Below are 1,045,678 nucleotides of genomic sequence, written 5' to 3'. Positions count from 1 at the left end.
AAAACACTCCTGGAAGGGGGAGGGGCATGCAGAGCGTGCTCCATGAAGTGAGCCTGCAGTGTCCTCCGTCCTGAAGGCTGTTAAGGGCAGAGATTTCAGGGGCAGTCCCAGGGGAGGATCTCAGCAGCATATTCATCAGCTTTCCAGGTGTGTCCTTTCAGAGTCACGGCCTCTACCGATTGGTCAGTGCCAAGGCAGGGGGATCGTTAAGTCAGTGCATCCAGTCCTGATGTCAGCCATGGCGTTGCTTGTCTGGTGTTGCTTTTCTGAGGCCTCGATGTTATCCCTAGGGGTTGATGCTTAAGGGAGTGGCCATTCCAAGGCCTGCGTGAGAGTCACCTGAACCCACTCTTCAGCCCCTTGTCCCACCTCCAAAGGAGTCTACCACTCGACTTGCAACATGCCTGGAGAGGAAAAATCGGGAGGGTCCGAACCACATGATCAGCAATATGAAAGGTTAGGGCGTCTAAACCACAGACCAGTGACACGTAGGGGAGGAAAAGTTACACACCCTGTGAGGGAAGGTCCTTATTTTCCCAGTTTTGCGCATTGCTGGTGACCTTTTGTACCTGACCCATCATCATCCTTGCTCTGCTCATGTGTGTCTGTCTGCCCACCACAGTGGCACTGCCCCAGCATAATTTGGACAGCTTTTCATCTTGGGCAAACATACACAGTCCTTGATTACTCATGCCCCACAATAAGGAACTAAGATTGGGTGGTGGAGTTTATGAGAAATTATCTGATATGGTCGACCTAAGTTTTAAGAACCATAGCAACCGAAACAAAAAGGAAAAAAATAAGAACCCTGCGAACCAGACAATTGCGGTTCGATTCCCAGTCAGGGCACATGCCTAGGTTGCAGGCCGGTTCCCTGCAGGCCAGTTCCCAGCAGGGGACACATGAGAGGCAACCATACATTGATATTTCCTCTCCCTCTCTCCTTCCCTTCCCCTCTAAAGATAAATAAAGAAAATCTTTTAAAAAAAAAAAAATAAGAACCATAGCAACCAGTGTTTTATATGGGCTCAAGTCTGCCACCAACTCAGTGTGGCCTTGAGGAAGCAAGTGATTTCCCATCTGTTTCCTCAACTGTAAAATGACAGGGTTGAGCGCAGTAGGCCCTAAGATTCCTTGCAGGTAATAAAAGCCTCTCCTTCAGTTCTCCGAATTCCTGCAGCCTCCAGTACCCCAGGTCATGTCTCCTGGCATGACAGTATTTCAAGGCCAATGTAACAGAACCACCACACGGAAAAGCCAGTGGTTCCTGCAAAGGCTGCAAGTAGGTAGGAAGTGCTTACCAGGCAGAGCAGAGCAGAGGCCTGAGTCTGCACTTTTGGCTCCACAAGGGTAGCACCAACCCCAGCATTTGCTCTGGAGCAGTTTGACAACTTCACTTCCAACATCGTTTCTGGGAGCAGGTTAGATTCTCTCCCAAAGGAGTGTGCCGCTCATCTCCACTCTTTTTTTCGTGTGGTGTTCCTGATACTCAGGTGTGGCCTCTGCCTTACTCGTTGCCCCAGGGCTGAGGCATCAGCAAAATGTGCGCTTTTCTTGAAGCTCTCCCAGAGTCCCACTGTTGCAGCTCAGTGGAGTGAGTGCTGCCCTGTAACTGAAAGGTCACCGGTTCAGTTCCTGGTCAGGGCACATACCTGGATTTTGGGCCAGGTCCCCAATAGGGTGCACATGAGAGGCAACCGCACATTGATGTTTTTCTCCCTCTCTTTCTCCTCTTCCTCTCTCTCTAAAAATAAATAAATAAATAAATAATCTTTAGCCCTGGCTGGTGTAGCTCAGTGGATTGAGCATGGGCCTGCGAACCAGAGGATCGCGGTTCGATTCCCAGTCAGGGCACATGCCTGAGTTGCAGGCCAGTTCCCTGCAGGTTATTTCCCAGCAGGGGAAGCACTAGAAGCAACCATACATTGATGTTTCTCTCCCTCTCTCCTTCCCCTCTAAAGATAAATAAATAAAATCTTTTAAATAAATAAATACTCTTTAAAAATAAATAAAATTTAAAAAAATGATAATTTAAAAAATTCTCCAGTTCTAGCCCTTAGGCTTCGGGGAGGGGAGGAAACTCAGAGGGGCTTTGGCTCCTGACCTTCCTTGACCTTGGACTCAGCATCATCTGCAAAGACAAGCAGGAAGAATATGGAGAGTTACTAAGGGAAATGGATTTAAGAACATGCATGCTCTTCAAAAAATATTTTACTAGTTTTTAGTGCCCCACCTACCTTTAGCTCTAGTTGGAGCATATGCACCTGAACCAAATTGGAGTTTAAGACAAAAGAGAAGTCCAGGTAACAGCTGCTACCAGACAGGCAAGAGGGAGCAGCAGCATGGAGGCCAAGAGTCAGGTCCCCACCAGAGCATCCTGGGCAACCAACTCAGAAAGGAAGGACGGGAGCAAGAGAGTGCTCAGCTTTTGGGCTTTAGGTGCCACCTACTGGCAAGAAGGCTTAGTGCAGGCACTCACTGGTCTGAAGCCAGGCGAGTGTGGTGAGGCACTGGCTCTGCTCCTGAAAATAGCCCACCCAGGGACCTGGCGGCGTGGGGTGGGATGAACGTCCAGAGATGGGCCATCATCATGAAGAGAAATCCTATGGATAGCACTATAGTTGTGATGAAGAAAAGAACGATGCCTAGTACTGTTCCCGGTGACTGTAGAATGGGAATTTTTACCCTCAAACAAAAGGATACGAGTCACTCTATTCTTTCTACAACTCTTTACTGATTACCTACTGTGTGCCAGGCATGCAGCAAGATCTTCTGGGAGAAGCAGAAGGGCCATGAAACCCACAAGTGGGGGTTCAGGGGAGGCTTGCAGAGGAAATGACTTTTTAAATTTTTTTTTTAAAAAAGGAGACCTGAATGGTGTTGAGCAGGAGTTAACAAAGCAGGGAGGAGACGTGTGCAGGCGGAGAGTACCAAGTGTACAAAGGTCCAAAGGCTGAAAAGCGCGTTTCTGGGAACTGAAGTTCTGAGGAGTGTCCAGGACAGACAGCAGTGATTTTGGGGCCCAAGAACTAATTCAAATGGTGGTGATTCACAAAAGAATAAAATAAAAAATAGACATTTTGAAACTCATGGGGTCATGAAAAAATCATGAGGTGAATTCTAAAATGCCTAGAACTGAATATGGTAATGGAAATAGTTGTGGGACACAAATAAAGGGAAACTTATAAACTTATTAACAAGTTCCATACTAACAGAAGATGAACTGGTGATTAACAAGCTAAGCATTTGCCTCAAGGAGTCAGAAAAAGAACAACCCATTAATTCCTGAACCAAAGAAAAAGTAAAAAGAAGTAATATGTTTAGATGCATATAACTAGAACAAAAGCAGTTTAAAATAATATTGGGACTAATTTTATGCTAATAAATTTGAAATGGATAGTTCTCTACAAAATATAATTTGCCAAACAGACACAAGAAAAGTAAAAAATCTGAATAGACTATAATAAATTGAATCAGTAGATAAAAATCTACTTATAACAAAAAAACCCAGATGGCTTTATATGAAGGAGACAAAAATAAATAGAACCAGATCCTATAGGACCCCAACAGAGTGTGGATTTTTACCTTAATGATAACTAAAGGACTTCAGGCAGGAAGGTGGCACCGTGAGCCTTGCGTTCTGGAACAAGGACTGCTCCTGCAGGTGGACCAGCACGGGACCTAGACTGGAGACCGCTGTAACAGTGCAGATAGGAGATGCTAGAAGCCTGGGTGAAGGGATGGCTGCAGCGTTGAGTCACTAACTGATTTGGGATATGCTGAGGTCAGCCATGGGGGCGGGAGGGGGGGCACGTTAATTGGAGGAGGGGAAGGGACTGGGAATGATTAAGGGCAAAACCCAAGTTTCTGTTTAGATAACTGGGTATATAGTAGTGCCTTTCCATGGCATCGGGAAGCTGAGTGAATCAAGTTTGGGTGGAGGATGCTTTTGAACATCCTGGTGGGGTGGCACTGTCTAGTAGTTAGATAGACGAATCTGGACTCAAGAAGGGGGGTTAGGGTGAAGCTATGGTTTGGGAATTTCCTAAAAACCTGGGTTCTCCCAATTTCAAGGCCAACTAACCATGAATACAAAGTCTGAATCTGTTTTTCAACTGTAAAATATTACTACCAGCTCCTTCTCTTTCCTAAGGGAAGCTGAAAATAGAGACCAGCAAAGTGAAAGGACTGAATCAAAGAACCTGTCCATGGCGGAATATCCATGAGACAGACAAGTTCGGTAGAAAGGGTTGCAAACACCCTGTGCCCTTATCTTTCTAGTCTCCAGCCTCTGGCCCTCCTCAGTGTCAAGAGCTGCTTCTCCAGGGAGAAAAAGAGTAAAGGACTAAAATGAAGATCCAAAGATGCTGTGGGGAAATATTTGTGTGTTCATTCAACAAATTTATTGAAGCTCAAATTGAAAATTCAATTACCTATCAGTGAACAGTTTTGGGTGAAATTCCTTTTTTTTTTTTAAAGATTTTATTTATTTATTTTTCAAGAGGAAGAAAGGGAGGGAGAAAGACATCAACATGTGGCTGCCAGTCACACACCACCAACTGGGGACCTGGCCTGCCACACAGGAGGCATATTCTGTTACTGGGAAGTGAACCAGTGATCCTTTGGTTCACAGGCCAGCACTCAATCCACTTGAGTCACACCAGCCACGGCTGGCTGAATTTTCATCTTCATAATGAAATTTAGCTTTTCTTTTTTTCTTTTTTAAGATTTTATTTATTTTTAGAGAGAGGGGAAGGGAAGAAGAGAGGGAGAGAAATATCAATGTGTGGGTGCCTCTTGCATGTCCCCTGCAAACCCAGGCATGCACCCTGACTGGGAATCAAACCGGAGACCCTTTGGTTCGTAGGCCGGCACTCAGTCCACTGAGCCACACCAGCCATGGCTTTTTTTTTTTAAATAGGTAAACATTCACATGGTTCCAAAATCAAGTTCACATAAAAAAACAGACATTGGAAATCCCTCCAACCATCCCCACAGCTTTGTAATATTCCATCGTCTACCATCATTTAATCGATAAGAGTAGTCTCTTCAGGGACGATTTGGGAGCCTGGAGCTCTCTGAAAGGAAGGTCTTGGTGGGTCACATTTGGAGGTAGCAAGGGACACTGGGAACCAAGGAGCAAAAGAGCAAAGAACAAGAAGTGGGGAATACCCCCACTACCTGGGCCTTCCTTTCTGAGGCCTTAGAGAGAAATGTATCCCTCAGGCTAGCTCAGGGACACTCTAGATAAAGTATCTGGAGAGAGAAAAACCTGTCTCTGGGATTCGTTTAATTAAGATAACAAATGTATATTGAGTCCGTATTAGGTATCAGCTCCTCTGCTCAGCCACAGGGCACATGAAGGCAATATCTCCATTTCGATTTAGCTGGAGACAGATGTGCCAACTGTGCAGGGCAGTGAAGGTGGTGTCCATGGGGGAAGCCAAGCTAACGTGCCATGGGGAAGTCGGGGCAGGGAGAGTTCATGGATGCGGAGGCCTTGGCTCAGATGTCCGACCCCCGAAGCTTTCTGACCCTGAGTGCACAACTAGCAGCTGCCTCTTCTGAGCCCCCTCTGGTTGCACCCAGTCCCGCCGTGGCACTTAGCACACCGTCCTCTAGCCTCTCAGCATCTGTCTCCCTTTAACTAGACTGCGAGCTCCCTGTGTCAGGCTCCATCCTTTATTTGTGGTGCCTCTCTGAACCCCTACGGCTCTGCACAGTGCCTGACGTTCAGGACAGAGTGTTAAGTGAACTCTACATCTTCACAGGGAAGACAGAGTTTAAGCCAAGCCCTGAAGAACAAGTCAGACGTGGACAGATGGAAAAGATGACAGAGGCAGGCAGATAGACGGGGGTGGGCTGAAATGTGTCTCCTCGGAGATGGGGAAGGGGCAATAGACGCTTAAAGCCTGTTACGGTCAGCCAGTGACTTCTCGGTGTCTCCAGAAGAGATCCGGAGCCTAATGGTCACCTAATACAAGAGTGGCTGCAGCTCTAGGAGCAAAATGAGGGGACGCTGAGTTTCATTTGAAGAGTCATTTTCCCAGCAACTTCTCCTGAGTACCTGTGGAGGCATTTAATGGCTTCATCTCTTTTTGAGCCTCATCCTCCCACAAACGCCATGACTCCAGCTTGTCAAATGAGAAGTTTCCAATGTTCTCCTCAGATCAAAGTCAGGACATCTCAACTTCAAGGGCTATCAAAGAGAAACTGTAATTTCATGTCATTGTGGGCATACCAGTCCATCTGTTAAACAAAATCTATAAACCAAGGACCATGAACTGAGCAGCAGTGTGGCTCTCTTCCTGGCCTGTGGACTGAGAAGGACCACAGAAAGTCAAACCGCCTCAGAACAAAAACGACACACGCAGCGTGACTGAGATCTATGAAAAGGTAGGGAGTGATAACACAGAGGCTGGTCAGAGCAGCACTGAAATCCCCTCTGAAAGAGCAAAGCCTTTCTGAACAGAGACAGTTCAGAGGCCCAGCTCGGCAGCACAGGGAAGACAAAACAGCCATGAAGAGGTCCAACCGCACACACAGTCAGCCCACCTCTCCAGATGCTTTGTGCTCCAGACCCTGCCAACCAAGTCGAGTTACCACAGACTCAAAATTTATTTTTTTTAAGAATTTATTTGAGGACTTCCGCCAAGATGGAGGCATAGGTGGATGTGCCGTGCCTTCTCCCACAACCAAGATTAGAGAAAACTAAATATTAGCAACAGAAAACACAGCCAGAACACGGAAAATTGAACTTTTCGGAAGTCCGTTAACAACAAATTCTTCAGCCTGACCGGTAAGGGGCGAAACCAGCGGCTGGCGGAGCAGGGTTGCACAGGAGGACTCGGCCAGACACACTCAGGCCCGCGGAATCCAGACGCAGGGTCAGACCTAGTGAGCGACCCAGCGAGCAACCAGGCCAGCGACCTCGGGGGAGACAGCCGGGCCGGGGCTGCGTGTTGACTGAGGTCGCGCATTTGTGCGAGGGTGGACAGGCGAGGGAGTGGGCGGTTGGACCGGGCCGGCAGGTCCCCACGGCAAGCGGCAGTGGAGGGCGCCGCCATTTCCCTGCTCTGACCCCACCTCCACATACAGCGTCATAACCCAGCGACTCTGAGTGGCCCGGCCCAGGTGAACCACCTAAGGCACTGCTCCTCCGCACCCAGCTGTGAGAAGCGGCAGAGGGGGTCGCCATTTCCCCGCTCTGGCCACGCCCCCACATACAGCGACCTGGGAATCCAAGCCGCCGCTTCTCACACTTAAAGGGCCCGAACAGACCAAGAATGGCATAGGAGGATCTCAGAGCCCCAGAAATAAATCTAAGCGATGAAGAAATAGCAAAACTCACAGACGCACAGTTTAAAAAATTGGTGATCAGGATCCTCACAGAACTGGTTGATTATAGCCACAAATTAGACAAATATATGAAGGCGAAACTCATTGAAATGAATGGAATTGCACAGGACACCAATAGCAATGAAAAGGAAACTGGGACTCAAATCAATGGAGTGGACCAGAAGAAAGCAAATAATGGCCAAACAGAAAAGAGTGAAGAAGCAAGAATTCAAAGAAATGAGGAGAGTCTTAGGAACCTCCAGGACATCTTTAAACGCTCCAACATCCGAATTATAGGGGTACCAGAAGGGGGAAAGGCACAGCCACCAGTGGAAAACTTATTTGAACAAATAATAAAGGAGAATTTCCCCAATCTGGCAAAGGAAATAGACTTCCAGGAAATCCAGGAAGCTCAGAGAGTCCCAAAGAAGTTGGACCCAAGAAGGAACACACCAAGGCACATCGTAATTACATTAGCCAAGATTAAAATGAAGGAGAGAATCCTAGAAGCAGCAAGAGCTAAGGGGACAGTCACCTACAAAGGAGTCCCCATCAGACTGTCAGCTGATTTCTCAAAAGAGACCTTACAGGCAAGAAGGGGCTGGAAAGAGGTATTCCAAGTCATGAAATCTAAAGACCTACAACCAAGATTGCTCTATCCAGCAAAACTTTCATTTAAAATGGAAGGACAGATAAGGTGCTTCTCAGATAAGATCAAATTCAAGGAGTTCATCATCACCAAGCCCTTATTATATGAAATGTTAAAGGGACTTATCTAAGAAAAAGAAGTTAAAGAAACATGAACAGTGAAAGGACAACAAACTCACAGTTATTAACAACCACACCTAAAACGAAAGCAAACTAAAAGGACAGCTAGATCAGGAGTGGAAACATAGAAATGAAGATCTCAAGGAGGGTTAGCAACAGGGGAGTGGGAGGAGGAGAAGGGGGGGAGAAGGTACAGAAAATAAGTAGCATAGACAGTAGATAGAAAATAGATGGGGGGGGGGCAAGAATAGCATGGGAAATATAGAATCTAAAGGACTTGAGACACATGGTCATAAACTAAAGGGGGGGTGATGGTGGGGATGGGGGGGTAGGGTGGAGGGGAATAAAGGGGGAATAGAACAACTGTAACAGCATAATCAATAAAAAAAAGTAAATAGTTTAAAAAAAAAAAGAATTTATTTATTTTTTTAGAGGGGAAGGGAGGGAGAAAGAGAGGGAGAGATACACATCAATGTGCAAGAGAAACATCAATGGTTCTTCTCACACGCCCCCAACTGGGAACCTGGCCCACAGCCCAGACATATGCCCTCACCGGGAATCGATCTAGTGACCTTTTGGTTCACCAGCAGGCGCTCAACCCACGGAGCCACAGCAGCCAGGTCCAGACTCAAAATTTAAATAAGATTTTGTCTTTTATATGCATTGAGGGGAAAGAGATGAGGGCTTACCAGCCAGTAGCTGGGCAATCACAATCCAATTCCTTCACACAACGAAACTACAGGCCTCCTTCACACACGAGCACCTTCTTCACAAAGTGAAGTACCTGTAGTCAACCAGAGAAGAGCGGCCTCGTGACACTCAGAAAAAGGAAGAGGAGACCTCATGATGCTTAGCAGTGTGGACAAAAGGGGGGCACTGCAATAAATCTAACTGAAGAAACCTCTCAAAGGGATCGGATCAATAAATTCCTAGCCAGGCAGGTAATGGCAGGTAGTCATGCCTCAGGCCTATAACCTCCCTAGTGAAAGGTGACCTTTGCTGTAGGCAAGCCCTGTCTGTTGTTCCTGTGCACCCAGGTTTACACAGCTGTAACATGCCCTGTTTCGGACCTCCAGGAACTTAACCACCCTGGAGAGAGCATATAATCTTAACTATCTTGTCCCTGCCTTGCTTCCTCCCACCTTCATCTAATCTTCCTTATGTTCCAAATTCATAAAGGAAACTGCAGAACTAACATTCTCAAGAGCATTTGAGATCTGGCTTCCCAGCAATGTCATCAGTTTGGCTGAAATAAACTCCTAAAAATCCTCGATGGTTTTGGACGTTTCTTACATCAACAGCAGGGAAGAGGAAGACGAACGGTGCAGTCCTCAGTCAGCAAACCTCAGCCGGACTATTTGAAAGGGGTCCCGGTGTGTCTCCACTAACACATGCAAAGGACCTGTCAGTTTTCGAAGAGCTTCACTTTCTCTAAGTGTAAGGCTCTCTGTTGAGGGCTCATTTCTTCACCACCAGGACACTCTGTCAGGCCAGCGTGGAGTCATGAGAGTTTGAACCGGGAAGGGAACAGTGGGAATGGAAAGGAGTGACATGTGTAGCCAAGGAGGCCATGGCCTGGCTTCTTACTACACTGAGAAAACAAAAATTACCCAAAGAGAGTTTCCTCATGTCCCCACTTCCACACTCACCAGCTGCCCGGCAAGCGTACCCAGCCACACTCCCATCCCTCCTGAAAAGCAGTGAGTTGTCCACGCAGCTAAGACCATCCCCTCGCTTGTGCCCCAGATCCCACCTCCTCTGTCCACTCCTGGAGTTGTCTACTTTCTTTCCCACCCAGAAATTCTATCCCTGAGTGCTATAATATATCCCAGCTTTAAAAAGGAGAACAAAACAAAATTTCCCCACATTCCTCTCCACTCCCACTCCATTCCTCCCTCACTCTCTTGACTCCATTTCCACAGGGTTTTCAGCTCGACCATCCACCAAGAGAAATCTTGTCAAGGTCACCAGTGACCCCCCACATTGTCAAATCCATTGGTCATTTCTCAGTCTTCACATGGCTTGGCCTCTGCATGGTTTGCCGAAGTTTGATTCCTCCTGCTTGAAACATTTGCTTCACTTGGCTTCTGAAATAACTGATGTTCTTACCTGGCAGGGCTGCTTCTTCATGCCACCTTCCCGGGTTCTCCTCTTCTACACCTGTAAACGGCGGCGTCAAAGGGAGGAGGAGTCAGACTCCCACTGCTCCCTATCCACACTCCCTCCTGGATGCATTCAGTCCCATAGCTTTAAATACTATTTATATTCCTTTGTCCATCTGCTCCCATAGCTTTAAATACCATTTATATATACCGATAACTTCCAAAATTATATTTCCAGCCCCATCTTTTTCCTAAACCATACATGTGTACAATTCCCTATTCTATATTTTCACTGAATTCTAAAGGGCATCACATTCAAATTAAATTAAACATTTAATATTTCCCCTACCAAGGTGTGGCTCTGTTTTCCCCCCATTTTCTGGTACATGGAAACTGTTCCTCCACTTACTTGGGCCAAAAATCTTGGAATCATCTCCCCTCCAAGCCATCAGCAAAATCACTTGGATTCTGTCTTTAAAATACATCCAGAATTGAAATGCTTCTCACCATTGCCCTATCCAAGTTACCATCCATTCTCTCCCTCATTATAGCCGTAGCCTTCTAACCCTTACCTCTTAAGGGGCCTCTTAACCAAATCCTGCTTGAGAGGCCAAATAATATAAGGACTGAGAAAAAAACAGTGGATTCGGCAATATGAGTCATTGGTAACTTGCATTCTCTGGAACGGTGGGCAGGAAAGCCTGATGGAACTGAATCCCACTCTATAGCGATCCAGACATGCCCCCTATGGTGTATCCCCCCCCCCTCCCGCCCCATGGTGTATTCTCCTTGTTGATCTTGTTAACTCACCAGGCAAAGTTCCTGATTCAGAGTCCTTACATTTGCTCCTTCTTCCTTCTGCCTGGACCGCCCTTCTTCCTCCAGATAGTCACATCTGGAACACCTGCTTTCTCTCCCGAATTCAGATTTCTATTAAAACAACAGCTTCTGAGAGATTTCTCTTATGGGGCCGTTTAAAACAGTACCTTTATACTCTCCATCCCTTTATTTTTCTCCATAGCATTTATCACTATTTGAATACACCTCTTTAGGGAATATCTTTTCACCCCCTTACACACATTAGAATGTAAGCTCCCAGAGGGCAGGGGCTCTGTTTCGTTCACCACTGTATACGCACCGTGGCAAACAGTGAGTTCTCCCAAATACCTGTTGAATGAATAACGCACGGAGTTACTATCAAGAACGTGCAAGCATACTCAACTTTATCAGACCTCTGAATATAATCCTTCGGCCTCCAAAAACGTGGACGTGCAGTCTTAACACCTCTCTTAGTGCCTCCCTCTTAGAAGACTTACGGTAGCCTTCCGCCCTCACTCAAATCTCGGAAAAGGAGGGGCAGACGGTTGTGTCATCATCCCGCGCCCGCCTGCCCAGCGACGCGCCGGCGGCTGGCGCAGCCCTTCGCTCGCCGGGCCTCCCCCTCCCAGGTTCCGCGCTCTGGTTCCGCCATGGAATCCAACAAGGATGAAGCCGAGCGCTGTATCAGCATTGCCCTCAAGGCCATCCAGAGCAACCAGCCCGACCGAGCGCTCCGCTTCCTGGAGAAGGCGCAGAGGCTGTACCCGACGCCGCGAGCTCGCTGTGAGTGTGAGGCGCCGGTGAGACAGAGGGGACATTAGATCTAATGGGGGGAATACGGGAACGGACCGACAGGAGCAGTTGGAGGAGGGGGAGGGGTGGCGAGGCGCGGCTACGCCTGCGCTCTGAGACGCGCAGTGGCTGCTGGGAGGTGCAGTCTGCGGCTCCCACGGCTCTCCGGGGTGCTGCACACCTGATGGCAGGGGCGACCGCGACTTCAGCTTTCTGGGTGTTTGCGGAACCCTCTGAGATTTGGAGTTCCCAAGAATACAAGGCGCTGGCAGACGAGGCAAACGGAACTTACCTAAAAGCGAAATCAAACTACTTTTCCCAAGGGGCCGTGGCCCAGGGCCAGTTGCCGGCCTGGGAAATATAGTTTAATAAACATAACTACTCTGACGAGGAAAATGGGTTCTAGGGAGGCAAAGAGACTTCCGATCTTCAGACTGCCTGCAGAGGCCTCCTCATGTCTTCGCTCCCTTGCACGTTTCCAGGTGAAGGCCAGGGACCACCCTCCCAAAACTAGCGCCTGCCTTCTCCGTCCCTCCCCACCCCCTCTTCCCCGCTCCACACCACCACCTTGGAGGATCTGCCCTGAGATCGGCCTTCTCACTCCCTCCTGGAGCCTCTTCACCCGTTTGTCACATTTTGAGAGGACTGACTTGTTGGAGCCGTCGGCGCCAACTACTCCACATCCCCACGTCCCTCTTTCCCAGGAATGCGGGCTGTCCTGCTCTGTGGCCCTGGTCTGAAAGAAGACTTACAAACCAGGGAGGGAAAAGTGAGGTGGTCTCCACTGCTGAGCATCTCACTGTACCCTGGAACCCTCTTTTTTTTCTTGAACCTAAGTCTTTAAAGAAGTTTTTCTTAATACTGGAAGACAGAAATAGATCATCCATTAAAGATAACAGGGCTTGTGCCAGCAGTTACCACTTAGTAAACTGTCTGGCATAAACAGGTACTCAATCAGAAAACCTGCATTCTCATCCTGACTGCTACCATGTGACTTTTCTGTGCTTGGGTTTACTCACCTAGAAAATTAAAGGGTTGACACAGATAACGTAAATAACAGTAAAACCCATAGGCTTTCCCTTTTAGAAGGCTCTTTCAAATGCATTTTCTCACTTGACCTTGCCCTATCAGGGAGGCAGAGCAAAGATGGTTATCTTTGTTTTGTAGATGAAGACATATCTCAGAGGCCAGGGACTTGCCCAGTATCGCACAGCTAGAAATTGGAAAGTTCTGTGACTCTATACATGTAATCTTTCTAAAGGAGTAAGGTGAGAGTGGAGAGCAGCAGTCGGCCTCCAAATTGTCCTTGCCCACACCACGAAATTGAGAAGAGGGAACCGTGGCAGGAGAGGCGGCCTGGAATGCCTGCATTTTCCTGCTTCCTGACTCTGCGTGTTGCTCTTTTGCCCTGTTTGCCTTCTCTTGGAGAGGGTTTCGGTCTGTATTTGCCAGGACTGCTGAGGTAGTCCCCTCAAGGAGCTTCTCTATGAAATGTCACACTGTGTAAGAGAAGAGCAGGGTGGGCTAGGGGCCCTTCAGCCCTGAGAATTCTCTCTGGGGGCTCCGGAGCAGGCAGCCAGGAGAGGATGGTAGCGATATAGCCTGTGGAGGTCTTCCTGTCACCAGGCCTCCTGGGCTGGTTCAAGGGCTTTGAGAGGTGTCCCTCCTGGGGCTCTAGCACTGGAATTTGCTCTGGCAGAAGAGTCACCTGCTGCATGTTTGTAATACTTCTGATGTTCTGGAATGAGTACATGCCTCTCTGTAAACATCACCTTGTGCCATCTATGACCCTGTACTGAACTGACAAGGACTTGGGGTTCATTTAGGCCTGGGATGGGGAAATCTCGGTGAGAAAAATACAAGGTAGTATTGTCCACACTCAGTATGTGAGGTTTGAACTCATTCTAGACACCTACTCAATGCAACAAACATTTTTGTTTTGCTTGTGAAGTCCTCTGCTTGGCTTTAAGTGGTGAGCAGGATTGATTGGTCAGGCATAATCCTTTGCTTTAAGTAGCTTACAATCTAGTGAGGGAGACAAATTACAGAAAAAAAGATAATATTGTAAGCCACAAAACAATAAGAGCGAGTCAAACCCTGGCTAAGTGGCTTAGATCGTTGGAGTGTCGTCCTGTAGACCAAACATCACAGGTTCAATCCCCAGTCAGGGCGCGTACAGGAGGCAGCCAGTCAACATTTCTGTCTCACATCAATGTTTTTCTTTCCCTTTCTAAGATCAATAAATTTATCATCGGGTAAAGACTAAAAAATATATAAAATTAAGCAATGTCAGGTACTGAGGGCTTAAGGATCAACTTGAAAAAATCAGTTCCTGCCTTCCATGAGTTCACAGCCTGATGAGATGGAGGGAAGTACTGGGAATGGGGGACATGGAGGATAATCTCCTGAAAATTAAATTACAGGCAAGACAGTGCTGTAGCAAGGACACAAAAATAATGGTAAGTCACAGTGAGGAAAGAGTTCAGGAAGGAGTATGGGAGGTAGCATTTGAATGGGATTTTGGAGGAAGGCAGGAGACTTAGAGAAGAGCTTCCTGGAAGAAAGATGTGGAGGCTGGAAGCTGGAGGAGGTTTGGAGGGAGAGATGGCGTGTAGAAAGACCTGGAGGCTGTGGAGGTGGTGATGTAAGTACAGAAAGGATTTCATTTGGAAAGTGGGATGGAGTGGGATTTCCAGACTGTGGAAGTCCTATCCTGCCAAGCCAGGATATTCATTTTATTCTATAGTTAGTGGGGGAGAAAAATTGAAGTTTTAGGTGGCAGGAATAAGATAAGGGTATTTTTCTTAGAACAATGTGAAGTGTTAATAAGAGGGAAGAGAGACTCAAGGCAGAAACTAGCTGGGAGACAGTCACACTGAGTAGGTGAGGAGCTGGGAGGGCCTGAGATAAAGACAGTCTGGAGGAGGGTACGGTCAGCCTGTCAAGAGCGATGCTAAGGAGAAATGGGCATTCAGAATCCAGGCCCATGGGACTGGGAAGAAAGCAAGGCTAAGAAGCATGGATAGGAAGAGATGGCCAGAGTGCGAGGTGCCGGTGGGTTGCTCCAAAGTTGCTGTCAGCGTGGAGCTCAGGAGAGAGAGCTTCAGGTTCTCGCTGAATGCCTGGCCTCTGTTCGATGGAGCTCACCGCAGTTCTGCCTGATGGAAGTCACTGTGGGCTAGTGTGGAACACGTAGAGGAGCTTGCTGCTGGCCACCCTTAGTCCTGTACAGAGTGGGGCGGAGCAACAGCAGGAAGAGGCAGTCCCAGGGGAGAGCAGCTGCCAGGTAGCCGTGGAGCAGTGTTTCAAGGAGGTGGTGAGCAGCACTGTCAGGTGCTGCAAAGGCCAGGTGGGAAAAGGACAAGTTAAAGAATGAAAGGAAGGATCAAGAGCACGGAAGGAGAAGTGGAAGGACAGACCGAAGGGTTAGGGTGAGAGGAGGCTCAGAGCAATTTGAAGGGCTAAGGGGCTTCACAGTGAAAAGATTTGAGGGGACTTGAAACTCATGCTTCAGGAAGTGGGACGGAGGCACCAAGGAGCGGACAGTCATACAGTGGAGCAGTAGCCAGGCTCTAAGCTGGGTGCCCCTGGGCAGGGCTAGTGGAGCCAGTCAGTCCCTTTCTGGGAGCGTCTATCCAGTGCCTAGCAGCCTAGTACACACTGGCTTTGCCTGAGGCTTAGCAACAATGGTGGAAGGTACCAGGTTTCCCGGGGAGCTGATGCAAATGTCTGTAGGCCTTACTTTCCCCACCATACAAAGAAAGGGTTGGCCTGGATGATCTTGCAGCTCAGGCTGCCTTAGGTGCTCTGAGCTCGCGGCTTTGGGTCCAGGCTAGGTCAGGAAGGCCAAGGTGGGAAGCCATCGCGGGGAGAAGGGAGGATGTATTGCCAAGAGATTCTGGCATTCAGGGTCTAGGACCGAGAGATGTTCTAGTACTGGTGGGGTTTAGAGGGGTTGTCCATTCAGGTCAGTCAGCCTTTGTGAACCTCACTGTGTGCTCGCCCCTTCCATTCTTCTGATTTCACTGGGTCTTTTTACCCGTCAGAGCAACCCTGTGAAGCAGAGATCGTACCTTCACTGAGGAATGAGATAACCAGACACGGGTACATGAATGATTAGCGGGAAAACCACACTGTCCAGCTCCACTCCGACTCCTTCCCTACACTGGCCTCCCTTTCCCGACTCACTTTGACACTGCAGGCACATAGAGCCTGGAAATGAAAGTAATAGATAACAACACTTAATATTCACTGGAAGCTGTGCTACTTCTTCATACGTGTTTATGGGAGATACAGTTCTGTATGGAGAAGCTAAGTTAGTCAAGACGAACTCGCCAGCCTGCGCAGAGCCAGGTTCGAACCCAGGCAGTCCGAGTCTCCAGTCTGGGTTTGAGGTGGGGCCCCTCCTGGTGTCTTTGGCTGTAGACGTGCTTTCCCCTCTGCCTTCGCTGCCCCCATTCCCACCCCAGCCTTGGTTTCTTCTACCAAGTTCCTTCTTTTTAAACGCCTGCCAGCTTTACTGGGAAGGTGCAGAATTAGGATTTGAACCCAGCCATGTCTGTCTAACTCCAGAGTTACATTATATCTCCTACTCTTTTGTGACATTTGCCTACAAGCCACTAAGCCAGTAAGGAATGTAGTGGTGAGTCAGGACCAGCCAGTCACATCCCACAGGCCTGAAAGATGGGTGCCTGGGCCATAAGAGAGGCCTGCTTGTCAGCAACCAGAAAGCTCTGGTTGCCAACTCAAGCAGGAACCTCCCGTCTGACCCAGAGCGCATCTCTTCCCCTTTGAGCTCTCTTGGCAGCACTGGGAAATTAGACTTCACATTGAACTGCCCTGGAAAGCTTCCAGAATCTTCCCTGAGAAGTACTGGAGCGAGTCTGTCCCCTCTCCCGGCTGCTGTTCAGTGGCGATCAAATGGCTGGTCATGTTGTGCTTAGGGTAAATGAACTTGGCCTGGACCACTGGGGCTTCCAGAGAAATCAAAATAAGGCACTTCTGTAAAAGCCCTTAAACACCTAGTAAAGCAGCAGGCTTCCTCCCTCTGTGCATTGTGATCGGCATCTGTTGGTTTCCTCCTTTTCCATGTCCCCCAACGCCTGGCATGGACCCCGCATGTGGGACAAGCTGCAATGCCATGGTTGCACCCGGGTCCAAAGTCTGCTGGGTGCTGAAACTTTGCCTGCCCAGGCCTTGGAGCTCCCCAGTCTCCCACCCCACCCCCACCCACACATACCTCGGGTCCCCTCATTTCCCTGACCAGCTAATTCATCAGCCCAGGCCATAATATTAGCAGCTGCTCATCTGGACTTGCGCTCTGCATCGGTCTCCCTGCCGTGTGGGTACGCACACTACCTCACTTCATCTGCCCGCCCCATTGTGAGGAAACCGACACTCAGAGGTTTCTCAGGGGGACCAGGGACGTGTTGTTAGGGTATAGCTGAGATTTGAAACCTGGGTCTTTCGGAATTTAACCTCTCTCCTCTCCTTGGAATGGCCCTGCTGGAAGGGGCTCCCCTGCCCGACTCGTGTGGTCTGGGATAACAGCGTAGTGAAGAGCAAGGGCCCCGTGAGCTGGATGTCTTGGGGTTGGAGTGCTGCCTGCCCAGCTCGTCAGTCACGCACATGTGCAGTCGTACACGGCTCCTTCTTACCATGGGGTAGTGGTAATGAGACTGACCTTCAGGGTTGTTGTGAGGACTGGATGAGCTAACGCACGCGGAGCCCCGTGTCCAGGCCTGTCAGGCACACCGAGCACTCGGCGCCGTCTCAGGATTCCCATAGGAACCCCTTCACCTCCCTTAGGGTGGGACAGGCCCGGTCAGCAGCTCCTGTGTGTGCACTTCCCAGCTGCTGGCTCCGTGAGGTCCTGGGAGTTTGCTGCAACCGAGACAGCAGTGGCTCGGGGCACGCTGGTTCACTTGAGTACCAGTGTTCTGCCCTCTGCCAGCCCTGCCCTAGGCCCCTGCTGAGACCCAGGTGTGCTGCGGCACAGAGTGTCTGCCACTCAGTGCGGCGCCTGGGGAGCCGCGGGCTGTGCTGCTGTGGCTCTTCAGCTCAGAGGTGTCCTGGGTCCCTGCAGTGGTCTGGCACCCAGTTTCCCAGGACACTGCACCCCAGGCGTGACTGGGGGTTCAGAACTGATTTGTGTCTGAATAAATGGGCACAGGGGACTTCTGTTAGAGGTTTGAGCTTGCTGTTATTGAGTCAGCAGAAACCAAGGGCTTGAGTATAAATGACCAAGCCCTGTCTGAGGGCCCCTGTATTAGCAACAGCTAATGTTCTGTGTAGACTCTGAACATTGAAGTAGGGCAGTCATCTGACATGGCCAGCCCTTGAAAAATGTAAAAACTAGTGAGGAGTGAACACAGCAGATGTTCATCCTGGGTCTCACACCACTCCTGGCCCTGTGGGGCAGGGTCGTTGCCCCCACCCCTCTCCATGGCTAGGCGAAGGCCTCCAGCTAGCCGTTCTGACCCCTCCCAGCTGAGTCGGGTGGTCCCTGCTAGTGGGGTCCCCATTGCAAAGTACTTCACCCACCTCGGCTCTTCACAGAATAGCTGTTGAAAAATCTGAAGGATTGCCCTGGCCGTATGGCTCAGTCGGTTGGAGCGTTGTCCCATCGCCAAAAGGCTGCAGTGCGATTCCCAGTCAGGGTATGTGCCGAGGTTGCGGGTTCAGTCCCTGCATGTACACAGGAGGCAGCCCATTGGCGTGTCTCACATCAGTGTTTCTCTCTCCGTCTCCCTTCCTCTGTCTCTAAACAGATCAGTTGGAAACATGTCTTTGGGTGAGGATTAAAACAAGCAATAGAAGGACTGATAGTTTATTTTGGGGAACAGGAAAAAGAAAAAAATTGTTTTTATGCTGAGTTTGTTTTGGGGGGAGGGAGGGCTTATGCTAAGTTTAAAATGGCCTGCATACACCCTGCTGACTCCGGAGGACCTAGGATCCTAAGAGAGCAGGCGACTGTCCCACTAGCTGCTGCAGGCTCCAGTCAGGCAAGAAGCTAGTGGCTTTGCAGGAAGAATAAGCAGGTGGGGCCCTGGCCTCCGGGGGCTGTTTGGCCCCTCAGTCAGACATGTAGCCTTGCTGGATCCAGGCCCTGACTGGTCTCCTTGCTTTGCACAGCCCTGATCGAGTCCCTCAACCAGAAACCACAGTCTGCCAGTGACCAACCCCAACCCACAGACACGACCCATGCGACCCATAGGAAAGCAGGTGGGTCCGACGCGCCCTCGGCCAATGGTGAAGCCGGAGGAGGAGAGACCACCAAAGGCTACACCTCGGAACAAGTAGCAGCTGTGAAAAGGTAGCAGGCTGGGCCTAGCCAGCAGAGGCTGGGGCCTGGAGGTGGCGGGGAGGTTTCAAGTTGGGAGAAGGCTTCCCTCCCTTCAGTGCATCCTCCACCTCACATCTGCCTGTGGTGTGGATGGGCCCTGGGAGGGTCTTAAAGAGAGGGAAGGTAAGACCCCAGAATACAGTGTGGGAACCAGGGCTTCATGGTCCTCTCCCTCCAAGACGACCCACAGCAGAGGCTGGAAATGCTGACTCCGCTGGCTTCCTCTGCTCTTCCTTCACACAGCTCTGTTTGTCAGGCAGAGAGGATGCCTGGTCTCCCCTCCGACCGCCCCCCCACAACCCCACCCCCAACAAAGACCCTTTCAGACAGAGCCTGTGTGGGGCAGAGTGGAGACAGGAGACAGTTATCCCTCCAAGGCCTGGGCGGGCCCTGCACGGGGCAGCTCGCTGCCAGGCCGAGACGGCCCAGCCGAGGCTTCTCAGGCTGACGTTCCTCCCCAGGCCTCCCCGCTCACCACCCTTGGGACCCCTTTGAGGTCGTTCCCATGGGGTTCGGCCTGCGTGTGACCTAACAGTATAGTTTACAGAAAAACATAAGCCAAATGTACATTTTTCTGACCAGACAGGGTTTTGACCAGACAGACCTACCAGTTGCAGGCAATGGAAACTGACTGTGGGGAGTTAGGAATGCCGGGAAAAGTCAGGGTCTCCGCGACCCCAGGAGTCAGAACTGATGGGAGGGAAGCAGGGTCTCTTCAGGGCCCTGCGGTGGGGTGAACAACACCTGCCAAGCCTTTTTTGGTGCCCACTCAAGACTCAAATTGCAAGGAGAGGAGCTAGCTGGTCAAGCTTGGGACACACCTGTCCCTGGGTGGCGGCCCCGATGCAGCCCCGAGGTTGCCTGAAATAAGAGTGCTGCTAGCAAAGAGGGGTGCTTCCCAGTCTGGCAAACACAGCAGCTGCCCCCTCTTATACCCTAAACGTATTCTTGGTGTTCCTCTGGCCCCTGCCCAAATCCCCGTCCCTGCTGGAGCTGTCTGAAGCTCCCTGTCCCCAGAGTCTGACAGTGTGTGCCTGTGAGCCTGGCCAGAGCTGTGTGCTCACGCTGCTGGTTCCCGCTCACCCCCGTCACGGCCGGGGTCCACAGAGACCTCCCCCACCATGCTCGTCTCCCTCCCCCAGGGTCAAGCAGTGTAAAGATTACTATGAGATCCTGGGAGTGAGCAGAGGGGCCTCAGACGAGGACCTGAAGAAGGCCTACCGCAAACTGGCCCTCAAATTCCACCCAGACAAGAACCACGCACCTGGCGCCACGGAAGCGTTCAAAGGTAAGCTGGCCCTGGTTTCCTGGTATTTTGGTGTTTTTATCTCTTGTCCTTGGAAGAGAACAGGGGGCTTTCCCAGGAAGCAGCTGTGGACCCAAGTCTCCTGGCTCAGGAGCTGCTTCCTGGAGGAAGGTCCCCGTAGCCGCCTCCAGCCACGCAGAATCGGTCAGATCTCGGGTGGCACTGTCCGGCCTCCCATTCCCCCTCATCCCCTGGAGGTTATAGGAGGGGGCTGAGTGAAAGGACAGTGGCTTCTCCAGGCTGTACGGTGACTGAGGGGCAGACGCAGTCCTGCTGTGTTCGCCCTCTGGGATCTCTGTGCGGGGAAACTGGGCCACTCCCGGGCACAGGCCCCTGGCCTGGTGGCCTCCTCAGCATCAGCAGCCGTAGCCAGCCCAGCCCAGCTCCCTTCACACATACGTCTGTCCCTCTACACCGCACACACCCTAGGGCCTGTGGGGGTGGGACGGGGGTGGGGGGCGGCGGTCTCTCTGGCCTCAGGGCCTGTTGGTTCTGGGATGGGCGTTTCTGTTCTGGCCGGAAGCAGCAGCTGCTTTAATCGGTTATACTTTCATTGGACCCACACACGTGTACAGGTGCTGCCAGCACCGTGTCACTGGGCGCTGCACGTCCAGATCTCCCCCAGACGTCTCCTCTCATGCCCTCCCTGTCCTCCGTGGGACCGTCAGGATCTTAGATTCACCTCCCTCAGGGAAATAGCATGGTGAATGGCCTCTCCTAGCCCAGGCAGGGCGCTGCACTGCCCTGGGGCCGTGACCGTGGCCAGGCGGGGATCCCGTGGCACAGCAGGCCCCCTGACCTGGTGTGCTGTCCCCGGGGCCCACCCAGGTGCTCCTTGGGGTTGGTCCTGCGTGGGCAGTCTGCAAGCATCAGTCAGCCCCAGAGGGAAAAGGAAAATGGGAGCAGGGAAGCAAGGAGGCCAAGGTTAACGCTTCCCCAGCCCTGACCTCTGCCTGCAGCCTTCCCGACGGGCACTGAGAGGCTGCACCTGGCCTGGGGGCCTTGTGAGAATGGGGGGGCGCATTCACCTCGTTCTCGGGGGCTGCAAGTTCCGAAGCAGATGCAGCTCTGACCCACCCTTGTGAGAGAGTGGGCCCCTTAAGAGGGAGCAAGAGACTCAGGAGGGCCCAGGCTGGGGTCCTGTGGGGCCCAGGCTTCCCACCTCCACAGGGAAAGCCCAGAACACTGGCAGCTGTGGCCTGGACCCCGAGAAGAGAGGGCTCCTCGCCCAGGCCACACTTTCCCCAGCAGAAAAGCCAGGACTAGAACTGGGGATTTGGCAGTTCCCTGCCATTCTGCTGCTTCCAGTTTTTGTTGTTGTTGTTGTTTTTAAGTTTTATTTATTTATCTTACAGAGGGGTTATTTATTTATCTTACAGAGGGGAAAGGAAGGAGAGAAACATCAGTGTATGGTTGCCTCCCGTGGGTCCCCCACTGGGAACTGGCCTACAACCCAGGCATGCGCCCTGACTGGGAATCGAACCGTGATCCCCCGGTTCGCAGGCCTGTGCTCAATCCACTGAGCCACACCAGCCAGGGCTCCGCTACTTCCAGTTTTTAGCAGGATGTCACACATCTGTTTGGCCCTCAGGTCACACTGTGACTTCATGATTACATAACCTCCAGAAAGGAATGCTTCATCCATTGGGTACTTCAAGAGAAAGAAATGGCCCTGGCTAGTATAGCTCAGTGGATTGAGCACGGCCTGCGAACCAAAGGATCCCCGTTTGATTCCCAGTCAGGGCACATGTCTGGGTTGCAGGCCAGTTTCTGGCAGGGGACGCACGAGAGGCAACCACACATTGACATTTCTCTCCCTCTCTTCTTTCCTTCCCCTCTAAAGATAAAAAAATAAAATGTTTGTTAAAAAAAAAAAGAGAGAAAGAAATGGGGTTGGGGCGGAGACTGGTGCTCTTTATAAAGTTGGGGACTAGACTTGAAGCAAGACACTCCTGGGTTTGACTCTTGGCTCTGTCCCGTCAGAGCTCCACGAGCTTACACTCTGAGTTTTCTCATTGGTGAATGGAGATAGGGTTGCTGTTAGGAGTAAGATAATGCCCATAAAGGGCCTGCTGTGTAGAAAAGGGTGGATTCTCAGCGTGGAGAGCAAGGAGCCTGAGTGTTAATCCTTGCCCCAGCCCAGGCGGCCCAGACTCACCCAGGCATCCCTGTACGCAACGCCCCCACCCTCCTACCCCCCCACCCCCCCACCCCCGCCAGGACTTCCTGCTGGGCCTGAGGACTCCTGCTTCCTAAGTACCACTTAAGTACCTGAAAGAGGTGAGCTGTTGGCGGCCAGGGGAGCTGTGTCCCGCACACCCCCAGCATGCCCAGGCCTGACCTTTCTACCTCCTTTCCAGCCATTGGCACAGCGTACGCAGTGCTCAGCAACCCAGAGAAGAGGAAGCAGTATGACCAGTTTGGTGATGACAAGAGCCAGGCGGCCCGGCATGGCCACGGGCACGGGGACTTCCACCGCGGCTTCGAGGCGGACATCTCCCCCGAGGACCTCTTCAACATGTTCTTTGGTGGTGGCTTCCCATCTAGTAAGTTCCCCTCCACTCCCCATCAGCCCAGTCTCACCCGGGATGATGGTGGGAGACTGGATGCCAGCCTCTCCCTTTCCCAGCAGCCCCACTCCTGACTCAGCCCCTCTGACCCCCAGGTAACGTCCATGTCTACAGCAATGGCCGTATGCGCTATAACTACCAGCAAAGGCAGGACCGCAGGGAGAACCAGGGTGACGTGAGTGAAGAAGGTGCTGGGAGAGGAGGGGAGGGCCCCACCACAGGATGTGGGGCCTCGAGGGGATAGTGACATGCCCAGCTGTCTATTCTGGGATGGCAGTGTTCCCACAACTCTCAGCCCGGGAGCCATCTTGGGCCTCCCTTGTCGTTCTGCTGAGCACCACCAGAGGGAGCCACACTCCACACTGCCCACCAGAAGGAGCAGGGACTGGATGGCCTCCTTTGGAGAATGTAATGCAGAATGTTTTCCACCTATAGACAGGTTTGAGTGTGAATGGCCTTTGTGCAGCTCATTTGTTTGTGAGGCCAACATTTTCCAAGCAATGGAAAGTTAGGCTCCATGAAAGAATTGTAAAGGACAACAGCATAGGTGTTCACTCCAGTCTTTGCAACGCTCAGAAAACTATGCAAAAGTGTAACAGGACAATGCCTCAGACACATTTTGACTGCCATGAGAACAGCTAGCTAACTGGAATTAAAATCCTGTGGACGGGGTGGAGCATTTTAAATTATGGCAGGCAGAGGGGTTCCCTTTTGCTGTGACAGTGTGGCCTTATGTTTTTATTTATTTGTTTTTAAACTTTCATTTTGTGTATTATTTAACATACAGAAGAAGAGTTTTAAAATTACAAATTGTCACACAGTGAACAAATTTATTTGTACTTAAAAGTTTTAACTGGCAGTTTTTAAATTGATAACATTCAAAAAGTTACATGACATGTAGTGAAAGTCTCCCTCCAGCTCTGTCTCCCATTCTTCTGGAGGCAGCCACCTCCGCTCATTTTTTGTTATTCTCCCACAAGGAAATGCATATGCCCACCTTCCTCCTGTATTTAATACCGACTGCTATTTTGTTTTTGTCAGGGGAGGGTGGCAGATGGAGGGTGTTCTGTATTTTGGGGAGCTGTGTGGGGAGAGGGGAGAGAGTGGTGTCATGGCCTGTTTGCGCGTGGTAACTGCCTCCCGACACCTGGGCTGCACCGTGCAGGGGGAGCTGGTGGTGACTGTGGCCAACAGCACACGCCCACCCAGGTCTGGCTCCGGTGACCATTGGCTCTTCCCTGCAGGGCGGGCTGGGGGTATTTGTCCAACTGATGCCCATCCTCATCCTGATCCTCGTGTCAGCTCTCAGCCAGCTCATGGTTTCCAGTCCGCCCTACAGTCTGAGCCTGAGGCCGTGAGTACTGGTAGCCGGGGGTGAGGCCAGGGTGGTGGGCAGATGGGGACTTTGGAGTTTCAGCCACCATCAGGGGTCTCCCTTCCCATCCTGCAGGTTCTTGGTCATAATGCAGAAGGCTGGCCTAGAATCGAGAAAACACACTTTCCTGTTGAACAGAAGTTCTTATCTTTTTAGGATCACGTTTCCCTAAGAAAATGCAATGAAAACTGCAGATCTTTTCCCTAGAACCTGGCACATACTCTTTTGCATGACCCCCACCCTCCCACAGTCTTATCTGTGGACCTTGACATAAGAATCTCTGCTCTTAGGTTCAGGATGGGGGCCTTAGGACCATGGAAAGAGCAAGGCCTTTAGTGTCAGACAGACCCAAGGGTGGCTTCGAATCCCAGCTCCTCTACTAACTGAGCAGCTGTGTGACCCTGAACAAGTTATATAACTTCTCTGAGCCTTGGTTTCCTCATCTGTAAAATGGGAACAACATTTACCTGCTTGTGGAAATTAAATGAGTAAAAGTTTCAGGCTGATTGGAAATGTTCAACATTTGTTGAATAAATATATGGTATCAACCACCAGTAGTGAACTTGGGCAAGTTATTTTACCATTTAAGGTGTTGGCCCCCCTAATTTATTCCTAGCACCTGACAGTATCTGATACATGGTGGGGGTGCTTAGCTTCTATTGGTGGAAGCCTTCAGGTCCCACCAAGTGGCTTGGCACTGGCTGGGAGCCTGGCAGCATCCTGCTCAGCCAGCAGGGGGCAGAATCAGTCCACTAGGCCCACACCAGCCCTGCCCACTCTCCTTGTCCTGATGGCAGCCCTTCTCTCTACTGGAAAGAGGACAGGCAGCAGTGGGCAGGCAGGTGCTGTCCTCACCTGGAGCACTGACTCCCATCTGTGTGTTGCGGCTCTTCCCACAGCCTCTGAGCCTGCATTTGGAGCAGGAATATAGAATCCAAGAGCTGGAAAGATGGAGCTGTTTGGAACCCTTCTTGTCATTTTCCTCCTAAGCCTTTTAACCCTAGACTAGCAGCTCCTGGGAAGGTAGGCAGGCCCTCAGCAAGGGTTGGCTTAGGAGATGAATGAGGAAGCCGGAGGCACAGGGAGCTCAGGTCCCACAGCTCACTGGAGAGGGAGCCCAGACTCGCCCCAGGTTCCCTACTTCCCTGACCAGGGCATCTGAGAAAGGGGCTTCTCCCCAGGGTCCCGAGTCAGCAGTGTGGTAAGCACGGAACCTGAGGAAGGGCTTGCAACAGATAGCCTGGGCCACTCGTGCTGGAGGGTCACCTGCTTTGTGTCAGACCCTCACTCTGGGTGGTGCGCAAGTTCCCGCTCTAGTTTGGGAGGGAGGCACCCCAGTCCTGTGGCCTGTGTGGCACCTCCTGTCAGGAGCTTTGTCATCCCTAGAGCCACCCTGGGCCTGGGCCCCAGGCCCACTTTGTTCCCGGTCTTTTGTTGGCCAGGTCGGTGGGCCACGTTCACAAGCGCATCACCGACCACCTGAACGTCGTCTACTACGTGGCAGACACCTTCTCTAAGGAGTACACGGGCTCCAGCCTGAAAACAGTAGAACGGAACGTGGAAGATGATTATATCGCCAACCTCCGAAACAACTGCTGGAAGGAGAAGCAGCAGAGTGAGTGCGCATGTGTTAGGGGCACGGAGCTTGAGACAGGGAAGGAGAAAGCCCTGTTTGCCCAGGGGTCCGTGGGCCCAGCACCTGGCCCTGCCCTGCCCTGCGCCCACCACCTCCCAGCCACGAGCCGAGTTCCACCCCTGCGTTACCCTGGGGCAGGCAGCCGGGGTCGCTGCAGTCAGCCCCTGCTCTGGCTGCCAGAGGTAACTATGTAGAGAGAGACTGGAGCAGATCTCCTGGTCACCCAGTGATTGGCATCAGGCTCTAATTCCAGGACTCTGGGAAGCTGTGACCAGGATGACAGGTTCTTACCTTGCCCGGCCTCACCCCCATTCTACAGAAAGGGGCTTCCCCCTCTATCTAAAGACGGTCCCAGTGGGGACCATAGTCTTTGCTCCTTCAGAGTCCTACCTAAGTCCTCTGCTCCAGCTCCTGGGCCTGTAACAGCCTTTCTCTTGTCCCCACAGGCCAGACAGGTTCTAGCAGGCCTCAGGCTCTACCAGCTGTGTCCTAACCCTGCCCCATTGCTTTGCAGAGGAAGGCTTGCTATACCGGGCCCGCTACTTTGGCGATGCAGACATGTACCACAAAGCACAGCGGATGAGCACCCCAAGCTGTAGCCGACTGTCAGAGGTGCAGGCCTCCCTGCATGGATAGCGCTGGGCCAGCCGCACTACCGAGGTCCAAGTATGAGCCAGGGCCTCCTCTGCCCTGCAACTCCTGGCGGCTCTGGCCCTGCTCATGAGTCAGAGCGGGGTGGGGGGAGGGGGGAGGAGCCTGGTGGTGATGGCACAGGCTCCTTGTCCCCAGACTGACCTCCAGCCTTCAGAGTTGGGGCAGCTCTGGGGTATGCTTGGAAACTGAGGTCTTCTTCAGGCCTCCGCTCTTCACCCCCACCCCACCCCCTGGTTCAGGGGGTCATGCTGTGGGACACACGAGCCAAGCAGAAGAGGGAGCCCAAGGCTGCTGCTGGGAGCCCCTCATGCCTCCTGGGTCTGCTCCAGCCACCAAGTCAGTACCGCCCTCTCCCAAGCGCAGCAGACTATTGTCTGTAACCTGGTATTTAAGCCGCCACATGTTACTGGTCCCGAGATAGCCCCCACATCGGGAGAACTGTGTGGGAACTGCACTGGGCCAAGAGCTCTTCCTCTTTCTCTGCTCTCCTGGGCAGTGGGGCATGGAAGAGATGGGAGCCCAGCAGAGGCAGAGGGGAGAGCCTGCTGGCTGGGAGAGGAGGGGCCTGAGCACCGACCTCTGCCTCAGGTGGGATTGGAGGCGGGCTTTCTCTGTCTGTCTCTCACTGTCTCTTTCATGCCACTGCACCTGCAGCCTGGAAGCCGTAGGCATCTGGCCTGCCTGGCATCTCACCTGTGGTCTGAGGAAGGGAACAGCAGGTCATGGGTTCAGGGTCAAATGCAGAGCCCTCAGCACGGGGAGGGGTTGGCGGGGGGGGGGGGGGGGGCGGTGAAAGTTGCTGGTATCAGGCTACCTGCCTCCTTTACCCCTATGTGTAGGCAGTGGGCTCTGCTTCCAGCATTTGCCGGAGGGGACGGCTTGCACCAAGCTCAGGGGGAGTGTGGGCAGGGCTGGTGAAGGCTCTTTTTCCTGTTGGCACCCTGTCCATCCCTCCACATCCCTTCAGTAGGGATCCAGGAGCAGGCTCTCTGCTTTGAGGCTGTTGGCTTGCGCCCCCCGGGAAAGTGAAGCAGACTGTAGGAGGGCAGCGGGGCACTGCAGCTCGGGTGTGCGGGACCGGGCAGGGAGGGCCGCTTGTTCCCAGGCTGAGCTGGAGACTCCAGAAGTGTGACTGACACACTAACTGTTCCCACTCTCCTCCCCAGACCATGAAATCCCTGGAGAATTTTTGGTGACGTGCACTGAGCCAAGGTGATGGACTGTGTATTTAAGGAAAGACATAAAAAGAAAAGAAAAAAAAAACATTAAATGGATTGGAGGCCGAACACCACACAACTTGCCCTCTCTCTCGTCCAGTAAATGCAGAAAGCTCTTAGGACAGACAGGAGAACCTGCCACAGGGCGGCTTCCCTCCCTCCCAGAGCTGGCGGGGGCTCAGGCTCCACAGCGGCGCTCTCCTAGGATACGGAAACCATGGCAACAAAAGCAGAATGTAAAACTTGCAGCAAATGTCTGTGGGAAGGGCTGGGGGAGGGGAGACCTGACTGCCTTTCTTTTCCCTCCCAGAAGCCACCACCAGTCACCTCTCAGTGGAATCCAGGCAGGCACTAGCCAAGGATAGAAAGGAGGAGGAAAGAGAACTTTCCAGAGAATGTAATTTACAGATGCGTGTATATGTATATATATCTATTTATATGTAAATAGCATATATAAAGATATATATAGATATATAGTCTACTTTTTAAACTATGCAGGGATTTGGTGAATTGTTGAGATGAGCTCTTCCCTGTCGTAGAAAACAGACTGATTGGGGAAGGCACCCAGGTCCTTCGCAGACACTGGCCACAGCACAGGGAGCCGGTCACAGCTTCTGACATTCCCCTAGGCCCCAGCCCGTTTTGGGCAGCAGCAATCATGACAGGATAAATCTGTAGAAAGCACTGGAAGGTTGCCAGGTTCATGGCTAAGCTGGAGGGGAGAAAGTGCCCTTAGGGCCAGGTGCCAGCTCAGCACTGTCACAGTAGAGGTCCCAGGTGGCTTTCTGGGGCAAGGCCACCCACCTCAAGCTTTGGCCAGCTCAGGCGGGCTCCTTGTCCTGGTGCCTGGTACCCGGCTGACCCCTTGCCAGAGAGATCAACAGGTCGGAAGAGGGACCAGGGTCCACCTAACCACCTTGCCCTAGTCCCTGGGTTTCGCCTTACAGGTGCCACAAGGCACAGCTCCAGTGTTGCCGCTGGTTCTTCCCGAGTCATGCACCAAGGACTCCAGGGGGCTCTTCCTCCCAGAGTCAGCCCGTGGCACCCAGGAGCGCGGGACAGCAGCTGACTCCCGAAGAAAGTCTGCGCCTGTGGGCACCTCTCTCTGCCATCCGTGGACACAACGCCACCCCGCCTTCTCTCGAACTTTGGACAGAGGATGCATCTGAACCAGAAGGATTTTCTTATCCTTAAATGAAGATTTTTCTCAAAACAGCAGTTGCTGCCAGAAGGGAGGGAGGTTTTCTTTATCCCCACAGTTTTGACTGGGCCTTTTGGAACTACCATGTTTTCCTGAATTTCCCTCTGGTGGTGGGTGTGCCACTGAGCCCACCATTTTCCGAGCCTTACTTCCCCCACGCTGCCAGCTGAGAGGTGATGATACCCATCCTCCCAGAGTTACTCCTGGTTCTTTTTTTAAACGTCTCCCAACAAACAGGATTCTTACTGGGAAAGGAAGCTTGGTGAAGGAATGTCAAATCTGGATTTTGAACAAGGTCCCGCCCTGTGATGAAGCAGCCACCGTGCCTGGAGAGATGCTGAGAACTGGATGCGGGTGCGAGTGCCCCACCGCAGCGGCCCTGGTGCTCTGCCCCCACCTCCGACTGGCTGGTCTTGGTAGATGTCCCGATGGCTGAGCCATGTGCAATGAGAACCTAGATCCTAAAGGATCCCCTGAGAAGCTGTATTTCTTGAGTTAGAATTGAGATTGTACATCTATAAATATGTTTATTATGTGACTGGCTGTAGTGGGTTTGCACTGCGCACGGGGGTGGCGGAGGGAGGCTGAGGTTGGGGGGAATCCCACGAGCACCTGTCGCTTATTGGCATCCCACAAGGAGTCTGGGGTGACAAGCCTAAATGTCACCCGTTGCCCCAGCTGACAGCCACTTCATTCACAATTGTTCAAGGCTGACTCCATCCAAAGGGTAAGGGACTCAAGCCAGGACCCTGGGGACCTCCAGTGCCAGGCCTGGGTTGGCAACCGGGACGCGAGCACAACCCCCGCTCCCCTGGTTTCTGCTGTCGGCAACCCTTCCCTTCCATCTGGCCTGCTGTGAACGCAGTGGTTCAGCCTCCTCCCTTCTCTGCAGCCTGGAACTCTGGCCCACTCCAGAGGCAGGGCCAGGGAAAAGTTCTCCAAGTTTCCACCTCTGGCTGCACAGCCTTCCCAGCCATCATTCCCACACCCACCCCCACAGCCTGCCCTCCCCCGGGAGGCTGGAAAAGTTAAAAAGAAGGCAGCCTGAGCGGGGCTTCCCGTGAATGGAGCGGCAGATCTGCCCGGGGCCTCCCAGAAACAGGGCCCGGCTGCCCTGACTGGCGGCCGGAGGCCCCTCCCACTGCCGCTCCAGCCAAAGACAGGCAGGCTGCCCGGTGGTGCCACTGCAGCCTGGGAGCTCATTGGCTGCCCAGCTTGGGGTCACCGCATCTGCCCCGCCTGGCCTGCGAGCAGCCACTTGTTAACTGCAGTTGGCAGGGGCGGTACCCGCTCCCCCACTCCCTTTTACCAACCCATCCCCCTGCCCTCAGCGTGCAGCTCAGCGAGCCAGAAGGGGCGGGACAGACTCCAACTGTTTGCTGCAAAAAGAGAGTCTTTGACAAGTGTCCCCACCCACTGTCAGGTGGCAAAACCTCTAGCCCATCCAAGCTCCTGGGATCTGCCAGCTTATCTCCTCATCCCAGGCTGCCCCCAGGTCTCGGGAAGGGAACTGCTCCAAGGAGCAAGGAACGTGCATCCCTGCTCAACTGTAACCCCATCCCCACCTGGCTTTCTAGGTTGGGGATCGGACGCACAGACAGCAGTGCTGAGCCCCAGGTAAATAGAGTGGGACACAGTGTCAGTTCTGGAGCAGCTCGGAACACATAGAGGCTGTCACACCACACAGTTTGGGCGAGTCTGATCCAGAGCAGGAAACCGGGGCTTGGGGGAGGGAGGGCCTTGACCCAGGGTCTTCCTGAAGCTGTGTGTGTCTCTGGGAGTGTATTCAGCAAAGCAGTCATTCTGCAAACATTTGCTGAGCCCAAACTCACTGTTTTCAAGGAGCTCAACACCATTTGTACCAAACAGAGCTGTGGGAGACCCGAATTCAGGAGGGGAGAGAGGCCACACTAAGGAAAGGGGGCCTTAGTCTGAGCAGGGCGGGCTGGGGTGAGCCGCCCATAGAAGCAGGCGCACCCTCTCTCCTGGCGCTGACAAAGGGGTCCACTCGGGTGTGCTGGGCAACTTCCCTGAGTCGCCATCACCTCCAAAAGGGAGCATAGTAGATCTGCTGGGTGTCACTGTGGGCTCTGCAGCCCCACTGCCCGGGCTGGATCCATCTGTACCGGCTGGCCTTGGGCATGTCACTTAACCTCCCTCCGCCTCAGTGTCCTCATCTTCAAGATGGGAGTGGCTGAACCACCTACCTCACTGGGTTATTGTGAGGAGGAAAACGGGTTATGACACAGCACGTGGTGTTGGGTACATAGGACACTCTGTCGTCTTCCTCAACAACGATGATCTGATTCACCAAACAAGTGTCAGGTCCCATTGCAGGCACTGACACCAGAGGTGACTGAGACACAGGCTGCCCTGGAAGAGTTAGGGGGCAGGGAAGAGGCCAGGGTTCAGCAGGCTCCAGGGCACGGAGGACTGAGGCAAACAACCTGGGAACACGCTGGTGCGAGGGCTGGCTGGGGACGCGACAAAGGAACTGGTATCTGTGAAGGAAATGGGGGTGAGGGCAGGGCTGGGGGTGGGGCGGGCACTCTGGCTGGAGGGGACAGTGTGTCGGAGTCCTGGAGCTGGGAAAGCATGGGGTGACGTCATCCAGGGAACAATATACAGGCCAGGTCCCCAATCTATAACTGTCACCTTGCCAGCCACACCCAGTGGCCATGGGCTGAGAAAGAACTTCACTGAAAATGAATGAACAAGAGACCTCGTGCTCAGGAACAGGCAGTCCTGGCTGGCCATGGTGGGCAGGGGTGCGGGGCAGAGGGGATTGGCAAAGCTGGTGGCCTGGGTGCAGCATTCTGCCTGTCACCCCCTCTGCCCAGATCCCCATAGAGGATGTTTCCCCAAGAACAGGCCCGAGCCTCCTGTGCTTCCACAGCCCCACAGCCTCTGAGCAGCAAGTAAAGGTCTGAGGCTCGGACAGGACAGGACGCGCAGTGTGGGGAGCCACTCCCTAGGGGCCCCCGCGGCCAAACAGCCCTCCCAGAGCCCAAGAGTTGGGGGTTTGCTTGTGGGGCTTTACTGCCACGCCTTGTCCCCTTTCCTTCCCTTCCCTTTGGACAGTTTGGTCCAAACAAAGTCCCAGGGAGAGTGGGGCTGCCTTTTATAGCTGTGATTTGCTGGGCTTTTCCCTGGGAGGGGAGGGTACAGTTCCCCGGTAGAGTTGGTGCTGTTAAGGGCAAGTGGTCAGGCTCGGGCCTTCAGGGACTCTGGCCAGCAGCTCCACTTCCTTAACTAGATTGTTGCCATTTTTTTATAATGGACACAGTGAGGGGCCCAAGAGACAGATGTCTGAGCAGCACAGAAGCATGCTGACGGTCTCTTTCTACAGATGGGGAAAGTGGAGGCCAGAGGGACAGAGTGAGGTCCTTCTCCTGGGTCCAGATGGCTGGCAGGGCCCTCAAGCTCTGACCCCACTGCCCGCTGGAGCTTCCTCCCCCCACCCTTTCCTGACACGTTGCCCCAGTTCTTTCTGCCAGCAGCCTCCCCGCTGCTCCTCCACCCGCCTCCCCCATCTCCTCTGGGAGGCCTGCCCATATTCCCACAGCCTTGGCCTGGCCCAGGCCCCAGCCTGGCCCCACCCTCCAGCAATGTGATTCCAGAGTCTGAGCAGTTCCAGATGAAGGCCTCACACCCTGGAGAGGCAAGGGCCTGCCTGGGGCCTGCCTGCCTGTCTGGTTAGGTGCTGCAGCCCTGGGGCCTTCACACAGTGGGGCCTCCACCAGCACTGCTGAAGGAAGAAGAGTGTCCCCCCAGGCGTCTTTCTAATGGCCACTCGTGGTCGTCCCTCTGCAGTTTTCTCCACCTCACCAACCCTGCCCGAGGTAGCCCTGCAGATAGTTTTGCGGCCATAAACCCACACACAGGGCCAGCATCCAGCAGGACAGTGAGAGGAGGTTCTGTCTCTTGCGGGGTAAGTGAGCACTGAGTGGGGCTTTTTCTGTACCTCCTGGGGGAGGCAGAGTCCCCCTGGAAATGCCCACGTCTCCTCTCCCTGAGTGAGGACAGGTGTGTCAGGGGCTAGTACGAGAACCATAAACAGTGCCCATCTTCCAGGGGACCTCTGATCCCAGTCCCGAAGCGGGCAGCATCCCAGGCGAGTAGAAGAAAATCCTCTCTCCAGCACTCAGGCCTCTGCCAGGTGACACCACCCGCCCCTGCACTCAGACCCAGCTCTGTCCCTTGGCTGCCCTGGTGTCACCCTGGCCACAGGCCTCACCTGCCAGCTGCCAGCCTGTGGCCCCGGGTGCTGAGGATGGCACCCCCGATCCTGTGTGTCAGTTGGCCTCCCACCTCCATCGCCGGACTGCAGGGGCCGCATGGGCAGCACCCACTGGGGGCGTCCCCGCCCAGCCAGGGCTCAGAGAGGCGCACGAGCGGTGCCGTTGGGACTGCCATGAGCCTCACTCCCCTCCTGGTCCCTTCTCAACACCGAAGCACTGGAAACAAAATCCTGGGTCAGGTTTCAAGCCTCAGCTGTAAAGGACATTATCATTTTTTGTTATAATTTTAAAGTTATATATAAAGAAGCAATTTTCATATGTATCATTTAAAGTTTTTTTATTATAATTATCATCATCCTACAGAACTCACTGATTTAGTCCTTAATGTTGCCTCTGTTGACCATGGAGTCCCTGGGCCACTAGCCTGACCAGGGTGGGATTTATACAGACAGGCTCCTCCCAGGCCCAGCCTCACCCCCAGGGCCCCAGGACCCCAGGGCTGGAACCCCCTGCACTGCCAGCCTGGGGTCATGCGGCAGGGCAGGGTTCAGGCTACGGGATGGAGCTGTGACCCACATCTGTTCATACTGTCAGCACTGGAGCTGGCAGCCAGGCCCTGCAACACAATTCGAGGAACTGTTGACTCTGCTTGGCTCACATTTCCAGCCGCCGGCCCCTCCCCACGCCCTCACCTGTTTGTGGTCAGGAAAGCCAGAGAAGACTGTGTGCGTGTGAGAAGACAGCACGTCCCTTCAAGGCACTGATGATGTCAGTGCAGGCACTGGGGGCCTTTGGATGACCCGGGTCAGGTGCCTGGCCAGTGGCAGCCGCTGCTACCTGTTCCTGGGGTCCCAGCTTCTGAGGACCGGCCCTCCCTGACCCTCCCTGCCCCCAACCCCTCTCTGACAGAAGCAGGGGAAGGTGATGAGGTGGGGTGGTGGGGCAGCTGGGGAGAATACTGCCACAGACCCCCAGGGTGAGGAAGAAAGGTGTTTCTCTGTCCTGCCTTCCCCACAGACTCCCACCCCACCTTTCTGTGGTTGGTGCCTGCAGCCGACAGCACCAGGGATACGCCAGGGGAGGCCTGGGCCTCGGCCCGATGCCCCCGACAGTGGTTCCAGGAAAGGACCGGAGTTCCTGGCTGGGTGCCCAGCTCTGTACCCACACATGGGGGGTCTCGAGCCAGTCTCCTCAGCTCACTTGAGCCCCTTTCCCTCATTTGTGAAGTGTCCCTCAGACCTGTCCTGCAGGCTGTTGGGGCGGTTGGGGGGCACATGAGAAGAGAGGCACGTGGGAGTCCTTCACAAGCCCAGGAGTGCCTCACAAGGTCAGCTGTGGCCCAGAGTGTAACTTTAGTCCCGTGACTTCCATGAGGAGGGACAGGGGTCTGTGGCCCCAGTGAACTCTGTAACAAGGACTGAGACGGACCTCAGTGTCAGCGGGAACCAGGATTTAAAAAATCTGAAGGCTTCGGTACTTGGTAGAAGGTGCCAGGAGATGCAGGGTTGGGGGTCAATTACTGGGCTTCCCGGAAAAGGAAACAAGGACATCCTTGCCCGTGACCCATGAATGATAGTGTTAGAGATGGCAGGCACCCTGAAGGGGGTTCTCAAACTGGGTCCCTGCGGGCCCTTGGGCGCCCTGGGTGTGAGGAGGAGAGGAGCTGTGTGGTCTAATTTTTCAATCACCTACTGTTATCTCTTTTATTTACTGTAATTAGAACCTTGACCGGAAAAGAGGTTCCAGTACTAAAAACAAATATTTAAAAACCAGAGACCTAATCTATCCCCACAGTTTTACCAATGAAAAAACTGAGGCCCAAAAAACACAAGTGATTTGTCTGAAACCACCCAGCCAAGCACATGGTATCAGGGCTGCTGCCCAGCCACTAACCCCTGGTCCATGGGAAAAGAGTCAACACCCTGAGGGTGAGGAGAACAGTGGAAAAGGAAGGGGTGCCCCCATCAAGGCCTGGGTCCCAGCCACAGCTCCCCTTATATGACCCCAGAGGTGGGGCCTGAGGGCCAGGAGCCATATTGCCCCAAAGAAGGCAGCCCGGATGCTGCCCTGGATGGATAGGAAGGCAAAGGTTCCTGTGCCCACTTCCTTGACCAGCCAAGAGCTAGGCCCCAGCAAGGCCTCTCCGGCTAACAAACTACCCCAGCCCCAGCCGTCCAGTTTGCCACCCCCTGGCCCAGGCGTTCTCTCAGATTCCTCCCTGCAAGTGTCTGAGGCAGGCAGACAGGTGCCTCTCTTCCCATTTCCAGCTGAAAACGCCGAGGCACCAGCACTAAGTGGGCCTGGAACCGAGCTTCCCTAATGCAAATCCTGTGCGCTCATCATCATTTCCTGCTATCCCTGGTGTCTCTCCCCAGCCCTTGCCGAAGTCAGATAGCTGGCCCCTTCCCCCAGGTCAGCCCTTGCACCCAACCCTGCACTGACTGGCCAACCCTACCCCTCACTGGCTTTCTCAAGGAGAGCTGCCCCAGACAAGGCGCTTCGTGGGTCTCTCGACCAGCCCAGAGCTCTGGGCTTTTTGCATGGCCTTGGCCCAGTCCTTCTCCTGTACAGGTGAACAGAACTACAAAGAGGCAGGGCTAGGCTGCACCTGCCCTTTCCCTAAGATACAGCCTGCAGGTCAGTGCCAGGGTGGCCAACTGTTGTGTTTTGCCCAGGACTATCCCAACTAGCCCTGGAAGTCCCAGGTCCCAAGAAATTCACACTTGGGCAAACGGGGGCAACTGGTCACTCTACTCAGCACGTGTGTATCTGGGGCCACCCCGCCCTGCCCCACTGGACAGGGTCATTCTTTCTGCAGCCTCGGTCTGCAATGAGGCAAATGAATAGGACCGCACTCAGGCCCCTTGGCCTGTGTGTCCCCTCAGACTGGATTGGGGCCTACCTACCACAGGCCCGTAGTAGTCAGAGGCCAAAGTCTGCTCAGAGGTGAGCAGAGGGCCCTCAGCCTGTTGGAGAACCGGTTGTTCCCCAGGTGCTGGGAGAGATCGAGCAGACAGCAGAGAGAGTCCACGAGAGGCCCCGTGAGCCTCGCTCCAGGACCCACTTCACCCTGAAGCTGGGAGGTGGGCCACTGTGGGGTGACCCCACGCGGGGCAACCCTCAGGCTGGAGCCAGGCAGGGCTGGCCTGGGACTGCTGAGGCTGCCTCTACCTGTGTGAGTTTGAGGTGAGTCATTTCCTTCCTCTGCTGGTCTGAGGCTGAGAGTGGAAGGGAGGGGAGAGCATCTAAAAATAGCAGGGCCCAGACTTAGTGACACCTAAAGAGCTTCTCTTGGGCACAGGAGGAGGCAGCTCCTCACCCAGGCCAACAGCAGGTATGACCCCCAGACACAGGCCCCAGGAGGCCGAGGAGGAGGAGGCTGCTGAGACCCCCCTGCCCCTCCCCTTCCCAGGACCAGCGTGGGGTGCTAAGATGAGGAGGAGGCATCTTGAAGGCTGGGACACAAGGACCAGTGCTGGGGTGAGGTGGGCTGGGGTGGGCGTTCAAAGAGAAGAGAGGCCTCGAGCAGACAGGGCCTGGGGAGGGGCAGGAGGTTCTACCATTTGGAAGGCTTAGCCCTCACTGAGGCTGGTAGAGGGGGCCAGGCGGGATCACCAGCCTGGATTTCCCTCCCACGTAATCTCCACCCCCACCCCCACCCCCACACAGAGACACACTGGGGGACACACCGAGACAGCCCTCACACTCAGCCTGCCTGTGTGAATCATTTCCTCCTAGTAGGACTCATCTCCCTGACAAGTAGAACTCAGTTTGCCTGGTCAGCAGCATAGACTGAGGCCCCACTGTGTGCTGGAGCCACACCCTGGAAGCCAAGGAAGCAATAACATGACTCTCCCTGGCCTTGGGGACATCTTCAGAGGCCGACTCAGGAAAGGGCAACACAACAGCCAGAAACACCAGAAGCAGGGAAGGCCCTGTGCAGTGGGACAATCTGGAATCAGGCAGACTTGCACTGCCGCTTCCTGGCCACATGACCCAAGGCAAGTTATTTGGCCTCTCCCTGCCTCAGTTTCCATATCTATATAATGGGTATAAGGCCTTCACCACACATCAAAGACAGTAATCTCCCAAAGCAAACGGAGCCCTTTGCCTCAAAGCTCATGGTATGAAGCCACAACTTTTATTTTTTAAATTTACCAGTTGATTTTAGAGAGAGAGGAAGGGAAGAGAAAAACATTGATTTACTGTTCCACTTATTTATGCACTCATTGTTTGTGTGTGAGCCGACAGGAGTTCGAACCTGCAACCTTAGAGTAACAGGCCAGCACTCTCACCAACTGAGCTATCCAGCCAGGGCCGAGGCTATCAACTTTTAAAAAGCAAAAGGACCCTGAAGATTTCAGTACACATTTCTTCTTTTTTTTTTCCAGTACACATTTCTACCCCAAAGAACTGAGACAATAATACTCTACTTGGCCCCCACCTAGGACAGGTGAAAGTGAGCACCGGAGACAGGAGCTGCATTTTACAACAGTGGCCACTATTATGAACACTTCATACTTACCTCATTTTTCTTATCTTCACAACAGCTCTTTTTGAAGATTTATTTACTTATTTTTAGACAGGGCAGACGGGTGGGAGAAAGAGAGGGAGAAAAACATCAGTGAGTGTTTGCTTTTCATGTACCCCCTACTGGGGACCTGGCCTGCAACCCAGGCATATGCCCTGATTGGGAATCAAACCAGCAACCCATTGGTTCACTGGATGGGGCTCAATCCACTGAGCTACACCAGCCAGGGCTACAACAGCTTTATACAGCAAGCATTACTATCCTCATTTTACATGTGGAACCATGGAGGCCAAAGACAGTAAGTAACTTGCTCAACATTATATAGTTAGCATATGGTAGAGATCAAATTTGGACCCAAATCTGAGGCATACTCCTGTTCATTAGGGGGCACAGGTGGTGGTCTCTTACCTCAGAAGTCAGATGAGGGGACATTGATCTCTGATCCTTTCGAGAGCTGGCGTTTTGGAGACTAGCCTTGGACAATGAGAACAGGCCAAGCCTTTGGCTTAGGGCTGCCTTTCTTCTGTCTCATCTGTCACTCTGGGCCCCCAGCAGCCTTCACAGCCCCTCCTAGAAACACAGAATGTGGTACACTGTCTTCATTTGGGGGGAGGTAGAAGGTACTTTATAAGAGCCCAGTGAGGGAAATGTCATGACCCCCACTTGACAGAAAAGGCAGACAGGTCGAAGAGATCAGGAACCTGTGGTGGTCACAGAGCTGGAGGAGGCAGAGCCTGGACCAAGCCCCGGCCCCTTAGACTCCGAAGCTGAGGCCAGGTCCTGTGCACTGGTGTGTGTGTGCGCACGCGCGAGTGCTTGCCCCCCACCCCCACCCCCGCCCGGCTCATCACGCTTTCCCTGAGCCATTCCGGCTCCCGCTTGCTGGATTACTCGCAAAACCCAAACCTTGCATCAGCCAGACAGAGCTGCTTTCTGCTTCTCTGGGCTTTCCCCACTGTTATCTGACTCATCCCCTGTCAGGCCCAGGAGACCAGAGAGAGCAGCCTCTGATCCCTGTACACAGAGGGAGACACTGAGGCAGGAAGTGACTTGCTCCAATGAGTCAGCAGCCAGAGTTACAGGGGTGCAGGCTGAGAGGCCATCGGTAATGTTCCTGGGCTGGCACATACTCAGTCGAAGGGTTTTTAAGGCCACACAGTAGGCACTAATATCAAGATTTGTGTTGGATTCATGAATGAATGTTGCAGGCCATGGGTGAAGATGAGGGATGGCAATGAAGAAAAGATGAGAATGACATAGGGAAGGAAAAACATACCAATCTCGCCCCAGTCACAGACTCTCAGAGCCCAGCTGGGGCCGGTAGGGTAGCTCACTCTTCTCCGCACTATGAGAATTATCGTGGCTATCACTTATTGGGTGAGCGCTATGACCACTGAGGCTTAACAATGTATGACCATTATCTTGTTTAATGCCTAATATAACCCAGTGAGATTGGTATGTATTATCAGCACCCCCATTTGACAGATGATTTGTCTGAATATCAGAGAGGTTAAGTAACTTCCTCCCAGGACACACAGCTCAGTCCATGTTCCAACAGACCTGGGACAACAAATCCGGGAGCTGACTTAGAATAGCTCTCCATATCCAACGGGGCAGACGGGCCCTGGCGTGTGTGGTACCCACGTGGACTGCCCAGGTGTGTCTGCACCAGAAACTCACGTGTCTGTCAGCGCAGTGCAGGGGCGGAGAAACAGCCCAGAACAGAACGTCAATCCCCCGGGGAAAATAAACCAGGGCACCTGGACTGCACGGGGTCTTCAGGCACGGGGAGCTGCTTGGGCAGTGTGCACACAGGCGCATTCCTGACCTGTGCAGGCCCAGTAAGCCTCCAGAGCAGCGCCCTTCCTCCAAACCCAGCACAAGGAGCCATGAAAACTGGGGGAGGAGGTCAACTACTATGAGCTGGTCTGCCAGGGCTCCTCCGCCCCGCCCCCAACACCCGTCCAGCGCCCGCAGACGCGCCCCGCCGCAGCACGTTGCCTGCGATTGCCCCATCCAGCCGCATCCGCTTGCGTTGTCCTGCAAGTTGCGCACAGCGCGCGCCCGGCGGGCGGAGCTGCTCAGGCTACCCTCTTCCTTGGCTCCCCGCCCGGTACCCTCTCCCTCCGCTGCCCAGACCCAGGTCAGACTGAGTCCTCGGGAGGCCCATTAACCCGGTGGTGGCCGGGGCCTCATGCCAGACACCTTTGATGTTTGCCCTTTGCTCCCTCTGCTCAGAGCCCACAAATGAGGGAAATTGAGTAAGCCAGTTTAGCAAGACAGGAAACTCCTGGCCACTTTATTACGATTTTCCGGCAACTTTTTTTTTTTTTTTTTTTTGCAGAGGTGGGGGCAGGGCTGTGGGTAGGGGGGACGGGGGAGGAGACTCCTGGGGGACGGGAATTTCTGTAGTTAAGGAGCTTAGGGTCTAATTCACTCCTGTAGATCTTCCTGGCCTCTGCCTATACCCCTGCTCACGAATAGTGCTTGACCTTCCTACATGGGACACAAATTCTTGTTAAAATGCATTTCCTCACCCTCCTCCTGCTTTTAGTGACTGCCCCCCCCCCAAAAAAAAAACCCAAGTGAGAGAAGGGTGAGTTTAAGGTTGAAGCTGAAGGGTGTCATTTGGGGCCTTAGCTTCTGCCTTGGGCGTTGGTTTGCTGTTTCACCTGAGCAAGTCCCCTGATCTCTCTGGGCCGCATTTCTGCAGGGGAATCAGTAATAAGTAACCTGCCTGGCCCTAAGGCTCAGGACAGGCTTTGAACGCCTCCCATTCGAAGCAGAGTTTCCTCCCGAAGATTAATTTTCTCCTGGGTCTTTTCAGGCTGGAGCCATGGCATTTGGTGTCTGGACCTAGTGTAACGAGTGGCTCTCTATTGCCTACAGGAGAAAGTCCAAATTCCTTGGCTTGGCATTCGGGGCTTTCTGACATAGAGTCTGCCCTGCCTCTTTAGCCTTGCCCTCAAATACACCCCTATACTGTAGACTTAGGAGGAGTCTGCCCCAGTACACACCACACAGTGTTCATACTTCTGTGTTCTTGCTCATGCTGTTCCCTCTGCCAAGAATGCTTTTCCCTGTCCTCCTCAAATGATTGGCTCCTTCTCATCTAGCTCTCCACTTAAATGTCACCACCTGTGACATTTAATACCCAAGCGGTCTTTTCCGGATACCCAGTGTAACTCAGGGGCCTTCTTAGTCTTCCTCAAAGCTTCTTACCCTTTCCCTCCTCAGCTCTCCCGGCATCTTGGGAGCAGTTTGTCTCTCCCGGGGCTGGAAGGCGGGAGGGAGAGAGCATGCGCATTTTCTTCATATCCGTGTCCCCAGAATGTACCAAGGTGCCTGGCATATGGAAAGAGCTTAATAAGTATTTATGGAAAGGAAGACAGGATGGATGACTGATAGCAAACACACTGAGCACAGCCCAAACGCTGTCAGCAGGCACTGCTGTTGTAACCGATGGTGCAGCTGGACAGTGGAATCCGGTGCAGCCATTAGATGGTCTCCTGCTGCCTGGTGAGAAAAGAAAGTTGGTCTCTTTCTAATTAAAAAGAAAAGAACTGATGGGGAGGTGGTCGGATGTATATACATATATATAAACATAAAAACTCCAGTCAGTACACACTGATCTGAATACCCCTGAGGAGTAGGATGCAGACCCGGTGATGGTTTATGGTGTATCTAAAACCTTGACCAGACATCACCTCGTCCAGAAGTCTCTGATCCTGTCCTCGAGTTAGAGGGCCTGCTTCTGAGCACGTAGCCGGGTGCACTGAGGCGCACGGCCCAATTCTCCTTCCTCAGAGTCCAGTCCAGAGGCTGGGCACGTGAGGCGAGGGCCCCCCAGGTGGACGACACCTGGTGCAGGTAGAAACAGTTGGTGAAGACAGTGATGGCAGCAGGACTGTCACCGGGCAGCCTAGCTCCGCCTCCCAGGTCACACTACTGCAGGTCTATCGGTAGAGCCGAAATACTACAGGAAGCCTGGCCTTAGTGCAAAGCTATGCCCAGCTGGCTCACTTTCAGATTTGGGGCACTCGGGCCCTGCTGTGGGAGGCACAAGAGGCAGCTTCTGACTGCCCTCGGGTGCCTCGGAATTCAGAAGGGTCGGATGCAACTTGAAGTAAGCAAAAGGCCTCCTGCCCGCCTACCCACTTGCTGTCTGCCCCACAAAACTCCCGTGAGACCTGAAACGACACGGTTCAGACCCACTGGGCAGGGAGAGAGGAAGGAAGCGCGGCCAAAGGCTCAGGGTCAGCTGCTGGGCTTCCATTCCCACGGGCGCCTCTCATTATGCTTCTCGGGAACAGAAAAGTGCAAACCTTCGCCCTCACCGTAATCTCACCCTGCTGTCCCGGAACAGGCTCCCCCTCTGGAAAATCAGGGGATAGTGCAGGGGTGGGCCCTCATTCTGGAGTCCCCCATTTTTCAGTGGTTTCAGGTACACACCTTCCAGCCGTGACCTTGGACAACTGTCTTTGCCCCTCTGTGCCTCAGTTTCCCTAGTAAATTAGTTACTGCCTGACAAGTGTTTAGAAGCAGGCCTGATATATTGAGTGTATCTGTTACCTGTCTGTGTCAGCTATTATCCCCATGGCTAGGATAATAACAGTACCTGCCTCATCGAGCTGTTGTGAGGGTCGAGTTAAATAATGCATGTCGAGTGCTCTCCTGTGTTAAGCGTTTATTTGTCTTCGTCAAGATAATAGTATGGGAGTACAGATCTTAGTCCCTGAGGTGCCCGGAGATTGGCATGGTGGCTGCTGGTGGCTTCCTGGGAATGGAGCGCAGGGTCTTGCATGGCCCCAGCGGCCATGTCGGTTTGACAGCGTTGCCGAGCTGGGTGTGGCTGAGCTGTCTGGCTGGCCAACTGCTGCTCCCTCGAACCCATTTAAACCAGCTCTGTCTGGCTTGGCTTTCTCAACACACCACTCTGGCAGCTGTCACAGGCCCAGAGCACTGGGCAAAGTGTCAGGCCTGCTGCAAAATACATTGGAACTTTATCTGACCCCCTGGCTCCTGTCCCAACCAGAAATACATTGGCTGGAACTTGCAGCCAAGCTGGAGCAAGCCTGGGGGATGGAGGAGGAGGGTAGCCATGGATCACAGGCGAGATATTCGTCCCACACCCTCCATCTCTGTTGCCCCCCCACAGCCCTGTTTTACTTGTACAATTCTACTAATTACTCTCTTTCTAGTTATGAAGTGGTTTTTAAAACCATGGGCTCAATCTTGATTTGCACAGAAAGAAGAAAAACAAGGACCATTCCCCCAAAACTCTGTCAAGTTCACTGCATACCATTCCTCTTTTTCTTCTGTCATTATTGATTTGTGGCAGGCTTTTTGAAGGCCAGGACAATTCTCTGTGCGGTGGCGCCGTCTGGAACTCCCCAGAAAACGCCCATGACAATGGCAGCAGAGGCAGCCACGCCAGATTGGGATCTGGCGAGCTTTGCAGGGAACATTGCCCAGTCCGAGAGAGTCTGCCCCAGTCAGGGCCCGGTCTGCCTCCGTGCCCTGCTCCCTGTCGTGACTCCCACAGGGAGGTTCCCGCAGCAAACAGGTACCCCTCAGAGACCATTGTCTAAAATAAAAGGAATTCCAGGAGCACCCCACCCCAAGCACTCATTTGAGCAGTCAGTAGAGCTTGTTAGTGAACAGAAACAATGTGTTGTGGCCTGAGAGAACTTTAGTCATCAGGTTCCATTTTTAAAAAAGCATTTTATTCATTCATTTCTAGAGAGAGGGGATGAGAGGGAGAAAGAGAGGGAGAGAATTGTCTCCCAACCAGGGACCTGGCCTGCAACCCAGGGCACGTGTCCTGACTGGGAATCGAACCAGCGACCTTTCAGTTCAGAGGGCAGCGTTCAACCAACTGAGTCACACCAGCCTGGGCAGGTTGCATTTTTGAGAGCTCCAGAGTTCCTCATTACACAGGTAATAGTGTCAAGACCCTAAGCCTCACAGATTTGGAGTTCCTTAGATTATTCGAAAAGCCAGCCTGGCCATATTTGAGTATGGACTGGATACGATTTGATATTATGGAACTATTGTGAGCTTCCTCGGATGTGAGAATCACAATGTGATTATGTGGCAGAACAGCCTATTCCTAGAAAATTCATGTTGAAGTACTTGAGGGTGAAACCGCATAATGCCTGCAACTTTTTTTTCCAAATGGTTCACCCACACACACAAAAAAGTTAAGAATATAACAACTTTTAAGCTAGGCAGAGAGGGTATCTAACACCCTGAGCTATCTATGAGCTAGGTAGGGTGTTCGTTGTAATTTTTGTATGTTTGAAGGACTTTCTCAGTGAAACATTAAAGGAAAAACATTTAAATAAAATAAACCATTCACATGCAAGACAACATAGCATTCAGCTTATTCCAGCTGAATCCGACCTCTCTGGTCTGAGGACAGAATAACAAACAAGATGGCCTCCGGGCCTGCTGAGTTGAGACAACCAAAGGGAACCATTTTTAAAGAGTTTATTAGATACTTGTCTGGAAGCAGTACTACTCATTCATCTTTCTCGTTCCTGACCAGGAGAGGACTCATCTTGGAAACTGGTAGATTTCAGCTCTTTTAGCTGCTCGGAACCAGATTTAACACAAGGCAGGAAACACGTTTTTAAGACATACTAGGAGCGAAGCCCTGAGACTTCACCGAAGATGTTCCCCCTGTCTGTAACTGACACTGAGAACAAGGCACCCAGTTTCTTCACCGTGGTTGTTACAAGTTGAATTGTAACTCACTGCCCCGCCCTGCTAACTCCCAAACTGAAATCCTAACCCCAGCACCTCCGAATGTGACTTTACCTGGGAATAGGGTCATTGCAGATGTCATCAGTGAAGCTGAGGCCAGTAGGGTGGACCCTAATTCAAGCTGACTGGTGTCCTTAGAAAAAGGGGAAATTTGGGCCCACAGACAGACACACACAGGGGAAAGGCCGTGTGCAGATAATGGCAGAGATTGGAGTGGTACTTCCACGGGCAGGAATCCCCCGATTGCCAGCAGACCACCAGAAGCTGGGTGAGCGGCTTAGAATATGCTCCTGCTCCCAGCCCTCGGAACCAATGCTACTGACACCTCGATTTTGGACTTCAGCCTCCAGAACTGAGACAGTGAACTTGTTTAGCCTGCCCAGTTTGTGGTAATTTGTTATGGCAACTCTAGCAGACCAATACGGTAGAAAAATATACACACCATAAATGTACTGTTCTAATCATTTTTAAAATGTATAGTTCACAGACGCTAAGTACATTTGCATCGTGCAACTGTTTTTTATTTTTTGCCAAGGCAAGTCCTGGGACCCTGGCAGGTGGGAAGGCTGAGGTCCCTCTACTCCTGCTCAGCTGAGGGACCCGTTCTGTCCCATGTGTGGTGAGAACAGTGCCCACGACCTCCCGCCAAGGTCTCCTTGTCCTGTGTGGAGAAATGGTCATGGCATCATGGCTTGCAATTTACTGAGCAATTATGATGTTCCGGGGTCAGGCTAAGGGCTTTACAGGGATTATCTCTTTTAATAATCACAGTAACTTTATCAGGGAGGTGTCATTAGTCCTATCTGACAGGTGGGGAAATTGAACCTCAAAGAGATGAAATAATATGGCTCCGTGTTGGGGGCCCTAGATGGTGTGGGGGTGCAGGTCTTAACCACTTTGCAATACTGCCTTCAATATCTTTTGGCCACACTGGCCTAGGAGAAAATAAAAAGCATACGATGTTGATCAGATTGAACATCTTTGTGCCGAGTCAGCCAGTGCCCTGGAGCCCCCACTGCGGGCACTGCTGCACCAACAGCCCCCTGTGCCATGTCCTGTGCTCTGGGGTGGGACTCCGACAGCCCAGGAATCCTGGCTTCCACCTCGGCTTTCCAGGTCACTTTGAAGGTGTATTTATGAAGGTAGGAAAAAAAAAACATTTTATTTGACAGCTTGTTTGCTACCTTGACTTATACATTTTGACCATTTAAACTTGTGGTATATGGGTTTCCATCTGTGCTCTTGCTCGGTGCCCCAGAAGTCAGGGGCAGGCCATGTACCATGGTTTCCTTGAGCCAACAGACTTCCAATGGCCTCCCAGTGGTGGCCAGAGCTTGAGAATCCTTTGGAGTAAAAGGGAGAAGCCACAATCTGTCTGCATGGACCAGGCCCACTCTTCCCTCCAGCAATTCCTTCCTCAAGGAGGAGGAAGACCATTGCAATGGAGGGGGGGCAGGCGGGGGGAGGATAAGTCCAGTGCGCCCAGGCGGTCTGACCTGATGGTCCACCTCCCGCAGAACCTGCCTCTACCTGCTCAGCTCAGACTTTCCTCAGTCCTCAAAGTGCATTTGTTTTCTTTCTCTTCTACATACACCTCTCTGTTTCCCAGAGTAGAAAATGCTAAAGCAGGTTTGCTGCCGGAGAAGAGGGAAAGACTGGGTTGAAGAGAAATACAGAAAGGGGTTCCTGCAGGGCGGGGTCTTGAGAAGGAGCCCTGGTGGACGGGGACACGGGGAGAAGAGTGAGCGGGAGAAGACGGGTAAGCCAGAGGGGGCAGCTCCCAGACTGGTCCTGCTGGGAAGGGCTGCTCTGTGTGAGGGAGGCAGGGTTGTCTAGGCAAGCCCCCCCCTCCACCCCACCCCCATGCAGCCTCTTGGGCCAACCACAGTCCCACTGCAGGGCGGACCGGACACACTGACCCGGGCTGAGGATTGGCCCAGGGGATGAGGGAAGGCGGACAGGGGCTAAATATGCCCTGGTATGCCTGTTGCCTCATTCAAGTCCCTTTCTTCCGCAGTGCCCTGATGGGTGGCTGGGATTGTGGTGTGGGGGAGGGGAGAATTCGCTCTTGCCCTTCTAGGTTCTTCTGGCAGCTCTAAATTAAATTGACATGAAACAGAAAATCAAATTTCATTTCATGTGTACAATGTGAATAGGTCGTCAGGTAACTGAAACTCATAGAACCTCAGGAGCTGAGGAAAAGGGTGTGGTCTGGGGACACGAAATGGACTAGGGCCACTCCCAGGAAGGCAGAGGAGCTGTCTGGACAACAAAGGGTTGCCTGTCACTCAGATAAGTTTGGGGGGGCGGGGGGGATCTGAAGGAATGAAGGGCTCTGTTCCTGGTATGGACCCCTTTTCCAATGTAAATGTAGATAGTTGGCGGGGGGGGGGGGGGGGGGGGGGGAGAAAGAGCTTTTTCTGAATCTGCTGGGCTCTGATTGCTTTTAGATCGAAATAATTTTTATGCCGAAGTGGCACATTCAGAGAGCCTCGCTCCGAGCCCCTCAGCTGGCCCCCAGGCTGCCGTGGTGCACTCTCCCCAGACCCTCGAAGCCTTGAGGGCTCAGCTGCCGGTCGTCACACCCGCATCCCCAGTGAGGCTGCGAGAAGCGAACAGGTGACTGCCTTGTGCAAGGTCCCCCAGCCAGGAAGGTGTGAACACAAGATGTGCTGTGCGCAGCACTAGGCCCTGGGAAAGGAAAACCACCGGCCAGATTCCAGAAAGGATACAGTTCTCATGGTGACTACCCTCAGGTAAACCTATTGATTTAGCACTTACTGGCTGCTTTCCCTCTTGCCTAACCCCCTGAGCCCATGGGAAAGGCCCTGTAAGGTCATTCATTCATATCCCCACTGCGTAGGTGAGGCATCTGATGCCCAAAGGGGTTAAGTCAGTTGCCCAGGGTCACACCACAGCAAGATACGAAATCGACAGCCCAGGTCTGAGGGCAGAGCTTGTGCCCACCTGGTCCCCAAACGTGAGCCTCTGCCAAGTTCACACGCACAGAGAAAACCCGCAGAGAACACGTGTCGTGGGTGAAGGAGGGCCTGGTCCCAGGCAGTGGGGAGCAGCTGTGTGGGCAGGAGCCGGGAGAACGTGTGACGAGCGCAGCTCTGACGGTGGCAAACAGCACGTGGGAGTGTGTTGACGGTGGCCCTGTGTGTTCCTGCTGGCAGCAGGGTGCTCTGGTCTGTGTTGACAAACAAGAGTTTGGGCAGGCTCCAGGCTGGGGCAAGGACAGAAGCAGAAGCGAAGCACTGGGAGGAGAGGACACGACCCGAGTTGACGGCAGCCACGGGCTGCAGCTCCCAGAGTGAGGGGCAGTGGCGCAGCAGCTGTTGTTTTCTCAGCTGACCTCACTGGGTGTGGATCACCCTACAAACCACCTGATGCCCATAAACATGAAAAACAGGAGCGGGGACACACTGTGAGGAAGAGAGTGTTCTTCCTGGGGTGCTAGTGGCACAGGTGGAGGTTTTGTCAACAGCTGGAGCCTGTGTAAACACGTCACCATTCCCACAGCCAGGCAGATTCCTCAAAAGCCAGCTTCTCGGAAGAGCGGCACCCCTGAGAACCAGCGGGCTCCTGACTGTAATCGGAACCCCTGTGTCTCACATTCACCTCTTGGCAGCAGACACAGGTGCAAGCCTGCAAAGGCATCTCAACCTGGAAGTCACCCTGAGGGAGACTTGCTGGGGCTCAGTCCCCACCCCACCACTCCCCCGGGAGGTCTGCCCACCAGAATGCCTCCTTTACCTGCTCCCTCTCCATTGGCGGAACTGTATGCTACCTCCAAGACCCTATGTATTTCTCACCACCTCCTGGAAGCCTTCCAACGAGCCGGGGAGGCCTTGGGACTGCCTCCTCGGAACTCCGGCTCCCCTTGTCCGCAGAGCCCCTCACACGGGCTCACCCCGTGGGTACTGCCTGAACATCTGCTCTGTGCAGGGCACCAAACTGAGCAAAACCGGGACCTACGAAGACCCCTGAAGTCCAGTAGCTGCCCTCAAGGATCTTATGTTGGGCAAGCACACCAGTGAGGGTGTGACAGGGCTGGACAAGACCTGGAGGCGTCATCCAGTCCGTTCCCCTGCCTCCAGGCAGCACCAGAATTATCCCAGCCGGGCAAGCCTTTATCTTGTTTTGAGGACTTCGGAAGCTGGGCGTCCCACGCCCTTCCCTGGTCGGTCATTTTCATGTCTAAACATTTCTAGCCAGGAAGTCCTTCCTCATGTCTAATCAACTCTCTGTAATGTGAGTTTTTATCCTGTGGCTCTTACGGGTCTGGCTGGCGACAGGGGAACGACTCCTCTTCCCAGCCTTCATCTTAGGTCAGAAGCCACGAGAGTCTCTGTGTGAGTCTTTGGGACTTGTCCCTAGGCAAGTCCCTACCACTCTGAGCTTCAGTGGATCTTCAGCTTCATCCTAAAATAAGGCCAACGAGGCCCACAGTGCAGGAATTAAGAGTGTCAAATGTGAATGTGTGGAAGAGTCCAAAATCACTACTAACAGGAGGCTATAATTATTATTAGTAAGTAATAACCACCCATCCTGGCTGAACCATTGAATAAGGTAGTTTCCAATGTGGTGGTACACAAGATAATTTTAACTGATACAGAAATAAATATTTTAAATTAAAATTTAATTTGTGTCAATATTATTGCTTAGAACAAAGGCATGTTTTTAAAAACACAAAAACTTAATGTTGTTTTAAAGAAATAATATTGACTAAGTAATATTCCAGGTCACATAAATCCAGGGTAGAAGTCACAAAGGTGGTTTGAGAAACTTTGGCCGAGTACAGACGGTGAAGGAAAAAAGGGGGGGGGGGTTCTTAAGAGTGGGCAGGTGAGCCGAGTCAGGGGACAGGAGAAATGAAGGCCCGGAGGACGGGAGCAGACAACTGTGGAGCATCCTGCCCACGGACGCCCTCTCTGGGTCCTGGAATAGTCTCCAGGGCCGCCATACAGGGGGGGGGGGGCGCTGGACAGCTCTGGCCCCACCCTGAGCCTCCTGCAGCCCTGCCCATTCATGGTTCATGAGACTGTGCTGTGGAGCCCGCACCGCCCAAGCAGTTCCCCTCCTCTCCTCCCCAGGTGGGATTGGACAAAGAGGCCCTGGCATAAAGGTCCTCCGAGACCCCCTATATGGCAAGTCCAGGGACCAAAGTGAATGAGAGAAAGACCCCCACCCTCCAGAAGCTCACAGCTGAGCCAAGCCAACCCAGATAAGATGGCGCTGGGCCTAAGGCACAGGGCAGGCTGGAGGAAACGGTCCTCTCCCCTTGTGGGTCCTCGACCTCCAAGGACCAGACATTCTACTGGACGAGGACATCACCTCCCTGTGTCCCAGGAAGGGGCCCCTCATGACCCCCCAGCACTGAGCATTGTAACGCTTCCCCCTGAGTCAGGCTTTCCCAGACCTTGGGTCTCCTCAGGGGTTCTCTGGAGTCCAAGAGATCTCTGCCAGGCTTAAAAATGGTTGTGTTTTCATTTTGGAATAATCTGAAAAAATCAACATAAACATATTCTACATCATCTGGCTGCTTGGCTTACAGCCTTATGCTGTGATCACAAACTTTTAGTGTGTACATTTGCACTGGTGTTTATGAAAAGCAGTTTACTTGTTCTGTTTTTCAAAAGATTTTATTTATTCATTTTTAGGGAGAGTGGAAGGGAGGGAGAACGAGAGGGAGAGAAACAGTGACATGTGAAACACTGACTGGATTGCCTCTCAACTATGTGCACCCTGAACCCACCACCCAGGCATGGACCCCGACCCAGAACCGGACTGGCGATCTTTCGCTTCAAGGAACAACATCCAACCAACTGAGCCACACCAATCAGGATGAAAAACACTTAATTTGTTTTAAGTAGAAGCTACATACAGAAAAACACATACGCTTTAAGTATGTAGCTGGATGAATTTTCACAAAGAGAACACACATTTGTGAAAACAACAATACTCAGATCAAAAAACAATATTATTATTGTCCTCCCACCCAGAGACTCACCCTCAAGACCCCCCACAGCCCCGAAGTTAACCACTATCCTGACTTCTCCCACCGTAAATCAGTTCCTGGTTTTGAACCTGATGTAACTGGGTCACAGAGAGTAACTCTTTAGTCCCTGGCCCCTTTACGTCAACATTATGCCCATGAGATTTCTTACTGTTGTTGGCAGGTAGCTGAAGTTGACAGTGGCTACCTTCTCATCCAATGAATCCTCAGATATGGCTCTTGGGGTCCCATGAATCTACTAGTTGGAGAAAAGCCCATGTGGGTGCCTACTGGCTCAGAAGGGAGCTGGAAGCAGCCAGCTGCAGACTCGCAGTCCGGTCCTGGCTGTTCACTCCACAGCCCCGGTCCTGCCTCTCCAGACCTGCAGTTTCCCCAATGCACACAGCTCGGCCAGGCCTCTCGGTCTTTGTAGATGCTGCTCCTTCCCTTTGCCTGGGATGCTATCCTCTTGCTTGTCTGCCTAGCAAAGGCCTTCGTCTTGTGTTCTCTGAAAGGCTGCCCCCTCTGTGAGGTCTCTCCTGTTTCCTTGGGTGGCCTCAAGCAGCCCTTCTCTGGTGCTTCCACCTATCACACAGTGTGGTCACAGCAGGCCTGCCTCCCCATTAGACTGCAGGCTTCCGTGGGAGGGTGAGGGGACACTGGACTCGTTCTCAGAGCAACCCAGGAGGGAGTCTTGCTGCACCCCCACCCAGGGCAATCAGAGGAAGGGGCAGGGTTCTCTGTCCTGGTTCACCCGCCCTGTTAAACATGGGGTTCAGTTGGCCCCAGTACCCTTGCACCATCAGCAAGGTGGACAGCATCAGAACTGTGGCACAGTGCTTTCCTAGACAAGCCACCACACCAGGGAATTAAAAGAGAGCCCTGCCCCAGGGCCCAAGATGGGGATACTTTACCAGGCAGGTATCAATTTCCTGATCTGTGAAATGAGGACAATGAACCTGGCCACCTTCCTCTTTCCTGAGAAGAGTTCAAGGTTAATGAATGCCCAAGACAAGACTTAACTATACCTAAGACTGAGTGCAAGCTTCCTTGAGGCAAGAGAATAGACTTGGTGACCCTTGGTTGTCTCTTCCTGCCTGGGACTGAAGGACAGTGTGAGACCCACAATTCAGCTGCAGCTGCTCATCTTGGTCCCCCACCCTGCTCTGGGTGGGTCTTGTGTTGGAAGCCCTAGTCTGCTTATTAAGCACCTACCCTACTCATTCCTACCTACATTTGCCCAACCCTGTGCCCTGCCCTGCAAGTGCTCCGTCCACGCCATTGTAGTAATTTGGGTTTCTTTGTCTCTATTCAGGGTATTGCTCCTCTAGGCAGCCTTCTCTTAACAGTCTTGCGCATGCTGAGACTTATCTACATTGTTGGCATTTGTGACGGGTTTAGGTACTGGTCGTCCCCTAACTTCCAGTCCCCCCTCTATCTTTAGGTAGAACTAGAGCCGTGGAGTGTGCTCCTTGGAAGAGCTGGTTCGGCCGGGTGGGGGAAAAGCGTGATGCAGTTCCCTATTGCCATAGTAACCAATAACCTCTTCATTGGCTATTGAGGTTGAGATCCCGCCTCCTCCATCAGAAGAGACCAATTAGAGGCCAGTTGGTTGAGACCCTTTTGCGGCAGCAGTGGAGGGGATGCATCTGGATTCTCACCAGGGGGCAAGACCCGTGGGCACATGACCCCATTTCTCATGGCAATCCTGGGTGCAGCAGAGCTGTGTCCCAGAGTCAGTGGAAGGGGGAGGGGCGGAGGAAAGCATCTCGCAGGGTGCTTCCTCGGGCAGGACTGGATAGATGGCGAGTTGGGTGGATAGACAGGAGAGGAAGCAGTTTTTGTTCTCAGCTGTTTAGGCCCGGAGGGCCGGCTCTATGGGCTGCTGCCAGGTCCCCGAGGGCGGCCGGGCGGAGGCTCAGTTGGAGGCTCAGTTGGAGGCTCTGCTCGGCCGGGAGGAAGCTGAGGAAGCAAAGTATTAGGGAAGAGGGTGGGGAAGATCTCACTGGCAGAAGACGACTGAAGCTCCTGGAGGTGGAAGTACCTGTAGTTCCAACTTGCAGTCAAATAAGACCCGTGTTTGAATCCCCGCTCTGCCCTCGTCAGTGGGGGGCTGGAGTGGGACCCTGCACACAGGTGCCCTCCTGTCTCTGGGGAACGGGGTCGAACACCCCTTACTTGTGCCGATCCCTGTGTTGAACACCCCTTACTTGTGCCGATCCCTGTGTTGAACACCCCTTACTTGTGCCGATCCCTGTGTTGAACACCCTAGGAGTAATTCTCTCCATAACACCCTCAAAACGACCCTGAGTTGTGTGGGCACCATTTTACAAGTGAGGAAACAGGCGCAAGGAGGCCACGTAGGCAATGCCCGAGGTGTGCTCAGTCCCCAGAAAGGAGAAGGACCAGGCCGCCGACCTCCGGGAGGGGGCGGTGCCGTCCCCCCCCCCCCCCCAGGCGGCGCGGAAGGAAGCGTCATGCCAGGCTGCGAGACTTGCGTGGTTTCCTTTAGCCAAACTGCGTCAGGCTCTCTCTGGGGGTTAAACCGCTGCTCGGTTGTGACAGCGCCCGGATTGCAGGAGATCAGAAAGGGGAAACCGAGCCTGGTCCGGAAAGCTGCCTTTTGCAGGAGACAGCAGATTAAAGATGGAGGCTGCCCTCAAGGGAAGGAAGGAGAGGGTGTTTGTAACCCTTTGCCCTTTCAAAACCGCTAAGATTACTTCTGGAAGCCCTCATTTCACAGTAACAGACCAATTTAATTTAGTCTGGTTGGGACCGAGCCCTGGCAAGGAGAGACTCACATGGTTCAGTACTGATGTGTGTGTCCCAGTGGAGGGACTGAGTCCCCGGACTGGGCGCGGGATTTAGCATTACTCTGGATCGAACCTCTGTGCCTCGCATTCCTCATCGGTGAAAGGGGCTTGATTAGATTATGAGAATGAGGAAAAGCAATGACACCCAGAGCGTTTCCTGGTGCCGCCTGTTGTCTGGATGGGTCAGGCAGTCTCAGCAAAATGTGTCCCACCCCCAATCCACACACGCGCCAGTTTCCTGGGACCCCACAGGGTCACAGGGAGAGATTTTTTTCTGATGGATCTTGCAGTTCACCTCTGTGGGCCAGACACTGACGAACATTTCTGGACAGCCTAAAAGTTGGCATCTGTTGAGTGTCTGACGTGTCAGGCTCTGTGTCCAGTGTGGGACCCGGACCAACCCTTTCCATCCCCCAGAACAGCCCTTCCTTTCCCCTGAGCGACACTGTTATCCTCCTCCCCACATCGGCAGATGAGGAAACTGAAGCTTACAGAGAGGTTAAGAAAGTTCACCATGTGAATTTCAGACTCTTCCTGATACAAGTGATAAAGAAAAAAAAAAAACCCTGACTCAAACTGGCTAACTCTAAAAGGGGGAATTACTGGCTTCAGAAACTAAAAATCCAGACAAGGCTTGATCTGGAGACTCAAATAACATGATAAAGATTGACTCTACTCTGCCTTCACCGTTGGTGTCATATTTGGACACTGTGAGTGCTGCGTATCATTTCAAGTTCTAGTTCAGTAGAGAAGAGAGCCTCTTCTCAGAAACTGGGACTCGAGTTCCAGGATTTACTCTAATTATATGGTTAGGGGGCCACATGACCACACTGGTAAAAGACATTGCCTGGGGAAGTGTGGTGCTGGTGGGCAGGTCTGGTGGTCTGGTCACAGGCTCCACATCTGCAGCCTCGCCTGTACCAATGGGCTGATGGGAAGGAAGGAGGAATGTTTCTCGAAAGGAGAAACAGGAGATGGGGAATGGGCACCAGTGGCTAACTCCACCTGTGACCACAAGTCACACAATGAGCCGAGCTGGGGCCTAGACTGAGCCCTGGTCGTCTGACTCCGGAACCCACGTTCTGAACTGCACACCTTCTCTACCAGGACCAGCCTTCTGCTAAGCACTTAGTAGAGAAAACGGGTGTAGAAGGTGAGGTCACTGCTGTGGGAGAGAGCCCACCTCTTCCTCCCTGGTCTCAGGTTGGCCCTCATCACATCTGGTGCCTGTCCTCACCTGCTGCCCTGACTGCTGTTGTTCCTGGAGGATCCTGGGAGCCTTTCTGATAGCTGGGCCTGCGCTTTTACCTGCCATGCTACAGAAGGCCCTGCACATTTAGCCGGAGTTATGCACTGTCCTGGCAGCTAGTGCTTCCTGTTTCTCCAAGCAGAGGAGAGGTTCATCGGACACTGGGGCTATGCCTCCCTTTCCCTGTGTGTGGTCCTTCTCTGGGACCAGGAAGGATGTGTGCAGTGGGCAGCAACTGATTTTGAGGGCCCCGGGAGCCCTTCTCTACCATCTATATACCTTCTTTACTTTTAAAATGCCATCATGAGATGGAATTTCACTCATTTAACTCCTACTAAGATTTAAATTCCCCTGGGAGAGGGAACCAGTAGACCTTATCACACTTTAGTGAGAAATAGTTCACAAAAGCCTTCCCGAGGGCAGGCTTTGTTATCAAGGCTGCCATTTATTGAGTGCCCTCCAACTCATTCAGAAGCTTCTCGTGCATCTGAATTAGTCCTCACAACTCTGTCAGGTGGGTACTATTATTCTCCCTGCTTTACATGAAGAAAGCAAGGCTCAGGTTCTGCAAGCAGTGGGGCTGGGACATGATGGCACGGAGTCTGGTTCCAGAGCCTACTCTATCACCCCACCAAAATAACCTCTAATACTCTTCCATTTACAAATGTATTCAGTGTATTTATGTATGTCTTTTGGACCTCCCTACAATTCAGCAAGGTTGCTGGTATAGTATGATTGTGCTCATTTTAGAGGAGAGTGTTGAGGAGGCTAAGTTCAGTCAACTGGTGAGTGGCCCCAAGATTTAGACTCATTATTCCCATCCGAGGTCAGTTCTCCTGGACCCCACGCAGCACGAGGTGAGAGGAGCCTTGAGTCAGCTCACTGGTGTCCTGGGGACAGCAGTGTGGTGGGCATGGAAGCCAGGAGCTCCCAGAACAAATGCGCTGCTCCCTCCCGCTTCTTTCTCTCCTTCCTTCCACTCATTCATTCAGCCACCTGAGCACTTACTAAAGATGATGGCTGTGGGCAAGCAATGGCCAACCAAGTGCCCTTTGTGTCCTCACAGGGCTGACAGTCTAACAAATGAATAACAATAAATACTTGCAATTTCTTAAGTGTTTATGGTGAGCTGGGCGCTATGCTGAGTGCGGAACATGCACCGTCTTCATAGCCCTTTTTTTCAGGGATGAGACTGGGCCTTAGGAAAGGCTAAGGGCATTAACTCCTTTATTATGACTCCAGTCCAATTCCAGAGTCCAAGCATTTCACCACTGGGCTGGATTGCCTCCCTTTTGGGGTACAGTGAGGAACCAGTTGATGCTTACAGAGTGATGAACACACACACACACGCACACACACACACAGAGCGCTGGCTCACCCAGCATCAGAGGCAGCTGTCTAGACAGTCTCCAACGCCCTCCCCACCTCCAGGAGCCAGGGCTCATCCCGCAGAGGAAGCTGAGTCCGGAAGGCCGCCTCCTAAGGCAGGAGCAGGCTGGCACACTTCGGGACCTCCAGATGGAAACTCCCAGCAAAACTGAATTAGAGCGATCTAAGCAGAGGTCCTGGAAGGAGAGCCCAACCGCTTTCCCTGGGTAGCCTTTCAGCAGATTTCCCTGGGCCTCAGTGTCCTCTTCTCTGGGTTCATTTGCTCATAAGATGCATCAGAAGAATTATACATCAGAAACTTTGTAGAACCAGCTGGATGCTTCATCCTCCCTGCTTTCTGATCTGGTTCTTTTCCAGGATCTTCACAGGGATGATATTTCCCTCTTTGTTGCTGTGGCAACAAGGCTCAGAGAGGCTGACCCACAGCCATATATTGAGTGTTAGAAATGCAATGAGAGCCCACCCAGGTCTTGAGTCTGCTGCCTCAGCAAGTATCCACTAAGCATTCTGATGGATGTCAGAATCTGAACTGTGCCCGGGAGGAACAGGACTCCTCCCTCTAGGAGCACTGGTTCCAGTAGAAGTGGCAGACAAGAGAGAAAATGTTGGAGACATGGGCAGGATGAGGTGACGAGAGCTAGACGAGTTTTGGCAGGGCAGAGGACAGAGGTCCGGTCCCGGCTGTCTCTGCCTTGGCACTTAGGAGGACCCAGCAGAGCAAAGGTTTGGGTGCGGGGGAGTTGAAGTTGGGGAGACTGAGGAAGGCTCATGTGGGGTGCTGACTGGGAAAGGGAGTCAGAGCCGCCCCACCCTCAGAAATACCCGGACCCAGCCAACTCTCGGCCTCTCCCCACCGCCTCTCAGGCTGTTCTCTGCCTGTCTGGAGTTTCCACCCTAACAGTTTCCTCGTCTTGGGTGTTTTCCAGCCCCACCTGCCTTCCTGGAGCCCAGTTCAACCATCATTCCCGCCAGGCATAAACCAGTGTCATTCTGAGTAACTCGAGGGACCCAGGGTGACCTCACCTGCTCCAGATTCAGTTTGACTCACACTCCCTGTTTCTGGACGGTGTCTCTTGGCCATTTTTACGTCATGTTTGGGCACCCAGGGCCTTCGGGTGGCACAAGCCCCTCCCGACTCCCAATAGTTAACCAGGTCTGTGTCATGCAGGGGAAGTGGGGAGCCCTGAGGAGGACCCCTTGTCCACCTGGGAGTAACTCCCTCTGTCTACAGCTCCACTTTGGAAATCTTCTTTTTTGGCGATCTGAACATTCTGCAGTCTACTTTTCTGTTCTTAACAGAAGAGGATATTATCTAGGAAGAATCATTTAAATTATTTAATTATTCTATTGCAAATTGATTGTTCACTATGAGCCGGGCGCTCTACAGACATAACAACATTTCATTATTGGTTTTCGTTTTCAAGATGAGGAAACTGAAGCTCTGAGAGGGGACTTCTCTTGTCTAAAGTCTAAGGTCACACAGTAAGGAATTGACTGCACTGGGATTGGAACCCAGGTGTTCTTGACTCCAGAGTTGTTTAACCAGAGCCACACACCTGACCCCCTCCAGCTGCCCACAGGTAGGGAAGGGAAGAGGAAGATCATTCTGCCCACCGAGCCTGAGCCTGCTCAGAACCAGCCTCATGCAACCCCCGGGATCCCCTACGGTGACATTGGAGGGCACGGCAGCTCTGCGAGAAGCTGCTCAGGCATCTGAGGGCCGTGGCTTTCTTGGTGAGAGGAGGCCCGGAGCTACAGACCGCCCACAGGAGGCACGCCCTTGTGAGCGTGTCAGGCCTGTGCTGCTTGGTGGGAGTCGTGGCTGGTCATCCCTCAGCATTTTTATGTGGGTCCAGGCCTGCCACTCAGTTTCCCCCCCCTTTCCCTCCCACAGCTGGTTCCCGGTCTGCTCCAGGCCCCTCCCACTGGACCTCCCCTCCCCCACACACTGCCTTCACAGCAGGTGAGCCCGCACAGCCGGGAGCACTGCGGTGGCCACTGAGCACTGGAAATGTAACCCACGCAGCAGAGGCACTGATCTTAAATTTCATCTAATTTTAATTGATTTAAATTGAAGTTTTAAAATTGATCACGTTATTGGAAAATATTTAAATATGTGTGGAACAACTTGGGTATGTGAATCTACTTTTTCAACAGCAAATTTTATGAAATCTAGATACAGATAATTTTCTAAGGAAAATTTAGCAAGTGGTATAAGTGTAAGCTAGGCATCAGACTTTGAACACTGAGTAAAATAAAATGTAAAACTATCTTAATATTTTATATGGATTACATGTTGAAATGATAATATTTAATATGTCAGGTTAAGTGAAATATATCATTAAAATTAACTTTCCCTGTTTTTTAAAAAATATTTTATTATTTATTTTTAGAGAGAAGGAAAGGAAGGGAGAAAGAGGGAGAGAAACATCAATGTGTGGTTGCCTCTCACACGCCCCCAACTGGGAACTTGGCCTGTGACCTAGGCATGTTGCCCTGACTGGTAATTGAACCAGTGACCTTTGGGTTTGCAGGCTGATGCTTAATCCACTGAGCCACACCAGCCAGGGCATGCTTAAAAATAAATAAATAAAAGAAACTTTACTTAGACAGTTACAGAGGTAGTATTGGGTTGGCCAAAAAGTTTGTTTAGTTTTTTTTGTACATGGCTCTAGTAGTGGTTAGTTGTCTTTAACTTCATTCAAAACAATTTTGTTAGATTGTATTGTGACAGCTGTCCTATCAGCGTGCATTAAAAAAAAACATAAAAATTGATGAATTTTTGTGCAGCCACTTAATATTGAAGATGGAAGAAAATAATATTTTCTGCATATTATGCTTTATTATTTCAAAAAAAGGTAAAAATGCAACTGACGTGCAAAAAAAGATTTGTGCGGGGTATGGAGAAGGTGATGTGACTGATCAAACCTGTCAAAAGTGGTTTGTGAAGTTTCTTGATACTATTGACATTTTGGCCAAATAATTCTTTGCTTGTGGGGCTGTCTTATGCATTGGAAGATGTTTAGCAGCACCCCTGCTCTCTACCCATTAGAAGCCAATAGTGGGAGATAGCCGACATACTCAAAATATCCAAATCAATATAGTTACTGGTGAAAATGAAAAAAAAAAGTGTTTTATTTTCTGGAAAAAGCCATACAGACTTTTTTGGCCAACCCAATAGAAGTGAGCCAGCTGGACTGTGTAGGATCAGGAAACGAGTCACAGAAGCAAGAGGAGGGCCCTTGGAGTTGAGGAGAGAGAAAGGCGAAGGTAGCCGGCACCTGGGGGAAAGAGTCGGGGCAAAGGAAAGGCGTGGGCCTGCTCCCAGTGGGAGAGTGGGCCTCCCCTGATTTTTTAAAATGTAGCTACTAGAACATGTTTCAGTTACTTACGTGGCCCATATTATATTTCTACCAGACGATGCTAGCCCAGAGGTTTAATGTGTGAGTTCAAGTCTTGGCTCTGTGTGTTCTTGAAGAACTGAACCAACCTCTCTGGACCTCAGTTTTCTCACCTATTAGACAGGGATAATAGAAGCATAGAGGAATAAATGAGATATGCCAGGTTTGTGAAGCACTTACCACGGTGTCTGACATATAATAGTGCTCAGGGGAAAATACATTATTATAGGCTTCCTTTTATCATAACACTCCAAGTGCAGTTCAATTGAAGTCAATATTTATTGAGGGCCTACTATGTACTGAGCTGTGGGGATTGGATGGAGACAAGCCTGACTACTGCCTCAGGTCTTGTGGAACTCCCACCTGCCAGGCAGGAGGCAGCCATGACAAGAAACAGGGTGTGTGCAGGTGGTGTTAAGTGCTGCGGAGAAGGATAATTGCTAGAGAGTAGCTCCGGGCTGCTTTAGCAGGAGTGGCCAGGGAAAGCTTCCCTGAGGAGCAGGGGACATTTGAGCTAAACCTGACCAGTGTGGAACAAACCAGGTGGGGCTCTGAGGGAGGGCTGTTCCCAGCAGAGAATAACTAATGCAGAGGCCAGAGTGCAAGCCCCTGCCTCGGCTGTCTGTATTGCACAGTCTGCTTCACCAAACTTTCCACTTCTTACATGCAACTCTCTCCCGGCCATTACATTGTCCCTGTGTCCCTGTGTGTTTTGTAAAGCTGGTGCACACTGCCCCCACCTCATCTGTCCTGTGTGCTCCTCTTGGCCTTCGGCCTTCACAGACCTCCTCTTCCATTGGCCCTCTAGCTGAGGTCTCCTGTTCCAGCCCGTTTCCCTGACGGTTCCTGTCCCCGCTGGTCTCCCTCTGGCTTCCTTCCAGGCAGAGTGCTTTGTTTTGTACCATCCTGGTTCCCTCCTAGCCCCCTTCATTTTCCTGGGGGCAGTGTGCCTTTCCGACATACTTGCCTCCTGTCCTAGGGCAGGAACCAGAACCAGAACCAGAACCAGAACCAGTTCTCGCTGCACTCTTCCCAGCACAGAGCCAAGTGCCATTCAATAGCTCCTATGGATTGCCACATCCCTTCTTGGAGAGGCATGTCTGCCCAGGCAGAGTGGAAAATCCCTGGCTGAAGGAAGGGCCATGGAAATTTCTTGTTAACGTTCCTTTTCCAGACTTGGACTTGCCCCAGAAAGCAGTCAAGCATTTTGCCCAGTGACCTGCAAGCAGCTCTGTTCTTCCTCCTCCACTCCCACCCGGGGCTGGAACCAGGGAGCCGGGATGGGTGGGTGGGGCTGGGGAAAGCCACAGTGGGCAGCAGGTGACCTCTGAGATCTGCCTCAAAGAATCCCTCTTGGTGTCCTCTAGCCCCACCCTCTCAGTTCAAAAATGAAGGAACACCAGTCAGTGGCAAAATCACACTAGACTGCACGTCTCCCCACTCCCAGTCCAACCTCTTTCATTGCTCCAGGGGCCTGTTTCCTCATCTGTAATATGGGAATAATAATAATAGTTCCTGGGGAGGGATGGTTAGGTAGGCTGGGATGGGAGTAAAAGACAGAAAACTGTACTTGAACAACAATTAAAATAAAAATTAAAAAAATAGCTCCTACTTCATAGGATTAGTAATTTGCTGAGTTAAAGATGTGAAGAGTTCTATAAACAAGAGCTCTGTATCCTCTCTAGTCCTTCAATTGCCCTTCCTCGTAGCCCCGTGGTGGGATATGCTGTTTGCATTCTGTGAGTGGTTGACTTCTGGGGGTGTGGGTGGGGCATGGTGGGGGGCGTGAGTAAGGGCTAGAAGTCATCACCAGAGGCAGGCCGCCCCTGTCTTGTCTATAGACTGGCCTGTATCTGTCCTGCTGCTTTTTAAAAATGTACACAGATGCAATTACAGTGAATGAAATACAAATTCATTTAATACTGTTACTGGAGTTACAGGTTTGTCATATTTTAGCCCAACCAATGATACCTAACGGAGGTTCAGGGTGGGTTGGGGGCCCCTGGGACAAGTGCCCTAGTCTTCAGCCCTTTTCCCCGGGGGGGCCTGGGCCCCTCTCCTGTGCTCAGAGATGTGCCGGCCTAGATCAGCTCTACCACTCTCCTCAGCCCTCAGGCTACCCACCCTCAGATGGTCTCCAGTCTCCTCCTCCCACAGGACAGGGAATCTGAATGCCTTGGGGGAAGCCCAGGTGAGAAAATGAGGCTTTGGGGCTGCAGTTTCATCCTTCCTCCTCTTGGAACCTGACCTCACTCTGTCTGACTGACACCCTTCTCTCCTCCAACTTCCTAGAAGACACAGAAGACTGCAGATCCCGCCCTTCACCACTTCCCACTTCGCAGTGCTGGGTGCAGTGGGACTGGACCGCGGAGGGGAGGTAATCTGAGTTTGGATGGGCCGTGGCGTGGCATAAAAGTGCCTGGAATTTGTGCACTGTTGGCAGAAATGTAAATGGTGCAGCTGCTGTGGAAAACAGCTACAGTGGTTCCTCAAAAAATTAAAAAGAGAATTATTATATGATCCAGCAATTCCACTGTTGGGAATATACCCAAAAGAGGTGAGAGCAAGTCTGAAAGAGTCACTGGTACACTGGTGTTTATGGCAGAATTGTTCACAGTAGCCAAAAGGTGGAAGCAACTCGGCTGTTTGTTGATGGATGAATGGATAAACAAAATGTCGTATATACATGCAATGGACTATTACTCAGCCTTAAAAAGAAAAGAAACTCTGACCATTGCTACAACATGGGTGAACTTTGAAGACATTGCACTAAGTAAAGTAAGGCAGGCATAATAAGGCAAATACTGTCTCATTATGATTCCGCGTCTATCCGGTACCTGGAGTAGTGAAGTTCACAGAGTCACAAAGTAAAATGGTGGTTGCAGGTGGGGGTTAAGGGGAGGGGGGAATGGGGAGGTGCTGTTTAATGAGTATAAAGTTTCAGTTTTGCAAGATGAAAAGTTCTAGAGAAAGGCACACAAAAATTAGAGTATATTTAACACGTAAAATGGTTAGGATGATACATTGTACGTTGTATACTTTACCACAATTTTAAAAAACATTAAAAAATGCTTGGAAGCGGCCCTAACGGGCCTCCCTAGGAGATGACGGATTTCAGATGTCATGGTCCTTTCCATTCTTCCTTCTTCCACACATGTTCATTAGCACTTATAAGAAAAAAAGATAATTAACCGTCAATTCTATTGGGCCCAGACCAGGAGTCCATGAGTCTTCAGGACCTCTATAAACCTGCCAGTTTCCTCCTTTATGTTCTTTTCGGCCTGTTTCCACCGCCTCATGAGCTGCTTTTTCCTCCGGCAATGAATCTTGGCCTTCTCCTTCCTCTTCTCCTCCCGAGCGGCCATGACTGCCTGGCGCTTCCCGCCAACCTCGTGGGCCGGGTGCCCTGGGGAGGCAAATTTCAGTGTAGGCTTCAGACACACAACCTTCAAGGCCCCAGGAACCACCATTTGCTTTTTCTTGTCATAACGTGGGAGGATCCCATCAAACACCTTCACTCGGTCGAAGGCATCCTGACCTTGCTTGGATTTGGGGGGCAGCGTGTCTCCCCACGCCCTCTGCCAAAACATGCTGCTGGGGGCTCGGAGGTGGTAAGGACCCCGGAGGATCCCAGAGGATCTTGGAGGACCTTGGAGGACCTTGGAGGACCATGGACTGCGTTGGTGTTCATCTGCTTCAAGGAGGAAGGCCAGGTACTTCAACTTACTTCTGTAGAAAGTGCCACAAATGGCCCTGACTGGTGCGGCTCAGTGGCTTGAGTGTCATTCAGCAAATGGAAAGGTCAGCAAGGTTACCAGTTCCATTCCTGATCAGGGCACATGCCTGGGTTGTGGGCCAGGTCCTTGCGCAAGAGGCAGCCAATCAAGGTCTCTCTCCCTCTATTTCTCCCTCTTTCCCCTTCTCTCTAAAAAATCTTTAAAAAATATTGCCAGAAATGTTGACGCCCGCTCAGTGCACAACCACCACCTTCCTGCCCGACAGTACTTGCTTGGCCATGAGGACCGCGAGGTGGCCCAGGAAATGACCTCCGTCATCCAGCGCCAGGACCTTGACCTGACCTGCCCCTCCATCCTCTTCCCATGAGCCATGTCAGTCTGGGCAATACAACTGTTTTTAAATTTTATAAAGTCCAACTTGTTGAGTTTCTCTTTCATCACTTGTACTTTGGGTGTCATATCTAAGAAATCATCGCCTAATCCAAGATCGTGCAGATTTACTCCCACATTTTCTTCTAAGAGTTTTATAGTTTAGTCCTTCCCCTGAAGTCTCTGATCCATTTTCAGTGCATTATTGTATATATGCACCTTTTTCAAAAATTCATGTTTTGAGGTCTAATTTACATTCAATAAAATTTACCAATTTTAAGTACACAGTTTAATTAGTTTTATTTTACATACTTTTAGTCATTCTATATTGTTGGATAATTTTTGCTGGAAAGTTAGGGATAGGGAAAATTGAGTGTGTGCCCATTTTCTCTCCTTATTATCCACAATTTTGCTTATACATGTGAGGGGGGCAGAGAGAGAAAGAGTAAGAGAAAGAGAGAGAATCCGCTTCTGAAGGATTTCCACTTACTTTGCCTTTCTATTGCAGCCCCATGGACCCGTTTAATTATATTCAGGTCGAATGAATGAATGAATGAATGAATGCAGTCCTCAAGTGACAGTCCATCATTGTCTGCTTTCAGAGTCATCAGTACCACATGGCCACAGATGTTGCCGCACAGCTGCCCATGGTGGTATAGGGACAGAGACATCTCATCTGGGCCCCTGCGCGGACCTGTCTAGGTTTAATGGCTTATTTTCTAATTTGTGATTCCTTTATAAAGAGCCCCCCTTTCAGGATAATTACAGAGCTCTGTAATAATCTATTAATTGAGCTGGTTTCTGTGCCTCATGTTTCCTCAGCCTTCTGCTGGGCTGCCCCAGAAGTACTTGGCCACCTTGGCCGGCAAAAGCAGGATGAGGCTGACTCGGACACCCTGAGCGGGGCAGCCAGGAGGACTCAGGAGGTTGACTAGAAGGCCCAGGAGGTAGGAGGCCTCACTTCCCATCTTAGCCCTGCAGCCCTGTTCACAGAGCCACTCAGGGCCTTTGCATTTCCTCCTGAACCTTGAGGTCAAATGAAAGGAAATGTTTACAAGGTGCTTATTATATTCTAGACTTAGAAGATTACAGGTTATGGCGACTGCGGAGGGCCAGGTGAACCTGGCACCACAGACACCATGGGCTGTGAGTTTGGGAAGCTGGCAAGGGTGCGGCATGTGATCAGCTGCAGCTTGTCGCCCGCCCTTCGAGCAGCAGGCCCTCCCGCACCGCTCCGGCAGGGGCATCCCCCAGTGCTGCGCCACATTCAGGCAACCGTCCTTCGCACCGCACCGCCATTTATTGCATTTTACCTTGTCTACACATGGGGGACCCAGGAGTTCAAGAAATCCAAGAGGAAGAATCCAGCTGCCTATGAAAATGACGAATGAGCAAGTCGTCTGGAGGATGGTCCCCTGTCTCTGAAAGACCCTTCTCTGGGAGGGCAGTCCACACTGTAGTGTCTTGAAGATACAATAAACTTCTTACGGGCTGCAAGAAGAAAAAGAAGAAGACGAATGACTACAGCTTAGAAGTGAAGCTGTCTGAGCACATTACTACAATGATGATTTCCACAAGAAATTACTACAGTTATATGTTGAGGTGACCGTTGTTAAGATGGTGGCCTCGGAAAAGATGTTAAAGGAAAGCAGGACCAGAGGGGAAGGAAGTCAAAAAGGTCCCTATTGCACAGGGTGCTTGCTCTGCAGTCAGCTCTGCTGCAGCTCAGGCCCCCTGTCTTACCCCCTGGTTTCCTCACTGTTATCCCCATTTTACAGATAAGGAAATTGAAAGCGGCTTGCTCAAGGTCATTGGCTTAGAAATGTCTGAGCCTGGATTCAGACCCAGATTCCACTCTCTCTGCTGTATCGTGGCCTTAGCCACATGAACACTACCTGTCTTCCAGGATCTCAGCATTCACTATACCTCTATGCCAGGCAGCAGGCATAAAATAAAACCACACAGTGTGCCTACCCTGCCCTCCTTTCTCCTTAGCCTGAGAGTCTAAGCTGGCGGGGCAATCTTGTGTCATCTGAACCAAGGGAGAGGGGGTGTCCCACAGAACTGGATGGATACTAAAGTGCACATGATGAGATCAGAAAACTGCCCAACACTGCAATCGTGAAGGGTGAGGCTGGGTGAGGCAGAGGGAGTCATAAAAGGGGACAGCAAGACAGGCAAGAAGGCTTTGCAGGCAACACACGGCCCACAGTCCAGGAGGAAGGCAGTGGAATGAGCAGAGTCTGGAGCTAGAGCAGGGGGCAGGCCACACTGACCTGTACCAAAAGAAGCAGAGTAGTAGGGAGTATCCCGGATAGAGCTAGGGAGGCCCAATCCCAAAGGCCCTGAGAGGCAGATGGTAGACCATGATAACAGGGAGCTGTTGCAGGTTTTAGAGTAGTATCCCACCTGATAAGGTGGGAAATAGAAATACAAAGGGAGGTAATCCTATACAAAGAATGGTAATCAGTACAAGTTTCATAGGCCTAATAGAATGGTTTTGGAGAGTGTTTTCTAAAGTTGGACTTCAGTCAGTAAAAAGGAGCCTGCCCCCTCTTCTTTCTAAGAGTCTGGGGCAGAGCTTTCTCTGCATCTTAGGAAGTCTATGAGCTCCCACCTAGGAGTCCTGTCCTGCTTGTGGAGATTTTCAAGCCCTGTGAGGATGAAAAAAAGCCCATCTAGCTTCAGGAAGGAATGTCTCAGCTGACCTTTCTTGGAAACCCAAGCTTTCCTCCGGCCTCCATCTAACCGTGTGTGCTCTCTGCCTTATAGTCCTGGAGACAGGTTAACGCCCAGTGTGCCACCCAGCTTCCGTATACCAACAAGACTCTGTTCTGGGGCGACACACAGTTATTTTCCTTGCTCCTCTTCTGGGGCCAGAGAAGCACAGCCATGAGCATTGGCATCGATCTCCTCAGTTTCCTTTCCTCATGGGAAAGGAAACCTCGGACATGGCCCAAATGTTGAGACTGCTGCCCTCCCAGATCCTACCCTGAGGGGCTGCGTGGACAGGTCAGTCATGGCCACAAACAGATGACCATGCAAGGGCACGGGCCTCTCTCTGCTTACTAACCTGTAAGTGTAAAGCATGACAAACCCCTGAGGGGCCTGCATTTCACACGGCGGCTGTTAGAACATGCTCAGGAAATGAGCACGAGGGTTCTCCTGAAATTGCTCTGGGCACCTTCTCATTTCCTGCCACCATTTCCAAATCTAGTTCTAACCCAAGTTCATTCATTTTGGGGAACAAGTTACTCAGTTCTACCAGAGATGCGACTCTTCTAAACCATCCCAAATTTGGGGGCCCTGTGTCAGAATCCCTGATGAAAATGCAGATTCCTGGGCCTCTTCTCCAGACACACTGTGTCAGAATTTCCACCAGTACCTGGAGATCTTTGTTTTAACTGGGGGCCCAAGAGATTGACTACACACTCGAGTGGAAGAACTACTGTTTTACAGTTGGGCAAACAAGACCTATCTGGGACCAGGAAGAGAAACAAGGGAGATAACAACTCTCCAAGGCCAGTGTGGGAGGACTGCCTGACAGTCACAGGGAGTAAGAAGTGGAAAAGCCCTTGGCCTTCATCTGGCCCAGCCCCAAATTCACTGATAAGGAAATTGGGGCCCAGAGAGTACATTGAGTCCAGGCCACCCCGCCTATTTACGAAGATGGGTCTGTAATCCCTTGGTTTTGAAGCCCTCACTGCTCCTTCCTTCTTCACCTGCAGGTGTATGCGTGTTTGTGCGTTCTGCACCTGCCTGGGACACACCTCCCAGCCACAGATCACGTCCCTGAGCCCTAGCCCTACTTTCCTTGTCTAGTAAGAGGCGTGAAGGAAATAGTCTTTTCAAAACCCATTTACTGATGTTCCTGCCCTCTAGTCTTTTTATATCCAAAAATAAAATTAGTAATTTTCATGGCTGCAGCACAAATAGAACTGTCTTTTTTTCCTCAGAAAGAATAAGTCTCTTGCATGCAGTCCTTTCAGTACCTGTGAGGACCTTGGGCTTAGAGTGCCCTTGTACCTGGGCCTCCTAAACCAGGGTACAACTAGGTGAGCTCTGCCTACTGAGACTCTGGCTCTGTGGGAGGTCTGACTCACTCCTCACCTTCCAGTGCTTTCTCCTGGTAGCCTCAGCTAGCAAAGCCAGGGATCCAGGGTTCTTGGCACAGGTGGCACACAATCCACATACCTCTATTACCAGGCTGGCAGGCAGCTCCGGAAAAGGAGAGAAACACACAGGGGTACCTGAATCTGATGAAATCCACTTTCTAACAGCACCCACCCTACTCCCTTTTATTTGTTAGCACTAATAAGAGCCTCAACCAACTTTTAACAAATACTTTTTTATTAGAAAAGTAAAAAATATTGCATAGGTCTTAATACTTGAACATCAAGTGTATTAATGAACAGCGAGTATCTTCATGTAAACAGTTCTAGATGGAAGACCCAGATGGCACTCCTCTGGGGAGGGGTTCCAGCCCCCCACCCCAATCAGCCCCACCCCTCACAGATAAACTCTCCAGTACACAGCGGGGGATGGGCCACACACAGCTCTCAGGTGTACTTTTTCTTCAAGTGTCAAAGATCCCCCAAGTGATCCCAACACCCACCCCTTCCTACTCTTACATTCATGCGTCTGTAAGATAGCTGCCTAGAACAAGTCAGTAGTGAAGTTCCAATCAAAAAAGAAAAAAACAAGATGCAAAAACAATGAACAAACACATTTGGCCCCTTCAGACCATGAGATACAGAAAAACACCTCCACAACCTCCCCTCCCACCAGGGCCAGCTACCATGAGCACACATCGTCTGCAGATGCCAGTGCAGCCCAGCTGCTCTCCTGGCTGTCACGCCACTGTTGTCTTAACTGTCAGTAACAATAAAAATAAGGTACATGCTACATACACATCCAGCCAGAAGCCTGGTTGGCCCCTAAACTTTTGTTTCATGCTACAGTACTGAGGGGCAAGTGTGTGCCCCCAATGAGAAACCACCTACAAACACCTCAGTGATCTTCCCAGGAAACACTTTCTACCCCCTCAACCTTCCTCCCCTGAAGTGGCTGTTGTCAGTTCTCTAAGGACAGGCATCAATTTCTCAGCTCCCGCCTGCAAATGTCCACCCCGAAAGTTCAGTTGTCTGCCGTGGGGGAAGTGTCAGCCCCCAAGGCCCAAGTTCAACACTCTTCAATGAGCAGCTGTTCGGAGCTGTACAGCTTCTTCTTGATGACTCGGAAGCCGGTGCTCAGCGTCAGGGACTGGCTGAAGCCAGGGACGAAGGGCGAGTTGGCGGAGCTAAACAGCCCCTGGATCTTGGGCCAGAGGCGTGAGTCCAGGCGCAGAACGAGGGTCAGCTGGAAGGTGGGCACCAGGCTAGGGTCGAGGGCCAGCTGGCCTACGCTGTGGCAGCTCTTGCCCTGTTCTACACAGACATCCAGCAGCGCCCCCCGCAGGCCGCATGGCTCGCTGTAGGCCAGGCGCAGTAGTTCTTTGCCCACCTGGCTCACCAGCTGGCTGGGCATCAGCAGGCGCGCGGGGCGCCGAGAGCCCAGTCGTGCCTGGGCCAGGCTCTCCTGCAGCAGCTGCATCAGGTTTGCACACAGGTGCTCGTCCTCAGGATCGCTGAGCAGCTCGAAGTCGGGCAAGGACACCCCATCCAGATACGCCGAGTCTGGAAGGGAGAGCACACAGGGGATGGTGTCAAAAGCAAATTGCAATGGGGGAGATGCTATTTCACTAAGAAACCAGCACTCCTTCCCACTGTCCTTCACACTCCAATCACCCTCCTCCACTCTCCCATCCCTCTGCAATCTACGTTCTGATGGGATAGGAAGTCAAGGTGGGTTTGACTCCTTCCAGCGCGGCCCTCCTTTCACCTCCCCGACTCGGTCCGGTCCCGTCCCCCGCCCATGACTTACCATCCTCCAGCCCGAAGCCACTGTTGCTGCTGTCCAGAGACTCGCAGTCCGAGCTCTCCAGGCTCGCGCAGCGGCCGAGCCCCTCTTCTCGTGCCGCCGACCCCCAGGCCGAACGCGGTGGCTGATCTGGGGTGGGAGTTTGGGACAGCGACAATGACGAAGAGGAGGCGGACGACGAGAAGCGATCCCAAAGGCTAGGCATGGTGAGGACCGGCACCAGGACGTCTGCAGATGAGCTCAGGGTGAGAGAGCGCAGAAGACGCTGTAAGACAAGAGAGGCACAAACCTGGCGTCAGTGTGGGCTGGACCAGACTGAGAATGCTAGGACCCTTACGGCTGAGACCTCCCCACGCAGGGATCAGTACATTGAGAAGGGACACTCACCAGGTAGCGCGGTCAGCGAGAACTGCTTGGACTAGTGCCGCTTGAATGGGTGCGCGAACTGCTGCCAAGCTCCGAGCTCAGCCCAGACTTGTCCCTTCCAACCACCCAAACCTCCCCCTTGGCCTGCCGCGGTCCCTAGCACCAGAGTCGAGAGACCTATAAGGACTGGCGCGGATAAGCCACGCCCCATTAGCGCTGCAGCCCAATCCAGACTCGGGAGTGTGGCCCGCCTCGGCCAATGGGCTCCAGGCGCACGTTCGCAACGTTCTCTCCTGCCCAGTGACAGCGATCTGGCCCCGCCCCCGCTGAGCTCCGGCACGGCTCTCCGAACCCCGAGCTGTGGCCACACCCCCTTTCTAGAAGGGCTCCGCGGAGGCTGCAGCTGCCAAGGTCCCCGAGGGCGCTCGCGGCAGGGGAGGATCAAGGAAAGACTTGTTTATTATAGGGTCGTGTTGCTGGGGGAGGGAGTAGCCCGTCACCCTGCTCGGGGAGAGGCAGGGGACCTTGAAGGGGCTGCGACAAGGAAAACGGTTGCCCAGAGTCTGGGAACCTGTGAGCTAAGGGTACAATTGGGGGCACGGGTGGATGCCCGTGGGACAGCGGCGCAGGGAGCTGATTTTAACCTGGCCTGCCATCGCGCACGTACCCACGCTAATCCTGCCTTGGGAAGGAGCCAGGGATGGGGATTGGGTTCAAAGACTTGGCAGCTCCGTACGCGAAGCTTCCCTGTCCTCGCAACCCACTTGCCCACCTGACCACTCGCCTGTTACTCCACAGCCCCATGGTATGAGTTAATGAGGGGGTCCTTGTCCCCCATATGCGCCTGGCCCCCAAATTGTCCGTTCCCACCTCAAAACTGATCCCAAGGAGAGTTTGGTGAGGGTGGTTAAAGGAGTGTCGCTGGGCTGAGGTTCTTAGTGCTTGGTTCTGGGCTGAGAACTGGGACCCACATTACATGTACACAAGCACCCACCCGCTGCACCTACAGAAGTCCTCGGTGCAAAAATGACTCCCTGGCCCGCGGCCCCGAGCGTCCGTCGGGTCCTAGCGCCCTTTCTTTCCCAGAGCTTTGTGTAAAAGACCCTAAGAGTTGCACCAGGACCAAGGTTCTAGATCTCCGCCATACCCCGAGAGTGCAATGGCCAAGCCACGTTTCATCATTCAGGCGGGGTCACAGGAAATCTGGCCTGACTGTGGTGCTTGAAAACAGATAGTGGTTGCTGAGGGTGGGAATAGCTTTGGACGATCTAGACCTTTATTTGTTTAAAGGTTTATCAATCTGAGATAAGAGGATCCTGATTAAAGAGGAAACCAAACTTACATCAGACGCTCCCTCCCTGGGGTGGCCGGGAGCCTAACCAGATCAGACAGGTGAGCCTTGCCTCCTAGCAGGATTGCACGTGACTGCTGACTCGGGCTGAAGAGGTCGCGCCACTGCTGTCTCCACCCTCATCTTCATTTTAAAACAAAAAAAGGCTGACCCCGCAGTCCATCTGTGCAAATCAAGACTTAGAACTGGAAAGGATTGGAATTCAAACCCTGTACCACACCCCCATTTTCCAGATGGGAAACCACCTCTAGAGACAGATTTATGGATTAAAAAATAAATTAGGGGACTCATACTGGGAGATATCTTAAATACTACAGCAGAATAGAATAGTCAATCTCTTAGCCCCTGGGGCTTGCAAGCCCTGAACTGTGGTTCTTTCTCTCCTACCCTACACTGCTCTCACTTGCAGGTTCCTGAACTAGGAACCTTAAAGATACCAGGTCAGGGTAGTTATGTGAAGTGCTTGGAGGGCTGGAGGTAGATGAATCCTCTGGAGATCACCCTGTACCAAAGTGTGAAGAAGACAGTTGGAGGTTACCTGTATGGGTGTGTCTTTCTGTTGCCTGGGAGAGAAGATCAGGGAATTAATCCTCTCACCAGGCTGACTGGGCTGGGGACACCTGAGACAGCAGAAGATAGACTTAGGGTATTTTTTTCTGTCTCTGGCAGGAAAAAAAAAAAAAATCCCACAAAACTGTGGAACACTAAGAAAACTTGAGATTTTTTAAAAAAGTGGATCTTTATAAGCAAAAGAATCCAGAGCTAGTTTGGTAAGGTAAGTTTACTAGGAATCATTTGTTCATTTAATACACTTTTGGAAGCAGTGTGCTAAGCTTTTATTCACTGTCTCCTGTTGTTAATAAAAAAGCTTTTCCCAGACTGGAAGGACTATGTTGATGGGCACTAAGTAATGTTTTTTCTTTTTGAAAGAAATCCAGTAATGTTGTTGTCTCACTGTTTTTAAAAAGTGATGAAAAAAGGAGAGGCAGTCTTCACCCTGGAGCATTTTCCCAGAGTATCAGGGAGCGAGGTACAGGGCAAAAAACCGCCTGCATGGAAGCCTGGCTGAGCCTGGCTGAGGACCAGTGGGGGAAGGGAAGAAAGCTCTACATGGCTCCTCACTGACACTCTTCACCCTTGTGAAGGAAAGGGCAAAGCTGCCTACCATTGTCTGCCAAGAGAACCATTGGACCAGGAAGGAGAATTTCCTACTTGTGAGCCCCTCTGAGGAGCCAGGGTGAAGGGTCTTGATTTGAAGGGTAAGATCCCTTCCACCTGGATGGAGATGAAAAGACTTTGTTACTACCTTACATGCATTTCCCTGCATTGAAGCAGATAGAATATGGGGGAAACCCGAAAATGTGGTACTCCTGGAAGGAGACATCTCCACCCTCTGGCCAACTGAGCCAGGCCTCTTCAGAGCCTTCAAAAATCCTAGAAACCCTGCACTTGGTGTGCTTCTCTCCCCCTCCTACTCCCTTTGGGCCAGCTGCAGTTCAGGCTTGCCTTGGAGAGCCAGATCAGGCAGCCTTTCCTCCAGGAAGCCTTACTCCGTGTCCCCACGCCAAACCTCCATCCCTTAGGTGCTCCTCCTCCGGTCATCCTTACACCTTGGGTGTTTCATCTTCCCACTGGACTATGAGCTTGCTGAAGGTGGGAGTCTACTCTCATCTTCCAGTGGTTAGCACATAGTAAAGGCTCAGTAAATATTCCTCGAGTGAAAAAATTAATGAATGGATGAATGGGAGACTAGATTAAGAGGGTGGATATTCCCAGGGCTGCCGACCTACACCCGGATTCCCAGCATCTAGGTGGGCCTTTGGGATGGCCCTTCAGAAGACCTCGATGCTGCTGCATTTCTATCTTCTTTCTGACAAGTGTGGCCAAGAGACTTGGATGTATCTGAACATTTCCCTTTCTCCTCAGCTCAGGTCTGGGAGTGGGGCTTCTAAGGCAACCTAGTTCTTCCAAATGGAATATTATCAGCAAATGTAGGAAGCTGGGGAGAGAAGTGACATTGTACAGATGGCTGGCTTATTGTGGAGAATCTTTTAAAGTAATTAGTACTTTACCTTCAAGTGCCTTAAAATACTTAAACATTTTTTAATTGAGACAATATTTACATATAAAGCTAACCATTTAGGAGTGAACAATTCAGTGGCATTTAGTGTTTTCACAGTGTTGTGCAACCGCCACTTCTATCTAATTACAAAATGTCATTATCATTCCAAAGGAGACTCCAAAACCTATCAAGCAGTCACTCTCCTCAAAGTACTTTTGGAGTTTATATTCCCCTGTTGTAGGGCGTAAGACTGCCCCTTTGCATAACTCCAGAGGGCACCATTCCCGTCAGAGTCTGTGCATTTACATATGTCTTCTGGGAAGCTGTGCTCCAGGGATCATTGTCACAGACACTGCGCAACAAAAATCTGCACCGAGACAACCTTGCCGGGGAGACTGGGCTAGTGTCACATCCAGGCTGACTCAGCCCATGGAGTCGGTAACCAGGCTCCATGTCCCAGTCTCTGTGGCCAGAGCCCTGACCATGCAGATATTGTCTCTCCCTGGGCTCTGCTCCATTCCCGTGGGACCCGCCGCAGCCTGCAATTTAAAGTCAATGAGCACTCATGCCTGGCCACCTGCCCCTCCCTGTTCAGGCAGTTTCTGTCCTGCGTTCGGGTTCCCAGGGCCTCGCTCAGTCGGGCTAGTTGCCTCAGTCGGGTTTGGGGAGTTAAACCAGATCTTGGGGTGAAGGTGTGATTCTGAGAACCCCAGAATTCAGGATGGGAACCCCTGAAGGCCAGCTGGCTTGGCTGCACTGCTCTGGACCACAGCCCTTTGTCAACTTCTCAGCCAGCGAGTGGAAACGGCAGAAGGAGCCACTGGGTCAGGGATCAGGGTTGAGGGCTGGGAGGCGGAGTGGTGGTAGGAGGTGGGACAGCGAAGTCAGCAAAAGTGTTCCTAGGACTTCTGTGGGGTTTTCACATGAAAAACAACAAACAGCTTAGTCAAAATAGCAAGATTGTAAGTGCACCTCGTTTACCTGGAGGGCAGTGAAAGCTGTAGACAGCACAGGCTTCACAGGATTTTCACTGTGCTATTGGAGGGAGAATTAAAAGCTCAGTGGGGAGTCTTAACAAATGAAGCAAAATACTAACAATACATTATATTGTGCAGCCTTTCAAAGAAGCTTTTTAAAAATGTGTTTATTTATTTATTTATTTTTAGAAAGGGGAAGGGAGGGAGGGAGGGAAACATCAAGGTGTGGTTGCCTCTCCTGCGCCCCCTACTGGGGACCTGGCCTGCAACCCAGGCGTGTGCCCTAGATGGGGAACCGAAATAGTGACACTTTGGTTCCCAAGCTGGCACTCGGTCCAGTGAACCACAGCAGCCAGGGCTCAAAGAAGCTTTTAAAATGTATTATCTACTTATACCCTGAGGAATGAATACAGTGCCATTCTACAGATGAGGAAATTGAGGCCCAGAGTGATCCTTCATTAACCAATGATTTCAAACCTGATTGATAATTGGAAACAGTGAGGAACTTGTAAACCATAGATTTCCATGTCCCTAACCCTCATTCTGATTTGGTAGATCTGGATGGAGCTCTTTGGTACAAAAGCTCTCTCGGGGGTCCTAATGCTCTTCTTTAGTTGGGATATCTGCTGACCCCCAGAAAGATAGGTCCCAGAAGGAACACTGGGTCGGCTCCCCACCCTATCAAAGGGCCTCCCTGTGCGTGGGGGATGGGTTGGCGGCTGATGAGATGGCAAGAAGCTGTGGTGACAACTCAGCCCACAGGTGATAATGTTGAGCTCATAGCCAGTCTCCTGCTGGGCCTCTAGGTTTCACAATGAGACAGGATAGTACAAAATTAGAAAAATTTCCTGACAAGTGGAATCAGGGAAACTGAGACAAGATAATTAAACAAGGCTGAGCAATTAACAGTCTAACAAATCACAAGATCTTATCTTCTACAACCAAGGATGTGTAGGAGCAGGTGGTTTATACCTCTTCCCCTCAGTCAGAGAAAGAGTAGCTTAAATCACCTTGATCAGGGAGAGAGACCCACCTAGCGCCATTAGTGCCATCCAAACCCAAGAACAGATGAAGTCAGGGGAACAATAAACAAACAAACAAACAAACAAACAAACAAACAAGCCTGCCCTGAATTGTGTGGTTCAGTGGATAAAAGTAAAGCAGTGAAGCTGACAGAGAATGATCCCAAACTCCATGTGCTCATTTTGATGCATCAGCATATTAAAGGACACACCTTTAATATGCTATTGAATACTCTGTTGGGGCCCTCCCCTGAGACCTCCACTAAAATTCCTGCCTTTAGAAAACAGATGAAATCCCTCAAGACAGTGGTCCCTGATGGTGGGCTGCCCTACCCATTGGGTGCAGAGAGACCCTCATTCCTGGGAAATGGGGCATGGTCAGAAAGGGGGCCACCCCCTCACCTGGCATGCAATGCACACTCACAGGGAACCTGGCACTAACCGGTCATAAACGGCCTGCTTCTGGGTCAGGCTCCCTCATTGCGATCTATTGAAACTCAGCCCTTGACACAAGGGTTTGTAAATTTTAAAAAATCTTAAAAAAACCTCAAGGTAAAAGACCCAGTGTGTGTTCTCTCTCAAGCGTGCCCGGCCCCCGCTCTCCTCAGGCGTGTCCTTTTTGCTTTTTCCTAACCTCGAATGGTGCCTACAAGACTTGCAAAGAGGGGAGCAGTAGGCAGCAGCAGCTCGGCCCAGGCTAACTCCCTGAACCTGTCTCTAAGGACTCTCTTTTTGCTTCTGTAACTTTTTCCCTGAGTCCACAGAGTCCAGCATGGCTCATGGCTCCCTTCTGTTATGTGACTTCCTTTCCTGAGTGTAGGCAACCCAGTCTAGGCTCACTCTTCTATCTTAAGCCCATCTTCTGTTTCACTGTCTCCAGCCAGCTTCCCATGATCCCTCTTTCATCCCGGCTTCTGAACTCTTTGGGGGAAAGAAAACAGAAGTGGAGGGAAGGGAAGGCAAGGCAACATCCCTCTTCAGTTAACTCCTGAAGCCTAAGCAAAATGGCTCTGAGACAAGCCCAGTCCCCCTGAGGGCCATGAGTCAGCTGATTTGAGTTCAGGCTACTTGGCCACTAAGGACAAATGGGGTTCTGGGCTCTGGCCTGAAACAGCCTGTAGGAAACTTAACACACCTTTGAAGTTCAGTATTTTTATTACAGATACTGCAACTTTGCATTCTACTTTTACATTTTGTTCATGTCCATTTCAGTGGCAAACTTTAAAATTACTTACTGGTTAAGTTACTTAGTTTCACTTGAGCAAAAAGTTATTTGACTGAAGTTAAATTTTTACTTAAAATTTTAAAATCTTTTAATAATAGTTTTTTTTAAAAAAGAGGACTTCCGCCAAGATGGAGGTGTAGGTGGAAACACTTTGCATCCTCATATAACCAAATCTAAAAACAATAAAGTTTTAACAACAATAAATGCAACCAAACCACACAGAAAATCGAACAATACGGAGTCTGAAAACAATAAACCGCTTAGCTAAACCGGTGAGAGGGGCAAAGCCAGCAGCGGAGCAGGTCGGGCAAAAAAGATCCCCCCCCCCCATCCGGTTGGTGCGCAGGCAGCCGCAGGTGCAAGGGCGCGGATCCCAGGTGCGGGCTAGCTACCGGCGGACCCAGGGAAGAGGCGCGGCTGGCTTTCTACGGTCGGCTGCGCATTTGTGCTCCGATAAACCAGTGAAGAGGTGAGAATTGAGACAGATCACACAGGCCCTGGCAGCGCAGGGTGGCAGGCTCGCACATTTGCGCTCAGATAAACAGGTGGGGGTGAGCAGTGAGGCAGACTGGGAGAATGGAGAGTACCACCATTGCTCCCTCTCTGACCCCGCCCCCACATACAGCGTCACAAACCAGCGACCTGGGTGGCCCCGCCCTGGGAAACATCTAAGGTGCCTCTCATACGTAACAGGCACAAACAGATCAAAACATGGCTCAAGAACAACTCAGAGCCCCAGAGCCAATAAATCTAAGCGATGGAGAAATAGCCAAACTTTCAGATGCACAGTTCAAAACACTGGTGATCAGGATGCTCACAGAACTGGTTGATTTTAGTCACAAATTAGAGGAACATAGGAAGGCTAAACTAATTGAAATGAATGGTAATGCACAGGAAACCAATAGTAATGGAAAGAAAATTGGGACTCAAATCAAGGGAGCAGACCAGAAGGAAGGAAAAAAGTGACCAAAAAGAAAAATATGAAGAAACAAGAATTCAAAAAAATGAGGAGAGACTTAGGAACCTCCAGGACATCTTTAAATGCTCCAACATCCGAATTATAGGGGTACCAGAAGGGGAAGAGGAACAGCCACAAGTGAAAACCTTATTTGAACAAATAATAAAAGAGAACTTCCCTAATCTGGCAAAGGAAATAGACTTCCAGGAAATCCAGGAAGCTCAGAGAGTCCCAAAGAAGTTGGACCCAAGAAGGAACACACCAAGGCACATCATCATTATATTAGCCTAGATTAAAATACAGGAGAGAATCCTAGAAGCAGCAAGAGATAAGGGGACAGTCACCCACAAAGGAGTTCCCATCAGACTGTCAGCGGATTTCTCAAAATAGACCTTATAGGCAAGAAGGGGCTGGAAAGAGGTATTCCAAGTCATGAAATCCAAAGACCTACAACCAAGATTGCTCTATCCAGCAAAGCTTTCATTTAGAATGGAAGGACAGATAAAGTGCTTTCAGATAAGATCAAATTCAAGGAGTTCATCACCGCCAAGCCCTTATTATATGAAATGTTAAAGGGATTTACCTAAGAAAAAGAAGATCAAAAAGATGAAGAGTGAAAGGACAGCAAACTCACAGTTATTAAGAACCACACCTAAAACAAAAGCAAATTAAGAGGACAGCTAGATCAGGAGTGAACCAGAGAAATGAAGATCACGTGGAGGGTTAGCATCAGGGGAGTGGGAGAAGGGGAAGGGGGGAGAAGGTATAGAAAATAAGTAGCACAGACAGTAGATAGAAAATAGATAGGGGGAGGGTAAGAATGGTAGGGGAAATATAGAATCTAAAGAACTTGAGACATGTGTTCATGAACTAAAAGGGGAGAGTGGTGGGGGAGGGGTGTGCAGGGTGGAGGGGAATGGAAGGGGGAAATAGAGCAAATGTAATGGCATAATCAATAAAATAAAAACATATATTTAAAAAATTAACTAAAAAAATAAAGAGTAAGCAATTAAAAAAAGATATACTGCAATTATCCCGCGGCTTCATGTAGTGTTGGAATTTTCAGACCCCAGTTTTGAAAACCCAAAACTAGAGGATCTCAGAGGCTTTTTCAACCTCCACAAAGCTCATAACGAAGGAAAGAAAATTCATGAGTTTCATAGAGCTACTTTCCTAAAAATCCCAGGCTAGGCTTGTAAGGGGGCGGGCCATCTGGAGGAGGCCTGACAGAGAAGGCAGAAACAGATATTCCAGTTCCAGCCCTTTCAGTGTTCTTGCCTTTTGAGGGTTTCCAAATTGCCATATATCAAAGGCAAAGGCAGGGCCAAGGTGGGCTTTGCTCCTCAGGCTGGAGGTAGAGAGGGGAGAGGGATGACAAGGATAGTCAGGAGCTGCTACAGTGAGGGCAGCCTCCAGGCTCCTTGCCTGCCAGGACAGCAAAATGAGATCTTTCTTTCTTTCTTTCTTTCTTTTTTTTTTTTCAGAGCAGAGCAGAGAGTCCAGGAGGGCTGTCCAGCCTGTGGAGACCCCAGGGAGCTCAGGTAGAGTCCTCAGCAGAGAGAGGAGTCAGCCCTCTCACTTGACAGGATTCTTCAGTCAATGGAATGAACCTAAAAATCTTTGAATGTTAGCGCCTGTGGGTTCTGGGAGAGCTCTGGCCCCTGCCCCCCACCTCTCCACTTTATGGACAGGAAACTGGCTGGAGGGTGGGAGCTTTAGGAGGTGCCTGTGCTCGCTCACTCTCCTGGCAGTTAGGCCTCAGTCAGCCCCCAGAAACTCTTTTCCCAGGTGTGCACCCATTTCTTGACCCTCTGCCAAGTCTCTAGACTCTCTCAGAAGTTTGTGTGTGTGTGTGTGTGTGTGTGTGTGTTTTCATCTCCAGTGCCCTTAGTAGCCAAAGGCTCGAGAAACTCAGGCTTATGCAAAAGGCAGCCACCCAGGGTCTATGTGCTGTGCCTTTTTCTGGGATTCCTTGGCTGGCTGGTAACGGAAGCTGCCAGTTCCACCTGGCAACTCTGCCACCCCTCACAAAGATCTTTGACCTTTCTAGAGCTCTCTATGGTTTTAAAAACACTTCCATATCCTTTAGTATTTTCATAACTCTGTCAATAAAAATGACAAGTAACATTTGTGTAGCACATGCAGGCCAGGCCTCATTGGTGTCATTTCACAGGTAAAAATACTGAGGCCCTGAAAGGCACAGTGACTTGTGTAAGGTTCCACAACCAGGCAAAGGAGGCTGGAGGAGCCATGCTCTGGATCTAGACCCATTTCCTCAATTCCAAGCCAGAGACCCTCTTCGCTGTGAGCTTGTGTGGGGACCGAATGGCTGGGAAGGAGGCAGTAGCGGAGGCAGTAGCGTTGGGGAGTGAACATCTGGAGTTGTCAAAATAATAATAACAATAACAACAACAACAACAAACCTTTCTCTGCCGGGTTGGCTCTTGTTTTTCCTGATTAGTTTCTTTCTCCCCCTGCCCATCAAAGGACCCAGCTGTGTTACTCAATGGCAAGGCAGACTGCCACCCAAGAGGTTTCCCTTTAGATAGACATCCACAGGCCCAAAAGGGACAATGATTCTGTCACCACATCCCCACTCCGGGTATCTTTAGTGAGCTCTCGTCTCCTCTAGAAAGGCTCATTTGAAAAGTCCTGCGCCCAAAGAAGGACCTCTCCACTTCCCCAAGCATCGAGTTTGAAACCCACAAACGGCAGACTTTGGCACAGGAATCGAGGAGCCCCTGCTCAATCATTCTGTGCTTTAAAAACAAATGCAGAGAGAAACACACAAATTCAAGTTTTCTGGATTCTGCTATGGGAAGAGGGACACACACAAAAAGAGCTGAACCGACTTCCGTGAGGTCTGTAGTAGGGCCCGCCTGGATGGGGGAAGGAAAGAACCCCCGCCCCCCGCTGCGGTGCGCCTGCCCGTATGGTAGCCTGGCCCCTGAGGTGACAGATGCTGAGCAGCTAACTTGGGGGGGGGGGTCTTTCTCTGAGGACCCCTACAGGGCTTGAGGGAAAGGAAAAAGGAGACGTGACTTTCACAACGTACATCTGGGGTTTGAGAGAATGGAGGGAGAGCCAGACCAGGAGAAGGGCGGGCCTTCCTGGCCCCGCCCACCCCTAAGAGGAAGGAGACTCCTCCCACCGCCTGCGAGGAAGGCTCTGTGCGCAGAGATGCTGAGCTCAGCGTTTTGGTCGTGGGGCTGCTGAGTGGGGGCAGGGCGAAGGGGCCAGCGCCTTTCTAGTGAGGGTAGAAGAAGGGGGAGAAGGTGGAGGGAGGGAGAGGCCGAGGAAACCCTCACAACCCTGAGGCTGTAACTCTCCTGAGGTCGGCTCTGCCAACAAAGCGGCCTCTGTTGGGGTTGTGCAGGCCTCTGGGTACACGAAAAACGTTATGGGGGTGGGCGTAGGAGTGCCTGTGAGTCACCATCCTAAACCCCGACTTAGTCTCAAGAGCCCACGTCAGAGGGGCCAAGACTTTGTGCCCTCTGACCCCAGGATTTGTTTGGTGGAGGGAGTGCTGGGAGCAGTGCCTGTCCGGGTAGGGCTGCTTGCCAGAACTGCCCGGGCCACCTCCAGCTACTGCAGGAAGGGACTTTTATTTAAGGCAACCTTGAAAAAAACAGGGAAGATCAGCTTGGGAGGAGATGGAAGAAAACTCTTTGTACCCACCTGACACAAATGGTTACCCAGTCCAAATCGGTGGGTGGCTATTTTTGAGTTGACCTACATACCTATTTGCCTCTTTATCTTTTTATTATCACACATGCTTATTATGGGAGCTTTTCTTTAGCACTTGGTGCAGCTGCTGCATTTGCCGAGGGCTGCACAATGAGGCGTGTTGCCTCACTCTCCCAGGAAGTTTTAAGAGTCTGTAGTCCTGGAAGGGAGGACATCAATTGGCCAGCAGCAGAAGCTTCTCCAAGCTCTTTCCCCAAAGATCAGGATCCTAACCCTGATGCACCCACTCCAGAGTTGGTGAGCCCTGGAGGCGACATTCAGATTTGACATTGACATTCAGATTTGACAACAATGTTACTGGTTTTGCTGAAGCTGAAACCCCCTCAGCCTCTGCGCCTCCTTGCTGGACCAAGTTGACTTTGTGTTCTTGCAGCCCCATACTGTGGCAGGCTTTCTTTTACAGATGGAGAAAGTGAGGCAGCGGTGAGTTACGGACAGAACTGGTTTGGGATGTCCTGCTCTGGTGGTGGGGACGACTGTTTTCTTTTTCTTTAAGACTTTATTTACCTTTTAAGAGAGGGGGGAGGGAGGGAGGGAGAAAGAAAGGGAGAGAAACATCAGTGTGCAAGACATACATAGTTGCCTCTTACTCGGCCCACAGCCCAGGCCTGTGCCCTGACTGGGAATTAAACTGGCAACTTTTCCGTTCACAGACCAGTGCTCAATCCACTGAACCACACCAGCCACGTTGAAAACTGTTTCCTTAAGTAGAAATAAGGAGAGTCTGGAAATTTCTCTTTATTGTACCTTTGTGTGGCCTCACTAGGACTTCTTTCTGTGAACCTTGTAATAGCCCCCCCCCCCCCCCCCCGTTGTTTTAAACACAGATCTGGCTCCTTACTTTGGCCCACCAAGCCTCTAGGGCAGACCCTTGCCAATCTCTAGAGTCATCTCCCTTCCACAGCCCAGGAGGAGAAAATCACATATGGTTCTAATTACCTCTGAAATGCTCTTAAATTTTCCATAAAGTACAGTATGCATAGCTTTGTATATACAACCTTGCACAGATTAATATGTATGTAGATGTGTAAAATATACACAGCCATGTACAGTGGATCATAAAGAGGACATCAACAAAGTATAATCATATAATTTACAGTATTTTTAATCATGTTAAAGGGAAACACACAGACCCGGAAATGAGACTGGCAGAGGTAACAGCAGATTTCTGTCTTCTCCCATCTGGTGTCCTCTCTGGGGCGTGAAAGGCCCAGGGGAAGAGAATGGTGGAGACTCGTATTTCTTAAACTGCTCTTTTTGGCTTGGATGTTTTTTCAACAGTGGGATAACTGACTTTATCCAGGTTCCCTGTGTCCTGTGGGATGCCTTTCCTCTGTGGGGTTAAGAGTCTTCTCTTCCCACTTGCCCCCATCTTCACGGTGATTACCTTTCCCAGATGCCCCTCTAGCTCTGACCCACATTCCAAGTTTGTCTGAGCTTAGAGTCTTCCAGGACCCCTCTTTCAACACACTTTGGGAAGCTCCATGTTCCCCGGCCAGGTTGTGCACAGCAGAGAGTCCAGCCCAGACCTGCTTGGCTTTGAAGCCCGTGCTCAGTTTAGGTGACCATGGACGAGTTGCTCTCTTCTCGCTTGACATTGTATATTGAACTGATCCTGTTCTGGGTCTGATGCCTTATCAGATTGTAAACTCCTTCTGATGTCACATATTTTAAATCTTTAAGCACCCACCACTACCACTACCGTGAGTGCCCCCAACACCCACACACACTCACACACACCCACCCTCTATATGTTGATACATATAGTGTATGCTCAACAAATATTTGGCCCAGAATTTAATGGAACTAGAGCCCATGTGTGAATCAAGGTCAGTGTGAAATCAGCAAGAAGCCTCCCTGGACCCCTCCCAGGCTGTGGGGAACTCTGCTTCTCCTGAACTCTCATAGCCTTTATTATTGTCACAGAAAGTTAAAGCTGAAGGGGGATTTCCCTTCTTGTCAGATGAGAGGACTAAAGGGGAAGTGTCCAGAGTGGCCTGGAATGAGAACCAGCTCCCATGGTCTGCAGGCTTGTACTGGCCTTCTCCACTGCACCCTCAATAAATACACGTGAAAACAAAGAACGAAGTATCCATGTGGCCTGACAACCTCTTTACATTCCCCTAGAGCAACACTGAGGTTCGTTTGAAAACTGCAGAGTTGACAAGCCTAGAGTGCCCCTTGCCAGGAGTTCCTAGGCTCATACCCTGTCTTGAGGAGCTTAAGATCTGGGTGGGGAGATAAAACACCTAGTGAATAACCCTAACACAAGATGGCTGAGCTGAGTGTTAGCACTGCACAGTGAAGTGGAGAGCAGCTCGGAGATTGGAGACCTGGGGCCGGAACCAAGTAGATCAGATTGCACGGGATGGAAACCACCTCAGCGTCTGTGCCAGGAGAACAGTGAAATAAATGACAGTAGATCCAAATCCTGGAATATTATGTGGGTGTTAAAAAGAGCGAGGGGGATTTTTAAAATATGACCAAAACATATTATTGTCAGGTCAAAAGAACAAGTTGTAGCTAACTGTTATACTATCATCTCATTCTGGAGAAAAAACAGAGGATCTTTCCCTGTAGACACACCCTTCAGTGTGCAGAGAAAACATTGAGAAGGATACAGGAAAAACTATTTACAGAGGTTATCTCTGGGGGATGGACGGAAGGGGAGCTTTTACTTTTTCATTTTACACCTTCTGCACCGTTGGGTTTTCACCGTGACCTCAGATTACTTTCACAAGAGTTAGAGTTTGTGTTTTTGTTATTGCAGGATGGGGGGATGGGTAAGGAGATGAGCTGGGACTAGGGAAGTGGAGACCCAGGGAGAAGTACTGTGGAGCAAGGGGCACTTCGGGGACCTGGAAAGGAGGAGGAAGGGTCTGAGGGGGCTCTGTGGTTCTGGTTGCAGGAAAAGTAAAGGATACCGTGGAGACAGAGGCATCAGGTGGAGAGAGAATGAGGGGAGCGGGACAGAGCGGGGAGGCCCATTCAAGGTGACTGACCACAGTGCCAGTGGCCATGGATGAGCAGGGGACAAGAAACCTAAGACCAGGGACTCTGACTTTTGGGGACAAGGGCAAAGAAACGAATAGGGCGGACCTTTAGGACCCTACGGATTCCTTGGCCATTTCACCATCCTTTGGGTACAAGCCGTTCTGGCTGCAGTTGGAAACAAACAGAGCAAGGAGGGGCCAAAGCCAAAGCCCGCAGAGGAGGTTCGCCTTCTTCTGGCTGAGGTGGTGCACCGCCTGGGGCTCCACACCCCTCCTGCTTGCTCTTCTGGGCTCTCATCCAGTCCTGGGTTGAAAGGTCAGGGCTTCTGCCTCTTCCGGAGGCAAAGCCCCTTCTCAGGACCAGGAGCAAAGGAAGCCTGAATAATGCTGTTCAAGGAGAGATTGGGGGAGAGGGAGCTGAGCAGGGACAGAAGTTTCTTGGCTCAGATAAGCCAGTGAAAGACTGGAGAAGGTCAAAGATGAGGAATGTTCTGTGATTTCTGAAACAGCAGCTCATTTATCTCATGAACACTTGTTCTGATCCCAAGTTCAGCAGTAATACTGCCCCCATGCATGCGGGATAAGGACCCTCTTTGAAGAGACTGTGCTTGGAGTCTAGTCTCTCGCTCTTTTCACAAAAGCTCGGATGAAAGGAAGGAGGGAAGCATGTGCCATGGGCACTTTCACAGGCGTCTGTTTGGTCTGCACTATGACCTTCTAAAAAGAGGTATTCTTTAACGAAGCAGGAAACTGAGGCTGAGGAGGATGGGCAGGGGACCTGCCTGTGACCACATGGTTAGGAAGTGTTAAAACTTGGATTCGAACCTGGGTGTGCCTGTGTCCCACTTATGATTTGGCTGCTTGGAGCTCAGAACACATTTTCCCATCAAAATAATGCTGTAAGTGGTAGTTTGGTTGCCATAATGGTCTAGCTCACCCAGGGTATAGCCAGAATTAATTCTATGTTTCAGTGTGGCTGTGGATGAATCAGGCTTCTGCGGGCTAGTCTGGAAACCCACAGGAGAGGGAAAATGCGTTTGAGGGTGTGCCCAAGCTGGGAACTCTTGCCCTTACTACAGTGCCTGATTCGGGGCAAGCAGGGGGTATGGTGGCCCACGGAAATGGCACTTGTCCATTTCCAGCTCTGGTGAGTCCCGGATGTTCACAGGACTGAGGCAGGGCTCTGGCAGGGGTGGGGTTTATCAGGCAGGGGGTGCCGTGTGAGGATGCGCCCTCATTTTCAGCCTCTGCCGTCTTAGTCCTTTCTCGGTCTTCCTTACTGGGTCATAAGGACTGCACGGGGGAGGGGTGATGGAGGTCAGGACGCTGGCTTGTTCCCTCACTTGTCCCACAAACGTGTTGTGGGCGTGCCCGGCACCTGTTTCTTCCTTCCTATTGTCTGCAGAATCCTGGGCAGGACTGACTGTGAGTCTCAGACCCAGAATCTTAGCGTTGGAGGGAACAGGTGGGAACTGCAGTCATTTGTTAATTCGGGAAGGTCTGAGTGTCAGCCTAGATACTGAGAATATATAAACCGTGAAACCTGAAGTCCGGAGAGAGGAAGACAGTGATTTGCCCAGTGTGTGTCAGTCCAGGGTCCCAGTGGCTGGACCAGTACCTGCTCCTTCTGGCCATACCCATGGCCTTCCTTCTTCCTGCCTCAAGATGGGTCCCAGTCACCTTTTAGGACTCCTCTGGTTTCCCCAGGAATGGAGCCTGGAGCCCGGGGGAAGGCCCCCAGAGAAGTAGCAGGGTTCTTTTCTTACTGATAATAGCAATGCCTGGGCTCTCCCTTGGAGGGAACTGGACTTCCTGGTGGTGGAGTTCAGGGAGACTTCAGAGACTTAGTTCTTTCAGTGGTCCTCCTGCCTGCTACATTTCTGGTTGTCACAAGCACCAGTACCTTTTCCCAAGCTTCTCTATCTGGCTAATTCTCACTGGGTCACAGTTGAAGGGTCTCTTCCTCAAGACCTCTGCTGGGCCTACATTAGGTCTCCCTGCCCTGTGCTCACCCATAGCACCCTGGACTTCCCCTAGAATGACCGTGGACCTTGGGATTGTTCTTACTGAATGCCTTTGTTTCTGCTGGACCATGATGTCTAGAAGGGGCAGTCACCGTAGGTGCCTTTGCTTTGTGTATTTGTTTCTAGCAATTGTGTGCCCAATATCCCAGGCAGTGCTTAGTAGGTGCTCAGTGTGCACTTGAGTGACCTGTGAACCACAGCTAAGGGCAAGGTCTTCCAGCGAGTGACCTTTCATTCAGGTCACCCAGCAACTGTTTGTGAAGGATCAGCACACACACAGAGTATAAAGAGAACTTGGAAAGAGAGGCTCACAGCCTAGTAGAGGGATTTATAGTCCAGAATCCACTTCAAAAAACTGCAAAAATTTCTTCTAATCAAAGAGCCTCCATATTTCCTAAGTCCTCTCTCCCTCATTGCTGGCTCATTGACTCTTGGCTGCTTGAGCTGGGACGTTGCATATACCTCTGGGTTGCGGGACCCTCCACAGGCACAGGACAATCTGGGGCCTGGTGGAGTCCTTCGAGAAGGTTCCTGGTGGCAGTTTCAGGGAGCTCATGCACAAGATGGACATGGTCAGGGGGCTTGCCATGCTCTGGACAGGGCAGGGATTGGACTATGGCTCCTCTGCACCACAGGCCTGAGCTTTTAGCCATTTTGAGAATTCATTGAGAAAGCCCCTTATTCTCAAATTCATCTGTAGAGAAACTTGGAAGGCAAGGGCTGAATTTCAAGGATTTGAAATGATATTTTAAAATCAGTTATCCCTAAAGTGTCAGGAGACCTGGGTCCAAAAACCTGGATACTGACCTTGGTTGGTCCTCCCAGTTTCCCAGAGCACCCTCTTTGTCATCTGAGGGTGTTTTGCCATGGGGACCTTGAGTTGCTACTGTGTGATAGTGCCAAGCGCACTGAGGATGCTTTGGAAATGCAGGATGAATCAGAAGGTAAGGGCTCACAGTCTGCTCACTGGGGGTCTCACTCAGTAGGGAGGACAAAATGGAAGTGGCCTTCTTGGGTCCTACAGTAGGTCCTACACCTGCAGGTGCAGGCGAGCTAAGGCAGAGGGTGGGTGAGAGACAGCACTAGGACCCAGGGGCGGCATCCGGAGGCGGCTCAGCCGGGTAGGTTCCCAGCCAGAACACAATGTTCTCAGTGTACCCACAGGAAACCCTACAGAGGAACACTGCACGTGGCCCTCTGCTGGGTGTGTTCTGGTCCCAGCCTTTTATTCTTTTTCCTAACCTCAGTCCCCACTTTCACATCCTGTAACCTGCTGGGCTGGTCCCAGGCTCTGGGAGAGCAATCAATGCAGGAAGCCCAAGGCCTCCCTGGCCTTCACCATTTTCAAGTAAGACCGTTTGCCTCTAACCTTAGCTTCCTGAATTGACCCTTTGTGATGGAAACTTTTCACATTCAGAAGGCAGACTCAGGGGACAAAGCTGAGTTGCTGGCTGAGGCCAGGGTCTTGGCTCAGACAAAGGGAAACAGCTGATGCCTCTGAAGCACCTCCTCCCTTCCTCCCTGACGGCCGGACCCCACCTGGGACGGGGTGGGGGCCACCACGGCTGCTGTGCAAACCAGACGGAGCACGGACCTGCCTGGGGACCCAGGGCCAAGCTTGGAGCAGAACATCCTATGATGTGGTTCCGAGTTTTTATTTCCATGAATGCTAGAATACGTTGTCCCACCAAGCTATTTTTATTGAATGAATGTTTTTTTTTAAAGCAAACCTCTGCAAAACCATCAGCCCTCTATGACAGGGAAGGACAAGGTGAACTTTTCACTTCCTTCCCCACAGCCTATCAACTCATCTGTGGTTTGGAGTCACCCACACTTCGGTGCTATATTCAATCACAATTTTTGCCTCGTTTCTGAAGCTGCAAGAGCCAGGCTCTTAAACCCCTATTGCTCCTACAAGTTGCACGAGGCTTTCAAAAGAAACTTCTTAGTGAGTTCTCAAAACAGATGGCAAAATGGTGACCTACCAGCCTTCTGGCCAGGTATGGAGGCCAGGTGCCAGCTTTTAGGCAGAGGTGGGCCCAGAGAGAGTGAACAGTCAGAGAGAGTATGCGAGAAGCCAGCACCACCCAGCCTTGTCCTGGCTCACTGTGCGGTTGGAGGGCTGTGAGTAAGGAGCATAATTCTGGGAAACACACTATATATCTGCCTAATGAGGGGCCTGACCGTGAAACATAAAACTCAGTGCTTGTATTAAGCTCCATTTAGTAGGGGTCCCTCCACTCTGAAATTTTAGAGTATTTTGCCAAATATTGGTTTGTAAGAGAGTTTTAAGGTGTCCTCACTCGGGCCTGTACAGAGATTTGTCCAGGCTATCCCCTTGTCTCAGGGATCCCCTTCTTAGAAAAGGCACTTGCAAAAAGCAGGCCCCGGTACTACCCCCCGGAGGTCCGCTCACGGCTTGGGGCCCCAAAAGACCTGGGTTCTAGTCTTAGTTTTTTTCAGTTTGCTGTGTGACCTGTGCATGTCACTTTCTCACCTGAGGCTTCAATACCTTCACTTAATCAGAGGAGAAAGTCTGGTTAGACATCACTGTTACAGCTGGAGTTGTGGCCTTTCCTGAAGTTCGCATGTTGAAGTGCTAACTAACCCCAGTGCCTGAGAATGGGAGCTTATTCAGAGACAGATCTTGACAGAGGTAATTACGTTAGAATGAGCTCAGGAGAGTGAGTCCTGATCCAATATGATGGCATCCTTATAAAAAGGGGAAATTCAGACACAGAGACACACAGAGAAGAAACAATGTAAAAAGACGTCCAGAGAAGATGGTCATCTATAAGCCGAGGAAAAAGGCCTGGAGAGGTCATTTTCCTTAGCATTTGGCAGGAACCAACACATCGACATCTTGATCTTGGACCGCCAGCCTCCAGAACTGTGAGACAACGAAGTTTCTGTGGTTTAAGCCGCTCAGGCTGTGCTGCGTTGTTAGGGAGGCTGCAGTTGGCTGTTACGGGAGTCCTAGCCGCACCAACAGGACTGCTAAGGCCTCTTCAACTCCTGGGCTGTAGGATTCCTTCCTGCCCTCTCTTGGAAGCTTTCTCTGCCTTACATGGCCTTTCTCTCATCCTCTCCCATTGAGGAAAGGACATCATGTGTGAAAGGTGCCCCGGATATTGTAACTCCTCACTGTATATTAACCATGATGAATATTATTAGTGTTCTCAGTGCCTGGATACAACTTGTACCTACACTGAGGCCCTCTATGCCAAAATGAGAGGTGCGGGCTCTGAGCCCAGACCCTCATGACCACTCAGGCCTTCATTAGAGAAGCCTTTCCCATCCCCCTTGCAGCTTTTAGATCTAAGAATATTAAATTGCCATCTTCCAGGAGCCTAACTCTTTTTGATGGAAAGCTTATTTGCCACAGAGCCAGTAGGACTCAAAAGAGACTGCAAAGGTTGAGAATGGGGGATTCTCTGTTCTTGGTCTTGATGATTCCCAGGGTCATGTGGACCTGCAGAACTCCCAGGCTAGGCTTTTGTTTTCCTGTGTATCTGGTGCGGACGCCCCCCCTTGACTGGCAGCATCCTGGGTAAGACTTAACTGCAGGTGGGGTTAGGGCTTGTACTTCTAGACAGTGAGGCTCTGCCTTCCTCCTTGATCCTCCATCCCCCCTTCTGCTTCTAGCTCTCGGGGATTGGATACTCTTTTGTACTGAGAGATGGCGTGGGGACCATGTCCTGCTTTCTTCCTGACTCCTGAGTCCACAGGTCTCAGCCGTAGCACCTGGTACTCCAGCTGCAACCTTGGGTTGGCCAGGAGAGTCTGATTTTCTTTTTCACAACCAGGAGCGCTAGTGACACAGACAGGGCACACCTAAGAATGAGGCCACCAGGTCTTGAGCTTGTTGAAGTGGGATCACAGGATGAGCCTTGAGTCTTCTGTGGGATATGACACTGGTCTGGGACAGCAAAGTCCTAGGGTGTCTGTCCCCCAGGCAGTGTGTGTGTGTGTGTGTGTGTGTGTGTGTGTGAGAGAGAGAGAGAGCTCAGCTGCCCTGATTGCACAGGATATTCCAGATTGACTGTGTTTTGGACACTCTGCTGAAAGTTAAGTGGGTACAGTTTGGCTTTGACAGCCTCAAAACATGACCTTTGGGTTTGCTAAACAAATGAATGCCCGTGCTTGTGTGGTTTATCTTGTAATATACGCCTCAAGATTTCTGAGAATAAGGAGGGGTGAAAAGGCGTGGGAGTCTGCTTCAGGCTTTCAGGGCCAGGGAAGGGAGGGGAGAAACCGTGCAGTGGGGAAAACTTCTCCCCACAATGTCCACACACTTTGCATTTGATTACTTTAGGCTGCCTCTTATTCTGGCTTTTTGGCTCAGAGCCTAGGAGGGAGGTTCCTTCAGTAATTCTGTCTGAGCTCAGGACATCTGCCTTTCCCTCAAGTTAAGTAAAAAAATATGAATCTGTAAATGCTTAGTTTCTAGTCAGAATGAAAACACCGTTCACCACCTAGTGGCCTGCAAAGATGGAATCTGCTGCCTGACACCAGCCGATGGGCCTCGCCCTTCCAGACCCTGAGGAGCCTGCTTTCTAAGCCATTTGCTGTGCAAGTCAGGATTCTTGGCCTCTTTCTTAGGTGCACCCTTGGCTGTGTCAGAGAAACGCTCCCTGGGAGGAAAGTGGAGCACAGTCAAGGAGGCTCAGCACAATCTGGCTCCTGTTTCCTTCTCCTGAGAGGGCTCACCACTCCCCTGTTTACACCCTGTGCTCGGCCACACCAAACGACTTGGAGTTCCACAGATGCGGCCTGCCTTTGCACATGCTGTTCCCTATACGTGGAAGGCTTATTTGGCGTCTTCCCTCTTTGCTCGGCTGATTCACTGGGCCTACTCAGGCACAGGCTCACCTTCTCTAGGAAAATTTGTTTGTCGTCCTCTCTACATCCCCTCCTGCGAAGCCCCCTTTCTTCCACAGCAGCCTGTGTAGACCAGAGTCACAGGGTTATGGCACTGTGTGTATTCCATGTCTGTTTACTGGTCTTTTTCTATTGGACCAAGTGGTTTCCAAACCCGGCCACAGAAGAGTCATATGAGCCCTCCCACTGCAGACCTATCAGACCCCAGGAATGAGGCCAGGAAATGTGCATTTTTATTAAGCTTGATGCTGAAGCACAGCCAGTTTTGGGAACATTGCCCTGTCTTTGTATTTCTGTTCCCCTGCACATTACTAGAGACTTAATAGGCCCTCAATAGATGTTTGACTCCTGGTTTCTCTCATGACCTCTTCTTGTTTTCACTTCCTTCTCTTGCTAGCTCTAGACCAGCAATTTGCTTACCCTCTTGCCTTCACCATGCAAAACCATAACCACCAACTGTTTATTTTTTCCATTCCTACTGCCAGGCTGCTAGGAGCTGCTGCTATCGGCCCCAAAGATGGTGCCGTTGCAAGTTCAGGGACTCTCACTGCAGCTGCCCCCTAAATGTGCTTGGCAGTTGCCTGACCCTGGTCAGATCTCTCCCATCCTTCAGAGAGACTGTTCCCAGTGTCCACTGCCTCCTCTGGCCCCTTACACAGGCAGACCAACTTGCTTTCTCCTGCACGGAGAAAACAGAGCCATCTGATGGGAACTCCTTCAACTTCCTGCCACCTCACCCACACACTCACCCACATCAGCACTCCCCTCTTCGCCTCCCTCCCCCTGGAGCGATCACTGCAGCTGGGCTCTGGGTCCCACCCCTCCCACTTCCTTAGGTCCTTACACCCTCAATTATGCCCTTGGTCTTTGACCTCTGTCATCATACAACACAAATATCTTGACTGGTGTCCTCCTTTAACTGTCACCCTCTCCATCTCTCACTTTTACCTCCCCTTCCTGTTGAAAGTGCTGCCTAGATTTGGCCCCAAGTTTTCACTTTCCACTTGGCCTCCCACCCACGCAGTCTGGCTTCACCTCTACCACACCAAGGCAGCTGCTTTTGAGACAAGGTCTCCCAGCAAGCACCTCGGTACAATCCAAAGGCCTTCTCTCTCCCTTATCTCATAGAATTGCTTGGCTACACCAGATACTGCTGTTTGCAGCCTCCTTCTCAAAATGTCCTTTCCCTCTGCTTTCCTCGACGCCACACTCCTGGGTTTCCAGCTTTCTTCCCTGGGCTCCTCCGCCCCTGCCTGTCCTTTGCATGTTAGGGTCTCTCAGGGATCTGGTCCTTCCTCGGTCCAACTGTCTTCTCACTCCATGGGCCCTCTTCCTGGGTAATTCTACCCAGGCCCATCTTTGACTTAATAAACATCTCTAGCTGGTGAGTCCCAAACCTGTCACCTGCTTATTGGACATCTCCTTGAGGCCATTCCTTTGACCTGTCTCAGTGAACAGTCCCACCAGTCCCTCGGCTCTGACACATGAAACCAGGGTTTTCTCCCTGAGTTCTCCAAGTCTGACCCGCTGTCCAGTCCTGTATATACTTCTGGAGCAACTTTCAAATCAAATCCATCCCGTCTCCACATCTTTGACTAAAGTCACAGTGATCTCTCACCTGGCTGTCCACAACAGCTTCCTAAAAGATCTGAACTTACTGTCACTCATTTGTCACCACTCCCTCCAACTAAAATTTCTGAAGTGGAATCAGATTTTTCATGCCCTTACTTGAAAACCACTTAATGGTTCCCCACAGTTCTTCCACTGATGAGGTCCAATCTGGTCTCATCTCTTGCCCTTATATTCTAAGACCCTGTCATAACGAAGTACCTGCAGCCCCACAAAAGCATGATGCCCTTTCTCACCCTTGGGTCTCTGCATATTTTATTCCTTCCACCCGAAAACCTACTTGTTCTTTGAGTCTCAGCCTAAACATCATCCTTCTAAGGAAGCCTCTCTGGCTCAGCTGGATTAGCTGTCTCTGATTCCACAGCATTTCATGCTTTCTCCTATCAGACAGTTTTACACTTAAAATTACCCGTTTGTCTTTCTTAATATATTTATAAACTCAAGGTTGGTGGCTGTGTCTTGGTTGACAGCATACCCTCAGCTAGCAGATGCCAGACACCTAGTAATAAGTGCTCAATGACTGTTGAATGAATAACAGACATTTGGAAGGGTCATCCCCCATATCGTTGCTGGTAGTAAACTGTATGTTGTTTCATTACGTGTCCTAAAGAGCTTATATTATAAAAGTGAAAAAAGCTGATTCTGGAAAACAGCTTTTTTAGGGAAACTTGCCAGACTGGAGAAATTAATGTGTCTTGAGGTGAAGAGTCACGGATGTGGACATGTGGCATTGCCACTGGGTGTCTGTGCAGCAGCCCATGGGAAGGGCAGGGAGCCACCGGCGTCATCGGCCATGGCTCCTCGTGTGAGACGTGACTGCTTTGGCACAGTGTCCGACTGCTCCACAGCTTCCGCCTGTCAGTGTTAGGTGGCAAGGTCCTCTGCTATGGAGAGTTCCACACTCAGGTCTGGGTATTCTGGGCTCTGCTCACTACCCATCACAGTCACCCGAGGCATCGCTCCACTGTGGGCGTTACACTGGAGAGAGCCAGCACAGCTTCTAAATTAGAGTAAGCACACAAAAAATTCATACATCCACTCAGCAAACACCTACCCCACACCTACTGTGTGCCAGGCAGTGTTCTAGGTGCTGAGTGCACGGCAGCGAATGAGACAGACAAGGACCTGATGTCCTTCCTGTCTGTAAACTGGGGGATGAACTATGTGATCTCTAATGTCTCTCCAGCTCTAAAATTCTGAGACTCTGACCAGTTGCAAACTGTGAACTCAAAAGTAAAATTTTTGTTTGTGTAAAAGGTCTACTATCTATGTCCCACTACCACGTGACAAGTTATATGTAATTACATATCAGATTGAGATGACTCATTCTTTATTAACAGCAAATATTGCCTTCAAATTTTCTAGTATGTGATGAACTGGAAGGCACAGAGAAAATGATTAGAAAGACCCAGCCCCCTTGCTTGACTATGATCTTGGCACCTTACCTTCTCTGTGCTTGTTTCCTTAACTGCAAAATGATCACTGCCTCATTTATCTTACAGGGTTGATGTGAGAGTCAACACACTGCATATGGGAGATGCTTTGGGAACCACAAAGTGCCTTATGCACAGTGGTACCGTTGTCATCAGCTCTCGAGGATGGCTAGCCGCCACCTGCCCTCCTGCCTCCCTCCTTGCTCACTTAGGTGTCCCTCAAGGCCCTAACTACATTTTCACCATGCTGGGTCTTAAAAGGTTACGGAGGCCCAAACACACAGCTCATTCCGATCAGTTCTTAAAGGAAGAGGCTGTTCCTTCATTGTGCTTGAGACCTCTTATTACCAAGTACTGGAACAAGACTTAGTTCTCCTAGGTAGTGGATTCATTCATAAAAACAGTTTTAGGCTTTTGTCTTTGTATAAGGCACTGGGATGGGCTCAGTGGGGTGCAGCATCATGCATCTAAAATAATCCCATCTTTGGAGTCTGGCAGACTTTGAGTTCAAATCCAAATGGCAATTTACTTAGCTGTGCAGCCTTGGCAAGGAATGCTTGCTCTGAGCTTCAAGTGCCAGTGTCACTGAAAGAATTAACGCCTGTGAGTGACTGGCACATGAGTGTAGAGTTGACAGATGAGCAACAAGGTCCATCTCTAGGCCCAAAGCATGGTAATAGGAGTTGCAGATGATGAAACGTAACCAGCCGAAAGGTGTGGAGACGGAGGGGGAATGTTAAAAAAAGGTGAGGGTCTTTTTCCTGGTGGCACTCAAATAGCAGCTGAATGATCACTGTGGAAGGCGCTTCAGAAAGCACTTCTGTTCAACCCTAGCATCTCTTTAATTTCTAAGGTTGCAAAAAAACATGTCTAATTTAAAGAGAAAAAAAATTCTGTAAGTTTAACTACCAAAAGGTAAAGATGAGCTGAAACAGTGTCTGTTAATGAAACCAATGAGGGAAAATCAGTGATTGCTTCTAAGATGTCACTGAAAGTGATTTAAAGGTTCATTGCAGTCTATGTTTCTATTTTTTTCTTTGGTAATAATTCACATGGTTGATGCTAAAGAGTATGTTAGGAACCTCGCTGGTTTTCAATATGGAGCTCGTGTAGGTTAAGAAGTATTAATATGGAAACAGATGAGTTTGTGGGTCAGTGATTTTTGTGATCTGATGTGCTTTGGAGGCAAGAGCAGTGAGCTGGACTTCAACCAACGGACCTATTCCAGGTCTGTGCCGTGTCTGTCCTCACCAATTCAGTGGGGTCGCTACCTCCCTGTCAGGTAGTGTGTATTAAACACTTCAAACTCCTGAGATTAAGGCCAGATTATACTGGGATTATATTTATTCATAAAGAAACAACTCTAAAAGCAGGTCAAGTAAAAGTTATTAATGAGGAGAAAGGCAAATGTTTCTGAGGCAAAATTTGCATAAAATCTAATAAATATGATTCTCTTAATTGTGCAGTGTGGACCTTGGGTTCCATGAGGGAGAACAAAGGATATCTTTTAGCTTTTTGGGTTTTTCTCTATCATTTAAAAACCTACTTAGATATTGATAAGATAAATTCATATACTTTTATAAAGACAAATATTCCTTAGATAAAGCAAATCTATCATTTGTTTAGGAGAAAGGGTTTTCAAATTTTATTCTTATAAAAAATAATCTGACCTTTTCCCTTCATCCCAAATCCCTGAGACTTTGAAAGGATAAAGAAACCAATTTGGGGCTCTTTCAAAGGATTTATTTGCTACAGAACTGCTTGACCCCACCAACAAGAGGAACTCAGGATTTCTGTGTTTAAAGGGTTTTGCTCATTACTTGATTCTTACATGCACCTTAATATTCAAAAAACAGTTCTTTTTGCCAGCACTGGCACATGTAGAAGGTCAGAAAAAGTTAGAATCTGTAGAATTACATGTCTAAAAATGGAAAAAAAGCCAATCATTTAAAAATTCCACATTTAGACAGGTCCTGAGTTGAAATCACACTCACCTGCAAAAAAGTGTTTCAGGTCAGAAATGCTGAATTTTACGATTCCAGATCCTCACTTAGACTTGACTGGTGAGGATGCCATGCACTGCATGAATGCCGGAAGCCATTTAGTCGGCCAGTTCCAGCATGTGATCTACCCGGCTTGTGAAGTTTTATAAATCTCTTAAACACAAACCTCCTGGGTCTCTGATGCAGACTGTCTTAATGTAATTCTCAATGCTTTTTATAAACAAATAAACACAAATTTTCGCTGTGTGATGACACATTTAAATGTTTGTTGCTTGTGGTTAGCTACAGAGAAACCACGTATTGATGTGAACGAGCAGTCCAGCCATGGGGCTGTGAGTCTCTGCACGGCTACGCGGGCTGTGCAGGAGGCCCTCTCTGGCCCTGCGCTTGCTGTGCACACCGGAGGCACGGTCAACCTGAAGAGGGTGTGAACCCCAGCAGCTGCTCGATGGGTTTAAACCGCCACTCATCTGCCTCCAGCTCTTCTACCAAACCAGCCAGTTTTTCCATCCGAGCAACTTGCTGATCTGTAAAGAGTCAAGGTGGTACTACAGTGAATACATTTCCCATGAGACAGCCACCGTCCACCAACATAGTGATTGGTTTAAAAGCCATTTCTATAAGGAGATTTTTCCTCAATATTCTAGCAATGGGGTCTTGTTCTGTGTTGGTTGAAGACTTAATTTTTTTTAAAGATTTTTATTTTTAGAGGGGAAGGGAGGGAGAAAAAGAGGGAGAGATACATCAATGTGTGGTTGCCTCTTATGCGCCCCCTACTGGGGACCCAGCCTGCAACCCAGGCACGTGCCCTGAGTGGGAATTGAACCAGCAACCCTTTGGTTTGGGTTGAGTCCAGTGCTCAATCCACTGAGCCACACCAGCCAGGGTTGAATACTTAATTTGTTTTAAAGTAGTGGCGTGGCATCCTCCATGCCACAGTGATGTGTACTAAAATCCTAGGGTTATAGGCAATTGTAGCTCTTCTGACATTGTGACTTCAATGGTGAAATGGTCCGGTGGGGGAACACAGTTTCCTGATGAATAAATGGAGGCCTGGTAAGGCAAGATGGAACAGAAAAGGTTTTCCCGGGATCTTTACCCCGTGACCAGGTAAATCATGAGGTGTTACACACTTGAAGATGAAGTGATGGTGACAGCCAGTGGAGGAGAATGGTAAAAGAAGGCTTCAGAAAGGAAGGGAGAAAAACACAAGAGTAGGAAGCATTTCCCCTAGAAAACATTTTGACGGCAACTTTAAGCCTTAATGAGGGCATTATGTCTGGATTAAGGATTAATGTTCTTGTCTGCAGGTAATTTAGCAAGTCCACTTAAACAGCCTCACTGAGTTTCAGAAGCCTGTCACAAAGCACACTGACCTTTCTGACGCCCCCTCTACCTGCCCGCCCCCCAAACATTTCTTCTCACAGTTAAGTACACAACACTCATGTACTTACCATGTTTCACCTGCTTCAGTGTAGACGCCACTTGATAGCTGAAAACAGATTCACAGAGGAACCTCTCAGAGCCATCTGCACACAAGAGAGAAGGCGTTTTCACCTGCTCCGAGGGCACTGTGACTGCTGGCAACCGAGCGGGCACGCCCATTCTTCTCCCCGCTTCCACATTCAGGGTCTACTTTTCAGTGTTTACAAAGAGGGCTTCTGTTTCATTTAGAACTAACACTGGTCTGTTATAAAAGCTACTTCTTCTATACCTAGAATATTAAAATAGTTCCTCTACTTGTTTAAGAACTTAAAAATAGTGTTTAAAAAAACAAACAAGAAACCTCAGTCTCATGTCCTGGTCAACATTCACCCCTATCCCCAAACCTAATAGTTTTTAAAAAGTTTTTATTTATTGATTTCAGAGGAAGGAAGAGGGAGAGAGAGGGAGGGCGGGGGGAGAGAGAAACATTAATTTGTTGTTCCACTTATTCACGCACTCATTGGTTGTTTCTTGTATGTGCTCTGACTGGGGATTGAACCCACAACCTTGGTGTATTGGGATGATGCTCTAACCAACTGAACTACCTGGTCAGAGCTTTGATAATTTCTTTTATTATTATTATTATTTTTTTTAGAGCAAGGGGAAGGGAAAAAGAGAGGGGGAGAAACATCAATGTGTGGTTGCCTCTCACATGGCCCACACTGGGGACTGGGCCTGTAACCCAGACATGTGCCCTGACTGGGAATCAAACTGTGACCCTTTGGTTCACAGCCTGTGCTCAATCCATTGAACTATACCAGCCAGGGCTGATAATTTCTTAATGTTCTTCTATTCTGTATGTCAGGCAAACACTGTGGACGGCTGACATGTTTGGCCACGTGACCACTGTGCTATCAAAATACAAAGGTATGCCAAAGCTCTAAGTCATTTTCATTCTAAAGAGTAAGCTGAGGGAAAAATAGCCGTTGTTGATTTTTTAGTATATCAAATGACATCACTATGGTCATGACAAAACACTGCTGGGAAATCTCATTCCGTCAACGCAAATTGTAACCTTGATTTTCCAACTGAACCAAAACACTGAAATTTGGATGCCGATAAGAGTATAGTGCAATTTTAGAACCTAGCATTGTACTGATGCCAGGAACTGGCACCGGGAAGGCAGCTAACCAGTCACCACGGCGTTTGGAAGGTGATTGTGAAATACAAGCGAGTTCATGTTATTCCCTGTCAGCAAGGGCTGATGCAGCAAAACACACCCCAAAAGACAAAGAGTTCATGTTGCAAAATGTGACTTTTAGAAGGGTAGCTCAAACCATCTGGAGAAGGTATTTTACTGCAAAAGTCCTAAAACAAATGGAGGGAGAGGACACAGCTCTTTGTTTGACGACAGTTCATGCCAGCGCTACTAGGTGCCAAGTACTCGCCCATCAGTCACGCGTTGGGGTGTCAGCCAGGAGTTAAGTGACAAGGAGTCAGGACTGACACATTCTGGCTCCATGCTGAATTTCACACAAGGTAGACCTTATTGCAGAAGTCATGGTAAACAATAAGAAATAAGAATAAGAAAACACCAAATTGAGGAGGCAAAGAAATATGGGCCAAATGAAAGAACAGAACAAAACCCCAGAAAAAGAACTAAACAAAACAGAGATAGCCAACCTATCAGATACAGAGTTCAAAACACCGGTGATCAGCACACTCAGAAAACTCACTGAGTGTGGCCATAACATAAAGGAAGAAATGAAGGATACACTAAGTGAAATGAAGAAAAAGCTACAGGGAACCAACAGCAAAAGAAAGGAAGCTGGGATTCAAATCAACGATTTGGAACAAAAGGAAGAAATAAAAATTCAACCAGAACAGATAGAAGATACAAGAATTTTAAAAAATGAGGAGAGGTTTAGGAACATATGGGACAACTTTAAACATGCCAATATCTGTGTGCCAGAAGGAGAAGAGGAACAGCAAGAAATTGAAAACTTATTTGAAAAAACAGTGAAAGAAAACTTCCCTAATTTGGTGAAGGAAATAGACATACAAGTCCAGGAAGCACAGAGTCCCAAAGAAGTTGGACCCAAAGAGGACCACACAAAGGCAGATCATATTTAAAATGTGAGGTTATCCCCATCAGGGCACATGCCTGGGTTGCAGGCCAGTTCCCAGCAGGGGGTGCACCAGAAGCAACCATACATTGATATTTCTCTCCTTCCCTTCCCTTCTAAAGATAAATAAATAAAATTAAAAAAAATATTTAAAAAAAAAGTCAAAGGTTAAAGATAAAGAGAGAATCTTAAAAGCAGTAAGAGAAAAGCAGAAAAGCAGAGCGTTATCTACAAAGGAGTTCCCATAAAACTGTCAGCTGATTTCTCAAAAGAAACCTTGCAGGTAAGGAGGGACTGGTGAGAAGTATGCAAAGTCATAAAAAGCAAGGACCTATATCCTAGATGACTCTATCCAGCAATGCTATAATTTAGAATGGAAGGACAGATACAGTGCTTCCCAGACAAGGTAAAGCTAATGTAGTTCATTGTCACCAAGCCCTTATTACATGAAATGTTAAAAGGACTTATTTAAGAAAAGGATCAAAACTATGAACATTAAAATGACAACAAACTCACACCTGTTAACAACTGAATCTAAAAAACAAAAACAAAATAAGCGAACAACCAGAATAGAAACAGAATCATAGATATGGAGATCATTTGGAGGGTTTTCAGCTATGAGGGGAAGGAGGAATATGGGGTTGGGGGAAGGTGCAGGGATTAAGGAGCATAATTGGTAGGTATAAAACAGATAGGGAGATGTTAAGAATAGTGTGGGCTCTGGTGTAGCTTAGTGGATAAAGCGTGGGCCTGCAAACTAAAGGGTTGCCGGTTTAATTCCCAGTCAGGGCACATGCCTGAGTTGCAGGCCAGGTCCTCAGATCGGGGCGTGTGAGAGGCAACCACACATTGATGTTTCTCTCCTGCTCTTTCTTTCTTTCCTTTTTTAAAAAAGATATTTCATTTATTTTTAGAGAAAGGGAGGGAGCTGAGGCACACCAGCCAGGACTCTCCCTCTCTTTCTCCTTTCCCCTTTCTCTACAAGAATAAATAAATAAATAAATAAAAGCTTAAAAAACGAAAAGAATTCTTTTTTTAAAAATATTTTATTTATTTATTTTTATAGAGAGGGAATGGGAAGGAGAAAGAGTGGGAGAGAAACATCAGTGTGTGGTTGCCTCTCACATGCCCCCTACTGGGGACCTGGCCTGCAACCCAGGCATGCACCCTGACTGGGAACCGAACCAGTGACCCTTTGCTTTACGGGCCTGCGCTCAATCCACCGAGCCACACCAGCCAGGGCTCAACCTCTTTTCTACATATTGTACTATATGGGATATGACCTTATCTTCTCCTCCTACTCCCATTCCTTTGGCTGAATGTTAAGTCATCTGTGAGTAGATCACCTATACTGAGCAAAAAATTATTTTCAATTAACTGAATATACTGACTATCCAGTTGAAAGGCCTAGGTAAGCTGATGGTATCACTGAGAGTTTTAGATAATTGGGCTGCAAGTAACAGTGAATTCCAGTACAGGAAGAGGAACTGTGTGAGTATCTGACACCAATGATTCCGGCTCTTCTGTGTAGATATACCAGTGTTCATGAATCTATTCATATTCTTGCTTAAAGAGTCAAATTATAACACGTTTTATTTTAGAAATAGTAAAGCATAGAGCTCACTTCTCAGCTGGTGTGATCCTGAAGTGTGCTGAACTTTAGGATCTCAAACAAGGCAGTGGGGATTATGGGCCCTAAGGATCAGGCTGAGATGTATTTGGAAGCTCTTGGAAGTGCTACCTTCTAGTTATATTTAATCACTGGCACTATAGGATAAAATGCTTAAATTATAACACTTGCATATTTCCCTTGGTAATAAACTTCCAAGCAAAAGGATGTAAGCTAATCTTTCAAAATGGCACCTCATATGCCTTTCTATAAGCCTTTGCCACTATATATGCCTGTGGAATACACTTTTGCTGATTTGCAGCTCTGCATTAACCACAAAGTCCACTGCTTCTTAGCCACATCCTATTAAATGTGATATCTGTACTCATCTAAAGCCTGGAATTTGTCCAGAGAGGAGTCAGCCTGGGGCAATCTGTCTTACATTTAGAAATTGTAATCAAACCCTTTATAACACACCAAGTAGCAATACATCAGCTTTCCTCTTCAGAGACAAGCAAAGGTTATAAATAGTGAAAACTCCAGTAAATTATCCAAATCTAATACCACTGCTACTCCAATAAGTAAGATGCTAACAAATTCATTTAAAAGGATAATTACTTCACAATAGGAAATTAAACAATGTTAGATAATTTATACTTCAGTGGCCTACAATGTCACTAAAATCCAGCCATTCTGCCCTGAAAGGCAGTGTCTAATTTGCTCACTGATAATTGGGTGAGGACAATCTTAGCCAAGGGCAGGAGAATGCTGAAAATTGTTGTATACTGTGTATGCTAGGTATCTGTTGTCAGAGAGCAGGTAGTACACAAAAAAGTTAATTCACAAGGTTAACTGTAGGTTATTTGGGTTTATTAGCCTAGACTTAGGAGGATACCAGATCAGGTTGAACCTGTTAAAATTATAAACAACATCCAACCTAGATTCCTGATTGTTTTTGTTCCTTTGAACAGGCAAGTCTTTCTACTCTATTTTCATATTCAATTAAAGTACTGGCCCTGGCTGGTATGGCTCAGTGGATTGAGCGCCAGCCTGTAAACCAAAGGGTCATTGGTTCGATTCCCAGTCAGGGCACATGCCTGAGGTGAGGGCCGGGTCTCCATTTGGGGGTGAACAAGAGGCAACCACACATTGATGTTTCTTTCCTTGTCTTTCTCCCTCCTTTTCTGTCTAAAAATAAAATAAAAAAAACTATTGTAATAATGGTTAGGTACATGGTATATTAACTGAATAATAAGCATGGTAGATGACTTTTAAATCTAACATCCTTACTAATTCACAGTTAGGGGTACTCTTTTCAATTTAATGATCTTGATTTGACCAGGGCAGTTTAGGAACTGCCCTAATTTTTCATTTCTGTCAAGTGTAAGCAACACTAAAATATGGGTGAAACTTTAAACTTAAGAAAAAGAATCAAGACCGTACACTGTGATTTTAAATAATATAAATATATCCTACACTAGAAAGCCAATGCATTCCTCCACAAAGCACAGAGAATAAAAACGGACAGAACTGTAACCTGTTGGAACATCAACATTCAGACTAATCTCAGAAGTCTTTCCTCTTTTAATGTTTCTAAGTAATCTGATGTATATTGACAAAGAATGCTAATAGCTCTGAGACTAAGGAGGTATCTCTAGTTTCCTGCTACAGCTAGAATTTAATCTCAAAGCCCATTGTTAAACAATGATTCCTCTTCTGCTGCTATAAAACTCATTAAGCAATGTATTTTTTTGTTGTTGTTCATTAAACAATGTAAATGCCTCCAATTTTTTTGTTTTATGGAAAACTTCCTTACTACCAGGTCTCTGCTATATATAATTGAAATCATAATATACTTTGTGTCAAATATGGTCAGCAAGGCCCTGATTATCATCTCTAGACCCAGTGACACTAACTTGAATGTAACACAACTAAAGAAAACAGCAAAGACAGAAGTACAGGCATTTCAGATGTATTACCATGTTATCCTGTCATCTACTTCACCAATCAGGATTTGAACTAATCCTAGAAAGCGTTATGATCTGTCTTCCCACATTTCCCTATGAAAATGATTCCTCCATTTGCCCTGGCTTAACCCATAACTCTGCTTTTCATTACACCTGATATAAATGGATAAAAATGACCCCACAAATGAAATCCTAGCTACACTTTGCACCTTTCTCAGAGATATACTTACTGAAATTTGCAATATTTAAAGCAAAAAAGATCAATGTATAATTAAGCACAAAAATGCTATAATCAAGCAGATATTGAATTCTTAATAGGTTTTCTGCTGACCTTTTTCAAAGTATGATAAGTAGTTTAATAGTTAAGGATCATTTTCATGGACTCCTTGGGTATTAGTTAAAATGAAGATTTCTGTGCTGCCTCCTAGATTAATCAGAATTTCTAATGTGGGCCAGAAATGTGGATTTCAATAAGCTCTTCAGGTGATTTTTATGCTCCCATTAAGAATTTATTGATGTAGCTCCTAAAGTGACATGAACCTGATGAATTCCAGGTACCAACGTCAATCCATGCTTATAGCCTGTGCCCTGATCTTGCCCAGCCAGTGTGCGAATATGTGCTGAATAAGATCGTGGGCAGGATGATGCAAATCCCCGCTCTAGTGCTAGAAACGCCACACAGCACTGTCCTGCAGTGCGCCAGCACTGTCATCTTCACCTATAAAAGTAGGTTTTTATTAGTTTTTATTTCCTCTCACAACCTCTTTTATGGGGTAATCTACCTGAAGATTAACTACATAAGACAAAATACATCAAACCTACTAATCATAGGGAGACAGGCTGGTGCCAGGATAAAGCAAACTGAAGCAGGAGGTCAAGAAAATTCCTGGTTCCAGGGCTGAATGTTTTTAACATGGTCAAATCACTTTACCTTTTCCAGGTCTAAATAAACTCTAGATGACCTCCTCGATTTCCAAAGATTTTTTTTTCAGCTCCAAAGTTCTGATTCTGGAGATCTGTGTTTTAAAGATACTATTTTGAAATGGGGACGAAAGATGAAATGCGGAGCTGAAATCAGGGCAAATTCTTCTCTAATCCACTTAATAGCGTCTTTACAATTAACATTCATTGCAGGTTTCAACCCAATTATCAGCAAAAAGCAGCATGAGGTCACCTTCTAACATCTCCCCAGCTCCTTTGGGGTAGGTGAAAAGGGCTTTCCTAGGCGGGGCCAGGTCAGAGACGCTGAAACCAGATCCGGTGACAGAACTTCCACTGACCCCGCCAGCTGAGGAGGACGATGAAGAGGCAGCCATTTCATTTCTAGTAGAATTCTCACTTCACTGCAGAGATAAAAAAACAGCAATTTGGCAAATTTAGGGGAGTGAGATTGACTACATTTCATTCTAGCTGTCGCAAAAGCTAGTGTAAGTTTAGTAAAAAATTAGCTCCCCCTTCTTTTTGTAAAGAGATTTTATTTATTTTTAGAGACAGGGGAAGACAGGGAGAAAGAGAGAGACATGGATGTGAGAGAGAAACTTCAACTGCTTGCCTACTGTACATGCCCCAACTGGGGACTGAACTGGTAACCCAAGTACATGCCCTAAACAGGAATCGAACCAGCAGCTTTTTGCTCTGTGGAACAACGCCCAACCAACTTAGCCACACTGGTCAGGGGCCCTGTTTTCTACCTTCTCTACTCCTGCAATCTTTTACTGATGCCCCAGGCCAAAATGTCACTTAGGATTTTAAATGAAGATATGTTTATTCTTAGTTTTTCTACTTAAAACACTACTTCCTACCATTAGTAAACTGTTTATGTCGCTTGGCACTGACTGTGGGTGATCTACGGGTTATAAGGGGTGACCTATGGGTTATGAGGGGTGACGGGGCTGTGCCAAGGTGGCAATTTGACTGAGGAAATAAATTATATGAGGATAAGACAACCATGCCTCACAGGACAGTTTGTCTTGGATACATCCTGACCAAGCCACAGCAAAAATTCACTTATAAAATTTTCCAAATATCCCAGAATAACATTGTGTTCTGTTCCCAAGGAAGGGGAAGTGGTTAGAAAATACATACTGGCCCTTTTACTTAAAATTAAAAAAAAAAACTAGCCCTGGCCGGTGTAGCTCAGTGGATTGAGCGCAGGTCTGCGAACCAGAGAATCACGGTTCAATTCCCAGTCAGGGCACATGCCTGTGTTGCAGGCCAGTTCCCAGCAGGGGGACACAAGGGAGGCTACCATACATTGATGTTTCTCTCCCTCTCTCCTTCCCCTCTAAAGATAAATAAAATCTTAAAAAAACAAAACAAAAAAAAAAAACACCCTTTCTACCAAAATGTAATACAGAAATTGATCACTTGGTGGCGTCCCAAGATTGGAACAAAGTAGTTCAGGGAATTAATTCAGAATTCATAAATCAGGATTGGAGCAGCTGTAGAGCATTTCATCCCTTGTCCTATCGAAAAGTCAAGAAGTCCAAATGCTGAAGAAAACTGAATACATGACTCCTTGCAAAAGTTCAAAACAAAAATACTACCTCTGCCACAGAAGCTTATGCTGTACATTTACAAAAGATTCTATAAAGCATGTTTTCTTTAAAAAATGGTCCAGTACTGTGCTAACAGAACTTTCTGCAATATAGAAATTTTCTGATGTCCTATTTCTGCCTGTCCAACATGGTAGCCACTAGCCTCACGTGGCTTATTAAGCTAGTATGACTTAAGAACTGTATTTTAAATTTTATTTAATTTTAATTGAAATTTAAGTATCCACGTGTGGCTAGTGGTTACCGTATTGAAAAGTGCAGTTTTAGTATTTAGATTAAAAAATGACTTTAAACTGAACTATACTCTTTATTTTTATTTTGAAGATTTTTATTTTATTTTTAGACAGAGGGGAGGGAGAGAGGGAAACATTGGTGTGTGGTTGCTTCTCCTGCACCCCCTACTGGAGACATGGCCTGCAACCACGGCATGTGCCCTGACTGGAAATCTAACAGGCAACTCTTTGGCTTGCAGGCTGCTTGCTCAATCCACTGAGCCCACCAGTCAGGGCTGAGCCGTACACTTTAAAATGGCTACTGGTTAATTTGTTATGTGAATTTTAGCTCAATTTAAAAAAAGATAAAAATAACTTTAAATGAATTTTTAGAATGAATTCTCCCTTGCAATGGCCAGAGAGAATTTCAGCGGAACTTTTAATTTTGCTAGGTGCAAAATAAGTTTGTTATAAAATGTTTGAATTTATTTATTTTTACTGAATTTCTTTTGGTGACGCTGGTTAATAAAACCACACAGGTTTCCAGTACACCTCCACAGCACATCATCTGCATCTGAATCATGCATTCACCACCCAAAGTCAAGTCTCTCTCTGCCACCACTTATCCTGTTTCGCCACTTCCACCTCCCTGAAACTTATTTTTGAAAAAATGAGGAAAAGCTATGCAGATATAAATCCTATATGAGGTATATGCATAACCCAGTTTCCTAGCAAGGGAAAAATTGTACTGTGCATTTCTGAAAATCTGGCCATTGTGTTTCCTTAATTTTGCGGTGATGATTTAAGGCTGCGAGGGGAGCAGACCCGGGTTTCTCATTTCATTATATGTCTTTTAAGTAATTCTGATTAATACTACAGTGGGATGTGGGAAGAGTAAGGCAACTGGTATAATTAGAATGTCAGCCTATTTAAAAATGCAAACTGATTAATAACATTTTCAATCTTTAAAAAATTTTTTAATCCTCACCTGCAGACATGCCCATTGATTTTAGAGAGGGGAAGGAAGGGAGAGGGGTAGGAAGGGAGAGAAACACAGATGTGGGAGAAACACAGTCAATCCGACTGGCTGCCTCTGTAAGCCCCTGGAGGGACCAAACCAGCAACCTGGCTATGTGCCCTGACCGGGGTTGAACCCTCCACCTTTTGGTTTATGGGATGATGCTCCAACCAAGCCACACCAGCCAGGGTGACATTTTCAGTGTTGTATTAGATCACCTTTCCTTTTTTCCTCTGAGTTCTGTAACTTCCCAAATTGTATTCATACTCATAGAGGCAACACCTTTTGAAGTTAGATTCACATCCAATCCTTTGGACTATATTGGCTCAAAATATAGCTTGACAAGTCTTAAAATTTATTTAAAAAGAACTTAAGCAGTAATAGACCAGGTCCAAATTTCTAAGTGGACTCCTACTGGGATCTAAATAAAGTATATAGACAACATTGCTATCTTTTGGAGAGTCTTCCTTCCCATCAGTTCCGAATAGAACCCACTGTGAACTGTTTATATACCTCACCTAAGACTTTAATCTTTTTCCTACACCTGATATATGCTTTATTCAGTTGCAAATGTAAGGGATACTTAAAAAATTTTATTTACTTTTTAATATTTTATTTATTTATTTTTTAGAGAGGGGGAAGGGAAGGAGAAAGAGTGGGAGAGAAACATCAATGTGTGGTTGCCTCTCATGTCTCCCCTACTGGGGACCTGGCCTGCAACCCAGGCATGTGCCCTGACTGGAAACTGATGTAAGGGATACTTTGTATTTTGAAATCAAGCTTCTCCGCAGAGCACTCAAGCTGACTGCCAGAGTGAAGACAGCTTCAAAGGCTAGATACAGTGTGACTTCTAAACGAATATATTCAAAGAAATTCCCTATTAATCCTTTTTTTTTTTCCAATGCAGAACTACTACTATCATTCAATACACAAAAGAATCAGGGTTGAAAACTGGGAGAATGAGCACAAAGCTAATTTTAACATAAACAAGCAGGTTTTTTTTTTTTTCTGAGATGGAAAGACATACCTAAGTAATTTCAAACTTTAAAGGTTTAGGTTGAGCCCCGGCTGAAATAGCTCAGTGGATTGAGTGTGGGCCTGTGAACCAAAGGATCATGGTTCAATTCCCAGTCAGGGCACATGCCTGGATTGTAGGCCAGTTCCTAGAGGGGGACACATGAGAGGCAACCATACACTGATGTTTCTCTCCTTCCCTTCCCCTCTAAATAAATAAAAATCTTTAAAAAAATATTCAGGTTGAATTTTGAATGCCATTAGCAGGTGGTAACAGGAGTTAGGATAAAGCCTAGTTTGTAACTGCTCTATGAAGGCAGGCATTCTGATCATCAGAACCAAACAATGTCTGGCCTATTCTAAGGGGCTGTTGATTTAAATAAATGTTTACTACATAAACTAAACATTTCACAGGAATCACAAGATTCCTTAAAAGTCACTTAATCCAAGCCCTGGCGTGGCTTGCCGGGTTGATGTTTCTCTCCCTCTCTCCTTCTTCCCCTCAAGATTAATAAATCTAAAAAAAGTCACTTAATCCAACTCCATTTTATAGGTGACAACATGAAACTGAGACATAGAATTTAGCTTATTTGCTGTGACATTTTTCAAGCAATGGCTTTGTTGGCATGTCATGTACCAAGTGAGGTGAAATAGCAGTTAAGAGCTCAGGTTCTGAAACCTCTAGGCCTGTGTTCATGTCCCAGTTTTGCTGTATGACTCACAGGACAAATCACTTAACTTCTCTGTTCCTTAGCTGCCTCATCTGTAAAATGGGGACAGTAGTAGTTAGTAACTATCTCAAAGGTGTTCTGAAGGTTAACATAACTAAAGCATTTGGAACAGCTACAGGCACAGTAAATACTTAATAATATTAGCTATCCCAAATCTCTAATGGATATGTACTCTTGAACCTTTTTTTCCTATGCAGATCTAGTTTTCATATGTATGATGTTGTAATAACACTCATGGGAAAAGTTCCAATTCTCTAATTCTCAATTTGACATTGGGTCAGCAAACTCCTAGAGGAGAAAAGAAGGGTTTGCACAGGAAGAGGAAAATGCCCTCCATCGATGCACTTCGTACTTCCATTCTAAGGTGCATAATCTTAGGAAAAATCCTGTAATCTAGGAAAGGGGGAGGGAGTTGTTTTTCACCTTCAAGCCATAGCACAGAATTCTGGTCAACATGGCCAAGTAGAAAATAACACCTAGCACAGCACCTAGACCACAATGTTTCCTGCATGAATGACGAATAAAGGACAGAACACAGGGCTAGCAGCCCAGCAAAGGTTATGAAGGTGACAGAGAAACTTGGCGTCATGAGGGTTGGTCTGTTACTGTTCTCTTTTCTGCTTCATTCTGTGGCTCTATTTACATAACCTTCTACTAGCCTGCCATGCCCAAGTGGGTGGCTCAGTAAGATTTTTGTTGAATGAATACTGATGAAATAATCTGGGGTTTGGTTTTATCAGGGAAGCTGGGACTACTGGCAAAACAGATTCTCATAGGAGAGCAATGCTATCTTGGGGGAGTAACAGAATGGCTGTGTTCACATTAAGATGACTAAATATTTACTTTATATACTACAAAGAGCACCTCGTATTCATAAACTACTTTCCTTCCCGGCAGATATATGCCTATTTTGTTTGTAAAGTCTCCTTTCTTTTAAAAAAGTCTCAGTCAAAAGACGCTAAAAGAGGTACCGTGGTACAATGGCAAATTATTATAAGCGATCACTAAACCTCATCAACAAATCGTTCCACTGTGTCCCACGTAAATAGCTGGATTACCTTTAAAACAGGTGCTGCAGCTAAAACCAGGTGGGATGGAATAGGAAGGGGTCAGATCGCCAGAGGTTCCCAAGCTAATTCCAAACGACACTTCCCCAGCTCCCTTCGGCTTCCCAAGGGGCCGCCGCGCATGCGCCAATACTAGGCACGCATGCGCAACCAACCCGTCGGGGCCTGAGATTTCCTATTACACGCCCTCGGCGGCAAGCTCCGGTTTCTCCTACCTTCTCCATTTTTCTAGTGTTTGCAGGTAGGCTCCCAAGAATGAACTCCCTTTCCACCAAGCTCCTGACAGTCCCCGAGCCTTCAGCAACTTACCTCAACGGTTTTGGCCCTTTTCCCTACAGCCCCGCCCCCAGGGCCAGCCCGAGCGGTCGCGCACACACCGACAAAGATGTCGGCGTGCTCGCGCCCGTGCAGTGGTGGGCGTGGCCTGGGCGGAAAGGCGCGGATAACGCACTTCCGGAGTGGACTTCCGTGTTTTTTTTTTTTTTTTTTTTTTTTTTACCTCCTCTCCTTACTACGGTTTACCTCCAGCTGCGGAACCTTCTTCGGTTACATTGGAGTACTTGTCTTTCTTGCTCGCTTTCATGGTTCAGGGCTTCTGCTTTCTTTTCACTCCACACACCACCCCGTAGTAGGGTTAAATTGTCCTTCTGAGCAGTTTCTTAACCCACGGTCGGCAGGTTAAGGGAGGGCAGGTGAGGAGTGTGCTGTTTCTGAGGCGACTCTTCCAGAATTCCTGGTCTGAGGGCCTGTGACATTAAAATCTGTGGAGAACTTTTTTCTTGGAGAAAGTAGAATGGAGTATCATTGAACTATGCTAATTAATGCTCCCTCTTCTCCATTCAGGTCTCTTTTCCTTGTCTGTTATTTCTCACAACACAAATCGCTCCTTGGTTCTGTACACAAACTGCCAATTAAAGTGACTTAGTTGCTGGGGATTGGACTGTTAGTGTATTTGTTAAGGATTGATCTGTTTTCTTTGGAACTCTGTATTTTGGGCTTCAAGACCCTCCAACCTATGTGGTAGGAATATTGGTTGAACTTAAACACAGCCAGCCCATAATAACCCTTGTTTCCTGAATTGATTCCTTGAGTTGTGACTAGAAGCTTGGCTTCTTAGCAAGTGGTGCATTTTGTTGGGCAGTGGTCTCTGGAAATTGGATTCCTCCCCTCAGCTATGTATTGGTTTGAAGAACCATGTTGGTTAGGTTATATTTTAACCTAACCTAATGGTTTTCTAGGCAACTGGATCTAATTGTTGGGTGTATATTTCATGTACTTCTGAAAGTACTAGAGGCTTCCCCGCCCCCCAAGGATAAATAAGTGTATTAATATCCTTAATTCTCAATTTTCATGCTGTACAGACAGGGTGAAACACTTTGCAAGTGGTTAAACACAGAAGGTTGCACTGTATTCCTTTTAGGTTTAATAAACAGACTTATACTCTTTGTTTCAAAACCGTGGACAAGGTGTATATAAAGGGCTCAGAATCTTTCAATCACCTTTTTTTTTTTTTTTTTGGAGAGCTGAATAGTTTACAAATTACTGTGTAGCATGAGCCAGGAATGAAATATGTAATGGAAAATGCACTGGTCGACTTAAAACAGATTACAAAGAAGGGAGGCCTAATGGAAATAGTGCTGCTTTTGCTTAAGATGTACTGTGAGCAGATGCCCAATTATGTCCTTTCAGGCCTACATAATGATCTGTAAAATGAGGGGTTTTCTTTCTTTTTTGAAAAAAAGATTTTATTTATTTTTTTAGAGGTTGGGGAAGGGAGGGAAAAAGAGAAGGAGAGAAACATCAATTGGTTGCCTCTCATATGTCTCCAGTTGGAAACCTGGCCTGTGGCCCAGGCATGTGCCCTGAGTGGGAATCGAACTGGTGACCTTTCAGTTTTCAGGCCAGCATTCATTCTACTTAGTGACACCAGCCAGGGCTGTTTTTTCTCTCTGATCAAAAGGTAAGGTGATCCCCTGGCTGGTGTAGCTCAGTGGATTGAGCATGGGCCTGTGAACCAAAAGACTGCGGTTTGATTCCCAGTCAGGGCACGTGCCTGGGTTGCAGGCTTGTTCCCAGCAGGGGTGCAGGAGAAGCAACCATGCATTGATATTTCTCTCCATCTCTCCTTCCCTTCCCTTCCCTTCTAAAGATAAATGAATGAAGTTTTTTTTTAAAAAGGTAAGGTGATTACTTATTTTTTCAGGATTTCACTGAAATATTATTTGGGAACATATCATGGAAGTTCTGCGCCCACAGCTTATAAGAATTGGGGGACGGATTTATAGAAAGAATCCCATTCAAGAACAGACATACCAACATGAAGAAGAGGATGAGGACTTCTATCAAGGTAATCCTAGTTGCTCTTTGGGCTGATTAGAAGTAAAAGTTCTCTCTATTGTAGAAGCCATCCTTTGTTTTGTTTCAATGTGTTTCTTTGTGCATAGGGAAATTTGAAATGATTGGCTTTTCATAGATTTGTGTTGATGTCAAGGGGACAGATGTGTTTGAGTTGTTTAAGTGTTTTCGGTTGCAGTTCGTGTTTCATATTTGTACAAAGGCTTAAGTGTAATAAGGCGCTATTTTAGTTAACTATTAATTTAACCATTAATATTCTGTGGCAAAAGTAACTTCCTTTATCTGTAAAGTTGTGAGGTAATATATATAAATTATTGAAATAAATGAACATAAGTGTTTTATCCAGTGCCCAATAATGTTAGCTATTCTTACTGTTATTTTTCTTTTTTTTGTAATCATATATAGGCAGTTCCAAGCTCACAACTTTATTATTGTGTAGGAATAATTTTAAGAAATAAACTAAGCAAGCCCTGGTTGGTGTGGCTTGGTGGACTGAGTGCCAGCCTGCAAACCAAAGGGTTGCTGGTTCCATTCCCAGTCAGGGCACATGCCTGGCTTGAGGGTCAGGTCCCCAGTAGGCATGGGAGAGGCAACCACACATTGATGTTTTTCTTCCTCTCTTTCTCCTTCCCTTTCCCTCTCTCTAAAAATAAATAAATCTTAAAAAGAACCCAACAACCTAAATTGTCAGGAGCCGTCCAGCAACCGTCCCTTGACAAGGTCGGGACGGTTGAGATGCATCTGCAAGGCAGAGGCAACTGTGGCTGGATTTCCTGTCTATCTCTCCTTTCATGTTTGTTTGGGTGATCAAAAGGTGGTGGGATTGTTAGACACTTGTATTTCAGGTTCATTGATGAGCATAATTCCAATGAAGTTGTACAAAATAATTTCTTGACCAGAGAACAAAATCCCCTCTAATGAAATAGCCCCTGAATGTCTAAAAGTTGGAGTAACAGCCCCTCCTTTACCTTGAATAAGAATATATATCAGTTAGACAGGCAAAGAAATATTAAAAAAGGCTGGTTAACTATTACAAACTAAACACATAGAAACAGTTACTAGGGAGTCAGTTCATAGTACACAGAGAAACATTTTAGACAGAAAAGGCTAGATAGCTAAGTTAGACATCACAAAGGCCTTGTAATAAATTTCCTAACCTCTGCTTGATCTAGCATACCTTTTGCCCCATGCCAGATTCTAAGACCTTTAATAAACAATAAGACATTCAAACTCTGTACATAGAGCTAGTTCAAATTGTCTGATTAATGGTTCTCCTGGTCAAAACAACTTTTGTTTAACATAACTGAAATTACGGAAATTCTTATATTTTTCCTGGTTACCTTTGTATTGATTTTTTTGTATTGGTTTTTTACTTAACTGATCATGCTATGCTGCAAATGTTAATCACTACCTAAAATGAAAATATAAAAACCTACTTGTACTTGCAATAAACGGAACAGAGCTTCACTGTCCTTTGAGGCGTGTTGTTGTCTGTTACCCATTGCCAGCGCCTTACCCACCTTTGGGAATCCCTGGACCCTGCTGCGGCTGGGCCGAGGCACTAAATAGTCAAGATGGATTATAAATATTTTCAGACTAATTAACTTGGGCTTTAGTTTAATACATAAATGGGCAGGGCCTTTCATGTTCTCTATTTTCCTTTTGCTTTATAAGCTTTTTCACTGGGCCCTAAACCTTGTAGTTTAGTCATCCCCCTGAGGTTCCCCATTGTGTCCCTACGCCCTTGGGGCCTTTGCTCTCCTTTATTTCACTTTGTCTCTGCTGTTATTAAGTTCTCTCAGCATCACTCATACATTAGTCACTGGAGAAATTTTGTGTCTTAAAAACAACAGAGTTGTACATTTTAAGAGGATAAATTTTATGTTATGTGAATTACATCTCTCTAAAAAAACAGTAAAGCTTTTAAAATTGTCTTAGCTTTCTGGGAGAAAACAATTGGGAGAAACAGTGGAATGTACATACTACTTTTCCAAGGTTCCAAGACAGGAAGATTTGAAATAGTCATGCGTTTCTTATTCTTTATTTTTCTTCTAAGAGCACATCACAAGAAATATTAGAGCAGCGTTTTGCAATGTAAAATGTCTGGCTTTTCTTTGTATGAGTGTGTTACTTTTTTTAAACCTTGAGAGTGGTGGACAGCTGAGGAGAAGGCTGTTGTCCACAGAGCAGCAGCTCTGAGCAGCGTGTTACCGTTTCTGTGCAGGCTTCGTGGAGTGTGCAGAAGAGCCCTGTGATGGCTACGAGGTGGTGCAGACCGAGCAAGGTTTCCAGTGTACCGTGAAGGCCCCCAGCCTGCTCTACAAGTGAGTGAAGCCCTGGGCAGCTTCATGGGGAGGCATTTTCAGGAAACTCAGCAGGAAGCTGACTCTCCTTTCTTCCATACTTAATTGCGATGCTTGATTACTGATGAGAAGATAGTTGTGTTTTATATCCTAGAATTAATTTTTTTAATAATTAAAAAAATTTTATTTATTTACTTTTAGAGAGAGGGGAAGGGAAGGAGAAAGAGAGGGAGAAAAACATCAATGTGTGGTTGCCTGTCATGTGTCCCCCACTGGGGACCCGGCCTGCAACCCAGGTATGTGCCTTGACTGGGAATCAAACCAGTGACCCTTTGGTTTGCAGGCCCATGCTCAATCCACTGAGCGACACCAGCCAGGGCTCATTTTTTAATTTTTAAATTATAGTTGAAATACAATATTATATTAGTTTTAGGCATATACACCAGTGATTCAGTATTACATAACTTAACTAAGTGATCATCCTCATAAACCTTGTATCCATCTGACAACATACATAGTTATTAGAACATTATTGACTATATTCCTGATGCTGTACTTTACATCCATCCCCATGACTATTCTGTAAGTACTGATTTGTACTTCTTTATCCCTTCACATTTTTCACTCATCTCCCCAATCCCCCTACCAGTGGTAACCATCAAAATGTTCTCTGCATCTGTCAGTTTCTTTCTGTTCTGCTTCATTTATTTTGTTTTTAGATTCATTTGTTGATAGGTATATATTTATTACCATTGTGTTACTCATATTTTTTTCTGTTGATGGTAATGATTTATTTTTTAATTAAAAAATTTTTTTAATTGTATTTTTTTCCATTACCATTGAGTCCTCTTAGGCCCTTCTCCTCCCACCATGATCACCACATTATTGTCCATGTCCATGAATCCTTTTTCCTTTTCTTAAAAAAGATTTTATTTATTTATCTTTAGAGGGGAAGGGAAGGAGAAAGGGAGAGAAATATCAATGTATGGTTGCCTTTTGTGTGTCTTCTGCTGGGAACTGGCCTGCAACCCAGGCATGAGCCCTGACTGGGAATCGAACCCTGATCCTTTAGTTCGCAGGCCTGCGCTCAATCCACTGAGCTACGCCAGCCAGGGCTCCTTTTTCCTTTTTGATCAATCCCCTCCACCCTCTAACCTCCTCAGCTTTAGGTGTCATCCTGCTCTCTATGTATGAGTCTGTCTTGTCTTCGCTTATTAGTTCAGTTTGTTCATTGGATTCCACATACGTGTGAAGTCATATGGTATTTGTTTTTCTGTGAGCGGCTTATATCACTTAGCATAATGTTCTCCAGGTCTATCCATACTGTTGTAAAGGGTAAAACTTTATTTATTTATTTTTTTTACAGCTGAATAGTATTTAATTGTGTAAATGTCCCATAGTATTTTTTTATCTACTCATCTACTGATGGACACTTGGGCTGTTTCCATATCTTGGCTATTGTAAATAATGCTGCAGGGAATATAAGGATGCTTATATTCTTTTGAATTAGTGTTCTGAGTTCCTTTGGACATATTCCCAGCAGTGGGATCACTGGGTCAAAAAATAGATATATTTTTAATTTATTGAGGTATCTCCATACTGTTTTTCACAGTGGCTGCATTAGTTTGCATTCCCACCAGCAGTGCAAAAGGGTTCCCCTTTGTCCACCTACTTGCCAGCACTTAATTGTTGATTTACTGATGATAGTCATTCTGACTGGTATGAGGTGATATCTCATTGTGGTTTTAATTTGCATTTCTGTGATGATTAGTGATGTTGAGCATCTTTTCATATGTCTGTTGGCCATTTGTATGTACTCTGGAAAAATGCCTATTCAGGTCCTTTGCCCATTTTTTAAAATATATTTTATTGATTATGCTATTACAGTTGTCCCATTTCCCCCCCTTTACTCCCCTCTACCCTGCACACCCTCTCCCACCCACATTCACCCCCTTTAGTTCATGTCCATGTGTTATACTTGTAAGTTCTTTAGCTTCTACATTTCCCATGCTATTCTTGCCCTCCCCCTGTCTATTTTCTACCTACTGTCTATGCTACTTATTCTCTGTACCTTTTCCCTCTCTCTCTCCTTCCCACTCCCCTGTTAATAATCCTCCATGTGATCTCCATTTCTGTGGTTCTGTTCCTGCTCTAGTTGTTTGCTTAGTTTGCTTTTGTTTTTGTTTTAGGTGTGGTTATTAATGATTGTGAGTTTGCTGTCATTTTACTGTTCATATTTTTTATCTTCTTTTTCTTAGATAAGTACCTTTAACATTTCATATAATAAGAACTTGGTGATGATGAACTCCTTTTACTTGACCTTATCTGAGAAGCACTTTACCTGCCCTTCCAGTCTAATTAAAGCTGTGCTGGATACAGTCATCTTGGATGTAGCTCCTTGCCTTTCAGGACTTGGAGTACTTCTTTCCAGCCCCTTCTTGCCTGTAAGTCTCTTTTGAGAAATCAGCTGACAGTCTGATGGGAATTCCTTTGTAGGTAACTGCCTCCTTATCTCTTGCTGCTACTAGGATTCTCTCTTTAATTTTAATCTTGGGTAATATAATTATGATGTGCCTTGGTGTGCTCCTCGGGTCCAATTTCTTTGGGACTCTTAGCTTCCTGGATTTCCTGGAAGTCTATTTCCTTTGTCAGATTGGGGAAGTTCTCCTTTATTATTTGTCCAAATAACTTTTCCACTTGTTGCCTTTCCATTTCCCCTTCTTGAATAATTCGGATGTTGGAATGTTTGAAGATGTCCTGGAGGTTCCTCCTCATTTTTTTGAATTCTTATTTCTTCATTCTTTTCTGATTAGATGTTTTTTTCTTACTTTTGGTCCGCACTGTGATTTGAGTCCCAGTTTTCTTTTTATCACTATTGATTCCCGGTATATTTTCCTTTATTTCACTTAGCATTGTCTTCATTTTTTTCATCTAATTTGCAACCAAATTCAACCAGTTCTGTGAGCGTCCTGATTACCAGTGTTTTGAACTGTGCATATGATAGGTTGGCTACGTCTTTGTCACTTAATTGTATTTTTTGACCTATTCTTTTATTTGGGCCAATTTTTTTTTGTCTTGACACTCCTGTTACGTAGTGAGGGGCGGAGCCTTAGGTGTTCACCAGGGTGGGGAAGCCCACTTCGCTGCTACTTGTGATGCTGTATGTGGGGGAGGGATCTGAGTGGGAACAATGGTGTCTGCTCCACTCTCAGCTGGGTTTCAGTCACTTCCCCCGCTACCCACAACTAAATTGGGCCCTTCTGGTGCTGATTCCCGAGTGGGCGGGTTTGTGTATGGTTCAGGACCCTGTGCCTTTGCCCATATTTTAATGGGTTGTTTTTTTGGTGTTGGGTTTTGAATGTTCTTTATAAATTGTAGATGTTAACTCCTTTTGAGATGAATTGGTGAATGTGTTCTTTCATTCAGTGGGTTGTCTTTTTGTTTTGTTGATCGTTTCCTTTGCTGTGCAAAAACTTTTTAGTTTGTTGTAGTCCCATTTATTTTTTTCTTTTGTTTCCCTTGCCTAGGGAGATATATTCATAAAATATTGCTATGAGCAATGTCTGAGATTATGCTGCCCATCTTTTCTTCAATTATTTTGTCTTTTAGATTCAGTTGTTGGTAGATATATATTTATTGCCATGTTATTATTAATATTTTTAATTTTTTTTTCTTCTTAGAAATGACCGTTTGACATTTCATGTAATACTGGTTGGTGGTGATGAACTCTAACTTTTCTTTTTCTAGGAAGCTCTTTTATGTCCTTTGATTCAAATGATAGGTTTATGGGCAGAGCAATCTCTGTTGTAGGTCCTTGCTCTTCATCGCTTTGAATATTTCTTGCCAATCTGTTTTGGCCTGAAATGTTTCTGTTGAGAAATCAGTAGACAGTTTTTTTTTTGTTTTTTTTTTAGAGATTTTATTTGTTTTCAGAGAGAAGGGAAGGGAGGGAGAGAGAGTGGGAGAGCAACATCAGTTAGTTGTTCTTGCATGCCCCCACCTGGGGACCTGGCCTGCAATCCAGCCATGTGCCCTGAAAGCGAATCAAACTGGAGACCTTTCAGCTTGTAGGCTTCTGTTCAATTCACTGAGTCACACCAGTCATGGCTCAGCTGATACTCTTATGGGAGCTCCCTTTTAGGTTAATAACTGCTTTTCTCTTGCTCCTGCTAAAGATAAAGAGAAACTGTGGTTTCTCTTTATCTTTAACATTCTGCATTTTAAATAAATGTCTTGATGAGGGCCTCTTTGGGTTCATCTTGTTTGGGACTCTGTGCTTCCTAGACTTGTATGTCTGTTTTCTTCACCACGTTACAGAAATTTTCTGTCATTTTTTCAAATAGGTTTTCAATTTCTTACTCTCTCACTTCTCCTCTGGCACCCCTATGATGTGAATGTTGCTTTTCTTGAAGTTGTTCCAGATGTTCCTTACACTATCCTTATTTTTGGGGGGTTCCTTTTTCTTTTTATTTAAAGGTTTCATTTATTTTTAGAGAGGGGGAAGGGAGAGAGACAGAGAAGAAGAGAAACATCCATGTGTGGTTGCCTTTTGCATGCCCCCCACTGGGGACCTGGCCTGCCTGCAACCCAGGCATGTGCCCTGACTGGGTGGGAATCATACCTGTGACCCTTTGGTTCTCAGCCTGTTGCTCAATCTGCTGAGCTACATAGCCAGCGCATGGATTCCTTTTTCTTTTAGCTGTTCTGATTGGGTGGTTTTTTTGCTTCCTTGTGTTCTAAATCACTGATTTGATTCTTGGCTTCCTCTAGTCCACTGCTGATTCCGTGTAAATTATTCTTCATTTCAGTTAGTGTATCCTTTATTTCTGACTGGGTTGGTTGTTGTTTTTTTTTATGGTTTCCATGTCTTTTTTTTATGCTGTTGAAGTTCTCTCCGAGTTCCTTGAACATCCTTATATCCAGTGTTTTGAACTCCATACCTAGTAAATTGGTTGTCTCCATTTTGTTTACTTACGTATTTTTTCCTGTGTCTGTCACACACATGCCCACCTTCAGCTTTGCTGAGAAAGAGGTGTTTAACTGTGTAACAGTTCCTTTCCCACAGAGGAATGCCACAACTGCTACCATCAGAACAGCTGCAGACCAGTAGCTGTGGAATAGTGGAATTTTTTTTTTCTGGAGTTTTGTTCTGTTTTTTCATTTGGGACATATTTCTTTGTCCCCTCATTTTGGCTGCCACCCTGTGTTTGTTTCTATGAACTGCTAAGTCTTCTGGTCTTGGTAGAATGTAGTAGGTGTTCTGTAGGGTCTAGTGGTGCAGCCTCCCTGATCACCCAAGCTAGGCACTCCAGGTCCCCCATCTTGCCCACAGTGGTGTGAGCTGTGTATACCCCCCCCCCATTGTAGGTGAGCCTTTATGGGGGGATTTACTCCTAGGCTGATGGACTTTCCACCAGGTGCATTGGCTGTGGGCCCCAAGGGAGGTACAGGCCAAGGTCAGTCACTGCCTGTGCTCTACCTGGGACCTCCTGGCATGAGCTATTAGAAGGCTATCTGCAGATAGCTGCAGCTTGTGCTGGGATTAGAGGTGCCCAGGCAAGGCCAAGCTGTGAACCAAGGCTGGGTGCTGCTAGTTTGTGGCCTGGGGCCACTTAGCAAGAGGTACTGGGCAGGCTGAAGCCAGATGCTGCTGGGTTATTTATTTATTTTTAGAGAGAGGGGAAAGGAGGGACAAAGAGAGGGATAGAAACATTGATGTGCAAGAGATAATGTGAATCATCTACCTCTTGCACACCCCCAACTGGGTACATGGCTCACAACCTAGGCATGTGCTGTAACCGGGCATCAGACTTGTGACCTTTTGAGTCACAGGCTGACACTCAATCCACTGAGCCACACCAGTCAGGGTGGAGATGCTGCCTGTTTTATAGATTTTAGGAAAGTAAAGCATGAGCCAGATGGGCCATTTTTATGGAAAATCCACTGGAAACAGCTGGGATAGGCTCAAAATTTGGATGGGGCAGGGTCTCAGGGAATCACCAGGTGGGACAGTGTTAGACCAGGTTGACGGAGAGTGATATATGGCACCCACCTGCCAGCCAGTTCTGTGGGGGGATCAGGGGGACTGTCTCAGGGACGGAAAAATAGCTTCTGCTGGCACTTTTGTCTGGAAGAGAGCTGCCCTTCCAGCTCTTGGCCTGGATGCCAGACAGTTCAGTTCCACTCAGTATGTTCCTGGTGTCTTTTGAGCTGCTACCCCAGAGCTGGTGCTCAGAGTGAGTGAGTATAAGTCCGTGTGTGGGCTTTTTAGGAGGCATTGCCTGGGACTCCAGTGTGTCCTTTTCACTCAGTAGAATTCCGTGCTGGTTTTTACAACCAGAAGTTATGGGGACTTCTCTTCTTGGCACTGGAGCCCTGGCCTGGGGAGCCTGGTGTGGGGTTGGGACCCCTCAATCCTCTGGGTACTTCTGTAACCGAGATATTCCTCCCTATTTTTATCTGTCACATATAGCTGTGGGATCAGCCTGTTCTGCATCTCTGCCCTTTCTGTCAGTTTTGATGTAGGACTTCCATTCAGCTAGATTTCAGGCAGTTATGAAATGACAGTGGTTCTGTAGTTTAGTTGTAATTTTGATGTGGTTGTGGGAGGATGGGAGTACTACATGGACCTATGCCACCATCTTGACCGGCTATGTATGTCCTAGAATTTCTAAGGACTGATTACATTTCAGTGTCATCATTCCATACATATCACCAAGTCTTATTAATTCAGCCTTTTAAGTGTCTTTTGAATCCATCACTTATCTCTTTGCTGACACCCTGCTGGTCTCTTCTGGATTACTTCAAATAGCCTGCTTACTGATTGATTCTACACATTGATTCTTGCTCTCTTTCCAATCAGTGCTTCACATTGAGGGTAGAATGGTCTTCTAAAAGGCAAATCTGATTATTTTACTACCTCTGTTTAAAATCCATCAACATCCTTCCATTGAAGATGGAATTATGTTCCATTAGAATAATGCCCAAACCTTGAACATGACTTATTAGCAGGCCCTGTATTTTTCAGTCTCAATTCATACTATTTTTCCTGGCTTTGCACTTAAGCCCAAATGGTTTTCTTTCTTTCTTTAAAAAAAAAATTAATTTATTTATTTTTAGAGAGAGAGGAAGGGAGGGAAGGCCAGGGTGGGGTAATCCGATTCACTGCTTTTTTGCTCTTATATGGGGGAGGGGTTGGAGAGGGGATATTGCAGCTGCTTGGCTGCTGGAAACTTACTCAGTACTCACCTTGTTTCCAGACGGTTCACCCACTTGCCACATGTGACTGGTATCCCTCTTGCTGTTGCCTTGGTGGTGGTTCTTAAAGTGGGTGTGTTTGCATATGTTCTAGGACCATATGGGCCCTTTAAATGGAGTCTCCTGATAGACCAACAGTTTCCTCTGTTGTCCCATCTCCCAACCCCCACTGGTTTTTACAGCAAGAAGTTAGGAGGCTTTATTTCCTGGCTCTGAACCCTGGGTTGTGCGGTTTGGCTTGGTGCTAGCATTGCTTGTTCCTCTGGTATCCTTCCCAGTTTCTATCTACCACTCGTGAAAGTATGAGCACCCGTTCGCTGGCTGGTGCTGCCACTGCTTCGCCACTGCTATCACGTGGCAGCCTCTCCTCCCCAGCTCCCTGTCTCCACCCCTACTACTCATCTGGATGAATATAGCTTCTTTATATCCTTTGTTGTCAGACTTCCATAGAATTAGATTTTCTGGCAGTTCTGGGTGTTTTTTTTGTTTTGAGGTTAGTTCTGATCTTTCTTATGATTGTGCAAGGGGGCAAACATGTGTACATATGCCCCCATCCTGCTGGAAGTCTGTCATCTTTATTTTCCAAATCATTGATTTGATTCTAGGCTTCATTCACTCTACTGTTGTTTCCCTGTAAATTGTTCTTTATTTTAATTTGCGAATCCTTCATTTCTGACTAGATCTTTTTTATGCTGTTGAGGTCCTCACTAAGTTCCTTGTGCATCCTTGTAATTAATGTTTTGAACTCTGCATCTGATAGATTGCTTGTCTCCATTTTGTTTAGCTCTTTTTCTGGAGTTTTTACTGTTCTTTCATTTGGGCCCTATTTCTTTGTCTCCTCATTTTGACAGCCTCCCTGTGTTTGTTTCTATATATTAGGAAGAGCTGCTATGACTCCATGTCTTGGTAGTGTGGCCTAATGTAGTCGATGTCCTCTAGGGTCCAGTGGTACAGCCTCCCCTGTCACCCCAGCTAGGTATTTGAGGTATACCCTTTGTGTGGGCTGAGTACACCCTCATCTTGTAGTTGAGACTTGGTTGCTGTTGGCAGATGAATGGGAGGGATTTACTAGTCTAGCCAGCTGCAAGGACTGGCTTTGACCCCTTACCATCAACATCCACCCTCTGTGGTGGATCAGCTGTGCAAGGGCAGGGTGCTGGTGCTCCATTGTGGTCTGTGGTTGTCCACCGGGTACACAAGCTCTGGGGGTTCCCGAGTCGTGCAGGCCATGGTCAGCCCCTACCTGTCTTTTGCCCAGGGCCACTCTGCCTGAGGTATAAAGCATTCTGAGATGGCTGATGCTTATGCTGGGCTTGGAGATTCCCAGGTGAAGCCTAGCTGTGAATCTAGGCTGGCTGCTGCTATTGCTGGGCCGCTGCTCACTGAAGCCAGCTGTTGCTTGCTTGTTAGGATTTAGGAAGTTATGAAGCATGAGCCAAGACCAGCCATACATATGGAAAAGCAACTTGAGTGGGTTCGTAAGTTGGGTAGGGCAGAGTCTCTGAGGGTCTCTAGGGAAGGTCAAACAATGTTAGACAGGTTGATGGAGTCTCAGATATGGCACCAGCTTGCCTGCTCTGTGGGGCAGAAGGTTCAGAAAAGGGACAATAATGGCTTCAGCTCACTTGATGCCAGACACGTCAGTTTTTCCCTGTGTACCACTGGTGCCTTTCAAGCTGCTTGCTACCCTGGTGCTGGAGCTCAGAGGGTGTGAGTCTTAGTGTGTGAGTCCTTGTGTGGGTTCTTTAAGAGGAACTGCTTAGGGTTCCAGTAGTTTCTCCCACTGACTCAGTTCCTGCTGGTTTTTGTAGCCAGAAGTTGTGGGGACTTATCTTCTTGGCACTGGAACCTGGTCTGGGCCCTGGTATGGGGCTAGGACTCCTTGCTCCTAACATATTGTTTTCAAATTTTTATCCACCACACATGGTGAGGTATCAGCCAGTTCTGCATCTGCATGCCCTCCCCCCCCCCGAGTCTGGGTGGAAATGGTTTCTTTAATTCTGTAGTTGTTAAGAGTTCCAATTTCTGATGGTTCCTATTAATGGTGGTTTTATATTTTAGTTGTAATTTTGATGTGGTTGCATGAAGAGGCAAGGCCTATGCTGCCAAGTCTGCTCATATGTTTTCATAAAACCCTCTACTTTTTTTCCTTTGTAGCATTTCTTAGTCTTGTATTTATTATTTATTAAAAAAAGATTTTTATTTATTTATCTTTAGAGGGGAAGAGAAGGAGAAAGGGAGAGAAACATCAATGTATGGTTGCCTCTTGTGTGTCCCCTGCTGGGAACTGGCCTGCAATCCAGGCATGTGCCCTGACTGGGAATAGAACCGCAATACTCTGGTTCGCAGGCCTGTGCTCAATCCACTGAGCTACACCAGCCAGGCTTGTGCTTCTTTTTTTTTTAAAAACATGTTATTTATGTGCTTGCTTCGGTAGTACATATACTAAAATTGGAACGATACAGAGAAGATTAGCATGGCCCCTGCGCAAGGATGACACGCAAATTCGTGAAGCGTTCCATATTTTTGGTTGCAGGCCAGGTCCCCAGTGGGGGCCACATGAGAGGCAACCACACATTGATGTTTCTCTCTCTTTCTCCCTCCCTTCCCCTCTGTCTAAAAATAAATGAATAAAATCTTAAAAATATATTTTATTTATATTTTTCAAGGATTTTTATTTATTTATTTTAGACAGAGGGGAAGGGAGTAAAAAAGAGAGGGAGTAGAATATCAGTGTGTGGTTGCCTTTTACATGCCCCTCACTGGGGACCTGACCTGGCTCACAACCCAGGCATGTGCCCTGATGGGGAATCCAACCGGCAACCCTTTGGTTTGCAGGCCCACACTCAATCCACTGATCCACAACAGCCAGGGCTATTTAGAGAGTATGGAAGGGAGGGAGAGAGGAAAAGAAACATCAATGCGTGGTTGCCTCAGGTGTGTTTCCTAATGGGGACCTGGCCTACAACACAGGTATGTGCCCCGACTGGGAGTCGAATTCATGACCCTTTGGTTCACAGGCCTGTACTCTATCCATTGAGTCCCACCAGCCAGGGCTAGATAGGAAGCTTCTTGAAGGCCAGCATGTGACTGTTGCATTAGTCCATAGCACTTACCAAAGACTGATATGCTTTTTCCAGGATCATGTTTATACATTGCTTGAAAACTTGGTTATCACTTCAATCTGTGCTTGCTTGACCATTTTCTGTCCCATATTAACCACTAATATGGTTAGCTTATGTGCCTAACTGGTTTCATTTGGGCTTACACCTCTGAAGATAGGCTTGTCTAGGAAGTCCATAAATTCTTTTTCTGTGTTGTATCACATGAATTAGTCTGTCCAGTCTTTTTTATGAGAGGAGATTTACAAATATGGAAATATACCTTTAAGTTTCAAGAGGCAATAGTTTCATTTTCTACAGCTTTGAGAGTATCCTGAAATACCTATTAAGGATAAAATTCTTCTGGAATTTGGCCACATGGGAAAGCAAATGTTAACTGTGACAGCTCACTTTCCTCTCAGGTTTCAGTGACATTTTCTTCTAAGAAATATGATTGGAGAAATTTGTGGCTCTGTTCCTGATAAAGTCAATGCAATGTGTCTTATTTAATGTGTATATCTGCTATTGGTAAAGTGTGTAAAAATTTCTCAGATTTATGATTTCAACTTTATCCTCTGAATTCTGTATTTTCTAATTAATACTGTATCAGATGACTTGCATGTTAGATTAGATATGGATTCTGTTAAATCTAATTAATAGACAGTATTTATTATGAAGATTCCTTTTTTATGAATCATTTCTGTAGGATTATCGAGATCAAGGGAAAAATTACCTGGCTAACGAATTTATAATCATAGCCTAGTGGTGGTTAATACCTATCTGTGGATTAGATCTAATACTGTGCTTTTCACCCTCAGGTGCACATTAGAATCACTTGAGGAGCTTTAAAAACTCTTGCTGTCTGGCCGCACCTCAATCCAATTAAATCAGAATCTCTGGAACTGGTGGACCAAGGTGTCATTAGTGTTTCAAGTACCCCGGGTAATTTCAGTGTGTAGACAAGATTGAGAAGCACTCAATCTGGTAGGAATTTCCATTCATATATTTAATAAAACAGTAGCCCTTCACAGTGTATCTGCATTATTGTAGTGACTGGCTTAGACTTTCCATGTAAACCTCCTTTGAGCCTGCCTACATTCTTAACTGGGTGGATGCCGTTATGGGCTTTATGAGGATAGCATGGACTGTACTGAGCTGTGTGCCAGTCACTGGGAAGCCCTTTTTATGTATGAATGCATTTATTTTTACAACAACCTTAGGCTAAATAGGTATTATTCACTTCATTTTTACAACTGAGGAAATAGACTTAGAGTGGGTAAATGACTTACCCAAGGTTTGTTTGAGTGTAAAACTTATTTAACCCTCAAATATTTCCCTTTCTAAGTAAGGTGAGTAGACAACTAACATTTTTGTGATAAGCTTGTCCACTAACAACTGGCCCCAAATAGGGCCTGGTTGAAGGCACCCCTTACTGATAAGGCCTGGAAAGAAAGTCCTGACAGAGCTGGGCAGTAGAATCTCTAGCCCAACACAGAAAAATTCCATGTAAATTGAGGAGTTCTAATCCTGTTTTAAACATCTAACCATCTTGGGTTTTTTTAGAAGTGCCTTACTGTAATAGATTTCAATGGAAATAATTGGGTGTGGTTAGCCCATCCAAAAAGAAATGCACACTCACACCTGTCAGAATGGTTATCATCAATAAATCAACAAACAAGTGTTGTCGAGGATGTGGAGAAAGGGGCACCCCCTGCACTGTTGGTGGGAATGCAGACTGGTGCAGCCACTGTGGGAAACAGTATGCAGATGCCTCAAGAAATTAAAAGTGGAACTGCCTTATTACCAGGTGTCTTATTACCAACTGCCTTATATACCCAGTTCCACCTCTGGGTATATATCTAAAGAAACTCAAAACAGTAATTTGAGAAGATGCATGCATCCCTGTGTTCATTGCAGCATTATTTATAGTAGACAGGAAGTAGAAGTGTCCCAAATGCCCATCAGTAGACGGACAGGTGGATGAGATAGCTGCGGTACATATATACAATGGAATAGTATTACTCAGCTATAGAAAAGAATGAAATCTAGCCCTGGCTGGTGTAGCTTAGTGGTTTGAGTGTGGGCCTGGGAACCAAACAACCATGGTTCAGTTCCCAATCAGGGCACATGCCTGGGTTGCAGGCCAGTTCCCAGTCGGGGACACATGAAAGGCAACCATACATTGATATTTCTCTCCCTCTCTCCTTCTCTTCCCCTCTAAAGATAAATAAATAAAATCTTTAAAAAAAGTGAAATCTTACCACTTGTGACAGTATGGTTAGACCTAAAGGATGTTATGCTGAGTGAAAAAAGTCAGAGAGGAAGACAAATACAGTATGATTTCACTTATATGTGGAATATAAAGAACAAAAATGCATAAACAAAACAGAAACAGACTCATAGATACAGAGAACAAACTGTTCTCTTGATGACAGGAGAAGAGGTTTGGAGGGGCTGAGTGAAAAAGTTGAAGGGATTAAGAAGTACAGATTGTCAGTTACAAAACAGTCATGGGGATGGAAAGTGCAGCACAGGGAACATAGTCAGTAATATCGTAGTAACTATGCCTGGTGCCAGATGGGTACCTGAGATAAGGGAGGACCACTTTGTAAAGTATATGATTGTCTACCCACTATGCCGTAATCCCTAAACTAATATAAAATAATATTTAAAAAATTAAAGCAGCCCTAGCTGGTGTAGCTCAGTGGATTGAGTGTGGGCCTACAAACCAAAGGATTGTGGTTTGATTCCCAGTCAGGCACATGCCTGGGTTGCAAGCCAGTTCCCGGCAGGGGACGCACAAGAGGCAACCATACATTGATATTTCTTTCCCTCTCTCCTTCCCTTCCCTTCTAAAGATAAGTAAATAAAATCTTTAAAAAATTAAAGCAAATTTACAGTTTTAGACATAGTCACCCCTACTATTGGGTTACTACGTTGAAATCATAGAAGCCAAAATACTGTTGATAATAGAGCATTTTTTTCTCTTAATTCTATAATTCAGTGATAGTCTCTTAGTGTTTCATAGCCTCTGAAACTTCTCTCCTGGAATCCAGTAGTCTCATTCACTGTAATACGTCTAATTACCATGGGTTCCAGAAAATAACCTTGGATCGTCGGAATTATTTGTACTAGGAGGGCTAGGCCCGTAATGTAAACGTATCAGTTAGTAGAGGGTGGAAGTGGAGTGTGCATGACTGACAGTAGGGCTGAGAATAGATTCCAGTCTCTTGTTGCCATGAGTTGTCAGTTCTTCTAATTGATCTAAACCTAGAAATCTGAATTTTTAGTTGAAATGTATCAATTTTTAGGTGAAATCTCCCAAATAAAATACGTCTATGTGAATTCAGCCCCCTGAGGTTTCTTGTTTTTTACTGTGCTTTTTAAAACATTTTTAAAAAAATATTTGTTTATTTTATTTTTAGAGAAAGAAAGGGAAGGAGAAAGAGAGGGAGAAGAACATCAGTGTGTGGTTGCCCCTCATGTGCCCCCTACTGGACCTGGCCTGCAACTCAGGCATGTCCTCTGACTGGGATTTGAACCAGCGAACCTTGGTTCATAGGCCGGAGCTCAGTCCACTGAGCTATATCAACCATGGCTGTGGCTGTGCCTTTTTTTTTTTTAACACTTTTTATTCCCTTTATTTTCTTGTATAAAATTATGTGGTGGCCACAGCTGGAGTCCTCTGCACAGAAACTCTGGTATGGGTCTTTATAAGATGTTCAGTGAATTCCTGATAGGGAGGCTTGGTAGACACAGTTTCTTTCCAGAGGCTGAGGGCGAGATAGCTGTAGGTCTTAGATATAGCATCACAGGTGCCTTGGTGAAGTTGCCCAGGGTCACAGTGCAGTCTCTGGCTGAGGTGTAGCAGTCTTGGATACTGGCCATCATCAGCAGCTTCTTGGGCACAGTGGCTTAGGTGCAGGGCCAGGGATGAGGCACCCCAGTACAGAGCCACAGCAGCTGGTCGCCTTGTAAGGGATAGTGTGGGCCTTGCCAATTTTGTTCCCCCACCCCAGTAGCCTCATTGCACAGGGACAGTAGAGGGCTTGGCTAGCTTGGTGGCTCCATGGATAGTAGTGTCTTATTTCCTTTGAACACTTAACACCCAGACCTACATGTCCATTGTAGTTCCCAGTGGTGACAAAGGCCTTGAACTGGGTCCTCTGGCCAGCACATGTCTGCTTTTGCACGGGCATAATCTTCAAAATGTCATCCTGCCGATACCTCCATGAAAATGTCAATGATCTGAGATTCCTTGATGGGATGGAGAAGAGATAGATCTCTAGGAACCTGATCTTCATCACCTTGACCAGGCATCCCAGCTTGGGGACAGGGATACACTCCTTGTTTTTGCCTCTGAGCGAGCTCTGTGGCCTTAGTCCCCACCCCTGACCATAACTCCGGCTATGACCTCAGCCCCGATGCCACTGTCACTTCCTAACCCTTCGTGGAAGCTGCTGCAGCCTCTCATTCCAGGGCCCCCAAGGCCTGCAGGCCCTCCTGCAGCACCTGCGTCATTCACTATTTGGTGTTTCCTTGGGAAGAAGCTACTTGCTGCTTTTGAATCTGTCCTGAATGGTGAACCCTGCTCTTTGCCAAGCCCTTTACCCTTATTTAATTAATCAAGGATAATTCCTTTAGGATTATCTCAGAGTATAGTTAATTTGTTCTCCAAAAGGACAAGGTTCTCCCCTTCTCAAACTGTAGTCCCATTGGTGGCTGAATTGTCTGAGACTGTACCAACTTTCACCAAACTGCAGACCCAGATTTTGAGAAGCAAACAGGTATTGGGCACAGTTACTACTGGTATATCTTTACATTGGATTGGGCTGTAGGACATCGTTTTGTCAGTGAGTATAATGCTGCATGTTATGTAAAGCTATATGACTTGCAGGTGTCACCCCAGATATTGAGCCTTTACTGAAGCCCTTCTCTGTAAGGGAGTATCTCTGGCTATATAAGATTTAAACATGATGCATTTCTTTATTTTGATACATTTTTGTTTAATCTCTAATAATTAATTTTTCTTTATATTATAGGCATATAGTTGGAAAGAGAGGGGACACAAGGAAGAAACTAGAAATGGAGACCAAAACTTCTATTAGTATTCCTAAACTCGGACAAGAAGGAGAAATTGGTGAGACCCAGTATATATGTTACAGGTGCAGCCATTTTTCATGTGTATGGAATGATGTAACCTAACCCAGGTGTTATAGTGACTATCCTTTATGAGGTTGTGTAGCTGTTGGCCTTTTTATGATATATCAGTATTAATCTCCAAATGAGGAAAGATGTGGTTAAACAACCTTATTGTGATTGAGTACCTGAGTCTTCATTTTATACTTTAGCATGTACTGAGGGGATAAAGCTTCCCTATTTTGTTGTGATTAGATTTCTTTTATGCTTTAGTAGCATAAAAGAAATGGTGTTTGAAATGGTGTTTGTGAATTGTTTCAAGTTAGAATTAGAGAAAACCAATGAAACCTACAAATTTGAATGAAGTTCAACCCTTTCCATAAGTATTTCCTTGTTTTTACCTTGCTTTGTAGACTATGAGTAATGATTGAAATACCAAGCTGATTCTGGCTCTGGCCAGGTAGCTCAGTTGGTTAGAGCATCGTACCAATATACCAAGGTCGTGGATTTGATTCCTGGTCAGGGCACATACAAGAAGCAACCAGTGAATGCATATATAACTGGTACAACAAATTGATGTTTTTTTCTTTCTCTCTCTTCCCCTTCCTCTCTCTCTCTCTCTCTCTCAAATCAATAAATTTAAAAATAAATAAAAAAAATGCCAAGCTAATTCAGCCCTGGCTGAATTGTATCTATGATTCTGTTCCTGTTCTGGTTGTTTGTTTAGTTTGTTATTTGGATTCAATTATTGGTAGTTGTGAATTTATCGCCTTTCTAATGTTCACCGTTTTGATTTTCTTCTTTTTCTTATATAATGCCCATTAGCATTTCATATAATAATGGCTTGGTGATGATGAACTCTTTTAGTTTTACCTTGTTTGGGAAGTACTTTATCTGCCCTTCCATTCTAAATGATAGCTTTGTTGGATAGAGTTCCAGGTTGTAGGTCCTTGATTTTCATGACTTTGAATACTTCTTGCCAGTCCCTTCTTGCCTGCAAGGTTTCTTTTGAGAAATCAGCTGCTAGTCTTATGGGAACTCCTTTGTAGGTACTCTTTATAGGAACTATCTGCTTTTCTCTTAAAGATAAAGATTATCTGTCTTTATCCTTTGGCATTTTAATTATGATGTGTGTTGGTGTGGTCCTCTTTGGGTCCAACTTGTTTGGGACTCTCTGTGCTTCCTGGACTTGTATGTCTGTTTTCTTTACCAAATTAGGGAAGTTGTTTTTCATTATTTTTTCAAGTAAGTTTTCAATTACTTACTCTTCCTCTTCTCCATCTGGCATCCTCTATTATTCAGATGTTGGTATGTTTAAAGTTGTCCCATAGGTTCCTAAGACTCTCCTTGTTATTTTGAATTCTTTTTTCTTCCTGCTGTTCTGATTGAATGCTTTTTCCTTCCTTGTGTTTCAAATTGTTGATTTCATTCTTGGCTTCATCCTCTTCACTGTTTTCCCTGTAGATTTTTCTTTATTTCACTTAATCCATCCTTCATTTCTGCCTGGGTCTTTTTTATAGCGTTGAAGTACCCAAGGAGTTCCTGGAGCATCTTGATAACTAGTGTTTTGAACTGTGCATCTAACAGTTTGCTTATCTCCATTCCATTTAGTTCTTTTCTAGAGTTCTTTTCTTTCACTTGGGCCATATTTCTTTGCTTTTCATTTTTGGCAGCTTCCCTGGGTTTGTTTCTGTGTATCAGGTAGAGCTGCTTTGGCTCCCTGTCTTAGTGCACCTGTTAAGTTGAGTGGGGCAGAGCCATAGGTAATCACCAGGGCTGGGCCACCTGTGTCACTACTGTGTCGCTTTGTGTTGGGGGAGGGCTTGCAGAAGAGACTGTGCCTCTGCCTGCCTCTGGAGTATTGCCCAGGAGGAAGCTGTCTCCCCACTCACACTTCACTTTCTTCCTATATGCCGCTAGTGCCCTTCCAGCTGTTGCCCTGGTGCTAAATCCCAGAGAGGGGTGCGTCTGTGTGAGTCCTCAGTCTGTTGCAGGCCCTTCAAGAGGATACAGTTTCTTCTGCCGCCCTAACCCCCACTGATTTTTACAGCCATAAGTTATGGGGACTTATCTTCCTGGTGCTGGAACCCTGGACTGGGTGGTCTGATCCCTCATTCCCAAGATATCCCTCCATTTTTTTATCCACCACACGTGGCGGGACTGCCTGTTCCTGTCTGTACACCTCTCTGTGCCTCTCTGTGTCTACGCCCCTCTTGTCTGGAGGAATGTGGCTTCTTTAAATCCTTCATTGTTGGACTTCCACACAGCTCAGTTTCCTGACAATTCTGGTGATAGATGTTTTGTAGCATAGCTTATTTTTTTGGCGTAGTAGTACACAGAGGCAAGGCCTGTTTACCTACACCTCCATCCTGACCGGAAGTTTCATAATAATTTTTATAACATGGTATAAATGTGGAGACCTTAGTCATTTTAAGATACTGAATCATTCCAAAATGTATCCAGAAAAGGGTAGGTAGTGTAAAGATTAGATTTTGATTTAGAAAGCACAGATATTTCAGTGTGCAAAATGAGCGTGTCTAATAGTTAAAAGTAAGAATTTGGCGGAACTAATTTAATTGAAAACAGGAGGATAAACTGGCTTATTGGTCTTTTAGGGGAGTAATGTATATGGAAAAATCAAATTTGTGGGTTAGATTAAATTAAGTTGTGGAACCAAGAATGCTGTTGCACTGGTGTGATATTTGCTGCCATGTATTCATTTTCTTTTGCCTCTCCTTAATTAGAGAGACTAGAGAAGGAGATGATCTAGTAGTAGGTTTTAATTTGTCCTCTAGACATAAAATTTACCATTTTGACTATTTTAAGGATTGACTTCAGGAGCATTTAGTACATAATACAGTGTTGTGCGGCCATCACTACTATCTTGTTTTAGAATACTTTTTATCACCCCAAAAGGAAAAGCCATGTCCATTAAGCCAGGGGTTGTCCAACCTGTGGCCCACAGGCTACATGCAGCCCAGGATGGCTATGAATGTGGCTCAACACAAAATCGTAAATTTACATAAAACATTATGAGAGTCTTCATGATTATGCGTTGCCATGTGTTTAAAGTGTGGCCCAAGGCAACTCTTCTTCCAGTGTGGCCCAGATACGCCAAAAGGTTGGACGCCCTTGTGAGCAGTTATTGCCCATTCCTTCCTTCCCCGTCTTTGAGTACCACTAATCTGCTTCATGTCTCTGAATTTGCCTGTTCTGGGTATTTCCTGTAAATGGAAACATACACACAGTATGTGGCTTCTTTGATCTCTCTGTTTTACTTAGCATCATGTTTTCAGACTCACCAGTATTTTCGCATGCATCAGTTCCTCGTTCCCTTTTTTTATAATACTCCATTGCATGGAGATAGCGCTTTTTGTTTATCAGTTGATGGACATTTGTATTTTTTTCACATTTTTGGTTCTGTGAACATTTGTGTGCAAGTTTTTTTGAACACCTGTTTTTACTACTTTTGAGTTTCTATGTAGGTGTGAAATTGCTGGGTCATATGATATTTCCTTTTTAACTTTTTAAGGAACTGTCAAACTTTTTCATAGCAGCTGCATTGTTTTGCATTCCCATCAACGTGGCACGAGGGTTTACTTTATATCTTTTGAACTCATTTTTCTAGTTCATTAGCTGGTTTTTAAGGATATTCTGTTTTTAGCCCTGGCTGGGCAGCCCAGTTGGAGAGTTGTCCCGATATGCCGGGGTTGTGGGTTCAGTCCTCTGTCAGGGCACATACTGTAATCAACCAATAAAGAAGTGAGTAAGTGCCACAACAAATCAATGTTTCTCTCTCTCTCTAAAATCAATTTTAAAAAAAGAAATCATTAGGCCCTGACCGGTGTGGCTCAGTTGGTTGGGTGTCGTCCTTCTTGCAAAGCAAAAGGTCACTGGTTTGATCCCTGGTGAGAGCACATGCCTGGGTTGTGGTTTCAGCCCCTGGTCTGGGCCCATGCAAGAGGCAACCAATCAATACTCTGTCATGTTGATGTTTCTTTTCTTTCTTCCTCCTTTCCCCCGGGTCTAAAAATAAATAAATAAAATCTTTAAGAAAACCCATTAAGTTAAAAAAGAAAGGATATTCTGTTTTTAGATCTTATTCTGCTTAGATTGAATTCATTTTATTTCTTACACTTGGTATTGTTCCCTGTTCAGAATTATATACATATTCAGGACAGCTCCCTACAGATGACAGTATCTAGAGGTCACCTGTCTTACTAGCATTTGATGATTTTTGAGTGCGTTAACCCCTTTTTTTGTTTGCAGTAATCACTGGCCAGCATCGAAGTGGTGTAATTTCCGCCCGAACTCGGATTGATGTTCTTTTGCTCACTTTCAGAAGAAAGCAGCCCTTCACGCACTTCCTTGCCTTTTTCCTCAATGAAGTTGAGGTTCAGGAACGATTCCTGAAGTTCCAAGAGGAAGTACTGGAGAAGTGCTCCATGGTAAGCAGCAAAACAAAACAAAGCAAAAGGTTTAAGAGAAAATGATGGTACAAAACAACAATGGTTCTTAATTGAAACAGTAGATACAAATCTCTTACCAAAAAAGGTAACCATTTCTGATGTTTCCTTTTAATTTTGAGCTGAAAAAAATACATATAGACATATCAGCACATAAGTGTCTATATATTACTGAAATATTCTTTAAAAATTTTTTTCATTTATTTTTAGAGAGGGGAAGGGAGGGAGAAAGAGAGGGAAAGAAACATCAATGTGTGGTTGCCTCTCATGTGCCCCCTACTGGGGACCTGGCCTGCAACCCAGACATGTGCTCTGACTGGGAATCAAACCAGTGACCCTTTGCAGGCTGGTGCTCAATCCACTCAGCCACACCAGCCAGAGCTTACTGAAATATTTTTAAAAAATTTTAAGACACAGAAAGATCATCTTAATATACACAGTATCCTGAACCTTGTGGATGGCGATGTCAGTGAAATGCCACCTCAGGATAGTCAGGGCTAATTTGGGGTTAGTAACAAAAAACAAATGCATATGAAATTTTTAAACTTATGTAACAGTGAAATGCTAGTGACCAGGATAATAGCAGATAATTTAGATTAAAATAAGTTTTAAAATTCTTTTGGATATACGTTTAGGTAATTTAAAGAAGTATTGATTTTTTAAAAAATTATGAAAGTAATATATACTTATAGAAAATACAGAAAGGATTAATGAAAAGTCACCCATAATCTCACCACTGATAGATAATATTGTATGTTTGTGTGTGTGTACACACACACATTAAAAAAAAGTGTCTTGTATATGGTTTTATATCCTGTTTTCTTTGAAATTTAACATTATACCATGATTATTTCTTTAAAATAATTTTTTTATAATCATTAAATTTCTTTGAAATTTAATCATTATACCATGATTATTTTGTCATTGAATAAAAACCTTAATAGTTTACCTTTGCTTTGGAGACCGGGAAGGAAATTATAGTAGTGATTACTAAAATGATGTGATCTGATTTCAGTAACTGTTCAGATGACTTGATTTTTAATGGCTGTGTGCTATTCTGATACAGGACTATATAATAATTTATTTAATGTTTATTCTGTTTATTATTATAAATAATGATGTTATGAGTGTTCTTCTGCACTAGTCTAATTAGTTTCTTACTTAGTAAATCCCTGGAAGTGGAAAAAGAGTATGTATGTGTTGGAGGCTTTTGATATTATATCCAAATTACCTTCAGAAAGTGCTACAGCATTTTATACTCTAAACTATAGCTTTCTGTAGGTTTTCTTTCCTACCCTTGCCAATCCTGGGTGTTAATATTCTTTTATATATATATTTTTGTAATCCAGTGGACAAAAAATATTATTAGCTTATTGCTTTATTGTTCATTTATTTGATTATTCGTAAATTAAGACTTTTCCATATGTTTAACTGTTCTTCATGTTTTGGTCGATTTTTCTCTGAGAGTGTTCATTTTGTAATGTATTTGTAAGAACTTCATATATAATAAGGTCAGTATTATTTCATAACTTACATTTAACTTTTTGGTTCTTTTGGAATGTATTTTGGTATTTAGTAAGAGGTAACCCCTGTTTAGATAAACTGCTTATCCCCAGAAGAATTTAAAAATTTTTATTTTACCTTAAAAATTATGATGTAGTAAAATGGACTTTTTTGGGTATACATTTCTATGAATATGAACACATGTATAGATTTGTATAGCCACCTACCATAATCAGGGTACAGAATAGTTGTAGCACATCAACAAAGTCCCTCATATCCCTTCATAGGTGACTCTTTCCTACCCCAAATCCTGGCAGTCCCTGATCTCTTCTCAGTTACTGTGGTTTTGTCTTTCTGATAATGCCACAGAAATGGAATCATACAATGTGCAGCCTTTTGAGGCTGCCTTTTTCACTCAGCATCATGCCTTTGAAATTCATTCAAGTTGTTTATATGTAGTTTTTTCCTTTTTATTGCTGAGTAGTATTCCACTATATGGATGCACCTGTTTGTTTATCCATCCACCTATTGAAGGACATTAGGGTTGTTTTCAGTCTTTGGCAATTATGAATAGAACTGCTGTATAAACATTTATGTATAGCCCTGGCTTATGTGGCTCAGGGGACTGAATGCTGGCCTGCAAACCAAAAGTTTGCCTGTTCAGTTTCCAGTCAGAGCACATGCCTGGGTTGTGGGTAAGGTCACTAGTTCGGGGTATGTGAGAGGTAATCAGTCGATGTGTTTCTCACACATCAGTATTTTTCTCCCTCTCTTTATTTTATTTCTTTAAAGTGAATAGCCAGGAGTGAGATTGCTGGGATATATGGTAGGTATATGTTTAACTTTATGAGAAACTGACAAACCTTTTCAGAGTGTCTGTACCATTTTGCATTCCCATCAGCAACGTGAGAGAATTCCAGTTGCTTGGTGCCCTTGTCAGCATTTGGTGTTGGCATTTTAATTTTAGCCATTGTACTAGTGGTGTGATATCTTATTGTGGTTTTAGTTTGTATTTCTCTAATGGCTAATGATGTTGAACATCTTTTTATGTCTTTTTTTTTGCCATTCTATATCCTCTTTGGTGAGATGTACATATTTTGCCCATGTATCCTAGATACAAGTCCTTTTAAAGATAGGTGATTTCCAAATATTTTCTCCCAGTACATAGCTTGTCTTTCATTCTCTTCTTAATGTCTTTTGCAGAGAAAAGTTTTAAATTTTTATAAAGTCCAATTTATTAGTTTACTTTTATAGATCATACTTTTGATGTCGTGTCAGAGAACTCTGCCTAACCCTAAGCCACAAATTTCTAAGACTTTTTATAGTTTTTCCTTTTTTTTCGTTTGCAGGCCAGCATTCAATCCAGTGAGCCACACCAGCCAGGGTGTAGTTTTCTTTTTTTTAAATGTTAGACCATGATCCAGTTAATTTTGTATTAGGTGTAAAGTTTTGGTCGAGGTTATTTTTGTGCATGTGGATTTCCATGCTATGTTGTTTCAGTCTTATGGTAATGAAAGGAGTAAAAGCCGGGGAATAAAAGAGAATAGTGGTTAATATCTTTGACTGTGGAAAGGATAGACCTTGGTCAGATTCTGAGTTCCTTGATCTGTGCAGACTCGGCAGGTGAATCTCTTCAAATCTTTACAGCTTGCTTTGGAAAGTTGCAGGAAAGATTAAGTGAGGTAATACAAAGTATTTGGCAAGGCACTTGATACATAATAAATATTTAATAAGTGGTAGTGGCTACTTCTGCTATTTTTAAGGCTGGTTAGGTTAAAGTTATTAGTATTACTTGCAGTATTAAGCATATAGAGCCATGGCAGGTGCGGCTCAGTGGATTGAGGGTCAGACTGGGAACCGAAAGATCGCAGGTTTGATTGGCAGTTAGGGTACATGCCTGGGTTACTACAGGCCAGGTCCCCAGGTTGGGGCCATGACTGACGTTTCTCTAGCACATTGATGTTTCTCTCCCTCCCTTTCTTCCTCCCTTCTCCTCTCTCTAAAAATAAATAAAATCTTAAAACAGAAAGAGTACATGAGGGCTGCTTTTGATAATTCTGGGCAAGGTAAGTGAAAATGTTTGGGGTGAAAAATTTTTTTTAAATATTTTTTATTTATTTATCTTTAGAGGGAAAGGACAGAGAGAGACAAATATCAATGTACGGTTGCCTCTCATGTGTCCCCTGCAATCCAGGCATGTGCCCTGACTGGTAATCGAACCGCGATCCTCTGGTTCACAGGCCCGAGCTCACTCCACTGAGCTACACCAGCCAGGGCTTGGGGTGAAAATTTTTATAAGATCTTTTTTCTTCCTTCTTTTCTCCCTTTTTCTTTCCCCCTTCCTTTCTCCTTTCTGTCCTGTTCATATTGCTCAAGGTGGGTCTTAGATTTTAAACTATGGTGAAATATAGATATTCAGATATAGAAGGAATAGAATCCAAGTATTTTTGTGGGGCAGGGGGTAAGAATTGATTAAATTGATTTTTAAGAAGCAGGCTGTGAAGGTTAAGTAGATTCAGACTGGCCAACCATGAGCAGACAGTGCAGAATTGTGTGGCCCGTTTTGAAATGGCAGTCATGTGCTTGAATAAGGGCACATCTATTAGTCAGGTGTTTAAATACTGTATGTAAAATTAATAACCATCAGAGTATTTACTAAGTATTATTAGTAAAACATCAGGATATCTTTTTTCCCCTTAACATTTCACAGCAAGATGATTTTATTCTTAGTGGGAGTAGGTTTGTGTAGTAGATCAGGAACACTGAAATTTCAGTATGGGCTTGTAAATTTAGAGGATGCTGATAAGTTTTAAAATTATTTTAGCTTGCCTTCTGGCCAAGATGGAGGCATAGGTAGACATATTGTGCCTCCTTGCACAAGCAGAATTAAGGACAACAAAAATTTATAAACAAACTTCTAGTCAAGATAGAGGCATAAGTGGAAACATTGTACCTCTTGCACAACCAAATTTAAGGACAACAAAGATCTAGAAACAAAAACACAACCAAACAGACAGAAATTTGAACTGTACTGAAGTCCGACAACAACGAACCATTCATCCAGACTGGTAAGAGGGGCAGAGTTGGCCGGTGGAGAGGGGTGACGGCAGGAAAAAGTGGTGGCTGCCAGACTGACCCAGGCCCGCAGACAGTGGTTGGCAGATCCCATGCGCGGGGTGGCAGCAGGCAACCCAGTGAGGGCGCAAGGCAGCTGGCTGACCATGGACACACATTGGCATGCAGATAAACCAGGGAGGTTTCAAAAGGGTCAGTGAGACACACCATGCAACCCAGGGCCCCAGTGACAGGAAATAAAGCCTAAAAGCACCAATTGGAAACACTTTCAGGGGTTGAGGTGCAGAGAGAGGCACCCAGACAAACAGGAGAGTTTGTTGGAGAGACCCATACACAGGGTCCTAGAATGTACACAAGCCCACACACCCGGGAACCAGCACCAGAAGGGCCCAATTTGCTTGTGGAAAGCAGCAGAGGGGACCAAAAGCTGAGAGCGAGCCCAACAAACACCATTGCTCCCTCTCTGACCCCACCCCCACTCACAACCCACCCACTGGGTTGACCCACCCTGGTGAGCACCTAAGCTTTCACCCCTCATATGTGAACAGACCAAAACATTATGGCTCAAGCAGAAGAGCAGCTCAAAGCCCCAGAGCCAATACTTCTAAGCGACCAAGAGATAGCCAACCTATCAGATGCACAGTTCAAAACACTGGTGATCAGGATGGTCACAGAACTGGTTAATTTTAGTCACAAATTAGATGAAAAAATGAAGGCTACACTAAGTGAAATGAAGCAAAATGCACAGGGAACCATAGTGATGGGAAGAAAACTGGGACTCAAATCAATGGAGTGGACCAGAAGGAAGAAAAAAAATGACCAAACAGAAAAGAATGAAGAAACAAGAATTCAAAAAAAATGAGGAGAGGCTTAGGAATCTCCAGCACATCTTTAAACGTCCCAACATTCAAATTACAGGGATGTATCAGAAGGGGAAGAGGAAGAGCAACAAGTGGAGAAGTTCTTTGAACAAATAATAAAGGAGAACTTTCCCAATCTGGCAAAGGAAATAGACTTCCAGGAAGTCCAGGAAGCTCAGAGAGTCCCAGAGAAGGTGAACACCCAAGGAGGAACACACCAAGGCACAACATAATTACATTACACAAGATTAAAATGAAGAAGAGAATTCTAGAAGCAGCAAGAGATAAGGGGACAGTCACCTACAAAGGAGTTCCCATCAGACTGTCAGCTGCTTTCGCAAAAGAGACCTTATAGGCAAGAAGGGGCTGGAAAGAAGTATTCCAAGTCATGAAAGGCAAGGACCTACATCCAAGATTGCTCTATCCAACAAAGCTCTCATATAGAATGGAAGGGCAGATAAAGTGCTTCTCAGATAAGGTTAAGTTAAAAAAGTTCATCATCACCAAGTTCTTATTATATGAAATATTAAAGGGACTTATCTAAGAAAAAGAAGATAAAAATCATGAACAGTAAAAAGACAGCAAACTCATAGTTATTAACAACCACACCTGAAACAAAAGCAAACTAAGCAAACAACTAGAGCAGGAACAGAACCACAGAAACGGAGACAGATGGAGGCTTAGCAACAAAGGAGGAGGAGGAAGGAAGGGGGAAAAGGTATAGAGAATAAGTAGCATAGATGGTAGGTAGAAAATAGACAGGGGGAAGGCAAGAGAAGTGTGGGAAATGTAGAAGCTAAAGAACTTATGACATATGGACATGAAATAGAAGGGGGGAATGGTGGTGGGGGGTGTGCAGGGTGGAGGGGAATGAAGGGGGGAAATGGGACAACAATAATAGCACAATCAAAATATATTTTAAAATTATTTTATCTTGTAAATACCAATTTATTGAAGCCATTAATTTTTGGAATGTTACAAATATCTGGTATGTGACAAACAGATTATAATAAATTAGCCTTTTTTTCTGTGTATGGTGTGTGTGTGTACACTTTCTTACTTTTCTTTTGGCTCTCAACATGAGCTGCCAGGGAACAAATATTTGAATAATTACTTTCACTTGGCCAGAATGAGATTGGCCACTATGAATGTCATGCTGGCCTTAATCAGTACAAAGTACTTTCTTCCTGCTCTCAGGGAGACTCCATAGTGACATGGCCTCCTTCTTGCTTTTAAATCAGGTCCTGATAATACCAGGGAAATAAGCGCAGCATGAAAGAGTAAATAGGTAAGGGACCATTCTGTATTACCTATTATATGGAGGAAATATTTAGTGAATTTCATTCTGATGTAAGAATGACAGGCAGATGGCTGTAAAAACCTGTAGGCACTTTTCATTAGTATTTGGCATTTATTACCCCAGCTTAGGTGAGTTCCATTGTAGTGGCTTTGAAGAACACATATCTTGTTCATGGAAATAACAGTTGTTTCCTGAATTACTGACATTTAGTCTTATTTTGGTTCTTTGGAAACTCATTTGACATTTCTGACAGAGTTTCTTCATCTCTAAGATAGGAATGGTCTCTGCATTCTGTTTCTTGTAGGAAAAAGACGACTGACACCTCTTGATATAAGGCTGGCTCATGAATTTTTTAAACTTACATATGTATTTGTTATATATATAATCAAAGTAAAATTATGTTTTATATTTTTTGATTTAACATGTTTCATGTCAATACATATAAATCTAACCCACTATTTTTAATTGCTGTGAAGTATTCTATGAATGTACCCTAACTTTTCATTAATCCCCTATTAATGGAACATTAAAAGGAATTATTTCTGCTATTCATTATAATGTGTAATGTTTTATTCATTATAATGTATAATGAACATTTTTATACCTGCATCTTTCTGTCTTTGGCAGATGTTTTTTGGGGGATAAATTTCTTAGGAGTAAATTCTTAGAAGTAGAATACATAGGTTACGGAAATGTAAACTTTAAGTTTTTGATAATTTCTTTCATTGTATTTAAAAAATCAACTTTATTGAGTTATAATGTACATAGAGTACAAGGCACCTGTTTTAAGAGTACACTTGGCTGAGTTCTGACATATATACAGCAGTATAACAGCCACCAGAAGCAAGATATAGAACATTTCCATCACCCAGAAGTTCCTTGGTACCTCTTTGCAGTCAGTTTCTCTCTCTGCCCTCTACCAGTGATTCCGGGCAACCATTTAATCTGCTGTCTGGAACTATTAGACTTCCGCTTACCAGAATGTCCTATAAATACAGTATATAGCTCATGTGTTTTTTGCTCATGTTCATGTGTTTTTTGTTGTTGTTCAGCATAATATTTTTGAGAGTCATTCATGTTGGTGTGTATTATATTAGTTAATTTCTTTTTATTGCTGAATAGTATTTCTTTGCATGAATTTGCCAAAATTTGTTTATCCATTCAACTATTGATGGGTGTTTGGGTGATTTCTAATCTTTGGCTATTATAAATTAAGCTGCTGCAGCCTTGGCTAGTGTGGCTCAGTGGATTGAGTACCGGCCTGCAAACCTAAAGGTCGCTGGTTTGATTCCCAGTCAGGGCACATGCCTGGGTTGCAGGCCAGGTCTCCACTAGGGCGCATGTGAGAGGCAACCAATTGATGTATATCTTGCACATTGATGTTTCTCTCCCTCTCTTTCCCCCTCCGTTCTCCTCTCTCTAAGAATAAATAAATAAAATAAATAAAGCTACTACATGTAATTATTTGTGCAGAAATCTTTCTGTTAAATATATGTTTTTATTTTTCTTGGTCAAATACTTAGGAGTATAATTGTTGGATCAAATGCAGAGATATGTTTAATTTGTGGAAAACTCTAAGGGCTTTTACCAATGAGGTGAGCCTCTTCTACCACAAATGAATTATGAGAGTCTAGGCTGCACCACATTCTTGCCACCTTTTGGTGGTATCTCTTATTTTGACTTTTGCCACTCTAGCAGGCATGTTGTGGTATCTTGTTTTAACTTCAGGGGACGTATTTGGAGAGCTATGTCACCCCGCCTCCCCTGTATTTCTGAAACTGCAGATAGTACTGAACCCTATGTATACTGTTTTTTTTCTATACATACGTATAAGAAAGTTTACAGCTTTTCTTTGGCATATCCAGATTGCTAGCATCACTACTCCAGCACTTTGGGGCTTTTTAAATAAAATAAGTACTTGAATGCAAGCACTGTAATACTGTGACAGTTGATCCTGGTAACCAAGATGGTTACTAAGTGACTAATGGGTGGGTAACGTGTATGGTGTGGATAAGCTGGACAAAGAGATGATTCACGTCTCAGTTGGATGGAGCTAGAAGGGATGAGATTTCATTGCACTACTCAATGTGGAGAGAAAACATGGCATTTCCTACCATTCTGAGTGTCGCTTGTTTTTGGTTAATTAAGCATTTGCTAGGTTGTCACAGCTTCTTAACTGGTTTCTGGTTACTTTTTTCTAGTAGCTCTCAAAGCTACTTTGGTGTGCATGTTTATTGTTTATTTGGTGTTTCTGTGAGGTATTGAGGGCCTTGTTCTTTATTTTTTTAAATATATTTTATTGATTATGCCATTACAGTTGTCCCATTTCCCCCCCTTCATTCCCCTCCACACCACCCCAACATTCACCCCTTTAGTTCATGTCTTGGTGTCACAAGTTCTTTAGCTTCTACATTTCCCATACTATTCTTGCCTTCCCCCTGTCTATTTTCTACCTACTGTCTATGCTACTTATTCTTTATACTTTCTTCCCCCTTCTCTTCCTCCCACTCCCCTGTTGCTAACCCTCCATGTGACCTCCATTTCTGTTTTAGGTGTGGTTGTTAATAACTGTGACTCCCTCCTGATTTAGCTGTCTGCTTAGTTTGCTTTTGTTTTAGGTGTGGTTGTTAATTGTGAGTTTGCTGTCCTTTCACTGTTAATCTTCTTTTTCTTAGATAAGTCCCTTTAACATTTCGTATAATAAGAACTTGGTGATGATGAACTATTTTAACTTGACTTTATCTGAGAAGCACTTTATCTGCCCTTCCATTCTAAATGAGAACTTTGCTGGATAGAGCAATCTTGGATGTAGGTCCTTGCCTTTCATGACTTGGAATACTTCTTTCCAGCCTCTTCTTGCCTATAAGGTCTCTTTTTGCGAAAACAGCTGATAGTCTGATGGGAACTCCTTTGTAGGTGACTGTCCCCTTATCTCTTGCTGCTTCTAGAATTCTCTTCTTCATTTTAATCTTGTGTAATGTAATTATGTTGTGCCTTGGTGTGTTCCTCCTTGGGTGTTCACCTTCTCTGGGACTCTCTGAGCTTCCTGGACTTCCTGGAAGTCTATTTCCTTTGCCAGATTGGGAAAGTTCTCCTTTATTATTTGTTCAAAGAACTTCTCCACTTGTTGCTCTTCCTCTTCCCCTTCTGATACATCCCTGTAATTTGAATGTTGGGACGTTTAAAGATGTGCTGGAGATTCCTAAGCCTCTCCTCATTTTTTTTGAATTCTTGTTTCTTCATTCTTTTCTGTTTGGTCATTTTTTTTCTTCCTTCTGGTCCACTCCATTGATTTGAGTCCCAGTTTTCTTCCCATCACTATGGTTCCCTGTGCATTTTGCTTCATTTCACTTAGTGTAGCCTTCATTTTTTCATCTAATTTGTGACTAAAATTAACCAGTTCTGTGACCATCCTGATCACCAGTGTTTTGAACTGTGCATCTGATAGGTTGGCTATCTCTTGGTCGCTTAGAAGTATTGGCTCTGGGGCTTTGAGCTGCTCTTCTGCTTGAGCCATAATGTTTTGGTCTGTTCACATATGAGGGGTGAAAGCTTAGGTGCTCACCAGGGTGGGTCAACCCAGTGGGTGGGTTGTGAGTGGGGGGTGGGGTCAGAGAGGGAGCAATGGTGTTTGTTGGGCTCACTCTCAGCTTTTGGTCCCCTCTGCTGCTTTCCACAAGCAAATTGGGCCCTTCTGGTGCTGGTTCCCGGGTGTGTGGGCTTGTGTACATTCTAGGACCCTGTGTATGGGTCTCTCCAACAAACTCTCCTGTTTGTCTGGGTGCCTCTCTCTGCACCTCAACCCCTGAAAGTTTTTCCAATTGGTGCTTTTAGGCTTTATTTCCTGTCACTGGGGCCCTGGGTTGCATGGTGTGTCTCACTGACCCTTTTGAAACCTCCCTGGTTTATCTGGGTGCCAGTGTGTGTCCATGGTCAGACAGCTGCCTTATGTGCCTCATTGCGTGTGCTTGTTTTATCCCCGTGCCAGTGTCTGCCAACCACCACCTCTTTCTGCTGGGACCCTCTCTGCTGGCCACCAACTCTGACCCTCTTACCAGTCTGGATGAATGGTTTGTTGTTGTCGGATTTCGGTATAGTTCAAATTTCTGTCTGTTTGATTGTGTTTTTGTTTCTAGATCTTTATTGTCCTTAAATTGGGTTGTGTGAGGAGGTACAGTGTTTCCACCTATGCCTCCATCTTGGCCGGAATTATCAGGGCCTTGTTCCTATTTTCCATTATGCTGATGTTACTTTAAGTTTGGATAATTTCCAGGCATTATTTCCTCAAATATGTTTTCTCTTCTCCTTCTATAACTCTAATTACACATAAAAGGGAATCCCCCTCCCAAAACAGAATAACCTTATGGAGGGTGGGCCCCTTGTAGTACTGGCTTCACCTGTGAGGTAAGTTTTCCAGGAACCCGTCTGTATCAGTGTACTAGCTGGTGTTTTGAAAGGTTGTGATCCTCTTCAGTGAGTTTTTTTTTTTTTTTTTGAGGACTGTTTCAGTGTGTTTGCTCATTTCATGATGAGTGATTTACCAGTGCACCTGCCCATACCTAGCTGAGTGTGCAGCAGTTTTTGACCAAAAAACAGCATGGCTGCTTACCAGATCTCACCCCCAGAGACTTTTTATTGTTTCCCTTGGTGAAAAAAGTCCCCAAAGTGAAATGTTTTGCTAATGTGGAAGAGGCAAAACAAAAAAATGGCAGAAGCACTAAAAAGCATCAAAATTAACAGGTTAAAAAAGTGTTCTGAGCAGAGGAAAAAAATCTCTATAGATGTATTGCATCAAATGGTGAGTGCTTTGAAGGTGACTGATACTTAAATATGTAAGAATAAATACACAATTTTTATACATAAATTCCAGGTTTCTTGGCCCCCCCCCAGGTTTATTAGACTGCTGCACAGGTTACAGAAGCTGTTCATTTGTTTTACAGACTTCATTTTAGTATTCCTGCTTCATTTGAATAGTTTAGTAGCTATATGTCTTTAAGGTCACTGTTTTTTTTAAAGTTTGTAATCTGTTGTTAATTCCTTCCAATAGAATTTCCCTTTTTGCTCTTATTTTTTATCTTTTGAACTTCTACTTGTTTCTTTTTTTTGTATCTTTTCCTTTCCTCAGTATCTTCATGTTTTCCTTAAAATAGTTTTCTTCTTTATAATAGCTATTCTAAAGTCATTGTTAATTGTATAATATAGTAATATTCTAGATAAATTACTATTGACTGATTTTTATTTTTTACCTGTTTATGGGTCACATTTTTATGCTTCTTCTAAGCCTGGTAATTTTTTATTGGATGCTGAACATTGTGAATTCACTTTGTTTTGAGCAAATTTTGTTTTTTCTCTTTAAAGACTTTTAAATTTTGTTCTGGAAAATAATTACTTATGGGTTACCATAATCATTCCAATGCTTGTCTGTTAAGGGCAGATCTAGAATATTCTTTACTCTAGGACTATTTTAGCCTTTCTATTAAAGTGTGTTTCTTCTGGAATTTATTTAGTCCTCTTTGTATTCAAGAGTGGTTTCTACAGTCTGGCTCTTGGGAACTTGAGTGTTTACCTGCTGTTTGAGTTTTGGGTCTTACTTGGCTTACTGCTCTCCGGTAGTTGTTCTTTATCTGGTTTTGTGGTTTTACTCTATTCATGTGCAGATTGTTTTTCAGCCAAAATTTCAAAGAGAGCTAATGCAGATTTCTAGAGCCCTTTTGTATGTGTGTTTTCTTTTTCATGTTGCAAAAGTTTACTTAAATAAAAGCACTAAATTTTTAAAATTCTGAATGGATAGCAACATCCCCAAGTTCTTTTCAGTCAATATACAATTGATTAATCTGAAATTTTTTGGCATTTCTCTGCTCTACAGGGTTTCATATTTTTTCCATAATACTCATTTAGGTAGGGAAATCCTCTCCAATCCAGAGTTCTGGTCTAATTGTTATGGGAGAAACTCTTAGAAACTTGGTTCTTCTGGCCAGTGCAGTAGAGAATTACAGATCAAACCGTTGGCTGGTGTAGCTCAGGGGATGGAGAGTGGGCTGGTGAACCAGAAGATCCTGGTTCGATGCCCAGTCAGGGCACATGCCTGGGTTGCAGGCCAGTTCCCAGCAAGGGATGCACTAGAGGCAACCATACATTGATGTTTCTCTCCTCTTCTCCTTCTCCTCTAAAAATAAGTAAATAAGATCTTAAAAAAAAAAAATTACAGATCAGCAAGTTTATTAGCATGCAAATAGGGTTTATTGGTGATCCATTCTCATGGAAGAGAACAGGCCTAGTTAAGGTGGGGTGGGGGGATTCAGGGCAAAGCAGGATAAGGGGAACAAAAGTAAGGGCACCCAGAGGCTGGGTGGCCTGCGGGTAGGCGGTCAGAGAGCCAAGAGTGCCAACTCCAGAGTCCTCAGTTCTGAGGACTAGTTGGTAAGATGAGGAGTAAGTGGGCTACATATTGATTGACAGGTAAAGGTTTTGCCAGCTTTGGGTGGGGGTGGCATGTATAACCAAAGCTGTTAATGGGCTTCTTCCTTTGGGCATGACAGGACCTTTCTGGCCTTTCAGGCCTTGGGATGAAAGCACAGTTTCAAAGGCTTTCTTTCCCAGATAGTGGAGAAGATGCACAGAATTTCAAGGATGGCCCTCCTTCCATGTTAGCATGGTGTGTGTGTGCGTGTATTTTTAAAGATTTTTAAGATTACTTTAATTAATTTATTTTTAGAGGGAGGGGAAAGGGAAGGTGAAAGAGAGAAACATCAATGTGTGATTGCCTCTCGTGCACCCCCCGTTGGGGACCTGGCCTACAACCAAGACGTGCTCTGCCTGGGAATCAAACCAGCAAACCTTGGGTTTGCAGACTGGCACTCAGTCCACGGAGCCACACCAGTCAGGGTAGCGTGGTGTTTTCTGTGATGTTGGGACACCTGGCAAGATTATGGACCAGGCTTAGGACTGTTGAGTTAGTGGGTGACGTTTCTCCCTCTTCCTCCTGCCGTGGTTTGCTATCTGTCCTGCCAAACATAATAACAAAATGGGACATTCCCTGGAGCTCTTAAATTTTGCCTTGGCATTTCTAAATTCCAGTTTTTGTCACCTCAACTCACAGAACTCTGGTCTGGACTCTGTGTTCCCCACTCTGTGCAACTGTCTAGAAATTGTCACTGTTCACAAAGCTTGGATGGGGCTCACAGTCCAGCACAATGTTTCCAATATCTGAAGACATTTGTTTTATATATTTTACAAGTTTTCTAGTTATTGAGAGCAGGAGGGTAAGTCCTATAGGAGTTAATTCTTCGTGGGCAAAAGGAAGACATTCTCATCCATTTAAAATTGATATGTAATTTGTATATCGTAAAATTTCCACATTTAAAGCATATAGTTCAGTGGTTTTTAGTATATTCACTACTTTGTGCAACCATTGCCACTAATTCCGGGATAACTGTACAGGCCCCAAAAGAAACCCCATACGCATTTAGGGCTGTCACTCCCCATTTCCCCTTCCCCTGTCCTAACAACCACCAATTTAATGTCTATCTCTGTGAGTTTGCCTGTTCTAAATATTTTATGTACATGGAATCATAGGAAATGTGGTGTTTGTGCCTGGCATCTTTCACTCATAATAGGCTCTAGTTTATCCATGTTTGTCATGGAACACTGCTTCATTTCTTTTTAATTGCCCAGTAATATTCCATTGTGTGGATATATAACATTTTATTTCATTGTGTAGAATATATAATGTTTATCTTTTCACTTGATTAACATTTAGGTTGTTCCCATGTTTGGGTTCTTATGAATAATGCTGCTACTCGTAAACTTTTTCTTCTAATAATTTGTAATATTGTAAATAGGGCTGAGTTTATCACTGTTTTTATTTACTTAGTCAACATTGAGAAATATATAAAAAGCAAATAATTATCAAGCAGTTGCGTTGTGGTAGACAGTGTTCTGAGTGCTTCCTGTGTTTATTTTATTTAATCTTCAGTCTGTCCCTATCAGACAGATGTTGACGTTCCATTTTACTGAAGTAGAAGTTGAAGCCCAAAATACTGCAGCTTCCTTCCTTTTTATTCTTTTTCTGTGAATTTATCCTTCTTATGTCAAATATATGAAGTCCTTTTGGGATTTTTGTGGTGAAAGATGAAAAGAAGGGTGCATTAATTTACCTTTGTACCCTACCCTACCCTATTGTATTAGTTTTCTATTTCTGCATAGTAATTTACCTCAATTTTAGCAGCTTTAACAACACCCATTTATTATCTCACAGTTCTGTAGTATTTGTAGATCAGAAGACCTGGTGGGCTCAGCTGGGTACTCTGCATAGAGTCTCCGGAGGACGAAATCTAGGTGTTGGTGAGACTGATCTCTTACCTAGGTGCCTTGGGGAAGAACCCACTTCATTCAGATTGTTGGCAGAGTTCAGTTCCTGTGGCTGTTGGTCTGAGGTCCCAGCTTCCTTTACAGGTGGCCCCTTTGGCTTTGGTTAAAACTTTCTTGTACTTAGAATCTCTGATTTCTATCACCAGCCAGAGAAAACTCTGCTCTCTAAAGAGATCATGTGTGTAATCAGGCTCATGATGATAATCTATCTTCGTATGTTAAGGTTGACTGTACCGTATAACAGTATAATCACAGTGGTGATGTCTCATCATTTTCACAGTTTCCACCCACAATCAAAGGAAGAGATTATACAAAAGTTATGGTCATTCTTAGAATTCTGCCTGCTATCACAGTTAATTTTCATTTTAAAACATTGTTGTGAAGGTCACATTTTTAATACAGCAGACAAGTTTGTACTCCCAGGTCTCATCCTGAACTTCCTTCACATTTTTTAAATTTAATTTTAATTTTGATTTTTAGAGAGAGGGGAAGGGAGGGAGAAAGAGAGGGAAACGTTGATATGAGAGAGAAACATGGATTGGTTGCCTTCTGTGCAATCCCCTACCAGGGACTGAACCTGCAACCCAGGCAAATGCTCTGACCAGGAGTCAAACCTTTCAGTTTGTGGGATGATGCCCAACCAGCTGAGCCACGCTGGCTGGGGCACCCTCACTCTTTCTTGAACATCTCTTTTCTGCCCTTAAAATAGTTGACCTCTTGCCCTGGCTGGGTAGCTCAGTTGGTTAGAGCGTCTTCCTCATTTGGTGAGGTTGTGGGCTCCATCTCTGGTCAGGGCACGTAGAAACAACTAATGAATGCATAAATATGTGGAACAACAAAATCGATGTTTCTGTCTGTGTGTCTCCCTCCCTAAAAAAAAAATAGTTGGTCTCTTTTCTCTATTTTTCTCTGTTTGGGCATGCTTGTCTTTGAACTCACCCTTGACTGCCCAAGGAAATGTGAATTTACATTTTAGAATAGCATTTCCTGAAATCACCTTCCTTTGTGCTAATCAATTATATAAGAAATGTTTGACTGCAGACATTATCACCATCATCCCTGAGTGTAGGATTTAGCTACTCACAGGCATCAGCAAGGTATTTCTTATCTGTGTGATCTGCACATACACTGCACCTTATTTTTTTCACTTTCCTCTCTTATATTAAGATTCAAAGATGTCTTACTGTCTGCTAGTTCAAGAAGTATGTTAAAACCCTGTATATCTCTCAATCATTCTATAGCTAATAAAGCTGCTATAATTCCATTTTACCTCACAGCAGGGTTCAGTAAAAAGCATATCAGTAATGAAAAATGAATCAAAGCTGTGTTTGGTGGAGCATTCTGAAGGCTTATATATCTGTCTAAAGCAGTGGGATTTTTCAGGCTACCTGGAGAATCCAATAGGTTGTAACTTCAGAAACGACAGAATTCTGCTCATACTCTATGTGAAGGCCAACACTGGGAAGAAATGGCTAATGGATTTGGGGTCTCCCCTTAGTTTTTCTTCATTTAGTAGTATTCACTGAAGAAGAAAACTTATTTATAAAAAAAGCTTTAGTGTATACTTTAGGATTATTTTTTTAAGGTTTTATTTATTTATATTTAGAGAAGGGGAGGGAGGGCGAAAGAGAAGGAGAGAAATATCAATGTGTGGTCACCTCTCATATGGCCCCCACTGGGGACCTGGCCTGCAACCCAGGCATGTGCCCTGACTGGGAATCGAACTGGTGACCCTTTGGTTTGCAGCCCATGCTTAATCTGCGGAGCTATGCCAGACAGGGCTAATTTAGGGTTCTTAATGTACAAGAAGAGTTATGGGATTTATAGTTATAAATTTTCCCAAGTGACCTGTACCACTCGGGAAACCCAGAGCCTGTGCACCCAGTGGACAGGTATAGACCACATTGGAGTCCCACCATCCTGCCCCTGCACTCCTGATGATACATGCAGGGCAGAGGTTGGTGATAAGTGTTCACAGCCAATCCTTGCAGCTGACTGGGCTGGGTAAGTCCTTCCCATTGACCTGCCAACAGCAATCAAAGCTCAACTACAAGAGGAGGGTGTGCTCAGCCAAATGAAGGGTGCACCTCCAGTATCCAGCTTAGGTAACAGGGGCGGCTGTGCCACCAGACCCAAGGGGACACCTACTAAATTAGGCCACACTACCAAGACATGAAGTCAAAGTAGCTCTACCTAATACATGGAAACAAACATGTCTGCCAAAATGAGGAGACAAAGAAACAGGGCCCAAATGAAAGAACAGGTCAAAACTCCAGAAAAAGAACGGAAACAAATGGACATAAACAGTCTATCAGATGCAGAGTTCAAAACACTGGTTATATAACAGTGTGCAAGGAACTTAGGACTTCAGCAGCATAGAAATGATCCAGTCAGAAATGAAGGATACACTAACTGAAATAAAGAACACTTTATAGGGAAACAGCAGCAGAGGTGATGAAGCTGAGAATCAGTCAAAGTTTGGAACATAAGGAAGCAAAAAGCAATGAATCAACAAGAAGAAGACAAAAGAATCCCCCAAAATGAGGATAGTATAAGCAGCCTCTGGGACAACTTTAAGAGGTCCAACATTCACATCATAGGGGTGCCAGAAGGAGAAGAGGAAGATCAAGAAATTGGGAATCAGTTTGAAAAATGTAATGAAAAAAAACGTCCTCAATTTGGTGAAGGAAATAGACATGCAAGTCCAGGGAGCACAGAGAGCCCTAATTATGATGGATGCAAAGAGGCCCACTCCAAGACGCATCATAATTAAAATACCAAAGGTTAAAGATAAAGAGAGAATCTTAAAAGCAGCAAGAGAAAAGCACTTAGTACCTACAGAGGAATTCTCAAGACTTTGAGCTGATTTCTCAAAAGAAACTTTGAAGGCTAGAAGGGGTTGACAAGAAATATTCCAAGTCATGAAAAGCAGGGACCTACAGCCAAGATTGCTCTACCCAGCAAAGCTATCATTTAGAATCAAAGGGCAGAGAAAGAGCTTCCCAGACAAGAAAAACTAGAGTTCATCATCTCCAAACCATTATTATATGAAATGGATATGGAATCATGGATATGGAGAGTGTTTTGCTACTTGAGGGGAGTGTGGGGAAATGGGTGAAGAGGTGAGGGGATTAAGAAGTACAAATAGGTAGGGACAGAATAGCTATGGGGATCTAAGGTAAGTATAGGAAATGTAGTAGTCAAAAAACTTAATATGCATGACTCAAGGACTTGAAAATGGAGTGGGGATTGCCCAGGGGAGTGGAGGGTGCTGGCAAAGGGGGGCCAAGGAGGGAAATTGAGACAACTGTAATAGCATAATCAATAAAATATAATTTTATAAAAAGTGTAATCAGTGAAGGGCCAAGTGATGATGTGGTGATTGTTAGTGGTAAATCATGAAGCTGTAGAGGTTTAAGGTTTTGCACCTGGGACTTCTGAGCTAAGGATGTGACTTTGAACTCTGAGCTGTTGTTTTGGCCTACATATATGCTTTCTGTGCAGGTAGCTTTTGCATGCATTTTTTCCTTGGATGAGACCTTATTTAACAAAGAAACTCAGGCTTACTAATGTGACTTAGAAACACTTTTTTTTTTTTTTTTTTTTTACATCTAGACAAACTGCCCCAGGGAACTTCTGTTACAATACTCTGCTTTTCCTTGGTGGATGGAAGGTCACTACCATTAGAATTTTCAGGCGCCAGCCTGGTTAGCCAACCTAATGGAGTAAAATAGTTCCAGCTCTGAGTAATGGGGAACTTGGAGCAGTGCCCAGTGTAATTGAACTCCTGGAGTAGAAAGTTTGATGTTTGTCTTAATTCATTTCAAAGAAGAAGCTTGTGGAAGGGAATGTGCTATATTCCAAGAAAAATGGTGTCTCCAGAGATTCATGTCATTGCCATGAAGATTATTTGGTTCTACATTCATTTTAGAGAATTCGGTAAGAGAAAAGTTTTTCTTAGTAGACAGCATTGCTAGGCAGGGTAAAATTTAGGGTGTTTCCCATTTATTAAAATACTACCTAGGGTTACATATAGATTATATGATCTCCAGCACACTGAAAAGACTATGAACTCTTATGATTTAGATTCCCCCAAAATACTACAGATTAGGTGGCCTGTGGGGTACCCATCTGTTCTGGTTCCTGCCCTTTTGTGTCCTGCTTTGTTTTTCAGTATTCATTGTTTTCTTATCAAGCGAACTCAGGTTGACTAAAGTAGTGTGGTCCCAAAGAGTAAGTTAAGGAAAGAAAAGTTCTAGAGGTTCCTCTTTCCAGATAGTAAGATAATAAATTTGAGTAGTTTTAAAACCACTAAGTTCGTGGTAATTTGTTATAGCAGCAATAGGATATTAATAATTTTAAACTCACAGAAAAGTTATGAAACTATAGATAATATCCTTTACTCATATTCACCTATTAATATTTTACTCTATTTGTTTTAGCATTTTTTTTGTCTTTTCTTTCTTTCTGAACCAGTTCAGAGTGTATTGTATATGTTATGGCCATTTACCCTAAATACTTTGATATATATTTCCTATGAAATCATTATTTCTAAAAACATAATAGCTACATAGTTATCAGCTTTAATAAATGTAGGTAGCATGGATACTTTTATCTATGTTTTGCCATCTATACCCTAATTGTGTCCACACAGCATTTTCCCCTCTGACACAGAACCCAGACTGGGACTAGGTATTGAATTTAGTTGTCATGTCTCTTAAGTCTCTCTGGATCTGGACCATTTCCACAGCCATTCTTTGTCTTTCTTGATACTGACTTTATTTATTTATTTTAGATAGAATGTTTCTTTAATAAATAATAAGTTTAAAAAAATAGAATGCTCATTTGAGGTCTGTCTGGTGTTTCCTTATGAGTAGACTGAGGTTATGCATTTCTGGCTAGAACATTGCATAAGTGATGATGTATCTTTCTCAGCACACCTCTTCTAGAGATGATGTCCTTTGTTAGTAATGTTAATTTTTACATCAGCCAGTCCAGGTGTGATTGATTTCTTCTATGTGTAGTTGCTATTATTTTTTCATACAACCAGTAGGCAGTCTGTTGAGAGACATTTAAGACTATGCAAAGATTCAGCTTCTCAACAAAATCTCCCTTTGGATTTAACATCCTTTGATGATTCTTTCCTGAACCAATCTTTGCTTTGATGGTTACAAACTTACGATTTTCTAACTTGTATATTGTCGTCATATTTACCAGTTACAATTCAGTGTTATACTGTAAGAAACAGTGTTCTCTTCTTCTCATCTATTATTGGTAAAGAGTTGTGCATTCCTATTTTTTTTAGTAGTTTATAAATTATTACTCTTCTTAATTATTTTAATGTGCAAATTCTTCCTTGTTTAACCAGTAGGGGGCCCTTCAAGCGGGTTTCTGTGTTGGTGACATGCCTTCCTTCCATACCCCACCACCATTACTCCTGTACTTTCTGGCATAATAAGCTGTTCCAGGCTTATCTTGTACTTCCCTGACCCAGCCCTGGACTTAGCCATTCCTCTAAGAACCCAGGTTCCATTTTGTGGGAAATGGTTTTAGAGACCAAAATGGTGCTAGGTGTACTCAAAATATTTACTGCTAGGACAGAGCTGGAAAATATATGTATGCCAAAAATAATAATATATATATATGTGTGTGTGTGTATACATATATATATATATATATATATATATATATATATATATTTGTGCATATACAGTGGTATATATGTGTGTGTGTGTGTGTATATATATATATATATATATATATATATATATTTGTGCAGTTATCCCTCAGTATCTAGCATTTGTCCCTCAGTAACCAGGATTGGTTCCACTACCCCCTGCAGATACCAGAATCCAAGAATGCTCAAGTCCCTTATATAAAATTAGAATTTGCATATAGTCCATATGCCTACAGGCTACAGTGGGGTGGGTCTACATATTACTTCATTTGTGTGGAGTCAGCCTAGTGCTTGGTGTGTGACAAATTGAAGTTTTGCTTTTTGGAACTTTCTGAAATCTTTCTTCCAAATGTTTTTGATCTGCAGTTGGTGGTTGAATCCACAGATATGACACTCACAGATACAGAGTGCCAAATGTATATATGTTAGAAGTCAAGAGTTCACAAAGATATCTTCGATTGCACTCCATCCCACAGCATTCTTTCTTTCCCTCCTGCATTCCATAATTTTTAAAATAGATTTTATTTATTTATTTTTACAGAGAGGGGAAGGGAGGGAGAGAAACATTGATGTGAGGGAGAAATATTGATAAGTTGCCTCTCGTATGTGCCCTGAGTGGGAATCCAGCCAATGACGTTTTGCTTTGTGGAATGGCGCTGAAGCAACTGAGCCATGCTGGTCAGGGTGCCCATTCCATATTTTTATGTTTCTCTTTATACAATTGCTGAATCCTATAATACATCTAAAAAAAACCCAACTGAGATATATAGTCAGATTTTGTGTTTTTAAGTTACTTGGATTAGTTCTTTTTTAAACCCCCTGTAGTATAGATTTGGTATTTATTTGAAATGCAGGTTGGTTAATTTTTAGTTTGCTTCCAACATTTTGTTTTTTTCCTCCTTCCCATCCTTGTTAATAATTTTATTTTGAATCTGTAGAGTATCAACATGCTTCCAAAAATCAAAACTGTAAAAAGGGCATATTCAGAAGAAGTGGAGCATGTTCCTGAGTCCCTTGTACCCTGTTCTCCTTATCCCTTGTAGGTAACCAACTTCATTGCTTTTTGGTTTATATGTCCTGTGTTCCTTTTAGTAAAGATAAATAGGTATGTGTATGTTTTCTTATTTTCCCTTCTTTTTTACACAGATAATAGCAAACTATATGCTCTTGTGCACTGTCCTTTTTTCACTTGCCATTATGCCCTGAAAAGTTCCTTTATATCAATTTACACATGTGTTTATATATAGTTTTCAGCCAATCTTCTGTACTTGGACGTTTAGATATTTTCCAGTAATGCTCCAGTCACTAACCTTGTGCATAGGTGTTTCATATTGTTGAAAATACATCCTCGGGATAAATTCCCAGAAGAGGGATTGCTCGGTGTATTAGACACTTGGGCTGCTATAACAGAATGCCACAGACTGAGTGGCTTAAACAACAGAGATCTTTTTTCTCACAGTTCTGGAGGCTTGAAGTCCAAGATCAAGATGCTGGCAGGGTTTTTTTCTGATGAGACCTGGCTTGCGGACATCTGCCTTTTTGTTGTGTCCTTACATGGTGTTTTCTCTGTGTGCTTATGCTCCTCTTTTTATAAGGACACTAGTCCTAGGCATGTGCCTTGACCAGGAATCTAACTCGTGACCTTTCATGTTGCGGAATGACATCCAGCCTATAGAGCCACACTAGCCAGGGTGGATTTCTGATCTTAGTTAAAAAGCCTTTGTCTATATTCAAGTTAAAGAGGAATTCATCTTGTTTTCTTTTTGTACTTGTATAGTTTCATTTTTTACATTTTAGTCTTTGATTTGGAGTTGATTCTTGTGTGCGGTGGAAAGAATAGATATAATTGTATTCTTTTTCGAAGGATCCGTCCAATTGCCCCAACATAATTTATTAAGAAAAACCATATTTGAGCCCTGGCTGGTGTAGCTCAGTGGATTGAGCGCAGGCCTGGGAACCACACGATTACGGTTCGATTCCCAGTCAGGGCACATGCCTAGGTTGCAGGTCAGTTCCTAGCAGGGGCCAGTTCCCAGCAGGGGACACATGAGAAGCAACCATACATTGATATTTCTCTTCTCTCTCCTTCCCTTCCCCTCTAAAGATAAATAAATTAATTAATTAAAAAAAAGAAAGAAAAACCATATTTGCCTAAGTAATTTCAGATACCAGTTTAATCATCTACAAAGATCTCTGTGTACATAGTGTTTTTAACATTATAGGTTGAAAGACCTTTGTCAAAGTCATCAAAAGGAAAGATCAACTGAGGGATGATCACTCTTTTTCTTTCCATTATCAGTATCCAAATATCCAATTTATTTCAGTAGATTTGTTTTCACTGTATTATTATTATTATTATTATTACTTTCAATTTGAGTGCACATTCACTATTATTTGGTATTAGTTTTGGGTAAACAGCACAGTAGTTAGACAGTTATATACTTTATAAGGTGTTCTCCCTCCCCAATATTTCAGGCTCCCACTTTGCACCATGCGTAGTTATTACAATATTATTGACTGCATTCCCTATGCTGTACTTTACATCCGTGTGACTATTTTGTGACTACGAGCTTGTACTTCTTAATCCCTCCACCTTTTTCACCCAGCCCTTCAACATACCCCACTTTGGCAACCGTCAGTCTGTTCTCTGTATGAATGTTTTTATTTTGTTTGTTCATTTATTTTACTTTTTAGATTCCATGTATAAGTGAAGTCATATGGTATTTGAAGAGATGAACACTCTTAAATTATTCTGTGAATAACTCTCAGCAGGTTGAATTCTAGGTAAAAACTTTCTTCAGGATTTCTTGGATACTCTTAAAAGAAAAGGCATGCATACACATGTTTATGTTTAACAGCTTTGTTGGGGTATAGTTTACATACCAAAAAACTACCCTGGCTGCGTAGTTCAGTCAGTTGGAGCATTGTCCTGGTACACCAAGGTTGTGGGTTTGATCGTTGGCATGTACTCTCTTTTTCCCTCTTCCTCTCTCTCTCACTTAAAAAAAAATCAGTAAATAAAAAAATTTAAAAATACACCTATCTTAAGTGTGCAATTCAGTTTTCAGTAAATTGACAGAGTTGTGCAGCCTTTGCCATAATCCAGTTTTAGAACATCTCTATCAATCAAAAAAGATTTATCCTGCCTGTTTGCAGTCCTCTCCTGGACCCCAAGTAACCATTAATCTTTCAGTCTCCATAGATTTGCCTTTTTTTTATCCATTTCACATAAATGAAATCATATAATGCATCATTTTTTGCATCTGGCTTTTTTTGCTTAGCTAATGTTTTTGAAGTTTATCTATATTGATACATGTATTAGTAGTTCATGACTCCATTTTGATTTAATGTCTGTATATAATATGAAGTAGGAATTTAACTTCATTCTTTTGCATTGTTTTGCAACTGATATTCAGTTGGCCCGGCATCATTTGTTGAAGAGAATCTTCTTTCTTCATTAAATTGTCTTGGCATCCTGGTTGAAAATCAGTTTCTTATATATAAATGTGTGGATTCATTTCTGAACTCTAAATGTTATTCCTACCATTTATTTTTGTATTGGCTGAGTTTCTTATTTTTCTCCCTTTGATAACAGGATCGTGGAGTTGATAGCAGTATTTTCCAGAATCCAAAAAAACTTCACCTAACGATTGGGATGTTGGTACTTTTGAGTGAGCAAGAGATCCAGCAGACATGTGAGATGCTAAAGCAGTGTAAAGAGGACTTCATTGAGTGAGTAATGCACAGGAGTGGGGAAGGGTGGGTGCCTGTACTGGTCTAGAGAACTGGGTGACATGGGAACAAGGTTGTTGACTCACCCATTTGTAACACTTCACACTGGACCATTGTCTGAAAGATTTAAAGTGGATTTAAAGCATATATTTATACATTTTTATGGAAAGCCTCTACCTTAACTTATACTAGTTCAGTGGGCAAATTTTGCTTTTAATAGGACGTGCCATTATTTCTCCAAAGGGAAATTCTCTTTATTATCTGTCAAAGAGTATAGGTTACTGTATTAGTTTTCTGTGTGTCTGTAACACATTACTACAAGGTTGGTGGCTTAAAATAATACAAATTTCATAGTTCTATGGGGCAAAAGTCTGATAGGGTTTTACTGTGCTAAAATCGAGGTATGGCAGGTTGTGTTCCTTTTCGGAGACTCTAGGGAAGAGAATCTGTTTCCTTGCCTCTCGGGTCCAGCTTCTAGGGGCCACACACATTCCTTGGTTAATGGTTTCCTTCCTTTGTATCAGCAGTTGCAACATCACGTCTCTCTGACCTTTTTTCTGTTGTCACATCTCTCTCTAGCCACAGCAGGGAAAGGTTCTCTGCTTTTAAGGACTCCCTTTGATTTGAGTCCACCCAGATAATTCAGGATAATCTCTCCATTTCAAACTGATAACCTAAATCACATCTGCAAAAGTCTCTGCCATGCCAGGTAGTGTGTTTACAGATTCCAGACAGTGGAATGTGGGCATCTTTGGAGAGCCATTATTCTGCTTACTGCACTAGCTCAACACTATAACATGCTCCTCTAAGAAAGTCTTCAGGTATCTCAGAAATGCAGGCTTTCACTTTCTTTTTTTATTATTACAGGTGATTTCGTGTGAGTCATAGTGAGGATACCAAAAACTACCCAAGCAAATGTTTTGACTCAGAGAAAGCATTGTTGTTCTAGGTCCTGAGTTGTCATTCTTTTTACTGTAAAATTTTAATTTACACATACATCTGACCTAACAGAATTTTTAAAAAAGATTTATTTATTTATTTTTAGAGAGGGGAAGGGAGGGAGATAGAGACGGAGAGAAATCTCATTGTGTGGTTGCTTCTCACACACCCCCTACTGGAGACTTGGCCCGCAATGCAGGCATGTGCCCTGACTAGGAATTGAACCAGCGACCCTTTGGTTCACAGGCCAGCACTTAAGCCACTGAGCCATATCAGCCAGGGCACTAACAGATTTATTTTAAAGAAGCATCTCTTCCTCCCTTTCACTTTACTCCTTTTACTTAGAATTGATGAAGAATAAGAAAATTTGAAGACTGAGTCACTTGAATAGTTTTGTTTTTTAAAAAATCTATGAATACTATTCAGGTCCCATACTGTTGTATCATTGCCTTGTAGAAATGGATTTTCTGGTTCATTGGGTAAAACAACATAAAAGGAATAAAAATTTTTCTCTAGTTATGTTGTATATGAAACTGTAATACAGTGACTCACTTGTGGGCTACTTCTTTCCATTAATTGTTTTGAAGACAAAATATTTTTCTTTTCCTTTTTTTTTAAGATTTTATTTTATTTGTTTATCTTTAGAAGGGAAGGGAAGGAGAGTGGTAGAGAAACATCAATGTATGGTTGCCTCTCATGCATCTCCTGCTGGGAACTGGCCTGCAACCCAGGCATGTGCCCTGGCTGGGAATCAAACCTCAATCCTCTGGTTTGCAGTCCCACACTCAGTCCACTGAGCTACACCAGCCAGGGTGCGAAGACAAAATATTTTTCTTGAGCAAAATCATAAGCTGATTTGGTTTGTAGTCTGCCTGTTCTTTGTGAACCTCAAACAGCAAAGAATACTTCTTTCTCTCATTTGTTCAGTAATGAATATAACTGTTCTCTCACGATCTTACCTGAAATACAAAATAATTTGGTGTTTTTTGTTAGATATGTACAATTTTCCTTGCATAAAAGAAAACTTGATATTTTACCTTACAAAGCAGAGCAATTTAGAATGAGTTCTGACACTTTAAATTATACCCAGGTCACTTTTTGCTAAACGAAAGTGAAAGCTGCTACATTTTCTTGACTGCCATTGGGATAATCCTGCTTAAAATTTTTTAGGGTAGATAAAAAATTTGTTCAGAGAAATATTTGTGTGTGTTTTTTTTTTACCTTATGAAAAAGCACTTCACCATGTGAGGACACAGTGAGAATGTAGCCATCTGCAATCCACAAAGAGAGTTCTCAGGAGAAATCAAATCAGCAGAACCTTTATCTTGACTTCCCAGCCTCCATATCTGGGAATAAATGTCTGTTGTTTCAGCCTCCAAGTGTATGGTATTTTGATGACCAACTGAGCAGGTTAAGATGCTGTAGCAGCAGTGTTTTCCTCACTGAACCAATATCTTGCTTTTTACCTATTGTTCCTGACTATGTAGCCATGAATCTGAGTTTTTCAGAATCCTGACATTCCATAAGAATCTCATTAAATATACTGTTATAAAGTGAATTTTCTTCTTAAATAAAAAAAAATCAGGTCACAGGTTTTTAGTCATTGAGGGTTTATCCAGAGCTATGTGAGGATTTAGCTGAGTTCCTCTCTTTTATGTCTCTTGGTGCCTTTTGTGTCTAAATGCCAATCAGGGTCCTTTAAGCATGTTGGGGTTGCTGTGCATAGGTAATGAGGAGCAGCCTTAATGGTTCCTAAGAATTTTTGACATGACAGGATGAAAACAGTTATTGTAGTTTTTAAAGTTCAGCAAAGCTTTTGAAATAGGACAAAGTTACCCTGCCAAAAATCTGCAATGCAGGCAAAAAATCTATTGAATATGCTCTTTTCAAGAAGCTGGTAAGATTTGAAACCAGCAAATAAAACAAACCTCTCTACTCCTCCTCTCCTACCTTCCTTTCTGCCACACACACTGTTTAAGAAGTATACAATGCAAAATTAATTTATTCCTGAGAAGAACAAGAATCAGAATTGGTTGGTTGATTAGAAATGCTTTGTTTTACTAAAAGGAAGAATTCTCTTCTTAAAAAAAATACTTATATTACAGCTCTGGTGAGTAAAATGCATCATCTAACTTTTTTCTTTATCCTTGATCTTTGACGTCAGCCTTTATACTTCAATAAACAATGGTATTTCTAACCTGAACTTTTTATGATGTAAATATCTTCAATTAAAATATAAAAATGAAAGCATTGAAAATTAATAGACCATTGTATAATGTACTATAGTTTACTTTGATGGCTTTTAAATTTTAAATATTAAATTTGGCTTTATTGGAATTTAATTAAAAATGTGGTGCTACATAGGTATTTTAAAGAAATGGATGGTCAAATATTTGTTTTAAATTGGGAGGTAGTTTTTGAGTGTAAGGATGTTGCCTGATGAGAAATAGAACTTTGATTTCAATTCTTAGGCTAAAGACTAGTGTAGCTGTGAAGAATTATTCACAGCGAATTTTTCAAGTGTTCTGCAAATGCTGATGCCCTCAATGTGTCCCTGGTGACCTTTCTTTGTGAGATGTGGACCACAAGCAGTGCGATGCCTCTGAGTGTCACTTCTGTAGCTCCAGTATCACTCTGCTTGTGCCTGAGTGTTCCCAGTAGGCCTGAGGTTAAACCGAGTACGTTAAGAAGGGACAAGAAGGAAGAGAGTAAAGGAGGAAAAATACCCATGGATAACTGTTGGTTCTTAATTATTGCCTCAGATGTCACCGAATTGAGAAATATCCTCACTGGTGTTCCAGATGCAAGAAATAGTTTGGAGCCCTGGCTGGTGTAGCTCAGTGGATTGAGCGCGGGCCTGCGAACCACACGATCGCGGTTCGGTTCCCAGTCAGGGCACATGCCTGGGTTGCAGGCAGGTTCCCTGCAGGCCGGTTCCCAGCAGGGGATGCACGAGGGGCAGCCGTGGATTGGTGTTTCTCTCCCTCTCTCCTTCCCCCTTCCCCTCTGAAGATAAATAAATAAAATCTTAAAAAAAAAAATAGTTTGGTCACCAAGCGAGGGCATCTGTCAGGCAAACCATTGGATTTCTGTCCTGTTCTTCAATCTCCCTCTTGATAAATCCCAGGGATAGGTTGAAAAGTTTCTGTTTCTACTCATAAGGCAGGCTATGGATCCTGTTCATTATTTCATCTTTTTGTTGTTTGTACTCCATCTAATTCCAAGGATTTGAGGTAGTTTATTATAGTGTGGATGTATATACAAAAGAAATGTTAAAGTTAGAGAGCTCAGAAACCATAAAGGTGGAATGGGGAAAAGTTCTACCTGAAAACCAAGGTAAGAAAATTTAGTAGTTTCGAGGACCATTATACTTGAACTAAATTCCAAAAAGAAATGCATCAATTATTATAGTTGCTACCTGATAAAAATGAACATAACGTTTTAGGAGAGAATCTTTTTCTGGTTCTTAATTCAAGAAAAACTGCTTACGTAAATCTTAATGTAAATAAACCAGAATGATCATAAGCAGTATCTTCAGTTGTTTTGCAGAAGATACAAAAACATTCTTCACGTTGCTTCTACAGGTAACTTCTAGGGGTAAGCAAGGATATAACATTAAATATCAACCCAGTAAAAACATTTTAGTGGGAAGAGAAACTAATGGTATGGTGCTTTCTGGTGCTCTAACTGTGCAGTGTTAAAGCTGAAAAATGTAGAGGAATGTATGGTTAGTATTAAGTTGTTCTTTAAAAAAATGTTTTATTGACTGCACTTTGATGGGATTGAATGGCAGTCTTTCATATTGAATTCTTTGGCTATTACTTGAAATGGAGATACACTGTATTGTTGATTGAAGCTAAAGGCCTCAGAGCTTGGCTTGAGTTTTTGTAATAACCACTTATTAGAGGTAGTTACAGGATACTTATAATCAAGGCTGTAATTTTTCTTTTTAAAATATTTGCCTGAAGTAGTTCAGTTGTTTAGTTTCTTACTGAGAAAAATTCTGGTCTTGTGCAATCGTATGGTCTTGAAGTTTTAAAGGAATCTTTACCATTACAATTTCCAGGCTATAAAGAGTCTTTTATGGCTTTAGGTCAATATCAAGAGAACTTTTTTGTTTTGCCTTTTTGGAATTGTCTTTTGGTGGATTCTAGCATCTTTTTGTCTTTGAGCCAGTCTCATATTTTATTCAATAACAATATAATGTATGTCCACGTTCTTCTCAAAATTGTTCAGAACAGCTTCTCCCTTTATAGTAGAACACCCAATCAATGTTTACCAGAGATTTATGGAGTACCAATTTTATATAAGGCACTGTGCCAGGTTCCAGGGATGTAGAAGTGGACAGGATGGATAGAGTCCCTGGCTCGGAGTTGTGGGGCTTGGAGAAGGCCGTGTGGTCAGCTGATTTTTAGCTGGGTTTCAGCCTGGCACAGCAAAACCTTTTCTGGTTGAAGTTGGTATAATCCTACTGATGGGGTCTGTGAAGAAAGCAGGATGGTGGGTTTTACTTAACATGAAAGTAATATATGTTAGTTTTAAAAAAGCCAAAAATTTCAGATAAACAAAAGTGTCACTTGTAGCCTTACCAGCTAAAGATAATTACTATGAATGCTTTAGAGTATATATTCCCATACTTTTTTATATATGCATATATGTATTTTTCTTTGAAGTATAAGTTACTTCAAGTAAAATGCACAGATATTAAGTGTAGTTGGTGAGTTAAGACAAATGTATACACCCATGTAACCACACCCAGATGAAGATGTAGAACATCGCCATCACCTTATGAAGTTCTTTTATGTTCATTCTTTTCAGTTCCTCCTCCTCCTCCATTCGAGGAGGAACTGTCATTCTGATTTCTAGTACCATAGATTAATCTTGCTGTTCTTTAATGTCATATATATATTGAATCATTTGGCATATATACTTTTTGCGTTTGGCTTCTTTTTTATATTTTGGAGAATTACAACCTTTTAATAGGCAATACATTTACGGTGGTTATAATTTTAAAGGCACAAAGGATATGCATTGAAGAGTTTTCTTCCCACTGCTATCCCACCAGGCACCCTGCTGTCTTCTCTAAAGGCAACAAATGTAGTGTCTTTGTATCCTTCCAGAGATTTTATGTATGTACAAAAAATTGTGTGTATATATATATATTCTTATTACCCCCATTTTTGCATAAATAGTAGTGTAGCATGCACATTGTTGTATACTTTTTTTAAACTTAAAAAGATAATCATTATTTATCAGCACCTGAAAAGCATTCTTAGTCATGAATGGCTTGTTTATTGCCCATAGTATTTTGATTTATTTAATCAGTCCTATGTTATTGGGCATTTAGTCTGTTCCAGTCTTTTGCTACTCCAAACAATGTGTCAGTCAAAACCCTATTGCATCTTATCAGGAGACACATGTTTGGTTGTTTCTTTTTTGTGTATGCGATAAGCTTGTTCAGTGAATTTGGGAGTGGTGCCTGATCCACTGTTTATAGAGCTCTGTTTTAGAAGGATCGCTATATTTTCTCCAACCTTTTGTCTAAGTTTTAGTGGCCATTGATGATTTTGCTAAAATCCATTATTTTATCAGGAGTTGCAAAATGGTGATATGGTAATATTCTAAGTCTGTCATTACTTCTTCATTTATCAGTAGGAATTCTTCTGTAAAAAACTATCCTTTATCTGCTATCATTGCATATGTAGCTGAATTCATAATTATTCCTTAGGGTTGACTCATAAACTGAATTGTTTGCACACAGGGTTTTTTTCTTCTTGATGGCTTTTTATAAATACTGCCAAATTGCTTTTAAAGAGGTGATATTAGCTTACAGCTCCATCATTGTTATATGAGTGAAATACTGTTTGCAGAAATGATAACACTAACTTTAGTTGAATTTTGATAATTCACTACCATCAGACCAGCCTGAAAGAATGATGTAAAACCTCAGAGGTGGGCAACAAAGTAAATGTCTTTGTCAATCAGAACTGTTATTGTTTGACTTTTTCTTAGAGCATGCTAGTGTGTCTTCAGAAATATTAGTGTTTCTAGTTTATATATATTAAACATGTATGAATTTTGAAATTAGAAGGATAGTTAATATTGTTAGTAAAAACCCCAACAACTTCATTTTTGTAAAGTTTCACTATGTATATTAACCATGATTCAAAATATATTATTATAGCCCCCTTAGCTTAAATAATTATAAAAATCTAATGATTTTTCCTTTGCAGTGATATTTCTGGGGGCAAACCCCTGGAAGTAGAGATGGAAGGGATAGAATACATGAATGATGATCCAGGCATGGTGGATGTTCTTTATGCCAAAGTTCATATGAAAGATGGCTCCAACAGGTATGTTTCTGGAATACTTTGCTTCAGTCAAGAGGTGCCTGAAAGTATCCCTGGAAATTCAGTTAGTTTTGATTCCTTTTCTTTCAGATCTTATTATTGCAAAGAGTGTGTCAATTCTGACTTTCTTTTTTTAAAATGGTAACCTGATATTTAAAAAAAAGAATTTGTTGTAGAGAAAGTATTTTAGTCTGATAATTACTAAGTTACTTGGACAATTGATATTGATAGTAGCAGTCTAGTTGTATGGAACTCAGTGTTTCCTTCATGTTTTTCTAGGATAATAGAAGACAGGAAGGGTGGGTAGCATTTTAGGGTGTCAGTTATAGTTACAAAAGTGAACTAGTGCAGATCTAGTGACTTCCTGGACAAAGTGGTGATAACCATATCAATATCATAAGACTATTAGGATTGAGTTCATCTATATAAATGCTTCAGAACAGTGCTTGGCATTTACTAACTCATCAAAACGTACATCAAAAAAAAAAAGTTCACTCCTGTTTATTACCATGCCTAGATTCCTTTTAGGGACCTCAGTCTGCAGTCCTGGCTATTTCCGAGGCTATCCTAGGCATCCAGAGCCATTTCTGATGTTAATGCCATTTTCAGTGTTACGACCTTTGTTGAGCAGAGGAACCCAACTTGAATTAGAAGTTTGTTTTTGTGTGATTTTTTCATTAGGGAAGGATAGAACAGAGCTCACACTGAACCAGAAACTGTCTAGAGAAAACCTTTGTCTCCAGGCAGGGCACCAACTTGATTTGCTTTCCTAGAGGATTGCTTGTAATATTTCTTTTACCACATTTTGAATTGATAATCTCAATTATCTTGGGTCTCAGTTCAATTGGGAGTGAATTTTGAGAGGAAGGGAGAAAAAATGGTATAGAATCATTTTTGTGTGTGTGTCCTGGACTGTTGGGCATGTGCCTGAAGGGCATACCAGTGGCTCTGGGAGGTCTTGTCCTAGGGCATTTCACACATTTCTACCAGGTTCAGATTTGGTACCTCTATGGATTATTTCCTTTGTGTTTTAAGTCATAGCTTTTCAACCTTTACTATGTTGTGAAACTACTGTGCATGGGAGATATTACTTTTGAACTTTGTGAGCAGAAACAAGGGATAAGATAGCAGTTCTCAGACTTTTTAGTTTCATAAATCTCTTTTGTTTCTTAAGAAGTATTGAATGGCCGGAAGAACTTTTCTTTATATAGGTTATATAAATATTTATTTTATTAAAATTAAAACTGAGAAATTTAAGATTTGTTAATTCATTAACATAAGTAGTACTAATTTCTTTTTAGTATAAATAACATTTTTCATAAAAATTACTCAATTTTCCAAACCAAATATTTTAGTGAAATGATAGACATTGTTCATTTATATTTATATTTTATTGATTATGCTTTTACAGTTGTCCCATTCTCCCTTTCATTCCCCTCTACCCAGCTCACCCACTCCCACCCACATTCTCCCTCTTTAGTTCATGTCCATGTGTCATAAGTTCTTCAGCTTCTACATTTCCCACACTACTCTTGCCCTCCCTCTATTTTCTCCCCACCATCTATGCTACTTATTCTTTGTACCTTTTCCCCTTCTCTCCTCCTCCCACTCCCCCGTTGCTAACCCTCCATCTGATCTCCATTTCTGTGGCTCTGTTCCTGTTCTAGTTGTTTGCTTAGTTTGCTTTTGTTTTCAGTGTGGTTGTTAATAACTGTGAGTTTGCTGTCTTTTTACTGTTCATGTTTTTTATCTTCTTTTTCTTAGATAAGTCCCTTTAACATTTCATATAGTAAGGGCTTGGTGATCATAAACTCCTGGAACTTGACCTTATCTGAGAAGCACTGTATGTGTGCTTCTCATTCTAAATGAGAATTTTGCTGGATAGCACAATCTTGGATGTAGGTCCTTGCTTGCCTTTCATGACTTGGAATACTTCTTTCCAGCCCCTTCTTGCCTGTAAGGTCTCTTTTGACAAATCAGCTAACAGTCTGATGGGAACTCCTTTGGAGGTGACTGTCCCCTTATCTCTTGCTGCTTCTAGGATTCTCTCCTTTATTTTAATCTTGGCTAATGTAATTATGGTGTGCCTTGATGTGTTCCTCCTTGGGTCCACCTTCTTTGGGATTCTCTGAGCTTCCTGGATTTCCTGCAAGTCTATTTCCTTTGCCAGATTGGGGAAATTCTCCTTTATTATTTGTTCAAATAACTTTTCCACTTGTTGCTCTTCCTCTTCCCCTTCTGGTACCCCTATAATTTGGATGTTGGAACGTTTAAAGATGTCCTGGAGGCTCCTAAGTCTCTCCTCATTTTTTTGAATTCTTCTTTCTTTTCTGTTTGATTGTTTCTTTCTTCCTTCTGATCCACTCCATTGATTTGAGTCCCAGTTTTCTTCCCATCACTATTGGTTTCCTGTGCATTTTGCTTCATTTCACTTAGTGTAGCCTTAATTTTTTCATCTAATTTGTGACCAAAATCAACCAGTTCTGTGTGCATCCTGATCACCAGTGTTTTGAACTGCGCATCTGATAGGTTGGCTATCTCTTGGTTGCTTAAAAGTATTGGCTATGGGGCTTTCCTTTGTTCTTCTGGTTGAGCCATTTTTGGTCAGGTCTGTTGTTTTATATTTTTTCATATTTCTTCAATAGAAGACAGCTGAGTTTTATCTGCTTCTCTGTTCAATCTATTGCAATACACTCTTTTGATTAGATCATATAAGAAATAAGAAATGTATTTGGAAAATTGAGGAGTACTTTAATGGCTTTTTAGAAAATTGTGGATATTTGATAGTTCAGCAAAACTTGAAAGTCACAGTTTTTTAAAGGTCAGTTGTAGTGTGAAATCTGAATATATTAAAGTATATTTCACTGTTACATAAAATCCATTGATCTATCTTGTACTTTACCTGGATTTTTAAAAATATATATATTTTTATTTTATTGATTATGCCATTACATTTGTTCTATTCCCCCCCTTTAGTTCATGTCCATGTGTCTCAAGTTCTTTAGATTCTATATTTCCCTTACTATTCTTACCCTCCCCCCTATCTATTTTCTATCTACTGTCTATGCTACTTATTTTCTGTACCTTCTCCCCCCTTCTCCTTCTCCCACTCCCCTGTTGCTAACCCTCCACGTGATCTTCATTTCTCTGGTTCATTCCTGATCTAGCTGTCCTCTTAATTTGCTTTTGTTTTAGGTGTGGTTCTTAATAACTGTGAGTTTCCTGTCCTTTCACTGTTCATCTTTTTTATCTTCTTTTTCTTAGGTAAATCCCTTTAACATTTCATATAATAAGGGCTTGGTGGTGATGAACTCCTTGAATTTGATCTTATCTGAGAAGCACTTTATCTGTCCTTCCATTCTAAATGAAAGCTTTGCTGGATAGAGCAATCTTTGATGTAGGTCTTTGGATTTTATGACTTGGAATACTTCTTTCCAGCCCCTTCTTGCCTGTAAGGTCTCTTTTGAGAAATTAGCTGACAGTCTGATGGGAACTCCTTTGTGGGTGACTGTCCCCTTATCTCTTGGGGTGAAATTCATATAATATAAAATTCACCATTTTAACCATTTTAAAGTGTACAATTCAGTGTGTCAATGTAAGAACACTGAAATCTGTAGAGAATTTTTGTAAGAGTTTGTTTAATCCAATCTGGTGATATATGCCAGGGAGCAAGATCTCAAAGGGTCCAGAGAGAGTAACAGTTTTGCTTCTTTTATGCATTTGAAATTAAGGAAGGAGGGGATGTTAGGAAGATTGGAGGTGGCGGGGGGGGGGGGGAGATATTGGATTACAGGACAGTTAACATGATTGTGTACTCTCTTGAGAGTTAATATCACCTTGGAGGAGTATTCCAGTGTTTCAAAGGTGTGTTAACCTAGATGGGCAAGAACAATGGACAAGGCTGGCTTCAAACTTTTCACTAAAGAAGTTACGGGCCTGGGGCATGACTATGTGCCAGGACCTGCCTCGTTAGGAATTTATGATCAGATCAACCTGTGAGAGTACTTCCCATAAACTCCTCTGCTCCCTGCCCTGTCCATACTGGCAACCCCTAAACTACTGACTATAGATTTGCCTATTCTGGATACTTCCTAAGAATGGAGCCATAAATATACGGCATTTTCTGTCTGGCTTCTTTCATTCACATGACGTTTTCAGGATTATCCACGGTGTTTCATTTCTTTTTATGGCTGAGTAATATTTCATTGTATGGAAATACTACATTTTGCTTATTTATTCATAGTTGATGGACATTTGGGTTGTTTCTACCTTTTGGCCATTGTGAATAGAGCTGTTTTCAATTCTTTTGGGCTGACTCACTTTTTAAATAATTGAAGTTGGGGTTTTAATTTCTTTGATTAACCTTGTAACTTTATAGGGCATTGTAGCCACTCAGCCTAACCTCTCTTTTTTTTTTTTTTTTTAATTTTATTTATTTATTTTAGAAGGGAAGGGAAGGGAAGGAGAAAGTATAGTGTATGGTTTTGGTGCATCCCCTGGGGGGGGGTGTGGAGGGGCGAATCGGTGCGGCTGAGTCACCTGGGGACCTCTCTTAATTTGTTTCCTTTTCCTCTGTTATTGGATTTACTTAGTTTTTGTCAGTACTAGTGTAACCTTTACTATTGTAAGACTAATATCTGTGATAGTCTTACATGCAGTTAGTGTGAAGCTATGTGAAAAATTTACATGGGGTTACAGTGTTTCATGAGATAAAATAGTATTTACTAATTTAGAGCTTCGAGTCTGTTTTAATATACATAAGTCATAAACTCTACAGCTTTGATTTTCTCTATTCTTGGTGGCCCCCAGAGGGAAAAAGTGTTCACTGAGAAAACATGATAAAATCCTTGCCCTGAGTGTTTTTAGCTGGATATGTTTACCCTTTGCTTTTAATGATTAGAATCTTAGTTCTATAGAAGGTCTTCAAGTATAGAGAATTAATAGGTTTTTGAAATTTGTTAACCTAAAAATAAATATGAGAAGGCGAAATGAGAGGCAACAAGCATTCTTTGTTTGAGATCCGAAAGAATAGCTATTTGGGAAGCACTGATTCAGGCAGAAACCCAAAGAGTGTTCCTAGTAAGGATGGCCAGGGAAAGGATAACAATTACATCAATTACCTCAGACAAGGGGGGGGGCACTTGTATAGGTGCAGATAATCTACCACAGAGATGCTAATTCTAAAGAATGTTCTAAATTTTCAATGTAGTAGTCATCACTTGTTATCTTTGCAAACAGTTCTTTGGGGTACAGTATTGTTTTAGGCTTAGTCCAAAGGTTAGTTTGCATGGTTTAAACATTCCAAAGCTTTGAGGAGTAAGACACCCAAGGCAGGGCCTCTGGGATGGTGGCAGTTCTGATTCCATTTTTTCTTTTAAGATTTTATTTATTGATTTTTAGAGAGAAGGGAAGGGAGGGAGCAAGAGAGGGAGAAAAATATCCATGTGAGAGAGAAGCATTGATTAGTTGCCTCTTGTATGCTCCTTGACCAGGGACCAAACCTGCAACCTAGGCATGTGCCCCAACTGGAAATTTGAACTGACAGCCTTTTGGTTTATGGGATGATGCCCAACCAAATGAGCCACACCATTCAGGGCACCTCAGTTTAAAGTGGCTCCATTTATATAATTTTTTTTATAAATTGAAAGAAAAATAAGAGCTATAGAACCTAGGTGTCTTTTGAAGACAATGCTCAGACATAATTTGTACCCACATTAATGAAGGGGTAAAGGCTCAGAATGTTGAAAACAGCCTTTATGTTGCCACAGATCCAGCCCTTACAGGTTCTGTACACTTCCTGTTATAAAGGCCATGTAAGTTGAAAGGTCTTGTGGAATGTCCACTGGATCCACTAGTGTGATCAACAAAGAACAGTTTTGAGTAATTTGAATCTCTTTTACTGCTGTATTTTCTTTTTTTTTAAGTTTATTTATTTTTAGAGAGAAGGGAAGGGAGGGAGAAAGACAAGGAAAGAAACATCAATGTATAGTTGCCTCTCGCATGTCCCCCTACCAGGGACCTGGCCTGCAACCCAGGCCTGTGCCCTGATTGGGTATCAAACCAGCAACCCTTTGGTTCTCAGGCCAGCATTCAATCCACTGAGCTACACAAGCCAGGACTATTTTTTGCATTTATTGCTCATTCCTCCTTCACAAGAGACATATTTGTGTTACTTCAAACAGATTTATAAATTCTTTTCCCCAAATCTGTAGTATCTGAAGCACTTGTACACCTCTTAATTTAATTCAGTATTAAAACTATTTGAATGCCGCCTTTGTGCAAATTATTTTGTGAGGCCATGTAAATTGATGCAGAATTTAATAAGACATAACCCTGTTTTTAAGGAACATTTAATCTTTTTTTTTAAAAAGATTTTATTTGTGTGTATTTAGACAGAGGGAAAAGGAGCGAGAAAGAGAGGGAGAGAAACATCAGTGTTTGGTTGCATAGTGGAGGCCTCACCGAGGACCTGGCTTAGCCCAGGCATGGACCCTGACTGGGAATTGAACCAGTGGCTCTTTGGTTTGCAGGCCAGCACTCAATCCACTGAGCCACACCTGCCAGGGTAGAACATTTAATCTTTACATTTCTTTATATGAGGAGACACAGCTCAGTATCATGCCTCAGGCATGAGGGAGAGACCATGTTGTAATAAAAATACAAACACTCAGCTTTCTTTGTGTGATTTCATATATTTTAAATCAAAGATTTTCTGAAAATGATTGAGTGTGTGACTGTGAAGTGCTTGACCTTTAAAAGGATGGAGCCCTTTAAACCTGATTAAGGTCTTGACCTTAATCAGGTTTTTTCCTTTGGATGCAGCGGACATTGTAGCTACACTTACTGATGTATCCTTGGGTTTGGTAAAGAATGACTGGATAAGGAATTTGTGTTCAACCTTTTACTCATTACTTAGTAGTTAGCTATTGCCAAGAGTTCAGTGTTGAGCACAATGGCTATTCTTTTCTGTTTGTTATTCTCTCAAGACTCCACCCTTGCCCCTCTCACATGGCTTTCTCACATTTTACTGAGCACATGAAGCCAGTTCATCAACCTCCTTACTTTTTCCTTCACAATCTACCTGTTTTCATTGTACCCACTCCACTCAATTTCACTTTCTTTCTGAACTCTAATGATGCTGACCCCCTTACTTATTCGGTGAACCTGTACCTTCTTATCCCCTCAAACATCTATTACTATCAGTTATGTCACCCTTGAGGGCATTTTCAGTTTCCTTTTCAAACCTCAGGTGTCTTTCAAATGGCCTATATATGAGGTGCAGTAGAACCTAGGGCTCCGTCTTGAGGAGAAGGCAGTTAGTAATTAAGGTACACTGGGGTGAGGGCCATGATTGAGGTTCTATGAGTACAGAGGTGAACAGCAAAACTGTGTCCTTCTGTGTGCAAATTTTGTAAAGGGGGGCATCAGAGAGGAGGTTTCTTGGCTGAGTAAGGAGTTTGCAGGCTGAGGGAATAGCATTTTAGGAGGAGGAATGATAGCCAGTGCAGCTCTAGAAGCACTGTTGTATGCCATGTAAACAGCTGGGTTTTCATTTGGTCATTTAATTATTTAACAAAAAATTATTGAATGCCCACTTTGTGCCAAGCACTGTGCCAGGCTGTGAATATAGAATGGTTAAAAGAGCCAGACACAGTCATTGTCCCCTTATAGTTTAAAGACTAATGGAGAAAGCAGATGTTAACAAATAACACATAAATATGTAATTGCCAAGTATGATAAAGATGAAGCAGCAGGGGAAATGGTTCCCTAACAGAGAGGAAGTACCATGACTAAGGGTGGGCAGTGTCAGGAAAAGTCTCTCTAAGAAATTGATATTGAATTGAGATGTGAAGGAGTTTATAGGCAGAGGAGGTGGGGAGGCTCTTCTCCCCTTTTGTTCTAGGCAAAAGAAAATGCAGAGCAGGACTTCTGGCCAAGGTGGAGGCATAGGTAGACACACCGTGCCTCCTCGCACAAGCAAAATTAAGGACAACAAACATTTAGAAACAAAAAAAAAATAACCAGAACTGACAGAAAATTGAACTGTATGGAAGTCCAACAACCATTCATCCAGACTGGTAAGAGGGGCGGAGTTGGCCAGGAGAGAGGGGTCAAGAAAAAGCAGCAGCTGGCAGACACGGGGCACAGGGAGGCAACGAGCAGACCCAGTGAGGTGTGCAAGGCGGCTGGATGACCATAGTCACATATTTGCGCGCAGATAAACCAGGAGAAAATGGAGTAAAACAGACCATGCAACCCAGGGCCCCAGCACCGGGAAATAAAGCCTAAAAGCACTGATTGAAAAGGTGCCAGGAGAGACTCCCAGCCTCACAGGAAAGTTTGTTGGAGAGACCCAGAGGACCCTAGAACATACACAAGCCCTCCCACCTAGGAACCAGCACCAGAAGGGCCCGATTTGCTTGTGGGAAGTAGCAAAAGGGACTCAAATACAAGGCAGAGTGGAGCAAGTGCCGTTGTTCCCTCTCTGGCCCCGCCCCCACATACAGCATCACAACCCAGCAACATGGGTTGCCCCGCTCTGGTGAACACCTAAGGCTCCACCCCTCACCATGTAACAGGTGTGACCAGACCCCCCCAAAAAAAAACCCCAAACAAACCCTCAAAGAGAAGAACAGATCAAAGCCCCAGAGCCAATACTTTTAAGCAACCAAGAGATGGCCAACCTGTCAGATGCACAGTTCAAAGCACTGGATGATCAGGTGATCACCCAACAGAATTGGTTGATTTTGGTCACAAATTAGATGAAAAAATGAAGGCTACACTAAGTGAAATGAAGCAAAATGCACAGGAAACCAATAGTGGTGGGAAGAAAACTGGGACTCAAATCAATGGAGTGGATCAGAAGGAAGAAAGAAACAATCAAACAGAAAAGAAAGAAGAATTCAAAAAAATGAGAAGAGGCTTAGGAGCCTCCAGGACATCTTTAAACGTTCCAACATCTGAATTATGGGGGTGCCAGAAGGAAAAGTGGAACAGCCACGAGTGGAAAACTTATTTGAACAAATAATAAAGGAGAATTTCCCCAGTCTGGCAAAGGAAATAGACTTGCAGGAAATCCAGGAAGCTCAGAGAGTCCCAAAGAAAGTGGACCCAAGGAGGAACATATCAAGGCACACCATAATTACATTAGCCAAGATTAAAATAAAGGAGAGAATCCTAGAAGCAGCAAGAGATAAGGGGACAGTCACCTACAAAGGAGTCCCCATCAGACTGTCAGCTGATTTCTCAAAAGAGACCTTACAGGCAAGAAGGGGCTGGAAAGAAGTATTCCAAGTCATGAAAGGCAAGCAAGGACCTACATCCAAGATTGTGCTATCCAGCAAAATTCTCATTTTGAATGGAAGAACATATAAAGTGCTTCTCAGATAAGGTCAAGTTCCAGGAGTTTATGATCACCAAGCCCTTACTATATGAAATGTTAAAGGGACTTATCTAAGAAAAAGAAGATAAAAAACATGAACAGTAAAAAGACAGCAAACTCACAGTTATTAACAACCACACTTAAAAGCAAACTAAGCAAGCAACTAGAACAGGAACAGAGCCACAGAAATGGAGATCAGATGGAGGGTTAGCAATGGGGGAGTGGGAGGAGGAGAGGTAGGGAAAAGGTACAAAGAATAAGTAGCATAGATGGTGGGGAGAAAAAAGACAGAGGGAGGGCAAGAGTAGTGTGGGAAATGTAGAAGCTGAAGAACTTATGACACATGGACATGAACTAGATGGGGGGAATTTGGGGGGTGAGCAGGGTGCAGGGGAATGAAGCGGGAGAAATGGGACCACTCTAATGGCATAATCAATAAAATATATTTTTAAAAAAGAAAGAAAGAAAATGCAGAGCAAAAGCCCTGGGACAAGAAAAAGCCTAGCAAGTTCCAGGTATAGAGGAGGCATGATGAGGAAAGGTAGAATGACATGAGTGTCTGTGTAGAGAATTTAGAGGGCCTTGGGATGAAGTAGTAGCAATAGATAAGAGAAAAAAGATTAAGTACAAGTAGAATAAATAAAAAGAAATCCATATCAGGATAAATCATAATGGAACTGCAGAACACTAAAGACAAAGGAAAAGAATCTTGTCACGTACAAAGAATTGACAATTCTAACAACAGTGTTCTCAGTGTCAACAACAGAAGCCAAAAGACCGCAGAATATTTTCTAGAGAAAATAATGGTCAACCTGGAATTGTGTATTTAGGAAAAATAATTTTGAAAACAAAGGCGGAGTAAAGACTTTATAGACTAACAAAAACTCAGACTTTGTCACCATCAGATAGCTACAATAAAGGAACTTCTAAAGGATGTTATTTCAAGAAAAGGAAAATGAATCAGACAGGTTGAGATGCAGAAAGGAATAGTGAATACTTAAAATGACAAGCATTGTTGATATAATTGGGAGAAATTTAAAAAATGATAAAATTGACATTGCTCAGCTAACATAAATGTCAGCTGACTGCATGCAGGTCTGGACTAATGGGAATTCTGGAAGTGAAGTATTTTAGAGATTTTTTATTATTTGGGAGAGGGTTGTTAAGATATTATTTAACTTTGTTAAGCTAAGTGGACATAGTAAAATTTTACAAGTCTGAACATAGTGGGAATAAATTCCAAAGAAGTTAAAAAAGGAAGAGGAACAAATACAAATTCAACTCCAATAAGGGTAAGAAGTATGGAAAAGAAGTGGAATGAATAGAAATAAAAAGTAAGATGGTACGAGGAAGTCCAGACATATACTACTTATATGTTAATGAAATAAACTCACCACTTAAGAAAGGTATTATAAGATTAGACATAAAGAAAATTCAGTTATATGTTCTTTACAAGAGATATATCCACAGCATGAAGTTGTAAAGGAGTTCAGAGCAGGCCTTCCCAAAATGTGCTACTTGGCACGTGAATTATTTTGAGGTGAAGGCAGTTGGGACCCTGCTGGCTCATGAGAGACTTTACCTCTTCTTTAAAGAATTTAAATTAGGGGCCTTGCCCATAACAAGAGTTATCACCAGGGATAACTTTTTATAGCTTATCCGTATGGCAGGGCAAACTTCTAATTACTGGGCATCTGCCCTTCTTACTGGCCTGCTAATGATGTTCCCCGTCTCTGAAAGCCCTCATAATGTGAATGTTATATAATACCTCCCTTTCTGTCTTTGAACCTGTCATATATGTGGGGTTCCCAAATGTATGTATGTAATTAAATTAGATTATTTTCTTATTAATAAGTCTCATTTAGATTTAAGACCAGACAAAAAATCCTTAAAGGGTAGAGAAAAGTTTTCTTCTGCCCCCACAGTTGAAGCAATAGAAAGGAATAAGATATGGTAGGCAAATAGCAAAAGAAAGTTATCATAACAGAATGAATATCAAACATGATTGGCTTAAAGAAAAAATGCATTATTAGCATTCAAGAAGACTATTACATAATGATAAGAGGTTCAACTTACCAGGATAATGTAATCTAAACTTATATGAAGCAAGCAGAACAGCCTTGAGGCAGATTAAGCCAAATTTATATAATTAATATTTTGGAGGGAAGAAATTGAGAAACCCAACATTATAGGAAGAGATTGTAACATATCTTCCAATTATTGGTACGTCAAGCAGCTATAAAATCAGCAAAGATACAGAATATTTTAACAAATAACAAATTCAATGCAGTAGTCATCTCTAGAATTTGATACTCATCATTAAAGAATTCATATTCTTTTCAGGCTCATGAGTGAGTTGAAGCAGATTGATTACATGATATATGATAAAGTGAGGCTTAATAAGTCTCAGTGAGTTGGTGTCTTATAAATTACATTTTCTAGCCAGAAATAAAACATGGTTATCTGCAATTATCAAGTTATTAGAACTAATAAGCCTTCTGCTGTGGCTGCCATTGAGGAACAGCAGATGTGGCTCTCCAGTACTGCGTGGCCATGGGCCTCAACAAGGGCCACAAAGTGACAAAGAACGTGCACAAGTTGAGGCACAGCCACTGCCATGGGTGCCTCACCCAGCACACCAGGTTTGTGTGGGACGTGATCTGACAGGTGTGTGGCTTTGCCCTCTATGAACAGTATGGTATGGAGCTGCTCGGGCTCTGTAAGGACAAGAGGGCTCTGAAATTCATCAAGAAAAGGGTGGGGACACACATACATGCCAAGAGAAAGAGATAGGAGCCGAATAATGTCCTTGCAGCCACGAGGAAGGCAGCTGCCAAGAAGGATTGAGCCCCATGTCCCCTGTGTAATAATACCTGTTCAGAAAAAAAAAAAAAAAGAAATAATAAGAGAGTTTGGCAAACTGATTGGCTATGAAATCAGTTGCTTTTCTGTACACTAGTAGCAAACACAAAATACCATTTAAAAAAGATACCATCATCCATTTACAGAAGTAACAAAGTCTATAAGGTACTTAGGAATAAATATAACAAAGTATGGGCAAGACCTTTTTACAGGAGATTGTAAATAAATTGAGACACATCCATGTTCAGTTGTGGGGGCGACTTTTCCTGCAAGTCCCCCCATCCACCACGGATCAAAGTAAACAAGACTGAGACATGATCTGCTTGGGTGGAGAGGTGGCTGATCCCTCAAAAGGGAAGGGTCGTGAGCAGTGGCCAGTTTCTCAGGGGAAAAAGGCGTCGAGCCCCCTCCTTCAGGGGATTTTATTGGGTTATAATACACAGGAACACAGGGAGGCAAGGATCAAACAGTAGATAACATTTCAAAGAAATCTGAGGGCTTAGTCTGAGTCAGAGTCTGTCAGGGACAGAGTTTTAGGGTTTCCTGCTCGAACCCTTAACATATGAATGAAAGCACTCTTAGAGCAGATTTCACAAGTTTATCAGCAAGTCTTTGTGATGCCAGATTTTCCCCCAGGACATGCTCTAGCAAGGCAGGAGCTGTACCCTTCCCTATCAGGTATTCAGGGTTTAGGGGATTAGAACCAGGAAGTGCTTCTCCCAGAGAACATGGGGACTCGGGCTTTGTCAAAGCAGGGGGTGAGAGTCCATTGCTCCCTTTTTGTTGCAGCCCTCCCTCCCCACGATCCTTCCATGATGGCTTCCCAAGTGATAGAGTCTGGCTTAGGTTGCCGCCCCCCACCCCCCCCAGGTGTCTTACCTGTCATTGACTTCCGACCAAGCTTTGGGGGCAGGGAGAGGAAACTGAGGGACTATTTGCTACCAGAGACAAGCTTTGTCTCCTGTGGCTTGCATTCCAGAGGTCGTCACTGGCCCTTAGCCACAGGGGGTCGAGTTACAATTCCTGAAACCAGGCAGAGTGGTCCACAACACTTTTTACATTGTTTTCTCTATAAAAATAAACTCTTATAGATGAGTGAAGTGGAAATTAAGTGATTCTCTTCCCCTTTCCCTGACTCTCCCAGTTTTCTTCCTAAATTATAAGCAGGTTATAAGCAGAGCAAACACTGTTGAGGGCCCATACACAAATGGGATCACATTATGCATATTGTTCTATAGTTCACTCTTAGGAAGCATTACCCAGGCATTACTATTATGCCAGTGTGTACAGATCCTGTGCAATACCACTACATTAGTCCTCCTGAGCTATATCCTGTATACCATGGGAGTTGCTTGCTTAAAAATCTCCCATTATTTTACATTATTTGTTGAATGAATGCATATTCCTCAGTCTAGTATTCAAGATCTTCTGTAATGAAACCAACTTAATATTTCAACTTGATCTTCCATGATCTTATACTTGCCCCAAGCCCCAACCAGCTTCACTACTTATTGATGATCCTATCTTTGTTCATAATCTTTCTTGTGACTAAAATTTCTCTCATGTTACTCATCTTTTTGTGTCCAAATGTATCTTTCCTTCTTGCTATCTTTTCTACTGCTTTTTCTGCATAAATACTCGTACAGTTTTGAGGGCCAAGCTGAATAAAGTCTTATTTAGCATTGTATATTCAAAGTCTTTTATTATTCATAGCTTATAGAAGATGTTCAATGAATGTTTGTTGTTTGCTTAAGTTATTTACTATTCAGCTGAGAGACAAAGATGATTTGAGTAGAGTTAACTTCCTGTTCTCTAAGCCCATCCTCATAGTAGTCTATTCTAGTCCCAACCAGCCTATATTCTCTTCAGCATTTAAATTACTCAGACTAACTTGACTTGCTTATGTTGTTACCAAAGTGGTCTTTACAGTTATCTTAATAGATTGTATGCTTCTTAATAACCAGGGCTATATTTGCTTAGTTTCTTATTCTTGTAGTGACTAGCATAATGCCTATATATGCTTAATTGATAGAACTGAATTAAATTGGAAAGAAAAAAGTCCAATAAAATCCAGAATTGGCATTTTCTAGGGAGTCGGTGATCATTCTACAGTGTAAGTCCATATCTGTAAAGATGGCTCTGGAATGATTGAGCCAAGGGCTTAGATTGAAGGCATTAATAAATGGCTGCTGTTTTCAGACCCAAACCATTATCTAAGTGATAAAGCTGCATAATTTATTATTTTTCTCACAGCAACTCTATCATTTTTAATTCACTCATGAAGAAGCAAAGGATAGAGAAGCTTTATGACTCATTCGTAGTTAAACAGTAAAACATCAGTAAGAATTGAAAGACTGTACCGTTAAAAATATACTGACATAATTATCAAATGTAGTATTCATGATATCAACCTGAAATTTAGTGATTGTACCCAAGAACCCTTGAATTCTTTGAATAGAAATCTAAAAATATTTGTCATCTATGAATCCAAGCTTTATGGAGTACACAGTGAGTTGATAAGAGAGCAAAGAGGCTGCCAGGAGACTTGAATTCTGGTCTCACTGTTTCTGGCTTTGAGCAATTGAGCCTGTCTGTTTTTTTTTTCTCGTGTCAAATGAGCAGGTCAGATGAGAACTTTAAAAACATTTTTTTTATCCTCATCCAAGTTCTTTTTTTAAATTGCCTTTAGAGAGAGGGGAAGGAAGAGAAAGAGAGAAAGGAACATCCACTGGTTGTCTCCTTTATACGCACCCTGATGGGGGGGCAGTTGAACCCCCAAACTGGATTGTGCCCTGACTAGAATTCAAACCCACCACCATTTGGCTTACAGGATGGCTCTCCAGACAACTGAGCCATACCAGCCAGGGCTAGACAAGAACTTTTTAAAGGACTTTAGTCACTTCAGAGTTCTGAGTCTGTAAATTAGATAGAACTTTTAATTTTCCAGAAAGACAAGTTGGAAACTGGTTTCTTTTATTTAGTCTATTTAAGTTCCTTCTTTTAGCATTTCTTGCTCCCTGTTTCTGTGTAGCTGAACTCCCTGTCCACTTCTTTTTCTTTAATAGAGGAGAGAGAAAAGTGTGGTGTCATTCTATCGTGATTTGTAATTGAAGTGGATTTCACAGTGCTCGCTTATGTTCAGACTTAAATTATGTCTTAATATTAAGAAATATTTCAAGGCTTTGTGGTTCTGTGATGGTGTTAATAAGAAACTTTAGACCCAATATACCGTAGGTCTTTGCTTGGAGATCCACATGCACTGTTAATTAAATCCATTAACTGCAAAATCAGAGTTATGTGCAGTGTGAATATATTTTATTCCCCTCCTAAGAATGTAGGAACAAAGTCATTTTCTTGAATCAGTCCTCTTTTTCGATTCTTATCAATATTTTATTGGTTAGTCCTTCTAATTGCTGGTTTAAACTCCTTTAAAAGGTATCTAAAATGACTCTGGCCAGGTGGCTCAGTTGGTTGGAGCATCATCCTATACACCAAGAGGTTGCAGGTTCAACCTGTGGTTGAGGTGCATGTGAGAGGCAGCCAATCAGTGTTTCCCTTTCTCTCTCTCTCTCCCTAAAATCAATAAATATGCCCTTGGGTGAGGATTTTTAAAGAAAGGATCTAAAATGATATTTTAGAAAAAGATTTTATGACATGGAAAAATATTAAGTGAAATAAGCAGGTTATAGAAAAATGTTTTGCCTTTTAAAAATTAATATGTACCTGCAGAAAAAGACTTTAATTATATAACAAAAAGTTAAGTGTTTATCTGTGGATGGTGAAATTTTATTTTTCATTTTATGTTTTTCTGCATTTTCCTTTTTTCCCCTATAATGAACATGTATTATTTTGGTAATCAGAAAAAAAAGATAATAATGTAAGGAAGCACAACATCTCCCTTCACAGGTATCCATGCCTTTACTTTTCCCCTTTGTATCTTACTTCTTGCAAACCCTCCGTGGTTCTGTGCGGCCCACCAAGTAAGCCTCCCACCCTGCTTGACCCACAGGAGCCTTCACAACATGGCTTCAGCCTCCCTTTCCATTTCGTCACTGCCCTGCCCTCCCTACACAGTTTCTCACAAATCCTTGAATATGTTGTATAGTTTATATTAAGTCTTTTGGTTATTGAAGACAAAATTCTTTTATTTATTTATTTTTTTAATTAATTTTATTTAGTTATTTTTCAAGTACAGTTTTTTTGTCCATTTCTCCCATCCCAGCCTCCCCCACCCCCTGCTCCCCACCTCCCTCCCATTTCCACCCCCCTTAGTTCTCGTCCCTGTGTCCTTCCTATTTGTTCCTCCAAATCCCTCCCCCTTTTTCCCTTTAACTTCCCTTCCCTCTCCCCTCTGGTCACTGTCCCCTTGTTCTCTATTTCAGTGTCTTTGTTTTGTTTTTTTTTCTGCTTGCTTGTTTGTTTTGTTGTTTAGCTTCCTGTTAAAGGTGAGATCATATGGTATTTGTCTTTCAGCACCTGGCCTATTTCACTCAGCACGATGCTTTCCAGTTCCATCCATGTTGTTGCAAAAGATAGTAGCTCCTTCTTTCTCTCTGCAGCATAGAATTCCATTGTGTATATGTACCACAATTTTTTGATCCATTCATTTACTGACAGGCACCTAGGTTGCTTCCAGCTCTTGGCTATTGTAAATTGTGCTGCTATGAACATTGTGGTGCATAGGTTCTTTGATATTGATGTTTTAGGATTCTTAGGATATAATCCTAGCAGTGGAATTGCTGAGTCAAAAGGCAGGTTGATTTTTATTTTTCTGAGAAAATTCCATACTGTTTTCCATAGTGGTTGTACCAGTCTGCAATCCCACCAGCAGTGAACTAAGGACCCCTTTTCCCCACACCCTCTCCAACATTTGTTGTTTGTTGCTTTGTTTATGATAGCCATCCTGACTGGTGTAAAGTGGTATCTCATTGTGGTTTTAATTTGCATCTCTCTGATAGCTAACGAAATTGAGCGTCTCTTCATGTGTCTCTGGATGTTCTGTATGTCCTCCTTGGAGAAGTGTCTGTTCAAGTCCTTTTCTTGACAAAATTCTTTTACAATCACCTTTAAGTCTTCACCCTAGTATCTCAGAAAAGCTACCACTTCTCACCACCTCCACTGCTGCCATCTGGCCCTCTGGATAAGTGTGACAGGCCCTGACTGCTTTCCTGTTTCTGTCCTGGCCTTTACATGGCAGCCAGAGATTTCCCTTTAAAATGTCAGTTAGACCTTGTCATTCTTCTGCTGAAAATCCTCCTCATCTCACTCAGAGTAAAACCCAAAGTCCTTCCTTACAATGGCCCAACAGCCCTATGCAAGCCCCATGTTCCTTTTCTTACTTTACTTTTCTATATCATTGTACTATACTGATTTTTTTCTTCTTGTCATTCTTCTTTCAGCCTTTCTGAAGAAGAAACATCTTTTCTTATTCCTCATCCTTATCAATTGTCTTTGCTGGTTCCTTCCTTGTCCCTTACATAGAAGTATCTTATAGGGCTCTGTCCTTAGCTCTCTTTTTGGCTTGCTCTGAATCCCCTCCCCCCCATGACTGCATCTGTCCCATGCTTTTAACTACTGTTTCTGCACTGATAACTCCCAAATTTGTATCTTTCGCCCAGCTTTTTTCTTAAGCTTCAGACTTTATTTCCATCTCTCTCCTGTACGTGTCTTACTTGATACCCTGTGCTACGTATTCAAAAGCAGACAAAGTACTAATGACCCTTTCCCCCCACAACACAACATAACAATAGCAATTGCTTCTCCACAACTCCCATCCTTGGTCAGTGACCCACCTGGTTATTTAAGGCAGCCTCTTGGCCAGTCATTCTCAACTGCTCCCTCTGCTTTAGCACTGCCATGTCTGAGGACACTTCTCTCTCACATTGCTCTTTTGAATCCATTCCCTTTTCTCAGTTTTCATGGCTCCTGCCATAGTTTAGATATTCATTCTCTCCCCACCTTTTTTAAAAAAAGATTTTATTTATTTATTTTAGAGAGAGGGGAAAGGAGTGAGAAAAAGAGGAAGAAAAACATGATGTGTGAGAGAAATAGTGATCGGTTGCCTCTCATGCCCCCCACTGGGGACCTGGCCTGCAACCCAGGCATGTGCCCTGATTGGATATTGAACCAGCATCCTTTTGGTCCACAGATCAGTACTCAGTCCACTGAACCACACCAGCCAAGGCAGTAGCACTGTCCTTAAAGTATGTATTCTGGACCAGAGTGAATGAGTTCTAATTTGGATCACCTGCTTACTAGTCATGTGACTTTAGTCAAGTTTCAAAACTCCTTTGTGTCTCAATTTCCTCACAGGTAAAATAGAGATAATTTTTAGGAGGTTTAAATGATTTAGCATATAGAAGGTGCTCAGAATATTGGCTGACACATTGTGTTTGTTATTTGTACCATTATAGTTCTGCCTAGCTGACTTCTGTACCTCTGGTCTGTTCCCCTCCTACAACAGTTACTGCCCTGCCAGAGCTGGCTTTCAAAATTGGGCATCTGATCACATACTCCCTTTTTAAAAATCTCTGTGACTTTTCCAAACTGCTTATATTCAGCTCATCTCCACTGACCCTTTTCTCTCACTCTCTGCTATAGCTATTTTAAATAATTGGCAGTTTTCCCAAATAAACTGTGATCTTGAATGCTGTGCCATCTTCGCACATGTTATTTCTATTGCTTGAAGTCAAGTCCTTCCATTCCTGCTATTACCTACAAATCTTTAATGATTCTTCAAGACCATGTTTATTTTATATCATTATTCGTATTTTGCTTTATTTTTTTGCATTCATTTCTCACTTTCTACATAATCAAATTCATCAGTTAACTAATCAGAGTCAACTGTCATTGAAAGCCAAGTATAATTATGCTCTGGAAGATATGAGACAAGTATAATGCTCTTAAGGAACTTACAATCTAGTAGGAGAACAAGACAAACTTGAAATATTAAGGGACCATTTCTGAGAATCCTAAGTAGAGAACACCTGAGTGAGCAGGGGCAGCATTACAGAGAAGGACAAAATCACTGCTCACAGATACGGGGAGAGTAGAGCTGTTAGGGTAGTTATACAGGCTAAATGGGAAAGTAGGATTTGAATTGGGGCTTGGAAGGATGGTACAATTTGCATAGGTGGAGGGAGGGAGGAGATGGCTACTGTGGCCCAGGGAACAGGAGGCACAGAGGTGTCAAGTTGCTAAGTGGAGAGGTCCTGATGAGAAAATGTGTATTAAAGAGTGCTGGGGTCATGAGGCTGCCCCAGCAGATGCCGGGACAGACAGCAGGTTGCTACTGGGATCTCTAGAGCAGAGAGCATCCCAAGGAACTGCTGTATTATAATGTTCTACCCCATGCCAAGCTGCGCTGCAGTCTAAGGCAAAGGAGCTTAGTGTTATTTCTGATCCCATCTTCCTTCAGAATTTTGATATTGTGTTCAATGTATATATTTTTTGCATTTAATTTTGATTTTTTAAAACAAAATTTTGGCCCTGGCTGGTGTAGCTCAGTGGATTGAGTGTGGGCCTGTGAAGCAAAGAACCACGGTTCCATTCCCAAGTCAGGGCACATGCCTGGGTTGCAGGCCAGTTCCCAGTGGAGGACACAGGAGAGGCAACCATACATTGATGTTTCTCTCCCTCTCTCCTTCCCTTCCCCTCTCTCTGAAAATAAATAAATAAAATATTTTTAAAAATTTAAAGTAAAATCATGCCATTAAGCCATGATTTATCTTGGTTACTTTTTAGACACCCCCCTTTGTCCCTTAGTCCTAATCCTGTGCTCTATTTCTGAAGTTTGGTGGAGGGGACATGGGTTTTTATTTTATTATGATTAATTGTGGTTTACTTATTTATAAATATTCTTTGGATAGCAGACAGCAGTTGATAAAAATAATTAAGATAAATTAGAATTTTAAGATTAATTTGGAACTTTGGAACCTGAAAACTATGAAGGGGAAAGGAATAGTTCTGGGCTCCTGAGTCAATATCCAGGGAAGAATATCCCTCTCGCTGCCGTGGATACAGCGCAAGCAGAAAAGAGTGATTTTGCCCACATCTAAGGGAGTGAGTGATAACGGAGGACAGGGGTCCCAGAGGCTGTTGTTCACTTGGAGGGAGGGCTTGAGCAACTCAGCTGCTATAGCAAGAACAACTGCTTGAGGTAAGCTCCCGCCAGTGGGCCACACAAGGTGGACGGGCCCACATCTCACATGAAACAAACCCACCCAGCCCTGTTTCCTGTTTCCCAGGAAACAATGGGAGATTTTGTGAACCCTGAAGATACCTCAGTGCTACTGGAATCCAAGAAAAGTGGTGGTGTTTGATACCGAGGGTACTTACTAGTACATCTAAAAATGTAAAATCTAGAAACTGTGAAATCTATTATTCCTTAGCACATTTAGTGACTTACTAAAAGATAATTTTGAGCCAGGGAAGTCAATTAGCATGCAGCACAAATCTCAAAAAAGGCCAAGACAAAGGTTGAAAGGTGCAGGTTCCTCCCTTTGCTTGTCCCCAGGTGCACTGGTCTGTCATTTGATGTGACCTCTCAGTCAGTGCCAACATTCAGTGAGAGCTATTTTAGGGTCAGGGTGACGTTTTGGCACAATATATAAAAGCCACAGGCTAAATTTTATCATCAGATGAGTGGGTGGTCACAGAACATGGCTGCTTCCTGAGGCCTAGAACCAACATCCACTTGGCCACAGACTTGCTGGGATAGTGACTCCTCCTGTTGGCACTACTGGCAAAGTAGTTCTTCAGAGCTGAAGAAGAGAAAAAAGTTTTCCAGACCAAAAAAAAAAAAAAGCTGAAGAAACGTATCGTTACTAAACTGGCCTTACAAGAAATATAAAAGGAATTCTCTAAGCTTTTTAGCAAACACCTGAACAGAACGAAAACTTCCAGTGCAAGAATCACTTGTGGTGGAGATAACATACAGAATGAGGGGCTATCATTGAGATAGAGCTCATCCACTGCAGAACTTACCACCACCTGAAGTGAGTCCATAAGGGGAATCAGTCATGCAGTCTGTAGATTTTCTTATATGTAGCTCTCTCTATTGGTACTGTGTGTTCACCTTACTGAAACACTGATACAGTGTCCAGAGCTACTGGAATCTTCACGTGCACACTCCTTCCCAGTGAGCAAAGGTCTTCAAGTTGCACCAGACCTCCCTTGATCCTGGCAGAAACACATTAACCACGCTGGTTTTGGATTCTGTGACTGGATGAACTAATTAAGCACTTCCTTTCAGGCAACTCTGTTGAGCCTGGCTTTCTGAGCTGTCTTCTCAAAATGATAAACTCCCGTGTTTCTTCAAGACCATGTTTAAACCTCCTGTGGAAACCTGTCCCTCCCCCTGTTCAGTTGACACTCCCTTAACATTCACCATCATGTTTCACAGTTATTTGTGTCTATGTTGGTCTCCTTCACAAGGCCACAGCTGCATGATGGACAGGACTGCAGTCTTTTATTCTTCCTCTTATGCAGGGCCTTGTACAGTGATTGGCCCAGAGCAGATGCTTCATAAATGTTGAATTAGTAATCAGGGGTTCAAGAGTTTACTAAAATTTCTGTATTTCTTTCTTAAAATTTTCCAGGCTGCAGGAATTAGTTGATCGAGTGCTGGAACGTTTTCAGGCATCCGGATTAATAGTAAAAGAGTGGAATAGTGTGAAACTCCATGCTACCGTGATGAATACTCTATTCAGGAAAGACCCCAATGGTAAGTCCTCCAGAGAGATGTAGCACAGTTTGCGATTAGTAAGGCCAAATGATCCCATCCTGGGAGTTTGAATAGAATGGGCTGTCAAAGGCTTTCTGCTATATCTTCTTTTTTTGATCTGTTAGCTTGTTTTATTTTATTTTATTATTATTTTTAAAGATTTTATTTATTTATCTCTAGAGAGGAAGGGAAGGAGAGAAGGAGAGAAATATCAATGTATGGTTGCCTCTTGTGAGTCCCCTGCTAGGAAGTGGCTTGCAACCCAGGCATGTGCCCTGACTGGGAATCGAACCACGATCATGTGGTTCGCTGTTAGCTTGTTTTAATGAGCATAGTGGAAGTGTGCAGGGACATATCTAGTATAAGATTGGTGCATACCAAATCTTTTTTTTTTAAGCCTATAGCACTCAATATTCCCAGGTGGTCTCCCATCTAAGTACTAACCAGGCCTGACCCTGCTTAGCGTCCGAGATCAGACGAGATCGGGTGCATTCAGGGTGGTATGGCCGTAGACTGCATACCAAATCTTTTATTGCTGTCACACATGAGGTTGCGAGATTTAGCAAATAAAAATACAGGGTGCCCAGGCAAATTTGGGGTAAACAATAATTAATGATTTTAGTATAAGTATGTCCTATGCAATACTTGTTGGCTTATTTTGAAAAGTAAAAAGAAGGAAGATTAGCTAGTAAAAGAAAATGTTAGACCAGTGGTTCTCAACTAGGGGCAGTTTTGCCCCCCCAGAAGATATTTGGGAGTGTCGGGGACATTGTCGGTTGTCACAGGGGCTAGAGGCAGGTTTCTAGTGGGCAGAGGCCAGGGACACTGCTTAACTCTCTACAGCACACAGTGTAAACCCTCACAGCAAAGAATTATTCAGTCCAAAAGGTCAATAGCACCAAGGTTGAGAAACCTCGTATTAGAGTAATGTTTTTTTTCCCTTATGGAATCTGAGCCTTTATATAAAAATGCCTTATTTTAGAGGCATGGATACATGGAGTAGACCAACAGCTGTCAGAGGGGAGTGGGGGCCTGGATGGAAGAAGGTGAAGGGATTAGCCAAAGGAACATGTAAGCATAACCCGTGGACACAGACTACAGTGTGGTGATGGGCTGGATGGAGGTGGACAAAGCAGGGTAGGGGTGGAATGGGGACATTTGTAATAGTGTCAGCAATAATAATAGAGTTAAAAAAATTTAAATACCTACATTTTAAATAGGATGATCTGCATTTCAAAAAGGATCTTTTCTTTCTATCCCCACTCCCCAAGTGAAGGCTTCTCTACACATTCAGCATCTGTTTGATCAAGAGCCACAGATTCAAGTTATTTGCAGCTTCTCTTTCAAAGACCTATTATTTAAAATTTACCGGCACCAAAATTTCATATTTAGTTTGGTTTTTTTTGCTTCAGTAATTCCTTTATTTTGGTTTTAAATTAATCACTTGTGGACAACTTTAGAAGTAGTAAGAATGACTTACAGATATACTTAAAAATACTGAGTTGACAGCTCAAGTGAATGGTATGTTTCTTAGGACAGTTCTCATTTTGTCATTTGCTACATTTAAACTCAAGGTCCTTATTTATACCTCATCTCTTTCCTGAGCTGTAAAAGCACTAACTGGGGAATCGAGAAATGAATAACAGTTAATCTCCATTTCCACTTCTCTGCAAGCTTCATTTGGAGAAATGAGCCCCAGAAAATAGAAAGTGAACAGAATTAAATCAATATAAAGGGACCCCAAAATAGACGGATGGAACCAACTTTTTAGCTTAGAAAACACTCCCAAAGACCTGTTTCTAATCGGAATTGCCATCTGCGAAAACGCGTTGAGCAGGTAGCAGTTATGAAGACAAAACACTGAACCGCAGCCAGGGGACTGGGCTCTGGGCCTGGCTTCCCAAATAACCAAAATTAGAATTTAAAAGCATCAAATAAGTGCTTATGTGTAGGGAAAAATGTATCAGTGGACAGAAGTAACTATATGTATTATATATATATTTATGTATATTTAAAATTTAAAGTTGTTATGGTAGTAATAAAATCAGAACATTTTAGGACCAGAAGAAATCATAGAGCTCTAATTAGTCTAATTGCCCCAGAGCAGCAGTTCTCAACCTTGTTCATCTCACAGCACACATAAACTAGTTAGTAAAATTCTGTGGCATGCCAAAAATATATTGTATTTTTGCTGATCTGGCAAAAAATAAGTATAATTTTGATTCACTCACACTGGACAGCTGTTGTTGTGTTGGCTGTTGTCATTTTTTTAAATTTGACAGTCTTAAGAGAAAAGAGGTCAATGCCTCTGACTAAATAGTCAGGTATTGTATGTAGTAAAAATTCTTGCAGCACACTTGTTGAAAATCACTGGCCCCAGAATAAAAATAAGAAAATTTGTCAGTTACCATTGCCATTGTGCATTGGTATTAAAGGAATCATTTTAACTATGAAGTAAAATAATGTTTTTTTAAACATTAACAATTACATATGAATCAATAAAATTAATTAAGCATATTTTTCTACGTAATTCATATTGAATTTAATAGTCTCGTCACTGATTCTTTGTACTGAGAAAGGGTGTTTTTATTGTCCCCCTCATTCTTGAGACACAACACTTTTTTTAATCTTTAACTTCTTTGTTACCAAGGAGCTCTTCTTTACTCTGAGGTTTTTCTCTGTGGCTTTAATTTGGAGAAGTGTTTCTGGGATTTTTTTTTTTTTGAGGAGCTATTTTTCTATATATACTCTAACATGTCTGCTTCACTATTATTTTTCTCACATTCCTCAGTTTTCCAAGACTCATGGTATAAAACTGGTAGCAGATACATTACATAATCTTAATTCTGTCTCATTAAAGGGCACCTGTTTTGATGGTAACAGCATCTGTGGTGTTGCAGTATTGCTCCCCTACAAGTTTAATAAGTTTCTTCGCATGATCATCTAAATTCAAACTGGAAAGTTTAACCCTTAAGGTTACTGCTGTGCTTTGAAATTTCAAATAGGTGAAATTTCCTGATGAAACATGATCAGCTGTGTCAATTTCAATTGGAAAATGGTTTTGGCATTTCTAATTACTATCTAGTTCTGCTGGCCACTCAGTGCAGAAATCTGTAAGAACTTCACAGAGCTTTTGATTGCTATAGAATCCAAATGCAGAAAATTGGGGCTCTTTAAAAGTTCAAGATTTCTCTCCTTTGCTATGGGCACCCCCTTTCTGTGGGATAACCCCTTTGAACAGGAAGAGGTATTGCAGAAGGTTTTTTTTAAAAGATTTTATTTATTTTTAGAGAGAGGGGAAGGGAGGGGGAAAGAGGAGAGAAAGATTGTTTCTTGCACACACCCCAGTAGGGGACCAGCCTGCGACCCAGACATGTGCCCCGACCGGTTTGGAACCAGCATCTTTGCACTTTGTAGGATGACAATCAACCAACTGATCCATGCTGGCCAGGACAGTATTGCAGAGAGTTTAAATGCTGCTGCAATAGGGTAAACACTAGGCCAGTTCTAGGAGGCAGTGCCTTTCTTCTGGGTGGCTTTTCAGATCTTGATGTTCTCTCTGTTGTACATGGGCTTGGTTTCAGGGCTCCAGAGCCAGCCAGGTGGGGAGGCAGATGGCTGCCATGTCTGGAAGACAGCAAGCCAGGAAGAACAAGCCCCATATTTATGTTTTTTTTCCTTTGTTGGGCCCCTGACCTTGGTTTTAGAAAATATGGGTTTGGAGAGGATTCCATCAGGACTCAAACCCATAAACTATTTTTAGGTTTATAGTTTAGGACAGTTTTTATGTGCTTTTTGTCAAAGTACATTCTTTTATTTCTCTCAGATATACACCAAAGATCCTAACTGGAAGTCATTTAATATTAACCCCATTCGGTTAAAGCCATTATAGGACTAAGAGATGTGTAGCTATCCAGTTTTTAGTTGCACTGTTAATGTTTTCAGATACTAGATTATATTTTTTTAAAGACTTTTCTGAATAAATTACTATTTTACCTTTGGGAGCAGAGATCAGAAAGGTTCACATGGCTCAGTTTTGTTTGGGTAGTTTATAGAATCTAAAGCTCTATTCTTGTTATTGTTCTGGTAGATTACATTTCTTTCATTTGGATAGTAGTATTCTAGAAGAATATTCTGGAAAATTTTTCTGGAATATTTAATATTTATTTATTATAATATAGTTTACACATTGGGACCATTTAAAGGAATTTATGGTATTTGTTCTGGAAAGTCAATTTTAATTTTAGAAAATAGATCCCTGAAGTGTACATTTTTAAAAAAGATTTGTATCTATTTTTAGAGAGGGGAAGGGAGGGGGAAAGAGAGGGAGAGAAACATCAATGTGTGGTTGCCTGTCATGCATCCCAACTGGGGACCTGGCCCACAAGCCAGGCATGTGCCCTGACTGGGAATTGAACTGGCAACCCTTTGGTTCCCAGGCTGGCACTCAATCCACTGAGCCACATCATCCAGGGCTGGTGGTACACATTTTAACATTGTTAAGTAAAGGCAGAATTTTAGGGTTTAGAAGATATATTAGTTTAGAAGATAAACAAACTATATATTAGAGTTTAAAAGATATATTAGTTTATAGAAGATAAACAAACTAAACTAATAAACAAATTTATTAGTTTAGAAGACATATTTTATGTAGTATCATCCAATAGAACTTTCTGTGATGATAGAAATATTCTGTATCTATTATGTCCCATATGATAGCCACTATCCACATATGGTTATTTAGCACTTGAAGGTGGCTAGTGAAACTGAGGAAGTGAACTTTGAAAAAAAATCTTCACCTGAGGATATGTTTATTAATTTTAGAGAGAAAGGAAGTGGGGGTAGGTGGAGAGAAACATCGATCAGGTGTCTCCCTCCATGCTCCAACCCAGGGATTGAACCCACAACCCTAGTACGTACCCTGACTGGAGGTCAGACCTGCAGCCTTTTAGAGTATGAATGGTGCCCAATGAACTGAGCCACCCTGCCAGGGCAGAAAGTGAACTTTTAATTTAATTTTATTTAAGTTTATAAAGGCAGACTGGTTCAGAATGATGATATTTCAGTAGACTCAAGATGTATTTTTTAGATACTTTGTTGTTCCAGCTGAAGATTAGAGTTGCTTTTGAGATTCAGACCTTTAATATGATATATGCCGATGGTTATTTTCTCTTTCTAGAATGACTTCAGTGCAACAGGGAATTAAACTGAAATCATTACATTCTTTCACTTAACACTTTAGAGAACATTTCTATCCAGCCCGTCTAAAGTTAGTGAATACTATGATAATAAATTGTTAATACTAAAATAAATAAATTTAAATAATCGCTTGTGGTTGTAGTCAGTATTTTAGACAGTGCAGGTGCAGACAGTATTTTATTAGACATTTAATACTACTGATAGTATATTCCACATCTGACCTAGTCCTTAAATCTTAGTTCAGAGTTCAGCCAACTAGACCACCCCCCATTAAAAAAAAACTTTTTAAAAGATTTTATTTGTTTAATTTTAAAAAGTGGTGAAGGGAGGGAGGAAGAGAGGGAGAGAAACATCGATCAGTTGCCTCTCTCACACCCCTAAATGGACATCTGGTCTGCAGCCCAAGAATGTGTCCTGAGAATTGAACCAAGAATCTTTTGGTTTGTAGGCTGGTACTCAGTCCACTGAGCTACACCAGCCAGGGCATCCCATTCCCCCATTTTAACTAATCTCTTAACATAAAAGAGTTGAATTATAGAGGAATCTGTGTCTTCTAAATTGTGTGGATCCAGATTTATATTCGGTTAGTATTAGAGCTTCATATAAGAAAAAGGTTCTGTGTTCACAGTTTAGTGATCATTACCTATTTATGGATATTTTAAATACAACAGCTTGAGATAGAATTTATATAATATATAATTTTCCCACTTCAATAATATAATTCAGTGATATTTTTGTGTGCTCAGAGTTATGCAAACATTACCACAATCAACATTAGAACATTTTCATCACCCCAGAAAGAAACCCCATACCTTTCGGCAGTGACTCCCATTCCCCTGCAACTCTCCAGTCCCAGGCTCCCCCAGTCTATGTTCTGTTGTATGAATTTGCCTTTTCTGGATATTTCATATAAATACAGTCATGTAACATGTGATCTTTTACTTAGCATAATGTTTGAAAGGTTCATTTATGTTATAACATGTATCACACTTCATTCTTTTTTATTGCTGAATAATATTCCACTGTGGATACACCGCATTTTACTTATCCAACCGTCAGTTGATGAGCATTTGTGTTGTTTCCCATTTTTGGCTGTTGAGAGTAATGCTGCTGTGAATGTTTACACATGAGGTTTTGTAACCTCGTGGGCACATGTTTTCATTTCCTTTGGGGTCTATACTTAAGAGTGAAATTGTTGGGTCAGACGATAACTCTACATTTAACTTTTTAAAGAACCTGCTAGACTGTTTTCCAAAGTGGCTGTACCTTTTTACCTTCCCACTAGCAGTGTATGAGGATTTTAATTTCTCTACATCTTTGCCAATACTGGCTATTGTCTTTTTTGATTATTCCATTCTGTGGTGTGAAGTGCTATCTCCTTGTGGTTTTGGTTATCATTTCCCTAATGACTAATGCCACTTACAGATTTTGAGACTGTCATTAAACATTTCAATCTTCAGATAAAAATGACCACCTTTTAATTGATATTTATTTGGTATGATTTACTTTAAAATTCCACATCTCCTCTTAACAGGGGACCTTTTGTAAGTTGTAAGATACGAAAGGAATTGGGACCTTTGATTAAGAGAATACTTCTCATTAGGAAAATGGAGTTAGCACTCAATATATTTTGTCAGTTCTGAGTTGGTAGTCTCTATACCTATATACAGTAAAAGACCATACTTAAAAGTGGAAATAGAAATATTTTTGAGAGTATTGGTGGGCAAGAAAGTGTTGATATTTTGGAAAATATCCTGAGAGTTAAAATTATTGAGGAGGCTTTGAATTTTCTATACCCTGTATTCTTCTCTGTGTTGAATTTTTACATGAAAGGGACATATAATAAGTTTGTTTGCCTTCTTTCCTGTGATCCCATTCCTTTGATATTCTTTAATTGCTGTATTTTAAGGACATCTTTAGGGATAAGCAAGCTAAATTAACTCAAGGAGTTAAGAGTGCAGCTTTGATGAGGCAAAGGTCGTACACAGACTTGCTACATTTCTGTGTAGAATGTCTGTTAGGATGCCTTTGATTGCAACTAAAGGGGCCTTCTAATGTAGGGATAGTCCTTAAAACAACCCAAAGCATTGTTGCCAGCATTTTTCCACAAGTGCATGTGTGAACTTTTGTGTATTTTTACATATTTCAAAATACATGCAGCTCTATAAAACCTTAGGTTTTTAGATTGCAAGAAACCTTTGGGAATCACCTAGTCATAACCTGTAACTTTGTAACTGAGGTGCATAGCAGAGACATAATTTGACTAAAAATATAGCTAAGTTACATAGTTAATGTACAGTGAGACCTTGGACAATATCGAATGAATAAATGTATAGTGAGTGAGTTGATGACAGAGCTGAGACAAGACACTGGTTCTCTTGACTCATACCCTGATGTTTTCACTCCCTATTATGTTGCTTTGCAGATAGCACTTGGAGATTTTGCTAGTTGTACCTATAGAAATTCAGGAGAGCCCTGGCTAGTGTGGCTTAGTGGGTTGAGCAGTGGCCTGCAAACCAAAGGGTCGCCGGTTTGATTCCCAGTCAGGGCACAAGCTTGGCTTGCAGGCCAAGTCTCCAGTAGAGGGTGCACTAGAGGCAACCACACACTGATGTTTTTCTTTCTCTCTCTCTTCACCTCTGTCTAAAAATAAGTAAATAAAATCTGCAAAAAAATAAAAAAAGCAATCCAAGAGAAAACAAACAGATAAATAGTCCACGCTTCTCTTCTGACATTTTCTTTGCAATATTTACAGCTGAAGGCAGGTACAATCTCTACACAGCAGATGGCAAATATATCTTCAAGGAAAGAGAATCATTTGATGGCAGAAACATTTTAAAGGTCAGTATGAAACAGAGTGAATTGGAAATGCATTGGCATGTGTCCTAAGTAAGCAAGGACAACAAGTCGTTCTCCTTTTAACAGTATATTTTTCTCATCCTTCCCATGAGGCTCATTGACCGAAAGGGCCATTAAAATTTTTTTAATGTCCTAAAAGAAAAAGGAAAAAAAATTTTGAGTCTGTTAAGGCTGTGATACCTCTAAAGTATTTGAAATTGATGATGATATAAGAAATAAGAATCCAGCTATTTGGGTCCATAGGAAAAGTTTATTTTAACCTGGTGCATTTGACTCTATATTTTACCTCTGGAGGTCTGAGTTTGCTTTTTTTTTTTTTGAGTGAAAAAAGAATTGTTTGTCTTGTTCTAGTAGGTTTTCTCTTCTCTCACAAAATGATTCTCTAAAGTTGCTTCATAATCTATTTTTACTCAGAAATAGCTCATGTCCTAAAAAGTACACAATCCAGTTCTGACTGTTGAGGCTTTGCTTTCTCCATGTTAAATTAATCCATGAAATTTAAATAAAAGGGGTTCTTCAGGATTGCATTTATCTTTCTCACACAGACCACATTCTGTAATATCCACAATTTATGCCCTCTCTATCAGGTTAACATGCCCTTGTGTTTCTGGGCAGAGAGAAACATAAGTTGATACCAATGGAGAGGTATGATTCTGCATTTTACTTGTTCTGTAATGGCTTTAGGTCGCACATCTACAAGGCCATGGGTGTTTTTTAGAGCTGGGAGAGGGAATGGGAGAAGGAGGGAAAGAGGCTGGGGAGGGAGAGACAGAATGTGAATGCATATAATAACTTCAAAATTAGCTTTAGCTTTGGAAATGCTTTTCTTCTTCCTTCCCTACCTCATGCTCTGTTTCCTTATCTTGTCCCTTAACAGTTTTCTTGCTCAATGCCTAATGTGACCCTATTGCCTCTACTTAATGACATCGCTCTTTGGCAGCTGCAAAGCCCAACAGGGCAGTGACAGCATTCACTTAGGCAGACACTGCAGCTCCTACCATTAGGGCTATACTGAGTCCTTCTTTTCCTTTATCTCTCTTCTTTTTGAATGTATGTGATATGAATGTGTTCCTTCCTCTGTCTCATTTCCTTGGGGCTTTTCCAATAGTATAGTTAATTATTTTGCTTTTTTGTTGCTGTTACTTGAATAAGAAGGAAAATTAATGGGGAAAGAAATCTGTAGGAATGATTCAAATCATCTTGATTCTTTTGGAATTAGAAATAAAGCCCAGGAGATGTGTTGATGGGAGGTACTTTGGTATCTGTAAGAGGGAGGTGCCAGCAGACAGCCTGTGTATGAGGTGGCTGTGTGAATATTATGGATCTCTCACTTGATACTTAATTTCTCTCATTTGGTTATGTCAGTTTTCCATTTAAAGACGCTTTGCCTTGAAATCTCCTATCACCCCAGTGATGGCATGAGTGTAGCTCCCTCTAGTGCTGACAAGTTCCTGCTATACCTGCATCTACAGCAGTATTACTACCCTTATTGGTCCACACCTAATCAGACTGTTAGAGTTGAGCCCTTCTCTGGTACTTGGAGATCATTTATTTAATCCAGTTCCACACTTTAATCTCTAAGGACACAAGATCCAACATAGTTAAAGTGATTTGTCAAAGTTTATCACTAGTTAGTAGTAGGGTCTGAATCACAACAAAAATTTAAAACTCACAAATTGAAATTGTTTCTTCTGCCTTCCATAAAGATACTCAGTGTTTAGGTAGAGATTATCAGGTATTTGATATTGGGCATATCTACTTGAACTGTGATAATGTGTGATAAAAGCTTGTTCTTTAAATGTTGGGGCACTTGGTATGCCAGTTTGTCTAAAATTGTAGCTAATTAAGAATTGGACTTTTGAAATGATTTTAATGCTAACACAAACAGAAATATTCACTGTGTACCACCTGCCAAACCATGTGCCCTGCAGATAAAATAGTCATTATGATATAATCCCCACCTTCCAGGAGCTTCCTGTCTTTGAAGGGGTGCAGTGGTTACTAGGCAGTTACGGTATGAGTATGGAGGAGTACCTTGGGATACGCATCATCATAACAAAGCATCTTTTGGTATAGTTTCCAGTGTTTTACTCCAGAAAATATGAAGATAACTTTTCAGCTGTGTTTAATCAAAGGAATTAATTTCTCTTTGAAATAAAGGTGACACATGGCCTCCAGTAATTACCTGCCAAATGCATAAGAGGTAATTACTATATTTGTGAAGTAGTTACAGCAGCCCACCTTTTGGAATTATCATGAATGGACATGTCTTTGTCAAATAGAATATGAGAACCCATGGCTTCTGAAACTCTTGGGGAAAAAAATTCTGAAAACCAGTGAATTATATTTATTTTTTGTACCAGATATAATTACTATATTTAGAAAGGGGAAAAACTCAATTTCACTAGGAACTCACTTGGAATAAACAGAAAGGTTAACTGCATTGATTGTTGAGGTTGAATTCAGTTGCAGTTAACTACTGGAGTTCATATGTGTGCAGCATATTAACAGCTACATAGGTCAAGGGCAGGGATGCTGGTGATGGGAAGCAGCCTTGGAGAAGAGTCAACTTCATCTCCATTCAAAGAGAAACAAAACAAGAAAGCAAGTCATTGCTCATTGCTGTAGGAATTTAATGAATAACAACCAATTGAAATTCTCCTCCATGAAGAGAATTGGTCCTTTTGGCTCAATATAATATTATGTGTTTGGGTGCCTCAATAGGAAAAAATTCTAAAAAACTCTAGTGACTTAGAAATGGAAGCCACATTGTTCTTTTGTACAGCGCTTGTGAGAGTTGTTGCAGGTGTAATAAACTAGTATTTGGTTATTTCTAGTTAAAATAAGACTTTTCCTACCCTAAAAGAACTTCAAAAGAACTGAACACTACAGAATAATTCTCCTGTGTTTTTCAAACCAGAAAAGGAAGAATCACATTTAGTTAGGGTGGTTTCTTCTTAACAGAAGACTGACAGATAACTCTGAAGGAGGATGTTTGAGTGAAGAAGACCTAAGCCAAAAAATAAGGATAGTATCCCCTCAGAGCATTTCCATTTCTAATCTAAGAGATATAAACTAAAATACTATTTGTTTATCCATAGACGGTGATAAAATTATGCTGACCTAAAGACACACTGCCAGGAAATAACCACTCCCTTGCTATCTAGAAGGACAATGGTCATTATTGCCAGCTTCTGGGGAGAAAAATGGCCTTAATGGCAGTCTGTTTGGGGAACTTGAGAAATGGTCTTAAGCAGTAGAATCAGTATTCTGGGAGTGTGCTCACAGCAGATTGAACAGGGTACAGTATTAACTGTTCAAAAGCATGGTTCTAACTGCAGAGTAGAGAAGAGACATCAGAGCCCAATGTCCTCCTCACCAGAGGAGGTGGGTGGTTTGGTACAAACCACAAAGGCATATTAATATATTTGGGAAGGAACACGGAAGTACTACAGGTCCAAAATCAAAGCACACCGTCAAAATGCTGTTTCTTTAGACAATTAAAAGGCCTAGGGAATATAGGCCAAATAAAAAGGAAATGAATTTGCGCCTCCTCCACTTAATGTGTAATAATCTTTAAATTTAGAAAAAGAGGAAATTTGCAGTATTTAACTATATTAATTTTAATGCTTTACTTGGAAATATGTTTTAAGTCTATCTAGCCACATTGAGACTTTTCTTGAAAGATATAAATAAGAGTAAGGCAAATTTTGTTTTGTTTTTGCTTTTGTTCCATCTTTGCTCCTTAAGGTCTTTAAAAGGACAGCTGGAATGAGTAAATTTAAAGTAGATCTTTAGTTTGCTTTACTTAAAGAAATTTCTGTAAAAGAAGCTGTTTAAAAATACATATTATTTATTCTTTTTTGGTGATATATAAAAGTACATAAAACATGTATGTACTGCTAAACAAATAATGAATACAGGGAACAGTGTAATTACTACCAAGGTCATGTTCCTCCTTGGCCCACTCTTTATCTGTTTGTTCAGAGGTAACAAAGGCACAATTAAGTTCTTAAACAATCTCAGTGAAGAGGCTTGATTTGAATAATTCTTTTGTTTTGAAGTATTAGAATAGTATTGAAGAGTATTTTTTGGTTTTAGGGAATAGAGGTGAGATTGAGAACTGTGTAGTAATTTTTTAAGAAAAGATACTAATGTTTACAAAGGAAGACTTCCTTTGTAAGATAGAAAGTACTGTATATTTCTAAGGAAGAAAACAAAGCATTGTGTTTTTTACTATCCAATTAAACAGTCAGTGATATACTGTTCCTGAAAATTACTTTTTAGTCACATGGCTCTTCTTTAGAATTTTTTTCCCCAAAACTTAACATTTTCAGAAAGCCTTGCCTTGAGGATCTATCACCGAATGTTCCATTGCACTGTTATATCAGCATAATTGCAGCACTGACGGTCCACTAAAGCTGCTATCTCTCCTTACCACCATAGCTGTGGTGTCATTCTTACTACTTGGTGTAACTATAACCTTACATTTTAATTTTATGTAAGTAAAATTACTAAGCAGTGTCACTTCCTTTCTAGGCGTTTATGCTTGTATATGGTTGACACTTACTAAATTCAGGTCACTTGGCCACGCTAATATTTTGTAATAGTGTTTATCCATAGCATTGAAAACAATCATATTATTATTGACAACCATGTGATGTATACAGCTTGTTAAGGGAGCAAATGTACAACTTCCTGAAGAATTTCACTTGGAAAATAAAAATAAGATGTTATGAAAAAGGTCAGAGAATAAGAGAGCCTGTGGAAATTATATGGTATATACACTGACAAATAAATATATTCAATTAAGGAAGATAAAGTTAAAGAAATCCCTGGAAAAGGTAAAGAATAGAAAATATGAGGCAAAATATGACAAAGATGATCCTCAGGCACTGTAAAAGTTAACTATGAGGGTTCTAAAAGTAGAAAATAGACCTCAAGTTCTTAAACTTGAATGAAGCAATCTCTGGTCTGGCTGTAGCAGGTGCTGGGCAGTAGCAAAGAAAACTGCTCTTTCGTAGAAAGTTTCTTCACCCTCTGCCTGGAAATATCCCTCCAAGGATCGCCCCTCAAATGGCCAGTACACAGTCAAAGATAATCAGGCATATGTGGAAACCACTCCCCATGAGCAGAGAAACATCAAAAACTCATAAAGACATGAGAGTTATCAGACTTAGGCTAAAAACAGCTATGTCTACTGTGTTCAAAGAAATAAAAGCCAAGCTTAAAATTTTTATCAGGTAATTGGGAACTATTAGAAAAGAGAAGTGATGTAGCAGTTTTGGAGAAAAACCAAATAGAAATTCTAGAACTGTAAAATGCTGTGAATGAAACTAAGAGTTCAGTGGATGGATTTGACAGCAGATCAGACATTACCTGAAGATGGAATAGTGAACTGGAAGTTGGGTCAGATGAAGTTACTCAGAATGTGGCATGCACAGAAGAAATAAAAATTACACGTGAGAGAATAAGAGACATAAAGGATAGAGGTAGAAGATCTAAAATGCATTCAGTTGGAGTTCCAGGAGAGAATACAGGTAATGGGGCAGAGCTGAAGAAAGACACCGACCTGTAGATTAGAAGCCAAATGAATTCCAAACAGGACTTCTCTTAAGAGGTTTTATATTATCCTTTTCTTTCTTACAACTTATGGACATTAACCAGATCTACTTGTTGGCAGAATGCATGTTATGAAGAACAAAACCAAGGAAATTAAAGTAAGGAATGCTTTCCTTAAAGTTGGATATTAAAAAGATAAAAGGTATTTAGGAATTATTTTTGTTATTGTAACTTTTCTCTAAATTTGAAACTGTCAAAATTTAAAAAATGTAAAAAGAAAGAAGGAAAGAGACAGGCATGTACTTAGGAGGGGAATAGGTTACAAGCCATTTGTTCAGTGTGTATATTTTTTAAGTCACTCTACAGAGAAGTCCGTGTGGCGTCTTAGCTGTGTTTTGTTCCAGTGTTTAGGATAGATGCAAGTTTTAACTGTTGATCTTATTACAAAAATTGGGCCATATGATTTCAAAGGGTAAAAAAATGCATGTGTGTGTGTGTGTGTGTGTGTGTGTGTGGAACAATTTCCTGATGAGAATGTCTAATATTAGAACAAGCTACTAAGAAATAGATGCATCTTTCATTAGAGTATTTTTTCTTTTGTTTAAAGAGAGTCCATTTTTCTGTAAAGCCATTCTTCCTACCATCATCCCTCTCAAACTATTTCTATATTAAATTCCCTGAAACCACCCTGCCCATGTAGCTCAGTTGTTTAGAACGTTGTCCCAAGTTATGCCAACGTTGTGTGTTTGAACTCTGGTCAGGGCATATACAGGAAGCAACAATGAATGCATAAATAAGGGACACTGCAAATCAATGGTCTCTCTCTCTCTCTCTGTAAAAAAAATTCAATTAAACTCCCTGAAAGCTATCTCTTACCTCTGTTTTTGTACTTAAACAGCAATGTAAAGAGTCACTGGTAGCCTCTATTTGTTCAGTACTTTGACCTACTTTTACTTTTTCCTAGTAACCACATTGAGAGTATCAAGCCCTTTTCTCCATCAAATGTCTTCTCTTGGCTTCCGTGGCAGTTGTCTCTCCTGGAGTATTTCCTGCCTCTGAGTCTACTTTTAAAAAATTCACTGCCTTATGCGGCCACTCCTTAGGATTTAGGTTTTTTTTTAATATTTTATTTCTTTATCTTTAGAGAGGGAGGAAGGAAAGGAGAGAAGGAGAGAAATATCAATGCTTGGTTGCCTCTCGTGAGTCCCCTGCTGGGAACTGGCCTGCAACCCAGCCCAGGCATGTGCCCTGACTGGGAATCGAACTGTGATCTTGTGGTTCGCAGGCCCGCGCTCTATCCACTGAGCTACACCAGCCAGGGCAGGATTTAGTTTTTATCTGTGTTTTTCTTTTACTGTGATCCTGTTCTTTCCAAATGCTACTCGTTCTTTAAGGTCCAATATAGATATTACCCCTCTTAACTTTGGTTTTGCATCGACCTGTGCCGTGCCCTCAGTGCTTAGCAATATGTCTTGCGTGGGCAGGCACTGAGGAAGGTTTTTGGGTGACTAAAACTGTTTCCCATAGAAATCAGATTTTGGAAGAGAAGAAAAGGATTTTCTGTTTGTCAAAGGGGTATTTTTTGCACTATGCTTGAGGTAAACTCTTGTGGGGGTGGTCCAACCTTTTGGTGTCTCTGGGCCACACATTAAATACAAAAACTGAGGAGCAGAAAAAAGGTTTTAAGTAAATTTATGATTTTGTGCTGGGCTGCATGCAGCCTGCAGGCCACCGATTGGACACCCCCGTTAGTGCGTGGGTGGCAAACTGGTCTGAGGGGGAAATATGTCCTGTCACCTGTTTTGTGTGTGGCCCTCAAATTGTGAATGGTTTATATATATTACAAAGATTTTATTTATTTATTTTCAGAGACAGGAGAAGTAGGGGAGAAAGAGGGACAGAAACATCCATGTGGGAGAGAAACATCTATTGGTTGCCTGTTGTGCACCCTCAACTGGGGTTCCATGTCCTGACCAGGAATGGAACTGGTGACTTTTCAGTTTCCAACCCACTGAGTCACACTAGTTTTTATATTTTTGAAAGGTTGGGAAAAAGAGGTGAATAATATTTAATGACATGTAAAAATTATATGAAACTTAAATGTCAGGGTCAATAAATAAAATTTTATCAGAACACAGCTGTCCTTGTTTGTTCACACACTGCATGACTGCTTTTGCGCTCCAGCGCTGGAGTTGAATGGTTGTGATGCAGGTCACACGGCCACTTTCCCTTGTGGAAGAGTTTCCTGACCCCTGCCTTAAAGGTTAGAGTTTAGTTTAATTTTCTTTCTGCTTTATGATTAGATATCATGCTCATATTTACTAGAGCCTGACGATATACTATTATGTCATATTTATTTAATTAACAACATTCAATCCTACTGAATTTCTCTTTATTTGAATCTTTTCTAGAAAATATGTTTTTTAAAGATTTTATTTATTTATATTTAGAGGGAAAGGGAAGGAGAGAGGGAGAGAAATATCAATGTATGGTTGCCTCTCATGTGTCCCCTGCTGGGAACTGGCCTGCAACCCAGGCATGTGCCCTGACTGGGAATTGAACTGCGATCTTCTGGTTCGCAGGCCTGCGCTCAATCCACTGAGCCACACCAGCCAGGGTGGAATACTGAACTTTTTTAAAAAAGATTTTACTTATTTTGAGAGAGAGGGGAAAGGAGGGAGAAAGAGAGGGAAAGAAATATCCATGTGTAGTTGCCTCTCAAGCGCCCCCCACTGGGGACCCGGCCCACAACCCAGACATGTGCCCTGACTGGAAATTGAACCGGTGACCCTTTGCTTTGCAGTCTGGCACTCAATCTAGTGAGCCACACCAGCCAGGGCAGGAATACTGAACTTTAAAGTAAATTGTGCTAATTTTATAATTAGCATGGATATCAGAAAAAAGTGGAGTTTAGGAGGGAACCTTTGATAAGACCTCTTGCCAAACTATGGCCAGTGTTACTTTGCTGTATTAGTGATAAAATATGGCTCCACCTCTATTCTTCATCATTAAAAAACAAAATTCATGAAAATATTTAAGGAAATTATTAAGGGCTTTTCATATTTTGCTAATAGGAAAAACATACTATGTATTAAAAGATCTGAAAGACTTCTTACAGGTTTCTTAGCACATTGGAAATATTTTTTAAAAGCGCAGTTTGAAATGCTTCAGTTTGGTTTTGTACGTTCATATTTTAGGCAATTAGGTTAGAGTAGGGGTGTGAGGAAGATGCAAATCGAAGTAGTACCGTATTTTTCAGATCATAAGATGCACCTAGGTTTTAGAAGAGGACAAAAGGGGGAAAATTTGAAGCAAAAAATGTGGTAAAATATTTAATAACATTAATATTTCACCAATGTAAATGTAAACAGAACTCAACAGCAGCATTAACAACCATTATTTCTCCCAAATGGAGGAGGGGGTGCGTCTTATAGTCCGAAAATGGTATAGCATTTTTGGTATAGCACCAAAACTTTTCCTCAGGCCCTGGCAGGTGTGGCTCAGTTGGTTGGAACATCTTCCTGTAAACCAGAAGGTTTGATTCCAGGTTAGGGCACAGACCTGTGTGTGGGTTCTATCCCTGGTTGGGGCACATACAAGAGGCAGCCTAGTTGATGTTTCTGTCTTTCCCTTCCACTCTCTAAAAATCAGCATGCATGTTCTCAGGTGAGGAAAAATATAAACGAAAACAAAAAAATGGTTCCTCAGAATTTGTTTATGTGTCACTTTGCCTGGAAAGTGAAGTCTTAAAAACATTAGTGAGGGTAACCAAAGATATGTCTATCAGTAAGATGGAAACCATTGTTAAAATTAAACAGGAAAGTGAGCAATTGGCTGATTTTTGCTCAGAAGTCAACATCTGTTCTAAAAGGTGCACCTCTCCTGGTATGTTGCTCTCTGTTCGGACACATACACTATGTGTTTTTCTCCCTTCGCTGTCTTTTGAATTTGTGGTTGCTGGTTGTTTATCTTTGCAGTCATGCTGGACTACTTCTAACTGCTGTGTTGGCTCAGGCAGGGAGGGATGGACTGGCAGGGTCTAACCTGCACAGTAACAAGAAACAGCCTGTGGTTTGGCAAAGAAAATGAGAGTAGGAAAAAAATTAAGAGATTACTTTTCTCAAAATTATTTCTTATCAGGATGAAAAATAAATATTTTACTGAATACTTGGTAAATGCCAAGTTAGAGTCTTGGTGTATTTGGGAAAGGGAGACAATGTTTATTTGTCTTTGTCCCTTTTATATCACTCCTATGAACTCTTTCAACAGGGTGTCTGTTTTTATTGTGGGAAATATTCATCTCTTAGGAGATGGGGGTCCAGTCATATAATTTCTGGGGGTCCAGTCATACCATTTTGGGTGTGGTTCACAAATGAAGTCAATCAGGTTATGGTTCACTTTGCATTTATTGTGTTTTTTTAAGTTGTAAAATATACATAAGATTTATCATTTTAACTATATTAAATGTACAATTTAGTGGCATTAAATGCATTCACAGTGTGCAGCTCTCACCACTAGCCATCTCCAGAACTTTTGCATCACTCCACGTTGAAATTGTATACCCTTTAAACAACAATGCCTCGTTTGCTCTCCTCTGCTCAGTCCTGGACAGCCACCATTCTACTTTCTGTCTCTAAGAATTTGAGTACTATAGGTACCTCAGGTGAGTGGAATCATACAATATGTGTTCTTTTGTCTCTGGCTTATTTCAGTTACATGTTTGCAAGGTTCATCTGTGTTGTAGCATGTAGCATGTGTCAGGATTTCCTTCCTTTTAAAGACTGAATAATATTCCATTGCATGTATATACTCCATTGTGTGTTTTTAGCTATAGTGTAAATGAACCAGCAACAGAATATAAATGTGTACCCAGAGCTGGTAACAAGGCACTGTCATCTTTGAAGCAGCTTGTTGTGTAAAGACCAGACCAAATGAAATCATGTTAGTTGGGCGGCTTGGCGCCACCAATGTCTGCGTGTTGTTCAGAATGTTAGAGGGCACTGATGGAAAGAGATAAGAGAAACGAGAGTGGAACTTACACGCCACGAAACTGTGATGACTTCTTAAGAAATGATGTCCTTTTCTCCATGTCAGAACTCAAATTCAAAGTTTATTCTCTCAGTTATAGGTTAAAACACTGATACCAGTTCCTTATATTGTAGAGGTCTTGTAGCTCCTGATGTACGTGTGGGGATAGCCCTCTCTCTCTTCCAAGGCTTTCTGCTTAAATGACTTATCCCTCACCTTTGCAGAGGGGAAGGAGTCCATCTGAACTAAATTGAAGACAAATAGTGTGTGTTATAATATATAGTGTTCCATTGGTTCTATTGAAGGCATTCTGTATGGTCCTGACAGAGGATAAAGTATTTCATGTCTTGTTTAATAACATGACTTAGTTGAAAATCCAAGGTAACATGTGGCGGCCTCTTTTATCTCCTAAGGAACCAGTACACACTCAGGTATTATTCGGACAGTTGTTTTACGTGCGGAGATAGTCTTGCTGTTGTTTGCCATTGCTGAGGGGCACCTGATGTACTCTGTAATGTCTGGATGCTGTTATCCTGTTGGGGAAGTTTGAGTAGAGATGGGTTAAGCCTGATGACCTTGTTTTCTCCTCTTTCACTTTTTTTTCCCTGAATATGTTGCTTGAAACAGTAGTCAGCCCCTCTGTGCCCAGTATTCCTAAAGCCACTTGCCTAGTGACCCTTAGGCCAAGGAGAAATCATCTCTGCTGCTGTCCCAGTGGTCCCCTTCAGGGCTTGCTTTCTGCTGACTTGCACTTCTTCTCTAATCCACAGTACACAAACCAAACACTTACCTTCTGTTGCAGTTGTTTGAGGAACAGTTGTGAATAATACCTAAGGGAAGATGACCCAACCAAAAATAGGAATGGTAACATCCTTGAATGGACATTAAGAGGCATTTTTCTAAAGGAAAGAATTGATCCACAGAAACATTATCTGGATTTGTTCCAAAAGGGCACCTACTTTTAGGGCTGGCGGGTCCCAGGCTTAGGGCATTGAAGGATCTTTGCTAACTAGCAGACACCGGAGGCAGTTTTGTCCTGGTAAAGCGGTAATATTTCTGGCTTGAGAGGCAAAGCTTTCTCTGGAAGAAATTTTGCAGTAAACTGAACTCCCAGTGGCCCATCTCTGCTGCTAATTGTACGTGCTGTTGTGGAATTGGGCAGAGCGTGCTTGTGTGCACTGAAGTTAGGTCTAGGTTCTTCAGCTGTGTCAGCATCACCTCATCTCTCCTCCTACCTCCACCACACATTTTTTTCTTGCTAGTTTTTAAAATTGAAAGGCTCTGCAGGGAGGGGAAATCCCTTGGTATTTTGAGTTATTAAAGTGCTCAGCAGAACTGCCTGGCATCCTGTTTGTATATGGCGGTTTTAATTCACTCTCTAATAGGTCATTTGGCCTTACCAGCAGTCTTAAACATGATAATCCTTACATCAGCAGTGTGGCTCAGGCCAAAAGTGCAACCCTGACTGATTATTTGAAGGAAGTTTTAAAGTCTTCACCCCGTGGCTCTGTTTGTCTGGCTTCTGCCTGGCTCCTCCTTACGTCAGACCAGGTCCTTAACACTCCCCATGCTCACTGCAGCCAAGACAGACAGCGTTTGGGAGAGCAGAATGAAGGGAGGAAGTTCAACTTCACAAGCCCATTCTGTGCAGGGAGGTCGGTGACTTTCATATGCCATTTCAGTCAGTAGAGGTGGGACTGGTGCTCTGATGACATGCGGGTTTTTTGGTATTCTTTGGAAATGTGCAAAGCAGGAGTGACACGGTGATGGGTTGAAAAATCACAGCTCTTCCACCAATTTACAGCTTTCTGGCTTTTTTCCTTATGGCGGCAATTGATGTTAAGAACTACTCCTCCCACAGTGTGGCCTTTAACCTTGCTTCTTAGATCTGAGGTGTCTCAGGCCTTCTGGAAGAACATTATATCCTCTATTTATTGGCTCTGTCACCACTAATCGTGGCAGTGTGAGGTTTCAGATTAAAAGTGACACCTTGGGCAAAGTTGGGCCTGTTGGGATAGTAAGTGCCTGCCAACCACATTGTTTTTTATTCCGAAGTAGATATTTTTAACCCTGGTCTTCGTATGTCCTGAAGTAGATGTTCCTGTTCTGGTCTTTATTTATCTGAAGTGCACGTTCCTATCCCATTCTTCAAAGACGTTACAGCGCTGGGAAACCAGATCGTGGCTGCAGAGACCGTAAGCTGTCAGAGTCGCACTAACCTTTTTCTTTCCAGGAAACCCTGCTTCTTGGTTCCTGTGACAATGCATTGATGGTTACAGTCAGTGCGTGACAATGATAATCAGAACTCAAAATGACATCTTATAACTTATCTTTCTGTAACTACAGAACATCCTTATAAATTGTGGTCCCTGATTAAAAACAGGGAAATCGGTGGAAAGAGTAGCCATGTGATCATTGATAGGAAAGCTTTAAAGCCTAGTTTGCCCTAAGTACCATTTTGACCTCTCTCTTCAATAGAAAAGAAGTCTCTACCTTTCTTTTCCAGGTGAAGTTGTGTGTGTTTTGTTTGTGTGTAGAAGAACATGGCTTACCTTAGTGGATGCTTAGTGAGTGTTCTTTGTAATGATAGAAAGAATTCATAGTAGTGCGGCCTAGGTGAATATTTTAAAAGGAGATAGAAGGATTCTTTGACTCTTGAGTGTGTTGGAGCTCCATTTTCCTTCCTGTCTGTTCACATCTTGGCCACAAAACCAAGTGAATGCTCCCTCACTATCTGATGCGTACAGGATGGAACTGCTCCCCCACTTGACATTCTTTAGGACAGATTTGCTACTTGAATTGTAAGGCACATACACAGTTCCTTGTGGATACAACCTTCTCCTGGCCTGTCCCTGGCCTTGCTCCTAGGAACTCTTAAACTTGTATTACAATGTTAGTGGTCCTAGCCTGTCTCTGTTTCTTATCTTTTAAATAGGGATAATAATGCTCAGCTGTTTACATCACAGCAATTTTTAGAAGGGTTAATGAGCTGAGCTTTCTGAAATGCTTTTAGATCCTTAGGTGAGAGGTGGCATTTAACCACAGCAAGGCTTCGTGCTGGGAGCGCCTTCCCAGGGAGCTCACACTGCTTGTCAGACGATCTTCCATTTATCCTCATACCATCCCTGGGAGGGCAGTAGGTGGGTGAGCTTATTATTAAATGCAAAATAGTGTTATTACTGTTACTTTTATCTGTAAGCAGGGGGTAATTGTGAGAATTAGAAGCTGATAAAACAGATTATGGGAGAAAAACACTGGCAGAACTTCAAAATATCACGCATTTGTTCTTCCTGTTTACTTTGGGTCTCAAAAGTCTAATTGCCATGCATGAAAAAAATAGAAAGCATTTTTCCTGGGGAGAAATGGGACTCTGTACATCCTTCGAAGTACTTGCGTTAACAACACCAGCACTTATTTTCAGTTGTACCAGGTGTTTATGTTCTAAGGGTTAAACTATGTACGAGGGGGACCTCCAAAAAATAGCATTTATTTATAAAAAATTATGTATTTATTCTTACATGTTTAAACTTCAGTCACCGTCAAGGTATTCTCCATTTGATACAGTACACCTGTGAAGACAGTCTTTAAAAAAGATTTTTTTAAAAGATTTTATTTATTTATCTTTAGAGGGGAAGGAGAGAAGGAGAGAAACATCAATTATGGTTCTTCCTCTTTGTGGGATTTATTTGTGTGTTTGTTTGTTTATTTTTAGAGAGAGAGGAATGGAGGAGGAAAAGAGAGAAACATTGATGTGAGAGAAGAACATGAAACAGTTGCCTCTCTCATGCCCCCAAACCCAGAAAAGTGCTCTGATTGGGAATTGAACTAACAACATTTTGGTTTGCAGGCTGGCACTCAATCTGCTGAGTCATACCAGCCAGGGCTATCAAGACTTTTTTCCCACTGCTCAAGACAGTTTTTGAACTTTTCAAATTTTTAAATATATATATTTTATTGATTATGCTGTTAGAGTCCCAATTTTTTCCTCTTTGCCCCCTCTACCCCCACTCCCTCCAGCAATCACCTCCTTAGTTATTCTCCATGGGTCACGCATATAAGTTCTTTGGCTTCTCCATTTCCTATACTATTCTCGGCATCCCCCTGTCTATTTTGTACTTACCAATCATGGTTCTTAATCCCCGCACCTTTCCACTATCATCCCCCTTCTCCCTCCCGGCTGATAACCCTCCAAATGCTCTCCATACCTATGATTCTGTTCCTGTTTGGGCTGTTTGTTTGTTTTATAAGATTCAGTTATTGATAGTTGTGAATTTGTAGTTATTTTAGTGTTCATAGTTTTGATCTTCTTATTCTTAAATAAGTCCCTTTAACATTTTATGTAATAATGGCTTGGTGATGATGAACTACTTTAACTCTACCTTTTGTCTAGGAAGCCCTTTATCTGTCTGCCCTTCCATTCTAAATGATGGTTTTGCTGCATGGAGTAATCTAGATTATAGGTCCTTGCTTTTCATGACTTTGAATACTTCTTGACAGTCCCTTTTTTTTTTTTAATTGTTGTTCATTGACAGTCCCTTCTTTCCTGCAGAATTTCTTTTGAGAAGTCAGCTGATAGTCTAATGGGAACTCCTTTGTAGGTAACTCTTACTGCTTTTAAGATTCTCTCTTTATCTTTAACCTTTGGCATTTTAATTATGATGTGTCTTAGTGTGATCCTCTTTGGGTCCGACTTGTTTGGCACTCTCTGTGCTTCCTGGATTTGCATGTCTGTATCCTTTGCCAAATTAGGGAAGTTTTCTTTCATTATTTCTTCAAATAAGTTTTCAGTTTCTTGCTCTTCTGCTTCTGGCATTCCTATGATTTTGATGTTGGTACATTTGGAGATGTCAGAGGCTCCTTATAATATCCTTGTTTTATTGAATTTTTTTCTTGCTGTTCTGTTTGAATACTTATTTCTTCCTTATGTTCCTAATTGTTGATTTGAATATTGGCTTCATCCCCTTCACTCTTGGTTCCCTATAGATTTTTCTTTATTTCACTCAGTACAACCTTCATTCCTTCCTGGGTCTTTTTTATGTTGTCATACTCTGAGTTCTTTAAGCATCCTGATCACTAGTGTTTTGAACTCTGCATATTATAGGTTGATTATCTCTGTTTTGGTTTAGTTCTTTTTCTAGGGTTTTGTTCTTTCTTTCATTTGGGGCCTACTGCTTTGTCTTCTGTATTTGGCAGCCTCCCTGTGGCTGTTTCTGTGTGTTAGGTACACCTGCTTTGCCCCTTGCCTTATTAATGTGGTCTATTGTAGGAAAGCCACCTGTCTGGATAAATGTGACTTCCATAAATCCTTGGTCATTGGACTTCCATACAGCTTGATTTTCTGACAGTTTTGGATGTTATTTGTTTTGAGGGCTAGTTGTAATTCTGTGGTTGAGGAGGAGGTGCAGTGTGGTTACCTACTCCTGCATCTTGACCCTGAATTTGTTGATTTTGGTGACTTAGTTCTTCTGCCGCTTTTTATTTCACCGTTTCTACATAGAAAAAATGTTTCCTTCTGAAGGATTTTTTTTTTCAGTGGGGAAACAACAAAAAAGTCGCTCAGGGCGAGATTGGGTGAATAGGGAGGGTGGGGCACGGGGGTTGTGCCGTTTGGGGATGGAAACTTGGGAATACTCAGCAGGGTGTGGGCAGGTGCATTTGTAAATCACCTGTTGTGAAATGGGCAAATGCATTGAAAGAGTCTTCTGAAATTTCACTGAAGCCAAATGCAGCCTCTTACAACTATGCCAGCTGGTACATTGATACAGATGTGTTCCTAGAACACTCACCTAGTAGGGGAAGCCTGTACTACAAGAGGCCTGCCCTCCAGAAGATAATTCCAGGGGCTTTGGGGTATCCACCCTGTACACCAGGAATGACTAGAAATTTCTCAGGACTTACATATTGTCAGTCTTCATTTTTTACTTCAAAACTTCATTTCATCCCTGGGCGGGTGTATCATTTGGTTGGAGCGTTGTCCCATACATCGAAAGGTTGCCAGTTCTATTCTTGGTTAGGGAATGTACCCAGGTTGCAGGGTCAATCCCTGATTGGAGTGCTTTGGGAGGTAACCAGTTGATGTTTCTTTCTCCTTCCATCCCCCATCTCTCCCTTCCCATCCCCCTCTCCCTCCCTTTCTCTTTCTAAAATTAATGAACATATCCTTGGGTGAAGATAAAACAAAAGACAAAGGCATTTCCTATATCGAAAGCATAGTAGATAGCAAATAGTTCACTAGTCTTGGGCTGAGACCACCCAGCACAAGAAGTAGATTTCCTTAAATCTTGGAAGAGACTAAAGAAAGAGAATGAGCCACATTTGGAAAGCCAAGTGGGCAGGTTTCCCTAACATGTTTGTCATTATGCCGTTGAAGATTGGCCATTTATTAATTTTTGTGGCTTGTGGTCACAGATATGAGAAGGTTCTTCTCTACCCTCTAATCTACCTCTCTCTGAGCTTTTCAGCCTCATTCTTGCAGCCTAGTCACATGTGGAGTTATTTCTCGTCTTTGTTGGTTGTCACAGGGCCCAGGAGGAAGGAGCAAGAGGAGGAGGAGGTCTGAAATGAACACAAGGAAGTTAGCCTTTCAATCTGGCTGTTTCCCTTCAGTTATACCATTGTGTTACTGGAAATCAGTAATTCCCTCTGCTTCCTGCCTCGGAAACAGACATGTGCACGTAGCATCCACCAATGCGAGCAACAAGTGGTCGGAAGCTTTCAGGAGTTTAAGATGGAACTTTATTGGCCAAAGTTTTACCTGCGCAGGGGCGAACTCTCGGGGTGTCTGGAGACACGGTGCCAAGAGGCTGCAAATGAGAGTAGCGCCTGGCGCTTACAGCCTAGGATTTTTATTGGGGTCAGCAAGCAAGCAAATACAGAAGCAGACGTAGCTGTTAGCAATTGGCTATCTCGAGAGAACACACATGGCTATGTTCTCTGCTTGCAACAATGGATACTTTTCTGCAAAGACAAGGTCATGCACAAGGCGGTTTATCTTGTTCAGCACTCTTTGTACTTTCTGTACTTTCTATCTTCCTTGCTGAGACAGTCTGGAGCCTGCCTCGGGTTCCTCTTGGCTACTTTTATCTAATTCCGGGCCTAGCAGTGCACACTAAACATGGCGGGCTTCGCAGATCACATGAGCAAGGGACAGCAGGATGGTTGGATTTTATCTTGCAATTTTCTGTCAGGAAAGCCTTGGTTTTGACCAAAACCCTTTTTTTTTTTTTGATGGTCTACATTTTTCTCTTTATTTGCTTAATTTTCTGAAGGTGCTAGGAGTCTTTAATAAAAGAGAGCATCTGTGTATGTATATAACAGTTTTCAAATATACTCCCTTAGGTTTTAAATTTTCTTCTTAAATTGTGCAAATCGGTACTTATCACTGTTAAAGGACAAAAATTTAGTTGTGTGAATTTGAAGGTCTATTTGGCTTTACTGAGCCATTCATGAACTGGGCGGGCAGCATTCCATGTAGGAAGCAAAGAGGGACTCTGAGACTGTAGGACTTGGAGGGTTTTTATAGGCAGGAGGAGGGTGGGGCAAGAAAGTTGTTAGCAAAGAAAAGGAGTGTTTCAGGCCAGGACATCTTTTGCGGCCTGAAGGGAATGGTAAAGGTCTTGCCTTGCAGATTACCTCACCAGTGCTAATCAAAAATTTCACATTCACTTTTTAACAGTACATTCTTGGGGAAGATTGAAACTGTGGTTAAGTCTTAATTTACTGTCCCTGGCTGGGTAGCTCAGTTAGTTAGAGCATCATTCCTGTACACTAACTAAGGTTTCGTTTTCATCCCAGGGCAGGGCACATGAGTACAGGAACCCACCAAAGAATGCATAGATCAGTGAAACAACGAATCAGTGTTTCTCTCTCTCTCTCTCTCTCCCTCTCTCTCCCTCAAATCAAATTTAAAAAGTCTTAGTTTACCATTGTGGGGGCAAATGACTACATTTGGGGCCTGTTTTGTTTTTTTTTAACATTACAAAAAATACCACAAATATTGGCAGTCTTAAATTCTATTTTCACTTTCTTATAAAATATTTGTAGTTTTATGCAGCTGTTCATTGTTATGTTCCTTTACGGTGGGATTTTAAAATGCTGGCTTCCGCTACAACAGGGCTTTATGCAGTATGTGTCACAGAGAAATGTTTTCAGAAAGAAATGGTTTAGGTTTCAAAATCCCCAAGGGAATTGTTATAAAACAACAGTGAGGAGAAAAGACTCAATTTGATTTAAAAACCTTGACGTGGTTCTTTTTAAATTTAAATTTTTTCAGGTCGGGGCTTTTATTTTCAAAACAATAGAGCACTTTCTCTTCATGATTTACTTTAGGCTAGAAAGAGCAACCAAGTTTCTTTTTTTCTGTTTTTAAACTTGTAGTTGAAGCTTTTTCCTCTTTCCCCATTCAGGTGCTTAATTAAATGGAGCCATTTAGTTGATTTGTGTTTATTTTCATCCGGAATTCAATTAAGTTTCTTACAGCTGAACTAGAGCCATTTGAACGTGAAACCAGGTCCAGGTGACGTGGTAGTAGGAGTAACAAATGGAAGAATATGTTTATTTCAGTCTTTGGGAGATGTGTGGGTCAAGCTTCCTCACTGTGACTTGAACAGGGCCATGTTTTTTGGGACATTACCCACAGAAAAAAGGCTGGAGAGTTCAGGGGTTAGAGTTAGGCTGCATGGGTTTGAATCTCAAATTTTATTTTTTCCCCAGCATTATGAATTTCAATTTTCCACCCTTTACTTGCTTATATACCCTTGGACAAGTTATGTAAACCTTTTAAACCTCAGGTTCAACTGTATGATGGTGATTAATAATAGTATTTGTTTCGTGGGTTTGTGAGGATGCAGCGGAAGATCACATAGCATCCACAGAATCATGCCTAGCACTTGCGCTTGCTCAGTAAATGTTGGCTGTGATGATCTTTATTGTGTCAGTGTTGTAGTCAATACTTATGTATGTACTGTTTACCTTAATCCCTTAATCTATAACAATATTGGCATTAGGTAACTCTGACTTAAAAATCTCCTGTTATTGTGGTGGGCAGTGAGACAGATGTGAGCAGAGCAAGGACCATAAGCCAGGCAGGTGCAGAAGGTCACCAGGGCAGGTCATCTAGTAATGGGCAAAACTGGGAAAACAAGAACCTTGCTGCCAGGGTAACCTTTCCTCCCCTAGCAAATTGCTGGTCATGCAGTGTAGACCCCCTGACCTTTCATGTCACTGGTCCTGTGGTTCAGACCCTCCCCTGACCTTTCTTCTCCTGGAATGTTGCTAGTCATGTGGGTTAGACTTCCTTAGAGGGGGAAGGAACAAGGGAGCCAGAGAACAGCCCCTAAGCATTAAACCCTTTGTACAGTGAAGTTCTGACCTGCATCAAATACATCTAGGCCTCAGTTGTGATTCTGCTCCAGGCCTGGAAAAGCAGCAAGACCAGGTAAGTGATTCCATGGCTGACATCAGAACCAGCTGCACTGACTGATGACCCCTTCTCTGGTAGTGAATCAATACAGACCAAGACCATGAACGGACACACCCGGAAAGCCTCAGAAAAAGGACTTCAAGAAGAAAGGACCCAGTGTGGCCCTCCCTAGGAATCCCCCTTGCCTTCCCCCACCCCCTTCTTCCAGGCGTGTTTTCCTTGCCTCTCTCTTTCTCCTAAACGCCAAAGGCCCTTTGCACCTGTAACTTGTTTCCTGAGCCCATTTCTTCTATGAATCGTTACTTCTACTTTTGTGATTTTCTGAGTAAACTTTCTCTTACAGTCTGAGTCTTGGCTCTGAGTTCTTTCTCTGAGCCAGAGCTCCAGTACTGAGGGTGTTGAACTGAGGTCTGGTCTGACTCCACGGGTCTAACACCTGGCGCTGTTTCCCCATCACAGTACATTCAAGTTTATAAAATTTTAGGTGGACACGATAAAAACCACCATAAGCAAGGTCAAAAGGCAAATGACATACCAGGGGGAAATATATTTGTAATTATAACATAGACAAAGGGTACATTTTTCCTAATATATAAAGAACTATTCAAAAAAATGTGTATCTGTAAAGCTTTTTTAAAAAAAGATTTCATTTATTTATTTATTTTAGAGAGAGGGGAAGGGAAAGAGAAGGAGAGGGAGAGAAACAATGTGTGAGAGAAACTGATTGATTGCCTCTTGCACGTGCCCACCCAGTAACCTGGCCCGCAACCCAGGCATGTACACTGACTGGCGACTGAACCTGCAACCTCTCGGTTTGTGGGACAACGCGCAACCCAGTGAGCCACAGCAGTCAGGTCCTGTAAAGCTTCTTACGCTAATAGACTTCCACTTAACTGTGCCACAGATTTCATGTCTTTAACATATATTCTCAATGTACTAGGAAAACCCTTAGTTGGAGAAGGGACACATCCACCTAAAGATACAGCCATGAGCGTGTAAACATACCTGAATTTGTTTCTTCTTTCCCCATAAAACAGGATCTCTCAGAAGTGTTTGATTCCTATTAATGGTACCCCCACATACCCCATTTAACATACTGTGGACGAAAGAGGGGCCACATCCTAAACCTTAGAAGCTCAGGGAAGGCCTGTGTGGCAGACTTACAGACTCAGAGACCTAAAATAACCACATAAGATGGCTTGTAGTTAAAACTTCCTAACTGAAAGCAAGTCATGGTGGGTAGTTGAGTCCTAGGCCAGTATCTTCCCTGATAAAGGTCAGTCTTTCTGTTAACTGAGCCTATCTGTTGTCTTTTTACATCTAGGATAACCTACCTTTGGAATATCAGAGCAATTTCCTTATTCCAGACGTCTCAGGACAGTCTCCCACTAAAACAGGAGACTAGAGGACTCCTCATTGTTGTTGGTCTGGAGTTAATTGTTAACTATTCTATATTCACTAGGAAAAGAAGTATGTGTCCATTTGTTTTACTTTTTATCCAGTCCTAGAGATTTCCCTTTTCCTTTCTCCCAGGTCTCTAATCTATCACCAGTGAATTTCATGTAACCCCCTTACATCTTCTCCTTTGATACTAATGTATACAATAAGGTGCAGAACTACCATTCCTCGGAGCATTTTCTTAATCTTTTGTGATTTTGCTTCCCAGCAATTGTCAGATTGGCTCAAATAAACTCATAAAAATTCTTACAGGTTTGGATGTTTCTTATATCCACAATGTCATTTATGATTTTTCTCATCTCCTTTTCTTACCTCCTCCCTCTCATCTAGGAAGTCACAAAATCTTTTCTGTGTTTCCTTCATAGTATTTCACATCTGCTCCAATCTCTCCAGGCCCATCACCAGTACTTAGTCAACAGACAGTATCTCTCTCATGACTGAACTACTACCCTGCTCTCTCTTTCTTTTTTTTTTTTTTTTCTCTTGTTCCCTTGACCCCCACACACAGATTAATTTCCTAAAACAGGGTTTTCATCTTAGGCCACCAGTGTACTCAGAAGCCTTTTTTTGTTCTTCCCTGTCTAGAATGAAGTCTAACTTCTGAACCTGACCCTTATTCTCCCTTAATCGGATTTATTCTCCTGTGTCTCTAGCCTTAGTCTTTCTCACTGTTCTTTTTTAGAGACCCTTTCAATATCTAACCTGGTTTACTTGGCGTGGCCCATCAAGCCCATTTCTGCCTTCCTGCAGCCCCTCCTTCCTCTTTGCTGAGTCTTGTACTGTGCTTACAAAGTGAAGTCAGAGCTAGGTCACTTTCCAGCTCTAGCTATGGCGTCCCCATCACTTGGAAACAGGACTGCTAATCTTTAAAAAGTAGTTTGTTGAAAGTATTAGGAGTTCCTTTTAGTATTGTTTTGTTTCATCTTTTATTGCTTCTTTGGTCACATCTGCTTTGTATCTATAAGGCTTTGGTTTGCAAAGTTGTAAATCTGTCAGTCTCACTGATGTGGCTTTCACTTCAAATTAACGTTCAGCAAAGTGATTAACAGATAACCTTTTTGGCTGCATTTCTTTATACAAAGGGTGGATATGGTTTGAACAGGCTACCAAAGCCAGGAAGAGGAGTTAATTGTGTAAATCAATGAAGGCAAGAGCTGATCACCTTTCCAAAGGACAAGACAATGCAGTACATACAACCTTTAAATAGATCTGTGGGGTCAATTTGATGTCATGTTGAAGAATCAATATTTACCGGGCTTTTATAAAGTTAGTCTTTAATGAACCCCAGGCATTCTCCTAGGCCATTAATTGCAGGAAGAGGAAATGTGACAGTGTCTGAAGTTCTTGGCTGTGGAGGTTGTATACAATTAAGAGAAGACACAGTCACTTGCTAATGTGCAGAGGTCCTACCCTAAGGTTCTACTCAAACATTGTTGGGTATGGGATCAAAAGGCTTTCTTGGGATCTTGTTGACATTTTGAGGAAGAGCAACTCTTGCATCCTTACAGAAGAAGGTAAGCCCTTTCTTCTTTGAAACTCCTTATCTAATTTTGATTAGATAAGCAATGTGGCTTAATTTTCCTGGGATGAATTCTGATGTCTTTTGGATTCTGCCTTATAATTGTGCTCATCACAAGAGCAAGTCTGTCTCAGAGTTTGATTTATCTCTCCCTCCGACACACTTGAAAGTTATTTATCTATTTATTACAATTTTATCAGTTTATAATTTATTGATTTAAGAAACATTGATTTATTGTTCCACTTATTTTTGCATTCATTGGTTGATTCTTGTATGTGTCATGTAACCAAGCAAATGGGCCTGTTCACATGGTGCCTTGGTGTAAATTAGTATTGGAACAAACAGGTTTTTATTTACATTATTCCAGCCTTGTGGGGGGGGCTGGACGCACTTTAGCTCAGAGCCCTGTTCTCCCACGAGAGCCAGCACTTCCCTTGCTCCCCAAAAGGCTATAAGCCAAAACCCCCCAAAGTTCCCCATCTGCTTATCTGTGCTCAAGCCGGCTGCGCAAACAGTCTGGCAACAAACAGTTCTCAGGCTCTGGGGTCCATTGTCCACAGCCTCCGTGTTCTGGTCCAGCAAAATATGTGCCATGTTACTACAGCGGATCCTGGTGCAGTCCAGGAAAGGCACAAGTCCCAGTAGAGTGGCCTCTATGTCCCAAGTTCCAAGAGTCCAGATAGAGACAGGGTTTGCAAAGCAGCAAGTTAGCGTCTTGTAAAACAGGTCCTTGGTGGCTTTAGAGTCAGCTAGAATGGGCACAGTCAGAGCATCAGCATGCTGTTCTTTCTTACTAGCCCAGGCCACATGGACTGCAGACTACATAGCTGCTTGCTCATGGCTCCCTCTCACATGGCTGCTGCATCACTCCTCCTGTGGCAAACCAGCGCCTACAGCTCACGTGGTTGCTGAATCTCCCCAGAACAGCTGATACATCATGGGCCTCCTCTTCCTCCTCTACACTCACTCCACCTGCGTGGCTCCTATCTCACTACCAGCAGCATGACTGAATCTCCCCCTCTGTCTTCATGGAAGAACAGCCTCTCTCTGTGCCTAATGACTACATCGTAGCTCTCCCATAGTGGACCATGCTTTTCTTTGGCTGCCCTTAGTTTCAGTCCTGACCGGCAGCTTCGTATGTGACCTCCTCTCCGACTCCTCCCACAAAGAGCTATGTTTGCCAGTTTCTCCATATTGTTCTGTCCTCTCAGCTGCCATCCTTAGTCAGGGCAAGTGTGACTCTGTGAAGCAGGGGCCTCCGCCTCCCCGCGTCTTGCACAAGTGCTGTAAGCTCTCCCAGCTAGTCAGGAGTCACCATGCATTCAGAAAGTCATGTATACACTGTTCACCCTGGGGCGGTAGCACAGCTCTTAGCTAACCATCAACTTGACATAGATATATGCAAAATATCTTAACTGTGGGAATTTTGGGGACCCTTGCTGGCACCCTGCCAGCAACCTTGGCATATTGAGACAATGCTCCAACCAACTCAGCTACCCGGCCAGAGCAACACCATAAAGTTTTTAAAGTGAAGAATTGTAGTAAAGAGCATCTGCTTTAGGATTCTAGCCTAACTTCAAATCTAACGAAGGGTTTTTGATAAATATAATAATTTATACTTGTTATATCATCCAATTGAAGTGTGGCTCTTGTTTTGTGGGTGTAAGTGTTTTGTGTTCTTTACTTGGTTGTCCAAATCTTTTGTAGGTCAGGAATCTTATCTTGTATCTATTGTAGCCAGTGCTTCTGATAAATGTTGTTGACTAGATAGAGGAATGTATTATATCAAATTTTATTCTGACTGTATCAAAACTAGGATCCTGCAAAACTGAAAGTCATAGTAGCAGCTTTGTTAGGCCCTGTGAGTTAGGGGATATTTATAACAAGTTCTCATTCATATCTACTCAGTAGATATTTTGGAATTAACTTTTCAGACCTCTTTGTCTAGTGCATTTTGTTGGAAGAAGCTTTAAGATTAATCAGAGAGAAGAGCTGCTGTTCTTTTCTCACTCCTACTTTCACCCCTTCTCTCCAGGATCATTTTTGAGAAAAATACTGAAAAGAAAAAGCACAAGAGGTTTATTGAGATTGTTCTGGTGTTTTTGTACAAAAACGTGTGATATTTCCATCTGTACTTTCCTTTAGGTATTCATTCTGGGTTTTTGTTCTTTCTTTTCAGCTGTTTGAGAACTACTCCTTTGGTACCCTGAAGCTCAATTCAGTCCACATCTCTCAGAGGTTCACAGTGGACAGTTTTGGAAACTATGCCTCCTGTGGACAAATTGACTTCTCCTGAAGTGGACCTTGGGAAGCAGTGAAAATTGGACTTCTTCATAAGGTGCTGAGGATAAGTATCTTCATTTTAATTGCCAAGGAGGGGTGTGGAAATTTGGGTGGTGACTTTCTTGGGTGGTCCCCCATGGACTCTGTAGTATCTCTGCAGTTATCTGCTGTCATCAGACTGTCAGCCAGGATGATTGTGGGCCCAAAGAGAACTGTGAAGGTAACCCTTGGGTTGTTCACCTTTTGCAGGATCTAATTTTTTTTTTCCTGGAATTCTGGAAATGTACCTCTGAAGCCTGTTGGAGCTCAGATTCACATTCTTTCTTTCCTTCTTTTTAAAGGTTTTATTTATTTTTAGAGAGGAAGGAAGGGAGGTAGAAAGAGATGGAGAGAAACATCAATGTGTGAGAGAAACATCGATTGGTTGCCTCTTGCATTCACCCAAACTGGGGACCAGCCCACAACCCAGGCATGTGCCCTGCGTAGGAATCTATGGTGACCCTTTGCTTTGCAGGATGATGTTGAAGCATAAGCCATGCCAGTCAGGTCTGCATTATTTCTTATATACCGAATAATTTTGTCTGAGCCATTGAAGTCATTTGTATTAATTCTTTAAAAGAATTAAAGGTATGGTTTTATTATTCTCTCCGTCTAGATAAAAATACTTATAATTTTTGGGAGGTTTGATTTTTTTCCCCTTACCCTTGTACCCTAAATTTTTTGTGATAAAAACAAGCACTTTTTGAACCCCTGCTATGGGCCAGGTGTTGTGCTAAGGGTTTACATATTATTATTATACTTAATATTATTAAATTATTATCATACTTAATAATTCTGTTAAAATATTGTTAATATTATTATTACTGGCAACACTATGAGAGAGGTACTAATACAGTTCCCATTTTACATGTAAGGAAACTGAGTTTGGGCAACTAGCTGAAGCCCACATAACCAGGCAGTGGATGGTGCCAGGATCTGAACTCAGCCAGTCTGGGCTCTCCAGAACTGTGCTGAACCTCTTGGCCCTTAGGAACGCCAGCAGGACAAGGAAGGTGCCTGGCAGACCAGGCATGGAGAGCGGGAGCCACGGAGGCGATGGTCGTTCACCACCCCAGGCCCAAGCAGGAGGCGTGTGCTTGGGATACAGGACTCACACAAAGCTTTGTCAACCTGGATTCCTTAGGCGTGCTTACCCGCACCCTGAATTTTAACTACCTCCCAGATTTTCCTTTTTATTGTGACAAAAAATACATAACACAAAACTCACCATCTTAGCCATCTTTAAGGGTACATTTCAGTAGTGCTGAATGAGCATATGCATGTTGTTGAGAAACATCTCCCGAACTTTCTCACCCGGCATATCTGAAACTGCGTCCATTAAACAACTCCCCATCTGACCTCCCTTTTCCTTTGTGTTTCTGTGACTGATTGCAGTAGATACTGCGAAGAAGTGGAATTGTGTAGTACTTGTCTTTTGTGTCTGAGTTATTTCAGTTACCATAATGTCCCTAAGGTTCATCCATTTGTGGCACCGTCAGAATTCCTTTTCAGGCTAATAGTCCCCAGTGTGTATAGACTGCATTCGTTATCCACTCATCCGTCAGTGGGCACTTGGGTTCCTCGACCACTTGGCTTTTGCGAATGGTGCTCTGGGAACAGGGGTGCACAAATCTCTCTTCCAGACCCTGCTTTCAGTTTCTGACTACTCGGAATTTTATCTTTGCCAAAGTAACTGTTAAGACTTTTACCTTTTAGTTGGATTTATTTTTCTTCTGAAGTTGGTGCCTTTTTATGTTTATTAGATTCCTGTTCCTTCACCCTCCCCTACTCCGCGCCTTCCCGTGCCTTTGGTGCAGTCGCAGGTAAATGGCTCTTTTATGTTTTCCTTCTCAGGGCAGCAGCACGGGAAACGAAGACGGTATTGGTGGGACTGCGCAGAGTGCCCTGGGCAGATGTCGGCTGCAGGAGGTGCTGCCGCCTCCTCACATCCTTTCTCCCTCCACATCCTCTCTTTCTTCTTTCCTTGGCCTTACCTTGCTTTTTACTTTCTGTTTAAGAAGTTGGATTCTGAACCCTGTGTTTTAAGGTCACTACATAGTGAGGGTTGTGTATAACACTCAGCTTGTTTAGCACTGTGACTGCACAGATCAGTTGTGAATAAACAAATTTCCAAAGCAGCTGTGTCTTTTAATATTTTCATAGTTTTATGGTTTGACCCCCTTAGTGTGTGTTTTGGATTCAGTGTTGCCATCACCTATTCACGGGTGGAGCTGTGTCGTTGATCCAGCACGTACTCACTGGTGCCCGTAGGACTGGTTTTCCCCCAGAAGCTTTGTACTAGTAATACGCATTCTTTAGTTGGAGTCGATTTTTACCTTGCTCACCGCCGATGGTTAGATGGCGCGTAGGAATGATGCTCCAGGGATGGCACCGGCCAGGGAGGCCGACTGGGGGGGTCAGCGCCCGCGTGTCATCCTGGTGCTTCTGCTCCCTTACTGGTCTCTTTCTGATGGCTGGCACCAGTAGGACTTTGTGAAAGCACAGCAGTGGTAGAAAGCAAATAATTTTTGATGGAGCCAGAAGAACTTCTCGAGATTCAGGGTCCCCTCTCACCAAAGTGTCATGGCACACATGTTGGGGGGTTTGCTGCCCTGTTTGTGATTGGGTCTCATCATATCTCACTGTGCTGCTGCTAGTTTATGAGGCACCACTTCACCCTCTGTTCTTGGAAGAGGAAGAGGGAAAATGAACTAATCACCCCAATTGTTACACAAGATTAGTATCGGTATATTGTGAACTTTGTTACAGAGAATAATTTTGATTTTTTTAGAGGGGGCATAATGAGTTACCCCCAGATGAACTCCATACCCATCATAAAGACATGATAAATATTACTTAACAACATTTATGTTTAAAGATTTTTAATATTATTTATTTTTAGAGAGAGAGGGGAAGGGAAGGAGAAAGAGAGAGAAAACATTGATGTGAGAGAGAAACATCGATCAGATCAGGGACCGAACCTGCAACCCATGCATATACCCCGACCAGGAATCTAACTGGTGACCCTTTGCTCTGCGGGATGATGTCCGATCAACAGCCGCACCAGCCAGGACTTAACAACATTTATTTTTAAATGAGCTCCAGAGTTGGGACCCTGGTGGGAACTGGCCGCACAGTGACACACAGCTTTGTTGAGGTGTGCTCTCTCCCTGCTGGTGGCACTGAGGCCGGCACCTTGGGGTGTGGATGTCCAAGCCCGAGGATGCTATAGGTGAGAAGGGTTGCTGCTGCGATTGTTTTTATTAATTGCTTTTCTGGTTGTTTTGAATAAAATGTCATTTTAAAATAAGTTTACTATGTACAATATCAAGCTATATATGCGCTATGCTTTTTTCAATGTATATGTTATACTTTAAGTATTTGTTTAAAAAAATAAATTCATCATTCAGAGGTTACTATTCCCTGTGCACATATATTGTTAAGAAATTTTTCACAAATAATAACAGCTAATACTGGCCGAATGCTCTAATTTATCATTTCTTTGTGTATGAACTCATTTAATCCTCATGGTAGCCCACTTCACTAGGTGTTATTATTATCCTCATTTTATAAACTGAGGCTTAACAAAGTTCAGTGGTTCTTAAAATGTGGTCCGTGGACGCTTGAGAGTACCTCAGGACATTTTGGGGATGCGTTCAAGGTCCACATTATTTTCATAAGACTAGTAGGGTGTCATTGCCTTTTTCACGCTCAGTCTTGCTGGTGTACGGTGGAGTTTTCCAGACACTACATGGCACAGTGACATCACCCTGGTTAATACCATATGTGCTTGTATATGTTTGTGTTTTCTACAGTTTTGTAAGTTGGAAAGTTTGGGGTATAAATATGTGTTTTTAGGATTAATTCAGTTTGATCTCAGTGCTTCTACTGGGTTCTTACTAGCAATTTCAGTGTTGGCTGCTATTGTGGGCTGGACATGTCCTCTGAGAACTGACATGTTGAAGCCCTCACTCCCAGTTGCCTCATAATGCGACTGGTTTGGAGATGAGGCCTTCAAAGAGGTAATTAAGTTAAGATGAGGCTGAGGCTGTTACAGTGGATGGACCCTCGGCCAGTCTCACCGGTGACCTGAACAGAAGGGGAAATTTGGATACACAGACATCAGCTGTATGCGTGCACAGAAGAAAGACCAGTGTGACACAGTGAGAAGGTGACCGTCTGTGAACCAGGAAGAGAGTCCTCAGTAAGAAAACAAGCCCACCAACACCTTAATCTTGGACTTCTATCCCCCAGAACCTTGAGCAAATAAATCTCTGCTGTGCAAGCCACCTGGCCTGCGGTATTTCACGCCAGCCCTAGCAATGATACACTTGCAGAAGCGAATTTACCTGTGGTCTTTTGGTACCACAGGACATTAAAGAGATTTGCAAAAATGTAAAACGATGCCACTCTTCTCACTTAATTTTTTAGGGGAATATATAGTTGTTTTTAATAAAATACATTATTGTTAATATGTAATGGATTACATATTAACAAGGCAAGCGACGGAGTGGGCAATTGGATGGGACCCAGTGGGTCCTCGCGGCGCAGGCCAGCAGCAGCGGCGGGTGCCGCCATTTCCCCTGCTCTGACCCCGCCTCCACATACAGCATCATAACCCAGTGACTCTGAGTGGCCCAGCCCTGGTAAACCACCTAAGGCTCTGCACCTCACCCAGTGGCCCAAAACAGCAGAGGGGGCCGCCATTTCCCCGCTCTGACCACGCCCCCACATACAGCATCACAACCCAGCCACCTGGGAGTCCAAGGCTCCGCTCTTCATACTTAACGGTTGTGAACAGACCAAAAATGGCTCAAGAAGATCTCAAAGCCCCAGAACCTATAAATCTAAGCGATGAAGAAATAGCAAAACTCTCAGACGCACAGTTTAAAACACTGGTGATCAGGATCCTCACAGAACTGGTTGATTATAGCCACAAATTAGAGAAACATATGAAGGCGAAACTAAATGAAATGAATGGAATTGCACAGGAAACCAATAGTGATGAAAAGGAAACTGGGACTCAAATCAATGGAGTGGACCAGAAGAAAGCAAATAATGGCCAAACAGAAAAGAGTGAAGAAGCAAGAATTCAAAGAAATGAGGAGAGTCTTAGGAACCTCCAGGACATCTTTAAACGCTCCAACATCCGAATTATAGGGGTACCAGAAGGGGGAAAGGAACAGCCACCAGTGGAAAACTTATTTGAACAAATAATAAAGGAGAATTTCCCCAATCTGGCAAAAGGAAATAGACTTCCAGGAAATCCAGGAAGCTCAGAGAGTCCCAAAGAAGTTGGACCCAAGAAGAAACACACCAAGGCACATCATCATTACATTAGCCAAGATTAAAATGAAGGAGAGAATCCTAGAAGCAGCAAGAGATAATGGGACAGTCACCTACAAAGGAGTTCCCATCAGACTGTCAGCTTATTTCTCAAAAGAGACTTTACGGGCAAGAAGGGGCTGGAAAGAGGTATTCCAAGTCATGAAATCCGAAGACCTACAACCAAGATTGCTCTATCCAGCAAAACTTTCATTTAGAATGGGAGGACAGATAAAGTGCTTCTCAGATAAGATCAAATTCAAGTTCATCATCACCAAGCCCTTATTATATGAAATGTTAAAGGGACTTACCTAAGAAAAAGAAGTTAAAAAAACATGAACAGTGAAAGGACAGCAAGCTCACAGTTATTAACAACCACACCTAAAACAAAAGCAAACTAAAAGGACAGCTAGATCAGGAGTGGAAACATAGAAATGAAGATCACATGGAGGGTTAGCAACAGGGGAGTGGGAGAAGGAGAAGGGGGGAGAAGGTACAGAAAATAAGTAGCATAGACAGTAGATAGAAAATAGATGGGGGGGCAAGAATAGTATGGGAAATATAGAATCTAAAGGAACTTGAGACACATGGTCATAAACTAAAGGGGGGGTAATGGTGGGGACGGGGGGGTAGGGTGGAGGGGAATGAAGGGGGAATAGAACAACTGTAATGGCATAATCAGTAAAAAAGTAAATTAAAAAAAATAAATACACAACTTTCTTATAAATCTAGGTTTGGGGTGCCCCCCCGTATCTCACATAAAAGCTCTGTAAGGTCCTCAGTAGTTTTTGAGTGTGCGGCACCCCTGAGACCATAAAGTGTGAGAGCTGCTTTGCCGTTACACACTGTTCCTTCCAAGGGGAGGTAGCACACATGGCCTTGTGACGAGCTTTTCTCACCCAGCAATGTGCAGGGGGTCGAGTTCGTGGTCGTCAGATGATGCGTCTACGTCGTTTTGAATGTCTGCACAAGTGTATTGTGTGTATATGTTAAAACGTAAGTAGTTGATCTCTGACTGATGGACAGTGAGCCGGCTTCCAGGTTTGGCTGTGAAAACATTTCCGGATTGGACGTTTTAAATTTTTCATTCATTCATTCATTCATTCATTCATTCATTCATTCATTTTTAGAGAGGGGGTGGGAGGGAGAAAGGAAGGGAGAGAAACAACAATGTGAGAAACATTGATCAATTCCCTCACACATGCCCCAGCCGGGGACCGAACCTGCAACCTAGGCAGGTGTCTCCACTGGGAAATGCTCTTCAGGCTACGCCCAACCAACCGAGCACACTGGTCAAAGCAAGAACTAACATTTTTAAGTTCCCACTACACCCAGGCATAGTATGCAATTTGGATGAATTTCACAGCAAGCTTCTAACACAAGTGGTATCATCATTAATTCATAGACAAAATAGGTTTGGTGATGGGCCCAGAGCCCAGAGAGTAAGTGGGGTTCCACCCCAGCCCACAAGGCGACAGACTTGTTCCTCTGTCTGTGCTGCTGCACGACCCGCAAAGCTGCTCCCTGTACCGTGAGATGAAGACATCAGGGGCCGTGTCCCCATTACGACAGCACCACCTCTACTTCCAACTGAAAGGACAAAGCAAACAGGGAAAGGGAGCTTTTGTTTTGTTTTCCCAAGGGAACCCCGGCCCAAGCCGTCAGAATTGCCAGGCCAGACTCAGGGTGACTGTGACCCTTATAAACTGTTTTTTCCTACTGATTAAGATCATGTTTTTCATTGCCTTTCATTTTATTTTTTAAAGATCGCGGCAGCCAATTTCTTTTTATTTATTTATTTTTTATAAAAACACAATCTAGGGCTTGAGTCCCGAAAGTTCAGTGTTTTGTTCTATCAGATTATGTTTCCTCTTCAATTTATTTAGAATGTAAAGCTCACCTCCTCTCCGCTCTGATACTGGGACCGCGCCCAGTTTTCCCAGCTTGTGTGCCAACACGTTTCTGCAGGCGCGATAAGGGCCACGATGTTGACAAAAACCGTAACACTTCAAACAAATCCAGTCCCCCTTCGCTGGCCCCCTTCCCCAGTGGCTTATTAAAATCAACTTGAAGTCAAAACCAGGAGCAAATGTGCCTCTTTCAAATTTGCATCTCAAGGCAGATGAACGGTCCGACACTGCCTTTTAGGGCTGCCCTAGGAAGAGCTAACAAAAGGGGCGACGGCCCTTGAACAGCTGCCTGGGCAGGAGGCATCTGCCTCTGTTTGCCCGCCATTCAGTGTCCAGGCCTCTCCTGGAACACAGCATGTGGGGCTGCGGAGCAGTAGTTCTCAGGCAGAACGCTTTCCCAGCCAGTTGTTATATGGCTTTTGTCCTCACAAAGCCACCCATTACCGTAGAGCCACAGCTCACAGGAAGCCAGCTGTCAGGGCTGTGGCACAGGCCCCCTGGGTGGGAAGCAAGGGGAGAGAAAGTGTCTGTGGCCAAATTCCCTTTTAGACACCTGAGCCTGGCTGGCTGTGTAACCAGAGCGTTTTGTGTCTTCTGCCTCTTCCATCTTCCCTGGGGAGACGCCTGGGGCCCCCGCTTCTTGCTTTCCACCCTTGGAAAGACAGCAGGGACGCCTCCTGTTTGGATTCCCAGGTTTGCAACTCCCCGAGTTCTGGGTTGGGCTGGGCTCTGCTGCGGCTGGCTGGCGTTGGCCGCTCTCATCTAGCGCCTCCCTTTGAAATCTACCCCCTCCTTTTTTTTTTTTTTTTTTTTTTTTTTAAACCAGGTATGATGATGTCAAACGTGATGCTGATGCTACAGTTACAGACACGGCCCCTGTTGGCGCAGCCTCTCTGATTCTCTCTTCCTCTCCGCGTCCAGCGCTGGGCTTTTTCAGACAAGTGCATCTCCTAACCAGGTCACATCTCAGCCACTACCCACTATCCGACTGTCACCGGAGTCAGACCACGCAGGAAAAAGGCTGAGGAAGACGACGGCGTTTGCTTCGACTACCGCGGGGTGGGAGAAAAGGCATTAAAATACTGAAGAAGTGAAGACCCCCCAGGTCGAACCCAGACCACGATGCGTGTCCCGGGCTGCGGGCGCCTGGCGCTGCCGCTGCTGCTGCTCCTCGTGGCGGCGGCCTGGGCTGAAAGCGACGCCAAAGGGATCAAGGAGGGCGAGACCCCCGGCAATTTCATGGAGGACGAGCAATGGCTGTCGTCCATTTCTCAGTACAGCGGCAAGATCAAGGACTGGAATCGCTTCCGAGACGTGAGTCTGTGGGGCCACTGGAGCCGAGGGCTAGGGCCACGGGTTTGGGGAGGCAGCTTGGGAGCCGCGACCCCCGCGAGGGGCGGGGCGGGCCGGGGCACTTCGCAGCCAGAGGCCTCCCGCAGCCCAGCCAGCTAACTGCACCGCGAGTAAACAAGGTGCACCCACCGGACAGTCGGCACCCTCCCTGCCCAGCGCCCCCTCCCTGGGTCCCCCCGGCTCGCGGCAGGGTCTCCCCACCCCCAGAGGCGGGGTGCTGAGAGGAATGCGGGATGCCGGGGTCGGGGCGTGCAGCGCCGAGGGGAGGAGGTCCTGGCTGCGGCTGGACTTTGGACCTGCTCCCCCTGCCCCCCTTCTGGCGAATCGCCCCCAGGCGTGCACCTAGCTGAGCAGATGCTGCAGGCTCCGATTACGGGGCACTGCAGAAGGGGCAGGTCTGGGTGGGGCTGGTGGGGACGACAGCATCGTCTTGCGAGAGTGCCCTCTGCTCCCATCTTGGGCTTTGGGGGTGGGGGGTGCACAGAAGGGGAGTGGGCCCAGTGCCGGGGCTTTGAGTTTGGGGGGGGGGCGAAGAGGGTCCTAGCAATCCTAAGGCGAGACGGTGAAAGGCGTGTTCACGATGGGGGAGGGGGACGGGCGATGGCGACGAAAACGCCCGAGGCCACCCCGGGTGGTCTCCAGAGCCGGGTCCGGGGTGCCCGTGCAGAGCGGCGTGAGCACAGATGGAGGCTGGTTTTCCAGGACCAACCTTTCACGGGGGAGCCCAGCCCTGAGCTGGGGGAGCGTTTCCGATCCAGAGAAAAGACTCCGTGGATCCGCGTGCTTGAAAAGCCTGGCTTAAAGCCCAGACGCTGGGCCTGGGGGCCCTTTTCGGACCGCTGCCCGAACCCAGCTTAACCTTGGGAGGAACTTTGCAGGGTGGGGGTTGGGGAGGTGGCTGCGGAAGAGGTGGCGGCGTCGCTGCAGCACTTTGTTTACGGGCACCTGTAGATCTGAGGGGAGACTGGAGGCGGTGCTGCCAGCCGGGGCAGAGAGAGTGAAGAGTGGAGGGCAGAGGGCGTGGCTGGGACCCAGAGAAGGGAGTCGGGGAGTGGCGGTGAGGTGGAGGATGGGCGGGAGGCTGGGCCGGAGGGTGGCCCCCTGCACCGCCAGAGGAGACAGTTGCTGGTCCAGCGACGTAGTGCTCTCTGATGCCAGTTCCCAGAAACTCTCCTCACGATCCCAGTTCTTGCTCCTCATTCCCCAAACGCCCTCATCGCACTCAGTTAGTACAAGGCCCACAGTGACCTTTCTCATCTCTTTAATTGCCCGCATCCAGAAGTTCCATACCAATGTGTTTAAAACACACACACTTCATACGATATCCAGCCCCATGATGGGAAGAGGCAGAGAGATACAGATCTTTTCATCCCAGAGAGGTGACTGTTTCTCTCCAAAGTCTTACTGGTAGGTTGTAATTCCTCCGGACTCACTTGCTGCCAGGGCCTCGGGAGGGTGGTCTGGGCCCCGGAGTGGGAGATCTGCCCCACCCACGGCTGGTCTGGTCCAGGCAGAGTGGAGCTCCAGCCAGGCCTTTTCCTGGGCCCCCGCAGGCCTGGCACAGATTAGCCGCAGTCTCCTGTGGCTGCTTGGAAGCAGGCTGGCCCATCCAGAGTCCATGTGTCACAGGTCCAGGCCTCCCTCAGACACACTAGCTGTTTGATCGTCTGAACCGGACTGGTGAAGGTCAGAGGGAAAAGAAATACTTAATCAGAACAATAAAGGTTTAAAAATAAAAGATGCCTCCCCACCTCCCGTCCTCCACCTGCTTCCAATAGCCGACTCTGTGGGTGAGGATAAATGATTCGCTGCTTGACCCCCGGCACAGGGCTGCCCACCTGTCCTCCTGTATTGGTGCCAAGAACTTCCCCCTTCCTCCCAAGCTCATCAGAAGAAAGGCAGGTCCTGTGCCCACAGGATTCATGGAAAGCTGTAGTGCATGTGTTGATTTGGGTGGCCTCGGGCTTTTATATAGGGCAGATTTCCTCTAAACCCCCGTTTAAGGCTGCAGGAGGACAGGATCAAGGAAGGCTGTGCAGAAGAGTCTGGCTCTGGGGATCCATTGGCAGCTTTTGCGGGAAGGCAGGAAGCTGCTAGCTCAGAGCCCCTGCATTGCATAACTTTAGGGATGCCACAGTGTGAATGGCGCCCCCTGGAATTGTGCACAGTCTGTACCTGGGCTCAGCCAGGGCTACAGACGCTTCTCATCCCTCCTGTGTTAGCAGAGGCCCTGCTTCCCACTCTACGGGCTGGAGGCCCCCTGGCTGGGCGAGGCAGCACCAGGCTTTATGTGCACTTTGTCAGCCTAGACTTCTTGAAAATAAGCTCATTGGCTCCTCAAAGGAGAGATAGGAGTTTCTTCTCTTGAACCTTTAAGGTGCTGTCAGGTTGGGCCAGAGCCTTATTCATAATCAATCACAAAATGGCGTGGGATTTGGAAGGTAGGCAAGCAGGAGAGTGGCATATTCTTCGGGAACAGGATGGAGGAGTCCATGTATGGATAGGAGACAGGTCTCATTAAGTGGTGCTGACTGAACTGAGGGGGCGATTGAGGGAATCACGTTGAAGGGGTCAGGAGAACGAAGAAGAGGAGGACAGGGTGGGCAGTTGTTCCAACGTGCAATTGGCCTGAGCTGGTTATCGGGGAGTTCAGCTTAGCATTCTTTCTCTGAGCACTAGGATTACCGTGGAGGCTGGGATACTGGGGGGGTAACCCTCCCCTGCAGAGGGCACAGGGCTTCACATCCTGTGCCCGGGCAGATCTCTTCTAATGCCCCGAGAGGAGAGTTTCATGTCAGAGGGGAAAGGGAGGTTGCGCTCCAGCTGAGCCCTACCCTGGGCAGGCTCGGGCTTCCTGAGCCCTACTCGCCTACAGAACCTGGCGGGATTTTACTGTGGGTTTCAGAACAAAGCATCTGCGGCCTCAGAGTTGGGGATGGACAGTGGAGAGGAGACAGGCCCATTACACAGCATTCTTCTGGCAGCTCCAAGAGCCGGGCTAGGCAGCGCTGACTGTTCTTTTTCTTCCCGGCTCTCCCCTACTTTGTACGCTACTCCCATTAAATTTGCATGATATTTATGAGTGTCTAGCACTGTGCCTGGCGCCGGGGAGGCACACAGCGTGTACTGTTGAACCACTGATTGCAGCGAGCGCTCCCACCTGCCGTTCCCTGCCGCAGGCACTTGACATGTGTGGCCCCTGGTTATGATTACTTTGTAGCCCACCCATTTTGTGGTTGAAGAAATGGAGGCACAGAGAAGTTAAGTAATTACCCATGGGACACATAGCCAGTCAGTGGCAGGGCTGGAACGTGAACCCAGGTTGTCTAATACAACTCTGCTTTTCAGGGAACTCTAGGCCTAACCTTCAGTGAAAATGGGAAGGAGGAGTTCAGCCTGGCTGGTGTCTGATGAGTATCAAGGATGTCCTGGGCAGGAGCGGCGCCTCCTAGGACCACAGAGGGTCCTAGGGGGCCAAAGCCCTCCATGTCCGCAGCAGCCTGCCACCAGCCTGCCCCCCAGCCTCTGCCCTAGCAACACTCCTAAGGCAGCTCTCCTCCCAGGAGAGGCAGGAGTGCAGGGTGCTTGGAGAGCTCTGATCCGGGGGCCGGAGGGCTGGGTTCCGGTTCAGGTTCTGGCTCTGTGCCTGGCCGGGCACGTGATGCCAGGTACATCACATAACTTCCCTGAGCTTCGGGCTCAGTCAAGGAGACGGAAACGAGTGCGCGAACACGGAGGCACCTCACTGGAAGCCCGAGGGCACCGTTGCAGGCAACACCCTCCAGCCCCGCCCAAAGCCTACCAGGCGGCTCATTGTTTCCGGGGTGGCCCACACGCCTCGGGCTCTGTGAGACAGATGTGGATGTATGTCCATCAACTCACTCATTCACCGCGGATCTAAGGCCTCTTAGATGCCAGGGCCTCACCTTGGTCCTGGGCCCTGGCCCAGGGAAATACTGCCTGCCGGCTACTCGGGGTTCTCGTGTTTTTATGATCACTTAGTAGGTCAGTTACAAGATTTAGCCACAAAGGTGCTTCCTTACAGTCACCCCGCCCCACCCACCTAAACCAGCGCAAGTGTGGGGGTGAACCAGCCGCACGGCTGTGTGCGGGTCTGTGTGGCTGTGTGAGAGGGACCCCAAACTGGGTCAGAATGCGTTCCCTAATTGGGGTCCCCCCAAGCTCCTCCTCCTCCCTGGTTTTGAATCCTCTCTCACGGTGAAGCAGGGTGGCATCTCCCAGAGTGGTGTCACCGTGGCGAGGGACTGCCTCTTGAACACCCAGCAGGGTTCCGAGTCTTGGGAAGAGGGGGAGCACTCGGTCTAGAGAGAATGCCGCGTGTGCCTCTCATCTCCAGCTGGGCCGAAGTGCACAGAGGGCCCACACCACCCCCTCCCATCCTCCGGAAGGTCAGCAGGCTGGCTGGAGGGTGCAGGAACTCTATCCTACCCAAGGGCGCAGGGACTCTTCTTGTGCGAGGACAGAACCCACTGTGCGGCCTCTGGGGAAGCCACTTCTCTTGTCCAGCCCTCAGTTTTCCATTTGGTTTAATGAGCAGGCTAAACAGAGTCACCTCCGAAGCCCTTGCTGATCTGCGACTCCAGGAAGTGCGCTGGAACCCACTAACAATCTCCACACCCACAGACATTCCCACTCACCCCCCTCCATCCCCGCCACAGCGGGGCAGCCAGTCTTTGGGTTTAAAGCAGGGATTTTCCTTTTGCTCCTGAAGAAGTGTCTGTGGCCACATCAGCGTAGGACATGTATCAGCCAGAGACTGGGAAGCCTAAGAAATGGGGCTTAGTGGCATCTTGAGGCAAACACCAGGTTGGGGATGGGCATACCGCTTCGGTACCTGTTTATTGCAGGTGCAACATGCGTCTTCTTGGGATTGGAAACAAGGAGAATGTGTGCCCGGGCATGGGCTGGATACAGAGTTTAGACACCATTGAGTCTAACTTGTGGGCAAGCCTCTGCCCACTGTGGGCTTTAGGGTGATGTGATTCTTGAAATGGGACAGCCTCTGACCCCCTGAGGCGCGGCCCGAATTCAGTTGGAGGAGTGGCTCCTTCCTCAGGGTCCCTGTGGTGTCTGTTGGCCATAAACTCACTGAGCACCTGAGTTTGGTGCTGCCTTGTAGCCTCACACTGTGGGCTTGTATCTCAACAGTCCTCCTGCTGGTATTTTTAATACGTGTTTGACACGCACCTCCCAGGGTGAGCCCCGAGGCCAGGGTCTGGGAATAGCCGCTCAGACGGTGCGCCGCGTCACCCTGTCCTCAGAGCACTGCCCAGGGCGTTTGTGCACGCGGCAGGCACTCACCACGGATGCGCGCACTGCGGAATGTGGGAGCCGGGAAGGATCTCACCTAATCCTCATCCGAGCCCCTCCCTCGAGGTAACAGCACTGCCGGTTCAGGCAGCAGAGGGCCGAGGCGGAGCTGGGGCTCTGGACTGAGAGCGGTGCTGGTTATTCGGGGAGATCTCTTCCTCTTTCTGGACCCCACAAGGTTGGGACAGTCAAAACTAGACCCCCGACACCAAGATTTACCTGTATTATAATAACCCCACGAAGGAAGACTGTCCCCCATGTCTTCCTGTCCTTCAGTTCTGTGTCCGTGGGTCTGGGCTGGACTGCGGCCAGCCTCCCCCTCTCTCCTGGGGAGTGGGGGGCTCAGAGCCCCGTCCTTGACGTGCCCACAGAGCAGGCCAGCCACGCTTCACACCTGTGCTCCTCTGGGGAACAGGTTCCCCAGACAGGGCCCCCTGCCCTTCCTGTCCTCTTCCCAGACACCTGGGGAGAGGTCAAGGCTGCAGGAAGGACAAGCCAGGCCTGGCTGGCGTCTTACCTCCGCCTGGAAGCCGCTCCTTCCCTGATTCCTTGTTCCCTCGCACAGGTCAGGGACATGTAAGGGTCTGAACTCATTGAGACTCCTCCCCCTTCTCCTCAGAGTTCTCATTTGGGAAGAGGTAGGGGACCAGAACCATGGAGCCTCGGCAGCATTAAGCACGAAGCACTAGGCCCCCAGGTTGTACAGGTAGAGAAATGGACCCACAGAGGGCAAGGACTGCGGAACTCATCCTCCCCGTCGTCATAGCTCGAGATCCCTGGACTTGAAATCCTGCCCCTGACTCGCGTTCCAGAGGGGAAACGGGGGTGCCAAGGCAGCTCCCCGGTTCTCAGCCTGGGGCCTCTGCCTGGAGCAGAAGCCCAAGGCCCGGGGGAGTGGCCCCAGATGCCCCTGGAGTCGCGGGAGAGGTCAGGGCCAGGGAGCCTGGGGAGGGCGTGGGTGCAGGCATACCTGAGGCCAGGTAGAGCTCCTGGCATGCAGGGAGTGACTCCAGCATTTTTGCCCTCCAAGGAAATTCCTGGGGGGGGGGGCAGGGAGAGGCAGGGAGCCTGCCAGACACCTGTCTCCTATTTGTCCAGCTCTAACAGCCTCTGCTGTGCCGGCTGAGAGAGGAGCAAATATTTAATGACCACCCCGTTCCCACCCTCCTCCACACGAGGGCACTGCCTCCTCAAATGCCTTCCGCCCAGCCTGCCATGGGGGTGTCCGTCCTCAGCCGGGAAGGGGCCCAGGCAGCCCCCACTCGGCCCCTCCTCATTCTTCCTGGGTCCTTCACTCCGTGCTCCCCTGGCTATTTGCAGGGAGGGGGGGGGTTCCCTGCCAGCAAGTCACTCCTGGGCCTTCTCTGGGTGCAGGGCTCCCTTGGCAGCTCCCTCCTGAGGAATGAGGCAGAACTAATGCCGGGCACAGGGCCTATCTGAAGTTTCGAGGGCCTTGGCCTATTTCCCGTGTTAGAGATTCTTGATCTATTAAAAAATTAAGAAATGCCATAAGAGGACTATAAAAGTCGTGGCTTATTTAAAGACTCCTGACGAACATCTTTCAGTCCAGTCGGTGCACCTCTGGTTGTAGGTCCTTATTCAGAGACCGTGTCCAAGGCCTTATTCGAAGGGGGTGGGGGGGCAGGAGAGGGTCGAGGGAGATACACGGTGATGGGAGGAGGCTTCACTTGAGGTGGGGACGCACAACGCAACACGCAGGTGGTGTGTTGCAGAGCTAACTGTACACCTGAACCCCATCTAATTTTATTAACTGATGCCACCCCAGTAAATTCAGTAAGTTTTTTAAGAAACTGTATTGGAGGCCCGCTGCCACCATGAGAACCCAGAGTGCATCTTGCCCTCCCCTCCCCCAGGCCTCCACCTCAGGCTCCAGAGGAGTGGGCTTCAGTGGCCTTTTGTGGCCTTTGAAAGTACAGAGCTTCCTGTGTCCAAGGCATTATCGTCCTGGGTCCCTGAGAAGCCCAGGGACGACAGCAGGGCGTCATGTCACTCACAGACCAGGAAGTGGGGCCTGGAGTGGGCGGGACTGGGCAGCACGTGGAGGGTCGGTCTCCCCACCACATTGTGCAGCAAAGAGGCAGGCGGAGATTTGCCCGGTGGGTTTTAGTCCAATAAGTCCAGGCCTTGGGGGGCTGCTCTTCCTTTGCTCCATTTACTGCTGTATCTCATCCTCCCCACGAGACGGGAGGCTGGGAGAGACTGGGTTAATTCAAGCTGTGAAGTGAGCGGGTGATTTGGGCGCTAATTAAAATGACAGGAAGTAAACAGTGCTTGGAAACACCCAGCATGTGCCCCTAAGCCCCGCTAGGCCTGCGCACTCACCACCACCACCACCACCACCACCACCCACTCTCCCCCAGCTTGGCATGGTGGGCCCTGTCTCCATGGCAACTGGACTGAGCCGCAGAGATCAAAGCAGGAGATGTGTTGGCTCCAAACCAGCAGAACCTGGGGCATGTGAAGGGATTTCTGGAAAGTGCCTGCAGGGGTGGGGCCCCTGGGTGTCTTCCCCCACCACTGCCAATCCTTCCTCTCTGGCTGCAGGACTCCTTGCCTGGGGGTCAAAGCAGAACTGGTGTCCTCTGACAAACCCCTTGGGCTAGGGACCTTTTGGACCTGCCAAAGCATACGGAGCAGTACTGAGTCCTGGTTACAGACGTAGGTTCTGGAATTGCACTTCTGAGGCTACCAGTACTCGTCTGCTGTGCAATTGATGTGGGATCCTGAGTAAGTCCCTAACCTCTCCAAGCCTTGATTTTATCACCTGAGAAACGGGCATAATAACAGTGATTTTTTTTTCTCTTAGGGTTTTTGTGAAGAGTAAATGAGGCAATGAATGCAAAGTGCTTAGTATAGTGCCTCACACATGGTAATTGCCAGAAAGATGTTACCTGTTACGAATAGTGTTTTTACTGTGCTCTAGGGGCTAGGCACAGACAGGTGAATTTCACATGGTCTCTGCCCTCAAGACACTGACCATCTAAACAGCACAGAAGCACCAACATTGCTCTTGTCACTGGGGGAATAAACTTCTACCAGGCGCCTTTGGCCTGAAGGAAAACTGGATACGGGGCAGGCTAGGGAAGCTGACAACTGAGCAGGGTTTAAATGGTGACTAGAAGGGGCCCTGGGCTGGATGCAGACGCACGCTCCACACAGGGAAGGAGGCTGCGCCCAGGTCCGGGGGCGGGGCTGCAGCAGCCCCGGGAGGGACACGTGCCTGGGAAGGACACTTTCTTCTGTAGGTGACAGGGAACCAGTGAGGGTTTCAAAATAGATTTATGATGGTTTTCCCCTTCATTAAAAAAGTAAAACATAGCCCTGGCTGGTGTGGCTCAGTGCGTTGAGTGCTGATCTGTGAACCAAAGGGTCTCTGGTTTGATTCCCAGTCAGGGCACATGTCTGGGTTGCAGGCCAGGTCCCCAGTAGGGGGCGCGTGAGAGGCAACCACACGTTGATGTTTCTCTCCCTCTCTCCTGGACTCGGAAGTAGGAGGCCGGGGTCCAGCGAGTCAGCCCGTTCCTCGGGCAGTGACCCTCAGAGGGAGGGAATCACTGCTCTTTTTCACCCCTGAGGCCCCGCATGAGAGGTGAAGATCCCGGAGAAGAAGGGCCTCAGACAGAAGATGAGGAGCTGGAAGGCCCTTAGACCTGCAGCAGGGGGCGCACTCAGCCGCCTGCTGGGGCCCAGCGGGAGCTCCCCAGGGCCGCCCCGCCCCATGAGACTGCAAAGGGCTCAGCTGGCACTCGGGGAGTGGGTGGTTTAAAAAGCTCTTTGGGCAAGTCTCACGTTCAGGTACCCACAGGGCACAGAGGAGGTCTCTTAGCTCGGGGAGGGTGACCTGATGAGGTCATACAGTGAGCCAGGTTTAGAGCATACTCTGGGTTCAACATCCCCTGCCCCCTTTTCAGTGCAAGACTGTTCCTCTCCCAGTGAGAGACCCCCCTGCCTTTAAGGTGGGTGTGGCATAGTCCCATTGGGTCCAGCCGGAGAGTCCCGCCTCACTCTCTCATCTGTCTGGTCACCCTTGGCCAGTTGCTCTGCCTCTCTGAGCCTCGGTGTTCTTATTTCTTTATGGGGCTGATTCTAATGGTCCTGCCTGCTTAACAGGGCTGTGAGGGTAAAGGAAGACAGGCACATACCGTAAAAACATTTGGAGAGGACTTCATTGAAAAACACTGCACTTTTCCCACGGGCCGGCCCTGTGCTGTGCACAGGTGGCCTGGGCTGGTCCAACTGAGCAGGTGAGCTAACCAGGGAAATAGACACACTTGTCCTTTGCCAAGAACTTTGGCCTTCGGCCTGTGACCCATCTCCCTTCTGGCCTGGCCCTAGCCATACAACCAATACCCCTTTCTCAGGGAAAAACACCATCTACCCGCCAGTAGCAGAACCAGGACAGAACTGGACCTCCTTCTCCTGGGAAGACCATTTCTCACAACTGCTAATGAGCCCACTGGGTGCCACGAATAGACACTGCACCTGAAAGGCACAGCTCACACTTGCTAGCAAACGCCTCTTTTTCAGCGTATGGATGGGCTGGCCCACATCCGACCTCAGGGGCCCTGCGTGTATCCCTGGGCTCTGCGCCCATGGCGCCCACAGGACATCCACATGCCCCTTCCCTGCAGACCCCCGGGGAGACTCTCCTCACATCCCGAGGGTCTCTGCTCCCCCAGGGTGGGCTGTCTCTTCTCCACGTCAGGGGCTCCTGTTGTGGCCTCTTCCTGCCCGCTCTGATTCCCCACCGTTTCCTCTGCCTGGAGAAGTTCGTGGTCTCTTCTGCTGTGACAGCTGATGTTTGTTGAGTGCTTTTTGGACAAAAAGCACTTCACAGACGCCATCCTCTCTAATCACTAAGTAATCCCAGAAGATGGGTGCTGAGCTCCTGAGTCACGGCGTGTGCCCAGCGTGAGCTGGCGAGGGCAGCGGTGGGACTGTGTGACTCCGGGGCCCCTGTCCTCATCCCTCTCTGGTCCACTGCTCCCAGTCTCCTGGGAGAGAGGGTCCTGCGATCCAGGATCACCCGGCCTCCCTCCACCCTCCCGACTAGAGTTGGTAGAGAGCTGAGCTGGAGCAGGTGGGGGACAGCGCTTGTGTACAGAAGGGGCTCAGGCCCTGCAGCATGAATAGGGGAGGGGTTCAGGGTTCGGGGTGGGTGGCAATAGCTCCCTACCAGAGCTCTAACAAAGGAGCTGAATGGTGAAATCTTCTTTCTCAAAACTCCCTCTTCTCCCATCCTACTTTCCCTTGAATTTCTAATCAGAAATTCTTGATCTTGACCTTCAAGAACCCACTTTGTACTGAGTCCCAAAGGCTCCTGCTCACAGGCTGGTTGGAGGTTAAGGAGGGAGGGTGGGGTGAGAGTGCGGGGTGAGCGGGCATGGAGGCCCTTGGCCGACCCACAGGCCCCCGCCCTACTCCAGTGCAGGTGCAGGGTTGGTGGGCTAGGCGTACAGATCTTGTTGACTGGAGACAGGTGACGCACACCAGCCACTTTGCCTGTCCTCTCCATGCCCACCCCTGCCCAGGGAATGACGGAGCCGCCAGGAAGACCCCAACTTGGAGGAGGCCAAGTGCCTCATCCACTTGACCACTCTCAGCCTCCGTTTCTTGTCTGGGGTGGAGTGGACGCCAGGAGAGGGACCCTCTATCCTCAGGAGTTTCTGCAAAAGAAGGGCTAGGGGGACCTGCGCCTCAGTTCTGTGCCCTCTGGTCTCCTTAGAAGCTTCCTTGGGGGCTGAAGAGGGCCCAGGCCGTGCCCTGTGGAGCTGGGTAGGCACCTGAGCCCGGAGCTGGGGCTGTTCTCTTTGGTGCCCAGGGATTCGGCCAGGCCGGGTTCTCCAGAGGTCCCTTCTGAGGCTTTCCTCCTGCGGGCTCCTGGGCTCAAGGACTGTGGGACCTTGGCTGCTTGGACATCCCAATGGCTTGCTTGGCTCTGGCCACTTTCTGGCCTTTGCCTGCAAGGCCGTGGTGATGAGACCCCTGCCCCTGCCGGTTCCCCTGCTGCTAGTCAGCTTCAGGGGAGGCTTGGGAGCCCCGGGCCTTCAAAGCAGTTTGTGGATGCCATCCTTTGTGCCCAGGGCAGCCCCCACCACACCTCTGCACTGCTCTGAATGCTGGGTGGGCGAGACTCAGGAGGAGGCGGGAGGTTACGTGTGGCTCCTCACACCCCTCTACGTCTGTCCAGAGCAGGCCGTCTGTCAGAGGAGGCTGACAGCTAGCTTCTTGGCGCTGCCGGCCGCAGTCCCAAGAAGCCCTTCTCCTGCCTGCCTGGCAGAGCTTCCACCAGGAGCACCCTGGGAGCTGTTTGCCAGTTTTCAGCAATGCCACCACTCCAGAGAGGAAAGTAGGGAAACCAAACATGTTCATGGTTTCACGCCCGGCCAGCCAGGCTGTGTGCGGGCTGTTCTGCCTCCGGCCACTCGTGGGCAGTAATCTCCCGTGTGCCTGTGTCCCAGAGACTGTGTTGTAGCTAGAAGAGAGGTCTGTGCTGGGAGCCAGGAGACATGGGCTCTGCGGTGGCGGGACCTGGGGCAGGTCACTTCCTGTCTCCGGACTTTCCGGCCTCTCCTGTGGGCAGAGGGGGCTTGCCCAGATGGCCTCAGAGGGCTGGTGTAGGGTCCTCTGAATGTGAGTATTTGCAGCCGCACTACGGTAACTGAGGGAGCCATTGGCATTGGGAGGGACTGTGGCCCCCTTTCTCTCAGCGCACCAGCTGGACTCTGCAGGAGAGTCAGACCTTGAGTGAAAATAGCTTAGCTTAGAGGGGAAGTCGCCTTTCCGCCTCACTCACTGGTGGGCGCGTGTCAGGGGAGGGGACGGCCAGGGGGGCCCCTAGCAAAGGGATAGAGTGGTGTTTCTGGGACACCCAGGACACAGGCGTGAGAATCACTTTTCCCAGGAATTGTGGGCCCCTCAGACATTTGTCCTCATGGTCAGGACAGAGCTGGGCCTTGCCCTCTGAGTGCCGTGGGCCTCACCCCTACTGCTCCTCGGGCCAGCCCTAAGTGGGCCCTGGTCTTCAGCTGTCTGTGGTGAGGACGTGGGAATGCTGTCCTCCAGTTGGAAGCTCCGGGGGTCAGAGACCACAGCAATCCAAGGCCATCGTGCAGTGCCCCCAGCAGGGCCGTGAGGCGGGGGAGCCCTGGGGTCACGTGGTCGGAGGGTAGGCCTCACTGACATCCTCATCTCTCCCTCTCTCCTCCTGCTTTGTCTCTGGGCCTGCTGCTTCCTGACCCCCAGGAGGTGGAGGTGAGTACTGCCTGGGGCGCCACTCCCCTCCTCTCTCTCTGTGCCCACACCCTACTTCTGCCCTGTAGCATCCACTGTGGGATTGGGGGTGGCTGGGGGGGGGGGGGTAGGATAAGGAGCTTACAGGAAAAGCTGGAAGGGATTCTGGACATGGGTTAAGGGGGACAGAAGTCTGGGGGAGGCAGCTGGCAGGCCAGCTGGGTGACGGGGGTCATCCGGGCAGCCACCAAGATGGTGGCAATTTATATGTGTGAGCAGTAGCCCAGCCCACTTCTCTCCCTGGCCCTGGAGTTGAACCCGCTCTGAGATCTAAATCTTGACGCTTCCCTCTCCCCTGCCCCTCACTGTCCTTTCCCAGGATGACTACATCAAGAGCTGGGAGGACAATCAGCAAGGAGATGAAGGTAACGTGCCCCTCCCAGGTCAGGGAAGGTGACTGACACCCATGAAGACTTGAGGCCAGAGGTCAAGTCCTCACCCTGGCCATGGGGGCTCCTCGGGCGGCCAAGGAGCAGAAGAGCTCTGGTCATCAAGAGCTGCTGGAGAGAGGGGTTTCGGAGCCCCTAAGTGGGGCTGGGGGTCCCGGGGTCTCTACCACTGATTCCCAGCTGACTGGAGTTCCGATCGTGTGTCCCTGCAGCCCTGGACACCACCAAGGACCCCTGCCAGAAGGTGAAATGCAGCCGTCACAAGGTGTGCATTGCCCAGGGTTTCCAGCGGGCCATGTGCATCAGCCGCAAGAAGCTGGAGCACAGGTGAGGGGCTGGGGACGGTGGGAGCCCCGGAGGGGGTCTGTGTACAGAGCAAGGGCTCGGCTGACCCTCTCCCACGAGCCAGTCAGCTGTTGCTGTGCAACAGACTACCTCAAAACTGAGTGTCTTAAAATGGCAAGTGTGCACTGTCTCACATTCTCCGAGGGTCAGGAATCCAGATGGTTCTGTCAAACGGTTCTGGCTCAGAGTGTGTGGTGCTGGGGGTGGGGTGAGGGTGCTGTACCAGGGCTGGACTGGGGCTGGAGGGGTCTTGCCCAAGCTCTGGCAGCTGTGGGCTGGCAGCCTCTGTTCCTGGTCACCTGGACCTCTCCATGGGGATGCGTGCAGGTCCGCACAGCGTGGCAGCCGGCTTCCCCTTAGCTGAGTCATTGGAGGGAGAGAAGGAGCAAGGAGGAAGCCACAGGTGACGCCACCATCTGGGGGGGGGGGGATGCAGCTCTCTCTTTGGAAGGAAGGGGTTTCAGGGAATGTGTGGACTAATTTAGAGCCACCACACTATGAGAGATTTGTCACCAGACATATGGGGCCCTGGGAAAGTGTCAGCGCCTCTCTGGGCCTCCGTGTCCATATCTGTAAGACAAATAAGTTGGCCCAGATAGCTTGAGGCTCCTTGCAGCTCCGACATGCAATGACCTCATGAAATATTTAAGGTTGAAGCTTCTGTGGCTGGGGGGGGGGGGAGGGTATTTGAGGCCTTAACTCTAGCACAAGGACAAGCCCCTGCCTGGTGCCAAGACCCCTAGGACAGGCCCTGATTCCCTCCCCTCTTTTCCTGAGTCACAGAACAGAGCCCAGAGACTGCGGTTGCAGTTTCAGGTGCCTCCAGGGGTCTGGCAGGTCATGTAGGTTTTGGAGAGGGCTCAGTGACGGGCCAGGATGGCGAGCCTCTGGCCCTGTGGAAAGGGGCACCGGCTGATGGGGGCCACGGGGGAGTGTGGGCCCGGATGGCCGCGTCTTCCACTTCACTGAGAAAGGCCAAGGATCCAGGTTTTTGCGTGAGCTCTTCCATTGTGTCCATGTTGGTAAACAACTCAGCTAAAAACGAAAACCCCCGGTGGACAAATACAATGAGCCTGCGAGCCAGACACACCTGTGGGCCCTCAGTGTGCAGCCCTGGATTCGGTCTGACCGCTTCAGCCACCAGCGGCTCCCTTTCCCATCTCGCAGTGGGACCTGGAACTGCTGCTGGAGGGCCCTGCTGACTCGGCCACTGCAGGGGAGGCTGGGAGTCTAGACCCTGCCCGCTCGGTCCTGCCCCAGTGAGCTGGGGAGGGAGGGTCTGGCTGGAGGCGAAGGGGAGGGTGGCCGGGTCAGAGGGACAGCTGCATCTACTACAGGTTGCCAGGACCAGCTTCTTGGAACCATTTTCCTGAACCTTCTCTTTCTCTGACCCTCCCTCATTTCACCTCTGTCCGTGTGCGTCCCCATCCTCTTTTCCTGTAGGATCAAGCAGCCTGCCCTGAAACTCCATGCAAACAAAGATCCCGCCTGCAAGCCCTGTCACATGGCCCAGCTTGCCTCAGTCTGTGGCTCTGATGGCCACACGTACAGCTCGGTGGTGAGGGACCCTGGCCCCAGGTGGGGTGGGGGTGCGGTGTACTGGAGGCCACAGGACTGAACAGCCAGCCAGGGCCTCCTGAGAGACTCCCAGTGCAGAGGTGGGGCCGGAAGGGCTGCGTCTGTGCCTGCAGTGTGGCCCATCAGAGTAGGGACACTTGAACCAGATCGTGCCCTTGACCTCAGGCAGTTGAAGGTAGGGGGTGGGGCCTGGAGGAGGCAGGGGGGCAGGTCACTGCCAGTTAGACTAAAGGAGGCGAGGGCCTCCTGAGAGCACCAAGGGTGTGGAAGGAAGGAGATCTGTGACTCGGTGACGGGGCTGGGGGTGCAGGACAGAGCTTCCCACAGGCAGATCCCACACGGAGGGGCTGGTGCTCAGCAGCAAGTCCCGGGCATTTTGGGCGCAGGAGGAAATCCCATTCCTGTGGTGACGATGTGGGAAGAAAGAACGTGGTTTGGGGGAGGAACTCCCACCTTATGGGATTTTTGTGAGGATTAAATGATACAATATTTGTGAAAGCATTTTATAAACTTTAAAATGCCACGGAAGTGCAGGTGCTAATTGTGAATGCTTCTACTGGCAGTGAAGAGCAGGGAGTTTGGGGGCACTGATCGGTAGCTTGAGTTGGGTTCTAGAGCTTAAGAATGCTTTGGGGGTGACATGCAGATTTAAGGACAAGCACCCCCCACCCCGCAGTAGGTGGTGAAGTCACCCATTTACGGGAGGGAGTGGGGAGAGAGAATAAAGCAAGAGGCTGAGAGCAGGAGCTGCTGTGGCGGCGGGCGGGATATAGAGGACCAGGGGGAACTGACAGAGGTTGTGGGAGTAGCGGGAGTGGGAGCAGAATGCTGCGTCACGCTCCGGAGGGCACAGGGAGGTTTGGGCAGGAAGCCGTGGTCTGAGGGTCATGGTGCCGTCCCGTGGGGAGGTAGAGGGAGGGCATCGGGAGGTCTGGTTTCCACTGCTGCCCCGTGGCCTCCGGCCAGTCCCTAGGCCTCTCTGAGCTTCCATGTTCTCTGCTGAGCACAAGAAACACAATCCCTCCCTCCCAGAGCTGAAGGGGAGCAGGAGGGATGATGCTATAACCATGCTATGACCTGCCCCTCATTAGCCATCTCCCCATGGGGAGAAACCAGACGCCACCAGGGGAAAAGGCGTTAAAGCCAAGGACTGGATGAGCCTCTCTCAGCAGCTGGCTTTAGCGAACAGCTGCAGCGGGGTATTGTCAGTAAAGGCCCAGGAGTGGCAGATGTTTAATAGTTGGTAGCTGTTTGTTATCAAGGAAGACAAGCAAAGCCCGGGCAGACAACTGTGGAAAGGCCATTGAGGGAGGGGCCAGCAGCCAGGGAACCAGTGGCCAAGAGACTGGTGAGCTAGAGGAGAGGCCATGAGGGCAAGGAGGGGGTGAACAATAATGAAAAGGGGCAGGTGGGCGGCTGGGGGCGAGGGGATGAGGAGGCAGGCATCCTGGGAAAGATAAGTGTGCAGAGAGGGCAGGCTGGTGCAGAGCAGGGTTCATGGGTGCCTTAGTTGTTAGGACCCCCTTCTTGGGTGTACTGCCCCTTGCACTGTGTACCTATGGCCACCAGAGGGACCAGGTGAGCTGTTTATGGGACTGTCCTCCTGTCACATGGGTGTCTCCAGCTGCAGGGCCCCCTGAGGTGAGGCCCCATCACCCACCGACCTGACCTTTCATCTTGTGCAGTGTAAGCTGGAGCAGCAGGCCTGCCTGAGCAGCAAGCAGCTGACGGTGAAGTGTGAGGGCCCCTGCCCTTGCCCCACGGAGCAAGCCACCACCTCCACCACAGATGGCAAACCAGGTAAAGCGGAGTGCTGGGCCACAGCCAGGATGGGGTGGGTTGGGGTGGGGTGGGGTTCCCTGCCGGGGCTCCGGGTTGGCAAGGGAGGTCTGCAGAGCAGTGAGGGAGAAGTGGCAAAAACAGGGACTGGCCTGGGGTGGGGGGCTGGCTAGCACAGACCAGGAGGGCTTGGGCCTCAGCTGCAGGGAGCGGTGCTGTGGGTCTTTAGTGCTAGGGAGTGAGGGGGAGGAAGGAGAGGGGGAGAGGGAGCCTCTACCTTCTAACTTCCCTTCCTGTGGCGTCCCGACAGCCGCCCTGCCTCCCGGCCTGTAGGGCATCATCCCAACCTAGGATCAGGCTTCACTCACCCTCACCCTCCACCCCCTGCTGTTCTGCAGAGACCTGCACGGGTCAGGACCTGGCCGACCTGGGGGACCGGTTGAGGGACTGGTTCCAGCTCCTGCACGAGAACTCCAAGCAGAATGGCTCCGCCAGCAGTGGGGCCAGCCAAGCCAGTGGTATTGGAGCCAGTTGCTCTGCCCCGGGGGTTGAGGGGGAGGGAGATAGGGAGACAGGTGTGTCCTGGGGCAAGCCCACCTTGTCTTTCCTTCTGCCAGACTCTGAGCCTCTAAAAGAGCCTAAACCCCAGAACCAGGGACAGAAGGTTTCAACCGGGGGGAAGGGATTCGGGTTAGCTATTAGGAAGAACTTCTTAAAATAGGTGGGGAGAGCAAAGGCCCTGAAATGTAGCCAAGGGAAGGTAAGGAATTACTTTCTCTGAAGGGCTTTCAAACAGTTTTGAATGGTTTGGGTGCAGCCCTAGGTGGAAGCAGGGAGATGGAACTGACCCTGAACAGAGGGCTGGGGCTGGCGGAAAGGTGAAGGGCGGACGGACAGATGGATGGGGCTCTTTCCCTTGAGCGTGTCAGAACCTTGGTTGTCTCCCCAGGCCTGGACAAGAGCCTGGGGGCCAGCTGCAAGGACTCCATTGGCTGGATGTTCTCGAAGCTGGACACCAGTGCTGACCTCTTCCTGGACCAGATGGAGCTGGCTGCCATCAACCTGGACAAGTACGAGGTCTGCATCCGCCCTTTCTTCAACTCCTGCGACACCTACAAGGATGGCCGTGTCTCCACTGCTGAGTGGTGCTTCTGCTTCTGGAGGGAAAGTAAGTGTGGCCCCTGGCCCTCCAGGGCTCTGCCCGTCACTCCGGCCTTTCTTTAGGAGTCGGAGTGGCTCCGTCTGGTCAGCTGTCGGGTCCGAAAGCTTTCCCAGCTCACCCACGTCCTGCACCCTCTCAGTGAAGCCAACTCTTAAACTCCCTTCCTTGGCAGGCTCCGAGGTGGACCCAGGTTGTGTGGGTCCTGAGGCTTATGCACCGTTGGAGGCCTTCTTAAAGACAGAGTATGAAACACCACGAATGTAACATTTCTAGGGACCTTTGGAGGGTCTTGGAAGGGCTGGCGGGTCCTGAAGCTAAAGCTGTTTTGGCTTTTTCTGTGATTCCACTTTTGGGCTCATCTCACATCATTTGCCCCAAATATATGACTGTGTAGGTGATCATTAGCCTTCGAGATGTTTTGTCATTTGCTGGCTTTATATACCCTGAACCTCAGCTGGACACATGCTTAGAGATCATGGCCAAGTGGCAGCTGTCATTGGTGAGGAAACTGAGGCCCCAAGGGGTCAGCTGCCCGGCCCAGCGCCTGGGTTGGGCCCCGCTGCGCTGCCTGGCCCTGGAGGTGGTTGTGGGGTAAAAGCGGTATCGCATCCGTGGTCCCAGGCTCAGGCTTCTGCTAGAGCTCCACCCCATGCTGTTTTGGGACCCTGGGCAGGTACCTGAACCTGTCTGAGTTCGGTTCTTCACCTGAATTGAGAGGTAACAGTACCTACCTCAGAGACGGTTCCAGGACGGGCTGAGAAAGTCTGCCTGCAGGGCGCTGTGTAAATGACAAACCCCTCTGCCAAACAGGGCCTTTTGATCAGTTTTCTTGCCCCTAACTGCCCGGCCTCCCGGCTCTCTGCATCGCTCCCTCACCTTTACTCTCCAGCCGTCTGAAGCTCACTCTGTCGATTCTGTACACCAGCCTTCTCGGGCAGGAGCCCGGGAACAGACCTCATTTTTCCAGCAGCAGGCCTCCAGCTAGGAAGGGCGAGGGGACTTCTCAAGGTCACAGACGAGTTAGATTTGGCTGCCAATTATTTTCGGGCTTCCAACTAACACCCTCCCTTGTCTTATGTTCCCCGTGGGGCCTCTGTCCCTGGGTAGTGTGTGTGTTCACCCTCTTTTGAATTGTTTACTCACCTCTTGGGTCACCCTCAGAGAGCCCTGGATTTTTGGGAAACTCAGCCTAACCCCACAGCCATGGCCTGGCCTCCCAAGCTGGAGCCTGGGTGCTTTGTCTCATGGTGTCCCTGTGTCAATTTTGGGGACATTAAAGGGACCAGCGCAGCTCCCCACTACTGTGGGGTAGCTCCAGATCTGAGCCCAGCTATTCGCATCTTGCAGACCCCCTGCCTGGGTCTGCAGGCCTGGGGAGGGGGCAGAGTGAATCCCATCACCCCCAAGATGCCCGCCACCACAGGCTGCTTCTCTCCCTGCAGAGCCCCCCTGCCTGGTGGAGCTGGAACGCATCCAGATCCAGGAGGCTGCCAAGAAGAAGCCAGGTGAGGGTCTGGGCTGGGCTCAGAGGAGGAGGCAGGGAGGGGTGCCCCAGGGTCCCCCTGAGACCCAGAGGGTCCAGCCCCTGGGCCGTGGGGAGGACACTGAGCCCAGAGGAGACCTGGCCTGAGAAGACTCCCTTGTGGTGGGGCAGGGCCGCCCACCCAGCCCTCAGTGAATGTGTCTCAGTGCTCACTTTTCCCTCCGCTACTGGAGCTAGAGGCTGGGATACTGAAGGTTCCCAGAATGCTGCACTTTATTCAGTTCCTCAGGGGCGAGTACAGACACTCTCCACTCAGCCCCGAGAAACAACAAACCTGCGCAGGTCAGAGCTGACAGCCAACACAGACAGGGGCCTTGGCCCCGCAAAGCGCATGGACACCCTGGGGAGCCCCCCACATGAAGAGGGCAGCACTACCTGTGGGGGCGAGCATATGTGTGGTGCTGAGGGAGCGATCAGGTAGACACAAGTTAACCTGGGCTCAGCAGAGGCCTTTCTGGGGTGCTAGCTTTCAAGGGGAGACCGGAGGGAGAAGAGTGAGCCAGGCAAGTGCAGAGCTGAGGGCAGGAAAGCACTCCACATCCCTGGGGAAGAGAAAGAAAGGTCCCGTGTGGCTGGAGTGTGGTTGTTGTGGGAACAGAGGTCTGAGAGGCAGCCTCCTGGCTCCTTGAGAGCACCTGGGCGTGCACCTGAGTGTGCACCTGGGCTGGTGAATCCAGCGCTGCAAATCCACGTGCACCGAGAGCCCAGTGGCCTCCAGGGGTGGACTCCGGCGCCACTTCTGCCAGGAAGCCATCAGGACCTCTCTCATCTGTATCCCCAGGCAGGCTTGCTGAGCCCTCGCACACCCATCCTTGGGGACTGGTGTTGTTATTTCTGTGTGTGTCTCAGCCCCCTGAGTGGGCGGAGTCTATCTCTGGATCCCAGAGTGGTTGTCTCAGGAGATGCCTGTTGAGGGGACGGAGGAGCAGCAGGTCGGAGTCAGAGGGGCCGAGAGGAGAAGCCTGGGCACCGCCAGCGGGGGACAGCCAGGGCGTGGGAGCCGCCGCGGGTGGGGGGCATTGAGCGCGCGGAGATCAGACTGGCCATCGGACAAGACTGGAGCCCACCGAGCGCAGGGGGTGGTGGAGGCGAAAGGGAGCCAGCACGGGGCCCGAGCAGGTCATGTGGGGATACGGGTTTTCTCCTCTCCAGTCAGTGGAGCTGGAAGAAACACTGGCGTCCAGGCTTGTCGGGCGGTCGGGACCTGGGCTGGTGGGGTCCGGCCCTGCCCGTGTCCAAAGCTCCTCCCCGAAGAGCCGGTACCTCCAGGCCCTGCTCTGACCCCGCCAGGGCCTCTCTCACCCAGGAGTCTTCATCCCGAGCTGCGACGAGGACGGCTACTACCGGAAGAAGCAGTGTGACCAGAGCAGCGGTGACTGCTGGTGTGTGGACCAGCTGGGCCTGGAGCTGACCGGCACCCGCACCAACGGGAGCCCCGACTGCGGTGAGGGCCGGGCGGCAGCACAGGGCTCTGACCGCCCCCGGGAGGACCTGCGTGGGTCCGCGTGGTGGGCGGACTTCCAGTTGGCAGTGGGGAGAGGCGGCCCGCAGGGTCCTAACCTGACCCCGGCTCGTTCATCTCACAGACGACATCGTGGGCTTCTCGGGCGACTTCGGGAGTGGTGTCGGCTGGGAGGACGAGGAGGAGAAGGAGACGGAGGAAGCGGAGGAAGCTGGTGAGGAGGCCGAGGAGGAGGAGGGCGAGGCGGGCGAGGCGGACGACGGAGGCTACATCTGGTAGACGGTCCTCGGGGGCCGCGGCAGGGGGACAGGCCAGCGGAGACCTGGAGAAAAGTGGGCAGTTTATGAACGGACCCGGATGGTACAGCCGGGAGGACCCCTGGCTTCAGCGGGAGAGTGGAGTGTGAGTGTGCACAGCACGCCTGTGGCCCGGACGTAGGAATGCCTGTTTGTGTGTGTGTGTGTAGCATGCACTGACAAATGTGTCCTTGGTCCACACTGCTCCTGGCAGAGTGAGTCATCCAAAGACCGGTGGCCTCCTTGTAGTTATTTTCTTTCCATTTGTTTTTAAGTATGCACGTTCACACATACATACACCCACTGAAAGGTCAACATTGATGAAATGCGGTGCCCCTCCACCGTGTCCCCGGCCTGCACCCCGCCCTGCCCTGACACCCGTGTCCTGATTGACCGCCCCCAGCTCGGCCAGCCCCGACTCCTCCCGCCCCCGCCTGCCCTGCTTCCTCCCCCGCTGGGGTCAAGCTCTGGTCTGCTGGCATGTCCCCATTGCAGAGGGGAGGGGGGCCGAGGAGCTCTCTGCTGGCTGGGGTCTTCCCAAAGCTTGGCCAGTTTGGCTGTGACCGCCCCACCAGCCTCATCTGAGGCCGGGACACCCACCCCAGCAAGCCCTTTCCCTTCTCAGGGCTCTACAGCACTAGAGAAACTTTCCTCGCCCAAGCCAGTGTGACCGAGGTGGCCGGGAAGGAGCTGGGGACACAAGCCGAGAAGCAGGGGGAGGGAAGGCCTGGCCGCGCTGCCCGGTGTGGCGCGGGGCTGACTGGCAGGGAGAGGCTGCCCCTGCAGGTGCAGGCGGGACAGCCCTGCATGAAAGGCCCAGAACAGTCCAGCCTCTTCCCGTGGGTCTTAGGTGGAGGCCATTCCCTTGGGGGCAGTGGGTGGTTGTTACGTAAGTGGGCTGTGCCTGGCCACTGTAGGTGCCACATCTGCCCCTGTCCCCCTTGCTGGGGAGCCCTGGTCCCCTCTGGGAGCCTGAGGGTCAGGCAGCAGCAGGTGAAGAGCCTGGGTCTTTGCCGTATGTGTGCCCCCACCTCCACCTCCTCTGACCCCTTCATAAATGCCCCCTCCTGTGCAGACCAATAGAAAGGGTTCTTCCTGAGACTCTGTGATGGAAGAACCGAGGAAGCCTGCAGCAGAGACCTTGACCTTTTTCCATACCGCCTCCAAGGGGGAGGCGCTTCTGGCCCAGGAACGTTTCCAGCCTCACTCCTCAGCTCCTGGCATTCGCTGGGTCCCCTGAGGCTGCTGTAGTGGAGGGGCTTCTCCAAGCTCTGAAGTGAGTGTTGTGACAAGTCGGGGGGGGGGGGGGGGACTGGGACAGCCAAGCCCTGAGGCCACACCTCACTGTTCCCCCAAATCTCTTTACCAGGAGGGAGCTGGGCTGGATGAGAAAGTCCCCATCCCTCCCAACCTGCTGGTCCTCCCTCTTGAAGCAAGTCCTTCACCCTGATGGTGAAGGATCTTTTACCAAGGCTTGGGCCTCTGATGCCCTTCAGTGCGTGGTGTGGGCAGTGTGTGTGTGAGAGAGTGTGTGTGTGTGCTTGTATGCGTGTGCATGTGCACACTCTGACACTAGGGGCCATCCCTTGAAGCCTGGGATATGAGGAGGGGCACACTACGTGCTGGGTGGGGGGCAAGGTGAGGTTCCCCGCACTAGGCCCTGGTCCAGGTCTCCCCAGCTTCTGCAGCACCCACTGTGTCTGTTGGACTTGATGGAAGAACCTCATCCAGTCTGCCCCTTCACGCCACCCTGGGATTCACATCTTCCAGGTCTTCTCTTGGGGAAAAGAATGGCACTCCAGTTAAGCCCCATAAAAACCACTTTTCATTCTGCAGCACAGGTTCTGATTATGAAGGTGTCACGCTGTTCCAGCTCCCCCAGTGTCTTGTGTCCCCGCTCTCCCTTCCCTGTCCTCTCACCTCTTCCCTCTGGTCCCCAGCTCAGCTCAGGTCAGGGAAATGTCGTTCACGTTGGCCCTCTGCTCTCTGAGCAGCCCCTTCTGTCACTCGGAGCTACTTGAAACTTCCTGTCCTCGCTGGGATTGAAGTCTGTCCGTCTCTTCCTCTGCCCCAGCTCAGGCTTCCGGAATGTCCTCCTGGGGGCAGCGGTGAGGACGCTGAGGTGTTCTGGGGGGAAGAAGGGGCGCCCTTCCCCTCTCACTGTTGCCCTCCTCTCCGTTGTGGGGGGTACTCCCTCTGTGTCTCTGGGTCTCCTGGTTGTGCACGTTTTTATGACCTTGTAAATATGTTGTAGAAGGAAAGCAAAAGGCGTTGAACTGGACCCTGGCGGACTCAGGAGTCCAGCCTTGCCCTGTCTCTGGAGCCTCCGCACTGCTATTCACCCTACTCTTGAGACTGAGGCCCCCCAAAGCCAGACGGAGCAGCTCGTTCCCCGTGGGCTGCAGGCCCCCACGTGACCTCTCCTCGGCACGCTGCAGGTTGCCTTGTGAGCAGGGTTGCGGGTGGCTCTTCCTCAGCTCCTTGGATTCATGCCCTTGACCAAGCTGCCCACCACCCGGCCCCTCCCGTGTCCCTCTACTTGGATGTCCTCTGTCCATCCTGTCCCCATCCCCCTGGTTTATGCAGGCAGTGGAATTAGGGCTGCCTTGAAAAGAGCTCAACCAAAATTTTAAGTTTCTTGTGGGCCTGAAGCTGCCTAAGACCTCCTATCCCGCGGGTGCCGGGAGAGATGGGTGTGTCTAAGATGGGGTAGGCTGGAGCGGGAGAGAACAAATGTGCCTTGAGAGACCAGTCAAAGAGGGTCCAAGGGCGATGGGGGAGGCAGCGCAGCGTGGAGCGGAGCTCAGGAAGGAGGAGGGGGAGGTGAAGCTGATGAGAGTGGGATGGGTTATCCCGACGGCCCCTGTCGTCCCACTGGGGCTGTGACCTTACGGGGTCAGCGGTCACCCTTCTTTCCTCATGCCAGCCTGTCTAGTTTTAGTGGGCAGGCCGCTCACTCAGCCTTTCGTGAGCTGCATCTGCTTCCCATTCCCCTCGGAGTGGGTGGGTCCATTGGGATGGACATGGGAACCTCCGTTTCACCAAAGCCTCACCCTCAGCCCTTGGGGAGAAGGAACGGCTGACCTGCTGGCACCTGGCACCGTCTGCGGCTGTGGGCTGGCAGGGGTGAAAGGGAGGAGCCGCTGGGGGTGGGTGCAGAGGGGATTCAGGGCATCCCAAGGAAGTCCCAAGCAGAGCAAACTGCTTTATAGCCTGAAGCTACTTAAACTAAACTGTGTCATGTGCAATAACTGAGCTTAGAGTTAAGAATCGTGTTCAAGTGCTTGGATTTCCGTCTGTGTATTTAAGTGCTGAAACTGTATCTCAGTAATTTTAGATGTCTTTAAAAAATCGAAAAACAAAGTGTTAGCCCGTGTGTGCGCACTGATGGGCACTCCAGCGTCCGGAGGATCACCCCCTCCCACTTCCCGAGGCCCCGCCCGCACACCGAGCCCCGCCTCCACTCGGGGCCCTGCCTCCTGTCGTCCTTATCTGCCTAGTACTCAGCCTAAGGAAATCAGTACGCTCGCACATGCATAACGGAAATCAAATGTTATTTTTAAGAAAATGGAAAATAAAAACTTTATAAACACCACCTACTGGCAATACTCTGATTCTTCTTCCCCCCACTGTCATGTTCCACTGAAAAGGCATTCACAGGGGGGGCGAGAGGGCAGGCACCTTCCTGGTCCCTCCATACAGGACCCCTGGGGCGGTGGGGCCAGGAGGAGGGCACCGACCTATGGGGGGGGGGGCAGGAGCAACTTAGAGATAGTTTTTGTATTATTGCAAATATATGAGCAATCTTTATTTGTCTATATACTTGCCAGTAAATGCATCTCTGTCATAGAGATCAGACTGTCCCGCTTTTTACATTTAACCTGTTATGCACCTTTCCCCATGCTGTTAAAATTGTTTGAAGACACGACTTGAATATGTGCACAGTATTCCCAATTTGATGTAATCTAATGAATCAAACCATTTCTCTGTTTTTGGACCTTTCTATGGTTTTCAATTTCTTGGCATTCTCAACTCTAGCCCTAGAACTTGCTAACCGTGACCTTGGGCAAGTCGTCGGGCAGGCGGGGAGAAGAGCTCATTTCGCAAGGATCACAGACCTGCAGCAGTGCTTTCTGAACAGGAAAGCCCTGCACGAGTGTCTGCCTCTGCCCCGTGCCAGCCCGCAGCTGGGCCAGACTCTGCTTCTCCGCCACAACGGTCCTAAGGAAGGAGCTCCTGGGAAGGGGCGGCGGCCACGCAGCACGGTTGGCTGCCCTTCGTTTTTCTCATGGCCACCTGCAAGGTCAGACTCAGGGGCTCTTCCTGGAAGGAAGTGTGAGGAGTGACGTGTCTTGATGAGGAGCTGCTCCCAGTGCGCAGGATGAAGGACAAAGTGGGTGGGGACAGGGGCTGAAACCCCTGGGAACTGGTTCACTCTCTCGGCTTGTGGGAATGTGTGGCTTTGGAAACGGAGGAACCAAGGGGCAGGGTGGGCTTGGGGTTGGTATGGGTCAGTGGAATCATCTCAGAGCACAAGGTGGGTATTGTTATTAGTGCCCATTTAACTGATGAGGAAACTGAGTCTCAGGTTTGGTAGCTTGCCCAAGGATAGACAGCTAGCGAGGGGCAAAGCCCGGATTCTGCTTCCTACCTACCACCTGACACAAAGCAGGCTGCCATCGGTGCCCAGTGACTGCTCCTCATACAGCCACAGGTGCCCAGAGGACGGTCATCCACATGGGGTAAATTCAGGAAGGCTTCCTGGAAGAATGGGACTTTAGCTAGGTCCCCTAGACGGGTAGGAATGATCTGGCAGCTCACCCTGGCTGTACATTAGAATCATCTGGGGAGTCCAGGCTCCCTAGGCCCCACCCCCAGAGAGTCTGATTTTGTTGTTCTGGGTGGTCCCAGCATCAGCATGTTTGTTCCCAGGTGTTGCTGACGTGTGGCCATGTGCGTGTTATCCAGCTAAGCAGACAGAAGCCGCATGCCCCGGTGAGGACAGGATGTGAGAGGCCAGGGCCAGACTAAGCCTGTGAGGAGCCATGACTGGAACTTCACCCCTGGATGGGGGCGGAGCGAGGCCTGCAGGCCAGTTCAAGGGCAGGAGCAGGAAGCTCCGGCAGTTTCCTGGCAGGAGGGCTCCTGTGTTACTGTTTCATCCAGCATCTGGTCAATCACCAAGCCAGGCCTGGGTACCAGTCACGGAGGAGCCTACAGCCTGGAACCCTCTGAGTGAGCGTCCTCAACCGGCTGGAAGTGCTGGCGTTTGCAACTGACCAACATTGGTTCAGGCGGCTGGGAGATGCAGGCCTGGCCGAGCGTTGGCTCCTGGAACAGTACACCTGTATCATTGCTGCCATGTCTGACCCCGGGTCCCCAGGGCCAGCAGCAAAGAGCACTGCTGGGGACAGGCCCGAGTGCCGGCCACCACTCAGAAAGCACCAGCTGTCCGCCCCTCGGACACAGTCCTTCAGCCCCGTCTCCCACCCTGTCCCATGCTGGGGGTGGCCTCGGTTCGTGTGGTTGTACACGGTGAGCCTGGTGTCACCAGGCCTGCTGCCTCCCTTGTCAGCCCCCATGTCTGCCGCCATGCCTGGTGTCACCCCCACCACAAGAAAAGGCCATACAATGAATACCCGCGCCGCTGCACAGACGGGTGGGAGCACGCGTGCCGGGAAGAGCTCGGAGAGCAAGGGCATTTGGGTGTGTCCGGTCCTTTCTCTGAACTTGTGTCCACGCCGCTCTGGGAGCCTCAGTTTCCCTCCCTGTAGGACGAGCAGATCGGAATAGGTTGCCCAGCTTTGTGGTTCTGTGGAAGAGTGGGAAGGCCTGAATCCAGAAATCAGTTTCAGGGCTTTCTCTAACATTCCGCATTCACTCTAATTAACCCCCGAGGGCTCTCACAGTTCCAAAGAAAATTAACTGCTGTAAAGAGGACAGTGGGGAAGGAATGTGAGCCATGGCAGCCACCTTTCTGAGGGTTCAAAGGGCCAAGAGCTTCTGTTTGGGTCATTTATAGGTGCAAGATGTCCAGGCAGGAGAATGCTTAAATTTTTGGAGGCTGTGGCCAGGCTGTGGAGCATGGTGTTCCCTAAAATTGGAGGAAAAGGCTAGGAGAGGCAAGCACCATCTCCATGTGATGGCCACAGAGGCCAAGGTTGGGTGGTCACGTCGCTGACACTTGTGGCTGCAGCAGATGCTGACCTCAGGCTCAGCCACGCCAGAGCTTCCCACACGTGATCTCATCGGAGCCTTAGAGCAGTCCCCATCATCCTACGGATGAGAAAACCAGTCACAGGACCCTCTGTGACAAGTCCTCTCACCGCTTCCCCTTCACAGGTGGTGAGGCGGAGGGCTTGGGTGGCGAACATGTGGCTGAGCTGGGGCTCACGCCCAGGCTGCCTGGCACCAGGGGCCATGCTCTGAGCTGCCACCTGATGTAATACTTTTTTAAAAACTGTTTTTAAAATATATTTTATTGATTATGATATTACAGTTGTCCCATTTTCCCCCCTTCATTCCCCTCCATCCTGCACACCCCCTCCCACCCACATTTTCCCCCTTTAGTTCATGACCATATGTCATAAGTTCTGACTGGTTTCCCATACTATTCTTGCCCTCCCCCTATTTTCTACCTACCATCTATGCTACTTGTTCTCTGTACCTTCTCCCCCTCTCTCCTCCTCTCAATCCCCTGTTGCTAACCCTCCACGTGATCTCCATTTCTGTGGTTCTGTTCCTGTTCTAGTTGTTTGCTTAGTTTGTTCCTGTTTTTGTTTTAGGTGTGGATGTTAATAACTGTGAGTTTGCTGTCTTTTTACTGTTCATATTTTTTATCTTCTTTTTCTTAGATAAGTCCCTTTAACACTTCATATAATAAGGGCTTGGTGATGATGAACTTCTTGAATTGGTCTTATCTGAGAAGCACTTTATCTGTCCTTCCATTCTAAATGAAAGCTTTGCTGGATAGAGCAATCTTGGATGTAGGTCTTTGGATTTCATGACTTGGAATACTTCTTTCCAGCCCCTTCTTGCCTGTAAGGTCTCTTTTGAGAAATCCGCTAATAGTCTGATGGGAACTCCTTTGTAGGTGACTGTCCCCTTATCTCTTGCTGCTTCTAGGATTCTCTCCTTCATTTTAATCTTGGCTAATGTAATGATGATGTGCCTTGGTGTGTTTCTTCTTGGGTCCAACTTCTTTGGGACTCTTTGAGCTTCCTGGATTTCCTGGAAGTCTATTTTCTTTGCCAGAATGGGGAAGTTCTCCTTTATTATTTGTTCAAATAACTTTTCCACTTGTCGCTTTTCCTCTTCCCCTTCTGGTACCCCTATAATTTGGATGTTGGAACGTTTAAAGATGTCCTGGAGGTTCCTAAGCCTCTCCTCATTTTTTCGAATTCTTGTTTCTTCTTTCTTTTCTGTTTGGCTATTTCTTTCTTCCTTTTGGTCCACTCCATTGATTTTAGTCCCAGATTTGTTTTTATCACTATTGGTTCCCTGTGCATTTCCCTTCATTTCACTTAGTGTAGCCTTCATTTTTTCATCTAATTTGTGACCAAAATCAACCAATTCTGTTGGTTGATCACCTGATCATCCAGTGCTTTGAACTGTGCATCTAATAGGTTGGCCACCTCTTGGTTGCTTAGATGTATTGGCTCTGGGACTTTGATCTATTCTTCCATTTGAGCCTTTTTTTTTTTTGGAGGGGGATGTCTGGTCATGCTTGTTACTCAGTACTCAGTGAGGGGAGGAGCCTTAGGGGTTCACCAGGGTGGGGCAACCCATGTTGCTGGGTTGTGGCACTGTATGTGTGGCACTGTCAGAGAGGGAACAATGGCGCTTGCTCCACTCTGTCTTGGATTTCAGTCCCTTCTGCCACTTCCCACAAGCAAATCAAGCCCTTCTGGTGCTAGTTCCCTGGTGGGTGGGCTTGTGTACATTCTAGGACCCTGTGGGTCTTTCCAATGAACTCTCCTGTGAGGCTGGGAGTCTCTCCAGGCACCTCAACCCCCACGAGTGTTTTCAATTGGTGCTTTTAGGCTTTATTTCCTGGCGCTGGGGCCCTGGGTTGCACAGTCTGTCTCGCTGCCCATTTTCACCTGGTTTATCTGCAGGCAAATGTGTGACTGTGGTCAGCCAGCCGCCTTGCGCGCCTCACTGGGTTCTGCTCGTTTCTTCTCCATGCCTGGGGTCTGCCAACTGCCGTCTGTGAACCTGGGTCACTAGCCCCCTCATTTTCCTGCCATGACCCCTTTCCCCCAGCTGCTGACTCTGCCCCTCTTACCAGTCTGGATGAATGGTTGTCGGACTTCCATACAGTTCAATTTTCTGTCTGTTATAGTTGTTTTTTTGTTTTTAAATTTTTGTTGTCCTTAATTTTGGTTGTGCAAGGAGGCACAATGTGTCTACCTACGCCTCCAACTTAGCCAGAAGTCTTAAAAAACTTTTATTTGCAGCCTTGGCTGGGGTGACTCAGTGGGTTGAGTGCCGACCTGCAAACCAAAGGGTTGCTGGTTCAATTCCCTATTAGGGCACATGCCTGGGTTGTGAGCCAGGTCCCCAGTGAGGGGCATGTAAAAGGCAACCACACATTGATGTTTCTCTTCCTCTCTTTCTCCCTTCCTTCCCATCTCTCTAAAAGTAAATAAAATTTAAAAAAACTTTTATTTACCTTTATTTTATGCTGAATTTATTCCCAGGCCATAAGGTCTTTTTTAAATCAAATTTATTGGGGTTACCTTAGTTAAGAAATCATATAGGTTTCAGGTGTACAATTCTATAATTCATCATCTGTATATTGTGCTGTCTTCACCACCCAACTCACGTCTCTGCCATCACCACTTACCCCCCTTTATCCTCTCCTGCCCCCCCCAACCTTCCACCACCGCTTCCCTCTGGTCGTGACTGTACTGTCATCTGTCTATGAGGTTTTTTGTTTTTTAGTCCCTTCACCTCAGGCTTGTGTTTCTTCAGTTCCTTCTGGGATATCTTTCCCTCCCGCACAACCCCCTCTTCTGGTTCAGGAACAGCCCGCCCTTTTTCAGGCAGGAGCCCCTGGGTGTGGCGGAGAGCGCTCCCGGGTGGGTTCCTCCGCCCGCCGGCTCTGGGAGGTCTGGGCCGCAACTTCGCTCACGTGGATGTGTGATTCTGTGACCAGGGAACCCGCGTCTAAACCCTTAAGTTCCGCGTCACTCTCTGCGTTTTTAGCACATGCTGCACAAACTCGGCACTCTTTTCGGGCCACCCACCCGGCGTCCAGCCCCACTGTCTGGCCCGGGCTCTTCTCCCAACTCTGCTGTCGTAACGACGGAAGGGCACACATTGAAAGTGACATCCTTTGGCGACGCGGTGGCTGGACACGCGTGCCCTCGATGGCCAGAGCAGTTTCACGAGTGTTCTCACAGTGAACATGGAGATCTGAACCTCTCGATTCGCATGACTTTTATGGGGTTTTCTGGGCCGAGTGAATAGCAAATTGTTTTCAGAAATTACCTCAGGCTACTTATGGGAAGATTTTATTTATTTATTTGTCAAAAGAGAGGAAGGGAGGCCCTGGCTGGTGTAGCTTGGTGGATTGAACGCAGGCCTGTGAACCATACGATCGTGGTTCGATTCCCAGTCAGGGCACATGCCTGGGTTGCAGGCCAGTTCCCAGCAGGGGACTCACGAGGGGCAACCATACATTGATATTTCTCTCCTTCTCTCCTTTCCTTCCTCTCTAAAGATAAATAAATAAAATCTTAAAAAAAAGAGAGAGAGAAGGAGAGAAACAGTGATGTGAAAAATGTTGATCAGCTGCTTCTCGTACATGCCCCAATTAGGGACCAAACCCAGAAACCCAGCGTGTGGCCCGACTGGGAATTGAACCGGCAACCTTTCACTTTGCAGGGTGATGCCCAGCCAACTGAGCCACACTAGCCACCAGGCAGTGGGAGGGTGGGTGGTTTCACTTGAGTATTTGCTTCCCTGGGCTCTAGAGGAGGAAGAGGCCCCCTCCCTGCACTGCATCCTCTCAGCCACGTTTGTGGTCAGTGACAGACACCACTGGAGACTGCACGCAGAGCAGGGCAGCCTTCCCTCCACCCCACCCCCAGCTTCCTTCCCAAACCCAGGCCAGGCAGCGGGCCCCGGCTGGCTCCCCCAACGCTTGCCTTGCCTGGGGCACCAGCCCAGGCCCTGGCAGCAGCTCAGTGCTCACCGTGAACTGTATCTGCCCAGGGACACTCAGAACCAGCCAGGAGGCCCCGTCTGCTGCGGTGAGGGCCCTGGGCCAGGGCTGAAGCCCCTGTTCACTTGCAGCCCAGCCATGTCCTGTCCCATGGGAACCCACGGCGCCAGGGGTGATGCTGGGCTCCTCGCTCTGTTGCCCTGTACCTGCAGCCCTGCGGGCTCCGAGCTCCACCCGCCTCGGTCTCTTTGGTGTTGCTCCCCATCCATTCCTTCTGCCCACACACCAGGCTCCAGGGCCTGCCTTGCTCGGGACTCAGGGGGCGACAATTTGTCTGATGTTGTCAGACTCAGAATCCTAGAATCATCAAATCCTAGAGACGCAGAGCTCATTTGGGCTGCTCCTTCCCCAGAGCTGTACTGTCCTTGACCCATGGAAATCGGAAGCTCCACACAGCTGAGTTTATTGAGCCCCAGTTGGATGCAAGTCTCTCTGCTTATCAGGGCATGGAGAGGGTGACAGGATGGTGGGAAAGTGGAAGCAGCGAGCCCTGGCCGGTGCAGCTCAGTATATTGCGCTCAGGCCTGTGAACCAAAGGATCACTGGTTGGATTCCCAGTCAGGGCACATACCTGGTTGCAGGCCAGGTCCCCAGTAGGGGGCATGCAAGAGGGAACCACACATTGATGTTTCTCTCCCTTTCTCCTTCCCTTCACCTCTCTCTAAAAATAATTTTAAAAAAAAGAGGAAGCAGAGATCTGGCCTGCCTTCGGAGGCCCCGGAATCCAGAAAGGTGGAGGAGCCTGTGTGAGGATTTTGTCCTTTCAATATCGCTCCAGACTTTCAAAGCCCAGTTCCAATGGCCGTTCTCTGGGAATTGCGCAGAACAGAGTGAGCTTGGCAGGTCTGAGACAGTCCCCTCCGAACGGCCCGCTGGCAAGCCTGGCCCATGGCTGGAGCCCAAGAAACTTGGATTTCAGAAGGGTTCCCACGATTCTCTAAGGACAGGGGCTCACTGGGCCCACGTCATCTGTGTGAACAACAGGGCTTACGCTGAACACCTGCTTTCCTTGGGGGAGTCTGGAATTTTGGTACGTGCAAGGCAGGCGGTGCCTGGGGAAGAGCCCCTAATAAACACCCTGGTGCTGGGTCTCTAATGAACGTCCCTAGTAGAAAACCTTTCACGTGTCGTCACAACTGGGAGGCATGAAGCGTGTCCTGTGTGACTCCAGTGGGAAAGGGCCCTTGGACGCCTGTTCCTGGTGTCCTCCAGCTGTCCCCTGTGCCAGTTTTGCTCAATAGGCTTTTATTGTAATAGGTATTAGCTGTGAGTGTGGCTATACGTGGGTTCTTGTGAGTTCTCCTAGCAAGTCACCGAACCTGGGGTCTTAGGAACCACCAACACTGAACTTCCTTGTCCGTAAGCGACATATTTAATCTCTTTTTTCTTAGGATCTTGCAGAAGAGAGAGGTCCCTTGGATGTGGGATGAAGAGTGTGTGCAAACTATTGGGTGTTGGGAGCTCCTAGCCTGAGCTCCTGGGGAGCGTGACAATTAGCTCGGCTAAGCGAGGACACAGCGGGCCTCACTCCCTGAGGGCTTGCTCTGCACCGTGCCCTGTGCCGTAGGCCACACCCGCTGGGTCCTCTCGTTCACCCCTCCCAGAGCCCAAAGGGCCGGGGGATCAACGAGAACCACAGGGGTCCAGAGAGAAGGCCTGTGGTGTGGAGGAGGGCCTCCTGCCCTGGGGATGAAGGCCGGGCCCTGGCGACAGATCCCGAAGCCCGTGGTTCTTAGCAGTGCCTCCAACACAGGCTGGAGCAGGGGCCACCAGAGGACCCCAGGTCTACTCTCCCCTCCTACAGGTAACAGAACTCCCGTTTCTAGCTGGGCACCTGGTTGCCTAGACAAAGGCTGTACTTGCAGCTCCACTGCAGCTCCACATGGCCAGGTGGCTCCCTGGTGAGCAGTGGATGCTAGGATGTGAGCTGAAGTGATTGACACCACTCCCTGGCTCTGGCCTCCGCTCTCCTCTGCCTCTTCCCACTGGCGGGAACACGAACACGGCAGCTGCAGCTTGTCCGTGCAGCAACCGGGGGAAGGAGCCTGGGCCTGGCACGCCCTGGAATCTCTGCCTGGCTCGGGGCTGGCCAGGCCTGAGACTGTCCTGGAGAGAGGTGTAGACGTTTATTCGGTGTAAGCCACTGTTGTTGTTGTTGTTATTATTATTATTATTATTATTATTTTGATCTCTGATACAAGAGCCAAATCTATCCCTTAATTCTCGAACTTTCTTCCATGACCACAGAAAGAAGTAGATTTTACCTTGTGACGTGTGTGACTAGGACAAAGCTTCAGGAAACTGTGCAATTCGATTCCAATGTTTTAATTTTATTTAGTTTCTTAAGACATGCTGCTTGTGTGCTCACTAAATGGTCACCTGGAGTCAGAAAAACACCATCTTGACCATTGCCCAGCCGACACTCCCCCCGCTCAGACCGCCAGCTTTCCCACTTCTCTGCTACGCCTTCCCCTCCCCCTTTCCCCTCTTTCTGACAGCCATTCACTCAACAAACATTACGGAGTGTCCACTCCGGGCCAGAAGCCACTCCAGCTCTCATCCTGGTAACAGTGGCAAGGAGCTGAGAGAGTACAAATCTGACTGCCAGTGATCAGGGAGGCTTCCTGGTGGAGGTAGCATTTGCAGCAGGTCTTGAAGAACAGAGATCGACGTGGAAGGGCAACATCCTGCATTCCTGGCCCCAGCTCCGCCGCAGCCTCAGTTTCAGCCTCTCCCAACGTCACAGTCTTGAGGTGCTGGCCACACTGGTCTTCCTTCTGTGCCTGAATAAAGCCTAAATCTTTCCCATTCTAGGACCAGGACCCCCACATCTGTTCCCTCTGTCCGGAACGCCCACCCTCCACCTCACAGCTGGTCACCGTCCACCCGCTGCTGACTGGCCTGGGCGAGCGCCTGCCTCTAGTCATGTAGATCATCTAGGCGATGAGCAGTGACTGTTGAGTGAATATTCATTCACTCAGTCCTGTTCACCCTTTGCTTGGATGACCGCAGCAGCCTCTGCCCTGGTCTTCTAGCCCCCTCCTTTCTAGCACTCCTGCTCCATCTTCGTCACAGCTGCCATGGAGACAGGGCGATTTCCTTCCTCTACTTCAAACCCTCGGTGGCTCCCTGTTACCCACAGGGTCAAAGTCAAGCTTTTTGGAAGACTGGTGATTAGGCCCCCGCACTGCTCAGCAGCATCTTCTCTTTCCTCATCACGTCCTGTGGCTCAGAGCCTTAGCTTAGGCTGTGTGCCCACCTGAACATGGTCTCCATTCTCCTTCCTCACCTGGCAAACCCCTACCCAGCCTCAGAAACCCAGCGCGAACATTGTGTCTCCCACCTCCTCGGGCACAGAGCGCCCAGCTGCCTCGGTTCCCCACTGGTCTCGCGTCGGCCGGCGCCCCGGGAGGGCTCTTCCCTGCTGCACTGCCCTGAGGACACAGACCGGGTCTTCTCACATCTGCGTCCCTGCATCCTGGGATCCTGTTCCAAGTAAGCCCTGATATCATCATGCTTGTCTGAAGTATTCATCATCACTCCTGGTGCTATTTACCACCCTTAGAGAGTCACCTCTCGTAAGTCGCTTGAACAATGTTGCCCTTTCCTGCGGAAACTTTCTGCAAGTTGCTTCCAAGCCAACGTATCCCAGTGTTTCTTGTTGGAAACCAGAAGGCCAACGTTTTATATGGATTGATGAAAACTTTATATTTGGTTAAAAGAAACAAGTTTTTGGTACTTTTGTTTATTTTGTAAATTGGTACATCATTTAAGGCATATTGATTAGTGTGTGTGTGTGTGTGTGTGTGTGTCAAATTGACCTACTTTCTGCCTCCTGAACTTCTCTCCCATCTTATATTCATATTTCAAAAGGAACTTTATCCCTCCCTGGCCAGGTGGCTCAGTCAGTTGGAGCATCGTTCCATGCACCAAAAAGTTGCGGGTTCAATCCTGGTCAGGATACATACCGAGGTTGCAGGTTCGATCCCTGATTGGGGCGTGTACAGGTGGCAGATAATCGATGTTTTCTTCTCTCTCAAATCAATAAAAATAGCTTCAGGTGAGAATTAAAAAAATAAAATAAAAAGGAAACTTAACCCAAAGGAATGACCGTAAGGGTGGAAATGTGAGTCTCTGGGGGCAGAAGTACCACAGAGAGGCCCCCATTTGTTATCTCCTCTGCCCTTACCGGTGTTTGCTCTTTCCGTTTTCCACTAACAGCACTAGTGCTCAGATTCCCACCAGGAAGTGCACAGGGGCGGCCTCTCTGACCTGGGGGCGGGCTGCTGGCCTGGATGGGCACCAGCCTCCTCTGCTCTCATTGGCTGCTTGGTCAGCGTGGGGAGGGTTTTGGAAACAGGACCATGTCATCCAGGACCCTTTGGTTGCAAGTGACAGAAACCCAACTCAGCCTGACCTAGACAGAGAAGGAATTACTGGCCCTGACAAAGGGGGAAGATAGTGAAACAGCCCTTGGAAGTGAAGGAAGAAGTCCAGGACCAGGGCCTTGGAGATGGCAACTGTGAAGCAAATGCCTCCAGGATCCTACCCATGCTCATCTCCTCTTTACTCTGTTTCTGTTTACCTGTTGGCCTCGTTCTCTCCGACTCCCGATGGGCCTTCTCCATGTGACACAGAACAGCTGCTCCAGTGGAAAGAGAGAGCTGCTGGCTCCCAGAGTGTATATATCAGCCCCAGGGAAGGACTCGGACTGGACCCAGGACGGCTGCCAGGTGGATAGTGCTGTGATTGGCCAGCTGGGATCACATGGCCATTTTTGCAGCCAGCACATGGGCCTGTTACCAGAGGAAGGGACACAAGGAAGCCTCCTGGAAAGATACAAAACCAGCAGTCCTCCATACAAGAGGAGAGTGGAGTAGTTTTAGCTTGAAGAAAAAAACAGAGGGATGTGGATAAATGTCACATACTCTAACATGCTTGAGAGCCCAGGAGTGTTAAAGATTTTAACTCTTCGCTAATAGTTCCAGCCTACTGATCCCACCCAGCCACACATCTCCATTCTAGCTCAGCTCACTACTCCCCACTCAGTGAATAAATATTCAGAGAGGGGATGAATGTGTTTCTCTGTATGGCCCACACACTTCACTGCTTCTGGGACTTGCACTGCCCTGTCACCACCACCACACCTGTTTCTCCTCGTTTTGATCATCTCCATCCCTTAAGGCCCAGTTCGAGTGCCACTTCCTCTAGGAAGCCTGCCCTGATCCCATAGCCAGCAGGGTTTCCTCTGTCTTTATAGACTCTAACCGGACTTCCTGTCGTTTGTATCATGCGTTGGTTCAGCAGAAAGAGCTTCCTAACAGTCCATCCACCACGCAGATGCAGATAGTGAGCTCCCCATCCTGGATCTGTGAAGTAGAGGCCTGTGTGCAGGCCGCGGTAGAAAGGCGAGGAATTCCCTGGGGCCATACATTAGTCTCCCGGGGCTGCTGAGAGAAGTCACCACACATCGGGTAGCTTAAAACAGCAGAAGTTTCTTCTGCCACAGTTCTGGAGACCAAAAGCCCAAAATTAAAATGTCGGCGGTCCGTTACTTCCAGAGGCTCTGCAGGAGGGCGCGTTCAGGGCCCACGCTCAACCCAGGATGGTTTTATCTCAAGATCCCGAACTTGTCACATCCACCAAGACCCTGTTTCCAAAGGCAGCCACACTGTGAGTTTCAGGGAGCACGTGCTTGGGAGACGCTGTCCAACACACCGCAGGGACCCTGTGTAGGACAGATGGGAGACAGACAAGAGTGGCCTCAGTGGAGGCGGAGCCCAGCCCCTGTCAGTGGATCTCATTTTCAAAAGAAGCCACAGGTGTGAATTTTTATGTCGAACATCCAGGTGTTTAAATGTTGGCGACATATTCAAAACACCTTTAAACATCGTGGTCCATACATCAGTCTGTGTATAGACAGTACATTTACAAGCCAGACCGTGGAGTGGGAATTGGTGACCTCTAGTGGAAGCTCCAACTTCCGTGAGCTCAGAAAAGAACAAGGCCTGTGCACTTACTTCCACCAGACGCCACCAGATGGCGCGCCAGTCATTGAGTTCGGCAGGCTTCTTCCACCCATGCTTAGGAGGAGTCTAGGAATTGCAATCCCATAAAAGGGACTTTTCCCAGTCAGAGGTGCTAAGGGGAAACGGAGGGTGTGGGTGGGGTGGGTGCGGCGGGGCCGGGGAGAGGAGTGGTAGTAAGCTAAAGGCCAGAGTTCATTGCATTGAAACTTTCTCTTCCATTATTATCTCAATTTTTGATGCCTGCTACCTCTTGTGTGCTAGTAATAACTGCTGCATTGGCTGACAAAACTGCTTCAAAGGCAGGCAAGATATGCTACAGGAAAAAGAGAGGAACAGCCAGCAGTGTTTGTTTAATAGCTTTACTTTATTCTAAATAAGTTAATTAACTTAAAAAATGGACACCTGCAACGGCAAACAGATTTAGATCAGGAAGATTCCTGTCCCCATCGCCAGCCCTGCCCTCTCTGTGAGTGCACCCTCATTGCCTCACAAGCTCTGAACACAGGGGTGGGGAATATGTTTGGTTGATGCACGTACAGAATACACTTTCCCGCAAGGAAAATTCTGCATTGTTCGCACAACGGGATTACGAGTGTCAATACTGATGATTACTGACATCTGTATATAAATACGGCCCTGATAATGCTTATACTGATTTTTATACAGGATGTATGATAGTATGGGGAGGGGCATTTCCAGGAATTTAATTATACCTAATCACAGTTTGACTTTTCTGTGCAAAGCTTAACAATGTATTTTTGATACGTAATATACTTTTTACTTTTGATTATGGAAAGGCTCAAACACTCACAAAGATGGAGGGAACAGTATAATGAACCTCTCTGCTTCAACAACTAGCTTCTCGAGACCAATCTTGCCTCTCCCTCAATGTATACTTCCTGTTTGTCGGCTGAAATATTTCAAAGCATATGTCAGACCCGGCGGCACATCCAAAGATACTTCTGCAGTACACATTCTCTCACTTTTTGTTCTTTTGTTGTTGTTCTTCTTCACAAGAGAACTCATGGCCACCTGGCCGAGACCAGCCGCCACCCAACCCAGGCCAGTGAGAGCCCCTCTCGATTGCACTGCAGTCTCCACTGTCTTCGGCTCGGGCGTCCGCGTCTTTCTTCATCATTCCCATCAGCAGGTTCACTTTTCTGTTTCCCACTAAATTTTTTTTCTCACGAATTTTTAAAAAATCAGACAATATGGGCAATACTCAATAGTGGAGTCAAAGAAATGCCCACAACTCAGCCAAAGATGGCCACTGCCCAAGCCCCGCTGTTGGCCGACACCCAGAGCCCCTGTGTCCCCATTGCGCAGTGTCTGTGGGCCCGCTGAACCATGAAATGGCTGCACTCTGTGCAGATAAAAGATAGTCTGTGGGTGTTAATGTCAAATGTGCAAGGAAGGGCTGAAGGTCACAGGGCTTCCACCTCTCTCGGTTTGTATTGCCTGCTCTGGACATGCGTGATGACTCCCTGTGGAAAAGGATGTCTTTCAAAGATGGAGGCAACAGCATTTCCCTGTGCACATGCCATCAGGTGACCTCAACACTGCTCCCAGAGAGAGACCAGGCCTGTGCCCTCCTCCTTGAATCTGACGGACCTCTGGCTGGCTCAGGACCACTACAGGGCAACAGAAGTAACACGGCAGACTTCCAACACTGGCCCACTAACACGCGGTGGGGCTTCTGCCTGGTGAGCTTGAACACTTGGGCTTGAAGTCTGAGCTGCTGGGTGAGTGGGCAGGTGCCCTGAAGCCGCCATGCTGTTAGGAAGCTCAACCTGTCCCACCTGAAGAGGTCACTTGGAGAGAGATGCTGACCGTCTCTCAGCTGCGCCAGTCTCTTATGTTCCAATACCAGCCGCCCGCCATCTGCCTATGGCCTCAGGAGACCCCCAGCCAGAGCCCCACCCCCCCCCCCCCGAGCCTGTGCTTCATTTCCTGGCCACGGGAATCAGGAGAGAGAACGCTGACTGTTGTTGCTTTCAGCCAGTAAGTTTGGGGTGATTTGTTACTCAGCAGTAGATAACCATATTGTTGGTTTTGTGATGACTGTCCTAGCATGTTATGTGTGTTACTGTTGTGTTGTTGCTATTTATTATTGACTCCTGTAATTTCAGTTTGGTGGCACCGGAGAGTCTCGGCGGGAGCTGGCAGCCTGTTGTGCTGGGAACCTCTTAGCGCCTGTCAGGAGCTCCTCACTGTTTAAATATTTATTTGTTGTTGACAACCGGAGCCTCTTGTGTGCTGGTGACACCCACCCCCTTGGCAGACCCCCGCCCCCCGCCGTCACTCCCCTGGGGTGGGGAGGAAGGAGCGTCCAGCCTGAAGTGCAGTAAATGGCTCTCTGCGTGTTCTGATGCGGTGACCCCCCCTGAGCACTCTGTGACTTGCACCACAGAGCCCACCGTGAGTGTCTGCTCTTCAGGACGGTCCCGGCCTCTCCTTGAGAGAGGTGGGCGGAGTTTGACACCCTCTCACTCCACCCACTGGTGGGGACTGAGTTAGCTTCTTTGCTGAATGGGGCCAGCAGAGGGGGCTGTGGGGTGTTCCCTGGACAGACCAGGTGACATGCACAGACCCCTTGTCCCCACCCCCCTCCCCGCCCCCGTGTGGAAACTGACCAGCACCCTGTGCTCACAGAGCAGGAGGGGCCCAGTCACAGGCTCTCCATAAAACCACCTCCGTCCCCACACCCGCCTCTCCGGAGAACTCCACCCTCTCTAACCCTGAAACTGGTTCCTTAACTTTCTCCTCGGGCACTGGGGATTAATACCCGACCACATTTCCGTCTTCCTTCTGGCTGCTAGAAAATGCACAGCCGGAGTTGAGGCTCAGGGCGCTCAGGGGGTAGACCCCCCTGGGAGAAGAACAGGAAAATGTCAGTTACAGTTGGTTGTATTGCTCAGAGAGGAGGAGACCGGGTTTTGGGCCCGGCCGCCCAGACTATACACGGAAACGTAGAAGTGGGACTTTATAGCACAGTCTGTGTGCAGCGTGCGTGCTCTGTCGCGTATTGTACGCCTTTCTGAGGGCGGTGGCTCAGTTTCTTGGGAGCCGCAGTTATTCCAAGAATCTCATAACACTTCTTCCTAGAAAAATACCCTTAGTCATACCTACAGATATGGCATTAGGTTCTAGAAATAAACTGTTTATAAATAAACTCGATTCTATGGCTGTAACTCCTGTTTTCATGGCTGCAGAGTGTTGGTTGTGTGACCGTGTTGTAATCTCCGTACCAGCCTCCTGGGGCTGGACATTGGGTGGCTTTTAGTGGTCCACCGTTCTAAATGATGCTACACCTTTCTGCAGCAAAATCCTTATGAGCATCTTGTCCTCGTCTGGATCTGTGCTGGTTGGACCATGCAAGGCCCTGTGGCTGGAACACGGCAGGGCAATGTTTTAAAAAAGAGAAATAGAATTGCTTCCACTGTGGCCTTGGGGTGCATGCAGCCCAGGGCCTCCTGGCTCAGTCCCGTCCAGGGCTCGGTGCTGGCCGGCAGAGGGGAGGTGCTGGGTGCATTTCCAGGCCTCAAAGCCTCAGGGTGTCAAGGCCACCTGTGGTACAGGCCGTGAGGGCCCTGGCTGTGCTGCCCAAGCAGCAGTGATTTATGTCACGGCTGAGGAAGAACAGGGGCTGTGTGTTCCCTCTTGGAGCCAGGCTGGGCACAACCAGGGGGTTGGGGCTGGGAGTGGGGGGAGGGGGAGGAGTGGGGAGGGATGTAGCCAGAGGGTGGGTGGAAACAGCCGCTTCCAAGGGCCCGGTGCACCACCGTCAAATCTTTACGTCTATAAAGCAAGGCTTCAGCGGTGGGCAGGAGTCTGCTCAGGGGCTGCCAGCGAGGCCAGAGCCTGCCATGGAGGTGCGCAGGGACCAACACAAACAGCGGCAGAGAAAGGGGCCTTTGTGGTGAGCAGAGGGACGGCTGCTGGGCTGGAAGGAGAATGCCAGCACCATGTGGCCAGGGAGGCAGCTGGCAGGTGTTGCTCCCAGGTCCCCCACCACTGCTGCCCTGAGGGTTGGAGGGCTGTGTGCAGTGCTGGGGGCTGGGGCTGTGGTCTCCACAGACAGTGCTTCCTTCCTCCCTTCCTCCCTTCCTCCCTTCCTCCCTTCCTCCCTTCCTCCCTTCCTCCCTTCCTCCCTTCCTTCCTTCCTTCCTCCTTTCCTTTTATTGCTCTTTCATCATTTTTCTTTTAAAAGGTTTTTTCTTTATTAATTTCGGTAATTACAAAAGTGGCGCGTGCTCCTTTACCTGGAGAATTCATACCAAGAGGGAGGAGGGGCACAGGGATCTCCCCACCCGATTCCCCTCAGCTTGGGCCCTTCCCTGCCTGCCCAGGTCCGGGGTCGGACATCTTGCACGACTAGGGCCTTTCTACTGTTTGTTTCAAACAAGAAATACATGAACAGAGAAACACCAGGCCTCACCCTATCGGCGGTTCTCAGTCTGGAATATTTGGAAATGTGTTAAAGCTTTCCTGTTATTTTTGTGACAATGACTTGGGGGTGGGTAGTGGGGGAGGATTGGTGTCAAACTCGATTGCCATGAGGGACAAGGGACGCTCAACGTCCTTCAGTGGTGGGACAGTTTCCACGTCACTGTGCTGCGCGCTTTCCCAGTCTAGCTCTGTGTGCCTGCCCCCCCCCCACGCAGCGGGGCGACGCCAACCCATTCTTTCCAACGCGCGCACAACACGAGCCAGTGTGAATCCACCTGCGTCTGCCCGACCCTGTCTCATATGGAGAGGTGGCTATTCACATGCTTAACGATTTTTTCCCACTATTTCAAACCATATCACAAAACGACTCCTTTTATTACATCCCTGTTTTTTCATTCCTGCTGATAACCTGCGAAAGTAGGGCTGCCGGACTAACGCAAAACTGTGTTTCGTACGTCAGAAGGAAAAGTCAGATCCTTTTCCCAGGGGCGCTTCGCCGGCCCCACCACAGCGCCCCCAGCACCGCAGCGCGCTTCGGTGTGTTTCAGGTTCTCGACTGTATGGGGGTGAAAAATGGTCCCTCACTGTTGCGTCAGTTTGCATTTTCCTAAACTCCGATGAGGCTGAGCATCTTCCAAATTTTGCATTGGCCGCTGGCTTTCCTCTTCTCCGTTTCTGCTTGATGGGCCCTCCCCGTGCGGAGGGGGACAGTGCAGTAAAGTGCCCTGGTCACATCATATCAAGGGTGTGTGGCATCAGCATGAATTATCACTGTCGATGTAAATAATCCTCAGACACGGCCCGCCCAGCCGTCCATCCGTGCCGCAGGAGACCCTGCCTGAAACCCACTCGCCATTCAAAGGCCGCGGCCGGGGGGCCCTGGCTTCAGCAGCCAGCTGCCCTGCGCTCTGGCACCTCAGACCCAAGGGCGCTCAGGCCACGCTCTCCTGAGAACTCGGCCTGTGCCTCTGAGTCAGCGGACGGCAGCTCCGCCTCCTCGTAGGAAGCCCCAGTCTCCACGCACCGCTCCAGGCCTTTCCAAACCAGCAGCCAACGCTTGGCCTTGGCCGAGGGCTGCCGCCGGGTGAGCCCCACTCCCACCACCACCGGGCCAAGTGGAAATAGTAGCGCATCACCCTCTCTCTTTTTCCTCAAGGGACTGTGCCTCCACACTGTGCCTGTGGTGGGCGGGGGTGGGAACTGCTGGGCTGGGCTCGGTCTGGCCCCCGGGTCGGATCTCGGGGGAGGTTTCTGGCCCCAGCTGGGTGCTCTTAAAACCGAGCCCCCCCCCCTTTGGAGGCCCGCCGGGTTGGGACCACGGACTGACAAGTCCCTCTCATTCTCCTGTGATGCTGTGAGTGAGCACGCGAAACCCAATGGCAGTTCTGGGCCTGGTTCAGAGGGACTGAACGGCTGCTGCCTGTGCTGGGAGCTGGGGGCAGAAGTGAAGTCCAGCCAAACGGGGCCCAGACTCCGTGGGCCTCACAGGTTGCTGGTCTGAGATGGTGAATTGGAAATGGAGCAGATAACCAACAGTCACCAGGCCAAACGAGCACCCAGCGGAGGGGGCTGGTGAGGGGAGTCTTCTACACAGCCAGGCCTTCCTGAGAAGGTGACCCCCCAGTGAGACTGGAAGGGGAGGGGCCGGAGGAGTCCAGCTCATAGCCTTGCCTTGGGGTGCAGGGCATCTCTAGGGTCATCCCCACCCCACCCCAACGCTGTTTGCCAGCCTCAGCTCAGGTAGGATTTTCCCAGATGGGAGCCCAGCCCTGCCTGCAGCCCCCAGGCACAGCTGCCTGCCGCTCGGGGCAGGAAAGTGTGGGCGGCAGGCCTGCTTCTTCCTGTCCTTCCTTCCTGTCCGCGAGCCCTGCCCCGGCTCCCCACCACCCCACCCTGTAATTTCCCTGTCTGCCATGGGAGCTTATTTGGGCTTTACTCGGGGCTGATCTCACTCAGGAGGAGGACGCAGTCCTCAGCAACCCCTCCCTGAGGCCAGCCTCAGCCCACCTACTGCCATCACCCTTCTGCAGAGGCTGGGCCACCAGGTGTGGGAGGCAGAGCTTGTCCTGGCCCCGCGGTGGCTCGCTGGGTGACTGGCACGTCACTGGTTCTTTCTGGGCCTTTCCAAACGAACGGCACAGCGTTCGCTGGAGAGGACGAAGACCCCGAGCACCTCAGATGGCGAGGAGCCCGGTGCTGCCCCCCGGGCTGCACGGGGCGGGGGGTGGGGGAGCAAGGCCGTGCTGGTGCCAGGGCTTCATGCTGCGGAGACCCGAAGGCAGGCCTAGCAAGCGGGACCTGTGCTCCAACCCCATCCCTGACCCCCGCAGCCGGGGGGCCGGGCATGCAGGACTCAGTTTCCTCATCCGTAAAACGGAGAAAAGCTCTCTCTCTCTCAGGGCTGCCATGCGGTTGAAATGAGATCAGTGACTATAAAGCATCTCAGGTAGAGCTGCTCCTGGGGAAGGGGCTTGCAGTCTGCCGGACGAGACCCCGGCCTCAGCCCCGTGCGAGCCTCTGACTCTATAACCTCGTGCAGCTTCAGACCGAACTCAGAGGAGCGGTGAGTCTTCCTTGGTGGCCAGACGGCGTTCGGGAGGGGCCGTGTGACAGGAGGCAGACATTCTTCCAGGGCGTCTATGGGACAGCGGCTGGTTTTGCCAATGTTCCGAACCCCAGTTTCCCTCCCTGTAAGTAAGAATCCCGGTACCTCAGAGATGCACATACTTGCAACTCACCAAGTTAAAAGCCCATGTTATTATCGCTGCTTTTTGTCAGTGAGGGAGATGAGAGGCAGGCATACGCGTCCCCACTTTAAGATGAGGAGTGTAAGCAGAGAGGAACCCCAATGACAAACTTGTCCCCTCTCTGCGCATTCATTCTCCAGGCAGGCGGGGGTGGGGGGCACAGAGACTGGCAGGTGGGCCAGGCGAGGCCGGAGCACCAGTGGGTGGGATCCGGCCCTCACCCCTGAAATACCAGACCGGGCAGGTCGCCAGGGCACAGGGTGCTCAGGAGACAAAAACATGTCCAGCCCGTCTCCTGGTCGGGCTCTGCAAGCCAACATCAACTCTTTTGCGCCATAAATAAATTTCACCTTTGAGTAAATATGGATTGACTTGACATTTGTTTCCTTCTGCAAAAGAAAAAGGGCATTTATCCCAACTTCAGAAGTCGGTTCCTTATTTTCAGCTCCTCTCTGACACTCGGGGGAAACGAGAGAAATTTTCTCTTCCCTTTCCCGGGGGGTGGTGTCAGGTCAGGCACAGGTGGGCAGTGCTTGGTCCCCAAGCCGCAGGCAGACTCTGTCCCCACAGTTCTTCTCTAGATCTTTCTTGGGAACTCGGGGTGGGTTTTCCCTCTGAAGCAATATTGTCTGTGGTTCTTTGACTACCAGGCTAGATCGGCGGCCCACTGCGGAGGCAGGGCTACGGTGGAGGCGGGTGACCTGGTGCACCCCAGGCCTGCCATGTCTCGCTCGTGACCCTGGGGCAGTGTCTCCACTTCTCAGTGCCTCACTTCCCCCGTCTGTCGGTCAGGAGACCACCAACATTGTTTCACAATTCCCCCAGGGCCTCGGGAATGTCTGCAAGTCTTGTGACAGCTTTTGTTCTGGACTATTTTTTCAAGGACGTGTGTTCAGCAAATATTCTGGGAATACAGAAATAGTCTTCCCCCCTCCAGAACAGAAAGCAAATTTGTTTCTTTTCCAGGGTAAAACAAACGCCGACTCTCTCCAGGGTAAAGGTTGGGCGGGTTTGCTGGTAGCCCCCGGGGAGATTGGGGCTTCCTGGTCTCAGGGTTCCCCAGACGGGACACACCCGCTGTAGGCAGGCACAGCGTCCCCCTGGGAACGCCTCCCAGACAGCTTGGGAGACAAGGGGGCAAGGGAACCAGTTCAAACATGTAGCTCAGGTCATGTTTTGCCTGGAGAAACAAATCCTTTTTTTTGGTCCCAGAAGTCTCGTGTCTTCTGCCAGCATTCATGAACCTGGCAAGCTGACTGCTGCTGGCTTGCAAGTAAAATCTCAGACCCCCCACGGTTCTTGGCCATCCACTTCCTGGCTAGAACACCCGCCCTGTTGCTGGAGAGGGGGCTGCCAGGTTGTGCCTGGCCCTTGGTGAGGGCTAAGAAACAGTGGTTGGAACAACTTTACTCTCAGTGGATGGGAAGGTGGTTATTCACAAGCACTCAGAATTCCCGCCCAGAATGCCAGCAATGCAGTGTGTCCCTGGGCCTGGGGTTAGGAATTCCATCCTGTCTGGGGGGCCTGGGAGCTAGGACAGGCTTGCAGGGCCTGGGGCAAGGGCTCCAGAAGGGTGCAGTTTAAGTCCTCCTTGACCTCCCTTTTAATCCCATCCCCTCCTCAGAGGCAGTCTCTAGGGATAATTTTAAATCGTTCCAGAAGTTCCCCCATGCTTAAATATGTTTAGAGAATATATAGTTTTTTTTTACATAAATGATTTACACTGTATGTATTATTTTTGCAATGTTCATTTTTACTTAAAGATATATCTCAGAAACATTTCTGTGTTAACCCACTTGGCTTTTAAGAGCCGCCAAGTGAGGTCCAGGAGGCTGGTCCCAAGAGGCTTGCGCACCTGCCAACCACCCCCAGCCCCCATCCTGGTCCCCTGAACCCACCCTGTCTGCCCGGCCCATCCATGACCTCGGTGGTCCTCGTCTTCCACAACCACAGGAAGGTTCACAGTGAAGGCACACAGCAGCAAATCATCAGGGAGAATTTCATTTGGCATCCAAGAGATGAAAATGTTTGTAATTTCCTAGAAGGAGAATTATTAATTGGAGGATCTGACAATAAACTGATTTATAGACATTATGACACGTGATATTTTGTCTTCTGTATGGATTCTCCCGAAAGTGAGCTTACTTGGCCTTTGAAATCTGATTCAGGTATTTGTGGAGACATTAGACAAGCTTTGGAAATATCTGTGAACTGGGTTTAATCAGACAAGGTTTCCGATCTTCTTGCAGACATGGTGATGGGGATGGCGCTGGAGACCAACGTGAGTGAGATCGTTACACAGACTGATGCACAAAGACAGCTGCAGAGACCTGAGGCTGACTCAGCAGCAGCTCCAGCTCACGCTGCACCGCCATAAGGAACATGAATCTTCCTGAGACCCCAAGAAATATCCGCGTTGGTGACATCAGTATAAAGTGCCCAACCTGCCTGCTTTCAAATAAAAAAAAAATTAAAAGGCCACTCCCAGGTAAAGTCCAGGGGGGAAGCCATTCAAGTTTACTGAGAAGTGGTTCAGCAACAATGGAGGAGAGTTTTAACTTCTGCTCTTGGGTTTAAGTCAAGGTACTATGTAGAAGTTGTGTGGAATCAGCACGGTGGTCTGGGTCCTTTTTCTTGTGCAGGGATTTTGAAGAAATTGAGTAGCTCCAGTGTAATTTTTTTCTTTCTTTTCTAAGTTGCATTCCTAGGCACACCTAGAGCGTGCCTCTATGTATTGGCTACAACAGTATTTTGAAAAGTGTTTGAAACATTGCTTTAAATTATGTATAACTTAAAAAGTTGGTGTTTTGTATGGATCACAAGTACAGCATACCTTAATTCTTTCTGTTATTTGTCATAATTGTCATTTAAAGAACCAATTGTGTATTACATAAAAACATTATGATCTTTTCCTCTTAGTTTAAATAAACTCCAAGGTACTGGATTTCTAAAGCTCCTTTCTGTCTGCCTGATATCTACTTTAGCAATAATGTTTTTTTACAATCTCTTATTCAACAAAGTAAATGAAAGTATATTTAATCACTGTTAAAAAAAGAGAGACTTCCAGTCAAGATGGAGGCATAGGTAGACATGCTTCACCTCTCCACACAACTACAGAGAGAATGACAACTATTTCTCAAAACAGCCCCAGAACCATCAGATAACTGAGCTGTATGGCAGTCCAACAACCAAGGATTTAAAGAAGCCCATTCATCCAGATGGGTAAGAGGGGCAGGGTTGCAGAGACACGGTGTGGCACTGAGGCAGCAGCTGCGGCTGAACAGGCATGGGTGGTCCCACATTCTTGCATGGTGGATAAAATCAGGAGGGGCACCTTGGGAGTGAGTGATCTCAGCCCCAGGCCAGACCACACAGCCCAGGGTTCCAGCATCAGGAAGATAAATTCCCATAACTTCTGACTGTAAAAATCAATGAGTGTTGGGTGGCAGAAGAAACTGCTGGATTTCCAGGGGAATTTATTTAAAGGGCTCCCATGGACTTAGAAAATACCCAAACCCCTCAACTCTGGGATTTACCACCAGGGAAACAGCTGGAAGAGTGCAAGTTGCAAAGGGGAAGTAGGTGAAATGACGAGAAACAGAGTGAGTACCAGGAAAACCTCCAGAAACCAGGCAGTGGCACTATCCCCTTTCTCCCCCCACACAGAGCCACAAAGTGGTGAATGGGTTGCCCCACCCTGGTGATTACCTAAGGCTCTGTCCCACACACTTTGTAAGTGACTTTTCTAAGACAGGGAGTCAAAGCAGCTCTACCTAATACACAGAATCAAACACAGGGAGGCTGCCAAATTGAGGAGACAAAGAAACATGGCCCAAATGAAAGAACAGAAGAAAACCCCAGAAAAAGAACTAAATGAAATGGAGATAAGCAATCTATCAGATGTAGATTCCAAAACACTGGTGATCAGGAAGCTCAAAAAAATCATTTGATGCGAGTACCAGCCTGCAGGGCCTGAGGTGTCATGGATGAGATATGAGACAAATTCACATGGACTACTGAGTCCTGTGGAGGAAAAGGAACCACACAGCTACTCCCTTAAGGGGGGAGCACCTCAGAACAGCCTGGCCTCTCTCTCAAGGGGAGAGCGCACTGACCCTTGCCTAGACAGGCTTTTATTGGGTTTAATTTGCGAAGGGATACATGTACAGCTCATTAATCATTGTCAGGCAGTAAGGATCAAATAGTAGACAGCATACAAAGAACTATTAGGGCTTCTTCTGAGTCAGGGTCTATCAGCTAAAAGGCTACAAAACTTTGGGAAACAAACTCATTTCCTGCTTGGGCCTTTATCATTTAACTAAGAGCATTCTTAGCAAAGCAGGCTTCACAGGATTTTACATATCCTTTCTCAGGCCTGATCACTGGGGAGCCTGCCCTTTCCAGCACAGGGCTGCACCACCCTCTGTCATTGTTTCAGGCTTAAGTCAGGCAGAGAAGGCAGATGGCCAAGGAATTTTTGGAGACTTCTCACGGATTCAGGGGAGTCAGGATTCATCAAAGCCGAGGGATGAGTGTCCATCACCTCCTTTCTCCATAGCCCCCCAAGTCCTTCCCTGGAGCCTCCATGTGATCGTGCCTGTCTTAGGTCGTCCCCCCCTTGGGGAATCTTACGTGTCATTGGCTAACCCATGAAGCGTTGGGGGCCAGTTATAAAAAAAGGAGCAGAAGCAGCAATCCTGCCAGCGAGAGAAGCTTTGGCTCCTTAGTGGCTTATGGGCCAAAGGTTACTCACTCAGCCTTAGCCATGGGGGGTTTATAGCTCCTGAAACCAGGCAGGGCAGTTCCCAACACTCTTTGAATATGGCAAAAACATAAGGGAAGAAATGAAGGTTATATTAAGTGAGATAAAAAAAAATCTATAGGGAACCAACAGTGAAAAGGATGAAGCCAGAAATCAAACCAACAAATTGAAACACAAGGAAGGAAAAAGCATTTAGTCAGAACAGCAGGAAGAAAAGAGAATTTTTAAAAATGAGGAGAGGCTTAGGAACCTCCAGGACAACTTTAAATGTACCAACATCTGAATCATAGAGGTGCCAGAAGGAGAAGAAGAAAAGCAAGAAATTGAAAACTTACTTGAAAAAATAACAAAAGAAAACTTCCCTAATTTGGTGAAGGAAATAGACAGGTAAGTCCGGGAAGCACAGAGAGTCCCAAACAAGTTGGACCCAAAGAGGATCACACTGGGGCACATCATAATTACAACGCCAAAGGTTAAAGATAAAGAGAGAGGACTTCCGCCAAGATGGAGGCGTAGGTGGAAGCACTGTGCCTTCTCACACAGTCAAGTTTAAAAACAACAAAGTTTTAGCAACAAAAATGCAGCCAAACCACAGAAAATTGAACTACATGGAAGTCTGACAACAACAAACCCTTCAGCCAAACTGGTAAGAGGGACAGAGCCAGCAGCAGAGCGGGGTCAGGCAGGAAAGATCCACCGGACTGACCCGGGCACGCAACCCAGGCCCACAACCCAGGTGCGCCGGCAGCTGAGGCGGATCCCAGGTGTGGAGTAGCAAGCAGACCCACTGAGGGCAAAGACGGTGGTCTCGGTGAAGGAGCGAAGCAGTGAGACAGACAGTGCAGGCCCCAGTGGCGGAAAGTGGCAGAGGGGACCGCCATTGTCCCTCTCTGACCCCGCCCCCCACATAAGGGTCACAAAACAGCGACCTGGATGGCCTCTCTCTGACCCATCCCCACATACAGCATCACAAACCAGTGACCTGGGTGGCCTCTCTATGACCCACCCCCACATACAGCATCACAAACCAGTGACCTGGGTGGCCCCGCCCTGGTGAACACCTCCTCATACGTAACAGGCACGAACAGATCAAAACAGGCTCAAGAATAACTCAGAGCCCCAGAGCCGATAAATCTAAGCGATGAAGAAATAGCCAAACTTTCAGATGCACAGTTCAAAACACTGGTGATCAGGATGCTCACAGAACTGGTTGATTATAGTCATAAATTAGAGGAACATATGAAGGCTAAACTAATAGAAATAAATGGAAATTCACAGAAAACCAATAGTAATGGAAAGGAAACTGGGGCTCGAATCAAAGGAGTGGACCAGAAGGAGGAAAAAATTGACCAAACAGAAAAAGATGAAAAAACAAGAATTCAAAAAAATGAGGAGAGGCTTAGGAACCTCCAGGACATCTTTAAACGTCCCAACATCTGAATTATAAGGGTACCAGAAGGGGAAGAGGAATAGCCACCAGTGGAAAACTTATTTGAACAAATAATAAAGGAGAACTTCCCCAATCTGGCAAAGGAAATAGACTTCCAGGAAATCCAGGAAGCTCAGAGAGTCCCAAAGAAGTTGGATCCAAGAAGGAACACACCAAGACACATCATAATTATATTAGCCAAGATAAAAATGAAGGAGAGAATCCTAGAAGCAGCAAGAGATAAGGGGACAGTCACCTACAAAGGAGTTCCCATTAGACTGTCAGTGGATTTCTCAAAAGAGACCTTATAGGCAAGAAGGGGCCAGAAAGAAGTATTCCAGGTCATGAAATCCAAAGACCTACATCCAAGATTGCTCTATCCAGCAAAGCTTTCATTTAGAATGGAAGGACAGATAAAGTGCTTCTCACATAAGATCAAATTCAAGGAGTTCATTATCATCAAACCCTTATTATATGAAATGTTAAAGGGACTTACCTAAGAAAAAGAAGATAAAAAAGATGAACAGTGAAAGGACAGCAAACTCACAGTTACTAAGAACCACACCTAAAACAAAAACAAACTAAGAGGACAGCTAGATCAGGAGCAGAACCATAGAAATGAAGATCACACGGAGGGTTAGCAACAGGGGAGTGGGAGAAGGAGAAGGGGGGAGAAGGTACAGAAAATAAGTAGCATAGATGGTAGGTAGAAAATGGATAGGGGGGAGGGCAAGAATAGTATGGGAAATATAGAATCTAAAGAACTTGAGACATGAGGTCATAAACTAAAGGGGGGGAATGGTGGGGAAGGGGTGTGCAGGGTGGAGGGGAATGAAGGGGGGAAATAGAACTGTAATGGCATAATCAATAGAATATATTTTTAAAAAAAGATAAAGAGAGAATCTTAAAAGTAGCAAGAGAAAAGCAAAGAGTTACCTATACAGGAGTTTCCATAAGACTGTCAGATGATTTCTCAAAAGAAATTTTGCAGGCAAGAAGGGGCTGGAAAGAAATATTGAAAACCAAGGACCTACATCCAAGATTATTCTGTCCCACAAAGCTTACATTTAGAGTGAAAGGGCAGATAAAATGCTTCCCAGACAAGGTCAAGTTAAAGGAGTTCATTATCATCAAGCCATTATTATTACATGAAATGTTAAAGGGACTTATCTAAGAAAAAGAAGAAGATGAAAACTATGAACATTAAAAGGGGAACAAATTCACAACTATTAACAACTGAATTAAAAAAAATAAACTAAGCAAACAACCAGAACAGGAACAGAATCATAGATATGGAGACTGTTTGGAGGGTCATCATGTGGAAGGGGGACGGGGAAGAATGAGAGAAAGGTACACAGGTTAAGAAGCATAATTGGTTTGTACGAAATAGACAGGGAGATGTTGAGAATAGCACAGGAAATGGAGAAGCCAAAGAACTTATATGTACAACCCATGGACATGAACTAAGAAGGGGATTACTGAAGGGAAGCTGGGTACTGGGCGGAAGGGGTTTAAAGTGGGGAAAATTGGGACAGCTGTCATAGCACAATCAATAAAATTGTATTTAAAAAAAGAAGAACTGCTGTGCAACATTCACAACATGACTAAACACCATCTATCGACCGCTTCCCTCTGGATGGACATTTGGTTGCTTCTGCTTTTCATCAGTACGGAGAACACGCACATTGTACGTGCTGAACGGCCTCCCCGGGCGTGTGGGTGAGGGCTTCTCCAGGGCGAAGATGAAGATGTTCCTCCCTCATGTTACAAATACGGAAATGGAGACTGGGGCCTGCAGATGTCCCTAAGATCACACTGCGTCTCAGCCTGCTGTGTCCCCCTCGTCCCCTCCACTAGGAGTCACAACCATGAGAGAGGTGAGGAGGTGTCGGACTCCAGGCTGGGGGACAGGAGGGCAGGGGCGACCGGGTCACTGAGGCCCTTCTCCCAGAAATGCTGGCAGGTCCTGTGGAGACAGCAGGTGAGGAAGCACAGAGGCCCCAAGGAGCTGCGATGTGGGTGCCAGAGGGGAAATACGGGCCACCAAGGGCCCCACTTTTCCCGAGAACGCTCTCCTGGGTGCCTCACTTTGGAAAGAAGCTCCGCCAAAGGTGACCCTGGGTTCAAAAGCTATGAAGTCTTTTTTGGGGAGGGACAGTCTCCTCAAGCTCAACCTGGAATGTGTCCACTGGCAGTCAGGTCTCCTAGGTCGCAGCTACCTGTCACATATTCTCGTAGCCCAGGCATTACAGACCCAGCCGGTCATGCCAGCCAACGGGGCAAGACCTGGGGGTGTGGCCAGCCAAGACACTAGGCCTTTGATGGAAATGCCAGCTCATGTCCCTGAGAGCCCCCGCCAGGCTCTGTGCTGGGCTTGCTGGGGACATCTGTGGGAGACACAGCTTGCTGAGGTCAGGCCAGCAGCAGGATGTGACATTTAATATAGCAAGTGAATCAGAATTAACTAACAGTTAATTAACTCACCTCTGTTGGGAACCTTACACCTGGCTTCTAGCTAAAAACATTGCATTGATTACAGGAACCTGTGCGCTCCACGAGCCAATCGGCTACAGGTACATGAGGTGTGCATGCGCTCCCATGCACATGAGGTGTCCACGAGTACCAGTTGCACCCAAGTAATCAATAAGCGGGCCCTTCTTTGTCTCAAGCTAGCCAATAGCAAGCAACCTAATCTCCTTCCTCTCCCTCCCCCCCATATATATATACCCAGTTCGGGAAAAATAAAGTTTGCAGCTTGATCAGAATCTTTTGTCTTGCTGCCATTCTTCGCGCCTCTTGTCCCCCCAACTCATTTGTTCTAGGTAGGTGGTCGAGCCCCAGTTGATTGCTCCGCGGGCCGGAGCACACCTCTTACCGGGAGCTCACGTGCCAGGTTCTGTGCTGAGCCCTGCGTCCCATCCCTCCCATCCTACGACACCCCTTGGGGAGGCACCACTGCCACCGCCACTGCACAGGAGGGGGCACGGGCTCGGAGAGGCGAGGCGAGAGGCCCGGCTCCCACAGCCGGTCAGTGATGACTCCAGACTCAAACCCCAGGCCTGGTGTCTCTGGCCTTGTGCCACCAAATGGCTCTTAACCTTTAAAGAGTGCTGGGACCCTGTGAGATTCCGGAGAAAGCCCTGAGGCTTCTAACCAGAAAAATATCTGCGGCATAAACACTCGACCCACCCATGTGCCCCGGGCCCACTTCCTGGGTGTTCAGCTTGTGCATCCACACGGGGCCTGTGCTCGGAAGGGAACTGTGCTCGGTTTCCATGCTTTTGTTGCCCTCAGGAAAGCACTAATCCTTTTACAACAGTGGGTCCACATTTTCGAGTTGCACTGGGCCCTGCGAATGACGTTCTGTCTGAGCCCACACTTTGCACACACAAGCACACAGGGGTGTACACCACAATTTTGCAAATGATGCTTGCTGCGCAGGAATCCCGGGAGTCCATTCAAAGACTCAAGAAAAATGCTTTTTGCTTTCCCTTGCTTCCTGGAAGGCGGGTTTGTATGCACACGTGTGTGTTTGCAGGTGTGTGCGTGAGTGTGCCTGTGGCAAGTCGTCAGATGGAGCCGCATGCCCAGGCAGGGCGCTGGGCCAGTGAGCCGAGGGAGAGGTGCCAAGGATGGCACTGAACTTCACAGTCTGTGACAGGAGCTGCTTTGCCTCTGAGAGAGGAAACCCAGCTCTGGCTGCTTATTAACAGCCCTGGCAGTAAAGCCATGTCCTTAAAAACCTGCCTCCTTGAGGATGGGACAAGGAGCCCCTGTCTGTCACGATGGCCTAGGTAAACATGGGAAGGCGCCCAGCAGTGGTTGCTCAGGCTGGCTGTCTGCACAGGGCTGCTGAAGTCGGCTCAGAACACTGCCTCCGGTGGTCGGCGGTCGGCTGAGGGCTGTCTGCCCGCAGCCCTGAGAGTGGGGGTGCCCAGGCAAGGGCGGGGGGCACTGAGATGGCCACACCTTTACCACATCCAGGAGGACAGGGAGCTTCAGCAGGCAGGAAGCAGCGGCCAGCCGAGGGGGCTTTTATAACAATCCTCGCCCTGATCTGTGTCACCTCGGGCAGGTGGCTACGCGAACCTTCTCTGTGACGCAGCTTCCCTAGCTGTGAAAGGAGGATAGTAATCCCTGCCCCCCATGTTATTGTGACCATTGAATTGAGTTGATGTCCTTCCAGCAAAGCAAACTAAATGACAGCTACTATTGTTGTTGTTGTTATTGTTATTATTATTATTATTTAAAACTGGATCAGAGGGCAGGGTTTTGAGCGTAACACCTGTAGCTTTAGTTCTGGGTTTGTTTTCATTTTCCAGGTAAAGCCCCATGTGAGATATTGAAGGGAAGTGTCCTGTTGCCAACAAGGTTGGGGAACTAGCGTTGGGGTGGCAGTGCCCTGAGGGGCGGTGTGGGGCAGAGGAGAGGGTCACCCCTCAGAATGTGGGTCCTGAGGCCCCGACAGGGGCCTGGACCCATGCAGCGGCTGGGGCAGTCTGAGGCTGCTGCAGGGGGTGGGTTTGCACGAGGAGAATTTCTTTCCTTTTCAATAACAATAGCAAAGGGCTGTTTGTGTCTTTAAGAGTGACAGATTCCTGGTTCCTGGCCTTGCCCCCAGCCTCCCTCTGGGCCAAGTCATACGGAGGCCCCCCAGGGTGCACCTGTGAGCACCTTCTGCCTCAGTAGGGTGGGTGTGGTGGGGAGCGTCTGAGAGACTCTGCCTTCCCTGGAGCTCTGACCTGAGCTCTGAAAGACTTAGGGGTGAGGGGTGTCACCAGTGCCCACCCCCACTCGGCACTCCTCTTCCGGGGGAGATGTGATTTTAGTGTTTGTTGCTGCCACAAGGGTAAACTAACAGTTTTGAAGTTTTCTGCATGCCCAGCTCTCTGCTCAGCTCTTTGCCTGCACTAAACCTCACAGCAGTCACACAGCCCCAAGAATTACTGCAGATGAGGAAACCGAGACTGTGAAAGGGATCATAGCCTTTGCTTGGACACATTCTGTAGGTCTGTTTCTGGGTCCTCTCTTCGGTTCCACTGATCTGTGACTCTCTCCCTTTGACAATATTGCATAATCTTTATTACCATAGCTTTATAAGAAGACTTGATATTAGGAAGAGTGATTCTTGCCACTTTTTTCTTCTTTGTAAAGATTGTTTTAGCCCCAGCTGGTGTGGCTCAGTTGGTTGGAGCATTGTCCATAAACCAAAATGTCACAGGTTCGATTCTTGGTTCAGGCCACATGCCTAGGTTGTGGGTTCAGCCCCACCCCCATCGGAGTGGTTACGAGAGGCAGCCAGTCAGTGTTTCTTCCTCTCTTTTTCTCCCTGCCTTCCTCTCTCTCCGAAATCAATAAACACGTCCTTGAGAGAGAATAAAAGAAAAGAAAAGATTGCTTTAGCTATTCTAGGACATTCCAGGATTTGTGTCTTTGCATACAAATTTTGAAGTAAATTTGGTTATGTCTACAAAAACCTTGTTTGGGATTTTGATAGGAATTGCAAACCTACCGGCCAATTTGGGGACAATTGGCATCTTTACTAAGTTGAGTCTTCCAATCCAAGAACACAGTTTGTTTCTTCATTTACTTTGGTTTTCTTTGATTTTTTTCATCAGGATGTTGTAATTTTTCAATATGTATTTAGTTAAGTGAATATGTGAGTATTTGATTTTTTGAACTTACTGGAAATGCTATTAAGTTTTTAATTTCATTTTCTTTGTGTTCATGGTTAGTGTATAGAAGTGCAATTGATTTTTGTGGGCTGGTCTTGGACCCTGCAAACCTGCTGAACTCATCATGTATGATGGACTATTGAGCAGCTATTAAAATGGTGTTATATTATTACCTATCTCTCTGCTTCATTCGGGGTGAATTCCAGGGTTAAACAGCTATGTGCCACATGAGGTTCATCCATCCTGTTAAAGTTCAATGATCTATTTTTCACTTTAAAGATATAAAAAATAGTTTCACATTTTTCACTGTTCTTTTATTTCTTCCTACTCGGGCCTCATAGATGTTTATTCTTTTCCTTTCCATTAATTTTTTTTAATTACACCTGACATTCAATATTATTTTATATTAGTTTCAAAACATTTATTCTTTTTAAAAAATGGATTCCTGCATTGATCTCTGAGGAGCCTAAACATGCTTCTTTAAAGGCTTGTTTTCAGATTTATCTGCCATGAATTCACTTCTGATGGTTGTTTGTCCATTTTCCTAGCATTGAATTTCTTCATTTGATTTGGAATGTTAGTTTCTAGGCCAGTTGCAAGTAGGAGGTTGATTTATGTTTTGTTTTCCTTCTCTCTCTCCTGCTCTCCGTGTCTGTCTTCAGCTTTGCCGTCTGAGCCTGCCATCGGGTGGCCTGTGGCGTCCTGGGCTCCTGCTCTGTGCTCAGGCCCCGGGCGGCGAGGAGGCTGCCCTGCATCCGTCCGGGAGCTTCTTGTCCCCTGACTGCCACCTCTCCCTGGGTGTGGGGCTTGTGACCTGAGCCCAGGGCTTCAGCCCCTCTCACAGCTTGGGTTTGCATTCCCTGCCTTCACCCAGAAACGCTTATCATGTTTTTTATTGTGACCTTGTCTTTTGGGGGAAGGGAGGGAGGAGCTTTTTAACTGGAAAAAAATAGCTTGTCCATTACTACTATGTTTTTAGAATCAGAAGGCCTGATTCTAAAGCAGGACCGTGAAGCTGGACCAGAAGCCCCACCTGCTCACCACCTGCATTTTGTTTGTGTTGAAACTGAGGTTTCCCAAGGCCAAGGCACTTCCCTGGGGGACTCCAAGGGACCAGTTATAAAATGACACCCAAACTCTAAGTTTCGGATTCTTTTTGTTCTATCTGGGCTAAGGGGAGACCAGGAGACCCCCTGGGGGAGGCTATGGCAAAGGTGAAAATTTAAGAAAAGTAAGATGTATTCTGTGTGTGGTGGGGCTGAGGGACGGTGGGGGGAGAGGGCAGAAAGGCCATTCCTGTCCTCTGCCATTCCTGGCTTAACATCAGACACCAGGAGGCGGGGCAGGTCAGCTGTCAGGCCGTCCAGATCAAGGTCGGCTGCAGTGCCCAGCCACCACTCATGGGGTCGGGTCGCCATCTTCGGTGACGATGGGAAAGGCTGTCCTGTAGGGTGGGACCATGAGGGCTGAGACCCCCACAGCTGTCTGTTCTCTGGAGAACACTGCAGCCCATTTGGGTAGAGGATGTGGAGAGGGAAGGAATTTTTAACTTTGCAGAAAAGTTTTCAACATTCTGGTTGAAGATTTACATGGACTTTCAAGTTTATTGAGTAAGGCCAAGTATAAGAGAGTTTTATGAGGCATGATTCCTGCTTTGGGGAGCTCGTTGTCACTGTCAAGGCAGCTCCAGGAAATGTACAGGCCTTCCCTCTCAGAGGAAGGAGTAATCGCCTCGGATCAATAGTTAAAATGAGGCAGAGAGGGGTTCACGCCATTTTACTTATTGTCTATGTTGGCGATGTGTGACCTTGAGCACGTATTACAGGTTGAATTGCATCCCCCCAAATTCACAAGCCACTTTATTTGGAAACAGGGCTGTTGCATAGGAAATGCATTAAGGCAAAGTCCTACTGGTGGAGGGTGGGCCCCTCACCCAGTGTGACCGGTGTCCTCAAACACAGGGGAAGCTTGGCCACAGATGTGCATTCGGGGGGAAGACCTCGTGAGGGCGAAGGCAGAGACAGGGGTGACGCTGTTACCTGCAAAGGAACAGCAAGATAGCGGCAAATCACGAGAAATGGGGAGATGGGCCCAGAATAGGTCATCCGTCACAGCCCCCAGAGGGAGCCAGCCCTGCCGACAGCTTCGCCTCAGACCACCAGCCCCGAGAACTCTGAGACAATACGTGTCTGCGGTTTGAGCCACACAGCTGTGGCCCTCTGCTATGGCAGTCCTAGCAAACTAAAATAGCAAGTTACCTCACCTCTTGGTCTCAGTTCTCTTGTCTGTAAAATGGGGATGATAACAGTACCTACCTGCAGAGAGACAGTGTGGTCGCTCAACATTCTACTCATTGCCCTACATTTTCTGGTCCCCCGAGACTTGGTGGGGGCCATATGACTAGCTGGTCAGGGCCTGTGGACTGAAATAACACGAGTCACTTCTCGAGCAAAGCATGAGAAGCCAGCACACGACCCTCTAGCTGTTGTCCCCTCCGCCTCAGCGCTTCCTCCCATTCAGTGGCCGAGGCAGAAGGTCAGGACCGCCCGGCCTTCTGGGTCACCTCGCGAAGGACAGTCGCCCTGGAGGTCTCACGGACCTGCAGCAGACTTTGTGTGAGTGGGAAACAATCCTTTGTCGAGTTAGGCCCTGGCCCTGTGGGGACTGTTTGTTACAGCATGAAGAGGCTGACTGATGCATCACCACCAGGGTCGTTGTGGGGTCAGACGGGTTGACATGCACAGAGCCACCACAGCCGCGTGGCGCGGACTCGGCCCATCACTCAGTCAGCGAGCACAGAATGCCAGGGAGCCGGCGAGCTGGCCGACCGGGCGTGCGACTGGAGACAGGGCGCTGGGCCTCTCTGAGCCTCTGTTTCCTCATTTTCAAAACAGGACCAGTGGCAGCACTTACTGTGGAGCTGTTGTAGGGATTAAATAAGAAAATGCCCGCCAATGCGTGGCCTCGGGGAGGCGGAGTGTGTTTATTCTCCCCGCTCTGCTCAGCCTCCCTGCAGGTCAGCCTGCGGGCCGCCCGCCCGCCTCTCTCTGGGGCTCCTCGGAGCAGGGCCTGGCCAGCCTCCACTGACCCTTCCCCTCCGAATGTGAATGTGTTGGGCCCCATTCTGCGCTGAAGTCATTGTTTCGAAGCATCTGCTCTTTGTTTTGTAAATCTTCCCGCAGAGCTGCTGGGTGATGAGGGGACTGGAGGCTGAGGCCCAACATTCCCCCTCTGCCAGGTTTCTAGGCCGATTGCCCTGCCCGGAGCTGCCTGCCCAGACAGAGAATGTGGACGCCCAAGGCACTCGCTGGCGTTTAGGTGGATCAGGGCACGTCAGCTTTCCTTGTGCTTCGTCATAAAAAAGCCAAGACACAGAGGATCTCTGCCCTACGTGCAAGGGGCGGGACAAGTCTCTCAAAACAAAGATGAGAGGAAGAGCGTGAAGACACCCTTGAATCCGCCAACAGGGCTGAGAGCTGTAACCAAGGGCTGGCGTCCCAGCCCGAACCCGGAGCAAAGCAGGGACGGGCGGGCACGGCCTCGGCAGAGCTGCAGGCAAGGCCGAGTCAGAGCGAGTTGTCAGGATTTCGCTTTGATGTAAAAAAGGAGTAGGAGTTAGATAAGGCCATGATTGAGAACAGCTGCATTTGAGTAAGTACTTAACTGATGTTTGTACTTATTTTTTCCAAGTGCTCTTGTAGTAGACCTCACCTTAATGGGCCCTGGAAGTGTTAGTGGTGGTCCTCTCAGGCTCCTCGGGCACTTTTAAATAACGATGTCCAGACCCCGCTGCAGATCAGCTGAATCAGACTCTGAGTTCGGCAAAAGGGCAGTGGCTCTCAGAGTGTGCTTGGGGGACCAGCCGCACAGGCAGCACCGGGGCACTCGCTGAAATGCAGATCCTCCGGCCTCACCCCTGACTGCTGAGTCAGAAGCTCGGAGCTGGGGCTCAGAGATCTGTTCTAACAAGTCCTCCGGGAGGCGCTGGTGCAGTCTGAGAAGCAGTGGGCGGCTGACTGAGCTGTGTCCGGTGTGGAAAACCACTGGCTCAGTTGGGGAAGTTCTTTAGTTTTTATTTTAGAATGAGCAGTAAAAGGGATAGCGTTGAGTTTGGTGGCTTCTTTGGCAGTGGCTTGTCTCTTCCCTGGTAATGTCTAGAGCTCAGGGTGAGGGCAGCTGGCTCCTCTCCTGAAGGGCAAAGGGGACTGTGACCTTCCCACTCTTGGAACATCTTCTACACTGTAGGTGAGGACGAGACAAAATTATCGTCACGATCAATATTCCTGCCCATTCCACTCTGTCACCAGCACCAGTAACAGAAGAGGCCGTCCTGTGCTTTGAAACTCTGCTGAAACTCAGAGAAGTGGAGCCCAGGCTCCCTTAGCTGCGTCCCAGCGAGTTCCATGCAAGCCAAATTCACTCCCGGCAGACGTACAGCCTTTTCACTGGGTTTTGGCATGTTCTTCACAATCCTACTCCCGGAGGAGAGAATTTCTTATTTAGGGGTAATAGAATAGTTGTGGGAAGTGGATGGAGTGGGGATTTCTAGGAGTCACAGCTTTCCCCCCTTGCACTTCTTTCTCTCATTTTCGATCTGATGTTCCCAGCTGCCCTTCCTGATGCTCTATCCAGCAACAGTTACTCTGCTTTGTTGAGAGTTGCCGGAATTTAACCCCTGTGTTGGTTTTTCTCAAGCAGAGGAGACTGCAGCATCCTTCAGGGTTGAACCAATCGGGGATGGAGCCTGGCTGGAAATCCACAGCCCTCTGGAAGGAGGTGTGTGTGTGTGGAGGGGGGCGTTTGCGCATCTGTCCGTGTCTGTGCAGGGAAGGCGCGGTGCTGGAGCGGGGCCCTGCGGATACCCAGGACAGAGCCCTGCCAAAGTGGGTCTGAGAGCGAGTTAAGTCTGAACCGCCACTGGAGGCAACAATGACAAAACTGAAGCTGTCCTACTTGGAGCGCATGGTGAGAAGGCAGGTTCTTTGAAAGAAACAATAATGCTCAGAAAAATCCAAGGCAGAAGGAAAGGAAGACCGAATACAAGATGGACGGACTCCATAAAAAAACCGTAGGCATGAGCTGACAGACGCTGAGCCGGGCTGCTGAGGACAGGGCGTGGCAGACTTCACTCATTCACGGGGTCTCCAGGAGTCGGGGCCGACTGGGCAGCATTTAGCAACTGTGCAGGGGAAGCAGCTACAGCATGGCCTTCAACCCCATTCTCCTCCCACATCTGGAGAAGTCTGTGACTCCAATGAGCCAGCTCCTGCCTAGCGAGGGGCCCCAGGGGAGGGCAGAAACCCAGGTCAGGCGGATGCCTGCTGCTGGCCACAGTGGGCGTGCTTCCCTCTGGCCCATCTCTCAGTTTCTGAACATGCCAGTCACGTGTACAAGCCTCTGCGCCCCGATGCATCCCGGTCCTCACGAGGTCATCCATCGCCCTCCTCTTGCCCATCCATCTCCGCCTGTCGGGGCTCCCACCCTCACACCCCGTGGTTTCTCCTTGACTCTTTCCAAATCTGCGGCACTAAGGGAAACGTCTTGAATTTATTAAAACCAGCCCTATGCTGGGGCCAGACGCTTCACAGCCAACGAGGCGGTCAGGGTGAAGGAAAGAAACAAACAGGCAACACAAGGAGACCCAGATGTGAGGACAGTCTCCCTGGGCTTCACTGAAAAGTCTCCTTTCTTGGTGCAAGTTCTGTTCTGTCTCTCCTCCCAAATCAAACATTTGCTTATGCATTTTTGTAAACTTCCTTGTCTCACTCTGGGGCCAGCGGGCCAGTGTTTGTGGGGCTGTTTATTCCAGTCCTCTCTGGACGGAGGCAAGGAAGGCGAGCACTGGAGTCCTGGCCAGCGTGAGCCGAGACTCGCAGGAAGTGGCCGTGGGAGCTCCAGCCATGATGGGAACACCGGCCGGGGTGGCTCTCCCGCTAGGTGGGCAGAGGAAGGAGGCAAACCCTCAGGCTTATATCGCTAATCATCACAATGATTAGTGATAGTGCCGTAGTAACCATGGGAATGATAAAGCAGTACAGGCCGGGCACTAGGAACTTCACACAAGTCATCTCACTTAGAGACTCCTGACACCCCTGAGCAGGGCAGGTGCTTTGGCGTTATTATCCCCGTTTGTCCTCGGAGACCGACCTCGAAAGGGGTTTCTGTGAACAAAGGAGGGAACTGGAGTCGGAACTCAGAAGCCTGACCCCAGACACCACACTCCCGAATGCCACAGGATGAATGGAGGACACACGTTTGTTAAAGAAGTGGTTAAAAATTCAGATAAGCGATTTACTGTCAGCGGTTCGGCTTCTGTCTTTCCAATCACTTCCCTGTGAAAATATACTCTCGTTATTGAGAATACTTTATTTCATATAAATGGAGTCGAGGGGCACTTGCCATTTTATGGATTACTTTTGTCATCTAATGTACCTTAGACACCGTTAGCTGCCATCCGTCTTCTGTGTGACCACTTCAATGGCCGCAGAGTCCTATCATGTGTACAACTACACTTTACTTGTCCGACCCCTGATTATTCAAGTGGTTTCCCGGTTTTTCACTGCTATCGACAAATTTTAATGTCCAAGAACATTAAATCCTAGCATCCTGCCACAGTTATTCCTTAGGATGAATCCCCGTACTGGATTCACCGGATGAAAGGGTTCGATACATACTACCAAAGAGTCAGGCGTTGGCTACGTATTATCACACTTTCCTCCGAAAGCCTCTCATCAGATGGATGGATGTTTCTCCACACTTGCACCAGCAGTGGGTTTTATTGTCAACAGACAGACAGACAAACAAACACACCATCCGCCAGTTGAGGAGGTCACTGTTTGGGTTTGCATTTCTTGGCTCTCTGCTGAGTCCGTGCTTCCTCCCTGGTTGCTGTGTGCTGGTGTCAGGAGGGCGCAGGGGGCCTTCCCTCAGGGGTGGGCTCCACACCGGACACCCCCCTTCCTCCGCCTGAAACGTCCCAGACAACCAGGCTGATGAGAAAGTGCCTTTTAACTGTCCTGTCACCAAGGAAAGGGACGAGGGTGCGAAGACCGTGGGCACGTGGCTGTCCCCCAGCGGTGCAGTGCAGCCGTGCTGGAGTCAAGCTCTGGGGGCAGCAAGGCCTGGTTCACAGCTCGGACCCGCCCCCGCCCCACCTCTCCAAGCCCTAGCTCCTCATCAGTAACATGGGTGACAATCGAGTACCCATTTCCCAGGGTTGGGAGGAGAATCCAAAGAGATGATGCAGGGAAGGCACAGGGCACAGTGCCTACACATAGTACGTGCTCAATAAACACCATTCCGAATACACGCGTGCTTAAAATGCTCCTGGGTACACAAACAATCTTATCACTTCTGAGGAGCAAAGCCATTACAATTCCGTGTTTCTCTCTTTATTCCCACCTCTGACCAGGCCCTTAACAAAACAGTTGACATTTATGAGCACTTACTAGGTGCCAAGTCCCTCACACATCTTAGTTTACTCAGTCTTTACAATAACGCTGTTGGTGTCCCCACTTCCCAGATGAGGAAGACAAGGAAACTGTGGCCGCAGACAGGGTGAGTGCCTTGTCCAAGGTCGTACATCCAGGAAGTGGGCGGAGCCAGGATCTGAGAACAGGCTGACTGGCCCCACACGCCACACTCTTACCCTTCATGGTACACAGGTTCTGACTTTGTGAAGATGGCCTCGTCCCTGGGTATGTATGAAAAGAAGGCCCATCTCACTTAGATTCCAGGAGCTCGCTGAAGGCACTGCCAGGGCGCTGCCATCAGCCCCCAGGGGCGGGCACTGCACCCCCCTGCAGCCTCTGACACACCCTGGGCCCCTCCTCCGGATCCTGCGGGGGGGGGGGGGGGGACCGAGGGGGGGGCGGGGGGGGGGGAGCGGGGGTGTTAATGACCAGAAGTTTCCACAGCGCCCTGCAGTGAGAGAAGTATTTTGAGTGAGAAACAATATTACAAATACACACTTGCTTCAAATGAGATGGCCCTAGAGGAGGCCATCGCCTGCGTCTGTCCTCAGGACCCTGCCCCCACGGCCGCATGAGCACAGGGCTCTCCTGAGTCAGCGGTGAGATGTCAGCGATCCAGCTGCAGGGCAGGGCTCCCGTCTCCTTGCTTCTCTCTCAGATTAAGTGTCTGCAGTGGAGGTGCTGCACCTCTTCAGGAGGCTGGCAGAGCCCCCTCTGGGAGCCGCTGCTGTGGATACGGCCCGAGTGACTTCTCACTGTCCGGGGCAGAAAGGAGCCGCTGCGTGCCCCAGAACTGGTGGGGCCCAAACCACTTCAGACTGGATGGTCCCATCAGTCACGTGCTCGGAGGGACTGACACAGACACGGGGTGTGGTGGCGGGTTTTATTTTTCCCTGAATGGGCACCTATTTGTGCAATGATTACAAATCAGGCCATCTTATATAACCACTACTCAGTTTACGTTATTGGTAAGTATGAAAGTAAGCAATGTGCTGAGAGTCTGACCCGGGGTCTGCTGCTGTGGGGAAGGGGACTGCGCTCTCCGCTCTGTGCCCGGCAGCAGGAACCGGGCCTGCACACAGCCATTTATTGGGCTGTAAGGTTTCTGCTACTTTTTAAAAAAATTAATTTTTTTAGAGAGAGGGGAAAGGAGAGAGGGAGAGAAACATCACTATGTGGTTGCCTCTCATGCGCCCCCTACTGGGGACCTGGCCTGAGGCGTGCGCCCTGACTGGGAATCAAACAAGCGTGTCGGAGGCTGGCCTTGTTTCCACTGAGCCGCACCAGCCAGTGGCTCTTTCTGCTGCTTTTTTTAATCTCAGCAAGTTCCTTAAACCTTGCTAAGCCTCAGTTTCCTTATCTGTGAAATGGGGAAGTAATTTCCATTCAGTTGAGAACAGCTTTGAAGTTTCAATAAAAGATAATGAGCAAGAGTCCAGCATAGTTCCAGGGTCACGTAGGTGCTCAAGAAACGTTTGTTATAAATGAGAGTACAGCCAAAACATAGAAACGACCCGTGTCTGTCATCTGAGGAGTGAACAGCAAACAAAATGTGCTATATCACTGAATGGAACATTATTTGGACTTAAAAAGGAATGAAATTCGGATACATCCTGTAACGTGGGTGGGCCTTGAAAACATGCTGAGTGAAAGAAGCCAGACACAAAGTAAATATACGATTCCACTTACGGGAAGGCTTCGGAATAGGTACATCCACGGAGACACAAAGTGGATTACATTGCCCCGGGGACATGGGGCTTTCCTTTTGGGATTATGAAAATTTTCTGGAACCAGATACTGGCGATGTGGTTGCATATTATGAATGCACTAAATTTTATGTCATGTGTATCTTGTCACAATAAAAAATGACAGTGTTTACTCCAAGTGCTTCTTAAAATTAGTCATGCACTCATTCATGCATTCAGCCTGATACACTGCACTGTACCAGGCCCAGTGAGAGACAACTGGAGGGTTCCGCTGAGGCCCGGTCACCTGTGGAAGGGAACGAGAAAGGCACGGCATCTAGAAGCGAGAGTCAGGAGCGTTTCCCCGTAATGGGCTCCTTGGATCCTCCTTCCATGGTCGAGTCTTGACACTTGTTTTCTCAACAGTTTCCCTGCTCCCCAGCCAAGTGAGACATGAGTCAGGAAGGGTGGGCTCCAGGCCAAGTGTGAGCGGCCTCTCTGTTGGGCCAGCCCGCCCCTGGGGCCGGGAGGGGGCAGGAGGAGCTGGGGTGGCGTGGGGGGTGGGAGGGGGCACCCCCTGGCAATGCTTTGAATGAACTGATTTAAACCCAGTCTTCTTGGTTCTCAAGTGTCGGTCTCTCCATTTGTACCGACGGAAGTCAGAGGGCATTTTTTCCTGGAAGGGAAACTGCTTAAAGAAATCAACATCCAGTCAGAGGAGAGAATGTTAAAACACAGAAGTGGAATGAATGAAAACTTCCCAAAGGAAACTGAAGATTATTAGCCCCACTCAGCCATCCACACTCTACGGGGTGTCGTGGGTCTGTCCCTGGAAGCTCAGCTCCAGTTTTCAGCATTTGTCCTGCAGGGGGCAGCCTGAGGGACTGGGGCAAATGCTGAAGGCCTCATTCTACTTGGCCCGGGTTCTGTTATAAGCTCTACTTGGGCCTTTGTCAAGCTTTCAAAACATTTGTTGATTAACTGAGAACTGAGAGGCTCCCAGAAGAAGGCAGACATGGGGCAAAGGCCTCTGACCGCCCGCAAGCCAGAGCAGCTGCTGTTTATTCAGGTCTCACCAGGGCTCATGAAGCAGCACACTGTGCACATGCCTGTCCTCCACTTTATATTGTCCCCTATTTACACAAGAGCAACCTAAGGCTCAGAGAGGGCAATTCACTGGTCCAAGGTCACACAGCTAGGACACGTTGCTGCTCTTCCAGCCTGGGCCGACTTTGAAAAGCTGGCATTTGCTGGTGGGGCTCATATATGAACCAAAAGGGAAACCATTGGCTCTGGGCTTGCACCTCCATGACATTTACATGGCCTGTGGGGTCCCAACACATCAAAGTTGGAGTCTTGAGGCATAAAATGGGACAGAAGGGCCTGTAAGGATGAAGGATGTGGCTTCACATCCCAACACAGCTGGTCATGCCAGCTCTCTGTGCTCATCTGTAAAATGGGACATGATTGACCAGACCAGGCTAACCTGCTTCACTCTGCCCTCCTGCGGTTCCCCAGGGCCCTTAGGATCAAGTCCAGTCTCTCCTTGTGGGGCTTGGAGGCTCCTGCACATTCAAGCCCTAGCTCCCCTCTCCAGACCCTTGTCTCATCACCATCTCAGCCAGAGCAAATCGCTTCTCGGTCCCCAGACTCTCCAAGGTCCCTTCATCCTCCAGGCCTTTGCTCACGATGTCTCCTCGGTCACTCTCTTGAGCGACTGAGGTGGGTGAGAGCAGGGTAGCATCCGGACTCGGGCACTTGGGGTTGCCACACCGATCAAGCACCTGCCCAAGGGGCCCGTGTGCCCCACATGCGAGCACCCCCCAGCATGTGCAGCAGAGCAGAAAGGAGTTGGAAACTCCAAGGAGGGCGGCTCTGGCATGGACTGGATGCAGGCCTGCCGCCCACCCTCCTGGTGGACAAGACCACCTGTCCTCTTCGTCCATGTTGCTCTGGGGGAGGGGTGGGCAGGAGAGACCCACATGGGTGCAGCAGGAGATAGTGATGGGGTGGTCGAGTTCCACGGTGTTCTGACCAGGCCAGCCGAGGTTTCCAGACTAACATTATTCATGGTCTAAGTGTTAAGGAGACTGGGCTGGGAGAGCCAACCCAGGCCCTGGCATGCCACCAGAACTTTAAATTGGGGGTGGGGGGTTGGGGTGAGGGGCTTGAAAACTCAACCGCTTATACAAGGGCAGACCCCAAAAAACCAGAATTACCTTCTGGAGGGTGGGCCCCTTGTAGCACAGGCTTCCCCCACTAGGTGAGTGTTCTAGGAACCCATCTGTATCAGTGTACGAGCTGGCGTTGTTGTGAGAGGCTGCATTTGGCTTCAGTGATTTTTTCTGAAGATTCTTTCAACGTGTTTGCCCATGTCATGATGACTGATTTACAAGTGCACCTGCTCACACCACGCTGAGAGTCCAGCAGTGTTTGACCCAAAACAGCATGATCCCCCTGCCCCACCCTCCCTATTCACCTGATCTCACTTCCAACCGACTTTTTTTCTTGTTACCCTGGAAGAAAAATGTCCTCAAAGAAAAACATTTTGCTGACGTGGAAGAGGCGAGACAAACAAAAACGGCAGAAGCACTAAAAGGCGTCCAAATCAGCGAGTTCAAAGACTGCTTTGAGCAGTGGGAAAAAACATCTCGGTAGGTGTAGTGCATCAGATGGAGAGTGGTTGGAAGGTGACTGAAGTTTAAAGGTGTAAGAATGGATACACATTTTTTAATAAATAAATTCCATTGTGGGAGGGGCTGTTGTAATGAATGGAGATGAAGCTGTGGCCCTCCTGGCCTGTTATTTTCTCACTCTGGGCAGACGTGGGTTCACAGAGAAGAGGTCTTGTAGAGGTAAACGGTCAGCCCAAGCGCTGAGAATGCTGCCTCATTCATCACTGGAGAGACCAGAGGGGACGGTGGCCTGCCCTTCTCCCAGCAGCTGCTCCTGGTGCCTGTGGGCGTGACAGTCCCCTGGATCCATCACCTCTTGTTTCCAGGGGCTGTTGGATCCCTACCAACCCCTCACACTTTACTCTGGAAACTTACACGGTGCTGTGGAAACTTCCAGCTGCTTGTGTGTTTATTTGGGGGCCCACACTTGTTCCAGAATTCTGGAGTGGGGTTCCTTCGTGGGACGGTGCTGAGGAATGAGTACTCCCCCCGAGCCACCTGCAGCCAAAGACTGACAAGAATGGTGTAGACGTACCTCAGGATCCGTTGCTCAGCCCTCAGTAATTCTAAGGCCAGGGCTTCATACTTTTATGGCGGGATTCTGCTCCGCCGGCCCGGTGGCAGCTGGCTTCTGGCTGTCTCCCTTCCCTCCTCCCCACCAGGCCGTCTGAAGCTCTCAAATAAACCGTTTGCTCTCAAACCCTGTCTTAGCATCAGCTTCTGGTGTAACTCAAACCAAGACACCCGATTTTCAAGAGGAAGCAGAAATCTGGTTTTTATATAAAACCCCTTAATTTTTAAGTGTTGGCCTCTAATGCCAATTGTTAAAAACAAAACCAGACACTGCGTGGGCCACACAGCCACAGGGTGGATCTGGTCCGGTGAGGGGGGGGGAGAGCTGCGTGTGCCCTGCGCCCAGCCTTGCCCGGCACGTCCCTTGAGTTCTCGGACAGCGTGGCTGGGGCTGTTGGATGGTTTCAGCCAAGTGGCCATCGTCCCCACTCCATCTTTTGGGTGTGCCCCTTCTTGTCACTTTCCCTGCCTCCCTTCCTCACTCCCTTCTTTCACTCTGCATTTCTTGGGCAAGCCTTTCTGCTGAGCCCTTCCTAGTTGCTTATCCTTCCAACAAAGCGCACAGCAGCATTTAGCCAGGGGGTTACTGGCTACTAGAGGGTTATATCTCCAGGGGACCTGTTTACTGTCGGTGACCTCTGTCCAGTCATTTCAGAAATAGCTCCGTTCAGTACCCCGAGCGCCAGTTTCTCAGATCACTAGTGTCTGTCCTGTGGCGTTTATGCCTGGCCTGGGCTCCCCGGGGTCTCCACTCTTGGAGGGTAAGGTCACCTGCAGGCGCGGGCTGAGTTGAGAAAGCCCAGGACCAAGGGCTTCCGGCCACCAGCAGGTTTTATGGTGGCAGCATGAATGCCTTGGGGCCACAAACTCTGACCCACCAGCATCTCCGCAGGCCAGCTCTTGCTCCTGGCTCGTAGCTCAGTGAGATGGCGGGAAGGTGGGCTGGGGCCCTGGAACTTAACCCTGGACTTTTCCCCTCCAGCCTCTTCTGGTCTGCGTATCCTGGCTTTTAGTGCTATGCACTTATACTTGCAGGTTTCTGACTGCTAGACTGTTCTGTAGAATGCCAGTCTTGAAAGATGTTGTTTGGGGGGGAAAAAAAAGTCTTTATGCTAAAAGAATTCACCCATAAAAATGGTTCTGAGTAAATCCTGGCGATCTGGGTCAAAGGAAAGCCGACGTCTCAGGACCTCGACTGGGGTACACTGTGGCCCCTCAGAGCGGCTAGGTGACCGCAGTTCCTCCACACACACTTGGGGCTCCCATGCTGGGTGTGCCCGGCAGGGCTCCTGGAGCGAGCGCACATCACACCCCTTCCGTCTGGGTCTAGCTGACTGTCACTCCCACCAGACCCTGCGGGGTATTCAGCTCTCTCCCAGCATTGGGAAACTTGGGGTGTAGTGGGGGACCAGCCCGAAGCCCAAAGAGGTCTGGGAGTGAGGGGAGCAATGGCTTTTGGTCTCGGCTGGTGGCTGAGGGGCGAGTGGGGAAGGTGCTGGAGCATCTCCGCTGTACTGTTAGGGCCATTTGTTCCTCCAGGGGACCGTTTGCGGTAGGAAACGCAACCTGGAAATGAAACTAAATACCCCCGGTCCCCAGATGAGTGGAGACCACAGTGGCACCCGTCTGGGGGTGGTGCAGTGGCCGTCACACTCAGGTTGGGTGTCCCTGTGAGGACGCCTCTATCCCACGGTTGGGAGGGGACCGGTTTGTGCTCCTGAGGCCTGGTCCGGGTAAAGGGACACAAACGCAGGTGTGCGTCTTGGGGGAAGGGTCCCAGTCTCTAATATCACGTCTTACCCTGTCACTGCAGGTGCCACTCCTGTCCCCAGGGCTCGGCTCTTGTCTGTCTCTCCCTGGCTCCTGCTTCCCCATGGCCCCCAAACCCACAAAGGCCCACCAGCTCTGCCCTCCCGTGTCCCAGAATGAGACTTCTTCCCAGGGAAATGCCCGTTCTCTCCCGATGGTTGACACAAGGGTGGAAATCTAATTCATGCTAAAATTGTTATGACTGACAGAGCAATGTAACTGCAATTTGAAGGGGTTCCATTACACTCTTTAGTGGAAAACACCCTTAGAAGCCTCCTCATGGGGCTTTGGAGATTCTGTCGAAGGCCGAGCGAAACCTCTGGCGCTGTTTCAACGGGTGATGCCCATCAGTGCAGCTGTTCGGGGTGACGGGGCTAACTTCCCAATCTCTGAAGGGCTTTTTGGAACAAAGGCTGTGAACCACTGAGTACGCTCCTCATTGTAAAGAAAAGTGGGGCTCAGATATGGGAAGTTACTTGTCCAATGTCACAGGGCCAGATGGTGGCAAAGTTGGGACTTGTCCCCAAGTGCCCTGACCTCTAGCCAGTGCTCCTGTTCCTGCCCCCTGATGCCTGGGTATTTATCTCCCCGACCTCATTCCTGTAGCCAGCTGCACGCAGTCACCACCAGCTCCACCGTCCGGTGGCCTGCGGCATATTCACTGCGGCCCCCACGCTCAGCCACACTTCCCTTCTGCCTTTCACGCCTCGGGAGGAGTCAGGGTTTCCTCTGCTCTGCTTCGTGCCAGAAGCCACCCCATTCCTCCAGCTGCCAATTTTCTCCTGTTCATTGTTATGATTGCTGTTGAGAATGAGTGCAAAAGGAAGGCAGACACACTTCACATTTTGCTCACTGCACGTTTCATTTTTAATTAAATAAGTCAAGTAAGCCATCAAGTGATGGGTTCACATTCTGTTCCACAAAGCAGACCCTGACCGGTGGTGGCTGCCAGCTCTCTGAAGGGCAGCTCCCTTGTTCCCAGGAGACGGCGGACTGGAGCCATGGCGAGGTCGTCTGGGACATCGATGGCACGGGGCCGGGAGCAATGAGGCCGAGCTGAATGAACTGCACGCTACACATACACACATGTGGACACATATGTACACATCACAGCCACACATGGCCATGCAAGGAGTGTCCTGTACCATGTGGCCAGGAAACATGACACGAGGCGAGGTCTTGGCAAAAAGACAGCTTGCAGGATCCAGGAGGGAGCGGGGGAGCCATGCAGACTTGGTCCAAAGCACACAGATGAGAGGGGGACTCAGGGTCACCCAGGCCAGGCCCGGTGTTAGAGGAAGCAGGGACATGGGCATTTCATTTTCCAGACAGCATATCTGAGTACGGTATGAGCCAGGCTCAGGTGGATGGCGCGTGACCGTACCCTTGGAAACACGTAACTGATTGGTTCCCCGGGCACAGTCATGGAATGACAAAGGACACGAGACCAAGGATCTTGAAGCTCTTAAGACATCTGAAGTCAACAGTTCTGCTTGTCCTTTTGAGGTCAAGAGCAGCTCCAACTATTCCTGAAACCGTGGCGGTGGAGAGGCATCGAGGCTGCATTCAGGAAACCCCGGGCCTCCTCCCTCCTGTCCAGCTAGACCACATCCTGGGAGTCTTCATGAGTGAACTCAGGAAGCTGAGGCCCCTGGATTTCAGCGGATGCTCCTTTCAGTATGTACAGACTGACAAGACCCTTTTGAGTTCTGCAGGCCTCCGCTCCCCCAGCCTCCTCTCTCCGTAGCTCTTCCTGACTCAGGAACCGCCCTTCTGAGACCCGCCACTGCACTCAGCCTTCAGGGACTGGAGTGGGAGGGTCTCCTGGGGGACACAGCCACCGGGTCTTCTGCTCTTGTCCCTCACAATTCAGGGCTATCTAAGGACAGGCCCCACAGCCAGCGAAGACAGACCCTGGAGTGGGAGGGTCCCCCAGGGCCGGAAGAGACTTGCAGGGTCAGGGACCCTCTGACCTCCTGCTGGAACTTGTTCTATTGTCAGATAGATGGCAGAGGTGGCAGGGAGAGATGCCACCATCGTGGCTGGAGTGGGTGGCTTCTGTTCTTGGGGGTTTGGTCAGCAGCCGCCCCGTTAGACTGGCCTCTGTCTGACGGTGCTGGCAGGTAGGGAGTCAATTCTTCATTTTGAACAGTTTTGTTCTGTTCATTTAGTCATTTATTTTCAAGTGTGCATCACATAAAGGGACAAGCCTAGAATTCCTCATGCCTCTCAGCAATAAATCAGTGATAGCCTGTGGGGGCGTGTGACAGAGCTGCCCCCACCGACCCTTCTCCCCTGTGCCCTCATCCACGCCAAGGTTCACAAACAAGGCACAGAAGAGAAGCCAGAAATGGGCAGTGGCCACGATGGCCAGCGGCTGTCAGACACTGCCCCGTCTCACCACGGTCTGGAATGTTCGGAGCTATTTATATAGGCCAGGCTAAAGGGATCTTCTTGAAGAAGAAAAAAATGAGTAAGTGTGCACTGCTGAATGGGCCTCCTGTTCTGGGGAAGCCAGCCACTGTGAGGCGAGGCCTCAGCTGCTCCCTCTGTCTCCGGGCAGGTGGACCTTGGTGGCTCCCCAGCAGCAGAGAATTCTGGAAAGGAAGGCACTAGCCTCTGGCCAGACCGCCTTCCCCAGCAAAGTTCCATGCCGAAAACCCCAACGGCAGGGCTCCGACCAGGCCCCGGTCACGGTCACGGAAAGGCAGCAGTCACCCCACCCTGCCCTTCCCCAAGCCCCCAGGGCCCCAAGGCAACGCTTACTCAGGTTGTGTCATGTTTCAGGCACCTGGGTGAAGGCTGTACAGCAGAAAAGGGCCTTTCTGTTGCATCTTCGAATCAACAAGAGCAAACGAAGGAACCTCCTCAAACAAAAGCTTGGGACCACCATGACTCTCACAGTCTTGGTTTGGTTCCCTCTTGTATTCTGAATCGTCCCGCAGTGTCCTTGTGTGGGGCGAGTGCACAGTTTCTATTATTATTAGTTTGTCTTTCTTGATTTGGGTACAGCTTTGAGTCCCTGCAAACAATCATGCATTTCTGTCTCTTCTTTTTCACAAAATAAATAAATCAAGTCGACTGGCAGAGTACACACTGCCAATGTCCTGAGAAGTCCCAAAGGTCTCCAGAGCTCAGGGTGGAGGCCTTGGCCCTGCACATGGAAAGCAGGAAGTCTGCTGTTCACACTGGGAGGACCCAGGAAGAACCCTGGACCGAGGAGCGTGCCCCTGCCGGCCCTGGGTCGGCGCAGGGAGCAGCACAGGGAGCGGGGCAGGGGCTGGGGAAGAACTGCTGGGACTTCTGGGCCTGCCAGAAAAATCCTGGCCCCCCTCTGTCAAGTTCTCAGGGCTGGAGTCCATTTGGACCCCAAATTCGAGCCAGCTCCCTGCACAACTTATTCTTGGGCTGGGAAACCTAGAATGGAGACCTCCGGGAATGACTGAAGTCCATGGTGATGCAGACCCAGCAGCTCAAGTACGTTGATTATAATGGATCCCGTAGATGGCTACCATCCTCACCTTTTCAAAAGGCAGTTTCCAGCCGGACACGCCCCTTCCTTCCCCACGGCAACACCAGGGGGACTCAGAGCCTGTTCTTCCCTCTCGTGCACACTCCTCAAGCCGAAACGCAGCCCCCTGGGTTTGACAGCGAGCGGGACGGCTCGGACGGAGAGGTCGTCCAGGAAATCAGAAACTGCCCTCAGTGAACTGTCACAGCTTCCTGCAAGTTCTGAGATGGGGCTGAGCTTTGCTCCTCGGCTTGGGTTGGGAGTGGGGAAAGCCTTCCACTTTGGGGACATTGCTGCTTGGTCGTGGGCCCTGACCCCTCAGGAAGTGTGGTCGGGCCTGGGAGAGAGATTTAATCTGGCCTCTTCTCGGGGCAGGGGTGAGGGCTGCTCATTTGTGCTGCTCCTGGACAGGGGCCAAAGGATGCTGGTGGTTTCTGAGACTCCTTTCACGTGGCGTTGAGACAGAAGAGCCCGGTGGGCCGTCGCGTGGCCACCTAGGCTTTGCTCCTTCTGGAAGGAAGCTCTTCCTCCTCCTCCTCTGCCTCCAGCAAGAGCCAGAGCACTTCCCTAGCCCTCCCAGAGCCCCAGCCCCTCGGGCGCAGGTTGCTTCCAAGAGGCACTTCGGCAGAAACAAAAATGAAAACACAGCCACAAAACAAAACACCAAGCCATAAATACCCTAACCACCCCCCCAAAAAACAGAAAACAAATACCAAGCCCATCCCAAGTTAAGCAATACTCTTCCCGGAGCCCTAAAGGAGGAATTCCAGACACTAACCATGTAACTCTGGCTACGAACCAGGGGGCTGATCTCTCCCTGTCTTCTCAGGGGAGGGGCTATCCCGATGGGACCTCTCCCCCGGGAGCACCCTGGACTGCCACCGGGCCCTGCCCCACAGGGGCCTGGTTGGAAGCTGCGGGACCCGTGAGGTGCCTGTTGCTTCCAGGGATCACAGCTGCTCCTGCCAGTCTGGCCTGAGGTGGCCTTCAAATACGGACCCGCGCTAGGACACCAGCCAAGCTGGGATGGGGACTTGGGGCTGCAGTCACGTGAGGATCAACAGCACCATTTCAGAATATCCTGCCTGCCAGCAGTGAGGACGTGGACGGGCCAGCGGAGGCAGCCCTGAGACTCCACGCGGACACGGGGTATGGACTCGGCAGTTCTGTGTCCACTGTTCATCCCAACCCAGTCCGAGAGCGGGGCTGTGGCCGAGGCCGTATTTCCTTCCCCTGCTCCCACATAACTAAAAGCTCCTCTCAAGTGTGTGATACAGATAAACCCTGTGGGCCTAAAGCAGTGGGAAAGCTTGTGTGTCCACATATGCGTGTGTGTGGGATTGTGTTTTTATGATGTTTCCCACGTGTGGTGTGCATGCAGTACTCATTCCTGTGCCTGCGTGTGCCTTTTGTAGCCCTTTACAGAGGGGCCCACCCAGAATCCACAGTGCGTTGTACAGAAATCCAGGGACTGTGCTCAGTGCTCACAGCCCCTTCTCGCTGTTAAAGGTTTGGACTGTGGCCCACGAGGTCTACAGGCATTTATGTGTGCTTCAGCTTCAGGTGCGTTTCTGCGTGCATGTGTGTGTGCATGTGTGTGAGAGAGACACACTGTCAATAGGCTGGGCCTGCCCCATGGGTCTTGGTTGGATGGCCCTCAAGGGGGCAGGGCACTGTCCTGTTCTCAGCAAGAAACCCCAGCCCACGGCCCTGGTGGGGGAGCGAGCTGCCTGGGGGCTACTTCTACAGCAGGGGGCGCCTGCTCCCAGCGGGGCGACCCGCCATCCTCTGCAAGCGCCACCAGCTCACAGCTGGCCTGGGTGAGGAAGGCAGGGCGGCACTTTCATGAGGAGGGTTGCATGTGGCCCCAGGCCCCTACGTGACCCAGGAGGTGCCTCGCTCCTCCAGCAGGCTGACAGAGCGGTTGGTGAGGGAGGCGGCATCCTGCGCCAATCTGTAGCCGAAGAGGTGCATGGCGGGGCCGCAGGCAGCCTGCACCACCTGCGCCAGCTTGAAGGGCATGCTGAAGCGCCACTTCTCGAACTGCTCGGAGGAGTTCTTCTGCGTGGAGTAGATGCCGCTGCTGTCCCGGGACGCCTGGGTGTTCTTCTGGATCCAGTCCTCCACCTGCGGGGTCAGGGGGATGCCTGCAAAGCGGTACATCTCCCGGGCCTTCTCCAGGGGCCTGCGGGCCACGTCCTCGTAGCGCACAAGCATGTAGCGGCCCCGCAGCCAGGCTGGCTGCCGCAGGCCCAGCTCCGCCGACAGGCGGATGCTCTCACAGTTGCCCCTCAGCCGCTGCACCTCCTCCTCTCTCAGCCGGTCCTGTCCCTCGGCCAGCCACTTCTTCCAGGTCTCGTACTTGCCGGCGAAGGCCACCATGCGGGAGGCCAGCACGGCCCGGGGGTCGCGCACCAGCTGGATGACACGTAGGTCCAGCCGGGGGTCCTCGGCCAGGGGCTGCAGGAACTCCAGCTGCCGGATGCGGACGGCCTTGAGCGCCATGTGCTCCTTGCGGCGGCAGGCCTCGGCGGCCAGCGTCACGTTGAGCGGGCCGCAGCGGCGGTTCTTGCAGTGGTACTTCTCGAAGACCTTCTTGACGAAGGGCGTGCACACGGGGTCCTCGCAGAGCGAGCGGCTGGAGCCGCGGCGGAACATGAACTGGGTCAGGTGGTCCTCAGGCAGGGGGCTGATGAAATGCTCCAGCACGTACAGGTCGCACAGGAAGAGCTGCTTGAGCACATCGCGGTAGACCACGGCCGAGCCGGCTGCGCTGGCGCCTCCCGGCTCGAAGGACACCGTGCGCTCGATGTGCCACAGGGGCTCGAAGAGGTAGAAGATGTTGCCCTGCTGGTTGAAGAACTCACCCACGAAAGAGGAGCCAGTGCGCGTAGTGGCCATGAGAAGGACGTGGCGCCGGGGTCGGGGCTCCACGGGGCCTGGGAGCCGCTCCTCCTCCCCCACCTGCCCCTGGGTCTCCTGGGCGGGCTGCAAGCCCAGCTGCAGACTGAAGTTTCGCAGGCGGCTCTGCAGCTGCGTGAAGGCCGAATCAAGCTCACTCAGGGACAGGAGGGATGCGTTCTCAGCCAAGGCCAGGGCTGGGTCAGTGCTGTTGGCATCTACCAGGGACTGGGGGATCTGTTTCAGCTTGTCCGAGACCCTGTGAGGACAGGGGGAGACCAGGGTCAGTAACTGGCTGGGGACTCCATCCCCTGTGTAGCCTCCCAGGCTGATAACCCAAAGCCTGTCTTAGTTGGGTTTCCCCAGAAGCCAACTTGGGGCAAGAATTTGAGGGTAAGAGGTAGTCGATTTGGGATACAGTCACAGGAGAAAGCGGTAGAGGGGGAGGGAGAGAAGTGGGGTGGAAAAGAAGCCCATAAGGGATGAGCAGGTGAGCAACACAGGCAGGGCACGGACTCAGCCCAAGTCCCACCTGTCTTGGCGGATGCTTTCTGGCAAGTACTAGACATCAACTATGTGCCAGGCACTGGGCTAAAAGCTTTTACATTTTCTCATTTAATCTTTATAGTTAGGCAGGTCCCCCCATTAAGCCATGTTTCAGAGAAGAACTTAAGACAGAAAGTTCCATATTGTGTCTAAGCTGTCACAGCTGGAAAGGGCCGAAATCAGAATTCCAACCCAGGTGGCCCATGTCCAGAGCCCAAACCTCACCACGGGGGACTTGTGCACACCCCGCCGCATGGGCGCAGGAGGGCCTCGCGGGCATGGGTTGCAGGGTTGCCTCTGCAGGCCCAGGGTGGCCGATGGCCGCCTCTCCCCAGCCCCCTCGATAAGGAAGACTTGTGATTGCACCCCTCACCTTGATATGATTTTATTTTCCTTTTCGATAAAGACAAAAACCACCACCACAAAAGCCAGGAAAAGGGCATATTTGCTCCTCATCCTCAGACTGTGCAGAAAGTCGCGGCAGTCCTGGGGCAAAGCAAGTCCTTTCTCCATGGGGAAGGGTGGGGCCGTGGGCACTCAGCTCCGGGGCGTCACTCAGGACGGGCTCGTTGTCTTCAGGTGGGGGACGCCCTCATCCTGTGGAGAGATGGGCTGTCAGCCTTGTCTGCGGATGAGAGGGTAGAGGAGCTTTCCCGCCAGACTTCTGAGGGTCCTGGCCCTGCTTGGCAGCCGGAACCCAGAAGCACTCTTGTCACGGACTCTGCCCCAAAGAGACTTGAAATCAGGTCACTTAAACTGCTAATGAGCCCTCTGATCCATCCATGCCGCCTCCATCAATTTATTCTTTGACCTCACACGTGACTCAAGAGCAAGTATATGGAAAAGAACGCTCCCTGTAGCACAAATGTTTGCAAAAGCAAAAGACTGCAAACACCCAAATAAAAACTGATGGGGGAGGATCTACAAATGCCGATGTGAATAATCCATGTATTGTAATTTCAGGTACACATAGCAAGCTGCAGACACAATATATGTTTATATAGAACGGGGTTTCTTAACCTCATCACTACTGCTATTTTGGACCAGATAATTCTCTGTTGTGGGAGCTCTCCGGCATATTGTAGGATATTTAACAGCATCCTTGACCTCTACTCATTAGAAGATGTTAGTAGCATCCTCTCTGCTCAGATGCAACAATAAAAAATGTCTCCAGAAATTGTCAGATGTACCCTAGGTGGGGGTGGGGGATGGGGGAGGCAAAATCATCCCAGGCTGGAGGGTCTCTGATGTAGTGTAACCCCATTTGAAAAAATGGATTTTTTCAGTGAGAAAAAAATATGGATGCTGAATGCGAACAGACTGCGACTACGGGGGTACACGTGGCCTCCTCACAAGGACAGGGGGGTTCGGAAGGGCGGGGTGAGTCTTACGTTTGCTGTAGAACACTGTGCACTGTTAGGAATTTTACAGTGTGTTAATTTTTAATAATTAACTAAAGGAAAAAACCCTACCACAGCACACAAGTGCTAACAAAATCCTGCTCATGGCCTTGGCCTTCAGGCCTCCCAGGGAAGGACATGACAGGCCACCCAGCAAGGACATGACAGCCAAAGGACAAGTGGCACCCCCCTGTCGTGATGCCAGCAGAGGTCACGTTTCCAGGGTATCTGGGCCAATGGTGAAGGTCAGGGGCAAGTGCCCCCAGTTCTGCCTGGACACAGAGCGGTGGTGGGACAGCTGCCCTCGGCCCACTTGTACCCAAGCCCCTCCTCTGGAATCCTCCCTCGCCCCCCAACCTCTCTCCCCTCCCCCATCTCTTTCCCTCTCAGCCACCTTCTTTATTTCTTCTTGACAGAAATGTACTTGTTTACTGCCTGTTTTGGACACCTGAATGCCAGCTCCAGGAGACAACAGCGTCACCTGTCCGCTCTGCCTGCGTGGCTCACGCCCAGAACCCTAGCGCCCTACTCCGCGCGTTGGGCACCGGGCCAGCGCGCTGTAGCACCTGTGCACGAACGGAAGAACGTCTTTCCCAAAGCATTCAGCCCAGTGGGAGAGGCCTAGTCGTTCTTAATTCCTGGGAAATATGAAGAAAAAGCAGTTGTTTTCTATATAAGGGAACCGTGTGCACTGCGTGTGCAGTAGGTTTGTGCCATAAGCGTGTGCACTGAATGTGTCTGTGTGTACTACTGGAAGCGTGTGCTCAGTGAGTGCGTCAGGCACAGACCATGGGTGTGCACTGTGGCTTCACATCCACCCTGAATGGTTATATCGACCTGGGATGCCATTTTGAGGATGAAGAAACTAAGCTTTGGGGCTCTCAGTTCAAGCCTCTGCAGCTGTGTGCTGATGACTGGGAGCAGAGAAAACAGCCAAAGGCACCCAGACAAATCTTAGTGAGGGAACCCTGGAAAGGAAGTGGGCTGTGGGCAGAGGTCCTGAACTCTAAGCGCAGGCCTCCCTCGTGGCTTCAAACGGGGTCCCCACTAGACAACAGCTTTCTACCTGGATGGCTCCCAGGCAGGCCCCAGGTTTCCCTGAGCCTTCCCCCGAGGCTCCCATGGACTGCAGCCCACGCGCAGCTCCTGGGGAAGGTGGGGTCCCAGAATCTGCTGTGAACCGAGTTCTGATAAGGGACAGGCCCTTCCCGACATTGTGTCAGGCTGCAAACCTCCACTTCCCCTTTCGTGCTCAGGAACAAGAGCAGGGCAGGGATGGCTCCAGCTGTTGCAGGCCCTGCTCACATGGCCTTTCCACCAGGCGGGAGGAGGGGCCGCCTAGAGAAGAGGGCCCGAGGGAGGGCCAGAGATGAGAGGAGCAGCTCCGTGCACAGGGATGGCAGCAGTGAAGCCCACGGAGGGAAAACTCAGAATCAACTGCCGGGCTGCAGTGCTGGGAGGCTGGGAGGCCGCCCCAACCATGCCATGTTGCCAAAGGGGAGAGCTTGGGAGGGCTTGGGAGTTGTCTCTGAGTCCACTGGAGAGTGGAAACAGAGGCAGGACAGGCAGAGGGAGCTCAAATGCTGGGCCTGCCTCTGTTGTAGATGATTTTCCCTTCGGGAATACAGAAGTCCATCCAGCAGCCTGGCAGGCTAGGTTCTATTTCACGAAGTGACACTCAGAGATGGCTGGGGAAGGGCCAAAGCCCCCACTATCTCAAGCTTAGCATCTGACAGGTGAGTAAATACCCAGAGGCTATCGGATGAACCAGTGAGTGAAGAAAGAATAGAAGGAATGAAAGAATGAGGAAGTAAATGAATGCATGGTTGATGCTCCCGCATGCAGCTTCGGGCTATGGTTACTTTCACACCCGAGCACCCTTGCACTTCCTCTTCCAGTACAAACCCATCTATGACCTTCTACGGGCACCTGTCCAAACTCAGCCAAGACAGAATAGAAACAGTCACAGGTGAAGGTCTGTGTCACCTGAGTGGCAGAGGACATCCAAGAACTTGTGAGGAGCTGTGGGCCAGAACCCCAAGGTGGCCCACGCGGCTGAGAGCCTCTGTGGCGGGGGTGGGGCCGCCACAGGCTCAGGGAGCCAGCCCTGCCTGGGAAGGAGCCCGGCTGCCCCTCAGCCCTGCTTTGCTGTGCGGGGGCCTGGGGGAACACACTCTACCCCCATCTGACACAGTCATTTGGTCGGGGCCGGCTCAGCTGCGTGCGCGACACATCCTGTGCAAACCCGAAGCCGACAGCTGCACGATATACAGGGCCCGAGAGAACGGTCCAAGCCTCCCAGTCAGCAAAGGTACTTCCCATGCCTCTGACGCTGAACCCTGGGCCCTGGGCCAGTTTGGAACGGACCCACTGCTCTGGGCTTGGCTGCATTTGGCTGATCAGGAGCTGCAGCGGAGGCTGTCGCCCAGGACGCCCATAACCATGCAGCCGGCAGCCTGCTGAGCAGTCTGCTGGCTCGTTTGGAACTCACCTGGATTTAGGCCAAGAATGCGCACCCAGCCCTGGAAATCCGGCATGTCACCGGCAATGTGAGTGTCCCACCAGACGGGACATGGGCAGTGCATGGGCACAATGAATGCAAACCACACGGGGGCTAAAAATGCTTCGCATCTACAGAGATGGAACATTCACCGAGGATTCTTTGCATTTCATGCTCTTCTGTATTGTGTGAATTTATGATGACCAAGCACATGTCTCACTTTAAGAAGTTTTAAAATCTAACCTGAAACTTAGAAAGAAAAATGTAGTATCACTTTGCAAGTGGTGTGGAAAGTGCATTGGACGAGGGCGGACTTGAGGCTGGGAGACCAGTTAGTTCTTTCTGCAACGGTCCAGGAGAGAAGCGGCACCGGAGGTGGTGGTGGAGGGCGGAGAGAGGTGGTGGCAGAGGGTGGAGCGGCAGGGCAGACACGTGCAACGCTAAGGAAGCCGGGGCTGTCCCTGTGACAGACACGCATGCAGGAGCCATGAGGACTGCACCCCGCATGAAATAAACCCCACACCAAAGGGCAAATAATGTCTGGTTCTGCTTACCTGAGGCACCTAAAGAAGTCAAACTCACCGAGACATGAGGTGGAGGGTGGCTGCCTGGGACCGAGGGAGGGGACGGGGATCAGAGTCTAATGGGGGCAAAGAGTCAGTCTGAGAAGATGGAAGAGTTCTGGAGATGATGGTGGTGATGGGTGCACAACAGTGTGAATGTATTTAATGCCACTGAACTGTACACTTAAAAATGGTTCAAACAGTCAATTTTGTGGTATATGTATTTTCCACAGGAAAAAATACACAAATAAATACACATGATGCCTGTGGGCGACGGGACATGGAGGGCACTAGGAGGCCCCCTGGCTCTCCCCTTGGACAGCGGTCTGATTCTTCGCTGCGCCCACAAGCGCCTGGCAGAGCGCCTGGCACATGGCAGGGCTCGGCAGTATTTGTAAAGTGAATGAGTGGATTCATACAGCGTCTTGAAGAGTGAGCCGTGGTTTCCTGCAGCTTGGTCTTCTCTTCCCCAGGGCTAGTGTTGCACTGGACATACAGAGGGCACCACTGATGAGAATGTTGGCATGAAGTTAATTTATTGCACAGAAAAATGCTGCACTGAAAAAGGACACACCAGCACCTACAGGAGGCTTCCATTTTGTAAGAAACTGTGTGTGGACACACACAAAATATGTTGATATATACAGAGACGGACACTCTGGAAGAGTATGAACAAGTGCACGGTGAGTCTCTCGGCAGCTGTGGACACACTTGACTTCCTTGCTTTTTACTTGTTGTCTTTGAAGCCCCATGATCTTTGGAAAGGAAGTGAAACCCGAGTGGCTTCCTCATCTGCAAACAGGGACATTTACAGCATTTACTGTAAACTCAGTGGTCATAAGGAATTCAATGAGAAGATGCTAGCGAAAGGTTTAACCTAAGCCGAAGACGCGGTAAGTGGAACCGCTCGCCTTTTCTTTACAGCTGCTGCAGATTTTGTGGCTTGCACACTGCGGCGAGTGTTGGAAAGGGGCAGGGGATGTCGTCCCCTAAAAATATCAAAATGAAGGAAACAGGGAGAACCTGACTTGACCACCAGCTGGAAATATTCCTCGGGCCACCACCTACTCATTTGTGGATGGCATTTGGCTCTGGGCATCTCATCCTGGGCTCTTGGCCTCCTCTGGAGTTAAACTCAGTGATCTTCCCTGTCCCAGGCGCTGCAGCCACCGGTAGCCCCTGGGATTCAGCCAGAGAGAGACCCAGGAACACCACAGGCCGAACCTTCAAGGATACTCTCTTCCCAGCTTCCCCAGAGGCCAGAGCTGCTCACAATTCCACAAGGCCCTGCGTGGCCAGGAAGGGCTGAGTGTGCTGACACAGTGTGGCCACAGGAATGACAGGAGCTGTGGGGCAGGGGTGGGACAAAGGACCTTTGCAGTGCAGCCTTCTCTACTCTGACTATTGTGGCTTCAGGCCTCAGAGCTGCCGGGCCGAGGACAAGCTGAATGCCCGTGGCTTTTGCCATGGAACAGAATCATGTCCTCAGCAGGGGTCAGGCCAGCAGCCTTACACGAAGCAGCCGGCCTTTCCAACTTCAGTTGTCCTTGGACAAAACCTTCTTATCCACAGTTCCTCATTTCTTATCTGTAGAACTTGAGTCTCAGAGAGGGGCTGTATGGCCACAGCATACAACTGGACGGTGACCAAACTCAAACACTGCTATGTAGGTTTCTTGTCTCCCAGGGTAGGGAAGGCCCTGCCCAACTTTATCACCCTGACTCTCACACTGTAACCCACTCAAGAGCCTTCCACACAGGGACAGCAAATACATGCCACACACTCCACCACTCGGCAGTCCTGTGCCTGGAGCAGACATCACTAATCAATCATCGTCCTCTCCAGCTGAGACTAGATGTAGCCTCCTGAGCCTTCTCAATGCCTTGCCAATCCATCAGAGTTGGCCTCTGAGATAAAACCAGTTTGCTCTCCCAAATTTACAGGATCCTTAGTGGCTACCAGATAAAATCCCTCAGCATTCCTTAATTCAGCATTCTGCCCTCTGGCATCGCCCAGCAGTGCCAGCCCAGATCTCAAGTCCCCTCTCACGCAGACCCTCCATTCCAGCACACATGTCTTGCACATCCATCCTCTGAGCCTTTCTTTCATTTAGCCGATCAAGCCCATTACTGAACAACATACCAGACGACAATTAGCGGTGAGGTTACTCCAGTTAACCCATCAAAATTTGCCCAAGACGCATTGCTTTGCAACTCAATTGGTAAGAGCATCGTCTTGATACAACCTTGCCCCAAGGCTGTGGGTTCTATCCCTGGTTACGGCACATACAAGAATCAACCAATTAATGCATCGATAAGTGGAACAACAAATCTCTACCCCACCCCTCAAAATCCATTTAAGACAAAAGAACTGCAGTGGATGCAAGGTGCTTCCATCTTCCCCTCCACTTGGCTTGTGCTTTTTCTTGGAGAGGGGAGGGGAGGCAGAGTTGCAGAGACCCTAGGAAATCGCACAGAACCGCTGCCAGTCTGCCCTGCGCCACAGCCGGCACGGGGCTTTACACGGCTAATTTTATATTATTACCCACATGCCTTTATATGTTTTTATGAATGAGAGCCAACATTAAAAAGTCTCCAGGCTTCCCCACAAAATGTTTTTTGGGGGTTTTGGAAAATGTGGGCAGATCCACTGCAGTGTGTCTTGAGTGTGAACACAGTCTAGTGTGAGTATTAAAACAGAAAGAGGCTGAGGCCGGTTGCCTAAAGAAAGCCTCTTGGGACAAATGGGAATGATACGTGGCGCCATTTTCCACACATTAGGCTGAAAAACAAACTGTTCTGCAATACACCGTGTGGGTGGAGTTCGAGGTACCAGCTTGGTGCCCGTCAGGTGCCCACATGCCCCCCACCTTCCCCGGTCTCCCTTGCAGTTGGGTGGAGGCCACAGGACCAAGTTCTGACTGGCGGGATGCAGGTGAAAGCGGTGTACGCCCCTTCAAGTCCTGGACATTAGCATACCCCCACACGGTCCTCTGGTCCTCCCTGTCCTCGCTGTCACAACACTGGAGGCCACATGTGCCGACTGTGTTAGTCCACGCTGCCAGCAGCCCAGGTCCTGAGCTGATGCTTGGGGAGCCGCCCCACCCGCCTTACTTGTGAGGCAAGTGAAGACCAAGACTTCGCTGGGCTGAGCCACTGAGACACGAGGGTCTGGTTGTCACCACAGCACAGCCTAACACCCGGGATTCTCTCATAGTGCCGATAGGAGAGTCTGATTTGAAGGACAATGTGGCAAAACCATCAGAATTTTAAATGCATACAATGCTGTCAGACCCTAGAACTCCACCTCTAGGAACTGATCTTGCACAGTTATAAGGACACGTACACCAGCAAACTGTTTATAACTGTGAAAGGCTGGACATGACCCTAATGTCTGTGAACAGGGAGGGGGGAAACACGAATTAGATAAACGACGGTACCTTTAGCGGTGCCACACTCTGTAATGACTACAAAGGAAGAGGCAGCTCTGTATGGGCGGACATGAAATGCTGTTCAAGATGTAAGTGACACACGTGAGGGGCAAGAGGGTGTGTGGTGTCCTGGCAGCTGCAAAAATCAGGGTGGAGACACCCGAGTCCTGGGGCAGGCTTAGAATAATATCTCGGGAGAGAGAAACAGGAATTGGCAAGAGTGGTTGAAGGAATGGGAAAACGGGTGGGGACGGGGACCCACTTTTCACTTATACCCTCCTGTTTTATTTGAATTTGTCACCATTTTTATTTACCACCCAGTCCCCAAAAAGAGAGTTAGTGGCTATAAGAGAAACTGGAGTAAAGAGAGCAGGGGAACTGGGCTGCAGCCCGCCGCTCTCTACAGCAGGTCCCAGAGCAGCGGCGCGTTGTGCCCTGTCGCTTCATTAGAATGTTAAGGAAGGAGAGGTTGGTTCCCAGCCAGGGCCACCGTCTGTGTGGCGCTTGCATGTTCTCCCCATGTGCGTGTGGGGTCCTCCGGTTTCCTCCCACACCCAGAAAGTGGGCACTGGGGTGATCGTCCTCTCTCTGTGTGTGCCCTGTCCCTCCGCGGAAGCGTGTGCTGTCGGGGCCGTGGGGGCTGGCCCGGCGCCCGGAGCTGCCAGGACAGGCTCCACTGCCTGAGACCCTGAGCTGGAGTAAACGGGTTGGAAAAAATCTTTCTTATTTGTTTTTATGAATCTTATGTGTTTATTTCAGAGTTTAATATTAGAAGTGTCCTGGATCTTTATTGAGAAGTTTGGTGATGTTTTTGTGGTCAGAAATACATTGTGAAAACTTAGATCTTGTTTATATATCAATTAGCCTATGGTGAAATTGGCTTCATTGTACATCATTTCACTTAAAGTTGCAGCTTCCAAAAACCTATTGACGACATTAAAGGAAGACTTACTGTTTACTTTAGTGGCAAGTTGTCCAAGAAACTTAGTGACAAACTTCGCCCAGCGCAAGCCGGCGGAGGTGACCGGGAGGGGTTTACGGCATCGTGAACCAGAGTGCTGTGGAGCTGGGACAGCAAACGTTGCTCGCACATGAGCCCAAGCCAACCGACGGTCCTGGCCGCCGGGAGCACGACGCGGAGAAGAACTCTGAGGTCAAGCTTTTTTCTGTGGTCTGGACACACCTGAACGCGGCCGCTGCCGAACAGTTCCAGGCTTCCCAGCTGGGAGGGCAAACCACCTCCAATACGCAGGCCCAGGCTAATCAGCAGGAAGTGCCTGCCTGGAGCGCTGCCTTTGAAAAGGTGGGCGATACCCGGAGGGCAGGAGTGTGTGTGTGTGGGGGGTGCCTGCTGCTGTGCCGCCGAGGCCAGAGGGCCAGCACGGCTGTGGCCCACTTGCAGAGCCTGCGTGAGCATTGCTTCCAAATCCGGAGCGCACGGGGGGAAATCGCCTGGGGAGTTTCAGAAGTCACTGAGGCTCGGGTCCCACCCCAAGAGGTTACGACTGAATTTGTCTCGCTTTGGTTTGGGCGCGATCAGTCGTCTGAAGCTCCCCAGCTGATTCTAACGGACCTGGAATCCAAAGGCAGAGAGCCGCACCGAGGGCCGCCCAGCAGCCAGGCCAGACGGGCGGGGGGTTGCCACCTCTTGCCGGCCAGGGACAGACGGGGTGCGGGACGAACAGGCCTGTTCCTTGTTTTACTTGGGAGGTCAGTGCTCGGAGGCATTTCCAGGCCTGTGTTTGGGTGGTCCGTTTAAAACCTGCTTCCTTATACCGTGTTATAAAGGAAAAAAGTCGGGTTTTTTCCCCTCCCATGCAGGGAAAAGCCTAGTTCTTCCCACCGTGGGTTTCTTCCGCGTGTGTCTCCTTTACTTTCACACAGAACACTACTTCTGGTCACCAACTGTAGGGTTTCCCCCACAACGACAAGCGAGTCTCCGACAAACTGCAGGGTGTGCAGCAATTGGACTCCGTTCTGACACGGTCCGGGCGGACCTGCTGTCAGCGCTCCCGGCCAAGGGCTCAGCCCGAAGCGGCCGCTCCTCCCCTGGGCCACGCCCGCCTCCGGGAGTGAGAGGTGCGGCCAAGGCCCTCGGGAAATCGCAGGGTTTCAGGGGCTCCCCACCGGGGACCGGGGCCTCACATGCCGGGGGCCACTCAGCAGTAAAAAGGCAGACTGTCGATATGCACAGCAACTCGGAGGAATTTCAGGGGTATTAAGTTGAGTGAAAAAAGCCAGTCTCAAAAGGTTACACACTGCACAATTCCATTTCTAGAATATCCTTGAGGTGACAACATTCTGCAAGAAGAACATATTAGTGCAGCCAGGAAGGAGTTACGGGAGGCGGGGGCAGGAGGACAGTGGGGGAGCCTGTGTCCGGGCATCGCGAGGGGCCCGTGGTGCCCGGAGCGCCCGCATCCCGCTGCCGCAGCGCCCACGCCCTGGGCGTGACTCCACACTGCGGTCGTGTGCACTGCTCCCGGCGGGCGGGCCGGGTCGTGGCTCTTGGGGTGTCTCTGTATTACTTCTTAAAGCTGCGTGTGTATCTACAATTATCTCACGACTTAAAACACTGAATTAAAAAGAAAAGAAAACGAGCTCTCACGACAGGCGGCAGGGGTTAAAGAGGTCTTTGGAAATTGGAGCTAGAGGTGGGTAAGGACGTGACGGAGCAGAAGGGCCTGCTCGGGGCAAAAGGCTGAACCGGTTGAATCCGATCTGGAACCCCAGTGCGACTTTTCCTAGAATTACCGACTGGTGGCTCTCCTGGGGTCTATTCACAGGCAAGGACAGACTTGGGCGCTTTCGGAGGGGGAGGCTGAAGAGGAGGCAGGATTTGAGGAAGTTCCATCCTGACCGTAAGGAAAGAAACAGAGGGGGCGGGGCTCCGGAGGGAACCCACGGTGTCTGACCCCACCCCCACTGGTGGGAAGAGGGGCAGGAGCTCCAGTCAGAGAGGAGCTGGGAGCAGGCACGCAGTCCCTGTGAGACCCCACAAGACTCGATACCCAAGCAGTGTGCCCGGAGATCCCTGGGGACCTCAGCAGGGAGCCAGGCACAGCCTTGGGGGGAGGATCGGGCAGCCGGGAGGACTGGGCAGCACCGGCCCTCACCGGTTGGTGAGACCCGGAGACATCTAGGTCACCTTGGAACTGCGCATGGGAGTTAGCACGGGGCAAAGCAAGCTTCCAGCTGCTTCCAGCAACTCTGCAGCTCCCAGGCAAGAGGGAGGGGGAGAAGGGTTTGAAGAACTAAGGTGGGACTTTTAAAAAGTGAAAACATTTGAAGAAGTATCTAGTGAACCTGTGGATGACAACAGCTTCAGTTCCACAAGTAAATTAATTCGCCAAGTCCTTGTTCTGGGCCCAGCACGGGAGGAGGCACAGGGGACTGAGCAGGGAAAGACACGGCCCCTCTCCTAGCAGAGCTGAAGAATAATGGAAGTTCACACTGAAAATGGACCGGGCACTGTTCCAAATACTTTGCACACGTGGATTCAGCCCTCAGAGCAACCCTATGAGGAAGGTACAGCAGTACCTTCCTGGATAATAATGCATAATAACCACCACCTCCCTCTAAGGCAATCGGAGGCCAAACAGCTTGTCCTCAGTGGCAGGGCAGAGCTGGGATTGGAACGCAGGCAGCCTGGCTGCAGAGCCCGTGAATCAGTCACTGTGCTGCATCGCTGAGCGGGCGGTTGGAAGTGGGGGCTGCACAGCAGCGGGCAGCTCCGCATCCCGGCCAGGACCTGCTCTGCCAGGACCTGACACCAACTTGCTGTGCGATTTTGGACAACACGGCAGGCCTGAGACAGTGCCGTGAAGTGCAGCTTCCTGTGGGCTCCATCCCCCCAGAATCAAGTTCAAACTCTTCCACGTGGCGCTTCACCTGGAAGCAACCTGGCCCACCCTACCTTTCCTATTGGTCTCCACAGCCACTTTCCTCTGCCCCACAGCCTCCCTCTGGCCAAATGGGCCCCACTATTAACAAAGGACACAAGGACAGAATGTGGCAGGGCTGGGATTTGAACCCGTGTCTGTCTGCCTGCAAAGGGGGGGCCACGTGGTGAGGGGCAGAGAATGTGGAGGACGTGGTTGGATGCACCTGAGTTCTTGTTCCACCTCCAGAGCTCACCAGCTGTGCGACCCCGGGCAAATCCCTCATCTGTGAAACAGTTACTAGTAGCCCTGTACACATGACCACAGACTCAGTGGCTTCAACCAGTGCATATTTATTACCTTGCAGTTCTGAATGTCAGAAGTCCAGGTCCAAGATCAGTCTCTGACCTAAAGTCACGGTGTCAGCAGGCTTGTGTCCCTCCTAGAGGCCCTAGGCTTCCTTGCCTTCTCCAGCTTCTGGAGGCTGCCCACCTCCCCTGGCTCTCGGCCCCTTCCTCCATCGTGGAGCCGGCAGTGGCTGGGTGAGACTGACCTCTCCTGCAGAAAATCTCCTTACAAGGACCCTTACGATGACACTGGGCCTACCGGGGAATCCTGGGTGATCTTCCTGTCTCAAAATCCTTAATCGCACCGCCAAGTCCCTTCTGTGGGCACCGTGTGAGGGCGGAGAACTCATACAGGGACAGCAGCAGGGGCACGAGATTCACGTACGGATACCTTTAGGGTGGCGTTATTCAGCCCCTCACAGGCACCCACCTCACGAAGTGGGACGCTGCCAGGCGAGCCCTTGGCACTGTCTGGCCGACAGGAGGCTCACGACGCTTAACGGCAGCTGGGCATGCGAGTCACTGAGCGCTCTGACAAAATGTCAGTGCCTGGGGTTCACTCCTGAAGATTCGGTCGGGGAGAGCGGTCTGTGCGTTGGAATTTTTACAAGCTCCCCAGTGACCGTTGGGCAGGCAGGGGTGGGGTTCACTATAAGCACTGAATTCATGTTCGCAGTTATTCTTATTCCCCACAGCTACTTCGCACTAACCTCAGTGACCAGGAGCTATTCAATAGATGATTGTTGGATTAGACTGGACTGAATCGCTCCTGGGGCCCCGAACTGCCCCTGGGGTGGGGCGGGAGCAGTGCGAGGATTTCTCACTGCTGCATCAGGGCCTGAAGAATGAGGTTCTGTGGGCAAGACAGAGGCTGAGGCCTCTGAATCAACCTCACACCCAGAAATGGCTGCCCGGGGGGCTGCAGTTCTTCCTCCTCCCCCAAAGTCCAGTCAAGGGGGCCGCCTGGGCAGCATCCAGCCATCAACGGGCCATTGTTAACAGAACAGAGGGGCTCTGTGCCTATTTAACACTTCCCTCCCTCACAAGGCTGCTCCCAGCTGAGGCCTGGCTTCTGGGGGACTGCAAGGCTGGGGAGGGGGCCGGGGAGGCCCCCCCAGACTGTGAAGGGGGAGGACAGGCATGGGGGCTGGTTGGAAGAGCAGAGGCAGCTTAGAGCACAGGCCAGCCCCAGGAGTCAGGGGGCTGGAAAGTCGGGGAGCTGATGCGGGTGTTCAGCTGCAATGCCAGGAAGAGGTTCCAGTTACAGTTGGGAATCCAGAAGCCGCCAGGGAAGCCCAGCAGACCCCAGCAAGCCAGGGGGACAGCTCTCCCCATGGGCTGGTCATGCCTGATCCACTTTCTTCCCTTTCGAAAGGACAGAAAGATGAAATCCACATGATAAATGGCACCTTTCACTGGCTATAGTAGGAGAATGTTTTCAAAAGGGCTGGGAGGGTTTTAATTTTGTGGGCTTGAGACATAAGAGGCAGGTAATTCAGACAGGGCTGAGTATAAATGTCCCTTTACCAAGCAGAACTTTTCTACCTTCAGCACTTGATATTAATAGTGGGAGTTGGATTGCAGGAGGGTGGGGTTTAAGATCCCAAAGATAGTGCCTGACCAGTATCCTCAAAGACGTCACAGCCCCACTTCTGTGCTAGCCATTAGCAATTCTCATCTGTCGAATAGGGCAACCCTCTAATAGTTTCTGCCAAAGGAGGAGGGTTTCTGTTCTGGGAGGGTGGGATTTCAAAGCAGGGTCCTGGGCCAGCAGCAGCACCTGGGAGCTTGGTAGAAGCACCCCTCCCCAGACCTCCTTGGTCAGTCTCTGGGGGTGAGCGCAGCAAGGCCGGCAGGTGAGTCCGACACACGCTCACGCCTGAGAATCACTCTTTGAGAGCGACATTTTTCAAACTTCAGGTTGTGCGATCAATTGGGCAGGTCGGACAAGCTTCTGTTGTTTAAGAGCATAGAGCACAACTACGTAGGACAGAAAGTATCAGAGTGCATTACATGTAACAAAGACATGTGGGTTTCATAAGACTCTGTTTCACTTACGTGCATGTGTCTCTGCCTGAGGTTTTGATTGAACAAAAGAAAAGGATCAAACGCCACTGTTCTTGAGCTGGAACCTACTAATTCCAACCAGCTCCCCTTCTGAATTTGTCTGAATGGGCCACCCCACACAGTGCACTCACATCGGGGGAGAGCCGGTGGGGGGCTGCTTTCGGGGCAGACGGCCTCTTTACCCTGCTGGCCTAATGTTAAATTAAACTGTTTCCCCCGCCGCCATTTATAAAACTGTCTCTCTGCCGCTTCCTCTTTTTGTATATATACCTCCAGAAGTGTGTGGACCCACTAACTAACCCATTACCTCTCGGTGGCGAGACAGGGGCGATTTGTTGCTTTCTTCACTGTATTTGTCCATTTCATTTGAACTTTGCATACTAAGCACCGATCATTCATTATTATAAAAACAACAACGTCACCACTTACGAAATTACAAACTGAGGGTCCATCTTTGCATGGAAATACCGAACAGGGAAGGCGGTCCCGGGGGCTGCCCTCCCCCATCCGTGCCCAGCCAAAGTCTACCCCCAGCTGAGGGCAAACCCCTGCTGTGCCCAGAGCCATAACCAACCCCCCCAGAGGGACACCGCCCCCCCCACACATGCCAGTCACCCTCTTCTACTTGGAAAGCGTTTTCACCCCTCCCAGCTCTCACACCAGCCCTGGGCCCAGCCTAGATCCTTACCACCTACGGACTGACCTTCCCAGGCCCTTCTTCACGGTCACCATCCAGACGGGGAAAGGGAGGTTCTGAAAAGCTAAGCCACCTGCCCGAGGTCACCCAGGTAGAGGTGCAAGGCAGGAACTTGAAGGGCAAGGTCTGCTGATGTAAATCTCGGCCCATTGCCCTCCTGGTCTGGCACTATTTCTCTGCCTCTAGCAGTTCTTATCACTTTCCACTTTGCATTAGAATTAAAGTCTGCTGTAAGGCACCTCATACAAACTAAGAAAGTTGGGAGGAAAGAATGCAAAAAGGATGCTAGACAAGTTGGCGAGGGGAGAAGAGAGGATGGGAGGGGGGAAGGAAAGGGTGGAAAAGGGAGGCTTCGGGTCACACTCTGCAAAGGGAGTGAAGGGCAGACCCTACCTACGTGAGCCCCCACACAGAGGGGACCTTGAACACGCAGTGTGGTCAGATGACCACCCCCAGGCCCCAGCTGCAGGCCCCTGCCCAGCCAGACAAGAGGGTTAAATGAAGAAGGAGCAGCTGGGCACACGGAGATAACCAGGAGCCTCGTAAATGCCCCCCAACCCCCACCCCAAGCTGACGGGCTTGCTGGGATTGCAGGGGAAGAGGGATGAGAGGCCCTTGGTTGTGTCCTCCATGTCTTGTGGGCGGAGTCAAAGGTGACTGCTGAGGCCAGGGTCAGGGATGAGGGCGGAGCCGGACTCTGCTGCTGCATCCCGGACTGTGCCTCGGTTTGACTAGTAGTGGAGCAGGAGGTCCGATGAGCACGACTTTAATTGTTTTAAAACCGGACAGTGTAAAAGCAGCTCACACACAGGAAACTGCCAGTGCCGGTGTGCTCCGTGGAGAGAGCCGGGCGTCTGGGGAAGGCGTGGGAGAGACCCTGCCGTGTGCCCCTTTGTACCTGTCCACTCGTGCACCACGGGCATGTATTATGTCATAAAATGTAATCAAACCAAACAAATAAAATAAAAGCAAGTACCAGTTTTCTACGTGTAGACGTAGAGGCTAAGTCCTTTTGAGGTGAGACTCTTGTTTTGGAAAAGTCATTTTAACAGGCTGCTGAAGGTAGGCAGCAGCAGGGCTGGAGAGGAAAACCTGGGCACAGTGCGAAGCAAAACTGCTCCACTGTCTCTGCGAGAAGAGTGACAAGTCTCCAGAAACTATTCCTGTGGTGACTGGGCCTGTGACTGGGGAGGAGGGGGGGCTGAAGCAGTCCCCTCCCTCCTGCAGGGGGCTGAGGGGCCTGGGGGCTGAGGGGACAGTGCCAGGAAAAACCCCAGATGGCCTTGGGGTGGGCAACTGAAACTGCCACAGCCGCGTGGGACTCGGGCATTAAGAAGATGAGGGACCCGCCCCTGAAGGCTGCAGCCCCTCAGAGCTCCGGGAGTCGGCACCTGCCCTCGGAGAGCAGGCCGCCGTCACACGCTGGGCAGTCATCGAGGCCAGGCCTCTCACCGGCACCTTCTGTGTCTGGCCCTTCCAGGGACAGGCACGGCCAGGACCGGGGTGGGCTGGCCCTGGGTGGGGCTCAGAGAAGAAACCTGCCCCCCTAATCCCCAACCAAAACATGGGGAAGACCCCTATTGCTTCAAAAGTGCTTCTGGAAAAGTGGTGACTGGTGCTCAGTTGAAGTCAGAGCTTTCCTTTCACCCCAGAAGGTCCCTGCTACAAAGCGCTGGGGGAACTGCAGGCCCAGTGGAACAGTGCCTGCCCAGTCGGCACTGCTCAAGGTCAGAGGGCAGGATGACTCCTCCCTCCCCTGCCTCTCTCTGCAGAAAAGACTCAAGTCTCAGCTCCTCCCCCTGCAGCCCAGGGAGTTCACGGGAGCCAGAAAACCTCTCGAAGTCTCAGTGTCCTTACCTGGAAAATGGGGGTTATCACGCCTCTCTCTCGACTCAGTGCAGGCCTGGTCGCCAGCCCCTGCACAGGCTGCTGCAGGGCAGGTGGCGTGGGAGGGAGGGGAGTGGCAGCAGCAGCTGTGGCAGCCTGACAGGCTGTGCCAACATACTGGGCTGAGGAAGCTGGCACTCGGCCCTGGCTCGACTCACACCCCTTTTCCAGGTCTGGACCACCGAAAACAAGACAGGCGCCCCCGGGCCCCTTCCGGAGGGGAAAGTCTCACCCCAAAAGGCCATGTTGGCAGGGTGTGCACGGCCAGGTTGCTGAGCACTCTCTGCCACCTCCTAAATGCACCCACAGCCTCCAAGAAGGTCCGGTACGCGACCCGCGCTCTGCAATGAAAACTCCCTGGCACTTCCTGCGGGCACTGTGCCACTTGGCAGCCACAGGTTCGGTCCACTCCACCTTCTGCAATTCTCTGGTGGCTTCACTGTGAAGCAGCTAAGAGCACAGGCACTGATGGAGCTGGACAGCCGAGGGTTTGAATTTTGGCTGTGTGACCTTGAACAAGTCACCTCACCTCTCTGGGCCTCAGTGTGGGCATCTGAGCGGGGCTGCCCCATGCAATCAGACCGACACAAATAAATCAGCCTGAGGAAGCTTAGTATATATACAAAGGGCTCTCAGACACTCGGCAGTACTTCCAGAAAGGCAGAGGACTCTGGGACATGGCGTGGTGCTGTGCCCATAGCCCAACCAGGCTTTCCTCTTCAAAAGTGACTCCAAGAGAATAGCAGGCGCCATTCTCAAAGGAAAGGCAACTCTAAAAGCTCAGCGGCCATTCTCAAAGGAAAAGCAACTCTAAAAGCTCAGCCGGAGCCCCCTGAGTGTGCCCTCCCCACCCAGAGTTCCAATCAGAGGCCTGGCACAGAGGCCCTGTTGGAAGCTCTTCATGCCCATGTGACTTCCAGAAGCTTCTGCCTCAGCCGGGTTTATGAGGGGGGGTGGCATGGGAACCCCAGACAGGAGGGAAGGGGAGGGAAAGGGGGAGACAGCAGTTGGGGAGCAGGACCCAGGACAGGAAACTGGGGAGGGAGGGTCCCTTGCAGGGCTCCCGGCACCGGGTCACCAGGAGGACGTCAGAGGGCAGACGGGCAGGTAGGCAGCCGACGGCGAGACTCGGTGAGGTCGCGTTTTCCCTAAGTGACTCGGTGGCTCGCCCCGGGCTCTGAATGGTGCCCTGTGTGCCGGGCCGCGCGGCCTCCCTGTCCTCGCCCTCCAGACTTGCCCGCTCTCCCTCCTCCTGTCACCTCCTGCCCTCCCTCCCTGGGCTCCCCTGCTGCGGGCTGCAGCCCCGCCTCTGTCGGGTCCAGTCTTCACACTGGGGGAAGACCAGACCGGCCTGGCCTCGTTACTGCCTCGGGCTCCTCCTGGCCGAGTGACCTTGGGGGGTTACTCTGCCTCTCCGAGCCTTGGTTTCCTCATCTGCAACATGGAGACATCACTAACAACTCTGCTCGGTTATGTGGGGCTTCGTGAGAATGTCCGTGAAGTACCTGGCACAGAGCAGGTGCTCAGTGAGTGGAAAGTATGACATTCAGAGGCCGCTACAATCTGACCTCGATTTACTTTTCTAGCTGCATTAAAAACAAAACAACAACAAGAAAAAGGAGAGTCCTGACTGGGTCACTCAGCTGGCTGGAGCGCCGTGCCGCACACCAAAAGGCTGCAGGTCCAGCCCTGGTCGGGGCCCGCAGGGGAGGGGACCGATCCATGTGTCTCTTTCACAGCAACGGTTCTCTCTCTTCCCCCCTAAAATTAATAAATATATACTTGGGTGAGGATTTTTTTAAAAAGGTTAATATCTCTTCTTGACACTCACTGTATGCCAGGCACTGCTCTAATACTCACATAGAAACACAGTTCATTCTCCTATCACCCCCATGTAGCAGATACGGTTACTATTTCCCTTTTACAATGAACGACTGAGGCACATAGAGGTTAAGCAACTCGGTCACAGTCGCACAGCCAGTGAGTGGGGGGCAGCGTTTCCGGGCAGGCAGCCTGGCTCTAGAACCTGCTTATACGACCGCCGCTGCACCCTGCGTTATCTCGCTCTCTCCTCTGCGCATCCTGCAAGTTACAGTCCAGCTGGGTTCCTCACCATCCCTGAATTCCCATCCTGTGCTTTTGCCCGGGTGCCCTTCTTGCACCGGAATGCCCAGCTCCCTGCGGAGCCTCCCCCAAGTCCTCCTTCGTGTCCCCCTTTGTGGGCTCGTCACAGTTGGACTCGAAAGTGGTTGTACCTGCCTCCACTCCTCGTCTAGCCTGGAGGTGCCCTCTGCTACCCCCAGCCCACCTCGCATGGCGTCAGGCCTGAGCAGGCACCAGTACCCGGAGATGCGATGCCCAGCCGGAGCACCGCTCCTGGGCTCCCTGGGGAGTGTGGGGGACAGTGCAGCACCCGGCCCCACTACTTCTGCGAGGACATCCCGAGGGCTGCAGCCAGAACCACCCCCAGAAAGGCAGCCTGACAGCAGGGCTTTCTTCTCTCTGCCCAGGGGCTAGGACTCAGCCCCCCGAGGCCTCCATTGCCTGCGGGTCAGGGCCGAGCCCTGGACAGGCTGAACAGGTGTCCATCCACAGAGGGAAGAAGAGCGAGAAGCACTTGCTGCTGGGGTTGTGTAGTGGGGCCCAGACAGCCCGCAGCCACCCACCAGTCCACCCAGTTCACAGGGGCCTCTCGGAGGGTGGGCCCGCCCTCAGGCTCTCAGCCCAGGGCCCGCAGGGTAATGACTGGGAGAAGCCATCTGCTCTGGGTCCCACTCTCCCATTCCTTTCCTGTCCCACGCAGGGCCTCTGGTCCGTGTCAGCTGCCCCTCCCACTTACCATGACTGCCACCCCCTCTGCCCAGACACAGGTCACTCCAACAAGAGCGTCCTGCCCTGGGAGGGTGGGCACTGTCCCGTTTGCCCAGCCAGTAGCTCCTGGAGGGGCAGGTCCACACCTCCTTTGCCCCTGGGCCCTACAGCACATTCACCACTGTGGCTCCACGATCCGGTGCGTGTACTCACTACATGCCTGGGGCTGCACTAAACACAGGGCCGCAGGGTGGACGGGGCAGAGGCTGTCCAGCCTTGTACAGCTCATGCCCAGGGTATGGCAGAGACCGCAAAACCAGCACTGGCAACACAGGAGCGTAAAGGGCGACAAGGGGCACCTGCAGGCAGCCGTAAGGAGGGCTGCTGAGCTGGGTCGGCTTCCAGGAGACACGCAAACTGAGGCCTGAGGAGGGACAGCAGCTGGCCACCAGAAAAGACGGAAGGAGAGTGTTCTCAGCTGGGAGCGGAAGACAGTGTGAAACTTGGAGCACCGAGTCCCGGCTAATGTCCCTGGAACACCCCAGGGCCCATGGAAGCCGTCAGGCGTCCCGAGGTGCTCACCCCACGGTGGGGTTTCTGCGTCGTCGGACCTGCCCATTCCTCCTTATTAATTCAAATTCCTCCTGCTGCCACCTACGCCACTTCCTGCGACCAGGCCGTTGCCACGGGGGAGCAGTGATCAGCAGACAGCTGGCCTTGCAGAACAGGCTGCTGTCCCACCAGAAATGCCCTGCCCAGGTCGGCCTGGGGAAGGTGCGGTCAGACGTCCACTCGCGGTGCCCACAGGGGCTGTGGCTACCCCAAAGGCCAGCGTCCGCAGAGCTTGTGGCCTGAGCCAGGGGCACGCCCTGGCCACAGCTACAAAATATAATATAAAAAGTTCTTATGTGCCATTCGACCTCTTGGCTGCAGCCACAGCAGGACACGCACACACAGGTGGCATCGGGGCAGGTTAGGGCACCGCCCGGAGCCAGGCTGCGGAGCTCAGACCTGGCTCTTCACTCACTAGCTGAGGGAAGCTGCAACTCGTTTTGCCCACCTGTGCAATGGAGACAACCGACTTCAGGAGCCCCCTGGGAGAACCCAGCGGACACAGGCCCCAGAGGTGCTGGTACGCCGCCGCTCACGCTCACTGTTACCCCCGATATTTCCTGTGTACCCTGCCCCGGGCCCCTGCAACAACAGATGCGAGAGGATGAGGAAAGTGAAAGAAAAATAATATCTCTCAGAATAAAAATAAGACAGGGTGCCCGACCTTTGTGGTCAGGGGTGTCTGGGTTCTTTCCCTGCGTGACTTCCCCTTCAAAACTGACGCGGATTCTAGCCTCCGATCCCGGGCCTCTCCGGGCCCGTCTGTCCTTCACCCTGCAGCACGAGGGCCTTCTCCAGAGGACAGCCAGGCACCCCTCCCCACTCTCCCTCCCCAGCCCAAGCTGCCCATGTGGTCGGAGTTGTGAAATTCTTTGCTGGAAATCAGTGCAGTCTCAGCTGGGGGGTGGCCCAGTTTGTTTTCAAAATATTTCCTCAGGTAGCACTGCTTTGGCTCAGACCCTCTGACACTTCCCAGAATCCTGCAGATGGCGAGGCAGCTGGAAAGGACCGGAGGAGAGGGGAGCCGGGAGGACAGCGGCAGAGGCCGGGGCCGAGTCTCAGGGAGCTGTGTGGGCTCGCAGGCACAGGCCCGCGCACGCGAGTGCGAACAGGCATGCCCGCCCACGTGGGCGGTGGGACGCGGCTCATCCTGGAGAGGGGGGCTTTCAACCGGCTAACCTGTGGCGCCTTCTTAGAAAACGGCTTTCGTGGGAGCCCTGACTCTTACTAAATAGAGGCACACTTCTGAACTCCTCACAGATGTGAATTCACTCACAGAGTTGTCACCTATGATCTGTTACCGTCTGCCCTCCCACCAATTAGGAAACTCAGGCCCAGAGAGGTTAAGTAACTTGCCCACGGCCACGCAGCACTTCAGGCATTCTGGCTTTCGAATCTGTGCTCTTAATCCTTACATAATTTTTGTTTTGGGACGAGTGTGTCCCTGTGTTTGTTTATCTCCGTGTGTGCGTGTATATTTGGCACCTACAAAAGTTGTTTCGGTGTGTAATGTGCCTGGCTGTAAACAGAAGTATTTGTGTGTGGTGGGGGGGATGTCTGAACGTGTGTATGTGTGTGTTTCGGCCCATGACAATGCATGTCATAGGCTATGAGTATGTGGGTGTGCCGCCTCCCTCCCACCGGGGCTGCAAGCCATGCGGCTCACCCTTCCAGCCGCCTCTCAGCAGAACTGGCAGCAGCAGGACAAAGGGACTCGCCTCCGGAGGCAGCACCAGAGCCTCCGGTAGTGCCCGTCCCCCAGATCCCAAGCTCGGCGCGGCCGTGTACAACAGGAAGGCCCCTCAGCCACTCCCTGGGTCCGAGCATGGACCTCAGCTGCCACCCCGCCGGGGAACAGCCCCCACCCCAGACCCCCGTTCACCGGGTGCTGGGTTCTAGAGTGGGTCGACCGAATTAACTAAGTTACTAAGTCATCACAGATTTGCTGCCTGCCCCAGACGTAGTAACTAACGACAGGGCTCCAGCTTCTTGAAACCATCAGTGTGGACTCGCACCGCCAGCACCGCAGCTGATGGGTCCCAAGCTGATACGAGCTGGGTCAACAGCAAAGAACATTCCAGCGAGTCCGGGGCGCCTGACGGTGGAAGCGCACGGCACTCGAGTGTTTCCTCACTCGATGTCCTGCCTTGAAGGGACACGACAAGCAAAACGGGCTCTGGTCCATTTACTCTGAACACGTGTAAAACGAAAAGCTTCCTCAGATGTCACAAGCCCCCGCTGTCCTCAGTCATCACAGTCGTACTCCCTGATCTAGAGACCACCCTCTCTCCGCCCCGCTGAGCGGGCGAGGCTGGGAGACTTACTCAGATGAGGCCGGGCTGAGCCGCAACCCCCGGCGGTCTTTTCTCCCTCATGCTCCTCCTGCCCCGGCCAGCGGCCGCCGGTGTGCCCGCACCCAGCGCCCAGCAGGACAGGCCGATGGTGGGTGTGCTGCCTGACTTTTGAAGCTCCCCAAGTCAAGTAGGAGGGGCCAGACTGGGGGGGGGCAGGAATGGGGGAGCTGGAGCAGCAGCCCGGGAGCCAGGTGTAACCAGGGAGGGGGCCAGAACAGAGCTGCCTGGCTGGCTTCTCGGAGGGCTGTTTACTTGTGGCAGTCGAGAGAGGCTGAGCTGGGAGCTGGTTTATTTATTTTCCACACTTTTCCTCCAAATCCTTTCCCGAGAGTCCTCTGGAACCCCAGTGATAAATTTCCCAGGGCCCAGAAAAACCCACAGGCCCCCAGCACACAGCCATCTTTGTGCGGAGAAGGGCAGGGAGGCACAGAGGGCGAGGCAGGGGGGTGTGGAGACACGAGGTTCCTGGTGGTCCGGGGCCCTGGTGGCCTGCCGGCACCCCACACACGCACACACTGGGGGTGGGCTGGGGAGGAGGGGCGGAGGAGCAACCAGGCAGATTGGAGGCAGTGGCCGGGAAGGCTGAGTGGGTCCGCCTACGAGCCCAAAACACACGGTCGGGCGGCCAGGGGGCCTCCCCCGGCCCCCAGGCCCAGCAGTGGGACCCACGTGGTAAGGCAGGACCACAGCATTTTGTCATTTGTTAGCATCAGAGGAGAGAAAAGACCAAGTATTTCTGTTGAAGGAATGCAAAGCAAGGCTGTTTTCCTCTCCTCCTGTGTGACTCCACGAAGGGCCGAGACCTCTCTGAGTGTTTCCTCGTGACTAAGATTCCCCTGGGTCCCCTGCTTCGTGACTTCGCAGCCGAGGGACTCAGCCTGTGTCTGGCCTTCACTTGCTATCTGTCAACGCTCCCCTGCACTAGCGTGTGTCAGATACCAGGACGGAGCCAGAGGTACAGGGACAAAAAGTCCTTGTTCCCCGGGTGGGGCCGCCTCCCCCCACACCCAACCTTCCCTCCCGGATAGCGTGTCCACGCCCCGGGAGTTGGGAGAGGCACTGCGCTCAGAGCGCACCCAGGTGGGGTGGGCTTCCTGGGGCCACGGGGCAGGGCCCCTTGTTTAAGGTTGCCAGCTCTTCCCATACTGTGGAAACCTGCACCAGAGGCTTTGGGGGCGGAGGAGGGGGTGGGCGGAGCGGTGAGGACCCTCTGAGGGGCAAGCGCTCTCGCCCTCTGGGGGTGCAGAATGCCAACCAGACTAAAAGGCATGGCTGCCCCCAAGTGCCTGCAGGGGCCTGAGAGGCAGCGTGGCTTGCAGTTCCCTGGCATTGGGGTCCCAGACACCCACTGCTCTCTGAGCCTCGTTTCCTCACCTGCTAAGTGGAGACAGTAACCACTGTTCCTCAGTGGGGCCTGTGTGAGAAAGCACAAACTGGGGACCAGATGCGGCGTGTGGTCAGCACCCCCTACCCCCACCCGGCCGTGCGGGCTCTCCTGAGGCTTGGGCACTGCAGAGGAGTCCAGCTCTCCGGGGTACCTGGTGCCGGACACGCCCCTTTAGATCTACCAGGTAAGGGACAGCAGGAGGTGGCAGGTAGGGGCTGCTTTCCCTGTGTAAAGGATTTCTGTCCTGGCGAAGGCCAACAAGAAAAAGAACGTAGTGATCCATCTGAGCGTGTTTTATCTGGCAGTTTCTCCCGAACCCAAACTTGTGACTGGTGGCAGCTTTGTCCCTACTTCTTAGACAAGCCATGGACCATCTCTCAGTGAATTACTGCAACATCCCCCTGAAATCACGCCCCAGCCCCAGTGTCTCCTGACTCCAGATCCACATGGAAAGCTCTAGCAGCCTGGTGCCACCCTGCACTGGACTCCCATGGCTCACGGTGTGGCCCACGCTGGGACTCAGGGTGGGCAGTGTGTGGAGACTGAGGACCGCAGTCAGGCCCCAGGACCACGTTAGAAAGTGCATCAGTGCTGCTTCCTTGCTGCCCTGGAGAACCAGCAGGACTCAGAAACTGCCCCGCGTGGCGGAGAGAGCATGGCTGCAGAGTCAGGCTACCTTGGTTCAAAGCCTGGCCTTTCCTTCACCAGGTGTGTGACCTTGAAGAAGTTGCAGTAATTAACTTCTCAGAGCCTCAGCGTCTAATCTATAAAGCAGTGATAAAACGTAACCTCACAGATATGTCAGGGCTTACTCAAGGAGGAAATGTATGCAGGGCGAGCGCTTGATTGCTTGATTCACAGACATAATGAAGGTGGAACAATGACTATGGGAAGGGACTGGCCTCCGCGTCCCCCCTGAAATTGGGGGTGGGCAAGCCCAGACGGACCCCCTCCCTCCTCTGGGGGCCACAGTCCTGGGTGCTGCCCGCATATTTTGCTAATTGCAACATGAAGACCATTTAGAAGCTTGAGTTGCACACCAAACCCAGTCACGGAGGGACAGGCCCAGGGAACGACACATTTCCCTGCAATTACATGGCTCCTCGACCTTGCACACTCACTCAGTTGGGTGCCGCAGGGAGTTATCCCCAGGACTGCCTACGATCACAGTTCCAGCAACAGGGGATGTTGCTGCTGTCTCGAACATTGGGTCCTCCGGTGCAGAGGCAAGCACTCCACGCCCCATACAGGGCCTGAGAGGGCCCCTCCGCCTGCTGCCACCACGGAGCCAGGCCCCCGCTGCAGGGTGCAGCTCCTGGACCCTTCCCCAGACCCACCTCCAACCCGGCCAGCAGAGGCAAGGGCAAACACCCCACGCCAGCCCCAGCTCGGCCAGCTGCAGCAACGGAGACTTTCCCACGGCAGCTGTAAGGGTGGCGGACGCCGGTGCACAGGGCACAATGGGACAAGCTGCTGGGGCTGCTTCCCCAAGCAGGTTGGGCAGGGCTCCCTGGAACCACTCAGTACCCCCTCCTCTGCAGGAAGACCAGTTCCAACCGAGCTGAGGCCACCAGGCTCCGCTCATAGTGAGTCTTTAACGGATATTAATTACTGGTGTCATTATGTGTCGAACAACTATTTACTGAGTACCCACTATGTGCCAGCACCCTGCTAGGTCCAGGATGATCCTTGAAACATCCCGGGGCCTTAGAACACCAGGACACCCGAAAACACACACAACTTAGGATGAAATGAAAATAAATAAGGCCTCGGGACCACCGGGCTTCTCCGTGACCTTGGAATCTTAGACACACCCCACCCCGTTTCACAGGTCTATCCCAAGGCCTGGAATCCTTCAGTCGGGACCCAGAGGAAAGACCTCCTGAGGAAGCACATCTGCTGAGGGAAGAAGGGTCTGTGCTCCCCTCGCAGGCCGCGCCACCGCCACCACCCAGCTGTCCAGCTCAGCCCCGGCCTGCCAGCCTTTTCCACGCCGCTCACAGACCCCACAACGCCAGGGCTCAGTTCATGAATCACTCCCTCCTTTCCGCCGGCCTCACCTCCGGAAGGGCTGTGCACACCCAGACATGTCACCCAGACACCGTTTCCACACTCGGCTCGCTTCTGATAAACCCCGAGAACAGACAGCAACGTCTGCTTTCCTCTCCCCACTCCTCGGCCTCGGGGTGCTGGCCAAGACTTTTCAAGGACAAGACAGTCCCTCCCACGCCCGTCGCTTCTGGGGGGCTTGAAAGTGGGACGCCGCAGGGGCAGCAGACCAAGACGGTGGGTTTATTTAAGGGCAGAAGAACACGCTAGGTCTGAAGATGCGAGCCGCCGCGCTCCCGGACTGTAAATTTCGTTCTGCCGCGTGTGCCTGGTCTGGTCCGTGTGGCGCCTGCTCAGAGCGCGCGCGCCGCGTCGGTGGGCTGAGTGATGGTGACTCTGAGTACCTGGCAGTAGTGGGTCTGGGCGCAGCTGCTGTGGACACTGTGGGTGCCTGCGTGGAGTTTTTCCCGAGTCGGGAGCTCCCTCTCCCCGCCTGCGTGTCAGCGCCTCTCCCTCCAAAGTTTGGCGCGCGCTCCCGGACTGGCAAGGGAGGGGGCGCACGGCCGGCCGCCTCCCGAGGGCCCGGAGGCGGTTCCGGGACTCGAGTTCTCTACTTACCGCAGCCCCTGAGCCTCCTCCGGCGGGGGCGGGTCCGACTCTCCGCGGCTGGGGTCCGGCGCCGGCAGCATCCGCTCGCAACTTTGCCTGGGGCTCAGCGGAACCAGCTCCCCCGGGGCCCCGGCTCCGCGCCCTCCCCCGGGAAGGCAAGAGGGAGGCGCGGCGCGGCCCGGCCCCGCCGGTTCGCACACCCGGCGAGAAGAGGCGCCAGGCGGGCGCCGCCCCGGCCAGCGAGCGAGCGAGCGATCGGTGCTGCCTGGCGCCCTCCCCGCTCCGCCCGAGCCGCGAGCGGCGGCGGCGGATTCCTGAACCGCGTCCAAAGCGCCCGGGGAGCCCTCCTCCTCTCCGTCGTCACCCCACCCAGCTCCTACCCCTGCGTGCCGACAACTTGGGAACGGTTGGCGAACTTGGCGCGGCTCGGCTGCGGGCGGCGTGCCGGCCGGGCCTCCGGGTGGAAAAAGGGGAGGCGAAGGAGGAGCTGAGTGGGGAGGGGGTCGCCCCCGCCCCCGGGGAATCGAGCTCGCCGGGACCCCTCTGTGGGCCTTTGTTCCGGGCGCTGCCCCGTCCGCCCGCCCCTCCCCAGGGACCCGCTTGAGGCCGCTCGGGTCCCCACCCCTCCCAGAGAGGCTGGGAGGGGCTCTGGGCCCCCGGGTGCGGAGATGGGGGAGGTCTTCCTGGCTTCCGTCGGCCTGATTCCCCTGCGCCGCTACCGGCCTCCTGTCCTGCCCCTCCCCAGACAGACCCCTCCGGCTGCCCTGGTTCTCCGCCATCTCTGCGGGGAGGTGGGGGACCGGGCCGGAGGGCCAAATGAAGGTCCCATGGCTCCCACAGACCATACGCCCCCTCTCTGACACCTGGGAAGTGAGAAGGAAGTAGGATCCACGAGGGCCGGGAAGAGCTGCTTCGCGAGGTCCTCAGACCCTGCTGGGGAGCTGGCGCCTCCGCCTGGGGCCGCAGCGCGAGCGAGGACCGACCGGGTCGCCAGGAGGGCGGTGCAGAGCTCGGAAGTGGAGCACAAACCGAGCTTCTGTCTTACCTGTCTGCATCCAGGTGATGCCTCCCAGGCTTTGATGCCGCTGGTGAGGCTTTTCTCCCACGTCTTACCGACAGGTAGGGCATGAGCCAATAATTCAGGCCTTTCTAAGACCAGCGGCCTTGGCATTTAGTAGGATTTAGACACAATAAATCATTTCCTGCAAAGGAGAAATAGGAAAATCCAAAAAAGCAAAAACCCCAACATCTGCACTTGGCCTCCCTCTGTCATTCCGAACATCTGCTGATGAGAAACCCAAATAGAATCGAGCATGACCCCAGCCTTCCCCTGGAGCGGCCCTCACGGACGGCCAAGCCCGAGGTCCCTCTTCACTGTCTGGGTCCAGACCAGCCTAACCTCCCGTAAGGCTGTGGGCTGGAGGGCGCGCTGCTCCGGACTGTAAAGTGAGACCTTGGTGTCTCTTTTAGCAGAAAAACCTTACTGTGCGCTTCGATTTTTATCGTTAACAGTTCTGTGACCTGCTGTGGAGAGCAGGGCCTGCAGCCATGCTTAGAGCAGGCGCAGGAGAGCAATGACGGGCGGGGGTGGGGTGGGGAAGCAGCCCCCCGACGCGCGTGTGGTGCACGACACGCGCTCCTTATGGCGAGGTGGCGCGCTCCTCATGGCGAGGTGGCGCGCTCCTCATGGCGAGGTGGCGCTCTCAGAACACGCACAGGGGAGCGTGCGAGCCGCATGCCAGCGGAGGCTGCAGGAACAACACCTGCCTGTCAGAGCTGGTGTGTGCAACCTGTGCCTATTGGCACGAGGAAAAACACATGCTAATCCAAATTAGGAAAATCATGTTTACGAGAAAGTGTGCAAAATCAACGTGACTTTGCAACAGAAGGAAGCATAACAGCAGAGGATTTAAGACCATGATGACAAATCCAGAGAGTGGGTCACTTTGACACGTCCGGCCTGCTCCTCCAGAGAGAAAGCTCCCCGTGCTTCAGTCCCACGGACTCTTGGGGCTCATCATCCCCCAGGCCCTTGTGTGCTGTCATTGTTGACTGTTTCTGAGCGTTTGTCATCGTTACTACGTTAGTACAGATTGGGGTTGAAACTCCACGGATAGAAACGGAGTACCGCACACCCCCCCCCCACGTTGGCTCACCGTTATTTCTTAGTGCCGGTGTCACTGGTACGGCTGGTGGTGGCTGGTGGTCAGGTAGGCGGCCAGCTCTTTCGGTTCCTGAGGCCCGGGTCAGACGACCAGAGCCTGACCAAAGGTCGACTTACAGGAAAGACTGCTCATAAAGCACAAAACATACACTCATGACACCTGCTACAGGGAACAAAGATCTGGTGAGAATTCAGCCCTCGGGCAGCTCCTGGTTAAGCTTTCTGGTCCAGCTCTCCACCTCTCTGGCTGCCCCCAGGTCATGCTGAAGGGGGTCCAGCTCTGCCCCGGGATCGGCCTGCACGCTTACCAACCAATTTTCAGAACAGGTACCTTGACACACGGGTTTCTCCAGCCTCCATCCCCTCTTCTGGGAAAGGAAGTTCTCTGTTTCAGCCTCACAAATCTGCCAGAAAGGTACATTTAACTGCACCTGCTGGCCTTATAAGCAAGGCCTTCCTGTGGAATGTATGTAGTCTTGGGTTTTATTGCCAGAACTTGCAAATGCACCTCAGGGGTTACAAAAGCTGAAACCCAGAACTGTGTTGCCACCAGATTAGAGGAGGATGGGACTCCGTGCTACTGAGGTTGGGGTGGGGATGGGAGCACCCGTGGTCCCTGGGAAATTCCTGTGTTCACCCAGTGCTTACTGAGCACACATCGAATACTGGGGCCCACAGAGCTGAACGAGTCTTAGTTTCATCTTCTGTCAAGAGAAGACAAACCTATGTCTAAATAAATCCCAGAGATCAGCCCTGGCTGGTATGGCTCAGTGGACTGAGTGCTGGCCTGCAAACCAAAGGGTCACTGGTTCAATTCCCAGTCAGGGCACGTGCCTGGGTTGTGGGCCAGGTCCCCAGTGAAGGATGCATGAGAAGCACATTGATGTTTCTCTCCCTCTTTTTCTCCCTCCCTTCCCCTCTCTAAAAATACATTTTTAAAGTCTTTTTAAGAATTTTAGTGATCAGTGTGCTATGTGAGGTGAGGCTGGAGCTGGGGGTGGAGGGTTTCTGCAGAACAAGACCACAGGCCCGCCCAGCACCAGGGGGTACCAGGCATATGGGATGCGGTGTGGCCCCCGGAAGTGTGCAAAGCTGCAGCCCCATCCTGGAGCTGTGGACCCCAGGCCTGAGCGTAAGAGATGAACTGAGTTCTGCAGGTGGAAAGGCCAAAAAGGTAGGGGTGGGGCAGGGCTTTCTAGGTGAATGATGAGTAATCGAAAGAAGCAGGAGTGTGAGAGGGTAGCCATTCTCTGTGCTTTGGGCTGGCGTGACAGCTGATACTTGGGCCTCCAGGGAGAGCATCCCGGTACGAATGAGAAGGTACAGAGTGAAGGTCTGATCCAAGACACCAGGAACTTTCGTCCTGAAGTGGTTTAGTTTCTTCCAGCGATGGCTCTGCCCAGAGAATTGCTCCCAGTTTGGTGTCGTTTCTGTTGCTGTTGTTATTGTTATTTTGTTTGCACCCTGTCTGAGAACTGGAAGAACGTACTGGGCCAGCGGAAGAATTGCGCAGTGGTTAAGACACGGGAGCCCAGGTGCCATTTCAGTCAAGCGATTCAAGTTGGGGTCACTGGGAATCGGACACACAGACGTCACGTGCCTCCAGATGTGACATGCTGAGAAGGGCGCGACCCTGAGTGTGAAGTGTTCCTGTCCAAAATACGCCACTCGAGCCCATCGTGAACAGGCACCAGACACACTCAGACCAGGGGACGTTTACTGAACAACGGGCCTGAAGTACTGAAAATATGACCTACATGAAAGACAAAGAAAAAGGCTAAAAAACATGCCAGACTAGAAGAAAATAAACAGAAAAGAGTGCTGAGGTAGACAGATTCTAAAATAATCCCCAATGGCCCTCCTGTCCTGGAGTTCACGTCCTTGTGTGGCCCCTCCCCTCGAGTGTGCCTGGGCCCGGTGACCTGCTTGTCATGAACTGAACAGAGCAAAGGCAACGAGATGTCACTTCTGAGATCCCAGAAGACTGTGACCTCTCACTTGCTAGTGTTCTCTCTTTGGCTTTTCTCAATTCCCTTCTTGTGACCAAATTGCCAAGTATTGGGAGCTGCCCTGTGGAGAGGCCCGTGTTTCAAGGAACTGAGAGAGGGAGGGCCCTGGCCAACAGCCAGCAGAACACACAGGGCTTCGGGCCCACGGTCTGCAGCCACCTGGATCCTGCCCATGATCGCCGAGTACCCTGGACGCAGACCCTGCTCCGGGTGGACCTTGAGATCACGTTGCCCCGGCTGACAACTCGACTGCAGCCTGGGGGCCCTGAGTCAAAAAGCCCGGCTAAGCCACATCTCGATTCCCGACCCACAGAAACTGTGCGACGGTAAATGTCATTTTAGACCCCTAAGTGTTGGGGTGACTTGTTACGCAGCCACATACATGGCAACTCGTACGACCACTAAATGCGATGAATAATCCTGAACCGGATCCTGGAACTGAAAAATAAAATATTGCTAGGAAAGACATTTAGATAATTGACAAAATGGAAATAGGGACCGAGTGAATAAAAATATGCTGTCCGTATTAAATTTCCTGAATTTGAAAACTGCCCTGCCTTGCGAGGTGATGCTTCGTTTATTACAGATATACACCGAAATATGTAGGGACATGATTTCCGCCACTTTCTCTTACATGGTTCAAAAGTAATAGTAATATTTCTTATACATACTATATATGATATAGTCCATGTATTATAGACAAGGATAGTTTCATTTGCCTGTTGTGTAACAAACCGCCACAAAACTCAATGACTTAAAACAACAAAAATGTATTACTTCTTAAATTTTTTTTCTTTTATTGATTCTAGAAAGACAAGAAGGGAGCAAGAAAGAGAAACACTGGTTGCTTCTTATAGGCAATCAACCCAACCAGGAACCGAACCTGCAACACAGGCATGTGCCCTGAATGGGAATCAAGCAGGTGACCTTTCGGTCTCCAGAATGATGCCCAGCGAGCTGGGCCACCCTGGCCAGCGCTACTTCTTTAAATTTTGTGGGTTGACTGGGTTGATCTGGAAGGCTCTGCTCCTTATGGCGTCCGCTGAGGCTGCTGTGCTGCTTTCGGCTGGCAGTGGGGCAGGGCTGCGAAGTCCAAGAGGGTTCACTCTGCATGCGGCACCTTCGTGCTTCCTGGCAGGTCCTCTCTCTCTCTCCATGTGGTGGCTTGGGCTTCCTCACAGCATGGCAGTTTCAGAGGAAAGAAGCTTCTTCCCAGCAGCTCGCTTCCAAGGGGGAGGAGGTGTACGCTCCCTGTTCAAGGCAGCCCGGCTGCCTGCTAGGCCAGGGAATCGCTCAGCAATTCTCAGGCCTGGGCAAATCCTCTTCTCTGGTCCAGGAAGACCTACTTGGCAGTGACTCAGGGAAAAATCCAGGGGGCAAAGGAGGAGGGAAGAGGAAGACTACAGAGAGGTTCCCGCAGCTGCAGGCGACAGGCCCAGAGGCTGAAGAGCACAGAGTAGGCGCTTGCCTTCCCCCACCGCCTCGCCCATCTCGGCTTCCTCTGCCCTCTGCCCAACCTAAGAGTTCACTCCAAGATGTCGAGGGGTGGAGAGGGGGAAAGAAACGTGCCACTTAGCGAGAGGCGCCAGGAGCTTTGCCCATCTCACTTCATTTAATCCTCACGACAGCCCCACAAAGGCACCTTTATGGTCCCTTTGAAAAGCGGAGGTGGCAGAAGTGAGGTGCAGACACATACTGCAGAGGTATTGAATTAAAGAGTTTATTCGTTTCTTATTTAACAACACATTTTGGCCCAGGACTGTTCTGGCCTTGGGAACACAAGGACAGATGTCATCACAGTCAACTATTGCTGCAATGATGCTACACAGCAAACATCCTGCGCAGCTCGGTGGCTTTCGACAGCCTGCATTTATTTCCCTCACTCTCAGGTCCGCGGGCCAGCAGGGATTCTGTTTCCGGCCGCAGCTGGCTGGGTTTGCATCCAGTCTTTGGGTTGGGTTCACATCCCCACACTCTATTTGGACCAGCGGCTTCCCGGAACACATTCTCTCCAAGGGAGTAGGGGAGACAAGTGAACGCACCCAAGCACATTTGAAGCCCCTGCTGACATCACCAAGCAAAGCAATTCCCATGCCCAAACCCAAAGTCAGTAAGGCAAAGAAGTCTATTCTAAGTCTACTTGCGCTATGGTGATGGCGTAGATAAGAATTCTGTGACAAGGGCAATACACACTTGAGAGCAGGGATCCAATCTGCAGCAGGTGACAAGGCACAGGCCTGGCCTTCAGGTAGCTCCCAGCCCAGTGGGTGGGGGTGGAGAGGGACTTGTAAAGATGCGATCACAACACCGTGGGATACGTGTGACAAGGAGGCGTAGGTGGGTGGCACTGGAGTGTGCTTGGGCGTGCATGCAAGCCACAGGAGCACGGCAGTAGCCACCCACCTCGACTTTCGAGAGAAGGAGGCTGCAGAGGTAAATGCTAATGGATAGAATAAACAGGCACTCTTGGTTGAAATGGAGAGAAGAGGGTAGGAAGCGAGGAAGGGCATTACAGGCAGTCACAACTGTGAGCAAAGGCGAGACCATTAACTGGACAGTGTGTTCAGGGAAATCGAGAAGCCGCTTGCTCTCCGCAGAGCGTAACGGGGAAGGCAGCCCGAGTCAGGAGTTGGTGACAGGGAGATGCAGGCAGACACCCAGCCACCGGGGCCTTTGTCCTGTGCCGAGCATCTTCCTCTCAGCCCCCAGAGCACTCCCACCCTCTTCCACTCTGCTCCCTGTCCTGAGTGACTGGCCTGGATGAACTGCAGCCAACGCCTCTCCTGGGAAGATGGCAGAATAGTTTTTGCATCTCCTCAAACTGCTTGTATGGACAGAAGTGTGTCCTCCCAAAATTGTATGTTGAAGCCATAACCCCCAGAGTGACTATTTTTGGAGTTAGGCCCTTTAAGGATATAATAGAGGTTGAAGGAAGTCAAAGGGTAGCGCACTAATCCGACAGGACAGGTGGCGTCTTCAGAAGGGGAACAGGTACCACATGTCTCTTTCGTGTGTGCTTGTGTGCGTGCGTGTGTCTGTGTGTGTGTGTGTGTGTGTGGTCACAGAGGAAAGGCCGTGTGAAGACTCAGCGAGAAGGCAGCTGTCTACAGGCCAGGAGAGAGATCTCACCAGGGGAGGGGGAGAGGGGGCAGGCATTGAAAAGGGCGAAGGCATTAAGAACTACAAATTGACATTTATGAAATAGTCACAGGAGGGTAAAGTAGGGAACATTGGAACATTGTATGGTCGATATTGTAATAGTTACGAAGGGTGCCGGGTGGGTCCTTGAAACACCAGGGCGACTGCTTTGTAAAGTACGTGTTTGTCTAACCACTGTGCTGTCCACCTGACACTAATACAAATAATATGGAATGTGAAATTTAATTGCAAAATAAAATAAAACAGAAAGAAAAGTCCCATCAGAAACCAATCCTGACAGAACTGCGACCTTGGACTTCCAGTCTCCAGAACTGTGAGAAAACAAATTTCTGTTTTTGAGCCACCGACTCAGCAGTGTTTTGTTATAACTACACCCCCATCTGAAAAAAACCCAAACAACCAGGATAAAAAAAATCAGAAAACCCACAGACAACACCTCCAGCAGGACTGGGAGACAAGTTAAACCCTCAAGCCCCAAATACAGACGGGATGGAGACAAACCACAGCCGGCTCCTACACTCAGCGACATGAGTGTCTCTGCGGCCAGAGGAGGAAGGAAGGCAACTGAGCTTCTGACGGTCCTGAGAGCAGGCACCCCCTCCACACACACACCACTGACGCGTCCTCCAAAAATACAGCAGGCCAAGACCGTAACGGCTGAAACCGGCATGTAGTTCTGCAGCATCCAATTTGCATGTGAGTGCCAAGGAACCGACCACTGCATAATGAGGTCTGAGCCATCTGGGCCCTATAAACTCACTTTTGTTTCCCCTATAACCTCTTGAAACTAATATACTGAAGTTCCCTCTCATGGCAAAGCCCCACACGGGGACTGGGAGAGCAGAGACCAGCCTGGTCAGGACAAGCACACGGGACACAAAGAGAAGCTCCAGGTGGAGAAGGAGTTGGGGGCGAAGGATCAGGGGATTTCAGAAAATGCAAAGCCGTGTGTGTGTGTGTGTGTGTGTACACATATATATTACATATACACATGTATGTAAATATAGCGTTCTCGAGGCAAATTTTATTTTGCAAATATGGCTGCAAAAATTATCTCCTCACCCCATGTGCTCTTCTAACAATGTCCTCCTCTAACATTGTCCTCTAACAATGTCCTTCTAACAATGTATCTGGCTAAAACTTTGTGACTGGCTTGACCCATAGAGTGCAGCGGAAGTAAAGGCCACGTGACTTCCAGGACAATTCAAACGTCATGCATGTCCATCTTTTTTCCTAAGATGTTTGCTCTTGGAAATCCACCACCATGCAGAGAGGAAGCCCAACAAGCCACACAGAGAGAAGTCACACTAGGCGTTCTGTCAAACAGCCAGCACCCCCGCCAGGCGTGTGAGTGACTGAGCGTTCGGTCCTGAGGGGACCCGAGTCCCTAGCCATCGAGTCCCCTGAGTGCAGTCTTCCATCTGGGAGACCAGCGTCCCGATGCTGACCTGCCCTCCTCACTGAGCTCTTTCTGGATTTGCAGCCCAGAGAACCTGTGAACACAGTTAAGTGTTTGCTCTTTTACAGACTAAGTTTGGGGTGATTTGTCATGTGCCAATGGAATTAGAGCAATCACTTTGGAGTCTCAACAGAATCAGGAGCCTAAGACCCAAGAAGTGAGAAAGCTATTCTTGCTCACCCCACGTACTGGGAAATTCATTTTACTTAAAAAGGAACATTAGAAATGCATCAAGATGGAATCCTGTGGCAAATCATTAAAAAGTGGAGAATAAAGCCCTGGCTGGTGTAGCTCAGTGGATTGAGTGTGGGCCTGCGAACCTGAGTACTACGGTTCGATTCCCAGTCAGGGCACATGCCTGGGTTGCAGGCCAGTTCCCAGCAGGGGACACAGGAGAGGCAACCACACATTGATGTTTCTCTCCCTCTCTCTTTCCCTTCCCCTCTAAAGATAAATAAATAAAATCTTTAAAAAAATTTAAAAGAAAAAAAAAGTGGAGAATAGGAAGCACAATAACATTCCTACAAACAATGAAACCACGCCAGAACGCGTGCTCACAGCAGATGAGAACTGTAACTTGTTTTTCAAAACAAAATTGCAGAAATTTTTTAAATGATAGAGGCTGTGAAATACCATAGACCAAAATTAGATAAACTCAGAAACGAGCTGGTTGGGGGAAAAGGAAGTTTTGAAAAGAGTGAGGATAAAAGTCAGCAAATAACTAAATACAAAAGAATAAGAAATCATTTCAGAAATAAAGATGAAAAGAGAAACTGAAGAGAGAATAACCGCAATAGGTACTATTTTAACAGAAAAATAAAATGGAAATGAGGGCCTTTTAACATATAGAAGTAAAATATAAAGAGAAAAAAAAGATTCCGGAGTAAGTGATACACATGGCACTCAGAAAAGGAAGATTTCGACACACATGTAAGAGGAATCCATGAAAAACCCCAAAGAAAACAAACCGTGAACCAGAACAAATACCAAAAACTATAATTCAAAGAAATATTTCTCACAGAGAGCATGGCCTGAAATTTCATATTGAAGAGGCAAACCCCGTACCTGGGCAAATCAGCCCCAAGACTTAAGTTTAGGAAAGCTACTGAGCCTTAAAGAAGAAGAAAAAGAAAAGCAGGAATCCAAGCAAAAACCCCAAAACAGTGATGAGGGAGGAAAAGCAAATCGTCAGCCGACCACTGAACAGCCCCACTCGGTGCCAGAAGACCGTACAACGACACATGTCAGGAACTGTGAACCAAGGACTTTACACTCAGTGAGACCCACCTTCATGCATAAAAGCCACACTGTTACGAGCGTGGGAAAAACCTAAGAAGTATTGTCCCCTGGACCTCCTTCTGCATAATCCACGAGAGAACAGGCTTCAGAAAAATTCATGACTCCTTGGCATTAAGTCTTATGAAATATCCCAGCCAATAAGCAGAAGAAGAATCACGGAATTGAAATATCACCGCTTTTCATCCTTAATCAGTTAAAGGGTCCAGGAAACGGTCATCTGTAGCTGCTAATATCACAAAAGAGGGGCCATCAGACATCGTGTGTTTCCTGGTGGAAGAATAAAATGATTGTCTTGCCAAAAAGAAGAAGCCGAAGCAGCAGAAAGGAACTTGAACCTCATCAAGCTTATAATGTAACTACTAGTTTAAGGAACTATTAGGGACAAAGAAACATTGTTAAAAGGGCACCATCCATACTGACATAATCCAGATTATGAATAATTCTACAGGTTAAAGACCCAAGTTTTTCAAAAGCAATAAAATAAAAATTGCAAAAAAAAAAAAGAGGAGATGGAAGGGAAATAGACATTTTTAAAAATTAAAAAAATATATATCTAAGCCATATTACTCAAACACAATGTATGGACTTTATTTGGATCTTAATTCAAACAAACTATTTTTTAATTATAAAATAATGCCTAAAATGTGAACTCTGATGGCACATTTGATGATTTAAGTAGTGTTAAATTTTATGAATGGTATTGTGGTAGTGTTTTCGTAACAAATAATAAAGAATCCTTATCCTGTAGGGGTACGTGGTAAAATAGTTACGAATGAAATGATACGCATGAAGTTTGGCGTTTCTTTCCAAATAATCTAAAGAGGAGGAAACGTGGGTGGGGGGAGTACAGATGAAACATGGCTGGCCCTGTATTGATGACAGTTGAAGCAGAGTAATGGGTCGGTTGCGTTTATTTACACTATGCATTCTATTTGGTTTGTGTTTGGCGGACATGCAGAGAACATTGCAGGGGAGAGGTGATGCCGAGGCGGTGGGGGCGTGGCCTGGAAGGGGCGTGGCCAGGGAGGGGCCTGGAGAGGCCGGTCTCTGCCACTGGGAGAGGCTGCAACATTGTTTAAGGGGCAGTGGAGACCCGGGCCTTTTAGAGCAGGAGAGTGGCACGACCAGATTGTACCTTAGGAAGGTCACTACGGAAGCAGAGTAAAGCAGGGTTTGGCAGGGGGAAGGCTGGAGTTACCACCTAGTCCGGTCCAGGCAAGGGACTGGCGGTGGCCTGGGTGAGGTGGTGGCAGTGGGACGGAGACAGGTGGCCCTACTTGGTCAAGATTTGTGCAGGAGACGCGGTGCTGGGGCCTCTGATGCGTGGGAGGTGGGGAACCGAGAGAGGGAGACGGAAGCCTAATGGTGGTGGGCCTTGATTTAGTCATTTTACTTAAGAAGCGTACTTTGCCCTCTCAGGAACCCTCAGAGGAAGATAATGGTTGGATCTGTAGAAAGCAAAGCCTGAGGCCAAGGGCTGGTGTCTACTGCTGGGCTAGGAGTGACCCCAGGGAGCAGGAGGGAGGGGCAGGAAGTGAAGCCAGGAAGGCGGGTCTGTGCTACAACTGGCCACCACTGAGCGAATGCTCTGCCCCACGGGGATATGAAATAGAGGCTTGTAGAATGCACCTCAAACAGATGGACCAGGGAAGCAAAGGGGAAAGAATGTATTTACCAGCTCTTGCCTCCCATCAGCCAACACCTACCTCAAGGGTAAAGTGCACCCCGCTCCCTGTGGTTAGGTGGCCCTGCCCTGCAGAGTCCCTTGCTTCTGCAGTCTCGGAGAAGCCCAGGACAGGAGGCCAGGCCCTGTCAGTGGGGCCGGTCACCGTCCACACGGAGCTCGTTGCCACCACAGTGGTGAGAACCAACAGCAGCAGAGGCTGAAAGCCGCTGAGATGGTGCCGAAGGAGTGAGTGTCTGACACAGGATTGCCATCAGTGCCAGCAGCGCTGTCATTACGCTCATTTTACAGGTGAGAAAACTGACACTTAAGAAGCCACCCACGCATGCAGTCTGGCTCTGAAGAGCGCAGGGTTAGTCATTATACGATGCTGCCTCCTGGGGGCCGTGGTCCTGTACCTCCCCCCTTCGTGGGCTTTCCAAAGCCTTTCAGGATGTGGGGGAAGCAGCGCCAACCAGATAGGCTTAATTATTAGGGAGGAGTCGGGGTAGGGAAAACGGGAGACAGAAGAAATAACAATCACATACTGGAAGATGGCTTTGCAATTTACAGTCGCCCACTCCTTCATTTATTCCACAAACTTTTGCCGGGCACCCAGTATCTGCCCAGCCCTGCACTCAGTGTGGGGGGGGACGGAGGTGGAACTCGTGCGCCGCCCAGAGGGACTTGCACCCTGGTGGCGAGACAGGCCTGCAGCGTGTGTTCCACAGCAAGGGGAGCAGGGCGAGGCACGGCAGCTCAGGGGCCACCTGCTGGCTGGGTGACCTTTCCGAGCCTCGGTTCCCTCATCTGTAAGACGACTCTGAGGCGTAGGTACCTGGCGTAGTGCCTGGCAGAGTGAGATCGTGTTTATTACAACCGTCTCGAGGCCAGAGAGGCAGGAAGGGGAGCACGGCTTCATGCTTAGGGTGGTCTCCAGAGGCCTTGCGGAGGACAGAGGCTTCACGTCAGCTCTGTGGTGGTTCAGCCTGCCCCCTTCCTACCCCGTCCATCCTCTGCCCTTCTTGGCCTGCCCCGCGTCCCACGGGCGGACCTCCACTGACGGCACCAATTCGGAATCAGGCAGACCTGGGTCTGAACCTGGGCTCTACCCTTGAATTTATTTATTTTTCTTAATTAAAAAAAATTTAAAGATTTAATTTATTTTTATACAGAGGGGAAGGGAAGGAGGAAGCGACAGAAACATCAGTGTGTGGTTGCTTCTCGTGCACCCCTTACTGGGGACCTGGCCTGCAACCCAGGCATGTGCCCTGACGGAGTCGAACCAGTAACCCTTTGGTTTGCAGGCTGGCGCTCAGGGCACTGAGCCACACCAGCCAGGGCACCCATGACATTATTCAACAAAGGTGTTGAGTGCCCCCAGGGGCCATCCTGCTGTAGGTGCTGGGCTGCAGCTGTGATCAAAGCCGACCCACTCTCCCCTGCAAGGAGCTTTAGCCTAGTGAGAGACACAGGCCACAGGCGATCAGGCGAGAACGGGACGCAGTGCAGTGCGGCGTGGTGGGCCAGGCGGGCCCAGGGTTCCGGTGGAGCTCAGTGCTCTGAAGAGAGGTCATCCAGGGTAAGAGACAGGGAAGGACTCGCGTGGGGAGATCACGCATTCGGAGAAGGAGTGCTGGTCTGAGCACAGCTTCTGGCCCAGATCTGAGCCTCGCACCCGCATCTCTGACCCGGCGTTTAGCAAGCCCACCTCCTGAGGGTGCTGTGAGGGTCAGTGCCACAAATGCCCAAATCCTCCAGAGTGAATAACGCTGGGAAAAAAAGGACTTATTTCTTAGCCAAAGGTGCGTGTCGGGGAAGGATAATGCAGCACGTGAGTTCATTAACCTTCTGCTTTTATGTTACGAAAGCTCCGTTTTCTTTCCTTTCGTTAAGGTTTCTGTGTAATCGGATGTATTAATACTCACCAGATAAGTGAAAACCTGCCCCCCGAATGCCAAAAGCACCTTACCCATGGTGGGCACTCTGGCACGTGCTGAGTAACATGCTGGTCCCTCTTCCTGAGGAGTCAGTTATTTTGCGGATGCTAGAGAGGTGCATGACAGAAGTCACGTTCTAGTGGCATGGCCGGACTGCCCACGGAGGGCCCCTCGAGTCTCCCTTGAGGCAGGAAAGCAGGCAACCATGTCACTGATGGCAGATAAAGTCGGCGTATCTGCAGGGGCACGCGTGCCAGGCGAGGAGGAAAGGGGGTGCACTGCACCGAAGGCCCCGCCGCTCCCCAAGCCTCGCCTGTAAAGCCAGCCCCAGGCTCAGCACCAGCCCATCTCCTCTGAGAAGAGATGGCACACACGTGTCTCTAAGATGCCGTCCTGACCTGACGATGATGAGGATTGCGAAGAAAACGCAGATGCCCGTCTTTCTCTCCCGCCCCGGTTTGGCTCCATGGCACCACGGCCTGGCTCAATCTGCAGAAGAGACTCCTGGCCACAGAGCATCACCAAAGAGCAAGTCGGAGGGGCCATCCCGAGGTCTGATAGTCTGCTGGGAATTACAGGACAGCAGCGGCCAGGCCCCCAAATTACAGGCCACCAGGCTAACTGGTGATTGGAATGGATAAAAATAATCTGTGGCTAAAGTTCAGAGGTAAGGAGGGCAGGACAGCCACAGACACGGCCTCAGCAGGGCCAGCTCCCTTCTGCACGTGGCTCTGCAGGCAAACAGGTTGCCAGGAAACCACTCCTCAGCCCGGAGTCAGCCAGAGGGCCGGCCCTGCCCAGAGCGGCCCCTGCACCCCAGCCTGCCAGCAGCTGCCGGTCACTACAGTCCAGCTGGCTGGGGACCCCTTGTTCTGGGACAATTTGGGCAAGAAAGAGGACTTGAATTTTGAATGCTGGTTATTTTACTTTTATCCCATCTTTGGGGACTGATTATTTAAAAACAAATCTTGGGGTCATATATTGAGGTCTGTTTATAGAGCGTATGGTGTGTTATTTGTTTTCTTTTCCTTCAGGAGCCTGGCTTTTGAAATGTGCTGGAAGGGCAGAACAGTGTGCACAGTAGGCTATCATTTGTGTGAAACATTGGCCGAGGGGGAATTCCTCTTATAAAGAAGCATAATACCCCTCAGAAGAGTTCCCTAACAGCCAATAACATCAGTTGCCTCCAGAAAGAGGAACTGGGTGGCTGGGGCCACAGGGGGTGGATAACTTTTATTTTTGCTTTTGTTCTGAGAGAGGCTCAGAAGATGCAGAATATAGAACTGAGACCCTGCCTAGTGTGGCTCAGTGGGTTGGGTGCTGTCCTGCAAACCAAAAGGTCACTGGTTCAATTCCCAGTCAGAGTATGTGCCTGGGCTGTGGGCTAGGTTCTGGGTTGCAGGGCTTGAGAGAGGCAACCAAGCGGTTTCTCTCACACATCAATGTTTCTCTCCCTCTCTTTCTCCCTCCCTTCCCCTCTCTAAATAAATAAATAAATACATAAAATCTTTAAAAAAATGAACAATAAATAAGTAAAAATGAAGGTAGGTATGGAGGAATGCCTTGCACCCAGCAATTCCATTGCTAGGAATTTGTCCCAAGAGAGAACTGGGGACATGCAGGGGATGTCTGCAAAAGGGTCTGAGTCAGCGCTGTTTGTGGGCTGGACTGGGACGAGGAAAGTAGTTACCCGTATCCATGGGAAACTACGTAGCTCTTAAAAATGGCAATGTAGGTATACAAACGTGAACACAGAAAGACATTCATGTCTTTGCTGAGGGGAAAAGTTGGGACCTAAAGCAGCGTGGAGCGTGTAGTCCTGTTCACATGAAATCAGGTGCACACGGGTATGCGAATCGCACAGGCAGGTGTCTGGGAAGATGGTCGTCTCAAGATCAGGAACGACTTCAGGCTCCCAGGAATGGCAGCCTCACTACTGTCGGATCAACACATCTGCCTACAATAGTTCCAAGTCTGCATAAAACATGAAAAACAACTGTCCACCAGCCGGAGAGCTTCCCGAAGCAGGAAGAAGACGGAGGGGAGAGGACTCCAGGGAAAGGCCCTCGGGGCTGAGGCCCACGGTTCTCCAGCTCCCCCCAGGGCATATCCCAGGCTGTGCTGAACTCCAGACAAACTCGGCAGAGGCCACGGTGCTTGAGGAGTCAGAGGTCACAATTCAGGCCTGGGTGAGCTGCCGGATGTTGAGGGAGGGGATCTCAGCAAGGTGGGAACCACGGAAGGGGGGCCCCAAATCTGCCTGAACTCCCCCTCAGATGCTCAGACTCCTGCACCGAATGTGTGTGGACCACACTCTGAGGAGGCCTGGGAAGATAAGAAGCAAATGGAAATCTCAGAATGGAAAAAGATAACATGGGAAAGATTCTTTTAACTGGAGGACACCAATAACTTTGTTACGTTACAGGAGAAACTCCCAGACACTTGGCTCTTCTCGCCAATGTAGTAAAGAATTACAGACCAGAGAGCCTACTAGTGTGCAAGCAAAGTTTATTAGTGCTAAGTTCTAACGGGAAAGCAAAACAAGGGTGGCTAGAGCAGGGGTGGCAAAAGCAGGGTGGCCAGGGGCCAGGTGGCCAGGTGGCAGAAAGAGCCAAGGGAGAGTCCTTTGTTCTGAGGACCTACACAGTTGGAGGGGTGGGGGTGACTGACAGGCAAAGGTGGTGCCAGCCCCGCCCCCCGGAGACGTGACTGCCCAAACGTAGGTATGTGTGTGTGTGGGGGGGGGTCTGTTAGCCCAAATCCTTATCTTGCTCCAGACCCCATTTGTTCATTTTGCATACGTGACAGGAGGCAGGCTGTTAACCAAAGTTGTTTTATGGGCTTTTCCTTTGGGCACTATGGCCCCCTCCCCATCCAGGCCTTGGGATGAATACACATCCTCACGGGTGTCCTTTCCCAGCCGGTGGGGATGACACGCACAGACTTTCAAGGGCTCCCCCTCCTGCACTGTCATAGTTTTGCTTGTTGATCGGAATGCCTGGCCATCTCATCAATCCAGGCTCAGGGCTGCTGGGTCAATGGGCGAGACGCGTCTTCCTGCAGCGAGTCAGCTCCCAGTGGCTAGGGCCCTGCCTCTGTTTCCCCGCTGGCCGCTCATTCTACCACAACAGCAGCCCATCTTTCTCCCATCTATCCTAACAGGTTGTGCCTTCATCATTATTAACCTGGGAATATTTTCTAATTTCTCTTGTGATTTCGTCCTTGGCCCCTAGAATATTTGGAAGAATTGCTTAATTTTTAAATATTTGAAAATGTTCTGGATATCATAATGTTAGTAATATAATTTCTAATACAATTGATGCAATGCCACTGCAGCATGTTTTTTTCAGTCCTTTGAAATGTTGTGAGACTTGCTTTGTGGCCCAGCAAGGTTTATCTGGGCCAGCGCTCCCTGGGCCCGTGAAAGACAGTGTCCTCCATAGTTGGTGAGTGTGGTGTTCTACAAATTTCAGTGAAGTCCGAGTTCCAGGAGGAGGGAAGTGGAAGATGAGGGTGTAACCACATCAGGAGGGGACTTCTCAGCAGCCGTCAGCTTACAACTTCTTGGCCGGAACTGGGTCACGTGGCCACTTCTAGCTGCAAGGGATGAGGGAAGGTGAGGTGTCAGTTTTCTAAGATTGTATAGGAGGGAAAAATCAAAGGGGGGGGCGCTTGAAGATGTGCTGAGTGGGTGCTGTAGACTGAATGTCTCTGTCCCCCCAAATTCCTATGTTGAAACCTAACGCCCAATGAGATGGCATTTGAAGGCGGGGCCTTTGTGAGTGGGATTGGTGTTCAGTGAAAGAGGCCCACAGGGCTCTTCGCCCTCCCACCACCAGAGGGCGCCGTGAGGAGACAGCCGGCCGTGGCCCCGGGAAGCGGGCATTCACCAGCGCTGAGTCTGCCGGTGCCTTGACCTTAGACTTCCCAACCTACAGAATCGTGAGAAATAACTTCTCGTGGTTTTGTGAGTCGCCCAGTCATGTCTCTCTGGTCCTGTTTGATCTGAAATACCCCCTACCTTGTTGGTCATGGGGTGACTGTGCTGTGTCCCAAGCCCCTCGTGTGCCTTCCTGAGTTTTACTCTCGGTCATTCCTGTGCCTGGGTGTCCCCGGAAGCGGAGCCTGAGACGGGGACCCCGGTGCAGGAGTCGCTCCGGGTGAGGAGGAGGAATGCAGTGGGGAAGAGGTGCATTCCCGAGGCCAGTTCTGTGGGCAGCAGGGCAGGTCTCCTGCACAAGGCCTCCGGGACCGGCCCATGACCAGGCAGGCGGCCTGGCCAGCCACGGGCCCCTCCCCCAACACGTGGGGGATGGCTCCAGAGGCGTTATCCTCCACACCCTTCCTCGCTGCCCCTGCCCGGGGCCCAGCAAGCAAGGCGTACCTTACTGCCCTGATCAAGTAAAAGTTCTGGAAGACAGAGGAGCCATCAAGTCTTGCCCTCATGGCCAATGAAGGCTGAAGCACTCTCATAACTGCGGTTCTCCCCGTCTCACTCGGCGGCTGGATCCAGATGTCACGAGAGCAGAGACTGGCTTACTCACGTCTCCTCCCTCCAGGGGATCCAGGTGAGCCGAAGTGAACTCTGCTGTCTGCCTGGGCTCCAGAAGCCTTGGAGCAAAGGGATGTGTATGGGCGGAGCAGGTCGGGGGCGGGGTGTGAAGGACTCAGTTCAGGAGGGAGCAGGGCCTGTCGGTGGGCGAATCAGCACAGAGGCAGGAAGGACCGGCATCTTCCGTCTGTGGCGAGGAGACCAGAGTGTCAAAGGGGTTCTCCCCGGGAAGCGGGCCTCGGAGCCCTGTGCTTGCCCGCCAAGTTCATTTCTAGAGCTGCCTAGCAAATGTCACCATCTTAGTGGCTCAAACCAGCACAGATTCATCCCCTTACAGGTCTTTAAGGCAGATGGGTGTCCGACGGGGGTCTCCCAAGGTGTGGGCAGAGCTGCGTTCTCTTCTGGAGGTCCCGGGGGAGAGGCCGCTTCCAGCTTCGAGGGGCCACGGCATGGCTTGGCTCCTGGCCTCTTCCTGCACCTTCGAAGCAGGCGGCTTCCCACGTCTCAGCCATTCTTCCAACATTGTGTCTTCCTCTGCCCACAGCTGGGGAAGGTCCTCACTGTTAGGAACTCAAATGATGAGACGGGTCATCCCCCTCCCCACCCCCAGACAATCCAGGGTAGTCTCCCATCCCAAGGTCCATAGTCTTAATCACCTCCTCACAGTCCCTCTGCCTGGGGGGACACCAGGGGCACGTCCTGGGGGCTGCGCACGTCCTGGGGGCACTACTCAGCCACCTGCAGTGCTTCCTCCCCTTCCCACGCGGGTGGCCTCAGGCTTCATGGAGGACAAAGGGAGCAGACGTGTTAAAGCCTGGTCACCCCACTGCTGGGGAGCAGGTGGAGGCAGGCACCCCACTCTCTGCCTGTGGGGCTGGAACTTGAATAACCTCTTCGGAGAGTAATTTGATGGCAATGTGAATATCGTAAATCCACGTATCCGCTCGGCTGCATCAGCCATCCTACTCTTAGGAGTGAATCACACAGAAATGCAGCATTGCCTGAAAACACCAGTTAGGGCTTCCTGCGAATAGATTGTTGTAGATGTAAATGTTTGGCCCTGGCCGGGAACCCTGGCCAGGTGGTTCAGTTGGTTAGAGTGTCACTCTGATACACCAAGGTTGCAGGTTTGATCCCCAGTCAGGGCACATACAGAATCAACCAATGAATGCATGAATGAGTGGGACAACAAATCTCTCTCTCCCTCCTGCCCACTCTCTCCCTTCCTCTCTCTCTCCGAATAAATTTTTTAAAAAGTGTAAATGCTTGTTACGACATACAGAAAAACGGAAAAGAACACATAACGAATGGAATTCTGTGGAAAACTTAAAGGGTAAAGGAGAGCTATAAAAACCGACCTGAAGCTCATGCAGACACGACACCGGTGTTCTCTTCAGTCCCGACGTGGGTGGGGCGAGCACAGTGGCAATGACCGGTGGGGAAACTGAGGCTCTTTTCCCCTACTTTTCAGTATTAAGGACAAGATTTGGGACACTTTTCTCAGGCCCCCAAGAACAGATCTGGGAGAGCGCGTGTTGGGTGAGGGGGGTGCAGGGGGCCAGGAGGTGCTCCTGTGGGGTCCCAACCTGGGTCCCTCTGGTCCTGCACGCTCTGGAGAGCAGTGTGGGAGCACATCCGATGGGCAGGCTGGCCGCTGCTGACCGCTCCAGGTGGGCGCCCGGATGGCAGCCCACGCGGTCCTCAGAGTCTCGAGTCCTGGACGGGACAGGGCGTCTGCATCCCACCCTGTGCCCCCGGGTCCTCCAGACAGTCTCTGGCCTTTCGGTGCTCGGAGGCTGCAACGGGCAGTTACAGCGCAGTGTGTACAGTGCGGCCCTGCTGCGTAAAAATACGAATCGATTCTGAAATGAGATGCACATAAACCCAGAAGGTTTAAGGGCGGCGCTCCCCACAGGAGTGTGAGCACCTGGTGATCACGCCTCCGAACCGCGAAGGACCTGGGTATTTTACGTGACAGTTTCAAGAACATTCTCAGTGTTCTCTCGGGGGCCTGGACAGGGGCGGCATCCCCTTCCTTCTTTTTGTTTCCAGCGTGAGCATTGGTTTCTCGCCTGCTTGACCCAACGGAATTCATGGGGTGGCTGCTTTGTGTAAGGAGCTCTGCAGGTCAGAGCAGGGGGCGGGGGACGGAGGGAGGGTGGGGGTTAAGCAAGCCAAACTGCAACAGCTGCATGCTTCTTTCCTGTGGGCATATTCAAGAAAAAGGAGCAAAATCTCAAAGGTATTGGGTTTTTTTTTCCCAGAGCCCCTTCCGGGAGTGGTAAAGGGTGGAGGCTCTCTGTGCTGTCTCCTCCCTCCCCTGCTGGCCGCCCACCCCTGCCCACCTGCTCCAGACTCAGTGGCTGCAGCCAGCAGATCATGGCCTTGAGAGAGGACTGGCGGCCAAGGGGTTTGGAGCTGTGGCCTCAGGGTCTGGCCTTCAAGCCTTCCCAGGTCCCTCAGGTGGTAGCATTGTGACCACCTATTTATGACTATTCATTCACTGTCAGACTGGACACCTGAGGACAGGGCTCAAGTCCTGCTCTTGGCACAGCTGCTCAGGCCTGAGCAGCCAGGCCCCGGAAGGGTTTCTGGAGTGAACGTATGGTCCTTATCCATCGCCTCTCTCTGAGGGGTGACTCAGCTTACCCGTGGTCATTGGAGATCACTCAGCCAGGGATGGGACTAGAAACCAGTGTACTGAACGTACACCTAGTATTTCACTCCAAGGCTCAGAAAGATGAAAAGTCATTTGCCCAAAGTCCCATAGCAAGTAAGAGACTGAGCCGGATTCTAACCCAGATCCTCTGGTTTGGTGGCTCTTTGGCCATCCCAGAGAGGGTCAGTGGTTGTCCGCCATCACCCAGCTGCGGTGGGACCCCGTGCAGAGCCAGGCCACCTGCTCCTCACTTACCCAGGCCCAGGCCCAGCAGGGTGAATGTAGTTGGTCCAAAATCCCCACAAAATTTACTCAGAACGGTAGGACAGGGGTGATGTGGTTTGATTGAGAACACGGGAAGAAAGTGTTTAAGGGTTTGAATTGTGTCAACTGACCAGGCGGCTGTGTGAGGTGGCCTCCAGGCAGGTGCTCTGGTCTCAGTGACAGGAGCACAGTGGGGAGCAGAGTGAAGAAGGTGCCGCTGACCTCTGGTCAGTGCTCACCTCAGGCCACACTGGGTTGGCTTCATCACTGCGTACCAGCCCTTCAGAGAAACATTAACAGGAGCACATCCAAGGGGAAAGAGTGGTGTGGTAGGTCAGATGAGAGCAATAATAACCCCTGGCTGGTGTGGCTCAGTGGACTGATTTCTGGCCTGAGAACCAAAGGGTCACCAGTTCGATTCCCAGTCAGGGCACATCCCTGGGTTGTGGGCCAGGCCCCTGGAAGGGGGCGTGCAAGAGGCAACCACACATTGATGTTTCTCTCCCTCTCTTTCCCCTTCCCTTCCCCTCTCTCTAAAAATGAATGAATGAATGAATGAATGAATGAATGAAATGTTTAAAAAGGAAGCAATAACAGGACTAGGACATACATATTCCAGGATACAGGGAACCCAAAAGGGACTCGATCTCTAACTTACATAAGGTCTCCCTTTCCTAGCCCTTAACAACTACGAGTTTTTTTCTGCCTCTGTGGATTTGCCTGTCCTGGCTATTCCATATAAATAGACTCATACGGTATATAACCTTTTGTGAGTGACTTCTTTCTCTTAGCATCACTTTCTGAGGCTCCTCACGCTGTGACACGTATGAGTGCTTCATTACTCTCTTCGACTGCATGATACCCAACCAAACTCATCTCCTTCACGTCTTGGATGGTACTAACTTTAACCCTTTTCCCGCCCCCAGACTTTGGCACAGGCCAAGCACATTAGTGACCAGAGTTGGCACTCAGTAACTTTCTGGGTCATTGTTACCAAATTTTGCACCCTCCCCCACTCCTCTGGGTTTAGAGGCCTGGGGTACCCCTCCCTAGGGCAGCTGTGGGCTTATGTAGAAGCCAGAGAAGACGGTTCAACCTGCTAATAAGAACACCTAGGGTATAATTACTGTGACAAACTCTATAAGATTACTCCTGCCCCAGCTTGGCTCTTCCTCGCTCCCTGCCCCCGTCCCTGGGTACCCAGCTGAGTGAGAGGCTTCCAAAGATTAGGAGCAGGGTACTCCACAAGGGTTGGCGCAGCAAATGCTGTGTTCATCTGCCCTCTTGTGGTCTGTCTCAGGATAGCACGGACCAGTTTCCTTGCCTCCCTGTTGCTACTGCTGCAAACTGGCCACGAGAGGGCAGGCTTCTCAACACTATTCCACCAATACAATACTTCCCCCCAACCCAACCTAACCCCAGCTTTAAAAAAAAAATAGCTTTATCGAGCTACAATTCATATACCGTACACTTCATGCATTCAAAGCATACAATACAATATTTTAGTATATTTATAGAGTGGTGTAACCATTACCACAATCTAATTTTAGAACACTTTTATCACTCCAAAAAGAAACTCCCAGCTCCCAACTGTTACCACCCACCTTTTCTCATCCCCAGCCCTAGGCAACCACTAATCCGGTTTTTGTTTCTGGAGATTTGTTTGTCCTGGGTATTTCATACAAAGGAGTCTTGCAGTAGATGGTCTTCGGGGACTGGTTTTTGTCATTGAGCACAGTGTGGCCTGCATTTGGTACTTTGTTTCTTTCTGCTGTGGACTGGGTATCGCATTGCAGGCATGCGCCACGTTTCGATGGGGCCTTCTTGCACGGATGGGCATTTGGGCCGCTTCTACTTTTGGCTGAGTAATGCTGCTGGGAACATTTCTGTACAGGTTTTTACGAGTATGTTAGATATGTGCCTTCGTTTCTCTTCGGTGTATACCCTTAGGAGTGAAATTACTTAACTGTACATTTAACGATTTGAGAACGTGCCAGGTTTTCCTCTGTTGCAGCTGCACCATTTTACTTTCCAACAGAGCTGTGAGCTCGCAGAGGGCCTAATGCGGGGTCAGCGGCTGTGGTAACAATGTTTAGGGACTGTTGGATGAGGCTAGTGAATGGAGCGGGCTGGGAGGTGCGGGTAACCCCGACGGGCCTGGAAGGAGGTTTCTCTGGGGAGATAAACTGTGGGAAATGGCAGGGGCACCTCAGAGAACAAGGCCGAGCAAGTCTGGGGAGCAGTGGGAGGCTCAGGTGGGGGAACGCAGGGCTCCTCCCAGGGAGGGGCTTGGGCAGCACTCCCGTGCCTGGCGCCCCCCAGTGTGAAGAAAGAGGAGCCCTGAAAAGCTTCCCAGGAAGGAAGTGGGGTCTCTTGGGGGGGGTTCAGGGGCAGGGGTGCCAGGGTGAGAGGAGGGGCGCTGGTGGAGGGCCGAATGGGTGGCAGAGGCAGGAGGGAGGGAGGAAAGGCGGCTGAAGGGAAGGAGTGAGGACGCAGGGTGGGGCCCCAAGGGCTCAGGACAGGCCAGAACAACGGCCTGAGCTACATGCCCGCCCTTGCAGGACAAAACCAGAAGCCATGACACCTGAAGTGCACGGGCCCCAAAATGTCGCAAGTCCAGGGTCCACGGGGCCCTCAAACTAGCCGGCTTGACCGCTGCCCCGAAGGAGCAACCGAGACCAGAGTCCCGCGTGACGTTTTCTGGGCAAGGCCAGCCCTGGTCTTTGTCAAGCTCTTGCTTGATGACCTCAGGGTTCCCGAGGCCATCACCGCTCCTCGGCTGTGCTCACGGTGCCGGCACCGTGCGTTTCCTTCGCTTCGGGCAGAAATCCCAGTTTCCAAGGCCGCTCGGCCTCCCTGGGGCTGCGTGTAGACACACTGAAGGGCTGGGCCAAGGGACTGTGACCCCGCAGGAAATCAGCCCAAATGCTGTGTGTAATTTCTTTATTCTGAGTGTTGGCAACTCACTGAAATTATTTTTACAACCAAGTGTAAATCCTTCGAGACTGCGCGTTCAACCCGCCCTTCGGGGGCAGGCTGGATGGCCGCGGGCCTGGAGCTCCAGCCCACCGGCAGACTTGGCACTGACTGAGACCCCTGGCCCTGTCCAGGGGCAAATGGGGCTGGGCAGGGGGCTCGGGGGCAGAGGGGGAGCTGGGGCTTGGAAGTAAAGCTGTTACCTTCAGATGCGGTCAGGAACTTTGTTTACATCGTTAGTACAACTTCCTCAGCTTCTCCAACTGGACTTAGGGCTGAGGGTTGTCGGCTGAGGACGGACAGGAGGGAGGGCGGCTGGCCCAGGGAGTCAGCAGGTGGCCGCAGGCCTGAGTGGGGGCCGGAGGGGCCCGGGGTGGAATCTGCCTCTTTCCTCTCGGGTGGAAGGTGTTCCCGCGAACAAACGAGCAGCCTGCGGGGTTCAGTCTGGGCGCTCAGCCCTCCCGGGCCGGCCTGGAGGCCCAGACAGAGGCAGCGCTCTCCTGAGGTTCCCCAGACCCGGCAGCTGGCCGGGTGCTGCCGCTTTCAGGACAGGGAGTTACCGGAGAGCTGGGAGAAAGGTGGCTGCTTGGAGGAGGTGGCCGGAAGGACAGCCAGGGGAGACAGAGAGAATGGATGTGTGTGAGGTTCAAGTCAACGAACATTCTGGAAAGGGGCGAAGTGAAAACCCAGTCTTCCACTGCCGCCCTCTGCAGGTAGACCCCCAAGGGGGCCACACTGAGCGCCCCCGGAGCTTCCCCGGGGCCCCTCGCTGCCCACGAGGACCCACGCGGGTCCAGGCTGCTGGCTCCCCGCCGCTTTGCCAGGAGGGGTGCGGGGTGCGGGGTGCGGGGGTTGGGGGTACCCCTCCCAGATGCCCCTGAGCCCGAAATCACTCAGCTCCTGGTTTCTGATCCTCTTTCTCCTGAAGCCTCTTCCGCCAGGGTTGCACAAAATCGCATTTCGAAAGCAGATGAGGATTTGGCCCCGGGCAGGTCTGGCGCAAGCTGCGGGGAGGCGGCGGGGGCAGTGTCGGCGGGAACTGGGCCCCGGGGTGGTGGGAGACGCTTCCCCGGGGGCCTGCGCCGCCCTCCCCACGGCCCCGCGGATTCCGGGTGGGAAACGCCTTGGCGGAGCCTCTGGTCGGGCTCCGGGCGGCTGCTCGCGGAGGAGGGAGAGGTGGGGACCGGAGACGCGGGCGGAGTCACCGGGCCGCAGTTAGCTGTTGCCAACGCGGACTCTGGGTTTTATTCTACAGTCAAGGCATTTTTTAAATAGTCAACAAATTAAAGTTGTGAAAGATGAATTCCAACTCTAACTTTTCCCTCCCTTCCTTCAAGTTTGTCTTTCTCTCCTTTTCTCCTTCTTTTTCTGTGTTCGGCTTTCTCTTGAATACCTCCCGCGTCCCTCCCGTGTGCTAGGGAACGTTCCGGGCGCTAAAACTGTTAATGAGCAGATGTGTTCTGGCTTCCTGCGGGCTTCCTCTCGGACACGAGTGGAGGGAGGTTGACAAATCAACGGGCGAATAAATAAGTGCATAAAATTGTGATAAGGATTCTGACGTTTTGATACATATCAAGAGTTTTTATACGCATGCATGAACATGCATACGGTTTTGTGTATATAGGCTTTTAAAAACACAAGGGTCATACACAGTGCATGCTGTTCCATAAGTTCTTTCTCACAAACGCATGGTGGGAAGTGTCCCCAGTGGGTACCTGCTGGCCCTTGTTGTTTTTGATGGCAGCATAGTACTCCACCCTAGAGCTGTGAAGTCGATGCCTCGAAGACCCTCAGCAGCTTCTCGGAGCCCTGTGGTCTGGGGAGTAGCCTCGGGTTCTGTTTTGAAGGGGGCAGGCTGAAGGTCATGGCTCTGCTTCGGTTTCCCAACGGCAGACCTGCTTTGATGCGTGTCCTCAGCCCTGGCCGCATGAGAGTCGCCTGGCGGCTTTATAAAACACTGAATTGGGATCTCCGGAGTGGACCCTGGGAATGCGTTATTTTTAAAAAGTCACTCAGTTCTCTAAGTACAGCCAGGATTGAGAAGCCCCGTGCCATCCTGATGGGGGGTGGGAGTCGGGAGGGGAGATACACTTTGGGATTTGGAAAGCCACTGACCTTAAAGGAGGACACGCGGGCCCCCAGAACCCTGAGTGGGTGCCCACCGTGAGCACTCCCGGCAGGTCAGGGGCGAAGCTGCGTGGGGGGTGCTCTGCCGCCATCCCAGGCTCTGCCCCTCGGCCCACCCCACCCTCCCTCTGCCCACCATGTTGCAAGTCCCCCCGCCTTCGAATTTGAAGATCATGGGGTAAAGACAGGTACATTTTCTTTTTTCAAAATGAAGATTCATACTACTTTCCAATTATTAAGGCAATACAGTTCTGATAAATAAAAAATGAAAACTCTGCAAGAACAGGCAGTTCCCAGAAGAAGAAATCTGACAGGCAGCACACACACGTGAAGGAATCTCACTGAGACTTAGAGAGACACAAATCAAACCAACTAGAGACATCTTCCTGCCCATACCACTGGTTCAAAATCAAAAGCTTAATGCCACGAAAATGTGGGGAAATGGGTACCCCTTTAAAATGCATACCTGTGCAATCTTCTAGAAGGAATTTGGCAGGAAAGATGAAAAGCATTTTAAAAATGTATTCTGTTTGCCCCAGCAAATCTACTTCTAGGAAAAATGCATGTACCAAGATGGGGGGGGGGGCAAAAAACACCAGCATTTATTTATACAAAGTTATGTGTTTACTCTTACATGTTTAAACTTCAGTCACCTTCAAAGTGCTCTCCACTTGATGCAATACGCCTACCGAGATGTTTTTCCACTGCTCAAAACAGTTTTGGAACTTACTGCTTTTGGTGCCTTTTAGTGCTTCTGCTGTTTTTTATTTGTTTCACCTCTTCCACATCAGCAAAATGTCTCCTTTTGGGACTTTTTTAATCTGGGGAAACAAAAAAAGTCATTTGGGGCAAGATCAGGTGAATAGGGAGGGTGGCGCCCAGGGGTCATGTTATGTTTTTGGTCAAAAACTGCTGAACACTCAGCGTGGTGTGGCAGGTGTGCTCGTAAATCACCCGTCATGAAATGTGCAAATGAGTTGAGTCTTCAGAAAAATTCACTGAAACCGAACCCAGCCTCTCACAACCACACCAGCTGGTGCACCAACACAGGAGGGTTCCCAGAACACTCACCTAGTGGGGAAGCCTGTAGGACAAGAGGCCCACCCTCAGAAGATAATTCTGTTTTTCTTCTTTAATAAGCAGATAATAACTGTTCATTACAGTGATTTGTTATTAGTTAAATAATCGGAAACAACTCAAAGGTTTAGAAGTAAAAGATTTGTTACAAAAATAAGCCCTTCTTCACCCCACAGTGGAACATTAAGCAGCCATCAAAAATATGAGGCTGACCTAAGTGCACTGATGTGAAGAGATGGATGTACCACATGGAAAAGCAAGTTCTAAAACGGTGTTTGGGTATGGCCCCATTTTTTTTGGTGTGAATCCACTCTGTCAAATGTTTATTGTATATTCACAGGAAAAATATAAGAAGATGCCCTTAAATGTTAGTAGAAGTTCTCTTTGGATGGAGGGACTATGAATGCTTCTCCCCTCCTCCCCTCCTTTCTCCCTTCCTTCCTCCTCTTTCTCCCTATATTCATAGTCTTCCTCCTCCTCCTCCCCTAGTTTGCTCAAGTGCATTTCTTTATCAACAAATCTGAGTTACTGGGCTCCAGCCGAAGGGCAGTGGCTCGCGGGGTGTGGCGGAGACCGATGGGGAAGCGAGTGGTGCGGCCTCAGGGCCGGGCCGCGCGGCCCTGCTGACCCCGGGTCGGGCCGTCCTCCTGCGCCGGTGGCCGCCCGGTGCGGTCCCACTTTGGCATAAAACTAAATAAGTTGTGTATTTGTGTCTGTATCCCTGTACACATGTCAGTGCAAGTGTGTCTGTCACACGTGTGTGTGTGACCAAGAGGATGTTAACTATTGACACTGGTCATCTCTGGACAGTGGATTGCAGAAGGTCTTGAGCTTTTTACTTTCTTTTCAAAGATTTTTTAAAATGTATTTTATTATTTTTTCAAAGATTTTATTCATTTATCTTTAGAGGGGAAGGGAAGGAGAGAGGGAGAGAAAATCAATGTGTGGTTGCCTCTTGTGCGTCCCCTGCTGGGAACTGGCCTGCAGCCCAGTCATGTGCCCTGACTGAGAATCGAACCGCGATCCCTTAGTTCGCAGGCCCGCGCTCAATCCACTGAGCTCCACCAGCCAAGGCTAAAATTTATTTTTTGATTACACTTGACATACAATATTACATTAGTTTCAGCTGCACAATCCGTTGGTGAGCCACCTCGATAACTTACGAAGTCAGCACCCCGATACATGTAGCACCCTGGGGGACTGCGCGCAGTCAGTCCGATCTGGCCGCCGGTGTCCCCTGCCGCACCTCACACCCGTGACTGTCCTGTGACCGCCGGTTTGTTCCTAGTGCCCTCACTTTCCACCCGTTTCCCCAGCCCCCTCCGACCCGGCACCACCGGCCCGTGCTCGGTGTCTGCAGTCACTTTTTACTGTCACACATACCTAGATTGTTAAAAATTCTTTTTACCATCAGACTGCATTGCCTTTATTGTCTGACAAAAGTTTAAAATATTTTCCACTTTTTCAAAGAAGAAACCCCCCCCCCCCCCGCCCCGCCTCTGTGGCTCTGCCCATCTCTGGCAGCTCCGCGTCAGCTTTACACCCTTTTCTCCACCTCACACTTCATTGTGAGCATTGCCCCGAGTTGGAAAGGCCTTCGCAAGTGGCAGGGTTATGGACTGTGTGATATTCTGAGGCCGTCTTGATTTTCTTAATAATTTTCTTGTCAGACGTTTGGAATGTCTCCAGCCTTCTACCATTATGACTAACAAACACCCCGGTAAGCAACTTTGTACTTAACGCTTTCTTGTCCTTAGGCCTTAAGATCCACCCCCAGCGGTGGTTGAATTACTGGGCCGAGGGGAAGGCCCACTGCAAGCCCCGGCCGTTTTCACAGATATTTTCTCTGGAAGGACGGAGCCTGTCTCCACCACCAGCAGCCGGGCAGGAGCTCCCTCGAGAGGCAACTTTTCCATTTCACCTTCTAATCAGGCCAGTTCCTTTTCCGAGTCTTCTCCCTGCAGACAGACTCCGTTTTCTCCACTGCGTCCTCCCTCCTGCTTGTGGACAGGGCCGGGCACTGGGGGTTCACGTCCCGACTGGCCCCCTGACCGGCCGGCCCTGGGGAAAGACACTTGACTACCTGGGTCTGTTTCCTTCTCGAGAGGCTGCCTTTCCTCCCACGTGGCTCACAGATGCAGTACCTGCCCCCACTGTCCCGATGTCAGGAGTGCTGGGGCTTATTGGGGTCTGGCAGGAAATGCGTTCTTGCTTTGGAAGGGGCGCGCCCCGGTGTCTTCCCCAGCACCAGAGCCACTGCAAAACACGGAGAGGAAGGTGCCTTATCTTCCGCTCCTTCGGGCTTCTCCCCTGGCCGCCCTCTCCCCGTGGAAAGAGCGGGGCTTGCTGGCTCAGAGACTGGTCTGTTTCTCCATTTCCTGCAAAGGAGTCCAGAGAAGCTGCAAATGACCTTCCTCCTCGTTGGCCTTCCCAGAGACCAAAACGATTCTCTCTGGAGACTCAGAGAAACAGCTCTGGAACCCCCGGATTCATCCACTCAAGTGTGTATTCATCGTGTCGCTTGACTTCCTGGGCCTCTGTTTTTTTCTCTAGTTCCTGCCTTCCTTCCCATTCGGCTTAAAGATAAAGTACCTGACCCTGCTTCCCAGATGTCAGGTGTCCAGAACATTCATTAGTTACACATCTGACTGAGGCTGACAGAGACCTCTGGCTTCCCACTGGCCTCCTGGCCTGGTGCAACCTGAGAAATGCCAGGGAGGGGAAGAGCCCAGGACCCATGCCAAGGGCGGCAGGTCTACCCCAGGCTTCTCGTGGCCCCTCAATCAAGTCCAAGCAGCCTCAGCCAATCAAAGGGCCACGGGAAGCCGGGGATAGTCCTCAAGCCCTCCCCTTCCCCTCACCGGGCACCCGGTTCTGGGAACCTCTGCTTAGGAGACTGCCATGCGCTGCCCTCTTTGCCAGGCTACCTTTCACTTATTCTTAGGTCCCAGCTTGGATCCAGCTGCTCCCAGGAGCCTTCCAAGACTGCCTGGTTCTGCATTGGGCTACCTCCTGTGTTTCCGAGGCAGCTCCTCCCTCTGTGTCTGATCATGTGTTCGGTGGTCTTTGCCCCTTCTCTTGTAAATTTCCCCATCAGACGGTGGCCTCCTGAGGGCAGAGATGGTATCTGTATTACCAAGCCTTACACGCAGTTCATCTAAAGCAGTGCTCAGCATATAATAGGTGCTCAATACGTGTTTGGGGAAGGAGGTGGAGGGTGGAAGAGCAGCAGATGGTGTGAAGTGTAAGCCACAGAAAGGTAGAGAACTCGAGCTGCAGGACCCCAGTGGGGCCGGGACGGCGAGGAGAGACTCCCTGGGACGAGCGGAACAGGACTCGGCTTACAGAGCAAGCGGGAGCCAGGTGAGCGGAGGGGGAAAGGGCGTTCCGATGAGAGATGGCAGAAGACTGATGGAGTGAGCGCTGTGCTCTGCTGGGCGGAGGGCTCTGCTGGGAGGCTGGTGGGAAAGGTGGGCACTGCTGGTTGTGGGCACAAGGGCAGAGAGTGGGGGGCAGTGGGAGAACAGTGAGAGATGAGGAGAGAGGGGGAATCCAGCGTAGACTGGCCAGAAAGTGGCTCTGGCGCCGGTGCTGGGGCTGCAGCGAGCCTGTGAACGTCACTGAGGGACGAAATGACACTGAGGACGGCCCAAAAGGGGAAGTGCGGCGGGAGCAGCCCTGTGCGGTCGTCCCGGGGCCCTGGGTTCGAATCCCGCCTCCGCCACTTTCTGGCCAGGCAGACCTTTCTCACTTTGCCAAGTCTCCTTCATTCAGCCAGCGGGTGTTGAGCTCCTTCGTGCCAGGCACCATTCTGAGCCCCAGGAATTTAGCGACTGTCACAGAGGACACAGGACTGTTCTCGCAGACCCTTCCTTTCCCACAGCCATAAACCTGCAGCGAAGACACACTGGGAACCTGGACTGTGACTGATACAATTTTGTTCCCTGGTGTCTGTTTGAAAAAAAACGAACCAGTGCTTGTGCGGATGTGGAGAAAGGGGAGCCCTTCCGCACTGCTGGGGGAATGCAGGCTGGTGCAGCCGCTGTGGGAAAAGTGTGGAGATAGCTCAAGAAATTAAAAATGGATCTGCCTTTTGACCCGGCGATCCCACTTCTGGGCGTATATCCAAAGGAACCCAAACACTAATTCAAAAGAATATAACCGCCCCCCACCCCACCCCCGTTCATTGCAGCATTATTTCCAATCGCCAAGACATGGAAGCAGCCCAAGTGTCCGTCAGTAGATGAGTGGGTACAACAACTGTGGGACACCTACATGGTGGAATACTACTTGGCTGTAAAAAAGAAGAAAGTTTTACCTTTTGTGACAGTATGGACGGACCTGGAGAACCTTATGCTACGTGAAATAAGCCAGTCAGAGAAAGACACATATCGTATGATTTCCTCAGAAGTGGAATCTAATGAACAAACTGAACTAACAAGCAAAATAGAGGCAGACCCATAGATGGAGAGCAGATGACAGCTCAGTGGGGGGAGGCGGGAGGGTGGAGGGAAAGGAGAAAGGACTCATGGACAGCAGTGTGGTGGTTGGGTGACTGTGGGGCGGGGAGAAGGGGATAGTGGGATTAATGGTAATGAAAAAATACAATCAAAATTATTAAATTTTAAAAAACCCTCAGGAAGTTGACTGCCTAGTGGAAAAGGAAGTTATAACAGGTGATTTTAGTGCAGTGCCAGCAGGCATTCCGACTTTAAAAGGATGGAAAACCTAGGTTGTCTGGTCTTTGTGAGCATCGGGGGCTGGGCTGTGAGGAGCTGCCGGTGTGGCTGTGGAGGTGACCGTGGCCACGGCAGCGGTGTCTGGGACTCTCAGAGTCCCCAGAGACGGTGTGGGGGGTGGACAGGGCAGGGAGAGCGGACGGGAAGACCATGTCCTGGTCCCCACGGGACCTCGGTGGCCCCTTGAGAGTCTCTCGAGGGCTGGGGCTCAAGGTGCCCTCCTTGCTGTGCTCAGCGCCTGCTGGCGGGTGCTGGGTGTGCCCTCTGTAAAGGAAGCTGAGGCCATGGCGGTCTGCGCTGCCGGCCGGGGCCTGCAGGTGTTCGGGGACAAGGCCTAGCTCTCCCTGTGACTCCTGCCCCGGGCGAGGTCGGCCTCCTTCCGACCTCAGGTCGCACTTGGAGTTCCTTCTGTGACTTCGCGGGCGAGGCCTACCTGGCGTCTCAGGGAGTCAACCACCCAGAGGCCTTTCAGGAACTGATAACGCTTGTTTGTGGCCCCAAACTGGGTACTAACTCTCTCCACTTCTCTGCTGCCTTCCTGGAGCCCTGTCCCCACCCCGTTACAAGTTCAGGGGCGAGGGTAGTCAGCTGGGCACGAAAGGAAGGCGGCAGGCCAAGTCACCAGGGCTGGTGGTAAGGCTGCGGAGCGTAGAATCACAAGGGAATTGTATTTTTCTTCCTTCTGTAGTTCTGTGTTTTTCAAGAGATTCACTTACATATACATCTTAATTGACAACACACGTAAATAAATGGGTTACGAATTAAAATAGCAATGGTCATTGTTTCTGCAGGCTGAAGGCTCAGATGCGGGGCTCAGGGCCTGGCGCCCCAGCAGGTGCTCAGGGTGTGGGGATGGGCGGCAGGGTGGGGTGACGGGCCCCTCCCTCCTCGCCACCCCCTCTCTGTCCTCCGAGCGTCAGTCAAGGATCTACTGAGCTCCGGGAGCCGGGGAGCTGGGGCTGACTGGGCTCCCAGGCTGGGGGGGAGGCGGCAGGCACGAGGTTGTTCCACGCCCCGTGGGGGTGTGCTCGCCTGTGGGGTGGAGGAACGCTGCGTGAGGAGGGGGATACTGGGGCAGGGTGGCAAAGGATGGGCAGGGCTGGGTCAGAGTTGGGGAAGAACGCGGGCGCTCCGGGCACCCAGGCCCACAGTCCCTCGCTCCGTCATTTATTCGCTCAGGCATCCCTCAAATAATGCTTCGCTCTGGCCCTAACGGGATCCAAGGGTCCTCACTCCACCTCCGTTTCTGGAGAATGTTTCCAGAGCACCTGCTACGGGCCAGGCCCTGACCTAGAGGCTGGAGGCAGGAACATTAACTCTGCTTTCCTCACACTGACATTCAACCCACCAGACAGTAAGTAAACCGAAGGTAGAGTGCCAGGGGCACCAGCAAGGGCAGAACAGCAGCAGGGCGGCAGAGACAGCGACGTGCAGGCCAACGTGCTTGCCTGCGTGGCTGCGGTGGCCGGGACTCAGGCTCCAGAACCAACGTGTGGGGGAGGAACTTCCCACAGAGGGAAGAGCCAGGGGCAACAGCTGGGAACCCAGCTGGGTGCATCGAGGAGAAGTAAAACAATAAAAATTAAAATTAAAAAAGGAGAGTTTTGCTTTTTGTATGAAGTGAAAGTTTATAGTCTGCCTTTTGCGCTCACATCCCTGCGGCCCCTGGAGGCGGGCACTCGGCAAACGGTGCGGGCCGACCAGCGCTGGAAGACGGCTTCAACAAGGCAGTGGTCTTCACGTCTTTCTCCCACAGGCGCCCTTTAAAACACATCTGAAAAAATTTTAGTCATGAATTTAAACTTGCAAGGGTTGCATTCTGTGGCTTGCTGTACATTGTGAATGGGTTAAACTAGTTTTTTACCTGACCTTGGGGCTGCTGGTTTAATTCCTTCGATTCCAAAAGAGTGCCTGCCACAGCCGACCTCTGTCCGCCAGGCAGACTGCTTTTTGTCAGAAAACATCGGACTTCGGCTTTTTCGGTTCAAATAAGCTCGGGTCCCCACGACCACCTCTGCGTTCCTCAGCTCCGCCTGCTCTGAGGTGGCAGGAGAAGGAGCCTGCGGGGCCCAGTGAGGGGCCCCCTCGCCTCCTCAGTGACACTGGTGCACTGAGGGCCCAGCCTTGGCCTCAAGGCGCCTGCCCTCACACTGCCCCTTCTCTGGGTGCGGGAGGGGTCATGGGGTGATGCCCACAGAGGACCCGGGTGGGTGGGAGCTGTGCCTTTCCTGGGTGGAGTGGGAGAAGGGCGGGATGGGTGGACCTCTCCTGCATGGGTGTCCGTGTACCCTGGGGGTGCAGGCACAGCTGACTTCTTTAAGGGAGAGTTTTGGGAAATTTGCATCAATGCACCCACATTGCTGGCATGGAGGATGGAGAACAGGGGCAAGAGAGGGGACCAGGAGACCCCCAGAGGCATTTAGACTGTCCCGTGAAATGGGAGGTGGCCTGGGCCAGGGGGTGGCCAGGGAGGCAGTGGGACTCGGTTTTGTTCAGGAAACGTTTGGCTGTCCCTGTGTTCTAGAGTCCGGTGTACTGCTTTGAAAGGTGATTGCTCCCAGGCCCCACTCGAAGTGCAAAGTTGTAGGAGTTTAAGGCCCCATCCCACCACTAAGTAGCAGCGCGACCCTGACAAGTCCGGGGACCTCTGTGGGGCTTCTGTGTCAGTAGGAAAGGTCAGCCGAGACTTGCCCAACTGTGAGTGAGGTGTAAAGGTGGGCTGGAGAGTGGGCGGCTTTGGAAGGGCTGGCACACCAGGCTCGGTTGTGGGGGGGGAGTACGGTCCAGCCTCTGGGGCCAGGGTCCCAGAGACGAGGGTGCAAAGGCCTGGGGCCTCAGGACCCCAACTTGCCCGCTGGTCACTCCTGACACTGAGCTTCCCTTCACCCACACACACCATTCAAGGGCATTTCCTCAGTAACACTGCTCAACTACTATCTGAATGAGTCCAACTCATAGGTCAGAGGAGAGGCAGAAAGAAAAAGCCTCAGGCACCAGGAGCTCTGCCACAGCCCGGCTTAACCTGTTCGTCCCTCATGGTACCTCTGGCCTCAGTTTCCCCTCTTGAGGTCCTTCTGTGTACCAGGGCACGGTGCTGCAGGCCGGATGGGGAGAGTTCCGACCACTAGGTACCCAAGGCCCTGCTGTGTGCAGAGCCTGCCTACCCTGGGGGGCTGCAGGTCCGGGAAGCCACACCTGCAACATACAGGCACAACCAGTCCAAGTGAAGGAAGAATTTTTAAAAGCTCACACTAGCAAACGTCCAGGCTGTGCACACAGCTTCTGAATAGGAGTGTGCTGGAGGGAGGGGCTGGAAGGGGGTTTCAGGTGCAGGGGAGCTGGGGGCAGAGTGCACACTGGGCTGAGTTGGGAAACTGGGTTTGGACTTCTGGGGAGCAACCTTGGTCAAGATCCTTGGCTTCTTCAAGCTTCTGGTTTCCCGTTGGTAAATAAGAGCAATAATCTAGGCAGGGCTAGAGACCCATCTTAAAGGGCCCTCTCACCTTTGCTGGTTTCTGTTTCACTTTCCTAGAATTCGAGGCTGGGTGCTGCTCTCCAAGGGACTGAGATTTCCCAGGTCAGGAACTTCAGTTTCTACATCCCAACAGGGGTGGGCCCCCCTGCCCCGCGGGGCCTTAGCCCCCTTGTTGACTGACCCTCCAACCCAACACGGAGCTCAGGACTCTAGGTGGGTGGGGTGCCCAGATGTCTCTGATCAGTCTTGAAAGTGTCCCGGTCAGAAGGACGGATGTGACGGTGTTCACAGTACAGATTGAAGGACTGCCCACACCTCACCTTTGAAGATGGGGGTGGCTGGCATCCAGCGACGTCCTGGATGGGGAAGGGTAATTGGGGGAGTAACGCTGGCCAGCTGACTCATGGGGCGTCATCCCTCAGCACGTCTGGGGCCTAAGGCGCCCCAGAAATTAAGCCTTTCCCAGAAATACCAGCGGCTATTGGCACATGTCAGCTTCTAACCCTGCTGTGAATATGAAGCCTAGTCCCCATGATGGCGGACTCGAAAGTTAGAAATTTTTAGTTTAAGTAATAGCTAATAAGCTTAGTAATCAATGCAGGTAAAGGCTATTTACTGTCCCAGGAACTGAAGGGAGGACCCGCCCCGACTCCAGGAGATCACAAACAGTTGCACCTTCCTGCCTCAGGAGGACTGCAAGCCTCACGATGGTATCTGAGCCATCGTCCCCCAGGGGGAGATGACCGCCGCCCAGGGCACAGCTGAAGACCACCGCCCAGGGCGAGAATGCTGCAGTATTTTTAATCCAGTTAACTTTCCCTGAATTCCAAACCCCTCACCTTCATTTTCCTTCTCCTTATAAAAAGGGCCACTTTAAAATGGAATCGAAGATGGTCTGTTAGGGTGCAAAGCTGCCTCTTCGCAGATCCTGGCCATCTGAGTAACGTGCTCTGCTGGGTCTGGTAGGTGACAGGCAGCACAAACACTGGCTTTTCCAGTTTCCCCTGTAACTTCTAGAGCCAGGCTTGATAATCACTGTTCCTCTTTCCTTAGGCAAGTTTCCTTAGGCCTCAGAGATTGAATGAAATCCTACATTAAAATTTTTAGTAGATTGGCTCTAGGACAAAAGGCCAAAGCAGTGGAAGGAGCACCCAGGGACTCACAGGCTCTGCCCCAGCCTCTTGCTGGGCGACTTCCGAGGAACCTCAGCTCCTCTGGGCCTCAGTTTCCTTTTCTGTGTGAGACCTTTGGCCTGGGGGCTCCTAAGGGACTGTAAATTCTCTCTTCACTGGTGCTGGTGTCTCAGGGTCAGGGTCTTGTCAGGCCTGTGCTGGCCGCCCAAGGGCCCCGGTCAGGGCACCCCTGAGGCCTGTGCTGATGGCCCGAGGCCAGGGTCCGAGGGGAGGGGTGGTTTTGATGGTCCCTCATCTTCTGAAAGTGATATCTGCCTGGAGACATTGGTCTCCTCTCTGTGCCCCAGCATATGACAGGCCCTAGGCCTTCCTAGCCACCTGACTTCTAGAAAGAGAGCTCGTGACCCAGGCAACAGCAGCCTGTGACTTGCAGAGTTACTTCCTCATGTCTGTGACCCCAGCTGGGGCCCCCCTTGGCCCTGGGCGGGGGTGGAAGAGAGCCCGGGAGTGGCTGGGTTTGCCCTGGGGGGGGGCACTGGCATTATCTTCTCTGGGCGTCTTTAAGTGAGGCCTTGCTTAAGGGCACTGAACCCCCCCCCCCAGTTTTTTTTAATTCTCAGGAGAACTGTATGAAGTCCGAGAGAAAAGAGGGTTTTTCACTTCCCTCTGTGCTTTTTCACATTCCACTCTCTATTGTTGACAGTGAACAAACATATTTACTGCTTTGTCAGTGGGGCGGGAAGCCTGTCATTATTTCCTAACGCCATTCCCGAAGCTGTCAACATCCCCGCTCCGCTCATCTCAGGGTCTTTTCCATGGAGCCCAGTGCTGGGGGTGGAAAGAACATCGGCTTCCTAGTCAGACAGGCCTGTGCCGAGGGCCTCGCCCCGCCACTCCCCAGCCGTGAGCCCTGGCTGACTCACCTCAGTTCTCTGAGCCCCGGGCTCCTTATGGAATGAAAGCAGGAAGTCAGCCTTCCTGTGCCTAGAACCCGTGCCAGTCACTGTTCTGATCACATCGCATGCATTAGCTAATTTAATTCCTACAACAACTCTGTAAGAAAGGTACGAGTATCAGTCCCATTTTATGAGCCCAGCCCCGTGTCCATCCTTAGGGCCTGGGTGCACCTGCTCTCTTGCTCACACTCAGCTGCTGGGCCAGGGAAGTTTCTCTTCTTCTTCTTCTTCTTCTTCTTCTTTTTTAAATTAAGATTTTATTTACTCTTAGAGAGAGGGCAAGGGAGGGAGAAAGAGAGAGAGAAACATCAATGCGTGGTTGCCTCTCACTTGCCCCATAGTGGGGACCTGGCCTGCAACCCAGGCATGTCCCCTGACTGGTAATCAAACCAGCGACCCTTTGATTCTCAGGCCTGTGCTCAGGGAAGTTTCAGTGGGATGGAGTGTGCGGAGGGCTCAGAGCCCAGCACACAGCAGGATCAAGGTAGCTCAGGTCAGGGCCCAGTGACACTGGAAACCTTTACTACCCAGGGAGCTCTGTGTGTCCGAGTCGCCGTGGGGGTTGAGAGCTGGATGGAGCCTGGACAGCCTGCCCACCAGGCTCTCGCTGTCCCACTGGTGGAGGGGCCAGCACAGCCGCAGAGGAGCAGTGTTTTGCCCAGGGTCCTGCTGCTCAGCCGTGGTGAGCGGTGAGCGGGAACAGGCCTCCTGACTCCCACTGAGGTGGCCACAACCTCGCAGGCCAGGGCCGCCGCCTTGGGGAGGCAGGGGCAGGCTGCTGGACTCGGGTGCTGTCAGACGATCTTGGCACCTGCACCGGGGCTGCGGAAGCATCTGTGAGTTGTGGGCCGACCAGAGGAGGAAAGAGCCGGAGCCCGCAGCCGGCAAGCCAGCTTGCCAGCAGCTGCTGTGGGAGGGTTAGTGGCAGTGGCTGGGCTCTCTCCTTCCCCAGCACTGATGGCACTGTCACCCCAGCCTCTGCAGGCCCCCAGCCCTGTGGGCCACCAGCATGGGGGTGCGGTGACCATGGTGATGGGGGAGATTGTGGCTATAGATACTAGGAGAACCCAAAATTGTGGAGCAGGTAGCGGCCCACTGTGGGGGGGAGGTGGCTGTTGCAGGACAACTCTCCCCTGGGAAATGCAGGCTGGGCAGTTTCCTCACTTTCTTCACCGAGAGGAACCCCCCTCGTCCTGCTCTTAGAGGGAAGCAAAGAACCCGCACCATCCGTCAGCGATGGCATCTTCCTGCTCGCGTTCCCGTCCGTGCAGTGCTAACACACACAGGGGACCCGTGCCTGGTGCCTCCTGCAGCTGGTCTCCTCTGATCCTCATGAGGGCCCCGCCACGAAGGCCGTTCGTTACCCGCCGCATTTTCCGGGGGCTCTGAGCTAGGCCGGGAATCATGGCTGGTACGGCAGGAGGCAGGCCTGGGGTTTGGAGCCTGGTATCGATTTCTTTAGACGTTTTAGGGCATAGATTGTTTAGACATTTTAAAATGAAAAATATTTTAAAATATTTTAAAATATAAAATAGCTTCATTGCACATGCCATACAACTTATGCACTTACAGTGCATACTTCGCTGGCGTTTAGTGGGTGCACAGGATTCTAAACGATCACCACGACCGACTTAGAAACGTTTTCGAACATCAGTCCCCTAAAGAGGCCACCCCTGGACTGTCGCCCCCGATCCTTCCGTCCCCTTCAGCCTCTCGCAGCCACCAGCCTCTCTGGATTCGCCTCTGCCGGGCATTTCATATAAATGGAACCACACAATAAATGGCCTTTTAGAACGGACTTCTCTCCCTCAGCACAATGTGTCGCAAGTTCGCCCACGTTGTAGCACGTGTCTGTATTTCCCTTTTTCTGATGAATGACATTGTGTTGCGTGAGTCCGCCGCGTTCGGTTCATTCGTCCGCCAGGTCACCGCACTGGAGCTGCGTCCGCTTTCGGGGGCTGTGAGCGATGCCGCTGTGGCCGTTCATGTACAGGCTGCCGCGTGGATGTGCGTTTTCGGTTCCCACGGTGTCCAGCTAGGAGGCACAGTAGTAACTCGATGTTTAATTTCTGAGCAACGCCAGCCTGATTCCCACAGTGGCTGCACTATTTCACGTTCCCCCAGCGGTGCAGGAGGGTTCCGATTTCTCCGCATCCTCACCGACACTTACTATTACCTGTCTTTTCAGTGACAGCCCTTCCCGGGCGTGTGAAGGGGTCTCTCCTTGCGGTCTGGATTCCCGCTGCCTGCTGACCAGCGATGTTGAGCCTCTCTTCTGACAGTGAATGGTGTTGGCCACTTCGTAAAGGGTTAATCTTCTTTATGTTTTAAAATGGGAAATGGCTTTACTTGGTTTCTAAATGAATTTGAAAGCAGGTTTAGTAACAAGTTTCCCTTTTCCCACCCTAAATCCTCCCAGAGATATTCTATGCAAACACGATAAAATATGCACAGATATTCTTTTTCTTTCAACACAAATGGAGCGTGTTAACTTTGAGTTTCCACTTTATATTGTTACATCTCAACATTGCATTCATGCTATGGAAGCCACTGCAGGCCCAATGTGCTGCAGAGTCACAGCCCTTGAATTCACTTCCGGGGACAGCTGGGCGTTTCCGGCACCAGAATCCTGGAGGCCGGTCTCTGGGGCAGGGTGTTGCTGGTTTATTTGCTTTGTTTTGTTTTAACGAACAGACTGTTTTTTAGAGGAGTTACACTTTTACAGAAATCTGGGCCGGTGATAGGGTCCCCATGTGCTCGCCCCCCCCCGTTTCCCCTGTTGTTACCATCCTGCAGCAGCGCGGTGCACTTGTTACAGTGAAGGAGCCAGTACTGATACATTGTTATCAGCCGAAGTGCATGGCTTCCCTTAGGGTTTACTCTTTGCATCGCGGTATTGACAAATGCGTCATGTTGTGGGGGAGGAAGAAACTTTCCTTTACCGTCAAGTGTTTTTTTGGGGGGTGCTGGTCTAATAATCAAATAGACATGAGACTAATTAGCAAGAGAAAATAACCAAATTTAATTACATATGTATACATGGGAACCCTGTGTACCTGAGGAGGTCAAAGGCCCCACCTACACGGGCAGGTCAGACGCAGTGAAAATAGGATACACGTGACATTCTGAGTTAAGGGTGAGGTAAGACACCTCGGGTCTTCAGAGGGGAAGGTCACCGAAGGGTGATAAGGACAGCAGATGTCCAGGAATTCGAAGTTTGTCCTGCCCTGTAGGCAGGTCATAGAAAGTTATATCCAGTGATAACACTTATTATGGGTAAGACCCACAATTTAAATTCTTTAAGGGAGAGGTAAAAGTTTCTCTTTTAGAGGGCCACAACGTCTCAATCGTCCTTGGTTCAAAATAATCCACAGGCCAAAATAGCATGAATTTGTGCTACTTTGCTACTTTGCGCTACTGCAGAACAGAGGAGGCCTGTTCGAAGCCCTCCAAGGTCCCGGACCCACCATTACAATAGCACACAGAATAGTTTCACTCTCTAAAATACCTTGTGCTAAGCAACCCTCTATCTGCCCCTACAAAAGCACTCATTTTTTTTACTGTTTCTCTAGTTTTATGTGACTGGGTTTTGAAGGGGAGCCTGCTCTGTTCACCAGGTGCTCCCAGCTCCAGGGAGAGGCTGGGGTGCAGTCAAAGGTGGGGGGCGGGTGACCTCTGAGAACTGTCAAATGACAAAACTAATACAATTTAGTAATGAATTTAAAACCCTTATGCAAGGGAGACAATCCATGGATCAGGGGTGTCCAGGGCTTCGCAAGCCGTGGTCACTCTTCTTCCTGAGGGACTCCGGGCAAGGGCGAGTTCTGTAGAACATTAGAAGGGGCACCAGCGGGGACATAATTGCCCATGAGGTCGGGGTTGCCTTATGAGGCTAGGGAGCCCTGCTTTCTAGGGCCAGGCTAGAAAGCTGGCTAAAGCTGAGCCGGAGTGGTGGGTGTGTGGTGGGTCTCCTTGACAGTGTTCCCCGCAGGGGTCGGCCGACTCCGGTTCAGTCTGTGACGTGGGTGGGACTGCTGGGGCGGCCTCTGTGCTGTGGGTCCCACCCAATGGATGCAAATAAACATGATCGGAACTGACCTTGTTGTGCCCTTGGGAGCCCCTGAAGAAGTCAGGTACTGCCTGGGTCCCCTTGGTGAAGAATTTGGGACTTACATTTAAGTGTCACGAGGGACATACCTTCATAACCCCTGGTGGGGAGGAGGTTGCTCAGAAACCATCAGTCATTGTTGCCTCTCAGAAACGGAGGGAGCTCGTCCTTCCGAATCTGCACTCCAGCTTGTGACAAAAGACAGCTGTGCCATCACGCACACGGTGCCCAGCCCAGGGCTAGCATTGAACATGGCTGGGGGCAGAGGTGGAGATGGGGGGGGAGAGGTAACGTAAGGTCCTTCTGAATACATAGTCTGGGAGATCCTCAGAGAGCAGGTTGATGTGAACTCCTGGACTCTATTCCGCCATCTGGACTGAAAGCCCGCAGCAAGTCTTCCCCATGTGGACTATCCCTGTTGCGGGGACAAAATAATACGCCCAGCCAAGAGCCGTTCTCCCATCACGATCAAGGCATGTAGGGCCTAAGTATAAACTGTGGTTGTCGGAAGGCATGAGACCATGATGACTGTGGTGCATCTTCATAGTTGGCGCGTGTCTGCCTTGAGCACGGAGGTGACTGTCCCAGCCAGGACACCCCTGGGAAATTCTGGGCATTCTCAGTGGAGACAGTGTGGCATAGACATTGGCCCCAAGCTGCCTTGGGCTAGAATCCTGGTTCTGCCGGGATCAGAAATATCCTTGGCAAGTCAGCCTTCTTGAGAGTCAGTTTATGTGTCTGTAAAATGGGCATAATCGATCCTTGCTTTGAAGATCTGAGGTCATGTAGATGGAGTGATCCGTAGAGAGTCTGGCGTACAAAGGGCAGTCTGTTAATGCCAGTTGCCACTGGTATTGTTGTCGTTATATAATGCCAATTTGCCTTCTTGATTCTTCTGTCTGTCCCTCCCCTAAATTTCTTTTTAAAAAATTAATTTTGTTAGAGAGAGGGGGAGGGAGAGGGAGAGAAACATGGATGTGTGGTTGCCTCTTGCAAACCCCCTGCTGGGAAGCTGGCCTGCAATCCAGGCGTGTGCCCTGACTGGGAGTCAAACCAGTCACTTAATCCACTGAGCCACACCAGCCAGTGCCCTCCCCTAACTTTCAAGCTCCGAAGGGCGCTTTGCTTTTTAGAGATATGCTAATGTGGTTAATTTGCTTATAACCCAGTTCTTGCTTTCCTTTCAGGTTCAGGAAATAGTTGGTCCCAAATCATCTCCATTATTGTTCACCCTCCAAGCTTGGACAAGGGCTTGAGGGCAATCTAGAAATTGGAGGAATGAAAAGATGCCTGAAACCAGCTGGAGCAGGGAGGCTTCCCAGAAGATGAGACACAGCTGAACCTTGAAACAGGGGAAGGGGGTTGATAGATGCAAGGAACAGGGGGAAGAAATAGAGTCAGTATAGTCAAGCTGCTAAATTATTAAAATCAAGTAAGTTGAGGCCTGAGAAAACAATTCTATTCTTATTTTAGCTAGCCCGTGAACTTAAACTTTTGAATTTTCCAGTCATGTGTCAATCCCTGGATAAACACCAGACCTCCAGAGAACCTTCTGATTCCCCTCTGAAGGACCAGAGAAGGAGTGTTCATGGATCCAGACCACCTGACATCCCTGACTAGACGCTGGTGTCCAGAGGACTGGGCTGGAGGCCTGGAATCCCAGAGAGCTGGTTCTGTTTCCAGTTCTGTTATTTAGTGGCCGTGCGACTGGTTAAATCACTTCTCCTCTTTGGGTTTACTGCAGTTTTGCTCTGACCTGCAAAGATGGATGCTGGAGGTCTGAGATTTGACACCAGTGCAAAATGTCTTCTCTGAGCCTGTTTTGGCAGTCCTCAGCAGATTCTCCACATGGCTTTGACCTCATGGTTGCAGATCTCTCAGTGACTCAGCAGCAACCCCCACCCCACCCCACATGGGCTCTGCTGATTCACACAGCTCTCCACAGAGCACCTGATTGGCCCAGCCAGGCACTGTCCACTGTGACTGCCCTTGTGGTAGAGCTCTGAGGCCTGGCCGCAGCCTGGCCACGGCCTCCAGAATAGGCCGGCTGCCTGGGGTGTGCTCATCCCCAGCCCAGAGGGTGGCCAGGCCTCAGGACCCAGATGGGCCAGTGGTCAAGGACCCCAGAGGGAACTCTGGGTTGGTGGGCACCCTGGCTTCCCCAGAGCGGGCGCGGTAACACCAGGCCCCTTGTGTTTTTGTGACCTTGCCAATCAGCCTGGGTTTTCCAATTCAGGGTCCTCAGCTGCTCAATAAATGTACTGCTAAAACATGAACGAAACAGTTACTTGAGAAGCAGGTCCTTTGAGACAGGGAAGTCAAGCTAAATAAATCGCGGGGACTGGAATTCCTGAGAGCTGGTTCTGGAACCAGTTCTGTTATTTACTGACTGTGTGACTGGTTAAGTCACTTCCCTGTCTGGGGTTTCTAAAGTGAAGTAAAGCAAAGTGAAGTAACGTAAAGTAGCAAACAGAGAGCAGCGGGGGCCGTGAGGACGGGGCCTCTGCCATCTCCTAAAGCGGAAGAAGGGCTTGCCTCTGGGAGTATCATTTTAACTGGGTTTTGAAGGTTGAGGAAAAAGTTCAGCAGGGAAAGAAGTAGGAAAGGGAGTGAATTTGAGGTAGGAAAGGGAGGTATTTGCAGGGCACCTAGATGTGGAACTGCAGAGCTTTCTTACACAACAATAAAGGATGTGGCACGGAGCGGCTGGAGTCCTGGGACCGATGGCAAAGCTGGGAGTTTGGGGGCACAGAGACCAAAGCTGTGTGATGGCCCAGGCCTCCCATTCAGGAAAGAAACGTGGGAGAAGTGGGGGGACAACCGAGAGCAGGGAGAGTGAGCGGTGCATCACCCGCCACATCTCCCTCCTGGCCTGGGGAACTCACTCCCCTGCCAGTGCTGGGAGGGCTGCCTGCTGGGGTTCGAAGCTGTGCACTTGACTTAGCCTGGGCTGCCGTGGTCAGACACCACAGCCTGGGTGCCTGAAACAGCATTTACTTTCCCTCAGTTCTGGACGTTTCTGCTGATTTGGTTCCCTGTTTGCAGGCAACTTCTTGGTATATCTTCACATGGCCTTTCCTCCAGGTGTGCAGGTCGGGAGGGCGAGGGAGTAGGGAGAGAGCAAGTTCCGGTGTCTCTTCTTACAAAGACGCTAATCCTATAGGATCAGAGCCCCACTTGTATGACGCTCAGCCAAAATTACATCCTTAGAGGCCACCTCTCCAAATGCAGAGGATAAGACACTGACATTTGCATTTGGCCGGGGGGCAGGGGGGACAGATGGACACAAACATTTGGTCCCTAACAGCTCCTCTTCAGGAATGGCCCTGAGCCAAAGGGAGCCTCTGGCCCAAAGTCACACCCTCCCCTGGGAAAGTGTTCTGTTGAGGTGTAAAAGCCATTCCCCTGGCCTCAATCGAGGGCAATTCCACAGGGCCGTCCCAGGCACGTGGGCTGGACTGAGGCCTCTGCTGGAACTTCACAGTTCAGTTCCCCCCTCTGCCCTCCTTGCTGCCCTCACGGCCTCCTGCATGTGATCCTGAGAGCATGACCTAGTAACCCCCCACACGCACATCTCAGCCTCAGAGCTGTTTCCCAGAGAACTCCGGCCAGCGCAGAGGGCGCATGTGTGTCCGTCCACGAGCCGACCTCGACGGTTCGGTAGATGCAGCGGGAGCGCAGGCGTACCTTGTTGTGTTGTGCTCCTCAGGCGTCGCATTTTTCTTTGCAAACTGAAGGCAAGACCCCCCCATCAGCAAAAAGAATGCAACTCACTTAATTGTGATACTTGCTTTATGATGGTGGTCTGGAACAGAACTCGCCGTATCTCTGAGGTCTGCCCATACTGAGTTGAGAAGGCTTCGAGGTGGAGTTCTAGCAGTGATGGCTGCCAGGGGTGAGGAAGTGGGCACGGGGGCTTGCGTGCTGGGTATCTGACATCCTGCAGAGTGGAGCTGTGTCGCTGGTGCCAAACTGGGCGGCAGTGTTGTAGGAAGGAGAAGCAGACCCAGCGTCAGACTGGAGGGAATGAGAAGGACTTTCCGTGTAAGAATCACTAGGTAATTTCAAAAAGCCATTCAGTGTCATGGTAGACTGGGCTAGGGTTAGTGCGGAGGGACAGGAGGAGGTATGGTGAGTGTAGGTGACTGTTTCAAGGAGTATCACAGTGAAGAGAAGGGTGGAGAAAGCTCACTAGTTTAAGACAAAGTCAGGGGTGAGCAAAGATTTCTTTTGAGATGTGAGAACACTGGGTGTATTTCTCATCTGCAGAGGAAGAGTCAGAGGCAAGGGGGAGACTGAAGATACAAAAAGGAGAGGGGAGTTGATGGAGCGAAGTACTGGAGGGATGATATTAAGAATATTTAACAACCGGTGCATCATGGGCAATGAACGAAAAGAATGAACAGAGTATCAGTTCTGGCTGGAGGTCTCAGGCACTGATCGGCAAAAGCACAGGAGGGTTTAGCAGCTAAAATTGAGTCTCACAAAGAGAAGAAAAGGCAGTTCCTCGTCAGAGGCAGAAGGGAAGAGATCAGATAGGAAGTGATATAGGTAAAGATGAGGCCAAGGCTTGAGCATTATCAAGAAGATCTGAAATGTTTGGTTTGAGTTTTCTATGACAGTTAAGTTTGCTGTAGAGTGAGCTTAAATAAGATGTGGGTGTGTTCACACAAAGTCTGGAGGTGGAGTGTCTAGAGCAGATACAATCATCAAGGATCAGGCTGTTGCCTTGTTTCTCTGTCATCCTCAACAAGGTTTCTACCTCATGGTCCAGGATGGATGCTTGAGCTCCTGCCATTAGTCTTCAACCCAAGCAGCATAAAGAAGAAAAAAGTTTGTAGGCAGGACTGACACTTAGCTGGTACAGATCAGTAGAGTTGTATCAGTGGTAAAATAATTGAAATACTTTTATACCAGCTGGTAAATAGCAGCTGACTCATGGACGCTCATCTCCAGGGACCACCCACCCTTCCAAGGCAAACACCTGGCTCAGTGGGGACCTTCCAGAACATTCCTTCAGCAATATGGCCAGTGTCCTGTCAGTACTATTTGTGAAATACACACACTGGATGTGTCTCTTCCTTTTTAAGAACAGTACCTAGATCACAAAACTGGAACTTATTCTTTTATCTCATTGACCAGAATGAAGTCCTGTGGGTGCAAGGGAGGTTGGGAAATGTAGTATTTATTCTGAGTGGCCATGTGCCCAGCCAGAAACAGAGGGTTTGATTACTAACTATCAAGATCAAAGGAAGAGAGGTGAATGATACTAGGAGGCGATAGCAGACTAAGCCACATGGGAGGGTGAAATAGGTGCTGAGTAGCACAGAGGGCTTGGGCAGGCTGGATGGCACGGTTGCTTCTCCGGCAACCCAGGGCTGGGGGAGGCAGAAAGAAGAAATCAGAAGCTGGGAGCTGACTGGTGGGGTGACTGAAGTTTTATGGGGAGAGGGCCTCCCAAGGGGCCGAGACTTAATGGAGTGGTTGCCTGAGGGGTCCAGACTAGGCAGAAGGGCGAATACAGACAGGGGAGCAGGGAGGCCGAGGCCGGAAGTCTTGATGAGGAAGAGGAGAGAGGGAGAGGCGCCTGAGCTTGTTGCTTGGGGATGGGGGTTGCCTTTCCAGGGCAGGACGAAGTGCTGGGGTGGGTCGGCCAGAGTTGGAGGAGCCGCAGTGGCGCTTTGGCGCCGAGCAGGTATCCTGGGCTCTCACAGTGCGTGCCTCTGTTCCGCCAGCTGTCTGGGCCACGTGTCAGTTGCAGAAACGGTAACAAACGGAAGCCCTCTGGAGTCAGCAAGGGGAGTATCAAGGGGAGCTGGTAGGTGGGGGTTTCAAGAGATGTCAGACACTGGGAGGGGGGCCTCATGAGGAACTGGGGCTAGATCTGGAAAGCCATCGGGAACTCTGCCAGATCTTCGGTGTGGCTCATGTTTCTGAGGAAACATTATCTTTTCAGTTCCCTGAAAACCTGAGCCCACAGGAGAAAATAAAGGGGATGTTCTTTTCTTTTGTAAATTTTCCTGTAATTATTTTCTTTAAAAAGTACAAAGTAACATGGATATTGTAATGAGTGACATAGTGCAAAGACAAGTTGACTCAAAGTCAGCACACTCTCTCCCCGCCTCTATTCCTCTGTTCCTCTTCTCACTGAGTGTCTGGTACCCTCTGAGGGACCCGGGGGTGGGGGGTTGTGGTTCCCTCAGCACCTGCTGCTTCTGCTTCACGCTCCAAAGGTGCTTGAGTGTCATTGTTTAGTCCAGGCTGGTTTTCTTGGCCCATCACTGTTTACCATTTGGGAATCATTCCAGTGTCTACTGCTATACAGGGCTCTTCCATGAACTCTTTGGAGAAAATAATCCTTAGCTCTGGATTATTTCCTTGGAGGGTCTATAACTAGGAATAGTATGACAGGATCAAAGGGTCCAAATAGCTTCATGGATCTTGTTGCTTATGCATAGATGCTTAGGAGGGTATTTTAAGAGTATTTAAGCACCTACTGACTTGGTAAAAAGTTATGACGACCTCCTTACTGTGTGTGTGTGTGTGTATGTGTGTGTACACACACACACACACATACAAATCCTCTCTCTCTATAGAATGTATATATGTACACACACACATATATACATATATATATATATATATATATATATATATATATATATATATTCTGTCTGGAAAAAGTCAAACCACTGTTAACATAATGAGAACAATTTACACAACATCCATGTAACCAAGCAGCCAAGGAGAATGGACTGGAATGCGCATGTGTGAACAATGACGACTTCACTGTACTAGTCAGTGGGGGCTGTGGATGCCATTGAGTGAGCATGCGAATTTGTGTGGTCATCCCATTTGAAATGACTGAGAAAGTAGAACAATGAATCTGCATCAAATTTTTCGTTAAGCTTGAACAGTCCTCTGCAGAAACTATTGGGATAATTCAGAAGGCTGCAGGTATGGGCAACTGGGGATTGGCAGCTTCACGTCTCATGCAGAAATTTTTGGTGAAACATCAAAAATCACCCAGGTGATTCAGCCCCACTACAGCCCAGATTTGGTGACCTGTGACTTCTGGCTCTTCCCAAAACTAAAATCACCTTTGAAAGGGAAGAGATTTCAGAATGTCGGTGAGATTCAGGAAAATGTGACAGGTCAGCTAAAGGCAATTGGGAGAGCTGTGTGAGGCCCCAAGGTACCTACTTTGAAGGGAACTGAGGTGTCATTGTCCTATGTACAATGTTTCTTGTATCTTTGTCAATAAATGTCTCTATTTTGCATTACATGCCTGGATACTTTTTGGACAGAACTTGTACATGTTGCTTTTCTATTCTTTATGAAAATTCTGCCCTGTAGGGAAGGAGGTGGATGAAGGAACGTATAACTGTTGTGTTCCAGGTACGTAAATGAAAGGCAGTGAAGGTTCATCTCAAAAACACTGACATACTGCTCTAGATAGGGGTGTGGGTGGGTATTAAAACAGTCGTGGTTGGTTCAGGTTCTGTCATTAAGTCGCTCTGAAAGCTCAGTAACTCCACCAAAATGAGAGCATGTGACCTGAAGATCTCTAAGCCTCTTTTGGCTTGGAGTCTTCTCATTACCTCTGCATGAAACTCAGGGACCTTTTGCCTGCTCCTTCAGCAAGGAGCTGGGATGAGCCTGTATCTTAGAGCCTCAACTCCCTTGTGTTTATCTGGCTGTCGGGTGGTCTGCCTCATGATTCAGAAAGCCTGCAGATGGGGCAGCCATGCAGTCTCCATCCGGCCATTGAGGCCAACCAGTGAGGTATCCTGTTTAGACTAAACCTGGTCCCAACTTTGCTCGGTCCTTTCATATCGCCCACTGTGGTGCTATGTACTTCCCCATCCAGCCCCCCAGTGGGAACTAAAAGCCGCAATGTGGGGGTGGTGGGGGAAGAGGAGAGCCAGAGACTCTGAAACCTGTCAGTGAGCTGTTCCTAAGAGAGGTTACAGATTGTAGGAGTGGATGGAATCCTGGGGTTTGACCTGAACACATCAGCTGTGACCCTGATAAATGTCTTTCCCCCTCTAGGCCTGCTTCCTCTTTGGCACAATGATGGAATGGGTCTAACTGACCTTTAAGGGTTTGCCCTATTGCTGGTATTTTCCTCCTTTCCTTCCCTGGGGCTGGTAGGTACTTGTCCCTGGGGGTGGGGGTGGAGGGCTGGACAGGGTGGAGTCTCTTTTTTCCTCAACAAGGCCTCTGGCCAAGTTTTAGCAGGGGTCTCAACTTCAGACTTCACTTCGTGTTCCCTTCTCCAATGGCGGAGACACTTACTATTCTCCATGTTACTCTTCAATCCCTTTCCTCCATGCCCTCCAAGTCCACGGACAGACCATGGTAGGACCTTAGGATGGAGTGTATTTAATACCGAAAAGCCTGTCTGGGAGTCATGGAAAAGAAAAGTGATTATAAATGTATAATATTAAGAGGGAACACAGGGCCCAGAATGAAGCTACACGTTGCCCCCGCCAGGTGTATACTACAAACATCATCTAGGAGACAGTGTGGGTTGAGTGGTGAGTTCGAATTCCAACTCTGAGCACTCCAAGTCGGTTAACCTTTTTGAGCATGGATTATCTTCTATAAAAGGGTACCGATAATAGAAAATGGTGACCCCTAAGAAAAATGAGAGACTTAGAAGATATTTTATATATAATTCCAAACGCTGATTTATTCAATTATTAGTTTCCATTTTGACTGCTTCTGCCTAACCTTCCACGACAGGTTCTCCCCACCCCTGTCCTTCCTCCAGCCCGCCCCGGTCACCCAGCTCCGTTCCGCCCCGCCCCGCCGCCACCAATGTCTCGCGCACGCGCCTTGTGCAGCGCTGAGTCAGGCTGCGGGGCTCTGGCTGGGCACCGGCTGGGCCGGTCTGGGTGGAGCTTGCGCCTGCGCAGTAGACCGCTTCGGGGTGGGGGGGGGTGCAGGTTTATATCTGTGAAGGATCAGCTGACCCTCTGCATTGCAGACTTTGGGTCCGGCAGCGCCATGTACTCGTTCTTCGTCCTGGCCAGCCTTCTGGGCGCGGGTAAGCCTTGGGATCCGCAGCCTGGGGAGGCCGTCTGCCGGAGAACGCGGCCTGCGCGTCCCGGAGCGGGCCGTATGGGGCCTCGCTCCTTCGCCCCCCTTCGGGGTTGGCGAGGGCCGTGCACTGCGCAGGCGTGTGCGCAGCGCCGGTACCTGTTCCGCGGCGGAGGGGCTGCGGCACTTGCCTGGGTGACAGGCGGAGAAGCCCCCGGGCCGGCCGCTTGGGACCTGGGGTGTCTGGGTGAGGCGGGCGGCCGCTCCCTCAGGGCTCGAGTTGGGGCCTTGCCCCCACCCTGCCCTTCCAGCTCTGAGGGTGAGCCGTAGGGTGTTCCCCGCAGCAGCTGCGCTTTGCTGGGCTCACGTGATTGAGATGGAATGGAGCCCCATCCAGCTGGACGCACTTTGGCCCTTGGCCCCAGTTTCCCCAGTTTTTAAAAGTATTGAGGTTGCAGGGAGCATAAAAGTACACTATACGATCATTGTTGATGTTTATCTTTGCATATATATGTACTCTTGAGCCTACATCTTGAAGATGATACGGGGTTTTGCGATCCTGATGGTTTTGCAATGGAGCCCTCATTTCACCTACTTTAAAATGTCTTTGCATAGCCATTGGCCGGTTTTAGCAGTGGCCTACATTTGGGGAAAGTGTAAGTAGGTAAGACGTAGCTGTGCACAAGAGTATTCTTACATCTATTTATTGCCCCGAAATAGTACTGGTTGTAAAAATCACCACAGGCGAGGAAGGCAAACGCGGAGGAAACTACACTGTCTTCCTGGGGTTAGAAGGGGCCCTGTGCCCTCCCCATGTCGTTGCGACCTTCTCTTTCCCCTAATTCTTGCCTTCACACCTTAAGCGCATTTAAATCGTCGAGGTAAAGGGAAAGGAGTGAGGTTGAGTACTTAATCTTAAGTTCTGTAGTTTGATAGTCACGAGCCAGAATTTAATGTAAGTGCAGAGAGGACCCCATCTTTGGGTGTTGTCAGATAGCTGCCCACTGAGGGAAATAAACCTAGTCTTCATGGCCCACCTCGACAACTTTTGTTTATTAGCTGTATAGTTTAGGGGCTAATAATCCCCATTCTGATTATCATGCAGCCATCTGCGTTTTAATAAACAGTGACAAAATGGATGAGAGTTGATGAAACAACAAAGAATTAAGAAGATACTTCTAGATGAAATAGGTTTAAGATATTTTTCCTCGTGTTCGCCTTCAGCAATTCTAAAGAGTGTGTCTTAACCTTAAACCAAGCTCTTAAACGTGTTTTACTTTAGACTATGAAAGGTGATCTGCTTATAAAGAAAGATTTTTGGTTTTATAGTTCCTGAAGAAATTTATTTCTTGCTGGGATTGATAACTGCTTTTTATTCCATGGTCGGTGTAATAAACTAATGCTAGTCCCTAAGTTTTCTCTACTGATTGAGAACAATTGAGGACATTTTTTCCCCCAGTATCAAATGATTGTTCTTAGTGAGTCACTCCTCACAAGACCTTTAGAATCCTGAATTGTCTCGGCTTGTGTGGCTCATCGGATTGAGCGGCAGACTGTGAACCCGAAAAGTTGCCAGTTTGATTCCCAGTCAGGGCACAGGCCCGGGTTGCAGGCCAGGTCCCCAGTGTGGGGCCTGTGAGAGGCAACCCATCGATGTATCTCTTGCAGGTCCGATGTTTCCCTTTCTCCCTCTCTTCCCCTCTCTCTAAAAATAAATAAAATCTTTTAAGCAGAAGAATCCTCGAATCATTTGCCCTCAAATCATCCTAAATGGACACAATTGATTCTTTGGAAATGTAGAATCCTTTTCTGGTATGTACAGGAAGATGGTGTACCGGAATATTAAGGAAGCCAAGAGGTCCGCTTCCTTGAATACTTGGGTAAATGGGAATGTGTTATAATTGCCATGTTCTAACCTTGCTGCCAGGCCTGTAGGGCTATGCCAAGGTCATGCTGATAACAGTGTATAGATGCTGACTGACTTTGACAGCTCTGGCCCCACTGTGCCTTTTAGGAAGTGTTATTTCTAAAATTTTTAGTAACATCAGTGTTGTTAATGAAGGTATGTCGTGACTGCAGCGATCATCTGCTCCCGGGAGGTGCTTGGAACTTGCCCTTCCAGCACGGCCCTGCCGTACAGCACATTGTCCCTTGGAATGTGCAGAAGCTTTACGGTTTGTGTTCGAATGACATCCTCATGATAGAGACACTTGCTTCTGAGTTGTTTTCTGCCTCTCCAGTAGTCCCTGCCATTTCCCTACCTCAGAAAGAAAGGGAAGTGATAGGGTGCTTGGAGAGAAGCTAATCTCACCTCTTTGTGAGGAATGAAGACACCGAGGCCCCGGAAAAGAGACTCCCCCGAATCGTAGGCCCTTTACTGGAGAAGTCGCGTCAGAACCCAGGACTCCTGACAGTGCTCGCTCTTTCCACAGCCTTCCAGTAACGCCGACCTTCCGTAACTTTTTTACAGACATACTGAGTTGTAACCTACCTATAGGAAACATGCACATTTGAGGTCCGACTTGGTGAGTTACGCAGGGTGAACGTTTGCACTGTGTGCGGCCCCCAGGGTCAAGGAAAAGAGCATTAGCAGCGTCCAGAGTCCCCTCCGCCTTTCCATTCACTGCCCTGTTTCACTTGCCCCAAAGGGAACAACTGTTAATTAGTCTTAGTTTAGCACCATAGGTGTGAAGATGTAACTACTGTTTTTGAACTTTTGTAAAGGAATCATACGTGCAGTAAGGCAGTGGTGTTGGGCTACTCCTCGGGCGGAAGCAGGCTGCTAGCCCGTGTTGGTGAGGCGATGTGTGTAAAGCGTGTGTGTGGCGGCACAGGCTGGGAGGCCCCCCAGGGGTGCTGGACCGTGTTATTATGTACAAATACATATTCATTTGCTAGCTACGCTCTTTATGATGCAGGACAGGAATTTATGTCATACTTTGCTGAATATCAACAGAGTTCCATTTCTCACCTGCCAGGAGTTTTGGATGAATTATCTGTTTTCAGTCAGTAGTCAGTTTTAGTCTGTAAATCATGTAATTTATGAAGGGTTTATTTGTATTAACCAATTAAGTATTTGGTAAGTGCTTTACATTTGACTGGTTGTATCTAGTACTTCCTATGAGAGTTGAAGGGTATGGGAGAGTTGAGTGGTCTGGATTTTTCTAGATTGGTGAAGGAGAACTTGAACTTAACTGAAACTGGAATGGCCAGCTGGCACTTGACAATGGGAAAGAGTAAGTGTGGACAGGGTGGTGTTGGCCAGGGAACCTGTCTAAGAAGGCATGGGAAGCTCTCACGGCCAACACCAGGCCACTCGGTGCCGAGGTTTTGGAGGCAGCCTTCCACCACGGGCATCCGGGCAGACTGGGTGCCAGGCTCCAGGCCTTGCTCTGGGTCCTGTTCCGTCCTGCCAGCACCACAGGGAAGTTCTAGATTTTCTGTAAATCAGCAGAAGAGAATGCTAATTATATTGCCTGTTATTTATTTTTATTTTTTTAACCATTTTAAAACAATGATAAATATAGTGATAAGGATAGAAGATTTTGGCTGCTGCAGAAGTACTTACAAAACAGGAAAGGCAGGCATTCTTGCTGCCTGTCACCTACCAGAGCCAGTCAGCAGGGACGGGGATCGAATCTTTACGGGGGCTTTACTCAGATGGATGGGGATCTGAGAAGAGGCAGCTTTGCACCCTAACAGACTGTATTCAATTCCATTTTAAAGTGGCCCTTTTTATAAGGAGAAGAAAAATGGAGGTAAGGGGTTTGGAATTCAGGGAGAAGTTAATTGGATTGACCACTGCCCAGCATTCTCGCCCTGGGCGGCGGTCATCTCCCCCTGGGGGACGATGGCTCAGATACCATCGTGAGGCTTACAGTCCTCCTGAGGCAGGAAGGTGCAACTGTTTGTGATCTCCTGGAGTCAGGGCGGGTCCTCCCTTCAGTACCTGGGACAGTAAATAGCCTTTACCTGCATTGATTACTAAGCTTATTAGGTATTACCTGAAACTAAAATTTGGCCAACATTTGAGCCCCCATCACGAACTGCTTTACTTTTTGTTCCATGAAGTTCCAGAAAATAACCTGAATTATGCCTTGCATAATGGCCTGTGTGCACTGAATAATAATCTATCCAAATTTCATTTCTGGTGGAATTTGTAATTCTTTATGATGGAACTGAGATGGTCGTGTGGAATGGTTTGTCATGTTGCTGACAGCAGCTGTTACAGCTTTGGACAAGTTACTGAAACTGCTTCCTCATCTGGAAAGCGGGGTTAGTAATCATTTCTGTTTAATTGGGTTGCAGCAAGTGTGTCAGGGCCTGGGTGTAGTGAGTACTGTAAGGTTCGCTGCTACACTGTGAGCAAAAACCATCTTGTGTCTGTCCATGTCCTAGTCCCACCAGCACAGCCACCCTTCTCTGTCCTTGACTTTGTAATATCTCCTGGGGTCTTTCATTTCAAAGATGCTATAATTTTAATAAAACAAAATTAAGTTGACTTACAAATATGTGTGCTGAACACAATTCCTGGGCTGGAACACAAACCAGGCTAGGTGGTCACCTGCAGGTAGCAGGGAGGCGGGAGTCTGCCCTCCGGGCAGCCAAACTCAGTTTCTACAGAGCAGCCCAGCAGATCGGGCGGGTGCCTGGTGACCTGAATTCTCAGACTGGAGGCCTCCCGTTCGAACCGTGGTCCCCAGGGTAGTCTGTTCAGCCACTCCCTGCCCTCCATGGATAACCGCCTTCCTAGACTTGGTGTTTATCATTCTCCTGCAGATCTTTATACTTTCATACATACGATGTAACCTTCAGCAGTATATGTAGCATTGCTTTGGATATTTAAAACATTTCATAAAATGTGTCTGTTCTCGGGTTAGTGTTTTTTTTTCTTGAGGTTCATCTATGTTGATAATATGTAGCTCTGTTTCATTTTTCACTATAGCATTCCCTGTATTTCATACTCTCCATTCTGTAGATAAGGCCTTTGGATTTTTACCATTTGTTTTGTTTTTCTGTTATTAACTGCTGCCATACATAGTCTTGTGCACACGCAGAGACATTTCTTTAGAGGATATACCCAGGAGTAGAATTACTGACTTGTGGAGTGTACAGATTTCACCTTAACCAGAAATTGCCGAATTACTCTCTCAAGTGATTTTGGCAATTTATATTCACACAGAATATGCATTTTTTACTTGAATCATTAACATTTGATGTCAAACTTTAAATTTTGTTGATTTGATAAGAGTAAAATGGTGAGTGGTTTTTCATTTACATATCTTTTTATTTATACTTAGAGGTATTTCATGCTGACCCAGATAGGTCTATAGTACTTTTTAAAAAACCTTCAAATTTTGGAGTAATTGTAGATTTACTGAAAAGTTACAAGGCTAGTGCAGTGAGTTCCTGTACACCCTTCACCTAGTTCCCCTACCGTTCACACCTTATACGGCCACCGTGCATCGGTCAGAAGAGTTAGCATCAGGGCACTGTGAACGAGACTGCAAGCTGTATTTGGATTTTACCAGTTTTCCCACTAATTCCATGTTTTTGTTCCAGGATCCAGTCTAGATCACCCCATTGCACTTACTGTCACATCTTCTTATCTCCTCCTGTCATCTCCCAGCTCTTTGCAAAAATAAAAGCTACAGTGTATTTAATTGTGTGGGTGTATCAGTTTAGCCCTGTGGTTGGACGCCTGTGTTTCAGAAAAAGTGAGGTGAATTCTAATGACACTTCTAAATCTATAAGAATTGAATTCTGGCCGTATTTGGGTAGAAACTGCTTTTGAAAAGAAATCATTTACATTAGCAGGAACTTCATAAATAAGATTGAAGAAGATGCTATAGAAAGTTCTTCTGGTCAGTCCTAATGATGTCACTTTTTACAGTAAAAAAATTCTTCAGCAGCTGTGGTGGCACACGGTCCCGTGCATATAGGGTCACACGGCTTCCTGTCTCCCTAGTTATGAACTTGACGTGTGTCCTGCAAGGTCACACGGCGTCCGGCTCTCGGCCGCCTCTGGGAGTGCTCTTCTCCCTTTCCTCCCGTGCGGCCAGGGCCGCTGACCAGCCCCTGGGCCTTACTGTTGCTCGGAACCTTGCATTTTGTGTTCTGCCCGACTGAGACGACCCGTGTGGTTTACTCCCTCCGTTCAGGCCTCTGCTCAGATGTTCCCTTATCAGAATCCCCACTGCTCTGTCCGAGACGGCCGCGCCACCCTGTCCTAGTCTCGCTCTTTGGCCTTGCTTCATTTTCCCCCAAAGCACTCACCACCACCTGGCCCCGTGCGGTACCTGCGTTTGCCGTCTTGGTCCCCTGCAGTGTCTGGTACAGCAGTGCCCAGCCCACTGAGGGCTCAGTGTGACCGAGTGGTGGTTTCACCTCAGGCCGTGCTGGTGGGTTGGTGTGCACGACACTTAAATGTTAATGGTGCCACATCTTTTCATGATTAGGTAAAGCACCTCATTTTATTTACTGACATGAATTTTAAGGACTTGTATCTAGGAGTTCACAAATCAAAGGTGACTTTGGGCTCAGGTGAAGCGTTGACCTTTGTAATGGTTCATGTCCGGGTTAGAGGGGTTCCCTGGCCCTCATGGGGGAGGGTTTTATGTGGGTGGGAGGGCACAGGAGTGGAACGTGACCTCGACAGATGCCCTGGCTTTGATTTGAGGTAAATCCGAAAAGGGAACCAGTTGTAAAATGAGGAAGCTATTTCCCCTCCTTTTTGTGCTAGAAGTGGGTTGTTTGTAAATGTTTAATTCAGTGGTTCTCAGGTGTTTCATTGGGGGATCCCTGTATACCCACAAGTCCGGGGCACCCCCAAAGAGTTTTGTTGTTTGTGTGGGCCGTATCTGTCGATACTTACCGTCTTACCATTTAAACTGACAAAATTTAAAAATATTCTTTAGAAATGATAAGGAACCTGTCACATTTGATGTAATTTTTATGAAAAGTAACGTTTACCTAAAACACAAACATGTTCAGAGAGGCGATGGGCTTGTTTGACATTGTGCAAACCGGTTAGCGCCTGGCGAGATCCTCAGGGCTTGTGCGGTCAGTCCGTGCAGGGTCCCCTGTCACGTGCGTCGGAAAATGCCCCTGCCCATGTGCGAGAGAACGAGTGAAAAAGGCAACTCAGTTCTCGGTGGTATTATGAGAATTTTGGCCTCATGGAACCCCCGAAAGGGCCTCTGGCACCCCAGGGTCCTCTGCACCACACTCAGCTGCTGCTGTGGCTGATGCGCAGGAGCTGCGGGCGTCGTGACGCCGAGGCTGGGAGGTGACTGTGCACCCGGAACGCGGCTGGGTGCTCTGTGCTCCACGCTGATTCCCGAGAGCCCTCTGGAGGTGAGAGCAACCACGTCAGAATCCTGGGGGCATCCCAGTACCCTGCCCTAATGTGGGCTCTGCTCTGAGTTTTATTTAGACTTTGGCATTTCAAATGAAGGCAGTACTATGAAATGTTAGCTAAAGAAAGTCAAAAGTGACATGTAGAATAGACAGACACACATGTATCTAAAACTTGAATTAATAAGCAGTCACACGGGACAAGTCGAGACACTGAATGTCCTGGTGGCATTTGCATGAACTCCTTTTTAGCATATTTTCGTCTTCTGCAAGTGTTGAGAGACCACGCAGCCATTTAGCAGGGATGGGCTAGGGCCCATGCCAGGTCTGGCTCACTGTGAACTTTGGAGCAGTACCCTGGGCTGGGTCTGGAACCAGGCAGCTGTGCCTTTGACCCCTGCCTGTACCTGTTCACCTGATTGGACCCTGGGCAGTACTGCCAGGGGCTCACCTCTTCCAGGTCCACTTGTGGCATAATCTTATCTAAGGTGATTTAAGTTCACCTCTGCCCATCACCTGGATGGGTGGGCACTTCAGGAGAAGAGCTCTGCTAGCAGGAATTTATGTTGGACTGGAGGACTCTTGAGTGAACTAGATAGGACTTTCTCTTCCCCAAATTAATTATGCTGCATGGCGTCACTCTTGTTTTCTTGTCCATCAGTGTCTCAGTTACTGCATGAGGTCATGTGTCTGAGAACTCTATCGACTTCTCCATGTGGATAGACTTTTTGTCCTAAAATGGTCGGGCTTGTGAGGAAGATTAAAAAGCAAGGCAGTGGTGGGAGAGGAGGAGCAGGAAAGAAAGAACCTTTGTCCTAGCAGAAATAACAGCTTATGTGGGTCAGAGGTGACGGGACTTAGCCCAGTGAGCTGGAGGGCTTTGTTGCCATGAATTTCTTTTGTGGTAAGAGGAATGTTTGGATCTTTCTCCAGTTCAAGGCAGGCTGCCTCTGAGGGTATGCTGTTCCGAATGACTAAATGGGCATTGTTTTTATTCTCTGCAGAATGTTTTCCAAAAGCAGGATCCTATAAAGAAGAGACAAGGGCTCTTTCCTGTAGAAGGAACTCGTGACACCAGCTGTGATCAGGTGGTCGCTGTGGCATTGTCCCTTGCTCTCAGGGGATCCAAGTGCATGAGTTTGGAGAAATGTCTGAATGCAGGGTAGCTGCTGCACCTCCTGGGGTTATCCTCTCTTGGTTTCCTAGCAGCCTTCCTGTTGCTATGGTGATACCCAGAGAGCCATCCACTGCCTTTGGAATGTTTGCTGTGTTTGTTGGTGCTGGGAGGCTGCGTTAGTTGCCTAAAATATTGGAAAGGAAAAAGCATGTGTTGTATGGCTAAAAAAAGACTGATTGTGTTAAGAAATAGAGCAGAAGGTATACCTCTTAGGAAAGGTCCCCTTCATTGTAAGGTTGCTTTTCAAAGTCTTTGGTAACTGCATTGTATACATGGGCTTTTTGTCACCCTCAATGGAAGTAAGTCTTAGTAAGGACTTCTCATTTGGAGACTCTTCTGGTGAATGAGGTAGATGATTAAGCTGGTATTTAGTTACGCTTAGGTTTGACTGCAGAAAACAGAGACCTGGAATAGGAGTGGCTTACATATGATGGGACTCTTCCTATCTGTCATAGAAAGTTTAGGAGCCAGGCAGGCCGGGGCTGGTGTGGTGGTTTTGTTCCCAGAAGTACTAGGAGCCTCTTCTGGCTTGGTGTTCTGCATGCCTGGGGTCCAGCCATCGCAGTTGTGATGGCCTCTGCCAACATCCCGTCGGTCAGTACGTGGTTTCGCGGCTGGAGCATACTAGGAAAGAGACTGGGAAGTGTAGTTTGTAACCTTGGCGGCCATGTTAGCCCGGAGCTTGTGGTTCCTTTGAAAGGAGTGAAGAATAGCTCTGGCTGGTGCGGCTCTGCGGATTGAGTGCTGGCCTGTGAACTAAAGGGTTGCCGGTTCAATTCCCACTCAGGGCACATGCCTGGGTTGGGGGCATAGGAGAGGCAACCACACACTGATGTTTCTCTCCCTGTCTCCTTCCTTTCCCTTCTGTCTAAAAATGAATGAATAAGATCTTTAAAAAATAGGCGTGAAGAATAAAGGGAACAACTTGTGGTCTCTGCCACATTGTTCCCGAAACAGATTGTACAGTTTAACTATTTTTTTCTGATTTTAAAGGTAAGAAGGGAAAAATCAAATTAGGCCGAAGTGTAAAAATTAGAGTGTGCATGCCCGTCCTTGGTCGGCCTCCCCCTCAAGCTCCCTGTGAGCGGTTAGTACCAGTGACTGAGCTCTGTCGGTGCCCGGCGGTCTCAGTGCTTCCTCCCTGTCCCGTTCCTCTCCACACGGTTCCCGAGGAGGGGCGCTGTGGCTTCCCGTGGTTGTTGTGTGAGGAAGCCGCCAGCACAGCGGGGGCTCCGTTCAGGCCTGCCCACCGCCCACACTCGGGGCAGCAGTCTTGTCGCGGTGGCCTCCTCACCCTTCCAGTAACGGGGGGTTTCTGAGGGGGCTCTCGAAAAGGGTGGGGTCCAGAAACAGTTTGAACTGCAGCAACTTCGTTGGGGTCAGAGGAAAATCAGCCTGTGGTTCCAGCTTCATAAATCACGGAAAGCATCGCACCTGTGGCATCACTGGCGCCTCGGCTTTCTTGCTCCTGTGGGACTTCCTGTCCCGCCCCTAGGGACGCAGGGCCGGCTCCTGGGTCTTGAGTTTCGTAACTGACAGCCCCTGAGGTTGTTGGGGTGCAGCTTCTGCATCTTTGAGCTGCCAGTTAATTACTTGATTAAATCTAAACAAATAGAACAGCCCCCTGATTCAGCTGTTTGTGGAGCACCTGTTCTGGGGGAGATAATGGGTCAGAGAGGTCCTTCAGGTGATGATGATGGTGGTGGCACTAACTGGACTTCTGTGGCATGCCAGCACTGCATTGTGTTTTACAAATATTGGTTAATTTTTACAAACTGTTAGGAGTGAGTACTAGTAATAGGCCCATTTTGCAGATCAGAAGACTGACACCTCAAGGTCACATGACAAAGTGGTGGAGGCAAGATCTGAACCCCTGACACAGTGATTGCAAAGTCAGCCTGGTCGGGGAGTTGAGATACTTGAACCCATTAAAATACCAGCGATGCTGACAAGGGCATAATGGAGGGGGGAACGTGTGTTCTGGCACTCGCAAGTGTGTAATTGCCATCTTGGTTGTCACAACAGTCCTGTGACGTCAAGGACTTTATCCTCACTTCACAGAAGAAAAACAAGCTCAGAAGGACCGTGAATTGTTCAAGGTCATTCCGCCGGGCTGTGGAGCCAAATCATGCCTTTTCAGTGCACTGCGTTTGAAAAGCCTTTAGTTTGGGTGGTGGGTGAATTGTCTTAGAAGCCTCACTCTAGACTCAAGTTCAGTCCCCTTTCAGAAAAGCACCTAAAGCACACCCGGCTCTCTGAGCTCTGCCCCCGCCCAGGCTCACTGCGGCCTTCTGCCTGGGGTCTGGAGCCCCTGCAGAGACTACTGCTGAGCCCACGGCTGCAGGGCTGGTGCGGCTGTGGCAGCCACTCTCAGTACAGTAGATGCCATTGTCACCTGTTTTCGATAAGTGAAAACAGTGTGGAAAGGTTTAGAACATGCGTGTTTAGACCTAGAGAGGGAAGAGTGAACAGACCACCCACCCACGTCCCAGGGAAGTATAATTGAAGTCTTTTAAATGCCTGTCTTAGTAAACTGAGATTTGCCGGTAGGGTTTCGGGGTCTCTGAAATGCCGAGTTCTCTGGTTTCGGCCTGCCAGCGAGCTGTCATCGAGGCTCCAGTGCCAGGCCCTTGCAAGGCACGTGCAGTGCCTCCGTTACTCTGGAGTAGGGTTCGTGTCTTCATGTGACATGTTCAATCAGATCTCCAGGGTCAGGCAGACACTCTGAGGACCTGAGTTCAACATATTCCCCCAGAGAAGGAAGTTGGTATTTGGGGGTGGAATGTGGGGGGATGAGAGTAGAGACGAAGGCTTTGCTAGGAACAGGTTTTGAGGAATAACTCTCATCAGGAAGTGATTTAGGCTCATTTTCATATATTGGTTATATATTAGTGCTGAAAATGTCCTTTGCTTCACTGTTACAAGAATTAAGACTTGTAACCCCTAAGAGGTCTTCTGGCCAGAGGTCCTCTCCACTCAGAATTTTTACACAGAATTCCTCATAGGTTGGGCATTTTTTTTTCCTTGGTTGGTTGCTTCTGCTGTTGGAGAGCTCATCACTTAATGAGGGAAGCCGTTCCCTTTTTATATTTCTGAGGCTGTGAAATGTGTTCCTCACCGTAAGCTGTGGTCTGCTCATTCATTGCCCTGAGGTCTGGGGTTTGAGACCACACAGAACGGGCCCATCAGCTCGTGTGATAAGTAGGAGGTGTCCTTCCCCTGTGAAGGTGACTGTCTCCAAACATCCTCTCTCCCAGCTGAACACTCCCAGGCTTCTAGGCGACTCAGGGATGGTGTCATGTGCCTCCATCTTCCTGACCTGCTCTGCTCGTCACCATTTCACAGGAGCAAAGCGGGCAGGTGTGTTCTGCCTTCCCCGTGGCCCCTGCGCTGCCCCCCACTCGTGGTGGCTCGGGCCGCGCAGCTTCTGACCAGCACGTCATCCTCGTTTTGTTGGCTCTTGCTGTTTCTTCTTCTCTTTTAGTCCAAGACAGCGATTTGCAACCTTCTCCATCTCATGGCACTCATAAACTGATTACTAAAAGCACACCAAAGAACTATTTTTGCCCATCTGACCAAAATATAGGTATACTATTGATTGATCTGCAAGTAATAATAATAATAATAGTAGTAGTAGTAGTAGTAGTAGTAGTAGTAATTACCAACCCTCTTTGCTTCCAAAGTGATTTTAAAAAAAATCAGGTGCCTGTACTTGTATGAAGTATTTCTGGTACCAAGAATTAACCAATCAGATGCAACCTCATTTTGCTACATGGCCAGTGACATTCAGCTCTATATTTATGGTTCAAGACAGGGCATTTACACTGGATGGCTATTTTTGTGTTAGCTGTTGTCCTTTTTTTTTAATTTGACAATCTAAGGGAGAAGAGGTCAGTGCCCCTGCTTAAATAGATATTGCATGTTTTAAAAATTCTTGTGACACACCAGTTGAGAATCACTATTCTAAGAGACTTCATGTTTCAGTTCAACCCTGTTTCAGTTCCGTTGAGTTTCATTTTCCTGGCTGTAATATTCTTCTGGAATCTTTTCTCTTAGCCGCTCTCTCAGCCCTCGATGCCGCTGCCTGTTGCTTGGACGTTTTGGAGTGAGCTCTCCACCCCAGTTAGGAGCCCGGTCGTCTGACTCTCCCGCCTCCTTTGCAGTCCTTTGGCCACATCGTGCCCGGTCCGTGGAGACACTCACACAGCCGTGGCCCGCAGGACGGACTCCTTCCGCCTTCCGTGGGAGTGAGTGTGCCAGATGTCCTGCCTGGTGCGCCTGAGGTCTGTCGTTGTGGCCTGGCCCCTGCCACTTCCCTTTGCCCCAGTCCTGAAAAGACAAAGGGCATTTGTTCCCCTTTGATAAAGACTTCAGGAATTTCCCCTCTGCCATCTCCACTTGCCAGTCTTCGATACCTCTGTCTTTTCCAATTCATTTTGAAGAAGCCACCTCTCACTCCCTCCTAGGCATTTAGTAATTTTCTTTGTTGCCCTGTGCACGGGGCTTCCTGTGTTTGTATTTTACTTTTGTGCTTCTCTCTTTCCTGTCTGTCCTTCCCTCTGGGGGGTGAAAGAGCCCACGTCTGTGCCCATTGGTCCCTGCCTGGTAATCCCGCCTTCATCGTGGTGGTTTTCCCGCTTCTCTGGAAAAAGCCAGGCTTGCCTCTGGGGCTTGCAGTGCACAGCCAGGGCCCCTGGACAGGTGTGGTGGTGCTTGAGAGCCCCAGGAGTAGGTGTGAGGATTTCGTGTGTAAACACGCATTTTGACCCATCGTTTGTTTTCCTCTTGGGAGAGCAGCTCCCAAAATAAGCACCTGCGCCTTTCAGCGGTTGGTTCACTGGTGTCCCCCATGCTTGTGTTTCAGCCTTGCATTGCCCGTCCTGAGGACGCCCGGCTGTTTCTCCACCAATATGCATTGCTTCATCTTAGGAGATCATATCTGCTGTACGCTGCAGACTGTTTTTGTAATATGCACCTTTATAAATTGGTTTTAGATTGGAGGTACAGGGGAATGCCTTGCTGAGAACTGAACTTCCAGGAGCCGGGACATCAGTTTCATTTCTCAGTGCCCCTGAACTCTGTTTTAGGCTCAACTGTGGTGACTTCATGCATCTACCAGCTTGGCCACTGTGCCTGCCTTTTACCTCTAGTTCTGAGGTGGGGGGCTTGCCTTGCTTTAACAGACACTGTTGGGACTGGGAATGACCTGGGGTTTGTTAGCTGGGCGGGTGTGGGATAGAAGGGGCTACCCAGGTGATTTTTAGTTCAGAATAGCCTGGCCAAAACAAGTAACAAAAGCATTACTGCAAATGATCACTGTTTCAAGTTCCTAGAAGCTGTAAACAAGCTACAAAGTATTCTTGTTGCTTGGGCCTGTGGTGGTGCCTTCTGTTCCCTGAACCTGATAGATTTTGGTCATTGGCAGTTGCTGGCTTGGATGGATCAGAGTTCCACTTGACTGTGAGAACAGAGTGTGCCGATCAGGCCTTGTGCGAAGACTGCTCACGGGCCCTGCTTCTTTCTTTCTATCGACGTGCATCCTCTTTCTGGCTTGCTCTGTGTCATTGTGTGTGCCTTTTCCTGGACACTCATTGGTTGCTTCCTTTTTCATGAACGGGGCTCCTTCCTCCTAATTGGAGGTAGAACGAGGTAGTATAGCTTAGCGGGTGCTTTTCAGGAGTCCTGGGGGCCCAGTGCCGAGGAGGAGTGTGGCAGGTGGCTGCTGCCAGGTCTGGGGCTCCCACTGGTGTAGTCTCCATGACCCCCACACTCCCCGGAGCTGCTCTCATGACTCAGCTTCTGCTGCCCTCCGCCTCCCTGGGGACCGGCCCCAGCTCAGCTGGCCTGCCTCACTGGTTCGATGAACTTTCCTGGGCCGTCTGGGGAGCTTGGTACTGTTTTGAATCTCGCACATGTTTTCCCACGGAAACCAAAGTTCCAGCCAGCAGCCTTTGGAACGTGGCTAGTTCAGATGGGTTTATGAACCAGTTGTGGTGGGATTTTTGTCTCCAAGCGGCAGAGGAAGTTGTAAACTGGGTGGCAGATTAATAGTACATTTGCTGGTCTCTGAAAGGACGGAGATAATCTGGCTTCAGCTTTTTGGGGGACCTGTATTTTTTGGGGTCTTTTCACAAATAGTTTGTGGAACTATAGCTTTGGTTGTACAGCTACTAATAATAGCATTTCATTTCCTTCTCCTGAAAGGAGAGCACCTACTGACCTCCTCTGTGCCATATACTGTGTGTGTGTGTGCACACATGTGTCACATGTCTGTAGAGTTACTGTGGCCTCTCACAGCTTATAAGTAGAGACAACATGCAGCGTGACTGCGGGGGCTCGAAATCCATTCGTTAGTGACCTGGGTTTTCACTGCAGCGGGCCGGCCAGGAGCCACTGGCGCCCCCTGCTGGGGTCTTTGCCCTCCTGCTCAGTCATCACTGACTGGAGCCAGAGGGAATCCAGGGTTTCTTAGTGAGGGGTTTTCTGTCTCCCGTTTCAAAATCAAGGGCACTGTAGACCTCTTTTAAGAAAGAATAAGAATTCTTAGGGTAGTTTATAAGATATTAAAAAAAATTATACATACACAGCATAACATCGGGAGTTAAGTAATAATTCAGCTAACCACCCTGCTTTGCTGTTCTTTTCTGATTTTTGTGTAGCTCATAATTTCATGTTCCTGAATTTTTGTTTACACATTGTCCTGATATTTAACAGCCCCATAATTTAATCAGAATATCATTCATTTCTCTGTTTTTGTCTATTCAATCGTATCTACTTTTTATTAGTATTGTGAATTTTACTTAAATATTTATGCATATCATATTTCACCTTTTGAATTTTTCAGTTTCTTTAAAACGTATTTCTAGAATTTGATTACTTTTTGAAGAGGGGTATTGTTTCAGTTCTAGAAATACCCATCACACTGCCGTCAGTGTTACAAGAATGCAGCTTTTACTACAGACTTGTCACCGTTCAGCGACAACACTGCCATGTTTTTTTCTCCCTTGGCTAATTTAACTTCCACAACACGGCCCCTTCTTTAACCCGAGTTCCTCCAGTCTCGGGCGAGGCCGACCCAGCCCTGCCCGTCGTTCGCACCACTGCGGCCGCACGCCCTGCGCCTGGTTGGAGTGGACGCACTTGGCCCTGTGCTGTGTGGCCTCGCCCCTTCGCTCATAAACTGGCTGATGTGCGAAAGCGCACTATTGGGCTTGTAAAGAGTGTTTCTATTAGAACATTCCAAATTGGTTTTCTGTGTAATAAGGATATGAATCTTGTTGTTTTCCCCTACAAATTTTAAAAAAACGGGCTAATGTTCATTCTATAGGAGTTAAACTATATACTCAAAAGTCAGTCCTCTGTGATTTCTTTCATGACATCACAGGATTTGGAATTTCTTTAAGGTTATAAAGATTAAAAGGTCCGATATTCCCTGATATGGTTTAAAAATGTAGTTTGAGTAGGAAAAATGGAGCCACGTAAACTGGTCCCTTCAGCCCTGTGACTGACATGATCACACAGCGCGTTGGGTGGGGCTGGGTGCCTGCCTCTGGGCTGCCTCCCTTGCACTGGGTTGGGGGGGCCGAGCCAGAGTGCTCCGTTGGATGCCAGGCCAGCGCCTGGTCCTGAGTGACCACGAGGGGGACCTGGTGTGGGAGTTCCAGCCACCTCCTCACAGTGGTCTTCCTTCCAGCTGTCGCCAGCCCTGTCCTGGGCCTGAAAGAGTGCACCAGAGGCTCCGCGGTGTGGTGCCAGAATGTGAAGACGGCCGCCGACTGCGGGGCCGTGAAGCACTGCCTGCAGACCGTCTGGAACAAGCCGACAGTGGTGAGTGCCCTCAGTTCCGCGCCCGTCCCGTTCTGGCAGCCGTACCCGCTGCCGTGGACAGAGCACTTTCTTTTGCCTCGCTTTGTTTCCCACGGTGACCCTGCGAGGGAGGCAGGACCCCCGTTGGTGGGCGTGCCTGCCCCTCTTACCACGTAGAATGGAGGTGCAGGGTAAGGTGGCAGAGACGGGGTGAGGCCCTCCCGTGCCCACGCCTGTGCTCCACGCTGCCCTCCAGGCCTCCGCGCCCACCCACCTGTCCGTGCCGGGTGAGGGGCCGGCAGCACGTTCGAAGCTCGCACTCCCAGGACTGCACACACGAGGATCGCTTTCCCCCGTGGTCGCTCGCCCAGAAAGGAGATGCGAAGCGTTTCAGACCCTTTCCCCCTTTTTGATGTTTTCTTCTCTGTCTCAGCTGCCTGTTTTGGTCACTAATTCAGACCCTAAAGCTTTAGTATTTATAATCTTATTTCTGGCCATAATCAAACTGGAAAAAACGCCACTGATTTTGTTTTTCATTTAAACTTTTTTTTTCATTTAAACTTTTTTAAAAAAGATTTTATTTATTTATTTTTAGAGGGGGGAAGGGATGAGGAGAGGGGGAGAGAAACACCAGCGTGTGGTTGCCTGTCACATGCCCCCTAGGGCGGACCCGGCCCGCAGCCCAGGCCTGTGCCCCGACTGGGAATCCTTTGGTCCGCAGTCTGGTGCTCAGTCCACTGAGCCACAGCAGCTGGGGCTAAACGATGTTAAAAATAGCATATTAATGTGGGGCTCTTAACTCTCATGGGGAATTCTCTAAAGTGACAGGCCTCGGGTGCATCCTTCGTGTAACCTGGACCCCGTCATGAGCCGCCCAGGCTCTGCTGGCTGCGCCAGCGGGAGGTGCTCAGTGCTTCCTCCGGGACGTGCCGCTTCCTGGGGCGCAGGCCAGGTCTGGCTGGGCCGAGTTCGAAATCTGACACTCGTCAGCGGCCAGTAGGATCAGTAAGAGAAGAAAGATGAATTAAATAACACTGCTCTTTAAGAATTATTTTTCCGAATTCATCGGAACACTGCCCTACTGCCACAATTGCTTTCGGATTTGGTCTCTAATTTGCTCCCAACCTTGGCTTTTAAATACTTCATCCTCTTTTTAAGTTTAATGTGTGTCGGGCGAGGACCTTAGAGCTTTCTCTTTCGATAGGATAGTTTCACGAGTGATGCCTGAATCTCTCTTAGTTGGTCCCATGCACATTATTAGCCTGACTAAGTTCAGACTGGTTTCTCCGAACGCAGCTGGGGTCACCGGTCTTCCTTAATCTCACCCAGGCATGTCAGTTCCTTCTTCGTGGGTCAAAAATCAGTTCATGTCATGAAGGGAGCCCCCCGAGAACTTTGAGAACCAACTGGATTTTCCATGGTCCTGGGCCACATGGGGCCGCGGGTGCCTCAGCTTGTCAGAAGACTTGTGTCTCTGCGTTCTGGAGCAGGGACAGGTGGCCTCCAGGAGGCGGAGGGCGGATGGACTGCGGTGACAGGAGCACTGGTGGCGGCTGGGGCTTGCTTCCCTGCCCCTCCCCCTTTAACTCTGATAGTGACACCGGTCCCTGGTGACGTCACATTGCGTCACCAGTCCTCCGTGGTTTCCGCTGCTTCCATTTGCACCTTTTGGAGCCTGTTTCCTCGCAGAGCTGTTGTGAGTGTTCCTCGGAGACGGGCCTGTGCCGCGGGTGCCGAGCGAGGCGCTGAGCGCTGGGGGTACGAGGAAAGTGCGTCTGTGCGGGAGAAGCACAGTGTCCTGGCCAGTCGGTCCCTCCTCTGTGGCATCCGAGGGCGTCTTGTTTCGGCACCAGGACGTGCCCGTGCGTCAGGTGTGGCTGCGAGTGTGCCCCTGGCCAGTTGGAACGGGCAAAAGGCCGTGCACGGTGTGAGTTGTGCCCTACAAACACCGAGTTGCTCTCTCTCGTGTCCTTTCCTCTTAGAAATCCCTTCCTTGCGACATATGTAAAGACGTCATCACCGCAGCGGACAAGATGCTGAAGGACAACGCCACCGAGGTGAGCCGCCTCAGGCGCGTGTGGCTGTGTGAGTGGGGGCCATGTGGCCGCACGTGTTCAGTGCTTGGAAGCCGCGCCTCAGGGCCGGGGTCCCACACGTGGCGGTCCAGGCCCAGGTGGGGTGATTAGGCCAGGTGGGTGCATTCCGTTTCTGTCACGCAGTTTTTTCTGCCCCATCTTTTAAAAACGTAAAAACTGTTCTTAGCCACAAGCTATACAGAAACAGGCTGTAGGCCTGAGTTTACTCCCCCGCTCCCCCAAATTCAACACCCAAGGCCGATTGTGATTCTGCTGGCATGCCATTGGCCTTTGGGCCTGTTTGGCTACCGCAGCTCACTTGCATTCCCTGTACCTGTGGGGCTGTGGATCGGAGGGTCTGCTTTTTGCCCCTCTGCTCTGACAGCACCCCCTCCTCCTCCCCCAGGACCTCTCGCATGAGGGTTGCTGTCCTCCAGCCCTCGCTTTGCTGGGAGCTGTCGAGGGCCTCTCGGCTCCCAGCCCACTTGTAGAGAGGTGCATCCTCATCTGTCCCTTGCCTGTGTCCTCTCTAGCAAGAGATCCTCGTGTACTTGGAGAAGACCTGCGACTGGCTTCCGAAGCCGGACATGTCTTCCTCGTGCAAGGAGATCGTGGACTCCTACCTGCCAGTCATCCTGGACATGATTAAGGGGGAGATGGTACGTGGCGGTGGGCAGGGCTCCCTTCGGGGCGCTGCCGGGACCGGGGGAAGTACCAGACCCGGACAGAGTGATTAAAGTGGGAAGTCCGTTCGCACATTCGGGTTTTCCCAGCGGCTCTTCGCTGCAGCTCTAACAGCCACAGGGGCTCTGGCACTGCAGACCCCTCTGCCTGCAGCTTGCAAGGGTTGCGGGGTAGGGAGCACAAGAAACAGGGACTCACGGGATTAGAGTGGGGATTACTACCGGCATGATGTTAGTAGGTGCTGATTGGCAACTCCTGCCTTGAGCAAGTGATTCATTTAATTTCTGTGATTTTTTTATCCTAAGGCGTGAGTCAGGGAATGTACTTGTGGGTTCAGCTACAAGGATGCTCAGCCTTCATGCAATAAATATCTAGTGTGTGCAAACCGTGTGCCAGAGGTTGGGTTTTCAGCCATGAGGTAGGAGCCAGCTTTGTGGAATTTGGAAAAACCCTAAGAAAGAAGAGGTGCTTAAAACACTGAGAGGGCCGCAGCCCCGGGACTGGACCAGGGCTTCTGTACGCGCGTGGTGGTACGTCGTGCAGGGCCTTTGAGGCCGCAGTGAAGCGCTGCGGGTGCAGCAGGAAGTCCTCGCGGGCTTCAAGCTGGGGGGCGCCACGACCCGAGGTCCCTTTCTGAGGGTTTGGTCTAGGTCCCACCGAGTGGGGGTTGAAAGAAGGGAAGCCGGCAGGACAGTCAGGCGTCAGATGTACTGGGGCAGTGGAGACGGACAGATGCACCTTTATTTATTTAATAAAAAAAAGATTTTATTTACTTTTAGAGAGACAGGAAGGGAGTGGGGGGGAAGAGAGGAAGAGAAACTTTGATCGTTTGCCCCTTGTGCAACTCCAACTGGGGACCTAGCCAGCAACCCTGGCATGGGCCCTGACTGGGAATCGAACTAATGGCCTTTGGTTCACAGGCTGGTGCTCAGTACACTGAGCCACACCAGCCAGGGCTCATATTTTCATAGAGGGTAAGTGGACTAGACTTGATGGAGGGGGTGTATTCCAGGTTTCCGACTTGAACTGCGGGGAGTGTGGTGCTGAGGCTGTTGCTAAGAAGGAGATGGAAGGGCAGTGGGCTGGTTAGTTTGAGATGACCGCGAACTGGGTGTGCATGCAGGGAAGGGACTAACTCAGAGGCACCAGGCGGCCTCTGTTGTATTCTGCTGGGGAGAGGATTTCTAGCCGACTTCTTTCCCACCAGAGCGACCCCGGGGAGGTGTGCTGCTCCCTCAGTCTCTGCGAGTCTCTGCAGAAGCACCTGGCAGAGCTCAATCACCAGAAACAGCTCGAGTCCAATAAGATCCCAGAACTGGACATGGCTGAGGTGGTGTCTCCCTTCATGGCCAACATCCCCCTCCTCCTCTACCCTCAGGATGGCCCCCACACAGAGCCCCAGCCGAAGGTAAGGCCGCGGGCCTCGCTGCTGGGCTCCGCGTGTGGCGGGGTTAGAGATGCGACGTGAACGGTGTCAACACGAGGGGGCCAGGTGCGGGCGGTCCCCCCCCCCCCCGGGGGCGTCTGCAGCAGCCAGCCCCCGGGCGGCTGTGTCCTGGACTTTCTGAGGAACCTGGGTATTTAAATTAGATTAAACTAACTTTTAAAACTGGGATTTTTAAAATATGCGAGATGCCCTCCCTGTTAGGTTTTACTAAAACCAATGTCAAATTGATTTTAAACTGCCAGTGGCGTTAGAGCCTGTAAAACCGCATTGTGAACTGTTCGGGGAGTTCTGTGCTGGGAGTCCGCGTCCTCCTGGTCAGTGTGGGACTGTGCAGCCTGCCTGTCCCTGTGTCTCTAGGCTGGCGGGGACGTCTGCCAGGACTGCATCCAGCTGGTGACCGACATCCAGACTGCCGTGAGGACCAACACCACCTTTGTCAAGGCCTTGGTGGAACACGCCAAGGAGCAGTGTGACCGGCTGGGGCCCGGCATGGCCGACATGGTGAGCCGTGGGCCTCCGTGGGCCCTGCAGCCAGGAGTGGGGGAACCAAGAAAACCCCACTTCCTGGGGCACCGTGTTGAGTTCCATCTAAGGGCTGTGAGGAAGAGATTGTGCTATCAACTCCCTTTCCCTTGTAATTAGCAAGCGGCTGGAGTGGGTGGTGGGGACTGACTTTGTGGCTGAATATGTTTGTATATGTAACAGAACTCTTGGGACAAAATAGTGGAAGGAGACCACTTTTATGAGGATTTCTTTTTCTCCCAGTAATCACGTAAGGAACAGCACTGGAAACAAACTGCCGTTTTTATCTTAATAAAACTTCTCAGAGCAGACATATACGAGACTCCCCTGTTGGGGGTGGAAGTGCTGGGGTTTTTGGTGTGGGGTAGCAACCAACCTCACTGACCTTCGGATTCTCTGTCCCCAGTGCAAGAACTACGTCAACCAGTACTCCGACATCGCTATCCAGATGATGATGCACATGGTAGGTGGCGGGGGAGTGTCCTTGGTAGCGTTTTTCTTTATCCCAAACTTTCTAGTTTCTAGGAGCTTTGAAAAGTACATGGTTTTGCTTTCCTTGTTTACCTTTCAGTTTAACTAAGTGGTGCCAAGATGATCCCTTTTGACCAGCTGGCTCTCCCCCTGCAGCTCACTGCCTCCCCCGCACCTGGCCTAGCCTGGCCCTCGGCACTGCCCTGGTGCCTTCCTGTTGGTTCACTGGCCTCTGCATATGAGCCGGCCACCAGACAGCGAGCATTTGGCTTTCACCCCGGGCCTCATGGGAAGAGCTGGCTCTGCCGCTCGGCCAGGCCTGAGAATCGCTGTGTTCCAGCCTGAATTCTGAGGGGGGTGTCCTGCTTTGAAGAGTGGGTCCTGAGCTGCTGCTCTCACACTCACTCTGGTGTAACCAGGTGGTGGAGGCATCCCTTTGTTATTAGAACTGGAAAGTACCGGCAGCGAGCCGGCCCCATGCAGAAAACCAGTGTGCAGAGCAGGGCGGTCTGGAGCGTCATTCCACCGGGAATGTGCCCTGGGCTCCGGAGGCCTAATCTACGGGGTTTGGGGGGCGGGTTGCGCTTTTTCCTTTCTGTCAGGCTTGCTTCTGATTATGTGGGATGGCCTATGGTCCTTGAGTTTATCCTCTAACCAGGGGCTTTTCATGCTCTCACTGCTGCAGCAGAGTCGAGTAGTTGAGACCTTAGTACCTGCAGAGCCAAAAGGCTCCCTGCCTGGCCCTGTGCCAGCCACTCAGGGACGGCACCCAGTCCCCGGGGGAGTTCCTTCGGGATTGTCACTCACGCCGTGCCCTGTTCGGAGGCAGCTTACGAGGGGGTTCAGTGAGGGTAGGAAGAAATAAGCCTTTAGTGTGACTTGATCTAGTAAGTGCTTTTTCATAGCTAACTAAAAAATTGTTTTTCTTATTGTAAAAATTACACTGCATATTAATTCTTTGAAAATATAGATAACACTTCCCAAATAAAAAATCATTTGGGGTTTTAAAAAACATTAGCGGTGTCCTATTTTATGTACTACTTCAGATTTTGTAGCTTGCAGTTTTTACTAAAGTTATATTGGTCTTTAAATGTTTCGTACAGTTGGTTTCAAAGCTGCTGCGTGGTGGCCCGTTGAGGGCGAGGACACGATCTGTGGAACCAGTCCCCCGGGGCTGGGTCTCTTTAGCTTGCCCTGGGGTTAAAAGCATGGCGAACATTCTTACAGCCGAATCCGTTTTTTCCCTTAGTCTAGGTGATTGAAACAAGAATTGCTGAATCGAAAGGCAAAGCTTTTGGTAGAGGGTCAGACCAGCCGTCCAGGCTGGCCTTTGGCCCCCTGGGGGTAGGCTGCAGGAGGCCCCGGGCGGCGGAGAGGGGGCTGGGGGCCCGAACCCCTCCCGGTGTACCTTCCAACACTCATCTGTGATTTGGGCAGCGCTGTCTCTTGTTCCATTTTATGGTTTTGGCACCAGCCCGAGGGGAGGGCCTTGCAGGTGTGGTGGGGTCAGGCTTCTGGGGGTGGAGAGTCCTTCCCAATGTGGCATTTTCTTGGGGCCGAGCTGCTTCCCCGTGTTTTGCGCACGATGTGGTGTGTCAGGCGGGGGGATGGTGCCCGCACAGGCTGGAGGGGGTGGCTGGCCCTCGGAGGGGGGCCCGGTGTCTTTAGGACCCATGTGCACTCAGTTGCAGAGGCAAGGTAGGTGGCTGCTTTGTGGCTGCGGCAGCATCCTTACACTTGGGTAACAGCTCGATTGTCATTATTTTAATCTTTTCTTAACTGTTGTGTCCTTTCCTTTCTCTCATTTTTATCTCCGATTTCCTGTTTTTTGTTCAACAGCAGGATCAGGTATGTGCCCGAGTTCTGCTTGTAGTAGTGGTGTGCTGCTCCTGTAGCGCCTTGGCTCGTCTTTTGTGTGTGGCATGACCCCCCGTGACAGACACAAGGCGAGGCCGCGAAGGGCAGGGTCCCTCTCTGTGCTTACGGGCTGGCAGGGGGGGCTTCTGGTCTCTTTCCTGTGATGCAGCGAGTGAGGAGTTGGGGGTTTCATCTCCCCTTCAGGGGGCCTTGTTCAGAGCCCAGGGGGCCAGATGCAGGCCCCCCTCGCGATGACTGGGAACTGTGGGTGGTCCCGAGGTGCCTCAGCTTCCTCACTGTAAGCCTGACTTCTGGTGGGACCTTGTTTCTGTCATGACTCGAGCCCTGCATGTCTTTAGTCTTGTTCTCCATAACCCAGAATGCTTCTCCTGCATGAGCGAATCATTTGCGAATAGTGAGCAGACTCTTCCCGGTCTGCTGGATCCAGAGCATTGGAAACAATCTCTTGATTGTGGCTGCCGCCCCTCTGGGCAGTGGGGTCCTGTGGGTTCCAGAGCCCTGTCAGGCTGCCTGCGGGCTCTGCCGCCCGTGGCGTGGAGTGGGGCACTGGCCGTCAGACCAGGCTTACTGAGCCAGGTGCCCTCTGGGGTCTGTCCTGAGTATGGCCTCCTTCCGAGCTTGGAACTGAAGATTTTTCAAAGGTTTTTTGAAATCTGGTGGGAGAGGACTTTGGCTAAAATATCCACATTTTCACTTAGGCCCCCTCCTGGAGTTACTAGAACACAGCTGATCTGAGACAAAGCAGCCATGCACCTCCTGAGTCTTTGCCTTTTTTCTAAAAAGCTTCCCATATCTTTGGCCCCCTATTATTTTTCCCCACATTAAAGTGTGCCGGAGAGAGGATACTTCAGATGCACTTTCAGACTTCTCCACTCTAGGATTTAATCAATCCTAGAGCCTTCTCAGTATTAAAACAAGATGACCCACGGCCACGGTCTGGCTCTCTTCCCTGAACAGGTCTCGTTTTTAGCAAATCCCGTTTCCGCTGCTCTTTGGTTTGGTGGCGGGAGTCAAATGCCATCGGGCCCGGAGGTGGTTGCTGGTTGCATTTGGTTTGCAGAGTATACAGAGCCTGTGTACCTCCCTTGCTCTTGGCCACCGTATAGTACAGTGGTCAAGATGTTGTCCAAACTGTCTGGTTCCCCGTGGTTTGGTGTCTGGTTGGGAAAGGGGGTAAATCTGGTGATGTGAAAGGGTTCATTCATTTGGGTGACTGGGTTTTCACGTGTACCGTGTGTATGAAATTGTGAACATAGTATGTGGTTTTTAAAAAAGCCAACACTTCCCCTTAATGCATTATTTTAAGTGTCCTGCCATCTCATGATCTGGTGTGGTTTTAGTTCTAACACACTTGGCTTTCTGTTAGTTTATGGGCATAATCCTCTAGAAAGAACATAGAGTTTACTTCCTCCCGAGCTCAACTGAAAAGTAGGTTCGAAAGCAGGCCAGTGTCCTTGGAGGTGATTGGTCCCCCATTAAGGGTGCTGGGAGTCTGGCTCCCCTGGGTGCCCCCTGGTTGGAGCAGAGAGCGCGGTTCTGTCTCATCTCCCCTCAGAGCTTGGCGTGGCCTCTTCCCTTCTGTGACACTGGCCCGTCTGCATTTGCATGAGCTCATTTAGACTTAATATAGCATCTTCACTTGTCCGGGCTGGGGTGGGCAGTCAGCCCTTGACATGGGGACCAGAATGCTCCCTTAGCGCCCTGACCGTTGTGTACAGAGGGTGGGACTAAGGGGTGGTTGGTGGGGGCGTACATCTGACCGCTTTTTCTGTACTCTCTTCAGCAACCCAAAGACATCTGTGGACTGGTTGGGTTCTGCGACCAGGTCAAGGAGGTGCCCATGCAGCCTCTGCTCCCTGCCAAAGTGCTCTCAGAGAACGTCATCCCTGCCCTGGAACTGGTGGAGCCCATTAAGGTGCCTGGTGTCATTGTCTTGTACTGGCTGGCAGCGTGCTGAGCTCATTTATTTCCTTGGTTAAAAACCCTCGGGCTCATGGGATCAAGTCTACATTAGAGCACGTCACTCAAGGTCATTTTTTGGTGCCCAGCCCCAACCTGACCTGTTTTGATGTGCTCTGTGCGGCCTCCCTCACACCTTTCCAGACGCTGTAGCCATTAGTGCAAGCTGGGTATCCCACCCGGACTACCCTGCAGCTTGAACAGAAGTCTCTCGGGGTGTGCTGTCCGCACGCACGAGTGTGTTTTGTGTCACTTGGTGAAGAGCCTCCTTCATTCCGCGGTCAGTTTATACTCATCATGCCTTGTGGGTCAGGCAGTGTTTTAGAGGTCGAGGCCCAGAACAGCCCGCCTCTGGTGGTGAACAGGACTGTCCTGTTTGTGAGGCTTGTGGCCTAGTTCTTATGGGCCCAGGTCGCCTGATCTTTGCTCTGGCATGTGCGTGCACTTCTCGTTCCGGAGCTCCCCGCGTCACTCCCCTCTAGCCATCTTCTCCCTCCACTGTCTTCTCTCAGCACGTGCGGCGTGAGGACCACAGGAAGGGTCAAGGTGCCTGCCCCACATCCCCAGCTGGGGTGCTCGTAGGCCCTGGCCTACCCAGCGGACATAATAATTGGCCGGAGAAAACGGAGAGTTATAGCTTGTATTCTAGTCACATGTAGCTACTTAAATTAAGTAAAATAAAAAAAAAAATCAGTTCCTTGGGGACACTAGCTACATTTCAAGTGCTTATTAGATCCATGTGGCTAGTGACTGCCGTATTTGTTGGAGGAGGTGGAGATGGCTTCTGTGGTCACAGAAAGTCCGGGTCAGCAGTATGGCCTCATTAAAGGCAGGCTCTAAAAAAGCAGTTTCAAGTGTTCATGAGACTTGACGCCCAAGAGCAGACCTGAAATGTGTTTAAAACTGGCTTCTAAATCCTCACTTTGTTCCTGCTCCTCCACCCACCCCCTGGGGTGGACGCTGAATGAAGGAGTAATCGTAACCAAACAACATCACGTGGGCAGCTCTTTGGGGAGGGGGCCAGTGTCACTGCTTGCACTGAAGTATAAATTCTGGATTGGGGAGGCGGGATGGCGGGAGGTTGTGGCAGAGAACTAGCCAGGGGGAGGGGTCTCCCGTCTCACGAAATCCAGAGAGACTGGAACTGAGACCCCGGGGAGGAAGCCACACCTTATTCTGAATTCAGTGGGAAGCGGCCCTTTGTGACACCAACCTGTCCTTGGCCTCTGTGTCCCCCTCCTTAAAAGGAGCAGGACCAAGGGGTAAGGTGAGGGTCTCAGCATTCAGGTAACTTTTTTTATCCTCTGAACAGAAGGACTTGGTCCAGGCGAAGCCTGATGTCACCTGCGAGCTGTGTGAGTACGTGGTGAAGGAGGTGGTCAAGCTGATTGACAGCAACAAGACTGAGGTGTGTGGATTTCTGGATGCCGCCTTCCTGGCAGGGGGAGCCCTGCTCTCTCCTGAGCCAGAGTAGCCTTGTGGGAGAACCCAGCAGAAGAGGTTGGCGTGGCCCTTGCTGGTGGTGGCCCCCAGCCTGGGAATCTGTGTGACCTCTTCCCCGGGGCTGGGGTGGGAGGAGGCCGCTTTGCCCTGCTTTGTGGCTCTTATGGAGGAGACGGCACCTTGCTGCTGACTGGGTTCCCGGTCGTGTTAGCATTTGCAGAATCTCACCCACCCCTGCTTAGCTTTCCGTCTCCCCACACGATTTTCTTGTGTTTCAGGAAGAAATAATTCACGCTTTTGATAAAATATGCTCAAAACTGCCCACATCCTTGTCGGAAGAGTGCCAAGAGGTGGTAGACACTTACGGCAGGTCCATCCTGTCCATCCTCCTGCAGGAGGCGAGCCCGGAGCTGGTGTGCAACCTGCTCCACCTCTGCACCTCGCAGAGACGGCAGGCGCTGACCGGTGAGCCCTGTGGGGGGAGGCCGCTGGCCCCTCTGGGGCTGGGGGGGCCTCGCCAGCGCTGAGCCTGTGCTCTCTCCCGTAGTGCACGTGGCCCAGCGGAAGGACGGTGGCTTCTGTGAGGTGTGTAAGAAGCTGGTCGGCTATTTGGACCAGAACCTGGAGAAAAACAGCACGAAGGAGGAGATCCTGGCTGCTCTCGAGAAAGGCTGCAACTTCCTGCCTGACCCGTATAATAAGCAGGTGTGCCCGGGCTGTTTCCTGCTGGAACCAGAGCCTCCCCGGGGAGTGCGAGAGTGAACCCTTCACTGGTGGTGCCCTTGCCTACCGTTCTGGAGCCACTTCTGCCTGTAGAAATGGGGTCCAGTGAAATTTTCTTAGAGACGATCTGTTGGCTCAGATGGAGCCACTGGGGAAGAGACAACATAAATGAATGAGACCGAGTGTGAGGAGGTGGCGCCTGGGAAGGGAGGCCCCGGGGCTGCTGGGTTGGCAGTGTCGGGCATTCTTGTAGAAGAGCATGTCCTGCCCCCTCCTTTTGTGCCCCCACTCTGCTTGGGCACACCTAGACCTGGACCCGTGTCCCTGTTTGCTTCCCAGTGTGACCAGTTTGTGACCGAGTACGAGCCCGTGCTGATAGAGGTCCTGGTGGAGGTGATGGAGCCGTCCTACGTGTGCTCGGTGAGCTCTGCTGGGCGGCGCGACCTGGCGCGTGCTGGGGGACCCTGGCAGGCCCTCCGAGAGTCTTGGCCGTGGGGCACAGCCTCTGGGGCGGGAGAGCCCAGAAGAGAGAGAGCCAGGTTTCCAGGCCCCACCACTTCACTCAGCAACCTCGGTGTTTTTGAACAAGCACATCAGAGTTCTGATTCTCGAGGTTAGAAGCTGGTAACTTCAGCTTGAAAAGGCTTGTTTGGGCAGATCTAATTCTTCCCCTGTTGCCCTTTTGTCACCAAACAGAAAATTGGGGCCTGCCCTGCAGCCCGTAAGCCTCTTTTGGGAGCAGAGAGGTGTGTCTGGGGCCCGAGCTACTGGTGCCAGAACATGGAGACAGCCACCTCGTGCAACGTGAGTAGCCCAGCACCCGCGCCACACGCCTGCTTTTTGGGCAGGAGCCTCCAGGACAGGCTGTCTGCCGTGTCTTTATGTTAGTGGGGAACCAAGGTCAAGAGAGGCAGTTAGGCTTACTCGCAGCTGGCTGCCTGGCGAAGGCCAGCCCAGCTGCGTTCTTGTCTCTGAGGAGTGAAGAATAAGTGTGGATATTTTTGTTCCTGCTTTCTTGCTTTCGCCTCTACTTCCCTTTGAGAGGGTCAGGTTTGCACGAGGGGCCCCCACGGGTTGCACAAGGCCCGTTGTCTTCATTGCCGCAGTTCTTGCATAAGTCCTCATGCCCCTCGGTCACTTCTGCCCTGGCTGGAGCCTGGCCTGAATCTGTACCCAAGGCCAAGCAGAGCTGTTCTTGAAAGGCCCTGAGAGTTGGCACCTGCCCAACAGCCCCAGGGTGCTGTGGCACCATCCTGGTGGGTGGCTGGCCACCAGGTGGGTGACCCACACTACTTTCCTGGGTGGGGATGTTTGGACCTGTCTTTGTTGCTTAACGTTCTTTTGCGCAACTTTTTCTTCTTTGGGGTGGGGGTGGGGCCGACTGCTGCTTTTGGGGAGGTTGCATCATTTCAGTCCACTGTAGGGAGGGGTGGTGAGGCCTGTCCTGGCTGTGTCTGGTGCCTACCTGCAGCCAGGCCCCAGCCCGCGGCTCGTCAGTGGAGGGGTGGGTTTCTGCTGCTGCCCTGGGTGCATGTGCCTGGGGTCTGTCTCTCAAGGCCCGAGCTGGACTGTACCTCTGACTGGGGTGAGGGGTCCTGCGTGGGTCCTCCAGCGTGGGCTGTCCACTGGTGCTAGGGCTCACACCTGTGACTCCCTGCCTGGGGGTTGCTCTGCAAAACGCTCCATTGCTTTGCATCTACTCTGCTGGATGCTGTTCTTTTGAGTCCCCAAAACTGATTACCTCATGAGATGCTGTCCTGGGTCTTCAGTGTCTGGTGCCATCCAGCTAACATAAGGCAGAATGAACAGGCTTCATTTTGGGGTGATGCCTGATGCACGAATGGTGGGGAGTGGAGTTTGCTCCTGAAGATGAATCCGGTTTTCTCTCTCCTGTCAGGCTGTTGAGCACTGCAAGCGTCACGTGTGGAACTAGAAAGAATGTTCCATCTTGGAGAACCTACTGCATCTGTTCCTACTTGTGTGTCTGGAGGAATGACCTGTCGACTTTGTTATAACAATAGGCCCCTCCCCCGCTCATTTCTTATCTCCCTTATCAGTAGCCTTGCCATCGTGCAGCAGTGCCCAGCCCGCCCTGACATAGCTGCTTTGGTGTCCCCTTTCTTTCTGCTACATGGTTAATGACACACTGCGCCCTTGCATGGTGGTACCGGGATGAGGAAGGGGCCTTGAATGCTGGCAGGACCTCAACCCGAGGAGGGTGCCTCCCCGCTTCCTGGGCCTCTTGGCTGCTAGCCAAGCAGGCAAAACAGGCAGCTTTAAAAGATTAGAGGCTCAAAATGATCAGGCTTTTCACACCGTGTAGCTTGCACTGATAGATTTTGGAAGGGCCACTCAGGAGACCTGGGCGGGGTTTGGGTTCCCTGTGCCCGAGTGAACCTTTGATCCAGCTTTCCTGTGTCATTCCTGGTGATGCCTTGTTTAGGGTTGGGTGGGGGCGGGGAAAGTCTGCCTGGATGCGGCCTCTTAGCTCTGTGTGGACGTCTGGTGGGCCTGGCTTTTGTGCGTGAACGTGTGCGTGGTGGTGACACCCTCAGGCCTGCTCTGCGCCCTGCTCTGCTGCCCGGGGCCCTCCACCTCTGACCCATTTCAGAGCTAATTCTTTTTGACTTTGACATACATGTGGAAGACAAGCCTCTGGCTTCCAGGTAGAGGGCCTGCTGGGGGCCGTGTGGGGCCTCGGCCTCTCTCCGCTGTGGCCGAGCCTCCCGCTGCACCTCTGTTGGCTGGGAGACAGCAAGACCTGCAGTTGCCATTCAACGGGCTTAACAATGTTTTTGTTTTGCACTTGACTTTCTGTGATTTAACAATAAAGCCTGGTCAATCCGATCTGAGTGTTTCTGTGATACCTTGGCCAGAGGTTTGGTTTCTGATTAAGCTCTTCAAGGCCATGGGCCTATAGGTGGGTGCTCAGCAGTCCTGTGGCACCTCTTGGTCAGAGAAAGAAAGCAAAGCGGGTAAAGAAAGCCCCCCGCCTTCCCTGAAATACCCGGGGCCGGGTTGGGCCCAGCTGCTGCGCCTTCACCCCAGCTCCCCCCGCCGCCCGAGACCAGCCACGCGGTCGTCTACCAGAGCGAGTGCCAGTTCCTCATGAGCTGCTTTTCTTTTTAAAATTCAGACCATTCCAGAAATGTTCAGTGAGTACCAGTGAAACAAACCAAGGGGAAAATATTGCGGGAATAACTTAATTTAAAAAGGAACACAGATGAACACTCTATATTCAAAACCCAAGGGAATGTCAGTCATTTTTCTGTATGAGCTGCGCACATTCGGGAAGCCAGTGCGACGGGCAGTGTGGTCTGTGGGCACAACCGTGTCCGTGTGGGGAGGCAGAGACCACTCCCTGCCCCCACCTGGATGTCCAGCCAGGAACGTGGCAGAAATGCAGTGAGAACGGAAGTCGGAGTCGGGCCCTGTGGGGGAGGGGGCCGGCCGGGGTGGGGAGGGCAGAGGGCCTGCTTGGCCTCTCAGCTCAGCTCGGGCTGAGTTGGTCTTTCAACTCCTGGTCCCCCAGTGACACTCCTTACCTCGTCCTTAGACTCTTAACATTTTTGTTTAGTTTTCTTAAAAAAATAACAAATTTTGTGAAGGTAGAGATCAGATACTGAATGAGTGCCTGGCAGAGGAGGAATCTGAGCTGCCGATGCAGGCTGCCGCTGCCCCACCCACCCGAGGCCGTGAGCGGGGTCGGCCAGGAGGGGCCGCGCCCCGTGGTCCCGGTGCCACGCACACCGTTGAGGCTGTCTGTCTCGTCATAGCTCCGTGATCTCCAGGGGGCTCTCCATGATCACGTCGCGAAGTTTGTGCAGGGGTGTGGATTTGGCGGACTCCGTGCGGGCGTTGCGCTCGAAGGCGCTGGCCTCAGCAGCTGTCAGCGTCTCCAGCGAGCGGCCCAGCCCCTTCTGGTCGTCCTCGGGCAGGCTGTTGAGGTCGGTGGCCAGGAGGGTGCCTGTGCTGCCGTGCACCAGGTGCAGTCCGTCGGGTCCCTTGAGCTCAGGCTGCGGCTTGTGGCAGAAGCGCAGGCTGCCTTGGCCTGGGCTGCGCTCCCCTGGCTCCTCCTCCAGCTCCGTCTGGATCAACTGCAAGAGTCCAGGGCCCGCCACATGCTCAGAGCTGTGCGCAAGGGGTAGCAGGCGGGTGGCTCCGGAGCCCTACCTGCTGCAGTGTGCCCGTCTTCCCCCTACTGCACACGAGGAACTCTGGGCTCGTGTGGAGGGCCTGGACGTCCAGCCTCCAGCAACGTTTCTCACACGGGGCACGGAACCGGGGAGACTGGTGCTGTGGATGTGTTCTTGGGAGTACGGGCTCCTGTGAGCCTTGAATTTTGTGTGTTCCCTTTGATCTATAAAAACCCTGTGATGTAGCTATAGTGTTGGGTTTGTGATCGAGTTGGTCTCAAGCAAGGTCAACACTAGTGTCCCCATGTGAAGTTGGAGGGGACCAATGAGGTGCAGTGGACCCACAGGTAGCGCTTTTGTTCTGTGTGGGACCCAGCTTCAGCTCATTTCAGTTGAGGACACTGGCCCATCTGGGAATCTGGGTTTTAGATAAAGTCTAGCACTTTATCACCGTAGGCAAACAAAGCATACATACACGTATTTGACCCTATTGCCAGTTTCTTTAAATGACATCACCCCATAAAGATATGTTCTTGATGTTCCTCATATCTGAGAAACACTTCCTTATGCCCACCCACGCGTAGAAAGCCCTCTGCAGAACCCAGGAAGCAGAGCCTGCGGCCCCTCTTCCGTACCCCTACCCATTGCTGTCTCTTGGTCTTGGCTGCTAAGCCCCAGGGACTCTGAGGAGGAGGAGGGTAGCAGGAGAGCTAGAGAGAGAGAGCACCCCCAGGGCTGGGGCACGGCACACAGCTCCCCTGCCCTCCCGGCTACCTCGGAGATGGAGGAGTGGCAGGAGGAGGCTTTTTGCACCATCCGCTGTGCAAAGAGCTTTTTGAGCCGCAAGTAATCCTCCAGGACCACCTTCAGCAGCGAGCCCTGGGGGAGGGAGAGGGTTAACCCCCCACCACGGCCCTCCCTGGCCTCCCCACCCCTTGTTCACTCCCATAACACAGAAGGGGGCCTTGGTAGCTGACTGGGAATCTCAGAGGCACAGGCCTCTAACCCTAGTGCAGAGGACCAGGAGCAGAGGACCAGGAGAGAGCAGGGACCAGCTCTCAGTGGTGCCCTGGTCCTAAGGGCACCTCAGGCCGAAGCAGCCCCTGGTCAGCCCCAACGCCCAGGTCCCTTTTTGCTCTGGTGTTCTTGCCCCAGTGGAGGGCAGGTCTAGCTGAACCTGGAGGTGGAGAAAACCCTTCCCTCCCTGAGTCTTCTGGAGCAGGTCCAAGCTTAGCCAGGGGTCTGGGGGTGGGGGTACAGGAGGAGCCTGCAGGGAGGGCTCACCTTGATGGGCCCCTCCCGAATGATCTGGCCCAGCTTGGCAATGTTGTCGTACTCCTGGATGGCTGCCCGCAAGTATCGGTCGTCGTCAGGTTTCACTGCTGCGGGCTCACGCCCGAAAGTTCCCTGGGGACGAAGGCTGTTAGCTGCACCTGAGGTGGCGTGTGCGTGCACATGCACACGGTAGGGAACCACCTCCTAGCAAACAGCTCCCTGGCCAGTGCTGGTGAAGACCGAGCCTACCTCTACCCTGTCCCTCGTGATAGCCCACCCTGCCCCTGGCTCAGGCCTGGCTCACGTGGGTGCGGGTGGGGCTGCTCCACAGGTCGGCGATCTCACTCAGGTTCTCTGGCAGGTCGTCCTCGTGCTCAGCCTGGGCAGCCAGTTCCAGGTTCCGGCAGAAAGGATCCAACCAGACTGGGTTGGCCCTGCAGGTGGGGAGTGGGGTGGGGTGAGGCTGCGAGGCTCGAGTAGACAGAGGCTCTACCAGCCTCACCCCTCACCCCTTCCTCTTTCCCTGGCCCGCTGGCTCTAGTGTCTTGCACAGAATAGGGGTTTAGGGGCCAAAGGTAGGCCCCCTGCCCCATGGCACCTGTGGGTGTGTCCCCCCCCAGGGTCCCACTAGCACCAGGACAGGACAACATGCCCATCTGAATGAGCTTCGGTTTGGAAGCCTTGCTCTGTACCCACCAACCAAAGTTAACTCCCTGCCACCCTTGAACTCGGGGGGCCTATCAAGGGTGGGGAGCCCAGTTTGGTGAGTTTCTGAGGGTGGAGAGAGTGGTGAGGCTAGCCCACCAGGGGGCGCCAACACCCCAGGTTTCAGTGCTTTGGAGGCAGCAGGGAAGTCGCTGCCTCTGCTGCTGCCTCTGTTGGGTCCTTGGCAGGCCTGCCCAGAGGGCCCCAGGCAGGGCTCGGGGCCGCACTCACCCGTCAAAGGAATACTTGTTGGTGTTGGGCATGTCCATGATGTCGATGAAGCCGCGGTTCCCTGCAGGGAGCGGTTGGGGGCATGGAGGGGTGGGAGCCTGGGCCCAGTCCAGGGCCTGTGAGTTCCCCAGGAGCCCCTGCTGCCCTCTGACCTCCCCACCCATCACAGCCCTTGCTCACCTGCGGAGCCAGCCACTATGGCTTTGAGTTTCCGCTTGTGTCTAGAGAGAGGCAGAGAGAAGCGCTGGTAAGAGAGGCTGGGACTGGGCTGGCCTCTCGGCACTGCCTGCCTCCCCAGCTTCCCCAGGAGCAGGCTGGGCGGCCAGTCTCAGGGCAGGGGCGCAGGGGCCACTCACATGGTCCTGTAGTACCAGTTCATGAGGATGAAGAGCATGGCAGCCAGGAAGAGGAGAATGGCCAGCACAATGATCGCCATCTGGGGAAATGGGACCAGGCGTGAGCGGGTGAGAGCCCCCAGGGTGGCAGGGGGCGGGGGGAGCAGGTGCCACCCAGGGGTACCTGCAGGGAAGACATGTCGTCGGGCAGCTGGATGGAGATGGCAGGCTGCACGTCCAGGACGTTGTAGTTGCGGAAAAGATTCCGCAGCTGCTCCTTGTTCTCATCGATCATCTGGATCACCCTGGGCAGGGCAGGGCGCAGGTGCCTCAGCCCCCACCCGCGGCCGTCCCCGAGAGCAGTCAGGCCGGTCTGCTCAGTTCCTGCTTCGGACCCCTAAAGTTCACCCCCACCCCCACACCAAGCCTTGGACGATTGAAGCCCACCCAGCTAGGATAGCTTTGTGTCTTACAGGGTTCACCGTCCCTTCATACAGGATCCTGTTTGATTCTCACAGTGCAATGACCCCATTTTACAGATGGGGAGAGTAAGGTGCAGACGGGCAGAGCTCTGCTCATACCCACATTGTTCTCTCGGGAAACTGCCCTCCTCCCGGGGAGAGTGCCACACAGCAAGCAGGCCTGACCGGGTTGTCTGTGCTTCTGTCGGGGGGGCCCCTCCCCAGCTCTAGGGCCGGGAGGCGGACCGACAGTCATCACGGACCACCACCCACCGGTCCACGTCCAGGATTCGGTTGGTTTCTCGGTTCACCACGTGGATGAGCAGCTCTGTCTGTGCGAAGTTCACCCGACCCTTTGTATCCACGTGGAACTAGGCAAGAAGGGGCATCACAGGGTGTGGTGCGTGTAAGGGATGGGCTGGGATGGGCAGGCCTCTTCTGAAAGCCCCTCCTGCCCCGCCTTACCGCTAACCTAGCACTACCGAGTGCTCACAGAGGCCCAAGATGATGCCCATCACTTCACCACGCTGCGCCCCATTTTACAGGTTAGAAAACGGAGGCCCAGAGACCTGGAAGGACATTCTCAGGGCTAGACAGGTAGGAAATGATTGATGGGGCACATGCCCCTTCTCGTGCCCCTTACTTCTCCACAATAACCTGTCTCTCCTAGTGGCCTACTGCCCCTTCTCCCTCTACTGCCCCCAGCCCCAGGGTGGGTTCTGCGGGCACCTGCACGTCGTCCGTGTTGACAATGGCCCCGGTGATGTTGGAGAGCAGGTGGATGAACTCTTCCTCAAAGCCACGCACACGGTCGGGGATCTCGTTAATGACGATCTTGACACGCTGGTCATCCCTCAGGATGTAGATGCCGATGATGGCCGTGTCATTGTGCCCTGCTAGGTCCCGGGCCACAATGTCCACCACAAAGTAGCCGGGGCTGTAGGCCATGAAGAGGTCAAAGGTGCGCAGAATGCCATCCACACTCCCTGCAGAAAGAGCCCATGGGCGGGGAGCAGCTCAGGGGCCACCCAGTATCCCTAGAATCACCCAGGACACACTGAGGGGATGCAGCCTGGGCCTGCAGCATCTCAGGCCCCGGACGTCTGCAGAGCCCAGTGCCAGCTGCGGCTTGGCCGTTGTGTGTGGGGGGCAGGGGCGGGTAGGGGCTGTGGGGTGGCAGCCTGCACTGCCAGACCCAGACCTCTTCTGCAGATTCCTAGTGAACTGTCCTGATTTTTAACTACCGACCCAAGTTGGTATTTAAACATTCTACATATTAAACAGAACAGTGGCGGGGTGTACTGGCCCGAGGCTGAAGAGTTTGGGAATCTGGTACCCTCCTGGGGTCCTTCTGAGCCTCCTTAGTGTCTGTGTGTGTGTCTCTCTCACACACAGTTCAGAATTCTTCTGTGGAGAAATGTGCACAGGAGGTACTGCCCAGTCTTCTCTTAGAGACAGTGGGCACGGGGTTGAAATCTGCCACTTTCCAGCTCTGTGACCTTTTGCTACTTATCCTCTCTGTGTTGTAGTTTATTAAAATAAAAGCAGCAGGAGCTCAGAGGACAAAGGGATGGTGTCTGGTTGTGTGTTTGGAGGAGCTGGCATGTGGACTAGATTTCGAAGGATGGTTGTGGGGAGCACATCTGAAAGCAGAGGTCAAGGTCGGGACTGTATGCCAGGAAGCAAAGAGAAGGGACCAAAGGCCTAAGGGAGGATGGTGTAGAGCAGGTGAAGGAATGCTGTGCAGTTCAGTTTGGCTGGGCACAGGGCCCTGAGGAATAGTAGGGGCTGAGGAACCAGAAAGGGCGACTAGGAGGAAGATCTGGTGAGCCTGGAATGCCAGGCCAAGAAGCCTGGGTTGACTTCTACAGACAGAGAAGATCAGGGAAGGGGTTTTGACTGGAAGTAAGGTAATGGGACATCCACCCGGACACCTAGAACCTAACTCAGAGGCTCAGCCAGCCACCCAGGGAAGTACACAAGCAGACATGCACACTTTAGGTCCAAGTACACTCTTTGAATCTGGCTCCCCAGTGCCTAACACTGTGCCTTACGTGGAGGGGTGAGGTGCACAAATGGGAAGTCAGGTGGGCATATGGAAAGGAGAATGGGAAGATGGATGGATGGATGGATGGATGGATGAGAAGGATGGACATATGGGCGGATGAATGATGGAGGAGGAAATGGGAAGAGAAGGAAAAAAGGAAGTGGGTGGGTAGAGGCAGATATGGGTAGGTGGTTGAATATAAGGATTAACAAATGATAGGTGACTGGCTAAATGAATGATAAGCGGTGAGTGAATGAGCGGAAGGATCGACATGGCTGGCTATTGACATGGCTGTCCGTCCGTCCGTCCGTCCGTCTGTACTCTGGTGCCCGAGGAGACCACCCCCTTGTCTTCCAGACTGTAGTCAATGCAGCAATAGAGGTCTTGGTTGGAGGCCACCTCTGTGTGACCGGCCCCCTACCCATGGTGAAGACCTGGCCCACGTCCTCAGAGTCGTTGGCGAAGGCCCGGAAGTAGTGAATGGCCAGGATGCTGTAGAAGACCAGGCTGTTGTTGCCAATGTCTGCGTCCAGGGCCAGCACCTGGATCAACTCCGAGCCCATCTTGGCATCAGTGGCCACTCCTGCAGGAATGGGCAGATGGGTGTAAGTGGTAGGCAGGGGCCACCCCCCACCCTGTGCCCGGGCTCCGGTCCTGGCACCTGCAGTGTACTCAGCCTTGGTGAAGCGTGGTGGCTGGTCATTGATGTCCTCTATCACAACGCGCACCTCCTGCAGGGTGAGGTCAGTGACCGGGTCCAGGTCCGATGAGGGCCCAGGGGGTGGTGTCCAGCTGCGATTGCTTGAAGCCTTGACTATGAAGGAGAAGAGAGCTTTGTGCTCCCGGTCCAGGTCCTTCAGCACCAGCAGGCGCCCGTCAGGCTGAAGGTGGAAGTTCTTCTCTTCGTTCCCAGCTGGAGGTGGGACCATGGCACAGGGTGAGGGGCGGGGCCGGGGCAGGGCGTATTGCAGGCATCTCCAGCCCCAGGGCAGGGAGGGCACTGACCCCACGAGGCCCCACCTGCAATGAAGTAGTACACGATGGCGTTGGAGCCCTCGTCTGCGTCCACTGCGCCTGTCACGTTGCCCACGAGGGTGCCACGTGGTGAGTGCTCGGGCACCGTCAGCAGCTGGTACTGGGGGCTGCCTTTCTGCAGGGGTAGGGCAAGGGCATCACAGGAGGTCCAGGCAGGGCCCGAGCTCCCAGCTCCTTCCTGTCTTGGTCCCAGGCAGAGCTGTTGTGGGTGCCGAGGGAGTTTATCATCCACGCTTTGTGGGGTGAGCAGAATGGCTGTAACCTCCTGGGAACAAAGGCTGGGCCTGGGAGACCCCAGCTCTGCCCTCAGGGACGATGTCACCCAGTGACATCCTCTCTGAGGGCAGGGCTGGGATCTGCACGTCCTCTGAAGTCTCCCACCTGCGTGGACATTTGAATCTGCGTGTGCACATTCACAGAGTCTCCAGGGAACCTCACATGCCCTGTGCACACTAGGAAAACCCACCAAGTCAGAGAGTCTGGGCCAATGCACGGGCTCAGCCTCTGCTAGGTGCGGCAGAGCTGGTTTCCAGGCTGCCTATGCACCATGTGTGCAGCTAGGAGGACATGCTCCAGGAGTCAGGCATTTTTGTCTGTTTTGACAGCTGGGTAGTGCTTTGAAATAGTAGTTGCTCAATAAATATTTGTTCCCTGAAGTGTATGCAGGTTTCCGTGGGCAGCCTGTGTATATGGTAAAGGGTGCACGGGGGAGTATATGCACGTGTGCGCTTGCATGCAGGGAACCCCCGTGTGGGTGTGACAGGTGCAGGGGATGGGTGAGAGCTCACTGGAGGCCTCAGGAAGAGGGGCTCATTGTCGTCGATGTCATCCAGGGCTACCTGCAGCGGCTGCATGGTCTCATACGGCACTGGCTGGCCCAGGTCGCTGGCCACCAGGATGAGCTGGAGGTGGAGCAGTACAGTCAGAGGAGGAGACAGGGGGCCCCAGGTAGGCATTCTGGGTCATTCTAGGTGGGGAGGTGGTGGCCCTGCACCCAGAGGAAAGCCCCTCCCTCGGTCACGCCCCTCACGCGGGGCCTCGCCCCCTTACGCTGTACACAGCCTGCTTCTCACGGTCCAGGCGCTGAGCGGTCTGGATGAGGCCGCTGATTGGGTCAATGGTGAAGTATTCCCAGTCCCGGTTGCCCGTGGATTTCAGGAAGCTGTAGCGCACAGCCCCGTTGAGGCCTTCATCCTGGTCTGTGGCGTAGACCTCATACACGTTGGAGCGCAGTGGGATCTCCTGCGGGGGGGGGGGGGGGGAAGGGCAGAGGGGTTCCAGGGGCATCTGGGAGAATCTCGGCTCCCCGGCCCTCATAGAGCTCTCATTCTTTCTCCTCCGGTAGCAGAATGTCCTTGCCACCTTTCAGCATCCTTAGGAAACGGTTGCTTGCTTGGCGGGCCTCGCCTGGAGTGCGAGCATCTGCTAGAACATCCCCTCACTCCGCCCCTAGCCAAGGCCACTGCCCATTGGTGGTTCAGCCCAGGATCCACATGCTCCCGCTCTCTCAGGTGACTGCCCTTCCGGGGGCTGCCCTCATCCCTCCCACCCCCCTGCATGCCAAAATTTGGAAGAGGGGTCCAAAAGCTGAGGCCACAGCCACCCTCTGTCCTCGGGTCTGTCTTGCTCTCTGCTACCGCGATAACAGGAGTGCTAAGTGTCCCCAAACAACACCATCCACACAATGGGGTACCTGAACATGGGGGACAGGTAGGCAGGGTGACAGACTGGATGCAGACTGGACACCTGGGTTCTAGTCTGTTACTGACAGTGACCTGGATCTGCCACCGTGTCACCTCTCTGAGCTTAGCCTCCTGTGTCCCTTGAGTTGAGTCAGAGGTGTCAAGACCCTAATTGACATCATATGTTGACACATGCATGAGAAAGCTGCTCAGGGCACAAGGGAAAGAGCAAGTTTCTTTGCTTTGAGTTGAAAAATGACAGCTCAGCTTGGGTACACTGCTTATTCACCGATCATGGCCATCAGAAACTCCGAATGGCACTTATGGCTAATGAATAGAAAGTGGGGCGACAAACAGGTAATTCACAAATGCTGGTTGTTTGGAAGATGTGGACATTTCAAAATACAGGGCCCTTGAAGGGAAAAAGTTACTAAATGGGGCCTCTGGTGTGGAAAAGAATTAGATGATTATGAATTTCTACTCTGCCTTATCCCACAAAGAGGATTCAGGGCAACTTACAAGAAAGTATAAATTATAAGAGTGAACAAACAAAAGAAAAATTAGGGTAGAGAAAAGAAATGTTTGGCTAGAAAACAGGGACTGAAGGGTGGGAGGCAGTACGTGTCTGCTGGGACCGTGCAGGGCCACTCACGGTGAGGGAGCGCTCTGCGCTCCCCGTGGGCAAAGCCAAGGGCACCGCTCGCACACTCCAACGGACACAGGGAAAAGCAAAGCACAACACAGAGCACTGTGTTCCCTAGAGCTCAGCCTGGCAGAAATCCCTCCCATGGGACCTTAAAGGGGAGATGGAATGACAACGAGAGTTTGAGGCTGACATTCTGAGATGCAGAGACTTGCTGGAATTTGGGAGCAAAGAACGAGTGGCAGCATTTGGGGCCTGGGTGCTGAGAGGAAGGAGGGAGGAGACAGAGGACTTCCCTATTTACAGGGCAAGCTTTAGAGCGAGGAACGAATGGACTGGGAAGGTTCCCGAAGCTCCGGGCACTTCCCCTGGCTGCTTCACCTCCCAGGCTGTCTACTCCGGTATCAGCAGGAACAACAGACAGACGGAAGGGGCCTGCATGTTTATTTTGAGACAAGTTGGGGGAAGTGGGTTTTGGGGGACAGTGTTCCCCTTGGCAGACATCTAAGAGCAGGAGATGGAACATCCACTATTTTCAGTCCCATTTTGCAGATGAAAAAACAAACTCGGAGAAGTCACTTGCTCAAAGAGATTTGGCTGGTAAGTGACAGAGTTAAAGTTGAACCCAGGACCTTTTGCTGACACAGCCCGTATTACTGACACTGTTCGGTACTGCCCTGTGTGGCACTGGGTACGTCTGTTCCCTCTGCTGGCCTCAGTTTCCCCACCTTCCAAGGGGACTGGCCCGTTCCCTCTCCCATGCGTGACTGCGAGATGAAGCGGGCGGGGTTTTGGAGGGGCCGTGTTGGTGGGCGGGAGACCCTGGGAGACAGACGTACCTCTTTGATGTGGAGGACGGTGCCGTTCGGGGGGCGCACAAAGACGGGGCGGTTGTCGTTGACATCAATGACCTCCACCAGGAGCATGGTCGTGCCCCAGAGTGGGGGCTCGCCACCATCTGTGGCCACCACGGTCAGGTTGAACCTCTCGTAGGAATGCAGTGGCCGCTTTGTGGTCACCAGGCCCGAGTCCATGTCCACGTGGAAGGCCTCTGGCAGGTGGGGCAGAGAGCAGGGCATGGCTCCCGTTGAGATGTCCTTCTCCTGGCAGCCTGCCTCTCCCACCCCTCCAACGCCCACCCCCCGAGGCATCACAAGTGGAGACCAGGCTACGTACCCTCACCAGGACCCTCAAGTGAGTAGGACAGCTCCGCATTGGAGCCCTCATCCTGGTCGGTGGCCATCATGGTGATGACCGAGGTGCCTGCTGGCTCATTCTCATAAACGCTTGTGCTGTACTGGGGCTTGGAGAACTGTGGCCGACAGTCATTGACGTCTAGCACCTGAATCACCACCTGGGGGAGGTTGAGGTCAAAGGTCAGGGGCGTATCGGGGGCAACTTCAGGTGACCCGGCTACAGAGGAGTGAGAAGAGGTGGACAACCTCAAACAACTTATTTAACTCGCCCAGCCTCAGTTTCCTTAGTTATACTTTGGGGACCACACCTTTTTTTAAACCCTCAATAAGTATATCAATAAGAGGATATGCTTATTGATTTGAGAGGGTGGAGAGAGAAACGCCTGATGTGAGAAACATTGCTTGGTTGCCTCCCTGATTGGAGATCGAACCCGCACCCCAGGCATGTGCCCTGACAAGGAATCAAACTCGCAACCTGTTGGTGTACGGGACGAGGCCCCAACCGCCTGAGCCACCTGAGAGGTGACAGAGGCGGGGTCACAATTTATCTTCCCTCTCAGGGGCTTGTGAGGCTGGCCGTGATGATGTGCGGTGTCCTGGACTGTGAGCTCACGTGTGCAGTGCTGGCCCGAGGGCACGCCCAGCAGCACGCACGGTGATGAGCAGGTGCTCGGTGCCGGAGCCCCGGGTGGGAAGCCCTCTCGCCCACCTCCTGCCCTGCCCTTTGCTCCTCCCCGCAGTGGCCACATGCATCTCACTCTAATCTCTGTGCCATGATTCTGGGCGGCGGTTCCTCCACCCTTGAAGGCCTGCTCTGGACTGGGGTTCGTGCCAGGCCTGGGACTTGGCTCTCTCCGCTGGCCCCACAGCCCGGGGCAGGTGCCATGGACATATCAGGCCAGGAGGCCTTTTCCCCCTGGCTGCCGTGGCCCTGCCTGGCTGCGTCCTCACCAGAGCTTTTCACAGCAGTGATTTTAAGAGCCCCTTTCAGTGAACAAAGCATTTACCAATCCCCCTCCCCCACTGCCCGCCCCCTCCACCTTCCCTGGGAGAGAGACAGCCTTAGTCTTCTGACTCCAAATCCTGTTCTTTCCCCCACATGGCGCACGGCCCTGTGCCCCAGACAGGATTCGATGTGTGTGGGTGCTCCCGGGCCCTCCCTGTGTCTGCTGAACAGAATCTGGCTGCCCAGCTTCTCACCTCCTCCCCCAGGAGAGTTTTTGTTTTGAATGGTTAGGTTACCGTGGGTAACTGGAAGAACTGAATGCAGAGAGATGACCAGACAAGGTAGAAAGAAGGGGGAAGAAAGCAAGGGAAAGCAAAATCTCAATGAACAGAATTTGGGATGAAAATGGGGTCAAGCTTGGAAGGCGGGACACTGGCCTCAGAGTGACTGTGTGGATGCCAGAACTGAGGCTGTTCTTTAGGAAACATAGATGAAGATAATTGCTATAATTATGTTTGCTTGCTGGACTGCGTCTCCTTCACCGAGATGCCATGGAGACACTCAGCCCCGTGGAGCCCTAGGCTTTATTTGGGTCACACCCAGGGATGTTTAGATGCTTGGCACAAGAGATTTCTGCTAGAGGCCTGTCTCCCTAAGCCACAGCCATGGCGACCCACCCAGCTAAGCTCTTGCCTTTTCCCTCCTGTCACCATGTCTCTTAGGGGACCAGGGGGCTCTGCATTAGTCAATCTCTGAAGGCTGTTTTTGCTGCTTCCATAACCCCAGTCCCGGGCCCAGCCTGCACCTCTCACCTGCACGGCATTTTCTCGACGGTTGCTGGCTATATCCCCAGGGTTGTCTTTGGCCACGGCAGTCAGGATATGGTGGTCCTTCTTCTCCCGGTCCAGAGAGGACAGCACATAGATGTCACCCTAGTAGGAGGAGGGTGGAGTCAGGTCCTTCATGGATTCAGCAGGTATTTACCGAGTACCTGCTGCATGCAGACACTGCTCTGGGCTCTCGAGATACAGCAGTGAACAAGAGAGACAACAGCCTGGCCCTCACAGAGCCCTCATTCTAGTGGCTCCTCGTGCCCTCACTACCCCGATCCACTTGGAGATGGGACAGGCAGCCCAGGCTGGAGCTTACTGCCTGGCCAGGTATGGCTGTATGCCATAAATATTCACTGTGCGCAGTGCTGGGCTAGGGGCACGTCTGATTGTTCACCCCAGGCAGGAAGCACAGAACATGACTGAGAGGGTAGAATGCAGAGGGATGGGGCAGGGGGAGGGACTGGGAGGGAAAATCTAATTCCAGCCCAGCAACTGGGGAAGGCCCTGCCTGACCACCCACCCGCAGGCCACAGGGCTCTCTGTGGACTGAAACGGCAGCTTTGAGCCCATTCGCAGACATGTGAAACCATCACCCATCTTCTCTCTTGAGTTCCCACCCTCCCGCAAGCCTGAGACTCAGGAGCCCGGGGCTGTGCTGAGTGCGGGGCCGCATTTCCAGCAGGTGCTCACACACTGTGCTCCCTTTCTGCAGAGCTGCCTGGGCCTTTCACTTGACGGTTTCAAAAAGTGGCCACATGGACTTGAATCAAGCTTCCTAGTGTGCTGGGGACACACATCAGAAGTTTTGTTCCATAAAGAGTTAGTTCCAAAAGACTTTGGCCACCTCCTTCCACGTCTGCTGGGACAGAGAGGCCTCAGTCCGTGGGACTCTGGGGACAGGGCTTGCTGACTTGGCCGGAAAACCTCTGATGTTAGAGCTCCAGGGTGGCAGGACCCAGAAAAGGGGGGATAACTGCAATACTTCTGGTGGCTTCTCAGCCCTTTCCACTCCCCATGCCCCAGAGCCATGCCTCCATCTCCAGCTTACCGTGGTGGGGTGGATGGCGAACCTGCCCTCTCCATCTACGAGGCTGTACTCTATGACGGCAAAGTTGCCCGAGTCGGCATCAGTAGCACTGACGGTCAGGATGACTGTGCCCACAGGCACATCCTCAGAGACGGCTTCCTGGAGCCCGGTGGGCGGGGGAGACAGTAGGCTGACATCAGACCCCCAGTCTAGGAACTCACTGATAGAGACAGCCTAGGCCATCAAGCTGCTCATGGGGTGGTCATTCCCATGAGGCTTAGAAGCTGGCAGGGTGGTAGTGAAAGGTGACCAAAGACCCCAAGGAATGGGCACAGGTCCTAGACCCAAGTTGTTGGCCTGGCCACCCACCTGGTAGGAAGGCTCGTCAAATATGGGGTTGTTGTCATTGATGTCCACAATCTCCAGGTAGACAGGGATCTCAGCTGCCCGGGGCGGGGACCCATTGTCTGAAGCCCTCACAGTGAAGTTGAGCCAGTGTACTTCCTCATAGTCCACTGTCTGGTTGGCAATGACCTTCCCTAAGACACAGAGGCACACCAGTACCATTTTCGACATTCCTTACTTACAAAGTTCTCCATGATATGAAGAGAAGGATCTGGAACTCTGAGGGGCAGGTGTGGTCCCTTGAAGGAGGAGGATGGCCAGGAGCAGTGCCCAGTGTCAGGTCAGAGGGCCGAGAGCAGCTGGCATCCAGCTGTTCTCTTATTGGAGGGGCGAGAAAGCTCTTCCAAGTCCAGTAGACAAACATCAACATGCCCACGATCTCCCCTGGGACGCTCCCTCTTGGCCTTCTTGCTTCCTAAGCGATACTAACATAGCCAGCCCTCCACACCCTCAGGTTTCACTCTGCTGTTGGTTAAACCTGGGGATGCAGAACGGTGGATATGGATGGAGGGCTGACAATGGGACTTGAGCATCCATGAATTCTAGCATCCATGGGGGGTCCTGGAATCCATCCCCCTTAGATACCTAGGGGTGAGTGTAGCGTAAGCTTGCCTTGTGCAGTGTTCCAGGTTTCCAGCAGTCCTTAAAGCAGCCTTCCATCTCAACCTGGGGCAAGGTGCTCTGTCCTTTTCTCTAGTTTGGACATCTGGGAGTGACTGGAATATTGGCCATAGTGGCTCTGGCCCAGCCTACTGAAGGGCCACGGTGGGGCTCAACTGGAGGGTGAGGAGTGGAGGCCAAGGCCCCTCTGGGAAGTTACATAGGCACACATGTCTGCCAACCCTCCTCTGGCAGATGTCCCACCTACCGGCGGAGGAGTCTTCCAGCTGAACATAGCCTGGGGGCATCAGGTCCAGCAGGGTGTAGGTGATCAGCCCATTGAGGCCCTTGTCGGGGTCCACGGCTGCTACAGCGATGAGCGTGGTGCCGGGGGTGGCCCCTTCCAGGACCTTCTCTGTGTAGTAGGTGATCCCAAAGGGCTTGAACTGGGGCGTGTTGTCATTGACATCCAGGATGTTGACTGTCAGCTTGGCTGGGGTGAAGGCAGGGGGTGAGGGTGATGTGAGGGCCACTAAGGTGGCCGGGCCAGGCCTTCCTAGGTCTCAGCTATGCCTAGAAAGGGTGGCAGCACCTCACAGCCCCCTTGGGATCCCTGAAGCTTGACCCTCGAATGGTGGCACGTGACCCTTTCCTTCAGTCTGGCCTCTCATTCTTCCATAGGGAAAGGAGCTGGGGTTCTGCTAGCAAGCTGAGTAACCTTGGTGGAGCCCCTGACCCTACCATGCCCCAGTTTCCTAACCTGTCCAGAGAGACCCTTTCCATGATTCAGCCTTCCGTCTCCTATCTGAGTGATCTCTGGGTACGGGACATGTAAGAGATGACCAAGTTAGCCCTTCCTTCCTGATGACTTGGTCCTCTGGGCTACAGAGATAAGCAGATGATACCGGCCCGTCTCCCTACCCCAGCAGCTGTCCTCGTCTCATGGCAGCGGCCACTGGAGGCTGCCTGTCTCTGCATCTCCCTCCCTACCCCCCACTTTCCCCACAAAAACACCCCATGCCTCTAGCAGTCCTCCCAGCTCACGCCCCAGCCTGCAGACAAGACGGCCTGGGCTGGCCTGCGGAAGGCAGCATCCGTGCCCCTCTCTTTTCTGTCGCAGTGCCCGCGCGCCCCAGAGTGATGTCTGTGGCTTCAAATAATCTTTCCTTGTGCTTTTCTTCATCCGGGCTGACCCTGTGGCTTCCTATCAGATCCGAGGTTCCTGTCTCACTTCCCAGTCGCATGCACCCTTGCTACCAACTGTGACAATGGATTATGCTCAAAGTCTCTGTAACCCTCCTTTTCTCAGTTCTCACCCAGTCTCCACTGAGCCTCCTTCCCAGTCTGAGCCTTGGGGTTCAGGAACACACACAATTCTGGGTTCTGGATCCCCCTCTGCTGAACTCTGCTTAGCAACTGGGACACATAGCCACCCTGGGGCTAAGCCTGTGCCATTCCCAGCCTGCGAGCCAACCTAGATCAGCTTTGAGTAACCAATGGAAGATGACTGCGGGGAGACTCACCATTTGGCATGCTGACGGAGCGCTCTGGTAGGTCACTGGCATTGTCAATCACCGAAAGAGTGACCTCGTAGGTGGCAACCAGCTCCCGGTTCAGGGGGGACTTCACCATTACAGACCCTGAAGACCAGATCAGGTCAGGTTCACCCTGAGGGAACCTCCTAAAGTCTGAGCCTCCTAGGGGTGCTCCTGACCAATCTGCCCAATTCCCACCAAGGACAATGGTCTTCAATGGACCTGGGACTTGCTGGTTTCATCTTTGGCTGAAACCAGCAAGTGGGGTGAGACCACAGCCACCTGCAAGCTGAGGCACATCACTCATTGCTTACTAGACAATGGCCTTGGACAAATTATATCACCTCTCCGCACCTCTGTGTCCTCATCTGTAAAATCAGGATAATTACAGTACCTACCACACAGGGCTATTTGGAGGATTATAACAAATGAGTGTAAAGGGCTTAGAACAGTGTGTGGCATATAGAGAATGCCATGTAATTATTTTAAAAAGTGTTGTGTATTCCACACACTGTGAATATATGGAACACTACCCTTTAAAATGGTTAAGGTAGTAAATTTTGTTATGTGTATTTCATCACTATTTAAAGAATGCTTGTATTCTGTGGAGATCAAGTGTAAAAAAAGTTCAAGTCCAATAAAGCCACTGAGTGGGTTCTCTGGAGGGGACAGCTATGGAACAGGCTGAACAGTCAGGTCTACTCCTTGGTTCCCATTAAGTAGAGGGTGACATGGCCTGAGGGTGGGAAAGGAGCACAGATGGCCCTGTGTTAGAACCACCAGGAGCTGCTGCTTCTCTCCTCCCTGCTGCCTCTCGGAGTCCCTGCCTGCTCCCAGCAGAGGATCCCCCAGGGATGTGGGCTTGAACTGGGCAGATCTAGTTCGGCTGATCTCAGGGTTGCTCTGTTAGGACCTCTGCTTCCTGCCTGTTGAAGGACCTGGTGGCTCCTCTCCCCACCTGCCTCGTCCTGGGGTGATTCCTCCTCTCTCCCTTTCCAGCCCCCTCTCAGGTACTGAGGTCTCTGGGATGCCCTTTTCCCCAGGGAAGATTCCCCCTTCTTGGCTTCTGGCCTCCTCAGGTCCCCAGCCACGGGGAGGTCACTTACCCTGGGCCGCTGCCTCCTCCTCCTCCTCTTCCTACTCTCGCTCCCTGTCCCCGAGGCTGGGGAGCGAGGATGGGGAGAGGGTGGCTGCATTCAGTCTGCAAAGGCTGGGCCACGGCCTTGGCCTGGCCCCACAGGATGGGGAGGGTGGTGGGGGTGCGGTGGGTATGGAGGAAGGCAATGGGGTGAAGCAGAGAAGAGATGAGGTGGGAAGTGACAGAGAAACAGCTCAAACCTGTGGGCCTGCCAGCCGTGAGGAAGAGAGAAGAGGGTTAACATCAGTTAGTTCAGGGCGCGGAGGGGATGGAGAAGAGCAGGGCATGGGGGATGATGGGGCTCAGTGCTGACCAGGGCAGAAAGTTTGGGAGGGAGGTTGTGAGGGGAAGAGGCAGAGGGGAAGGAAGCCAGGGGAGGAAGAGGGAGCCCATTTGGTAGGAGAGGGAGGAGGAAGGAGGGTGAGCAAGAAAGGTGGGGAGAGCACAAGGAAGAGGGGGTAGAGAAGACACTGGAAAGAAAAATAGAAAAGAGTCAGAGGAAAGAACAGAAAAAAATGGTAGCGCATCAGTATTGTATAGGGCAGGTTGGGCAGGGTGTGGAGCAGCTCTCCATGGTCCTGACTAACCACTGCTGCAGCAGATTTGCTAGCCAGGGACATGGCTTAACCTTTCTGACTTCTAGTGCTCATAGTTTTTCTGACTTCTTCCCTTAGGCCTCAGATGCAGACTGAGTTAATCACATTCTTTGGTTCATTGCACACTATGTCATTGGGACTATTCTTGTTTTATGTGTGTGTCTATTCCCTTTTATTCCAGTACTGCTTACCTCTTCCCTTCTCTAAGGCAATCACTGTAGTGCACTGAAAATTGTGTATTGTTTTGTGTATATATCTTTACGCAAATGGGATTCTGATACAGAAGGTCTGTCCAGAAAAATTCCAGCCATTGTTTTTTTAAAAAGATTTTATTTATTTACTTTTAGAGAGAAGTGAAGGGAGCAAGAAAAAGAAGAAGAGAAACATCAATGTATGGTTGCCTCTCATACGGCCCCTACTTGGGACCTGGCCCACAATCCAGGCATGTACCTTGACTGGGAATTGAACTAGTGACCCTTTGGTTCACAGGCCAGCACTCAATCCACTGAGCCACACCAGCCAGGGCCAGCCATTGTTAATATAATGAGAATGGTTTGTGTGACATCTATGTAACCTGGCAGCCAAGGAGAGTGGACTGGAATGTGCATGTGTGAACAATGATGACCTTACTGTACTAGTTGGTGGAAGTGGTAGACACCTTTGAGTGAGTATGTGCATTGAGTGGTGCGTGTACAATTTGAATGAGTATTCAGAATGACTGAGCAAGTACAATAACAAATCTGCATCAAAATTTGCATTAAGCTTGAATAGTCCTCTGTGTAAACTATTTGGATGATCCAGAAGGCCACATCTGTGGACAAATAGTGACTGGCACCTTCATCATGACAATGGACCCACTTACGTATCACATCTTATGCAGTTTTTTGTGAAACATCCAATCACCCAGGTGACTCACTCAGCGCCCCCACAGCCCAGATTTGGTGTCCTGTGACTTCTGGCTTTTCCCAGAACTAAAATCACCTTTGAAAGGGAAGAGATTTCAGAATGTTGATGAGATTCAGGAAACTACAACGAGGCAGCTGATGGTGACTGGGAGAACTGTGTGGGGTCCCGACGTGCCTACTTTGGAAGGGACTGAGGTGTCATTGTCCTGTGTACAATGTTTCTTGTATCTTGTATCTTGTTCAAGAAATGTCTATTTTTCATATTACATGGCTGGATACCTTCTGGACAGATCTTATATATATCCCATCCTATTTCTTACTCTCTTCAGTAAGTATTTATTTTTAAGGTCCACCCACGTTGCTCTCTGAGAGTCTAATCTGTTGCTTCTAACTGATGCCTGGTATCCATGCCAGGCACCCAGTGTTGTGGTCTCCAATTTCTGAAGGGTTGTGCCCCACTGGCCTCCAACTCCTACCACCAACACTGCTGCGAATACCCTCAGATGACTGACCTAAGAATTTCCCGGGAGATTCTACCCAGGAGTAGAATTGCTGGCTCCTAAGGCATGAGGACGCTTTGTGCGTTTCAATTGCTGCCTCGTTGGTGGACTTGGTCCGAACGCCTACAGTAGCGTATGAGGGCTCTGATGTCCCCACTATCACCAACACTCAATACTGTTCATCATCCTGATACCTGCTGATCGCACTCGGAAAGCTGATATCTCAGTGCTATTTCACTATGAATTTCTCTAAATAACAACAGTTTTTTAGCACTTTGTATAATAATAGCCATGTTAGTTTTTCTGTCACTCCTCTGGATTCCTAGGAAGTATATGTGGGAGGTCCCATGTTCTTTCCTTAACTTCCCAGAGGAGCAAAAAACTGACCTTTTGGGAAAATGATCAAAATTACAATAAACTGCATAAAGCATAAAAGGTAGGCCACATTTCTCTTCATTTGGTGATCGTGTCAGGAAATCATTAAAGATACATGTGTATATCTTACAGATGATTTACATGGCAAATATACATATTAAAGAAATGCGTATTAAAACAAGGTACCATTTTCCTTAAAAATTACAAACATAAAAACTTTATAATACTTAATGCTGGCAAGAATGTGGTGAGAGAGGCACTCTCATACTGAGAGACCGAGCATCAGAGACAGGAGCTGGTCAGGGGAGGAGGAGGAGAGAGGGAAGGATGTGTCGTCAGTAAGAGAGAGAAGGGAGGAGATGGAGGGGCAGCCGAGGGACAGGGAGGAGCAGAGGGGGAGAGAATAGGGAAGGGGGAGGGTCAGGAAGGAAGCAGAGCGCAGAGCCTGGGGCGGGGGTTGGGAGTCGGGGTGAGGGGGGGGCAGGCCCTTGTACCTGTGTTGATATTCACGGCAAAGGCATCCTCCTGGTCAGGCACCAGGCGGTCAGTGTCGTCCTTGGCCACAATGCTGATAATGTGGTACTCCAGCTTTGGGTTAAGGTCACGGTCGATGGCTGTGACATTGGCAATGACAGTGCCTGGCTCGGCTGACTCCAGCACGCTCACCGTCTGGATGGGGTTGAGGAACTCGGGGCGGCAGTCATTAATGTCATCGATAAGTATAGTGATGATGGCCGTGCCCGAGAGAGGGACAGTGCCCCGGTCAGTGGCCACCACTGTCAGCCTGTAGGATTCCTGCTCCTCCCTGTCAATGGTGACATTGCCAACGCGGATGACCCCCGTGACTGGGTGGATGAGGAAGCGGTCCTGAGCCCCAGCTTCTATTCGGTAGATAAGCTCTCCATTGAGGCCGCTGTCCTCATCTGTGGCTGTGACCTGAAGGACTGAGAATCCTGGGGGGCAGGGGAAACAGGGAGTAGTTGAGCACAGTGGCCTCTTCTGCAAACATCACAGTAACGCACACTGCCTGGAAGTTCACAAGGGCCCCTCCCACCACAACCTTGCCAGCACATGTCTTTTACCTACTCTTCACGTTTGCAGTACTGTAGGAAGACGGTGTCTTATTTTATTCTCTTCTGCAAATTGTATGCTTTTTCCTATGCATTTTTTGTCAATTTGTACCAATTATATAATTATGATAACTTGTGACAAATATATATTTTTATTTTGTTGTTTGCCTTTTGGTATTGGTTATTATTTGATATAAAGAAGTTTAAATGTATATGCACCAAAATTTAATATTTTCCTTTTTTAAAGTTTTCCTGTTTCTTGTATGCTTAGAACCTTCTCATTCTAAAGTCAGATAAATATTCACCTGAAGCTTCTTTCTCTTATTTATTTGATGTTTTCTACTTTTTTATCTTTTTTTAGAATGTCTTTGGCTTTCATTTTGGTGTCTGATGTGGGATAAGAATCTATATCTATTTCTTTAAAATATTTTATTTATTTATTTTTAGAGAGAGGGGAAGGGAGGGAGAAAGAGAGAGAGAAATATCAATGTGTGGTTGCCTCTCATGTGTCCCCTACTGGGGACCTGGCCTGCAACCCAGGCATGTGCCCTGACTTGGAATCGAACCGGCGACCATTTGCTTCACAGGCCTGTGCTCAATCCACTGAGCTACACCAGCCAGAGCAAGAATCTATACTAAATATTAATAGATGTTTTGCATGCCTAATAATTAGTTTTCATTATGGGTTTCATTGTTTCCTTCATCATATCAATATTACACTCTTTAATCTCCTGGCCTCTGCTTCTGGGCTACTTTGTCTCAGACTCGTATGCTCATATTACATGGTTTTAAATACTGTAGTTCTGTAATATGTTTTAATACCTGGTAAGGCAGATCTGGCTTTCTTATATTTATTTTTTAAATGTTCTCATTCTTTCAGGTGACTTTCAGAATCAAATTTACTCCCAAAATCGTATTTGATTTTGATGGGAATGACACCAATCCTATTTCGACTTTAAAACAGTGTTTCCATCCAGGTATGTATCTTAATAATTTCATTTTGCAGACAAGAGGCTGTGGATCAGAGAAGGGACGTGAGGGGCACCTGGGTCTCCTGACTCCCGTTCCCGTGCTCTGCACCCATCCTGCTGCCTGTCTTTCTCCCACCGAGGGTGAATTCTGCTCCAACCAGTGAGGCTCCAGTCCCCACGGACCACCAACCAGCCCCTGCCTGGGGACCGGGGCCTGTGCCCTGCACCCCGCTCACCTGGCGGGCAGTTCTCCAGCAGGTGGACAGTGAGGGCAGCGGGGCTGAAGATGGGCCAGTTGTCATTGTCATCCAGGATGGTGACGATCAGGTCAGCTGTGCCGTTGAGCAGCCCAATGTCCTCAGCCAGCAGCAGCAGCTCCAGGACGGGAGGTGAGAAGGCCTCTCGGTCAATGACAACACCTGACTTCACTGTCACCATGCCTGACACCCAGTGCCATCAGCCAGGGAGATGCAAAAGAAAAGGGGTGCGGTGGGGAAAGAGGGTGAGAGCCAACCAGGAGGGTGCATTGAAAGACCCGGGCACAGTGTGTGAAAGAGATGAAATGGGCAGAGAGAGCAGCAGGTGACTTCCTGCCCCAGAGGCTCAACGACCAATACCGAGGGAGGTCCCCAGGTGCCAGTCTTCTGGGATTGTCCCATCCTTGGGCACCCTCTGCAGTTCTGCAGAGTCCTGCCTGGGATGAGTGACCCAAGGTAGCAGACGGACCTGCTGTACTGAGAGAGGGGCTAGTATATCTCTCCTTGGTGCCACCTGTCACCGAACTGACCTGCTGGCTAGGACCAGACCGATGGGACCTGGTCTCTGGGGGGCTTTGGGCCTGGTTTGAGGACAGAGCTGTGGCTGCTTCTGGCTGACTAGGGGCCTGAGCCACTGGCCGGGGCCTGGGGAGATGAAGGGGTGTTGGGGGCCCTCTGTCTCGGTTGAGAGTTTGTGCACTAGCAGGTCCCTCGTGTGGCCCCCCAAGCCTCCTCCTTGGTCTTCTCACCTGGCCCGCAGGTGGTCTACTACAGCTGCAAGGCTGGGGCTCTGAGGACTGGGGTCTCCACGAAGAGCCAGGTGCAGCACTGGGAAGGAGGCCCTAGATCGGGCAGTAGGCTCCCTCCCACCCCAGCCGGAGACGCAGAGCCAGGAGGGCTGGGGGCGCGGCGAGGCCTCACCTGTACTGTTGTCAATGTCAAAGAGGCCACTCTGGGCACCCAGCAGCTGGTAGGTGACCACGGCGTAGATGTCCAGGTCCGCATCGATGGCCAGGATGGGCCCATTGAGCACCGTGAGGGGGGTCCCTGGGCCAGGGGAGAGGGGTCACTGCAAGGCCAACCTGGCCCCCCGCCCCCTCCCCCGCCCCTTTCCGGTGAGCCATGGCTGACAATGAATGAGAGGGAGGGAGGTGAGGTGGACGGGAGAGGAGGCCCCGGCCGGGCTGCGGCAGCCTTGGCAGACTGACGCAGGTGCCTGGGGAGCGGCCTCAAAGCCCTGCTGGGGAGAAAACACAACATGGTGAGGAAGCCCCTGGGCTGCCAGGAGCACGCCTGCCTTCCCAGCAGCCTTTGAGGCTGGCTACTCCAGGGGAGGGTCTGGGGCTCTCTGACATTCCCTTCCCTGTGCGTGGGCCCTGTCGAGGTATGCACACCCCTCCACATGGGGGCACACCACGCTTTGTACAGGTGTCTGACCATACATGACCAGAAGTCCACATGTGTGCACAGCACTCTGCGTTCGGGTGACCACAGACACCCACACAGGAGAACTCCATGTCTGGGGACCCCCTCGTTGTGTGCCTGCCTGCCTCTGCCGGTGGACACATTTGCACACAGAGCGCATTGTGTAGGCACCCACATGCCTGTGTGTGTCTCTGCACACGTGCGAGTCCACACATGTGCCTTGACATGAACATGAACTGGCGCCTGTGTGAGCATATACACTGGGTAGGGCGACACCCAGCCAGAGACAAGGAGTTTTCCAGTTCGTCCCTTTCCGACTCAGAGTCCGAGCTTAGGGACCTGGGGAGGCTGGAGGTGGAGTGAGGGGACCTCCTCGGGGGACAGTGAAAAGGAGGAGGGTAAGACTGGCCAATGCCTATGTGCAGGGCCCTGGCCCCACCTGGAGTGGAGGGAACAGTGGGGGGGAGGGCGGGCTTGCCCCTCTCCTGGGTAGTCCTCACACTTAACTGCCCCTCTGGAGGGGGCGGGGGCTGCTTTCAGACCACTTTGAGGACCAGTGACCACTTCCGACCAGATCTGTGGCCTCTTTGGAGGCCTGGCGCCCTGGCACCAGCCCCTCGGAGCTGGCCCCTCCCTCTTGTCCACACGCTTCTGCACCCGCTGGCTCTGTTGTTCAGCTATGTGGTGAGGCTGCCTCCCCAGCCAGACCTCAGCTCGGCCCACCTCAGGCACAAGGTGGGTCCACAGGCACCTGGGACCCAGGCGGTATCTGGCAGCAGCGGGAATTCCCAGGAGGGCCCATCACCTACCAGCAGGAGAGTTCTCCATCACCTCTGCCAGGTAGGTGCTCTCAGTGAAAAGGGGGTGGTTGTCATTCTCGTCCGCAAGAAAAATCAGCAGCAAGTCGAAATCCTGTGGGAGTCATGACGGGAGGAAGGCTGTAGACCATGTTCTAGCCAAGAGCTCCAGTGGGAGAAAGGCTGAGCGGTGAGGGGTCAGGGCACAGAGGTGGGTCATTAAAAAGCCCATGCAAGTGGTCCAGAGGCCTGGGTTCAAGTCCCTGTTGTGCTAGCAGCTCACTGGGTAGCCTTAAGCAGATAAATTCCCCTCTCTGGGCCTCAGATTTCCAGCTGGGCAGACGGGGATCTCAACTCCTCCACAGAGGTGTCGTGACGTTCGCTAGAGGGTGGGTGTGATGGTATTTAATCACGGTCCCTCTCATGGTAGGAACGGACCGCAGGCAGGAAGGTGAGTGTTGGTTTTCAAAGGTTTCTGGCCTGCCTGGTTGCCCTTCAGAGTTCCCCCAAACTCTCACCCAGGGCTTTACTTCACACGTTTCAAAAGCTAGTGATAGTTCTGACCTCTCAGAACCTCCACTGCAGGGCAAGGAAACCAAGGCCCGGAGGTGATCATTCAAAACCGCACAGCAGGTTAGCAGCACAGTGGGGACTGGCCCCCCAGCCGCCTGATTCCCACACTCAACGCTGCTGCTTCCCAGGGTGGCCCAGGCCCTCCTAAAGCACAGGCAGAGCACGGGGGACGAGAGCAGGAGAGAAAAGGAGGGAGAGGAGAGAGGCTAGTGGCTTACAAGCACCTGCAGCCTGAAGTCCAGTTGGCCTATGCAGATGGGGAGACTGAGGCCCAGGAGGGGTAGTGTCCTGGTTGGGCCATGCAGCTAGTCAGAAGCAGAGCTGAACTAAGCCAGACCCAGTGACCCTTGGTCAGGGTCCTGCCCCAGACCTCATGGGCTGGGAGGGGCGGGCTCAACCCTACCCCCCAAAGGGACCATTTGCTTGCAAACCTCACCTCCTCTTAGTAAAGAGAAACAACTTCTTCAGCTTTTGATGGGAAAGCCACCCATTCAGGGAAAGCCACCCATTCAGGGAAAACGCACCCCCTTCAGAGCCCTTGAGCTGTGTTTGTGAGTGCACGCAGGCCGGCCGTCTGCACTGGCACCTTTGGTGCCCGGCCAAGTGTCAGTGGTTTGAAGGGAGGAGGTGACAGCTGAGCTCACTGAGTGTGTGCCGTGTGCCAGGAACTGTGCTGAGGACTTGACAGGTACTGGCTCCTTCAAGTCCTCTCCTCAGCTTTGGAGCATGTGTGGTCTTCAGTTTGCAGAAGAACAAGAGAATGGAGGCCGAGGGACACGGACTGGCCAAAGTCACACACCACTGACAGGCAGAGTGGGGATTGGAGCCCAGCACTAGCTCACTCCAGGGCCTTTGAATCTAGCCCCCTGGCCAGGCTGCCCGTGTATCTCCAGCCCCCAGCCCTGCTTCTCCCACCTCCACCCCGTGCCCCCAGCCTCACCCTCCTGGCTATGCGTGGGTTCTCCGGGTTGTCCTTCACGGAAATGGTCAGCTTGTACTCTGGGATCCGTTCGCGGTCCAGGGGCCGGTTCACGGTGACGATCCCTGACTGGGATGTGGAGGGCCGGTGAGCGAGCGGCGAGACATGGCCCCCCACTGGGGGCTCTGGCCCCCCGGTGCCCAGCTGCTCTACCTGCAGCTTCAGGAGTGGCCGAGAATTGATATGGTCTCTGTGGCCAGAATGGGCCGGCAAGGTCTTGCCTGGGCAAGAGTGACCCACCAATGCCCGGGTGTTGATGTCTCAAGGGGATGGGTCCGTTGAGGACCTGGTGGTGCCAGCAGTCAGTGACACTCCAAGATGACAAGTAAAGACATCTTGGGACAAGTGGTGCTGAGGCTCTAGCCCCATGTCTTCACATGACAAGCCTTGGGGGTGTCAGGGACCCCAGAGATAGCTCAGCTGGGAATCTAAGGTTCCACGCTTCCCCCAGAGACTCTGAGTCCCGGTGGAGGAAGGAGGCTTGAGGAGGAAATGGAGGCGGGAGACCAGACAGTGGCATAGAAAAGCCTCTGGGGCAGCTCCCTCTCCTCTAGAAACCTCCCCGCGGAGCCCCCGGGTCCGTTCCAGCCCTACCGTGGCGTTGATGGAGAAGGCCCGCTCCCGGTTGCCTGCAGTGATGTTAAAGGTGAGGAGTGCATTGCACCCGCTGTCGGCGTCGCTGGCCAGGATGTGGGCGACAAAGCTGGAGACGGGGCTGTTCTCGCTGATGGTGACGTTCATGGGGAGGTTCAGCAGCACAGGGTCATTGTCGTTGATGTCCAGCACCCGGATCCCCACCAGCATCTGGGGCATGTCAGGGGACAAGGAGGAGGAAGAAGAGGTGAAGGAGAAACAAGGAGAAAGGGGGTGTGGGGAGGCAGAGAGAGCAGGAAGCACACGTGGTGGTGGGCGTGGTCGCGGGGGTGACGAGCGAGGCAGGGCAGGAGTGCAAGGGGTGGTGGTTGAAGGAGGAAGGTGCAGTTGGTCAGGGAGAGGGTAAAGGGAGAGGGAGAAGAAAATGGTCGTGAACATGGGGCAAAGAGGGAAACAAAGGTGCCGAGGCCGAGGCGTGCAGAGGTGGGCCGGGACGGCGGCGGCAGGGGCAGAGGCCCACTTGCAAGATAGCCTCCCCAGAGAGCTGCCACGGGGGGACAATTCTAAGTGACCCTGGCTGCCAGGCTCCAGGTCAAGCTCCCGTGGGTGGGCCCCAAGATGCACGAGGGGCTCTCAGGGCCTGGGCTGGCTCCAGAGCAGCCTGTGGCCTCTGTGGGCTCAGTGTTTCCTGGAGTCTCTGTGGAGTGCTCAGGGGGCAGTGACATACAGCCAGCAGAATGGGGCTCCCAGACTCACCGTGGAACTGAGTGGGGGTACCCCCCTGTCACGAGCACAGATGGTCAGGTTATAGAAGGCGATGGTTTCCCGGTCCAGCTCCACGTCCTTCCGGACCCGCAGCACGCCTTCCACAGGAGAGATCAGAAACTCCCCTGGGTGCCACCCAGGGGAGGCCCGAGTTAGCTGGGAACAGCCACAGTGGTGGAGAGCCCTGGCCTCTCCCCGATTCCTCTAGCAAGCCTTACTTGCCAGGGCTGGGGGACACCTGGCCTGTGGGTCCTCCAGTGCCCCCAGCTTCAGATCCTCGTGGGACCTGCCAGTGTCTGGGAGGTGCAGGAGGGAGGGGAGCAGATAACTGCTGGGCGCAGGTGGGCCTGGGCCCGCTCGTGCCCCAATGTGCCGGGAGGCCAGGCCAGTTTCCTTCCCTGGTCTTGGGCAGGCCAGGGACTGACCCTAGGTTAGAAGGTCACATTGAAAAAGTGGAATTCAGGAAAGCTGCAGGATACAAAATCAATATAAAAATCTGTTGCATTTCTATACACTAATGATGAGCTATCAAAAAAGAGAAATTAGAAAACAATCACATTTATGATTGTATAAGAAAGAATAAAATACCTATAAATAAGTTTAACCAAGGAGGTGAAAGACCTCTACTTTGAAAACTATAGGACATTAATGAAAAACACTGAAGACACAGGCTCTGGCTGAGTAGCTCAGTTGGTTAGAGCATAGAACCAGTACACCAAGGTTGTGGGTTTGATCCCCAGTCTGGGCACATACAAGAATTAACCAATGAATAATAAATAAGTGGAACAAAAAATTGATGTTTCCTTCTCTCTCTCTCCAAAAATCAATCAATAAAAACTTATTTAGAAAAAAAGAAATTGAAGACAAAAATGAATGAAAGATATTCCATGTTCATGGATGAGGCTAATTTATATTATCAAAATGTTCCTACTACCCAATGTAATCTACTGGTTCAATGCAATCCCTATCAAAATTCCACTGGCATTTTTCACAGAAATAGAGTAAACAGTCCTAAAATTTGCATGGAAAAACAAAAGACCCCAAATAGCCAAAACAATCTTGAGAAAGAAGAACAAAGCTGGAGGTATCATGGGTCCTAATCCCAAACTATATTACAAAGCTATAGTAATTAAAACAGTATGGTTTTGGCATAAAAACAGACATAGATCAACGGGACAGAACAGAGAGCCCAGAAGTAAATACACACATATACGGTCAATTAATTTATGACAAAGGAGCAAGAATACACAGGGAAGAAAGAACAGGGGAGGTGGTGGGAACACAGGACAGCCACCTGCACAAGAATCTTGCACGATATGCAAACATTAACTCAAATTGGATTAAAGGCTTGAATGTAAGACCTGAAACCATAAAACTCCTAGAAGAAAACAGGCAGTAAGCTCCTTGACATTGGTCTTGGCAATGAATTTTTGGATTTGACACCAAAAGGTAACGAAATCATAAATAACCAAGTGGGACTGCATCAAACTAAAAGGCTTCTGCACAGCAGAGGGAGCCAGTCGTCAGAATGCAAGACCAATCTACCAAATGAGAGGAAACATTTGCAAATCATGTATCTGATAAAAGTGTTAACATCCAAAATAGATAAAAGAACTTATACAACACAATAGCAAGAATAAAACAAAACAAAAATAAAAATAGGACTTCCGCCAAGATGGAGGCATAGGTGGATGTGCCGTGCCTTCTCACACAACCAAGTTTAGAGACAACTAAATATTAGCAACAGAAAACATAGCCAGAACACGGAAAATTGAACTTTTCGGAAGTCCGTTAACAACAAATTCTTCAGCCTGACCGGTAAGGGGCGAAACCAGCGGCTGGTGAAGCGGGGTTGCACAGGAGGTCTCGGTCAGATGGACTCAGGCACGGAATCCAGACGCGCGGAACCCAGGCGCAGGGTTGGACCTAGTGAGCGACCGAGCGAGCCACTGGGCGAGTGACCGCGAAGAAGACAGCGGGGAAGCAGTGCTGCGTGTTGACTGTGGTCGCCCATTTGTGCGCCGGTGGACAGGCGAGGGAGTGGGCGGTTGGACTGGGCCCCGCGGGTCCCCGCGGCAAGTGGCAGTGGAGGGCGCCGCCATTTCCCTGCTCTGACCACGCCCCCACATACAGCGTCACAACCCAGCGACCTGGGAGTCCAAAGCACCGCTTCTCGCACTTAAAGGGCCAGAACAGACCAAAAATGTCGCAAGATCTCAAAGCCCCAGAACCTATAGATCTAAGCGATGAAGAAATAGCAAAACTCTCAGACACACAGTTTAAAACACTGGTCATCAGGATCCTCACAGAACTGGTTGATTATACCGACAAATTAGACAAATATATGAAGGCGAAACTAATTGAAATGAATGGAATTGCACAGGACACCAATAGCAATGAAAAGGAAACTGGGACTCAAATCAATGGAGTGGACCAGAAGAAAGCAAATAATGGCCAAACAGAAAAGAGCCAGGAAGCAAGAATTCAAAGAAATGAGGAGAGTCTTAGGAACCTCCAGGACATCTTTAAACGCTCCAACATCCGAATTATAGGGGTACCAGAAGGGGGAAAGGCACAGCACCAGTGGAAAACTTATTTGAACAAATAATAAAGGAGAATTTCCCAAATCTGACAAAGGAAATAGACTTCCAGGAAATCCAGGAAGCTCAGAGAGTCCCAAAGAAGTTGGACCCAAGAAGGAACACACCAAGGCACATCATCATTACATTAGCCAAAATTAAAATGAAGGAGAGAATCCTAGAAGCAGCAAGAGCTAAGGGGACAGTCACCTACAAAGGAGTCCCCATCAGACTGTCAGCAGATTTCTCAAAAGAGACCTTACAGGCAAGAAGGGGCTGGAAAGAGGTATTCCAAGTCATGAAATCCAAAGACCTACAACCAAGATTGCTCTATCCAGCAAAGTTTTCATTTAGAATGGAAGGACAGATAAGGTGCTTCTCAGATAAGATCAAATTCAAGGAGTTCATCATCACCAAGCCCTTATTATATGAAATGTTAAAGGGACTTATCCAAGAAAAAGAAGTTAAAGAAACATGAACAGTGGAAGGACAACAAACTCACAGTTATTAACAACCACATCTAAAACGAAAGCAAACTAAAAGGACAGCTAGATCAGGAGTGGAAACATAGAAATGAAGATCTCAAGGAGGGTTAGCAACAGGGGAGTGGGAGGAGGAGATGGGGGAAGAAGGTACAGAAAATAAGTAGCATAGACAGTAGATAGAAAATAGATGGGGGGGGCAAGAATAGCATGGGAAATATAGAATCTAAAGGACTTGAGACACATGGTCATAAACTAAAGGGGGGGTAATTGTGGGAATGGGGGGGTAGGGTGGAGGGGAATGAAAGGGGGAATAGAACAACTGTAACAGCATAATCAATAAAAAAATAAATAAATAAAAAAAGAAAAAAAATAAAAATAAATGGAAAATGAAACAGGAGTCCAGAGGAGGGTGATGACTTGTCTAAGCTCCCCTAACAAGTTAACAACAGACCAGGACTCCAACTCAGGGCCGGTCTCAGACCACTGCGTCCCATGGGATTGTGGTCTTTCCAGAAAACACCACTCAGAGCTGAACAGGGTGGGAGTTGTGGGAGGGGTGAGAACAGGGTGGGGGGCGTAGGGGAGAAGAACAGCGGGTCAAGAAGCCAAGGGAGCAAGTGGGAGCCCAGTTGGATGGAAGGAAGGGGAGGGGACTTGAGTCGGGGAGGTGAGGAGAGTGTGAGGAAGAGGAGGTGCCTGTATGTACACCCCCAGGAACTGGGAGCAGGGGAAAAGTACTTTCCTCACTGTCCTTTCTGACACTTGGGGGAAAAGCCCAGAGTGGAGCACTGACTGTTCAGGAAGACACGGCACCATGAGGACACGTCAGGGACAGAGGCCCAAGCTCTCCAACAGTTTTCTCTGCCTGCCCCTTCACCTCCGACCTCCCCATTCCCTGCCCCTACTCCCTATTGCTCTCGTGTGAAAAACGGCCCCTTCAAAGCTCACCTGCAGCGGAGATTTCCCACCCTCTCTTCTGCTCCCAACAGCCCCACAGATGGCTTCAAGCAGGATTCCCTGAGCCTGAGGCTGCAAGGTCTCCAAAGAACCGAGGATTCCCTTTCTAGGGGTTTCCCAGTCCTGTCTCATCCGCTGGCCATGAGCAAGCAGATGGCCTCCTACTCTCCCTCCAAAGCCAGCCACCCTCTAGTAAAGAAGGAAAGGAAGAGGTTCTGCAGGCTGGGAGAGCAGGCCGGAGGCTCTGAGGGCTGAGCCCAGGCTAGATGCCTAAGAAATTAGCTCAGTGGGGAAGTGAATAGGCCAAAGGCCCCCACGAGTACAGTATTCTCCTTAGCAGCTTGCCCCGGGCTGAACTCCCTACCACTCCACTCCTCCTGGAGAGAAGGGGTTAAAAGCAGAGGCTTTCCATCCGGTCCTACAGGTCTGCACTCTGATTTCACTCCTTTGTGCTCTCAGCTGTGTCACAAGTCCTGCCCTGATGCTGTCCTCTGAAAACCGGGCTAATGAAGAGGTGCCGCCGCGGGGTTGTGCTGGTGCTGGCGAGGGCCTGCTGCACCCGTGTGAGCTAGATCCACAGCAGCTCCTGGCACCTTCAGGGACTGGGGCCTCCCGGGAGGACGAGGATGTACGAGAGGGGTCCAAGGCATGGGTCTGGCCAGAAGGGGTAGACGAGAAGGCTGGGCTTCGCAGGAGAGGCTCTTGGCCTGTCTCCCAGCTGTTTTCCTCCTCACACCTTCGTGGGGCTGGCATGAGCCTGTCACCCCTGAGGTCTCCCCACCAGCAGGAGCACCTCCAGGCGCAGGCTGCATGGTGGGAAGGTGACCTGGAACATGTCCCTTCACCCCTGAAGTGTCACTAAACCAGCTCTTCACAGAAAACAGCTCTGATCTGTAGCATTGGTCATTTTGTCAAGTTACCACCATGGTGTTGTTAGGGGGTGAGGAGAAGAGCTGAGATGTTTGCTTAAACTAGATGTTTATTTTTAGACTTAGGCAGAAAACCACACCTGGCCGTGGGCAGATGTTCCAGGGAGTTTAGCCAAGGCCTTGAAGTAATCTCACGGACACCCGTTAAGGGAAAGTTTTTATCTCAAGACATGGCCTTGTCTTTGAAGAAAAGTATCCATTGTAATAAGCAGAGATGTGTGTGTGTCCTCTCAAAATAGCCAATTGCTAACAGCTACGTCTGCTTCTGTATTTGCTTGCTTGCTTGCTCACCCCAATAAAAACCCCAGGCTGTAAGCGCCAGGCGCGACTCTCATTTGCAGCCATTTTGGCACCGTGTCTCCGGACACCCCGAGAGTTCTCCCCTGCGCAGGTAAAACTTTGAAACTTTGGCCAATAAAACACCTCTGACTACCCAACAGTCTCCGACCCTTCTTGCTCGCAAGGACGGGATGTAACAGGTGTCACTGAACCTGGAGGTGGGAAGAGACGTGGGGGGTGGGTATCATGCCCTCGGGAGTAGCCCCGGCACATTGTTACATCAGCACTGCTGCTCTCATAGTAGCTGCTCTCATAGTAGCTGCTCTCACTCCGGGGCAGTGCTCAGTGATCCTCAGATCACCACTGGGCTCCGACCGCGGCAGCCCAGGGAAAACCCTGGGCCTCTCTCACTCCGCCAGGGACCTGCCTCTCAGGCTCCTGGGACACCTCATGGGAACCCAGCTTCCTGGAGCTGACCCCAATCACACGTGGATTTAACCTCAGGGGTTTTGCTCAGGACTCCAAGGCAGTCTGTCGTCTTCTGGGGCACAGCTGTGCCCTGCACCCCGAAGACAGGTGTGTAGAAGGCCTTCTTGGGAGGGGCTTGGCTTCCCACCCAGCACCCACTTCTCAACCAGGCTTTGGCATCCTCCTAAACAGGAGCAACACCCCCATGAAATTATAAAAGCTCTGTTATTTGTGAAAATAGCAGGAGAGAAAGACCTTTGCTCAGTCCTTGGCCAGAGAGGAGACTTTTGGGACACGAAAAGGTGGCATGTCAGAACAGACACACACTCTGGACCAAGGGGCGGGAGGGGGGGGGGCTCCAGGTCTGGCCTCATAGAGTGATTTTGTTTCTTTGCCTCTTAATTGCAAATTGGCCCCGGGTTCTCCGTTCTGGCCCCGGACCTCCCTTGTTGGCTCTCTCAGTGTTTGTTCTCTCATATCGTGGCCTTGAATCTCTCTGTGCTGACAACTCCCAAGTCCCTCTCTCCGGCCCACGCTGCTCTCCTGAGCTGGCCTCTACCTCTAGTCCCCGCATCAGCCTCACCTCGCCCTCCCCCCACGCCTGCCCCTGCCTCAGTCTGCCCATCTGCTAATGGCGGTGCCCTCTCTCCAGCTGCTCAGGCCAAAACGTGGGTGCCGTCCTTGGCTTTCTCTCACCCCCCACATCCGATCAGTCAGCACCTCCTGTCGGCTGCACCTGTGAAGTGTGCCAGAGCTGCCGCCTCTCACCATCTGTTCCCGGCTATGCCACCTCCAGGCCGAGCGGCTGCAACAGGCCCCACTGACGTCCCTGCTCCCACTGCTTAACTCCTCCAGTCTGTTCTGGGCACAAGAACTGGAGTGGCCCCGTTAAAGTATAAGTCAAACCGTGTCCTTCCTCTGCTCAACACCCTCCTACATGGTTCCCACATCACACGCAGCCAAAGTCAAGCTCAAGCTCTGATAATGGCCTGCAGGCCCCGGCCCCGGGGCCCACCACATCTCCGACCCCGCCTTCTCCTCCTGGCCCCCTTGCTCAACTTCGTGCCAGCCACAGGGCCTTTTTGCTCGCTGCCAGGCATGTTCCAACCTCCGGGCCTTGGCAGCTGCTGTTCCCTCAGCCTGGGATGCTCTTCCCCAGGTGTCCACATGACCCCCTCCTCACTTCCTTCAGGTCTTTGCTCACACGTCACCTTCTCGGACAGGTCTTTCTTGAGCACCCTAACTAATGCTGCAGCCTTCACCCTGGAAGTCCCCATGCCCCGACTTTACATTTCCCTACAGCACTTAGCACCCGCCGCTACACTAGGTCACCGCATACTCAGCTCTGAGCATGGCCTGTGTCCTAGAACTGGGAAGCGTGTTGTGTAAGGGCAGGGACTTGCCCTGTACGGTTCTGCATCTTCAGCTCCTGGGATACAATTGGCGTATGGCAGGTGCTCACTAACTTTGAGATGACCAATTAAAAATCAGGATTTTACAAAAATTTAAATTCCCCAGATTTTCCATTTTAAGAAAGGGAAGACTTGGCACCCAGGCCTTACACGTGGGGAAGACATGGCTCTGATGGGCAGCGGCTGAGCTGTGGCCACCGCCGCCCCCGAGACTCCCTCTGGTCTCGCCCGGACCCCTTCTCCCACGTCTGCGCCCTGCCTGAGCCCCGCGGGCCTCCGGGTTTGGGGGTCCCTGCTCCACAGCCAGGAGTGCGAACTGCCCTGAGAAAACTCCGTCTGGCCACTAACCCCGTTCCTCAGCTGAGGAGAACGGCGAGGTGCTGAGAAGGCCGCACGTAGGTGGGGGTGGGACGCGCAGAGAAGCCCCAGCTCTGTGCGTGTGTGTTTAGGGCCCTGGAGGTTTGGGGCGAGGATGCCCGCCCTTCCTCCACCCTGGTGCCTCTTCTCTGCATATGACATCGGGTGTTTCCTGTTTAATTCTCAAAGGGGTCTGTGACCCTCCAAGGCTACCGGCCTCCGTTCTCGGGTTTCAGAATATTCTCACCGTATTTCTGTGAGAAGACTATTTAGGTCATTTGATGGATGGGGAGAGTGAAGCCCAGGGAGGGTAAGATCCCACGGGCTCACTGCCTCGAGGCCTCGTTTCTCCTTCTGGCCCCGAGTGGGAGTGGGGGCCACGAGGCCCTCAGGTCAGGCTGCCCCCCGCCCAGCTGAGGCCCCACTCACCCAGAGGGTCTCCATCCACGATGCTGTACTCCACCTGCCCGTTGGGGCCCGAGTCCCGGTCATGGGCCAGGAAGGTCCACACTCTAGGCCCTGGCTGGCCCTCAGTGACCTCGAATGGCCCCTCATAGTCTCGGGGGAAGGTGGGCACGTTGTCGTTGATGTCATTCACGTTCACGATCACCTGCGATGGGGGACAAGCTTAGCTGAGGCTGCACTCCGGCCAGCCCTGTGCTGGGCCCAGGCTCCTCATCTGGAAACTGGACCCGAGAATCCTGCGTCATGGGACCGATGCAAGAACCATATGAAGGAATGGACGTGGGGGTGGGCTTTAAGCTGCACGTGGATGAGTTATTGTTATTGTCGAAGCCTTTTCATGGGCACACTCATGTTTTACAACAGTGCTCCGAACGTCTGTGTATTGCTATTGTGCATGGTCTCACTTGCTCCTCCCACACCCCCGCGACAGCTTTTATTAAGCCCCTTTCACAGAAGGAAAGGGAAGCACAGGTTGGTTAAGTGACTCGCCCAGGGTCACTCAGCCAAGAAGTGAAAGGTCAGGGATATGAACCCCTGCTGGTTTGCCCAGAGTTTGTGCTCTTCCCATGAAGGGGAGAGGGGCAGGTGTTGCCATCTATCTGACAGATGTAATCACACAGAAAGGTTCATTACCTTCCTCAAAGTCACACAGCAAGTTTGGGTGAGTTGTTGAGACCAGGACAGGGCTCTGGGATTTAGGTGTTTGTCCTGGACAATCTTTCCTACCGCTCTTCCCCATTCAAGCTTCTCTGGGCTCCATCCTCCCCGCATCCCCAGGTTGGATCTGTACCCCACCCACCCACCCACCGTGGTGGTGGAGGTGAGGCGGTGGGACAAGATGGGGCACTGGTCCGTGGCTGTGACGATCAGGGTGTAGCGGCCATGGCTGATCTCGTAGTCCAGCTCCTTGGCAGCACTGATGACGCCCTGGGGGACACACAGAGGGAACAAGGGTGGATCGATGTGCAGTGAGTCTGGGACACGGTGGGGACCTGTTCCTTCTTGGGCACCCCAGCAGGCAGGCCCTGGCGTCCTGTCCATGTTGGGAGACCCTTGTTTTCATCCTCCTGCACCGGCTGCCCCCACAGTTTCCTCCCAGACTCCGTCTTTGTTATGCCTCCAGCCCCCACGATGTCACTGAGCGCCCCTTCTCATAAACCTCGCCATCAGCTGCTGACCGTGTGTCTGCCTATGTGGAAAGTGTTGATGATGTTGCCGGCAATGATGGCATAGGTGACTGTGCCGTTGGGCCCCTCATCCGGGTCGAGCGCCTGGATGGTGACGAGGGTGGCGTTGACAGTGTCTGGGCCCTCGTCCAGTGAGATCTCGTAGTGAGGCTGCTGGAACACAGGTGCATTGTCGTTCTCGTCCACGATGGTCACATAGACGTGAGTGGTGGCCTGTGGAGAAGAACTCGGTCAGGGTCCTTGGTCAGCTGGCTGGAGAGGTTGAGGGGAAGCTGGCTGGCTATTCTTCCAGGCTGAACTCGCTCAGTGTGGTCCAGCATGGCGAGGGTAAGGGAGGGGGATGTGCAGGGGGAAGTCACAGGCTGACAGAGGTGGCAATCACCAAAAGCCACCTAGGTAACTGTGTAGTTCCAAGACGGCACCATGTCTTGCCCATGCCCATGGCAGACATTGCTTATCAATTGTGGTACTGCTGAGACCAGATGTGACCTCAGGATCCTTGTCAGCCCGGAGACCTAGTGATTGACATTAGCATATAAGATGAGCCCCAGTAACCAGCCCGAGCCCACAGCTTTGTCTGGGTCAGGGCCTTACTGACCCTGGGCCTCCATTCATATAACAAAAAGCAACAATGTGATGTAGTCACCCCAATGCAGTATTTAAGCTTCACCTACTGTTCATGTAAATGCAAGAAATACCTATTTTTCAGCATTTTAAAGGAGGACTTGGATTTGGAGCAATTACACGGGCAGAATTTGTTGAGCTGTGAAAAACGAAGCTCACAGAATACGTTTTAGTGCAAAACCAGTTTCTGCAACATGCTCTCTGGCGATTGGCTGTTTGTGGCTGATGCTTGTCTTTGGACCACGTGTGGTATTTAGACTATTGGAACTCAGTGATCAGCACTGTGTGGACACGGCTCATGCGGCACTTCACAAGCAGAGTGGATATACGGAAGACCAAAGCCTCATCTTGCCCCCATTCTCGGCTTCTTCACCCTGGAGGATGTCCCCCGGGGACGGCCTCACCTGGGCTCCCTTGCCATCTGCCTTCCAGATGGATATGGCCAGTGGGAGGTCCTGGCAGAAGATGAGGTGGGGGAGGGGACAGAGGCAAGGTGTTTGGTGCCCACTCCGTCTTTCGTCACTGCAGTACTGCCATGGCTGCATTTCTCCTGCCGGGGGGCCCCTGTCACTGCTCTGACTCTACCCGGGCTCCAGTCACCTCACCTCGTCTTGTCCTTGTGGGATACTGAGTGGTAGTGGCTTCCTGCAGTTGCTAGTCTGAGGGCACTTCGCCAGCTCTCTGTAAACAGGCCCTCCTTTAAACTACCTTCCGCTGAGCCCTGAGTGTGCCATCTCTTTACTGCCGGGACCCTGGTGAACACAAACCCTTCTGTCAGCACAAGAGCACCACCTTGCAGGACAGGGGCCGGATTCCAGCCTCACTGATGGGGTGGCGGTGCTGATATCTGCCCATTTTCCCAGACTCCGAGAAGTGGGCCTACCAACCTTGCAGGCTGCAGGGGCGGGCAGTGGGGGGGTTCTCATGGAGCTGCCCCATGGGGTCAGAGGGCTTCTGTCTGAGACCAGGCCCTCTCAGCTGAGCCCTTCCTGCCCTGGCACTGAGGAAACAGTGCTTGTGGTTTCTGGACCATGCCCACACCTTGGGCAATGCCTCTGTGTCATGTCCCCCGCCCCCTTCCCCGCCCCACTGCAAGCCCAGGAGGCTCAGCTGCTGGGAAGTGTGGTGGGGGGGAGATGAAGGACAGTGTCACGGGCAGGATCAGGTGTTCTAGCCTTCTGGGGAAGGGCTTGGGAGGCAGCTTCAACCCTCCCCCTAATCCTTGGCTATCCTCACCTACCCTCCAGGCCCCAGGGCAGAAGGATTTTGCTTTCAAGTGGGATTTGGGCAAGGCCAGCCCAGGAAAATATGGAGGGTTGGTGGGAGGCGGGCGTTCCAGGCTCTCACCCTTGAGGGACCCCACCTCTGCCAGAGCATGGCCGTGACTGTGGAGAGGGCCCAGTCCCCACCTGATTTCGATGGGCTTTCTACCTTCTCTGAGTGAAAGAGCTCACACTCTGCCAGCAGGAGGGGCCTTGGGCTGCCTCCCAAAGTGGGATCGTAGATCAGGGTCATGATCAAGGACCTGGGTTATGTCTTGGCAGTTTCTGGGGCTCCCTGGGTCCAGGGGGATTGGGCCTGCATGAGGTCATCTAGTAATAGCAGGACACCCACCCTTCCTCTGCTGTAGTCTTTCCTGCCCTGGGAGGGAAGGCTGAGAGCTCTCGGAGAGCCTCTGAGTTGGATCAGGGCACCCCAAATGCCTGGATGCCCTAGAGTCTCACTACCATGATTCCCAGCCCAGATGGACTCTGGTCACCCTCTCTCCTTCAGCCTGGGGCTTGCCTGTGAGCTCAAGACCCCTGGTGGAACAGTAAAGCTCCTGGAAGCTTCAGGCAGGAGGGGGTAAAATGGGTACAGTGGCTGTGCCCTCCCTCTCCTCCAGTCCCCGGCCTAGCCAACGTCACCTCCACGTCTCCATTTAGGAACTCCCTTACTCATCCATCAGTTTCCCCATTCAGACAAGAGTGCACAGAACACCTTCTTCACGCCCAGTTTTGTGCCAGGGACTCCCAAACACCTAGGAGAAGCCCTCATCCCCAAAAGCTTGTGGTTTAGCTCAGAAGAGCAGATGAGTTCAGGTGACATCAGCTGGTTGGCAACCCCAGGTGTGGTGTGACAGTAAAGGGATGTGGATATAAAGACTGGAGAGGGGACCCCCTCGGGAAGTTCAGAGCGCTTTGTGAAGGGGAAGGACATGAGCTGAGCCCTGAGACAGGAGGGGAATTTGGAGGGGAGGAGAGAGACATCACCAGGGTGCTAGTGTGTTGAGTGGGGTGCAAGAGCGGGGCACCCGTGGTGGGGGTGTGTGCAAGTGTGCTGAGGCTGCCCAGGCAATGGGAGTGAGGTGGGGCAGAGTGGGAAGGGAGGCCGCAGCCACAGGAGAGGGGCACTGGTGACTTGCTCTGGCACACGCTGCCAGATGTCGCGCACACACCCACGTGTGCCCCAGTGTGGGGGTGCTCCTGTACCTGTGCCACATCTGTGTGAGGTGTGCACAAGGGCTTTGCAAGCTCTGGAATCTACAGTCAAGTCTGCTCCAAAGTTAGATTTTTTTCACTAATTCATTCTACAACCGGGAGTGCCTACCACATACCAGGCCTTGGGCTGGGCTGGAGGATGTAGGGTACCAGCCGGTGGCCCCAGGCGACTCAAGGGCTGGAGGGTAAGAGCAGACACAGTCCATGATGATTATGCTAAGCTACACAGAGTTGTACTTCTCAGGCTGTGCAAATATACTAATCCTCTGCAAAGAGGAAGCGGAGAGCGTAGAAAAGGCCTTCAAGTGGAGAGCGAGTGGAGCTGCCTCGCTGGGACACTGGCGGGTTGCCCTATGATGCAAACCAGCGGAAGCTCCTCCCACGGGCCCTTGGAGGCAGTGCCCCCTACGGCCTCCTGGGGGCGCTGCGGGGTGGGGGTGCTGAGCAGGCGTCTCTCCGGCGCTGGCTGCTTTCACTCGCTGGCTCTCCAGCACTCCTCACTTCACTCACTCGCCCGGGAGGTTTCCTACTCTGCCGCGTGTGTTTGCTCCCTGCTACCAAGGCTTCCCCTGCGCTTCCGCAGCTCCGCTTCTGCCCCAGGCGTGCTCCGCACGCACGGCCCGAAGGTGACATGGGCTTCCCCCAAGTCCCAGAGGCCAGCGGCCAGCGCTGGGGGCCTGTGCTCCTCGCTTTCTTCTTGGCTGCCTCCCAAGGTAAGTTCAATGGATCCTGGGCACTGAAGCAGAGCATGGGGAGAACACGGCGGGTGGGGTGGGGTGGGGTGTGCACAGCCTGGATGGGACACCCTGGGAGTCCCCTTCAGCCTGCTCTGCCGCCCACCCTATGGCAGGGAGGCTGCTGGCACCGCTTGGCCGAGGGCAGCAGCGTCTCCATCAAGTGCCCTGGCTGGGAGGTGGGCACATCTCTGTGCTGTGACAGCTGCCCAAGCAGCTGCCTCTCCAACCCTTTGCTCTCCTGCCCAGAGAGCCCAGGGTGAGAGCGGCTTCTGCGAACGGCAGGTGGGCATTGTGAGGACAGGCCCAGGGTGGTCTAGTGGGTAGTGCACTAGAACTATCCACTTTTCTTTGGAAAAGTTTGTATTTATTGATTTCTAGAAAGGAGAAGGGAGGGAGAAAGAGAGGAAGGGAAACATCAGTCAGCTGCCTCTTGCCTCTTCCCACCCCCCATCTGGGGACCTGGCCTGCCCCCCAGGCATGTGTCCTGAGCGGAATGGAACCAGTGACCTTTCTGTTAGTGGGATGCTGCCCAAGCCACTAAGCCACACCGGTTAGGGTACCACTGGCTTTTGACACTTGTGGCATCTCCCTGCCCCTCCCACCTCAGGGTTCCAGAACCTCACGGGCTGCAGGGGGTGTGGTGCTCTCGGCCTGTGCTCAGCCCCCTGGTGACACTCCTGGCTCAGCCATGCAAGCCACTGGCACATTCCCAGATGTGGGCGCCCACCTTGTCCTTAATCCTTAGGGTTCGATGGCTGCAAGTTCGGTGGTCGGCTGACTCCCAGCATCCCAGAGAAGCTGAGCTCAGGGACCCATGTGGGGCACTGGGGAGAATGTGGGACATTTTCCCAGCTCAGCCATGAGTGCCTTCTGGGTCTGTGGATAACTTACGGCATCTTTCTGGCCTCAGTTTCCTCAGCTCGAACACAGAAGCCCTACACAAGGAGGTGTCGCTTTCCTCTTTCAAAGTCTGAACTGTTACAATACCAGGTGATATCCTGGCCAGGACACAGCAGCTTCTGGAGGAGGGCTGAGGTCCTGTTGGCCACAGCCTGGCCTCTGGTTCTTGCCTTCCCAGAACTGAAGGGGCTGGAACTGCAGGGATGGGGGGGGGGGTGCTGGCAGGCAGCCTGTGGAACTAAACTTTATGGGGAGGGCCCAGGGAAAGTGTGAGTCATGTAAGGAGTCAGAGGAAGGCAGGAGGGAGGTGGGGAGCTTGGCACAGAGACCCAGTGGGTGGGTCCGAAGAAGAGAAACAAGTGGGTGCCTGCAGGCAGCATGATATCTCAGGGCTTGGATGCTGGCCTGGACTTCTGATAAGGAAGAGGGAGCCTATAGGCAGAGCTGCCTAAACTCCAGCCTGGATACTCCATCCTGGGGAGAGAGCTGGGGAAGCGGTCAGTCTCAGCACCAAAGCCATGGCTCATGTCAGGACATGGCTTCTAGAAGGGGCAGGGGACAGTGGCAGGCAGGAAGGAGCTCATTGCTCCACCTGCCCTGTCCCTTCCTCTCCAAGTGACCCCGAGAGGCCCTTCCGTTTTCTTACCCCTCTCCTACCCTCCCCTGGCTGGGCTCTTCTCTGCTCAGTAGCGCTGATTTGGGAAATTGAGTTCTAGAGAACTAGGGCTTGGGGACCAGCCTGCGGAGCAGCCAGGAGCAGAGAGGCCCAGAGCCCTTCGCTCCGTATTGTCTGCACAGCCAGGAGCCTGCACCATGAGAAGCTCTGGCTATTCAAACAGCTCGGTACTCCCTCTCTTCCTAGGCCCAGCTCAGGGAGATAATTAGGGCTTGAAGCAGATTTCCGCAGAAAGAATTCTCCTAGTTTTGAACTACTCTGAGACTCAGCACTCTTAACTGTGTTATGAGCACACTAGTGAATATTCCCCTACTGCCTAGTGCCGTGTGCGAGGGAGATGCCGGATGCGAGGCCTGGCTGCAGGTAGGGTCAGGGGTTTCTGTGGGTCACAAAGGCCTGCCTGCCAGCCAGCGAAGGTGCTGGGTTGCCCTGGGCAGGACCGTTCAAGTCAAACACATCATGTCTGGGAAGGTCAGATGGAGGTAGCTGCCACAGTCTGTCCTCTAGCTCTGCGGCTGGGCCATCACCCGGGAGAACGGTGGTGGTGAGTATGGCGCTCAGGAGTCTAGGAACAGCTGAAGATACACCTTTCCTGGGTCTGGTGCGGGATGACCTGGGTAGAGGGAGGCACCTAGGGAGCTAAGACCCAGCAGACCCAGAAAGTGGCTGAGCCTCTCCTTCCCCATAGGCATTCCTAGGGCTCATGGCAGTTGTTGTCCTTGTCATGTCCTCATGGACTGACCAAGGAGTCCCAAACTCTGGGGCCAGCACTGGCGGTACACTGTAGCCGGTGAGGAGAGACTCCACCTTCCCCTTCAAAGTAAACAGAGCTGCAGGGCCTTGTTGAGTAACCCCACGGTACAAGCCTCTGATGGAGCAATGGTCAACTCTTGGGAAATCTACAACCCTCTGCCCGAGGCTGTGGGTGGTGAAAAACAGCCTTCAGGCCAGCCCATGGTCACGAGGGAACATCTACCCAATGCCAGGGGCATCCGGCAATACTGGGGAGCCTGTCTCTGGGCTGCCCAAGCAGGGAAAAAGTTCCCTGCTGGGCCCCGACCTCCCTGGGGGAGGTGGGGAGGCCACCTCCCTGCATGCAGACGCACACGGGGCCTCCTGGCAGTGACCCCTTCACCCAGCACGGACAGCCCCACACACTGAGCTTGGAGCCCCAGGTTTCAGGCCAACTATTCATCCAGGAGCAGTGTGGCCTCACCAGGGGAGGGTGAGCTGGGGATCGCAGTACAACTTCCGACAGACCCTTGGATCCCCTTAGCTGCACGGGCACGCCCAGTGGCACCCTGTGTGGGATGGAGCAGCAGAGCAAGGGACCTGGAGTATGTGCCCTGCGTGCCAGGGCCTCCCTTGCAGCTCCACTACTTAACGGTTTGGCTTTGGGAGCCAGTCAGCCCAAGGTTCAAATCCCAAGATGCTCTGTGACTTTGGACAAGTTACTCAGCGCCTCTGAGCAAGTTCCCTCATCCCTCAAACGGGGGTGATGACAGTACCTCCCTCAGAGGGCTGCTGTGCCAAGTCAGTGAACAAACCCTTAACACAGTGCCTGGCACCTGGTGGACTCTGTGTGGCTTGATGCTCTTTCCTGGCTTCCGGAGGCTGGGGGCCATTGGCTCCTCATCTGAGCTCCCTGCTGCCTACTGGGCCCCATGGAGTGACCAGAGCCTTGTTTCATGGGGACTGGCCTCTCTGGAACCCTGGAGGTCTAAAGGACGCGCAGGCTGGGTCTGGTCCCTGTAGCACCTGCAGGCACCACCTCACCTCCATACCTGCACATGCCTTGACCGGGGATTGAACCTGCAACCTTTTGGTGTGTGGGACAATGCTCCAACCAGCTAAGCCATCAGACAGGGCAGGGATGGGGGCTTTTCAACTTCAAGGCAAGTGGGGCTCAGGGTTTTCTGGACTCAGTGGGGTGTTTCTGGCAATTGATCTTCACATTCGTCCTGTTTGCATTGGCTGGCCATCCCCAGAAGGAAAGACAGTGGCCACCACCAGGCCTGTCAGCAACTCAGTAATTACGGATCAAAATCGAGCACACCCAGGTCCTTTAACCTTCCTCCAAAGATCTCACCCCCCCTGGGGACACGGGGGCAAGTCCTGCCTTGGCTGCTGGCTCACTGTGGGTGGGGCCACGGGTGCGCACGCCCGTGATGTAGGCCACCGCAGGCCAGCGAGGTGGTCTCAGCGCAGCTGCCTGCTCCCTCCTGAAGGGCAGCCCCGTGGCTGCGCTTTCTGAGCTTCGGTCCTGTGTTGGTCCGCTTCGGGATTTCTGCAGTGTCTGCCTATTTTCACAACACTTATTTCTGCCTTTAAATCTATTCTTTCATTTACTAAATCTAAAGTAAATAGATTTGGAAAGGAAAGTTTATATCACTGCCATAAATGGGAAGCCAGTATCACTTGCTATAAATAGAAGGAAATTATAAAAGCATATAAATAGGAAGACCAAATAAGGGTAAATTCTAGTAAGAACCGATAGGCTGGGGAAGACTCCACGCCCGAAACCTGCTGTCCTTTGCAGAGCACAAAACAAAACAAACCCCAAAGCCAAACCAAAACCGAAGGGGCTTAGCCAATGGCAGATGTTTGGGAGGCACAGTGGCAGCAAACTGGGACTTTCTCTTTGATGTAATCAGGACTGAAAGAGAACTGAAAAGGGAATAACCTTCTCTCCACGCGATTCAATGTATTTAATGTTGTAAAATGAAAACGACCGGCGCTGTGAATGTTGCCAGCTCCCCTCGGTCAGCACAGAAGCAGACCCACCACTAGAAGGAGTGTTCGCTGGTGGCAGAGGACAGTTCAGCTCTCTGGGCGGGAGGGAAAGAGCCCAGCGCAGATTCAGAGGGCCTCTCTGGGCTTCTTCCAGCCCCGAATTCTCCCAGCCCCTGTTGCCTTCCCTGGGAAAATACAGCGGGCCCCAGCGAGTCCTCTCCTAGGTCAGGGCCGACTAGCCACCCCATGGCCACAGTGGGAGAGGCAGAGGGAGCTTGCAGCCTCACTGGCAGGGGTCTGAACAAGCTGGGTCCTTATGGGTGAGGCCCCTGTCCATCTGCAGCAAGGGGGTGGGGCCTCTAGTCACTCTAGAGGGTAGTCTGCGCCAGCAGACCTCCAGAGCCAGACTACCTGGGTTCAAATCTTAGCACCAGCACTTACTTGTCATGAGATCCTGTGTGAGTTACTTAAGCTCTCTGTGCTTCAGTTTCCTCCGATGTACAATGAAGGTGATAATAGTACCTACCTCACAGAGAGGGAGGGTTAAATCAGAAAATCCCTGCAAAAGTGATTAGAATAATGCCCTGCATAGAGTAAGCATCATCTACTTCCACCCTGCTGAGCCTCCATCACTGAGGGTACGGCACAGCAACACTTGAACCTGAACCTTGGGAAGGCTTCACAGCACAGGGTCTTGAGAGTAGCTGGCTGGAGCTGGTAGTGTGGGCTGCATGGTCATCCTCGGGGAGGGCCTGGGGAGTGGGGAAGGAGTCACCAGAGAAGCAGCCGCAGGCAGGGCCTCGGGCCACAAGTCCAGGCCCTCCTGGGGGAGGTGTGCTGGCCTCCGGCCTCTAGCCCCGGATGCACAGATGCTTTCTCAAGGTGCTGGAAGTTCTGCTTCCTCCAATAGAGCCTGGCTTCCCCTTCCCTGACTCCCTGGTGATGTGAATGCATGAACACTTCCTGCAGGGGCAGGTATCAATAAACACATCCGAGATGCCTTTTGTCCTCACTGGCCACGGAGCCCCAGGGGCGGACCTGCTGGCTTCAGGCCCTCAGCCCCTCTCCCAGGGCTTGTCCTGGAGCTTAGTGCTAGCAGACTCAGTCCTGATTGGTTCCTGCCTCTGTTTCCCTCTGTGTTCTGAATCTTGATAAAGAAAGAGCCTTTCCCTACGCCCTTCGTGGACCATCCTGGGGGACAGGGCCTGGCAGGGAGCTGGGCTCCCCACCCCGGCCTTTCTGGGGTCTGGTCTGAGGGTGAGGACCTGGCCTATTGCCGCTCTATGGGGCCATCAACAGCAGAGGATCAGTAATTGTTTACTTAAGAGCTCTAGCAGCCTGACAGAGTTCAGCTGTTTGGGTGGGGTCACTGGCCCAACCAGTTAAGCTAGGGACCCGCCCCCAAAGGCTGGGACGTTGCCCTAGCAACTGCCGGCTAAGCTTACACCCCACCAGGGAAAATACACAAGCCTGTCCACACCCACACACACCCATCTTGTGCACGCCCACAGAGTTTCACCAGGCCCCTGCTGGGTTGGAAAGAGATGACATGAAGGTCATGAAAACTAGCTTCCCCAGACGAAGCCAGACAAGAGGGCCTTCGCCTGTGCTGGAACAGAACCTCTTACTACAGGCTGAGTGCACCTGTGGCTGGGGGTCCCGAGTTAGAAAGGGCAGAAGCAGAAGCAAGTTCTGAGCAGAGGTCCTTTCTGGAACACGGCATTCCCATGGCCTTGCCTGGGGCCTGGCTCAGGTTAGGACCTCGGTAAAAATTTGTGGAATGCAAGACTGATGTTCTCAGTTTGGGCCTGAGGCAGAGCAAAGATGACTGTGTGGAAAGCAGAGTCCAGTCAGTTCAAGGTCAATACACTCTGAGTAGCTGGAGGATGAGGTGCCCGCCCTGGCCACTGGAAGGAGTGGGGCTCCTTCTGGCTGCAGTCCGGTATGTCCAGGCGTGGGTCTCGGCTCAGCCTCACAGACCCGTGTGGCCTTGGGCAAGTTGCTTGACTCCTGAGTCTGTTCCCTCATCTTAAAAAGGGGGTGTTGTGAGAATTAAGTGAGAGGAGTAGAAAGTGCTCAGCAAGTCCTAACACGTAAGAAGCACTTGAACCCGCTGTGATTTCTTGTCCTGGGTCTGTGCTCTGAGGAAAGGCAGCCCTTCCCCTGTGCTTTAGGGCTTCTGAGCTGGAGGGACTTGGAGAATCTTCTCAAGATGCGATGCAGAAAGTGAGACCCAGAAAAGGACTGGACCTGCCTAAGGGCACACAGTATGGGGTGGCTAAGTGGGGACCGGGGTTCTGGGATCTGACGGCACAGGCCAAGATTTGAATGCTGAGACCTGGAATGTTCCAGGTTCATAGTACTGTCCATCTAGGTGCTTTTGCCTTCTTACCCAGTGGCGGGTAGGGGCCTGGGCTCGGAGGGCAGCACGGTGACAGGACAGTCCCCAACGGGCACAGGCTCAGGCCCCAGGCCCTCTTCCTGTCCTACATCGGCGCCACCCTGGCGCCAGGGGCCTTCCTCCCGCTCACTCTCCCCATTCCCTGAACAATGAGTGACCCAGGTGTTCAAAAGGATCTGCTTCTGACAATGAGCAACGTCCTCCCGCCCAATAATTCTAACTCCAGCTGGGATTATATGTATATATGTATGTTCCCTGATAACACGTGTGCAGCTGTGGACGGCATGGGCATGTGCACTGATTCCCCAAGACCAAGCCTTGAGTGTCCTCCCAAGAACAGGGTGCCCTGGATCTTGAGCTGGCGTCTCAGACACGACAAATTAGGCGTTTTCTCTCCCCACGGGGCAAAATTCTGTGGACCCTTGGCCTACCCCTGTCTGGCTCTTTTGTTGAAACTGAACACCCTCCTCCGCTCCCCCCAAACCTGAATCCTAGCCTCTCGTTTTTTTTTTTTTTTACTGAAAGAGGAAGAGGTTCTTCTGGGGTATGTGAGGGGTTGGGGATTGAGCAATGCCCCTCCTCCCACTACCTCTGAACCCCAGTTCTCTCCGTGTCCTCCTGTGCGTTCTAAGAAAATTGTTTCTAGGGCTGAAAAGCCCCGCCCACTGCTCTCTGGGTAGTTCTGTGATCCTTCCCACCATCGCTAGGACCCTGAGGGCGCCGGGCCTGATACCCTCATAGGAGGTCCTGCTGCTTGTTCCCACCCAGCCCCGCCCCACTCCACCCCAAGCTCACCCCACCTTGCCTACGTTTCAGCCCCGCCCCACCCACGACTCTGCTCCTTTAGCGGTCCCCACCCAGCTCAGCTCTGTGCTCCACTTCTTGCGTCCACTTCTACTCTGCCTGTCCCCTGCCCCTGCTTCAGATGTATGGCCCCACCCACTGAGCCAGCCCTCCCGAGAGCCCCCAGGGTGTGTGAGCGCCTGCAAATGCTGCTGGATCTGGCTTCACTTCCCAGCCTGGGGTAGTTCTGGGGCTGGAGGTGATGTTGGGAAAATGGATCACAGGGCACCAGCTGGGAGAGGTGCTGGGAGAGGTGCTGGTAGGAGCTGCTACATGGCCTGCTGCCTGCTGGGGATGGTGGGGGCCCAAGGCAGAGGAAACCCCGGAGTCCACTCTGTGGGTGCTTTTGCTGTTGTTGTTATTCTTTCTGAGAGTGCCCGGAAAGGTCCCTTCCCTAGTCACTCCCCACCTCCACGTACTAGCACAGCTGCAGCTCTGAGGTCACCCTCTCGCCACCCGCACAGGCCTGTGAGGGGGAGTCCAGACTGTCAGGGGCACAGCTGGGTGTCTGGGGCTCCTCTCCCATCAGGTCTGCTGTGGAGGTAAGAGTTATGGGTAGGCAGTTGGAGAACACTTGGTTAGTCCCTGCTCTGCCAGATTTCTGCTGGGGACCTTGGGTGGGTCATCTCCTCTCTGAGCTTTAGGGTCACCTCTGTAGGGGGATGGGCTTGGGCAGTAGAGTCCCTCACTGGCTAGACCAAGGAGCCACACTCATGGACCACAAACTCCAATGTCCCTAGGGCCAAGTAAATATGGGGAGAGAGTGAAGCAGGCCAGGTACAATATTAGGGAGTAGTGAGGACTGCGGCAAACTGGAATACTGATGCACCATCTAAATGGGAGGCTGCTACTCAGCTCTAGCTGATAATAATCCTGTAGGAAAGCTGGTTTTGAGTTAATTTCCTGATTTTCAAAGGGAAGCTAAGAGTCTGAATTTTCATAAAATTGCAGGTTTTTAAATGTTGACAATCTCAAAAAAAATGCGAAAAACATTGAGGGTCAAACAAAATCTGATTGAAGGCCAGATGTGGCCTGTGGGTTGCCAGTTTCTGAAATTTTTTTTTTTCTCCAATGTAGTGTCCAATTGCCTGAATTTTAATTCTGGCTCTTGTGCTTACTTACTGTGTGATCTTTAGTGAGTTACTTAACATCTCTGTGCCTCAGTTTCCCTATCAGTGAAACAGGAAAAAACCCAACACCCATTTTACAGGATTGATGGACATAAAACACCTAGCATGGCACACAGTACACTCCATTTCTTCTAATTCTAACTAGATCCTGCTTTACCTGAAGCCCCCGTTCTCCAGGTTCTGGGTTCACACCCTCTGGAACTTCAGGAGAACTACTTTCCTTTTCTGGGCCTTTGTACTTCTGCCTGAAAAGGAGGCCAGCATTTTGCCAAAGATGTTCTGAAATCTCTGCTGACCTTAGCAATGGCATCGTTTATATCTGGGGCTCCCAGACATGGTTGCCTCTCACTTGGGGGTGGTGACTGGGAGGCCCCAGTGTGTTCTGTCTTCTTTACCTCCTGGGGCCTAAAACTCTACCCGCGCAGACATGGTCTTTGGGGCCACGCTTTTCTCTTTCCACACACTCTGCTTTAAATACGCAGGGCTCCAAGACTGGATCATGTGCTGTTCATTATCCGTCTTTCACACCTTAGTGGGAGAGACTTTGAAGCTGGCTTTTCCATTCTATTGTGCAGAACTATCTTCCACTCCTAGGAACTGTTTGTTCAATTGCTGAAACGAATCAGAGACCCCTCTAGCTCCCATGCATCGAGCACCAATTCCTAGCAAGGCCCTTTCAAACACTTCATGTAAATTGTGTGTAATTCTTTTCTTTTCTAGAGGGGGAGGGAGGGAGAAAGAGAGGGAGAGAAACATCCATCGGTTGTCTCTTGCACACCCCCAACTGGGGCCCTGGCCTGTGCCCTGACTGGGAACCAAACCTGCGACCTTTCGGTTCCCAGGCGCGGGCCTGGGCTCAGTCCACTGAGCCACGCTAGCCAAGGGCAATTATGTGTAATTCTTGCCTCAGCTCCAGCAGGTGGATATTCTCATGTTTGGTTTTGAAATGAGGAGTCCAAGCCTTAGAGTTTAAGTAACTCATAGTTATTGGACTCCAGTGCACGCTGGTCCAATTCCAAAGCCTCATCCCCCCTCATCCCCCGACTGGGCAGGGCCTTCAGAGCTGCAGGCGGGCCTCAGGCTCTGCAGGCAGGGGAGGGGCCTCTGAAGGAAGTGGTGTTTTCTTGGGTTCAGGCAATGGCGACGAAAAGGACATACCTGTTTGGATTCTATACATATTCCCAAACTCTCCTTCCTTGTCTGCTTGACTCGCAACTGCCCCTGGGATGCCAGTGAAAATGTCACTAACATATAATAATCATAGCTTTCCTCTCTCTGTCTGCAGAGGGCATTAGCACTCACAGCTCGTGTCCTCATCTTCCCCCCTTCAGCCCTTTCACAGCCGTGTGTTACTGTAGGTGACATGTTCTCTCACACACGAGGAGACCGAGGCTCCTACAGCGGGTAGCGGGCCCTCCAGCCCCGGCATTCCCTCTTCAGGGGCCAGTGCTTTTAAGAGTCAACACAGTTCGATGCTGAAGGGTGTGGGGTAAGGGAAAGAGGAGCAGGGATTACATCCTTGGCTTACTGAAAGCAAAGTGAACTAGAAAATATGTCTGCGAAGACTGGGTGCGTGGGTGAGATGGAAACGCATTCCCGGTCTCTGACCCTGAGACACCACCTGGCCTGGGCCAGCCTCTCTGCTCCCTGAAACCCTGTCTGTCCGTCAATCTCAAAGGCCCTCCATCCTTCAAGAAGTCTCCTAACCATCCCCAGGAGGGCTATGTCCACTTTCCTACAAGTGCCCTGAGGTTGGCACCAGTTTGCCCTTTAGCCAGTGGGGTAACTTGGTTGCGCACGCAGGCCTTGTCTGCCCACCTAGGTTGTAAGCTCCCCAGGGGAGGCCGCCTGTTCAGCCTACAGATGAGATGCAGCACCTGGCATAGGCCTCCACACCTAGGAGTTCCATTAGTGCTCAGTGATGAGGTGGGAAGGCATGCCGGCCTCGGGAGGGGGAAGGGTCAACGGTGTTGACAGCCCCCAGAAGACTGGTCCAGGACAAAGGGCTGCTGTTCCCAAACAGCCTTTCTGCTTCCTATCCTGCCTCTCTTCTAACCTCCCACCTATCACTGCTGGGCGTGGAGGTCAGAAGTGCCTGGGACCAGCCATAGGCAGAGCTGCAGTGCCTGCGGGGGGGCGGGGCGCGGGAGCTGGAGCCAGGGAGCATGCTCCACCTGGGAGATGGACGCGTGCTGGCTGGGCTCGGTCTGCCCACTGGCCGGGAGTCTTTCCTACTCCTTGGCCAGTGGCCAGGGCCCCTGGGTGGGGGGATGCCCCAGCTGGGCAGGCTCCCATGGCTTCTCCCACAGGGTCCGTGATGGAGCTGGGTTCAGGAATAAGCAAAGGCTCAGGGAGGTCAGCTGACTTGCCTGGGGCCCGTAGCTACGGAACTCCTATCTTCGGACCCCTAGGCCAAGGTTCTTCCCCACTGTGCAGGCACCGAGAGTGGCACTGGCTCAGGCAGGTGACAGGTTCTTATCTCTCTGGGCAGGTCTGGCGACAGCCTTCAAGGTCGCCACGCCGTATTCCTTGTATGTGTGTCCGGAGGGGCAGAACGTCACCCTCACCTGCAGGATCTTGGGCTCCACAGCCAAAGGGCACGACGTGGCCTTCTATAAGACATGGTTTCGCAGCCTGCGGGGCGAGGTGCAGGTTTGTTCCAGTCGGCGGCCTATCCGCAACCTCACGTTCCAGAACCTTCACCTGCACCACGGCAGCCACCAGACCGCCAACACCAGCCAGGATCTGGTCCGCCACCACGGTTTAGAGTCGATCTCCGACCACCATGGTAACTTCTCCATCACCATGCTTAACCTGACCCTAGTGGACAGCGGCCTCTACTGCTGCCTCGTGGTGGAGATCAAGCACCACCACTCGGAGCAGAGGGTCCACGGTGCCATGGAGCTGCAGGTGCAGAGAGGTGAGGACTTTCTATGCGGGACACGGGGTGGGGGAGGGGCGGCGTCCTGTGGGGACGGTATGTGTGCTTCTCCGGAAGGGTGAGCGGAGAGGACAGTGTGACTGTGGGGGTGTGGTGCTGTGTCTGGCGGGGCGACTGAGTAATACTGTGCTGAATGGCATGTGATTCTGTAGGAGTGGCAGTGGCAGTCTGGGGCGGGGTGTGAGACCAGGTGGCCGCGGCACGTGGGGCTGTGTATATGTACCTCTCTCTCGTGTGGCGGAGAGGGAGGGTGTATGTGGCTCTGTCTGTGGTGGCAGGACTTTTTTGTGGAACAGTGTGCATGACCTGGGCTGGGAGTGTGACTGCTCACAACTGCACCACAGCCAGGGGTGTGGGTTTGTGCACAGTCGAATGGCTGTTGGGGAGTGTGGGTAATGTGCGTGTCTTTCTCCAGGTGAGAGGGCAAGGGGCAGTGGGTGGGACAGGGGTGCCGGAGAGGGCAGGTGTCCCCATGCTCCTGGGCTGGTGGGGCATGCCCAGCCGTCCGGGGAGAATCTGCCTGTGTGTGTGTGTGTGTGTGTGTGTGTGCTCGTGTGGTTCCGCCTGGCCACCGCTCAAGGCAGGTAGCAGCATGAGTAGCTGGGGCAGGAGAGGGGGACACCGGCCTGGACATGCCTCGTCGGCCTCCGGGGCCCCACACCCACCTAATGACCCTCCTCCTTGCTCCCACAGGTGAAGAGGCGCCATCCAAGTGCATCGCATACCCCGCCTCCCCCAGGGAGAGTGAAAGTAAGGGACCGTCCTCTTGGTCCTTCTGGGTTTTCTGTTCTCCTCTGTCCTCCCAGACCAAGACCCTGTCCTAAACTCTGACCTCATCACCCCGAGCCCATGGAATCCCCACTCCTCCTCCTCTGCTTTTGTTTCCTTCTTCACCTGAGCCTTTGGGACGCAGCCCCCAGAAGCCTACTCCCCTCCCATCGCCCAAACCCTTGGGCGCAGAGTTCCAGGTCCTGACTCCCTGGTTGAGCCTGTATCCTGGCAATGACCTTTGGCCAAATGCCCTCATGACAGGTACTAGGTGTCACAGGCTGCTGAGCTTGTTTTCAGTGGCTTCCCTTCCTGCCCACCAGCAGTTTTCTGCCTTTAGGGAAGGTTGGAGGGCTATGGGGGAGGGAGAGGCTCAAGAAGGAGGCAGAATTACCTTTCCTGGAGCTCCCACTGTGTGCCAGGCCCTCTGCTAAATCCTTTCAATCCTGTTCTTAACGGGATTCTGCTAAGAACACTGTGAGGCAGGCATCACCAGCTTTACTCCACATACATGGGAAAAGAGGCCCAGAGAAGAGACTTGATTTGTCCAGATGTGCACAACCAATAATGGCAGCACAGCTGGGACCATGCTCACTGCACCCCTTCCCACCTCAGGGGGTGTGCCGGGCCCTGGTGCTTTCCCAGAGAGGGGCCCTGTGGGGGGAGGGCGCACTGCTCTAGGGGCACGTGGACACTTGGAGGACCAGTGTGGACCAGCCACTGCCCAGGCCCTAGAGACACAGAAGTGCAGGCCACCTCTCTGCCCTCTGGGAACACATGGCCAAAGACAGGGGCAGGAGCAGGGACAGCTCAACTGCAGCCTCCGCTAAGCCCCAACTCAAAGGCTGCCGTGACCTTCTACTCAGACCGTTCATTTTAAAAAGACTAGCCAGGAACAAAATTAGAACACCCGTGTTGATCCGAGACAGACCCACACGGACTGCAGAAACTCTTTGGTTCAATCCCCTCTCCCTGCACACCGCAGAGCTCACATGTCACTCGACACCAAGCCACTATTGTCCTCACTTCCTCCACCAGCGACTCCCTGGTGAGGGTGGAGAGGGGCCTCTGAGTGGCTCCTTCCTTCCCACGCAGCAGCCTTGAGACTGAGCACAGACGTGCATGCCTGCGTACAGGACCGGGTGTGCTGCTCCCGATGGGACACAGGAGTGCTCACTTCCCCATCGCTCCTTCCACTCTGAGCGGCCTCCCCGTCCCACTTCTTCCTCCAGGAGCTCCTACAGAACTCCCCCAGAGAGAGCCGCTTCCGCCACTCTCCCCATTCCACCGATGGGGAAACCGAGGCTCAGGCAGGTGAAGGGCTGTGCTCCCAGTCTCTCAGACCCAGATCCAGGAGGAGAGATGAGAGTGTTTGATCGCAGAGTGCGAACCTGCCTGAGTGCCGGGCTACCCGCCCCGCAGTCAGCACTGATTTTCTGATATTAATTGTATGAGTTAAGTCTTGGGGACAGGGACAAGAGGTGCTGGGGTGGAGCGGGGGCGATGTTAGACAAAGCAGGTGCAAAATGGAGAGGGGGCTGAAATAGGGTTCATTTTTTTCTGCTCTAGACTCTAGAGAAGCAGCTGCTAGAGTTAAGGAATCAGAAGTCACTTGGGAAATCTTAAGGGACCAGCTGATAAGAGCCAGAGGGTGAGGTAGAACCTTGAACTTGACTGCCAAAAGTGGGTCAGACTTCCTTTGCTGGGCACCTCTGCCCTCAGGTTTTAACACTGCCTTCCTTTCTAATTCATGGGCTGTGGAGCCTCACCCTGACCCCTGTTTCTCTGAGCTACTGTCCAGAGTGAATTGGCTCCCCGAGGGCCAGAGGGCCATGTTTGCTTCTGTTGCAGCTGTTGAGGGAAGGAAGATGGCTTCAAAGACCTCCAGGGTCCCCTTTCAGTCCCCTTCCAAACTCTTGGTTCTGCAGGTCTGGAGACTACAGCTCTGGTGGTGTCTTGGTCCTGTGGCAGGCACTGTCGCAGCTAAGAAGACACCCAGCTATTCTTTGGGGTGGGGTGGGGGGTTCGGACAGTGTGTCCATTCTCTGGGTACCACGCGTGCTGAGATACGGGAGCAAGCGTGTCCCTTCCCCACTATAGGGAGACAAATCGTGTTATCTAAGAAGCTGATTCAAATGCCCACGAGGCCAGGGAGCTGGTGAATGAGGTATTAGGGAGGGGCAGAGACTGTGGCTGGCACCCAGCTGCTAGTCTTGAAGTGCAGTTCCAACTGCTGCATGCCAGGAAGGGGGCTGAGGGTTGCCAGAGCCACTAGAGTTTCAAAGTGACAATTCCAGGTTTTATGTGAACGTTCAGCTTAAAATGTGGAGTTCATTCTAGAGAAAGGCAGTGCAGTGACGTGCATGAAACCCGCCGAGTTGCGTAACCTCTCTGGGCTTTGGGTCCTCATCTGTATAACAGAGATGATTACAACTGTGCTTACTTTTCGCTACAGTGGAGTCCCATATGTAACGTGCTAAGAACCATGCCTGGCACAGAGTAAGTGCCCTGTTGAGTGCTGGCCATTATCACTTCTAGCACAGAATTCTAGGCCTGGCTTCCGAAGTAAACTCACCCAATCCCCTGTGCCAAGGCGAGATGGCAAGGAGATGGCAGCAGACAGCGGACACGTTCTGTTTTCTGTGCATTTAGAAACATTGGCCTGGTGCCCCAGGTGCTCAGTGGGCCTCGGGCTGGCCACTGGGCGCTACGCCCCACGCCTCTTACCTTCGGAAAGGTCCCGGGCCCTGCTCACAGCCAGCCGTGGTACCTGATCAGGTAATGATGCTTCCAGCTAAGAAGCTGTGAGTTTTCCTCCTCTAACGGCGGCCCAGTCTCCTCATGTTATCTTTGGAAAGCAGGAGGGTAGCTAGTCTATGTATGAAATCCTCTGAAAGCCCATGTCAGCCTGAGGTCAGGGGAAGTAACAAGAAAGGAGTGAGACTGAGGAAGTTGGTGCCCCAGGAGCCCCAGATTGCTAGGGGTTGTGGTTTCTCACCGACCCCAGAGAAGGGGGCTGGGTACCCCAGCTCTCCTCCCCTAGAAACAACCTCCCTACCCTTCACCGTAGCAGAATGTTTGGGTTCACTTTTATCCAGCCACCTCCCTGGGGAACCAGGCAGCCCGCCCAAGTTTCTTCTCTGCATATACCCAGGGCCACTGGCAGGCCCAGGAGAAAGACCTCTGAGTGGGCCACATCCTCCCCCCACCCATCGCATCCTGCTCTGAGGGCCCACAGCTGCCTCTTGCCTGTGCCTTATCACCTTCCCAGGATGAGCCTGGCTCTGGATAGCTACTAAGTGGGACTGCCCCCACCCCCAACCCCATCTTCCACCCAAGTACTGGCTATGCTTGTGCGGAGGGGTGGGGAGCTATAGTGGGGGCTAGACTCTGTAGAGGAGCCCATGGATTCAGGGGGCCGTTGAGTCCATGGAACTGTCCCCAAACTTCTGCCCCCCTACCACTCCACCTTCCTGTCTCAGCCTTAACTCTCAGACCAGGCTGTAACCAAGGATTGGTTGTAACCAGGCTGTAACCAAGTCCTGACCCCCCCCCCCCCCCCACCAGAGGGGCTGCAGATGGGTTACCTTTGCCAGGGGACTGGAGTCAGGCAAGGAGATTGGCCAAAATTGAGCCGGAATTAGTGAGCACCTGACTAACCTCATCAAAAGTTCCACCAGCCAGAGGAGACCTGCTTTGAACATTAGAAAAGAGCGCTTTGCAACCTGCTTCTCTGATAGTGCTGCAGGAAGGTCCTGTGGCGGGGTCTAGAAATGCTCAAACGTCTGAATTACAAAATGTTTTTACTTTTGGTGTCCCATGTCAAAATGCAGCCTCCCTGAGATCTGGGGAGAAGCCTGCTTTAACACAAAGTCGGATTTGCTTTGTAATCAGCATAGTCACTGTTCCTGCACCCGTGGGTGCTTGTAAGGTGACTGAAAAACAGTTTGTTCTCTTCTGCGGTGTGAACCAACCCCTGAAAGTTTGTTTATACCATCAGGCTGTTTAGCAACACGACGAGGCAGACACAGCCTGAATAAGTAGTTTGCAAAGGCAACCTGAGACCACAGCCCTTGCGCCTTCTCGAAGCTGACAGGTGTCCGGTGGACACTGTGAGCAGATAGCCTGGCCCATCTTTTGGGAAGGGCTAAAACTGGGAAGGAAATGTGTTTACGCTGGTTGTGGTTCTGAGGGTACGTCTGCTCCCAGTTGAAGTCCCGGAGTCAGCAGACAGACAAAAATAAAGCAAGCCTCTCACGCTGTCGGTGGGAGCAAGCAAGGCACAGCACAACCTTTCTGGAGGGAGATTTAGCAATAGACATCCAGAGAACGCACATACTCTTTGGCTCAGTGCTTTCACTGCTAGGAATTTATACACAGGTGGACTTGCCTGAGTGAGCAAAGGTGCATACACGAGATGTTCATTGCTCTATCATTGGTTGTGTTGAAAAATGGAAGGGACCCGCATGTCCACCACAGGGGGCTGTTTCAGTACGTTTTTGGTGAGTAGAGTGCTGCAGCCTGAGGCAGAGTGAAGCCGATCTCTGTGCCCAAAAGTGTCCAAGCTACGCTCCGTGGGAGAAGTAGTGCCACATGGGAAGCACATCACGCGGATGCTGTAGATGTAGAGAACGTACCTAAACCACACGCAAGAAAACCGTGGTCCCTGGTTACTTCTTTGGAGGAAAATGCTTTAAAATATTTTCTGAGCTGAAACAGTGTTTTTTTGAATTTGGGAAGTTAAAAAAAATTAAATATCAGATAAGGATTCACGTTTTTCTAGTTCTTGTCGCGTGACTGGAAGTATATCTCTTCCTGAGCCTCTGCCCTGGAGCTAAGCTGTCTCTTAGGAGATAAGTGCGGCTCTTTATTAATTTATTCTTATTGTGGTAAAACATAACATGGGCAGTTTTAATCATGTTTCAGTCTATGATTCAGTGGCATTAGTTATGCTCACAAGGTTGTGGAAACATCACCAGTCTGTTTCCAAAAGTTTTTCATCACTTGAGCTCCATTTGACCTTGAACTCTGTGGCCTGGGGTCTGTGTTGGGCCTGCTCTCCTTTCTCAGGGAGCAACCTGTGGCCCAGGGCAGTTGAGCTGTCCCCAGTGGCTGGCTGAAGACCATTCTAGCTCTTCCGGGGAGCTGCCTCCGCTGTAGGCAACTGGCGTCATTTCTGTACCCTTTGGGCCCACTTGGGGAGAAGGCATGGGGCTGCCTTTGAAAGGCGGTGCCTGGAACTGCCGTGCCTCTGCAGGTCACTGAGGGTCTGGTAAGGGCGGGTCCCTCTGGTGCCTGGCCCTCTCTCTCCGGCCTTCATTTCCCCTCAGGAGGAACAGTGGGAACAGGGTCTCACCCTGCTGCCTCTCCGCCCTCGCAGGCATCACGGCTGCCGCCCTGGCTACAGGCGCCTGTATCGTGGGCATCCTTTGCCTTCCCCTCATCCTGCTCCTGGTCTACAAGCAAAGGCAGGTGACCTCCAACCGCCGTGAGTATCCCTACCTTCCTGGGCGGGTGTGGGTGTGAGTGACCTGCCCCAGCTGCCAGCTTGGACCCTGGGATTAGCAAAGGCAAGAGGGAGGCAGAAGCTGCTGCAGGCCCAGCAAGGAGCTGAGCTTGATGGCGGAGAGGAGGGGGCTCAGCTGTGCCATTGCCAGGGCCTGAGTACCCACCAGCCCCAAGCAGTGCTGGCTCAGCACTCAATAAATATCTGTTGACAAATGAGTAATCACAGGGAGCAGTTCAGACTGGTTTATAAAAATGCTGCCACTTGGAGATTTTTGGGGGGACCTGATGTAATGTGTGGGTGGGCTTTTTTTTGTTAGCATAGCAATCTTTGGGACATAAATGACCTTTGGATTATCATGACTGGGAGGGATCTTGGACATAACTTAGTTCAACTCTTTCCTTTTATAGCTGAGAAACCTAAAATCTGCAGGGTTAAATAACTAACCAAATGTTACTTAACTTAGTAAGTAGCAGAGCTAGGACTCAAACTCAGAGCTTTCAGCTCCTGCTTTTTCCAGGGAATATAATCCCACCGTATAAATAAAAATGCTCATTAGCATGAGCGTCAAACAACAACCCCCAACTGGCAAAGCTGCTGTGCCTGGTACCCTACCAAGCTTGTTATATACATTCTCTCACTTAGTCCTCATTGTCCCCATTTTACAGATGAGCAAACTGAGGCACAGAGAGGGTAGTTAAACGACATGCTTAAAGAACCTCACAGCAAGTAAGGGGTAGAGCCAGGCTTCAGGTCAGGGGCACAAACACCTTTGCACACTCCTCTGCGGGTGATATTGCCCTTTGCTCTTCTTCTGATCCCACACATTAGCCTTGGCCAGTCTGAGTTCCCAGGAGCAGGACCATAGAGATCCTTCCCCCAACCCCATGACCCTTGCAGCGCCCCCCACCCCACCTCTTTCCCTCTGCTCTGCTGTGGAAGGGAACTCAGGGAGAGGTCCTCTGTCACCAGGTGGCTTTGGCTCACACCCGACTTCCTTTGGCTGGACCAGGACAGCTCACACCCCTCTCTCCTGGGGGCCCAACATGGAGCTGCACAGTGGGGCCCTTAGGGGCTGTGGCCGCCTCTCCCTTACTCTTAGGACATCCCCATCTCACCACACACACCACAACCCACCTACAAAACACCCTGAGGTGGGGGTGGGGGCAGGTAAAGTGGTTGGAGCAGAAAGAGGAAGCCGGGGCTCAGCCAGGAAGAGAAATCTCAGCAGCGCTGCCATGGGCTCATCGTGTAGCGTTTCTGCGAAGGTGGGTGAAGGACAAGGAGGGAGATGTGCCCTGCAAGGCTCAGCTCCAGATGAACAGGTGACCCTGGCGCCCTTCCTCCCGACCACAGCGCTGCCTCCATCAGGGAACAGGAACTGGGAAGCATTCCAGGCAGAGGATGTGGGAGGAGACGCTGCTGTTCCTGCTTTTGTTGCCCCACAGGGTCCCCAGAGGTTGATCTGAGATTCCTGCCCTGTGTTCCAGGCTGGAGGAAGGAAAATCAGAGAGGGGGCGTCCCCAGGCCAGGACACTGGGGGACAGGGGGTGGGGATATGTCCTGAGGATATGAGGAAACTGGGGTCAGCCCCCAGTACCTCCTACTCCGGGCATTGGGACACCTCTGAGGGCTTCTCACATAAAGGGGCCGGGAAGGGACAGATGAAGTGGATGCTGAAGGACTGGGCGGAAAGAGGGAGCAAGGGGGCCGACTGGGCCCACACTGTCCCTGATGCTGAGCACAGCCTCTGAAACTCCAAACGGGCCGTTTCCATAGTGGGCGGCCCCTTCATAGCATCATATCTCTGGATTTAATACATACATATGTTAAAAGTATTTCTAAAGCCAGTCCCCCCACCCTTTCTAAAAAAAGAAAAGAAGAGAAAAGAAACGAGTTGTATGAAATCTTTGGAGACAGACACAAGAGATGCCAGCGGGGACCAGGCTAGACATGCCAGGTGCAAAATGGAGAGGGAGCGGCAATTTGGGCCATTTTTCTTGATCTAGACTCCAGAGAAGCAGCTGCTGAAATTAAGGGAACAGAAGTCACCTGGGAAGTGGCAGGAATCAGGCCACAGGACAGAGGCCGAGTGGCTTGGAGCCTGGTGCAGAGGGTGCGCTTGGGAGGGAGCCCCGCGGGGACGAAGGGGAGAGAAAGGGTTGGGAGCACCGAGGGGGGCGGTGCGCTGCAGGGGCCCGTGGGTCTGGACACCCATCTGCCAGGAGACAGAGCTGGTTTCCCCAGCTCTCAGGTGGGGCTGCCAACCCTCACCCCAGAGGGACTTTAGGGAACCCACATGAACCCCGAAGCACAAGAGCCCCTGCTGAACGGGGGCCATGGTTCCACCACCACAGAGATTTGGGGAACTCTGTGCAACTTCTCTGCGTGTTCCATTGCCGTGCCCCTCCCCCACCATCTGTTTCCCCATAGTGCTCGGCAGGAAAGCTCTTAAAAACGAGAAGGATCTGAGTACAGGGGGAGCTGCAAGAAAGAGGGAAGTTGGAGCCACTGCATTTGGTTGGTGTCCAGTTTGGGGGGTGGGGAACCCCACGACTGGGGCAGGGTGGCAGCTGCTCGGAGGAGGAGCAGAAAGTGGTGGGATGGCTGAGAAGCGATGGGGTCTCAGGCTTCCCGAGAATCCTCCAAGAGATGTCACTGCTGAAGCCACCGTATTGTGCAACGTGGAGGATGAGACAGAGGCCCAGGAACCCTCTGAAGAGGAACTGACCTTGCAACACTCCTACCCAGAAATCACGGATAAAGACCAGACTGTAGCAAACGTCCAAATGGGAAATAGCAAATTCAGGAGCTAGGCCTCTGGGTGATACATAAACCCTGAAGGTCTGACACCACCATAGGAGAAATCATGCACTGCCTTTAGTCTCCTGGTGACAAATGTCCTACACACTTGTAAGATGCAGGCTGAGTCTCACTGGCCACTGAGGCCTCGCCTACAAGGTACTGCGTGTAGGCCTTCTGAGTAGATGGGTGTGGGACCTGGGGCTGAGCATGGCCCTGCCTGGGCTGGCTCCCGGTCCCCAAGGGGCATCTGGCAGCAGGGGCGGGGGTGTTGTCTGGGGAAGCCTTCCCTTGGTGACCAGCTTCTCTCTGTCTGTCTGCCTTTAGGTGCCCAGGAGCTGGTGCGGATGGACAGGTAAGGCCTGTGGAGACCTCCCCGAGAAAATGTCCCACAGCTGCCCGTGCCCTGACCAAAAGCTTGGCAGGCTTTCTCCCTTTTTGCCTCCGGGTGCCTGTGGCTCTGTGGGGCAGTGTCTGCACTCCAACTGTGGCAGAAGTTAATGTAGAAGGGGGGAGGCAACTTTTAGCCAGGACAGACTGACACTCCTACATTTATCAGAATCTTTTCCCCTCTCTTCCCTGGTCATGGGTTATACCGGGACAGGGGTCAGCACACAGACACGGCCTCCCCGGCCCTCCCTGGGTCCCCGAGCAGCTTTGAGGAAGGAGATATTCCTGTGCTTCAGAGCCCTGTTTAGCTGCCGAGCACAGCTGGTTAGGAGAGCATCTGCTATCTGCCATGGAGGCCTGCACATCTGTATGTTGGCTGTTCTCTCTGTCACCCCTCACCCAGATGGCTGAGCTCCTACGCTGCTGGGATAAACCATCAACCCACTTTCGGGGCGTAGTGGTCAGTGGGCTGGGGTGGGGAAGGGAGAGGAAGCAGCTGAGCAGGGGCAGACACTGAAACATGCAAAGAGGCCAGCACACCTGGAGCTGCGGCCCCTCCCTGCAGGGCGCTCTGAGGAGAAAGCTGCCAGGCCACTGCCCACACGGGTCGAGGCTGATGGGGCTCAGAGAGGCACAGGAGGTCGGGGATGGAGTGGATGGGGGCATGTGTGCTGGTGTGCCCTGAGCAGAAGCTGGCACTGGAGCCTGGCATGGAGGGCACGCTCAGGAATGCGGGTGTTTGAAAGGCATGATTTTCTAGACAGGTCAAAGAAAGGCCTGCTGTGACCAGCTGGGACCTCAGAGTTAGAGGGGTCTCTAGAGGTTGTCCCACTCCTAAGAGGGAAGAGGGTAAGAAAAGCGCACCCTCCCTTCAGCTCAAGACTCATTGTAGGGACATTCAATCCTAATGCTATTGACTCGACTGACCATAGAGAAACTTGTCCCCAGATTCCTGAGGCCAGTGTCCTGGAAGTGCTTCTGACCCATGGCAGAGGGTCAGAATACAGGGCAGAGCTGGGGTCAGACGCCCTTGGCTTAGGGCGGGTGGGAGAGTGCAGCCCTGGCCTTCTCTCGCTGGCTGGATCCTCCTTCCTGCTGGGAGGGACTGCTGAGGCGGAAGTGGGAAGGCAGGGGATGGGAAGGGAGCAGAGAAGTAGGGCGGCGGGGTGGGCAGAGGCCCTAAACTCAGGCAGCGCAGTGACCTTCGGTTCTGATTCTCTAGCGGCAACGCTCAAGGACTTGACAACCCCGGCTATGAGGCCTCTCCTTCCCCTCACGGGATGCCGGAGGCCAAGCCCAGGCCCCCACTGTCCTACGTGGCCCAGCGGCAGCCTTCTGAGTCTGGGCGGCACCTGCTCTCGGAGCCCAGCACTCCCCTGTCTCCACCAGGCCCTGGGGATGTCTTCTTCCCATCTCTAGGTGAGTGCTTCCCAACACCTGCAGCATTATGGCCTGTTGGCCATGACCTCCCCTCACCTGCATTGTATCATCCCTACTCTGCACCCTCCTTGGGAGATCCTCATAGTCTCCTCATCGACTTCGTGGGGTAAAGGACAAAGGAGTCCCCATTCACTCAGCTTCTCCTTTTTTTTTTGCAGACCCTGTTCCTGACTCCCCAAACTCTGAGGCCATCTAGACCACCTGGTCTAGAGTGGGCAGCTGTGGCTGGACCCGGGGCAGGTGCATTTGGGCCAGGCTGGCCCTCTGAGTGGTCCTTTGGCCTCGGGCCTGGTTTCCTTCCTTCTTCTCTGAGCCCGGACTCTTTGAGATACCCCTGATGGCCAGATTCTTAAACCCTCTGGATGCTACGTGGCAGAAAGGAGAAGGCCAGCCCCCATCTGAAGAATGGTGGCGTGCTGGGATCCCAGCCCAGAGACCGGAAATCTGCCAGCTACAGATGCCAAATGGCCTGCGTCTGAAAAGCCCCAGAATTTCCAGCTGCGGGGCAGCCTCTCTGAGACATGAGCTTTGGGACTTGACAAAACAGATGGGACAAGATGGGCACTGAGCAGACCCCCACCCGCAGTGCCACCCTCCCCAGCGTGAGACGCAGGATGAGGTGTGGAGAGATTCTCCTCCACTGTGTTGGGCCAGCTCCCCCCCTCTCCTGAGGCTGTTCATCTGTCAGACTCGCTCTTTGTAACCATGGGGCTCTGGGGCTGGGCCTGCCTGTCCCTGGGCTACGGGAGCCCCCCACCCAGTGCAACTGCCTCCTACCAGTTACCTCTCCTTGGGGCTGCTGGCAGGCTAATCACATCTGAGGCTTCCACGGCCTGCACTCTGATCTCCAGAGTCCACTGGCCAGAGGCCCCCAAATGGGAAGTACACATTGGAGCACGGTGGCCATTGTGAGCCAACTGGCATCTTGGGCAATGGAGACCAGGCCACAGGTTGCACACCCACCCCAGATGGGGGTGAGGGAGAGCCCAGGGGCCTGCTGGGAAGGTGAGTGGAGACGGTTCCACTTCCTCTGCCTCCCCTGTGGCCCTCCTCCACTGCTCAGTGTGGCCAAGAGAGTGACCGCATAATGTATTGTACAAACTGTGACACTTGAGAGTGAAGAGGGGGTGCTATTAAAAAGTACATGGGCGACAGGTGCAAACCCTGTGGACGGATTGTTAAGAGCTGGGTTGAAATCCCTGCTCTGCTCCTGAGGTGCCTGTGACCCAGCGAGCCTGCCCTGCGTTGATCTTCTGTTCCATTCAGTCTGCTGAGTGCTCGCTGCAGAGCGACCCTGGCAGGCGGGAGGAGCAGGACACAGCCACAGAAGGGTTTGTGGCTGCTCTGCTCTGCACCCTCTGTTCCCACCTCCTGCTTCAGGGCATTACTCAAGTTTGTTTTTACACACATATGCAGGGAAGTCCTTTGTGGAATTTTATTAAAGGGCTATAAAGCATGAGAGGAGTTGGGGGGTGTCTTTGTACTCTGGAAATGGGGAAGGCGGGGCCTCAAAGGGGGAGGGTGGGAGCTGGGTGGGAGCCGGGGCACTGACTGCAGGGGGCCCAGCTTCAGTTGGGCATTTGTCTGCCAGCCCCTGCACTGACTCTACTGAGCTGGGCCTGGGTGTGGAGAGCCAGGAGTTCAGGCAGGGAGAAGCCACCCAGATCAGCTGTCGGGGGCGGAAGAGAGGAGCAGCTCCGGGCCTGTGGCCAGAATCGGACAGCTCCCTGGAGGCGTGGCAGTGCTTCTAAAGCTCCCCTATCAGGCCCAAGGCCATGGGTCAATGTGAACACCCTGCTGTGCCTGGGGCCCTTGAGGAGAGGGTGAGCATGGGCCTCAAGACCAAACTGTTACCTCTAGTGGCCAGAATACCAAAGGCCAGGCTCCTCCCTGCTCTGTGCCCTCTTCCTCTCCATCTGCTGCCATGAACACTCAATGCCAGTTGCCACAGAAAGAGGGTGCTGTTTTCACACCTCACGGGGGCTCATAGGACCAGGACTGGCAGGGCGACACGTGCTCGAGGCAGGGCCGGGCTACCCCTAGAGCTGGACAAACCCCTTGCTCCCCCACTTCTAAGGAGTGTTCTTGCCCTTTGGGGATGCTGGCCTGGCCCAGCCCTCAGCTCACGACCTGGAGGCAGAGGTAACTTCTAAGAGCTTGGCTGCCAGGGCCCAGGCCTGCCAGCTGCCTGTGTAGAGGGAGGGAGGGGGCCCCAGAGCAGAAAGCCACCACACTTCCTCCCTAGCTTCCTCCTGCATGGCCTCGAGCCCTTCTTCTCTCGACCCTCACATGTAAGCATCTCAGCTTCGTGGTTTCCTGTTTTCAGTGAAATTTATTCTGAGCTCCAGGCTCCATCTGCATCCATGACCACACGCCCCACCCCCAGCGGCCCTAAAGGCCCACCCCCTGCTGCTGCCAGGGCAGGGTGGACACTAGAATAAAGGCCACGCACCCCGCGTTCACCCTTGGGGTGGTGGTACCTCTGCAGACGCCAACCCTGGTGCTGGTGCCTGCCTCCAAGGGAGCTGGGAGGTCCCCGGGGAGGAGCCTCGGGCCTCCAGGAAGTCGGCTGCAGGGTGGGACGCAGACAGGAGGCCTCTGCGTCCTGGCACCGCCTGACGCCCTAGAAGGAAACCTGTGCTTTTAGGCAGTAAGTCCTTGTTAAGAGACGTACCAGAAATTGTGGGGCCTGTAGCCCATCTCCCAATGTTCACATTTAGTGAAGCTCTTCTGCCTCTATTCTCCCCAAGGGAATGGAATTGACACTCTTTGAAAATATGCCCCAGGGGCCACTGGAGATTCTGCTTTTGGGTCAGGCTGGCCCAGCTAGGGTGTCTGTGGTGACAGGCACTGGGGTAAATGTGCAGGCCACAGGGCCTGCTTCTCAAAAGACTGGCACTGGGTTGCTCTCATTCCTGGTGCAGAGAGGCATTGCCTCCTTTAGGGAGCAGTCTGTGGTGGCGGGGCTTCGGGGGATGCAGTGGGGCTGGTGGCCACGGAAGTCCTGTCACCCTCCCTCCCAGGGTGGGCACTGTAGCCCTGCCTTCTGGAAGAAGCCTTGCTGGGTGTCAGCTCGAGCACTGCAGGGCCGGGCTGAATGTGCTGAGGCCCGGCTACGATTTGCTCGGGGAGCCAAAAGGGAACGGTAATGGTCAGAAAGAGGAACTGGGGCCGTCAGCCAGGACGCTGGATGCAAAGGCCTCCGGAGAAGCAGACGCTCACAGCCCGGCTGAGCGTCTGTCCCAGCCCACAGAGAGCACGCACTGTCTAGCCCCTGTGTCTGTACCCACTTTGCATCATCACCTTTCTGTCCTGCATGGATGCCTTGGGTTAGGGTTAGGGTGAAGGTGTGAGATCCAGGAGGGTGGCCATCCAATAACAGCCTGCGCTTTGAACTCGGGCATAGAGCTGATCACTGAAGCGTAGCCCCTGTGTGCCGGGCTCAGCCGGGGTGTCAGAGTTCTGTTCTCTAGACCGCTCATGATTGGCAGGGACCTCTGGTTCCACTGGCTCTCGTTCTGGCACTTTGTCTGGACCCACAGGAATCTCCTCCACTGCAATCACTCCCTGAGCTTGTGCAGGCCCAGGGGCAGAGGTCTCACTTTGTTTTGCAGTTCTGATCTATTGGCATGGCATCCTCAAATATACATCGAGGGGGACCCTGAAGTATCAATACAGCTTAATGAGCAAGTGCTGACGCTGGATAGCAATGTCTGTCTTGGGCTCAGGGTAGAGAAGGGGCAGTGTGCATGCCGTATCTTTGCCCTTTGTTTTTATACTCTGTGCTTTCTCAAAAACACGTTCACGTGTGTTATTACTTCTTTGATTTCCCCCTTGCCTACCAGAAATCCTTGAGAGGCTTTGTTCTCTCCATTTAATGCATCAGAAAATTGAGGTTTCAAAAGGTTTGTGTCTTGTCACATGTGAATGAGGAACTGGGGCTAAAGCCTGGGTGTTCTGCTTCCCAGGCTTGTGCTCCTTCCTCTTCACTGCACTGAATGGTACTACAGGGCAGGACTTGGACTTGCTTATAGCATGTACCGGGGCACCGGGAGCGGGGCCTGTGCCCATGTACCCATGGCTCCACACCTTCCCCGTCGGTTCCTGCTGCTCCCCTTTCTGCCTGGCAGCCCTGAAGCTGTAGGGCTCCTGGTAGGTGCGGTGACCCATGCACTCCACTTGCTTGCAGCAGCGGGTGGGGAGGGAGAAACTCCCAGCTCCCTGCAGGGCCCCGTGTCTCTTGGAGGAACTGAGCCAGTGGCACGTGCAGCAGTAGAGAGGCTGCAGAACATCCCTCAAGGAGCTGAGCTAAGGAAGGGTCTGAAATTCATCATTATGGCCCTGGCTGGCGTGGCTCAGTGGATTGAGTGCCGTCCTGTGAACGGCGCTGGTTTAATTCCCAGTCAGGGCACATGCCTGGACTGTGGGCCAGGTCCCCAGTTGGGGGTGTGTGAGAGACAACCAATCCATGTTTCTCTCACACATCAATGTTTTTCTCCCACTATCTCCCTCCCTTTCCCTCTCTTTAAAAAAAAATAAATCGTAGAGGGCCAGAGAAGGCCTGCCTACTTGATGTACAGCACAGGGAAGAGCCCCGGCTGGGTTTCCTGAGCTTGAGCAAGGGGAAGCGGGCTTCCTAAACAGCAGCAGGGTCCAAGTTTAATGAACAGGAGAGCCCTTAGCCTAAATACACAAGGTGAGCTGCCCAGAGCAGTGTCCCCAGCTCTCATGGGGCTATTGCTGGCAATTCCTGAACCGGAAGTAGGTAGATTTTTCTGTCCTGCTTGGATAGGTGACTTCTGCAGATCCCCGCCAACGTATAAAGCTAGGGCTGGAATTGTTGCTGGGATTTTCTAACTGGCTGGCTGTGATTTGCGTGGCAGAAAGGCCCAGCCAGGCCCTCCCTCTCCCCGTCCCCCTGCCAAGGTGCCTCTGTGGTTGGGGCTTAGCTCGTGACCTCACAGTTGCCTTCCGTCCTTCCTCCCTGGGCCCGGCCCTTCCTTTTGCATGGGCCTCCCTGACGGCCACTTGGACCTCTCCCCTGGGGCTGGCCTCCTTGCCTGCGGCCTGCAGCTCGCCCGAGGACTGAGGCTGAACACTGACTTCCCCTGGCCGGGTGGCATGCCACGGTGCGACAGGCCTGGGCTGGCCCAGAGGCCCCTTGCTCTGGGTGATATGGGGCTGAGAGCTGGGTGGGGATGGCCTGGGCTGTTCTCGGGAATGTCTGGCTCTCAGGAAGCTGGAGGGTGGAGGGCCCAGGAGGAAAAGAAAAATGTGAGGGCTCAGATAAAGGGTTTCTCTTGGATTTGAGGAAGCCTTTGGTGGCCAAATCCAAGCCCCCTGCCCAGGGAGCCCCATCCGTTACAGCATGGACGCAGATGGTGCCGTGCCCAGAAAACCTCCCCTGGCTCCTGGCTGTGAACCCTCAGCACTCTGTCACATCACAGATTGTCAGCTCTGTTGGTGTCAATCCCCCCACTGGACTGCGGGCTCCTTGAGGGCAGAACCGTGCCCAACTCACCTCTGACTTCTCAGCATCTAGCACAGGCCTGGCACGTATTTGGTGTTGAATGAATGAGTGAATAAATGAATGAATGACTTACTTGCCCCTGTCCTACAGGAAGGGTGGTCCTGAGCCAGTGAGAGCTGGCTCGAACCAGGCAGGTAATTGCCGGTGGAAACAGGAGGATGGTGTTTGGGTCGGATGGGTGTCCCTGACAGATATGCGCAGGGTGGCACCCACCCTCCTCACCCTGGGTTAGACCATGGGGACCTTTCCCAGGACCTCAGCATAGCCGGTCTGATGCTGCTTAGGCTCCGGCTGGTCGGGGAGGGTTTGGGCTGATCTACTGCTTCAAATACCCATGCAGTGAATCTGACCAATGCCAGAAAAGAACACCCCTTGGCATTCATGGCCCTGGTGGGGGTGGCAGTTCGCTATCCAGAGGTGAGAGTCTGGTCAGTGGAGGAAAATCTTCAAGCATTTGCTGTGGAGGCAAATGCCAGTCCTACTGGGCACTGGCTATAGAGCCCTGGCTTAGTGGGGCCAGCAGAGCGTGGAGGGGGCACTGGAGAAACTAGTAGGACCAGCCCTTGGGGTACGCCCCAGACGGAATGCTGTGGGGAGGCTAGGTAGAGGGGGAGCTCTGCTCTCGGCTCCGAAGGCTGCCATGGGCCTGGGCTGCCTGCATCTCCCCAAACCCACCCCTGGTTATCACATACTCTTAGGCCTTTGTTTGGATGGATCCCTGGAGCCAGAACATGCTTTTCCCCTTCACTGTGCTAACTGTGACTGACTGACAAGACAGCACAGGTGTCACCTTCTCCAGAAAGCCTTCCCCACACCCTGACAGCACTCCTCACTGCCCCATCTGTACCTTGGCCCCCACGCACGGATGTCTGATTGCCTCCCTTACTCAGCTGCTTTTCATTGTTGCCTTCATTCCCTTATCTCTAGTGCCTGGCCCACCGTAGGCATTCAGGGAACATCGGCTGAATGAGTGAATAAATACACAAACAAACGAATAAGTGAATGAACTATAAATGAATGAACTATGCTCCTGGGATGGTCACTACCGTTCTCCACTGATCCCTACAAAGATCAAATAAAAGAGATCTTTTCCAACCTGAAGGTATGGAGCAGAAAGAAATGAAAGCATAGATTCTTTTTGGCTAAAAGTTTTTCTCCTATAAATCTTGCCCAGGTATTGTTTGTCTGCGTTACGGTATCCCAGCCCAGGAGCTGTGTACACAGGGTTCGACAAAAGTGGTGAGTACGTGAAACACAGAATTATTCTTGTATTATTATTTTTTATGTGGTCTTGTGTTAACTCCGATGCTGCCTGGGCTCTGGTGTGCTCACAGCTGTAACCCTACTGCCCCCACCCCTGTGTATTCCTCCCGATGACCTCAGGGAGCCCCATCCCTCTGCTCACCTTGAAGGTGTTTTCTGGGGCCAGTGCTGGTGACCAAGGACAAAGAAGGCAGAGAAAGGGATGCTGCATCTCTTACAACCCAACTTCCCACATCCCACCAGGGAGCTGGCAGGGGCTAAGCCCTGCTTCACACAGGGCCAGAGTGTCAGGGGCTGGGTGTGGAAAGGCGGTGCTCATGGGTACTCCCCTGGGCTGGGCTGGGTCTCAACAGAGGGCCTGGTCAAAAGATGGAAACCCTTTCTGGTTGTGGGGACCAGCCCTGAGTTCTGCAGGGACTTCATGGGTGGTGGCCCACCCATTCTGGGTGCTTAAATGTGGCTAAAGCAATTTCCTAGTTCTCCAATGCCCATTTCTTCTGGGGACCAAAAGGAAGCCAGATGTTACCTCTAAAACTCAGGGTTTTATAATGTCATGGCTCTCATGGACTGCCACCCTGGAAAATTCTAGGACTGTGGGGTGTGGGGGAGGGTGGGAAGTCGAGGTGCGTGTGGTGTGTTCACTGGCCCAGGCTGGGGTGAGGAAGAGCAGTATGGCAAATGCTATCAGCCGGCCACCCCAAATCTACTTTCCCCCTCCTCTTCACTAAAAGAGCTCTGCTCTCGCTTGAGTAAGTGATATATCTGGCCTCCAAGTAGTAAAGGCCCATTCTGATATTCCTGTCTCCCATTTTTTTCTACCTTCTTGTAGCAGCAGTGCTCATATGAACCCCTTCTGGCTAATGAAACATAAGCAGAACTCTAGAGAGTAGTTCTGGAAAACCTTTTGTTTTCCTGATAAAGGGGCAGAATGGCTTGCATAGCTCTATCTTTTTATCATTTCCTGACTTCAAGCTGATGTGATGGCTGGAGCTATAGCAGCCGTTTTGCAACCATGAGGGAAAGACCAAGAAGCCTTAGCTCTGACATCACTGAGCACAAAATCAACCTTTGTAATTCTCTCCAGAATTTTTGTTATGCGAGAAACGTGCATTCTGATTTAGTTAAGATTCTGTTACTTGCAGCCAAACACATCTCTAAATGTTATTGGAGAGTGACCAAGATGATTCACCCTGAATCAATGTGCAGTTAGAGAGGTGTTCTGTCCAAACTGTACCCTTTCCTGTCCTCACCTTGGTTGGTTATATGTGTCCTGTAAATGTGCCTCTCCTTGGCCCACTGGGTTGAACGGCTGAAGTGATTACTGGTGACAGGGTGCAGCTATAGGCTAAGGATGCCCACTGGGTACCCAGAGACCATTCCATTTCTTGGGATCCTCAGAATGTGGTTTCCTAAGATTGGCCCAATTCCACCATCCTGCTCAGAGACACTTTGGATAAAGAGCCCAGCCAGGACCTGCTCTGACCCCACGGTCCACAGTGCCGACGTTGAAGGGAGGGATCTAACAGAGGCCTTGTTTACAGTCGGGGCCCCTAGGGTGGACAGATTTCAAGAATGCCCCCACATCTACATTCTTTGCAATGTGACTTTACAGTCCATTTCTTCAAAAGAGTCCATTTCTCCACATCTTGATTCTGGGCTGGCCTTGCTATTTGCTTTGGTCCACAGAATGTGGCAGAAGTAACCTTGCTCTAGGTCCAAGCCTGGGCCTCAAAAGCCTTTGCATGTTCTGCAGTCTCTCCTGGACCCTTTCTAGCTCCATGCAAACAAGCAGGGGCTACCCTCCTGGCAGATGAGAGAGAAGTTGCTCAATTACCCTGTCACCCCAGCTGGTGGGCAACTGAGCCCCAGAGGCGTAACCATCCAAGCTACACCCAGCTAGCTGCCCCGCCGCATGTGCGGGAGCACAGCTGAGAGCAGGAGAACGGCCCAGCTAAGCCAGCCTGCAGAACTGGAGTGAGATCAATGGTTGTTTTGTGCTCCTCGGTTTGGTTTGGTTTGTAAGGCAGCATTATTGCGGTGACATTTAGTTGATACAATTCTCCCCCCTTTGTGGTTTACCAAGCTCATGTCCACAGACATGAGCTAATTCAATTCCCCAAACACCAGCTATGAAAGAGATATCATCTCCCTTTTGCAGATGACAAAGCCAATATTCTGAGAGGTTCTGACTTGCTCGTGATCACGCAGCCAACTCCCAGTGCTCACAATTCTCCGCTCAATTTGCAAATTGCTCCAATCCCAGCCCTGGGCCCTAGACTATCTCAGTTAAACCAGACTATGGATATTAGCCCCTTCCAACCCTGACAACGATGATGTATCACACCGACATGACTACATGACGTGGGGAAAGAGGCCAGAGGGCACCTTTTCCTGGTTGGCACAGGGCACCCCCATATTGGTTAGTGTGGCCCCTTGGGCACACAGCTTGGGAAGTAGCATGGGGGCTGGCCAGGCCCCGAGGTACAGGCTCAGTCTGTAACCATCCCACAGAGCTGTGTGAGCAAAGAAGACGAAATAGAGACCCTAGCTTTTGCAGGGTTCTCTATAAATACTCATAAGCCAAAGGATTAAAGGCACAATGAAGGATCTGTCAAGGTTCCCTACTGCGCGGTGTCCCATTCCCTCCCATCTTGTCACCCTCACACAGAGGGTACAGTTGCCCCTCTCCCATCTCCCTGCCCAGAGCCGCCACCATCACTCACGGACAGCGTGGGGGTGCCCTCGTCCTCCACAGTGACCACCAGGTGATAGAAGCTCTGGCGCTCGCGGTCCGGCGGGGCAGGCCGTGTGGAGATCTCGCCACTGATGCGGTCCATGCGGAATGTCATGTCCTCGTTGCCCTCAGTGATGTAGTAGGACAAAACGCTGTTGATCCCGATGTCACGATCGGTAGCTCTCACCTGGACCACAGCAGTTCCCCCGCCCACATTCTGGGAAGAGAACGGGAGAGTGGTCATTCTGGAGTCAATGGGGAGCAAAGTCTAGCACCTGCTCCTGGGAGCCCGCAGGCCTCACACGGGCCTCAGCTGGGCCTCCCAGAAGCCTTGCTGTCTGTGCTGGAGCCAGGAGGAAGGGGATGGAGACAACGGTGACAAGCTTTCTGTGGGCACCCACTACATGCTGGGCTGCGTGAACTCCTTGGCTTCCTTCTACAACCGCACACGTTAAGTCCTGGTGTCACCCACACTTACAGATGAGAAAACTGAGGGGCAGGTAAGAAATGTGTGCAAGTCACACAGCCAGTCAGTGGCAGAGCCAGGGTCTGGCTTGCAGGAGGCTGGCCCGAGAGCTGGCCTCTCACCCCTCTGCCACCCTGCCTTTGTGGACATCCAACCTGGCATGGAGCCCAGCACTGCCGGGCAAAAGTTCTCCTGGAGGGGCTCCATTTTGGGGCCTAACCATCCATGAGCTGGTTTATTAAAAAGCAGCTCTCCCAGGGAAAACCTCAGTTCTCTGCGGCGTGGAAGGCCACTTGCTTCTTTCCCTCTCCCCTCCTCCTCACTCCTACCATGAAAAGATACTCCTGGGCCTAGCCTAGGTGTTAGGACTAGAATTACAAATAAGCTACTGTCCCCTTCCCCGAGATCTGAGAGACTAGTGGGTCAGCAGACGTTTAAACAGGGGCTTGGTGGTGGACTCATGCCCACTGTCCGCCTCAGAGGCCTGTCTGTACAGGTGCAGAGGCGCCCTTACCTCGTTCACGCTGACGTTGTACCCAAAGGGGCTCTCGATCACTGGGGGGTTGTCATTGACGTCCAGGATGGTCACCTGCAGGATGTGGTCCTTCTTCCGTGGAGGGGTGCCACGGTCAGATGCCACAACCTATGAGGAAGGGGATGACTGGAGCCAGGGCTAAAGGGAGGGGTTAGGGTCAGGAACATGGCCCTCAAAAGCACTACCTGCTCAGCGGGGAGGGCTGGGGGGCCTGCCAGCTCTGAGCGCTTTCTAAGGCTTTTACCTCCTGCCCCACACTGCAAACAATTCTTGCCCAGGTCTTGTATGATCTGGGACCCTCATTTGCAATCTGACATGGGTGTGCCTAGTCTTCGCCTCCCAATCCTACCCCTGACTGTATTCTGGGCTGTGCCAGTCTGCGACTAGACCCAGAGCTCCTGCTTTTAGCTTCAAAGGCCCCTGTTCCATGCCCTTGGATGTGAACTCTGGCAAACAGAGAAAGAGCCTCAGATGAGTTTTATGCAGCCCTAAGCTCAGACTGAGCCTGTTCCTGGGAGGCCTGGTGCTTCCTGGAGGCCCGCAGGGCAGCGGAAGGGCTCCAGTGGGCCAGGTCCCGCAGAAGCAGAGTGCTGGGGTCCCCAGAGACCTGCAGGAAACACGGCAGCCACTGCCATTCGGCCACAGTTCGGCAACAGTGGTGGTCTTCATGACTCCCCGCCTCACTCCTGCCTCAGCAGAGGCAGGCCAGGCAGGGGTTTCTCTGCCCACTGCACAGGAGGAGAAACTGAGGCCCAGAGAGAGTAAACAACATGTGCAAGTTTCACACCACATTTGTGGAAGAGTCGGGGCCAGCCTGGCTTTGTCTCCTGGCTCTCACGGCAGGGATGGGCGCCTCCGACGTTCCCACTCTGGCTCCGGAGCCCCCTCCCAGGACACTCTCCCCCGGCCGGTTTCGCTCCTGCTCTTGGCGATAAGGTGTGCCTGCCCCACGGTGCTGCATGCCCCATGGGACTTGGTGGCAGCAGGGAAGCTGACTACCAGGACATACTGATGGGTCGAGTGTTCTCCTACACAGTCAACAGTGACCCTGGGGGGCCGGTCCCCACCTTGAGGATATAGTGGTCCAGCTCTTCTCTGTCCAGGGGCCTGGCCACAAACACTTCGCCAATGGAGTCATTGGTGGTGACAATCTCAAAGGCCCCGGCGATGTTGCCCGAGGCCAGGGAGAAAACCACCTGTGAGGGAGGAGAGATTGTGAGTGGCGGGGAAGGGGGGAAGGCAGGTGTCCAGGTCAGGCCGAAGGGCATTCCCCCGAGCAGCTGGGCCCGCCGCTCAGCAAGGGCATTTGAGATGAGAGTGTGCTTTGTAGAAGAGTGATGTCTCTCAATAATGGTGGGGGCGGGCCCCCTGCAGGGCCAATGGCATTCCTGGGCGGGGCTGTCAGCACACTGGCCTAGGGCCCCGTGGGCAGCGGTGAGTCCCACGGCACTGAAGTCGCCCAGGGACCGGGAGGCACCGACACTGCTGGAGCCCCCGCCTGGAGCAGGCCCGGGCCTGGTGTGACCTGACTCTGTCCATGGGAGCTCTCCTCGTCAGTTCACAGACAGGACTCCGGAAACGCGGAACAGCCGGTTACACAGCTTGAAAGTGCCCAAGAGAATGAGGGTTTGAACTCGCGTGTTTCTGATCACAAACCAACAGCTCCCAGCCATGCAGAGGTGTGCTAGTATTTTAAAATGGTGCCACCTGATTCATAAGACAGATCAGGGCAGTGTGAAGACGGATGTGCTCTATCACGCTTCCTTGTGTTCCAGGGGCGCCCAAACCTGCCTCGTGGGGAGCACTTCCTGCTGTGGGATGGGGCCTGAGAAGCAGGGGGGAGGGGAGTGTGTCCTCTTTCAGACCTGGGGCCGAGGAGGGCCGGCCCCGCGGCTGACACACAGGGGCGGGATGCGCTGCGGGTTGTGGATAACGGTGATGAAGGAATGCTGAAGCCCTGCTGCTTTCAGCCTGCCGTGGCGGCTGAGCTGTGGCCGGTCACCAGGCAGGGCCAGCCACCTGCCCAGCTCTGGGTCCCTGCCCTGACCACGGACTGAGGTGAGGGGAAGGTGGTCCTGGGCAGAGCCCAGATGACCCCTGCTTCCTGCTCAGTGGGGTTGGAGGGGTGTGTGGCTTGGATGGCCTCCTCCCACCGAGGGCCTGTGGGAGTCCCCTACTTAGAGAGCAGGTCAATGCCCACCTGCCCATTGCTGCCGGCATCAGGGTCCTGGGCCTTGACAGTGGCCACACGCTGGCCCACGGGGCAGTCCTCAGGCACGCTGACGGCCGAGTCCGAGGTGAAGTCAAACCGGGGACTGTTGTCATTCTCATCCAGCACAGTGATGTAGACCTGCCGGGTGGACGTTACTCCAGACCTGCTGCCCCCTCCCCTTCCCGGCCCCACACGGTAGCACCATCGTGGGCCCACTGTGGACCCAACTCCCAATCGGTTCCGGGACACCAGCTAGCCCGCAGAGCTGGCTGGGCAAATCCTGACTTTACTCGAAGGCCAGGAGCCTGGTGGGGGAATGCTGGGCTGGGTCAGCAGGGAAGGGGGTGGGGGGGGGCGGGGTGCCTCCGAGCGGGAGGGCCTGGGAGAACTGGGAGGTAGAGGCTCTGCCTAAAGGGGAGGGAGGCTACTCGGCTCCAAACCCACGGGGGAGTGCCAGATTGGCACTGGCATGGTTTCCAGTGTTTCAAGAGGAGCTAGAAATAAAGATTTTTAAAAAATGGAATTAGGTGGTAATTAATACAAATGAAAGGAAAAATACGTGCGGGCTGTCTCCGACACATCTGACAGCCAGATACTGCCCACAGGCCCCTTCGTTAGCACACGGGGAAACAGGGCTCAGGAGGAGGGAGCCCGCAGGCCGCTCGGGGGTCCCTGAGAGGAATTTCTACCCACCAGAGAAAAAGCAGGAGCACGCACGGTGCAGGCAAAAAGCACACTGTTTAGTGTCTACGGCTCAGGCTTCTCTTGCAGGATCTGGAGAGCAAGCCAGAGCCAAGGCCCCGGTGTGGGTGCCTCCTCCAGCTCAGAGATGGCCCAGGGCCACAGGCCCTGAGCCGCAGGTGCCCCTTAGGTTCCCTGATGAGCGGGATGATGAAGTAGAGCCGGAGGAGGCTCAGACTTCAGGAATCCCAGGCCAGGCTTGCTCCCCGGTCCAGACCGTACCTTTTTCCTTGCACTTGGGGCTCTGGGGCTCACAGGCCTGCTTGCCTCCCTCGGGACCCCGTTGGGAGCCCTCAGAACTTCACAGTCCACCCAGGAGATTCCTCTCATCTCCCTCCCAGTCAGGTTTTGCCTCTTCTTCTCTGTCCTAGCCACTCTATGTTTAAGCGGCTTTTAAAACCACAAGGCAACAAGCCCAGGCTTCGCAGCATGACCGACCCCACCACTCACTAGCTGTGTCACTTTGGAAAAAGTTATTTGGCCTCTTTGATTTTCCATTTTGTCAGCTGAAACCAGGAATGCCAACACCTCCAGCACCAGGATGCTGTGGGGGCAGGCGGGCGGGCGGGGGTGGAATACATGAGCAAGCAAAAAGTTAAGGGGTGGCCCCTGTCCAGCTTCCTGCCTGGCAAGCAGGCATGATCTCAGGCTCCCAGACTCTGCCCATCCATCATAGATTTTGCTCAGGGAGCTCCATGAAGTCCTGGAGCCCCCGTGTGCTCATCTGTGAAATGGGTGTAATAACACCCACCGCACTGTTCTCCGGGTGAAACAAGCCAGGCCCCTGTGTGCTGATCACTCGCTATCAAATCAAGACCTTGTTTGCGCTCCCTATGCTTCCTCCCACTACAGGGCCTTTGCACAGGCTGCTTCCTGGGCCTGAAATGCTCTTACTTCTTGGCCGCGTGAACACCTGCGCTTTCTGGGGATCTCTGCTTGAGGTACTTCCTCAGGGAATCCCTCCCTGGTTTCCATGACATCGTGTTATCAGCTCTCTCGTGGCCAATATTTCTTGGTGTGACAGTTCCCTCCCACTACACCTTACCCTTCTGAAGGCAGGGCCGTGTTGGGTGTTGGTTTCCTGCTGTGCCCTAAGCCCAGCCCAGAGCCTGGCCCACAGTGAGTGCCCCCTCTCTGATCACTGCTCTGATGCTCACGGTGTTAGTGAGGTTATCGGTGGATGAGGGGGAAGGGCAGGTGTCGAGGTCTGTGGGAATTAGACATGGGTCTGTGTCCCCACCCAGGGCCTCCTGGTCCAAATCTCCCTACCCTCCCTGCGGAGGCTTGAGGGCATGACACGTAAGAACTCTTACATCAGAGCCCCTGCCCCCAGTCTGCCCCTTCCTGATGCCTCCCCGCCCCTCCCAGGGCCCACGGGGGCTACTGGGACCAGGGAAGAGTCAGGTGTAGGTAAGCTGTGGTTTGGGGTTCTGGTCTCACAGAGGAAATGGTAGCACCACTAAAAGGCCCCTCAGCCTGTCTCCACCCTAGCACTTCAAAGAAGCTTGGGGCTAAAAGGGCTGAAGTATCTGGGGCAGGGGCTCCGGGAGCCTCTGCAAAGCAGCCAGGGAGGGGGCAGGAGTTCTGCTGGGAGACGGTGAAGTGGCTGCAGACACACAGGGGCCTGCACAGGAACATGTGTCTGAAATGCCCTTGCCAGCCCAGGCAGAGGAAGCGGGCAGGCGGCCTGGTCCAGGAAGGGGCTGCAGCAGCTTCGGGGGGAGCATCCCAGCTGCTACTCAGTCTCTCCCTGCCCTCAGCCCCTGGACTTCCCATGATGACAAGGGTGAGGAGGAACTGGCCCCATGCAGCTTTTCTGAGTCTCAGCTCCTATGGCTGGAAGGGCCAGGAGCTTCCGGACACAGGGCCCCTGCCCACTGACCACCCGAGGGCTCTGCTCACTGACCGCCCTCTGGGACCCCTGTGGGGCGGAGGGGACCGTGTAGGTGCAGTGCAGTTCTGGCCTCACGTACCCCCGGGCTGGTCCTCCGGATGGAGGTGGCTTCGGGGTAAGGCCAAGTCACAACCAGGGCCACTGGAGCCAGGCCCCTGTAAGGGTGAAGGACCCAAAGCAGCTGCACATGGCTGAGCCTGGATCCTTGGGTTGGCTCCTGTCCAATTGATGTGACAGGGATGCAGTGAGGACTGAAAGTGTGGCCGTAACAAGGCTGGTGACAAGCTAGACACCTTGTGTGGTCTGCAGCTGGCCTCAGACTGGACTGGCTGGTGCCCATGCCAAACTGATGGCTGACTCTTCTCATTCTCACCGTGGGGTGCCACCTCAGGGAACCTCGCCCCTGGGACCACCTCCCTTTCAACCCCCAGCCTGAGGGCACCTGCCTGCCCCTCCTACCCTCTTGGGAACCTCTGACCCGCGGAGTTGCCCTCCCTGAAGTGCCCCAGCACGTGGATGCCCCTGCCTTTCCCGACGGCTGTGGAGTGACTCACACCAGGGCCATGGCTGCCCTTGCCCAGCACTGCCCCGGCTCCGGCACCGTGAGCTCCTCTGCACATGTGCGGTAGTATAACACGCCCCTTGTACCAACCCCCAAGAGAAGGAGGGGCCCCTTCACGGATTTCACTGCCATCACACCTCTCCCCCAGACTCGTCGACGAAGTGCTTCCTATTCATGATCTCCTCTACCGCCTTCCTCACATCTTCTGAAGAAGGCAGGGCTGCTGGCCTGACCCCCATATTAGACCCGAAGAAAGGAAGCACAGAGAGGTTGAACAACTTGTCTATGTCACACAGCCGACAAGGGGCAGAGCGGGGGTGAGGCCTCAGTGTTCCCTTTACTGTGTGTTCCACTTACCCCTCGTTAGAGCACCTCCACCCCAGGATCCCGTGGAGGCTCAGCAGGACATGGAGGGCAGACAGGGCAGAGCTGGACATGGGGTATGTGCCTAAGAAGGGCCTGGACTCAGGTGGGGGAGTGGACGAATCGGGACAGTTGTGAAGGGTCCGAATAGGGCTCCACTGCATGTGTCTTCTCTTCAGGAGAGGCCTGAGGGCCCAGCACCACGCAGGGCCGGAGCCAGCACTGGCCGCAGCCAATATCCCAGGGGAGAGTCCCAGCCCGTAGGCTACTCACCTTCTGCAGGTACAGCGGAGAGAAAAGGAAGAGAAAAGACAAAGATGCAGATGGTTAGCAGTCTGCAGCCCTTCCACCTCCCATCTCCAGCAGCGGACTGTCAAGGGGACACTGCCCGCCCCCCACCGCTCCCCGTCTGAGGTCTCATCTCGGCCAGGCTGCCCCGGGAGGCATGGCACGGCACGGCCGGCTGCAATACCACCCCATGGCCATCGAAACCCTTGCCTACTGCCTGCCTTGCACATTGGGTGGCTGGTGAGGATGGGGTTTAGGTGCCTTGGGTGGCGATGGGCAGCACCTGTGGGGCTCTCACCCGGGGACCCACTCACCACCGTGGAGTCTGGTTTGGGGCCGCCATCATCCGCCACGACTGTCAAGGTGTAGAAGTCGGCTTTCTCCCGGTCCACCAGACCCTTGACTGTGATCACACCCTGCAGGGCGGGGTCCAGATGGGCGAGTGACAACACTGCACCCACCAGGCAGAGCCCGTCCCGCCCCCAAGCAGTTCCGTGCTTCGGCTAAACCAGACTCCTCACTAACCCCGAGCCTCCCGTCCCACTGTCCTGCCTGCACAGCCCTCCCTCTGCCCGACACGACTTTTCCGTGAAGGCTTCCTGCCTCCCCAGCCAGGAACGCTCACTCTCCTTCGGGCCCAGAGACGCTCCATTCCACTGCTATTGTAGTTCTTTTCACATCTTCCCTTGTGGGGCTATGACTTGTACCCTTGATTATTCCTACTTCTCCTTCTAGCCTGAGAACTCTCTGAGGACTGGGAAGCATCTTGTTCACCTTTGTATTCCCAAGGTCTGGTACATTGTAGTGATTATTACCACGCCCATTTTCAGAGAAGGGATATTCTTACAAAAAAAACACACTAAAGCAAAGATAAAAGAGTAAGAGGCAGGCGGTAGATAAGAGTGAACTGCATCAGACACCTTGCTAAAACTAGCTATTGGGATGAAACACAAAATTTATACTGGAGCTTCCTAACAACCAAGGTAAAAAGGGAAACACGATGACTGGAATAGCTTTCATTGTCTAGTAATAAGAAGGACATTGGGTTGCCTAGGTATAAACCTTATCTTACCCCTGAATATTAAAAAAAGGGCTGTATTGCAGGGATGTTTATCTCAAAGATACTTTATGACAAACAGGAGAATACCATGTATATAGAAGAAGCTTCATAAATGTTGGTTAGCTTTAAAAGGGTCCAGCTCCCTGCTTGTAGGGAGAGCCCTTGCTGTGCCCACACCAGCCTCCCTCACCGTGTAGGTGTCTATCTTGAAGAGGGCTTTGGCCTGGGCACTGGTGTGGGCGTCGAAGCGGTAGGTGATCTGGTTGATGTTGTCGATGGAGTAGGCCTGGACCCGCACGATCTCCGTGCCCAGTGCCAGGTTCTCCAGGATGGTGGCCTCATAGGACGCGTTGGAGAACTGCACGTCCTCATCCAGCTCGTTGAGCAGAGTGACGTAGACGCTGCAGAAGCCCTGGTTGAAGGGCGGTGCCTGATCCGTGGCGGACACATTCATCAGGTAGCTGGTCTTGGTCTCATAGTCCAGGTAATCCACAGTGACAATAAGCCCGGTGCTCTCGTCAATCTCGAACTTCCCCTCCGCGCCGGACAGGATGCGGTAATTTATCAGGCCGCCGTCCCCTGCAGGAGGACACAAGAGGTTGTGCAGTCCCAGGTGGGGGTGGGGCTTCGCTGTGGCTTCCCAAGGTGTCCACAGCACACCCGGTGCTGTCCCTGAGGGACAGGGTAAGGGGCCCCGGCTGGCCTACCCAGCATGCACTGCTCCCCCTCTGTGGCCTGAATTGTCTGTAAGGGATGCAACAGAGGACAGGGTTGAGGTCTCTGTGGATGGCAAGGCCCAGCACACACATTGACCCCTCTGTGGACTCAATGGTCTGGGCATGAGAGACATGCCTGAGTGGTTTTGTTCCTGGAGCTTCAACATTTAAGCTCAAGTTCCTTCTTTGAGTATGTGGACAGAGAGGGTAGTGGGTGTGTTGATTTAAAAAGTGTTTGACTAACAAGGGCAGCATCCTCAGAGGTGACCAAATCTTCCTTTGGTCCCTCCAGTCATAGGTTTCCAGTGCCAGAGTCACCTCCCATTTCCCCAACTCCTTCATCCCAAATGCCTGGGTCTTAGGATATGTCCTTCAATCAGGAGCTAGAGCTGGAATTCCTTAGCCCAGTCTACAGGCTTACAGGGGAATGGTCACTGAAACACCTAGGAAGTCCCAACCTTCCTTGAAATTGCTTTGCAAAACTCTGAATTGATGTGCATTTTTCTGAGGAGGGATCCATCGCTTTTACTTGTTTCTTGAAGGAATTCCCGACCCAGAAAAGGTCATGAACCCCCGGGCCACAGTGAGGCATGTGACCTGAACTGTACAAATGGGAGAGAAAGTCCCCTGAGAGTGCTCAGACCTATTTCTCCTTCCACCCCAGCCTGTGCCCCAGGTTGGCGGGGATGCTCACAGGGGCTGAGCTGGGAGCCACCGGCACAGCTGACAAGAAGGAAGCATAGGAACTGGGAAAGTAGGAGAGGCCCAGAGAGCCTCTGGGGGCGGGGGCGGCAGACCCCCAGGAAAGAGCTCCTCTCTGGTCATATCTGGCCCAGACAGCCAGGCCTCACGAAGAGGGTCACAGTGACCCGGCCACCTTCTCCTTCATTTTGCTTTGCTCGCTGTGGCTACTTTTGGGGCTCAGGGCTCTCGGCAAGACCCGGGTTCCCTTCAGGGCAGACCCCTGTCCTGCAGAACGAGGCACAGTGCCTGCGAAAGCCTGTGTGAGCCAGGCCCGGGGCTGAGGCTGGCGGGAGGAGCAGGCCTCGGCCAGCTTTCCGACATGCCCTGTACCTCTCCCAGCCCGGCCCAGCCCGGCCCCTCACCGAAGGCCAACTGGGAGCTGCCAGGTCCCGCGATGACAAATCTGGACTTCCCTCTCTTCAGGTAGAGATTGGGACCACTCCCCTGACTCCAGCCCTCCTAGTCCTGGGCGTCTGGTGAAGATGCCACCAAGACTGTCCCAGGAGCTGCTCCCTGGCCTGGACGCAGCTGACACAGGGAGCCCGAGGGGCTCTGGGGATGACGGCCCTCCAGGAGCAGGAGGGATCTAGCTGGGGAGGGCCACTCTGGGAACGAGACTCCCCTGCTGGCCTCACCGGTGTCTCGGTCTGTGGCTTTGACGACGATGACGGAAGTGCCAATGCCTGCGGTCTCCCGGAGGGCCAGGCGGCTGTACTGCTGCTGCGTGAACACCGGGGCCTCGTCGTTGACGTCCTCCACATACACGATCACCTGTGGGAGCCGGCCCAGAGCGGGGTGGTCAGGCTGGGGGGCGGGGGGGAGGCCAGGAAATCCCAGGGCAGGGGCCCTGGGCCTGCGCCTGCTGTGAGCTGGCAGGAGAGGGCCTCTCGGCTGTCTGGTTGCTCACCGCGTCCCCCTACCTTGCCCAGTAGGTGGCACGTGGCAGGGGCTCACATGTCATTTGTTAAGGAACAAAACTTATCTTGCTCTTGATTTTGCTACTAGCCCTGTGGGAACCTGTGACTAATTAGTGAATCTTGTGGGCCATCTAGTTTCTCAGTTATGAAACAGCAATTATCGATATAATAATTCACGCCCCGTGTCACTCCTAGGGCTGTTATGAAGACAAAATGAGCTAGGCCCTGCCGAAGTGCTTGAGAAGGTTCAAAGTGACCCCATTCAAACACCAAAATGTGTCTGTGAGAACTGACATGAAGACATTGATCATGACTGCAGCAGAGGGTGTCATCACTGCCCAGACCCCTGTGGAGTGCCGGGCACCTCTCCTGGGCACTGTCACTGCCAGCACAGCACCTACCCAGGTCGCTGGGACCTGCACACGCAGGGCGTCAGAGGTGCCTCATCAGCGTTATGTCCCCGGCGGCAGCCCTAGCCACGGACTGATGGGCGAGCGGTAGAGATTCCCCAGCTTCCTGGGCCCAACGGGGGCTGGGGGGGGGCAGCTGCCATGACTGTCTCCAGACTTTCCTGTGGGACTGAGTCGAAGTTCCCGCTGTGCCACTTTGCTGGCTGCCTTTCCTTGCAGGTCCCAGGGGCCTTTCCAGTTTTTCCCAGGGACACTTCCTATTAATCACTTTCATAGCAATCCTTGTATCGGCATTTCCTTCTGGGGACCCGGCCCGAGACGATGGCTGTTTCTGAATTGTGGAATTATGCATAATTTTCATCACTGCTTATCTGCACTTCATAATTTCTCTTTAATGACCATTACATCTTGCATTACAAAACTAAAACCATTTAAAAATGTTTGAGGAGAGATGTCTATGGCTAGAGATCAGCAGCACCCCCTCCTTTTTGCCACTGCCCCTGCCCCCTCCCCCGGGAGGGTGTGGCCCAGCTACAGGCAGGAGAACCCCTGTGGTGGGGAGGGGAGTTAGAGCCACTGAGTATCAACAGTGCTGTTGCTCAAGGAGCTGTAGGGAGGCCCAGGGCTCATGCTTCTTCTCCCACAGGGGGAAACAGAGGCCCAGAGGTAGGGAGGGACCTGCCGCAGGCCTCACAGTAAGTGAGAGGGCTGGAAAGCGGGGCGGGTTCTTCTGGTTCCCAGTCCACCAGTACTACTACTCTTCACATTGCGTTGGGGGTAAGCTGCCCCAGGACAGGAGGGACGCCTTCCTGCCAGCCTGGCAGAGCCAGGGCCAGCAAACTCGCTGGCAGAGGGAGAGGGAGCACATGGGGCCGGGGCCGGGCGGCGATGTGCCACGCATACTGCACACGTGGCCACGGCGCTGACGGCGGGGCCGAGGCGCAGGCTGTGTGAGAACGTGAATATCGGTTTCTGACTGACGGCAGCCGCTGGGATCAGCCCTGGCTTCTGTTCTGGGTTTAGCCGGGAATTAGCTGGAGAGAAGTGAAGGAGTATAAGCAGAAACGGTGGCCTGATGGGTAGAGAACTCTGGGGTGGGCGGGGCAGCAGAGGGAGGGAAGGAGAGGCGTGTGCGGATCAAGCGTTCTCTGCTCCCCCCCTCCAGGGTTCCTGTGGCCGTGCTGCGTCACTGTATTGTTGCGCCCAGACCCCTAGAACCCACTATTCAAACTGGAGTGCCTGCCCCAGAGCACAGCTGTTCACAAGCCGGAACCTCCTACTTTTGGCTTCCCCAAGAATTTGGCTGGGGAGATCCTGGGTAGGGTGGGTGTTGGGGGGAATATGCATGGATGACTTTCGGGAACTCACTTTCCATAAACAGAAACTAACTGTCCATCTTTCAAAAATGGTGAAACTTCTCCTTCCTGAGTTGGCTTGTCCAAATAGCCGAGTGCAAGTGTTCGGGGGGAGGGGGGGAACAGGGCTAGTCTGACAAAATATAAAAAGTGGAGGGAGGGGGCCCAGAGCCTGGGTGTGGCCCCTCCTCCAGGAGGCTGGCTGCACGCCACCTCCTCCTGTTGGTTTCAGCCTTGTCTTTAGCAGCAGAGACAGGGGGCAAAATGGTGTGTGGTTTGCAAACCTGAGACACGCAGATGTACAGGAAACACACAGGTCTGCCAAATTCTCGCTGAACAGGAGGGCTTGGCTACCAAGCTTCTAGGCTCAGCCCTGCTTTCTGTCCGGGGCTGTGCCCTCCACCAGGGACAGGACAGGAAATGTGCACGTGTGTGTGCAGGTGCACGCACGCACCTGGGACGTGCACGGGGATCCTCGGTCTCTGAGAGGACTGCTGACTCCGTGCTCTCTGGCCCTTCCACCTGGGCTGTCCCTGGTCTACGCAGAGGGAACCCTGCAGACCACCTGCAGCTGCCTGGAAATTAACCCAGCGCAAAACTAAAGTCCCCGAGTTGTCTTCAGAAAGGTCTCAGTGTTCCCGGGGCTCAGGGTGTGGGGGTATGTGCTACAAGGGTCATCCAGCCCCCACCCCAGGGGCCAGCTCCCAAATTCCCACCTTACAAATGGCTCTGGGGGCTAAGGCAGCAGTGGTATCTGTGTTCTGAAGAGCCCTGTGCAAGGCGGCCAGGGCTGTGGTCACGAACACAGGCCGGAGCTGACTGCCTGGTGTGAAGACTGGCTCTGCCTTTACTGCTCTGTGACCCTGAACACATTGGCTGATCCCTTTTTTTTTTTTTTTTGCCTCAATCTACTCACCTCTAAAATGGGCATATTAACAGAGCTTACTTCATAGGGCTGTTGTGAAGATTAAATGAGGTCAGGTACATGAAGTACTTAGAAAGGTGCCTGGCACAGACTAGTGCGTGAGGATTTATTAGTCCTCAGGATTCCTGGGGAGAGGAGCAGCAGGAGGCGGCCAAGCAGCCTCGGCTCTGAGCATCCCACCCCTGCACAGATCTGCGGGCCGGCTTTGATCTGTTTCACACAGTGCCTTGAGGTGCTGCACAGCATTTTGTTTAACATATGTGGCTTTAAAAGGTTTGCAGCCACAATGCTGAGACAGGAGCAGGCCTTGGAGAGAAGTGCTCACCTGCTTCTGGGAGGGTGAGGAGTGAGGCAGCCACAAGGAGGGCTATGGTTAGGCAGCTTGAGGCCCTGGGAGCCAACCAGAGCTGTGCTGACATCAGCTACCCCATGGCCTGAACTTGGCCCCACAGAGAGCAGGCTCTGACGGGAGTTGATTGTGGGAATAAGCAACTCGCAGTCATGCAGATGAGTGCCTGTGGGGCTGCCTGCGAGCATCCAGGTCACTGTGTTTTACCTTGGTCACCAGGGCTCTGGAATCGTTCCAAGCAGCCCCAAGATGTAAAACCCAAGGGGTCTGCCCGACTCAGCCATCTCTGCTGTGCAGCTCTCACCCGGTGGGGCAGCCCTAAGGACTGAGGCTTCCTGTCCCGTCTCTGACTGGGGCAGGGTTTTACCAGTGGCGGCTGAGTCACCTGCTCCCCGGCACCCCTGCGAGTGTGATGGTGACCCCAGGCAGGCCTCTGCTCATTGTTTCCAGCCTGGGGGAAAGAGCAGGTGGAGATGGGGCTGATAAGAGCCTATTCTGCCTTCACTCAGTTCTGGGTAAAAGTCCCTCCACCTGACTTTTCCCATCTCCCTCCTACTCTCCACCTCTGGGGTCTGACTCACTTTCCACCTGGTTTACGGGAAGCCGTGGTGAGCTGCTGAGTGTGCCGTGGGGGGAGCGTTGGGGGGGGGGGGGGCTCGAGAGGTTGTTTCAGTCATCTCCCTGCCGCTGGGCAGGGCAGTGCATACCCTGGCCCTGCCGCCGGGAATGTTTGTGTCTATTTTTGACTATTCAGGAAGATGAAGGCTGATCTCATTTTAGCTGCCCAAGGGAGAGGCCTGAGGTTAGGGTGGGCAGAAAAGAATACATTTGAAGGGGCAGCGGGGATATTTGGGGAGTATTTTCAGTGGGAAGACTAATGAACTTAGACTCAAAAGACCTGGGCTCTGGGATCTATCACTAATGGCTTTTCTGTGCCTCAGTTTCCTCATTTTTAAATAAAGTGGGCACAGGTACATCTCTCAGATCACAGACGTGAGACCTCTTGGCTCACCCCAGAGAGCTGTGTGGGTTGGTATGGTAAGGACACCTCATTTATCCGATCACTGACCCTCTTCCACATCTGGAGAAACTGAGGCTCAGGACACAATGACACATCCGAGACACCAGGCCGGCACCCTGAGCCCCAGGAGTCTTTTGGAACCTAAATCAGTGGCAGCCTTGCCCTGCTGGGCCACCACTGGGAGATCCAGTCCAGCTATGGCCGTGTCCCAGCCCTGAGGTCATCACAGAAGGGGACGTGGGGTTTCATGACTTGATGACTAGCCGCCCAAGAGCCGCCCCAGTCTGCCCCCGGCCTCACCCTGACGGAGCTCCGCATGGGGCCCAGGTCGTGGTTGTAGGCCTCTACCATCAGCACGTGGGATGAGTCCTGCTCCCGGTCCAAGGGCCGGGGCCCTCGCATCAGGAGCCCACTGCTGACATTGATCCGGAAGTGGTTGCCATAGTTACCTGTGTGGAGAGACAGGTGAGATACATGGGCCCTGTCCTGGAGCAGGATCCTTGGGGGATGGTAGGGGGAAGGAAGGGGGACCCAGCCCCCAGAATGCTGACCCTGCCCAGGGGTCTCAGAAGCTTGGCTGAAGCCCACAGTGGTAAGCGGGCCTCTGTCTCACGCTGCCCTGGCCTGGCTGGATTTGAGGGAGGGCGTAGAAATTTACTCTGTACCCTCCTAAAGGGAAGTCTGGAGAACCCCTGACGCCCCATACCCAGCGGCCTCGATGGACTCAGTATTTCAGAGGGATCTGGGCGCTACAGAAAGAGGAGCCAATACAAATTCTCTGCGGGTGGTGGAAGCCAGGATTTGGTGGGCCTATTTGGGCTGGTTCGGCGTCCATCTCCAGGTCTTATAGTGACAGCAACTTGATTTTCCTCTGGGGATCCGCCCTCCACTGCTCTCAGTCCAGGTGCTTTGTGACTCATTTTGGGAAGCTGGGGGCACTGCCCCAGTGTCCAAGGCAATGGTTAAGGGGTAGGCACGTGATACATGTTGGGCCAATGACACCAAGTCTCTGGGGAGCTTGCTGCTGAAGGCTGCCCTGGTCCCCCAGGTCCCCCTCTGTTAGGGTGGTGTCCGGCTGTGGGACATGAGGAACTTCAGGAGCAAAGCAGTCAAGTGTAGCACCCAAACTTAAAAGACATCCAACAGGGCGCGAGCATTTGGAGAACGTCCCCGCTCCCTCCCTCTGGCCCGCCTGTGTGTACAGCACTTGGGGCCACCTTGGCTTCGCCTCCCAGACCCCTGGGAGCCTAGAGAGCTCTGCCCAGGGCGAAGGGCTGGCCCCTGCCACTCACCATGAAGGATGCGGTACCACACAAGCCCGAACTCGCCCTCGTCGGCATCTGTGGCCTGTAGCTGAGGAAGAATGATATCAGGTAAGTCTTTGAATTCCACTCCACAGGAGAGAAGATGTTTCTGGAGTCCCTCTTCTTCCCTCCGCACCTCCCCCAGCCTGGCCTGCCCACACCTGTGGTTTTCCACAGACGCTGGGGTATGGGATAGGAGAGGACACGTCTGTCTTTCTCATCCCCCACGAGGTCTCCATGCTGCCCTGTCCACGGCAGGGGGCCTGCCAGCTCTGTTCTCTGACCCCCTCCAGGTGCGTGGGGAGGATGAGGAGAAGGTGGCTGATGGGCCCAGGCTTGACCAGGTTGGCTCCTACCTCCACGGCTCCCTCCTTCAGCCTCTGAGCTCCCAGGGACCTCACCCAGGGTGGTGGATTGCGTGGATGCCTGACTGGGTGACCCTGGCCAGGCCACACCTCTCTGGACCTCGGTTTTATCATCTGAGGGGGAGGGGGCTGGACATGCGATGACTCCTCGGTCATCTAATGGACTTCGACAGTCCACGGAAGGCTCCCATCCACTTGGGGCTGTGCAGAGAATGCTTCTTTTGGGGCTGAGCGCTAGGAATAGGAGGAAGAAGCTAAATATCCCAACTAGGGCTCCAAAAGAGGGGGGGGCCCCAGGCTCGGGTCTTGGGCGGAGCCACGACTTGCCCCTCTGTGCTGTATTTCTAGGAGCTTGGGGGTCCTTGATTGAGAAGCTGCCTAAGACTTAGGCTCCTAAGGAGGCAGCTTGTTGCCAGGGAAGCTCTGGTTCCTGGAAAGAAAGAAGTTGGGGGAGGTGTCTGTGCGTGTGGGTGTGTGTGGGTGTGGGGCAGGGGTGTGGAGGGTGTGTGTGTTGGGGGAGGTTGGGTGTGGGGGCGTGTGAGGGTGTGTGGGGTGTGGGTATGTGGAGTGCAGGGGTGTGTGGCTGGGGGTCAGGATGTGTGTGTGGGGGGACATGGTGGTGTGTAGTGTACAGAGAGCCACTAACTGGGGGGGCTCCAAGGGCCCACCCGAACTGCAAGGAGCACAGCTTTGGCCGGCCCTCAGTGTTGGGCTTTCAAAGGCCCTGCGATCTCTTTGACTTTCGAAAATGCCTCTCACCCTTCACTTCTGTAGCCACCTTCAAAGGGAAAGTACTTCTCTGGAAAGTTGAGGGAGAAGCCTGGAAGGTGAAAGGCCCAGGGGCTGGGGAGGGGAGGAGGGGCCCTGAGGCCCATCTCTCTGCCTGTTCCCACCACGGGGAGCCCCTCTCCCTGGTAACCTGGAGGCTGGCAGACCCTGAATAGGCCCGCTGGCTGCAGACCGTACCATTCACACGTCCAATGGGGGAAGGTGAGAGCCATAGGGCTGCAGAGGCATTGAAACCTTCCCCCAGGGTCCTCCCTGCGCCTCCGCCCGGCCGGAGGGCTCCAAGGAGACAGGCTGGAGTGAGGCCCTGGGAAGGCTCAGGCACACAGCTCCCCGCTCCCTCTCCCGACCCAGTTGCCATCCCTACCCTCTGGGGTGTCCCCTCCCCCAAGGCAGAGCCCAAACTTCCAGACAAAGCCAGGGCTAGCAGGAGAGGGAAGGGACGTGACCCACTCTGCCCAGCCTGGGTGACTGAGGGACACTGGGCACTGCAGAGTCCAGGGTAGGCTGGGGTCACAGGTGGCCCTGGGGCTCCTTGGGTCTCCTTTGGACAGCAAGAAGACCCTGCATCTGGCCTGGGACTGCAGAGGGCTGGCTCTGAGGTCAGTGCTTGGGGGGCTGCAGGAGAAGGCCTGCTGAGGAGAGTGGGGCAGACCCTTGCTGGGGTCACGGGGGTCATGGGGGTCACGGGGGTCACATGGGGGTGTGGTTGGCCCTGGGGGAATTCTCTGCTTTTGTAGAGAGTGGAGGTCCTAATGAGGGGCAGTGGCTAGCCCGAGACCACACAGTAAGATGCGTCCTGCTCTATGGATTCTGAGGCAAGAAAGAAGGTTCTAGACTAAGCTCACAGAGCTCTGTGCAGAGCAGGTCTTCTGGGATGTCCTAGACTCCAGGAGTGTGGGAGAGACTTCACCTGCCCTTAAAGTGATTCCTAGCCTTGGTCTGGAGGAGGTCTCCCCTTCTGGACCAGGCAGGCCTGACTGGTCAGAGGGGGCATCAAGGGGCCTGGCCGCCGGCCTGGTCGGTGCTCCAGGGACGGGGGCTCACTGTTCCCAAGCACTTTGGAATCTCTTGCTTCTGAGGGAATTACTCAGATGCTTAAAGCCTCTTGGATCTTTTTATTAAAGTGCTTCCCCAAGCACTGGCGCCAGGACCTGCTTTGCTGGCCTGATAGGTCTGCAGATCTGTGTGACGGCTGTGAAATAACAGTCGGACTAGCAGGGTGGAGACTCCTTTTGCTCACTTTGCTCACTCCCAGCCAAGCACAGCCTGGGGCAGAATAGAGGGGCAGCCGGTTTCCTTCCTATGGGACACGGTGGTGGGCACACCCCATCCCCATCCCTCTCTCCACTCAGATTCAAGGAAGGGCCCGCCCACATATGGCTGCCTGGCCAGGGTGCTCTCTAGGCGATGCCTACAAGGCGGAGGCCCTGGGCTGCTAGACGGCCATCAGAGTTTCCAGCTGGGAGCTGGGAGCTGGGAGCTGGGAGGGGTCCTGTTCTGCCTGGAAATGCTGGGAGGAGTGGTGGTAGGGAGTGGGTGGGAGGTGGGGTGGGGTGCACTGGATGCCCTCAGTCTGCCAGGCACAGGGCGATGCTGTGGGCAGGAAGCAGGCTGGCACGGGGAGCCCGGAGTTAGGTCCTGTGGCTGTTGGTGAGTGCCTGCGGGGGGGGGGCGGGGGTGGGGGTCTGGAGGGTGAAAGCGGGGTGGCCCCTGTCCACTCCCTCCTGCCTGCTGACATGGTCCTCCTGAGTGCGGGTGCGGACACATGACTGTGAGGTGGCCGAGGCTGCAAGCTGGGGAAAGAAGGGACCCTCTAACTCCAGTCTCACCAAAGTCTCCAAGGTCAAAGAGAAATAAATGACTGTTATTGGACCATCTTTGGGGGTTCCTGGCCTGTGTTTATAGAAATCAAAGATTGCAAAGCTGGGTGTAGCCTGCTTATGAGTTTTGCTTGGCCTGCTCCATTGTTTTAAATATTTTGAAATCCATCCCTAAGTGTTTGGAATCGCATTTATTTGGTCTTTGCAGTGTTTTCTCTCTCTCTCCCTCCCCCACTCTCACGTTAACCCAAATTTGAATTAGTTGCCAACATTTAAACATCAGGAGAGTTTGCCTAAAAATGCAGGTTTCTGGCTTCTCTCGGGAAACTGGGAGAGCCGACTGCACGGGGCCTGCGGCCCAGCCTCCCGTTGCCTGGCCAAAGCCCCTGACAGCACCCCAGGCGGGCTTGCCCACTGCCCTCTTGGCCGGGTGCTACCCACCAGCCTGGCTCTGTCTGCATTTTGGTTTGTGACCGAAAGCTCAGCCTCATCTACAAGGACCATCTGCCCTCCTCCCTCTAACGGGATGCTCTTAAGTGATAACAGGGACTGGTGTTGTGTGGGGTTAGAGCCCTGTCTTGTCAACTCCACTGTTCTCTGTGGGTTATTTTCCACCTGTTCTCAGAGCGGCTCAGGGAGCTCTCCAGGGGTGGGAACCAGTTGGTTGGCAAGGCCGTGGGGCCCGGAGTCCGTGAGCCTGCTTCCTGCCCACAGGTGCGCCCTTGGGCCTGGCCTGCCCTTATTTGGGCCTCAGATCCTCCCTTGTCACGGGAGCAGCTTGGACTATCTTGGGAAGCACCAATAGGAATGCCCCTGGGACCAGGCAGGTGAGTGAGGTGTACAGTCGGACTAGCAGGGTGGAGCTCCCTGCAGTGGACCTGTGGGGAGTGTGGGGGCTGCGGGCCAGGGCCCCGCTCAGCTGCAGCCACCAGGTGCCACACACAACCAGCCTTACATTGCCAGGGTCGAAATCCTGCAATTTCAAGAGATTCCAGACACTCAGGTATTTTTGTGAAATCTCTTGTTTTTTGTTTGTTTGTGGTTTTAAAATCACAATTTACATGGATAAAAATATTGCAAGAACCAAATGAAATGTGCTGGCGGGCCCCGGTTTCCAGCCCTGGCGTCAGGCATCGAATGATTGCCGGGGTCGCTGCCAGCGCTGGCACCCTGTAATCCGTGACTCATTCCTGTCACAGAGCAAGTTATTGATGGACTTGGTCTTAGATCCCAGGTTTTCGGTTCTAAGACTATTGTAATTCATGAGAATTGATTTTTAAATGCCGGAAGGCACTGCCTTTCCAGCTCTTCCCCCGCAGGCGGGCAGGGGGACAGAGTAGACAGAGGCCCTGAGTTTGGGCCCAGCTCCATCGATTTTCTGCTGTGTGACCTTAGACTTGTCACTTCTGTGGGCCTCCCTGTTCTAAACTGTGCAAAGGCTGAGATGCTCTCTGCTGCTAGTTTAGCAGTGCCCAGCCCCTCCCCGTGTCCCCTCCCCAGCCCTGGGTCCAGCTGATGTGCCTCTGAGCTTCTGTCCCATTCTTATTGCAGGAGCCATGAGCACAGGGGGCCCCAGCCCCTTCGTGACTCCTGTCACTCCGGGGAGCCCCATGGAGGCAGCGGACCCCCTCCCCGTGCTCATCGCCTTGGCCTGCATCTTCTTCCTGCTGGCCTCCTGTCTGCTGTTCATGACCCTTTGCAAGCCGGCAGCGCTGGACCCAAGCCGCCAGGCTCGAGAGTGCATGCCCCACCACCCGGGGAGCCCTGGTGAGCCCCAGCTCCAGCTCTGGAAGCGCCTGGGCTCCCTGCGCCGCTCCCTGCACAGCTTCCGCCGTGGCTGGCCCGCACCTCGACGCTCCCTGCCGGACCACAATGACAGCCCTGATTGGGACTGCACAGAATCTACCAAGATGTGACAGGCCATCCCCACCACCCAGGAGCTACCCTCGGAGTCTTATCCCTTGGACACAGCCTCGCACCACAGGCTGCAGGAAGACAGTGGCCCAGACATCCCGTGTGCCCAGGTTCACGGCCTTTCCCAGAGAAGGCCCTGCATAGTAGTACCTTGCTCTCTGCAGACCCCCTAGCTGCTGCCTGCTGAAAGACTGCTGGACCAATCGGAGAGAACCTGCAGCCATCTGGACCCCTGGCCCCAGGCTCTGGAGAGTACAACCAGGGGCTCCCATGGTTCCTTCCTGGCAACTGGGTACCAACCACCTTCAGGGAGAAGGCTACTCCCATTCCCAACAGCAGCCACGCCCACCCTCCAGGGCCAAACCTGGCTGGGATTTCAGTGCGAGTGACCAAATGGCCAAAGATTCCCTCCAGCCAAGTGAAAATGCAGCCCACACCGGGGACAAGGCGCTGTCCTGCCTCCGGGCCAACTCAGGGCCCAAGGCTAAAGGGAACCCAGGGGCTCCTCTCGGACCTCCTGTCTGCGTCTGCCTGGTAATCCTGGGAGCAGCCAGCACCCTCACGGTGGTCAGATGCCTGGGTGCCTGCTGAGAGGAGGGTCAAGTGGGGCTCTCCGCACTGACTACCCAGCCGCCGTCCTGACTGTCCCCCTTCAACACAGCACATTGGGATGGCTCAGGAAGAGGGGAGAATGGGTTAGGGAGCTCCCTGCAGAGGCCAGAGTGGCAGGTGGCTCTGCCAGCCCCTGAAGGTGAGGCGATGTGAGGACTCGTCACAGGGGCTCTGTGCCTCACACAGGGAAGGTGGCAGCCTCCCCTCGGGTTGGAAGGTCCAGGTTTCTGCAGGACAGATGTGGGACTTCAAACCTGGACCACACTGGGTGTTCCATCTTTTAGGCGATCGCTTCATTGACAGGCTACCTGTCAAAGCAATCCCACTGAGGGTGGGCTTCTTAGAATCCCTGACTCTTAACCTCTCCTCACAAAGCCAGGGCTCTATGCTGTGGTTGGGTCCCACGTCCAGAGAAGAGGCAAAAGGGGTCTGGCCGCTGGCCAGGGTCATCTGGCCAGGGGGCTGCCCACCCCACCCTGCCATGACCCCACGGTGCAGCTAGCCAGGTCTTCTCAGAGAGTGAGTTCTAGTTTACGACTCCCCAGCTCCAAAACCATCCCTGGCTCCCTAATTCTTGCTGAGTAAAAGCCAGAGCCCCTCAGTCTGGTGTTCAATGGCTTCTGGGAACTGGCTCTGAACTCTCTCTCTAGCCTTATCTTGACCCAAGACACCAGGCAAACGGAACTACCTGTCTTCCCCTGGCTGTGCCTCATGTTTCACAGAGCAGCCCCCAGTGAAGCGCTCTTTGCTCTCCAGCTGAAAGTCCCCTCCCGCTTGGAACCGCCCCTACTCTTCTCACCCCGGGGAGAAAGGACAGGGATCATATCCCTTTGGTGGTATGGGTCAGCCCTGTCTATCCATGTCTTCCCCCTCCTGCAAGCCTGGGAGGCTGTGTCCAGCCCCTCCCTCTGCTCCACCGGCTGGGGCGCAGACCTTGGGGGCTCTGTTCGCTGAGTGAAGGGAGCCCTGGCCTGGTGCGTCCCCACACCCCCAAAGCCTAAGGAATCTTCTTCTTCCCTCAGATGCCCCTCCAGAGAAGCTTTCTCCCTGTTGGAAAGCCCCCCTGCCCTCCACCACGTACCCTCCTTCCATGTCAGTATGTCAGTGCGTCAAAGGGTGAGGCCTGCTTGGACAGAAACTTACTTTCCGGAGAATCACTAGTGCCTGCATTTCTCCCTGAGAGACGGGGAGAACCAGGGCTGCCCGTATTGCTGGTGGGGTCCAGGATTTCAGTCTGAGTCATGCCGTGTGATAGAAACCACTTCTTTAGAAAGCGGGGCAGGCCCTCTCCCGATAGGCTCTTACCCCTCCCTTCCCGCGTGTTTACCTCTCCATGGTCCCCCTCCCCGAGTCCCTAGGCCTCCCTGAGACATCCCAGGAGGAATTCCTCCTGTACACAGTCGGCCTCTGGCCGGGCACCCTGCTTGGCCCCCACTGTCCTCCTCCTGGAGAGGAGGTTGGAGTGGGGGGAGTTAGGTTGTCCTGAGCCCTGAAGAAAAGGCTGGGGTTGGGGAGGGGGCTCTCAAAGTCCTGGCCGTACCCCCAGGTGTGTTCCCAGCTGGTCCTGGAAGACCCATAAGTGAGCCAGGGCTGCAGGTATCAGGCTGGGGGGAGGAGCTCCCCAAGCGCCCAGGGGTGGAGACCCGCAGGGAGAGGGCCTCCCCCTTCCTCCTGCTGGAACCAGCCCCAGGCCCTTGCAAACCCCATGTTGTTCTGGACTCTCGGTGCCTCTGGGAATCAGCACCCTGCTCCCATCCCACTCCCAGCCTCCCAAGCCCAGAGTCCGCGCCAGCGGACAGGCCCAGATTTGCTGTGTTTGGCTCAGCCTCCTAGTCGGAAACCCTCGCAGCTGATGAAGAGAGCAATTCATTCCTGGCCTCGCTCCCCACCCAGCAACGAAGGCCCCCAGGCTCGGGGGAGGGCGCCGGGCTCGTTCTCAGGTCCTCGCCAGCCTCCCACTGAGTCTGCTCCCTTTCTTCTGGTGCCTGTTTACTTCCCGAGAGGGGAGTTTCGGCCAAGGGCCCTGTGAAAGCCGCTCTGTTCTGGGCCTTGTTGGACCCTGGCTCTCTCTACTCGTTTCTGGGAAAGTGTGACACCGCCATCTCCTCCCTGCTCTGAAAGGCTCATCTGGGTAGGGGACTGGGAGGAGGCTGCGGGGGAAGGGAGAAGAGGGAGGCTGAGGCTGCTTCCTGTGCGTTTGGAGGAGGAGCCAGAGCCCTGTCCTTGACTATGTAACCTGGGGTCCTACTCTCCCCAGGAGGAAGGAGGGGGCCCGGTGTCCTTCCCCCCATTGCACTGGCCACTCCCAGAATAGCAGCCGGACCCTCTCCTGCCTCCCCGCCCTTCCCCCCGCCATGGTGCCATGGGGCCCCTGTGCTCAGGGCCGAGTGTGGCTCTGCCTGCCCCCAGCTCACCAGCCACCCCAGGGGGCCACGGCCCCCTACCTGCACGATGCTGTGGCCCTCAGGGATGTCCTCGGGTACACTGGCTTCGTAGCTGCTCTGCAGGAAGATGGGCCGGTTGTCATTCACGTCCAGGACAGTGACGAACACGGTGGCGGTGCCGGTGCGCCGCTTGCCCACGGGGCCGTTGTCTGTGGGAGGTGATGGAGGGCGGGCTGTCAGCAGCTGCCTGAAGGCTCAAGTTCCTGGGCACGTGCCCCGCTCACCCCAGCCGCAGCCTTTACAGGGTGGCTCTTTCCCTTTTCAGATTAGGAATAGCACTAACACTATCCGATAGGCCCCAGCTACCATTCTAGCTCACTCAGTCGCCCAGCAGCCTGTGAGGCAGGCGCTATTATTAGTATTATCGTCCCCATTTTACAGAGGAGGGAACTGAGGCATGAAATGGGTTGGATGGTAGCCCCCCAAAAATACACCATGTCAAATCCCTGGGAATTTGTGAATGTAAACTTATTGGGGAAAAGGGTCTTTGAAGATATAATTAATTCAGGATCTTGGGATGGCACATCCTGGATTACCAGGTGGGCCCTGAATGACAAGGGTGCTGATAGAAGAACGGCGGAGGGAGAGGGGACGCGGGAGAGGGGACGAGGGAGAGGGCCACGTCACGTTGGAGGCGGAGGCTGGAGTGCTCAGGCTACAAGCTGAAAACACTCAGAGCCACCAGGACCCAGCAGAGTCAAGGCAGGGGTCTCCCTGGAGCCTTAGCAGAGAGTGTGGCCCTTAATTTAATTCCTGGCTTCCAGGGCCATGAGAGGATGCATTTCTGTTCTTTCAAGCCATGAGCAGCCTGAGAAACAGATTCGGGCACTGAGGTCACGAGGCCAGCTGCTGTTGGGACCTGGCGGGTCAGGTCCCTGGGTGCCCGCCTGGGCACGCCCACCTGCCAGGGCCACTGTCCTCTGCTCCAGTCCATGATGGCGAGGTGAAACGCAGGCCCAGTGACACTAAGTCTGACTTCTCAAGAGAAGTGGAACACGAGCGTTTAAATAAAATCTGGTTTGTGAATGTTCACAACTGTCATTCACTAAGAGACGCAAAGCTGGTCAAACATGCCCCCGGGACGGGTTCAGTCTGTGGACTTGCTGTGTCCGGGCGGCGGCCCCTGCCTGAGTTTCCAAGCCTAAGATAGCCGGGGGCCTGCCCCTGCAGCACCTGCAGGCCCCGCCCAGAGTGGGGATGTGGCTCAGCCCCAGGGGCAGCTGTTGGGTCACCCTCCCCGGAGAGAGCGTCTGTGACCAGCACTGCAAGTCTCGGCGAGGACCGTCAGCCCTGGGAGGAGCACCGGCAGCTAGAGTTGGCTGAGGGCCAGTGGTGACTCTGTCCCCCGCCTCTTCCCCAGAGCAGCTGACCACACGCCAGGGTGCAGTGACCTATCCTGAGTCATCCTGTCCTCTTAAGCTCCGGTCCGGGACCAGCCTCCCACTACCCTGGGGTCCTGCTTACTTGCCCCGTCCGGCGGGGACAGTGGGCGCTGGCAGGACATAGAAGGCCAAGCCTAAGCCCTGTGCTCCTGCTGGCCAGTGCTTGTCCTGAAGGCTGGACTCAGTGGGGATGACGTGTCTCCAGTGGGCGGTGTGGCTGCCCCGGGGGGAGGAGAGCAGGGCAGAGGGAAGACACGCGTGGGTGTGGGCAGGCTGGGAGGGACTGCCGGCTGGAGAGAGTGAGGCGCCGGGAGCACATCGGCTTTCCACCCAGAGCTGCCTGCGGACATGGACCGGGGTGCCTCTGAGCACCAGGGTCATCGGGGAGGTCTCACCACACCCAGGTCCTGTCCAGAGCCCGCAGGGGCTCCTGCTGCCTGGGAACCAGCGACCAGCCTTCCTGGTCAACCTTAGGCCTCCATACACTGGCCCGGCCTGATCGCAGCCTCCCTTGCCCATATACACCCCACTACGGGGCAGCAGAAGGGCACATACACGGCTCTTCCCCACCCACAGGCCCTGGCATGGGCTGGCTCCTCTTCCTGAAACGCCCTCCCCACTGCTCCTTGCACTGAAGGCAGTTGCACTTGGCCTTCAAGGTGGTGGTAGGCCTGCCTCGTTTCTGCCTGTAGCATTGCCCTGCTCTTAAGTAAGGCCGCGCCCTGAAGGCTGCTCCAAGAACCCACCTTCCTGACTCTGAGGCCTGGGGTTCCAGGTGGGTCTGACCACGCCCCAGCTCTGGGGACGGCATGTGATTGGGGCCTATGGTACCAGCACGTCTCGCCCCTACTGACCATGACCAGGGGTTCAGGTACAGGCAACAGGGCAGGTGGGACTAATCAGAGATCATCTCGGGCTTCAGCGGGGGAGATGGGGGGAGAGACAGGTGCTGTCTCCCTGCTGCTACACCTGAACCCGGGATGGTTGAGGCCGGGGCTGCAGCAGTGATTTGTCTCCATGTGAGGCAGAGGGTGAAGCCAACATGCAGGAGGCAGAACAGCCAACGCAGAGAGACCGAGGCCTGGTGGCGTCTCCGGAGCCCCAAGCCGTCGTACCAGAAGCCCCGTCTATCTTCCAGCAGACTGGCGCTGTGACCCCATGTCCCTGAAGTCAGTTCATTTTATTCTAAAACTTGTAGCCAAGAGTCCTCACTGACCCAAAGGCACGCCCTGTGCCACTTCCTCCAAGAAGCCTTCTTTGGTCACCCCTGCACCCACCATGTTCCCACCACTCTCGGTCCTGCTACTCTTGGGTCGTCCCGCCTCCCTTTCTGCTTTGCTCTGCCTGGTTCTGCAGCGATTTGTCTACGTGCAGGTCTTTCGCTTGGTTCCCGTGTCACTCCTGGTACCCCGTCTCAGTGCCGCGCATGCAGGGCCCTGGGCCTCGTGCCTGGAAGTACTCCGCAGTGTGTCGGGCGCCTGGCCGCCCTTCCCCCACTGGCATCGGGGCAGAGCCTTTGGCTCAAGGCCTGGCTCCCGGAGGGCGCCTCCTGCGAACTCTGCCTAGAGCAACTATGTAGTAGTACACCACCGGCGGGGTGGGGGGCACGGGCGGGGCACCGGTGCGTACCTATTGCCTCCAGGACGAGTGTGTACGCGGCTGTGGTCTCCCGGTCCAGGCTCACCACTGTTCTCACCACGGCATCACGGTAGCCGACACTGAACTTCCCATCCACGTTTCCACCTGCGGGCAACAGAGGCCGAAGCTTCGGTCAGGAAACGGGGTTCCTGGCCAGGGAAGGGGAGGTGGCACCCCAACTCTGCTTCTGAGCCTGGATACTCCAGGGGGGGGGTCCAGGAAGGAAAGGCCATGCTGCCCACTCAGCTCTGCCTGAGAACAGGGTTCTGGGGGCTCTGATGAGGGTGTGGCCTGTGGGGGTGCCAGTGCCTGAAACCACAGGGGTCTGTCTAACATTCACTGAGCACGTGCCGTGGACCATTTCACGTCATGTGGACTGTCCCTGTGTCCGTTCCACAGACAAGGAAGATGGCCCTTCAGTGAAGTTATGTGTGGTGCCCCGGGGTACAGCCCCCTATGTGGGGCGCAGGGCTCCGACACAGCAGTCTGCCCCTGGCCCCTGTCCTTCAGCGTTCTGTAGCCTTCCTGTCCTGCCGGAGTGTCTGAGCAGGCAGCCTGGGCTGGGCTGTCACTCGTGGCTGAGGGCTTTGGGGTGGGGCTGGTTGAGTGTGCTCCAGGTCCCTTATCTTGGGTTCTCTGAGTGGGGACTCCCAGAGGCCCCACAGAGTGAAAAGTACAGGAGGGGGACAGGAGACAGCGTTCCCCAGTCTCCCTGAGTTCCGGGACAGGTGGGAAGTGTGAAGGTGTCTTTCCTGAAGCAGCCCGGAGCCAGGAGAGCAGTGCATGAGAACAGTAAAGACCCCTCCCCTGCTAGTGGCTGGGCAGTGTGGTACTCTGGGCAGCAGAGGGCGCCACCACCCTGGATTTGGGCTGCCTGGGAACTGGACACTCTCCTCCCAAACTGTGCGAAATTAAAATCCAAGAATTCCAGGGTGAGCAGGAAATGGCCACCTCAGGGTCCTGAGAAGTCACCCCTGAGAAACTCCTCCATGTGTTCATGTTCCCCTGTTCCAACATGGTTTGCGTCTGGGGAAAGCCCCCTGCTCTCAAGTCGCCAGCACAACCTCCTCAGTGTCTGAAGAAGCACCATCTACAAAGGACGGTGTGGCTCCCGGGGACAGGAAGGAACCAGGACACAGGCAGTGCCAGGGCTGAACTGAGGCTGGTGCCATGTGGGGGTCGCGATAACAGAGCCTCTCCCAGGGTAGTAGTGGGGACCGGGCTGGGAGGGGCTGGCCGGAGGGTGCGGGCCCTCTTTATGGAGGCTGGCCACGGACAGAGGGAAGATGGAGCCAGTAAGAGGGCAGAGGGAGGGCTCAGGAGTGTGAAGGAACCAACCCCCACCCCACGCGCCTGGGGCCTCTCAGGGGTGTCGGCCTGAAGAACGATGGGACGCTGCTGTAACCCAGGAATGAGCAGCGCACGGCACGTCTGCCGCCGCCTCCCGAGCCCAGTGTCACGCAGACGCCACTGAGTGCTCACGGCTGCCTTCCACCTGTTGCGCCAGGGTGTGGCCTTGTAATATTTCTGCACAGTTCTTCAGGGGGAGCTACTTGACATTTTGAGCTAAAACGCCTTCATTTAGAGAGATCTAAACCATCTGCCTCTAAACAGACGGACATTCTCTTCCTAAGTGAAGGGTCCCCAGGGAAGGACGAGGCCCCGTTCCTCCCGTCTGCTTCACCACCCTAACATACGGCAGAGTGGGGCGCAGGGCTCATCCCAGGAGTCCCTGGCTCTGTCTCCCTCCAGACTGAACCGTGGTAAGTCCCCTCACCCCTACCCGATTCGGGAGGCCCTTGGGGAGCCAGATCAGAGGGACCGGGCTCCAAAGCCCTTGGGAAGAGCCAAGAGCAAATCCTCAGGGAGGCTCCGCAGGGGCTAAACCCTGATGGCCAGTGTGGGCCCCTCCCCGGCGCCCCGGCCCCGCCCTGGGGGCCTGCATCGTGGGCAGGGGGCGGAGGCAGGGCCGCACTTGTAATGAAGTAGCTGAGCTCCGCGTTGAGGCCCACGTCGTTGTCGGTGCAGTTCAGCCAGACGACGCGGAAATCCCGGGGCACGTCCTCGGACACGGAGACGTTGTACACGGTCGGGAAGAAGGTGGGCGTCTCGTCGTTCACGTCCAGCACTGTGGGCAGAGTCAGCACACAGCCTGGGCCTGGCTGCTGGGCCAGCCTCCCTGGCCCACGGCAGCGGCTCCCACCACAGACCCACGGGGCACGGGTTTCCTACGCGTGATGCTTCCCACTCGTGAGCAAGGGCCCCCATGCTGCCTGGGGGCGGGACAGAGCTGACCAGAGCCCCACACCCTCTCGCAGTCCCTGCTCCCCGGGGGACTTGCTGCCGCCCCTGCTGTCCAAGGAAGGAGAGCCCCCTACAGTCCCCAGCTTGGCCCGACAACGACAGCTCTGACGCCGACGAGAGTGACTTCTTCTCAGCCCTTCCCACGTGCCAAGCCCACACTAAATGTACCGGACCACACATGGCCCTTGGAGCGGCCGCATGAGGCAGCCATTACTAGACACTCTGCATAGACAAGGAGGTAGAAGCTCAGAGCAGTCAGTGACTTGTTCAAAGTCACACAGCAAGACAGTGGTAGGGTTGGGGTCTTGAAGAGGCCTGTCCCCAGTTTGTGATGAGGCCCCAGTAAAACTAACAGCCTTTGAGGACCCTTCCCCCTCCAAAAAGTCCAGTTCCTTAAAGATTCATTTTTGTCAGCTCCGCACGCAGAGCTGGGGCTTGGGAGGATCTTCATAGCGAATGTCTCGCACCCGACTCGGGCTCTTCTTTGCGTTTCACCAGGGGAAGGAATGGGCTCATTTGCTGAGACGGACTAGCCTTGGAGGACCAGCCTCTAAGAGGGGTCCTCCCCGAGAGGACTGGACATTCTCCCTCGATCATTGGCACAGAAGTGGCCCCTCGGACTGGTCCCAGGAACAAAAAGGCAAGCCGTGGACCAGCAGAAGAGGGAACGCTTGGCTCTCTTGTCCTCACCATCTCAGGTGGTGACTGAGGAGGGGGAATGTTTGTGCCTGTGCTCAGCTAACCACCCCCGTCAGCAGAAGCCAGGAAGGGGGCTGGCCTGTCCTGGAGAGCAGGCCGTACCTTGCCCATTGCACCCTGCACTTATCTCTGGGGGGTTATTCATGTCAGTGTCCCATTTTTGTTCCAGAAATTAAGACATAGCCAGAGTGGAGGAGAAACAGTAGCCCCCCTCGGCCCCTCCCCGACAGAGGGAGGAGACAGTGGGAATTATGAAGAGGGCCTGGGGGATGCCCTCATCCCCTCGGGGAGTCTGGGGACCCCAGCTGCCCTCTTCCCAGGGTGACGCAGCCCAGGCACCTGGGAGGGGAAGTTCCCTTTGCAGCTCCAGATAAAAACTCTGGCCTTCAAGGGAGACAAAGGGCTCTGTGACCTCCCCAGACTGTTCGTGAGCCTGCGGGCCCCGCCGCTGCTCCAACCCTCTCTGTGGCAGCTAAAATCAAAGGAGGTGCCCTTGGAAATGGGTGCAGCCCGCTGCCCCTGGGCTCTGGGACCTGAAGGCAGTGGCCAGGTGGGGAGAGGGCTCGCTGGCATTTTTGATTTGGTGGAAGCAGGGAAGGCTGTACTATGCCAAATGGTTACAGCCGAGGCGGACGCCGCATTGGACAGTGGAGAGCTGGGGCACTCGGGGGCTCCCCACCCCGCCCAGCCGCCCCGAGGCCCATGCGCAGCACGCAGCAGGAGGCCCCTCGCCCTTCTCACCTCGGATGGTGAGCGTGCTGGTGGAGCTCTTGGTGGGTGTGCCCGCGTCAGTGGCCACCACCCGCAGCTGGTACTCGGCGATGCGCTCTCGGTCCAGCTCTGTGGTGGTGACCACGACGCCGGTGCTGCTGTTGATGCGGAAGTCCATGCGGGGCATGCCCACCTGCATGCGGTAGGACACCAGCCCGTTCAGGCCCTCATCCAGGTCGATGGCCACCACCTGAGGGAGAGGAGGGGCTGCGTGAGGAGGGGGCACCGGGACTGACGCTGGCCCACCAAGAAGTGCCCTTACTTCCCTCCTTCCCACAGGCCCAGGCTAGGCTCTAGCCAGACACACCTGCTGCCTTGCAGGGCCTCGGGCCAGGCCCCTGTCCCCCACGCACCCCGACAGATGTTCTCTTACAGGGGCATCTCAGAGCTGAAAGGCACCGGATGCTCCAAGGGGCGCCGGGATGGGGTGGGGCTGTTTTAGAACAAGAGTCCAGGTCCCCCGACTTTCCTCCTTCAGGACCCCGCCTTCTTTGTCAGGAAGCCCTCCAGGTTCACCCAGCTGGCTGGGCCCTCAGACTCTGCGGGGTGCAGGCAGTCACCCCTCTCCCTCCAGCCCCTGAGGTGCTGGCTTGGGCAGCGTCTCAGCTGACTCCCTCGGGCACTCGGGGCACGGCCACAGAGAGCTCCGCTGCTAGGGCTCCCCCTCCGCTTTGCTTTGATGTGTAAGACAACGACAACAACGAGGTGGTGACTGCAAGGATTCATTTTTAAAAGTCACTTGAGAATTAGATGCTGTTTTGAAAAGCCATTGAGCCCTAGCCAGTTAGCTCAGATGGTTAGAGCACTGTCCCCAATACGTCAAGGTCAGGGTTCAGTCCCTGGTCAGGGCACATCTAAAAATCAACCAATGAAGCATAAATAAGTGGGACAACAAGTCGGTGTTTCTCTCTTTCTCACTCTTCCTCCCTCACCTTCCTCTATGTAAAATCAATCAATAAATTTTTTTAAAAAGCCATAGAGGCCATGAGTAGGCAAACCTCCTCCCAAATCCCTGCACTCTTTCCACCTGCAGCTCCAGTCCTAATGAGAGACCCTCTCCTGACTCAAGACCCTCCCTGATATGTTGAAAATTTTATGGAAGTGGATTCAAGACATTTGAAAGAATGTGTAATAATGATTAAAATAAGAGCTTTGCATCAAGCCAAGACTCTCAGGATTGCAAGGAAATGTCAAGGTCATCTGGTCTAATTCATACCAACAAGCTGGACAAGAGGGTGTCCAGACTGAGCTTGAATGCTTTCCTGGAAGGGGGGCTCACTACTTCTAATTTTTCTGCACACCTCTAGTCCCTGGAGAAAGTTCTTCTGCACATCCAGCAGAAATCATTATTGGCTGAGGTAGCAGAGAGAGGCCAGGGAGCCACACAGCTCAAGCCAGAACCCTCTCTCTGTATCTGAGGACAGTTTCCAAGTCAAACACTCCCAGCTCCTCCAACCTTCAACTGGCTCCTTCTCATGAGCCAGTTCCCCTGCGAACTCAGACGTCGTGCTGGGGGGCGCTCCTCCCTCTGTCTGTGAGTCCCTGGAGAGCCAGGAGGCTCATTCACTCTCTCACGCAGACCCTTCCTGTTTGGAGACCCCTCCCTGGGGGCTGGCTCCCTGTGCTGGGACTTTGGGAAGAATGTTCTGCTGGAGAGACCCAAGGCTCCCTGGAACCTGTCCAACAGCACTGTTAGTCCCCTTTTACAGATGGAGAAGCTGAAGCACAAGGGGCCTGACGAACATGCTGTCTTCTCTGAATGGGACCAGGCTGACCCTTTACTGCCAGACCCTGTCTCTTGGATATGAACTCACGACAGACACAGAATGGGCACATCGGCTACTGTGTATTTCCTGTAGTCCAGGTGCTGGGCTGTTTTACACGTACGTCTTCGCAGCCAGATAGGTACTATTATGATCCTCTTGTCACGGGTGAGAAAACCAAGGCCCAGAGAGGTTAAGCCATATGCTGCAGGTCACCCAGCACCCAGATGGTGGAGTTGGGATCTGCACTCATATTGGTCAGACTCATGCTCCTCATCGTGAGGGCCTTCCCGTGCTTCTGGGGCTGTGGAGCAGGAGGCAGAGGGGCTGAGTTCAACACTAGGCTGCATCCCTTTCAGCCACAGAGGTTTGGGAAAATTTCTTAAGTTTCCTGCAAAATGGGGAGAATCCCACCCATCGTGTGACGCTACCTTGGGGCTTACAGGAAAGCACAAGAGAGGGGACTGTCCCAGGGAGGCAGGCGCACGGGCTGCACAGGTCCCACCTTCTCTGTGTTCTAGAACCACCTCTGGCTTAGGGCATTGAGGGTTTGGGGCCAGACCTCTGCAATCAGGCCCTGAGAAACTCTCTGACTTGGCTTCCCAGAATTCTCTTGGCCTCCCTCTCTCTCTGCCTTTATCTGTCTCCTGGGGTGCTCTCCCTCCACCTCTCCAAATCCACCTGTCCTTCGAGACCCAGGTCAAGTCTCCAGGAAGCCTCTGTCACCATCTCTCAGAACACCGGCCCTCCAGGCGGAGCGCAGTCCGCGTCCTGTCTGGCGGTCTCGGCTGGCCTCCCCTGAGTGGCGCCTGCAAAGTGCTCAGCTAGAGGCCCGGTACCTGCTGCCCACTTGCTGGCTGATCAGGGCGAGCTGAGGGAGACAGAGCAGGGTCTCTGGTAAGGGGAGAGAAGCTCACCTGGTAGACGGAGACCCCCGCAGGGGTGCCTTCAAGTATCTCAGCCACAAAGGGCAGGTTTTGAAAGGTGGGGTCATTGTCATTGAGGTCCAGGAGGTTCACAAACACTGTGGCACTGCTGGTCGCTCTAAGAGGGGGCCTACCGCCTGGGGGAGCCAGGGAAGAGGGGTGCAGGAGAAAGAGGACCAGAGAGAAGGTGAGTGGGACAGGGGAAGGCTCAGCAATCCCCCTCCGTCCCAGGGGCCCCTCCAGGGAGCAGCCTGGGCCCCGCATCCCCCACCTCCTCGTACCCTGAGGGTACTCTGGGGGAGGTCACGACTGGGAAGTGGATGTTACCTCACTCTTAGTCATCCAGACACGGCCCTCCTAAAGCAGGTCCAGGGTCCCCCAGAGGACAGGTGTGGTGTCGGGGGCCCTAGCCCAGGTGTGTGGGGCTGTGAGGGGCACCAGGGGCACGTACAGTCCGTGACAGAGATGATGATCTTGCGCATGAGCTCCGCCTCGTGGGGGTCAGGGTTCTCCCGGTCCAGCATGACGTGGGTGGTGCGGATCTTGCCCGTGCTGCTGTTGATGCTGTAGAACTTGTTAGGCGGCTGGATGCTGTACACCAGGGTGCCATTCTCCCCCAGGTCCGGGTCCACGGCCACCACCTGCTCAGGAGGATGGTGTTTCTGCACCCAGGCTGCCTGCCCGTGTTGCCTGGGCCCACATGCCAGGCCTGGGCACCCCACTCAGACCCAGGTGCTGGGGCTCCCTCCCGGCTCCAGCAAAGAGGCTGATGGGTATCGGGAGGTGGAAGGGTCAGGTCCATCAGCAGTGCAAGTCCTGGGATCCTTGGCTTCTTTACCTGCTCAGTGTGGACCTTAAGTGAGTCTCTTTCCCTACTTAGACCTTGGTCTTCTCATCTTAAAAGCAGCACCAGCCCATAGCAGCTTGGAGGAGGCTCCCGGCATCTCATAAACGCCAGGCCTGCTCTCCATACTGTGGAGTAACTATGTGGCGGAGAGCTGTAATTACGCCCATTTCACAGATGAGGCTCGGTGAGGCTCCCTAAGTCCCCTGGCCAGGAAGTGGCTCTGGGACCCTCACTGCCAGAACGTCTTAGGTTCCCTCCCTTCCAAATATGTGGAGTAACATGTTCATGGGCTTTGGGGAGACAGGGGCCCCAGGAGGCCCATGATCATGAAATCCTTCAGGGTGAGGCTGAGAAGGGCTGGAAACCCCTGGCTGAGTTTTTGGAAGGACTTGAAACCCTGGATTTCGGGAACTGGGTTCCTCCTCATCAAACCCACTCTTCCTCCTTTGGAGCTTTTGATAGTGAGGCGATTTGAAGACAATCGGACTCTGCGGCATCAAAGATGACAGGGCTTGGGGAGGCAGCCATGGACAAGCCGCCCAGTTCGGAGGTGGTCCCTGCAACTTGGGAGAGTCCTGGTGCTGGGGGAGGGGCCTGCCGGAGGAGGGAGTCGGCTGGGCCTCCCTGGGGGTGGGGAATGCCATCCCCAGGGGGCAGGGTCTCAGGATAGGGGTCCCAGACACTCTGGCCCCTTTAACTTTCCAGCCCCGTCCTGGTTCCCCGCTGGTGTCCCCACCCCAGGAACGGATTGACCTCAGTGCCCTCCTAACCCAGGGCCACAGCCCCACAGCCCGCTCTCTCCCAGTTCCCCAGGCCAGTCCATCCCCTGCTCTGCAGAGAACGTCTCTAGCCATCTAGCTCCGAGGAGGGGAAAGCGGGACTGAGAGAAGCACAGGCCAGACTCAAGGTCACACAGCACCAGCCCTGGGGCCCATCCAGCAGGCCCCCTAGGGTCCCTGGAAGGCAGTGGCGCCCACCCCTCCAACCGCGGGCCTTGAGCTGTGGGCCCACTGCAGCTCCAGAGAGGATGAGACCAATGGGGGCAGGGGCCGTCCCTGGGGCCGCATCAGGACAGTCTCATTTTTCACTCCAGGACTCTTGGCGATGACAGCCCAGCCTCGTCAGCTCCTTTATCTTACTTGATGTGGGGCCTTTTGTGCTTTGGCAGCAGAATCTGTTCCTCCTCTGGCTTAATCCCCAGCTAAGGTGTCTCTGGGGCCACCAGACCAGAACAGATAGATTGGCCACTGTGGCCCAGGGCTCCCATCTGCCCCTGAGCCCCGGGAGGCCAGGGAGAGAGGCGGATGCCAGCGCAGAACCCTGGGCCACCCCTGCAGGCCTCTGTGCTGCGGAGTGGGCCGTGACCCTGCTCCCTCCCAGCTGCCCCACGGGGCCGGGTGGGGCGGGGTGGCCTTCCGCCTGAGGAGCCCTCACCGTGCCTGGCATGCGGCCTCAGTTTGCCCTGTTGCTAAAGGGGACCCCGTCATTCCTGTGCTGACAACAGGAGCCGGGGCTCCTAGGCAACCAGGTGTGGCTCTCGTCAGGTGTTTGTCCTACTGGTGGACAGAGGAGACCAGCAAGCCCTGCATTTCTACAAGTTTTCTCTCCAACTGCAGGAGGCAGATAGTTCTTACCCCCATCTTTCCGGTTGGGAGCACTGAGGTACAGGGCAGCTAAACGGCCTATTCCATGACGGCAGCAGGTTGCTGAACACCCTGGATAAGTTCTCCTCTCCCCTCCCTGCTAAGCACCTGAGGGCACCTGGGGCAGCTGCTTCTGAGTGCTACTAGTAGGGGTGGGTGCTGGTATCTGGCCAATGGGCCCCGTCCCCGGTCACCAGGTGGCAGTGTCAGGACACTGCAGTGGGCAGCAGGCTGTGACCCCACGGACTCCCTGCTGGGCAGTCTCGGAGACTCACTGCTCTGCCCTCATTCATTTCCCATTTCACGCTCTCGTCATTTTTCTCTCGGCCTGACGGGACTAATCTCTCCCTCTCCCCTCTCCTCTATTTTGCTGGAGGGCTTTGAAAGGCTCTAAATCAATGCCCATCAGCCGGGTCCTTGAAGCAGACTGCAGGAGGCAGGGTGGAGAGTGGGACCCAAACGTCACTTGCAAACAGAGAACAGTCACTCTGCGAGTTCACGCCTGTGCGGTGGACACTGTCGGCGCACATGGGCTCACACAGGCGCACACGCCTGGTCAACCCCGAGTGTATCTGAATGCAGGCACACACCCACCCGCACACAGGCTCTGAAAAGTCATCGGGGTTGTCCCCGACTCAGACTCCGGTGCCAGGGCCCGTGCCCTGTGGAGAGGGCCCTTGGGCGAGTCCTGGCTCCGATCCTGGTCTCTGACTGATGGGAAAGACCCAACCCGACCTGGCGGAACCAAGGCAGGGAGAGCGAGGCAGTCCTTCAGCCGCGTTCATTCATAAGGATTTTGAACACTTGCAATGGCCTGGCACTGTGCTAGGAACAGGGGCTCAACAGTGGACAGGACAGATGTGACTCCAGCAAGGGAGGCGGGTCATGGTGACAACAGCTGTCCTTTACCGACCGCTCGCCATGTGTCAGTGCGCATTGTATGTTGTGGCTCACGCTGTGCAAACCACAGCTCTTTCCGGTGGCCAACTACCCTGTTTTCTAGACGCGAAGAGTGGAGCACACCGGGGCTGAGTAACTTGCCCAGGGTCACACAGCCGGCAAGCGGTATGGCGAAGGTTAGAGTCGAAGACATTTTGGTACCAGAGGCTGCCCACTGAATCACTAGGCTATACTGCTTCTTATGAAGAAAACTAACAAACACAGATTTGGGGACTTGGCGACCTGTTTGGAGAGGGCCAGAGTTATGCTAGGCAGGGTAGTCAGGGAGGGCCTCTCTGTGGACGTGTCACTTTAATCTGGGAGATGGGAGGAGAATGAGCCCGCCGTGGAAAGAGCAGGGCTGGGGGAGTGGAGGAAGAAGAGCACTTGGGGTCGGGGTGGCGTGTGGGGTGGCAGGTGAGAGGGTGGAGACCTCGTGCAGCGGCTCCAAGGTGGGCGAGAGCTCAGTGAGTTCAGAAACTGAAATGCCGGTGTGTGTGTCGGGTGCGAGGGGTGTGGTGGGTGTGAGAAGGGCGGTGGGGGATGAGTCAGGAGGTGGGTCAGCCCCGCCTTCAAATACCTACAAATACCACCTCCTCCTTGATGTCGCCTGCGGGCTAGCTGTTCCTTCTCCCCCCTCACCTCGGCAACGGCGCCCCCCTCTCCAGGTCCACCGCGGGGCCTTAGCAGGGGCCCCTCAGAGGTATGGGAACACGCCCACACATGTAGGCGCACATATACTTCGTGGCTATAAGGTTTGAGAGAATTTTTACGACTATTGCTTTTGAAATTATTTTCCTCTGACAAACCCCAATAATGTATGGGCTCTTTGACTTCTGTTTCCTGGCAACCATTACACAACTGGAAATTCCAGATAATTCTGGAAAACTCTCAGGAATTCTAGAAAATATGACCTATACAGTGGGACCTCGGTTCTTGAACTTAACGAATTCCAGAAAACTGTTCAAGAGGTGATTTGTTTGAGAACCGAACCCCCTCTGTCTGGCGCCCGAGTGACACAGGAGGAGGGATCGCACTGTGGTGTCGGGGTCGGCGTGAGAGCGCTATGGGGGGGGGGCGGGGGGCGGGGGAGGCCCTCGGCTTCGTTAGACCACCAGGTGTTCTTCCTGGGAGCAGCTTTGTCAAGAACCAAACTGTTTGAGAACCGAGGTTTCACTGTAATTTGCTCTCAAATGTAATGACATGTTAAAAATATTTTTATTACGTTATTACAGTTGTTCCCACTTCCTCCCTTTACTGCCCTCTGCCCTGCACACCCCTCCCACCCTCATTCCCCCCCTTTAGTTCATGTCCATGGGTCATGCATGTAAATTATTTGGCTTCTACATTTCCCATACTATTCTTAACTTCCCTCTATCTTCTACCTACTGTCTATGCTACTTATTCTCTGTACCTTTTCCCCCTTCTCCTCCTCCCACTCCCCTGTTGCTAACCCTCCATGTGATCTCCATTTCTGTGTTTCTGTTCCTGTTCTAGTTGTTTGTTTTTGTTTTTGTTTTAGGTGAGGTTGTTAATAACTGTGTTTGCTGTCATTTTACTGTTTATATTTTTTTATCTTCTTTTTCTAAGTCCCTTTAACATCTTATATAATAAGGGCTTGGTGATAATGAACTCCTTGAACTTGACCTTATCTGAGAAGCACTTTATCTGCCCTTTCATTCTAAATGAAAGCTTTGCTGGATAGATCAATCTTGGATGTAGGTTCTTGCCTTTGATGACCTGAAATACTTCTTTCCAGCCCCTTCTTGCCTGTAGGGTCTCTTTTGAGAAATCCGCTGACAGTATGATGGGAACTCCTTTGTAGGTAACTGTCTCCTTTTCTCTTGTTGCTTCTAGAATTCTCTCCTTCATTTTAATGTTGGGTAATGTAATTATGATGTGCCTTGGTGTGTTCCTCTTTGGGTCCATCTTCTTTGGGACTCTCTGAGCTTCCTGGACTTTCTGGAAGTCTATTTCCTTTGCCAGATCGAGGAAGTTCTCCTTTATTATTTGTTCGAATAACTTTTCCACTTGCTGCTGTTCCGCTTCCCCTTGATACCCCTATAATTCGGATCTTGGAATGTTTAAAGATGTCCTGGAGGTTCGTAAGCCTCTCCCCATTTTTTGAATTCTTGTTTCTTCATTCTTTTCTGTTTGGTTGATTTTTTTTCCTTCTGGTCCACTCCATTGATTTGAGTCCCAGTTTCCTTCCCATCACTATTGTGCATTTTGCTTCATTTCACTTAGTGTAGCCTTCATTTGTTCCTCTGATTTGTGAACAAAATCAACCAGTTCTGTGAGCATCCTGGTCACCAGTGCTTTGAACTGTGCATAGGATAGGTTGGCTATCTCTTCATCACTTATTGTATTTTTTCTGGAGCTTTGATCTGTTCTTTCATTTGGGCCATTTCCCCCCCCTCAGGACGCCTGTTACATAGTAAGGGGCGGAACCTTAGATGTTCACCTGGGAGAGGCAACTCACGTCACTGCACTGTGATGCTGTATGCGGCGGGGGTGGGGCCCGAGAAGGAACAGTGCCACTTGCTCTGCTCACTGCTGGATTTCAGTCACTTCCCCTGCTACCCACAAGCAAAGTGTGCCCTTCTGGTGCTGATTCCCAGCTGGGTGGGTTGGTGTAGGTTCTAGGACCCTGTGGGTCTCTCCAACGACCTCTCCTGTGAGGCTGGGAGCCTCTCCCTCTACTGCCTCAACCCCCACAGTAATTTCCAATCAGAGGTTTGAGGCTTTATTTCCCAGCGCTGGGACCCTGGGTGGTGCAGTCTGTCTTGTTCCTCCCGGTTTGTCTGCAGGTGAATGTGGGACAACTCACTCCACCGGCTGCCACCTGGCTGGGTCCGCCAGCCACCGCCCTGCCACGAGTCCTCTCTGCCTGGCTGCCCGACTCCAGCCCTCCTACCGGTCTGGATGAATCTGTCTTATTTAACTCCTTGGTCATTGGACTTCCATACAGTTCAATTTTCTGTCAGTTCTGGTTGTTTTTGTTTTTAAGTTGTTGTTGTTCCTCTTTTGGTTGTGTGAGGAGGCTCAGAGTGTCTATCTACACCTCCATCTTGGCCATAAATCAAATGTAATGACATTTTTATAAATACTAAATTTCACGGTTACTAAAGTTGCCATAACATACAGCAGGGGTGTCGAACTCATTTTCACCAGGGGCCACATCAGCCTTGCGGTTGCCTTCAAAGGGCCGAAATAATTTTAGGGCTGTATAAACGTGACTAGTCCTTAATGGTTGAGGAGTTGAAATTACCTCTGGCCCTTCGAAGGTGGTCTCGAGGCTGCGGTGGCCCCCGTGAAAATGAGTCCGACACCCCTGGTACCCGGGGTCTGGCAGAATTAACGCCACTGAGCGTGGTTGGTGGGTACGTGAGTGTGTCGCACGAGATGGACAGCCATTTGGACATTTCACCTAAAACGTCACATGGTGTGATGTGTGCGATGTGTTGAGTGTGACATTGTCATGATACAGAATTACATGCTTGTGATTTGTAACAATAAAGGGTGTTGTTTGTGCGGGACTCTGTATTTGGTAGCTGTTTCATGTAAGTTTTAATTCTGATTTTGCTCTTTTCCTTTTAAACTTCTGAGGCCCTGCATTCTTTTTCAGGTCTCAAACTCTGTCAGGGGTCACAGACAAGCTCAAGGGTCCCCGCCCCGTGGCTGCTCTGAGCTGGGGAGGCCCGGGCATGTCCAGTCTGTGTTGAGGGGTGGGCGGTTCACATGTCCATCTCCCAGGGGCAAAGCTAGGACAGACCTTGCTGGCCACGTATGCCTGGTAGGGACTCTGGCTTTTACGCAGGGTGAGATGGGACCCAGCGGTGAGTTTGAGCAAAAGAGGGTCATGAAAGTCCCTGAGGGCAGAGCGGAAGCACTGTTGTTTCCTGCACTCCTGAGCCTGCCTAGCATGGGGCCTGGCACATAGTAGGTGCTCACTGAGGCTAATGTTGAGGTTTCCCAGAGAGTGAGGAGGTGCTGGGTAGCAGGCCCATAGTCTATGCCTGCTCATGGCTCAGAAGGACATGAGGAAAGGCTGGGGACCCAGACAAGGCCACTGGGAATGGTATCTGGGAAAAGCCCAATGCCAAGTGTGTCCCAACTCAGCAGACCTACTAGTTTTGTCCAGCAGGTGGCCTCTTCAATAATGGTGGCCCTGCCTGGTCACTCACATAAACACTTTTTCCCAGGGACACCTCCCTTACTTGCCTCTCAATTACCTGTGGGAAGATTGTCCCAGAAATATAAAGCAAAGAGAAGAGTGCAGGTATTCTGAGGTGGGCAACCAAACCCAAGCCCTTGAGATCTCTGGCTCGGCTTGTCCAGGGCTAGAAAACAAGTGCCCACAAGGTGGCAGCAGAGAGTGCCCATCAGATCTGGAGTCCTACAGAGTGCAGGGAAACGGCCCAGGAGAATGGTTTCCAAACCTGGCCCTGGGCTGAAAGGAGTTCCCTCTCCCACCAAGGTTTTGGAAAACCACCTATTCCAGGTTCCTCATCCTTGCCCTACTGGAATCTTGGGGGAGGGACGTGCCCACCAGTTGAGAACCATTCAGATTTTGAGCACATGGACAAGAGGATAGGGCAGGTGTGAAGGTTCTCTCCCTCCCTCCCTCCCTCCCTCCCTCCATATAGGTTGTCATCCTCTCCCATCAAGACTCAGGTGGACTTTGTCACTGCGGCTGTGGCTGATGAAGAGTGGGGGCAGGCACTGCCAGCCCTAGACTGCTTGAGTGCAGGGTAGGACCGGATGTGAGGGTTGCCATCCCTTCCCCCACCCCAGCCCATTAGAGCTCCCCAGGCTCCCAGGACCTGGACCACCTGCAGGGCAGCCCTGAGCCCTTGGAAAGATGAGGGCTTTGGGTTAGGTAGTTTCAAAGACAGACAGCCTGGGTGTGAGTCCTGGCTCAGGGACCTGGGGCAAACCCCTGAACTCTAAGTCTCAGTGTCTCCCATAGTACACTGGGAGCAAGGAGTCCATCTGCCACGTGCAGTGGTCATGCAGATAAGACAGACTTCCCGAGAAAATGCCAGCACTGCGCCGGGCACGTTCCAGCATTATTAAGTGGGGTTGCCATGAGCTTTAGGTTCCTGTCCCTCACAGGCTGACTGGGTGGCTGTGGTGGGGGACACTGGTGGGGGGGTGAGCCTCCCCAGCTGAGACCAAATGGGGAGGAAAAGTATAGGGGAAGGAAAAAAAGAGGGGTTACAAAAGTGGGGTGCTCGTCCCTGACTTTCCTTAGCTTCCCTGGGACGCTGGTCTCCATTCTTGATGCCCCAAGGCTTCAGCCATGTCTCCCCCTGCCCACCCCAGTCTCACCCCTGCTCACAGCACTTGCATGTGTACACATACAGTGTGCACGGGGGTCTGTGCACACCTGGACCGTCCCACACAGGACACCCCCGGGCACACTACTGGGGCAGTCCAGGGCCTGCTGACCCAGTGGCTACAGTGATGGAAATAGTGAGGGAACAGTGCTGAGGGCAGAGCTGAAGCTTGTGCATCCCCAGGGAGGGGCCTGTGCCTTGCCAGGGGAGGTAGGGGCTCTCCTGGGGGTGTCACCGGAGTCCTGGGTTCTCAGGGCTATAAGCTGAACCAGCCCTAGGTCCCCTGGAACTGTCCCTGGGATGCCTGTACTCCCTTGGTCAAAGCTGGAGCCATGTCACTGAAGACTGGATGAGGGCTGTCCCCTGACTTCTGACTACCCTTCACCATGCAAGAGAGCTCCTGAGACTTGGCTCCAAGAGCTGGCTCCGAGGGAAACATGACGTCTATCCACCACCACGGGCAGGCCCACAGACCTCATGTGGGAATGGCAGACGCCCCTGGGGAGGGCAGACCGGGAGCTCTACTGCCCCACCACCACTTACTGTGGTCACGTCAGAGTCCGGAGGGGTCATCTCCACCAGGTTGATGTAGTAGGGGGCGTCCTTCCAGGTGGGGTGGTTGTCGTTGATGTCCAGGAGGGTGATGTTGACCTATGAAGCCAGAAGGGGCGCTGTGGGACACATGCAGCTGGGCTGTACAAGGACAGTGGCCACCAGAGGGAAGCACTCAGATGCCTATGGAGCATCATGGCATTAATTCCGTAGACTCCACCCACTTTGGTGGGGGGTCTCAGGTGAGGGCCTGGGCTTTCAAGGACAGCATGAAGCCAGGACCCTTCAGAGGGCTCAGATGCTGTCCCGTTAGGAGGCAGAGGAAAAGATGAGATGACCCCTGAAATCCTTCCTTCGACCTGGGACTTGTCACCCTCCATCCCCAGCCTTGACTAAAGCTGATTGACAGGATGTGGGGGGCTAGGGTGGGGTCTCAACTCCTTGAGCTTCCCAGACTTAGCTATAAGCCAAGCAATTTCCCAGCTCACCTGTCACCAGGTAAATAATTTATAGAGCTCTGAATCCTATTAGCAGGGGCCTTCTAAGACTGAATAAGGCCCTGGGGATTTTCTGCCAAGTCTCTGGCCAGGCAATACAAATCCCAGCCTGTCTGGCTGAGCAAGGCTGGGGCAGTGGCTCAGGGCAAATGCTGTGGGTAGGATGGCAGCAATGGGGAGAAGTTAGGAGGGGGCACCCCAGAGAGAACCAAAGAAAGCTAGCAAAGACCGAAGTGGGGAGGTGACTGCAATGACCTGTCTGCAGGGCTTCCTGCTTCCTTTCCCACAGGGCGTTTATTGCCTCTGGCCTCCCCCATTCCCTTCTGCAGCTAGAGCCCGGTAAGGACCTTCAATCATCCTTCCCCCAGCTCCCCACCCTGAGGCACCTTGCTGGAGTGACAGGGTCTTGTCTGGGGGTACTGGGACCTCATGGGTCCTACTTGCTCATGGGAGAGCGACCCAGGCATCGTTTCTCAGCATCACAGGGTTGGGGTAGGGTGGCGACAAGCCCCAGGGACACTCCGGGGGCCCTACTTCCTGTTCTGAGCCACTCTTCCTGGCAGAAACACCTGCTCCTGCAGGGGCCCACGGGGAGGGGCCTGTGGGTCTCCTGCCTTCTCCTGCCTGACCAGCTGGTCTTTTGGGGGCGGAGGAGAAAATATTTGCTTCTCTGAATGCCCCCACGTCCCAGCCGGGAATGCCTTTCTTCCCACAGCTGCAGTGGCCCCAGGGCTGACCTTGGCTGACAGTGAGTTGGTAGCTGCCCACCCTCACTGCACTGGACAAAGTGCTAGAGGCCTAGAGGTGCAGCCTGAAGGTGGGCAGAAGGGAGGAGCGGGCGGGGGGCATGGGCGGGGCGGGCACTCACAGTGGCAATGCCAGTTTTCTGGTTGTGGCCCACGCCCCCGTCCACTGCTCGTACGATGAGGATGTATTCAGCCTTGGTCTCACGGTCGAGCAGCGAGGTGGTGGTGATTTCACCTGCAGAAGAGACGGGTGTGTGAGAGAGGGTTCGGGTGGCCCAGGGAGAGAGCAAGGAAAGAGGGAAGGAGAGAAGGGAAGAATGGAGAGAGAAACGGTATGAAAGGGGGACGCGTGTAAGATCAAAGGATCTGGCGGTGTGCATGGGTGTGCATGGGTGTGCATGGGGGCTGGGGCGAAGGGAGGGCTCGGCATCCACGCCTGGGGAGCTGAGCCCCGGAGCTGGGCAATATAGCCCCATGATGAGGAGGTATTTTCAAATGTGGGAAAATTGAGGCCAATTATGGGGTTGGTGGCTGGAAAACAGGGCGGAAGGGCCATTGGGCTTTGAGCTCAGATACCAAGGACTTTTGACATTATTTTACTGGCTTTATCACTTAAAACTAGTTACTTCAAGTCCGTGTGCCTCAGTTTCCTCAGCTAGTCAAAAGGGAGCAAGGAGGGACTTCCGCCAAGATGGAGGCATAGGTGGAGATGCTGTGCTTTCTCATGCACCAAGTTTAGAGACAACAAAATATTAGCAATAGAAAACACAGCCAGAATACAGAAAATTGAACTTTTCAGAAGTCTGATAACAACGAATTCTTCAGCCTGACCGGTAAGAGGGGCGAAGCCAGCAGCTGGTGGAGCGGGGTTGCACAGAAAAACTCGGTCAGACTCAGGTGCGTGGATCCCAGGCGTGGGGTTGCAACAGGTGGACCCAGTGAGCGACCCAGTGAGCGACCGGCAGACCCAGCAAGGGCGCAGGGCGACGGGGTTGACTGTGGTCGCACATTTGTGCGCAGATAGAACGGCGAGGGAGTGGGTAGTGAGACGGAACCGAGCAGGCCCCAGCTGTGGGAGGCAACAGAGTGGGGCGCCATTTCCCAGCTCTGACCCCGCCCCCAAATACAGCATCACAACCCAGTGACCTGGGTGGCCCCACCCTGGTGAACATCTGAGGCTCTGCTCCTCATACTTAACGGGTGCGAACAGACCAAAAATTGCTCAAGAAGATCTCAAAGCCCCAGAACCCATAACTGTAAGTGATGAAAAAATAGCAAAACTTTCAGATACACAGTTCAAAACACTGGTGATCAGGATGCTCACAGAACTGGTTGATTTTAGTCACAAATTAGAGGAACAAATGAAGGCTCAACTAATTGAAATGAAGGGAAATACACAGGAAACCAATAGTAATGGAAAGGAAACTGGGACTCAAATCAAGGGAGTGAACCAGAAGGAAGGAAAAAATGACCAAACAGGAAAATATGAAGAAACAAGAATTCAAAAAAATGAGGAGAGACTTAGGAACCTCCAGGACATCTTTAAATGCTCCAACATCCAAATTATAGGGCTACCAGAAGGGGAAGAGGAACAGCAGCAAGTGGAAAACTCATTTGAACAAATAATAAAGGAGAATTTCCCCAATCTGGCAAAGGAAATAGACTTCCAGGAAATCCAGGAAGCTCAGAGAGTTCCAAAGAAGTTGGACCCAAGAAGAAACACCCCAAGGCACATCATAATTACATTAGCCAAGATTAAAAATAAGGAGAGAATCCTAGAAGCAGCAAGAGAGAAGAGGACAGTCACCTACAAAGGAGTTCCCATCAGACTGTCAGCGAATTTCTCAAAAGAGACCTTACAGGCAAGAAGGGGCTAGAAAGAGGTATTCCAAGTCATGAAATCCAAAGACCTCCATCGAAGATTACTCTATCCAGCAAAACTTTCATTTAGAATGGAAGGACAGATAAAGTGCATCTCAGATAAGATCAAATTCAAGGAGTTCATCATCACCAAGCCCTTATTATATGAAATGTTAAAGGAACTTATCTAAGAAAAAGAAGATAAAAAGATGAACAGTGAAAGGACAGCAAACTCACAGTTATTAACAACCACACCTAAAACAAAAGCAAACTAAAAGGACAGTTAGATCAGGAGCGGAAACATAGAAATGAAGATCTCATGGAGGGTTAGCAACTGGAAGGAGGAGAAGAGGGGAGAAGGTACAGAAAATAAGTAGCATAGACAGTAGATAGAAAATAGATTGGGGGGTAAGAATAGTATGGGAAATATAGAATCTAAAGAACTTGTGACACATGGACATAAACTAAAGGGGGAATGGTGAGGGTGGGGGGTGCAGAATGGAGGGGAATGAAGGGGGGGAATAGAACAACTGTAATGGCATAATCAATAAAATAAATTTTTTTAAAAAGGGGGAGCAAGGACAAGACCTACCTCATCGGGCTGCTGTGGGGTGAACCTAGCCATCATGGGGAGCTCAGGCCAGTGCCAGGCCCGATTTACCCGTGTGGTCACATAAACAGCCGCAGGCCGAGACACACCGAGTGTTTTCCACGTGCTGCAACTTGTGATTTGACACTGGGCAGTGCAATTTATCATGCACTGAGAAGAGTTATAAAATAGTTTTCTTAATTGCCTGAGAGTAACATAATTATATTTCCTTGAAATTTTAAAAACCAGTTATCCTACTAAAGATACACATTTAAAATTGACAACTTTTGTCGGGCTGTGTTTTGGCTTTTCTTTGTATTTTGGACTAACAAAAATATGGCCATCCACCTGGCTGTACAGTGCTGGTAGCTATTTGATACCCAGCTCCCCAAAAGAGAAAAAGACCTTTGCCAACTTCCATGGTGCAAACATTCCCACCAGGGCCCATTTTAAACTACCGACTTACTTCTGGCCAGGAAGAACGCATAGGTAGATACACTTTGCCTCCTTGAACAACCAAAAGAAAGACAACAACAAATAAAAAAATAACAAGAACTGACAGAAAATCAAACTGTATGGAAGTCCAACAACCAAGGAGTTAAAGAAGAAACATTCATCCAGACCGGTAGGAGGTGCAGAGATGGGCAGCTGGAGTGGAGAGGATCTGCAGGAAAACGGCAGCTGGAGGACCTGGCAGTCCCACATTTGTGTGCGGATAAACCAGGAGGAACAACTGGGGAGTGAGGCAGATTGCACAACACAGGGCCCCAGCGCGGGGAAATAAAGCCTCAAAACCACTGGCTGTAAACACCTGTGGGGGTTAAGGCAGTGGGAGAAACTCCAGCCTCACAGGAGAGTTCACTGGAGAGACCCACAGGGTCCTAGAACATACACAAACCCACCCACCTGGGAATCAGCACCAGAAAGGCCCAGTTTGCTTGTGGGAAGTGGGGGAAGTGACTGAAATCCGGCAGAAAGTGGAGCAAGCACCATTGTTCCCTCTCGGACCCTGACCCCACATACAGCATCACAACACAGAGATATGTGTTACCCCATCCTGGTGAACACCTAAGGCTCCACCCCTCACTATGTAACAGGTTCATTAAGACAAAAAAATGGCCCAAATGAAAGAAGAGATCAAAGCTCCAGAAAAAAATACAACTCAGTAACGAAGAGATAGCCAACCTATCAGATGCACGGTTCCAAACACTGGTGACCAGGATGCTCATAGAATTGGTTGAATTTGGTCACAAATTAGATGAAAAAATGAAAGCTACACTAAGTAAAATAAAGGAAAATGTATAGGGAATGAATAGTGATAGGAAAAAACTGGGACTCAAATCAACAGTGTGGACCAGAAGGAAGAAAGAAACATTTGACCACAATAGAACGAAGAAACAAGAATTCAAAAAAATGAGGAGAGGCTTAGGAACCTCCAGAATAAATTTAAATGATCCAACATCTGAATATAGGGGTATCAGAAGGAGAAGAGGAAGAGCAACAAGTGGAAAAGTTACTTGAACAAATTATGGAGAACTTCCCGAATCTGGCAAAGGAAATAGACTTCCAGAAAGTCCAGGAAGCTCAGAGAATCCCAAAGAAGTTGGACCCAAGAAGGAACACACCGAGGCACATCATAATTACATTAGACATGATTAAAATGAAGGAGAGAATCCAAGAAGGAGCAAGAGATAAGGGGAAAGTCACCTACAAAGGAGTTCCCCTAACACTATCAGCTGATTTCTCCAAAGAGACCTTGCAGGCAAGAAGGGGCTGGAAAGAAGTATTCCAAGTTGTGAAAAGCAAGGACCTACATCCAAGATTGCTCTATCCAGCAAAGCTTTCATTTAGAATGGAAGGGCAAATAAAGTGCTTCTCAGATAAGGTCAAGTTAAAGGAGTTCATCATCACCAAGCCCTTATTATATGAAATGTTAGAGGGATTTATCTAAGAAAAACCGGATAAAAATATGAACAGTAAAAAGACAATAGGCTCACAACTATCAACTGAACCTAAAAAAAATCAAGAACAAAAGCAAACTAAGCAAACAACTAGAAGAGGAACAGAATCACAGAAATGGAGATCACAGGGAGGGTTATCAGCAGGGAGGGGGAGAGGGAGAATGTGGGCAAAGGTACAGGGAATAAGAAGCATAAGTGGTGAGTACAAAATAGACAGAGGGGAGTTAAGAATAGTATGGGAAATTGAGAAGCCAAAGAACTTACATGTACGACCCGTGAATGTGAACTAAAGGGGGGAATGCTGGTGGGAGGTGGGGTGCAGGGTGGAGGGGGATAAAAAGGAGGAAAAAATGGGAAAACTGTAATAGCATAACCAATAAAAATATATTAAAAAAATAAACTACCAACTTGATGGCATTGAACATGGCAGTGGGAAGAGGTGTGTGCAGCTGGCGATCACAGCAGGTGTGAGCCAGTACCGGCCTTAGCACACAGCGGTAGCACGGCCACTTGCCATCTCACTCGGGTCATAGGGAAGTGCCTATGCTGTGAGGACGGTGAGACTCAGGTTTTCCAGGGCCTCAGGAAAGTTACTTAATGTCTCTGAGCACTGGTTTTCTCATCTGTACGATGAAGATGAGTATGCCCTGGAATCTGAGCTGTTGCGAGGATTAAATGACTGTAGGTGAAGCCCCCGACACTCAGAAGAGGCTCGTGTCCTTCTGTGACAGTTCTCTGAGGGCAGGGGTGTGTTAGCTCCGCAGCCTGAGCTGTGTGACTTGGGGTGAGGTGCTCCTCTGTGCTTGGGCTATCTATTCTGAAATAAGGGAGCTGCACCAGATGGTTGCTGGGACCCCTTCCACTGCCACACTGTCCTCCCTCCATGCTGGCCTGTCCTCTGGCCTGTGCAGGGCCTCTGGCCTGTCCCCAGGGGTGGGGGACAGGGCAGTGCAGGTGCTAAGGCCTGGAACGAAAGCCTGGCCAAGGTCTGCCCACCTGCACGGGATCCTTGGTGGGGCGCTGTCGATTAATTGGCAGGGCGAGGAAGAAATTAGTCTAAAAAGTTTTAAACGTGAACTTGTCGGCATGATAGATGGCTCTTCTCGTCTGGGGAATTAGGTCCAATTAAGGCCGCCTTTGTGAAGTGGGCTTGGCTAATGTGACCCAAAGGCTCAGAGGAAAATGCTTACACCTTCAGGACTGAAGGAGCAGCTGGAAAACGCCTGGGGTGGAGGTGGGGTCCCCAGGAGGGTGGGGAGGAGGCTCGGGGCGCTGAAAGGTCAGTGTGCCTGCCGCGGTCCCTGGGTGACAGCGTGAAACTCTGACGTGGCCTTTGACAGCAGAGCAGTTGAAGTTTGCACTCTGGAGTCAGAAGTGGAGGCTCTGCGAGACCTTGGGCAAGTTACTTACCCTCTCCTGTGCCCCGGTTTCCTCATCTGGAGAACGGGGAAGATGCTGGCACTGCCTCACAGAGTGGTGAGGAAAGCGAAACAGGATGATCTCGCCAGAGCTGACAACAGCGCTGAGCACCTGGCTAGTGTCCCTGTTCCTCCTCGGGGGAGCCCCCCCCCCCCAAAAGTCGGGGCCTGCTGAGGGCGTGGCTCCTGCGAGCAGGGAGGAAGGCCTCTGTTATGTCAGAGGCAGAGAGACAGGCTCAGGATGGCGCTCCGGTGTTCAGCCTTTGCACACATCGGCACGGCCATCTGCTCCCCCAGGCCCCGGAAAAGGGATCAAAGGGACTGAAGGCAGGCTTCTATCAGGAAGGCAGCGGTGACAGGAAGAGTTAGTGCCCTGCTGGCCCCTGACCACCTCTGGCAGAGAGGGTACTGCTCACCAAAGAATCCGCTCCCTTCCCAGGCTAGAAAGATGCTGCGAAGTGGCTGCCAGGCCAGGGACTGCGTTCCAGCCTTCCTTGCATCTAGGCAGGGCCATTGCCTGGTTCTGGCCAATAGGATGTGGGCACGAGTGATGTATGTCACCTCTAGGTCTGTCCCATAAACATCTCCTTGCACAATGCTCCATGCTCCCTTCCCCCTCCTGCAGTGACCTTGGAGCCACGACACGGAACGAACCTGGGTCCCAGAATCACCACGTGGACGGCTGTGCCCTGAACAGGGCGCTGGGTCGGCTGTGGAGTTAGAATTCCTATTGCACTGAGCCGCTGAGATTCGGGGTTGGCTTGTCCAGCACCTGCAGCCCCTTACATCATGCAGAAGTGGGCGCTGAGGCATGGGACACCGTGTGCCTGCTCGGCTGACTTAGAACTCTGAGGGCCGGCCGAGTTTCCTCCGCCCTGCGCCCTGGCGCCTAACACAGCACTGGCAGACTCCCACTGACATCTGAGTGAATACATGAGCGTTCCTCCCAGCTTCTGATGAAAAGCCTGGGATCTCTCACTGCTTCTCTCCGCCCCCTTCCCTCCCAGCTTTGAGGAGGAGCAAGAGCTGGAGGGGGACATATATTGAAATGAAGAAAGGAGAGTTATATCTCTGAGCAGAGAGCCAGGGCTGTGGGCCCTGGGTGAGAACAGAAGAATCAGGATAATAACCCAACTGTGTGAGTGCTCACTTTGTAAGGGACGACTCTAGGACTGTCCCCTGTAATGACTCACTGAACTCTCGCAATCGCCCCCCTGTGATCATCCTCATTTTTAGGTGGGGAAACCGAGGCACACACACTGGCAGGGAGAGGAGTCAGGACTTAAGAATGAGGTTGGCAGCTGAGGGAGGGGACACGTAGGCTTGAAGAAAGGCGTCCCTGAAGAACGGCATGTGAAATGGGACACATTTTAAACATAACAGGACTTGTCACCCTTGAAAGACATTTTTTAGTGGATGAATTCATGTTGAGATTTTGGGGGGGGCGGGTAAGATCAGTAATCTCGCTTAAATGAACACTTCAGGGACGAAACCAGGCGCTCCAAGCTGGCTTGCTCAGAAACGCCAGGCCTGTGAGAGGAGGGAGGCAGACGCGAGGGCCAGGGCGGGGCTCACCTGAGCGGGCGCTGATCCGAAACTGGGCGGAGCCCTCCAAGGAGTAGATGATGGACTCCTGGCCGTACTCCCGGGAACCGTCCAGGTCCGTGGCGTTCAGGAACAGCACCGTGGCTCCTGCCGGGAGGCGGCGGAGGGGGGGGTGTGTGTGTGGCATCTGCTGCTCGCTGCTGCCTCTCCCCACCCCTCCTTGGCTGGCTACCACTTAAATACACTCACACCGACCAACTTTGACTTGGAGTTAAAAAGAGATGGAGCGCCATATTAAATTATTCTACCTCTATTATATTCAATTTTGGTCTCATCTTGCTCACAAGGGGAATTTATAAGGGGTTTTATTTTGCATTTTATGTTCAGCTGAAGCCCTCACCTTCCTTTCTTTCTGTGTAATCCTGGGTCAGGGTATTGGCCCTTCCAGCTGCCCTGGCCAGACCCTGAGAGCAGCTAGTCCCGTGGCCGAGCCGGCCAGGGCTTTGGGCGCCCTCCCGCCACCCAGCTGCCAGTTCTGGTGGAGCGGTGAGGAGGTTCAGTGTTTGGGTCTCTAGAGTCACTGCAGCCAGGCTGGAATCCAGCAGGACCTCTGGCCAGTGCCCTGACCTGACTAAGCCTCAGCCTCTCACTCCGTAAGATGGTCTAACTACAGAGCCTGTTTGTGGGGCTGTTGGCGAGGACCCACAGATGAAGAAAGCAGCAGGGAGCAGGCTGTGGTTACCGCTGCGCTGACAAGTCAGCAGTCCCTGTGGGCACGAGGGGCCAGGCAGCGTGCCGTGGGACAGGGGGTCATTCTGACCCCTTCCAGGTAGCTGTGGGGCCTCTGATTTGACTCTCAGTCCTGTCCTTGGCAGGAGGACAGATACATGGGTCCTGACACACCACTTTATCTGAGCATATTCAACTTTGAAGAGGATTAAGTGCTCTGACAAAGTCTTCTCCTTGGCAGAATCTCTGGGATGGTGGAAATGCAGGGGCCCGCTTCAGCAGTGACATTCTCCAGGGGATGCCTGAGACTGGGACAGGGAAGGGTGGGCTGGGCACGGTCTGGCACCCACCCAACAAATCATCAGACACTGGGGAGGTGCCAGGAGGCTCTCTGCAGAAGGCTCATGGGGCCACGGAAGGTTGCCCTCCAGGTGTCCCTGACTACAGCTATCCCTGACTCCTCCAGCTGTCCCTGACTCCTCCAGCTGTCCCTGTCTCCTACAGCTGTCCCTGACTCCTCCAGCTGTCCCTGACTCCTCCAGCTGTCCCTGATTCCTCCAGCTGTCCCTGTCTCCTCCAGCTGTCCCTGACTCTTCCAGTTGTCCCTGACTCCTCCAGCTGTCCCTGTCTCCTCCAGCTGTCCCTGACTCTTCCAGTTGTCCCTGACTCCTCCAGCTGTCCCTGTCTCCTACAGCTGTTCCTGACTCTTCCAGTTGTCCCTGACTTGTTCAGCTGTTCCTGACTCCTCCAGCTGTCCCTGACTCCTCAAGCTGTCCCTGACTCCTCCAGCTGTCCCTGATTCCTCCAGCTGTCCCTGTCTCCTCCAGCTGTCCCCTGACTCTAGCTGCCTAGACTCTTCCAGCTCTCCCTGATCCTTCTAGCTGCCACAGGAATTCCTGACACTCTCCCTACGGAATGTCTACTCTGGGTGATGGTGAAGCTGCCAGCCTGAATCCTGCATGTGGGGCTAATGGCTCTGGGTCTGCAAGCTGAGCACTGGCATCTTCGATGTGTCTGCATGTTGGATCATACGCCACCCTCCAAGGTCACCCATTCAGCCATCACACCCCGTGGACCTTCCCTGCAGCCTCGTAATCACGGAACCCCCTGCACACTCTTGCTTCGCCAAGGCTGTTGAATTAACCGCCTGTCACTGTCATCTCCCCTGCTAGACTGAAGCTGCAGAATGGCAGAGACCAAGTGCCTAGCAAAGCATCTGCACACAGTAGGTGCTCTGTAAGTAACCACTGGCTGGTGGGTAACGGGACACGTCTAAGGCTCCCCTCACTGGTCACAAGGAGCGGACAGGCAGGGCCATCGTCCTCCCGTGTCTGTGTGCGATGTCAGGTCCACACACTGTTGGGGCTGCGCCCGCTGATTCAGGGTCCTCACACCCTGCCCCGCCTGGGCCCGTACCTGCCATGATGTTCTCCACCACGGAGACGAAGTAGGCAGGCTTGCTGAAGGTGGGAGGGTTGTCATTCTCGTCCTGGAAGGAAGACAGACAGGTGGCAGGAGCCGGAGAGGCCGTCGGGGGCTGGTCAGCTGTCCCGGGCTGGCACCAGAGGGAGGCTGGGAATGGCTGATGTCGAGGCACTCTGGCCTTACTGTATGACTGCCCCGGGGGGGTGTCACATGGGGGCCAGATAACCCTTGGCTAGGCTATGGTTCAAGGCCCTGGGGAAACATGTGGGGGCTAGGAAGGGACGGTGAGAACTGGGGAGATGGAGGGAAAAGGCAGCAGCTGCAATTGCCTGCAGCTCCCAGCTCCCCAGGCCTCCTCTTCGTCTTCCCGGTGAGTGCCGAGCTTACTCAAGGCCCCCCACTTCTAGCTCGCCGGTCCCCATGGTGGGTGTGCCCACCGTGCCTTCTCCCCAGCTCTGCTAAGATGATGGTGGAAGGTTCTCGGGACCCACCTAGAAATGAAGGGAGAAAGGGGCAGCGCGACCCAGAGACACTGCGGCACGCGGGCAGGGCAGGTGGTTCCCAGGCCTGCCTTCCCGGCCCCCCTGCATGTACACAAACAGGGCTCCTCTACCCCCCCAAATTCCCGGCAGATCCTGGCCCAGGACCCACTGCCTTCCCTTCTGAAGCATTCCCTCCTCTGCCAGCCTCCACCAGTGACCAGGTGAGGGGGAGAGCGGGCCAGGGGCTGGTGCTGGGCTGAGGCGCTGAACCAGTGGGGGGCGCCCAGGTGCCACCTCTGTCCCTCCTGCTCCTCCACACCCACCTCTCTCCACGATCAGGGGAGACTTTCCTATCCTTTAAGTGTCTCATCCTCATGAAGTGCCTTTTGCAATCACTCAACAAGAATTCATCCCCGTTCCCCTCTTGGAGGAAGCTTCCCTGCGCACCACTCCCACCCCCCTCAGAGCCTTCTCCCCAGTCCTCACAAGCCCAGTACAAATACAGGCTCTCAGAGCCTCATTTACTCTGGAGCTGGAGCTCCTTAGAGGAAAACTCCTGCAGCAAACCCGTTTTGCTAGAGTCACTTCTGGCTGAACCAATGTGAAAGCGAGGGAGGCGTGATATCTGGCAGCCCGCCCCTTGGGAGGTCAGAGACCCCATCCCACTGGGACCGTGAGTGCCAGGAAGGGAACCCTCTTCCTTCCCAGTCCGTCCCCGGCTCCGGGCTGCACACTGGCTGATGCCGGCCCGTCCGTCCCCCCAGGCTCAGTGAGCTGGCTGTGGGAGGGCTCGCCGGACATCCAGTGCCCCAACGGCCTGCCTGCGTGTCCCCCGGCGCGGCACGGGTGCCCCATATGTGTGTCTATTTGAGCCTTCTGCTTGGCTGCGCGAAACAGCACCGAGAATGTCAATGACAGAGCACGAGCCAGAAACTTATTAGCGGTGATATTTCCCCGGATCCTGGCGCTGCATTTGCTATTAGTTCTAATTCAGCGGCTCCCTCTACAAAAGCTTATTGTCCCCTAATGGGAAATCTACAAACCGAGTTTGACTTCTTTATTAAAAACCAACAAGCAGTGGATGAAAAGGAATCACCTGGCCCCTCTTACACACCCCTCCTTCTTCCAGAACCCTGTCACTTTGATCTGACTCTGCCCACCCCCATCCTGTCCAGGAAGGGCTGCCGTCAACTGCTTGGTGAAGGAGGAGGCAGCTCACATAAGTGACAGCTACTTAAAAATCACCCACGTGCAAAATCAACCCAAAGGCGGTGACCTTTTTAAGTACGGTCCTGAGACACAAGTGACCACACCATCCAAAAGTGCTGCTGGAGAGGCGATGCGCACTCACGGCGGAGGGGGCACCCGCCTGTGCCGCCAGACCCTCCTGCAGGGGGGCTGGGGAGGACCCGGAAGGAGCGCGCAGAGCCCCTCCCGATCCTCAGGACGGCTTCGAGGGATGCGGTCAATGCTGTGGTAATAACTATGTGTGCTGTCGCGTGGGTACTGGACTTATCAGGGTGGTCACTTCATAAGTTATACAGATGTTTACGAGGGGTGTCCAACTCGCGGCCCACAGGCCGTATTTGGCCCAGGATGGGTGTGAATGCGGCCCAACACAAAATTGTAAATTTACCTAAAACCTGTTTTTTGCTCATCAGTTTTCATTAGTGTTTGTGTATTTAATGTGTGGCCCAAGACAACTTTCTTCTGGTGTGGCCCAGAGACACCAAAAGCTTGGACACCCTAACACAGACTACTAATCTCTACATCGTACACCTGAAACTCATGCACAATTGTAGGTCAACTGTGATTGAAAAATAAATCTAAAAGGAATACCAGGGCATGGTTATGACTGACAGGGAATATATTCTGCCTCTCTGGTGTGATCCCAGGGCTTCGGGTGCGAGGCCTCTGCGGACCCGTTCTGTCCGCCCTCCGCTGCTGCTTCCTGAGGCCCGACTGCCAGACAGAAGACCAGGCTCCCCGCCCTTCCCTCTGCTGGATCAGGTTCCTCGCCGCCTCAGCCTCCCGGGCCACCCCCAAATCCTGCTCCCACATGCTTCATCTGGACTTCCCCATCACTGCCAGCCCCATCCTATTCCGCAATCAAGTAGGGTCTCCCGCTCAGACAAGGACCTTTCCACTCCGGAGCTGGCCCTGGAGCCTTTGCCTCAGGCTGGGAGGACGAGGCTTGTCAGAGCCGAGTGCAGGGCACGCCAGGCGCTGCCGGCAGAGCCGGCTGGGGCGGGAAGGTCACCCACTGGCAGGCCTGCTCCGGGTGAGATGCTCTCCTGAGCATATGTCAGATCACAGCGTATCTCTTAACCTGACACTCGGATCTAATTCTCCTAGAATCGGTGATGTGCTAACTCTCCATCAACACGTGCTCACCACCTCCTGCAGGCAGCAGCCTTTATGGAATGGGGGCATTATGTGTGTGTGTGTGTGTGTGTGTGCAGTGTTAGAGGGTCTCCAGGGGAAAGCCCGTTGTCACCACTGTCTCATTCCTGGGCTAGCTGGGGGCACCCCATAGGGCCAGCGAACCGCTGTGGAGATAGATTCAGAGACTGATCATTTCAGGCACGCAAAGCACTAAGGTGCGCGTGATATGTCAGACAAGCTGTGGTTTGGTTTCAGGCCCCTTGAGATCTTCAGGGGAGTAGAAAAAGGATGTGAAAAAGGAAGAGGGAGGTAGAGAGACAGGAGAGAAGATGGCCTTCCAGGAATTCCCTCGAACTTCATAGAATGTGGCTATAAATGAAGGAACCCTGTGGCATTTCCTCCCAGCTCCTGTCCCCCCACGAGGGTGTCCTGAGGCCCTGGAAGAAAGTCCAAGCAGGCAAGTCAGGCTCTTCTTGCGTTCCAGGGTGCGGGGCTTCCCCTGGCCAAGCAGCAGGGTTTGCTAGGACAGCCTTTGGGGAGCCCGAGCTGCGGGGCAGTCGAGGATCTGGGCACACGGGGTTCGGGCAGAGCCCCTGACACCCTAGGAAGCACTCACCACCACCCCTGGGTACTTACAAACACCTCGATGGTGACAGGGACAGTACTGTTCAGAGGCGGGTTGCCAGCGTCCTTGGCCATGACCGTCAGATAAATCAGTCCATTGGGTATCTGTTCATAATCCAGGGGGCGGCTCACACTGATCACTGAAATGACAGGAATAGGGCCCCAGGGCCCCTGTAAGCAGACTTCAGACCCCCCACCCAGCCAGGGCTTCCCTTGGGGCAGAGAGGGAAGAGCAAGTGTCATGGGCAAACTCTGCCTCCGAACTCCTGGAGCCTCGTGATCTTGGCCTTGGTTTATTGACTGCCCGATGTGTGCCAGGCCCAGTGCTGAGTCGCCAGATGTAACTACTCTGGTGGTAAAGTAAGCCCCACTTACAGATGGAGAAAGCAAGGTCAGAGAGGTTTGGTAACTTACCCAAAGACACACAGCTGGGAACATAATAGAGCCAGAATTTGAGTCTGGGTTTGCCTGAATCCAGAGTCCAGGCTCTTCCCTAGTAGGCATTACTCCTCCTTGTCTGCCTGTCTCACCCACTCATCTGATACTCCCCATCAGTCTGAGGACAGGGCCTGCCCCAAGCTCTGGAGTCCTGTTCCTGTTACTGCTCCTGACACCCTCGTGATAAACAGCTTGCCCATTTATTGCCAGTGTTGGGGTTGCCCGGGGCGGGTCAGACAGAGGGGTACAGAGGCAGCTCCCTCCTCGGTCTCCTCTGGTCCTGTCTTCCTCTTGCTGCCTTTCTCCCCATTTCTCTTCTCTCCCTCCCTTCCCCCTTTAACCTTCAGGCTCTTCACGCCTGTCCAGTGGCCGCTCTGGGTACTGTTTAGACCCCTAGGGAGGACACTCAGGGCGTGGTGTGGCAGGTTTTACCCTCAGCAGAACTCTGCTAGAAGGTGGGGGGAGACCCCGAACCCCAAGGGCAGACAGAAATGGAGAGGAGGGATCTGGAGCGTGGGGAGGGGGCAGAGCTCAGACGGCTGCTTTGGCCTGTGCACACCCCCCCCCTCCGCCCTGCACAGCCTGAGTTCTCACCACAAGCACTCTTTTGTGCTAAGCCACTGATTCCCAATTTGGGATGGGAAGGCATATTGGCCCAGGAGTGGGAGCATGGGTAGTCTGCAAAGGAACTGTGACAATATTAAATTGCTACTTTCTATTCGGAAAATAGAAACCAAGTTATTGCTTTAGTAATATAAAACCTAAGGGGGGGGTCCTTCCAGCTGAGAGGAAGGTGAGGTGTGAGGGTGGGCAGAGATGTGAAACTGTCCCGGTTTTTAAGGGGGCAGATTTGATAGAGAACATCAGGCTGCGGCATCGGTACCAGGACTCACTTCTGCCATTGCATTTCTCTGACACAACTGCGGGGTGGGAGGAGGAGCGAGCACTGGACTCGGAGTCATCCAGTGTGCGCCCCTTCTGCCTCGGGGGCACCTAACACATCTCTTGAAGAATTAGGGAAGCTTCCTGGAAGAGGAGATAGCCAAATGAGCCCTTGAAGCTGGACAGAGGTTATGGGGAGGCAGAGCAAAAGGAACGGACTCTGCGGAGACGTGGAAGTGACCGCTGTAAAAGGACAGGGTGGCGAGGGGTTGGAAGACACTGGGTTCTGGAGGTGGGTGGGGGAGTGCTGGAAGGCAAGTCTGGAGAGGCAGCCAAGGGCCAGATCACAAGAGCCTCTCTGCACTGCTTTGCTGTGTGACCTGGGGCAGTTGCTCCCTTTCCCTGAGCCCATTGCTTCGTCTGAAAAAAAAGGGGGTCTTTTGGGACCTTGGAGTTTGAGGTTGCTGCTGCTATTCCCCTCACAGGCAGTAGGGACCAGGACTCACAGCAGGGCAGGGTCCAAAGTGTGGAACTGTCCTTGGGCCAGGCAGGGAAAGGCCAAGGCCTGGGAGGGGCAGGAGGTGGCCGTAGCACGCCCGAGGGGTGGGGAAACTTGGCTAATGAGCGTGCACCCCACAGATCCGCCCGGGCAGCCTTGGGAGAAGTAGGGGTCCACCAGACTGTGGGAACGGCAGATGCCTGGCTGGCCATGGGCCTAAGACCAGAGAGAGGTCTGGCTGATGTGAGACACATGAGGGGGGACCCAAAAACCCTGAACTTATTTATAAAAAAACCGTGTATTTATTTTTACATGTTTAAATTTCAGTCAACTCCCTAATACTCTCTATTTAATGAATACACCTATTGAGACTTTTTTCCACTGCTCAAAACAGTTTTGAACTCATTGATTTTGATGACTTTTAGTGTTTCTGCTGTTTTTTATTTCACATTTTCCACATTGGCAAAATGTTTCCCTCTGAGGGCTTTTTTCAACAGGGGAAACAAAACAGAAAATGTCACTTGGGGCGAGACTGGGTGACTGGGAGGGTGGGGCACGGGGGCCATGCCATTCTTGGTCAAAAACTGCTGAACACTCAGCGCAGTGTGGGCAGGTGTGTTTGTAAATCACCCACCATGAAATGGGCAAATACATTGAAAGAGTCTCCAAAAAAATTTCACTGAAGTCAAACGCAGCCTCTCACAACACCACCAGCTGGCACACCACACTGATCCAGATGGGTTCCTAGAACACTCACTTAGTGATGGAAGCCTGTACTACAAGGGGCCCACCCTCCAGAAGATAACTCTGTTTTTGGGGGGGTCCCCCCTTACAGATATTGATCCTATGGAAGGGTGACCCCATGCCATAGGAGCTGTGGGGACATTTCCCAGTGCTCCAGGGTACCTGGGAGACAGAGGACCTTCTTAGAGAGGTAAGTGGGCAACCCCACTCCCGCCTGCCAACCTTCCTCTTGCTGGGCCCCCCAGCCCTGCCCCCCACCTACCTCCATAGCCCTCATACACGCTGATGTCGAAGTAGCTGCTGAAGGCGGAGGCATAGATGATGCTGTAGGTGATCTGGTTGTTGGGCGGAGAGTCTTCATCTGTTGCCTGGAAGAGGACAAACAGGGTCCTGTGAGCCCTCAGTGGCTGGGACCAAAAGAAGGTGGGTCAGAGGGAGGGCTGGTTCCTCCCAGCGCCCCCTTCTTGGGTGATCCGGACCCTCCTTGCTTTTCAGCTGGAAGCTGCTGTCTGGCTCCCAGCAGGTACCTGTCCTGTTGGGGTGTGGAGCTACCCTGGGGAAGCTAGAGGGCAGGCTGGAGGCCTAGGGAGAAGAAGAAAAGGCCAGGCCGCCCCCAGAGGAGGGACCGGGTCCACACGATACCTGGCAGGACCATCTCCCAGCCCCTTTTGCCCCAACTCGCACATCCCACCCATAGGGCCCTTCCCTGATCTCTAAACTGGGGTAGAGCCCCGTGCTCTGCACCCCACCTGTCCCCCTAACTCCTTGTTTAATTTCTGCCTGCCTTGCTCACACTGGTGGCTCCCTGCTTGCGGGAACCTTGTATTTCTGGATTGCGGCTGCATATGGAGACTCCAGCATGGGGTCTGGACGTGCTGCCGTTTGGACTAATAAATGCACGTTGCACGAATGCTGGGAGGGAAGAGGGCACCGGAATGGGGTCAGATCCTTCTTCCCCTTGACTGTCCTCTGGTGTGGCTGCATTCAGTAGCTTCTTTCCAGATGCCTGACTGTAGAGAGCCTAAGGGGCGCCCCCCACTTCACTCGGGGTACAACAGAAGCTGAGTGGGTAGGGAGGAGAGAAAGAGCAGGGTCCTGTGGGGGGAGCCATGGCCAATGTCAGGTTCACACGCGGTCCTGTCTTCTGTGTGTCCACCTTGGCCACCTTCTCCACCTTGCTTCAGGAACAAGTTCTAAATGGAGGCTCTGGGCGCGGTCACCACGGGTGGGCGAGTGAGGAAGGGGCGTGAGGACATCGAGAAGTCTCCTGGTCGGATGTAAGGGAGCATGGTGGGGACTCGCTGCAGGAGGACTTGGAGTGCGAGTCCTGGGCTCTCGTCCTGTCTCCACTACTCTGCCACTTCCCGTGCCTGCTGGGGCCTGCCTCTTCCCAACTGTTCCTCTTCTTGCGAGTGGGTTGCACCCGTGGTGTCTGGCTCCTGCCAGCTACAGCAGTTCTTGGATCTAAGCAGCCTCTAAGGGGCTTGGATGGGGCCCTTACACGAGAAACTGCTCAGCACATGCCAAGGGAGAGGAGGAGGGTGTTATTTTGTCAAATGGTGACCTGAAACGTCACAGACAGACATCAAGCTGAGAGAGACACTAGCTGCCCTTGGTAACCAAAGACACGAGGAGATGCTCAGGGGGAGCCCCGCGCAGACCGAGAACGTGACCCCCAAGTCTGGGTAGATTTCTTTGTGAGTGGGAGGTTGGTCACTCCTGCAGCAGCTTCCCAAAGGGATAGTCAAGAGGAAGGCACAGAGAGAAGGGTAAGTTGAATGGCGGCGGGTGGCCGTGGGCAGTGTGGGCATTTTCGCAGTGAGGCGCATGGGAGGGAGCCTGGCCTCTTACCCGGAGCCGCACCAGCTGCGTGACAGAAGGCTCGTTCTCTCTCAGGGCGCCCACGTAGGCGTCCTTCTGGAAGGTGGGCACGTTGTCGTTGACGTCCAGCACGTTGACCCTGACGCGGCCCGTGGTCTCCTCGCCGCCCCCATCCCGGGCGATGACCGTTAAGGTGTAGCGCTGGATGAGCTCATAGTCCAGCCTGGCGATCAGCACGATCAGCCCGGTGTCCTTGTCCAGAGAGAACCTGTGTCAGGCAAGGAGGAGGGAGGGAAGGACGCCTGGTGTAAAGACCCTGGGGACAGGGACAGTGTTTGCCAGCCTGTCCTCGCTCGCAGAGATACACAGACGCGGCACGTCAATGAAGTCCGACGTCTGCTTTCGTTTCCACTCGCCGTTATTGAGAAGAGCGTGTTTCTCATGGGGGGCAGAGTGGGAGGGGGTGGGCAGGAAGCAGGAGGGCACGGGAGGTAGCGTGGTCAGGCACGGAAAGGCCAGGCGCGGGCTGATTCCCTCAGAGGGGAGACTCAGGGGGGAGAACGGCCCTGCTTCGCAGTGAGCAGGGCTCCTGCCTCCTGGACAGGCAGCTGGGAGGGTCGGAGATTCCTGTAACCGACGCCGCACAAGTACAACTATATGCCGACAAACTGGACAGCGTGGAAGAAGTGGACACATGCAACCTAGCAAGACTGAATCGAGAGAAAACAGAAAGTCTGGACAAATAACTACTAACAAAGTTGAATGAGTCATTGCAAACCTCCCACCAAACGAGAGTCCGGGACCAGACGGCCTCACTGGTAAATGCCACCGAACGTCCCTAGAAGAACTAACACCAATCCTTCTCAGACTCTTCCGGAACTAGAACAGGAGGGAACACTTACAAGCTCATTTTATGAGGCCAGCACCACCCTGATCCCAAAACCAGACAAGGCCCTACGAGCAAAACCAAAACCAAAAAACAGGTTAATATTCCTGATGAACATAGATACAAAAATCTTCAACAAAATATTAGCAAACCAAATTCAGTAATACATGAAAGGGGTCACACGCCATGATCATGCAGGATTTCTGTCTGAGACACAAGAACGCTTCCGCACACGCAAGCCAGTGGGAGGTGCACTGACAGGGTAGAACATTAAGGGGTGAGAAGGATACGACCGTTTCAACAAACGCGGGAAAAGCATCTGACAAAATGCAACATCCTCCTATGAGAAGAACTCTCAGTGACCCGGGTATGGAGGGCATGTGTCTCAGTGCAATGACAGCCACACAGGACAAGCCCACAGCCAGTCACACTCACCGGTGAGAAGCTGAGAGCTTTTCCTCCAGGAGCAGGGACAAGACAGTGGTGCCCATGCTCCTCACTCTTGTTTAACCTACTATGTGTTGGAAGTCCTAGTCACAGCAATTAGTAAGGGGGAAAAATCATCCAAATCAGAAAGGAAGAAGTAAAACGGTCACCATTTCAGAGCATGTGACACTATGTATAGAAAACGCTAAATATACCACCAAAAAGACTATTAGAATAAATAAATTCAGTCAAGTTGCAGTACACCAAATCAATATATAAAAATCTTTTGCATTTCTACACTTGATCTTAGCCAAAAGGCCAAGAAGTGATTAAAAAAAATCCTTTGTATTTCTATATGCTAATAATGAAATGTCAAAAAGAGAAATTAAGAAAAGAATCCCATTTACAATTGCATCAAAAAATGCCTAGGAATAAAATTAACCAAGGAAGTACAAGACCTGCACGCTGAAATCTGTACGATGCTGACAAAAGCCACCAAACATGACACGGAGACCTGGAGAGACACTGTGCTCACGGGCGGGAAGAACCCGCAGTTAAAATGTCCACACCACCCGAAGCGGCCTGCAGACTCGCTGCGATCCCTGTCAAAATTTCAATGGCATGTCTCACAGAAATAGAACAAGCAATCCCGAAACTTGTGTGGAACCACAAAGACCCAATAACCAAAGCGACCTTGAGAAAGAACAACTAAGTGACTTCAAACTGTATTACAAAGCTATATGGTGTTAGCATAAAAACAGACACGTAACTCAATGGAACAGAAGAGAGTCCAGAAATAAATCCACGCCCATGTGGTCAGTAAATGTCTGAGCAAGGAGCCAAGAATATACAATACACGGTGTTGGGAAAACTGGACGGCCACGCGGAAAAGAGTAAAACCAGACCATTAGCAAAAGGCACGACACTCCCCTTACGCAGCAACCGAGTCATGGGCGTGTAATGACTGCATGGGAGCTACAGTTAACAACACCGTGTTGCATACTCGAAAGTTGCTAAGAGAGTAGATCTTAAAAGTTCTCACCACAAGAAAAAAAATGTGTAACTGTGTGTGGAGATGAACGTGAACCCGACCCACGGTGGTGACCATTTCCCGGCATATACAAGTATCAAGTCACTATGCTGTACACTTAACACAAGTACGAGGGGGACCCAAAAGCCAAAACTTATTCATAAAAATTGTGTATTTATTCTTACATGTTTAAACTTTAGTCACCTCCAAAGCACTCTCCATTTGATGCACTACACCTATTGAGACATTTTTCCACTGCTCAAAGCAGTTTATGTACTCATTTATTTTGATGCCTTTTAGTACGTCTGCTGTTTTTTGTTTTATCTCTTCCACGTCAGCAAAACGTTTCCCTTTGAGGACTTTTTTCATCCAGGAAAACAAAAAAAAAAGTCACTCAGGGTGAGATGGATGAATGGAGAGATTGGGGCACGGGGATCGTGCTGGTTTTGGTCGCCAACTGCTGGACTCTCGGCGTGGTGTGGGCAGGGGCACTTGTAAGTCACCCGTCCTGAAATGGGCAAACACGTTGAAAGAGTCTTCCAAAGAAACCCACTGAAGCCGAACGCAGCCTCTCACACCACCACCAGCCGCTACACTGATAGATGGGTTCACTGATAGAACACTCACCTAGTGGGGGAAGCCTGTGCTACACAGGCCTGCCCCCCAGAAGGTAGTTCTGGTTTTCTTGGGTCCCCCCTCATATAATGTTTGTGGCAATTACATTTCAGCAACACACACACATATCTAAGGAATAAAACAAATTCTGCCATCCAGATGGTTTTGCACCAAAATATTTTAAACAGGCAGCAAAGCATCCCACAAGGGGAGGTGTGGTTGGTCCTCTCCCAGGGGTCACCCCTAGGGTTTTGCTTGAGGGACTGAGCCTGACCAGGGTCTCCTGGGGAGGAGCAAGGTCCCATGAGACCCAGTCTCTACCTGCCTCCTTTCAACATGCCCTCAGGTGCCCCCTGAGCAGTCAGCTGACGTCTGGTGCCTGGACCTGTTGCAAAGCTGCCAGCCACCAGGCCTGGAGGATCCTGGCTCTGAGACCAGGAGAGCCCCTGGCCCAGAGATGGGGAAACCCGGGATGAGCAGGACGAGGCCGGTGAACCCAGATGCTCTGAGGGACTGGGGTGCCCTGTGCATCTGGCCCACTGCTAGCTCCTCCTTCCCACTTTGAGGCCCCATTGCATAGTGGCAGCAAGTGGCTGGAATGCACCTAATAATCTGTTTCTTCCTGGTCACTCATCCTGGCCAGTGCCGTCCTCATCCTATTGGGCTTCTAGGTACACAAGACCCTTCCGCTTTAAAAGCAGATCTGCCCTCTGAATTCAACTTGGCTTTTGATCGTGTTAAAAATGAGGGGGCTTCTCTTGGGCTCAGATGAACTGAAGACAAGGGAAAGAGATGCCCAGGACCGTGGCAGGTGACAGGCAAGGCTGCCATATGGTATAGGTCAGGCGGTGAAGCATGCCACCTACCTAATGTCTAGAAGCTGTGGTCCTGGTGGTGAAGACCATGTGCAGAGCCCTGGCCCTACGTGCTGGGTGCTTAACCAGCTGCATGGCTCTGAGCAAGAGACTGAGCCTCTTGGGCTGTAGTTTCCTCATGTGTAAAGTGGGGACGAAGCTAGTACCTAGCGCTGAGTTCCTCCAGCATTTAGTTTGGAAAACGGTAACAGATAATACCTATCAAAGCACTTGTCAAAAAGCCTGACACATGGTAAGGGCTTCAAAAATGCCGGCTGCCGCTGCTGAGGTGCTATCATTAGTGTTTCAAAGCTTTAAACGCTGTGTTTTGAGGGCCAGAGGAACTATGCCCCAGGGAGTTTAGGGGACTTGAGCAAGGGCACACCAGGATCAGGGCCAAACCAGCCGCGGGGCCCTTGGGCTCCCACCCCGGCCGGGTACTCCAGTATGGGGTGAGGCGCCCTCCCAGGGCGCGGAGGAGCGTCCGATCCACCGTGAAGAAGCTGGGCAGGGTCTCACCGGTCAGGGTCATCGGTGAAAAAGTAGTTGACTTCCCCAAAGGTGCCCACGTCATTGTCCGTTGCCTGCAAAGAGGAGAACAAACAAGAAGTTATTACTGCCAGACCCGGCGGAGGCTCCTGACATCGCCGGGAAACGTCCACAGCAAGCCCGTGGTTCTCCCGCACAACTCCTCTGGCCCAGGCCAAGGTTTCCTTTTTTTAATCCTCCCCCAAGGACATTTTTTTAGAAAAGTCCTCTCTCTAAAAGAGAGAGAGGAAGGGAGCGATGGAGGGAAGGAGAGAAGCATCCGTGTGAGAGAGAAATATCAGTGCCTTGCTTCCCATACGTGCCCAGGCCGGGGACTGAACCTGCAACCTGGGTGTGTGTCCTGACTGGGAATCAAACCGGCAAACTTTTGGTCCTGGGATGATGCTCCAACCGACTGAACCACACCAGACAGGGCAGGCCAAGTTCCTGGCAGTGTCAACAGCCCAGGTCATGATGTGACAAGACAGCAACCCCTGGGGCCTCGGCATCCTCATTTGTCAAATGCAAGTGTTTGGGGGGTGATGAGGTCGGGGCCACATCTGCCAGGCTCGCCTGGCACAGAGCCGTGCTTCAGCAACGCTTGGGAAATGAATGAACAGATAAAAGTAAGAAGGGGCGGTGGGCAGGAAAAGGGGAGTCGGTGGAGAGATGGGGGCAAAGGCGAGGAGAAGAGGGGATTCAAAGGGCAAGCGCAGAAATGGAGCAGAAGGGGCAAAGAGAAGGGGACCAGAGAAGGCAGAGAGCGCGGCTAGGGAGTATCGAGGGGTCGGGGAGACAGAGAGGGCCGGGCCTGGGGCACATTGTAAGGGTCACATCCAAATTCTGGGGGCCCTCCAGGATGGCACTCGGAGGGTCAGGATGGGAAGGACCCCTGAGGTCCCCTTGCATAGTTCCCTTCCCCCGAGACCTGGGCAGCTGAGGCAGAAGGAAATTAAGTGTTGGGCTCCTGGGGACAGATAGACCTGTCTTCTTTCTCCAGGCAGAGGTGCTGCCATTCTCCCCCCGCACCCCATCCCCTACCTGCTCCCCGGTGGCCTGGCACACCACGGCGCCCACACTGACTGCTCTCCCCGGGGTCCTCTCACTGCCTGCCCAGGCCGCCGATGTGAACAGGGAAGATTTGTGAGTCCTTTTGTGCCACCATGTAATGACCATATGAAATATGTATGCCCAGTGAAGGGGAGAGGGAGAAATTTCATTTTTCAAATGCACGAAGCAGAATAATAAGATGAAAAGCTGTATCTGTGCCCCTGCCGGGGTGGGGGCAGCCAGCACGGAGGGCCTCCCTGGGGCCAGTGCCTGGCTGCAGTGGGGCCGGGTGGGGAGCCCCATGCCTGGGAGGGGGCAGCAAACCCTCCTGTGTGTGGAGGGCTTCCTGGTGTCCTCAGGGACAGTCCCTCCTCTTCTGCGTGCATGTCCAGCCCTGGACTCCGGCCCTTGCCCCTGGCTCCAGCCTCGTCCCTGACCGGGCTGGGCCTGACTGGCTCTGGCGCCTGCCTGGAGCTGCCCCGATCTGTGAAGATGACTCCCGCCCTCTGCCTGGCTTGCCCGCTCCTGTCTCCCCGGGCTCCCCGAGGCTGGGTTCAGGCTCTGCGATATTTCTAGCCCAGATCGCATGTTGAGCCGAAGCTGCGAGCTGATGAGTTTCTTGCCCCATTAAGCTGTGGCTCCCTGAGGGCTGGGCAGGGTCATGGGGCCTGGACATAAAGGCAGCTCAGGAAGCTCCTGGTCTCTCTCATCTACAGCTGCATGGGCTATATCCACACCTATGCAACAGTGTTAGTGCATACGCTGTGCAGTTGTGACCACTCCCCTGTGAGGGGGGTACCATTGTGTACCCTGCTTTTCGCTTTTAACACAGAGGCCTCATGATACTGAGTGAGGGTAAGTGGCAGAGCTGGCCTCCAAATCCGTTTTTAAAACCATTCAGCAGCTCTGCAATGCCAGCCAGCCCAGTAGAGGGCGCTGTCAGAGCCAGTGACAGGCTCCACCCCTGCCCCATGCTGAGTGTCATGGCACTTTCTGGCCAGTATGGCTCAGTTGGTTGGAGGGTCGCCCCTACACCAAAAAGTTTTGGGTTTGATTCCCAGTCAGGGCACATACCTAGGCTGCAGGCTCAACACCCGGCCTAGGTGCAAGCACAGGTGCGTGCGACCTTCCCCCCTCGTTCCCACCGCCCCTGCCCACCCCACCACCAGAGGTACAGGAGGCAACCAACTGATCTTTCTCTCTCTCCCTTTCTCTCTCTCTAGAAGCAATGAAAAAAAGGGAAAATATCCTTGCCTCCGTCCCAAGATGTTACATGCCTGAGCAACTGAAAGAAAGACCAACAGACAAATCAAGTGCCACGCAGACAGTGGCCCTTTGGCCCCTTCAGGAAGCAGGGTTGGAGGGGTGTCCAAGGGCCTGTGCACGGAGAACAAATGTCTCCCTCATGTCGTGAACACTTCTTCCCTCCTGCCAAGTCCCTCCCCCTGCAGGGTGACTTCTGGGCTCCCACAGGCCAGTAAGATGGCTACAGGGATGGGGGGGCAGGGATGGCCAGCGGTCAGGCTGGGTGGCTCCCATCCTGTACCTGGTGACTCTAAGAAATGCCAGACAAGGCTCAGGTGAGCACCTCACCTGTGCTGCAGGCTCCGCCCCAACCCCGCCTCTGTCCCCAGTGCGGCCCTCCCCGGGCCAGAATCTCACCCGCAGGCACACACCAGCACTTTCAGCTGCCTGCCAGGACTCTCATAAGAGGCCCAGGGCAAGAAGTCAAAACCAACGGCCACAGTGATCTTCCTCCGCTCCAAAGCCTTCAGAGCTCCTCTGCTGCTGAATTAATTCCAGGCCAGCGCCTGGCACCCAGTGCTGCACCGCGCAGCTGGCCTTGGTGGCCTTGCATCCACTTCTCCGTGACATGCCCAGCCTGTCCTTTCATTGCCTGTCACACCATCTCTTCATTCTGAAACTGCCATCTGACCCCCGGCCCTCCCCAAACGCCCCTTCCCTCGGGGGGCTCCTGACTGCTCACTGTCCTGGACCTGAGAGCCCCTGCTGCCCCTTTTCTGGAACACGGGGCATAATCCGCCAGGGCCGAAGGCTGCTGTGTCTGCCCTGTCTCTTCCCCTCGCCGGAGAAGGCTGCACCTCACTCCCTCTCGTATCTTCTGTGGCGCCCAGCGCAGGGCTCACAAACCGCCAAACTTGGTAAAATCTGAGATTCCTGTTGTTAACCACTGACGGCCGACCTGATCTTCCCCTGGGGGGCTGACGCCCCTCTCAGCAGATGCCACGGCGGGCAGTGAGCGGCCAGAGTGAGGTCGCCCTGGGTGCGCAGGGTGCGAGGCTGGGGCCACAAAGCTTCTCCACCAGCAAGTCCCTCGGGCTCCGATCTCCAGTCCGAGCTCCCTACCAGCCAAACCCTAGAGGCAGGGGAGCACCCTAGCTCCTCTAGCGAGAGCAGGGACTCGCTGAATGGCCCGAGCAGTCACCACGTGCACTTGCAGAGCAGGTGAGAAGGGCAGGGCGTGTCTGCAGGGGCAGTTGGAGGACGACGCGTGGAGCACCAGTGAGGAAACGTTCACGAAGGAGGGGAGGGCTGCAGTGGTGGTGGGGGGGAGGCAGAAAACTGTACAACGTGAACAACAGTAACAAAGTGTTAAACATGAAGACAGGGACCAGACTGTCGCCCAGTCACGTACTCAGTAAGTATTCTCTGAGCTTTTCCAGTGTGCCAGCTACTGTGCAAGTTTCTGTGCCAGGTGCTGACGTCACAGCCACAAACCTGACAGCGCTCTTGCTAGAATGTGACTTATAATTGGAAAGGGGAGACAAGACACTGGGGGAGAGAAATAATGAACTAACAATTTCAGACTGGCGGTGGTTAAGAACTGTGAGAACACTAAGGCAGGAAATGGGCTAGCAGGCGGCCGGGCTGCTACCCTAGAGGGCTCAGTCCTGGAGGGCAGCTCTTCTCCGCCGGGTATATTTGGGCCTCTTTTCCAGTCATGGCCGGCCACCGAGCTGCCCAGGCCTGTCCTGGTAGGAACGGCCCTCGTGCAGGTGCTGAGGCCTGGAGCGGGCACAGAATACCTCTGCTTCCCCGCCTCGGCCTCCCCTGGTGGAAGTGTCTGCAGCCCATGAAGATGGGCCAGCAGGTCAGCGCCTACCCCTGTGGTCAGTACCTGGGAGAGTGGCCCCTGGCTGCTGCCCATTGTCTGATTTATAAGGCATCTCCTCTGATTCTTCCCAACACTGGCACCACCAGCAAAACTAATTCCCTCATTTGGGCCTTTATAATTGCATCCGCAAGTGCTTATTCCTGTGATGGACAATGCCGGCAGAACTGTAATTTTCTTCTGCTGACAAAAAGGAAAAAAATAAATACACACAGGGGTGAAATTCCAAAGGTTAAGACAAGGGGAACTTGCAGCGGGGGAGTAGTCAGATCCACAGAATGGCCAGGGGTGAGTGAGAGATGCCCGTCACTCCCCTGGCTATGGGGGGGGGGTGTGCGACGGTGACCCCGCCACTTCCCTTTGTGTGCATACAGGGTGCATACGCTCTGCCATGTTTCTCATTTTATTTCATCCTGTCTTCCCAACAGCCTTATATACTAATATTCTCCCCATTTTACAGAGAGAGAAAAATGAGGCTCAGAGAGATCAATCAACTGGCCCAAGGTCAACAGCCACAGTGCTGGGATGTGAACTCAACATGCCGACCGCCAGAGGGTGCTCTTAACCATCTCCTTCCCCTGCTCCCCTGTTGGTTGGAGTGTGGTTGGTAGAGGCACCTTCCACCAGCATGAGAGCTCAGCCACGGGGCCCAGGGTGCCCCTCCTAGGTCACTGTCCTCATCCAGTAGGAGCCAGATGGGTCCCCACAGGCAGGCTTCTCTTTCTTGCACAGCGGCTCTTCTCCAAGTCTCTGCCCAGAGAGGCTGGGCTCCAGCAATGCTGGCCGTGCCCAACAGCACAAGGGGCAGGGGTCTCTGGCTGTGGTTTCCCAGGATGCAGGCCCTTAGCAAAGACCCTTGGTCCTCAGAGAAAGGCCCAGTTCCTGCTCCAAACTGGGCCTTGGTGTGTGCGGTGGCCCAGGGTATAGACTGGGAGAGGCTGTCACCTGCTGAAGGCCAGGGCAGCCTGGTTGGCTGGGGGGGCCCTTCCCGACCCCCCCAGGGCTCTTCACCCAGCACTCTCTGGGATGTAGGTCTCCCTTTAACTTGTATGCCAGGGCTCTATGGCCAGCCCAGCTCCCTGCCCTCTGATGCTCGTCCCAATAGCACATGCCCACTCCCAGGAGACCTATCACTTCCACAGTGGTCAGTCCTCTTGCGTCTTTGTTCCTTCCCAAGAGCACCCTCTGACCTAGCCTGTTGTCACAATGAACAGCCATGATCTCACCCTCTTCCATTCACTGGCCCTGGACCGAGGGCCCCTGCAGGGCGCCTGCCTTGCCCCCACACTGGCCCGGGTATCACTGCACCTCACAGCTGTCCTCATCATGGCCTTGCAGGTGCCCACCTGCTGGTGCCGGGTCTTATGCGCCATCCTGACTCCCGCCTGCTCTGGTCTTCTCCTGCAGCTCCCGCCAAACTATGGCGCAATGGACACAGCTGCCCTCTGATACCCCTGACCCCTCCCTGGGGGCAGATGCCCTCCTCGCTTGTGGTTTTAAACACCCTTCTTTACAGCTCGAAAGTCCTGTCCCTGTGTCTTCTTTCTTCTGATGTCCTCACACTTCCCTACCTCTCTGCACGCGCGCACACACACACACACACACACACACACACACACACACACACACCTTCTTTTCCTCCTCTCTCTGCACCTCAGGCAGCCTCCTTGTCCCCACATATTATCATAGAAACCTCTCTTTTCCTCTCTGTCTCCAGCTCAGGTAGACCCCATCCTGCTACACACCACCCTGACCCATATTCACACCCACCCTCAATCTCAAGCAACCCCTATCCCCCATCTCAGCCCCAGTGGTCCCTCCACATCTCCTCCCCAGCCACCTGTGTGCCTCTCCCTGCAGGCTGAGAACTGGCAGGCATACACTCAATCACTCCCACACCCTCGTCACGCACGCTCGCCCGGACACCCAGCACGGGGCTTCTGCTCTGAAGCAAGGCGGGCCCAGCTGCCTTCCCAGCAGCCTTGGGTCCCAGCAACGGCGGCAGGCTGCGGGCGCTGGCGAGCAGTTCTGCTCCCATGCACAAATCTGCAGAGAAGGGCACCCGGTACAATTTGTTCAGGAAACAATAGCAAGGTTTGACATGTCATAAGGATTGATGGAGCAGAAATTTACATGGGAGAATGCATTTTTAAACAGCTCCACGGAGCCCCGGTGCTTCGCTGGTAATGGTTTCCACATTCATCACTCGCTGAGCCCCTCTGAATAACTCCTTAAACTACATGAGATTAAGTGCACTCTTGCAAGCTCTGGGAACTGAGGTGGCTGGTGAAAAGCAGAAGGGACCCTGCTGGAGGGACTCAGAGGCCCAGAGGCTGGGATGACGTCCACTCGGCCTGGTTAGACCCATGAGGCCCGGTCCTCTCCCCTGTTCCCATACCCCCTGCTGTGGTGCTACAGATGAGGAGTTCAGCTTTTCTCTGGGATAAGAGGTAAAAGCTACTGGCCAGGAAATGTCATGTGGTCTGACCTGTACTTCTGGGGAAATGTTTGGTGCCTCAGTTTCCCCTGTCATCTCAGAAGGAAGCTATCTAATGAGAAGAAAGCCAGGGCTGACGCATGAAGGTGTGATGGGTGGTTGGGGGGCGGGGGCAAGTTTGGCTGCAAGCCGCTGCCTGTGGGTCCCTGGGCCCAGGGGGACGCTCACCCTCCTCGGAGGACAGAAAATGATGGAGGCCATACTTTGTGCGGGAGAAGAGGGCGAGTGTTCCAGGTGGGCAGCGGTACCAGGGAGTGAGCAATAGGGTGCAGGAGAGGTCATGGGGTGGCCACGGGGCACAGAGAGACAGAAGCCTTCAGGAGAGCCCATGGGTGCTGACTTTGGTCTTCTGAGAATGCAGACGGCCTTGGGAAAGAGGGTGCTACTGGGGACACTGGGATGGAAGCCAAGGACAGAGGCTCAGAGCACATGGCCGGGTGGGGGAGCTGAACGGGAGGGCAGTTAGAAAAGGGTGGGGACCCAACTGGTGCGGGGGGCTGCAGAGAAAGAGAGGAGGACCTTTCCTTCCTCACGTTCCACTGCGGCCCAGGATGGACACCTGTGCCCTGGCAGGCAGTGCTATCGACTGCGGCAGCGAGGACGGAGCAGGCCTCGGATGTCTCTCAAGCCTGTCTTCTCTACAACTGCCAGCCAACTGCCATGGAACTCGTCAAAGCTTCTTCGCTATACATGCCAATTAGAAATGGGCAGAGTCTGAAGAGACATGCCCACAAAGATGACATGCAGGGAGCCACCTGGCACACGGAAAGGCGCTCAGTGTCATGAGTCGGCGGGGAAACGCAACTCTGAGCCACAGTGAGGCACCACCTCACAGCTGCCAGAGTGGACATCCCTGAAAAGTCAGCAGAAACGACAGGTGCTGGTGAGGATGTGGAGAAAGGGGAGCCCTCACACGCTGCAGGCGAGGGCGTAATCGGGGCAGCCACTTATGGAGAACAGCATGGAGAGTTCTCAAACATTATAAGTAGAACTACCATACCCCCCAGCAATTCCACTTCTGGGTATTTACCCAGGAAAACAAAAACACTAATTTGGAAAGATATATGTACACCTAAGTTCACTGCAGCATTATTTACAGTAGCCAAGAGATGGAAGTCACCTAGACACCCATCAGTAGACAAACGGATAAAGAAGATAAGGTGCCTATGTGCAGGGAAATATTGCTCAACCGTAAGAGGAAACCTTGCCATCTGCAGCGACACGGAGGGACCTAGAGGGCGCTGTGCTGAGAGGAGTAGGTCAGTTGGAGAAAGAAGTGCTGTGTGATTTCTCTCAAACACGTGAAACGGAAAAAGAAAACAAAACCAATGAACGATTAAAACAAAAGCAGACGCAGAGACTAAACTCACGGCTGCCAGAGGGGAGGGTGATGTGGGCCAGGCGAACAGGGCAAAGGTGAACAAGAGGCGTGAACTTCCATTTAGAGGGAAAAAGAGCCACAGGGATGTGACATGCGGCATAAGGAAAAGAGTCAACATCACTGTCCCCACTGCATGTGGGGACAGATGGCGACTGTGCTCACCTTGGGATTGCATCATAAGGAATACACATGTAGAATCAGTGTTGTACACCGGAAACTCACATAGCATTGTGTGTCAGCTACACTTTAATAAAAAACAAAGTGGCTAGAGCATCTTCCAAAGAAAACCCCTCTTTACTGCAGGGCGCGGTACAAAGACCTGGCAAGGAGGGCTTCAAAGAGGATTTGTGGCTAAGTGCAGAACCACACAAATGTCACCAAAATGGGACAAGATCTGGGTCTGATCCAGTGCCAGCACCAGCCATCCAGCTGTGGGACTCGAGTGGGACGCTGGGCTTGGGGCCCCTGGGCCGCACAGCCTCCTGCTGGTCTGGGTGTGCCTGCTTCTGCCCCGGCACCAACGGCCCAGCCTCCGTCTGAGCCAGAGGGAGGATCTGACAACCCAGGACGCCACTTACCAGTCTAGATGGCACCCAGAGCTCTGATGACAAAATCCCAGCTGCCTGCCCTTGACCCTGAGGCCCGATGTGGATGTGGGGTGGCCTCCGCCCTCGTCTGCGAACCCACTGCTCCATTACTCTGCCTGCTCCTTTAGTCTTTAGGTCACTAGTGGGCCAAGCTCCCTCTTCCTGCCTCACAGCTAGGAGTTCCCTCTGCCAAGAATGCTCTTCCCGGATCTCTCTTATTATTTAAATAATTAATTCCTTGATTTGAGAGAGAGGAAGGTGCCAGGGGAGAAAGAGAGAGAAACACTGATTTGTTGTTCCACTTATTTTGCATTCATTGGTTGATTCTTGCATGCCCTCCGCCCTCCCCACCCCTACACCCATTATTGTTGCTGGGGTAACAGACTCCTGGGGCAGGAAAAGGGACAGGAACTAGGAGCTGAGGTGGTCTTTGTGAGTGGTGAGAGGCGATGGGGGCTTGGGCAAGGTGGTCAGGGATGGGCTGGTAAGCAGCTGGACTCAGCTGGAGCTGAGGAGTAGTGCTGGCCGACAGAGGGAACGGGGCGGAGGGCACGGTTTTGGCAGGAGCATGTGGGCAAATGTCACTGGCTCGCTCTCTCCTTCCACTACAATGTAAGCAAGCTTCACGAGGGCAGGGCTGAGTCTGGCTTGTTGCCCATGGATCCCCAGGGTTGGAGCCTCCCACAAATAGCAACTGAATGAATGAGGAAATTATATATGGTGACCTATGAGGTTCTTTCTACCAGTGACGAGCCCACAGCAAATCCCGAGTAGATTGATGTCTGGGGAGGGAAGGACATCGAAAGGATGATGATGGGGGTGGGAGGCGGAACCACGCAGGAAAGCGGGGAGGGAGAGAGAGAAAAGGCTGGCGAGGGAAGTGGGAGGAAGAGATAAAGAGGAGAGAAGAAGGAAGAGAGAAAAGGAGGGATCAGAGAGCAGGGAGGAGGAAGGAAAAAGAGACCAAAGGAAGAAGAGGAGAAGGAATAACCACAGTACATCCACTGTAAGCCTCAGTTTCCCCCTCTATAAAATGGGGCCAACAATACTATCTGACCCTCTTGGGATGACTGTGAGGACTAAAGAAGGTGCTACATGTGATTCAGACTGATGTCTGGCACATGGTCACATTTCCAAGCGAAGCCTGTATTAGTGTTCCCACTCCCAGCTCCAGCCGCTGTCTTTCCCAGGCGCTGACGCCCAGCAGCCAGCCAGGTGGAAGAAACGAGGTGGCCTGAGCCCTGCAGGAGGGGGTGCTCCTGCAGCAGCCGGGCTCCGTGAATTAAGGTGTCAGTCCGTGGGGAATCAGGCTGACAGGTGCTCTCTCGAGCACCCCTGTGGGGGTGTCAGCCCTCTGTGGGGGTTCCGGCTTGTTTGTTATTACAGTCACCGTGCTTGTTCTTGGGTTTCCCCACCCCCTTCTTTCTTTCTCTCCATTGTGTTTTAAAACCTGGAAATAAAAATTGATGGCGAACAAATTGTTCTGGGCAGCAACTCTGTGCTTAAAGAAGTCGTTGTGGGAAAGCAATTATGGGGATGTCAGAGGCTGTCGGGGTGGCCAGCAGCTGCCTAGCAGTCTCCTGGCCCCTGTGGGGAGGTGCCGGGAGTCAGCCTGGGGGGGCACTGGGGGCCCCTCGCATCGCTGGGATAACTGAGCTCACCGCCTTGCTGTGCGGCACCTTGGGCCTGGCGCTATGCAAGGAACCGGACATAATTCGGCCCTAATTTGTTCTAAGACAACCATCAAGACAGGGTTCACCATCCCGCTTTACAGATGAGGCAACTCCAGCTGATGATAAAGGCAAAAGTGGTACCAACATCTCACTCTTGTTTAGTCCTTACTGGGTTCCGGGTGTTACTCTGAGACATCTGTGCGGATTGGCCATTTCGTCCCCGCTCCCCCTCGAGCAGACGAGTTCTGATACGTACCCTCCTCTTCTGGCTGCGGAAAGTGGCCGATGGGAGGAAGCTGCTCGTGCGCGCGCTGCCACGCACAACCCTCGCGCTCACCTCCCCCTGCCGGGGCTCCCTGCGCCTCCCTCAGCCCGAGGGCTTTTTCTTAAGGAAGCAGTTGGCAGGATGGGGTCGCCCTGTCCCTGGAAGCTGCCCTCACTCAGTGAGGCTGGGAGTGGATGGACAATCGTGCTGAGGTGGGGTGACAACCTCTTCCCCCAGATTTCTCAGTGGACTGAGCTCCAGCAGTCCTGCCTTGTGGTGACTGGCTTCACAATGCCCCCTCAGTGACCTTGTCTCAGTTCCCACTCCCATCTGAGTTTCCTGGAGTCACTTCCCAAGTAACCCACCTGCCCCAGAACCCCTGTCTCAGGGTCTGTTTGTGGGGGGCAGACTTCAGACGCAGGCCTTGGGCTAGACATAGGGCGCTCGGCGCTGAGCCAGGCTGTGTGTTCCCTGCCCTCGAAGGTGCGAATGGCCCAGGGGCCCACAGTCTGCCTGTGTGGCACTCATTTACACACAAAGCAAAGGGAAAAACAATTACACCCCTAACTCTTTGGCAATGCTGTCCATTTTCTCATGCTCTTGGGTTTGAGGAAGACTCGATTGAGTGACTTAAAAAAAAACACATCTGACCATCCAACAAAGAAGATGGGAATGCAGAAAGCCATCTTCCCAGGATGCAGGGGGAGGGAGGGTGGCTGACTGGCTGGCTGGCTGGCTGGGGGTGAACAAGATATTCACAATCGGAAAGGACACAGGACCTCTCTGGGGCCAGCTATCAAGCTGGGATTATGTGGTAGCAGACGAGAAGGGGAGAGCGCCAGGAAGGCGTGGGGACAGATGCTGTGGCTGAGGCTCAGTTAAGTGGGACCTTATGTGCAGAGGAGATGGAAGGAGCAAAAGACAGTCCAATCAGCCCCCTGGGGTACAGCCAAACGATGGATGGCCGGGACAGCCTCCACCCACTAGCGGATCTTACCACTGTGCTCCACCCTGAGTCTGCCGCCCTCCCTCTTTGCCCCTGCCCTTCTAGGATGTAACAGGCAGCTTTAGGTTTAGCGGGAAGGTCCGAAAGGTACCTGGGTGTGGGCGGGTCCCACCCATGAGCTAGGAAACGTCCTCACTCCAAGGTGACTTGGAGCGCAGGGGCATGACCCCCATGCTTGCCGCCATTAGCGGGTGCTGATTGGCCTGGCATGTACTACTCACTAATGAACTGCATTGATCCCACATTCTCTTGTTGTCTTGCTAAGTGGCAAGCCACACATCTGATAGATTAAATACCCACATGACTGCCCACTTGACATCTCCATCACTCCGCCTGAGGGTCCCTAATGAATTTTACAGCCCACTACGACAAGAAATTAAGGTCAAAGTCCGATGCGGAAACTATAAATCACCCATGGTCTCAGAGTAGCAGAGGGCTGCAGCCCCAGCCCCTCACTCACCTGGGCCAGTCCAGCCCAGGGCTGGATGGCAAGATAGTTAGATGCTGTGTATGAGTGCCGCATAGGGAGGGCATGCTGGGAAACTCGTGCCTGAGAACTACCCCTGTCCACAGACATCTGGGTTCCTTCGTGTCTCTGCCCATCCCACTCCCAGCAGTCAGTGTTCTAATGGACTGAGAAATGCACTAACAGACGAGCAGCCTATCTCATTTATGAAAACTTGCATCCTGAGGATTTCAAAACTCTCTGGCCACACTGTTCTAAAAATGTCCCCAGAAAGCGGATAGGGTTCAGCAACATTCTCTCCATTAAGCGGGTGGAGAAATTGAGGCTCACAGAGAAAAGGGGCTTGGCCAGAGTCATTCAGTAAATCAAAGGCCTAGATGTTCCGACTCCAAGTTTGCAGGTCTTGTTATAATAAATGCCTAACAGGGCCTTTTGTCCTGGTCTCGTTCCTCCTTGGGTTACCCTCTATAGTGGCTGGGCTGGCAGAGGGAGCTCTGGCCTTGGGTTCAGTTTGCCTCTCCTCTTACCTGTTGGCCCCACAGTCTCATCAGGTCCTCAGGGAGGGGCTTAGTCTCCATGAGAAGACTGCACTGCCTTACAGTTAAGGGAAAGGACTTCAGCATCCTAGACATGAGGTTCATGCCTAAACTCTGCCGCTTCCACAGGTGCAAACTTCTCAGGCGTAGACACCTAACTTCTCTGAACCTCGGTGCTCTCATCAATAAAATGAGGAGGCTAATTTCTAACCCCACCAGGTTGCTGTAGGGATTCAATGAGATAACGTATGTGATTGGCCTAGTTTGGTGCCAGACACTTAATATTAGTACCCATTGTTTGCTTAGCACTCACTCCATGTCAGGTACTGTGCTAAGTTCTGTACATGCATTATCTCATTGAATCTCCCACCACAAATCTGTGAGGCGCTATCCTAATGACCATGTTCCAGAGGAGGAAACTAAGGCATGAAGAGCTTATATGGCAGAGACTACACATCCATGTTTCCTTTCTCAAGTTAACAAAAACTGTTTGACTAAAATATTATACTTCCCAGCTTCCTTTGCAGATAGGTACAGCCACACGACTAAGTTCTGGCCAATGAGATGAAAGCAGACTTTTGCAAGGCACTTGTAGGAAGTCTCCTAAAGGGAGGGAGTGCTTTTCTTCCCTTCCAGTGTTCTGCAGCTTCACGTGATGTGAAGGCTGCCCACCACCTTGGCCCACGGAGGTGAGGGCTGTACCGCAGGAATGGCGGGGAAGAGAGCTGAAGGGGCCGTGCAAGGCTTTGCCCCTTTCAACTACTTTTACGTGGGAGAGAATGCACTTTGATCCTGGCTAAGCAATTGTTTTGGAGGTTTCTCTCACTGGTAGCTGTATTGGGTCATTGCTGATACAAGTAACCTATTTAAAGTCATATAGCTCAGAAACGGCTGAGTCAGAATAAACCTCAGTGGTTTAAGTCTGGAATCATGGCCTTTACCACCCTGCTCCCAGTAGTGAGGACCTGAGGGACATGAATTGATATCATTGTCACTGCAGAGTAAAGCAGAGAAGGCTCCTTCTAGAGATGTTCAAACTTAGCTAACAATGCATTACTTGGTCATAAAATCAACTTAAATTAATGGGTCATGACTAGCATTAAAAAAAAATAAAACCTAGCTCTGGCTGGTGTAGTTCAGTGGTTTGAGCACAGGCCTGTGAACCAAAGGGTTGCCGGTTCGATTCCCAGTCAAGGCATATGCCTGGGAGTGAGCCAGGTCCCCAGTGGGGCGTGCGCAAAAGGCAACCACACATTGGTGTTTCTTTCCCTCTCTCCTTCCCTTCTCTTCTCCTCTAAAAATAAATAAAGAAAATCTTAAAAAAATTAAATCTAGTAGGGTGGAAGCTATAAGACACTGATGAAATAAACAGAGGAAGCACAACAAATAAATGGAAAGACAATTCACACTCATGGATTAGAAGAATATGGTTAAAATGGCCCTTCTACCCAAAGCAATCTGCGGATGCAATGCAATCCCTGTCAAAATCCCAATGGCATTTTTCACAGAAGTAGAACAAACAATCCTAGAATTTGTGTGGAACCACAAAGACCCCGAAGAGCCAAAGCAACCTTGAGAAAGAAGAACAAAGATGAAGGCATCACGCTCCCTGATTTCAAACTATATCACAAATAAAACAGTACGATATTGGCATGAGAACAGACACATAGATCGATGGAATAGAACAGAGTCCAGAACTAAACCTATGATGCATATGATCAATTACTTTATGACAAAGGAGACAAGAATATACAATACAATGGGGAAAGGACAGCCTCTTCAATAAACAGTATTGGAAAAAGTGGACAGCTACCTGCAAAAGAGCAAAACGGGACCATTCTCTTTACGCAATACACAAGAATTAACTCAAAAATGGATTAAAGACTTGGATGTAACACCTAGAAACATAAAATTGCTAGCAGAAAAACATAAGCCATAAGTTCCTTGACATGGTCTCAGTGGTGATTTGTTGCATTTTCCACCAAAGCAAAGGCAAAAATAAACAAGAAGGACTATAACAGAGTAAAAAACTTCTGCACTGCTAAGGAAGCCATGAACGAGATGAAAAGACAACCTTCGAGTGGGAGAAAATATTGGTAAATCCTATATCTGATAAGGGATTAATATCTAATATACATATACAACTCAATAGCAAAAAAACCCAAGCAAACTAATAAAAAAATGTGCAGAGGTTCTGAATAGACATTTTTCCCAAAGAGGACATACAAATATGGCCAGTAGGTACATGAAAAGGCACTCAACATCACTAATCATCAGGGAAATGCAAATCAAAACCACAAGGAGATATCGCTTCATACTATTTAAATGACTATCATGAAAGAAACGAGAGACAACAAGTGGTGACAAAGAGGTGAAGAAAAGGGCACTCTGGGGCGGGACCTGTGGGCAGAAACGTAAGCGGATTCGACCGCTGTGGAAAACAGCATGAAGGCTCCTCAAAAAGTACAAATACACCTGTCGTATGACCCAGCAAACAAACCTGCCTCTGGGTGTTTATCTGAAAAACACGAAAGCACTAACTCAAAAAGATGTCTGCCCCGCCATGTCCCCTGATGTGTTATTTATAACAGCCAAGATAAGGAAACAACCCAAGCATCCATCAATGGGCGAATGGATAGAGAAGATGTGGTACGTATATACAATGGAACATTATTCAGCCACAAAGAAGGACATCTTGGCATTTGCAACAACACGGATGGACCTTGACGGCATCGTGCTGAGCAAAGTAAATCAGAGAAAGTCAGACACACCATGTTCTCACTTATGTATAAAATCTCAAAAACAAAACAAAACTGAGCTCATAGAACAGATTAGTGGTTGTCAGAGGTGGGTGTGGGGTTGGGCAAAATGGGTGGAGGTGACCCAAAGGAGCAAACTTTCAATTATAAAATAAATGTCCTGAGGATGTTGTGTACAGTGTGGAGACTATAGTTAACAACACTGTATTGCATATTTCAAAGTCGCTAAGAGAGTAGATCTTAAAGGTTCTCACCAAAGACAAAATCTAGAATAAAATAAAATTCTTAGAGTATTATTGCACATAGCAAGGAAGTATTGTTTTCTTTGCGATACGAGTGTGTAGGTCCTAAGTCATGAAGTTCAATGTAATTTTTATTATGGATCATGGTTAAAATAAAAACACTAAAACCAATGGGCGTAAGGGACTTTGAGCCACTCCAGAATTAAGCTGGCAGAAGCCACAGCTGTCACCCCTCCTGCAGGGACTGTGCAAGATTAAGCCACCCCAAACCCACAGGTCCAGTTTGATTTCTGCCTAAACTTCTGTGCCAACCCCCGCCCAGACCCCCTCTCTGCTCCCTCAGCCTTTCTCCCACCTGCTCTCAGACAAGCCCCTGGGGCAAGCTCTTAGGCCCGGGTCCTGGGGGCTGCCGTGGGCCCACCCCCGTCACCCCGCCCCAGAGTTCATAACCTTCCCAGCACATGGCGGCACAGGTGGACTCAGTACAATCGTTTGGTTTGCAGCATTTATGGACTCATTCTGGCCCCAGCCACTCTTACAGCTACCCACTGTCCCCTCGCCCAGGGGTCCATCTTCTTCACTCCAGTGACCTCTGAGCACCGGCCTGAGCAGGAACAATGAGCAGCTAACCAGCGGCAGGGTGACTCCAGCAGGCACAGAGTGCAGGGGACCACAGGCTGCCAACCCCGAAGGGGAATGGATGTCTGGGGGCAGGGCGTCACACACAGTGGCCACAGGGGGCCTTAGAGAGCATCCCACAGAGTGCCTTCGTTTTACAGATGGGCACATGGAAGCCCCCTGGAGCTCAAGGTCACCCAGTGACCGACCAGCTCCCGCCTCCCAGGCCAGCACTCAGCCCACCCGCTCAGACCCTGGAGCTGGCTGATTCTGACAACAGGCGGGAGCCCAGTGTGGGGGTGGGCACCTGATGGTGACCAGCAAACAGGAGGGACACCTAGGGGCTGTGGGTCAGACAGACTGAGGTTTGAATCCTGACTTGGCCACTTACCAGCTGGCTGACCATGGGCAGGTTACTTACCCTCTCTGGGCACAGAAGAGATGAATGACCTACTGTGAAATGCTTGGCATTTACTAAGCTCACAACACCCACTCACCAGGGCTGTGATGGACAACACTTGGGTTTTTTTTTTTTTTTTTGGTAAAGGGGCAAAGGTCAGTGGCAGACAGAGCTGCACCTCCCAAGAAGAGGGATTCTGGAGGCACCAGGGAGGGAGGCCTCAAAGACTCAACAGGCAGTGGAGCTTCAGATTCATTTGTCAGAAATCAATTAGCTGAGTGACCAAATGGCTGGGAACTGTCAGGCCTTAGACAAAATCCTGGAAAATCTGCTTGAGGCACAGGGCTGGGGCGCACAGCCCTCAGTGCTGACCCAGGCCTGAGCCCGCCAAGGGCAGCCGTCCTCGGCCCCGACCCACGGGCCCTCCTTCCAGGAGCCCAGGGTGGCGGCGGGCAGGCGGCAGCCAGCCGTGTCTCTCTCTCTGTCTCTCTCTGTCCTTAGCGCCTGTCCTACCTCTCATTCCATCCCATTTCGGTTTTACGGATGGATATTTAGATTAAAGAGATAAACACAGTCGAGGAGCACTGAGGCCTGACAGACAGAGGAACTCAGGCCGTCAATCACCGACAGCCAGCGTGGCTTCCTCCCAGCCTCTGGCCGGCACCGTACTGGCCCCTTGATTGGGACTGAACCCCAGAGCAGATTAAAGGGGCCCAGAAGTACAGCCTAGACACCCCCTGAACGGGGGAGAGTGCGTCTACAGGCCCCTCCAGGCCGGGTTGGGAGCGGGGCTGGGGCGGGCGGCACAGGCACTATTTACTGGTGCCTCTCTCCCTCTCCAGCTTCTCTCTTCCCCTCCCCAGGCTGCAGATAAAGAATTCAATTTTCTTTTAAACGGTGGGGAAATTGGAAGAGATTTTGTTCTGTTTAAGCACAGCTGGAGTCTCAGGTCTCAAGGGATTGGAGAACAATGAGATCAATTAAGATGCCCGTGGTGAGGGGTGTCAGGAGGAAGTGGGGAGAGAGCACGAGGAGGGGGCGGGGTGGGGGGCTGTTCTCAGGAAGGGGAGCCCACTTCCACTCTCCCCTGCGTTCACCTGTCTCGCTGGGTTTTGCTGAATCCCTGGACGGGGCCTACTCTTAGGTTATGTTATCGTCTCCTAGACCTACTAATAATAATTCGTGTTGGCCATTTCTGTCATCAGCGTTATGCAATGACAGATTCGGGTTGAACCGATGCTCTCAGAAGGGGGAGAGGCCACTGTCCTGGAACCGCACGGATGGCCCCGAACGGATGCCAGGCGTGCTGCTGGGGCTGAGGCGGCCATCAGAGTGTTTGCTGTGTGCGCGCTGGGGACTGCGATGTTCCCCCACATGAGTCCCCAGCGCTGCTGAGGTGGGAATGACTCTCCCCATTTTACAGAGGGGGACAGGAACCCAGGGACAGCTGGTAAACTGCCCAAGGCCAGACTGTGGTAGGAGGCCAACCCGGGGCTGTCTGCCCGCTTCGGTGCTGAGAGGTGGGGACGGGAGGGACACGCCTTGCGGGGCCTGGGGGAGGTGGGGTGTCGGGGAGAATGTGAAGCCAGTGCTCAGACCCACGTGTGAGCCGGGAGAGGAGGCGGCGGGGTGCTCCTGAGATTCCCACCTCTCCTCCGCCACTGCCACCTACGTGGCTGGGGCCAGCGTCTTTCACTCAGCCCCCACCCCCACTTCGTCTAGCAGCCACAGTGGTCCATCAAGTCTCTCTGCAGCACGGTCACCGCTGATGGGCTCGCTGTCCCGGACAGTCACCCCTCCCTCCTCCTCTGCATGTCCACCTGCTCCACCAGGCTCTTGTCTGGAAGCCTTTCACCTGCAGCTCCCGCAGCCTGGGCCAGTCGTGCCCCAGATCGACCCCCGCCCCTCAGCTTCTCTCTGTCTAATGCCACCTTCTGTGAGAGGCCTGCCGTCCTTGACCACTTGATAAGGCAGAGTTACACCACCCTGCTGGCATTCCCCACCCAGCCGGGCTACACTTTCCCCATGGTGCTCATCCCCCTCTGACACCCTGCGTGTATTGTTTGTTCATCTTCTGTCTTCTGCCCGGGGAATATAGAGGACTGTCTGTCTGGTTCACCGCCATCATTCCAGGCCTTCAGTGAATAGTCAGTGAATGGAGGAGGAGTATGGTAGGGGCATCTGGGGTTGCCGAGAAAGTACAGCCCCACTCTGGGAGGGACGAAGGGGAACGATTCTGCAGCAGAGACCCGTGGGCTCCCGGAGCCTCCCACCCCCTCCCCAGCCTGCCCAGGAGCAGCTAAGGAAGCAGGGTCAGGGCCCTCTTACTTGTCTGCAGAGCCAGGCTGAGGGGCTGGTTGCACCTTAGCCTTGACCTTGCAATCACATGCCCTGATTAGGATCAGGATTAGGATGCGCCAGGGGATCCTGGAACCTGGGGAGAGTGTATCGCCCAGGCCCTGCCTCTGTTCCTGGGCTGGGGGTTCTGCATCCCCAGACCCTGCCTGACCTAGGAAGGGCCCTCGGAAGGCAGCCGGTCTACTCGTCTCGGGCACTCTAGGAGTCAGATTTTCTCTGTGCAGCACCTCTCGGGGGGGGGGGGGGGGGACACTGAAACAGAGAGAACTCGCCTTCGGGAGGTTTCCAGTGGGCTGGGGAGAAAAGGATGTTATTCATGAAATCCCCAGTATGAGCAGTGACAGCAGCCGGGGAAAGTGAGGTGCCTCGTACGCAGGTGAGCTGGTAAGGAGGGGAAGACCTCGGATGGAGTGGGCCGGTGCTCGTCACCGGGGGAGGGCCACTTACAAGGCTGCCAACTGGACTGGCCCTTATGGTCAGCAGGCTTTGGACAGTCTCAGACAGGAGAGAGGAAGAGCTTGGAGGGGAGTAATATGAGCAGGGAGCTGGGGAGCCTGGTCGGGCAGGAGAGAAGGGGTACGAGGGGTATAGTGCGCAGAAGGCAGGAAAGCAGCTTAGGGCCAGGGTGTGAAGGCCTTGAATGCCAACCTAGGCCTAGGCCTCACTTTACCATGAGGTGCCTGGGGTCAGTGGGATGACGCTTCTCTTTGCCTTCCTACCACTATTGAAGAAGAGCACTTTCTAGGCCAGGGGTGTCACACTCGTTCCCACCGGGGGCCACATCAGCCTTACGGTTGCCTTCAAAGGGTTGACTGTCACTTTAGGACTGTATGAATGTAACTTAACAGTTAAGCGAGAGCTCAGGGCTACTGCTGGGTAGAAACAAGGTGCCAGGCCAGACAAAACAAGGCGGAGGGCCGGATTCAGGCCATGGGCCTCGTGTTCTTAGCCCAGACCTGTGCTCTGGGCTGGAAGTGGGGTTTGGAGGGTTTCCGCCTTCTGCTCTTCTGCCTGGTTTGCGCAGCATCCAGGTGGGGGAGGGGGACTGGCCGTCTCCCGGGGCCACGCTCACAGACGACATCTCATCACAGGTAGAGAACAGGAGTGAGCTCTGAGTGGTTGCAAAACACCTACATTTGTATAAATTCTTCGACATTCTTCCCACTGAGAGTTGGGGAAGCATCTATAGCCCTTGGCCCTGAATTTGAACTTGCTGCACTGACTCACTACAACCAACAGAATTCACCAGAAATGATGCTGTGTGACTTCGAGGCTGGGTCAGAGACGGCCACACAGCTTTTGCTTGGCCCTCTTGGGATGCTGGCTCCTCAGAGACCTCCTCTGAGGTGCTTCCACTCAGAACTTCCATGCCACATGGGGGGACCACGTGGAGGGGCCACATGGAGGGGCTCAGGTGAGCACACAGCTGAGCCAGCCCTCCAATTGGACCAGCACAGGCACCAGACATGGGAGGAGGAGCCTCCAGCTGTTACAGTCACTCCCATATTCAAGGAGCGAAGAAGGGCCCTCTGCTGAGCCCTCTCCATATCCCTGAGCCACCAAACCCATGAGTGTAAGACAATGGCTGCTGCTTTATACAGCCCCGTCTGTGGCCCTCGAGCAGAGCGTGGTGCAAAGCAAGCTGGTGTAGACTGAGTGTGGCAGTGGGGGAGGACAGTGGAGAACCACCGAATTCCTTGGGGCTCCTATAGTCAGGACATACTACGCAATTTGCAAAGCCTAGTGCAAAATGAACACGTGGAGCCCCTTGTTCAAAAATGAAGAATTTCCAGGTGGTGACAGCACGGCATCCGCCTGAGTGCCAGGCCTTCTAAGTCCAGGCCTCTGAGCAGATACCTGGGCTGCACGCCCAGGAAGCCAAGCACCTGTCACACCTGTGTCTAGGAGTCTTGGTTCGCTCCTGTGTCCCTGTGTAAGCTTCCTCTGCCTTCTGCAGCTTGAGGCTGGGGCCTGAGTGTTAGAATCCCAGGGACGGGCACAGACAAGAACTCAACCAGCACATGAACTTCAGAGGACCTGGTGTCTGGTGAAGTCGGAGCCAAAGGCAGACTATCCAGGCACTTGTCTGCTAAGGTTAAGAGCCACTGACCCCAAATAAGATGGAGCTTCACGGTGGATAAGATTACCAACACCAGCACTAGCAATCACAGCTGCCATTTACCCAGAGCTTTCTAATGCGCCAAGTGTGCTAAAATACCCCATTTCTCTTAACTATGGGACAGACACTATCACCATCTCCATAGTGAACACGGGGACAGAGGCTTAGACACAGCCAAGCACTGGCCCAGCTCGCAGAGCAGGGTTTGAACTTGGGTCTCCTTGGTTTCCACCCCTTCTTCCCAGCCAAGGTTTCCTCCTGCAGGGGCCGATGCAGCTGACAGGTGTCCCCCACGTTGCAGGGCAGCATACCCTTCTGTAAGGGGCCAGAGGGACCACCACTGGAGGCCAACACAGGGCACTGGCCTTCCCTGACCACTTGGCTGGGCCACCAGATTCCCAGAACCCAGGTGAGGCCTGTGTTAGGTTCCTGCAACAGGTCGGGGTGTGTGGGTGTCCCTGAGCCTGCAGGCTGAGGGAGCCCCGGGGTGCACCGAGCTGGAGAAGAGGCTCATGCATTTTGTGTCCGCCAGGACTGAGGCCGGGGCAGGGACAGCATAGCACACCTTTCCCTTTCGGTGCCAGGGGTATTTGCTGCTGGGAGGGGCAGGGTGAGGAGGGGACGAGCGGCAGGGCTGTCTGTGTTGGTTTGGGTGGGCAGGGAGGACCAGGAGGAAAAGCAGCTTAGCTCCAAGAGCAGGCAGGTGAAGGCCTTGGGAATCCTGGCCAAGCCTCCAGACCGGGCAGGAGAGACAGCTCCGGAGGCCAGTGGGCGAGTGAGGGACCCTTGAGGGGAGGAAGCACGTCTGTGTCACAGGGAGTGAATGTAAATGAAGGGGGACTCCCCTTTCCTCTCAGGCACAATGAGTTGGAATTAGAGCCCCACGAAGCCAGAGACCCAATCACCTCACTTCAAAACGGGGCACTGGGGCTCCCCAGGTATCACCCAGGTTACGTGGCTGCCCAGGGCAGGGCCGTGGCTTTGAGCTTGGTGTTCCCACTCCACGAAGCCTCAGACAGGAGGCTCGGCATGCCCTGCTGAAATGCCCTGAGTGTGCTCCCAGCCAGCTGTGTGCGCAGCGCCTTCACAAACCGTTCACAGCGCCTTCACTCAATTCTCACAACACCCTGCCTGGATGGGGTCCTGCCAAAGCATCTGTCCCAGTCACAGAGCAGGAAGCAGGCACAGTGGCCCATCGAGGTCCTACCTCAGCAGAGCTGTGCTTGCAGGCTGAAGGGGTGGGGGAAGGCGGAACTGGGGTCCTTAGGGCTGATGAGGATAAAACCTTTCTTTCAGTCTGTCAGTCCTTAAACACAGGGCGGAGCAAAAGTAGGTTTACAGTTGTGAGTACGCAAAACTTTATTCTTCTATTATTATTTATTTATTGTTGTGTTATATTCCATGTGAGCCACTGTAAACCCAGTATTTACACCCACATCACCATAATGGGGTCTCTCAACAATCCAGCCATGTGGGCTGGGCAGGCACAACACTTCCTACTTCATGGGAAGAAAACCCAGTCCCAGAGAACGGGTGGGACCAGTCCCCCCAGGACAGGCTGGGGGGCGGGGCAGGGAGGGGAGAGGAGCCATTCCTTTCAGCTCCCACCAGGCTGCTCTGTCTGGCCCGGGCCGAGCAGACACTGAGCTGGGCGTCCTGGGGCCCGCACCTGCCCGGTCAGGGCTCTCACGTGCCTTTCCTTCTCGCTTTGATTCTCTGCCTGGAGAAGCCTGTCTTGTCTGACAGTCCATCCCTTCTGCCCATACTGGAGCAGGGAGAAAAGGTCTGGGGTGCAGTAAGACCCGCCCCAGGAGTAACCTCCCTGCTGGCTCTCATTCTGCCTCAGCACCCCTCTCTTGCTGTCCTCTAATAAATCCGGGGACATGAGCTCCATACTGCAAGAGGCCGGCTGGCTCCTTGCAATCCCAAGTACAACTTCTGCCAGCTGTTTCCCAAATGCCTGCCATGGGCCACCAGAATGGAACAGGTAGGAGCATGGGGATGGTTCAGTAACACAGGACTCCTCCATGATCCGTACAGCAGCCCGGTGGTTGCGTGTGGGGTAGGTGGTGATTCGGAAGGAAGAGAGACAGCTGAGCCCCTCATGCTTCATAAGAGCAGGACTCCGCCTCCTTGCACTACACACACTCCTCACTGCATTCCAGCCACAAGGCATTTTGTCTGCATGTGCTGTTCCCTCCAATGTGCTTCCCTCGCCTTGCCCCTCTGTTCATGCCTGCTCAATGGTCACTTCTTCAGGGAAGCCTCCCCTGACCCCAGTCAAGGTCAGGTGCCCTTGTAGGAATGCATAGCTCCCCGATCTGTCCGTCATAGCAAGTAATACTTAATGTAAAGATTTAGTATAAACCTCAGGCTTTCTTAGGAGACTGTAAACTTCATGAGGGCAAGACTTATAGCACCACTGCGTCTTTAGGGTCATGTGCCTGACACATAGTAGGTATTCGAAATATTTTATTGAATAAATGAATGGTTCGATTATTCTCCTACTGTCTAATGGCACCCCAAAACCCTGCTGGGCCCCACACACCCCTTGGTCAGGTCATGGGGCTGCCCTGAGCCCAGCAGAATCCCAGGAAGACACCATGGTCTTCCCACCTGACCCTGTTGTCAGGAGAGAAGGTGGGATTGGAGGTGAGAATCGGAGCAGCCTGGGGACCTGACAGGGGACAGACAACACAACCTGGAGGGTGGGGAGCCACCCACATCATACAGGGACCTGCACACACACGGATGTGTGTATTATATGTACACATGCCCCTGCGTGCATACATGTGCACACAGCCCCCACACACGGGTATATGCACCCCTACACATGTCTCCCCTGCGCAGTCACCCTTCAGAGGGCCACTGCGCACTGACGTTTGCCCTGCATCTCCCCTCCTTCCAGGAGGCCTTTCCTGATGAAGACAGCTCTGGCTGCCTCGGGATTCCGGCTTCACTGGGCGAAGTGCTCCAGTCTCCCTGACCTGGTCTCCCCATCAATAAAAAGTCGCTCACCTAGCTCTGACCCCTGAGCAGCTTGGGACCTAGAGAGCTGGAAGGTCACCTGATGGTGCCAGAAATTCTTGAGGGTCCAGAATGTCACCTCGGGACAAAATGCCTGGGGTGACCATGCGGCCGGTCCCCCTGGGTCCCGCAGAGAGCACTTCCCAGTTCCTCTCTTTACCCTCAGCTCTGAACATTACTGAAGAGACAGGCGCAGTGGTCTGATGCAGAGCCTTTCAGACGGGCAGCGTTGTGGTCAAGGGCCTGTGGCTTGGGGTCAGGCAGTCATTTTACCAATTCCAGCTCAATCACTTACTGTTGTGGACTGCTCTGACTGGTTTCAGGAATTGTAACCCTAACCCCACCGTGGCTAAGGATGAGTGAGTGACCTCTGGAATGCGAGCCACAGGAGACAAGGCTTGTCTCTGGTAGCAAATGCTGCCTCAGTTTCCTCTCCCTGCCCCCGAAGCATGATCGGAAGTACATGACGGGTAAGTCTCCTCACAGAGGGGAGCAACCTCAGCCAGACTCGACCACCTGGGAGGCCATCATGGAAGGACTTGGGGGCTGCAACAAAGAGCGAACAATAGACCCGTGCCCCCTGGCCAAAGCCCAAGTCCCCATGTCCTCTGGGAGAAGCACTGCCTGGCTCTAATCCCCTTAAGCCTGAAACCTGATGGGGAGGGGTGCAGCTCCCTGTCTTGCTAGAGCATGTGTATATGTGGGGGGAATCTGACATCACAAAGACTTCCTGATAAACCTGTGAAATCTGCTCTGCTAAGAGTGCTTTCATTAAGGGTCAGAGCAGGAAACCCTAAAAGTTTCTGCAAAACTCCCTTCCTGAGACACTCTGACTCAGACTAAGCCCTCAGATTTCTTTGAAATGTTATCTACTGTTTGATCCTTGCTGCCCTGTATTCCTGTGTATTACAACCCAATAAAAGCCTTTGGAGGAGGGGGCTCAATGCCTTTTCCCGCTGAGAAACTGGCCACCTCTTCTCCTCAAGCAGCTCATGTCATGTCTTATTTACCTTCATCCATGGCAGACGGGGAGACTTGTGGGAAAAGTCACCCCCACAACCTACTAGCCCTGGATCCTGAGAAAGTGACTTAATCTCCCCAAACCTCAGTTTCCTCGCCCATACAGTGAGGATGACAGCAGCTGCGTAGGCTGGAAATAACACGTTCGTTCAAGTACATGGTTTACACCTCGTCAACAACAGCTGCTGAAATAACTGTGACAGCCGCGGTGGCAACAGTGGCAGCAGTCCTCAGAGGTCACCTCACCTCCAGGCTCTAGGTCTAGCAAGGACCAGACACACTGATCCACCCTGTTCATTTTACCGATGAGGTACTGCTAAGGGAAGCAGCTTCTGTCATGTCCTCCAAGGAGTCGATTCTGAAAATCGAGGCTTTGAACTCCAGGTCCCCACTCTTTCCCCTCCATCAGTGGAAACTCATTTTGTTGTAACAGGAACTGTAATTCAGGAGGAAGAGAGTGCCTGGGACCCCAAAGTCTGGGCTAGGGGAGATCTATGGATCGGAAAGTGAAAAGGTCCAGCCCTTTGGCCCCAGGTGGGATGTCCAGGCTAGAGGTGACAGCCCCCTCACAGTCTGACCTCCCAACACCATTATGAGCCCGTGTTCTTCTCCCAAAACAGGTAGCAAGCCACAGAAATGGGGCCGTGCTGGGGCGGGGGTGAGGGTGCCCCTCGCAGCAGGCTGCATGCACCCCAGACCTCAGTGCAAATTAAAACATTTCCCTTTCCTTCATAATTTTTTTCCTGACACCATTGTCCATGAAACATTTAAATAACATCTCAGTAAAGGTCAGGGAGAAGGAATTTCACAGTCCCTGAGCAGGCGGCTATCGCTTCAGCCCCTCCTGCAGCAAAGGAGGCAGAGAGGCCAGGCTGACCCAGGGTCTGCGCAGAGAATGGGCGTGGGGGGCGGGAGATGGAGCAGGATGGTGGGTGTGGGTGGGGTGGCCACAGAGCGGGCTACTGCTAGGAGTCGGGAAGCACCTTGGGAGACTGGAGATGACGGGTGGGGGTTACACAGGAGGGGCTTTCGCACCCATGGCTCACACATCCTGATAACAGCCTTGGCGGGTCTCATGCCCCTTATGCACATGAGGAAGTAAAGGCTCTTAGGTGTGACCTGGACAGACCAGCACAGAGTGGAGGCAGGGAGACCAGGGCCCACAACACTGTTCACTTTAGGTCCTGAGCCCCTTTAGGTGCGAAACCCTGGTGCCGGAGGTTACCATTGGGTGAGACAGCTCCCTCGTAGGCACCATTCCACAAACCCTGGGGCCGCAGGACTGAGAAGGAGGCGGGCAAGGCTTGGACAGACACGCTCAGGAACTCGAGGCTGGCCACATGAGCCAGCCCTGGACAGAGACCCTCGGGCAGCCAAAGAGGAGGCGGAACTCATCCACTAAACATTCCGGGAGGCCTGGGAGAGGACGGGAGCCGGGACCCTGGGCACTCAGCAGGGGTCCGTGCAGGCCTGGAAACTGCTCCGTGCTTGAGGAAACCCGATTAATTGGGAGACCTCCTCTCCAGCGCTAACTGCAGGTGGCATGGGGCCTGACTCAGGGTCCTCGGCACCAGCCCCTAGCCAGCGGCCAAGAGGTGAGCTTTCCTCCACACCTGGGCCCTGTTCCCTCGGCTCCCTCAGCTCCCTCAACCCTCTCCCAGGACCATGTTAACTTGGGACTGCAAAGTGAGACCCTCTGTCCCCAGCAAGAATACCAGGAAGGAATCCCCAGACCCCCTCCGAGCCTGGACCTGACATTTGAGTTCTCTGTCCCGTGGCCCCAGAGCTGGGGGCTGGGGCTTCCTCTGCTTGTGAGATCCTTGAAGCATAGGCTGCCTGGGTGTCCTTCACCCTGACATTCGAAGGTGGCTGGAGGGCTGAAGATGCTTTCTTTGGGTCCAGAAGGCCCAGCCCCTAGGGGCTACCAGAGGGTCTGTGGGACCTCAAGCATTGGGTGACTGATTGCGGAGAACACCTTGTGAAGCCGCAGGCTGGGGAAGCGAATGGCCACAGCAGACGTACTGTTTCCACCTGACGGCCTGCCTAGCTCCACATCTGTTTGGAATATTAATAACTGTGGGATGAGAAGGGCCTGGGGGCTCCACACGGTTCTATGCCATCTGTCTGTAGAGTAAACACACTTTGGAGTAGAGGGCCTGGGATCAGCAGGCAATGTCTGTGCTTGGCATGAGGACAGAACAAGACATAGACCCTCTGGGGGCCTCAGAGTGAGCAGGGAGGGGCAGCAGTGAGTAAAACTGTATAATCTTTTTTGAGCACCTGCTCTGGGAAGACCCTGGGCTTGTGTAACACACACCTACCACTTTGATCTGCTCAGCGATCAATCTTCTTTCTTCTTCCATCACGATCCCCTTTGATATAGCCCCTCCCCCATTTCAGTTTATCTAATTTGGATGGACTGACCCCAACCCGTGACTCCACAGTGGGGAGTATGACCCATCTCTAGAATATGAGAATCCTGATGACTGGCTCCAGGATGGCCCAAAAAGCTGGATCAATGGAAATCAGCTCTGTGACTTTTGCTGCAACTACTGGAAAAGATATATTTTTTCCCCAATAGGGTTGATAAATTCGTAAGAAGCAAGCCTAGGGGTGCTGGTGTCCGTCTCTGCCAATTAAAAAAAAAAACCACCCTCGTGTTGAAGTCAAATTCCTGCTCTGCTGGGTGCCTGGATGCAGCCATTCATGAAATCACTTATACTGTTGAGCTGCACTAGCTAATCTTTTTTGTTTGTTCATTTGTTTGAAACATAAGTTTCTGTCCCTTGAAACCAAGAGTTTGACACAAATGGACACTGGGAGGGCCCCTTACCAAAGTCTAACCCAAGGGCAGCTGGGATGCCAAGTGCCCTTGAGTGGCCCATTCTTTGCCAGCTCCTGTGCTCAGATAGTGATCACCACCCTCAGAGACAGCCGGCACCTGTCCCCATTAGAGAATGCCTCCAGGCTCCCGGCCCATCCAGGTGCTGTCCCTTCACAGACAAGGCAGAGAACCGAAGCATCCTCGGCCCAGTCTCATCCTCCCTTGTGCTGGCCCCTGTTCCACACTGCACCCTGGCCAAGGGAGCCCAGTGAGGAGAGTCCAGATGCTTAAATACACCAACACTACAACCTTTGAGAGCTTGGGGGTACCCCCTTCCCTGACTGCCCAAACCCCTTGGGCAAAATCCCTCTGGCTGCCTCCCCACGCTGGGCCCCAGAACTCAGTGGCCATGCAGGAAGAGTGGGGACTCACCAGGACTGTCAGCACAGAGGTCCCCACAGTGACATTCTCGTACAAGCTGATGTTGTACAGTGGCTGGCTGAAGATGGGCCGGTTGTCATTCTCATTGATGAGGGTAATCTTCACCTTGGCATAGCCCACGTGGTCAGGCACACTCTCGTTGGCAAAGAGCTGGGTGTGCAGAGCAGGGCCCAGGTAAGCTCCCACGTGCTCCTGGAGCCTTTGTCCCCATGAGTCCCCTGGGGCCTTTGCAGGTGCCAACCCAGAACACCTGTCAGAGCCCCTGCTCATTCCAGGTGTGTGCTACTGTGAGTCCCTCCATCACTGGTCATAGGGGGGGGGGGGGGTCCACTGATTCTGCCGGCAGGGTGTGGATGGCAGTGCTCCTGAGGGATTTCTGAGGCTTGGTGGTGCCTGGTAGAATTCCGCTCAGTTCTTGGACATTTTCTGGTTGTCCTTGAAAAGGGGAGGCTCAGCCCAGCCCCTGTCAGGCTCACTGAGTCAGAGACGCAGGGAAAGGTGGGAAGAGGCGGAAGGGGTCATGTAAGGGCATGCTGTCACCCCACCCCTCCCGCCTTGCCTGAAATCCCCCCACCCAACCAGGAAGACAGTGAGAGGGCCCTTACGTCAAAGTCGTAGCGGTCCACGGTTTCGTAGTCCAGGGGGATGGCCACCCGGATGCGAATGTCCGCTTTCCCTTGGACGGAGGTGGGAGAGATGATGAAGTGGTGGGAGTTATTCCCCACCAGGTACACTTCAAACATGCTGTTCAGGCCCTGGGGTGAAGAATGGAGGAGAAACCAGTCAGAAGGAGCGTGGGAGGCCAAGGCCTGACGCGCGGCTGGGGGGCAGAGCTGCCTTGGCGTGGAAGGTGGGTCGGGGTAGGAGCGGGCCTGGCCCTCATCCCCCAGTGTCCCCAGCCTCCACTGAACGACCCTGCCCAGCTCCCTGAGCCCCCTCCTGCCCGTGTCTAGGCTTCTCTGGGAATCTCCTCCAGCTTTTTCCCTTCATCACCCCATCGGACGCCCACAACACCCTTGAAGGTGGTTCGGTGCATTTTCCATGCCCTGCTCCTTTTATTCTGTCCCAGTGACCCCAAGTGGGGAGGGGTCTTCCAGCCATAAGACCTAGCAGGGAGAGGGAGGGGAGAGCAGAAGCAGGAGAGAAGCAAGTGTCTACAGCGGTGGGACAGGAGAGGGAACGAGGGACAGAGCAGGACACTGTTTTTCCCTGTCCTCCTTCTGGAACCTGTTGGTCAGGGAGAACAATGGCTTGCTTATGTGTGGAATGGGAATAATTTCATAGCCTGAGTGGCAAAATGAACCCCTGTGTCCCCCACATTGTGGCCAGCAGGACACGACCCCAGACAGCCAGAGCTGCCGCAGCCTTTGCAGGCCCTGTTAAGGCCTAGTGGCTCAGTTTCAGTCTGCGGTCAGGTGGAGGGAGGGGTTGCTTGCTCTGAGCCAGGGGGTTCTGACCATCCTCTCCAGGGCCAGGGCCCACGGAGCCCACGGAGCCCGGCCCAGCTCATCCTCGCACAAAGCGTGTGATGTCTCCATTTGGCCAAGTCCCCAGATCAGCAGGGCGAGCCACTGCTGCAGGTGGGAGACATGGCCAAGTCTGGCCTGCTCAGAAGTGGTTCAGCTTCTTCAACTTCCTGCACACAAAGGGGGGGGGGTTCCCCCAAACCCTCCTTCAACCTAAGTAGGTGGCATGTGGTTTGTAGCCAACCAGTCAAGAGCCTCTCCCGGCCCCTGCTGCAGATGCCCAGCAGGTCACTGACCGGGGCCCTCAGGGGCCTCCTGCTCGCCGTGCGTCTCCCACCCCCGGGCCCAGCACAGCCAATCTGTGCACATGCTTGTGTGGAAAACTGGGGGCTGGGAAGGGAAGCATGCCTCTCTTCTTGGTTGCCCAAGGATGTTGAGGGGCTCCCTTCTGGAACCTGTTCCTGCAGAGAAGCAGGCAGCCAGGCAACCCGGAAGCCTGGAGATGACACCCTCAGCAAAGCCCGAGCTGTCCCACAGGCTCTCAAGTACGTTTGTGGAATGAGTGCACGTTAACATTTACCCATTAGTCTCTTGAGTTTTTTCCATTTACAACTACAAACTGGCAAAGTGAGAGCACTTCCTGTTGTGAGCCTTTCCCGAGAGACTGGAAGCAGGCCTATGCCCTGTTACCGGTTCAGTGGGTTTGAAGGGGGCAGCTCTCATAGGCTCTCCTGCTGACCTTGGGGTCCAGGCCAGCAGCGGGGCCTCCAGGGTTCCCAGCCCAGAGTAGCTCCCACACACAGTGCGGGCAATGCTCCCCTGGCCCTGTTGGGCTGTGCAGTTTCCAGTTCTCCCTGGTGTGGAATCCATTGTCAGGTGGAGGGGATCAATTAAATGCCCGAAGGGGCACTAATAGCCAAAGCTGGCGGAGTGTGACAGCTCCGAGCTGGTGACACCAACCCTTCTCCCTCCTGTGGACCTGGGTGTCTCCACCACAGGGCCTGGATGCCTGAGAGAGTGGGGGCAGCCTGAGCTGTGCCCTGGCAGGTGGAGCAACACCCCCTGTGAAGACCCCTCCCCTCGGTACCCACCATGCCCCCCCAGGCTCACTTACCAAGTTCTGTCAGTGGGAGTCGGGCAGTCAAAGGATATGAAGACAGAAGGAGCCAGAGAAGTGTGGAGAGGAGGAAGGAACCAGAGAGAAGAGATGGTGAGACCCCAGGTAGGGGTGAGGGAGAGGGGTAGGACGGACTCCAGGAACACAGGGTGCTCCAGAGGGACAGCCCCCTGTCTCTGATGGGCCATAGCCTCCCGGCTGCCGGGGAGAGGAGGTGCGCATGCTTGCAGGTACTGGGAGGTCTGTGCAGCCCCACACCTGGGGCGGGGGGCGGGGGGCAAGTCTGCAAAGGGGGAGGGAGGACAGGGGCTCCTGTCTCCTTGAGCTCCCTGAGCCCTCGCTGGGGGGTGGGGGGGGGCAGGAAAGGGGATGGGGGAGGCTGGGAGAGGAAGGGCCACGTTCCTGTGTCCTGCTACCAGGAGCCTAGACAAAACCCCTGCAGGAAATGTCACCAAGCATTGTCACGTTTTAAATTTCCTAACACAGAAAGACATAATAAACACAGGCATGAAAAACATTCACATAATTCAAAAGTGTGCAGGGCACACAACCATCTTCCTTTCTCCACAGCCCCGGGCACTTGAGAGCCTTCCCCAGAGCCTTCCTGCCACCCCTGCCTTGGGTCCCGTTCCCCAGGAAGCCATGCCTGCCTGGGCCCTGCGCATCAGCGCCTCCTCTGCGCGACACAAACAGAAGCACACTATACACGTCGCTCTGTGTTGGACTTTTTATTAATTTTTTTTACTTAAAGCTATGTCTTGGAGATTGTTCCGTAACTGTCCAGATGGATGGTGATATTAAAAATGAATGACACTGCACACATTTATTGGGCATCTACTCTTTGCCAGGCACTGTTCAGAACAGCGCCCTGAGCTTGTTGTGGAATGTCAGGAGCCCCTCGAGGCCCCAGACCATGCCTCAGGCGGTGCAAATCCACCTGGGAGTGGGCACACAGTAGGTGCAAATCCACTTGGGAACGGGCACACAGTAGGTGCTCAGGAAGTCATGGGGCTTCCACAGTTTTTCCTCACCCATTACTCTGTGCATCCTCTTCCCACAGGCCACAGGGTGGAGAAGAAAGGATGCCAGGGCTGGGAAGTCCCTCCACAGGAGATGGGGTTCAGAGAGGTTGAATGTGCCGGCCAAGGCCCCAGGGGTGGCTGGTGGCACAGTGAGGACAACAAGCTCCTGGGATGGGGTGCCTTCAGGCCACAGGCGGTGGGGTCAGGGCCTGATGCGGGCGTCCCCCAGCTGCAGCTCCAGTGCAAACTGAGGCAGCAGAGCAAATGGCGATGGTCACACTGAGAACTCAGGGGCGAATCTGAGGGCATGCCAGGCCGGCAGGTGAGCTGGAGCCGGGGAGGCATCTCCGGGGAAGGCGAGTTCTGAACTGGCTTTGGGAGTGAAGGAAAGGAAAGTGGACGCATGGAGAAGGGGTGCTGTGTTGAAGAAGTGGCTTTAAGCTCATTCTTAGTCCGTTTTGTATATTTGAATCACCTGGCGACTGTTAAACCAGACTGTCGCCCCCCCCCAAGGAATATTTGGTTCAGCAGGTCTGGGCCGGGGCCCATACATTTGCATTTCTAATACATTCCAGGTAATGCTGATATGCTGCAGGTCTGAGGCTACCATTCGAGAACCACTGGCCTAAGCAAACGCATGGAGCTGGGAACAAATAATTAATCATGAGACCAAGAAGTGAGCTGATTTGTGAAGGGTCCACGTTGGGAAGCTGGCCTGACTGCTGGGTTAATGGGAGGCTTTGCCAGTGGGTTCTACACAGAAATGCAGGTGCCCACAGGGCCCCCAGTCAGGATCTACCAGGGGAGGAGCTAGACAGCTGCATTGTCCTCAGTGCCCCCAAAGGCACCGTGTTGGGCAGCCAGGGTTGGGAAGACTTCAGACACAGGGATGCAGAGGGGAGGCAGAGTGGGCGTTCTCCACCAGCCGCACATCAAAATCACCTGGGGAACTTTAAAATATTCCCATGCCTAGGCCAGACTCCAGACAGAGGAAATCAGACTTGCAGGGTGGAGGGGCAAAGCTACCAGACGTCAGAATTTCATAATGCATTCCAGATTATTAATTCTAAAGTGCATCCAAGGAAGGACGAGAATTATGAGGGAAGACCAGTGGTTCTGAGTGTGGCACAGGGACCACTGCATCAGCCTCACCTGGAGCTTGTTAGTAATGCAAATTTGGGGGCCACGCCCAGTTCTCCAGCATCAGAAACTCGGGGATGGAGCCCAGCAGCGTTTTAACAAGCCCTCCAGGTGTTCCGATGCATGCTCAAGTTTGAGAATCACCTGGATGAAGAAAGGCAAGGGAAGGAGCAAGTCTGCGAACAGTGAAGAAAACCAGACAGATATGGTGGATGAGTGGCAGGAGGGAGAAAGCTGGGTTAGATCCTCAGGGTGGGGGCCGGAGCAACTGCTGCGCACAGGCAGAGGGAGGGACTGAGGAGGCGCCTGAGAGGGGCTGCGGGGCTCAGTGCAGCTTCAGCTGGTGCACCTGGCAGGGCAGGAGAGGGGTTTCCTGACTCTTAGGGCTTCCTGGCTTCTGTAGGTGAGGTCTCAGTGGATGGGGTTTGCTCCCTTTCCTTGGCCCGACAGCAGCAGCTGCGAGTTCAGGAGTTCACACAAGCCTGACCCGCAGTAGTCAGGACTCTCACACAGCTGCCCTGAGGCTCCGGAGTCACTTTCTGGCTGAGTCCCCACAAATGCTCAGCCTGCCCCTTCAGGACCTGTTCGGAGGTCCAGTACCTGCTGGGACTTGGCTTGTGAGAACCCCTGGGGTGTGTGTGTATGACACTCACCCACCCAGTTCACTAAGTTGATGAACAACCCCCATTAACGGCAGCCTTCGTATATCAGCCTCTTCCACATACTAAGCACCAATTATGCGCTCACATACCTTAACCAGAGGCTTCAAAACAGCCCCCCCTCCCATAGACAGCAGCAGCAGGCTACCCCCTTTCTGCAGAAGCAAACTGAGGCCAGAGAGGGTAACTTGTTCAACCCTCGCGGCTGCCATTGAAGGAGTCAACCTCGAGTCTGAACCTGCAGAGTCTACGCTCTTAACCACCCCGCCCTCCCTGGCCCCGCAAAACAGAGCACTCCTCCCCCACTCTCCAAACGGCACCCCTCTCAAGGTCGGGGATGAGGGGATGGGGGGACGGGGGGGGGGATGGAAGACGGTGGGTGGAGGTTAGAGAAGCAGGGGCCGGTGGAGGGTGCAGCCGGCCCTCCGCCCTTGCTCCCCGCCAGGCCCCGCAGGGGGACTGCTTGGTGGAGCGGTGGGAGGGAGCGAGGGGGGCGGGGTGAGGCAGGAGGCCCTCTTGGAGCTGTTGAGGGGCACTTCTGTTGGGAAGGGAGATAAAGAGGAACATCAAAAGGAGTCCCAGGGTGTGTGGAGAGGAACCCGGTGGATTAAATTCTCTTCCAGCGGGGAGAGGCGATGGGAAGGCTGATAGCTGGCAGCGGCGGTCCCGGAGCGAGCAGCAGCGCCCGCCCGCCCTCCCCTCGTCAGGCTGGGGAGCCGGCGGCTGCCCACGGGGCTTCGACGGCTCGGCTTTATTTATTTGTTGGGAAGGGAAAGGCCACTCCTCGCCTCCGCTGGTCCCCGCCCCATGCTGCAAGCCTGCAAGCCCTCAAGCCGAGCTTTGCTTCTGGTGACTGAAGTCTTGCTGCCCCCCGCGGAGGGCAACGCAACAGCCCCCGCGTTATCAGCCGCTGCCAGAAGGGGCTTTTTCCCTCAGCTCCCTCAAACCCTGTGCCCCCCACCCCCTGCTGGAAGTGGAGAAGTGGCCTTGAGAGCCGTCAGAGCTGGCAGTCACTGCCCAGAAAGGACACTCTTTGCCTCTCTGCTGTGGCCATCTCAGTGGCTCCGGGAATTGACCCTGGGTTGATTTTCAACTATTTGCTGAGAGTTTATTATGGGCTGGGTCTTCTACCAGCATCTGTTCGTGCAATGCTGACACCGTCCCCTTGGGGGCCCAGAATGGGGTTACATTAAGGACTGCCACACGCCAGGCTTCCCCTCCCCTTCAAGACACAGCATCGGCCGGCCCCTGCGGGTGGGCTTGCGTGGGTGTCCCGGGGTCCTCAGATCCCGGCCTGACTTCTCTCCGAGTATGACTCTCAGTCACCACCTTCGGGCTCTGGACACTGGCACTCCCCTCTGCAGGTGCCATAGTCCCCCAGAGGGAGGGGGGCCTGGCCCACCCCCCAGACTCCTTCCTTGGGCCTGAGGTCTGCACACGCCTCCATCCCTCTGGCTCTTGCCTGGTGCTCCCCAACCAGAACACCTCCCGCGGATGGGGGCACCACTTAGCCCCCAGAGATGCTCATCTCGCCTCACTTCCTGTCAGGGTAGCAGCTGGGTTGGTGACTCTGTGGTGTGATGCAGCAGAGACAGTAGGGTTCAGGGTGTGGGAACACGCCCTGTCACTTCCTAGCTGTGTGACCTTGGGCAACTCCTATTCCCGGAGCCTCGGTTTCTTCATCTGTGAAGTGGGGGGAGGAGGCGCACCCACAGGACTTAACCTCCCTCTGCCGTGTTTCTGCGGGCGACACCTGAGCTAGTTTTTTTTTTTTTTTTAACCTCATGCAGGAGGCTCCCCGGCGGCAGGAGCGCTGAGTGCCTTTTCCTTTGTACCCCAAATGCTAGGGGACACTCACCCCACCCTGTGAACTACAATGTGCCTTGCAGGAAACTTAATTCCTTTTAACAGAGAGGAGAGACCAGGGCAATGCAAATGCTTGGTGGGCTAGGAGAGGGCAGCAAGAACGAAAGGTGGTCTCTATATGGGGGGTGCAGTGTAGTGAATCAAGACAGGGATGGGTTAGGGACCTCTCGAGGCACCCAAGGAGTGCTGTGGGCTGGTGGGACAGCCTTCCCCAAGCTGGGAACTGGACCGGGGACCTGGAGTGCAGAGGTGGGCCCCGAGAGTCAGTGCTGCCCACACAGAAGCCCTGTCCGAACTCAGGGCCGGTGGTGCCAGGGCGCGAAGCCCTAAGTGTCAGTGGCGGCTAAAAGCACTCGGCCTTCGGCCTTGGGCCTGACCCCAGATTTGGGCCCTGCCCTTGCCACTCTGTGACTCTGCCCAAGGGATTCTACCTCCTTAAGCCTCAATTTCCTCATCTGCAAAATAGGCAGCAGAGTAAAGGCTTCCCGGTGAGGCCATGGTGGGTGAGTTGCAAAGCCTTCCTCAAGGGCCTGGGACAGAGCAAGTGCCCTTAAATAAAGAAGTTATTACTATTGTTCCGGAAGGAAGGGGTTGGAGGGAGGGGCTGATTTCTAGACCTTGGCCCAGAATGAGAGGGGCAGGCAGAGAAGGGGCAAAGGTTTGGGTGTGTGCGGGGTGAGGGGACATCCCCGCCCGGTGTCCCCCTGGGTGTTCCTCCCTCTTCCAGGGCTCTGCTCGGCTCATCCGTGCTGTGAGTGGCAGAAAATCAAAGCCCAGTGGAGATGCCTTATCACTCCTTTGTCTACCTTTCACTTAATTAACCCCAATCAGACACGCCGAAGTGAACCTTGGCGGGAGGCCGCCTTTCCTCACCCCTTCAGCTCAGAGCTTGCGGTTCTCCTTACAGGCCCCCACACCTACGCGGGGGCCACGTTTCTCGGCCCTGCCTCCCCGGGGCCACTGTCTCGTGCCCAGTGCATCAGGCTGCCCGCTGGGAAGCTGGAGTCCAGGGGACGATGGGAAGGGGCCCTGCGGTGGTCACTGTCCACTAACCCCACCTCTATCCCCCCGGGGCCTTCCATGTTTCAGAGTCTGGGGGACCTGAGGCTGGCTGGCAGTGCCCCAGCAATTCCTGGGTGAGGGGCCGCTCCCGCCTCCTGTTCTTAGTCACAGAATTCCGATGCCGGGACCCAGCAAAGCCCATGTCGCACGGCGTAGCTCAGCCCTGCTCTTTCTCTCGTGCATTCTACGCTCGGCTGGCCACCAGAGCCTCCGTCTCCCCACCCCGGGAGCCGGCCACCTCTGGGGCCTGCATCAGGGGGAAGGAAACAACCCTCATTGCAGGCTCTGCTGAATGCCCTTCCCAAGCCCCTCTGGGGTTTGGGCCCTTGAGCAGCATGGCCCTGAGGTCCGGCACCTGTTTCCTCTGGGTCTGCCACTGTCCCCGTGTGAGGGGCAAACCCTCTGTTCTTGCTGGGCCTCAGCCTCCTGACCCGCAAAGTGAGGAGTGTGCACCTGCCGCGCTCTTCCGACTGCGTCTGCTCTCCCAGCTCGCGGCCCCGCTCCGCCCTCTGTGCCTTCCCGCTTACTCCTGTCTCCTCTCGTCTTCGTCTCTCCTTTTCTCCGTGTCCTCTCCTCTCTTCCTCTTCCCTTTGCTTTCCCCTCTTACCTTTCTTTTCCCCTTTCTCTGTCTCTCCTTTACTGCCTCCCTCCATCTCTCTTCTCGCCCCTCCTCCCGCTGCCCTCCCTGCGTTTCCCTTTCTCTCCCTCCCCGCCCCCCCCCCGTCCCCCTCTGCCAGCCTCCGCTTCCTACCCCCCTCCCAGGTTATCTGTCGGATTCCACACACGCCTGCACAGACGGGATCAATCCCAGGCTGCTTTGCCTTCAGCTTATCTCTGCTCCAAATGATTGATTTTCCCTCTTTAAGAGTAATTTGCTGGTGAATTCCACGTATTGCAAAAACCCTTGTGAAATCTAATTCAACCCGATTGGCATCAGGCACTTTGGGCAAAGAATACTAGAGAGCTGTCAATTTCATCAAACGGGCGTGTCATAGAAGAGGTGCCTATGGAGACGGTACGAGGTGGGCAGGTGCTCTTCACCTGCACAGGTGCCCCTCCCTCCTCTCCTCCGCCCTCCCCTCCCCTCTCCTTCCCTCTGCTCTCGCCCTCAGAAAGGATCTCGTCCATCGGCCTCCCAGCCAGCCCCAGCTCTTCTGGGAAAGGAACTGTAAGGTGCACCGGGCACTTGCTTTAAGATACTTGCTTCCCGATTCTGTTTCCCCATTTGCAGCCCACCATCCTAGTGCACCAAGGGACTCTCACACTTCCAAGGCCCAGCTACACCTGGCCACCTGTCTCTCTCCTTGCCTCCCGCCAGCCCCCGCCCCGTTTCCCAGGCAGAGCGCTTACTCCAGGGACCCAGCAAAGCCCATGTCACATGGTGGTAGGTCAGCGCTGCTATCTCTTTTCCACATCCCATTCTTGTTTGGCTCAGAGCCTCAGTTTCTCTACTCTGGGAATGGGCCACCTCTCAGGCCTGAATCAGAGAGGATGGGGCACAAGCTGACCCAGTTTGCCGGGGACTGAGGGGGTTCCCAGCACCTAGAACTTTCAGTGCCAACACCTGGGCAGTCTCAGGTAAACCATGAAAGCTGATCCCCAGCTCTACTAGCTGTGTCTGAGAGCCCAGAAGGGGCCAGCTGGCACCACAGTCCAGGTGTGGAGGTCACACACTTGGTACAGTAAACAAGGGGTTCTGAGCACCCAGTTCCAACCACATGAGCCGTGTCCCGCTTATGCTCTCCAAAGGTGTCATGACCTCAGAGGCTCAAGCCCCCATGCCACTCACACGCAGGGGCTGGTCCTGACCAGTGAGGACAGGTGCACGCTGGTGAGCGGTCCTTGCTCAGCCCTGGTGGCCACTGTTCGGGTGGGTCAGAACAATGTTGTCCAAGTTGCCACCCATGTCTACCAGCTACAGCAAAGATCACTGCATCCACCTCAAAAGCTGAAACTGGCCACTTTGACCCCATTTCTCTGCTTCAAGCAAATAGCCAGTCCTGGTAGGATTCAGTCTTTGAGCTGCCCTGGGCCCCCACGGCAGTCAGCCCTGTGGGCGCTCACTGAAGCAGAGTGGCTTTAGGGGGACTAGCCTGGGGATCCAGTCTCCCCATAATAGTGCCTGCGGGCACATCGGTCAAAGGGCAAGCTTTGGGTGGCGGACTGGGGCTACAGGGACCTTTCTAGCCGCCCTCCCCCACAGGGCTGTTCTGTCAGGCCAACTGGACTGGTGACTCACACACAGGACAAAGGGGTCCATGGGGGGTTTATGGGGCTTAATTCAAGGGCAACACATCCCGCCCACTGCCAAGATCCCAAAGGGGTGAGGCCAGGCCCCCTTCTTCCTTCCCTTCTTCCCTCCTGCCTGCACCCCTATTTGAAGGGCACAGTACCCCAAGTGGAAAGCTTAACAATTCGTTCCTCACAGACCTGCTTTGGAACCCAGGCATACCTCCCAACACAGGCAGCCCCTTTCCCAACTTCAAGGCCATCCCAGTCAGCATGTGCCAACCTGGACCTCTGCCCCACACCTGGCTTCAAACCCGTCCTTCACTGTCCTGTCGACTTCTGCACTGGGGTTTGTGCTGGGGCCGGGGCAGGGGCTAAGGTGGGGCACAAATGTTCTCAGCAGTGCAGGGAGGAGAGTCCAAAACGCAGGAAAAAGGGTATGCACCCCAGTGTGCTCCAAGCCCAGCATTGTCCTTCCCTGTCCCTGGGGCTCCTTCTGTCTGGGAAGGAACATGTGACCTGAGACACAGGGTCCCTGCAGGAGGAGGATGAGTCTCGATGGCTGGCCGAGGGGGCATCCAGCCCCCTGCTTTCTCCCCAGGACCTCTAGGGGACCCTGGCAGAGGAGCGGGCAGGCTGGGGTATGGAGCTAAGAGCTGGGTCTTGTACACAGCGGCTGCCCGGCTCTGCCTACTTGCCATGCTAAGACTATTTCCCTCTTCCCACAGAGAGAGAAATGTGTGACCAGGCAAAGAAATCTGACTGCCGTATGGAAATCAGGAGGGGGACACCGCCTGCTGCTAATCCGACCACTTTGTATTCCTCTGCCTCTCCCACAGCCAGCCCGCCTTCCCTGCGCCTCTGTGTGGCAGGGGGGCGGCCGAGAGGCTAGAGGGGGTGGGAGAGACGGAGGGACCCCCGAGCTGGCATGCTTCGTGACCTCAGGTAAACTCTCTGCCCTCTCTGGGCTGCCTTTCCAAATGAGGGACCCGACTGCCTTCGGGAGGCCTGGAGGACAGAGCTCATGACTGTTTAGAGCCCATGAACCTGGGAGACCTGGGATCCTGGGAGCCAAAAAAAAAAAAAGATTTCATCTCCTTTCCCTTCCCGGCCCTCTGCCAGGTGAAGCTGCCCAGATCTGGGTCCCTATGAACAAAGACACCACAAGTGCCCTAAGAAATGGATCCTGGGCTGAGGCAGAGTACTGGGCTCCAGGCAGATGGATGACCATGTCTGGTGATAACCCCGCATGTCTCTCGGCTGCCACTGGGCATCTCAGAGTCAAACCCGGACACAGCTGCAAAGAGCGCCCCCTACTGAACACGTTCCACATCTCCCAAGGCACGGGTGTTGGCCACACAGTAACAAAGGAATGAGTGGGCTACATGCATGAGTGGGCTACATGTGTGTTCTGCGAATGTGTGGCTACGAGAAAAAATCAGACAGAAGTTGGAGATAAGGAGGGAGTGCGGGAGCAGGGAAGAGAGAGAATCAGATTAAAAGAGAAACTAATAGAAAAAGAAATAAAGAGACTGAGGCAAGGATGGGCGCAGGACCCTCAGGTGAGGAACTAAATTGCAGCAAAGATGAAACCAGCAAGACCTGGCCACTGCCCAGCACAGCGGTGGCAGATGGTGGCAGCTCCCGTCTTCTTTTCCTCCTCAGCCTGCCACTCCCCTCTCTGGGATCCCAAACTCTAGCCTTATTCCAGCCTCTGCTTTTTCCCACAGGCCCCCCAGGCAGTCCCTGCCTGTGCATTCTGTCTGTCATCACCCTCGGTCACGGTCTCGTTTCTCCTGGTGTTCAGATTAGTCAGCCTAAAGCACAGCTCTGAGGGCATCACTCATGCTCAAGATCCTTCAGTGGCTCCCAACTGCCTGCTGAATTAGGTTCAGACTTGCCACGGCACTCAAGGCCCTGCAGCCCACCGCCAACCCCCGCTCTGGCTTTACAGTAGGGTGTGTGTCACAAACCCGCAGAATTAAATAGCAGTGAGACAGGACGCTGCTGAGTAGAAAAGTCCACCAGAGGTGCTATGTGTGCTGGCGCCTTTCACTTCATCTCTTTTTGGGGGGTTACTGGAGAGGTCTTCAATAAGTCATCATTTTTATAATTAACAGGCAGTGAAATAGACGTTTTGGGGTATACAGTTCTATGGATTTTAACACAGATTCATATTACCCTCATCACAACTAGGACACAGAGCAGTCCAAGAACCCCAAGGACCCCCCTGTGCTGTGCCCCTCACTCACCCTGTGGCTCCCCAAGCCCTGGTCCTCTGTCACTACAGTTGCGTCTTTTTGAGAGTGCCATGCAGTCACGCAGCGTTTGAGACTGGCTGTCTTCACTTGCATAGTGCTTTTGAGATCCTTTGATTCTCACTTCAGCTAAGCAGTCTGCTTACCTAAGCACGGCCCCATCCCTGGGCATGGGACTGAGTTAGCTCATCCGCAGGGACCCCAGAGCTGGGGGAGGAGGAGGGTCCTGCTTCCCTCTCTGGACTGAGCCATGGGTGTGCCAGGGAAGGGCTTTAAGACACACAGGGAGAAGAGAGTCAAGTGGATTTTTTTTTTTTTTACAAAGCCTGATAGGCCGGCTCTGTAAATGTTAATGAATTTGGACATTCCCTAATGAGGGCAATTAAGGGTCATTACCTTAAAAACAGAAAAGTAAACAAATATTCAAATGCTAATTAACTGAAGTTAGGGTACGCCTCCTCCTTCCCCTTCGGAGTCCTGCCCCTTTCTCTGTTGAGAGCACCCCCTGCCCCCCAGCCCGTCCCCTACCCCTGTGCTCACTCTTAGTCCTCACCTGCCTCAGGGCTGGCTCCTTCTTGGTGTCTTTACTGGCCCATCCTCCCCTCCCGTAACACTGGGGAGCCCCGAGGCTGCTCAGCCCCGGCCCTGAGCCCTGCTCTCCGCCCCACCCACACCCACTTGCAGGTGAGCCCAGCCAGACATGTGGCTTTAAATACCATCCAGATGTTGGCCCGGCGACGCTCATATTTCCTGCTTCAGCCAGAGCCACAGAGTGGTGGCTGGAGCCTCCTTGGCTCTCAGAGACTCTCGTTGGATTTGCAGAATCTGGGAGAGCCAGTCACATGGGTTGCCTGAGTTCGGCCACAGTAGGTGTATCTTGGTCACAGAAATCACCAAATGCTACCAACGAGGAACCCCTCCCCGCACCCAGAGTTGTCTGTTGGACACTTACCAGCTCACCCCTCTGCCTTCCTGGTGCTTCCATTTGGATCTCTAACCAGTCACACATAATATGCCGAGAGCTAGCCTGTGAATTCCACCTTTCGCTGACTGTTCAGCCCCTGCCCTCCCCTCCCCCGAACACACCTCAGCAAATCCTAGTGACTCTGCCTTTGAGACCACTTCCTAGTCCTCCGCCGCACCTCCAGTTACTGTCCTCACCTCCCAGTCTTGGCCGTCCCCGTGTTGTCCATTCACCCCGGGCAGCCAGAGTTCTTCTCAACAAATTTGTTAGAAAATTCACTGTTTTAACCCTCCTGACGCATACAATTCAGGGGTTTTTAGTGTATTCAGGATATTGTGCAACTACCACCTTTATCTGACCCCCAAACATTTTCATCCCTCCAAAAGGAAGCCCCCAACCCATGCATGGCTGTCCTCCCTGGTCCCTGCAGTCACTAACCTGATTTCTGCCTCTGTGGATTGGCCTGGACATTTCGTATAAATAAAATTATACATGATGTGGCCTTTTGAGTCCCGCTTCTTTTCCCGGACACAGTGTTTTCTGGGTTCATCGGAGGCGTGTCTCTACTCAACTTCTCTGTTACAGTGGCTCAGTGAGACTGCACTGTGCAGAGACACAGCACCTGGTTCTGCCCGCCCATCAGTTGGTTGCCATTCGGGTTGCTTACACGGAGTATCCCTTTGAAAGTTCAGTCAAATCAAGTCACTCGCTCCCTGGTCACTACCCGCCCCCCTAACCCCGGCCCCAGGCAGCTTCCTCCCTCACTCCTGTGAACACCTGGCCCTGACAAGCCTCCTCTTCCTCATCTGCGGAGCAGGTGAGCTCCTGCCTCACAGCCGCCGTGCTTGCTGCATAGGGTGCCCCCCCTCCAAATACCCACGTGGCTCGCTCCCCACCTCACCGAGGGCTCTCCTCCAATGCCAGCCATCGGGGGGCCTCCTCGGACCCCCGCCCCCTCCCAGCACGTCCTTCAACCCCCTGCCCTGCTGTCTTTCTTCCCACGGCTCTCATCTGCACTTGCCCACAATATACATTTAGTTACTCATTGGGTCCTTAAACTCTTTTTTAAAAATCTTCATCCAAAGACGTTTTTTCCCCCATTGTTTATAGTGAGGAAGGGAGAGAAGGAGGGAGAGAGAGAAACATTAATGTGACAGGCAAACATCAACTGGTTGCCTCTCATACACATCCAGACCGGGGACAGTACGCGCCTGGGCTGGGGATCAAACCCGTAACCTGGATATGTGACCTGACCGGGAATTGAACTCACAACCTTCTGGCTACAGGACGGTGCTCCGACCAACTGAGCCACACAGGCCGGAGCTCGTTTGTTTCTTCAGTCCTCCACCACTGGAATGGAAGCCGCCTGAGGGCCGGGCTTGGGCTGTTGTGTTCACTTATGGATGGTACCTAGAACCCCATCCAGATTATAGTAGTTTCTCAGCAAATATTTATTGAGTGAATGAACTAATGAAGAAATTCCCACTCAGTGCATGAGTCCCTCTAGAGCATCTCATACTTTCTGCTGCCTCAGGTGCCCACTGCCCTGCGCGTGCCCCTGTCACGGCGCGTCTTCGGCCCTGCTCTGTGACTCTGTGCCCAAGGTTCCTCTTTCAGCCCAGTTCTGCTCACGCGAGAAGAGCAGAGATATCTGCCCGGCTGCACTAGACTCAGGGCTCACGCCTGGACGTCAGGGCGGAGGGGGGCGAACCGTGCTCTGCACTGGCTAACCCGGTGTAAACATGCGACATCCCTGATTTTGAAAATTCCTTTTTTGAATGAAGTGGGCAGCAGATGCAGAAACCGAGGCCCGGAGAGGGAGAAGGGAAGGTCTGCCTGCGTGGGTGGGGTGACGTGAAACCTTGCCTTGCTGGAAAGGCCCCTTGCCCCTCCCGCCGTACCCCTGGACTGACGTCCCCTTCCAGGACACGGAGTCAGCAGGAGTCCGGGAGAGCAGGACTGGGCGCTGGCTCTGGGGAGGAGGCTCTGTGCCCTCCCTGGTGGCCCACCCTCCCCACAGCTGCCCAGTGGGACTGACTCTTCAGTCCCTGTCCCTTGTTGGTTAGGTTGTTTCCCGGCCCATGGTCACAGTGATGGGGTGAGACACTAAGCACAACTCCCAGTTGAGCTGTGCTTAGCCTGACCCTTTGAGACAGCGGGACAAACAAGACACACCACCCGTGGCTGTTAAGGGCACTGTGAGAGGTGGCGGGTGGGACAGGTGGGGGAGTGTGAGAGGAAGACGCGGCCACCTTCCAGGCCGAGACTGGGCTCACTAGCGCCCGTGGTGAAGGGGCACCACAGTGGGCGCGGACCAGCCCAGAGGTGATGGAGAGAGGGAGAGAGACAGAGAATAAAGTTTGTTAGTTCTGCTGTGCTCCCAGCGGGGAAGACCAGCCGCTGCGTTTAGGGAGTGTGCTTCCTGTGATAAAACGGTACCCACTGTCTCCCGTCCATGCCTGTCCTGCTCACGAGCGTGGGTGGTGGTGGGCGTGGGGAAGGAGACTGCCACTGGGGAGCTGGGTGGAAGAGGACAGGTTCTCCAAACCCCACACGGAAGCGGACCTCCAGTGGCTGGAGTGGCCTGGGCCTCGGGCACTGGGGCAGGGAGCGGGCGAGGAATGGGCCCTGGCGCTGCAGCTGCCGAAGCCGGCCCTGCCTGCCTCTCACCCTGCCGGGGTGGCGGTGCCTGCTGTAAACAGCATGCTAATTAGATTTACGGATGGGACTAAATTAGGAGGTGTCTGATCATGCTGAGGACACCCTCTGGTCCTCAGGGAGGCTGGAGCTCAGCACGATGAGAGGAATCACACCATGGGACGCAGCCACGCACAGAAAAATCCTCATAATCATCTCCGTCCTAATAAGAACCTCAGCGAAGGCAGCTGGGGAGAAATTAATGGGAAAAGCACAGGCAGGGCTGCCCTGCTCCCCCCCTTCCCTTCCAGAGCAGCTTTGCTTTGAAGTGGACCAATGTTTATATTTTCCCCGAGAGCCTCATCTTGGGGGAGAAACCCTAGAAATGTGAGCTGAGGACACTGTGAGACAATAGAGGGCTTGCAAATGAACCCCTGCCCTCTGCCAGGGCAGGAGGAGCATGGGGACGAAGGGGCAGAGATGCTCACCCAGGAACCATGAATTCCAGGTACCAGCTGTGCTGGTATCACTCCGGACGGACACAACCCCTGCTATGGAACAAAACCACCAGAGAACCTCTTACAAACGGGAGCAGCCAGGATGGGCACTCTGGCTGGGGTACGGGACGAGGCAATACCGACCTCACACCTCCATGTGCCTTACCTTGGTTGCTTCCTAGACCAGAGCCCTCAGCCCCTACCTCCTCTCAGCTTTACTTTATGCGGTGAGAGGCACAGAATGTTAGAGGCATTGCGGTCGCTTCCCTTACTCTTGCTGGAGGATTCAGTGGGAGGTGGGTGATTTCCAGCCAGAACCCTGTTACCTCCCTAATGGAGGGGAAAGAAGGGTCTGGATAATTGGGCAATCGCGCATCCAAAGAGAGAGCGGGAAGCTGCATCTGCCTCCGTGGGCGCTGGCAGCCAGCCAGCCCTTCCGACCCCCCCCCCCACCTCTCTCCACTGCTTCCGGAGTTTGGTTTCTAGTTCAAATCGCTTTGGAAAAACAGGAAGGTGGAGGTCTGTGCCTGGGTCATCTGATCAGCAGGTTGGAAGAATTTCAGGCCCTCGGGTGGCAGGGGTGCACATTTCCTGGGTCTCTACTAAAAACTGGGTGCTCATGATGAACTTATGGGGCCCAGCTGAACAGTGGCCTGAGGGTCCAGAACTGGAAAGTAGACCCTCAGCTGAACGTGCGGCAGGGAGCCCCCCTGCTCTGACCCCACCTCACCCCAACCCCGCCCCACGCAGAGCTGTGGCCCAGGTCCCCAGCTCAGAACCAGGGAGGTGTCGGCTCCAGGACAAACATGGAAGGAGGGAGCTGGGCTGAGGGGTGGCAGTCGGCGAGCACAGGGATTAAAGAGGTGGTTTCACTTTTGTGTGCCTGGACCCCTCCGACAGTGTGGGGAGCCCAGGGCCCCTCTCAGACTACCAGTTTTAGTTGCATAAAATAAAATATGTGGGACCACCAAGTCAACTAACTATTTTGAATTACAATCATCAAAGTAGTTTAAAAGGGTATTATGATAGAATTATGTGCCTTTTATTACATTAAACAGTAAGATTTGGCAGTGGGTCTAATATATGCTGTAATTTCAAAGTCACGGTGAATATAAATGACATTTTGAGATCGCTGGGACAAGTGTAATATGAATGTGAAAATATCTGAGATTTCTCTTGGGGTCAAAGTCACAGGTACCACTAATGCCACTGTGGTTTGTTTCATTTTTCATAATTAAAGGGCGTGCTCAAGTTCGGATAGAGGTCAGTGAAAATAAAGAGGCAGAGTTTCCTCCACCCAGGGTCACAGATGCCCTGGGGGTTCAGTGGGCCCCCCCACGCCTGGGCCATGAAGCCCCGGACCAAAGGGAAGCCTGGGAGGGGCCCTCGGGCCCTGTAGCCACACAACCTTGAGGGCTGCACGAGGCGAGGAGTCAGAGAAACTGCAGGCTGGACACACTGACTAACAGGAACAGATACAAAAATAAATTTAAATAAATACAAGGTTGCGGGCTGGGCTCTGTGACAGGCCTGGGCCACATGTGGAATGGAAAATGAGGGCGGATGGATAAAAATCGTGCCGAGACTAGCAGGGGAACGAGAACAGTCTCCCTCCCCACTGTCCCGCTCCGGCTCCCCATCCCTGCAAATGAACCCAGCATTCTGGAGTGTGGCCTTTCCTCCCATCATTGGCTTTCTTTTATTTATTTATTTGGCGATGTTTTCTCCTTGGGGAGGTGGGTAATTCTCTCTGTTTTTTTCTTTGCCCCTCAAACAAATGAATCATGTCATCTCCTGCCTGAAATAGGAATCAGGTCCCGACGGTTGTGTCTCTGTTCGCCTCTGCAGTGCAGGCGCCCCCTCCTTGCCTCGCCTTCCCCGATCCCTCCCACCAGCCATGCTGAAGGTGGGAGGCCCACCCGGGGGGTGGGACCAAAACTTTGAGAAGAGTGGGGAGCCATGGCCGCAACTGGGGAGACTTGCAATACATGCAGGAAGCACAAGATTGAGAGTTCAAGGGCAAGCTCTGAGACCCGTTGTTTGTGTGGCCTTGGGGAAGCCTCTTAACCTCTCTGAGCCCCAACTTCCTCCTCTCTGGCAAGGACACAGTAATACACATACCTCTCAGGGCTGAAGATAATAGAAAACAGCTAAAAGTTAGAGTGCTTTTTATAGGCTAGGCGCCTTTCTAAAAACACGTATTAACTTATTTAATCCTCATAAGAGCTTTGTGAGGCAGGTACTATTATTGTCTCCATTCTGCAGACAAGAAAATGGAATCAGAGAGAATAAGTAAGTTCTCTAAGGTCCTCCAGACCAAAATCGGTAGAGCCAGGATTTGAACCCAGGCAGTCTGGCTTCAAAGCCCTTGTTTTTAACCACCCAGCTACCTCTCTCTCCCTAACTTGTGGTACCAAATAAATATGCACATGGTGGGCTGGGAAAGGTGGGGTGAGGCTCTGGAGGTGCCAGGCCTCTCTGCCCAGAGTGGGGAGCAGAGGCAGATGGAGCGAGTTGAGGGAAGGGAGGATGAGCCTAGGTCAGGGGCGGGAGAGAATACGGAAGCTCGGGTGGCACCCTCCCGTCCGCACCCAGGTCCTCCTGGACGTAGAGAATATTAGGGTGTGTATCTTAACGAAGAATGACTGGTCCCATGCATGGTTTTCCAGAGGTGGACACGGAGGCACAGAGTGGGGACCTGACGCCTGGAATCACTCTGCGGGTGAGGAGCAGAGCTGCGGTGGGACCAGGCCACTCGGTGTCCTACTGGGAAGAGTTCTGAAGGCAGTTTCTATCAGACTTTTCAGGTTTCAGTATAAGGGACTGGGGTTCTCGGTTTCTTGCAAACAACTTAAGAAGAAAATGGCTCAACTGCAAGAGAGCCTCAAGGTAGATGCTGGAAGGCACCTGCCAACTGGAACCGGTGGTCAGGGGAGGTGGGAGAGCTCTGTGTAGGGGGGTGCTTTATTGCCTTTCCCTGCTTTCCCCCTCGGTCCCTGACAGGCCACTTTCCACACAGCAATCAGATGGCTTCATAAGAAAGATTTCTCAGAACAAGTCAGCTCCTTCACTCCCCACTGGGCTCAGAATAACAGAAAGACCTTCCCGTGGCTGGCAAGGCCTGGCCCGGTGCCTGTGGATGACCGCAGCCTCGCTCCTACTTTTCTGCTCCCTGAAAATGCCAGGCCATTTCCGGGGACCTCTGCCCTTGCTGGGGTACACTCACTGCGGGTCTTCTCCCTCCGCAGCGCTGACTGGCTGCCTCTGCACCGTGGAGCCCCTGCTCTCCCGGCACCTCCTCGGAAGGCATTTTTGTGCCGCTGAGTTGATGGTCCCCTTCCCCAGCCCATCACTCACCCTGTCTATTGACTTCTTGATGTTCACACCCACCTGCAGTGATAAGTACCAGTACTTATTCTTCCGGCTTCCCCACCGGGGAGACAAAGGAGTTCAGGGAGGCCTGGGGCCTCGTCTTCAGCACTGTCTCCTCAGCGTGCAGCACAGAGTAGGTGTGCAATGACTGTTGAGTGAATGAATGCATAATCCCCACAACCTGGGCACATTTGCACACAGTCCCTCAGACTGGTGGTGGGAGGCAAATCAGTGAAGTCTGAAGGCTGCTCTGAAACGATTCCAGTTTCCAGAAGCAGCCAGAACCAGGCGGTACAGGCGTCTATGGGGGAATACTGGCACCCCCCACCCCCCGACCACAACCCTGTCCCTCTGCAAAAGTGTCCTCTAGGACAATGGCAAATATGTTCTAAGAAGCCGTGGGTCAGAGACGAGGCAGAAATAAAGCGGATCAAATGCTCCCAGCTCTTGAGAAGAAAGATGCGATGTACACCAAGGGTGCTGCTCCTGATTGGCAGGCAGGTGAGAGGAACTGTCCACTTTTAGCTGAGTCAGTTGGGAGGGGTCGTGCACAGTGCAAAAGCAGTATTTAAAAACAAACCTGTTGCCGGAATTAGTAAAGCAGCCAGAGGCACGGTCCCCCCCACCTGCCCCCCAGCCTCTCTCATAATCCACTCACTTCCAAAGGGGAGCAGGTTTTGGGAACAGTGGAACAGAACATTCCAAACATTCCAAACATCCTAATCACCCCTGGGGCTGCTGGCTCTGCTACAGGTAGGACTGGGAGGGTACAGGCAAGATTGGGAGAGGAAAAGTTAACTAAGTGGAGAAAACACAAAGAGCGTGTCTCGGGCTGGGGGGGGTGAGGATAGGGTGGAATCCGAGTGAAGCAGAGCCCTGCCTGCCTCCCGTAGCTTCCCGGAGCTCCGAGGAAGAGACAAGCCTCCGCCCAGCAGCCGGGCGCCGGGGAATGAAGCTGCCACAGCCTTTCATTTGAAACTCGGAGATGAGCTCCCACGCCAAGGCTGACTCCTGGGGCCTTCGCCTGGAGATTTTTTCGGTGTGATTTGCATTACAACCATCTATTTGCATCTCAGCTGTCACACAGTGCAAATGGGTTGTTGTTGGTTTCAGCCCACCCAGTCCCTTCCTTTTCTGGCCTCTGCGAGTTTTCTATACCCGGGCAAATGAGAAGAAATTACTCCCAGAGACTTGACAATGAGGATGGAGTCCTTGGGAGATAGAAAGGGCCTCTTTCAAGCACCTTTGTTGGTTGGAATGGTCTGGCAGAGCCTAAGATTCAGCAAGAAACGGAGTGGAATTCTAGATCTGGAGAGGATGGCAGGCGTCGTCTAGTCTTTGTGAATTAGGTTGGCATCCTTCTTAGGTATGATGGCTACAAAATGCTGCCCTTTCTGTTTTCCATCAGCACCCTCTACTGCTCCACAATGGACATTTGGGGTCACCTTCCCACACACACTCAGCGGGAACTGGGCTTCAGCCCAAGAGCCCTGACCGACAGACGGTCAGTTTGGATCACCGCACCATCGAATCACGCACTAGCTCCACCAGTCCGTGTTTCTGTACTGCCTTGCAGGTGCCACACAGAGTGTGAGGCTCCGGGCCACACTGGCAGCAAAGGCAGGCCTGCCCCTGCCCGTGGCTCATTTGCTCATCAGGAGACACACTGTTAGGATAACACACCGATAATGCAAAATCACAGTCAGGGCAGTGCCAGGGAGAATCACACGGTTCTGTAGGGTCTGTGACAAAGCGATGTCGCCTCTCCTCATGCCCCCTTTCTTCCTCCAGGTTTGCTCAATGAACACATTTTTCTGCCACACTTGGCAAATCTGGAGTCACCTTCAACTGAGACACAAATCCCTATGGACGTATTCTCCCATCAGAAAGGAAACAGGAAGAAATGACAATTAAAAAAAATCTGTTACGAAAGTTGCCTGATTTCTCTTTGAGTTTTCCCCAGATTCTGGATGCTCGGCTGTGCTCAGTGTTGGTGGCATCTGTCTTTTCCGTTCCTGCTGGTGATGTGGCTGACACCCCAGCAGGAACCTGGGGCTCGACCCTCAGCACCCAAGACTGGGCCTTGGGAGCTGTTACCTGTCCAGATCAGAACCCCTCTGGAGTTTTGGAGAGTGGAGAAGACATGGGAAAGAGCAGAGCCATTTAGAAAGCAATTTCGGAAGCAGCCCAGGACCACATCCGGGTGGTTTGGGCGCAGTCCTGTTGGGAGCCTGGATGCGAGCCAGATAACCTTAGGGTGAGGCAGTCATTCCTCGGGGCCACCGCTCCCTGAGGGCAGGTCTCTTCCTGCACCTCCCTGTGCCCCGGAGTCAAGAGGAGCCCTATGGGAGGAGGCTGGTCCTCCACTGTCGGAGACACTGGCCAGCTACCTGGGGGCAACAGCGGAATGGCCGCTGGCGGTGCTGGACTCCGCGTCTACAGCAGGCGTGCTGATGCCTGTGCCTGGGTGGGGCAGCCTGTGCCCAGACACCCCTCGGCATTCCTGTAGACGCTTCAGACAGGTGTCCGGCAAAGACGGCCTGAGACAAATCCCTCAATCAGTCACTGTGAGCAGGGCCCTGGGCGTTCAGGCCCTGCTGGTGGTGATGCCCCCTGGTCCCCTCTGGTTAACACCTGTGTGTGGCAGGTACTTTCACACTAGGCTCTATGTACCAATCATGGGATCTCCTCCCCACCATATCCCTGTTGATCTCCCCTGTGGCAAACACATAGTTGCTTTCCCACATTTTGCAGCCTCCTGGCAGCAAGGTGGGGCATGTAGCTAGTTCTGGCCAATGGGCTCACTCTGGAACTTAGCAGAGAGGAGCTGGTGTTTAACTTCCTGCCGTCTCCTCCCTGCTGCGGGGACCAATGGAACTGCAGTGTGCACCTGAGTGGCTACAGAGAGGGTCCCCCCATCCCATGCCAGACAAGCAGTCTTAGAAATAAACTTCTGTGTCAGTGCTAATTTGTTGCTGCAATAGAAACAGACACATTTTCCTCTTATGTCTTTTTAACACAGATGAGTGAAGTGAGGCTTAGGAAGGGTCACTGACTCCCCCAAGGTCACAGACCTAGCAAATGGCCCCATCGGACTCCAGAGCTTGGGCCGTGAACCACTCCACACGCTGCCTCCCCTCTGGGTTGCCTCAATGGCAAACCCAAATTCCCAGCCTGGCATTCAAGGCCCTTCAAGGCCCTCCAGGCCTGAGTCCAGCCGACCTTCTCACCAGCCCGCTGCACAAACCCTGCATCAGTCGCAGGAGTCACCACCTGCTCCCTCTGTCCACTTGCAGGTTTCTCCCTCTGGGACTCTCTGTGGGCCGCTGCCCACCGGCCACCCCTCCTGCACTCCTTTTCCTGATCTGATTCACGCCCCAGGGCTCAGCGCTAGTCCACCTCTTGCCAGAGAACCTTTCCTGATCCCCCACCCCCACGCCCCCTTCCTTAGCCCAGCTCTGGAGCCCTCACTGCACACGTCACTGGACTCGGGACACACACTCCGCTTCCAGCGCCTCTGTTCTCTCGGGCTGTTGTTCTTTCTGTTTATCTCCACCCTTTAAACTTTCTACATTTTTGTATGTGATTTGAAAGGTTCATACTGCTTTTGTGTAAACACACTTGGGTCCTTGGCACAGAGACCTGGGTTAGCCTTCCTGGTCTCCCTTAAGGGGCCACATGTAGATCCTTGTAAACGGCAGGCACTCAGTACATACTTTAGTTCTTCAGACAGATGAATCTGAAATGACTAGCAGGGGGTGGAGGCATGTGCACACACACACGCGCGCACACACAGGGAATGACCTGCCCTGGTGGCCCTGAGACCTCGTGGGGGACCATGGGCTGGTGAGAGAAGCTGGTGGGAGAGGAAAGGGCTGTGGGAGGAAGGGCTCCTGGGTGGGCATGCTGGGTGGTGTGCAGAGCAGTCAGGGTGGATGGGGCAGGAGGAGCAAGGAGAAAGCTGGGCCTGGAGCAAGGCCAGTGCGGGAGCCCTGAGTGAGGAGTGATTGCAGAGAAGGACCTCGGGCTGGGAAGCCTGAGGAAATTCCTGATCAGAGTGGGCCAGGGGAGCGGCGGTGATAAATAGAAGTCCTGTGGACCCTTGTGGCTATAATGGGCAGGGGACATGGGGCGCAAGAAGGAACTGGGGGAGGAGGCGGGCTGAGAGGGTCCCACTCATATAGAAGCCTGTCTGATCCAGGCCTGGCCCATCACTGATGACACAGGCCCCGCCCCAGAGCCTCCTCCCTCCTGCCCCTCTGGACCTCGCCCTCACTAGAGGCTCCTGCCCCTCTTTCTGAGACTGGCCTCCGCCAGGCAGGCCCTTGGGCAGGGGATACGGGCGTCCCAGAGCCCCGTGCAGTCCCCTTACAGCCCAGGTCCCCACTGAGCACACCGACTCCTCGCATGAAAGAGGAGGAGCCGTTATTACCCTGAAAGCAGGGATAGGACATTCTTCCAAGGTCATTATTTATACAAGAGCCTCTGTCTTCTAAAATTTCTACTTTTTGGGTGTACGTTTTCTAGTGCATCTATACGAGATTAGTAGAATGATCATGTATATAGCTTCTGAATAAATTACTCCACATTGGAGGTATGTACTCAAGTGTTTTTGCAGGTTGTGGGATGTAATCCACAAGTTAGAGACGATGGTTTTTGCAGCCTTATTTATCCTCAGAACACAGCAGGGGAGGGGATGTTTGTTTGTTTTACAGATGGGGACCTGCAAGCACAGAGATAACTAGGGATTTTCCCAGGGTCGCACAGCGCAGGCAGGGTGGAAGGTCTAGATGGGCCGCGGGTCCCAGGGACTTACCTCGTCCTTGTCCACCACCTGGATGAAGAGGGGGAGGGCGAAGCCAACCTGTGCCAGCTCAGTGATGGCCACGCTGTACTCGGAGCTGTTGAACTCTGGGGCATTGTCATTGATGTCAATAACCAGGATGTTGAAGGTTGTGGTGACTGTGGCGTCGGACGGGGTGCGGTCATCATTCAGCTCTGTGCCCTGCAGATAGAGGACGGATGCTTCAGGCTGAAGGCAGCTTTGACCACACCAATAGCTTTCATTTACCTGGGCTTTCTCAGTGCCAGCCATGGCGCTCTATGGCACTGCTGTGCCCTCACCTCATCCTCACCACAACCCCAGGAGGAAGAGTCTATCATAGCATTCCCATTCTACTGATCCCCATTTACCAATGAGAAAACTGAGGCTCAGAGAGGTTAAGTAACTTGTATAAAGATGCACAGCCAGAGTAGGTATCAAGCTTAGGCAGTAGGATTCTAGAACCAAGGGGCTGAGGTGGGATAGGGAGGGCAAGACAGATTTAGGAGCTCATTGAGGGACAAAGTAAGAGTCTTTATGCAATTTGGCAGATAATAAAACTGAGGCCAAGAATGTTTGTGTTAGCAGGTAATCAAGACTTAATTCAGTATCTGTCACAGCCTGAACACTGTGCCAGGCACCGTGAAGGTCTGGACCAGACTCAGGAACAGATGGACTTAAGTACCTGGGTGCCCAGCCTCCCAACTGCAGCCGTCAGGTTCTGAAACACCCATTCCCACCTCCACCTCTGAACCAGCCCCTCTGGGCAAGAGGCCCAGGACTAGGTATGTTTCACCAGCTCCCCAGGGGATTTAGACTCACAGCTGAGTTTGGGAAATCACCCTAATACTTTGTGTAAAAATGAACAACTGAGTTCAGGGTCCCCCAGGGGAGTGGTGGCTGCAATGGGACTAGGCAGTAGCTCTCTCCCATTGCCACTGCTGCTCTGTGGGAAGGAAGGCTGAGGGGGGCCCACAGGTTTGGTGCTGGGTGGTGGAGAGGCGGTGGGAGCACGCCCTTTCCCCACTGGCCGACACATGCACATCAGGTGGAGAGGAAGGAGGCAGTGGGTGAGAGGGGGCTACTGAACCCATTGCCTTAGGCCCTCTCAAGGTCAAGGAGGGCAGTTAAGAGAAGCAGGTTGGGCTGCAACATCCTCCCCACACCACTGGAAGGGCCTCCTTCCCCAGAGCTCCTCTCCTCAGTCTTTGCCCCACCCCTGCCCCTCAATTGATGGCTGGTGCTGGGGACGACCCCTGTAGCCCATGCAGAATCCATGCCCTAAATGGGCTTCCTGGAGAATGGCTCAGCAACTCACTGATTTTAATTAAAAGTGGCCATGAGTGGCAGTTTCTACAGGGGGCGGGTGTGAGGCGGGGCTGTGGCTCTACCACAACTTCCGGGGTGGGGACCACTGCAGGGGCCACCCTTCCCCACTGCACCACGTTTCCTAACAAGGCAGCAACCCCGGGGAAGCTGCGAAAATCAGAAATGGGACAAAAGAACCCAACCCAGAAATGGGGTAAACTTAAGAATCGGAGTTGGCTACAGCAGAGAACTTGAAATTATGGATAACAGTAAGGACCATGAGATGAGCACCTACTATGTGCCCAGCAAGGCCCCTGCCATGGCCTACTCCTGATACACATTGGCACGAGCCCCAGGCATCAGCACAGGGTGGGAGAGCAGAAGTGACGTGCCTCCTGGGAACCTCCACCTTGGCCACTGCTGGGGGTTGGCACCATGTGTGGGCATCCCCTCCACCTGGATGGAGGTGGCCTGGCTCTTACCTTCACAGTCAGGATGAAGCCGTGGCTGTACAGGGGGTTCTCCCGGTCCAGCACACCATTCAAGGTCAGGGCTCCACTGATGTAGTCCAGGGCAAAGATGCTGTTGGTGTTCCCTGCAAGGGAGAGAAGCATTCTGGGTGTGACTGGGCCACAGAGGAGGTGGACCGGGGGCTGAGACCACGGCTCCTCTCTGGCAGTTAAGGGTGAGTTGGTAACTTAATGTGGATGCTCAAGGAGGAAGGGAAAGAGCTCTGGAGTACGCAGGAGCACACGGGAGTACACGAGAGTACACGGCCCAGGCAGGAGCGGCGTGGAATCACAGGTGAGAGCAGCATGCCCACTCACTCCCAGGGATCGGGAGAAAATCTTGGTTTGGTGCTGACACGTTGGCAATGCCCCTCTAATGCTTGCTTGCTTTCCTGTGTGACAAAGAGTGGGCTTCAGCTCAGAGCCTCTGGAGGGGGCAGTGCCCAGGAGGACCTGGTAATTTGGATGGTCTGAAAGTCGATGCCTCCCACAACTCAGATGGTGAAACCCTAACATCCAAAGCAAAGGTATTAGTGAGCGGGGCCTTTGGGAGAGAATGGGATTAGTCTCGGACCCTGCAGAGCTCCAGGCTGCCACTCTGATCCCACCCCCTGCCCTAGAGCTGTGAGAAACACGTTTCTGTTGTCTATAAGCCACTCAGCCAGCGTTGTTTTGTGTAGTCACCCCAACGGATTGAGGCGGTGACCTTGTTTCGTTTCCTTCGTGCTTGTCTTTATGGTTCTGTTCTGTTCTATTCTAGTTTTCTATTTATGACAATGATGCAGTTTCCTTTTATGATAAATATAAGTTAAAACAATTCAATTTCAAGTATATAAGTACTTATTACAATTTAAATTATGTGTGTAAAGTACTAGCAAAACTCATAGACAAATGACCTTGCTCAAAAAGAGGCCCCCCCCCCCCGTGTCCCACCCTCTCTTCCCCGCCAACCTCATTTTATGATCTCACCTACAGGCACCCCGTGCCGCCACAGTGGCTTCCTCAGGTTCCCTAACTCACCGTGTGCCTTCCTGCCTGCTTGTCTTTCAGGGGCACCTTCCTCTCTCGACTTCCATTCCCCTCCTCCCACCCAGTGCCAGCCCCCACTCCCGGGAGGCAATCCCACCTCTCCTGCTGGCCCCTCCACCCCCACAGGCAGTAATTGCTGTTCTGTTCATTATTCCGTCATCTCCCCACCCAGGATAAAAGCCCCCAGAAGGTGGAGGTCTTCTACAATGACCCCTCAAGGCCCCTGGACGGCGAGGGACGCACAGTCGAGAGCGCATCCCTGAAGGAGGCTGCTCCCAGCCCTCCTGGGCCCCTGTCCTGCCCTTGAAGCCTCCCCACCAGGCTGGGAGCTCACCGGTTTTACCCGGGGAAATTCCCAGTTCCACCCTCCTCTCTTCCTCATTAACCACACACTCACTCATGGCTGCCATCTGTCCACTTAGTCAGCAGTCCCCTGGGCCAGGCCCGGAGCTTGGCGTTGTGGAGCGCCAGGGATTCTGACTCTACAGCGTGTGCAGCCTGGTGAGGGGGCATCTCTGGGTTCACGGCAGTCAGGCTGTTCACACATGGGAAGGCTTAAAGACGGAAAGCTTCATGGACGAAGTGGCATTGATTCCCTGTATCACTGTTTAGCTGTGTGACCTTGGGCAGCTCACCTAACCTCTCTGTGTCCTGGTTTTCTTATCTGCAAAATGGGGATAATAATGGATCTAGCTCATAGGGTTATGAGAACTAAGTGAGTATGAATATATATATATATATACATATATATATATATAATGTTTAGAACAGCTCATGACACAAAGTAAGTATTCAGTAAGTGCAGTTTGAATTGGGTCGGGCCTTGGAGGACAGGCAGGCCTGGGGAAGGGGGTGGAGAGACACTGATTCCAAAGGAGGGAACTTATGCCAGGTCTTGAACACACACAGGCGGACACCTGGATCGCCCATGGAAGCTGCTATATCTCCCTGTTCTTCCCTTTCCTCAGCTCTAAAGGGATTTTTTTCTAAAGATTTTTAAGGACAAGATCAGAGAGCCCGCTGCTGGCCTGCCCTCTCCCCCACCGTGCTCACAGGCACGGGCAGCCCTCCCACCTCCAGCATCCGTCCTATCATTCCAGATTTTCATATAAATTTATTCTTCCCAACAAAGGGACGTATCAAATGTTTAACTGAATGTGATTCAATTTTTATCTTTGCATGATTTTCCCTATAAATCATTCACAAACCAGAAGGCCTTTGCTGAACAATATGCTTGGTTTTCATTTTGGAAAGTAGGGCGTCTGCCCCGGTGCACTCAGTTGGAATGCCCCACCCAGCACCGTCACCCCACTGATGGCTACCCTGCCCATCCCAAACCCAGATTCTGTCTCAGGACATAGAACACCCCCTCTTCCAACCTATGCATCTTCTCCAATGAACGTGTAGGCAAATACCCCCAACTGATGCACAGCCAGACTCGAGGACAGCCCCCCCAACACATGCGTGCTTCCTTTTCACACATCTGTGTGTGGGTCTCACCTCCGACCTCCTGCCAAGTACAAATCACAAACTCCCAGGACCAACAGCCAGAAAGGGTCACACCCAGAGAGCTGACAAGGCCACCTGGGCGAGGCAGAGGGTCTGATGGTCCTATTATCACCATGGCAACATCAGCACTCATGGGGATGCTGGCTGAGTCTAGCAGGAAGAGCCCTGGTCCCCATAGGGAGGGCCAAGGGCAGGTCTCATTCAGAGACTGATTGATTAGCTCACTCTTTCATTCGTGTTAATCCTGAGCACCTATTGTGCGCAAGGTGCTGGGGAATCAGTAGAGAAAAGCGGGCAGGGTTGATGCCTTAATCACATTATTGAACGTATAACTATTATTTGCTGAGCTATGGCCCCTGAAGAAAAGCAACACAAAGTGGAGCGGAGAGGTGCTTAAGATTACGCCCTCTGGGGGCAGACGGAATGGGTTCAGATCTCAACTCTGCTACTTACTAGCTGGGCGACCTGGGTCAAGTTGCCTAACACACCTGGGCCTCCATGTCCTGGTCTGTAAAATGGAGCTAACTATAGTTACCATGTCGCTGTGAGGATTAAAGGAGCTAATACAGTGCTTGGCACATAGGAAGCTCTCAACACTGTAGCCCACCTCCTCTGCCCCACCCTGACCTGAGAAGCCTGTGCCTAGGCTGTCTGCCCAGTGGGAACATGGAGTCAACCCCATCTTCTTGCCAGGACAGACTCACAACCAAGCACCCACGTGTACAAGTTGTCAGCCCTGGGGTCAAGGCCGAGTACTAACCTTCAGGCCCCTAGGGCATCACGCCGGGGGCCCTGGCCTCTGCTTCCTGCATCACTCACCCCTGGCGGGCGGGGGGGGGGTGCCACATATTCTCTCCCTTTCCTCCTTCTCCCCTCTTACTATTCTCTCTTCCCTGGGGGGCTGTGAGCTTGGCAGACATGCACACAAGTTTCTCTGCTTTCCTAGAAGCTGATACCACCATGTCAGCCCTCTGGTCTCCTGACATTCTTTATCCAAGTCCCATGGGACATGGGGGGGGTTGGGGGCGGCTCAGTAGGGACGCCTTTCACCTGTTCAGCCCCCACTGCTGAGCAGAAGGGCAGCTGCCTCCCTTGGGTCGACAGGTGCTGTCCTAGGTGTGTGTGGATATACCTGGTAGGGAGGGGCTCTAGGGTGGAATGGGCTGCACCTTAAGTGCGCAGGGCTTCTGGGGACTGTAACTTCAGGAAGTCACACAAGCAAAGAAGCAGGTCCTGACCAGCCCTGCTCGTTCTCTTGGGGGCAGCCTTCCTCTAGAAGCTGTAGGCACCAAGCTCTCTTCAGATTTGCAAGAAAGAGGATGTGAATCAGGCGTGGGGGACCATGAAAGGCCGCCGAGGGCGAGTCACAGCCTTCTTTTCCCCGTTTATTAAATTATAGTAGCTCAGTCAGAGTTGAGATACAAGGACCGGTGGGGAACAGACTTGGGGACAGAGGGTGCAGGTCCCACTGCCTGGAGTTTGGTGTAAAAAACAAGGAGAGGTGGCGTGGCAGCTAGAGGGCACAGCAGTCAGGCAAAGGGCTTCTGTGTGACACAGAATGATGGCCACGGGGAGGGGAGGAAGTGGGAGTGGCAACCGGAGCGGGGTGAGGGCGGGTGGATGGTCCGACCTGGGGAGCAGAGGGGCAGCTCTCTCTCTGAACCGTGAAGGGCTCGCCTTCCCGCCCCCGCACTCCTCCCCGGGCTCCCCGTCTCCTGGCCCCGGCCAAGTCTCATCAGTCCTACATCTTGTCCCCTTGTTATCGCGCCGGCAGCATCTCGACCCGTGGCTGAGCTGGGTCTCGGCAAAAAGCAGTTTGGTGAGTGGCCGATGGTGCGTGTGTGAACACAGGCTGATGACTTTCAATTGCTTTGTCTGCTCCACTGGGCTAACAGCGCCCGTTCTCTCTGCTGTCACAACTAAAGAAAAGCCAAGGGCTCCCACCTCAGCCCTCCCCATTCTTAAGATCTACCTCCAATGTCACTGGCTCAGGAAGCTAGTTCTGGAAGCTGTGTCTCTCGCTCCTTCCAGCCCGGCCCTGGGCCGGCACCCTCAGAACCGCCCTGTGCTGTGGGCTCCCCGGTTCTCGTGCCCGGAGACCCAGAGTGGCCTTGAGGAGAAGGGCTGGCTGGGGGCTCGCGCTTCTCTCCCCTGCGGCACCCACGACAACGCTCAGGGCATATCTGTTGGACGGCCTGCAGTTTTGCTCCCCCTTTACAGCAGTTAGGAAGGGTCCACGGGCACACGGCAGGTGGGGACACCCTTTGGGCCTGGCCTGGTGCGGGGGCCGTGGGGGGAGACAAAAGAAGAGAGCAGTGCTCACGAAGAACTCGGCCCGTACCCACTCAAATGCAAGGCCCTGAATGGAGGCAGGAGGCTGGATGAGATGACCTGTGGGACCCGGACCCCTCCCCCGGCCCTCCCCAGGCCCAGAGAAGTGTCCCCAGGGAAGTGAGCAGAGCTGGGATTCACACCCCTTCCCTCTGGTGGTCTCTCTCTTAGTCACGGTCTCTGCCCGCAGTTTACCCGAGTGAAGACCACCGCCTGTGCGCAAACTCACGTGTTATAAGAACTGGGTGCCGGCAGCAGCTCTGCCACTTGCGACCTGCAAGACCCCCAGCAACGCTCTGATTCCCTTGAGCCACGTCCCTCACCTGTAAAGTGTGGGTAACGGCTCGCACCCCACCGGGCTGTGTGAGGGCGGGGCGGGGTCATGTGCGCAGAGCCCCTACCATGCTGCCTGGCAGGGTCCGTGTGGGTTATGTTCTCCCTCCTTCTTCCCCTGCTCTGCCTGCTTTCTGGGTCAAAGAATCAGACCGGGTTAGTCCCAGCTGTGGCCTCTCTCACCTAGAATGAGTCCTGAGGAGCTCTCCCCAAAGAGCCAGCATGTATAGTGCCTGGCAAAGCATTTTGCATGTGTATCTTTCCCAATTTTCACAAAACTCCCACGAGGTAGGTCCTATTATCGCCATTTCCCAGATGAGGAAACTGAGGCACAAGAGAACGACGGGCACTGGGTCACCCATGCAGGGAGGGGTGGAGCGAGGGCTCTGGCTCAGCTCTCCCCGCGCTGGCGTTCGTGTCCTGCCAGCGGTCCCGGGTTTCCCTTTCCCCGCTGCCAGGGGCCGCCCATTAAACAGCTGTGCGCATATAGCCTAAGCTGCCTATAGCTGTCCAATGGAACCGTGTAATTGTGTCTGGTATAGACTGGTATCACGTATCATGAAAATTGGGAGTCAGTCTGAGATAGAGGCTTTGGAGATACCTTATGAATTAAAAATGGCTACCTAGCTGCCTGCGCACAAAAGGGGCAGGCATCCTGGGTGGCACCTGGGCTGGGCTGCGTTTGGTGGCTTTGCGATCAACATATGGCAGCCAGTGATGTGGGTTACCTCATCACCTCCGCTTTCAGTGGAGGCGGCAGGCACGGCTGAGGGCTTTGTCTCCCCATCCCCGGCACCGGACCCTCCAGGTGGGGGATTAGGCCCACCTCCTCCCCAGAGCTTTTCCTGAAGCCACCTGGAGCCTTCTCCCTGGTGATCTTTGCTGGGTGCCTCGTCTGCATTCAGGTCTGAGCTCAAATGTCATCTCCACAGGGAGCCGTCCCTAATCACCCGCAGTCCCACTGTCACCCTGTCACTCTCCTCTCTACATTCTGTTTTCTTTCTTTCAGAGCACTTCTAGTTTCTGAACCTCTCTCCTCATCTGTGCATGCGTTTGCCTCTTGTTATCCGCCCCCCATACCCCCCTGGAATGCAGCCCCAGGGGGGCGGGGGACTGGTTCCAAATAGGTGCTCAGCGAACAGTGTTTGAACAAATGAACGCCCGAAGCAGGGACGTCCGGGGCCCCTCTGGGGCAGGTGTGAAGGGCTGTGGGGCAGGATGCTGCTGGGGTGACTTACCATGAGGCACTGCACCAGGGCCGTGAGGAGGGATCGGCCAGTTAGCAATTCCAGCTGGGGCTACCAGTCCTTCCGAACAAGCCATGACAATATGTTCGAGCTGAGCCCGGCTCAGTTAATTACAGTTATTATTGTCCAGTCAGGGAAAGATAACCTTCCGAGTCCCTCAAGTAGGTGTGAATTGCAGTCTGCTTGTCTTGCAGGCGTTTCACAGACCAATGGTTTCCATCAAGCTCACTTAAACCAACAAATGATTACCTCTCCTAATAAGACCACAAACTGGACTCTGATTAATTTGCTAATAACTGGCTCCAATTTGTGAAACATTAACCTGAGTAGCCAAAGATAGTAAAGCCTATTACATCAGGGTGGCTAAGGGTCAAGCCATGGCCCTCTCTCACACACAGCAGTGCCTGGCTCCCTGCAAATGGGGAGCCTTGGACAGGCATCCTCTGCAGACACCGTGATGGGGACCAGCAAGGCATTGCCAGGGGCGATGGCTCGGATCCGAGTCCCCTGGGTTCCTGAAAAACCTCCACCCTGAACCTAGGGGAACTTCTCCAAAGGCAACAATCATGGGTGTGCTCGTGATGCGCCCCTTGGTGCTGTTTACTGGGGAAAGTTGGGAACAGGCTAAACGTTGGACAGCACAGGATTAGTTCAATACGTTACAACTCCGAGATTTGGTCAGCCGTGAGAAACAATGTTGCAGAAGAGACGTGCGTGACTTGGCATAACCAACTGAGCTACCGGCTGGGGCAGATGTTTGTGACTTGAAAAGACAGATGCTGGAGACATTTTTTTTCCAGTGAGTCATGAAATTATCAGTGTTCTGTAAGACGCATGCTTTATTGTTTAAAAATACAGGGGTGGGCCAAAGTCGGTTTACAGTTGTTCGTATGGAAAGTAACCTGATAATTACTAAGCAATAATAGTAGAATAAACTTGTGTTCCACGTGCTCACAACTGTAGGCCTGCTCTTGCCCACCGCCGTATGAGCCCAGATCTAGGAAGGAGACGTTGCCAGCGTGTTAAAGGCTGCCTCTGTCACGGGCGGCTGCTCTGCACTCTGGGGGGGTGTAGCAGCACCCTAACCTTGAGCCACTGGACACCAGGAACACCCCTCTACCCAGCTGTGACAGCCGAAAAATCCCCAGGCACTGCCCAAATTTCCCTAGGTGGCGGACAAAATCGCCCCTGGTTGAGAACCATTGTTCTAGAGTCATGTCAACTTTTCCCTTTTGACCTAATGGATTACTTCTTTTAAAAAAAATAGAAGTTCCTTTAATGACTAATCCCCCGAATTCTAGGGCTGGATGGCGGTGGTGGCTGCACAGCACCGTGAAGTGCCCAACGCCGTTGAACCGTGTGCTTGCAAGAGTACGTGTCACGTTGCATTTTACCACAAAAATCCCCAAGGCTTGACGATACGTGTCTATATTTTCTACGATGGTGTCGGATGCAGCCTGATTGGGAAATGAATCTCTCTAATTAGTTATTCTTCTTGCACCAGGATCACCACCTTACTAACGACCATTTGCTTAGCGTCATTTCCCCCGAGGACAGAGACCTTTCCTGCCTTGGTCGCTGCTACTACATCAGCCAGGATAAAAGGAGGAATTTGCCTGAATTTGCAAGGCCCTGGAGAGGCTGAGCTGCATTAGAGGAGGTCTCTGTTCCCAAGTGGCCCCCATCAAGATGAGGAAAGATGACCCGGGCCAAGCAGGTGCCCAGCCCAGCGGAGGGCAGCCGACGAGGGTGTGGGGAGACGGGTGCAGGAGGGGCTCCTTCAGCTGGGCCTTGGAGGGCAGGGTGTGGGTAAGCATGGACAGGGAGGGGGCAGCCCCGTCAGGGGAACCAGTATGAACGAAAGGATGGAGAGGGGTCAATGGCTTCGCCGGTGCAGAGCCATTAGGAGGGGCAGAGCTCACTTGCAGTAGCGTCAGGAGCAAGTGAGCTAGGATGTGGGAGCCTCGGATGGCAGGTGAGCAGCTGGGATTTTTGTCTGACAGCAGTGGGGAGTCCCCAGAGGCAGGAAGGCCTGTCAGTGACGAGGAAATGGACTGGGTGACGGTAGTGGGGAAGGGGCAGTTACAAGGGCCATGGCTGTGGGCCCACTATGTTTCAGGCCGGGCTCTAAGCGCTTCACATGCTCAGCCCGTTACTCTTCACGGCGATGCCACAGGCAGAGCGTCCTTTACTGCCACCTTTGTTACTCCCATTATTATTGCTATTCCCATTTCACAGGTGAGAAGACAGAGGCACAGAGAAACTAGGTGACTTTCCTGAGGTTGCATTGCTGGCTCACAGCAGACGCAGAACTCAAGGCCACACCGACCGACCCCAGAGTCTATAGTTTAGCCCACATGCCAGGCTGCCCCCAGCCTCGGGGAAGACGCGCGCTTCTACCCACTGGGACAGCACTTCACAGGGCTTCTCACAACTGAGAGCTCACTGGCTTCTAAAAGTGCCCTGTGAGGCCAGCATGGCACCCTATTCATCAGACGAGGAAACTGAGGCTCAGCCAGGGAAATGACATATACAAGGACATATGGCTAGTGACCATGCTGGAATTAGATCCTGGGTCTTCCGAGTCTCAAATGTCCCTCCCGGCTGCCATGGTCTCTCCTGTGAGGGGCTGGTGCTCCCTAACCCCTGGAGTCTGGCCAGGGGATGAGCAAAGTGAGGAAAAGGAAAGCAGAGGGCCCTGGATCTCTCGGGGACCCATCTGATCATTGGCCTGAGGCCTGGTTACCTCCGGGGCCAAGGCCAGGTGGGCCCAGAACAGCCACGCCCATCCTTAGTGGGGTCCGTCCTTGGGCCAAGGGTGGGAGCCGAGGTGCATCACGGTCCCTACGGACCACCTGCTCTGTCGGCTGCTGAGCCAAGCCCACATAACTCACCTGAGGCGTGGCACTTAAGGGAGCATCAGCGCTCTGGGAGATTTATGGGCTCCGATGAAGCCATCTCAATCCTCAGATAAGAAGTGTTTGATATTTGATGATCTGAAAGGCCTTGTCCTAGAGGGAGAGTGTGAAGAGGGAAGGAGGAGGGGAGATGCTTAGGAAAACAAACAGGAAGGGGACCAGATGCCCAAGGAGAAGGGAGCACAAAGTGGATGTATCCTCTGTCTCCCCTCCTTCTGGCACCGCTGTGCCAATCCGGCAGCGGGAGAGGCAAAGACAGGCCACGGGGGACGGCGCCTGCTGGGGGGTCATGGCACCAGTGACCGTCCCCCACAAACTGGGCCTCTGTCTACCAGCAATAGGTGGGGGCCTGAGAATGCTCCCAGGGAGCCCCCTGTGAAGGGGTCACCCCCAGGGAAAGGACAAAGGACATGCACAGAGAAGATGGCTGAAGAACTCAGAAAGCATCATTAGGTTAGGAGACTGGATTTACTCCTTGGGCCTCTGAGCCTCGGTTCCTCGTTGTGGGTGAGAATATGCTCCCAGGGCTATTTGAAGGCTGGATGGAATAAGGGATGTGAAAATTTTCACATAAACTGTGAAGTGCTGAGCCACGTTGGGTTTGTGGCAGGGATGGCGAACCAGGTGGAACCGAGCAGCGCCTGGCACTGGATGGCGTCAGAAAAGCCTGTGGTGAAGTGGGGCAGGGTGGGGGGAGACGCCGGGGGGAGACGCAGGGGGGGCTGCACACTGGACGCTGTGGGAAGAGAGGGCTTGTTGCCCCTGAGCCTTCCAATCCTATTTCCCCGAGTCCACCTGCATCCTGCACTTTTTCAGTCCCGTTTTGCCATCTCATGATCTTGTGGGAGAAACTGGCATCAGAGAGCTCCAAGTTCAAATCCTAGCTTCACTACTTGCAGCCATGTGACTTTTGGCAGGTGGGTTCACCCTCTGAGCCCCAGTTTCCTCATCTGCCAAATAGGAACGATAATAACAGAAGTTGCCTCCCAAGGCTGTTGGAAGGATTCACGAAGACATGAGCTCCGTCCGCATGGGCACATGGCAGCACTCCCCGATTCCCCAGGTCCTCCCCCTCCCCCGGGCCTCCTTCCCTGCTGGAGGGCTGATCCCAAAAGACCCACAGCGGCCCGCCCCTTTCAGCCCCAAGTGCTGCAAGTTCCAGAGTGAATGACTTTCAAATCTAGGAAGGAGAGCCCATCGCACACACCTTGAGCTGGGTAATTTATGAATCAAATTGTGCTCTGTCAGGGCTCCGCAGCTCAGAAATAGATGCGGTCCGACGAGGTTCAGGGAACCAGCTTCAGACACAGTTATCTTCATAGACACTGGCCACCGGTGAGCAGAACCGGCCCAGATCGCTGACCTTGAAGGGCTCCCTGAGGGCGGCAAAGCCACCCTCAGCTTGGCCCCTGCTCCTGAAGAGAGGACAGGGGTCTGCCTGGGCATCGGCAAGCCAACTGGGCAAGTTACTCAACCTCTCTGGGGCTCAGGGTCCTTCCCTTTTTAAAAAAAGGAGGGGTTTTGCTATGGCGGGGTTTTCTCAAATGTCTTTGTTTTAGTAGAAAATCCTCTGATCAGATACAATCTTGCACAAAATCCCAGTACATAAAACAGCGCAAGTCAGAGCTAGCTGCCCTGGCTGAAGCAGATGAGGAGGGGGTGCTGGAGTCCAGCATGCTCAGGGCCAACCTTACCCCAGAGGTGACCCTGGAGGTGGAATTGGGGGCTTGGGGCTTCAGGGAACCGGAAGCCCCCATGGACTCTTTCAGTTTTAGTATCCCGTGGTTCTCTGTGAGCCCTCAGCTAAGGATGCCTGACATCATGCCATCTGGGTCACATCCCAGGACCAAGAAACACTGGCTAGGCAGGCACGGTTCCTGAGGTTCAGTGAATCAACACATCTTCATCTGGACCTGATCTTTTTCAAAGAGGCACATGTCATCGTGGCTCTAACCAGGGCTAAAATCGGCATCTCTCCTTTGTGACTGTGGGCACATTACCTACTCTCTCTGGGCTTTCATTTCCTCAGCTGTAGAAGGAGAGGAACAATAATCATCTCACAGAGCTGATGTGAAGATAAAAGCAGGTAATACACCTTTTTAGGTCAGCACATAGTAGATGCTCAGTAAATATTTATCATTATAATTTGTTTTCGAGAAGGAGGGAAACTCAGCATTTGACACAGGCTATGTAATCCCTACAGTAACTTTGTTGCGGAGTAAACTAAGGTGAGGCAAAAGAACTTGTCCTAAATTACAAGACTGGTAAGCGGCTGAGCTGAGATTTGATGCCACAGCCTTTGATGTCAAAGCCTGCGTTCCTTCTCCTGCTCCTCCTGCTCCTTGCTTCTTGAAGGCCCCACCAGGAAAACTGCGGATTGTGCCAAGCCCGGTTTCCTGATGTGGGAGGGTTTCCTGGCATCTGCTCAGTGACTCAGAGCGTAACATCAAAGCAGATGTCCCTGATCGGGGAATGACTGAAGGAAAAAACTACAGATTTAGTACAAAATCCACTGGACAATGTGGAAAACAGAAAATCTTGTGTTCTACTGAAAATGAGTCAGAATCATTATGTTCATATGAAAAGATCGCAGATTTGGCCCATGGGGCAGCAGACCCCAGCTGAAAACAGGCAGGTCAGGGTTTCCCGGGGGCTGCCTCCAGAACCCGGATGCACAGACTTTAAAACAAATGTGGGAAACACTGAGGGGTTCTCTTCACTGCAGGGCTTACTGGAGTCTCTCACGAGCCAATGTGCAGTGTGACTTGCACAGGGACAAGGACGCTGTGGTGCAGTGTCTCTTTGACACATGTGCCACAGAACACTTTTTGCAAAGGCTCTCTCAAAGGGGGGTGCAAGAAACCCACAGACAAAACTGAAGGTGTAAGAAGGGCTGCTTCCTGGTGCTGGCTGGTGTGGCTCCGTGGATTGGGTGCCGGCCTGGGAACCAAAGGGTCACTGGTTCAATTCCCAGTTGGGGCACATGCCTGGGTTGTGACCCAGGTCCCCAGTTGGGGGCTTGTGAGAGGCAAGTGTTGGATGTTTCTCTTGCACATTGATGTTTCTCTCCTTCCCTTCTCCCTCCCTTGCCCTCTCTCTAAAATAAATACATGAGATCTAAACAAAGAAAAAGAAAAGAAGAATGGCAGACAGTTATACTGCGGTGGGGTCTCTGAGCATGTGAGTTAGATGCGTCCAGTATCAGAGATGGAAGATGAAAGGGTGCTTAGGGCCGTCGGGCTGGAACTTCCTCTCCCTGGGGGATGGAGGGTCAGGGATGAGGGGGAACTTGACCAGCATCGCACAGTAAGTTAGAGGCAGAGCCGGCACCAGACAGGTCAACTTCAAGTCTGGGTGCCCATCCAAGACAGTGAGATGTGGATCCCAGACCAGCGGGCGGGGGGGTCCCCTGGCAACTCTGGGGACCACAATGACACTAATTTTTACTACGGAAAGTTTCTTACACTCACAAGTGTGGAGACACGAGTACAATGAAGTCCCCACCACCCAGATTCAACAATCACCAACATTTTGCCAGTTTTGTTCATTTAAACTCACTCCCTGCCAACTTTTTTCGGGAGTTGCTGGAGCAAATCCCAGTTCATTCTTATTTTTAAAATATATTTTATTGATTATGCTATTACAGTTGTCACATTCCCCCCATTCATTCCTCTCCACCCTGCACACCCCCTCCCTCCCACATTCCCCCCCTTTAGTTCATGTCCATGGGTCATACATATAAGTTCTTTGGCTTCTACATTTCCTGTACTATTCTTACCCTCCCCCTGTCCTTTTTCTACCTACCGTCTATGCTACTTACACTCTGTATCTTTTCCCTCTCCTCTGTTGCTAACCTTCCATGTGATCTCCATTTCTGTGGTTCTGTTCCTGTTCTAGTTGTTTGCTTAGTTTGTTTTTGTTTTAGGTGTGGTTGTTAATAATTATGAGTTTGCTGTCATTTTACTATACATGTTTTTTATCTTCTTTTTCTTAGATAAGTGCCTTTAACATTTCATATAATAAGGGCTTGGTGATGATGAACTCCTTAAACTTGACCTTGTCTGAGAAGCACTTTATCTGCCCTTTCATTCTAAATGAAAGCTTCTCTGGATAGAGCAATCTTTGATGTAGGTCCTTGCCTTTCATGACTTCGAGTACTCCTTTCCAGCCCCTTCTTGCCTGTAAGGTCTCTTTTGAGAAATCGCCTGACAGTCTGATGGGAACTCCTTTGTAGGTAATAGTCTCTTTATCTCTTGTGGCTTCTAGGATCCTCTCCTTTATTTTAATCTTGGGTAATGTAATTATGATGTACCTTGGTGTGTTCCTCCTTGGGTCCAATTTGTTGGGGACCCTCTGGGCTTCCGGGACTTCCTGGAAGTCTATTTCCTTTGCCAGATTGGGGAAGTTCTCCTTTATTATTTGTTCAAATAACTTTTCCACTTGTGGCTCTTCCTCTTCCCCTCTAGTACACCTATAATTCAGATGCTGGAGTGTTTAAAGATGTCCTGGAGGTTCCTAAGCCTCTCCTCATTTTTTCGAATTCTTGTTTCTTCATTCTTTTCAGTTTGGTTGTTTCTTTCTTCCTTCTGGTCCACTCCATTAATTTGAGTCCCAGTTTCCTTCCCATCACTATTGGTTCCCTGTACATTTTCCTTTATTTCATTTAGCGTAGCCTTCATTTTTTCATTTAATTTGTGACCAAATTCAACCAATTTTATGAGTATCCCGATCACTAGTGTTTTGAATTGTGCATCTGATAGGTTGGCTATTTCTTAGTTGCTTGGTTGTATTTTTTCTGGACATTTGATCTATTCTTTTATTTGGGCCATTTTTTTTTTGTCTCGGAGCATCTGCTGCATATAAGGGGTGGAGCCCTAAGTGTTCACCTGGTCAGGTCAACCCAGTCCCTGGGTTGTGATGCTGTATGTGGGGGCAGGGTCCGAGATGGAACAATGGCACTTGCTCCGCTCTCTGCCGGATTTCAGTCCCTTGTACCATTTCCTCCAAGCAAACTGGGCCCTTCTGGTGCTGATTCCCAGGTGGGTGGGTTTTGTATTCATTCTAGGACCCCATGGGTCTCTCCAACGAACTCTCCTGTGAGGCTGGGAATCTCTCCCAGCGCCTCAACCCCCAAAAGTGTTTTCAGTTGGTGTTTTGAGGCTTTATTTCCCGGCGCTGGGACCCTGGGTTGCGGGGTCTGTCTCGCTCCCTAGTTTCATCTGGTTCATCTGTGCACTGCCCAGTCAGCCAGCCACAACTTTTTTTCTTTGCCTCCACCCCTCTCCACCCGGCCTCCGGACTCCGCCCTTCCTATTGGTCTGGATGAATGTGTCTACTTTAACTCCTTGGTTGTTGGACTTCATACAGTTCGATTTTCTGTGAGTTCTAGTTGTTTTTTTTTGAAATTGTTGTTGTCCTTCTTTCAGATGTGCGAGGAGGCACCGTGTATCTACCTATTCCTCCATCTTGGCCAGAAATCCAAAGTTCATCCCCAGTTCATTCTTAATTACTGTCTACATCTCTCTCTCTCTCTCCCTTTTATCCTCACTCGAGGACATGCTCATTGATTTTAGAGAGAGGGAAGGGAGAGGTGAGAGAGAGGGAGAGAGGCATTGATGTGTGAGAGAAGCATTGATTGGTTGCCTTTCACACAGGCCCTGACTGGGACTAAGCCAGCAACTTAAGCATGTGCCCTGACCAGGGATTGAACCCATGGTCTTTTGATTTGTGGGGTAATGACCAACTGAGCCACTCTGGCTCGAAGTGGAATTTGTATAAGGAATATAAGGCATTTCTTATAAGGAATTCTGAAATGCCTGAAACATGCCATTATTACACCAAACAAAATAAACAGTTCCTTAATGTGACCTCAAACCCTACAGACTGTATTCAAGTCCAGGGCCCCCATTTCAAAGCTGTGTTAGGGTTAGAGGCTTTAGCCCGTTCTACTCAGTCCTCAGAGACCAAGCATCTGAGATCATTGAAAATGAAAACAAAAGGTGCCTTTAACAATATCTGTAGTTCCACTTATTAAACACGAATGAAAAGAAGAACAGAGAGGATCAGAAGCAAATATGGTAAAATGTCAACAAATGTTTGCGGGAGGGTGAACGCACAGTGGGGGATGTTACGTCAGTTCCTGTACTTCTCTGAATATTAAATATCTCACACTTGCCAGTGGTCCTGGCCCTGCTTCTCTGCCCAGGGGTCCTGGACAGGGGTGATCGGGGGTGGGGAGGATGAGTGGCCGTTCCGTCCTGGCAGCCTGGCCTCCAGGATGTTCCCATCCTCTCAGCCCGAGCATTAGTCCCAGATGTCACATTATGTCCCTCGGCCCTGGCCCAGCGCCCCAAACCAAGTGGGCATTAAGAATGTTGATGAGCGAGCCCAGACAGACAGGGAGGGGTGTCCCGAGATGTTACTCTCCCCTTGGCTCATATGCACAGGAAGTTCTGCTGAGCAAGCGAGAGGCGGGAGAAAGATGTCCTTGCCTTTTCTGCCTGGGAGGAGGATGAGCAACCAAAAACTTTCCAAAGCCTTTGACTCAGAGTTCAGGGTCCTTCCAAGTGTGGCCTGGGGTCCTTCTCCATTGCAGGGGCTGGCCTGGGCTGCAGACCCCTCTCCTCTCGGCAGGAGGGCAGTGTCTCTGGGAAGCTCCGCAGCATAGCCGAAGGGATGAGCACCCTAGGGCCCCATCCACTCCAAGCTCTGTGAATAGATACTTCTAGAAGGGGAGCAAAGGATCCTGCTGGAGACAGACAGCAATTTTGGGGGGTGTTTTGCAAGCTTGAGACTCTCAGTATCCATGGAAAAGAGGACATGAGCCCTTCGTTTGTGGCAGAAGCTCTGGCACCACCGCCGCATCAGGCGAAGCCTCAGAATCTAAATACCACCTCAGCAGAAACCAGAACGGAGGTCAGTCTTTGCTCTTCAGCCCCCACCTCTGCCCAGATGTGCCCGCCTCCCTCCCAGCACTAAGCTCCAAGCAACGCCAACTGTGGCAGCCAGAGCCTGCGGCTCCCCTGTTGGAAGATGACTTACGGCTTTAATTACCGAAGACTGAGCGTGAGCCTCAGGAAGGAGCCAGCCCCACCAGGCTTGGTTCCTGCTGACAAGAGCTGCCAAGTTGGCGAGGGCATTCCTCACGGTGCCACGCTGTCCCCCACACTTTGGACGCTAACCAGGCCCTCCCTTCACTTCTGGGGTGTCTGTAGCCTGCCCTCCTGCTCTTGAGGGTGGGGTGGGGTGGGGCAGGAGTATGGATATGGTGGGGTGCGTGTGAAGAGCAGCTGAGGCCAGCCCCGGGGACAGCTTGACCTTGAGAGTTGTGGGAGAGACACGGCAGGGAGGACACGGGGCAGGGAGAGCAGGCCAGGCCAACGGGAGGCTGGGAACAATGACGACCAAGCCCTTCTAAAGGAGAACGGTGGTTGCCAGGGAAGCTGGGGGTGGTGAGGAAGAGCTGTGAGCAACTGGCAGGCAAACGGACGGAGCCTGAGATGGTTGGCATGACAAGCACCTGGGTTCTCTCTCACCTGCTCACCCGTGGCCTTCCCACTGGTCTCCCTGCTTTTCCTCTTGCTCTCTCTCCAGCCCATTCTCCACCCAGCAGATCTTTCTGTGATCTTTTAAAAGCCTCACAAAAATCAAATTACTCCATTATTACCGTCCTCCCAGAGCAAATGGAATAGTCCCAACTCTTCATTCTGGTCTGCAAGATCTCCAGGGATCTGTCCCTGCCCAGCTCTCTGAACTCACGGCCTACACCTAATCCTCTGCTCCCCATCAAGCTCTCATCTCATTAAACCCTTTTCTAATTTTCTGTTTCTTAAGTACACCCAGCTCATTCTCACCTCAGGGCCTTTGCACATGCCATTTCTGCTGCCTGGAATTCTTTTTCTCTGCAACTCCGCATGGCTGCTCAGGTGCCTCTCAGACGTGGGCCACATCACGTCTGCCCTGGGGCCTTCTCCAACCGCCTGGCTAAGGAGCTGTAGCTCAGTCATTCGCCACCACACGCCCATGTGCGTGCACACTCACACGCTCTCTTACATGTTTTATTTTCTTGCAATTACTTGTCACTCTTCCTCACTAAGCTATAAATCCCATGAGGGCCACAACTTTATCTGTCTTATTCATGGCTACATCCCTGGAAGCTGGAACACGAGGAGCGCCTAGTAAACATTTATAAATAATCAAATTAGCTCAAAATCTTTGTGTTACAAAGAGGCACAAGGAGAGCCCCCCCAAAATTCCCAGCAAGTGAGAGGCAGAGAGGTAGACCGGAAGAGACGACCTGAGTCTCCAGGACCAGGCCCCCCTTACTCTCCCTCCTCCCCTCTGCGTGGTGAGTGAGTTGCCAGGCCCTGCCACTCCCTTCCCTCAGGGACGAAAGCTCCCTTGAGAGACAGGCTCCAGGGACCACTGTGGGGCATTTTGAGGAGCCCCTCCCTGTGACAGACCTTGACAGCTTCCAGCATCTGAAGCAGCCTCAGGGCAGACAGGGAGGGGGCAGAAGTAATGAGAGGGGAGAGAACGGGGGCAGAGTAGCCAAAGGGACGAGTGAGCTTGAGGAACAGGCGCCTCCCTCACTGCTCTGGAACTCAATTTGCTCTTCGATGCCCTAGGGGGTTTGAACTGGACCTTAGCTGGGTCCCTCCAGCCTGTGACAAGTGAGCTCTAGGAAACTTGGCCCCCACTGGAGAAAGATGAAGCCGGGCAAGGGGACAGCACAGGTGATGGTGCCTGCTTTGCTCCCCGCCTCCCTGGCCCACGTTATCAATCTCCCTCCACCTGGAGAACTCCCCAGAATGAAATTCCCGTGGGCACGGGGCCTGTGATATAACAAGTCACTCACTTTGCCTGGGAAATGAAAGATGATAAGGCAGAGTTCCTGGGACAGAGGTGATCTCCATAAATCTGCCAGAGTGTGCTGGGGATTACTTTGTGGGAATAATTATCTGTCCTTCAAACAAAGACTTGACCTCAGCAACGGAATGTCTCCAACCTGCGAGGGAGGGAGCACTGGGTGGTAGGGAGGTGGGCCCCGGCCGGGAGGCAGGGCAGGGTGGGCTGCATAGAGAGCACTGCAAGATGCCAGCTCACGGCCCCTCCTACCCAGCACAGCAATCTGCCTGCCTTCCAACACTTTCTGCAACCGGACCATTTTTGACCCCTCCAACAACCAGGCCTCCCACCTGTTTCTCGTGCCAACTCAGGGCATCCCATCTCATATCCTCTCCTAGTTACACTCTTGCACAGACTTGGGGGGGCCTGATATGGATGGTAAAGTTCATGGACACTGGGCAGAATAAAGACTGGACCAGGAGACAGTTCAGCATCTGCCACTTAACCAACCACACGACCTTGAGTTTCTTGAACCCCCTCAGCTTCAGTTTACCCATCTATAAAAGGAGGGCAGCACAGGCGGGGTCTGTGCCTGACAGCTGTCACGACAATCCAGTGCGGCAGAATAGCCCCGGGGACGGCACATGCATTTCAGACTCACACAGACCTGCCACTTCCTGGCCCAGAGTGACCCTTCCTGTTACACAGCCTTTGTGAATCCGTTTCCTCATCTGTGAAATGGGGGCACCGACAGGGCTTGCTGTAAAGCATAAAGATGCCATTTCTGGAGAAGGCCCCGCAAGACATCCTCGGGTGGGATTCCACGACAGCCTAGTTGTGGGGTCACAGAGGCTTTCTGCCTTCCCTCACCCCAGGCCCATCTCTTCTCCCTGCCGAGCCCACAGTGTGCCAAGCAGAAGGCAGCATTCTTGGAGCCAGAGGAAATCAGTGCTGATCACAGGAGGGCTGCCAGAGCCAGACTCCACACCAGCCAAGCCCCAAGTAGCTATTCTGAGTCACAGGGCCATGAAGGAAAGGTGGCTGGTGTGGGCTTAGGTTCCTGGAAAAATAAGGAGTAGGGGATGGATTTCACGGGTAAAATGTGGACATTGGGTGCTCACGTCTGGGCAGAAGTGGTGGGATGGGACAGGAAGGTCCTGGATATGGGAGGTGGGGGGCCGACTGGTCGGCTTCCCTGTTCTCATGGGTAAAAGGGGAGGCCGCCCCTTCCTGTGGCATCATCCTGAACACAGATCATGTAGGTGAAGGGCACTGGCAGCTGCTCAGGCCCACGTGAGCCCCTCGGGAGAGGACGGCTTCTCTCTGGGTCTAAGGGTGACACGGGGAGGCCTGAGCGGGCCTCCAGGGTGCAGCGGCTCACATCTTGGGGTGCTGCGGACATGTGGGTTCCAGGGGATTCAGTGATCACCGTGAGGGGGGAGGGAAAGAAAAGGAGGCAGACGCTTGTGAACTTCTGAGCCAACCAGGCAGCCGAAGTCCAGAGGTGACAGTGTCGTGGGCATAGGGTGGGGGTGGCAGGGCACAGAGAGAACACAGAAGCTGAGCTGGTTGGTGAGCATGAACCTCCCCGTAAGGAGCAAAATGTCAGCTAAGCGGACAACACAAGTTGGGTCACCAGGAGAGGCCTAAGGAGGCGGTGAGTGGGAAGATAAGGTTTGGGGGGCGCTGCAGAAAGACGGATACAAGAAAGGGAAACAGCCCGACTAGGTAAACAGGATGATGCGGGCTCCTCCCTGCTGCTCCCGAGTGCCCTTGCTTCAAGAAGGTGCAATGAAAAGCAGTTACTTCCCCGAGGTGATGACAATGAACCTGGGAACAACAGCAGTTTACTGGGCACTTACTATACGACAGGCATTGTGCTAAGCACTGCCCCTCTTTGAGGCAGGTGTTTTGCCTCTATTTGCAGAAGTGAGCTGTTAAGATCTCACAGGCAGTTGAACTTGAAGCCAGGATTAAACTCAGACCTGTCTGCTCCAAAGCTCTTAGCTACTGCCTCAGTGCACCAATGCAGGAGTCGTTTCCCAAGGTGCATCTAGTAGGTCCTTTTGTCCTGTGAGTGGCACATCTCGTCACTCCAGGTTGCGTCCGTGTAGGGACAGGCTCCGTATGTCCTAACTCCTTGGCCACTGTGCCTGGAGGATGGCCAGGGGCTGAAGAAGGTGCTCTGAACTCTGGAGCAGCAAGGTGAGGACGAAACGGCCAGAGTTTCCTGGGCGTGGAGTGGGCGTAGGGTCCAGCTAAAAGTGCGGTTTGCTTCTTCAGATCTCTCGGGTCCACCTATACCTCTCCGAACTATGCTCACCTCACTGGACTTCGGATCTGACACCAAAACTGGAGCCCAGGCTGCCTGGGTCCAAATCCTCGCTCCAACATTTGCTGGCTGAGTGGCCTTGGGCAAGTTATTAATCCCTCAGCTCAGTTTCTTCATCTGCAAAGTGGGAACAATGACAGCGCCTTCCTCACTGGGGTATTATGAGGAGTAAATGAGGTAACACACGTGAGCTGCTTTTTAGGGTGGGGCCAGGCATGTGGCAATCGTCAGGGTTATTACACTGGGTTTTCCTTTTCACCCCCGCCCCCTGTACTCTCTCTCTCTTCTCCCAAAGAAGTACCCATTCCAGGATTGCTTTGCTAAATGTCCCTGTATATGCAGGTGTTGCTGTGAACGCCCACAGGTGCTGTGGATTATTTTTTACTTAATGACATGGTGTTGTGCTTTCCCATTCTATTTCTCCTATCACTCAATACTGGGTTTTAAAGATTTATCTCGTCTGCTATATGCTATTAAGTTGAATAATATGAAATTGCTGACATTCAACCATTTTGACCTATAAAATGGTGATTTCATGTGGTTTAACCTCACAGTATGTGGCTTCTAACTGATACAGAGCATTCTTTAGTGTAGGGGTGGGCAAACCTTTTTATGTAAATGGCCACAGTAAATATTTTAGACTCCAAGAGGCAAAATAGAGGACATGGTGTTCGTACTTATTTGACAAGAGAGAAAGTTAATTTCCACAGAACGTTTTGATGGAATTAGAAATATAAAAATAATTGAGCACTTTTTTGGTCATAAGGTCTATTAGGGAGAAGAACGGCACTTGGCGGCAGGGAATCATATTTCACTTAAGTGTTCAAAGACAGTGCTCACTACCACCAAACCTGCTGTGAAAACACTCATCTACAAATCCGTTCTGAGTGTGTAGCCCCATAGAAATGGGCAGGTGGGGGTCTGGCCCGGGGCGGTGTGAAGAGGGCAGATACTGCAGTCGCCATGTCTCTGATTTCTGGTCAGTTTCAGCACCTCTACATACGTCCGCTAGTCACCGGCGTCCCCATTCTGTACATACCTTTTGCCTCTTTTTCTACCGAACTCTCCAACCTTCTTACATGAACTTATAGAAATTCTTCACATTATTCAGAGCATTAGTCCCTTGCTGGTTTTAACTGTTGCAAAAATCTCCCCACATGTCATCTGTTGTTAACTTCATCTATACATCATCACCATGGCATTGGAAATCCTTTGGTGTAGATAATTTCTCATCTATGGCTGGTGCTCTTTGGGTGCTAGGAAGTCCTTTCCTACTACAAGGTCACCAAGATATACTCCGTGTTTCCTTTCAGGAGCTTTATAGTTTACCTTTCACACTGAGGCCTTTAATCCATCTGGAGTCCACCCTGGTTTATGGTATATGGCAGGGATCTCACTTTATTTTTCCCCATGTGGCAAGCTAGTTTTCCCAGTGCCAGCTCCTAAACAGGTCATTTTTCCCCATTGATTTGCAGTGCCACCTTTATCATATATCAAGTTCCCATATTTATACACGGTTCTAAGAGCTCTATTTGTCCCACTGGCCTATCTTTAAAAATGCACTAGATGGGTTACCCCAGGCTGCCCTCTCATGTCCTGGCTGCCTGGGTAACTCCGTTTCTGGCTGCAAGCGACCTACAACTTGTAGACACCACCTGTAGTGATAAGCTGGCCAACCTGCCCCCTCCAGGAAACGTGGACTTGGAAAGCCAGCATATGGGGATGGCGGACAGCTGAGACAGAAGAACCTTTCAAGGGGAGCTGTGAGGGAGAAGGGGCCGTATGGCCCTCCTGGACCTGCTGGGAACACGAGGGAGCCAGTGGGGTAGAAAGAGATGAGGGGGGTAGATGCTCAGAGAGGGGCAGGATGCGTGGTAGACAGAGTGATGGCCATTGAAGACATCCAGGTCCCAATCCTTGGAACCTCTGAATAGTACCTTATATGGCAGAAGGAACTTTGCAGATGTGGTTCATTAAACATCTTGAAAGGGGGAGATTATATGCTCCCTACACGTCATAACAAGGACCTGAAAAAGGGAGGCTGAGGGGCATCTGACTACAGAAGAGAGGGTAAGGTGACCAGGGAAAAGAGGGCTGGAGTGACGCAGCTGCAAGCCGCCGAATGCTGGCAGCCACCGCGGCTGGAGAAGACCAGAAAGGGCTTCTTCCCGGGAGACTCCAGAAGTGACCAGCCCTGCTCACAGCTTGATTTTAGCCCTTAAGACTCATTTTGGACTTCTGGCCTCCAGAACCATGAGAGGATAAATTTCTGTGGTTTGAAGCCATTGAGTTTGTCATTTTTTTTTGTTTTAATCACAGTCACAGGAAATGAAGACAGATGCCGTGAGAAAGGAGAGTGTGTTGGGCTTGCCGTCCCAGTTCCTCATCCCAGGAGGCCTGAATTGGGGTGGGGGGGTCCGCCCTGCATTCCTGCGGGAACCCCGCAGGCCCCCAGACACCCCCTTTCTCTGAGCTTCCTAAGTGCTCTTGGAAACACAGACGTCCTGAAAGAACTCACACTCCTAAGCTTGACCCCCAGGACCCTTCAAATCATCTTCCACCTGCCCTCTTCTGCGGCCTAGTTGGTTTACCCACTGCCCCTCAGACCTCTCATGAAGGCCTCCCTCGGCCTTTGCTCCCGTGGGACCCTCCTGTCCCAACTGTCCTCCCCGCCAACCCACCCATCCTTCATCCCAATGGCAGTGTCAGTACTACGGCCTTGTGGGTGCCAGCGCTCCTGCATTTCCACGGTGGCTGCATTGATGTGCTCCTATTGACTAGAGGGCTGGTATTTCCTGAGGCCGTGCCTGGTGCCCAGCCTGTTCTGAGCACTCTCTGTGTGTCGATGTGACTCTCCGGGCCCCTCCGAGCCCTGCCACCCCTCTCATTCTACAGACGAGGAAAGTCTCAGGCCGGCTCTCTCCTGTGTCCGCTGTGCCTGGTCTTCAGTCATTTGGATGCCATCCTCCCAACTTTTGCCATATTTGTATGCAACTTGGATTATTATTATTTACTATTTTTCTTTAAATTGATTTAATTTTTCTTTTTCTTAAAAAACAGATTTTATTTATTTCTTAGAAGGGAAGGGAAGGAGAAAGAAAGGGAGAGAAACATTGATGTCTGAGAGATACACTGGTCGGTTGCCTCTCATACGCTCCCAACTGGGGACCTGGCCTGCAACCCTGCATGTGCCCTGACTGGGAATCAAACCAGCAACCTTTCAGTTTGTAGCTGGTACTCAACCCAGGGCATTCAATTTTTTCTTTTAAACATCATTATAAAAGAATGTGTTTAAGAGAGAATGAGCCAAAGGGAAAACCAGTTCATTGGCCATAAATAACAGTAACTGTAAAATAGATAAAATAAACCTATCTGGTTAGATTTCAGCTGTACCGGCTTTGCATCTGAAGGCTCCGGCCATCTCATTTTTGTTGAATGGGGAGTGAGCCGGGGGTAGAGAGGTGTTAAAAGTGTCAGTGCCCCAGGGGCCTTCTCCCTGGACAAACTAACAGACAGAAATTCTGAAAGAGCACTGAGGCGGGAATTGCCCTCTCATGGTGTGACTTGATGTTATTTCATGCCCCACCCATGAGTCACTTAGAATCGTTCCTCTGGGAATCCATGTCTGGGTGCAGCTGCTGCCCTGGCCCCAGTTCTGCCCCCAGCACGCAGCTCCTCTGGCCTCTGAGGACTTACTGAAAGCACTGGCCGTTCAGCAAACGCTGTGTGGGCGGATGGGCAACTTTTCCCATGCTAACTTCCCCAGCAAGTCCTCAATCTTCTCCAAGGACTGGTTTTCCATTTCCAACTTCCATTCTAGAGGCTGTCTCCCCGAGACCACCAAGTGTGGAAGCTGGCCCATCGAGACCTCGATAGGCATCCACTGTCTCAAATGGGCAACTTTTCTGTCTCTGCGATGTCTAAGAGGATCAACAGCATCCCAGGACTCAAGTTCTCACTTGCAAAGTGCTTCCTGGAGCCTCAACTACATTGCTCTTGTGGACATTTAAGACTCCCACTGTTGTTATGAAGAAAAACCAGTCACTGGTTCCTTTAAAATAACCCTTGCCCTGCTGGACGTTGTCATGAAGTACCCTTCAGCCTCTGCTTTCGCTGATTCAATAGCGCTTCACTGCTGCGTTCCTTTAGTGTGGGGCCCTTGTGTACTGGCAGCAGGAGGGCCAGGAGGGGCAGTAGCTGGGAGACAGAGGCAGCATGATTGCACCCTACTTCCCTACAAACGGAACTCCCTGGGGGTGGGCGTGGGAGGGGGATGGAGCAGAGCCCAGCAGAATAAGACTATGAGCAATAAATTATTCTGTGCTGGAATGTTTGTTCACTTCAATCAATGTCTGCAAAATATCTGCCCTGAAATCTGTTTCCAGGATATTGGTCAAATATTTGAATGGTGTGACCAGTTAATTGACTCAGGCAGAGCACTTGACAGAGAGGCAGAGGGAGGGACTGTGGGGTATGGAAAGACAGCGGAGCCCAGAGCCGGGTCTGGTGGCTCCCAAACCCAGGTGGTACCATCCAGACCTCGGGGCAGGGAGAAGGGAGAGGCCAGGGGCACTGGACAGGTATGGGTTCAGGAGCCAACCTGCTCACCTCCCTCCAGTCATGTGACCCTGCACAAATGGGACTCAGTTTCCTCACTGGGGAAACAGGTCACAGTGGTAGTATTGAGTGCATGCAGTTAATGGGGAGATTCAAGGGTTGATGCAAGTGGAAGCATTTTGAACTGTCCCTAAACCCAAGAAGCGTGAGCTCCTTTCACTGTGTCATTGCTACTCCTCAGTCTGACGGCTGAAGCTTCCCAGTGGGCCTCACACTGCAGCGGGGCTGGAGAGGGACCCCTGAACGTGCACTCACACTGCCCTGCAGCTGGCGACTCCTCCTTCCTCGTGGTCCTTCCAGTCAGCCCTTGGGGCTGCCTTTCCTTTCCTACGTGTGAATTAGTTGTGCAGTTGGGTTCTTCCTGGGACCTAGACTGGACATGTCCAGTGGACTGGTGGGTGGGTTTTCAGGGGCTGACATTTTGGCTAAAAGAAAGGTCCCTTCTCTTTCTTGTTTTAAATTGCTTTGAAACATGGGTTCTGTAAGAGAGTTTGGGGTAGGCAGGGTGGCATGGTGTCCTCGTGGCCTTGTCTAAGCCCTACTGAGAGAAAGACTACAGGCCGGAGCTGGTACAGAGAGCAAGACACCCCACTTCTGCCCACGATCCATTCCAATCCAGAGTCACGGAGTGTCCAGGGATGCTGAGTCATTCCAGGGGCTGTGGAGGGGCCCAGGTGACTCACCTACCTCCAGTGGTTTGGTATAGGGGACACCCACAGGGGTCAGGGGCAAAAGACCCGGTCAGTTAACTAGCACATGGGAATCGCCTCCCTGCCCGCCCCACAGAGACCCCGGAAGCACCTGGAGAAGTCTCAGGCTGTGCAGGCAGTGGGGACAGGCATGAGCTGCAGACATTTGTGTTTTCAGATTCCATTACCACCTACATGCTGAGGAACCCTAGGATCTTATATGTGCTGGTCATCAACCAGACCATAATTTAATTATTTAAAATTTAAAAAATTATTGCTTTGAGAGAGAAACACCAGTCTGTTGTTCTACTTATCTATGCATTCACTGCTGGCTTCTTGTACGTGTCCTGACTGGGGATCAAACCCAAAACCTTGGTGTATTGGGACGATGCTATAACCAACTGAATTACCAGGCCATGGCCCAGACCGTGATTTGTTTTTTAGATAAACTCTCCTAACATTCCCACTCTACAGATGAGGAGACGGAGACACAGCCAGGAGAAATGCCCTACTCGAGGTCACCTGGACTGGAGCCAGGCTGGCCATGAGAAGGGGGTGTGACTGAGGCCTCTCCCACGATTTCTGTCTCCCCAGGGTGCCTTGCCCACAGCGGGCACATGATGGATACCGATGACAAGGAAACGCTGACAGAAATGTAGGTGCAGATGTCAACAGTTTTTTGTTCCCCCTGGGAAGTCATGAATCAGAGCTGTGTGGGGCGGGAGGTGGCCGATGGGCTGAGCTAGTGGAACTCCATCTGCTTCTCGACGCTCTCTGCAGGGCACCCCGGGGTGTCTCCCTCCTGTGCCCCCACCCTGTCCTCTCCTCCTCTTTCCTGCTCCAGCTGAGTCGAGCTCAGAGAGTCACGGAAACAGCCGTGTGGGGTTGTGGGCGACTTCAAGCTTAATATCTTTGTTACCATATTGCAAAAGGGCATGCCTAAGACGGCGCCTTACGCTTAATCTTTCTCTTTTATTGCTTTTTCTCTTGTATGATTTAACCTTGCACTGGGTATCAAGCTAGATAAATAAAAACTTTTATCTCAGATTAGCCCCAGCTGGGGGCTGCCTTGGAAGCTGAGCAGTCATCCAGAGTGTCAGATGAAAAAGGGAACTAGGAGTCTGAGCTGTTCTGGGGGGCTCAACTCAGGGCCAGAGCCCCCCAAAATATCTGAGACCTTTTCTGAGGTGGGAGGGACAAAATCTCCACCCATATCTGCAGCCCAGGGAGGCTGAGGCAGGTGACCGAAACCTGCCTGGACCAGCCAGTGTTCCCGACCTGCTTCCTGAAGCTCCTCACCCCCGTTACCTTCTCCCCACCCTGGTAGCTCCTTCCCGATCCTCCACACAGTCTGCAAACACTGTCTTTGCTGACTTCTCTCTCTTCCCCACCAGACTGTGAGCTCCATGAGGGCAGTGAGAGTGGCCTTCCCATCACAGTTGGTCCCAGGGTCCAGCGTGGGGCCTGGTACTCAGTAGACACTCAATATTTGTTAGTTAATTAAAGGAATGGCGGCATGACTGAATAAACACACCCCAGGGTTCCAGTCTGGCACGTAGACCATGGGTTGACATAAACTGTTTGGTTTCTCAGGCTGAATATCTGGAGTTGAATCCTGTGCCCACCACTTAGGAGCCCTGTGACCCTAAGCACGTCTCATGAGCTTTGTGAGTTTTAGCTTCTTTATCTGTGACGTGACTCCAGCCAGCCACATTCTGGGATTACGGTGGGGGTGAGAGATGATGTAGTAGGCCAGGGCAAACTCGCACATGTATTCAGAGACACACATGCGTGATGGTCATAGCACAGTATGTAATAGCAAAAATCCACCCGTACACCCATGGACAGAAAAATGGATTATCTGTAGTATTTTTATACAATGGAATAATATGTAGTAACAAAAATGAACAAATGATACCTATACCAAAAACATATGGATGAATCTAGGATATATAATATTCTCCAGGAGACTATGCATAACATGGTATTTGTAAAATAAAGTTCAGATCCCTGACTGGTGTGGCTCAGTGAGTTGGGCATTGTCCCTTGAGCCAAAATGTCACTGGTTCGATTCCCAGTCAGCGTACATGCCTGGGTTGTGGGCCAGTCCCCCCACTGGGGGCATTTGAAAGGCAGCCGATCGATGTTGCCCTTATACATCGATGTTTCTCTCCCTCTCTTTCTCCCTCCCTTCCCCTCTCTAAAAATAAATAAAGACTTAAAAAAAATAAAGTTCAGAGACAATTAAATCTAAGCAATATGTGATCCATATATATATATAATATTTTTAAAAGAGAATAAAAAATGTTAGATTCTAAAAGATATGGCGATGTAGATGGGGAGGTGGGGGATGGGCTGGAGGAGGCCCCGGGCAGATGTAAGGTATGGACGATGGTCTGGCTCTTGGGTTGGCTGGTGGGTTCACAGGTGTCCACAATATACTTAAAAATTAATAGTGAAACTAAAAAGGGCCACACATGGACCAATGTTGATTGTGAGCTGAGAATTATATGTAAATCGGGCCTGTGTGCCTGAGGTATGCTAACCAAGGAGAAAAAGAGAAAACACAAAATAAATGGTGGCCAAGTTCATAATTCTCCATAGAGTTTAAGGCCCTGGGAAATCCAACACAAAGCAATCATATTACACGTGAGAAAAAAGTGTAAAAGAGCCGACTTTTCAAATAAGACAAATGCCGGCTGACATAGGGAAGCCAGACTAGAACTCCCCTGCCAAGTAACTTTGGCCATGACTATCTAACAGCACCCAGGCACACCTGAAGAGGCCCGGCTCCCTGAGCGGAGCTGTGGTCCTTCCCCTGCCCACCTCGGGATGTGGATGCAAGGTGTAGCAGAAGAGGGTCTAGTTGGACCTAATGGGGAAGTCTCGGGGCCCATAGGGTACCCAGGAGGCTATCCAGTGTTATAAGCAAGGGACAGAGACTCCTGCCCATGAAGAGGGAGCGGGAGAGAGGAGATGCAGAAAGGGAGGGTCTCCATCCGTGCGGCAGGGAGACCTCTTCAAAGTCTACTGACCACTGTGACTCAAGGGAAAGAAGTGAGAGGGAAGCCACGGCTACCGGGACAGGCCATCATTAAAGGAGGGAGGAGGAACACAGAGCAAGACTCTCTGGCTTGTCACCAGGGCGTGCAGAGGAGAGTGCTGGGGGAGCAGGAGGGAAGCTGAGAGGAGGGAGAGGATAAGGGGGAATGAAGGGCAGGCTTTCTGGTGGCTCATCACGAGGAATGTAGTGTTGGTGTGATATTTCACTTCTGTTTCGATATGGTGGTGGGAGGCAACTCTAAATAATATGCCAGCGTATTTGCATAATTAAAATTGAAAAACCCTCGGGAGGCACCGTCCCTAGATATTTTGGAAAGAAGAGAGCCGTGACATGTAATGGGATAAGGACACATACATGCCTGCTCTGAATAGAAGGCCTGTCGACTGCTGGTGGCAGCTGGAGGGCTGGGTAAGAGGGGCTCGGCAGCCCGTCCAGGCTCAGAGGAAAAGTGTGCTCGGATCGGTTAGTGATGTCTGCCTTGGAATGGGACTGGGGAGTTCTGGCACATGTGCTCACACGGGTCTAGGCGGTCACAGGTATGAATAGACTGGCTTTCCTTATGAATATGTCCCTTTCTGCCCAGGCCACCACCAGGACCCCAGAAACCTAGATTCAGAAGTTAGAATCTTCTTAGTCTCCTCTTTTCCGTGTTCTACCTATGTCCAGCGTGTCACCAGAGCCTGCCGACTTTCCTCCTGTCCACCTCCACCTAGACCCCTGTAGCCTGCCCCCCGAATGGTCCCCTGGCCTGTCAGCAGACTGCCCTCATTCCAGTGCCGCCTCTCCCAGTCATCCCGAAGTCCCGCCAGGTGAACTTCTGATGACCCGTGTTCACCCTCCCCAGCACCAACCCCGCTCAAGAACCACTTCTTTCGCCTTCTGTGCCCTCCACCAACTAACTGGCCCCGCCACCGCACTCCATCTGCCCTTAATCGCTCCCCGGCCACCTCTGGGCTCTGGCCAGGTGGGCCACTCCCCGCTGTGCCCAGCCAGGTGCCCTGAGGCTTCTGGGGCTTTCGGGCACCCACTGTGCGATCCCCCAAGAGCTCTGGTGTGCAGTGCAGATAGCTAAAGCATGTCCGCCTTCCCCTGAGTTTCCAGTCCTCCAGGGGGAGAAAAATGCCAAGCATCTCAATCACCAGGGCTTTGATGTGTTTCGAACGATGGTCTCCTACGATAGCTGCCCCCCACCGGGCCATGGCTGAGGGCCCGATTCAGTTATTGCTATGTGTGGGGGCGCGCTGTGCAAGTCTGACTGTATCTGATTATTCTCCTCTCCTTACACACTCACACACATACACACACGCACACACACACACACAGGCACCTTCACACACGCAGCCTTCACTTCAAAGCCCTCAGTGCGCTTTCAAGGAACTGCCTCACTTGGAGGCACGAAAAGTAAAATCCAGAGAGCGGAGGGCAAGGGCTTTGTCCTTCACTCACAGAGCCGGGCAGGGTCCCCCGGGGGCTGCTGGTGGTAAAAGCACCACTGTCAACGGGGGAGTGAGGCGCTGGGCCCGGATGCCGCCCACCCGTCTTTATTCTCCGCCTTTTCTTCCCTATGCCCCTCCCCCACGCTTTGAGACACTTCCCTAACCACCGGCCTGAAAGTTCAATACCGCAGGTAGAACATATCTGTATGTTTATCTATGCTCTTTACACATAAAAGTCTAAAGTAAGATATTTCTAAGTAAGTAAGATACTTCTAAGTAAGAAGAGTAAGCTATTTCTCACCCTTCAGAACCAGTTCCTGCCCCCTGGGGAGTGAGTTGTCCCCCCCCCCCCATTAAGAACACATGTTCCTCCAGACCAGCGTTTCTGAAAGTGTGGTCCCCAGGCCAGCAGCGGCAGCATCACCTGGGCCCCACCGGTAGGTTGAGGGTCGGGTGCAAAGTTTTTCTTTTCTAGTAATTCCCAGGTGACACCAATGCTGCTGGTCCAGGGACCACAGTTAGTGACCTGTTGTTGTCATGGATGGGGTGTGTTTTGGAGCCAGAGAGGTGTGGGTTCAAATCCCTGCTTTTCTGCTTGGTAGCTGAGACCCTTGGCCAATCCGTGTAAACCCTCTGAGCCATGCTTTCCTTTTCTACAACAGGGAGTGGCAGTTCCCCTTGGACCCTTCTGTAGGGAGAAATGTGTTCAGCCAGCGCCTGGCACACAGGCACTCAGTAAAGGGGTTCCTTCCTTCCACCCGCCCCCCAGGGACGGCGCAGAGCACAGAAGGCTGGGAGCGGGGTCAGATGGGGCATGGGATGGGGGCTACATGGCTTGGCTGATGGCAGAGGTCAGGCCTCCTAAGCCGGCAAAAAGGCCAGTGGGGTGACGTCATGGGGACTGTCGGGCAGGACCAAGCAGGAAGTGCTAGCGCAGGTGTGGGCTCGTTCACCAAACCTTCCACCTCGGTGGCAAGGGCCCTTCTGGCCCTAGAGAGGGGTCCGGAGCATCGACTGAGAGAGGAGGGGAACTGGATGACAGAGCTCCTCAGTCTAGTATCTGTGGAAAGTGACAGCGCCACTGACACGGGGAAAGGATTTCACATCAGAACCACCTGGAGGGCTTGCTGTGGGCAGTGCTGTTTCCTAGGCCCCACTCCCGAGTGTCTGACTCCGGGGCTCTGGGTGGCACCCGAGGAATCATGGGTCTGACAGGTGCCCAGGTGGTGCTGCTGCTGCACAGTCTCTGGTAGGCGGGGTCCCTGCGCAGGTGACTGGGGACAGATGAAAAGCCCTGTGCTTGTAGGAGGATGATGGTGGCTGGAATCCCCGGCTGTGGTGGGAGAGAGGCAACCGAGAGAGGCTGCAACCAGGGCTCCTGGCCCCCTGGGTGAGCCTGGCTTGGCCACACAGGAGAGGGGCCGTGGTCAGCAATATAGACTTCTGACAGCAGGACACACGCTTGATTTCATCCCGATAAGCTGAAGGCAGGAGGGAAAATGGCCGGCAATGCTGAGGGCTTCCTGTGCGCCCGCCTGGGTAGACGCTCACCCAAGGCTGCACACTTTATGTAATGGTTTCAACTACTTTTATTTTTACAACTCTGTGATAATGGGACCGGTGGCCCCAGGTAAAAAATGGGGACATTGATGCCTCTAAAGTTTCAATCAACTCACTCAAGGTTGCTTTGCTGAGGAGAGAGGAGCCTTCTCTGAAACAACTCGCAGCCGCAAGTCAAACTGAGCAGCCGTCCTGACCAAGAGGGCCCGAAAGGCATCTCCGCCAAGGGTCCCACTGGTGACATCCTGTCCGCCTGGCCTCCGCACTCTCCATAGGCTCTGTCTGTCTCTGTTCCCCCACGGTGATGCCAGCAGGGACAGGACACTAAGCGCAGCCTCCCTGCTGGCCGGCTTGCTCCCTCCTGCCCTCCTGCAACACGCTGGCTCCAGTGTGACAGAGCTTCACACCAGCTCCTCTGACGACATCCCTTCCCTGCTGCACTGGCTCCCCTGCTGCCCTCAGGACCAGGCCAGGCACTGTCCAAGCTGGGCATTCATTCCACAGCCAGCAGGGCCTGGCCCTACCTCCTTTTGTGGCCTCCTCTGTCCCCAGCTTCCCACGAATGCTGCGCCTGTCCTCGATAAACTGCTGCAGATCTATGAATGTGCCATGCTCTCTCCTACTCCCGGATTTTGTACACTGTTACTTCTGCCGACAACAGATCCTCCATCCACCACTCCTGGCTCGTCCCAGCTCACCAGTTGGTGGGTTGGCTTAGATGCTCTGTGAGTCGCCCCCGCCCTCTGTGATGACTGGGGGAGGCACCCCCTTACTTCTCTTAACGTATATTTTCTAGTGCACACACAGGTAGAGAGAACAGTCTAATGGACCCCCGGGGAGCCATCACTCTAAGTCAACAACTATCAACACAGCCCACGCTTCTCTTCATAGTGCCCCACCCACCAGGGCATCGTAGCCTGTCTCCCCTGCTGCATTGCAAGGTGCTGAGGCTGAGGCAGTGCCCCTCCCTCCCCAGCCCTCAGGACACTGGCACAGGTGTTGGCCCAGAGAAGACCTTCACTCTGCTGTGGGGGAATATTAGGGGTCCCCACTTGTCTAGCAATTACTGTAAATTCAGGCATTCTTCTAAGCGCCGATGCATTCTGGTTCACTGAATTCTTATAGTGTCCCTGTGAGGCACCGGCTATTGTCCCCTCCGTTTCCAGGCTGGAGCCCTCACGCTCGGGCTGCACAGCTGGTCAATGGCAGAGGCAAGCCAAGCCAGTCTAAGTCAGGGATGGAGCCGCCCGTGGAAACAGGATGGGAGCCACAGGTGTCATTTTAAGTCCTCTAGTAGCCACGTTAAAAGAAGAAATAAAAAGGTGAATTAATTTTAATAATATGTTCTATTTAGTGCAGTATATCTAAGAGATCATTTCAACATGTCATCAATACAAGACGTTTTTAATGAGATATTTTATAATCTGTTTCCTAAGTCTTCAAACTCCTGTGGGCTACATTCGCAGCTCATCTCAATTCAGAGCTGTCCAGTGCTCACAGCAACCACAGTGGCCAGCACAGCTGGCGGTCACCTCCCCGGACAGTGCTCTCAGAGCCTGCACCCTCGGCCACTTCTCTACCTAAATGAGCGAAGGAGGAAATGAGTGACTACGACTCCCAAAGACGCCTGGCCTCGGTATTTCCTTGATAATTGATAATGCTTAACATTTTATGGCCCTTTAGAGTCCCTCTGGCACCATCTTATCTGCCATGGGGACTATTAACCCTGTTCGCTGGGTGAGAATTATGGCATTAAGAGGGATCGAGTGCCTTGCTCAGACACACTCCTGCAGGCGGCGGAGGTGGGCCTCAGACTCGCAACTCTGGACTCTGAGTCCAGTGCTCTGAGGTGAAGTGCAGTGTGGCTGCGTCTCAAAGCAGGGCTGTTTGTTTGGCAGAGGAGGGTATCTCCTCAGATCACAGGCCGGGCTGGCTGTTGGGGACACGAGGCCACAGAACCCTGTTCTGGCTGGGCCCTGGAGGAAGTGGTGCCCTTGGAGAGTGGCAGGACAGGCAGAGGCCCAGGGAGAGTACGGGGCTCCTGCCAGGCGCTCTATGGGAAAGAGCTTTGTCATTCTTCAGTCTCAGTTTGGCCACAAGAGGCTGAGAACAAATTGATGGCAATGAAGCCATAACTTACCTCTGAAGGCCTCTTTGTTCCTGGCAAAACAGAGGGGTCATTAGTAATGGGGAAAGCACCGGCGTGCGGACATAAATCCCCCAGCTGCAGGGCTGATAAACAGCACCAAGGGGACGGGGCCTGGGGGAGCGGGCAGGTTAGCTGTGTGCGTGGATCATTGCGATGCAGGCCTGCACCCATCCACACGCAAACTCAGTTGCCCCTGCCCAGGCGCTGGAAGCAGCTGGAGACTTGGTCACCCACAGCAGCCCTAAGGACTTGAATCTGGCTCTGGGAGCCCCTGGGAGCTCCAAGGAAAAGGGTCCCAGAGCACCTAGGGCTGGAACAGGGCCGCAGGGCACTCAGGCCTAGCTTGGGGCAGTCAGCATGAAGGTGCCCTGTGGGCATTCCTTCTTTCTGCTTCAAGCCAAACGGGAACTGGCCAAACCTCCCAAGAAAGGGCTGGGACTTAACGTCCCCAAAGACACAGGTGTGTGAGGCCAGACCCTTGGCAAACAGTATTCTTTACAGTGGTGTCTATGTTGACCGAGGGAAACGGAGACAAGGCCAAGGCCCAGCCTGCCGTCTACCCGCTCCCCTGGGGCCTCTGCCCCCCGGCCCATAGGCTCACCCGAAGGCCGGCTTGCAGGGGGACTATGCCGGTCCGGGGCCAGGGAAGAAGGGCAGGCAGGAACAGGGGGGCGGGCAACCAGGTGAGCCGGGTGCTGAGGATGGGCAGGGAGAAAAAGACAAGGATTGACTGCCCTTTCCTCAAGCCGTCTGACAGGGTTTGGGTGGGACCAAGTAGTGACAAACACAAGGACACAGAGGCCACCCTGTGCCTGAGGTCCAAGCGCTGTCTTACCAGGGACGGCCAGCATGTGACATAGGTTTGGCCCCCTCCCTCTGCACCCATAGCAGGTCCTGGCCACTGAATACAGCGCTGAACCTGCCTGGATGCATGGTCCTCTTCAGACAGCCATTACCAATCAATCAAAGCTGGCATGTGAGAGGAAACCCATTTGTCATCCTTTCCAAAACCCCCAAGGCACATCTGTGCTGGCAGTGGGAATCCTATAAAGCTATGAGAAGTGCTCCAGGACTTCCAGAAGTTTCTGCCTCCTGCCCCCCGCCCTCACACACATCCCCTACCTGTAGTTTCACATCCTGAGTCTCCCTTCTCATCCCGTTGTTTGTGCTTGGAACTGGGCCCAGGAGAGGAAGTCCCTGGAAACTCACAGAACTTGCCACAGGCAACTTCTGATTCTAAGCTCCTAGCCCAGCCCAGCCTCCAGGGGCTCAGTGGCTCCACCCTCTAAGAGGGTGAGAAGGAGGAGTTGGTTGGGGCCATTTTTTAATTTGAAAAAATTTAAATATGTTTATTGATTTTAGAGAGAGAGACAGAGAGAGAAATATTGATGTGAGAGAGCACAATTGGTTGGTTGCTTCCCTTATGCTCCCCGATGGAGGATTGAACCCACAACCTAAGTATGTGTCCTGACCGGGAATCTAGCCCCCACCTTTTGGTGCGGGACAATGCTCCAACCAACAGAGCCACACGGGCCAGGGCAGGCTGTGACCATCTTTGAAAGCTAGAGAGGACCTGGGGCTCTGGGGCATTCAACCTGGCACTCAGCAGGGACCTGAAATTGGCCAGTGCCCCGCAGGGTGGCCTCCCGGAGTCACTGCAGGAATTTCCAGCCTGTCCACGACCTCAGGCCAAGCCCTGGCTCCCCGCCGAAAGGCAATGAGATGAAGAGACAATCCCCTACTCAGCCAGATGTCCCCTTCACTGCTGCTCCCTTATTCTGGCGCCCGACTCCATCATCACGAGGGCTCACTGGTATTCCCTCCAATCTCCAGCGTAAGGTCCTTGTCACCAGGAGGTACTTGCTTTACTTCCTAGTTTGAAAAATTCATGGAGTCTATGGCCATACCACCCTGAACAAGCCCAGTCTCGTCTGAAAAATTCATGGAGACCAGCAGCTGCCTGCCAGAAGAGGGCCTGACTCCCAGGGAACTCTGCCTCCTGCAGACCCTTCCTAGGACCGGCTTGCCCACATCCTGGCCTAAGGCCCACCTGCATCTGAACTGCCTGGGGCGCAGTGAGAAAGGACGGTGTGTGCCTGGTCACCGCCCCAGTCCTACAGAATGAGACTCTGTCAGTGCAAGGACTCTGCATTTTTGGTAAGAGCCCCCAACAATTCCTGGGCTTACTAGAGTTTGAAAACCCACTATCCCAGGGTAACAGTCACTTACACATTCATTCCAGAAGTTCACGTTGGCGTTTACTCTCTGCCGGTATCAGAATGGGGAAGCAGAGTGGGGGAGCAGAGGCCCAAGCCCATGCAGCTGCTGCTCTGCACATGGGCGGGGCTGGCACTTGCTCTGGGCCCCGGGTATCCTGGGTCTAAAGGCACAGTGATAGGCATGCTGGCAGCTATGGATCGCATGAGCCCATAATTCCCCCAGCTTACTGCATTTCCAAGGATGTAAGGGGTCTCCCTCCCACCAGCAAACCACCAGCTTCCCAAGGGTATTGCCAGCTGTGAGCAGTAATAATAACAACAGCATCTAACATGGAATACCTCACACACATTAATTAAGCTCTTAACATGTGTTGTCTTCTGACTTCAGAACAACTTGAAGTAGGTACTCTCATTGCTCCCATTTAACGGATGAGAAGCTGAGGTATAGAGGCCCACCCTGGAAACATACTCAGTGTTCTTGATCACTACACCTTGGCATCTTTTGAGCTTTGGGGAGAAAATGCCCTGGAAATGCCATTCCCTACTCTTGGGGGTGTGGGAGAGATGGGCTCCGGCCTGGTGGCCTTCCATCGTTTTGGCCATCAGCCTGGCCAGCCCAGATGTGCCAGGCCAACCCTTCCCTGACTGGGGGCAGGAGGACAGGGACCAACCCAGCTTCTACATCGATGTCTCAGCAGCTCCGTGCCGCAAAGTCACCCAGCCCTGGACAGTCAAATGGAGCTGCTCCTTCAATCAGTCTGTGTGCTGAAACACCACTTAGAACTTTCCTTGTAGTTGGTCATCACTCTGCTCAACCAAGAGATCGGGGGTGGAAGAGGTGTGCCTTCCCCGCTCAGTTCTAGACTGCACAGACATTTCAAATGGCCAGAAATGTGAAAAGAATGTGAAACCAGCCAAAGTTGCAGTTCTATTTATTCTAAAATGTCAAAACTGCTACTTTTTAATCAAGCAAGAAAAGAAAAACAAAGAGATCCCAGAACACCACGGGAGGTTAGAGGGGAGTCACCGATGATCCAAGTTCAGAGCCCCCAGGTGCCGAGATGCCCCAGACCTTGGACAGGGGCACATGCTCCTGCCCCCCCAGCATCACACAAGCAGCCCCAGATATCTTAGCCTCAACCCACGCTCCTCTCCTCCGCCCTTGCTCCTTCCTCCTTCATGCAGTCACTTCCCTTCCTGGGTCCTCTGGACAGAGCTGTCCCTGGGAGCAGATCCCCTCATATCATTGTCCCCTACACCCATGGGCCTCTCCTCAGCCCCACAGAGCCCGACACTCTTGCAGTGGCTCTTTTTGGTGGTGGCGAGGGGCCAGGGCTAGCTTAGGCCTTACCTGAGACGATGGTGTAGCCAATCCCCCGGGGACGACCTTTATCCTGGTCGATGGCAGTGATGACGCGCACGGTTGTGCCCTGGGTGGAGAGAGGAGGGACTTGAGTTTGCTTGCCCACCCTCCCGGTTGCTGTTCTCTTCCTTTTTAGTTGTCCTGGAGCCTGCAGCTTCTCCCCCAGGTGGATGCCCTGCTGCAAGGCCAGCCAAGGAGGCAGGTGCTGAGTGTGCAGGCCTCCGCTGCCCGCCTCATCCCTGGGACGGACACCGAGGCCCCCAGGCAAACACTTGTGCCCTTTGGAGAGGCCCAGTCTCGCTGATATACTCACGCACCCTCCCCATCTCCCACCATTTGGTTGGACCACCCAGGAAGGAAGAGCTGCTGTAGGAACAGCCCGTAGGGGTACAAATCTCTGTCTCAATCACCCATCAAATTGCTCTGTGACCTCAGGAAGGTCACTGCACCTCTCTGGCCTGGGTTTGTCCCACCTAAATAGGAATAACAGCAAAAACCCTGGGACTTTGCTTTCACCAGGACTTGAGTAAAGGAGAACATCAATTATTCCACAAATGAAAGCATCATCAATCCTGAAAGCGAGTACTCCGGGGATGACTGGCCGCCCTGGAGGCCACCAAGGCCCCAGGAACCGTGTGGCGAGCGATTCAGCCGGCGGTTCCTCCCTCAGAGGGCTCTGTCCCACGCTCCATTCACTCTCCTCAAGGCACCCGAGCTTCCACAAAGTCAGATCTACAAGGCTCCCGACAAAGTTTGGGATTTCATCTCTTTTTGGGTAAATAAATCCATTTTTAATAAAACTCTGAGCTTTTAATACAAGTGCAGGCACAAAGACTGGAAATGTTATAAGAAGGAATTAACGGGGAGAAATGGGGGCTCTGGGGAACCCACAGCTGCTGTTTCAGATTATATTTTCAATATACTGAAACTTTCTTCCAAAGACAAGGAGGTGAGGAAGTGAGGCCTCTGCCTGACCCGGGGCTGGGCCCCTTACTGGGGGCCCTCTGCCTCCCTGACCCGCACAGAGGGAGCCCAGCGGGAGGTGCCCAGGGGCGTGGCGCAGGGAGCTGGTGGGCAGGCTTCTTCCCTTCACAGGAGCCCACGCTGCAAGGAGGAGGACTCTTGGGAAACAGACCCCTCCTAGAAAGGCTAAAAGAACACAGACCTGTGGGGTCCTGACTCCTTGTGGTGGGAAGGGCGGTACAGCAAGGGGTTCAGGTTGACTCTATTGCCAGATTGCCCGGGTTTGAATCCTTTGAGCTATGTACTCTCTAGCTGCCTTGCTTTCACCATCTATAAAATGGTATAACAATAGTTCCCACCCCTTAGCAACTGATACATGTAAAGCAGTTGGAAGGGCACCAGGTACACAGCAAATGCTGTAAAAGTGATCAGTGCCATTTGCTGGGGCCTGGGCCCACTGGGAGCACCCGAGGAACGCCGGGGTGCCTCTTCCCAGAATGCGTGTGACCTTCCAAACAATTCTAGCAAGTTCAGACTGCCCAGCACCCCAGTGTAATAATCCCCACCCTAGAGGTGAGGTGTTTTCTGAGGGAGAGCCAGCATTTGTTGAACACCTACTGTGTGCCAAGCACCGTGCTGGGTACACAACCTAGGCTCTCTCACTTTCTCCTCACAGCCTCTCCCGTCTGGGTATAACTGAGGAGACCTGCTCAGAGGGCTCAGGGACTTGCTTAAAGTCACAAGATGGGGTGAGGGTGACCAGGGAGTGGAGGGAAGTGTTGGGGCGGGGCTAGGCAGGTGTGCCAAGGCGAGGGGTGGGTGAGGTGTGACAGGCAGCCGAGCCTGTGAGGCTGGGTACCAGCAGGGACATCAGGGCAACGTCCGGAGGAGCTGGGGCTTCTCTGGAAGGAGTGTGTGTCGCCAAAGGAAATGGCCGGAAGAGCAGCTGAGGCCAGAAGCCGCCTGGGCGCCGCCTGGCCTGGGGGTCCTGGCCCACCTCCCGCCCTCCCAGCTCAGCTGGGACCACCTGCCCCCCCCATTTCCACAATAGGATTAGGGGCTTGAAAGATGGACGTGCAGTTTGTTTCAGGAGTGGGAGGTGTCCTTGGGGGCAGGCCGGCGGGGGCTGAAGGGGACTTCCGACAGGAGCTGCCACAGCAGATTCTGAGGCAGAAAATCCTATTTCTCAGTTCTTAATTCCAGTCAATTCCAGTCAAAGGGCTGATAGGCATCAGCTGGCAGTAATTTGTGCAGTTTATCCACTCTTTTCACCTTCTATCGGTCCTTCACTGACGGGTAGGCTGACATGCCGCTGCTCGAGTGAGGAAATTAAAATTTGATGCAATAATCCTAAATAAGAAGGATTTTATTAGGTAATATATACACTTTAGATGAGGCGTGCTGGCCTGATACTCTGATACAGAGAGGCATACACGCTGGGAGCCGCAGATAAAGAGGGGGAGCGAGGGAGAGCAGGCCAGGGTCCGAAGGGAGGCCCGGCCCACGGAGGGACTGCTGACGTGGATGGGTCTGCGGGCTCCTGGGTCCTCCCACCCACCGGGGAGGCTGACCGGCTGCGGTGCTCCTCAGCCCTGGCCCGGCCCGGGAACTGCTGCGTCAAATCAGGGTTCCGCACTGTGACGGGGCATGGAGAGCCGGCATCAAGGCACAGAAACCAATCGGAAGCCTGAAAAGACCAGGCTTGGGATGTACGGATCGGCCTGCAGGAAAAGAGCTGCGCAAGAGGGGTGGACACGGGGGAGCTCCTCCTCAGTGCGGAGACGCGGGGAAAGGCCGAGGTGTGTGGACACGGACGTGATTCTGTGGCACTCGGGGAGCCAGGCCAGTGCCTGGGAGAGCCTCAAACCCCCACTTAGCAAGGAAGGAAGGCCTCAGTGTCCTGGTGGGGCCAAAGGGGCAACCCTGGCAAGGCAAAGAGGAGCTATCAGAGATCCCTGAGCCTAAGAGGGAACATGTCAGATGTTAAGAAGCAGAGCATCAGGGGAGCAGGAGCTAAGGGGAGCAAGTGTCCCTGTTTGCTGGTCTGAGGGGTCACCCTAGCAGGAGCCTGTGGCATTATCCGGAGAGGAGAGGGTGCAGCTTAGCACAGGGCCCTGCACACAGCAAGGGCTTGATAACCATCTGGTTTATGAATAAAAGAATGGAACATAGAATGAATGAATGGATACACTCAGAAATCTGCAGGTCTGAAATGGTATTACTTGGTTATGGCATAGGAATGACAGAAAAAATAAATTGAAGGGCCTTGGGGGACCCTCACCTTGTCAACACCCCTCTGGCTGAATATCGGGACTCTGAGATGAAGCTGAAGATGGGACCCCCAGCCCAGCTGGACTGCTATCACTGAAGACTGGCTGACTCACAGTCATAGTCACTGAATATCTGCAGGGCCGGCACTTGCTGAGTGCTCCCCTGAGTGTGCTAAACCCTCAGGTGAGAGAGCCACTACCGGGGACATCACCAGCCCTGGTTTCCCAGTGAGGAAGTGGTCTGAAGACTGTGTGGTCTGGCCAAGGTGCGTGCGTGGTCGTGCAGGACCTTCTCCAAGTCCCTCTGGCTGCCCGGCCACCGTCACTGCCTCACTTCAATCAACAGTCGGCTTTGCCCATCTTCTCTGCATTTGGTCCTGGGCAGGAAGCCCTGGGAGACCCACAGGAGGCCTGGTACAAGCTCCGGAGACTCAGGCATTTTGATTACGGGGGTCTCTAATGTAACCCACTTACACATCAGTGAACATACAGGTGTGACTGTAATTTGGTGGTAAATGATGCAGCACGGGAGAGTCAATTCAGCCAGAGCTGAGGTGAGAGGGATGGTGTCTGTGGGCTGGTGAGGATGAAGCCAGCTGGAAACATTCTAAGAAAGGTGGTCGGATGGGTGGTCTTTGGATCGGTAAACAGGCACAAGGAGTGATGGCCAGGATGAAGTGAGGTTGGTATGATCAGGGGATTCCCTAGTTCATTCATTCACTCATTCATTCATTCCATAAAGACTTCCTGAGCACCCATGTTGTGCTATGCCCACAGCAGACGCCATCCCTGCTGAGATATACTTTGAGTTCGTCCCAGAAGAGAGGTGGAGCAGTCTGTTCAGAAGCACTGAGCCTTGAGATGGGGTGTCCAAGGGCAGAGGGCAGTTGGGAGGGCCTGTCTCATCTGAAAGGTCAGGGAAAGCCTCCCTGGGCTGAGAAGATGTGAGCTTACCGAAGACGTTTTGAGGGAGACAGCTTTCAGTCTCCAAATGGGAGCTTCTGCTGCCCATGGACCACCAAGAAGGGAAGGCTGGGGCAGGGGCCACTGAGATGCCTCTTCTACCCTCAAAGCAGCTTCAGACACCTGCCATAGGTGGCCAAAAAGTGCCCTGCTTGTTAGATCCTTCAGTCCATATCTGGGCCCAAGAAGGAAGTGGTTAGGCCCTCACACCTGGAGACTGAGGCAAAGTACGACAATCAGGGCAGATCGAGTCTCCCAACTGGAGGTGGGGCTTGCCCGGCCTTGGTGGCCTGGGACACAGTCTGCAGCCTGGTCCAGGGAAGCCTGCCCCTCACCTGTGCCCAGTTCTGCAAGCCCATGCAGACATGTGGGCGGGCCCTGAACACCCTCTTGTTCTGGTGGGTGCCACACTTTGCTCTCAAAGCTGTGTGTCCTTCCTCTAAGCCCACTGAGTCCTCTCTAAAGGAAGGGCACGTTTTTTTTTCCCCCACAAGAGCTGCTCCACGAGCTGCACGTCCAGGGCTTTCGCCTGCTCAGAGGAGCTGCCTGTTGCTGGTTTATCAGCCCAGAGCGGGTGTCTCATCTCAGTTTGCACGAAAGCACTGATGGCTCCCAGGCCCAGGATGCCTGTCGCTTGGCTGCCCACAGCCAAGGGGCAGTGGCACGTGTTTGGTTCTTGAAGACACCCACTCACAACCGATTGGACCAGAGGTGGACATGTGGCCCAAGGGCAGCCAGTCCATAGGCTGGCTGGTGAGCTATGACCTTGTGACATGGCACAAAATCACCAAGACAGCTAATCAGGTGTCTCTCTTAAAAACCTGGACTTGAGGCACCTAAAGCCTGAGGAGTTGGGAGGGGCAGCGGGAGCACTGAGCCCTCAGGGAAGAACCCAGCCTGAGAGGGCCTGGGCGAGGGCAGCTGCCACCATCTCGGCCAGCACTGTTGGTTGGCAAGAGAAGCAGACTGACCCCGTCGGCCTCGAGGGGCATGGCCGAGCCACACTGATGTTTCAGTGAGCCTGGCTGCGTCCAGATCTGCTCTCTAGCCCAGGCTGGATTTTCCAAAGCTGTCCCCGTCAACCCACGTAAGTCTTTCTGCATTGCTCCCCACCCTTCTCCCAGCAAGTCTTTGTCCTTTGCCACGCAGAGCCCTCCAGGGATAAAGTGAGGTGCACTGTTGTGCGAAGAGGGGGTCGGTACTTCCCAGTGCTAGGACACCCGTCACTGCCACGTGCGGGGATGGGGGGAAGCAGGAGCCTGGCACACAGGGCCGGGGGATCTTACCGGAGGAGAGTGCTCGTAGATGTTGGTGCTGTACGGCAGGTTGATGAAGATGGGGTCCATGTCCTGGACATCTGTGATGATGATGGCCAAGTTGGCCAGGGTGGACAGAGGCCTGGTCTTGTCTTGATCCTGAGAGAACAAAAGTACACAGCCTCAGGGTAAGGGATGCTGTGGGTGTGCACACATGCACACGACACATGACATCCATGTGCACAAACACATGTGCACACATGTACACATGGTCTCCCTCACTTCAGCGGGGAAGGGCTTCAGTACGTGGAAGTTCAAGAACCCAACAACCCACAATGGACATTAAGAAGAAGAACTCACGCTGATCTCTGACCTGCACAGCAAACACAAATGGCCTCCAAGGCCCAGTGAGAGGTGGTTCATCCAATGTCACAAACAGGGCTGGAGTGGGTTCCCTTCTCCTGCCCACCGCCCAGCTTGGGCCTGACCCCCTGATATCTGGTGGGTAGGATGACCAGCTTGGAGTAAAGATGGTGCTGTCCCTGGTTCCATGGCTGGACTCAGCCAGGGGGCCGCTGCCCCTTTCCATTCTCACTTCTTGCCCCTTTCATCCCCAGTCATTGAGGGAATGATGAGGATGGGGGCTCCTTAGAAGAAAGGCCCTTGGACCCCAGAGGCTACTCTGGGACCCGTGTCCCTGCTCTGCATTCTGGGTTTACTGATCAAGTAGTGTTTCCAGTAGGACCAGTAGGGGGAGCTCCAGGGCCTGTGACATTTGGGGGACTCTGGGAAGGAACCCTGAGAGGTCACAGGCCATTCCCCTGTGGCCGGGCAGGCAGTGCTTGTACCCTCCTAGTTAGGTGGAAATTTAGTCCTATGAAAGCTCACCAAGAAAGGAAACCTGGAACACGTATTTTATGACCTTAAAATACACATCCCACTTAAATAGCCCATTACTATTGAATGACATTAGTTAGCGAGAATAGCCACTGCACGCTGAACATGGTTACACAGCAGGCACTGTGCAGGTGCCTCACTTGCTTGTGTTGGTACTATGAGTGCATTCATGAGATGAGTTTACAGTGACTCAGAAAGGTCATGTAACTTGTTTCGAGTTACATGGCTGCTAAATGTGTAGCCAGGACTCAAACTCAGGTCCTCATAACATAAAAATCTGCCCTTAACTCTCTTGACTTGGGGCCCGCTAGCATAAGAGGCTCAGTCCCTGACTCTTGAATAAGTTCGCTTCCCTGGGGAAGTCTCGATAGCCCTCTGCGAGATGAGAGGGCTCAGTGAAATGAGGGCCCCTTGGGCTTGTGAACGCTCCGGTCTAGGATGTGAGGAGTGACTGTCCTCGGCTTCCACTTGTCTGGGGCAGCCTGATCAACGCAAGGCATCCCCCACCTTACAGACCCAGCGCCTGCTCCTGCCCTCCACTGACAGAGCTGCAGACCCTTTGAGATGGAAGGGCTGGTTGTTTTAAGAGTCCTCAGGGTCCACCAGGGAGAGAGCGAAGGGCCTTTGGGGATGAAGAGTGGGTGTAGCGGTGGAGGGCAGAGTTTGGAGGCAGGAGGTGCTGGGCGGAGGGGCCACCGGGGAGACAACCTGCCAGACTCCAAAGTCATGGTGCCCACGGCCAGGTTTGGGGACTGTGCATGGTGAGAGCTCTCAGCCAGGGGCCTGAACAACCACCAGGCAGCCAAGGCCAGAGGGGGAAGCCTGGCAGGAAGTCCCTGGACCTCTTGAGCAGGGGCTGCAGTGGCTCTGAGTTGCCATTACCAGGCTTTTGTTGGCAGCTGGCCTTGTCCAGCCTGGCACCTGCTCTCCCCTCCCACACCATGGCTTCGGTCCCGATCCTGCCAGAGATGCCCATGTCCAGCCCACCGCGGACCCCTTGGCTGGAGAAAGGGGATGGCAGCGGGCACATCTGGAAGAGCAGGCACCTTACCAAAGCTGTTGCTCAGGGGCCTTTGGCTCTCAGCAGCTTGTTCCCAGGGGAGTCCTCATTTCCCACCCTCCCCCCCACCCCCCTGCCTGGCAGTGGTGGCTGGAGCCCACACTGCTCCCTGCAAGGCCACATAGGAAAATCTTCTTGGGGGACATGTCCAGCAGCCAAGGGCACAGCCCCAGCTCTGAAAGGAACCTGTGAATCAGGGGGCAGTCAGCAGGACGGAGGGAGTTCTGTGCCCCTCCTGTTCTACCACTTCGAGGCCTGATTGCTGGGAGATTAACGGCAATTTCACTGTATTCACCATCCCAGCTTGAGCCCAGGGCCTCTCAACAGGCTCCGCCACCCAGGCCCACGCCTGTGCCCTCTCTGTTGTCCCCCCACCTGCCCCGAGCCATTTTTACGGGGTATGAAAATTATTCCATCAGGACAGGTTCATTGTGTTTCTGGGCCCAGGTGTGGTAGGAGGACACTACCCACAAGTGGGTGCCAGGGAGAGCGGAAGGGCACAGGTACGAGCAAAATGCCACTTCTGGCCTCACCGGTGCTCCCAGTCTCAGAAGTCAGCTTTGCAGATATCAGCACATGCCTTCTCCAGACAACTAGGTATTGACTAGGGGAGAAGCAGGGTGTCATCTGCGGTGACTCTGCAAGGGCCACTGCATCCTGAACAAGCCTGGGGGACCTCATATTTCAAACCCAGGCCCTTGACTCCTGCAGTGTGTCTTTCCCAGAGATCTGGGTTCTGTGACCTGCCAGGTGGAGCCTGCAGTACTACCGACAGCCCCCACCACAGTGACTTGGAGCCGGGGGTAGAGGCTGTGTGTCAGGCAAATGGGTCCCGGACAGTCTGGAGCACAGGTGGCAAACACAAGGCCCGCGGTGAATCCGGCCCTCCACCTTGCTTCATCCAGCGGCAGCACTGAGCTCCTTGCCCGTAGCTAAGGAGCAGGTACATTTACACAGTCCTAAAATTACACTGGGTCCTTCGAAGGCAACTGCGAGGATGATGTGGCCCCTGGTGAAAATGAGTTTGACAGCCCTGGTCAAGAAGGACTCCAGTAATTTGTTTCACTCTTGACCTGAGTTTGTAAACAAATGTACTCGCCTTGCTACCAGCTGAAGGCTTCAGCTGTGCCCAGCGGCAGTGGCCAGGGGCAAGGAAGATGAATGCAGGGGTAGGATCAGATTTAGGGGGTGTGCTGTCTGTCCCCAAGGCCCTAGCAAACAGCTGGTGACAAATGAAAATGGCTGTGGTGCTCTGGAGACTCAGAGCCTCAGGTCATGGGCACTGGCCTGGGCACCGGACAACCTGGTTTTGGGTTCTTGCTCCCCGACTATTCGCTGCTGTGAGTGTCAACAGTGTGAGACATAAAATGGGGCAAATATTTCCATCGCATGCGCCTCTCCCGACTGACTCGTTCTGGACTTCCCAGGGCCCAGCCCAGCACTCGGCACAAATGGGAGCTCCCTCCTGTGTGCTGGTTTTCTAGAGTGGCAGCCAGGCCCCTCTGCCTCCGGTATGTTGGGTGGTGTCAGGACACCGCGGAGGTCATACCTCTGTCCTGTGTCCCAGACAGCAGAGAGGTTGCCTACACTCTAATTGTCCTGTGAGGTTACCAGGGCAGGTGCTGGAGCCCACCTGCCGGGTGACTGGGCAAGTTCCTGAATGGCTCTGTACCTCAGTTTCCTCATCTGTGTACCAGGTATCTTCATAACACTTACGACACAGGGTTCCTGTGGGGTTTAATGAGGACAGCCCATCTGAGTGCTCAGCACAGCACCAGGGACACAGCACGAGCCCTCAGTAACTAACATCAGCTGTCGTTGTTATTATTCCCGCTGTCACTAACATCATTACTGTTGAGCCCCGAGAAGCAGGGCACGATGTTCTGTCACTCCCTTCAAGAGTGGGAGGAGGCCACCTCTGGTCGCCGGGGCCTCAGCGTGGCAACTCACCGTGGCATTGACTGTGAGCTGGTAGGCCTGTGTGGTCTCGTAGTCCAGCTCCTGGATCACCGTGACAATGCCTCGGGCGCTGTCGATGGCGAAGAACGGGGAGGGGGGCTGGAAGGAGTAGAGGACGCTGCCTCCTGCACCCAGGTCGGGGTCTGTGGCATTCACGATGAAGATGGGCGTCCCCACTGGTGTGTCCTGGGGTGAAGCAAAGCAAATGAAAGGGTGGGTGGCGCTCGGAGCAGCTGCCTTCATCAGGGAATATTCCCCCAAAGCCCGTTAACCACGTCCGTCCAGCCAACCGGGCCCGCAGTCTTGTCATTTTTATTCTAGGAGGGTTCCGAGGAATTTAAAATGCAGTATCTATTTTTTTTCCTTTTTTTGATGGCCTCCTGGTGGCTATAACAGCGCCAATTCCAAAGATGATCCGCTCATCCTGAAGTTCTGGATGAGAGCCTTTCGGTCCCCAAACCCCTGCTCCTCGGCAGTTTTGCTTCCTCTGTTGAGCGCGCCCCACCTGCCCGAGCCTCGGGCCTGGGCTGCTCTGGAGGACACCTGCCAGTCTGCTGTTGGACGGTTTCAAGGGCAGGGAGCCGGGAGGTGTGTGCTATGGGCACGTGGCAGGGGCCCTGGGGGCTGGGCCTGCCACCACAGAGGTTACCTGGCTTTCCTTGGGGTGGGGCACACACACAGCATCTCTGGGCCATGGCAGCCCGCGTCAGAGGGGCGCACATGGCCTGCTCGAATGTTGCCACATCCCAGGAGCCTCTGGGATCCCCTCTGCCGTACAACATGTACAGATCCCTGCCGCCTTCTGACTTGGGGTCTCTGGATAAACGCAGCTTCCTCATAGACGTCTTCCAGATCCCTGGGCAGGGCAGCCCCCCCACTGAGACCCCACCCATGTCATGTTTATAATCAGGGTCCCCCGAATTTCTCTAATTCCACGGTCGGCGCCTGTTTTCCCTCAATGCCGTGTGCTCCACGGAAGCCAGGGGGCTCTATCTGCCTTGCCTAGCACAGGGCCGGGCCATGTCAGACAGTCATAAATATCCGTTATGAAGATGTGAAGGAATCTGTGCGAGCACGCAGCACATTATATTTTGAGTATCTGTTTGCATCCCCTGCCCAGCTGTCAGCTTTCATCACTGTGGCGCCCGCCGCAATGCCTGGGTGGCAAGCCGCGCCTGCTAACTGTTGGATGGGTTAATTTATTCATAATTTAGTGAGCTCTGGACACATCTGAGGATAGGCAGTCTAATGAGGCCCTTCATGGAGACGAACGGTAAAAATCTCTGCTCTCACTGACTGACTGCTAGGTGCCAGGTCCGGTGCTGGGGGCTGCATCTGGGACACGCAGCTTTCTGGGAGGAAGCTATTGCCCTGTCTTTGGAAAGGAAGCTGAGGTTCAGAGAGGTTAAGGAGCTTGTCCAAGTTGCAAGAGCTAGGCAGTGACCGAAGGCCTTTATTTGGGTCCAGCCCCTGACCTCAAGTTCTATACTAAACAGTTCTCTAAAATACTAATGGCTGTTCTTTCCCTAACTCTTCCATGTGACACTAAGGTCAACTGCCAGCATGGGTGGTCCCTGAGAGCCAGGAGTGTGGGATCGAACTGTAAGCTCCCTGAGGGCAGAGGCACAATATTTCTGGTCCTCTGTGTTCTTTTTGCACTGGGACAATGACCGGGTCCCTTCTGACACCTGCAGGGCTCTTTTCAACAAGGGCACCTCCATTGCTGCCCACTCTCCATGCTGCTGGCTGAGACCAAGGCCCTGCCTCACTGCTCTGGGCAGCTTCTTCCTTGCAGACCAGGCTTGGACATGCGGACAGCCCCCCTCTGGGACTATCTGCTCGAGGCAAAGGCGTCCTTAGTCAGGTCCCTAGTCAGGCTGGAGAGGGGCGCCGAGGAAAAAGCCAAGGAGTTGCCATAGCTTCTGACTGAGTGTGCGGGTTCTCTCCACCACAGGCAGGTGTCAGGCTCAGTGTGGGAGCGGCCGCTCTCTGCCCAGCACTGAGGACCGGAGGCGCACAGGGGAGGCCCCTCTCCTCCGCAATGTGCATGACCCCCCCAGTGCCCCTTTGAACAGAATGCAGGCCCTCACGGTCTGGCCCTGTCTCCTACCTTCACACTTTATTTCCTGGCAGGTATGGCTCCTTGGCCTTTTAGCCCAGATCATGTCTAGTATCTGTTCTTATCAGTTTAATATTTCCTGGCAGGTAGAGCTACTTGTACTTCTCCAAGCCAGCAGGCGCCCTCACACCTCTGGGTTTCCAAAACTGCTTTCCTTCGCTAGGTCTGCCTCCTCAGCGCTGTGGCTTGGGAAGCAGACTCTTCTTTCCCTCAAGAGAGAACCAAATGTGCGAGGAGGCGGAGTGGACCAGTGCTAGGATTTCTGGGGTGGACAGAGCTCGGCTGGAACCCCTGCCTTGCTGTATGTCTTTGGGCTACTTAGTCTCGATGACCCTTAATCCCCTCTCTGCACACTGAAGTTAATAATATGGAATATGAAGCATATAGAAACTCATAACTGCAAACTTCCTAACATATAACAAGTGCTTCAAAGATGACAGTTGTGATTTTATTGTCTGAATGCCTTCTAGAGGACCTCAGACAAGAACACCTTCAAGGGCAGGGCAGGGTGGTGTCAAGAAGCACTGTGGATTTTAGTGACACTGTGCCGGGAACTCCTTGTGTGCACCGATCCCCCAGATGCACTGAGTACCCTGTTCTGCCTCCACCTCCCCATCCATTCACCCATCCCAAGGTGATTGATCTCATTGCATTCCCAGGCTCCCTTGCTGGCTGGTTTCTGACAATGAAGGTGCTGGTAAGAGCTCAGAGTTTGGGGAGGTGTCAGTAAGAGAAACAGTTTGGGGTATCACTTCCCTACTCCCCCCAGTTCCAGCCCAGCAGCCCTTCCTCCTGAGCCCCAGCTTTTGGTGGCCTGAGGCAGCAATATCCCCTTTCCTTCCCTCTTCAATCCCAGGGGTAGTAAGAGCTTCCTACTGCTGTTAGTCTCTGATACCTTAGCATTTCTTAATGGCCCCTGACCATGCCCACCCCTCCTCTGAGCGCCCAGCTGCTGTCTCTTCACCAAAATGCCTTTATTGGAAGTACTGAGATGAACTATTTCCTGGGGCATCCTCATGGATACAGGGACTCTGCAAATACTTCCCCAGAGCTGCCACGTGCAAAGCCCAGGGCTGAACTCCCCTAGTGCTGGACTTAGTGAAGTCAGCCTCTGCCCTGCCACGCCACAGTGGTGGTACTGGTCTTAGGAGATCTTTATGACGTTCTCAGCTAACCTACGGTTCTCTCCTCTCGGCAACTTGCACATGTCACACGAGTGCCAGAGTTAGCCCCACGCTCCAGAACAAAACACTCCATTGGGACCTGTGCTTCTTGCCACGAGAGAAAAGGACATGCTCTGGTTTCACGGCACTTCTGACACACCCCACATGGAGCCAGTGCCCAGCGCTCCAGCCCCCTGCCTCGGGGAGGGGAGGACATGTCACCCGTCTGTACTGCATGGTCACTGTGAAGGGCCCCTGAGCAGATTTAAGAGCAAGATCCAAGAAGACAGAGGAAAAGGGAAAAAAGAAGGCACAGTCCTGTGTCTGACCTTCTTGGCTTTTATGTTTCATGCCCTGCAGTGCAAACCCATTTAATTTCTGCCTAACTTAGAAAATGTTTTAAATAGGCCTGGCAAAGAGCCATTCATATTCTTAGAAGGGACAAGCCATTGGAGAGAAGAGAATGCTGACTTCCTGCATTTCAGGTCCTGGGCGCCATGCTCTGTCAGGGAAATGAGGTGTGAGGGGACAGTCATCAATCAGCGCGCATGCCGGGGGCTCCTCCGCGCACGCAGCTGCTGTTCCACGGCAGCGTGCAGATGTGCTCACAGGTCCACGCAAGCAGATTTCCTCTGTGGTGCCAGGTGCACCTGGCGTTCCAAGTACGCCACGGGCAGTAAAACCTGGTGGCTCAGAGCATGGACTCCAAGTTTGAGTCCCTGCCTTTCCACTCATTGGCTGGAGACCCCGGATGTATGCTGTTAAACTTACTCTTTTGGCCTCAGTTTCCTCACACAAAAGAAAATGCAAAAATGCAGCTAACCACAGTGTGTACCTCCTAGGGTTGTGAGAAAGGTTACGTAAGATAAGGTGTGGGAAAAAAGAAAAGCTTCTTGCTAAGCCAGGTGCATAGCAATATTGAATACTACTCAATAAATAGTCGCTGAAATTATTATGGTAATAAAATACCATCACAGAAAGCCTGAGATGAGCCCTATTTAAAGGGGATGGGGGGGTATCAGAACCAGTGTAAACAGTCAATCTCTTCACCATGAACTTAGACAAATGGGCATTTTAAAATTCAGGAGAACATCTCAGTTGACTAGTTCATGGTTGACGCCAACAGGGTCCACGTGGGGGAACGCACAGAGACCCTCCCATGTGGGTTTGGAGAGCCTGTAAGAGGAGGGGTGGGGTCTGATGCAGGGTTCGGCAGGTGGGGGGCTGGAGGGCAAGAAAGCTCCTGAACACGGCGGCCAGGCCTGACCACGCACCACTCAGGAAAGGCTTAAAAGCAGGAGCTGGAAAGATTATCCATCCAGTCGCCCCATTTTACAGATGGGAAAAGAGGGTTTGTGCCTTTCTCTAGGTCTTGGAGGTGACTAAGAGCAGAGCTGTGACTGGAGATCAGGTGCTTTGTCTTGTGTAGTGTTTTTGTCACCCTACCCAGAGATGCCCACCACTACCTCCCCGTTCAGCCTCCTTCTAAGTAAAGATGCTCTTCACACCCATAGCTCGCTCTGCCCAAAGGGGTGGATCTAGGTGGCCATGTCTGTACCAAGTGACTTTGGACCCAGGCCACATCTGATTGGTCCAGGTGTGACCACCTGACTCTAATAGTCCAATTAGATGGGGCGTTGGAAGTTAAATCAATTTTCTGTGGAAATCTAGAGAAGATTCTTGTTATCTGGTTAGGGCTGGTGTGGGCGCCATGACAGTGGACACCACACCGAAGCCACAGGTTGCAGGATGGCAGAAGAGCCATGGGCAGGCAGAGGGCGCCCGTCTCAAGAAGGATGAAGCACCGTGAGGGAGAAAGACAGAGACAACGGGCTCTGGGAGTCCCCCTGCCCCGGTCTTCATAGGTCCTGCTGGGACTCCATTTCCTGTCCCTGGCCGTGGGGCTACAGCCAGATCTATTCTGTCCTTCCCATGTGGGTGCCCCCTTTGCTCACACTGGCTTCCGTGGGTCTCAGCTTCTTACTCTCCCCTGGCCCCCCAGAATGCATCCATCCCCAGGCAAAGCCTCCTCATCCCTGCAGCCTTGACCCAGGCCCTCCCTTAACCTCTCCTGCTGGGATTCTACCCCTTTTATGTCCACAGCTGGACCACAAAAAGCAAAGTGCCTGGCCACTGACCCTAGGCTGTGAAGGGCACAGGAGGTAAAAATGGGGAGAAGAACAAAACCACCTGGACGAATGAATGCTGGCTCCTTCTTCTTTTTAAGTGTCTCTTTTAAATATGCACACCACTCATATCACTGCAAAGATCAGCACGCAGCCCTGACTGGTGTGGCTCAGTGGGTTGGGTGTTGTCCAGTAAACCAAAGGCTTGCAGGTTCAATTCCTGGTCAGGGCACATGCCTGTGCTGCAGACCAGGTCCCAATTTGGGATGTGCGAGAGGCAACCGATCGCTGTTTCTCTGGCATATTGATGTTTCTCTCCCTTTCTTTCTCCCTCTCTTCCCCTTTCTCTAAAAATAAATAAAGAAAATCTTTTGTAAAAAATGGTCAGCATGTATGTGGGGATGGCAGAGGTGGGCAGGGGGACTTGATCACGGGCATGACGCAATCAGCCGTGACAGGCCTGGAGGAGAGATGCTCCTCAGAGCCAGTCTCCGCCCACCCGGAGACAAGGAGACCGGGGAGAAGGCGCCTACCCTATGGTGCCTGGGCTTGGGGTTCGGGGTCTACAGAATCATGACCAGAGTGGGCCTGGGCCATGGAGGCAGGGCCAAAGGCCCATTTCAGCTGCAGGGGGCTTCTTCCCCACAGCAACCCCTGCCCAGACCCACCGCTCCCTCTTGGCTCCTGGGTCACTTCAATGGAAATCTCCCAAAATGCACCACTCAGGCGTCCTGGGAGCCAGGGAGCGTGTGTAGGCTGGATCCCCTTACACCTTCTCACTTGTGCCCCTCAGCAAGGGGTGCACTGCAGGCAGGCGGCAGACAGGCCAGACCCCTGCCTCCTCCAGTTCCCATTTAAGCTTCATGTCATTTCTGATGGACCTGCTGTAAATGGGCCACCCTGTGCAATTCACAGACAAATAAATCTTTTCGCTACTCCTGGGGTGACAAGGGAATAGACTCTGGGAAAGTTCGGTCGTGCAAGGGATCTTGTTCGTTAATAATAATGATAAATAGCTCACTTCTCACATGCAGTGTGAGTTACATTACACTCTAGGCTTCTACAGAGGTGGCTCGAGGCGCTGACTGGAGCGTGTGGGGGTGTGTATCATGCACCGAGGAAGAAAGAGGCCCAGATAGAGAGGTGGAGAGGGAGGGTAAGAAAACGGAGATGGGAGGAGTGTGAAGGAAGGGGCAGGGGAGAGCAGGCTGAGGGAGAAGGGAAAGAGACAAAAAAACAACAACAAAAAAAGCAGGATGGGGTGATGAGAGGGGCAGAAATGGGGGCCAAAGGGGAAATGGGGTTGAGGCAGCGGAGTGTGTGAGAAAAAAGAAAAGAAAGAAAAGTTGAGGAGAAAGTGACTAAGTTAAAGGGGGAAAAGATATTACAGGGGCAAAGATGTGGCAAGAGAAAGGGAACCCGAGAAGGAAAAAGGCAGCCACGCCCTTTCGGAGGTATGCCCCCCCACCCCCCCGTTGGATGTGTTCTGTCCTCTCAACCAAACCTCAGCCACCAGCCCCAGCACTTCCACCATAGGTGCCATCTCTGAAGGCATTATTAATATTTATGGAACGCTTGCTAGATGCTGCCACAGTCTTTAATATCTTATTATAAAGCCTGTTATAAAATGCATTAGTAATACATTCCTGACAGATAGAGTTCTGACAGGGTGTGGGTGCCTCCGTGGATCCGAGGTAGGAACGGGCCCCCTTGGAATGCATTTTTGCTGCTCAGAGGCTGGGCTTCTGGTCTCCGAGGTACGCTGGGGAGGGGAGACACTAAGCATCTTGTCCGAAGTCACACAGCTTGTACGTGGTAGAATCAGGATTCAAATTCAGCTTCTCTTTGTGTCCCCAGACCTCGGGGACCCTAGAGATGAGGGTGGAGAGTGGGCTCAGGGCTCCTCTCAAGAGGGGCTGATTAATTCCCTTCCCTCCATGGAAGGGCTAGGGGCGTTAGGTTGCCTGGATTGAAGACGAAAGGGTGAATGGGCAGCTTTCGCCCAAAAAAATTTCAGCAGGAAGAGGGTATCTCGAGATGTGCATACTTTCACGGGGATTGGGAAATACACTCCCACTGTGACGAGAAGAGGTAAAGCCAGAGGTTAAAGCCTTTCTGACCGGGGGAGCCCGGGGCAAATGAGAGGCCTTGGGTTTCCGCTGCGTGCCAAAGCTGGCACTTCTTCACTGGTGGCTGTGGAGGCAGGAGCCTAGTGGGGTGCCTGGGGAGAGTGTCACCTCCACACGGGAAGGTGTGTGGGATTCTAACCCCTGGGGTCAGAGGGTGGGGAATGGAGTCTATGTAGTTGAGGGCTGTGTTTCTTTCCTAACTAGGTGATAAGGTGTATGCGGGCACCAGCTGAGAGCAGGCGCCAAAGAGAGAAGTAGTGCAGAGAGCAGAACCAGGAGAGGCGGGTGGTCACGGGGCCTTGATGAATGTCTCAGGTGGCTCTATTTCTGGTGAGGAGAGAGAGGGTACAGACGTGTGTGCACAAACCCACACGTATACATTTGTGCCCCGGCACCTCTCTGTGGAAGAGTCAGGAAGAGATCATTCATATTACAACACTCCTTCTTTCGACCAGAATCTGCTCTCTCTTGGATGATGAGTGCTGCATCTACGCACGGTGCTGGATCTTCTCTGAGAGCCAAGGCAGGCCACTAGGTGGAGGTGCCAGCTCTGTGGGCAGAGGAAGCCCCAAGGGCTGGGTTCAGAGAATCAGGTACCCGGACGTGGCTTGAGCACCTTCTGTGAGTTGGGCTGGCCTCCCCAGCTGTTTCAGAGAGCCAGCTCAGCGCTCTCCTAATCCTGAGTCCCTCCTCCTTCGTAGCCTCTAGCTGTGTACTACCCATTCTGAATCCCAGGAAGGCATTCATCAAAGTGCTTACCTAATGCCCCTCGTGACTTCCCGATGCCCTCACCTGCTGGAGTGACCTTGGACTTACTCTCTCTCTCTGGCTTCCCACTCTTCAGTTACCAGGACCTGTCAATTCTTCCTTAGATATTCCCTAAGTCATTCCTTTCTCTTTGCCATTTACCTTGGCCACCTATATGGCAGTAGAATGGTCGTTTGCACATAGAAGGCATTCAATGAATGTTTTAACATGATCAGGACTTCCTGTTAAATATGGCAGGCTGAATACATCCATTTGCTTCTGTTGTTTGTCCAAACCCTTCACCAAATGAAACCAAATAACAATATTGGAATTAAAAATGCGTAAATCTACAAGGGAAAAAAGAACAGGAGAACAGATGATAACGAATGAGAAATGCCCACAAAATCCTGGAAACAAAACAGAAGTAACTGAAAACCATCTTAGCAGAGAGAATAAAGCCAACAGGCTGGTGTCTCAAAGCCCCAGAAAAGCTCGGGAACAGGTGACACCAGAAACTGAAGACTGGCAGCAAATCTCTAAGAAGAGTGGCCAGACTCCCAGATGCCTGCCCCAACTCTTGCAGGAGACTCGGAAGGGAAGCTGGGCAAGGCACAGAAAATGGGGACGCTAAGTGAAAATCTGCATCTCTCTTTCACTCCTACCCCTGATCAGTCCTCTTTAGCCAGGCAGAGGACAGGAAAACTAAGCCAAGAGAAAGCACCAATGTTAATGTGTTGGAATTCCCACCAAGAAACAGCTAGTTCCTTACCTAATTATCCCACAGCGAAGCCCACTGGTTAACAAGCAGCCCCTGCCCAAACACACACAGCAAGGCTCTAGGCAGCCAAATGTGGGACCATTCTCAAACGTGAACAGACAACTAAAGTTTATGAAACATTTAAGAAGAGCCTCTAATGTAAAAGACAGCAGCAGGGTGGGATGGGGGGCAGATAGTAAAGATGCAACAGTAAGAATCTTAAACATCCTCAGAGAGATAAGACATAGCATCTTTAAAATAAGAACATTCCAAGAGAAAAAAAGAGAGCTATTAGAAATGTGTTAATAAAAGCATTGGGAGATGAAGTAAAGTAAATTTCTCCAAAAGTAGGACAAAACTCAAAGAGATGGAAAAAGAGGGTGGGGATAGCAGGGGAGTAAGAAAATTAAAGAAGCAGCAGTTCAGAAAACTCCATGCCCAGCTAACAGCAATTCCAGAGGCAGGAAACAGAGCAAATAAAGGGAGGGAATTAGCCAAGAAGCAAGGTGAGAAAATCTCCCAGATCTGAAGCACGTGTTTCCAGATCAAAAGAGACCACTGTTTGTTCAGAAGAGACACACACAGCATGAAACTATGAAGTTTCAAAACACTAAGTACTTTTTTTTTAAATTCTAGAGACTCTCAGAAAGAAAACAAAAGACTACATGCAAAGGACCAGGAATCAAAATGGCATCAAAGTTCTTACAGTTACGTTATATGTTAGAACACAATAGAGAAATTACTTCACATTATGAGGAAAATGATTTTCATTCTAGATATCTATACCCAGCCAAACTATCAACAAATACAAATGTGGAATAAACACATTTTAAAAAACAAAGTTAAAAATTCAATTAATTATTTTTCAGGAAATTACTGAAGGATGTATTCCACCAAAATGAGGGTGCAAACTAAGTAAGAGGAAAATACGGGTCCCCTGTAACAGGAGATCTAATACAGGGGACAAAGAAGCTCTCGGGGTGGTTCCCATCTTCTTGCCCAGGCCCACCCGCATCAGGTCTCTTTAGCCATTTAGCTTCCAGAACAGCAAGCAAGCCAGAGCCCAGCACATTTGGATTGGAGAAGAATGTTGCCAAGAAAAACACAAACCGAATTTAAAAATCAATACGCTTTTAATATACTGAGAGGAGGTATTTAATTATGTGAGGGATATTTTGGGATGAATAAGTGATAGGTCCATAGAACCTAGCCAAAAAACATGAGAATTATTAATTCTAGAGAAAACAAAAAAAAAGGAAATATAATTACAGTGCAGTATGCAGCTCAGCTGTAAATATTTACATAGTCATAAAGATATATACATTAAATGCCTTTTGAGCTAAAAGGAGGAATGTAATTATGTAGGGAGAATGGGTGAGGCGCATTAACAGTGATTTGTGCACGTGTGCACATGTGTGCACACATGTACATGCACGCACATGTGTGTGCAGCTGCACGTGCGCACATCCGTGTGGCAAAGATGAGGTAGAGAGTGGTGGTAAAGTGCAATTCTCCTCCTTCAGAGCTGCAAGTCAGTAGATAGTGTCCAAAACTGAAAAGTTTGTAAGTGTATGATTTGGAAATAAAAACGTAACTATCAGAAATTGAACACAGTTGGGAATCAGGAGCGGGAAAGGATGCAGCAAAACAGTACTGTTTTTATTATAAGCTTCGCTTTACTATTTGACTTTTAAGCTCATGCATATATGACTTTGAAAAAATTAATATAAAAATTGAAAAAAATGTATCTGCAGAGCTGGACCACTGAAGACGCCTCCCTCTTTTAGCCCTGACCCTGTCACTGAACCTGAAAGTCCCTCCCCTAAAGCACTGATACCCCATCTTATTTTTCTCCTCAAGCACTATCACCGGCTCCTCTTTTACCTCCAAGGCCAAGTCTCCTGGACCTTGAACATCACCACAGTCCGGTCAAAGCTTTCCTCTCCAAACTCACCTTCCCTCTGGCCCCACTGAGACCCCTGCTTCTGTTGGACCACTCCACACAGCAGCCCCAGAGTGTGGGCCCACCTCTAGGCCTTTGCTGATGGTGCCTCTGGCTTCTCCACTGGGTGACAACACTGAGAGCAGATGTCGTCACCCAGCATGAGGAACGGACGCTCCGTGCCTCTCCGGAAGAGTCTGTTGGCTCCCCAGGTTTCCAGGCACACACGTCCAGGCTCTCTCCCTGCCCCCCGCACATGGGCTCTGGCCTTACCGAGGTGGTGCTAGGCACGCAGGGCGGGGACGAGCCTCACTGAAGTTGCATGGGGGGGCTTCTCAGAAGCTTGATTTTTAGAGGCAGGTGTGATACCTGGGATGAAGGAAATCTCAGGCAACTTTTCTCACCCCCTCCCCACGGCAGCACCCCCACCGCAGCTCAGTGATCTTCCTGAACAACAAGTGACAGTAGAGTTCCAAGGTCCCCCCAGAACCCAGTGCCACCTCCCATCAGCACCCACGTTCCAGGGCTGTTAAGCACCTGCTCTCCTCCAGGCACCCTCTCTGCCCTCTCACTTGCCGACTCGCAGGAGCTGACGGAAGGGACATGGGAAGCAAGGGGCATTACACCTCATGGCGCATGCTCAGCTGGGAGGCCAGTCCAGCAGCTGGCTGAAGGCCACATGCAGAGAGCAGGGGACAGCAAGGCCAGTGATGGTGGAGCAGCCCTGGTGACCATGGTGGCGCCAGTCCCCAGGACAGGATGCCTTCAACATCAGGCAGTCCCACCCCTCCCGCAGGGCTGGGCATCCAATGGCACCTGTATAGTGTGGGAGGAGCAACCAGAGTGGAGGCGTGAATCCAGACCTCAGCTGTTCCGTTTTACCCTCCTGCCCTTCCCCCGCCCCAGAGGTTAATCTCACTGGCTCCTGGGGGCCTCCCCTCTCCTTCCCCCAGCAGGGACTTGGAAGCCAGCTTCTGGAAGGGTCCATTCAGTGGTGATTATCCACCATGCACATTGGCTTGACAGGAAAAATCCCAGGAAAAATTGTCCTGAAATGCTGGGTCACATTCTGACTCTTCAGGACTAATTTGCCTGACTTCCTTCTCTGTTGCTACAAAGCATCAATGCAAATGTCTGGTCCCTCAGTTTCCCCATCCAGAAAAGGAATATTGCCATCCCTGCACTGCCTTGTGCACAGAGCTGCAGGGGAGATAAAATGAGTTGATGGTGGGAAAGAACTTTAAAAACTCAAATGCCAAAACAAAAATCACTGCCTTCTGTAGAGGCAGAACATTCTAAGGAAAAAAAAAAAAAAGAGAGAACTAGGAAAAAGTATGGTATGACCTCTAGAAGGGTCTCCCTAAAAAGCCACCCTGGAGTCCAGAATCTGGTCATCTGGGCTCCAGGACACTGTCCCCGAGTCCAGGCCAGAAACAGGGCTCAGCTGACGCAGGAGGTGACCTTGAGAATCGGCAGATTACGGAAAGTGGCAACCAGCACATGCTCTGAGTCTCCTGGAATTTTTTACAAATAAGAAATAGACTTCCAGTTCTAGGGTAACAACTTCCATCTATTGAGAGCACTTCCTATGTGTTGGGCCCTGCTTCTAGCACTTTCCACATGAGGTCTTGTACAATCCTCATGGCAGCCTGTGAAACAGACACTATAGTATCCCCATCCTCCAGGTGCCCAAGGCCATGTGGTAAGAAGCAGGAACACTGGGATGTGCACCCAGATGTGCGGTTCCAGGGCCCAAGCTCTTACCCACCATGCAATACTATTCTCAGTGATAAGTGAGCAAAGTATACCACGTCCAAGGGGCAGGGGGGATGGCCAAAGTGACCTTGAGAAATCGGGATTCTGTCATTCTAAGTGCCAGATCCTACCAAAGATGTTTAAGGGGAATGCCACAGAATGACTTAGGCCATCCAGAGGTCCCAGGTGTCAGGCGTCACCAGGAAGGTGCTAGAAATATAGGCGTCAGTCATGAGGAGCGGTCAAGTTCTTGTACCCATCCATCCCAAACTTGTTTATGGTGCGACATAGCATGAGACTGAGCTGGCCGCATGCACACTTTTTTTTCCAACAGAAAAATGGTTATGAGCAGTTCCAAGCGATTACTTATGGGGAGAAAAACAGACACCATGAAGGGAGGCTTTGAGGGAGCAGAGGCCTGAGGGAATTTGCAGTTTGAGGCTCAGCTCTACCCTTTACTTGCTGCGTGACTTTAGGGAAATTAGGCAGCGTCTCTCAGCCTGGGTGTCCTTATAGTGAGATGGGCATGAGAGGAAAACCTGCCTCGTGGGGCCACGGTGAGGCTCACAGGAGAAAACACATGGTCGGTGCTTGGGCAGAGCACGAGCTCAGTAAATCTGAGGGGCCATCAAACCACGTCACCTCATGGAATCGGTGTAAGGGGCTATAAGCTGTAAAGTACTTTGCAAATGTCGCTTCTGGTGGAGAGGTCTGGGAGGGGAGGGGACGTCTGTGAAGGCTGGGTCCTTGCTCTGCTCTCAGCAGGGTCAGAGGCCGGGGCGGTTAGGGCAGGGGAGCCCTCCCGGGGGCACGTCTCCCGGCAACCCCATCCCATGGGGCCCACTCTGGGTGTTCAGCATCTCTAAAGCTGCCTTGAGCTCTCTGTGCACAGCTCCATGGCTCATGAGTGGGGCTCCTTCTCCCAACCCCCAAATTCATCCCCCTACATGATGATGAATCATGCTAAACAAAATGAATATGCAAATCTCCTTAGGGCGGGCCTTCCATCTAAGGAGAGCTGAGACTAATAAATAGATTCTGAATAAGAAGAGCTCAAGCAATGCAACTTCTGCTCATCTCTCCTCCTCAGCCCCTTGGGCTCCATCCACTGGTGTGCCCCTTTGTCCCCAGCCAGGGTGTGCATTCGGAAGGGGTGGCTGGGGGAGGCAGCAGAGGCCTGGGCAGGCATGAGTAGTAGGTTAGGCCTGGGGCGGGTTTTTCCTCTCAGATCCCCGATCCCTAAGGCTACTGCTGCTGGCCCTCCAGGCTGTGTGATGTGGTAAGTGGAGCCTGTCACTCAGAGTCCGGAGGCTTAAGAGCTGACGGCCTGCCTACCTGGCTGCCCGGGAGCTGAGGGCTGGCAGGGGCTGTGAGAGGGGGCTTGGTGGGCCCAGGGCCCAGGCAGAGAGGGGACAGCTGCAGGAACTCACTGGGCCCGGGGAGGGGGGGGCTTGGGAAATGGTTTTAGCATCAATAGTAGAGGGACTGGAATTGTTGTGGCCACAGAGGACTTCAGGAGTCACCCAGCACGGTGCTTCTTCCCTTCCCTGGCTGCACAGGAGAATGCCCAGGGAGCTTTGACACCACAGCAATGCTGGGGGCTGCCAAGCCTCTGTGGTTTTGAAATTCCCAGAGGAGTCCTCACATGCAGCCAGGGTAGGAAAGTGACGTCCCACCCAGTCACCCTGTCGTACAAGTGACAGAGCTGAGACCCCGGCAGTGGAGAGGGCTTAACTGAGGCCACACGGATGGTCAGTGGTGGCAGACGCCCACCTCCAGGCTCGCTCACTGACCTGCCCCCGCCTTTGTCCTGACAAGGGAAGGCGGTGACTCCTGAACACACAGCATGGTGGGCAGCTGCAAAGAGCGAGGGGCTGGGGGCAGAAGACCTGAATCAATGTGGCCTCCGTGTGATCCTGGACAAGTTACAAACCTCTTCGGCCTTCAGGTCTTCATTCATCAAATGAGGGAGCTGAATGACATCACCTCCGTGTTCCCTTCCTGCTCTAAGTGGGTATGACTGTAAGTCCTTCCAAAATCTACTCCAAGTTTCTCTTGCTACAAGGCCTGCCCCTTTGCTTAGGGCTGTGTAAAGGCAGCATGTCCTGAAACAAATGTCGATAAAGGCATTCCTCTTTTCCTTTACATAACACTCTCATGCGGACCGAACCCAGGTTAAAATGCTCTACTGCTAGCCGCAGGTCTTCACCCTGAGCTAGTCCTGCGGAGTACAGCCCAAGTGGGGTCACGAGCTGAGGAAGGACATTCTGAGGAGAGCAGAGGGTGCCATGCGGCAGGAAGCCAGAGGTCTTGCCCCCCTGCAGCTCTGCCTCGCCAGCTCTCGAATGGTCTTGAAAGGATGGGAGGACATCGGTGCAACAGTCCAAAGTGCCTGTCCTGCCCCCCTCTCCCATTTTGGTGTGAGCTTGGGCAAGGATGGAAGCTCTTTGAGCCTCAGTTTTCTCATCTGTAAAATGGGGATAAACCCACTAACCTCAGGCATACGTAGGTCCTAGGTGAAGTAATGATTATGAAGCACTAAGCCTGGTCCACAGTACTGATGGCAGCTGTGGCTCTCACTGTGAGAAACCTCATTATTACCGGATAATGGCAGCCTGACATTCTCCTGCTTGGGCGGAGATGGGCTGGGGAGATGAGAAGACCACCAGACTGACCCCAAGAAAAGCTGGAGACCCAGAATCCCAGAAGCACCCCGCTCGAAGGCTGTCCCAGGGCAGCCATGGCCTCATCTGGTAAGACCAGACTTGGCCAAGAAATAAGCCAGCCTCCCCTCCCTAACAGAGCCCAGAGGAAGTGCCCCCACGCCCCTCCCGGTGGTGTAAGTCGATGACCTGGTCAGGAAGTTCTGAGGGTCTCCTTAAGCCCCTCTTGGAATTATGGATGTGGAGACCAATTTCCACCAAGAAACAGAGTCCTCCCCGCCCCTCCTCCTCCTGGGCCCTGGGTGCCCAGCGAAGGGCTTGGTGGCTCCCAGGGCCCACTGGCCTTCCCCCGGGAAGTAGGAGGGACCACGGGTAGAAATTGCAAATGACTTCCATTAAGCAGGGTGCTAATACCATGAATTACAAATGAAACCCAGATGAAGAGGACCCTGGCAGCCTTACCTCTGTTTGATATTAATTGGGCGACACTTTGTTTTAATGGTACATTAATTAATGCAGAATTTCAACGGAAGTCCGCGTGACACTCACATTAATACAAATGAATTCATTACCGTCGGTGTTATTACAAGAAATGACAAATAAATCTGTAACAGTGGGACCCTTCAAATAATAATCACGAATCATTAGGTTTGTTGCTCGTTTGTACTGTAGCTTGCAAATATGTGTCTATGTTTTCTGCTGCGCGTGTGTCTTTGCCTTTTGGCTTGGGGTGGGGGTGGGGGGCAGCTGGCGGGGCCTGGCTCTGCGGTATTGGAAGGAGAAGCCCCTTCTAGACTTTTCTGCATCTGTTTTTCCCACCCCTTCTTCCTCCCACTGCCATCCCCAGAGAATTCTTGTCTCCCCAGAACCCTCCCCCAGGCTGAGGAACCCATGTCAGGAGTGTGACTGGCCCCCCAAATCCAGCACCCCCAGTGTACACTGTCTGTCCCTGAGGAAGGGGTGGCAGGAGAAGGAATGAAAGGGACAGGGGCTGTGGGCGGAGGCTGGCCATTTGTGGAAACCTTGAGAGGTTTTCCACATCAGGTTGGTCTTCATGTTTCACCCCAAGCCACAGCAGGCCTGGGGCACAAAATTCAGATGTCCAGAGACCAGCGCTGTGCTGGAAGTTTTTTCTATTTTCCTCATTGCCATCCTCGCCATGGTCCGGGAGGATTTGTCCCATGGTAAAGAGCAGGAAATGGGTTTAGGGAGCTCAAATTTATCCTCAACTTGTGCGAGGACAGGCCAAGCTTGGGACATAGCTCGGCCTTCTTCCAAGGATCCCAATATATCAGCTCTTCCCAGGGAAAAGCTGCCGCCTGCCCAGGCTGGGCGAGGATCCCGGTGGGGACAAGATCCGGCCTGGATGAGCCAGGCGGTTCTGTCCCAGCTCTCCACCCTCAGAGATTTGGGCTGTTACTTCGCAGAGGTAAGAGAGGGACCCCAGCAGGATGGCTCTACAGCTATCACCACCCTGGTTGTTTCTCACACCCTCTTCGAAGTTGAGGTCAAGACCAGTTTTGCTTTTAAAGGGCAATGAGCAAGGCCCAGGAAACAACACTGGAAGAGAGTGTCAGACAGGTCCGGTGACCCCAGTGGGTTTTAGATCTGCAAATCCCTGGCATGCACGCTGCCTCCCCTCCTTTCTGCACTTGGAGCCAAGAGAGCTCAGCGATCACTGAGCTCTTCTTCCCCAGGCTCAGCCGCAGGACTCCCAACCCAGCGCTCTAAGCAACTTCTATCAATGCACTGGAGTTGGAACTGATTTTTGCTATTCTTGTTTTAGGGCATCTTGCCCTGGAGGACTTTAAAATAGGATCCAGTCTCCTCTGCTGGGGATGCTCAAGACTGGTCCAGCTCAGTAGGTGAGTGAATGGTTGAATGGCCTCCCAGAGTCCCTCCAACCTGGGGAGCTTAGGACTCCATGAATCATTTGCTGCCTCCCCTCCTACTTGAATCAGCCAGGCTTAGCTCCACGCACAACACCTTTCTGACCCTTGGCTAACATGTCAAATATTGAAAGCCAAATCCAGTTCTTTCTACCCTTGAGACTTTGCTAACGTGGCCAAACTCTGTTGGCCCCTGCCCTCCGACCTGCCCTCCCCCTGCCCCCAGGAGTTCTAGCTCTCAGCAGTTAATGCCCTTGGTTCGACAGGTGCTGTTTCGGAGGCCAGGCCCTGGCTGACGAGCAGGGGGCTGGAGCCCTCAGTGTGGTATTCGTGGGGGGCTCCAGCCCCCTCTCCTGCTCATTCTCCCCCATTCACTCTGGTACTGAATGAACCAATTAATCACCTAAGATTGTTAACTGTACTAATTACGCTCGCTCTTGAACTTGTGGAACAATTATTTACTGTCTCTGCCTCACAGGCCATCAATTACGGTGATTGCAGGCAGGCTGTCACTTCCGCTGAGCCAAGACGGAGGAGGCCTCGCCAGCTCGCGGCTGGTTCCCTGAGGACAGCGCTCGGAGGGCTCGGCTGAGCCGAGGCTGCGCCCGACAGCACGGCACAGGCAGTGGCCCTTTCAGGGGACAGGCTTTGCAACCTAATAAGGGGCAGCTCGACACTGACCTTAAATAAAGTATTCATTACAGAGAAGTTGTTCCCTTCTTCCCCTAAAAGATGAAATGACCATCACCAAGTACTTTCCTGGGTGCTGTACTACCTTCTTCTTCGTGTCTCTGAGTTTGTGCACAGCATCTCCCTCGGCCAGGCTTGGCATCAACCCCCCAGACATCTAGGAGGAGGCTGCAAGTCCATAGTAGACGACATTTTCTCTGGTTCCCAAAGTCAGGGGCTCTATACTGCCTCTTCCCAGCCCACCTCGACGATGCCTGTCCCAGATTCTGCTTCCCCTGTTTCCTAATACCCCTCCCTACCTGGAGGACTCTTGGCCTCTGACCAAGACCTTTGCTAAGTGAAGGAAGACAAGACGGGTGGAAGAAGCTGTCAGGCCCTGTCCATTCCACCTGGACCCTGAGATATTCCTGTCCTCTGAGTTTGAAGCATAAACCCACAGGCCACTCCTCCCCTCACCCCCAGATACACTCTTCCCCTCTGTCCTGCAGCAGTCCCCTCCCCACCCCACCAGGGTAACAGTGTGTAATGTGAGGCTCTCGTGTGGCTGTCGGGTAAACATGTATTTATTCAGGCGAGCAGCAGGTCCCAGCAGGCTGTGGCTCCTGTCCCCTGGGCTCCCTCCGCATCCCAGCCCTCCCGCTGCCCACGGCGCTCGTTTCCAAACGTCAGGGCAAAAAGCACTTAGAGCCAACTGCTGAGCCCAAATCTATTCCAGTGCGGAGAAATGCACTCGGTCACCATGCCGCTGACAGGCTCCAGGCGGGCAGGCTGGAGCACGATGGCCAGCCTCTGACTGACCCCGCCCCGCCGGGCCGCTCTTCTGGCTCCCGTTACCAGCAGGGCTCAGACAGGCCGAGCTGCTTCTTAACCCTGGCCGCAGCGCTGAGGGACCCCCAACCTCCAGGGAGGCCCTCTGGGTTCTGAACAAGCCACTGCCTACTTGAGATCTCCACATGAATGCTGCAAAGATGCTTTGGACTCAGCTCTCCAAGAACAAGTCTGAATCTCCCCTGGAAACTGCATCGCTGGCTCTGTGAATGGCAGTACAGTCCCTCTGCATCCAGCTGCTAAGCTAGAAACCAGAGGCGGCCTTGCAGTTTCTTCTCCCAAACACCATTCTGTTCTTCTCTCTCCCTGCCCACCACCGGGTCTCACCTGGACCACCGCAGTGGCCTCCTGACTGGACCCCTGCAATGTGGTCTCCCCAAACAGCTGGTATGACACTTTAAAACATGTATCCGATGGTATTGTTCCAACACTGTCCCCTGTGCTCTGAAAACTGCCTAGTGGCTTCCTGCTGACCGTAAGATAAATATCAGAGAAGTCCTCCCAGGGCCCTGCGTGGCCTGGCCCTGCCCAGCTCTCCTTCCTTCACTGGCCGCACTGGTCTTTTCCCACCTCCTCAATGAACAAGACGCCTCTCTGCCTCCGAGCTTTTGCCCGCGCTGCCCATCCATGCCCGCTTGGCCTTCACCTCCCAACTGAGACCCACGTCCGCTACAACTTTGTTTGACCCCTGGTCTGGGTCACATCTTTGGCAATATTTTCTCAAAGTCCTTTGAGATTTGCCTGGGGCCTCCAGTCTCCCTGTGTAATTGTGGGGCTTTTTGATGGCCATCCGTGCTCCCACTAAACCACAAGCACTTTGAGGGCAGCGGCCACATCAGCTTCTGTTCACTGTGCTCCCCAGGCCTGGCGTGTGGCTAGCACCAAATAAATAGTTGGTGAATGAATACTATTCTGGGCACCCCTCTCTTGACACTGCCCTCATTCTCCACTCTGGTGAGATGGTTGGGCAATGCCAGCTCCAGAGTTTCTCCCTTTTGTTCGTTCGACGAACAAGGACTGAGCATCTTCTATGTTCTAGACTCTGCTGGGTGCCAAGGGCACACTGACAGGCACCCTCTGGGGCACGCCATCTAGGAGTCTGAGGGCATCTGTGCCCGAGAGGCAGCTGCAGGACCCGAGTGCTGCTCGCAGCTCCACCACCGCCTGGATCCGTCCCTGCTGGTGCTTGCGCACGCGGTTCTCCCGCCTGGCCCCTCTTTCTCCTTCATTCACTCAGCCAACAGAGAACCAGTGAGCGCCTCACAGGTATCAAGCAGTGCTCTAGGTGCAAGGGTCACACTGGCAAACTCCTATACATATTGTCTCGACTTTGTTATCCCCTCCTCCAGGAAGCCTGCCCTAATTCCTGAACCTGGGTGGGTGCCATCCTAGGGGCTGTCAGAACCCCCCTGCCTCCATCATGTTGCATTAAAATCCTGTCTTGCTCACCATAGTGCTCTCAGTACAATTGTACTCCTTGGCCTAGCACACAGCAGCCATTTGAGAAATATTTTCTGCATGAACAAACTCCTCCATCCCTTACACTTGTGTGTCCACAAGCTCACAGGTAGAGTACTTTGGAAGCACTTTAGGCCAAGGCACGGTTTGCTGAAATAAACATGGAGAAGGGGCATTGGTGAGAAGGCATTGTAATAGGGTGCAGAGAGGGGGTCCCCTGAAAATAGCAGAGCGTATTCCCCACAAACCTTGACTTGGGGAAGGGGGAAGTGGATGATGCCTTGTTTAAGATACTTTGCATAGCAATGGCAAGTTCATAGTTGTGCCTTTTGTGATGGGAAGAGGACTGCTGCCCAGGGCGACAGGTTAGTGACTCTGAGAACATTCAGGGACTTGTGACAGAGCTGGGGTTTGCTTATACAGCACCTGTGCAAGAGGCAGGTGGCAGATGCCCACCCCGTAAGTCATTGGGAGTTCTTGTCCCGACCAAAGATGGCGGCCGAAAGAAGGTAAAAGATACGGGGGAACTGGCAAAAATGGCACCTCATAGGAGAGGCGGATATGAGGTCACATAGAAAGTTCTGGGCGGAGCATTTAAATGAGGGTGGACTGAAAGAAAAGAAGAGGAAGCCATCTGAGCTGAAAGGATGTATGAGTAAGAGTCCACCATACAGAGAAGAGGTCTGGTGGAAGCCATGAGGTTTGGAGTGAGAGGGGGGCTGCTTTTGCTTCTGCTTCTCTGAGGGGTGTATGGAGAAGCCACCCTCTTCAGACATGGGCCTCCCTGGACCCCACTGTGACCCAGTGTAACATGGCACGTTTTCCTGAACCACTGCACGGAGGCTGGGAACTGCGTGCCCCAGACCCCAGACCCTTAAGCAGAGAGCTGCTACGAGAGGATGGCGACTCTGAAACCCACAGGTGCGCGTTCCTGGGGGGATGGAGATGTGTTTGTGCAGCTGGTTTAAGAACAGATAAGGATTTGGGAGACTTCTGGGCATGGGCTTGGCCTGCAGCCTTTTGGGGATCAAGGGAAGTGCTGGGTCTTGTGGGAGAGGAAGGCTCTGAGCAGGAGTGTCCTCAGCACCCATGAGGTTGGAACCCTGTTGATAAAAACCTGTTTCCTTCAACATTAATGGTTGGGTCATGTGTCAAGGTGTCATGCGGCCAAGACTCAGTTAGTTCGGTTGTAGTATGACAACCAGGAAGAGGAAGAGAGGACTTTGAGATAAGATAGGGAGAGCTGGCTATCAGCTGGAAAACCGGATTCCCCTGCCTTGCATCTGAGAGCACCAGGGCCATCAGGTCAGAGGGGAAATGAGGCTGCAGGGAAACTCTCACACGGGCCAGCTTGGCAACACCCCCCCGGTTACCCAACACTCCACATTGCTCTGCTTTCTGGCTCTGGAGGTTCCCTCTGGTGTCGACATCTCCCCTGATGCCCTCCCGAAGTGCCCTCACTCTAAGGGTGTGGGGTGGCCTTGGCAATCGCCATGCCCTCTGTCTGGACAGCTGCCACCCCTGAGCGAGTGTGTGCTGCACCCCCTCACAGCGCCTGCTCACACATCCTCGGGGAGGCCTTCTCTGTCTGCAAAGCCTGCTCTAGTCCCTTGGCTGTTTTCTTCTCAACCCATGTCATCAACAGACATAGATTTGTGCGCTGGTGCGCTCATCTCCCCCACTAGATGAAAGCTGCCAACAGCAGGGACTTGTCAGTTTGATTCAGCTGAGTCCCCAGCTCCGGAAACAGTACCTGACATACAGTAGGCCCTCAAGAACTATTTCTTGAATGAATGAATGAATGAATGAATGAATGAATGAACCAATAGGATAATGCATGTGGTATCTAACTCTTATTAGGCTGTAAGTGCAAAGACTCAGAGAGAATAAACACCAGATCCCCCTCTGAACTTGTTTGTGGAGCCAACAGAAATCACCCACCTGCAGCCCCTGCCCAGGCGGCACAATGAATGCTCACTGATGACAACCTGGGAGAGTGGAAGGTGTGAACTGCATCACAGGCACTTCTAATGAAACACAAGGGTAGATAAGAACAGCCTAATGGGTTTCTCTGCAGACTGCTGACCTCTCCGTCAGGGACAGCTGCTCCATCATCCCCTCCCTGTCACTCCTCCCCCGCTGCTGGCAGCTGTTTCTTCCAGACAGGAAAATGCAGCTGGCTGGCTGGGAGCACCCAAGCCTCTTCAGTCCTACCTCTCCTCTCTGCAGCCCTCTTGCCTCCTCTTAGTGGGAACTAAAGAGATTAAATGATCAATCGCCAGAAAAGGCTGGAGTGAAAAGTGCTGTCTCAAGCTATTGCATCTGGCGCTTTGGGGCTAACGGCTTTGTTTAGTGACCTGAGTCTTTCCTGCAACAGTGGTCCCCAAACTTTCTGGCACTAGGCACAGCTGTTGTGGGAGACAGCTAGGAGGAAGGGGCATGGGTGAGCTCAGGTGGGCTTGGCGTGCACAGGCTGAGGGCCAGCACCAGCCTGCATGGCTCACAGGGCATATGTAACTCGTTCACTGCCATTGCTGTGGCCAGAGTGGGTAGCCCTGACCCTGGCCCTAGCCTGACCACAGGTCACACACTCCACCAGTCATGTTGGATACCAGACTCTAGCCACAGGCCACCCCATAACCTACATCTAGCTATAAAATGACTCCAAAACTATGAAGAAATTTGAACCTTATTTGACAGCCTGGCCGAGAAGTCCACTTAGAATGACAGGACTCTCTTTGAAGATGAAGACAGAGAAAGAAGCACTATCTTCTCTCCCCAGAGAGCTGTGGTCAACATTCTTTACCTCATGGGCTTATCTGCGACATGGGTGACTTTGACTTCCTGCTAGAACGTGGGAGGGGTGTGAGGAGCTATGGCCATGCTTCCCAGGGACGGTGTGTCCAGGCCCCTGGGCTTGGAGCAGATGTGTCATTCCTCCCCTTCATCTGGTCACTAGCCAGTTAACCCCCCTGCCAGCACTCCTACTCTGACGGCCAGAGCACAGAGCAGGGCGTGGGGCGGGCTCTGCTCACAGCACCCTGATTACCCATCCCTCCAGCTCCCGGCCTGCCCCCACCCCAACTCTGAGCCTCCCCACCCTGCCCTCCTCTTGGTGGAGCTGGGGTGATTGGAACCCCTCCTGCTAGGACTGATTAGGTCTGATTTCACCAGCCTGCTCCCACTTCTGGAGCCTTCCCTTGTTATTAAAGTTGTTTTCCGTCCACTCTCTCTGTCTGCTGGATGCGGTGAGTCTATTCCATTTGGTTTCTTCCCCCCCCCCACTTCCCTTTTCTCCTCTGCTCTCATCCACCCCGCCTGTGTCTACAGCAGCCACGTGGACCAGAGTTCAGTAACAAACAGGAAAATTAACATCTAACCTTAGAGTAAAAATAGCTATAACAAACCAGGTGAATAATAAAAGCTCCATCTGATGTAGCTTTGATTAAAAGCTGAGATCTGCCTTCTCATCCTACCCTTGCCCCACAAGGGTGTGAAGCTGGCCCTTCAAAGCATGAGGTGGTTTTTACGGACAAAAAATGCAGCCTGCACTCACCTCCACTTTTCTTTGTCTCACCTTTTTGCCTTTTCTCAGTGAAGAGGCTCGAGTATCACATCAGCTGGTCTTCGCTCAGCCCTCCCGTACCCAGCAACTCTGGAAGAACCGAGCAACTCAGGAGCAAGCGCTCCCAGCAGCCCTGGCCCTCCCCTCCCCCAGCAGAGGACGGGGTGGCTGGGAATAGAACTCTGGGGGGTGAAGGTCAGTTCTATCCTGTCCCCTAAAATCCTGTAGGACCAGAGAGTAAGCAGAGTACCCCTCTGGGCCTCTGTTTTCCCGTCTGTCAAATGGGAAGAGAGAATCTATTCCCTTGCCAGAGTGGGGGGAAAAAGCACCAGGATGCACAAATTCAGGTCACTGGTTGAAAGAATGGTCGCCTCCCCTCCCGTTTGCACACACTGCTGTGTCTGGATCGCCGATGAGGAGCTGGGTGTTTCCACAGGAAACCTCCCAGGACCCATTCACCCAGCACAGGTGGCATTCGTTGTGTATGGACCCAAATACGCATGTGGGTGGCCAGTCGCCCCCAGGGGCTGGCCCCTGAAGAGGGCATCACCAACACCTGTCCTACCCTCAGCTTTGACAAGGGAGGGTGAGAAGGGAGGGGAGTTGCCCCTGGGCACCATCCCCAAGGCCCCTGTAGCACCCTTTCTTCCAGGGCTCTTTGGATGACAGAGTTCTGCAGGGCAGGAGGCCCGGAGAGCAACAAGTTCAGGATCACGCTGCACCACAGGGGTGAGAACACTGTCCCAAGTCAGAGGCCTGGTACCCTGCCTGACTCCCTGTGCACCCGCGGCCTTGGTGCCCTTGCCTGGACAATGGGACTGCTGTGGGAGCGTTCCACCAGTCTGTGCATCTGAGCTGTCCCCAGATGTTCTGGGTGGACACGATTCCCAAGGGCCAGACCTACGCACTCACCCACCCCTTTTCCAATGGCTTCCCCTTTCCTCAGAAACCAAGGGGCCACTAGGCGCACTAAATCCCCTAGGACCACAATGACCCCTCCGAGCCACACTGGAAAGGGGCTCCCTGCACAGAACCATTGGCATCCTCAAAGATACTGAAATTACAAGTCTGTTCTTCCTACGCTTTCGCTTGGAGGAGGGGTAAGGGGAGCTGAAGTGTGGCAGCTTGGAGCTCAGCCCAGTGGCCAGACAGGGGATGCCTTGGTTTCTTTCACCATCCCAGCCTTCTCTCACTCAGGGCACCGGGTCGTGGAGGCAGGAGTCCAGTGCTTTTCAATTTCACGCCAGGTGTCAGTGCCCAGGCCTCAGCTGGCCTTATCTCCTTGGCCTCCTGCCCAGGTGGGTGCCTGCTGAGCTCAGCCTCCTTGCAAAGCCCAGAGAGAGGCTGTTCCAGGGATAAGACCTGCGGGCAGAGAGGGCCCTGGAGAGCTGACGTCTGCTGGGCAGGCAGGGAGGCTGGGTCTCGAGTCCCACTATGATGGGGTGGGGGCTTACAGTTAAGAATCACTAAGCACAGAAAGACCCTGAAAACAGGAACAAGGGCTGAAAATCAAAGTCACAAATTAATCTTTATTCTTAGAGCAGGAGGAACCTTAGGGACTACGTCATCCGCTAGCCCACTCTTCCCTGTTTTCCATATGGGAAAACAGCCTCTGGAGAAGTGAAATAACTTGGCCAAGGTCATGGGGAGATGATAAAGCTGAGGTCCAACCCCAGCTGCGATGGCCAGCCCCCACTATAAATCACTCAGCTATGCCACCTCCCTGTCCTATATGGAAGCTATAAGAAAGCTATATGAAAACTCCCAAGATGGGACTTCACGTGCTCGGAGACCCCCAGTGACAGTGAGCCTCCCTCCTTCGTGTGGCCAAGATGCTTCCTCTCAGAGCCTCAGTTTCCTCATCTGGAAAATGATAAGAGAAGGAGCGGTGAGTAAAAAACCCTTACCGTCCTTTTTAGATCTAAGTCAGGGGTCAGCAAACTGGCCCTGGGGCCAAATGTGGCCTGCTGCCTGTTTTTGTACAGCCCAGCAGCTAAGTATGGTCACATTTTTCAGTGCTTGGGGGGAAAAAAATCAAAAGAATAACAATATTTTGTGATGTGTGAAAATCACATAAAATTCAAATTTCAGTGTCCATAAAGTCATGGGGGAACACAGCCATGCTCATGCATTTATATGTATGTCGTCCACGGTGATTTTTGTGCCAGAACAAAGCCGAGTGGTTGCCACTGAGACCATCTGGTGTGCAGAGCCCGAGATATTTACTACGGGCCCCTCACGGACCACATCTGGTGAGCTCTGATGTGAAAGGCTGAGCCCGGTCTGGGCTCTGAACCCGCGGAGCAGCCAGGGTAGAAAAGCTCAGGGAGGGAAGTGAGTAGAGTAGTTCGTGCTGGGAGCTTTTTTCTTTTTCTTTTCTAATCTAAGCTTCAACAAAGCATTTTTATTTTATTTTTAAAACTTTTTATTGTATTTTTTCATTACCATTTAGTATCCTTGTGCCCCCCTTTCAGCCCCCGCAGTCACCACACTCCTGTCCACGTCCATGAATCCTTTTGCCTTTTTGCTCAATCCCTCCACCTCTAGCCTCCCCCTGCACTGCCCTCCCCCCAACACTGTTCCCCCTTAGCTGTCCTCTGCTCTCTATCTGGGAGCTCTCTTCACAGGCGCAGGCCAGTGGGTCACATCAATGCGAGGCCACAGCCCCTGTACGGCTGCAGGGCCAAAGCTCTGCGGACCTGCCTCCTGACCTGCCTCCAGCCCGCAGCCAGGCCCCAGGCCTGCCTTCCTGAAGTTTCCACTCCTGCCAGCTTTTCCCGGCTCACAGGCCCTGCCCAGCTGGCGTGGCCTTGAGTGTGTCCTCAGCAAGCAGGTGGCCCTGTGGCTGGTGTGCAGGCTGCGGGGGGGAGGGATCCGAGCTGGCAATTGCTGCGTGAAAATGACAGCACAGCGATTTATCCGCCCCAAACTGGGCCCCGGCATACCAAGAGGCTGCCGGTGGCTAGGAATCGATATCGCCCCAGAGGAGGGATTATTAGGGAAAAAAGGGGGTTTGAAAGATCCATATGAGTCTGATGACTGTCTATTTCCAAGGGGACCATCAGCTGCATGAGAATCATGTGCGGGAGGCGCAGAGCGCTGGCTGCCTGCACCAGGGAAGGCCGGGCTTGGCGGCAGGGCCAGGTCCTTGTCCTCCTGCTGACCACCAGAGGGATGGGGTTGGGTGGGTCTCCTTTCCAGGAACCTGAGGCCAGGCTTGGGGTGGAAATAGTGGAGTACGTGAGGGAGGCCATGCATCCTGAGTCTGCAGAGCACAGAGACAGCAAGGAGACAGGCTTGCCCCAGGCCCGGATCAGCTGTGCCCTCCCGGGCAAGCCCTCCCATGGGGGCCTGCCATTGCTCAGCCCCAGTGACATCCCAGGTCATGAGAAGTCACTGTGGAATTTGGGATTAACACAAAGCTAGGAGGCTGGGAATTCTTGGGCTAGGGTCCCAGTCAGCCCAACTTGGCAAAGGTGGGAGAGACACTGCTTCCTGAAAGGGCCCACTCCAGCTCCAGCTCCAGCTCGGGGCCTTGCTCTCCTCTCTCTGTTCAAAGCGGGCAGGGAAGGGGTGAATTGAGTAACCCCGCCCCCAATCTCCTGGGGGAATGCAGGCGATCCTGGCTAGTGGAGACCATATCAAGTCATTGCCAACAGCACATGAGTGGTTTGCGCAAGGGGATCTGAGCAGCCCCCACTCCTGTCCACCCCCGAGGGCCTGCAGCTGTGAGCCTGGGAGGCCGGGGCTGGCGGAGCGTTCTATGACCACGGTCAAGTAGCTGGCCCATCACAGAAACTGCCTGTAGGCTCCTGGCTGCTGGGCACCACGCACTGAATAACCCAGTCAGGCTGAACTTGCCACTGGAAGTGTGGGGAAGAGGGAGGATGAGGAGCTGCTTTCTGCCCCAGGTCTGGGCTGATGAAGGGGTGGGTTCTAGTACAAGCCCAGGAGGGTCACGGACTCTGGCCTGCTAGGGAGCCTTGGCCCTCTGTAGCCCCATCACACCACCCAGGGCTTTGGAGTGGGGAGACAGGAGGGAGATCACAGCAACCGAACACGAAACAACGGAGACGGTCGGGTGGCTGCCTCTCGTCTCTAAGGAGCAGAAAGTCCTGGTCTTCCCTGAGGGCCGGCGGGCCCCCTACTCAGAACCCAGGGGTTTCCTGTCGAAAGAGAGGTCCTGACTCCTCAACCAGGATCCAGGCGGCAAAGACAGGGGTAAAAGCCAGCCAGCTCCCTGCCGTCTAGGTCACCGGTGAGCACACCTGCTCTCCTATCCTTTAACAGGAAGCAGGCAAACACATAACACCTGTCCCCAAGGAGAGAGAAGGGAAGCTGAGGGGCAAGCAGAAGAGGGAGCAAGAGGGAAAGGAACAGACAGTCAGAGACAGAGCGCCTGAAAGAGCCGGAGAAAGGGTAAATGGGGGAAAGAAGGCAAGAGACAGCGAGAGAGAGACAAAGACAGACACGGCTGGAGAGAGCCAAGAGAGAGAAGAGGGGAGACAGGAAGGCGGGTGGGGGGAGGCCGGGGGTGGCAGGGACCTCCGTGTGCGGAGTTCTGGAGCAGGAGAGGCCGCGTGTGTCTGGAGCAGCCCTGAGTAGACGGCAGGGGCGGACTGGGCTTTCAAATGAGAGAAGGAGCCGTTACATCTCCAACTTTGCATCGTTTAGTACATCAGGCTCGACATGTGTCTAACAAACAAAGATACTAAAAAGAGAGAGGCAAGGAAATGGAGGGGGCTTGGGAGAGTGTACCCCCCCCAACCCAGCTCTGAGCCCTGAGCAGACACTCCTGATCTTCATTCTGAGGAATTGATTTCCTGCTCAAAGGAGCCAGGAGCGGGGTGGGGGGGGGGTGCCAGGCTACAGGTGGGACAGGCATGAGAGGAGTCGGTCCTGGCATGCGGAGCACCGTACACCCAAGTGTTCACTTTGGGTTCCTGCTGGGGGGCCCAGGGGAGGGTCCCAGGGGGTGGGGAGAGGACAGGTGCAGATCTCTGCCCTCTAGAGGCCACTGCCACCTGCCTGACCCCCCGCTGGGAAGACAGAAACAGGGAGTGGTGATGGGCGGGGGGGATGCAGGGTGGGGAAGCCCCCCCACCGCTCTCCCAGGGGCTCCAGCGTGGAGCTGATGCAGGAGGCCCCGGGAACCCTCTAGCCCCCGGGAAGCAGGCGGGCACAGCCTCCCTGGCGGAAGTCAAGTGAGGAGAGCAGTGATGGGCTGGGGCCCTCGCTTTCCGACTGCTGATCTCCCATCCTTCCCCTTTACCACGTGGACTCGGCAAATGGCCGCCTCCAGCCTCAGTTTCCTCATCTGGACTTCAGAGGTAAGAACTCCCACCCTGTCTACCTCACAAGGTTCTGGTGAGGATTTAAGACAAAGGTGTCAAACTCATTTCCCCTGGGGGTTGCCTTCAAAGGGCTGAATGTAATTTCAACTCCCTAACAGTTAAGGAGTAATTACATTTATACAGTCCTAAAATTATTTCGGCCCTTTGACGGCAACCACGAGGCTGATGTAGCCCCTGGGGAAAATGAGTTTGACGCCCCTGATTTAAGAGAACAGGGCATGGAAAAGCACCTGGCACACTTTCGGAACTCAAATGTGCTCATTTGAAGAACATGCCAACAGTCATGACTGACTGCTAACTCCTGGGAGTTCATCGCACGCAGTGCCCGCCACGCAGGCAGTTCTTGGAGCTGCCTGTAATTTGCCAGAATGTATTTGCCTGAGCGGCAGTCTTGATGCACTAGACTTTTTTTTGTTTGTTTTGCTAAAATCACATTAACGTGAGAATCAGAAAAAAATATGTTGGATATAAAGGGAACAGAAGAGAAATAATTTTTCAGGGGGGAGGCCAAAGGCCCTGCCAACCGTGTGCCCCAAAACAAGCCATTTCTCCTTTCTGGGCCTCAGTTTCCCCAAATGTCAACTAAGGCGTGGGCCAGATAGGTCTCTCCAAGTGGACAGTCAAGGCCCCCGAGTTCTGGGAGGTCGATGGCGATCATACTGCAACTGAGGAGAATAGTGAGGCAACGGATTGATCTGGACCCTCAGGATTCCTGGGCAGGGGCTGGTGGCAAGTCATTAATACACGCTAGAGGGACTGAGAGGTTCACAGGTAGGGGGAAACCTTAGTGTATTTGAAAATTAACTCACTTGTCACTTCCTCAGCTGCTCCCCACTGAGCAACATGGGGGTGGGGGCCAGCAGGAGGAATGCAGGCTTGTTTATCTTTCCGCCAGCCCACAATATAATATTGGCCCTGACATTGCACGTCGGTTACTCCTGTCTGTAACAAGGACCCACTGATAGGACAATGCTGGCTGCCAGAGCCTTCTCGAGAGGACCGGGGGAGACATTAGCAACATTTATTGGGCACCTACTTTGTAGAAAAGGGGGTGGGAAAACCACAGATCGGAATCCCAGCTCTGACCTACACCAGCTGAGTGATTTCAAGTAGCTCACTGCAGTTTTCCTTGGCCTCGCTGTCCTCATTTGTAAAAGGAGAACACCACCATCATCTCCAAAGAGTCAGGAGGAGGAAGTGATGTTTGAAATCAGTCACAGTGCTGGCCTGCGATAAGGATTCTTTACGTGGTTGCTGACAGTTTGGGGCCCTGGGATGAAACTGGACCAGTGGCTGAGATCACTGGGGGTGGGCTGAGGGGACAGGAAATGAGACTGATGGAATGGGCAGGAAGCAAAGCCCAGCCGGCACACACAGGGTTCATTCATTATTGGGCTCCTCCAGGGCATGCAAAGTAAGAAGGGATGGGGTGTGGAAATTACCCTGATAACACTCAGTTTTTAAGAAAATATAAAGAGCCACTTGAGAGAGGCCAAGCTATTTCTGTCTGCATTGTCCTTTCCTTGGGATTAATACGCTTTTGTGAATCTTGACTTCTCCTGGGGGCGGGGAGGGGGTGTTGGTGACATTCTGCTAGCTCACGAAAATGCAGATGGGATGACCCCCCTCCCCACTGTGCCCTCTGTCAGGCAGGCCCCTGACAGATCCTCTCTGCTGTGTTTATTACTACTAATGACTTTCTCGTTATGATTTGGCTCTGAAATATAACCGATGGTTCTGGAGAAATCCCATTATTTCCACACATTATTCAATTAGAGAACTGAGCTGCTCTCCTGCCCGGGGAATAGGGGCTGGCGGCCCCAGTGGGGGGCTGCTTGCTCCCAACCCAAGACCCTCTGCCACGGGGGGACCCAGGGGAGACCAGGAAGATGGGACGCAGGGTGGGGAGCCGTCGGGGTCAACGCTGGCCCTGCGGTGGTTCTGCCAAAGGGATGTGGAACCTTCCGAAGCAGCCATGGGAACAAACACACAAACAGTCCCGACTCTTGCCGCAGTTTTACAGGCCCGACTACCCGCCTTCCAGGAGAGTGAGGCCTGCTGCAGCCTGGGGAGCAGGGGCAGACGTTTGTCCTCCCGTGTTCTGTGGCCCCTCCGCCCCCACTGCTCCGTCACGCTCCGATGGGCCCCGTTCACTATCTCAGACGAGTGGGCTCCCAGTGTCTGCTCTGCGGTGACGCTCCTCAGAACCTTCCCCTCTGTCACATCACGTGGCCCGGCTTACCCCACTGACCCCTTTGGGGTCTGGATGAGCAGAAGGACTGAGGATTGATCACTGTTAGTGGATTTCCACAACCCCCCGAACTCCCCATCTTCAACTCTGCCCCACCCAAAAGTGAATCTCCGTCCCCACTCAACCCAAAGCCCTGAGGCCTTTCCCACTCGTCTCCTGTCTCGTGAGTCTTCCATCCCACTCACATCACCTCATGCCACTGCTCCAAAACCCGGAGAGGCTCTCTATTTCCTCTGCACCAAAAGTGAAGGCGTGCTCTCCATGCCTCTCGCAGCCCTGCACTGCCTTCTCCACTAGTCCCACCCACCTCTGCCTCTTCCCCGAAGGCCTTTGCAAATCCTGCCACGCCAGCCCCTCCTCACTAGCCTGAATCACCTGCTCCCCACCTCTGCTCCTCTGCCCAGGTCCTAGGACATGCCTCCTCATCACCTTGGCGCCTGTCCGGACCTCACCCCGGGTTCAAGGGCCCCTCAAGTCCTCCTTCTAGAGAGGCCCTTTTGCCCGCACTGGCCCTCAGCTGTCTCCCCATTCTCTCACTCCCCATCAGCACCCACAGTCTGCACCCCCCAGAGTAACCGCTTCCTACCCCGTCTCCCTGTTCCCCCGTGAAGTTTTTCTGTTTTATGGAAACAGAATGACGGGAATGCGGGCTGCCAAGGGCAGGAGCCACGCCAAGGCCCAGGGGACTGGCCCTTATGCCTGTCCTCTGACTCGAAGCCAGTGTGCAGCCGTGGCAGCCAGTCCCTCGGCGTGCAAACTGAGGACTTCAGCCGAGGGTGTCCCCTTTCCTCGGTGATTTCCCTGACTGCCTATCTGGGGCCAACAACGTCTGCTTTGGTTACGGGCACTTTCTGCAGTGTCCAAACTCAATACCACGGGCAGAGAGCTGCCGGGTCAGCACTTCTGGGTGACAACCTCATGAAGATGTGAGGCCGTCTGCCTGGCATAAATCCTCTTGTCCCCAGGGCACATAGGTGAGGGTGGGCCCCAGCCACACCCTGGCCTGATTAACCAAGTCCCTGCCCTGTGGTGGTCATATCAGGGGCCAGGGTCCTCCAGCCAGGCAGCCCCAGGACAAATGCCATCGCGCTTGGGAAACACAGAAACACTGCTTCTGAGTGGAACACAGGTCAGGTCCCATCCTGCCGAGCTCCATAGAGTAAATGCCACTGGGAGCGGTACCTGCTCATCAGTGAAGCCTTCTTTCTGTTTCTGAAGACCCACTGGATGGCCTTAACGTGAGGCAGTTTTTTCAGGCTACCAGGATGTGGAGCAAAGCCTTCCGTGATGCCATGGACCCTGGTACATTTGTGAGTCAGGGCCAACTTGAGAAATGAGCAGAGTCATGGTGCCTGTGGTTCTGAGGACTCCTCACCACCTGGCGCAAGCCCCAGGATGGCTGGAGGGGCGTGGGCCTGTGTGAGGGGATCAGAGCTCACCCCTCGCCCAGCAGACAGTGATGACCTGATCAGGAATGCAAAGTGGGACGAAGGAAGACACGGGTCATAATTTACACAATGTCTTTGGGTTTAACCAGAGGTTACAGGCACCATCCACCCCGCCTCCAACCAGCCTGCCCTTCCTTCAGTCCTACTGCTGTCTTTCTCCTGCTCCATAAACCACTAGCTCCGAGCCATAAAAAGTGCAATGAGCAGTCAGGGTGGAAGAGATTGGGCATGGAGCAGGCAGTCGGCCATAGTTCTCTGCAGAGCCTCGGAGGACACAGGCTGGCGGCCGAGTGCGCCCACCCCCAGGGCCCCTCTCCTGGCCACCTGCGCAAGGAGGGAAAGATGGGGGCTCTCAGGCATCAGGCCAGGAACTACTGGCTGTCTGGGCTGAATGGACCTCTCCTGTCTGCCTGTGAAGTGCAGGGAGTGGGGAGGGAGGCCTCTAGGATCCCGGAGTTTAGAGCAAAAGAGAATCCCATAGACCCCAAGCCTTACTCCCCGGTCCGAAGCAAAGTAGTCTATGCCAGTGCGTATGCGAGCCCTTCCCTCTGCATCTAGCACGCGTGGTGATTTCCACGCGCACAACAGAGCCAATGGACGTGGAAGCAACCTTAAAATGTCACCGAGGTCTAACGTTTTGGGAAACCTGCTCCAACCGTCCTGGGAGTTTAACTGTTTCTTCTGACACAGCTGCTGGTGGTGACAGGATTTGAGGGGAAGGGAAGATGGGTGAGCGGTCTGGCCAGATAATTCTGAATACCTGGAACAAGAGGCAGTTAAAGGAGGTACCCAGCTCAGAGAGGTTTAAATAAACTTACTTCCTTTCTGTACCAGCAACAAAAGACTAACATTGGGATCGGGCTGCGGCCAAGCTGGGGCCGGGGCCACGCCACCGAGATGGAAAGTCTTACTCAGCAGAGTGACGGCACTTGAGCGGTTGCTATAGGCAGCCAGTCCTTCCAGAGGAAAATATAAAAATCAGGACAGATGTCCCTTGGTTGAGTTGAGGGTGTCTGTTCTGTGGGTTAGTTTATTAGCCAGCATGACCCAGATTCAGCCTGAGATGATGGACACTCGACCCCAAATTTTATGGATCTGGGGTGGGCTGGAGATGTGTCGGCCACTTAGAAGAAACCAGTGGGATCTGGGGACAATTACATATCTGGGTGGGGACCAGAGGAGGCATCTCAGAGTGAAGGGACACGTCAGTGCCTCAAGGGGCGGCCTGACACACTTAGGAAAGACGTCGGAAAACACTGGGCTGTTTATCATAAAATCGGTGAAGAAAATAGAGTGGTTAAAATTCAGAGCCTGACCACGAACGAGGAGGGACAGTGGCAGCCTCCAAGGAGATGCTTTCTGAAACCTCAGGAAAAAATAGCACAGGGTGTGGGGACGTGGGACGAGATGCCTGCTCTGGACCAGGGAGGTGCGGGCTTGGACAGGCTGTGACGACGGGGGGCTCGGGGGAGAGAGTGTCCGCACACCTTGTTCTGCCACCTACTCGCCCTTTCTGCCGCCACCAGAGACCCCCCCCACCAAAGGCTCAGCTATGACTGCATGCCCCCGGCTCCAAAGCCCTCCACCCTCCCCACCACCCAAAAGGAGGAAGTCCAAACCACCGACTGGGGTCTTTTGGATCCTTCATATCGTGGCCCCAATCAACCTAAGTTTTTACCTGATGTCCACTGAGCCTATTCCAACACTCTCTTCTTACTGCCCCGAAAGCTCCCTGGCCCTTTCCAGCTCCCACGCCATTCCTCAGGGTGACCCCCCCCCTACGCCCTCAAGCTGCGCTCCCCTCCATCTCAGTCCATTCAGCACCATGCAAGGCTGCCCCCCCCCCCCCCCCGAGTGCCTTTCAGCCTCTGCAGCCTCCAGTGAGCATTTGCCTCTGTGCTGTCCCGGCAGCCCGGGCTCACAGGTCTCCCTCATCAGACTTGAGGCTCCTGGATGGCAGGGCTGTGCTGCATGGGTGTCTTCCGTATCTCAGGAGCCAGTACGTATTTGCTAAATATTATGCACAAAGTTCAAGGCTAAATAGAGCATGCTGGGGCCTGGCCCTCTGAGGAGGGCAGAAAGCTAGTAATACGCTCACTGTGCAAACCAGGAAGCAGAAGTTTACAGTAAATGACACTCAAGTGCCTGCTGGCAGGGACAGAACTAGAATTAGAGGGGCCCTGTGACTCTGGAGCACAACATGCTGCTCCCCTGCCCACTCGTCATTCACAGCCTCGCTAAGTGTCATCTGGAGCCAGGCGGCAGCCCAGCCCCATGCAGTACCAGCAGTTGGAGCCCACCTGGGAGACGCCAGACCCTCAGTGACGATCATACCCTCGTTGCTACATAGAGTGCTAGGCACAAAGAAACAATTAAAAATACTTGCCAGCCATCAGACTTGATGCTACTATCTGAAAACTTCAGTGCTTAGCGTAAGAAAAGCTCAGGGCTAGGGACTCAAAAGAGCAGGCTGTCCGAATCTCAGTCCGGCCCCTGAGGGTGCCCCATGTGCACCCCAGGGAGGGCCACTGACAGGGCTGCCCTAGGGGGTGCGCCTGGATGTGGTCCCCAGCCTCCAGGTTTGGAAGACTAAGGGTTAACCCACCTCCTCGAGTTCCACCCCCTCCACGAGCCCTGTCCTGACACAGTTCTATAAAGAAGGACCTGCCATTACCCTGATTGGACTCTCCAAGATAATGGTGAGGTCTCCAGCTCCCAGCTGCTCTGTTGCTCTTGCCCTCGGATGCAGCCGGGAGGCTGGCAGGAAAGCAGCCTCGGTGAGAGGCAGATGGGGCCGTAATGAACTGAAAGCATGTGACAGCTACAGAGGAACAAGTTCATCAATTAGAGCGTTCTTGCTTGAGGACTGGAAGGGCTGGAGTGGGGGAGGGAGGGGACTGACTGGCTTCCCTCCAGGAGGTTCTGATGCCTCAAGCTACTCAGGTCCCCAAATCTCAAACCCCCGTGGCGGTTGCGGGGCGGGTCTCAGCCCAGGCTCCCAAGTAGCTTCTTCTGCCTGTTACTAGGGATACCAGGGGTCTCTCAGAAGGACTCCCCCTTTCTGGGAGAGCTGCCCAGCACGCTCCCTGAGGACTAAAGCTCTGTTGAATGAGAGAATTCAGTCCGGTCCAAAATTCCTTAACTCCTTAGGGAGCCAAACTTGTGAGCAGAATGTGAAAATTAACATTGCTTGCGTAGAGGTAGGCAAAGGGGGTGGGGAGTGAGGGGCATCTGTAATAGTGTCAGAAATAAATAAACAAATCAATTAATTAATTAACACCGTTTCTCCCTGTTTGGCTCTGGCCTGCAGAGTCAGAGGTCAGGGGATGAGGAAAACCTTGGTCCGAAGGGGTGGGAGCGGAGGTGCCAGGCTGATGCCGAAGCAGGTTGGGTAGGAGAGTTAGAACTGCCAGCCCCTCCTACTGCACGGGAAGTGCCAAGTGTGGTGTTGTCTGTGGCTACAAGGATCAGGGCAGTGATGGCCTTGGAGGCTCCCTGGTCCCCAGCCACTGCCTCAGCTCCCTAGTCCCACTTCGTGTGGCCTCGCCCAGGGGCTGGGAAGGTGTTCCCAAGGGCAGGGGGCCGGGCTGTCTCCTCGACAGTAGACCGAGGGGCACGGAGCAGTCTCCCTCCAGTGAGGTGAGCGTGGTCACCGCCGTGTGAGCCAGGACTGCAGGTGGCTGATTCAGATGACTCTCACTTTCATAGATTTTAAAATGAAGGGCAGACGTGCATTTTAGAATGGAAGAAATTTGCTATTTTTGGAGGTGTGTTATTGCCAATGGAGTCTGGAAATCCAGAATCCTGAACGGGGAATCCTGGGTTTATGACCTGTAGGAGTCAGAGGGCCTGACTGTTTGCCCTGGAAAAAAAAAAAAACAACCCAAAACTAGAGGGTCCACAGCTGAGGGAGTCCTAGAGAAGAGGGGATTTCTCTGGGGTCCCCTTGTCCCTCACAAGCCCTTATGAGTCGGTCACGAGCTGGTCAGAGGTTCACAGGCTGGTGGTGATGGACCCAAGCAGTGGGTTCACCCCGTGCCCGCGGCCCCACGGCTGCGCTGTCACTGACTGGCCGTAATCCCAGCCAGCATCCCCAGATCAGTGGGGTGCACTCGGCAGGCAAGCACATTTGTGCTGAAAACAGGAAGAATTTTCTTACAGTTTAGAGATGCCTGCGCTAGTCCTGGATGACCTCAGGGAACTGAGAGTTCTGCATCAGAGAAAAGTGTCCAGTTGTACATAGTGCAGTGTCCACTAGCCAAGTGTGCAGCCCTGGACAGTCACTGGACATCTCCGGGCCTCTGCTTCCTCGTCAGCACAATGTGAAGAGTGAACACACCTTTCTCGAAGGTGGTCTAAAGAAGAAATGATGCCCGGAAAGTGCTGAGCACAGTTCCTGGCACATGAGATGTGCCTGGTCAGCATTCGCTGTTCAGTAAGTGTTCACCGTGCACATTACTCTACTCGGTGGTGGGACAGGTGGGAAAATGGGCATTCAGACTCCTCCCCATTCTGACTGCCAGAATGCCGACCCGGGCTTGGGGGTGTGAGACGAAAGGCCATCGGGAAGGAAGGTGCTTGGGGAAGAGGGAGAAGGAGAAGATGCAATGGCTCTGCCCACCTGCAAGACTACCCGAGACCCAGCCTTGCCCACTGATGACATGCCAACCAGGCAAGACAGACGAGGACACCATCACAGCCCTTGGCATAGCCACACTGCAGGCTGAGGAAAGTCAGGTCTGAAGTGGAAAGGGGAGCATCAGGACAAGGGGGTGGGGTGGGAAAAGGGTGTGGGAGCCTGCAGAGCCTGTCCTGTGACTGTCTCCTCTGCTGAGGCCCCTGGCCCATCCTTCGGGAACCAGTGGAATGAGAGGAAGGGCTGTCCTTGGCCCTGCAAGTGGGAGCCAGTGGGGCAGAGCTGGGGAGGGCGGATGCCTCCCTCTCCTTGCCAGGCCCTGCACATGGGCCCAGAGCCCCCAAAGAGGGCTCGTTATATGCCAGTGGAGTCCTGTGCAGGGATAGCCTGGTGGAGAGAGATAAGGTGCAATGTCCTAGCACAAGCCCCGGCTCCTTGTAGCTGTGAGAGCTTATATTAATGGGACCCATTCAGCTCAGCCTGCAGGGCAATTAATAATGGGCCAGGCGGAGAGAGTGAGCTGGTCTGTGTATGTGTGTGCATGTGTGTGTACACGCTGCAGGGGAGGGCATAGGCTAGACTGGGGTGGGACGGTGTGTCTTTCCTCAAGGACACCCTCTCCCCGCAGCAGACCTGGGCCCCACCCCAGGTAGGGAGAGAGGGACCCGTCCTAGCCTAACCCCTCCAGCTGAGTTCTGTGGGCCAGGAGGGAGCAGGAGGCAGAAAAGGACCTGTTTCTTAGTTTCTTAGGCCTCTGGGCTCAAGAAGGCCTGAACTCACTCTCCCACCCGATGGGGCTGGAGTGATTGAAAAGAGAAACAGGTTTGAAGTGTGAGTGCGATGCACGTTAGTCTCCTTTGCCTTGGGACTTCCATGTGCTGCCTGGAGAAGTCGTGAGGCTGGGACATGTGATGGAGGAGCGAGCATATGCAGAAGCAGGCCCAGAGAAATAGCTTTAAGTTTGGGGGCAAGGCCGGTATGGTGCCTTTGTGCAAAATTTAAACCCATACCCCTTCAGAGTGGATCCTGCCCTGTGACTACACAACGTGGTGAGCGAAACGTCCCTCTGTGTCCGGAAGAGCGTGCTCCCTTCCCCAGGCAGTGCCTGCTACTCCGGGGTTCGCCGTTTCATAAGCCACACTTGGGCTGCACTCTCCTCCTTGCTCGGCACACCACAGAGGACAACTCTGCTCAGGAACTGGCTCCTGTCCCCTCAGTGTCGCCTCACAGCTGGGCCCTACACTGACAATCTGGGTCACTCCTCCTTGGCCCACGGGCCTGACAGCTTCCTAGAACCTCATTCCTCTAAGTCATGTGCAAGGACCGGCAGCACGGGCGTCACATGGGAGCTTGGTAGACATGGAGCCCCAGCCCCCCCGCCCCCCAGGCTACTGAATCAGGAGCTTCAGTTTAACAAGATCCTAGGGTGACTCATGTGTGCATTAAAATGTGCATCAGAAAACACTGGGGCTGTCCAAACTTCGGCAGAGGTAAGGTAGAACGTGAAGGGAAAGAAATGCAGAAAGCAGAGGAAGAGATGCCTGTGCAGCGTAGGGACAGGGGATGAGTCCTATCAGGAGCAGTGAGGAGGGCAGAGGACGCAGACAAGAGCCTGTTCTGCTTGTTGGAGCCCCGGGCCCGGCCCCCTCCTCGTGCACCTGTCATTAGAGACCCTCCACCCATCCCCAGCACACCAGGGGCCTTGGCTCTCTGCTCCAGGTGGGTGGAGGCCTGGCCTGGCAGCTCTGAATGCCAGAGGAGCCTGTTGAGGCGCGGGCCTGAGACCTAGGGTGGGGAATAAAGGTCCGGGGGCCTGGGTTCACTCCGTCCACCCACCCCCATCTCTGCACAGACCTTCCATCAGGATCCCCAGGCTGGCTCGAGGGCCCGGGCGCCTCAATCACTCCTATTGCGCTGGCCGCAGGAAGAGAATAGCTTTCAGCTCAATTACCCTTCACATTCCAATATCATAACGCTCCAATGAGGCTTTTTAACCAAAAACAAAAAGGCCGTGTCTGCCGCAGGCCAGCTGCAAGGCCATCCGTGCAGAAGGGACGAGCCTGCTGGCCTGCTAGCCCTGCAGGTGAGACTGTGGGAAGGGACCTTCCCAAGATACCACTGCACAGAGAGGGCGCCGAGACCCTCGGCCTCAGTTTGCCCACACATGCCCCATCTCTGCTCATCAACTGTTGGGACTGACTGACCCTTGACCTGGGGGAGAGAACAGGACCCAAGTCCAGAGAGGAACTGTGGAGCAGCATGCTCCAGGATGGCCTTCTCGGAGGGACACTAGGTCCGTCTTCTCTGGCTGGAGGCAGGGATGCCACCCGGACTCCCTGTGAAGCCATGGCCCAATGGCGTAATTCAGCCAGATCTTGGGGAACCAGGTTCCCCAAGTTTATATGTCATTTCCTCGTTGGTCATCTGTTCCTTACGGTAACCCTGACTAGCCAGGGAGCTAGCCAGGGCTAAGGTTATTAACCCCACTGCATAGTCGGGTAAACTGAGGCTCAGGGGGAAGGAGAGGCCCAAAGACATATGGAAGCATCCCAGTCCAGTGTTCGTCTAAGTTATGCTGCTGCCATGGGGACATGGGGACATGGGGACAGGGGGACCAGGTCTGCTCCAGTCTGAAGAGGATAGGTGGAAACAAATGTCTCTCTACTGTCCTGCATGGGAGGTGACTGTCCCACCTACCAACTGCGCTACTTGGTGGGGAGGGGGAACATAACTAAGTGCCTGTGCCGTGCATCCTGTACGCCCAGTGGATTCTCGGGAGCACACAGGTCCCACGTGTGTGCCCTACCCCGTGCCACTCCTTGAAGGGCCGCAGTGCGGTGCCAGAGCAGCGCCTGGCCCACTCTCCCCATCAGCTGTGCTTTCATCTGCCTGGCCAGCCTGGCACTAATGGCCTTGATGGCAGCACCCCCTCTCTGTGTCCTCCTGGCCTCCTGCTGGCTGTGGCCAATTTGCTCATGATTTACCACTCCAGGGCACTGACCCGTGAGGGAGACACACGGGACAGAAGGAGGCTGGGCTGCCGTCATGCCTGAGGGGTGTGTGTGCACTGGTGCAGGGGTGGGAGGACCGTCTCTCCAGGAACACGCTGCCCAGCCTGGCTGTCTAGGACTGGGAGCGGTGTCTGGCATTCCCACCTCTGTCTTCTTCATGCTGGCCACGGCACTGGGCACTGTGCTGGGGAGAGGAGGGTGCGGGAAGACCCAGGGAGGGGTGCAAGGAGCCACAGCCCGGAGTCCTGCCCTAGGAACCTGGCAGCCCTCTCACAATGGTCTACTGCCTGCTGGCCCCTCTCAGTATCCAACGCAAGTCCATCTGATGTGTAAGACATGAGCACCCTGTGGCCTGTCAGCCCCTGTCAGCAGAGGTGCAGCACAGATGGGGGCTCTGGGGGTGCACGGACGGAGTTCACACCCTAGCTCTGCAATGGACTTAACCTCTCTGAGCCCCAGGCGCCCTGTCCTGAAAACAGTCTCTGTTATGACTGTGACTGTTGCTATTCAGAGTTTTCTCTCCGCTCAGTGCCACGAGACCTTATATGTTCAAGGAATTATAAGACGCAGACCCTATTTGGAAACTGGCCATGAATCCTGGGACTTTGGACCAGGGGGACCATGCGCCAGAGACATGGTACAAACAGGAACTAGAGCAGGGGGTCAGAGGGATGGGGGAGCTCGAGTCCAAAATGTTTAGTGTGAGCTTACAGTTAAAAGGCTTCGTGATTAGTGCGTGTAGAACGCTGTTGCTCCAGAAACTGGAATGTGTGGCCGGACCCGCCCTGACCCCAGGAGGCCCACCAGCAGTTCAACCTGCGTGCCCCAGGAGGACTGCAAGTGATGGAGATGGTATCTGAGCCCTCGTGCTCCCGGGAGAGAACGTCTAGAAGCAGATAATCACTGGGATGCCAGGGTGATCACTGGACTGACATCTCTATCTGACTAACCTTTCCCCCTGAATTCCAAACCCCTTACTTGTCCTTATAAAAAAAAAAGGCTAGCTTGAGATGAGATATTCAGATGATTTTTTTAGGGTACAGAACCTTTGGTCTTCTCGGAGCGCTGGCCATCTTAATAAAGCACCCCTAAAGGTTCAATCCTTGTCTCTACTTATTGCTTCTGGTAGTGACAGGCAGCACAAACACCGGCTTTTCTATTTTAAGAGGAAGGTGGGTCAGTGAGCCCCTGCCAGGCCTTGCGCCCTGCCTCTTTCCCGGTAATGTCCGTGAACTCTCCAGGAGGGCCTTTCCTATCCTATGGGGCCTCCACCAGCTCAGACATAAAGAAGCAGACAGGGAGCCCGGGGATGGGGAGGCCTCTCTGCTCCCCCAGACCCAGGTCAGTCCCTGCTTCCTCCCTCCTGAGCCTGGACCAAAGGCAGGCCTGCAGGAGAATCCTTGCTGCTGCACGGCCGGGTGGGGAAGTGGGACAGAGCAGAGAGAACCAATTCGCCAAGCTCATTTAGAGCTCATTTGTCCAATTCTGATGCCTGGGGGGAGACATGATTTATACTGATACTTGCCACAGGAGGACAAGGGGCTCAGGAGCCAGGACAGGGTGGTGGGAGGCAGGGCCCACCCAGATTTCCAGGAGCCGTAAAGCTGGGATGGGTGAGCCACCATGCTCCACCCCTCAACAACCAAGACAGGGCCAAGCTTTGGGTGGTAGCTGCCTGGACCCTCAAGCCCTGGCCTCCCACTCTGTCTTAAAGTGCACCACTGTGGGTGAGCAGGGCCCTGCCAGGATCTCCTGGGGGCCAGGAGCCAAGTCTCATTCCTCCTGTGTCCCCAGCACTCAGCATGGGCTTAGCACCCAGCAGGCAGGCACCCAGGGGATGTGTGAAGAAAGAGTGAGTGAATGAATGAAGGAAGGAAGGAGGGCGGGGCCAGGCACACAGAACCAACACTCCCCAATCCCATCAACTGCTCCTCTGGTGGCAGCAAAGCAGATTCCTCTCTGGTCTCTGGGCTGGTGGGTGCCAAGAGGCCAAGCTCTCCAGCAGGGCTTCCAGCAATAAGGTGCCTGCTAAGCCCTCCTCTGTGCAGTGGGGAGATCTTCCTGGGGTCCCAGCAGCGTGGTGACCAGTTCTTGAATGCAGCACCTTTCAGCACTGCTCTCTATCCTCTCATCGGCAAGCTCCCCCTCTCTCCACACGCACTGCACAGGCTCTTAGGGTCCCCCAAATCACACCTCCTCATTCTGCAGGACCCCTTCTCAGCCAGCTGCCCTTCCCAGCTCTGAGTCTCCTGAGCCATGGCTGGTTCTCACGGATCACCCCCAACAGCCACCAGCCTCACACGTACGTCCAGAGACCTCCACCTCCGGGTGCACGGATCCTCCTGCCTGCAGGGCCCCAAAGCAGTGAGTGAACTAGCGTTTGGGGTGCTGGAGGGGCACGCTGCAGGGTGCATGCCCCCACTGCTCTGCCTTCAAAGTACCCCTGTAATCAGTTTCCTGCCACTGCGGTGACAAATGACCACACACGCAGTGGCTTAAAACAACATAGTTTACCCTCTTGTAGTTCTGGGCCGGAAGTCCGCAATGGGTCTTCCCGCACGAAGATCAAGGGGTTAGCAGGCCTGTGCGCCTTTTGGAGGCTCCAGGGGACAGTCTGTTTGCGTGCCTTTTCCAGTCTCTAGACGCCACCCGCATTCCTCGGCTCAAGGCCTCTTCCTCCAGGGCAGACCAGCAGCATGACACCTGCAAACCTCTCTCTCTGACCTCCGCCTCCACTGTCACAGCTTCTCTGGCCTCCTACCTCCCTTTAGTAAGGACCCTTGTCATTACACTGGGCCCCAAAGACAGACCAGGATATCTCCCCATGAATGTACCAAATCACATCTGCAATGTCCCTTTTGCCACATCAGGAGACATCATAGGTTCCCAGGATTAGGGCATGGGTGTCTTTAGGGCTACTCTCCTGCCTACCATTCCCCAGCCCCATTAAAAGACACCCTGTCCTCCAACAGCCCCGAGTGAAGCGCCCTCGTTTCCTGTTGGCTGCCTGCGAACCCGGTGGGAACAGACTCGGTGCTTCTCCGAAGGCCTCAGTGGGAACTTCTGGGCACTTCTGAGATGCCCTCGGCAGTGGGCTGCGGGACTGGAGCACGCCGAGCACTGGTTCGTGCAGCTTCCCTCGGAGAGGAGGCAGGCTGCAGGGAGAAGCTCCCTAAGACCATTGGCATAAACTGTGTTGTGCACCGAATCCTTACAGAGTCCCCACCAGGCACCAGGTCCTGAGGGCCCAGTTGTGGAAGGGCAGCCACCCGGACATGCCCCTGCTCTCACGGAGCCCACTGCCTCCTGCGGGGACCAACACAGATCAGACAGTCCTGCAAGTGAGCGAGTAATTACATCCCAATATCACAGCTCTGGGGTTCCAAAAGCCCAGAACACAAGAATCTGTTCTGTACTTGGGGGAGGGACCAGTCAGGGATGGATGACTTCAGGGGACATAGGAGTTCATGAGAAGGGGATGGAATGGCTGTGCAAAGACCCTGTGGCACAGAAAGCAGAGTGGAGGGGAGGCTGGACAGGGGGCCTGGGGCAGGTTCTGCCAGGCTCTGTGGGACTCCAGCCAGCAGCCTCAAAACAGATAGCATGGAAATATTTTAGCAACATCCCTTGCACCTCACAGGGACTGAACGATAGTTGGATGAATGGATGGAGGGAAGAATGAATGAATGAGCCTGTGTACCCTCCTTCTGCCCCTCCCTAGCGACCTGCCTCATTCCTCCCTCTGCACAGCAACGGTTGCCGGGATCTCTGAGGCTTGCTCACTTATTTATTTATTTCCCCGCGGCTGCTGGCACCAACCCATGCACCCAAGGAGCGTGGCTCCGGGGGAATGTCTGTAATCACCAGCACACTTTAGGCATTACTTCCACACCATTTAGGGCTTTCCGCCCCAGTAGCTGCTGTTGCATTTCCCTCCATCTCCATCTTTTGGGCTCTGTTAGGTGAATATTTTTAAGGTCTGGTGGTCCCTGAGTTTGGGGGATCTGGTAGTTTGGGGAGGTGGGGAGAAAGGTAAGGCTTAGGAGGATTTATTATTCTCCTGCCCCCTCCACTGCCCTGATCTTACCCCAACCCTGACCAGGAAAGAAAAAAACAAACAAACCAAAAACCCATCACTTCAAGCTGCTCAGAAGCCTTTAAAGATTTTTGTGTTTTCCTGCTCAGGCCTGAGATTGGGTTTGCTGATTTGAACCGCAGCTTTGTGGGGGGCTGGAGAGGCTGGAACACAATAAAGGTCATTTCAGAAGAATCCCTGTCCTTCCCAAACACTCTCCCGTTCTACCTTCTCCAGACTCAGGGCTGCTCCTTTGAAGGCGGCAGACTTACAATAAAGCCCAAACCCCGACTGGCTATGCTGCGGATAAAATGCATCTGGACTTGCTTTGGGGGCCGTACGTGAGGATAAAATCTGGGCCTAGCTGTGTGACCTTGGGCGAGTCACTTAACCTCTGTGGGCCCACTTCTCCAGCCATAATGTGAGAACAATCGTACCTTTCTCACCAACATGAAGGACTCCTGTGAGAATTGAGGGGGCAGGATGGCGAAAGGGACACTTCTTTTCCCTTCCCCTTCCTCTCAATCCAAGTTCACCCACCCCACTCAGTTCTCCATGACTGCCGTTCCTCCGCAGCCTCGGTGCCAGCACCTGGGCAGCTCTACAGTCACCTACAGAGATGACTCCTGACCACAGGGAGGCTGTTTAGAGATAATGCCCACAGGGGACAGTCCCTCCAGTCTACCACATGTAGGCTATTGACTGAGCATTGTGCATGTCGCCTGCATCGTGGTAACCCTGCATCAGCACCATGCCCATTTCCCAGGGACTCCAAGATGCAAGCAGTGAGACCGGGATTCAAGCCATTAAGCGACCCACCATTTGACCACTATGGGAAGTCACCTCCATGAGGAAGCTGGCTGCCTGTTCCAGGGGCTTAGGTGGGAATAAACACCAAATGGAGTTCATATAATAAAATGAAAATGGGCAAAGGAAGTCCACGGGGTTAAATCCAGGACATGGTTACCCTCCGAGAGGAGGCGAACGGACTGGGAAGGGCCTCCGGGGGTGTCTAGGTGCCCAGGTGGAGAGGTTCTGTTTCTTGATGCGGGTGTGGGTGCACAAATGTGTTCGCTTTGCGATAGCTCACGAACTGAACACCGTGATTGTTCCCTTCTCTGTGGTACGCTTAAGTGAGGCAGAGACCCCCAAATGAAGTCATATGAAGCCAGAATGGGGCATTGGAGAAAACACTCCAGGGGTCCATCTGTCCCACCTGCATGTCTGTCCTTTCTCCAATCCCCGCGATGGGGTGGATAGGCCTAGGACTACCAGTCCCACTTAATACAGGGGTGAACTGAGCCCTGGAAGGGGGAAGTAACTCACCCACGTGTCCCAGCCCCAGATGGGGGTGAGGGTTCTGGCCTCTGCAGGTTAGAGCTCACCCACTCTATTTGCTGAGATATACAGACAAGTGAGAAAGATGGGAGAGGCTGCTACTGGCTGAGCCAGCCCAAGGAAGGCTTGGCACCCAAAACCTGGGTCCTGTTGGCCTTTCCTGCCCACAGGGGGGTCCTGTGGCCACTTTGGGAAGGAAAGGCCAGGCCAAGGTTAGGAGGCAGCGGGTGGCCTGCGAGTGAGGTTTAGTGGCCAGGGTGCATGGAGTTGGTATAAGGAGCAATGCCAAAGGCAGAAACTAAAGGAGGCCTGTGCCTTTAGGTCCAGTGGAGAAAAGACCAAGTGAAGGGCCTGGGATTAGGTCACAGCTGGTTGCTTCCAAAGGGAGTATCTGGGCAAGTCTTCTGGCTTCTCTGATGCTTGACTTTCTTGTCTGTAAAATGGACAGTGAGGACCAACCAACCCCAGCCCTCTCCCACTGGACTGTTTTGAGGAAGGAAGACTAGGGTTTGGCTAAATGGTGGGAAGGAAGAGGGGGCAGTGAGCTTGGGTGAGAGCAACCTGGGGGAGGGCGCGGCATGAACAAAAGCCTGTGGTGGAAAAGTGACCATCTACGGTGAGGATCAAGGCCAGGAGGGACAGGAAGTGTGGAGCTTAAAGCCTCACGCAAACGGGTGGGTTTCAGAATGGGTTTCTATCACGTAGGGTTTGTGCTGAGAATGGCAGGGGCATCAGTGCAAAGGCCTCTGTGCCATTTCCCTCCCAGAGGCAGCACTGGGAGAGGGGACTAGCCTGGGCCTGTGACCCTCCTGGACAAGGGACGTGCCTGGGCATTTAGTTCCTCGAGGCCGGCAGTTCCTATGTCTGGGAGGTGGGCTGGCCGACTGATGAAGACAGTGAGCGGGGATGATTACAGTGTACCTAGTGATTATGGCCTGGGTGCAATCTCTCCGCTGCATTATTGCATCTGGAGAGAAGAGTGGGCTTTTTAATAGACAGACGGGAGGCTTCCACTTAGAGTTATTATAAAGAGGGAGAGCCCAGCCCCTCCCGGCTTCCAGCCAGCGCCACAAAGTTGCAAAGTAATTAAAGGCTGCTAAGGAATCAGAGAAATCATAATAATTCCGTCAACCAAGAGCTTTCTGTCTCTCTCATTTTCCCCCTCCTGGTTGAAACCAAGGTGGGTCAGCCAGCCAACAAACACATCAAAACCAGCCAATTGTGTGTGTGGGTGGGGGTGCCAATGTCACGGGGGCTGCCAGGCCTGTCCCCAAGCTGTTTTGATAATATTTGAACTTGTTCAGGCAAGTAGAGGGATTGAGACAATAGCCCAGAGCCCCTGCAAACAGGGGAGACGGCAGCGGCACGCTCATGGCCAGTGGATGTGCCCGCACGGGCCCTGGTGCCTTGCATTGTGGGGCAGCCCGCCAGGCCACTGCTCTTGGGCTTGGAAGGGCTGCAGGAGCCTGGGAGGCAGCACCTCCCCACTCCCACCCCAGCCCTAGACCTCCGGGCTTCGCCTGGAAGAAACAGAGTGTGCCTCCAGCCCAGCCGTAGGTCGGCCTCATGGGTTCCAGAGACCTTTCCCTCAGAACCTTCCAGATAACCTTCGGTCTTCACTGGTTTGCCACTGATTGGCTGGGGACTTGGGCAAAGTTTTTACTCCCTCGGGTTTTGCTGACTTCCACAGAACACGTGGTTGGATTAAGTCCCCTCGATGGCCCCTCTGGTCCCAGGTCTAAGGAGTTCATTTGGAATGCTCTCCACCAATTCTAACTATCTCTCAATGACTGGTTCCATTTTTTTCTTTGTCATGTTTTCTGCCTCCCACTGGGCTACCAGCTTCTTGATCACAAATAACCCAATATCAGCCAATCAGTCTGTAGCAGCAGAGATGGCCTGTCAAGCTCCTTGGACCTCAATCAACTTTCTCAAAGTTCTCCGAGAACTTTTCGTAACCATGGGAACACCAATCGGCTACCCTGTGTGCAGTGCTTCACGCACATGCTCTCACAGCCCAACTTTCCCAACAACCCCAATGTGTCCCCACTTTATAGATGGAGAAACCGAGGCTCTGAGAGGCTAAGCACCTCGTGCATGGCCTCCCACTTTGAAGCCGGAGCCTGTGTGGGCATGGCTCCACCGCAGCATGCTGCAGGAGGTAGGGATCAGGGTCTCTGTGTCACAGATGTGGCACGAACCCTCATGCAGTAAAGCCAACGCTGGTCCTGGCTGCATGTGGAACCTCCTTCTGCTGTTCGTTTCCTAAGCCTGCCCCCCACCCGGTGTTTAAAGAGGCCTCGCTGCCTGGAGGAAGAGGGGTGCAGGCAGGAGACCTGCGCCCTTCCTTCAACAGGCCCTACCATGGGGGAGAGGAGAACATTTAAGAGAAAGAGAGATGAAAGACGACAGATGAACTTGAGGCTGACAGCCTAACAATGCAGCAGGCGCATCTCCGGGTGGGCAGCTATCATCTCCTTCCATTTAGAGCTTTATTTATTTAGAGGGCGGGGGGCACAGTAGAGGGTGTCCCTCCATGTGCCAGGGATTTGCGAATGTGGGGGAGCTGGGCTCCACACACAGTCCCCTGCTTCCCAGTCATGGCACAGAGCCGGGCGGTCATTGCAATGCAATTATATGGGTCCCCAAAGACTCCCCTCCGGAATCGGTGAGGAAACCGATACAATGAAGAACACTTACCATTCAAATAAAATAATAATTTTAATTATATCTTGGCTCCTTCAGTATCCTGCTCCCACACCGTCCTCTATCCTCAGAGTGAGGGTGGAGGGGCTCCTTCTAGCCCGGGCCAGGTCCCCACACGCATGGAATGAGGAGGTGCCGCAGGTGTCACAGGGGCCAGGGGGACTTGGCTTCAGTCCACGGGGTCGGGGAGGGAGCAAGGAGCTTCAGAGTATTGGCTGAGCTGCTCCCTTTGGGCCCTGATTTTGAGGGACTCCATTTATTCCCTCCTGAGCACCTAAGGCCTAGGAGGAGGTGGCAGAAAGATACCCCCTGCAGGCAAGGGGGCCGGTGACGTTTACCTGTGCGGGCAGGTCTCCTGTGTCTCAGGAACTATGTTGTGTGCACATTCAGGGACCAAAATCTCAGAGGCTGCCTCTGGGGGTGACCTAACCCTGAAGGTCACAAGAAAGGGTGTCACTGTGACCATGGCTGGGCCTGACCACCAGGGTGGTCATCTCTCCAAAGAGTGGGCAGTGGGCTCTGAGAGAAGTTTCCCCACCTGATCCCTGGAGCCTGTCTGTTGGGGGCGAGGGGGAGTGACAGCCCTGGGCCTGTGTACAAGGCCCAGGGTCCCCTTTCCTGGCTGCGTCAGAACCTCATCCCTGCAAATTTTTGCAAATCCCAAGCAGGCTGTGGCAAAGTTGCGAAAAGACATAACACAAACACGCTGGAAAATGGGAAATGGGGCTACGGCTCCAGCTGCAAGTGCAGCGGACCTCGGGGGCCTCGGTTCTTCCCTAACTTAAAGAGTTGTCAAAAGGACAAATGAAAGATCAAGAGAACACTCTGATAGAGATGATATTACTTAAATAAGTGCACACACAGAGCTAGAGAAACACACATACCGCCATACCCTACACACATGTGTGCGCACACCACCACACACACACAGCACCTCAGGACCACGTATGAACAGGCGGTCCTGCCGCTGTTCCCGTGTGCACATGTCACTCCACTATTACAAGTCCAGAGCTTGCCGTCCAGGCAGCTGCAGATGATGGTAAATCACCTGCCATCATCTGCAGCTGAGGGAGGAGTGGGATTCGTCACTTGCTGAGAGTGGGAGGAGACCAGAGGAGGTCCAAGCACCTCGGGGAGCTCACGAGGAGCACCGAGACATGGCCAGGGGCTGCTGCCTTCCTAGAACACAGTGCTCTGGCTCTGCCCAGTAGGATGCAGAGCCCCTCAGGTGATTTATTGGTATTCCTCTCCCAGATCAATAGGTGGGTGGTTATAGATGCAGAGGGGGGGCATGAGGCACCATGGCCCCAAAGAATAAATTCATATGGCCTGTCGAGAGGTTTGCTGCCCTGGCATGGAAGACCACCCTCCCCTGAGCAGAGCCGACACCTTGGGGCACAGCAGGCACAAGTCAGTGGGAGCCCCCATGCCCCTCCCCACCTCTTGCTGCAACCTGAGGATGCAGTTTATGGATCACTCAGTGTCTGATGGGCATGCTTCGAGGCAGGCATTGGGGGGCACTGCTGTTGGGCCTGGCAGGTGCTAACAAGTTTTGCGAAGTTTATCTCTGCGTGCCCTGGGCCTCAGCTGGCTGCCACTCCGGGGCTCCCCACAGCCTGTGGCACAGATATGGTGAGTCTGAGGTTCAGGAATGGTGGGCAACAGAGGGCACCAGTGAGCCCCACAGTAAGCTCTAGGGTGTCCCAGGAGGAAAGTGCAGTATGATGCAGGGTAGCATGTGTGAGCACCCTCTCCAGCTCAGCACCAGGCCTGGCTGCTCCTTACCGCTACCCTGGATTGTGAGCACTAAAAGACCCCTTGGCTGGGTGAAACCAGCTGGTTGGGGCAAAATACTTTGCATAAGTGTTCCTGCCATCCTAACCCCCCGAGGGGCAAAGGAGGCAGCAGTGCTCTGCCCTCCATGGGCCAGGCCCCTGGCTGGGTACTGAGGACACACAGATGACCGAGGTTAGTCCCTGCTCGGTCCAGCAGGAGAGACAGACATCCAAACAACCACTGTGGCCATGACCATTTATTGCACACTTACTTATACTGGGCCCTGTGCTCGGCACTTCCCTGCATGCCCCCCTTTGCTTTAACCCTCACAACTGGTCTGCAAGGCAGGTATATTCATTTCCATTGAACTGAAGCTACTTGCCATGAAATACGCAACCAAACCTGCCCCCTAATCCCAGCTCCATTCCTGACTGGCCCTGGGCAGGTAACCTTTCTGCTTCTACGTCCCCCTGCACAGGATGGGAACAGCAGAGTGACCACCTCGTGGCGGGGGGGTTCCACATGGGAAGCACAGCGCTGGACAGGCGCTCTCAGGAACAGCAATAATGATGCTGACTTACTACTATCATCTCAGAAATAAGTCATTTTGTCTCATCGACAAGTCTCATCACCTGGAATACCCTTCTCCTTGCTTCGCCATCTCTGGTAAGGAGGTACAGGGAGGAAGTAACTTTTTTCTGTCCCTATCAAGTGCCACGGAGAGATGATGCAGCCTAGAGGGACCCAGGGCCGGGCGGCCCGAGTTCCGTGTCTGACCCTGCCCCCAGCCCGCTCCGAGGCTCGGGCGAGGACTCTCAGTCTCTGAGGCCACTGTCATCTCCTCTCAGCCCCACCCTCCCCTGCTCTAACCTCATCCCCACCTCATGGCTGGTCACCTGAAGCCACCAGCGACAAAGATCTATGCGGGACCTGTCTGTCACAGAGACAAGGGCAGCTTTGCTTCCTTTGCCTCCTTCCGGCCCAGCTTTGCTTCCACGAGGTAACGGTAGGGACCTGCAGGGGACATACTCCCTGCATTGCCCCTGTCCCCCCTCAACAGGGTATCTTGTCAGGGGTTAGAGTTAGTTCCCTTACCTTTTTGGGAAATTCCAATATATGAAAGGAGGCTAAAGGATCTCAGAAAGTACATGACAGTCATTTCAGAGACCCCAAATCTCCTCTAACACAATCGTCACCCCGTCAGTTCCCAAGCAAACAGCGCCTGTGCCCAGGGCCTGCCTCTCCTGCAGCACGACCGTCCCACTTCGCACGCCCTGGGCTGGAGTGGCTTTTAATACATTTAGATGAAGTTAGACCTCTACTTCCTTGTCTTCCTCTCTGTAAAATCACCTTCCCCAAGGACAGAGACCCTGGTCTACATCTCGAACTTTTACTGCACAAACAATGAGCCACAGGCCGGCCGAAGGGTGTTTCCTGCCTGCGGCACCACAGCTCTCGCCAAGGCCCCACCAGGCAAGGCCCCTCTCACCAGTAAGAAGACTGCGGTCCAGAGAGGTTAAGTCACCGTCCAAAGCGGCACAGCTGACGAACTGTAGAGTCCCTTTTCTCTGCCCTGCACGTCCAAGCCAGCTTGGAGTCCCTGGGCCCTGCTCCAGAGCTTTCAACAAATTGTTGCATTCATTTTTTTAAAAAAAGTTAGTGGACATGGGCACGATGGATCAGTTTGGGCTTTGAAGGACAGGCAGAACCGAGTTGGGCCGAGAGAAGACAGACCCTCCAGCACTTCCTAGAACAGCCTAGTGTGTGTTTCAGGGTGTGAAAAAAGAGCGAGAGATGGACATGAGCCTGGAGACATGGGACCGACCTCTGGGCTCGCAGGAGCAGTCATGGGCGGGACAGCCTGGAGGTAAGCTGGGAAACGCAGGCTGGGGCCAGGCGGTTAAAAACCTCAACTGCCCAGCTGAGGTGGATGAACTTGTCAGAACTTCAAGGACATGGCCGTCCCTGAGACTCCGAAGGCCCTCGACTCCTTGCTTCGAGAAGCCACCTGGCATCATCTGACTCCTGAGCTCACACCATTCTCTGGCCCAGACACTCTGGCTCCAGGGTCAGCTCCCCAGGGCACACCCGGAGGGCTGAGGGCGTGGCCCCAGGAGGGGGGGGCAGGGCTGACGGGGCAGCGCTGAAGGTCAGCAAGACAGGCACGCACCCCCAGTGGAGGCACTGAAGCAGCACTGCTGGGCACAGACACAGGCAAACACGTCTGAGCAAATTGGAACGACATAAAAGTCTATTACAGCAAATCAAACAGCAGTCAGCATGACAGCCATTAGCCTGAAATGAATACACGGGGACTTAATGAGGTCTGTCGAGGCTGGCTTGGTGAATTAAGTTGCCAATTCTAGCAGGATTTCCCTTTCTTTACGGACTTGAAAGCATCCACACTGCCTCGTTAGGGCTTCGACAAGTGAATTGCAGGGCCTTTCACCCTGATAAAATGGATAATTACATGGAGAACAGCTTAGTGAGGGGAGAGGGGTGGGCAAGAGGGGGACCAAGAACAAACAAACCCAAACACACCTGCCTGGCTTCTCCCAAGGCCCGGTCAGGGGCTTTCGGAGGGCAAGGGGGCAGGCTGGGGTGGGCGGGGGCAGAGAGCTTCTCCCAGGAAAGAGGCAGGGCCTGGCCTCCATCCTCCTCCCACTCACTCCTATTCCGGGCCTGAGGACGGGGGTCCCCATGGGCCACGTCTCCGGGCAGCTATGGGCAGGCTGAAAGTTCTCCTCAAAGATGGGCTGCCCCAGAGCCTCTCGGAAACCCTCTGGTGGGGAGGGCGATGGAGGTCATCCTCCAGGGCTCCCTGGCACCAGGGAAGTCCGTGAAAAATGCAGCTTCCTGGGCCAGCTCTCCCCAAACTACTGATTCAGAATTGTGGGGACCCAGGAATACAGGGTGGGGCAAAAGTAGGTTTACCATTGTTCATGTGGAAATTAATAAATAATTAAACAAGAACAAACTCTGGGCTTTGAGGACTCACAACGGTAAACCTGCTTTTGCCCCGCCCTGTGTGCAGCCTAACTAGTCCTGCCAGAAGTTCTGATGTGGCATGTGTAGGACCCACTGGCTCATTCCTTCTCCAACACTTGGTACTGAACGGCTTCTGAAACACATGGTTCTCCCACAACTGCTTGCATAACTCCAGGGCAGGGGAGTAGATCACGGAGTGGGTCTTATTTAGAAAGTTTTTCCTTATGTAGACCTAGAGTTTGCCTTCTTAAAACCTGCTCCCCATGTCTATCCCTGGGTTCTCGGTGCAACAGACCCAAACATACCGGGCCACTAGGGCTGGGGAAAGTGGAAGCTGGAAAGGTGGGTGCAGGTGGCTGGGAGGGCCAAGAGAGGAGCTGAGTGCATGGAGACAGCCACGGGAGCTTCTCTGCCAATGGCTCAGGGGAAAGGAAGGACTTCTATTGGATTCACCCTCAGATCATGGATGTTAGCCCTAGAACGGGGCCTGGTCCAACTTCCTAGTTAGCCACTGGAATTGAAGGCAGCAGAGGCACAGTGACGGGTCTAGAGTCTCACCTAGACAGTTGTTGGCACAATCAGGACTAGAACCCGGGTGTCTTGACCTCTAGTCTCCCTCTTTCCATGACACAACACAGGAGCTCCATCGCTCACATTGGCAAGATTCTGTGGAAACCCACCTCCTCCAGGAAGCCTGATGAGATTTCTCTGATCACTGGCAACTCCTCAGTATTGATGCTTCGCAAGATTTACAATGCCCCCATTTCTCTGGCTTGTATTCTCACTCTGTTCAAAACTGCAAGGCCTCTGCCACAAATCATGCTTCTCAAGGGCAGGCATCTGGGGTTGCCAGGGTAGCCTCAATGCAAACAGAAGGCCCTGGCCTCAACGTTAGGCTAGGGGTCAGCAGGTCCTTTGCTGGTACCCTGCTGAGGACTGAGTTAGGCAGCTAAATTCTAGCTCAGGTGACCAGACCAGGGTGGTCAGTGCCAAGCCACCTGAGGTCAGCAGTGGCCTGTCCAGCTGACACCACATGTGCACTGGCCACAGTGAGCATCCCCGATCGAGTGTCAGGCCAGCAAAGTGACCTGGGGATGTTTACACAGGAGCGAGTAAACCATGCGGGCCTTCTTCCAAGGACTGCGTGTCCTTGGCAGCAGGCCTTCTCGGTGCCCCCTCCTCATCAGATGGGCAGGCGGCAGGCCACCTTATCCTGCGTGCCTTCTGTTTTTATCAGATAAGAAGGGCTGTGGCTCAGAGAGGTGAAGTGACATGTCCAAATGGACCCAGCAATCTGGGAGCAGAGCAGCGGCTGAGCCTGGGGTCTCTTGGGGCTGGTTTGGCTCCCATCACTGCGCGTTGCTCTGGCCGCCCACGTCTCCATGCTGTGAGAGCTGGCACAGCACCAAGCCCACACCAGACACTCAATAAATATTTGTTAAATAAATGAGTGGCAGAAGAGGCTCTCTCCTTGGAGGCAGAGGCCTTTGGAGAATTCTCGGAGATTCTGACAGGGTGGTGTTGGAGGTCATATCTCCTGGCCCCAGCCCAAGGGCTGGCGAGGACTATGACCTCTCGTCCCCTTGCCATCACTGCTGCCTGATGCCCCTGAGAGGGAAGGCAGAGGGCAGCCATGCCTGCCAGGATGGCAGCTGAGCAATGGGTCCAAGGCTCATTAACTCCAAGCCATGCCCTTGGTTTCCGAGTCCAGGCCCGTAATGCAGGCTGGCACGTAGAGACCCTTAATTAAATTAGGGAGGCTTCCAAATGAGAGAGGGCCCAGAGCCAAGCTGCAGTCCCAAGCACACTGGCCAGAGCTCAGAGTACTGTGGCCCATGCTTGGGTCTGTGGGCTCTCCCTGATTACGTCCTGCCCCTCCAGGGGGTGGGCATGGGAGCCTCCGGTATGTCCCGACCCACGCGCCTGTCCTCATTTCCCTCAGTCTGGCATAAGCTTAGGACCCTTGACTCCGAGCTGAGCAAGGAGGGTCAGAAACAGGGAACTTGAGGGGCACGAAACAAGGCCTCTTCACCCCTGAGGGAATCCGAGGCTGTGCCGGGAGCCAGGAGGTATGAAACCAAAGCTGGTGACCATCTCTACCACTCTGGGCCTCAGCTTTCCTATCCACAAACTGAAGAGGTATTTTCCAAAGATCCTTCCAGTTTTCCTGGTCCAATGACCTATAACAAAGGGGCTAGGACTCAAATGCCATGGTGCCCACCTGCTTCTCTCCAGTGGATTCTGTCTCCCAGCATTCCTGCCTCAACCCTTCACTGCTGCCTCATCAGAGCCCCAAAGGCAGGCCTGAAGGACATCCGGCTAGAAGGTTGTTCCCCACCACCTTCAAGGTCTTTGAATTGCTAACTGCCAGTCAAGAAGTCTGCCATTAGCCACCAGGGAGAGGGACAGCAAGCAAAGAGAATCCTGGCACCATGGTGAGCCACCAGCCAGTTTATTAACGAACCGCTTATAGTGCAATGGTTTGTACTTCTCAGTTACTGGCAACGGCATGGTTTTACATGCACTCACTCATGCAAACACTCTCTGAGCACACAGGCGTCCCAACGCCGCCAAGGGCCAGCAGGACAGTGGGTGAGGGCAGGACTGGGGAAAGAAAGTCCCTTCCTGGAACTGCATGCTCCCTCCATCCTGGAGGTGGGTGGCGCTGTTCTAGCTAAAGCAGGAAGGTCTGGGGCTGCCAACCCACCTGCCCAAGGCCCACACCGGCTATGAGTGGAAGAAAACAGAACACAGCACAGGTCCCTCCTAACCTCCGTCTTGTCCCTGATTCCAGCTGGACCTATGGGGCTCCTCCGAGGCCAGCTCTCTCTCGGGCATGAGACTCCCACCGACCCGCTCTCCCTGATGAGCAGATGGGCCCATACCCTCAGAGAGGGTGCCCGAGCTGAGGGGTGGGCAGGAGAAGAAAAGCTAGACATGCCCTTGCCCCGGCTGACTCTTCACCCCACTCCCAGCAGCAGGCGCTCAGGGTCCCCCAAGTGTGAACCAGCAGCTCCTACCTCAGGGATGCGGACGCTGTAGGGCTGATTGTGAAATGTGGGCGCGTTGTCATTCACGTCCCCGACCTGAATGTTCACCTTCCGCGTGATCACCTGGCAAGGGAAGGGCAAGGCCTCTGTGTTGGCATTGGCTTCTGGCCTCTTTCCACCCGAGGAACCCGGATCAATGCTCCCCGGGGCTGCAGGGGCTTCAGGGAATACTCACCCCCTGGTGGTCGCTGACAGAGAACTCCACTGTGAACTCTGACTTGGTCTAAAAGAAAGGAAGGGAGGGAGGAGGGTGGAGTTAGAGAGATGTGCCGAGGGCCTGAGGCCTGAGCCCTGCGTGGAGCTGAAGACCTCCAGTATTGGCCCAGGAGCTGGTCTGGGACTGGGTGCCCAAAGGCTTCCCTAAAAAACAAGCAGTGCCCCTTGGGTTGGCAAAGTGGGTTCAGAATAGGAATTCTTCCCATAAAAGAGCAACGAGATTGGAGCAACAGTCTTGGGTTCTAATCTAGACTCGGCCTTTAAATTGCTGGGTGATCTTGAATAGGTTGCTAGACACCTCTATGGCCCCTTCCTCAAATTTAAGGAGAAAGAAGGAGCTGGGGTTTTACTCAAGCTCTTACCTTAATTTGCTAAGGACTATAGATTTGTCAATTTCTGTGTCTCTGGAAAATGTCCTTTGGTGGGGTCTGTTTGGGGCAGGGGTAGATTTGTCTATCCCAGGTACACATGCTATATTTGTATACCCCAGGGACCCCCATTCTATGGGGGATGAACCCAGGATCGTGATCCCTCCTGCCTATCTAGCCAATGTTGCCCCTAGCCTGAAGACACACCCAACCACCCCATTCCAACCCCAAGTCTAGCACTGGCCCTTGAAGGACACAGTTCAGGGAGGAAGATGCTGCTTCGGGGTCACAATAAGGCCTCAGAGGAAGGCCCCTAAAAGATGATGACCTGTCCTACCCCAGGGTCTGCTCCCCAGGTACCCTGCAGGGAAGGACTGAGGTCATACCTCTCTGTCCAGTGGCTGCCGGAGCCACACCACACCTGTGTCAGGCTCCACGGCAAAGAAGCGGGAGGCCTCCTCACCAGACACACCAAATACCAGGGGGTCATTGTCCATGTCTCGGGCCAGCAGCTGGGTCACAGAGGAACCTGCAGTATCCAAGGGAGAAGGCAAAAATGGGGGGTCAGTCCATTCCTCAGCACCTGGCTCAGGCTGCTGAATCCCAGTGGGGGGCGGTCACCAAGAGATCCCCAGCAGGTCACTGACGCAGCAAGGCCTCTTGTGGTGGCTCTGACCCAGGCTCCCCACCTCCATCCTAGCCACCTGGCAGCGTGTACGTGCCTGTAACAGGGAACCATCGTTCACTATGTATGTAATGGACAGCTGTGACTTCTGCCTGGACTTCCTTTTTCTGATTTTAATGTAGAGCCCCTTTCTGCAAGTGGCTCAGATGAGAACAGGCCCCCGGCTCGGCCCTGGCCAATCAGAGCATTCCATCTTCCTGGTGACAATGATTAGCTCAGGGATGAGCATGTGACCCAGGCTAGCCAATCAAAGATAACCCTGGGACTTCAGCTGAAACTATGGGGAAGGAGAGAAGCTCTCCTTCCACTGGGGTTGCTAAACAAACTGGCTCTGCTGGCAGCAGTCTTTGGCATGGCACAGGAAGGGCCTACCTGACAATGAGGCCAACGAGGAGGAAAACCGAGGCAAATGGTGCATGGAGAGAGATTCCTGTTGGTGTGAGGGTGTGCGGCCAGCTGTACCTGATATTAGCTCTGTCCTCTGGACTTCTCAGCTACGTGAACTAATAAATCTACCCCCCCCCCTTTATGCCTGAGTCAGCTGAGTTGGATTTCAGTCTTTTGCAAATGGAAGCACCCTTTTTAATTCAGAATATTTTATAAAACTTGGCATTCATTCAACAGTGACTAGGTACTGTCCTGGTGGTAAGCACTGGGGTACACCGAGGTTAGGGAGATGGGGCCCAGCCTCAAGGAGCTCCAGTCTAGCATGGGGTGACAAGGTCTAGTTCCTGTTCACACAAAAAAAGGTGTCACCCTTCACTCGGAAACAAAGATCTGGCCAGAGGACACCCTGGGCATTAGGATGCCTGGCCTGCAGCCCTGCCTAAGACATCCCTGTGTAGTGTAGCATCTCCTGGGGTGCACAGCCCTCCCTAGGTAGCCTTCGGATAGGGTGACACCCACCCTAGTTTGTCTAGGACTGAGGTAGAACACATACTAAAAACAGGAGGTGCCAAGCAATCGAATCAGCTGGTCATCATAGCTTGAGGTCTTTACTCTCCCAGGAACTGTACAAAATGTTAGGAGTGTGCAGTGTGTCATTTTCTTCAGAGAGAGTCTATAGTCTTCATCTGAGTCTCGAAGGAGTGGTTAGATTAGAACTACGGCCTTGGGTGAATCTCTTCTTTCAAAGCCTCAGTTTACCCTATAAAGTAGGATGGACACTCTTCTGGGAATACCGACTCTCATATTTACTGAATAGCTCTCAATGACCAGGCTAAGTACGGAGGGATTCCAAACTCTGGGAATGTTATCTAGAAAAGAACACTAATGAGCTTTTCCAGGTGAAATTTTCAAAGCCAGTTCTAACATGACAATGATAGCTAACATTTCTGAGCACTAATCATACTCCAGACACCAGGCTAAAAGATTCCCGTGTACAATGTAATTCAATCCTTACTGTCGTTCTCCCCACAACATGCAAGATAACAAAGTGATTAAGTCATTTATAATGGCCGCACAGTTACAAATGGCAGAGCTGGAATTTAAAGCCCAGGCCCACTGGCTTCAAAGCCCATGATTATTTCCAAAACTTTACATCCCAACACTTATCAGCAAATTTAAGATTTAGGACTTCCATGGACGTGACCCTATCAGACCCAGCCTGGAAGCCCGACACTTGAAGAAGGAAGATATGGAGAAGGGCGACGATTAGACTGTCGTGACATGCCAGACATGGTGGCTGGCCCATTGACAAATCCTCCCAGCGACTGTTTGGGAGTCATCGTTAACACCCATTCTACAGATTAGGAAGGTGAGGCTCAGAGAGGCAAAATAGCCTCTCTCTGCAACACAGCCAAGGAGGACATGGCAGTATCCAGGGCGATGGGAGTGGGTGAGAAGTGGGAGAAGAAGGAATAGAATCATGGAACAGAGTTGAAACAAAGTTAGAAACTACTTGGGCAGCCCGATATTCGATACTCCCATTTTAAAGATGGAGAAGCTAAGGTATTTAGTCATTTTCCCAAAGTACAATAGTGAGCAACAGAGTCAGGCCCGAACCCAAGTTTCCATTCCCTCAGACTGCCAGTACTGTGCTCTTTCTACGTGAGGAAGGCGGGGGTGCGTGAAATCACGGAGAAACCAAGCACATCTCCCCAGAGCATCTGTGTTGCTCAGTGACAAGCAATTGTTCTGTACTAAATGGAAATATTTGGGGAGCACAATGTAACATTTAATTTAAAGACACAACCTAAAACTGTAAAAGAATTTCCAATCTCCCTGAGACTTTCAGGGATACACATTTCCTTTTCATTACCCTTGAGAGTCCCTGGGTGGCCAAGTCTGAGGAACACAGCTATTTCCCAATGCCTTGGGGAAATTCACAGGGAAACTGAGGCCCACAGGGCCCTGCTTACTCACAGCACAGCAATGAGTTTGTGGTAGCCTCGCTGGACTGAACCCCCCACCTGCCGACCTCCTTCGGGGCCTAGCCTAGCCGGAGGGGGTGGGGCCAAGCTCCCAGCAGGCAAATGGGGGTTCTGGGAAAGCCAAACTGGCCCTCCAGCCAAGGTCGCATTTCTCGGCCTGATATCCCAGATGGCTCTCTGAGGCCCGAAGCTCAGGTCCTCCCAAGAAGGGGGGTGCTGGGCAGGACAGGGATGGGGCCGTCAGCTGCTGTCACCCACCCTGTAATTTCATGGACTTTTATCCATTTTCCCCTCAATTATGTGCTGCTTGAAATGGTCCTTTTCGGCTTCCTCACGGGCTCTTGCCTGCTCACGCCTTCTTTGTGTCCCAGGTAATTGCTAGTGACCTTTTCTAAGTCTACTAATTAAAGGTACCGATTTAATATTATATTTAAGATGAGATGCCCTGCAATTTTCCAGCTGGGCACCTACTCCCCCGCCCAGCACTGTGCTGCCACTCTGCAGAAGTTGGGCATAGCCCGGGCTTCTCCAGGACACAGGCCTTATTTCCACCAGGGCGGCTTCCAGCAACCTCTGTTTGTATCAGTCACACAGAAACGAGGCCAAGATGAGGGGCCCAGCTCCAGCCCAAAGCCTGGAGAAGCAGCCACTCAGCAGAACCAGCCCTGACTGTGTGACCCTGGAGCACATACGCCACACTCGGCTTCTTTCCCGCCCGGGGAACAGACAATGCAGCCTTGCAGCCCTGGCTGTGCGACTCCTAGAGTTTGTCTCGTTCCTCTGTCCTTTCTTTTCCTCCCTCCCTTCCTTCCTTCTTGTGGTAAACTACACATCAAATATATTCTTTAACCCATTTTAAACTGTACAGATCAGTGGCATGAGGTACATTCATAACGTGCGGTCATCACCACTGCCTGTTTCCAGATCATTTTCCTTTTTTGTATTTTATTTTATTTTAAAAAATTATTTTATTGTTGTCCAAGTACAGTTGTTTGTATTTTCTCCCCCCTCTCCACTCAGATAATTTTCTTCACCCTATAAAGGAAACTCATACCCATTAACAGTCACTCCCCACTCTTTCTCTCCTAGCCCCTGGCAACTACTAATCTTCCATCTGTCAGAATTTTCTTGGTCTGGATGTTTCATATGAATAGAATCATATGTGGTCTTTGTCTCTGGCTTCTTTTACTCGGCATGATGTGTTCAAGGGTCATCCGTGTTGTAGCATGTACTAGTATTTAATCCCTTTGTATGACTATTATTCCATTGTGTGGCTAGGCCACGTTTTGTCTATCCATTCACCAGCTGATGGACATTTGGGTTGTTTCCACCTTGTGGATATTGTGCATCGTGCTGCTGTAAACATGTGTGGACAAGGTTTCCTTCGAAAACTTGTTTTCGATTCTTTTGGGTATCAACTGGGGAGTGGAATTGCAGGGTTTTATGGTAATTCTACATTTACCTTATTGAAGAACCACCAAATTGTTTTCCATGGCAGTGGCAACATTTACATTCCTACCAGCGGTGGATGAGGGCATAGGAGGAAAATCAACAACGCACAGGACCTGGGTGGCCCAGTGCGGTGGAGAGACGCGAGCCAGCAGCACTACAGAGCAGAAGCTGTTGGTACCATGCCCACTATGCCTCAAAATATACCCATATCACACCCGCCTGCCCAACCTCCCATGCCAGCCCCAGGACCCTTGCCTGAGCAGTTCTCACCATCAGGGACTGCCCCACCCATACACAGGACAGACCGGAAGTGCCAGGGAGCTAACGTCTCTGGTAGCAGCGTTCAAAGAATGACTGATGTAAGATGGTGGATAAATGCCCCAGCTCCCTCACCTCTTGGGGGTTAGCTCAGAGGCCAGGTTAGCACACTGGCTCTCAGAGTCCCCAACAGGATTCATCTCCAGTTGCCCACACTGGTGACCTAGTGGGTAATGCATCTTTATGGCTTCCTTCCCCGCCTTGTCTCATGTCCTCACTTCCCCACCTATTTCCTGGAATTCTCTCCGCAGTAAAGTCTTTGTACATGAGTCCTCATCCCACAGTCTGCTTTTAGGGGAATGCACATAAGACGCTCCCTAAGACTGGCATCAGAATCACCCAGGAAGCTTGTTACAGTACTAATTCCCAGGCCCCACTGATTCCATTGGCTGGTGTGTTAACTTTTAAACAGTAACCCCCACTCTCCCTGTAAGAGAGTCTGGCACATAGCCAGGTTTGGAAGTCCTGAGACTGGTTTATAGAAGGATGATATTCAAATATTTAACAACGGGCACAGTACAGACATCAACCAATCAGAAAGGACACTGGCCATAAACAACCAGACCTGTGAGTACTGCCTGTAAGTCAGCCTGGTTTACAGCTCACATTTTAGATGCAGGGAAAAGCTCCTTAGGTCTCAGAATGATTTAAAAGCTCAGTCTCAGGGCTCTCAGCTCAATTGGTGCCGCTGGAGGACCCTTTGCTTTTGCTTCCCTGCCCTCCCAGGAAAAGGTAACCCAGTGGGGATAGCTAGCCCCTCTACTCTGTGCCCACCCAGACCAGGCTGGGGCCCAGCCTAAACTCACGCTGGGAAGAATAACTTTAAAGAACTTAAATTACTGTATACCCATGTTCACAGCAGCATTATTCACAATAGCCAAAAGGTGGAGGCAACCCAAGTATCCTTCAGTGCAAGAATGAATAACTGAAATGTGGTATACAAGGTCTGTCCAGAAAAGTTGAGCCATTATTAATATAACAAGAATGGTTTGTGAGACATCAATGTAACCTGGCAGCCAAAGAGAGTGGACTGGAATGAGCATGTGTGAACAATGATGACTTCACTGTACTAGTCAGCAGTGGGGGTGGTAGATGCTGCTGAGTGAGTATGTGTACTGTGTGCCTGTCACCTTCAGAATGACTGCATGAGCAGAGCAATGGATCTGCATCAGAATTTGCGATAAGCTTGAACATTCCTCTGCAGAAGCTATTCCAATGATTCAGAAGACTTTCAGGGACATTGCAATGAGTGCAACACAAATGAAAGTGTGGCACGAATGCTTCAAAGATGGTCAAGAATCTGTTGAAAGTGATCCACATTCTGGAAGGCCTGCAACAAGCAGAACACCTGACAATGCTGCCGTCAGCAAAGATTGGCCACTGATGGTGTGAGACCTAGAAGCTGATCTGGGGATTCCAAAAACTACTGTGTCCAAGATCCTGGAGCAAGATCTTGGCATGAAAAGTGTTGTGGCAAAATTTGTTCTGTGGCTTCTGCTACCAGAGCAGAAGGAACATCATGCTGCAGTTGCTAATGACTTGATTCAAACCCCTACTGATGAACCAGGTTTTTTCACAGAGGTCATAACCAGAGATAAGTCTCTGGTTATGTGGGTCTATGGCTGCATGATCTGGAAGTGAAGGTCCAGTCATCCCTATGGAAGTTGCCAGGTTCTCTACTCCCGGGAAAGGGGCGGTAAAGTCGCAGGCAAGATCAAGACCATGTTGACTGTGTTTTTGATTGGGTAGCTGTTGTCCATCACAGGTACGCCCCTGCAGGCCAGACAGTTAGTGAGGAGTACTACCTCAATGTTCTTCGTTGGTTGAGAGATGTAACATGAAGAAAACTGCCACAGCTATGGGCAACTGGTGATTGGCAGCTTCATCACGACAACCTGCCCACTCATGCATCACATCTCATGCAGAGTTTTTTGGTGAAACATCAAATCATCCAGGCAGCTCAACCCCACTACAGCCCAGATTTGGCACCCTGCAACTTCTGGCTTTTCCTAAAACAAAAATCACCTTTGAAAGGGAAGAGATTTTAGACTGTTGATGAGATTCAGGGAAATACAACGGGCAGTTGATGGCAATTCCAAAGGATTTTTGCAGTGTGTTTTGAACAGTGGAAGAGATGCTGGAACAACTGTGTGAGGTCCCAGGGTGCCTACTTTGAAGGGGGCTAAGATGTCACTATCCTATGTACAATGTTTCTTCTATCTTGTATCTTGTATCTTCTTCAATAAATGCCTCTATTTTGCATAGTACATAGCTGGATGCTTTCTCGACAGTCCTCGTGTATATGCCATGGAATATCATTCAGCCTTAAAAAGGAAGGAAATTGCGACGCGAACTAAGACATGGATGAACCTTGAATGTGGTGCTAAGTGAAATAAGCCAGGCACAAAAAGACAGATGCTGTGCGATTCCACCTCTGTGGCATTCAGAAAGACAGAAAACAGCAGGGTGGTCACCAGGGGCTGAGAAAGCAGGTGACGGAGAGCTGTTTAATGGGTGCAGGATTTAAGATGAAGAGAGCTTTGGGGACCGTTTGCACAACAGTGTGAATGTACTCATCACTGTTGAACCGCACACTTAAAATGGTTATAATGGTAAATTTTTGTGTTATGCGTATTTTACCACAATTAAGCAATTTAAAATCAAAATGAAAGCGTGTCCAAGGTCCTTGTGATCTCACCCCAGTCAACACCTCCCATGGCCTCTCCTACAGGCTCACCTGCCGTGGTCCCATGGCCTTCTTTCTGCTCCTAAGTAGTCTGGCTGCCTCAGGGCCTTTGCTCTGACCATGCCCTCTGCTAGGAATGTTCCAAGTCACTACATGCTGCTCCTTAGTCACCTCTCAGGCCAAGATCTGCCTCCTCAGAGAGGCCTTTCTTAAATACTGGACCACACAGAATCTATCTAAAGAGATGCCCGGTTACTCTGGGTCCCCGCACCTGCAGTCATGGCCTTCATAGCTCTCCCTCCCCTGGGCTGGTCTTGTTTATTCCCTTGACTTGCAGACTGCCTGCCCGGAGACCCCGGTCCACAGCCTGCCGTCCTGTTCCCTGTTGTATTGCTAAGCTAACACTGGGGCTGGCATCCCTGAGCCACTCAGTAAAGAGTCAGTGGGTAAATAAATGAGTCCTGCCAACTGCCTAGAGGTGTTAAAAGAAGATAGCTTCCAAAAGTCATGAAAATCTCTGAGCCGCAACAAGAAGAGAAAGTATAGCAAGTTAATTCTTAATTATGTACACTAATGGACAGGAAAAAGCCTGGCTAATCAAAACCTAATAATGCCCGAGCCAGTAGCACTTGGCTTTGGATGCAAGTGGAATCATAGTTGGGCACTGGCTGGGCTCCAGCCTCTCGGGAATTGGCCCCACACCCCATCCGGAGGCCCAGCTTCCCATTCTGTGACACTATAGCCCATCCTGGAGTCCAGGGTCCCAGGTTGGAGCGGGGACCTGCTCAGTGGCCAGTGAATGCTCCTGGGAGGTGCAGGATTGGCAGCCCACCCCTCAGCGGTGGCCTTGAGTGGCAGGCTACATCCATCTTCCAGGCAAGGGGTGGACAATCACAGCTTCCCCTGCTGGGCCCCTGCTGATTGCTGAGATGACTGTTATTACTATTATTGTTGTTATTTGCTGGGATTGCTGTGTCACACTCCCCTGGAGAGCTGTGCGTCATTGCCTGCTAGACTCGGGGTGGGCCAGAAACTCAGGCAGGGCAGTGGCAGGATGCAAGGCTTATTTTTTTCTGGGTGGGAGAAGTTGAGAGCTGTGTTTGTTCCCAAAATACAACGAGGGTACTACAGAATGAATGAAGGATATGAAGAATCCATCCATCAGGCCTCCTTGCTTTGTTTGACCTTGCAGCAGCATTTTCTTAAAGCAGACCTTTGATTGTGCCACACCCCCTCAGAACCATCCCCGCTGCCCCTCCAAATTCCTGCAGGATTAAAACTGAATTCCTGCCACGGTGGCCCATGTTCCTCCTACCTGTCCTCCCTCGGCTCCTGCCTGCCCTCCCATCTCACGGCTGCAGAGGCTCAGCCCACCAGACTGCTGTCATCCCTCCAGCATGCCGCAGTGTCCACACCTGTGCTGCTGGTGTTCCTTCAGCCTAAAAGGCCCTTCCTCCTCCCCCTGCCTCTCAAATCCCATTCACCTTAAATGCACACCTCAAACACCACCTGCATCACAAAGTTCTCTCTTCTCTGTGCTCCCTGATTCATTGTTTGTACCTCTACACAGCAGGGAGAGACCATTGGCCCTTGAAGATGGAGTCTGATGTCCTGGGACGTGCTTAGCAAATCTTCCCACCCCTCCATGATTAACTATCACTCCTCTCTTAGGGCCATCTGGCTAGTAGTTTGTTCCCCTGCCCATGCAGACATTACTAATCAATCACAACTTCCTTTTCTGATGAGTCTATATCCAACTTCAGAATCCTTCACAACACTGGGTTCCATGCAGTCACTACTAATCAATCCTAAAGGCATGTGAGAACAAGCCTTTTGCAATCTGTGACCTAAAAGCACTTCACATCGGCCCTGATTTGCTGTCCCTTCCTATCCAGAGGCAGAGGATCTAGGGCCAGACTCTGCCCCTATCAGACTCAGGGCATCTTGGAGGGAGATAATCAGTCTTGAAGTCTTCAGGCAAACTCAGAAACAGGGGAGCCCTATGGCTAAAGAAAGAAGCAGAAGGACAAAGTTCCTTCTCATTTTATAGAGGGAGGATCAGGGGTCCCGGCTGGGAGACGGCTGATGGAATGGGGCTGCTCAGTGGTGAGTAGTGGAGCCAAGCAGCAGCAGATGGCAGGCCCCCAGCCCCAGCCCCAGATTACAGGCTGGGGGTCATGACCAAGCTTTCTGAGACTAACCACTCCTCCCCCTCCTCACAGCATCAGGCCTGCTGCATATCCCCCACCCCAGCTGGAGGAAAACCCATCCTCCTTCTCTTGCTCCGGAGGGCTCTGGCTGATCTGGCCCGGTTTCTGCCAGAGCCAGGGGCTCCTGACCTCCCCTGTCCCCTGGGATGAGCCCCCTAGAGCCTGGGCTGGCCTTGGAGACTGCACCTCATTTGTCTCTCCTCTGGGATAAGACAAGCCAGTTAAGTGCCTTGATTCCTGGGAATAATCTCATTTGTCTTAGGTTCCCCCCTTCTAGCTCTTCTGCCTTCAGCCAGGCCCCTTCCCTGTAGTTATCCTGGATCTTGAACTTGGTTTGACCTCAGGGGAGCCAATTTTTGTATTGCATTTTTTTTCTTTCTGTTTTGCCAGACCCTGCCTACACATACCTAGAGGAAGCTGAGTAAGCCAGAGTGAGATCTGACCCCGGCCCCTCTCTCCTGAGAGGCAGGTGACCTCATGACTGCCCTGCACTGACCAACGTCCTCACTCTCATCGGAAAACCCCTGCCCTAGATAGAGGGAGCTGCCTCTGTCTCCAAAACCCAGAGGCCATCTGCACACCTCGTCTCCTGTGGCTCAGCCCACTCAGGGCAGACAGCATGAACTGTCAAAGGGAAGGGGAACTGGCATCCGTTAAGCGCCTGTGGGGGCTCAGAACAAGCCACCAGAGATGCGCTTCTGTGGTAGGCAGGCTGTGTTGAGCTACAGGCAAATTTGGCTTCAGGTTAGGAGAACTTGAATTAGGGGCCTTGCCCATAATAAGAGATTATCAGGGAGCCCTTTTGACCCACCCACCTGTATGGCAGGAAAAGCCTTTACTGACTAAACATCTGCTCTTCTATCACCGCTCCCCCCCTGCCCTCCTGCCCCCCTCCGCCAAGGACCCTGTGGAGGCCCCAGGGCACTGTACCGGATCCCGAGCTCAGAGGGTCTGCTCTCTGGCTCTGAGCCTCTCCTGCAGGTGGGGCCTCTGTCTCATGTATGTGGGGCTCCCATGCATGTGCATGATTAAATTTGGCCATTTTTCACTTGCCAATCTGCCTCATGTCTATTTGAACCTTGAGAGTAGAGGAAAGTTTGTTCCTCCCCAGCACCGGGCTCCGTTCTCTGCGGTTTTCATCTCTATCATCCATCTCTCATAGTGGCCACACAGAGAGGGGCCAGTATCCCCACTATGCACTGAGAAAGCTGAGGCTCAGAGTGGGAAAGTGACCTACCCAAGGTCATACAGCTAGAGCAAGGGTTTGAACCCTTCTGTCTGACTCAGAATTCCTGCTCCCTCCCCAACCCTCACAGTTCTGATCACGAAGAATTCCCTCCAAGCCCCAGTCCAAGCAGCTAAATGCTGCCTTCTGCTAGCCCCACAGAGACTGACCCCCATGAAGACCTCCAGGCCCCCATGTTTTGGACTCTTCCATGGTGCAGGCTGCTCTGGACCTCTGGTTACTTGGCTGGCCGGAAGGTGAGTGCTCAAAGCAGGGGCTGTGGGAGGTCCCCTCCACCACCCTGGCTTTCCACAGCCCCTCATCACCTGCCAGCACCACAGTGATCTCCTCCTGAGAGTCAGAGAAGGGAAGTGGTTGGCTCACCTGGGCACACAGGTGTCAGATGGCCAAGGGGGCAAGCTGATTCACCAGAGGAGGAGACACTGAACAGAGCAGGATGGTCTAAACTCAGAAGCTCTAGTGGTGAGGGATAGTAGACGCTACATGTTGTTGCTTTAAATTAATAAAGTAAGAAGATTAGACATTAAATGCCAATATTTAAGGGACCCGGCCCTGAGTCTCAGACACCTGCAGCTGCTCTGATTCTGGCACAACACAGCAAATGAGAGCTGTCACTGCCAAGGGCTGCCCGGCCTGGTAGGAGGCACCGGTGTGCTCTAAGCCCCTGTAACCTAGAGAGTCACAGAGAGGTTACGTTACTTGCCTAAAGTCACACAGCTTGCACGTGGCAGAGCTGGGACCGTTCAGTCATCCTTCCAACCCTGTGCCACCGCAACAGTCCTTTACGCAGCAGACAGTGCCCGTGCACCCGCTCCACCCTGGGCACCGCCCTCGGCCGGCACTGCCCATACAGCAATGAACACAACAGACAGAAGGCCCTGGCCTCCTGGAGCTGACATTCAGTGGGTAGACCTTCGTTTCCATTGTGCCACATGCTTTTCCTGGCCTTTCAGGGGCACATTGGGAAGCACCAGTATGCGTGTGGGGTCTAGTCACAGCTTGGATGGGTGAGGAATGTGTTCCTGCTGCTCGGCGGGTTCACAGGCTGAGACCACCCCCCACCCCAACAGGAGCACTTCTCATCCCGGCAGGGAGGTGAGGACTTGGGGCACAGGATCACAAGGCCCAGGTGAAGCTTTGTGAGGAAGGCAGCCTCGGTGAAATTCCTGTGCAAAGACAGAGGGAGACAGAAGGGCACAGAACTAACGGGGCTGGCACCCAGCCACGACTTCCTGTGACCATGGGCAAGTTATCGTCCTGAGTCTCCCTGTCCCCACTGACACCGTGAGGAACTGGTGTCAATGGTCCTCTCGGATCATCGAATCCAAGCTGGACAGATACGCCATGGGCCACCTTCCCACACCAGTCCCGGTCGTGGTTCCGTGGGCAGCGTGTGGAGAATGAGGGGGGGCTGCCTCTGAGTCCACTAGGGAAGAAGGCCGTGATGCGTGGAGACCCTGACGGGAGTCGGGTCGGGGTGGCTGTCTGTGTGCCACACGTCCGCATTCCTGACGAGGCCCAGGAGCTCATTCTACAAAGCCAGAAGCAGGGCTGGGTGGTTCAGTGGCTTGTCCACCCTCACCCAGCCAATAGCTACAGTGGGGAGAGCTGACACTCAGATTTGTCCCCAGCTCCCCAGTATTCTTCCTACTGCGTCACATTAAGGTCCCACCCAGTTGAAACATCTATACGGTTATGATTCTGTTTGCCACACACTAGGTACAATACAAAGTGCTGTGGAGAAGAGGAGGGGACAGACGACTCGGCCTGGCCGGCAGGTCTTTGCACACTGGGTGACACATTCTGGGTGGCCCAGCAGCCGGGGTCCTAGGTAGACTGGATCCTCCTTTCTGCTCAGATACAGCAGCCTGAGAACGAAATAGCCATGAGAAAGGGGCCTCTGGAATGCCGTGCGACCTTCCTGAGTCCTTGCTGCAGCTCCCCGGCCTGCGGGGGTTGGAGCCCTGTCACAAGGGCTGGACAGCCGAGCGTAGTTACCAGATTTAATAACAGTGATAATAGAGGGGTGGGTATTTTTTTCCCTTCTCCTGAAACTTTTCAATTCATTGAACTGTTCAATTAACTTTACAAAAGGAAATGTGGGAAAATGACAGGCAAATTGAACTTGACATTATCATTAAAATAAACAGAGCACTGCAGGTCATTAAAGGCTCACAAAGAGATTACCCAAACACTCACAGACCTGTGCTGACTCTTTCCTGCTCCGGGGGACCCTGGCACTTCCCTCCTGCCCTGAGCTGGCACACCCTGCCTGTCACCACCTACAGGCCCCCTGGCTCAGAAAGAGGCCATGCTAACGTCACTGGTCATCACAGGCCCCCACCACCAATGTCAATGCCTGGGGAAAGCCAGAGCACTGCAGGGAGGCCAGCCTTTGCGAATAGGCCACTATCTCCAAGAGGTCCTTTCCTTCTGCTACAGATGGTGGGGTGCCCTAGCCTTTGGGGCCCCAGGCCTGGCTGCATGGTACATTCACGTGTGGTGTTTTTTCAATTCCAGGTGTCCAGCTATACTCCTAGACCAAGTACATCAGAGTTCTCTGGGGAGGGATGCAAGCATCAGGATTTTTAAAAACCAAAACCAGAACCAAAAGTCCCAAAAGATTCCTGAGGACAGCCCTAGTTGATAACCAAGATCTAGATAATTCCTGAGGTTCCTTCAGCCTTCAGGACTAATCCAAGAAACTATGACTAAGGAAAACCCATAGGTCAGTGGTTTCCAAACTTGTCAGCACCTTGGAATCACCTGGAGCTTTCAAACACCTGTGCCCATGCCCCACGCCGCATGGCTGGGGTTCAGTGGTCTAGGGTACAGTTAGGCTTTGGGAAGTTCTCGGTCCCCAGGGCATTCGAATGTGCAGAGTGAACTGCTCAAGGTGACCTTTTCGCTTGACCAACAGGAAAGCCAGTTTCCTGATGATCCTCCTGCATGAGACCCCCATGGCCCTGAGTACGTGGGCGCTCCCAGGCACTTTCAGCTGAGGCCAATACCACAGGCCAGTTAGAAAAAGAAAAGCAATTATATTCTCCATTGCCTCTTTCTGTGTTCAAAAATTTCCAATCCCAATATTTGAAAAAGTTAATTCATGGCTTTGAAGTAGTGAATCTCAACCTGATTTCATATAAGCATCACTTGGGCAGTTTCTAAAAAAAAAAGAAAAATGCTCAGGCCCTGCCATTTAAGAATTCTGTTTTAATTAATTGGTTTAGTATGTTGTTTTATGAGGTCAGTCCAGAAAGTATCCAGCCATGTAACATGAAAAATGGAGACATTTATTGAAGAAGATACAAGAAACATTGCACATAGGACAATGACACCTCAGTCCCCTTCATAGTAGGCCCCTTGGGACCTCACACAGTTCTCCCAGTCTTCATCAACTGCCCTGTTGTATTTCCCTGAATTTCATCAACAGTCTAAAATCTCTTCCCTTTCAAAGGTGATTTTTGTTTTAGGAAAAGCCAGAAGTTGCAGGGTGCCAAATCTGGGCTGTAGTGGGGTTGAGCTGCCTGGATGATTTGATGTTTCACCAAAAAACTCTGCATGAGATGTGATGCATGAGTGGGCAGGTTGTCGTGATGAAGCTGCCAATCACCAGTTGCCCATAGCTGTGGCAGTTTTCTTCATATTACATCTCTCAACCAACGAAGAACCTTGAGGTAGTACTCCTCACTGTCTGGCCTGCAGGGGCGTACCTGTGATGGACAACAGCTACCCAATCAAAAACACAATCAACATGGTCTTGATCTTGCCTGCGACTTTACCGCCCCTTTCCCGGGAGTAGAGAACCTGGCAACTTCCATAGGGATGACTGGACCTTCACTTCCAGATCATGCAGCCATAGACCCACATAACCAGAGACTTATCTCTGGTTATGACCTCTGTGAGGAAATCTGGTTCATCAGTAGGGGTTTGAATCAAGTCATTAGCAACTGCAGCATGATGTTCCTTCTGCTCTGGTAGCAGAAGCCACAGAACAAATTTTGCCACAGCACCTTTCATGCCAAGATCTTGCTCCAGGATCTTGGACACAGTAGTTTTTGGAATCCCCAGATCAGCTTCTAGGTCTCACACCATCAGTGGCCAATCTTTGCTGACGGCAGCATTGTCAGGTGTTCTGCTTGTTGCAGGCCTTCCAGAATGTGGATCACTTTCAACAGATTCTTGACCATCTTTGAAGCATTCGTGCCACACTTTCATTTGTGTTGCCTACTCATTGCAATGTCCCTGAAAGTCTTCTGAATCATTGGAATAGCTTCTGCAGAGGAATGTTCAAGCTTATCGCAAATTCTGGTGCAGATCCATTGCTCTACTCATGCAGTCATTCTGAAGGTGACAGGCACACAGTACACATACTCACTCAGCAGCATCTACCACCCCCACTGCTGACTAGTACAGTGAAGTCATCATTGTTCACACATGCTCATTCCAGTCCATGCTCCTTGGCTGTCAGGTTACATTGATGTCATGCAAACCATTCTCATTATATTAACAATGGCTGCACTTTTTCCAGACAGACCTTGTATATAGTAAGTCTTCATTTTAATAGGTTCTGTGACTTTAACTGAAACAAACTATAATGAAACCACTTTTGCCATAGGCTAATTGACATAAACAAGAGTTAAGATGGCATCTCATCAACATTATAACAAAGGGACACAATGAAATGATGTCATTGGAGGAGTAGGCAAAGTGTGCAGCCAAGCTCAGAACCACTGGGTCCGAGTTGGTGGTTCTTTAACCTGAGCCTTCATCAGAATCACCCACAGGGCTGGTTTCCCAGGCAGGCTCAGGGGCCACACCCAGAGTTTCTGGTTCAGAATTTGCATTTCTAACGAGATTCCAGGTGATGCTAAGGTTCCTGAGCTGGGGCCACAACTATGCCAACTACAGGGTTGGAGCTTCCATGGGCTCAGGTCCTGGCCACTTAAGTTCTTTTCGATGGTAGTGCGGACTTCAGAGTCCCATCCCCTTCTGTGCTCCCACTCTTCATCCCTTGGCCAGAGCCAAGGCCACTTCTTTTCACCTCTCTACAGAGGGAAAGGAAACTAAGGAACTAAGAAAGATGAAACCAGAAAAGCAGGTGAGAAGACACCCTTCCCTCACCCCTGCTATCACTCCCACTTCCCTCTGTGAAGGAGGCCAGAAAAGTCCCTCTGGAAATCACCTCCTCTAGAGGAGACTCATAATTACCCACAATGATCACAGCACCACGCATTGTGCCCTAAAATTAATATATCACGTTGAGAATGATATCGCACTAATTTATCACAAGATTTATGAAACTTGCACTTTTTCTAATGAGATTTATGCAAATGCTGCTCTTGTCACTGTTTGTGTTTTTAAAAGTTTTGATGGGGAAGTGGGGGTTCAGCCAGCTGGCAGAGGCCGTGTCCCCACTCAGGGGTTGAGGGATGGGGCTCCATGGAGAGTCCCACACTTAGGTGACCCAGGTGAGTGAGCCCCTTTCCCAAGTGGGGAACACTGTGCTCACCCCCAGTCCCATCTTTCCTCGGGTCCGGGGCTCTCAGTGGGCTCACCTGCAGCCTCAGGTGGGAAAGCAGTTACAGGTGGTGGGGCTGGTTCTCTAGGTGAGCACAGGCCTCTCCCATCTAATCAGGGGCCTTCCAGACCCTCAGTCTCTGAGGGCAACTCGGGGTGACAGTGTCCCACTAGCCAGGGTATGAGATAAGAGAGGCACCCAGGACGTAGCATTTAAGGTGGCACTCATTCTCTGGTGCTGACACTGTACTTGCACAAGTCTCAGAGTGTCCCCTAAAATTTTGCACTGGGTGTGCCTTGCTTGCCTCATCTTAGTCCCAGTCTTGCCGCTACTACCATTTATTGAGCACCTGCTGTATGACAGGCACCCTGTTAACTACTTCACATTCACTGTCTCATTTAATATTTACCACAAATCTGTGAGGAAGGTCTTTCCACACTCAAAGGAGGAGATTAAGTCTCAGGGAGGTACAGCAACTTGCTCAGGATCAGACAGCTGGCAAGAAGCAGAGCCAGGATTCATACCAGGACCACCTGACCCTGAAGATGCTGTTCCTGTTCAATCATGGCCCAAAATGATTCACGGAGGCCTTTTCTTTTCTGGGGGTTTATTGACACCCCATATCTCCAAGGGTCGTATCCCACATATTCAGTTACCCAGGACACTGATGAAAAGCAGGAAACTAGCCCCACAGGGCTCTGAGCAACTGAAAGTCATTATACCAAAGTCTACACACTACATTTCGAGCTCACTGTGAAAAAGAGAGACGTGATCAGGCACTCGCTCAGAGCCTGTTTATACTTACTTTACATACACTTATAATTAAATTGTCTCTTTGTTTTTCCAATTCATAGAAATATCAGGGAGGTACAGGAACAATAACAAGAAGCAATAAACAACAGCTGCTTCTACTCACAAAGGGGCAAGATTAAAACTCCCTGAAAAGTAAGAACTGAAAATAATCTGAGTCCCTTCACTAGCTTCTGTCAATGACAATGCATCATTATAGGGAGCTATTCATGATGATGTGTTCAATGATGTGCCGAGAAAGTGCTAAGTGATGAGTCATCCCCATGTAGGAAGGCAGGTACTATATAATAGATCTTAAGAATATTCCATGCAAGTCATTATAATTAAAAAAAGATTTTGCACTTAAAGAAATGCTTCCCAAAGTGTATTTCACGAATCATTAATTTCCTTAGAGGCTAACGGTACTCCATGAAAAAGTGTTCTTTGGTCAAGAAGATCTAGGGAACATTGCATTTAAAAAAAATTTAAACAGGTTGCAAGACCTCTCGGAGCCTTTATTATGCTAATGAGCATTGTGAAGCCCTACAAGGTGATGGAGAAGATCCAGCTTGCCCCAACTTTATTTGGCCGAGAAACCCTTTCTTCCAAGAACATCTCAAAGGTCATCAGTGGTTCGGAAAGTAATTGGTGAAACATTCGTCCAAGAACTTTTTTGGATGCTTTTATCTTTTCTTGGGGTGAGTGAAAAGATGGATGGATAGATGCATGGATGGATGGATGGATGGGTGGGAGGGTGAGGGGGGTGGATGGATAAATGAGCAAATGAACAGATGAGTAAAGGAACAAATAACTGAGCAAGCTGTTCTCATCCTAAGGAGCACATAAGAAGCTCTAATATCAGAACCTCTCAGACAGAGGGGGAACATGAGCACAGGGTCTAAGACCATCCTTCCAGATGATTCAGCCCATCTCCCTGCCAGGTGTGAGTCACTGCTTCATGAGTAGGGAACCTGGACCTCTTTAGCTTGGCCGCAGGTGGGCTGCTTTTCACTCAGACCAAATACTGAGCACCTGAAATAATCATACTGACTCAGTATCTGCAGGATTCCCAACACTTAGTGAGTACTTTCCTGGCTGCCAGTTCTGGGTCTTCCATGACCACACCCCCACACCTGGCCGGCCAGCAGCTACACAGTCTTCCTGTCTCAGAGACCATGGCTCAGTGCAGCTGAATGATGGGTCCAGAGTCAACCAGTGCGAGTCAGAGACCCAGGTCCCACTCCTGCTCCCACCTGTGTAACCTAAGCAAGTGGCACTACTTCAGTGGCCTTGTTCCTGCTTCGGAAGCCTGTGGGTCAAGTCAGACAACAGAAGAGAAAGCACTTCATAAACCCCAGACATTCCAGAGAGGCTTTGATTCCCCCAGCACTGGTTCTGATAATGCTAGAAGTCATACCAAGGAGAAGCCATACCAAAACATCCCCTAGGAGTGTATTGCTGTCTTTGTTTGAGGAGCTGAGAAAAGGGAGAAAGAACCCGACAACCTTTCCAGTGCCTAACCTGCCCTGACTGAAAGGATATCCCTTTTTTTTTTTTTTTAAGATTTTGTTTATTTATTTTTAGAATGAGGGGAAGGGAGGAAGAAAGCAGGGGAGAGAAACAGCAATATGTGGTTGCTTCTCATGCACCCCTTACTGGGGACCTGGCCTGCAACCCGGGCATATTTCCTGATTGGGAATCTAATCCAATCATTGTGACCCTTTGGTTCGCAGGCCAGTGCTCAATCCACTGAGCCACACCAGCCAGAGTGGAAGGATGTTCTTTAACTGGGCAAGTCTAGTTTTGATTTAGGCAGATGGTAAACTTCTAGAGCCCTTAGAGGTTCTCTTTCCATTGGAATCAGGATTCTTCTTCCTACTCCCCTATAGACAGAGTTGAAAGTTCTTGAGCCCTGTATTGTGGAAATGAGGGACATTGATGGGTGGGAGGCAGATTCAAGTAAGTGAAGAGTTGAGGGTGGGCTGCAGGGTGGTTCCCTTGCCACTTAGCCAAGGAACTGCCCCCATATTTGCTACTTACATGCTTTTGCACCCACAGTTGTCACCCATGATTTTCAGTACCTTCATCTCTGAACATTATGTGTGTGCTTCACTTCTAGGAACTTGTGGGCAAGACTCTGGGCTCTTTCTGTTCTCTCTCTCGCTCTTTGGCTGGATCTGCTCTCTGAAATTGTTTTCTGAATACTGCTGGTGCTCCAAAAAGCCTAGAAAGGGAGGTAGAGGACTTGTGCTTCACCCCTTCTAGGTCCCTCTGTCCTGTACTGCAGACAGGGCCTGGGGCTGGGCAGCCAGTGCCCAGAGGGCTATTCCTCACCAAAGAAAGCATGTCACAGGAGGCCAGAAACCTCCTATCACCACAAGGCAGATGCTGGAAGCACTGCCTGCCTTCCCATCCCCACGTCAGCAAGGATCATGTGGTACCACGTGGACCTATACACAGAGTGAGGGACAGAAAGCCCCTGAGAGTGATCTCCTGGGGCTGCTGTGGCCAGGACCTGCCCTCAGTCCAGTGGAGAAGGGGAGCCTTTGGCTCCAGTGAGAACCACATTCTCCAGTGAGAATGTCAGAGCTCAATGGGGTCTCAGATATCACAAAGTGCCCTTGGGCTACTAACAGGGACACTGAGGTCCAGGATGGGTGAGGGCTGGTTGAGGTCCTATATATAGTGGTAGAGTCAGGACTAAACTGGCTCCCCTTGGTCACAATTAATTTTTTAAAAAATTTATCTCTTCCAAAATGTATTTCCCCCAATCATCAACTTTGCTGCATCCACTTCCTCCCACAGATTATACAGAATATATCAAGTCAACATCAGAGAATAAATGTGAGATTTCTAATTGCACCACAAACGAAGGGCATAGATTGTGACCCTCGTTTAGGTAATTAGAAAAACAAGTCAACTCCTCTGAGAGCAACTCACTCAAATCAACCATCACCACAATGGTTCAGCGACAGCCCTTATGTGGTAAGCATGTGCTGAGGCTAAGGTCAAGTTTGGAGGGTGACATTTTGTTGAACTTCACCTACATGCCAAAGACTGTGCAAGTCTGTCTACCTGACTGGGAACCTCAAGGTTTTCTGAAGGTGAATAATGTTTGCTAGGGGGGGTACCGTGGGCAGGGAGCTGGAGTGTTAGTGGTGTTGGGTGAAAGGTAGCACTGGGAGAGAAGTCTAAAGAAGCCCAAGAGAACCTCATGCCGCCGGACCACAGAACATGCTGGCACGACTCAGCAGCGCCCTCCCAGAAGCCCCACCTGGACCACAGAGTAAGCCTTGCTCCTGTGAGCCTTCCCCACCCAGGCAGGGGGCCGGGGCCCTTCCCTCCCAGCAGGCAAAGATGAAGGGCAGAGACACAATTCTAGAATGGTTGCTGTCTGGGGTCACTGTCTAAGGTGAGTTAGTGGGGCTATGAGAGAGAGAATAATCAAAGCCTTCCCTATACCCCCACCACATGGCCAGCCTGAGGGGGACCCTCCAGGAAGACCTCCATCAACCACTCTTAACCCAGTGTGATCACATGACCCAAGGGGCTGGCTGCCTCTCTTAATCCATGCCTTTGGGACCTCTGGCCATGGGGGTTTCTAAATGGCACCCAAAGTCTTCTTGGTTGGTGAATGTTGGTCAAAGGGTATAAAGTCTCATTTATGCAAAATGAGTAAGTCCTGGGGATCTAATGTGACTGTAGTTAGCCATGGTGACTATCATTAACAATACTGTATTGTGCACTTGGCCACCCTTAATAAGACTCATTCAAGGAGCCTCAGTTCAGCTATCAACTATTGTGTTGGAAAGTCACTTTGGTCTCAGTTTCCATGTCTGTAATGTGATCTTCCATTCTGCCTACTAATCCACCCATTAGTTGCTCACCCCCCCGCAGCCTTTTGTTACTCAGTTAACATTTACCGAGGATCTATCACGTGGCCTCAGTACGTGTGCCAGGACTAAAACTAGATAGTGAGATCAATAAGGTCATAATATGTTTTTAAAAACCTGCCCTCCAACAGACTACAGCTTAAATGGTCTTGGTTTCTAATTCTGGCAATATAGCATAGGTACCTGGATCAAGCTGAAAGCTGAAAACAACTAAAAATACCAGGTAGAATGTTTTAAACCTTATTACATAGATAAAGAAGTGGACAAGAAAATAAGAACTGCTTAGGCTCAATACTGAGTGAAATAAGAAACCCAGAGAGGCTGGCTCACGCCTCAGGGTTAGTCACCGAACCAGGCAAACCTGAGTTTTTGCTGTCACAGTGCCCAGGGCTCGGAGGAGAGGAGAGGCCCAGGGCCCATGGGGTCCCACTCCAGGCAGGGAGTCCAACAGAAAACCATCCTCACTAAAGCAGGGGCCCCAGTATACAAGTGAAGTAGAAATAAGTTTGGACTCCCATGTGAACCAGGAATCTGAAAACAAAACAAAACAAAACAAAACAAAACAAAAAAACGCTTCTCTGAAATTGCGGTGCTGAACAGAAAGAGGAGTTTGGCTCTTAAGAATTCCTAAGCACGGGAAGGCTCCCACTGCGCCTGCGGCCCAGGTGTGCAAGCCTGGATGTCTAAAAATCCTTAAGCAAAAGTGCTATTTAAAGTGGTCCCCAACAAGAAGTAAGCCCAAGTGCTTAATAAAAAGAAATGCAAATTCTCTCTGCAGTAACCTTCTCACTGAAGGTCTCGGGAATAAAAGAATCCCTCCACCCAACACTTTCAGCCAAGTGAGGAGTTCACAGTCAAAATTCTCACACATACTAAATACTGGGACTGAGAACCTAAGAAAAACAGATAGCATACTCAGACTGTCAGACAGTTCAGATATTGGAATTATCAGGCGTAGAATGTAAAATATGTTTACTAAAGTATGCTTGGAGAACCAAAAGAGAGGCTCACCAATTTGAATAAAGAACAAGGAAATTTAAAGAAGGGATTAAAGAGCAGCTAGAAATAAAAATATAATTAAAATCTCACATGTGTTGGTCTTACTGAAGATTAGATGTAGCTGAAAAGAGAATTGGTAAACTGAAAGATAAAACTGAAGAAATTTTCCAGAGGGCTGGGCAGCAGGTCAGAAATGGAAAATATGACTGAGAGGCTAAGAAGCATGGAGGGGGACTTCCGCCAAGATGGAGGCGTAGGTGGAAACACCTGGCATCCTCGCACAACCAAATCTAAAAACAACAAAGTTTTAACAACAATAAATGCAACCAAACCACACAGAAAATTGACAATACGGAGTCCGAAAATAACGAACTGCTCAGCTAAACTGGTGAGAAGCCAGCAGCGAAGCAGGTCGGGCAAAAAAGATCCCGGACATAGGTGGTGCGCAAGCAGCCGAAGGTGCGGATCCCAGGTGCGGGGTAGCTATGGGCGGACACAGGGGAGAGGCGTGGCTGGCTGTCTGCGGTTGGTCACGCATTTGTGCGCAGATAACCCAGTGAAGAGGCGAGCATCGAGACCATGTGGCTCAGGGCGGCAAGGTCGCACATTTGCGCTCAGATAAACAGGCAGGGGTGAGTGGTGAGGCAGACTGGGCGAGCGGAGAGGATCACCATAGCTCCCTCTCTGACCCACCCCCACATACAGCATCACAAACCAGCGACCTGGGTGGCCCCACCCTGGTAAACAACTAAGGCTCCGCTCCTCATATGTAACAGGCACAAACAGATCAAAATATGGCTCAGGAACAACTCAGAGCCCCAGAGCCAATAAATCTAAGCGATGAAGAAATAGCCAAACTTTCAGATGCACAGTTCAAGACACTGGTGATCAGGATGCTCACAGAACTGGTTGATTTTAGTCACAAATTAGAGGAACATATGAAGGCTAAACAAATTGAAATGAAGGGAAATGCACAGGAAACCAATAGTAATGGAAAGGAAACTGGGACTCAAATCAAGGGAGTAGACCAGAAGGAAGGAAAAAATGACCAAACAGAAAAATATGAAGAATCAAGAATTCAAAAAAATGAGGAGAGGCTTAGGAAACTCCAGGACATCTTTAAACGCTCCAACATCCGAATTATAGGGGTACCAGAAGGGGAAGAGGAACAGTCACGAGTGGAAACCTTATTTGAACAAATAATAAAAGAGAACTTCCCCATTCTGGCAAAGGAAATAGACTTCCAGGAAATCCAGGAAGCTCAGAGAGTCCCGAAGAAGTTGGACCCAAGAAGGAACACACCAAGGCACATCATCATTACATTAGCCAAGATTAAAATGAAAGAGAGAATTCTAGAAGCAGCAAGAGATAAGGGGACTGTCACCTATGAAGGCGTGCCCATCAGACTGTCAGTAGATTTCTCAAAAGAGACCTTACAGGCAAGAAGGGGCTAGAAAGAAGTATTCCAAGTCATGAAAACCAAAGACCTACAACCAAGATTGCTCTATCCAGCAAAGTTTTCATTTAGAATGGAAGGACAGATAAAGTGCTTCTCAGATAGGACCAAATTCAAGGAGTTCATCATCACCATGCCCTTATTATATGAAATGTTAAAGGGACTTATCTAAGAAAAAGAAGATAAAAAAGATGAACAGTGAAAGGACAGCAAACTCACAGTTATCAACAACCACACCTAAAACAAAAGCAAATTAAGAGGACAGCTAGATCAGGAGTGAACCATAGAAATGAAGATCACATGGAGGGTTAGCAACAGGGGAGTGGGAGGAGGAGAAGGGGGGAGAAGGTACAGAAAATAGTAGCATAGACTGTAGGTAGAAAATAGATGGGGGGAGAGGGCAAGAATAGTATGGGAAATAGAGAAGCTAAAGAACTTGAGACACGGGTTCATGAACTAAAGGGGGAGAATGGTGGGGGAGGGGTGTGCAGGGTGGAGGGGAACAGAGGGCAGAAATAGAGCAAATGTAATGGCATAATCAATAAAAAATGTTTTTGGTGAAAAAAAAAGCACGGAGGGTGAAATTAAAAGGTCTAACCTATATTCAACTGAGACTCCAGAAGCAATGGACAGAAGCAACATTTGAAACATAAAGGCTGAGAGTGTTCCAGAATTGATCCAAGACTCCAACCCATAGATTCAAGGAGCCCGATGAAGCCCAAGACGAAAAACTAAATGGAAAGGCACACCTGGTAAGTCATAGCAAAACTGCAAAACATCAAAGAAAAACAGGCTACCCTAAAATCAACCAGAGAAGAAAAGCAGACTGCCATCAAGGAGGCAACATTCTAAGCTGGGTGCTGATTTCCTGACAACACTGGATGGCAAAGTCAGTGGACTGACACGTTCCGTGTGCTGAGAGAACGCCAACGCCAACCTAGACCTCTCCGTTAAGCAAAAATGCATTTGAAGAACAAGAGTGAAATGAAGACATGTTCAGACTATGTAATTGGTCTCTACAAATCAGTGAGGTCACGAGCTTAATGTCAGCCCAGAAACCAGTGAACAAAGATGCTCAGCTGCTCTAACGGGGGCAGCTTTCTAATTCCAGCTGATTGTTGCCAGATCCAATCAACAAAAACTGGAAATCCATGTTTTGATGCAAAATTTCCCAAGGTTTAAATGTTGGCAACTAATCAGATGTTTAAAGAAACCCTGCGTGGGCCAAATAAAGCAAGTGTGGGAACTAAATGCGGCAAGTGGGTCACTGGTGCATACTATTAGCTGGGGGGAAAATGACTAATCAAGTGACAGGGTAAGAAATGTCAATGCAGCCCAGGCAGTTCTAGAAAAAGGCCCTGCAGACACAGCCAACGGCCCAGAGGCCGAGCCGGGCCGGCAGCCTCATTCCTGTGGGAAAGAGGCCCCATTCTCTTTCTCTGAGCCCTGTATCCAAACTCACAGCATCCTGTGCTCAGAAGGTTCCAGGCCAACACTCCTCTGTCTGGAAGACCCTTCACTTCTTTTCTCCTTGTAAATGTCTTCTCATCCACACCAGCTCTGGCATGTCCTCAAGTGAGGGGAGTGGGGAGCCTTCTCCGACCCACCCTTAAAGATGCTGTGCTCACTGCTACCATGCCATGCATGGGCTTACCTAAGTGAAATAAGGCGTCTGTGATCCATCTCCCTACTCCCTCGAGAGCCTCACCCTGGCTCTCTTGCAGGGTGTGGGGTGCACACCCAGTGGACAGTAGGTGAGGTTCAAGAAAGGTACAGACAGGGGCAGGGACCATGGCCTGGAGAACGCAGATTCCTGCACATTATGTATGCAAACTCTCCACCCTGTGCACAGGATGGATATATTATGCAAAGGACCTCTAGGCGGGTTACATAAGTGATCATAAAGAGCATTAATTAGCAAAAAAATGGGAAGAAGGCAGGCTGTTTTTTATGCATAGAGTGGGGGAAGGAGAGAGAATTAGCAATCAGCCTAAGGATTAAGACTCAGTATCCTCAAACGCTCATTGGGGTGTGGTGGGCATGGGTTACCACTGCAGACAAGACGGCCTTCACTGAGCTTACAGTCTGGGAGTGAAGGTGGATTCTTCGTAAATAGTTGGACCATGAATTAATGACAGTGACGATAGGGCCAAACAGAGACAAGTGAGCAGCAAGGCTGTACCCTGCCAAATGACTTAACCATTCTTTTCCTTCTCGGTGTTTTTAATAATGGCTTGATCTTACTTTATTAAATATTTTCATTTATATCATTCAAATTTCAAAAGGCACACCAAGCCCCCCCACCCACAGAGTCCTTACCTTGCGATCGCTGTTTGCTGTTTCTGTGTATCTTTCCAGCCGTATGTTATACATACCCAAGCAAATGTATGTATACATGTGCGTATACAGTTATAGATACTTTCTTCCTCTCTTTTTTATACAAGTGGTGATCTACTGTCCTGCACTTTGCTGTATCTTTGACAGTAGATATTAGAGCTAAAGGAAATGACATGTGAACTTGGTCTTTGAGGATAAGCTGGAGTTCTGTAGGTGAGAGAGAGAATCATTCTAGGCGGAGGGGACAGTGTGTTCTAGATACACCTTGGGGAGGTGCAGGAGGGAGGCTGCTCCTGCCAACAAGGGGAGAGCACGGAGCATATGCCTTGCTCAAGGTTATGCCCCCTCCCAGCACAGTCTGTGCCCAGAGAGTGACTGATGGAGGCACAAAGGCCTGGCTCCCTGCCTCAATCTGGATCATCCAGCCCCAGAGCTCTCCTGAGGATCAGCTGAGGCACAGCCCTGCCTCTCTGCCTGCCCATTCCTGCCCCCCTCTCTGCAGCACACCCCAATAAACCTCCCGCACACAAAGCTCCATCTCAGAGTCTGTTTCTAGGAAACTGAGACAATGAGAAGTGGTCCAAGATCAGGAGAGTTGGAGATTGCTATGCCAGGTCCAAGTTCGGCCGCCCCCTTACTATGTAACAGTGGATCAGTACTGAGTGTCCATTTTCTATCTGCAAAAGAAGGACTGTGATACTTGTCCACTCCGTTGAAGATCTGGTGTGAGATGATATGTGGTTAAACACTGGTGGACAGTGTTGCTGCGTTAAGCAACTGAGCTCCTGCCAGTTGCCCCATCTCAGCCCTCCCCTCCCACCCTTCTGCTGGCCCAGGCTACAAAAGCACCATGGTCTGCCTGTTATGGGTCATCATGCATGCTCTTTCCCTCCTCCCATCACATCTGTCCCAGCTCGAGGCCCACCTCCTCCAGGAAGTCTCCCCTGATATTCCTACACTCTCCGCCTCCCTCTCCTCTGTACTCTCAGAACACCTGGAGTCACCACCAAATAATTTGTTAATTCAGTGCTTCCCAGCAAAATATCCCTAGATGCAGAGGAAAGGGGAACTTGTATCTTAGAAGCTTCTGGAGATGTTTAGCCTAAAGCAGCACACTCCACAGACAAAATTAACTCAAAGTCTTATGTTTAATATTTTACTTATTTACATCTTAGTTCACTCATTTATTCATTCAGTAAATGTGCATTGAACAGGGCAGACACGCTCCTGTCTTCAAAGAGCTTACAGTCCAGTGGCCTGTCTTGAACATCTGTGTAACTCCTGCATTCTACTCCATAATACATTCACATTCATTTTAATATAAAGATTTGTTCTCCATTTCATTGTCAAATAAAGGCAGCACTCCAGGAAGATAAGTAAGATTTATCTGTGGCTTCCTGGGAGCCAGCTGGGTCCTTGTACCCCAACACCTGATGACACCTCCAATTTACGTGGCTTTGGCACTGAATCCAAGTGTCTTGGGGGCAACCTGGACACAGGGTTGCCAGGAGATCAGCTTAGAGCAACAGGTTCCCAACCAGTTCTCGAGACCTAAGTGACAACAGGACAACGTACCTGCTCAGCAACTGTGCCCACCCCCTCCACCTACTGCTTCTCTGCCCACACAACCTCCATTTGTTCAAGTAGCCAGTGGGGGACCCTTGACCCCACTGGCCTTAGAATCAGGACTAAGCTAAACCATTCAAATGGTCTCATCCCCTTAGCTGATTCTGACCAATGAGATGTAAGGGGTCGTCTGCTTGAGAGCAAGTGGGACTCTCTTTTCCATGTCAAAGCAAAAGCCTTTGGCTGCTTCTACCACGCTTCTTCCTGGAATGAAGAGGCAGAGGTGGTGGCTGCAGCTGTGGCAGCATAAGGACAAAAGTCACTGCAGGAAGGATGGTGAAGGACAGACAAAGCCTGGGTCTCTGATGGTGTCGTTCATCCTCTACTGGTTAGTGACCAACCTACTCCGGCAGCTGCCAACCCCTAGCCGTCTTTATTTGGAAAATGCCAGCCCCCATTGTTTACACCACTACTGGCCAATTTTCTGTAATTTGCCTCCAGATACACACCTAAACAATACAGCTCTTTACAGTGTACAAGAACGTCTGTGTAAATTATTCATTCCGGTTTTGCAATGCCTGCGGGGTGTCCATTTTCATATATGAGAGTATAAATGCATACAAGACCAACACCTGCTTGTAATAAAATCCCAGCAAACTAGGAACGAAAGGTAACTTCTGTAATCCCATTGCACCTATATGCCAAAACCTACAGCAGGTACTGTACTTAATAGAAAAAAGTTCAGATGTGATACAAGGCCACCAGTGCAGCTAGATGACACGCTGCGTGGTCAAGCTGTTCCCCCAAGGTCATTGCCAGGAAGTGGCAGAGCAGGGCCCAGCTCTGACCTCATTCTTAGCCCTGATCTCAGCTGAAGGAACTGTCAGACAGACAGGCATGTGTTTCTGGGACAGAGGACTTCCCACGAATGCAGCATAAATAAGCCCAGAGCCTGGAAAGGGCAGGGCCTTGCCAGCAGTCACGCCTGCCCTGCACTGGACCTCTCCTCTGGGTTTGGAAAAGGGGTGATTCTGAGAGCCTCTTTTCAGGCTGATTAGGCCTCTGGCTGAGTTTCCTGCACAGTGTCTCCTCTTTCTTCCACTGCCCTGGAGATGGAGGAGGAGAGAGAAAGATACTTGGCAGGTGTCTTGCAAGCACCTCAGCCCCGTCTGCTTATCTGCGTCCCTGCCACCTCGCCATGGCAAATTGCTTGTTGATAAATGAGGCTATTTAAGAGCGAGTGATGCTGGCATTACAGTTATTAATGAGGACGACGTGGAGAGACGTTTAAGAGCGGTCTGACTGTTCTCATATCCTCCCACCTGTGAGTAATGGGGCCGCTGTACCGCAGGCCCTTGGCCCCCACACCCAGGCAGGCCCTGGGAAACCACAGCCTTGCTCCATGGTCCTGGGAGATGCAGGATGGCAGAGGATCACAGAGCCGTGACTTCTACAGCAACGCTTGAGCTGGAGGACAAGAGCCAGGGCGTCCTCTGGGAGCTTGGGCAGGGAGGATGTGCAACTGTGCATGTGAGAGAGTGAGCATGTGTGCGTGTGTTTTGCACATATATGCATGTGTGTAAGTGTGCACACACATGCCTGTGTGCAGGAGCATAAACATGGAAACACAGGTATTGGGTGCAAATGAGCATATATACTAACAGAGTGATTTTTTACTCTCAAGACTGCAACTTATACTCCATGCCCCAGTCAGTCCTCACCTGTAGAAGGGGTGAGACAATCATATCCACCATACACACTGCTCGGAGGATTCCATCAGATCATTCACAGAAGGTGCTGAGCCCAGGGACTGGCCCGAGGACCAGTGCAAGGACGAAAGTGCAAGAAAGGTGGACAGGTGGGTCCTCCTTCCTAGTGTTGTGATTATCAAGGCAAACTTGCTGTGAAAGCAAGTGCCTGCAAGAAAGTGCCAGATGCTGGAGTGGAAGAAAAGAGATGGTACATCCCTGGGTCTGGGAGGGATGCTGGGAACAGGGCGCTGAGACAAAAGAAGAGACAAAAGAAGAGGCAGGGTTGGGATGCACCTGTGTGGCCACACTGGTTGTTAAAACATTGAGACATCACATGCCAATTGATAAATAACTATTGTCCCAGCTACTCCCTGACCTGGCACCTTGCCTCCTCCTGTAGAGATCAAACCTGCCACCAGAGGTTCTGTGAGACCTGCTCCAGCCCCATGAGAGGCCGGCATCTGCTCAAGGTGGCATACCTCATGCTGGAGAAGTTAGATAGTATCTTGACCGTCAGCAGTGGCGGGTATGAGGGTGTGATTTCCGAGCCTGAGCAGTGTGCAGCTGTGCCAGGTGAGGTGCCAAGTCCTAGGAACTACCAAGGATCAAGGGGCTTCCTGGACAACCAGGCTGCGGCCCCTCATGGAATATGGGCAGCTGTCACATTGTGATTTATTGTTAGGCCCCTGCCTTTATCCACGGTCAATGCCAGGACATGTGAGCTATGCTGAGCTGTGTTTCAGAGCTTCTGCAAAACTACCGCAGAAGACACTGTGGACCATGCCCCTTGATATCCTTTGTACTGAGACCCACATAATCAATTCCTGCTTGAGATTTCCTCCCAGGGAGAAAAACTGCCTCCACAGATTAATGGCATGCTCTCCGTTGCCTGGAGACATCTCAGTTCAGCTCCCTTTTGGATTTAACCATCAGGATGTTTGGGGCCAAATGCAATGCCCCCAGATGGTGTAATCTACTCAACTGGGCAGCTGAAACCACCTCATTCCTCGGCTTTCCCAGATATGCTGTGATGTGTTATTCCCTATGTCTCTGGTTGCGCTGGGCTTTTCCTGGTAAGCCCCGCAGGTCTTTTTGGAAATCAGAAATCTGAAATAAACAGTCAGTGAGCAGCATGGACAATACTCTTATCCTCCACTGCCATGAAGCGTGGCCCAGCCTCTGGGTGCCGAGCACGGGAGCCCCCCACCCCGCTGATGGCCTCCTGGGGACAGCCTCTCCCTTGCCTGTGGGGTCTGTCTCCCTCCCCTGCCTCATGTTGTCCACCCCAGCTTACAGGGCCTCTCTTCTAAGCTTTCCAAGCGGACCAGAAACTTCCGGCACCAACTTTGGAGCACTTCCTGTGGCTGAGAGAAGACCTAGAGGTTTCTCTCCTGGGGTCAGGGAAGTGGTAACTGGGTTCTGGGATCTGAGGCCCTGGATGTCAGAAAATGGGACTTTGGAGGTTCTGTACTAGAGGAAATAAAGAAATGCAATGAGAAAGGAGAGGACGAGAGGGAGAAAGGAAGAGTCCCTCCTGCCTGGAAGCCCAGAGGTGCTGAACGCAGCCTTGCGGGTGGAGAGCACAAGCCAGGTCTCAGCTGGCCATGCCTGCCAAGGGCCTCGATCAAGCTCTTCTGGGGAGGGTTAGTAGGAGGGGCACTGACACCAGACCCCAACTCCCCTCTTCCTTGCAGACAAGGGCAGCCCAGGCCCTCCGCGTGCCACTCAGCAACTGAGCCGACTTGAAACAATTAAGATGCACCCCAAGTACCAGTGTCTAGCCCACTGGTCCCTGCCCGGGGGGAGCTCCCCTCCCTGCTGCAGGCGGTGGAAGCCTGTTTACCTGTGCAGGCAAGAGGACCCCACGCGGAGCCAGACACAGGGCTGCCCTGAAGGACCCTGCCACAGCCACCTCCCCAGAGTTGGAGAGTGAGAGGAAATCCTTGGATCAGAGGAAACTGATCCGAGAAGTTCTTCCTTCCTATCTGCCCTTCTCCAGTGATTTCCCAGCTCCAGGTTTTAAAAGCTTTCCTCTCTGGCCCCAGTTGTCCATTATTTAGACAGAGGCTGGCATTGACCAAACAATTTGCTGACTGGCAACGAAGCAGAAGGATGTGGCGGTCAGGGCCTGGCCCAGGGCACCCGGGGACCCCACGGCCCAGTTTATCCAATGTGAGCCCCAAGAGGAGCTGCCAGTCAGATACTCTCATAAGCCCCACACTTTCCCCCCTGGAGCTGCGGAGGTGGGGGGTGGAGGGAGTGCCTTCTGCCCCTGAAACACATACCCCTTCCTGCCCTATTTCCTGACTCCCAAGGGTGGCTGCTAGTGGGCAGCTGGCTGCCTGCCATAGGCTTAGTCTAGGTAAGCCCCCAAGTTCAGACCTGACCTGCTCACTGGTCCAGGCTGTTCTGCACCCCCTGGGGGCAGAGAACTTTCTCACCTTCACCGTATCTGTTTATGAAAGCACTAGTGTAGGGTATGGCCTGGACAGTGCTGGGGCCCTGCGGACACCCCCAGGAAGCCGGGACACTTACAGCGGAGCCACAGTCCAGGCCTCCCACTGAGGAAAAGAAGCTGCCACCAGGGCCACAGGCGAACACTGACGAGGCTGGGAGGTGGGACTCCCTAGGGGTCTCCAGGTCCTCCCGCCCCACCTCAACCCCAACCTGGGCTGTCAGGCTACAGATTTTCACAAAGCCATCTTGACTTGTCCACTTGGATACTCAGAGGCTAAAAGGGAATCCCCATCTTCCTCGGGGGGCAGGGTCCCTGGAGCACACCCCTAACGGTGAGCTCGGAAAGCCAGAACGGGGAGGCCACACGTGACTGCACTACCTCCCGTATATAGTCCCCAGCAGCAGCCATCAGCAAGTGCTGTCGTGTCCACAGCCCAAATAGATCCCCACCCACACCCTCTTCCCTGTGGGGCCACAGCTGCCTCCTACCTGGTGTCCCTGTGCTCACCCCAGCGCCTCCGACCTGTCCCCTCCACTCAGTATCCCGACCTCAGCCTGCCCCTCATCAAACCCAACAGCGGCTTCCCAGGGCTCGCAGGACGCAGGCGCCCTTCCTAACACGCCTGGGGCCGCTCTCCTCTGGGTGCTGCTCCCCTCTGGGAACGCTCGCCTCCTTCCTCCCCGTGGTCTTGTCACATCCAAGCTGTCCCTCAAGTCTCGGCTCTGACGCTGCTTGCTCAGGGGAGCTGACCGTCCTCCAGACCGTCCTCCAGAACAGGCCTGCGGTGCCAACTGCATGTCTCCCTGGGAGCACTTGTCCCCGTATGGTCTCACCCTCATTTGGGACATGGTTTAGTTAGCGTGATTCTCTCTCTAGGCTGTTAGAACCAGGAGGGCAGTGTCGTGTCTTGCTCACTATTGTTAGCCCAGCACAATGCTGGTGCACAGTAGGATTTCACAAATGCCCGCTGGACACAGCATGAACATGACTAGAGAGCAATGACAACAGGCAGATGTGGGTAAACACACCGCAGACTGGACATCCGTGCCCTGCCTGCACACCCTCGGCAGGCACACGTTCACCACTGCCCGCTGTTCTCACACGCCCCCTCGTTTTTCTGGGCGGGCCAGGCATTGTGCTTGGCCAGCGGGACACAGGACCCACGGAGGAGCAGAGGCGAGGGCTCGTTGCCCTTCCTGCTTTGCCGTGGCGCACTGTGGAGGCCACGTGCTGAGATGGCCACACGTTGAGATGGTGGCGGAGCCTCACGATTAAAGCAGACTGGGTCACTGACTTCCCCGGCGGAGGCCAGGTGCCCGGAGTCACCTGGTTGCATTTGTGTGAGCGGGAATGAAGTCATTGCGCTGAGCCCCTGCGATGATACTGGTGAGCACGTGATCTTGGTCGTGCCCCACTCCAGCAGCTCGCCAAGCCGCCACGGCGGTCACGGTGGATACACGCACACGCACGCCTCTGAGCCTCTCTCATCGCTCTCACAGCAGTGGGTGCTTTTGGTGCCCTCACACCCTGCACCCCTGCCCATGCCCTCAGGTCCTCTTCCCCATCTGTGCCCGACACTCGGACATTAGTTGGTACCCCGGCCCTGGTCCTCACTGGCTCCTCACTCTCTAGTGTGCTGGCCCCTGGCAGGCCCTTAGAGGCCCAACGACTATTTAAGGTGTGATGCTTCTCAGGAGCACTTCAATTTTTTCTTAACAAATCAAAATGTTAAACCCAAAGGTAGATACCCTAATGGTAGAAAGTCTGGCACTGACAGGGACAGTGATGGTCACTCTGAGTCCACCCTGCACCCTCACAAAGGGCCCCCTGCGGCCTTGTCCCTTTCCCCCAGCTCCTCCACTCTTGACTCCACTCACCCCCACCCCAACTCCTTAGACTAATCTCCCAAAGGCTCCCCCCTACAGGCTCCCCAGGGGACCTGGAGGAGCCCCCCCCCGAGAGAGGGAGGAGAGGAGATGAGAGAAATGAGCCCAGGGAACATTAGCCTCCCTCCCTCCTCCCGTCACAGGGGCGGGCCAGCCACCGTCCTAACCTCAGGAAAGAGTCTGGGAGACGGCTTCCTCTGGGTTGGAGTCCTGCCTCCTTTGCTTACCTACTGTGTGGCCCTGGGCAAGGCACTTACTCTGAGCCTCATCCATATAATGAGCACAGTCACTTCTGCTTCTTAGGGTTGTTTTGAGGATCAAAGGAAGAAGTACATCTGAAAGTCCCTGCTTCAAGTGCAATGCCCAGTGAATGACCATTCCCTTCCCACTCCCAGCCCAAAGCCATTTAGTCTGCCTGTGGCTGGTGAAGAGACATAAGAACCAAGGGGGCAGATAAACCAGCCCACTGCCTACCCCACCTCTCCAGTCTTAAAAAAAAGGAGGGGGGGGGAAGACTTCTTCTTTTGTCCTTTGTTAAGAAATGGCTCTAAAAAAATAGGAAAATGTTTACCTGATATATTTGGGATAAGGCTCTTAGATTTCCCCTCAGCCAGAGGGGTTACTAATGTACCGCCGAACATGGGATGACCCCTGGCCACAGAGAGCAGTGTCAGAGACCAGTGAGAAACACGCGGGAGGGGAGCGCACGGCATCCAAAACTGCTCTGCTCCAACACGTCTGAGCGCACCTGAGGACCATGAGTGCCCGGCACAGCGCCAGCCCTGGAGATGTCCAGATGAGTCAGAAACAGTCAAAGCCGCAGAAAGGACCCACTGACAAACTCTGTCAAGCCAGGGTGTTCTGGACCCTCCAGGAGAACGGAGCAGGGCAAGTTACTGTGACAGGGTAAGGGGGCACCGAAGGATAAGTGGGAAGGAGCAGGAGGAGGGCGTGCTCCTGGCAATGAGAAAAGCAGGTGCAAAGGCCCAGAGGCAGGAGACTGCACGATGCGCCACTAGAACTACAAATCCCCAGGGGTGAAGTGGGGTGGGGCTGGGTGGGGCCTGGATCCTGGGGAGCTCTGTGTGCCTGGCTAAGGAGCTTGTATTTTCTCCATTGCATCCAAGTAGCAATGGAGAACTACAGAAGAATTTTTGTATCTTATATGCATTTTTATGTTACTTATAATGATATATGAACATTACACATAATATATATTTTTTCAATTGTGGTATGATAGACATTAATATAAAATTAGCCACTTTAACCACACCCCGCCGCGCAGTTCAGTGGCATTGAGCACGATCACAGTGTCCTGCCGCCATCACCGCCACCATCTCTGCCGCTGTGCCATCACCCCGAACTGTCACTCTGTCCCCATTGATCAGGAACCCCACATTCTCCCCCATCCCAGACCCGGGCAGCCACCTTTACTTTCTGTCCCTATGAAACTGACCTATGTTCTGTACAAAAGTAGTGGGGTCGTAGAACAATATTTGTTCTTTTCTGACCGGCTTCTTCTACTAGTCTATGCCCTCAAGTTTCATCCATGTTGTAGCATGGGTCAGAATTTCATTTCTTTCTTCAACTTTTTCATTGTGGTGAAATAAAGACAACATAAAATGTGCCACGTTAACCATTTTTAAGTGTGTAGCTTAGTGACCTTGAAGTACAGTGTTGTGCAATCCTCGCCCCCGTCCATCTCCAGAGCCCTTCATCTTGCCTCACTCTGTCCCCATGAACACCAGATACGGAAGGGTCTTGAAGTGGAAGAGCAAACTGACTTCGCTTGTGCTTTCACGAAGATTCTCTTGGCAGTCATGTAGAAGATGGGTGTGTGCGGCCAGACGCTGCAGGCGAGGAGCCCAGGGGGAGGTTATTATGAAACCCAGGCCATGGAAGTGAATCACTGTCATCTCATGCGCCAATTCTGATAGATTGGCAGTGGCTGCCTGGGCACTATGCTGAGGAAAGAAAAAGTGCAGTGATTGACTAGTGATGTCTGGCCTGGGCACAGAGAAATACGGTGTAAGTGTTAGAAATTTACCAGTCCTGGACTAAGCAGAGATGGTAAGAGACCAGCATCAAAAGCAAGAAACAGGCAAAGTGTGAGAGACATTTCAGAAGCGGAAACAGCAAGACTTGGTGACTTATTCAGCATAGACTTCGGGACAGGGTCTTTGACTTGCCAAGCTCTGGCTGAGGCAACTGGAACCACTAACTGAATTTTGTAAGAAAGGTAAGGAACAAATCCTGGTGCAGACCTGGACTGAGGTCCCCGAGGTCCAGGAGACAGGGGACATTCATGTGTAAAACTCTGGGGAAAGAGATAAGCTTGTATGTGGCTACTGAAGCCAAGGGAGAGGTGAGGGGCAGGAGAAGGGAGTAGAGGGAGTGGGGAAGGGGGCTGAAGACGGATCCCTGAGCAGGGCCAACATTCAGGGGGGCCAGGGAGGAAGGCGAGAAGAGATGGGCAGAGAGGCAGGAGGGGCCCCTTGGGAGAGAGGATGGAGACGTGGGGAGGCCAGCCCTGTGGGATGCAACACAGGAGATCTCATTCAAGGTCAAAAATAAAGCAGCCCCAAGGTTTCTAGAGCCCCTCCCTGTCCAGGCATCTTTCTAGGCCCTTTTGGAGAATGTCATCACCCCGAAGGAGCCCAGAGAAAGGGGTGTTCCCACTCCTGAGGGTGGAGCCAGCCAAGCGGGCAATGGGAAGGGAGCGCTTTGAAGGTCCGGGCAATGCTTAGGGTGAGATCACACGAGTGTCTGCTTTATAATATTTCTGTAATCTATGTGATCAGGGTCTAGACACTCTTCTATGTGATATATTTCACACTGGAGGTCAAGAGTTTAAAAAAAATAAACTTTAGAACAGGCACACAGGAGACAAAGCCCAGCAGACAAACACTCTCCAAGAAGCTCAGTATCCCTCCCGATGCTGCCCCTGCCCTGCAGCCCCTCAACCAAGTCAGTTTCCATTTGGCCCTGAAGTGCGTGTTCCAGCCCAGGGTCTCTCCAGAGAACCCAGGGGATCAGACTGGAGTTGGGGGCGCATCTCCCCGTGCATGGCCTCTCACACAGCCACCGGCCATGGGTGCTGCTGTCTGTTCTCGGCTCCACTCAGTTCCCCTGAAACAAGTCACCCAAGGTTTGCAAGCCCTGGGGGCAGTGGCGGGGCAGGGGGCAGCTCCGTATCCACAACCAGGAGGACGACGGCCATCGGAAATCACCTCGGCCACCCTCTCATTTTGAAGAGCAGAAACTGACACCAGAGAGGACACCCAAGCTGCCTGGGCCCCACAGCAGACGGAAGACGGAGCCAGAGCTGAGTCCAGGCCCCGACTCACAGGCGGACGACCCTCCACCCACCCCGAGGCTCTGGAACCCGGGCACAGAACCAGGGCCTGTTCACCCTGAGAGGCCAGCCGCTGCCCCGCATCCTGCACTCTCAGCCACCAGCTGCAATCCTCACTTCACTGGTCAGATCTCCCCTGCACCCCAATTTTTCTTCTCCTTCATACCCCTGCCCCCTCCCACCCACCACCCTTCCCTAGGTAAAGCCAGCTGGGGGTGGGGACCCCTTGGGTGACAGATGGGCCATGCACGGTTTTCGCTTGTCACTCTGGCATACAGAATGACAGACCTTGGGAACCAAGCATTAATAGCAAAGATTTATAGTCAAATCTGTCACGGCTGAAGGCACTTCCCCCAAAGTTGGCTCGGCCTGAAGGTCGCTTTTCGGAGGTGATAAGTGCAAAAAAGATGTCCTCGCCCGCCCTCCTGGGCCCTTCCTATCCTGAGCAAGGGCTCAAACTTCGCAGGAGTCAGAAAAAAGGAGGCAGGAGTGGAACTTCCCCAGACGAGTCCCTCATCCCCTCGCGCACGTACTCCTTCCCTTCCCACCCTCTGTCCACACCAGGATCCTCAAATGTGTTCACACGTGGCTGGGAGGTGCCAGGCAGGGCCACAGGGGACCCAGGGGCACAGTATGCTCCTGGGCAGCTCCCGGGGATTTCACTGTGTGCCCAAGGGCCAAGCCACGTGAACCACCGCTCTGGCTCTCTGGAAGTGGTGGCTTGGGGGTGACAAGGGCAGGAGAGCGCGCCTGGCCCAGGCAAAGCGGCCCAGCTCTCAGGCTGCACAGCGCGGTGCCATCCCAGGACCCGTCTGAGGGCTGGAGGCTGCTTGGAGGAGCCTGGAGGGAGAGAAATCTCCTCTCCAGCCTGCCTAGAGAAGGGCAGAGACCCATGTCTCTCTGTGCACCAAATATTCCCGGAGCCTGGAGGGTCACGGAATAGAAGAGCCAAGAGGGCCCTGAGAGGCTGAGCAGGCCAGAGGCCCCATTTTATAGGTGGGGGAACGAAGGTTCAGAGAGGGGATATAAAGCCCAAGTTCACTCACTGGACAGTCACTGGCACCACACTGGGGGCTTAGCCTGTCAGCTTTCTCCTGGGAAAGCCCTGTACTGGGCATGAGTGGGCGGGAAACAAGGATGGGTCAAGAAAAGGCGAGGCACGAGCATGAGAACCCTCGAACACAGCACGAACGAGCAGCGCTCTCGGCTAACGTCACAGTGACCTAGGAGTAACCCTAACCCCTACCCCATTTTACCAAAGAGGAAAGTGAGGCATGGGTGTAACAGCCACTAGTTGTCAGAATTCGGGGCCCATTGTCTACCTACTGTGTTCTATTGTTTCTCAGAAAAAGGCAACTTTACAAACACTGTCATAAATAGGTCTTGAGTAGCTGCCAATGTTTGGCCAGGGAGGGCTAGGCTCTCCAAGAGGAGGAAGGGCTGCTTGGGCTGAGGTGGTCTCTGAAGGCTTCCTGGGGGAGGTGGCAAAGGCATGAGAATGGAGTCAGAGCCTTCCTAACAGGAAGCTTCCCAGATTCAGGGCTGGCAGGTACACACTCTGACCCATTCCTCAGGGACTGGCCTTGTTGGCTTCACCTGGGGGACTCCCTGGAGGTGGGGGACAGGGGCACTGGGCCCTGGGCAGAGCAAGCCGGCCAGGCACTGGGCAGCGCAGGCTTCGCTGGCAGCCGGTGCCCCAGCACTGCGACGAGGGGGCGGGGGAGGCATGGAGCAGCAGCATCCTGGACTCTGGAGCCTGGAACAGGAGCAGCACCATTCCTGGGTTACAGATGAGCTAAATTAGCTGTGACGCTCATTAGCGGCAGCTCCTAATTAGTGAAAATTAATATTGGCTTTGATAAAGACGTTGGTGCCGGCTCTCCTAGGCAGACGCATTATCGACCTTGTCAGCAGGGCTAATGACTGGGTAAGTGGAGGCGACAGGACTCCTGGGAGTGGGAGAAGGGTCACCAGGTAGGGGACACGGCTCTCCAGGGCACTGTCCCTCCACTGCTCTTAGCCCTGGAAAAGGCCGAGAGCATCCCCTCCCAGGACCCACCTGACCCTCTCCAGCTGTCATTCTGCAGGGGCCCGGTCCCACCCAGAGATGCTGCTGGGAGCCCCAGGCAGACCAGTCCTCGTGACAGCTGGCACAAGGGCCAGTGAGACTTCAACTATAACTACCATTGATATTGTTTGGCCATTATATGCCCCAATCAATGTTTTAAATGTTTTCACATGTATTTAATGCCTCCAAAATCCCTGAAGGCAAATGCTTCCATTGCCCCCATTTTATAGAAAGCAAAATTGAGACTCAGGGTGGTTGAGTAACTTACCCTGCGATATACAGGTAGCAGGGTTTGAACGCAGGCAATCTGACTCTAGAGCCACACTCATGACCTCTGCATTACCCTGCCCCTCCCCTTGACCCCATCCTCCAAAGAGGCAATGACCTAGAGGCCAGCACAGCGTAGGACACCTAGCACTTAACACAATGGGTAATCAACAGCATATCCTTCTGAATGAGCAAATGAATAAGCAGAAGGGACTCTGGATGCTTCCAGAGTCTTTATAGTTATTTACTTTTTACCTCTTTCTCAGTTTATTTAGTACTGTGGAGAACCTAAATTTCAATTTGGGGACACCAAGCCTTTTCTCCTAACTCCTAGGACCATCTCCAGACTCTCCACTCAGGCCCCTCGGGGGGTGACTGGACGAAGGTGGCTTCCCTTCACCCTAGTCCCTGCTCCCCAGCTGGGGACCCTGTGTCTTGCCCCAGGTAATGAGGGGAAGTAACAGATATATCTATTTTTAATCCAAATAAAGGAAAATGTTTGCCACCATGAGCTTTATAAAAATAACGGTGCATTATTTGGGCATTAATAACAATAAAGATGTCAAACTGTCAGGTAAGAAGTTAATCTCATTTGAGCACAATTAAAAATGCTATTATCCCAACACCTGGGGCCACTCTGGCTTTTACCGCTCAGCAGGCTCAACAGGGAAAGGGCCATGGTCAAGAACAAGGGAGGCAGTGGTGCTGCCTGTCCTCAGCCCACAGCCGGCCACAGCATGGAGATGGAGAGGCTGGGCCTGGGCCTGGGTGTCGGTCATTCAGCCATGCCTTCCCCGGAGGAAGGATTCCTGGGGGATTCTGGTCCCCGTACAAGTAGAGGACCGCTGGCCCTCAGGTCCCTGATGGTCTGAGAGGGTCCCAGCAGGAAGAGAGAGCACTGCTGTGTGGAGACTGGGTCACGCAGGAGACGGGGGAGCTGAGTGGCTAAGCAGGGGATGGTGTGGTGACCCGCGGACCAGGAACAGCAGGAAGACTCCCCTACCAGCTCTGCACCAGAGGGACAGGGAGGAGGTGCTGTTTCCAAAGCCTGGGTCCCGTGGTCACCTGGTGGGAGCTGGCGTCACCCCCAAGGAGAGAGTGTGCGGGCGCCATGCCCTGGCTTCCCTCTCCTTGCAACAGTCCAGTCTCCTGGGGCATCCCGGTGGCTAAACCCAGCTGGAAGCCAGTGTCCCAGGAGTGTGGGCAAGGCAGCCCCTAGTGGCATCTCCCTGAGGTTCGGAACAGAGCTGGAGAAAGCCACGAATGGACCTGGGGCCAAAAATGGATCCAGCCCTGAAACTGAGTTGCCCGCCATTTACTGAGCACCGAGTGCATTTGCAGACACACCTGTGGATGTGGGGGTAGGAACATGAATTAGAAGTCACTGCAGTCCTCAAAGCAATTACTGCCTAGCGAAAGGAATAAACACATCAACGGATCATGTCCGTGTGACGTGACAGGTGCTAGGCTATACTCCGGGGCATCGGAAGCCAGAGGACAGACTGTGAAGCAGGACCTCCAGGAAGGCTTCCTGGAACAGAGATGTCATGAGATGGATGAAGGAAAGAAAAGAGGAAAGGAGAGCCGGGAAGGTCACACTGGGCAGCAGGGACGGTATGATTAATGTGCTGAGGCAGCAAACGGCAGGGCGTGGGCAGGGTCAAGATGGCAAATTCAAGGAGTTACCGGGGCCATGACAAACAGAGGAGCCTCTGGCCCTCCTAGAGCAGCTGCCAGGGCACAGCTGGGCCCCAGCGTTCGGAGCCCACACAGGTGGCTGGGCTGCAGGTGGCCATCCGGGGTTCACTGGCTTGGGAGTGGTCACGTCGCAAGTGGAGAGGGCGATCCCACTATGCAGAGCATGTAAAGGGGACCGAGGGTACTTCCCTAGGGAGCTCCACTGCCGAGTGGGAGAGGGGGAGACCAAGAAGGGATGGTCACAGAGGTAGAGGAGGAGCAGGCGGTAGGAGCAGTGAGTTGGGTGGTGAGACTGGAGAGTCAGACAGTGGAGAGTCAGGGGGGAAGGTGTGAAAACAGCCCACTGGACGGGGCGAGGGGAAGGCCCCTGACTGGCCTTAGACTGGGCCCTGCCAGCGGAGTGTGGGGCAGGAGCCGGCTGCGAAGGGGTGGAGTGATATCGGGGCACCGAGGTGAAGACCACTCCTCAGAGAAGCTGGCCTGTCCTCGACAGACACTGCCGCGGGAATGAAGACGGCAGGACTGGAGGAAATACTTGCCACTCACTCATATGATAAAGGACTCCTATCCAGAACATAAAAGAACTCTCAAGGCTCAATAATAAGAAAACAAACAACTCGTTTTTCAAAAATGCTCTCAGATTTGAATAGCCACTGCTCCAGAGTAGATATACAGATGGCAAATAGGTCCATGACAAAATGCTCAACGTCGTTAGTCATTAGGAAAATGCAAATTAAAACCACAATGCGTTACCACCACATAACTATTAGAATGACTTCAATTGAAAATACCTCCCACAGTGGAGGTTACTAGGAGCTTGGGGGAGGGGAGAATGGGGAATTGTTGTTTCTGGGTGGGGAGCTCCCCCTTGGGACGATGACATGTTCTGGAAACAGACAGTGGTGATGGGAATAGGGGCACGGCCCTGTGCATAGACTCAACACCACTGAACTGTACACCTTATGCTTAAAATGGTCAATGTTATACACATTTACCAGCTAGAATAACAAAGACCTCCCATGCCTCGTGCCATGAGTAGAGCAACTGGAGGTCTCAGACAGCACAGAGTGTGAAATGGGACTACTATTCTGAAGAACAGCTTCTCAATTTCTTAAGTCAGCCACATGTGACTCAGCAACCCCATGCCTAGATACCGTCCTAAGAAAATGAAAACATCGTTCCATGTAAAATGTACAGATGCTACTGTTTGAAATGGCCCCACACCGAAAACAGCAAGATTCCCATCAACATGCGAGTGGGTAAGCGCATCGTGGTGGATCTTGACAACGGAGGACGGTTCAACAACCAGGGGGATGCACCACTGGCCTGCGCCACGGCAGGAACGGCTCTTGGAACAGTGAGGCTGTGGGATGGGCACAGGCAGAAAGAGTGCACACAGCACGACTCCACTGACATAAAATCCTGGAAGATGCAAACTGATCTACAGAGACAGAGGTCGATCAGGGTCACCGGGGGTAGGGAGCGTGGCGGGGTAGATAGGAGGGATTATTAAGGGGTGTGAGAGAACTTTGGGGTTAATGTTCACTATCCTGACTGTCGTGATAGTTTCAAGGATATATACATATCTCAAAATGGCCAATCATAACCTTTATTTTTAAATTATTCTTATTTTATTAAAACTTTACTGTATTTTTTCCATTACCCTTTAGTCCCCTTACACCCCCCACCTCCCAGCAATCGCACACTGTCGTCCATGTCATGCTTTTCAGAGAGAGAGGAAGAAAGGGAGAAAGAGAGGCAGAGAAGCATCGCTGTGGGCGAAACATTAATCAGTTGCCTCTTGAACCCACATATAGGTATGTGCTGTGACTGGGAACCAAACCAGCAACCTTTCACTTTCAGGGACAATGTTTCACCAACTGAACCACGCCAGTCAGGGCGAAATTATCAATTATACACTTTAAATGGTGTCATTTCTTATATGTCAATTATACCCCAACAACATTGTAGAAGAGCTTGTTTTTTAAAACAAGCTTGAATGGAAAAGGAAGGAGAGGTGGTGGAAGGAGATACAGGGTCCAGGAGGGTTGTATTGTAGGATGGTGGGACATAATCTTGTTTTGGGGCTCAGCGGGGCTCTGCTGAGCCTTCCTTGGGCCCACAAAGAAGGCACCTAGGAGAAAGACAACCTGAGAGCCAGCAGGAGGGGGAGACGACACCCTGAAGGCAGAGGGGACCTCAAGGAAGGCTTTTGGGAGGAGGATGTTCTGGGACAGCTGAGGGTGTGAGCGCTGAAGTACATGCCTCCCCCCGCCCTCCCGCCTGCTTCTGCAGTAGAAGTGGGTAGCGACTGCTCGGGGCAGCTTGTTCACTACGGAACCAGGGCTCCAGGTAAGAGGGAAAAAACCACCAGGAACAAGGAAGGGTGTGGGGATCACACACATGGAGGGTTCCGAGAAGCCAGGGCCCACTTCCAGCTGAGGATCAGGGAGGACCTTGTGGAGGAGAATGTGGCAGGGACAACACAGGCAGAAGGCAGAGCTGAAAAGGGCAGGGCAACCCCGACCATTGTGCCTCAGTGGGTTGGGCATTGTCCTGCAAAGTGAAAGGTCGCCAGTTCGGTTCCCAATCAGGGCACGTGCCTGGGTTGCTGGTTCAGTCCTAGGCTGGGGCGTGTACAAGAGGCATTGGATGTTTCTCTCCCCTTCCCACTCTCTTAAAAACGAAAGTGCTGGGAAGTGCAGCCGAGCCATACTACACAACCGATGCCCCTGGAGTTGTGCGACACGGTGGTCCTGGGAAAGCGGCGGGGAGGTTTTCAGGGAACCAAGAATCCACACAGGCTGGAAGGGTGGTGAAGCCAATCACAAACGGTCTGGTCTGGTAGACCAGACGCCTGGGCTTGATGTCTGGACAGTGGGAGCCTCTGGAGGTTGCTGAGCTGAGGAGGGACGCCATGAGAGCAATGCCTCAGAGACCTGCATTTACATTGCTCAAGCATCAGCCATGGCTCGCCACTCCTAGGCTCAAGTCCAGGTAATGAAGACTTGGCTTCAGCGCTCCCCACCCTGGGACCCTGTCTTTTCATGCCGTCTTTTCTGCCAGGACTCCCAACCTCAGACCCGCTCCTTCCAGACCAGCCGACCCACTCTTCCCTGGGCACGTAAGACTATTCTGTGGCTCTCCTTCAGTATCCCCCCGCCCTAATGCTGTCATTTCTCCTCCAAGCTAACAATCTGTGCACTCCGACATTCATTCATTCATTCATTCATTCATTCATTCATTCATTCAATATCCATTAGAGGGTTATTGAGTGCCGGGCCCTCAGGTGCCAGGGACGCAGCCTTGGAAGACAAAGTCTCTGCCTTCATGGAGCTAGATGCAGGGAGTGGGGAGGGTGGGAGACAGACAATAAATGCACAAACAGTGAGTACTTGCAAATGTGAAGTATTAAGAAGTAAACAAAGCAGTGTAAACTGGAGAAAGGGTGGGCCACATTCGAGAGGAGGCTCAGGAAAGGCTTCCTGGAGAAATAAGCAATGAGGGGGTCCCAGTTTTTGCAAACTCCACAAAGACTGAGGGGCAGGGTGTTCCAGGTAGAGAGAACAGCAAATGCAAAGGCCCTGAGGTGGGAATATGCGTGGCGTTTTGAAAGACCAGAGGCAAGCTGCGTGGCGGGAGCTCCATGAGCAGGGAGGAGGGTGATAGGAAAGAAGTCAGATGCAGGCAGGGGCTGGTCCATGGAGTTTTTAACGCCGAGGGCCTAGTATGTATTTAGTCTAACGGGAAAGCCCAGGAAGGGTTGTAGGCTGGGAAGGGTAACAATAATCTACGTTGTAAAATGAACACTACAGCCGCCGGGTGGAACAGGTGGCAGCAGAGGGAGAGGCTGACCCTGCTCCAACTTCCGAGAGGACTCTGTCCTAAACACCCCTTTGTTCATGAAGGTGACACTCAGTGAGTGCTTGCCACATGCCAGCCCTGCCCAGCCCCGCCTTCTCACCTGGGTGACACTAGGCTGGGACATGCGTCCTGGCTTGCACACTGAAGGTCATGAGGAAGAATGGGGTTAATACACATAATGTCTCGGAAGAGAGCCACTTCACAGTAGACCCACAGGAACTGTTCATCATCGTCATCCTTACTATTTCTCCATGTCGGCAATGAGCCCTCTCTCTGAATGTCTTCGTTGTAGCTACCACTTACTTTGGACTCCATCAGGAACTCCCGTGACAGGTTCTCTTGGTTAATGAACTCTGGGGCTATTGAATCTCTCTATGCAGGTGGTTGGCCTTGGATACAATAGAGTGAAAAGTCCCCTTTACTAGAAACTGAAAACTGCCTCAGTGCCCAGCACAGAGCTCTGCTTGTGACATCGTTGGGATAAAGGATGGAGGTGAAAGGATGGAGGACAGGGGAGGGGAGGAAGGGAGGCCTCTGCATGGGGCCGGCGCTGCCTGGCAGAGGCGGGATGGATGGCGCTGGGGTAGAGGACCTTGTTCTCACAGGAGAGGACCTTCTCTCTGGCACCACCAAAAGGACTGCCCAGAGGCCCTGCGGACCAGGGAGTCAAGGCCTGGGGAGAGGTGAGGACATCTGGGAGAAGAAAGGGATACGTGTTAGGATACAGAGGAGGGTAACATCTGAGTCCATCTCTGAGCTGACAGCGGGGACCAGGATGAGAGAGTCGCAGTCCCTCCCCGGAGGACAGCCCCTTCGGGGAGGTGGGGGGATGGATACGGAACTAAGGGCTGAACACAAGGTGCTAAATGTGAAGCAGGTGGTGTAGAAATGAATTCTGAAGCCCAAGAAGCAGTGGTCCCCGCTGCCTGTCAGGCCTGGTGACAGCCCGAGACGGGGCATCTGCAAGGGGGCAGGCAGTGAGAGGGCCCCAGGCCAGCCCTGCCTCTAGTCTTCACTGTTCCTCTGCCCTTCTGCTGGTTGAGGCCCTGCCCAGCACCCATCAAGACCTGCCTTAAATCTTACCTCCTAGCCCTGGCTGGTGTAGCTCAGTGGATTGAGTGCGGGCCTGAGGACCAAAGTATCACAGTTTGATTCCCAGTCAGGGCACGTGCCTGGGTTGCAGGCCAGTTCCCAGCAGGGAACACAGGAGAGGCAACCATACACTGATATTTCTCTCCCTCGCTCCTTCCCTTCTTCTCTAAAGATAAATAAACAAACATTTTTTTAAAATTTAAAAAATCTCACCTCCTGTGTGAGATCTGCCCCAGAGAGTGTGTGTGCATCCAAGTGGCTGCGCACTGAGCCACTGACACCGAGTTGGCTCCTCTAAGCCTCAGGGAAGACCAGCGAGGGCCCTGACTCCAGCATGCCCAGGGGCTCACACAGACCCGGGTCTGCCTGACTGCGTGCCTGGGCCCCCTGGAGGGAGTGACTTCCTCATGCAGCCACCCCACCCCTCTCAGCTTGCCCCGAATTACTAGGCATGTCTGGTTCGGGTGGTCGTGGCTGGCTGAAGCGTCCGACCCTCCCAGTCCAGTGAAAGCCCTGGCCGGCCAGGGCTGTTGGACCGGCTGAGCATCCCCAGAGCCCGGCGGGGGCTCAGGAGACACTGTGGGGCCCTTGGAGGACGCTCACTCCCTCCGGGACTCTGGTTTCCCAGGGCAAAGGCTGCCTTTTAGCGCAGGTTCCTCCTGCCCAGGGCCTGTCGACACTGCTAAAGACACATCTGCTCCAGATTTCCATGTTCAGGACCACCCCGGGCAGGAAGGATGGGAATCTCAGGGACCTGCCCCCCAGCTCAGCTATCTGCCCTCCCTGCTCCCCTGCCAAAAAGACCTGGCCCCACAGAAGGGCCATGGGGTGTTCCCCAGAGGGTCCCACGGGGAGTCAGGTGGGTTCCAGAGGCTGGGGCAGAGGGGCAAAGACCAGCCTCTGGCCCACAGCTGCTGACAGCTCTCCACAAACCACTCCTCGGCCAGCTTCCTCTTCTGCCCGCAGACTTAGATTTCACGATGGCGTGTGCAGGTGCCTGTGTGCGCACACTCACGTGCACGCGTGAGTGTACCACTCCCCACGCTTTTCTCATCCAGAAACACCTCCATTCCCTGACTCAATTTCTAGGCATATCCAAGTTTGGCTTTGAAGTGATGCAGCTTCAGGGCCAGGCAGGGTGGCGGCCAGGTCCCAGGTGGGCATCGGGGAGCAGGTGGGCTGGGCTGAGGTCAGAGCTGGCCATCAGGGTTTGTTTCACCCCCACTTCCTGAGAGGGAAGGGGTAAGGGTCTGCCTCCCCTACAGAGAAGGGAGGGTCAGGAGACGAACCTGCTGGGCCAGGACATGGGGGCATTTGGAAGCACAGATAGGGAGAAACGGAGTGGGGACACTGGCCAGGAGTCAGGAGACCTGAGTCCTCATTCCAGCTTTGCCTTGACTCTCAGTGTGACCTTGGAATGCCATCTACCCTCAGTTTACTCACCTGCCAAGTGGGGAGAGTAACATTAGCCAACACATATAGCGCTGTCTGGGTTCCAGGCACTATTCTAAGCCTTTAACGCACACTGTCTCCACACACCGGCCCTGTGTGGTAGATGTTATCATCCCGACTTCATGGATGAGGAAGCCCATGCACAGAGTGGTTAAGCCACTTGCTTAAGGGCCCAGTGGTGACAGCTGACAGTCAGTATTTAAACCCCAGCTACGTGCTCCATGCTCTTGGCCATGCACTACACAACCTCCTTGCCAACCGCATGGGCTCGCGGTACTGGGGATTCATTAAAGGCCTTTGTTGAAGGTGTGCATCAGTGGTTCTCAAAGTGTGCTCCCCAGATCAGCAGCATCAGCATCTCCTGGGAGCTGGTAAGGAATGAAAATTCTCAGGCCCCAGCCCAGACCTGCTGAATCAGAAACTCTGGGGATGGGGCCCAGCGATCTGTTTTAGCAAGCCTTCCAGAGGATTCGGATGCAAGGTAAAGTCTGAGGACCCCTGGTATACATTTCCCCCCCACGAAATGTTCTTATTCAAGTTCACACCTTTTTATTTGTGAGCGTAACTTGCTGAAATTAGATGACTGTCCTCAGCAGCCCAAATCCTAAGTGCCCTTCTTTCCCCCTCCCTGGGGTCTCCAAAGGGCTTGCTGGGCCATTTTGCCTCTAGCCGGCCCCTTCTCTCACCCCCTTTTCCCACTCTCCACAAAGAACACCTTCAGAGACACAAAGAAAAAAGAGCCAGCATCCTTTAAGCAATAATAACCCTAAAGCACATGAACCCTAGTAGCCCACAAGCGATTTTTCTGATCTCTAGATCCCAGCCTCCAAGGTGGCCTGCCACCCCAGGTACACACACGCACACACGCGTGCCTCGCTCTGCATCATCAGTGGACTCAGATGCTCCATGTAGGTTGCTACGAATGTATAGAAAAAGCAAAGTACAAAATCAAGGTGAAGTCACACACACACACACACACACAGACAAAGGTGTATTCACGCTCAGGGCACTGCCCCACAAAGACACACCAGTACGTACACACTCACACAGGGACACACGCTGCAGGGGTGACCTTGCAGGGGGAGGGGACGCTGACCCCCTGCTTCACCGCAGGGCCCTGCAGGGCCTGGCCTCCTCCCCTGCGTATGGCGAAGGCAGGTGACGCGCGGACGCCTCTGAGACGGCACCTTCTGAACATCCCACCCCTCCCACCCTCCGGAGGAAAATTACGACTTTCTCGGGGAGGAGGGTCCTTTTCCTCGTATGCTTTTTCCTCTCCCCTCGTTCGGCACACAGCACTAATTTATGACTATTTTTCCAAGTCCACTGAAGTAAGAGGGTAATGGCTTTCAGCCGTTTGCTTTCTCTCACCTGTCACTCACCGCCAGCTACCTGACAGGACTGCAGACAATGTTCCAATCACAGGGGCTGGTTTTTCCCCAGGGAAGCGAAAAATTCATAGTGGCCATGGGGAGAGTTATTTCATTCCTGGACGGAACAACATCAGGTAAACAGCTGTAAAAATGCACAACCAGCAGGGCTGCCTCTGGCCGAGCGTGGGCACACCGCCCCCGGCCCCCGGCCCTGAGCTGGCCTGCTTAGGGTCCAGGCAGCTGGGTGGCTCCCAGTGACTCAGAGTCCTGGGTCTTCTTACCCCATTGCCTCCAGCCTCTCGACCTTGAGTAGGTCATGCTGCCTCTTTGTGCCTTAAGCTGCTACCTGGAGAGAATGCTTTTTGCCATTGGGGCCGGGGGCTAATGGCCAGGCATAGAAAAGAGTGGTCCAGTGCTCAGATGATCCCGGGGGGCTATTTGCACCTGGCTGAGTGGCTGTGGGCAGGCTGCTGAATTGCTCCTTTGAACACTGAGAAGCTACATGAGCACTGCCCGGCCAAATCTGCAGCGACCACGGAAACATCCTCCGTGCCGTCCGGTACAGCAGCCACCCCACACAGCGGCCTGTCAAACACTGGAAATGTGGCCGGCGTGGATGAGAAACAGGGTTTTATATTTTTATCTCTTTGTAATTAATGTACATTTAAATAGCCACATGTGGCCAGTGGCTACTGTTTCAGACAATGCATCATTATATTTTTTTCACGGGCTTGAAGTATCTCATACTAAAAAGAATGGAGATGTGATTATAGTGCCCTCATCCTGAACGGTTATGAGGATGGAAGAGAGACTGTAGGCAGCCTTGGCCCCTCCTGGCCCCATTGATAATCTCGGCCATTGGCTCTGTGGGGCACAGAAGGACGAGAGGGAAGGTGATTTGAATCCAGGACTGTCAGGGTCAAAAGGCACGTTAACTTACTTTCCTGCCATTAGTTTTCAGTTCAACTGCAAGGAGATCTAGCTGCCACCAGTGAGGGTACATAGGACACAAGGCCAAGGTCAACAATCAACTGTCCATGAGAGGCCCTGTTGAACTGCACTGCCACCGCCCTCCTCCACAGCCCCCATTCCTCACGCCCTTGGCAGCCCCCAGAACTATAAAGGCAAGTCCTCTGCCCAGGCTCTGGCATAGCGGGGCTGAGCAGATTGGTTTCAGATGAGACGAGTCCTCGTCACAGTCAACAGAGGGGACCCATCTTCTCTGGGGCCAGAACATGCAGGAGACACAGCAGGACAAGCAGGGACTCACGGACAGGCTGCCTGGATTTCAGCCTTGCCTCCCCTGTCTGCTGCTTCTGTGACCAGGGGCAGGTTAACGACTCTCTCTGAGCCCCAGTTTCCTCATTTGCTACATTTAAAGATTTGATGTGATAATGTGTACAAGTACCTCACAGATGCTCAAGAAACAGAAGCCATGATTGCTGCTGTCATTAGCATTATTCGGAAGTAGCGGTGCAGATTGGTTAAGAGGCTGGTTGCTGATGCCCACGTTCAAATCCCAGCTTCAACCCCACTCCCAAGCTGTATGACCTTGAGCAAGTCACTGCAATTATTTGCCTCAGCTTCCCCATCTATAAAGTAGGAGTGATAATAGCACATTCCTCGGGGGGTTGTTAAAGGGTTAAAAGAACTTATAGCAGTTACTGACACGGAGTGAGTGCGGTATCTGTTGGTTAAATTGAAATGTTTTAATCAGGCCCCCAAGACGGAGTGGTGGGTGGACGTGTCTACAAATGCCTCGTGAAGAAAAGGCGATGTAAGGAACCCCAGCGATCAGTGCACAGCAGGACGCTGGCCTGGCCGAAACAAAGGGGCAGAAAACGAGGAACTCAGCAGGGAAAGTTCAGGCCGAACAGAGCAGCTCTGCCACGAAGAGGTCTTTGACCTCCAGGGTCCTGGCTCTAGCACGACCCGAGAACTTTACACCCACTGCTGTTTGGCCCTGAGAGTCAGCATCCTGATGTATGGACGAGAAAACTCCGGCAGGAGAGCTGGCTGTGAAGGGAATGCTAATTTCCTCCACCTTCCGTCCTGCCTTCCCTGCCACTCCCACCCACTCCCACCCACTCCCAAAGCCAGAGATGGGGGGGAGGGCTGAGAAAGAAAACCTCCTGAGGATGAGGAACAGGGGGTGAGCAGGGCGGGAGAGTGACCCTGTCCTCATTCCTCATTATTCCTTTAACGGCAGAGGACTGGACAGAAAACAACTACAAAGGAAAAGGCCACACTCGTTGCCCACAGAGTGAGGGCAGGCTGGGAATGCGCCACAGCCTGACGGTGGGCCAGGCCCTGTGCTGGGCGTGCGTGGAATGTCCCCTGCCACAGCCCATATGTCATCTCACCAAATGAGGGCACCGGGCGGGAGCAGGGACAGCACCCTGTGTGCACGGGCAGACTGCCTTCGCGGTGTGGCCCCAACGTGGAGAAGGCGGCCCCTCACGGCCACGTCGCCTGCGGCCCCCCATGTTTGTGTCTCTCGTGGACCTGGTTCCGGTCAGCAGAGCAGATAATCCCGGCTGTGAAAACGCGCGCTTCTCTCCTCATCCCTGGCTCCCGTGACACTCAGTGAAGCTATTTGCATTTTATCTTATTTTTCATAGTGAAAGCACGAAGTATTTTGTTTTACACATGATCAAGAGAGAGTTAGAAAATCAGTTTTAGGAGGGAAAGGGGGAAACGCGTTGTGCTCTGAGTAATTTCCCGTTGTCTTTAGGATGGTGTGCACCGCTACAGCACGTGGAGCTGTTTCATTTTGGGTGGCGGGAAACACAGCTGCTAAACATCTTAATTTCCCTAAATTGGCCTCTAGGCGGAAGAAGAGGCTGTTCACCCTGAAACCCAAAGGTCCTGCCCAGAGGGACAGGCGCCACGGGGCACTCCCCGTGAGTGTCTTCTAGTTTCCTGTGCCCAGAGGATGAGGCAGGGCCTGAGCCAGACGTGGGGGGACATCGGGCGGCCACCATCGGAACAGACTTTTGCTGTCGGAAAGCACCTGCGCGGGCAGGTTCAGTTTCCCAGGTAGAACAAGAATTGCCGCTCCTGCCACTGAGTACCTGATGGGGTCCGGGCCCTGTGCTCGCCACATTTGAGATTTTACCCAACAATCACAGCAGCTCTGCAAAGGACCAGAAAACAGACCCATTTTGTAGATGAGTAAACTGGGGCTTCCAGGGGTGAAGGACCGGGGGGAGGTTTCAGCACAGTGCGGGCAGGGCTAGGGCTCAGAGCTCCTTCTTCCAGGGCTTTGAGCCTCAGGCACGACAGTGGGAGCACTCAGCCAGGAGCTGGTGACAGATGGCTCAGCTGTTGACTTTGAGAACAGTGGGCTCACTGGCTTCAGAAGCCACACTCCCCTTTTTTTCCTCCTCCTTCTCCTTTCTGCTCAGGCCCAAACCACACCCCCAGACCTGCATCTCCTTGGGCCGGACTCCCTGGAAGCAGACTGGGGGTTTCCTGAGGATGGAAGCAACTTCCTTCCCTTTAATTGACTGTAAATTGGCACAGAGCTTTTAATGAAGGCCATCAGGAGTAATTATGTCCGCTGCTGCACAGCCACTCTGTAAACACAGGAGGTGGGGCTGGGGAAAAGACACGCTGGGCATCTGGGCACCTGGGCATCTGGGCTCCCCTGCATCTCTGGTCCTCCTCGGGCTCCCTCTGAAGCTACACACCTGTGACCTGAGCATGAGCCCCAGCTGAGGGGCAGAGAGCACAGGAGATGCGGCAGGCAGGGGGCCTGCGAGATGGTCAGGCAGGCCCAGGGAGTCCAGCCCAGTGCCTACAGGGAAGGTGCCACCAGGGCTGCAAACTGAACAGGCCTGGATGGGTCAGGACACAGGCTCAGGGGCCGATTCCGGAAATGGGGAAGCAGCACGGCGAGGGCAGGGGTCTTAAAGTGGGGACCCTGGGCCAGCAGCAGCAGCAGCACCTAAGAACTTGCGGAAATACAAATTCTCAGGCTCCAGGCCAGACCACCTGACTTGGAAATTCAAGGGATGTGGCAGCCACCTGTGTTGTGACAAGCCCTCCGGGGGTTCTGCACTGCTGCTGGGAGGGAAAAACACACTGGGAGAGGCCCGTTACCCTCAGTTTATAATATGGGGAAACTGAGGCAGTGTACTCAAGGGCACACAGTCAGACGGAGCCAGGCATGCCCTGAGGGTCAGACGGTCAGGCTCAGTCCTTGGCACTGACACTGAGTGGGTCCTTCGACTGTGGACAGGTCACTAACTCATCCCCCTCTACACAGCGAGCCAGCAGTGGCCCTCCTGGGTTATGGTGGGGACCACAGCATGGGAACCCAGCACAGGGTCTGGAATCGCTCTCTTCCCAAGTCCCTGTGACAGGACCAGGCATAGAGAAGAGTGCAGGTGCAGGAGACACGGATTGTGTTTAAAATGACAGAATGCTGGGCTAGGCCAGGCACGGGCCGTGAGTTATTGCTCTGGACCCCGCTGGGGGAAGCACCTGCACCCAAGCTCTCCTACCCCCAAGCTGCCCCGGTGAGTGCAGTGCACCTGCCATTTCCCCTTCTAGGTGCCTTTTCCTCGGAAAGGCTCTCGTGACCGAAGGAAGCACAGCCCAGGGATAAATGTGCTTTGGGGCTGGGACAGACGTGTAAGTCACTGTACACAGCACGAGTGCCACCTGTGTCATACTCCTCTGTCCAGGCTCCCCACGGCACATGGAGGAAGAAGGCCATGGGCCCTCACAGTCAGTCTGCTCTACACACCAGGCAACTCCACCTAACGAAGCTTTAAGCCACAGTCCCTGTTCACCAAGAGTTTACGACATGGTCTGTTGCTCGGCTGTACCCCCGGTGGTCCCTGGAATACCGTGGGCTGCAGCAGGGACCACTGAGGATGAACACCAGAGGAACCAGGGTTGAGTTGAACTGCCAGGGCCCACGAGGGGCTTTGCTCCCCTGACCTCGTGCCCTTGTGTGTCAACACTAGGCAAAGCTGACTCACGAGGACACCTCCCCCATAGTGTCTGGAGTCCCTGAACTGCAGATCCAGTCTGATCTGCCAAGGAACCTGCCAACCTGCAGAAGCAGTGTCCTCAGCGATGAGACGGGGCTGCCCCTGGGGGTAACAGGCTGCCCAAGACCAAAGACATTTGTCCACAGGCTCTGGTCCTCTCACCTCCTCTCTACCTGGGTTGCCCGAGGAAGCCTAGAGCCAGAGGCCAACACAGGGACCCACCAGGTGAACACCACGGCCCTCACCTCATGTCTGGGGCAGCACAGGATGCACAGACAGAGGTGCTTCTGGACACCCAGACAGGGCAGGAAAGGTGGCTGGGCTCGGCCAGCACTGCTCGCCGGGGGAATGTGAGGGGCAGATGCCGCCTCCCCGCCTGACAGGGCTGAGTTATCCACAACATAGGGTTTCTCTAGAGAGCTCATAAAGCAGCTGATGCGGCGAAGCAGGTTCAACACTCAATAATCCCTCCATCTCACCCAGCTGGACACCAGCATATTCATCCTGAATTATCCTCTTCAAAGGCCACATAAATCCTACAAAGTGCCCGGGGCTCCCACCCCATACAGTCCTGCTGCCGAGGGAGCCCAGGCATGTTGGGTCCACGGGCGGCCGCCGACACCTGAGTGTGGGGGCAGAGAGGCAGCTGCGGCACACACTCTCCCTCGCCCAAGGGCAAGGAGATGGAAGGGACCAGAGTCTGAAGCTCCTGTCCTCTCTACCCACTGCAGTATGAAGGCAGAGCAAGGCAGCAGAAGAGAGGGAAGGGACGGTGGGTGAGGACCCTGTACCAGTCCTGGGGCGGGAAGGTTCTCTCTCCACCTCCTCTGATCTACTCACCTACAAACAGAGGAGAGTGTTGGCTTTGGAGGGAGAGAGACCTGGGCTTGAACCTGGCTCTGCCGCTCAGTGACTGTGGACCTCTGGCAGGTGGCGACCTCTCCGAGCCTCTGCTTCCTCCTCAGTAAATGGGCTGAGGAACCGGCTCCTTCCCAGGGAGCCGGGACGATGACACGAGCAGACAACACTCCTCAGTGCCTGGCACAGCAGAGAGTGACCAGGAGGCTGAAGGTGAGCGAAGTCTGTCCTGAGTCTGAGGGCGGGGCCTGCAGAGCCAAGCCCAGCGGATTGAGGGGGCAGGCCTGTCTTTGGGCTGTGGACAGACAGCCATGGTGTTCTGAGGGACAGGCTAACTCCAGGGAGCTCTGGGCAGCCCAGGGTGAGTGCGGGGCAGCAGCGGGAGGCAGACGACCTATTACTAGGTGGCAGGCACTCACCGCCTGGTGAGACTGGGAGCTGGCCACCCAGTGCCTACACCACTTGTTGGCAGACAGCTGTGGCCAGCAGATTCCTGGTCAGGCTAGGAGGTGGACTGGGGCCCCTCAGTCTCTTCCACCTTGAAAGTGAACATGCCCATTGGGAAAGTAATATATAAAACCATACCACATATTTATGGTTGGACACAGGAGGCTTTGGCCACTTAGGGCAAAACTCCTGTCCCAGGCTGCTTCTTGCCCAACTGGGAAAGCACTAGTCAATCATAACCTACTAGTCAGTGTCTGTGAGTGCCAAGCACAGTTCCAAATGCCCAAAATTAACTTATTGAGTCATTGCCACAATCCTACGAGTATACACAATGTGATCTCATCCCCACTTTCAAAATGAGTAAACTGAGGCAGAGAGAGGATAAGCGGTCAGTGATACAGTCCACACTTGCCTGCGATGCAAAGGAGGGCTTCTTGGAAGAGGAGGCACTTGAAGACAAATGACTCAATAAAAACAATGTCTGCTATTTGCACAGCAATTTAGTTTTTAAAGCTCTTTCCTGAAGCTCGCTGTGAAGTCAGCTGGGCAAGTACGATCACCCCCAATTCTGGGGGAAGACAAGGAGGCTGAGAGAGGCTCGGGGACTTGCTGGTGCTTACACAGCTTGTGAGCAGCAGAGCTGGGATCAGACCCAGACCTTGCACTTTGCCTCCCAGTGCTTGCTGTACTGTGTACTTTGCACAGGTAGGCAAGGGAAGAAAGAAGGAGGCACTCAGGTGAGGGGGTCTTCAAGGTGACCCTTGCACCAATGGACAACTTCCCTGGGTGTCCAAATTCTTTTCAGTCAAGTGCTGACAAAAAGACTTGTCTTCCTCTTCTGGGTTAAACTGTAGCCAAATAGTCAGGCTCACAGGTCCTCTGAGCCATGTAAAGGACAGTGGGTGCAGGCCAGTGGTGACCAGTTCAAATTCAGCTCTGCCCGCCACTGGCTCCCTGACCAGCTGGAGAGTTTTCAGCTCTTACACCTTCAGCTGGTTCCCAGGGAACCCAAGTGTTTGTTCTCAACTGGCTGCAAGCTCAGCACGTCCTCACCCATGGACACAGCTGAGCCAGGCTCACCTAACCAGCCCCCCAACTCCCCTATAGCAGGCATGTGCTGCCTGGCCCCAGAACTACTAGCCAAGGCCCTCACATGCTTCACTACTGGTCACTGGAAAAGGCTCAGCAAGCCCAAGAATAAGCAACCTGGTTAATCCCACACTCTCATCTGTTTTTCCCCAGTCATTTTTTCAGCAGTAATTCCAATTCTGTGTAGGACGTCATCAAGGTCTAGCATCTTCTGAGTAACAGGGAAGTGAGACCCAGACAGGCAAATCAACCTGCCCAAGCTCACACAGCCACACGAGAGCAGAGGCAGGTCAGGGGCCCGGCCGCCTGGCCCAGTCCTGGGCCTGTGCCCCCCAACCAAGCTGTGCTAGCCACTCTCCCCGACCTGGGGGCAGCTGCACCTTGATCCTGTGCCTCTCCAGTGTGGACCCTTGGTCACTGAAACCCTTTCCTGGGTGACAGACTGAGCAAAGACCCACAGAATCCTGAGAAGCAGCACAGTGGGGTAGTAAGTTTGCAGACACTGGAGACTGAGCTCTTGGCATTCAAACCCTGACTCAGCAGCCATGGCAGCCTGGGCAGCTTGGTCTCTCTGAACTCTAATACGGGGATCATGACAGAACAGACTCCCATTGTTGCTGTGGAGGATTCAACGAGATCACATGGATCATGTAGTAGTAAAACACAAGTGCTAACTAATCACTGTTACTATTTTTTATTTTTAACCACACCCACCACTTCTGCCATCCAAAATAACACAAATACTTGCCACACTAGTGGTTGCCTTCTGAAATGCCTCTCCCGTGGCTTCAGCCTGTTGAAACCCAGCCACGTGATGCCATCTCTGCCACAAAGCCTTCTCCATCCCCGTGCCCAGGACGGGCTCCTTCCTCCTCTGAGCATCAGCACTACTCCGTAGCTCATGCTCCCACTTGCCTGGGGTTCGATGGGCATTTACCATTGCTCCTCTTCTCCACTCCAAACTGGGGCTCCTTGAAGGCAATGACCTATACACAGAATCCCACAGTTGTGGTGAAGTGCACAGGATTTGGGGGCAGGCGGCAGTAGGTTCAAGTCCAATTTCCACCCTATACAAGATGTGTGACCCTGGGTAAGTTAGCTCTTTGGAGCTTCTGCCTCCTCGTGTGTATGAGGGAGGTTATGAAGCCCACTATCTCAGTTTGCCACAAGGATTCAATGAAGCAACGTGCAGGAAGAGCTTAGCTGCCCACAGAATACCTGCATAATGAAAGTTAGCTGCCATTTCCCCAGTTACCTTTAATGTGTGTGTCCCTACCCCACTTTCCGACACAGCCTGGCACGGGTGTGCAGTGCAGGCCATTAAGAGTCTGCCCACATGACAGGTGGCACATCATCGTTATCATTAGTGTTATTACGGCTGCATGTAAAACCCCCACCCATGTGTTGAGGGAAGTCCGCAGCTAGGGCTGTAGATGTGCCCAGGCCGGGGCCTCCTGGGAATGGCTACAGCCCGTGAGATACCTCAAGAGGGCAAGAGGGTACTAATCTGTCTTCTCCCCCTCTCTGAGGTCCAACGCTGCCCTGGAGAAGGCAAAGGGGGCAAGGCCACAGAGCACCCAGGCCCCTCCAGGGGTCCTGCGGGTCATCCCCTGCCTCCCACAAGGAAAAGGGAAGTCCCTGCACTGTGAGGATATTAAGAGCCCAGGCCCCTGGGTCCCAGCATCTGATCGTCAGACAGATACTGGGTCACTTCCCTCCTCTAAAACCATGCCCCCTGACCCCAATGTCTGTAGCCCCAGGGAGCCCCTGGGCTAACCTCACTTCCCCTCCTTAAGCACTCTACCCCCAGACCATGAAAGCTATGAGGCACCGTGAGCCTTCTCTTCAACCTCTAAGTTCTCTCTCATCCCACCAGCCCAAGGTGCCCCTTCTCCCCCAGGCCCCAAGGCAGCCTGGGCCCGCATGGGAGAGCCCCCTGGAACTCCTCCTGCAGCTGGTGTGTGAATTCAGGGGGGGCTTCAGGTTGGAACTTAATAGTAATTCCCCAGGGCCCTTGGGCAAGCTTCCCCTCTGGGGCCTCAGTTTCTCCATCTGTACAGTGGGACTATTTGACTAAGATAGTGGTCATCAAATTGTCCTAGTGGTTCATCATAGACCCTCTGAAGATCCTGAGGGGTGGGGGGGCCAAAGTGAGGTGGAGAATATAGGCTGTTACAGCCCCACTGTCTCCCACTGACCCTAATTTCAACCAAAGATGATAATTCTCCTTCGCACGCATCATTATGTCATGCACTCCCCTGTGTGTATCGTTATTAGCTACCGGACGAAGCTGCCTTTGCACGGGTGGTTGGCAGAAAAGCTCGGGCCGGGCACACTTGGAGCACGCACCTGGCTGGTGTCGGGACCCACTGGACCCCTCACATGCACGTCCCTCTAGCCCGACAACCCCCTGCGGAGGAGCTGCTCTGGGGTACCACAGGCCCCTGTCCCCCATGTCAGTCCTAAGGAATTCTCTGGTTAAGAGAAAAAGCATGTCATCCTCCGCCCTCTTCTGAGAGATGATTTCTTCCTTTACAGATACAATGGGAGAAAGGCACAGAGAAGAGGGGACAGCCCCTTGTGAGTCACTAGGCACTGAGACCCCCCGGACTCCCTTGTCACCTACCCCCTCCATGCCTGCTCCAGAATCCCACGTCCAGACATCTCACCATCCCCTAGCGTCTGCTGCCCACACAGCCCACCGTGCACATCAGCCTCCCACTCTGCTGGGCAGGGGTGTGGGTGGGGGGTGGGGAGTGGCGCCTGCAGGGAGCTGTCCTCTTGCTGGCAGGGGCACAGCTCCCCCATCTGCTGAGGCCACGGATTCGGGGTCAGCCCACCTGAAAATTGCTCTCCCTGGGTCCAGACGAAACAGCTGGGCATTGATGAAGTTTGCAGAGGAATTAATCAGCACTGACTGGCAGTGATGCCAGCCGCTACCTGGGCCCGATCCATCCTAATGAATCCTAGCTCTTGCCTTAATGGCTCCTGACAAGACTAATTTAGTCCTGTAGGTGATTAGCATGGGCATTATCATCTGAATTGTGGCTCAAGATGCTTTGGGAGTGCTGGGGGGTCTGCCTGGGGAAGTTGGCTTCATGTGCGCCAGTCTTGGGGGGGTGGCATACGGAGGGACAGGGAAACAAGAGGAGGGGAATCAGTCACCATCCACACACCCTTTTATTCTTGCGTTCATCCCCCTGTTCATTCAACCAGGATCTGTGTCCAGCACTGTGCTTGGCGCAGAGGGCACGCAGGCTCAGCTCGCTCAGCCGGGAAATGGGGGGATGACACCTCTCTGCGAGGGTCACCCTGAGGACTCCAGGAGGCCAGGTGCCCAACATGCTTCCTGAGGCCCCCGCAGGAGGCTGGCAGTCAATAAACACTCGCTAATACTATCACCTGCAATCCTGCATTATACCTGAATGTGGAAATTATAATTAACTGTAATGTCGATATTAATAAAAGTAATAAGTAAAAATGAACAGCCAATGGGGAGTTACACACCAGCAACAAGACGGAACTCGCTAAGAGCTTTCATGGAGGCCGATGCAAAGCAGCAGAAGGTGGGGGGAGGGGGGCTGTGGGGCCTCGCTGAGCAGGTGACATCTGAGCGACACCCTGACAGATGAGTAGGGACTCACCAGACACTCCTGGCCTAGGGGACAGCATGGGCGAAGGCGCAGGGGTGAGACGGCCTGAGATGTTAGGATGCCGAGTGGGTCACCATGGCTAGAAAGCGGGGAGGCTAGAAAGTGGGGAGGAGCAGGCGACAGGCGGTGGTAGAGACTTCTCCCTCCTTCCTTTGGGCAACTGGGAGGCTTTTGGCCAGGGGTGTTTAGAATTGGGGTAGAAGGAGTGACCTCATTGACCGGCCCTGAGGGACACCACCCGCTGCAGAACCTGGAGTAGGAGAATCGGTGGCAGCTGAGGAGATGGACCGCTTGTCCTCTGCCCCTCTCAGAGCTCCTCAGTCAGCGTGGTACCTCCCAGCCGGACTTCATGCTGCTGTTCCCGTGTCCCTCCCTGGGAGACATCCGGGCTCGCCGCCCCAAGGGCCCCCAGCAAATATGCCACACACGACTCTGGCAGGCAGCTGGGGTGATAAACCACGGCCCCCGGCACAGTGCAGGCTTCGCCATCCACAAGCGCAGGCACGCACAGCGTCTGTGCCATTCTGGGAACAAGTTCTCCTGGGCCCACTCCCTGGGCAGCCATCCCTGCTGTCACCAACACTTCACTGCTGACACACCAGTGGGAGGGGAGTGTCTGGTGTGAGACTCCAGGAGGGATGGCGAACTCCCCCACATGCTCACAAACTCCAGACTCCACTCCTTCCCCAGGGCACCCCAAGCCCCAGATGCAAGCCAGACACTGGGCTAAGCCCTAGGGACACAGATATGGCCCTGGCTACCTAGAAGCATCACAGAGCAACCGAGGAGACAGATGAGCGACAGAACAACAACGGCACCCCAGGTGGGACCAGCAGAGAGAGAGAAGGCAGAGGAAGCCCCATTTGAACCCTTCCTGGAGGGGCAATGGCCTCTAACCTGACGTAATTGCTCGGCACGGGCTCATCACGTCGCAGGCATTCCAGGCTGCAGGAGCGGCACCTACAAAGGCTGAGAGGTCAGCACCTGCCTTTCCTGCTCAAGGAACTTCAAGGAGACCAGCAGGGCTGGAGTGGAGCGCTCCGGGGGGCTGGGGGCAGGGGGTGTGAGAGGCAGCAGGGTCTGGACTGCAGACAGCCTCTATGCCCTTCGAGAATGTTGGCTTTTGTTCCAAGAGAGATGGGGGGACTTGAGCAGACCTCATATCAGGCTCCATCACCGGCTGCTGTGGCGAGAAGGGGTCGATGCAGGGGAACCACCGGGACCATTTGGGAGCTGCTGGGATGACCCAAGCTTGGACCCAGTGGGCAGGAGTGGAAAAAATAAGAAGTGAGAAGAATCTGGAAACTTTCTGAAGCTAGAGGCAATAGAACATCCAGATAAACTGGATGAGAGGTGAGGGAGAAAGGAAAAAGTCAGGATTGACCCCAAGTTTCTGGCCTGAGCAACTGGAAGAATAGAGTTGCAACTCACTGAGGTGGGACAGGCTGCAGAAGTGGCAGGTGTGGGGGGAAGATCAGAAGTTTAGCTTTAGACATGCTGGTTGGAGCGCCCCTCAGACATCCAGGGGGAAATGATGAGCAGAGGTGGACGCACCTCTGTGAGTCGCCAGCATATAGATAGCATCCAAAGCCCTGAACCAGAGGCCCTCACACGGGAGTGAGAGTAAGAAGAGATACAGGAGCCGGGCTGGGGCCTCCAGTGCAAAGAGGTTCAGGAGTGTGGGGCAACCAGCCAAGGAGACTGGGAAGGAGCAGCCAGAGTGGTGATGTCCTGGGGAGAAAAGGATCAGCTGCTGAGAGGTCACAAGGGCTGCGGACTAACCATGGGGTCTTAGCCACATGGGTCACTGGTGTTCTGGCTGTGAGCGATGCTGGGGGAGTGCACGCAGTGGATTCGGGAGGCGCCTGGAGGCAGCACTCGCAGCCCGTCTTTCAGCTGAAAGGTGCCAGGTGGCCATTCACCGCGGACAGCCAGGGCCAAGTGTAGGCAATGCCACCTAGCCAGACCAGACACTGAGTCCCTGATCTGCCCTTGCTCTGCCCCGCCATGCCAGGCCCCACTGCCAGCGACTGATACGGGTGTCCTGAACAAGACCCTCAGGGACAGGGGGCTCCGAGTGTTAACATACTGGGCGGGGCCGGGGGCAGAGCTACTTCATGACTTCATTTCACTGCTGTCTCCTCCGGCTGGGAGATGGTCTTCCAGAACAACATCTCGTGGAGGGCACTGGCACCTGAATTAGGTGAGGAGATAGTAAGAGACCGTGCGGCCTCTGCAAGGGGTGTCAGGTGGCCGCGCTGTGCCCTCCCACTCTGCTCGGAGGCATGGGGCCGCTGGCCCGCCGTCAGGAATCGAGGCAAAAGCATTAAAAATGGAAAGGCTTGGAGGGCCAGGGGTGGATGAATGTCCTGTTCTTTAACCCAGGAGAGCAAGTTCACAGAAACTACACACTGACGGAGCCTGTAGCCAAGCTCTACCTCTGATTCTTAAAAGGAAGCTTAAAAATGAAATAAAACATTCAGGACACTGCCTTGAGCACTCAATAAACATTATTATAATACCATGTATTATACATTTATATTGTATATCATATGTTCTATTATTATTCTGTAAGGCTCCAGTGGCCAATGGGTAGAAGTGCCAGGAAAACAGAATTCACGTTAATGGTGTGGCTCAGTTGGTTGGGCACCACGCCGCAAAGAAAAAGGCTGCTGGTTCGATTCCCAGTCAGGGTGCATGGCCGGGTTGTGGGTTTGGTCACCAGTCAGGGTGCATATGAGAAGCAACCATTCAGTATTTTCCTCTTGCATTGATGTTCCTTTCCCTCTTTTTCTCCCCGTCTCTAAAAATAAATCAATAAAGTCTTTAAAGTATACATACATATTGGGAAGAATTTTTCATTCCCAGGACTATCCCACAGCACAGGAATGAGCTCCCCTGTAAGATGATGACTCCCCATCACTGGGTGTCCAAGCAGGAGGACACGCTCAGCCCGAGCTGGAAGTCTGCTCAGCCCCAGCACCGACCTCCGCCTGCCGGAGCTGACACTTTCCAACTGGCTTGGGCGATGCCTCTGGCCACTACTATTGACCACCCCACCGGACGCAGCTCTTCCACGGGCTCGTCTGTCCTCTGCAAGGCCGTGGCTGACAGGACGGCCCAGCCAGCCATCCCTGGCCACACGCAGCCTATTCTTTCAGTAACTACGGCAGAACATTCCAGGGGTGGAGGCTTGGGAGCTACCGGTATCCTACGTAAATACCCCAACAACGCTTTAGCAGATCGTAACACTGAGATCCAGAAAGCAAATGGTCAGTGAGGGCCAGATCCCAGAGTCATCTCTCTAGGCCACCCCATGCCACGTGGCAGGCCAAGGGCCAGTCCCCTCGACAAGCTGTTTCAACCTTTTGTCACCCTGGCCACTGCTGATCAGAGGCCTGCCCCCTGCCCCATTCACATGAGTCCACACGCCCCCCCAAACGACCCGGGGCCATTCGTGTAGGCGACGGCGCCCAGTGGAGGTCTCCAGGCCCGTCCCATATGGAGACATCTGGGGCCAGCCAGGCTGCTCAAGACAAAGACCACTGGGCCCATCTATTGGATGCCCTCTCAGTGGTGAGATGGGGAGACAGAGGCCCAGAGAGGGGCAGTGCTGTGTCCAAGGTCACACGGGAAGGAACAGAAACTGCGCTCATGACTTCAGGCCAGAGCTGCGCTGCCCCCTCCTGATGCAACAGGATGGGAGAGACAGGAGGGAGCAGGGTCAGCTCTGCGCCCACCCGCTGCCGGGAGACGTGGGCGGAGCTGTCTTCCAGCTCACGGAGTCCTCTCACTCCTACTGACTCCACGGATCAATCCCCCCACACAGACGCACAGACACCACTGCTGTGACTGCCAAGTGCAGCCTTCACGGGCGCAGTCCTGGGAGTCGCTCCTGGAGGCTGATCGATGATGGCCTTGGCCGAAGACAATCAGGAGCCAGAGTCAGAGGAAGCTAAGGTCGGGGCCTGCTGGGGGGCTCGCTGGGGAACTTCCAGCCCCAAGCTTGTCTCTGTTAGCACTGGCCAGGCAACGTCCACCCCACTGCACCCACCAGCTTCCCTGAACCACAAGACTCTGAGGACCCCACACTCAGGCCTGGCAGGGCAGTGCGGGTCACAGAGGAGGTGATGAAGCCGACACCGCTCACCTGAGAGGGGCCTTCACCTCTTCTGGCCAGTAGCTCTGGTCAGCCAGTGGCTGGCCACACCTCTGCCTCAATGTCCCACCTGCCCCGAGTTTACTGCCTCCACAACAAATGGCTCTCCAGGAGGATGAAGTTAAAACAGACACTTGAGAAAACTGGCCACAGGAAATTGTGTGTGAAGGAAAAGGGAAGGGACTCGTTCAGGACCCTGCTCAACTCTCACCACGGCCCAGAAACCTCTCCTGCAGCCTCCCGCCTCTGCTCTACCCAAGAGATGACCCCTCCTCCTTCAGTCCCGACCGGGACTTAAGCAGACATGCAGCTCGGCCCCTATTACCCCCGACATCCGTTTCTTCATTCCTGTTCATTCCTCTCTGGGCCCAGGGCACCCAAGCCTGTCCCAGGGCAGGCACCCCTCCTATCTGATCAACTGATGAATGAACTGAAAAAAAAAGGGGAGCCCCTTACAGTGACAAATGCTGCTAATGTTTACGCGGTTACCTATACACGTGTGCTGGGCGCCTCCTCTGCTGGCTCCACGCCAGGTCTCAGTGTGCAGAGGAGCCCACAGCACGTCCCCCAGCCCGACCCAGAGGAGAGGAATCAGCTCAGCAGGGCCCCCAAGAGGCTTGCAGGTACCTTCTCCACCCCCTAGAAGTGAGCAAAGCCTCTGGAGGAACACCACAGAGTGCCAGGCGACCACTTTCCTGGATGGCCCTTCAAACACCCAGATTCCCAAACCCCCGTCCCCAAATTCAGCCTCACAATGCTGATCTGTGGGGGCTGCTGGTCACCAAAGGAGCCACCACCGCAGTCAGAAACACACCTGCTGTGCCGGCACCCATCTGCAAAGAACCTTCCACCGGGAAGAGTGGAAGCAAAGCCATCTTCCGGGGCCGCACAGGCGCTCGCAAGCAGCAGGGGAGTCTGGGCCCGCCTGAGGCTCCCCCTTCAAGCAGAGGCTTTCTTTGAAGGATTTTATACCTATGCTACCTCACACCTACATTCGGTTTTATGTAAAAAGGTGTTTGAAATTACCTATTAGGTAAATAGCTTAACACCCCTCCCCTCTCCAAGCCACCTGCTTCATCTCTGAGTACAAACGATGCACCGGAGAGGTGGCCCACGCCAACCCCGGAGGTGCACTGCTTCTGGCACACAGCCCGGCCCTCACACCCATACCTGCAGGCAGACCCACATTTAGGAAGCCCCCGATTACAGGCCCTTTCCCACAGTGACACCTATGGGAGTGAGAGCACAGAGGAGAGGGTGTTGGGGAGGTGGGCAAACCTTTCCGGGTGCCGTCGTTTGCACGCATGCTCACAGGAAAGATTGCCTTCCCATGAACACAGATGCAAGACGTGTTCATTCAATTCAACTCCATGCCCGAGAGACTTCTGGGTCCCTAGAGCTGAACTAAGGCCATGGGACCACGTGTGCAGGTCTCCAGTTACAGGCGTAGAGGCCAGGTCCTGGGGAGGGGCCTCATTAGGACAGACCTGGGTGTGAGGTGACAAGCTGGGGGCAAGAGGTCAACACCAGGACGCTCATGATCGTCTCCTAAGCAGTTCATTTTCTCTAACGACAAAAACAGGCTTATTTGATACAGAAAACACAGTAATCACAGAAGAGTATGAAAGGCTACAAAACAAAGTCTGCAACAGCTTCCATCTTCAAGTTTTCCCAAGGGAGAGGCAAAAAACCATTTTGTAGGACAAAACTGGTACATAAGTGAAAGCCAGTAACTCTGGCTCAATGTGATAAACTCTTTTTTATTTAGAATTCCTCTCTGTTTGAATGAGCCACCATGGGAAGTACTAAGTGCCCCATCCCTGGAGGAAACCAAGCAGAAGCCGCATAAACACCCATTAGAGACGCCATGGTTTCAGTAATGGGTGGAAGATGGTCTCAGTCCCTAAGATCACCTTCACTTGTGGGAAAGGAGCCCGCCCATCCCACCCTGCACGCCCACCAGCCCTGTGCCCACTCACCCACGGGCGTGTCCTCGCTGATCAGCAGGTATGTGTCAAAGAAGTGGTTGATGAAGAAGGGCAGCCGGTTCACCTGGCCTGGAAGTCAGAGGTCAAGAGCGTCAGTCAAGTGCCCTCATGCCGGCTTCACGCATTCTCCAAGGAGACACGGTGGCAGCGGGCCCTGAACCTGTGTCCAGTGCCATGGCCCCCTTCCTCCAGGCAAATGGAACGATGCCAGTGGACAGGCAGATGGCTGTCAGGCTGTGTGGTCAGCAAGGCCACCCCCCACATGTGCCTCCAGCCCACACTGAGATGTGTTGAAGTGTAAAGCACACACAGGATTTCAAAGACTTGAAAGAAAAAGTGAGTATAAAACACCTCATTCATCTTCTGTGTTGATTACATGTTGAATTGATAATATTGTGGATATACTGGGTTAAGCAAAATGTATTGTTAAAATGATCATCGCCTACCTCTTTTCTAATTCAGCTCCTAGAAAATTCTCAATCACACACATAATTCGCACTGTATTTTTCCTGGGCAGCCCGGCCCCGGGTGGAATGTGCATGTGGCGAGGACAAGGGCTGTCTGCACGATGACTGTCATGGCCCTGGCGCCCGGGAAAGGGCCCCGCACCCAGAAGGCCCTCTGCAAACAGTAGCAATAATAATAATCACACTACTACTACTAATGGCTACCACCCATGGACCCCTTTTCTGCACCAACCTCATGGTGTGGCAGGGCGCTGCCGTGGCCCCGTTTCACCGTCAGAGGGAACAAGACTCAGAGGAGGGAGGAAGAACTCGCCCAGGGCCATGCAGTTGGGACGCGGCAGGCACGTGGGAGCCCCCCACAGGGAAGCCTGTGCTACCCAGAGGGGGCTGGTACGGGAAGGGTCAGGGTGATCCTGTGTGGGCTGGGGAACTTCACATCTATGAAGGGCTCCCCCCACCCCGCACAAGCCCCCCCTCTACCACAACTCCCTAAGTCTGGCTTCACCTGTCCCCTGAGTCCCCTTCTAATGGTCTTTCATAGTGTGACATAATAAGAAATATATGTGGGCCCTGGGTGGTGTGGCTTGGTGGGTTGAGCGCCGGCCTGCGAACCAAAGGGTCACTAGTTCGATTCCCAGTCAGGGCACATGCCTGACTGGGTTGCAGGCCAGGTCCCCAGTTGGGGGCATAAGAGAGGCAGCCACACGTTAAGGTTTCTCTCCCTTTCTCCCTCCCTTCCCCTCTCTCTGAAAATAAATAAATACATAAAATCTTAAAAACAGAAGAAATATATTTGGTGTTTGTCCCGAGTTTCTGGCAGAGTTTCAAAAACCCTGGGGATTTATGGAGTGATAGGAATGTCTGGTGCTAGTCATAAGGAGTCCCGTATGACCACACCTGAGTCTATGCCAACGAGGTGACTTGGGGCGGGTCATCTGAAAGACTGGGTGCCCGTGCCTAGAGGGTGGGGCACGGGGGTGGGCAAGGGAGTGCTGCCCCCTCACCCCACACCTTGTCTTCCCGAGTCGCACCCTTTACATTAAGCCAATAACGTAAGTAAAATGTTTCCCTGCCCTCCGTGAGTCGTTCTAGATCACTGAACCTGAGGGTGGGCCGTGGGGACCCCCGATGTACAGCCAGTTGGTCAAACGTGCAGGTGGCCTGGGCCTTGCGACAGGCCCCTGAATGGGGGCCTGTCCCCTTAAATCCACGGATCTGTGCTAACTTCAGGTCCTTAGTGTTGGGTGGTGTCCAGAAAACTGGTGGTTGGTGTGGGAAAACAAGCAAAAGGAGACAGGCCAGGGCACCTCCCCTCGGCGGCTGCCAACCAGGGGTAGCTGCTCCTCCTCGCACGAGGCCGACGTTGTGTGGCACTCGCCATAGACAGGGCTGCAGGGTCACTGGGGCTCTGAATGTGGGCAGGGGTAGCCCTCTCTTCCCGCACCCCTGTGGACCTGAGGCTCCCTCTGAGCTGGGGCCAGGCTCAAGAACATGAGGGCCGACTTACAGACCATTGAGGTCAGGGGGCAGGGGGGCGTACTTCCCCCCACACACACACCTGAGATGCCTCCTAGTGGGGACCGGGCAGAACTAGCAGCGTCTTTTCCTCCTCTCCCCAGTCTGCTCAGGCAGCCAGGGCGATGCCATTTCTGGATCCTCGAACATCCTGGCCTCCCACTTACTGGCCAGGACTACTGGTCCTTCTGCCTTCATGTGGTAACTTCCTATTCATTTTTCAAGTTTCATCACAGGTGTCCCTTCTTCTGGGAAGCCCTCCCTGACCACCTCAAGTGTGCATATGCATCCACACACACACCATCTGCTCTCTCACATCAGGAACTCACCGCCCCTCACACACGCCGTAGCCTCAGAAAGAGGCTGGTGGCCGAGGGCCTTGCCTCCTGTTGGAAACTACCTTCCCACGCCTCAGTTTACTCATGTGTAGGAGAGTGATCAGATAGGACCTACATCGTGGCTGTCCTGAGGATTACATGAGATTACATACACCAAGTGCTTGAGCCCTGCCTGGCACACAGCGGTATTTGATCAATGGTAGCCGTTGTTAGTATTGGTAAGAATAACGGGGCTGCCTGCTCAGCCCGAGGAGAATGCTTTTGATCCCTGCTGGGGGCCCTGGACTGAGCGAAGGGGAAGACTCAGGGGTGCCCGGAGCATCCAGTGGCAGGCTTGGGCTTGCGGGGAGGAAACAACCGCCCGGAGCAGAGCCCTTCACTGTAAGTTTTATTTTACAGGACCTGCCAACAATCAGCCGCTGAGAACTCTGCAGGGGCGGCTGGGCAGAATGCAGGGGACATGCATCGCCTGCCACACACCAAGCAGGACCTGTGTTCTTGGAACAGGCCTGCCACCCTCGCAGGCCTGGCGGGAAGCCTTGGGAGGCCAGTGCGGCACCTGGGGACTGGGAGCAGGCTGATGGGAGGGGCAGAAAGGGGCATGCTGACGGGTCACTTGCTCTTTTAAAAATTACTTTTAAGACACAAAGGCTGTGTCCTCTGGAGGCAAAGCCACTGTCCTGGGAGCTTGGAAGCTTCCAGTGAGGTGGGAATGGGAGTGGACACACGTGCTGACGTCAGGCGAGCAGTGGGCAGCCCCGCGCCAGGCGCCTCACACCCGGCGCCTGCAGGCCCAGCAGAATGTGCAGGGGCCGGGCAGGGAAGGACGGAGTGAGGCAGGCCTGTTCTTCGCGGCTCACCAACACACCCACAGATGGAGAAGAAGTGCCTGGGAGTGCGCTGAGGCCAGAGGGGAGAAGGGCAGAAAGATGAAGGGCTGACAAGGCGGTTTGAAATCTAGGGGGCACTTGTCCCCTAAGCCTGACCCATTGGTCAGCGATGGGAGAAGAAACCAGCAGGGCCAGGGGGTCAGCGGCAAACCAAGGAGAGGGGCAGCGTGGCGTGGTCTGGGGGACAGGGCAAGTGCTAGAGGCTGGGGCAGGTGCCCTTCAGTCCCCGAGGTCAGCCATGGCCCCACCATGCCAAAGGAATGACACTGGCCATTCAGATGGGGACCAGGAAGAGGGTCTGTGCCCAACAGTGGGAGAGAGAGAGACACATACATACATACATGCAGGGCAGGCTGGTTTTGCCACAGAGTTGCTGAGTGGCCTCAGGCAAGGGACTTACCCCCTGCTCTCAGTGTCCCACCTGCCCCTTTAGAGACAGACACAGCTGACAATAAAAGAGCTACCACTCATTTACACGTCCTCTGTGCCAGACACACCCCGAGTGCCTGGGGTATGTATCTACTCCTCTGATCATTTTGACAGCCAAGCAGCAGAGTCCCACTGCCCTCCCTATTTTACAGAGCAGGAAGCCGGAGCACAGGGAAGCTGAGAGACTAGCCCGAGGGAGCCCTGGGAGAAGTGGGGGGAACCCAGCTGTCCTGCTCTGTGCTGCTCCCTCGTGCCCCCTGCAGATGTGTCGGAGTTCTCCAGGGGACCCTGCCACCTCTGCTGAGGAAGGCAGCTGGGCGCGTGCACCTGTTCAAGTACACAATATATACATTATATATGTATAATTTCTTTGGGGGGTTGGGGGGGTGTATGTGTCCAAGTCACAGAGTCTGGAGGAGGCTGGGGACAGTGGCCTGACTGCCACTGTCTGGCTGACCCAGGGGATCAGAGCCAGCTGGCTCATCTCAGGTGCCCCCTGGGAAGGCCTCCCCTGGGGGAAGAAGGCAGGGGGTGTGCACCTTCACAAAAGCCCGTGGCCCTGGCCAGGTGGCCCAGTTGGATGGAGCGTTGGCCCATACACCCAAAAGGTCTCAGTTTTGATCCCCAGTCAGGGCACATGTGGGAGGCCACCAATCAATGTTTCTCTTGCCCACCGATCTCTCTCTCTCTCTAAACAAAACAAAATGTAATCTATCTATAAACAAAACAAAACGTATCCTCTGTGAGGATTTACAGAAATAGCAAAGCCCCTGTGGAGGGTCAGAAACCTGAGCTGGGGCCCAGCTGAGCCCTGCTTTGAGCGAACTCGGGCCAGCTGCTTCTCAAGGCAACAGTTTCTCCGCTGCAGAGCGGGCCGGGAGTGAGAGAGGGTCTGAGACCCCTTCTGGCTCTGCCTGAGAGTCTCTGTGACTGCGCCGTGATCCTGGGCTGCCTGGAAGGCCCCCCCCCCATCACAGGAGTGTTCCAGGAGAGACCCCTCCGAGCACAGAGGCCTGGAGAGGGGACGAGTGTCCAGGCACTTACTTCCTGGCAGCAGGATGCCAGTGTCACTCCAACAAGCTTGAGGCTGTGGCTTCCTGCAGAGGCTCCCGGCTCCCTGGAGTGGGAGAAGCAGCTGGCCTCCCTCAGGAATGTGTCTGCCTGTCGCCAGGCACACCGTGCCCACAGCTCTTCCCCAGGGACACCCTGGACCCCAGGGACATGGTGCCAGCTGTGCCTGCTGCCCTGGCCTTACTTTGGATTGGACTGGAGCTCTTTGATCCTGTGGTTCAGGAGAGGCAAGTGCCCAGGCCTTTCCTGGCCTCCTCGGTGGGCACTAGAGCTGGCCCTGACCTGGCTGCCGTAAGACCCAGGAGAAGGAGGGCTGGTCCTCCCTGCAGAGAGAAAAGGCCCCTCGCCTCCTCACCTTTGCTCGGGTCTTCCCTCCTGCAGGATTCCCTGCTTCCCAATCCCCTATCTTAAAACTGCCTCAGTCTTTAAAGCCTGGATTGAATGCCTCCCTTCTGGCGGGGTGTCTCCTATCCCCGCAGGTCCCATTAATCTTTCCTTCTGATGGGCTTCTCTAGAGCCACGTAAGTCCTTTATTACCAACCACTCTCTTCACCCTGCATCAGAGTAAATCCTGGTTATGTCTTTCTCACCCGAGAGCCTCTGAACTCGAGAATGAGTCATTTCTTCCACACCCGCAGAGCTGGCACAGGAGACACACACAGTAGGTACTCAAAGGACAGCTGGAGACCTATGCCCAACTGTGGCCACTCCTGCAGCCCAGAAGGACGGCTCAGGGTCACAGATGCCTCCTTCCCTTAGAGCTCAAGTATTTCTCAAGGCTCCTCCCACCCCCTCCAGTGCCCCAGGCCCTGGGGATGGGTATTTTCAGCCCTGTGAGAGCTGCAGAAGCCCAGAGAGGGAAGTGTGTACCCAGTCACGCAGCAAGGCGCCCCAGAGTCCCAGAGCAGCCCCCTCCCATGCTGGCTGTGAGGGAAAAAAGAACTCAACTTACCCCAGCATCCAGAGATCAGCACAAAAAGCCAGAGCACGTGGCAGCTGGTAGCAGCGTGGTACCTCATGGCTCCTGGGGACATAAAGAAAGCAAGCATGAGAATCGTCCTATTGGGGGCGCGGGGGGCTGTTCTTTAAGGCTCTCTGGCGCTCCCTACCCCTGCAGCTCCAGGGAGAAGGACGAAGAGGGAATCAGCTTCAGTGGATGGAGGGGCAGGCTGGGGAGGGTCTGTGTCATTGGGTTTTATCTGCCTCCAGTCCCGGGTATTACAGAGCAGCCTGGGCCTGACTGGCCTGGGGGCAGGGGCATATGCCCTTCCGATCCTTGTAGGGGCCGGCTGCTCGGCCACGCGTGAAGCTCCTCAGTGGCACCAGTATAGGGTCGTGACATATTCTGGGCTCAGTGGGTGGAAGGAGGAGCTGCTGCCTCCAGCCCCCAGAACAGCCCCGGTGAGTGACGGGGCCTGGTTAGTTTGGGGACAGGGACAGGAGATGGGTGCTGAGCAGGAAGACAGGGGTCTAAGAGTGGGCTTGGCAGGCCCACTGCCCCTGCCTTGCTCCAGCCTAAGTGCTCAACAGACATGTATTTCCTGTTGTTTTTTTTTTAAATATCCACCATATCACCCCATAACATTAATGATGAGTTACGGGGCTCAAAGAGGCACAGAGAGGGGACAACAAGTCTTTGGAAAGTTGGAGCTGAAACCGTGGGGGCTCAGAGCTAAGCTCCAGAGAGATCTGCGGACCGCCCCCCAGAGGCTTGGCAAGGCAAGATCCCGTCTCTAAGAGCGGCGGAGGGTGGCCTGCCTGGCCCCATTACAGCAGGGCTGTGGTCCTTGGCTCCTCCTTTCCCCTGCAGTGGCTCAGGACAGGCCTCCCTGAAGACTGGCAGTGACATTGGGGGGGCTTGGGCTCCTCAGCTGCTACTCCCACTGAACCATCAGCCCTGTTAGTCCTGTTAGGACCTGGCCCACTCGCCTCCGTACCCCCGCAGGGCCGAACCCGGCCCGCCCAGCATTCTGCAGTGAGCACGCCCTGGGCGCCTTTCCTGGGCGGGTCGCCCTCCTGGTTCACAGGCAGGGTCTGAAGGCTGGGACCATGACACTATTTGCTCAGAGACCCCCACCTAGTGAATGGGGGTCCAGCATCTGGACACGCCGCCTCCCTTATCAACAAGTGATCAGAAAAGACACAGGGAGGTAGAGGGAACCGGGGGGAAAGCACTTTTTAAAAAATGTATTTTATTTATTTATTTTTAGAGAGAGAGGGAGGGAGGCAGGGAGGGAAACATCAATGGGCTGCCTCTCACACAGCCCCCACAAGGAATCGGGCCCTGACCGGGAATTGAACCGGTGACCTTTCACTTTGTGGGACAACGCTCAGCCAATTGAGCCTCACCTCACCGGGCAGGGCTAAAGGAAAGGATGATTTTTAGGTTCTCCCACATCTCGGCAAGATTTAGGCACCAGAAATTCAAAAAAGGCCAGAGCTCAGACCCCTTGTTCCGTGCCTGGTGTGGCCTCTCTCTACGCCCTGTGCCCGAGGGGACAGTGCAGTGACCCCCCCACGGGCGGTCCAGACCCACGCAACATGCAATGGCCCATGGCAGCCTTTTGTTTTCCTTCTAGTGTTATACTTAAAATGTCCTAAGTACTAAATATGAAGCAGTCATTTGAAGAATAAAAGATTCTAAGATATATTTCAATAAAGACAAATGTCCTCATCATCTCTTTGTATCCCTACGCCCCGCCCTCGAGTTTCCGAACGCCCACAGCCTATCGCAGGGAGCAGCCTGCAGCTTCTCAGGGGCCGGGCGGGGGCTCTAAATGAGGGAGACACCTGGTGGCCGGGGACGGTGGCCATTCCGAGGCCACCCACATGCTCAGCCCAAAAGTGACAGCTGCTGGTGTGTTTCAACCAAGAGGGAATGTGGGCCCTGGGTGTCCAGAGGTTCTGATTTTTCTCAATGAATAGCTGGAAATTTGGCTTTTTACATGAATCCAGTTTTTAGATGTTGGCGAGTAATTCCATTTTTGTGAGCCAAACGCGACTGGTTTGCTGGCCCGAGTGGCAGGCCGGGCCAGGCACGCTTCCTCCTGAGCCTTCTCCGCACCCAGGCAAGGGCGCTCGCTGTGCACACGTGTGGAGCAGGGGCTGCTGTTCAGCTTTAGAACAACACAGTCTCCACACACAAAAGCACCTCGCTCTTCTCATATTTCACAGAAAACCCTGCAGATCAGCATTGCTATATCGACCTCCTCCTTTTTAAGAGCGAAGTAGAAGTTCACAGTATGACGTGTGGTACTGGGAGCACCCACTGCTGGGCACTTGGCAGTGGCCCGTTCCTGCCACCCCAGGCAACGCCGCTGTAGACACAGCTCTGCACGTCACTGTGTTGGGACTTCAATGGCTCTCATTTTGCACATCGATGTTTCATTGCACTCACTTTTTCATTGCAAGGGGGCTTATGTTTTAATTTTTTTTTAAGAATTTTTTATTTTTCAATTAGAGTTGACATACAGTATTATGTTAGTTTCAGGTGTATGGCCCAGTGATCGGACACTTACATAACTTGTGAAGCAATCATCCCGATACATGCAGCAGCCTGGGACTTGGGTGGCTCTGGAGCCTGGTTCTCTAACAGAGGGATCACAGGGTCAATGAAACACAACGCAGAGCAGAGTGCGTGTGTAAGCTGCTGCTCGACTCTGCCGTGTTGCCTTCTGCAAGGTTACAGCAGTTCCCACTCCTGCCAGCAGGGCACAAGAGGGCCTCTGTGCCCACCTGGAAGCGATCGCTCTTTTAAATGACTGCCAATGAGACGCATGAAAAATGGTACAGCCTTGTGGCTTTAATTTGCATTTCTCTAACTACTAGTGAGGCTGAGCATGGCGCCTTTTTCTAAATGTGCAAACCACTTTCCATCTGTTATCTTTATTCCACTCCATCCTGAGAAGCTGGCCAGCATCGCTAGCATTAGCCCTGATTTACAAGTGGAGAAACCAAGGCACAGAGCGATTAAGTGACAACCTGACATCTCAGAGTGAGTGAGTGTCTTTAAAAAAAATTTTCCATCCCTCTGCCTTTCCAAACCAGATGTTATGAGAATTAAACAACATCTGGTAAGAACATCGCCTAGGAATGGCTGGGGAGAGCACACCATCCTGCCGCGGTTTGCAGGAAGTTCTCAGTGGAAGGAAGGAAGGGTGGGAAGGAGGAAGGAAGCGAACTTATTAGAAAATTCCCACAGGCCAGGGATTGCCATGGAGCATTACTCTTATTTAATCTCACAAAATCTTTCTATGACAAGGTATCTTGTCCCCGTTTCACAGATGAGGAAGTGAAGACTCAGCGGGGCCACTCTAGGATTAGAACCCAGCCCCACACTATTTCCATCACATCATTCTGCTCCCCACACCGCACCGCCACCCTGTTCTCTAATCTGTGAAGGGCAAGGTGCAGCCCCTTCCTCCGGCAGCTCAGTACACACGCCCAACACGATACACAGGACACATGTCTGCCAAGAACTGAGCATGCACACACAATGCATACATGTGCCTGATGTGCCTGCTTTCCAGGGTGCTGGCTCCAACTCCGATCCTGTGCCCCCAGCCTCTCTCCTTACATGTCTGTTCACCTCCTTCCCCTTCACAGGTGGTCACACTGTTTCAGTGCGTGCCCCCATCTGTCATTCAGGGGCAGCCAAAATAGTCCTAATTGTGCAGGATTGGCAGGGGCCACTGCCAGAGCATCCAGAGGCAGGGACAATCTTCCCTCCATCACGGCTCTCCATCCTCACCTGGGGACAAGGTGGACAGACACTAAGATTCGGTGGCACAGACTTCAAAGACTGAGGCGAAATAGCCAGGCCCAGGTGGGCCCATCTTGCTGCTGGGTTTTCCCTGATAACCCGGATCTTGTTCTTCTGCTGGCTGATTTGGCTTTGTGGAGAAAAGTGAGGCCCAGAGGCAGCAGAGGCCAATGGCAGTGACAAGAGGACCTGGGCCCCCACCTCCAGCCTGAGGGCATTGTGATAGATGCTGCCTGTGGCTGCTGGTTTTCCCTTGGCACTGGGGCTGTGAAGAGTAACATGCATCCCTGGGGGAAAGCCTGATCTTGTTCTTCCCTAAGCAACAGCTTCCTGGCCATCCCGCCTCCTGCCCAGCAGAACTGTAAAGCCTTGTCCACTGTGGGAGGCCGCATCACGCTCAGGACGAGGCCTGAGCTCCCACCCACCCTCACCTGTCCCTGCTGGACAGGAACGCACAGGCACACTCTTCTGTGCTGAGCTTCCTCCCTGGGCCTGGGAAGAAGTGGCAACTGCCTGCCTTAGAGATATGAGCAGGGTCACAGCTAGCTGCCCCCAAATCTCTCAGGGCCTAGCTTAGAGCCATTCTTACAGGGAGCCTTCCAGAAATTGCTCAAACACACCCACAGCCAAGAAGACAGAGCCAGGCCCCAAAGCCCTCAGGCTCCCCATTCCCATGCCATTCTTTGTGCCAAGCCCAAGGCCAGGCACCGTTGGAGGGTACAGGGCCATGAAAACGGCTGGGAGCATGTGCTAGGGGTCAAGTAAGTGGGAGAGACCGTCACGGCTTGGGCTACGAGGAGAGAGAAATCTAAGTTCTTATAGAGAAGATGAGCTGTGAGCTGCACAGATTTCAAGAGATCACAATGCCGACATTTTCAGAGCACACGCTGCATGCCAAGCTCTTGACGTACAGTGAGCTCCACAAGCTGGGACTCAGAGAGGTTACATCATGTGTCCAAGGTCACAGAGCCGGTGAATGGTCAAGGCTGGATTTGAACCCCATTCTGATGGCTGTCAGAGGTCGGTCTCTAGTCTTAGCCCTAACCCTTGCTGAGCTCAGGTATCTGCCCCAGGGCAGGGCCCAGGCCAAGGGCTTGGTAGGGAAAGCCTGGGAAAGAGGCTGCCTTCACTCAGAGGCCAATGAGCAGAGCTGGGGGAGGATTCCGACATGCCTCAGAGCCCCCGTGTGCTGGGGCCGGGAGGGAGGCCGAGCCGCATGTGCCAGGAGGAAGGCATGAGGAAGGGGTGGCAGGCAGGTTCCTCTTTAGTCTGCCTTCTGGGCTGTTGTTATCTCGTGGGCATTGGTTCTGGTACCAGTACCTGTAAGACAGTGCAAGGAGCACCAGCCGTGGCCCAGCCCCCACCTCCTCATCCTCCATGCCTCACTCCAACACCATCCTCAAGAGGCTAACAACCCCCTTGTCCCTGGTGGGTGTGGGATACAAAATTACACAGACTCAGGGCACAGCCCTAATCATACTGGGTCCACCTTCTCCTGTCATCCACTCATAGGGACCTGCTGCTCCGGCAGGTCTGGGCTTCGGGCCAGCAGGGAAGGCTCAGCAGGTGGCACAGTTTCGGCACCAGGGTGTCACCCCACACAGGAATCACCCCCCAAATCAAGTCAAAACCCCCACTTATACCCCAGAGAGCTGGTGAGCTGCAGGGAGAGGCTTCTGGGCCAGGTCTGGCCACACTGCACACATCTGCCTGGACATTTTGCTGTGTACCTGGCACTGTGCTAGACCCCACAGTACAGGAGAAAACTACCTGGAACCTTGTCATGCGGGAGCTGACACTCCCGGGAAAGACCAACACAGACAGTGTAGGTGAGCAAGTTCTACAGAGCGTTCAGAAGGTAAGTGCTAAGGAAAGAGGAAAGGAGCAGAGGTGAGGGTCATCCGAGTATCACTGAAGGTGACATATGAACAAACACATGAGGAATCAAGAAAGTGAGCCCCGATGTGGATATCTGGGAGAAACACCTTCCAAGCAGAGGGGACAGCCTGTGCAAAGGTCCTGAGGCAAGTGTGCTAGCGTCCTTACGGAACAGTGAGGAGGCCAGGAGAGTTAGAACAGGGTGCACCCGGGGAGAACTGCAGCAAACGAGGCCAGGGAGAGAGATGACAGGCCCAGGATGGCCTCTGCAGGCCACTGACGTGGGTAAATGGGGAGCCATGGTCTTCAGACAGCCAGCAGCGCTGTGAATGAATCAAGTGTCACAGTAGCTCTCCGCTGCTGTGCTGAGGACACACTGAAGGTGGCAAAGGCAGAAGCGGGCAGACAGGCACGGAGGCTACCGCAGCGATGTGGGCCGGAGATGATTGGGGGCTGCAGCCAGGGACATGGGGGCGGGTGTGAGGTCTGGCAGGTTCTGGATGTATTTCTAGGCAGATCTGAGGGAATCTACTTTTGAAAAGGATGTGGCTCTGCTGGAAAGAACCAAGCCTGCGGATTTTGGCCCAAAGCACCTAGAAGAATGGAGAGGCCATTAACCAGCACAGGAGACAGCTGCAGGCGGACCTAGCTAAGGGGCAAGATCCGAAGTTCAAGTTGATTCGTGGTGACTTTGCCATGGCTGTTGATGACAAAGTGCCCTCAACTAGAGTTCAGGCCTGAAGTGCAGTTGGAGATGCAAATGTGGGAATCGTCAGCATGTGAGGGGTACTCAAAGCCACCAGAGGGACAGGATTCCCAAGGCTCCCACACCCCAAAGTTGAGGCAACTCAACTGAGAATCAATCAATATTTGACAATTGCATGAAGAGCCTCGAAATGTGTACACCTGTGTGGCCCATCCATTCCGCTTCCGCAACGCGGGCTGCAGAAATCACTGTGTCTGCACACGGACACTAAGCCTCAGAAATGCTCACTGATGCGTTATTTATGACAGTGGAATAGCCCAGACCCCCAACAGGGGACTGGTTCCACTGTGGGGCACCCACAGGAAGCCCGCAGAGGCCCGCGTATGGATATGCACGTGTGTGGGGGTGTGGCGATGGCTGCATGCACCGGACTGTTCCGTGAAACAGTGATTTTTATCTGAGTGGTGCAGCTATAGACGATTTGATCTTCTACATGCTTTCTGTATTTCCCAAATTTTCTATAACACATACCCGATGTTTTTACAATCAGAGGCCTAGCTTATGCCCACCCTACTGAAACACCGCCAGCCTGCGAACAGGCAACTTTGATTTCTTTCCTATACTTTGCTGAGCCTCCCTGGAGGCAGCAGTCCCGGGTCAGAACACTGGGGAAACTGGGAAGGCCCTCAGTGGCCCTCTGGCTAGCCGCACCCTGCGCTCTTCCTCAGACCCTTCTAAGGAGAGGGAGCCCCCTCCCTCACAGGCAGTGGGTCCATGGCCGGAGGCCCTACTTCTCTGCCCTGTGAGCCCAGCCATGCTACCTTCACACACTGGGAGCAGGAGGTCTGACTGTGCCCACCATCAGCAAGATGTCTCCGTGTTCCATCTGTGGGGACCCGCAAGCAGCAGAATGGGCTAGAACCAAGGCCTTCGAGGCGAGGCCCAGGTCAGAACTCAGCCCGGGGTACTGAGCGCTCTCCTTTCCCTGGTAAGGACTAACAGTTTAAGAGAACAGTGTATCTTGCCATGACCAGGTAGCTGGGTTGGCTGGAGCATTGTCCTTTACACGAAAAGGGTGTGGGTTTGATTCCCGGTTGGGGTATGTAGCTATGGTGCAGGTTCAGTCTGTGGCCGGGGTGCACAAGGGAAGCAACTGACCCTTTCTTTCTCTCTCTCACATTGATATTTCTTTCTCTCCCTTCCACACTCTCAAATCAATGAACATATTCTTGGGTGAGGTTTTAATTTTTTTAAATTTAAAGCACAGCGTGTACTCAAATGGTTATGTACACAAACTGGGCCCTGTGAGCTGCTGCAGGTGATGTGTCCACAAAGATGCCCACTGCCTAGCTGGGTCCTCCAGCCCAACCTTGGAGGGCCCCTCCTTCCCGGCCCTATATCCTGTTCCAGGCTGGAAGAAGCAGGCTCCTTGCAAAGCTCCTCCTCATCTGTAGGGGTTTGACCAAATGCTCTGGACCAAACCCAAGAGGAGGCCTGTTGCAGGCTGGTTTCCTGGACAGGAACTGGAAGGTGTGTTCCTTGTTGCTTCCAGAGCAAAGCACACTCCCCTTTTCTGCGAAACCAGCCCCTTCTGGCCCCAACTCCTGGGGCAGGACCCTCATAATCATCGTGTCCCACCTCCCCCTGCAGCCCAGTCAGAGGTGTGGGGGCAGAGGGTACACTCTGCCTGGTGACAGAAGTGCCTCCCATCCCAGCAGGCAAGGGACAAAATGGGACAGAGCCTGAGGGGGGGGAGGAGATGAGAGGGGAGGGGAGGGGAAGGCAGGAGGGGTCTGAGCAGTGGCTCAGGTCCTTGGAGTGGGAGATTTTCACAGCAGGGCACCACGATTTAGTCTGAACTATTATAAATTCCCATAAAATCAGACGCACTCAACTTTGAATAGAAATACAAAAATACACTGCAGAAATCAAATACAATTTGGGGATTATTCACCACCACTACACACGGAGAGGTTCATGCATGCAAGGAGGCACCTGCCGACGATACCATTAGGGCTGCTAATGGCCAAGCCACTGTCAGCCACCAATGGCCACGCTTCGAAGCCCACACTCTGCAGGCTACTGGGTGGAGAGGCTGCTGTGACGGAAGGTCACTAAGAAGGACCCTTCCTGGAAGGGGAAAAGAGACCGCCTCAAGGCCATTCTGTTCTTATGACCTTCTCTGGTTCCTTCCCTCAAGCTCCCATTGATTGATGCCTCGGGGTGGGCAGGTGAGCAAGGCACGGTTGGGAGGGGCACAACCTGGGACCCCAGGCGGGTGTCACAGTGGTCTGGCATCCTCCACATGGGGCCTGGTGTCCGAGTCCCCTCAACCTATAGTTTTTTTAAAAAATCATTCAGCTGAAGATATATTTTGATTTATTCTGTCTGGAAGTAACACTGGACACGGCGAATAACTCCACAAAAGGGTGTGCAGCAGGGATGAGTCTCCCTTCTCCACAAGCCCCACGCCTCCTTCCCAGAGGCCACCCGTGAGGCAGCGTTCCTGAAGTTCTGCGTGTGTATATAAGGGTACAGCACATAGGTATCTGCCCCTCTTTTAACAAAAATCAAAATGTTATCCTCTGTCCTGTGCCTGGCTTTTTCATGTGACAATGCATCCTGAAGACTGTTCTGTTTCAGTGTCTACAGAGCGGCCTCATTCTTCGCAGCAGCCAGGGAGTCTTCGACTATGAGGGAAGACCACGACTGATTTATCAAGTCCACTGCTAATGGACATGTAGGTTGTTTTTAACTTTTTCCTTTGACAAATAAAGCCACAGTGGATATCTTTTATTACTATGTCTACATACATGTAGGACTACGTCTAGAAAGAGGACATTTGCATGGTTTTCTAGCTGTTGACAAGATCCAAAGAGGGTGCATCCAGTTGTGTCCTGCTCAGCAATTAGGAAAGGCTGGTGTCCCCACGTGTTTGCAGCACTGGACACTCACTCTTTTTCAAGCTCCAAGAAAGGCAGCTGAGGCTTCTGATCCTCAACCCCCAGCCCTATCAGAGCTAGGGGGCAAATGGGGTTGATCAAGGCCAGCTTCCTCCTGTCCCCCCGACTCACCAGCAAGGCTGTAGCTAATAGCATCTTGCCTAGTGCTCTGGGACGTTACTGAAACCTGCATCATCCACTCACTGGGGTCACTGCCAGTCACTGCACCCATGTTCTTCCTCTGTGCATTGGCCAGCTTATTCTATCCACCCGGAGCACACCTGACTCCGCCTTTAAGGTATAATGCTAATGCCGCTCTTTCCATGAAGCCATCTGGGTCCCTGCTGAAAGTGGGATCCTCATCTCCTCTCAACCCTTCTAGATTTTTTAAGGCAGCTACCCCATCTGGGTGGGTTATTTAGGCATGACACACCATCCTTTCCCCAAAAGACTCAGCTCCCTGCAAGCAAAGTCTACTTTACCTCTTAGTGCCATTTGCCCACTTAACATCCCCTCCTGGATATCTCTAACATTTCACATATCTGGTAGTGTTTAGTTTCTTCTCCAAGTAAGTTCCCATTCTTGCCTTTTCCATCTTGGTGAATTTGCCTCCATGGATACATTATTTTGACTTATTCAGTGAATCAATATCCAATGCATCCAACAAGTGTCACGTTCATCCTTGCCCCTTAGATCAGCATATTTCAGGTGCATTACCCCCTCTCAGCCTCAAACCTGCTGAGTTCATTCCCACCCCTTGGCCATCACTGTGGTTGATCAAATCATTGGTCCCTACTCTTCACTAGCATAGGAATAAGCATCTCTACCCCTGCTGGGGTCTCATGGTGGCCAGAGTATGATGTTCCACCCTTTATGTTGGGCTTGGCCATGTGACTTGCTCTGACCAATGAATGCTCAGGCCAACCTTCACATTAGCAGAAGAGTGACCCCTGTGCCCAGGGGTCTTGCCTTTTGAGCTCCTGCCTTGCAACCTGAGAGGAGCATGCCCCAGGTAGAGCAAGTATGCTGAACCAACACGAGGCCCAGAATTCAGGTCAGCTACCCCTAGCTTAGATTTGCTAGCCCTCCAATTGACCCACAGACACAAGAGTGAGACTGAATGATTATTATTGCAGTGGTTGGCAATGTGGCTTTATTGAGACAAGTGGCTGAGGCTAATGCTCTGAAACCTATATAACCATATAAGAAAACACAGAGGGGATCCATGACATTAAATTTGGCAAAAATTTCTTGGATATAACAAACACCAAAAGCACACCCAATAAAAAAAAAAGATAAATTGTACTTTGTTAAATGAAGTAGTTCTGTACATCAAAGAATATTATCAATAGAGTAAAACAGCAACCCACAGGAAATGTTTGCCTATCCCATATCTGATAAGGAATTAATATCTAAAGTATATAAAGAACTCCCAAAACTCAACAGCAAAAAAAAAAAGATTAAAAAGTGAGCAAAGGATTTGAACAGAAATTTCTCCAAAGAAGAAACATAAATGGCCAAAAAGCACATGAAATCATGCTCAGCATTATTAGTTATTAGAGAAATGCAAACCAAAATCACAATAAAATACCACTTCACGACCATTAGGGTGGCTCATATAAAAAGAAAACCTAAAATGAGCACTGGCAAGGATGTGGAAAAATTGAAACTCTTGTGCATCGCTGGTGAGAATATAAAATAGTGTAGCCACTATGGAAAACAGCGTAGCGGTTCCTCAAAAAATTGTGTATGTAATTCTATATGAACCAGCAATTCCGCTTCTGGTGTGTACACAGGACAACTGAAACCATGGACTTGATCACAGACACAGACAACAGCATGTGACACCAGAGGGAGAGGAGGTGGGGGGAGGCAGAGAGGACAAGGGGGGGCGGTAAATGGTGATGCAAGGAGACTAGACCACACAATACAATATTCAGGTGAGGTATTATTGAGCTGTGCACCTGAGAGCTACAAAATTCTATTAGCCTGTTTCACCCCAATAAATTCAACAAAGAAATAAATAACATTTTGAATCTATAAAATAAAATGTAAAAATAAGAAAACAGACTTGAACAGATATTTGTACACCAAGGTTTAGAGCAGCATTATTCAAAAGAGCCAAAAAGGTGGAAGCAACCCAAATGTCCATTAATTGATAAATGGATCAATGAAATAGAGTATATACCTACAATGGAATATATTTTAGCTTTAAAAATGAAATTTTGACACATGCTGCAACATGAATGAACCTTAAAGACATTATGCTGAGTGAAATAAGCCAACCACAAAAGGACAAATACTGTGTGGTCCCATTTATACGAATCACCCAGAGTAGTCAAATTCGTAGACAGAGAAAGCAGAACCGTGGTTACCCGGAGGGAATGGGGAGTCAGGGTTTACTGGACACAGAGTTTCCGTTTGGGAAGGTGGAAGAGTTCTGGCAACGGATGGTGGTCACGGCTGCACAACGGTGTGAATGCACTTAATGGCCCTGAACTGCACACTTCAAATAATGAAAATGGTCAGTTTTGTTATGTCTATTCACTGCAATAAAAATGCTAAAATGATTAAAATAGTAAGTGTTACATTTCATAAAGGTTGCCACTATCTATAAATTTAAACTAATACAAAAATAAATAAAATAAAAGACTACCATTCATCTTTGTTACTACGCAGAAAAAGTCACTAAGCCATATGTAAAGCGGGGCATGCAGGTGAGAGTAGGGGCCAGCCCGGTCAGAATGGGACCACTGGCTGACGGTCAGCCCGGCCACCACACGGGCACGCAGTTCCCTCGGGCAGCACACTGCAACCTCTCCCTGACACACCGCAGCTTGATTGTGCCCTCTCAGGAAGGCCTTCCCTAAGCACCTGTCACTGCAGCTGGCTGCCTTTTCTTTGTTCTTGTACCCTGTGTTCGCCTTCCGTGGCTCTCAATGCATTTTGTAGGTGCGCAGTCATCTTTGGTTGGCTGTCTCTCTCCCCGCACCATTAGTTTAAGTTACAGGGCATTGGGAGAACCCAGACCCCTAGCCAGGGGCTGACCACAGGGAGAGGATCTGGCAGAGTGGGCTTCCTCTGAAGACCTTCTGTGCATATCTCTCAAGATCCCCCCGCACTGCCTCACCTGATACAAGAACTGGATGCAACATGATGACAGAAAGGGACCAAAGTCAGACTGTTCTATGTGGTTAATTTACTCGTGAAAATCCTCTTTAGCACAGACAGTACAACTTACTGGAGACCATTTGGCACAATAAAACCATAGCCTTAGAAATATTCATACCCGTTGACCTAGCAATTCCACTGATAGGAATTTTCCCAAAAGAAATCAGCAGAACCACGATACCAATACTTGTTTTGAAGATGTTCAGAGCAGCACTGTTTATGCCAGTAAAAGCAGGCAACTCAGTAATCAACAACAGAGGTTTACATGAATGAATTATGGTGTATTCATATAGCAGACTATAGGGAAGCCAAGGAAAATTATATTTTTCAGAGAACACTTATTGGCAAGGAAAAATGTTTATGACAAATTGTTAGATAGAAAATGCAAACTACAAGACTATGTATAGTGTGTTCCCATGTTGGAAAAAACATAAATTATATATGTATTTATCTGCATATGTAGAAATCATATAGCAACATATCTATACACTTATTATATCTTCATATTGAGGGATAACAGGTGATATTCTTTCATCTTTACTGTTTTTCTGTACTTTCTTTTTTTTAAAGATTTTACTTATTTATTTTTAGACAGAGGGGAAGGGTGGAAGAAAGAGAGGGAGAGAAACATCCATCAGCTGCCCCTTGTATGTTCCCCAACTGGGGACTGAACATGCAACCCAGGCATGTGCCCTGGCCGGGAATTGAACTGGCAACCTCTTGCTTTGCGGGACGATGCCCAACCAACTGGGCCACACAGGTCAGAATTGTTTTTCTGTATTTTCTAAACTAATGGCATTGGGTTACTAACAACATTTAAATAAAGTAGCAAATATCTCATTTAAAAACAAACTAGGCATCAGGACAGCATGGTTCCGCACAACAGGTAGACCCAGACATCAGTGGAATAGACATGAGAGTCCAGAAATCAAACCATGGCCCACTGATTTCCAGCAAGGGTGCCGAGACCATTCAATGAGGAAAAGTGGTCCTCACCAAATGCTGCTGGTACAAATGGACAGCCATGTGTGAAAGAACGAAGTTGGACCCCACCTCACTCCATATACAAAAATTAACTCAAAATGGATCAAAGACCTAAATGGAGGATCCAAAAATATCAAACTCTCAGAAGAAAAATAGTTGTGAACCTTTGTGACTTTGGATTTGGCAATGTTTTCTCAGATATGACACCAAAGCACAAACAACAAAAGAAAAAATAGGTAAAATGGACTTCGAAATGTTAAACTTTTGTGCTTCAGAGGATTCTATCAAGAAAGTAAAAAGACAACCCACAGAAATGGGAGTAAATATTTGCAAATGTTACATATGATAAGAGGGTTATCTAAAATATATGAGGGGGGACCCCCAAAAAACAGAATTTATTTATAAAAAATTGTGTATCCATTCTTACACGTTTAAACTTCAGTCACCTTCCAACCACTCTCCAGCTGATGCACTACACCTACCGAGATGTTTTTCCACCGCTCAAAGCAGTTTTTGAACTCGCTGATTTTGATGCCTTTTAGTGCTTCTGCCATTTTTTGTTTCACCTCTTGCATAAGGGCAATATATTTCCCTTTGAGGACATTTTTTATCCAGGAAAACAAACAAAAAGTTGTTCAAGGTGAGATCGGGTGAATAGGGAGGGTGGGACACAGGGGATCTTGCTGTTTTAGGTAAAAAACTGCTGAACACTCAGCGTGGTGTGGGCAGATGCACTGGTAAATCACATGCCTGCATCATAAAATGGGCAAATGCATTGAAAGAGTCTTCAAAAACATTCCTGAAGATGAATGCAGCCTCTCACAACAATGCCAGCTGGTACACTGGTACAGATGGGTTCCTAGGACACCCACCTAGTGAGCAAAGCCTATACTCCTAGGGGCCTGCCCTCCAGAAGATAATTCCATGGTTTTTTGGGGTCCTCTCTTGTATAAAGAATTCTTAAAACTCAATAGAAAAAAGATAAGTAATTGGATTTTAAAAATGGACAAAGGATCTGAACAGACGCTTCTCCAAGGAACATGTACAAATGGCCAACAAGCACATGAAAAAAATGTTCAACATCATTAGTCATCAGGGAAATGCAAATCAAAAACACAATGAGATGCCACTTCACACTCAGTGGTATAGTTATAATCAAGAAGACAGATAATAACAGTGTTGGAGAGAATGTGGAGAAATGAAACCCTCCTTCTATATTGCTGATGGGAATGTAAAATGATGCAGCTAGTTTAAAATAGCCTGGCTGCTCCTCAAACAATTAAACAGAGTTACCATATAACCCGGCAATTCCGCTTCCAGGTACATATACCTACGAGAAGATGGAGGTGTGGGTAGACATGCTTCGCCTCCTCACGTGACCATAGAAAGAATAACAACCAGATCTCAATAACCAATAACACCCGGAACTGAAATTGAGCTGTATGGAAGTCCAACAACCAAGTATTTAAAGAAGCCACATTTATCCAAAAGGGTAGTAAGGGTGGAGTCATGCAGCCAGGGCAGAGAGGATGTGTCACAGCATAAAGATGGCAGCAATGGTCCCACATTCACATGTGTTTATAAAAATTGGGAGGGATACCTTGGGAGCCAGTGAGCCCAGCCCCAAGCCAGACTGAACAGCCCAGGGTTCCAGCACCAGGAAGATAAACCCCCAGTACCTCTGGTTGTAAATACCAGTGGGGGTTGGGGTGGCAGGAAAAACTGTGGAATTTTCACTGCATAAAGATCCCAAATGGGGCTTAGAATGTACACAAATGCCACAGTAGCAGCTGGAAGGGCACCAATAGCTTATAGAAGGAGGGTGAGGTGACTGGAAGCAGGGCAAGTGCCTAGTAGGCCTCCAGAAGGCAAGCAGTGGCACTGACCCTAATCCAACCCCCCCCCCACCACAGAGTCACAAAGCGGTGATGCGGGTTGCCCCACCCTGGCAATTACCTAAGACTCCGCCTACACATAATTGACAGGTTCCTTTTCTACATAAGCCATGCTACTAAAACAGAGAGTAAAGCAGCTCTACCTAGTACAAAGAAACAAACACAGAGAGGCTGCTAAATTGAGGAGGCAAAGAAATATGGTCCAAATGAAAGACCAGAACAAACCCCCAGAAAAAGCACTAAACAAAACAAAGATAGCCAACCTATCAAATGCAGAATTCAAAACACTGGTGATCAGGATGCTCAGAGAACTCAAGAGTATGTCCATAACATAAAGGAAGAAATGAAGGATACACTAAGTGAAATGAAGAAAAATATACAGGGAACCAACAGTGAAGGAAAGGAAGCTGGGATTCAGATCGATGATTTGGAAAAAAAGAAATAAACATTCAACCAGAACAGAAAGAAGAAACAGAATTGAAAAAAATGAGGATAGTATAAGAAGACTCTGGAATGTCTCCAAATATGCCAACATCTAAATCACAGGAGTGCCAGCAGGAGAAAAGGAAGAGCAAGAAATTGAAAACTTATTTGAAAAAATAATGAAAGAGAACTTCCCTAATTTGGTGAAGGAAATAGATATACAGGTCCAGGAAGCACAGAGAGTCCCAAACAAGTTGGTCCCAAAGAGGATAACACTAAGACACATCATAATTAAAATGCCAAAGGTTAAAGAGAGAATTTTAAAAGCAGCAAGAGAAAAGCACAGGGTTACCTACAACAGAGTTCCCATAAGACTATCAGCTGATTTCTCAAAAGAAACCTTGTAGGCAAGAAGGGACTGGCAAGAAATATTCAAAGTCATGAAAGACAAGGATCTGGTACCTGGGTTACTCTATCCAGCAAAGCTACAACTTAGAATGGAAGGCAGGTAAAGTGCTTCTGAGACAAGTTAAAAAAGTTCATCGTCACTGAGCCATTATTACATGAAATGTTAAAGAGACTTATTCAAGAAAAAGAAGATCAAAACTACGAACATTAAAATGACAACAAACTCACAACAATCAACAACTGAATCTAAAAAACAAAAACAAAATAAGCAAACGACAAGAACAGAAACAGAATCATAGCTATGGAGGTCATTTGGAGGGTGATCAGCTGGGAGAGGAAAGGGAAAGAACAGGGAGGAAAGGTAGAGTATAAGAAGCATAATTGGGGACTTCTGGCCAAGATGGAGGCGTAGGTAGACACACTGTGCCTCCTCACACAACCAAAACAAGGACAATAAAAATTTAGAAACAAAAAAAACAACCAGTACTGACAGAAAATTGAACCGTATGGAAGTCCGACAACCAAGGAGTTAAAGTAGCTACATTCATCCAGACTGGTAGGAGGGGTGGAGTCAGATAAACAGGGGTCACGGCAAAAAAAGTGGTAGCTGGCGGACCCTGGGCACAGGGTGGCAATGGGTTAATCCAACATGGCGGTGGATTGTGGAGAGGCACTGCACACAAGGCAGCTGGCTGACTAGGTGGTCCCACATTCCCATGCAGATAAACCAGGTGAAACTGGGAAGCAAGACAGACCGTGCAACCCAGGGTTCCAGCACCGGGTAATAAAAGCCTCAAAACACCAACTGGAAACACCTGTGGGGGTTGAGGTGCCAGGAGGAACTCTCAGTCCCACAGGAGAGTTTGTTGGAGAGACCCACAGGGTCCTAGAATGTACACCAGCCCACCGCTCAGGAATCAGCAGCAGAAGGGCCCAGTTTGCTTGTGGGAAGCTGGGGAAGTGACTGAAATCCGGCAGAGAGTGGAGCAAGTGCCATTGTTCCCTCTCGAACCCCTCCACCACATACAGCGTCACAACCCAGCAAGGTGGGTTGCCCTGCCCTGGTGAAAACCTAAGGCTCCGCCCCTCACTATGTAACAGGTGCATCAAGACCAAAAAAAAAGGCCCAACAAAAGAGCAGATCAAAGCTCCAGAACAAATACAATTAAGCAAAGAAGAGGAAGCCAACCTATCAGATGTACAGTTCAAAGCACTGGAGATCAGGATGTTCACAGAATTGATTGAATTTGGTCACAAATTAGATGAAAAAATGAAGGCTATGCTAGGTGAAATACAGGAAAATGCACAGGGGACCAATAGTGATGGGAAGGAAACTGGGACTCAAATCAAGGGAGTGGACCAGAAGGAAAAAAGAAACAACCAAGCAGAAAAGAATGAAGAAACAAGAACTCAAAAAAATGAGGAGAGGCTTAGGAACCTTCAGGACACCTCTAAACATTCCAACATCTGAATTATAGGGGTACCAGAAGGGGGAAGAGGAACAGCAACAAGTGGAAAACTTATTTGAACAAATAATGAAGGAAAACTTCCCCAATCTGGCAAAGGAAATAGACTGCCAGGAAGTCTAGGAAGCTCAGAGAGTCCCAAAGAAGTTGGACCCAAGAAGGAACACACCAAGGCACATCATAATTACATTAGTCAAGATTAAAATAAAGGAGAGAATCCTAGAAGCAGCAAGAGATAAGGAGACAGTACCTACAAAGGAGTGCCCATCAGACTGTCAGCTGATTTTTCAAAAGAGACCTTACAGGCAAGAAGAGGCTGGAAAGAAATATTCCAAGTCATGAAAGGCAAGGACCTACATCCAAGATTGATCTATCCCGCAAAGCTTTCATTTAGAATGGAAGGGAAGATAAAGTTCTTCTCAGATAAGGTCAAGTTAAAAGAGTTAATCATCACCAAGCTCTTATTATATGTAATATTAAAGGGACTTATCTAAGAATAAGAGGATAAAAAACATGTTTAGTAAAATGACAGCAAACTTACAATTATTAACAATGATACCTAAAACAAAAACAAAAACAAACTAAGCAAACGTCTAGAACAGGAACAGAACCACAGAAATGGAGATCACATGGAGGGTTAGCAACAGGGCAGTGGGAGGAGGAGGAAAAGGTACAAAGAATAAGTAGCATAGCTGGTAGGTAGAAAATAGATGGGGAGAGGGCAAGAATAGTGTGGGAAATGTAGAAGTTAAAGAACTTACAAGTATGACACATGGACATGAACTAAAGGGAGGGAATGTGGGTGGGAGAGGGTATGCAGGGTGGAGGGGAGTAAAGTGGGGGGACATGGGACAACTGTAATAGCATAATCAATAAAATATATTTTTTTTAAAAAGAAGCATAATTGGTAGGTACAAAATAGACAGGGGGGTGTTAAGAACAGTATAGGAAATGGAGAAGCCAAAGAACTTACATGCACAACCCACGGACATGAACTAAGGGGGGATTATTGGAGGAAGGGGGCTACCAGGTGGAGGGGGGCAAAGGTGGAAAATTGGGACAACTGTAATAGCATAATTGATAAAATATACTAAAAAAATAAGTCACACACAGAAACTTGTGCCTGAATGTTCATAGCAGTATTATTCTTGATAACCAAGAGGTAGAAGGAACCCAAAAGTCCATCACCAGACAAATGGATAGACAAAATGTAGAACAGTAAGTCCTCATTTAACATAGTCCATAGATTCTACAACTTTAAGTGAAACGTGTAACAGAACCAATTTTGCCTTGGGCTATAATTGATACAAACAAGAGTTAAGTTCCTGCCACATCTCATCAATGTTATAACCAAATGACATTGTATGAAGTGATGATATTTGAGGATCTACTTTATATCCATGGAATGAGATGTTAAGCATAAAAATGAAGTATTAATACATTCTACAACATGGATGAACCTTAAAAACTTCATGCCAAGTCAGAGAATCCAGTCACAAAAGAGCACATATTACATGAGTCTGTGTATATGAAATGTCCAGGACAGGCAACCAGTAGAGATGGAAAGCAGACCAGGGGTTGCTAAGGACTGGGGGTAGGGAGTATCTTCGTGATGGGGTGAAAATGCTCCAAACTACAGGGTAGAGATGGTTGCATTTTTCTGTGAATAGGGCCAGCCCTCCATGTGCATGATTTTCTCTGAACACAGATTCAACTAACCAGTGAGAGAAAAATGTCACGCTGTTGCTGACACGGGCCACATAGTCAGGCCCGTGACGGCTGCACCTGGACTGGACATGTATAGGCGTTTTTCCTTGCCATTCTCCAACAACGCAGAATAACAACTATTTCTATTGTACCTGTGCTGTATAACACAGCATTTACATTGAATTATACGTACTCCAGAGATGACTTAACATGTGCAGGAGGTTGTGCGTAGGTTATGGGAGGGACCTGAGCATCTGAGGATTTTCGTATCCTCAGGGGTCCTGGAGCCAATCAGCCCTGATACTAAGGATGATGGCAAATGTATAAGCATTGAATTATCACCTTAAATGAGTAAATTGTACCAATGGGTGAATTATATTTCAATAAAGCTGTTTCTAAAAATAAAAATAAAGTTATAAATAAACAAAGCTAGTGTAGAAGCTGAAACTTCTCAAAATCACACTAGTTAACTGCCAAGTGCAGACCCTTCTGCTTGGCTCCCTGGGCCCCGTCTCTCACCTCCAACCACGGCGGCTGCTCAGCCTCTCCGAGCCCCCCCTCCCCACACCTGGAGTCCATGTTCCACGGCCAGCCAAGCTGGGCAGGGCAGTTCATTCACTGTACAGACAAGGGCTGCCTTCTCCATCTCAGACCTTCAGCCCGAGTCAATGATGGAAATGAAGACCCCAGGTCCTGAGCCTGTCTGCCCACTCACTTGGCAGTGGCCCTGCTGAAAGTCCCGGCCCACCTTTGGGAAGTGCAAGGTGGACTTGGTTTTCCCCGGCATTCCCGGCTCTACTCTCCTCTGCTCCCCGGAGGCTGACCCCCAACCCACGTCAAGACCATTGGCTCAGGGGCCATGCAGGTGGTCAGGGGAACTCGGGGCGAAGGTGAGGCCACTCTGAGTACTGCCTGGCTAATTTCTACTTAACTTCCACAAGACAGAGGGATGGGAAAGGGGCCAGGGCACTCTTCTCATTTCCCCTGTCTCACCAGACAGGTGTAGGGGTTCACCCCTAATCCAAGCCTCCATCTCCTTCTCCTTTTGCCCTCTCCACTCATATTCCCTGTACCCTGAAACCTGCCCAGAGGGAGTCTAGAATGCTGGGCAGCTTCCATTCCCCACAGAGATGGGGTTTCCCTTCTGTGTCCTGGAGGCAAAAGCCCCGACTCCAGGCAGCTGCCAGGAGAACAGCTCTCTGCTGACTTTAACTCTGCAAAGGCTTCCTGCAAGCATGACTGCAAATCTAGACACACAGATGTCATGCCCATTTCACAGATTCACAGATGAGGAAATTAAGTGTTCACAGATCAATTCAATGCTGAAGCTCAGCCAGGGGTCAGCAGCAGACTCTGGGCCCATCACCTCAACAGAGCACCTCCTCCTTGGCACAGGACCCTGGGTGGGGATGAAGGGAGGGGTATGGGGAGCCCCACCTTCTACCCTCACCCCATTCAGACTCTCATGAACACCCCTTCAGCCTCTGCCTCTCCTCCTGGTCCTTAGGTACAAATGTGCGTTCTTAGCCCATCGCAGCCATGAAAGAATCAGGTCTCTTGGGGTCTCAGCAACCTTGTCTGCAAAATGCCACTTAGGACCTCTCAGCTCCTGACCTCACCAGGGAAGGGCCCTATCGCCAGAGGCCCTTCCCCCCACCTGGCCAGAGGGGGCACACTTGTCAGGAAGAAACTCAAATGCCACCTTCCCTGAGGAGGCCTCCCAACCTTCCAGGCAGGGCCAGTCCCTCTGTCCTCTGAGATCCTTCATAGGTGACTCCTGCTGCGTTAAAGCACCCAACATGGGACGGTGCGGGCTCTGGTTTATGGGACCATTTTACCACTGAGAGTTCCTCCCAGCCAGCCCAGAGACCGCACAGTAGGTACACAGCCAACAGCTGATGAATGAATGCTTGATCGAAGAAACAGATGAGGCCCCTTCTGGCTTGAACGGCCTGAGGCTGTGGGCCAGGGAAGGCCCAGGCCGGAGCCCCACCAGCCGGCAGGAAAGGTGTTCTAGGCCAAGTGGGGGAAGGGGATCCCCATGGTGGGGGCTGTGTCCCCATGGTGGGGGCTGTGTCCCCATGGTGGGGGCTGTATCCCCATGGTGGGGGCTGTGTCCCCATCCCAGGGAATGAGGAAGAGGGACAAGGCCAGGCTCCTCGGCAGTAAACTGATACTTTTCCCTGTAAGTTGTGATAAACCCTTCCCAGATTGCCTCTGACGGCAGCTTCCTCCCCCCATCATTGTGTGAGATGCTGGTCAATTGTTTTTGTGCTTATTAATGTCATAGCTCCTGAGAAAGAAGAGGGACCCAGCAGGGTCTAGTGGGGAAGTTGCTTAGGAGCCCCACTGAGAGCTCAGCGAGGAACATGGTTCCCACCAGGGTCTCTCACTGTGGGGCAGCAGAAAGGGGCAATTCCACATGGCAACCATCAGGAGGTTGGACCAAAAGACATTTCAACCAGGGGTCAGACATGGTTCAGACCCCTGCCCAGCCTCAGCTTCCCCTCCGTACAAACTGAGAGAACAGTACCCGCTCAGCTGGACGTTGTGAGGATTAAAGGACAGTGTCCACAAGCTCACCTGGTGCACGGTGAGTCTTACCTCCTCTCGCCCACTCCCTTTCTCAGATCCCCGTCTCTTCTGCCCAATTCACAAAACACGAACCACAGGAGTAGCAACAGCAATGCCCTGTTACACAGGTACGGCATGTCACTGATGTCCCGCTCATCACAGTCCCCACCCTCCACACGCTACCCCCACACCTGCTCTTGGAGGGCAGGCGAGGCGGGACACCACACCACACTGTGCCCGGTGTTTGCCCTGCCCATCCGGCTTAGTGCCATCCAGCCTTTTAGGTCATTTGGAGGAGAAAACATTGCCCCCTTTTTCAGACAGTGAAGTGTACTCTCAGAGAGGATAAAGTCCTGAAAAGCGCCCCAAAACCCTGAAGTGCTCAGACCTCCGTACAACTGACTGAACTGGAAAACTGAAGTTTGGGTGAGCCCCGAAGCTGCCGCAGCCCTCCCCGCCTCCCCGGTCCTACTCCCCAGCAAGCAGACCCACCTGCAGAGGCCGGGTGGCCCTCCCGGAGCTGTCGGCTGGCTCTCTCTCTGCCTGTCCATCACTAACCCCTGTCCAGATGTGCTCCTCACCCGGGCCCACCCAACAAGGGCCTTCCCGCTCTGCCTTCCTTCTTGGGGGCAAAGGACCTGTCTGGGTCCTGGGGCAGAGAGTGGCAGCAGCACCACACCTGGCCCCGGCTGCAATGCACAGTTGGCCACTTGGTTGTCACCGAGGCCCGGCTCTGCAGGGGCACAAAATGCACAGCAAGCTCCTCCTTTCTTCTTCCATGGGTAGGTTGGCTATCACCTCCTCTAGGAAACCTCTGGTTTTACCAGCTGGTTTCCACACGACCTCCTCCACCCGACTGTGCCCTTGACTGACAGACTCCCTCATGTGAACACGCTGGAAGCCACATGTGTACACGTGCACTCGTGTGTAATGCATGTCTCTCCCTTTGTTGGGACTCTGAAATCCGCTAGAAGTAGGGCCCTGGATTTTTCGTGTTGGGTGCTCTGGAGCCTAACACAAGCGTTGTTTAGCAGAGGAGGTATCCAAAATCAGGTGCGGAGAATGTAAAAGGATACATGGAAGGGAAAGGAGGAGGAAGAGACTGAGGGAAACCGGAGCGCGGCTGCTTCTGCCAAAGACAGACTGTGGTGAGGCTGTTCCGAGACAGACAGACAGACAGACAGACTGCGGTGAGGCTGTTCCGAGGCCAGGCCCTCCCAGAGTTCGGAAGGCTTTCCCCTCTACCCCCTCACCCCATGCACGGAGCTTCCCGGGAAATGGGGTCAAAGGTAGGGAGCATGAGGCAGTGGAGGAGACAGATGACCATACTCTTCCTCTCCTCTCTAGGTTTCCACTGTCCTGTGGATGAAATGGGAATCCAGTCTCCCGAAGGCAGAACATGCACCTGGAGAACTTCCGGCGGATCCTCTGGCCGGGAAAACCAGTCGGTCAGTGCAGGTGGCTGTGATGGAGGCGCCGAAGCTGCCAGACAGGCCCGCGGAGGCCTCAAGGCCCCAGGAATCTAGCTCCTTACTCCAACCACCTTCCTTCCTCACACCAGGGGAGCGCTGAACCCCGGCATAAGTCATGAGCTAGAAGAATCCTAGAGCTGTTCAGCAGGCGGTCCACTTCGCAGACAGGGAAACTGAGGTCCAGGAGGAATGTGGGAAGGGCGTTAACATGTAGGGTGTGCCTATTATATGCTAAATCTTATAACTTTATAAACCCTAACCACTGCCGGTGAGGGGCCTTAGTGATCCATTCTGCAGATGAGGAAACAGGCTCAGAGAGAGTCCACGACTTGACGGGGGTCTCGCAGCAGGAAGTAACGGCAGCAGGACTGGAACCCAAGAGGCCCCGCCTCCAGCACCCACACTATTTCTCTGGCACCTCATAGCAAGGACTGACCTGGGGACGGGAGCACCACAGCCAGGAAATTCAACATGGAGGCTCTCTGATCCCCTATGCAGGGCCCTCTCTTCTCCATGCTGCCGGGCTGGCCACACGGTCCTACCTGTCTGACCTGGCGTGTGCGGTTTGGAGGGTCACTGAACACGGGGCTGGACAGGACAATAGCTGGATCCTCACTGGACTGCTAACCCTACAGCATCCTTCCTGACAGACCTTCAACCTGAACTTGCATACCTTAAATGGAAAGCTCACTACCTACACAGGATGCATTCCATCTTTTGGACAGCTTGGTTAATTAGGATGTCCTTCTTCTTAATCAGAATCTCTCTCTTTTTTTAATCCTCACCTGTGGATATGCTTATTGATTTTATAGAGAAAGGGGGGGGAGAGAGAGAAGGAAAGAGAGAGAAACATCAATGCGAGTGTCTCCTGTACAGGCCCCAACCAGGGACTGAACCCGCAACCTAGGCATGTGCCCCAGTTGGGAACCACAACCACAGCCTGGTGGTGTTCAGGACAACGCTCCAGTCACCACAGCCACCCAGACGGGGCCAAAAATCTGTTAAAAGCACATAAGCTTCACATGATTACGGGCTCGCTTTGTCCATACCTGCCTCCACTCAGCCCCTCACACACACACACTTCCTCACCACCCTCCATCCAAGCCTCTTCTAATTTATTTTCTGACACTTCCTCTCTGCCCTCCCCAATAACCACTTTCTAACCTTTCCTAAGAAAAAATATTTTTTTAAAAATACTCAATTTAAGAAAAAATATTTTACATCTGTATGAGCAATACACAAATCATAATTCTTAAAAATAACAAATTGCAGGTCAGAGTAATCATAAGTAAATTGATATTGATAAATAAGCTTTTCTCCAGAGCAGTAGGTGGTTTATTTTAATCTAATGAGTTTTGTATTTTCCCAGCTTTCAGAGTCCATGATGAAGGGCTGTCTGCAATAGAATTACGATGCTCTCCGAAAAATTGTAATTTAATGCCTCATTTTGTCAAGACTTTCTTGAAAATGAGATTTTTTTCCTAGTGAAGAATTTTACTCGGCTCTTTCCCGCATGTCCCCCCACCCACCTCTCCAGGCACACAGGTCCTCCTCACTCCAGGCCTGGGGTCGGGATAGAAGGCAGAGACACGCCAGCAGACACGGGGGCAGGTGGCGACCAGAAAGGAGCGGGAAGGAGCATTCCTGGCAGCCGCAGCCTCGCCTTGTGGCCGGGCAGCACCCACTGCCCCGTCTGTGCCTCACTGCTTCCTGCACACAGGGAGAGAAGAAGGGATGCTACAAGGGCCCCTCTTCCAGGGCTCAAGGGAGCAGGATAAGCACCTGAGACCCCTACAGACAGGAAAGAAGACTGGCCCACAGGCAGAGAGCAGCAGAAACCAGAGCTGGGGAAAAACAAACACAGTTATTTGTGGAGAAGCCTTTGAGGGGGTGTCATATGGTTGAATGTCCTCCAGGGACAGGGAGTCCGTAGCCTCCTCAGCCAGTTGGGTGCACAGTTAAGTGTACTACTGCCAAGCCACTGGATGGACCTGTTGGCAGAGGGGGTGCCAAGGAGCAGAGCAGGACGTCTGCAAGGCTGGACTCATGTCCTGACTGCCCGTGTAGGTGCGCGAGCTTGCCTCGGCAACATGACCTCTCTGCCTCCTCTGAAATGGACAGAATAACCTAAGTTGTAGGGCCGTTACCAAGATCAAATGAGGTCATGCAGGTAAAATATCTGGGATACAAGCTCACATACAGTAAGCTCTCGGTGTTATTCTCAGTGGTATCGTCATCATCATCGCTACGTGTGTGCATAGACTTTTCGACAGGATGTGAGGGAACCAGAAGCTGGCCGCCTCTGGCAGGAATGCCTAGTGGCTGCAGGAGAGAGGGCAGAGAGAGACAGTTCACTGCTTTCCATTTCAAGCCTCTTGGATTTTCTGCATGTGCTAGGTTACCTACCCAAAAATACATTTGAAAACAATGCCAAAAGATGATTTGGTATTTCAGAAAAAGCAAAGAAAAACAAATCTCTCCCTTTAATGACCCCGATGACTCCAGTAACTTCCACTGTGCTTGGGCCTTTGGCCTGCGGAGGCACACAGCCAGCGCCTGCCCTCTGGAGCACGCCGTCCGCTCCCTCAGCACACCACCGGGCTGCAGAGCCCCGGGCTGCAGAGTGCGCCGTCCCAGAGGCCCACCCCTGCAGCTGGGCAGGTGACAGGGACTCTCGGCTGCACCTGCCCTATCCCAGGTCTTCCAGGTGAGATCCTTCTGGTGGCACCATCTTCTGCCCACTCTCCCTCAAAGAGCTTTCCTCGTGTCTGAATTAAGTCTCAGGTCCCTGCTTTTTAAAAAATTGTTCTATTACAGTTGTCCCGATTTTCTGCCATTGCTCTCCCCTGCCTCGCCCACCCACCCTGCTCCCACAGTCAATCCCCACCCTGGTATCCATGTACATGGGTCATTTATACTTGCTCTTAGCTGCCCACTTTCGACTTTAAAATTCGCTGAGATGACCACTGAATGATACACATGCTAAAGTACATAGGGGTGGAATGCACTGGTACACAGCTAACTGTGAAATGCAGCCCCCCTCAAATATTTTGATAGATGGATGATGGATACAGGAAATGCAACCAAACATAAACTATAGGATCCTGGTAGTACATTTGTGGGTGTTCACCGTTCAAGACTTTCAAACTTTTTGCACACTTGAAAACTTTTATGATAAAATGTTAGAGAAAATGAGGAGAATTTAAAATCACACAAAACTTCACTAGGCCTTTTACATCTGGGCGGCCTTCCAGTGCTGTTTTCCTATAGGTTAGAGACCTCATGTGGGGAAAATGAGGCAAAGGAAAAATAGACAAATCCACAATCATAATGGAAGATGGCAGCACACCTTTCTCAAAAACTGATGGAAAAGGCAGAAAATAAATCAGTGAGGACACTGACATCTGATCAACATGGTTCACATACCTAACCTCATTGACAAAATTGAACGCTGTGTACAACAGCAGAATAAACATTCTCGTGAGGCACCGGATAATATGAAAATCCAACATGCTGAGCCATAAAGTAACTCTCGAAACACTTCAAAGAATTGAAATCATTCAAAGTATATTCCTTGATTATAGTAGATTAAGCTCGAAAACAACCATGAAAAAAATGAGGAAATTCCCAAATTTTTGGAAATGAAGCAACACACACACACACACACACACACACACACACACACACACAATCAGAGAAGAAACTACAACAGAAATTAGAAAACATTTTCAGTCCCTTTCCAGCAGTGACGACCTCCCCTGACAGCATGCCTCTCACTGAGGGTCTCCTCCACCCCTCTCCAGAAGAGAAAGAGACGAAACACACAAGAAGCGCCTGGTGCAGAGCCCCAATTCCTACTTCATGGATGTGAAATGCTCAGGATGCTATAAAATCACCACTGTCTTTGGCCATGCACAGACAGTAGTTTTGTGTGTTGACTGCTCAGCTGTCCTCTGTCAGCCTACAGGAGGAAAAGCAAGGCATTCAGAAGGATGCTCCTTCCGAAGTAGGTGTCACTAAAAGCACCTGAATCAGGCTGAGCAGAGAACTACCCCCCAAAACACATTTGGATAACAAAGAGAAAATATTTTCAACCATATAGTAATAAAAACATGATGTCAAAATCTGTGACACAGTACAAATTTTGTGCTTAGAGGAAAATCTATAGCCTTAAATTCAGATTTTAGGAAAAAAAAACTTAAAAAACAAGTATTTTAAGAAGTACAAGGTCTGTCCAGAAAGTATTCAGCTATGTAACATGAAAAACAGACACATTTATTGAAGAAGGCACAATATACAAGAAACATGGTATACAGGACAATGACACCTCAGTCCCCTTCAAACCAGGCACCTTGGGACCCCACACAGTTCTCCCAGTCACCATCAGCTGCCCCATTGTAGTTTCCTGAATCTCATTGACATTCTGAAATCTCTTCCCTTTCAAAGGTGATTTTAGTTTTGGGAAAAGCCAGAAGTCACAGGGCACTAAATCTGGGCTGTAGTGGAGCTGAGTGAGTCACCTGGGTGATTTGATGTTTCACCAAAAAACTCTACACAAGATGTGATGCATGAGTGAGTTTATTGTCATGATAAAGCTGACAATCACCAGTTGCCCATAGCTGTGGCCATTTCCATTATATTGCATCTCTCAACCAATGAGGGCCAATGAAATAATAATCCTTACTAATTGACTGGCCTAGAGGGGCATACTCTAGGGATACTACCTTCCCAATCAAAGAACGTAGTAAACATGGTTTTGATCTTGCTGCAACTTTGCCACTGCTCCCTCGGGTGTGGAGAACCAGGCAACTTCCATCGGGACAACTGGGCCTCTGTTTCCATAGACGTAGACCCACGATTCATCTCTGGTTATGATCTTCCTGAGGAAATCTGGTTCACCAGTAGGGGTTTGAATCAAGTCATTAGCAACTGCAGCATGATGTTCCTTCTGCTCTGGTAGCAGAAGCCACAGAATGAATTTTGCCACAGCACCTTTCATGCCAAGATCCTGCTCCAGGATCTCGTACACAGTAATTTTTGGAATCCCCAGATCAGCTTCTAGGTCTCACACTGTCGGTTGCCGATCTTTGTTGATTGCAGCCCATACACATTCTCCAGTGTTCTGCTTGTTGCAGGCCTTCCAGAACATGGATCACTTTCAACAAATTCTCGACTGTCTTTGAAGCATTTGTGCCACATACTTATTTGCACTGCAGTCATTGCATTGTCCCCAAAAGCCTTCTGAATCACCCGAATAGTTTCCGGGGAGGAATGTTCAAGCTTGACACAAAATTTGATGCAGATTTGCTGCTCTACTTGCTCAGGCATTTTGAATGTGACAGCCACACAGTACACATGCTCACTCAGCAGCATCTACCACCCCCACTGACTAGTACAGTGAAGTCGTCATTGTTCACACAGGCACATTCCAGTCCACTCTCTTTGGCTGCCAGGTGACATCAGTGATGCTGCACAAACTGTTCTCATTAAGTTAACAATGGCTGGACTTTTTCTGGACAGACCTTGTATATTAAACCCAAAGAAAATAGAAGGCAATATAAAAATTCCTAATAGGAGCAGAAATCAATGAAATAGAAAAAAAAACATTAAATAGACAAAAATCAGTAAATTAAAAAATATTTCTTTAAAAAGACTATCAAAAATGTAAGTTCAGTGACCAGCAAGACAATGAACAGAATGAGAAGGCACTTACTGCCAACATCATGGAAAGTAACACTGCAGATTCTATAGTGCCCAAAGCTGATACAAGGGCAATAAAGGAGATATTGTGAAGGTCTTTAGGTCAACTCATTTAAAGATTTATATAAAATGGGTCCTCAGAAAATACCTCTTAACCAAAACTGACACATAAAAACATAGAAATATAGTGCTATTTCTGTTAAAGAAATTGAAATAGTACTGAAAAAATCTTCTTACTAAGGAATATAAGCTCACATGACTTCTCAAGTGAACTCTCCTAAACATTTAAGAAAAAACAGATATCTTATCCAAACTCCTGCAGAGAAAGAGAAGAAGGAGTAGTATCCAACCTGTGTTATGAGGCCAGCATAACTGGATGCTATAATCCGACAAGAATATCCCAAGAAAGGCAAATCACAGATCCATCTCTTTCATGAACATAGATAAAAGAGTCTTAAATAGCACATTAACAATTCACATACGCCATGCAAAACATAGTTGAAAGAAAGCTGGCGCAGCTATTCCAATAGCAGGCAGGGAATTATGAAAAGAATAATGCATCATGAGAAAGATTTATTCCAGGAACACAAGGTTGGTTAACTTCTGAAAATCAATCCATGTAATTCACCACAGGAACAGAGAAAAGAAGAAAAAGTACATGATCATTTCAGTGGCTGCAAAAATGCACTTGATAAAATTCCATACATATCTCTGATTAAAAAAAAAAAACTTTTAGCCCAAAAAAGAAGAGACCACATGTGAAAAGCCCACAGCTGACATCGTACTCGGTGACTGAAGGCTTCCTTAAGACCAGGAACGAAACAAGGGTGCCCACTATTATTACTTCCATTAAACACTATATCGAAAGTTCTAGCCAAAGTAATAGGCAATAAATTTCCAATCACAAATTGGAAAGAAGTAAAATTATTCCCATTCACCAATAATGTAATTTTATATATAGAAAAGAAGAAAGAGTCCATTTAAAAACTGTTAGAGCTGACTTCCGCCAAGATGGAGGCATAGGTGGGAACACTTTTCGTCCTTGCACAACCAAATCTAAAAACAACAAAGTTTTAACAACAATAAACATAACCAAACCACACAGAAAATCAAATATGGAGTCCAGAAACAATGGACCACTAAGCTAAACCGGTGATAGGGGCGAAACCAGCAGCAGAGCCATCGGGCAAAAAAAGATCTGGGCGGTGCACAGGCAGCCGGGGGCGCGGATCCCAGGTGCGGGCTAGCTACAGGCGGAACCCAGGGAAGAGGCGCTGCTGGCTGTCTGCAGTCGGTTGAGCATTTGCACGCAGATAAACCAGTGAAGAGGCAAGTGTTGAGACAGATCTCGCAGGCCCCAGCAACTGGCACAGGGCGGCAGACTTGCACATTTGCACTCGGATAAGCAGGCGGGGGCGAGTGGTGAGGCAGACTGGGCGAACGGAGAGGACCGCCATTGTCCCTCTCTGACCCCACCCCCACATACAGCATCACAATCCTGAGACCTGGGTGGCCCCACCCCGTAAACACCAAAGTGCCTCTCCTCCTACGTAACAGGCATGAACAGAACAAAACATGGCTCAAGAACAACTCAGCCCCAGAGCCAATAAATCTAAGCAATGAAGAAATAGCCAAACTTTCAGATGCACAGTTCAAAACACTGGTGATCAGGATGCTCACAGAACTGGTTGATTATAGTCACAAATTAGAGGAACATATGAAGGCTAAACTAATTGAAATGATTGGAAATGCACAGGATACCAATAGTAATGGAAAGGAAACTGGGACACAAATCAAAGGAGTGGACCAGAATGAGGAAAAAAATGACCAAACAGAAAAGGATGAAGAAACAAGAATTCAAGAAAATGAGGAGAGGCTTAGGAACCTTCAGGACATCTTTAAACGTTCCAACATCCGAATTACAGGGGTACCAGAACGGGAAGAGGAACAGCCATGAGTGGAAACCTTATTTGAACAAATAATAAAGAACTTCCCCAATCTGGCAAAGAAAATAGACTTCCAGGAAATCCAGGAAGCTCAGAGAGTCCCAAAGAAGTTGGACCCAAGAAGGAACACACCAAGGCACATCATAATTACATTAGCCAATATTAAAATGAAAGAGAGAATTCTAGAAGCAGCAAGAGATAAGGAGACTGTCACCTACAAAGGAGTTCCCATCAGACTGTCAGCAGATTTCTCAAAAGAGACCTTACAGGCAAGAAGGGGCTAGAAAGAAGTATTCCAAGTCATGAAAACCAAAGACCTACAACCAAGATTGCTCTATCCAGCAAAGTTTTCATTTAGAATAGAAGGACAGATAAAGTGCTTCTCAGATAAGATCAAATTCAAGGAGTTCATCACACTAAGCCCTTACTATATGAAATGGTAAAGGGACTTACCTAAGAAAAAGAAGATAAAAAAACATGAACAGTGAAAGGACAGCAAATTCACAGTTATCAACAACCACACCTAAAACAAAAGCAAATTAAGAGGACAGCTAGATCAGGAGTGAACCATAGAAATGAAGATCACATGGAGGGTTAGCAACAGGGGTGTGGGAGAAGGAGAACGGGGGAGAAGGTACAGAAAATAAGTAGCATAGACAGTAGATAGAAAATAGATAGGGGGGAGGGTAAGAATAGTAGGGGAAATATAGAATCTAAAGAACCTGAGACACGTGTTCATGAACTAAAGGGGGGAGAATGGTGGGGGAGGGGTGTGCAGGGTGGAGGGGAACAGAGAAGGGGAAATAGAACAAATGTAATGGCATAATCAATAAAAAAAGAATTAAAAAAACCTGTTAGAGCTAAAAAATAAATTCAGCAAACTTGCAGGATATAACACCAACACCCCCAAAATAAGTTGTATATCTATGGCAATAAATAACCTGAAGAGAAAATTAAGGAAACAATTCCTTTTACGATAGCAGCAAAATGAACAAAATACTTAGGAATAAGTTTAACCAAGGAGGCAAATGACTTGAACACTGAAAACAAGTACAAAACATTGCTGAAAAAAATGTAAAAAGACATAAATAAGTGGAAAGACATTTATGTTCATGAAATTGGAAGACTTGATATTGTTAAGATCCTATACTTAATGTTGTTAAAATACAATATCACCAAAAGCAATCTACAGATTTAATACAATCCTTGTCAAAATGTCAATGGTGCCCTGGCTGGGTGGCTCAGTTGGTTGTAACGTCATCCCACCCTCAGGAAAGTTGTGGGTTCAATTCCTGGTCAGGGCACATACCTAGGTTGCAGGTTTGATCCCCAGTCAGGCTGCAAATGGGAGGGAACCAATTGATGTTTCTCTTTCACATCAATGTCTGCCTCTCTCTCGATCCTCACCCCCAGAAATCAACAAAAAAAATCCTCAGGTGAGGATTTTTTTTTAAATGCCAATGGTATTTTTCATAGAAATAGAAAAACCCATCATTACATTTACATGGAATTTTAAGGTATCCCAAATAGCCAAAATGATCTTGAAAATAAAGAACAAAGTTCGAGGATTCACACGCTGCTCTTAAAAATTGTTACAAAGTTATAGTAATCAAAACAGTGTGGTACCAACAGGTAAGGACAGGAACATAGACCAATGGAATAAAATAAAAAGCACAGAAACAAATCACTGTATATGTGGTTAATGTATTTTGACAAGGGTGCCAAAAGGCCATTCAATAGGTGAAGGACAGTCTTTTCAACAAATGGTGCTGGGAAAACTGGATGTCCACATGCACAAGAATAAAGTTAGACTCTTGGCTTCACCATATATATAAACTAACTAAAAATGGATCAGAGCCTAAATGTAGGAACTAAAACTATAAACTTCTTAGAAGGAAATCTTCATGACATTGGATTTGGCAATGATTTATTGGCTATGACACCAAAACTACAGGTAACAACAATAATAAAAATAATTAGATTTCATCAAAAATTAAAAACTTGTATGTATCAAAGGACACTATCACCAGAGTAAAATGACAACCTACAAAATAGGACAGAATATTTATAAATCATATATCTGATAAAGTTTAAATATCCAGAACATATAAAGAACTCATAACTCAACAATAAAAATCGAACAACCCAATTCAAAAATAGGCAAAAGACTTCAACAGACATTTCTCCATCAGAGATGTACAATGGCCAATAACCACATGAAAATATATTCAATATCACTAGCCTTTGGGAAAATACAAATCAAAATCACAATGGAATAACCCTTCATGCCTGTTAGAATAGCTATTATTTAAAAAATAACAAGCATTGATTAAGATAGGGAGGAATCGAAACTGTTGTGCACTGTGGGTGGGACTATGTAATCAAGCAGCCAGTGTAGAAAACGGTGTGATTGTTCCTCAAAAAACTAAATGTAGAAATACCATATGATTCAGGAATTTTACTCCTAGGTACCAGCACACCAATGTTCATAGTAGTGTGACTCACAATAGTCAGAAGGTAGGGGCAATCCAGATGGTCACCTGATTCATCGACAGGTAATGGATTAAACAAAGTATGGTATATACATAACTTTGAATATTCTTCAGCTTTAAAAATGAATGAAATTCTAGTACATAATAAACACAGACGAGCCCAGAAAACATGCTAAGTGAAATGAGCCAGACACAAAAGACCAAATATTGTATGATTCCATTTACACAAGATACCTAAAATAGGCAAATTCATAGAGACAGAAAATATGACAGAGGTCTCCAGGGGCTGAAGAGAAGGAACATTATTGTTAATAGGCACAGAGATTTTACAGAATTTGGGTTTGGGATGAGCAGCAGTGTGGAAACGGATGGTGGTGATGGCGGCACACACTGTGAATGTACTTAATGCCACTGAATGACATGCTCAAAAATGTCTAAAATAGTAAACTTTATGTTATGTCTATTGTACCATGATTTTGAAAATAAATAGAAGAAAATGTCCCTAATTTGGTAAATGACATCTACCAAAAACTTACAGCCAGTGTCATACTTCATGGTGACATGTTAAGTGCTTTCTCCTCGATACTAGAAAAAAATTAGCACGGCCACTGCTACTATTTCAGCGCAGCATTAGGTGGAAGTTCTAGTCTTTGCAATAAGGCAAGAAAAAAGATACAAGCATTGGAAAGGAAAACACAAAAATGCTATTATCTATAGAAAACATGATTGTGTGATAAAAATAAAAAATTCCATAGACAAACTACCAGGATTAATAAGTAAATTTAACAAGGTTTTTTGGATACACATCAATATTTTAAAAATCAATTTTACTGCTATATGCCAGAAACAAATAACTAGAAATGAAAAAACTTTAAATATCATGTATAATAGTATGAACAGACATAAAACACATAGACATCAATCTAACAAAAGAAGTGTAAGGCCTCTACAGAGACAACTAAAAAGCATTCTTGAAATTTAAGACCTAGGAAAATGGAGGAGTATAGCTTGTTCATGAATCAGAAAGTCAATATTGTAAAGATGTCGATTTTCCTCACAGGGACCTACATATTTGTGATGCAGTCTTAATCAAATCTCAGCAGGGTTTCTGTGGAATTTCAAAAGCTGATTCTAAAATTTATATGGAAAAGCCAAGTACCAAAAGTAAACAAAAGTGTTGAAGAAGCATGAACCTGAAGGATTTATAATACTTGATAGCAAGACAACACATACAAAGTTGTAGTAATTACACCATAAAGCCTGTATTGATACAAGGAGAGTCAAAGATACCCAAGAGAATTGCATATACTTATATGCACTCCAAAAACCACATGATGGATGTTTGTAACAGCTGTTTGCATAATAGTCAAAAATTGGGGCGGGGGGACTTCGCCCCTCCAGAGCACATGAGTAAATTGTGGTACACGTGCACAATGGAACACGCACAGTAATGAGAGTGAACAGACGTGAACTACGCACAACAGGATGAATCTCACAAATAATGTGAACAGGAGGAAACTCCACAAAGAGAACGTACTGCAGGCTTCAATTCATATGAAGTTCCAAACGGACAAAGTGAACGTATGATATCAGGAGTCAGGAGAGGAGTCACCTTTGGGAGTAGTGACAAGGAGATGGCCCCTGGTCACTTCTTTCTGCTCGGTTTGGGTAGGGGTTCGTGGGAGTGGCCACCACCCTGTTCCTCTATGTGCTATACTTCAATAAAAAAAGCTGACGAAAATGTCCCAGTTGGATTGGCACCAGCAGTGCTGCTAAGCACATGCTGCCCTCCCTCTCCTCCTGCCCTCCCACCACAGGAGGCCGGTGCCAGTGGGCACAGAAAGAAACCACAGCCTCTGGGGTCTCTTCCTCCGTGAAGACTTCCAGGAGTGCTCACTCCCTCTCACCCCCTTTGAAACTTCTCACGGTTACTCCTAACCACCACCACCACCAGCCCCCTAGGCAGCCTGCAAGACTGAACCTGGAGAAATGAGGAGCTGAGGGTAAGAGGGCATAACAGTAACTACCAGCTGAGAATAACAGTAGCATACTAATAATGAATAACAGCATTTGCCAACCATTCACTATATGGCAGGTGCACATAAGCATCTTACATGCGATAACTCATTTAACCCTCCCAATAGCCCTTTGAAGTAGGTACTATTATCATCCTTATTTTCCAGGTGAGGCAACTGAAAAGCAAAATGATTAATTAAATTGCCTGAGGTCACACAGCTATAATTACAAGACTAGAAGTTGATCCTGGATGGTCTGGTGGCTGGATCCCCAGCTACACCCACCCGGAGCAGGCACAGATAAAGAGATGCCCCCATCTCTTCCAGACAGCCTATGTATCTGTCTGTGAACAGAGATGAGGTGCATAGGGAGGTAAATAACCTCGTGAACGCCTCATTCTAAGACTAGAGGGTAGCAGGCAGGTCCAGGCTGCTGGGCCTGGGCTCCCAAGCCTGGGGAAGCAGGCCGAGGCTGAAGCAATGGGTTCAGGAGGAAGTCCATGTCCAGTCCTAGGCAGGAGGGCCGCAAACCAACAGCACCCAGGACAAAGGAGAAAGTAGAGGCAGGGAGGCCCTGTTCCCACTCTAGGCACTGGCCAGGGGCCCTCTGTTTCCCACCGCAGGCCAAGGAAACAGCTCTTTGCAAGGTAAGGCCCACTTGTGCTGGGCAGGAATTCTACAATCCAATACCTCACATAAGCAGTTTCTCTTTGGGTCTGCCTTTAAGCTCTGCTGCTGCGATTTAAGCTCATTTCTCTTTGCTCTGTCCTTTGCGAGGCCCTCATATCTTTCCAGAGACTTTCTATGCTTTTCTGGGGGGTCTAGGAGTACGGAGGCTCCTTTGTTTCAGTCCTGGGTTGTTGTAGCCTGGCTCCAGTGACACTTAAAATGACAGAAACCACAGCGTAAGAAGGAAAAGTCGGGGTTACCTGCTCCCCACTTACTTCAAACGGCGCTTCCTTTGTCAGAGGCCAAGGCTTTGGGAGTCCTGCCCAGGAGCCTGCATTTTCCATGGCAGCCAGAAGAAGCCCAAAGAGGGTGCCACTTTGGCAAAGGTGACTGCACATCTGTGCCGAGGACCGAGGCCAGGCAAACTCCCGGGTCAGCAACCAGGCCCGGAAACCAGGCCTACTGGGCGCAGTGCGCCAGGAGAGGCCCGTTCCCACACTCAGCCATTGCTACGGAGCCTCAGGTGCACGGGTTTCAGTGCACCTGTGTGTGAGCGCACGCACACGTGCACACGTGCAGCGGAGGCCATCTGGGTCGGAGCCAGAAAGGGAGCTGTTAGTACCGAGAACTTCTGAGCCAGACAGCTGACAGGAAGGTAAGGAGAAAACGGAGATGCTGTGTCTCCACCTGGCTTTTCCCATTTGCCTCTGCCCTTGCCTGACACCCAGGCCCTCCACAGCGGCTCCTTGGGAAGCCGTGAAACACGCAGGTGCAATGAGGTCACCTAGTTAACAGCCTCCCTCCCGCTGTATAATTCATGGGCTCCCTTCTTCCGGTCTAAGCTCCAGTTTCCAACAGCCCTCAGGCTGGGCTTGGCCCATCGACAGCCAGCCCGGCAGGTCTCGCCTATGGCAACCCCCACTCCTTACACCCCATGTCCTTCTTGTCCCCTTCCTAGGATGCAGCCAACCCTGTGCTAACTCACCCCCAGCTGTCACACAGCACTTCTCAGGGGAGAGGGAAAGCTCTGGGGTCAGTGAGGAAGAGCAAAGAATTTGGAAAACCTTGGCTGAGTCAGGCATGTGATGTTGAAACTTCCAAAAGGAGCTACAGGGCTTGCTCTCTCCCTCCCCTCCCCTCCCCCCCCCCCCCCCCCCTCCCCTCCCCTCCCCTCCCCCCCCCCTCCCTCCCCTCCCCTCCCCTCCCCTCCCCTCCCCTCCCCTCCCCTCCCCTCCCTCCCCTCCCCTCCCCTCCCCTCCCCTCCCCTCCTCTCCTCTCTTCTCCTCCGCTCTTCTCTCCCCTTCTCTTTCTCTTCCCTCGCCTCTCTCTCTCTTTCTCTCTCACACACACACATTCTGAATTGGATTCACCAAATATGGTCCTCTGAATAAGAGTTCATGAAAACGAGAGCCATGGTTTGTCTATCTCTGAACCACAGTGTGCCTTGCACTGCCCTGCAAACAGTAGGTGATTAGTAAATATCTGTTGACTTGTAGAGTTTCCCCAAAGGTTGGGTATCCAGTTGGTAGAGTGGGTATTAAGTCATTAAGCTATTCAAAGACACCGCTGTTGGGTTTAGAAGATTTCATGTTATTTAAATATCTGTCTGCCTCCGTCTTGTGACTCCTGCGTAGTAGGTCAAGTCTTAGTGGTGCATACAATACACAGTCATAACTAATAAATTAATTATCTGTCTACCTATTAACTCATTCATTGTTATTTCTACAGGTCACAGTTCATTTTTGAGCACAGTCGTGTATCTCAGGAGAGGCCCCTACGTCCTGAACCAGCGGGACAGGCCCACGGGCTTCCCCCTCCTGCTTCACAGATGAGAAAACTGCGGCTCAGAGAGTAAAAGCACCTGAGCCAACACAGGACTGTGACTGAAGTCTTCATGTGCCTGACAGGGGTGCCTCTCCGCCATTCACACATGTCTCCCTGCCTCGTGGTGACCATGCACCACCGACGGGAGAAAACCACATGACGGATCTGTGGTCCTGCTGCAAGGTTACGCAGGCCGGGACCCAGGGTCCAGGCTGCCAGGAATACCGAGGGTGGCTCATGGGCCAGCCTGGCAAATAGCAGGGGGAAAGGTGTGGGGCTGGCATTAAATGGTAGGAATCATTGCATTTGACGCCGCCCCCGCCCCTGGTTTACTGGTGGGCAGAGCTGAGAGTCTGGCTTAGGTCTCCGGGTCCAAGCAAGTACAAAAAGCACTGGAGGGCATGGTCTTCCTGATGGGGGCGACCTGGCCACAGCAGCTGGCCCGCATTTTCTGAGCTGATGAGATGTCCCCCTCATTCACTCCTATGCATATGTCAATCACTGCCCAGCCTCGTCTCTTCAACGTCTGGGCGCCATAGGCACCTGATGACCAACCCCAGCCCCAGGTCAATCACAGGTGACATCCAGACAGCACTAAACAGACCTGACAGGCCTGGACTGAAAGTCCAGCTCTGTCACTGCCTCTGCAGACCCGAGGTGGGTCCCTTGTCCTTTCTGAGCACGGTTTCCATCTGTACAGGCAGGCATGTGACTCTGGCTCTGACTCACCCAGGTGCAGTACAGGGTGAGGAACAAAGTGAAGATTCAGGAGTCGGATGCCTTGACTCACATTCCACCCCACCGCCTCCAATCCAACCTCTCTGTGGGCTGTGGGCGAACTGCTCAGCCTCGCTGTGCCTCAGACTTTGCATCTGTAAAGTGCAAGTGGCAGGAGTCCCTCTCTCCTAAGGTGGTTGTCAGGGCTAAGTGAGACACTGTATGTGTTAACCCAGGGCCTGGCACACAGTAAGTGCTTAGTAAATGTCTCCCGTCATTTTCGCCAGCCCGGAAACTCTAAGTCTACGACAGAGGTCGTGCTGAAACTAGTCATCCATGCCCCACGTGCGGGTTGCTGAAGGGTGTTCCCGCCATACACGTTCCACGAGAGCAGGAACCTCGGCCAGGCCCCCGGGGCCTCCAACAGGGCCCGGCACACGGTCAGGGCTCAATAGATATTTGATAAATAAATGGCTGGGCCTCAAGGTGTTTTTTAATATTCAAATTAGTTGCTAACATTTGAAGTAAGAAAATTTTCTGTTTTTAAATATGGACTTCTAGATTATTTAGAAATATTGAAGTGTCTGGCTACATGCATCCCGCACACCTGCTGAACAACCACAGGCAGGAGTGCTGGCAGTGGCGCCCCCTGGAGACAGAGAGTGCATGTGCACTTTGTTGCCACGGTGCCTGCCCAGCCAGCCTCTCTTTTATGTAAGCTGCCTGACAGTGACCCTGGCCCAGGTGAGTCACAGGTGAAGCCCAGAGAGCACAGCACAGGAGGCTGGCAGTTTCCCAGCCTCAGAGCAATCTGCCCACAGGTGCTTCTCCCAGCCCCACCTCCGGGACAGGAGACAGGCCTCCAGGCCTGCTAAGCACCCCGAGACCTCTTGGCATCCAAGTCCCCCCTCCTTTCTTCAGGCCAGACCCTCTCCCTGAGAGGGTACAACCCCAAGTGCCCCTGTTGCTGCAACAACCTCAGCTTCCCAGGCCAACTTCCTCTTCGCTTGGAAAGCTCCCAAGTATAAAAAAAGCAATGGAAGATGAACTTAATCCTTATCTTTCTCATGGAAAGCGTGCAGAGAAGATGTGGAAACATGCACACACGCATGCACCGTGGAGACAAAGAACTTTTATAAAATATTATATCCGTTCCAAGCCCCACTTGGGTCTCCTATGAAGAGGGGACACGGTGTCCAGTGACAGCACAGTGTCTGCGGAGGCTGCCTATGGACACACGGGCCCCTCCCCTTACCATTCCTCCCCTAGCCCTGCCGGGCTCAGTTCTGTGGCAAAGGACCACAAATTCCCATCCTTTCCAGAGGCCGCCCCCAACCATCCTGTCTTCTGCCTTTAGCATGTCAATGATCCCCAGTTTTCTGGGGTAGCTCCCATGACCACCTGTAATGGCCTGGAGTGGCTATTGACTATCTATTCCCCCAGTTCAACAATACAGTAGCCACCAGTCGCATGTGGCCAACGGGCATTTGAAAGATGCCAAGTCCAAATTGAGATACACTGTAAATGCATAATACAGACCAGATTCTGAGGACTGAACAATGCATGTGGCTTGCACTATACCTCTGCTGGACAGCGCTCCTGCAATGAATCCCCAGCCACTAAACAGAGCCTGGTTTATAGGTGATGCGCAGTATTTGTAGACTGAATGGTGAAATGAAAGGTTTCCCCAACAGCGGACATGAGACCCTATGACATAAAAGAGGGTGAGTTTGGAAGGACCTCCTCCTATCCCAGGGCCCAGTATGTGCTGGTCTTCAGTGGCAGCCCATCCATGCATCTCCCTCCAAGACAAAGCCTCAGACCTCCACAGAAGGGGCAGAGAGAGGCCTGGCTTGGAGTTCTGTAACTACTGGTTTCCTGGCGATGATATCAGCTCCCCTGGCCCCCACAGCAAAGGTCAAGATCAGCCTCCTTGCAGAGAGCAAGGGCAAATCAGAGCAGGAGAAGAGGTGCAAAGGGCTGAGGAAGAATGAAGCCATGGATAAACCACGGGTAACCCTGGGGCAGGGAGACGAGGCTTCTGCTTCTGTAGGCAAAGAATGGAAGAGAAGCAGGGCAGAGCTATGGGGACCCTCGTGGGGGGACCCAGCCTACCCTGACTGGAGCCCTGGGGAAGCAGGAAAAGCCGCCATTCCTTGGAGAGGGGAGCAGCGATACAAATGGATGCCCAGACATGGTCCCAGCCACCCCTTTTGTTTTCTCTCCCTTTCCTCCCCCTCCTCCCTCTCTTTCTCCCTCTTGCACTCTTCTCTACTTCCCTCCCTCTCTCGCTTTCACTGGCTCCCAAATTACAGCCTTCTTCAGAAACAGACACAATCAAGGTGGTGTGCAGGGGGCCCTTGTCACAAATGGCAGCTCAGGTCCTCTCCAAATGGAGAATGGCCTTTAAAGGGGAAAGCTGCACTGCTAACAGCCTGCCTCGGGGAAGATGCATCTTTGGGGAGGTACGGGCCAGAAAAGATTCCATCCCTCTGAGGCCGGTCCCCAGGAGGCTCAGGGTGACTGTGATTGCAGGGCCCACCCCACACTGCTGGGGGCTGGGGGCTGGGAGAAAAAGACTCGCTGGCCTCCTGAACACCCCATGCTGGGGCGGGAAGAATGGAGCTCTGCCTTTGATTGTCCATCACCCAGGCCCACCTCACCCAGGGACAGGGCCTAGAACAAGCCCACCCCCTCACTCTAGCCCTCACTTTCCCTGCCTGTAACACAGTAGGTCTAGCTAGTTTCCAAGGACTCTCCCAGCCCTCTGAGAGAGGTCGCAAACTCAAATGACTAAAGGGGCCAGAATGCAGAGCATAGGACAACACCGGGGCAGATGTGGACAACAGGGGACGGTGGGCGCTAAGGAGAACTAAGGACTGGGCGTGCCTAAATCCGAGAGAAGCACTGTAGGCAATACACGTGTGAGAGGGAAGTCTGAGTGAGGGCAGAAGAGGGGTTGGTCTGGGCGCGGGCTAACACTGCCTGGGGCGGGGGGTGGGAGGGTGCCCACGGGCACTGGGGGTGCAGCTCTGCCCGGGCGGTGCTTATGCAGGTTTATACACTTGGGAAAATTCACCACTTTCATCTAAGATCTGTTTAACTTCGTGTATTAATGTACTCCTCAATCAAAGAGTTTTTAAAATAGAAGTACAAATAAATATAAGGGGTGACTGCAACTCAGCTCCAGCCAACAACAGCCAGTTGCGAACACAGACCAGTGTGGCTGGTTCTAGTCAGATGCCAGAAAGCTAGGTTTCTAGGCAAAAATTCTATTTTTAAAATGTTGTTAGTCACTAATTCAAAATGAAAACCACAACCATAACCACACACACACACACACACACACACAACTTCAGAGAGAACTGAATGCAGAAACTTAGAGTGTCAAGCTCTCCAAGTAGCAGGGAAGAACTGCATCCTTCCTGTCTCACTAGAATGCAACGTACCTAACGCATGACCCGACCGAAAGGAGAACACTAAAGCCACTGCACGACGCACATGCACCGAGTGCCGGCACCGCACCCAGGGCTCCCTCCAAACGTTTTGTCTTGTTAATGCTCGTGACAAGTCTATGATGTAACCGAAAATTACTCCCATTTAACAGACGAGAAAACTAAAGCCTGGGCAAGGTTGCAGGTGGGACCAAGGCTTCAGAGCTCAAGGACAGACGAGCTGGTGTTCGGACCAGGCACAGTCTGCCTCAAAGAGGCCCACAAAAATCACTAAGAGAGTGGGTTTATGATGACAGCAGTAACCAGCTCGCGCATGGTGCTTTAGACCATGCAAAGGAAATGTTAAAAATGTGACTGCCACATCTCAGCCTGCCATGTCATCCTCGGTGACACAGTCTGAGGCCCCCTGAGGCCGAGACAGAGACAGTCATTCGAGGCCTGTGACATTCCCACTCCCCTTGGTCACACACCGAGCCATGTGGACTTTAACTGCAGGGTCAGGTGGGGCCCCGAAAGCATGAATCCCGAGACCCAAATATGCAGCCCAGCTAGGAGCAGCGGCTGCAGTCCGCCCCGCTCCCCAGGACAGAGCCAGATTGAATTTCACAGTGAAAGACTAGAAAGCTGTCTCCATGTGGCTACTTCTTAAATATGCCAAGTTTCTCACTGATACCGTTCTGGCCAATAAAGTCGGTAAGAATATGCATTTTCTGCCCTATGAGATTCAGTAAAGCTATTTTTATGTGAACCAAAATAAATATGGCCCATCAGTGCTTTAATTTTCCTAAATTCTCTCCTGCACAAATGATCACTCACTACTGTTGTAGATAATTCAGATCAAGATACAGAAACGCCCAGCACTCCAGAGGCACCCCTTCAGCCCTGGCGTCACCATCCTTCTGACTTTTGTTGCATAGGTGGTTTGCGACACTTGCTCCTTCCGTATGGGGCCTCCACTCTTCAGGTCTCTGTAGTCCCCACCGCTTCCTATTGGCTTGCACTTGGCCCTGCTCCACCCTCTGCTCTGCCTCCTGGCCCCTCTAGGCATGTGAGGCTGAGACCACTGCTCCAAGGTATGTACTCCAAAAGCCCAGAGTATGGCCATGTGGATATCAGCGGCTCAGTTGTGAAAGGAACCAACGTGAACAGTTAAAACTGGTTCTAGGCACTCCAAATGCCCCGGTATTAACGCCCAGTTGACGACGGGGCTAGAGAAGGTAATAGAACTGCCACCTGACAATATTCCATTTAGTCAGTCACTCTCTGAGCGCACGCTGAGCTGGTACGGTGGGCCCTGAGGATATAAGATGGAATAAAACACGTGCTGAAGAAGCTCACTGTCTAGCTGAGGCACCAGGCCACCACAATAGCAGTACGGGCACCGTGGAAGGACAGTGAGGGAGGGGGCACGGACTGGAGAGGCCACCACCTCACCCACCCACCCCAGGCATCAGCGGAGGTGTCCCGGGCTGGCCACCCCGCAGCTGCGTCAGCATCTCTCACAGACGGGGCTGGGCACAGAAGGACGCGGTCTGATCCCCCTTCTTTTCTACCAAAGGCAAACTACTCCCACCCTGAACTGACCCACAGAGAAGGGTCCAAATGTGAATGACCTTGCTCACACAGTAATGGACAAACAGGACGGCCCCAATGCCGAGAAAAACTCAAATCAAGGCGCAATATAAAAAGCAATGAATGAATTATTTTAAAAGACACTGTAACTGACTTTGAAAACAATGAGTTCAAAGACAATTAAGTTAATATTAAAAACCATCTTTACATTTTAAAACACTAATTTTTTAAACTGAGGGTCAAGAAAATACTCAGACCTTTACTAACCTAGCTATGTTGAACTCACTGGTGAAAGAATGCAGTCACACCAGCTTCACTGTCCCGAAGGCCCCGGCCACGCTGCTCCGTGGCCTCCCACAGCGCTGCCCCCACTGCACGCTGGTCGGGTGGGCCCTCTTTTTTACCCTGACCCGAAGGCGCTTTTTTCATTGCTTTTTTAGATAGACAGAAATAAAGAGAGAGGAATGGAGAGAGAGAGATGTTGATGTGAGAGAGAAACATCAGTTGGTTGTCCCTCCTACGAACCTGGACCACGATTGAACCCACAACCTAGGTATGTGCCTGGACCAAAAATGGAAACCTCAACCTTTTGGTTACGGGACAACACCCCAACCAATTGAGCCACACCAGGCGGGTCAGGGGGTCGACTGTCTTCCTGGCAAAGACCAGCCTCAGGGAAGGACAGTCTTCTTTTAGCAATGCTGGGAGGTCTGAGTCATTCCATAACCTGTCACCTGTGACACCAGTGGCCCCATCAAGCCTTTGATCCAAATCCCTCCAAAGTCTTTCGGGTCCTCACTGTCAGGCCAGGCCTGATGGCCTCTGGGTTGCCATTATTCCTCCAGAGGACCAGGCAGGTGACTTGTCACCATGCCTTGGCATCATCCTTGGGTGTTGGGGCCTCCCAAGGGCCCAGGGCAGCAGAAGGGATGTAAGAGTGAGCTTGGTCCGTGTGCTCCCATTGTGGGCGCTCCCAAATTAGCATTTTGGCAGCTCCCTTTGCATAAGTCCTGTGGCCACTGAGAGGTGCTATTAATGGATCATCCCACCCACTTGAGAGGGACGGATGAAGGGATGAAGCGGAGGACAGTTACTTAATTCTTCCCCCTTGAGGGATGGCATCTGCTCAGCCCCAGGCTTCCTGGAGGCAGAGTAGCACATCCACCCTCCCAGGAGTCTTGCCCCCCTGCCCCCTCCTACTAGTCCATCTGCAGCTCACACCGCAGTGTGTTAACTGCACAGAAGGCTGAGCTGCTACCTGAATCTGTTTAAAGTACCCCCAACACAGACGCCTGCAGGCATTAGCAGGGACGGCCCCGAGGGCTGGCAGCAGTGGACTGTTAACCCAGCCCTGGCATAACCACCCAGAATAAGGAGCTCCAGTCTCATCTCTTCCCTCCTTTCTTATCTACTGCCCGATTCAACACTCTTTCCGCACCAAGAGGCTGTGAAATGCTCATTCCCTAGATGGCACTGCGGACCAGCACTCCCCAAATCTTACTGAGCAAACAAATCACTCGAGGATCTTGTCAAACACAGATTCTGATTCAAGAGGTCTGGGGTGGGACATGGGAATCTGCCTTCCCAACCAGCGCTCAGGTTCTGCTAACGCAGTGTGGCCACGGGCCGCACTCGGAACAAGGCTCCACCAGACCTTCACCTTCCAGAACCACGGGCATTTTAAATTAGGACTTCAGAAAGGTGCCCTTTAAAACATTAAGCTCAAAGAAATGAACCTCAAATGGTGAAATTGCAGGTAAGGAGCTTGTTGGAGAGGGGAGCTATTCGGGAGGCAACCATTGGCCAACATAACCCTCAAATCAAGCCCTTTGGTAAGCAGATGTGAGTGGCCCAGCTGTTTGGGGGTCAGGAAGGCCAAGGCAGATGTGTATGGGGTCCCGGATAAGACCAGGATGCCAGTTCTGGGCCTCCCACCCACTCACTGCTTTCCTTCACTACCTGCAGCAGAGCCTGGGGGTCACACTGGTCACTTCTGCAAAGCGCCACCTTTCCAGGCCACAGGATACTCTTGCTTCCTGCGGGGCAGGCACTCTGCCTTCTGACCCTCCCCAGCCCTGGGGAGACAGCACCAAGGAACAGCATTCCTATTCCACCAGCTAAGAGCCCCTCCACCAGTCCCTCCTGGGTAGTGACATCTGGTCCCCCACGCCCTTGGGTGCTGACTACAGTGTGCCTACCCCTACACCATAAACCAAAAATTAATTCCAAGCCAGCTCTCTCCACCAGGGGCTGACTCATCAGCACCTTGCACCTGGTCCCAACGAGGCTCTTCAGCCCAGCCTAATTCTTCCCTGCACAAGGGTCTGACTCCACCCAATACACACACTCTCATATGCGTGCACACACAATACTCTAGTGCCTCTCAGGAATATTTCAAAATCCAATTGGGGTAGGGGCGTTTGTAAACCAGGTGAAAGGCAAAGGTTAATGCCCGCTCTGGTCTGAGAGGGCAAAGTACACAGAAGAGGGAGGCTCGGCTTTCCGAATTACTGGGGAGGGTGGGGGTGTGTTACTACAGGGGAAATGCTAATTTCCCCCAGATAGTGGGCCGCTTACAGCACCTGGGCTGGGCGCTGGGGTCCCAGTGGGGCGGCGGCCAGCATCGAGGGCAATTGATCTCCACTAGCAGGACAGAAGCAGCGGCTCTAGGTGCCTGCTCTAGAAAGGCAAGGGACCGAGAGCCCGTAGGCTGGTGCCGCCACCTCCTTGGAGCGCGCGGGCTCTGCACACGTCCCGGGCTGACCTGAGGGGCGACGAGAGTGCAGGCCCCCGGGGGACGGTCAGCATCACCCGTAACTGGACTGCGAAGGGACTTGGGAGGGGAAGCGCCAGCAGCCTGCTCCCTGCTCCGCGAGGGGAGCGTCTGCCTCCCCACAGCCTGTCCGGACTGGGGAGGTTGCCGGAGCGCTCTGAGGCAGGTCTCTCTCGGGCACTGAGAGATGATGAGAGCTACGTGATTTTAGGTCCCTCAAACGCCATTGCCCATCCGCGGAGGAGGCGCACCCCACCCACTCCTCTGTCCAAATGGGCATCCAGAGCGCAGAAGGGGACCGGATTGGATGCCGACGCCCTCTTTATCCCTGAATTCTCCCCATCCCAAACCCAGATCCTTTTCGAGGTGGGAAGAGCAAAGTGCTCGAGCGTCGTGGGTCCAGGAACCGGGTTGGGAAGTGCAATGAGTGCCCGTCTTCCCGAGGCCACCGCGAAGGGAATTTGAGTTCCCGGGAATCAAAGTTGCCGCGCGTCTGGCCGCGGGCTCCGAGCCGGGTGCAGGACCCCGGCCAGGGGCAGGGATGGAAGGAAGCCCCCGGCGCCTGCCGCGGGCGACGGCCGCGCCGGGAACAAGTGGTTTAGCGACTGCGGTCGCGACCCCACTGCTCCAACTTTCCCGCCGCGTGGCAGGCGAATGAACGGCGCAGTGAAGGCGAGGGAAGTGGGGAGGGAAAGGGCCGTGCGCGGCTTTTGGTACCGTGTGCGTGTGCGGAGAGGCGCTGCGCCGCGCCTCGGGCTCTGTTCTCCTCCGGGTCGGCCCCCACCGGCCGCCTGCTCCGGTGCTGGCCACCACCGTGTCTCGCTGCAGGCGCGAAGGCTCATCAGCGGCGCGACAGCCGCTCCCGGGTCCCCTTGGGCCGTCTACTCTGCGCTGGCTGCTTGCTGGCTGCAACTTCAGGCACGCGAGCCGCGCTCCTAACGTCCCGAGGCTCTGCACCCCTGCTCTCCATGCCGGGGGACGGGCTTCTCCGCCCCGCCCGGCTCAGCGCCCGGCTGCCGTCGGACGCACCTTCTCGCTGAGCATCGCGCCCGCAGTCCGCGCCCGGTTCTCCCGAGCCGCTGCCGCCGCTCAAGTGCGCGATCAACTTTCCCTCTCTTCCTCCGCCCCGCTCGGCCCCCGCCGCCCAGACCCCGCCTCCTGACGCTCCCTCGCTCACCTCCCGCCTCTCCCAGCCCCCGCCCGCCGGGGAGCGCCTTTGACGCTCAGCACCCCCTCCACACACACGAGAGGGACCACCAGTATCCCTGCACCCCCGCCACCCGCCTCGGACCCGCGCCGACCCCCGGGAACGTAGCGGAGCCTGGCCAGGCGCTCAGGGCATGAATATTTCAGTGCTGGCGAAGCTGCCCTCTGCCGATGTCATGGCACCGGCTGCTGTGACAACTCCACGAATCCCCCAAAGGGACAAGGAGGAAGCCCGGATAAATGGCCCCAAGGTGCGTGCTGGAGCCGTGCCCCACAGGGCCACCGGCTGTCCGGGAGAGGGGCACGCAGAGGGGAAGAGGCCCGGCCAAAGTCCATCCGCTCCCCGCTCCGCGCCTCTGGAGGAACTGGAAACGCTCCCGGGAAGCCGGGGCCAGAGATCCAAAGCGCGGCTTAGGTGAGCCTGCGCCATCTGTTGGCTTTAAGCGCCCCCTCTCTGCTCTCAGAATCGCTGAGCGTCGAGCAGAGTTAGGGCCCTCTAGTCCTTGGGGCGGCTTGGTCCTGCTTCCCTCAAACAGCTGCAGTTGTCAACCCCAATCGTGCGCTCCCATCTACGCCCTTTCTCTCCGTGGAGCTCAAAATGCCTCCAAGTGCTTCCCCTGAGGGACCTCGGATTGGGAGAGACCCTTGAGGTCACTTGAGCACTCTCACACAGGAGACCCTTCTGCAGCACCCTGAACAATAGAACAATAGTCTTCCAGCTTCTTTTTGCACACCTATAGTGGAAACTTCCTGACTTTCCCAGACGCCGGATTCAGAAGGAGCTGGTATTCCCAGAGTTGAAGAGGGTAGCTCCCTGACCTTGGTCTTACTTCCCCAGGCTAAACATTCTGAGTTCTTTTAACTGTTTCTCATATAACAGGGTTTCTGGACCTGTCACCAGTTGCAGTTAGCATCTTGACAATAGCTGCCTGGAGCCAGGCTCTGGGCTGAGACTTTTCCTGCCTCAGCACAGGTTTTCTGGTAGGTCCTGTCATTATCTTGGTTTTACTGTAAGAAAACCAGCTTTAGGGAGGTGAGTGACTTGCCTGCGTGGTAGAGTAATGTATAGAACCTAGAAACTGTTCGACTTCAAAGCTCCAGTTCCCTACCATTCATTCATTCACTCATTCATTCATTCTTAGTTGCTACTATGTGCTGACTTTAGATCGCTTCTAAGAACATGGGGACAAAACAGGCTCGATCCTTGTGCCTTGTGGAGCTCCTGTAATGGAACCAGGTGTTAGTCAATGAAACATAAACAGGTAAAATGACAGCCAGATCAGTGCCAGAGAGAAGCACGCTTTAAGGGCACTTGGCCAAGGGGATCAGGGGAGACTTCTTGGAGATTAGATTTGAGAGCTGAAGAATGAGCAATGGAGAGAGAGAGGGGAGTTTTAGGGAGGAGAAACAACATGTGCAAAGGCCCTGGGGTGGGCAGGCACAGGCCTATATGAGGGGGTGAAGGAAGACAGAACAACTGGAATGCTGAGAGGGTGGGGAGGACAGTGAGCACAGGGCCGGAGTGGGAGCAGAAGCCAGACAGGTTAGGGCATGTTGGCTTTGACTCGGGTTTGATCTTTATCCTAAGAGTTGAGGCTTTGAGGCAGGTAGTTGGTATGGAGATTGAGGGGTGGCACTGTCATGATCTAATTTACGGCTGGAAAACTGGGGAATTGATTTGGAGGCAATAGATGATAAGAGGAGACCAATTCAATTAAAAATATTTACTTGTCATCTACTAAAGTTTCATAGGCCAGAAACTTTTTTAGACCAGGGGTCAGCAAATTGTAGCCTTCTGGTTAAATCCACCCTGCCACCCATTTTTGTAAATAAAGTTTTAGTGGAACACCTGCATGCCTGTCCGGTTGTGGCTCCTTTCGTGCTACAACTGCAGAGTGAGGAGTTTCAACAGAGACTGCGTGGCCCGCAAAACCTAAAATATTTACCAGCTGGATCTATACAGAAAAAGTTGGCTGACCCCTGTGCATCTTAGAATACATTGGTGAACAGCAACAAAAAACCCACACACACATAGGCACACAAATCCCTGCCTTCTTCCTGCTCACATTTTTATAGGCTACTCTCCAGGTGACAGAAGCTGGGACTGGGATAGTAGTGGCAGAAGTGACACTCAGGAGATAAAAATCTACAGAATTGGGAGAGGAGGTGATTCTGGGATGAGACAGAGGTAACTATCGAGGAGACGCCCAGGTTTCTGGCATGTGGAAGTAGGTGGGACAGGGCACTGCTCCCTGAGATGGGATCTCGGGAGGAGGGCCACTGTGGGGAGATGAGCCAGAGTTCCCGTACGACGTGTTGAGTGGGAGAGGCCCGGGCAATGACCGGATGCAGGTGTGAAGTAGCAGCCCATCGGACACAGGAGTCTGGAGCTCAAGGAGAAAGGGCAGGGCTGGAGATGAGGTGTGGCAGCTCTGAGGTAGTCACGTGGGGCTACCCTTAGACAGGGTGGTGGGGCCAGTAGGGGCTGGGTTCTGCATAACAGACTACTCTTGAGCTGGATGGCTTTGGGCTGGACACTGGCCCTCTCCTGGCCTCATAAAGCTTCTCTAATCCTAAAATCTTTTTTTTTCTGGTGTGTCACCATCTATCTCTCTTAAACTGTGACTCCCCTAACTGTCTGCAGTCATTTTACATGTGAACCAAACAGCACTGAGCTCAGGGCGGCCATCAGCCCCTCTAACATGGGCAGCACACTTCAGCTGCTCACAGGCCCTCATCCACGAGCCCACTCTGGGCCACACACCATGACAGGAACTGGGCTGCCCCTCAGGGGCAACAGCCCACACAATCCTCTGGTGTGTAACAGATGTGGAATTCGAAATGAATTTGGTCACATAGTGATGAAGAAGCTGACAATTTAAACAGAAGATGAAGAGGTAACCCAGAGTTCAGCAGCAGCAGGAGGTTGCTATACTTCCCCTGGGCTGGAGGGCTGATGGGAGGAAGCAGAGTCACCAGGTGGGCAATGCACTGGAAGACAGATGGAACCACAGCGGACCCGTCTGATGGGAACTGGAGATCCCAGACACTGCTTAAGGCTGAGCATGCAGAAGAGGCACCCTGGGCTCTCCCTTCCCCGGTCTCCCACTAGGGCTCCCTTCGCTGACCCCAGCCGGAAGCCAGAAGACCCAGAAGCTTGGGGACTGCAGCCTGCAGGGTCAGCCCTACTATGATACGTAGAAGGCACTGCAGAGGGGAGTGGGGAATGGATCTCAGAGGAACCAGGCCTGCAGCGCACACTGGGGACATGAGTGCGAGTCACTTCAGCCTCTGTCTTTGAGGCCCGGTCCAAGAGGGAGGCGGACATACAAATCAATTCTACTCTAACGAAGTAAGTGTGGCAAAGCGAGAGGTAGCCCAAAGGAGACTGGGTGGCAGAATTTCAAGAAAGCTGAGCCCAGAAAGGCTGCCTGGATATGGGGACCTTGGAGCTGGGTGTTGCTGAGGTGACCAGGAGCCCCACGGGTTACAAAGGCAGAAGGTGCTCCAGTGGAGGGAAGAGCATGCATCTGGACCTTCCCTGTGGGGGCTGGGGGAGCTCGCTGAACCTGGAGGTGAATAACAGGGCTGCCGCCCTGCTCAGGAAGCAGCAAAAGGCAGGACGACGGGCGCTGGCAGGAGACTCAGCACTGGGAAAAGAGCTTGGCCTCTATCCTCTGACCCAGCACCTTTCTCACCCCCAGGTGACTAATCCCCGGAATTAGCCTTTCTCCCTGGCTGGGGTTTCCATTCCTCCAAGCACTCAGGGCTGTTCACCAACAGCTCTCAGAGTTCTCCCCGCCTGGCTTTCCTTGGAAAATGTTTGCCCCTCCTCCCAAGCACCTGGGGCACGGAGGACGGTGGTCTAGATTGATAAAGAGGCACTTCTTACCACCTGTATGGCTTGGAAAAATTGCTTAACCTCTCTCAGCTTTGGTCTTTTCTTCTGTAAGTGAGATCATGAATGCTGGGGAGTGTGAAAGCACTTTGAGGGCAGCAGAATACCACAGAGAGGTGAAATGCCCAGGGCCCAGCTTCATACAGCCCCCTCTACCACTAGGGGGCGCTGCGACCACAACAGCCCTGCCTGGTGTAGACCATCTATGAATCTCCCGGCAGTTGTAGGGCTCACAGTATGACATGGGTCAGTGTAAAGAGTATCTCTACCTCCCTTTTCCAAAATTTAAAAGAGGGAGCAGGCGGGGAGGGGGGGGCTGGAGGAAGGGGAGGGAGTGAAGGGAAGGGGCAGGGAGAACAGGCAAGTTGATATCGCAGCTCCTTCCATATCAGAACACATCCGGATAGCGCCAGAAGTGGCCACATATCTGCAGTGGTTGGAGCTCAACTTTAGCTCTGGGACACTCAGTCTTAGGATCCTCAAAGGTAGGGATTTTGTCTTTATTTATTCATCTAACAATTAATCCTGGAGGGCCCACCATGTTCCAGACTCTGGGCTGCCTGCTGAAGACACAGGGAAGCGTCTCGTCCTCAGAGAAGCCGCGATCCTGTGGGAGGGACAGAAACAAGTAGACGGGAAGCATACGAGGCCAGGGTCAGGTTCAGCAGTGACAGAGGCACCCAAGAAGGGAACAGTCTACCCTAAGCAAAGAGTCTGGGGACAACTTCCAACAGCAGGGACCACTGAACTGAGCCTTGAAAGATGAGTGCACCTGGCAAGATAAAGCCAGCAAGAGCATCTGAGGTCCAGGGGACTGGATGCACGCAAAGTCATCAAACAGCTTAGGGACTTCAGGCAGTGTGGTGGTTGGGATGGACCAAGGCACACTGGGCAGAGGTGACAGACACATCTCAGCAGATCGGCAAGGGCTGGGCCATGAAGGACCTGGTGTGCCATGCTGGGGCCTGGGGCCTTGGGGTCACTCAGCAAGCGACACTGAAGTAGAGGGAGGTGGGGTGGGCTTGGAGGTGAAGACCCCAATGATGGCAAAACATGATGAACTGAAGGGTGGAGAGGGAGAGACGGTGGATTGTCCCAGGGTGGCTCTGGGCTGGCACCTCAGAAGCAGGGACATCTCTCCTTCACGTCTTTGTAAACAACAAGCGATCAGCTGGCTCACCGGCACTCTCAGTGAGTGAGGAAGGGCAGGAGGGAGGAAGGGAGGTGAAGAAGAAAAGAGGGAGGGAATCCAAACCTGCTATTTTAAACCTGCCCAGCCTATTAAATCACCTGCGTTTGGACTGGATTTCGCCCCAGCACCCCAGCCCTCCTGGGGAGCTTTCTGCCCTGCCTCCTTCTCTGTGAACGGAGGTGAGGCCGTGTGTGTAATGCGGAGCCTCTGAGACAGAACGCAGTGGACGAGGGTCTTCACTGGCTCATCAGAGCCTCAGTTTCCTCAACTGTTTACCGGCACACGAGCCCCCAGCTTCCCTGAATACCTCCCAAGGTTGCCGTTCAGGGTGGAAGAGAAAACACACAAATCTAAGTGCTTTATAAACTGTGAAAACGAAACAACACTCCCATCCAAATCTCTCTTTCCCGCGAGGGTTGATTATTATTTTTAAAGCACATGCACGTCTCTCCTCAGGGTGTCCTCCATAACGCTTCCCTTTCCCACCTCACAGTGAAGCACAGTTGCCTCCTCCTGCCTTGTTCCCGTCCCTGAGCTGGTGAAAGCTGTTTGTCGCTTCCTGCCGGGGTCCCCAGCCCACTGGCCTCTCCCGGGGCAGAGCCTGCCACCATAAACCAAACACGTGTGCTCCTGAGTTTGGTTTGTGGGCCCTTGGAGCCTGGCACAGCTGTGGCAGTTCAGCGCAGTTTGTGAAAGGACAAGGCTGGAAGGGGAGCAAGGTGGGCTGGGGCCACCCGACCACAGAGTCGAGGGACCCCAGGAAGGCTCCTGGACCCCTGCCTTAGAGGCTTGCCCCGCCCCCATGAGGCCTAGGGAGCCAGGCTCCTTCCCTCACGTTCCTGCCCCACTCTCTGCTCCCCTCACATTATTTATTTATAAGGTGTTCATAGCAAAATGAATGACAAAAAGTTAGAAGCTAATTAAAGCTGGCACAGATTGGCACACGGGGCATGAATTATGCATTGGTGCAGAATGGCGCTTGGTGGCAAGGACTGGCACTAAGTGCCCTGTGCACCGGTAGGAAGCTGGCATAGGGCCCCCGGCTCTGCCAGGGCCTCCCCCCACCACCCTGCCTCTCCAAGAGGCCCTCCATCCAGGCCCTTTCGTCTTTCTCTGGAGGCGACTGGAGCCTTGTCAGCCACCACCTTACAAGGAGAGATTTCTGTCTGCACCGCTCAGCACCTCCCAGTGGGCAGAGACGTCACACCGTAATCAGAGGCTGGACGCATCCCACAGAAGCACGGCTCATCTTCTCCCCACACGTGCCTGCTGTAGCCCCGGCACAGAATGGGCAGAGCTGGGCTTCTGAAAGGGTAGGGGGAGAAGGCCTGAGAGCCAGCCAGCTTCTCACCGATGAGAGCACAGCAGATCTGGGAGACACCTTCCAAGACCAGGCGGTCCCTCCCAAGCCACATCTTCACAGATGGAGAACCTGGGGCCCACAGGGGGACGGGCTCTCCACAGAGCGACACAACAAATGATAGTAACAGTAACAATCTTCCTGGCATTTATTTCAAACTGACTTTGTGCCAGGCACTCTTGCAAGTGCTTTGCATGGATTATCTCACTCAATCCTCACAGGAAGGAGACACTGTAACGATACAATCTGACAGATGAGGAAACTGAGGCAGCACAGACAGGTCAAAGCAGTTTGCCCAAGGTCACTGGGGCAAAGCCTGAATTAATCTCTACCCAGGCCCTGCCCATCTGTGTTCCAGGGAGTGGTTCTCGAGCTCCCGGAAGGTGGTGTAAAAAGAGGATGGGAGAACCAGGTTCGATCAGGCTGGCCTGACATCTGGACACAGTGCTTTTGAAAGTTCCCTGTATGATTTCAATGTGCAGAGCAAAACCACTGGTCTGGGGAGAGGGACAGGAACAGGGACGGGGAGGTAGATTTTGACCCTAAAAGTCACAGATGTGAGTTCTTGTCCTGCCACTCCCAACCGTATGGGTTTGAATGTATGGCCAAACCTTTGGGGGCCTCAGTCTCCTTATCTGTAAAATGGGGTCAGTAAAAGCTGGGGCCCCAAAGCCAGGCTGTCAGGTTTGTTGTGAACCCTGGCTCTGCCTCTTGGGCAGGTTCTCTGACTTCTCTTTGCCTTGATCCACTCATCAGCACTGCTCTTATGGCTGTCGTGAGAACTGAATGAGTGAACACACATAAAATGGTACCTGGGTGCCACGGTCCTTGGCAGTCCTGGGACAGGGGACCTGGCCCCTCCAGGCCTACAGGGCTGAGGGCAGGAGCAAATGAGGGCAGGGATGACGGGACCACAGGGAAGCCGTGTGTGCTGTGGGGCGCGGTGAGAGGCGTCCGTAAGGAAAGCCTGGCTGCCTTTCCTGGGCCCCGACTCCCTTCCTTTGCACACAGGAGGCAGGAATATATTATCATCGCAAACACTGAAGACCAAATACACAAACCGCTCCCCTCAATTTGGTGTGTGTTCTTCCAAGCGATGTTGCATGTGCATATGGAAGGATATCGTTTTTGGCTGGGGGCAGGGGTAGGAGAGAGAGAAACATCTATTATGGCACACTTCTGTACTTTCAAATTTTGAATTATATGAATGGCTCAAATATAAAAGTAGATATAAAGGGTATGCTTCAGGCAGAAGGAAAGTGGCCCCAGATGGAGGCTTGGATTTCAGGAAGGAAAGAAGAGAAATAGAAAGGGGAATACGGGTAAATGCAAATGAATCTTAGTTGCATAAAACAATGCAACTAATGTTTAAAATATAGAGAGAGAATTAAAATTCGCGACACAATGGCACATGAGTCAGGAAGGGGGTAAATAGAGTTACAATATTCTGAAGTCCTTGCATCGTCCTGGAAGTGGGTAAAATGTGCCTGTGTGGTAAACATTAATAAATCAAGGATGCCTGCTTTATCTCTAGGCTAACCCTAGAAGAATGGTAAATGGATGTCTAACTAACCAGCCAATGGGGGAAAAATAGAATAATGAAGTTGTGCATGTATATTTAAAAAATTACCCAAGGTTTATAAATAGTCATACTTGACATATTGTTCTATAACTTGACTTTGTCTTAGAACATGTCCTTGGAGCTCTTTCCACTTTGTACACAGAGGGCCTGTCTCCTCCATTGAATCTGCCAGCCGCATCCCACAGAATAATGGTGACAACAGAGCGTGAAGATGAGTGCTGGGCCCTTCCAAATATAGGGCCCTATGTGACTGCGCGGGTCACCTGCCTCGAGGTAGCCCTGGCTGCAGCAGGCGGAGCAGAGAGAGAAGCTGATGTCCCTGGGCGTGTCCAAAGCCTGGACCCTGGGGCAGGAAGCGAGACCTTCTCTGTCCAGGCCCCCAACCCCGCACCCCAACCCCGGCCCCACCACACACACTGGGAAGCCCGATGTTCCGTAAAGAGAGAGGTGGGCTTGTGATTGGCTGGTCTGCTCTCCTGTCCCTGGACCCTCGCAGTCAAACCAGCACAGTCTTCAGAGGACGGGGGTTCCCATTGGATTAGCCTGCACATCACATCCTGCTAGATGCAGACTCCTCCAGCCACGTCTTTGAATCACGCACAGTAGTGACAAAGCATTTTCCCTTCCAGTTCTGCTGTGGTCTGTACAGCCATGCAGAAAAGCTCATCTCCGTTCGTAGCAATTACGGCTTTGACATGTGAGAATCCCTCTTTCTTGAACCAGAAGGGATCAGGCCTCCTCTGGCAGGCAACTCTGTCTGGCTGTATTTAATAGGATAGTATTGTAATTGTTGTATTTAGTTTTATAGTTCTCTTTCATTTATTGCAATTAGTACTGTTTTTTTTTTCTTTTAGGGCAGTGATAAGTTTTTTAAAATAAGTGAGTTGGAAAGTGAGGGTTTAAAATTTAAATTGAGTCAGTAGTGTTGGCACAGGGAAAGGCCCACATTGGTCAATGTGTTAGGCAAATGACTGATGTTGGAGTCCCGACCTCAAGAATCAAGTGGGAGCATTACTGTAGTTTTTAAAGCCCTCAACCCTCTCACCCTGAGAAATCAGGCCCAACATGCCTTTCAAGCCTCACCCCAAACTCTGTTCCCTGTGAAGTCTCTATCTCAGCTGGCAAAACACACAGAACCTGGAGGTCAGTACAAGGATGTTCAGTTTGGTGCTCTTCGTGGTAGGGGACTGGCTAAGGGGGTCACAGCTTGACTCCTCTGTTCTATGAGCCACTCTGCTCTCCCCTGGCCTAGGCTCACACTGTCCTGTCTCCTGTCATTGCCCACTGCCCTTTTCTGCTCTCTGCTGAAACCAATTCTTCAAGTCCCACCACCTCCAGGAAGCCTTCCCTGCCTACCTCCAAGACCCCCAGCCCGGGGCCTCCTCTGACCCTCAGAATCCTCACTATCTGGACAACTCAGCACAAGTGTATGTGGCATGCAATTTTTAGCGAACTTTTAATATTATGTCTGTTTATCTGTCTTGTTTCCAACTAATCATAACCTCCTAGGGAACAGGGACCAAAGTGTATCTGAATAAGCTTCAGATGGAGGTCAGCAGACCTGGGACTCAGCCCTGACCCTTCCTCTCTCCGCCTGAAACACTGTGAAAGGCCTCTCTCCCCCTGAGCCTCTGTCTTCTCCTCTAACCATGAGGAGGGAGTTCAAGGTCCTCCCAGGGTCCCTTCTCCTCTGAGGTCTAAGGTTATTTTGTGCTTTTTGGTCTCTTCCTACAGGAGTAACAAAAACTGAGATTTTATACCTTAATGAGGTTACATTTATGATCTCATTTAATCCTCACAACAATCCCTTGAGAGTGGTACGTTATTTGTCCCCATTTCACCGGTGAGAAAATGGAGGCCCAGGAAACTGCATCAGTGAAGTTCGGTCCTAGGTTATAGTGTGGTATAAACAAACCCTGGGATCTCATGGCAATAAACATTTACTTCTTGCAGTGCTGGCGGCCTGGCTTTCCTCCAGGGGTGACCAAGGGACTTGGGGTGCTTCCCTCTTAGAGATGTGCTACCTGAAATTCATGTTCCTGTGGCCACACTCAGGTCACTGGGGCAGAGCAAGAAAGGGACAGATGAGGTCTGCAGGCTCTTAACTGCCTTGGTCAGGAATGTCACACTCATCACTCTGCTCCCATTTCCCTGGCCAGAACTTGTCAGTCACGTGGCTCCTGCCTGTCTGGGGGGGGGTGGAGGTGGGGCTGGAATATATATGTTAGTGAGCGCTAAGGATCCGCAGTGCAGAAGCTAAGGGACTTTGACCAAGGCCACGCAGAAAGTGGCAGAGGTGAGGATCTGAACCAAGATAGCGAGACCTCAGAGCCTGCTGCCTGACCACCATTCTGTGTTGTCGCCAAGGAAGTAGCAGCCACAGGGGCGGGTGACAGAGGCCGGTGGTGATGGAGAGGGCGCGTTGTGATGCGCTAGCATAGCAGTGCACAAGACAAAAAAAAGCATTGTTTCCACCGTCCGCGGAAAGAATGCCAGTAACAACAGGTCCTCCAATACTGTTCCATTATAACATCAATGAGGTGCCGTAAGAACGTAACTCTTGTTATATCAATTAGTCTGTGGCAAGTCGGTTTTGTTACATGTTGTTCTACTTAAAGTTAGAACTTACCGGCGGCGACATTAAGTGAGGGCTCACTGCAGCTCCCATCTGTTGAGCTCCTGCAACAGGCCATAGAATGTTTAATCTGATCCTCTCAATATCTGGGGCATAAAACCCACTTTCCCTCTGCAGATGGAGAGAGTGAGACTCAAAGAGGTTGAGCCAACTGCCCAAAGTCAAGCCAATGAGAAGCAGATGGGTGACCCACAGATTCCTGGGGAGGGTCTCACCCAGGGGTCTGCAGAGGGCTTACAAAGAAGGGTGGGGATTGAGGCGTGAGCTCCCAGCATGGGCTCTGCCAACCCTTTACTGCCAAAGCCAAATTAGAAGTTGCCTCTAATTTGAGGCAAGAGGAGCTGTCTGGGGAGCATCCTGAAAACTCCAGGGACAGACCAGCGCCTGGGAACGGACCAGTTCCCCGAGGCTTGGCTTCCTGAGGGAGTCCAGGTCTGCGGTGTGGGTGCCACCTAGAGGCCGAGTGCTGCTCCGCACTTTTCACCCTTCCAGGAACCCACCCATTTCCGCCCCCCAAGCCCTGCTATGAAAGTAACAGGGCTCCTTTTACAGAGATCTGGGGGCAAAAATATGGTGGCTTGGTGCCTGTCCTTCATCACCTGCTCCACCTCCCCCGATCCCCTATCCCTAGCCATCCTAGGTCACCCTTCCTAGACTTGTTTCCGTAACAAATACTAATGGGCCAGGCACCCATATGGGCTCATTTGGGACTGAAGCCTAGGTTCATGGGTTTCTTATCTGCTTTGCCACTACCCGGCTGTGTGACCCTGGGCTAGGCACTGCCCCTCCCTGAGCCTCCGCTCCCTCCCTTGTAAAATGCAGTTTACAACTAGTGGTAACGTAGCAGGGCCTGGAGTTGAACAGGCCTGAGTTGGGATCCCAGCTGTGCAACTTCCTTGCTGTGCGCCTCGGTTAACTCATCTCTAAAGTGGGTTATTGCCTCTTTATGCCTCTCCAAAGAGCTTTACTGTCAACATTAAATTATTACTATGACAGGGGGACCCCCAAAATGGAATTTATTTATTTTAAAATGTGTATTTATTTACAAGTTTAAACTTCAGTCACCTTCAGAGTACTCTCCAGTTGATGCAATACACCTATTGAGACTTTTTTCCACTGCTCAGAACGATTTTTGAACTTGTCAATTTTGATGCCTTTTAGTGCTTCTGTTGTTTTTCGTTTCACCTCTTCCACATCAGCAAAACATTTCCCTTTGAGGACTTTTTTATCCAGGGGAACAAAAATGTTGCTCAGGACAAGACTGGGTGAACAGAGAGGGTGGGGCACAGAGGTCATGTCGGTTTTGGTTGAAAACTGCTGAACACTCAGTGTGGTGTGGGCAGGTGTGTTTGTAAATCACCCGACCTGAAATGGGCAAATGCGTTGAGTCTTCAAAAAAAATTCCTGAAGCTGAGTGCAGCCTCTCACAACAACGCCAGCTGGCACACTGCTACAGATGTTCTCCTAGAGTGCTCACCTAGCAGAGGAAGCTTGTACTACAGGGGCCCACCCTTCAGATGATAATTGCAGGGTATCTGGAGGGAGCCCCTTTGTAGACGTGTAACACAGTATATAAAGTACCTGGCTCAGACTCGTGCTCCTGTCCTTAATCTTCTCAAGTTTTAAAACTAGAGCTCAGGTCTCAGGGCTTTCCTGCCCTTCTCCCTGTGAAGGGTGGAGTTCAGCCTCCAGATGCCGGCACTGAACATAGACCTGCCCACTCACACCAGACCAGGGGATGCCCAGGAGCCCTGGTTCCCAGAGCAGCGCTCCTGCCCCATGTCCAGCTGGTACATGGGGAGGGCTCCTGCCTCCTCCTACAGCCACTTCCAACTTCACAGTGGGACTCACGTCTTGGGGATTCATTGATTTTACTCATTGTGAATGGTGTCTGTGCCCTGGAGTTGCACACTGTATAACCTCAATGGCTGGTCATGGCAGCCCCAATGTTGAAATTCTCGGTAATTAAAAACAAGCACACTGAGACACAGCCCCATCCCAGCCAGTGCGAGGCAGGAGGAGGAGGTAGATTCCATGCTGCTTTAGAAGATCCCGAGAACACTGTCACTCTCGCTGGGCCAGAGGCCCAAATCGACTGGCTGCCAAAGCTGCACACTCCTGCTACGTCCAAATTGGGGTGGGCGTGGCTCCAGCTGTCAACACAGGCCTCCTGTTTCTCTCCCAGGGCCTCTGTAACGCCAGAGGTGTAATCTCTGGCTTGTTTACTTTGTCCAGTTGTGAGATAAAGATCTTGAAAAATCCTCTGTCTGGTCAAGTTCAGATACAAGCATGCCACAGGGCTATTGGGGGTTGGGTTCCATACCACAGCAAAAAAGCCAGTCATTCATTACCTTATTGCTGGTGGGGAGGGGGGGATGTCTTACCTTCAATTTGTAAAAAACTCAGTATCTGTGAAGTGCAATAAAGCAAAGCATAATAAAGTGAAGTATACCCATATGTAATTCCTGTCCCCACCTCAGCAAATCCATTCATTTATTTACTGGACACACAAAGGCCCAGGGGCACAATGTCCAGCACATCAGGTGTCTGCTGTGGACTTGCACACCTCGAGGAGAAGACATAACTGACACCTTTGAGAAGGCACCAGAGCCTCCTTCTCCTTTCCCCGCCTCCACCTCCTCCTGGGAGTAGCAATAACCTACCTATTTAACACTTACTAGTGCCCTACACCCTGCTCAGGCCGACAAACACATGTGGCTTAATCCTTTCAGTAAACTCTGAGAGATGGGCATCATTATCTCCACATTAGAGATGAGGAAATTGAGGCTCAGAAATTTTTGCTGTAAGTGAAGAAGGCTGGATTCAAATCGAGATCTGTTCGGCTCTCCCATGAGATTTAATCCTTGAATTACACTGGGAAAAAGTAGTCACTCCCGAGTGCTTCTTATGTGTCATGGGAAAAGCACCTTGTTCTTGTATTTTACTTAATCCCTATACCAACCATAACAGATACATTCACCCAGTTTTACAGATGAGGAAACTGAGGCTCCAAGGGACAAGGGCAGCCCCAGCCCTTCCCCTCCCGTCTTGATTAGATGCTTTGGAAGTCAGACAGATTACAGTAATCAACTAATGCCTGAACCTGGCTCTGAAGACGAAAAGCCCTTATTGAAAGTGCTTAAGTAGGATGATTAAGTCAGAAGGTGGAATTGGCTGCACACGGGGAGGAGGCTGCAGTCGTGGGGAGAGGATTAGTAACTTGCTGCCCAATTAAGCCCAAGCCTAGCTGGGAGGAAAAGAAACAGAGGAGTTTACGACTCCACAGTGCTGCTCCCATGAGACAGAGTCAGTGACTGTGAGCCTGCAAGGCAGCAATCACACCCCAGGGTCCAAGGGATGGACGGGGGCAGCAGTCACAGAAAGCAGAGTGGGTCCCAGCATCTTTTGCCTTTCTCCCATTCATTTACCCATCAACAAATACTTACCAACCATCTGCTGGGTCTCAGGCACTGTGGCTACAGCCAAGAACAAGAGAGAAAGCTCTCGTGAAGCTCTCAGCCTAGTGGAGGGAGACTGACGTTTAAGCATAATCACGTATCAAGGAATTGTTGTTCATCTCTTTAAGTATAATGCTGGTATTGTGTAATGATGGTATTGTGATTGTATTTTATTAAGGAGCCCTGATTATTTACAGATACTCACCAAAAGTTATTTACAGGTGAAGTAATTTGATGCTTCACTTTCACACAGGGAGGAGGTGGTGGGGGGGGGAGAGGTGGAAAAGACTGGCCCCAAGGTGCTGGTTGTTGAAGCTGAGTGATAGGTCCACGAGGGCCACTTGCTATGTTTTCTTTTTGTACATGTTTACATTTTTCCATTTAAAAGTGTTTTTTAAAAATAGAGGCGAATAATTACAACTCATGAGGAGTGCCAGAAGAAAAAGGGCATAAATGTGGTAAGAAATCATTGCATTCAAATGAGTGTCCACTGCTCATTGCGAACACAGACTGTCAGGGTTCAAAACCACCCAGATTTCGGGTGGGGAGTCAGGGAATCAGTTTTTGGCAAGGTGAGGCATGGGAGCAGTCTAGGCTCTCCAGAGTAATCCCTTCTGTCTCTTCCCACCTTGCAGTGTGGGCTGGCAGTGTCCTAGAGAGAGGGCACTACCTTTCGGGCATCACAAGCAACCTTCTGACAGACCAGGGCTCTGGAGAGCTGAGAGCAGCCTTGTGTTCTTTCACCATCGTTATGGACGAAAGAGGGGGAGGCCCCAGCCGCAGAACTGCGCCCCCACTGCCCATGCCTGTGCCATGGTTTCTGCCAATGGCCTGCCATGGGCACTCATCCTTGGAACACCCTCAGGGCAGCGGAGCAGGCCTCCCCACTCCACAGATCAAAAAAAACAAGGCTCTGAGGGGTTAGAGAAAAATGGCTCAAAGTCGGCAACAGAGCCCAAGATCGAGGCCCATTCTCTTGTCCCTGAGCAGCCTCTACCTGTTAACACAGCCAACACTGCTGGATCACTGAGTGGGGGGTGCGGGTGCTAATGGCCACCAGCCCGAGTCCATCAGTGTTGAGGACTGCTTCCAAGGATATTGACTGTTTGGTCTTTCAGTTCACTCACTTGGCAGTCCAAACTTGCACCACAGCCATAAAGCCCTACTAAACCCGTTGCTAGAGCCCTCTCAGGGGAGGGCCTGTGGGTGGAATGCATGGTGTGGAAGGCAAAGGCAGAGAAGTGCAAGGTAGTTTGATGTCTGATTGAAGGGCTTTAATGGGAGCTGAAGGTCAAGGATGCTTTTGTGTTTACGTAGTGATATGTTTTGTAAAATTAGCAAAAGTACTTTCTGGTTATTTCTTTTTACATTCTACTCAAGTATTCTTTTTGTGCCTACTTTTAAATTTGCAATTTGTTGTTCGTTCTCCTCCAAAGGGCTCCTCCAACTTGTCTAAGCTTCATTCTCCATAAAGGTTGGATTGGCCCTTGTAGGTGGGCCTAGCAGAAACACAGACACATGTTTACCGAGTTGAGATGACCATCCACCACCTGGCTCATTAGGAACACAAACCACCTAGATTCCAATTCCAGCTCTGCTACTCTCTAGCTGAGTTACTGCGGGCAAGGAGTCTCGTCTATCTAAACTTCCGTTTAATAATGCACAAAATCGGGACAGTAATCATACTTTCCCTACAAGATCAAATGAAAAACAATAATCCCTGTTAAGAGCAGGCCCACAGTAAGTGCTCAATAACATGAATATCTTTTTTATTACTAGTTCCCATGGCTTATTCCTATTTTTTTTTTATCATTTGCCTTATGATCTTCTCTTCCCTCCAAGTTCAGGTAGCAGTGATGAAACTGGAGACCAGAAAAGGCAGCTTTCTCCAGGATTGGCACGTCCTCTCACAATGCTGCTTCTACAGGCTCCGCCCCCTCGCTTTGCCCTTGGCCCCGTTGCTGGGCAACCACTGCCCTCCCCCGGGTGGGGATTGGCTGTGAGGCCCGTTTCCCAGCATAGCCTGCGGCTGCCGGAAGCTGTGCTCGGCCACCTGTTTCGCCGTAGGTGGTGGATGCAGCTCCAGAAAGGTCCGAGTGGACAAAGAAGTAGTGCCCGCAGAGGTTTACGGCCGAGTTGAGCGCCACAGACCCGGCCTTGCAGCGGGTCACTGGGCTGGATGGCCTCGCGGGGCTGAGCATCCGCCTCATCTCGCCGGTCCTGTCATAGCAGTGTGAGTGCCCGTCCAGTAGGAGCCCCAAGACGTGGCTGAGTTCCGGAGACAGCTTGGCGCTCCCCCACCCCGCCCCCCGGCGGCCTGAGTCTCCCTCCAACAGCCCCTGTCGCGCAGCCCTAGCTCTGGGCCCCGAGGCCGGGAGGTCCAAACACACCTGCATCTACCCCACCAGTCAGCTCAGTAACCTTGGGTAGAATGACCTCCAGAAACTTCCTTGCCTTCCTGGTGCTGATAACAGCAATAGTGATTAATACTAAGTAACATTATTATCGACTGTTCACTTTTTACTCTTGGTAAGCATTCTATTATAGAAGCTTTCTGATCCTAAGAAACTCTCCCCATTTTGGACAGATGCGGAAACTGAGGCTCAGGGAGGGATTCAATTTACCTTAAATCACGTAGCTCTACATAGGGCCAGATTTCCAACCCCAGGCTGTACAACTCCAGAAAACAAGGTTTTATCCTAGAGGCTTCTTGGTGAGAAGTGATGAGAGGATGTCAAGTCATGGCCAAGGGCCAGACACCTACTAAGCACTCAGACAAGGTTAGTGAGCAAATCAGAGCCTCGGTTACAAGTGATAGTAATGTCTGCATTGAAGAGGGGTTTGCCAGAGACAGACCGCTTTGTCCACTTTGGACAGGCTCAGTCAGAGACCTAACCGCCCATTCCAGATTTTCATGTCCTTAAAAATGTTGAAGCTGCTGTGTCTTCTACTTCCTCCTTGTCTCTGCTTCTATTTTACCCTTTCCTCTCCTCTCTGCTAGTTCTTGCTAGCTCCAGGGCTGAAGGCTTTTGCCTCTGATAATGGCCTGGTTTGTGCTGGAGTTTAAATGGAACAAAGAATAACTTCATAAGTTCTCACATTTATTGGCCAAAATAAAAACAGTGAAAGCACCAGCCACGATAGTGTTAATGGAGCCTGAAGTTAAAAGGGGCCTTATCAAGCCCTGGGCCTCCAGAGCAGAACAGTCTAGTTTTTGGCTCAGGTAGATGTGTGTTCTTCCTACATGTCAGAGGTGCTCTCTCACTCTGGGGCCTGGGGTCCTGCCTGGGTCTGTCTCCCTGGGTCTAAATTGAGAAACCTGAATGGCATTTGCTATATTCATGTGCCACCTGTATCTTTGTCATTTTCTCTCAGTTGCTTTACTTACATTTACTGTAAAAGGCAAACTGTGTATCATTAATGGAAAACCAATATCACCTGTCATAAATAGAAGGCAAGAAACCATAGAGAGAAACACAAATAAAAATAAAAAATTCTTCTCGAGTCTAGCAGGCAAGACCTTGACCTGCGGCCTGTCCTCATTTTGTTAAAAAGGGATAATAGCAACTTTTAAAAAACTGTAGAAGACACTCAAGTACTAAATTGAAAGTTTCTCCTGTAGGTACTCAGGACTGAAAGAGCTGAAAAGGGAAGAACTTCCACATGCTGAGATTTTGTGGAGCTTTCTGCCCTGGCCTGTGGCACCTAGGCATCAGCAAAGTACCAGCAATTCACTTTCAATCTTCAGAGAAACAGTGGCTGAGACAGTCCGAGTCATCATCTAATGTCCTGTGTTTGTTCTGATTCTTAGGCTCTGTGGGGCAGGTGGGGAGCAGGAGGCACCCCCAAGTGGGTGCACCTTTCCCCTCATACCTTCCTTCTCTATATACAGCTACTCCAGGCACAGGTGAGAAGAAAAGTTCAGCAGAACTTGATGTGCCCAAAGGCTATTCAACATTCAACCTCTGCTGCCACCACCCCAGACCTCCCAGGACTGCAGGAGGCAAGTGGGACAGGGTAGCTCTTCCTGCCCTGCTTCTGGGACGAGGGAGGCTTAGCTCACAGAGGCAGCAACCCCTCTTCCATTTCGGAGTCTCTGCACTGCCATAGTATATCTGAATAAGGGGACATCAGGAAAGGGTTTTATGTGGGGCAAAATGTGGATGATGACACCATTGGCAGCAAGTCTGGGGAGAGAAGAGAACCCAAAAGGGCCTGGACTCATGAAATGAAGTTGGTGTCCACCTCTCACCAACTCACTTTCCCCTCTGCCAGCTGAGGACCTTGCGCCCATCCAGGATGGGGGTCCAAGCAACACCACCCTTCCAATAGCTGCCCCCTGCACACACACTGAGGCATCCAGGGCCTTTCCTACACCTCAGGATGGAGCCCGTGGCTTTCCTTAGTGTCATCTAGTCCACACAGCTCAGGGGTGACCATGGTGGCAGCAACATGAAGCTCCATCTTCTTACCCTAGAGCAGCACCATTTGGGAACGGCTGAGGAGGCAAAGGAGGCCAGCTGTCAACCAGTCTCTGCCCGTGATCTGTCCCTGTGTGCCTCTAGTGGAAGAGAAATGGTTTAAGGAAGAGAAGAAAGGGGGGCCCTGAAATCTCTACAAATTTCTGCTAATCCTGGGTACATCTCCAAATACTGCACAGCTTTGAATATTTAGGAAGACAGAGGAGAGGAAGTAGGAAAAGAGACACAGATAGAGGGGAAAATAAGACCTGCGACTCAAAGGAAGTGGAATTCAAACGGCTAGTAATAGAAAGGAGCATTTGCAGGTCCAGGATAAGAGTATAAATGGAGGCACATACACCATGTTTCCATATATGCTATAAAATAAATATGTTCTTCCTTCTTCATATGCCTTTCTAACAACCCAACAGGTCAGGTTTGAATCTGGAATCTTCTGACTTAAGAGTCCTTCTCTGGAACGTGATGGCTCAGTCCCACATCTGGAGAGAGTTCCTCTGCACTAATGTAGGTAGCCCAATGCATACGGCCCAACTCCGCATGACTTGTGAATATGAGCCTGGAAGTGCCCTTGGGGGATGGACCTAGGAAAGAGCCTGCTCAGGCCTGAGTTGCAGGTTTCAGCCCATTTAGGCGACAGATTCAGGAGTCCCAAGTACCCAGAGCATGGTCCAGAAAGGGGAAGAGGTATGAGCGCCAGGCTGGCACACCCTCTTGGTCCTACAGACTCCTTGCCCTGTGGTCCAAGGTACCAGTGGATCTATGGGTAGTTTAATAACAAGAGCTAATACCTTGTGTGCCTTTTGCAGTTCCCAGGTGAGGACATTGAGGCTCAGAGAGGTTAGCAATTTTCCCAAAGCCCCCCAACTGTAAGACCTGTACTCTAGTTCACCCTTATTCCTAGAATTGAGGTGACTAGTCCTTACCCAACAGGGAAGAGCCTGTGGGTTTTGAGCAGCAAAAAAACAAGGAAAGGGAAATTTCCTGGCACCCTCACGAGACCATGGGCTAGCCACTGAATACCAGCTGGAGTGGCACTAACTGGTGTGGCACATTTTGACATTTGACTTCTCCCGTCCCCTTTCCACATAGCTTTGTGAGCAAAAGGCAAGGCACAGACAGGCCTCTGGGAGACAACTCTGATACAGCAAGGCCAGACTTCTGCATTCTTTGCTCTCAGAATGTGATTAGAAAATGCAATTTCAGTTTTTGTTTCAAAAAGGGTTGCAGTTTGGTAATGGCTCGTTTCCCGTTTTGAATCTCAGCAAAATGAAAACCAGTTGCCACCACCTCAGCAGCCAATGAGCTCCAGAAAACAGGTAGATGGCGGGCCCCGGCCCCTAGCAGAAGGCAACCCTGCACCCCCACCCTGCTGCACCCCAATGACGAATGCCTGGGAGGGAGGGAGACTGCAACTTCCACCTCGTGAGCTCCAAAGCGTGGGCTGGGGCTAACTTGCCCTGGGGCCTTACCCCTTCTCACCTGGTCCCCTCTGCCCTTCTCACCTCCCTCCTGGATATTTATGGTGAAAGGAGCAGATGGTAGAGATGGAATTGAGGAGTAAAGCCACTGGGTGCCTTACCTTGGGGGCTGGTGCAGAAGATGAGCTTGGTGCTTAAAATGCAAAAGCTCTACCTTGAACCTGTGAACATTTTTGAGAACAGTGAATGAGCGTCCACAATGCATTAACTACAGGGTCCAGCAGAAGTAAGGCCTGCTGGAGTGTGGTTGGTAGGGTAATAATATGGGTGTAATAATTTATAGTTTTAATTTGAACATTTCACCTAAAATGTCATATGGTGTGCTTGAGTGTGACATTGTTATGTTACAGAATTACATGCTTATGATTTTGTAATAAGAGTATTACTTGGGCCGGACCCTGACCTTTGAAGATTTCGAAGCATTAGTTTCTCTCCCTGGGCCAGATGCGAGCCCCTGACAAGCCCTGGTCAGTCCTTGGTGAGCTAGCACGGTGGTTCTCCCAAGTGGGGTCTGAACTTACAGCCTTCTAGGAGCTGGTGATTAGCACGGAGTGCACACCGGGCTCAATTCTAAATGTGTTCTATGCATCCCCACTGCATCATTCAGTGTACACAACCAGCCCCAAGCCTGGTGCCCCATGGTCAGATGAGGAAAGAGTCGGGTTGAACTTGCCTGCGGTCATGTAGCCAGAAGTGGTGAGAGTTCAAACCCAGGCTGTGTGGCTCTGGAGGGCAGACTCTAGGAACCACTGTGGGACACGAGGGGCTCTGTGAGCCTGGTCACATGCTCATGATAAAGGCAGCATGGGTATCGGGGCATCCATTTTTTCCTGCTGAGGCTTAGAAAAAAGTGGCTTGTCCAGAGGTCAAAGTTAGGGACAGAGCTTGGCGTGGGGTCTTGGATTTCCAGCTTTCTGCCCCATGCATCTGCCCTAGGTCAGGTGTGTCTGGGCAGGATCCAGGCAGGGGCCGGGGCATCAAAGAGCAGGCATCAGAACTGGAGGTGCTGGCCCAGACAGACACTGGGCCTGGGGTCAGGAAAGAGGTGGGTACCAAGTGCTGGGAGCAGGCTACAGCCTGCCACAGGGAAGGAGCTGGGCAGTGCGGGACTGCCCAGGTGGGAGAACACATTTGTTAAGGGTCTGCTACATGCCAGGTACTTGTATAGACAATATCGGGGCTTGTTGAATCCTTACAACAGGCCTGAGAGGACATTCATTTTTAAAATGAGAGTGTCAGTAAGACTGGCCAAAGTGACCCAGCTAGGAGGGGGCAGAACCAGAATTCCAGTCTCGGTCTGGGCACCTGCAACCTATGGCTGTCTACTTCTCAACCTCACGCTGCAAGTCTGGACTTCCCTCTAACTTCCAGTCAAGGGCACTTCTCAGTGGAGTGCACAGAGCTGGTGGGTCAGCTGGCTGGAGCCTCATTGGGCAGAAACCATGGCCATCTTCATTGCTATTCTTTGGGGTCAAGTCCACTGCAGCCTGAAGTTGAAGTCCTCCTCTCAGGCTGATGCTGCCTTCACACCACCCAAGTGGCAGACACATGGGTGACAGCAGAGGGTGCCCTGTGCCCTTGAGTCACCCTGCTACAATGGCTGTGAGCCCTGGGGCAGCTTTGCCTGTATGGCCTGGGCAGTGGGCGTCACTGGGTGTGGCAGGCTGGCTCAGTGGCCCAGCAGTCACAATGTCAGGACTTTTTGTCATGCCCTTTTCAGATGCTCATGAAGGCCACGTGACTCACACAGCTGGTGCCGGGTGGGTCTGGGAACAAGGCTTCCGTACCCCAGACTGTTCTGTGTCTCACAACTCCATGTCCTAAGACAAGTCCAGTGGCAGCGGCCATGCTAAACAACCTCAGCAGCCGGGGCTGGTGTGGGATCAGGAGGGCAAGGCCCTGAAGCGGCCCGAGACCCTATGCCCAAGAAGCGGTGCGAGTGGGCCTGACGTGGGCCCTGGGTCAGGACTCATGGGGGTCAGTCCAGCAAGGGGTCTGGCCAGCTGCACCGATCAGACCAGGCCAGAGCCAGTGTGAGAGTTCTGGGCAAGACATTTTCTCGGCAAGAGTCTAGGCAGGCCACGGAGTGAGGCATAGCAACAATGGGTGTCGAGAACCAAGAAGAGTCAGAGCTCAACTGGGGGAGTAAGAGAGCAGGGTGGGTGAGGACTTAGGAGTTTAGGAAGATCAGGTTGGACTGTTCTGTGGCACTGAGGAGCCAAGTGACCTTAGGGAAGTTACTTGGCCTCTCTGAGCCCCACTGCGCTCGTCAACAGGTAGGGGAAATCATGCAGGTAAAGCACCTGTCATAGGGTGGCACTGGGCAGGCACCTGGGCAGCTGTGGACAGGCTGCGCTGGACCCTGCGCCGGTGGCCACGTGACTGGTCCCTGCCTCCACCTGCTGGTGGGGCTGAAATTCCTTCTGGGATCCTGCTGGGGTCTAAGCTGGATGTGGAACCAGACCAACCCCAGTCAGTTGGGGGAGGGCAGCAGTGACTGTCGTGGGCAAAACGAGCGCCGACAGTGCTGCCAGCACGGAAGTGATAATAGAGAAACGGATACTAGACCTTTTCACCCAGAAAGCCCACAAAGTTGAGATGAGCACTGGGCCTTCGATTAATGTCCGCTGCTTGGAGTTCTCTATAAAAGCATTACACAGCCTCGGAAGCCTGGGGACTGGAGGCTTCCCTGCAGGGACCTCCTCCTTCATCACATCCAAGCTGATAGATTAGGATGCCCCAGATCTTCTCCGGGGAGCCCTGGGTCGAAGCTGGCAGAATGAAGGGTCGTTACAAATAACATCTGCGCCTGGCTCAAGTCCCATCCTGTGCCCATTCACATAGGAACTGGCATTTGCTTTACAAGTACTGTCTGGAAATACACAAGGGTATGCACTAAAAACTGCCACTTGGATTGAATGGGAGAAGAGACAAAGGCAACTTTACAGGGAACCCCCGCCACCACCCACGCACACATCCTGCCCACTTCTCTCACTGGAAAATCCTCTTTAGCAAGTTTTGTTCGCTCCCCAGAACACGTGAGCTAGTTCCACGAGCCTGCCTGGGTCACATGAGGCTTGAGACCCACAGCGGCCAAGCCCCAGGAGCGGCTATGACAGGGCCTGGGGGACAAGGACGCCTGAGCTCCACCTCCTGCTCTCTGCCTGGAGATGTAGTTTTATTTTTCTTCCCTGCTCCCAGGGAAGGAAGGCCCCTTTGTGAAAGCGCACTAAGATGAGCAGCAAAGCGCAGTGGGCAGACGCCTGGAGAACCCTCCCTCCAACCAAGCAGCTGGGCCCTGGAAGGGCACCGCAGCCCTCCCCCCAGGGCAGGGGCACTGCTACCGTCCGGTCACCTCAGCGCCGCGCCTCCATGCTCACCACCCTCTTCCCTGCCCTCCACACTAATTTCCAATCATTTCATTAGCAGACATCTCCTCTACTTCTGAAAGCTCTCCCCCTTTAACAAGGCATGTGAGACCCCTGCTGTTCGTTCCTTCTCTGTTTGTTCCAGGGTGGTCCACGTCTCTGACTCGGAGACCTGCTGCTTTACGTTAATGCAGACACACTGCCCACTTGGAAAGCGCCTGACGCTGAAGTAAGTCACTAGCCAGAGGAATGCCCCAAGTGATCAATGGCATTCAAGTTGGTGAAAATTTTGAGGGGGGGGTGTCAGGCTCCTGCAAGTGGAGGGGAGAGGGAAGGACTTATTTTAAAATGCTTTTTAATATATTTTTTTAAGTATCAAGTTTCAAGAGTGTCCTCTTTAATTCTCTGGCCCAAGAAGGGGGCGTGTGCACCAGCCTGAGGAGGTGGGGTGTGTAAGCTGCTGCCCCCGATGGATGGCTGGCCGACCGCACCCGGGTCTACTTGGCTGTGGGACCTCACAGGGCTGGTGTGCTTCAGAGGAGGTTCGTTTATGGCTCTAGGGTTGCCACTTCTTGGGGACAAGCTCTGTTCTTTCTGCACGAGGCTTGAGCAAGAACTCCTGGTCTGTGACCTGTTCCTTTCTCTGATTGCCAAGCCAGGCTGCTTCCCCAAGGAACAGCCTTCAGGGATCTGAGCAAACCTGGGGCCACAGAGCCTGAGGGTCACCTTTTGAAACAACTTCAAAAGAGACAGTTACTCGGGACAAAGCAGCATTCTGCTGACCAAAGCTCCAGCAATCTACTAATCTCAACAACAAATAAACTGTGGAAGTGGAGGGAATGGCGGCCCCACCCTGGATGAGGCCCTGAGCCAAATACCTTCTGCCCCTCCACCCACTTTCCGTCACCTGTGCCTGCTCCTCGGCGGTGGTGCAGGCCACAGACACGGAGGAAACCGAAAGAGACAGGAGGGAGAAGGAAATTCACCTCTGACAGGTCAGAGCAGGTTGGAGGAACCCCCTCGGCGTCCTACACTCACTCTTCAAATACCTTCACGTTACCCATTCTGAGTATTCTTTCCTGCCAAGACCCCAACACAGACTTCATTAAATGCCCAGGAATTTACTATGCCCTTGGACCAGTGACCATGTTGTAAACATTAAAAGACGCAGCCCTGACCCAGACCAAGGACCACTTTAAAGAGCCCTATTTGAAAACCCAGGCCTGACACTCTGGTACAGGAGACCTTCGGAGCCCAGGTTTCAGGAAGGAAGGTTCCCGGAAGACCTGTCTTCCTGGTGTTCCAGTGTGGTTGGTGCGTGTCCTCTCACCCCCGGAAGGACGGTCTGCACAAGCTTGGGTCCTGGCCCTGGCGGCGCACCATCCCACAGGGACTTCTTTTCGGGGGGGGGGGGACCCTCTGGTTAGGGAGAGCTGAGGACTCACATCCTGCTGTCGGCTGGAAGGAGCAAGGCTGGGTTTTGGCACTTACCTGAGCCAAACACTGGCAACACAGCCCCCAGAAGGCTGTAAAGAAAGGCAGGATGTAACCATCCACTAGGATAGTGACACCCCGCTTTGTGCCTGTGTAACTGTGGCTTATTCAGGTGTCTCTTGGAGAAGAGTCTCAGCAGTGTGCCGTTGAAGTGTCTGGAACATCTCTGCCTGGCAGGGAGGCAGTTCGTGTCCCCAGCTCCCTGGGGAGACGAGGCCCAGGTGTGCTCGGCCCTCTGCGCTGAGGCCAACTCCATATCTCTCTGTGCATCCCCTGAGCCCTCCCGGCAGGTCCTGCCCCTCTCACCGAGCTTGCACCAACTCTCTTGCCACCCACCCCTTCTAGATGAGATGCACAAGCAGGGCAGAGCAGGCTGAGCCGAGTACCAAGCCCACGTACATGTAAAAAGACATCACCACCCCTGTGGCCTCGGCCAGCTCCCTGGACACAATCTTAGGTCCGTAGATGAGGGCCAGGGTGCTGAGGTAGCCATTGCTGAGCCCCAGTAGGGAGCTGAATACCACTGGGTAGATGTCAGATGGGAAGACCGTCTGCAGGTGGACACGGGGCTGGAAGTTGCAGAACATGAAGAGGGGGACAAGGCCGGTCCGGAGCAGCACGAGTGCAGGGAGCACCTTACTTCTGGGCCCCGGCACCTGGACCCAGGCTGTGATCTGCCGGCCACACAGGTCAGCAAAGTTGAACAGGAGGAAGGCAGTAATGGGGATGAAGAACTTGGTGGTCCACGGTGAGCCCGAGTCCTTGTCGAGGGACTCAATGTTGGTGGAGATGGCGGGGAAGATGATGCTGGAGATGAAGAAGAGGTAGATGACACAGAAGCCCAGGCCTGCTGTCCTCTTTAGGATGGGGCGGAGGGGTGGCGTTGGGCAGGTGCTGGATCTGGGAGCCACCGAAGGGTCACCGGAGGAGTCCTGGGGCGGCGGTTCTTCACCAGAAAACACGCGGGGCGGCCTCACGGGCCTCAGGTAGTACCTGTGGGGAGACAGGCACAAGGTCAGAGCGCCCCAGGAGGATTTCTAGGGATGGGGGCACCTTTAGGCTGAGCGTGGAAAGCCCAAGCCCCTGATGGCCTGCAGCCCCAGAAGACTCTCAGATGGTACACATGCTACAGGGTGGCCAGGGGGAAGCTGGCACAGTCCCTGACCTGTCTGTCCTGGTACTGGCCGAAAGGCCGGGCTCTGCCCAGCCAACCGCCATTCTGTAGTGGTGGCTGTGCCCTGAGAAGGGTCAGGGGAAACCAACTCTGACCATGGATGACATGGTGAACCTGCACTCCAGTCTGATCTCACTTGCTTATTGTTTTGTTTTGGGGGAGAGGGGAAGATATAAAATAGCATTTAAAAATGCAAATTTTTTAAATTGTGTAAGTAATACACACTTGGTGCAATGAACCCAAATAACACTGAAGAGAAATGATGCAGTAGGAGACCTCTCCCCTCTGGTCTCTCTCCTCAGAGGCACTGATCATTAAAAACCTCGAGTATACTGTTCCACTCATGCGCACACACCCTGTACCTCCCCACGGTTATGTTCTTAAGCAAAAGTAGCATCAGACATACATATCGTAAATCTTTCTACAACAGTGTAGCTCCTAAATATGTAACTAATATATAAACACACCACACACCTGCCCAAATACATTCATAACTATTATACATAAATGGGTACATGTAATTGTCCAGAGAACACTGTGTGGCCATCCTTCCCCACGTCTCTGTTGCATTGCTGCCTAGTTTTTCACTGAAGGAACAGACTGCTCCCCTCTTGGTGGATGTGTACATCAGCTCCAGTTTGTCTCTACTACAAATACAGGCGCAGTGAATATCCCTACACACACATCCTTGCATGCACGTAGGAGTAGTTTAGTAGGGCAGACTTCTAGGAGGCGACTCCTGGATCAGAGAGTGGCTACCTTTTGCCTTGGCTGATGTGGCTCAGTTGTTTGGAGTGTCATCTCATAAACCAAAAGGTCATGGGTTCGAGTCCCAGTCAGGGAACACACCTGGGTTGGGGGTTTGGTCCCCACTCAGGGTGCATATGAGAAGCAACCGATAGAATCAGTAAGCGCATCCTCAGGTGAAGACTTTTTTCTTTTAAAAAAGCTTTGTACCTTTAAAATTTTGATTGACATTGATGACTTGCTCTCCAAACAGGCAGGACTAGTATGTCTCTACTCTGTTTGACCCACCGACCCTACCCTTTTAATCTCTATGAGAGCACCTATTTATTTCTTTCAAAAAGCTGACAACAACTTATAATCGCCGTGTTAGTTTACTAGCGTATCTTCTGTCTCCTTTAATAAAAGACAACTCCCTGGGACAAGAAGCACATTTGACTCTTTCCAGCTAAATCCTCAGGCACAAAATAGCCTCCAAAACATAATTTTTGAAAGAACCAATAAGCCTATAAAAGGGTCTTTTCCCCATATCCTCCATATTGAATATTATCAATCTTTTCAATTTCTGCCACTCTGATCAAAGAAAAGGCATGGGTCACATTGCCTTGCTGTGTGACCTTGTCTGAGTCACTGAACCTCTCTGGGCCTCAGGTGTCTGAAAACCAGGAGACATGGGCTAACTGTGTTAAGGTACCTCAAACAGGAGGCTTGGTATGGGCATGGGAGAACAGCGGCGTGGTGATGGCTGGGTTCTGACTTCAGTCCCCCTCACCTCCCCATAGGACCTTACGCCAGGTATTCTTCTTTTTGGGCCTCAGTTTCCTCCTCTGCAAAATGAGGGGTTCTGCAGCCATGAGCTTTTGAGAACCCTGTCAGTCTTTCCATCCTAAGAACCTACAGATAACAAGTGGTTGGTGGGAGGATTCCTCCCCAGAACCACATCTCCACGTGATGCTGAGCAGGGCACTTTGGACTTGAACCCTGCAGTGTTTCACAATCACTCTTAGGGAAAGAAATATTCTTACTTCTCCCTCTCCTCAGTGGCAGGCCCTTGTCTTAAGTTTGCTCTGAGGGAGCTTCCTACCAAGTTCCTCTGGTTGAAGCTCTTCCTCATAAGCTCTTCCAAATATAACTGGCTCGTCTCACCCTATCAAGGTCACCAGGCCCCAGCACTGCATGAGGCCAAGTTCCCGATTCCCTCGGGTGGGTGGGGCAGCCCAGCCCTCCTGGTACAACACCCATGGGCTCCCTTTTTTCTTTTACTCCTCACTTGAGGATACTGTCATTGATTTTAGCAGGGTGGGGGGGTAGGAGAGAGACAGACAGACATCAATGTGAGAGAGAAACATTGACTGGTTGCCTGCTGTACACACCCAAGTAGGGATCAAACCCTCAACTTTTTGGTGTATGAGACAATGTTCCAACTGTCTTTCTTTCTTTCATTTTTAGACAGAGGAGAATGGAAGGAGAAAGAGAGGGAGAGAGGGAGAGAAACATCAATGTGTGGTTGCCTCTTACATGCCCCCTATTTGGGACCTGGCTTACAACCCAGACATGTGCCCTGACTGGGAATCGAACTGGTGACCCTTTGGTTCACAGCCTGTGCTCAATCCACTGAGCTACACCAGCCAGAGCTCCAACTATCCCTTTTAAGGAAGATTTAGTCTGAGTAGCCCCAGGAGCACAGCTCCCTCTAAAGCTCCATCCTCAGCTGACTTGCTATCAAACCAAGTCTTGACCAAAGTGTTAATCAGCAAAACACAGAAGCTTCCACGGGACAGCACAGCTCTGGGTGTTCGCTCTCTCGCATGCTCAGTGGGGAAGGAAGGATTTGGGCCTGTTCAAGTGAGACTAAAATCCAGGGTGCCCATCTGTTCCAGTTTGCCTGAGACTGTCCTGGTTTTAGCACTGAAAGCCCCTCATCCCAAGAGCACCTTGGGCCCCAAACAGAACACCCCATGCAAGGCTGGCCACCCCACTGCAAACAGACCCACGCAAACCACATGGAAAACAGGGCGGGGAACAGGACGAGGAACAGTGGAAGGTGTGGCAGAAACCTCCTGCCCTCTGTTCAGTCAGTGGCTCAAAATAATTTCACCAGCAGTGACAAAGGGCCAGGTAGCGTACGGGGTGCTGGTGGGGACGGTGAGCCAGACAGAACCCAGGATTCACAGGGACGTCGGCGTGAAGCCCAACTGGGCGATTTCTGACGGTGGCCTTGAGGGAGCAGAGGAGGGCACGGGCAAGCTCGCGGGTCTGCAGGCACCCGGGGTCGCAGTGTCAAGTTGCTCAGGGCCCCTCTTTCTTCCTGGGGCCGCTGAGGCCAGCCTGGTTACAACAATCCTCGAACTGCCCTGGTAGAGTTGGGGTCCAGGTGGTTAGCAAGACGGCGTCTCACAGGGACAGGAGGAACGGATGATGAGATGAGGACAGACCCTCGGAGTCACGAGCCAGAGCTACGACATGATGCAGTGGGAAGAGCGCCGCTCCAGAAACAGCTTCGGTTCGAATCCCTGCCTGCAGCTCACCAGGTGAGCAACCTGAGCATGTCTGTTACCCTGCGAAGCCTCAGTTTCCTCATCTATAAAATGGAAAAACACTGTAATAATAACCTGAGCAACTACTATAAGGCCAGTGCAGCTCGAGGCACCAGGACACAGCAGTGAACAACCCTACACAATTTCTGCCTCAGGGAGCTCACGCCCCAGCGGGGAGGTAGCAGTAAACAAGGAAACAGACACGCCACCTACTTAGATGGCGATGCCTGTGAATAATAAGAAGATACAACCACGGAGAAGAAGGGACTGAGGGTGAGAGGCGGGGCCTCACCTGGCGTACTCCAGCCTCGGCAGCAGCAGGTAGAGCCCGATGCAGAGGCTGAGGAAGACGTCCGCAGTCAGGAAGAAGGCCAGGGTGCTCTCTGTCACGTCATTGGACAGCGCCAGGTCCACCAGGGAGGCCACGGCGCTGATGGTGCCGCCCATGGCTCCTCCTGCAGGGGACACAGGACACCAAGGAGGGTGAGGGGGTCCGCCTCCTCTCTGCCCAAGGTTAATAGAACCAAAACAAAGTTTCTTCTCGTGAGCACGCTGCTGTTCTCAGAGGGTCCTGGACCCTCGGCGGACAGGGAGGGCTTCTGCAGCCCCGAACGCTCTGACTGACAGGGTATCGGTTCCCATGGCCCAGGCCCAGGAGCTCTCTGACGGGCTTGTAAGAGGCTGCTGTCTGAGGGGGCAAGTGGCCTCCAAGGTTTTGCCTGTTTTCTGGTTTCACCTCTGACCCTTCTCTCCTTATTGCCCCGCTGGTGAGGTCAGACATTTTAGATTCGGGGCCAGACATCTCGGAGGACTCCTCTTTGGCTCACACCATCACCCACCAAACTGGGAAGGAGGCTCAGGGCGTCTTGGCACAGGCTCCGCAGCTGCCTCCGAGCCAGGCCAGCCGGTCTGGGCAGTCCTTGCTGGTTACAGGCCCCGTGCCACCTGCCCGTGCACTCACAGAACATCCCTCGTGCCCCACGGCCACTGTGGCACCACCCATGTGTGAGCACATGGGTACGTGCACACACATTCACACACATCCCATCACACACAGACGTACCCTCACTTGCACACTTTATCACATGTACATATACTCACACACATTTACATATGCCCATATACACACAGTAACACACATTCCCAGTCACACATATACTCACATACACTGTCACACTCTTACTCACACTCACTCACATGCAACTGTTCCACCTTGCCAGGCTTTGACCTGGCACCCATGTGGCTACGTGGCACCCCACCTTTCACTGCTACCTAGCACAGGACGCAGCAAAACCCTAGTGGACCCAGGGGCCCAGGATCCAAAACGATGTACGTCTGACCTTGACTCTGCCCCTTGCTCACTGTGCCCTGGCTGCTAACATGACACCTTGGAACCACAGCCTGCTCCTCTGTGACACAGGGGTAACAGCGCCTGCCTTACCTGACTGCTCTGTGGACTGAGCGACAGGGCGATTGGAAAGGGCCCGGCACAGAGCGGACTTTCAACAAACACTGGCTGCCCCCTTTGCCACAGACACTCAGCTGTTTGGGGAGAAGGAAGTGTCCCCTTTTCTGCTGAACCCTCTTAACTGTGGGTGATTGACTTCTGCTGGCCCAGAGTCAGAGGTTAGCTGAGTGGTTACTTACCCATCCCTCCCTCTGTTATTTGCCTGGAAAAGGTGCTAATGCTCATCCTGTGGCCCATGAGACGTACTCAGGGGGAAGTGGGGCAATGAATAGAAAAAGCTCTGAACACAGACACAACCATTAGCATCAGCACGGTGAGTGCCTGGTGACTAAGTCGGATTGACTGGCTGAATGAATGAATATCGATTCTCAAGGAAGCAAGAAGTGCTGACTGCAGACGGCAACCCGTGAACTGCTCCGTGTGGGCACAAAGTGCTTTGTCGTTTCAATGGGCAGCTCGGATGGGGCGCCACGCTGCGCCAAGGGGGAGAGGCATGGCACGCAGCTCTGGCCCTCGTCCCCCATTCTGCCCATCGTCGCTGCCTCACCCGCACTCTGCCTGGCATCTCCGCAGCTCTGCAGGGAGCAGCCCATGGCATTGGTGGATGACCCCAACCTTCTCAAAAGGAACTCTACTAGTCACAGGCTGCGATTTGAAGGAAGGCAAAGAAATACAAGTTGGCATAGTGATCGAGAGCACGGACTCAAGAACCAGAACATCGAGTCCAATCCTCTGAGTGGCTCCACCACTTCTGGCTGTGTGATCTTCAGTGAGTCGCTTAACCTCTCTGTGCCCCGTTTCCTCATCTTTACAATGGGGATGTCAATAAGACCCACCTCTTAGGGCTGTTATAAAGATTAGTGTGAGGTGCTCAGAAGAGCACCTGGCTCGGAGAAGGATCTTACAAATCCCCTCAGATTCTCAATGAGGTGTTTGGCTATTTCTGTCCCTTCTACATCAAAGCAGCAACAACAGCGTAAACCCTTCGCCAAGAGGCTGCCAACTTCTGAGAAGCTGTAATCCGCACCTGGGCGTTTTGTAAGAACTGGGGTTAAACTCAGTGAGACACTCGCCGCCTGCCCGAGGAAGAGATCTAACATCACTGCCTATTGATTTTCCTCTCCCTCTTCCCAACTTGCAGAGAATTTACAATATTATCATCAACAACAAACCAGGCCTCGGGGAGCTCATCCTTCATGACTCCCTACTTTTATCTCATCAGTTATGGAAATACATGCAAATGAGGGGGGTAAAAAAACACCAGTACCAAACAGATGCATTGTTCCTCAGATGCCAACACAGGCGGAATTCACAGATGGGCTGGCTCCCTTTTCCGGACGAAAAACGCAGGCTGGTGAGGTGGCTCTGGGGCCTCTGGGAGAGTGGACACCTGGGACTCTCCGGGTGACAGGTGCCCTGTGGGGCTGCACGCAGTGATGACAGTGGCCCAGGGCCCAGGGGAATTAACATAGAAGTCTGAGTACTGGATTTCAACACTTTCAAAGATGGACTTTCTGAATAGTTCAGGGAGTGTCCCCCTTCTCTAGAAGATTCGTAGGTGGCCAGATGAACTTGAAAGACCCCTTGCCAACCTAAAAGGGTCTGTTTGGTCACTGGCCCCTGACAGGTAATGAATGAGGCTGATATTGTACTGTAAAACATATCTCCCAGCAGGATGGAGAGAGATGAGGGGACAAGGGCTTCTCTCCGAGACTCGGTGACAGAAGGGATTACAGCCGGCACGTGGTGGCCATTGCCTTCAGCCTAGGCATGTCCCTCTCGGGGCGCTGCTAGGGACATACTGACTGTACTCCAGGAACTTAGCACTGGGCCCATTCTTACTCTCTTTTAGGCCTAAGGGTTTCCCGGGATGGAGCCAGAATCCTGATCCTATACCGAAAATGACACTAGATTTGAGGCCACATCTAACACTGCTGTGTTGAGAAGGATTTAGAGGCTCGGGAGGAAAGACACAGACGGATTAGGATGTTTAGCACTGCGTGGGAGTGGGAAGGGGACACATAGTTGTCGAGGTAGTCATCATGTCTGCCACACACTACCTGGCATGATTCATTATGAGCACACAGCAGATTCTTTGTGAAATTCCTCTCAAGTGAGCAAATGGTCGCAGCACCCCTTCACCCAGCGGGGACGTGCGGAGATGCCGAACAGAGCCACTGAGGCCCCATCTTGCTTTAAGGGGTGGTGGTCCCTAGAGAGCACACAGATTCTCATTGACCCAGCTCCTTTTTATCTTGTTGGAACATCCTGGTGAGAGAACTGAACTGCTAAGGGCTAAACGACAGGCTTAGGATCAGCACCAAAATTTCAGCTAAAGGGCTTGACCCAAGTTGCCCAAGTTCAGGGCCGCAGGAGTTCATTCACTAGGCTGGCAGCTCCTGAGTCTTGGTCATCATTAAATCCCCGGCACAGAGCAGGTCTTCTATAAAATCAGAAAGAAGGAAAGGACAGATAGAATGGAGGAAGGAAGGAGGGGAAGGGAAGGAAATAGAAAAATGAAGAAAAGGGGAAGAGGGGGAAGGACACGAGAAGAGGAGGGAAAGAAAGGAGAGCTGCTTCAGGAAGTGCACTTGGGGGACAGACTATGTTTTCCAAAGGTGGCTGCAACTCCGTCCTCCCTCCCACCTGCTCCCAACAGTATAATTTCCATTATGCTCAGCTCCCACTGAGATAATGTGGGTCTGTGTTCTCTTAAGTCCTGATGGGCTTATGGCTATGGTGGAAGTGATCCTACATGGTAAATCATACAAGCAAGTAACGCTCTGCCTGGGTCTCTTGGGATCCTCACTCTCGTGACCCGGCCCACGCCACGGGGAAGCCGGGCAGCCATGGCGGGGTCCAGGTGGAGAGAAATCCTGGCCCCAGACCCAGCCCTGGCTGAACGTCCAGCCAACGGCCAGCACCATCGTGCAGGCCAGGCGAGCGTGCCATCCCGGAAGTAGGCTCCCCAGCCCCAGTCGAGCTGTACCAGTTGACGCCTCTCAGAGCAGAGGAGAGCTGTCCCCACCGCTCCTGCCCAAATCGCAGATGTGTGAGCAGAAAAAACGACTGCTATTTTGCTAAGTCACTAAGTTCTGGGGCGCTTTGCTACACAGTAATATATCTGAAAACACACCTACCGCTCCTCTCCTTCTCTGGAAGGGCGGTCACATGCTCACCTCTGGCTCCATCATATGTCACCTGGGGGACTAACCTGGTCGGCTATTTGGCCCCCGGCTCTCACCTGATATCAGCGCCTGGGAATTCCTCATAGGGAAGGAGCCAGTCATGCCGAAGATGCTGCTGTTGAAGACGGTGGAGGAGCCACTGAGGATGGCCATGCAGGCAATGGTGACAGCAAAGAAGCTGCGGGTCCAGGAGGAGGTGTCCACCTTCACCAGCGCGGTCATCACCACGAAGATGGCCAGCATGACAGCGAGCGAGGCCAGCACACGGACATGAATCGCAACTCTGGGAAAGGATGCCAGAAGCAGTTAGAAACCCCCTGGGGGCTCCATGCCAGGCCTGGTTGGTGAACTGAGAAGCAGGGGAGCTCGGGGACTGGGACTGTCCACCTGCAGCCGGGAAGCCTGGGTCTGAGTCCGCCCTTTCCAGCTCACTAGCTGTGTGGCCTTGGACAAGTGGCTCAATTGCTCTAGCCTCGGTTTCTGGACAACGGGGGAGAATGGGTCTACCCGCAGGAGTGGTTGTGAGGGTCTCTGCAGGGGCATGTGCAGAGTGCAGAGAGCAGGTCTGGCTCAGGGCAGATGCTCGGCAGATACTGCTTCCTTTTGTCTCGCGGTGAGGTTCAGGACGGAACACGGGGGCTCTCGAGGCCAGCCCCAGCTCCTCTTGCCACAGGGCTGAGCTCCTGCTGGCTCTGTCTAGTGTTTAACAAGCAACCGCCCACTGGGCTTCCATCCCACAAAACTCACAAGTGTGGAGAGAAAGAAGAAAACAGCATCACTGTCATCATAGCAAACACTCAGTACTTAACTTGTGTTAGGTACTCTCCTAAGCGTTTTCTATATGCTAATGTATAACTCGCATACTGGCTCTACAGATAGGTACTCTTACCTATCCCACATGTACAGGTAAGGACACAGGTCAGAGAAGCTAAGGAACTTGCTCAAGATCATTTGGCCGTGAACCCAGGAGGTCTGGCTGCAGACTGTGCTCTCAGAATGACACTCTAGTGCCTCCCCTGGAACAAAGGAAATAAGAAGGTCCAGACAAGTGGCCAGGATGGAAGGCTTCTCCTGTGACGGTCTCCGTTGTCAAGGGCAACAGCTGATGCCAAGCCTGGCAGCTCAGGACCAGCCCCTTGCCCCATTTCCCATCCCAAATGTAAGCCCTACACTCCTCCCTGCCCCAGCCCACCCATATGCTGCCCTTCAGTGAGATGCAGGCAAGGCCAACACTCAGAGAAACTGCATTTTTATTCTGGGGAGAGAGAACATCACCTAAAGAGGCTTTTTCATTCATCAGATTAGACTAAGCTTTAAACCGGATTGGAAATTAAGTTAATTTTCCCTCTAACCAGTGGGTGAGGGCTGGGAGAAAAGCCAGATTAGTTATACACGATTTTTTTTTTTTTGGATAAAAAAAGAAATACTTGAAAGGTAGAAGAAAAATATGTGCATAAATAGGTGTGAAATGATGAACATGGAAAGCAAGAAAGGGTTTTTTTTCAAAGTGCTTTTGTGGCCCCCAGGCTGACTTGAGTTTCCTTCTGATCCGACGGAAGGGAGCAGGTGCTGCCTCTGCTTTGCAAGGGGCAGAAGGAAGCCCAAGAAGTGAGGGGTGCATTGTTCAAAGTCATGGGGTGAATCCCCATGAGCTGGGACTAGAACCCAGGTCTGCAGAAGCCCAGCTCCGGCAGAGCCTAGAGGCAGGCCTTACTTTTAACTTTCCAGGTGAAGAATGAGAAAATCCTTTCTGGGGTCTCTGTAGTCACCCAGAGCACCAATGAACACAAAGAGGCACATCAGGGTTTCCAGCTGGGGAACTGCACGCTCAGGGTGCCCTGCCCAGGTGCCCTCCCTCTTACTAGGAAGCAGGCTGCAAGTGACATGTAATTAACACCTCCTAAGAGGAAACTTCAACCAATGCCCAGGAAGTGGTGGATAAACACCCCCAACTGCCTACTGTCCGGAGCACACACTAGCACCCAAGGCTTCCCTGGCAGGTCGAGCTTTGTCACCCCCTGGGGGAGCTGGCTGAACAAGGTGTTCTTCACTGACTGCCTTCTCTGCCTGGTCTCCCTTCCCCCTCTCTACTTTCACCTCCGAAGTCAACTACTTTTTAAATAAAATCCTCGTTCCAGGGTCTGTTTCTGGGGAACCCCACACTAAGACATATCTTCCCAGGGCCTGCAGGGGTCTAGGCCTGGGCAGCAGTTTGTGGGCAGCCAGGTGGAGCGCTTGCACCCCCAGGGGCCTGGAGTATCTACCGTACAGGCGCCCCGGAGCCTACTGGTCAGGCCTTATGTATGGATGCTCACGGAGATTCCATACACTCACCTCTGTCCCCAATGCCCCCACCCTCTCCCAGCAGCTGGAGCTGCCCTGTCCACCCCCCAAATAAGAGCCAGCAGGGACACAGAGCCCAGTCAGGGGACTGAAGCCCTGCCCAGCTCTGCCACCAACTCATTGTGTAACCAACCCCTCAACCATTCTGAGCCTCAGTGTCCTCATCTCAAAAGAGAAGAGGCTAGATAACTTTCACGTCCCTTCCAGCTGATGATTCTAAATCTGAAGAAATTCAAGTGGAGAGAGAGGCTGGGGACAAATGCCCAAAGGATTTCACAGTTCCTTGGAGCAAAAAGAAGAAATACAACAGACGGAGGTGCGAGGAGCTACACAAGCACAGGGCTGGCACGGGGCCTGGCAGGCATCTGGTAAACACCTGTTGGACGTAGAAATTGACAAGCAAGGGTGTCAGCAGTAAGGGGCAGCTTTCACTTTGGGCCTGAACCTCCCATCGCTCTGCCTCTTGGCCCCTCGGCCTGGCAGCGAGACAGCTGTGAGCACCTGCAGTGCAGCCGGCCAGCCTTGGGAAAAGCTGCTGCCTCTAACCACCTCCTCACAGACGCTGCAGGAAAAGTCCATCTCAGGAATTCCGCCGGCCTCACAAGAGCTTTCCTGTGCCTGTCACCACTTGCACAGGACAGTTGCTCTGGAGAGACCTGGGGGACTTCTCATCCAGCACCCAAGAGTGGGGAGTGGTGGGAAGAGTGAGGAATGAGGAAGTCAATGCCACGTTTAAACAGCAATGCAAGCTGCCTTTGCCTCTGCCTCTCCCTAAGTCCCCTCACCTGCACAGGTCTCCTCCTGGCCCGCTAATTACCAGCTACCCAACCCATTCTCCTCCAAGCCTCATCCATAAGCCCCAGGCCCTCAAGGATCTAGCCTGGGGCTATTTTCAGTGCTCATAAAGCTGTAAGACGTGTGCCTGCTGCTCAAGCCTGCCCCACATGCAGTAGTGGGAGCTCGCTGGCTTCACTCTCTGTTTCTCCCACCCTGGGCAGGGGAAGTGGCCCAGGGAGTGATGCTGTTGGTATTTTAGGGAAAGTCTTCACAAGCGCCCAGTGGTGTCTGTGGAGGGCGGGGGGAGTTGGGGCAGAGGGTCTCCTCTGGGACAGCAGGAAAGGCTTACGAAGGCCAGCAGGTGGGATGACTGCTCCGGCGACCTTGGGCAGGTCTCGGTGACATGACATCCTTGGAGAGAACTGCCAGCTGTACCCAGGGTACCACCTTGCTTGTGAGGGCTCAGGGCCCCAGGGAACTGATTTCTTCGCAAGTCTCCTGAATGGAAATCCTCCTCATAAGTATTTATGATGCTGCACATCGAACATAATAAAACACTTGGCGATTATGGATGAGCTGGTCAGAGCCAGCCAGGGTTCTCCAGGAGGCGAGAAAAGAAGACATTTCAACCTCACATGCTAAATCAGAAACACTTAGCCTCCAACCACCTTCCCAGAGGTGTGGGAGCACTTCCCACACTGCCTCACTTCTCTCCTGTAGCCAGGGGAGGGCAAGGGCAGACCCCAGGTAGGCCGGACACTCCTGGAGGGTGCCTGAAAGGCTGAGCCCTCAGAGCCAGCCCTCTGCCTAAGTTGCGGACAGAGGGTGACAGCTGCCTGGGTAGCCCAGGGTCCCCAGTGCAGACAGACCCAGGCCTTTCTAACCACTTCCTTCCTTCCAGCAGCTTGAAGCCAGAAAATCCAGGAAACTAGAAGGCAGGGGACCCAGAGGTTCCAAGCACAGATGTGAGGAAAGGTCCCAATTCCAATCCTGGCTCCACCCTCGTATGGGCCCTCGGTGAGCCTGTTCTCCCACCTGTAAAACAAGGGGATATGTTTCCTGTTCTAGGCTACTTCGGGATCAAAGGAGGGAATGCTACCAAAGGGTATGTGTGCTCAGAAGCGCTCACTGCTCTTATTAGAGATTATTCTCCCAGGGACTTAGGGCAGACCTTCCCTGCGACTGCTGACCCCAGTCCCAGGATGGTTCCCTCCCGACCTTCCAGACTTCACAGCCACAGAGGAGGCAGTGCCAGGCAAGACACCAGGTCGGTCCACTCCTCACTGGCCCTGTGGTCTTGGGCACATCTCCTGACCTCCACTTGGAAAGCCAGTAAGTCACAGCCTCCCTCCTGGGTCCTGTGCATCCGCAGTGATATAACAAGGGGATCTCCAGGCACCGCCCCCTTGTTAGAGTTCAGATAGTGACTCCAGATCAAGCAGGGGGCAGGCGCTCGCATTGATGTGAGCCTAGGCTGGCCCAGCTGGACAAACCCCTGTCCCCAGGCTGGCTGAGTGGGCACACAGGACCATGAGAGAGACCTGGACAGCAGAGAGGGTAGTGAGTGGCCGAAGGACTCCCCACATGGGTCTGTCCCATCTTCCCTGTCCTCTTCCTCCTCCACTGCCTTCCTTTCCTCATGCCTTCTCTTTCAAGTCACTGCCGGGGACCCAGCTCTGCCCTCCAGCGGCTGGCAGTACTGAGGGAACCCCACTTCTGGCTCTGCTCCTGGCTCCATTCCTCCACCGCCTCCAGGGCTGGGGTCTCTGGAGGCTCCCACCTGCTCGGGCACCGAATGTAGCGCCACGTGCAGGGACACGGCACGAGGAGGCAGGTTACTCAGGCCATCTGAGCACCTTGCTCCTTCTTGCTCTTCCAGCCTGCACTTTACTTCTAACATGGGTACAGCTTCTTTGACGTTCCTTCCAATGAGAGATGGGGGTCTATGTCCCCCTAAAACCTAGTAGACTTTGTGATTGCTTTGACTTATCGATGACAGCAGAAGTGACACTCTGTCATGGCAGAGTAGGTTACAAAAACCACACAGCTTCTGCCTTGTCTCTTGGAGCACTTGTTCTTCAGCCACAGTATGAAAAGTCCTACTACATGCAAGAGACTACAGGGGGAGGGGAGGAGGGGGTCCCCGAGGAGGCCCAGCAGCTCCAGCCCCAGCTGTCTGCAACCACAGCAGAGACACCACGTCAAGCTGTCACCTGAGCCTGCTGATGCCCACAACCATGAGAGATACTAATTGTTGCTATTGTTGGAGCCGCTATGCTTTGGGACGATTCTTACACAACAGCAGGTGACGGGACTGCCCCACAGCATACTATGTTTGGAAAGACAGGTCTGTGCGGGCTTAGCACACACGAACCACGTGTGCTGCCCTCTCTTCTCCCACACTCAGAGAAGGCATCACTAATCCATCACAGCACACTCCCCAAGGCCAGACTTGCCTCAGATTCCTGTTCAACCGGAAGTCCAGACAATCACCACAAACTGAGCAAAGTGAGATAAAACAGATCCCTCATTAGCGATCTAAGGTTTCAGGAGGCTGTGAACAAGTTAGGCTTCTAAATTACAACACAGCCACTGTTTTCTCCTAGTGGTAGCTTAGGGAAATGCAGGCAAAGTTCCTAGGGCTGTTGCTCTTGCAAACAAACCTAAACTGAGAATGGATGCCGAGAGCCACCCGGTGGGATCTAAGGACCATACCAGTTTGCCCAGCTGTCTCCTAAATCATTCCTCCTCCCACGGTGCACCTAGATGGAGGCTCCCTCCCAGCCCTTCACTAACAGGGTGTTAGGAGTTCCCCCGGAACTCTTTGTGAGCAGTCCACACCCGGGCTGGTGTTCCGGGCCGAGCACTGAGCCGGTAGGTGGCCTGTTCCCACACAGCCAGAGCCGGACTTAAGGGACGCCAGCTCCACACTTCAAACTGCTCTCAGAAATGCTTGGAAGAGCAGGGTCCACAAGACTTGCTTCCCAGCCCCACCCTCCAGGCAGTGTCCCTGGGCTGCAGATCTTAACAGCCCAGGCTGCTGTTAACAGACAGGCTCTCTCTCTCCAGAGGAAGGGGGAAGAAGAGCCATTTCCCCACGCGCCTCCTGCTGGCTGCTGACACTAGGTCACACTGTGTGGCAGGAAAGTGAAAGTCCAGCTTTCTGATGGGGCATTCCATAGGCAGGGGCCCAGGTCACTGATGTGACTTCTGAGTCTCCGTGGGGGACCCTGGGCTGCCTGCCTCCAACTTCCGTGGCTACCCTTTGAGCAGGCAGAAAAGCAGCGGCCACGGACAAGAGGGAAGTGGGAGAGGCTGGAAGTGAAGGCTGGGCTTGAGAGGGAGGAAAGTGGCCTACCTGTTGACAAGCAGGAAGTTCACGGCGAGGCACAGCACGGAGGGCACGGTGGAAGCGATGGAAAGGTAGCTCTCAAAGTAGTTCTGTAAGCACAGAAGTGAGGAGGCCGCTGAGGTTACTAAGGATGGAGGGGAGGGGCCCCACCAGAGCTTAGCGACAGGGCTCCTCTTGGTGGGGCTTCTCCCTGCTGTCTTCAGATACCTCTGAGTGACGGGTAGGTCCCCCTGAGATGGCATGGTCCTGCCTGATCTCCATCCTAGGACCACTCAGTACAGACACCAAGATGAGCCGTGTTAAGTACTAGGGTCATAAAAAGGGAAAACCATGATCTCTGCCCTCAGAGAGGCCCCCGTGCCCTGCAGCCTATAACCCCACCTATTCCCCTTCTTCCACCGCAGATGAGCCGCGGGACCGGACTCAGTGCATGTCTACAGAGTCAAATTTCCGAGTTACCCAAACAGGCTCTGGTATGACTCAATCACATTCTCACATTCTTGCAAACAAGTGAGGCCTCTTGGAAATAATCCAGGCCCTGAAACCTACAGGACCACTTTGTCCTGACTCTGGATTAGCTCCTTACATGGAGCTGCTACGGAACGTCAGTGCCATTTGGGAAGTGGCTCCTAGACTGGCCGAGGTGAGGTAACGAGGCATCTCCTAGAAGCAGCTCGGGAATATTACAGACGAAGAGTATGTGAGTCCACAGACAAGACAAAGAATTGTTGATCATGATGCGCTGCAACTTACAGCCAAAGAAGCTGTGTAGCAACTCTATGTATGTGCTTTTCAAAACTCAGGGAACGGTCTGCTCAGAAGGGCGGAGTTTACAGTGTGCACATTATCCCTCAATATCCTGTTTGAAAGCAACAGAGCACTGGGCAGGGCTGCTGGACCCTGGCTCTGCCGTCGGACGTCAAACCGCGAACCCCAGGGCAGCAACGGTGGGCTCTGAGCCATAACAATGCACACACATACTGAGTGTTTACTCTGTGCCACATGCAAGGGCTTCATATGAATTATATTCTTTACCCTAAACAATAAAAACGAAGCTGTGAGCATTCTACTCTGGAAGGCTTACAAAACTGAACTTACCTGAGGAAATATTTTGAGTGACAAATGTGCCAAGTGCAAAAACAATGTGTGTGGAACACTCGCCAATGTGCAAAGAGCTCTGGCAACTGCAAGGTTCGCCCGGTGTGCTTCAGGGTTTGCACAACACGCAACACTCGACTATTTAGTCAGGGGCACCCACCTCTCTTCCCGTAGGTTGTCACATTTAAAAAAACTGACAACAGTCAATACAACAACAGCCATCCAGTGTGGGTGAGTCAAAATTGTATCTATTTTTTTTAGGTCAAATCAGCAAAATCTTGTGTGTGCAGAGGTGAAAAGGCTGCCGGCCACTGCTGCAGAGACGCCGTGTGCCTCCTGCCCGTCGAGGGCGGGTGCGCCACCGGGGCTGTCCAGCATCGCCAAACACCACAGGAAGTGATGTTAGCATTTTGTGCCTTGATCTCTCTCTCTTTTTTTTTTTTTTTTTTTTTGCCAAATCAGAAGTAGGAGCAGTGAGTTCTAGGGAATTCCAGGCAGGGGATGGGAACGAGGGGGACTGAGCACCTGGAAGAATGGGTGTGGGTGTGGGTGTGGGTTTGGGTGTGGGTTTAGGAAAAGGTCCCAGAAGAGGTAGGGTTGGAGTCAGACCTGAAAAGGAAGGGCAAATCTCTCCTTTCCTGGAGTCTGACTGTAACGTGCAGGCCCAGAAAGAAAGGTGTCGCAGCAGGGTCCCCAGTCTGAAGCACAGACGGTGCCCTGGTCCCTTTCTAAGCCTGCCGAGTGCTTTTGGTCTTTGAAACCTGCACCCTGAATGTAAGCCTTGCAATTAAAATGCTAATCACAGCTCGTGTGGTCCATCAACCGTGAGCCTTGGAAGTGGCCTTCCTCCTGTCGGGTGCCACCTCACTGTCCCTGCCCTGATGGGCTCGGGAGAGCCGGCACTGGTCTGGGGCACTCAGTCAATTACATCCTGACACAGTGGCTGGGCCTGCGTAAGGCCCGGCAGGCAGGCGCCAAACGGGAGAAACGAAAAAAGGCCCCGAGGAACAGACGGCTGCGGAGGGGGGCCCAGACTGCCCGATCCGAGCCCCCAGTGCGGTGCCCTTCGCTCAGTGGCTGCTGATTCCAGGGCAAGTCCACACAGGACCGTCACATGGAAGACAGCACCTCCGTCTTGGTTGTTTTGAGAAGGCTCGGGTTTCCTGAGAGTGTAGGGATGGGATTTCCTAGGTAATTGAATGTTCTGGCTTGTTGATACTGAAACAGAAAATTGTTCTTTTAATGTTGGAAAGGCTATGACTCCCTTTCTGTTGACTGAGCCCATTTCTCTGCTTAACAAAGAGCACTCAGGGGCGGGGGAGCAGGGATGGGAGACGGGGGAGGGGATGGGGGGCAGGCGGAGTGGACTTGACCTGTGCCGTCTTCCCACTGGGACAGATGGGGGCTGCAGGTGGTGATGTAGGTTGACCCAGCACATCCCACGGAACCTTTTTCTTACACCTGATTTCTGATATAAACATGTGGTGGATTTGTTTTTACTTATTTGTTGCTTTTGTTTATAAATAGAGTTCTAGAGAAATGAGAAGTGCTGGGCAGACTCTTAAAGTGGCCCCATGACACCAGCCTCCTGTGTTCATCACACCCTGGTATGAGTCTGGGGGTGGCGGGGAACCTGTGACTCCGTTCTAACCAAGAGAATACAGCAAAGCCGACAGGCACACGCAGTGACGTCTCTGGGATTATGTTCAATGAGGCGGAGCCACCACCTCGTTGGACTCTTCTTTTCCTCCTGCGATGGCTTGAAGGAGGCAAGTGGCTCTGCTGGGGGAACCCATGTGGCAGGGACTGCACGTGACCCCTAGTTTCTGAGAGCTCAGTCCTATGACTGCAAGGAAGTGGCTTCTGCCAGCAGCCCAGACCAGCGTGCAAGGGGTCCCTTCCCAGTTGGGTCTCCAGTGAGACGGCAGCTGTGTCCGCTCCTTGTTGGCTGTGACGGGAGACCCTGAGCCAAGCACCCAGTAAGCTGCACGCAGATTCCTGGCCTAACGAGACTGCAAGATAAGAAATGCATGTTCCTTTAAGCACTAAATCTAAAGCATTTGTTAAGCAGCAATCAATTCTTAATTAATGGGGATGTCAGACAGCTGAGTTCCTACTAACCAGGGTTCACTGAAATTGAAGCCTTTCTGCTGTGACTTAAATTTAGCTCCTCAACAAAAACAGGGACAACGCATCACGATCCTTTATTGAACCTCCTACCATACAAAAAGCCAATGTGTCTGCCCATGAGGGGGTCAAAGGTTATGCCTGCTGACTGCATCAATCCACGTGGCCTTTCCTTACCAAGTCCTTTGCTGAAATTAGGATTATTTCTGCAGGTGGCATGCACTGATTTCAAGAAGATGGACGTAGTTTATGTCCCACCCGGGTCTGCTCACCTCACCTGCCTCTCAGGCCATTTGCCTTGCCACTTGTCCCATGGTCACAAAGCCACTGCCACCACTGTCACCAGAAAAAAGGGACCCCTGTACCGCTGCACTGTCTGAGCCACACCTGCTTCCTGGTGGCTGGGGAGGGGCCCAGTGACACTCTCTGACTGGTGGGGGAGGCAAAGTCTCTCTGACTGGTAGGGGAGGCAGGCTTTGACCAATGAGAGGCAGGTGACAGGAAAGGGACAGGAGAGAAACCACTTGCCCTTCCTCTCCCCCAGTGCACTGGTCTGAAATGTAGGGCTCCACATGGCGTCTGCAGAGACAGCCCGGGTGTCTGAGCAACCAGCTGCGTTTGGTTGCAAAGCTGTGGCCAGACCAGAAATATCGAAGTCTGTGTTTGTTCTCTTCCACCCCAGCCCCACTTCCCTCTCCCTACACTCTTACTTCCCCAGGACTGCACTCCCTGAGAGAGCATTTGCACAGAAGGCGTTGCCTCGGGCTCCTGCATTAGAAAGCCCCACAGTGAGGACCCTACATGCAATTCTTGAGTCTGCACTGTGCAGACCTGCAGCTGGCATTTCCTTCCTGGCTTCATCTCCTTTGCTTCTAAGGGAGCTGGGACCACCTCATTTCAGGAAAGATAAAGACATTTGAATGCTGGCTCAAACTCGATACAATTAGACTGGTAAAGGTACTGCCCCCTCCGGAGCAACTGTAACCGCCATGCCATTGGGGGACATTATGTAATGCAAGACTTTGGGATAATTCACACCACAGTTCCCCTCCACGGGGGCCCGATTCACTATGAGAGCCCCTCAAAAGGCTCTGCTGTTATTTAACCCACGAGGCGCCCTGCACCATGGTTGATGAACATGGCCTCTACCTCCAGAGGTGAACCCAAGGACCCCAAGGGCTAGGTGTGGCCACGAAGGACTAGAGGGCAACGGGTACCTCATGTGACAGCAGAGGGCACCAGTCCTGCATAGAAAACCTGCGCCCTGAGGGTCAGTTTGGTGCACGTCACTGCAGATGACTCAGCAAGAAGACAGGACTGGAAGGTGGGTGGGTGGATCCAGTGGCTCAGGACACTAGGAAATGGAAAGACCTCCCCAGCAGGTTTCTCTGCCTCAGCTGGTGGGGGACCTGGAGGCTGGTTACTCCACGGTCCTCAGTCTGGCTGGGAGGCCACTGTCCACCCAGACCAGCATCGCTCCTGTTTTAACCCATCTTTGGTTTACTGAAGGTGTGGCAAGTCCCTGGGGGCCCACCATCATGCTGGTGTTTGCTGTGTAAATTAGAACAGAAAAGGTGCCTGATGCCCTCAGGGAGTGTGGGGTCTGGTGTAACCCTACAGCTGCACTACGGCAGACCCACGGTGCGGTGGGAGGGGGCCAGAGGAGGGAAAGGGATTTCCACAGGAATCCCCTACAAGGCTGGGGCCAGTCTGCAGACAGACATGGGGAGGCGGGGCGCTAGAGGACAGATAAAGAGCATTGCAAAAGGAGGGCACCTGCAAAGGCAAGGAGAGGTGTTTCTCTGTCACTGAGGACTCCAACCCAGGTTTACGTGCTGGAATGAACTCCAAGGCTTTCCTGAGAGCATCTATAGGAAAATGCTGAGCTGAGAGCCAATGGCACTGTTGTCTTTTCAGAGCAAACCCACTGGGACTGAGGCAGGACAGAGCCAGCTCACCCACCTTGCCCCATCAGGGGGCTCATGAGAGAGAGTGGCCCCCTCAGTCACCATTCTGAATTCTCCAACCCAGTGAGACACGAGGCCCAGCTCTGGGGAACAAAGAGGAAACTGCTCCTTGCAGGTCTCATCTAATCTGCCTGCCCCTCACTATCTCCCCTGCACTCAGCAATCACCTGGAGCTCAGGAAGGGTCAGCACTCGGCCTCTGGCAGCAATAATACCAAAGGTCATCCTTGGCACTGGCCCTGTAACCCGAGCATGGAAATGGAAGACCCGCAGGGGGCCAGGAGACTGACATTTGAACAAATCTGCTTACATGTGGCCCCAACAGACTCCAGTGCATTTGCTCTTACACAGCCCGGAAGAGCAAGGCAGAGGTGAGATTGCTCCCATTTCACAGATAAAAAGCCTGAGGCTGACCAAGGTGGACAATTGCACAGAGGTGCATGCCTAGCAAGAGCTGGGGGCAGGATCTTCTGATGCAGGACAAAGACGGGGCAGAGATGAGGTGAGGAGACATTTACCATCACTCCACAAACCGCTCTAGTGGAGGCTGCCAGCTTCCCAGACTGTCACCAGGACTGCAGGATGTCACTGGGATGACCAGTGGCCAGGACAACCAGCCCACGTGCCTTCCCAGTAGTCAGCAGGCACCAGCTTAAAGGTGCCATCAGAATGGCATCTTCCCTCCACCCGGCCCTTAAGTGCAGGGACCACGCCCCAGCCAGAAAATGATGGGGTTTCTCTTGTCTCTGCCTGTTAACTCTCTTCTCCTTAAACCCCATTGTCCATTTTCCTGGGCATTTCCACAGGCCTGTGGATCTGACTAGTGTTAAAAAGAGAAAAAAAGATTAAGAAAAAAAGGCTCACTCTGTCAGCCACCGAAATGAATGGACATGGTCTGCTGATACGCACAGACCATGTTAAAGAGGATGTGATGGCCGGGAAGCACCAGGCAGGCTTCCAGCCTCTCCTGACTGTGCAAGCCCAGCGAGGCGTCCCCAACCCCGCCGGCTGGGTGGGGGTGGGGCTCAAAACCCGGCCTATGGACAGACCCTGGTCCAGCGGCGCCCACTGCCAGAAGCCACCCCCCACCCTGTCCCCCAGGTACCAGCTATGTGTGGAGGAGCCGCCTGTGGCCTGGGCATGGGGACCTTCATCACGTGCAATGGAGATGAGGAAACTCATTTTCATCAGTTACACTCTGGCCCAGTTTGGAAACACCAGGAAAGGAGAGAGACACTCTTCAAACACAAGTTCAAAGCCCACCGGAGCCAGCCAGCCAGATGTGAGGCCCGCTGTGTAACGGGGAACATCCCTCTGCCACGCTGAGGGGCTCTGTGCTAAATGTCTCTTCCGGAAGAATTTAATTCTGGGCTCAGAGTCCAGGTAAAGAGGCTTCTTCGGGCAGCGAGGCCCTGAAATTAGCCCGTTTATCTCTGGCAGGCCCTGGTTAAGCTTCCTCTCCCCTGAATGCCATTTGGGCACTTTGAAATAAGTGCAGCAAATTAGTCATGAGCTGCGGCAGACTAACCCGGTGCCGGGCTTCGGCGAGGAAGCCCTGTGCAGCCCCTACCTCGAGAGCGAGGCAGCAGAGGCAACGGGGCTCCTGTGGGGCGAGAAAAAGCGATTCAAGCCTGGGGGTGGCAGCTCGAGGCAGCAAAGCGTTACCTGGATCACAGGGGCATGAAATTAGTAGCAGCGAGCAGGCTGGAGCCAAGAATAGTTTGCCACTGCAAGTTACTGCCCTCCAATAGCCCAGTTCTGCAGCCTGGGATGCTGCAGGGGTGCCACCCTCGCCCTGGCAGAGGCCAAAATCATCCCTGGGCACGCCAAGAAGTGAGCAGAGGGCAGGTGTCCCCACAGGGTGCAGGGGCATCCTGTCTGCCCCTTCCACAGCTCTGTGTTTGGGGCACCAGCCCAGGAACGCTAGTGGTGTGTGGCTGAGGGTGTGGCTGGGCAGGGCGTGGGGTGGAGGGGGGGGCAGTGCGTGTCCCAGGGACCAGACAGGTGAGAGAGACAGGAATCCAGATCAACCAAGGAATGATGGAGCGGCCAGGGGCCCAAGGGTAGACAGGTGAGCCCCGGAAAGATGCTGGCCAGACAGACCCAGCCACTGTAAGGGTGGGGGCTGCATCGGCCCTCTGATGCTGGGCCTCTCAGGCCTTGTCCAGGCCTGGGCTCCCTGGGGCCACTATAAATCTTGCTCTTTAATAGTTGGAGGCCCTCCTCAGCTGCAGTCCTTTTTCCTGTCTCCTTTAGAATCCTCACCAAAGGTGAGCAGAGCTCCAGAGCACTTCTGGAATGAGCCCTGCCTCCGTAGAAGGGTTTCTGGGGCCCCTTCTGGGCAAGAAGCTGCGTGGCTAACGGCCTAAACTGCCTTCCTGGAGATCTGCACGAGGAATCCTCACCTTCCTTACCTGCATTTCTCTCTCCCTCACTGCTGGTCCTCCCTTCCCCTCTAGTTAACAGGCTTACTCGGGTCTCCCCTTTGGGCTCAGGAAAAGCCCTCTTTGTCTTCACTGCCTCTAACCACTGGGCCACTCTGCCCCTTCACTCCAAACTCCCTAAAAAAAGGACTGCACATTCCCACTCTGAACGACTTACCTCTCCAAGGCTGCTCTGGGGAGACTCCTGCAAAGGGGCTTCTTTGCAGCCCACCCACAACCAAGGCTTGGTCCCAGTCCTCACGCTCCCGATACCACGTGCCAGCCCATCTATATGGGTTGAACAGTGCCCCCCCCCAAATTCATGTCTACCCAGGACCTCGGAATGTGACCTTATTTGGAAATAGGGTCTTTGTAGATATAATCACTTAAGACAAGTTCATAATGAACCAGGTGACCTTAAATCCAATGACTGGTGTCCTCATAAGGAGAGGACATACTGGCAGACACACAAGGGGGAATCGGGGGACACAGGCAGAGACAGGAGTTCTTGCTGCTCACCCAGGAGGCCCAGGACTGCTGGGCGGCTGGGAATGAGGAGGAGCCATGGCAAGATTCTTCCTAGAGTAACCTCGGGGGTGGGGGGCGGGGACCGGAAGCACAGTCCTGCCGGCCCCTCAAGCTTGGACTTCGGTCTTCCAGACTGTGAGGATAAAATTCCTGCTGTTCCAGACAGGCGGGCTGTGTGACCTGTTGTGGGAGGAGCCACAGGGTCCACCGTGTCTTCCCTCCAGTGCTCCCACTTGGACTCACAATCCAACTCTGCCCTCAGCAGCCTAGCCCACCTCTGCTTTCTCTGCCACCAGAGGGGTGACCCGAACCCCATCCTTAGTCTGTCTCCTCCCTCCCTGTGCTAGTCTTGTCCTGAGAAGCTCGCCTCCCCTGGCTCCGAAACCCCCCACGGCTGTACCAGTCCCCGCCTCCCAACAATCTTCACTGCCAGCCAGCTCTCCTGCCTGCGTGGCCTGCTGAGCCCAAGCTCCCAGCTCCCAGCTCGAAGGCCCTTAAGATCCCTGAGCACCCCCCCCACTGAGGCTCCTTGGTCACTCTCCTTTCCTTGGTGCCCTCTCTTCAAGTTCCTTTGGTTGACCCTTCACCCTCACTCACATCAGTCATGCAGGACCACGTCCCTGTCACCTGACTATGGCTTATGTTCCCACCCAGTGTCCCCACAGCTCCCCCTGCCCACCCAGGGCACGGGCCACCCCATCAGCTTCCTACCTCACCCCGTGCCTCTGCTCAAGCTCCTACCTGCACTGCCACCGGCTGCCTTCCCCACACGCAGCCCAGCCCAGCCCAGCTCTCCTGTCGTTGGCCCCGCAGGGCCCAACTCTGGCGCCTGCTTCTCCAGAGCCTCTCCTGCTACCCCATCCTCAGAGCTCTTCGGTGCACTGCCCCCCTCTTTCAGCCCTTTTCCAGGATACCTTGGGGGCTCCAGTTTGGGTAAATGATGGGGCAGGTGGAGGTGAGGGAAGTGGGGAGGGGAGACTATGGGACGGTCCCGGGTAGCAGGCTGAAGAGAGGTGTTTGCTTCAGAAAGTATCAGGAGCTACGGGAGGCTCCGACGACAAAGCCAGTGTGAGCCACAGGGGGCTGCCTGGAGGCAGTGGCTGAGCATCTATCCGTTCGGTTACTCCCTCAACAAACCTTGATCTTCTAGAGCTTGGTCACTTACTCAACAAATAACGGCTGAGCACCTTATATATATGCCCGGCCTGTGCTGGAGGCTGATGCCACAGCGCACTAGTGACAGGGGGCAAAGTAAATAAATAGACTGCACTTATCATAATAAATGCAATAACAGGAAAAATGAAACAACGGCCAAAACAGAACCCAACAGGGGACAAGGGTAGTGAGAGATGACCTCCTGAAGGAGGTCTATCTGGACAGAGACCCAAGAATCAGCTACATGAGGGGGCCGGGGAAAAGCATTCTGGACAGAAGGAACAGCATCCTGGCCCAGAGGCAGGAATGAGCTTGGTGTGTTCAGGCAACTGGAAAACCAGGTGGTCTCGGAATACAGAGAGTGAGGGGGCCAGGCCTGGGCAGGGCCAGGACGTCCAGGCCAGGGTGGAAGCCACTGCAGGATCCTGAGCAGTTGAGAAACTTGGTACCAGCACACATTTGCTGAGCCCTCGCCACACCCTGCTATTCTGAATGCTTTTTAAGTATACACTGCCCCAAAGCTCACAGCAACCCGTGGAGGGAAGGTTCATGTTGCAGGTGAGGAAACCGGCTTGGAGAGGTCAGGTATTCGCCCAGAGCTGCAGAGCGCAAGCTCAGTCCTCTGTGCCTAGAGTTTGTGCCGTGCCTGCCACAGTGGACAGCCTCTCTACTTTGTCTTAGAAAGACCACTTCTGCCATCTCCATGAAAAACTGAGCAGAGGGGGTGTCCTGGGAGCCAGTGGCCAGCGAGGCTGAGAACGGAAGGACAGAGGGAAACAGCGCTAACTCTCAGGCTCCGTCAACTGGGAGTGAGTCGGGAGCGCCAGCCAGGACTGCGCAGCGGAGTGCGGCTGCTACAGGGCAGTCAGAGTGCACATGGGGTCAAACAGTGGCCCCACGGTGAGGTCCCACACCCCGGAGTGTGGGGCCATGGAGTGGCGTCCTGGGATGACGGTCTTCCTCCTGTCCTCACTCCTCGCCACCTAGCACGGCACAACGTGGCCCCTGCCACCAGTTACAGATGAACTCATGGCTCTGCATGTATTGTTGAGATCAATAGATATCCCAGGCACAAGGGATTTAGTTAGTCCAAGTTCCCGCTTTCAGGGAACTGACGTTCTGGCCAAGGAGACAGTCGGCAAATGCATAAACAAATAAACAGAGAATCTATCAGGCAGTGGTAAGTGTTAGGAGGAGAAATGAAGCAGGCCAGGTACCTCTATCGCAGACCCCAGAACACTAGGGAAAGAACTGATCTAGCCTGGGATTGGCAGCCTGCTGCTCCGGGGCCAGATCTGCACCTCTCTTCTTTGTAAACACTGGCAAAGGGCCTGTGTAAGAATCGTCCGCAGCAGCTTTCACTCTACAAGCGCAGAGTCAAATGGCTGTGGGAGACGGTGTGGCCACAGCCTGAAATATTCACCATCTGGCTCCTTGCAGAAGAAGTGTGCCAGCCTCGATCTAGTTTCTGAAATAAGGAAATGGAGCCCCAAATCACGCAGCAAATTTAAACCCAAGTCAGACACTGAGCCCAGCTCTCCTGAATCCCAGATCTTTTTACCACGCTGGGTGAGCACAGAAAATGGAAACCACTTCTGCCCGCCCTTCCAGCCCCACCCCCCTCAGACCTTCACCAGCCTCTCCAACAAGGGCCCAGCTGGCCTGCAGTTTACCCTTTGTGTTCCCCCTACGCACCCTCAGGCCAGAACCTCAGCAGGCAGAGAAGTGACTCAGAAACATGTAGAGGGAAGGGTCAGAGCCAGGGGGAGCCCTGTACACCCACACCTAAGACATCTCAACCTATGAGGGGTGACAGCTGACTTGGGGCTAGGTCACTGCTGCTGTGTGGGCCAGCCTGGCCTTCCTCTTCTGCAGCCTGACCATGTGGCCAGGGCAAGGAGGAAGTGGCCTTCCAGGAAACTCCCCACCTACCCGCACAGCCCTGGCCTGACCGGGGCAGTTTCTGCAGCTCCCAAAGGGCTGACATGAGTCAGTGTCGCAAGGCTGACCGTGTGGGGACAGGGACTACACCCCCTGGCATGTGAGTAAAGACAAGGTGGTCTGGGGGTGCTCCATCTGCTCTCTGCAGAAGAAAACCCAGGAGAACTACCAAGAACGGGGGATCCTGAGTAGACAGCGGCCACTTCCTCCCCAGACATGACGTCTCCCCTTTGGGGAGGCTGCTTCTCTTAGGAGGTCCACGTGGGTCAAAATCCACGAAACCACGTTGGCTGCTACTGGCCTCGGGTGCACGCACGCACACACATACACACACATACCCCAAATACACACACATACAGAGCACCCCCGAGAGGCGAGCAAGGGCCCCTTCAGACCCCTCCCAGGCGACGACCCCTGTAATGAAGGCGCCAGTACAGACCCCTATTTGGTTCTGCTCTCTGGGAACTTGCAATGATCAATCACGTTAAGGAGACACTTGAGCACTTAAAGCCCAGGCCGTGTTCTAATTTGTCCAGGAAATCACCTCTGGATTCTAAGGACAAGTGCAGGAGGAAATAAAATCGAAGTCGGAGAGGGAGCGATCGATGGCCCGGGAGAGCCAGGGAGCGAGCACGGGTGGGGAGGCCGGGCCTTGGGCTCACAGGGAGACCATGAAAAGAGGATTTGAGAACTCTGAGGCCACAGAACACATGACTGACAGCGCTTTAAGTTGGGCTTTTTCTCTCTCTCTGCAGGACGCAGCTAGAGCTAAAAACAGAAGAAAAAGCCATCACAGGTATATTTATTGGGAATGGCACGCTGGCTCGGTCTGCATTTAGAATCAGGGGGTGGACAAGGGAATATAAAAATGACTCGCTTTTGGTTCTAATTTTTAAAAATGATTTAGAGCAGCCATTGGCACTAGCCTAAGCCACGGGGCAGCTGGTCTCTCCACCTGGCAGCCACACCTATGCCCTGTGCAGGAAGGCTAGAGCCTGTTCCCTAGACCCCTGGGCCAATCTGCACCTCCTTTTTGGGAACAATGGGCTCAGGCAAAATCCTGCTTTAACGCAGTTTCATGGGGGAGGGGACAGAGGGGTGTTTTGCTTGGCACTGTTCTTTGGAATTCTGCCCTTAAAAAGCGGACCGACGGCGTCCCTTCCACTTGCAGTTACACTGGGAGCGTCATGGTCCCTCTATGTCTGGAAAGGCTCCTGCTTCTCCAGCAAGTGGTGCGAAGGGAGCGGCTCCGATACCTGCCCTCCTGCCAGCTGGCCACGGTGCCCATGCTGACCCCCCCGAGAAAAAGAGCCAGTGGTGCGGGGGGAGGGGAGGGTTCTTAGAAGGGTCTAAGAATCTGGGGAGGATTCTAAGGACAAGTGCAGGAGGATTTGTAGACCCTTTGAAGGGTCTAAGAAGGGTGTGGAGGATTCTTAGAAGGGTCTAAGATTCTGGCTATTTGCCAAGTGCCCCAAGAAATCCGATGCCAACTTGGATACCCCTGGATTGTAGCCCCCCTTCTTGCCTTCACAGCTCTGTGACACCGCCAAGTTACTCTTTACCCCCACTTTCCTGATCCGCAGAGTGGGGAAAATGCACCCTTGTGTCTGGCTGCGAGGCCAGAGGCAAGCGGGCGGAGCAAGGACTTTCACAGTACAGACAGCAGCCCACTGAAGGTCCGAAATTCACTCAACAGGCCAGGACCCAAGCTGTTCAGCAACATTCCGTTTCATCTCTGGCGGCCTCCTCCCCCGGTCCTGAAGATGGATGGTCTGCACACTTCCCTGGGCCCCCTCCTCTGTGCACCTAAGCCCAGGCCCTCCGTGTGCTCACTTGGCCCTGCGTGCATCCTCCTCTTCCTCAGCATCTGTCTCTCCCTCTCTATGGGACTGTTCACATGAGCACAGAAACTGGATACTACTCCTCTCACATAGCAAAACAAAACCGGAAAATCGGTGCCCTTCTCGACTACACCTCCCCCGTAACTCCCGCCTCGTTTCTATGATGAGAGAATTTTAAAGCAAAACTCCTAGACACAGCTCTCCAGGTTTGCTGCCTCCAGTGTCCCCTTCCCAGTGCTTTCGCTCTCAGCCACGGATCCTTTCTGCCCCTTCCCCCATGGCACTGTTCCCCAAGGCCACCAAGGTTAAATCCCAAGGCAGACTCTCCATCCTTGGCCTGGGTGGCTTACAAGCCACTTATAAGATCAGCACAGGTGGCCCTGGCTGGTGTGGCTCAGTGCGCTGAGCGCCAGCCTGCGAACCAAAAGGTCGTCAGTTCAATTCCCAGTCAGGGCACATGCCTGGTTTGCAGGCCAGGTCCCCAGTAGGGGGTGCACAAGAGGCAACCACACATCGATGTTTCGCTCTCCTTCCCCTCTCTAACAATATATAAATAAAATCAGCACAGATGACCGCTTGCTGCTCCTTGAAACCACTGTCAGAGATTTTGTGAAAGTGCTGATGCTGCCACATGAAACTGATGGTCCCACCATGGACACACCGGTCTTGCACATTTCATCTAGGTGACACGTACACCGAGGTCAAACAGGGTCTGAAAACACTGACACGGGGCCTCGGGTCTGGATGGCAACATGGGTGCAGGTGCCAGGTGTGAGTCCTCGCTGTCACTTGCTTTGTGCCTGGGAACAAATTACTTACTTTTCTGAGTCTTGGTTTTCTTCTCTGTAAAGTGGATATAATAACACCTGTCCCACAGGGGATAAATGGTAATGGAAAAAAAATACAAAATTTATAAAATAAAGAAATCAATAAAAATAATACCTGTCCCTTGGGGCTTAGTAAGGACCAAAAGAGATCATGAGAATAAAGCCCCTGGCACACAGTAAGTTGCTTAACACATACTGTGGAACTAAAGAAAGAACCAGTACCCTTAGGACAGTGGCCGGGACATGGTCAAGGCAGCGAATGTCACTAGGATTCTGCGCAGCCCTTGTGCAGCAGCTGCCTCGTAGGAGGTGAGCAGTAAATGTCAGAACTTCCCTCCCAGCATGTCTGCCACGCTCTGTAAGTGCCACCAGGGGAAGTCTGCGTGCACAGAGGCCCAGCGCCACAGAGCCCGGCCCCAGGCCACACAGTCGGTAGGAAAGGTCACCACTAGGACAGGAGCTGAAAGAAGTCCTTCTGTCGCCATCTGGGCTTCTCCCAGCTGCTCTGTGGTCCCATGAGACAGACAGACGCAGCTTCCTCCCAGGTATGGAGCTTTTAAAAAGTAGTTACCCATCAGCCCTAAAACTCCTGGAACAGGTCACAGTCTACAACCCGAGCCAGCACAGAGAGGTTACTGGCTGGTCCTCACAGTGACAGCCAGTTCTCATGGCTTCCCTTTCCCTTGCTGTGCCACCCCAGGTGACAGGACATCCACCTCGGGGCCCAGTCAGTCCTTCTGCTCCTTTTCCAGGAATCTGGCAAACAGGGAGGAAATGGAGGGTGACTCTGGAGCCCCCAGCTCCCACCAGAGGGAGCATTTACCCAGAGGAAGGGCCATCGCAGGCACGGCGAAGAATTCATCAAGTTCAAAGCACTGAGGTCAGCCAAGCACAAGACCCTCCATCCATTTATGGCTGTAAAGGTCCCATACTCTCTGAAGTAGACCAAGCCAAGGAAAGCCATTCCTTGGACTTCCAGTGGAAAGGCTGCTCTAATTCTCCAGGGGAAACGCCACCCGGCACCCCTCCCACCTTTCCCCAGCGCAGCCCCCTCCTGCTTTGGCAACCTGCACTGCAGGAAGTTCTTCCAGAGGCTCACCCAAGTCTCTCCTGAAGCAGCCTAAGCCAGTTCAATGGATGCTCTGCTGGAGGCAGAGAACAGGCTGCACGTTAGTCTCACCTGGAAAGCTTAAAAATGCTTGTGCCCAGGCCCCTTAGAATGCACCAGAATCAGGCAGGTGGATGAGGCAGGTGGGCTTCAAAGGCTCCCAGGTGATTCCAGCGCACAGCCAGAGCTGAGTCCATCCAGGCAAGAGAAGAAGCCAGAGAACCTGCTGGTTTCCACTTGCTAGCAAATGAACCTGGGTCAGTGGCCTAAATCTTGTGAGTCTCAGTTTCTCTACCTAGAAATTAGGGGTGATCCTACGTAACACACCAGGTCATCCTGCAGATGAAGACAACAGGTCCAAGGTGGGTGGGCATGGATACACAGCTGTGACCTTATAGTCAGCAGGTCATTGTCAAGACCTCTGACCATCTGCCTTCCAGTTTCCTCTTCTCCAAACCAGTTCATCCTGGTTTCTTTTAACCCCTCTTCCCTGAACTGGGATGTCTGTTCTTAGTTGTAAGAGCAGCTCCCTAGCCACGCCATCCTGCTTCTTTGGTGGAGGTTGAAGAGGGATGCTGATGGCCAGGACCAAGGTGCCGTAAATGAGGGTAGGTCCCCGTCTGCTGCACCAGGCCAACTTGGGTCCCTTCCCTATTGTAGGAAGCCCACTTCATGTCTATGCCAACCCGTGTGAAAGAGCAAAACGCCTTTGGGGGTAGCCACTGTGACCCTCAGATCTTCTTCTGCCCCTTTGTAGAGCCATGTCACCCTTATTTTGGATGGGGATGATGGGGCTCTCCTCCCCAGCCATACAACGAATACTTGTCATGTGCTGCTATGTGCCACGCACCGTGCTAGCTGTTCTGGAGGCACAGGGATGCACGGTGATCCCGGGAGAACTAACAGTTTAGTGGAGGAGGCGTCCTCATCTGTGAAACAGGTACTGTCATCACTGACAGTACCAGCTCCAGCCTCACAGGGGTGCTGTGGAGTTAAATGAGATAATGCGGGCCAAGCTTTGAGAGCAGTGGCACCCCTTACTAAGTGCTCAGTACTGTGAGCTGGGTGGTGAGAACCTAATGGGGAAGTGCATGCAGTAGGCTCTGGGGGTTCAGAATGGAGTCCCGAATTCAGAGGGAAGCAGCAGTGGAGGTTCCGGGGGTAAGACAGGCATCTGCCCCCCGCCCTGGGACGAGGCTGTCTGATCAAGGGATGGATGGGACAGCAGTAAATGGCCAAGCCTGGGTTCTGACCCTGCTGACACCAAGCCAGACTGTGGGTCCCACCTATGACCTGGCCATGTCCCGCAGCCCTCAGAGAGAAGCCCTGGGCACACCCAGGTGCACAGGCAAAACATGTTGGGAGGAGCCATGGAAGCCTCGGGGAAAGGGAATGGGGCAGAAAGGAGGCGCTCCGGCTTACAGCCCCTGGCCCAGGGGCAGCCTGTACTGGCCTGTAGGAGAGGCCATGGGGAGGGCAAACAGATCTCAGGATCAGCGATGGCTTACAAACCTGTGGGTGGGGTGGGGAGGTATCAGGGATGCTGACAGCTTGGAGGCTGGGTCCAGACTCCAGGGGCAGAGCCAGGGCTCCTGTCTGGGTGGTACAGAACTGCAGGTCAAGGGCAGGCTCTCCATATGAAGAAAGCATTTGCAGGGTCAGGGCGTGGGTAACCCCTCTACACCACTCTCCAAGCATGACCAGTTCTGCAATTATCTATCCACTTGAATTCTCTGTTCTCTACAGCCCTTCCTAGCTACGCGACTCCGGGCAGGTTACTGAACCTCTCTGAGCTCTGGCTCTTCGTCTGAAAAAAGCCGGGTTAATTAGAGACAATGCATTTAATGCCCCTGCCGGCACGGTGGGCACAGGGTGGGGCCCGGAAGAGGAGGCTGTCCTGCCTCCCCTGCACCATTTTCCTATGCCAGCTCTTGTTTATGCTCTAATCTCTTTGGCTCTGGACCCACAAGCTATGGTGGGTTCATTCAAAGTTCTTACTCCAGGAGCAGAGACAAATGGCCAGGCCAAGCAGATGCTTCCTACCCCCCTCCCAAACTGTCCAGGCAGAAGGAAATGAGCCTGTGATGGCGGGGGACCTTCCAGTGACATAATTTGGGGGGAGGCGGCCTGTGCAAAACATTCTACTGAGTCAAACCCACCAGCCAATAGTATCCATCCCTGGGCAATATTAAAAGGAAAGTGCAGCAAAAAAACAACATCCAGACCCACAGCTAACTGAGTTGCAGGTGGCAGCTGGAGGCAGACCCATTTGACTCTCCCCCTCCTTCCCTCAGAGTGGCCCTCAGGTGACAGAGCAAACCAGCCACCTCTCACAGGGAAATCAGGAAGACAGGGGGAAAGAATTGGGGAGGTGGGTGGCGGGAATGGGGAATTAGGCAAAGAAAAATGGCCTGTGAAATGCAGAAACACCCCAGCATGCTTGCTTCCCAAAGCCGGCCCATGAATCGAGGGGTGACAGGTCTCTCATCTCTGATGCCAAGAGCCAGGAGCTCCGGGCACCACAGGTACTACATCTGCACCTGCCAGCACTTGGAAGAGGCAATAAAGCATCATAGCTGGGCCTGGAATGCTAAGTGCCTGCAGCTGCGAAGGGATCGCCTTGCAGTAAGAACGGCTCACGGCAGACGTCCACTGTGCAGGGACGTCCGCTGTTCGAGGGTCAGACCAGCTCCCAGAGGCTCGCTGGTACATCCTCCTCTGCCCTGGGCAGCCTGCTCCCAGGAGCTGGGTTGGGACAACGGTGGGGGGACAGGACAAATGCATGTGTAATCTGGTCCTGGGAGCCAGCCTAGCCCATTGCTGGCCCAGACAGACAGGGACCTTCTGGTAGAAGAAGCCCAAGTGGGCTGAGTGATTTACCAAGGCCAGCAGAAAGCTGCACTGCTTGAGTCACTAGTAAGTAAAAGTGGAGCATAAAGCACCCAGGTAAGCCAGGCATCTGGAAATACTCCAGGGCTGCATCCCCCAAATGATAATAATGATAATGTTTACACAGCACTTAGAGCACTAGTGCTGGGCCTGGTTCCAAGTGCTTTGTGTGCAGAGAAATTTACTTAGTCCTCACAACAACCCTAAGAAGCTGCTGCTAGCCTTACCTTCCTGTACATACCAGGAAGACGACACAGCACAGGGAGGCCACCGAGCTCAGCACTGACAGAGGCAGAGCTGGAACCCACAGTCTGTTTCCAGAAGCCACGCCCTCGACGGTGCTCCTCCAACTCTACGGGTGCCTGTCAGTCACGTGGGGGGCCTATCAGCCTGCAGCTCCTGACTCAGCCGGTCTGGGGTGGGGCCTGAGACCCGGTCTCACTAAGGAGCTCCGGGCCAGCCTGCACCAAGGAACTCACCTGGAGTAGGAGGCTCTAAACTACCACACCCTGTTCCTGTGACAGCTCTGTAGCCACGGGCATGGGGTAGATACCGCACCGCTCTGGCTCCTGGAGGCAGCTACCAATTCTCCAGTTAACAGAAGCAGGCCCTCGCAAGGTGTCAGAATCAAGGGACCCCATTCAATCCTAATTCAATCCTAATGTCTGGGGTGGAGCCCAGACTGGGATTTTTTAAAAAGCTCCCTGGGTGATTCTGATGTGAAGCCCTGGCAGAGTCCTCCAAAGAGATGACAGGAAACCTCAGTCCACATGTCAGATTCAGTCCCATGAAACCGGGGAAAGTTCCTGGGGGTCAGATCAGGAATTTCAAAGGTGCTTTCAGGAAGGGGAGGTGAGCCACCTCCTGGGCAGGTTGAGGGGTATGACTAAGGTCTGCTAGGGTATACTCTCCTTGTCCCCTGGAGCACCCCTGGAGGAGTGGGGCAGCTAGCAACCCCCCAGCTTGGCATGCCTTCAGAGAGGTCCCCGATTCCCCATCTATGAGCTTCCAAGAGAGAATAGACACCCTCCTAGATCGGCTGAGAGAACGGGCTCTTGACAAAGATTAACCAAAACTCTAAGCCCTCTGCCTGCTGGACTTTGCCCCCACTGCCCCGCCCTGTTGCGTTCTCCGCTTGCCCAGCCGGTCGTAGCAAGAATCCTGCTAAGGCAGTTTATTGAGAATGCCCCCACCTTGATATTTGATCAAGTTTCTCACCACCCCCCCACCTTGGTTTATATGTCCTTGACCTGCTTTTAGCAAGAATCCCCCTGCCCTTGCTGGCCCCTCTTTGTAATTTTCCATCCACTGACCGCCCCCTCACTGTGCTTCTTGGCTATAAATCCCCACTTGTCCTTGAGTAAGCCTGATCTCTCTCCCTTACTGCAACAGTCTTGAGTGAAGGCTCAGGTGGCAGACTGATTTTTTCTTCAACACTCCACCTGCCCAAGAGAAAGTCTTCCCACAAAGTGGGCACCTAGGTGGCGGGACGGGGCTTGGTGCCGCTGCCAAGCAACCAGAATTGACCTTCTCACTTTGCCATTTGAGGCCCAGGCGATGATCTCAAGCCTTACTTCTCTCTGGCATACACCTCAGCTACAGCAATATCAGGTGCTTTCCTATTCCCCCCACACACACCTGAACTTGTTCCCACCCTGCCTTTGCCCAGGCTTATTCTTCCACCTGGAATGTCTCTTCCCCATTCATCTAATCTACCTGCTCTGATTCACAGTGACAAGGCTCTGAGACACTGTGACTAAAAGACACAGTGACAAGACTAAGTCTTGTCTGAGTCGTCACTTCCTCCTGTCCTCCAGAACTATACGACCACTCATCTTAGCTGGGCATGTGGTTCTTTGGGGCAAAGACTACATTTTCCAGCCTCCTTTGCATCTCGTGGTCACATGACTGAGTTCTGACCAATGTGATGCGAGCAAGAGCAAAGTGTGTTACTTCCAGTTTTCTTCCACCTCTCTTTCTCCTCTTCCTATTTGATTTCATGGTTGGAGCTCCAACAGCCCCCTGGACTGCGATCTTGAACTGAGAAGCTATTCATGATGAAACAATTAGGTTCCTGACAACATGAAGCATCAAACCAGGCTGGGGCTGCTCCCTCCAGACCAGAACATGAGGAAAAAATTATTTTCTGTCTTATTTATCCACTGCTTTTTGGAATTTTCTAAACTCACTGCTGAACTTAATACTATTGGACCCACTCTTTCGAACCCCTGAAGGCACAGACTCTGAATTCTTGGAGTTACCGTACTACACTGCAGACTACCACTGTTTGCATCTTCTCCCCAAGTTAAACAGCAGGCAGTCTGGAGGCCAGGACTGCGTCTTATCCGTTTCTGTCCTCGTCTGCCGCACGAAGCATGGGCCTCATACACAGCACAAAGCACATGTTAGGACTGAACTGAATTGGTTCTACTCTACTCCACATGGCTTCCCAATTTGCACACCGTCAGCATGCCACAGTCCTTCCTGGCATGGTGCACCTGAGTGAAGCTGCCCTTCACCCCGTCCCGGATCAGTGCACCCCGCCTCCCAGGAGGAACACACCCTTACCAGGATGTCTGAGTCCTCACTTTCCTCTCCTGGGCCTGGGCTGGAGCAGTTGCAGAGTTTGAATATCCAATACTCCTTGGCAGTGACAAAGAAGTTCCATGGCAGAAGGCCGCCAATGCCAAGGCTGAAGAAGATGATGTAGGCCCCATTGAAGCGGTCCTCGGGCCTCTGCAGTGGGGGCAGGGGGCAGTCCGGAAGCTTCTCGAGCAGTGCTTCCTGGTCCGTGTGGACAGAGCTGCTCGCGGTTCTATAGGTGGAGTTGGAACTGTGATGAAAGTCACCTTCCGAGACAAAGGCCACTGTTGAAACAGAGAAACAGAGATGGGGCAGGTGATCAGAAGCTAAAGCTGGGGGCTCACCCACCCTACAAAACTGACCATGTGCCGGAGTCACCAGGGCATGGTGAGAGAGCGTCAGGTTTCAGCATCAGGGAGAAAAACAAGATGTCGGGGCCGTAAGCGACCCTGGGGTTACCCTCCCACCCCATGCAGGGCAACATAGGTAGCAAACCAGTGTGTGGCTGGTGGGGAGTGAGGCAATGCAGCATAGTAGGCCCTGTGGAAATCAACCCAGACGGACAAACCGGGTCTCACAGCCTTAGCATGCCTCTGCAGCCATAAAAAAGAATTAGGACCCTTGATGGGCAAAGAATGCACTCTCACCGTTTTTCAACTTTATGTGGGAAAAGTAAGGAGCAGGAGAATATGCTACTATCTGTGCAAAAAAGCAAGGCTGGGGCAGGTGGGGAGGGGACCGCACACACACGTGTCCGTACGATCTCTGCGAGGACACATGAGTGACTTCCAGCCAGCAGCGCTGCCTCTGAGGAGGAAGGATGGGGACGGGGAAGCGGGGCTGCACCTCGTACTCTTTCATACCTTTTGAATTTTGAAGTATATAAATGTATTACCTGTTCAAAAAAATAAAATTATAAATAAAAATAAAGGCATTCAACAGTCCTCAAGATGGAAGAACATACTCACCAATACATCTGATAAAGAAGTAATATCCAAAGTTTATAAGGAACTTATAAAACTCAACACTAGAAAACAAACAACCCAATTAAAAAATGGGCAAAGGGCCTGAACAGACACTTCTCCAAGGAGGACATACAGATGGCCAACAGACATGAAACAATCCTCAACGTCACTAATCATCAGAGAAATGCAAATTAAAACCACAATGAGATGTCATCTTACACCAGTCAGAGTGGTCACCACAGACAAATCAACAAACAAGTGTTGTCGAGGATGTGGAGAAAGGGGAGCCCTTCGGCACTGTTGGTGGGAATGCAGACTGGTGCAGCCACTGTGGAAAGCAGTATGGAGACGCCTCGAAAAAGTAAAAATGGATCTGCCTTATGATCCAGCGATTCCACTACTGAGAATATAGCTGAAGGAACCCAAAACACTGATTTGAAAGAACATAAGCCCTCACCCCTATTGTTTACAATCTGCAGTATTGTTTACAATTGCCAAGATATGGAAGCAGCCCAAGTGTCCATCAGTAGATGAGTGGATAAAAAAACTATGGGACAGCTACACGATGAAATAAATACTATTCAGCCATTAAAAAACAAGCTCTAGAGAGAGAAAATTTTACCCTTTGTGACAATATGGATGGACCTGGAGAACATTATGTTAAGTGAAATAAGCCAGTCAAAGAAAGGCAAATACTATATGATTTCACTCATATGGAGAATCTAATGAACAAACTGAACTAACAAGCAAAATAAAGACAGACTCACAGAGAGCAAGATGACAGACAGTCAAGGGTCGGGTGGAGGATGGAGCAAAAAGGAAAAAGGACTCATGGACATGGACAACAGTGTGGTGATTGAGGACAGGAGGAGAGTGTAAAGGGACCGAATGATAATGGGAAAAATGCAATAAATAAATAAATAAATAAATAAATAAACAAAAGGATTAAAATTAAATAACACTTTTGAATTTAAAAAAATGTTATCCTCACTCAAGAACATTTTTTTCATTGCCTTTTAGAGAGAGAGGAAGGAGTAGAAACAGAAAACAAACACATTGGTGTGAGAGAGAGACTTTGACTGGTTGCCTTCTCCTATGTGCCCCAGCTGGGAATTGAAGGCAAAATCGGGGCATGTGCCCTGACCGGAAGCAGAACCCACAAGTTTTCAGTCTATACGTTGATGCTCCAACTGAGCCACACTGGCCAGGGCAGTAACATTTTTTTTAAAGTCAACGGTGTCTAGAGCTGCCTCCAGAAGCCAGTTTGAGACATATATTTCTGGGGAATTTCATTTCCAGGGACACAGAGGTCTATCCAGGGAAGTGGAAGGTCACTGGCCAGGTGAATGGCCAAGCCTAGGTTTACAACTCCTGCCTGGGCCCCCACCTCTGTTCATCACATCCCACCAGGGGACAGCCACTCCCAACCTGTGGTAGCCCGAGACAGAGGGAAGGTTCTGGGCTGCCAATAACTGTTGCCTACATGGACTTAGGCAAGTCACCATGTTTCTGAGCCTCAATTTCCCCATCTGCAAACATAGGTTTTGTTTTTTTATAAAAACCTACACTTTTTATAATGGTTATATAACTACAACTGACCGGCAATGCCTGGCCTGTGACAGCAGCTGTTACACAAACATCAGCACCTTCCCTGCCATCATGGGCTTGTCATCTGGCTGGCCGGCTGGCTGCTGAATTTGACTGCAAGGTAGCATGCCTACTTCTATGTTCTATATAGCACCCAGGATGTGGCGGCAGCTTGATAAATGGAAAATACTTCCATAAAGCTGAGGATGGGATTCTCTAGTTCCTTCTGCAGTAGCTTCCTCCCTCCCCAATAAATCAATAAGTAGATGTGTCTCGGCTCACATGGGAGGCTGAGCCTTACTCAGAATATCAAGCCAGCAGAATGGGGCCTTTCTTCCCCAGTGAGATGGGAACACCCTGTCACACAGGCGTGGAGCCTCTCCATTATTTCAATGCACAACATTCCTCGGAATTAGGCAGGACAGGAATTATCACTTCCCTTTTTTTTCAGATGCAAAGAAGAGGACTTGATTTGTCCCACATTCAAAGAGGAAGAATCCCCAATAGTTAAAATTAAATCCAGCACTCATGCACGCTGAGGTCTGTGCCTAGCACTTGAGCCTGACAACAACCTCTTAATGTGGTAAGTACTATTCTAAGACCCATTTAACAGATGAAGAGTGAGGTTCAGAAAGGTTGAGCAATTTGTCCAAGGTCACACAGCTACCAAGTGGCAAGGGTGAGGCTACATGGCCAAGCAGTCTGGGGCCCACAGGGATTCCCTGGCCTCCTGTGTCCACAGGCTCCGAGCACAGACAGGCCTCCTTTGGGGAAGGCCTTGTGGCAAGAGAGCTCTGAGCAGGGATGAAGGCAGCACTACAGGGCACCCTCATCAGTGTTTGCTGAATGGATGTACTCTGCGACCACGGACATTGTCCTGTCCACTGGGGGCGTGCATCCTGGAGCAGGCAGGCAGGACGCTGCTGGATGCCCGCATTCAAGTCAGCAAGTCCATTTTAAACACCCCCGCTTGAGCAGGGCCTTTCTCCAGCCTTGATTCACAGGGAACCCAGTACTAACAAACTAACCAGACATTAGTGCTTAAAAATTCTGACTCATGTAGGACAGCAAAGAAAGGGCCAGTGGTTCTTCCCAGATGCTGCAGCTACAGGGGTGGGTGCAGAGGCCAACATCAGGGTTATGTGGGCTCATACTTGGCAGAGGCCCATTCTCTGCTCCAGGTACCTATTTATCCAGGACTATTCAGCCTTGACTGAGCTTCCAAAGGAGCCAGGAATTTTCTCTAACCTGGGTCACAGGCCAGGGCATTGGAGTGAGCAACGTCTCATTACTCTTTATAAAAGCTAGCTGCTGGCTTTCAGATTGAAAAGAAAAAAAGGAAGGTAAAGAAGAATCCCAGCATCCCCAGGATGAGCCGGCTGTGGCTGGTGCGTTTCTCAAGCACCCCCAGGAGCTGGCAACACTGGGCCTGGCTCCCTTCCCGGGTGATGGGGGCAAGGGGCAGCCCCTACACAAAGACGCAGAAACTGTAGGGCCTGGGGCCACTGCAGACCGCCATCTGGAACTGGGTGCAGGTTCCAACAAGGTTTCCTACTCTGTCTGAACCAATCTCCCCTCTGTGCCTCATTTTCCTTGTCTGTGATGTGGGGACCTGGGGGCTGGTGCAGCTAAGTTACCCAGTGGGAACGCATTGCTGGGAAACGCAAGGCGCCCCTCAAAGGCCACGGAAGGACTGGCCTTGGCATTGTAGACATCCCAGTTGTCCATACTCAGCCCACCCCACCCCACCCCCAATCCAGGCAGTGAGGTCCAATCTCAGGAAATGCACAAGGAGGAGGAGGAGAATCTGGAGAAAGAAGATAGAGACCTAGAGAGAGGGAAAGCGAGAAGAGACTGGGGGGAGGCGGAAGAGAGCGGGTCGGAAGCCGAGAGACGCTGAGGAAGGGGACACAGCGGGAAGTAATGCAGCGGGAGGGCCGGGCTGGCGTCCTGAGCTCCTGAAGAGCAGCCTCCTGAAGAGCCCGGGGTGGGGAGGAGGGGAGGGAACGCTGAGAGCGGGAGCTCAGGGCCGACCGGGACCCTGAAGAGCTGGTTGGTGGCCAGGCCGGCACCCAACCTCCGTCCCGCACTTACTGTCGCCACCTCGCCACCGCTACCGCCGCCTCCTCGGCCGTCGGGGCCGGTGGGACTCGGGGTTTCGCCGGGCCTCGGGCCGGGCTCCGCCTCCCCGCCCCGCCCCTCCCCGCCTCTCGGACCCCTCCCCGCCCCTCGGCCCCGCCCCGCCTTCCGGCCCCGCCCCCGCCGCCGACGCGGACGCCGGTGCGGACGCTGGCTCCGACGCTTCTCCTTTTGCAAATTCTTCGTCTTCTCTCTGCTCTCCCGCGCCCTTTCTATTGTGCAGGAAATGAGGCGCCGGCCGCCAAGTAGACTGTCCCCGCGAGCGTTTAGCGCGCGGTGGAGCCACGTTTCATGGGCTGCTGAAGGACGCTCGTTAGTGTACCTTGCAGGGACCCCATGTCTCAGCCCTGCCCCTCTGGCTCCCAGAATTTTCTGCCTCGCCCCCAAACTCCCACAGAGGGCCCCCTCTGAGTGCAGTCCCCCACTCCTCCCTGATCCTCCTGCTTTCTCCCCCCACCCGGCGTCACCTCAGGGAGCCCTTCCTGCCCCAGAGCCCGGAGCTGGCCCTGGCTACCCCAGGTTTGCTCATAGTGTCAGGCCTCCTGTGTGCCAGGCCGGAGCCATGAAACTTTTCCTCATCATCGTCTCACCGAGGCACCGTGGCAGTTGGGCACACAGCCCTCAGGACCACCCCACCCCACCAGGCCCTCCCAGTAGCCACCAGACCGTCCTGTCTGAATTACAGATCTAGGGGGCCACTTGTGTCCAACCCTCTCTCAGGCTGTGTCCTTCACACGCAGTGTCTCATTAACTATCACATGCCCTGAGGGGCACGAGTAGCACTGCACTCCTTTTAGGGACATGAGAAAGCTGGACTTAAGGTTAGCTGAGATGGAATTGGGAGCAAATGCCAGATCAGATTCTCAAACCCCTGCCTATGATATCTTCCCCTCCCCCCATCCCCCACACCCCCCACCCCATTTGGGCGGCTTCAGTGCTGGGTGCTCTCAGGCCAAGGTGTGGCGGCATGGTGAGACTCCTAGAACACAGTGTGCTTCCTTCATTAAAAAGACCTACTATGTTCCAGGCCCTGCAGTGGGGCCATGTGATATTGCAATATACTAAGAAATATGGTACTTTTGATCTGTCCCCTATTCCCGGCAGGAGAGCTTCTAGAGCGTTGAAATTTCCTGAGTGATAGGGCTGATGGGAGTGTCTTTGGTTATTCATAACAAGCCACTTTCAACGAAGTCAGAGTTTATGCTAATGAGGTAATTCTTGCTAGGGCCCTAGATAGCTTCTGGATGGGGATTGGTCATGCCAAAGGGACTATCCATCGGGTTAAGGTTGGAACTCTCTTCACCATGCCCACCTCTGGGAAGGGAGAAGGGCTGGAGATTGACTTAATGACCACCAGTGACCAATGAGTTAATTAAGCACGCTTACATAATGGAACCACCACAAAACCCCCTGAATTTGGGGTTCAGAGAGCTTCTGTGTTGATAAACACAGCCATTTGCTGAGAGGGTGGCATAGCCCGACTCCATGGGGACAGAAGTTTCTTTGCTCAGGACTTTGTGCCCTGTTCATTTGTACCCTTTATAATAAGCCAATCATACTAAATTAAGTGTTTTCCTGAGTTCTGTAAGCCATTCTAGCAAATTTTTGAAACTGAAGGTGGGTAGGAGTTGTGGAAACCCCCAACTTTGTAGCCAACTCAGATAGAAGTTTGGGTACCCTCGGTACCCCATATTTGAGACTGGTGTCTGAAGTGTGGGCAGTCTTGTGGGCTGACCCCTTAAATCTGTGGAATCCAAAACCAGCTCCAGGTAGATAGTGTCAGAAATGAATCAAACTGTGGTGTCCAGAGAGTCGAAGTTTTGGCTGCTGGTGTGGGAAAACTCACCCATTTGATGTCAGTAGTGTTGACATAAAAACAGTGCAGAGACACAAAGGTGCCAAGGGCTGGGGTCATGTTTCAGAGGAGCTTATGCACCCCCAAGGGAAACAGGACAGTGGGGGGGGGGTGGCATCAGGTAGGCAGGTGATGGGAGTCAGCAAGGACTGGGTACCCACCCACCCTTGCTGCGCCCCACATCCTTTTTGGCCCTATTATACGGGTCACAAGTTCAAGCCTATAAAATTATGTAGCTAGCCCAAGGCCATGTGATGGTGAAGCCTGTATTTACCCTTGGCTGTGATTCCAAAGTCCTCACCTGTTTTCTGTTCCACCATATAGGTCCCTTAAGGGCCAGAGGGTGGGTAGAGTAGACAGTGGGATGCAGGGAGAAGGACTTCTCAGGTGGAGTGACCTTGGAGCTGAAGCTTCAGGACGAATGTAGCCTATTGAGAAAAGCAGGGAGGGTGCTCGAGGAGAGAGGGCTGGAGCAAAGACAGAGGTGAGAGCGGGGATACGCCCTTGGAGGGTGGCAGGTACCTGGTGAGGCGGAGAAAGGCCGAGTTGGCTTGGGATGGCTCCTGGAGCTAGAAAGGGCATGTGTCACCAGAAAGTGACCAGGAACCAAGGTGAGTCTGCCCCGGCATGCTGTGCAATGTGTGGGTTCTTGACGTCGTGCAGGAAAAGATTAGACAACACAAGTCTGGGTGATTTTGAAGGGACATTTATTAAAGCTGAAGACGGGGAAACAAAGGAAGGGCTTACAGCAGAAGAGGAAGGACCACGGCAACAGGAGCAAGCCGAGGGGAGCTGCCTTTGGCTCTCTGAGAAGTTAGGCAAAAGGAGGGCCCTCAGAGGCAGGTTCAGGGGTTACCCTGGGGAGGGCTGCTGCTGTCTGCCCCTCTGCTGGTTGCAAGTCTCATCTGGACCCTTAAAGCTCAGGAGAAAGAGAGCGAAGGTACGGGCCCGGGAAAGAAAGGGGTGGGGGAGGCGCTGGCCTGCTCAAGGCAGAGGGGACACGCTGCATCCTTTGTCTTAGGGTTTTTATCTGTTTTTCTTTTTTTTTTAATAATATATAATTTTGATTGTGCTATTACAGTTGCCCCATTTCCCCCCCTTTATGCCCCTCTGCCTTGCACACCCCCTCCCACCCACATTCCCTCACTTTAGTTCATGTCCATGGGTCATACATGTAAGTTCTTTGGCTTCTACATTTCCTATACCATTCTTGCCCTCCCCCTGTCTGTTTTCTATCTACCATCTATGCTACTTATTCTCTGTACCTTCTCCCCCTCTCACTCCCCTGCTGATAACCCTCCATGTGACCTCCATTTCTGTGATTCTGATCCTGTTCTAGTTGTTTGCTTAGTTTGTTTTTGTTTTTGTTTTGGGTGTAGTTGTTAATAACTGAGTTTGTTGTCATTTTACTGTTCATATTTTTTATCTTCTTTTCCTTAGATAAATCCCTTTAACATTTCATATAATAAGGGCTTGGTGATGATGAACTCCTTGAACTTGAAAAAGCCAGTCAAACTGATATCTGTTTTCTGAAGGCACGAATTTTAGGGGAGGTCTCAGGAGAGGACAATGGACTTCACCTTGGCTTTCACACGTGTGCCTTTAATATGCTGATTGAGCACCAGGAGGAGTCAGGGTCATTCTCTGCTGAGGCGGGTCTGCCCCAGCACTGGCTGGCAGTGTAAGCCACTCGCTCCTAAGTGTCCTTGGTTAGGGAAGATAAGACCTTGTGGTTATTAGCTGGCTGTGAATTGCTTGGCCGGTGTGTTCAGCTCTGTCTCAGCTGCCCCATGCCGCTCACCGAGTAATTTTTCTAGCTTTTTACTGACCTCCCTCACGTAGACATCACCCTGAAGGCGACAGGACTCCAGAAGAATTTTCACAAGAGGAGGGTTTTATTTTACTTATTCTTAAATTTTTATTTGTTTATTTATTTTTAGAGAGGGGGAAGGGAGGGATAAAGAGAGAATGAGAAGCATTGATGTGAGAGAGAATCATCGATCAATGAATTGCCTCTTGGGTGCGCCCCTACTGGAGACTGAACCTGCAACCAAGGCATGTGCCCTGACAGGGATTCAAACCGGTGAACTTTCGCTTTGTGGGACAACTGAGCCAGTTGAGCCACATTGGTCAGGGTCCATTGGTCAACCAACTGGGCAGATGGTCTCAGGGGTCCCAGAACTTGGCTCGGAGACTACTCCCCGGTCATAACTCCAGTCTTCACGCCGGGCCCTCAGCCTGCTGTGGGTAAGGATGCGGGTGTGCCCAGTGAGGAAGCAGGAAGCTTCCCGACCACCCAGGTCCAGTCAGCCTGCCCAGAGCAGGATCTGGAGGACTTGCCAGGGCCAGAAGTCCGCTGACTGTGGACGGCATGGCCTTGCATTCGCCACCCCAGGGCTCAGCCAGGACATAGTGCCCCTGGAGGCCGTGGCCTGGGTCGTGTGGACAGAGGTCCGCAGAGCACCTGCACCCTGCCCTCACCATGCCCGGGCTCTCGTCGTCCTGTAACCAGCATCTCCGAACCCTGGCCTGATCATAAAAGGCTGTGGCATGTTCCCAGATTTGGGGGCCTCTCCCCGGGTCCCTGTCCCCTAAAGTGTCAGAAAGCCCCCAGCCCTGGAAAGGAAGGTGCTTGAAGTCCCGGCAGGAGTACTGGCTCCAGACTTGTGACCTGAGGGGGCGTGGTGAAATTATGAAACCTCTCTGAAGCCCGGGGTTCAAATGGAGCCATTGGGAGGATTAAATGAGGCCACACACAGATGAGAGGCCCTCACCGCAAATGTCCTTCACTTCCAAGGAAGAGAGTTTGTTTTGGAAGGGGTCCTCAGGCCTTAATTTTAGCCTTCGTCACGTTTGAAAAAAGCATTTCCATGAGCTTTCACTTTATCCCCACAGCTCAGTGGTACGGGGCTGTTGTCCCCAGTTTACAGATGAGGACACAGAGGCTTCCCAGGGCGCAGAGCTGGCAGCAATTGGGGGGGGCAGGGCGGGCCGTGGAGCCAAGGCTGTGTCTTCTGTACCAGGCACGTGGCAAGGCTGAGAGGGGAAGGGACAGTGTGGGCGACCAAACTCCCTGAGTCCAGCGAGGGCAGCAAATCCAGGGCTGTTCCTGGTCCAGCCCCCAGATCGTGATTCCATCTCTTTGGTGCTTCAGCGCTTTGCCACTTGACTGCTTTCTCCTTGCAAACCCCAGTAGGATGCGTCTTTTCAATCTTTCCTTTTGGAGAACATGTGTGGAGTATCTGGCTTGGGGACAAGATGAGGCAGGTAGCTTGGGGCACCCTCAGCTTCCCAAGGAACCTTCCAGGCTGTGGCGGAGGAGGGAAGGGGCACAAGAGATTGGGTTGGAAGCCCTGGGCTTGGGTTCTGACCCCGCCTCTGACCAGCTGACTGACCTTCAGCAAGTCTCCTGCTTGCCAAGGGTACTTTCTTGATGAAGTAATAAAAATATCCCCTGACAGATAATCAAAAAATAGGGAGACAGGGTCAGGAAGAGGGACGTAGAAAGGAGACGGACAGGAGTTTGTACAGGACTGACTTGAGAGTGGATCAATTTTAGGACCAGGGAGGGGATGGGAAATGTGGGCTGGTGTGGGCAGGCCCAGTGACTGCCTGGGTTCCTGTCACTGGCTTGATGTTGCTGAGGGCAGGCAGTGTAAACCCCTAGTGGTGAGTGCCTAGGAAGAGAGTGGCCACGCTTTTCTGAGGCTCCCCGACTTTGTGTCTGGGGTGGAGATGGTGAGTGTGGGGCATTGCCATGGAGCAGAGTGGATGCCAACCACCACCTGTCTGCAGCCTTGCTGGCAGTCAGGGAAGGTACTGGTACCCGGTCAAGGGATGCGCACCCACTGGGCAGCCTCGCTGTTCTGAAATGCACGTGAAGAAGAAAAGGAAGAGGGAGAGGAGGAGGGGGAGAATAAGAAATAGGAGAAGGAGGGGCGGGGAAGGAAGAAAGAGAAGGGGAGGAAGGAAAGAGGGAGGGAGGAAGATGGGAGAAGGAAGGAAGGAAAACTCAGGACATCCAAAGCGTTTCTCACTGGGTGGACATTGTTTTTAACTCTCAGCCCTTTTGGAAAACATCCTGTCCCTCCTTGGCTTAGAAATGTCCTGAAAGTTTCTGAGTGCTGCACAGAAGCCATCTCTCTATTACAAAGGGACTTGCTCCTGGCCCCGGGGATGTCAAGGACTGGCCAGGAAGGCCGCCTGGTGTGGTGGCCAGAACCAGAGCCAGGTTTGTGGATGCTGTTTCCGTGTTCCCGGGAAGTCAAACTTCAGCATCCTCATCTGATCGTACCAATAAAACAGTCCTCTCTGAGTCATAGAATAGGCGACCAATAAAGTACCGATTACCCCCAGGAAGGAGTGTTTGCTGAGGCCCTGCTCTGGCTGCCTACCCCCAGGGACCAGATCCTTAAGTCCAACAGGCAACCCCAGGAGGGAGGCACTCTGGGCAGCCGCAGTTTTGCACATAAGGAATCTGGGGTGCACGGTATCTGGCTCTAATCACACAGTAAGTGGCAGAGCTGAGATTCCAATCTATGCCTTTCTGCCTTCAGAGCCCAGCCAGGGCCCCATCAAAGGTGGTTGGTTGTGGGGGTCACACAAGCTCCTTATCTCATCCGAGGTTTGCTGATCTGTAGGTGATTGATTAAGCAATAGGAAGAACTTGATCATTCTGGGAAGTCAGCCTGGCAGATGCTGAGGCCTCCAGCATGGGTGTCTGGGCCAATGCTGCCATCTTGTGGCTCAGCCCTGTCATTGCCGTGCTCACAGGCTGAGGGAGCTCAGGGCAGCTCCAATCCCGCTTTCCAGGAATTACTGGGCCCACAAGCAGGGCACAGGGATCCTGGGAGATAAGGAGTCATCCTTAAATGCTGACCCATAATTCTCTGCTTCCACACCACCAATCAAGCCCCAACTCTGACCTTAACTTCCTCTCTTTGCTGTGTTCATCTGCTCCCTCTGGGAAAGTTCTGGACCTCCTGGAGTTTCGAGTCCTTGACCCCTCTCTCTTCCCTCTGGACATCAGGCATCTTTCCTTCCACCTGAGCCCACTTAGATGCCATGGCCCATCATTCTAATAATATCTTGGCAACACCCTCCACTCCCATGTCCCTCACCTCCTAGCGGCACCGCTGGCCAACCCCGGGCAGACAGACCTGCACCAAGTGACTGAGCCGTGCTGGGGAGTCCGGACCTGGCCTACCACCCACACCAGCTCTGGGGGGCGGGGCAGGCCAGGCTCTCCTCTGTTCGCCTGGGCCCGGGGTGGGTGATTGCTGCCTGAGACGCAGGACCAACCAGGAGCTGAAGTGCTTGGGAAGGTCTGAGATGTTGAGATAGGATGGAAGAATGGGCACGAGGTAGGGCGGAGCGAGGCGGAAGGGGCAGGGACGATGGCTAGGGCGCCAGTTCACTTACCCGGACCGATGATGGGGCTTCTGCTGGGACAGGAAATGCTAGGAAAGCCAAGATTTGGGGGAAGGTTGCGAGTTCCGATTTGGAATGTTGAGTTTGAGGTGCATTTGAGGCTTTGTGGCACCAGGGGGAGATGTCTGGTAGGCGTCTAGAGCTCAAGGGAGAGGCTGGGGCTGGAGACCTAAGATTGGGTGTTGTCAGCTCTGGGTGGTAGTTGAAGCAGTGGGTGTGGATGAGATAAACCAGGAGGAGGGGAAGCGGGAGCCCATCTGCAAAGCCAGGAGGAGAGTCCCTGAGCTGCCCATCTCCAGAGTGGTGGCAGTGGGGTTGACTCAGGTCAAGGAGAGGTCTGGTGTGACGGTGCCTGAGGAAGGCCATGGGCAGTGTCTGTGTCAGGGGTGGTGCAGGCTGGGGAGGCAGGGCTGCAGCTGGGCTGTGTGCCCTACTGTGTGGGGCTGTGGCAGGGGCCCTGGACCCAGAGTCAGAGAGGGTTGGTTCTGCCCATAAAGCCCACTGGCCTCCTGGTCACAGGAGAAGGGAAAACATGGGGCCCCAATGACATAGTGCACTTGAAAGAGCTTTGTGATCTCAGGCGTCTGCAGGTTCAAAGAGCTCTTCCTTCTCTTCTTCACCTAATAGAATGGGCTTAGGCTGTATAAATAGACGTATAAAGCTCATAATAAGGGAGGTGATAGAAAAGCTCAGTGATGAAATTGTTACTGATGCTGACAGAATGGAAAAAAAGTCGTCCTTATTGCTCTTCATATTTATACTTCCATCTCGTTTGCTTCTCATTACTAAATCTTTGAAGAAAGTCTTGTCATCCCGATTTCGTTGTTTGAATATTGGAACCCCCAGGAGTTTAAGCAATGTGCTCAAGGTCACGGTTGGCAGATGATGGAATCTGGGTTCAAACCCAGGGCAGGCAGATCCCAAAGCTTGTCTCCTTAAAGCTGAAGCTGAGCTGGGACTGGGGACGATGCCAGCTCCTGTCCCCTGAGCATCCTCAGTGCCGAGCCCTGTGCTCAGCTCCCACCTAGTGGGGGCTTTATACCTCCCACGCCCTGTGATGTGGAAGTTGAAGACAGGGAGGCAGGCTGCCAGGACCCTGAGGAAGCACAAGAGGGCACGTGGACACTGAGCCATGACCCGTGAGGACTGGGGACATTTAGCTGGCAGGGAAATGGTTCCAGGGTGGACCCTGAGAGCTGTTTCCAAATATTTAAAAAGCTGTCAGGGAGTGGAAGACTTAGACTTATTCCTATTGCGAATAAAATCAGCCCCTACAGTGAAAATGAGTAAGCACTCAATAAATGCTAGCTATTATTACTATTGGAAGTAGTGAGTTCCCCATCTCTGGAAATATTCAAATGGGTACTATATAAGCCCATGTCGAAGTCATTGTGGAGGGAATTCTGCCATCAGGTGAGGATGGACTAGAGGGTGGCCAAGGATCCTCACCTCTGTTGTCGCCCTCCAAGTCTGTGAAACAGATCCTGATGAGCCCTGTAGTTCTCAGGGACAGCTTATCCCCTGTGTCACCCCCTTGGGTAATCACAGGTGAGTCCTGGGCATCTGTCCCTGAGCACCTGGTAGAAGGGGAATTGCTGGGACCTGGGGTGCTGGTAGCTCAGATCTACTTTGGTTTTATCAGGCAGAGGAAGAGCTCCTGGGAAGAGGGTCAGCTGAGGCCTCTGTCCCATGCAGAGAGGCAGGAGGGGAGCTGGAGCGAGTGCTGTGGTCCCTCTGATGCAGCCCCGGGAAAGAAGTGCACAGGGAGGGGCCCCTCGGCAGTCTGCAGAGAGGCCAGGGCCTTGGGGCCTGTCGCAGCCAGTGAACCCCCGAACCAGAGCAGCCCCGAGCCTGACTCTCCCCTCCTCCAAACCCTTGTCTCAGCTCCCCACAGCCCAGTAGACCATAAACTGGGAGAGTCTTGTTTGACCTACACAGTTTTTAAAAAGAATGAAGCCAACAATTACATAGGGGATGGTCTCACATACACATTTAAATCCCGATCTCTGATTTCGCAAAGTAGGAGCATGGAGCAGTGTGGGCACTCCCTCCCGCCTGGCAGCCTGGGGTTGAGCCAGTGGTGGGGCTTTCCCCTCCCCGTGGGCCGACTGGTCTCCAGGTGGGCACGGTCCCCACTTCTCCCTACTGCTCCCCTATTGCACTGACGCCAAACTCGGGAAGGCGGTTAATAGAACGTTCGCCCTCCTGTTTCACTCAGTTCAGACCCGTGATGCTAACAAAGGTGGGAAGTGAGCAATGTGCTGAGACAGGCTTATGTTTCAAGGAACAGCCAAGAGGGCACATTTCTTGCCTGAGAAGCATTGATCTGGCTGCTTCTCTCATCCCATGACCCAGCAGGCTGGGCACCAGAGACATCTGTTTTTGACCCCTGGCCTATGGACAAAGCCCTGAGGCCTGGCATGGGGAGGCTTCTATGACCAGTCCCAACACTGAGAAGATCAATGTGAATCTAGAGTGAGTGGTCTTTTTACAATTTATTTATTTTTAGAGAGGGTAAGGGAGGTAGAGAAACATCAATGTGTGGTTGCCTCTTGAGCGCCCCCTACTGGGGAACCTGGCCTGCAACCCAGGCCTGTGTCCTGACTGGGACTCAAACCAGCAACCGTTTGGTTCTCAGGCTGCTGAGCCACCAGCCAGGCTAGAGTGGGTGGTCTTAAGGGAGCTATACCCCTGCAGGAGTTGGGTCGGCAAGGTGCCTCTGGCTTTCCCTGCCCCCCCAGCCTGATCCTGCACCCCCTCCCGCCCCGTCCCCACCAGCCCGCGTTCCTCACTGTGGGCTTTCTCACCCCCAACCTGGGATCATGCTGTTCCCACCACCGGGATCCCCTGGGCGCAGCCCTCCGTGCCAACCCACCGCCACCTGCCTACACGCCCCCGCCTTCCGGGTGGGCTACTGGAGTCCCCCTCCCGCCTCATCCTGCTCCATCGGCACCATCCTTGCTGGCTGCTCCTCCGCCCTGGCAGGCCAGCGTGGGGTTTGCTTCTCATTCTGCTGGGAGCTGGCCAGGCCCGACTCGGCAAGGCCCTGCCCTTGGGCTGTGCCCATCTATGGATTAGGTCAGTAAATATTGATGGAATTCCCAGGTGCCCTAGACCTGCTCCTTGGGGGAAGCTTCTTAAGCAGAGAAACTGGGATGAGCACATTCAAGTCACCCTCAGTGAGGCCTGGGCTGAGCCAGCCCACCTTCCCACCCCCACCCCCTGCTGCTGGAATAGCAGTGACCCACGGGTGTCCCTCCCCCAGACTCCCCCCTGTCCCAGGCTAGGGTCACGGAGAGGACACCATCTCATCCCCCCGCCCCCACACGCCTAAACGGCGCCCTCAGATTCTGTCAGCCCCTCTGGCAGGTGGCAGCCTTCACATCTGCTACAAGGACATCAACATCTTTTCTTCGTAAGAGATTTCACAAACGCTGGTTGCTGCAAACTTTTGCCTGAAAGCATCTCCCACAAAACGCATAACTGAGAACTACGTGCCAGGGAAACCAACTTGTGCTCTAAAATAGCGTCTCTTCTAGAGAGACTTGCTGGACCCCAGGCTTACTCGCCGCCCCCCCCCAGCTTCCACACCTCCCTGCCCATTTTGCCCTGTCTCCTCCCCAGACTGTGGGCTCTGAGGGCAGTGTGTACCCAGCCCTGGCACCGCGGAGTGACCAACACGATGTGCCAAGTCAGTTGCTGGACAGCGAGCGAGGAACCACATTCCCCGCCCGCCCAGCCAGCTTGTGTTTTGAAAATGAGAACCTGGGAGCTCCTCCTGCTCCCGGAATGTGGTACCCAGGGCAGGGACCGTGTTGGCAACAGCATCCCTTTGAGAACGGCCCCGCAGTTCTCTGGGGCCCAGTTGAGAAAAGGCTTGGTGTGAGCTGCCTGTGCCATGCAGGGAGTGACGACGGGCTTGAGGGCAGCTTTTCCGTAAAGTGACAAGGGAGGAAGGTCGGGAGGAGGAAGGTGTCCCTCTGTTGGGAGTGGCTGGCTGAGTCTGAGAAGAGAGGGGGGTGGGGCAGGGTGGGGGGGGAGCAGGCTGCCAGGGCACCCCCGTGACTGCGTGGGGAGCTCTGAGGGCTTCCGTTAGAGATGCGTGGGTTGAGCCTCAGCAAGGAAAATGAGAGTCTCACTAACGCCAGGGGAGGGAGCAGTCGGAGGCTCCACGGGGACCTCGAGACGGGAGCCGGCTCTCCAGGGGGAAAGCCCTAATCAGCATCGATGAAATGAAGCTCCGAACAGTTATTGGGAAAATAAAACTCTTTCATGTTTATACCTCGAGGGGTTGAGAGTCTTGGATCAAATCCGTTCTATTTAAATATTTACACGCACAAAACGCTTGTTTCTGCACAGATCTTCCTCAGAGGGCGTGAGTCGCCTTTGGGGGAGGACGACCAGGGCGGACCCGCTTTTCCCCTCTGCTTTTATGCCTTTTGGAATGTTTATACCATAGGCAAGCATTACACTATATTTTCAATTAAAGGGGGCAGAAGTGTTTTTAAAATTTTGTTAAAGGGAATGGGATGAGGTTTTCCTGTGTCTGACCTTAAACTAGAGTTGGAATGGACTTTTTCTTCTTAAGGCCCCGAGTGGGGGAGGGGGCAGCCGGCTGCGCGCTCAGCAGCCCCTCACGGGCAGCCGCCGGCAGCCTGGGTTTCCTTGCTGTGCCGGGCCGGCCGACCGGCCCCGTGGTCACAGGATTGGAACCAGCCTATCTTTTGCTCGCAACTGGGTTTTCCTCATCTACTTCCCGCACTGTGACAGAGGAGGGCCCAAGGGGTGGGGCTGTCGCACCCCTGCCTAGAACCAGCCCCCCCCAGATTTCAGAACGCCAGCCAGAGGGCCCCTGCAAAACTGCAGGTCTAAGGTCCACACTTACGGATGGGGAAACTGAGGCTGAGGGAAGGACAGTGACCCGAATGGAATCAGGACTAGAACTCAGGTCCCTTGCTTCCCAGGCCAGAACTCTTCGAACGCCCTACCCCCAAGGAACAGGTGACAAGGAAGGGTCCTCCTGTGTAGATGGTGGCAGAGGGGTAGGGGATTTAAATGGGCCCCTTTCACTCCGGGGAGGACCTGACAGCTGCCTGCCTGTGGGAGCTGCTTGTGTAAAATACCGCCCCCCCCAACTCTGCCCCGGCCTCCCCGGGCTGCTGCTCCCATCTCAGGTTCCATGCCCCACGCTGGCCTTCACACTCACACCCACGCACACTCACAGCTGCCCCTCCTCTATACCCACGCTGACTGACCCACTGGAATGTGATGGTGGCTGGAGACACACTGGGTCCCGGGGATCGATGACCGTCTGAGCTGGTGTCTGTACAGGTGCAAGTGCCTTGCCTGCCCCACTAGGCCAAACGTTCCCAGAGGACCACCTAGGCCACAGGTGCTCCCTACCCCCCAGGGGACAGCCCGGTGGCACCGGGTGCACCCTGAGATGCAGGCCCCAGGAAGTCAGAGCTGGCAGGGCTCGTAGGCAGCACACGCCTCGGAGCATAAACAGGTGAAAACGGGCTCCACGGCCAAACACACGTGGGACACGGTGTGAGCACGAGGGAGCCGGCTTCTCGGGCGGGGCCTCTCAGAGCCTTTCCTGTGCTGGCGAAATGCTGGGACCAAACCCAACTCGCAGAGACCTGAGGTCCACAGGGCAGAGGGCCGGCCGGGACAGGGCCACGGGCGGTCATCTCGCACCTTCGTGCACATAGAAATAGAAGCCCCTTTGAGACACTTTCATCGGTGGGAAAATGAACCCCTGTGACTTTATTAGAACAAGACCCCTTACTGCCACCTGCTGGACACACCTCACAGTAAACACAGGGCTACCGTGTGTGGGAACACACCCGCCTCCCCCAGTGCTCCTGTCCGGTGTGCCACCTGCCCAGCCCTGCAGCCTTGGGCCCCTCTCCACCTGTAGGACTTCTGTTGTCCCAGGGCAGTGGTCTGAACTGACCTCCCAAGTATCACCCCGGCTGGGACACACGCTTCTGAACCTCTCACAGGCAGACAGGGACACTGGGGGCCTCACCTGTCACCCCTCCCACACATCACTGAGTCCATGGGAGGCTCAAACGACTGACCCCTGAACCCTGCCCTCACATGCTTTTGCACTGAGAGCACTGACTTGGGAGCAGGGCCTGAGATCCAGACCCGGCACGGCCTTGAACTTGCCGTGTGACCGTGGGGAGTCCTCAGCCCTCTTGGGGCCAGCTTTCCCTTCTGTACAGTGAGGCAGCTGAGCTTGGCCATTTCCAGGAGCTCAGAGTCCTGACAGTGACCCTCCACCCCCCAAACCCCTGGAATTTTGAGAAAAACGGGAAGGTCACACTCCCGAATGCTGGTAGAAAGACAGTCCAGAAGACCGCAGAATACAACCTGAAGTTTTTTATTGGACTAGGAAATATAATTTATTTCATAAAAATTAATCTTGTTACAATAGGAATGCTAAATGTTATTTACAGGTTGTAGTTTACAGAATAAAGAGGTGGGATCAGGCCATCCCTGCAGCCCTGCAGCCCCGGGACGCCTAACCACGCCCCTGGCCCAGGCAGCGGGGCCAGCCCTTTGCCCCTAGGAGAGCTGCTCCCTCACCCCAGGCTCCTGAGTCACCTCCCCTCAGAGGACCTGCTCAGGGACCTGGCTCAGCTGCCTGGTTGGGGGGGGAGGGGACAGGAGGCCCCGGGTTGTCCAGGAGACGGGAGGGTTCTCACACCCCCAGAAGGACCCCTGGCCGGAGACTCTGGATCCTGGGCACTTCAAGAGAAGGCAGAGGGAGAGGCACGTAAAAGATACACTGACTGACCCTATGGACTCGGAGAGGGCAGAGAAGGGCACGCCAACCTCTGGGTGTCCCAACTTGGGACTTGAGGGTGGCACACTCTCACACGAGTGGGGACACGTTTCTGGAGGGGAGCCCTGATGTGCCCACGTGTGAATAAAAGCACACACACACAGGGCAGTGCACACACGCACAAACACACCCCAGAGATGGAGAGACATAAACACCCCAGGGAGGGCCACACAAGTGCCACGGCGGTACTCGGGCCACGTGGGGCTGTAGTCACGGCAGGCTCAGTAGACTGATGGAGCCACTCAACCCTCTCCCGGCTATTCTTTATAAAGCTGGACAGCCTGAACCTTGCCCAGGGGGCTCCCACCAATCAGTCCTGTGCTCCAGGCCCTGGTGCACAATTCCGAGGAATCAGAGTAGTCCTCGCAGGCACCGAGCAAGCAAGCGTCTGAGCGCAGTGGGCAGACCGCAGACACTTCTATCCAGCAGGCTCCCACACAAAGCCTGGAATGAGTGAGCCAGAACCCAGAGGGCTCAGACAGCAGCTCTGAGACCTTCTAGCAATAACAAGGAAATGAGGCCCCGAGAAGGCAATCCTATGCCTGAGGTCACGTAGTTTAATGGCAAAGCTGAAGACTGAGGTCTGGTCTTGGGACTCCAGGCTGCCCACGGGCATTTCAGAGCCTGCGCTGGGAATGGCACCATCTCCCGGTGGCACATCTCCCGGTGGCACTGGTCCGGCTGCTCTCGACTCCATACGATCTATCACACAGGCCCCTATGACTGGGGCTGGAGTGGCCCGGACGCGAGCCCCGGTGGCAGAAACTCCTGACAAGGGTGGCTCACGGCCTTGCCTGAGGCAGCAACCACACAGGCACTGGGGTCCCAGCCCCCAGGAGGGCCTGTCCCCTTCAGCAGCCCTGACACGGGGAACCCTTGTGAACTTCTGAGCAGGACCTCACCGGCCCAGGGCCGGCACACATGCCGAGGGGGGCAGGGAAGCCAGGCTGGGGATGGTGGCTGGAGCTGCAGCCCTAAGACCTGCTCTCCTCTCAGGTGACCAGACTTTCAGAGGCTGGGAGGTGCCCAGGCTGGTTCCGGCAGTGGTTTGTGGGCCTGTTGGGGCAAGCGCAGGGTCCGTGCCTGGGGCTGGCACGTGCTTTGCCTGGGTGCCGCAGCGAGGCCTTTGATGAAGTCTCCGAGCCAGGGGCCTGGTCCCACCCACCGTCAGACAGCTGAAAAGGGACAGGGATGCATCTCCCCCTGAGCCAGGTCCCTGCTGGCCCCTCAGAACATCCTGGAATAGGCTGGTGAGGGGGTGCCAGCCCCTCCTCTCTGGCAACCCTTCCTGTTCAAAAGTTACCCACCTCAGGAACTCCCAGACTACAGAGGGAGAGTGAGACAGGGAGGGTGAGAGAGGGAGGGAGGGAGGTGCCTGCAGAGATCAGAGTTGAGAGAATTGCCCTCCACCCTCCCTCCTCCACTCTGGGAGGGTGGGAGGGCATTAAAGCTCAGGCAGGCCACCCACCTCCCAGCCTCCCAGGCGGCGGGGCTGCCGCTAACACATTCCTCAAAGCCGCACCACCGAGGCCCAGCTCAGGCTTCTGACGCTAGAGCGGCCCTCTCATCCCCCTTTTCTGTCTCATGGAAGGAGACAGTGGGGGAAGGGCGAGTTCTGGGTTCCTGGGATTTAAAAGAATGCCAACCTGCTCCAGCCTACCTGTTCTAGAGGCTGCCGGGAGCGGGCGTCCTGGCTGGCCCCGCCTTAGGGTGGAGCAGAAGAGGTACCCACAGGACTCCCTCATATCCCACTTCTTTCTCTGCTAGGGCCCCGCTTCCAGGCCACGCCCCCTCTCCGGGAGCCACCAGACCCTGGTGCTGGACAGTCTCCCCGGCGGCACAGCTGGCCTGGGCGGCCCACAGGTCCCTCCCGGGGCCCAGAGCAGCCTGGAAGGGAGGGAGAACCCCACTCACTCCGGAGCTCAGGGCTCCTTGGCTTTATGAACTCAGCGTCTCCTTAAGATTTTAGAGGGAATCATGTACCATGGCTAAATCCCCACCTGAGCCTGTATAACTGGGGGAAATGGAGGGCTTGTAAGAATTCCGTCTAAGATGGAATCATTAGCAGCAACGGGTCCCTCTCTCCCTAGTCTCACTCACACAGACACACACACACACACACACACACACACACACACACACATACTCTCTCTCTCTCTCTCTCTCCCCCTTGCTCGCTTGCTCCTGGCCAGAACCGTGAGTGAGCCCACATTCATCCACACTCAAGAAAAGAGTTTTCTATTTTTTTGTGTTATTTTTCATTTTCTTTCTTTTTTTCTTAAAAAGACTTATCCAAATATCTGGATAATAAATCATTTGCGTTTCCTAAGAAACTGGGTTTTTCTTTTCCCTTGTGGTTTTGGTGTTTTTCTTCTTCTTCTTCTTTGAGCCTTACTAGCAGTATGAAGCTTTCTTTCTCTCATTTAGCTTTTGGACAGGAGAAAGCAGTCTGTCTGAACTGTACTTGACTCTTCAAAGAGGAAAATGGTGTGAAGACAGAGGGCTTAGGGAGGAGGGAGAAACGAGTAGCTGAGGAAGGAAATTAAGAACAAAACTAAAACGAACTTGACCCAGAGGTCCCAGGGCTGCATGTGCAGGGTGGTGGAGGGCAGAGGTGGAAGGAGGACCACCCCTTGCTCCCCTCACTGCTTCCGGGGGCCTCAGCCCCTCTGGTTTCTGCACGAAGGTCTGAGGCCAGGAGAGACAGCAAGGGTGGGGACGGGACACCAGGTCCTCCTGACACCAGAGTCCCCGGAATTCCTAAGGCTGGTTGTGGTCTGGGGGTGGGGTGAGGGAGGGGCAGGAGGGGTGACTCTGGCTGTGAGTTGGGGGGCCATGGAGGCCGAACTGCCCCACGGGAAGCTGCCTGGCCTCCCCGTAAACCGCCACCTGCCAGTCCCTCTGAGCCCGCAGTCTGGGCAGCTCAGCAGTCCCCGTCAGTGGCCATGGCCACCAGCATCTCACTCTTGCCCATCTCTTCCAAGGCACTGGCCAGGCTGTTGAGGTCCCCGTCATCCTGCTGCAGAGCTTCCCAGAGGTCCAGGATCACACCTGTGGGGCTTGCTTTGGTGGCAAAGTAGTTCAGGTACCTGGTGGAAGGAAGGACACCGGGCTGCCCCAAAGCTCAACACCTCCCAGAAGCCTGGGTGTGCGGAGAGCACGGGGAGGTGGGGAGGCTGCAGACTCTGGGGTCCCGCCCTCCTGGGTCTGAGTCCCAGGTCCTCTGCTCGCAGGCTGTGTGGCCTTGGGTAAGTTACTGCGTCTCTCTGAGCCTTAGTCTGTTCAGCTTTAAAACAGGAACTGTCTAGCTCGCTGTCAGTCATCATCTTATTATGGCCCCAGGGGAGACTGCCGGAGCCCAGGACCCCACTCTCCCCTCCCCCCACCTTCACGCTCTGCCCACTCTGTCCGCCCGCACTCCCGAGGGAGAAAGCCTTCCACAGCTTTGTGGATCCCGCCCACTTCTAGTAAGATGTCTTTTTTAAGAAAAAAGATGTATTTATTTATTTCTAGAGAAGGGGAGGGAGGAAGAAAGATCAACGTGAGAAGTAAACACTGAGTTCAGCTGCCTGCCACATGCACCTCGGCCAGGAGGACTGCGGGGACCAAACTCACAACCCAGGCATGTGCCCCGACCCGGAATCAAACCAGCGACCTTTCACTTCGCAGGAGGGCACCCAACCAACTGAGCCACACTAGTCAGTGCTCTGAAAAGATGTCTTAAAAGTGGCATCTGCTCAATGCAGGTTTGCCAAATGGTGTCTCAGTAAGCCTAATTATCATTAGTAATGATTATTATTGCCCTCGTATTTATCCAGCATTTTAACTACTCTGGGAAATTTCTGACACCTCAGCCCACCTTTCCAGGGCAACTGCTCTGTCCTGGGCACTGGGGTGCTGATGGCGCTCACACCTAGCCGGTGCCTGGCTTTACCCCACTGTCACAGGCCAGTACTATAAGCACATGCTTCTCAGGGAATGGGCGCCCCGGACTCGGCACACTGGAAGGGGAGTGGAAGTGGCTGCAGTCTGGGCGGCCGGGCCTGCGTCCCAGCACTCACCGGTCCATGGAGAGCTTCTTCGCCAAGAGGCGCCAGTCATTGCCCCGCGAGTTCGGGGCGTCCAGGCTGTTGCATATCTTTTGGCGGATAGACAGTGGGATCTTGAAGGCATAGGGTCCCAGCTGGGTGGTCAGTGTGCTGCTGGGGGCAGAGCAGAGGGCATCCAGGGAGCCAGCAGGTGTCTGGAAGGGAAGGGGTTAAGGGTGAGAGGAGCAGGGGTTCTCCATGCATGGTGCTAAGCGTCTGCCCCTGTAGCCTTCCTGCATTGAAACTATGAGCTAATGGAGGCTCCATTCAGTCCCTACCTCCCCTGGATCGGCCTCAGCTGCTTAGTCCAAGGCCTTCTCCCCTGGAGGGTCAGATCCTGAGGGCCAGGGCTGCATGCCTAACCTCCAGCCTCCGGGGGTACACCAGGCTAATGGACTGCCCCGGGTGAATGGTGATGCAGCCTCAAGATGACGTGCCCTGAGGAGCCGAGCCAGTTTACACACGTGGAAAACGAAGTCTAGAATGGAAAGCGACTTGCCCATGATCACATCCACGCTGGTGGCACAGCTGGGTCTAGACCTGTATCTAGTGCTGTTTACACTGCTCTACCAGGAGGGTCCAGCACTGTCCCCCTGAGGGGCCTGGGTTTTGGGGACCTCAGTCCAGATTCACAGCGGTGGAGAGCTGCAGGCTGGGGCCAAGCAATGACCTGGCACGAGGTCGACGGTACCCGCCCTCCCTGAAACCTACTTTTCCGTCTCCCAGGTGGGATCACCGGACGTCTCCCTGGTGACTGTGAAGATCTAGTGAGATAATCTGTGTCATTTGGCATAGAACACATCACGCAGAGAGTTGGCACTCGACAAATGGCAGCTGTTAGCAAAGCGTGACTGAGCCCCAGCTCAGACCTGGGGGGCGTGGGAGACGGCATTTCCACAGAGATGTGTGTGGAGTGAGCAGGGGGTCCGCCTGCTGCCCCCCCGCCCTCACCTCTGCCAGTGTGGTGTGCAGCTGGAATATCTGGCCTTCCCCTTCCACCTGCCGCACGCAGATCTTGCAGGCGAACTCCGTGGCGGCCAGGCTGTGCCTCTCCAGGGTGAAGGTACAGTGAAGAGCCTTCTGGCTGCCACTCCAAATGTGGTAGAAGGGGATCTCCTGGGGAAGGAGCGGAGCCAGGGTCAGGGAGACAAGGCCAGCCTGCCCTGGCCTCAGGGAATGGGGGTGGACGTAGGTAACGGGCCCAGCGCTGGGGGCGGGGGGCTGGGACCTCTCCATGGAGCAGTTCAGGCCTCTCCATCTAGACGGGCAGAGGAAGAGCTGGTCAAGGACCCTTCAGCTGAGAAAGGGAAGGAAGGAGGCACAAGTCTGAACATGTGAGTTTGTGTGCGTGTGTGCCTGGGGCTGGGAAGCCAAGGGACTCTGGTGTCACAGATGGGTGGGGCAGAGCGATGTGACCACCGTAAATAAGTTTGGACAGTCTGTCAGGCGTAAGTGCTCTTAGAAGTCCTTGAAGATGATGTGGACGGACATCTGTGCATGGGAACGTGAGGTGGGGGGGAGTGTGAGTGCAGCCTCAGGACGCCTGGGGAGGGTGCGTGGCCAGGCTGTGGGAGGCAGACGGAGACGGAGGGGTGGGGTGGGGCTGAGGCTGCAGGGCTGAGGAAGGAGCAGAGCCTGGGAGGGGAAACTGGTCTTCCTGGGGCAGATCCCGATGTGTGCCCGACCCCAGCGCCAGCCCTCCCCCTCCCGCGGCCCAGCCCTCACCTGGTACTTGGCCAGCAGCTTGCTCTTCCAGTGAGCGTGGGGGATGTCGTGCAGGGAGAGGCGCAGGTTATGGTAACTGTTCTTAAACAGCAGGGGTTTGGGCTCCTCCACAAGGTAGCCACCCAGGGTCCGCTCCAGCTCCAGCACCTCCTGTGCGTCGGGGGGCAACAGGAAGGAAGAGCCCGTCGTACCTGGCCAATGGGCCCTTGTCTACTATAAGCTTGTGAGCTGAGACAGATTTGGGCAGAGGGAACCAGGCTGTAACACTGCAGGCAGAGACCCACCTGAGCACAGGGCTGGGCATTTGGTAGGTATCATCTTAGAAGGCTTATGTGGATACGTGGGTGAATAGAAAAAACATGCATAGGTACCTGGATGAATAGTGGGATGGATGTACATAAATGGGCAGAATAAATGGATGGATGGATAAACAGAGAGGTGAACAGAGAAACACAGAGAGACGGATATACAGACGGATGGATGTGAAATGAAGGACAGATGGAAGGAATGGCAAACTGGCGGGTGTGTGAGGGCTGGACGTACAGAGGGGCTGCTGACTGAACGAGCATGTAGACAAGTGAGCAGAAAGTTGGGTGGGTGGATGGATGGAGGATGGATGGACACACGGACCAGGACTGAGTAAACAAAATGCCGCATGCCAAAATGTGGCAACTTCCCTCTCGATCTCCACTCCATCCCCTGGCCAAAGCCGGGCATTAGCCCGTGCTCCAGTACCAAGAGCGCCAGGCTGCAAGGCCGTTTCCCAGAAGTCTCCAGCCCGTCATGGGCCCTGATGGAATTTCAGGCCAGTGTGGTCCCAGCAGGACACACGCACTCTCCCTCCCTTGAGGCCTTTTCACCTCTGTTGCATCAGCTGGCAACTTGGAGCTTGAGACAAGTTACATGAGACTGGGAGCAAAGGAGCTGGAAGAGAGCACCTGTGAACAGGTGTCCTCCAGGTCTCTGTCCCTGCCCACTGGACACGTGCCAAATTCCTTGGCGGGGCCCCGAAAGTGTTAGGAAGCTGAGTGCTGTCTCTCTGGCCCCCGCCTCTCTCCCTCACACTTCCCCTGCACGCTTTGGTCGCACGGAAAGATTCACGTGCTTTTGCATCAGCTGCTCCGTCTCCTGGAATGCCCATCCTCTAACCGGCACCCATCCTTCTCCTTTGGAGCCTGCCAGCTCTGCTGTGAAGCCTTCTCACAGACCCCCTCCCCAGCAACCTGGGCCCTGAAAGCCCTTTCCGGGCTGGTGCTCCCTCAGCCCTCTGGAAAATCACCATCAGGGACCACCTCTCTATAGTCCACCTCTAGCCTGGAGACTGGCGAGTTCAGGACTTGTGCCTGACTCATCTATGTATCTCAGACTCTGATGCCATTTCAATGTTTGAGGAATGCATGAACGACTGAGTGAGGCGGACGGTGGTGCAGGATTGCCTGGAAGGTACCATGGTCCCAGGGAGGGGGATGCTAGAAGATACCATGCAGCTGGCTGGCTGGGGGTGATGTACCTAACAGGGTTCCAGGGCTGTGTGGGTACCTGTGGCCTGGCCTTACCTTCAATGCTACAGGCGTGTCCTCCAGGCAGTAGACCCTGAGGCTGTACTCCAGGGACGTGCAGAGGGCCGGGGCGAAGATGGCCAGCTGGAGCCGCTTGACTGCCGAGCGGGAATAGGACTCACCCATGAAGACATAGGTGCCCAGCTGGTCTAACAGGATGTGGCAGGACCTGGCCTCCAGCTGGCAGTAGCAAGGGGTGTCCAGGGTCTCCTCGTCCAGGGTCACCACCTCCTGCAAGGTGAGGATGGGGGTGGGGCAGACAGGTCGGCATCAAGGCCTGGGAGGGGGTCGATCCAGGGTGGGCCGAGGGGAAAGGAGGCAGGTTCGGATAGCGGGCCCGGTCCCCCAGCTTTGGCTCCTCACCTCCCAGTGGCCCTGGTGGGCCTGGGTCTTGAGCTGGAAGATCCAGTTGCTGGCACTGACTTCGGCACAGTGGGGCACCGTGAGGATGACGGGGCGGCACAGCAGCAGGCCTGTGGGCCCACAGGTCACCGAGGGGCTCAATACTGTCTGGGTCCCTTCCAAAAGTGGGCTGGGGGAAGGCGGGAGGCAGTGAGGGGAGGCTGCAGAGCTCAGCCAGGGCTTAGTTAGATGGGTCTGGGGCTCCCACTTCTGTCCCTGCTCCTTGGGTGACAGGGGGCAGGTCCCCACCCCTGGGGCTACCAGAGGTCAGGGGTTAAGGGGAGGCAGAGAAATGGCATAGACCTTCAGACTTTCCAGACTTTTGCTATCGCACTATGACATTCTCACAGCCCAATCTGTGCTCCCATTTTCAAAGATTCTGCACTCTTGAAATATTTTTGAAAGGTGATGATAAACTGTCCTATGGAGCCCTGGCTCAGTAGCTGAGAGCTATCCTTGAACAGAAAGGCTGCCGGTTCAATCCCCACTCAGGGCACATGCCTGGGTTGCCCGCCAGGTCCCCGGTTAGGGGCGTGAGAGAGGCAAACAACTGATCAATGTTTCTCTCCCTCCCTTCCTCTCTCTTTAAAAATAAATAAATAAAATATTTTTAAAACCTCACAAAAACTGTCCTCTGGAAAGCTAATACCACTGTCCACTCCCATCAGCATGTCATGGAGGGCTGGGTTCCATGCTTTTGCTGGTAGGAAGGCATTATTGTTTGAAAAAAAATCTTTGCAAACTTGCAAAGCAAAACCACCCAGTGACTCATGGCTGCTTGAATTACTATTTGACTACAAGGTAGGCTACATGGTTTCTCACATCTATTGGCCACTGTGTGTGTAAATCACTTGTTCACGTCATTTGCCCATGTTTGTACTGAGATGTTCAGTTTTTCTTATTGGCCCCTAAAAACTGTTTACATAGGAAGGAGATTAGACTCTTGTCCTATCATGGCCAGTCTGTAAATTGCCTTTCAAGTTATGGGGGGGGGGTTCAAAAGAACCCCTGGAATTATCTTCTGGAGGGTGGGCCCCATTGTAGCACAGACTTCACCCAGGTGAGTGTTCTAGGAACCATCCATACCAGCTGGCACTGTTGTGAGAGGCTGTGTTCTGCTTCAGTGGAATTTTTTTGAAGACTTTGAACGTGTCTGGCCCTTTCACGATGGGTGACTTGCCAGTGCACCTGCCCACACTGTGTTAAGTGTTCAGCAGTTTTTGACCAAAGATGGCACGATCCCTGTGTCCCAATTTCCCTATTCACCCGATCTCCTCAAGAGTGACTAATTTTGTTTCCCTGGATGAAAAAAATCCTCAAAGGAAAATGTTTTGGCAACGTGGCTTGAGGTGAAACAAAAAAAGGCAGAAGCACTAAAAGGTATCAAAATCTATGAGTTCAAAAACTGTTTTGAGCGGTGGGGAAAACGTCTCAACAGGTATATTGTGTCAAATGGAGAGTACATTGAAGGCGAATGAAGTTTAAACACGTAAGAACGACTACACAATTTTTATAAATAGGTTCTGGTGTTCCTGCCCCCCCCCCCCAATTAATGATTTGTTGTGTTGGTTCTGCGAGTTTTTGAGTGGACACAGGAGATCAACCCGAGTTTTCCTTGGAGGACTACCGCTAGCCTTGGGGTCAGGTTGGAGAGGGAGAGGGTGACGGTCTCAGCCCAGGGCAGGCAGGCAGGCGGCAGGGGGAGAGGAAGAGCCAGGGGGAGCCTGGGCCAGGGCTGGGGTCCCTCTACTCACAGGGTGCTTTCTGCCTTGTTGATAAGGAGGTACATTTCGTAGAACTTGCCCTGGGGGATGGCTCCATTGGGCACCAGCAGGCTGACCCCTAGGAGGAGAGAGAGGTCAGCAGGGAGGGGCTGAAGGAAAACCAGGAGCTTTGAACAGGGGACAGGGGTCGACCTCCAGCTTGGGGCAGGGAGAGAAAGACATCGCTTGAGCTCCAGGTGGCCACCAGCAGGGACGGGGAGAGAAGGTCTGGCACTGGAGAGAAGTGGCAAGCAGGCCACTGACCAGAGAGGGCCCGTCAGTAACACGGCGCCTCTGGCACTGGGGTGGGGCGTAGAGATGGGACGGAGGCCTGGAGTTGGAAGGTCTCAGTGCTGACTCCCGCCTCGGGTATGATGTTGGGTGACTGCTAACTGTGGGCTCTGCAGCATGAGATGGGCACCCCTGCCCTTTCCGATGCCAAAACCTAGACAGCTCTGTAGGTTAGTTGAACCACAGGGGGCATCCCCCCCCACCAAGCAGATGAAGAAACTGAGGTGTGGAGAGTGGCTGGGCCAAGGTCGCCCACCAGCAGCGAGGCAGAGGCAGGCCTCAAGCCCAGACCTTCTATTTCATAGTCACATCTCTCCCTGGGCCTCACTCTCCCTGAAATGGGACCAGGGAAGTCCTTTCTTCTGCTGGGACTGTCCAGAGGATGTGCCAAGGCCGGGCTTACAGGCAAGCAGAGAGGAACCCACCTGTGCCAGGGACGCTGAGCCTCCCGCCCAGGCAGCCAAAGGTACCGCTGACACTGCTCCCTGGGTCACGGGGCAGGCCCAGGAGCTGCTGGGAGCCGAGGCTGGCACTGCGCAGGTGCAGGAGGTGGGTCTCCCGGGAGAAGTCACCAGGGTACGTGCCCGGCGGCAGCACCCCTAGCAGGTCAGCCCCGTCTGGCAGGCCTGACCCAGAACCGGTGGTGCTGGAGCTGTAGACCTTGATCTTGAGGTTGGGCAGGGGGTCCAGCAGGGGCGAGTTGGTCATGGGGATCTTGTCGGCTGAGTCCTGCAGGGCGTACACCGGCCCCCGGTAGATGCTGGCATTGGCTGTGAGGTCCGGAGGCACGGAGGGGTGCAGGAGCTGCGGCTGGCCTGTGGGGCGGTGGCGGCTACAGTCAGGCCCCAGTGTGGCCCCACATTCTGCTCCTGCCAGGGACCCCGCTGTCTCAAACCCTTCACCCCCCACCAAATACCCAGCTGCAAACATCTTGGGGGACTCACCACCCCTCCTTTCCTGCACCTCTCTAATCTGCACCAACTTACAGAGTTACCTCTAGGACTGACTCTGAAAAACCCCAGGCGGGAGTCAAGAGCCCCCACTCTGGCCCAGCTGGTCTATCTACCATGCCCCACTGCGTGCCCTGTCACCCCTGCCAACCCAGGTGTCCCGGGTTCTTACTGGGCCTTGTGGTCTTGAAGTTGACTGGGTGGAAGCCTCCAGTCAGGGCGGCGGACGAATCGGTGATGTCAGCGTCCGAGTCTCGGCACTTGCGGCGGTACACCACCACCCCCACCACCATGAGGACAGCCACCAGCACGAGGACGGACACCACGATGCCGGCATACAATGCCACATCCCCCGAAGACTCCAGGACTGCAGGGACAGGAGGGCTGCGTGAGGGGCAGGGGCAGAGACCCAGGTCCTGGGGGAGCAAGGGAGGCCCAGGGTCCCTGGGGGAAGCAGGGCCTGGGTGCTAGTCTGAACCCTGCCATGAAAGGCAGCGACCTCGGGCAAGGCTTGGACCTCTCTGAGCACCAGTCTCTACAGGTGAAATGGTCTCAAAACCTCTGCCCTGCTCCCCCTCGATGCGGCAAGGAGAGGCAAAGTGACTCTTGGTCACCCCGGAGAGTACACCATAGCCCGCCGCTGAGGAGGGGTCAGGTCTGTGGTTTGGTCACCGAGGCCACAGCCTGTCCTGGCGGAGCCAGGGTCAAAACCGGTCTCACTTGCAGCCTGTGGCAATCTCCAGAGGACCAGAGGGCCATGCTTGCCTGGTGATGCTTGCAAGTGGTGGCTCTAAACCACACCCCCCATGGTCTCCCGTTCTGTCCCGAAGGGTGGGAGGTGGAGGTGGAGGTGGAGGTGGAGAGGCAGGAGGGGAGAAATGCAGGGCGATGGGGTGAAGAGGAGGTGAGTAGGTGGAGGGGAAGGAAGGGGCTCAGGGAGGCAGCCCGAGCTACAAGCCCCTCCCCCAGGTGGGCCACCGAGCTGCTGCGCATCTGGAAATCACCCCACACAGCCAGGTAGGAAGCGGTCAGGGTCAGGACTCGGGCTAGTAAGGCTGTCCAACAGAGCTTCCTACAATGACGAAGACATGCTGTGTCCGCACTGTGACAGCCGCCAGCCATACGTGGCCGCCGGACAACTGAACTGTGGTCGGCGAGACTTAGGAACTGAATTTTAACATGTATTTAACTTTAATTAAGGCGAATGTAAGTTTTAATAGCCACACATGGCTAGTGGCTAGCAAGCCGGACACAGGCAGCGCCTGTGTGTGCCCCTCACTCCCTGGGCCCTCAGGGAGGGGGGCCTGCCCTCCTGCCTGGACCCCTCCAGCCCCACCCCCAGGGTGGGCTGGAGCCTCTAACCAGGCGGGCGTGACAGCTGCCCACTTCCTCAGCCTCTGGCCCCTCTGCTGGCCTCGGCGGCCCTCAGGGCTGCATTCTCACCTCTCTGGGGCTTCTGGCTCCCTGGGCCGGGCTCTGCCCCCCGATGTCCTTGCTAACCACTGGGGGCCACTGGCCTGAGATTTACCTTCTCTAATTAGTCAACCGCTTGGCCCAGTAGTGAGCTGGGCTGAGGGGCTCACTGCTGGTTTTATGACTCCACAATTATTTGGAAACTGTGGTTTAATTACCACAGGCTAATCTCCCAGAGCGGCTTTATTGCTCTAGTATTAGGGCCGCATAGCCTCTGGGGGCCGGAGGCTGAGGCCCTCGGGGCTGTAGGCAGCCCGAGGAACTTGGGAGGCTTTGGCCCAGCTGCTGGGGAGGGGGGGTGGACCATGCAGGGTGGGCCTGCCCCCGGCCCTGTTCCAGAGAGGGACGGCCAAGGGCATGGGGCTTAGAGCTCCAGGTTTGACCAGGAAGACATTTCAGCTGAAACCCGGGCTGGATCCCTGGGTAAGCCCCTTCTCTTTGAGATTCGGTTTCTTCTCCTGTAATTCAAGGGTCAGGTGATGCGCTAGGGCCCCTCTGTCGGCCGAGGGTCTGCCTGTCTGCATGTAACGGAGGCCGTGACTCCGCAGCGTGGGGTCCTAGGAACCCCGTGGAGGCTGGTGGGGAGGTGCCTCAACCTGCCCGGCCCTGCCCCCCCACACACCCTGGAAAAGTCAGGTAGGGAGAAAGGAGAGAGAATGGCCATGAAATGGGACTTACGGTGGCTTTTGGGGTCACTTAGAGTTTTCTTATCTGTCAAGGGAAATAAAGGGAAAGACAATGATACAGGTGGCAGGCAAAGGTGGCAGAGAAGGTGACAGAGACTGGCATGGATGAGACAATGGATGGGGCGGGTGGGCAGAGGCCCCGAGGCCTGGGGTGAGCCCGGGGTGTCCCTCACCGGGCGCCCCAGAGCCTGCCCTGCGACCCCACCCTCCTGCGGACTCACCTTGCAGGCACAGCCCCCCGGTGCAGTTCTGGGAGTCGAGCAGAGCCCCGCTGCAGTCTCGGCCTCCATTCTGGGGCGGGGGCGCCATGCACTCCCGGCTGCGCCAGTGGGCACACTCGGTGCCGCAGGCTGACCACTTGCTCCACTCCGTCCACGCTCCGTCCACTGCAGGGGGAGCACACGTGAGCATGGACGTGTGCGCAGAACACAACTATGTCCATAGAACACAACAGCGCACTACACAGGCCGCAAAGAGAAACCCACGCCATGTCCACGCGGCTCCAGACCCACGCACGGCCAAGTGCCCTGGGTGGGGACGGAGAACCCACGCCGATGTGTGGCGTTACTCACGCAGATGCAGCCCAACACACAAGCGCACACACAAGGCCACAAACACACCACTCCCACAAACATGGAACCACAGAGGGCCCGCAGCCAGATGGGTGTGGACAGATACACAGATGGAGAGGGGTCTGACAAAGACAGAAGGACAGTAGGATCAGGGCCAGCAGCCATGGTGTGCTGAGGGTTGAGGGCAGGACCGCGGCTCAGGGCCTCTGGCTCCATCTCTCCAGCTGTCCAGGGAAGGGCGGGAGGCCTGGGGTCGAAGTGCCCGCCCCAGCCTTTTCAACCAGCCGTGGGCCCAGCACCTGCTGTCCCCCACGACGGGGAGTGAATGGCCGTCCTCACTGGCAAGCACCACAGCACAGAAGCTGGGGCTGGGAGGGAGGCATGGGCCAGGCCAGGGGCCTTACCTGGGCACACGGTGGTGCAGGACGTCTTCTGGGTGGCCTGGCCCTCACAGAAGGCTCCTCCGTTGAGCGGGGTGGGGTTGGTGCAAGTCCGTGTGCGCTTCTGCCAGCCGCGGCCACAGCGGTTGGAGCAGGGCGACCACTCTTCCCAGTTGGACCACCCGCCGTTCACTGTAGGGGCAGCAGGTGTCACCCTGACGGCCTGGCTCTGCGACCCTGTGGAGCCCCGCACCCCATCCCTCTACCCTGGTGAGTCTTCTGCTGGGGCTGGCCCTTCCCACTCCAACCCCTCCGGCCGGCAGGGCTGGGGACGCAGATGCCAGCAGGCAGACCTGGCTGCACCGGAGGGGACCCACGAGGGCGTCGTCTATTCCCCGCCCCACCATACAACGGCAAATGGAAGTCCAGAGAAGGCCGACACCCAGGATCACCCCGTGAGTGACGGGGGACTTTCTGCAACACTCAAGGCATCTTTCTGCAACACTCAAGGCATCTCAGCTGTGGCTCCGCCACTTCCCACTTGAGGTGGCAGCAAGGAGCAGCCTGCAGGCCTGGCCAGCAGACACTAACTCCGCCAGAATGACAGGCTTGGGTATGGGGGTGCCAACTGGGCTCTGCGCCAGCTCTGACCCTGAGAGCTGGGCCTTCTCCTTCAGGAACAAACAGGCACAGGGTCCGAGGAGGGCAAAGGCCCCTGGCTAGGAGCTCAGCGGTGCCTGACATGACCACTAGTTTGCTGTGCAACCCTGGTGGAGGCGCCTCTCCTCTCTGGGCTTCATCCTCCCCACCCCTTCCCCAGGGAAGGACGCTGGTGTCCTGGGTGGGGTGGGGGTGGGGGGTCTGGTGGCCATCTGGCCTGGGCTCCCCTCCCTCCCTTGCCTGTGTCCGACCCGCACTCTGGCCCGCACCATAGACGATGACGGTGGCAGTGGTGCTGCGGCGTGTGGCCACCATGTTCCTGGCCACGCAGGTATAGTTGGCTGTGTCTGACAGGCGGGCCTGGCGGATGATGAGGTTGTGGTCGATGGTGAGCAGGAAGTTGGTGTCCTGGGTAGGGTCAATGACGTCCTCATTCTTGAGCCATTCCACCTGCAGGAACAGGGGGGAGGGGCATGAGGACCCAGTGCCCGCTCCCCTGCATCCTGGGAAGTGGCCTGACCATAAATAGGCCTGGCCATAAACAGAACTGCTTTGCCCATGTGATGACAGAGGGGCAGGCGCTGTGCCGAGCACTACAGAACACAGTGGGTAGGACGGCCACCTGGCAGCTGGTGGCCTTGGGAAGGGACTCACACTCGGTCTCAACTTCATCAAACCTAAGAAGGGATTTAATAGCGTCTCCGCCATAGGGCTGTTGTGAGCATCAGGTAAGTTAGCATGGCAAGTGAGGAGCAGAGGGCCCGGCTCTCGGGAAGCACAAAGTAAGCGCCAGCCAGGAGCATGGCTTTCGGAAGTCTCCACGCTGACTCCCTCGGCTACGGTGAGAGGCCCGGCAGAGATTAAGATCACGGTGCCTGGGTTCAAATTCCAGCTCTGGCACGTACTGTCTGGGTCACCTGGGTGACCGCTTTGCCCCTCCCAGCCATAACTCGGGAGGACGGCATCCCCCTTGCAGGGCTGCTGTGAAGGCCTGCATGCCCAGGGCCCCACACACGTGGGAGCCCAGTGAGGGGTCTGTCATGCAGTGTGTCTGTCCGAGCCCACTGTGCAGACAGGGGCACTAGCTGGGGGCGGCGATGGGGTCAGAGCAGAGTTCTGGGGTCAGGTGGGTTGATCCCGAGCTGGAAATGCAGGGCCCCGTGTTCCGCTGTCCTCCCTGGTGGCCAAGCTGAGCTGTCCCCATGCCCTGCTCTAATTCCTGGATCCTCAGTGCAAGAAGTGGGAACACAGCAAGGGTGGTGAGAGGGGACGGGGGGCACTGCACAGAGATGCGAACGCCACGTGGTACGGGGAAGGGGTGGCCAGCTTGTGGAGCGAGCACACGCTCAGCACATGCACTGAGACCCTTTGCGGTCCGGAAAGCTGGGCCTCAGGTGCTGGGTAGGGCAGGGGCAGATGGAGTGTACGGCCACTTCCTTTGAAGGAGACGGAGCCCTGGGGGTTCCTGCCCCAGCTCTGCTCCATCCCGTGGGGTTGTGCCGCAGAAGGCCCGGCCGGGGTCTGCACATGCTGTGTTCTGCGGAGGCTGTAGCTCCTTTCTCTGCGAGACGGGGCGGGGGGTGCTCTGGGGGCCTGAGGCATCATGGCTGGTGGTAAACACCATGCCCACTGGAACCCTGCCATGCCCAGGGTTCCCCCTGTCCCCATTCTCACCTCAGCCACAGGCACCCCCTCCGGTGGGCGGCACTGCAGGAGAACCTCGTGGTCATGGGGTACTTCCTTGCTCAGAGGCTCCTGGTCAAAGTTCTTGCGCAGGTCTGGGGAAAGGGAAAGGGCAAGGCACACTCAGGGAGGCCAGGCAGAGCTGGAGACTGAAGTGCCCCGCTCTAGCCACAAGGTGGCAGTGCACACCTAGGGAATATTCACGAGGACACACCTGACCTTTTACCTAAGGAGTATCAGCTTCTTCAAGGTGGGGCCTTATCAATTGAAGTTGCAGGAACCCGGCTCCCTCCCTGACTGTGGTGGGATGCATGTCCAGTGGACATGGTGGTCTGAGATGGTGAGGAAGCTGGCAGCTTCCTTAAATAGCTGTAGGTGACAACGGGCCTTTACCGATCTGTGGGCCAGAGGTGGCCCGGATTTTGGGTCTAGAAGCCCTCACTGAGCTGGTGACCATGGGCCCCGGTGTCTCTGTGATGGGCGTCTTCAGCCAGATACCCCCACAGACACAGAATTCCCTGTCCTAGATCCACAGGGAAGGGGAGAGGGTCCAGGGAATGGAGGGGGGCTGGCAGCGTGGCTTACATGCGATGCGGACATAGGCCCGGCGACTCCTGGTGGTGCCTGCAGAGCTCCAGGCCACGCACTGGCACCAGTAATCCTCCAGCCCGAACAGCTCCTCCACCTGCTGCCGAGACACCTCGATCTGCACCTCCCGCACTGGCAGGCCTGCAGGAGAAGAGCGACACCGTCAGGGCAGGCCCAGGACACGAGATGTAGGACACAGCACCATGACGCCTCTCTCCTTCATACCCCCGGGGCCTTTGGGCTCCTCTGCCAAGTGTCTCATTTTCACCTATTTTTCTCATCTCTTCTGCCTCCACCCTGACCCTAGCCAGCACTAGAAATTGCAATGGCTCAAAACAGCCACCTTTCCCCATCCAATCCACTTCCCACCCCGCAGCCAGTGAGCAGAGCCCAGAACGCACAAATGGCATGTCATTCCCCTGGTTATGTCCCCAGTCCTCCGGCACAAAGACCCAGGCCCTGCAGTCTGCTCACTACAGCCTCATCTTCCAGTCCCTCCTGCTACCCTGACCCTCCAGCCACAGGCTCTTTGCATGCCCAGTGCCTCCCCTGGAGCTCTCTTCTGGTGAGCTCTCTGTGTCCAGTGCACTCCCAGGCAGCTTTGGGCTGGGCCTCTCTTCCGGAGGGAAGCCCCCTGACCCTGGCCCCCCAAACTCCTGCCCCTGCCCCACACGGGACATTGTTCTGTGCAGTCACCACTGCTGCCCGGCCCACTGACCACCGTCTGCAGTGGGACCGATGGCTGACGCACTCAGGTGTTGACTGCCTGTCTCCCATGGGGAGTGAGCGGGGGCTCTGCCTATTCGCTGAAGGTCTAGAAGAGAGGCTCAGCACCCATCTGAGGAGCGCACGCAGCCTCTCCGATTGTGGCTCAGGAGCCGGTGGAGCTGGAGCTGAGGGAAGGCCCTCTTCCTGGGAGCCCCCGACCTCTCCCTGGCTAGCTGTATGCACTAGCCCACGGAGAGGGAATCCCTCACTCTTCTGCCAACTCCCCCTTGACAAAGCCTTCTATACTCAGGAAAAAAGTGAGCTTTCCTGAATTAGGGCACTCATCTGAAGTTCCTCCCCAAAGCCTGTGGGAGAACTGTGAAGCCTCCTCCTCCAGGAAGCCCTCTCTGACTCCCCTGTCTCAGAATTCCTAAAGCTGGTCCTCCTTGCCACACTGTGTCCCAGCTCACCCTTTCATGGTTGAACATGGGCTCTGATCAGCCCCTGGAGGGCAGGGCTGTTGTCTAGGCATGTGCAGTGCTACAGCACGGTGGTTAAGCATAACACTGGACAGGTGGACAAGTCAGAGTCCTGGCCTCCCTCTCACTCCCAGGGTATGTGACCTTTACTAAGTTATTCAGCCTCTCTGAGCCTCAGCGCCCTCCTCAGAGTAAAGCACTCGGGGTAAACTCTAAAGGCGTCATGGCCCTTACTCTGCCCTGCACACGGCTCAGGCCGGACATGAACCAGCCGCCAGAGCATGTGCATCCCACCTGGCCCCTTCGGGTCACGTGTGGAGAGACTGAGAGTCAGACAGGTAGGTGGCAGGCCCGAAGTGCCACAGCGGGGTGCCAGCAGAGCAGAGATCAGCTCTCTTGATGTCCCGCCAGGTCGGAGCCCTGTCCCCGAACACGTGATGTCTCTCTGGGCCCCTCCAGTGAAGTCCTTTCCTTAACTCTCCTGCGTCGTGGGGGCGGGGCTTACCCTGGGAGGCCCTCCTGATGTCTGGGGCCATAAATGGCAGGGGCTAGGGTGTGTTGTTGGGGAGTACTGAGGGAAGAAGCGGCTTTGGGGGTGGGTGGGGGGGTTCTTGCCACTCGCAGTGGCCCTGGCCCTTTTTTGCCAGGTGGTGAGCCTGGCACAGTGGCTCCAGGTCTCAGTAACACCCACCAGCTGGACAGATGGGCACCATCATCCTGGGGGTCTTGACACTTTGGTAATGGTCCCAGCAGGCAGGGGGTGACAGGGCCCTTGGTCTCTCAGACTGGGGCCCTGGCACCAGGTGTCCTCCCCAGCATGATGGTGGCACAGCAGGTGGTGCCCCTTGGCCAGGACACGGAACTGGACTGCCTGCCCGGTCTGGCGCGAGCCACCACCAGTCCCGCCCGTCCTGGCCCAAAGCTGCCATCCTCTGTGCTTTCAGCGCCTCGGGGAGTGCCAGCGAAGGCCGGGTGGGGAGCTGGGTCAGAACCAGCCACACTGCTGCTTCAGAAGTCGCCCACAGGGCCACTGTGCATCCTTTGTAGCAAATGGGGATGACAGTGCTCCAGTTTCTGGGGCTGGCAGGGCCCATGTGGCTGTAGTGGGGATTTAAGAGCCACGCTGTTACTGTTACTGATAATCACAGTGGCTATGAGGGTCTCCAGCAGGGCACACTGTCCCCTTGCTCTGCCTGGACCCCCCAGAGCTGACCTCTGATACAGGCCAGAGGGGTTCGGGAAGACAGAGAAGTGAGGTCAGGTTTTTAAAGAAAAAGAAAAGAAAACCCAGAAAGAGGATGCGGGAAACATGACCGGTCCTGGCACTGTGCTCAGCGCAGTGCAGGCACCGCCGTGCTCCATCCTCACCAGGACCTTCTAGCAACACCCCAGTTTACAAAGAGAGGAATGAGCTCAGAGAGGTTGGGTGACTTCCCCAGAGTCACACAGCCAGGGAGTGGGGGCAGCTGGGATATGTTTTTTTTTTTCCTTTTAAAAATTCCTTTTTTTATTTTTAGATTTTGGGTGAGAATGCGACTCAAGTCTATTTTTAAAAGTTCCTTTAAAAGTTTGGTAAAATACACATGATCTAAAACTTAGCATTTTAACCATTTTTAGTTCAGTGGTATTAAGTACAGCAGGGGGAATAGTGTAAGCCTGGGTGGTTCTGCAACGTGTGAGCTTTTCATAGAGAAACAGAAGTTGGGGAACTGAGGAGGAAGGAGAGAAAGTAGGAGAGAGTGTCAGGAGACACACGGCATGAGGCTGAAAGAGAGAAAGGGAAAGAAAAAGAGAGACCAGTGGGGGTTGGGGGAGAGAGAGATGGGGCGAGAACACAAGGAAAAAGGCACAGAAAGGAGACAAGGATGGGAAGGGGGAGGCAGAAGACAGAAGGAAAAACGAGGGAGCTGGAAAAGCAGGAGAAAGGAAGGGCTAAGGAAGAGAGGGTGGAAAGAGAAGCCAAGGTAGGCCCTGGGGTAGGGAGCCAGCAGGAGCCTGCAGGTGGCTGGGACTGCCCAACACTGGCGGCCTGCAGGTGACCCGCACTGGGCGGGCCCTCCCTGTCTTGAGCCCTGGGGAAGACTTTTTACCCAGTAAGGATTCCTTTACTGCAGATGGGCCTGGGGACAGACAGGCCTCCCCTGCACTTGGCCTTGGGGGCGCCATTGGAGCAGGCCAGGCTTGGGGAGGTATGAGGAGTCGGGGGCTCTGCCTCCTGCTTCCCACCCCTCAGAAGCAAGGGGTCTAACACTTCCGACACTCTCCTCTCTCCCTCAGGATTTGGGTTACATCCTAGCGCCACCTCTATGATTATTTATACTTAGTATTATTAACCTTTTTAAAACTAAAACAATCAGTTTCTATGAAGGAAACACTGTATCATCACCGTGAATGGAAACAGTGCCGCTCCCGCGAACAGAGAAGACCTGTAAACTAGCCCCGGCCTAGCGTCCTGGCGTCCTGGCGTCCTGGCGGGGTGCTGCCGAGGCCAGGGCTTCCAGGCAGGCTGGCTCCTCTCTGTTCAACTGTGTGCACGGCCTGTGCTGGGGGTGCTGGTGGAGAACCCTGGTCCCCATTGGACTTGCTCCCCGGCACCGGCGTGATGGGAAGAAACTGGGAAAGGGGACAAGTACTCAGCTGGGCAAGGGATTGGGCGCTGTTTCATTGAGAGCCCAAAGTCGGGCTGGCACACGCGCCCACCCCTGGAGAAATGCTGATCCAGGCGGAGGCACGGAGGGGAAACTGAGGCCCAGGGGGGCTGCATAAAGTCTCACACAGTCTAGGGTGGAGCAAAGCCCAGGACCCAGTGTCCCTGACACCTCTGGGCCTGGGGTGTCCTGGGGACCAGGAGAGTGGGGTGACTCACCAGTGGCCTGGTCCCGGCCCTCCTGCATGACGTGGTCATTCTGGCTGACCCACTCGCCATTGCACTTGAAATAGATCTGTGTGGCAGGGAAGGCGCGGCAGCTCAGCCCCACCGGCTTGTTCTTCACGATGTAGGCATCTTCCGGCTCCTGCAGGAAGTGGGGCAGCGGCTCGGCCGGCGCTGACTGGTAGGAGTCAGGGAGCACCTCGCTGCCGGATTCAGTGCCTGTGGGGGGAGGGAGGGTTGGGGTTCTCTGGGGCCGAGGGCCGCGGAGGCCCAGGGCACCCAGTGAGCCCTCAGGGCCCATGGCACAGAGAGGGGGCAGCCGGAAGAGACCTGCTAGAGACGCCCTCTGTGACCCGAGCAAGGTCTGGCTCTCCTGGGCCTCAGTTTCCCCACCCTGCCCTGCTGTTAGGAGGCTCTGCTGTGGAGGCAGCCCCAGCTCTGTGGTGCTGTGTGCGATGTGTCCTCAGGGAGGACCCCTGGGGCCCTCCAGCCCTCCCCCATGTGCCCTGCACTAGGGCTAGCCGGCCTCCCCCCCAGCCCCGGTTCCCCGTGGCGATGCCATAGTTCATCTGAGGCTGCCCAAAGCCCCAGCCAACCAGGATGATGGAAGTGGGGAGAAGGGCCAAGATCCGCAGGGGCGTGGGGGGGGGCAGCGGCGGCGGCAGCACAGGCCCGAGCTGCCTGGTGCAGCGTGGCGGGCCACCTCCTCCCCCGGGAAGTCCAAGGCAGGTGGCCGCATGGAGCAGGAGACGACCTTCCCAGCAGCCTCCACCCCGAGGCGCCCTCCTCTGGTCTAAGGCTCTGACCCACCCCCTAGCCTTTCCCACCTCAGCCAAATCCAGACCCTCCACCCTCAGGACCCTAAGGACGAGGACAATTCAAAGGCTGGGAACACAAGGAGGCTGTCAGTCTCCTCCCCGAAAGGGCCAAAAGGAAAGCTGGCTGCCCACCTCCCTGGAAAGAACAGCACCTCGGGAGGTGAGGCAAACAGGAAGGGAGAGAGCCAGCCACCCAGTGCCAGGAGGGGGGAACCAGGCCGGGCCAGGCTATTGGTTCACAACCCACTTAGGAAAATTGACTTTCCAATGCCAAGCGCCAAACGATCAAGCGGCAGGGGACTTTGCAGTAGGAGCTCGTCCTCCTCTGCTAACTGCTCCAGAGGAAGCAACAAATTAAGCTGCAGGGGTGCCCGTGGCTGCCCCGCCCTTGCCCTGGCTCAGGCCCATCACTGTCCCAGCGCCCCAAGCGGGGCTGGGGGCTGGAGGCCCGAGAAGCCCCCGGATCACGCCCTTGTCCTCCAGAGTAGGATGGACCCAACATGCCTGACACGCCCAAGCCGAGTTGTCCTCTGTGCGCCAGCAGCTCCTGCTAAGACTGGGGGCCCTTCCGGAGCTCTGAAAATGCATGGGCTGTCACTGGCTCCAGGTTCTGGGCTGCGTGCGTGTGTGCGTGCGTGCGTGCGTGTGTGTGTGTGTGAGAGAGAGAGAGAGAGAGAGAGAGAGCGAGAGAGGGAGATCGACCCTTAGGGGAGGGAAGGAAAAGCCAGCAAGAAGGGGAGTGGCTCCAGCCCCATCCACTGTGCTCCGTGTGACCCAGGGACAGTCCCTTAACTCCAACTCTTCATCTTGGAAGAGGTCAGGATCCTGTGAGATAAACACGTGTGAGTGCCTAGGAGGGGCTGAGCACATAGTAGGTACAAGTTACTGTATTAAAAGGACAAGGAATGCTCACTCACATTAGGTGCTTTGCTTATAATACTTTGCTGAAAACGTACCTAATTCCTGTAACAACTTTGTGAGGTATTTTATATTAGCCCCCAGTGTACTGATGGGAAAACTCAGGCCAGAGAGGGTAAGCAACCTGCCCAAGAGCACACAGCTAGCATGAGGCAAAACCAAGGTTTGAACCCAAGAAACAGACTTCAGGGTTTGGGACGTTGCCCAGGACTCCACAGTTCACTGGAGTACCTCCATGTACTGTGGGTGTCCCCCGAGAATCCTAATGCACCCTGACACTGGCCAGGACTCTCTAACGTTGCGTCTCTCTCACCAAAGGTCCAGCGAAGCTAAAACCATCCTTCCTGTTTCAAAGCCGAGGAAACTGATCATCCAAATGAGGCAGGTGAGTGACCGAAGGCCAGCTGCTACAGGGCAGCTGACCGGGAAAGCGCCGAGCATTCCTGAAGCCAGGCCAGGCTCCCTGACACTACTCCCTTCCCTTTGCCAGGCAGGGAGACACCTTCTCTGTAGGGGAACTGGTAGCCTCTGGGGCCTGGGAGCTTGGGCAGTTGGTACTGAGATGACACAGTGCCCAGGGAGCTGGACACTGGTCTCCCAGTGGCCTGGAAACTGGTCACTGTGGCCTCTCTGCCGGGCTGGGCAGCTCTAGGGAGAGAACATGGGAACCAAGTGGGCACCGGGCAGCAGAGAACCTGCCAGGCCCCACGCCCACCTCCCCTCACCAGCGTCCTGCCTCCGTCTCAGGCCCGATCTCAGGCTTCAAACTCAGATACCCTGGGGTCTGAACCAGGCCTTGCTGGCCTCTCTCATCTGTGAAATGGAGGACTGGACCTCCCTCTGAGGGCTGGCGACCCCGGCGGGAGGTGAGTGGGAGCCCGTGGGCACAGCTGTGTGCTGGCCCTACCTTCTCACCACGTGGGCCCCAGCCCCCAGGTGACGGCTTCCTTGGCTCTCTGCGGCACTGCAGGCTGTATTTATGACTTTGTTTTATAACCCTAATGCGGCGCATTTATAAAGCAGGCACAGACTCGACGGAGGAAAGTCAACATTAGACATCCATTAGTGCGGCAGGCCCCGCCCCCCCTGCCGCACCCCTGCTCTGGGCCCTGGCACGCAGTCATCTCTGCCCTTGGCAGGGATAGATGCTTGGGCATCCTCATCAGCGCCTCTCCGTCACGGCAGCGCCGGTGGCTCTCGATGTAGCTGCTGCCCCCTTGCCAACATCCCCACCCGCTAGGCGTCCTAGAGGCCAACGCTGCCAGGAGACAAGGGAGAAGAACAAAGGGCGGGCCTGAGACTCCTCCCCAGAGGGACCACTGGCAGACTGCAGGCTGGCCAGCATGCAGTAGTTGCTCAGTGAATGTAAATAAATCAGGGGGGGTTGGCTAGAAGCTGCTGCCAGGGCTTGGGGAGCAGTGGACTTGGGCCCCTGCCCTAACCGCCGGACACTTCCCCTCCTCCTTGGCCCTGGCTCGGGCCCTAGTAGCTGGGGCAGCTCCAGGGCGTTGCGGATGAGGGCTACCTGAGCCCGCCCTATGAAAGCCAGCTTGGAGGGAGCAGAAGGATGGGGTCTTGGGGTTCCTGAGTGCTAACTCTGCCAGATGCTTTCAGAAAGCATTTCACGTAAACTCACTGACCCCGTAACAACCCTAGACAGACAGAGGTTCCCAAACCTTCTTGGTCTTTAGCGTCTTGGTAATTTTTATCCAGTAATTTTTCTTGGTATTTTTACTGCAAAGCTGTAAGAAATTCCTAGTGGTTCTGTTTATTAAGTAGTTAAATCCAAAGAGTGTTTGTGCATGTATCCTAACACCTTAATAACCATTTGAAAAAATAATGCACATCAATTGAAAGAAAAAAAATAACATTTGCATTCCATCCCCAAGCAGCCACAATGACTAATGGGGTGTGTGCACCTGTCGGGGGCTGTGTAAGTCCCCAGATCTTGGAATCAGAGTGGACACTGCCACCCGCGGTGTTTGTCTCAGGTGCTCCCAACGGCCCAGGCCCCAGCTCGGCAAAGACATGACGCCAGTGAAAGGACAGGCGTGTGACGCGATGCTGAGGTACGAGCTGTCTCGAGCTGGAAGTTGTCGCAGTGGCTGGCAGCTGCCCAGTACTGCTGTTTCCTGGAAGATGAAAAACGTCTCGTGGCGCCCCTGCGAGTCTGCTGTGGCACCCTGGGGTGCCTCGGCGGACCGCTGGAACCACAGCCCCGCCGGTTCGTTAGGCACTGTTCTACCCTTACAGTACAGACGAGGAAACTGAGCCCCAGAGGGTGTTAAGTAACGGGGCCTGACCACAACGCGCGGGCGGAGCGGGCCGGGGAGCAAATGTGGGCTGTCCGGTACCAGCACCTCACTCCTGACGGGGCTCGGGCTGTCCCGGCCCCTGTGTGCCGGTGCTGCAGGTGCTGCAGCCAATGTACTCCCTCCGACCCGCACGGTGGGGACCACCCTCCCACTTCCCAGAAGACGTGGCCCACCAGGGGGTTTGCCTGGGGTCAGTGGGAGAAGCCAGGCTTCCAGTGGGGGCACCCAGCTCCATGGCTGCTCTACAGCGCGCCCCCCACCCCTTCTTTCCAGAGGGAATAAAACCCTGAGCAGAGCACCGCTGGGAGGGGACCTCGCCTTTGCCAGGCCACATCGGAGTTTCCCGCTGTGGAAAATGTCCCATGTAAAGGTGTGTTTTTCTAATAACCAGAACTCACTGGGATCTATGGTCACAAAACTGCAGCCTGCCTTCAAAGCTGCAAACACGAACGGCCCAGCTGGACCCAAATGAAGGTGTGGGGGCCGCAGCCGCAGACAGTTAACCCACAGGGAAAGAACCACCACCGAAGTCACGAGCCCTGGGTCGCGCCCCGGCTACCGACTGGCACTGCGGTGGGGCCTTCCTCCCAGGCCCAGGGAGCCGGCCTGTGACATCAGGGAGCCGGCGGAGTCCATCTCTCAAGCCCTACTCTGCTTCTAACACTTTGAGATTTGAAGATTCCTTATGGGGAATCTGTTGACCTACGACAGCATCCCAATGTGTAAATTTCATTTTCAGGAAGTTAATTTGCTTCAAGTGGGGTCACCTTTCTTGCCATTTTTATTCCTGGCTCAAAACCCAGCACATCCCGAGGTCTCAGACACAGCATGGGGGGCAACGGGGCGGGGGGCGGGGCAGGCAGAGGAACTGCAGGCTGCTGGGCTCCCTCCATGCGCCAGCTCACCCGCCCCAGGCGTCCGTTCGAAATGACCACCAGCGCCTCTGGGTGGGACCTCTGGTGGGCACCCTCACTTCTAATTCACCTACACCTGCTTATACGAGGTCTCTTGGCAGCCAGTCCTTCGGCAGCAGATTCACAGGGACCGAGGTCATACTTGAGGGCCAAGCGGCACAACATTCCCCTTCAGCTCCTCCAACCTGGACCCACACACCGCCAGGTCGGAGCTCCCCACTGCCTGCCTCAGCTCTGTGCGCCTTGGGGCAGACCTAACGGTAAAGTCTTCCTTACTGCCAGCTGGAATTTGCTGTCTGAAGTTGCAGCCATGGCTACAGGTTTAACCTGTGAGGTGACACAGGACAGTGTGCCTCCTCCTCCCCGTGACAGCTTCCCAGCCTCTGGAGGCTGTAAGCTGCCCCCTTGGCCTTCTCGTCGTTCTTTTGAATATTCACAAGACACAGTTTTGCATCCTCTCACCACCAACCTGGCCTCCTCATGGACACTTTCTATTTTGCTCGTTGAAAAGCTGGGGAGGGCAGGTGGAAGGGTGGGTCTGGCAGGCACCTCCCTGCTTCTGGCAGCTTGAAGGCTCCCTCACAGTTCTGGCAGCCACTCATGAAGGGCAAGGAGTCCACCACACCCTCCCTGGTGTCCCCACGGGAAACCAGGACAGGGTACCTGTCCCCTGGGCGGGTAGCAGAGCTTGCAGGACAGAGCACGGAGGCTGAGCCCTGTCTCCACCCGATGACGGGCCTGTGCCAGGCCACACGCTTCTTCCCCGGGGCTGAGCCTCAGCACTGCCCACCATGGAGGCCCAGGCTGCCACCTGGCAGGTGGGAGGCCCTGGTGCAGAGGAAGTTGAGCCCACAGGCTTGTTTACGAGGTGCCAGTGTCTAAGCCACTAGAGCAAGCAGGAGCCAGGGGCCTTGGAGGAGAATGTGGCTTAAGGACAAAGGTAAAAAAAGCGTATTTCCCGGAGCACTGGAGACAAGGAAGAGGCTGAAACAACAGTGTTCAGACGTTGCCGAATGGGAGACTGTCCCGGCTGCCAGGGGAAGCCCGAGAGCCAGCAGGCCTCGTTCAGATCCTCACCCCGCCCCTGACAGAGAGACTGGGAAGGTCGTTTTACTCCTCAGTGCCTTAGTTTCCCCACCTATAAAACTGGGGATAGCAGGTGCGGCCCTGCCAATGTTGAGGTGTTGCTGTGAAGGTCAGCTGAGCAAACAGATATAAATGGGCCAAGCAAGCGGAGGGGGAGGCCCCAGGCAGAAAATCTCTGGCTGTGCTGTGTGTGGAAAACCTGGGGACCCCATGCGGGCGGGTTCCTTGGCCTCCAGCCAGCTGAGACCCAGCAGGCAGAAAGCAGAAAGTAGATGCTCAAAGGGGCCTGGTGCCCTCCATTCCCCCAACTCAGAGAGGGGAAGTGACTAATGCAGCATCACACAGCATAGCAATTGCCAGCTGGACCAGTGCCCAGTTCCTGATTCGGGGTGAGGGGCGACAGCACAGCCACAGTGGGGTGTGGGGAAAGGCCTGAGTTCCGTCCGCCCCACGCCTGGGACGAAAATGCACTGCCACCATCTCAGCTGAGTCTGCTCTGGTTGGCCCTGTTGCCCAGGGCGGAGACCTCAGCATGGGGCTGCAGTGGTTTGGCAGGGGGGGGCCCTAACACCCCTGCCCACTGGTTTTTGTCCCAGGTGGGTGACAAGACCAGGCCTGGGTCTCCAGGCTCAACCCCAGGGGGCAGGCATCTGCAGTGGAGCGGGGCCTGGTGTCTCTGGGGCCGGCTGGCATGAGGCGGTGCCCACACTGAAGAACAGGACTGGGGCGGGGCAGGCGGGAGGCGAGGGAGAGAAAAACGCCCCACGCTGGGCACATTTATCATCAGCAATCACAGTCTTTCTCTAGCCCCTGGACACCGGCTAATTCTCGCCAGACTTGACCTCCCACTGCATGGAAAATCTCTTCCATTCACTTCGAGGCTGATGTGCTCTGTGGGGGGTGGGGGGAGTGCAGGGAGAGGTGCCCATTTATTATTATGTTTTAAAAACACACAAACCCCACATGGAAGAACCACTCCCTGGACACAAAGCCCTTCTTCCATCTGGCCCTGGCTCCTGGCGGCTGTGGGGTTCAGGCTGGGCCCCCCTCAGAGGTGGTTACAATGGCCGTTACCGATGACAAATGGGGGCTGGCGGGCTTGGGGGGGACTGAGTTATTCCTGACAAAGGAGGCCCCCGTGCACGGCCCCGTTCCCATACCCTGTGCAGACCTTCCCGTGCTGTGACATCACTTCCTGTGCAGGAAGTGGCCTCGGATGGCCAGCTAGGGCAGGCGCTGGCACCCTAAAGGGGGTGTCCAGCTGATCCTGAGAAATCTCTCTTCTGGAAAAACTCAGGGGCAAGAGAAGGTGCTGATGGGAGGCTGGGGATGAGGCCCCAGAGGAGGCCCCATTCTAAAGTTTGGGCCCCATTCTAGAGGAGGCCACGCTACTTACCAAGTAGGAGGGGCACTTTGGTCACTGCGTCATTGGTCTACCCTCAGCTCTCAGTGGTACCTGGGAGGCTGTGTTCCACACCCATGACCTAGACCCTCCCTCCAGTCCCTTCCTCTGGTCACTGGGCTCCCTCCGCCTGGCCTTGGTCCCTTCCCAGTCCCATGTCCTGGGGTGTCACTGTGCCTGCGGACCTGGGTGGTGAGGAGGGAGGACTCATTCTGCTCCTCCTTCCACTCCCAGACAAGGAGCTCAAAGGCCTCTGTCCTCTTGCACACTCCAGACAGCAACAATTATCCAGCACACAATGTATGACATCATCACTGATACAGCAGTCCTGCACAGTAGTTGTTCCATTTCACAGATGAGAAAACCGAGGCTCGAAGAAGTAAAAGACATGCTCAGGCTCACGGTGACCAAGAAACCCAAAATTCTTCCAGTTAAACCACAATCCTTTGGCCAGCAATGCCCCCAGGGGACCAGCAGGGGGCATCTTTTTTTCCTGCCCATTTTGCAGCTGAGCAAATGGAGTCTCTCAGAGTTCACTAGCTTGCTGCAGGGGAAGAGGGTCTCAGTTTCCTAACTCCAGCACTTGACCTCCCGTCCTCTGTGGGCCTGACAAGTCCCGGACTTGTTTGAGATGTCCCAGAAAATAGATCCATCCTAGTCTGGGAGGGGCCCACTGCTAGCCTGGGGCAGCCCCCAAGAAATCACCCTCCAACACACACACACTCACACCCATACCCCAGCCAAGGTCAGGATCCACAGTCTTCTCTCCTGAACACCCAGAGCCCCCAGCCAGTCTTTTCTTAGGGCTGCCGGTGTCAATGCTGGAAGACAATGGCAGTGACTCAGGCCTGTAGGGACCTGTCACTTCATTTGGTCGTCTTTTCCCCATCCGGAGTCAGGGTGGGGCAAGTCTGAGTTGCCATTTCAGATACCACCAAACACCCAGCTGCTAGGTCCCACCTCAGGAGGCCCCCTTGCCCCTCCAGTCCGCCATGCTGCCAGGCAAACCTTCGAACCGCAGGACCGCGCTTCGACCATGCACGCCGCCTCCTGCAGCCTCCAAGCCCAGGCCCTCCCACCCAGAGCCCTCCTCACCGCGCTCCCTACTCCCCTCGTGCCCCTCACATCCAGTCTCCTAGTAGTGGCCCAGGCGATCTTGCCAAATATAAATAAATCACTCCCCTGTTGCACCCTCCAACAGCTTCCCTTCGCATCTGGGATGAAGCCCTAATCCCACCGAACCCTCAGACTTTGGGTCCTCACTCATCACTCACTGGGCCAAGCCGCCCAGGAGTGTTTCCTGCCCCTTGAACGTGAACCTGCCTTCTTATTCTTAACCTCAGGGCTGTTCCCTCCTTTTGGAGTGCACGCCTCAACCCTGCACCTATATTCGGTGGCTGACATTCTGTCCCTGATACCTCAGTTCAAGTGCCACCTGCCGCCTCCCCAGTGAGGCCTTCCCTGACCACCAAATGCAGATTCATTGTCCTCTACCTTCCCAGATGCTCTCTCTACACTGTCTTGTTTTTTCTTTTTTTGTGTGTGTTTTGTCTTTTGTTGCTTTTGTTTTTGCTCGTGTGTGTGTTTAGACATTGCTCATCTCTTTGAAATTACCCTCTTCCTGTGTTTGATTGTTTGCTGCCTGTGTCTGAACAGGTCCACTCTCTGGAAGGCAAGCTCCTTGAGGGCCTGGGAATAACTGGCTGCTTGTTTATCTGGGCCCGCTGGGGACACAGGACTTTCTCCACCTGTACCACCCACCTCTCTGGAAATAAGTGGCGTGGCAGGTGTTTGTAGGGGGAGCTGCCAGGGGCAGTGGGCACAGGCCAGACTGACCTGAGCCCTAGGAACCAGTCCCTCTGGAAACTCCATCCTGTAGGATGCCACCGACTGATGAAACATCAGAGACCATCTAATAGCTGTCGTCTAGAATGGAGACCAGAGAGGGTGTGGCCTGGCCTCGGGTCACACAGCACCTGGGCAGCAGAGGTAGTAAGAGAAACGGCTCTAAACTCCCAGGGAAGGTAGGAAGACTTTATTAGAAACTACATTTTCCTTCTAATAAAAACAGCCTTTTTTGCCTTTTACCATTCTAATTTAGAGAAGAATAAAAATGAAAATAAAAACCACCCATTTCCACGCCCAGTTTGCCAGGATCACAGTGGACATCAGTCCTCTCTGCCCTTTTCAGAGGCACACATATTCTGTTACTTAAAGGAGCCTCACGACATGCAGTTGTGTGTTCTCTGCTTTCCTTCCAAGGCTGTTAGCTGAGGCCTTTTAAACCACAAGCAAAATGCACCAGGTGTCTCTCTCTGAGCACAGCACACACACCAGACGGGCACAGGCCAGCTGGGCCGACTCCCCTGTGCAACAGTATGAGTCGTGGGGCGTACTGTGGAATGCAGAGCAGGCTGGCTTTGCACATTTGGGCACTGGGCAGAAAGACACCCAGTGTCCTGTATGGCTCCCAGAAAAGTCAAAACGCATACGGGTACAGCCTCCGGCCCTGGAACTGGCTGACCAGGCAGTGGTTCTGTGCTGCTGCCCTCCCAGGCACGTTGGCCCCGCGCCGCCCTGGGAAGTCCCAGGTCGTCCCTGTTCTCAGAGTGCCTCATCTGCCTTCCCAGACTCATGCTCCAGGGCGAAACAGCCCCTCCTTGCAAAGCGAAGACAACTGCCAACACGTTGCGAAGTGGAAAAGCTACAGTCCTTGCCCACTGTCGTCAGCACTGTCACCATGCTTGGCCAGCCCCTGCCCCAGTGCTGGCTGAGGGCCACTTGGGAGGCCGCTCAGACCCTGGGAAGTGGAGCCCTTACACTAGAATCCAGCCCTTCACTTCCACAGAGGATCCCAAAGCAAAAAAGGGCACGAACTTGTCCATGATCAAACAACCAGTCGGGGGGCTGCAGCACCTCTCCTGTCTTGGCATCATGTTGGCATAGAGAGAATCACAGCATGGAGAAAAGGGGGTACCCAGACAGATCCTCACCGGTCTGTGATGTGGGGCACGGGACAAACGGGGAGAGATGAAGAGAGGCGGAGATGGGAGTCGTGGGGAAAGAGGTAGAGTAAGAGAAACCTGAGAGCACCAAGCAGTGGGTGGTGTGTGAAGCTGTGCATGGGCCTCTCCTGGTCTGTTCTGAGCCTGGAATCTACTTGGGCTTCTGTTCAGGCCTCGGGGATGAGGGGAGAAGGCGGCCACCCATCGCTGGCCTTCTTGCGCACCCCTGCTCTGCTTCTTCCGCGAGGCCAGGAAGGCAGACCTCGTAGACCCACGCTCTCGGGAACACCCTGGGGGCCAGAGGTGAGCAGCAACTGGCCTCAGGTCACACACTACGTTGGCAGCAAAGCTAGGCCTGGAGTAGGGGCATGCTAGCACTCAGCCTGACACGCTTTGCCTTTGCCTCTCGCTGGTCCCAACGGTGGAGAAGATCCTGGCCCTGAGCTTGGGGGAGCTGCTGAGTTGGTGGTGGTGCAGGTGGCACTGACCATGGGGACAGCATAGACGGCTCCTCTTTCTGGGGCACCTCGAGGGAGGCAGGGCAGTGGGCAGGATCTTGCCCCCATTCTTTAACCAGGCATTTCCTGAGTGCTTCCCCTTGGTCACGCCTATGGTAAGGCCCGGAGGGTAACGACCGCGCTTCAGTCCTACCAATGGGGAGCTCACGGCAAAGGCTGGAGGTTAAGGATTCAAAGACCTTGACTCTGACTTGTGCTCAGTGTGCCTCCAGCCTGGCTCCGCAGTCCCGCGATGATTCCTCTGCCTGCGGACCACCACCGGGGCAGGAATAAATCTGCCGTTTCGTCAGCAGCGCCCTCCTTCTCGCCCAGGAGCCAGCCTACTCCCTCCGGAAGCGGGTGTGGACTGCGTCCGCCCCGACTACTGCAGGGACGGCTCATCCATCAGGCTCCTGCAAGCCCTATTTCTTGGGCTGAAATACACTGTCGCTGTCCTTGGCTCATGAGGTGAACTTGGGTAAGCCATTTCCCTCTGGGCCTCAGTATTCCCTCAGGGAAATGGGGTCATTTTTACTTGCTTCAGCCCAGGGTTGTTGGGAACATTTAGGTCAGAAGCGTTAAACCATTTTGCCCACTAGGCAGGCCTTGTGCACTGGCTAAATTTTGATTATTGCCTTTCACGGTAAGAGACAGCGGGCATGCTGTCCTGGGGCTGCCGGGCACGGCCTGACACCCCGACCACCAGCCCCAGGGTTTTCCTCTGGGTTCCCCACTTCCGCTCTGCCCCGCCTCCCAGCTGCTGCCCCGGCCCACTCTGTGATGACTCGAAGCTGCAAAAGGCTGATGCAAGCTGGAAGGAGGGAATGAAACAGACTCGAGTGGGGCAGATGGAGCTCCACCCTCCGCCCCAGGGGACCATGGCCCTCCCCCTGCCGGCTTGTTTGCACCTGCTGATGTAACCAATGGGCCTCCTTGGCTCACGGCTTGGCCTGTTCACCTCGCCTCTGAGCTTGAGCCAGAGGAAGCGTTTGAGGGCAGGAGGAGAGGAGAGAGAACAGGCGCACAGCCACATGGCCCGTGCGGGGGGCTCTTCTCCAGGGAGGGGCGACTGGGTCCAGCAGAGGGGAGAAAAGACCCTGAAAAGCAGCGTGAAGACCAGCAAGTGCCCTGGAGTAGCAGAACCTGGATCGACCCCAGCATGCCACTTGTCACTTCAGGGGTGCTGTCCCATGTCCCTGAGCCTGGTACATGACAGGCACTCGACTTGTCACTCCACGGATTTCTTGAGACAAACAAGGATGCCTGAGAGGGAAAACGGAAGATGAAGGCGTGGCTCCACGGAAGGAAAGTACCAGAATAGTAGTGGGCTGGCCGCCAGCTCGCTGGCTACTTCGGGCCAGCTGCCTCACCTCTGGGGGCCCTGGACATGGGCCGTAAGATGGGCACGGCATCACTGTGCCCGCCTCAGAGGCAGTTAGGGTCGTAGGTGTGAAGGTACAACAGGACACGAAGGCATGTGGATGGTTTGGGGGAGCCAAGGAGTGCCGGAGGGGGTGCTTCTCACCAGGAGCCTGGGGAGGGCAGGTGGGGCCTGCCAGCTGTGTGCTCTGTCTGGCCGGGCCCCAGGAACCTCCCCTGGGGGAGGAAAGCTCGGAAGAGGAGCACATGCCTCCCCAGAGGCCTCCGAGGAGCCATCAAAAACATGCAGGTGAGGGACAAGAGCCCAGACCTACTCCTGGAGACTGCAAGGCCACCTCCATGCAGCCAAGGGCCCTGGCCACATGAGCCCAGCGTCTGGGGATCGCTGTCTCCAGACTATAATTCTCAAAGCCAGTTTCCAGGGAGACAACATTGCTCTTTCCCTGAGAAAGGGCAGGAGGAAAGCCCCTCACCTACTTCATGCATCTCTTTGGTTGGTACGGAGGGCTCTGAAAGACAGGAACCAGCCAGGTGGGGAGGCGCCATCCAGGCCTTCCAGACCGTTCAGCCCTGGGGGGGGGGGGGAGCTCCCTGGCCCACAAGACCCACCTTTCCCCTTAGTACAGCAGCTCATGTCCTAGCAGGTCACGTGGGGAACCAGTAATGCCACTGGCTGACCTGGGCCCAGGCATGGCACAGAGCACTGGTGTCCGCCATGTAACTAGAGCCTCCCAGCAACCTTCAGGGCATGTACTCTCATTATAATTTCCAGTGTGCAGGTGAGGAAACTGAGGCACAGAAAGGTTAGGGAACTTGTTCAAGGTCACAGGATAGGGTTGTCAGCGCTGGAATCCGGGCCTCCCTAACTGTAAGCCCATACTCACTAACCCCTACGCCAGTGGCTCTCAAATTGCAGGCTGTACCCAGGTAGCCTGGAGGCAGGCAAGGCTCAGTGTGCCGTGGTCTCCCGCTTTGCAGGCCTGCGTGGGGCCTGGGAATGTGCATTTCTAACAAGTTCCCTGGTGCTGTGGCTGGCCCACTGCTTTACGCCAGGTAACAGTGCTGAACCCAGGCCAACTCCCTTTCCTTGAGCATGTCTATGACTCAGCTGGAGACCCCTGGAAGGGAAAGGAACTACCTGGGGGCATGGTGCCGGCTACCTGAGCCTGAGTCAGGCCTGGTGAGCAGTAACTCCTAATGCTGACACGGACAGCATCACCAGCACCTGCATCCTCACACACTACTTAGCCTCTCTGGGTCTCGGTTTCCTTATCTGCAAAATGGGGGCAATAGTATTTCTGGGAAGTGTGAAATGCATACACACACATTGCTTGGAGGACTGCCTGGCACGTCAAAAGGGCTTATTGAGTATGAGCTGCCTTGTTACATTACTGCCACTGTTAACACCTACAGCATCTGTATTACCTTTCCAACAACCCTGGGAGGCTGGTGTCAGTACCCACCTCCACTGCCTACCTGAAGTCCCAAAGGGGGTCAGCTACTCGCCCACAGGAACCAGGCAGCACGAAAGGGTGGTGAGCCAGGTGCGGAATTCCAGTGGTGCAACTGTCCACCACGAGCAGAGAGAGACGTCTACTCTGGCCGCTTTCTCTGGGAAGGGCGAAGGGTCATTCCCTTCCTTATGTTTCCTGTGCTTCCCTCGAGGCCCGGCTTAGCCCAGGGTGCCATGAGCGTCACTGGTGAGCGGAGAATGTCTCTGGTAGAAAACCAGAGGCTGTGTGGGCTGCCCACACGCGCTACCCTTGGGCAGCCAGGCCCTTTCTTCCCTTTCTGTCCCTCTGCCCCCTGGCTTGCTCCTCCTTAACTGGGTACCCTCAGGCTTGAGGGCTGGCTTGGTCCAGACCCTGAAAGAGGGAAAGGTCTTTTGCTTCTCTTGTGACCCCTTATCCCCACATCCCCTGGGATCCCAGGTTCAAAACAATAGAGGCTTCGGGTCGCCCTTGATGTAAAGGTTTAGTAGGTGGCTAATTTTAGCTGAGAAATACTCGGCATTTTCCCAGCCGCTGTCACTGCCGCACTCTGAGCTGGACAAATGGCCTTGGTTTTCCTCCCCAATTGTTCTCGGCTGGGGGGCTGGGAGCTGGCTCCAGCTCGGGACAATGCCCTTTGTGTCTGCTTCCGGGTGGCTCCTAATAACTCAGTGAAGGGGATGGGACAGCCTGGAGCTAGCAGCCCCACCTCCATACTGGTTGCCTGGCCCCTCCCTTCACAGAATTAGGGATCTCAAAAGGCAGCATTTAAATAAGGCTTGCAGGTCACAGCCTCCTCAAATCCTCCAGGGTGAGGCAGAGAGGTGGGGCTTGTGGTCTGAAGTGGCCCCACTGTAGACAGATGGGGATGCCAAGGCCCAGAGAGGGTGTGGCTGGCCTAAGGTCACACAGCACTCTGACAGAGCTGGGCCCCGACTGCAGGTCTACAGACTCAGGGTCCCGTGTTCTCTCCGTTTCCACCCAGTGTGGGGGCATCTCAAGGGCCAGACCCCAGACCGCAAGCCCCCCTGGGGAGGGGGCCTCCAGGGGAGACCCTGGAGCGCTGCCCTACCAACCCACTTCACTCCCCTTACCTGGCTGAATCCCTGTCTCCAGGTCTCACCTTAAAGGTCCCCTCCTCAGAGAGCCAGGTCCTGCCTGTGCCCTTCCCAACTACACAGGGATGTGGCTTGTCCTCCGGTATTTTTCTTCTTCTGGCCCTTGTCACCTTCTTCCGTTATCTGCTCATTTGTATGTTTCCTTATTTAAGGCCTGGGTCCCCACCGATCCCGGGCTCCCAGGGGGCACCTGCGTGGTGACGGTGACAACATGGAGCCATCTGAGCAGGCTCTGGGGCGAGTCTGAAGGCTCCTGCTGTGCCAAACGAGTCTAAGGGAGGGGCTCCCAGGGGACTAACCCGGCAACTGGGGCCACTCACAGCTTGGGACAGTGGCTTTGTCTGCTACGGAGTGTGCATGTATTCAGATGTTTAAAGCAGCACGATGGCCTTCATGGAGCTTTCTGCCTGAACACCCATTGCTGGCTGAGGGCACGTGTGTGCCCACTGCTCACCCCAGTGCCAGCTCGGCACACATCAGATGCTTAATAGATGTTTCTTGCATGATGGATGAACCTCTTGGGCTCCTCTGGGTGGATCTATGCCCCACCCTGTTCACTGATGGCGCTGGAAGCAAGAGAAACGAGGGCCCTGAGACAGGTCCCCAGAGCCCAGGGCAGCCCCACTCCACAGGGCTGCTTGCTGGCCACACAGCTCCGAGCTCTGCCCGGCCCCCGCTGCTTCAGCGGGGCCCAGCACGCTATAATTAGAGTCCTCCTTCCAGGCTCCGGTAATGAGGGGTGTCGGGTGCCAGCTGTAATTACAGCCTGGTTAAAATGAACAGGAGCCACCTCCAAGCCAAATTACAAAGTCTTCAGCCGGACTCCCTCCTGCCCCGTCCCCTTTTTATGGGGCTGGTTAGAGGGAGGGCGTGGGGAGTTTACAGAGAAGACAGCTCAGACTGGGGCTGCGGTCTTGGGAGAGTGGGGAGCTCACAGTATGAGCCTTTGTTACTTTAAAAACTGTCCTCGCACCACCCTCTCTGCCCCACCCTTGTCCAAGTTCCCATCCAAAGCCAAGGTCAGGATGGGCAAAGAAACCAACTGAGGCTGCCCTTCCAAACCTTCCATCAGAGCCCCACCTAAGGCTGAGCACTCTGTCCAGGCCCATTGTCACGGGCTCCGTGCAGCTGTATTTCATGGGCACAGACGCCATCACTCCCATCTGACTAACCAAGGTTCGGTGTGTAACTAATTTGCCCCACATAACAGTCAGTGAGAGGCAGACCAGGGGCCCGAGCCAGGCCCACACAAGGAGAAGGTTCTGGAGTGCGGGAACACTCCGCTGTGAGCCCCTCACAGCACCGGGCACAAGGGGGGGCACAAGGAAGGACTCAGTGAGTCCGGAGAATGATGTGTGTTGCAAGTCAAGGCCCGAGAAGCCAGCTGAGTCCTTCTTTCCCTTCTAGAGATGGAGAAACTGAGATTCCAACTTCCACTGGCATGTCAGGATCTGGAAGCAGAGCCAGGATGTGGGAGGCCCTGGTGTCCTCAGAAATCTCAGATGTCAGAGTGTGCAAGGGCTATTGAGAAAATCTGGTTCAGGGGCAGACACGCAGCAGGCTGGTCCCCGAAAGGCTGCGGCAGACACCACTGGCCAATCAACGGTGGTCTTCACGACCAGTCTCCTCGGACGCCAACCTGCCCTCCCGCTGCACTCTCAGCCCAGCCCTGTCCACCTGGGCTTCCATGTGGAGAAGACTTGCCCCGCTCCCCACAGCACTAACCCCGCTGGCTGGTCTGCTGCCGCGACCTGAGAGTGGCCTTCGTGAGGGACGGGAACAGGCTTGCGCACCACAGAGGTGTCCTGGTGCAACAGTGGCAACCCCTCCCCCCGGCCAGGCTGCCATCCGGTCCAGGGCCTCTTGGCTGAGCCCTCCTCCCAGCCCGAAAAGCTGGCCCCGGCCACCCACTGCCCACTCGCTGAAATTCGCCTGTGGTGACTCAGTCTTCTTGTTACCCGCCCCCCTTCTTCTGCCCCTGGCATCCCCCGCTCTGACGAGCCTTGTCAATGGTGCCTTTGATCAGGGCTCTCTGGGCTCTTGAAGGACAGCCTGCCACCCTCAGCAAGGGGTATGGAAGAGTCGGGTCTTGGAGGACAGTGACCACGACAGGATGGCACAAGCCCGTGCCCTCACTTTTATGTGACCCCCCCAGCCTCACCCAATGACCAAAGGTCCTGGGTCCAGAACCTTCCAGCGAAGGTGCAAACGCCGCTGAGATTTCTGGGAGGTGCCTGCTTCACTTGGCAGTGCCAGCCCGGGACCCGAGGGCATTTTCAAAAGGACACTTTAATTAGGAAACAGGGCGGCCAGCCAGTGGGATTACGGGCCGCACCCAGTGCCATCAGAGGCCTCTAAACTCCCAGGCCCAGCCTGCTCTCGCCTCCACTCACTGCCGCCTCCTCCATGGGGGTGTGGGGCGGGCAGGTCCCTGGGCACCCCTACTTGCTGGCCCTACCATGGCCCCTGAAAAGGTTGTCTCAGGTGTGGTTTCTTGAGCTGAGCTTGGATCTCGGCCATGGAAGTAAGGTGCCGGAGATGGCTGGTGGAAGCAGAGAAGCCACCCTGTGGGCAGGCGGTGGGGAGCAGTGGCCACCCCTATGCTGGGCCATGGAAGGGCGTGGGCACCAGAGCCTCCACCCCAAGCCCGCGTGTCCCCCACTGTCTCCACCAGAAGGGACAATGACAAAGGTTTGTCTCCTAAAGGCTCTGGCTGAAACCCAAACCACGCTGTGCCAGACGGTGCCTCCCACATCCAAAACGGGCAGACCCAGAGCTGCCCGGGGCTGTCTGCCCCGAAATGTCGGGGGGCGGGGCGCGCAGAGGGCCCAGGCCCACTGATCCGTCCGAGCTTGGCTATGGCTGAGGCACTGTGCCCCACATGTCCTCACTGTGCCCCAATTTTCTCCTGTATAAAAGTGGGGAGACCCACATGAGTCCCCAGGCCTGCTGCTCAGCTAAACAGTCACGTATGTGAAAGTTACCAGCACAGGGCCTGACTGGGCACTCAGAAAACCTGGCTTGGGTTCAGGTCTTGCCCATATACTTACTACCTGGCTGTATGACCCTGGGCAAGCTACTCACCCCTCTCAGCCTCAGTTTCTTAATCTTTGGATGAGGTGAACAGTACTTATAGATGTGAAAGGGCGTTATAACCTGTAAAGAGCTGTCCAAGTCTAAAATTAGTCGGTATCATTTTTTCTAATGAATAGCTACACTTACCTCTTTCCACCCTGCCCATGAGGTGAGGCTGGGCCACTCCTACACTGGTGACTTCTGCCTCCCAAGGCCCCTGCTCGGCTGCCCCGAGGCTCGGCCTGTCTTCTGTGGCCTGCCAGCTGTCTCCTGGACAGAGAGGTGACTGGGGGGCCTCGGGCGGGGTGGGGAGAGGGTAGGGCTGCAGATGCTTAGTTCTCTGGGGAGGAAGGGTGGATTCTCTGCTCAGCAAGTCATCCACCCCCAGAAAAAAAGGCAATGTGGGCATGAGCGGGGCGGGAACGGGGCTGGGGGCCTGAGAGGCCCCGGGGAAGGCGGGCATGGGCAGGAGCCAGCTGAGCAAAGCCTGTCTGTGGTTCCTCGGGACGCCCCCGAGAAGCGTGACCCTTCATCTCTTTGGACCTTCTTCTTCTAAAAGGATGCTGTCCCAGTACATGGCTTGTCTTTGCCGCTCTTACATGCTTGGGAGTAGAGGAGTCTAGGAAAGGCACAGCCAGAGGCCAGGTGAGCTGGAGGTGTCTCTGGGCTCCATCAGGAGACAGGCGGGCAGCCTCCTGGGCACACAAGACTCAAACTGATTGGAACTGGCGGGCTTCGCCCCAGCTCCCCGTGGTAAGAGCCTCGTACACTCAGGAGAGAACCTCGGCATTAACAGCTCAGGGACTGTAGACGGTGATTTCTACCTCTCTGGGCCTTGGTTTCTTTCCCTGTAAAATGGGGCTGTTAACAGTCCCTAGCCTAGAGGAAAACCAGGACGAATAAATGTGATTGCGTGTGGAATACTGAGTCTGGTGCCCGGTTCAAGGTAAGTTCTCCAAAAGTTTCCAGTAGAAGCAGTGCTGTCCCTGGGCACGTGGCTTCAAGTCTCAGGGCCTCAGTTTTCTTGTGTGCGAAGTGGGTTATCAGGACATCACCTAAGTCCACGAGATCCCACGCATGAAAGGCTGTAGCACCCGGTTGGTGCACAGCAGGCACTCTAGGCATCCGTAGAAGCCATGGAAGCCAGGTGACCTGGCAGAGTTCCTCACACACCTGGCCACAGCCCACCCGGTCCCTGGGAAGGGCCGGAGCCGGGCCTCTGGCCTGCAACAGGCTCAGTGGTCTTCTTGCTCCTTCTGGCTCTCAGGCCCCAGATGGCTGCTGGGCCCCCAGCCAGAGGCAACACCTTCCAAACCCACGCAACACCTACACGCAGCACCTGGCCCCAGGAGGCAGGAGCTCACTGCCCGGTGGTGACTCCTTCTAGCCGGGGGCTGGGGGAAGGCGGACCTGGTTCTGCCTATTCCACGGATGGGGTGTGTCAATGAGGCATCAGCAACTTGTATGAATGGTCTCAGTGGGCCTGCAGGGGGAATGGCTCCAACAGCGACACTGGGGTCCTCAGACCCCTGACCAGAGGCGGAGTCTCCTCTCCACTCAGGCCTCCTCTCAGCCCAAAGCTCCCGACTCGCCGCGTCTGAGGTAGGTGGGCAGGACGGTCCCACTTAACAGATGAGTAGAAAGGCCCAAGAGAGGCGAGTGGGAGGCCTGGCTCACGTGCGGAGCTGCTGGCGGAGGTGGGGACTGACCCTGGGGCTCTTCCGCCTCCACCACCAGGCCAGGAACCTGCGGCAAAGACACTGGCAGAGAGGAGCCAGGCGAGATCTAGGGGCGCCGTTGACTCTCCTTCCGCCTGCCCCCCAGTGCCTGGCAAAGAGCCCTGCTGACTAACAGAGGGGATCCCTCGAGGTACGGCTTTCCTCCGCTTGCCCCTGCCAGGGTGGTTTATGCTGCCTGCTGGACCCTCTTCCCCTCCCGAGTTTGGGCCCGTCCCAGTTCTCCTCCTTAGGTCCTTAATCTTGGTGCCCGCCCTCCTCCTCCCCAGACCCCAGCTGCCTCCCCCATACACACGACTCTACACTCTCCACCCCACTAGGCTGCACCACGGCCGCGGTGTGCTTGTGACGTCCTGGGGAGACAGGGGGCTTATGCTCTCGCCTTAGCTCAGTAAACAACAAACTGTGTGACCTTGGACAAGATGCTGACCCTCTCTGGGCCCCTGCTTGCCCATCTGTCATTGAGGGTTAGATGAGAAGTTCTGATGTTCTATGAATATCAAAGTCCATGCCGAAAGCACAGGCTGGTAGGCTGGTGGGCATCTGGAAGCTTGGACTCCTGGCTCACCTCTCGGCTCCCCACGGGGGCCCTGGAGAAGCTAGTCCGGGGACCGGGCTGCCAGGCGGTGCCGCCCTCTGGACTGGAGTCCCTGCTCGGGCTCCGTCTGCTTTCTCAAAGCCATCAATGTGCCTCTGTCTCTGGCCTCTGCCCGAGTCCCCTCTGTTCCCTACTCCGTCTTTGCCTGAGAGCAATAGTGGTTGCCCTGCCACTGAAGCCAGATCCTGGCAGAATGACTTCCCTCTGTGCCGGGCTTCCATTAGTCAGTAAGTACACCAGGCCCAGGCGGGGTGCTGGGGGCCGCTGGGGGCCGCAGTAACATAAATCACTGGGCTCTCTCCCAGCGAGGCTGCTGACAGCCTGGGAGTTCTGCTGGCTCAGCGGCCTCCCTTCCTGGAGGACCTGGGCCCCGGCCGGAGTGTCTGTGAATGGGGCAGTGGCACAAGGGTGTGGCAGGCACACGGGCTCTCACTCCACACCTCTGGGGTACGTGTGACATTGTGACAGCAGCACCCCAGCTCCCTACAAAGTGTCATCTGGTGATCGCTCAAGGAAGGGGATGTGGTAGGGACTTTGATAAGTCACTGACACTCAAAGCCTCAGTTTTCTGACCTATAAAATGGGGATGATCATATGCCAACACCACAGAGTTCATGGGCGGATTACCCAAGACCCCCGCACCCAACACACGCGCACCTACACTCTAAGTGCCAGACTGTGACTTGGAAAAGATTGCTTGCCTTTCCCTGTGGGGGCTCAGGGTAGAGAGGTGGGGCCTGCTTGCCTGGGTTTAAAGCCACATCTCATAAACTATATTCTTCCTTTTTGCAGATGGACAGGGATGGCTCCTTTACTTGGGACCCACACTGCCACGGGTGAAACAAATCTCAGGAGAGCTTTGGAGCCTGGCCCGTTACTTGGAAAGGGTGAGGGCTCAGCCCGGGCTGGTAGGTGCAGAAGCCTTTGGCATCCTCAGCGAGCAAAGTTTGGTTGAGAAAATTAAATGAGATCACAGGGGTGATATTAAAAGAGCAAATTGCTTTAAAGGGCTTCCGCTCGTTCCAGATCTCACTGCAGATGGATGGCACTAATTACCAACAAGGAGTGGCCAGCTCCGTGAAGCAGGTCCCCAGGGCCCCGCAGTGTTTCTAAGTGAGGGACTCCTCCGCCAGTGAGAGCCCTGAGCGCCTTCCGTCTCTAATTCACATTCCCTTCCCCCAGAAGCCGTGGCACCTCCTGAAGTCTGGCAGTCCATGCTGCACGGGACACACTTTTTACCTTCTCCCAGGCCCTGGCACATCTGCTGGGGCTTCTGAGAATGACAAGTCCAGGCTAACTCCTGCTCCAAAGTCACAAAACGATGTGGCCACACGTGTCAAGGAAGGCGTGTCTTCCCACCCAGAATTCGATTTGCAGGAAGCGCTCCCAAGCAGCTCAGCCGACCGGTATGCATGGAGATGTTCGGTGCGCGGTAACTGACCAAGGTCGGATGGCGGACGACGGGGAGACTGAGTAAATGAGAGTCTATCTTCAGTGTGCACGCTTCTCAGGCACTACCCGTGCTAATTAGGAAGTCTACGTAATCATGAGAGAAAGGTTCATGGAGTCCTGCGAAGTGAGGAACCAGAGTGTGAAAGAAACACGAGATTCACTGCTTTGACTACACCATAAAACCACCCTGGGCAAGAGTCTGGAAGGAGACACACTAACAAGCAAGTAGTACTTGGGTCTGGGTAGTGAGATTATGGCTGACTATTTTGCAGAACTTTATTTCCCATTATTTGGGGCACGATGGCAACATTGTCTGGACTATATAAATAAAGAGTCCTTGGACCTAGAGATAAGGGGGGAAGGGCCAGAGCTTGATGATTTTTCAAAGAGCCCCAGGGTTTCTTGCAAGTGACCCTCAGGCTGCTATTTTGGAAGCAGAGTGAACAGTCTAGGCTCCCCCAGTGCCCAACACTCAGGGCTGGGAGCCTGTAGCCAGGGGCCATCCACCCTGCTCCATGCACCTGCTACCGCAGGAAGGCCTGTCTGGGGAAGCCCCATTGTTCTCTGACCAGGACGAAGGTGGAGGACCGGGAGGATGGCTGTTCAAAGCCAGGAAATAAATCTCCTCCCCCAACCCAGCCTCTCCATTCAGTTGGGCTTATTGATGGAGACCCAGGGGGCCTGGGGAGAGCAAGCAGCCTCCCCAGGACGCGTGAGAAAATTTCCCTGTGCTGGGCCCACGCCGCCTTGCAGACTCTGGGGGCCCATCCTAGAGGCTTCCTCTGGCTGTTTCCTGGTGTTGTCAGCCCCACGCCTCCACAGCAGCTGGACGCCAGGCGCCCACAGTCCCAGAGCTGCTGGCACTCCTCCCCTATCACCACAGCACCTCTGGACCCTGGCCTCCAAGTGGGTAAGACCAGGGCCTTACAGAACCCGACAGTCTGTAAAGAAAAGAGAGCCCCGTGAGCTCCCCTACTCCCCACACTCCCACCGTGCTGGAAGCCATGGATAGTTGAGTATAATTTACATTAATTTGCACAACTACCTGCTACAGTGGAAAGATCATTGAACCAAGAGCCAGAAGCCTTGGAGCCCAGTCCCAACAGTACTACTAACATGATGTAACCTTCAGCAAATTTCTACCCTCTCTAGGCACTGGTCCCCCATCTGCTAAGCTGGGGACTAGGCTGCTGGTCTGCAAGTTGACATGACACGGTGGGAAGGAAGAAGGACACACTTGGAGCAAGGTGGGGGTCCCCAGGTCCCCTTCCCTCCCAAGCGACTCCCATCTGGGACAGGTGCTCCCTGAATGCCTCCTGGAAGACATCCTTGAGCCAGATCCTCTGGCTTCAGGGTGAATCCTGGACTGCAGTGCTCGCCCCTCACCCCGGGGGGTGTGGGTCCCTGGGGGGGCAGTGCCCATGGTTCTGTCCAGCTCTCCTACCCCTCTTTCCCTTGGCAGCCCTGGGGAAGCCAGAAGCTTCTGAAATCCTGCGGACCAGGTGCTAGGGAGCTTGCCAGGGCCCCGCTGGGAGGGAGGCAAAGCCCCAGGCTGTCCAGGGACCGAGTGGACTCAGCACACACACTCACAAGCACACCCACCACCGCTAACTGCTACTGCCACCACTGCAGTCTGGACCAAACAGTGCCACTCCCAACAGGAGACTGCCAATCCCAACATCGGCCACCCTGGCCTTCCCTGCAAGCCTGCCCACCTGCTGCAGGCATTTCGTAGGCAACAGAAGAGGAGTCGGTAGAAAGAAACTTCCTCCTGGGCAGGCCCACCACTGCTGTTGCTGGTCCTTGCATCAGGACCTCTGGGGCGCGGTGCTGGGGAAGGGCAGGGTATGGAAACTCAGGGGACTGTCTACTCAACACCGGGTCCCACACCGTGCGGTGGCCAGGACCACACCAAGCTACGGGAACAGAGGCTGTGGGCTACTTCACGGCAGGGCTGTGGCAGCTGCGGCAGGGCTATGCAGTGCTGAGAAGGATTGGGAATTTAGGGTTCCCCTGGAGGCTGCAGTCTACTGCGAGCAAGTGTGGGGAACGGAGGGGACGGGCCCAGAGCCCACTGTTGATGAGGATGGAGCAGGTGGGCGGGAGAAGGTAGAGGATGGATTTACGAAGAAGCAAAGAGCTTGAGAGCAACAGGGTGGGAAATGCCCCGGGGACCCTGGGACCTGTGCTCTGCCCCCCTCCACTGACCCCTGGAGTTCTCCAGGGAAACCCTCCCTCCTCTCCCTTGACTCCTCCCCCCTTCCCCACCTGCCTTGTACTTCCTTGGCGGGAACAGCCTGCCGGGGTCTGACTCAGGCCCTGCTGTCTCTGGAGCTCCCTTGGCCACTTCTTCCCGCCTGTCTGTCTCCAATGCCTCACTTTCCCCATGGCTGACGGGGGCTGTCCAGGGAAGTCCCTTTACCTCTCTGAGCCTGTTTCCTCCACTCCAAAATGGGAAAATGAGCCCTGGCTGGTATAGCTGAGTGGATTGAGCACCGGCTGTGAACCAGAAGGTCGCTGGTTCAATTCCCAGTCAGGGCACATGCCTGGGTTGTGGGCCAGGTCCCAAGTAGAGGGCGCTCGAGAGGCAACCACACACTGATGTTTCTCTCCCTCTCTATCTCCCTCCCTCCACCTCTCTAAAAATAAATAAACAAAATCTTCAAAAAAATCAAAGCATTATAACTATATACAAAATGGGAGAAATGACACCTATCTCTTAAAGCATTCTGAGGACGAAATGAGACAATTTAATACAAACTCAGCCCAGTGCCTGCTACACCATAAAAGCTGGAAACTGCCAGTGGCTGTTACTATTAGCAACCTCTCTGGGCCTCGGTTTCCTCTTTTGTGCGATGCAGTCCGAGGCCCACCCTCACAGGGCCGTCCTGGGGCTTGGGGAGAGGAGAGGCTGAGTGGGCTCCGTGCACAGCAGGGGGTGAGGCTGCAGGTGGAGGCGGCAGCTCTCAGGGCCCCTGGGTGGGCCGCAGGGCACGCCCGCCCGTCCTGGTGCAGGGCCACAGCTGGAGTGCCTGCCGCAGCTGGTACTCTATCAGGCTTTCTGCTGCCCCGGGCCCAAAGACTCCCCACTTGACGAAGGCAAAAACTGAGACCCAGAGGGGACAACAGACCAACCGACCCTCACAACGAGGAGGGAGCAATGCGACCCACTGGCCGGGAAGGTAAAACTCAAGATTCAGACACCACAGAAGGGAACATGAACTACTTCCCTATCCTGGCCCCTCCCTTTCTAAATAGTGCAATATACATGACACTTACTTTAACTCAGATCTCAAGTCACTTTTGTTGTGCAGGAGACTCCCTATACCTCACTTCATTTACTTATAAAACTGGCACACCGAGACACAAAGTCCCAGAGAAATAAGGTCAATTTGAGAGCGAATGAAATGAGCGGCTTGAAATATACATCGCAGCCTGCAGGACTTTTTTCAAAGAGAAAAAACACTTGTAGAAAAATAAATGTCATCCCTGCCTCTTCCTGCCTGTGCTTCGCTGTGCAGCCGTGAGCCTGGAGTAGGACAGGAGTCACTTCTCGGTCGTTCACTCCTCTCTCTGCCCAGCACTGACTATGTGTGTGGCAGGGGCTCAGATGGGTCGGGGCTGGGGGTCCTCACAGGGACCGAGTACCCTCTCCGACTTTAATCGCTTTGTCTGCAGATGAGCAAAACAATCTCGAGAGACAGGCAGCCTTTTAAAGCCGACTTATTAAAGCGCGGCCCACCTTTTCGACTGATGGCACATGATGGATTCGCATTTCCCACCGTGGGGAAAAATGAAAAACCACTCCCACAGATGGAGAGGTGTACTTGGTGGCCCGCGAGTCCGAAGCCCAGGGCAGCTGTCGGAAGAAAACCCAATTCGCCTTTAAATGCCATTTACAGAGTGGTTCTTTTGCAACAACCACCGCTGATACTATAGGGTAAAAAGGTGGAAGTTTCAAAGTTTAAAAACTGCACAAAGACTTACGAAGGCCACAGTTGCAGGGACCTACTTCAGATAGACACGCCACCAGTAGTCTGTCCAAGCTTCTTTCAGTTGTCCCTGTGTCCCACCGACCAGCTGAGAAAGAATGAGGTTTTTTGGGGGTAAGGCCAAGTCAGGCGTGTATGTTTTGAGTATGTGTATGTGTTTATGTGTATGTGTTTATGTATATGTGTGTGTTGTCCGTTTGTATATACTTGGAGGTGTGTGTATGTGTGTGTGTGTGTGTGTGTGTGTGTGGCTGTATGTGTCTCAGCGAGGATGTATGTATGTAAGCACAAGGGAAAATTCATGGGTATGTGCTGGAAAAACTCCTGCCTTCCTCCCCTAGACGCCTTCGGCAGAAGCTGGTATTCTCCAAGCATTCAAACAAGTACTGGCAGAACCTCTGATGGAGAACCCCTCTCCGGGTCCCAGTACCCACAGCGATATGCTTGGAAGACTGAAATAAAACAGACAACAATACTGTGGTCCAACTGCTGCTTTGGCCGAGCCCGTGACAGACATTACTAATCGATTATGGCTGTCTTTCTGACTGAACCTAATCTTAGTCTCAGAAATGACACAGCTCCTGGAAGTCAGTGTTGCTCGTCCAGAGTCAGTAAGCAAGAGGACGCCCGTTCGTCTTCTCTGAACTCGATGGTCTCCAGGCCCTTCCATCTCTAACATGCTTAGAGTATCCCCTTCTTCGGCTCCTATTCTTCGTCTAGCCCTGTGTTGAGTTTGTGGGAGACAGAGAAGTATGTTCTACTCACAAGAAAAGTTATCATCTATCCGGGGCACTGGGCACCAGGAGGGGGATACCCCTTCGTGAAACTGCTAGAGCAGTAACAGCTTTGTGCTTTCGCCCTAGACCCGGGAGGGCAAAGACCTGGCACCAGTGCGACCGCATTCCAATCCCATGCCCACGGCAGACATGACTAACTGAGGTTGACCTTCACAAGTGAGTCCAGCTGTGGCTCCAGAATTCTTCTTAACACAACACACCAGGTATTCACCCTCGGGCTTTCAAAACAGCCACCTGAGATAAACCGTTTTTGTCACTGGTGCCCTAGATTTTGAGGTATAGGCTAAACAGGCCTGGGGAGGCTGGGGTTATCAGGAAGAGCTTCCTGGGAGAGGACAGAATTAAGCTGGGGCTTGAGTAATCACTCAAACATCCAACCCAGACCAGACCTATGAGGAGGAGGGAGAGGGCAAAGCTGGGAGAGGGGCAACGTTGAGGTTTCCCGGGACGACAGGAGACAAGCCAGCCGAGGCAGGTAGCATCCTGTTTGGATCCAGCACAGCAGCTGGAGGGCCAGGGCCAGGGTGAGCCCTGGGGGCCAGATACACGGGGCGCTGGTGTCTGCCCCACTGGTACTGCCTCTCATTAAAGGGACTCCGGGGAGTCAGGCCTGGGGCCCCCACGTGATAGGAGGCCTTCAGCAGCTGGGAGGCCCAGGCTGTCTCGTGGGCCCCCAGTGCCCATGCCCTGCTCAGGACACAGTGGTAGGACGCCTGTACCATGGGAGTCCCCTGAGAGGAGGGGCGATGGGCACCTGTTGTCAACACACTTTCCATCTGGCGCCCTGAGCCCAGACATGTGTCCAGGGAAGGGAGCCACATTACCGCGCCCCAGACAGCAGGGCCACAGCCCGAACGCTAGTGCGGGAAGAGAAATCGGCCTCTAAAAGGCATCTTACGAGGAACCTTACTAGAGACCTCTCTGAGTACTCTTTCCTAACCCCCTGAAGTCTTGGTTTTTCCCTCTGTGTAATGGATTACCCTATCAACTAAATGTTTGCACTGCCTACTACCTACCCCCTAGCTACCTTGTGTTTGGGGACCACGGGGGAGAGATGAGGGGTGATACAGAGAGGGGCTAGGAATCCTGCCGGGGGGCTCTCCCGGAGTTAGGGATGACGGCTGGGAAGCCACATCCTCAGGGACAGCTCCAGGCCCAAAAAGCCTTGCCTAGACAGCAAGGTCTCCACAAAGACCCACACGTCAGGGTGCGTTCCCACGGGGGCAGGGGCCCACTGCAGCTGACACTGCGCTCGTTGACACCCACTCACACACAGGGACACTGCTCTTTGTTACTGCTGCCCGCACTCCCTGGGACGCCCCCAGCCCTTGCAAGCTGGTGCTGGGACAGCTGGGCCAGAATTCAGGGGGTGGCCGGGAGCTGGCAATTCTGAATGGACTCCCCTTGGCAGCCTGGCTGTGCCAGGGCAAGAGCCCCCCGACTGCTGGTGCCCAGGCCGCTAAGCTCCGGTGCCAAGGCGGGTGGGCAGCGGGCCTGGAATGCGCAGAAGGAGCCTGGAGCTGGTGCCAGCCCGTGGCACGAGAGCAGGCTGGGGAGGCGGCCGTGAGCATGCTCTCGTGTGTGTGTTCAGCCCGGGGGGTCAGTGAGAGGCGGGTGTGGGGCTGCTCAAGAAGGAACAGAAAACTAGGACACAGAATGGCCCACCTGAATGTCCGCCAGAGACGGCTAGATTTGGGACCGCCTGGCCAGTTGATGCAAACACAAGCGTACGTGTATACCAGTGCCCGAGGCGGTGAAGAAGGGTGTACAGCTGGGAGCAGAGACTGCAGGTCAACGTGGCACGCGTCTTATATCTGTGTGTGCGGATAACCTGTGTCCTCTGCCTCAGTGTGAGTGTGTGTGTGTGTGGGTGCATGTCCACGTTCACTCCGAGTGCAGGCATCCTCCTGTGTGCACACACGAACACGTGCACGAGTCCATGTAAAGGTGCAAGTGTAGGAGCCGCTTTTCAAACAAAGACCTTGGGCTGCACAGGAAAAAGATGAGATTGAAGAACCTAGAGCGTAGCAGATACTAGCCAGTCTACTGGGGGCTGTTACACTAACTGCGTGTCCATTCTGCCTAATACATAAATTACTAATGTAAATTAAAGGATAATTGAAGCCCTTTAGGCCCACATATTTAAATTATTTAGTAGGCAGTCAAGAATGGAAGAAAAGGGGAGGAAAAACTGAGTTTAACATTCAGAGAAAAAAAGTGCCAACTCAGGGAAAGAAGGGGAGGGTGGGCCTCCCACTGGCCCATCCTTCCCGGATGGGGGTGGTGGGGGCAGGGGCCCCAGGGAGGGGGGTCCCAGCCACTCCAGGACTTCTCTCCCTGGCTCTGTCAGTGCTGCCTCATTCGCTCTTCTTCCCTCCCCTCCGGCTGCAGCCTCCCAGAGCATCCCTGCTCGGGGAAGTGAACCTGAGGCCCGAGGCAAAGCCGCCAGCCTGGGCAGGGATGGTGCAGGGAGAGCCTGTCTTCGGCTCCTCAGAGATGTGGCCACAAGGAGAGGAGAGCTGGACTAGGGGTCCCGGGGCCTCAGATGAAGGCAGGTGTGGCGTTCCCGTTCTCTTTCCTCTCCCCAAGGACCTTAGAGGGGTCTCCTGGAAACAAGTAAGACCCCAAATCACTAGGGAACCTTACTTTCTATGGCACCAGACCCCAGGGCAAAGCAAATGAGGGAGCATCCATTCCTGAGGCCCTGTCTGCTGTCTATCACTTGCTGCCTGGTTTCTCATGGACTCCTATGGCGCAGAACTGCCAACCATGCACAGGTTCCAATTTGGGGGCTGTGGTCACTGCTCACATCCTTGCCAGAACCTGGGGGCTAGAGACCAGCGGTGAGGAAGGCCCCGTCTCAGGTTCCTGAAACAGCTCCGCTGGGCTGGGGAGTGGGTATCAGGTTAGCGGTGCAAAAGGGCAGATGCGGGGAGCTCACAGAGGGCGAGGCCACCAGCTGACAGCCCTCAGTGGGAGAGAAAGAAACAAGCCAGGCCTGTGGATTCACCTCCCCTCTCCGGCCTGTTACCAGGCTGGGGCGGTGGGAACTGCTGGAGGGGCTGGCCAGATGGAACATGGGCCCTGACAGTCTCTTCAGGCCCGGTTCCAAGGGCACCCGGGCCATGAAGCCTTCCACAAAGTGCTGGAGATGTTCACGCCACGATCTGAGCAACTGCCCCCTCCCTGTTCTCAGGCACTGTGAGCGCTTCTGAAGGAAGAACTGACTTTTACTATCTTCGCTGTCTCAAGGAATCATTGCCAAACAGCTGGTGCTCAATAAATGTTTACTGATGAGCTTCCTGGACAACCCTGCTGGGCCTGGACATGCCTCTGATGGACAATTAGGGCCATCGACGTTCTCATTTAGTTTATGCTGGAATCTGGGGAAAGACTGGAGGCTGAGACGCTGCTGGCGCCGGTGTTCTCCAAGCAGTAAGGACATGATCAGACGGGTCCAGACGGCTGTGGGGTGGGTCCCTGGTCACACAGGGAATGGGCAAGGGAGTGCGGCTGACTCAGTGCCAAGCCCTCCCCACTGCGGGGAGCACGAGGAAACCGGAGTGGTAAAGAGTACTCCTCACGGGAGGCTTCTGGCTGGTTGGCCGCCTGCTGGCTTCCCCTCTCTGGGTCTGGGTTAATCTCATTAATCCTATGGAGAAAGACTCTGGCTTAGTCTCTCTCAGAGGGCAAGTGTGGGATCAAAGAATGGAGGGGGGAAAAAGGTTCTGACAAATTCAGAGTATTAGGATGATCATATTCATTCTTTCATCCTCTTCTCTTTCCTTCCATCCATCCATCCACTTGTCCCTCCCTCCCCTCTCTATCCAGTCCCTCACCTAGGCATTCACCCACTGATTACTGATGAAGTACTTAATGTGTACCTACTTTGACATGAGACTTGGTCACCTTCTGTAGCACAGAAGCTCAAAATGCCCACAAGGACATTTCCTGCCTCAGCCCCACCTCCCTCAGAGAGGGCTCCCCTAACCATCCCGGTCACCATCCCGTTAGGACCTCCCCTTCCCCAGGGCTTGGAGAGCCAAAGCCATCCTTCCAGAAGGAAACTCTTGGGACCCTCTGACTCTGAGGTCTCCACCTTGCTAGGATCTCTCTACTCCCCTTATAATCTCAACATTCCAAGCCCTCTGTACCTCATCCCTCAAATCCCATCTTGTCCACAAAGGCACTCCCATCAGCTCTGTCCTTGCTTGAGGGGAATCCTTTGCCAACTGGTGGTCTCCTGCACTGGGGGGGTCTGATCTTTCCTTAACCTTCCAAAGGCAAGACTCTTGTTTCCCCAGCTAAGCCATCAGCTGCTGGAGTTCAAGCCAAGTCAGGGTCTCGAGCCTCTCAGAACACATCTACTCTGAGCCAGGTGTACACGCCTGCCACAAGCCTTTGCTGAGAGACGGCATAAACCCTGGACATGTGCAGAGTTTGACAGTTTAGGGAGCAGTCACAGCCCCAAGCTCCTTAGGTCACCTAAGAAATTAGCAGAGCTGATATTATCTGCTCTGTTTTCATAGGAGGCAGGCCCACATACTAGGTAAGGCAGGGACAGGAGAACATAGACTCTGTGGCACCCCATCTGAGAGCCCAGATCTCCTAGGGAGAAGTGGGCCATACCAAGCCCTAGGGGAAAGCTGGGGGCAGGGCAGGGACTAAGAACCCAAGAAGCAGATGATAGGGCTGGCCCAAATCTGTTTACCATAATGGGTAGCCAGACTGGCATGGCACTTAGCCTGCTGCCCTAGTCTGCTAGGAGTGGCATTCTTAAGATACATCCACCCCTCAATTCCCACCACTAGCTGGGCTGCCTCTTCCCCAGCCCACTCAGGCTCCAACCTCTAGGGCTCAGGGCCTCCAATCTGCACCGCCAGATCCTGTCTAGGCTTTGCTAAGCAGGGTCTGATGGCAGGGCCTTCCACCCCCGCCTCCTACCCCCTGAGTCAGCCCCCATTATCTCCACAAGGCACAGCTGTCCCAGACCAGCACTTCTCAAAACTGAAGTAGGTATGAATCACCGGGGCTCCTACAGAAATACTGACTCTGATGCAGGAGGTCTGGGGTAGGACTGAGACTTTACATTTCCAACAAGGTGCTGGGTGAGGCTGGTCTGGGGACCACAGTTTGGGTAGCAAAACTCTAAGGGGTTCTCTGTTCTGAGCTCCGGCTTCACCCCCTCTTCAAGAACATCCAGCTCCAGCTTCCCAGAGAGCCAGTGTCATGGAGAGAGGACATGTCATACAGAATAAAAGGAAATCTTTTCCAAAGTGGTCCCAAGGGTGGGGGGAGTGGAGGTCAGAGAGAAGAGAGCCAGGGGACAATAGTGAATAGACTTGGGATTATTTCCTGAACTCTGACTCCTCGTGGGAACAAGGTTATGAAAAGCTTTTCTTAAAGTGGTTATTATTTAGTGGGCTGTCCAAAATAAACACACACATGCACAGCTCGGAGCCAGGCAGGAAGTGAGAAACATCTGGGAGACATCTGTCTGCCGGAAAACTGGGAAGCAAGTTGGGGAGGGCCAGACACAGCAGGAGGTGGTCTGTGCGCCACGATCGCCCCTGGACGTACACTGCCACGCCAGCACGCACTGCGCCCACTGGCACAGCTGCAGACACACAAACAGACACGCACGCACACTCAGGGCAGTCCCATGACCTGGCAGGATCCCTGCTCACAGTGGGCTGGGGAACACGGGTTCTCGGAAGCGGACATCCTTGCTGTCAGCATCCGCCTTCCCTCCTCTCTCTTCTCCTTCTCTTGGATGTTATAATATTTATGGTCTGCCTCTCTGAATACATAAGCTGAGTGTTTTCCTTCCACCCGCTCCCTGGTTATCCTACAAAAGCAGCTGGAGCAGGTAGAACAGGCCCTGGAGCAGGTGACAAGCGAGTTGGGGGCCCTCTGGTCCAACCCAAGCAGGGGCTGGATTCAGGGCAAGTCCTGAGGGAGGCTTCTCCAGGCCTCAAGTTTTTCCTCCAAAAAACGAGATGTGATTCTCCTGCCTGGCTCACTGGAGAGAGAACACTAGAGAATATTCATCTAACTGATTTACTGCAAGACTTTTGCAGTGTCAGAAAACTCCTGGGTGGCTGCTTGTCAGGTGTCATTTATGAAATTAGGATTCAACCTTCAGTATCCAAGCTTAGGGTGTAGCCAGAAAGCCTGACTTGGTTCCAGGACAGGGAGCTACCCTCTCACTGCAGGCTTTGGCCCAGGCTGCAGGGACCTACTGGCTGCACCCCGTGCAAGCGGGGACTCAGGAACTCCTGCTGACTGGGCACTGGGGTGTTCTTTACCATTTCTCTACAGGGAGTGTTGTGGGAAGGAAACTTGGAGGGCAGGGACCTTGCTCTATGCAGTTCTGTGTCCCCAAAGACGCCTGGTATAGTCCTAGCCAGCGCAGAACAGGTGGAGAGTAAATAAATGCAGAGCCCTGAGCTTTCAAAAAGGGCACAGACTCTGGGGACAGACACACCCAGGAGCAGACTCTGGTGCTGTCACACATTGGCTGTGCCACTCTGGGCAAGTTGCTTCACTCTCTGGGCCTCCATGCCCTCGACTACAAAATGGGGAGAACAAGGCTGTGCTCCAAAGGTTATGATGACACGTCAGGCTCTTCACCCAGTTCCCCCAGTGCCTTGTCTGGTGCTTGGTTGGCAACGCAACAAATGTTATTATTACAAGGCACAGAAGAGATTTTAAGAGTGGCTGCCATCAAAAGTGGTCACGGTGGCTGTGGCTGTTATGTTCCGCTACGGTGCCGAGGGCTCTGAAAGAAGCAGAGAGCCTTCCAGCCCGCTGTACCCCCGCCCCTAACTCTCTGGTCCACCTGGCTTGGCCACTCAGGTGGGAGGGGCTGGGGAACGGTCTGCGAGGAGCCCCTCTGGGAAGCGCGGACGGGGACTAACCCTGGCTGACCGCCCACACTGTACTGGACGCACAATGGGTGGCATCTTTCCAGAACCTTCAGAGCTGTGCTATCCAATACAAGTTTTCACTAGCCACACATGGCAGTTTAATCTTTAATGCATTAAAATGAAATATTCAGGCCCTTAGTTGAACAGCCACATTTCCACGGCTTGAGAGGCGCGTGCAGCAGTGCTACCACGTCGGACAGCACAGGGAGGGGACGCCCGCCCCCACGGGAAGTTCCACTGAAGAGCACTGCTCGGGAGGAGGGTGTGGTGGCCTGCTGCACAGACGGGGACTGAACCTGAAGTCCAGGCCCTTTCTGCTTGGCCCTGAAGCTGGTCCCAGACTCTTCGGTGGAAGGCTGGGACCTATCTGCTGCTCTGATGCTGGCAGGCCAAGCCCGGGTCAGAATGGGTGGCACACCCAGCTGGCTCTTCATCACCCAGGCTTCACTGCGGTGCTTCCTGGGCATGTGTGCGAGACTCCAGGAGCCCCTGACAAAGAACAGATCCAGGGTGTGCAGGGAACAGATGTGGCAGCGGGTACCCTTGGCCTGCCAGGCTAGAGCCCCAACCTCCTGCGGGGGCAGCTGGGTCTCAAAATGGCAGATGCGTCATGTCCCAGATGCAAAGCATTCCTTCTGGAAGTTTGGTGCTCATATGCACGGTGTCTGTCACTCTCAGAGGGCTGCGGAGGCAGATGGCAGTCCCTCTGCACTCACCCCTGCCCCCCAGGTAGCAGAGGGTCACCCCGACCTGATGCTGAAGGATCCAGATGAAGAAGGCACTGACTGCCCGCACAGGTGCCAGTGCGATCTCTCCTCTCCCTCAGGGGGCTTCCCTCTTCTGGCTGAACCAGCTCGGGGACCTCTCAGCACCTCCCTTGAATTTCACCACTCTCTGGCCTTGCCATTTTGGGCCACTAGCCTCAGCTCCCTCATCTGCACAAAGGAGATCATCTCGCCTGGGGCAGGGCCAGGGAAGCTCACGTGTGTCAGCACAGCCGGATACATGGTCGAGGGACGCCACGCAGGAAGGGGGGTAGAGGGAAGGCCCGCGGCGGGCTGGCTGACAGCCCTACTCCCCCCTTGTGCCCCTGCCCACAGTGCTGAGTTAGCTGAGGAAGGCGGGCCTCAGATCTCCAGTACAGCAGATCACCACATGGGCCTCTGCACCCTCGGAGCACCGAGCCACGCGTGGGGATTTCACTGGGAATTGCCAGGAATGCCGGGCCAACTCCAGGCCAGTCCAACATCCTCTCTAAACTGTAATCTCACCAGAGGTGATGTACAGGACAAGAGGGCAGTGGCCCCAGCTGTTATTATGCCCACTGTTAGAGGTTTATGATTAAGATTAACCTGGCTTTCACCCGTTCAAATGGCCCAGGAAACACCATTATGATTTGCATCCCTGGGTGGCACTTAGGAGGCTGTGGGCCTCAACTCGGGCAATGGTAATGGGAAGCTCCCTCCAGCTTGGAAAGCCTGTGATTTAAAGATAAGGATCTCCTGGTGAGGTGCCAGGCCAAGGACACGTCGGGCCTTCTGTCTTGGTTCCAGTTACTACTGTTGTTGTTCAAGTCCGGCCCCTGCTCTCAGGGGCAAAGCTGAATATTCCTGATATCTCCCCTCCCTCCCTGCTCTCAGACAATACCGGGCTACCTGGGCAATGCTCAGTATCGGGGGAGGACAGCTAAGCCATTCCCAAGGGCAGCTCTTGGCCCTCGGACTCATAGGCTCACTTTGGCCTCTGGCTTGTTCCCTGGGCAGACCGGGGCCACTGGAGCCAGCACTAACCTTGGACACGGCCAGACACCAGGTTCCATGATGCAAGCCAGTTCTTCAGTACATACATGGGCTATCCGAGGAGGCCTTCAAATGCCTTTGCAGCAAGTTGAGGCTCTGTTTAGGACATCTGTGTGTGTCTGTGGGGGGCTCTCCTGTGGCCAGTTAGTCTCTCTAGGGGCCCCTTGAGCAACTGTGACCCACCAGTCTTCTCGGGAGGCTTGGGCAACTTCTCCTCTAGCTGAAGTCAATTCCACCTAACTAAACCGGGACATGCAGGCTCCGAGAGCCGGAGAAGGCAGCCAGGAGTGACAGAGGAAACGCTAGTGGAGTGGTGATTCCCTGTGTGGGGTCTGTGGCGTGCTGCCAGGGTACACAAACCCCAGCTGGTCACTTGGCTTGTCTAGAAGGTGGGGACAGAGTTCCCGCCTAAGGAGGCCTTCAGGATTAATGCAGTCGACACAAGGGGAGCTTGTAAGTGGAGACTATCATGATGACGGACTCTTAGAAACATCAAAGTCTGAAGTAAAAAGAATCATAGAATCGCGGACTGAAATGAAAGGAAGCTTAGTGCGCTTTCCCAAACTCCCCTGCAGACAAGCAATCCCACCCAAGTCTTCTTTGGCCCTTGGGGACTGAGTACCAAGGAGCCTGCCTCCTCTTACTTTTAAGGGCTGTCAAAGGAAACTTCTGGTTTCTCAGGCCATAGGCATTCTTGGGCCAGGCGGAAGGGTGGCCAGAAATATCAAATACACTTCAGCTTTTCCCTGCCCCCATCCTTCCCCTGGTCTCTTAGCAATAAGATGGCATGGCAGAGGGTAGTGGGGGCGGGACATGGAGGAGTAAACAAGGGTGTCTGTCTGGGTCAGAAAGGAGGCCAATGTCCGCTGGGCAGGCGGAAGTTGTTGCTGCTGCCCTCTGCTTAGCTGTGACCCTAACAGGAAGCAACTGTGTGGGCCCCTGGGAAGGCCGGAGTCTGAAAGAGCAGAAGGAGGACGAGGGATGGAGCCTGGGCCTGTCAGCTGGCTACCTACGTCCACCCTGCTGGCCCTGTGCCCATTCTTGAGCCTACCAGAGGCAGGCTACACGCGTTACTTCCACAGCTGGGACCACTGGTTCTTGGGGATGGTGCCCATGGCCTGAGAGCTTTGCTTCCTCCCAGGAGAGGAGGGTTATTAGGGCCCAGGAGGTTCCATGAGCATAGGAACTATAGCATCCTTAGCGGCAGCAGTTGGTCTGGGGCCAGCGGGTAGAAGGCAGAGGAGGCACAGTTGGGCTTGATACCAACATCCGTCCAAGTCGTCCAAAAGTGAAGCGAGCCACAGGGCAAGTGGGTGAGAGTGCCACTTGGGGGTGGGGAGCAGAGCTCAGAACTCGAGAGGTGCAGTTCACAGTCTCTGGGGCTCTGGCAGGGGAGAGCTTCTGGGGGTAGGACAGACCTTGGGGCAGGAGGTAAGGACAGGGAGGGGAGGCCAGCTCAGCTGGGGTGGCATCGAATGTGCCATGCTCTCTCGCCTGTCTAAGGCTTCCACAGCCTAGTCACCTGCCTCCAGGTACCCACATACGGCACCTGTTTACGTCTCCCCAAGCCCAGGGCCAGTCCCCCCCGTGGAGCGGGCAGGAGGCTCCCTGCAGGCCCTGCAGGGTTTGTTTTTAATCCTCACCCGACGATAGATTCACTGATCATCTTAGAAAGAGGAGGAAGAGGGAGAAACATCAGTGTGAAGAAACATCAGCTGGTTGCCTCCCACAACCCGAGTATGTGCCCTGACCAGGAATCAAACCCGCAACCTTTTGTTGTACAGGATGACGCTCCAACCGACTGAGTCACCCGACCCGGACAGACACGCAGTTTACATGTAGAGGGTGCATGTGGGGAAGCAGGAGGGAGCCCCATGGACGCTGACCTGTGAAACCGAGACTTCAGGCTTACCCGAGAATCCCGTGGCACCGGCTACCCCACGTGGCCCAGGAGCCTACGGCCCCCTGCTCACCTGGGGCACACCCGCTCCTACACTGCCGAGCGGAGAACACTAGTGGGCGTGTGCTACCGGACAGGGTCTAGGCTAGGAGTGGGTCTGCCGCCAGTGATGTGTGGGCTCTTGATTTCGTGTAGGAGAGATTTCACAACACAAGCCCAGGTGATTCCGGAAGTGTGCTTATTAGAGCTGGGGCAATGGAGCAAAGATGGCTGAAGGTCGAAGAAGCAACAGGGGAGAAAGTCAGAGAAAAGGGGGGCCTCGGAGATAGGATCGGGGGTAAGCCTGGGATGAGCTGCTGTTGCCCACTGCTCCCCTGGTTGCAAGTCTCATGGGGTCCCTTAGAGTTTAGGAGAAAAACAGCAGAGTCACAAGGCGTGGGTGTATTTGTCCTTGGTCTCAAGGCTTCTCTCTGTCTTTGGCCTTCGGAATCCTAGGGGAGGCCTCAGAGGGGAGGATTCTTAACAGAATATTCCTTAGCTTTTCAGGTGTGTCCTTCAATATGCTGATTCATCGAAATGTACACATACTGGGTCAGAGGTTATTTTCTGGTTAGTTTCATTTTTAAAGAGCGTCATCAAGAATGTCGTTGAAGAGGGACCAGGACTAGGCTGTTCTGTCCTGGGGAGGCCTGGAATGTGCACACCATTTGCTCTTAAGTGTCCTTGGTTAGGAGAGATAAGACCTTGTGATTCCTTAGCTGACTGTAAATTGCTCAAATTGTTTGGCCTCGTTTAATTATTTTGTCTCCGTTTCCCTTGCTGCGCTTGTCTAGAAATTTTCCTAGCTTCTTACTATCCTGCCTCTGGAAGAGTTGGAGGTCTTGGCTGGGCCCTGTCCAACTCAGCACCAAATGCCAACCTCGGCATTGGGAGGGGCGTGCACAGCTGAGCACTTCTCCGGGACCCTCCAACTCACCCCCAGGGCCTCCCATGAAGCGGGAACTACTAGTGAGGGGGAAATGGGCAGAGAAGGGAGGGGACTTGCTTAGCAACATGTGGGGCGCTCCTAACCACTCAGTAGGGTGGGGAACCACAGCCTGCTACCCAGACATCCCTTGTCCCACCCACCCCACAAATGAGATGACTACAGTCAGTCTCTCAGCCATCAGTCCCACTCATCTGCTGTGCCTGGCCCCCCTGCTGCTTTGGGGACCCCATCCCCACTATCAGGCACTCCTGGGGGAGAAGTCACTGTCGACCTTGCCTTATGGAAGACACTTCCTCTTCCCAAGGCTGATGCAAAACAAAACCTACCCACTAGCCCCAGAATCATTCACCTGTAAACCCCAGCCTGCCAGGTGTTTGCAAGGTGGGGGTGGGGGTGGTAACTTGGCCTCTCCTGGGTCACAGGCACCTGCAGCAGAGGATGGGTTTCCAGTAGCTAGAGGACAGGCCACTCAAACCTGAACCCAGCCCCTCGCCCGCCGTGCACAATCCAGGGCACCTCGAAAGCAGAAAAATCCCCAAGGAGTTATCAGGCCTCGCTTTCTAAGTGGGAGCCGGAGGGCACCGCACAGGAAAGTGCAGATGCAGTGGGGAGGAGGATGCACAGCATGGAGCTGGGCCCTTGTGCACCTGGCAAATGGGGAGGACCTGGGGGACATCTGTGAGTGTGAGCAGTAAAGCCTGGGGTCACGGGAAGCCTTGTGAACACCTGTCCCAAGGCTGGCCCTGACCAAGCCTGCCCACCGGTGTCTCGGGCCATGCCCCTGGCTTTGGCAGCCACGGCGCTCTCTAGAGGGGTTTACCCCCGAGCTCTCCACGCAACCCCTTCCTGGGGCCCAGATTGTAGGGAAACTGGTGTTTTTATTAGGAAGCAGGTTTTCCATGGTAGGCAGGGGCGGGGGGCACAGCGGGAAGGCTTATTTTTAATGATCAGAATCCTGTTTATTTAGTTTCTGAATGTCCCCTGGATTTCTGCCTAAGGGAGTTCCAGGCAGTCGGGCCATTTGTGGTGAAGTTAATGACCACCTTCTCTACTGCCCCACGGTGGGAAGACAGAGGGGCCCTCCACACCCAATTACCTGCCCTGCAGGGGCCTCCCCCACCTTCCTCATCCTGCCCAGCTCAGGTTCCCATGCCTCCTCCCCTGGCCCACCGGGCTCACCACAAACCAGGGAAATGGACTGGCTGGTGTTTTATTTTTACTAGCTTTAAGGTAAGCATTAAACATTTTTAAGATGGAAAAAAAAAAAGAACTTAAGGAGCCCTAAGAAAGACCATTCCCACCCCCAAGAAGCTGTGCGTTCCGGACCCTTTAGAGGCAGGCTGCGGAAGGAGGCAGGGGCGACGTACACTTGACCTCACACCCACTCTTCCCCAGGCCAAGTGCTACTTGCGCGCATAGTCAGAGCTAACATCGAGTCCTTAATCTCTTACCCTCATTTTACAGATGAGTGAGTTGGGGCCTGGAGAGGTGGAATGTGACCCGAGTTCACATGGTCAGGAAGAGGCGGAATGGAGGGTCGAATCCGGGCCACCAGACTCCAGACCACTGAACCACTGAGCAACGATCTCCTCTCTGCATAATCTCATTTAAACTCCATGCTGACCGGTGTTACAGGGGTTACGGGGGCACGCTGCTATTCATTCCATTTTGAGGCTGAACATAAGTCTCAGCTGGGCTAACTAATTTGTCTAAGGACACATGACTAACAAGTGGGAAGGGAGTATCTGAACTCCTCCTGTTGCCAAGAACTTGTCCACAGAGCATGAGTGTTGGTGACCGAGAGAGAGGGAGCCTTGTGGGGTGTGTTCATAAACCTCCATAGCTCACCAGCCCTCAAGTTCAGGTACCGGCTCCCGGCCTCTGCCCTCCATAACCAGCCTGGGCTTCTAGCTGTCCTCCAACCCAGTCAGGCCCAGCGTGTCCACCCACCCCCACGTCCCAGTCCCCAGTCCTGCCCACACTCTCTGGGAAGCTTCCCTTCATCCCAGCCTTGGAGACCCTTCTTCCTCTGAGCCAGAAAAAATGTGAGCTCTTTCTTCACAGGCACCCATCCCCTCTCTCTAAACACAACTTTGTGAGCTCCTGGAGGCAGGTTCCGGCCCCCGTAGGCTAGGCACAGAGAAGGGAATTAGAAATGATGGGGGCTTTGCTGTTCTGGTGGTGTGAATCCAGCCCACACCAGCAGGTCCTCACCGCTCTCCAGAAATCAGGGGCAGACCCCCTCTAATGTCTGTCTGAAGCCTCCGCTGGCTTTCAAAGAGCTCCAGGGACCCCCTGAGCCTGTGCCTTCCCACCCATCCCCCCTTCCAAAGGGGAGCTCAGCAGACTCGTTTTGCGTCAGGAAACCAAGGCACAACTAATGGAGAGAGCGGGAGGGAGCAGGAGTGACTGGTGGTTAGAATGGGGGCTCAGGCAGACGGAGCCCAGCACCTACTAGTGAGGAGGCCACTGCCCGTGAGGGTGGGGTGGGAGAGCCCTAGGCCCAGCTCCGAGAAACACTTTACGACTTTCTAAGTGGGCGCTCTGCTGACAGTTTAACGGCCACCTCCCCCCAGCCCCAGGCTTCATATTTACGAGCTGAAGGCTCAGAGGGGGAGACTCAGGAATCCAGCCCACACCACCAGATCCTCAGCCCTCTGGCTCCAGGGCCAGGAAGCCATAAAAAATGATCTTGCATTGCTTCCCTTCCCCCACATGGTTTTAGGGAGTGGGGGAGGAGATGGAGGGTGGAGGTTGGGGGCAGGGGCTTCTTCAAAGCGGGCAGGAGCAAATACACAGGAGCACAGGAGCGAAGTGGCAGACCCCTCAGCCCCCTGCTACTCCACTGCCCCGGCTCCTGCAGCAGGAATCATTAACAGCTGCAGGCACCATATTTATAAGGTACCCACTCCAAGCCAGGGTATCAACTCCAACATTGCGTATGAGCTTCACAACGCTGGAGAGTTTGACAAAATTTGGGAAGGTGGTGTCTGTGGACTCAGGTATCAGCAGATGGCCCTCTTCCCTCATTCCATTCCAAGAGAAAGTCGTATGTTCTTATTCCATACAAGCGTCTCTCTAGTTTACAGTTTAAGAGTACAAGGCCCAGAGAGGGAAAGGAATTTACCCAAGGTCACACAGCATGTTGGCATAAAGCATGAACCTGAATCTAGCGATCCCCCAACTCCCAGTGGGGTGGGGACCAAGTTGCAGACTCCTGATCCCTGGAAGGCAGAAGAGCATCTGACCTGCCAGTAGGAGAGAGGGACCGGACCCTCCTTACATTGGTCCAGTCTTCCCATGTGTATGTTGCCTCAGTGTGACTAGATGCTGCCTGGGGGCAGCCCTGGCACTCTGAGGCTGCGGTTCTAGGCTGGTACCAGGTCCTAGGCCCAAGCGGTGAGGAGTTACCTCTCCTTTTCAGGCTGAGGCTACGCCGACCCTGGCCAGGCACTGAGACCAGTCCCCAGAGCTCAAGGCCGAGCTCTGGGAGCCTTCTAGCACCCTCCCTTCCCTGTCCCTAAGTGTCCTCAGCCTCTGTCTGGCCTAGGAAGGGCCAGCGTCTCCCACAGGATGTGGCCGTCTGGCTGGCTATGGCCTCCACCACATCCCCCACTGGGCACAGTCCAGGTCCAAGGCTGAGGAATGCTGACCACGGAAGTGACCCCACCCTGTCCCCTTCCCAGACCCCAGACCACATACCTCTTCTCCCCACTAAGTGGGTCAGTTTACCAGGGAAACCAGTCTTCAGCTTTCTGCTAAGCTGGGGGCTCAGGCTACAGTGGGGGCTTAGGAAATGGCCCTCAAGCCCTTAGATGGGGGAGGGGAGCTAGCAGGGCTTTTTGGTGGCTGCAGGCTTCCCATCCAGTCCCATCCCCCTTCTCTGTGGTCTGGACCCCTCTCTGGTGGCCCCTAGTGAGGGGCTGTCTGTAGATAATCAGGGAACAGATTCGGAAAGAAGGAGGGAAAAAAGCACTCAGGCGCCAGACAGGATCCTTATCTTCTGGGGCGGAATGTCAGAGGCAGGAGTCCTGCAGCAGAGCCCCGCGTCTGCGTCTGCGTCTGCCTGCCGGGGAAGGGAGGAGGGGACCGCCCTGGGCAGTGCTGGGGAGGGAGGGGGACAGGACGGCCTGTTCTGGACCAGTGGAGCCGGGGATGAATCTGGCCTGCCCAGGAGGGCATCTAGATACCAAATCTTCCCCCCGCCCCCCAGTCCCTCAGGCTCCACACGTTCACACTGGCCCTAAGAACCTCCACAAAATAACAGGGGAGGAGGGGCAGAGGTCAGCCCAGACTCTGGCCAAGGTCCCTGACAGGCCATTCCTCCAGCACCCACCTGTGGAATGGGAATTAAACGCTCCACTACTCCCAGAGATACCGGGTGGAATCCACAAGGGCCACACGGAGGGAGGGGGCGGGGCTCTAGCTGGTGCTCTGAGCCTCCCACACGGGAGGCCTCCCTGCCGGTTCTTACACAGTCTGGGAACCCAAAGGAAGGCCCTGTGAGGGGCTTCGCTTCCTGGACTGCCCCCTCCCGACTTCCAGTGAAACCCCACAACATGGCAGTGGTACCTTTCCCAGAGCAGAGAGGAAAGCTGGCTTCCTGAAGGGGCAGTGCTGACCCAGGGTGGCCCATAAACCAAAAGCAGGGCCAGGGGGCTTCGATCCCCTGGCCTGGATTTCCCTGGGGTTGGGATTATCCTGAAGATGAGGGGTCAAGGGCACAGGCATGAGCCCTGGGTTCAAATCTAGACTCTGCCACCTTCCAGCTGTGTGACCCTGGGCAGGTGTCCCCACCCCCTCTTCCAGGGCCTCAGTTTCCTCATCTGTAAAATGAAGGAGCTGTCTTGTCAGCTCTAACATTCTATGACTTCATACTCGACCTAACAGTTGGGTCTCTGCCCCTGAGACCGGTAACATTCATGCAAGCATCAAAGAAACATCAAACTAAGTGTGACCCATGCATGCTGGAGCACTCTGGGGCCACCTGTGTACGCCCCCTAATTTCCTGGTGGCCTTAGCCAGAAACAGAGTGCACAGCCTCCTGCTGGAGCCGGGCTAGTTCATGTCCCAAGGCCGGGCGGAGGAAACGTCAGTGAGTACCTGACAAAGACAGAGAGACTTCTGGGGATAAAGGCACGTTCCCCTGTACCCGCCCCACACCCCCATGAAGGCCAGGCGGCCTGTCCGCAGCTGTCATCTTAAGGGACTAGTCCTCAATAGCCGCTGTGGCACCTGGGTTGGGGGTGGGGGGAGGCAGGCTGCAGAGCTGTGGTGTGAACTAAGGCCAGTCTAGGGCAGCGCTGGCTCAATTTTTGGAGCTGGAGTGAGTGAAGGATGGGGGACCCGGAGGAGGCGGCCCAAAGGCTCGGCCAGTGGGAAGGGCCCCAGCACTTTCCGGGCTGTTATTCTGGGCAAACTTTCATTTATTTGGAGGCTGGGGATGTGGCTTAGGGTTTGTCAGCTCAGTATTTATTACAAGCCCATCGGCCCTGGACTGCGGACCCTGCGACGGGGCTGCCGCAAACCCTCTTCCCTCACACCCACTGCCATTTAGAAGCCTCCAGGGAGGAGCTGAAGGGAAAACCTTCTGAAACACCACCTAATCCAACTCTTTGGTTTACCTCTGGGGAAACTGAGGCCCACAGGGAGAAGCAGACTAGCTCAAGGTAACAAAGCACTTTCGTATTTCATCCTAGGCCTCTTGGCTTTCAGGCCACCACGAGAGACAAATGCCATTGGATTAAAAATACTGCATACCATATTTGAGAGACGGGACAGTGACCCAACTTCCAGTCCCCCACCAGGTAAAAGCAGAGTCAACAGAAATCTTGGCACAAGGTCGCAGCTCTGCCGCAGGAGTCTTTGACAAGGTACTCAAATTCCCAGGAGCCTCAGTTTCTTCCTCTGCACGAACAAGGAAGTGCTTACCCACACCACAGAGCAGTCGGGAGGACTGCATGAAAAGACCCCGTAACTGTGAAGTCCTGGACAAGTGGAATGTGTTTATGGCTTTAGAGGCTTCATGGTCTGGTGGTGGGCAGGGAATAAGACAGAATGGTCGTGGGGGGAGTGGTATCTGTCCACGACCACCAAATCCCTTCCTTGTCACGGCGTCCAAGGCAAGGCAGGAGGCACCTAGCAGATCAACAGCAAGAGCGTGGTCTTAACCAACTGGAGTCATGGAAATGGCCCAGAGCAGCACCGGGTGCCAGTTGGCAGAGCGGGCGGTGACATCACACTCCCACCCAGCCCCACGCCTTCCAGCAGCTGTGAGGTCAGCTGGGAGAGCGGTGGCACCTCCCCCACCAGCCACGTGCTGAGCCAAGAGGAACATGGCACTGCCAGGGGTGGGTGCCAGCTCAGATTCCACGGCTTCCTCCCGCACACACCCCCTCTGCCTTTGCTTCTCCTGCAGCCCCCCGACTGCATCTCAGAGCATTTCCCCCATAAACACAAGATGGCTGTTCTCATATAACACATAAGCTGCGGTGTGAACTTCTGGTAAATGAAGATTTTATTTAAAACTGTGTGCTATCAAGGGAAAGGGAGAGACAGACTCCAACACAACGCGGTCATCTTGCCAGGAGGAGGTACAGGGGCCGTGTGGAGGGCCACCAGCCCCTCCGGGGATGTCAGTGGAGAGGGGCCGCAGGGACCTGGACAACCCTCCCAACTCATCTGTGAGGGTCAACCAGGGCATTGCTTCATCCGCGCAGCAGGGTAGGGAAAAGAGCCCACCCTTCTGGGAGGTTTGGGTTTGCCACGGGGAAGTAACGGTGGCTTAACCTCGCAGGGCTTTCCAAGAACAGCAGAACTTTGGACCAGAGAGGCCTCGGAGACGCTTTCGGTCTGGGGCCCCTCTACCTCAGCGGCACAACACAACCACCTGGGTTGCTGTTACAGCTCCCAGTGCTCAGGGCAGACTCTAAAGCCACGGAGTCAGAATCCCTGGTGGAACCGAGGCAGAGGCGACCCCACTGTTGGGAACCCGAGCTCGTCTCTTTGGAACAAGAAGAGGTGCGCATCTGAGTCACTCCGAGCGCTCTGCCCAGACTCGGGCGCCCAGGCTTTCTAAACCAGAACCCGCAGAGGTGAAGGCCAGGCATGTCAGTCTCGAAACAATTCTGGGAGGTGCTTATGGACAGCCCTGACTGTTCGCTCCCGGAGCCCCTGCGCGTGAAGAACCCCCATGTGCCAGGAGGCACTGCTCTGGGCACTGCGGGTGCCGTACCGAGCAAGCGCCACGGCCCGGCCCTCGTGGAGCTTACATGCTGGTGGGCCGACAGACAATAAACTCCCAAGTACGTATATACGCAAATAATTCTGCGTGGTAACAGTGCTAAAAGAAAGGCAAAAGAGGTGCCCCGGCTAGTGTGGCTCGGTGGACTGAGCGCTGATCTGCGAACCAAAGGGTTGCTGGTTCGATTCCCTGTTGGGGCACATGCCTGGGTTGGGGATGTGTGAGAGGCAAACAATTGATGTTTCTCTCTCTCCCTTATCCTCTCTGTAAAGATAAAGAAAATCTTTTTTAAAGACTAAAAAAAAGTAAAAGAGGCACGGAGATCTCAGAGGGCTTCTGAGGAAGGGACGGCTGAGCTGGGTGACAGGAAGGAGCCAGCCACACCAAGTTTAGTGGGAGGAACGCTCGGCACACAGGCCTGTTTACTGACGAGGGTTTGCTGACGTGGGAGCTGCGGGCTCCTGCCAGCTGTGGAACCCACACTCTGGTCACCCTCTGTTTACAGGGTCCCAGCTAGACAGGAAATTTGGGAAGGACACCAATGCAGTGGTGACACAGCTGCTCGTCTGGCACTCAGAAACTTTGACAGGGTGCTGGGCTGAGGGGATTTCAGAGAATGTACAGCTGAAAGCTGCCAGGGACCTGAGGTCACTAGCCCAACCCCCTCAGCTAACAGACGGGGAAACTGAGGCTCGTGGAGAGGCAGTGATTGCTTTGGTGAGGCATCTCATCTCGGAAAGGGCTGGAGAGGAGATGAAACTCCGGATGAGCCCGCTTACTCTGCTCACGCCGTTCAGCCTACTCTTGCCCCTCCCCACATACCCTGCTGGGTTTGTTCTCTGTATAAATGGCCTGTGCACTCCAGCCCAGGTACGAGCCCGGGACACACCCCGGGAACTCTCCGAGGTGGGGGAGGTCCATAATCTCTCTGAGGGTGGGAGGTCCTTCCTCCCACACCAGGAAGCCCATCAAAGGCCAGACAGAACGGTGCCAGATAAGACTGTGGAATTTGGAATTTAATGGGATCTGGAATTTCCCTTTGGGGAAGGCAGGTCCCAGCTGTCCACCCACGATGAACATAAAGCGACATGTGTGATATGCTCCGGGGAGGGGATGGGTGGCCCGGGTACCCAGGGTCAGAGGCCAAATCTAGCAGGAGGGGCACAGTGAGCAGAGAGAAGGTGGCTGGCTGTCTCTGGAACATCCCTGCCCAGCAGAGGCAAGCGGAGGTGCTCGGTCACTCTGTGGACAGACAACTGAAAGTGGTCAGTGGCTCGCTCTTGCTCAGCCCCGATTTCTGCCTTTGAATGCAGAGCAGCCAGGAGGCCTAGAGGCCTGGGGCGATGTGATCTGGGGTTAGAAGCTTGCTTCCCCGGCTACAGAGTTGAGATCAGTTCCTGTTCAGCAAACAGGTGGACACTTACCCTCTCTGACCAATCAGAGCTGAAGCCCTGACTGTTCCTCCAAACCTCTTGCTGAGTTCGCTGGAGGCGACTAAAACCTGGAGGCAAGACAGGGTGCCCTGGAGGACACTAGAATAGTCTAAAATGCTCCATCTCTTAATCTTTCTCAGCCACCCAAGAGCAGAGAGGAGCTGGCAGGGTGGGAAATCAGACAGCCACAAAGCAGTTCCGGAGATGACTTTGGCAGGTCACCCCCTTTGTAAAAGGGGTGTGTAAACACTCCCCTGGTGACCTCCTGGGCTTGCTGAGAAGCTTAGATTCACACGTGAAGGAAGGCGCTTTTTTGCACGAACTGCTCCGCACCTGTGAGCAACAAGCACCACCCTGACTTTGGGGGGCAGGAAGCCAGAAATAGTGCGGGGCTGATGCTCATGACTGGCTCTCACCCAAGCAAGGGGTCCTCGGGCCCCCAGGTGCCCCTTCCTAGGGCCTGTGGGCTGTGTGGAGTTTCTGAGAAGCTCTGAGGACTGCACTCCCCCTCCCCCATCAGCACTATGACTCCCAGGAAGGAGGCTTGGAGAGTCTAGGGCAGTGAGGTGGACACGCCCAAGCACCCGAGGGCTTCTGTTCGGCCCACACTTCAGCAGTGACCAGGGTCCCCAGGGGCTACGGCCAGAGCTCTGGTCCAGTGGGCTGGGATGGGGTGGTGGGGAAGACGGCCCCTCTCCCTGGAGAGGCCAGACCCTCAGCTGGCCCTGCCCTTTCCACGTTTGCAAATTGAACAGGACCTGGCGTGTGGTGGGGAGGGGAAGGGGGTTGGGACAGGGAAGACTCTGTTAGGGGTGTAATAAACAACTTACTGACTGGTAAGCAGAGTCAGGGCTTGGAACATGACCTCCCAGAACATGTCTTGCCCAGCCCTGGCTCCCCACCTCTGCAGGCTGAAGTCTAGCTCTGCCCCTTCCCCAGACCAGTCTGACCTGCAGGGGCAAGAGCCATGCAGACAAGCCCCTGCAGGGCTCCGAGGTGGCCCTGCAGCTGCCACTGATCCTCCCCATGCACCCATGTGAGTGTACACCCTCTGGGGCCCATGCTCAAAATGGCACAGGCCAGGGAAAAAGAGGCTGACTGATTCTGGCTGTTAACAGGCCTGTGGGAAAAACCCAGTTCTGTCCATCAATCAACGGCTCTTTATTGAGACCAGAATCACATTGTTGGGAGATCCTGCATTTTACAAAAGCAGCTCCAGGTTCTCCTGTTCTCCCAGCATGCAGTTACTCCACAAGTCATCACAGAGCAGCCAGCACTCGCCGGGACACCCAGGGAGGCAGAGAGCTGGGAAGACCGGGTCCCAGCCCTGGGGAGCGGATGCTGATGGGCTCCTGGGAGGAGCACTGAATCTGGAGTCCACACACGAGCACTAAACCTAGACGAGTGTCTGATACCAAAACTGGAAGATTCGAGTCCCCAAGCCCCATTTGGGTCTTCTTTAAGGCTTTCCTCGCAGTCATTACAAGGATTAAGTAGGACAATGTGTGCAAGCAGGCACAGAGAGCCTGAGAGCAGGCCCAGAGTCACAGGCAGGCCGGAGGCTCAGGGCACCTATACACACCTGGCATGCAGGTGGAGTGTATGTTGATGGGACCCTTGTAAGTCAAGGTGACAGCAAATTAAGCAGCCACCGCAGCATCTTCTGCAGCTGTGCAGCTCTGTATAGAACGCAGGAGTGTGTGTGCATGTTTTACAGGAACTGAAAAAGGAGGATCCAAGGCTACCTCGAGGCCCAGGGGCAAGCTGCAAACCCTGTGGGTAAATACATGACATAATATCCCACATTATGCAAAGCCCTTTGCATACCACTTCCTCTCTGTCCAGGGAGGGGTGTGGGATTCATTGTCCCCCATTTTCCGGAAGAGGAAATCACGTCCCAGGACCACATGGAGCCGGGAGTTGCAGTTCAAGCCTGGGCAGGACGGCACTTATGGGTCCCGCCTCTCTCCATCTTACTCAAGGGCAGCACAGGGAGCCTCCCCCCACATAGGGCTCACTGCCTGCATCTATGAGCAGAGCGGGGAGGGGTATCTGAGGAGGGAGCAGAAGGTATTCAAAAGGCCATAAACAGACAGTGAGACGAGGTACGAGTCTGGCCTGGTCTCACACCCACTTCCTTCCTACAGGACAGGCAGCCTCCTACAGATACTATCTTGTGCTTTTCTCCTGCTTGTCAGCATGTCTTGGGAACCTCTCCCCATGGGTTCACGGAGACCATCGCTCTTTTTCACAGCTGCACAGTACTTCCAGGGCGCAGCCACACTGTAGTTTATTCACCTCCGCGACCAGGGCTTTCAGGTCATTTCCGACGTTTTGCAATCACAAGCAAAGCTGAGTGAATCACCTGGTGCAGTAGGTAATATCATTTGCATCGATAAAGGGATAATTTAAGGGAAGATTTCCAGATGTTATGATTATTGGGATGGAAAATAAAGCAGTATGCAAGCCGTTTTGTTAAGTACTGCCAAATCGTCTACTGCACACGGGGCAGTACGGACGTGAATTCCCACCAGCAGCGTCTGAAAGTGCGCACTTCCCACAGCCTTGTGCACACGGTGTGCGCTCACAAGTTCTAGTTCTTCCCAGTCTTGTAGGCGACACCCAGTTTCTCAGCTGTTTTTAATTGGCATATTTCTAATGACGAGTGAGTTTTAACATTTTTTCATGTTATACCTTACTTTATGAATTGTCTCTTCATGTCTTTTTTCCACCTTTTCACCAAGTGTTTAGCTCTCTGGCCCTTGGTATTTTAGAGTGCTTTATAAATTAGGGGCATTGGTTTGTTTCTTGTTAACATTTTCCCTCAGTCTGTCAAATGCCTTGTCTTTTGACTTTCTTCAAAGTGCTTTATTGTCAAAAAAGATTTTTTAAATTTTTATGTAAAAAAATGATCAATTTTATACTTTATCTCCCCTGGACGCTGAGTCACGGTTAGGCAGCCTCTCCGCCCAGCGCTGCAGAGGAAGCTCCCCGGGTTGCCCTCCAGCACCTGCTGGTGTCACTGAGTATTTTCGGACCCCAGTCCTTCTGCAGTTGGTTTTTCTCTTTGGTGTGAAACTGGAAGCAAGTTTTATCTTTTCCGAATGGCTACCTGGTTGTCCCGGCACCATTTACTATGAAGTCCGCCTTTGTCCCAGGGACCCGAGGGGCCACCTTCGTCACGTACAGTGAGTTCCGCGTGCGCTTGGGTCTGGCTCTGGACTTGCTCTGACCTTGAACCGACTTGTTTTCCAATTCGCACACCAGTTCCACACTATCCTAATTAGAGAGGGGTTACAGTGTGTTTTCATATCTGGTAGGGAGAGTTTTACTTTTTCTTTACCCATTCTTATGCCTCTAATTGATTTCTCTTGATTAATCCCACTGGGTAATAGCTCTAGCACGGTGCTGAATGGCGGAAGAGATGATGGGCCTCCACGCTGTATTACTGATATTCACAGAACTGTCTTTGGTGTTTCCCCATTAAAAAACATACTGGATTTAGGACTAGGGTATATCTGTTTCATCAAACCTTATAAAAAGTATCCCTTAAGTCCTAGCTTCTTGAGTGTTTATGCCATGAATGGGTGTTGAATTTTGTCCAAGGCTTTTTTACATCATTTACAGAGATAAACATATGATTTTGTTCACTTAGGTTCATTAATAGGATATATGATACTAATTCAGCATGCTATTAATATTATATAAAGTAATTTTAATGGATCAATATTAATGGATTAATTTTGAAGCAACTTTGAATTCCTGGTATAAAACAGATTTGGTCACTGTGTATTATTTTCTTAAAAGAAAAAAAAAAAAGAAAATGGAATTGGACACCCATGATGACAGCTACCATTTATTGAACAGTTTTTCTGTCCTCCCGACATATTATTATCTGATTCAATCCTGGAGACAACCATGTGAACCAGGCGTTGTTATTCCCACTTCACTGATGAGGAAACCGAGACTCACAATGGGGAGGGGGCCTGGCTAACACCATACAGCTAGCAAATCACGGGACAGGGTTGGATCTCAGATCTCAGTCATATGTGGGCGCCATTACTTGGCTGTTATTTCTCTACATTAAATGCTTACTGTTTGATAAGATGTTGGATGGGGAATACCTCCATACGGACTGGGGTGAGGGTCTGCCCCTACTTCCTGATAGCTGTCCTCCTGAATGCCCCTCCAGGACCCCCGGGCTTCGCAGAAGAATGGTATGAGGAGCTGGTGAGCACTGCTGGCGGGTGCAGTCAGCAAGCAGCCTGCAAGATGCCTGGAGTCTGCAAAGCAAGGCGGCAAGCAGTCCTCAAAGCCCGCCCAGTCCCCTCCTAGCCTCAGCCTCACTCGTCTTGGCATTTATGTCTCAGGCTCCACACAGCGGGGGAACCACTTGGAGAAAGGAGATCGATCCAGGGTGGCAGTGGGCTGCAAGGGAACAAAGTACAGAGAAGAAAAGCCTAGCCCTCCACTCCCTGCTGGTCCCGCCTGCCCTGTTTTCTAAGAATGGGCAGCCGGCCGAGGGATTATGTAACTTCTGGTGGGCACGGCAGATGGTGTGCTGGCTTGGACACATCAAACCCGGCACCGACACTAACCCTCCTTGACGTGGCACCCCGGCCTCCTCTGTTCTGGAGTGTGGAGCATGGAGAGGGATGGGAAGCGACCCAAACTGTTGTCATCCACCTCAACAGCCGTGGCCAGCCAGGCCACGAAGAGAAGCCAGGGCCCCCACGGCAGCAGGAGGTTCCAGCCAGGGAAATGGAAGTGTGGGCTCTCCCCTCCCTGCCCCACAGTGAACAGCTCTCGGGACACACTGCGAAGTCCCTGGGGTGACAGACCTCGTTCTGCCAGCCTCCTTCTGCCTCAGATCGGCAGCCCCTGGGGGCCGGAGAACAGTTTCCAAAGCACCTCTCGGGGTGTTTTCTTCCTTAGTCCTACCCAGCATTCAACTGCTTTTATTCCTGTCGCTGATGGGTAAACTGAGACTCAAAGATGATGAGTGATTTGCCTGTCACAGAGTTGGCCTTGCAGCTGAAGCTTCCAGACACTCCTAACCCAGCACTCTTTCCAAATATATATGACAACGCAGGCTTTCCCCGTCACTGTACCCCTCTGACCAATCACCAAGTCACCCGTGGGCCATCCCGAACTTTGTTTCAAATACTCCCCATGTCAAGAAGGAAAGAAGGGGGGTGTAACCAGCGATTTGTGGACAGCTTTCCTCCCTTCAGGACCATGGCCTGCCTTGTTCTTGCACCATGGGTTCAACCTCCCCATCAACTGGTCAGGGCCCCACTTTACAGGGAGCAGACCCAGGCTCAGGGAACTGCAGTCAGTGACAGCCAGGGCTTAACTCAGTTTTCTAACTCCAGGGTGGCCTCCCTTCGTTTGAACAGATGAGGGGCTGAAGCCCAGAGAGGGAAGGGAACTCCCTCTGTGCCACGCGGCAGTACGGCTGGGTTGGAATCCAGGCCTCCTGACCCTCAGCTCAGGGCCCTTCTCGCTGTCTTCTCTTCTGTGTCTATCTGTCTACGTTAGTGAAATGTACCAGCAGGAAAATGTGGGGTCAGATTAAATTTGCGGCAGGGATCACCGGGCCCAGCAGCCCCAGCCGTCTCAGACTGCCAGGCAGGAATTCCGGGTCAGCCTGTGGAAGGCGCTCCTGGCAAGGGCCTGCAGGCGCCCGGCTGTGAGGGTGGTGGCTGGGCCAGGCACACTGCTGCCTCTGCCCAGGGCCAGGAGGGGGCCAATCTCCCAAGGATGCTCCGTGAGTCTTAGCACTGGATGGCGGGCCAAGGACGGCCTGGCTCAGCCAGACTATGCCGCCCAAACTGTTCCCCTGTACCAAACCCAGGTCCTGCTGAGAAGCTGGTGGCAGTGACTCCGGAGGGCTGAGACCCGTGGTCAGACCCTGCCTATGAGCCTTCAAGTATATATCCTCTCAGCCCCCACTGGCTTCTAGGCATCAAGACCAGTGTCCATGCAACAGGCATTTTCTTGAGCCGTAAGAAGGCAAGGTGGAGGGGAATGATCAGTGGGCTTGGGAATGTAAGTAGGGAGCAAGGTAAAAGGACCTGGACCAGCTGTGTCACGTGAAGGTCACCTTGCAGGTAAGCACATAGTTCACCAGCCCAGCACGTGTCTGCCAGTCCTGCTTCGTCTACACAAAGGGGCCAAGGTCACTTGACTAGAGTATTTGATTAATTCTTGGTGGCTCCACTGGAGTCAGTGAATAAATTCTTTCCTACCTCGGGGCTCTGACCACCGAAGACTTAGTTGTGACTTCTGCTGTGCCTGGTGTATAGTAAGTGCTTGAAGACAAAAAGCAGGCGAGAATGAAGGAAGAGAGACGGCAAAGAGAAAGAGAGGCTGTAAGCAAAGCGGTAAGAATCTTCCAATTCTTTGGTTAATCACTCACAGTTGCAAGTCCAACAGAATTAGGGGCCGAACAGCAGCAACCTCTGGGGGAAGAGGTCTGACCGTGGGTTCCTCAGTCACCCATTCTACCATGTTCATGGAGCACCTTCTCCGGGCCGGGGACTGCGCTGAGTACCAGCCAAACGCAGGTGAACAAAATCAGATAAATCAGACTGCGTCTCCCTAGTCACCTAGTGTCACAGCCGCTCTTCCGTCTCTAGTTGTTTTCCACCCCATCCTTCGTCCAGCCACTGACCCTGCCTTCCAAACCCGGGGCCCTGGCTCCTTGACGGGAAAGGGAAGGGTGAAAGGCTGCCCCAAGGACATAACCGCCCCACTCCCCCCAAATCACTGATCACGCTCTGAGTCTCGCTCTGCCCCGCTACGTCAGAAAATGACCGAAGGAGGGTTGGGAGAAGGTACCGGGAACAACTCTCCTGACTTCCTGACTCAACTTCGTGCTAGCTCTGCGTGTTCCCTGGGTGCTCAAGCCCCAGGCTAGGCAGGCAGGCACCTCTGATCACATTACAGAGATGCCGTCCTTCAGCTCTGTCTCCTGGCCAGTAATGCCTCCAGACACCCTCAGGGCCTCTGGGGATTCCAGGCTCCTACGTGATCTCAGCGGCGCGAGCTCTCCCCAGGCCTCGGGGATGGCTCCTGGTATCCACCAGGCCCAAGTGGGCACCGGGGACCAGAAAAGGCAGTGTCCCTCTTCCTGCCCCTGCACTCAACCTGGAAGCTGCCACTTGGGATTCTGTCTCCTTGGTCTCCTGCCAAGAGATGTTACAGAGAGAGAAGCAGGGCCCAGCCCAGGGGTGAGCCAGACTGAAAGAGGGGGAGAGGCAGGAAGGGGGGAGGGCAATGGAAATCGATGCAAGCTCCTCCGTGCCGGCGCTCCACGTGCTGCTTCGTATCACATCCCTGTCTGGTGAAGGCGGCGGGGTTGGCCCTGCCTCGTGGGTGGAGACCAGCTGCAGAGAGGCTGTGCCTCCTAGCCCAGGCACTCAGTAAAAGCCGAATCCTTTTAATTCTGAAGCCTTGGTCTTCCCACTGTACTGACAAGGAATCCCTGGCTCCAGAACTCTTGTTTTACCAGATGATCAGATATGAGTCAGTGGCTGAATCTGGAATTTGTTTCGCTGGGAGGATGTGCCAGAACTTCGCATCCAGTACCTTCACATACGCATCCCCTGCCAGGAACACCCTCCTCATTTACCCAAACTCCTTCCAAAGCCAAGTGTCACTCTTCTCTTCTCCAGGAAGCTTTCCCTGACCAGCTACTCAGGCCTGCAGGAGCCTTCTCTTAAGAGCTTAAGCATTTCCTGTCACGTCACCCAGTATTTGGCAAGAATAACGATGCTGATGATGACAGGGAACGTTACTGAGCAGTGCAGAATGTGCAAAGCACGTGTATGCGTGGTCTCACTCACTCTCCCAACGATCTGATGAGACCGGTGCCACTATGACTTCCATGTATAGAGAAAGGAACTAAAGCTCAGAGGAGGTAGGCAACTTGCTCTAGGACGCAGGCAGATGGCGGCACCGTCAAGATAGGAACCCGAGCAGCCTGACTGCACAGCCCGCCCTCTGAGCCCTGTGCCAAGTCTCCCCCAGGACCCACACATTTTGGCTAGTCCTTGAATGGGCTCCTCTCTGTTGAACCATCATACACTCCTCTTGCACCCCAGCATCGCAGGCCTGGCACATGGCTCATGCTTCAAAAAGCAACACAATTCAAGGGTCAGGCCCCTGCTTTGCTCAACTCTGACCCCAGAGCCTAGTACTTACTCAGAATTGTAGGGCTGGGCTGGTGTTCTAATACCCCACGTGGGGACAGGGCTGCTCGTTCCCCGCCCCCAAGTTCAGCCACCCTCACCCCTGAGAAAGGAAACACTAAATGCGATGGCCAGGTCTGCACAACCTGTTCCTGCCACAGCCTCCAAGGGCCCCCTGGTGAGGGCGACAGGGTGGAGGGAGCAAGGGCCTCTTTTCTCACTTGTCCAGGCTCGTTCTGCTGGTGGGGTCCTCCTCTGCCTCCCGGGCCCTGCTGGGTATCTGGGGCTCTCTGAGGCAGGAGATGCTTATGGAGCAGGAAAGGGGGACTGAGGTCCCGGAGGGTGATTTATGGCTTCAGAGAAAGAGAGAGAGGCACACACATACCCAGGGCTGCATAATGCTCACAAGGGCATTGCAGTCGATATATTGACTTTCTGGAGGAGGGGCCTCTGTAAACACAAGTGGTTCTGAGCCTCAGCTACCTGTCTCTTGCTGGTTACTGGGGCCTCTTCAGATGAAACCAGACCAAAAATCCCCAAAACCCCCAAACTCCTATAGCTCTTGAGGGTCATCCTTCTACCTTTCCCCTATCCCAAACACACAGGGGGGAGACCAGCCAGAACCCACAGAGGTAAAGGCACTTGCCTAAGGTCGCACAGCAGAAGAAAGGCAAGAAACAGTCTCGGGATTCTCAGGTGCGGGGCCTCCAGGCCCCAGGCTTCCCCCCAAGCTAAGCTCCCCGAGAGGAAGATGTCTTGGGTGCCAGTGGGCTCTTCTGGGAGGCTGTGTCTCAGGGCCCCCTGAACACTCACTGCGTGTGGGCACCATGCGAAGTGCTTTATCGTACATCAGGTCATGTGATGCTCAAAACAACCCTGTGAGGGCGATATTATTACCCTCACTCACAGACGAGGAAACTGAGTTTCCTCAGTGGTTAGGTGAGCTGCCCAAGGCCACAGAGTTAGTGAGCGGCAAGGCTAGGAGGCTATGTTAACCTCCTCCAAACTCCAGGTGGCTAAGCCAGGTCTTCTCTGTGCCCGAAGCTGAGGCCCTGGGGAGAGGCTTTTGTGAGCAGGGGCGTGTAGAGGGGCCGCAGGCCCTAGAGGCGGAATGACAATGAGCCTTCTCCTTCTGACTGGTTCCCGAGGGTGGCTGGGCTGTGGATTCCCTCCTTTCCTTCTCACCCAGTCCGTGCCTCCAATGGGAGCATGGCAGAGGGCAGAGAAGCCTGCCTCCCCATGCCCCCGCCTCCAACATAATAATCCCTCTCAAGGCCTTGCCCAGGTCCCAGCCCGCAGTCAGAGGTAGCTGAGGCAGGTCTCCAAGGTGTACCCCTTCAGCTGAGCCTCCAGGGCCCAGGGGCAGAAACCGGCTGGGAGCTGGCCCACCAAGGTTCGGGGCCCGCCCAAGATGGTGGCCAAGCAGATGTGATCGGTCTCCCCAGCGAGGGTCAGGGCTGAGGGCAAGGGCTCCTGCCCCGGTGCCCAGCTAGCACGCCCTCGGCCCCCATCTTTTCTTCAGGACACGCTCTCAGAGAAGGAGACAGGCAAGATCTGGCTCGTATCACCCCTCCAGGAGCCCAAGGTTTAGCAGGTTCACTCTTTGCCATGCTCTTCCCTGCATATTTTGTTCCCTTAGCTTGGCATCCCAGACTCTCTGAATGTCATTCACCATTTCTGGACCAGGCATCAGTATCCTGCACAGACAGGGACCTCTGTCAGGGCTGGGGTCAGGGGTGCTCTGGCTCTGGCCCGGGACGTTGGGCAGCTTCCTAAGTGGGCACCTGTCTCCTTGTGGGGCTCTTACAGGGACCAAGTGAGGTCCCTCCCACGAGAGGGTCTGATAAGCTGTAGAGCAATACGCACGTCAGCGGGCTGTCCCTTCCCACCAGCCTCTCCACTCCCCAACGGCACGTCTTATCCTGGAGTCAAGGGTGGCAGTCCTCGGTATAGGCAGAAGTCCGTAAACAGGGGAACCCTCTGTGACCGAGGACAGTGGAGTCCCATGTGTGTGCGTGCCGGTGTCCCTTTTCACTGCTTCCACAAAGAGTCCCAGCCCAGCCATGCCCGCCCGGGTTGCTCTTCATGATGGATGCCACTCGTCCAAGTTCGGCAAATTCTAAGAGACTGCATTCCTCTTGGAGGCCGAAGTGAGCCCTGCCAATGCTCTGAGTAGGCTGTGAGCTGACGGCAGCAGGCCCCAGGGCTCAGATTCTGGTCCTCTTGGGGGCAGTTAGTTGCCCGAGCTCCCAAGCTGGTTTTAGGAGGAATCTATGGCCACCCTTCCTCTCTGCGGAGCAGCAGAGCACACGTCAGGCAGGCCTATCCCATCGGCCCTCCGCAGGAAAGCTGGCCTCGACCCTTCCAATTCTAGAACCTGGCATTGGGACCATATCCGCTCACAGTCCACAGCGCAGGACAAATGAGGTCTCATTAGTGCTGAAGGGGCCAAGAGCCTGGGTCCCACCTCCAACAGGCGTCCCCCCAAACAGCAAAGAATGGATGGAGCGTCCCCTGCCTGGGTCACTCACTGTCCTCACCACACAAACCTGTTTCTGTTACTAATACAAACACCACAGCTGTGCCCATGTGCGCACTGGACACGCCACACACACCGAAAAACACACACACGGCCATCTACATGGCACACCCTGTATGCAGAAGGCATCATCTCAGCACACACTTCCACTCTGCCCACACACATCGCCCCCACACATACTGAGCACCCCAGCGCCACACTGCCCCCTCACCTCCCACTGCGCACTCCCACCTCCTCACTACGTATTCTCACCCCCCCACACATACTCCTTAACACACACTCTCACACCAACAGCCCGCCTTCCTAGAGAAATGAGCCGAGCAGCAACGGGGAAGTTGTGAGGCGCTGGGGGCAGCCTGTTCTGGGAGGTGAGAAGGAGGGTGGCTGGGCGCTCTCACTCCTGTGGCAGTGGTGTGAGAGCTCCCCCGGCTAGCTCAGCAAGGCGGGGGCAGGGGGCGAGGGGGCCGGGGGACACAGGAGAGGAAGGGAAGGAGGTGGTACCAAGGTGTGCGGCTGGTACCGCGGTGAATGAGCTATGGAGATGCTAATCAGGCTGCTAGGCTGGCAAGGGTAAATTCTGGAACTCCCAGCAACCCGGTGCTCTTGGCAGAAGGAAGAGAAGCAAAAGGGGTAGGGGCCTGTGGCTGGGGGCAGTGAGGAGGCAGCTGATTTCTGCCTGCACTTCAGCAAACCGGTTTCCGCGGCCATTAGCATCTTGGAAGCGGAGGATCAGAGATAGCGGGCGCAGCTGGAGACCTGTGGATTGATCTCACTGGAGCTGGCGTGCTCTGCGGGGCTGGGGGCATGCAGCAGCTGTGGCGGCACTGGAAAGGAGTTCAAATCCAGTGTGCTGCCCCTCAACTGACAGCGAGGGGCCAGGCCAGCTACGGGATGCCAGACTTCTCTCAAAAAGCCAAGGCAGCCTCACCTGGCCCCCTCTAGCTCGGGCGCACCAAAATGCGCCCGTCAGGGAGAAATTCCTGGGGCTGGGGGTGGGGCTGAGGTGGGGCGGCATTCAGCAGAGCACAGGCCCCAAGAAATTCAAAAGTACAGAGTGCAGATTCCCTCCAGCTTCCAGAAACTGCCCTTCCTTGTGTTATTCTAATTACGGAATTTTAAATTTTCCCTTTAAAAAATCCCAACTAACAGAAAAGCACAGAATACACTTGTTTGGTTTCATTTTGCCTTCACAGCTTTAATGACTCCCTTTGTGGAAGCTGTTTAAGAAACTGGTGAGGAAGAGGAGGAGGAGGCCAGGAGAAACACCAGCTTGGGCCTCCACTGCTCTGCTGGCTTCTCTTCCTCTACCCCCCACCCCCACCCCGAGCCAGCGCCAGACGGCCAAGCAGTTCTCTTCACTCCCCAGACCCAGCCACGATGGGCAAGGGCCGAGTCCCAACCTGTGCTCTGGCTTCTCCTCCCCTTCCCTCAGGCCCTGGTGGCCCCAACCCCAGTGCTGAGGTTGAAAAGACCACGTTTAGCCAGCAGGCCCTGGGGGAGGCTCCAGGACAGGCCATTCAGAATCGCCAGCCTTGCTCTCTAAGCCCTGGGAAGGAAAGGGGATGGGGGCAGGCAACCCCATCTTAGGCCTAACCACCAGGAACAAGTTCAAAGTACCTTCAATCCAGCAGAAACTCAACAAAGTGGGGTGCAGAGGGAGATGGGCCCAAGAGAGCTTGGCTTGTGATTTATTTTATTCATACCTGGGGCAGGTTGGGGTGGTTGCTGAGAAGACAGGTGCCCCAGCAGGGGTGAAGCCGTCTTTGGGCACTACCCTCAGCTCAGGGCCTCACCTCTGACCTCGGTCCTGCCCTGTCCCACCAGGGTCCAGGGTCCACCTCTCCCTCTTTCCCACATCCTGCTACCAGTCTGTCTAACACAGCTAACCAGCCTTCTCTTAGGTGGTAACTGAACTTCAGAACCTCAGTCACAGCCTCAGTGGCTGGTCTGCGGCCCGGTGGAACAAAGGAACTGGACGGACTAGACTGAGGTTTGTGAGGACGGAGGTCCAATGCCAGCTCTGTTCCTGAGCCCCAGTGTAACCCTGGGCAGGTCAGGGCCTGTCCCAAAGCTTCAGTAGTTAAGTAAGTGGGCCGGAAAAGGGGGAATTGTTTTGTCCTACAGAATTCCCAGTTTGGGGGTGGCAATGGAAGAGAGAAGAGATCACATCAGAAATTCCTCCCCGGTAGTGGAACTTGTACTTTAATGAGAAACCCATTATGGCACTTTTTAAAAAAAATGAATCTTTGGGGGTGACATTAGTTAATGAAATTATATTGGCTTAAGGTGTACAATCCTATAACATATCACCCGTGCATCGTACTGTATGTTCACCACCCCAAGTCATGCCTCCTAATCACCATGTATGCCCTCTCTACCCCCTGCCGCCCCCATCCCCCGCCATTTCCCTCTGGTAATGACCCAACTATTGTCTGTCTATGAGGTTTTTGTGGATTTTTGGGGGCTTAATCCCCTCACCTTTTCATCCAGCCCCCATACTGCCTTCCCCTCTGACAGTTGAAGTCTGATTCTATTTTGTTTGTTAGATAACTTTGTTCATTAGATTCCACGTATACGTGAAATCATATGGTATTTGTCTTTCTCTGACTAGCTTATTTCCATAAGACACTCTTGATTTTCCATTTGTTTAAGTGAGATGGGTGTTTGGTACACTGCAGAGGGAGCCAAAGACGACGACCATCTCTTTCTCTCACACACACACACACACACACACACACACACGCGCGCGCGCATGGGCAAGCACACCACCGACACTAGGAAAACTCCGATTTTAATTGCACCTTGGAAAGAAGTGTTATCATGGCACCTCAGTTCCTTCTTAGCCACCCCAGCCAGAGGCCAAGGAAAGGCTCATTAAAAGCTCCAGGAAGGTCTGAGGGTGGGGTGGGAGGAGACTCCGGGGCCCACCCAGCTTTGAAGTGGCCTCTCCTGGTCAGTCACTTGCTGACATGTCTTTCTAAGGGTCTGCGGTTTTTTGGTTCCAGGTTTGATTTCTGTACCATCAAACTTCATGCCTTAAAAACCATTCTCATATTCACTGGGGGTGGGGTGAGGGAAAGGAGGGGGACACCACCAAGATAAAGGTGGGACAGACTTCTCCGCCTCAGCTTGATCTCAGGCTCATGGTAGAGAAATGAGTGGGGCCACGAGGAAGAGTCCAGTGTGGCCTGAATCAGCGTGGCCATTGGACAGAGGCCCTGCATACAAGTCTGTGATCTGGATCTGCGGGCAAGTGAAGACAAGACATAAAGAAAGCCAACGCTCTGGCCTTGCTTTTCCTCATCCATGAAATGGGGCTCATGAGGGATTCAATGGAAGACCCAAAGAACATCCTGGAAGATGCTCGGAGCCTGTGGCATGAGGGTTGTGGAGGAGGAAGGGACACATTCTCCCTCCTGAAGTCAGGTTTCTAAGGGCCGCACATTCTGAGCAACGGGAAGGCTACAGGCCAACCCCGGCAGTTGGCCCCTCTCCAGGCTGGTGGGCAGGCAGCCCCTGCCGTGCTAAGTAACGAGCACAATTCCAACACCGGTTCTGCTTGCTAGTGAGAAATCAAAGCCCAGTATTAGAGGCCATTCTGGCTGGGCACCATTCATACCCAAATCCATCAAAGCCCCGGGCTTGGGGTTCCTTCTGGGGAAAGTGGGGGCTGGATGCTTTATTAAGTGGCGAAGGCAGTCCACCCCCAGCTTCCCCAGCTGAGAGGACTCTGCAGCTCCAGAGAACTCTAGGCCAACCAGTCTTTCTCCTGCCTCCCCGAACTCACTACCCCAGTAACCTCAGTTTTTATTCCTGTTCCCATTCCTATAAAATCAGCTTCCCAAGACCCAACCCTGCCCATGTTCCACTTACAGAAACTTCACCCTACCCTTCAATCACTCCCCTCAAACCAGAAACCAACAACCCAGCCCAGCACCTCCCACATCCAACTGTACTCTTTGTAACAAGGTTGGTCATTCAGCAGCCTGCCCCTCACCCCCCGTCATTACCTTCCAACTTCAAAACACTGCTTTAAATACCAGAGTCTGCCCAAATCATAATTAACTTGGATCAAATGATTATGTCGTAATTTACAACACAGGCATGGAAAAAAAGCGTGTGTGTGTGTGTGTGTGTGTGTGTGTGTGTGTGTGTGTGTGTGTTTGGGGGTGCTAAATCCAAGCCCTTACTCCTGGGCCGTGGGAATCATTAATTCCAGAGCGAGGACTCTCTGAACCGCTGTTTACTGGGTGGGGTGGGGGGTGGCGGATGTTAACATCCCAGCGGAAGGTGGAGGAGGGAGGCTTTCGTCACCTCGTCCACTTTCTGCACCAGTTTTCCTGCCCCATACTCAGCCTCAAGTCAGAGGATTCCGTACAGGATGCCCCCGCCCCAGGAGCCGGGGCGTCCAGCGGCCGCGGCCAGCCCACCTGCTTGGGTTCCGTCGGCAGAGGTTGCTTCCCGCGCACTCGCCGGCTCCCGGGGAAGACGCAGCCCAGTCAGTGACGCTGGGCCCAGCTACAGAGGAGCGAGACGTGCACCCATCCATGTCGGGGGTGTGCTGGGGTTGGGGTAAGGATAGGGACTTCATTTTAGGAGCCCACCAACCCCTTTAAGACGTTTTCATGGGTCCAGGGTAGGAGCTGTACCGAGGCGAGCGCACCTTGTCTGCTCCCCCGGCGAGGAGAATGTCAATGACCCATTAAAAAAAAAAACAAAAAAACAGCAGGATCATTACGTACTCACCCCCAACCCCATACACGCACAACCCCCAGAAAAGAGAAAAAAAATCCTTCCAGACCTGTGGGTCGCCCGATCTCGGGGAAAGATGTACGTGCTGAATTCAGCCCTATCCCCTCCAATAGCCAAAGCCCTTCAATCCACCGCCACGACCGGCGGAGCGGATGCGCGCTTCCTGTGCTCCACGAGTCCTCTCCCTCCCTCTGGCCTGGGCGAGCCGGGACCCAGGCTAGGAAGTTGCCGGCGAAACGCAAGCGAGCGTACACCTGGCCGAGGCAGCTATAGTTTTTCTGAGGCGGCGCCGCCTGGCGCGCGAGGAGCCAGCGGTCCCCTAGAGGCGGATCCTCCCGGCTGCGCAGACCCCGACTCGGGACACCGTTCCAAGTAAAAGAAGCGATCCCTTCCCGGTGCGAGCAGGAGGTTTCCGGCTTACTTTGAACCCCACGGCCTGGGCCAGCCCCTCACCCCCTACCCAACAAGGTAGCTGGGTGGGGCAGAGAAATATACCTTCTAACTTGGGGGCGCTAGCCGCTTCCACTGCGCGAAACTACGCCGCGACCGACCACTTCAACTTCGGACCAGAGTGAGAAGCGAGGTGCCCATGCCTCATTCCCCGTCCCCATGCTCGATCGCTCCTTACCTGCTTGGCTCAGCCTCGGGTCCCAGCAGAGGAGCAGCGCCAGCAGCAGCGCGCCCCGCGCTCCACTCTGGGCCCACATGCTCCCGTGGCCCGGCTCCGGCGCCTCTACCCCGGGGCTCTCTCCCTGGCCCCAGCCTCGCCGCCGCCGTCTCCTCCGCCGCCGCCGCCTCCACGCCGTCCTCCCCGGCGCCCGGCCGCGCCAGCCCGTGCCCTCCGTTGGGGCAGCGGCAGCCACGCTGCACAGAGGGCCGCCAGGCGCTTGGAGCGCGCCGGGTGCTGGGCGCCCGCCCTGGAGCCAGGCTCCGACGCGCCCCTCTCTGCGTTCCTCTGCCTCCCGGGATCCGAGCGCTCTCCGAGCTCACACCCTCTGGCTGCGAAGTTGGGCGACCGAAGGTGAGTGCGCTCAGCCGCGTTCGCAACAGCCTATGCTGTGCCGTCCGAGCCCCCTTGTGGTGCGCCTTTCTGTGCCCCACCGCAGCCCGCAGCCTCGGCACCCTCACGGGTCCTCGCCGCCTGCCACAATGCTGAGCGTTGCAGCTCGCTAGTCCTAGTAAGTCTGGTAGCCCAGGGGTACTGCGCCGCGGGGCGGAGCCTGGACGTGAGTGGGCGGAGCCTGAGGGGGGCCTTGAAGGGGGGAACCGACGGCCTCTTGGGCGCGGCCTTGACAGTATTGGGGGACCTTTGGGGGGGACCTCGCGAAACGCTGCGCCCAGGGCATTGGAAAACCTGGCGGCTGGATTATAGCTGGGAGCGGAGTCTACTTAATTTTGTTTTCCAAAAATTAAGAAAATGTACTTTTGTGCTCTCAGCTTTCTTCTGTGAACTCAGGACTTTCACCTTTAGTTCCCCCGGCGTGTATTAAACTCTATGCCTTCCACATGTGGGGCCTTTCCAAAAAGGCTCCATAAATGAGACAACCTCTAACATTCATGTTCTGGTTAAGCTGAGGTTTACAGCTATGTGAACTTGGGCGCAGACTTGCATTATCCTGGTTGGCCCTACTTGTCTGTAGGACCTTGGGCAGAACGGTTTACCAGACCTCTCTGGACCTTTGCAGTCCTCAGGACCTAGGATGTTAAAAACCCAGCCCCAAGGGACAGTGGGACAGAGGGGACAGGGCAGCCATTTTTGGCTCAGTGTATACACTTGAGCTCTGTCTCTTACCTGCTGTGTGACCATGAACAAATTACTTCACCATTTTGATACTCCTTTTGTCACTATCTGTAAAGGGGAGAGTAATGACAATAGCTATTTTCATAAGGAAATGTAGAATGGAATGAAAAAATGTATGAAAACTGCAGCACAAATGTCAGTAATCTCTCCTCTCCCAGTCAGTCTGATTTCTGGGGGGAAGTTCTGGCCACCCAAGGGTGGGCTAAGGGGCAAATGGGGCTCGGTGGAGTTTGGGGATCGGTGTCTTGAGACTGAAACCCAGAGACATCAGAATGAGTGAATCAGTGAGACCTTCTAGGTGCCAGGCATGGGGTTCAGTTCTTCACATGCGTTACGTCAATGAATCTTCACAACTGTGTAAGTATCATTTGCACCCCCATTTTACAGATGAAAGACCTGAAGCACAGAGATACAAAGTTATTTGCCCAAGAACACACAGCTTTGAGTGCATGAGTAAGTGAGTGACTGAGTGAAAGGACAGGAGAGATGGGTTTGAAATAAAAAACCTTGCGCTGGGGAGCCCCCACGGCCATGCCTTCTCCGGGGCTGGACGGAGCTGGGAGAGGGGGCTGGCAGCCTGGAGGACTGCCTCTTCCACCAAGCCCTGATCTGTTCACTACTTGGGATTTTTTCCAGAGCTGGGTCTGGAATCACCCCTCAAATACCTATATGGTGGGCCACTTCAGGAAGGGATGAAGGAAATTAGAGAGGGGTCCTGCCAGGCCCAGGAGCCAGTGGGGGGTGTTCTGGAATAGGGCAAAGCATCCCCAGTGGTGCCTCCTCAGTTGGAGGAGAAAGGATTCAGGCGCAGACCTGTAGGCTGGAAGGGAACTTTGTGGGTGCAGAGAAGCAACGAGGACTTGCCCCAAATGTTTCCTCAAAGGAGAGATAAAGGCAGGACTTCCCAGTACCCGCCTTCATAACACTCCCTCACAGGTTGGAGTCTGGAGCTTTTCGGGGAGTGTGTATGTAATCAGTCCACCTCCCCAGCCCTCTCCAACTGGCATCCAGGGTCAAGAGGGTGGACATGGGTAGAGTGCTACTCCCTGGGGAAGAACTCTGGCCAACTGAGAAAAGTCCCTACGGGCAAAGGTAGGTAGGCTGTTTTTAGCTTGGCCCGGGACAGCCCAGTGAAGGGCAGTGGATGAGAGAGTCAGTAGCTTATCATACCAGCCAGCTCCACCAGTCCACACACCTGCAATCACCTGTACACACACCGCTGCGCCCCCAGACACAATTACAGGGCACAACTGGCTGATACACACCTGCAAAGGTACACACAAGTAAATATACAACAAAGACACACAGGTGAAGAATGACTCTCCTTGAAACATCAGTTCACAAACAGGCACCCAACCAGAGAGACAACCACACACCAAAAACACAGGATTCAAAAAAGCACACACACGCCCCCATAAGAGACACAAACACATACACAGGCATGCACATCCAAAGGCACTAATGCACTCTAAGGCAGAAGACACTAAAGATAAATAGATATTTAGACACTTAACGATCACCAGGAAACGCATACAGGGGCATAGGTTCCAAGATTCACCTTCCCGGCCTGTGAGGCTGGCTTTTCCTCGCAAGAAGAGGCTGATGGCTCCCTCACCCACGGCGCTGCCTCCCAGACCCGCTGGCTGAGACGCTAGGACTTGGATTTGTTATCCCCATCGATTGCTGTGTGTGTGTTATATTCATCCTAGATTGTTAAAGTGTGAGTAGGACATTAATGTATGTTGATGTTTTACCTTGAGTGAACCTGCATTCAATAAAAGCTGAGTGAATTGCATAGTAACCTGGTGTGACTCTTGTCTATTTCTTGATGCCGGGTTGCTCAGTAGGCAGCTAGCTGAGCAGTTGCCTGGCTGACTTATAGGAAAGATTATATTTCGAAACATAACCGCTGGCAACATTCAGGTGGTAATTGCACCAGGTAGATCTCTAGTCCAAGTGTCAGGTTTCATGACTTTGTTTAATTTCTGGCTGGAGAAATGGGAGATTGTGGGGGGTGGGGAGGGCAAGTAAAGGGACATTGGTCATTTCCCCCTGTCCTGTGGGTCCCAGCCCCACTTCCCTCTCTAGCTTAAAACTCTTTCAATTCTTGAAATGCGCCCATGGGAGGTTCTGGGCCCTGTGTTCCCCCAAAACTCCAGCATCAGGGTCGGGCACTTACCACACTGCGGATCTCTCCAACACTCTCCTGCACCCCCTCCCATGCCCTTCAAGTGTCTAGGAGAAAGCCCCTTCCCCAGCCTCTGCAGCTAAGCAAACCACTGAAGATAGGATTTCGCCACAGCCTGGGCATCTCCTGGGTCCAGCGAGAGGACCTCAGAGGGAGCCAGTTTGCCCCTAAGCCCACAACATTCCCTGGGACTGGTGAAGATGACAAGGCCCAATTCTGGGGGGCTACATTGGAGTAGCTGGATTAAGACTTACTCCAGAATGTTCCTAAGCCCAAAGCCATCAGACTTACAGCAAAGGAGTCTTGCTGTGAGTTAAGGAAGAAGATGATACAGTAAGTTGCTCGGAGGCAGAGGTATCCCCCTTTCTTGTTCACCATTATGTAAGCAGCACCTAAAACAGTGTGTTGCAGGCATACATTATTATTGGTTGTGGATACATCAATGATGCTAGAAGGGAAGAGTTACTGGTCAAAGGGCCCACAGCCTTGCCAAGAGGCCTTAGACAGAGCCTCCCACCTCCCCTTTATTTCCTGGGTGACTGGGGGCCTGAGGCTGGAGGTAGAGCAGCTTTAGAGCAATATAACTACTCTGAAATCAGTCACATTTTTTACAAACTGGACAGTGACTCTTTGCATTTTCTCTTCCCAGCCAGCACCAAGCCTCGGACATCTCTAGGGACAACTGGCACAAGCACCACAAGACGGCAGGGACAGGAGAAAGCCCTGCCACAAGAAGTGACACTATGGGCTGGGACACCCTGCTGCCACCTAAGATCGGCCCCCACTGCGTACACAGTCCGTGTGTGGGGAGGCAGCAGGAAGTACCGACCCTTGAGGCTGATGAGGGCAACTTCTCCTGGGCTTGGGGTGCTGCACATGCAGAACAGGGATTGCTGATGTCGTCTACAACGTACCCAGCAAAGGACTGGTCCGCACCGAGACCCTGGTAAGGAGCTGCATGGTGACAGCAGTATGAGTTTCCCGCTGCCCCTGAGCCGCAAAAGAGAGGCCGAACTGACTCCTGAGGGGGAAGAAATTTTAAACAAAAAACGATCAAAGGAAATTCAGAAGAAATATGATGAAGGGAAAAGAACGCCACAATCAGTCGTCTTCTCGAGGAGCAGTTCCAGCAGGGCAAGCTTCTTGCGTGCGTCGCTTCAAGGCTAGGCTGGTGTTGGCCACACAGATGGTTTAGGGGGCCAGTGGTTGGAGCTCTAGCTGAGGAAATCCAAGGCCTGGAAAGGCAAATAAATCCTCCCCCCTTTTCCTAAAAGCTCATGTGAAAACAACAACAACAAACAAAACACTTCATGTAATAAAGGTGTTTATTGTCAGAAGAGAGAGAGAGAAAAAGAAAGGAAGAATCAGTCGCAGAGCCAATTTTGACCCTTGGTGGGGACTGCAAATGCTTCCACAAGCTCCCTCAGTTCTCCCAAACCAGAAGAGTGTGCTGGAGACAGAGTTCTGGAATCCCGAGCTGATGGGTGACTAGACCGGAGGCTGCCCTTACCTGCTGGGACAGCTTGGGCTGGCTGCCGAGCCTTTCCAAGCACCAGTTTCCTCACTCCTAAAATGGGAACAATTACTAGCTCACAGGATTAAAATGAATATACAGGAATCCTCTGCTTTGTCTGAATACAAACTACTAATGAAGATTTAAAGGCAGCTGTAGGGGTCCCAGTAGGCTCAGCGGGCAGCTTTGGGTGGTTGGTGCGGCCGGTACCCATGTGCTCACAGTGCCACTAGGCGGCGCGCTGCACCTCACGCCTCCTCGGTGGCGGCTTCAACCGCCATCCTGAGGCTGTGGGTCTGAAAGGAAGAAGAGACCCCCCCCCCCACGCTGGCTTCTACCTGGAGGCCCCCTGGAGTGTGGTCTCAGCCCCCAGACTGTCATGGGGAGGAGTCTCTCAGACGACTGGGTTTGCAGGACCTTGGGAGGGAAGGTTTGGGGATGAGTTCACAATCCTCCCCCCCACCCCCCACGCCCACCCCAACCTGTGCGTCCGGAGAGGACTCCAAAAGCCTGGACCTGGGGAAGGAGGCAGGTCAGGTTGAAGCCCTCGATGCTCTACCACCCTTTCGTAGTAATATTATTATAGCTAATGTCGAGCGCTGTCTGTGTGCCCCATGCTTTTCTGGTCCTTTATGTACAGACAACAACCTTATTATAAGTAAGTACTGTTATCACTCCTGTTTACCGGGTGAGGGAATTGAGGCAGAGAGGGAGTTCGCCCGAGGTCACCTGCGGCTCATCAATGGGGCAGTGGAGACTCAGAGACAGACAGACTGGATCTCAAGCTTGTACTGTAATTTTTAATTGAGACAAAATGTACGTACCATAACATTTGCCATTTTAACTACTTAAAAGCATACAATTCGGTGTTTTGGGTATATCCATGATGTTGTGCAATCATCACTACTATCTAATGTGATAACATCTCATCACCCCAAAAAGAAACCCCATTCCATTAAGCAGTCACTGCCCTTTCCCCACTGGCCCAGCCCCTGGCAACCAGGAGTCTACTTCCTGTCTCCATGGCTCTGTCTATTCTGGGAATTTCATGTAAATGGAACCATATACTCTGTGGCCTGGACATGAAGCTTGAGATCACAGCTTCTACTAAATACCGCTGACAAACTGCCTCCTTCCGTGGCCCGCCCCCATCCACGTGTTTTCTCTCCCCTGTGTGGGGGGCTTTTTCCCTCCCTTGCAGAGCCTTGGGGTGGTGTGCCGTGGACCTAGGATCAATTCCTGACTGTGTCTTAGACAATATACTGTGCTGTCTGTCACCTTCAAAGGGTGTTTTCTATTGTTAATTTTCAAAAATAAACTTTTCACTTTAGAAAAATTTTAGATTTACAGAAAAACTGCACATATGCAGGGTCCAGCGCAAACAACACTCCTTTTTTATTACAAAGTGGTAAGGGTGTAACTCTGTAACAACAATATCACACTCAAGCACACCTTATGACATTTTAGGTGAAATGTTCAAATTAAATCTATACATTATTACACCCATATTATTACCCTACCAACCACACTCACACAGGCAGGCGTCCCTTCCACCGGGCTCTGTAGAAGTCAGGACAGCAAAGGCTTCTCATGGTGCTGGCAGCTTCTCAGATCTGACAATTTAATGACCTTGACCGTATTGAGGACTATTGATCAGGCACTTCATTGGATGTCCCTCACTTGGAATTTGTCTGTCTTGAAGTTTTGAATGTCTGTTAAAAAATCATTTTGCGCTGGGTCCCACAAATTATGGGGCACAGAAAAGGCAGGTGGAGCCAAGCCTGAGACTTGCCGCCACCGGCCCGCTCACCTCTGTACTGAGCAGGTGTGGGGAGGAGGGAGTTCTGTGCTCTGAAGAGGGAGCTGGGAGCCAGACCCAGGGGAGAGAAGGAAGCCATAAACACGGAAGAGAGTGCATCCCAGGCACACAGAACAATGTTGGAAGACCCAGGGTCAGGGACATGGTTGGTGTGGTCAGGGAGTAGCCAGGTCCTGGTCCTTCCACTCCAAGAGCATGTCCACCAGGGAATACAATGGCTGAGAATCTCTCCAGGAGCGCACAGACTGCTGTGCTAGAGCTTGATTCTGTAGTGAATGGGGAGTCCTGTGTGCTGACTGAGCCGGAGAGAGGCCTCATGGGAGCTGTGGTTCAAGGGAGGTATTTCAGGCTGGGGTGTGGGGCGGACCAAGGAGGGCAGGTCAGAGCACAGCGGGAGGCCAGTGAGATTTCTTCCGGCCTCCCAGAGACCCTGGGCCAGAGGGGAGAGGAGGAAGTCTCTGGACTTGGACCTCATTGAGAGTGAGGATTTGGGGATGGGGGTAGAAGGGGAACAGAGGAAGAGGGGCTGCGATGGAAGGAATAGTGAGATGAGCAGGAGGGGGGGTTAGGGAGAAGGTGGGGGATGTGGGTTTGGACACGGTGCGTTAGCGGTGACTGTGGAATTCGCAGCACACAGCCCAGTGCTTGCAGGAGTGGTCACTGTTTTGAAAAAACAGCAAGGCCAGCTAATGTATGCTGAGCGATTACCATACCAAACACCATCCCAAAAGCTCTTTGTGAATTAGCTCCTCAACCTCCATTTTAACCCAGGAGGTGGACTCTATGACCATCCCCATTTGAAAAATAGGAAAACTGTACCTCACCTTTCCCTGCTTACTAGCTGGAGACAGCTGCCAGGTTCGAATCCTGGGTATGCTTAGTTCTTTCATCTCCACTCGATTTCCCATTGTTCATCTCCATTCTACTTGGAGGTGGGTGTTAATCACAGACCCATTCAAATGGAACCTGAGGCTCCCAGAGGGAAAGGGACAGCTGTCAAGTGCTGACTCTCAGCTTTGAGCCCACATTCTTACACCGCCTGGTCCACACCACCAGCCTCTCCCAGGCCCTGCCTGGGGTCCTGGGAGGGGCGTTATCAGTACTCCGGTCAGGGGCAGAGGAGACAGAAGTCTGACGAGGTTTGAAGTAACAACGTGGACCTTTCAAACGTTCCCCTACTTTATTGTTTTAAACATTTCAATTTAAATGTCTTCGGGTAAACATCGAGTCATTCTGTCTGATAAAAGCATCCAGGCACTTCACGTTTGTCATTAAACTATAATAATACAGACCTTGGCATGTAAAAAGTGCCTTTGCCATTTCAAACATGTCCAGTTTCAGAATCACTTTTGTGATGTTCCCCATCATGTAATAATGGACTGTTAATCAAATTAAATACAATATTTATTATATTCAGAGAGTACCAGATAATGTAAGTAATTCACTCAATTAGATTCATATTTAAATCAACTTTATTTACAAAATACTATCTTGGTCACTATAATTCTATAAAGCTTTCATTTGGGCAAAAGTATAATCACTTAAGTCAAAGCAGTTCTTTAAACTAAAAATGAGAGAGAATTCAGAATTAATTTGAAAAAGAGACAGAATTCCCATTCAGTCTGGATTCCTGCCCTGTCTGGGTCTGGACTTTCAGTGGCGGGTTCTTTTGGATGATTGGCAACAAAGATCTTAACTGGAGGAAGAGATGGGAAAGAAACCCGACAGCGAAGTGCAGCGTGTGTGCGTTTCTGTGTGTGTGCATGTGGGGTGAAGACTGAAACACTATCTTTCAGGCGCTGGCTCCTGGTGATGGGCCAGTCGGGGAGCACTCCCTGTCAGATCCTCTGCTCTGCCTTCCTTGTGACGTCAGCAGCCGACTCACCTGGTTCTGAATATTTAGATTCCTTTGTTCCGCTCTTTTGCTATAAACCGATTCCACCCTGAACTATGAAGTTGGACCTACCTCGCTTTTCATTGGTTATTTCTGGGGCTGCTGTTCCTGACGACGCTCTCTGTCATTGCCAGCGTCTTCTGAGTAGAACTCGAGGCTGTCAGTCTGAATGCGTATACAGAGATGTCTATTTTCTCTTAACATAGCTAAGTGTTTCGAGACTTTTACCTGTTCTTTCAAGTTGTTGGGTAAGTTGTATGGTGAGCAATTTTTAAACAAGTGAAAATTTCTGCTCTAAATTAAGAGAGCTATAAAAGATGCCAGCGATTGCTGCCCGGAACATCATCACCCATGGACATGGGCAGAAATCGGGACCTAGACTGATGTGGCCTCACTGGCGTCTGTGGCCTGCTGGAGCCAGGAGAGCCCAGTGGCAAAGGTCACGGTTGGGGAGAGGAAGCGCAAAGGACTAGCACACCCTTGTTCTTGCCCTGTGCTGCTTTCTTCTCTTTTTTAAATATGTAGGGTGTAATTTACATATGGGGAAATGTACGGATCGTAAATGGCAAGCTCTATAACATTTGATAAGTGACCCCGATCCCAATCAAGATACAAACCTATCCATCACCTCAGAAAATTCCCTCCTGCCTCTCCCCAGTCCGTTCTCCCCCTACAGAGGCAGCCGTTGCTCTGAACTGTGACACCAGAGGTTAGTCCCGCATGTCCCTGAACACCGCACACATGGACTCAGAGAGTATTCGGTCTTCTGTGACTGGCTTCTTTAGCTCAGCATAATGACTGACATTCATTCCAGGTTGCTGTGTTGTGGTAATGGAAGTTCCTTCCTTGTTATTACCAAATAGTACTATTTGAATACACTGTAATTTGTTTATTCATTCTCTCATAATGGGCATATGGGTTGTTTTCCATTTTAGTCTGGTATGAATAAAGCTGCCAGGACTGTTCTTGAACAAACTTTGTGTGCGTGCACATATTTTCACTTCTGGGTAGTAAACACCTAGGGGTGAAATTACTGGGTCATCGGGTAAGCAGAAGTATATGTTTCATTTTATAGAAAACTGCCCAAGCTGTTTTCCAAAGTTACTGTGACGTTCTTATATTCCCACCTTCACTGTATGAGAATTCCAGTTGTTCCACACCCTCACCAACACTGTCAGTTTTGTTAATGTCAGCCAGTGGGTGTGAAGTGCTGTCTCAATTTAGTTTTAATTAGCACTTTCCTGATGACTAGTGATGCCGATCACCTTTTTATATGCTTATTAGCCATTTGTATATCTTCTTTGCTGAAGGATCTGTTAAACCCATTGTCCAATTTTTATTGAGATGTCTGCCTTTTCATTATTGATCGGCAGGAGTTCCTCAAACACTCATTGCACACCCTTTGTGGACATGAGTTGCCAATATTTTCTCCCCGTCTATAGTTGGCTTTTTTATTTTGTTAATGGTGTGCTTCAAAGAGCTAATGTTTTAATTTTTAAATTGATAAAAATCAATTCTACAGTTTTTCTTTTATGGTTATTGCATTTCGTGCCATAAAGATATTCTTCCTGTTTCCTTCCAAACATTTTATAGTAATTAGCCTTTATGTTTAAGTCTACCCATCTTTTTTTATTGCAGTATAATTGACACTTAACATTACATTAGTTTCATGTATACAACATAACAATTCTGTATTTGTATAGACTGCTAAATAATGACCCCATATGTCTAGTTACCATCCATCACCATAAAAAGCTATGTTTTTTTTATGTGATGAGAACTTTTAATATCTACTCTCTTAGCAACTTTCAAACATACAGTACAATATTACTGGCTACAGTCACCCTGCTGGACATTGCGTGCCTGTGACTTATTTTACACCTGGAAGTTTGTACGTCCTCACCTCCGTAAGTCTATCAGTCTGTAATTACTTTTCATGTATAGTGTGAGGTACAAGTTGGAGTTATTTTTTCCCCACATGATTATCTAGTTGTTCCAGCTTCATCTTTTTTTAAAAAGACTTTCCTCCCATTTAGTAGGTTATCTCTTTGTTTTGTAAATGGTCTTCTTTGCTGTACAAAACTTTTTAGTTTGATGTAGTCCCATTTGTTAATTTTTTTCTTTTGTTTCCCTTGCCCAAGGAAATGTGTCAGAAAAAATCCTGCTGACAGAAGATTTTACTGCCTATGTTTTCTTCTAGGAGTTTTATGGTTTTAAGTCTTACATTTGTCACTAATCCATTTGGAGTTTTTTTGTACTCATATATGGTGTAAGAAGGTGGTATAGTTTTATTTGTCTGTACATATCCGTCCAATTTTCTCAACACCATTTATTGAATAGACTGTCTTTACCCCATTGTACGTTCTTGCCTCCTTTGTCATATATTAACTGGCCATATAGACTTGGGTTTATCTCTGAGCCTCTATTCTGTTGTACAGTACAGCATAGGAAATACAGTCAATAATATTGTCATAACTGTGTACGGTGCCAGGTGGGGACTTGAAATATCAGGGGGACACTTTGTAAAGCATGATTGTCTAACCACATTGTTGTACATATGAAACTAATGTAAAATAATATTGAATGGAAACTATAATTGAGGAATCATTTTTTAAAAAGGAAAGAAAATGTTTTCCTTTCCCACTGAAATACTTGGCCACCTTTATTCAAAATCGATGGACTCTGTGAGTGTGGATCTGATTCTGGATGCGGAGTGGAGATTCTGTTTCATTGGTCTGCTCCTCTGCCCCTACCCCAATACCACAGCACCTCTAACACCACAGGTCTGCAGTTCATCTTTATTTTCTCTTTTCCAATATTATGTTGGGCTGGCCAGGTAACTCGGCTAAAGCATTGTCCCCGATACGCTAAGATTGCGGGTTAGATCCTTTCTATATATTTCTAGATTTGATTAGATCCGATGAAGGATGTTTGCATTGATGTTTTGAGAGACTTTAGTCTGTAATTTTATTTTTCATAATTTTTTCAGGTTTTGGCGTAGGGTCGTGCTGGTACCGTAACACGAGTAGGAAGTGTTGGCTCTTTTCTAGTCTGGAAAGGAGTTGGCGTAAGGTTGGTATTACGGTTTCTTTCTTTCTTTTTACATGTTGGATAGAATTTAGCAGTGAAGACACTTGGCCCCAGTATATTTTTGTTGGAAGTTTCTTAACATTTCTTCAGTGTTTATTGCTATGCTTCCCTCTTGGAGCTGCTTTTGCAGTGCCCCGTAGGTCTGGGTAGGCTGTATTTCACTTTCATTTGGGTCAAAATATTTTTTATTTCCTTCTTCATTTATTTTTTGATATATTGGTTATCTGCCAGCCACACCAATTGATATATATTTTTGATATATATGTTAATTTCTACATATTTGTGCATTTTTCATCTTCCCTCCTGTTATTGATTTGTAGCTTCATGCCATTGTGGACAACAAAGGTACTCAGGGCGATTTCCATCTCCTTCAGTGTCCTAGGACTTCTTTTGTGACCCGCCACATGATCTGTCTCCGAGAATGGTCCCTGTGCCCTGGAAGAGAGTGTGCTTTCTACTGCTGGTGGGTGGAACGTCCTTCATACATGTGAGGTCTTTTCAGGTCCAATGTCTGGCTCAAGTCTGATGTTTCCTTGTTGCTTTTCTGTCTGGATGGTTGAGCAAATAAAGCGAAGTTATATTTTACTCCTCACATTTTTGTCTAGATAGTAATCATAAAAATTTAAAGAATATTTTAATACATATAAGGAGGTAGAAAAATATGAACACTTCCCCCTGTCTTATGGTAAAGAAAGATCAATCAGACCCTTCCCAGGCTGAGGTGGCTGGTGTTCCGCTTCAGCTTTAATTAGATTGAGTTCACCTGCAGTTAGCTCTATTTCCAACCTCAAGTGCAATGAGCAGCTTTTTGATCTTGTTATTGAGCTGGAAAAGGGTTTGGCTGAAGTTTCAGATGGTTTTTTTGTTTACTTTCGAATTTGACTCTGGCAGAACCGTGGAACTGAAGTGCTGGAAAAAGACACAGCACCACGTGATTCCCTGGTAGAAGCTCCTTCAGACCGCCCAGGGGTCCGACCGCCGAGGGGTCAGTCTGCTGAGGAGTCCGGCTCCTCTGACTGGGCTCTGAGCTCCTCTCCCAGAAAGTCGTGTGACTTTGAGTAATGAGAGGGAATGAGATGAGGATGTATAGGAACAGCGCCGTGCCTGCCACACGGTAGCTCCGTTTCACGTTGCTCTAGTCCTCTGGGGTCAGAGCGCCCGACTCTCCTGGAGGCGTTGCATTAGCCCCGTCTCTTACCAGTGACAACAACAAAGGGGACCTTGTGAGGGCTTTAGTCCTCCCGTAATTGCTACCTGTCCCTCCTTCAAGCCATCGCCCAGAATAATATTGCTTGATATGAACACTCGGCACTTTTTATCAAGCTCATATAAAAGCACGTCTAAGAGCACAGTTCTGGGTTGAATTACATCTGCCTCTCAAGTTACATGGGAGTCCTAACCCCAAGCACCTCAAAACGTGACCTTATTTGGAAGTAGAACTTTGGCAGATTTAACCAAGTTAGGATGAGGACATTTAGGTGGGCCCTTGTCCAAGATGACCAGTGTCCTTAGAAAAGAAGAAACCTGGACACAGACACAGACAGAGGGAAAGATGACATGAAGACGCACAAGGAGAGCGCCCTGTGAAGGGAGGCTGGAGAGAGGCAGTCCGGCCGGGAAACCCGAGGACCGCCAGCCGCACCGCAGGCTGAGAAGAGGCAAAGGGGGTTTCTCTTCAGTCTCAGAGGGAGCACAGCCCTGCTGACGCCTTGCTCTCAGACTTGGAGCCTCCAGAACTGCAAGATAAGAAACGTCTGGTTTGTAAGCCACCCGGCGTGTGGCACTTTGTTGCAGCAGGCCTAGGAAGAGTCCAAGTACCCTGAGAAAGTGTTCACCAAGTTGTATATATACAACCAAGTGCAACCCCCACCCAGCCCCTCTCAGTGGCCCTCAGTGTCAGAGTTTCTCCCTCTGAGTCCCTCCTAGCTGGGGCTCTGGAGCAATACCTTTGCCCCGCCTGGAGAAGAAGCTACTGGTTCTCCCTCTTCATCTGCACCCCACGCCCCCCATCTCATTCTGCTCTCACCTTCCAGAAACCACCTCTCCGCTCAGTCTCCAAAAGGGGGCCCTGGACCCACAGGGAGGCAAACACATCTTGAATCCCTCCTGGGCTCCTGACCGCTGCAGCACATAGTCCCGTGGGGTCTGGCAGCCCCACCTTCCCAAGAAGGTGCCGCCAGCCCCGTTTACCTGTGAAGACATTGAGGCTCGCAGTGGTTGGGGAACCTGCTCGGTGCCACATGGGGAATGTCAGGAGCCAGAGTCATCTGTTGCTCTGAAGCCCCCTCTCTGCCCTGGCCCAGGCTGGCCCAGGCTGGGCCTCTGTTCCCTCTGAGGCTGTCCTGGCAGGCCCGTCTGGTCCAGCTGCAGTCTGCAGTCACTCTTGCTGGGTGGCTTCCTGGTGGCTCGCTTCCTGGTGGTTCTGGTTGGGCAGGACAGCTTCCCTGGGCCGGATGGTCTTTTCCAGCTGAATGGTAACTTACTGTGTCTCCCACTGGTCTTACCTCAGGCAAAACCGTGCAGGGAAATGGAGAGCAGCAGCCTGTGAGTGTTCTCCCAGGCACTTTCCTTTCTTCTTCTTCTTTTAAATCACTTAACCTGATGCTAGTCAATTGTGTGACATCCTGTTAATTTTTTTCATTCCCTGTTATCTGACCTGGAAACTCCCCCGATCATCGATTGGACCTTGGTGAGGTGGACAGGGCACCAGAGGCCTGGGGTCCAGTTTTGACTTGTCCCCTCACTCCCTATGTGACCCTGATGCTGAGGGCAATAATAATGGCTCTGTCCACCAAGCACCTGTTATGCCCTGGGCTCTTTGCACTAGTGACCTCCTCCTCACTCAAAGACCCTCATGAAGTAGGATGGGTGGGGGACACCACCGGGTGCTGGGGGTGAGGCTCAGAGAGGCTGAGGAATTTGAGTGAGGACACCCAGTGACTAACGTCAAACCTGGGGTTCAAGATGAGGCCAGTGAGCCTGGAAGTTTCCACCACGCTGCTGCCGCTTCTCCCTTCTGAGTCTCAGTTTCTCAAAGGTGAATAAGGGATTGGACTAGATGGTCATTAGTCCCTTTCCAGCTTCGTGGGCAAGTGCCTTCATTCTCGTTCCCTAAGAATCCCTTCTCCGTCCAGTAGCCAGTGACCCTTTAAATAATAGACCTGATCATACCACTTGCGCAGCCTGCAGGGGCTTCTTTATTTGTTTACTTGTTTCTTGTGTGCCTTCCCTTGAGGACAGAGTCCTTGTCTGTCTTCTCTTGGCTGATCCCTGGCACAGAGCACAGCGCCTGGCGAACGGCAGGGGCTCGGGCGGTAGCTGTTGAGGAAGCAGAACCAGCAAAGCCCGGTGGCCGTGCTGAGAGGCAGGAACGGGGCGGGTGGGAGGTGAGCCTGCAGGGGAAGCTGGGCTGCGTCGGGTTGGTCCTGCAGTTGGTTAGAATCTCAGGCTGTCTACCTGAGTATCTGTTGCAGAAAGTGATGACTTTGGTGAAGTTGGTCTTTTGTTCTTGGGCCGAGTCCCTTGACTGTCATCCCAAGCCCCACACTGCCAGATGCCAGCTCACTGTCAACAAGGTCTTATTCGATGAGCTGTTTTTGTCGTATATAGAGCTACCTATATTTTCACAAGATCTGAGACCAGAAAGCGCTGGGAATCTGGAGGAATGGAGTACTAATGGTAAAATTTTAGACCTGGCGAAAGACTAGAGGAGACATATTTGGGGGCAGTTAGTGACTCAGCAGGACCTTCAAGCCTTCCTGGTGTGCAGTGACTCACTGGGGAAGGGAACTGCCACCTGAAGCGGTGCCGCTGCTCCCAGGTCTCGGGAAATGTGGGGCAGTGGTCTCACCCACATTAATGGTAACTCTCCCCTTCCTCCCCACAGTAGATTGTGGTCATCTCTTCAGCCTCCCCCAACCCTACCTCCTCATTCAATCAAAATGGACTTGAAGCCCAGAGAGGGTAGTAACTCACCTGAAGTCACACAGTAAGATAATGGCCTGTGCTATGTAGCCCGACCCTTCTGACTCCCAGGCTTTTCTCCTCCTCAGTCATTCCCATCTGTGCTGCAGGGAGTCCCAGAGTTCTGCAGAGGGAGCTGCCACGGAGTGGGATGGTGCAGGGGCTGTTGAGTAGGATTTCAGAATCCCACTCCCTCCTTAAGAGTAGCTGGTTTACAGATGAGGGGGCTGTTGAAAGAAAGGGGTCCACTATAAATGAGACATGTTTCAAAATCACTGACCCTGCTAAGGGGCATGAGTGGGTGGAGACTTTGGCGCGACAGACGCAGGAATCTGGCCCCTTTGTGAGGCTGGGCAGGCGCCTTCTGCCCTGTCCCTGGGTTTGGTGCCAGAAGAGAGTGTCTGCTTGGTGATGGTCCTTCGGGAAGCCCGTGACCCCCAGGGAAAGAGCGTGTTAGCACCTGGTATAGAAGAAGAAGATGATTGTAATAATAAGACATTTTAGTGTGTTTTCAGCATTGTACCAGGCATTTTTCATAGCGCATGCTAAATTGATGTTTGTTGATGGGAAAAATGGACAAGATGGGCCTGTTCCTGTAGAGAGAGGCAGGTAAGATGTCCAAAGTGTTCAGACAGAGAGGAATATTCGAAGAGAAATGGAAGCAGGATGTTTGCAGCCTTCACTTAGAACCTCGACTGCAAAGCCAGCTCTATGTGGGGCAGCTGCTTCCTTTCGGGTTTTGGGTCTGTGCCCGGGTCTCCCATCCCTGCGTGTTTGCACACGCGGGGCCCTGCCCCAGCCTTCCTTCCCTCCGTAAAGGTCTCATCAACACCAGGTGTGGGATACGAGGGGGTTGCAGGAGAGTCTTCTCACTTGGGAAAACAGGCACAGAGAAGCACAGTGACTGTCCCAAGACCACACAGCAATTCCAGTCCAGCCCTGCAGCCTCTAGAAACTGCTTTATCAGAAATTTCAACCTCCAGATTCTCCCCCTGTGACAAGGACCAGGTCAAAGGTGACTTCAAGGACTAAGTGAAAACCTGTCCCCTGAAAAGGATCCAGAGAAACCAGGGATGGAGAGAAATGTCACAGAAAAGGCCAGTCAGTCTGGTTCCTCCCTCATCCTGGGGAGGACTGGCCCCAGCCTCCTCTCCCCGTGGGCAGATCTGTGATGAGCTACGGAGTGTCCAGCAGGCCTGGGCCCCGGGCGGCCCTGGCACTGGTGACCCAAGCCCAGGCCTTACGAAGCAGGAACTGGGCTTACGGTCCCCTGGCCTGTCCACAGCATCAGAGCTGACAGGCCTGACGTGTGCCACCGCGCGCTCCCCCAGGAACCCCTGCCCGCACCAGCAGAGGCAGCCCGCAGAGGCCGGGGCTGGGGATGCCGCCCGGGGCCCGTCTGTGCTGTGACTTTAGTGGCAGACGGGGAGGCAGAGGGGTGGATGAGGCTGCTTCTCAGGCCTGGCTGGATGGAGGACAGCCTGGGCGGGGGCCTGCCCACGGCTCAGGGCCGCGGCGTGGGGCGCTGGAGCCTAGGACCACACCCCGACTCGTGCTGCAGCCGCAGGCTCCGGACCTGTTGACTAAAACACACGTATGAACTCCTTCCTGTCACTGCTTTCTAGAAAATTTTGAGATGAAAATGGGGTACTCCAAAAATACACAGAAAGGACCCCACTCACTCCTGGGGAGCAAGGAAGACTTGCCAGGGCCACTCACGCCTGAGTCACTGGAAGGCTAACGCAGGTTCCAATGCTAAATTTAGGCCGATGTTCGAGACCCCCGGCTTGGTCTAGTTGAAATAGAACACAAGTCACATGCAATGTAAAATTTGCTGGCAGCTAGCTATCTTAAGAAGGTAAAAAGAAACAAAGTGGAATTAATTTTCTTTTTAATCTTCACCTGAGGATATAGTCACTGATTTTGGAGAGAGGGAAAGGGCGGGAGAGAGGGAAACACTGATGTGAGAGAGAAACATCAATCGTTCCCCATACAGCCCCCGACCGGGGGGGAACCTGTGACCGAAGTCTGTGCCCCGACCGGGGATCGAACCCACAACATTTTGGTGTATGGGATGACACTCCGACCCACTGAGGCACCTGGCCAGGGCTCAAAGTGCAATTAATTTTGGTGTATTTTATTTTACTCAAATGCCCACCATATTATTTCAACATATAATCAATATAAAAATTCTTTATAGTTCTTATGCTCCTTTTTTAAATGCCAGATCTTCAAAGTATGGTGAGTATTCTACACTTAAACACTCCTCAGTTTGAATGCTACATTTCGTCCGAGACACTTGTCAGTGTCTAGATTTCATAAAATTTACAGCAGAAAATTATCCATGTTGTTCTGAATTTACCAAAAAGTCCAATAGTATTAGTTTTAAATTAAAAGACGTTTTTAATGAATTAAAGTTAAAAAAATTAAAGCCAAAATTTCGGCTCCTTAGTCACTCTAGCCACACTTCACTTGGGCCGCCTGTGGCCGCCTCAGTGGACGGCGCAGATAGAGACTTCCGTCTGCGACTTCCTCTCCAGCCCCTCTCTTGCCGCCCTTCCCTCCAGCCTCTCCCGAATGGGCCCGGGGACCCACCTTCCTGTCCCTTCACGCAGGCCACTCCCCAAGATGCCCTCCCCTCCTCCCCATACCTCAAGCCCTGCCCCTGCCCCAGACCCCGCATTGTTCACCCTCACCAGCAGGGGTGTCAGGAATGCCCACCCCTACCTTAAGGGGCCCTTACTCTCACCGTGGCCTGTCATTTCCTGTCCCTACCACCTGTGAGGGCTGTCTGTCACCACATGGAAAGTTGACAGCAAAGCTGGAACCAAGATCCTCGCTTCCCTTTTCCCAGATCTCTTCCTCTGCCTCTGCCCCACGGCCCCCTGGAGCGGGGCCAGGCGTGTAGGGAGGCAGACACAGCCATGATGCTCCGATGCTCCGAGGCCTGACGCTGGTGCCCTCTCTGACTCCCTCCTCTGGGGCTTTCCCGGCCTTGCCTGTGGGAGCCTCACGGCCCACACAGCCTTGCTCCCCTGCTTCTGGAAGCTGAACTTGGGAGCAGGGAGAGGAGCAACTGGGGAGGGGATGAGGGAACTTTCAGGAGGCTCACTCAGAGAGGGCGTGGTAGCTCCCCAAGTTCGCCTCTGCATCCTCTCTAACTCTGGCCGCCCGGCCTCTCTGGGCCTCCAGTTCTGCCGTCTGCCCAATGGGGTCTCCTTATTCTTTGAAGATGGTGACCTCTGGGACGACAGCAGGGTGGACTTGCCAAACCCAGCACACACCTGCAACCACCTCTTTTAACGCCTGGAGCATTTGCTCAGCTGTGCCCTGGGGCATACTCCTATAGGGATCACATTCAATCCAGAACGGATCTGAGGCCCCTTGAATCACACGTGTGGGCCCCCATGTCACCAGGAGCTCTTCCCCTGTCAATTCCCCATCAACAGAAGGTCCAGCTCTCTCTGTCCCTCAGTTTCTTCCTCTTGGGAGACTTTCTGCCTCATTCTGGCCTGTGAGCTCAGATGGTGTCCTGTGAGCTGCGAACATTGAATGGATCAGCCTCCCCAGCCCTTTTGAGTGAACACTCACACTTGCCTCTATCTTCTGTGGCTCCCACCAGCCCAGACGTCCTTGAACCTAACACTGTGCAGTTGTTATTGCAAAAACGATAGGTCTGCTACGTGTGCATTTCCAGATTAGACTGGTCTTTCCCACCCCTGGCAGCTCCTATACCTGTCTGTCCTTCCGCCCGGAGAAGCTACACAACCGTGTCAACATGGACTTAGGCTCAGTCGGTCAGAGGTCCTTCTCTTTAGCATGGGTCGTTAGGGAACAGAATGGAAATGTGACGGAAGGATCCAGAGATGGGGCAGTCACACAGGAGGTGCCTGACACGGTTGTCGAATGAATGACTGAATCTTCCCAGAGCTGAGACCGGTCCTGCAGAGGGGCCCAGAGCCACCTGGCCACATTGCCCGCCAGTCAGCAGTTGCCGCGGGTGTGCCCAGCACACCCTGGTGAAGGACTCCGCTCTGAGGCAAGAACACCTGGCACTCACTCCCCAGCCAGTGCTGTGCGGTAGTTGCTAGAGTCTGAAGGCGTGAATGTGTCCACCATGTGCAATTGTTTGCAAGTGCTATTTGTTATGGAGAGGGAGAAGCAACCCGCAGTGGCCTCGTTTCTTGGTGGGTGGACCATGTAAAACAAGTTATGTCAGTTTCCTCTGGGTTTGCCCCTGTCGGCGCAGACGACTAACCTCCTGACCTCTGTGAGCAGTTTCCGGGTGCATGTCTCAACCCAGTCCTAACATTGTGCAGACGTCAATTATGTTGACATGACTGGAATACCTATTTTTAAAAAAATTTTAAAGCTTTTCTATTCTTTTTTTTTAGATGTCATTTATTTATTTAAAGAGAGGGGAAGGGAGGGAGACAGAGAGGGAGAGAAACATCAGTGTATGGTTGCCTCTCACATGGACCCCACCAGGGACCTAGCCCACAATCCAGGCATGTGCCCTGACTGGGAATCAAACTCGTGACCCTTTGGTTCACAGCCTGTGCTCAGTCCACTGAGCTATACCAGCCAGGGCTGAAATATCTATTTTTAAAAACAAAAATGAGGTGTGCTTTACACTGGGGTACCCCTTGCTCCTCCACTTGACGTGATCACGTTGATGTTATCGGAGGCCAACACACAAAGACGTACCTCCTTCTGTTTGGTGCCTACGTGGCGTTCCATGGGCTGGATGCATCCCAGTTTGGTTAGCCAGTCTTTTCTCGATGGATAGTTCAGCTGTTTTCAGGTGTGTGTGTGTGTGTGTGTGTGTACAAACTGTACTTTGACCCTAGCTAGGCCAGTCAGCCTCACAAAAGGCTTTCCTGGCTGCACTCGGTGTCCCTGCCAGCAGCCTTGTGGGTGGGTGCTGTGAGTCGCTGGGATGCTGGGAGCCTGGGTGAGAGTATGGATGGTGTGGCACCTGGTGCACACATGCAGACTGGCAGCAGCCCCAGCCTTCCTCTTGAGGTACTTCCCCGTATCTCAGGCTTTGGGTCCCTCCTGGACCCCTTACAGTCTTTCTGCAGAAGAGCCAGGGGTGGCGAAGTATATGAGAATGTCCTAGCTGGAGCTGTGAGGATAAAAGCAGAGCAGCATCCCTGCGGCCCCAGTCCAGGGCACTTGGTACCAAGAGATGGAGATGCTGCTCTCTAAGGCACAGGAAGAGCTGGAAACGGCTTATGGAGAGTCCCTTCCATGGTACTGGCCTGGCCTTGGGCCCAGCCGCCGGCCCAGCTGCTGTGGCAGATAGAACTGAAGTGAGAGTGGCTTGGAACTGACCCCCAGGCCTTGAGGAGCTGCAGGAGAAGCCGCCAGTACTGGCGGAGGGGTGGAGGGAACTCCAACCCAGTGCCTGTGGCTGTGGCTCTGGACTTGGCTGAGTGGATGGAAGAAGCGCCCGTGTTGACATCCCCTACCCTCCTGCAGCGGGGAGTGTGTGTGAGGTCAGCTGCCTACTTCCCTGTCCCTTCTGCTTGGAGGATGGTGCTGGGGCTGTCACGGGTTGGATGGAGCAGGGGTGGGGAGGAGCAGGCGATAGGTTAGAGGTATCTGGGGACTTAGGAGGAGGGGAGATGCTATTAAAAAAGTAATTTGTCGTGTGCGTTTTTTCGGATTATAAAAACAATGAATATTCATTGTAGAAAATTTGGAAAATAGAGATAAGAACAAAAAGCAAATAACCTTCCTCCTAATCTCTCCATTCAGGGACATTTAACATATCCAGTATGATGGTTAAGAGCCCAGGCTTGGGGCCTAACTACCTGGGCTTGATTCCTGGTTCAGCCACTAACTAGCTGTGTGATCTTGCACAAATGCCTTAACCCACTGTACTTCACTCCTGACATTGCTAGGAGGACTCGGGGAACACACCTAAGGCTCTTGGCATATACAAAGGTGCCTGCTAAGTGTTAGCCATTGTTATGATAACGACCCTCATACTCTACCTTATGTCTGACAATTTTCTCAAACTTAACCTGCTTAAAACAGAACAATGGCTCCACCTCATCCAAATGTCTGCTCTTCTCAGCTTTTCTCCTTCTCACCATGTGGTACCCCCAGCACCTGGGTGTGTGGCACTTGGAGCTGCCCTCGAGGCCTTTTTTGGATGTCAGTCAGTCCACCAGAGGCCAGAGAGCAGGAGGAGGAGGGGACGGAAGGGTCAGGAGGGAGGAGATGCTGGCATCTAGGGAGAGGGAAGTCGGGGATAGATTGAGGAGCAGTGAAAGAAACTCCTATCACTGTCCTGCCCCAGAGTGAACACAGTGACACCCCTCCCCGCAACCTGGGTTCTCTGCCCAAACCCGCTGCCCAACCCTGGTCGGCATTCTGCATTCTGGCTCCAGGCCCCTCCCCTTGGCCGCAGCCCCCACCTCTCCATTCTCTGTCCTGTCAATAATTTATGGCTTTCGGGGTACGGTAACTATCAGTAACCCGCAGGCAATGATGTTCTCGAGCTCTGCATAACTGTGTTACTCCTAATGTGTGCGTCCCTGGGCCCTGGCCCTGGGCCTGCCGACTGTTCCTCTCAGTGAACCCCCAGTGCCTCAACAGAAGAGGTGGGCTGGCCGGGGTGGGGAGGGAGGGTGTCAGGCTGGGGTGCCAGCTCTGCCTACCTCACAGAGTTGCCTCTTCCAAACACTAGGCCTCAGAGCCCCCAGGAGGAGCCTGTCTTTCCATCTAATACTCAAATAGGCAGGGAGTGCCTCCAGAGCCCACCCCAGTGGGCAAGTATTAGTGACCCCACACCCAGTTGGTAACCAGTTTTCTCACCCGTAAAATGGGGCTACTGGTGCTCAGTCTCCCCTCCTCCCACCACACTTCACTGTGGTCTGGGAAGAGGCATGATACTGCCTTGGAAAGTTGGGAGGCATTTTGCCAGCCAAGACCTATATACAGGACAAATGTCTGAGGGTGTCATTACTGCCATTTGGGCAGCACGTTGGCCATACACTTTGGGGGCTGGAGAGAAAGGGGTGAAACACAGGAAATGCAGAGAGCCTGTCTTCAAAGGTCGTCCGTGGGGGAAGGGCAGGTAATGCACAGTGAGCGAAGCTAGCTAGGTGTGGGGCTAAAGGGCGTGGTGGGGATTGTGGCCAACTGGAGATCCATGTCCTGTCTAGAATAGGGGGCTGCCACTCAGCCACAGCAAGTGATGCTATGTGGGTATGTGGGTCTAGCATTACCATGTTCTCTTAGCTATCAGAAGTGGGAATGTGGATTTTTATGAAAAATCTGATTTTTACATTAAAAATTGTAAGTATTAAAAGGAAGGGAACCAGCTAAGCAAATCCATCCATGAGCAAATCTGGCCCTGCCTGCTAGTTAGGCCTACAAAGTGGTTGCTTTTTCTGTTTTTCCAAGAAAAGAACAATTCTAGCCAGCACAGAGCAACCAACAAACTTTGGAATGGGAGTCGGGGAAGCTGGGCCTGGGCCTGGCCCCACCTACATGCATGGATGGCACGATGTCTCTTCTCTGAGCCGCATCCCCCGCCCCCATAACAGGAGAGTGGGACTCAGTGGAGGGCAAGGTTCCTCCCTGCTCTAAGGCCGGTACAGCATTGTCTCAAAGCCTGGGGGCTTGGCTTTTAGCAGACGTCACAGGCCTGGCTGTTTGGGGTGGGAGAGTCTTGGAGGCACCCCTCAGAAGTAAAGGATGGGGCAGCACCCCCCTCCCCAAAGGCTTTGTGAAACTCTGTAGGCCACAGCCCTGGGTCATCCTTTGGAAGCCCCTCATGGTGAGACCACCTGGGTATGGCTTGCTCTGGTCTTTGGTAATTAGACCCCCAGGCCCCAGGCACGGTCATGTCAGCCTCTCTATAGCCACCTTTGGTCTACGGCAAATCGACGCTGCTCACACGAACATCGGCAGTGGGCCTTCTACCTGCTGAGCTCATTATTTCACTTGCATGTCAAAGCCTCATAACAATCCTGTGAGGTGGCCTGATCCCCACTTAAGAGAGTAAGAAAAAAAATAAACCACTAAGGCTCATAGAAGTTAAGCAACTTACCCAAGGCCACACAGACCATGTAAGATCATGAATGTGAGAGCCATAGCTCAAACTAAAGTGTGTTGAGCTCCAGATGTCAATCCCTCACTGTATTCTTCTGCACCGAAGTGGATTTGAGGTGTGTGTTCTGTCTGGGGAGGGACTCGTTTCTGTGGGTGGGGAAGGAGTGGGGGGACCATGGAGAGAAGCCCACCCACCAACTGCAAAGCTGGGATGAAGCCACAGGAAGTTCTAGGGGGCTCTCAGGGTCACTGCCCCCCAACCCCCAGCTCCTCATGACCACCCTGAGTGGGGGCAGGGCAGAGCAAACTCTACTCGGAGTCCAGACGGGCATGTTAAGGCCACAGAGGAGCTTTTCTCTGGCAGTGGCAGAACCACTGGGCAAGAGCACAGCTCTGAGGGTGGGGACCCCGGCTCTGCCAGCGCTGTGGCTCTCAGAGCCTGTCTCCTGCTCCCTGGCAGGGTTGTTGGGAGGGTTCGGCAGACGGCACGTGGGGAAGTGCCTGGCTCATAGCAGGCACTAACTAAGCATTTGTGTAAAACCAAAAATGGAAAGAGAAGATAAACTTTTGAATTTCCACTTCCCTGGTATCTTGGTTGGGAACAGGAGCATGGTGGTTGTTAACATAAAGTGACCTCTGTTGCATTCTACTAGGTTGCTGGATGAGACACACTAGTTAAAAAAACAACCTTTTAAAAGAAAAGGGAAACAAGAAGAAGTTGAGGTGAGGCCGTGGTTCCCAGACTCTCAGCAGTAGATTAAGGGTGGGGATTGGGTAGGTGGGCAGGGAAGGCTGGGGGACACTGAGGCCAGCGGCTGGCTGGCTCCCTCGCTGCGCAATCTGCAATCACAGGTGAGCCCTTCCTGGGGACAAAACTTCTACCTGGGGACAACCAGTCACTGGAGTGAGGGCTCGAAGGACTCTTTCCAGTCCAGGAGCTAGAACTGGGCAGGTCCCACAGGACCTGGGCCCAGCTACCTGGGGCTGGCCACCTGGGGAGGGGCCTGCTTACTGGGTCTCAGGGGCCAGGACTGAAGTGGAGCAAAATGAATCACTTTGAAGGATTCTGGTTATTTAAATTGCTATTTTAGAGACTTTTGGCCAAGATGGAGGCATAGGTAGACACACTGTGCCTCCTCGTACAACCAAAAGAAGGACAACAACAATTTAAAAACAAAAAACAACCAGAACTGACAGAAAATCAGACTTTATGGAAGTCTGACAACCAAGGAGTTAAATAAGAAACATCCATCCAGGCCGGTAGAAGGAGCAGAGGCAGGCAGCAGGATGGAGAGGACTCACGGCAAAGCTGAGGCTGGTGGACCCGGAGGACCTGGAGGATCGGGAGGTCCCACATTTGTGTTGAGATAAACCAGGCAAAACTGGGGAGCAGGACAGACTACACGACCCAGGGCTCCAGTGCAGGAAAATAAAGCCTCAAAACACGGACTGAAAACACCTGTGGGGGTTGAGGAGCCAGAAGCAACTCTCAGCCTCACAGGAGAGTTCATTGGAGAGACCCACAGGGTCCTAGAATGTACACAAGCCAACCCGTCTGGGAATCAGCACCAGAAGGGCCCAGTTTGGTTGGAAGAAGCAAGGAAAGTGACTGAAATCCGAGAGAGAGCAGAGCAAGTGCCATTGTTCCCTCTCGGACCCCTCCCCACCAACCGTGTCACAACCCAGCAATGCGGGTTGCTCCGCCCTGGTGAACACCTAAGACTCCGCCCCTTACTCTGTAACAGGTGCGTCAAGACAAAAAAAAAAAAATGGCCCAAATGAAAGAACAGATCAAAGCTCCACAAAAAATGCAACTAAGCGAGGAAGAGATAGGCAACCTATCAGATGCACAGTTCAAAGCACTGTTGATCAGGATGCTCACAGGATTGGTAGATTTTGGTTGCAAATTACATGAAAAATGAAGGTTATGCTAAGTGAAATAAAGGAAAATGTACAGGTAACCAATAATGATAGGAAGGAAACTGGGACTCAAATCAATGGAATGGACCAGAAGGAAGAAAGAAACATTCACCCAGAACAGAATTAAGAAAAAATAATTTAAAAAATGAGGAGAGGCTTAGGAACCTCCAGGACATCTTTAAACATTCAAACATCTAAATTATAGGGGTACCAGAAGGGGAAGAGGAACAGCAACAAGTGGAAAACTTATTTGAACAAATAATAAAGGAGAACTTTCCCAATTTGGCAAAGAAAATGCCCTTCCAGGAAATCCAGGAAGCTCAGAGAGTCCCAAAGAAGTTGGACCCAAGGAGGAACACACCAAGGCACATCATAATTAAGTTACCCAAGATTAAAGATAAGGAGAGAATCTTAAAAGCAGCAAGACAAAAGGAGAGAGTTACCTACAAAGGAGTTCCCATCAGACTGTCAGCTGATTTCTCAAAAGAAGACTTGTAGGTAAGAAGGGGCCAGAAAGAAGTATTTGAAGTCATGAAAGGCAAGGACCTACATGCAAGATTACTCTGTCCAGCAAAGCTAGCATTTAGAATGGAAGGGCAGATAAAGTGCTTCTCAGATAAAGTCAAGTTCAGGGAGTTCATCATCACCAAGCTCTTATTATATGAAATGTTAAAGGGACTTACCTAAGAAAAAGAAAAAAAATGTATAGTGAAATGATAGCAAATGCACAATTATTAACAATACCTAAAACAAAAACAAAAACAAACTAAGCAAACAACTAGAACAGGAACAGAACCACAGAAATGGAGATCATGTGGAGAGTTAGCAATAGGGGAGTGGGAGGGGCAAAGACGGGGAAAAGGTGCAGTGTATAAGTAGCATAGATGGTAGGTAGAAAATAGACAGGGGGAGAGTAAGACTAGTATGGGAAATGTAGAAGCCAAAGAACTTGTATGTATGATCCATGGACATGAACTAAAGGGGGGGAATGTGGGTGGGAGGGGGTGTGCAGAGTGGAAGGGAGTGAAGGGGGAAATGGGACAACTGTAATAGCATAATCAATAAATATATTTAAAAAATAAATTGCTCTTTTATTTCCCATCACTCAATTTAGACTCACCTTATGACCTTATACTATGTGGTCCTGTATTAATGCCAACATGGTCAGAGCAATGTGTTAGTGACCCAAGCAAGGGTTTGAGCTCTAGACTAAGTAGGGGGAGCAGGTATATTAGCATTAATGAAGCCCAGAGAGGTGACACTATGTGTCCAAGTCACACAGCAAAACTGGGGCTTAACTTCTGAAGAGGAAACCCCTCATCATAACTCCAGCCCCTGCCCTTGCCCTGCCCCTGCCCCAGCCCCGTGGTTCTCAGAAGTTTCCTTTAAAGTCATGGGAACCATTGCATTTTCCAGGTCATCAGCATCTGGGAGGGGTGCCCTAGGTCCTATCTCCACAGCTGCAGCCTGCCCCATTCTGAAAGATCAATCTGGCTTTTCTCAATGTTTCATTTGCTTTCTATCCTGTATCACCCCACCACTGTCTCCCCACATTCGAGCTTGGCATCATGAAAAATGTGCTCAGTCCATGCACTCTTACACTTTTCCCAGGTTTGGGATTTAACAGCAAGTGGTCTTGCTTAACTGTTCTCCCATTCATCTGATTCCCTGACCTCTCAACACCTCCTGCCCCAGCTGGGTTCCGCAAAGGATACTAATGAATCTTGCTTCTAGCTCAGGCTTTCACCTTTTCAAAGTATGCTTCTGCATGTAGCCTGTGAATTCCTGCTCAGGCAGTAGAAGCCGTCTTTGACCACTGGGGCTCAGAGATGCTAGTCCATTTGCCTAAAGCCACACAGGGAAAATTTTCATGGTTGCATAGGGGCAGGCATCGGCTCTCACAATGTCATTCTTTGATCTCTTGGTTTGGGGGGCCCTACACCAACATTCCCTCGAAGCTGTATCCTCTAACATAAGAGGCTCCTGAGGCCCAAACCCTTTCCTTTTTATTGCATAATTGAAACAATAAAGTCTAGGAGGCCTGGAAGAGGCAGGAGGAAGCCGAGGCTGGCACTCAGCTTCCATGGCACCATGCCCTCGTTTGCCTTGAAGGAAAAACTTAATCCCTTAGTTTTCGAGGGAGGTCTTTTTTGCAAAACTGGACTCAGCTCACCTTTCCAGCCTTTGTCACTGCCCCCCCCCAGCAGTCACACAGGAGCTTTATCTTCTGCACCCCGCCTGCCCTGCCTCCTCTCTGCTGGAACTGCCCACCCTGCCAGTCTCTGGAAAGCTTTTCCGTCCTATCTAGACTGGTGATTCTCCAACCAATCAACCAGCCAACCAACCAGAGATGTTGCACAGAGAACCTCCAATGCCCGGGTCTTGCCCCCAGGGTCTGTTTAACTTGCTCTGGGATAGAGCCTGGGCATCAGTATCTTAACCCCTGTGACCCTTGGTAAACTATAAACTCAATATAAACAACAAAGCTTATCAGTCCCTATAGGCCTGCAGTCTGCCTCAGAATGAGTTTGGCAGGGGAAAGGAGGATACATTTTAAAAGCTCGTTTTTTGCATTAGTTTCAACATACTCTTGCCACTGAAAGCTTTTCCAGAGCTGGGGAGACCACTTGTCCCCGAATGACAGGGTGGACCTTCCCATCTGGCTGCCTTTCTGTCTCTTTGGGGTCCAGGTGAAAGGATGCACGGAGGGTAACAGGAGGAGCCCCCACTGCCATCTGCACTCTCCCCTGTTTTCCTGTCCCTCCCCAACCAGGCTGCAAACTCCTCCAGGCATAAGGCAGCATCTTTCACGGCCCCTCCCAGCACCTAGCCTGGTGCCCACACACAACAGGCCCTTGATAAATACCGACTGCAGGAGGACCAACTCCAGCGAGTGACTCCAGGGGACTCATTGGCTCTAACTTCCTGGGTGCGCTCGCCGGACTCCCCATGCACTCTTCTTTTGCCTGTGTTTCCCATCTGCCGTGACCCTGCTCCGTGAAGCCCAGAGTGGGCCTCCATTTCCAAGAGACATCTGTACCCCCTGGGGTTGGCTATAATTAGGGGCCCCAAAGCCCTTCAAAACTAAGGCAGGGGACTGTCCTCATCAATCCTGAGGAATCAATCCCCATAAAATGACCCCTAAAAATCCACCTGTACCTTCAGTAAAAGGGGAGGCACAGACCCTTTACGGCTCTGGAGACTCGAGACTAGTGGCCCTCAGCATGTAGGCCTCGCACTAGCAATATTGGTACCATTGGAAACACATCTGAAGCGCAGATTCCCCAGTCTTACCCAAGACCTACTGAATCAGAACTCCAAGGATGGGGCCCAAAGATCCTGTTCTCACAAGCCTTCCAGGTTGTTCTAATGTATTTAAAGGTTTGAGGACTGCTGTTCTAGAAGCAGCAGCAGGATTGAGGCCCTATAAAATCTCCCTGCAGAGCCTTGGTTGGGCTGACAGGTGGGCTTGCACCTGTGGCCTGGGCTGGACAGGAACCTGACATTGGCTATGGAGTGTGTGGCTGGAACAGAACCCAGAGACAGAGGGTTACTGTAGGGAGCAGTCTGCTCAGCCCTGCACTCTGGGTGCCTGGGGACGATTCACTTCTGAATGAGACTCCTGAGCCGGGAAGCTCTTAAGTGTTTGGCTGGGAAAGGAGGTCTTGCTACTGACAGGAGACTGATGCCTCCAGGCCCTGCATTTCTGCCCTTCAAAGGGCTGTCATTACCCGCCTGGATGTCTCAGATCTCTGGACCAGTCACAGGCAGGATCCCAGAGGAGACCAGACCTGGGATCACATGCTCTGGGCCAGGCCGTGGGGCTAAGGACCTGCTCTGAGCAGGCCTGGGGTGAAGACGAGGTCAGGGTCTTTAAAGAGCTGCCTGGCTCGTTAGGGAGCCGGTGGTCAGGTGGCCAAAACATTCCCCAGTGTCTCCGGTCACCTGTGGTCTGTCATGAAGCCCCAGATCTGGAACCAGCCTGGCTTGGTCCGTGGCTCAGAAAGGAGCTGACAAGCAAAAGCGCAGGGCACCTGTGTGGGCGTCGTGAGCTCAGTGCTTGGTTTAAGAGCCCCGGGAAAGCCCCAGGTCCCCGGTGCGAGTCTCCCGTGTGGGGGCCCTGGTCTGGGCTTCCCAGGGCTCCAACACAGAGGCCTAGGTCCCTGGTGCATAAGGGCAGGCAGACCTTTGTACCTGCTCTCAGCCGCCACGTGGGGAAATGAGTCTGTGGCCATGGAGGCCCCAAAGCCTGACAATTTAGACGGGTGGCCTGAGGATGTCCGGCTCTGTCTAGGACCTTCTCAGCCAGCCATGTTCTTGAGCTGCAGCTCCTGGTGAAGAAATAGGCTTGGAGATGTAGAAACAGAGGGTTGAGGGAGAGGAGGCCAGGCCGCAGGAGCCCCATCACTGATGCTTGTCTCAGCAGTGCCTTGTCACAGCTCCCCTGCTGCGCTGCCCGAATACACACCTTCTTGTCAGGAGAGCCCTCGAATGCTGCTCGGAGTTCTCTGTTGCCCACACCACACTGTTCCCAGTACCGGGCAGGCCCTCTGGCTGTTGGGAAGTAGCAAATGGCTCCAGGCTCCTCGGGCATGCCAGGTGACGCAGCCGTGGCTGGGTGGGTAATGACTGGGGAAAGCTCACAGGCTGGGCTCTGGATCCCAGGCAGACCTCCTTAGGGGGCCTGGCCCCGGCCTCCTCCCTCCAGTGAGGGCCACGTGGCTGCAATATTACCAATCCAAAGTCCCAGTGCTCAGTGCTTTGGGAGACCCAGACTCAAAACGTCCAAGTTTGGAGGAAGGAAATTTTATTGATTGAGAAGGTGCCAACCGAAAATATGGGAAACCTAGTCCTCAAAGCCTTCTTAGGAAAGTAAGGAGTTGAGGCTTCTTTTATGTCATGGGAAGAGGGAAAGAGAAGGGCAAGAGGCAACTGACCGCAGACCTCTGGGCACCAGGGTCCAGGGAACACTGTTGACCACAGTTGATGTGAGTCTGGTCACGAGGTTCTGGCAAATATTTGATAAACAATACATACTTCTCTTATCTCCTGAAGCCCCAGGCAGAATTCCTGTAATAATTAGTGTGTCTGTGTGTAAGACTAAGCAGAAGCTCTTAGCCTGAAGGCCATAGGAACAAAGCAGGCTTGAACGAGATAGAGAGATGAGGCATTTCGCTGGTACAGGAACACAGCTTTCTGGCCACCCTGCTGGACCTCTGAGGCTCCCTCTGTGTAGTAGGATCCTGGCTTCACGCCGAGGATGAATAGGACGGGCGCCGCTCTGCCTCGAGGCCTGTGTCCAGTCTCCCAGGAAAGGCTGTCCCACAGCGGTCTGGCTGATCCCTGGGGAGAGAAGGCTCAAGGGGCCTTGCTACAGAGTTGAGAGAAGGTGGGTAACAGCAGGAATACGGGCTGCAGGTAGGAAAAAATATGCTCTTTCCCTTGCAGCGATGAAGGGTGTTAACGTCTTCCCCTCTCTGTAAAAAAGAAACCAGCTTGTGGTGAAGACTAGACCAAAGGCTGCAGTCGAGCTGAGTAAGCTGGGGTCTGTTTAGAGCAAGAGCTAAGGGCTGGGAGAGTGGGTAGACCATCTGTGGAAGGACAAGTTTACCATGAGGGACTGGAGTGAATGTGGCACCAAATTAAGTGGAAGCAATTGTCTAAGTGGCAGCAAATGTGGTTTTTATTCTTGCCTGCAAAGTTACTTTTGAGAAATCAGCTAATTACCTTATGGAAACTCCTTTGTAGGTAACTCTCTGCTTTTCTCTTGCTGCTTTTAAGATTCTCTCTTTATCTTTAATCTTTGGCACTTTAATTATGGTGTGTCTTGGTGTGATCCTCTTTGCGTCCCACTTGTTTGGGACTCTCTGTGCTTCCTGGACTTGTGTGTCTATTTCCTTCACCAAATTAGGGAAGTCTTCTTTTATTATTTTTTCAAATAAGATTTCAATTTCTTAGCCTTACTCTTCTTCTTCTGGCATCCCTATGATTCGGATGTTGGAATGTTTGGAGCTATCCCGGAGTCTTCTTATGCTATTCTCGTTCTTTTTGAATTCTTATTTCTTCTTTCTGTTCTCGTTGAGTGTTTATTTCTTCCTTATGTTCCAAATCATTGATGCGAATCCCGGCTTCCTTCCCTTCATTGTTGGTTCTCTGTGGATTTTTCTTTATTTCAGTTAGTGTAAACTTTATTTCTTCCTTTATATTATTGCCATACCCAAAAAGTTCTTTGAGCATCCTGATCAACAGTGTTTTGAACTCTGTGTCTGATAGGTTGGCTATCTTTGTTTTGTTTAGTTCTTTTTGTAGGGTTTTGTTTTGTTCTTTCATTTGGGCCATATTCTTTGTCCCCTCAGTTGGGCAGCCTCCCCATGTTTGTTTCTGTGTATTAGGTAGAGCTGCTTTGACTCCCTGTAAAAGGCACCTGTCTGGATGATTGTGGCTTCTTTCAATCCTTGGTTGTCAGACTTCCATACAGTTTGACTTTTGACAGTTCTGGATGGTATCGTTTTGAGATTTAATAGTAATTCTTTTTGTCATTGTGTGAGGAGGTGAAGCGTGTCTACCTATGCTTCCATCTTGACAAGAAGTCTGATGTATTGTCTTTCCATTCAACTCTTAACTTCTACCACTTGACCTGTCAGTTCTCAAGTAAGCTAATCTTGTAAGTAACCAGCAGTAGCTAACTTTTGGAATTAACACCTAAGTTTAAAATACCATTGCTCTAGTGAATAAGGCTGCAGGGGCTGTGATGTGGCAACACCTTTCATGCCTGTTCATTCACATGTGAAATCTTCACAACCTGTTTAACGACTGAGACTTTTTTCCATTTTGGAAATGTTTAGTTATGAAGAGCTTAGGAAAGCTAGTAGAAACCACTTAATAGCAAATGAAGGCGGCCAATCAGCTAAGGATGTTGAGGTTTGAGCTCACAACTTCTTTCAGTCTGAATTAGTTATTGTCTAGTTTCTGCTCCTTGTCAGCCAAACCCAAAGTAAGACCATGTGGACTTATATATAGTCACATTTTCAAATGCAGTATCCTACCTACTGGGGGTTAGGTGAGGTCTTATTCTACTTTGTAGAGGTGAAAATTAGATAACCTAAATTAATACTGATGAAATAGCCCTGGCTGGTGTAGCTTAGCAGATTGAGTGCTGGCCTGTGAACCAAAGGGTTGCCAGTTCGATTCCCAGTCAGGGCACATGCCTGGGTTGTGGGCCAGGTCTCCAGTGGGGGGCACACAAAAGGCAACCACACACTGATGCTTCTCTCCCTCTCTTTCTCCCTCCTTTCCCCTCTCTAAAAACAAATAAATAGAATCTTTAAAAATATTGATGAAATACACTGCTAATATCATAGAGCAGGCTAGAACCTGTATTATGGTAGTTTCCCTCTTAAAACGACCTTTTCTATAAAGGCCAAGGTAGTAAATATATTAGGTTTTGTGGGCCAAGAAGCAAAACTGAGGATATTATGAAGGCACTAGTGGTACTAATGATAAGAGAACTTCACAAGATATACTTATAAAATTAAAAATATATATTACAACTTGTCATACAGGTTTATTAATGAAAAAAATGGAACATGTTTTTTGAAAATACTTGAGGTTCAAAGTCAGTATTCCCTAACAAAACTGATCATAAAAGTTGAGTTGTCAATGCCAACTTATAATGAAAATTTTGTTTCATTTTGGAAAATCCTCAGGTAGAAAGGTGTTGCCAGGTGCCGATATCTTGTTAGTAAACCTGCATTACAAGGATGTACTTCAGCTTTATTAGCTTTCATTTTTACCAGTGAAAGCATCAGCTGAATGATTATTTTAGGAGCAGGGTCCAGAGGTATGGCTGGTAGAGGCAGTAAAGACAGGGACAGGGAGAGAAATAGAGGATATACTTACCATCAAAGGACCCAAAATAAATCGACATAGGTGGTCTGGGAATACCATGTCACCCACTAGGTTGACTGTAATAAAGACATCAGATGATAACAGGTGTTGGTGAGGAGATAGAGCAGTTGGAACCCTCATACACGGCTGGTGAGAATATGAAATGGTACAGCTGATGTATAACAGTTTGGCAGTTTCTCAAAATGTTAAACAGAGTTGCCACATGACCAGAAAGCATCTGTGTGCCTCTGGTGTGAGGGTGAGGTCTCTGGACAGCTCCTTCTCCCTGAAGAGTAACAAAACCACAACTTCCCTAGGTCATAGAGCAAATATTGGAGCTTCTAGGGTATAGAAGATCAATATAGACATACTAAGACCTTCTGTTCTTTGACTTAGCCTGCAGGGGAGTTCTGAAAGATAATTGGGAAGTCTTAGATACCTCTAGTGCCCATCTTCCAGGTTGGGCCAGTCGCTGACTGAATTCAAAAGCCAACCTAATTTTATTTGATGTTTGGGGTTTGAAGGTGGGAGGGAGAGCAGGTGGTGGTGCTAGGCAGTGTAACTAAAGTCTTAGATAAGAAGGAAGCATAAAGTGAGGCTAAAAGGCAGATAAGGACAAGGCCAGATTTTGTAGTAAATATGGGAGGTCCACCTTCCTTTCTGACCATCCCACCTTCTTCCTGTACTGCAAAAAAGTAGAAATCTCCTCAGACTTCTTTATTTTCCCACATTCTTGTTACCAAGATTCTGGATGCAGTCAGATTCTGCCAACTAGATGCACTTGAGGTGGTCTCCTCTTGGCATGCAAGCATCTGGGCATAGTCTGTCTTAAAAGTGTTCTAGTATCTGGCTCTAGCTTTGCAGGCACCAAGGACATTGAGCAGTGGTTGGCTCTAAAAGACCAGATTCAAGTTTACTTCCTGGCAAGACTACTTCTTAGCCTCTTAGGTACCTGTATATAACCATCAAGAGGTGTGCACCCTCTACTGTTATTTTTTAAAAATTAATTTAATTTATTTTTAGAGAGAGGGGAAAGGAGGGAGAAAGAAAGGGAAAGATACAGCAATGTGTGGTTGCCTCTCATTTGACCCCCACTGGGGACCTGGCCCACAACCCAGGCATGTGCCCTGACTTGGAATTGAACCAGCAACCCTTTCATTAGCAGGCCAGCACTGAATCCACTGAGCCACACCAGCCAGGGCCTGCTGTTAGGTTTTGAGGTTGACAGGCGCTGACTCACCTAGTTCTGCTTATTAGTTTTGTATGTGTTCTGATCAGATCAGACTAGCTATTCAAAACTATTTTACAGATACTATCAGTAAAACTCATATGTCTTCTAAACACCCTAGATTCCGTGACTCTTAAACAAAACCTGCTGTTAAATAGGACTTACAGTAATATATTAGAGATACTTGGCTTGGAGAAGACATTAGATATGATTATCCTAATACTCCTTGAGGGCGCACACTTGTGGTAGAGACTGACTAGCTTCTAGCCTCCCTTACATCTAAGTTATGGTCATGGGCTGGGTTCTAGCCAGTAGGACACAACCAGAAATGTGCATAACATGTACGTGTAGCCCGTGATCTTCCCATGATCTTTTTTCCCCATCCCCTGGTTTGATGGAGAAGACTCTGAGGAGGGTCAGCCACAATTTGGAAGGATCCCCAGCCCATGAGCAGGTCCAAGGGAGGTCTGACCAGGGATGCCCACATTAAGTAGATAAGTAAATGAGAAACTTCTCAGGCACTTAAAATAACTTGTGCTACTTACTAGTACAACACACCAAAGTCTTAAACATGAAGTGCTTTTTACTTTCCTCTAAGTGTTTTGAATTTCTTCTTTCTGGCTATCTGAATCTTAGACAGTAGCTGTTAAGGTAATTCAGGTATCTTAAAGCCTTAAACTAGCTGAGTGGCTTTTAAAAGGGAGAGATTCAAAATCTAATCCATGTGGAAGTGTCTGAGTGTGTCGAGCTCACCTGTGGGAGGTAGGCCAGTGGGGAAGTGCGGTGGCAGCTGTGTGCTGCTTTGCTTCACCTAAATCGGGAAGGAGGAGCTGGACGGTGATGGCCCATCTCACACCCGTCAGCCCTTTCACAGGCCCAGGGCCCCTGGGTGGGAGGCAGTCATGGAACCGTGGGTGAGATATAAAGAGCTGCATCCTAAAGTTGCTCTTCTTCAGTAAACAGAAGACACGTATATTGTAACTTAAGTTGTCTATAGACACACTTAAAATGTAACACTAACACCTGTGTGACTACCACCAGGGTGGTAGCATAGAATTCTCGGTACCCTGGACTTCCTCCTCTATCATCATTCCTTCATCTGCCAGTGGGAACACTTAGCCTGACTCTTAAGAAAACTACTTCCCGTAATAACAAGGGTGGGAGAGATTGTGGAGAAAGGGGACCCTCTGCCACTGTTGGCGGGAATGTAGACTGGTACAGCCCTATGGATAACAGTCTGGTGGTTCCTAAAAAAATTAAGAATAAAGTTATCATAGGACCCAGCAATCCCTTTCCCGGGAATTTACCTGAAAAACTCGAAAACATATATTCACAAAGATATATGCGCCCCTATGCTCGCTGCAGCGTTATTCACGGTGGCCAAGGCATGGAGACAAAGTGTCCTGTGATAAAGGACTGGCATAGAGAAGATGTGGTACATACACACAATGAAATACTAATCAGCCATAAAAAAGGACAGAGTACCGCCGTTTGTGACAGCATGGATGGACTTTGAGAACGTGGTGCTAAGTGAACTAAGTCAGCAAAAGCTAAGAACCATGTGATTTCACTCAGGGGTGGGATATAGAGCTGGAACTTGCGGACGCAGACAGCAATGTGGTGGTTGCCAGAGAGAATGGGGGCTTGGGGGTGTGGCTAATATGCGGTGACAGAAGATGGTGTGACTTTGGTGGTGGGCAGACAGTGCAATATATGGACCTAGTGTGGCAAAAATGTGTAGTTGAAATTGAATATGATCCTATTACCCAGTGTCACCCCACTAAATTTAATAAAAATTTTAAAAAGAAAACCACTTTCAGCTTGTAACATCAGAGTATGCACTGAACCACAGTGTCGCTGTAAGAAGCATCCAAACCTGTCGAGAATTTTTATGAGTTTATTTGAGCCGAACGGATGACAACTGCCAGGAAGCAATTGTCATGGCAATTTCTCTCCATGGACTGAGGCACCGTTCTGAGGAATGCAGGTTTGCACCTTACTTTATATGTTAGGATCGAAAGAGAAGATGTAAAAATGTTCCACGAAATCTATTGGCAATAGATTAGGGAAGTGGGAGAAAGCAAAGTGGGGAAATCTCTGGAATTAGATAAAAAGTAGAACAGAGAGACACATACTTATTTGACGGTGGTGGGCACGGGATAGTAAACTAGCGTGTGCAGGGCCCAGGGAGGGTGTGCAGGGAACAAGGTAACAGTGACGGGTTCTGCAGTCTTGGCTGGGGTCTGGTGGCTGTGCCCAGAGGGGTCTGGAGAAGGGTTACTCCTGGCATCTCAAAGCTATGTTATCTTCACTGCAAAAAGACAGTAGACAGGCTCACTTCAGGTACAGATTGACCTTTGTCAGGGAAGCTACAGGCCAGGATGTGCCTGCCCACTATGATTCGTGATTCTCTTTGAGTGAGGAATCTTTATGTTCAGACCATCCTGTGTGGTTACTTTCAGCCTCTAGTTTGTAAGGCCACCATGCAGGCCTCCCCGAGCTTGTCAGGGTTAGTAGGTAGCCTTATTTTTTGTCTCCAATAGCTTAGTTTTACTTTGGACATAGTGTCTATGAACATCTTTGAACACAGGGGTAACACACAGGCAGAAAGGTACACAAATTCAGTACACAGCTGGATAAACTTCTGAAGTAAACATTCATGCAACTGACATTCAGAGCAAATAATCATTGCCCGCATCCCCAGAAGCCCCTCCCCACAAAGCCCTCTCCCGCGTGGTAGTCACTACCCTACCGTAAGCTGAAAGTACCCCAACTCCAATGGCGATAACATTGATCTTGTTCATTTCTTTTGCCCTGGCATGTCAGGGGAATATCCTTCTTGCTTCATAGAGTTAATATTTATGAAGCTCTCTCATGCCAGGTGCTAACTAGCATCGGAATGCATATTATGTGCGAGAGAGAGTACTAAACAATTCGCATGTCTAACTGCCTGTTCTCACCCCCCTTAAAGTGCATACTACAGCTATTTCACACATGAAAACTGGGGCAGAGAAGTGTCTCAGACATGTTTTAAGATGAACTGAATTAACGCATCCCAGGGACACAGAACCTATGCATATGTATCACTCTTTACAGTTAAAGAAACTGAAGTGCAAAGGTTACCCATTTCACTGCTCCTGCTGCCCCCCTCCCGCCAGTCCAGGGCCACACTCTGTGGCTCCAGGGCCCGCCAGCCTTTGTGGCAGTCATGGTGCCGCCACCTCTGACATGGGAATCTAAAACTTTATGGTTACTTCCAAGAGGGCTGTGCTACTTTTACGTAAACATTCTGTGGAGGAAAGCACCTAATGATGAGTGACCGAGAACCTCCAGTGAAACAGGCAGGTAAACCAGGTGTCTTCCTGGCTACTCAGGACTAAACTTAGGAAGTAGGTATAACACGAAAGAATCCTGCTCACTGGCTTAGCCCTGTGATAGACTGAGAATTTACATGTAGTGAAAATGATACCCTAACCATACTAGTTTAGATTTAAAAAATACTATCTTAATCTATTAAATGCTTATGGAGTTTTTACTTGATGTGACAACTACTTTTTTTAAGCACTGGAAATATAACTTCTCTGTTCTTGTTACCTGCAGAGAAGAAGGTGCCCCTGTATTGACCCCGGTGCCAACTGTGCAGAACGCTTGAATTGTTTGGGAAACTAGAAAAATGCTGGTTTGAAGATTAAGGGTAGAGATTATCACATGTACACATGTTTGTCCTCTTCCTAACTTTTGCTTAGAATCCAGCAGTTCAGTGATGCAAACCACATGCCAGTGAGAAGGAGCAGCTCCCGCAGGAGAAGGCTTTCTGAGCAGGAAAATGAAGAAGGAAGCCCCAGGTCTTCTTTCCAGTCCCATGACGATGCTCGGATGCAGATCTTCCCCTTTAAGAGCTACCAAATTTGCCTCTACTTCAGAGAAGAAGTTAAGATGTAAGATACAGAGTCTGTGCAACCAACTTAAATCAGAATGAAGGCAGAGTGGCAGTCACCCCTGAGGACTTGAAGTTGAGAGCCCAGAGGACAGCACCATCTGTCACCTGTCTGTGGCCAGAGGGGCAGAAGGCGGGGGTAAGAGTGAAAACCACAAGGCCACCAGCCTGCGTTGCCTTGATAGTGGTTCTTCACTGTTTGGGAAGGCAAGAAAGTGCCCTGGCCATCTTTTCCTGGTGTCCCGTGTTCACTGGAAGACTTTCATCAAATTCATATGTTCTGACCACGTTCAAGGGACAGCATCTTGCCTTCTGGGTTAAGGTGTGGCAGACTACAGGCAGGTCATGGATATTTCTCTTCCCGTGATTTCTTTGGTTTGTCAAGCAAGAAACCATGGGTGACTATTCATTTGTGTCTTCAACGTACAGCAGTAGCAGATGAAATGCAGGATGTCTGTACGGGACATCCTTACACTAAAACGTTACTGGCTGTTTTTCTGAAACTCAAGCATCCGCCTTCTTTTTTCCGTAGTCTGGCAACAGTAGCAGGGAGACTTCCCCTTGATACCCACTACTCACCACCTGACACTTACCTTGTGTCAGCAACAAAAACCATGTTGGGAGAGTTGCTTAGTCTTCTGACTTCATGCCATGGGTGCTCAGCTGGAGTTGCTAGCACAAGCCTGTACAATACCTGATGTACAGAGCTGACTGGAGGCAAAGACATTAGTGTCTTTAGGTCTGGGCATTCTTTGAACCTCTTCTGAGGACATAGAGCTTTGTGGGTTTTTGTGGCTTGTCTGACCCTCAGGCTGAGCCACTTGATGAAGCTGATGTACTTAGATAGTTCTATACTTGGCCCACCCTGACCTTCCTGTTCTGTTGTGACAAATCTGGGGATGATGGTGGGGAATCTCTCCTGCTTCCTCCAGAGTCCTGCTCCTTTTGTCTGAGCCCTCATGCCCAGGCAGGGAAGTTCAACCAATACTAAGAAAACATAGCTGATTTCAATCTTGCCACTGTCTTTAAATTTTATAAAAGCATCATAGTATCTAATTATTTTCAATACTTGAGGTTTTATCTATGGTACAAATAGCAGTAATAGTTCATGCGCACTGCTATAGACTACAGTCAACAACTTGAACAGCCAATCTGTCGATGGACTCGAGTTTCCTATTTTGGGCTGTTACAGACAAATGCACGAGGACTGGCTGAGGCTTGTTGTGTAGGCAGTGGCACATTACTGACTGGAAGGAGGCAGGGGTACTTTCGTAACAGTGGGAAATTGTAACCCACCCCACCGTTCTTTTGACATCATTTCTGTAAATGCTGACTCTGACTGACATGTAGCTTGTAGATGAAGAGCATATTTGTATAAGAATCCCAGGAACTAACTCCAGAGGATACAGACTTTGACCTTCAGGCATCCCAGCTGTGGGAGATTTGCTGACCTTCAGCTGTAAAGCGAGGGTGATGTAAAGCCAGGATGACATGATGCCAGGATGCACACCGGCATCACCTGTCGTCACTTGTCTTATCGGACAGTGCTCGTCTGCACGTAGAGACTTTTCAACTACCTTCCTTGGTCTCTTTGTTCTGTTCCCCTCTCCCTCCTTATAAAAACTTCCGCCTCCACTGAGAGGTGGAGTTGGACTTTGAGACATGAGTCCCCCATCATCCCAGGAGATGGGCTTCGTGACATGAGTCTCCCATCTTCCAGGTTGCCTTCACCTAATAATAAGCCTCTTTCCTTTACATCAGCACCTGCCTCTCCAATATTGGCTTTCATAACAGCAGGCAGCTGGCCCTGCTTCAGTTACACTTTCCTGACACCCTGGGGAAGAACAGGTATGAAGCAGGTCGCCAAGATCAGACAGAGACTCTGCTGATGCCTGTGTTTCAGTGGTCAGGTGTGTTCAGAGACGACCCCTGTGGACTCTGTTTGATTCCTGTGTCTACACTGCAAATAGAGACCTGTTCCTAACGGTCATGCTGGTGGCTTCCTCTCCCCTAAATGTCTTGCCTCCTCCAGAACTATTCTTTTCCTGTGGAAGGTTTCAGGCTGCCTTGGTCAGGGGTGGAACTCACTGCTCACCCTTGGCAACTTCTAGGCTGTGGATTCTTGTCTGCTGAGCTCTTCCGTCCCTTTGTTCCTATTCTCCAATCTTCTAGTGGGGCTGCTTATTGCTCTTAGTCCCAGCATAGCTGGCATAGCAGCCACATTCCGTGGTACCTGGCTGGGCTGTGGGCAGGTAACTGGCCTGGGTGTGAGTCAGGTTCTCAGTGAAGATTTGTGTAGGTGGGATAAATCAAGTGCTGCTTCTGGTCACCTGTCCATGGGCATTAAGCTCTTCATGCTACAGACTCTTCACATCCAAAAAGGCCTGGCAGTAAGATGAGTTGGTGCCTACCTTCTCCATGTGGGCTGATGTTCCCACGGTTGCATTCTGCGTGGAGAGCTTTCCTGGCCAACAATAATGGCCCTTCTCTTTTGGCATTTCTCCTGCCTGGATGTTGGTCTAGCCTAATTCTCAGTTGCATTTGGCTGTGGAGGCAACGTCCTTCAGGCCTCCAAACAGAGAGTTTAGGCAGGAACTTCTCTGATCATTGGTCTTTGGTCACTCTTGGGTAGTCATAGATAGTTCTCCTGGGATCTGTCTTGTTCTGTTCCCCTCTCCTGGGGCCCATGTAGCAAGGTCCCCTGAGCTCAGCAGCATGTTCTGACTCTTCAGCTGGGCCCACGTCCAGACCTCTCTGGATACAAGACAATGTTGTGGCTTTCTCATATTTTCACTGCATGTAGCAGTATCTGCTCTACAGGGGTTTACATGGCCTGTAACATTCCCCTTGCCTTAGGGTCACTGGTTTCCTTCACCTGTCTCATAAAATCAGTCTCTTGGCCTCCTCTCTGGCCATGGCTTCTTTGTGCAGGTGTAGGCCTCAGGTAACTAGGCCACCACCCTCTCTCTACCTGGAGTTCTGGTTCCTATAAAGAGAATGGCTTCTAGCATGTGTTCCAGTGCTCTTCACCCGGGACCCTCCTCATTCCATCCCTTGGGTCACCTTTATTGGTCTCTTCTCATTCTCTGGGTCTGACTTCTGGGGCCATCAACTCTGTTGGGATTATTACATCTTGGGCCCAATCTCCATCTTGCCTTCCCGGGATCCTAGCAGCTTCCCTTTAGAATCTCCATTTCTATCTGCTTCATTCAGACCACCTGCTGCTTTCCACAGTCAGTTGAGTGTCCCCAAGCTGCCTTCCCTCCCCCTAGCCATGGGGTCTCTATTTTCAGGGTGTAGTTTGGGAATATTGCTCTTAGTTCTTAAGAATAACTTTAGTTTCAGAAAGTTTAGAAAAGCTTATAGAAGAAAATAACACAAATCATTGTTACTGTATTATAACTTCAAGCCTAGTCCTAGGCCCACCCAAATATATGCCTTACTTAGATCGGATCTGATTATTGTCAGATGATTTGTCTATTGGCCAAGTGAATCTCAAGGTTCCAGTCGCCACTTTTCCCAGGTATGCTGGTGTTGGTGGAACTGGTAGTGTTACCTGTGGTGTCATCTTTGATCAATGTTTACAGCTACATGGATGGCCTAAGAGCTAGCTGGCTGTGGGTCTCCCTTGTGCTGAGCAATGCTGGGATTTGTTTTTTCAAGAGTGTCTGGCTGAGGATGGCCATTTGGGAGATCCAGCACAGTGAACCTTGAGATGAGTACCTATCTTGAGCCTATGATCTGTTGTGGAGGAAATTCTGTTGCTCCATGACATGACTGGATCTGGGCCAGAATGAAGATTGCTTTCTGTAAATCCCCTCAGAGACTGTCTGAGTAACCCCTCTCCTATGCTGCAAGGCATGCTGGTTCCTCGAACAGACCATGGCCCTGTCCCCAGCATGCATGTAAGGCATTTTCTCTTTATATAGGCAGATCACACCCCTGTCCATCTTGCTCTATTTTGGGTTGGCAAACAAATTTGGCTTTTTCTTTCTTCATTAGATGGCTCTAGTAGCACTTAATTATATTTAACTTCATCTTAAACAATTTTGTTAGATTGTGCTGTGACAGCTATCACATAGGCATGCATTAAGAAAAACTTAACGAAAATTGGTGAATTTTTATGTAGCCATTTTAATATTAAAGATGGAAGAAAACACACAACGTCTTTGGCATGTTATGCTTTCTTATTTCAAGAAAGTTAAAAAGTAGAACTGAAACACAAAAAAAGATCTGTGCAGTGTATGGAGAAGGTGCTGTGGCTGACTGAATGTGTCAAAAGCAATTTGCAAAGTTTTGTGTTGGAGATTTCTCACTAGATGATGCTCCACAGTTGAGTAAACCAGTTGAAGTTGTTAGTGATCAAATAGAGACATTAACTGAGAACAATCAATGCTATACTATGAGGGAGACAGCTGGTAGTCTCAAAGTATTCAAGTCAAAAAACTATTGGTAAAAATGAAAGTGTGTCTGTTATTTTATGGGAATAAGTAAGTGAACTTTTTGGTCAATCCAGTAATTCTGTAGCACCTGCCATGTGCTGCGGAGGATATCCGCACCATCATCTTGTTGCCACCCAAGATATGCCTGGTGTGCAAGTTCCTTAATAAGTTCTTCGATCTACTTCTGCAGTTGTCAGACTCATTCTCCCATCTCTCAGCCCTGGGAAGTTTCACGTAACAATGGGTGAGCCAGCCAGCAGACTGAAGAAATGGGCCTTGGTTACTTCTGAATGAGTAAGAAGAGACAGATTAAAGGGGACAAAACTTGTAGAAGGTTTGTGCAAAAGGAATCTTTGGAAAGAAAGTTTTATGTGGTCAAGATGAGATTGAGATGAATTTAATTAGTACATTAATTTAAGTATCAAAAGTAAGCTGATGTAAAATTAGAGTTTGGTGCTCTGTCACTTTATGCTAAAAGTTTCCTGTATTATGGGTCTTCTCCTGGTAGGACATCATTATGAAGGTTATCTGCCTCGATTTCTTATTTAAAAATTTTTCTGTGTTTTATGTTGTCTTAATCAGGTCCTTAATTACATAAGAAACCTGAAGTTTTTTTTGAAAACTGAATCTTAATAGTAATGCTTAACCTGTGTTTGAAATGCCCTAGCTGACTTCTATGAAAATTCAGCAGCAACAAAATATATAAAGACTATAATAAATATGAAAGAAGTCCATTCTGCTTTGGCAAAAATGACCCCTCAGTGTCAGCCTTTTGCCATCTTGATGTCCCTGTAACATAGCAACATTCAGCTCCTGAATTAGAAATTAAGATGGGTAAGCAATAGCTATGAATGAAATGAATAGTCAGAGTTGTGGGAAACCCGAGAAGATGCTTGGTTCTTCTGGGCAAATCCCATTTTTGGTTTTTGCATGTCTCATGCACCACAGTGCATTTAGTCTGGACTTCATTCAACTGCCACTTAGCACGGGTTCAATACGTTCTTGCTGTTGTATGTATATGTTCTGGGTGGATTGAAGCCTTTCCCTGCCATAAGGCTGATGGCCTCACGGTGGCCAAGAAAATGTTAGAAAATGTGTTTCCCACTTGGGGCATACCTTCCCGGTGCTCCCCCATGGCACATAGTCCACTGTGTGCCACAGAACGGTGGCGTGGGACCTGTCACTGTTTTCCTTTACTACCTCTATGAAATGGGCTTATTATACTATGACATGTGAACCTGTGAAGATTGCCTCTTCGACAGAAAGTTTTGCAGGCTTTACTGAACCACCTACAACAGAGGCTGGGCAGTGAATCTGCAAAAAATTGAAGGTCTGGGCACTGAAGTAAGTTTTTGGGGGGTCATATGGTTGGGTAAGAACTGTGGTGTTCCCAGGGCTATCACGGACAAAGTACAAGGCTACCCTATACCAAAGGAGGTTGTGGTAATTATGGGGTATTGGTGAATTTTTATACCCCATTTAGCACAATGTCTCTGCCCATTATATCACCTATTTAAGAAGGGATATACATGGGACTGGGGAACTGAACAAACTGGATGCCTTTGAGAAAACAAAGATACTGGTCAAACAGACTAAAGCTCTTGGAATCTCACAGGTAGGATGGCCACGTGAATTAGTTGTGAAACTGGAAAAGCTGGCTGCCTGTCATTACCAGAACCGATAAGTAGAGACAAGAGTTGAATCTTTCTGGGTGTTTTATTCAGATGCCAGTGATATGAAAAGACTGTGGGTTAGGTGCCCTCAAAAACCACTTAACATCTTATCTTGAGCCAACCTTTTTATAAGAAGAAATAAGGGTAGGTAAGGGGTTTGGGGAAAAGGTTCATCAGATAAGAGTTGAAGTCTGGGAGTGATTTTCTGAGTACTGCTTATCTGTTGATAAACAACTCAGATACCATCTTCTTCAGTTGCAAACCCCCGGAGCACAAAGACTGGCAGGTAGGTCTTGTATTCCAGTTGCTGGAATAACAGCCGTCCAAGTACATTAATCACTTGAGCCTGTCAGCTAAGGCTGAAATCTTTAACTTGTGAGTTCTATCAGTTATTTCAGTAACTGATAAACCTCAAAGGCATGGGCATCATAGTAAAAACAACAAAAGGAGTGAATGCCCTTTAGATGTTTTGTCCCAACTACGGGAGAAAGCAGAAATCAGATACACCCTGATAGAACCACTAGTTACAATGAGAACTTCCCTTGTCAATAAGGGGTGAATTGTCAGCAAAGAAATCTCTGTAATTGGATTATATCATAGTTAACAAGATTATGTCCTCCCTTCAGGGTGGTTGCAACCCTAAGGGGTCTGAAAAAGTGAATTACTCTGGCACTTCAAAGGTTCCAACATAGACACACAAGAATAGTGGGAAGAACTTGATTATGACAAAGGTAAATGTTTTACTAGGGAAGTTATGGGCCTGAGGTGTGACTATACTCAGTGACCCATCTAGTTACAAATTTGGGGTTAGATCACCCTGTCAGGTTACTTTCAGTCACTGAACTTTGTCAGAGTTATTATGGAGCCCCATTTTGTTCACATTTCCCCCTTCTGATCATCAAGCAGTCTGAAGGATGCATTGGTGGACCAACATCTTGGTTGGATGGTCTCACAGTGCTGGGAAGCCTCATTCCCTGAAAGTCTCATTATCAACATCATCTTGTTGAAAATGGCAGACCACTAGGAATGAGGAAGTACCATCATGAGATGTGAGTCCAGGCCAAATTTTCCTAAAAAGGAAGGGCAGGTAAATGAGAGGCAATTAGATCTATGGCCTTCATGGTGTAACTGAAACACATGTTCAGCTCCTGTGGCTGAACAAAAGCCAGATTCCTGAGACATGTTCTGGTACAAAAGGAAAGAGGTTTATTCAGGTGCCATGACCTGGGAGAATGGTGGACTCCCATGTCAAAGACCATCTCACCTTCTTGCTCAAGCCTGTGGTTTGTATAAGGAGGGGAGGGCTTTTTTTTCTATTCAATTATCTTGCTAGCTTTAGTGTGCTTGAGCCCCATCCATTCATCTTTCTAGCTTTTGGTGTGTTCAGTGTAAGAACCTCCCCCAACCCCACCCCGCACCATCTAAGCAAATGGAGGAAACTCCCTGTTGCTCCCTGGCTATCTGTGGTGTGAGGGTCAGTGGGGAGAGGGTTGCTGCAGGACCCACCATCAGGAAGTCTGTAGGTGATACATGCCTCAGTCCTCAACCCAGTGCTGGACATAGCACCCCACATATGGAAAAGAAAGCTGGATTCTGTGGGGCACCCCTGGATCCTGTGGCTCCTGAATTCCCTTCACAATCGCCACATGGCATACCCCTCTGAAATGGCCAGCTAAGCCCATTCTCACCCTGCTACTGGCTTCCCACACTCCCACTGCATGTCTATAGCAACAATTGCAAAAAACTGTCTGGATTATCTCTATTCTGTGAACTATCATTATCTGAGTTTTGCTGTCTCTCTCTTTTTTTTTTTTTTGTATTTTGCAGGTAATATAACATTTACACAAGCCATAAAAAGTATTAAAAGTTATTCTATACATCTCTAGTAAGACTTAACAGTTGGGACAGTTGGGCTATATAGAAAAAGGTGAAGAATAAGTATAAATATTATTATGAATAGTACCATACCGATCAAACAATTGGTTTCTGACTTTAACAGCAATCTGCTGATATACACACCTTGTCAATGTCTTGGGAGAGCTGCCTGCCTCTGATGTCGGTGGCTTCTCATCCTATAGGAATCTTTGATGTCCATTGTAGACAGAGGCAAGTTTCAGATAGTAGATATTCATTCACGTTTAGCTGTCTTTTTTTAGATGAGAAATGTGAATCCACGAGTTTACTCTTTTAATTTTAGCTGCACATGGGTTAGTTAGTAATACCTAGTAAGGTTCCTTTTGATAAAGTTGGAGAGAGTCTTTTCTTTGATGTCTCTTTCAATAGACAGAAATCTCTTAGTTATAAACCATCATCTTTTAAGCCTTCATACAAAATGAATCAGTTGCTAATTTATCAGTTTCTTTAAGCTGGTTAATAAGTCCTTGACAACAATGCAGAATGTCTCCTTTCACTAAGGCTGATTCACGTGCCCTCTCACCCAGATTTGCAAGGCACCCAGAGACTATTTTATAAGTAGAATGGCTGTTTTCCAAAGGAGCAGATACTCCTCCAAAGGAGGAGTAAGTTGAAGAGCACTATAAGGAGATTTAAGCCAAGGGAGATTAAAAGTTTCTGAAATTTTAGCTAGTTGAATTTTAATTGTACCATTGGTATATTCCAGCAACCCAGAGGACTGGGGGGAGTAAGTACAATGAAAATGCTGTATGCTAAGCCAAACGTTACAATTGGATCACATTATTTCCCCACTGAAGTGAGTCCCTCCGTCACCACGTAACTCAAAGGAAATTTCCCATTTGGGAATTCCTTTTTCCCATAAAAATTTACCTACCATTAAGGTTGTTGTTCTCCTACAAGGGAATGCTTCAACCCAATGAGAGAACATACAAATCGTAACTAACACATATTTGTATCTTTGAGTTGGTGGCATTTGGATAAAATCCAATTGCCTTCCCTCAAATGGCTCTAAAGGGAGCAGGATATGTCAATGGGATTCACAAAGTGGTTTTCCAGGATTATATTTTGGATAGATGGAGCATCTGTTTTATGTTTTATGAGCTACAGCTAGAGAAAGTTTCCAGTAATATTGTTCACTCCCTGAAATTATCTTTTCGGGACCCCAATGTGTTAGTTCACGTACATGTTGAAGTATTAGCAATTGAGTCCCTCTAGGTAAGATTATTTTTCCACTGGGTTCAAGCCATATCTCTTTGTTTGGGTCAAAGATTCCCCTTTTTGTTGCCATATTTTCTTTTCCCTCTAGCTATCTTTTGTAACTGTAAAAGGGTCTTATACTGATTTATCAGGAAGCAAAGAATATTCTTGGGTTTGGATCATTTGATTGCTTAGTGCCGCTTGTTTAGCTGCAGCATCATCTAAATGCTTCCCTTTTGCTTCCATGGTGGCAGCTTTAGAATGCCATGGGATTTAGATAATTACCAATTGCCCCATTTGCTGTGTGGCGTTTTATAATTCTGCAACCTGTTTTTCATTCTTTATAGACTGCCTTGAGGAAGTTAAGAAGCCTCGCTCTCTCCATAACATTTCAAAGTCAGGAGTTACACCAAAAACATCATAACTATCAGTGTAAATATTGGCTACTCAATCTTTGGCCATTTGACAAGCTTGGGTTTGAGCAATTAATTTGGGTTGGGGCTGATCTTATTTCAGTTAAATAAGACCTTCCGATACATCCACCATGGGAGTTACTATATATCCAGCTTGGTAATGTTCCTGTTCATTTTTGCAATAATGAACTCCAACCAAATCAATCAATCAATCAATCTGCCAACCAAATGAAGTCAGCATCATCAATAGAATTTCCTATAAATCTTTCCTAGGAGCAAGAAGGTGGTCAGTAAGCAAAGCGCGATTGTGGGTGTCCTTATCCTATAAAGAAGGTGGAGAAGTTGCAGGATTAAGACTTACATCAGGCTGAAGCCGTATTACGTTCGGAAAGCCAGAGTACTTTATAAGCAGCCAGTTGGCTGACTGATAAATGCTGAGTATGGTGAGAGTTTAGCAAAACCTCAACAGAATGAAGAACATGAGTTCTTAACGGAGTCCATAACTATTTCTTCTGTTTGTTTGCATCACATGGCTGTAATGGCCTGTACACAGGGAGGGAGCCTTTTTGCTATGGAGTCTAATTGCTGGCTGTTATATCACATAGGTCTATGGTGGTCTCCGTGTCACTGAATTAAAACTCCTAAAGCATTGCCTTGTATTTTCATGCATGAAAAGGAAGAAAGGAAGTTTATAGTTAGGATGTCCCAAAGTGGGAACTTTAGATAAATCTTCCTCAGAGCTTCTGCAACTTTTTTCCACTTCCCCTTGGAGGTTCCATTGAATTTATCAGGTCCACTTACTTTTAATAAGGCACATAGAGGCCAAGCCATTAATGAAATATTTGGAAGCCAGTTGTGACAGTATTCAGTTAGTCCTAGAAGTACCATAATCTGTTTCTTAGTTCTTGAAAGAGGAAAGGGTAAGATTCCTCTGAGTCTTTCAGGATTAATTAGAGTTGAAGCTTGTCTTTTGAGACTTTATGTCTTTTGATAGCTAGCTGTCGTAATAGATAAATTGTATCCTTTTGGGAATCTACCAATGTCCTAGAGCACAAAAGTGAATTGTCACCATGTTGGATTATAGTGGAATCTCTGGGAAATTCAACATCATTTAAAATCAGCATTTAGTATCTGAGAGAAATAGTGGCACTTTCTGTATAACCTTGGGGCATAATGCCACAGGAATGGCTGATAATAGGGTGTGTGAATTTGGAGCC

The 1,045,678-nt window shown here is 51.8% G+C and overlaps 14 protein-coding genes, 3 long non-coding RNA genes, 2 other non-coding genes and 6 pseudogenes across 37 annotated transcripts; 12 read left to right on the top strand and 13 right to left on the bottom strand.

Moving 5' to 3' along the window:
* Window positions 1-11,588: 11,588 nt before the first annotated feature.
* DNAJB12 (DnaJ heat shock protein family (Hsp40) member B12) lies at window positions 11,589-29,661 on the top strand. Of its 3 annotated transcripts, none has more exons than XM_037130546.2 (9): window positions 11,589-11,810; window positions 18,954-19,134; window positions 20,307-20,452; window positions 22,831-23,016; window positions 23,136-23,215; window positions 24,285-24,394; window positions 25,858-26,030; window positions 26,566-26,663; window positions 27,872-29,661. In XM_037130546.2, the coding sequence occupies exons 1-9, from the start codon at window positions 11,678-11,680 to the stop codon at window positions 27,899-27,901; spliced, it is 1,137 nt and encodes a 378-aa protein (XP_036986441.1). In that variant the 5' UTR covers window positions 11,589-11,677; the 3' UTR covers window positions 27,902-29,661. The 3 variants fall into 3 exon arrangements, with proteins under 3 accessions (XP_036986441.1, XP_036986443.1, XP_036986442.1); XM_037130548.2 differs by having other exon boundaries at window positions 26,566-26,711; XM_037130547.2 differs by having other exon boundaries at window positions 26,566-26,717.
* A 7,977-nt stretch (window positions 29,662-37,638) lies between these two features.
* LOC119038089 (uncharacterized) lies at window positions 37,639-39,718 on the bottom strand. The gene is made up of 3 exons (XR_005080360.2): window positions 39,576-39,718; window positions 38,304-38,465; window positions 37,639-37,935 (listed from the first exon to the last, which is right to left on the bottom strand). It is a non-coding gene; the product is annotated as an uncharacterized LOC119038089 (long non-coding RNA).
* Window positions 39,719-62,716: 22,998 nt separating this feature from the next.
* On the bottom strand, window positions 62,717-64,293 carry LOC119038189 (60S ribosomal protein L13a-like). The gene is given in 3 exon segments (XM_053664033.1): window positions 62,717-63,254; window positions 63,463-63,610; window positions 64,113-64,293. Coding segments are annotated over 3 exon segments (867 nt in total).
* A 468-nt stretch (window positions 64,294-64,761) lies between these two features.
* On the top strand, window positions 64,762-65,013 carry LOC119038072 (cytochrome b-c1 complex subunit 8-like). Its single transcript, XM_037130486.2, has one exon. It carries the CDS (start codon window positions 64,762-64,764, stop codon window positions 65,011-65,013), a length of 252 nt encoding a protein of 83 aa, XP_036986381.2.
* Window positions 65,014-67,950: 2,937 nt separating this feature from the next.
* Window positions 67,951-70,081, bottom strand: DDIT4 (DNA damage inducible transcript 4). The gene is made up of 3 exons (XM_037130667.2): window positions 69,929-70,081; window positions 69,545-69,806; window positions 67,951-69,297 (listed from the first exon to the last, which is right to left on the bottom strand). The coding sequence occupies exons 2-3, from the start codon at window positions 69,744-69,746 to the stop codon at window positions 68,804-68,806; spliced, it is 696 nt and encodes a 231-aa protein (XP_036986562.1). The 5' UTR covers window positions 69,747-69,806; window positions 69,929-70,081; the 3' UTR covers window positions 67,951-68,803.
* A 25,849-nt stretch (window positions 70,082-95,930) lies between these two features.
* On the bottom strand, window positions 95,931-110,359 carry ANAPC16 (anaphase promoting complex subunit 16). Of its 3 annotated transcripts, none has more exons than XM_037130558.2 (4): window positions 110,246-110,359; window positions 104,514-104,682; window positions 97,667-97,741; window positions 95,931-96,739 (listed from the first exon to the last, which is right to left on the bottom strand). In XM_037130558.2, the coding sequence occupies exons 2-4, from the start codon at window positions 104,653-104,655 to the stop codon at window positions 96,624-96,626; spliced, it is 333 nt and encodes a 110-aa protein (XP_036986453.1). In that variant the 5' UTR covers window positions 104,656-104,682; window positions 110,246-110,359; the 3' UTR covers window positions 95,931-96,623. The 3 variants fall into 3 exon arrangements, with proteins under 3 accessions (XP_036986453.1, XP_036986454.1, XP_036986455.1); XM_037130559.2 differs by lacking the exon at window positions 110,246-110,359 and adding an exon at window positions 109,928-110,052; XM_037130560.2 differs by lacking the exon at window positions 97,667-97,741.
* ASCC1 (activating signal cointegrator 1 complex subunit 1) lies at window positions 110,073-224,865 on the top strand. Of its 4 annotated transcripts, none has more exons than XM_037130555.2 (11): window positions 110,073-110,177; window positions 112,140-112,283; window positions 114,516-114,615; window positions 129,995-130,092; window positions 134,361-134,539; window positions 158,938-159,074; window positions 166,247-166,366; window positions 188,207-188,331; window positions 196,286-196,371; window positions 221,557-221,715; window positions 223,554-224,863. In XM_037130555.2, exons 2-10 carry the CDS (start codon window positions 112,172-112,174, stop codon window positions 221,671-221,673), a joined length of 1,074 nt encoding a protein of 357 aa, XP_036986450.2. In that variant the 5' UTR covers window positions 110,073-110,177; window positions 112,140-112,171; the 3' UTR covers window positions 221,674-221,715; window positions 223,554-224,863. The 4 variants fall into 4 exon arrangements, with proteins under 4 accessions (XP_036986450.2, XP_053519924.1, XP_036986451.2 ...); XM_037130556.2 differs by lacking the exon at window positions 110,073-110,177 and adding an exon at window positions 110,439-110,492; XM_037130557.2 differs by lacking the exon at window positions 110,073-110,177 and adding an exon at window positions 110,507-110,628.
* LOC119038221 (small nucleolar RNA SNORA41) lies at window positions 119,580-119,712 on the bottom strand. The gene has a single exon (XR_005080381.2). It is a non-coding gene; the product is annotated as a small nucleolar RNA SNORA41 (small nucleolar RNA).
* On the top strand, window positions 124,273-124,379 carry LOC119038211 (U6 spliceosomal RNA). The gene has a single exon (XR_005080372.2). It is a non-coding gene; the product is annotated as a U6 spliceosomal RNA (small nuclear RNA).
* Window positions 178,093-178,592, top strand: LOC128627198 (60S ribosomal protein L36-like; annotated as a pseudogene).
* Window positions 188,727-188,845, bottom strand: LOC119038206 (uncharacterized; annotated as a pseudogene).
* LOC128627197 (28S ribosomal protein S35, mitochondrial-like) lies at window positions 190,863-194,362 on the bottom strand (annotated as a pseudogene).
* A 4,896-nt stretch (window positions 224,866-229,761) lies between the features above and the next one.
* On the top strand, window positions 229,762-255,081 carry SPOCK2 (SPARC (osteonectin), cwcv and kazal like domains proteoglycan 2). Its single transcript, XM_053663990.1, has 11 exons — window positions 229,762-230,248; window positions 242,885-242,893; window positions 243,252-243,297; window positions 243,534-243,648; window positions 245,110-245,224; window positions 246,930-247,044; window positions 247,422-247,541; window positions 247,973-248,191; window positions 249,628-249,690; window positions 251,035-251,172; window positions 251,315-255,081. Exons 1-11 carry the CDS (start codon window positions 230,057-230,059, stop codon window positions 251,467-251,469), a joined length of 1,287 nt encoding a protein of 428 aa, XP_053519965.1. The 5' UTR covers window positions 229,762-230,056; the 3' UTR covers window positions 251,470-255,081.
* An 8,992-nt stretch (window positions 255,082-264,073) lies between these two features.
* LOC119038068 (uncharacterized) lies at window positions 264,074-266,388 on the bottom strand. Its single transcript, XR_005080352.2, has 3 exons — window positions 266,303-266,388; window positions 265,061-265,203; window positions 264,074-264,500 (listed from the first exon to the last, which is right to left on the bottom strand). It is a non-coding gene; the product is annotated as an uncharacterized LOC119038068 (long non-coding RNA).
* A 35,464-nt stretch (window positions 266,389-301,852) lies between these two features.
* Window positions 301,853-335,128, bottom strand: CHST3 (carbohydrate sulfotransferase 3). 6 transcript variants are annotated; one of them, XM_053663974.1, is made up of 4 exons: window positions 330,500-330,664; window positions 330,148-330,321; window positions 308,354-308,577; window positions 301,853-307,693 (listed from the first exon to the last, which is right to left on the bottom strand). In XM_053663974.1, the coding sequence occupies exons 3-4, from the start codon at window positions 308,491-308,493 to the stop codon at window positions 306,409-306,411; spliced, it is 1,425 nt and encodes a 474-aa protein (XP_053519949.1). In that variant the 5' UTR covers window positions 308,494-308,577; window positions 330,148-330,321; window positions 330,500-330,664; the 3' UTR covers window positions 301,853-306,408. The 6 variants fall into 6 exon arrangements, with proteins under 6 accessions (XP_053519949.1, XP_036986469.2, XP_036986465.2 ...); XM_037130574.2 differs by lacking the exons at window positions 330,148-330,321; window positions 330,500-330,664 and adding an exon at window positions 334,955-335,128; XM_037130570.2 differs by lacking the exons at window positions 330,148-330,321; window positions 330,500-330,664 and adding an exon at window positions 334,584-334,941.
* A 50,146-nt stretch (window positions 335,129-385,274) lies between these two features.
* PSAP (prosaposin) lies at window positions 385,275-415,766 on the top strand. 2 transcript variants are annotated; one of them, XM_053663871.1, is made up of 14 exons: window positions 385,275-385,385; window positions 401,605-401,738; window positions 403,700-403,774; window positions 404,326-404,451; window positions 405,684-405,884; window positions 406,281-406,424; window positions 406,852-406,908; window positions 410,578-410,709; window positions 412,069-412,161; window positions 412,475-412,661; window positions 412,744-412,901; window positions 413,259-413,339; window positions 413,616-413,723; window positions 414,817-415,766. In XM_053663871.1, exons 1-14 carry the CDS (start codon window positions 385,346-385,348, stop codon window positions 414,850-414,852), a joined length of 1,572 nt encoding a protein of 523 aa, XP_053519846.1. In that variant the 5' UTR covers window positions 385,275-385,345; the 3' UTR covers window positions 414,853-415,766. The 2 variants fall into 2 exon arrangements, with proteins under 2 accessions (XP_053519846.1, XP_036986432.2); XM_037130537.2 differs by having other exon boundaries at window positions 412,066-412,161.
* A 225-nt stretch (window positions 415,767-415,991) lies between these two features.
* Window positions 415,992-832,083, bottom strand: CDH23 (cadherin related 23). 2 transcript variants are annotated; one of them, XM_053663874.1, is made up of 69 exons: window positions 831,927-832,083; window positions 784,611-784,682; window positions 778,940-779,017; window positions 713,344-713,486; window positions 712,549-712,596; window positions 712,344-712,436; window positions 655,901-656,095; window positions 652,024-652,152; window positions 646,530-646,608; window positions 608,872-608,984; window positions 607,076-607,264; window positions 582,576-582,725; window positions 581,962-582,120; window positions 553,560-553,624; window positions 549,260-549,497; window positions 547,671-547,776; window positions 544,858-544,985; window positions 541,346-541,418; window positions 539,231-539,347; window positions 531,950-532,062; window positions 530,576-530,683; window positions 521,713-521,902; window positions 521,253-521,398; window positions 518,543-518,762; window positions 516,774-516,926; window positions 514,790-514,903; window positions 511,779-511,927; window positions 503,823-503,883; window positions 502,831-502,979; window positions 498,189-498,324; window positions 496,284-496,672; window positions 495,348-495,449; window positions 495,019-495,021; window positions 491,174-491,323; window positions 490,041-490,169; window positions 488,953-489,081; window positions 487,962-488,189; window positions 452,066-452,287; window positions 451,695-451,814; window positions 450,852-451,032; window positions 442,948-443,081; window positions 442,192-442,401; window positions 441,559-441,666; window positions 440,058-440,160; window positions 438,745-438,870; window positions 437,803-438,006; window positions 436,020-436,478; window positions 432,000-432,116; window positions 430,745-430,969; window positions 429,841-430,010; window positions 429,493-429,630; window positions 428,424-428,543; window positions 426,646-426,823; window positions 426,309-426,520; window positions 424,195-424,386; window positions 423,933-424,046; window positions 423,130-423,259; window positions 422,771-423,022; window positions 422,531-422,692; window positions 420,792-421,048; window positions 420,336-420,433; window positions 419,786-419,906; window positions 419,623-419,702; window positions 419,447-419,487; window positions 419,267-419,327; window positions 418,635-418,764; window positions 418,340-418,462; window positions 417,830-417,934; window positions 415,992-417,016 (listed from the first exon to the last, which is right to left on the bottom strand). In XM_053663874.1, exons 2-69 carry the CDS (start codon window positions 784,675-784,677, stop codon window positions 416,690-416,692), a joined length of 10,059 nt encoding a protein of 3,352 aa, XP_053519849.1. In that variant the 5' UTR covers window positions 784,678-784,682; window positions 831,927-832,083; the 3' UTR covers window positions 415,992-416,689. The 2 variants fall into 2 exon arrangements, with proteins under 2 accessions (XP_053519849.1, XP_053519848.1); XM_053663873.1 differs by lacking the exons at window positions 417,830-417,934; window positions 419,623-419,702; window positions 419,786-419,906; ... (59 more) ...; window positions 784,611-784,682; window positions 831,927-832,083 and having other exon boundaries at window positions 419,267-419,364; window positions 419,447-419,475.
* On the top strand, window positions 455,614-479,627 carry VSIR (V-set immunoregulatory receptor). Its single transcript, XM_037130538.2, has 7 exons — window positions 455,614-455,891; window positions 467,090-467,518; window positions 468,233-468,289; window positions 473,688-473,795; window positions 476,943-476,970; window positions 478,228-478,424; window positions 478,604-479,627. The coding sequence occupies exons 1-7, from the start codon at window positions 455,810-455,812 to the stop codon at window positions 478,639-478,641; spliced, it is 939 nt and encodes a 312-aa protein (XP_036986433.2). The 5' UTR covers window positions 455,614-455,809; the 3' UTR covers window positions 478,642-479,627.
* On the top strand, window positions 503,879-511,554 carry CUNH10orf105 (chromosome unknown C10orf105 homolog). 3 transcript variants are annotated; one of them, XM_037130539.2, is made up of 2 exons: window positions 503,879-503,903; window positions 508,360-511,513. In XM_037130539.2, the coding sequence occupies exons 1-2, from the start codon at window positions 503,894-503,896 to the stop codon at window positions 508,722-508,724; spliced, it is 375 nt and encodes a 124-aa protein (XP_036986434.1). In that variant the 5' UTR covers window positions 503,879-503,893; the 3' UTR covers window positions 508,725-511,513. The 3 variants fall into 3 exon arrangements, with proteins under 3 accessions (XP_036986434.1, XP_036986435.1, XP_053519850.1); XM_037130540.2 differs by lacking the exon at window positions 503,879-503,903 and adding an exon at window positions 506,587-506,638 and having other exon boundaries at window positions 508,360-511,554; XM_053663875.1 differs by lacking the exon at window positions 503,879-503,903 and adding an exon at window positions 507,539-507,635 and having other exon boundaries at window positions 508,360-511,554.
* LOC119038207 (uncharacterized) lies at window positions 550,780-550,871 on the bottom strand (annotated as a pseudogene).
* On the top strand, window positions 658,045-658,161 carry LOC119038226 (uncharacterized; annotated as a pseudogene).
* On the top strand, window positions 811,807-812,066 carry LOC119038192 (40S ribosomal protein S27-like; annotated as a pseudogene).
* A 16,513-nt stretch (window positions 832,084-848,596) lies between the features above and the next one.
* Window positions 848,597-852,454, top strand: LOC128627182 (uncharacterized). The gene is made up of 3 exons (XR_008391340.1): window positions 848,597-848,773; window positions 850,433-851,525; window positions 852,284-852,454. It is a non-coding gene; the product is annotated as an uncharacterized LOC128627182 (long non-coding RNA).
* Window positions 852,455-857,270: 4,816 nt separating this feature from the next.
* SLC29A3 (solute carrier family 29 member 3) lies at window positions 857,271-898,161 on the bottom strand. 2 transcript variants are annotated; one of them, XM_037130583.2, is made up of 6 exons: window positions 898,077-898,161; window positions 893,416-893,714; window positions 872,951-873,033; window positions 866,529-866,755; window positions 862,109-862,271; window positions 857,271-858,354 (listed from the first exon to the last, which is right to left on the bottom strand). In XM_037130583.2, coding segments are annotated over exons 1-6 (1,425 nt in total). In that variant the 5' UTR covers window positions 898,078-898,161; the 3' UTR covers window positions 857,271-857,702. The 2 variants fall into 2 exon arrangements, with proteins under 2 accessions (XP_036986478.2, XP_053519847.1); XM_053663872.1 differs by lacking the exons at window positions 862,109-862,271; window positions 872,951-873,033.
* Window positions 898,162-912,924: 14,763 nt separating this feature from the next.
* UNC5B (unc-5 netrin receptor B) lies at window positions 912,925-996,684 on the bottom strand. 2 transcript variants are annotated; one of them, XM_037130592.2, is made up of 17 exons: window positions 996,141-996,684; window positions 933,136-933,360; window positions 929,080-929,223; window positions 928,486-928,589; window positions 927,081-927,261; window positions 926,176-926,343; window positions 925,421-925,585; window positions 925,192-925,224; window positions 923,213-923,407; window positions 922,516-922,905; window positions 921,791-921,878; window positions 919,998-920,166; window positions 919,632-919,865; window positions 918,076-918,225; window positions 917,302-917,466; window positions 916,324-916,505; window positions 912,925-915,351 (listed from the first exon to the last, which is right to left on the bottom strand). In XM_037130592.2, exons 1-17 carry the CDS (start codon window positions 996,217-996,219, stop codon window positions 915,186-915,188), a joined length of 2,838 nt encoding a protein of 945 aa, XP_036986487.2. In that variant the 5' UTR covers window positions 996,220-996,684; the 3' UTR covers window positions 912,925-915,185. The 2 variants fall into 2 exon arrangements, with proteins under 2 accessions (XP_036986487.2, XP_036986488.2); XM_037130593.2 differs by lacking the exon at window positions 925,192-925,224.
* Window positions 996,685-1,045,678: the final 48,994 nt, after the last annotated feature.

The sequence above is a fragment of the Artibeus jamaicensis genome, unplaced genomic scaffold, assembly GCF_021234435.1.
Source record: "Artibeus jamaicensis isolate MK-2021 breed Jamaican fruit bat unplaced genomic scaffold, CSHL_Jam_final contig_332, whole genome shotgun sequence".
Classification (NCBI taxonomy): Eukaryota; Metazoa; Chordata; class Mammalia; order Chiroptera; family Phyllostomidae; genus Artibeus; species Artibeus jamaicensis.
This window is presented reverse-complemented; position numbering and strand designations above follow the sequence as displayed.

What these genes read in the sequence shown, in the direction of transcription:
- CDH23 (XM_053663874.1), bottom strand. Translation starts at nt 784,677, where the DNA reads ATGAGGTACCACGCTGCTACCAGCTGCCACGTGCTCTGGCTTTTTGTG. An exon ending in CGGACTCTGACGTGACCACA is followed by an intron (nt 521,903 to 530,575) that starts GTAAGTGGTGGT and finishes CCTCCTGAGCAG; the next exon opens with GTGGTGGCCGTGGACCCGGA. An exon ending in CATAGTGGCTGGCTCCGCAG is followed by an intron (nt 419,328 to 419,446) that starts GTGAGCAAGGGC and finishes CGCTCCCTGCAG; the next exon opens with GGAACCGCGGCTTCATCGAC.
- ASCC1 (XM_037130555.2), top strand. Translation starts at nt 112,172, where the DNA reads ATGGAAGTTCTGCGCCCACAGCTTATAAGAATTGGGGGACGGATTTAT. An exon ending in GGATGAGGACTTCTATCAAG is followed by an intron (nt 112,284 to 114,515) that starts GTAATCCTAGTT and finishes GTTTCTGTGCAG; the next exon opens with GCTTCGTGGAGTGTGCAGAA. An exon ending in CGGACAAGAAGGAGAAATTG is followed by an intron (nt 130,093 to 134,360) that starts GTGAGACCCAGT and finishes TTTTGTTTGCAG; the next exon opens with TAATCACTGGCCAGCATCGA.
- CHST3 (XM_037130574.2), bottom strand. Translation starts at nt 308,493, where the DNA reads ATGGAGAAAGGACTTGCTTTGCCCCAGGACTGCCGCGACTTTCTGCAC. An exon ending in GAAAATAAAATCATATCAAG is followed by an intron (nt 307,694 to 308,353) that starts GTGAGGGGTGCA and finishes CTGTCCTCACAG; the next exon opens with GGTCTCGGACAAGCTGAAAC.
- VSIR (XM_037130538.2), top strand. Translation starts at nt 455,810, where the DNA reads ATGGGCTTCCCCCAAGTCCCAGAGGCCAGCGGCCAGCGCTGGGGGCCT. An exon ending in CTTCTTGGCTGCCTCCCAAG is followed by an intron (nt 455,892 to 467,089) that starts GTAAGTTCAATG and finishes CTCTCTGGGCAG; the next exon opens with GTCTGGCGACAGCCTTCAAG. An exon ending in TGTCTTCTTCCCATCTCTAG is followed by an intron (nt 478,425 to 478,603) that starts GTGAGTGCTTCC and finishes TTTTTTTTGCAG; the next exon opens with ACCCTGTTCCTGACTCCCCA.
- LOC119038072 (XM_037130486.2), top strand. Translation starts at nt 64,762, where the DNA reads ATGGGCTGTGAGTTTGGGAAGCTGGCAAGGGTGCGGCATGTGATCAGC.
- PSAP (XM_037130537.2), top strand. Translation starts at nt 385,346, where the DNA reads ATGTACTCGTTCTTCGTCCTGGCCAGCCTTCTGGGCGCGG. An exon ending in ACACAGAGCCCCAGCCGAAG is followed by an intron (nt 405,885 to 406,280) that starts GTAAGGCCGCGG and finishes CTGTGTCTCTAG; the next exon opens with GCTGGCGGGGACGTCTGCCA. An exon ending in AGACAGCCACCTCGTGCAAC is followed by an intron (nt 413,724 to 414,816) that starts GTGAGTAGCCCA and finishes CTCTCCTGTCAG; the next exon opens with GCTGTTGAGCACTGCAAGCG.
- SPOCK2 (XM_053663990.1), top strand. Translation starts at nt 230,057, where the DNA reads ATGCGTGTCCCGGGCTGCGGGCGCCTGGCGCTGCCGCTGCTGCTGCTC. An exon ending in CTTCTGCTTCTGGAGGGAAA is followed by an intron (nt 248,192 to 249,627) that starts GTAAGTGTGGCC and finishes CTCTCCCTGCAG; the next exon opens with AGCCCCCCTGCCTGGTGGAG. An exon ending in CAACGGGAGCCCCGACTGCG is followed by an intron (nt 251,173 to 251,314) that starts GTGAGGGCCGGG and finishes TTCATCTCACAG; the next exon opens with ACGACATCGTGGGCTTCTCG.
- SLC29A3 (XM_037130583.2), bottom strand. An exon ending in GTGAGGACTCAGACATCCTG is followed by an intron (nt 873,034 to 893,415) that starts GTAAGGGTGTGT and finishes CTGTGCTTACAG; the next exon opens with AACTACTTTGAGAGCTACCT. An exon ending in TTCCCAGGCGCTGATATCAG is followed by an intron (nt 862,272 to 866,528) that starts GTGAGAGCCGGG and finishes TGTCCCCTGCAG; the next exon opens with GAGGAGCCATGGGCGGCACC.
- DDIT4 (XM_037130667.2), bottom strand. Translation starts at nt 69,746, where the DNA reads ATGCCTAGCCTTTGGGATCGCTTCTCGTCGTCCGCCTCCTCTTCGTCA. An exon ending in TGGCTTCGGGCTGGAGGATG is followed by an intron (nt 69,298 to 69,544) that starts GTAAGTCATGGG and finishes TCTCCCTTCCAG; the next exon opens with ACTCGGCGTATCTGGATGGG.
- ANAPC16 (XM_037130558.2), bottom strand. Translation starts at nt 104,655, where the DNA reads ATGGCTGCCTCTTCATCGTCCTCCTCAGCTGGCGGGGTCAGTGGAAGT. An exon ending in AGCTGGGGAGATGTTAGAAG is followed by an intron (nt 97,742 to 104,513) that starts GTGACCTCATGC and finishes TCTTGTGTGCAG; the next exon opens with ATGGCTCTGAGAGGTTCCTC. An exon ending in ACTGAAGCAGGTGAAACATG is followed by an intron (nt 96,740 to 97,666) that starts GTAAGTACATGA and finishes GACTCTTTACAG; the next exon opens with ATCAGCAAGTTGCTCGGATG.
- DNAJB12 (XM_037130546.2), top strand. Translation starts at nt 11,678, where the DNA reads ATGGAATCCAACAAGGATGAAGCCGAGCGCTGTATCAGCATTGCCCTC. An exon ending in CCCGACGCCGCGAGCTCGCT is followed by an intron (nt 11,811 to 18,953) that starts GTGAGTGTGAGG and finishes TGCTTTGCACAG; the next exon opens with CCCTGATCGAGTCCCTCAAC. An exon ending in CTGGAAGGAGAAGCAGCAGA is followed by an intron (nt 26,031 to 26,565) that starts GTGAGTGCGCAT and finishes ATTGCTTTGCAG; the next exon opens with AGGAAGGCTTGCTATACCGG.
- UNC5B (XM_037130592.2), bottom strand. Translation starts at nt 996,219, where the DNA reads ATGTGGGCCCAGAGTGGAGCGCGGGGCGCGCTGCTGCTGGCGCTGCTC. An exon ending in CGGGGGGCTGTGCCTGCAAG is followed by an intron (nt 925,225 to 925,420) that starts GTGAGTCCGCAG and finishes TTCCCTTGACAG; the next exon opens with ATAAGAAAACTCTAAGTGAC. An exon ending in AAGAAGCTCTCCATGGACCG is followed by an intron (nt 915,352 to 916,323) that starts GTGAGTGCTGGG and finishes TCCTTCCACCAG; the next exon opens with GTACCTGAACTACTTTGCCA.